We start from the raw sequence: 1,035,480 nt of genomic DNA on the forward strand, positions 1-1,035,480 counted from the left end.
TCACCCTCCACCACAGCACTTGATCCCATTGGGCAGTCCTTGGCTTCCGCCCTCAAACTGAGAGCTCCTTGAGGGCAGCAGGGGGTCAAATTACTCTCTGGGTTCTCAGCACTGCCCAGTGTGAGTCCAAATATCTCCCACCTCCCCTCTCTCCGCTCTTTCCTCACTCAGGGCTCCACAGCCATGCCAGCCTTCAGCAATTCCTCCTGCAGGCTGAGCTGGTTCCCACAGGGCCTTTGCACTAGCTCTTCCCTCTCCCTACACAAGTCTTCCCCCATAAGCTCTTCAGAGTCTCAGCTCAAATGGCCTCTACTCAAAAAGCCTCTTCCAGACCACCTGCCCCACTGGTCTAAGAGGTCCCTACTTTCTTCTTGGGCCCTCCTGACCTGAAATACTTTGTTGAGTGTTTTCCCCCCAGTCATCTGGCTGCATCCGGGTTCTTATGGTGTCCAGAGGTTAATGGTCTATGGGGCCTGTGTTCGAATCCCAGCTCCACCCCTGCTCCTGCTTACCTGCAGAGTGATTCTGAGTTTCTTTCTTTTCTTTTTTAAAATTTTATAAATGTCAATTTTTGTAGATAGGGGTCTCGCTAACAGGGTTGCCGAGGCTGGTCTCGAACTATGGGGTTCAAGTGATCCTCCCGCCTCAGCTTCCCAAAGTGCTGGGATTACAGGCATGAGACACTTTGCCCAACCCATTTTGAATTTCTTAAGGACTCTGTGCCTCAGTTTCCTGATTTGTAAAACCGGTGATAGTATCACTCCCTTATAGGGTAGTTGCCAGGATTGAACGAGTTAACATTTGCAGTGCCCGACAGATTGTACTAGTTACTGATTGAAGGGCTGTTTTACTATCCAAATGTGGCTGGAGTAGGAGTTGGGTAAACATTTATTGAAGAATGTGCAACCACTGGCACTTGGAAGCTGGGCTGTCAGGAAGGGGAGGAGGATTCCAGTCGCCCAGCCCTCCCACCCCAAACGCAACTGCCCCAGCGCAGAAGAGGCCGCGGAGGGCAGGCAGGAGCAGGTCCTGGAGGCCTGGTCGGCGTGGGCGTTTTATTCCGAGACCAAGGGGATCCACTGCGGAGTTCTCCGCTGGGCGTGACCTCGGGCTGCAGCGTGGGAGGAAGCGCGCGGCAAGACACCCAGCGAGGTGCTGGGGTCGTCCCCAGGAGAGGACGGCGGCTCGGACTGTCCGGCGGCGGCGGCGGGGACAGCGACAGGGGCGCGAGGTGGCCGGGACCCGGGCCGGGCGCGCCGGGCGGGGCGGCGCATGCAAATCTGCCGGGCGCCGGGGCGGGGAGCAGGAAGCCGGGGCGGGCTGGGTCTCCGCGCCCAGGAAAGCCCCGCGCGGCGCGGGCCAGGGAAGGGCCACCCAGGGGTCCCCCACTTCCCGCTTGGGCGCCCGGACGGCGAATGGAGCAGGGGCGCGCAGGTAGGATCCGGGGCCCGCGCGCGGATCGGGTTGCGAAGGTATCGCCCGGGCACGCCGGCTGAGGGCGTTCGGGAAGGGCTCGGCCGCCGGCGGGGACCACGGGGACCACCCCGACTCCGAGCGGGGCCCGAGCCCGCGACTCTCGGTGCGCGCGGAGCAGCGCCCGGTTCCGTCCTTGCCGCCGAACGGCAGCGGAGGCACGAGGCCCGGGGTACGTGGACACCCAGCGCTCCCCAAAGCCGGTGCTGGCAGTGAGACCTCCGCCGGGACGGCCTGCGGGGGTGGGGGGCTTGGGGTTAGGCTGTCGGGGGCCACGCAGCCCCTCTTCTCCGGGCAGTGGCGCCCAGCCCTGCGCTCAGGAAGTCAGTGAGGACTTCGGAGAGAGAAAGGGTGGGGAAAGTTCTGAGAACTGTAAATTTGAGTAGTAGGTCAGTGAATCGGGGCCGTCTCCGCCTCCGAATATCAGATGGACCCAATAATCGCGATCATTGACTGGGACTTGTTTTACTGAAAGGATGCCAAGTGAAACCTCCCACTAACTTCTCTGTGGCGGGTACTGTGCGTCATGGACATTGTACAGATGAGGTCACCGAGACCCCAGCCGCTTTAGTAACTTGCCCTAAGGTGCCGCCCGCTTGGGAGTCCGTGGGGCAGCAGAACTAGAGCCCAGGCAATCCCACGCCAGAGCCAGCTGCTCTCCATCTCTCAGTCACGTTTGAGGAGCCCCCACAATAACCAGAATCTCCGGGAGATTTGCTTAAAATGCAGATTCCCAGGTCCTTGCCCTGAGATTCAGATTCAGTAAACCCAGGAATCTGATCTTTATTTTCTTTTTAAAAATTTATTTTATAGAGATGGTTTCTCACTATGTTGCCCAGGCTGGCCTCAAGTGATCCTCCCACCTCGGCCTCCCAAAATGCTGGGATTACAGTGTGAGCCACTGAGCCCTGATTTTTTTTTTTAAAACAAAATCTGGATTTCTTAGACTTAAGCAAGATAGGGGACCACTAGTTTGTCTGCTTCTGGGGTTCAAGGAATGCCCCCAGGCCAGCGCTAACCCTGCTCCAGTTCTAGTCTCTCCCCTTCCCCAGCCCTCTGGGAGGCATGACCCACTGCACTTCCCTGCCCCCAGTAGCCTATGAGGAGCCCAAGGCATTTGCTGGGACCTCAGTGCCTTTATCAAAATCCCAAAGTCCAATGGGGAAACAGGCTCAGGTGTAGGTTTGGCCAGGTTGTCCTGCACATTAGGGCATTCCAGGGTCCTGCAGGGGTTTCTTAGAACTCGGCTAGCCCAGCCCATGAATGGGAGGTGACCTGCTAAGCCACTCATTCACTCACTAGCACTCATTCAGCTCCTGCGAGGCCCTGGGTGGTGTTCTGGGCACTGGTGCTTGCCTCAAGGAGCACCCCCTCTGCAGGAAGACAGACGTGAGGGCTGGGAGGGTGTGGATGCACCAGCGGCTGCAGGACCTCAAGCCAGAGGGGATCAGCTCTTCACAGGGCACTGGGCCAGGCTTCCCAGCACCCAGGGACCCTGAGCTAGCCTTGTGAGTAGAGCAGGGGAGTCTGGCAGGTAGAGGATGGGAGGTAAAGGGAGGCACAGAGTGGGCGGAGGCTGGGAAGTGTGAAAGGGCACTGTGTACAGAACCTAGGGAGTAAGCAGAAGCCAGAGATGGATGGAAAGTTGGGCTGGGCTGCATTGTGGAAGGCCTTGAATGCCATGCCAAGGAACTTGGGCCAGTGTATTTCACCTTGGCTTGAGTTGTAAAAGCAACAATGCAGATTCCTGGGCCCCACCCTGGGCCTCTGGATCTGAATCTGGAGGGAGAAGGTGGGGAGGCAGCAGGGAGGAAAACCTGCAGTCACTCACCCCAGTTACAATACTTGCAGTTACCGGCAGGTCCGAGATAACCTAAGGGTTTCCAAATGCTAGGAAGTGACTCAATGACTGATATGTTTAATACAATACAATCCCGGTTGCAAAATGCCCAGGGCAAGGGTGGGGGTGTTCAGTTTTCTAATGCTCCCAGTTCAAAAAGGAGCTGAAATGAATTGTCAAAGAAGTGAGAAGAAGCTGGGCGCAGTGACTCACACCTGTAATCCCAGCACTTTGGGAGGCTGAGAGAGGATCGCTTGAACCCAGGAGTTTGAGACCAGCCTGGGCAACATAGCGAGATCCTGTTCCTACAAAAAAAATTTAAAAACTTAGCCAGGCGTGGTAGCAGGTGCCTCTAGCCCCAGCTATTTGGGAGGCTGAGATGGGAGGATGGCTTGAGCCCAGGTGGTCAAGGTTGCAGTGAACTATGATTGTGCCACTGCACTGTAGCCTGGGTGACAGAGTGAGATCCTGTCTCAAACAAATACATAAATACATGAGAAGAGAGAACCTTTTCTACCTCCCCCATCTCCCTGCCCTCTTCCACCCCATCTGGGAGGATGGAGGAGAGCGTTTGGGATTAGACGCCCCACCTCTCGACTGCCCTCACTGGTACCTGGGAGTGAGGCCAGGACAGAAGCTGCCTAGGTACTGTGCATTTGTAAAAGCGAACTTTCTTGAGGGTTGATGACATGTTTTATAAGCTACTTCACACAATGTCCAACACCCAGTGGGTCCACAATCAATGTATATGTCTGTTGTTACCTGTCAAAACATATAGCTGGGGAGTGACAGTATGGACTTGAGCCAGATCACCCAGTGCAAATGCTGGCTTTGCCGCTTACTGTGTAACTGACTTCCCAGAGCCTCAGTTTCTGCATTTATGAGATTATAGTGACTATGCCATTGTAGTGATGACTAAATGAGTTGATATATGTCAAGCATACAAAACAGTACCTGGTATGTAGTAAAAACTATGTATTTGTTAAATGAATACCTTTTTTTTTTTTTTTTTTTTTTTTTTTAGAGCCATGGTCTCTCTCTATTTCCCAGGCTGGAGCACAGTGGCACAATCATAGCTCACTGTAGCATCCAATACCTGGGTTCAAGTAATCCTTCCACCTCAGCCTCCTGAGTAGCTGGGACTACAGGTGTGTGCCACCACGGCTGGCTAATTGTTTTTATATTTTTAGAGACAGGATCTTGCTATGTTGCCTAGGCTAGTCTTGAACTGCTGGTCTCAAGCAATCCTTCTGCCTCAGCCTCCTAAAGTGTTGGGTTTATAGATGCAAGCAAACGTGCCTGGCCTAAATGAATAAATCTTTATTGTTGCCTCCTTTGAGCTTTATTGGTTGGGATTTAGTCCACTCATTTTGCCGGTGAGAACTGAGACCCGGAGATGAATGCAGTAGCCTTGCCTCAGGTCCACATCTGAGGGACAGACCCCATCCTACTTTTCTTCCCATGTATTCTTTCCTGCTTGTACCAGTTCACTGGGGTGACCAAGAAAGACATTTCTGAGTTTTCCTCCTGGCTGGCACAGTGGAGACATGCCCAGCCACGTTCAGCTAGACTTACCATGGCTGGGCTAGAAGAGAGGCCAGGAGCTTGTCTGGAGGTTGCACAGACTTGCCCTTGGTGAATGTGGATCGGAGCGCCCCCGCAGAGGCTTGGGGTCCTACAGAGGCTGGGGGATCCACTGTCAGACAGGGTGCATCACCACTGTTTTATGATATCCAGCAAATTGCTCTGCGTCTCTGAGCTTAAGGCAGAGAGAAGGGCCTGAGCTTGAAGAGGGGATCCCAGGTTTAAATTGGAGCTGGCTACTTCCCAGCTCTCCACTGTGTAATCTGGAGGAAGTTGTTTAACCTCTCTGAGCCTCCCTTTGTTTGTCATGGGTATTTGCAGGGAGAGCATTCATGAGATAGTTTGTATAGACATTTTGCCCTTGGAAGGCGCTCAGTGATTGCTGTTTTTCTCTGCATTTTGGACCGAGTCCCTTCTGCATATCCAGCACCTGGCTTCCTCCTGCATTTCTTCCTCAGGAATTTATTGAGCACCTATATGTGCCAGAGCATCGGACCAAGTCCTTTGCTCTCCTGGGGTTTAGATTCTAGTTGAGCATACAGGCAATGTACAACCAATACATATGTTCAGATCGGCAGCTTTATCTGTTATTCTGAAATCCACGATTTCTGAAAACCGAAAGTTTTTCATAACTCATTTTGAAGCTAAACTTGAGGCTTTTTAGAGTCTTCATCCTCTTTGGTGTGATGCTCAGACGTCTTTCTGCAGAGATATTAGTGCAATTGATCGTTGGGTGCTTTCCCGCCCTGCATGATGGGCACGTCGGTGGGTATTTTATACAAGGTGACCTTTCTACAGCCTGAGTCATCCTGAATTCTGAACTACGTCTGGCCCCCAGGATTTTACAGGAGAGAACATGGACCTGCAATATCCTGTCAGGTGGAGACTGTGCTAGGAAGGAAAGCAAAGCTGGGTGCAAGTGGAATCAGGGAGGGCTTCCCTGAGGAGGTGACATTTGAGAGGGATGAGGAAGAGAGGGCCAGGTGGAGGGACTTACAGAGGACGGAAGACTCCACTTCCTGACTGGCCTGTGCTTACCCCTCATTCTGCATGCACAGTTCTGTCTAAATGCGTCCGTTCTTGCCTTTCCAAGAAGTGCTGATGTCTCTTAGGTTTCAAGTCTGGCTCTGACTGACTCATTCTCTCTTTAGGTGCCCCCACAGGCCTCCTCACCTCTTCTCGTTTGCTTAAGAAATCTGAGGTCTGCGCTAAAGCCAGCCTGGGTGCTGTAACCTCTCGGCCGAGGATGGTCCCCAGCTGGGCTTGCATCTGGAGTTGGAGGAAGTGGGTCCCGGGAGGGGAAGAGGAGCCGTGGGGCCTTCCAAGGGTTTGGTGGAATTGAGTTCCTGGTGGGGAGGGGCTGTGTTCTGGGTCTTAGAGCCTCTAGCCTGCAAAGCAAAGTTGAACGTAACACGCGCTCACATATCTCGAGTGCCAGCCCGGGGCTAGGTGCTTAACGCTTGCTTAGCCAATGTGCCAGGGGCTGGGGACACGGGAATGAGTGACCCAGAAATGAGGGCCCTCATGGAGCTGAAAGCATTCTGGGCTTGGTGACTTTGAGGAAGTGGCTTTTGAACTGAGACCTGAAGTACCAAGGCATGTGGATATCTGGGGAAAGAGTGATCCTGGCAGTGGGAACAGAGAGTGCAAAGGCCCAGAGGCATGAATGAGCTTGGTGTGTTTGACCCACAGCAAGGAAGCTGGTGTGGTTGGATGGAACCAAGCAAGAAAGAGGTCTAGGAACAGAGGTCAGGGAGGGAGCTGGGGCCAGATACCTGCATTGTCTCATTTAACTTGTGTAATAACCCTACCAGATAGGAGCTACTCTCATGCAAATGTTACAGATGAAGTAACACAGAGGCACAGAGAGGTTCAGTGACTTGTCCAGGGTCACACACCTGAAGGTGGCAGAGCAGGGCTGTGAACCTAGAAGCTCCAGAGTCCTCAGTCCTCACCATGGTGTTTAAACACAATAAAATCTATGCCTGAGTGCTGAAGACACACCTGCCATTTAGATCGATCTACTTTTTTTACATTGTCGGTGTACTCCCTGCCATCCATCTGCCCAGCAATACTGTGAATGTGGGCAGTGCAGGACTGGTTCCTCCAAGCCCCATTTTACAGACAGTCCAATCATTTTACATATTATTTTATGAATGAGCACCTTCCTCAGTGTCTCAGACCAGGGGTCCCCACACAGCAGGGCCACACAGCAGGAGGTGAGTGGCGGGTGAGTGAGCGAAGTTTTATCTGTATTTACAGCTGCTCCCCATCGCTCGCATTACCACCCAAGCTCGGCCACCTGTCAGATCAGCTGAGGCATTAGACGATTCTCACAGGAGCACAAACCCTTTTGTGAACTGCACATGTGAGATGTGAGGGATCTGGGTTGCGTACTTTTTCTTTTTTTTTTAAGACGGAGTTTCGCTCTTGTCGCCCAGACTGGAGTGCAATGGTGCGATCTTGGCTCACTGCAATCTCCACCTCCCCATGTTCAAGTGATTCTCCTGCCTCAGCCTAGTGGCTGGGATTACAGGCCTGTGCTATCACACCCAGCTAATTTTTGTATTTTTAGTAGAGACAGGGTTTCACTGTGTTGGCCAGGCTGGTGTCGAACTCCTGGCCTCAGGGGATCCACCTGCCTCAGTTTCCCAAAGTGCTGGGATTACAGGCAGGAGCCACTGCGCCCAGCCCTGGGTGCGTGCTTCTTATGAGAATCTAATGCCTGATGATCTGTCACTGTCTCCCATCGCCCTTGGATGGGACCATCTAATTGCAGGAAAATAAGCTCAGGGCTCCCACTGATTCTGCATTATGGTGAGTTGTATAATTATTTCATTATATGTTACCATATAATAATAATAGAAATAAAGTACGTAATACATGTAATGTGCTTGAATCATCCCGAAGCCATGGCCCCAACCACGGCCTCTGGCAGCAGAGGCTGGAGTCCACATCACGCTCTGTGCTGGGTGCAGGAACGGAGATGGGTGGGTGTCCTGCTCATTTCCCTGAGGAGGAACCTGAGGCTTAGGATAGAGACTTACCTGGGTGACACGGCTTCTAAGTGGCAGAGTCCAGATTCAAACCCAGGGCTACGGACCCAGAAGCCTGTGCATTTAACCACGGTTGTGAGCTATCCAGCCCAAAGAGGAGATTTTAAAAGGATTACATTTCTTGGTTGGAAACCAGTGAGCATAGTCGCCCAGAACCATTTTTGAAAAACTCAGAGAAGGCCTTATGTTTTCCTGAAGCGGCCAGGGAAGTATTCTGCCTTTTTAAAAGAGAAGACTGAATTCTAGGGAGGAGAGGCACCAGCTCTCTGGGCTGGGCAGATCTCCAAGCTGGCAGGGCCACAGCCTCCCGACGGTCTTGCCTCTAGCGTATTTCTTCCAGAAGCCACATTTCCACAGGTGGGCAGCTCTAACTGGGAGAAAATCTTCCTGAGATTTAGCCAAATTAGCTTTCTTTCTTTTCTTTTTTTTTTTTTTTTTTTGAGATGGAGTCTCACTCTGCTGCCCAGGCTGGAGTGCAGTGGCGCAATCTCGGCTCACTGCAATCTCTGCCTCCCGGGTTCAAGTGATTCTCCTGCCTCAACCTCCCGAGTAGCTGGGATTTCAGGCACACACCACCACGCCCGGCTAATTTTTGTATTTTTAGTAGCAATGGGGTTTCACCATGCTGGCCAGACTGGTCTCAAACTCCTGACCTAGGGTGATCCGCCCACCTCAGCCTCCCAAAGTGCTGGTATTACAGGTGTGAGCCACCGTGCCCAGCCCAAATTAGCTTTCTAGGAGCTTCCACTTTCTGAGTCTGTTTCTGCCTCTTGGAGGTAGTGACCATCTCCCTCCAAACTCGGATACTTCTCTTATTCAGACTACACAACTGTAGTTATTTCAGGCATTCTCCCTGACTCAGGAAATTATAAGTTTGGCCTGCCTTCGGACATGAGTCAACTGGTTGGAGTCCCACGCAAAGACTGTTTGTTTGGTCAAAGAGGAAGGAGACTATCACCTCTTTGGATCTAGAGCTTATACTTCTGTTGATGCAACCTGGAATCATACTGTGTAGCAGCCATATCCCACTTGGAGTGCATATTGGGCTTGTCAGCTAAAATCTCCATGTTTCTCTTCTATATGAGCTGCTGTTAATCCAAGTTTCTTCTGTTCTGAGAGTCCTTGTCTAAAGCTAAGAGGTTCCAGTTTTTCATGCTCTCTAATAAATCTACTTCAGGCTAACATGCTATCATTTTTTCTTTGAGTACTGCTTTGGTTTCGTTCCACAACTTGTTATCCACACAATGTTATTCACTGCCCAGTTTAGAATTTCCCTTTTGGTTCCCATTTTAAGACTTATTTAATTTTATGCTTTTTAAATTTTTGAGACAGATAGAATTTTTTTAAGTTATCTTTTTATTGTTGATTTCTAAATTTGGTCATCATGGTTGTTGTGGTCAATATATGTGGTTTCTATAATATCAGTGGTAGAGAATTTGCTGAGATCTTTATAGGATTTTCTGGTCATTTTTTTCCTCTTGTGTTTGAAAAGGATGTATGTTTTCTGTTGGGTATAAGGTTCTAGAAACGTATCTATTTGATCAAGCTAGCTGTTATATTATCTATATTTGTTATGTCACTATGTGGTTTTTTTTTTTTTACCTGATTTACCTCCCACCGTAATACAATTACAATTCACCATAACAGAGGCTTTGTTAATTTCTCCTTTTGAGTCTGTCAGTTTTTTGCTTTATTTTTGAAGCTATGTTGTTAAGTGCATAGCCATATGAGTAGAATAAGGGTTCAGGATTTTTATACCTTTTTGGTGAATTGTTGCATTTTCCCGAGTAGCTGGGACTACAGATGTGCACTACCACGCCTAGCTGATGTTTGTATTTTTTGTAGAGATGGGATTTCGCTATGTTTCCCAGGCCAGTCTCAAACTCCTAGGTTCAAGCAATCTGCCCACCTCAGCCTCCCAAAGTGCTGGGATTACAGGCGTGAGCCACCGCAGCTGGCTGAATTGTTCCTTTACTCAGTATAAAAGAGCCAACTTCCAGCCTGGGCAGCATAGTGAGACCCCATCTCTACCAAAAAATAAAAATTAGCTGGGTGTGGTGGCGTGTACCTGTAGTTCCAGCTACTTGGGAGGCCGAGGTGGGAGAATCACCTGAGACCAGGAATTCAAGGCCGCAGTGAGCTATGATTGCTCCACTGCGCTCCAGTCTAGGTGACAGAGTGAGACATTCTCAAAAAAACAAAAACAAAAAAACCATCCACCTTCTCTCTTCTAATACTTACTCAAGACATCATTGTCATGAATTCTATTTTATTGATGTCAGTACTCCTGTACTAATAAGCCAGATGAGTTAAAAACAACAGCAGCCTTGCAACCAGCCACGAAGCAAGTGATCTTATTCTCATTTCACAGATGAGGAGACTGAGGCTCTGAGTGGACCCCAGCCTGCCATGATCTCCCACCGAGTCAGGTTGGAGCCTGCACTTAGGCCCAGAGTTATGCTTCTGTGTCTCAGATGCTTGGGGGTCCCTGCCCACAAAGGTGGCCCCCATGTCTGTGTGTTCCCACCCATCCAGGAATGGTATGGGGTGAGACAACAGGAAGAGCTCCATGGGTAGCCCCCACCCACTGCCTTCCATACGCCAGTCTGCAAGCAGAAAATGAACGGGAAGCTCTTACCTGTGCCCATGTGTTGTCCTGGCTTTGGGTTTGCCCAGGGGGCAAAGTCCTGGTCATTGTTGAGACAAGTTCACTGCTGCTGAGGGCTGAGCAAATGGTGACAAAGGCCAGATTCTGAATTCCTACCTGGTTACTTCCTGCTCTGTCACCATCACCTCGGGCAAATTCTGAACCTCCCTCAGCCTCATTCCCCCATCTGTGCTTGCAGGGAGAATATTTTACTGTATCTTCCATAGTGAGCTTTCCAGGAGAAGCAAAAAGAGTGGTGTATAAAAAAGCAAGTTTATGACTGCTTCTGTGCCAGGCACTGTGCTGTGCACTCCAGAGCCAAAGGCCTGGGTTCAAATCCCAGCCCACTCACTAACTGTGCATCCTTAGGCAGGTTCCTGACCCTCTCTGGGCCTCGGCTTCTCCATCTCTGCAATGGAGATGATATTTATTGTATCTGCAATGCTCCTTGCATTGGGTCCATGGTTAAGTGAGTGAGTGAGGCTCAAGGGCTTCTTTTTTTTTTTTTAGAGATAGGGTCTCACTCTGTTGCCCAGGCTGGAGTGCAGTGGCATGATCAGTGGCATGATCACAGTTCACTGCAGCTGCGATCTCCTGGGCTCAAGCCATCCTCCTGCCTCATCTCCCTTAGTAGCTGGGACTACAGGCATGTGCCACCATGCCTGGCAATTTTTTTTTGTATTTTTGGTAGAGACGGGGTCTTGCCATGTCACCCAGGCTGGTCTTGAACTCCTGGACTCAAGTGATCTACCTGCCTCAGCCTCCCAAATTGCTGTGATTACAGGTAGGAGCCACCGCACCCAGCCTTCAAGTGCTTTTTTTGTTAGTGAGACTGGTACAACCAATGCCAAGGCTGGTGAGCAAAGTTGCACCCAGTTGGGGAGGGGCGAAACCAAGGGCAGAAGGGCCCAGGGCATGGCCTCTCATGGCTGAAGGAAGAGGGGACATATGGCCAGTCACAGTGACCTCTGCAGACCTCAAGAAGGAGGCCAGCTAGGAGCCATAGCTGTCACTAAGACAGTCAAAATCTAATCAGCACCCTGGCGCCAGAGGCCATCGTCCGCTGCTCAGGACAGTGAGTGATAGTCGATAACCAGCTCTCTGGAGGTCAGGGCCCCGAGGTGGCTGAGATCTGTGCCTGCATTAGGACATTTAAGGGGACTCCAAGCCGAGATTTGCTAGTGTTTGCCCAGCAGGGAGAGGTGGAAAATTGGGGATGACCAACCAGGCCTCCCTGCTCACAGCCAGGGGAATTCATCCGGTCGTTCTTCCATTCAGCAAATATTCATGGAGCACCTGCTGTGTGCCAGGCACCATGCTAGGCTCTGGGGAGATGGCTGTGAGCGGGATCGACACTGGCCTTGTGTGAGCTGGCCTTGCAGTAGGGGATATGAGCACCAAACACATAAGGCCCGAGTGTGCGATATGCCACAAAGAGTGCAGAGAAATAAAGCAAGATAACAGGTTGCAGAAAGATGGAGGCCAGGCTGGCTGCTGTTCCTGGGCAGGTGGCTTCTGGACACAGTTTCCTCAGGCTCTGTTTCCTCCCTTGGGCCTCTGGAATCTTCTGAAGACAGGCCTGGCTTCCAGGATCCCGGATGGAGTTGCCTGTTGACTGTGTGGACTCAAAGTGTCCACAGTGCGCCGGAGCGCGTGGTCTTCCCCAGCAAATCTGCTTCTCCTCTCGGCTCTCCATCGTGGGAAGGGTCCCTGGGGTCCTCCCCACCACCCCAGCCTGAGGCCACTTTCCCTCTGTCCCCGCTCTCCCCACCCTGCTTTCCCCGCCAAGCACCACCAAGTCCCTGCTGCCTCCTCCTCCCAAACAGGCTCAAACCTGCCCCCTCTTCGCCAGCTCTCATCTCAGCCCGCTCCTCTCCTGCTTAAGAGCCTTCACTGGCTCCCCACTGCCCTAGAGACAGAGTTTGAGTCTACTGCCATGGCTTGGCAGACGGTGTTGTCCCTGGCCTGCCAACCTTCCAGCTGCCATCCCAGCCAGTCCTTCTCCCGCTTGCTCCAGCCAAGGGCCCCGCTTGTAGGGTGGGAAGTGGGCCGTGCCCTCCCTCCTGCCTGCCTATTCGCTGGGTCTTCCCTCATTCCCTCCCTCACCCCGCCCTCTCATAAGAACCTTCAGAATCAGCCAGACGCAGTGGCTCACGCCTGTAATCCCAGCACTTTGGGAGGCTGAGGTGGGTGGATCACCTGAGGTCAGGAGTTTGAGACCAGCTTGGCCAACCTGGCAAAACCCTGTGTCTACTAAAAATACAAAAAAATTAGCTGGGCATGGTTGTGGGCACCTGTAGTCCCAGCTACTTGGGAGACTGAGGCAGGAGAACTACTTGATCCTGGGAGACAGAGGTTGCAGTGAACTGAGATCCCACCATTGCACTCCAGCCTGGACTACACAGTGAGACTCTGTCTCAAAAAAAAAAAAAGAACCTTCAGAATCTGTAAAATGGGTTTAATAATTATACTTATCTCATAGGGAGGGCTTAAAGCACCTAGGCCAGTGTCTGGCACCAAGGAAACACTGTATACCTGTTAAAATAAGAATAAAATAAAATACACATGCTCACGTATTGAGTGCCTGCTGTATGTCGGGCCCCTCCCCAAGAGAACTCTGGTGCATCCCCGATAAAGAAACCTGACCCTCTAGGATGAGGGAGGGTCTTCCCTGAGCGCCTGCTAACAGCCTCCTCTGCTAATCTGAAGTCCTGCAGCTTGCCCAGCAGGCTGGCTTGTCACACGGGCTACCCCCACAGGCTGCCATCTTGGAAAAGGCCAATGGCTGTGGAATCATTCTTGACTCCTATTAGCCTTCCTGTTCTCTCTCCCGCCCCACAGCATCCATCCTGTCAGCAAATCCAGTGGGCTCTGTCTTCAACACAGATCTAGAATTCAGCCCCTTCTCAGCCTCCCCATCTCCGCAGCCTGGTGTGAGCCCTGGCACCTCTCTCTGGGGCCAGTGTGGTAGCCTCCTCACTGGTACCCACTTCTACCCGTGCCCCCACCACCCAAGCAAGAGAGGTCTTTTTTAAAGTCTCATCATGTCACTTCTTTGCTCAAAATGCTCCGGTAACTTCTTCCTTGCTCACATATTTGTTAAAAGAAGAAAGGAATGAATGAATGAATGGCCTGTTTGCATCTGTAATAGCCAGCACATAGGCAGTACTTGGAAAACACCCACAGCAAGAATAAATGAGGAGATGGCTGGACACGGCAGCTCATACCTGTAGCATGTTGGAAGGCCGAGGCAGGAGGTTTGCTTGAGGCCAGGAGTTTGAGGTTGCAGTGAGCTATGATTGTGCCATAGCACTCCAACCTGGGCCACAGAGAGAGAGAGATCCCATCTCTACAAAAATTTAAAAATTATTCGAGCATGGTGGTGTGTGCCTGTAGTCACAGCTACTTGGGAGGCTAAGGCAGGAGGATCACTTGAGCCCAGGAGTTCAAGGCTGCACTGAGCCATGATGGTGCGACTGCATTCTAGCCACAGAATGAGACCCTGTCTCTAAAACAAAAAAGAGAAGGAGAATAAGTGAGGTACTTGAGCAAGTGGGTGAGGATGGGTGAGCCACAGCAGGCCCACAGGGAGGCTGGTGGGTGCTGTTGGTGGAGGGGGCTGATTTGTGTTCCTGGTGGCTGCAGAGCCAGTCTGTTGCCTCCCCTCCCTCCCACTGGCTGGGCTGGGGACGGAGCCAACCAGGCAGAGCCCGGGCCATTCTGGGGCCCTGGCCTGGCCTGCCTTACTATCCCAGTGGGGCCACCGACGTGGCTGCCGGTTCTGGAAACCCCAGTTCTAGGTAGGTTGCTGTCCCAGGAAGAAGTGCATGCCTAGCTTCCTGCCAGCCCAGCCCAGCTGTCCCAGAAGCCAGAGGAAGCTCTGGGCTGGTTTCTCATAAGTAGCATGACTAACTGATTACGCCACAGGAGCTGAGGTCTCAGGCCAGTTTCTATCCTGGAGTTTCAGGGGTCAGCGGCTCCAAAGCCCCCAGCCCCCACCCGAGGCCCCTGCTGTCCCTGGATTCCTCTCCACATGCCGCCTGTCACAGAGGTGCTTGCATCCTGTCTGCAGAACCAGCCCCTCCTCCAAGCCAGATTTCCTGCCCAGAGGGAAGAAGAGCAGAAGGCCTGTACCGCCCCCTGTGCACCCCTACTCCTCCGTCCCCCGCCCCCCTGCCACCCGCTGTGGGTTCGGGAAGAGTCCTGCTGGGTCGCTTCCAGGCTGCTGCTGGCTTCTGACATTTCAAGGCTTAATCACTTAATCTCCCCCGAGTTTTTTAAAAAAGTGAGTCAAGTGTGTTCTCCTGGTGGTGGGCGTGTTTTCCCAGGCCTATGCTTCTGCTCACTTCCTGGCTGCGGCCTTCACTGACTTTGCTGCTTCCTAACTCTGTGACCTTGGCCTTGTCACTTGCTGTCTCTGGGTCTCAGGCCAATGGGTCTCAGGCCAGTGGGGCTCCCCGGACAAAGTTCCAGGGTTTTGGGGACTGCATTTCAAGGGTCAGCAACCACAGTCCTTAAACACATGGGTTTTGGAGTGACAATGCCTAGGTTATGGCTCTGTGACCACCAGCAAGTGCTCTAGCCTTTTTGTGCCTCAGTCTTCTCATCTGTAAAATGGGAATGTTAATGGCACCTACCTCATAGGGTCGTTGGGAGAACCAAATTGATTAATATATTGTAAGTACTTAGAACAGGGCCAGGCACAAAATAAGTACTGCATATACAGTTAACTATGGACAAAAGCTTGGGACCTGGTTCATGTTTAAAAATGATTATTGAGGCCAGGTACGGTAGCTCATGCCTGTAATCCCAGCACTATGGGAGGCTGAGGCAGGCGGATCAGGAGGTCAAGAGATCGAGACCATCCTGGCCAACATGGTGAAATCCCGTTTCTACGAAAAATACAAAAATTAGCCAGGCATGATGGCATGCTCCTGTAGTCCCAGCTACTCAGGAGGCTGAGGCAGGAGAATCACTTGAACCCAGGCGGAGGTTGCAGTGAGCTGATATCGTGCCACTGCACTCCAGACTGGTGACAGAGCTAGGCTCCATCTCAAAAAAAAAAAAAAAAAAAGATTGTTGAATTTATTATTGCTGAATTTTTTTTTTTTTTTTTTGAGACAGAACTTTGCTCTATTGCCCAGGCTGGAGTGCAATGGTGTGATCTCAACTCATTGCAGCCTCTGCCTCTTGGGTTCAAGCAATTCTCCTGCCTCAGCCTCTCAGCCTCCCGAGTAGCTGGGAATACAGGCACCCACCATCATGCCCGGCTAATTTTTGTATTTTTGTAGAGATGGGGTTTCACCATGTTGGTGAACTCCTGACCTCAGGTGATCCACCTGCCTCGGCCTCCCAAAGTTCTGGGATTACAGGCGTGAGCCACTGTGCCCAGCCTATTATTGCTGACTTTTAACCATTCATTCATTTAATATATGTTTATTGTACACATGCTATGCCTGTGTCAGGCACTGTTTTAGGCACTGGGGATAAAGCAGTGAGCACAGCAGACATAAAGCTCTGCCCTCATGGGGCTTGTGGTCTCACAGAGGGAGGCAAACAATGCATTTATAGACAAATACATAATTTAAATTTGAGGTTACCTATTATACTCCCAACTTGAAAAACTAGCAGTATATTGAGAGTGGCTATTTCACATCTGATGGAGGAATATGTCTTTTGTGAACCATTTATGTTCTTTGCCTATTTTTCTTAAAGGGATGTTTGTCTTATTGATTTGTAAGAACTCTTTATATATTAAGGCCATTAACCGTTCATAATGTAGATTGCTACCTTTTTCTAGTCTTTTGCTTGCTGATATAGTTGGGATGTCATCCTCTCTAAATCTCTTGTTGAAATGTGATCCCCAGTGTTGGAGGTGGGTCCTGGTGGGAGATGTTGGGTCATGGGGACGGGTCCCTCATGGTTTGGTTCTGTCCTTGCCATAGTGAGTGAGTTCTCACAAGATCTGGTTGTTTAGAAGTGTGCGGCACCTCCCTCCTCTCTCTCGCCCTGGCTGTCACCATGTACGCCTGCTCCCCTCTTGCCTTCCCCGTGAATAAAAGCTCCCTGAGGCCTCCCCAGAAGCCAAGTAGATACGGGTGCTATGCTTCCTGTACAGCCTGCAGAGCCATAAGCCAATTAAACCTCTTTTCTTTGTAAATTACTCAGTCTCAGATATTTCTTTATAGCAATGCAAAAAGGGACTAACACACTTGAGTTCTGTCTTTTTCTTATGGCATATTTTAATCTAGGCCAGACACAGTGGCTCATGCCTGTAATCCCAGCACTTTGGGAGGCCAAGGCGGGTGGATCACTTGAGGTCAGGAGTTTAAGACCAGCCCGGCCAACGTGGGGAAACCCCGTCTCTACTAAAAACACAAAAAATTAGCTGGGTGTGGTGGCACACACCTGTAATTCCAGCTACTCGAGAGGCTGAGGCACAAGAATCGCTTGAACCCGGGAGGTGGAGGTTGCAGTGAGCCGACATCACGCCACTGCTCTCCAGCCTGGGGAACAGAGCAAAACTCCATCTCAAAAAAAAAAAAAAATCTAGGGAAGTTGAAAACATTTTTGCAGTCAAAGCTATCTTTGCTATGTGCATCTTGAAATAAACATTCACCCATGTAACCTCACTAATCTGATTAGAGATAGTGACACACATAAACAGGGTGCTGTGATAAGAAGTCACAGGGAGGGCCCGCATTAGTTGAGGGGGGTCAGAGAAGGCTTCTGAAGTGTTTCTGGTGCAAATGCTTGGAGAAGGGAGAGCTGGGAGTGTATCCCAGGGCTGAGGCCAATGGAGGATTGCAGAAGAGGGAGAGGGGATAGGAGGGGAATGTTAGACGGGTAAGCAGAAGCTAGATCGTCAGGGGACTTGGCTCTTTTCTTCATTTTCTTAAATTAAACTTTTTATTTTCAGATAATTAAAGATTTACACACAGTTGGAAGAAATCATAGAGAAGCCGGGCGTGGTGGCTCATGCCTATAATCCCAGCACTTTGGGAGGCTGAGTCGGGCAGATCACTTGAGATCAGGAGTTCGAGACCAGCCTGGCCAGTATGATGAAACCCCATCTCTACTAAAAATACAAAAATTAGCTGAGCATGGTGGCTTGCCTGTAGTCCCAGCTACTGGGGAGGCTGAGGCAGGAGAATCACTTGAGCCTAGGAGATGGAGGTTGCAGTGAGCCGAGATCACGCCACTGCACTCCAGCCTGGGCAACAGAGTGAGACTCCATCTCAGAAAAAAAAAGAAAAGAAAAAGAAAAAGAAATCACAGAGGGACCCCTGCTTCTATGCTGTTCCCCCCAAGGGCAAGATTGTAGAAATCTGTAATACAGTATCACAGCTGGGATATTGACACTGATATAATCTACTGACCTTATTGGGATTTCCCGATTTACTTGTACTCATTTTTGTGTTTGCGTACCCATGTGTGGTTTAGTGCTATGCAATTTTATCACGGCATAGGTTTGTGTATGCAGCCAGGATCCAGCACAGTTCTATCATCACAAGGATGGCTCAAATTTTCCTTTTATAGCCACATCCAACTCCCTTCCTGACCCACCCCCTCAGCCCCTGGCAACCACTAATGTGTTTTCCATTTCCATGGTTATGTGATTTCAAGTATGTTACATAAATGGAGTCACGGGGTGTGTACTCTGGGAACTGGCTTTTTTCACTCTTGGGCTTGGATTTTATTCTAAGTCAGAGATGCTTCTCTAATGGGCTGTGAACCCCTTGGGGATCTGTGGCCCCTGTGAAGAAGCCCTTTAGGAGCCAGGGGGCATTGGATGTGTGAGCTGGCCCTGGCCTCATTTCTGATTTTAAAATGGCTCTGGCTGTGATGTGGAGAAGAGGCAGGGTGAGCCTCATCTGCAGCAACTGCTAACTGCCCACATCCCCCCAGACTTCTCAAAAATTTGCCACTCACCTGCTCAAAGACCCTCAAAAGCTGCCCACTGCTTAGAGGACAGGCCTTTGACCTGAGGTCCTCACTTGGGCTTCAGGGATTCTGTGAACCCCTAAAATGGAATGCAGAATTAAGTGTATGCACATTGCCAGAAACAGGGTTTGGGGTTTACATTAGATGCTCAGATAGGTCATTGACCCCCAAAACACTAGGGACTCTGACTTCTAGACAGATAGTAGTTAAGAACCAAAGCTTTGGAGCTTGAGTGCTGGATTTAAGACCCATGACTGTCACAGCTGTGCAACCTCAGACAAATCACTCAGCCTTTCTGTGCCTTGGTTTCCTCATCTGAAAAATGGAGAAAATAATATTACCTATTTCATAGATTATTAAATGCATTCGTATATGTAAAAGGTGTAAAAGAAAACTTGGCATGTGGTAAACTCTGTGTGTTTAAGTGAATGGTGAGGCTGCCCAGTATAGGAGGGCAGAGCTTTCTAGGTAAAGACTTTCTAGGCCTCCTGGGATTATCAGGCCCTCTCTGTGTTGGTTGTTGTCATACATGACAGCAGTATTCCTTCCAAAGGGATGCCAAGTTGTGGTTGCACACTGCACTTAGATCCAGTTGATTGACAGCACTGTTCAATTCAACTGTGTCCTTACTGATTTCTGCCTGCTGGATCTGTCGATTACCAAAAGAGTTGAAGTAATAGTAATAATACTATTATTGGAATAATCACACAGATTTCTCTATTTCTCCTTGCTGCTCTCAGTTTTTGCCTTACATATTTTGACCCTTTGTTGTTAGTTGCATACATATTAAGGATTGTTATTTACATCTTCTTGGAGAATTAACTCCTGAATCATTATATAGTGCCACTTTTTTTTAATTAAAAAATTTTATTTTTTATTTTTTGAGACAGGATCTTCCTCTGTTGCCCAGGCTGGAGTTCAGTGGCATGAACACAGCCCACTGCAGCCTTAACCTCCTGGGCTCAAGTGATCCTCCTGCCTCAGCCTTCCCAGTAGCTGGGGCTACAGGCATGTGCCACCTCTAATAACTTTTATTTAATTTACAATAGTATTAGTTTGTTCTCATGCTGCTCTAAGGACATGCCCAAGACTGGGTAATTTATAAAGGAAAGAGGTTTGACTCACAGTTCTGCAGGGCTGGGGAGGCTTCAGGAAACATATTATCATGGCGGAAAGGGAAACAAAGACATCCTTTTTCCCATGACGTCAGGAAGGAGACATGCCAAGAAAAGGGGGGGGAAGCCTTTTATAAAACCATCAGATCTCATGAGAACTCACTCACTGTCACGAAGACAGCATGGGGGAACTGCTCCCATAATCTAATCACCTCCCATGAGGTCCTTCCCCCAACACGTGGGGATTACAATTCATATTACAATTCAAGATGAGATTTGGGTGGGGACACAGAGCCAGGCCATATCACATTATTATTAATTAGTGCCTTCTCTCTCATTTTTTTGATTCGCCTAGGTAGAGATTTATCAATTTCATTGATCTTTTCAAAGAACCAATTTTTGATTTCATTGATTTTCCTCGATTAATTTTCTATTTTTAATTTCATTGATGTATGCTCCAATTTTGTATTTTTTTCTTCTGCTTGTTTTAGACATATATTGCTTTTCTGTTTCTAGTACTCTAGATGGAAACAGATTATTGATTTTAGAACTTTCTTTCTAAGATATACATTCAATAATATAAATTTCCCTCTAAGCATTGCTTTTGCTACATCTCACAGATTTTGATAGGCTATATTTTCATTTTTATTTCGTTAAAAATATTTTTAATTTCTCTTGTGATTTCTTCTTTGATCCATATGTTATTCGGAAGTGTGTTTTTAAATCTCCAAATACTTGGAAATTTTCTGGCTTTCTTCCTGCTAGTGACTTCTAATTTGAATCCATTGTGGCCTAAGAGCATATTTTGTATGATTTCTAATGTTTTAAATCTCTTAAAGTTGTTTTATGTCCCAGAATGTGGTCTGTCTTGGTGATTATTCCACGTGAACCTGAGGAGAATGTATATTCTGCTGTTGCGATATGTAACATTCTATAAATGGATACCTCTGTTAATATGACCTCAGGTGACTCTTTTTTTTTTTTTTTTTTTTAAGTTGCTGCTTCACCATTGGGTTTTGGAGATTTTGCAGATGATAAAATCCTCAGGACTTTTCTGCTGCTCAGTCAGATTTTCTTTTCCTACACTTGCGGAACTGTTGTTTGAAATTGACAAGCAGGATGGCCAACTCTGCCCGGCTCATTTTATTTCATCTTATTGGGTTCAGCCTGCAGTTTTAGGAGATGAGATTGAAGGAACTGGTATACTGGAATCCACGGTGGGCTCGGAAGCAAACAAACGTGGGTTCTGATTCTAGCTCTGACCTTTTACCAGCTGTGGGACCTGGTGGATGGGTTATTTGGCCTCTCTGGCCTCAGTTTCCTTAGCTAGACAGTTGGGATAACAGCCCACCTTTCAGGATTCTTGTGTGGATTCGGTGAGGTAATACTTCTAAAGCATCTAGCAAAGTGTCAAGTACAAGGTAAGTGCTGGGCAAGCAGGGATTTTGTTCACACAAAGCCTTGACTCAACATAAGGAGGCTGTTTCCAATGGCTCTGCTTAACTGAGGCCTGAGAGTGATTGCTCCATCTGTGGTGGTATATGGGCTGAAACTGCCTAGCAGCATGTCAGAGGTGGGGTGTTCGCGGGACATCCTTGTCCAGGTTGGCAGTTGAGCTTGGCAGGTGACCGCTGAGACCCCTTCCAACTTCACCACTTCAGGAATCTCTCCTTTTTTTTTCTGAGACAGTCTTGCTCTGTCACCCGGGCTGGAGTGCAGTGGCTCAATCTCGGCTCACTGCAAGCTCCGCCTCCCGGGTTCAAGCCATTCTCCTGCCTCAGCCTCCTGAGTAGCTGGGACTACAGGCACCTGCCACCACGCCCAGCTAATTTTTTTGTATTTTTAGTAGAGACTGGGTTTCACCTTGTTAGCCAGGATGGTCTCGATCTCCTGACCTCATGATCTGCCTGCCTCGGCCTCCCGAAGTGCTGGGATTACAGGCGTGAGCCACTGCACCCAGCCAGGAGTCTCTTGATTTAGAATGGGAACTTGAAATCATCTCCTCTTGCCGTGTACTTGAACGCGATAACCTGGCACTTATCTTTTTAATTCTTTTACTCACCTGCATCTTTGTTCTTTTTGCCTCTGATGTTCAGGGAAGCCTCTTCTCCTACTGCATCTGTGATCTCTCCTGAAATGTAGCACCCACGCATCCCTGAGAAGCTAGCTGCGGCACGTGTGTGTGCACGTGGGCATGCGTAAGTCTGGGCGTGCCTGCCACAACAGATTAAGGATATCAATCCTGACGCCATGCTGGGATGTTTTAGTGAATCTTGACAGGGTTGTTGACTCCCCTGTTTCCCTGGAGGACTTTACCATGAAAGTCTTCTGCTGTGTGACTTTGGACAGGCGTCTTGGCCTCTCTGTTTCTCTTTATTCATAATTGAGGCTAAAGTGACACCTTTGCCATCTCTGCCACAGGATACTGTGGGCATCTGTGTAGTTGTGAGAGTAAAAGTTACTAGGACTTGCCAAGGAAATCAGTGTCAGGAACCCACCACCCCATTCCCACCCCTCCTTTACTTGAGACTTTACTTTTGTAACTCTCAGCAAGGAAGACGAGTTCAACCTTAGAGCCGATACAGAGCCTTCCCCTAGAGAGAGCTTTGCAGCCTCATGCTGAGCCAGTTAGGGGCCCCACATCATGCCCAAAATGAATTTAATCAACAAACAGTTACTGAACACGTCCTATGTGCCAGGCGCCGTTGTAGATACTGGGGACTCGGCAGTGAATGGGACAGACCCTGGCTGTCAGGATGACAGACAATTTAAAAAGGGACAGATGTCCCACGCTGGCTTGTCCTTTGCACCCCCGGCACTTTGTGAGGAGCAGCGGCCAGTTCTTGTATATAGACTGGCCCTTGGTGTACATTTGTCTGACGTTTCCAAATGATGTATGCATCCTTGGCAGGAACCCAGGAAAAGACATGCTGTGCTCTTCTCAGGAATTGTTTCAGGGAGGTGATGTTGGGGATTTGTCCCATTCTTGTTGGTGAGTTTAGATCACTTGGTGAAGGTGGTGTCTGCCAGGTTTCTGTATTGTAACGTTCATTGATATGTATTTTCACTCATTAGTTAATATACAATACAAGTTTTGCAGGGAGTTACTTTGAGGCTGTCATAGTAAAATAGAGCTTTCCCTTCTTCCCTGTTTATTTATTTATTAGAGATGAAGTCTGACTCTGTTGCCCAGGCTGGAGTGCGGTGGTGCGATGATAGCTCACTGCAGCCTCCAACTCCCAGGCTCAAGCCATCCTCCTGCCTCAGCCTCCCAAGAAGTTGGGATTACAGGCACACACCACTGCACCCGGCCTCCTCCATTTATTGATCTATGTCAATACAGACTCCTGGACTTTAACTCCAAGGGTTACAAGTGGATACCATAATATTCATTTTGATGCTCAAAATGTGCCCATTTTATCCAGGTCAGGCTAGCTGCTGAGTACTTCCTTATTGTCTGGCACAAGAATTCCAAGCCTATCTGGTACTTTTCCTTCTCCTGGAATCAGCTATTTCTCTAAGGCGCTCTGGTTCCTTTCAGTACAGAATAGTATTTAGAAGCCAAGACCTGGTCACTAGGAAGGCATGATAATCAAATGTGATGAATGATCTTGGATTGCATCCTGGACGTATAAAGGGCATTATTGAGGCAATTAGCAAAACATAAATAGGGGCCGTGGATGAGACAGTGGTGATGCATCACTGTTAATTTCCTGATTTCGATGGTTGTATTGTGGTTATGCAGAGAATGTCCTTGTTTTTCTGACATGCACACTGAGGTATTGGGGTAATTTATTCATTATGGAGATATGTGAGTGTGTTTATGTGTCTCATACACAGATGTTTCTTAATGATGGGGTTTTGTCCCCATAAACTCATCATAAGTTGAAAATATTATTAAGTCAGAAATGTACTTCATACTCCTAACCTACTGAACGTTATAGCTTAACCTAGCTTGGAACACTTGCATTAACCTACAGTTGGGCAAAGTCATCTAACACAAAGCCTGTTTTGTTATAAAGTGTTGAATAGCTCTTGTAGTTTATGGAATACTGAGAGTGAAAAACAGAATGGTCGTATGGGTGCTCCAAGTACTGCTTCTACTGAACACCCATTGATTTTGCACCATCATAAATTAGGGGAAGAGAGGAAAAGCACGCGTAAGGGAGGAAGGGCCGGGTACAGTGGCTCACGCCTGTAATCCCAGCACTTTGGGAGACCAAGGTGGGCAGATCGCTTGAACTCAGGAGTTCGAGACCAGCCTGGGCAACACAATGAGACCCCGTCTCTATCAAAAATACAAACACTTAGCCAGGCCTCATGGTGCACATCTGTGGTCCCAGCTACTCAGGAGGCTGAGGTGGGAAGATTGCTTGAGCCCGGGAGGTGGAGGTTGCAGGGAGTCGAGGTTGTGCCACTACACTCTAACTTGGGTAACAGAGTAAACTCTTTGTCTCAAAAAAAAAAAAAAAAAAAAAGGAAAGGGAGGAAGGGAAGGTCCCTCCAGGTGGAGGGGACAGAGAGAGAAAAGGCATGGAGGTGGGACTGAGTTTGGTGTGTTTAAGAAGTGCAGGTGGCAGCCGGGCGCAGTGGCTCACGCCTGTAATCCCAGCACTTTGGGAGGCCAAGGCAGGCGGATCACCTGGGGTCGGGAGTTCAAGACCAGCCTGACCAGCATGGAGAAACCCTGTCTCTACTAAAAATACGAAATTAGTTGGGTGTGTGGCCCATGCCTGTAATCCCAGCTACTCAGGAGGCTGAGGCAGGAGAATCGCTTGAACCCGGGAGGCGGAGGTTGCAGTGAGCCGAGATCGCGCCATTGCACTCCAGCCTGGGCAACAAGAGTGAAACTGTGTCTCAAAAAAATAAAATGAAATGAAATGAAATAAAATGTTAAAAAACAAAAAAAGAAGTGCAGGTGGCAGGCATAGGATGCATGGGTGCTGGGCCCAGGTGGAGAGGGAGGTGGACCCCTGCTGGGGAGGGCCTTCAAGTGTGCCCAAGTCACTTGGAGAGCGTCCAGCAGGGGCCTAGAGCTCCTGAGGTGGCCTTAAGTTCTTATGATGCCCCAGACACTGCACACAGTGCTTCAGAGGCAACACCTCCGTTCCTGTTTGCTGCAAGCCTGTGAGGTTAGCCTTGGAACCATTCCTGTGCCACAGAAACACAGCCAGAGCACCAAAAGAGAAATGCTGTTAATGGCAAAGAACTACTCACTAGCAGAACAAAGCCTGGGAGCTGCTTTTTTGAATAAGATCCCAGGAGAGAGACCCAAGCGGGAAGTGAAGGATGGGCACTTGAAATGTTGCAGGGAATATAACCCAGTGCGTGCTGTTTTCTTTTTTTCTTTTTCTTTTTTTTTTCTCTTTTTGCAACAGGGTCTCACTGTGTCGCCCAGCCTAGAGTGCAGTGGTGCCATCTCGGCTCACCACAACCTCCGCCTCCTAGGCTCAAGCGATTTTCCTGCCTCAGCCTCCTGAGTAGCTGGGACTACAGGCACGCGCCACTACCGCCCGGCTAATTTTTTTTTGTATTTTTGGTAGAGACGGGTTTCACCATGTTGGCCAGGCTGGTTGTGAACTCCTAAAGTGCTGGGATTACAGATGTGAGCCACCACACCCGGCCCCAGTACACACTTTTTGGAGGGTATTTGACATTATGTACCAGGAGTGCTGGGGGAAAGTACACACTTGACTCTGTGAGATTCTGCTTCTTAGCATTTTTTTCTTTTCCTTTTTTTTTTTTTTTTTTGAGACAGAGTCTCACTCTGTCACCCAGGCTGGAGTGCAATGGCATGGTCTCGGCTCGCTGCAACCTCCGCCTCCTGGGTTCAAGCAATTCTCCCACCTCAGCCTCCCGTGTAGCTGGAACTACAGGTGTGCGCCACCACACTTGGCTAATTTTTGTATTTTTAGTAGAGACAGGGTTTCACTGTGTTGGCCAGGCTGGTCTCAAACTCCTGACCTCGTGATCCGCCCACCTCAGCCTCCCAAACTTTCTGTTTTCTTTTCTTTTCTTTTTTTTTTTTTTTATGACAGGGTCTTGCTGGAGTGCAGTGGTGCGGTCTTGGCTTACTGCAGCCTTGACATCCCAGGCTCAAACGATCTTCCCACCTCAACCTCCCAAGTAGCTAGGATTACAGGCATGCACCACCGTGCCTGGCTAATTTTGTTTAATTTTTGTAGAGATGAGGTCTCACTCTGTTGCCCAGGCTGGTCTTGAACTCCTGGGCTCAAGCCATCCTCCCTCCTTAGCCTCCCAAAGTGCTGGGATTACAGGTGTGAGCCACCACACCTGCCTTCTGAACATTTTTTCTTAATGATAATAGCTGGTGCTATGGGCTGAATGTGTTCCCCCAAATTCATACATTGAAACTTCATCCCATTGTAGTCATATTAAGAGATGGGGCCTTTGGAGAAGTGATTAAGTCATGAGGGCTCTGCGGTTGGTCATGAATGGGGTTAGTGCCCTTATGAAAGGGCTGAAGGAAGTGTGTTTGCCCCTTCTGTCATATGAAGACACAGCAGCATGGCATCGTCTGTGAGGAATGGGCTCTCACCAAATCTGGATCTCCTAGTGTCATGATCTTGGACTTCCCAGTCTCCAGAACTATGCATTAGAAAATTTATTTATTTATTATTTATTTATTTTGAGATGGAGTCTTGCTCTTGTCGCCCAGGCTGGAGTACAATGACGTGATCTCGACTCACTGCAACCTCTGCCTACCCCAGTTCAAGCGATTCTCCTGCCTCAGCCTCCAGAGTAGCTGGAATTACAGGTGCCCGCCACCACACTCGGCTAGTTTTTGTATTTTTAGTAGAGATGGGGTTTCTCCATGTTGGCCAGGCTGATCTCGAACTCCTGACCTCAGGTGATCCATCCACCTTGGCCCCCCAAAGTGCTGGAAATACAGGTGTGAGCTACTGTGTCTGGCCTGAATAATAAAATTTAAAACAATTTTTCAAAAATTCACCATGAGGTCTCACTGTGTTCCCTAGGCTGGTCTCAAACCCCTGGACTCCAAGTGATCCACCCCACCTTCCTGAGTAGCTGGGACTAGAGATGCACACCATTGCACCCAATAGAGCAATACGTTTCTGTTCTTTGTAAATTATCTGCTCTAAGGTATTTTTGTTATAGCAGCCTGTATGGACTAAGCTGACTTGTAACGTTACTTGAGACTTTAAAGTGTTCCGGTCACTGTTGGAGGGCTCTGTCTGTGTTAGCTCATTTAATCCCCACAACACCTCAATCAGATGGGGCTCTTCTTAGTCCCACTTTATAGATAAGTAAACTGAGGCACGGAAGCACAGCTTGCTCAAGGTTCACATCTAGTCAGTGACAGAGCAGGTATTTAAACCTCAGGAAATAATCAGAGAAACATGTGTAGAGGGTTGTCCAAGGAAGGCCACATCCAGAAGCATCTCCCGGGACAGTTGTTGTGTGGCTCACCCTCTGGACTTTGTGGGTCTGGGTGTTGTTTCATGATTATAGAGAGAGCTCTGTGAACGTGGAGGACCTGTTGTCGGCAGAGACACAAATGGCCAGGGCATGGCTGGGCGCAGTGGCTCAGGCCTGTAATCCCAGCACTTCGAGAAGACCAGAGGGGCAGATCATGAGGTCGGGAGTTCAAGACCAGCCTGGCCAACATGGTGAAACCCCGTCTCTACTAAAAATACAAAAATTAGCCAGGTGTGGTGGTAGGCACCTGTAATCCCAGCTACTCGGGAGGCTGAGGCAGGAGAATCGCTTGAACCCGGGAGGTGGAGGTTGCAGTGAGCTGAGTGAGATTGCACCACTGCACTCCAGCCTTGGAGACAGAGCGAGACTCTGTGTCGGAAAAACAAACAAACAAGCAAACAAACAAGCAAACAAACAAATAAATGGCCAGGGCAGGGGAGGGTTGCATATTGAATAAGATGAGCTCTGCTGGAAGCACAGGTCAGCACTAACCTGCTTCCTCTCTCTCTGCAGGTGCCTTGGCATCTCCCAATGGGGTGGCTTTGCTCTGGGCTCCTGTTCCCTGTGAGCTGCCTGGTCCTGCTGCAGGTGGCAAGCTCTGGTAAGTCACCACTTCTCAATCATTCATTTGTTGGCTATTAATGGCGTGCCAGGGTCCTGCAGTATGTCACCTGGCCTTATGGAGATTACACTGCAGTGGGAGGGGACAGCCAATGACAAGTGGCCCTGATTATCAGTAAATTCTAAAGATTGTTAGAAAGTGATGGGAGCCGGGTGCAGTGGCTCACACCTGTAATCCCAGCACTTCAGGAGGCCAAGGCGGGAGGATCGCTTGAGCCCAGGAGTTCGAGGTCAGCTTGGGCAATATGGGGAGACCTTGTCTCTACAAATAATAAAATATTAGCCAGGTGTGGCGGTGCACGCCTGTAGCCCCAGCTACTCAGGAGGCCGAGGTGGGAGGATCCCTTGAACTCAGGAGGTCAAGGCTGCAGTGAACTGTGATCGCGCCACTCCACTCCAGCCTGCGTGAGAAAGTGAGACCCTGTCTGAAAAAAAAAGAGAAGGTGATGGGGAAAGAATACAGAACAGCATAAGAGGGGGTTGGGGAAGCTGGGTGGAGTGGGGGAGATTGCAGTTGAAAGTAGGGAAGTCAGGGAAGGCCTCATTGAGCTGACTTGGAGGAAGCGGGAACCGTGCAGATGTCTGGGGAAGGCTCATTCTTGGCAGAGAGGCCCTGCACTGAGCCTGGCGGGAGGGTTGAGCACAGGAGGGAATGTGGTGGAGGAGAGTGAGCAGCAGGAGGGAGCAGTGAAGGTCAGCAAAGTGACAGAGTGGCTGAATCAAAAAAGACCTTGCAATGTTTGAGCAGAGGAACCATATCATCCATTGTGTTCCAAAGGACCCTTCAGGATGCCGTGTGGAGAAAGGACGAGGGTGGAAGCCAGGAAGTCTGGAGGGAGGTCTGGAGTGGAGATGAGAGGCTCCGGATCCCTCTGGGAGGTAGATTTGAGGACAGATTGGAATTGAGGTGAAAGAGAGAGAAAGAGAAGTGGCCAGGATGACTCCAAGATTTCTGACCTAAACTACTGGGAAGGACGCGGTTGTCATTTCTGAAATGCAGAAGGATGCCAGAAGAGAAGGTACTTTGGGGAGGGGCAGGAATCAGGAGTTAGTTTTGGACATGAGATAAGCTTGGAATATTTATTTGTTATCTAAGACAGCTCCTTAACATGGTAAGCCCTTATGCAAGTTGTTGTCAGCTGAGATGGGCGTGGCACTGAGCATGGGAGCATGGAGGCGCCTGAGTGGTCTCATGCTCAGGTGATTTAGCAAACTCAGTGTACATCCTGCCAATTCCAGTCCTGCCATGGCCACTGACAAGCTAGGAGGGTGCTGAAAGGAGAAGGACCCCGATGTCTCCTCCAGCCCATCCATCTCCTCTCTCCCATTGGCCAAACCCAACCGGAAACCAAAGGCCAAGGGCACCCGGTGATGAAGACTGTGGTATCAGCCTCCTGAGCACAGAGAGGGCAGAAAGGGGTGGAGACAAAGAGGGGCGCAGATAGTGGGCAAATGGGGAAGTGGCACTTCCCCTAGCTCGAGGGCAGAGGCTTGGTGTGATGGAATGGCACTCCTTAAACTGCTACATATTTTCCCTTTAATTTGGCCAAGAACAAGTTGTCAAGTTTGTGTAAGATAAAGGTGCACTTTGTTCATTCTTGTCTAATGGCCCCCGCACCCACGGGTATTTCTTCAGCTTCCACGGTCATTCCGACACTAGCTGGGAAGCTCCAGCAGCCGTGGTCCTGGCCCCAGCTCTGTGGGCGCTGGCCCTCAACTTTGCCTGCACTGTGCTTTTGTGCTGTTCCCCTTGGTCCTGTTTGGGTGCAAGTCCCCCTCACGCATTTCGTTCCTGGCCGCTCAGGCTGCTCCTGTGTCTCCCCAGGGAACATGAAGGTCCTGCAGGAGCCCACCTGCGTCTCCGACTACATGAGCATCTCTACTTGCGAGTGGAAGATGAATGGTCCCACCAATTGCAGCACCGAGCTCCGCCTGTTGTACCAGCTGGTTTTTCTGCTCTCCGAGTAAGCCTGTGCTGGAGCTGGAGGTTTGGGGAGGTTGTGCCCAAAGGGTTTGCCCCAAGAGTGAGCTGGGTCCAGGTGGTGCGCTGGAGCGCAGGATGCTGAGTATGGTTTGCTGCTGTTTATATGGTGTTAGAGGGGAGGTCCCATCTCCGGGGACATGTTATGTAAGATACAGTGGAGCGCATGGTGGGAGTGTTGGTCCACGTGGCACATGGATACGGCTGGAATACTGGACTAGCCCAGCAGTTCTCACACTTTTTGGTCTTCGGACCCTTTTTCACACTTAAAAATGAGTGAGGACCCAAAGGGCTTTGGTGTAGGTAACACATCATTCTATGTTTACCTAATTAGAACTTGCAATGAAGAAATGTTGTAATTTTTAAAAAATTAAAACAATTTTAAATTTTTTTCCTTACTGAAATGGAGGTCTCACTGTGTTGCCCAGGCTGCTCTCAAACTCCTGGGCTCCAGTGATCCTCCTGCCTCAGCCTCCCAAAGTGCTGGGATTACAAGCGTGAGCCACTGTATCTGGCCCAAAATGGAGAAATCTTAAGTCCCAACAACATGCAAGCCTGCATTCAACAAATCGTCAGATCAATTACATGATCACAGGTCATGTAGCCTCTAGAAAATTCCACTGTACGCCAATGAGAGAGAGTGAAAAGGCAGATAACGTCCCTGTATTATGATGAAAAGAGTTTTACCTGGTGGGCCCAGACCACACTTTGAGAACCACTGGACTAGACCCTTGATTGAGGAGTACGGTGTTGAGGGTGGAGTTCTCTGTGATGGTGGATGGACCAGGACACATGGCATAGGAGTCAGGTGGTTCCCTGGGCTACTCCATGGTGCACAGGATGCTTCGTTACACTGGTGCCCAGGACATAATCACGTACACAAGACACACAGTTACGGGGCAGACTGGGGATATACGGCACACCAGCATGCAGGGTTCACCAGTAAATGTGGTATTCCATGATTATTCTAAGGTCGATGGGCTGTGCTTTGTTTCCATTGGCTTAGTCCAGGGATTGGCAAACTATGGCCTGTGAGCCAAATCCGGCCCACTGCTTGTTTTTGTAAATAAAGTTTTATTGAAACACACTGGCTGCTTTTGTGCTACATCAGCAGAATTGAGTAGTTGTAACAGAAACTGCATGGCCCTCCTTTAGTTTTTTTTTGTTGTTGTTGTTGTTGTTGTTTTTTCTTTGAGACAGAGTTTCGCTCTTGTTGCCCAGGCTGGAGTGCAGTGGCACAATCTCGGCTCACTGCAACCTCTGCCTCCCGGGTTCAAGCGATTCTCCTGTCTCAGCCTCCGGAGTAGTTGGGATTACCGGTGCCTGCCACCACACCCGGCTAATTTTTTGTATTTTTAGTAGAGACCTGTTTTCACCATGTTGGCCAAGCTGGTCTCGAACTCCTGAACTCAGGTGATCCACCCGCCTCAGCCTCCCAAAGTGCTGGGATTACAGGCATGAGCCACTGAGCCCGGCCTCCTCCTTTATCTTAATTGAAATAATTCAGAAATGGAAAGTCAAATACTGCATGTTTTCACTTATAAGTAAGAGTTAAATAATGTGTACACAAGGGCATTATTCCATGTACCATGGAATAACAGACATTGAAGACTTGGGAGGGTGGGAGAGGGGTGAGGGAAGAGAAGTTACTTAATGGGCATAGTGTACACCATTTGGGTGACGGACCCACCAGAACCCCAGACTTCACCACTATGCAGCATATCCAGTGAGAACAGATCTGGGGCTTGCCATCAAAATTGCACTTGTAAGGCCGGGCACTGTGGTGGCTCGCGGCTGTAATCCCAGCACTTTGGGAGGCCGAGGTGGGCAGATCACTTGAGGTCAGGAGTTCGAGACCAGCCTGGCCAACATGGTGAAGCTCCATCTCTACTAAAAATACAACAATTAACTGGGTGTAGTGGCGCACACCTGTAATCCCAGCTACTAGGGAGGCTGAGGCAGGAGAATTGCTTGAGCCCAGGAGGTGGAGGTTGCAGTGAGCCGAGATCACATCACTGTGCTCTAGCCTGGGTGACAGTGAGACTTTGTCTCAGGAAAAAAAACAAAAACAAAAAACAAAAAACTTGTACCCCCTAAATTTATACAAATAACCAAAAAAAAAAAAAAGGAAATTGTGTGGCCTTTGAAGTCCAAAATATTAACTATCTGGCCTGTTACAGAAAAAGTTTGCAGACCCCTGGCCTAGCCCATGAGATGTGGGTTGGCTGTTAAGGTGGAACATTGGAATTATCCTACGATGGCCAAACTGTGCGATGCAGAGCTTATGTTGTTCTAAATTAATTAGTGCCACCGGTTCTTCCCTTTCATGGGCTTTCAGGGACAAGCTAAGTCCCAGGACCAGGGCCGGCAGCTAGGCAGGTGTGAGGAGCATCCTTGGTGCATGTGGTAAGAGGCTGTGGCCAGCAAGAAAGGCAACCCTAGTCGGCTTCCCCAGCACACCCTGGCCGCTCCCAAGCCCCCAGATCTGTCCTCACATCTGTGATCGGGAAGCTGGAAGAGTCTGATGCGGTTCCTGGAGGCATGTCCCGGACACAGCTGTGGGGCCCAGCCAGCCTACAGGTGACCAGCCTAACCCAGCCCCTGTGTCTGCAGAGCCCACACGTGTGTCCCCGAGAACAACGGAGGCGCGGGGTGTGTGTGCCACCTGCTCATGGATGACGTGGTCAGTGCGGACAACTATACACTGGACCTGTGGGCTGGGCAGCAGCTGCTGTGGAAGGGCTCCTTCAAGCCCAGCGAGCATGGTGAGCAGGGCGGAGTGCGGCAGGGGTGGCTGGGTGTGTTCCCACAGCTGCCTGGGCTGAGGGTGGGGTGGGCAGGGGAGGAGGTGGGGTCACAGCAACAGCAGGAGGGAGCCGCCTGTATTTTCCCAAATCTGATGGGATTCCTGCCCCTGCCTGGGCCTCAGCCCTCCCACCTTTGAAACGGAGCTGGGCGCAGTAGACCACCAAGCCCCCTTCAGCCCAGCTGTTTCCACCCCTGAACTTAAGTGCCCAGGAAGGTGTATTGAGATGAGGTGTGCTTGCTGGAAGGCATGCCTGCTGCTGATTGAAAACTGAACTGGGAACAGTCCTTCCATTCTGTGTCCACCGGTCAGCTGCTGCGGCTTTGGATGGTCTTGACCGTGGAAGGCTGACCTTCTTCTGGTACCCGGAGTCCCTGCAGGAATCCCCCTTGAGCTTGCTGGGGTGTGGTAACAGGAGTTTAAAACATGCGTTGTATGTCAGTGGTGCATGATATAACATGCATCACAGGGATATAAACCTGAGGTCTCGTGGATATGGTTGCTTCAAGGAGACCAAGTTTTAAAACAGATGAATCAAAATAAAGAAAAATACTCAGTAAATCATCATAAAGTACAGAGATGTGGCCAAAGGTGTGAAGGATGCAGCTGTAAAAGCTGAAGTTTGAGGCCGGGTGTGGTGGTTCATGCCTATAATCCCAGCACTTTGGGAGGCCGAGCCCGGCAGATCACCTGAGGTCAGGAGTTCGAGACCAGCCTGGACAACATGTTAAAACCCCGTCTCTGCTAAAAATACAAAAAATTAGTCTGGCATGGTGGCAGGCGCCTGTAATCCCAGCTACTTGGGAGGCTGAGGTAGGAGAATGGCTTGAACCCAGGAGAAGGAGGTTGCAGTGAGCTTAGATCATGCTACTGCACTCCAGCCTGGGCGACAGCGAGATTACGTCTCAAAAAATATATATAAAATAAAATAAAAAATAAAAATAAATAAAAATAAAAAAATTTTTAAAAAGGCTGAAGTTTGGGTTACCTTGGCTCATACACTTTGCCTTCACTGTAGAAAGGTGGTTAGTAAAGACCAGGCGCGGTGGCTCATGCCTGGAATCCCAGCACTTTCGGAGCCCAACGCAGGCAGATCACTTGAGCCCTGGGTTATTGAGGCTGCAGTGAGCTGTGATTGTGCCACTGCACTCCAGCCTGGGCAACAGAGTGGGACCCTGTCTCAAAAAAGAAGAAAAAAAGGGTAATTAATAAACACTAAAGTTCTATGTAGAATTTTAGCAACATTATCGTTATTATAATCTTCTTTGCTATGGCTCTGAATCTGTGTGGTGCTCCAGAAGTATGCTACGGAGGTTTTGTCGACCAAAAATCTGGGTGGTGGCTGTGGTCTGTAGGCCGGGGCTGGGCTGGGTGATGGGGGAGTCACTGCATAGATCCTCACATAGAGGCCGCTTCTCCCGCAGTGAAACCCAGGGCCCCAGGAAACCTGACAGTTCACACCAATGTCTCCGACACTCTGCTACTGACCTGGAGCAACCCGTATCCCCCTGACAATTACCTGTATAATCATCTCACCTATGCAGTCAACATTTGGAGTGAAAACGACCCGGCAGATGTGAGTGGGCATGCTTTGACGTTTTTCTGTGACCTCTGGGGAACAGGGTGGGTGATCAGCAGAGGCCCAGTCCCTGGAGCCAGGAGCCTGGGAGGCAAGCCCTGGGGCTGGATAGCAAATCCCAGGAGCTAGAGACCTGGCTTCTCACCTGGCTCTGCCTTAGGCAAGTCCCTTTGCTTCCTGGCCCCCCACCCCTCACATCAGAGAAGGGGAGTTATCTCTGCACGCCGCTCCTCCTCTGTAAAGATAGGGCTGTGGGCCATGTCTGTGTTTCCCAGTTTGGGGGACGCAAGCGATCGTAGGTGGCACATCGACAGCTCACTTGAATAACCCTATTATTGAAGAGAATAATACTGACTCAAGAGACAGTGACCCATGTCAGTTCCCTTTTGAGGCCAACCGGTTAAGGAGGAAGTCCCCGTAGAGCTGACTCGTTTACTAATTCCTCTTAATGAAGAGAGCAGAGGCCACACCCCAGGCTTAGACTTTCCCAAGAAAACAAGATCAGTTTGTTGGTTGTTCCCCATGGAAGCTGGTCCTGACATTCCCTTCACAGTAGTGTTGGTGGAGTTTTTGTTGTTGTTTGTTTTGAGACAGAGTCTCACTCTGTCACCCAGGGTGGAACGCAGTGGCGTGATCTTGGCTCACTGTAACCTCCGCCTCCTGGGTTCTAGCGATTCTCCTGCCTCAGCCTCCTGAGCAGCTGGGACTACAGGCACCTGCCACCGTGCCCAGCTAATTTTTGTATATTTAGTAGAGATGGGGTTTCACTGCGTTGGCCAGGCTGGTCTCAAACTCCTGACCTCAGATGATCCACTTGCCTCGGCCTCCTAAAGTGCTGGGATTACAGGTGTGAGCCACCGCACCTGGCCAGTGGAGTTCCTTCTTAAGTACATGTATTGACATCTTTAAAAAGGGCGAGAGGATTTACAGGAAACTATCATGTCAATAATGGCAGGGGCCATCCACAGTGGGTGGCTGAGTCCCCCTATTTTTCTGCTGGTGTGCGGGGAGGTCATTTCCTGCCACCCATGTTTCCCCACCCTGAATCCACTTTCCTCACATTCCCATTGGAGGGACAATCTCTGGACATATGGGACCTGGGGTCCCACAGGGCTGCATTCCAATGCCTGCTCTGCCACTCGCCAGCTCTGTGATGTTGGGCATATCCCATAACCTCTTTGTGCCTCAGTTTCCTCATCTGTAACACAGGAGTGACAAGAGCACCCGCCCACAGGGCTATGACAGTACAAGGTGTGTGATACAGATGAGCTCCCCTGTTTGGCCCACATGTGTCTTAAAAGCCATGTACCCTTTCTCTTGAGTGCCCCAGGCCACAGAGATCCCCATCTGCCCGCTGTCCCACACACTGGTCTGTCATTTGTTCCTTGAGGTTTGTGAGGGCTGGCTCTGTGCATCCCAGGGGCCCAGGCTGGGCCTGATTGGCTCTCGGAGCAGGCACCCGCCACCTTAAGCTCCCATGCTGGTGTCTGTCGCTGCTTCCTCTCAATCTGGCCAAGCCAGGGGTGTCGATTTATATCTCTCAGGTCTGGTTTCCCCTTTGGCACTGGGCCAGGTATGGGGAAAGAGCAGGAATGGGGTAGTTGGCTCACACAGCAGAGGCTCAGAAAGTGGGGGGCATGGGGGGAAGGAGTGCACAGATGCTAGAGAATGGGGCAAGTTTTGTTTGGTCAATAAATCTCCTTCTCATGCCCCAGGCCTGTGCAAGACCTACAGAGAATCCCAAGGATGGGCTGGAGGGAAGAGAGAAAGGTACCACCTTCAGAGTCCAAAGATACGTTATTTAATATTTTCATATTTCTAGATCTGCCTTCAGGCATGGCTGGATCCAGCTTCTAGGAACCTGTCCAGCTCTGCGCCCTGCTTTATTCTGTACTGGCTTCGTTTTTAGGCAGGCTCTTCCCTCATGTAGTGGCAGATATGCCTACTAGTTGCTCCAGGCCTACATCCCAAAGCCACAGTGGGAAAAGGGTTTTTTTTCTTGACAGTTCTAATAAGAGTCCTAAGGCTGCTGCTCAGTGGCCTGGCTTCGATCCTGTGCCAGCCTCTGAACCAATCACTGGCTGTGGGTGGAGAGAGGGTGCTGGTGGAGGGCCCTGCTTGTCCAGGGAGGAGTCACATACCTGCCTCTAGGGCTGCAGGTGGGCTCAGCTCCATCCAAACCAGATGAACTGAAAATAAGGCAGGAGTGGCTTCCCCAGGGGAAACTGGGGAAGAGGAAGCAGGACTGTGCTGGCTAAAATGCCAGCCAGGTTTAAGACCTGGCACCAGATGCCAGTCATGGGATTGGATTGGTCAGCATGCCTGGGCTATGGCTTAGGGGTATGTTGGTGCTCAGGGATGCCACAGGCCTCCAGATACCAGGTCTGAGGCAGAAGAATGAAGTCCAGCTTCTCTTGTGGGTGGAACAGTGGCAACTGAGATACCCCATCTCTCCCTTCCCAAGAACAGAGCTGAACATAAAGAATTTAGTGATTGGCCAGAGCTTGGCCACATGCTCCCCTCTGATGAATGATAGGCCAGGCAATGGGATTGGCACAATTGGCTTAGACCAATGAGGGTTGGCCCTGGAGTTGCAGACAGTGGAGTTCTGTCCTAAGCAGTGGGCACCTAAACCCGATGGCATAAAAGCTGGGCGGGTGTCCACCTGCATCTGCCACAGCACTGCAGACACCAGCTGTGGCTCATATTGAGTGGGATAAATTCTAGAAAGAAACATTAGGAACTTACTATAGAATTTTGGGGCTAGAGCTACTCATTCATTCCCATAGATAATTTCTAGGCAAGGTTCCATAGTGGAGGGGGAGTTTTGGCTTGGGCATTGAAGGATGCATAGGAGTTTTCTAGATGGGGAAAGAAGGGAACGGTAGACCAGGCAGAGGGAACTGCATGATAAAAGGTTTATGGGTGTGAAAATTCATGGAATGTTTGAGGATTATGGGGTTGGGGGATGTGGGAATATGTGTAGCAAAAAAGCACCAAACAAAGCCAAAAGTTTAGTTAGAGCCCTGAATGCCTGCCTCATAATGGTTTCCGTATTTTATATGCCTACTATGTGCCAGGCACATTGCTCAGGGTCACACAGCTGGAAATGGCAGGGCTGAGTTTTTGTTGTTGTTGTTGTTGTTGAGACAGAGTCTCACTCTATCACCCAGGCTGGAATGCAGGGGCGTGATCATGGCTCACTGCATCCTTGACTTCCTGGGCTCAGGTGATTCTCCCACCTCTGCCTCCCAGGTAGCTGGGACTACAGGCACAGGCCACCGCCAGGCTAATTTTTTGTATTTTTAGTAGCGACAGTGTCTCGCCATGTTGTCCGGGCTGGTCTGGATCTCCTGGCTTCAAGTGATCCCCCTGGCTCAGCCTCCCAAGGTGCTGGGATTACAGGCTTGAGCCACCGCATCCAGCCCAGATCTGAGATTTGCACCCAGTATTTGAACTCCCAAGCCTGTGCTCTTTTTCCTCCCATGGACATTTCTCTCAGAGATGGTCTCCCAAACACCTGTCCTTCTTGTTTAAAAACAGACAAACCGCAAGTAGTTCTTTGGAAGCTCAGATTTCTCTTTTGTTTCTTAGTAAAACATTTCCCAGTTCCCAGCTCCCTTCCAGGGTGTAAGATTTCTTTGGTAACTTACATCTAGCTGTTGCTTCTTGTTTGCTCATGTTTAGAAAGAAAGACAAAAGGGAGTGAGAATTTTCTCTCCCTTCCCCAATCTCCCCACAACTCACACCCCACCCTCAGCTCCCTCTGTAATAGGAAAATCTCTGAACTCTCTGTAGTTGCTCCAGCAATCTTTTGGAACTTTGCTTCTTTCTTGTGAAAAAACCTCCCCTTGGCTCACTTTGCACCAGGTTTCCCCAAATGTGCTTCCAACCACAAGCAGAAATGGAGCTGCCAGTAACCAGGAAGAAACTGCCGGGGGCTGAGGAAGAGGAGAGGGAGGTGCATAGCCCTGGATCTCGCAGGGAGAGGGGTGACAGGATGAGAACTCAGGTTGCTCACTTGCCATCAGGGTCAGTCATGAATATAGCGTTCATGTATCACTTTTTAAAGCTTTTTTGGAGGGTAAAAGTAATAGTTACACAAAATAAAAATACAAATGGTACAAAAGGACTTAGAATGGAAACATGTTTCTCTCCCGACTCCAGCCTCCTGTTTTTCTTCCCAGAGACTGACCACTGCTGTCTGTCTCTTGCCAGAAGGGAAAGGGAGGCAAGGTTAGGGCAGGCAGAGGGCATGTGCATCCTTTAGAGAGAGCTTATGTCTATACAAGCAAATGTGTGTGTTCAGTCATCGCTGTCTTAGTTTTCTATTGCTGCATAATAATGGTACTACCAGCTTCACAGCTTTAAACAACACCCATCTATTATCTCACAGTTTCTGTGGTTGGGAGTCTGGACATAGCTTAGCCAGGTTCTCTGCTTTAGAGTCTCGTGAGGCTATAATCAAGGTGTGGGATGGGGCTGCAGTTTCATCTGAGGCTCAACTGGGGAAGGGTCACTTCTAAGCTCATACAATACTGGTGACATTCAGTCCCTGGCAGGCTGTTGAACTGAGAGCCTCAGTTTCGTGCTGGCTGTTGGTTGTAGTTAACCCTGAATTCCTTCCCATGTGCCCTTTGCAAAGCCATCAAGGCAGAGAGACTTGCCTAGCAAGTAGGATATTACAGTCTTCTGTAATATAATCACATCCATGAAATCCTCTATATATCCCATCACCTTTACCATATTCTGTGGGTTAGAAACAAGTAGCAGGTCCTGCCCACACTCGAGAAGACCAGATGACACAAAGATGTGATTCAAAGTGGGGATCATTGGGGCCATCTTAGGTTTGTCTGCAGTGATCACTGTGCCATCTCTCTCTCTCTTTCTTTTTTTTTTCGAGACAAAGTCTCACTCTGTCGCCCAGGCTGGAGTGCAGTGGCATGATCTCGGCTTACCGCAATCTCTGCCTCCCAGGTTCAAATGATTCTTCTGCCTCAGCCTCCTGAGTAGCTGGGATTACAGGTGCCCGCCACCACACCCAGCTAATTTTTGTATTTTTAGTAGAGACAGGGTTTCACCATGTTGGCCAGGCTGGTCTTGAACTCCTCACCTCAAGTGATCCACCCACTTCGGCCTCCCAAAGTGCTGGGATTACAGGCGTGAGCCACCATGCCCAGCCCCATCTCTCTTTAAAAAACAAACAAACAAACAAACAAAAAACATAAAAAGAAGCAGAGAACACATAACACATCTGCATCTTCCCTTGTTTACTTAACAGTAGATCTTGGAAGTCACTTCTCAGTAGAGGCTAGGTTGGGCAGAGCACTGGATTCTAGGCCAGTGAGTTTGGACTTGACCATGGAGACACTAGGAAGCCCATGAAGGACAGAGAGAGATGCCTCGACCCTGCCAGTCCTTTAGAAAGATCACCCAGTGCTTTTTGTATACCAAACCCTATTTGAAATACTTATGTATATTAACCCATTTCCTTATCACCACAACCCTGCGGGAAGGGAGATAGGCACTTTTATTATCTTCATTTTGCAGATGAGGACATTGAGGTCCAGAGAGGTTATGTCACTTACTTAAGGTCACACAGCCAGGAAGTGGTAGTAGGGACTCTTACCCTTGTTTTACAGATGAGATTCAATTATCTCACGAAGACTCAGAAAGGTTAAACAACTCGCCTAAGTAACATACAGCTAATTAGTCGAGGAGCCTGACCCGTGTTGCTCTAGCCTGGTCACAGTTACAGAGGTGGCAAGCAATGGCCTGAACAGGACGAACAACCAAATACCCAGGCTGGTGGCTCTTAAACATGGTGGGGTCAGCTAACGACAGCAACCAGGGTGGGCACTGGTGCCCCTCGCCCCCGGCTGGTGCCCTAACATCTCCCTTTTCTCTACCAGTTCAGAATCTATAACGTGACCTACCTAGAACCCTCCCTCCGCATCGCAGCCAGCACCCTGAAGTCTGGGATTTCCTACAGGGCACGGGTGAGGGCCTGGGCTCAGTGCTATAACACCACCTGGAGTGAGTGGAGCCCCAGCACCAAGTGGCACAACTGTGAGTATCAAGAGGCCTAAGCAATGGTAATCTCCACTCTCCATTCTTCCCCTGTGGCCAGACACTTCCCCTGGCTGAGTCTCTGGGTTTTTATATCATAGGATGCCTCTAATGGCAATCCTGCCATTAGATACACCTGCCATGGTGTATCTGCCAGGTAGGCAGGCTAGGCTGCAGTAACAAACAAGCCCACAATTTCCATGGCTTAACACTATAGGAATATATTTCTTGCTCACGTAACAAGCTAACGTGAATGTTGCTGGTTTGTAGGTGGTTTCCCTCCCTGTAGAAATCTGGGGAGTGAGGTTCTTTCCATCTTGTGGTGCCATCATTCTCCAGGACAAAGATTCTTAACTATTTTTGTGTCCTGGTTTCCTTTGGCAGCCTGGTGAAGCCTATGGACCTCATTTCAGAATATTTTTAAATACATAAAATCCCAGCCTGGGCAATATAGTGAAACCCCCATCTGTACAAAAATTAGCCAGGCATGGTGGCATGCACCTGTAGTCCCAGGTACTGGGAAGGCTGAGGTGGGAGGATCACTTGAGCCCAGGAGTTTGAGGCTTTAGTGAGCCGTGATCGTACCACTTTACTCCCACCTGGGTGACAGAGCAAGAGCCCATCTCTAAAAATAAATAAATACAATGAAATAAAATAAAATAAATAGAACTACAGAGGAAACTAATTGTATTGAAATGCAGTTATAAAACATTTAAACACATTTTTAATCTAGAGGTATATGTGCTTCTTTATTAAGATCTATAAATAATAAGTTCTAGGGGTAGCTTGCATAGATACTGTAATTTCAAAGTAGATAAGCATAAATAATACTTTATGATACTGAAATTGTGATGTGATATGAGAATAGCTGTGAGTTTTGTTTTGCTGGGGACAGGATCACTGATGCTGTCATTACTGGGGTCTCTTCCCTCCATTCTTAAAATTGTATTTTATTTTATTTTTAAAATTTTAAAATAAATAGAGACAGGGTATCACTATGTTGCCCAGGCTGCTTTTGACCTCCTGGGCTCCAGTGATCTTCCCATCTTGGCTTCCCAAAGTGCTGGGATTACAAGTGGGAGCCAGTGTTCCTGGCCCCTTCCTCCATTCTTAATGGAAGGAGATGCTAGGTGTGAGAGGTTAGGGAAAGTAAAGATGTAATTTCTTTCCCATCCAAGTTCTCAGACCCCTGAATTCTACCTGCAGCCATGTTGGTCCATCAACCCCAAGTGAAGAATCCCTGCTCTAGGGCCCCACCATTGTCTGTATCCAGCCAGCAGAAGATGTGTGATGGTGTGGAGATCACATCTGCTTCTTGAAAGCAGGCAGCCCGGAAGTGGGCCGCATCACTTCCTCTCAAATTCTATTGGTGAAAATGGTCACATGACTACACATAGCCACAAAGGAGGCTGGGAACTTTCTCACTTGGAACCTACATCCCAGAAACAACTCTTTTCAATGAGGTATCCCACAGGTCTTTCGCAGTAGAAATATTGATTATCTCACATAAAATGAAGTCTTACAAATGGACCTCCTGGGGTTTGTACAGCAGCCAAGTGATATCTCTTCCCTTCTGCCGTCTTCCCTTCTGCCATCCTTCACATGGTGGCATTTTATCCTTAGACTTGCCACCCATGCCCTCAGGTTGGCCGTTGCACACTGTCTTACATAAAGCAGGAAGGAAAGGAAAGGCTGCTATGACAGAGTGTACCTTGTGCATCTCTCTTTTTTAATCAGGAAGCAAACATCTTTCTAGAAGCTTCCCTAGCAAAATTCCCCTTACATCTCATTGGCCAAGACTGTTACATGTTACATGGTTACTGTTATTACTTGCTCATTGCAAGGAAGACTGGGAACTCAAATGCCTGGAAAAAGGAACAGGATAATCGTGATTGGCCCAAGCCTTAGGGTGGGCATGGCTCCCTGACAAGGGAGAGAGGAAAAAGCTGTTGAGTGAAGAAGACTGCTTCAGTTTCCCCATCTGTATAATGGGAGGAGTAAGGGCTGTTGTGAAAACTCAATGAAAGAAGATTCTTCAACGTGGTAGGTGCAGTGGCAGCTGGCAGTACCCTGACCCTGCCACCGCACAGCCCTCTCAGCATTGCTCATCCTGCACTGTGGATATCAGTTGAGACACGTGTCTCCTGCCCTGGGCTATGAGCTCTATAGGCGGGGTCTCCATGGCTATATCTCCAGAACCCAGCACAGAACCAGGTGCTTGGGAAAGTTTTGAATTGATTCTCATCTGCCATTGGCCTGGGGAAGGGAAATAGCTTGTATGAAACAGATAACAATGTATGGGACCCTCATTCATTATTTCAGCAAATATTTGCTGAGTTCCTCCTACATGGCTAGCCCTGTGCTAGACAGTGGGGAATCGGCGATGAACAAAGCAGATAGAAATCCCCACTCTTGTGGAGCTGACGTTCTGGAGGGGAGAGACAAAAAGCAAACATATAAAGAAAGAAAGAAATCACGTGGATCTGGATGACAGTGAGTGCTGGGAAGAAAATAAAAGCAGAGGAAGAGGATGGAGCGATGGGCGGGGGGCAATGGTAGGGAGGGTGTCGGGGAAAACTTTTTGGAGAATGTGACGATGAAAGTGAACAAGGAGAAGTCAACCGTGTTGAGATGATGGCAGCTAATGATGTGGACAGGCCACTCTGTTCTGAGTGCATTATCTATTGATTCATCATGCAATCCTCGCAACAGCCCTGCACGATCAATTCTGTCATTAACCCCATAGTACAGATGAGGATGCGGAGGCACAGAGAAGATAAGGGACTTGTCCTGTGTCACACAGCAAGGAGCCATCCGGCTCCTAAGTCGGTGCATTTGACTTCTGTGCTTCCAGAAAGAAAGAGCAGCAAGTTTAAGATCTGGAGGTGGCGCTGAGCTTTGGAGGAGCAGGGGGCAATGAGGTGGCCGGTGTGACGAGGACTCAGTGTGCAAGAGGGAGAGTGGCGGGGAGATGAGGTGGAGGGGTGGTCGGCGGTCAGATCTTGGAGGGTCTCGGAGGAGGGTCCTGACCCTGGGTCTCCAGTCCTGGGAAGTGGAGCCCAGGCTGTACCATGGCTGACCTCAGCTCATGGCTTCCCCTCCCACTTCCAGCCTACAGGGAGCCCTTCGAGCAGCACCTCCTGCTGGGCGTCAGCATTTCCTGCATTATCATCCTGGCCGTCTGCCTGTTGTGCTATGTCAGCATCACCAAGTGAGTCCTGGGCCCAGTGCCGCCAAGCAGTCCCTCTGGAGTGCAGGGTGGCAGGGACTTGCCCCTCCAGTCTGCCCCTTTGCAGTCCTCTCAGTCAATAATACGTATTTACTGAGCAGCTACTACACACCTGCAGAGCAGAGGTGAGAACATATCGACAAGGACCCCACTTTTTTCTTTCTTTTTTTTTTTTTTTGAGATGGAGTCTCACTCTGTCACCCAGGCTGGAGTATAGTGGCACGGTCTTGCCTAACAGTAACCTCTGCCTCCCGGGTTCAAGCAATTCTTCTGCCTCAGCCTCCAGAGTAGCTGGGATTACAGGTGCATGCCACTATGCCCGGCTAATTTTTTGTATTTTTAGTAGAGACGGGGTTTCATCATGTTGGTCAGGCTGGTCTCGAACTCCTGACCTCATGATCTGCCTGCCTCAGCCTCCCAAAGTGCTGGGATTACAGGTGTGAGCCACTGCACCCAACCAGGACTCCACATTTCTAAAACCGGCATCCAACTTGGGAGACAGAAAATACGTATCAATCACAAACAGGTGGTTTTCCATAGTGACCCACTCTCTGAATGCACTAGACCAGGGTGGAGGCCAGAGATCTTCTGGGGTGCTTTTTGCAAGGGGGACCAGGATAAGGCTCTCCAAGGAGGGAAAATTTGAGGGGGGCCCTGACTGGGGAGAATGAGCTGGCCAGGGATAAGCAAGATGGAGTCATCCCACATCCGCTTACAACGCTGGGTGCCTGGGCAACTGGGGGCATTTGGGGGCATGTGGTAGGAGCCAGAGGAGTTTGCGACGATCACCCTGATGGAGTCAGGAGACCTGGGTTTGAATCCTGGCCTTGGAGCTTGGTAGCTGGTGGCTGACAAGTTGCTGAAACCCCTGAGCCTGGGGTTCCTGCTTTGCAGATTGACAGTGATGGTGAGAACATATTTTATCAGCTAGAAGAGGCCGAATCACAGTAAAGGCTGAGGGAGGAGATGAGTGGCGAGCGGCTGGGAGGTGGTGGAAGGAGCCTCGTTTCCAGAGAGCTCTTGCCAGCCCTTGGAATCATGGTGTCTCAGAGCCTCAGTCCTCCCATCTCTGAAATGGGACTAGCAAGCTCAACCTCACTAAGTCAGGATTAGAGGTGGCTAAGGATTATTAACATGATTGATGAAAGTGCCCACTCTTGGCCCAGCACACACTAGGTAGGCAGGGAATGCAAATTCCCCTCCATATCTTGTCACTGATGCCTCCAAGCAACCTTGGACTGATCGCCTTGCTCTGAGCCTCAGTTTCCCCATCACCTGTACCTCTTCCCACTCCCCATCACTGTATCCCAGCATGCCAGCCTCTTTGCTGTTCTTTGTCTTTGGTTTCTTGTTTTGTTCTGTTTTTTAGACAGGGTCTCACTCTGTTACCCAGGCTGAAGTGAAGTGGCGCGGTTACGGCTCACTGCAGCCTCCAATTCCTGGGCTAAAGTGATCTTCCCATTTCAACTTCCAGAGCAGCTGGGACAACAGGCGCTTGCCACCACACCTGGCTAATTTTCTTATTTTAATTTAATTTAATTTTATTTTTTGAGACAGAGTGGAGTCTCAAAAACCAAGCTGGAGTGCAGTGGTGCGATCTCGACTCACTGCAACCTCTGCCTCCCGGGTTCAAGCGATTCTCCTGCCTTAGCCTCCCGACTAGCTGGGATTACAGGCGTGTGCCACGACACCCAGCTAATTTTTGTATTTTTAGTAGAGATGGGGTTTCACCATGTTGGCCAGGATGGTCTTGAACTCCTGACCTCAAATGATCCACCCACCTCGTTCTCCCAAGGTGCTGGGATTACAGGCATGAGCCACTGTGCCTGGCCAATTTTCTTACATTTTGTAGAGACTGGCTGTCACTTATGTAGCCCAGGCTGGTCTTGAACTTCTACCCCTTTATCTTTATTCATGGCACTTATTACCATGAATGAATGACCTCATATAAGCATTTCTTTCGTTTTTTTTTTTTTTTTTTTCTTTGAGATGGAGTCTCACTTTGTCCCCCAGGCTGGAGTGCAGTGGCGCGATCTCAGCTCACTGCAACCTCCGCCTTCCGGGTTCAAGCGATTCTCCTGCCTCAGCCTCCTGAGTAGCTGGGATTGCAGGCGCCTGCCACCATGCCTGGCTAAGTTTTGCATTTTTAGTAGAGATGGTGTTTCACCATATTGGCCAGGCTGGTCTCGAACTTCTGACCTCAGGTGATACACCTGCCTTGGCCTCCCAAAGTGCTGGGATTACAGGCGTGAGCCACCATGCCTGGCCTCATATAAGCATTTCTGTCTCCATTTATCATCCATCTGCCCCTCTTGAAGGTCAGTTTCACCAAGGCAGGCATCTTTGTCTCGTTCACTGTTGTGGCCTCAGGGCCAGGCACCGTGAGTCAAACATAGAAGGTGCTCAATAAATATGTGTTTATTTATTGAAACCATGGGCAGAGGCTAATTCAGAAGCGGTCTGAGGACCTTACCTCCCAGTGATGATGCACCATGGCCCCAGGCAGGCCAGGAAGAGAGAAGGGTTGTGTTTCTCCGTAGGTCCCCCAGCTTCCCAGGCCATCCCAGGCCATTTCCTGGTCATTTGCCCTCAGCTGCTCTGAAAAAGGGATTGTTGAGGGGAACCTAGAATCCTCTCTCTGCAGTTTGAGTCTTTCCTAATCCCCTGGGGTCTCATTCCCACTGAGGACACAGGTGGCCTCCTCAGGAACTCTGTGCTGGGTAACAGAATGCGGGAGTGTGAACCTGGCTCTGCCACCTACCAGCTGTCACTCCACCTCCTTGGGCCTCACTCTCCTCATCTGTAGAATAGGGTTAGCAATAGAATCCATGTCACCAGGTTAGAGTGATGAGTCAGTGGTTTGACCTCCAGAAACTAATCAGCCTGATCTCTGATGCCAAATAAGTATTGGTGATAACGACCACTTTTATGGTAGGAGGGTTCACCTGTCAATAATTCAGAGATCAACACCTTTTCCTTTTGTTTTTCAGGATTAAGAAAGAATGGTGGGATCAGATTCCCAACCCAGCCCGCAGCCGCCTCGTGGCTATAATAATCCAGGATACTCAGGTAGGAGTAGGTGTGGATGAGGATATGTGGGACTGTGTACATGAAGAAGTGTGGTTCAGAACACCTGGGCTGTTAAGGACCTTCATTGGCTTCTGGAATGGCAAATAGACAGTCAGGAGGGTTGCAGGGGAGACAGAGGCAGAAGCCGAATGAGGTCATTAGCAGACCAGAGGCTTTCCTGCCCTTCCCCTTGGCAATCCCAGCCTGGGGTGGGCTTCTCTGGGGTTGGTTTCCTGTTTTTTTCCCTCCTCTTGGGAGAATGACCCTTGGGTCATCACTGTGTCATTCCCTGGGGAGGTGCCAGTACCAGGGCTAGAGGCCAGAAGGAGAGGAGGAGGGAGAGGGTGACAGGCTTTCTGTGTCTTCTTCTTAAGCATAGGAAACTGCCCCCGAAGCACCAGCAAATCCCTTCCGGGTTCTCATTGGCCTGAAATGTATCCCACCCCTAAGCCAGGGGTGGAGTCAGCTTCCCCAAGGCGATGGTCCTGTGGGTGAGTGGGTGGGGTTTGCCTGAGCAAGATGAGAGTTCTCTAGGAAGGAGAAAGGGGGAATATAGGTCCTGTCTAGAAGAGAAGGTCTGAGGGTCCTTGCTTTTCCAGGGACTCTGGAATCTACTGGTGTTGGCTTTGAATCCTGACTCTGCCACTCACTGGCAGTGTGGACTTGAGCAAGTTGCTTAATTCTCTGAGCCTCAGTTTCCTCTTGTGGGTTATAACAGTGTTTACCTGGTAGGGCAGATATTGGAATTTATTGAGACAATACATATAAAGTGCATATTCCAGCCTCTTGCAAATACCAAGTGCCATTTATGTATCAGTTAGTGTTTGCTGTGTAACAAATGACCCCAAAATGTAGAGGGTTACAACAACTTTATTTAGCTTATGCGTCTGCGGGCTGGCATTTGGGACTGGGCTCAGCAGTGAGGGTGGCAGGGGAGGCTGGGCTGGGCTGGGCTGGGCAGATCTGAATTGAGCTGACCCATCCCCATAGCCTCCCTCCGTGTCTGACAGTTGGCTTTTTTTTTTTTTTTCTTTTTCTGAGATGGAGTTTTGCTCTTATTGCCCAGGAGTGCAATGGTGTGATCTTGGCTCACTGCAACCTCTGCCTCCTGGGTTCAAGCAATTCTCTTGCCTCAGCCTCCCGAGTAGCTGGGATTACAGGCATGTGCCACCACGCCAGGCTAATTTTGTATTTTTAATAGAGATGGGGTTTCTTCATGTTGGTCAGGCTGGTCTGGAACTCCTGATATCAGGTGATCCACCCACCTCAGCCTCCCAAAGTGCTGGGATTACAGGCGTGAGCCACTGCACCCAGCCTAGTTGGCTGACTTTTACCTGGGACAGTGCAGGTGCCTGAGCCATGTGCCTCTCACTCTCCAGCAGGCCGGCCCAGGCTTGTTTACAGAGTGGCTCAGTTTTCAAGGGTGGGAAGTCCCAAGGCTTCTTGAGGCCTAGGCGCAGCACTGGCATGATATCACTTCCATCACATTCTATGGGCCCAAGCAAGTCCCAGGGCCAGTGTAGATTCAAGGGATGGGAGGAGATTCAGAGCACTCCTCTGTGGCCACTTTTGCCATTGACCACAGTCCCTGTAAATATTAGGACAATGTCATTAATTCCCAGGAATCTGAGGCTCAGAAAGCATAAGTGACCTATTGGACTTCTGATCTGTGTGATGTCGAGGTTTGCACCCCTTCCTGAGCATTGCCGTACTCCAGGCCGGGCTGCAAGGCCACTCTACTCTTTCATTGGCTGTCTCTGTATTTTAGGGGTCACAGTGGGAGAAGCGGTCCCGAGGCCAGGAACCAGCCAAGTGCCCGTATGTATCTGAACTTAGGTCACAGCCTGCATGCATTGGGAAGGTGATAGAATTGGAGAGGCAAGCCCCTAGCTCCATGTCTGCCTTCTCTTCCCTGCATTCGGTAATTGCCCTGTGACATTAGCCTTCAAGGGACGGCAGGAGGAGGGGTGTTCTGGAAACGTGGACTGCTGGCCAAGTCCCCCGAGTTTCACTGGTGTGTCAGGTACATGGTGATACCCCTTGGGAGTGCTGTTATAGTTAACAACCAGAGCAGCCGTGCCTGTTGCTAAAATCTTGACCTAATTGTATACTTGTCGGCAAATAGCCACTATCCTGAACACTCCCCTCCTTTTTTTTAATATACAGGATCTCACTCTGTGGCTCAGGCTGGTGTGCAGTGGTGCGATCATAGCTCACTGCACCTTCAGACTTCTGAGCTCAAGTGATCCTCCCATCTTAGCCTCCCGAGTAGCTGATACTACAGATGTGCATTACCACGCCTGGCTATTTTAAAAGGTTTTTGCCTGTAATTCCAGCTACTCAGGAGGCTGAGGCATGAGAATCACTTGAACCCGGGAGGCAGAGGTTGCAGTGAGCGCAGATTGTGCCACTGCACTCCAGCCTGCGTGACAGAGTGAGACTCTTGTCTCAAAAAAAAAATACCAAAAAAAGTTTTTGTAAAGACAAGCTCTCGCTGTGTTGCCCCGCCACTGTGGCCTCCTTAGCTTCTTCCCTGGGGCCTGCTGGACCTTTCCATACTCCAGAAACTAAAGGGGGTCCAGGACCCTGCTTCAACCCTAGGATCCCGCATCTTTTTTTTTTTTTTTCTGGACACAGGGTCTTGCTGTGTCCCTCAGGCTGGAGTGCAGTGATTCACTGCAGCCTCAAACTCGTGGGCTCAAGTGATTCTCTAGCCTCAGCCTTCTAAGTAGCTGGGACTACAGTCATACACCAACATGCCCAGCTAATTTTCCTTTTTTTAAATTCTTGTAGAGATGTTTGAGACAGCTTGGGCTCTGTTGCCCAGGCTGTTCTCAAACTCCTGAGCTCAAGCGATCCTCCCTCCTCAGCCTCCTAAAGTGCTGGGATTACAGGCATGAGCCACCGCAGCCGGCTTCCATATCCTTTCTAATTGGTCATGGCTTGGGATAATGGTGTTGCTTTTAATTATCATCATCCATAAAGACTTTTTCTTACTCAACAGATCTGAGCTTGTATTTGGTGCCCAGGACATGTGCTGGGTTCCCGAAATCCCAAAGACACAGACCCTACCCTCAGGGATTTCCCATTCTAGCAACATAGACTGATAAATTACTGATTATAACGTTAGAAGGCATGTCTGCAGTAGACAGCCATCAGGACATGGTGATTTCAGGCTGGGCTTTGAAGAATGAATAGGAGTCTTTCAAGTGTCGAAACTGAACCCTGACCGAACTTTGCTTTTGCAGACACTGGAAGAATTGTCTTACCAAGCTCTTGCCCTGTTTTCTGGAGCACAACATGAAAAGGGATGAAGATCCTCACAAGGCTGCCAAAGAGATGCCTTTCCAGGGCTCTGGAAAATCAGCATGGTGCCCAGTGGAGATCAGCAAGACAGTCCTCTGGCCAGAGAGCATCAGCGTGGTGCGATGCGTGGAGTTGTTTGAGGCCCCGGTGGAGTGTGAGGAGGAGGAGGAGGAGGTAGAGGAAGAAAAAGGGAGCTTCTGTGCATCACCTGAGAGCAGCAGGGATGACTTCCAGGAGGGAAGGGAGGGCATTGTGGCCCGGCTAACAGAGAGCCTGTTCCTGGACCTGCTCGGAGAGGAGAATGGGGGCTTTTGCCAGCAGGACATGGGGGAGTCATGCCTTCTTCCACCTTTGGGAAGTATGAGTGCTCACATGCCCTGGGATGAGTTCCCAAGTGCAGGGCCCAAGGAGGCACCTCCCTGGGGCAAGGAGCAGCCTCTCCACCTGGAACCAAGTCCTCCTGCCAGCCCGACCCAGAGTCCAGACAACATGACTTGCACAGAGACACCCCTCGTCATCGCAGGCAACCCTGCTTACCGCAGCTTCAGCAACTCCCTGAGCCAGTCACCGTGTCCCAGAGAGCTGGGTCCAGACCCACTGCTGGCCAGACACCTGGAGGAAGTAGAACCCGAGATGCCCTGTGTCCCCCAGCTCTCTGAGCCAACCACTGTGTCCCCACCTGAGCCAGAAACCTGGGAGCAGATCCTCCGCCGAAATGTCCTCCAGCATGGGGCAGCTGCAGCCCCCGTCTCGGCCCCCACCAGTGGGTATCGGGAGTTTATACATGCGGTGGAGCAGGGTGGCACCCAGGCCAGTGCGGTGGTGGGCTTGGGTCCCCCAGGAGAGGCTGGTTACAAGGCCTTCTCAAGCCTGCTTGCCAGCAGTGCTGTGTCCCCGGCGAAATGTGGGTTTGGGGCTAGCAGTGGGGAGGAGGGGTATAAGCCTTTCCAAGACCTCATTCCTGGCTGCCCTGGGGACCCTGCCCCAGTCCCTGTCCCCTTGTTCACCTTTGGACTGGACAGGGAGCCACCTCGCAGCCCGCAGAGCTCACATCTCCCAAGCAGCTCCCCAGAGCACCTGGGTCTGGAGCCAGGGGAAAAGGTAGAGGACATGCCGAAGCCCCCAATTCCCCAGGAGCAGGCCACAGACCTCCTTGGGGACAGCCTGGGCAGTGGCATTGTCTACTCAGCCCTCACCTGCCACCTGTGCGGCCACCTGAAGCAGTGTCATGGCCAGGAGGATGGTGGCCAGACCCCTGTTGTGGCCAGTCCCTGCTGTGGCTGCTGCTGTGGAGACAGGTCCTCGCCCCCTACAACCCCCCTGAGGGCCCCAGACCCCTCTCCAGGTGGGGTTCCACTGGAGGCCAGCCTGTGTCCGGCCTCCCTGGCACCCTCAGGCATCTCAGAGAAGAGTAAATCCTCATCGTCCTTCCATCCTGCCCCTGGCAATGCTCAGAGCTCAAGCCAGACCCCCAAAATCGTGAACTTTGTCTCCGTGGGACCCACATACATGAGGGTCTCTTAGGTGCATGTCCTCTTGTTGCTGAGTCTGCAGATGAGGACTAGGGCTTATCCATGCCTGGGAAATGCCACGTCCTGGAAGGCAGCCAGGCTGGCAGATTTCCAAAAGACTTGAAGAACCGTGGTATGAAGGTGATTGGCCCCACTGACGTTGGCCTAACACTGGGCTGCAGAGACTGGACCCCGCCCAGCATTGGGCTGGGCTCACCACATCCCATGAGAGTAGAGGGCACTGGGTCGCCGTGCCCCACGGCAGGCCCCTGCAGGAAAACTGAGGCCCTTGGGCACCTCGACTTGTGAACGAGTTGTTGACTGCTCCCTCCACAGCTTCTGCAGCAGACTGTCCCTGTTGTAACTGCCCAAGGCATGTTTTGCCCACCAGATCATGGCCCACGTAGAGGCCCACCTGCCTCTTTCTCACTGAACTAGAAGCCGAGCCTAGAAACTAACACAGCCATCAAGGGAATGACTTGGGCGGCCTTGGGAAATCGATGAGAAATTGAACTTCAGCGGGGGTGGTCATTGCCTAGAGGTGCTCATTCATTTAACAGAGCTTCCTTAGGTTGATGCTGGAGGCAGAATCCCGGCTGTCAAGGGGTGTTCAGTTAAGGGGAGCAACAGAGGACATGAAAAATTGCTATGACTAAAGCAGGGACAATTTGCTGCCAAACACCCATGCCCAGCTGTATGGCTGGGGGCTCCTCGTATGCATGGAACCCCCAGAATAAATATGCTGAGCCACCCTGTGGGCCGGGCAATCCAGACAGCAGGCATAAGGCACCAGTTACCCTGCACGTTGGCCCAGACCTCAGGTGCTAGGGAAGGCGGGAACCTTGGGTTGAGTAACGCTCATCTGTGTGTTTTAGTTTCATCACCTGTTATCTGTGTTTGCTGAGGAGAGTGGAACAGAAGGGGTGGAGTTTTGTATAAATAAAGTTTCTTTGTCTCTTTATTTTTTATGTATTAACCAAACATACCTCCAGACACTGCTGTGAGTGCTGTGTCTCTGTTAACTCCTGGAATTCACCCATCCAAAGGAACCAGGATGCAAGAGGTTAAGAAACTTGCCATCTGGGTTTGGGTTCCCCAAACAAGGATTCAAATAGTTGATTTAGGAAGTAATCCCAGGAAACCCTGCTAAGGTAGTGGGGAACTGAGGCAGGGAAGGACACAAACCAAGAAAGTGTTACCTGAAAGGGGTCCAGATGCAGACCCCAAAAGAGGGTTCTTGGATCTCATGCAAGAAAGAATTCAGAGCGAGTCCATAGTCAGTGAAAGCAAGTTTATGAGGAAAGTAAAGGAATAAAAGAATGGCTACTCCGTAGACAGAGCAGCCCCGAGGGTTGCTGGCTGCCTATTTTTATGGTTATTTCTTAATTATGTTCCAAACAAGGGGTGGATTATTCATGCCTCCCCTTTTTAGACCATATAGGGTAACTTCCTGATGTTGCCATGGCATTTGTAAACTGTCATGGCGCTGTTGGGAGTGTAGCAGTGAGGACAACCAGAGGTCACTCTTGCTGCCATCTTGGTTTTGGTGGGTTAGAGCCGTCTTCTTTACTGCAACCTGTTTTATCAGCAAGGTCTTTATGACTTGTATCGGTGACGACCTCCTGTCTCATTCTATGACTAAGAATGCCTTAACCTCCCAAGAATGCAGCCCAGTAAGTCTCAGCCTCATTTTACCCAGCCCCTCTTCAAGATGGAGTTGCTCCAGTTTAAATAAACCTCTGACAAAAGGGTGAGTTATTCAACAGATTACCAGCATGAGCAACTGATGCTTACCTGCCAGGGATCTCTGGAAGACCATGCATGGCACATGCCCAGTTATGCCTGCAAAGGAGAGGGAGCTGGGGTATTTGTCCACCAGCTCCCATCTGTCATTGGCTGAGAGCTGCTTCCAGCAGCATTAATTCTCCAGCACTTCCAGCTACTCCAGGAAAAAAAAAATTCTTCAACTGAGAGTTGGAGGTGTTGAGAGACTCTGGCACACCAAGGAGACAGGAACAGGACACCAACAGTGGCTGATACACTGCCAAAGTCACACAGCTAGTTAGCAACAGATCTATAGTGGAATCCAGACAGTGTCTCCATCACCCAAGCTCTCTGTAGTGATCTGCGCTTTACATCCCAGGCAGGCAGAGGGATGGTGTGGGCCTTAGATGGGAAGGCTGGGAACCTGAAGCTCCTATGTCTGTATCACTTTGTGTCTCTGAGTAGCTGCCCTGATTTCACGCTTGAGGGGCTTGGCCATTTTAGATTCCTTCCTGCTCTAGGAGCCTACATACTACACTGGAAATGATGGGGAGCTCTCTACCTCACATGCAGCCTGATGTTTGTTAGAAACACCTCCTTGCGCCAGCAATTTGGGAGGCTGAGGCGGGTGTATCACTTGAGGTGAGGAGTTCAAGACCAGCCTGGCCAATATGGTGAAACCCTATCTCTACCAAAAAATAAAAGATTAGCCGGGTGTGGTCGTGGGTGCCTGTAATCTCAGCTACTTGGGAGGCTGAGTTGGTAGAATTGCTTCAACCTGGGACGCAGAGGTTGCAGTGAGCTGAGATCGTGCCATTGCACTCCAGCTTGGACGACAGAGTGATACCCTGTCTCAGAAAAAAAAACAAAAACAAAAACAAAAACAAAAAAAACCTTGTTCTAAGCCCAAATCTATCCCTTTAGCTGCCCAAATCACACAGTTTACAGATGGAGAAACAGTTTTAGAGAGGAAAAGGGACTTGCCCAAAGTCACCCAGAGAATGGCAGAGCCTGAACTAGCCTTCTGGACTTCTTGCCTCCAAAAGCTCTTTATAATAAAATATAATTTTAAATAAAAATAGTTATCTGTTTAGGGCCAAGCAATATGCTAAGTGCCGTCCAGCCACTGTGTCATTTACGTCTCCAAACAGCTCTAGTTGGCAGGCTCAATGATTATCCCAATTTTACAGATAAGGAAACAGGTCCAGAGAGGTTGAGGATTAGCCTAGAACCACACAGCTAGGAAATCCTGGAGCCAGGATTTGAACCCAGGTCTGACCTAAGAGCTCCCAGCTGCCGTGATATATCAGCTCATGTCATCCTGACACCCACGCAGATGTCGGCTCGAATCCACTTTGCCTGAGCATTGTCTCAGAGAAATCTAATTTAAAAATTAGGCAGCAAATAGAAAATATATTTGACTGCTAGAGATGCAATGGGACTGGGAGCCCAACAAAGGATCTTAGGCAAAAGAAATCCAAGTTGTTGGCCTCAGCAACTATTACTGAACTGGCTGGGCTTTGGGAAGCTACAGAGGGATGAGAAGACCTGGTGGATCAGGTGGGCCCAACTCAGGCTGGCCCCCACCATGCAGGAAGTAGGAAAAGTCCAGGGTCATAGGCCCAGCGAGATGCCGGCTGTGGGAGTTTCAGCCTCCGGGGCTGGACCAGACGGCAGGAGGGGACGCCCCTGGGTAGCAGCGCCAGAGTGGGCTGAGTGGCCTGGGCCCCTGCGGGGGGGCTTCCAGAGATGTTGATTTGGGGGTACTCCTTCAGCCCTGCCTTTACACAGAATTTGTGGGGGATGAGGGGAGGGGGAAAGGGGGGAGGAAGGCAGTGAGTGCATCTGAATTTTTTTTTTTTTTACAAAAGTTGGCTTATTGCATTTTTCTGATTACTCTATCAGCACGTGCAGACCTTTTCCTATTCAGAGAAAGCCTGAAGATATAAAGAGGAAAGTGAAGAAAAACCACCGGAAATCCCATCCCCGCCCCAGCATCTGGCACTGTGTGGGCGATCACGAAATGAGCGCTTGTTTTTGAAGGCGTAGTATCTCCGTGAACATCCGGTTGAACAACCTTTCTGACTTTATTTTTCCCACGAAAGTTATTAATTAAAAAACAAAAAGCAAAACACCAAAAAAACAAAAAACCCAGCAAGTGTTTGAGCTCCCACCACGAGGGAGGCCTGACGTCACTGGATCCTCCCGGCAGCCGATGAGGCTGCATGGGACTTGCCCACGATGTGCTGTTACCGAGTGGCATAGCCGGGCTTCAAACCAAAGTCCTAACTAACCGCCCTGTATATACCATGGGCTCATCATCTTCCCTGGTTCCAGCTCAGAACAGAGACTCAAAGGAACAAGGGCTCTGCGCTCACCCTGCCTGGTTAGGTCCGGCCTTTCCAATTCCAAGCTGTGTGACCATGGGAAAAGTGTTTGCCCACTCTGGGCCTAAATTTCCTCCTTGGTAAAAGGCACACAAGAGCAGTACTCTGCACGCCACAGTGGTGGGGTGAGCAGCAGATGACGTGGTGGGTGGAGGCCAGGTGACACCAGGCTGCTCTCAAGCTTAACTTGCCTGTGATGGTGGCGGGACCGTGTCAGTTCTTCCACCAAATCCCACCTGTTTCCACGACGTTTATTGACAAGTCAGGGGCACCGCCCCGGGTGGAGGGGGTGCGAAGAGGAGGTCAGCTCCCTGGTCCCTGCTGCCCTCTGGTGACCACATCAGCATCAGCACCTGCTCCATCCCAGCAGCTCCAGGTCCAGGCGGTGCCCAGAAAACTTGGCCTGGGAGATCCCCACCCGTCCTGCCTGGATCCCACCCCTCTTCCATCTCTGCATTTTCCAGAAATTCCCCCAGCACCAGACAAAAGAGCCTAATGTCCATTAGATATGCTGTGTGGCGCCAGGCCAGCATGTAACCTCTCTGTGCTTGATTCGTTATCTGTAAAATGGGAATCATTATAATATCTGCCTCATGTAGCTATTCTGAGAATTAAATATGTTAGTACCTGTGAGGCCTTTAGAACTATGCCTGAGGCTGGGCGCAGTGGCTCACGCCTGTAATCCCAGCACTGTGGGAGGCCAAGGTGGGCAGATCGCCTGAGGTAGGCGTTTGAGACCAGCCTGGCCAACATGGTGAAACCCTGTCTCTATTAAAAATACAAAAATCAGCCAGACATGGTGGTGGGTGCCTGTAATCCCAGCTACTTGGGAGGATGAGGCAGGAGAATTGCTTGAACGCGGGGGGCAGAGGTTGCAGCGAGCAGAGATTGTGCCACTGCACTCCAGCCTGGGCAACAAGTGGGACTCTGTCTCAAAAAAAAAGAACTATGCCTGCAAATAGTTAATGCCTTAAAAGTATTTGCTAACATTCTTCTTCTTCTTCTTCTTTTTTTTTTTTTTGAGACAGGGTCTTTCTGTCACCCAGGCTGGAGCGCAGTGGCCCAATCCCGGCTCACTGCAGCCTTGAACACCTGGGCTCATGTGATTCTCCCACTTCAGCCTCTCAAGTAGCTGTGACCACAGGTGCACACACCACTAAGCCTGGCTAATTTGTTTTTAAATTTTTTGTAGAGACAGGGAATCACTATGTTGCCTAGGCTAGTCCCAGACTCCTAGGGTTCAAGCAATCCATCCACCTCGGCCTCCCAAAGTGCTAGGATTACAGATGTGAGCCACCATGCCTAGTCTGCTAACATTATCCTTAATATTACACTGAATATGTCTGTGGATTTTGTGGGAGGTGAGGGTATAAAACATAATTAGAGGAAATAATGACATTCTAAATTTAATTTGACTTTATTACAAAAAGGGCAGAATGGAGCAACAGTAATCCAGGACAAAAAATTGTCCCAATCCCATCATTCAGCCCACTTGTGTTTGTATCTGTTTGTGCCACTTCTGTGTGTTGTTTACATGCAGAGTCAGTGTTTGCGTATTTGCGGTTTTATATCATTCATTTCTCATCATACATATATATATTTATATTCCTCACATTTTTCTAGGGAATATATTTATATTCCTGACATTTTCCTCTTTTTCCCTTATGTTCTTCTATACCGGGACTTATAGGACCTTGCCCAGACTCAACTTCCCTCTTCCCCATGGACCCAAGTTGCTGAGCTTCCAACAGGTGTTTACAGCAAAGGAGAATGAGACAGAGAGAAGCAGAGATGCAGAGAGAAAGACAGACAGAGAAGACTAAACTGATTGATCCCAACTCCATTATATCTGACTCCAACCACAGAATGACCCCGATCCAGCCACAGATTGACTTCTGATCCTGGCCACAGTCCACCTCCTGTCCTCAGCCACAGAACAGCTCTGACTCAAGCCAGGAACTGAGTCCCGACCCATGTTACTGACTTACTCATGATCCTGGTTGCAGGCTGGCCCCAGCCACATGCTGACCCCTGACCCTCACCACAGATGGATCTTTGATCCCAGCCATAGGCTGATCTCTGATTCTGGCTGCCCTGAACCACCACTCCTATATACTGATGACCCACCTTAGCGTGATCCCACCCAGGAACTGGCATTTCCTGGGACACGCTCTTGGCCACCTGCTGCTCTGCCCTGGGCACACCAGGCCCTACGCATCCTCCCCCTTCCACCACCATCCATGATTTCCTGATTTCTAGCAGCAAATTTAGCTTGAGTTGGTCAACATAGCTGGGCTGCCTGACCTTCCTCTCTGCCATGGAACAACAGAGCAAGTCAGCAGTTCTCCTTCCTAATCAAAAAGCAGCATGGAGGAGAAGGCTCCTTTGCCACCTTCCTTTCTGCTTTGGATGGTGCTTTTGCAATCATGAGGAGACAAGCCTGGAGATGAAAGGAGGCATTCTGAATATGGCGGAGTGGAAGAAGAGGAAGGCCTGCCTGGGGCTTTGATTACATCACCAAGTGATCAAACCAACCTTAAATTCTTAAATAAACTGTAAGTGTGCTTTTCTTTAAACCACTGTGAGTTTTCTTTTGCAGTCATAAAGCAACCTTAAAAATTGTAGTAGGTACAATATGAACCCCCCAAGATGTCCATGTCCCAATCCCTGGAACCTGTGAACATGTTACATTACATGGCAAGGGGGGATTAAGGTTGCAGATGGAAGCAAGGTTGCTAATCAACTGAACCTGAGATGTAGAGGGAGATTATCCTTAATTATCCAGACAGGCCCAATATAATCCCAAGGATCTTCATAAGTGAGAGATGCAGGAGAAGCCAAGTCAGAGAGAGATTTCAAAATATTATGCTGCTGGCTTTGAAGATGGAGGGAAGGGCCATGGGCTAAGGAATGCAGGTGACCACTTGAAACTGGAAAAGTCAAGGAACAGACTTCCCTAGAGTTTCTGGAATGAACACAGCCTTGTTAATACCCTGATTTTGAGCTCAGTGAGACCAGTTTCAGACTTCTGACCTCTGGAATTGCAAGATCATAAATTTCAGTTTTAGGCCACTAAACTTGTGGAAATTTGTCAGAGAAGCAATGGGAAATGAACGTGCAGGTGCATTCACGCATCCAACTTTAGGCTCTGGACTCTTCCTCAAGCTCCTTCCCCAATCCCCATCCTCTCCCTCTTTATTGGCACTCAATCTTCACTTCCAGAGGATCCTGCCGAATTCCTGCCCATTCCGTATTGGCATCCACCCTTTCTTGTTAGAGTGGACGTAGGGCAGGCTGGCTCCACAGCTGTGCGCCAGGCAGCAGCCCATACCCCCCTGCTCGGAGGACCCCTACTCTTCAATGTCATGCTCTGAAGTCCCAATTTTGAAATTCTTGGCCAGGCGCAGTGGCCCACACCTGTAATCCCAGCACTTTGGGAGGCCAAGGTGGGCAGATCACTCGAAGTCAGGAGTTTGAGACCAGCCTGGCCAATATGGTGAAACCCCGTCTCTACTAAAAATACAAAAATTAGCCAGGCATGGTGGTGCATGCCTGTAATCCCAGCTACTCAGGGAGGCTGAGGCAGGAGAATCACTTGAACCCGGGAGGTGGAGGTTGCAGTGAGCCAAGACTGTGCCACTGCACTCCAGCCTGAGCAACAGAGCGAGACTTTGTTTCAAAAAAAAAAAAAAAAAAAAAGAAAAAGAAATTCTTAAAAATTTTATCTCTGAAGTTGTGTTTTGTAGGGAGGTTTAGTGGGACCAAGGAGCACCCACTGAGGGCTTGGAGCCTCAGCTCACACATGGTCCCACCTCCTGCCTGCTTCCCTGGGACATCTGCCACCTGCCTGCTTCCCTGGGACATCTGCCACCTGCCTGCTTCCCTGGTACAGGCTCCTGGCCACCTGCTGCTCTGTCCCCAGCACACCAGGCCCACCACCATCCATGACCACTGCTGCCTTCTGCCCTTGAAGGAGGCCTGGGCACAGGTGCAAAGGATGATCAAGGTCAGTAGCTCACCTCATGGGACCTTGGGGTGGAGCATGGTGACAGCCATTCCTACCCCAGAGGTATCTGCTGGGCAGCCAGAAGCCACAACTCAGCCCACTTCTAATCCAGGAACCAAGAGTGACCATCTTGATTTCTCAGCCCTTTTGTTTTGTTTTCTTTTTGAGACGGAGTCTCGCTCTTGTACCCCAGGCTGGAGTGCAGTGGCTCAATCTCGGCTCACTGCAACCTCTGCCTCCCGAGTACAAGCAATTCTCCTGCCTCAGCCTCCCAAGTAGCTGGGATTGCAGGCATGAGCCACCATGCCCAGCTAATTTTTTATTTTTGGTAGAGACGGGGTTTCACCATGTTGGCCAGGCTGGTCTCAAACTGCTGGACTCAAGTGATCCGCCCGCCTTGGCCTCCCAAAGTGCTGGGATTACAAGCATGAGCCACCACGCCTGGCCAAATTATCAGCCCTTTTTGAATAAGAAGACCTGCATTTTTATTTTGCACAGTGCCCCTCCAATGATGCAGCCATTCCTGATGCGGAGTCATTCCCTCTCTCCCAGGCTGAGCTCTCTTCTCCCTCTGGACCCTAAAACACCATCACTCCCCTGTGTCTTCACCTGCCTCCCTCTGCTGGCCTTTCCTCATCGCCACACACATCTACTCAAGTCTTTCCATCTTCAAATAGCCCAAGCTTCCCTCCATCCCGGCTCCTATTTCTCTCTCGCCTTCTCTCCCCCAGCCACAGTGCTTGTGCTCAAAAGCTGTCTCCTCTCTTGGGCTTCACTTCCTTCCTCTGCACCCCCTCCTCTACCCTCTCTGTGCAGAGTCGGCCTGACTCTGCTACTAAACTACTTTCACTGAAGCCAGCTCCACCACCCAAGCCAAGTCTCAGTTTCAATCCCTACTACTCTGTGGCACTAGCATCTCCCTCACTCCTGAAACTTGGCCCCTCTTGGTTCTCTCACACTGGCTGTTTGTTCCTGTCCAGTCTCTTTTTCTTTTTTTTCTGAGGCAGAGTCTTGCTCTATCACCCAGGCTGGAGTGCAGTGGCGCAATCTCAGCTCACTACAACCTCCGTCTCCCAGGTTCAAGCGATTCTCCTGCCTCAGCCTCCCGAGTAGATGGGATTACAGGCACCCACCACCACCACACCTGGGTAATTTTTTTGTATTTTTAGTAGAGACGGGGTTTCACCATGTTGGCCATGCTGGTCTTGAGCTCCTGATCTTGTGATTCGCCCGCCTCGGTCTCCCAAAGTGCTGGGATTACAGGTGTGAGCCACCGCACCTGGCTCCAGTCTCTTTTTCCAAGGTCTTCTCCTCTGCCCTCTCTTACACGTTAGGGGTCCGCAGGGCCCATCTTGGGCCCTCCCCATCTCCTCTCCTCTTTCCACAGAGTTAATTACAACCTTCACTAAATCTGGACTGGAGTTGCATGGAGCAGGAACTGTGTGGTCCACAGCCCAGCACTGTGCTTGGCACATAGAGCATGCTCAATAAACATTTACTAAGTGAATGAATGAATGAATGAATGATGTCTTCTAAATATATCTCCCCAGCCGAGATCTCTTACCTGAACTCCAGAGTCATACATTCAACTGCAGTTGGGTATGTCTCAGTTTCCACATCTCCCACCCAAACATTTCGCATGTCCTAGCTAGTAGCCATTCCTATCTCGTGTGACATATGTTATTATATATTGTATATATTATTAAGTCTTTTATTTCTTATTTCTCACCAGGTCTCCCATATCTCCCCCATAGAAAGTAGACTCATGGTGGGCAGAGATTTCAGTTTGGTTGGCTCATTGCTTTATCCCAGGGCCTAGAACAGTGCCTGGCACATAGTAGGTGCTCAATAAATACTTCTTGGCTGGGCACCATGGCTCACGCCTGTCATCCCAGCACTTTGGGAGGCCAAGGCAGGTGGACTGCTTGAGCCCAGGAGTTTGAGACCAGCCTGGGCAACATGGCAAAACTCCATCTCTACAAAAAATACAAAAAGTAGCCAGGCATGGCGGTGCATAACTGTAGTCTCATCTACTGGGGAGGCTTAGGTGAGAGGATCGCTTGGGCCCAGGAGGTCGAGGTTGGAGTGAGCCATGATCACGCCACTGCACTCCAGCCTGGGCGACAGAGACCCTGTCTCTAAATAAATACATAAAAATAAGTAAATAAATAAATACTTCTTGAACAGATGAATGGATCTCCACAGAGACATCCCCACATCTCAGATTCAGTATATCCAAACGAGCTCTTTCTCATCCTCGCCAAACCTCCTCCTTCTGGTTCCTGGTTTTGATTGCTAAAGCAAGAGAGCAGGTGCTCCTCAATCGACTACCTCCTTCCTCCCTGCAGAACTTCCGGTACTGTGAGTCTGTCCCTGGGACCCTGCTCTCCAGCTCCTCTGTTCAGCCATGTCAGCCTCCCTATTGTAACCCCTGGGTTTATGCCAGTAGTGTCTTTATCAAACACTCCCCCATGCCAGGACCAGGACCATCTTTGTGACTGCGTCCTTCCCTGCTCCCTGGGGTCCCTAAGATGATTTTAGGTGGCATGTGGGCATAGTGAGCTGAGAAAACAATTCCTTTTTCAGTTCTCTTTCTCTTCTCCAGATCAGCCTACCACAGGCTGCAGCATCTAGCTGGAAGTTAATCACTCGGTTTTGGTTTCAATGGGCTTGTTTTTACAGTTCCCTTCTATTTACAGTAAAGGATCCTGATCTTTCATGTGTGATGGTGACAGTGTTTCATTTGACAATAAAGTGATTTAAACAAAACGAGGAAGCCAATATGAAGAAAATGTAATGATGGAGAAAAAATGTAAATACGGCAGAAATCATTTGTGTGCACAGGGATGAGAGTTTGGGCAACACTGGCGTACAGGCCCTGTCCAAACCTCTTTGGACCTGGCCCTGGTTCCCTCACTTCTCATGTCTTCAGACACATGACCTGACCCCTCTAGACACCATCATCTGACTACACGCCACCACCCAGCCACAGTTCCCAGCCCACACCATGCAATTTCAACCTCCAAGCCTTTTCTCATGCCTTTCTCTCTGGCAGGCACGCCCCTCCCTACCACTCTTCCAGAGGAACCCTGCTGTCCTGCCTGCCCTGTATCTACTCTTCCTTCTTCTGACATCACCACCTGGTGGTCCTTGCCGGGACAGCGTCTTCCCACTCGCAGTTCCAGAGAACTGATCTAACTTCCAGAGAACTGATCTAACTTCCAGAGAACTGATCCAACTCCTAGCTTTCCAACATGACTCAGGCTTGGCCACTCAGAGCATTCCTTTCCCAATCTGAAGATTGGTTCAGGGACAGGCATATGATTAAAACTGACCAATGAGAGCTTTTCCTGGTAGCATCATTGGAACCATTAGGAAAACATGCCTTCTTTCCTTTGGGCTTTGAAAGCTGGTAGGTGGTAGGTCTTGGCTTCTGAGGTCCCTGCTTTTCTTTGGCCACCATCGAGGCTTTCTCAGCTTGCTTGAGAATGAGACTAAAGCTAATACAAAAGAAAGCAGATCCCAGAGTAGAACCTTCCAACCTGAAGAAATTATTTGAGAACCTTGATCCATCCATGCCTGAAACTATATTCATAAACTTCTTATTTATTTTTAAAACGTATTATTATTATTTTAGACACAAGGTCTTGCTCTGTTGCCCAGGCTGGAGTGCAGTGGCATGATTATGGCTCACTGCAGCCTCAAACTCCTGGGCTTAAACGATCCTCCTGCCTCAGCCTCCTGAGTAGCTGAGACTACAGGCACAAGTGACCACGCCTGGCTAATACTTGTATTTTTTGTAGAAACGGTGTCTCGCTATGTTGCCCAGGCTGATTTCAAACTCCTAGTCTCAAGTGATTCTCCTGCCTCAGTCTCCCAAAGCTCTGGGATTACAGGCGTGAGCCACCATGCCCGGCCTAAACTTTGTTTTTAAACAGCCATTTTTGTCACTTACAACCAGAAAGCTCCCTGTGGTTGAAACATAAGCTTATTTATTTATGTATTTATTTGAGATGGAGTTTCATTCTTGTCTCCTGGGCTGGAGTGCAATGGCACTATCTTGGCTCACTGCAACCTCTGCTTCCCAGGTTCAAGGAATTCTCCTGCCTCAGCTTTCCTAGTAGCTGGGATTACTGGCACCCACCACCACGCTCAGCTAATTTTTGTATTTTTTAGTAGAGATGGCATTTTGCCATGTTGTCCAGGTTGGTATCAAACTCCTGACCCCAGGTGACCCACTCGCCTTGGCCTCCCAAAGTGCTGGGATTATAGGTGCGAGCCACTGCACCCAGTCATAAGCTTATTTTTTATTGAGATAAAATTTATATGACGTAAAATTCACTATTTCAACCACTTAAAAAATATATAACTCAGTGGGTTTCAGTGTATTCACAATGTTGTAGTACATACATCTCCACTACGTAATTCCAGAACATTTCCACCATTGCCTCTTCTCTAAAAAAAAAACACCAAAATCCTTATCCATATCTGTAGGTCCGAATCGTCCTCCCCTGATTCCCTGGCAACCGCTGTAAAATATCATCTTCTCAGGCCCAGTAGCAACAGGCCTTTCCCCGTGAGTCCTCCCCTCGATGGGGGGCGGAATTGTTCTCTCCTTTGTCCTTGGGCCTCTGCAATCACTTATTGTAATCGTCATTTATTGCAAGTGACTGCTTGCGCCTGTAGTCCCAGCTACTCAGGAGGCTGAGGCAGGAGGATCGTTTAAGCCCAGGAGTTTGAGGCTGCAGTGAGCCATAATCGTGCCACTGCACTCCAGCCTGGGCAACAGAGCAAGACCTTGTGTCTAAAATTTAATATAAAAATTATTTTTTATATTAAATCATGGAATATTTCAAACATACAGAAAACCATGTCTCCTGTATGTCTCCTATCATGCCCCTTGATGACAGGGACACAGATTCATTACTTCTTCTGTGCCCCAATCCTCAGCCTAGAGCCCAGCCCAGATTAAATGTTCAGTAGAAAAGCAAAACAAGGGCGGATGGGGTGGCTCACGCCTGTAATCCCAGCACTTTGGGAGGCCGAGGTGGGCAGATCACAAGGTCAGGAGTTCAAGACCAGCCTGGTTGACATTGTAAAACCCCGTCTCTACTAAAGATACAAAAAATTAGCTGGGCGTGGTGGCGTGCACCTGTAATCCCAGCTACACAGGAGGCTGAGGGAGGAGAATTGCTTGAACCCGGGAGGCGGAGGTTGCAGTGAGCCGAGATCGTGCCATTGCACTCCAGCCTGGGCAACAGGGCAAGACTGCGTCTCAAAAAAAAAAAAAAAAAGGAAAAACAAAACAAAAATGTGAGCAGAGGTTCACTGCAAACATCCCAGTCCTAGGCCAGACCAAGACATAAAGATTCTGACAAATCTCTGTTGACTGGCTGACCGACAGCCTCGGTCAATGTGTCCATGATGGACAATACTCTTGTCTTTGTGTGTGAAGGGCTGGCAGGGAGCAGGGGAGGGACTGAACCCATCACTTCCCACACTCTGACATTTCATTAAACCCAGAATTAAATTTACAGTTGTTTCCCACATCTGGGTACCCCCTAAAATTTCCCCAAGCTGCACCTACTTCAGATGCTTCAAGGTAGCATCATGGAGACGAAGGGCAGACCAGTGATCTTGGGCATATTGACTTATTCATAACTTCCATCTGTCTCAGTGGTCCCATCTGTACAAAGGAGCTAAGAATATTAAATACCGCATAGGATCATCTGAGGATTAAACGAGTGAATACTTGTAAAGCACCTAGGATGGTGCTGGTTCATTTACAAAATTTGCTCAACAGGATGCTTTTGCTGGGGGAACCCAGTGGTGCATGAGATCACTAAGCTGTTGCACATCCTATTTCCTCTGCTTGCAAATAACTCTTTTCCACCCCTCACTTGCTGCTTCACTCCCTTCCATTTCAGCTTAGATACTACCTCCTCCAGGAAGTCCTCTAGCTCCCCAGGCACTTGGTTAGTGCCTCTCTTCTGGGCTCCTTAACACCAGCACTTCCCCATCAGCACAGGCAGCAATGGTCTCAGCACCTTCAGGTGCACAGTACCTGTCATAGGGTAAGTGCTGAGTGAATGAAAGAACAGATCGGAATATGCATCAAAAGATGAACAAGAGGTTTGGGTCTTGTCCCTGGCACTTCTAACTGAGACTCCTTACTCTGTTCCAGGCACCAAAGCTCTGGCTCTGTCCTCCTTGTGTCTGTGGGAAGAAACAGTGTGTTGAGTCCAGCTTGCACCAGCTCCTGTGGTCATCTTTGCCTCTGCAGCCCCTGACATCACCTTGGTAGCCTGAAATTGGCCACAATGAGAATATCTACACTATGCAAAGCAGCAAACACCGTGTTTCAGGATTTCGCAGCAAACACACATATTGGGTTTTTGGTTTGTTTCCTGTTGTTTTTGTTGGCTTACCAGCACACCACTGGTTGTGATTTTAGGGGCCATAAAAAATGGTTGTTTTGAGCTGGGTGCGGTGGCTCATGCCTGTAATCCCAGCACTTTGGGAGGCCGAGGCAGGCAGATCACAAAGTCGGGAGATCGCTACCATCCTGGCTAACACGGTGAAACCCTGTCTCTACTAAAAATACAAAAAAATTAGCCGGGCATGGTGGCGGGTGCCTGTAGTCCCAGCTACTCAGGAGGCTGAGGCAAGAGAATGGAGTGAACCTGGGAGGCGGAGCTTGCAGTGAGCCGAGATCGCGCCCCTGCACTCCAGCCTGGGCGACAGAGCAAGACTCCGTCTCCATTAAAAAAAAAAAAAAAGGTTGTTTTGGTCTCACCAGGGCACACTCTTTTGATGCCAGGTTTTGGACAAGCAGTTCCCTCTTCCTGGCCACTGTGTCCCTTGCTGGGCCAATCACAGCTCCCTCATGGCCCCTGAACTTTTATGTAGGACAAGGCCTGTGCTTATTCATCCCCCCTCTCTCCCCAGCATGTGAGCAGCAGCTGTCTGTAAATGTTTGTTGATTGACTGACAGACAGTTCTTGGTAAATATTTTTGTGAGAGTCTGACCTTTCCCCCATGTGAATGTGGGGAAACCACGGCAGCCTGAACTTTCAGTAAAGCAGAGCCTCTTTGAGGAAGGGAGTCTTTGCAGAAACTCACCACAGCTGCCTGGAAGCCGAGTCATTGCAGCCCATCCTCCGCCTGTGTGTGCAGCGTCTTGGAAGATCCAAATGTCTCCGTCCCACAGGTCCCTAAGGTGCAAGATGAGGGTAGGGGAGGAGGTTGGTGACTTAGGGACAGGGGCTCTTGATAGGGCAGGAGGTCCTGAGGAGAATGGGGGACTGCTGAGGGACTTGCACACATACAAGCACGTGGAGAGGTGTACACACGTCTGCAAATTGCATGTGCATTTTGTCCCACAGGCCATGGTCTCATCTCAGGGAAGTTGCTGGAGGCTTGAGGTCCTTGGGCCACAAGGGGGCTGAAAATAATGCTGATCCCTGTCCCCTACACCCGTCCACTCCTGTCAAGGGCCCAGGTTGTGCCATGTGGCTTCTGCAGGGAGGGAGGTTTATATTCATATGTGTGCATGTAAGCATGGGGGCTGTGGTATTTACGGACCCCTAATGCATGAGGCAGATTCAGCTCGCAACTTATGCATAATAAGCACTCCATAACTATGAGCTTTCTTTTTTTTTTTTGAGATGGAGTCTTGCTGTGTCACCCAGTGCAGTGGCACGATCTTGGCTCACTGCAACATCCTCTGCCTCCCGGGCTTAGATGATTCTCCCGCCTCAGCCTCCCAAGTAGTTGAGATTACAGCATGCGCCACCTTGCCCAGCTAATTTTTGTATTTTTAGTAGAGACGTGGCTTCACCATGTTGGCCAGGCTGGTCTTGAACTCCTGAACTCAGGTGACGCGCCTGCCTCGGCCTCTAAAAGTGCTGGGATTACAGGCATGAGCCACTGCACTTTCTGTCTGATTTGCTCACGCGTGCCTCCCCCTCCCCTGGATTACACACTCTGAGAGAGCAGAAACTCGGTTTTCTTCACTTTTATATTCCCAGAACCAGCACAGTGCCTGGCACATAGTAGGTGCTCAAGAAATGTTTATATGCAAGTGTGCACACATATATATGTCTGTGCCTATGTGACAATGTGTGTGTACTTGCGCATGTGTGAACTTGTGAGTGGCGGTTCTGCATGCTTTTCATGCAGGCATATTAACAGGAACATGCACACCTGTGTGTAAATGTGCGTGAGTCGGGTGAATTCTCGCTGCCTATTGACGATGTATGATGAATTTCATGCTACAGGAGAATCTATGTCTTTGTGGTTGGGTTGTATGGGCCCATGAGTGCATGAGCAAGAGCAGGATTTCATATGCTGATTTGCACATATATGTAAGTGAGATATGTTGATGTGTACAGAAGGGGACTTGTGTGGGCATTTGTGAAAAAGATGAGAGTGTCATCGTTAACAGCTCAAGCTCTGCAGCCAAACTGTCCAGGTTTGAATCCCAGGTTCGTGTCTTCTTATCTGTGTGACCATGAACAAGTTACTTAAACTCCCTGTGGCTTGGTTTCCCCATCTGTGATATGCGCTAGTAATAATGCCTGCCTTCTCTTGTTGGGGGGTGATATGGTTTGGCTCTGTGTCCCCACCCAAATCTCATCTTGTAGCTCCCATAATTCCCATGTGTTGTGGGAGGGACCCAGTGGGAGATAACTGAATCATGGGGACAGGTCTTTCCTGTGCTGTTCTCATGATAGTGAATAAGTCTCATGACATCTGATGGCTTTAAAAACGGGAGTTTGCCTGCACAAGCTCTCTGCCTGCCTCCATTTACATAAGATGTAACTTGCTCCTCCTTGCCTTCAGCCATGATTATGAGGCCTCCCCAGCCATATTGAACTGTTAAGTCTAATTAAACCTTTCTTTTGTAAATTGCCCAGTCTCAGGTATGTCTTTACCAGCAGCGTGAAAACAGACTAATACAGGAATACAGGGAGACAACAGAAGGCAGACATTACTATTATTACTAGCTCTTATCACAGACGGACAGAGATCAGGATTATTTTCAGCCCCACTTGTGGCCCAAGGACCCTAAGCCTCCAGCAGCAACACAGACTTGGAGTTGTTTACTGGAATAAATAAGATACTAGCATCTGGCACCGAGTAAGTACTCAACACCTGCTACTGCTGCTGTTTTCATTTGTGTGTTGTGGGCACCTGTGGTGTGCACATCTGGGTCCTCCAGCATGTCCCCATCCCAGCCCTAGAGAGACAAGGACAGTCTCTAATGGGTGCCAAGATTACCATGTGGGTTCCAAGAAAATAACCAAGTCATGGTCTCAGATGACTGGAGGGTGGGGAAGGGGTCTCTACTCTGAGCATTGCCCCTTCTTCTTGGGGGACCTCACTGCCCACTCATCAAAGAGGACATAGTCACCTGACTCCATCCTCCCCACCTGGAGAGGCCAGACTTTTCCAGGCCAGCTCACTGTTTAGGGGAGGCAGAAATGAGAGAATGGGTGGGAAGCTCTCTCCAACGTAGAAGGTGGTCCCAGCATGTGCCATGGTGAATCCATTTGGAGGTGGTTCTAGGTGTGCCCATCAGAGGTCTGTTGGGCTGAGTTCTTTCACAAATGCCTGTAAAACTGAAAGAGCCAGGTGCCTTTCAGGGGCCTAAAAAGAGCTGCAGTACTCAGGAAGAAAGTATAGTGCTTCTAAAGGCGCCCAAGGAGATTGGCACCCACAAGAGTGATTAAGGAGAATGCTCCAGGTCCTTCGAGGTGGTGTCATTCAGAGCATTCGTTCATCCACTGATTCACTCCAATCACATTTCTTGAGTCCCAGCACTGTCCTAGGCCCTGGGGGATACAAGACTGGCCCCTACCTGCATGGGATTGGGATCAAGTGCATAAGCAACAACAATGCAGTGTGTTCATAACAAGACTCGGAAGCTTGGGCTCAGAGGAGGGACAATTGACCCAGACTTGGGCAATCAGGGAAAGCTTCCTGGAGGAGATGACATCTAAGTTAAAATCTGAAGGACTGGAACTAGTTTTCCAACAGATGGCAACAGAAAGAATGCACCAGGTAGAGGACACGGCCCATGTGGGAGCCCGGAGGAAACAGCCCATTCCGGCTGAAGCACATCATGCGAGAAGGGAGGGTGAGGTGAGAGGCTAATTCAGCCGGAGGGAAAGGCAGAGTTGTGTGAGCCACATGTGAGATTTGAGACTGAAGAGGCCTTGCCATTTGTAGGCCAACCTGACTCAGGGGGGCAGGGGTGATTCTCTTTCCCAGAGTGAATCCTAAGTGGGGCTGAAGCAGGGCTGACTTTTTAGTGAGCACCTACTGTGTGCCAGGCACTGCCCTAAAGGGACTGAGGAAGGTTCTGCAGTGAGCAGAACAGAGTCCCTGCTCTCATGAAGTGACACCTAGTGAGGACAGAGAGCCAAAAGATGTGCAGGTGAGCCCACAGTGTGACGTCAGAGGGCTTGAGTGCTATGCAGAACAAGCAGGCAGGGGAGGGGCCGGGGGAAATTAGCGGGTGGAGAGCTGTTTAGGAGGTGCCAGGAAAGACCTCACCAAGGAGGTCTGAATAGAGGCTTGAGTGAACTAGGGGAATGAGCCACGCAGATATCTGGAGGGACAGGGAGAAAGAGATTGTTCTAGGAGGAGGGAGCGGGCTGTGCGAAGGCCCTGGGAAGGGAATGGCGTGAAAGGGGTGCAGCCAGGAGGCCAGAGTCAGAAAACTGGGGGAGAGGAAAGAGACAAATTCAGAGGCAGTGGGGATCAGCCACGGAGGGCCTTACTGGCCACACACAGGACCTAGGGTTTGTTTGACCAACCGTAGGAAGGCTTTGGATGTGGAAGTGACTTGATCAGATGACTGTCTCAAAATGATCATTCTGGCTGCCGTTAGAAGGGGATGTTTTTGGTAGGGGAGGCCCTAATTTTCCAATGTCCAGAGCAGGCGGCAACCACAGCTGTGGATTCTGGGCATGTTTTGAAAGTGGAACCAACAGGAATTCCCAACGGGTGGGATTGGGGTGGTGAGAGAAAGCAAGGAGGCAAGAAAGATCATGCTGTTGTCACCATGGGGACCCCACCCCACACGCTGTTCAGCTCTTTAGCCTCGCTCCAGGTACAGGGGCAATGATTCCCACCTAACTTCTGCTGTTTGTGGCAGCCTGCTCTTCCAGGAGCAGCATCCTCCTAATTATCCTGGGGGCAGGGGTAAGTATTCTCACCACAATTGGCAGGTAGGGGTTGAAGAGGCTCAAAGAGAGGAAGGACCTTGCCTGGGGTCATGCAGCCCTAGAGGCTGAGTTTGGCACTGCCGACATCTTCTGTAGGACTCTGGGTCCAGTGCTCCTCCCCCTACAACATGAAATCAGAGGTTCTCAACCTGGGGCAATTTTGCCCTCCAGGGGACACCTTTGGTGGTCACAACTGGGGGAAAGGCATCTAGTGGGAAGAGGCCAGGGATGATGGTCACCATCCCACCATGCACAGGATGGCCCCCACCGTAAATGATCCAGCCCAAATGTCAACACTGTCAAGGTGGAGAAACCCTGCCAAATATTCTATTGAAGGGCTGGAGATGCCGTAGCTCGGCAGCCTCCCCCCAGCCCTCCAGGGCCTTCTCAGACACCACTCAATGGGTCTGGGTGCCCCTCCCTGAAAGGGAAGCCAGCCTGTGCCAAGGTCGCACTGGACAGCCAGCAGCTGTGGTGGCAGTTTCCCCAACGACAGAGGCCGGTTCCTGGAAAACTAAACTTGGTATCCTCTGTGGCTTATCTTCTCCTTTCCAATCAGACCTAGGCACATGGGCCACATTCCCTCATCTGCAGACAGTCTCCCAGGAGCCTACAAGTCCCCAGCCCTGTTGGATAGGGACCAAAGGTAGCTTGCTCCCACCACTCCCCTCCTGAGATCCTCTCATGGCTCTGGCCGTCGATGGGGTGGGGTTCTGCTCCCGCTGCTCTGCAGGGAAACTTCTCCAGGCTCTGGCACTGTCTTCGCCAGCAGGCTATGGCCTCGACACTTCCTCCTTGCTCTGGTGTCGCCCTCTGCCCTCCCCACCCACACCAGGGCCCTCATCATTCCCCGAACAGGCGGGGAAGTCACGCCCTCATGTCTTTGGCTTACTAGAGAACCGACTCCAGGCTTGGTTGGCCCTCTGCTGTGCTTCCTTCCTCTTTCAGCCAATTCTGATCTTTATAATTTTCCTTTTCTTTCTTTTGGGTTTATTTCACTGTCATTTTCTAACTTCTCGAGAGAGACGTTTGGAACATTAATTTTTAGCTTTTCTTCTTTGCTAATTTGTGAACGTTAAGGCTACAAATTTCCCTCTGAGTATTTTTTTAGCTGCAACCCACAAGTTTACATGTGGTTTTTTTTTTAAAACCATTCAGTTCAAAATGTTTTCTAATTTTCCATTGCAATTTTTCTCATTGTCTCTTGGGTGATTTAGAAGCGTATTTCTTGGTTTCCTGTCCACATTTTCAGAACGTTTTGAAATGCACTCTCCTATATTTTCAACACGCTGAACTGTTCTTCATCCTTCCAAGGCCAGAACAAGTGACCCCTCCTCCATGCAGACTTCCCTGACACTCCCTCCACACCGTGGCCAGTATCATCAGGGGTCGCTCGTGTCTGCTGTCATAGCACTTTGTACCAACCACCATTATAGCACTTTAAGGTCACGCAGTAATGTATCTGTCAAGATTCTTTCAGTTTCAAGTGAAAGAAACTTACTTAATCCAAACTGGCTGGAGCCAAGAGGGAACTTATTGTCCTATTTAACTAAAATGTCTTGGCTTTCAGGCATAGCTGGATCAAGGGATCCTGATTCCTGTTGGCCCAGTTCATCTCTTGAGTCACTTCTTCCAGGTCGACCCCATCCTGAGGCAGTTTCTCCCGTGTGGCCACAGAGACATACAGCAGCTGCAGGGAACATATGAATACATTCTCCCGGCTCCAAGTGCGGAGTCTTTGCCCCGATCAATCCCTCTAGAGTCTCGTGGGATCTGTTAGACTCTGATTGGATCTGTTAATGTGGCTTAGGGAATATAGTGGATTGGTTTAGGCTAGAGTCATGCATGCTCCTAGGGAAAGGAACTGAGAATGGAGGGGGCATGATATCTCAGAAACAACCGGGATACAGTGACCAGGAGAAGAGTAAATCAGGACTAGAAAACAAAACAAAACAAAAACAAAAACAAAAACAAAGACAATATGCTACTGCTGTTAATAATAATCATACTAGTCTAGTAAACAGCAACAACTATAAGTACCTTTTTGTTTTAGATGGACTTTTGCTCTTGTCACCCAGGCTGGAGTGTAGTGGCACGATTTCAGATCACTGCAACCTCCACCTCCCGGGTTCAAGCAATTCTCCTGCCTCAGCCTCCCCAGGAGCTGGGAATACAGGCATGTGCCACCACGCCCGGCTAATTTTTGTATTTTTAGTACAGATGGGGTTTCACCATGTTGGCCAGGATGGTCTCAAATTCCTGATCTTAGGTCTCGGCCTAAGCAATCATTCGTCTCTAGACTTCTCATTCCATAAAGGAATTAGCTCTTAAGTGTTTGAGAGCTTAAGGCCTCGGCCTCCCAAAGTGCTGGGATTACAGGCGTGAGCCACCATGCCCGGCAGTACCTCTTATACTTAGTACATGCGACTAACTCAAGTGCTTTGCTTTTAGACCTGTGTATCCGCCTTCCCGTTGAATTTAAAACCTTTGACAGTGAAAAGAAGATCTGTTTTGTTAACTGTGAAAATTTTGGAGGTGGCAGGGGAGGGAGAAGATGGGCAATTCCTCGTCTGCCCTAAGACTGTAATCAGCTCACCCCACCGCACCCCCACCCCTGAACTTGGAGGCCGGGGCTCAGCCCCAGGGTCCCCTAAGAGAAAGCTTGCAGAGGTGCCCAATCAGCTCAGTGGTTGCTGTAACCCTCTGTCTTAGCTGCTCAGGATGCTATAACACAATGGCTGGGTGGTTTGCACAACAGACATTTATTTCTCACAGTTCTGGAGGCTGGAAAGTCCATGATCAACAAGTTGGTCCAGGAATAACATTAGGGATCAGAATGCAAAGGAAATTCCTTCGCACATTTGTGCCAGTCTCTGGTAGGCACATTTTCAGTGCACTACCTGAATTCTCTGTGCAGCATCTGGAAAACTTTGGTACTCCCATCTCCCCAGCTCTGCAGTCAGAAAAGACAGCCAGCTGATTCCATGCCTGATGAAGGCTCTCTTCCTGGCTGGCAGACAGCTGCCTTCTTGCTGTGAGGGAGATTGAGGGCAAACTCCCTGGTGTCTCTTCTTATAAGGGCACTAACATTATCAGATCAGGGTCCCACCCTTCTGAGCTCATTTCACCTTAATTACTTCCTTAGCGGCCTCATCTCCAAATACAGCCACATTGTGGGTTAAGCCTTCAGCACATGAATTTGGCAGAGGTTGAAAGCAGCACATTCGGTCCATCATTATCTCCCTCCATGGTAAGCCCTCCTATGTCTTTCTAAGAATCAGAGACACACAGACACTCAGCATGAAAGGAGACTCCATTGCCCTTGGTCCAACCACACACTCAGTTAATCCAACCATACCCCCACAGTGAGGAGTTGTTTACATACCAGGGACAGGGAGCTCACTGCCTTCTCCAGTTCATCAACTCTGACTGTGCTGGTCTGGACCTGCTCATGACCCCCACCCTGAGTCTTCTCTTTCCAAATACTTCTGCTGTCTCATGGCTTTTTTTTCACTGTCTCCACACCAGCTGCTCTACCTTCTCGGTTGCCTGTTCTGAATATACATCAATTTGCCAATGTTCTTTAAAACTGAAGGCCCAGAACTGGACGTAGACTGTAGGTGTGGCCAGTGCAGTCAGAATAGCCTCCCTTGTTCTGGACACCATACCTCCATTAATGCAACCCTAGGGTGCTTCAGGTTCCCCTTGGCTGTGACACACTCTTGACTTTGGGAAAATCTCGCAAGCATTTTCCATGTGACATGTTGGTTCTGTGGTTCTAATCTTCATATACATGTAATTGAATATCTGGCTTGAAGTAAAGGACGTCGCATGCTTCAGGGGGACCATGGCTCACATCTCTATAGATTTTTTTATACCTTCCCTTCTCTGCATCCTTTTCCCACCATACTGATGTTTTGTGACGTCCTTTTTTTTTCCAAAATGGAAATAGCTTGGTTATTTTTCCCAGATTCCAGAAGTAAGATATCATTTTAAAAATCAGATAATACAGAATAATATAAAAAATTAAAAATAAAAATTCCCACCACCCAGAAATGGGCCTATTAACACTTGAGGCTAGACGGCCCAGGTTCAAATCTTGACCCCACCACTTACTGGCTATGTGCCTGTGGACCAGTTGCTTAGTCTCCTGCACCTGTTTTCTTATGTCTAAAATGGGGATATTAAAAGGTAGTTTGGGGCTGGGCACAGCAGCTCACGCTTGTAATCCCAACACTTTAGGAGGCTGAGGCAGGAGGACCACTTGAACCCGGGAGTTTGAGACCAGCCCTGGCAATATAATGAGACTTCATTCCTACAAAAAGCTTTTTAAAACTTAACCAGGCATGGTGGTGCACACCTATGGTCCCAGCTACTCGGGAGAGTGAAGAGGGAGAATGGCTTGAGTTTGGGAGGTTTAAGCTGCAGTGATCACACCATGATCACACCATTGCATTCCAGTTTGGGCGACAGAGTGAGACCCCGTCTCAAAAATACAAAATTAAAATAAAAGGTGGTTTTGATAGCTTAGTGCAGATGGCAAGTCCCTTACAACTGTAAACAATTTTGTATTATTGTTATTAATAATTGTGTTGGTTACAGTTCTGTTTCTCCGGAGAACACTGACTAATACAGATACATCTGTTTTAGTCAGCTCAGGCTGTCATAGCAAAATACCATAGACTGTGTGGCTTAGGCAACAGTTTATTTTCCCACACTTCTGGAGGCTGGTAGTCTAAGTCAAGGTGATTGATGGTTGTTTTCTGAACAACCTTCCTAGCTTGTAGACAGCCACCTTCTTGCTATGTCCTCACATGGCATAGCTACAGAGTATTCTGTTTCACAGATGTTTTATAAATTATTCATCCAACCCTCTTTTCATGATTCATTTCAACCTAGTCAGTACTTTATACACACAGCATATCTGGTTATACCTAGCACAACTTGCTTCACCAGTTTGAGTACACAGATAAGCCCCTTCCTCCATTTGATAGTCACTCAATCCCCTTGTATGGTTAGAAGTTCCAACTTCCAATAGAGACCAACCACAGTGGCTTAAACACTTAAGAGCTAATTCCTTTATGGAATGAGAAGTCTAGAGACAAATGATTGCTGACATTTGTTCATGACCCATGATATCAGGGCCAAGTTCTCTGTGATTATCCTATTCTTTTTCTTTAGTTCCAAATGGCTGCTTGAGCTCCAGCCATCACATGTACACTTTAGGCAGGAGAAAGGAGGAAGGGGAATACTGGAAGGGCCACAGGGTGCTTCCAGAAGGTCCATGTGAACACTCCCATCACTAGCTGCAAGGGAAACTGGAAAGTGGTCTATTAGCTGGGCCTGTTGCCATCCAGAATTACACTATGGTCCTGATATGAGAAAGAAGGACAAGATGGAAGCTGGGACACAACTAATTGTCCCTATCATGGTCCCTGTAGCAGATGTTGAAGCCTTACCATTAACTTCTCAGCTTTATACACCAAAGCATTTTTACTGCAAACACCTGCAACTCCCTGCATGAGGGTTCATTTTTGGCAGCAGGTGCACGCGATCGGCAAGCTGGAAGTGTCAGAGAGCCGTGGCCCTGGAAGCAGCCCTCAACTAACAACAAATGAAGTCCTGGAAAAGAAATATCCCAAATTTCTTGTTTCTCCTTTGGGACAAGTTGGAGACATGTTCTATATTGTCTCCCAGAGAGGTACCCAGTGGGATTCAGCTCCAGTTGCCAACAGCAGTGGCCTTCTCCTTAAAGCGCCCTTTACTGGCTTCCTCGCTTTCCCTGCCCCACTTCTCCATTCCCCTGTAAGTGTTTCCTAGGATTATTTCCCAAATCTATGACTTATCCTTAAATCCTTGTCTTAGAATTTGCCTCTGGGGGAACCCAACCAAGACACAACTCATGTGCCAAACAGCAATTGATGTGATCAATGGCTAGGGCAGTCTGATCAGCCCATTAGAGATCCTAATTTTGGAAAGAAATTTACAAAATTCTTAGTCTTATCATCTGCTTAAATGATACCCCTATTAGTCCAGAGCCTAATACAAACCAAGATGAGCTTTTAAGGCAGGATAAACATATTCTTTCTGTGTTACTCATAACTGAGGGCACTATTTATTAGCTTTTTCTTTACATTCAGCCATCGCTCTTAAAATAAACCTGCTGTCTCAGGGTAACTGAGTGAAAAGGGGGTTCCCGGTTTCAGCCACATGTTGCGCACAATCCAGCCCTCTAGACGTCTCCTTCCTTTGTGGTTTGCTCCCCATGAAACATCCCCTGCCCTTTCTTGGCTGTGGCTCTCAGCAGACCATCTGGTCCATTACAGGAACCCCATAATGTTGGACCTCAGAAAGGAATGTATCAGTTAATACCACTGAACTTACACTTAAAATTGGATAAGATGGTACATCGTATTAGTCTGTTTTCACGCTGCTGATAAAGACATACCCAAGACTGGGTAATTTATAAAGAAAAAGAGGTTTAATGGACTCACAGTTTGATGTGGCTGGGGAGGCCTCACAATCATGGTGAAAGGCAGAAAGCAAAGGGCACATCTTACATGGCAGCAGACAAAAGACAATGAGAACCAAGTGAAAGGGGTTTCTCCTCATAAAACCATCAGATCTCGTGAGATTCATTCACTACCACAAGAACAGTATAGGGAAAACCACCCCCATGATTCGATTATCTCCCACAGGCTCCCTCCCACAACACGTGGGAACTATGGGAGCTACAATCCCAGAGGAGATTTGGGTGGGGACACAGCCAAACCATATCATACATGTCATGTGATGTGTATTTATTACAATAAAAAATTAATTTTAAAAAAATGAATGGATGAGGAAGGGGTTGTCTGAGAAGAATTTTCAAAGATCTAAATAAATGGAGAGAGTGCCTATATCCAGGATTGAAAGTCTCCAAATTTTTAAGGTGGTAGATTTCCTCAAACTGATCTATTGATTCAAGACAATCCTTGTCAAAATTCCAGTAGGAGTTTTTGCAGAAATTAGCAAGCTGAAACTTATACGGAATTTAATATTTATAATGGAAATGCAAAGGACTCAGAATGACCAAAACAATTCTGAAAAAGCAGAACAAATTTGGAAGACTTCTACTTCCTGATTTCAAAACTTACTACAAAGCTACAGCAATCAAGGCAGTAAGGTGCTAGTAAATGGATAGACATATAAAGCAATGAATCAGAATACAGGGTCCAGAAATTAACCCATATATTTATAGTCAATTATCAAAATAGGTACCAGGGCAATTCAATAGGGAGAGGGCAATCTTTTCTAAATATTGTGCTGAAACATTTAGATATTTATATGAAAAAAGATAAATTTAGATCATTACCTCACAGCATTCACAAAATTAAGTCAAAATCATAATTTTAAAAAGGTAAGGCTGGGCTCGATGGCTCACTTTGGGAGGTCGAGGCAGATGGATCACTTGAGCCCAGAGTTCAAGACCAGCCTGAGCAACATGGAGAAACCCCATATCTACCAAAAATACAAAAATTGGGCTGGCATGGTGGTGTGCACCTATAGTCCCAGCTACTCAGGAGGCTGAGGCAGGAGAATCGCTTGAACCCAAGAGGCCGAGGTTGCAGTGACCTGAGATTGCAGTGAGCCACTGGACTCCAGTCTGGGCAACAGAGCAAAACTCTGTCTCAGAAAATAAACAAATAATAAAAAATAAAAATGCAAGAGCTAAAACTATTAAACTTTTAGAAGAAAATATGAGAGGAGATTTTTGGTACTTTGGTTTAGGTGAAGATTTCTTAGATATGGCACCCAAAGTCCAATCCACAAAAGAAAAAAAATTGATAAATTGGGTTTCAATAAAATTTAAAAGGGTTATGCTTCAAAAGAAAAAAAACACCATTAAGTACATTATTTAAAAATGGCAGAGTAAGGAACTCCAAGGATCAGTTCCTCTACTAAAGCAAACATTAAGCTGGAAGAAACTGTCAAAAGAAACTTTTTTGGAACCTGAAATCTAATCAAAACCCTTTAGCAACCAGAAAAGGCTGCTAATTCTTGGTAAGAAAATAACTGTAGCATTTTTGCTTACTTGCCTACCATCTCACATTCATCAGCTTAGTCGTGGCTGTGAGTACAGTAGCCTGCATTCTTGGCATGGCTTGCTGGTACCAGAAAGAACAACACAAGCCTTGGTCTCAAAGCACTCAGGTGCTTGCCCTTGTTTTGCCCTCCCACTTCCCCTGAACTCTAGGCTGGAGCAGCTTTCCAGGCAATGTCTGTTGACAAACTTTAAAGACACAAACTACCCATGTGGGGCAAAGGATGACAGATAAAGCAAAAAGCAGAGACCGACCAAAAAGCTGGAGAAGAAAAAGACTAAGGAGGAATATATATGGGGGAATAAGGGCTTTGAAAAGCTTCCGTGTATACCAGGGAATCTAGAATATAACACATATGCCCAGGCCTGAAGTCAGGCACAGAGATGATAGGAGATGATCCTAGGCTTGCACCTCTGGCTAATTGGGCTCTGCACAAGCAGAGGTGAAGGCTAAGACAGAATTGTAGTCTGCCTGGCTAAGTGTAAAGGAGTATCCCAGCTCAGAGCCAATTTACAAAGACTAGGGGAGTATCTTTTATTTTGTTTTTCTTTTTGGCTGCAGGTATATAAGGAAACCTCTTACAGATCACTGACCAACTGCTGAGATAACAGAATGGAGATTTCAGTGAACATACACAAAAAGGGATATAGTCTTTGCAAAAATAGTTTGGAAAAGTCACTAAGTAAATGAATGGCTGAAGCTCACAGCAAATGACAAAAGCAAGCCTTGTGGACAGGGGAAGGGAGAATGTGATTTCTAGAATTATCACATTGTAACATTCAAAGTGCCAAGTTTCCAACAAAAACCTATAACGTATACAGAGAAACAGGAACACCCAGCCCATTCACGGGGGAAAAATGGATAGAAAATGTCCCTAAAAAAGTCCAGACATTGGAGCTGCTAGACAAAGACATTAAATCAATTGTCTTAAATATGCTCAAAAAGCTAAAGGAAACCATGAGTGAAGAACTAAGGTAAACCAGAACTATGTGTGAACAAGTAGATAATATCAATAAGAGCTAGACATTATTTAAAATAACCAAATAGAAATTTTGGACCTGAAAAATATAATAGCCAAAATGAAAAATTTATTAGAGAGCTCCAACACCAGATTTGAGTAGGCAGAAGAAAGAATCAATAAGCTTGAAGCCAGGTAAATTGAAATAATCCAGTCTGAGGAGCATAAAGTAAAAAGGAAGAAAAATAAACAGAGCCTGAGAGACCTGTGAGATGACAGAGCGAGACTCCATCTCAAAAAAAAAAAAAAAAGGTATAAACATATGCATTATGTGAATTCCAGAAGGAGGAGAAAGAAAGGACCAGAACGAATATTTGAATAAAGGCCAAACATTTCGAAAATTTGATGAAAGTTATGAGTATATACATCCAAGAAGCTCAGTGAACTCCAACTAGGAAAGAACCAAAGGAATCTACACCAAGACACATTATAATCAAACTGTTGAAAGACAAAGACAAATCGAGAATCTGGAGACTAGCAAGAGAGAAGTAACTTGTCACATACAAGGGGTCCTCAACAAGATTAATGACCAAAGTCTCATCAGAAGCCACAAGGCCAGAAGACAGAAGGATGATATATTTAAAGTGCTGAAGGAAAAAACCCTGCCAACTGAGAATTCTTTATCTGGCACAACTATCTTTCCAAAATGATTAAGAAATTAAAACATTCAAATATTGCAAAAAAAAAAAAGGTGAAGTATTTCATCACTAGGAGGCTTTCCCTATGAAAAACACTAAAGGGAGTCTTTCAGGCTGAGATGAAAGGACACTAGGCAGTAAATCAAAGCCATATGAATAAATACAGAACACCAGTAAAGGTAAATATAAAAACTAGTATAATTATGTTTTTGGCTTATGACTCCTCTTTTTGTTTCCTATATTATTTAAAAGATACATACATAAAAATAATTATAAATCTATGCTAATGAGCACATGCCACATAAAGATGTAGGTTGTGATAATGACAACAAAAGAGGGGGAGGGATAGGAGTAGAATAGAGTAGAGGGAGCTGTATAGGAGTAGAGTTTTTGTACTGCTATTTAAACCAAGTTGTTATCAATTCAGACTATATTGTTATAAATTTCCTGTGAAGTGTAAACCTCAAGGTAACCACTAAGAAAATAACTAAAAATATATAGAAAAGAAATGAGGAGGCTATCAAAATGGTGCACTAGAAGAAAATCAATCAATACAAGAGAAGGAGGTAATGAGGGAATTGAATAACAAAAGAAAATTTGATATAAATGAAATGAATAGCAAAATGCAGAGGTAAGGCTTTTATCATGAATCACTTTAAATGTAAGTAGATTAAATTCACTGATTAGAAGACAGAATGGATTGACAGAAGGAATTAAAAAAAGATCCAACTATATACTGTCTACAAGAGACTCACTTTATGTCCAAAGACACAAATAAGTTAAAAGTGAAAGGATGAAAAAAGATATTCTATGAAAATAGAAACCAAGAGAGACCTGAGGTGGCTATACTAATGTCAGATAAAATGGATCTTAAGTAAAAAATTGTTATAAGAGACAAACAAGGACATTATATGTTGATAAATGTGTTAATTTGTCAAGAAGATTGGCCAGGTGGTGGCTCATGCCTGTCATCCCAGCACTTTGGGAGGCCAAGATGGGTGGATCACCTGAGGTCAGGAGTTTGAGACCAGCCTGGCCAACATGGCGAAACCCTGTCTCTACTAAAAATACAAAAATTAGCAGGGCATGGTGGTGCACACCTGTAGTCCCAGCTACTCGAGAGGCTGAGGCAAGAGAATTGCTTGAACTTGGGAGGCGGAGGTTGCAGTGAGCTGAGATTGCACCATTGCACTCCAGCCTGTGTAACAGAGCAACGCTCTGTCTCAAAAAAAAGAAGACATAATAATTATGACCATACATGTGCTAAACATCAGGGCCCAAAAATATATGAAGCAAATATTGACAGAACTGAATAGAGGAATAGACAGTTCTACAATAATAGTTGGAGACCATCTAGACAGAAGACTAAGAAAGTAGGGGACTTGTACAACTGTAAACCAACCAGAGCTAATAGACACACATAGAACACTCCACCCAACAATAACAGTGACCACGAAGTGCACATGGAACATTCTCCAGGACTGACTATATGTTAAGCCACAAAACAAGTCTTGATAAATTTTAAAAGATTGAAATCATATGAAGTGTCTTCTCTGATCACAATGAAGTTAGGTATCAATAGCAGAAGGAAAACTGGAAAATTTACAATTATGTGGAAATTAAATAGCATATTTTTAAACAGTCAACATGTGAATGAAGAAATCACAAGGAAATTAGAAAATACTTAGAAACAAATGAAAATGAAAGCACCAAAAACACACCCAGAATTATGGGATGTAGCAAAAGCAGTGCTAACAGGGAAATGTGTAGCCCTATATGCCTTCATTAAAAAAAAACAACAAATAAGATCACAAATCATAACCTAACTTTACTTTTAAAGGAACTAAAAAAAGAACAAATGAAACCCAAAGGTAGCAGAAGGAAGGAAATAATAAAGATTAGAGTGCAAACAAGCAAAATAAAGAATACAAAATCAATAGAGAAGATGAAAGAAACCAAGAGTCGTTTCTTCAAAAAGACTGACAAAATTGACAAGCCTTTAGTTGGACTAAGCAAAAGAAAAAATACAAATCACTAAAATCAGAAATGGAAGTGGGAATATTACTACAAATCATACAGAAATAAAAAGGATCCTAAGGGAGTACTGTGAATGACTGTATGCCAACAAATTAGATAATAATAGTTGTCAACTTAAATATTAAAGTTTGGTAACACAAACTGCCAAAACTGACTCAAGAAGAAATAGAAAATCTTAATAAATATACAACAAGTAAAGAGTTGAATCAAAAACCTCCCAATGAAGAAAAGTCCAGAGTCAGATGGCTACACTGGTGAATTCCACTAAACATTGGAAGAAGAATTAACATCAGTTCTCCTCAAACTCCTCCACAAAACAGGAGAGAAATCCAGACAAGAGAACCACAAGAAAATAAAACTACAGACTAATATTCCTTATGAATATAGATATAAAATTTCACAAAAATACAAGCAAACTAATTCTACAGCACATTAAAAGGATTATACAGTGTGACCAAAAAGGATTTATCCCAGGAATGCAAGGGTGGTTCAACATAAGAAAATTAATCAATACAATACATAACATTAATAGAATAAGAAAACCCACACGATCATCCAAATTGATGCAGAAAAGCATTTGACAAAATTTAACACCCTTTCATGATAAAAACACTCAGTAAAGTAGGAATAAGAGAGAACTCCCTCAACATGATAAAGACCATATATGAAAAACCTGGCTGGGCACAGTGGCTCATGCCTGTAATACCAGCACTTTGGGAGGCCGAGGCAGGCAGATCACATGAGATCAGGAGTTCGAGACCAGCCTGGCCAACATGGTGAAATGCCGTCTCTACTAAAAATACAAAAATTAGCTGGACGTGGTGGCACACACCTGTAATCCCAGCTACTTGGGAGGCTGAGGCAGGAGAATCACTTGAACCCAGGAGGTTGCAATGAGCTAAGATCATGCCACTGCACTCCAACCTGCACCAGAGTGAGACTTCATCTCAAATAAAAAAGAGAGAGACAGAGAAAGAAGGAAAGAGAGAGAGAAAGAAAGAGAAATAAAGAAAGAAAAACCCGCAGCTAACAAGCTAACATCACACTAAATCAGTGAAAGACTGAAAACTTTTCCCCCAAGATCAGGAAAAAGGATGCCCACTTTCACTACTGGTATTCAACATTGTACTGAAAGTTTTAACCAGAACAATTCAGCAAGAAAAAGAAATAAAAGGCATTCAAATGGGAAAAGGAAGGAGTAAAAACTACTGTTATTCGCAGATGACATGATCATATATATGGAAAATTCTAAAGAACGCACAAAGAAATTATCAGAGCTAATAAATTCAGCCAAGTGACAGGGTGTAAGATCAACATACAAAAATAAATTGTGTTTGTATATACCAGCAATAAACAACCCCAAAAGGAAATTAAATAAATTCTATTTATAATAGCATCAAAAATAATAAAATACTTAAGAATAAATTTAACCAAGGAGGTGCAAGACTTGTACCCTGAACACTATAAAATATTGCTGAAAAAATTAGAGAAGACCTAAATAAAGTTTTTTAAATTCTATGTTAATGTAATGGAAGATTTAACATTGCACTCCTCAAAGTAATTTATAGATTTAATGCAATTCCTATAAAAGTCCCAATGGCCTTTTTTAAAAAATGGAAAAACTGATCCTAAAAATCATGTGAAATTTCAAGGGACCCAGAAAAGCCAAAACAATAAAGTTGGAGGACTCAAATTCCCATTTTTAAAATTTACTGCAGAGCCAAGATTGTGCCATTGCATTCCAGCCTGGGCAACAAGAGCCAAACTCTGTCTCAAAACAACACAAAAACAAAAACAAAACAAAACAAAACAAAACAAAACTTACTGCAGAGCTACAGTAATCAAAACAGTGTGATAATCCTGGCACAAGGCTAGACATATAGATCAATGGAATTGAACTTAGAGTTCAGAAATAAACCCATGAATCTATAGTCAACTTTTTAAATTTTTTTTGCATTAAAGCACACTATCAAAAAAGTGAAAAGACAGCCACAGAATGGGAAAAATATTTGTAATTCATATATCTGATAAAGGTGAGTTTCCAGAATATACAAAGAACTCTTAAAATTCAACAACAAATGATGAACAATCAAATTTAAAAATTGGCAAAGGGCTGGGCACGGTGGCTTACGCCTGTAATCCCAGCACTTTGGGAGGCTGAGGTGGGCGGATCACCTGAGGTTAAGGGTTCGAGACCAGCCTGGTCAACATGGTGAAAACCCGTCTCTACTAAAAACACAAAAATTAGCTGGATATGGTGGCACACGTTTGTAAGCCCAGCTACTCGGGAGGCCGAGGCACAAGAATCGCTTGAACCCAGGAGGTAGAGGTTTCAGTGAGCCAAGATCACACCACTGCACTCCAGTGTGGGAGACAGAGCAAGACTCTGTCTAAAAAAAATAATAAAATAAATAAAATTTGGCAAGGGACTTCAATAGACATTACTCCAAACAAGATATGCAAATGACTACCAAGCACATGAAAAGATGCTTACCATCATTAGCCATTAGGGAAATGCAAATCAAAACCACAGTGAGATACCACTTCACATCCGCTAGGATGGCTATAATAAAAACCAATAGAAAATACATATTGTCTGCTGGGTGCGGTGGCTCACGCCTGTAATCCCAGCACTTTGGGAGGCCGAGGCGGGCGCATCACGAGGTCAGGAGATCGAGGCCATCCTGGCTAACACGGTGAATCCCCATCTCTACTAAAGAAAATACAAAAAATTAGCCAGGCGTGGTGGCAGGCACCTGTAGTCCCAGCTACTCGGGAAGCTGAGGCAGGAGAATGGCGTGAACCCGGGAGGCGGAGCTTGCAGTGAGCCGAGATCGCGCCACTGCACTCCAGCTTGGGCGACAGACCGAGACTCCATCTCAAAAAGAAAAAAAAAAAACAAGAAAAAAAAAAAGAAAATACATATTGTCAAGGACGTAGAGAAATGGGAACCTTCAGACATTGCTGGTGGGAATACAATACAGGGCAGCTGCTGTGAAAAACAGTTTGTCAGTTTCTTAATAAGTTAAACTTATTTAAAAGTTAATAAGTTAAACTACCTTTAACTCACAAGTCTCCTTCTGGGTATATATCCAAAAGATTTGAAAATGCATGTCTACACAAAGACTCGCATGCAAGTGTTCATAGCATGCTTGTTTGTAGTAAAGGAAAAAGTGGACATACTCCAAATGTCCATCATCTCATGAAAGGATAAATGAATGTGGCATATCTATGCAATGCAATATTCTTCAGCAATAAAAATCAATTTTTATTTTTTATTTTTTTGAGATGGAGTTCCGCTCTGTCTTCCAGGCTGGAGTGCAGTGGCACTAGCTCTGCTCACTGCAACCTCCACTTCCCGTGTTCAAGCAATTCTCCTTCCTCAGCCTCCTGAGTAGCTAGGGCTACAGGTGCACGTCACCATACCTAACTAATTTTTGTATTTTTAGTAGAAACAGGGTTTCACCATGTTGGCCAGGCTGGTCTCAATCTCCTGGCGTGTGCAACCACACCAGGCTAATTATTGTATTTTTAGTAGAGGCGGGGTTTTACCATGTTGTCCAAGCTGGTCTCGAACTCCTGATCTCAAGTGATCCGCCCACCTTGGCCTCCCAAAGTGTTGAGATTACAGGCATGAGCCACCGCGCCTGGCCTAAAAATGGATTTTTAGATATGTGGTGCCAACACATGCTACAACGTGGTTGAACCTCAAACACGCGATGCTGAAAGAAACTAAACACAAAAGACAACATATTGATATGAGATGCCTAGAAAAAAAAAGCAAAATCAGTAGAGGCATAAAGTAGACGAGTGGCCCTGGGAATGGGAATGGAGATTGACTATAAGCAGGCACAAGGAAACTTTCAGGGGTGATGGGATTGTTTTAAAATTGGATCGTGGTTATAATTGCACAATTCGATAAATTCACTAAAAATCATTGAACTGTACATTTACAGTGGCTCGATTTTATGTTATGTAAAGCATAGCTAAATAAAGCTCTTAAAATAAAAATAAAAAAGAGGAAATGGGTTGAGGGAGGGGGTGTGTCAATTATTTTTTCCCAGGAGGCCTCTTGGCTGAAATGCAAATGTGACCACTTCCTCCCCGCTGACCAGCTATGAGCACTGAGGCATGGTTGGAGGGCCGCTGAGATCCTATGGTACCTTCCTTCCAAGGGTATAGAGGCCATACTTATGAGACATTTACAGACCCAGAGGAACCCCTCAAGGGACCACATGTCTGTTTCTGAGGGGACTCATGTTTACCCCAGTGGACGTGGGCCTGGCAGCTCCAAATGCATCTACTTTTTAAGCACCAAGGGACTGTGACCCCTGCTGATCCCACCCACTCCCCAACTCCTGGCCTGAATTGAAAATGTAAACTGGATTAAGCCACTCTTAAGATGAAACCCTCCAATGATGACTTCCCATTTCCTTTGGAACAATCTACCTTCCTCACCCGAAACCGTGAGGTCCCATGTGGTGTAGATGTGTGATTTCCATGCCTTCACCTTCTACTATTCCTCCATTTGCTCACTGTATTACGCCATGCTGTTCTCAAGTTCCTGGAGCCAGCCACATTCTTTCCTACCTCAGTGCCTTTGCACTTGCAGATCCTTCTGCCGATAGTGTTCTTCCCATGGCTGGGCACTTCTTAGCACCTAGTGTACCCCCAAATGTCACAACCTTGATCTCTCATTGGTTTTCTATGACATTTAGTACAGTTTGCATTGAGTTTGTCTATTACTTCTTTTTGTCTAACTCTCCCTCCTAGAATATAGGCTCCATGGGGGCTGTCACTGTGTGTATATTTCTGTGGGCTAGCCCCAGGATGTAGCCAAGCTGCGTGATTTTGGACAAGTCACTTAACCTCTCTGAGCCTGCTCAATAAATATTAGGGGGAGGAAGCAAGGAATGGCTGGGTGGGTGGGTGCAGAGAAGAATGAATGGGTGGATAGGTAGGTGGGTGGGTAGAAAGCAGGTAGATAAAGAAGGCAGGCAGGCAGGAGGGAGGGAAGAGAAATTGAATATCCTTGTTTTAATACACACCCCAGAGCAGTGTAGTGAGTTAACAAGAGTGCGGGCTCTGGAGCCCAAATGGTTGAGTTCAAATCCCAACTCTGCCACTCACCAGCTGTGTGACCTTGGACAAGTCACTTAACCTCCCTGAGCCTCAGTTTCCTCATCTGTAAAACAGGGACGATGATGATGATGATGATAACTATCTTCTAGACTCATTCTTTTTCATTTTGGGGATTTTATTTTTAAAGACAGAGTCTTGCTCTGTTGCCCAGGCTTGAGTACAGCACTACAGTCATAGCTCACTGCAGCCTTCAGCTCCTTGGCTCAAGTGGTCCTCCCACCTCAGCCTCCAGAGTAGCTGAGACTACAGGCGTGCACCACCATGACTGTCTAATTTTTAAATTTTTTTGTAGAGACAGGGTCTTGCTATGTTGCCCAGACTGGTCTTGAACTCCTAGCCTCAATCGATCCTCCCACCTCAGCCTCCCAAAATGCTGGAATTATAGGTGTGCACCGCTGCACACAGCCTTCTCAAGTATTTCTGAGGTTTAAATGAGAGGGTGCATCTTTAAAGTCCTTAAAACCCTGGCACACAGTGAGCTTTCAGCAAATATTAGCTCTTTTTACTGTCTCTTCTCCTGATCTTTCAACCACTACAAATTTCAGTGCATGTTATCAGAGAATTCACCCCGAAGATCAAGAGAAAGAAAAACAAAAGCTGGCGTCTTCCCAAGGTTCGTTCTCCAGAGAACACAACACATTTCGATAGCTGGGAAGAGCTCTACAGGGCCAGGATCCTTCAAATCAACCACAGGGGAATTTGTACCAAGTTCCTCAAAAACAGCTAGAAGAAAAAAGAAAGAAAGAATAGCAAGACGCTTTCTCTTTTTTCTCTGGAGTGGTCACGAAAGTCAACAGCAAGTTGATTCCCAAAAATGAGTCAGCAGGGAGAGCTACAAATTGCATCTTGTTATCAAAACAGCATAAAATAGCCTCCCCCAACTGTGGGACATTTCATCCTGGTATGGCCCTATTTTCACAGCCTGGTATAAGCTTAGGAATCAAATGCACCCAGGTTCAGATCCCAGCTCTAAATCTTCTTGGCTTGTGTGATGCTTCACTCCTCTGGGCCTCAGTCTCTCCATCTGTAAAATGGGACTAATCTTGTCTGCCTCACACTTTGTGGCATAAAGTGAGATCATGTAGGCACCAAAGTAATTCGAGGTGGTGCTGATGGCAGTGGTAGTGGTGGTGGTGGCAGCGGTGGTGGTGGTGGTAGCAATTCTCTTGCTCTCCTTTGGAAACTGCACTAGGCATTAAGCTTGTTACATTTTGTCTCCTGGTTTCTTAAATGTCTTCCAGAAACATCTGACCCTCTTATGGGCCTCTGGCATGTTAGCAAGATGAAAACTCTCTTGAGAATTTCTTCTCTCTATTTTCTTCTTGAAATCTCATGTGTTAATGTCTGCCCTCTTCCTCATAGCTAGGTGCCCCCATTTGACAGATGGGCAAAGTGAGGCATTCAGAGAGGTGATGTGACGTGCCCAAGGGGTCCTGCTCCCTGGAGCTCTGCAGCAGGAGACTGGGTCCAAAGGAAATGGAGGCAGAGAGGCATGGGGGTCAAGCCAGAGCAGAGGGTCCCAAGTTCAGACCCTACTAGGCAGGTAAGGCTCAGGAATAAGAAACAGGCTGGTTTGCAAAGTCTGAAAAAGGGGCTTCCGTGGGACCTTGGGCAAGGTTCTGGTCCTTCTCTCTGTGCTGAGGGGCTGGACTCAGCCACTGAGGATTCCGGGTCCACAGGTGAAACTGTGCCACATCTTCACACCTCTGGCCTCAGTTTCCACATCTGTGCAATGTGGTGGCTCCAGGAGGCACTGCCTGCCTCATGGGTTATGACTGAGAGGCCTGTGAGGATGATGTCACAGGTCCCTAAGAGGGAAGTGTCACCCCGATGGCCCCAAATGTCTTACTTGCAGGTGACCTTTGGTGACAGTGGGTGCCTGCTGTGGGGCTGGGCCCCCTCCCACCTCTTTCTCACTCCCTCCCAGGAGGAGCCCAGCTGCGGGTGGGCGGGGCTGGCGGGGAGCGGCTCACCACATCCTCCTCTTCCTCCCCACTCTGCACATGCGGCTGGGTGGCAGCCAGCGGCCTCGGACAGACCCACTGGCGTCTCTCTGCTGAGTGACCGTAAGCTCTGCATCTGGCCCTCTGCCTGCCTCTCCCTGAGTGTGGCTGACAGCCACGCAGCTGTGTCTGTCTGTCTGCGGCCCGTGCATCCCTGCTGCGGCCGCCTGGTACCTGCCTTGCCGTCTCCTTCCTCTGTCTGCTGCTCTGTGGGACACCTGCCTGGAGGCCCAGCTGCCCGTCGTCAGAGTGACAGGTCTTATGACAGCCTGATTGGTGACTCGGGCTGGGTGTGGATTCTCACCCCAGGCCTCTGCCTGCTTTCTCAGACCCTCATCTGTCACCCCCACGCTGAACCCAGCTGCCACCCCCAGAAGCCCATCAGACTGCCCCCAGCACACGGAATGGATTTCTGAGAAAGAAGCCGAAACAGAAGGTAATTCCAGCCCTGGTTTTCTGCTGGGACCAGGGTGCCTTCTCTGCCTAGGAGGGACTGTTCCCTGCCTGCTGCATCTAGTGTCACAGTGGGAGGCCTCGGAGGACTGTGCCCAAGTCACAATTGGGGACACTGAGGCAAAGAAGGTTCATGCAGTGAGGCTGGGCAGAATTGAGGTTGGGGTCTCTTGTTCAGCACAGCTTAGGGGCCCAGCAGCAGGGATGTGGCTGAGACGACCCTCTGTCTTGAAAACCAGCCTCCAAAATGTAGCGGGCTGGGGAAGGAAAGCCAGTTTCAAGCCAAACATAACATGTCAATCACCTGATTCTGGGCGGCTGAGCCGGGAGGTGACGGGCATGGGTGTAGAGCCTGATGGGATCCATTCTGTGTCAGTTTCTATGTCTTACCACCTTGATTCCACCCAGTCATTCAAAACAAGGGCTGGTGTGCCCATTTCACAGATGAGGCAATGAGGCTGCGAGAGGTAGAGTGATTTTCCCTCGGTGACTCAACTGGGACGTAGCAGGTCGGGCAGTCAAGCCAGGTGACCCCATGAGCTGTCGCTGCATCTTTCTCATGAAGCACGGGGAACGGGTCGGATGGTAAGAGGCCAACCCAGTTCCCTGTGCGTGTGGAGGAGAGGAGGGTGGGGAGGTCAGTGGAGGCTGAGCCTTGAAGGATGGGAAAGGAAGAACATTCCTGGTGGAGGAGCCCTGAGGAGCAGGAACTTAGGACTTGCCACAGGAATGACGTCTCTGCTCAGTGAAGGCAGAAGACCAGGTGCGGGACATTCAAAGCCAGGAGGCTGCTGCGAGGAGGGCATCTGTGATTCCCTGGGGGGAGAGTGGGGCTTTCAGAAGCACATGGTGGAGTCGGGGAAAACCTGCCAGGTCAAAACCCGGCCACGCGCCTTCCTCACTCGGTGAACTTGGGCAAGTCTCTCTGCTTCTAGCCTCGAGAAGCCATGGTTTTCTCATCTATGAAATGGGGACCAAGGTACCCCCATCCTGGTGGAGCTAGTTGTGGGGACCTCAGGGCCGAACAGGGTGAAAGCTGTGCTCCTAATGGCCCTTTCCCTTTGAGGAAGAGAGTTTGTGGCATGAGAAGCTTTGAGCCCATGGAGAAGAGCCCGACTCCAAGAGTGACAGAGGGGGAGCGACACACTCAGGCTGCTGTGGTCCTGCCTGGCCAACCACCTGGCTCTGGTCCCCCCAGTGCCAACTCACCATGTTGTAGGCACTTAAGGGTCTCCCATAGTCCTCAACAGGTGAAGCGGGCAGCCTCATTCAGCCCATTTCACAGATGACAAGAGTGAGGCTTAGTGGAGACAACCTTGCCCCAGGTTAACTGTGACCAGATGACATGGAGCTGGGATTGGATGCCAGTCTGTAGGACAAGGCCACCACCTGCTAGATAGAATAACATGAAAACAAGACTCGTGGGCCTGGGTAGCTTCTGGGAAGCAGCATTGGATGGGGATGGCTGAGTATTCATTCCCACGAGGACAGGCAGCCCCCAGAGGAGAGGCCCTGCTCACCTGCTCCCCACCGTGGGCTCAGCGATGCCCCTGTCCTGCCCGCTTCTCTGCCAGGAGGGTGTCCGGATCCTTACTCAGTCCCACAGTGGAGGTAGCTAAAAGCCCTTGTGATAGGAGGAGGCAGAATCCAGGACCAGGAGAGGTGGGGAGAGCAAGGCAAAGACAGCTCTGAGCTCAGACTGCAGGCTCCCACTGCCCAGCGATCCTGGTTTCAGGCTAGGAGAAGAAACTGGGAGGTGGGGGTTAGAGCCAGTAAGGGGCTTGTGGGCAGTAGAGTAGGGGGTGGATACCGGAGGAGGAGGCCCATTCAAGAGAAAGCCAGCCACCAGAAGTTCTGGGAGGAACCCACCTCTTTGTAGAATCAGGACAACCCAGGTGCCTGATAAATAAATGAATGAAAGGAACGGGGTATCCGCTCCTTCCACAGCCAGAGAGGGAAGCTAGCGCCTTCAGCATCCTCACAGGGATCCTCACAGGGATCCTCACAGGATCCTCACAGGCACAGGGGCCTTCTCCACACAACTAGGAAGGTGTGCCCGCGGTTAGATGGGGGCACTGGAACTGGCTTCCCAGCACACCACCCCTTGTGAGTTTGAGCCATGGAACTGGCCAGACCTGGGTTCAAGTCCCAGCTCCATCGCTTAGTACCTGTGTGACCTTGAGGAAGCCACTTAACCTTTCTGCAGCTCAGTTGCTGCATCTGTAAGAGTGGAAATAGGAATAAGAATGCCTGTCTTAGGTCTGTGGTGAGGATTTACTCAACCTATTCTTTATGGAACATCTACCATGGCCCAGGCACCTCCCTAGGTCCTGAAGCTCTGGGGTACACAGAGAGAGCCAGTGTGATGAGGAAGGCAAAAGAGCTGGGCACAGATGGCTCATGAGAAGTGCCCGCTATCATGTTTTACTTTTTTTTTTTTTTAATTTTTTTTTGAGACAGAGTCTTGCTCTGTTGCCCAGGCTGGAGTGCGGTGGCGCAATCTCAACTCACTGCAACCTCCATCTCCCAGGTTCAAGCAATTCTCCTGCCTCAGCCTCCCGAGTAGCTGGGACTACAGGCACCTGCCACCACACCTGGCTAATTTTTGTATTTTTAGTGGAGACGGGGTTTCACCATGTTGGCCAGGCTGGTCTTGAACTCCTGGGCTCAAGTGATCTGCCTGTCTCAGTCTCTCAAAGTGCTGGGATTATAGACATGAGCCACCGTGACCGGCCTATGTTTTACTTTAAATATGTAAGAGCTCTTTGCTTTTAGCTATGAAAATACAGATAAAAAATAATAAATATTATTGGTCATATTGGCATATATGAGACCTCAGTAAATGAGAGCTCTTACGATGATTCTGCTCCCCCCCTTTTACAGATGGGGAAACTGAAGTTCAGAGCAGGGTGGGGGTTTTTCTAGGGTCACTCAGGGAACCATCTAGAAGGGAGCAGTGAAAAGAGGGGAACAGATGCTTCCTCCAGGAAGAGGGTCTTCTTGCCCTCGCAGCCCCTTCCTCACATGCCCTCCTTCCCTGCCCTCCGGAGCCCCTGGACATGTGAAGGGGAGGGGGAGGGGGCAATGGGAGGAACCCACCCCCACCCCTGGCTCACAGGTGCCACCGCCCCCACTCCCTGCCCTGGCCCCAAGCCAAAGGGACTTTTCATGACAGCTCAAATGAGACCTCTGAGTAAACTTGGAACTTCTGAAACGACCTGAGAATATTCCCCGGGCTGGGGGGCAGGGGCCCCAAGGAGGGCCCCCGACTGCCCAGGACATCTGCATCAGGAACCCAGCCTGCTGATCTCTGCAGCCCACAGGAAGGATCTGGCCACCCCGACTCCTGCCCTGAATTGTCCCCAGGGAGTTGGGGCAAGTGCACCAGCCCGGCTCCTAGCCCAGGCCCCCGCCATCCCCCACTGTGTGAACAGGACAAGGCCCTGGGCCTCTCTGGGCCTCCTTTCCCCATCTGCCAAGCGGGCTTGACTAGGACGAGGGCTTGCCAACTTTCCCCAGAATGAATCAGTAACACCAGTCCAGTTTGGCCAGGGCCAGGGCGGGCTGATGGGGGCTGCTGGGAACTGAGGGGAGAGAGAGGGTGGGTGGCCAGCCCCGCTCCACCTCATGGCATAGTTCAAAGCCTCCTTTCACTGCTCTACAAGCGGCCCCTCCTGGGCTGGAGGAAATGGAGCTGGAGTGAGATCTGGCTGCAGAGGCTGCGAGGTTGCAAGGTTTGGGCAAGGCTGCAGAGGATGGCAGGGCTTGCAGGGAGATAGAAGTTGCACAAGCAGCGGGGGTGGGGAGTGGGGGGTGCGGGTGCTGGGACTGGGACCTCATGCTCCACAGCTAGGAGAGGTTGCACAGGCTGGAAGAGGTGCCAGGAGGGAAAGATTGCTGGAGCTAATAGAGATTTGCTGCCTGGCTAGGAGAGAGAGATAGGCTGAGAGGTAGCAAAGCCTCAGAGGTTGCACGAGCTGGGGAGGGGAAGGCCCTTCCTCTCACCTTCATCTTCTACTGATTAAGCTGTAAGCCTGAGGTCCCCAACATACCTGCCTTCAGACACCCATAACCCACCCCTTGCCGATGGCGAAAAAAAAAAAAAGATGAAAAGCAACTAACACTAACCACACACCTAATACTAACCACACTAACCTGCCTCACACTCCTCATCCAGGCTAAGCCTGCTGCCCTCATTCCACAGATGAGGAAAGCTGAGGCTCAAAGAAAGGCAGAGATACGGCCAAGTTCCCACTGCGAGTGAGTGGCAGAGTCTGCTTTCTGACCCAGGGCCACTGGGCTAGTTCTTCCCCAGCCTGAGAACCCACTGAGATGAGAACTTGCTGTGTGACCCTGGGCAGCCCACTGTCCTTCTCTGAAAGTTCCTTGTTACTAATCTGATGACATTAGTCATGATTATTCACTCTGGGAGCAGAAGATGTTGTCTGAGGTGGGTTTGGGGGGAGTTTCTGGGGACAGTGAGGAAGCTAATGAGGAAAGCAGGACCTCTTAGGGGCTGTCTCAATTTTTAGCCTTATTCATTCATTCACTTAACATTCTTCTTCAGCTACTTATTGGGCACCTACAGGTCCTCTTCTCTGCACTAGGGATACTGTCCTGAACGAAATAGGTCAATTACCCAGCCTCTGAGAGCTCATGCTTCAGTACAGAAAGAAGTTACAAACACATACACAGAGACATTTACAAAACGATTCCTCATATTACACCTGCTATGAAGGAGACAAACTAGGGGATGTGGGGTACAGAGATCTGTGGCGCAGACCCAGTTCAGATAGGGTTGGCTCTTTGAAGAGGCAACACTGAACTTGAAACCTGAGGATGAGAAAGGAAAGAAGCTGGGGGAAAAGCATTCTAGGCAGAGGGAAAGGCATGTCCAACGGCCCTGATGCAGGAAAAAGGATTGAAGCATTAAAGCTTTTATCCTCGGCCAGGTGCGGTGGCTCATGCCTGTAATCTCAGTATTTTGGGAGGCCAAGGAGGGTGGATCACCTGAGGTCAGGAGTTTGAGATCAGCCTGACCAACATGGTAAAACCCTGTCTCTACTAAAAATACAAAGTTAGCCAAGGTTGGTAGCCCATGCCTGTAATCCCAGCTACTTGGGAGGCTGAGGCAGGAGACTCACTTGAACCCGGGAGGCGGAGGTTGCAGTGAGCCAAGATCGTGCCACTGCACTCCAGTGTGGGCAACAGAGCGAGACGCCATCTCAAAAACAAAACAAAACAAACAACAACAAAAAGCGTATCCTCACCAAATACACAAGGCTCTCAATCCCCTAAGCTCCAGAAAAATGGGTCAAAAAGGGTAAGATTTAACTTTGGAGTGTACGGTCTACATAGGTCTTAACATTGAGGATAATGTTTGTTCACAATTCGTTCCCATAGAAAGCATTCTCTTTCATTTAGTCACTCATGTAGCAAATGTTTTGAGCACCCACTGTAGGCACTGGTTAGTTACTGGGGATTCAGCAGTAACAAAGAAACACACTGTCCCTGCCTAGATGGTGCCCAGAATATAGATGAAAACACCATGAGCTATGTTCTATGTGGAGGGTGGACCCCAGAGGAAGGAGTGACTCATGCTCTTTGGAGAGGTCAAAGATTGACAGAGGAGCTGCCATTTGAATGGGATTTTGAAGACTGAGTAGGAGGCTAACAGTCAGTCAAAAAGGGCAGATAGTTTCCGTGGCTAAAACAGCACATGCACAGGTGTGCAAGCCAGGTGAATGGAGCATGTTGGTGAGGCTGTCAGTGGTCTGATGAGCCTGAAGTCCAGTATGAATACTGGGGGCTAGATCCTGAAATGCCTTGAATACCAGACAAGGAATTTGGGGTTTTTCTCTTGTGGACAACAGAGAGCCATGGAATGACATGGTTGGAGTAAGAATGGAGTTGGAGGAACCACAGCTCTGTAGCTATAGCAGGAAGGTCAGAGAGGAGGACCAGCAGGAGAGCAGGTGGGCAGAAGTCCTTGAAGACCCTGGATAACTTTAGGAGTTCTTTCTTCTGTGTTCCCTCTCGGGAAGTCCCTCCGCCTTAACACTTCCTCTTCTGGTGACCTGTTGGCTCCTGTTCCTGGCACTTCTGGGGAGTCCCTCTTCGCCCACCTCATTTCTTTGTGATCCCTATAGGAAATAGGGCCATTTTACTTTTACCACACTACCCACCTTTCACTTTCAGCTCCATGTCCCCTGGGTCACATTGCAGAGAATGGCCGACTTGAGGAACTAGACGCATCCCATTCCTCAATCGTGTGACAGAAAAAAGGTACAGGGAAACCAAGAACTTGGGTTCTTTCCAGTGTGGGGAGGTTGTAAATAATGGCTGCTATGAACATGCTGGTACATGTCTGCTTGTGCACATATGCTTGCATTTCTCTTTGGTTATATAACTTGGAAATGGAAATGTTGAGTCTCTGCTCAGCAGAAGTTTTCCAAAGTGGTTGTGTCAATTTACACTCTTACCAGAATATTGAGTAGAGACAGAGAGTTTAGTTACTCTGTATCCTTTTCAGCACTTGGAATTGTTTGTGTTTATTTCTCTCTCTCTCCATATATATATAAAAATAAATTATATATGTTTATTGTATATAATTTATATTTTATAAATATATGTATTTATAAATAAATATTTTTATATTTATATTTTATTATAAATTTACATATATATGTATAATTCTTTCCCTCTTCCTCTTTCAGTTTCTTTTCCATTCTCTTAATGGAAACTTTTGATCAATAAAAAATCTTAATTTTAATGAAGTTTATTTATAAGTCTTTCTTTATGACCAGAACTTTCTATGTGCTGTTTAAGAAGTGTTGCCTGCAATAAAGTGATAAAAATATTATTCTGTGTTTTCTTCTAGATGATTTACTGTTTTACCTTTCACATTTAGGTCTACAGTCTATCTGTAGTTTATTTTTCTGTATGGTGTGAGGTAGGGGTCAAGGTTTACTTTTTCCATATGAATATTCAATTAATATACCATCATTTAAGAAAACATCATGTTTTTCTCTCCACTGCCTTGCACTGGTGACTTACTGAAAATCAAGTGGTTGAATACATGAGTTTATTTCTACTGTTTCTGTTCTTTTCCATTGGTTAGTTTGTTTTTCCTTGCAACAATGCCATACTTTCTAAATTACTTTATAAATCTTGACATTCTTCTTCAAAATTGTCTAAACTATTTTCAATCCTTTGTATTTCTATATAAATTTTAGAACTATCTTGTCAATTTCCACCAAAGAAAATCTTGCTGGGGATTTTTTTCTTGAAACTTTGGATTTTACTGAAACTTTACTTCAATTTGGGGGGGACTAGCATCCTTAAAATATTAAATTTTCCAATCCATGAACATAGTATGTACCACCACTTATTTATGTTTTCTCTAATTTTTCTTAGTAATGTCTTGTAGGTTTCTGTGTAGAAGTCTTGTACATCAACTAGGTGCAGTGGCTGACACCTGTAATCCCAGCGCTTTGGGAGGCCAAGGTGGGTGGATCTCTTGAGGTCAGGAGTTCGAGACCAGCCTGGCCAATGTGGTGAAACCCTGTCTCCACTAAAAATACAAAAATTAGCTGAGTGTGGTGGTGCAAGCTTGAAATCCCAGCTACTCGGGAGGCTGAGGCAGGAGAATTGCTTGAACCCAGGAGGCGGAGGTTGCAGTGAGCAGAGACTGTGCCTCTAGTGACAGAGCTGAGTGACAGAGCAAGACTCCATCTCAAAAAAAAAAAAAAAAGTCTTGTACATCTTTCATTAGATTTCTTCTCGGATATTTGATTTTTTGATGCTGATGTAAATGGCATAATTTTAAAATTTCTTGACTGTTTGTAGTGTACAGAAATATAATGAGTTTTTATACTTTACAACTTTATTAACACTTTTTAAAGCTAAAGTTCCAGATGTTAAAAGAAATAGCTATCAAACCCAGCCCACTTCAACTGACCACCAGTTGAGGGCTTCCTGCCTTTCTTTGCTTTTGTAATGTTTATGGATCTTTTTCTTTGCTAATCTAACAAGAGAGGGTATTGTAGTGCAAAGTATAGTGTCCCGGGTTTGGATTTTATTAACCAGTAGATCTTTTTTACCCTTAACAATTTTTAGATGTACAGTACAATATTGTAAACTGTATGCACATTGGTTTACAAGAGATCTCTAGAACTTTTTCCTATTGCATGGGTGAAACTCTATACCCATTGAAAAACAACTCTTCATTTCTCCCTCCCGCAGTCCCTGGCAATCAGCATTCCACTTTCTGTTTCTATGAGATTGATTACTTTACATACATCATATAAGTGATACAATGCAGTATTTGTTTTTTTTTGCAATTGGTTTATTTCACTTCGCAGAATGTCCTCAAGAAGCATCCATGTCATAACATATGACAGGACTTCCTCCTTTTTAAAGGCTGAATAATATTCCATTATGTATGTACTACATTTTCTTTATCCATTCACCTATCAATAAATTTAGGTTACTTGCTCATCTTAGCTATTGTAAATAATGCCGCAGAAACAGGTGTGCAAATATCTCTTTGAGATGCTGTTTTTATTTCTTTTGGATATATGTCTGGTATTTCTATTTTTTTAATTAAAAATTTTTTTAAAAGTTTCGCATCATTTTACAATCCCACTAAAAGTGCACAAGGGTTTCAATTCTCTACATCTTCACCACCATTTGTTCTTTTCTTTTTTTTTATAATGACCATCCTAACAAGTGCAGGATGATATCTCGTTGTAGTTTTAATTTGTATTTACCTGATGATTAGTGATGTTGAGCATCTTTTCGTATGCTTAATGGGCATTTGCTGATCTTCTTTGGGGAAATGTCTATTCATGTCCTTTGTCCTTTTTTTTTTTTTTTTTTTTTTGAGACAGAGTCTTGCTCTGTCGCCCAGGCTGGAGTGCAGTGGTGTGATCTTGGCTCACTGCAACCTCTGCCTCCCAGGTTCAAGCAATTCTCCTGCCTCAGCCTCCCAAGTAACTGGAATTACAGGTGCCTGCCACATGCCTGGCTAATTTTTGTATTTGTTAGTAGAGATGGGATTTCGTCATCTTGGCCAGGCTGGTCTTGAACTCCTGACCTCAGGTGATTCGCCCGCCTCAGCCTCCCAAAATGCTTGGATTACAGGTGTGAGCCACCACACCCGGCCATTTTTAAATTGAGTTATTTGTTTTTGTGTTGTTATTGAGTTGTAGGAGTTCTTTGTATATTCTAGACATTAACCCCATATCTCTTGTATGGTTTGCAAATATTTTGTCCCATTCCATAGGTTGCCTTTTGATTCTGCTGATTATTTCCTCTGCTGAACAGAAGTTTTAAAGTTTGATGTAGTCTCATATGTCTATTTTTACTTTTGTTGCCTGTGCTTTTGTTATCACATACAAGAAATCACTGCCCATTCCAATTTCACGAAGATTTTCCCATATGTTTTCTTCTAGGAGTTTTATAGTTTCAGGCCTTATGTTTGGGTCTTTAACCCATTTTGAGTTAATGTTTGCATATGGAGTAAAATAAAGATCCAACATCATTCTTTTGCATATGGATATTTGGTTCTTCCAGCACTATTTCCTTGAACAAACTTCCTTTTCCCTCTTGTATAGACTTAGTGCCTTTGTAGATCATTTGACTATATACACAAGGGTTTATTTCTGGGCTCTCTATTCTGTTCCATTGGTCTGTATATCTATCTTTATGCCAGTACCATACTATATTGATTACTGTAGCTTTTTAATACATTTTGAAATCAGGAAATATGAGGCCTCCAGCTTTCTTCTCCTTCTCCTTCTCCTTCTTCTTCTTCTTTTTTTTTAGAGTGTTCTTCTTTCTCAAGATTATTTTGGCTATTTAGGGTCCCTTGAAGTTCCATATGAATTTAGGATGAATTCTTTTTTTATTTCTGCAAAAACTGTCATTGAGATTTTGATAGGGTTTATATTAAATTCAGTTTTCTGTGAGTAGTATTGTCATCTTAACAATATTAAGTCTTCCAATCCATGATCATGGGATGTCTTTTCACTTATCTGTGTTCTTTAATTTCCTTCAAAAATGTTTTATACAAGTCTTTCTCCTCCTTGGCTAAGTTTATTCCTAAGTACTTTTCTCTTTTTGATGCTATTGTAAATGAAATTTTTGGCTTAAGTTTCTTTTTGGATTGTCCATTGTTAATGTAAAAAATGCAACTGAGTTTTGAGTGCTGACTTTGTATTGTGCAACTTTGCTTAATTCACATATTAGTTCTAACCATTTTTTTAATATTTAGGGTTTCCTACATATAAAATCATGTAATCTGTGAACAGAGATAATTGCATTTCTTCCTTTCCAATTTAGATACCTTTTATTTCTTTTTCTTACCTAATTGCTCTGGCTAGAACTTCCAGTTGAATAGAAATGGCAAGTGTGGGCATCCATGCCTTGTTCCTGATCTTAGAGGAAAAGCTTTCAGTTTTTTACTGTTGAATATATTCACTGTGGGCTTTTTATATATAGCCTTTGTTATTTTGAGGTAATTTATTTCTATTTCTAGTTCCTTGAATGTTTTCTTTATCATGAAAGAGTATTGAATTTTTTCAAATACTTTTTCTGCATCAGGTGAGATGACCATGTGATTTTTGTCCTTCTTTGTGTTAATTTCATGTATTACATTTATCTGGTTTTTGTAACTATCTTTGAATTCTGCAGATAAATCCTATTTGGTCATGGTGTATAGCCTTTTAATGTGTTGTTAAATTTGGTTTGCTAGCATTTTGTTGAGGATTTTTGCATCAGTATTCATCAAGAGTACTGGTCTATGGTTTTGTTTTCTTGCATCTTTGTCTGGCTTTGGTACTGGTGCATCATAAAATGAGTTTGGAAGTGTTCCCTACTGTTCAATTTTTTGGAAGTGTTAGGGATGAATTGGTGTTGATTCTTTAAGTATTTGGTAGCATTCTCTAGTGAAGCCAATTGGTCTTGGCCTTTTTTTTTTTTTTTTTTCTAGGAGGTTTTTGATTACTGATTCAATCTCCTTTCTAGTTTAGGTCTGCTTAGATTTTCTGTTTTGTCATGATCAGTCTGAGTAGGTTGTATATGTCTAGGAATGTATTAATTTATTTGAAGTATCCAATTTGTTGGCATATAATTGTTCATAGTAGTCTCTTAGAATCCTTTTTATCTCTGTGACATAGTTACAATGTCTCCTCTTTCATTTCTGATTTTAGTTAATTTGAGTCTTCTTTTTTTCTTAGTTTAACTAAGGGTTTGTCAATTTTGCTGATTGTTAGAAATACAATAGATTTTTATATTGATCTCATCTTCAGCTTCTTTGTTTAACAATTATTATTCTAACAGTTTATTTGTTGAGTATCGTGGACTTTTCTGGTTCCTCAATTCTTATATAACTTAAACACATAGTTTTCTAATCTTTATAAATTAAAAGTTTCTTATTGTTGCCTTATTATGTTAATTAGCACCTCTAGTATAAGATGTTTTTGTTTTTGCCCTGACCTCAGTGAGGAAGTGTTCAATATTTCACAATTAAGGATAATGTTAGCTATGTATAGTGTGTGTGTGTGTGTGTGTGTGTGTGTGTGTGTGTGTGATCGTAATTAGATTAAAGAAGACTCCTCTATTTCTGCTTTCCTGACAGGTTTTAAAAATCATGAATGGGTGTTGCAATTTATTAAATGTGCTTTCTGAACTTATTAAATGATAATATAAATTTTCTTGTTTATTGAGTTAATGTGGTGAAATTGATTATGGTTTCTAAATGTCATACTAACCTTACATTCCTGAAATAAACCAATGTGATAATAATATGTTATCTATTTTTATACATATTATTAGATTTGACTTGTTAATATTTTGTTTCAGATATTTTTAAGATTATTTATGGGAAAGATTGACCTGTAATTCTACTTTCCTTTAATGTCAAGTTTTGGTATTAAGACTGCCTTTTATTTCAGACATCAATGAAAGCACTGATGTGTCTGGGATTATGTCTACCATCTTGCTATTTGTTTTCTTTTTTGACCTATCTATTCTTCCTTCTTTGTTCTAGTTTTTAGAAAATCAAGTTTTAAAAATTATTATTCCATTTTTCCTATTAGTTTGTTCATTGTACTTTCTTTTATATTCTTTTTGTGCTTATCTTAGAGATTACAACATGCATACTTATTATTATTAGGATCTACCTAATATGAATTCTTCCAAAAGTTCATGGAAAATTCAAATTATGAAAAAACTATGCATGAAGTTCAAACTTTTTTCTGCACCAAAATAAACTTGTACTAACTTGCTATAACATGTCTGGACAGGATCTAGTTTGAGTCACTAAGAAGGATAAGGCGTCTGTTTGCAAAAAAGCCCCTATCATTGCAACATGAATTCTGCTAAAATTGAAGCAGGAACAAACATCAAATTTATGGTGCAACTAGGGTGGAAGAATGGCGAAATCAATGATAAAGATAAAGCCCTCCGTGGCCGATCATCCATATCAATTTGTTAGGAAAAAATTCATCTTGTTCATGCCCTAATTGAAGAGGACCAACGATTAACAGCCCAAGCAGTAGCCAACACCATAGACATCTCAATTAGTTCAGGTTACACAATTCTGACCAAAAAATTAAAGTTGAGCAACCTTCCCACTTACTGGGTGCCAAACCACTGCGCCCAGATCAGCTGCAGACAACAGCAGAAACTTCCATGCAAATTTTAAACTAATAGGATCAAGATTCAGAAGCATTTCCTCACATAATTGTAACAGGAGATTAAACGTAGCTTTACCAGTTCATCCTGAAGACAAAGCAGTGGCTCCAAAGAGGTAGACGAGGTTCAGTCAAGACAAAAGCAGACCGGTCAAGAAAAGCAAAGGTCATGGCAACAGGTTTTTGGGATGCTCAAGGCATTTTGCTTGTTGACTTTCTGGACAGCCAAAGAATGATAGCATCTGCTTATCATGAGAGTGTTTTGCGGAAATTAGCCAAAGCTTTAGCAGAAAAATGCACAGGAAAGCTTCACCAGAGAGTCCTCCACCATAGCAATGCTCCTGCTCATTCTTCTCATCAAATAAGGGCAATTTTACAGCTTCCATGAGAAATTAGGCATCCACTTTAAAGTCCCGTTTGGCTCCTTCTGACTTCTTTTTGTCTCCTAATCTTAAGCAATCTTTAACGATCACCCATTTTTCTTTAGTTAATAATGTAAAAAAGCCTGCATTGACATGGTTACATTCCCATGACCCCCCAGTTCTTTGGAGATGGACTATGTGCCTGGTATCATCACTTACAAAAGTGCCTTGACCTTGACTGAATTTATGTCGAGAAATAGAGTTTATTTTTTAATTGTTATCTTTAATTCCATGTTTCCATGAGCTTTTTGAAGTCCTCTTGAACAATCTGAAGTCCTCTTGTACAAAGTCCTCTTTAACTTTATTCACCTCTTCTTACCTTTGGGGTTTCATGGTCGTGTATTTTAATTCTGCATATAGTTTACATCATTAGTATGTTAAGAAATTAAAAATCATAGTAATTCACTTATTTATTTATTTATTTTGATACAGAATCTCACTTTCTCACCCAGGCTGGAGTCTCACTTTCTCACCCAGGCTGGAGTTGCAGCTCACTGCAAGCTCCACCTTCCGGATTCAAGTGATTCTCCTGCCTCTGCCTCCCTAGTAGCCTGCACTGCAGGTTTGCGCCACCACACCTGGCTAATTTTTTGTGTTTTCAGTAGAGACCGGGTTTTGCCATGTTGTCCAGGCTGATCTCGAACTCCTGACCTCAGGTCATCCACCCACCTAGGCCTCCCAGAGTGCTGGGATTACAGGCGTGAACCACCGCGCCCAGCCTAATTCATATATTTAGAGTACTTTCTGTTGCTCTTCATTTCACCCTACAGTAACTTGCTTCCCATCTGGAATTATTTTTCTTTTACCTGAAAAACTCACTGTTGTATATCTCTTGATGCAGGTCTATCAATGACAAAATCTCTTACTTATTTTTGTCTGAAAAAAAATCCTTATTTTGCCTTCATTTTCAAAAATCTGTATTTCAGATGTAATTCACAAAACTGAAAATGTACTCTTAAGATGTGCAATTCAACAAAGTTGTGCAGTCATCACCACTAACTCTATATTTTCATCACTCCAAAAACAAACCTACATCCATTGCTGTTACTCTCTATCCCCCCGCCCCTCAGCCTCAGCTCCTGGCAACCACTAACCTACTTTCTGTCTCTATGGATCTGCTAATGCTGGACGTTTCATACATATGGAGTCATACAATATGAGGCCTTTTGTGTCTGGTGTCTTTACTTTAGCATGAATTTTTAAAGTTCATCCGTTTTGTAGCACGTATCAGTAGTTCATTCCCTTATATGGCTAAATAACATTCTACTGCATGGATATACTACATTTCTTTATCCATTCACCAGTCGATAGAAATTTTGCTTGTTTCCAGTTTTTTGGTATTATGAATAATGTTGCTGTGAACATTTGTGTACAATGGTTTGTACATTTCTTTCTAGACATATATCCGCAATTGTTTTCTTTCCTTTTTCTTTCTTTTTTCTTTTCTTTTTTTTTTTTTTTTTTTTTTGAGACAGGGTTACACTCTGTCACCCAGGCTGGACTGCAATGGTGTGAAAACAGCTCACTGTAGCCTCAAACTCTTGGGCTCAAGTGATCCTCCCACCTTAACCTCCTGAGTAGCTGGGGGTACATACCACCATGCCCAGAAAATGTTTTCATTTTAATTTTTGTAGAGATGAGGTCTTGCCATATTACCCAGGCTAGTCTCAAACTCCTGGGCTCAAGCAACCCTCCCGCCTTGGCCTCCCAGTATGCTGAGATTACAGGCATGAGCTACTGCATCTGGTCAATTCTTTTCACTATATAACTAGGTGTGAAATTTCTTGGTCATATGGAAACAGTCATACATTGCTTAATGACGAGGATACATTCTGAGAAATGTGTCATTAGGTAATTTTGTCATTGTGTGAACGTCATAGAGTGCACTTACACAAACCTAAGTGGTATAGCCTACTACACACCTAGGCTGTATCTTACAGCCTATTGCTAATTGGCTACAAACCTGCACAGCATGATACGGTGCTGAATACTGTAGGCAACTGTAACACAATTGTAAGTATTTGTGTATCTAAACATAGAAAAGGTACAGTGAAAACATGATATAAAATATGAAAAAACGGCACACCTGTGCAGGGCACGTACCGTGAATGCAGTTTGCAGGATTCGAAGTTGCTCTGGGTGTCAGTGAGTAAGTGCTGAGGGAATGTGAAGGCCCAGGACATTGCTGTACACTCCTGTAAACTTTATCAACACTGAACTCTTAGGCTACTCTCAATTTATTTGAATTTTTAAAATAATAAATTAACTTTAGCTTACTGTAACATTTTTCCTTTATTTTATTTTATTTTATTTTATTTTGAGACAGAGTCTAGCTCTATTGCCCAGGCTGGAGTGCAGTGGCGTGATCTCGGCTCACTGCAAGCTCCGCCTCCCGGGTTCACGCCATTCTCCTGCCTCAGCCTCCCGAGTAGCTGGGACTACAGGCGCCCGCCACCACGCCCGGCTAATTTCTTGTATTTTTAGTAGAGATGGGGTTTCACGTGTTAACCAGGATGGTCTCGATTTCCTGACCTTGTGATCCGCCCGTCTCGGCCTTCTAAAGTGCTGGGATTACAGGCGTAAGCTACCGCACCCGGCCCTATTTTATTTCATATTTTGAGACAGAGTCTCTCACTCTGTCGCCCAGGCTGGAGTGCAGTGTCGCGATCTCAGCTCACTGCAACCTCCGCCTCCCAGGTTCAGGCAATTCTCCTGCCTCAGCCTCCAGAGTAGCTGGGACTACAGGCGCCCGCCACCACGCCTGGCTAATTTTTTTTGTATTTTTAGTAGAGACGGGGTTTCACCATGTTAGCCAGGATAGTCTTGATCTCCTGACCTCGTGATCTGCCCGCCTTGGCCTCCCAAAGTGCTGGGATTACAGGCATGAGCCGCTGTGCCCGGCCAACATTTTTTCTTTATAAACATTTTAACTTTTTAAAACTTTTTGAATAACACTATTGTAATAACAGTTATCTTATTGTAATAACACTTAAGTGTTTTCGTGCACTCTTGTACTAACACTTAAGACACAAACACATTGTACAGCTATACAAAATATTTTTTCTTTATATTCTTATTCTAAAAGCCTTTTTATATATTATATTTTAAAATTTTTTATTTTTTATTTTTTTACTTAAAAAAATTTTTTTTTGTTAAAACCTAAGACACGCGGGGCATGGTGGCTCATGCCGGTAATCCCAGCACTTTGGGAGGCCAAGGAGGGCGGATCACCTGCAATCAGGAATTCGAGACCAGCCTGGCCAACATGGTGAAAGCCCCATCTCTACTAAAAATACAAAATTGGCCAAGCATGGTGGCGGGCGCCTGTAATCCCAGCTACTTGGGAGGCTGAGACAGGAGAATCACTTGAACCCAGGAAAACCGAGACCACGCCATTGCACTCCAGCCTAGGCAACAAGAGCAAAACTCCATCTCAAAAAAACCCAGAAAACAAAAAACAAAAAATCTAAGACACAGGCAGACACATTAGCCTAGGCCTACACAGGGTCAAGATCACCAATATGACTGTCTTCCACCTCCACATTTTGTCCCACTGGAAGGTCTTCAGTGGCAAAAACACACATGGAGCTGGCATCTCCTATGATAATGATGCCTTCTTCTGGAATCCATCCTGAAGGACCTGCCTGAGGCTGTTTTACAAGTTAACATTTTTGTTTGTTTTTAAGAGTCTCGCTCTGTCACCCAGGCTGGAGTGCAGTGGCACAATCTTGGCTCACTGCAGCCTCCACCTCCTGGGTTCATGCGATTCTTGTGCCTCAGTCTCACGAATAGCTGGAATTACAAGCACACACCACCGTGCGTGGCTAATTTTTGTATTTTTAGTAGAGATGGGGTTTCACCATGTTGGCCAGGCTGGTTTCCAACTCCTGACCTCAAGTGATCTGCCTGCCTCAGCCTCCCAAAGTGCTGGGATTACAGGCGTAAGCCACTGTGCCCCTCCAACATTTTTTTTAAAAAGTACAAGGAGCACACCCTAAAATAGTGATTTAAGATATAGTATAGTAAATACATACACCAGTAACATCGTTTATTATTATTATTATTATTATTATCAAGCATTATGTACAGTACATAATTGTATATGCTATCTTTTTTTTTTTTTTTGAGACGGAGTCTCACTCTGTTGTCCAGGCTGGAGTGCAGTGGCGCAATCTCGGCTCACTGCTACCTCTGCCTCCCCATTCAAGTGATTCTCCTGCCTCAGCCTCCTGAGTAGCTGGGACTACAGGCATGTGTCACCACGCCTGGCTAATTTTTTTGTGTTTTTAGTTGAAACGGGGTTTCACCATGTTTGTCACACTGGTCTCGAAGTCCTGACCTCAAATGATCTGCCTGCCTCGGCCTCCCAAAGTGCTGGGATTACAGGCGTGAGCCACCGCACCTAGCCCTGCATGTGCTATACTTTTTTATGACTGGCAGTGCAGTAAATTTGTTTCCACCAGCATCATCACAAGCCCGTGAGTAAAGTGTTGTGTCATGACGTCACTAGACAATAGGAATTATTCACCTTCATTATAGTCCTATGGGCCCGCCTATGTATATGCAGTCTGTCATTGACTGAAATATCATTATGCAGCACGTGACTGTATTTAACATTTTGAAGAACTGCAAAACTGTTTTCCACAGAGGCTGCACCATTTTACATTCTCACCCTCCACCCCCTCATTCACACTTGTGATTGATGATTATTATTACCATCCTAATGCATGTGAAGTGGTATCTCATTATGTTCTTGATTTGCATCTCTCTAGAGAGTAATGTCAATGGCCACCTTTTCGTGTGTTTGTTGTTTGGATATCTTCTTTGGAGAAATGTCTATTCAAATCTTTTGCCCATTTTAAATTTTAATTCTTGCCTTTTAGATCTTGAGTTGCAAGAGTTCTTTGTATATTCTAAATACCAGACCTTTAACAAATACATGATTTGCAAATGCTTTTTTTCCCATGCTGTATGTTATAGTTTTACTTTCTTGATAGTATTTTTCGAAGCACAAACATTTTAAATTCTGATACAGTTTAATAGATCTATTTTTTCTTTGTTTACTTATGCTTTTGTGTCATATTTAAAAAACTATTATTGTCTCATACAAGGTCATGAAGATTTACACCTAGGTTTTATTCTAAGAGTTTAATAGTTTTACTTTTTACATCTAGTCTTTAATCTATTTTGAGTAAATTTTTGTATATGGTGTGAAGTAGAAATCTAGCTTCATTATATTGCATTGTGGATATCCATTTGTGTGGTACCATTTGTTTTAAAGACTATTCTTTCCCCCCATTGAATTGTTTTGGCCCCCTCATCAAGAATCGGTTAAACATAAATATATGCACTTCTTTCTGAACTCTCAGTTCAATCCCATTGATCTATATGTACATCTATGTGTCAGTACCACAGTGTTGATAAGTGTAGCTTTGTAGTAAGCTTTGAAATAAGGAAGTTTGACTCCTCCAACTGTGTTCTTTCTCAAAATCTTTTTGGCTATTCTAGTCCCTTACATTTCCCTATAAATTTTAGGACTAGTTTGTCAATTTCTGCAAAAAAAAAAAAAAAAAAAAAAGAGCCAGCTGGGATTTTTTATAGAGATTACTTTGAATCTGTAGATCGATTTGAGGCGTCATCTTGATAACATTAAGTTTTCCAATCTATGAACATGGTATATCCTCCATTTATTTAGGTTTTCTATAATTTATTTCAGTAACATTTGTAGGTTTTATTGCACAAGTCTCACACTAATAAACAAATTCATCTCATATTAACATAACTAATGAGTTTTGTTAAATTTACTTTAACCATTTTGTTCTGTTTTGTATTATTGTAAATGAAATCACTTTCTTAATTTCATCTTCAGATTATTTACTGCCAGTGTGTATAAAATATCATTATTTGTGTCTATTAATCTTATATTCTACAACTGGGCTAAATTTATTAGCTCTAACTGGTTTTTGTTCGTTTTAGGTGTAAATTCCTTTAGTTTTGTATCTACAAGATCATATTATCTGCAAAGAGAAATGGTTTACTTCTTCCTTTCCAATCTGAAAGTCTTTTATTTCTTTTCCTTACCTAATTGCCTTGGCTAGAACCTCTAGTAAAATGTTTTATAAAAGTCACAAGAGTGAACATACTTGTCTTGTTCATGATCTTAGGAGCAAAGCTTTCATTTCTTTACCATTAAGTATGATGTTAACTGTAATATTTTTATAGCTCTCCATATCATATTGACCTTGCTTTTATTTTTTAAGAGTTTTTTTCTGGATATAAAATTCTAAGTTGGCTTTTGAAATTTCAGCATTGAAAGAAGTTGTTCCATTGTCTGCTGTCTTCCATCATTTTGTTAAAAAGTCAGCTGCCAGTCTTATTGTTTCTTCCTTGAAGGTGGAGTGTCTTTTTTTTCTGCATACTGCATATCTTTGTCTTTTATTTTTTAAAATAGTTTTTCTATGATATGCCTAGATGTGGTTTTCTTTGTATTTATCCTATTTGTGGTTTGTAGAGCTATTTAAATCTGTGGCTTAATGTCTTTTGTTAGTTTGGAAAAAAATTTTAAGATCACTGCTATTTCTTCTTACTTGTTTTCTCTCTCTTCTGCTTCTTAATTGCAAATGCATGTATGTTAGATCGTTTCACAATGTCTTCTGTGTCTCTTTTGCTCTTTTCTGTATTTTTGAACTTTTTTTCTCTGCATGCTTCAATCTTGGTATTTTCTATTGACCAATCTTCCAGTTTACTAATCCTCTCTTCTGATGTTGCTAGTATGTTGCCAAATCCATCTCTTCAGTCCTTATAAACTTCAGTTATTATATTTTTCAGTTCCAGGATTTCTACTTTTTAAATAGGTTCCAAATTTCTGGTACAATTTTTGAACACATTAATCATAGTTATTTTAAATCATATCTGATAATGCCATTTTCCAGTTCACCTAAGTAACTTTTCTATTGTCTATTTTATCTTCATTGTTGATCATTTGATACTGCTTTTTGGTTTACCTTGTAATTTTAACTGAAAGTTGGACATTATGTATAAAAAGTATAGAGGCTTTGGATGAAGCTAACTTTTTCTAGATCAATTTAAATTTTCTTCTAGCAGACATATAGCATATAAGCAGATTACACCTCGATGCAGTCAAGAATGAACTATTTCTAATTTTTCCTTATTCCCAAGGAATAGTATTTTCTAAATAGCTGGGTACTCACCAGGGCCCATCTTTTTTTTTGCCAGGCCCTGAACTCTAATCCTTCCCTCAGCTTGTAAAACTGTGAAAATTCCTTCTTAGTTTTCCCACCTATTAGCAGGTGTTTTTTTGCTAAGTTTCTTGGCATGCTACTTATTTTCAATGACTTTGCACATGATTTGAGGGGAAATTGCATGCAGAATTTCAATGCATTTTTCCTCTCTTAAGTATATATAACTTGGCACTCTCTTGTGCAGTTTTTTTTTTTTTTTTTTCTGCTTAGTAGTTGCCCTCAGTGGGAGGATTAGTCTGACAACAGCTACTTCATTATAGCCAGAAGTGGAAGTCCCTCACTCATATTTTATTTTACAAAACTAAGCCTCACTTACATTTAAAATGTTATGAAATAGTTTGAACATACAAAAGGGCATAAAATATAATCAACACCCATGGTAGCTTCACCAAGCTTTACCAAACTGTTGAGACCCTTGAACATTCCTCCTTCTCACACCCCCTCCTTTTCCACACTATTCAAAATTTGATGTTATTATCCCCATGAATTTTTAAATATTTTTATGATGGGTATGCTTACCTAAACAATATATAGGATGATTTTGTATGGTTTTCAGTGTGGTGTCGATGGTGTTATTATGCTTATGCTGTTCTCTAACTTCCTTTTTTCACTCCAAATTTTGTTTGTGAGAGTCATTCACTTCGTTGTGTGTGGCTGTAAATGATTCATGTTTACACTGAGTGACAGTATTGCGATTTATTTTTTCACTCTCCTGATGATGGCTATTTAGATTGTTTCCAATTTTTCACTATTAAAATCAATGCTGCTATAGACATGCAGGAAGAATTTCTTTACCAGTTTACATAAGAGTGAAGTTACTGGGTTTTAGGTAGGGCATGTGTTCGCTTTTATTAGGTCATGCCAAACTTTTTACCAGACCAGTTGTAATAATTTACATTTCCTCTGGCTATAAATGAGAGTTCCTATTATATCATATCCTGAGCAATATGTGATGTCATCAGACTTTCAGTTTTTGCCAATCTGACACAATTAAAATGGTATGTCATTGTGGTTTTTCTTTGTATTTCTTTTCTTTTTCTTTTTTTTGAGATGGAGTCTCGCTCTGTCACCCAGGCTGGAGTGCAGTGGTGCAATCTCGGCTCACTGCAACCTCCACCTCCCGGGTTCAAGCAATTCTCCTGCCTCAGCCTCCAGAGTAGCTGGGATTACAGGTGCCCACCACCACACCTGGCTAATTTTTGTATTTTTAGTAGAGATGGGTTTCACCATGTTGGCCAGGCTGGTCTCAAACTCCTGACCTCAGGTGATCCACCCACCTCGGCCTCCCAAAGTGTTGGGATTACAGGCATGAGCCACCACGTTGACCATGAAGTTAAGCACCTTATATTCTCCATAGCGCTCACTTCAATCTAATTTCCTGCCCCAAGCTTCTCCATTTCCCCAGAATCTCCTGAAATTTGGTCAACTTTTAGTGTGAATTACAGCAACTCCAGGAAACACTTCTCAGCACTGAAACTGGTGGATAAATGCACCTACAGGACTTCAAATTCGATGACACTTTTAATGCTCATGACAAACCTGCAGCAAAGATTGATGACCTCCATTTTATAGATGAGAAAACAGAGAATCAGAGGGGTTAGAGAACTTGCCCAAAGACACACAGCTGGGACCTGGCACACTCCAAGTCAGGTGCACTTCACTCCTCCGTAGGAGACTGCAGAGGTTGGGTGCTGCAGCGGTGTGTCAGGCCATTCTTGCATTGCCATAAAGCAATACCTGAGACTGGGTAATTTATAAAGAAAAGAGGTTTAATTGGCTTATGGTTCTGCAGGCTGTACAAGCATGCTGCCAGCATCTGCTCGGCTTCTGGTAAGGAGGCCCTCAGGGAGCCTTTACTCAAGGCTGAAGGTGAAGCAGAAGCAGACACATCACATAGCGACAGCTGGAGCAAAAGAGAAGGGGGAGGCGCCACACACTTCTAAACAATTAGATCTCAGGTGAACTCACTCATCACCAAGCGGATGGTGCTAAGCCATTCATGAGAGATCCGCCCCCATGATCCAATCACCTCCCACCAGGCCCCACCTCCAACATCGGGGATGACATTTCAACATGAGATTTGGGTGGGACAAATATCCAAACCATATCAAGGGGCTCCTGTAGCAGGAAGCCTCCTAAGACACCTTCTGTCCTGGTAGGAAACACACATGGTGGCCCGATCTGTATCTGAGGATAAGGTGCTGTTGCCCTCAGGGGTCAGCCTGCGTGCAAAGACCCAAAAGGGGATGGATTCGGGGCAGAGAAGGCAGTGGAATTAGGGTAGGCCCCACTTGGTGCTGTGGGAGCATGAGGAGGGAGTGATGGAGAAAGTCTGTGTTTTTAAGCTGATGTTTCCCAGAAGTGAGCAGTTTATTTTAAACAGTGTTAAATATCCCTGGACCCCCTAGTGAAAGCGTTAGGCCCTTTCATCACTTGCCCTGCTGATGGAGGAGGCAAGACTCTCGATTTGGTGCTATCGCATCTTAAACACTACTCTCTCTTTTTTTTTTTTGTTTTTTGTTTTTTGAGACAGAGTGTCTTGCTCTGTTGCCCAGGCTGGAGTACAGTGGTGTAATCTCTGCTCACTGCAACCTCCGCCTCTTCCTGGATTCAAGCAATTCTCCTGTCTCAGCCTCCTGAGTAGCTGGGATTATAGGCACACACCATCACACCCGGCTAATTTTTGTAGTTTTAGTAGAGATGGGGTTTCGCCGTGTTGGCCAGGCTGGTCTCGAACTCCTGACCTCAAATTATCCTCCCACCTCGGCCTCCCAAAGTGCTGGGATTACAGGCATGAGCCAGTGTGCCCGGCCTCCCTTTCTTAACTTTAAACAAAGACAAACCACATCTCCAGCTTCTAGGACTCTCAGGCAGGCAGTAGCATGTCACTAAAATTCAATTACTGCCTTTGTTTTTCTTGTATTTAGTTTTTATGTTGTATTGTATTTAGTTTTATGGTAAGTTGATTGTTTTGTTTAAGTAACACTTATATAATATCTGCTATATGCCAGGCACTGTTCTAAATGCTTTATAAATGTTGACTAATTTAATTCTCCCGAAGACCTATGAGGCAGGTGCTGTGATTATCATTACTCCCATTTTACAGATGAGGCCCAGAAAGGTTAAGCAAACTGCCCAAGGCCACAAAGCCTATAAGTGGCAGAGCTGGGATTTGAACTGAGACTGGCCAGCTCCATAGTCTGTGTCTTAACCAGCATGGCGTACACTGCCTATTTCATGCCAGTTATCTGCTGATGGTCATGATATAATATTTTTGAGACATGTTTATTGGAGTAAAAAATAGGAGGCAAGGTAAAGATCAATAGTAAGTGGATAATTAATAGTAGCACCAGTGAAAACCTCAAACACAATAGGCTAGTGGCAGGAGTTCTGGAACACTCCAGTGTGGCTGCAGGGATACAGCACGTGGACCATGAAAGTTGAGTTGAGAGGATGGGAGGGGAAAGGTGTTGGAGGGCAGGAGTCTGCTCCAGCAGAGGCAAAGATGCATGACGAAGCCCGGGCTGCCGGGGAGACGATGAGTAATTCAGGGCAGTCAGCCAGTAATGGCAGGAAACCTGTGCACCGGTACAGCACTTCACAGTCCATGAAGCACTACCACATCTGCTTTCTCACAGCCTCTTCTTCACTGCCAGGTGCAGTGAGCACTATTGTCCCCATTTCAGAGATGGTAACTGAGTTCAGAGAATAAAAGAGCCAGAGAAGAGCTACTATTTGCTCCAAGATCTTCTGGCTTCAAATTCTGAGCCCTTTTCTCAACTCCACTGTGTCAGGGATCTTTGGTGGCAAGTGACAGAAATAGAATTCAACATGATTAAGCAACATAGGTGGTTTTTGGCTCATGGGAATGAGAAGTCCACAGGGTGGACATCAGATATGGCTGGATCCAGGACCTCACATGATGCCATGGGGTCTCCTGACCTGTATTTCTCAGTATGGCTGTCATTTTCAAGGAGGCTGTCTCTAAGAGGTGACAAAGATGGCTACAAGCTCTGAGAAGATACCAAAAAAAGTGTCAGTTTTCTAGAGTTCTAGAAAAAAAATCTCAGGACTGCTTTCACTGGCCTTGCCTGGGTTGACATCCATCCCTGATGCAATCACTGTGGTCAGACAGATGGGGTGTTTTGATTGGCCAAGCCTGGGTCAGGAGCCCACTTTGGGGAGCATGGGGTGGAGTCAGCCTCAGGCAAATCACTAGAGGCAGCTCAGATGGAGGAGCTCTTTGGGAAGAGACGCCAGGCAGGCAGAAGCAGCAGGTACCCCCTCCACATCCCTGGGGTTCTGTGATGTAGGCAGAGGTAAGAAATTAGGAGGGATGAGGAGTTTTTTGTTTGTCTGTTTGTTTTTTTAAAGACAGGGTCTCACTCTTTCATTCAGGCTGGAGTGCAATAGTGCAATCATGGCTCACTGCAGCCTGGACCTCCGGCACTCAAGCGATCCTCCTTCCTCAGTCTCCCGAATAGCTGGGACCACAGGCATGCAGCACCCGGCTAACTTATTTTTACTTCTATTTTTATTTTTGGTAGAGACAAGGTCTTGCTATGTTGGTCAAGCTGGAGATGAGGAATATTGAATCTGGGCAAAGGAGTTTGCACTTTTTGCTGTGCTGTGGTCAAGATAAAACCATCAGGGAGTGACGGGGACAGAGCTATGTCAGGACTCGCACCGTGGCTGGGGTGATGGATGTGGACAGAATAGTGAGGGGGCAGACACAGACTCCCCCTCCTGCGATCAGAGGCCACATCTTCAAAGTGTGATAACGGGACCTCTGCAGGGGTTGGAATCACACAGGATTCATATTCCTAAAAGCAGGTTGAAACTGCATCTACCCCAACATTATTTTATTTGAGTAGTGATGTTATTGCTTAGGATGATGCTGGAGTTAAATTTTTAAGTGTGCTTATCTATAGAAAATATATTAAAATATGTATTAAAATAAACAACAGTGCACACAATATACAAATATGGCCAAAATTTTGGATATGAGATATTTTGGCAACTCTTGGCTAGATCTTTCTGAGACCCCCTCTGTTTCTGAGGCTGTACCTTCTCCATCAATTACAGCTGTTGTTTGAGTGTTTATGTGATGGGGGCCATCCCCAGAGTTTTATGCAAATCACCTCCTTGAATTCTCACAAGAAGCCTGGAAGCAGGCCTTGCTGTTTCCACTTTACAAGGCTCAGAGAGGGCAAGGGACTGGCCCGGAGCCACACAGCTGGTCATCTGAACCTTCCTGGCCCCCCAGCCTGTGCCCTCCCCCAGGGTTCTTTGATGGCTCTGTGAGGGAGGTCAGAGGGAACTATGGATGGGGCCAGAGTAGGATCTTTGGGAACCCCGGCACAGAGGAGGAGGATCTTCCCCTTGTGGAGTCGGGGATGGCGTCTGGAGAAAGCCATGCCTGTGACTTGGGTCCTGCATGGGGCATCCCTCTTAGGTTTAGCTTTAGCTCCATTCTTATCTATAGGGGCTGGTCTGGGAGGGGCTCCTGAGTCTGGGCAGGTGGACCACTGCCCTCTGGCTGGCACTTCCTCAAACAGACACAGAGCTGGTGGGTGAAACAGACAAGTCCCAGGAGGAGCCTGGCATCGCCAGACTGGTGGGTCATTCCTCTGCCCAAGACAGGAGAGGGCATTCTTTCTGGATAAACTCACTCTGCTCCCCAAAGAGGTTCCTTCTCCATCCTGGCCCAAATTAGGAGGTCAGGTTGTCTCTGTTTGGTCAGGCCTGGATTTCCTAGCATGCTCCCCAGTGGGCTAATCTGGGCTTTGTGATGGAGTAAGGAGCCTCATTATTGGGCTAACCTTATCTTAAGTATTCAGCAGTGGTTAACTTTGTGGGTTAACTTTGGATTTATTATTCAGTAAGAAGCCAATTTATTGATAGCTGGGTGCAGTGGCTCATGCCTGTAATTCCAGCACTTTGAGAGGCTGAGGTGGGTGGATCACCTGTGGCCAGGAGTTCGAGACCAGCCTAGTCCACATGGCAAAACCCTGTCTCTACTAAAAATACAAAAATTAGCCGGGCGTGGTGGCGGCCACCTGTATTCCCAGCTACTTGGGAAGCTGAGGCAGGAGAATCGCTTGAACCTGGGAGGTAGAGGTTGCAGTGAGCCAAGATCGGGCCACTGCACTCCAGCCTGGGCGATAGAGTGAGACTTTGTCTAAAAAATAAACATAAAAAAAGCCAATTTACTGGCTTTTTTTTTACAACATGGATGTTTATAGGAAGGAAGATCCAAAATTGCTCCTCAGCAGATCCCCCTTTCCAAACTAGTTTTTTCTCCTTTTCTCTCTCCCTTCCTCTCTTTTTCCCTCCCTCTTTCTTTGTTAGATAGATAAATACACAAGTGTAATTTCACACACAATGCTACATCAATAGGCTCAGCAAGGGCAAAATAGTCAGCAATGTCCTCCCTCTTTAAATTCACCTTGTGCTGGGCGTGGTGACTCACGCCTGTCATCCCAGCACTTTGAGAGGCTGAGGTAGGAGGATCATGTGATCCCAGGAGTTTGAGACCAGCCTGGGCAACATAGCAAGATGCCATCTCTACAAAAATGTTTTAAAAATTAGCCAGGCGTGGTGGCACGTGCCTTTGGTCCCAGCTACTCAGGAGGCTGATGCAGGAGGATCGCTTGAGCCCAGGAGGTTGAGGCTGCAGTGAGCCGTGATTGCGCCATTGCACTCCAGCCTGGGCAACAGAACATGACCCCATCTCTAAAAATATTAAAATAAAATAATAAAACAAATTCACTTCGCATTTGTGACGTGATGGGGCGGGGGCAGGAAGAAGGTGGGAGAAGGGATTCTTGGGGTGAATCTGCCATTTCTAAGAGGTGGGAGTTCTTGGGGTCATCCACAGGCCCCTCGGGATCTTGCATTTTTCTTAAGACAGTTCCAAGAATCGGGGGCAAGTCTGCCTGGGAAGAGACAGGATGAGGGGGAGGCCGGGGGAGCCCTGAGCCCGCCAGGCTCACCCTCCACTGTACGTCTCTTGCAGGCCCGTGGGAGTCAGCATGCCGCGTGGCTGGGCCGCCCCCTTGCTCCTGCTGCTGCTCCAGGGAGGTAAGTGGCTGCCCCGTGGTCTGCGGGTGGGGAGGGCCCCCATCACAGAGCTGAGCCAGGGCCGGGCTGGCTTTGTGGGCTCAAAAACACGGCTAGAGTCCACAGATTCAGAACAGATGACATCCATGCCCTTGAGGCTGACATGAGTCCAGTAGCCGGCTCTCCACTAACCAGAATCCATCCACCAAAGGGCTCCACGAAACAGAAGCGGTAGACATGAGTCTCAGGTGGCCCAGCCCACAGGCTTGTGTCTTCGGGTGTCACTGGGGGGATGAAAGGCTTCGTCCTTCATTTCCCCTGACCTCTGCCTTGGCTGGCTCCCAACTCTCTGAGTGAGGAAGTTCTGCCTTCCATCTAACCTCAGTTTCTCCTTATGTAATGACTCTCCTTGGAAATGTTTTTCAACAATTGCTGCACTGGGTGCGGTGGCTCCTACTGGAATCCCAGCCCTTTGGGAGTCTGAGGAGGGTAGGTCGCTTGAGCTCAGGATCTCAAGACCAGCCTGGGCAACATGGTGAAGCCCTGTCTCTATAAAAGAAAAAAAATTAGCCAGGCATAGGAGCGCATGCTTGTAGTCTCAGCTTTTTGTGGGGCTGAGGCGGGAGGATTGCTTGAGCCTGGGAGGTGGAGGTTACAGTGAGTCAAGGTGACAACTGTACTCCAGCCTGGGCAACAGAGCGAGACCCTGTCTCAAAACAACAGCAACAACAACAACAATAAACAAACAAAAAAATCGCTGGATTCTTAGCAGGCACTGGTGGTCCCTGGGCTGGGGACAGGAGGAAGAGCCAAAAGGAGACTGAACCTTGGTAGGCAGCCCCCAGAGAACCAGATGTTGTGGTTAGAGGGGGTGACGTTAGAAAGCAGAACTGGGAAGACCAGGAGTCCGACTGAAAGGGCACTGCCTAGGACTAAGAGATCCTGGAGGGCTTCCTGGAGGAGGGGGCCATGAGGAGGCGGGATCCAGCACAGACTTGTGTGGAGGCCAGCCTAGGGGCAGGGGAGGAACTCAACAGCTGCTCTGCTGACTCATGGGCATTTTTCTCTGGTTTTTACCAGAAGACCCAGGACCTCAAATAGCTCCTTCAGGAAACAGATGTCAAGCTTTGATTTTCCCTTTCTGAGTGGCAAGCAACCTCATCTTGGTTGTAAAAAGCCTTTGGGTCACCCACCATGGCTCCACATCTGGCAGGTGCAGATAACAAGCCCTGGCTGCATGCAAAGCTCGGAGCGTCATCCCATTCCACTGTCCCAACAGCCCCAAAAGGTGCATGTTGTAATGACGCCCAGTTTTTTGGCTGAGGAGGCTCAGAGAGGCTAAGAGACAGGTGCATGGCCACACTACCCGGAAGAGGCAGAGCTGGGATCAGTTCGCTCTTGGGGTCTGTCTTAGTCCGTCTGTGCTGCTGTGACTGAATACGTGAGACTGGGTAATTTATAAATAATAGACATTTACTGCTCGCAGTTCTGGAGGCTGGGAAGTCCAAGATCAAGGCACCAGCAGTAGCTTTGATTCCGGTGAGGGCCCCAATATTGCTTTTTTTTTCTGAGACTGAGCCTTGCTTTCTCACCCAGGCTGGAGTGCAATGGTGCAATCTTGGCTCACTGCAACCTCTGCCTCCCAGGTTCAAGCGATTCTCATGCCTCAGCCTCCCGAGTAGCTGGGATAACAGGCACATGCCATGGCTAATTTTCGTATTTTTAGTAGAGTTGGGGTTTCACCGTGTTGGCCAGGATGGTCTTGAACTCCTGACCTCAAATGATCCACCCGCCTCGGCCTCCCAAAAGTGCTGGGATTACCGCACCCAGCCCCCATCTTTGCCTTTAAGATGCCACATTGAACGCTGCACCCCCCCCCCCAGAGGGGACACACGCTGCATCCTCATATGGCAGAAGGGCAAAAAGGGTCTGAATGTTGGGTTCGTCCAGCCCTCTTATAGCATCAATAATTCATTCAGGGGGGCTCTGCCCCCACGACTTAATCATCTCCTAGAGTCCCCACCTTTTAATACGATCACATTGGCAACTGAGTTTCTGAGGAGACACAGACGTCAAACCGTAGCATGGCCTTCACCATGCTGTGCTGCTATCTGTTGAGTGATAGCCGTGTGCGGGCAGCATGCAGGCACAGGCATGATCTCATCTCAACACCTCAACAGCCTCTAGGGCAAGCAGTGTCTCCGGCTTACACATGGGGAGGAGAAGCAGTTTTGAGTCACATGTTTGCAGTCACAGAGCTGGAGACAGCACAGCTACTTTGTGCACCTCTCACTGCCTCCTGCATGCTTTCATAACCCCAGACATGGGATGGCCCTGGGGCTCTCTGCCCTGTGGCTGGGGTACTGACCGGGCATTTTCCCACCCTCTCATCCCTGGTCCCACCTCCCTGCCACTCGGGGGCTGCCGTTGCCTCCCCAAGTCTGGAGACAAACCCTGTCCCTTGGTAGCTTTGAGCCTGGCTAGGAATGGCAGCTCCTCTCCAAATTCCCAGAGCTCTGAGAAAGAACCACGAGGATACGAACTCAGAGATGACACAGCTACTTAGAGGCTCTGTGTTGAGGTTTTGCCAAAATCAGTCCTGTTTTCTCCACCAAGTGCTGGAACTAGCTCTTTTTCACCCCACCGACAAGTCCTGTGTGTCTCCCTGAGGAAAGCCCCCTCCTAGAGCAAGATTTATTTCCATGACTCAGATCCCTTGGTAGCCACTGCCTGGAGAGAAGTTGAGAAGCATTCCAAGGTCACGCCTAGAGGAGGGAGTGCTGTGATCCATTAGCAATATCTGTCATGTATGCGGCTATGAAAAACTAGCACAGACTAGGTTTTTCCTTCCCTGGGTGAGTGTCTCAGCAGCCCAGACCAAGAGAGACAAGAGGCATGGTCTAGTCTTGGAGCCTCAGTGTTCTCATCTCTACAATGAACTAAAGGATATTTCCAGACACAGTATTCTTGGCTCCGAATATAGGTTCTGTCCTAGAGTGAGACCCAGGAAGGGAATCTACCACCACCACCTCAGGGGTCTTCATTAGTCAAGGGAAAATAGGAAAAAGCCACCAAAAATGAACCTACTTAAAAAGGGGAACAAGGTCAGGCATGATGGCTCATGCTTACAATCCCAGCACTTTGGGAGGCTGAGGCAGGTGGATCGCTTGAGCTCAGGAGATTGAGACCTGCCTGGGCAACATGGTGAAACCCTGTCTCTACAAAAACACAAAAATTATCCAGGCATGGTGGTGCACAACTGTAGTCTCAGCTACTCAGGAAGTTGAAGTGGGAGGACTGCTTGAGCCCAGGAGGTGGAGGCTGCAGTGAGCTGAGATCGCACCACTGCATTCCAGCCTGGGCAACAGAGCAAGAGATCCTATCTCAAAAAAAGAGGTGAGTGGTACAAGTTTCTAGTAAATAGCAGCAAAAAATAGTGGAATTGGCACTCGAATATACAAAACAAAGCTACAAATTATTCCATTGATTTTGTCCACATTTAACAAAATGTAGATGATGATTGCACCCCTGTTTTAGAACACAGCGAAACAATTAATGTTTGGGGAGCAGGATGGAAAGGTGTTAAATCTTCCAACAAAATTGCCTCATAGGGCAATACCTAGAAGACTTCTTGGTGGCGGCGGCATTTTTGGCCGCAGGATCATGCAGACCTTTATGCAAAAGCGTCCGAGGGCTTCTTAATTCTCTCACGGTTTCCTACTCCTTGAAACACTTCCTGAATCTCCGAGAGTGGGTGTCCTGTGGAGCCAACTTCTGTACAGCCGAGACCTCCTCCTTGTCAGCGTTTTGGGACATTTTCAGCATAGCTGTCCTTGACTCTATGAGGTCCTGACCCTCTTGGGGTGTGTGGGTGTGCTCTGGCTGGGTTCCTACCGCATCTGGGGCATTTAGGATATTGCCATTCTGAGTGGGAGCTTGGCCAGGAGGGACACAGACCTGGTGGCCGGGTGCAGGGCTCTGGCGGAGGGTGCTGAGCTGGGGACCAGCTAGTTTTATATTATTTACCATCACAAGCATCCTGTCTTCATAGCCAGCCTTGAAACATTGGTGCTCAAACAAGGAATTTCCAGGTGGTGAGGCCCCCTGTGTGCCAGGCCTACATCTAAGCAGCTCCTGAGTCCTCATATTTGTCCCGGCCTGGGGGCCCCTGCACCCATTCTTCCTCCAGCCCTCGAGGGGATGGAGAGGAAGCTCTGCAGTCCCAAGCCACCCCCCACCAAGGCCTCTCTCCCCACTGACCCTCCAGGCTGGGGCTGCCCCGACCTCGTCTGCTACACCGATTACCTCCAGACGGTCATCTGCATCCTGGAGATGTGGAACCTCCACCCCAGCACGCTCACTCTTACCTGGTAAGTGGCCGGGCCTCACCAGTCCCCGGGGATGCAACTCAGGGTGCCTGCTCAGTGATTCCCCCAGGAGGACACTGTGCACTGAGGACCACTGTGCCCGCCTTTCAGACAACCACTCAGGGCTCACAGGACTTGAAAAGTCAGGAGCCCGCAGGGTTGGTCTATCCACCAGCTTCAAAGGCCACTCTCTCGCCCACACAGGTCGGCCATGGTTTTGAGACCCCGGGATGGCCGGTTTCCCGCATGATTTTTCAAGCACTTAGGTACCAGGCCCCCAGTTACATGCTTCCCATGAATGGTCACTCGCAACCCTCACAATGATTACTCCCATTTTACAGATGAGGACATTGAGGTTCGGAGAGGTTAAGCAACTTGCCTAAGGTCACACAGCCAGCGAATGCTGGAGCTGGGATTCAAATTCAGACCGCCCAACTCCAAAGTCCATGGGTCCCTTTTAGACCCTATGCAGCTCAGGATAAAGAAGAGCTTCTGTTATCCATCAGCTCATTCATTCATTCAAAACCATTTATAGGCCAGGTGCAGTGGCTCATGTTTCTAACCCCAGCACTTTGGGAGGCCAAGGGAGGAGGATCACTTGAGCCCAGGAGTTTGAGACCAGCCTGGGCAACATCACAAAACCCTGTCTCTACAAAAAATAAATCAGTCAGGCATGGTGGCACAATCCTGTAATCCCAGCTACTTGAGAGTCTAAGGCAGGAGGACCAAGCTCAGGAGGTCGAGGCTGCAGTGAGCTATGATCACGCCACTGCACTCCAGCCTGGGCAAAAAAGCAAGATCCCATCTCAAAAACAAAACAAAACAAAACAAAACAAAAAACAAAACAAAACATGTATTAAGTTCCTGCCAGACACTGTTGCAGGCACTGGGGATTCAGCCAGAGCAAGACCGACCAGGCCCCAGATGCCTTGGAACTGACATACCACAGTGGGGCGGAGGCTGGGGGAGACAGACACACAAAACAACCAACAAGGTGCTTTCTCTCTTTTTTTTTTTTTTTGTTTTATTTTATTTTTTTGAGACAGGGTCTTGCTCTGTTGCCCAGGCTGGAGTGCAGTGGTGGGATCAGAACTCACTGTATCCTCGACCTCCTGGGCTCAAGCAATCCCTCCACCTAAGCCTTCTGAGTAGCTGGGACTACAGGCATGCATCACCATACCTGGATAATTTTTGTAGTTTTTGTAAAGACAGGGTTTTGCCATGTTACCCAGGCTGGATTCAAACTCCTGGGCTCAAGCAATCTGCCCACCTCAGCCTCCCAAAGTGCTGGGATTACAGGTGTGAGCCACCATGCCAGGCCCAAACAGGATACTTTCTTTCTTTCTTTCTTTTGGAGACGGAGTCTCACTCTGTTGCCCAGGCTGGAGTGCGGTGGCATGATCTCGGCTCACTGCAACCTCCACCTCCTGGGTTCAAGCAATTCTCCTGCCTCAACCTCCCAAGTATCTGGGATTGGATCCAGGTGTGCACCACCATGCCTGGCTAATTTTTGTATTTTAAGTAGAGACAGGGTTTTGTCATGTTAGCCCGCCTGGTCTCGAACTCCTGGCCTCAAGTGATCCGCCCACTGTACCTGCCTTTCAGACAACCACTCAGGGCTCACAGGACTTGAAAAGTCAGGAGCCCGCAGGGTTGGTCTATCCACCAGCTTCAAAGACCACTCTCTCGCCCACACAGGTTGCCCATGGTTTTGAGACCCCGGGATGGCCGGTCTCCCACATGACCAGCCTCCCAAAGTGTTGGGATTACAGGCATAAGCCACCGTGTTCTGCCCCAAACAGGATACTTTCTAATAATACTGGGTGCTATATCAAGGACAGAACACTGGACCTCAGGTAAAGGGACCACAACTTCTAGTGAGAAGGAGGAAGCCAGGGAGCTGGGCAGAGGGCACTGCCAGTGCAAAGGCCCTGTGGGAGAAGAGCTGGTGAGTTTGAGGAATAGGGAGGAGGTCAGTGTGGCTGGAGTGGAGTGAGGCAGGGTGAGGGGGAATAAGGAGCAAGTTCAGGCTGGGAGGCTTGGAGAGCATTTATTCAGCAGGAACTTCTATTCCAGCAAATTTGGCAGAGAATTCAGTCCACACATCCCTACTGGGCCTAGAGAGTGGTCATGTTCAGATCCTGAACATCTAGGTAGGGAAATTAATATCTGGCAAACTCCTATACATACTTCAAAACCCATCATTTTTGTCCAGTGGGAGTTAAAAAGCCACAGCATTTTCCCTAATCCCATCCCACCAGCTTCCCCAGAAGTCCACCCAGAGGAGGAGATGAGGTTCATTTAGCTCTTTTCCTGGCCCTCAGCACAGGCTATTATTAGATATTCAGTGGATTTGGGGACCGGGCGAGGTGGCTCAGTCCTGTAATCCCAGCACTTTGGGAGGCCAAGGCTGGCAGATCACTTGAGCCCAGGAGTTTGAGACCAGCCTAAGCAACATGGTGGGACCCCATCTCTACAACAACACAAAAAGTTAGCTGGGCATGGTGGTGCATGCATGTAGTCCCAGGTACTGAGGAGGCTGAGGTGGGAGGATCAGCTGAGCCTGGGAAGGTCAAGGCTGCAGTGAGCCGTGATCACACTACTATACTCCAGCCTGGGGCCAGAGTGAGACCCTGTCTCAAAAAAGTGTATGTTGGACAGAAAGGAGAGAAGGAAACCCAAAATGCCTAGCGCCCTTCCTGCAGGACAGCCATCTGGTTGTTGGGACCAACAGGGACAGATTTAGGCTTAGTCCAAGCAAGAATGGCCCAAATTTCCAAAATTGAGAGCTGCTGCCCTAAATGAGGTAGTGAGTTCCTGGCCCCTGGGAGGTGTGCAAGCTGAGCCCGGACACAATTCACTGATGATGCTGCAGGGGAGGTGATACCTTCCCTGGGAAAAGGTTGGTTGGACCAGGTGACCACCCCCCAGCCCTGCCTCAAATCCCTCCCAGCCCTGAGAGTCTGGGCTTCTGCCCTGGCCCTGAGCACTGAGCCCACCACCATCCCCCCTGCCCCTGGCTTCCAGCCATGACCGGCTGCTTTGTCCTTGAAGGCAAGACCAGCATGAAGAGCTGAAGGACGAGGCCACCTCCTGCAGCCTCCACAGGTCAGCCCACAATGCCACACATGCCACCTACACCTGCCACATGGATGTATTCCACTTCATGGCCGACGACATTTTCAGTGTCAACATCACAGACCAGTCTGGCAACTACTCCCAGGAGTGTGGCAGCTTTCTCCTGGCTGAGAGCAGTGAGTATCCTGGGACCCCAGGCTTAGGGTGGCACTCAATCTTAGCTCACTGCAGCCCTGACCTCTCCGGGCTCAGGTGATCCTCCCACCTCAGCCTCCCGTGTAGCTGGGACAACAGGTGTACGCCACTACACCCAGCTAATTTTTGTATTTTTAGTAGAGATGGGGATCTTGCCATGTTGCCCAGGCCAGTCTCGAACTCCTGGGCTCCAGCGATCCACTTGCCTTGGCCTCCCAAAGTGCTAGGATTATAGGTAGGGGCTGGGTCCCCTACTCCCTGCCCTCTGGGCCAGCTCTCCTCCTTCCATCAGATCTGACCTGGCCTATGTCCTCACTACACCTTAGAGTTCTGTTTTGAGTTGCACTATTTTTTACTAAAGTGTGAAAGGTTGATATTAGGTTTGAGAGGTATTGAAGGAGCTAGGCTGGGACCCAGGACTTCTGGGTTCGTGTTCCGGCTCAGCTCTGCCTATCTGTGTGACCATGGATGAGGCATACCTACCTCTGGGACAGCTTCCCTATTTGTAGAGCAAATGTCCTTTTAACCTGACTTTCTGGGATCCTGACCCCATAATGAGGCGAATGGAGGACACTGAGTTACAGAAAAAAACCCTCTTGGGTTTTTTTCCCCTTCATAAGCTTCAGGGAGGCCTGGAATTTCCCTCCAGGCTGGAGGTAGAGGGGGGTCCCAGGGGCAGGAGGGCCTGGTTGGTGGGAGCAGTTTTATCTGTGAGTTCAGAATTAGGGCAGGTGGCAGGGCAAGGTGGCTCTTGCCTGTAATTCCAACACTTTGGGAGGCTGAGGCAGGAGGATTGCTTGAACCTGGGGCTTTGAGACCAACCTGGGCAATATAGCAAGACCTCATCTCAAAACACAAAACAAGAACCAGGGCAGGGGCCAGGCACGGTGGCTCACGGCTCTAATCCCAGCACTTTGGGAGGCTGAGGCAGGTGGATCGTTTGAGGTCAGGTGTTCGAGACCAGCCTGGGCAACATGGTGAAACCCCATCTCTACTAAACATACAAAAAAATTTGCCGGGCGTGGTGGCACACGCCTGTAATCCCGGCTACTCGGGAGGCTGAGGCAGGAGAATTGTTTGAACCTGGGAGACGGAGGTTGCAATGAGCCAAGATCATGCCACTGCACTCCAGCCTGGGCGTCAGAGTGAGACTCCGTCTCAAACAAAACAAAACAAAACAGAACTAGGCAGGGCATGGAAGGGCCTGGGAGGTGGCTTTGGCATGGGGTGTGTGTGTGTGTGTGTGTGTGTGTGTGTGTGTGTGTGTGTGTGTGTACCCAAAGCGGCCCCAGAGGCAAACACAGGCTGCAAAGGGAGCCTGCCCTCAGGAAGGCCCCGCCCATGAGCTCCAGAGTTTCTGCCCCTAGATTCCCAGCAGAGGGGCTGGGGTATAAGAGATGTCTTGTGATTCACACTCTGGGGGTCCAGGTTTGCATCTCTTTGCTGAGTGGATGTCACACCACAGAGCGTGAGAGTGAAGCTTCACACACTCCCAGACACATGCACACTCACGCAAATTTCCAGGGTCACAGACTCACGCACACACAGACTCACAGATGCGCCCTCAAACTCACAGATGCGCCCTCAAACTCACAGATGTCTCCCCAGCCCCAGCCTGCATGGCATGGACACAGAGGCCCACACTGCCTCTCTCTCTTGCTCTCTCTCGCTCTCATACACACTCACACATACATACACACACGCACACACACACATGCACACACACCCACGTACACAATACACACACACTCACACATACACTCACATCACTCATACATGGGCACACACACGCACACACTCACACATGCATTCTCACACACGTGTACACTCACACTCACATGCACACACACATATGCACTTTCTCACACGTGTGCACACACATGCACATATACACATACTCATACACTCTCACATCACACACACGGGCACACACATGCACACACATGCATTCTCACACACGTGTACACTCACATGCACAGACACACACATTACTCACGGGCACACATGCGCACACTCACACATGCACAGACTCACAAGGGGCCCCTCCTTGCCACTTCTCTTGCAGCGTGAATCCAAGCATTTCTCTCTGGCATTCCCTCCCTCCCTGCCAGGATCTGCAGCTAGCCTGGTCCCAGCTGGGGCAGGAAGTGATTTTCTAACCACCTCCCGCCGAGGGTCCCTTCCTCCTCCTGGGCCCTGGGCTTCGCTGGGCTGAGTAGCCCCTCTTCACGACCCCCAGGCTCTGCAAACATCTCCCGAGTACCCACGGGGCAGTTCTCAGTACCCTGGTGTCTTCTGGGACTCATCCTCACCCAGCCACACAGGGAAGCCGAGAGCCGGCCTCCACCTGCCCCGGAGAAGACAAAAGAGGGGTTAGAAACGATTTCAGTCAAAAACATCCCATTACTGGAACAGCAACAGCAACAACCCAGTGTTCACCATGGCATTCTGTAAAATGTGCACCTCTGTCACCTCGGGGCGTGGTGGGAGCCCTCAGCGCGGGTTTCAGGATCACAGGCAGCCTTAGAGCTCCTTTCTGGAGGCCTTGAAAGGTTCATTTGTTAATCTGACAAATATATATATATATATATATATATATAGAGAGAGAGAGAGAGAGAGAGAGAGAGAGAGTGCCAGGGTGTAGCTTTGTCCTCCAGGCTGGGGTGCAGTGGCACAACCATAGCTCATTGCAGCCTGGAACTCCTGGGCTCAAGCGATCTCCCACTTCAGCCTCCTGAGTGGTTGGGACTACAGGTGCACATCACCATCCTGCCTAATTTTTAAATTTTTTGTAGAGCTGGGATCTTGCTGTGTTGTCCAGGCTGGTCTTGAACACCTGGCCTCAAGCAATCCTCCCACCTCAGCCTCCCAAAGTGCTGAGATTTTTGGCATGAGCCACCTTGCCCAGCCTAATTTGCCAAATATTTATTGAGGGCCTACTGTGCCCCAGGCTGTGTTCTAGGAGCTGTGGGCACAGACTGAACCTGGAGGACAAAACCTCCGCCCCAAGGAGCTAAGAGCCCAGCGAGGCAGGCACATAGTAAACAAAATCACAGGGTGAGAGGTGCAGAGTGTTAGATGGTGGCAGATTGAAAGTGAAGAAGGTGGCTGGGTGTGGTGGCTCACACCTGTAGTCCCAGCACTTTGGGAGGTTGAGGTGGGTGGATCACTTGAGGTCAGAAGATCAAGACCAGTGTGGCCAACATGGGGAAACTACTTTTCTACTAAAAATACAAAAATTAGCCAGGCATGGTGGTGCGCACCTATGGTCCCAGCTACTTGGGAGGCTGAGGCCGTGTAATCGCTTGGGCTTGGGAGGCGGAGACTGCAGTGAGCTGAGATCATGCCACTGCACTCCAGCCTGGGTGACAGAGATTCTGTCTCCAAAAAAAAAAAAGAAAGAAAGAAAGAAGAGAAAAAAGAAAGGGAGGGAGGGAGGGAAGGAGGGAGAAAGGAAGGAAGGAAGGAGAACAAAAAAAGAAAAAGTGGAGAAGGTGAGGGCAGAGGCCTGAAACTCCTCTCTGACACTAACAGACACTTGTCACTCAGTTCCTCTGAAGTTACTGCCTTCTGCTGAATAGCTTCATCCCTTTGAACTTGAAGCCCCATGATATAGGAACCGAGCCCATTTTACAAGAGAGGAATTTAAGGCCCTTAACATATTGTGTTCTGCTCAAGTTCATGAAATGTCCTTCGAATGGAGCAAAAACAGAATGCCGGCTTTGACCTTCACCTGGAGGCCGCCCATGAAAGCTTGCTGTTATGGCTCAGAGCTCAGCTCTTGCACTTGCCAGGAGACGCTGAAAGATGAGGACCATCAGATTGGCCTCCCAGGGCCACTGTGGGGTGTCAAACTGCCCAGAGCAGGGCAGCCAGGCAGGCTCTGTGTAAATGGCAGCCCTCACCATTAGCATTCATGCTAAGAAGAGTAATCGACTGCTTGAAGTAGCTGGGGTTGAAAGAAAATGATACCATCATTTAGAACAGAAATGGAAAATGAATGGATTTGCCAGCACGTTGCTGAGAACATTTTCGGATGGGTTGCTAACTTTAAAACTTAATATAGGCCAGGTGTAGTGGCTTGTTCTTGCAATCCCAGGATTTTGGGAGGCTGAGGTGGGAGCATCACTTGAGGCCAGGAGTTTGAGACCAGCCTGGGCAAAGATAGTGAGACCCCATTTCTACAAAATAGACAAATAATTAGCCAAGTGTGGTTGCATCCACCTGTAGTCTCAGCTACTTGGGAGGCTGAAGTGGGAGGATGGCTTGAGCCCAGGAGGTTGAGGCTGCAAGTGAGCTGTGATCGCACCACTGCACTCCAGCCTGGGCAACACAGTGAGATCCTGTCTCTAGGGGGAAAAAACCCTTGGAGATTTCACATGATAATTCCAGGGGTCTCCCGTTTCCCATTCTGCACCTCATATTGAAACTTGCCCTTCAGTGCATAGAAAGCAGGGTTTCAGATTTCATGTGTGTGCGTGTGCATTTGTGTGTGTGCATGCACGTGTGTGTGCATGTGTGTTGCATGTGTAGGCATGCGTTTGGGTGTGCATGTGTGGGCATGCATGTGTGTGGGTGTGCATGTACACATGTGTGTTTGTGTATGCATGTGTGTATGCATGTGCGTGTGTGTTTCCCTAGAAAACTTAGAAAAGCTGACCACTCTGTGCTGCTGGGGCCATTCACTTTTAACTCTTTTATTTATTTTTTTGTTTTCGTTTTTGAGATGGAGTCTCGCTCTGTCGCCCGGGCTGGAGTGCAGTGGCGCAATCTTGGCTCACTCCAAGCTCTGCCTCCCGGGTTCACGCCATTCTCCTGCCTCAGCCTCCCGAGTAGCTGGGACTACAGGCGCCCGCCACCACGCCCGGCTAATTTTTGTATTTTTAGTAAAGATGGGGTTTCACCGTGTTAGCCAGGATGGTCTCGATCTCCTGACCTCGTGACCCACCTGCCTTGGCCTCCCAAAGTGCTGGGATTACAGGCATGAGCCACTGCACCCAGCCAGACTGTTTTATTTCGTCACAGTCCCTAAACCTGCTTCACTCCTCTCTGTGACCTGCCCGCCCCTGAGTTTGCAATCCTGATCAGGTCTAAATCTCCCAGGTCCCAGATGAATAAACTGAAGCCCAGAGTCGGGAGTACTTTGCCCAAAGTCACTCAGGGTTGTTGGTCTTCATCTCATCCATGATGGATCAGGCACGGAGGCAGGGGTGGGGGCAGGCAGGACTTCCTCCCATCACCAAATCCTTTTCACCTGCAGCAAATTCTCACCCCATTTTCTTTTCCTGGGTTTTTCCACCAAGTCAAGCCGGCTCCCCCTTTCAACGTGACCGTGACCTTCTCAGGACAGTATAATATCTCCTGGCGCTCAGATTACGAAGACCCTGCCTTCTACATGCTGAAGGGCAAGCTTCAGTATGAGCTGCAGTACAGGAACCGGGGAGACCCCTGGGCTGTGGTGAGGAATGTGGGGATCAGTGCAGCTTTGTGGGAGGGGAGGGGAGAAGACGGAGTGCAAAGGCATCTGGGTGGGAGAGACGGGTGAACAACATCATTCATGGCCAAGAACAGAGACCAAGGGCGCGAGCACTCCCTTACAGCGGGCCCTCCTCCTCCCCTCACTTCTCCCCAAGGTAGGAGACCCCTGAATAATCTTTCCTCCCCAAACTGGTCTCCTCGGCGGTCAGCATGCCAAAGAGACTGTCCCTTCCCCAGACTTCACCCCAGGTCTAGCATAGTCACAATAGAGGAAGTTTCAGAAACGGGGCAACCTGGAAGCTTCCCAATTGCTTAGAATGGCCATAGTTGGAGAGTTCCAGAAGTATCAATTATTAAGAAGGTCCAGCCAGGTGCGGTGGCTCACGCCTGTAATCCCAGCACTTTGGAGGCCAAGGCGGGTGGATCTCTTGAGGTCAGGAGTTTGAGACCAGCCGGGGCAACATGGTGAAACTCTGTTTCTACTAAAAATACAAAAAATTAGCCAGGCGTGGTGACATGCACCTGTAATCCAGCTATTCTGGAGGCTTAGGCAGGAGAATCACTTGAATCCAGGAGGCGGAGGTTGCAGTGAGCTGGGATTGCCCTACTGCACTCTAGCCTGGGCAACAGAGTGAGACTCGATCTCAAAAAAAAAACAAGGTCCAGTGTTAGAGGGCCCATTGTTTCAAACATGAAGGCGTAGAGAGATGTCCTTCCAGCCCACTATTTAGAACAGTCACAAGTGAGATACTGTCTCTAAAAAATAAAAAATAGTAACAATGATAGAACAGTCACAGCTGAAGAGTTCTAGAATTGCCCATCCTTTAGGATAGTCCCAGCTGAAGATGTCCATGAGTGCCATACTTTAGAAAGTCCCCAGTGGAAGATTTCCAGAGGTATCCATTGCTAACATGTCTGTAGTTAGAGTTCTAGAAATGCCTGCTGTTGGGAATGTCAGTATGTCAACTCTTGGAATTCTTCAACAGTTGAAGACATTCTCAACTGATGTACTGAGACTTATATCAGTAGTATATCGGTTGAGAATATCCTCAACTGTTCAAGAATTCCAAAAGTATGCATTGCCTGGAATGCTGCCAGACCATTACCACTCCTGAGATATGTCCAGTCCTGCAGGGAGAGTCCACTGCCAGGACTGTGAGTGGCTGAATTGGATCAAAGAGAAATCAAACAGAGCATCCTATCACATGCACGGGCCAGGCAGTGCTGGTGAGTCTGTGCTCCCCATGCCTGAGTCCAGCTACTCAGGCATAGGCTTGATTCTTGTGGGAAGAGAAGAGACACTCAGCCCCTTTGATGGAAGCTGGGAAAAGAGGTGGCTCTGCTGGAGGCAGGGGCTGGCCTGGTTTAACCCTGACCTGGTGCATCCTTTCCTTGTACTGGCAGAGTCCGAGGAGAAAGCTGATCTCAGTGGACTCAAGAAGTGTCTCCCTCCTCCCCCTGGAGTTCCGCAAAGACTCGAGCTATGAGCTGCAGGTGCGGGCGGGGCCCATGCCTGGCTCCTCCTACCAGGGGACCTGGAGTGAATGGAGTGACCCGGTCATCTTTCAGACCCAGTCAGAGGGTAGGTGTGAAGCTGGGATGGACACCCCACTCCTGGTACCAAATTTTGTCCTGTTCTAGCCACCCTAAGCCCTGAGCTTTCTGGCACAGCTGGGAGGTATTCAGTTGTTCATCCTCAGATGTAGCCCTTCAATTACATTTCTAGAGCCCCTGCTGGCCAGGCCCTGTTGGGTGCCAGCTGCTTCTTCTGTTAGGCATTTGATCCCCCTAACTCTGAAGTGGGAATCAGCCCTGTTTTTCAGATGAGATAACTTAGGCTCAGAGAAATGAAGTTACTTGCCTGGGGTGAGGAATGAGAACAAGATTTGAACCCAGATCCATCTCACTTCAAGACACTAGCAGTAACAGCCTCTCCTACCCCCTTCCACTCTACCCCAGACCCATTTCCCACCATGCCCACCCCATATGGCCTCTGGTAGAGTTGGTGCCATTTAACGCTTTCTTTGCTTCCTTCCCAGAGTTAAAGGAAGGCTGGAACCCTCACCTGCTGCTTCTCCTCCTGCTTGTCATAGTCTTCATTCCTGCCTTCTGGAGCCTGAAGACCCATCCATTGTGGAGGTGAGGCCAGGGGATCAGGAAGGCAGGGAGGTGGTCATCCTGGGCCACTGCCCCTCTATGATACATGCAGGGTTGGAAAACATGACTGTCATCACGGTAACAATGATGATGATGGGATAATAACCAACTCACAGACACCATGTGCTGGACACTGTGGAGGGCACTCCCTTCACCCCCATGGCTGCCCTATGAGCTTGAGACACTGCAGTTGCCCTTATTTTACAAATGGACAAACTGAGGCAAGGAGATGTCAAGGACAAAGTCACACAGCTCCAAGGTGGAGAAATTGGGATTGAAACTCTGTGCCCTTAAACAGGGACCTCAGCTGTGATCTTGTCCAGTGGATTTTAAGCTTTGAGGCTTAATGGGCTTAAGGGGCCACTAGGTGGTGGTGAAGAGGTGGCTGTAATAGTCCACACCTCTGAAATGGCCTCTCTGCGCACCCCTGGTTGCAGATAAAGAAGTTGAGGCTCAGAAGGGGCAACATTTGCCCAGCACGCAACAGGCAGCCAAGAACATAACCACGATATCCCTTCAGGAGCCTGTGAGGGAGACTTGCTGCTCCCATTTTACAGAAGGGGAAACCAAGCCCCAGGGAAGGAGGGAGGCGCCTGGGCTGTGTCTTGGGATGCTCGGAAGCTCCTGTAGGATGAAGCTGGGGAGCGTCTGAATGGGAGGCCAGGCTGCCCTCTGGTGATGTCAGGGTCCTCACCCCTCTCTGCCCCCTCAGGCTATGGAAGAAGATATGGGCCGTCCCCAGCCCTGAGCGGTTCTTCGTGCCCCTGTACAAGAGCTGCAGCGGAGACTTCAAGGTGAGCTCCCCACCCTGTGATGAGCTCCTCGGAGCCCCTCCTCCTCTTCAGGAGCCCCACCTCCCCTCACCCCAGGCTCCCCAGCCTCACCCCACAGGCCTAGAGCATCCAGGTCTCAGCCAAGCCACAAGCCAGGCCTCAGTTTCCCCATGTGCAAAGTGTAGACAGTCATTCTTGTGGTGCAGAATTGGCAGAAGAATTAAACAAGATTTGACCAGGTGTGGTGGCTGACGTCTGCAATCCCAGCACTTTGGGAGGCCAAAGCAAGTGGACTGCTTGAGGCCAGGAGTTCAAGAACAGCCTGGGCAACATAGGGAGACCCTCACCACCACTCCGCCTCCCCATCTCTACCAAAAACTTAAAAATCATTCAAGCGAGGTGGTGCACGCCTGTAGTCCCAGCTACTCGGGAGGCTGAGGCAGGACGATCGTTCAGAGGCTGCCGTGAGCTATGATCACACCACTGCCCTCCAGCCTGGCCAACAGACAGAGACTATATCTTAAAAAAAAAAAATCAAAAAGAAAAAGTAAACAAAATAATGCAGCATTGGCCCAGCCCAAGGAACCAGACTGGGAGAGGGGGTGAGGCTGGTGGTCTCCTGAGTCACAGATTGCCCCACTGGTCCTTTCTTAGGTGTCCTTAATCTGGGTTGGAGAGGGAATCGGTTTCGGAAAGAGCCTGGCCCACGGGGCAAAACACACTAACGTTTGCCAAGCCTCCAACTCGCCACCACCCGCCAGCACCCACAGGTTGTCTGTGCCCATTTACAGCCGTGTCACCCACCCTGCAGCAGTGGGAGGGGCTGCCACAGAGAGGATGTGGTGACAGAGGTGGGAGGGCCAGCCCCACCTGCTGCAGCCCAGCCTGCAAGTCAGACAGTGTAGACCTAGACCATTGATTGAGCTCCTGCTGTCTGCCTGGTGCTGCGCTGGACACCCTTCCTGCCTCACTCATTCTCATATTCACAGCAGCCCCTGCAGAGTGGATGTTCCACTGCCCCCAGGGCACCCATGAAGAGGCCAAAGAGTGGGCAGGGAGGAACATGGACCCCAACCCACATAAGACCCACCCTTTCCTCTTCCCTAAAGCTCAAATATCACATTGATTTTGGGTTGATTTTTACCAATACTCATATAGCACTTGCTATATACCAGGCAGTCCCCTAGGAGCATCACAAACAGTGACTCATTTAACGCTCACGACGACCCTATGGGTGGGTGCTATTATTAGGTCCATTTTACAGATGAGGAAACTGAGGCACCGAGAGGGTAAGTAATTGGCTTAAGGGCACACAGCTGAGAAGCGACTTTGAATCAGTGGTGGTGGCCACATCACAGTTCTGAGATGAGTTTTTGAGGAAGATGAGCTCAAAACAGGGAGATACCCATTCCTGGGGATTTTCCTTGCCAATTGCATGAGGATTCTGGTGTCGTGAGTGGGAGTCCTGGCAGGGGAGGGAAGGGAGGGCCCTTCAAGTTTAAGGGCCACCGCCTCAGCCAGCATCACCCACATCCTCTATCCTCAAAGTGTACAAAGGCCTTTCCAAGTGGCTTTTCATTGATCCACTCCACCCATTCATTTTCGTTAATAAACATTTATTGAGCACCTACTTTGTGCTAGGCACTGGGGCTACAGCCATGGACAGAAGAGACAAGACTTATGTCCGGGGGCCAAGTGTCTGTCTGGTGGGGACACATAAACCAGGAGAGTGCTAGGTTTCAAGAAGCATCAAGGAGGCGGGAAAGCAGGAGATGGCTCAGGGGTACCTCAGACCGCAGGCCCTCCTGCCCCCATGTCTCCTTGACTCAGGAATCTTGGTCCCTGCCTGGACTATGGGGCCACCAGTTGTCTGACTGGTCACACTACTAAGGGTAGCAACTCCCTTCTACAAGTAGGGAAACTGAGGCCCAGAGTAGGAGGGGGATCCACTAGGGTGGGAGCACATTGTGGTCCTGATTCCTCTCTCTCTCTCTGTCTCTCGGTGTCTTTGTCTATCTTCATGTCTCTGTCTGTCTCTCTTGATGTCTCTTTGTCTTGTCTCTGTGTCTGTGTCTGTCTTTCTGTCTGTTTAAACCCTCACCTTGGCTGGGCACAGTGACTCACGCCTGTAATCCCAACGCTTTGGGAGGCTGAGGCGGGTGGATCACCTGACGTCAGGAGTTCAAGATCAGTCTGGCCAACATGGTGAAACCACGTCTCTACTAAAAATACAAAAATTAGCCGGGTGTGGTGACAGGCGCCTGTAGTCCCAGCTACCTGGGAGGCTGAGGCAGGAGAATCACTTGATCCTGGGGAGGCAGAGGTTGCAGTGAACCGAGATGGCACCACTGCATTCCAGCCTGGGCAGCAGAGCCAGACTGTCTCAAAAGAATAAAAGTAAAAGAAAAATAAACCCTCACCTTACCCTCATCCTGTGCTATGACTCTCTCTTTTTCTCTCTCACAGAAATGGGTGGGTGCACCCTTCACTGGCTCCAGCCTGGAGCTGGGACCCTGGAGCCCAGAGGTGCCCTCCACCCTGGAGGTGTACAGCTGCCACCCACCACGGAGCCCGGCCAAGAGGCTGCAGCTCACGGAGCTACAAGAACCAGCAGAGCTGGTGGAGTCTGACGGTGTGCCCAAGCCCAGCTTCTGGCCGACGGCCCAGAACTCGGGGGGCTCAGCTTACAGTGAGGAGAGGGACCGGCCGTACGGCCTGGTGTCCATTGACACAGTGACTGTGCTAGATGCAGAGGGGCCATGCACCTGGCCCTGCAGCTGTGAGGATGACGGCTACCCAGCCCTGGACCTGGATGCTGGCCTGGAGCCCAGCCCAGGCCTACAGGACCCACTCTTGGGTGCAGGGACCACAGTCCTCTCCTGTGGCTGTGTCTCAGCTGGCAGCCCTGGGCTAGGAGGGCCCCTGGGAAGCCTCCTGGACAGACTAAAGCCACCCCTTGCAGATGGGGAGGACTGGGCTGGGGGACTGCCCTGGGGTGGCCGGTCACCTGGAGGGGTCTCAGAGAGTGAGGCGGGCTCACCCCTGGCCGGCCTGGATATGGACACGTTTGACAGTGGCTTTGTGGGCTCTGACTGCAGCAGCCCTGTGGAGTGTGACTTCACCAGCCCCGGGGACGAAGGACCCCCCCGGAGCTACCTCCGCCAGTGGGTGGTCATTCCTCCGCCACTTTCCAGCCCTGGACCCCAGGCCAGCTAGTGAGGCTGACTGGATGTCCAGAGCTGGCCAGGCCACTGGGCCCTGAGCCAGAGACAAGGTCACCTGGGCTGTGATGTGAAGACACCTGCAGTCTTTGGTCTCCTGGATGGGCCTTTGAGCCTGATGTTTACAGTGTCTGTGTGTGTGTGTGCATATGCGTCTGTGTGCATATGCATGTGTGTGTGTGTGTGTGTGTGTGTCTTAGGTGCGCAGTGGCATGTCCACGTGTGTGTGTGATTGCATGTGCCTGTGGGCCTGGGATAATGCCCATGGTACTCCATGCATTCACCTGCCCTGTACATGTCTGGACCCACGGAGCTCACCCATGTGCACAAGTGTGCACAGCAAACGTGTTTGTGGTCAACAGATGACAACAGCCATCCTCCCTCCTAGGGTCTTGTGTTGCAAGTTGGTCCACAGCACCTCCGGGGCTTTGTGGGATCAGGGCATTGCCTGTGACCGAGGCGGAGCCCAGCCCTCCAGCGTCTGCCTCCAGGAGCTGCAAGAAGTCCATATTGTTCCTTATCACCTGCCAACAGGAAGCGAAAGGGGATGGAGTGAGCCCATGGTGACCTCGGGAATGGCAATTTTTTTGGTGGCCCATGGACGAAGGTCTGAATCCCGACTCTGATACCTTCTGGCTGTGCTACCTGAGCCAAGTCGCCTCCCCTCTCTGGGCTAGAGTTTCCTTATCCAGACAGTGGGGAAGGCATGACACACCTGGGGGAAATTGGCGATGTCACCCGTGTACGGTACGCAGCCCAGAGCAGACCCTCAATAAACGTCAGCTTCCTTCCTTCTGCGGCCAGAGCCGAGGCGGGCGGGGGTGAGAACATCAATCGTCAGCGACAGCCTGGGTGCCCGCGGGGCCGTCCCGCCTGCAGAGGGCCACTCGGGGGGGTTTCCAGGCTTAAAATCAGTCCGTTTCGTCTCTTGGAAACAGCTCCCCACCAACCAAGATTTCTTTTTCTAACTTCTGCTACTAAGTTTTTAAAAATTCCCTTTATGCACCCAAGAGATATTTATTAAACACCAATTACGTAGCAGGCCATGGCTCATGGGACCCACCCCCCGTGGCACTCATGGAGGGGGGTGCAGGTTGGAACTATGCAGTGTGCTCCGGCCACACATCCTGCTGGGCCCCCTACCCTGCCCCAATTCAATCCTGCCAATAAATCCTGTCTTATTTGTTCATCCTGGAGAATTGAAGGGAGGTCAAGTTGTTTGTCAATGATTTGTCAGAGAACCTGTTGAAATGTGAATTAAGAAGCTAAGAAAATATTTCTTAGCAACATTTTCTTTTTCTTTTTTTTTTTTTCTTTTGAGACAGAGTTTCACTCTCGTCGCCCAGGCTGGAATGCAGTGGTGCGATCTCGGCTCTCTGCAACCTCTGTCTCCCGGGTTCAAGCGATTTCCTGCGTCAGCCCCAGAGTAGCTGGAATTACAGGCACACACCACCACGCCTGGCTAATTTTTGTATTTTTAGTAGAGCTGGGGCCATCCTGGCCCGGCCCTGTCTTCCTCCCCAAAGGTCAGACTGCAGGCTGCAGGGCTGTGCTGGAGGAGCCAGCTCTAGCTCACCCATGCTTTTGGAACAGGGTCGGGTTGGAAGTCAGCACAGGTCAGTCCTGTGGAAGGTTCCTTCGTGACTCATCTGTGAAGTGGTGTGGTTGGGAGAGGTAGCTGAGAGAATGCATGGAGTCCTCGGTGCCTGGCAGGAGGCTGGAAGGTTCTAGAACACTGATGGCTATAAGAGTGGGACTGTGAGCCTGGGATCGGGGGGTGTGAGACTTGGATGGGAGCACAAGAGTGGAAGCACAGCTTCTGCACGGAGCGGGCGCAGCCCTCAACACCCCGTGCACCTGCACCCCAAGGACTCTTGGGTCCAGATGTGCTGTGGTTTTCACACCTTCTTGGGGGCAACAGGTTCCAGAAGCCACCTGTGGGTGCCACCTGAGCCACAGGCTCCCAGGAAAGCAGCACAGCTCTCCTGCACCCAGAGCTTGCTGGGTGGTGGAGGGGAACACAGATGGTTGGGGAAGGCCTGAGGCCAGACTGGGGGACTCTGGACTGGGGCACATGAGGCTCCTCAGAATCCCACCTTTGAAGGGAACTCAGCTTATAAACACAGAGGAGCAAAGTTGGAGGGCTGGGCGTAGTGGCTCACACCTGTGATCTCAGCACTTTGGGAGGCCAAGGAAGGTGGATCACTTGAGGCCAGGAGTTCGAGACCAGCCTGGGCAACATAGCAAGGCCCCATCTCTACAAAAATTATTATTTTTTAAAAAAATTAGCCAGGTGTGGTGGTGCTTGCCTATAGTCCCAGCTACTCGGGAGGCTAAGGTGGGAGGATCGCTGGAGCCCAGGAATTTGAGGCTGCAGTGAGCTGTGATTACACCGTTGCACTCCAGCCTGGGTCACAGATCAAGACCCTGTCTCTTAAAAATAAAAGTTGGAGACAAGAGCTGGCTCACCTGAAAGGATGGATTAGTAGGTAGGAGGGTGGATGGAGGATGGATGGATGTGTGGGTGGATAGGAAGATGGTATTAAGTTGGTGCAAAAGTCTTTGCTATTACTCTTAATGGCTTTAATAAAAAGCTTGAAGGAAGAATGGTTGGTCGGATAGACAGAGATAAATGCATACTGGAAACAAAGATAAAGATAAAACACAAGTCATACCAGGCCAGCAACTCTATTTTGTTCACTGCCTTTAGTCCCAGCCTGGCACATAGTAGGCACTCAATAAAGCCTGATTTGTAGCATTTGCTTATTTCCATGGTGTAATTTCATGCTCCTGATTTGAGTCTAAACACAGAGTTGGGAAGAGATATGCACAATCTGCCCTCTTGGCTGGTATGAGTGAGTCCCAGCTCACCGATGGTAGCCCAGAGAGAACATCAAGAGGGGTAGGGGGCTTCAGGGAGGAGGTGGTGTTGGTTGGACTTCGAAAAATGAATAGGAGGCTGGGAGTGGTGGCTCATGACTGTAATCCTAGCACTTTGGGAGGCCAAGGCGGGCAGATCATTTGAGGTCAGGAGTTTGAGACCAGCCTGGGCAACATGGTGAAACCCAGTCTCTACTAAAAATACAAAAATTAGCTGGGTGCAGTGGCGGTTGCCTGTAATCCCAGCTATTCAGGAGGCTGAGGCAGGAGAATCTGAGAGATGGAGGTTGTAGTGAGCAGAGATAGCACCACTGCACTCCAGCCTGGGTGACAGAGCGAGACTACGTCTCATAAAAAAAAAAAAAAAAGGAAAAATGAATAGGCGTTGTTAGATGTACCAGCTATTTGGGGCAGAGGGAAGAGCTTGGACAAAGGCCTGGAGGTACGACCAAGGGTCAGGAGCAAGTGGGACAGGCGGCTCCTCGCCCTCCGAAGACCAGGCCAGAATTGCTGACAAGCCTCACTGAAGAGGAAGGGGGACCGATAGCAACATCACTTTCCCAGCTGCCGCATTCCTCACCTTGCCATCTGCAAGCTCTGAGGGGCAGAGTCATCCGTCTGACAGATGAAATGAAGGCACAGCTCAGGCTGGTGACCTGCCTGAGGTCACACACTGAATGAGTGGTCAGAGCTGGAACCAGAACTCTGGGCTTCTGATGCCAATTTCAGCTGTTTTTCACCTTGCTCTGCTGGAACGTACCTAGATCAAGGGGTGAGGAAGGTTTAGCAGACCCTGTGGGTGCCTGCTGCATCTGCCTGTGCAGCAGTTTGGAGATGTGGCTGACCCCAGCTCTGGGAGTGGCTACGTGACCCAGGCCTGCCCAGTAGGACATTTCTTCCCGCTGGCAACAGTACAGTTTAGGGACAGACATACCCTAGCTGATCCATGCTCTCTTTCTGCTGGGATTACTAAGCTGTAAGGAGGGTACTGGGAGGGGCAGCAAGAAACACACAAGAAAGCAGAGCTGAGAGATGGTAATAGCTCTTGAGATCCTGGATCCAGCCTTGCCTGAAACCACGTTTCTCCTGGACCGTTTAGATACATGAGTATGGAAGTCATTATGCTGTTCACCATATGCTGGGCACATGGCAGGATTGTACATCCTGACCCTCTGTAGCCAGATGGGGCCGTGTGACTGGCTGGGACTGGGCAGTTGTGAGCAGAAGTGATAAGTCTCACTTCTGGGCAGAGCATTTTTCAGATGGCTACCACACCCCCTGGGGTATTTTTCCTCTGTCACAGAGACAGATGATGATGGTGACTGCTCCATCTGCCTGGGCACCTGGGTCCTTGAGCGAGGAGATACAGACTGAAGTTTCAGTTCACTTGTGATAGACGTGTATCGTGAGCAAGGAATCAATCCTTTGTTGTTCTAAGCTGCTGAGATGGGGCTGTTTGTTACCACAGCATAACCCTGCCTACCCTAGCTGAATCAATGAGCTGATAAATTTCCTTTTTTGCTTAAGCTGGTTTAAGGTGGGTTTCTGTCCCTTGCAGCAGAAAGTGTTCTAGCATTATTCTGATATTATCCCCACAGTAAGGACTCTCCTTCTATCCTAAGGAAGGACCTTGTATTAGTCCTTGTGTCACTATAAATAAATACCAGGATAGGCTGGGATCATGCCTATAATCCCAGCACTTTGGGAGGCTGAGGCAGGCAGATCCCTTGAGGCCAGGAGTTCAAGACCAGCCTGGCCAACATGGCAAAACCCTGTCTCTACTATAAATACAAAAATGAGTCTGGCATGGTGGCACATGCCTGTAATCCTAGCTACTCAGGAGGCTGAGACACGAGGATCACTTGAATCCGGGAGGCAGAGGTTGCAGTGAGCTGAGATGGCGCCACTGCACTCCACCCTGAGCAACAGAAAGATCCTGTCTCAAAAAATAAAAATAAAAAAGAGAAATACCAGGGTCTAGGTAATTTACAAAGAGGCTTAATTGGCTCTCAGTTCTGCAGGTTGTGCAGGAAGCATGGCACCAGCATTTATTCCGGGTGAGGCCTCAGGAAGCTTCCAATCACAGCGGAAGGCTAAGGGGGAGCCCGCGTGTCACCTGGCAAGAGTAGGAGGAAGAGAGCAAAGTGGGAGGTCCCAGACTCTTTTAAACAACCAGATTGGCTGGGCACGGTGGCTGATGCCTGTAATCCCAGCACTTTGGGAGGCCGAGGTGGGTGGATCACCTGAGGTCAGGAGATCGAGACCAGCCTGAGCAATATGGTGAAACCCCATCTCTACTAAAAAAAAAAATACAAAAATCAGCTGGGCTTGGTGGCTTGTGCCTGTAGTCCCAGCTGCTTGGGAGGCTGAGACAGGACAACTGCTTGAACCCAGGAGGCAGAGGTTGCAGAGAGCCAAGATCACACCACTGTACTCCAGCCTGGGCAACAGAGCCATACTCTGTCTCAAAAAAACAAAATAAAACAAAAACAAACAAACAAACAAACAAACAAACAAACCCACCAGATCTCCCATGAAGTGACTGAGCGAGAACTCACTCATCACCAAGGGGATGGTGCTAAGCTGTTCAGGAGGGGTCTGCCCCCATGAATCACCTCCCCGCAGGTCTCACCTCCAACATTGAGAATCACAGTTCAACATGAGATCTGGAGGGGACAAACAGCCAAACCATATCATCCCATTCAAAGGGCCCAGAAGACCAGGCTCTAAGGGCAAGTCATTTGCTGTCGCTGCGCCTGTTTTCTCTTTTATAAAGTGGAGGTTAGGAATCAGCCTCTTGGCTTGCTCCAGGAATGAAAACAGAGGGTGGAGCAAGCCCTTATTAGATGTCAGTTGTCTTAGTGTTTTTGTTGTTTGGTTTTTAGACAGAGTCTGACACTGTCACCCAGGCTGGAGTACAATAGCGTGATCTCCGCTCATTGAAACCTCCACCTCCCAGGTTCAAGCAATTCTCCTGCTTCAGCCTCCTGAGTAGCTGGGATTATAGGCACGTGCCACCACACTCGGCTAATTTTTGTATTTTTAGTAGAGACGGGGTTTCACCATGTTGGTAAGGCTGGTCTCGTACTCCTGACCTGAAGTGATCTGCCCGCCTCAGCCTCCCAAAGTGCTGGGATTGCAGGCGTGAGCCACCACGCCCGGCCAGAGGTGCGTTGTCTTTCTGTCATCACCTTGAGCTAGGCTCCAGGTCAGAGGAGAAGAGGGCTGTGGCCCCAGCCCTTCCCAATCTCCTTCCCAGAGAGTTCATAAATGCTTCCCTCCAGATGCCTTGAATCTTGCACTGCTTTCTGCTGGGATTCAACGAACACATAACCCCAGCTCTCCAACCATCAACAGTTCCTGCGAGATCTCAGCCTGGGATGCTGTCTGGGGGTCCCAGATGCTCTAACAAGGGAAGGAGACAGAGGGAAGTGAAGGCCCAGAAAAAGGCAGTGATTTGCCTGGAGTCCATCATGCCCTGCCCCATTCCTGAGCTCCTTTTGGTCCCCCCGCTGGAGGTGAAAGCCCCTTCCTCCCTCCTATCTGGGGATGTTGTTTGCCTGAGCCCGGCTGCTGGCCCCATGGTATGGCACAACCCTGCACAGCCCACCCAGTCCCAGGTGCACCGGTGGAACCCAGCAAGGGGACTTCTGGTGGAAGATGGAGCAGTGAGCACGTGCACTGCCCCTCCCAGGAGCCCATTCCACTGACAGTAAAGGAAGCAGGCGCTTCCTTTAAACTCTCGACAGGAAAGAACAAGGAGAGGACTTCTCTGCCATCAGGAAACACCCACGCATTCGTGTAAGATGAGAGGATGGAGTCAAGTCTGCTCAGACGTCACCTTCTCCGCGTTGGGTTGGGTCCTTTATTCAAAGTGCAACACCCCACTGCCTGGTTTTGTTTTTTCCATCACACTTATTATACCTTCTCATACATCTGTGTTATTTATCCATCATATTTACTGTCTATCGCCACTACAGCAGGGATCTAATTCTCTGCTGGGTCTCAGAGCCTAGAATCACAGTGCCTGGTATAGAGCAGGTGCTAAAAAATATTGAATAAGTGAATGAATGAATGAATCAATCAATCAATGGTAGAGCAGTGACTGGCAAAGCAGTATGCAGAGAGGAGGGAACCATCTGCCCCAGACCTAGAAAGGGCACAGAATGAGGTGTGGAGATGAAAACAGGCCACCTCCTGGGGAGTCTGTAATGAGAGCAAGAGCCCTTCCTTCATTGCTCAGACCATGGGGCAATCATAGGTCTTCCTCCTGTGTCTAAGGGTGACAAATGTGAAGGTTTTTCTTTCAAAAATCGATGGCCCCAGGCCAGGCGTGGTGGCTCATGCCTGTAATCCCAGCACTTTGGGAGGCCGAGGTGGGTGGATCACCTGAGGGCAGGAGTTCGAGACCTGCCTGGCCAACATGGCAAAACCCTGTCTCTACTAAAAATGCAAAAATTAGCTAGGTGTGGTGGTGGGCGCCTGTAATCCCAGCTACTCTGGAGGCTGAGGCAGGAGAATCACTTGAATCCAGGAGCCGGAGGTTGCAGTGAGCCGAGATCGCACCACTGCACTCCAGCCTGGGCGACAGAGTGAGACTCTGTCTCAAAGAAAAAAAAAAATTGATGACCCCAGATAAGAAACCCTTTCATCCTACTCTTTAGAGAGTCTCCCAGCACAATGCTGGCTCCCCCACCACCCCAAAACAAATCCCATCCCTGGAAGGCAGTGTGATGGGGAGGTCCCTGAGGCTGGCAGACTGGGAATACCAGCAGATCCGCTTTCCAGCCTCCAGCCCTGTGGACATGATTTTACCTCCTGCACCTCAGCTTCCTCATCTATGAAATGAGTATACTGATCAGGCAGACGTCTTAGGGCTGTTGTGGGGCCAGGAGTTAATGTGTGTAATGTGCCCAGAACAGTGTCTGGCATCTGGCAGGTGCTCAGGAAATCTTGTTGCTAGGATATCATCGATTTTATGGATAAGTCATGCCCTGCCCCAGTCAGTTCTTACTGGCCTCACCCTGGAGCCTGTATGGACCAAGAGCACCTGACATTTGGAAACCAAGGCGAGGTAATGGGAAACAGAGACGCTTGGGTGGCTGCTGCCACCTGCTGGTAAGCACTGCAATATGCAGGTGTCGGCTGAAGGCAGTGCCCGCTTGCTCTGCTGTCCAGGGGGAAAGGGACACAGAAGTGCATCTGCCTGGTGCTTATAAAGGGGACCCTGGACAATCACCACAGCAGCCCTCTGCGGTAGAGAATACGGGCGATGAGGACAGGGTGAACTGGCAGGGGTTTGCTTAATTCAACAAAGGCTGACTTCTACCCTTTGGGTGGATGGACCTGCGTTGGGCATTGGAGGTAAGGAGGGAGACTCCACGCAGGCACATACATGCACACTCACACACACACATGCCCACACACAAATACATACATACACAGCATGTATGTGCACAGATACACACATTCGCGACTTCAAAACGTTTGTGGAGGCCAGGCGCGGAGGCTCACACCACCAACATGGAGAAACCCCGTCTCTACTAAAAATACAAAATTAGCCGGGCATCGTTGCGCATGCCTGTAATCCCAGCTACTCGGAATCTGAGGCAGGAGAATCGCTTGAACTCGGGAGACGGAGGTTGCAGTGAGTCCAGATCACGCAATTGCACTCCAGCCTGGGCAACAAGAGCGAAACCCTGTCTCAAAAAAAAAAAAAAAAAAAAAAAAAAGAAAAAGAAAAAGAAAAAAAAAAGTTCGTGGAAAATGGAATTCAAAGATTAAAAATAAGAAACAAACTCTTTCTCAACATAAGTTCCATCAAGGTCAAGACACTTTGGTGGGCGATGAGACCAGCCATTCAGCCCCTCCCTGAAAAACTGAGGGTCCTGGGAATTTTACCACGGCAATGCCATCTTTTTACATTATTAACTGAAAAGTGCCCTTTAAAGATTTTTTTTTTCTTTTTTAGGAAACAAAAAGAAGTCAGAAGGAGCCATATCAGGACTATAAGGTGAGTGCCTAATAATTTGTCATGGAAACGCTTGCAAAATTGCCCTCGTTTGATGAGGAGTGAGCAGAGGCATTGCTGTAGTGGAGAAGGACTCTCTGGTGAAGCTTTCCTGGGTGGTTTTCCGCTAAAGCTTTGGCTACTTCCTCAAAACACTCCCATAATAGGCATGCTGATGCAGATGTGCCAGGGGGTCGCTGAGTGAGCAGTGCTGAGGGCGTGTTTTATGTTACAGGCCCGGGCTTCCCAGGGCGTGCACAGACAGATATGGATGGAAATGGGAAGAGGGAAAGTGGGAGGGGCCCTGAAGGAGAGGGGCCCAGAGGCTTTAGCCGGATTTGAAATGTTGTATTTAACAGACAATGCATTCATGTATTTGCTTATCTAAGAAAAAGAAAAAAGAATTAAGAGTGAGGAGGGCAAGACTGTGGGGTATATGGAAGCTGGGGACACAAAGCCAAGGTGTCCGGGCCTCGTGCAGGTGCCCATCTGGGCTGTGCATTCCCTGGCCTCTCTGCAGGAGACCAGGAGCCACCACCTAGCACTGTTCTGGCAGCTGCAAAGGGGCCAGAGACCCATTTTTGCCCCTTCGTAGGTTTTGTTTGGTAGTTAGTGCTTAATGTTTCTTCCAAATTTGCATTCCTTCACAGCCTAGGCATACACATTTTGGTTTTCCACAGTTGCTATCACTCCCTAGTATTTAACCCAAGGCCCCTTTCCTCTCATTTGTTACCTGCCTGGCCCCTGAAGGCATCTCAGCTCACAACTACTGGTCAATGCTGTGGCTTCTGGAGACTTCTGTGCAGAGCTTGGAGGGGCAGAGAGCTGTCTTGGAAGGATGGACGGACAGATGAATGAATGGATGGGTAGGTGGATGAATGGACAGATGGACAAATGAATGGGTGGATGGGTAGGTGGGTGGATGGATGGATGGATGGACAGATGAGTGGATGGATGGGTAGATGAATGCACAGATGAATGGATGGTGGGTGGATGGATGGGAGAATGGATGGATGGATGGACGGATGGATGGGTAGGTGGATAGTTGGGTGGATGGATGGATGGATGGGCAGATGGACGGATGGACAGATGAATGGATGGATAGGTAGGTGGATGGATGGATAGATGGGTGGGCACATGAGGGGCTTCATTATGCGTAGGAGGGAGGGGAAGAAGCAACAGACTATCCTTGGGCAGAATGGGGATGTGGACTGGTGTTCACAGAAGCCCCATTTCACCATCTGAGAGCTGTCCCCACCATCCCTATGTCCCATCTCCCAACACATGCCCACACTCTCCATCATCTGGGAGGCACAGGCAAAGAAGGAAACCTGCTGAACCCGACTATGCACTTGCATCCGGTGCTCTTCAGCTCATCTGGCCCTCCCTCGAGGGAGATACTCTTCCCCCAGTTTTCAGACGACAAAACGAAGGCTCTGAAATGTGAATGCAGGGTCAGTTTTTTAGGAAACACTTACTGGATTCCCAAACCTTTCTTTCACCACACCACACTTTCCCAAATAATTAGCATTTGTACAGTATTTTATTTATGAAGCAGACCACATCCACTATTCTACTTGATTGCCTCAAAAAATCCCATAGAACACTATTGTTTCTACACTTGAGTGAAACTTTAAAGGGAAAAAAAATGGACACTAAGACCTGACCAGGCTTGGCAGTGCGGGGACTCACTCTCAGGACTCTTGACTCCCAAGTCCCTGCCTTTGTCCCTCCTCATCCAGAAGTGTGGCCCAGAGTGACCAGCGCCCTGGTCCCTCGTAGAGGGAGGATGGAGACATAGGGTTGGAAGGTGGGTCAGGTCAGGGGTACATGTTCCCCAGAAGGGACACTTTTCTAGGTGAGAGAAGCTGCAGGTGGGTGTGAGACACAGCTGGCCAGGTCGGGGCACATCCCACCTAGAGGGAGCGGCCTCTGCTTAGCACTTCTGACTGTCACAGGCAGGAAGCTAAGTCCATTGTTACTGGAACTTTCCATTTTAAGAGAAGACAGAAATCTGAATTTTAAAAAAAAAAATCTGAACTCTACATTTTAAAAATGTTGGCAACTAACTTAAAAAAATGTAACAATGTGAGCTCAAGAGAACTTCAAGGGGCCAGACCCATCCCGCAGGCCCTGCCAACACCACCGGCTGTGCTGAGCTGAGCTGATCGTGGGCCTGGCACTGGGCTGGGAGCTGCTCTGTGGGGGACAGGCCTGGGACCAGCTGAGAAGGTGGTGAGGGAGCTGCCTGTGCCCCTCTCCATCCTGGAGGCCATCTCTCACCTGCTGGCTGAGGCTGGGCGGGGCTGCCGAGCTTAGGATCAGGGCCTTCCCTCTTCCTTTGGTTTCAATGGGAACAGCCATTCCAGGTTGTTCTGCAGCCAAAGCAGGGAGTCTCCTAGGGGAATCACTGATTCTTTAGGAAACACACAAAACAGAATGCATTTTACTTCCCTTTAATCAAAAAATAAATAAGTACACTCCACAGGGACTTTTTTTTTTTTAATGAGGAAAAAAGGTGAAAGAACAAAATAAAACAAACAAAACCAAAACCTACAGGGACTCTTCATTTCTGGCCCGCAAGGAATCACCAGCCAGGCTGAGGGACACGGACAGCCAGCCCAGCTGGGGCCTGCTAGGTGACTCACAAGGCTGAAAAGGGAGCCGCTCTGCTCTGGGTGGTTCAGTCCCAGCCAGGGGTTGGGATGTCCTGCCTGCGGAGGGGTCACAGTCCCCATGGGGGGCCCCTCGCAGCAGGGCACACCGATCCCTATTCTGCAAGGTGTATCCCACAAGGCCCTTCCTCTTGGTGGCACCTGGGCACTCAAGGAGCCAGGAGATCCTGCCGAGATGGCTAGAGTCTGGAATGTGAGGTGTGCACAGGCGGGGCGAACTCTGGAGACCCAGAGACAAGAAGCACCAACTCCCGGTGTGATGAGGCCAGTTCCCAAGGGGAAGGCCCAGAAGAGCCTGGGGGATGGGCAGGTGGGGGAGCCCCTCTTTCCAGAGTTCCAGTACAGTGGGAAACGTGTCAGTCTGTGACTCTGGCCAAAGCACCCATCCCCTGCTGCAGGAGGCTCGGCAGACCCAAGGCCAGGGCACAGTGGGGTCTGCCGAGCACCAGGCAGGAGTGGTGTGGCAGGTGGTGGCTGGGAGGGAGGGGACGCCCACAGGGGTCCTAGAGGTGGATCCACTTGTTCCAGTTGACCTCGTGGGGGAACACACGGCCCAGCCGGAGGGTACAGTCCAAGGTGGGCTCATAGAAAGCCATGGGGCTCTCGTCCAGGCTGGAGGGCACTTCCACCTCTTCCACCACGGGTGTAGAGAAGAGCGAGACAGGCCTTGGCTTTCTCAGCCAGCGCTTCCGGATGCAGCCGAGGGACTCCAGGCCCTGGAGACACCAGACACACAGGTTACAGTGGCAATGCCCTCGCCTGCTTGTTGATTTATTCTTCAAGCATTTATGGAATGCCCTCTCTGTACGAGGGAGCCACTTCCCAGAGCAGGGGGCACCTGAATTGGGCATGAGGCAGGTGGGGATGTACCAGGAGGGTTCAGGCAAAGGTCCTGGCGGGAGAGGCAGCTGCCTGAGCAGCACGTGTACAGCGCTGGCTGGAGCCACCATGCTGAATCTCATTTGTGGAGGAGAGGCCTGCAGCGCGGGATGCATCCCAGCTTCCTGTGAGCCAAGACTGGCTTCCAGGTGGGGTTTTGTTTGGCTCATGGGGAATTTGACACTCAACTTCAAGCTCCTAGCTGCCAGAGGAGCTGGAGGCCCCAGGCACACTGGGCCATGGGAGCACAGGGCAACTGTCAGCCAAGCAGGAAGCAGCTGCACCAGGGGGCAGCTGCTTGACCCGTGGGGCCTGGCAGGCTCATGAGTTAGTGACCCCTGGCACAGAGAAAGCATCAGAGACAAGCACCCTGGGCACCCCATCTTCCAGCCTGGCCAGCAGCATGGAGCTGGTGAAGGACACTGAGGGACGGCCTGAGAGGCAGGAGCCCAGGACAAGCTGGGGGAGGAGGTGCAGGCAAGCAGTATGGTGGTACTGCATGCTGCCTGGGGCCTGAACATCACAGCCGGGCCACTGAGTGCACCCAGCCGCCTCCACACCCTGCTGAACCCGGGAAGGCCCCATACCTGGAGCAACTCCAGCACGGCGACGGGCTGCAGGACCCCCTGGTAGTGGCGCAGCAGGCAGCTCTCGGGGATGCCAGGCCTGGTCATGATGTGGTACAGCATGGCCTCCATCATACCCTTGCATACGGGAAGGTTCAGGTGGCCATCCACGACACGCCACGGCCGGCCGATGAAGCAGACACTCTCACAGTCCCTGCAGAGAGAGGGCTTGACATCAGGGCTTGGTGGGGGCAGGAGGGCAGCTCGTCCAGACAGAACACTGAGGCTCAGGGGCGTCCTAGGCCTGGCCCACGTCACAGGGCTGAGACCAGCCACCTCTTGCTCTCTGCTCTCCAAACTCCCCGCTTCTCTCCTGTCTGGACAGAGGGGCCCTTGACCGCCAGCTGGGTGGAACCACGACGTGGGGTCCTGCTCTGATGTAGCTGTAACTGAAGCCTCAGTGGGCCCACCCACATTGGCAGGAGAGGGACAAGGGTTGTAACTCCTGGACTTGCCAGCTCTACTGGCAGCCCAGGCAGAAACCACCTCCAGGCTGTGGCGAAGCTCACGGGAGCGTGACCCTGAAGCTCTGCTCCATGCCATGTGCAGAGTTCCAGGCACGCTTTCCTCGAAACAGATGTTTCTGTTACTAAACCAGAGACTGAACAGCCACCCGGGGCCCACGAGTGGGGCGGACCCAGAAGAGCTGGACACCAGGCTCTCATCGCTATGGCTGGGCCTTGGAGGGGGCACACCTGAGCTCCTGAAAGCCAGGACACAGGGCGCTTGGGCCCTGCCGATCTGGGGTCAGCACACACGCTCATGGGAGGCGCCCCCACCAGAGGGGCTTCTGCGGCCCCCTTGCTTCCTGTAACTCTGTGGCATGGTTGTCCCAGGGGCAGCTGGGCATTCAGGGCTTATCCCTCTGTGGACCCCTGGCTCATCTGCAGGAGTGGGTGAGGTGCCTGTGGGCCATGAGGAGCCAGTGAAGCACAGCTGACAGCACCAGGCATGGTTCTCCACCAGCGCCCTGGGCATTCTGGAAGCACAGCCCTCATTCCAGGCCGACCTGGGCACTGCCAATGCTCAGCACGCCTGCTGCTCGCCCACTGCGCCCCTCCAAGTACCCCTGCCGAGAACCACGGTGCCGGGCAGGCTGTCAGAGCTGGTACCTGGGGAAAGACCCTCAAAGACCCTCACACAAATCCTTACACTCGGTCCCTGTCAAGAGCCCCGCCCCAGGCCCCGGAGCCAGAACCCCACACCCACCTTTCCCGTGCTGCCTGGGAGATGTTGCCAGCTCCGAAACTCTCTGTGAACCCTGAGGGAAGAGGAAGAGAATGTGAGAGACTCGGAAAGTCAGGGAAGCCATCTCTGCCCTCCAACCTTCAGCATGGTACCTAGCATGAGCAGGGCACCTCGAGGCTCAGGGGATGAAGTGTCAAAAAAAAGGACAATGAGCATCTCACAGAGCGGCCACCCTGGAGGTGGCAGGGCCAGGCAGACTGCCACACACAGCGCCACATGCAAGCAGCGTCCCAGGCCCGGACAAGCCCCACATTGCAGGAAGCCAGCGAACACCTCATTTTCCACCCAGAAGCCCTGACCACAAGGGTGGTATAAAACCCAAGGCAAAAACACCCCAAAGAAAACAAAAACGCCCAGAGAAGCCACATGAGAAGGCTGCTGCTGATGACAGACGTGCAGGAAAGGAAAGGGCGTGCTGCTGCCCGAGGAAGTTGAGACCCCCATGCCGTCACTGCCCCACAGCAGCCGCTGCAGTGCACATGCTGGCCCCACCGCCTGAGCTCCTGCTCCGGAACTCACAGTGCTGCCTGGGGATGTGGGAGGCCTGCCCTCCCCTGGAAATGCATTTACAGGCAGTATCCTCCCCCTCGGGGCTCAGGCTCTGAGAAGCTGAAGTCAAGCCCCTTTTGTGCCAGTGGCAGGTCCCCCATCCCGGAGGAAGGTGTGAGGCCCATTAGGGCGGAGGTGAGGGAAAGCCAGGGTGGGGTGAGGTGGGGTGGGGGACAAGGCGCGCGGTACCTCTGGGGTCTTCAGAGCCCTCTGGAGGCTGCGCCTGGCCGCTCAGCTGCTCTTGGCCTGGGGAACTGAACTCACCGACACCCTCTTGGTCTTCCTGTGCTGCTCCCGCTGCAGCGGTGTCTTCAAGAGCTGGGGGTGGAGATGGGGCCTGGGCTTCTGCCCCATCTTCAGCTCCGGGCCCAAGGCTGGGGGCCAAATTTGAGTCCTGGAGCGCTGGCCTCTTGGCAGGGGTCATCTGGGTGCCCTCGGTGTCGGTCTCCCCATTCTCACTGGCCCAGCTGGCGCGCCTCTTGGTGCCCCGGGGGCTGTGAGAAGGAGGTGCCTGCCCCTCGGGGGGGCTGTCCTCGCTGGAAGACCCCTCCAGGGGTCTGGCCTGGGGGTCTTCTCTCTGGATGTCGGCGTCTTCTCTGTCTTTCAGCCGCACGGAGTGCAGGAGCCAAGGCCAGGCAGAGCCCATGGCTACCAGGCGCGCGGTGTTGCCACCGACCTCCAGCACCTGATGCTGCTCCAGGAGGGCCTGGGGAGGCAGGAGACACGCGGGGTCTGTGGGGAGCCTGGGATCCTCCATGCTGGTGACGGGGGACGAGTGGAGTGGCCTCCCCTGCCTGGCGGGTTGAGTGCCCTGAGCAGCCCAGGCCCACGAGACAGGCCTGGCTCCCAGCCCCGGGGCTGCCCCTTGCTAGCCCTGTGCCCTGGAGCAGCCTCTCTTCCTCTCTGGCCGTTCGTGAACCACGTCAGCCGTGTGACCTTTGGGGATCCACAACTGTACCCTCAAAGCGGATGTGAAATGCCCCAGTTTTCAAGTGTTAATGACTAATTCAACGTTTAAAAAGAACGCAGCATGCTATGCCCCAAATCAAGCCCATCCTCAGTGTGCACCTGGCCTGGGAGCTGCAATTTCCGCTTCAGTGATATCCGGCTAACCTAAAGCACAGCTCACCTGGACGCAATCTGCGAATGTCCTGGTGCGCCCACCACCTGCCTTCTCCAAGGCCGAGAACCGTCTGCGCAGCTCCTCCTTGTCAATCCCAAAACAACCCGTGGCTATAATGGCTTCCAAGATCTCCAAGGCAGCAGTCAGGTCTTCGGGACTATACCCAGACAGCTCCAGCTGGAGGACAAACTCCTCCAAGCTGCAGGTGTTTTCCTGGGGGTTTATCAGCTCGGTGAACGTATCAGGGAGGCAGGAGGTTCCCACTGTTAGCTCTTCCAGAGGAGCGGCTGTGGGGACACAGAGGAAGATCAGAGGCAGCCTGACAGAGGCCCCCCCTCCCCTGACCAATGCACAGGCCGCACCCAGGAAAGGCATGCTCCAGCACCAACTCACTGCTTCCCCGACAGCCACAGGGGTCACCTGCTGGGCGGACACACTGGGCCCCTGGCAGTCAGGCTCCTGATCCGTGACCCTGGGCCTCTGACTACAGCTGACTGGGACACAACAGCTGACTGGATTTCTCTTGGCCACTATGATTCTCCTGCTCAAGATGTAAAGTGAAGGGCACAGAGGCCGAGGACTGAGGTTCGAGAACTGTAAAGTCCAGTGCTCTGACGGGGAGTCCCTGACCAGGGCTGGCCTGGTCCCATCCCTTCCTGCTGCTCATGTACCCACTGTTCCTTAGACCCTGTGAGATACTCCAGGCCCCTTCTACACACCCTACTTTCGCCTACACTAGCCAGGGCTGGCTTCTGTTGCTTCCTATGGAATATGTCTCTGCTAAAGCCATAATTGATAGGTTATCACTACATTTTTGCCCAGTCCAAACTCCAGACAAAGTATAGAATTCTAACTGTGGTTATGAAATGTACAGTGAACACCATCAACTTCAACAGCGCACCTCACTTCACTGTGCTTCACGGATATTGTGTTCTTGGGTTTTTTACATACTGTAGGCTTGCAGCAAGTCTGCATCAAGAGAGTCTACAGGCACCACTTTCACAACACCGTGTGCTCGATTTGTGTCTGTCATGCTTGGGAATTCTCAGAATATTTCAACTTTTTCATGATTATCATATCTGTGATGGTGACCTGTGATCAGTGATCTTTGCCCTTACTATTGTAATTGTTTTGGGGCACCACAAACCATGCCCACATAAGACAGCAAACTTAATTAATAAATATCATGTGCGTTCTGGCAACTCCAGGGACCAGCCATTCCCCATTTTCTTCCCTCTCCTGGGGCTCCCTATTCCTGAGACACAACAATATTGAAGTCAGGCCAGTTAATAACCTTACAGCGACCCCTCTGCGTTCAAGTGAAAGGAAGAGTTGGACATCTCTTACTTTACATCAAAAGCTAGAAAATATCAGGCTCTGCGAGGAAAGCATGGTGACAGCCAATATAGATGAAAACTGGGCCTCTTGTGCCAAAGTTAGTCAAAGTTGTGAAGGCAAAGGAAAAGTTCTTGAAGGAAATTAAAAGTGCTACTCCAGGGAACACACAAACAATAATAAAGCAAAAACAGCCTTGTTGCTGACATGGAGAAAGTTTCAGCAGTCTGGATAGATCAAACCAGCCACAACCTTCCCTTAAGCCAAAGCCTAATCCAGAGAAAGGCCCTAACTCTCTTCAATTCTATGAAGGCTGAGAAAGGTGAGGAAGATGCAGAAGAAAACCTGGAAGCTAGCAGAGGTTGGTTCATGAAGTTTAAGGAAACAAGCCGTCTCCGTAACACAAAAGTAAAAGGTGAAGCACCAAGTGCTGATGGAGAAGCTGCAGCAAGTTCTCCAGAAGCTCTAGCTGAGATCAGTAACGAAAGTGGATACACTAAACAGATTTTCAATGTGCACAAAACAGCTTTATGTTGGAAGATGCCATCTAGGACTTTCATGGCTACAAAGGAAAAGGCAAGGCCTGGTTTCAAGGCTTCATACGACAGGCCACTCTCGATAGGAAGTAATGCAGCTGGTGACTTTAAGTTGAAGCCAGTGCTCATTTCCCATCCCCAAATTCTTAGGGCCCTTAAGAATTACGCTACATCTATTCTGCCTGTGCTCTATAAACAGAACAGCAAAGTTGGATGACAGCACATCTGTTTACAATGTGGCTTACTGAATATTTTAAGCCCACTGTAGAGACCTACTGCTCAGACTAAAAAGATTCCTTTCAATGGTATGCTGATTCATGATGCCCCTGGTCACCCATGAGCTCTGATGGAGATGTTCAAGGAGATGAATGTTGTTTTCATGCCTGCTAACACAACATCCATTCTGTACCCCATGGATCAAGGAGTCACTTCACTTTCAAGTCTTATTATTTAAGAAATACATTTGATGGCCGGACACAGTGGCTCATGCCTATAATCCCAGCACTTTGGGAGGCTACGGCAGGTGGATCACCTGAGGGCAGGAGTTCAAGACCAGCCTGCCCAACATGGTAAAACACCGTCTCTACTAAAAATACAAAAATTAGCCGGGTGTGTTGGTGGGCACCTGTAATCCCAACTACTCGGGAGGCTGAGCTAGGAGAATCACTTGAACCTGGGAGGTGGAGGTTGCAGTGAACTGAGATCATGCCGCCGCACTCCAGTCCGGACGACAAGAGTGAAACTCTGTCTCAAAAAAAAGAAAGAAAGAAATACATTTCATAAAGCTATAGCTATTATAGTGATTCCTCTGATGGATCCGGACAAAGGAAACTGAAAACCTTCTGGAAAGGAGTCACCATTCTAGATGCCATTAAGAACATCTGTGATTCATGGGAGGTGGTCAAAATACCAGCATCAACAGGAGTTTGGAAGAAATTTATTCCCACTCTCATGGATGACTTTGAGGGGTTCAAGTCTTCAGCGGAGAAGGTAACTGCAGATGCAGTGGAAATAACAAGAGAACTAGAGGTAGAGTCTGAAGATGGGATGGAACTGCTGCAATCTCAGGATCAAACTTGAACAGATGGGGACTTGCTTCTTATAGATGAGCAAAGAAGGTGGTTTCTTGAGTTTCTTGACATAGAATCTACTCCTGGTAAAGACGCTGAGAACATCATTGAAATGGCAACAAAGGATTTAGAATATTACATAAACTAGGTCTGGCATGGTAGCTCATGCCTGTTGTCCCAGCACTTTGGGAGGCCATGGCGGGAGAATCCCTTGAGGCCTGAGACCAGCCTGGGCAACAGAGGAAGGCCCTGTCTCTACAAAAAATTAAAAAATTAGCTGGCTGTGGTGGCACATGCCTATAGTCCAAGCTACTTAGGAGACTGAGACAGGAGGGTGACCTGAGCCCAGGAGCTAGAGATGACAGTGAGCTATCATCGTGCCACTGCACTCCAGCCTGAGCAACTGAGCAAGACCCTGTCTCTAAAAAATAGGCTTGGTGTGGTGGTTCATGCCTGTAATCCCATCACTTTGGGAGGCGGAGGTGGGAAAATCACTTAAGGCCAGGAGTTTGAAACCAGCCTGGGCAACATAGCGAGTCCCCGTCTCAATCATTTCAAATAAATAAATAAAAATAAAAAGTAAAGTTTCAAAGGTCATCAACAGAACTAAAATAGTGTCAAAATTGGAAGTAAAGGAGGCAGGAGACCATGAATGTGAGCGGAATACTTATCTTTCCTAGCAAGGGGTCAAAAGATAATACCTAAAAGTTTCCTAAGAGCGCACACTTTAGAGTTGCAGAGCTAAGCACCAGGAGACTAGAGCCCGGGCAGTGACAGGGCCGCCCGTGGAGAGTGGGCGGGGTGGGGAAGCGGAAGTGCTCTGCTCTTCCTTGTGAGCCCACCTGAGTGACTGCTGGCGCCTACAGCACAGCTGTGACTAAAAGAGGCAGTGCGGGGAGCTTTCCCACAGAGGTGTGGGCACAGCACAGGCACCTGCGGAAGGCATCCCTTGAGTCGGCTGCAAGGATGGGGTGTGTTTTTCTGTGTGTCCTGTGGCTGCACGCCTGGCCTGGGGAGCCTGAAGGTCTAGGTCCCAGGCCAGGCCTCAGGGTCTTCCTGGATGATGGCGAGGCCGGGCCCTCCCACAGCACCAGCAGGAGCACTCACCAGCGGGCCTGAGCCGGGCGGGCACAGGGGTGCAGCGGAGCTGGAACTTCATCTGGCAGGAGTTGACCACAATGCTGTCGTTGGGGTTGAGGTTGCGGGTGCTGACGATACCGGGGGAGTAGTAGCCCCTCATCAGCAGGTAGTTGGTGTGGGAGGCTTGCGCAGGTTTCACCTCCATGCTCCGGCGCTTGCCCCCTACGCCTTCGTCCAAGTCATCCTCTTCATCCTCGTCATCCTCCAGGCTGCCGTCCTTCCCCAAGCTAGAAGGGAATTGTGACCTGGATACCTGAGCATAGGCCAGCCAGCTGCTACTGCAGCCTCTCCCCTCCCTCGAGAGGCCTCTGTGGCTGGGCTTCAGCAGTGGCCCCAGCAACTGGCTATGCTTCATTACCAAGGCTGGTGTGGATGGCTGCCCCAGATCCATCCCCTTTCCCACCTTCCCGTGCACTGCGCTCACCCCTTGTCACATAGCTGCATCTCTGTGGGGACTGTTCCTCTTGCCCGTCTCTCAGCCCAGAAAACACCCATTTCCCCAGGAAGCCCCAGTTCTGTTGCGAGGCCCTCAGGAACAGTCCTCCCTTCTCTTCCCTGCCCCTCCCCTGCCCCGCTGTGCTGCATCCTTCTCTTTGGCTGATTCCCATAACACCTGGGAGGCACCAGCAGAGGACACCTTAGACACCGGCCTATAATCCCCAGTCACTCATCTGCAACTCCCATCCCACAAGCTCCCAGAAGGCACTGCTGACCCCTGCCCATCTGTATCTGGCCAATGCCTAGCACATAGCCAGACCTGATGCTGCGGATGCTGGACTCTTACCTTTTGATGACCTCATTCTCCACCATTGAGCTGTCTACCACGATGATCTGCTCTGGGATCCTGACATCCACAGAAATGAGGCCCAGAGAGAAGAGGGTCAGGACGGCCACACAATTTCCTCCAGGGCCGTCCAGTGAAAAGGCCACCATGTCATTTGTGGGCTCGTTATTATCCTGGTCTTTGAAAGAGAAACGATCAGGCTGGTCCAACTTGCCGGCAGCCCGCATTCTGTCCAAAAACTGGAATGACTCTGTGCAGATGGTGCTTGGAAATCGCCACGTAAAAATCCTACAGACAAAAAGAAAGGAAGGGCCTGACTGAGGGCCAGCCGTGGGAAGCCTTCATTTGGATGGACTATGAGCACGTCAAACCATTATGGTGAGAACTAAGCAAAACGCCCCACTTCTCCCCTAAAGCTCTCTGTCCCATCCCAGATGAAGGCGCTGCATTCCCACCTAGCGGTGTTTGTGTCTCTCTTCCCCGCTTGCCTGAGTACCTTCCAGGCAGAGTCCTGTCTCCTCATCTAATTCAATGTGGCCTCACCTGGCACTCCAGGAGGGCGCTGGCAGGCTCACCTTACAGGGGCTCACTGTACACAGCTGCTGAACTAGGGATGATGAACACGCTTTCTGTAATAATAGTCTCCGCACAAAGCCAGCCCTGGTCTTACACATGTGCCCGAGCTGTCTCCACGTAGTGCCTGGTGAGTCACTTCCCCGGCTCTGTCCGGAGAGCAACATTCCATGACCCTGCTACCAGGGTCAGAGGGAGGGACCAAAAAGGCCTTCCTTGTCTGTGACCACTGCCCTCGGTTCAGATGGGGACATGCGGTCAGAGCAGTGTCTCCGTGACAAATGGCCTTGTTGGATTTGGGCACATATCTTCTGCTGCCACACCTACTTCCCAGAGGCCTGAGGGTCATTCGGGGTCAGGGTTTGGGGAGGAGGAAGTGTCTGCCGTTGCGGGGAAGGGATGGGATCAAAGAACCAAAAGAAGATTCATGGTGCTGTCTCTGAGCATCTGACTGCAGCCCCGTGCAGACCTGAGTGCGGGCAAGAATGGTGTGAAGGGGAAGCCGCCAAGATGGCGGCTTGGGAATGTTCTCAGGGACTCTCTGTGTGTGGTCAGGAGGCTGGTGGTGCAACGCCCTCTGCGGCGTGAAGCCACACTGCAAGAGTGCTTCAGGAGGGAGCCCCAGGAGGATGCCTGTCTGAATGCACCTCCGCACCCCAATCCTGCACTGGCTGTTGGTGCTGCGAATGGGCCCAGGAGGCTTCCCAGGTCTCAGGGCTACGCGGAAGAGGGACTGAGGCTATGCTGGAACAGGAGGGTGGACTTCCAGCCAGGCCAATTATTAAATGCAAACTGATTTCACTCCATCTGACAAGAGAAACGGAAAACAAACCACCTGCAAAATGGTAATGCCGCCAACACAAAGAAGCTGCCAGCACTCACCTGATCCCCACACCAGGAAGGAGGTAAGGGGCTGCAGGAAACCCCAGAGCTTGCATCTTGCACATGAGGCTGCGAAGATCCCTGGCTTCGCTTTCATGGCCATGGTGCTTCCTTTGCTCCTCTTTACAGACAGGGCGTGGCTCAACCTCAGAGTACCCAGGGCTCCTGACAGGTACTCACCTGTAGTAGGTCTGGGATAGCTGGTAGGACATTGGCACGAAGGGGAGGGCCCGGTTCTTCTTGGGGCCCAGCGTGTGGTTGACCCGGCGCCGGTTGACCAAGCTCCTCTTCTGGCACTCCATGAAGGCCTTCACAAGAACGTGGTCCTTGTACTCCCGATAGAGGCGGAAAGTCTGCAACACAGGGCGGCGAGGGTGAGTAGGGTTGTCCAGCCGGCCACGGAGAGGGCTGGGGTATGTGGAGGTAGAGGCTGCGGCCGATGCTTTATAGAGGAAGTGACCAATCGTCGGAGGCCCAGGCTGGCGTATGTGTGTGTCAGTGAGTGTGTGAGTGTGTGTATTAGGGGGAGGGGTGCTGAGGAAGTCAGCAATCCCAATTCTCGGACCACCACGTCACACTTCCAGAGACCACAAAGGACAGGGAACTGACGAGACAGGGGGGCTATTCACTCCTAAGCCGATTTCTTTTGGATGCAGACAGAGGGAATCAACACAGAATCATCTCGTCTACCACTCTGTCCCTTGGCCTCCCACCCAGCCAAAAGCACGTCAGGTGGGCTCTACCTTGCAATGCATCGGGTTCGTGCCACCTGCACTGGCCCATCTAGTCCATGCCACCATTCTTTCTCACCATTGTCCCCAGCTGACTGGTCTCCCTCCTTCCCCATGTCACTTTCCCCAATCCCTGACCATTCTCCACAGCAGCCAAAGTAATCCTTCCATGCCTAAATCAGACCACACATTCCTGCCCTGCCTCAAAACCCCCAAGGACTTCCCTCTGCAGATGTGACCACAATCAGTCCTTCATGACAAGGAGCCTGATAAGTGGGACCCTGCCCGCCCAGCCACCACTCTGGCCTCACGTCCCCCAACACCACCCCTCCCTCACTGCCCTCCAGCCTCCTGGACCTTCTTACATTTCTTGAAAAAGCCGAGGCATCCTGCCTTGGGGCCTTTGCCCTGCCGCTCCCCTAAATCTTCGCATGGCTGATTCCTCAACATTCAGGGCTCAGCCCAAATATTTCCCCCCAAATAACAAATCCCTCTCCATTCTCCTCCTCTGAGGTCAATTGCCTTATATTATCCTGTTTTATTTTCTCCATAGCAGCCACCTGAAACAATCTCATCTGCTTACTCATTGTTTGGAAGTCCCAGGAGAACACAGATTCAACTCCTTTTTTTTTTTTTTTTTTTTTTTTTTTTGAGCCAGGGTCTCACTCTGTTGCCCAGGCTGGAGTATAGTGACACCAACATAGCTCACTGCAGCCTCAACCTCCTGGCTCAAGCGGTCCTCCTGCTTCAGCCTCCTGGGTAGCCGGGACTACAGGCACTATGCCTGGTTAATTTTTGTATTTTTTGTAGAGATGGGTTTTTCACCATGTTGCCCAGGCTGGTCTCAAACTCCTGGCCTCATCCTGCCTCAGCCTCCCAAAGTGCTGGGATTACAGGCGTAAGCCACCATGCCTGGCCTAGATTCAACTCTTGCTGTTGCCACCCCAGTGCCTAGGCGGAAGGAAGTACCTCTGCTGGACATGCCATGGTGACTTCATGGCTCAGCCTGCTAAGTCTCACGGACCTGGGCCCCGCCTAGTGAACAAGCAGCTCAAAGGACTGTGCAGTCAGCAGAGTCTCTGCAAAGGGCAAGCAACCAGCAGTTCCTGAGTATCTAGCATTTACCATCCTCTGAGAGAGCTCCTATAGGACTGTCTCCTCAAAAGCGCTGGCCAAGAAAAATCCCTGTCATGGTCTATGGATTTTAGGTGCTGCCCCCAGGACCTTCAGTGACAGAGGAGGCTGAGGCACATGGACTTTAAGTGATCATCTGAGGTCACACTGTCAGGCAGGGGTGGGTCAGAGGAGAGAAGAGCAACCTCACCACTGCACCTTCCTTCCAGTGGAGGGACACAAGGGGACCGGGGACCGGTGCGGTGGTCAGCTGGGGCTCTGGGGCAGCACCCAGGTGTTCCCCGGAGCGTATCTGAATGAAGCCTGTGCAACTCTGCTTCCTCTAGACAGCACCTGTGCGCCAGTCCTGGGCATGCAGACCATCAGACCTTATAGGGGAACACTCTCCATGTGGTGGACGGGAGAAGCTGGGAGTGGCCATTACACCATCATCCTTCCCTAGAGCACTGGAGGGAAGCTGCATCTCACTCCTTGTGACAAGCCTTCTGTGACTTTGCTCTTCTCTTCCATTTGAATATAACTAGCGAATGGGTGTATTCCCACATAACAGGACAGGAGCGCTCAGGCCGTGTGTGGTGAGTTGGAGGGTATGGTCCACCCACTCACATTTCCAAGAGGCTGGGCTGTCACAGGCACAGTGAGCCCACCTGCAGCCTTCCACTGGCTTCCCGGAACCTTGAGGGGAGCCTCGCGGGGTCCCCTATGGGGCTCTGACATTGCTGTTGGCCTTCCAGTCCTCACTCAAGAGTCACTAAAGAAGTGTCCTGTTTCCTGCTCGGGGAGGGAGGCCACGCAGGCCGGTGGTCTTTCTAAGGTGACTTTCCATGCCCCTGGGGGTTGAGGCAGAGTGACTAGGCCTTCAGTACCACACATCAGAGCCCAGGTGCCACCTGGAGATGGAACTGGAGGAGGAAAAAGCCGTGGGAATAATACTGGGGATGGGCCTGGCTGGAAGGCAGGGGGCCCAGCTTTTGCCGTTGGGGCTGGGCTTTCTTGTTTGGAGGTGGGGTACAGTGGGAAGGATCCCCAAAGTCCCCTCCAGCTCTGAGCCACTAATCAGCAGGACAGCTGGAAGGCCCACCCCACAGCCAGAAGTCGGAAATTTGGACTCCTGTGTGCAATGCTGGAAAAAATATTTTTTGAAAAAAAAAAAATTTTTTTTTGTTTTTTCCTTTTAAACAAGCATGAGACCAATAAAATACGGTCTGTGGACTGTTTATTTGGAACTTCACCCAATAGTATTTATTCTTTTCTCTGCAAGTTCAGGCTCAGATAGGGCTTTGCTTTCATCTATAAAATGCTGGGGTGGCAGAGGGCGCAGATACTAGCCTTCCACTCCAAATGTGTACACTTAACCGTATGTGTAAAACAGGCAGGAGGAAATAAAACACAGGGTTCAAGGGATGCGCAGCAAGTGTATGAGGACATTTCTTGGGCCTCCCTGATTGATGGTCCCACGTGTCCCTGCAGGAGGCACAGAGAACCTCCAGGTGGTGATTAAAACAGGAGAAATCAAATGCACACTCTGTCTTGGGTGTGCTGAGGTCTGGCCATGGCCGTTAAAGACTAGGGCCAGGGTGCTGCTCTGAAGCAGGGCATTCAAGCCCAGCGTGGCATTTTCCTGAACCAGTTCCATTTCCCCCAGTCCTCCCTGCCCCGCTGTGGCCAAAGTAACAAGCACGTGCAGCGCCCCGCTGGGGTCAACACTGCTGTTTCTGCAAGGGTGGCCCATGGGCCCCTTTGGGATTGGGGAGGGGTGGCACACTCTTATCAGGGCCCCACTCCGCTGCTCTTGACTGGAGTCTCTGAGGATAGGGCTTGGGCTCCCCATGCTATAAGATCTCTCTGTGGACTGTGAGGCACCCTAATGATTGGGTCCTCACCCATCTGAATTCATCGGCGGGATTAGGAAAGTCCCTTTGTTTTCTTATTCTTTTTTCCCCTCGTATTCCAAATTAGGTGACTTGTTAATGTAAGCCAGGAGCAGATTTTTAGGGTTAGTGATTAAATGCAAAATGAACGGGTCCTCCTTAGAATTCACTTTTGATGACTTGGGGGAGAACGAGGCCCTGGGCAGAACTGGCTGGGGCCCCTCAGCACCTCTCTGTTGGGGTCTTGGGTGATGACTGAGCTATGTGGTCTTGGGTGTGTGATTTAACTTCTCTGAACCTCAAGTGCCCACATTTGTATAAGAGTAGTAAGACCACTGACTTCCCAGGCTCCACCGGGGGTTCGATGTGATTTCCCTTCCTCACTCTCATGTTCTTTCAGCCGCAGTAGAGCGGCCGCGTGGACCTGTGTCCTCGGGAGACAGATGACTCACTGCCCACAGAAAGGCAGCTTTCCCATCCAGTGACCTCCCACAACCAGAATATCTTGACATTCCAAAGTGATGATTTGAAAAGCTATGCCGTATAGCTCAATTACTTTCTCAGGTCCTTTGCCATGCCTCATTTCCTCTCCTGCTTCATTTTCTGTCTTAAACATTAGACTTAAAAACCTCAGCTCTGGGAGGGATTGTGGAGGTCACTAGATCCCATCCCCATGCTTTAAAGACTAAAGAGAGAGATGAGGAAAGCTGGCCAAGGGGTGCAAAGCTTCAGTTCTATGAGATGCTAAGCCCTGGAGGCTCACAGCTTGGTAATGACAGGTGACAATCTGGTGCTGTACACTTGAAATGCACCAGGAGGAGAGATCGCCAAGTGTGCTCACCATAATGAGAAAAGGTACTATGTGGGGTGATGGATGTGCTAATTGGCTTGACTGTGACGATTATTCTGCAATGTATACGTACATCAAATCCTCCAGTTGTATAACATAAACATACACAATAAACACAAAGAAATAAAAATAAAACAACAATAAAAAAATAAAGTTGAAAGACATGTGGGCTGGCATGTTGGGGGAATCAGCCCAAGAGCCCACAGCGGAGAAGGGCAGGGGCCAGCACCTCACGAGCCTGGCCTGGGAAGGGCCCACATCCCCGCTGTGCTGCTGGGCAGCCGACACCCACCTGGAATGACTGGTAGGACTTCATCTGACTGTCTGAGAGGGCCAGCGTGCTCTGGATCAGGTTCTGGAGCACCAGAAAGTGGATGTCATCCACGCTGAAAGAGAGGGGGCAGCAGGGCACCATGAGACCACAGGCACTGCTCAGCTCAGGCAGATGCAATTCTTAGGGAAAAAAACTTGAATCTCACAAAAGGGACACAAATGCCAAAACTATTCACAAAAGAAAACACAATATATGATGGTTTCTAGGCTTTACTAACAGGTCCATTTTTGCAGGAGAAAAGTTTCTTTTAGTAGATAGGGGGTGACCTACCTGGAACGGGTTTACATGACCACTAATAAATGTAGTTAGTACTTCTTGTTTCTTTCCCTCTAATTCTAAACGAGTTTTTCTCCGAAGAAAAAAGGTTTCTCACTGAAATACAGAGCTAAAATCAAAGTGACTATTGATTATCCAAGATAGAAAAACAAAACCTGGGCTTTTGGAATTGAGTTTTGCTTGGAAAGCTCATGGGTTCAGAGTTTAAATCCTTTCCTCAACCTACCTTAAGGCTTGGCCAGCGATATTCAAGACTAGGGGGTCAGGAACTTTTCCTCTAAAGGGCCAGTTAATACATGCTTTAGTCTTGGTGGGCTCTATGGAATCTGTTCCAACTACAGCTGACCCTTCTGTAATGTGGTCTGAACTGTGCAGATCCACTTATACATAGATTTCTTTCACCTCTGCCACCCTAGAAACAGCAAGACCAACCCTTCCTCTTCCTCTGTCCCTTCAGACTACTCAAAATGAAGACGACAAGGATGAAGACCTTTAAGATGATCTACTTCCACTTAGTGAATAGTAAATAGATTTTCTAAATAGATTTTCTCTTCCTTTTTTTTTTGAGACAGAGTTTTGCTCATGTCGCCCAGGCTTGAGTGCAATGGTGTGATCTCAGCTCACTGCAACCTCCGTTTCCCAGGATCAAGCGATTCTCCTGCCTCAGCCTCCCGAGCAGCTGGGATTACAGGCACCTGCCATGCCCAGCTAATTTTTGTATTTTTAAGTAGAGACGGGGTTTCACCATGTTGGCCAGGCTGGCCTTGAACTCTTGACCTCAGGTGATCCGCCGGCAGCGCCCTCCCAAAGTGCTGGGATTACAGGCGTGAGGCACCGTGCCTGGCCCCTTATTTTTGTTAACAGTTTCTTTTCTCTACCTTATTTTATTGTAAGAGCACAGTATATGATATATGTAAGATACAAAATATAAATTAATCAACTCTTTGTTATTGATAAGGTTTCTGGTCAACAGTAGGCTATCAGTGGTTAGGTTTTAAGGAGTCAAAAGTTACATGTGGGGCCAGGCATAGTGGCTTACGCCTGTATATTAATCAACTGTCTGTTATTGATAAGGTTTCTGATCAACAGTAGGCTATCAGTGGTTAGGTTTAGGGAGTCAAAAGTTATACTTGGGTCAGGAGTGGTGGCTTACGCCTGTAATCCCAGCACTTTGAGAGACCAAGGTGGGCAGATCACTTGAGGCCAGGAGTTCGAGACCAGCCTGGCCAACACGGCAAAACCCCGTCTCTACTAAAAAATACAAAAATTAGCTGGGTGTGGTGGCAGGTGCCTGTAATCTCAGCTATTCGGGAGGCTGAAGAATGAGTATCACCTGAACCAAGGAGGCAGAGGCTGCAGTGAGCTGAGATCAATCCACTGCACTTCAGCCTGGGCGAAAGAGCAAGACTCCATCTCAAAAGAAAAAAAAAGGAAAGAAAAAAAAAGTTCTGTGTGGATTTTTGACTGTGCAGGGGGTTGGCGTCCCCTTACCCACGAATTGTTCAAAGGTCAACTGTACTCACCTCTGATGTTCTTGCACAAAAGCAGCATAGACAACATACAGAATGGGCATGGCTGTATGCCAATAAAATTTTGTTCACACAAACAGGTAGTGGGCTGGATTTGGCCCTAGATTACCCCAGTGCAATAGGTTGTCAGCCATCAAGTTATTAAGCAGCTGAGGAAAAGCTACTCTATATATCAGTACTTACCTGTTAAGTTCATCCTCTTTCCTGGTTTGATCTTTTTCATCCCCAATTGCCAAAACTCGGTACCTGCAAAAGAAACATAACAGCATGTCAATGAAACAAAACAGCTCCTCACTAAGCAAGCAGATGCTGGCTCAAGATGGCCATTTATTGGCTAAAGTGTTGGGAGTGGGAGAAATGTTAAACTCACCAAATGTCGAGTGCTGTGCATGTAAATTAAAATGAGAATATACCCTGTTCTGCCTGTTATAAAAAGGAGGGCTGAGAAAATGTGCAATGTTCACTCACCGACAATTATGTGGCAACATGGAAAAACATGAATTGGCAAAGATCCACTGTTAACTGTAAGAGGAACAGCACCTAAAACTGTGGGTGTGTTACAATCCAAAAAAACAAAAAAAGCACAAGGAAGAAAATGTCCCACCCAGAAGTAATCTAAAAAAATTATTCTCATAGAAGAAGGAAAAAGGTGGTTCCCAGAGGCTGGGAAGTGGAAGGGAAGGAATGAAGAAAGGAAAGATGTTGAGCAAAGGGTATAAAGTTACAGTTAGACCAGAGGAAAAAGTTTTCATGATTTAAAACTGCATGGTGACCACAGTTAATAACACATTACATATTTTGAAATTACTAAAATAATAGATTTTTAAGGTTTGTATTGCCAACAAAAGAAGTTGGTGAGGCGACAGATATGTTGGTTAACTTGACTTCATCCTTCCTCAATGAACACATATATTAAAACATCACACTGTACCCCATAAATATATAAAATTATTATTCATCAATTAAAACAAAGAAATATGAAAATCCCCAAAGAGTAGCCATATTAGGTGTTGGAATTACAAACCATTTCCCCATTTCTTTTTTGAGTTTCATGTAATATTATTTTACTGTATTTATACGAAGCAAGTAAATTTAAGAATAAGTCACAGAACTGCCTTTTTATAAAATATGAAAAATTGGCCATTTGTAGGACATTTCTTCGGTTTCTAACAAACTATCGGAAAAATTAATCTTGACTGCAATAGTAAATTCCTCTTATAATTTAGTGCCAAGAAAAAGAAACTTTTCAGAAAAACGTGAAAACCACCTCTGCTTCCTGGGTTCAAGTGATTCTCCTGCTTCAGCCTCCCAAGTAGCTGGGATTACAGGCGCGTGCCACCACGCCCAGCTAATTTTTGTATTTTTAGAAGAGACAGGGTTTCACCATGTTGGCCAGGCTGGTCTCGAACTGCTGACCTCAGGTGATCCACCCGCCTCGGCCTCCCAAACTGCCGGGATGATGGGTGTTAAGCCCCTACACCTGGCCTGGAACCATTTTCTATTCTGCCTTGCCTGCCAGAATGCTCAGGATCACAATCAGTATTAAACTGTTACACTTGCAACTTTTTCTTATCTCTAAATGGTTCATGGTCTCTCCTTTAAAAATCTCCGTCTTCTTTTGTGATTAAAAATTGTGGCTCTCCCTCTCCCTCTCCCTCTCTTTCCACGTCTCCCTCTGATGCCGAGCCGAAGCTGGACTGTACTGCTGCCATTTCGGCTCACTGCAACCTCCCTGCCTGATTCTCCTGCCTCAGCCCGACGAGTGCCTGCGATTGCAGGCGCGCGCCGCCACGCCTGACTGCTTTTCGTGTTTTTTTGGTGGAGACGGGGTTTCGCTGTGTTGGCCAGGCTGGTCTCCAGCTCCTGACCACGAGTGATCCGCCAGCCTCGGCCTCCCGAGGTGCCGGGATTGCAGACGGAATCTGGTTCACTCAGTGCTCAATGGTGCCCAGGCTGGAGTGCAGTTGCGTGATCTCGGCTCGCTACAACCTCCACCTCCCAGCCGCCTCCCAAAGTGCCGAGAGTGCAGCCGCTGCCCGGCCGCCACCCCGCCTGGGAAGTGAGGAGCGTCTCTGCCTGGCCGCCCATTGTCTGGGACGTGAGGAGCCCCTCTGCCTGGCTGCCCAGTCTGGAAAGTGAGGAGCATCTCTGCCCGGCCGCCATCCCGTCTAGGAAGTGAGGAGCATCTCTGCCCGGCCGCCATCCCATCTAGGAAGTGAGGAGCGCCTCTTCCTGGCCGCCATCTCATCTAGGAAGTGAGGAACGTCTCTGCCCGGCTGCCCATCGTCTGAGATGTGGGGAGCGCCTCTGCCCCGCCGCCCCATCTGGGATGTGAGGAGCGCCTCTGCCCGGCCACGACCCCGTCTGGGAGGTGAGGAGCGTCTCTGCCCGGCCGCCCCGTCTGAGAAGTGAGGAGACCCTCCGCCTGGCAACCGCCCCATCTGAGAAGTGAGGAGCCCCTCCGCCCGGCAGCCGCCCCGTCTGAGAAGTGAGAAGCCCCTCCGCCCGGCAACCACCCCGTCTGGGAAGCGAGGAGCGTCTCCGCCCGGCAGCCACCCCGTCCGGGAGGGAGGTGGGGGTCAGCCCCCGCCAGGCCAGCCGCCCCGTCCGGGAGGGAGGTGGGGGGGTCAGCCCCCCGCCCGGCCAGCCGCCCCATCCGGGAGGTGAGGGGTGCCTCTGCCCGGCCGCCCCTACTGGGAAGTGAGGAGCCCCTCTGCCCGGCCAGTCGCCCCGTTCGGGAGGGAGGTGGGGGGGTCAGCCCCCCGCCCGGCCAGCCGTCCCGTCCGGGAGGTGAGGGGCGCCTCTGCCCAGCCGCCCCTACTGGGAAGTGAGGAGCCCCTCTGCCTGGCCGCCACCCCGTCTGGGAGGTGTACCCAGCAGCTCATTGAGAACGGGCCATGATGACAGTGGCGGTTTTGTGGAATAGAAAGGGGGGAAAGGTGGGGAAAAGATTGAGAAATCGGATGGTTGTCGTGTCTGTGTAGAAAGAAGTAGACATGGGAAACTTTTCATTTTGTTCTGTACTAAGAAAAATTCTTCGGCCTTGGGATCCTGTTGATCTGTGACCCTACCCCCAACCCTGTGCTCTCTGAATCATGTGCTGTGTCCACTCAGGGTTAAATGGATTAAGGGCGGTGCAAGATGTGCTTTGTTAAACTGATGCTTGAAGGCAGCATGCTCGTTAAGAGTCATCACCACTCCCTAATCTCAAGTACCCAGGGACACAAACACTGCGGAAGGCCGCAGGGTCCTCTGCCTAGGAAAACCAGAGACCTTTGTTCACTTGTTTATCTGCTGACCTTCCCTCCACTATTGTCCTATGACCCTGCCAAATCCCCCGCTGTGAGAAACACCCAAGAATGATCAATAAAAAAAAAAAAAAAAAAAAAAAAAAAATTGTGGCCGGGTGCGGTGGCTCATGCCTGTAATCCCAGCACTTTGGGAGGCTGAGACAGGCAGATCACGAGGTCAGGAGATCCAGACCATCCTGGCTAACACGGTGAAACCCCATCTCTACTAAAAATACAAAAAAATTAGCCAGGCCTGGTGGCGGGCGCCTGTAGTCCCAGCTACTGGGGAGGCTGAGGCAGGAGAATGACGTGAACCTGGGAAGCGGAGCTTGCAGTGAGCCGAGAGTGTGCCACCGCACTCCAGCCCGGGGGGCCGGGGTGAGACTCCATCTCAAAAAAAAAAAAAAAAAAAAAAGTTGCCCCATAACTTTACTGAGAATATGTGGAGACATAAATTACAAATCAGTAAACAGGCCATTGGATTGCCTTGAAACCATGCCATTTTGGAATTCTGGGGAACAGTCTACTGCAAACCAAAAACAAAACCCAGAATGTGGGTAAAGGATATCAACTCTGAAAACGAGTACAAACTGCTCTTTAGGCATGGCAATACAGTGGGCGAGACATACTTTATCTGTTGAGTGAATGAAGGAATGAGGTCTTCAACTGAAATGTTGAGAGCAAGGGTGCTGTACAGTTCACAGGCAGAACTGATGGATGCCATCATTTTACAGGGAGAAATTCAGAAAAACAGTGGCTCGAGGGACTTTTTGGGTGAGGATGGTGGAGAAAAGGGATCTACATTTGGAGGATGCTGAGGTAACAGGCCTAGTTCACAGAACTTAAGATTTAAAAATCACACAGGGTTCTGTGCTCATACCCAAGAACCTTCTTCCAAACGCCGAGTGGTTACAGACCCTCCTATGTTCAAATCCTGGCCCTGGTACTTACAAGCACTGTGACCTTGGGCACGTTACTTACATAGGAATTTCCTCAAAGGTAAAGTAAGCAAACCTAGCAAAAAGTACACCAACCAAACAAGGAAGCCTGAAGGACCAATGGGAGAATGAACATAAATGCCCGGCAGGGTGCTAGGTCCCATTCTGTGTTCAAGTCACCCATGAGAGGAGAGACAGGAGGGCCACTGCAAGGCCAAATGCAGCCAGGCAGGTGCTGTGCGCTTCCCGGACCTGCTGATAAGGGAGACACGGCTGGCCTTTTCTTCTTGCCCTGCGAGGGCCACATGGAACCATCCCAGAAGCGGCTTACCTGGCAAACAGCTCCTGGAGTGTGTCTGGGATTTCAAGGTTAGAATTCCTTAGGGCTGAACTGAACTTTTCTTTAAGCTTCTCCACAAATTCTTTAAACTCGTTGGCACAAACCTTTCAACATGAGAGCATGAGAGGTTAAGCCCTTACTCTTCCTAAAGGGAGGTTTTGCTAAGATGCACCAAGGAATATCTTGTAACAAACTCCTGCACCAGCTAAGTCCGAGAACCACTGACCAGGTGCCTCCCCTGGTCACCTGTCATCTGTCACCTGTCATCTGAGAAGCTCGGTCTGTAGAGGAGGCAAAAGACCCTCACCACTACGCTCAGGAAACTGGGGTACCTGGTGCCAACTAACCCACCGACAGCCTCACACCTGCATCGCTGGCACTCTCCCAAGCCCCAGGTGAGATGACTCAAACATGCCCCACACAGTGCTCCCTCACAGCCTCCCTCCTCCCAGGCCTGGTGTTCCCTGGTTCACCCATGTAGTCAGCCTCCTTCTTCTGCCCCAGCCTCACACTCCACGGGTGGCCCCCAAATCAATTTCCTCCTCTATATGCGCACTGCATCATCTCAGTCCAGACCCAGATCTGAGGAGCAAGCTGGTTGCGTCAGCCGGTGTGCAATGCAACATGGTATGCTCCCGCTCCTCCCTGGCCTGGTGGCTATGTAGGACGCAGCCCCTGCTGCATCTGGCTGCTGTGCCCGCCAGCCCCGCGGCTCCCTCTCCCCTCACTGTCACTGCCCCAGCTGCCATGGTTTCCAGTCTCGCCCAGTGCTGACACCTTTACTAAGCCCACTGGCAGACACTGTGGGTGTCTGTGGGTCACCTATTCCATTTTTCCCCACACTTTCTGGTTAGCCAGTCTCAATTTGCTGTGGGGAGGGAGGATGCCCAGTCTCCTAGGATACACCAGGACAGTTTAAGCCACTCATGGCAGCCTGAGTCCCCTGTGCTATGTCCCACTGTTTCCCAGCCACGTGGCCCAGGTCTGCCAGGGGCTCCTGGGAAAGGCTGCCCCCTGATACAAGGGCCATGTGGGTCTATTGTAGCCCCTCTCCCCACTGCTTCCTGCTCTGGAATTCTGTTGTGAGGACTTGAGCTCTCATAGTCAACATTTGCAACCAGGGGGTGACTGGCATAGGATGGAAAGCTGACCACTGCTCCTGGAGGGGAGTGTGGCGGCAGGAACCTGGGAGCCTCACATCTCTGCTCCCCTGTACTAGACCAGGACTGCCTACCCTCAACTGCTTGGCATTTGGGAAAAAGGAAGCCGTATACTCTCATTAGGTTAGGTTTTTCTGTCACTTCCATCCAAAAGCATTGCTTAGCCTCCTCCCCGACCTCTGTGGGCCTGTGCCTTCCTCTTCCGGGAGCTGCCTACACTGTCCTGCAATGGCTATGTACTTCTCTGTCTGTCCCACTCGCCTGTGGCCTCCCTGGGGGAAAAGGCAGCCTCTCCTTGTCCACTGGCCTCACTTGGCACAAGTCCTGCCACACACACTGTAGTGTCCAGGGTTAGCACAGAAATGAAAGATGAGCAGCCTCTGAGGCGAAGGGCAGGAGTCTGGGTCAGCAGACAGCTTCCCTCCATGTCAGCCACCGCCTTGGCCCCTCTGGACAGAAAACTCGGAAAGAAAACCCACACCCAGTCTGCAAGCTTTCTAGGAAGCCTGTAATTTCTGAAGAGATGTTCTATTTTCTTAACAAAACAGGCCCAAGGCACAGCAGCCCTTCAAAGTGGCCTGTCAGATTCTAATCATCTTTAAAAACAGGTGCTTGAAGCCAGATCAAGTCAAGGCCAACACCAGAGAGCTGACTCGGTGATTTCTCAAGTGAGCAGGAAACAAAGTCCATGTTCCTAAGGCTGGCAGGGGCACTGTGGGATGAGAGGAGCTGACTGAAGTCTAGCTGCCCCAATCTCCCAAGCATACAGAGCCCTACGCTCACACAGGACCTACCTTTGGGTCATCATAGTCACCTCTTCGATTCATGAAATCTCCAACAAGCGCTTTATCCTGGTACACCTCGGCCAGGCACACTCTGCAGGAAGAGGAGACAAAGTTGGAGTCTGGGAATTGCAATGATGCCCATGTTCGGAACCTTCAGAGAGCTCCATTCTCATGTTTCTGGCCTTGGCTGACCTTGAAGCATGAGTTACTTATATGCCTGTTGCACACAACTGCAGCTTTTACGAATGAAGGATTTGGGGTCAGCCAAGCCTGACCTCAGTCAGATCTGTTCACACTTTACACCTTGGCTTCTCTGAACTTCCGTCCTTCATGGGTAACCGAGAACACTGAGTCCCAAACTGTCTCTCACAGGGGTTTGGCCAGGACCATATGGGCTGACCTATGTGAAAGTGCATCACACATTTAAAAACATCAAACAGGCTTTGGAGTTTATTATTCTTAAGCTCTCTAATCTACTGCAAAGCAGGTGTGTCCACCCCACTAACCTTCACATCTCCATGATATAAGGAGAGCCTGACTTGCCCAAATGAAAATGAAGGGGAAGGCGACCAGCATTTGCTGGGCTCCCGTCCGCCAGGCACTGCTGCCTTCATAAAGAGCTTGCCAGGTACAGACTCATTCCGCTTTACAGCCTGGTAAGGCAAGGGGACTCCCTGAGGTCACACACACAAGGGCAGGGCAGGAGGACAGTTCTCAGCTCTGCTAAGAACATGGCAGAGGGCATCTTGTCCAATGATCCCAGGTCCTGCCTAGCTTGCTGCTGGAGGAAGCCACCAATCAGAGCTCTCAGGAACTGCTCTGAGGACCAAAAACAGCAGGAAAAAGCCAGCCTCTGCCTCTGCGTCTACCACCAGCTAGGCACGTGGTATTTAGCGAGTCAGCCTATCTAGTCTCTGCTTCTTCATCCAAAAAAAGGATAACACCACCTACTTCTCATGGCCGCTATAAGGTCTAAGCAATACCTTGCATGGGGAAGCACCCAGAATCATGCTTGGCCCTCACCCTCAAAAAACCAAGGTCCATCTCCCCAGCAGACTCCAACACTTGGCCAGCCCATCAGACACCTCAGTGTGCTCCAGCCGCACTTCCCACCAGACTCTTAAGCAAACGGGATAACGTAACCATGTCCCGGAGTGATGGGGCTTCAATGAGGCTTACTTATAGTTGAGATAGGCCTGTGGGTTTTTGACTATGTAGCGAGCTCTTCGTCCAACGGAATGAGATGTTTTATCCAAAGACTCTTCAAACGTGGCATGCAAAATGTCCCGTACCACCTGCCAGGTGACAAATGGGCCCTTCACCTGGATCAAACACAGAGCCAAGACAAACAGTCAGTATCCTCAGAGCTGACATCATGGGGAATTACCATAAAAAAGTGGACAAAATGTGTTTTGTGCAGCCTCCTTCCTCAGAGAATCCCCACAACTGTCACCTCACAATATTTACTGGGCCCACCATGTGCCAGACACTGAGGGAGATTCTGGGCAGACAAGCATAGGACGAGGCCTCAGTGACCAGCAGGAAAGAGTGTATTTTAGCAAGCGCCATGTGTGACAAAGGTGCCCAAAGGGGCCTGGGGGGGGGGGGGGGGAACTGCCTGAAAGGGCGCTGTATTAGAGGGAATCATGGGGATGCAAAGTGTGTTTAGTTAGAGGTCTTAGTGTCCTAATTATGCATCATGTGTGCTCAGAAACGTTCTGTATGTTGTGCTTGTATGTTATGTTAGTAGAAGCAGAATGTACAAAATTAGCAGACCCAGGAGAACATCTTGGTCAATAACACAGGAAGGCAAGGCCGACATGAGAAAGCCGCTTGACAAGTTATTTTCTTACATCCCCAAGGATGAGGTGACCTAAAAAGTCTGTAAGTTCTGGCAAGCGGCGAGAGTCCACCAACACTGACCTATGCAGGACCCTCCTGCCTCCTCTAGCTGCACCAGAGCTGGAGCAGATGGAGGGACGCCCCACTTCCCCATCAGCTCTGCAATGACGAAGACATTGCAGATGCAGGGAACAGAAATTAGGGATTGCAACATGTCACCTTTCAGGTTCTTCCTTGGAAAAGAGGTTGGGATGGAATTCAGGAGAGGACTGAGGGATGAGAGAATAGGGAACAAGCGGTCAAGACAAGGGATCTAATAGTTGGCAGGCAAGGAGCATCTGGGCACACAGCCCCAGCTGGGTTTCTCCTGCCTGGCCTGGCTGAGACCCGGAGGCACACCTGGGCTCCTCCAAAGCTGCCTTGTGGCACTACTGCCTGGAAGGGGCCCTGGACTGGACTGGCAGAGCTTTTTCCTGAAAGGCAAATAAGAGGTCTCTGCCTTGTGGACCAGCCACGCCGGTGAGCCAAGAGGTACCAGAGGTGACAGAAACAGCATGAGAAGTATCCGGCCAAGAACAGAGAATGAGCAGGGTAATTACGCCCAATTGGCAGATCATTCCGGACATGATGGGCAGTTACAGGAAGGTAAATTGGAGCTTTTCAGGCAATGAAGGTGGGAGGAAGGAGCAGGCCAGGGTTAGACTCCTGGTGAGGAGAGAGAAAGAACAGCTCTGAACTAGTTTGCCTGCAGCTAGGCAAACATTTATATGTATGCAGCTAAAAGCTAAAAAGAAATGTAGAAAAACAGAATGGTATTAATTTGTAGGATTAGCTGGTCATGGCAGGGTGTGCCTGTAGTCCCAGGACTATGAGAGGCTGAGGTGGGAGGATCACTTGAGGCCAGGTTGAGGATGCAGTGAGCTGTGATCGTGCCACTGCACTCCAGACTGGGTGAAAGAGCAAGGCTCCATCTTTCTAAAAAAGAAAATGTGTAGGATTCTGGGCAATGCTTTTCCCAGTGGCGAAGCAGAGCAGCTGACAGAAGTGGTCTCTGGCTGGGAGTCCCCGGAAGGCTCAGACAGGAAGGAGCTCCGAGTGAGGGGCAGGCCCACCGCTGGGCTCGGCTGGTTGGTACCTTGGTGTTGAGGACATTGCTGGCAATGCGGCACAGCACAAGCAGCCCGTCCTCCTGCATAGACCAGGTGACACGAAGGCGCGTCATCCGCTGCAGGGCACTCTGGTCGGCTTCATCATGGTAGCGCAGCCTTTTGCTTTTTTCTCCTGGGAACTCTCCTAAAAACACCAGAGGGAGAAGGCAGGAGACCTCTAACACCTGATTTGGAGCTGTCACTCTGCAGAGGGGCAGGTTCCCTACCCAGCCAGTGAGATGTGACTAATGGTATTGGTTATCAGATACTCATTGTGTCTAAAGTCACACAAACTAACTGCAAAAGACCCAGCCCCTTCTGATAGATTTTATTTTTTTTTAAATCCCTTTCATCATTTATCTTGATCAAATTTCACAGCAACAGGTTGGAAGGCTCAATGCAGCCTCTAGTTAGTTATCTGCCAATCTCCAATCTCCCCAACTGTGACAGAGTCCTTTGAAGGCATCTTGTACAGAAGCCTACAGTGCGTGCTCGGGGCGTACCTGCCGAGTGAGCAGGACCAGGGACTGTGCAGTCACCAGGCCCCCACGCTCCCTTGCTCTGTGACCGCACGGGCGTTGTGTAGACTTGAGTGCATCTGGGGACAATAAGGCCTCTGCTCCAGGGCCATGGAGAGGGTGGAAGGAGACTGCATATAAAACATCCAGCACACAGTGGTGGCTACTAAATAACTAACATCAGCAGTGAGATCAGTGTAGTTAATAACTAAACAGCACCACCACCACCAAAACAGCAGTCTAGCATCAGGGAATATTCACTGTGTGCCTAGCACTGGTTTATGCTTTTTCAACATATTATCTTATAATTAGAATACTACTTTATAGCAACCTTATGAAATGGATACAATTGTTATCACTGTTTTTTGTTGAGGAACACAGAGACATACAGTGACTTGCTGAAGTCACACAGCTGAGTCAGCAACAGAGGGAGGATCTGAACCTTGAGAGCGTAGCCACGGGGCTGCCAAGGTCTCCTGCCCAGGGGAGGTACTGATAGCACCTTCACAGGACAGACACCATATGCCACTGCCAATCTCAAAAGACTGTTTAGCGAGTGTCTTCCAAATTAAGGCAGAAGAAAAGTGGGGAAAGGAAATTTGGACTCGAAGTGACACCACCACATTTTGCATTGTGATGAATTCAGGTTTTTAAGCCAAATTGGTCTTACACATATCTACGACAGGCGAAACTGAGGGGGCCATTTCAACTGATGGAATGCTATTTGTTATGAACGCCAGCCAAATAAACCACTAAAAACAGCTTCCTGTTTAAACATTCTGTCTTTATCTGAAATAGCTGCCAGCCGTCAGTGGCTGCTGTTAAAACTCGTGGACCACTTAGGCAATATGAAAGTGGTCTAAAAACTAGACACTGGTCTCCTTACCACTCCCTCTGCTATAAATACTGGCTGGCTGAAGAACTCAAAATGGCAGTCTAAAAGGCACCGCACAAGGGGTGCATCAAATCAGAAGGTGCTGCAGGCTTACACGACTCCCAGCTTTCCTCTAATTTAAAAATGCAACATGGGCCCAGCATGGCGGCTCATTTGAGGTCAGGAGTTCCAGACCAGCCTGGCCAATATGGCAAAACCCCGTCTCTACTACAAATATAAAATTAACCGGGCGTGGTGGCGCACGCCTGTAATCCCAGCTACTTGAGAGGCTGAGGCAGGAGAATTGCTTGAGCCCAGGAGGCAGACGTTGCAGTCAGCCAAGATCACACCACTGCACTCCAGCCTGGGCAACAGAGTGAGACTCTGACACAAAAAAATAAAAATTAAAAAATTAAAATGCAACATGCCTTTGAACTTTGGCCTGATTAGCATAAACACAGATATTAAAAGGTAAACTCCCCCAAAATTAGGATTTTGGCTAGTTGTGATGAGGCTGTTGCTGACATTTTTTCAGCTGAGATGAAACTAGGCATTTGAACTGAATGAGTTCCTAAAGTCAGAAGCTCTAAAAGATACAAAGGCGGAGAAAGCAGGGGAAGCATATGGGACATTCGAGGCTCTCTCATCTGCCAAATGGATGTGGAAATAAAGCAACCATCATAGAGAGTCAGCGCCACACATCGAGGGAAGGCGGAAACCCGTGCTGAAGGGCAGAGCTCAGGCCTGGCTGGAGTGAGGCTGTCGCACATCTCCAAGCCAAAACAAAGACAAGGCCCAGTAAATGTAAATGATCACCACATAACCTTTCTTCCTTCTCTTGATCTTCTTCCCAGGGTCCTTCTTCAGCCGCTTCCGCTTCTGGCTTTTCCCACCCCTCACTCTCCGGTTTCGGTCCAGGGAGGGCTCTCGGTCCACCTCAAACTGCTCTTCCCAGCCAGCACAGAGCTCGGAGCCTACTCTTGCTTCCCCCCAAATATTCAACCTGCTGTTGCCTAGACATAATCACAGGAGACAACAGTTTCAGGACGAGTGCTGCAAAGGCCAGGAAGACCAAACCAAACATAGGGCAGTCGTTTAGGCCCTGAACTGGTACCATATTTACTTCTGGGGTGAACTCCCAGCACACATACCTCTGGCACTGAGGGGCATTGGGCGCTTGGACAGAAATGTCTGGAGCCTCACTGTGAGTCCATTCTCTGCGGCAGTGTTCTCCTGTGAGACAAGCACAGCACCGGGATGAAGCATGAGCTTCCACAAATCCCCAGCCGCCCAGAGTAACAAATGCACCAAGGTCTCTTAGGAAGGTAAGGGCCGCTGTGCACTGACAGCCAAGGGCTGAAGTCTCCTGCCACCCGCTTTACCATTGCTCATGCACTCCCTCCTGGAGGACCTGTGTCACCCAGACCTTCTGATCCTTCTTTAAAAAGGAATATCTGTCCACGTCACAGAGTAAGTTAGCATCCACTGGGAAAAAAACAGGCCAGGCACACATTTAAGGGGCCTGACGCACCTTCAACACAAACGGAAGCCAGTATTTGTGTCTCTGGTCAGGCAGGGAGGGACAGGAAAGCAAGTAGCGAGGACCCCTGAGATTGTAGTCCGGTGTGACGCACACCCACCTTTTTGGCCTGGTTGATGATGTAGCTGGTCCAGATCCAGTTGCGCTTGAGGTGTCCGTAGAAGCTGGAATCGAGCCCTGCGGCGCCCAGCCCATCTCCAGGGATCAAGCCTTCATCCACCACCTCACGGCTTCCACTAAAAGACAGGAAATCAACAGAAAAGAGCCCTTCTTGGTCATCACCGAAAAAGAGAGCCCATGGCATGGGTTGAGGGACATTTATTTATAACCAACTTTCACCTTTCCAGAAAAACACCCTACAGGTAGCAATGAAGAATTTGGGGGCCCTAAGTGTTGACTGGTTTTCACTTTTGCAAGATAAGTCAAAAATCCAGATTTTTATATAAAATTCCCAAAATAAATTTTGACAACCGATTACATTTTTAAAAACAAGATGTGGGCTAAATAAAGTATGTCTGGAGCCAGCCATCTGCAGCCTCTGCACCGGAGACACAGGCCGTCTGGCCTGACATCCTAAGCCAGACAAGGGCGGGCAGGCATCTGAAATGAGCACCACCGCAGCCCAGTCCTGGCCGGCCGCTCTTGGGATGGACACGCACGTGGTGTACTCCAGCATGGCGCACTTGCGCTCCAGGTTGTGCTTGTCCATGGCGCTCTCCTGCTCCTTCTGCAGGCTGCCCTCCTCGTCGCTGCCCTGGTCTGTGCTGCTGTTCTTCCTGACGCGCGGGCAGCGCACCACGCCTGGAAAACCAAACATCAGGGTGACCAATCACGCCTTCCTGCTGCAGCTCTGGTGGCTACTACCTCTGGCTGGGCGGGGAAGAAGAGTGGATTCCCTGCCTGTGAAAAGGCTCCCCGGTCACTCGGGGGGTCTGAGATTGGTAAGACCTCTTCGTACAAAATATCCATACAAGAAAGTCAGAGGGAACAGAGGAAGAGAGTTGGAGTGCTGGTGGGTGACCTGAGGAAAGGGTCTATGCCAGGCTGAATTCACTGAAGACAGAAGGCGGGCAAGGCAGTCGAGAGAGCCCGGAAGGCTCAGGGAGTCCAGCGAAGGGGAAACCCAGGCCTTCCTGCCTCCCAGAAAGCCCCGGGAGATGCTGAGGCCAAGGTGGCAGAAACGACTGCCCTTGCTGGTGGTGGCAGGGATATGGAGGGGCCTGTACAGACAGATTGCTGAGATGCACTGCACGCAGCAGGCCTGGGCCCCACCTGGCTCCAGAAGCAGCCAGATGTCTCCTAAGTGCTCAAGAGGTTTGCTAATGGAGTTGAGAAATGATATCCAGCTATTCTGTAATACAGAAAATTGCATTTCTTGCAAAGAAATATAAAATACCACTAAAAGCACTGCTTGATAGGTGAGGGAAGGTTTGCAGACTCTCAAAGACTCTCTCCTACCATGCTTAGAGACCTCGGCTTGATGGCATGGCCGGTGGGGCCCGGGGCAGTGGGAGCTCAGGGCCTCACCCACAGCAGCTGGAACTTTACTTGAGACGCCTTGCCCAACTTCACCTTGGCCCATATGGTGGTGGCAGTGGAGTTCTCAGCTTAGAAATAAACTAAGATTCAGGGAGGTTACAAGTAGCTTGCCCAAGGTCACCTGTTTGAATGGACCCTTGAAACTAACAGTATTTAAGGCAAAGCTTCTCTCATATAAATAACAGCAGCAGCACAAGTCTGCTTGTGAAAAATGCAGACTCTCCAGGTAGGGCCCAGTAATCAGCATTTAATATGCTCCTCAGGTGATTCTTACGCAGGCTAATGTTCATGCAGCACCTGCTCTAAAAGATGATTGCATCTCATTATATGACGCTTTTCCCCTCATCCTTGGGGCAGAACCTCTTCAAATGTTTATTGAATGAAGGGACAATCAATGCCTGATTACTGGGGCTCAATAAGCCTTTGCCATTTCTGCTCATGAACACCTAAAGGGATGGAAATTCACCAATTGTCAGACCTGAAAAACTCTGGTGCAAATTCATGCTGGTTCACAAATTTTTATCTAGATATAAAATGCAGGGGAATTAGGGCATTATTAAAATCTAAATTGGCAAAAGCCTAGCTCACTGCTGAATGCCAGAGGATTCTATGAAACACCCTGTTCTAAAATACGTCTGGACCCATGAAAGTTTCTAAATACAAGTGCTATTACTCTTGGCACTAAATAATTCTGCCAAGCAAAATGTGTGACTCCCACTTTGCAAAAATCAAAGTGTGATACTGGATCTTTCAGCTTCAAGAAGGGAGGAGCGGAATGGAACTCCTCTTGGAGGTGCAAGCTGAACGTGGCTTCCTTTCCCTCCTGGTAGAGGTGGCAGGAAAAGGCCAGGTGGACAAAGGCCTGGAGGAAAAGCACTGCAGGGGAGGCTCTCTTGCCTTCCGTAGACCCTCCATGCATTTGATCCACATTTACAGGATGCCGACTGTGCACCCGGTACTTTGCGACACATCGTGGGGACGGAAGCCAACTATTCTAGGCACAAGGAACTCCCAAGATGAAATGGAATGATGCTAATAAAGGTGTGGACACGCTTTCTCTGAGAGGTGACACCTGAAGTAGGAGTGGGCATCTGAGAAGCCAGTGTGGGAGGGAGGGTCCTCCTAGGGAGAGAGAGGGGTGTGGGCAGAGGCTCTCCACAAAGCCCAACTCAGCCAAGTCACCAGCACATCGGGTCAGTTCCCTCCAAAACACCTCTAGGCCTGTCCTGTCCTCCTCACTGTCACCAGTGGACGCCACTCTCCTCCTACCCACATGGCCTCCTCTCTTTCTCCAACATACCACTCAGGGCCTCAGCCTGTGTCACTGCCCCTGCCTGGGATGCCCTCCCCAGCTCTGGCCCTGGCTGGCTCTGCCTCATCCTATAGAATTCAGCTCCAACGTCTCCTCCTCAGCAAGGCTGTTCCCGAGCCCTGGAATAAACACCACCCCAACCAACACCTAGGCCCTCACTGCACTCCTGTGAGCTGTGTCTCCTCTTCACACTAGATTTTGAGTCTCACGAAGGCAGGGCGGGCTGTGTTCTCATTGTGGCACGGTCAGGCACAGGCAGTGACACACAGCCGGTGTGTTTAATAAATACCTACTCAATGAACAAATGAAGACAAAGTGCAGCTACTTGGGCTCAACTGAGTGGGGGAACCGGAAGCACCCCACCCATTCAAGGCCCGCCACTCTCCTTTCCAAGGGAGCCCCAGGGGTGCTCTGGGCCTCTGGGGAGCACTCGGAACATACCACTGGTTGAGGCAACTCTTAGGCTTTTCTAGCCCTAAATCCCAGTTAGCACACAGAAAGGAGCAAAAGCAGCCAGGTTCAGCCGAGACAGCCGACACCCACCTAGCGGGGTGTTGAGGCAGACGCACTGCAGGTCAAACCAGTAGTTTTCCACATCCTGCATCGAGTTCAGGACATAGAGGCGCCTCTCGAAGGGCCGGCTGCTGCGGGCCAGGTTGTAATGTGGGTCGCAGATGGTAGTGTCAACAATGACTGCATTCTTCTTCAAGAAGATAAAGACCTAAGGGGAGACACCAGACGGGGAGAACCCACATTGGGTCTGGCTGCTTGGAGACCGTTTAACAATCAGAATTTCCTTCGTTTGGGCTTGAGGGACATTACCTGATCTTTATCCTGAAACTTTTCCGTGGGACCAAACTGTAGCAGCCCCATGTAGCACAGCCTCTGAAGGTTCTCCACCACCGAAAAAATGTAACGCCTAGAAAACAGAGGGGGCGGGAGGTTCCCATCACACCACACTCGCAGCCGGCCGCAGGGGTCTGCATGTGGGGTGAGGGGTGCGACTTCCTTCTTCTCTTTTCCACCTGGTGGTCACTGGAGGACCAGCCTCAAGCCCACACTGCACTGAGGCCCAGAACTACCCAACCTAACACCCAACCAGGGCCACAGAGATCAACCCAACACTAGGGATTTGATTTGGAAAGTAAAAGTAATGAAAGGGAAAAAAAATTCCGATACTTGCAGACACTAGCAGCAGATTTTACTTTAAAAGAACCTTCAAATCAAGTAATAAAATGTACCAGCCCATACTTCATTAATATTAATAACTTACTAAAAATCTTGAGTTTTTGCAAGCTGGAAGTTAGAAACCTTTTCCTCTTCCTGGTGAATGATGGCTCAGAGCCCTGACTTAAGGGTTTGTTTGGACCTGCGACTACTCTGGGTCAGGTTCAATGGCCTCACCTCTTGTACAGAAGCTGCTGCCGAATGGGCCTGGGGAGAAAGCGGATCAGCGTGTGCTTCTTCAGCGGGTCGTTCAGAAATTCCTCCAGGTTGTCCACCTGAAGAGGTGATGTGCAGGTTCAGCTCGCCCTGAGGGCCAGGGCGACCTGCAAGAATCTTGAAAAAGTGCTCGCCACTATTTTCTGACCATAGTCTCCCTGAACCTGCCCACTGGGCTCTCCTTCCTGCCCCACCAAGTGCCCCTGCATCTCTGCCTTTGGCCTCGCTGCCCCTCCCCTCCAGCCCATCTACCACACTGCAGAGGGCAATAAACAGGTGCCCTCATACCCTGCTGGTGGGCATAGAAATTGCTAAACCTTTCCCGGGGGCAACATAAGAATATATACATTTATATTTTAAACAAGAAAAGATGAGATAGAGAACACGCATTCCTTTTGAAGCCAGTGATTCTGCTCCTATCCTTACCCAAAGGAAAAAATGCTGGAGCCGCCAATCTATGTCTACCCAAAAGGTATTCATCAACATGTCATAATAAATACCTACTCAACAGTAGTAAGAAAGTGGAATTTAAATGTCCAAAAATAGAAAATATTATGGTTAAATAAATTAGACACATAAGAATACTATGACTCTACTTAATATCAAGTCTAAAAAGTTAATGATGCAAAAAATACAAAACATTCTTTAGTCAAAAGCACAGACAATAAAAGAGTGAATATAGTTTCAATTCAGTTTGTTTTTTTAAAGGGAGATCACACACATACCTGTGTACATACAAGTATGGCATAGCAATAAAAGACTACAAAAACCTCACCAAGAAGATAATTACTTAGTAGTAATTATCTCTCTGAGTGATACAGTTATGGGTAATTTCTATTTTATCTTTCTCTATTTACCAAATTTCTAAAAACAACATGTTTTGGCCGGGTGCAATGGCTCACGCCTGTAATCCCAGCACTTTGGGAGGCCAAGACGGGCGGATCACGAGGTCAGAAGATTGAGACCATCCTGGCTAACATGGTGAAACCCCGTCTCTACTAAAAATATAAAAAATTAGCCTGGCATGGTGGTGGGTGCCTGTAGTCCCAGCTACTTGGGAGGCTGAGGAAGGAGAATGGCGTGAACCCGGGAGGCGGAGGTTGCAGTGAGCAGATATCGCGCCACTGCACTCCAGCCTAGACGACAGAGCAAGACTCTGTCTCATAAAAAAAAAAAAAAAAAAAAAAAAAAAAAAGTTTTATTGTTGTAATATAATTGTCTTTCTGTCTACCTACCTACCAATAGATCCATTTAGAAGAGCGAGTCTACCACCCATCCACCCAATCATCTTTCTAATCTAATCTAGTCTAATCTATCTCGAACAAATCCTTAAAATATTTTCCCTTGAATGAGCATCTGCCTATCCATCTATCCACCAATCCATTCATCTGGGCAACACCGGGTCTTCAAGTATCCTCCCTTGCCCAGGTGGAGTGTAGGCCCTCCAGCCCAGAGCTGAGGGGCCAGTCCTGTGATAATGGCTCCTGTCACCAATACCTTGTAGCTGACTTGCACAATCTGGATGAAGATGGAGAGGGGAAGGCAGAGGAGGATGTCGCTGACGAGAGCCCAGCCAAAGCCGAAGTCCCTGTGGACTGGGAGTGGGGGGATGTAGCGCATCCACGAGGCATCGTCGACATACACTAGGAAAAAAACGCACGGTTACCCCTGGCAGCCAGGATCCCAGTCACCATGGTGACACATGGTAACGTCATCTCCCAGGAGGTCTTGGTGTCTTTACCCCTAATTTGAGGAAAACTCTACTTGTCAGGCAGGAAGGAAGATGAGGAAGAAAGCCTGCAGGTTCAGGAAGTGTGGATTATGTTTCCATTTGGATCAGAGGCTGCAGCCAGTTTATATAAGGAAAAGGAACTATCATGTTTCTCCCTGGATCCTACTACTGGGCCTGCCCGCCCCAGGTGCAGGAGTGGCAGGGGCCTCTCACCTGTCTCCGTGGCAAGCTCCACTTCAGCCTCCCAGGTGACACCGTCTTGGCTGCCTTTAGATGGGGCTTCAGAGCAGGCCTCCCAGGCACTTCCAGAGGAGGACGGCCGGACGCCTGCCCTGCCTGACTCCTGCTTTATTGTTCTCCGTTCACTGATGAAGCTTGGCTTCTCCATGGTGTTGCTGGCAGGGTGCCCGTAGATGAGGTACCACAGAAACATGTGGACCACCCGCAGGCGAGGCATTTTGGGCAGAAACCCTAGAGAACGCCCCAGTCCGGGGACTAAAGCAAGAAAGGGAGAGGGCGGTGCTTGAAAAATCCCATACTGAATTCAGTTTAACTCATTAAAAAATGATTGAGTGCCAGTATGTGCCAGGGGCCAGAAAGATGGCAAATATTCTTACTGTCTTAGAGCTTACTTTCTAATGGGCAAGAACTGATAATAAAATATAATATCTAAAATAGCCCACCAGATGAAAACAGCTGGTGCAGAAAATAAAGCACAGATGGGAGAAGGGCTGCAATTCTACAAAAGGAGAGGCCTCACTGGGGAGCCTTAGAGTGAACTCCAGTTGGTGAAGGAGCTGCTGGCAGTGCAGAACCCTTGGGGCTTGCCTACGCACATTCCTGGAAGGGGAAGTGGAGCAAGGAAGCAGAGTGCAGCACCTGCGGCAGGAGGGCAATCGAGCAGGGAACCAACAAGGAGGGTGGGAAGGCTTGGATGCCCCTCCACATCTCATGTTGGCATGTAATCCTCGGTGCTGGTGGTGGGGCTAGGTGGGAGGCGTCTGGGTATGGGTGATCCCTCATGACTTGGTGCCATCCTCATGAGATCTGGTTGTTTAAAAGTGTGTGGCACCTCCCCCAACTCTCTCTCTTGCTCCTGCTTTTGCCAGGTGATGTGCCTGCCCCCCTTCACCTTCTGTCATGGCTGGAAGCTTCCTGAGGCCTCAGTAGAACCCAAGCAAATGCTGGCACCATGCTTCCTATACAGCCTGTAGAACTGTCAGCCAATTAAGCCTCTTTTCTTTACAAATGACCCAGCCTCAGGTATGCCTTTATAATAAGAACGACCTAACAGAGGGCCTAAGAAGCTACTGGATAAGGATTTCTGGCTTGATGAGCACTGTGCCAAATATTCCTAGTCTCAGTTTTTGTTGTTTATTGTTGTTGTTGTTGTTTTGAAACAGAGTCTCGCTCTATTGCCCAGGCTGGAGTACAGTGGCATGATCTCAGCTCACTGCAACCTCCACCTCCCTGGTTCAAGCAATTCTCCTGCCTCAGCCTCCCAAGTGGCTGGGACTGTAGGTACCACACCCAGCTAATTTTTGTATTTTTAGTAGAGACAGGGTTTCACCACGCTGGCCAGAAAGGTCTCGATCTCCTGACCTCATGATATGCCCCCCTTGGCCTCCCAAAGTGTTGGGATTACAGGCGTTAGCCACCATACCCAGCCATCTCAGTTCTTTTAAAGGGGCTTATTTCTTTGTTGATACAAATGGACTGTTGCTTGATTTTCCCCAGTGAGAGATGATGGCTGTGAGAGGAGGTAGGCACAGCAAGAGGGTGCAGGACAGGCAGTCAGAAGGCCCATCCGAGGAACACCCGCGCTGCCCCTGGTCCATTCGAGTCCAAATGCTGTCTAGTTGCATGCACTCACGCTGCTGTTCCTCTTTCACCTGTGCCTTCTAACAGGGAAACCTTGAAAGTAAAGGCCACACCGTGGGGCTGCAGCCCTAGGAAAGGGAAGTCACACACACAACCTCTTCCACTTGGAATCCCTGGGTCTGCTGTGTCCTGGACCTGACGCTGCCTGACAGACAGCCGGGCCCCGGTGAGTCAAGTTTGCTCTCCTTCCTGAACCAGCACATGTGCTGTGGCCCGGAGAGGAGCTGAGCATCCTGATTATAATGCCATGGCCACCTGCCTTGCTCAGCACAAGTTTAGAAATGAGGGATGAGGGAACCCGTCAGTGCTCCAACTCTGAGGAAATTATAGGAGCACTCAGACTCATCAATGACTGTGCTGCCAGGGGATTTGTCGAGTTGGGACAGGGAGAAATTTTCTGTAGTTTGTAGAATGTTCCAGCTCAAGGACATTCAGCAGAAGAAATTAATCTTTCCTCATATTGGGATCTAGCAGGATTTCATCTGAGTCTCTCCAAAGCCTCGTAGGGTATGGCAGGCAGAATTGTTCCCATTTTTGCAGATAGACAGACAGATGCTGGAAGAAGTTATGCGGCCAGAGTAACAGGATCCAGCCCACAGCTCAGACGCGATTCTTCTGACTGCGGCTCGGAGCTCAAATGGAGAGGACCAAGTGCCTCAAACATTGTCATACAAACAACAAATCAAATGTAACTAAACACAGACAAGAAGCTGCAGCTTACCTACAATGGGGTGATAATTTCTAAGCGGGGTTATGCCCATTTTATTATCACTTTTTTTCATCCGTCCACTTTCTGATCTAGAGGAAGCACTCAGCTGAGAGTCCCCTGATCCACTTGGGCCCTCTTTTCCTTGACTGTCTTCTTCTGCCTCCCCTTGGGGCACTGGAGGCTGGGAAGTTTTAACCCTGCAGTTCAAATAAACATGCAATAATGTACTGAGAAAATCAAGGGCTAAGAGAAAGGACAGAGTCTGTCTGCATGAATCAGATACAGCCTCTTGGCCTGGGGGTTTCAAATTCTGCTCCCTGTAGGGGCCAGGGAGATGATGCAAACAAAATGTCAGGTCACTGAAACTTTTGGGGGTGGTGGGGATTGTGGGGCCCTGAAGAGGGCACCCCCACTTATGGGTGCTGCCTTGTGAGAAAGGGAACCCAATGTGCTAGATCTTCAGACATGTGCATCAACGCTAGAAGTCAGTAATTATATGAGAAATTAATCAGCAACTGATTCAAAGTATGTGTGGCCAATACTTGGCAGATCCCACAAACTAGCATGTGCAAGCCAGATCAGCCCTCTGCCTGCCTGTGAGAGTTTCTAGTTGAGACACAGCTGAGAACTTTCTCCCTCCCCTGAGTTTTCTCTCAGCTCATTACATGGTTTATGAACAAAATTAGAAAAGATCTGAGAAAGGCAACCAGAATCACTGTGAGCCATTATGAGACTGAGTGAGTGTCAGACATCAGAGGCCTATGATGGGGAGTGCTCTGTCCACACTCTATCAGACAGAATAAAGACCATTAGGACTTTTTTTTTCCCCCTAAAGAATCCTGAAATTGGTCCTTATTGAGACTAGGAGATCATGAACCATGAACTCCAAACCAACAAATTCACTGATCCATGCAGGTATAAAGAAAGGGCTCTTCTGGATTGCTGTAGGCTGACACACAGGCCTGGCAGCCTTGCTATGGGTTCTTCCCGGGCACCTCCACTTGCCTGTTGGCTGTGCTTGAATTGGAGATCCGGAAGCGGACCTGCTCGATGGCACTTCTCACCAGAGGGTCGTTCTGGTCCATGGATGGGTGCACCACCAGATCCACCTGGAGAGAGAGGTTGGAGCATCCCACAGGGTGAGGGAAGAGCTAAGGAAGACTTGGCTCCACAAGTCGATTCCTAGCGGAACCTCAGTCATACCTGTTTTCATTAACATTTCCAAAACACGATTAGGAGATCGAAACAAAATTTGTTGCTGAACAGTTTGCTGGTACAGCTACTGGCGGCAAAATTCCTCAAGTGACCAAGCGATCAGGCTCTGCCATGGGTGCCGGGGCTGCTCGGCCCCACTGAGGAATCTGGCCTGGACACAGAGCTGTCTCCCTGCAAGTCCCTTACTGGGCTGTCACAGCCCACTGGTCTCTGTTGCTACCTGGAGGGCTGCTCCGTGCCCCCTTCCCACTATCTGAGAATTTCCCAGTTGCTTGTGAGTCCTGAGGGCTTCCATCTGGAAAAGGTAAGCAGCTTTCATTAATCTACCCTTGCTGAGAGTGCCATCATGGGACTCCTGCCAGGCGCACGTCCAAACAAACCAGCAGAGGATTTAGAGCTGCTTTTGTTGTTTTACCTTTTCCGAGCTACTGAAGCTCAACAGTTAAGGTGGTTATCATTTCATGAGAGATACACAGGATGAAAAACAGACTGTGTGGAAGGGAAGTAACTTGAATGCCCAGCAGGGAGAGGTGGAGTGGGGCAGGGTGTGTGTGAGCACACCAGCCATGTTGTGGCAGGTGAGGACGGCCAGGCCCCCAGGGAGCCAGGCTTCTTGCCTGTCTCTGCTGAGGCCGGGGACAGCAAGGTCAGGCTGTCTGAGCATCCACTCTGGCCAGCAGCTTCATGCTGAACATGGGCTCAGAAAGATCTGGAAACAGGGGGCAGGAAGCAACGCCTAGACAAGGGCTCCCGAACGCCACACTTGGCTCATTTTCTCCCAATCCTCATTTGTGAAATAAGGACCACCCCGCCCCCACCCCCAACCACCAGCTTTGTGGTTTTGTGACGCTCAAATGAGATGCAGTAAGGCAACATTTCAGAGAATTCAAAGGCAAGGGAGAAATATACAGCATTCACATTGCCCCACTTTCTGGGCAAGACACAGGAGCAAAGGCAAAAGACTGACACAGACGCACCAGCTCCAGCTCACATGGCCCCAGCAGATCAAAGGCAGCCAGCAGCACATGCTCTGGATGCCAGAGAAAGTCCTGCCTGGAAACCTACGCTGGTACTAGAGTCACATGCACACGACGGAAGCCCTTTCCAGCCGGAAAAACCAGCTACTGTAGTGGGACCTTGTGGCAAGAGGCCTGGGCACTTTCATTTTTGAGGTTATGTGGCCCCCCATGCTTACCCGCTGCCCCCATCCCTCGCCCACTCCCTCCAGCAATGCCTGGAGACACAGCAGATGCCTATGCCTTCCTGTCTCTCCCTAACCCTAGACTTGAGGGTGGGGGGTTCCTGTCTTCGGTGACTGCACTCTTTGAAGATCAACAGAAATCGAAGGCACTGCTACTACTGGGCTGCAGTTTTTCTTGGCCTTCTCTGAGGGAGGTCAGCACAGGAACCCACTGCCACTGCTCAGGGAACAAGTGGCAGGCTGGTGGGGGAGTGGGGAGCAGGGGGCCAGGGGACATTATTGTTTTATTTTAAAAATACTTATAGCAGATATAAAAACTGATGAGAGCCATCAATGCGGAAAGGATAGACACTGTTGTTTTTTAAGTTTTTTGTACTGCTCTGCAGTTTTCAAATTTCTCAAAAAATAAAAGCAGAAGAGCAAAAATGACCTTGCTAGCTTATTAAGAAAACAAAATATCAATGCAGAGCTTTCTTAAGGCAGAGATTTAAAATGCAGTCAGAAGAAAAGGTCAGGAAATTACGAGTGACTGTCCCCACACAACCATTCCCTTTGGCCCTGGTGCCTGGCTGTACCATCACAAATTACCCTGACCGTGAAAAACGTGTGCCTTAGAATGTCCGTGAAGATGCTGAGCTGCAGCTGCTATGGGAATGCATCCCCCCGCAAACTTTAAATTTTACAGAAATAGATATGTCGAGGCAGAAGAGATGTACTGCTCCCATCGGATAACCCGGCAGCGCATCCTCACTGACTCGATGCCATTGCTTCCTCTGGGATGTTGCCTCAGCTCTCCGAGGAAAGCATTCTTGCTGCTTAGTCTAAATTTCCCACCTAAATGTTATTTCATTTGTCCCTCAATGACTAAACTTCAATATGTCTCCGCCTGCCTTCTGCTTCTTCAAGGCTGACCACAGGGCTGGATGCCTGCACAGCTGCTGCTTGGAGTTGACATGCTTTACAATCCTAGCAAGTTTTCGCTCTTTTCTGTTTCCAGCTAACCCGTATTCCCCAAATCAGGAGGCATAATGGGAAATTCCAAGTCACTGGTAATAAAGCAACTACCAGGATACAGCAATGACAAGAGAAGCTAGACAAAAACTTCCAACAGCACGAGGCTGGCTCTGGGCATCGGGGGAGGCCCTGGTTACCTTCTTCTTGATGCCATCTTGAATGACAGTAGTCCGATACAATCGCAAGAGACCTTCCTCAGACAGGTTCCGCACCAAGCGGACAATGGACTTCTTGCAGCACTTGGTGGACACGCCTTCCTGCTTCTCCTGATCCATGATCATCTTCTGAATCCTGGGCATCACAAAATAAGCAGATAACACTCCCAATCTCAACATGGAAGGCCTTCCTCAACCCAGGCAACACAGACATGCCTCACGGTACCCAATAGAAACAAGGAAGGATCAAACAGGGTTTCCCCACCCTGGAAAGACTGGTTTCTTGAGACGTTAATGATTGTTTCCCTCTGTGGCAAATGTATCAGGTAAGGACAAGCCACCACAGACAGCAGCTCCACAGCTGAGCCTTTCACCAGCAACTCAAGAGACTATGATTTGAGATCATGATGGCAAGGAAACTGGGCACCATGATAGAAACCTGTCTTCACCAAGTCAAATGCTAATCTAACACCTAGATAAGGGCTGCTCTGGTTTATCACTAGCCCCTAAGATCTGAAGTGCGTTTTGTCTTCTCTCTGGATACATCTTCCTCTAGGTCTTACTGAGTCACTATGGTGATCTTTCCAGATCACTGATCATAGAATGCAGGGCCAGTGGGCGTGGTGGCTCACACCTACAATACCAGCACTTTGGGAAGCCGAGACGGGCAGATTACTTGAGGTCAGGAGTTTGAGACCAGCCTGGCCAACATGGTGAAATCCCGTCTCTACTAAAAATACAAAACTTAGCCAGGTGGGTGCCTGTAATCCCAGCTACTCAGGAGGCTGAGGCAGGAGAATTGTTTGAACCCAGGAGGCAGAGGCTGCAGTGAGCCGAGATTGCATCATGCACTCTAGCCTGGGTGTCAGAGTGAGACTCCATCTCAAAAAAAAAGAAAAGAAAATAGAATGCAGGGCCAAAAGGGACATTAGGAACACCTAGCTCAACCTCTCATGGCTCAGAGGCGAACAAGGTGACAGTGTGTGCAGATGGTCCCTACCCCCTCCCATTCAGTCCTCATTAGACATGGAGTATGAGGAAGAAGCCATGTCCCTGATGGAGGGTAAGGCTCCTCCTCACCGCGTGGCTCTCACACTGGGTGCCTCAGAAGCCTTGAAGATGCCACCCAGGAGGTGGTGGTGATGGGAGCTTACAAGAACCACCTCAGAGTTCAGAGCTTCTACTACTCCATCCCAAACACAGAAGCTCTACTTGTGTCTCTTGTTTTTTCTCCTCTAGAAGACTCTATTTGCGCAAAATGCACCACGGAGAACTAAAAGTCTGGAAGTAATGCTACTACCCGCTTAAGTGTCTCCATAGCCCTTCTGGAGCAACCATCTTCCAGGTAAGGAAAAGACGAACGCACTTTCCCTGTGACTTCTGCTTCCTGCTCAGTCATTTTCTTTCTGTCTAGCATGCTGATATTCCTCAGTATCTGCTCCTTTTGAATAAGAGTAAACTCTAAATCCTCCCTACCGCAAAGGAACGAGATGAGAATCTACACAGTGGGACAGAGATTTGAATGCCCCTCAGTGGTGTCCGTGGCTTGTGATGACCAACTGGTAGGAGGATTACTGTTAGTGCAAACAGACAGACAGACAGACAGCTCCTTACGTGAATAAACTCTCGATTAAGCGAAGATTGGTGACAGCTTCTATGATCAGATTCCTGCGTTTCAGCAGTCGGTAAGTTTCGTGTGGTTTGTCTTGGCCTGAGCTGTGCCTCCCAGTCTTCAGGGAACTGCTACTCTCCTAGAACAGAGACCGAAAGCACAAGATGCAATGGGCTCAGCAAGGCTTGGGGGCCACACACCACTCCTGTGGGTGCACTGGCCCTCTTCAAGAAACGTCTACTCCCATCTTTCAAGAAGGGAAGCCAAGAAGCCTGTTCTCCTACATAGAATCCCACTACTCTACCATCTCAATGCTTTGAAAATCAAAGACATTGGCCAGCAGAGGACCCCGGACCACTTTATGAAGATCAGCTGGTTTCAGGACAGAAATCAGAGGCATCTACTCCAGCAACTCCTGAAAAGGTGGAAGGCGTTCCCTCAATTCCCCCTTGGTTCTCCCACAGAGGAATGGAAGAAACTGATGTACGGACAATTACATGCCAGGTATTGTTGGGCTTTTTTCATCAAAAACTCTTAACACTTTTATCATCATAGTTCCCATTTTACAGAAGAAGAAACCAGGGCTCTGTGTGGCTAACTTTCCAGTGTCTCATGGGGAGTGAACGTGCCAGGATGGGGCCTCTGACTCCAGATGGAAAAAACCAGGGAAGTCTCTGGGCAAAAAGTGACATGAGGTAGAGGGGGGCTCTTGAGTTCAGAACAGGTTTCCTCCAGGAAAATTAGGATGAGTGGATCTGTGCTTCCTCTTTTATCCCCGCTAAATTGTCTGCTTCTCTTGTAATGTCTTTCTCTCTTAATGAGCTTAAAATGAACCTGTTTCACCCAACACTGGATCAAAATGTGAAAGCCCAAATGTGAACCCTATATGGAAAAGAAATCCTAACTCTAATACACATCTTGTGAATCACTGGACCCAAGTCAATGCCTTATGGTAGCCCCAGGGCATGTTCTGCTTGTCACCTCCCAGCTGGGAGTAGCACTTTCAGGAAATGAGAAAGCGCCCAAGGAGGTCACTCGGTGATGGTGTCTGAACGGCCAGGCCCCAGCCCACTTCCCTGCCCACTGTGGGAGCTCCAGGCAAGACACAGTTCTTTGCTGAAGGGGGAAAGAATCAAAGATTCAAGAAGAGTCCCAAGAGGGGCAGAAAGTCTTTTGTTCACCCTTGTGCTTCAGGGTGAAAAGTTTGGGGGAAAACCACGTGAGTGAATCTAGCCAGTTTCCATGGGGCTGCTGGACAGCAAAGGGAACGTGCTCTGCCAAGAGCCTCCCTGCAAACAGTGGGGGCCATTCTTCTCAGCAAGGATGCGGGGAGGACCATGGTGCTGCCATTACTCTGGGAATGGACTTCCATCAGAGAGAGGAAGAGCTGAACTGGAAACAAGTCAGGGACTTTAAGACCTGGTGGGAATGCGCAGAGGCGCAAAGGGGATGGCAGAGGGAGGAAGGCAGGCGGGACCCTAGGGGAGCTGCTGGGCTCCACTGCTGGAAGGCCCGGCCTCTCCGGTTAGAAACAATGCCAATCCTGACTCCATAGAGTTGTGGCATCCAATGAACAGAAAAGGCCTGAAAGAGTCTAGAAAAAAATCAACGCCACGCCCCATCACCTCTGCCATAGGAACACTTCCAAAGCACAAGCCTCCATTCCAGAAAGGGAGAAGCGGCGTAGGGTAGGGACTGCACAGGCAAGTTACTCCATCCTAGGGGCCTCGCTTTCTTCTCACAGACCAAAGCTCACATTGACCTTACAGGGCTGAATGAAACAGCAGTGGCCAGGTGCAGTGGCTCACGCCTGGAATCCCAGCACTTTGGGAGGCTAAGGCGGGACGATCACTTGAGCCCAGGAGTTTGAGACCAGCCTGGGCAACATGATGAAACCATCTCTACAAAAAAATACAAAAATTAGCCAGGCGCAGTGGCATGTGCCTGCAGAAGAGGAAACCTGCAGTCCCAGCTACTCAGGAGGCTGAAGCAGGAGGATCACTTGAGCTCAGGAGGTGGAGGCTGCAGTGAGCCGAGCTCGTACCACTGCACTCCATCCTGGGCACCACAGCAAGACTCTGTCTCAAAAAAATTAATTAATTAAAAAAATACATAAAGAAACAGCAGCAACACCATCAAAAGCCACCCTAGACCATGCATCTACTCCGTGCTAGGTGCCTCGTTCTCTACTCGGTGTTTCCAAAATACAGGGGGTGGCACTGGCAGTGTCTGAGGTACTGTTATGTCACAAGTGTTGACATGGCATTAGGTGAACCGAATCACATAATGGGAAAGACATTCCTTAATAACTGTCTTTTAATCCTTCCAATTATATTGATGAAAGTACTGGTTTGACTTCACTGTGTCTTTAACTCCTTGATATATAACAGTAACTGGCTGGAATGTACTAATACAGTTTTGACTTTATTGTGTCTATTCTATGATTACTTTCTTTTTTATGACAAATGATATTGGCCATTTATCTAAAGCAGAGTTTCTCCACCTTGCCAGTGCTGACATTTGGGCCAGGAAATTCTCTGCTGTGAAGCACTGTCCCGTGTATTGTAGGATGTTTAACAGCATTCTAACCTCTCCCTATTGGATGCCAGTAGCAGCCCCTCCCTAAGTGTGGCACTGAGAACTGTCTCCAGATATTGCCAAATGTCTCCTATGGGTAAATGCCAATCCTGACTCCATAGAGAGTTGTGGCATCCAATGAACAGAAAAGGGGTAAAACTGGGTAAGAACCATTGATCTAAATTAGGCATACAGGTTTCCCTCAAAAATAAATCTAACTGAAAAGAATAAGCTGTTGGAAATGAATAAGCCACTGGGTGGATAACCATGCAGACAATCTCTGCGTAGGGCCCAGGCTGCGTGAAGGTGGTGTGTAAATAAGCACAGAGCTACTGCCTGGGAAGCACAGGCGGGCCTCGTCATGCAGCACTCTCGCTGTGGATGATTCCACTGTGATCATGTGATTCCTAAGCACAGAAACGATGAGGCCACAGACTCCTTCTTGGAGACAACTCCCTCCCTCTGCATGCACTGACCTTTGGGTTTTCCATCCGGACCTCCTCGATCACAGCTATGTCACCACTGTTGCTGTCCGCACAGTGGGAGACAAAGGACACGTTGGGTTCTGAGACGCTGCTGGTATCTAAGAGGTTGTCCCTGCTGGCAAGGCTCTGGCAGGCTCTCTCTTCAGCAGCTCCTGGGAAGGAGGGAGGCTGCTTTTTCAATGGGTGTAGGTTTACAACTTTCCACCCACCTGTGGTGGAGGGAAGAGATAGAACAAATCAAGGGGGAGGCCAGGAGGGCATTCATGCTTGGCAATCAGACCAGACCCACACAGGCCAAAGGATTCTGCTGAGAGTCAGTTGAAAGGTGAGGGAAGTGGACCAGCAGCAGCTTGGGCCCCTCCTTCTGGCCTCTCATCGGCAGCAGGGTTTCTCCACTTGGCCAGTGCTGATGTCTGGGCTGGGTAATTCTCTGCTGTCAGGGTCCGTCCTGTGTATTGCAGGATGTTAAACAGCATCCTGGCCTCTACCTACAAAATGCCAGTAAGAGTCCCTCCCTAAGCTGGACATTTAACGATGTCCCCAGGGGGCTCAGAGCTGGGTACCAGATTTGCAAATGTGTCATCAGCACCACTCTCTATGCATTTAAAAAAAGTTTTCTATAACTAAACTAAAAACTTGGAGGAGTATTAGACTGTTGGAAGGGAGGGGGCAGAGGAAGCTTATGAAATTCCATCCTTTAATAGTAAAAACAAGCAAACAAAACATGTGCCACGAAGAAATGATTTGCAAGCAGCCAGGAGATACCACAGGACCCTCTCCTCCAAACCCATGATGATGTGGTACAAGGGACAGTGTCAGGCCTCTCATTAGGATGGCACCAAGGGCAACCGCAGGTGTTTGCTGAACTGAAGGGGTGTTTCTTGCAGGTGCCCAGCAGTGCAGTGCACGCAGCCCCTGCCCACCCCACGTGCTCCCTACCCTTGGTTGGGGTGGAGTGATGAGGCTGGGTCTTGGGCCGGAGGTTCGCAGAGGCTCTTGTGTCTTTCTGGGACCCTCTGCCTCTCCGCTTGCTGCTGCTCCTCTCCTCCTCACTGTCCGACTCAGAGAGGAAGGTGTCCTCGCCTTCAGGCAGAAGCGACTCCTCCTGCATAGACGCCAGGCTCACAGTGGTCAAGAGCTCGCTGCGGGCCTTCTCTCTTTGGTACTGCCGGCTTAGGTCGCTCTCCTCTGCAAACACGCAGGAAATGTACTTGGTGGTTCGCTGCCGACCTTCATCTTCCATGAATCCCTAGAGGGAATAAGATGTGTTTATCCCACTGCAAAGAGGGTGTCATACCCACAGGGGTTCAGGTGGTCTGTGGCATCTATTTCCTTATTGGCTTTCTTCTGTTTCTCCTGTCTTACTGCCGGGGCCCTGGGTTGGGCACCACTGATGCTCCCTCCAGGCTCTTCCTCTCTGTAATCCCCCAGGTCTTCCTTCCACAGAGATCCTTCTCTGAAGTACAACCCTGAATGTGTGTCTGCTCTATGAGGCTATGAGCTTCTCAGGGACAGGGCCCTGACTTAACCTTCCATATAGCCCCAGTGCCTGGGACAGGACGTGGCCCACACAAAACGGACAGTAAGCAGTAAGCATTTGTGATGCAGACTGAAAAGTTAGACTGTGGAACGCAAGCTCCACTTAGCCACTGCCATGAGGATTTGTGGACTGGGCATCAGTGATCCACACCCATTTTAACTTCTAGAACAGGGCAAGGGGCTCTTCCCAGGGCCTTTGATAGGAAAAGAGTAACATCTAGGTACCATCACATGCCAGGGATGGGGCTAAGTGTGCTGCAGTCACTCACCCGACTATAATACTGCCTTCCAGCCAGATGACCAGATCGTGAGCAAGATGAGAGTGGCATGTCAGGGGCTGAGACCACAGGTCTGAATTATAAGAGTGCCAGACAGGCATAGCTGGCCAACTCGATGTCCCCAGGTGCCAGGCAAGTAACATGCATAAGAAGGAGGGCCAAGTGGGGATGGTGGAACCCTGGAGAGCACTGCTTTGTCTGAAGCTGGTGGACAGACAGTGGCCAGCCCCAGCTGACTGTCCCCACATGGGAGTAGGCTCCCGGGGTGGCCACATCACCTTCTGACTTTTTTTTCTTTTTGAGATGGAGTTTCACTCTTGTTGCCCAGGTTGGAGCGCAATGGCGCCATCTCGGCTCACTGCAACCTCTGCCTCCTGGGTTCAAGCAATTCTCCTGCCTCAGCCTCCTGAGTAGCTAGGATTACAAGCATGCACCACCACGCCTGGCTGATTTTTTGTACTTTTAGTAGAGATGGGGTTTCACCATGTTGGCCAGGCTGGTCTCGAACTTCTGATGTCAGGTTATCCACCTACCTCGGCCTCCCAAAGTGTTGGGATTACAGGTGTGGGCCACCATGCCTGGCACTTTTCAAAGCTGACAAGTCATTCAATTCTTTTTTTTAATTATACTTTAAGTTTTAGGGTACATGTGCAAATTGTGCAGGTTAGTTACATATGTATACATGTGCCATGCTGGTGTGCTGCACCCACTAACTCATCATCTAGCATTAGGTATATCTCCCAGTGCTATCCCTCCCCCCTCCCCCCACCCCACCACAGTCCCCAGAGTGTGATATTCCCCTTCCTGTGTCCATGTGATCTCATTGTTCAATTCCCACCTATGAGTGAGAATATGCGGTGTTTGGTTTTTTGTTCTTGCGATAGTAAGTCATTCAATTCTTAAAAAGTGAAGACAAACAGAAACTACAGTGAAGGCGAGACATAACATGGCTATGGACTGCACTCAGCCCTGGGGAGGCCATTTGCCTCCTTGACACAGATGTCAGGCCATCGAGTCTTCTGACTGAGATGCTCGTTCTCAAATACACTGCAAGCACCTCCAAAGACAACGAGTGTTGGGGGAAGGCTCATGATGTTACCTTGACAACTTTGAATCTTTGAAGAAGTCGGCACAGCATTCTTGCTTCTAGTTTTCCCACATTCATAGCCACTCGGATTTCAGCTTGGGAAATTCCTTTCGTGCCTCTGCGCTCAACTGTGAGAAACAATACACATGAACCCAAACCACTGCAAAGGAGCTGTTCTGCACAAGTCAGTTTCCAGCCCACTTTTTCAGCAGACATTTCGATGCTGTAAAATTAACAGACAGAACAAAACATACACCATTTCTCTCCCTTATCCTCCCAAGCGTGCTTCCCTCCCAAGCCTCTGAGTAATATACTATACTAGGCTAGTAATACTAACAGCTAATGTTTGAATGCTTACTATCTCACGGCCCCACGTTAAAACACTAAATGTCAGGTGATCAACAGCTGAAATACTAAAATGCAGGAACCCAATAGGTTTTACCCAACGGCAGGAAATTAGCCCTTTCGCATGAATGAACTGTTTCAGATCAATGAATTTGACCTCTTTAAGAAGCATCAAAATAATTTTTAATTCAGAACTTTTCTTAATGTGTATTCTTCATTTCCCAGTATTTCTTGATAGACACAGAGGCATCGTGGACACTGACTACTGCACTGTCCCGTAAGAGTCGTGCAAGTGAGGACTTTGAAAGGAAATGGTATTCCTCAGCCCTGGAGTAAATGACTCGCAGACCACTGGCCCCTGCTGTTGCTGTGTGTAGCTTGTCTACTCCTGGGCTGTCACAAGCTGGTGTATGTCAGGATTGTGAGTATATCTGCCGCTCAGAGGCCCTTTAAATGCATCCTACTAAACTGGAACTAAGAAATCCAGGAAGGAGCCGGCTTAGGAACTGGGAGGTGGGCAGGGAGTCCCAGCAGTAAAGCACATGAGCCTCAAGGCAGACTTGGTTGCAAAGCCCTTTGACTTTTCAGAAGTATCTTCCTCTTGGCCGGGTGCAGTGGCTCACTCCTGTAATCCCAGCACTTTGGGAGGCCGAGGCGGGCGGATCACGAGGTCAGGAGATCGAGACCATCCTGGCTAACATGGTGAAACCCCATCTCTACTAAAAATACAAAAAAATTAGCCGGGTGTGGTGGCGGGCGCCTGTAGTCCCAGCTACTCAGGAGGATGAGGCAGGAGAATGGCGTGAACCTGGGAGGCGGAGCTTGCAGTGAGCTGAGATCACGCCACTGCACTCCAGCCTGGGCGACAGAGTGAGACTCCGTCTCAAAAAAAAAAAAAAAAAAAAAGAAGTATCTTCCTCTTTATTTCCTGATGCATCCAAAGGCTTGAGGTTGCCTAGTAAAATCAGTCTGAATAAAGGAGGTTTTGCTATGTTGTACACGCATAAAAATAAGCAGCAGAATGAAGAGAGATGACTAGGATGTGCTCCTATACTGATCTAGCAACACGCTAAAAAGTAGGGATGAAAGCGCTAGCCAGGTGCAGTGGCTCACGCCTGTAATCCCAGCACTTTGGGAGGCCGAGGCAGGTGGATCACCTGAGGTTAGGAGTTCGAGACCCACCTGACCAGCATGATGAAACCTTGTCTCTACTAAAGAAATAGAAAATTAGTCCAGACGCTGTGGCTCACGCCTGTAATCCCAGCACTTCGGGAGGCCGAGGCAGGTGGATCACGAGGTCAAGAGATCGAGACCATCCTGGCTAACACGGTGAAACCCCGTCTCTACTAAAAATACAAAAAAATTAGTGGGGCATGGTGATGGGCGCCTGTAGTCCCAAGTACTCAGGAGGCTGAGGCAGGAGAATGGCGTGAACCCGGGAGGCGGAGCTTGCAGTGAGCCGAGATCGCACCACTGCACTCGAGCATGGGCGACACAGCGAGACTCCATCTCAAAAAAAAAAAAAAAGAAATACAAAATTAGCTGGGCACGGTGGTACATGCCTGTGATCCCAGCTACTTGGGAGGCTGAGGCAGGAGAATCACTTGAATTTGGGAGGCGGAGGCTGCAGTGAACTGAGATGGCACCACTGCACTCCAGCCTGGGTGACAGAGTCAAACTCCATCTCAAAAAAGAAAAAAGAAAGGGTTAAGGGCAGCATTTCCCCAGCTGTGTTGTGTGGAACCCATTCTGAGGGACGTGAAGGGAGCTACCAAACAGCCCTCCAGAAAGGTTGGGCCGACCCAACAGCTCAATCAGATCCCCTGCAGCCACTTCACCTTCTGCTCTATCCTCCTCCCTGCAGGAACCTGAGGCCACACCACCTGTGACACTAGGTCACTGATGTCCCACACAGAAGTTAGGGGACCTGGGGGAAGGGTTAGGAATGGGAGAGAATGTTTTCTTTGCCCATTCATCATAGATTCCGGGCCTGTGGTAACTCCAGACCAATCTTAGAAAACAACAGGTAGCTCTTGAACCTTTGAATAATAATAGTAATAGCTTTCTTCTTCTCAGTGCTTTCTATGCACCAGGCCCTATAGCAGCTCTTTTAATTTGATGTCATTTATCCTCATAATGTGCTAGTGTGGATGCTTTCACCATGTGATGGTTAACCTTAGGTGTCAATGGGACTGGATTAAGGGATACCCAGATCACTGGTCAGGTTTTATCTCTGGGTGTGTCTGTGATGGTGTTTCTGAAGGAGACTGGTGTGTAGCTCAGTGGACTAAGTGGGACAGATCTGCCCTCCATTTAGGCAGGCACCATCCAATCAGCCAGGGGCCCAGACAGAACAAGAAGCCAGAGGAAGGCGAACTTGCCCTCTCTCTCTTCTGGAGCTGCAGCCCCCTCTTCTGCTGCTCTTGGCCATCAGAACTCCAGGCTCTCCAGCCTTAGGTAACTGGGACCTGCCCCCACGGCTTCCCTAGTTCTGACGCTTCCCTGGGCCTCCAGCTTGCAGACGAGCTAGTGCGACTTCTCAGCATTCATAATTGCATGAGCCAATTACCTTAATAAGCTCCCTCTCATATATCTATGTTTATTTTTCCTACTGATTCTGTGTCTCTGGAGAACTCTAAGATGCCTGCTTTACAGATGAGGAAATGGGACTCAGAGACCTCATTAAAGTCATATGGCTAAATGGCAGAGCAAGGATTCAAACTCCAATCTGACCTTGAAGCCTAAACCCTTCTGGGGAACCAAGGCACTTCCCATTGTATTACATTCTCTATAGCAGAGCTCTCTCTTGACATGTGGGCAAAGCGCTTCTTGACTCAAATTCTCGGGATCCATATCCAAGCTGGCATGGGAACAAGACTTACTGAGGTCGTAGGTCTGTGTGAGCATATCCCGCTCGAACACAATGTCCACTGGAGGCACTGTCTTGGAGATGACCTCCTCGTCCTCATCATCGTCATGGTCATTCCGTTTAAATTCCTTCAGCAGCTTGAGGCACCGAACCATGACGTCGGTCCCTGGCAACACAAGCACGGGTTTTCCAGCAATGAGTGAAAGCAGCGCTGCGTGGGGGAGGTGAGGGGTTCCGAAATATCACAGCACGTGTCAGCAGAGACAGAGATCCCCACAAAGGTCACACACATCACCGTGTCTGGACTTTTAAAAATGGCTCATCTTGGGCCACAAGACCTGAAAATGTATTCCATAAAGCTGCTTTTTGTTTTTAGAAGAATGAGTGAAGAAAGCAATGCAAATGGAAGGAATAACGAGGTGCTATTAGTCCTGTTAAATCAATAGTCAGTCACCTTCTCCTGCTGGAGACCAGCTCCATGACAACAGGAGACGTGCCTGTCTCTTCCTGTTCCCTTTCCAGCACCCAGGACACGGCCCACACTCAGGAGGCACGCAAGCAGTATTTGCCAAAAGGATGAAAAACATCTTTTTCCTTTTAAGCTAATACTCACTGCCAATAAGGTGTGGCAGCAGTGTAAACGAGCTGTATAACCCTTCTAGAGCATTTCAAGGGGATTTTATAATGATTCCAAGTGTAAATATTTATTCCAAGAAAACAACTCAAAAAGAGGCAAAGCCTATCAGTACTAACAGATCTACTACAGCACTCTTTATAGCATCAGAGCGATCTTATGCATACTACAAAAAAACCAGCAATGGGGGTGGAGGGGTGGCATACCTACCAGCCACCTCACTTTCTGTGGACTAGTGTGTGCATTCAAATCATCACACTGTGTGATGCATCTATATTGCAACCTACAAAAGTAAAACATGGGAAAAAAATAACAAACTTGTGCCTACGGCTATAACGAGAGAAAGATATATGTATATGTAGGTAAGAACTAGAAAAGGTACAAGGAAAAATGGGGACTTCTTGATACTTGACATGAGCTACTCATTTGGTCCCAACAACCCTCGGATGAAGATGCTAGGGAACAGAGGGGTTGAATAACTTGTCCAAGCTCCTGACAGCTTGTAAGTGACGGAAAAATGACTCAGTCACGGTCATAGGTCTCCAACATGAACACCAAGATATCCTGTGATACACGACAACCTGGAGGGGGACAACCACCCTGTAAAGATGTTCACGTCTTCATCCCCAGAACCTGTGAACATGTTACCTTCCATGGCCAAAGGGACTTTGCAGAAGTGATTAAATTAAGGCATTGTGGATTTTTGAGGGTCACTGTTGCCAGGGTGAAGTTAAGAATTTTGAGGTAAGATTATCCTCAATTATCTGGGTGGGCTCAATGTAGTATCACAGAGTCCTTAGGCTGGGCATGGTGGCTCACATCTGTAATCTCAGCACTTTGGCAGGCCAAAGCGGGGAGGATCACTTGAGCCCAGGAGTTTGACACCAGCCTTGGCAGCACAACAAGACCCAACTCTACAAAAAATTTTTAAAATTGTCCAGGTGTGGTAACATGTGCCTGTAGTCCCAGCTACTCAGGAGGCTGAAGTGAGAGGATTGCTTGAGCCTGGGAGGTCGAGGTTGCAGTGAGCCAAGCTCGCACCACTGGACTCCAGCCTAGGTGACAGAGTGAGACCCTGTCTCAAAATAAAACACTAAACAACAACAACAAAAAGTCGTTAAAAGAGAGAGGCAGTAGGATCAGAGTGAGAGACTGGAAGATGCTACACTGTTAGATCTGAAGACAGAGGAAGGGACCACAACCCAGGGAATGCAGGTGCCTCCTAGAAACTAAAAAAGGCCAGGGAATGAATTCTCTTCTAAAGCCTCCGGAAGGAACACTGCCCCGCAAACATCTTGATTTTACCCCAGCAAAAGCCATTTCAGATAGCAATAAATCTGTGTGGTTTGAAGTCACTAGGTTGGTGGTAATTTGTTACAGTAGTCATAAGAATAACAGGGACAGCTTCTCCACCAGCTTTCATCAGCACATCGATGCACAGAATCCTGGGTGCTACGGCAAGGAGTGGGCACTGACACTGGCCCTGGAGCCCAGCCCCCTAGTACAGAACCCTGCCCGTGAAGTGTGAAATGCCATCCCCAACAGCACAGAAGACTGAGGTCCGAGGAAAGTCAGGCCCAACCACCTCCACTCGAGCAGGAGGTTCTTCTGGGGGCAGAGCATGTGGCTTGCAGTTGAAGTTCACAAATAAGCATCTCAGGGCCTGGAACTCAGGAGATGCCTGGAACTCAACAGACCTCAGGTGACACTCTAGGGGGGGCCAGCCTAGGGCAAGCGGCCAGCAGAAGTGGTCCCCAGGCACCAACCTTGTGCTGACCCCTCCACTCCTCACAGCAACAGAAAGTCCCCCAGGGCACGGCTTTTCATTAGAGGCAATCTAAGGCCCCGGCGCAAGCCTGAAGCCTCGGCTTCTGCTGGCTCCCCGCCGGGGCTCCTGCCATCCCTCTTGGCTCTGCCCTGTGCTCCAGGCCCCTGCCCTGCCCTCTCCTGCAATCCCTCTCTTTCAGAATGGGAGGCTTAAGCAATCAGGAGGGGAAGTATGGGGACAAGGAGACTCTCGGGACTGTGGACATGAGCAAGAACTATCTGAAGGCTCGGGCACTGGGACGGGGTCACAGTGCCAGGCTCCCTTTCTACAAGCAGCACCTCTAGCAGCTGGTGGTCAACACACCCAGCACACAGGAAGACAAGACCACCATGCCATTCCCCCCTAGACTGTCCTCTAGACAAGCCCCTCCCAACCCCCATCCCACCATGGTGCTCACATGAGCAGCCTATGGCTCCTAATAACACTACGACCATTTATCCATTACTACATCCTGGATGCTGTCCTAGGCTCCCTGTGTGCCCTATGAACTGACCCTCACCATGGCCTGAGGAGGTAAGGGTGATCATTCCAGTCCCACATGAGAACACTAAGGAGCCGAGGAATTCACACAAACAAATGCCCCTTTGCCAGCGAGAAGGTGGCATTTACCAGGCAGTCTGGCTCTGGAGCCCAGGCTCTAAACCTTTGGTTTAGACGCCCCTGATTCAAAACATCCCTGTGACTGAGAATAGAAGAGCGGCGTGGCGCCAGGGACACTGGCTTCTGCCTGAGCAGCAGCACGACACAGCACTTGGGGGAGTCAGACCTGAGGCGCCCTCAGCCAGTGGCCCAGCGCTATTTCTTCTCCTTTTAAACTTCCTTAAGAGGCTAATTGGCTAGGAAAAGATACACAGGACAGCTCTCAAAATAAACATGGGTGGAAGGCAAGAAACGGTACTAGTAAACTCATGACCTCAGTGGGCAAAAAAGAGAAAAAGCCTCATAGTCTTCAAAGCTTCTGATCTTGGCTGGGAGCAGTGGCTCATGCCTGTAATCCCAGCACTTTGGGAGGCCAAGGTGGGCAGATCATTTGAGGTCAGGAGTTTGAGACCAGCCTGGGCAACAGAGCAAGACTTCATTTCCATAACAAATACAAAAAATTAGCTATAGGCGTTGGAGGTGTGCATCTGTAGTCCCAGCTACTCGGAAGGCTGAAGCAGGAGGATTGCTTGAGCCCAGGAGTTTGAGGTTGCAGTGAGCTATTATCACACCACTGCACTCCAGCCTGGGCAAGAGTGAGACTCTGTTTCAAACAAAACAAAACACAACAACAAAAAAACAAAAAAAACCCTTCTTCTCCCCACCAAGTTGATTCACCGTCCTCACCTCTCTACTAGTCGAGCAACTGACGTCCATCCCATTGCAGCCTCCAACAAATGGCACAATTACCTCCTGAATAAACGTTCGGAGGGAAGGTAGGGATGAACTTGGGCTCCAGAGCCAGGCAGAGAAGTGTTTCCATCTCAAGTTCCATAGCTCCCCATGTATGTGACTTTGGGGAAATTACCAAGTATGACTCTTTGTTTTCCGATCTGCAAAATGGGATGACAGTGTTCTCTGTCTCATGGGGTTAATGTTAGCATGGCTGAGACAGCATCTGTACAGAGGCTGGCATGGAGCAATCCCTCAACATGACCACCCAGCACTTGCTGGGAGCCAGGCACCATGCCAAGGGCGGTACATGAATTAACCCATAAAATCCCACAACCCCAAGGCAGGCAGGCCCCTGTAAGCTCCATTTCACAGATGCGGAAGCTAAGGCACTTGCTCAAAGTGATGGCGCTATGGAGTGGCAGAGCTAGGATGTCAGTGAGCCCAGGCTACCAGCCTGCAGTGGATGCACTTGGCCAGTAGGGGAGTTATTCTGAATAGTACTACCAGCACCTAGCACAGGGCAGAGGCATTACAAACATCAGTGGCATTCAAGGTGGCGGGCCCCCCCTTAATGTGGGATAAGCCCCAAAGCTGCCCTCTGGTCACGATGGCTTGACTCCCAGAGACTCGTGCGAAGGCGCCCCCTGCTCTGGTTCTCAGCATGAGGCTCAGTTGTTGGCCATGGAGGCTGAGGGCGATGCCGGAGGACTATGAGCTGTTCTGTGCAACAGAACAATAGGCATCATCAGCCCCAGGACCCACAAGGCACCCATGACCCAGAGTGGGTGCTGTGGGTGGGCCACAGCTGAGACTGGGCCCAGCATGAGGCGGCTGTGCCTCCAGGCCTGGAGTGACTCTCCGGATATTCTGGCCATGGGATCTGCGGCTCTGCCTGTCCCACAGGGCATAGCTGATTTCTCTGCTGTGAATCCCAACTGCTCTGACTCTCTTCTGTATCCACCCAGCAAATAAGCCCTGTTTTATTTACCCAAGCTGTGTCTGGCTCTGCTATTTCACAACATGCCAATCACAGACACATTTTCCTTTCCCCATGCCATCACATATATATATATATTTTTCTCTTTTGAGACAAAGTCTCACTTTGTCGCCCAGCCTGGAGTGTAGCAGCACAATCACTGCAGCCTCGAACTCCAGGGCTCACACGGTCCTCCAACCTCACCTCCGAGTAGCTGGGACTACAGACATACACCACCATGCTCGGATCTTTTTTTTATTTGTTGTAGAGACGGGATCTTGCTATGTCACCTAGGCTGGTCTAGAACTTCTGGCCTCAAGTGACATTCTTACCCTGGCCTCCCAAAGTAGTGGGTTATAGTCATGGGTCACCGAGCTAAGCCTGGTGCGTATCTTTCCTTTGGAAAACCTTGTGCTGGAGAGGCAGCCCAGCACCGTGGTGGGGAAGCCAGACTCTCTGCCACAGAGCTGGCTGTGAGCCCTGCTGCTGTGTCGGGTGGGCCTGGACAAGGTGGCTGACCTCCCTCAGCCTCAAGTGTCTTGCCTGAAAACTAGGGCTGGTGACAGTGTTTAGCCTTGTGGGGAGAATGGTAAGAGATTAGGCAGGTAAACGACGGAACAGTGTAGTGTGTGCCTTGTGATTCCAAGGGACCACCTGGAAGGAGTTCCACCAGCCCTGTGTGCCTTTCCCACAGTTCTAGAGTTTTACCAGGCTCAGAATTTCAGTTTTTATTATTAAAATCCCTCTGGCTCCTATTTGCCTTTTTGAAGGTGCCTGTTCCAGACTACAAGTCAGCTAAAGCCAAAAGCCACAGGGGCAGAGCAAGACCCGAATAAGCGCACGTCATCCAGGGTGAGCGAGGCCTACTGCCCCATTTAAGCTGCCACCTCAGTGACCAGCAATTCCCCTGGGAGGAACTGGGGACTTGGCTAATGGCAACCCCTGGTCCCTGGACACAGGGCTTTCTTCCCAGGAACAAAAGGCAGGTGAGACACAACCAGCACCCGCTCACAGGCACAAGGAGTTTCAGGCATTTTAAAGACATGGCATGCTAATATTAGCAGTCCAACACAAAGGAATCACATAGATCTTTTGTGTCCAGGATCCAAGATGGACTTCATTCAGACATTCTGAAGACCCAGAAGAGAAAAAGAGAAGGAGTGACTCCTTAAGGAGCACCTAGTATGAGCCAGCCATTGTGTTCGGTGTTTTCGGAAGTGATTTTACTTACTCATCACATGGTTTCTGCAAGTTATTATTGCCATTTTAAGAAAAAGAAAATTGACACTCAGACTGGTCATGTGATCTAACCGATGCCTTCCACACTAGGCCACCTGGCTAGGCTAGAATTTCAAATTTCCATCAGAAGCACGATTCATAGTAAAGGAAAAACCAGAGTAGCTGTGAGGCAGAACCAACAGTCTGTGTTTCTCCCATTCCCAGTGAAAAATCCATCTGGCCTCCTGGCAAAATGGCACTCTCAACTGTGATCAACCCAGGAAAGAAAAGCAAGTTGGGAACAAACGAACCCCACGGCAGCTTTCCTCTTTAAGGGTCACAAGCAATGGGAAAGCCCTACTGGTAAGCCAGGCAGATGTCATGTAAATTCAGTGTTACCTCCCCACCACACCCCCGCCCAAGACACACACACACACACACACACACACGCCTGGCCAGAGGCAGATGTCACGTAAATTCAGTGTTACCTCCCCACCACACCCCCGCCCAAGACACACACACACACACACGCCTGGCCAGAGGCTGAAAGCACAGAATTCAGGGAACACTGAATGACGGAGGTGGGGGTGCTGCAACACACACCCCAGGACAATGGTGGTACGGGTTATATTATGGGCTCTGGAGTCAGTCTGTCTGGTGTTAGCCTGCCTCCAGCAGCCTTTGCTGGTTGTATAACTTGGCTATGTAATATGGCCTCTAGGCCTGTTTCCTCAGCTATAAAATAGGGACAATAATAGTATCTTCCTCATAGAGCCCTTAGGACAGCGCCTGGCATGGAGGTAGTGCTCTGTAGATGTTTGCTACTGCTTTTACAACTCTGATCGTTACTACAACCTTGGAAATGCACAGCTTTGGAGGATCAAGTGTCATACCCAGTCACCTGGGCTGAAAATATCAGAGAGTGCTTGGGGCCTTTAACTCGATTTGATTCCACAAGCATTTCTTCTGTGCTGGGCCCAGAACACGTACGGATGAAAGAGACAGGCTTCCTGCCCCTACAAAAGGTTGTGTGTGTGAGAGAGGCCGGCGGGCAGCATAGGAAGGACAACGTGCTCAGGCTTCACACGCCTGGGCTTGAATTCTGGCTCAGCCATGGGGAAGCTCCTTACCTCTCTGAGCCTCAAGTTCTTCATGGGTAAAATGAGGGTAATTCTAACAGCATGCCTAGAATAAACTGGTAGTAAGGACTAAATTAATGAATGCATTCAAGGGCCCTAGCGTAACACTTGAGGCAAATTAGGCACTCAACGCATGCTCTCTGGTTGGCTGACTACTAGCAGACTAGCAGGGCCAGCCAGCCATGCTGGGAAATGTGCTACAACACCCTCAGGACCCCGCTTTAAGCACGCACAGAGTTTGGAAATGAGAAAGAAACAGGATGGGGCTAGGCAGGGGACAGCAGAGAGAGGAGGTGGCATTTGGGTGGGACAGTAAAGGATACTAAGAATTGTCTGATAAGGCAGAAGAAGACACGTGTTCCAGGCAAAAGGAAGGGTATGAGCAAAGGCACTGAGGTGGAAAAGAAGGGGCCTACTGGGGAAGGGGAGGGGAGAGGGCAGGAATGAAGGTGAGGATACGGAGAAAGGTAGCTGTGGAAGGTTTCTATGCCAACCATAGCATATTTTCTTGTTTATTTTGTAGGCATGATGTTTGGGACTGAGTGGAAGCTATTTCTGCAGTGGACATGGAAGCTGGCTTGGAGGGAGGGAGGCCTGGAAGGGAGTCCAGATCTGCAGACCCTCAGGCCCCAGGGAGCTGTCCTAGGCTGGTTTTACCTTTAGCCAGTGTCCCAGCCAGGCTCAGGCCCCAAGCACTCACCTACCCGACTTCCACTTCCTCCTGAGTTCAGCGCAGTCTCACATGGGAGGCAGCAGAGTAAGTAACCAATACTCTATTCAAATCCCTGCACCAGCACTGCCCAGCTCTGTGACCTTGGGCAAGGGACTTGTGCCTCTGTTTTCTCATCAGTGAAATAAAGAAAAAGAAAGAGGGCAAGAGAAAAGAGAAAAGCAAAGAAAAGAAAAAAGAGAGACAGAAGGAAAGAAAGGAAAGAGAGAGAAAGAAAGAAAATACTACTGACAGGGTTGTATGCTTAGAAGGACTAGAATGAAAGAAACAAGGCTGGACATAGAGGCTCACGCCCATAATCCCAGCACTTTGGGAGGACAAGACAGGAGGATCACTTGAGCCCAAGAGTTCGCGACTGGCATGGACAACAAGCAAGATCCCGTCTCTACAAAAAAAAACAATTTTTTTAAAAAATTAGCTAGTGTGGTGGCACACCCCTGTAGTCCCACTACTTGGGAGGCTAAGGTGGGAGGATTGCTTAGCCTGTGAGGCTAAGGCTGCAGTGAGCCATGATCACAGCACTGCACTCTGGCCTGGGTGAGACAGAGTGAGACCTTGTGTTTGGTTTTGTTTTGTTTTGTTGACATGGAGTCTCACTCTGTCGCCCAGACTGGAGTGCAGTGGCGTGATCGGCTCACTGCAACCTCCACCTCCTGGGTTCAAACGATTCTTCTGCCTCAGCTTCCTGAGTAGCTGGGATTACAGGCATGCGCTAACACACCCGGCTAATTTTTGTATTTTTAGTAGAGATGGGGTTTCACCATGATGGCCAAGCTGGTCTCCAACTCCTGACCTCAAATGATCCACCTGCCTCGGCCTCCCAAAGTGCTGGGATTACAGGCATGAGTCACCATGCCCAGCCAGCCTTGCCTGGAATGTCATCTCGATGTTTTTTCTACTTCCCCCCTCTCCAAGACTGACCACAAAATGGGATAACAATATGGCATCTCACCCAGTTCTTTCCTCTTTTTAGTGCCTCTAGACAAGCCCACAGGGTCTTAGGTTTTTCTCACTAATTGTACAAGGAAACAAGGGTACTGACAATAGTATACATGGGGGTTTACAAGGGTTTAGAAAATTATATAAACGCTCTTGGTATACAGCTTCAGAGTCAATCACCTCCCTAAACCCTTGGGCTGAGTTAGTAGCTGACTTGAGGTCCCCAGTGCTTTTGTTGTTGTTGTTGAGATGGAGTTTTGCTCTGTCGCCCAGGCTGGAGAACAGAGGTGCGATCTCAGCTCACTGCAACCTCCGCCTCCCAAGTAACTGGGATTACAGGCACCTGCCACCATGCCCAACTAATTTTTGTATTTTTAGCAGAGATGGGGTTTCACCATGTTGGCCAGGCTGATCTTGAACTCCTGACCTCAAGTGATCCACCCACCTGGGCCTGCCAAAGTGTTGGGATTAGAGGCCTAAGCCACAGCGCCCAGCCTCCCCAGTGCTCTTAAAGCGTGATCAATAGATGGGAAGGGCTGGTGTCAACTGTGCAGTGCTAACAGCAGCAGCGAACCTCTCTTGAGGGCTCTGAGCCAGGCGCTATTTAAGGAGGCCACTGAGAAACATCCAGTCCCTGCACTGGCCCCATGGATACCTCCGCTGCCAGCCCCTCACCCTGTACGGTCATTTCCTGTGCTCACAAGTTCTGGCACTTGCCTTCGACTCTTCCTAGAGCAGGGAGCATTCCCTTCTCAGCCTGTAAAGGCATCAGCTAGCTACACCTTAGAGAGGTCTTGAGAGAAAATCTTAGGGCCTCTCCCTCAGCGTGTGGCCAGTCACCCATCCTGTTCCAGCCTGCTTCTCTTCCCCAGTCCTCACGCTCCTCCTACCTGTCCCCAGTGTGCTCTTCTGAGAAACACAACACATTTCCCTGCTGAGGGAGGCCAAAGGCTCCTGCTGTCTGCAGGACTGAGTGGCTGGTCCTTCCTGGGGGAGATCAGAGTGGGGAAGAGGCCAGTTCCTGGCAAAGGGCGCTCCCCAGGTGTCTGGGTCCCGAGAGAGCTGCCTAGGACTCAGCAGAAGTTAATCAGCCCACAAATTCACACCTTTGGGGCTCTTACCCCTCTTTAAAGTTCTGGCTTTCAACAGAGCTTCTGCCATATTAACATGTCTTTCTTTTATTTCTCTTATTCATTTTTTAAGCTAGTATTCTTTAATCACTTTTTAACTATTTTAACCATTTTCCCTCCAGCATAATCAATTTTCTAGGCTTTTAAAATTTCTGAAAATCTTTTTCTGCTCTTTTTCTGTTCATGTGTTCACCTTTTATCCTTTTTGTTTTCCTAATCTTGATTCTTTTTAATTCCAGTTTTTTGGTTTCAAAGCTCCTTTAAACCTTTGTATTTATTTGTTGCATTTTAATCATTCTTCATATGGTTCATTTCTTTTCTCTTAGCTTGTATACATCAATCCTACTTTAACTTTTTAACTGTTCCTGTTGGCCATTTTAACTATCATAATTTAATTTGCTATACCTTGCTAGGTTTCTTGGATATTATTTACTTTTTAAAATTTTAATAGCTTTATTGAGATACAATTTGCATATCACACGATTCATCAATTTATCTGTACAAGTCAATGGTTTCTTACTACATTCACAGGCCCCTGCATCCATCACCAATCAATTCTAGAACATTCTCATCACCTCAAACCCTTTCTCACTCCTGTCTCCCTGCACCCCTCCCCTAAGCACTCACTAATCTACTTCCAGATTCCCCCATTATGGACTTTCCTATAAATGGAACCAGTCATGGCCTTTCATGACTGACCACGCCTTCCCCATCGAATGGTCTTGGCACCTTTGCCGAGAATCATTTGACCATAGATGTGTGATTTATTTCTGGACTCTCAGTTCTATTCGGTTATCTGTCTACCCTTGTGCCAGTATCACACTGTCTCCATTACTACTGCTTTGCAGTAAGTTTAAAAGCAGGAAGTGTGAGTTCTCCTACTTTGTTCTTCTTTTTTGGGATTGTTTTAGCTCTCTGGGTCCCTTTGCATTCCCTGTGAATTTCAGCATCAGCCTGTTAATTTCTGTGGAGGAGTCAGTCGGGATTCTCACACGGACTGTGTGGAATCAGTAGATTCGTCTGGGGAGTATCACCTTCTTAATACTGTGAAGTCTTTGGATCCAGGAACCTGGGATGTTTTCCATTTACATAAATCTTAACTTTCAGCAACATTTTGTAGTTTTCACAGCGTATATGTTTTGTACTTCTCTTGTTAAATATATTTCTAAGTTACTGTGAACAAAATTGTTTTCTTAATTTCATTTTCAGATTGTGCACGGTGGGTCTACAGAAACACAATGGACTTCTGTATACCGATCTTCTGTCCTGAAATCTTACTGAACTTTTTTTTTTAGAGTCACAGGGGCAACAGCTCTGAGGAGAGTTGATCTCATTCACAGCTACTTCACCCCACAGTCCTTTCAATGCTGAACTTGTGACAACCTGAAAAACCTAGCCAGTTGACCACCTCAGTCATTAGCCCCAGGGAGCACAACTCCTGTGAGTTGTTTCCAACTGTGATCATTTTCCGACAGACTGCTAACTTCTACTTCTCTCCCTTTCTTTTCTCAGCACAATTTAATAAACATAGGATGACTGGTAAACACTTGAAGAAAATAATCCAAATTTGCAAAACAGATCAGTTCAGGGGGGCTGTTTACATTACCAAAGTTTTTTTGCTTTTTGCAAAACAGATCACTGAAGCCTTCTGTGCAGTGAAATGTGCATTTGAAATAAGCCTAAATCCAAATTCGTTAAGGAATTTTAAAAATAATTCATATACTAGATCCAGGTATATCTGTAAATTTAAATGAAATAATACATCATCTTTATTTATTATTTGAGCTTTGTCTCCTCCATGCCTTAGAGGGAAGGTTTTATGTTAATTTTGCAAACTGGAAAGACAAAGCTCAAGGCAAAAAAACCCTGAAAACTGCCTTCATCCCTTGACTCCTGCGCACGGAAAGTAACTGAAGCGGCACTTAATTAAATTAAATTTGCTCAGCATCTGCTTAGCACCTACTCTGTTCCAAGCAGACACTGTACAGCCTTTAAAAAGGACATAAAGCATGTAAAGCGTGTGGTCACCACCCTGAAGGAAGTCATGAGCTAGCTAGAAAGAACTTACACAGATAAGTAACTGGGCTACGGCGTGCCATGGAAGTGAGGGAAGGACTCACCATGAGCCCAGGTTTCCAGCCGCAGCAGCAGAGAGGTGGCCAACAGTATGGGCAAAGACATCATCCCTCCAGCAATCAGAATGGCTCCTTGTGCATGCATGTGACAATCTAAACATCCTGACCGTCATCATCTTGGTGCCTGCTGCCTTAATCCAGCACAAGGAGCCAAAACCACCACTGTCTGCGCTGTAAGTCATGCTAATCTTTCTTCTGGAAAGTCCTCTTGTCCCAGCCCCAGGCCTCAAGATGATGGAAACCACTCACTGGGCAATGGGTCCTACGCATGAACTTACTTTCAAGGGTCAGGCAAATGACATACCAGCATGAAGCAGGCCGCAGGCTACACAGTGGGAAGCGGGTGTCTGTGGTGAAAGGGGAAGGTGAGCCCCTCCGAAATGGGGCAGCTCCCTCTGCCTAGCCAACTGCTAATAAAGGAATAAAGTTCAATGTTTCCTAATCGTATTTTTATAGGGAAGTTGACAGTCAGACTTTTTAGGTGAAACTTTCTAATTTTTAAATGCCGGCAACAAATTCAATACAAACAAACACTGTGAGCCAAATAAAACACACGGCTAGATTGGGCCTGTGTGTTATCAGCCTGTGGCCCTGCTCTATGTCTACTGTCACCTGTAAGTCTCACAATACCCTGGAAAGTGGGTACTATTACCCCCTAGATAATTCAGATGACGAAACTGAGGTATACAGAGGTCAAATCACTTGCTGAAGGTCACCTTACCAGACAGTGATGGAACAAGAATTCTAACCCAGGGCTGTCTTACTCCCAAGTCCATTCAGGTGTGAGGTGTTAGTTTCAAGTTAGTTTGGTTAGTTTAAATTTCCAGGGACCTTAGGCTAGGGAGAAGCCTTTCTCTACAGTTGCCTGTCTAGCAAAAAAGGTTCTTTAAGGAACTAAGGTTCCTCCTTAGTTTCTCTTTACTTTAAATATACATTACGTCTGTCTTTTCCTTAACACCTTTCTTCCAACAGGACAGAAAATAAAAATGATTAACAGCTCCACAGGCCATGAGTATTTAGGTATTCAGGCCATTAGACTTCAAAATCAAATACTGAGGACTGAGTGCAGTGGCTCACGCCTGTAATCCCAGCACTTTGGGAGGCTGAGGCGGGCAGATCACCTGAGGTCAGGGGTTCAAGACCAGCCTGGCCAACATGGTAAAACCCCATCTCTACTAAAAATACAAAAATTAGCTGGGTGTGGTGGCGCACGCCTGTAATCCCTACTTGGGAGGCTGAGGCAGGAGAATCACTTGAACCCGGGAGGCAGAGGCTGCAGTGAGCCAAGATCATGCAACTGCACTCCAGCCTGGGCAATAGAGAGAAACTCTGTGTCAAAAACAGAAAAGAAAGAAAAGAAAGAAAGAAAGAAAAGAAAAGAAAAGAAAAGGTCAAATACTGAGGAATCACCTAACAGCTAAGTCCCCAGGACACCTCTCAGTTCCATGAGCCTTTTTTCTTCCTTGCCACAGGACCCAACAATCTTTTCTATTTTCCTCTCTACTTAAAGGCTGATGCTACCACACTTTTCCTCATGGAGTTCCAGTCATTCAACCAATCACACATTTACTCAGCACTGAGAATGTGTTAAACACTAGGAACTCAAAGATGAGGTTTTGCTCCAGGAAGGTTTCCTAACCTCCCAGCTGTTCCTTTCTTGTTTATATACCTGTGGTATTGTAATTATCTGTGTGATACCATCTCCTCCACAAGACTTTTCTCAGACACAGGGAAGCCAGACAGCTGGCCAGTGCTTCCATTAACTAAGCCAGGAAATAAAGGAAGAGACAAGCTTCCCTAGATGGGCAGTTCACAGTCTCTTGACAAATACGCCTGCCTACCTTCTGCAGGGCACTGAGCCCCGTCCTGGGGGTGCTGTGAGTCTGTCCTCATTCAGCACACACTCTCCTGAGGAGTGTGAATGAAGTCAGTCTCCACAGGCAACTTGCTATGCCCACAAAGTCAAGCACACAGGCTATAAGCAATCTTTTCTTGTACACCTTTTGGGTTTCCTTGGAATTAATAACTGCACTTTTTGCCATTTGCTTGGTTTTCTATGTGCATGTCACTAACTCTAAGGATTCTTTATTTTTCAGTTTCTTCTGCTCCCTACTTTATTTCAGTATCCTATGTTTGTTTGTTTTTCTTATGAGTTTTCCTGAAATATTCAGGGAGGCATTAAAATGCTGCCCAAAGCCCTGTGTTTGGGAAGTGGAGAGGAGGAAGGGAGAAGTTACCATCAGGTGGGCTTCCATGAACAGGGAGCTTGCAGGGGCTACTTTGTTGGGAAAACCCCCAAATTTCAGTATCTGGAGGATTTTTCTCATGGACTGGTCAGTTTCTTCAGAAAAAGAAGTCTCCAGCCTCTGGCCTAGGAAACCGTAAGTCTGGCTGTCAGTGTTGGAAGAGCCAAATGGTTCTAGGAGCCCATGTTCCCCTTTGGGAATCTACTGGAGGATGCACATCAAATGACAGACTAAAACAAGAGATGGCCAAGCTGGGAGCAGCAGCTGGGAAACTCTCACCTAGCAAGACTGTCACAGAGCCCTCAGTTTTGGCACAGTGCCCAGTCTCCAGCTTGGTCTCATATCTTTGAGCCTAGAAACCCTCCGGCATGCTCTGTAGAGACAATGCCAGACTTCTGTCTCTGCGGGGAAGGGCCTCTTACAGGATTGCAACTTCTCACACAGACCATTAACCAATTCTCTTGTTTCTAGCCCTATCCATATTTATGCTTTCAAAGGCACCCAGTATCCCCAAGTTTTAGTTGATTTCAAGTTCTGAGGTGTCAGTTTTTGGCTATCGCCCTTCACAGGCACTTAGCTTTCCCAGTCTGGTCAGTCAGTCGCCATTTGCCCATCTACCTTTGAGCACCCAAATGTCATCACCAGCCCTCCCTTTTGTCATTTCCTGTCCTGTTTTCTTTGTAGTTGAGGGTTTACTCCTCTTATGTCCCTTTTCATCACTATGGTGAAGTTTGGGTGGAGTGGAGATAAATGCATATATTCCAACTATCACCTTTTACTGAGAACTCTGACCCGCAGCTTTTAAAATGATTCTGGTTAATCAGGAGGAGTAAAAAGGATGGGACAAAAATCAAGAATAGATAAAAATAACTGGACTTGGTGGCTCACGCCTATAATCCCAGCACTTTGGGAGGCCAAGGCAGGAGATCACTTGAGCCCAGGAGTTCAAGACCAGCCTGGGCATGATAGCAAGACTTCGTCTCTACTGAAAATAAAAAGAAATTAGCCCAGCATGGTAGGGTTTGCCTGTAGCCTCAGCTACTCATGAGGCTGAGGCAAGAGGATTAGCTTGAGCCTGGGAGATCAAGGCTGTGGTGAGCCATGGTTGTGTCACTGCACTCCAGCCTGGGAAATAGAGCGAGACCCTGTCTAGGAAAAAAATATAACAGAGGCTGGAATGCAATGGCGTGATCTTGGCTCACTGCAACCTCTGCCTCCCAGGTTCAAGAGATTCTCCTGCCTCAGCCTCCTGAGTAGCTGGGATTACAGGCGCGTGCCACCACACCTGGCTAATTTTTTGCACTTTTAGTAGAAACGGGGTTTCACCATGTTAGCCAGGCTGGTCTCCAACTCCAGACCTCAGGTGATCTGCCCACCTGAGCCTCCCAAAGTGCAGGGATTACAGGCGTGAGCCACCGTGCCCAGACTAAGGAAGGTTTTTAAAGTTTCATAGTATGCTCCTTAAGTTAACTTTCTTAGAAGGCTCAGATCCTACCTCTGCTGAGTACTGATTGTTTAACCTTCTGTAAGTTACTCAGCATCTCTTCACTTTAATTTTCTTACATATAAAATGGTGACAATGCCACCAACCTTACAGGGCTAGATAACGAGATCATGCAATACAAAGTAGGCACTTCACAAAGGCAGGCTAAAGAATGATAAGTGGCTGGCAGTGGTAGCCCACACCTGTAATCCCAGCACTTTGCAGGGCTGAGGCGGGTGGATCACTTGAGTCCAGGAGTTTGAGACCAGCCTGGGCAACATAGCGAGACTCTCTCGCTACAAAAAAATACAAAAATTAGTCGGGTGTGGTGAGGCTGAGGCGGGAGGATTGTTTGAGCCCAGGAAGTGGAGATTTCAGTGAGCTGAGATGATGCCACTGCACACCAGCCTGGGCGACAGAGAAAGACCCTGTCTCAAAAAAAAAAAAAAAGAGGCTGAGCGTGGTGGCTCACGCTTGTAATCCCAGGACTTTGGGAGGCCAAGGTGAGTGGATCACCTGAGGTCAGGAGTTCAAGACCAGCCTGGCCAGCATGGCGAAACCCTGTCTCTACTAAAAATACAAAAAATTAGTCAGGCGTGGTGGCGGGCACCTGTAGTTCCAGCTACTCGGGAGGTTGAGGCAGGAGAATTGCTTGAACCCGAAAGGCAGAGGTTGTAGTGAGCAGAGATCGCACCACTGCACTATGGGCGACAAAAGCGAGACTCTGCCTCAAAAAAGAAAAGAAAAAAAAGAAAAAGAAGGAGACTAGAGTGGCTTAGTATAAGGAGGAAAAGATGAACTTGTTTATTTGGGTACCTGATAAAACTATGATTTTGGAGGACACCACAAAGATGTTTGCTGGAAGTTTGTTCAGCAAACATTTTCTAGGCACTTTTTATATGGACAGTCCTGAGCCAGGCACTGAGGCGTAGAGTTAAATAAATATGTGAAATCATTATGCCGCAAGTCAGAATGTGATCAGAGAGAGAGGCTGAAGCTTAGAAGACAGAAGTGAGAGCCAGCCAGCCAAGGGAACAGAAGCTGAGACTCTGCATTACCTTTCTTTGTCTTACAAGGTCCACATTCAGGGTGGATCTCTTGCAAGCGAAGAGACACCACCTTGGCTAGCCCGGCATTCAGCATATACTGGTACAGACGCTTAAACGTCCTTTCGCACAGCCCCTGCCAAAACACAATTTAAAGGCTACTATTAGACACAGCAAGATGTCTGAAATGACTAGAAAGTCATGTAAATGAACACAAGCTCAGGACCTGAATTAATTGATTATCTTGAGGTACTAATGAGGAAAGCCTGCCAAGCTACCTTGTCAAGGGACCAAAACAAGGTCCAGAGCAGGATATAAACGATTCTACCTTTTGATTAGAGGGGGAAAGAGATTCGCTTCACCAGATCCTGGAAGGGTGTGCAGGGGTGAGAATGAGGCAGGCAGGAGTGGAGAAGTGGAGACTGAAGACTTCATCTGATACCTTTTCATGTTGTTTTGATTTTTTAACCATGTAAGTGTATTACTAATACAAACACACACACACAGATACACACCCCTGTCCCCCATGGGCAGGAGAGAAAAAAAAGGGGAAAAAATAGGTTAAAAAATTTTACAGGCTGGGTGCAGTGGCTGACACCAGTAATCCCAGCACTTTGGGAGGCCGAGGCGAGCAGATCACTTAAGGCCAGGAGTTTGGACCAGCCTGGCCAACATGGCAAAACACCATCTCTACTAAAAATACAAACATTAGCTGGGTGCAGTGGCATGTGTCTGTAATCCTAGCTACTCAGGAGGTCGAGGGTGAGAACTGCTTGAACTGGGAGGCAGAGGTTGTAATGGGCCGAGATCGCACCACTGCACTCCAGCCTGGGTGACAGAGTGAGACTCTGTTTCAAAAAAAAAAAAAAAAAAAAAAAAATTGTAAAAATTTAAATATGGTCTGTGAAGTTACAACAGAATGATAATGGGTATTTCCATCTCATCACTCCTATTTTTGCAAGGCTGAAAACCAAAATGATCCTAGGAACATCTCCCCTGCAGGGGTGACCAACAGCAGCCTCCAGTGCAGGCGGTGCTTTTAAAATTGATACAATGTTTTTCTTCAAGAAAGTAATTTACTTGCCAAAATTGGAAAGTGAGCGATTTCACATTAAAAAAGACCTAGATTCTGGCTTCTGTTCAAAGGCTAGGACTCAGCTCCTCACAGCAACAGTGAACAGAAGCCTCGATCAGCTGCTCTTCAGCAGGGCCCACCTGGCTCCAGGGGGCCACAGCCTTTGCGATCCCCAATCAGACCCTCCAACAATGAAACTGAAGGTCAGTTGCCATTTATCACCATTTTTGTGCTGGTTTTCTCTAATGGTAGTTAAGAGGAAAGTTAATTTCTTAAACCTATCCTGTATCAAAAATTTATTTTATACATGGCCCATTTTGCTTGTGGGTATCACCCTCCTGGGCACTGCTGCCATGTGATTTTGCAGCCCCTGGCAGGTTACCATGGCTCCCAGCGAAAGAGCGAATGGCAGGAGGCACTCGTGACTGAGAGCTGTTCACTGAGTCTTACAGCTTTCCTCTTACACTCTGGGGGAGAGACAGGGAGCAAATGTCTGTGGGCTGCCGCCGCCACATATGTGTGGTTACCTCCCAGGCTAACCAGCACTCCAGCCCTTGGGTGGCAGAACATATGGCTATCAAAACAATACAGATGACTCACATATGGCTCATTCAAAGCCACTGGCTTGTACATGGCATTTATCGTTAATCTAGCCGTGCCCCCAGCATCGTAAAAAGACCCCATGGAAACTCATCCATCAGATCCCAGCCCTTGACATATGGCACTAAGCCCTGGACCATCCTAAGAGGGGAAGGATGTAGTCTTGCCTTCTGAGGGGCTGCCATCAACGACGTGCACAATCTGGCCAGCAGAAAGAGAAAGAGGCAGTGAGTCTTCGTACCAAATCCCCCCAAAAGGCAGCATCCATATTCATGGCCTCAGCTTCATCTATAGGCTAATTATTCACTGAATCCTGCTCAGCTCTCTGTGACCCCAATTTCCAGCTGTTGACTAGACATCACCAGGGGATAGACATGGAAGATCTTCATACCCAATATGTCTGAAACTGAGATTTGTCCTGTGCCTCCTCCTCACCCAAATCTGCTCCTCTTTCTGACCTATTTATTCAACTCCCATTCAGCAAATATTTACTGAGCCTCTACAGGGGGCCAGGCACTGTCTTCATCATGGGGGCTCGCAGTGAGCAAGCAGAGATGATCCCTGCCTCACAAGCCTGCCTTTGCGCTGCCTCAGTGAGCAGCAGCCACTCCAGCGAAACTCACTGGCTTCATCTCGAGACCCTCCTTCTTCAGTCACCTCTACATCCCAGTGCAGGCACTCACCACGTCCTGTTAGTTTCACCTCCAAAATGTTTCTTAAACAATTCCAGCCCTCATGGCCACAACCTCGCCACCTTCTTCCCATCCCCTTCCCTCCACCAGCTCATCTGCCTAGACTGCAACCTCCACCTCCCAGGCTCAAGCGATTCTCTGGTCTCGGTCTCCCAAGTAGCTGGACTGGTGCATACCACCACTCCTGGCTAATAACTTCTTCATTTCTACACGGCCAGCAGCAGTGCAAAAGGCTAAAGTTTCAAGGCTAAAGTCCCCACTCCTCAGCCAGCACTCCAGTCCTTTCTGATTGGGCCCCTACCTTCCTATCCAGCCACACAATGTGTCGGCTGCCCTCTGGATTACTGCCCACTTCTAAGCATGTTGCATGGCCTTCCACAACTCATGCCTTTGCACCAGCTCTTCTCCTTTCCCTCAAATGCCACTTCCCCTCTGTCTATGTGGGGAAAAGCCCAGCTCAACTGTGCTTTTGGCACAGCTCTTTGAGGCTTTCCCCGGTTCTCTAAAGAAAGCACCCCTTTCCCTCTACTGGCTCAGCTACATCCTTCCAGGTATGTGTTCACACGCCTGCCCTTCTGATTAGACAGCTCCACGACAGTGTGAGACCTGTCATCCTGGCTAACTTTCACCATCTTATTGTGGAACACAGTTATAACTCAACATACACACTCCCTGAAGTATTTGTTCAATGAATAAGTAAAAGGCTGTCCAGTAACAGTCAAGGCTTGCTGCTAACACAGTCCACAGGGTTGACCTGAAACCAGACTAGCCCTGTCTCCCTGCCCCCGAGTGACTTGGTAGGAGAGAGGGTTTCAATCTCCAGAGTCTGCATGGGCTGGACAAGTAACATTAATCCACACGGTGGCCAGGTATTTGTTTATTAAGCCGGTAGGAAATTCCTTCGTTTCTGCCAGGGTTTCCTGAGAGGCCTTCTCCATCTATCTTTGATTTTCTACTCTGATAAACTGAGACACAGAGAAGCAAAACACTTCTCCCCTACTACAAACAGCAGTGCTCATGGAGTGACAAATGGCCCTGCCTCCCTGCCTCGTGTCTGAGAGGTGACAGGAAGCAGGTGGACTGCAGGGGACCCAGCCAGTGCACGACTAGTTCCAGCTAACTGCTGTCAGGAGAGACGGCAGGCCCAGGCTTCTCATTTCTGGAGACAGACTGGAAACCTAGATTTTTATGGAAAGTCTCAATTTCTTAAAAAATGCTAGGTCAAATTTATTTTTAACAGACCAAGTCTGGCCCACAAGCCTCCAGACTGTAACCACTGCTTTAAAGAGGCTTAGGCAGGCAGTGAATCTAGCAATGGGAAGACACCTCCTCCCCCTGTGAACAATGAAATCAGAGAACTCCATCGATGCAACGCGGGGAAAGAACAAGGACTGTCGTGGTGCCTGCGGTCAGACAGAAGACCACTCATTAGGGGACTAACTACTAGTCACCAAAGAGCTTGACTTCAAATGCTCAGTTTTAAGTTCTGGTTTCACCTACAGGGCAATGTTGTTTTCCTCCCATCTCTAACATTGGGTCTTTCCTGACTTGCACTGAAACCTTCCAGTCAGATTGGAAGCAGCTCCCCTCCGCCTTTCTCCCTCTCGCGCTCCCTTCGCCATAGCCTCTGCTCTGGGGCCCAAAGACGAAGCAGGTCAACAGCTGCCTTCCTCCCTGCGTCCTCTCCCCTCCCCCTCGGGACAGCCGCTCTGCTATTTCAGTACGAAACCACTGGGAACAAGATCATAAGCTTGATTACAGAACTAAACCTAAATGCCGCATTTTCCTATTCCGTCTGAACTTCGATAATAGGTCCTAGAACGAACTCCAGGGGAAAAATGGAAGTCAGGCAAAGGCAAGAATTTAAATGAAGGACAAAGCACTCTTATTCTAAAAAAACAGCTGGGCACAGTGGCTCACCCCTGTAATCCCAGCACTTTGGGAAGCTGAGACAGAAGGATACTTGAGGTCAGGGGTTCAAGACCAGCTTGGCCAACATGGTGAAATCCTGTCTCTAACAAAGATATGAAAATTAGCAGGACGTGGTGGCGGGCACCTGTAATCCCAGCTACTCGGGAGGCTGAGGCAAGAGAATCGCTTGAACCTGGGAGGCGAAGGCCGAAGTGAGCCACTGTCGCACCACCGCACCCCAGCCAGGGCAACAGAGCAAGACTCTGTCTCAAAATAGAAAAGAAAAAAACAGCAAACAAGGAAAATCTCATTTGCATCAAATCCAGAATAGGGCTTTGGGTTGCAATTCATTCATCTATGCCTGACAAGACCTCCCGGCTATGGTACAGATCACACCCAGCCCCGCCTGTGGGAAACCCCAGGCTCACCAGCTCTTCCCTCAGCTTTCCCAGCGTCTCTATGTGGTTAGTCCGTGTGCTCAGCATGACCGAAAGCTTCTCCATGAGGATGTCGTATTTGCTCCTCCTGCAAGAAACACCGAGCAATTCGTTTTTTCAAACCTGTTGCTGAAGTCAATATTTACTGCCTGTTTCTTAAAGATGACAAAGTAAGACTTGACTTAATCATTTTACAATAAATAACAGAATCTTTTAGGTCTCAAAGATCATCCAGCCCAACTCCTACCTTCTACAGGTGGAGAGACTGTGGCTGTGAGAGGTTCTGTCATGTCCAAGGCCACCTTTCTAGAGGCAATGTATAGACTAGACTCTAGCACTAAAACTTGCATGACATGATTCTGTAAAACACCTTTCATTTTTACAATACTTTTAAGTTTAGGAAGTATCACACATATCTTCTTACAAATCACTTGGTGAGGGGCCAGGCAAAATCCCAGCACTTTGGGAGGCCGAGGCAGGCAGATCGCTGGAGGTCAGGAGTTCCAGACCAGCCTGGCCAACATGGTGAAAACCTATCTCTACTAAAAATACAAAATTAGCCAGACGTGGTGGCGGGCGCCTGTAATCCCAGCTACTTGGGAGGCTGAGGCAGGAGAATTGCTTGAATCCGGGAGGTGGGGGTTGCAGTGCGCCGAGATTGCACCACTGCATTCCAGCCTGGGTGACAGAGCGAGACTCCAACTCAAAGAAAAACAAAAAACAGATCACTTGGTGAGGAAGGATGGGGGTTATTCTACAAAGTTAACACGCTTTACGAAGTTCAGGCTGGCGACACAAACCTAGGTCTTCTTCCTCTAAAACCAGTCCTCTCCTCACTCACTGGGACGCCACTCTGAAGCTCCGGTTCCTGCTCCTGACTACACTGGCGTGGCAGAGCCTACCTTCCATCTCATTTCTACCGTGAAGTGGATGTCATGATCAATGCTTCCAAGCTAACGGCCAGCAAAGGAAGCTATCTAAAAACATTGAGGGCCCTTGACTGTGTAAGTCTAGTGGGAGCTCAGGGAGGGGTGCAGGGAGAAATCTTGTGGCCAGTTCGGCTGGACAAGCACAGCTTGGCTTGACTTACAGTCCTAGCAGGAGGGAGAGCACACGTATGGGATCCAGAGACTACACCCACTTCCCCATCTGTACTGCCTCTCAATGAATGAAAGAATAAATGGAGGGACAGGCAGTTAATGCATATGAGCCACTCTGCATAGAAGGCACTGTGTCACAGCCATTTAATACAAGAGGCAACAGTGGTTCAAAGAGGTCAAGTGACTGCGCAAGTGAGGGGCAAAGATGGAAATTCAGATCTTGACTTAATCCAGTGTTCTCTCTCCTACCCCACAGCTGCCACCCTGCGTTCTTGGGCTGAGCACAAGCTATACACAAGTGAAGAGTTTGGTGAGACAGTTACTTAACCAATGGATAGTATGACCCAATTAAAATGTGAATTCATAAAAGATGCTTCTCTCTAATACTGTACAGTTGGCTCTTGGACAACATGGGTTTGAACTGGCCGGGTCCACTTATACACAGATTTTTTTTTTCATATTTATTGAAAAAATATATTAGAAAATATATAAAAATATATTAGAATTGTTGGAGATTTGTGACAGTTTGAGAAAACTCAGACAAACTGTATAACGTTAGAAATATTGAAAAAATTAAGAAAAAGGTATGTCATTAATGCATAAAATATAGGTGGATACTAGTCTATTTTATCATTCATTACCATAAAATATACACAAATCAATTATAAAAAGTTAATCAAAACTTATGCAACCATTTACAGACCATACACAGTGCCATTTGCAGTGGAGGAAATGTAAACAAACATGAAGATGCAGGATGAAATCAAATCTGCATAAAATTAACTGTAATACACAGTGTACTACTGTTAATAACTTCGTAGCCACCTCCTGTTGCTATTGTGGCAAGCTTAAGTGTTGTGAGCATTGGCTTAAAAATGCCATATGATGGGCCTGATGTGATGGCTCACGCTTGTAATCCCAGCACTTTGGGAGGCCAAGGTGGGCGGATCACCTGAGGTCAGGAGTTCGAGACCAGCCTGACCAACATGGTGAAACCCCATCTCTACTAAAAATACAAAAAAATTAGCCAGGCGTGGTGGCACATGCTTATAGTACCAGCTACTTGGGAGGCTGAGGCAGTAGACTTGCTTGAACCTGGGAGGCAAAGGTTGCAGTGAGCCGAGATCGTGCCACTGTGCTCCAGCCTAGGCAACCAAATGAGACTGTCAAAGAAAAAAAAAAAAAAAAAAAGCCATGTGATGCTCATCTCATCTCTGTGTGAGTAGTTCCTCTCCAGTAAATTACTTGCTGCAGTAAAAAGTGATCTCTTCTGAGGTCGGGAGTTCAATAACAGCTTGACCAACATGGAGAAATCCTGTCTCTCCTCAAAACACAAAATTAGTTGGGCGTGGTGGTGCATCGCTTGATCCCTGGAGGCAGAGGTTGTGGTGAGCGGAGATCACGCCATCGCACTCCAGCCTGAGCAACAAGAGCGAAACTCCGTCTCAAAAAAAAAAAGGTGATCTCTTGTAGTTCTCACGTATTTTTCCTCGTGTTTAGTGCAATACCATAAACCTTGACTAACACCATGGGACCCACACAAAGTGCCACTAGTGATGCTGGAAACGCTCCCAAGAAGCAGAGAAAAGTCATGACATTTCAAGAAAAAGTTAAATTGCTTGACATGTACTGTAGAGTGAGGTCTGCAGCTGCGACTGCCCGCCATTTCAATTTATCTTGTTAACAGCCAATGTAAACTTATGGTATCAATAAATACAGTACAGTGTTGTAAACGTATTTTCTTAATAACATTTTCTTTTCTCTAGTTTACTTTATTGCAATAACACAAGAACAGGCTATAACACATGGAACAAAATATGTGTTAACTAACTTTATATTATTGGTAAGGCTTCTGATCAACAGTAGGCTATTAGTAGTTAAGTTTTTGGGGAGTCAAAAGTTATGTGTAGCTGGGCACGGTGGCTGACACCTGTAATCCCAGCACTTTGGGAGGCCAAGGCGGGTGGATCACTTGAGGTCAGGAGTTCGAGACCAGCCTGGCCAACGTGGCAAAACCCTACTAAACTCTACTAAAAATACGAAAATTAGCCAGGTATGGTGGCAGGTGCCTGTAGTCCCAGCTACTCGGGAGGCTGAGGCAGAAGAATGGCTTAAATCTGGGAGGCGGACATTTGACAGAGGTGCAGCAATGATGATTTTCACCCCTGGAGATCCGCAGTCAATAGAGTCTACGCACATGTGTCAAGCATTTTCTTTGGCCCAACCCATGTGCACTGTAAACTTTAACATTTATATGTAATCATTCCCCCCACTTTTGGAGGATGCACCTCCCCTCCCCATTATCCCTCATTGCTGCCTACCTCCACCCCAGAGAGCTGCTGGCCAGGTACTGAGGGCTCAGGGCTTCCTCAGCTAAGGGCTGCTCTTCCCAGGCCCTGCACCAGCTTGACCTTTTCCCATTCTGGCTTCTGCCCCTCCCACAAAAAAGGGCATGAGGTTGTGCAGTGAGGGCTGAGACCTCTGCAGAGTGGTGAAACTTTTCTGTCCCTCATTCCGATGCCAGGTAATTAGGTCACCCCAATGGCAAGGATGAAGAAGTCAGAGAACCTACTCACTCCCCCAGTCTCCCTGGTCCTCAGAAGGGAATGTGCACATTTTACCAGTTTGCTGTATCATCTGGACAACAATATCCTGCTAAAATAGCAATATCACACATTGTTATCGCTTAGCAGAACCTCGCCATCTTGTCCATATAGGTTATTATGGTTGAGTGCTGCAAAACATCCAATTTGAAACTGACATAATTCAACTACAATTCTGCCACCACAAGAAATCAAATCTGACTTACTTGTATTTTTACATCTCCCCAAAATGTCACCAAAATGTTAATGGTTCCTATTGTTAGCTGTGAAGTTACAGATTTATTTTTCCTTCTTTTCTGTATAGTTTCCTGGTTTTCTAAACAAGCAGGACTTATTTTCACAAAAAAACAGATAACAAATACCATTTTTTAAAAAGCTATAGTCATATTCTAATTTGGCTTCTATTATTATTTTTTTAAGAGACAGGGTCTCACTCTGTCACCCAGGCTGGAGTATAGCAGTGCAGTCATGGCTCACTGCAGCCTCAAATTCCTGGGCTCAAGTGATCCTCCTACCTCAGCCTCCTGAGTAGTTGGGACTACAGGTGTGCACCACCACGCCCAGCTAATTTTTTATTTTTATAAAGATGCCATCTTGGTATATTGCCCAGGCTGGTCTGGAACTCTTGGCCTCAAGCAGTTCTCCCACCTCAGCCTCCCAAAGGGCTATGATTACAGGTATGAGCCACTGTACCCAGCTGCCCCTACAATTTTTAAAGCATACTACACATGGCTGCAACTAAAAAACGTAATGTTTTGATCACTACAAACCATACCTGTCCACATGAAACCGGTTCAGTAGGAGGAGGATTGAGTGTTGCTGGGCTCCAGTGGGTAATCGGATCACATGGGACTGCATTGTAATCAGCCCGTTTTTGTTCAAAATTTTTCTGTGATAGTGCAGCTTCCCAGCATCAACCCTGGAGGAAAAGAGGAGCCATGTCATTTGCTTTGCTGATAGCTTTATCAATGTATAGAGTCTCTCACTTGGACATAAACACCAGAGACACAAACCTCCTGTCCAGCCAACCTAAGAAAACAGTCACTGTGAGACCATGGCCTTGAAACAAAAAGCCATGCCTCAGGGAAGACACCGCAGCAGGCCCCTGCATTTGGGATTCAGGGTGCAATGACATATAATTTAAAGCAGAGGAGCAAATCCTCCCACTTACTTGAAAGCAGTGGTGTGAAGGTCTCGCTGGAGCTCCCCTTGCCACCTGGACCGGCCTAGCCGTTCCAGGATGCAGTAGGAGAAGTCGGGCAGCTTCAGGTCGGGATCCCCCTCCTGGCCTATCAAGGCCCTGTACCGCATGGCCTGGGAGGCAACGATGATCAGTTTCTTCCCCCACCTGCAAATCCGAAACAATCGCATGAAGAAATAAGTTTAACTGATTTTAGGAAAACTGAGATAAGAAAAAGAAATGTGCAGAATCCTCATTTTCTGCTTCTTCTAGGAGTTCACAAGATCCCAAAATTAAGTTAAGCAAGTTTTCAGTCTTAGAAGTGTAGTGTGCTAAAAAAGACAATAATAATAATAATAATAATAATAATAATAATAATAATAAAAGTAGTGTAGTGTGCTGAAGGAACAGAGCCAATCTTATTTCCTTGCTGATAGCCCTTCAGGGCTCGCCAAGGCACTCAGGCCAAATCCAGCTCCTCATCCCACTCCTCCTGGAAAGCTCTCCACGGCCCAGCCCTCCCTGCCTTGCTTATCTCATCCTCCACAGCTCTGCCCCTCACCCACAGGAGGCTTCCTGTTCCTAAGACAAGCCTCAGGGGTGCTGCCCTTGCTGTTTCCTTGGCCTGGCTGCTTTTCCTCCAGGTCTTTAGGTGACTGATTTATTCTCATCATTCAGGTCACAGCTCAGTTGTCAACTCCTCAGGCCTTCCAGAAAATGCCAACTAGAGTTCTAGCCCCACCCCCACCATTTCCATATTCTTCATAGAACTTAGCACTCTTAGAAATGACTATATATATATACATATATATACACACACACACTCATCTTTTTTTTTTTTTTTTTTTTTTTTTGCCAACATCCTTGTCAGTTTCCCTCATTCAAATATAAGAGCAGGCACATTGTCAACCTGTTCACCAGGACATCCTCAGTGCACAGAATGAATTTGGGTGATAATAGGGGCTCTGTGTATATTTGTTAAGTAAATGAACTAGCCCAGTGAGCTGGACTGATAAAACAATCTTCAGAGTCAAAAGCACTGAACGGTGCAATCAGTGGACCTGCAGTCTCATTTTGACTTCACTGTTGAAGGCCAGACCTTGCCTTCAAATCATTAGTTCCTTCTTCTAAATTGACATGTGAGAAAGAATGCACCAAAAGAGGCCAAAATCACTTCCTAGCAAAAGGCATGTGAGGACAGCCCAAGTGAGAAGACTCATTTCTGTGCTGACACCTAACAGTCTTTACTGTGCATTCCCCATCGCTGATGATGGAGACTCCACCACAATGCCTGGCCTGCTCAATCTAACTGACATCTTGAGCAAATTGACCTGCTCCATTCACCCACTCTCAGAGTCCAAGCCCTGGCCCTGCAGCTGGGAGATCCCATAAGGATGTGCTGCCGGGGAACCCATCCCTCACTCGCTCCTTGGCATCAAGTTACTCAACTGGAGAAGACTGAAGTTTGAATGTGTCCCCTGAAAGTTAATGTGTTAGAAACCTAATTTCCATTGTAACAGTATTAAGAGGAAGAATCTTTAAGAGGTGATTAGGCCATGACAGTTCTGTTCTGCCCTCTTGAATACATTAAGGCTTTTATCGTGGGAGTGGGTTAGTTATCTCGGGAGTGGGACGTCCTTTCCAGATGCTGGTGCCATGCTCTTGGACTTCCCAGCCCCTTGAACCATGAACCAAACAGACTTCTGTTCTTTATAAATTACCCAGTTTGTGGTATTCTGTTGTATCAGCAGGAAATGGCCTAAGGTAGAGGACCCCCCTTTCCCAGATGAAGGAGTCACCAAGGGTCCACATATAAAAGCTCACAGGCTACCAATTCTGTTCATTGGGAGCCAACATCCACTCTTCTCAGCCCTAGTATTTGCAGATGCCTAGTCACAAGGTCCTTCTGCAGCCACACCACTCAACTCAGTCTGACAGTTTTCCTTCCCTCTTCCCCACACCAGATGACTTTATTTCTACCACTAAGTAGGCACAAAGAAGAAAAGAGGCTGTTTTAACTTAACTCCATCTTTCTTCACATTGTTTGACACCTGAAATTAGTATTTTGCCTAAGTCACAGAAGCCCATATAGTGCGTCTTCAAAAAGAATGTTACGTTGTGAATACACATGACAGAAAGTCCACTTTATATATCTGAATTTCACAAACTTAAGACCTATGCTCTTTTGTTTTCAAAACAGGCTCATTAAGTTAAATTATAAGAGGTAAGCTGGGGGAAAAAAGTTTGAAAACGGGGCACTGGTTTGCTGCTTTTAAAACGTCATTACTCTGACTAGTTTACTATCCTTCACTGACATGATCCCAATGTTTCTGTTAATTATCGCGAATTAGCTGATTCAATAACTCCTGCTAGTTTTAATTTGCTGACTATGGTCATCTTATAGGTTATCAAATGCCAATGAAGTACCATGCAAAGTACACCAGGATACCAAGACAAATAAAAATAGTTTCTACCTTCAAGGAGCTCACAGGCTACTGAAGCAGAAAAAAATTTAAAATGAATAATTCTAGTATGAGGTCATAACTTCTCTCACAGAAAGAGGCTCTAGTTGTTGAGGCCATAAAATGTCATAGATGAGGAGCCCTAATTCAAATATGTGTGTATAAACAAGAGTGTGTGCACAGGGATTAGGGAAAACCCCTCAAGGAGGTGACTCTTTTTTTCTTTTTTTTTTTGAGACAAAGGTTCCTGTTGCCCAGGCTGGAGTACAATGACACGATCTCAGCTCACTGCAACCTCTGCCTCTGGAGCTCAAGTGATTCTCCTGCCTCAGCCTCCCAAGTAGCTGGGATTACAGACACTTGCCACCATGCCAGGCTAATTTTTGTATTTTTAGTAGAGATGGGGTTTTGCCATCTTGGCCAGGCTGGTCTTGAACTCCTGGCCTCAAGTGATCCACCCCCCCTCGGCCTCCCAAAGTGCTGGGATTATAGGTGTGAGCCACTGCACCAGGCAAGGAGGTGACGCTTGTATTAGCAGTGAGCTGTGTGAATGAGAGAATGAAGGGGAAGGACGCAGAAGCTGCACGGTTACAGAGGCATGAAGAAGCATGCCTGCTCCTGGAGGTAAGAGGTGCAGCACAGCTACAAAGTCTGGAGTGTGGTAGCCAGCTAGAAAGCAGAAGGAAGGAAGGAAAGCTCGAGAGGCCAGCAGCGCCTACATCCCCAGTGGCCCTCTGATGCCATGCTGGGGAGTTCAGATTCTATAACATGGGTCAGGGGTTACAACTTCAAACACGTATTTCTAGAAGCCGGCTTTGTGCCAGGCATATTATTATAGAACTGAGAGACATAGCGGTGAACAAGAAGGATAGAGTCCCTGCCTTTGAGCAATGTATAATCTAGTGAGGAAACAGTGACATAAACAAACACTTAAAACCATTTTTGGTGCCATAAAGAGTACTACGATGGTGTCTGGGCAATGGAGGACACTTCCAGAGGAGTCAGGTTGAAGTCTGAATGATGTGGCGATGTGAAGATTTGTGGACAGAATATTCTTGGTGAAGGAACAGCACAAGGATTGCCTTGAGACAGAAAGGAGCCCAGCATGTTGAGGCTGAAGTGCAGTGCAGAGTGAAGAAACTGAGGTCGGAGCACTGGGTGAGCAGAGGCACAATCACATAGAGCCTGCCGGGACCCGATCAGGAGGGCAGGGAGCACACACGAACACAACACGAACAGAAACTCACGGTGTGTGGAACCGGGTGGTACATGGCCAGCTGAGGGTAACTCTGGCCTATATCACCCTGTAAAAAATTGGTCTCAGTGCAGCTAGATCTTGTGACTTTTCAAGAAAAGCTAGAAATCCAGGTTTTTAAATATTAGCAATGAAATAAAATTAAAAACCAAACAGAATACCATGCTGGGCACACAAAGCTCCTCTGTGGGCAGACTTGGTCAGTTTGAAACCTCTGCCTTGTGTGGTCAGGGTACATCCCATCACACTGGGGCCTAGGAGAGTCCCACGTTTATGGCTTGTACAGCCACGTGCATGAGAGTACATCTGACCAGAATAAAGAACGAGAAAAGGCAGTACTATGGTTTGGATGAGGCTTGTCCACACCAAAACTCATGTTGAAGTTTAACTACCAGTATGCCGGTTGCAGTGGCTCATGCCTGTAATCCCAGAAGTTTGGGAGGCCAAGGTAGGCAGATCACCTGAGGTCAGGAGTTCAAGACCAGTCTGGCCAACGCAGTGAAACCCCATCTCTACTAAAAATACAAAAATTAGCCGGGCATGGTAGCAGGTGCCTGTAAACCCAGCTACTTGGGAGGCTAAGGCAGGAGAATCACTTTAACCTGGGAGGTGGAGGTTGCAGTGAGCCAAGATCGCGCCATTGGACTCCAGCCTGGGCGACAAGAGCAAAACCCCGCCTCAAAAAGAAAAAGAAAAAAAGTTTAATCCCCAGTGCAGCAGCATTGGGAGGTGAGGCCTAGTAGAAGGTGTTTGGGTAGTGGGGGATGGATCCCTCATAAACAGATTAATGCCACCTGGAGAAGAAAATGAGTCTTCTTCTCCTGGGAATGGATTAGCTCAGGTGAGAGTGGGTTGATGTAAAGCAAGGATGTCCTCTGGGTTTTGCCCCTCTGCACATGTTCACTGTCCCTCGGACCTTCCACCATGCTATAAGGCAGCACGTAAGTCTTGCCAGAAGCCAGTGCCATGCCCTTGAGCATCCTAGCCTGCAGCACTGTGAACTAAATAAGCCTCTTTTCTTTGTAAATTACCCAGCCTCAGGTATTCTGTTCTAGCAACACACAACACACTAAGACAGGAACAGAAGGCAGGTTTGGGTTGAAGGAGAGTGATGACCACACTGGTATGCACAGAAGATTATTGGAATAACACATATGCTGCTTGGGAGAGAGGTCTGGGACTAGACAGAGAGCCTTTAGAAGCAGTCAATGTGTCTTTCTTCTCTTTTTTTTTTTTAAGAGATAGGGTCGACCAGGCATGGTGGCTCACACCTGTAATCCCAGCACTTTGGGAGGCCAAGGCGGGTGGATCACCTGAGGTCAGGTGTTCAAGACCGGCCTAGCCAAGATGGTGAAACCGAGTCTCTACTAAAAATACAAAAATAAGCTGGGCGTGGTGGCATGCACCTGTAATCCCATCTACTAGGGAGGCTGAGGCAGGAGAATCGCTTGAACCTGAGAGGCGGAGGTTGCAGTAAACCGAGATTGTGCTACTGTACTCCAGCCTAGGCGACAAAGACTCTGTCTCAAAAATAAATAAATAAATAAAAAGAGATCGGGTCACGCTCTATTGTCCAGACCGGAATGTGGTGGTGCAATCATAACTCACTGAAGCCTCGAACTCCTGGGCTCAAGCAATACCCCCGTCGCAGTCTCCCAAGTAGCTGGTACTATAGAGTGTGCCACTATGCCCAGCTAGTTTTTTGTTTTTTAATTTTTTGTAGTGATGGGGTCTTGCTATATTGCCCAGACTAGTCTTTAACTCCCGGCCTCAAGTGATCCTCCTGCCTTGGCCTCCCATAGTGCTTGGATTACTGCTTAGCCCACTAGCCAACATTTACGTGGTGGAAGGAAGTAGGTGAATCCACAAATAAGCTGGTGAGGAATGGCAAGGAAAGTAGAAAAACAAAATAAGGCAGGAAGCCACTGGCACAAAAGCTTTGAGTCCTTAACAGTGCAGCAGGGTCAAGGAGATTAGGGTCCTAACAGTGTTCATGGCCCCATGGGATCTTAGAGGATAAAATTGTGAAGTGATAAAGTCAGGAATCAGGATTGCAGTGGGCAAAGGAGTGAAGGGGAGGTGAAGAGGGAGAAACAGTGAATGGGGCTGATTCATCTAAGAAGCATGGCTGCAGAGTCAAAGAAACAGCCAGTTACAAGGGATTTGAGGTCAAGAGAAGGTTCTGCTGAGAGATGGGTGAACTGTGTTCATGTGCTGAAGGGAAAGCTTCAGTAGAAATCAAGGACAGACGGGGGCAGTCGCTCACACTTGTAATCCCAGCAATTTAGGAGGCTGGGATAGGAGGATTGCTTGAGCCCAGAAGTTTGAGACCAGCCTGAGCAACATGGCAAGACCCCACCTCTACAAAAAATAAAACTTAGCTGGGTGTGGTGGTATGCACCTGTGGTCCCAGCTACTCAGGTGGGAGGTGGGAAGATCACCTGAGCCCAGGAGGTCAAGGCTGCAATAAGCTGTGATCACACCACTGTACTCCAGCCTGGGCAACAGAGTGAGACTCTGTCTCAAAAAAAAAAAAAAAGAAAAAGAAAAAGAAAATCAAGGAGAAAGATGAGCTAACTGAGAGGTGGAAAAGAGCAGGGGTAGAGGGAGCTGGGCTGGGGGAGGGGAGGAGGAGGAAGGGATGCATCCAGATCACAGCCTTAAGACAGGGCCACCATTTCTCACCTCCTCCGAGATGAGAGTAGACAGGGAAGAAATGTGGAAAAGTCTGCAAGTCAAGAAAGAAGGTGGAAGTTAGCAGAGTTCACATTGCCCTGTAAAGTAGGAAGGAAGGCAGGAATGGAGTTAGGTGCTTGAAAGAAAATGATCATTTGGATTAGACACTCTGGGGAATTGGGATACTGACTGAGGATTCACAACAAGAGAATGGCTTGGCAGCACAGGGCCCAGGTAGGAAGAGAGAAAGGGCACCATTCAAGTGTTCGAGGACTGTGAGCACAAAGGAAAGAGAAAGGCAGGACCCCTGACCCCAGCGAAGAAGGCAAATGAAGGCCAAGAACTGGCGTAGTGCAGGGCTAGTGAACTCTGACAGACTCCAAGGTTGTAGGCCAGATCCAAGTGCTCTGACTACACATTCAAAGCACTCAGATTCCCAGGAATTTCTTTTTTCCTTTTTTTTTTTTTTTGTAGACAGGGTCTGACTCTGTTGCCTAGGCTGAAGTGCAGTGGCATGACCTCGGCTCACTGCAACCTGCCTCCGCTTCCTGGGTTCAAGTGATTCTCATGCCTCAGCCAGTACAGTAGCTGGGATTATGGGCATGTGCCACCACACCCGGCTAATTTTTGTATTTTTAGTAGAAACAGCGTTTTGCCATGTTGGCCAGGCTGGTCTTGAACTCCTGGCCTCAAGTGATCCACCTGCCTCGGCCTCTTAAAGTGCTGGGATTACAGGCGTGAACCACTGTACCCGGCCAGATTCCCAGGAATTTGTGATGGTGCAAAATAGTTACCTGTCAAAGGCTTCCACCATCGTACAGCGAGGCTGCAAGGACTTTGTTCTGATGTCATTGGTAATGTTTTTCCTCTCCTTAAAGTAGCGGCACGAGCCCTGGATGCCATCCTTATTCTCTAAGATCATATGAATGGGGTAGACATCTTCCAAAGCCACTGGGTCCCTCCTAGACTCCAAAATTCCAGTTTCCAAATCAATTTCTTCATACCTAAGGAGAAAAACACAAATATCAAAGCCCAACTCAGCTTCAGATATAATGTGTGCTTGGCTGTGTTCTTTTGACAACCTCCAGCAGAGATCAGAGAGAAGTGAGATCAGTCAGTTTTCCTGCCTTATAAATGCAGATAATCTTGACAAGCAGGTTCCTGCCTTTCTATCCCACAGAACGCAGACCTTTCCAGGACTCCCCAGACTATTCCAGAAGCTGGGTGCTGGGACCTAAACCTCCTTATTGGCCAAGTCATGGGCTTTTGTTTCCCTCCAAATCTGGTACTCAGTCTCCAAACCACCAAGTTGGACGAAATGATTCAAGGCTTTCCTCCTCTTTTTTGAGATGGAGTTTTGCTCTTGTTGCCCAGGCTAGAGTCCAATGGCATGATCTTGGCTCACTGCAACCTCCATTTCCCAGGTTCAAGCAATTCTCCTGCCTGCGTCTCCCAAGGAGCTGGGATTATAGGCGTGTGCCACCACGCCCAGCTAATTTTGTATTTTTAGTAGAGATGACGGTTCACCATGTTGGTCAGGCTGGTCTCGAACTCCTGACCTCGGTGATCCGCCCGCCTCAGCTTCCCAAAGTGCTGAGATTACAGGTGGGAGCCACCACAAGTGGCCAAAGCTTTCCTGCCTTTAAGATCTCATCTTTCCATCTCTCCTTAGTTATCTCTCTAATATCCTAACCCATTTTCATGGTTTGCATTACCGCCTGCATGTTAACAAGTCTCACCTTTGAATCCTCAGTCCTTTTTCTCCAAATACAGATCCACTGTCTTCACTTGTCTATTAAATGCCTCCCATTCCAAATATGATTGCCTCTCCCCAGCTCCAATTAAGTCCCTTCTTTCCCCTCTTACTACCGCTTTCTTCCATGTGCCTCTTACAACACCATGGAGACATTTTTCATTTGTGCTTCTTTCATGCAGTTAGCCAAGCTTGTCAAGTTTTCTTTTTTTTTGAAAAAAAAAAAAATACATACATATATATAATTTTTTTTCCTCACTATGTTGCCCAGATTGGTCTTGAACTACCGGGCTCAAGTAATCTGCCCACTTCAGCCTTGCAAAGTACTAGGATTACAGGTGTGAGCCACCTTGCCTGGCTGCTTGTCAAGTTTTATTTTGAAATCTCACTCATATCCTACACTAGTCTAATTGCGGCTAAATCCTATGTACATGTTTCAGCCCTTTCCTTCCTTGCCCCCTCTGTGTTATCTGTACTATTTAACCCTACATTCCTTTTTTTTAAGACTTGAGTTTTGATCTTGTCACCCAGGCTGGAGTGCAGTGGCGCAATCTCGGCTCACTGCAACCTCCACCTTCTGGGTTCAAGCGATTCTCCTGCCCCAGCCTCCCTAGTAGCTGGGATCACAGGCACCTGCCACCACACCCAGCTAATTTTTGTATTTTTAGTAGAGAGAGAGTTTCACGATGTTGGCCAAATGATCCACCTGCCTCGGCCTCCCAAAGTGCTGGGATTACAGGCATGAGGCACCACACCCAGCCCAACCCTCCATTCTTAAATCATCCTGTCTCCTCCCAAACTTCTAGAACACCACTCTGACCTGACTGTCCTCTACCTCTCCAGCCACACCGCCTCAGTCTTCTTTTGAAAGTCCCTCACCCTCCATCCAGCCTTGAAATGTAGGTGCACTGCAGGGCTATATCTCAAGACCTCCAACCACACTACACTCTCTCTTAGGGCTGATCTTAGCCAGCCACTTTAATTACCAGCTGCTAGGAATGACTCACAGATGTCTAGCTCAGTCCCTCCCTCTGGCCTGCTTTCACTCCCACGAAGCCAGATGTTTACTAATTAAGACTCTTCACTTGGACAACTCAAAAGAACCTGAAGCTAAATGTGTCACATGTCTCTTCAGCAAAGTCCCCACCTCCCCCAGACTCAACCCCCACGCTGTTCTTCCGTGTTCCCAGCCTCAGAGATGAGAATCGGGGTTCGCTCAGGTGCCCAAACAGCAGCCTACTATGTCTTCACTGCCTGTGCTCTTCATCCCCACACCCACCATGGTAAGCCAGACCATGACTAGATTACTAAAAATCTCTCAACTTCACTCTTTGCCCCTCGTCTGACCCTCTCTTCAGTGACTTCTCACTGTCCTTTTGATAAAGGATAAGCTTTTTTTTTTGAGATGGATTCTCCCTCTGTCACCCAGGCTGGAGTGCAGTGGCACAATCTCGGCTCACTGCAGCCTCCACCTAGCTGGGATTTCAGGCGTCTACCACCACGCCTGGCTAATTTTTGTATTTTTAGTAGACATGGGTTTCACCATGTTGGCTGGACTGGTCTTGAACTCCTGACCTCAAGTGATCCGCCCACCTCTGCCTCTCAAAGTGCTGGGATTACAGGCTGATAAACTCTTTAAGTAGGTTAAAAGACTTGATTCCAGTCCAATTTGGCTGGAATCTGAACTCAGACCTTTCTCAAAGTCTGGGTTCTTCCCTTGCTAGTTGACTTTTAGCATGCCACTTGACCCCTCAGGGCCTCGATTTTCTCTTCACGAAAATGGGGAGAATATTACCCATCTCCTAAGGTTTCTGTAAAAATTAAATAACATGTTGTATTAAGGATCTTAGCACAGTCCTAGCTATTCCTCATTCCCTACCTTTGCCAACTGGCTGCCTAAATCCAACCTTTAAGTTTTGTCTCGAACATTATTTTATTTTATTTTTGAGACAGAGTCTCACTCTGTCACCCAGGCTGGAGTGCAATGGCTGAATCTCAGCCCACTGAAACCTCTGCCTCCCAGGTTCAAGTGATTCTCCTGCCTCAGCCTCCTGAGTAGCTGGGATTACAGGCATGCGCCACCACGCCAGGCTAATTTTTGTATTTTTAGTAGAGATAGGGTTTCACCATGTTGGTCAGGTGGGTCTTGAACTGCTGACCTTGTGACCCATCCACCTCAGCCTCCCAAAGTGCTGGGATTGCAGGCATGAGCTGCTGCACCCGGCCTGTCTCGGACATTATTACCTCTTGGAACCTCCCCTGACCCTCACAACATGGCTTAAGAGCACAGACGCTGAAAATAGCCTGGGTTCAAATCAATTCTTAGTCACTTACTGCCCCCAGAACCTTAGGTTACATAATCCCTCTCTGTGACTCAGTGTCTTTCTCTGTAAAATGAGGACGATAACAGCACCTACCTCATAGGTGAGGATCAAGTGAATTTAATCTCCTGTTTAACGGCGTTTAATCAAGTGAGGATCAAGTGAGTTTAAGCTCCTAAGCTTCTAGAATAGGTTCTTAGAACAGCAATGTGGCCGGGCGCCGTGGCGCACGCCTGTAATCACAGCACTTTGGGAGGCCGAGAGGTGCGGATTGTCTGAGGTCAGGAGTTCGCGACCAGCCTGGCCAACATGATGACACCCCATATCTACTAAAAATGCAAAAATCAGCCGGGCGTGGTGGAACATGCCTGTAATCCCAGTTACTCAGGAGGCTGAGGCACGAGAATCGCTTGAACCTGGGAGGCGGACGGAGGCTGCAGTGAGCCGAGATCGCGCCACTGCACTCCAGCCTGGGCCTCCGAGAGAGACTCTATCTCAAAAAAGAAAAACAAGAACAGCACCTCACCCATGAAGTCCCTGATAAATGTCAGCTTTTAACATTATCGCTAATTGTCCTGATACGCAGATCTCGAGTTGCCCTAGGCTATCTGCACCGAATGAATATACCATGAGGGTCTGTTGATCTCAAGAGTCTCCAGTCTGGCTCTAAAGTGTCTTTCCTGCTCCAATCCTATCCTCCAATGTAAAGGAAACATTATTTTAAGCCTGAAGAATATCCCCAATCCTGTTCGCCATTACCCCAAAACACACACAGGGACAAAACGGGACATCACTAGATTCTCCCCCTTCCCCCGCCAACTCCATCAGACTCCAGGGCCCTGCCAGGCCTGAGGGACCCCAGATTAGCCTTACCGCCGTGCCCCAACTCAATCAACAGGCCTCCGGTACTTGCACGGCCCCACTCCATTCCCCCGCCCTGCCCCCAGCTCCATCAGCCCCCGGGCCCTGCGCCCGCCCGCCCGCCAGGCCAGGCCGCCCGCTGACCGGTCCTGGAGCTGTAGGTCGGGTCGCTCCCGAGGCTCCTCATAGAAGCTGATGCCCGGGTGCGTGGCGAGGGCCCGCCAGAGAAACTCCTGCGTGCAGGGTTCCAAAGGCAGCGGGAAGGGCGGCACTCGCGTCTCCAGCCGGCTCCACAGCGCTGGCAGACACAGGCCATCGAGCCCCTCCAGAGCGACTTCGTCCAACAACGACTCCAGGGCGTCCATTGCTACTTCAGTCAGCGGCGCCCGGGGCGCATGCGCAACGCACCGCCAAGGGCCTTGGTCCAGCGCGCCTGCGCACAACAATCCGGGGCCCGGGGAGGTGGGTCAGACCCAGGGTTCGGAGGAGGAGTTCCAGCGCGCCGGCATGACGTCACGCCCCGGGGGCGGGCTCAGTAAGTGGCGCTCCACCGTCATTGGTCCGGGGCCCCGCAGTAACCAGGGGAACTGCAAACAGTGTAGAGGCCGCTTCCGGTTCGAGCTCCCGGAACCGCCGCCTCTAGGGATGGACGGTGAGTGTCTGTGGGCCCCTCCGGGAGGTCGGGCTGTTATTCTCCCATCCCTCCCGAGCGCGCTTTGGGCAGAATCCTAGGCCATAAACCCCTGGACCACCACTTCCTGACCCAAGGGGGTCTCCGAAATGAGGGATAGGGAGGCTTAGTGGTCCGGAACGCGGAGGAGAGCCTGGGGGAGTGGTCAGTGCTGTGACCGTTCTGCCTGGCTGTGGTCGTGAAGGAAACCGGTACTGGCCGGGAGCTCAGTGAAGGGATGTAGGGTGGGGAAGGAGAAGTAGAGGTCTGAGGAGGGTCTTGTGAATGTTGGGATGTGGAACTGTCGGATTTGGGAGTTGATATGAAGACAAGCTTGATCGTGGGAGTGCAATCGTCAGGTGCTGGGAAAGGGAATTGGTGTGGGGGGTGAAGGGAGTTTAGGAAATACTCCCTTTCTGTGCCTTGGCGTTAATAATAATAGCTCCCTTTAACAAAGTGCTTTCCAGTACCAAGAACTCTGTAAGTACTCTTGGGCAACACCTCGCTAAGCTTCATACCAGCCTTTTGAGTTCAGCGTTGTTCCATTTTACAGATGATGAAACTGAGGCTCAGAGGTGTTAAGGAACTTGCCCAAAGTCAAACAACCAGCATGTAGCAGAGTGAGTGAGAAACCCAGACACCCTGTCTCTGGAGCTGAATTATGGAGCTTGAGATTTGGACCGGGTTTGAGGGTCCCTTCATTCCAGAGGTTGTAAATGCAGATGTCTGCAGAGGAGAGTCTAGTGAGCCGGATTGAGGCTGTAACTGAAAATCAATTCTCACCTGAAAGGAAAGCTGCTCACCAAGCACCAGCTGATTGTCCTCTTGGGGTACTTCTCAAAAACAGGGATGGCCAGTCACTCTGAAGGCCAGAGACAGCTTGTGGGCCCCCATTTAGGGATCCTGGTTAGAGTCATGGTATTGACAATTGGAAGCAAATGGAAAATAGGCTATTCTGATATCTCACTTTGCAGATGGGAAGACTAAAGTCTAGAGAGACTGGTAGGGTCTGGGCTAGAGTCCAGATCATTTTTCTAATTACAGCACTGTCCCTCACTTCTCGGGAATTTGTTCCTGGGGAATCCACATTCTTTTTATATTCACTGAATGTAGTGTGGAGAAAATGTTTTTAATTGAACATTCTGTCATATGCTTAAAATATATCTTTGCCCTTTGTACTTTAGAGGTACTATAAAATGTGCTTTACCATTTTGTCTTCTGGAAAGGTCAATGCAATGTTGCTATAGAACATCAGTTCTCAAACCTTTTAAGCCTTGGGACCCCTGTATACTCTAACCTCAAAGAGCTTTGTTTATGTATATTTATGATATTTACCATATCGAAGATTTAAACTGGGAAAATCTTAAGATGTCCATTAATTAGTTCCTTTAAAAATAATAAAAATTGGGCCGGGCATGGACTCGTGCCTGTAATCCTAGCACTCTGGAAGGCCGAGGCAGGCGGATCACTTGAGGTCAGGAGTTCGAGACCAGCCTGGCCAACATGGTGAAACCCTGTCTCTACTAAAAATTAGCCGGACGTGGTGACACGTGTCTGTAATCCCAGCTACTTGGAAGGCTGAGGCAGGAGAATCATTTGAAGCCGAGATCTTGCCACTGCACTCCAGCCTGGGCAACAGGGCGAGACTCTTGTCTCAAAAAAACCCAATAATAATAACAATAATAATAATAATTCGCCAGGTGCAGTGGCTCATAATAATCATAATAATAATTGGCCACGTGCAGTGCCTCACACCTGTGATCCCAGCAGTTTGGGAGGCTGAAGTGGGTGGATTGCTTGAGCTCAGGAGTTCAAGACCAGCCTGGGCAACATAGCTAGACCCTGTCTCAAAAAAACTCCAACAACAATAAACCCATTACTTCTGAACATAAATAATATATTTAATGGAAAACAATTACATTTGCCTCAAAAAAATTAATAGGAAGAGTAGCATTATTTTATGTTTTTTCAAGTTTATTCAATAGAAATAGAAAAAACTACTCTCATTTCTGCTTCAGGATTCAAACTGTTTTGTTATGCTGTTTTGGCTGGTGTGTATGAAGAAAATTTGGCCTCATACAAATATATAATTGGAGCAGAGAGAAACATTTTAATTGCCTTTTCAGATAACTGTAGACACTCTCCTTTCATACTATACAAAATTTAGCAAATGCCAGTTTCTTTTTTCTTTTTTTTTTTTTTTTGAGAAAAAGTCTCACTGTTGCCCAGGCTGGAGTGCAGTGGCACGATCTCAGCTCACTGCAACCTCTGCCTGCTGGGTTCAAGCGATTCTCCTGCCTCAGCCTCCCGAGTAGCTGGGATTACAGGTGTGAACCACCATGCGCAGCTAATTTTTTTTATTTTTAGTAGACATGGGGTTTCCCCATGTTGGCCAGCTGGTCGCAAACTCCTGACCTCAGGTGATCAGCCTGCCTCCATTTCCCAAAGTGCTGGGATTACAGACGTGAGCCACCATGCCTGGCCTGCAAGTGGCAGTTTTTTTTTTTTTTTTTTTGAGACGGAGTTTTGCCGTCGTTGCCCAGGCTGGAGTGCAATGGCCTGATCTCGGCTCACCGCAACCTCCGCCTCCCGGGTTCAAGCGATTCTCCTGCCTCAGCCTCCCAAGTAGCTGGGATTACAGGCGTGTGCCACCACGCTCAGCTAATTTTGTACTTTTAGTAGAGATGGGGTTTCTCTATGTTGGTCAGGCTGGTCTCAAACTGCCAACCTCAGGTGATCCGCCCGCCTTGGCCTCCCAAAGTGCTGGGATTACAGGCATGAAGAACCATGCCAGGCCACAAGTGGCAGTTTCTTAAAGGTTAGTCACAGTGTGTCATCTGAAGCCTTATAGGTGAACTTTTATACTGTGTTACATTAAAATCCATTGGTCTATCTTGCCCTTTCGTTGGCTGCTTTACCCATATATATATGCTTTACCATATATGGTTTTATAACATCAGCCATTGGTCGTTTAGAAAATGTTGGTTCAGTGAGTTATGCAAATCTAAACGTTGACCTTTCAGATGCCATTATACAGTATTTAAAAAATCACATTTGTTAATATCACCACCTGTTTCATTTTAAAAAGGAGTTTAAGTATTAGGAAACTATCAAACTCAAGGTAATGGAAACAAGTTTTCAACTTGTTTTCACTTGACAGCTTGAATTTTAACATTGGTAGCAAATATTGTCAGCTGTTTCCTTGAAGTGACAGACTCACTTCTTTCGTATTTGAGAAAATTTCTGCCAAATTCCCAAGACTGAATAACCATAATTTGTCTATTATATTATTTACTGCCATGTACTCACATTTAAAACAAACAAACAATGATTTTTATTTAAGAATGTCCTGATGGTTGGGTTCAGTGGCTCACACCTATAGTCCCACCGCTTTGGGAGGCCAAGACAAGAGGATCTCTTCAGCCCGGAAATTCAAGACCAGCTTCGTCAACATAGTGAAACTCCATCTCTACTAAATAAATAAATAAAATAAATAAATGAATAAATAATAGTCAGGCATGGTAGCATGCACCTGTGGTTCTAGCTACTAAGGAGACTGAGGTGTGAGGATCACTTGAGCCCAGGAGGTCAAGACCAGCCTGGGCAACTTAGACCCCATCTCTGTAAAAAGTAAAAAATTAGACAGGTATAGTGGCTCGTGCCTGTAGTACCAGCCACTCAGGATCAGTTGAGCTTAGGAGGTTGAGGCTACAGTGAGCCATGATTGTGCCACTGCACTCCAGCCTGGGCAAAAAGACCTCGTCTAGAGAGAGAGAGAGCAGGGGGTGGGGTGGGGGGAGAGAGGAGAGAGAAAGGAAGGAAGGAAAGAAGGGAGGGAGGGGAGAGAGAAAGGAAGGAGGAAAGAAGGGAGGGATGGAAGAAGGGAGGGAGGAAGGAAGGAGGGAAGGTTTCTAGTACATTGTTATAAGACTGCCTTGATTCAGACTGCAAGCAGTTTTACCCACCATTGCTTTGTGTCCTAAGTACAAATGTCAACACAGCCAGATGGGGTGGCTCACACCTGTAATCCCAGCACTTTGAGAGGCCAAGGTGGGCGGATCACCTGAGGTCGGGAGTTTGAGACTAGCCTGGCCAACATGGTAAAACCCTGTCTCTACTAAAAATACAAAAATTAGCTGGGCATGGTGGCACATACCTGTGGTCCCAGCTACTTGGGGGAGGCTGAGGCAAGAGAATCGCTTGAACCCAGGAGGCAGAGGTTGCAGTGAGCCAAGATCATGCCACTGTATTGCAGCCTGGGCAACAGAGTGAGACTGTCTCAAAAGAAAAAAAATTCAACACAGTGAAAAACTCTTCAAATTATGATTAAAATACTTTTGTCTTTGTGGACCCCTCCTTCTCCCAGGATCTGCAGAGCACACTTCGAGAAACATTGCTACAGTCCATTTTCAGGAAGGCTGCTTTGTGCCTTCTAATGAGCATCTCTGCACTTGCAGTCTTAGGACGTTATTGTAGCCTAGTAGAGGGGTATGTTCATTTTCAGATTGGCCCCCAAAAGGAAAAATTTATTCTCGAAGTATTTACCCTAGGGTCATATTTGACCTCCAAAGAATCCCATTTTCTGTTCTGATTTTTTAAACTTTGATTTACACTTTTTTTTTTTTTTTTTTTGAGACAGAGTCTCGCCCTGTCACCCAGGCTGTAGTGCAGTGGCGTGATCTTGGCTCACTGCAACCTCTGCCTCCCAGGTTCAAGCGATTCTCTTGCCTCAGCCTCCTGAGTAGCTGGGATTACAGGCGCACGCCACCACGCCCGGCTAACTTTTTTGTCTTTTGTTAGTAGAGATGGGGTTTCACCATGTTGGTCAGGCTGGTCTCGAACTCCTGACCTCAGGTTATCCACCTGCCTCAGCCTCCCAAAGTGCTGGGATTATAGCCATGAGCCACCGCACCTGGCCCTGATTTATACATAATTTTATAGGCACATACCTATTTATTGGATAAAGTGAAGCATACCTTATTGTGATTCTAACTAGCTAGATAAGCCAAGCCTGACCTTATCAGAAAGATGTTTACTTCCTACGTTCACAAAAGCTTAAATGTCTAGCAGATGCCCTCCAAACTGGACTGTAATTTAGTTTATTCGGCATGTCTTAATCACCATAGCTTTTCACAACCCTTTCCCTGGCCTTTTGATTTTGACTTTGGGCAGGTCCTATCTGTTTCTGTGATGCAGTGTAATGTCCTTAGGTTTGGGGGCCAGATAGCCCTGGATTTGAATCTCTGCTATACACTTTGACCTCTCTGAGCCTTGGTTTTCCTGTCAGTAAAATGGACATGATAATGAAGCCTACCTTGTTTTGTGGCTTCAATGAAACAATGCATCAAGTCTGGCATATAAAAAAATGTTCCTGGCTGGGCGCGGTGTCTCACGCCTGTAATCCCAGTACTTTGGAAGGCCGAGGCAGGCAGATCACCTGAGATCAGAAGTTCGAGACCAGCCTGACCAACATGGAGAAACCCTGTCTCTACTAAAAAAATGCAAAATTAGCCAGGTGTGATGGTGCATGCGTGTAATCCCAGCCACTTGGGGGGCTGAGGCAGGAGAATCGCTTGAATCTGGGAGGCAGAGGTTGTGGTGAGCCGATATTGCGCCATTGCACTCCAGCCTGGGCAACAAGAGCGAAACTCCGTCTCAAAAAAAAAAAAAGTTCCTACAGCCAGGCGCGGTGGCTCATGCCTGACTTTGGGAGGCTGAGACGGGTGGATCACGAGGTCAGGAGTTCAAGACCAGCCGGGCCAAGATGGTGAAATCCTGTCTCTACTAAAAATACAAAAATTAGCCAGGTGTGGTGGTGGGTGCCTGTAATCCCAGATACTCGGGAGGCTGAGGCAGAGAATTGCTTGAACCTGGGAGGCGGAGGTTGCAGTGAGCCGAGATTGCGCCACCGCACTCTAGCCTGGGCCACTGAGTGAGACTCTGTCTCAAAAAAAAAAAAAAAGTTCCTATATAGTAGCTGATGTTATCATTATCTGCAAATAGGCAGACTTCTTCCACACGGTTGACAGAAAAGGGAAGCGTGCTGATGAAGCTCTCTAGCAGATGATAACTTTTGTAATTAGCACACTCTTTGCTTAAGAGAAAATCCAGTGTTTGACATTTTTTATTCCATGAAGGTACATTGGCAGTGTGTGTTTTCTGCCTATGAAAATGTTCGCCTTTCTGTTAAAGTTGAATTTTCCCCAGTACTTTAAAAATATGAAATGGTTTAGGAAAAAAATTCTATTTCATTTTCAAGGAACATAATAATTAGACAAAAGTTCAGCACATTGATATAATTAGAAAGGATTTGGAAGTTGTTCATTTGCTTTTCACTGCTCCCCTAGAGCAAATATTCAACATTTCCCTTGTTTATACTGTTCATTTGCTTAGCAAACTTTCTCAAATAATTAATAATGCCAAGATGAAATTTAGCCTCGCTTGTCCAAATAATCCCAGACTGCAAACAGGTGATGGTTGAATTAGGAAGGTTTTGCTGAGAGTACACCATCGGTTTAGCTGGTCTCTCCTGTCCTTGTGTGGTATTTACCTGGCTTCTTGGTGATTTGTCTGTTTCTCTTACTACTTAAACCCAGCAAAAAAAGTAATAAAATAACAATCAAATGCAATAAAACAAAGCAAGCATTCAGCAGGTGAAATAAACATACATCCCATATACTCTTTGTGTCTGTTCTGTTTTCTTTTCTTCTTGTTCCGATCCTTCTATCTGATTAGTTTCTTTTCTCTCAAATTTTTTCAGAGTTCGTTCCTCCTGTCACTTTAACTTATAGGAAGCTGGCACATACTGTTTTGCTTATTTTTCCTTATGAGATTCATTCCATGATTCAACATTTCAGTGCCTTCTGTGCATTGGAATTCAGAGATGCCAAAATGAGTAAGATTGAATCCAGGTGAAGGCGATATGGGAATTCATTGTACTATTCTTGACATTTTTCTGTGAAGTTGATTTTTTTTTTTTTTTTTTTTTTTTTTGAGATGGAGTCTCACTTTGTAGCCCAGGCTGGAGTACAGTGGCACGATCTTGGCTTACTGCATCCTCCGCCTCCCGAGTTCCAGTGATTCTGCTGCTGCCTCAGCCTCCTGGGTAGCTGGGATTACAGGCATGTGCCACCACACCCAACTAATTTTTGTATTTTTAGTACAGACGGAGTTTCACTATGTTGCCCAGGCTGGTCTCGAACTCCTGACCTTAGGTGATCCAACCCTACCCCTTGGCCTCCTAAAGTGCTACGATTACAGGTGTGGATTTTTTTTTTTTTTTTGAGACAGAGTCTTGCTCTGTTGCCCAGGCTGGAGTGCAATGGTGAGATAACTCACTGATGCGTCCATCTGCTGGCTCAAGCGATCATCCCATGTCAGCTGTCCAAGTAGCTGGGACTACAGGTGTGTGCCACCATGCCCAGCTAATTTTTTATTTTTTGTGGAGATGGGGGTCTTGCTATGTTGTCCAGGCTTGTCTCCATCTCCTGAGCTCAAGTGATCCTCCCACTTTGGCCTCCCAAGTTGCTAAGATTACAGGCATGAGCCACTGTGCCTGGCTGGAAATGAATTCTTTATATCAGAGCTTGCACAAGTGGGCTGAAACAGCCCACATGCATGTTTATTTGGCTCATAATGTTTTGTTTTTTAAATTTTTGAATTAGTTGTCAACATTGAAAAATGAGCAGATTTCTCATAAATACCTGATTGTGGTGTTTTCTTGAAAATATCAATAAAGTCTGTTAACACCAAATCAGAATTCTGCATGGCAACAATTGTCCCACCACCCGAGTTAAGTGGAGACTTTGCCCTTTAAGAGGGAGGTGGGCCTGTCTAATGACTGGCTTCTCTCATTGTGTCTGTCACTCCTAGGCCTGTCAGCATTTGTACTTAGAATTCTACTTCAGTATTAACTTGTACAGTTTTGAAAACTCCTGTGGACTTCCTTGTATGCCATACTGGACTATACTTATTCTTTTTGTTTGTTTTTTTGTTTTTAGATAGAGTCTTGTTCTCTCACCCAGGCTGGAGTGCAGTGGTGCGATCTCAGCTCACTACAGCCTCTGCCTCCTGGGTTCCAGTGATTCTCCTGCCTCAGCCTCCTAAGTAGCTGGGATTACAGGTGTATGCCACCACACCTGGCTAATTTTTGTATTTTTAGTAGAGATGGGGTTTCATATGTTGGCCAGGCTGGTTTCGAACTCTTGACCTCAAGTGATCTGCCTGCCTTGGCCTCCCAAAATGCTGGGATTACAGGCATGAGTCACCATGCCCAGTTTCTTTTTGTTTTAATCTGAAAAAAAGGGAATATATTATCTGCCTTTAGAAACTTCATAGTATGGTGAGAAAGCAGACATAAACAGATGACTACATTTCAACATGGGAGTCCTTAGAAGATAATATTTGTAGAGGTCTTCCCCTTTCCCAAAGCAGTGTGGCCCACTGCCTGCTATTGTAAATAAAGTTTTATTGGAATGCAGCAGCACCCTTTCACATACATATAGTCCATGGCTGTTTTCTTGCAGAGTTGAGTAGTTGTAAAAGAGACTATGTGGCCCACGGGCCAAAAATATTTACTATCTGGCCCTGTACAGGAAATGTTTGCTGACTGTTGCCGTGGCAGATCTGATTTGATTCCTGAGACAGCTCAATGGGATACTGTGATTGTGTCTGTTTTATACCACACACCTAGTAGGTAGCAGAGCCAGGACTCAGTCGAATAAGGTCTACACTTGGTAGTATGTTATGGAAGGCCCATTTCAGCCTTGTTACTGCCAGTGTGTGGCCAGGTTCTCACACCTGGAGAGTGAGTCTGTGGGGAAGACCTGGCCACTGGGCTGATGGAATAATATACATTTTGAAAGGTACCCGTTTTGACTACATTCCCACCTCCCTCAGCATCTGGTCCCATGACTGCTTCTCTGTTTCCAAATGGGAGTAGGCTAATGCAGAGCAATGTGGTTGGTTGCAAGGAAGAACTTGAAACTGTTTGCAGAGCACTTTATGTAAAAGTAAGAAAGTGTGACTACTGATGTCCCATGGGGCTTTGCAGCTTTAACAATTGCCCTATGGATCATATCACCTTGAAGTATAGAATTTCTCTGGGGAATTAGCTCCCCTCCAGTCTCATCTTTTTAGACACTTGCCTACCTGCTCTCACACCCAGAGGTTTTACACTGCACTGTACAGCGTCTATCAATATGTTTTTCCATATTCAAAAATAGTGATTTCAGGCCAGGCATGGTGGCTCATGCCTGTAATCCTAGCACTTTGGGAGGCTGAGGCAGGAGGATCAGTTGAGCCCAGGAGTTTGAGATCAGCCTGGGCAACACGGTGAGACCTCCATCTCTACAAAAAATTGTTAAAAATTATTTGGGCATGTTGACACATGCCTGTGGTTTCAGCTACTCGGGAGGCTGAGGTGGGATCAACTTAGCCCAGGAGGTTGAGACTACAGTGAGCTGTGATCATGCCACTGCACTCTAGCCTGGGCAACGGAGCAAGACCCTGTCTCAAAAAAAAAAAATAGTAAGGTCATGGTGGCTCATATCTATAATCTCAGCACTTTGGGAGGCCGAGGCAGGCGGATCACTTGAGGTCAGAAGTTTGAGAACAGCCTGGCCAACATGGTGAAACCCCGTCTCTACTAAAAATACAGAAATTAGCCAGGCATGGTGGCACCTGCCTGTAATCCCAGCTTCCTGGGAGACTGAGGTGGGAGAATCATTTGAATCCAGGAGGCAAAGGTTGCAGTGAGCCTAGATCACGCCACTGCACGCCAGCCTGGGCGACAGAGCGAGACTCCGTATAAAAAAAATAAATAAATAAAAAATCCAGGTGTGGTGGCTCACGCCTGTAATCCCAACACTTTGGGAGACTGAGGCGGGCAGATCATGAGGTCAGGAGTTCGAGACTAGCCTGGCCAACATGGTGAAACCCCGTCTCCACTAAAAATACAAAAATTAGCCGGGCTTGGTGGCGGGTGCCTGTAATCCCAGCTATTCAGGAGGCTGAGGCAGAAGAATCGCTTGAACCTGGGAGGCAGAGGTTGCAGTGAGCCAAGATCGTGCCACTGCAGTCCAGCCTGGGCTATAGAGTGAGACTCTGTCTCAGAAAAAAAAAGAAAAAAAAGTAATTTCACATAAGAACCTGGACTTGTCAGTCTCTTGATAAACAGGGTGCTTTGGGCCCTCAGCACTTTCTTGTCACGTAGCTCTGGTCCTCTGGCACTGAACAGTGGCCACCCCCTTGACCTGGGACATGTGCTGATGACCCCTTCTGGCTGGTGTTACCTGCCATCTGGTGCTCACTTCTTCCATTGAGCATATTGGCCTCCTTTGCAGGCATCTGAGATTTCAATCCCAGCCCTAGACACTTGGGGAGGTTGGCCATCTCTGGACTACACCGTCTTCTTTCCCACCTAGCTGCCTTGCCCGTGCTGTGTTCCCTGCCAGCTGTGCCCTTCTTTCAAGTCACTTCCACACTGTAAATTGCAGTGACCAGCACCACCTGCAGAATTAGCTACTCCCCCATGGCAGGACCCCATAGCTAGTCAGGCATTGTGTTGTATCACAGGGATGGGCTCTATGCTTTTCTCCCTCTTTGAGGGTAGAGACTCACTTCTTTCCTTAGTATGCCCAGCACCTGGCACAAGGACTGGCACAGGCAGATCCCATGAGTGTTTGCTGGGTTGACACTGTAACCAGGAAAGAGATGAACAGATTTGTTCCCTAGTGAATTGCTGGACATTCTCCATAAAGTAGACAAAGGAAAGGGCCTTGTAGCCAAGCTTCCAGGGACCGTAGCTGGATCCTTTTTCTCTTTTGTTTTTTCTTTTTTTCAAGACACAGTCTCGCTGTGTCACCCAGGCTGGAGTGCAGTGGTGTGATCTTGGCTCACTGCAACCTCCGCCTCCTGGGTTCAAACAATTCTCCTGTCTTAGCCTCCCAAGTAGCTGGGACTACAGGCGCCCACCACCACGCCTGGCTAATTTCTGTATTTTTTTTTTTTTCAGTAGGAACGGGGTTTCACCATATTGGTCAGGCCAGTCTCGAACTCCTGATCTTAGATAATCCACCTGCATCGGCCTCCCAAAGTGTTGGGATTACAGGCGTGGGCCACTTTGCCTGGCCTGGTCCTTTTTCTCTAGTGGACACATATGGTTTCCCCAGACAACCCAGTCCTCATACTATTCCCGCTCCTAGCTTCCTTTCCTGTTCCCCGCAGCTGCTTCCTCTGCTCTCCCATTAGCATTCCTGTCCTGGCCCAATTTCGTTTCCTAGTGAAGTCACTTTCTCTCCCAGCTCCCACTTCACTTCAGAGCCCACTGCTACCTTGACCACCCTTAGCAGTGGACCCTCTGATTTAACATGTCCTTTGGGGAGAGGAAGGTTATGGGTAAACGTAGCGCCTGGCAGGAAGTCAGAGCTCTACAGATATCTGGTTACCTGCAGGGCCCACCACATTTTTCTAAACTCTAAGTGAACCTGCAATGCAGCGTGTGGTGTGTGTGTATGTGTGTGTGTGTTTTCCCTGTAACGAGTCCCAAACTATTTAGAAACATTTCATGAACTCTCTAATGTCACAAAAGTTAGAGTTGGAAGGAACTTGACAGATGTCGCCTAGGGTCTCATTTTGGGGACTCTGAAGTATCTCAGAACCGTGAAGTTCCCTTGCAGGGGTCACACATTTAGAGGCCTGCAGGGGCCAGGTAATGTAAATGACTGTCCTGGCCAGAGTTTATTTCATTATGCTGCTTGTGTCAGTTTCCAACACCTAAATACACATTGCATACCCAAGAATATTCTTCAGTTTCATAAAGAAATCTATTGTCAGCCAGGGGCAGTGGCTCATGCCCGTAATCCCTGTACTTTGGGAGACTGATGCAGGAGGACTGCTTGAACTCAGGAGTTTGAGACCATCCTGGGCAATATGGCAGACCCCGGCTTTACCAAAAAATGTTATAAATTAGCTGGGCTTGGTGGCACATGCCTGTAGTCCCAGCTCCTTGGGAGGCTGAGGTGGGCGGATCACTGAAGCCCAGAAGGTCGAAGTTATTATGGTGAGCCATGACCACACCACTTTGACTCCAGCCTGGCCGACAGAGTGAGACCCTATCTCAAAAAAATAATAATGGTGATAATAATAATAGGACCTTCCCATAAGGCTGCTAGGAGAATCCAATGAATTCATCCATCTAAAACCCTTGGAACAGGGCCTGGTGCTTGGTAGCCTCTCAGTACAAATTAGCTATGTGGAGAAGGAACACATCTCTTTCCTTAGGATTCTGGGAGATCTCATGCGCTACTTCCAACGTTTCTCAAGGCAGATTGGCAGATCATTTTTGGGAGGTGCAGTTACTCAGAAGACACTTTAATTAGGGTACACATACATACCCATGCACGTTTTCACAAGTGCAAAGTCTTCACTCATACACTACGGGGAGCTGGAATGGCTGGATGAGGCTTGGTTGGAGTGCAGAGTGGGAATGGGTTTAGGAGCTTGTCTGATGGATACAGAGGTAGACTGAAATATATTTCAGCCTGGGAAGCATGTTGTCACATAAGCCACTGATTAGATTACAGAAGTGTAGCATTTACTTATCTTTACTATTTCAAATGGAAAAAAAAATCAATATTTTCCAATTATCTTCAATGGGGTATTAAACTGACTTTGTCATATTTCATTTCACCATCCCAGAAAGAGCAGGGGGAAGGGATCAGGAAAGCACATTGCAAGAGCAGATGACATCTTCACTGCAGTGCACGGTCATGCCTTCTGTCCCTTTCAGCATTGTCTATTCAGAAATTCGGTCGTTTACTCGTTCATTTGAGAAATTTCTACTGATGCACACTCCATTCTAGGCACTATTCCAGGTGTGGAGAATTCACTGATAAGCCAGATAGCAGCCTCTGGTTTCATGGGGCTTATTTTTAGTTGGGGAGACAGACTACAAACATATTAATAAGAAAATGTCAGTAAGTGCCATGCAGAAGGTTAAGACGGAGGACTGAGGGCTGGGTCCCTCTGGAGAGGTGGGTAGTTTTAAGCTGAAATCTCATTGCTAAGAAGGATCCCTCATAAGACCAAGGGCATGAGTGCTCTTGGCCCAGAGGAGAGAGCTAAGGCCCTGAGGCAGGAAGGAGTCTTGGGTCTACGGAGCAGAAGAAGGATGTGGGACTAAGTGCAGTGGTGCATGCCTGTGGTCCCATCTGTGCAGGAGTTCACTTGGGAGTATCGCTTGAGCCTGGGAGGTCGAGGCTGCAGTGAGCTGTGAGCACACCACTGCAGTCCAGCCTGGGCAATAGAGCAAGGTTCCTTCTCTAAATACAAAGAAGAAAGACAGTAGGGCTGCAGGGAAGAGGGAGGAGAGGTCCAAAATATCCCGTGGGCCAGGCCATGCAGAGCCTGGTCAGAATGGGGCTTGGATTCTTTTCTGCATGCACAGGGAAACATTAGAAGTTCAGGCAGGCAAGTGGTAGGGTCTGGTTTTTATATGGCTGCCATAGGAAAATCCGGGCAAGAGTGGAGGCAGGGATACCTACTAGGTGGCTGTTGAAAAAGTTAGTCACATGCAGTGGCTCATGCCTCTAATCCCAGCACTTTGGGAAGCTGAGATGGGTAGAATTGCTTGAACCCAGGAGTTCGAGACCAGCTAGGCAACATAGTGAGACCTCATCTCTAGTAAATTAAAAAAAAAAAAAAAAAAAAAAAAAAAAAAGCTGGCCATGATGGCACATACCTGTGTCCTAGCTACTTAGGAGGCTGAGGCAGGAGGATCACTTGAGCCCAGTAGGTTGAGACTGCAGTGAGCCATGATCATGCCCACTGCACTCCAGCCTGGGCAACAGAGCAAGACCCTGTCTGGAAAAAAAAAAAAGAAAAAAGAAAAAGTCCAGGGGGAGTTGACAGGGCCTGGCTTGGAGAGCAGGATGATAGGAATGAGCAGGTTCCAGATCTATTTGGAAGCCCAAGTTCAGTTGAACTGGCTGAGATCCATAAATAGTCAGCAGTTTATGGGAACTAATAACTGCTAAGTACCTACTGTATGCAGGGTGCTGTTCTGAGAGTTTTACATGTAGTGCCTTAACCCTGACAATAGACTTAAATGGAGTCAGGACTAATAGGACTCCCAAATGGGTAATGAGTAGCTAAGAGAGACGGGCTGACCCAGAGCCTCCCCTCTCAGCCGCCACACAGCATTGTCCCCAGGCTCTTATCTAATTATGAAGCTCCCAGAAGAACACATGGCTAAGCATTTCTAAACCAAGCAAATGCGCGTTAACGGTGTGCAGGTTATAAATAAGCATTTCTGTATGCCAGCTGCTGTTTGGGTTTGGAAAGGAAAAGAAGATCTTAGCATGACTTGTTTATCCCAGGTAATTTGGCAGTAAACTGGGCCCCAGAAGTCAAGTTACACAGAAAATGCAAAGGAAAAGTGACAGGGGTATCATATCAGGCTTCCCAAAAAGGAAGGTAACTTAAAGGCCCACATCAGCCTGGAGGCACACGTGGGGAATGAAGGGAAGGGGTGTTGCAGAGCCGGTGTCTACCTGGCTTGCTTGCTTGCTTGCTTGCTTTTTTTTTGATGGAGTTTCACTCTTCTTGCCCAAGTTGGAGTAATGGCGCAATCTCAGCTCACTGCAACCTCCGTCCACTGGGTTCAAGCGATTCTCCTGCCTCAGCCTCCCTAGTAGCTGGGATTAAAGGCATGCGCCACCACACCCGGCTAATTTTTTGTATTTTTGGTAGAGACAGGGTTTCACCATGTTAGCCAAGCTGGTCTCAACTTCTGACCTTAGGTGTTCCGCCTGCCTCGGCCTCCCAAAGTGCTGGGATTATAGGTGTGAGCCACCACGCCCGGCCCTACCTGGCTTTCAAACAGTCCTGCTCTTTGTCTAATAGATTTCTGTTGTTTTAGTGGGATGTCCTTAAAGAAGTCCCCTCAAAACGGGTCCATGGCATCAAGATAAGGAAATAATAGGAGTCCGGGCGCGGTGGCTAACACCTGTAATCCCGGCATTTTGGGAGGCCGAGGCGGGTGGATCACCTGATGTCAGGAGTTTGAGACCAGCTTGGCCAACATAGTGAAACCCCATCTCTGTTAAAAATGCAAAAATTAGCTGGGTGTGATGTCATACCCCTGTAATCCCAGCTACTTGGGAGGCTGAGGTGGGAGAATCACTTGAACCTCGGAGGCAGAGGTTGCAGTGAGCCAAGATTGCGCCACTGCACTCCAGCCTGGGCGACAGAGTGAGACTGTCTCAAAAAAAAAAAAAAAAGGAAAGAAAAGAAATAATGGGAAAGTCAGTCATGCTGCTTCACGCCTGTAATACCAACACTTTGGAAGGCAAAGGTGGGAGATTGCTTTGAATCCAGGAGTTTGAGCCCAGCGTGGGCAACATAGTGAGACCCCTGTCTCTACAAAAGTAAATTTTAGCCAAGTGTGGTGGCACATACCTATAGTGCCAGCTATTCTGGAGGCTGAGGTGGGAGAATGGCTTGAGCCCAGGAGTTTGAGACTGCAGTGAGCTATGATCACAGCACTGCACTCTAGCCTGGACAACAGAGTGAGATGTCTCATAAAAACAACAACAACAACAACAAAAAAAAAACAAAGGAAGAGTGGGAAAGTGGGAGATTTGTCTGCCTAGTTATGTACTGAGTTGGAAACTAGAGGCCTGATTTTTTTAGCCTGTACAGAGCCTTAAAAATTTTTAAATTATTAATCATTTAAAAATTAGAAGACTGGATTTACCACTTCTCTGGAAAATCTAATCCAGCAAAACCAGGCCCACCTTTCTGTGTGGAAACCAGCAGCTGTTTTTTTTTTTGTTTTGTTTTGTTTTTTAAGAGATGGAGTCTTGCTTTGTTGCCCAAGAGCTGCTCCCACCTTAACCTCCCAAAGTGATAGGATTACAGGCATGAGCCACTGTGCCCCTCCTGGGCAGCTGTTCTTAGGCCACCTTGTCCCCATCCTGCCACCTTCCTCTGTTTACCTCACTCCAACACATGCGTATCTTTGCAAACACTATAGGTAGAAGCCAGAATCAAGGTTCAGGAAGCCGGCCGGGCGTGGTAGCTCACTCCTGTAATCCCAGTACTTTGGGAGGCCAAGGCAAGCAGATCACCTGAGGTCAGGAGTTCGAGACCAGCCTGGCCAACATGGCAAAACCCAGTCTCTACTAATTCAAAAATACACCGGGCGTGGTGGTGGGCTCCTGTAATCCCAGCTACTTGGGAGACTGAGGCAGGAGAATCACTTGAACCCAGGAGGTGGAGGTTGCAGTGAGCCAAGATTGTGCCACTGCACTGCAGCCCCAGGTGACAGAGTGAGACTCTGTCTAAAGAAAAAGGAAGTTGAAATGGGGCTGTGGGGGTGGGGGTAGTAATGACAGGGAGTGCTCTCCTTCCTGGACTGGAAGAACGGTGTGCAGGCAGCAGGGTGGGGCAAGCACGCTGAGCATACTGGGTCAGCCGTTGGACTAATGGGTTGCTAACCCTTCCTTGCTTCCTTGTTGTGTGACCATGGGCAGTTTGCTTTGCTTCTATGACCCATGCGGCTTTGTCATTGCAAATGGTAGGAAATCCCAAGAGCTCTCACCCGGGGAAGAAGCTGACAATGGCAGGTGCTCAGAAAGCACTGGAGAAACTGACTCCCTTTGAAATCAGATCATCAGACAACCGATCTGCACCTTCCTTTATCTTTTTTTCTTTTTCTTTTTCCTTTCTCATCTTCTCTAGCCATTTCATAAAAACTTTGCCCTCAAATAAATGAGCAGGTCACCAATAGCCTATTGGCTTCACTAAGGAACTGTTGGTTCAATTTCCAGAAACTGTATTTTGTCATCGTTTCATTCTTATCTCTCACACATTACTGATTGATCTCTTAAAAGAAGTCAGTTTGTCCTCCAAAAATATTGTGTTCTCTTTCCAGCAAGATTCGGGGTCCTGAGGTTCACGGAGGCTCCTCCATCTCCCTCTGACAGACCACCTGCCCCATCTTAGGTCTTGGATGGGAGAGTCTATAGCATTTCTCATTATGTTATGTTTTTTACACATTTAAATCAGCCTTTGGACATTGCATATTTTAAGTTTGTTTTAGCTTTTTGAATAGGAAATAGATCCAAATAGATCATTCAAAAATAAAAATAAGACCAGGCACAGTGGCTCACGCCTATAATCTCAGCACTTTGGGAGGCTGAGGCAAGAGGATTGCTTGAGCCCAGGAGTCTGAGACCAGCCTGGACAACATAGCAAGACTCCACCTCTACAAAAAGGTAAATAAGCTGGATGTGGTAGCACGCCCTTGTGTTTTTTTCTGTTTGTTTGTGTTTTTGTTGTTGTTTGAGAAGGAGTCTCCCTCTGTCACCCAGGCTGGAGTGCAGTGGCACAATCTTGACTCACTGCAACCTCTGGCTCCTGGGTTAAAGTGATTCTCCCACCTCAGCCTCCCGAGTAGCTGGCATTACAGGCACCTGCCACCACGCCTGGGTAATTTTTGTATTTTTAGTAGAGACGGGGTTTCACCATGTTGGTTGGCCAGGCTAGTCTCGAACTCTTGACCTCAGGTAATCCACCCACCTCGGCCTCCCAAAGTGCTGGGATTACAGGCATGAGCCACTGCACCCAGTGGTGGCACACCCTTGTAATCCCGGCTACTCAGGAGGCTAAGGTGGGAGGATCGTTTGTGCCCAGCAGTTCCAGGCTGTAGTGAGCTATGTTCACACCAGTGCATTCCAGGATGGGCAACAGAGCAAGACTCAGTCTCTAAAAGATAATAGTAATAGGAAAATAAAAATGAAAACAATATTAAAAAACATACCTTAAGAAGTCCTTCACATGCCTCTCTGGGTAGTTCTTTATGCAAATAGAACCAATATGAGTATATATTTTGATTTTCCCTTTTTCTTAGAGAAAAGGTTACATGCAACGTATACTTTCTGGTCTTGATTTTTTTTTTCCACCTAAAATATGACCATCTTTTAAGGATATATAAGGAGTAGAATATGAGAAGCTTGCTCATTCTTTCAGCTTTACAGTGTTCAATTACATTGTGCAGATTCATCATATTTGTTCAGTGACTTATTATTTCTGATATTTGCTATTACAAATCATGATACAGCAAATACCTTGCGCATATGTTTGTTTCCTATTTGTGGACAGATGTCTTCACGGCTGATTCCTAGTAGTGATATTGCCAGCTCAAAGGAAAAATGCATTTGTGCTTTTGAGGGATTACAGGTGTGAACAACTGGGCCTTGCCCCGGGAATAAGAAATAAGTTTTTTTTTTTTGAGACCAAGTCTCGCTCTGTTGCCAGGCTGGAGTACAGTGGTGCAATCTCGGCTCTGTGCAACCTCCGCTTCCTGGGTTCAAGTGATTCTCCTGCCTCAGCCTCCCGAGTAGCTAAGACTACAGGCACATGCCATCACACCCAGCTAATTTTTGTATTTTTAGTAGAAACGGAGTTTCACCCTGTCGGCCAGGATGGTCTCAATCTCTTGACCTCGTGATCTGCCCGCCTGGGCCTCCCAAAGTGCTGGGATTACAGGTGTGAGCCACCGCACCCGGCCGGAAATAAGTTCTTAATCCAAAACTCTTGTGATGGGGAGGCCCTTACACTGGATTTCTTTACCTGCAGATTTCTGCTGAGTTCCTTTTATTCTCCAAAACCTGACCTTTCATGCCAAGACTGAGCATTTTACCAGACTCGATGGGAGTGAGGGTCTAATGTCAAGCCTGCCTCTGCGCATTTGGTATTTTCTGCCCTTTGCCATCTTCTACATCTTCTCAGTCAGCCATCTGGCTAGAAGGGAGCTTCACCTGCACGGGGGAATTCTTTCCTTTCAGTCTCTTTATTAATTGCTGTGGGAGTCCAAAGCACATTAAACAGCTGCATCCCAGAAGAGTTCCTTACCTGGAACTTCCTCCTGAGCACATGCTTGTATTGCCTTTGTTCTTGTACCAGCCTTTACTGACCTGGTCAAGGGACAGTGGAGTCTAGTGCTTAGGAGTGCAGACTCTGGAGCCAAATTGCCCAGATTCAAATTAAAGCTCCACCACTCACTAGCTATATGATATTGGACAAGTTTCCTAATCTCTTTGGGTCTCAGTGCCCTCATCTGCCAAGTGGGAAAATATAGTGCCTATTTGATAGGGTAGTTGTAAGAAGTAAATGATTTGATATATGTGCTTAACCCTGAGCCCACAGTGCCTGGCACGTTGTAAACCCTGACTACAGGTGAGCTCCCACGGTAATGGTGATGATGATAATGATGGCAGTGGTGATGATGGTTGACAGTGACAGTGAGGGTGATGTCAGTGGTGATGACAGTGACAGTGATGATGATGACCATGACAATGATGTTGATGGTAATGATGATGACAGTGATGATAGTGATTATGAGCGCATTGAGCCCTGCCACTTAACAAGCTACATTTTTGTGACCTTGCGCAAGCAGTGCAATCACTCACCCTGTTTGTTTCTCATTTCTTCATTGTTTTGTACCAATGGGAATAGTACTATTCATCTAAAGCAAGAGTCAGTTAAACAGCCTGTGGACCAGATCTGGCCTGTCACCTGTGTTGTTTTTTTTTTGTTTGTTTGTTTTAGACAGAGTCTCGCTCTGTCGCCCAGGCTGGAATGCAATGGCACCATCTCAGCTCATTGCAACCTCCTCCTCCCAGGTTCAAGCGATTCTCCTACCTCAGCCTCCCGAATAGCTGGGATTACAGGTGCCCGCCACCACACCCAGCTAATTTTTTTTCATTTTAGTAGAGACAGGGTTTCACCATGTTGGCCAGGCTGGTCTCGAACTCCTGACCTCAGGTAGTCTGCTTGCCTTGGCCTCCCAAAGTGCTGGGATTACAGGCATGAGCCACCTTGCCCAGCCCCCTCTTTTTTTTTAATTTTAAATTTTTATCTTTATTTTAGATTCGGGGGTTGCATGTACAGGTTTGTTACAGGGTATACTGCATGATGCTGAGGTTTGGGCTTCTATTAACCCCGTATAGTGAACCCATATAGTGAACATAGTATCCAGTAGAAGTTTTTTTAGCCCTTTCTCCCTCCCATTTTCAAGTCCCCAGTGTCTATTGTTCCCATCTTTATGTTCATGTATACCCAGTGTTTAACTCCCACATACAAGTGAGAATTTTTTTTTAATAGAGTTTTTTTGGAACATGGTCACACCCATTGATTTGCACATTGTCTATGGCTACTTTTGCTATAGTGGTGGAGTTCAGTAGTTGCACCAGAGACCTTGTGGTCTTATGACCTTATGGCATACATAGTGAAAAATATTTACTCTCTGGCTCTTTACAGAGAAAGTTTGCTGACCTCTGGTCTAAAGGAGTGGTTATGAGGATGCAGGAGATGATGCCTCTGCATAGAAACTCGCCACATAGTAGGTGTCCAATACAGTGGCACTGCATCAGCCAAGCATTGAACTTTTATGAACTCGGTGCTGGGCTCTTACCTCCACCCCCACCACTCTCCTCCCACCTGAAGAGGATAAATAGAGGGAGTGATTACAATATGAATAGTTTAATTAGGAATATCATGAAATTATATTCTGCATATATATTTTTATCATGTACTATACATTTCCATATGCATCAAATATGCATGCATATTAGTCTACAGCAGTGGATTTAAAAAGCTATGTCCTGTAGACTGTACTTTACGGGTTGTTTAAGACTCTTTATCAAGGGTAATTTTGGCACTGATTTTCTCTGCCTGATGACTTCAGAAACTAACATCCAAGAAGATGCGACTCCCCTCTAAATGGTAGCGATGAAGATTATCTTCATCTAGAGCAAAGTGTCAGAATGTGCTAACCATTGAAAACGAATCCTATGTGCAGATAAAACCTTGCTGAAATCATAAGTGGGAGAATAGTATTGTAGTTACAAAATTCAATGCAGTCACTTCTTTTTTTTTTCTTTTCCCCAGACAGACATCTGTTCTATAAAGTGAAGTATATTGGCCTTATTTATTGCTTCATAGCTGAAGCAGGCAGGTCACCCTGCAAAATGCAGAGGAACACCCCCTTAATTTTGCAAGTGGCATATATTGATATTAACGTCACCTTTTTCCACTTCCTTCTTTGAGTTGTTGTGAGAATAAATGAGATATAGGTAGGAAAATGCTCAGAGAAGCTAAGTGCGGTAGACAGGCACAGTGTAATCTGGTTACAGCACTTCCATCCTTGACAGGCAGGAGCTGTCTTCGCATCGAGCTAATCTGGAGGAGAGAGAAAGGCTCAGTGGTGTGAGGACTGGGCCAACCAGTCTTCTAGGGAGTTTAGATAATAAATGCTCTTAATTGAGTGAATTATCTTCGTTGGAAAATAAGCAAATTATTTTCCGATTTAATGAATTAAAAAGCTTCTAATTAACTCCAGTAGAAAGATTTGCTTTTATGTTTTATTTTATTTTATTCTTTTTGTTTTGTTTGTTTTTATAGAGACAAGGTCTTGCTATGTTACCTAGGCTGGTCTTGAACTCCTGGCCTCCAGTGATCCTGTTGCCTTGGCCTCCCAAAGTGCTGAGATTACAGACGTGAGCCACTACATCTGTCCTACTTTCACATTTTAGTAGTTAAGCTCTATGTTCTTTGCATTAATGTAACTGAACGACTGAACGCAGGTCTCATGCTTGCTGCTTGCAGAGTTCAGTTAATAAGAGTGAGGTCTGGTAATAAGAAAGTGAATTTATTAACCAAAACTAATAAAGGGAAGTGGTCAGATTCCTATCCAAAGTAACCACTTCCATTTTGTGGAGGAAGAAAACTCCAGTTTTCCCTTACAGGAGTGAGCCAGGCGCAGTGGCTAACTCCTGTAATCCCAGCACTTTGGGAGGCCTAGACAGGCGGTTCACCTGAGGTCAGGAGTTCGAGACCAGCCTGGCCAACATGGTGAAACCCCATCTTTACTAAAAAAAATACAAAAATTAGCCAGGCATGGTGGTGGGCATCTGTAATCCCAGCTACTTGGGAGGCTGAGGCAGGAGAATTGCTTGAACCTGGGAGGCAGAGGTTGCAGTAAGCGGAGATCGCACCACTGCACTCCAGCCTGGACAACAGAGTGAGGCTCCATCTCAAAATAAATAAATACATACATAAATAAAAAGGGAAAACTTGATAAAGAAGGCATGCAAGAATTGGGCTGAGTACTATCTGTGTGTCTTGTTCGGGTGGCCATCTTGGGTCCCAGTCTACCTGGACATTGGGCTGGCGTCATCTCAACAATGGCCAGGTTGTTAACTCGCCACCGTGAAGTCATCTCTGCAATTTTGCAGCTGGGTCTCCAGGCTTGCTCCAAGATTAGCTGCTGGAACTTCTAAGAAGGCACATAGGCAAATACTAGTATACAGTTAGAGAAATGTGAAGACAGTATATACGGTGAGAAAGGGAGGGACACAGAGTCTATTTTAAGGCTAAGAGAAAAGGCTTCTGCAGTTTCCTTTAAGGTTCAATCTTGAAATCCGAGAGAAAGGGAAAAAAAAGTTTTCAAATGCATTTTGAAGTTAAGCTGCCCAGTTACGTTAATATTTTGGTTTTTGTTTGTTTGTTTGTTTGTTTTGAGACAGAGTCTCACTCCTTTACCCAGGCTGGAGTCCAGTGGTGCGATCTCGGCTCACTGCAACTTCTGCCTCCCAGGTTCAGGTGAATCTTGTGCCTCTGCCTCGAGTAGCTGGAATTACAAGCATGTGCCGCCATGCCCGGCTAATTTTTGTATTTTTAGTAGACATGGGGTTTCACCATGTTGACCAGGCTGGTCTTGAAGTCCTGACCTCAGGTGATCCACCCGCCTCGACCTCCCTAAGTGTTAGAATTACAGGCATGAGCCACCACGCCTGGCCACATTAATGTTTCGTTTTTATCGTCCACCTTAATTTTTTAAACTGTTCTTTATTAGTATAACATAATTTTAGAGATGAAAAGCAACCATAAAGATGATTCAGCCTAACTCTTAGAGAAAAAAAAAAAAAAACTATGGCCCATAGAGACCTAATGACTTATCCAAGGTCCCATAGCTGTCACTTGTCCCTCAGGACCAGATCCCCAGGAGGCTGTGTGGCCAGCAAAGCAAGGGCCTCAGTCAGGCGCTGGGATCTGCCGTGCTCACCCTGGAGGAGCTCTGCTCCCTCCTGCTGCCTGCTCTTGCCCTGGGCCGGATGGGGCCCTGCAGGGCCCTGCTGGCATCTCACTGGCCTCTGCACTACTCCTGCTGCCAGGACACCCCAGTCTGTCAGTGGCCCAGACCCCAACCCGCTTTGTGCCTAGCAGCTCAGGGACAGTCCCTTCGCTCTGCATGATGAGGCCTGACTACCTGGCATGTCATTTTCCCTGGCCAGCCTTAGGGCTCACTCAGAATCCTTAGACTGACAGCCAGAGCCATGTGGTCAAGGGTTTCTGGGAGCTGCTCATTCTAGCTCCTATCCCAGAGCAGCAAGCCTCAGGAGGGCCTGATAAAATTGGCCTAACAATCAAATCTCTTGATCCCTAAATCCTGGTGGTGTGTGTGTGTGTGTGTATGTGTGAGTGTGTTTAACTAATAAACTGGTTTTTAGAGCATTCAGCAAAATTGAGCAGAAATTACAGAGAGCTCCCATATACCCCTGTCCCCACATACATCTCCCCAACTATCAACACCCCACACTGGGCTGGGTGTGGTGGTTTATGCCTGTAATCCCAGCACTTTGGGAGGCCAAGTGGGGTGGATCACATGAGCCCAGGAAATTGAGACCAGCTTGGGCAACATGGCAAAACACCCATCTTTATAAAAAAAATTTTTTTTTTTAAAGAACACCCTGTATTACAGTGGTACATTATGCTGGTCTCTTTTTCATCCTTAAATCCTAGGTTCTTTGTCTTAAGGCAAAAAAGAACACACACACACACACACACACACACACACACACACACACACACACACACACACACAATGAAGACAAAGGCAGGCATGTAGCCAATTTCAGATTAGTTCATTCTATCCGGGAATCCTGGCCTCTGTTAGTCTACCCCAAGTTTTGTGGCTAGTAGTAACTCAGCATGACAGCTCACACATGGAGATAGCCCTGCCCTGTGTCTCCCTCTTCTCTGTCTCTCAGAACCAATTCCAAATTCCTGGGACTGGGATTCTGATTGGCTGCAGTTGGGTCAGGGGTCCATCCATAGCACAGCATACTGAGGTTCAGGGTGTGGGATTATGTATAATCATGGCTGCCCAGAGGCCCCACTGGGTGGACAGAGGGGAGAGGAAGAGAGAGGAGGGCAGTTTAGGGTATCATTATGAGCTGACCAGATAAACCAAAAGATGTCTCCCATACCATGATACTGTATGATCCATGCCCTCCTGTAAATTCTCCAGTGGCCTCATTTCGAAATCCTTTTACACATTGGCCTTAGAGTCTGGCCGTGGGCAGTGGTTCATCCTAGGCCTTGGCTCTTCCCTTTATTCACACTTTCTTGGCAAAAGCATCATCCCTTGAGCTTTATCACCAGCTGTGACCCCTCCCCTACCCCTCACTCACGTGCAGACTTGCTAGAAGTGACCATGTCCAAAGACATGTGTCTTTTCTCTGAGACTCAGTCCCCATTGCTTTCCTCTTGCTAAGCTGTCACTAAGCATTTTTTGCTTCTGTCTTCTGAGTGCTCTTACCTAAGGGGACAGTGGTTGTGGCATTTTCACAAATAGCCACTGGGGAGTGAAGTTGGGCAGTTTAGGAGATACATTGACAATAATGCAGTGACTCTTGTTTTATATTTTCAAACCAAAGCAATCCATTAATTTTGCATCAAGGCATTCTTTTATAATGGACACGTCCATAAAAGTTGTGAAAACTGCATTCGAAACAGCATATTTAAACATTATGATGTCACTCTGTTGAATTTATGCACACCTTCAAATGTTAGTCTTCTAGCTCTCCCAGAAAAGCAACAATTCTCTCTGAAATTGCCTATTATATGAAATGCAGGTGATTACCACTAATTCACATCTGCACTGTCACCTATGTGGTGGATTTGGGGGTTTGGTGCAGCACGTTGGTATGCTCTCATCAAAGGGTATGTGTGTGTGCACAGAGGAAGGCATTCTTGTGGAAGGCATTTTATGTAATTCCAAACAATTTAATAAAAATGTAATTCAAAGGGGAAAACTACAGTCCCTCAGCCCTTTCAGAGTACAGATAATGTTCCAGATTAAAGGCTGGAGCTTTGTTCATTATAGTCAAATAATGTAAGTGTGTGAATTACCGTTTTCCTTGCCGTTGGTCTATTTCAAAAGTGTGCCATTTTCCCATTATAATAATAGGCTGCATTTTCTTAAAATCATTTGATTATGATTGGTCCCGTCTATTCAGTTTGCAAATAAAAAGCTTTTGTGATGATAAACTAGCTGTTCTAAAACAGCCTTAATCTTGGTTCTGCTTTTGAACTGCGACAGGTCAGACTCTGCGAAAGGCCGAGAGAAGCCGGTCCTGCTCACGAGAGAAAAAGGAGGTAAATGTGTCCCTGGTGAGGGCTGATGGGAGGCAACTCTATTTGAAAGGACCTGAGGGAGCAGGGTGGCGAATAAGTGTCCATAAATCTACTCTTTTCTCTTGGGGTCCCAAGCTTGAATCCTGGAGCAAATGATAGTGAGCAACTAGACTTACCAACCCAGTGTCACCTGTAATAATCACTTGTAATAATCATCTCTGAGTGTATCAGTTAACTTTGTCTGTGTAACAAATCATCCCAGATTTTAGTGGTTTAAAACAACAACCATATATTTAGTTCTGGATTTGGTGGGTTAGCAGTTTGGGCTTATCTGGGCAGTTCTGCTGTTGGACAGGCTCCGCATGGTGCTCACTCATGTTTCTGCAGTTCATGGCTGTGTCGACTGGGGGGTAGTTGAGTGTCAGGGTGCCTCAGTTCTCCTCTACACCTCACCTCTTAATGGTATACATACTTCTCATCTGCCAGCAAGCTAGGCAGGTTTTTTCACATGGTGCTTCAAGGGCTCAAGAGTGCAGGAGTGGCAGCTGCAGGACTTCTTGAGTCCTAGGCTTACAGGTCACACAGTGTCACTTCTACCACTTTCTATTCTTTTTTTTTTTTTTTTTTTGAGTCGAGTCACTCTCTGTTGCCCAGGCTGGAGTGCAATGGCGTGATCTCAGCTCACTGCAACCTCCGCCTCCCGGGTTCAAGCAATTCTCCTGCCTTAGCTTCCCAAGTAGCTGGAATTACAGGCGCCTGCCACCAAGCCCGGCTAATTTTTGTATTTTTAGTAGAGATGGGGTTTCACCATGCTGGCCAGGCTGGTCTCAAACTCCCGACCTCAGGTGATCTGCCCGCCTCAGTCTCCCAAAGTGCTGGGATTACAGGCATGAACCACCACACCCGGCCCGACTTTCTGTTCTTGAAAGCAGGTCACAAGGTCCCAGATTCAAGGGGTAGGGAAATAGATCTCACCTCTTGATGGGAAGAGCTACAAAATATTGTGGCCATTCTTGAAATCCGCCACCTTCCCCCCTCCCCGCTTCTGAGCCCACCTACTCTGTGCCAGGCACCAGGGGGACCAGGACTAGAGGTTAAGTGAAACACAGTCCTTGATCTCAGAGTATGCACTGTCTAGTTGGAAGAGAGCTACAGTACAATAGTTACAATACAGTGGGAGAAGTGCTATCACAGAAGGACAGAGAAAGTGAGATTTTAATACAGAAACCAGTCACCTGACTCTTCCAGCAATATCAAGAAAGCCTTTGCAGAAAAGGTGATGTGCAGGCTACTTCTTGAAGGATGACTAGGAGTTTTCCAGGCCAAGGAATCAGTACAGTCAAAGTCAGAGAGACATGAATAAGGAAGGTTGCAAGATCATGGTGCCTAAAGCGAGTGGGAAGTGGTAGCAAGGAGCCATAGGTTACTCCAGGGCCCTTTGATCATGTCCCAGGCTTATGAGAATATAAAATTGAGTCTTATTTAGTGGAGGTGGGACAGGAGTGCAGGGGAGATAAATTGTGTGGCTCATCAGAAACATTGACCAATCGAGAAATTCATCCAGACATAGCTACCAACACTTTTGATTGTAAAGTGTCATCATTCCTATAATGAAAGGGCATTTGTCAGGCTCAGCTGGGTCCAGGGCCTCAAAAATGGCAAGAAGACCTGGTCTTTCTCCTTCCATCTCTGGGCTGTCCCGGCCAGCTCTGAGGAGTAAGCTGGGGCTGAACTGCACTCAGCGTCGTGTGAGTTACATGACCTTCACCTTCTCCTGTTGTTTCCTTCATCAGCTGTAACCAGAACAGCCAGTTTGCGTTTTCTTTTTCTTTCAATCAGCCCACCTGGGATGAGGGCTGGACTAAGCCTTAGGAACTTCGCTGCTGCTGAAAAGATCTAAGTGTCGCCCAAGTGGGCAGTCTAGGGGCAAAGCCAGGGTGGATTTTCCCACTCCTTCTGGTAAGGAATCTTTCTCTGGAGGCAGAAGCAAGTGCCTGTCTTCCCACAGCATCCTTCCAGAGACCCTGAGGTAGAGGAGCAGGGATGGAAGTGAGCCCAGACCTGCAGGCCGCCCTCAGTTAACTGACCTGGGGCAAAGACCAGCCTGCAAGCCAGGAAAGAAACCTTAAACCCACCCCTGGCCTTTGGTCACAGAATAGCAGCATCCCATTTATCCACATTAAGGAATTAACTGGGAAACCATGGAGCGGGGCCGGGGAAACTAGTTGAGATACTCTTCCCTTCTCTCTCTGTCTCTCTCTAGCAACGGGACTCCCCTAATTGCTGCTTTCCCAGCCACTCCCATTGTGCCCATCGCCCGAGAGCATTTCAGATCATTTCTCTTCTGGGAAGTGCTTGTAGTGAGAAACAGAGAGTGAGGCTGTTTATCACAATACCCAGGCTTAACCTGGAAAGATATTTCACTTGGTTTCAGGCCTTTTGAAAAAAGGAGAGTGCTAACTCTCTTAACAGAGCTTTTGTTCGGTTAGAAAAACAAAACAAAAAAACAACCCCAAACAATTATTTTAAAAATAAATAATTAAATAAATAAAGGCTTGGCGCAGTGGCTCCTGCCTATAATCCCAGCACTTTAGAAGGCCAAGGTGGGTGGATTACTTGAGCCCAGGAGTTCAAGACCAGCCTGGGCAACGTGGTAAAATCCCACCTCTACTAAAAAACAATTATTAAAAACAAAAAAAAAAACAAAACAAAACAAAAAAAACAGCAAGCTGCCAGGACTCTCGTCTGACAGATTATAACATGCCTTTTCCACCCACCTCTTCTTTCTGCATCCCATGCCCTCTCTCCTGACTTCCCAACCCTCTGTGCCTTACCCAGGATGCCAGGTATAGATCAAACTATGTCACCATGAAAGGCAAGGAGAAGACCAGCTGTCTCTTTCTCAGAGCTGGTTAGAACAAATGTTGTATTTCTCAAGGTGGTAAGGTGGTGTGGCCAGCGCACTCCCTGGAGGGTGAACACGTGGTGGTGAGGTGGTGTGGCCAGTGCACTCCCTGGAGAGTGAACACGTAGTTTCCAGCCTGGGTTGGGATCGGGTACTTCTTTGAGGGATCTTAAGCCACCATGACAAAGGGAGGGTGCGGCTGTTGTCAATGAACTCGCCAGGCCAAATTCAGCCCAAAGATGTGTTGTATCTAGCTCGTACCCTGTTATAATTTTTAAAAAGTAGGTGTCCACATTTAAAAGTTGTGGATTTTTTTAAATGTTTAAATCCACATTTAAAATGGTTAAATCCACATTTAAACATTGCCAACCATGGTACTTAGCAACATATGGATATTTGAAAGCTCCCAGGTAGCCGAGTGTGGTGGCTCACGCCTGTAATCCCAGCACTTTGGGAGACTGAGGCGAGAAGACTGCTTGAGCCCAGGACTTCAAGACCAGCCTGGGCAACATAAGCAAGACCCTTTCTCTACAAAAAAATTAAAAAAAATTAAACAGGTGTGAGGCCGGGCATGGTGGCTCATGCCTGTAATCCCAGCACTTTGGGAGGCTGTGGTGGGCAGATCACCTGAGGTCAGGAGTTCGAGACCAGCCTGGCCAACATGGTGAAACCCTATCTCTACTAAAAATACAAAAATTAGCCGGACGTGGTGGCGGGTGCCTGTAATCCCAGCTACTCGGGAGGCTGAAGCAGGAGAATCACTTGAACTCAGAAAGCGGAGGTTGCAGTGAGCCGAGATCGGGCCACTGCTCTTCAGCCTGGGTGACAGAGTGAGACTTGTCTCAAATGAAATGAAATGAAATGAGATAAAATAAAATAATAAAAATCAGGTGTGGTGTCTTGTGCCTGTGATCTCAGCTACCCTGGAGGCTGAGGCGGGAGTATCGCTTGAGCCCAGAAGTTCGAGGCTGCAACAGGCTATGATCACACCACTGCATTCCAACCTGGACAACAAAGCAAAACCCTGTCTCAAAAAAAGATTTTTTTTAATAAATAAAATAAAAGTTCCCAGGTGATTATAACGTGTAGCAGTTTGAGAACCACTGGCATAAAGCACTCAGCACAGGGCCTGGTGCAATTCATTCATTCATACATTTATTCATTCATTCATACATTTATTCATTCATTCATACTTATATAACTAACCCAATGTCCAGGCCTCTTTCCAAACCAGTTAGGTCAAAATATCTGGGTGTGCAACCTGGGCATCAGAATTTTTTAATCCCCCAAGTGGTTCCAATGTGCAGCCATGGATGAGAACCAGCTCTTTCCATGGATTAAGTAGACTCTGGCATACAAAAATTAGCCAGGCGTGGTGGTACATGCCTGTAGTACCAGCAGCTCAGGAGGCCGAGGCAGGAGAATCTCTTGAACCCAGGAGGTAGAGGCTGCAGTGAGCCCAGATCACACCACTGCACCCCAACCTAGGCGACAGAGTGAGACTCTATCTCAAAAAAAGAAAACAAAATAAATAGCTCTGGCTGTCGACCCAGGTGCTTCTTTGTACCCTGTGCCTGGCCTCCCTGGCCCTAAAGGCACCTCAGTTCTCCACCACTGCCCAGATACCAAGAGGCAAAACCAAAGAAGAGAATGATAAACATTATAGATGAGCCCCAAATAAAGCTCCAGGGAGTACCAGAGGAGGGAAAGACTTCCTGGGAGAGGTGGCCTGAACGGAGGCATTGGAAAGGTTATGGTCATTTCTTTTTTTTTGTGACATAGTCTTACTCTGTCACCCAGGTTGGAGTGCAGTGACACAATCTCAGTTCACTGCAACCTCCACCTTCCGGGTTTAAGCAATCCTTCTGCCTCAGCTTCCCAAGTAGGTGAGATTATGGGTGTGTCCCACCATGCCTGACTAATTTTTGTATTTGTAGTATAGATGGGGTTTCATCATGTTAGCCAGTCTGGCCTCAAACTCCTGCCCTCAAGGGATCCGCCCACCTCGGCCTTCCAAAGTGCTGGGATTACAGGCGTGAGTCACTGTGCCTGGCCAGGTTACAGTCATTTCTGAAAAATGTAGCTTTGATGGTTGGCTTGAAGTCAGTAGATAATTTCAGTTCAGCTGGTAAAAATATTCTCAGCCTCGTTTCTAACAAGTATTCATGGTTCCTGCCTGTGGATATTATATAGTGTTTATGGCCCTTGGACATGAATTATTAATGATTTTGAAATTGTGGTCATTGTAGTTTACTCAAAAATCATTAGGAAGTAAATTTATCATGCAGTGTTGGAAAAAAGAAGATCACAGGGGAGGAAGAAATATTTATTCATCTTCCAATTCATCCCTACAGCATCCACACTGGTGCCCAGGGCACTGTGGGGCTCATGAGCATGGCGCTGGGGACATGTCCCCTTACTGCTCAGAGCCACTGTAAGGCCACTGTTGACTCTGTGAATTAATACCTCCAGTTTGCTGTGAGGGCTGCAGTTCAGGTCCTGAGGCCAAGCAGCTCTGCCTCAAATCCCAGCTGTGTGACCTTGGACTTGAGCCCTCTCACCTTGTTTGATAATGTCCACTTTGGAGAGGGTTAATACAGTCATGTATTAATGTACCTAGCACAGTGCTGGGCACACAATAAGTGTTCCATCGATGTTAGTTGTTATGTTACTTGAAGTGTCTAGGATTTAACAGAGAGATTCACAAGGAGAAGGCAGCACAATTAATTACACTTCCACAGAAGGGGCCTCCCTCACTCCAGCCAGACTTGAGGCTGATTCCAGGCTTCCTGCTTCCTGGCTGTGTGTCCCCAGGCACCTGGGCCCCCAGGCAGGCTAGCCCCAGGGCCCTCATTCTTAACCACTCTGACAGCCTCCCATGATAACGGAAGGCCGTTTTTGCAGTTGATTGGAGATTCCAAAAAATGCTATTGACAGCACACTCATCTGCTGAACTGACTTTGCAAGGATTGCAAAAGTCATTGAACTCACCCAACTAGAAAATGTTAAGCCTTCCCTTTGCATGCATGCACATGCGCACACACACACACACACACACACACACACACACACACACCCTCCTGCTAGTAACAGAGACTTCTGGTACAAGGCTAGAGGCTTCCTTCATTTTTCCCAAGCAAAAGAGGAGACGGGTCTGAGGGGAACACAGCAGTGGAGGGAGTCCAGGATCCAGGGTGCCTCCAGGGACGAGGTTATCTCGACAGCCCTCTCCGTCTCTTCAGTGTGCAACCACAGACACACCTCTGCTCTCCTCTGGGTCTTCTGGGTCTCTTTATCTTGTTACTATCTTTTTTGTTTTTTTGTTTGAGACAGGGTCTCGCTGTGTTACCCAGATTGGAGTGCAGTGGCGCTGTATCAGCTTACTGCAACCTCTGCTTCCCAAGTTCAAGTGATCCTCCCACCTCAGCCTCTTGAGTAGTGGAGACCACAGGTGTGCACCACCAGACCCAGCTAATTGTTGTATTTTTTGTAGAAACGGGGTTTTGTCGTGTTGCCCAGGTTGATCTTGAACTCCTAGGCTCAAGCAGTCCTCCCCTCTTGGCCTCCCAAGTTCTGGGATTATAGGCGTGAGCCACCTAGCCTGGTCCTTGTTGCTGTCTTGATCCTCCTATTAGCTCTTCCTCCTCTATAAGCCCAGGCCACAGGAGAGTGAGAGAGTCTGGCCTGGCTAATCAATACTCAAGAGTATTCAGGGAATACAATATTCCTGACACCAGTCTTCATTTGCCCTCCCAGGAGGCAACGACTATAATCAATTTCTTATGTGTCCTTCTAGAAATATTCTACAGGTATGGAGCTATGCAGAACATATGCTTTGTCTCCTTTACCCACCCATCCATCCCCCTCATGCAATACACATTGTTTTCTTCTTGATTTTTTTTTTTCATTTAACAACATGTCTTGGAGAGCATTCCTCAGCAGGTCATAGGGACAGACCTCACTCTTTTCATGGCTGTCTAGTACTCCATTATGAATTTACAGGAATGTAATTCTTTACTTGAAACATTTAAGGCCAAATATATTTCATTTTTTTATATTTAAAAAGTTATACCCATCCTATGAGGACCTGGAAAAGCACTCTATAATCAAATACATTAATATATGTACAGAACTCATTGAGGTGGCTGATGCTTGTTATCCCACCATCTACTTGGGAGGCTGAGGTGGGTGGCTCACTTGACCCCAGGAGTTTGAGTCCAGGTTGGGCAATATAGTGAAGCCCCATCTCTAAAACATATATATATATATATATATATATATAATGTATGTGTACAGCAAAATATGAATATTTATACTAAGTGGGTAAATAAAGGCTATAAATTTTATGTCATTTCAGGTCAGGTTTTGGTCCTAAATAATTGCATAAATGTATTACTAATTCCTGATTAATGAATATCTAGTCATTAATAGTCTTTTGCTACTATAAGAATACTTTAAAGAATATTCTGGAGCAGACATCCCTGTGCACATAGGAATAGCCAAAGGTTAAATGCTTAAAAGTAGAATTAATGGATCAAAGGGTGTGTGCTCTATTTAAATTGATGTTTCCAATTCATCTTTTAACAGTGCATGAAAGGGATAGAGCTATTTTTTTTCCCCCAGGTTATCTTGTAGCAAGCTGACCAGATTCAAGTGTGGCTGTCCTTGACCAAGGTGCCCACAATGGAGCCATTCAGTGGCCACTCCTATAGTTCCCTAGTTCACTTGTCTTGTGGGGGTGAGAGGAGGGACGTTTACTTGAGAAGGACTTGGGGGTATATCTAGCACCTTGATTTCTTTTGTTTTCCCATAGGTTTTTGGGGAACAGGTGGTATTTGGTAAAATGAGTAAGTTGTTTAGTGGCGATGTGTGAGATTTTGATGCACCCATCACCCAAGCAGTATACACTACACCTAATTTGTAGTCTTCTATCCCTCACCCCCTTCCCACCCTTTCCCCCTGAGTCCCCAAAGTCCATTGTGTCATTCTTATGCCTTTGCATCCTCATAGCTTAGCTCCCACTTGTAAGTGAAAACACGCAATGTTTGGTTTTCTATTCCTGAGTTACTTCATTTAGAATAATAGTCTCCAGTTCTATCCATGTTGCTGCGAATGCCATTAATTCATTCCTTTTTATGGCTGAGTAGTATTCCATCGTATATACATACCACAGTTTCTTTACCTACTCATTCATTGGTGGGCATTTTGGTTGGTTCCACGTTGCAATCGTGAATTGCAGCACCTCGATTTCTGCAAGCCATCTCTTGTAGCCCTGAGCTCATAAGATTTGTCTTGGCTGATTACAGTCACCAGTAAGACAGGTGACTTTTCTGTGAGTTTCAGACTCCACTAGCGCGCAAACTGCAGATACTTCCTTCCCTTTTCTCCATTCAGTTCTCCGTGTTCTTGCAATTTCAGTCTTGTTGCCTCGTCCATATTTACAGATCTCAATTGCTTTGTTTAAAAAAAAGTTTTTTTAAAGGAAGAAAACAAAAGAAAAGGCAAGTTGGTGGTGTTGCATTACAAAGAGCCTGGTATGACAGCTGACATTCCAACTCTGCACTTTTACCGGAATGAAACCTTTTAGTTCATATTTCTGGGCAGAGAAGAACAAAATCTATTTTAGATTCAACTGCCAAATGTATTCCCACTTGCGAAATTATTGTTGTCAGTCTTTCTGCTTCTTGAGGTCTTGGTCTCTCTGCAGCTTTGAGAACTTGAAGAGAGGGGCCCTGGTAACATTGACAACTTCTGATTTATGCAGGGCAAGTAAGACACAGGGCAGGATTAGAAGCAGTGCAGCAGAGGAATTGAGCTTGCGAACCCTGGAACCAAACAGCCTGGATTCCTAGGCTAGCTCTACCACTCAGGCAAATGACTTACCTTTTCGTGATTCGACTTCCCCCTCTATAAGCTGGGGATGATATGAAACCTGCATTTCACAGGACTGTGGCAAGGATTCAGTGAATTCATACGTGTCAAGTGCTTAGGATGGAACCTGGCACATACTCAGAGCTCAATAAATGTCAACAATTATAATTTAGGACTGGCAGGGCAAAATATCCTATTTACAAAGCTAATCCCTTGAAAGTCACAGGTGGAGAAGTCTTGCTGAGAAAGAGAAGGACACAGATTGGGCCCCTTTGGTATGATGGAAGAATGGTGCATAATCCATCCCTGTTGGAATTCCTTTGTATCTGAGTCCCCAGCCTGTCCCAGGACCTCTGCAGTTAGGTTGGGCACTGCAGGAGATGTGTACACAAACACCCAAGTTTAACAACAGGGCCAAGACTCCAGCCCCGAAAAGCAAAGAGAATCAATTTCTGATAAAATGCCAGGAAGGAGATTGACATGTCTAAAACCTTCCTGATATCAGCTTAGCTTCCAGCACAAGATTAAACTCTAGGAAAAATCCCATCAGAGAGCTGCAATTTGTGACCAGACAGAGATAATGTTGACAGCTTCCCTTTCCCGAGTCTGTTTTGGATAAACAATGTGCCCTTCAACAGAGCACCATCAAAGTTTTCTCTATCCTCAGATCTTAGGCATGAAATAGCCTTTAAGATAGCTCTCTTTACCTCCTCCCTCCATCCCCAGAAGTCACTGTATGGAATATGGTTAGAAGAGAGAATGGTGCTAAGAGGAGGTTCCTGCAAGTTACTCAGGAAAGGTATGTCTGCAGGATAAAAACACCCCATGAAAACTGTCACTTACTCTGGGGACACTTTTGGAGGAGCAAGACACAGGTCATGAAAGTGCCAGGCCATGGGGGCTTCAGTCCTGGCTGCTGTCACTGACCATGGACACACTTGCTTTCCCCTCTCTGAGCCCGTATTTCCTCTGTGGTCCCCCAAGTCTGACAAGAGCCAATGCTTCTGTGACTTCAGCTTTAGTAGTGTCCACAGGCCATGTCTGTCAGCTTCTGTTTAAGTGATAGAAGCCTTCCTTAAACCAGCTTCTGCAAAATAAGAGAATTTGTTGCCTCACCTAGCTGAAAAGTTCAGGGGTGGACATCAGGCATGGATGGATCTAGGTGCTCTGACTTAGTCCCTCTTGACCCTGCTTTCTTCGGTGGCAGGTCTGCTCTCTACCAGGTGGCAAGATGGCTACCAGCAGCCTTAGGCTTACAGTGTAGAGGCCAGATGGCATGGTGAGGGAAGCTTAGGTGCTAGATTTAAAAGGTTTGGGGATGAATCCTGGCTCATCACTCACCCAAGCAGCTCAGCCACCTCATAGCTTCAGTTTCTTTCTATATAGAATGGGGATAGTGGCAGCACCTGTCTCACTAGGTGGTCAGGGTGCCTAGAACAGTGCCCTACAGGTTGTGAATCCCTGAATAGTGATTGGTGCTTCTTCCTCCTTCTCTGCTTCCTCCTCCTTCTCCCCTTCTCCTTCCTGTCATTTTCGGAATTCTCTCAGCAACTTCAGCAAAGAGTGAGCGCTCTCCAAGGCTAACTCTTTAGCCACGGCCCCAGATAGAGACTCGCTGGCCCATCTAGGGTTGTGCACTTGTCCTGGAGACAAAGGTTGGGTGGGGTCAATCCTATGTAAAGCACATGGTTAGGAAGGGATATTTTCCGAAAGGAAAATCAGGATACTGGTGCCAGAAAAAGGGGGAAAGGCAAAAAACAGCAGCTGTCTCCTTCATGGCCACTGTGTGGTGGGAATAGTAACTGACAGCACAATTGTTAAAAATTATATTCAAAGCCGGGCATGGGGGTTCATGCCTGTAATCCCAGCACTTTGGAGGCTGAGGTAGGTGGATCACCTGAGGTCATGAATTTGAGACCAGCCTGGCCAACATGGCAAAACCCTGTCTCTACTAAAAATACAAAAACTAGCTGTGTGTGTTGGTGGGTGCCTGTAATCCCAGCTACTCAGGAGGCTGAGGCAGGAGAATCGCATGAACCCATGAGGCGGAGGTTGCAGTGAGCCAAGATTGTGCCACCACACTCCAGCTTGGGTGACAAGAGCGAAGTTCCATCTCAAAAAAAAAAAAAAAATGATGTTGACATCTGTTGTCTTGTTGACTCTTCACAATGCCCGATAAGGCAAGGAATATTATCCTTATCTTACATGAGAGGAAGTCTAGGCTCAGAGCGGTGAGACAGCCTGCCCTGGGTAACACAGCAAGTACAGGGCTCAGCTGATAGCCTGTGTTCTGTGCACACTGGCAAAGTGGCAAGAACATGCCACTCCCCCTCCTCCCTGTAGGCCCTTGCTACTGGTTTACAGCCAGACAGGAGGACCCCAAACTCCTGTGACCACAGGGCTGGGCAGAGGCAATGACTGCCAGGTAAATGTGAGACTCAGTTTCCTCATCTGGCAAGGGGAGCTGGTCTGATACTTACCTCCCCAAACTCAATGCAATTAACTACAGCCAGATTCCAGTTAGAAGCCGCTAGATGCAAATCAAAACTACAATGAGATATCATCTCATCCCAGTTAAAATGGCTTTTATTCAAAAGACAGGCAAAAACAAATACTGGCTAGGATACAGAGAAAAGGGAATCCTTGTACATGTTTGTTGGGAGTGTAAATTAGTATGATCACTATGGAGAACAGTTTGGAGATTCCTCAAAAAAGAGCTACCATACGATCCAGCAATTCCGCTCCTAAATGTATACCCAGAAGAAAGGAAGTGGGTATATCGAAGGGATTTTTCCACTCCCATGTTTCTTGCAGCACTGTTCATAATAGCCAAGACTTGGAAGCAACCTCAGTGTCCAACAGGCACATGTATAAAGAGAATGTGGTACACACACACAATGGAGTCCTGTGCAGCCAGAAAAAAGAATGAGATCCTGTCATTTGCAACAACATGGGTGGAACTGGAGGTTATTATGTTTAGTAAAATAAGCCAGGCACAGAAAGACAAACTTCACATATTCTCACTTATTTATGGGAGCTAAAAATTAAACTCATGGACATAGAGAATAGACGGATGGGTCCCAGAGGCTACGGAGGGTGGCAGGAGAAGTGAGGATGGTTAATGGGCACAAAAAAAGTAGAAAGAATGGCTGGGTGCAGTGGCTCACACCTGTAATCCCAGCACTTTGGGAGGCCGAGGCAGGCGGATCACTTGAGGTCAGGAGTTCAAGATCAGCCCAGGCAACATGGTGAAACCCTGTCTCTACTAAAAATACAAAATTAGGCGGGCGTGGTGGCACACACCTGTAGTCCCAGCTACTGGGGAGGCTGAAGCAGGAGAATCACTTAAACCAGGAAACAGAGGTTGCAGTGAGCCGAGATCATGCCAATGCACTCCAGCCTGGGCGATAAGAGGGAGACTCTGTCTCAAAAAAATAATAATAATAACTAAAAGAATATACGTGGGTTGTTTATAAACACAAAGGATAAATGCTTGAGGGGATGGATACCCCTTTTACCCTGATGTGCTTATTATGCATTGTATGCCTGTATAAAAACATCTCATGTAACTCATAAATATATACACCCATTATGTACCCACAAAAATTAAAAATAAAAATAAATTAAGAATTTTTTAAAAAGAAGCTACTGAAGGCCAGATGTGGTGGCTCATGCTTGCAATCGTAGCATTTTGGGAGGCTTAGGCAGGAGGATCACTTGAGCCCAGGAGTTTGAGGCCAGCCTGGCAACATAGTGAGACCCTGCCTCAAAAAAAAATTACAATTAAAAATAATTACCAATAAAAAAAAGAAGCCAGTGAAGTGTGCCTTCCTCCCCACCACCACTATATAATTCAAAACAAAAACTGAAATAAGGTCAGGTGCAGTGGCTCACAACTGTAATCCCAGCACTTTGGGAGGCCAAGGCAGGAGGATCACTTGAGCCCAGGAGTTTGAGACCAGCCTGGGCAACATGGCAAAACGCCGTATCTACTAAAAATACAAAAATGAGCCAGGCACAGTGTTGCATGCCTGTAGTCCCAGCTGCTTGGGAGGCCGAGGTTGGAGGATCACCTGAGCCCGGGAGATTGAGGGTGCAATAAGCCAAGATCGTGCCACTGCACTCCAGCCTGGGTGACAAAGTGAGACCCTGTCTCAAAAAAAAAAAAAAAAAACCAGAAACTGAAATAAGTATAAGGAAGTTCAATAAAATTCTGGACTTTTCCAACTTTTTCTTCTTTTTTTTTTTTTAATATAGAAACCTAAACTCTTTAAAAAATACATTGTTTGGGCCACTCGTGCTTTATTGAAGTCCTGGGAGATGGCTTGGCACTGAGGTGGAACGGTCCTGGGCAGGCAAGGCAGGAGGCTGGGGCAGACAGCCTGGGTTCACATCCTGGCTCTACTACTAGCTGTGTAGTTTTCAGCAATTACCTAACCTCTCTGCACGTCAGTTTCCTCAGCTGCAGAATGGAGCTGAAAATAGAGTACCTCCTCCTGGGGTTGTTGAGAGAATTAAAAGACTAATACATGTAAAGCACTTAGAACCACATCTGTAAGGGCTGTTTAAGTGTTTGCTGTTTATTATTCATTGAGTCCCTCTGTCAGACCCTGTCCACACTGTGTTCCATCAGCTGGAGTAGCTGGGGTTGGGGTAGGGAGGCAGGGTTGGTGTAGTTTACACCTGCAGATAGCCAGGCCAATGGGCCCTGCCTTCGACATTTAATTTCTTTCTGATTCCACAACTAATGCATGCTGATTGTCAAGAAATTAGAAAATGCAGAAAGGTACAAAAATGGTTCGTTATCGTACCACCTAGATAATCACTATTACAGATGCTCCTTAACATACAATGGGTTATGTCCCAATAAACCCATCCTAAGTTGAAAATACTGTAAATCAAAAGAAAATGCATTTAATATACTTAACCTGCTGAACATCATAGCTTAACCTAGCCTACCTTAAATGTGCTCACGGCACTTAAATATTAGCCTACAGTTGGGCAAAATCATCTAACACAAGGCATGTTTTATCATGAAGTGTTGAATATCTCATGTAATTTATTGAGTACTGTACTCAAAGTGAAAAACAGAATGCTTGTATAGGTACTTGAAGTATGGTTTCCACTGAATGTATATTGCTTTCATACCACAATAAAGTCGAAAAATCCTAAGATGAGCCATTGGGATCATCTGTATTTATTTTTATATTTCTTTCTAGCTTTTTTTTTTTCTTTTCCCTTTTCCCTTTCCTTTTTCTTTTCTTTTTTTTTTTGAGGCAGGGTCTCACTTTGTCACCCAGGCTGGTGTGCAGTGGCATGAACATGGCTCAAGTGATCCTCTCACTTCAGCCTCCCAGGTGGCTGGGGACTATGGGCATATGCCACCATCTCCAGCTAATTTTTGTATTTTTTGTAGAGACAGGGTCTCGCCATTTTGCCCAGGCTGGTCTTGAACTCCTGAACTCAAGCGATCCTCCTGCCTCTGCCTCCCAAAGTGCTGGGATTACCGCCGGGAGCCACTGTGCCTCTAGCATTTTTTTTCTATGCAACTACATATATTTCAGAAATAGGACCATACTAAGGGACAATGAAAAATGCCTACTTTGCATTATTCTTTTTAAAATGTATTTATTGAGGTATAACTTATGTGCAATAAAATAAGCTTAAGTGTATAGTTTTATGAATTTTTATATATAAATATATAAAATCAGTTATTCACATCAAATGTAGAATAATCTATATTTAAGAGGTTTTCACATGTCCCCTCCCAGTTAATACCTCTCCAAGGATAACCACTATTTTGACTCTTTTTTGTTTTGTTTTGGAGAAAGGCCTTGCTCTGTCACTCAGGCTGGAGTGCAGTGGTACAGTCACAGCTCACTGTAGCCTCAAACTCCTGGGCTCAAGCAGTCCTGCCTCAGCCTCCCAAGTAGCTGAGCCACCATGCCTGGCTCCATCCATGTTTTTAATGCATCAGTAGTTTGTTCTTTATCATCATAGCGTAAGACCTTCAATTCTTCTCGGAAAAATTAAATCACAAAATAATTTGAGTACATTGTTGTTATGAAAAAATTTTCAAGTTTGCACGTTAAACAAAAATAGCCTGTCAAATTTACCCTCAATCTCATTCCCCTTCCCAGAAATAACTGCTGTTATACATTGGATGTTCATCTTTCTGGAGCTTTTTCTATTTATGCAACTCTATTCTTTTTTTTTTTTTTTGAACTGGAGTCTCACTCTGTTGCCCAGTTGCCCAGGCTGGAGTGCAGTGCAGTGGTGTGATCTCACCTCACTGCAACCTCCGCCTTCCAGACTCAAGGGATTCTTGTGCCTCAGCCTCCCGAGTAGCTGGGAGTAGCTGGGATTATAGGTGTGCACCACCACTCCAGCTAATTTTTGTTTTTTTTTTGTTTTTTTTTTTTGTAGTAGAGACAGGGTTTCACCATGTTGGCCAGGCTGGTTTCAAACTCCCCGCCTCAAGTGATCTGCCCGCCTTGGCCTCCCAAAGTGCTGGGATTATAGGCATGAGCCACTGTGCCCAGCCTATGCAACTCTATTATTTATTTCAATTAGGAGTAGCTTTGGCCACAAATAGCAAAATACCCAACTGATAATGGTCTAAACCAGGGGTCAACAAACTTTTTTCTGTAAAGGATCAGGTAATAAATACTTCAGTCTTTGTGGGCCACACGGTCTCTTGTCACAACTACTCTGCCATTGAACACAAAAGCAGCCATAGTCAATATGTAAATGAGCATGGCTGTGTTCCAGTAAAACTTTATTTGCAAAAATAAGTGGCTGGCCAGATTTGGCCTGTGATTAATTTGCTTACCCTTGGCCTAAATAATAGGGATTTGTTTGGCTTATATGGTGGGAAATCTGGAGATAGCCTCATGAGAAAATCTGAATTTACACTTTACCCAAAAACATCTGAGACAGCCTGTCTTTCTAATTGTATGGAATAGTAATTAACAGCTTTTTATATTTTTGCCAGTCCTCTTTGTCTTTATTCCTGTGTTTTGGAAAAATGCCTCTGTTTAATCTTCCAGATCACTAATTTTCTCTCTATCTGTATCTATTCTGCCCTTCAGCATGTTTTGATTTCTTTTACTTTTTTATTTTATTTTATTTTATTTTATTTTATTTATTTATTTATTTTGAGACAGAGTCTCACTCTGTGGCCCAGGCTGCAGTGTAGTGGCGTGATCTCCACTCACTGCAACCTTTGCCTCCCTCCTGCCTCACCCTCCCAAGTAGCTGGGATTACAGGCACCCACCACCATGCCTGGCTAATTTTGTGTTTTTAGTAGAGACATGGTTTCACCATGTTGGCCAGGCTGGTCACAAATGATTTATTTTGATGACTAAATCTTTTATTTGTGATTTTTTTTTTTATGTTTCCCAAGTTACCAGCAATGTAATTTTTTAATTAGTTCTTTTTCTGTAATAGGCTGTTCTTGTTTGATAGATGCAATGTCCTTCCTCTCTTATCCTTCTGATAATATTAAATATATTTTAAGTGTCTCTGCTTGCATTATTATCTATTTGATTGTTATTTCTTCTATTTATTAAATTAGTCCCTGTCTTTCATGGATGTTGGTTTTCCTGGAATGTTTTGTGATTTGTGGATATGTGCTCTTCTGTGTAGTATGATTTCCTGTTTCCTATTTTCTTTTTCTTTCTTTCTTTTTTTTTTTTATTTGTAGAGAAGGTGTCTCACATGTTGCCCAGCTTGGTCTGAACTCCTGGCCTCAAGCATTCCTCCTGCCTCGGCCTCCCAAGTGCTAGGATTACAGGCATGAGCCACTGATTTCCCATTTGCTTCTCTGTAGATGCCATAGATTGCCTCCAATACTTACAGGTAGAGGGTCAGAACTTGCCGCGAGAAGTATGATGTAATACTTGGTCTTGTGAGCACAGGGTCTCTTTTTTCTTTCTGGCTATGTCCTGCTTTTCTGTCCCAAAGACCTGTAGTCACAGCTCCTGAAGGCTAGTGGGAATGACAGGCTGCCTCCTGGTATCCCCACGGGAGCTCTCCATCAATGTCTTTGACCCTTGGCCTGGGGCCTTCTCCTCTCCCTGGAGAATGTGCTGCCTCTAGGTTTGGAGCAGCCCAGGCCCACCTTCACCTTTTGCGGCTGTCCTTCCTAGCTTCTGTTTTGGTCTGTGTTTTTGTTCATGAATTCAATTCTGTCTGCCATTCATTTCTCAGGGATTTCTCAACATTTTTAATCTGCTAGTGGCACCCCTTTTTATTTTCCACTTTAGCCTCCCAAAGTGCTGGGAAATAAGCATATGCTGCCATAGACTTTAAATGGTGTCATTTCTGTGGACTCGGGTAGGAGAGGCTGATAAATGGACTTGCTCTTGGTTTTCCAAACTTGATTCCTTCTCAAGGAGACTTCCTGTGTGAGTTTTCACCTTCCTGGTCACCTTCATCTGGAAAAGTTCATCTTTCTCTAAAAATACACTGAGAACCAAATGGGATATTCCAGTTTTGAACTGATCAGTATAGAATATAGGAATGGAGTTGCACTTTCTTTCTTTTTTTTTTTTTTTTTTTGAGACAGAGTCTCGCTCTGTTGTCAGGCTGGAGTGCAGTGGTGCGATCTTGGCTCACTGCATCCTCTGCCTCCTGGGTTCAAGCAATTCTCCTGCCTCAGCCTCCTGAGTAGCTGGTATTACAGGCACGCACCACCACACCCAGCTAATTTTTGTATTTTTAGTGGCGATGTGGTTTCACCATGTTGGCCAGGATGGTCTTGATCTTTTGACCTCGTGATCCACCCGCCTCAGCCTCCCAAAGCTGGGATTACAGGTGTGAGCTACCACGCCTGGCCGGAGTTGTGCTTTCTAATGAAAACTGGGTTCAAATACCATATCTGCTCTCTACTACCTTGGTCAAGTCACTTTACCTCTCTAAGCCTTAGCATTCTCACCTCTCAAATGGGGATAATGATAATAATACCGATCTCCTAGGGTTAATGAGAGTGTCAGTGGAAATAGCAAATGTCAAGTGTTCAGCATGGGGCCCGGCATGTATTAGTTGCTAAAATATGTTAGCGCCCTTCATCTGTCTTAGTCTGAGCAAATATTTCTCATGCACTCATTTTGTGCCATGGTAGTGGTGGTTTTGGCAGCCATACCATAATGTTAGCTCATACTGAGCACATCAGCTAAAAGCCCTGTCTTTTGCCTCCTGAACTTTTCTTAAGCCACCCTTCCCTCCCAATGCCTCCCCTTGTACAGGACCTTTACCTTGGCCATTATGCATTTTTTCAAGCTACTCTTGCTCTATCTCTAACCTGAAGAAACTGATCTGAACCCAGATTCCGTCATCCAGTTTATTCTGTGTGCCTCCCATCTGAATGTCATCCGCCAACATAATAAACAGCTTCAACAACAGCCAGATCCAGCCATTGATAAAATTATGGCCTGGGAGAGGACCAAGGACAGAACCCCATGACATGCCACCCTTCCAGGGAAAAGTAATTTAGATGACTGGGCACGATGATTAATTTGTCTAGTTCCTGTAATAGTATGTCCTTGTGGCTTGATTATAATATTAGCAACCATGTATTCCATGTTATTTACCATGGGCCAGGCACTGAGGTAAGAGCTTTGCATATATTACTTTTTTTTTTTTTTTTTTTTTTTTGAGACAGAGTTTTGCTCTTGTTGCCCAGGCTGGAGTGCAATGGCCTGATCTTGGCTCACTGCAACCTCTGCCTCCTGGGTTCAAGCAATTCTCCTGCCTCAGCCTCCCAAGTAGCTGGGATTATAAGCATGCATGGTAAAGCCCTGTCTCTACAAAAGTACAAAAAAATTAGCTGGATGTGGTGGTACGCACCTGTAGTCCCAGCTACTCAGGAAGCTGAGGTGGGAAGATCACTTGAGCCCAGGATGTCGAGACTGCAGTGAGCTGAGATCACGCCACTGCACTCCACCCAGGGCAATAGAGTGAGACCCTGTCTCAAACACACACACACACACAACCAGATGTGGACACAGGAGCATATACAGGAGTGTGGGGGACCAGCATGTTGTTCATTGTGATAGAGGCACCATCACGCCCGGCTAATTTTGTATTTTTAGTAGGGATGGGTTTCACCATGTTGGCCAGGCTGGTCTCGAACTCCTGACCTCAGGTGATCCACCTGCCTCAGCCTCCCAAAGTGTTGGGATTACAGGCATGAGCCACTGCGCCCAGCTTATTATTTTTATTTCTTACAGCAGCTCTACAAGGTAAGTATTTATATTACTCAGGACGTGGTTAAAAAAATAAACTTAGTCTAGTTTAGCAGAAGGGGAACTTCATTACTTTCTCACAGGCTCTGAAGCAGTGGAGCTTCACAGAATCATCTGGATGTGAAGAACAGATGGAGCCCTCCAGGGTCCTGGGAGGTCCCCTCTCTGTAGCTCTTATCTATCTACCTCTCTGCTTCTGTGTCCTTCTCACTAGGTACAAATTGACTTTCTTTCTTTCTCAGTTCACCTGGCAGAAAATGGTTCCCACCAATGACTCCTAAGTTCACTTACCCACTTAAAGAGAGTAGCCAGATCTGCCCTAAACCCCTTAAACACCGCCCCCCCCACTTTTTTTTTTTTTTTTGTCTGAGACGGAGTTTTGTTGTTGCCCAGGCTGGAGTGCAATGGCGCAATCTCAGCTCACTGCAACCTCCACCTCCCGGGTTCAAGCAACTCTTCCGCTTCAGCCTCCCAAGTAGCTGGGATTACAGGCATGCACCACCACGCCCAACTAATTTTATATTTTTAGTAGAGATGGGGTTTCTCCATATTGATCAGGCTGGTCGCAAACTCCTGACCTCAGGTGATCTGCCTGCCTTGGCCTCGCAAAGTGCTGGGATTACAGGCGTGAGCCACCGTGTCCATCCTAAACTTTTTTTTAGACAGGGCCTCCCTCTGTTGCCCAGGCTGGAATGCAGTGGCATGATCATAACTCACTGCAGCCTCGACCTCCCAGGCCAAGCGATCCTCCTGCCTCAGCCTCCCATGTACCTGGGACCACAGGTGCACCACCACACCCAGCCAATTTATTTTATTTTTTTGTAGAGATGGAGTCTCAAACTCCTGAGCTCAATTGATCCTTCTGCCTTGGCCTCCCAAAGGGCTAGGATTACTTCAGGTGTGAACCACGGCAGCTGGCCCAGCCTAAACCTTTTCATCCAAACCTCTCAGGATTATTGGCCCTACTTAGGTCAGGCACCTTCTCCTGATCCAGGCGCCTATGGTTAGTGGTGGGGTCACACTGTCCCAATATGGCATCCAGGAATCTCAGTGCTGTGACCTTGTGGCTGATGGGGCAGTGACATCCAGAATCCAGCTGCACATTTTACAAATAAAAGTGAGGCCCTAAGTCACACAGCTAAAAAGAAACCAGGGCTTGCTCAAGACCAGCCTGGGCAACATGGCAAGGCCTCGTCTGTACAAAAAAAAAACTAAAAATTAAACGGGCGTGGTGGTGTGTGCCTGTAGTCTCAGCTACTTGGGAGGCTGAAGTGGGAGGATCACTTGAGCCCAGGAAGCCAAGTCTGCAGTGAGGTGTGTTCATGCCATTGCACTCCAGCCTGGGTGACAGAGTGAGGCCCTATCTCAAAAACAACAACAACAACCAGGGCTTGTTCCTGGTCTGTCTGATGCTGAAGCTCATGTTGTTAATGCTCTGCTCCTTACGCTGGGCCACACTGTCCCAGGATGGTTTTGGTTGTGGTGTCCGTGACTCACGTCTGGCCAGTGACTCAGGCTAGAGAGCCCAGGGACCCACCTTGTGTCATCTACCATGGTCCAGTCCCCATCAAGGGCTCTGAGATTCCTGGTCGGTTTACTTATTTCTTTGGTGACTTGAAAGTCACCTCGGCCCTGGCTGAAGTCTCAGATCTCACAATTTCATGGTGGAACCTGACACTAAAGGTGACAAGCAGAGACACTGGAGTTTGATAAAGCTTGGTGTTTTTTGTTTTATTTTGTTTTTGTAGAGACAGGGTCTTACTGTCTTGCCTAGGCTGGTCTTGAACACCTGGCCTCAAGCCATCCTCCCACCTTAGCCGCCCAAAGTGCTGGGATTACAGGTGTGAGACCGTGCCTGTCCAAAGCTAGGTTTAAATTCTAGCTCTGTGACTTCTCATTGGATGACTCTCTATGCCTCCGTTTCCTTAACGGTAAAATAGAGATAATCATAATAGCCAGTTTATCAGTTGCTATGATGGGTCAGTAAGATGAAACATGCAAACCACTCAGCACAAATCAGTTACTTAGCACAGAGCAATCAGTTTATGAACTCTGAAACAATGGGGAAAAAAGAGGAGTCCAGAGGAGGAAGTCTTTACTCAGCTAACAGGACAGGCAGTGGGAGGGGACTGGCCAGGGTTTCTGGAGGAATTGGCATTGAAGCCCGAATAGATGATGGCAGGATTGGGGTAAGGCCCAGCAGATAAGAACAGATGTGGGCCGGGCATGGTGGCTCACGCCTGTAATCCTAGCACTTTGGGAGGCCTAAGTGGGCAGATTGCATGAGACCAGGAGTTCGAGATCAGCCTGGGCAACATGGTAAAGCCCTGTCTCTACAAAAGTACAGAAAAACTTAGCTGGATGTAGTGGCACACGCCTGTAATCGTAACTACTCAGGAGGCTAAGGTGGGCGGACACTTGAGCCTGGGAATTTGAGGCTGCAGTGAGCTGAGATCACGCCTGCACTCTATCCAGGGCAATAGAGTGAGACCCTGTCTCAAACGTACTCACATACGCACACACAAAACCAGATGTGGACACAGGAGCATATACAGGAGTGTGGGGGACCAGCAAGTTGTTCATTGTGATAGAGGCAAAGAAAAGAATAGGTATTGGGAGCAAATGAACATCACCAAGTCTGGTCGTGTAGACGGGGGCCCTATAGAGGAAACTTTGTGCACTCATTCTTTTATTTATTTGGCAAATATTTATCAAGCACCTGCCATGTGAAAAACATTGCCCCAGGCCCTGGAGATTCAGCAGTGAACAAAATAAACACAAATCCATGCCCCTGTAGAGCTTATGTGCCAGTGGCTGGAGGCAGACACTAAGCAAATAAAGAAGCAAAATATAAAGGGTGTCAGAGAAGAAATAAAGCAGGGAAGAGGGCTGGGGACGACGGAGGAGGGATGTGACATTAAATAGGGCCCTCAGAAGGGCCTTGCTTGAGAATGTGAGCAGAGACTACAGGAAGTGAGAGGAAGCCACGCAGATCTCTGGGAAAGGAGCATTTCTGCAGAGGGAACAGCAAGGGCAAAATCGCGGGGACAGGGGACATCCGTGTGGCTGATGGAGGAGGAACGAGGGTGGTGGGAGAGGAGGACAGAGGGGTCAAGGCCAGGTCGTGTAGGGCTTTGTGTCATTTGTAGGGTCTGGGCTTTTACTCTGGAGGCAGTGGGAGCCAGGGGAGCATTTTGAGTAGAGGAGGACCGTGACCTGGCAGGCTTTAACAGGACGCATTCCCTGGCCATGTGGGGAGAATGACCACAGGTGAAGGTGAAAGGAGGCAGTGGCTGCTGCAGAATCTCCGTGAGAGATGACGTGGCTTCGTTTGGGGCAGCAGCTGTGGGGGTGCTGAGAAGGGGCCTGATCCTGGGTATTGTAAAGAGAGAGGCAGCTGGACTTGTTGGATTAGATATGGGTGGGAGAGAGAGAAAAAAAACAAGACCTCTAAGTCTTGGTCTGAGCTGTGAGAATGATGGCTGCTTTATCTCCTGAGATGGGAGACAGAGTGAGAGCAGGCTTTAGGGGGAACATCAGGAATTCAGCTTAAAACCTAGGAAGACCCTGTAGGCAGCTGGAGATGGGAATCCAGGGCTCAGGGAGAAAAGCTGTATTAAGCTGAGTCTGTCTGGAGTGTGGGACCATTGACAACTTTTTTCTTTTTTGTACACAGAGGTAGAGTGGGCTGAGGTCATTAGTTATGCAAGTAATGCATGAAAACAGCTTTCTTTAGAAATGGTAGCTCACACTGTTCTGCAATAGGCTGTTTTCGTGCATTACTTGCCCGAGCCCAGGAGTTAGAGACCAGTCTGGGCAACATAGCAAGACCCCGTTTCCACAAAAAATAAAAATAGGCCAGGCATGGTGGCTCACACCTGTAATCTCGGCACTTTGGGAGGCCGAGGTAGGTGGATCACTTGATGTCAGGAGTTCAAGACCAGCCTGGGCAACATGGTGAAAACCTGTCTCTACTAAAAATACAAAAATTGGCTGGGAGTGGTGGCGTGTGCCTATAATCCCAGCTACTGGGGAGGCTGAGGCAGGAGAATCACTTGAACCCGGAAGACAGAGGTTGCAGTGAGCCGAGATCACACCACTGCACTCCAGCCTGGGTGACAGAGTGAGAATGTCTCAAAAAAAAAATAAATAAAAATAATTAGCTGGTCATGATGGTGCGTGCTGTGGTCCCAGCTACTCAGGAGGCTGAGGCAGGAGGATTGCTTGAACCTAATAATTCAAGGCTGCAGTGAGCCATGATCACATTGCTGCACTCTAGCCTGGGCAACAGAGTGAGAGCCTGTCTCTAATAAATAAATAATATAAAAATTGTCACCTTCTAGATAAGGCTAAAATCCATTTTGCTAATCCCACCCCTCCCTAAGGCCAGTCTTCCCGTCCTGGAGTAGCTGTTGCCATGAGCTTGGCATGCATGCTTCCAGGCCTTTCTCTGTGCATTTGTATACCTGAGTGTATCCATAAAATATATGTGGTATTTTTTAATGTATTTTCTTTTCTTTTCTTTTTTTTTTTTACCAGAAATGGTGTTACACTGAATGTACTGTTTTGCAACATGCTTTTGTAACTTGTAACTTGCCTATTCTCCCTGGGCTATGCTTGGAGATCTACGCTTGATGTTATCTGCTCTTTTATTTTTTAACCTGTTGCATCGGCTTCCCTGGTATTCAGCTGTTCTCCAGCCGGAGGACATTAGAGTTGCTTTCAACTAGCATTTTGTCCACTCTTCTCGGGCACCTGCGTGGCTTTCTCTAGGCTGGATTGCAGGAGGGAAATGGCTGGGTCTGAATAGATGAAGGGTCTGTGGGATTTGGTGTCTTGTCTCAGTGGATACTGCCACATTGCTTCCCAAAGTGCCTCTGTCCACTTCTCTGCCCAGCCCTCAGGTTTTGAATGAAGAAAGCCACAGAGATCTGGGTTTTAGAGCAAAGCACAGGGAAGGGGCTATGGGTTGGAAGGTGGGACCAGGAAGCCAAGAAATCATGGACTTTGTGAGCTGCAGTTCCACTCTTAAGAACATGCATTTGGGCCCGGCATGGTGGCTCAGGCCCATAATCCCAGCACTTTGGGAGACTGAGGTGGGCAGATCGTCTGAGCTCGGGAGTTCAAGACCAGCCTGGGCAACATGACGAAAGCCCATCTCTACAAAAAATAACAAAAGTTAGCTAGGCGTGGTGGCGTATGCCTGTTGCCCCAGCTACTTAGGAGGCTGAGGCGGGAGACTCACTTGAGCTTGGGAGGTGGAGGTTGCAGCAAACTGAGAATGCGCCACCATTGCACTGCAGCCTGGGCGACAGAGCAAGACTCCATCTCAAAAAAAAAAAGCATGTGCATTTGGAGAGAACATGAGCTACTTTAGGGGCTGACCAGACTCTCCCAATCCCCTCCTTCCCTCTTGAAAACAGAGCAGCACAAATGAAAAACCGTCTCTCTCCTGTCTGCACATCTGGCTTCTTCCCGGGCAGCTGGTTGCTATTCCTAAACCAGCTTCACAGCCCAGAGTTGCGGCCACACCCCATGTGGCTACTCAGCCACTGAAGGAAGACTCAGGAGTTAAGGGCCTTATGTCACATGCTGCCACGGTGACCATATTTCAGAATTAAAATTGGGGCCTGTGACCTGAGGAGTTCATTGGACTTTGGGGATTTGGGTCTGGCCTGTTTGAATTCAGGACCACTGTAGGAAATCCTGGCCATCAGGTTCATCCATTCGGTTCACAGTACATTTACAAGTGGCTTTTGATGTCAAGGCTCAGCCTGCCCTGGGAGCTGATGGTCAAGGAGGAACGATGTGCTGTCTAAGCGTTCCCAGGATGCAGACTCTGAGCAGGAGATATACATGCAGGGGTTTATTGGGAGGGCTCTTGGATGACACCTGTGAGGGGCAAGGGCAGCAGGCTTGGGCAAGAAGGAGAAGTTGTGCAGTTCAGGCCTTGGGGAGCCCACAGATCCTGGGTAGAAACAGGTGGGCCTTCAGAGATGTCCCAGTTGAGACAAGGAGCTGGGGTCTTTGCACCTTTGCCATCAAGCAACATCAGACATCCAGCATAACCTGGGGAAGGATGGATTTCTTCCTGGGAAGGGATACAACTGTAAGCCACCAGCCATCCGCACTCCCAGCAGCTGGGGCATGTGAGCGATCTGGGCCCCGCAGCCCAACACCTGCTGCCCATGCAAAGCCCACAGCCACTGCCTTTGATAATGCTCCAGCGAGGGGTGTGTGGAAATGCTTCAGGAACACAGCTGAGGGAGGGGAGAAGCCAGCCTTGGATGGAGGCCAGCAGGGAGGAAGTGGACCTTAACTGTGCCTCGAAGCCCTAAACTCGGAACCCGTACACCAGAAACTGCTCCTCTGGATGCTTCGAAGACTCCTCAAGGCAAGGCAATGACCTGGCAAGGGCAGTCAACACAAGGGCAATGACCTTGAGAAGCAGCCAGAAGAGCTGAGTGGCTATTGAGATGGGGGTGGGGAAGGTGGGAATGAGGTCAGGAGAATGGTGAGAGCAGATTGCATTCATGCGCCAGGCCACACTCAGACCTGCTCTCCCTCCAGCCTTTGCTCCATGAATGGTGCCCCGTCCCTCCAATGATGCAGGCCAGAAACCCTGGAATCATCCTTGATAGACCCTCTCCCTCGTCTCTTCTTTCCAGCCTGTCACCAAGTCCTGTGCCTTCGCCTTGGAAGCCTCTCTTCCCTGACCCTCCACGTGGCTGAGTCCTCTCATCTAAGCACCTGCGGTAGCCTCTCACCTGCAGCCTGGCACCCATTCTCCACCACCCAACCCCTTTCTTACTCCAACTTCCGCTGTCCGCTCCAGGAGCACCGTGTGGCTTCCCAGTGGTCTGGAGTCTCAGGGCGGAACTCCTGCCGTGGGCACGCGGTGTTTGTGGTCCATCCGCCTCAGTCCCGTGTCAGTCTCTGTCCCACGTGCCTGCCTTGTCCCTTCTGCTCTGTGCTCACGTGCGTCTGCTGCCTTAGCATGCCTCCACTTTGCTTTGAGCACTCTCCCCTCTCCTCCACAATTAACCCATTCATCCTTCAGGTTTTGGTTCTGTTATCCTCTGCAGCAAAGCTTCACCTGCCCCCCTTTTAAAGCCACTCATCGCCCCCGCCTCCCCCACCTTCCGAGCACTGACGTCATACATTTGGTAGGTCATTTGATTAAAATCTGTCTTCCTCACTAGACCACCAGCTCCATGAGGCTGGGGACCTGCCCTGGCATGGATTAGGAGGTGTTTAGTAAATCTGGAAGAAGGTAGGAAAGAAGTGGGGTGAGGAGGGAGGAGGGAAAGGAACGCAGTCCCACATGGTCAGGGAGGGGACCAGGGTCAGAGAGAATGAGCATTTGCTGTTGCCTTTAAATTCCTAGATGAACATTGTCTCACATGGCAAAATCTTGACTGCAGTGTGTGAGAGTTAATCCAGTTTGAGGCCCATGAACCCCACTGCACTGCCCTACACTTGAGAATGATATTTCAGCACCTGCTGTTAGCACAAACAGGCTTTGCCCTTAAGCAGACCTGGGATGTCAGAAGCAAAGACTCTCTAGCCATCCCCTGGGATCAGCCAGCAGGCTTTGATCACTCTCCACCCCAGCCCAAGACAGGCTCCTGGAGTCTCCTGGCATCTGCTTTTACAAACACTGTTCCCTTCTGGCCCCTGCCCCGCCCTCCCCCATTCTCCTGGTGAGCTCTTTTACAATTCGGTGTCTTGTTTTCTCTTCTGCAAAGCCCACCCAGCCCCGCCAGTAATCCCAGGCCCCCTCCACTCCACCCACTGCCCTTGTGGCACAGCTGCCTCCTCTTTTTTTTTTTTTTTTTAGACGGAGTTTTAATCTTGTTGCCCAGGCAGGAGTGCAGTGGCGCAATCTCGGCTTACCACAACCTCCGCCTCCCAGATTCAAGCGACTCTCCTGCCTCAGCCTCCCGGATACCTGGGATTACAGGCACACACCACCACGCCCAGCTAATTTTTTGTATTTTTTTTTAGTAGAGGCAGGGTTTTACCATGTTGGCCAGGCTGGTCTTGAACTCCTGACCTCAGGTGATCCACCCGCCTCAGCCTCCCAAAGTGCTGGGATTACAGAAGTGAGCCACTGCACCCAGCCTCAGGTGCCTCCTCTTGATAGCACCTGCCACACTGCACTGGAGCAATTGTTCCATTTCTATCTCTCTACTCCAAGTTCCTTGAGGCCAGGGATTTTTGTCTTCCTCCCTTTCCTTCTGTTCCTCCGTGTTCTTTCCTTTCTGCAAATCCTTTATAAGCTCCTTGTACATGCCAGGAACTGGGAGATACAGCAGTGAGCAAGCTGGCATTGTCCCTGCTCTCGTGGGTCTGGCGTCCTGATGGGGGAGGCCATGTGTAAATGAACAGAGATACTTTCAGAGAGTGAGAGGTGCTACTGGGTGAGGAGGCAGACAGGGACAGAGGTTGTTGGGAGAGGCCCCTGGAAGAGGGGATGCTGCTAAACAAGCTTACCCTAGAGCAAGGAGGGAAACATTGCAGGCAGGGGGAACAGCAAAGGCAATGACCTTTATTTATTTACTTATTATAGAGACGGGGCAGGGGGAGTGGGGAGGGTGCTCTCGAGGTATTTCCCAGGCTGACCTCGAACTCCTGAGCTCAAGTGATCCTCCTGCTTTGGCCTCCCAAAGTTCTGGGATTATAGGCATGAGCCACTGCGCCTGGCCGGCAATGACCTTGAGAAACAGCCAGAAGGACCACGTGGCTATTAGGATGAAGGTGGAAATGAGGTCAAGGAGGGTGGCGAGGCCAGATTACACTTGTCTGTCTATCTCTGGCCCTTGCCCAATGCCCAACCCATAGGAGAAGCACAAGGAATATGTGTAGGATCAATAGGAAGGGAGTGCCCTCCCCTCTTCAGGGGGTCGGCGGCAGCCCTGGGGTGTGGGGGAATGAGCATCTACTCAGACAGCCCTGCCTGCTGGGCTGGTGGTGATAGATGCCCTGTGTTGGGAGGTCCATTTCATTAGAAGGAAAAGTTCTTGGATGGAAATCAGGTGGATGGAGGCAAAGATTGGCAGAGGGTGGCTGCCTCTCTCCTCCCATCAGGCCCGGTGGCCAGTCCTGCAGGATTGAGAGGCTCTGACAGGTAAAAGTGGCCCTAAATCAGGTCCACTAACAGCACCAGCCTGGGAGGGCGAAAGCAGCTTGTCTCTTCTCAATTATTAGAGGCTGTTTATGCTGCACCAGGCCTGAGCCCCCTCCTGGGCTGTCCTCAGGCAAGGAGGGTAGGGGCAGCCTCAATCCTTCTACCTGCAGGCCCTGTGGAAACCTTCTGAGCCTCCCTCAGCCCTTCTCAACTCAGGACTCGCTTAAAATCCAGTTGAGAGGGTGTCAGGTCTGCCCCAAGCCCTCCAGTAGCTTCCCGGCCGCCTCAGAATCAGGCCAGAGTCTGCAAGGCCTGGCAGCCTCAGGGTCTGTCCCACTCCATCTCCTCCCACTCCCCTGCCTTGTTCAGTCTGTTCCAGCCACACTGGCCTCTGAGCTCTTCCCCAAATGTGCTGAGCCTCCTGGCCTCTGCACACATGCTGTTCCTGCCATCTGAACACTCGCTGTTCCTGCCATCTGAAAGCCCCTTTTATCCCAATACCTTGTAACTGCCCAACGGGTTCATTCTGCCTGCTGCCCAGATACAGCCAATTTATCAAAACAGGGGACTTCAAACAGAAACAGAGTTTAATACATGTAGAGCCAGCTAGACAGCAGACCAGAGTTTTATGATTACTCAAATCAGCCTTCCTAAAAAGCTGGAGGCTAGAGTTTTTGGGTTTTCCTCTTCTTCTTTTTTTTTGAAACAGATTCTCGCTCTGTTGCCCAGGCTGGAGTGCAGTGGCACAATCTCGGCTCACTGCAACCTCCTCCTCCTGGGTTCAAGTGATTCTCCTGCCTCAGCCTCCCGAGTAGCTGTGATTACAGGCGCCCACCACCACACCCGGCTAATTTTTGTATTTTTAGTAGAAACAGGGTTTCACCATTTTGGCCAGGCTGGTATTGAACTCCTGGGCTCAAAGTGATCCTCTCATCTCTGCCTCCCAAAGTGCCGGGATTACAGGCATGAGCCACGGCACCCAGCTGAGGCCAGGGCTTTTCAAGGATAGTTTGGTGAGCAAGGAGCTAGGGTCTGGGTGCCCTTGATTGGTTGGAAGGTGCAGTCACAGGGGTGTGGCTTGGGCCATCTGGTTGTCAGAAATGCAAAAGCCTGAAAAGACATCTCAGAAGGCCAGTCAGGATCCACAATCATGATCTGCCGGAGTACTTGGGGAAGTTGCAAATCTAGTGACCTCTGGAATGATGGCTGGCAATCATTGAACTATGCCTAGATTTTAGCAGAATTCAGGCCCCTTTCATCCTCCTAACCTGGTGGCCTTTCATTGGCTTTACAAAGGCAATTTAGTTTGGGGAAGGGCTATTATTATTTAAACGATAAACTAAATTTTCTCAAAGTTAGCTTGGCACACGCCCAGGAATGACCAAGGGCATTTTGGAGGTGAAAGGCAAGATAGAATTGGTTATATTCAGAATTTTATCTCTAGTATAATTCTTACAAAGGTGATTTTACCCTCAGGGTGCACCTCCCCAGAGAGGCCCTCTCGGAGCCCTGAGCCCCACCACCCCCAGCTGCAGTGAAGGGAAGAGGGAGCCCCTCCCCTTCCTCCTACATTCTTCTGCCCCTTCCTACTTTCTTCTTTTTTAGAGATAGCATCTCACTATGATGTTGCCCAGGTTGGTCTCCAACTTTTGGGCTCAAGTGATCTTCCCACCTTGGCCTCCCAAAGTTCTGAGATTTACAGCACTTCCCACTTCCTTTTTTTTTTTTTTTTTTTTTTTTGAGATAGAGTGTCCCTCTGTCGCCTAGGCTGGAGTGCAATGGCACGATCTATGCTCACTGCAACCTCTGCCTCCCAGGTTCAAGCAATTCTCCTGCCTCAGCCTCCCGAGTAGCTGGGATTATAGGCACGTGCCACCATGGCTGGCTAATTTTTGTATTTTTAGTAGAGACTGGGTTTCACAGCATTGGCCAGGCTGACCTCAAACTCCTGACCTCAGGCGATCCACCTGCCTCGGCCTTCCAAAGTTTTGGGAATACAAGCATGAGCCACTGCGCCTGGCCGCCCTTCCCACTTTCTATTCTCCATAACACTTATTGTCAGGTGACATACAATATATTTTAATTTAAAAAACTGATTGATTGAAACAGGGTCTCACTTTGTCACCCAGGCTGGAGTAGAGTGGTGCAGTCACAGCTCATTGCAGCCTCAATCTCCTGGGCTCAAGCGATCCTCTCGCCTCAGCCTCCCAAGTAGCTGAGACTACAGGCACATGCCATCATGCCTAGCTACTTTTAAAAATTTTTAGTAGAGATAGAGTCTCACTGTGTTACCCAGGCTGGTTTGAATTGCTGGACTCAAGCGATCCTCCCAACAGCCTGTGAAGTAGCTTGGACCACAGGCACACACCACCACGCCCAGCTACTTTAAAAAATTTTTAATACAGACAGAGTCTCACTGTGTTGTCCAGGCTGGTCTTGAGCTCCTGGGCGCAAGTGATCCTCCTGCCTCAGCCTCCCAAAGTGCTGGAATTACACTTGTGAGTCACCGCACTTGGCCGTCTTATTTTTTTGTAAATCATCTGTCTTCCTTTTGCTAGAATGTGAACTCTGTGGTAGTAGAGACTTTGCTGGGCTCACTGTTGTATCTCCAGAGACTAGTTCAGGGCCCAGCCAGAGGAAGTGTTCAGCCAATACTGAAGAAATGCATCATTGTGTGAAATAAAGTCAATGCCACCCACCTCCCAGGGTTGTGTGAATGTGGAAGTTCTGGCTCTGTGTTTCCCAGTGTGTGTTTTGCCTACCTCTGCCACCTTGTAGGTGGCAAGTAAACATTTTCTCTTTTAGTAGGTCTGTATTTATGTCTATGGTTACCTTCTGGCAAGCAATAATTATTTTCCATTTATGGCATTAATATAAACCTTCCTTTTTAAAGTAAACTCATTCAAGTTTTGTTGTTGTTGTTTGGTTTTTGAGACGGACTCTTGTTCTGTTGTGCAGGCTGGAGTGCAGTGGCGTGATCTCAGCTCACTGCAACCTCTGCCTCCCGGGTTCAAGCAATTCTCCTGCCTCAGCCTCCTGAGTAGCTGGGATTACAGGCATGTGCCACCATGCCCAGCTAATTTTTTATATTTTTTTTAGTAGAGATGGGGTTTCACCATGTTGGCCAGGCTGGTCTCGAACTCCTGACCTCAAGTGATCCACCCACCTTGGCCTCCCAAAGTGCTGGGATTACAGGCGTGAGCCACCACACCCGACCTCAAGATTTTTTAAGTCTTCTATCTTTGTGAGTCTGAAAGATAATTGATAAATAACACCTTGCAATTTTAGAAGAAAATTTTTCTGAGAATAAAAAGAAATGCTCGTTATTTTCCGCTGGACATGGATTGAAAATGATGTTTTAGATAGCTATGTAAGAAAAACATTTTTATAAAAATACACTGTAACTGTGTCCTGGGGTCCTAGATTCTGGATCTGCCTTGACAGTCTATAAAACCTGAGACTAAATAGAAAATCTCAAGGTATGTATTGGTAACAATAAAGAATGGTACATAGCAGGTAGGGTAGTAATAAATGTAACTCTAAGGTATTCGAAAAATAGCCCAAACGCTCCCTTTGATTATCCATCTGGTGTGCGCGTAGGATGTAATATTTTGTTAGGACACCTATCCTAGGGCGTGAGAAACTCAAATGTTTGCTGCAGTGTTTTGTGCTGTTTCATTCTACCTCTAGGGGGCAGTATCAACCGTTGCTTTAGGTCTTTGTTGCTTGGCTTCTGCTGGTGTGATGGGTGCATTGACTGCAGAGTATATTTCTCTGTTTTTGAGGATGGGAATATAACTGATGTGTTAGCAAATGCAGTCAAAAGCAGGCTCAGGTCAGGTGCGGTGGCTCACGCCTGTAATCCCAGCACTTTGGGAGGCCAAGGAGGGTGGATCACTTGAGTTCAGGAGTTCGAGACTAGCCTGGCCAACATGACAAAACCCTGTCTCTACTAAAAATACAAAAATTAGCTGGGTGTGGTGGCAGACGCCTGTAGTCCCAGCTACTGGGGAGGCTGAGGCAGGAGGATTGCTTGAACCTGGGAGGTGGAGGTTGCAGTGAACTGAGATCGTGCCACTGCACTCCAGCCTGGGAAACAGCACGAGACTCTGTCTCAAAAAAAAGAGAAAAAGAAGCACGCTCAGATACTTTCTCATTTAACTCATGTGCACTGAGGATGGGCTCCACAGCGCTGGGACACACAGACTCACTGGGAGAATAGAGGAACTGGCACTTGGGGTGGGTTTTGAAGGAAGGCTGTGAGTTTTGTACTGTAAGATACATTTGGATCATCTCTTCTTGTGGGCTTAGGGCCATTGGAGCATTCATCAAGGTATATTTAGTCCTCTATGAAATGCTTCTCTGAGCCCTTAGACATGGCAGGAACTTTGGATTCAGACACCGTCTAGTATTTGTTCTACCACTGTACCACCCAGTACCCACTCGGGTATAAATCTCTCTCATACACACACAGACACAGACACACACACACACACTTCAAACTGGCCCAAGGAAAGAAAGGGATGTATTTGCTCAAGTGAGTAAAAGGTTAGTGCTGGCTTTGGGCATGGCTGGATATGGTGGATTAACCACCATTAAAGGATCTGGTTGCTATTTGGCCTGTCTCTCATTGTCTTCCATTCTGCTGTCTCTATGTTTGTGTCATCACTCTTGGACAGATTTTTCTAACTTTTTTTTTTTTTGGTAGAAGTGGGATCTCACTATGTTGCCCAGGCTGGTCTCGATCTCCTGGGCTCAAGCGATCCTCCCACCTCAGCCTCCCAAAGTGCTGGGATTATAGGCATGAGCCATCGTGCCTGGCATCTTGGGCAGATTTTTCCATGGAACATTTAAGGTTGCTCATAATTGTGAACCTAAAAAGTTGGTAAAATGACTCCTTCCTTTGTGTGTGAAGAAATGACGTCTTCCTCCCTTGCCTAGTAGCCCTGGCTCATATCACTAGTAATTGTAAAGGAGGAGAGATAAGGACTTTTCCAGGAGGGTCCTTGGGAGGCATAGCTTGGGAAGCACACCTATCCCTGAACCATCACATGGCCGGGGAGATGGAATGCACTGGCCGGGCCTGCAGTATGTGCTTTCCCTTGCAGTGTTGGGAGTGTTATTTCCACCCACGCCACATGGACTGAGAGTGGACGAAAGGTGGTTTTCCTAGAAGAAAATCAAGGTGTTATACCCAGAACAGGAATGGATGCTGGCGCCACATAAACAAGGTTGTCTGCTATCTCCACTTAGAGGCTCTGAGACCTTCAGACAATTTGCTTCAGCTTTCAAGGCCTCCATTTCCTCCTCTGTAAAATGGGCACAAGGATCTTAGAGCATAGGATTGCTGCATGCGTTAAATAAGCACCCACAGACAGCACTGATAAACAGCAGTAATGGATGCCTGAAAAGCTGGATCCCAGTAACTTCAAGCATCAGCTTGTCACCCATAACTCATCCCTTAGTTAGGATGTGGAGCCTACAGGGAGGCAGTGGGGAATCAAGTGACTTGGGGGTGTGGAAGAGCTCTGTTACCCTAGACAGTCAGTGTCTTTTTTTTTTTTTTTTTTTTGAGATGGAACCTCACTCTGTCACCCAGGCTGGAGTGCAGTGGCACGATCTCAGCTCACCACAACCTCCGTCTCCCGGGTTCAAGCCATTCTCCTGCCTCAGCCTCCTGAATAGCTGGGATTACAGTCCTGCATGGCGCTAACCACCATGTCCGGCTAATTTTTATATTTTCAATAGAGATAGGGTTTCACCATGTTGCCCAGACTGGCCTCGAACTCCTGGCCTCAAGTGGTCCACCCGCCTCCCAAAGTGCTGGGATTATAGGTGTGAGCCACCGCACCCGGCCACAAACAGTCAGTGGCTTCATGGTCTCAGTGTTATCCCATCTAAGTGATGGTTCTCTGGTGAGACCTGCAGTCAGCACGGTTGGGTATCCAGCATTCTCAAGCCCTAGAAACCAGCACTGCACTCTCAGCTGCTCCTGAATGCAGCTCAGGCTTCTGCATTCACTCATCAGCCCTGTTGAGGAGAATTCCAATATGGTGGCCTCAGAGGAATACGTGATCCTTGAAATATGGACTCTGTCTTTAAGTATAACTGATTCTTGGCATTTCATTCCAATTCTGGTTTTTTTTTCCCCTAGAGAAAATTAATAACATGGCCATTGGTAAAATTCTTTTTTTTTTTTTTTTTTTTTTTTTGAGACAGCGTCTTGCTCTGTCACCCAGGCTGGAGTGCAGTGGTGCAATCATAGCTCACTGCAGCCTCGACCTCCTGGACTCAAGCCATCCTCCCACCTCAGCCTCCCAAGTAGCTGGGACTACGGGTGCACGCCACCACGACTGGTGAATCTTTTTTTTTTTTTTTTTTTTTGTATTTTTGTAGAGATGGGGTCCTGCTATGTTGCCCAGGCTGATCTCAAACCACAGTCCTAACTTCTCCCTTACGTCTACAGTGCCTAACTCTTGGTAGGAATTTTTTTTTCCTTAGAGAAAGGGTCTCACTCTGTTGCCCAGGCTGGAGTGTGGTGGCACGGTCATAGCTCACTGTAGCCTCGAGCTCCTGGGCTCAAGCTATCCTGCCACCTCAGCCTCCCAGGTAGCTGGGACTACAGCCTCACACTACCACACCCAGCTAATTTTTGAAAAACACTTTTGTAAAGACAGTCCTTGATAAAATTCTATGCCTTCTCCAGGGCCAGCATTGGGGATAAAGATAAGGATACCAATAAGGACATTGAGACTCTGCTTTTGTGTCACATCCAAACTCCTTGGACCTTCCGCTGTAGGTCACTTGCGCCTCCTCAGCACCCGGCAATCTAGCCAATTCTTGATTCCCCCTTATCCCCCTGCAAGCGCCACATCCTAACCGAGGGATCGTTTATGGGTGACAAGCCAATGCTTCAGGTGACTGGGGTCCAGCTTTTCAGGCATCCTCTGGCCCGTCCATGAACATTTCATGTTTCTTCACACCCCCAAACCTTTGTTCATGCTGGCCCTACTGCTTGGAATGCCCTTCCCTTTTCTTGTTGCCCAGGTAACATTTCAACTTTCAGATCCCTGCTCAAATGTGTCCTCATGGATTCATTCACTCAACAATTTCATTGGAATGCACAATGAACAAACTAGACAAAGCTCTCTGCCTTCATAGAATTCTCATTCTAGTGCAAGGACACCCCAATAAATAAAAGGTGTAATAAGTAAAATAAATTAGATGTGTGTTAGTGCAGGGAGGGACACAGGAGAGGGGGCGTGCAGTGTGTGCACTCTTTGCAAGTTTCACTATGGTGGTCAGGGGAGACGTCACTGAGAAGGGAATATCTGAGTTAAGTCTTTTTTTTTTTTTTTGAGACGGAGTCTCGCTCTGTCACCCAGGCCGAAGTGCAGTGGCGTGATCTCAGCTCACTGCAAGCTCCACCTCCCAGGTTCACACCATTCTTCTGCCTCAGCCTCCCGAGTAGCTGGGACTACAGGCACCCGCCACCATGCCCGGCTAATTTTTTTGTATCTTTAGTAGAGATGGGGTTTCACTGTGTTAGCCAGGATGGTCTGGATCTCCTGACCTCGTGATCCGCCCGCCTCAGCCTCCCAAAGTGCTGGGATTACAGGCGTGAGCCACCGCGCCCTGCCAAGTCATTTTTTTTTTTTTTTTTTTTTTTTTTTTTTTTGAGGTAGAGTCTTGCTCTGTTGCCAGGATGGAGTACAGTGGCATGATCTCAGCTCACTGCAACCTCCACCTCCTGGGTTCAAGTGATTATCCTGCCTCAGCCTCCCGTGTAGCTGGGATTACAAGCATGTGCCACCATGCCCAGCTAATTTTTGTATTTTTAGTAGAGATGAGGTTTCACCATGTTGGCCAGTGGGTTAAGTCTTGAAGGAGGAAAGGAATGTGGGCATTTTCCTGAGAGAAGAGCATTCCACATGGAAGGAATGGGGCCTGACTGAGGTGGGAGCTTGGCGGGTGTTAAGGACACTGGAGTGAGGAGGAGGAGTGGGGTAGTGGGAGGTGGCTCAGAGATGGGGGTCAAGGCCTAGAGTGCAGGGCCTCATGGCCACTGGGATGGCCTTGCCCTTGACTCTGAGTGGGACAGGAGCCCCCTTGGGGTCCTAGCAGAAGAGTGACATGATTCCACTCACCTCTCATCAGGCCCCCCAGGTGGCAGCAGGGAGGACAGAAGGCAGGGAGGAGGCAGGAGCAGGAGTCCAGTGTGGGCCCAGACCAGCCTGGGAGGGGAGAGCAGGGAGAAATGGTCAGATTTTGGATACGCAGTAGTTTTCATGTGGAGCTGACGGGTTAGATGTGGGATGGGAGACAGAGTGGGGCTTTGAAGATGACTCCAAGGATTGGAGAGACCTTCCTAGGGATCTAATTCAGACACTTGGCATTGCATTTTGTGTATTTTATTATAATTCTGTCCTTTGGGAGGGGTCCAGGTGCCTTTGATAGTCTGATGAAAGTTATGGACTCTTCCAAGAACACCCCTGTGCATGCAATTAAATGGGTGTTCTCAGGACCCCCTGCAGGGATCCCTAGACAGTGTGTGGTTGCTTGACTGGTTGCAGTTGCAGCCCGCTTTTGTACAACATCAGGGGGCACAATTCACATGCACACGTGATTGGGGCTGTTCAGTCCAGCACCCCCAACCAACAACCAGCAGTTGATTACAGTTGTGAAAGGAAAATAAATCTTGACGCCCCCAAATCACTAAACTAAAGGGAAAAGTCAACCTGGGAACTGCTTAAAGCAAACCTGCCTCCCATTCTACTCAAAGTCACCTCTCTGCTCACTGAGATAAATGCATATCTGATTGCCTTCTTTGGAGAGGCTCATCAGAAACTCAAAAGAATGCAACCATTTGTCTCTTATCTACCTGTGACCTGGAAGCCCCCTCTCTGCTTCCAGTTGTCCCACCTTTGCTTCGAGTTGTCCCGCCTTTTGAGGACCGAACCAATATTCATCTTACATATGTTGATTGATGTCTCATGTCTCCGTAAAATGTATAAAACCGAACTGTGCTCTGACCACCTTGGGCAAATGTCATCAGGACCTCTTGAGGCTGCATCATGGGTGCACGTCCTCAACCTTGGCAAAAGAAACTTTCTCAATTAACTAAGACCTATCTCAGCTATTCAGGGTTTACAGAGTCTATACAGGCAAGTTGGTATCTGAATATACACTGGGTCAGAGCTTTTGTTAAGCCCTGATCACATATGCAAGGGGGCCAGCCACACAATAAGCCCTTGATAAATGTTTACTGAGAAACAGTGAAGATGAACTTGGCATTTTTTCAGGGTTCTCACACCTTTGCTGGGTGCCTTAAGTATTCATACATCCATTTTGTAGGCAAGGAAATAAAGCCTCAGAACAACGAGGGTTAACTGAATTAGGCACAAAAAGGGGTAGAATCTTGCCTGGCACATAGTAAGTGCTAAGTCAGCCTTAGCAATTATCGTCATAGAGCTGGATAGCAGTGAAGCCAGGACTGGAGCCCAGGCCTCTAGGCACTCAGGCGAAACTCTGTCTCCTTCCCTGTGTCATGGGTCTGCCCTCCAGGAATTTATAATCTGACTGGGGAGCCAATATGAGCAAGAAAGAAAATGATCCCAAATTACTTCCACTTTAATCCTAGTTTATCCATATAGCAGCCCTGTGAGGTAGACCTTATCGGTATCCCCTTTTCGCAGACAAGGAAACTGAGGCTCAGATGAGATAAACAGCAGAGTTCAGGGCTCATACCCACACCTCCAAATCCCCAGATAATTAGTGAGTAGTATATGTAGTTAAATGCTAACAACTCAGCACTTAATTATATCCGATTTCACACTGTATTGTATATAATTTAATACTAATTGCAGGCTTTCAGAAGGAACTGAAGTGAGTAGGGGAGAGAATGGCAAGGGAAGCCTTCATGGGGACTTTGGGAACCGAGCTGGCCCTTGGAGAGTCTGGGAGCGGAGGCTGGAGGGGGCTGAGTGGGTTTCTGGAAAAGGGAATAGAATGATTAAGACATCAAGTTAGGAGTGAGAATGGGGCGGGGTGGGACTCGGATGGTGCTGTTTTGGAAATGGAGTTCCATAAATGCACTTATAACTAATGTTCATTGAGAACTTTGTAAGTGCCAGGTACTGTGCTAAATCCTTTCCACTGTTACTGCATCCAGTTCACTTAACCCTGTGAGGGAAATAAAAGTTCCACCAGACAACAGGTACAGGCATCACCCCATCTTATAGGTAAAGAAACTAGGTGGCAACCTTGTGACACAGAACCAGGCTGGACTGCAGAGCCCATGTACCTTCCAGCTCAAGTTCAGAGACCATATGACTGTAGCTGGGGGTGTTGTGAATAGTGGGAAATAAAGTTGGCTAGTCTAGGGCCTTGCTACCCAAAGTGTGGGCCATGAGCATTACCTGGGAGCTCATCAGAAATGCAGACTTGGGGCCAGGTGTGGTGGCTCACGCTTGTAATCCCAACACTTTGGGAGGCCGAGGCAGGTGGATCACCTGAAGTCAGGAGTTCGAGACCAGCCTGGCCAACATGGTGAAACCCCGTCTCTAGTAAAAATACAAAAATTATCCAGGCATGGTGGTGCATGCCTGTAATCCCAGCTACTTGGGAGGCCAAGACAGGAGAATCGTTTGAACCCAGGAGGTGGAGGTTGCAGTGAGCCAAGATCGCACCACTGAACTCCAGCCTGGGCAAGAGAACAAGACTCCTTCTCAAAAAGAAAAAAAAAAAGAAATGCAGACTTGGGCACTTGCCAGTCCTACTGAGTCAGAATCTGCATTTCAAAGCAGGCACGGTGCTACATGCCTGTAGTTTCAGCTACTCAGGAGGCTGAAGTGGGAGGATCAGTTGAGGCCAGGAATTTGAGACCAACCTGGGCAACATAGTGAGACCCTGTCTCAAAAAAAAAAAAAAAAAAAAAAAAAAGAATCTGGGGCATGGTGGCACACTGGCGCACGCCTATAATCTAAGAACTTTGGGAGGCTGAGGCAAGTGGGTCACTTGAGCTCAGGAGTCCGAGACCAGCCTGGGCAACACGACAAAACCACGTCTCTACAAAAAATACAAAAAAAAAAAAAAAGAAAAGAAAAGAAAAAGAAAAAAGAAAAAAGTTAGCCATGTATTGGCACCTGCCTGTAGTCCCAGCTACTCATGAGGCTGAGGTGGGAGGATAGTTTGAGCCCGGGAAGTTGAGGCTGCAGTGAGCCGAAATCACACCACTGCACTCCAGCCTGGGAGACAGAGTGAGACCCTGTTTCAAAAAGAAAAAAAGAATCTGCATTTCACCACGATCCCTAGGTGATTTGTAGGCACATCAACATTTAAGAAGTGGAGATGGATGGATGTTTCAGTTTCTTGAGTCTTTCTGATGACATCTCCCTCCTGGCAAAGGAGGATCGATGCATTCCCTGAAGAGTTTGAGGTGAAAGCCCAGGGCAGCCAGCAAAAGCTGAGATTTCTTTGAAGTCCCATGTTTCATCTAAAAATGTCATCCACTGTTTCATGCCATACCCATAATATATTAACGGTCATTTTAATGTTTCAAAATGGTTATGTAAATTGCCTTGGAGCAGCATCTGTGTTCTGGGAAGATGCATGGGAGGGTTTCCTTGTATCTTAAATGGGGTAATTATCACTACTTCAAGGGCTTCTGTGAAGATCAAAGGAGAATCGTGTATATGGAAATGCTGGGTAAACTGCACGATTTATGTGTTATTATTCTGGAAGAAGACGAGAATCCTCCCCAGACCCACTCTCCTGAAAGCCAGCTCTCCCGAGGGCTGAGGCCTCCTGCGCTTTTCTTGCACTCAGGATGAGGCAGGACTCAGGCCCAGGGGAGGACAGAGTAGACTCTGTAGGCACCTCCAGAAGCCAGGAAAGCTAGTTTGTTTTTTGTTGTTGTTTCTCGGGTTTTTTAGAGAGACAGGGTCTCACCCTGTTGCCCCAGCTGCAGTGCAGTGACACAATCATAGCTCACTGTAACCTTGAACTCCTGGACTCAAGCAGCCCTCCTCCTCAGCCTCCCACATAGCTAGGACTACAGGTTTGCACCACCACACCAGCTATTTTTTTTTTTTTTTTTTCCAAGACAGAGTCTTGCTCTGTTTCCCAGGCTGGAGTGCAGTGGTGCTATCTCAGCTCACTGCAACCTCCAACCCCCGGGTTCAAGCGATTCTCCTGCCTCAGCCTCCAAAGTAGCTGGAATTACAAGTGCCCGCCACCTCGCCCAGCTAATTTTTTGTATTTTTAGTTGAGATGGGGTTTTACCATGTTGTCCAGGCTGGTCTTGAACTCCTGATCTCAGGTGATCCACCTGCCTCAGCCTCCCAAAGTGCTGGGATTACAGGCGTCAGCCACCGTGCCTGGCCACACCCTGCTATTTTTTAATTTTTATTTTTAAGAGACAGGGTCTTGCTATATTGCCCAGACTGGTCTCAAACTCCTGGCCTGAAGCAATCCTCCCGCATCAGCCACCCAGAGCACTGAGATTACAGGCGTGAGCATGCCCAGCCTCATTTTTGTTTTTGTTTTAATTTCTTATCATTTCATTATGTCACCCTTTCTTATTATTACTTACTTCATGATTGGCCAACTTAGCCAGAAGGAAAGTCCCAGTGAAACTCAGAGGTTGCAGAGATGTCAGAATAGGAGAGAACATGAGGGTACATCATCCTGTTCCTGAGTGGGTCTAGAGAGAGGGAAGTCGGGAAGGAAACGTAGAGGCTCCAGGGGAAGACGGAAGCAGATGGCAACAATCTGGGGCTCTACAGGGAACAGGAGGAGAAAGGGCATCAGGGTGTTAGCCCTGGACTAGGCATGACTGGGCTGCACATCAGGCTCTTTTCCTTGTAATTGGAGGGAGAAGTGAAGACGGGAGGGAGAAAAACCCAAGACTGGTGAAATGGAGACTCAGGCAGACACTGACCTTCCACAATTGAGGGCACAGGGTGAAGGCTAGCTAGAGAAGGCACAGGCAGAAAGCTGCATGGGAAGAGTGGCTCATTCAGCACTGCAGATGCAGAGGAAGAGAATTTGGTAAGTAGGACGTTTTTTAGAGACAGGGTCTCACTCTGTTGCCCAGGCTGCAGTGCAGTGGTGCAATCATAGCTCACTGTAACCTTGAACTAGACTCAAGCCATCCTCCTGTCTCAGCCTCCTGAGCAGCTGGGAATACAGGCATGCACCACCACACCTGGCTTTTTTTTTTTTTTTTTTTTTAAGAAATGGAGTGGGAATCTTTGTTTTTATTATTATTTTATTTATTTATTTATTTATTTTTTGAGACGGAGTCTCATTCTGTTGCCCAGGCTGGAATGCAATGGTGTGATCTCGGCTCACTGCAACCTCTGCCTCCCAAGTTCAAGCGATTCTCCTGCCTCAGCCTCCCACGTAGCTGGGACTACAGATGTGTACCACCATGCCTGACTAATTTTTTGTATTTTTAGTAGAGACGGGGTTTCACCATGTTAGCCGGGATGGTCTCAATCTCCTGACCTTGTGATTGGCCCACCTCAGCCTTCCAAAGTGCTGGGATTACAGGCGTGAGCCACCGTGCCCGGCATGTAGTGGGAATCTTAATGATTATCATGAGGATGAGAGAGAGAGAAAAGGAATGCCCATCATTCTCAACTTGGAATGGCATGACAGATGAGCAGATTCCCATGGCTCAGAGCAATGGAAAAGGATGGAGAGAAGACCTATTGCATTAAGCTAAGGTGGTCCTGGGTCTCTCTTGGGTAGGGTTCTAATAGAATAATGGGGCTAGAGCCAGATTTTGAGAAGTTAAGAAGAGAATGGTAGAGATTTCTATTTTTCTCTCTCTTTTCTTCCGAGGATAAGCACTAAGGTTCCCACACAAGTTGCATTTCTGATACAAATGCCCTACTTGCCATTTAAAACTTAATCCCCATAACTTGCTATAACTTGGGACCAGTACCAAGCTGATATTGTATTGTTAATCCTCCCCTTGGCAACGAAGTTAAAAAACAGCAAATTGGCCAGGTGCGGTGGCTCGTGCCTGTAGTACCAACACTTTGGGAGGCCAAGGTGGGAGGACCACCTGAGTTCAGGAGTTTAAGACCAGACTGGCCAACATGGTAAAACCCTGTCTCTACTAAAAATATATAAATTAGCTGGGCATGGTGGCACAAACCTGTGATCTCAGCTACTCAGGAGGCTGAGGCAGGAGAATCCGGGAGGCAGAGGTTGCAGTGAGCCAAGATTGTGCCACTGCACTTCAGCCTGGGCAACAGAGCAAGACTCCATTTCAAAGAAAAAAAGAAAAAGAAAAAGCAAATTGCAAAGCATTGTTTATTGTGTGATCCTATTTTTATTTATAAGAGTACATGAGGCCGGGCGCAATGGCTCACACTTGTAATCCCAGCAGTTTGGGAGGCCAAGGCAGGCAGATTACATGAGGCCAGGAGTTAAGAGACCAGCCTGGCCAACATAGTGAAACCCTGTGTCTACTAAAAATACAAAAATTAGCTGGGCATGGTGGCAGGTGACTGTAGTCCCAGCTACTTCGGAGTCTGAGGCAGGAGAATCGCTTGAACCTGGGAGATGGAGGTTTCAGTGAGCTGAGATCGCGCCACTGCACTCCAGCCTGGGTGACAGAGCAAGACTCTGTCTCAGAAAAAAAATAAAAAATAAAAGAAATAAAAGGATATATGGGGCTGAGTGCAGTGGCTCATGCCTGTAATCCCAGCACTTTGAGAGGCCAAGGCGGGAGGATCACTTGAGCCCAGGAGTTAGAGACCAGCCTGTGCAACATAGTGAGATGCCATCTCTACTAAAAAAAAAAAAAAAATGCTTTTTAAAGAGTATATATGTGTTTGTATGTAGATATGTATCTTTGTATATTATAAACAAAGAAAAGCACCCGGAGGAAGATATATATATATCAAATTACAATAGCAGTTTTACTGGTACATGCATATATCACTTTAAATATATGTAGTTTATTATACATTACTCTCCCCCAGCCATAATAAATTATACCAGAGATTATCTCTGATGGTCAGATTATAGTATATTACTTAAAATTCTTTTGGCTGCAAATGACAGAAACTCAGCTGAAACTTCTAAGACATTAACTGAATTGTCTGGATACTTCTTTAGGCATAGGTGAATCCAGGGACTCAAATTATGTCATTAGGAATCTGCCTCTGCATCTCTTGGATATACTGTCTTTTTTTATTAGCTTCATTCTCAGGCGGTTCCAGGCCTGCCTCTCATTGGCACAGCATTCAAATGGGAAGAGAGCAGCTCTTTTTCCAAGGGTATCAGCAAAGTCCCGGGGCTGACTCGGGTCATGGTTCACCCCTAAAGTGGTAAATCACTGTGACTGGGGGAAGCCCTATGTTGATTGGCAAGGCCAAGGTCATGTGAACCAAGAAAAGAACAAAGTCACTTTCAAGGTCATCTAAGGAAGCCAGTGAACTGCAAGAAGGGGCTGAGCAGTTCCCCGAAGGAAACCCAGGGCCCCTTTGGCAGAAGAGGAGACACAGAACCACAGATGTCCACTCCAAGTGGGCCTCCAGTCTGGGTCATAGATTTCTGTAATGACTGCATTGTTTATAATTAACATACATTTCTCTTGAAATGGCAAGGGGAAAATAAGATTCCCCTCCCCTTTTTGTTCTTTGAGACACTCTGTTGCCCAGGCTGGAGTGCAGTGGCGCAATCATGGCTCACTGCAGCTTCAACTTCCAAGACTCAGGCAGTCCTCCCCCTTCAGCCCCCCCAAGTAGCTGGGACCACAGGCATGCACCACCCAGGCCTGGCTAATTTTTAAATTATTTGTAGAGATATGGTCTCCCTAGGTTACCCAGGTTAGTCTGAAACTCCTGGGCTCAAGCAATCCTCTCACCTCAGCCTCCCAAAGTGCTAGTTTTACAGGCATGAGCCACTGTGCCTGACCAAGATCCCCTTTTAAACAACTGATTTGGGTTGCCTCTGGTTATGACAATTGAGATAACTAAATAATGAGTGTTGAGAAAACAGTAGAGCCCAAATCATGTCAGAGGCCTTGATCTTAGAGGGCATGGGAGGAACGAACAGTAGCGAGAGGCCGGAATTGACCTTCTCCTTTTCATAGATGATTAAAGGTGTGTATGCCTAAGACCCATGGGGCCATCAGACAGTCTCTGGGGCTCTGGGTCGCTGGAGCAATGCGCCTGGGGTGCTGGGCCTTCGTCAAGGTCAGCCTCCGCCTCTCAGCCTCCTGCGCCAGTGTGTGCTGCACCTGCGCTCTCAGTCAGTGCTTCCCTGCATTCCGATATCACACTGCTCTGTTTCTTTATTTCAGGGTTACGCTAAGGACATGGTGACAGACTTTGATGAGAAACATGATGAGTATTTAATATTGCTTCAGCAGAGGAACCGGTAAGAGAAGCCACTCGACGGCAGCCCTTGATATTAGCGAAGTAAAAATCTATTTAGATTTATTAACAGCAGGCAGGCCCTGCCTCACACAGGAATGGGATGCAGAGTCCCCCTCCACTCAGAGGCTTAGAATATTATCTGCAACCCCAGCTCCTATTTCTCCATTCACTGATTTAATTGCATTTTTTGACTGAGCTGTAGCAAACTGTTCAACGTGTAAGTACTGCCTCTTCCCTCCCTGCTCCTGTTCTGGGAGAAGATAAGGTTGTCAAAAAAGGCTCGGATTTGGCAGGGCTTGTGCAAGAACCACCTGAAGAGCCCAGTCTGTGATTGTGCAGGCTTTGACAGTCCCTGAAATCTGAGCCTATAATCATGTCGTGTTATGCAAAAATGGAGTCATTTTACATTGGCGTTTGAAGTTGGTCGATAAGTCATTTGAAGTTAAAGTAGGACTGATTTTGTCTCTGGAGTGCTTGTTCTTGAAAAAGCTTGCAGTAGGTCCAGTGTGTAGCGATCAAGGTCAAAACATCATGGTCTGGTTTGAAAGAGGCATCATTGCCTTGGTTCCTTTGTAGGGCTGAGGAAGTTCATTTTCAGTTCACCGCAGTTTGTCTTCAGGCCTCAAACTTTGCAATAAGCTGGGGATTTGCAAATTCAGATGCTGGGGGTGGCCAGGCAGTGAGTGGAGCTGGCTCAGTGGGACAGTGGGTACCTGAGCTCCTGTCTCCAAGCTGCTCAGCCCAGGCCAGCTGTCTGTGAGACCACAGTTCCCCCGGGTCCTGATCCTCCCAAGTCTGCCAGAGAAGCTGGAGATCTGCATTTGGGCTGTGAAATCTCCTGAGTTTTAAAATGTTGGTAATGAATTCAAGTTAAAGCACAAAGCAAACAGAAAAACAACGCAGGCCCACAGAACTGGTGGGAGGAAGGGGAAGAAAGGGGAATGGGTACGAATGTGGGCCTCTGTGTTATCGGAGTGGGCTTGGGGTCTCACAGACAACAGAGTCTGGGGTAGGGAGGTGTCATCCTGCATGCGACTTCAGCTCTGGTCTCACTGACTGGACTCAGTGTTATCAACAGGGGCCCTGGTGGCATGTTGCATGGGACAAGTTTTTGTAATCTCACGAATTGCAGGAGTTTAGCATCTCTGCCCACCAGCCCCTTTACTAAATTTCAGTAAGACCCTAAATTCCATCTATGACAGCACCCAGCCACTTTCCAGATACCTACCTACTGAGGCAGCACCACCCCTGGTAGAGATCTTCGGAACAGACAATCTCTCCAGGGCCAGCCAGAAACGCCACAACAGTGTCCTCTGTGCCCAGCAGCTCTGTGCTCATCCCCCTCCATCCCCACATCAACCTCAAACTAGAATGGCGAAGGCTTGTGCTGATTAGACCGACGTGGGTTTCCATCATCATTAATGCCACAGAGCAGGATGTTTTTATTCAATCTCTGGCAGACTGGATGGTGCCACTGAACACCTGGGTGATCGTTTAATCATCTGCATGTGACTTGTCTGGGGAGAGGCTGTCACAGTTCCTTATGAACAAATTGTTTCTCATTAATTGGGGGATCAATAAGTGTGCAGTCAAAGAGGCACTGGCCAATAGTATAAATGAGAATTTCCAGAGACAAGGTTATAGCACAAAGACAATTAAAAGCTATATCAAAACTGAGTTGCCATAAAATTTGGGGGGACGTGTTGTCACCAAGATGGAGCTGTCGTGATGACAGGAAATTAGAAGGTAGAGCTGGAAAGAAACACCTTCCAGTGGAGACTTGTGAAGAATGGGAATCCCCCTGAGCCATCATCGGTGAAATCTCAAAGGCACCTTTTGCAGAGTGCCAGCCATATGCCCGGCACCTCAACCCATCATTTTACTTTGTCTGCACACTACCCAATGGGGCAGAGTAACTGCACCCATTTTACAGGCAAGGAAGTGGAGGCTCCGAGCAGTGAGCAACTTGCCCGAGGTCTCACAGCCAGAAAGTGGTGGAGCCGGGCTGGACTCTACGTTTTGCGTGATGTTGTCATAAACAATCAAGAGGAGAAAAAAAACCTGCCGGATTGCCAGTGGCCCTATGTTAAGTGAGGAGGGGTTTTGTGGGAAGAACTGCAATTTACTTGGAAATCTAGTTATAGGACCAGATAGAAAACTAGCCTCTGAGCTTTACGCTGGACATTGAGGGAGATGAAAACCCAGGCTGCTTATCTGGGTTGTCTGTAACCCGAGAAGGGGGGATGTAATCGTTGGAGTGAGTTCTGAGCAGAGATCTGCCTAGAACACAGCTTCCCATAAGAAGCAGGGCAACATTTTTCTTTTATTCATTTAGCAGGATTTCACTGAGTACCTTCTAAGTGCCTGGCATTGCCATTAATGCAAAGGGAAGCATTGTGATAAGGAAGACACAGACTGTATTAGTTAGTATGTTTTGGCTGTAAGAGACAGAAACTCAAAGTAAATGGACTCAAGCAGCTAGGAAACACTGGCTCATGGAATTAAGAAATCCAACATCGAGCTGGGCATGGTGGCTTCTGCTTGTAACCCCAACTATGCAGGAAGCTAAGGCAGGAGGATCGCTTGAGCCCAGAAGTTCAAAACCCCGTCTCTAAAATATTTTTTTTAAATAGCCAGGTGTGGTGGCATCCACCTATAGTTCTAGCTACACACTACTTAGGAGGCTGAGGTGGGAGGATCACTTGAGTCTAGGAATTCAAGACTGCAGTGAGCTATGATTATGCCACTGCACTCCAGGCTGGGTGATAGAGTGAGACACTGTCTCTAAAAAAAAAAGAAATTCATCATGATACTCTTGGCCTCAGGCATAGCTAGATCCAAGTGTTTAGATTATGTAATCAAAATTGACTATTCTCCATTTTCTATACCCTCGTTTTCCCATATTAGAGCCATTCTCAGGCAGGTACTTCACTTGCAGTGGCCGAGACAGCCAGGAAAAGCCCCTACGTACATCCTACCTAGAAGCATTACGTATCTTTCCTAATGCTTCCAGCAAAAGTGCTGAGGAAGGTTCCCATTGGCCTGGCATGGGCCCAATTCCATCCCAAGCTACGTTAGGCCATTTTTGCATTACTATAAAGTAACAGCTGAGACTGGGTAATTTATAAAGAGAAAGGTTTCATTGGCTCACGATTCTGCAGGCTGTACAGGAAGCATGCTGCCGCCATCTGCTTGGCTTCTGGGGAGGCCTCAGGGAGCTTGTATTCATGGCTGAAGGCAAAGTGGAAGCAGGCACATCACATGTTGAGAGCAGGAGAGAGAGGGTGGGGGGAGGTGCCACACACTTTTAAAAGGCCAGATCTTGGGAGAACTCACTATCGCAAGGATAACATCAAGGGGATGCTGCTAAACCATTCATGAGAACTCTGCCCCCATGATTCAGTCACCTCCCACCAGGTCCTACCTCGACACTAGGGATTACAATCCAACATGAGTTTTAGAGGGGACATACATCCTAACTATATACAAGCCAATCACTGCCTGTGTCTGGTGAGATGGCGCAGTCTACTGGCCGTTCCTTGGCCACCCCACTAAATTGTGCAGTGGAGTCAGTTTCACCCGGTGGAGTCAGTTTCATGGAGTCAAAGAAGGAATGGTGCTGTACCCAGTGGAGATCTGAGGGGCTCTGTTTGGAAGATGGGGGCGATTCCTGGCCAGGCAGAGAGAGCAGGTGTCCACCACACAGCTCTTACCCTTGAAGAACTCCCCAGTAGTGGCAGGGTGAGCGCAAAGCCACCTATAACTATGACAAAAGAAGCAGAAAGTGATTGTGTGCTCCAGGAGAAGACTGGGGGCAGGGAGTAGGGGGACAGAGTCTGGAGATGTGACAGCCTTGCCTCACTCCTGCAGAAACCCTCCCAGCTGCCTGTCCCAGTGGACTCTGAGTGATTCTTGTCACTCAACCTCATGAAAGAGGTAATCACGCCCGACAAGATTCATAAAAGAGCAGGCGGAGTGATCAAAGGGCTGAGTGATGAGGATCGACTGAGAAGATGAGGGCCCTTGTATCTGAAGAGGTGACAGCAGAGAGGGGCTGTAATATACACCTCTAGACTGTAGGGGGTAGACCCAGATTTGCTCTCCAGGTCCAAGAATCCAGCAATGCTGTGATCATTTGGTCCTTGAGAAAGGTCATTCAAGGGAAACTTACAGGAAAACTTGCCCACAAAAGTGCTGGGCCTGCAGCCCCAGGAGAAGATCCAGGCAGAAAGAAGGAAGGAGAGAACCAGCATCACTGGGGGCCTCACCTGGACCTTTGTCTGAGCCAGAGCTTTAACCCAGTCTATCCTTTTGTCCTCATGGCAGCCCAGGGAGGTGCCGGCATCTTTAGTCTCCTGTTACAGAAGAGGAAACAGACCCCAGGGAGGTTTAGGAACTTGCTCAAGGTCATGCAAGCTGGGGAAATGGTGGAGTCTCTGGCAATGAGCTCCGTCCTCCACACTCACCTCCTCCACCTGCACAGATGCTCTTATGTGCAGCTCTGTGGAGCATCCTAAGTGACCTACAGGTTCTGGGGAGGAATGGCAGGCTTCTTTTTACACCCCTGCCCTCCCTGTCTTCACCCTTCAAGACTGGACTCAAATGCCACCCCCTCCAAGGAGCCCCCAGTTGCGAGCCAGTGCTCTCTCCTCTGACCTCTTCTTGCTCAGAGCCTCTGTGGTGCCTGGTGCTAGAGGCAAGAAACAGCAGGAAGGAGCAGGGGAGAGCACAAGCACTGCAGCCCCACGGGCCAGAACTCAAATCCAGGTTGGAGGTTTCCTTGGCTCTCTGGCCTTGGGCAAGTTCATTTCTAAAACAGGCCAACAGAACCTCAGTCCCAGGATCACTGAAGGGTGAAGTGAGACAAGGCCCTTGAAGGCCCATAGCAAGCCCCCTACCCAACCCAGTATTCATCATCATTATCATCATCATCATTATCATCATTCAGTTATTGACTGATTGATTGATTGATTGATTGATTGAGATGGGGGTCTTACTCTGTTGCCTAGGTTGGAGTGTATTGGTGTGATCATAGCTCACTGCACTCTCCAACCCCTGGACTCAAGCGATCCTCTTGCCTCAGATTCCCTAGTAGCTGGGCCTACATGTGCGGGCCACCACATCCAGCTAATTTTTTTAATGTTTATTATTATTATCATCCTTTCGATATAAATGCCTTCTCCCCAAATTGACATCCGGGTAATTCTTGAATGGCTGATCCTTGGGGAAACCCCTCAGGCGACCTGAGATGACCGAGATCTGGAGGAACCATGTGGTTCATCTATAGTGCCATGGCAGCTACGCCGCTCAGAGACCACTCAGTCATAAGCCTAGTCACAATTAGGCCGCCGCCCCCTGAGAACACAGTGACCTGCCCTTTGTGTTCAAAGGGCCCTTGTGTTCAAAGGGTCCTCATTGCCAGAGGCTCCGCCATTTCCCCAGCTTGCATGACCTTGAGCAAGTCCCTAAACCTCCCTGGGGTCTGTTTCCTCTTCTGTAACAGGAGACTAAAGATGCCGGCACCTCCCTGGGCTGCCATGAGGACAAAAGGATAGACTGGGTTAAAGCTCTGGCTCAGACAAAGGTCCAGGTGAGGCCCCCAGTGATGCTGGTTCTCTCCTTCCTTCTTTCTGCCTGGATCTTCTCCCGGGGCTGCAGGCCCAGCACTTTTGTGGGCAAGTTTTCCTGTAAGTTTCCCTTTGAAACTTTGTGTTCAAAGGGCCCTTGTGTTCACTGGGTCCTCCTTGCCATCTAGGTCCCTGCCCCGGTGGCCCACGAGGAGGAGAATCCTCCCCGACCACCCCAGCCCCAGCCATGTCAGGTCCCTAGACTGCCTCATCACACCCTGTACTCCCCACTCACTCCTTCACTTCCTCATCTGTGCAGGTGATCCCAAAGGCCAACATGGGCATAAAATGGAAATGATGGGTGTGATGTGCATCACGTGAATGGTAGCTGTGAGCACTAGGGTATTCATCCATGTCTCCTGCCCCAACTTGAGATCCTTGGGGTCACTTGTTCCAGAAACAGGCATTGAGGCCAGACGCAGTGGCTCATGCCTGTAATCCCAGGACTTTGGGAAGCCAAGGTGGGTGGATCCACTGAGCCTAGGAGTTTGAGACCAGCCTGGACAACACAGGGAGACGCTGTCTCTACAAAAAAAAAAAAACACAAAAATTAGCCGGGTGTGGTGGCACGCACCTGTAGTCCCTGCTACTCGAGAGGCTGAGGTGGGAGGATTGCTTGAGCCCAGGAGATCAAGGCTGCAGTGAGCTGTGATCACACCACTACACTCCAGCCTGGGCACCAGAGCAAGACCCGGGAAAAAAAGAAAAGAAAGAAATAGCCATTGAGAGCTTTCCTCATTCAGCAGGCACCATGGCCCATAGGACAGAGGCTCAGAGTCCAGTGTGGGGGAAGAAGAATAGACAAATACACAGATACATCCATAATATAACATTAGCCAGTGATAGTGTGCCATTGGAAAAAGTTGAACCGGCAAGCCAGTAGAGGGTGGCAGGGCAGCAGGAGGGAAGAGTTCGATTTTAGATAGGGCAGGAGCGGAATCTGATTTATCTGAGTCCCCTCTGCCCAGGACAGCTTTTTATGCAAAGTAGGCTATCAATTTTTAAAAAACACTTTTCTTTGATGCCACCTGAATATTACTGATGCACTCCACTGCAGTAGGGGAGTTCCTTTAGCAATTCTTTTCCAGTCTGAATAATTATCTCCTAATTTCTCAGTTTCATAAATCTACATTTTCATAAATCATTCTGCCTAAGGAGGGGCACCCGTGGACTGCCAGTCTCAGATCCTGGATAGCTGGATGCTGTGACTGTTAACGTGGCATCAGAAGGCAGGGAGAGAAGTTGAGGCAGGTTGTCTGCCTGGGTGATCAGATTCCCCACTCTGCCCCGCCACAGGCCTCCCAGGACCTAGGCTTCTGCTCCCTCCCTGGAGACTGACGGTGCCTACATTGTCCCTTGATTGTTTGCTCTTGCAAGCGTAGCTATTGCTGTGTTTGGAAATTGTCTCTTAGTTACTTGTGTTTTTCTTCTGTTTTATGTTGTTGCCCAACAATCAGGCATCTCCCAGGCTTCCAAGGCTGGCAAGAGATAAGCAGCCTGTAATAAATGTTCCTGCCACAATTGGTGAAAAGATGAATGTATCAGCCGCTAAAGAAACATTTAAAAAATAAACAAAGAAATCACCCACAATGCCACCACCTTCCCTCAACAACTCATTTCATTTTACATTTATCACCTTCCACACTGGGTCCACAAACACACAGTTTTCCAACTTTACCTTTACTACATATGCCTTTTTCTTTTCATTTCATTTCTTTTCTTTTTTCTTTCTTTCTTTTTTTTTTTGGAGACAAGGTCTCTGTCTGTCACCCGGGCTGGAGTGCAGTGGCATGATCATGTCTCACTGCAGCCTCAACCTCCCCAGTTCAAGCCATCCTCCTGCCCCAGCCTCCCAAGTAGCTAGAACCACAGGTGCACGCTACCACGCCCAGTTAATTTTTATATTTTTTATAGAGACGGGGTTTCACCATGTTGCCCAGGCTAATCTCAGAACGCCTGGGCTCAAGCAGTCCAGTCTGCCTGCCCCAGCCTCCCAAAGTGCTGGGATTACAGGCATGAGCCACTGTGCTCTGGCCTCTGTATCATTTTTATTCTGCCTTTTTCATCACCACTCCCCCGCCCCCCACTGAACAGATCACAAACAATCCCCCATGTTTCTATAGAGTCTTCATAATGATAACATCTGTGTAATAGCAGCTTCCACTTCTCTGGTGTTGGACATTTGGGTTGCTTCCAGAGTTTTGTTATTACTGAACACTGACTATCTTCTTGCCCAGAGTTCATATGCTTAGGAACAATTTGCCGGAATGTGCTTACTGGGCAAAGACCAAACATATGGCATTTTCTATATTTTCATACTACTTCTGAGAAGGTTCTATGAATTACCAGCAGTGTCTAAGTTTGCCAGTTTCAACATCATCTTGCTAGCTTTACAAGTTGTCTTCGTTTTGGTGTAGACTCTGGAGCCAAATTGCCTAAGTTTGCATTCTACCCCTGCCGCATACTATAATAGCTATGTGACCTTGGGCAAGTTCTTTAACCTTTCTATGCCTTATACTCCTTATCTACTAAATGGAGATAATAAAAGTGATTACGGCCAGGCACAGTGGCTCACGCCTGTAATCCCAACACTCTGGGAGGCCGAAGTGGGCAGATGGTCAGGAGTTCAAGACCAGCCTGGCCAACATGGTGAAACCCTGTCTCTACTAAAAACACACGCAAAAAAAAAAAAAAATTAGCCAGGTGTGGTGGCACACGCCTGTAGTCCAAGCTACCTGGGAGGCTGAGGTAGGAGAATCAGAATCGCTTGAACCCCAGGAGGTGGAGGTTGCAGTGAGCCGAGATTGCACCACTGCACTCCGGCCTGGGTGGCAGTGCGAGACTCCGTCTCAAAAAAAAAAAAAAAAACGTGATTACCCTGTAGGATTATTGTGAAGAGTAACTTCTTCATATCGTTGATCATCATTATTCTCTGACTTTCTGTCTGTGAATTTGTGTCATCACTAAAACTGATCTGTAACCCCACAGTCGATACTTGCTGCATTTTTGCGGTCACTTGCAGACACGTGCAGAGAGGCAACATCTTTAGTCCCCCGATACACACGTTCCCAGCTGATATAGAACAAGGCAGTTCTCTGCCTCTCATACTATAAACAAGTGTCCTTTTTGCCTTGTACGTAGTGCCATGTTTTTCACATTTTTGTGCTTTCTGCTGGTGATTTCGTTGCTTAAACTGGCCTTATACATAGTGCAGAAATGCTGTTCAGTGTTCCTAAGCATGAGGCTGTGATATGCCTGATGAAGAAAATACATATGTTAGGAAGCTTTGTTCAGGCATGAGTGATAGTGCTTTTGGCTGTGAGTTTGGTGTGAATGAATCAACGGTGTAATAAGGCATCTTTAAACAGAAACACACATACACAAGGTTCTGTGTTGATTGGTTCATGAAAATGTGAACAAAGACTCACAGGCACCTGACCCTGTATTTCCTCTAGGAGCAGTAGTTCCAAATTCTCTAATTCAGAATTCACGGTGACTTTCTAGACCACTCGTACTGCGAATAATGAGAATCGACATTAGGTTTTTAGAACAGAGTTTAGCATACAGTATGCACCTTTTATGTGATTGCTATTATTTTTTAAAATTTAAATTTTGCTAATTTGATTGGCACTTATTTAATTACTGAAGAAGAGGCACACTTGTTGCTAGGTTGGCTGGTTGTCTGTATAAATGTAGTTGATGTAGGAGTGTCTAAAGCTGTGTATAAAATGCAGGCGAGTCTGGCGTCCAGTGGAAGCAGTTCTCTGGGGGCTGAAGAAGACACTGTACTCTGCATATGGCAGTGTGACATCAGGATTGGGTAAAGGACCAGGCCCAAGGTGTAAGGATGGGCTTCAGTGAAAGCTAAATTAGGGACCTGGCAACACTCCTGCCTTTTAGCCAAAAGACGTGATAATCCTATTGTTAACCTTGAACCAACGCCTGCATTGATATATTTTTTAACTCATTAGAATATGACATGATGGCCTTTGAAATATCAGGGGTGAGTGTTTTGAGAACACATCTATTCATTGAAGCAAAACATTAGCCCACCTGGTCTGACGAAAGCTGTTTTCTGATTTGTAAATGGGTGGTATGAAATCTCTCTCACAAAGCCTGAGAGCCTAAAAACCCCTTTTTGTTACACATCAAACAAAGTTTCACACAAAGTGAAATTGCATAAAATTGGGATCTTTTCAGAAAGCCCAGGCTGTATGATAGCAGTGTGTAAACACACGCCTCGTCTCTGCCTTGGCCAGCACGGGGCATGAACTGGGTGTGTTCTTTTTCGCTAATGTGTATTTGAGCCTCAGAATGAGAGCTGCAGAAACTTCCCTGTAGAGCCCCAAACTGTCTCCCCCTCGTGGCTTCTCTAAGTGGGTAATGGGCCTGTTAGAGGCTGTTTGTAGACAAACAGCTGGGCACATGCCCCCTGGGCTCTGATTAGAGACGCTTCACTGTGGGAACAGCAGTTCACTCCTGGCTTGGGGATACAGCAGCCTAGACTCTCAAATGATGAGGAGGAACAACCCACCGTTTCTCTTTCAGGATATTAAAGCATTTGAAAAGCAAGGACCCCGTGCAGTTGAGGCTGGAGCACTTGGAGCAAGGTTTCTCTGTCTATGTCAACGGTGCCAATTCGGAGCTGAAATCGTCACCGCGGAAAGCTATTCACTCTGACTTCTCCAGAAGTGCCTCCCACACGGAGGGGACACACGGTGAGCACAGGCCCTCCAGGCTGAGTCTTAGCTCTGTTAATCAAAATTAATTAGGGGCAGGGTGCAGTGGCTCACACCTGTAATCACATCACTTTGGGAGGCTGAGGCGGGTGGATCACTTGAGGCCAAGAGTTCCAGACCAGCCTGGGCAACATGGTGAAACCCTATCTCTACTAAAAATATGAAAATTAGCCAGGCATGATGGCATGCACCTGTAGTCCCAGCTACTGAGGAGGCTGAGGCACAAGAATCACTTAAACCTGGGAGGCGGAGGTTGCAGCGAGCCGAAATCGTACCACTGCACTCCAGCATGGGTGACAGAGCGAGACTCTGTCAAAAAAAAAAAAAAAAAAAATAGGGATTATGGAACCACGTCCTGTGCATGTGAACAACGAACACAAGTTAACTACACCCGCATGGCCAGAAAGAGAGCATAAGAATGAGAAAGAGAAATCCTGTTTTATTCCTTTTTAAACTAGTCTTGGCCTCTACTACCCCAGAGCAAAGGCAGCCAAAGCAGTAAATTTCTAGCTTTTACATTTCCTGGGTCTTAAGTCAGTACTTTAAGGGAATGTCTAGGGAAATTTTGGATTATATCTGATTTTTCACTTAGTATGTTTTAACTTTAGTACCTAACCCCTGTGTAATATTTGATTTTACCACTCCTTTCTGTATTTAGTTAATCTATACCATGCATACTTTAAATGGATTTCACATGCCCTATAAGAAAACCACAGGAAGCTTGTGTGTAATAGAAAAATTCCCAACCCAGCCTAGCATAGACACGGAAAATGATTGGGCAGTTGAATGAATGAAACAGCAGAGCACGTGGAGTCAGGATACCATGGGGAAGCCACTTAGTCTCTCTGTGCCTTTGTTTGCTCATCTTTAAAATGGGACTCAGCTAGACATGGTGGCTCAGGCCTGTAATCCCAGCACTTTGGGAGGCCAAGGTGGGCAGATCGTTTGAGCTCAGGAGTTAGAGGCCAGCCTGGGCAACATAGTGAGACCCTGTATCTGCAAAAAATACAAAAAGTAGCTGGGCATGGTGGTGCATGCCTGTAGTCTCACCTACTCAGGAGGCTGAGGCAGGAGGACTGATTGGGCCCAGGCAGTCAAGGTTGCAATGAGCTATGACTATGCCACTGTACTCCAGCCTGGGTGACAGAGCAAGACCCTGTTTCAAAATAAATAAATAAATAAATATTTAAAAAACGATAATAAAATGGGACTGGCGAGACTGCTTATCCCAAGTAGCTGTCAGAATGCCCTTTAAGGTAGGCTGCCTTGTTGGAGAGGCCAGTGTGCTACCAAGCAAGTTACAAGAAGATCTGGAATGAGGCAGACTGGATTTGAATGAACCCTGTTCTGCCACTTTCTGGCTTTGAGACCTTAGGCAGTTAGGACCTCTCTGACCCTCAGTTTCCTCTTGCATAAAATGGGAATAACTATGCCCACCTTGCAGGCTTGCTGGGAAGATTAAATGATGTAAGAAATGTAAGCTGTCTGTCACACAGTAACTGATTTGTGTTATTCTAACCTATGGCCTCACAGACATGGTAAGATCCCAAGCCATTAATATATAGTAAAAGTCAAAACAACAACAAAAGGGCGAGAAAGTGATTCCTGAAATGGTTTCCTAGGAGAGCCACTACAGTTGAACTCAGAGTGTAGCTTGAGCTCCCCAGCCCCCAGGGCAAAGAGGGAAACCAGTGGCTCTCCTAGTTTTCATGGTGGAGGCAGACCTGCTGCTGCTAGTAAGGAGAATTCAGCTTTTCCTGGTCCAGGTTTCAGGGAGGAACAGATAACAGGATTCTGTGTACTTGGAACACCAGCAGTACCTTCATTCATTCATTCATTCAGCAAAGAGATTCACCCTCTACACTCTTTTACACAAATGGTGACCTCTTGTACCTACTGTCCTGAACCTTGTCTCTGTAGCTTAGAGACTCTTCTCTGTATACACAGACCTGCCTGATCCGGCCATATATTATACATATTATTCCATGGCATGGATATATATACTGGAACTTATTTACCCATTCCTTTTTTGCTCAACATTTAGCTTGTTTTCTGATGTCTTGTTGCCACAACCGCACTGTAGTCAATGTCCTCATACACAAGACTTTGGGCACACTGATATGCATTTTAGACATGAGTTACAAACCAACCCAGTACTGTGAGCTTGTCATCAGTGCCTCACCAAGTCTCTTTCCCTTGTCTCTGGTGCAGATTATGGACGAAGAACTCTGTTTCGAGAAGCTGAGGAAGCCTTAAGATGCAGTTCACGGACAGCCCCCAGTAAAGTCCAGCGCCGAGGATGGCACCAGGTCTGGAGACTGTGGCCCCAGCCCATGCTTTAGAATAGAGTGTGGGTGGCTGTGGGAATAGAAATACAATCAGAGCATTTAAAACCCCCATGGGCCAGGCACAGTGGCTCCTTTATGCAATCCCAGCATTTTGGGAGGGTGAGGTGGGAGGATCACTTTGAGCCCAGGAGTTCAAGACCAGCTTGGGCAACAAAATGAGACTTCATCTCTACTAAAAATAAAAATAAAAAAATTCGCCAGGTGTGGTAGCACGTACCTCTAGTCCCAGCTACTCAGGAGGCTGAGGTGGGAGGATTGCATGAGCCCAGAAGTTTAAGGCTGCAGTGAGCTACAGTTGCACCACTGCACTCCAGCCTGGGCAACAGAGCAAGAGCCTGTCTAAAAAAAAAAAAAAAACCACCCTATAGGGAGTAGGTGGGTCTGGCTGGGCATGGTAGTGTGCCCTTTCTGCATGTGGAACTGACCTTTGGAGAGACCGCTCTGCTGCACGGCCCTCCCCTTTGGATGTGGCCACTCCAGCCCCACTTGGGGGTATAGGACGGTCAGACTCAGAGTCCCATCATGATGACTCATTCATTCAGCTATTTTTTTATTGAGTACCCACTATGTGCCAGGCACAGTTCTGGATGTCAGGGATACAGTGGGTGCATATGACAAAGTCCCTGCCCCATAGAACTGAGATGCCATTTTGGGTTGCAGCTGGTGTGCTGATGTCAGGAGCTTGCATTTTGGAGCATCTACCCCAGGTACCACACGTAGGCTCAGCTCCCATGTAACTCGTCTCCTTTGCCCTCCCAGCAGAACTGTAGAGTACGTTCCAATATTGTCCCTCTTTATAAGGAGCTGAAGAGATGGAGGTTCAGAAAAGTTCAGTGAGTTTTCCAAGGTCAACAGCTAAGAAGTGGCAGAATCAAGAGTCAGTCTTAGATCTTTTGCCCCAAATTCTGTGTTCTTGCTCATATAGTTCTGGATATTTTACCTCATAGTCACTCATACCTTACCGGGGACCAGCAGGTCCCAGCCCCGTCAAATGAAGAATGACGAGGTTCACAAACTTGGAAAGGAAAGCTTTATTTCTCAGAAAGGGTGGCAGCCTCCCTCCCGGGTGGCCATTCTGGCAGGCTAGGAAACACAGCCTCAGGCCAGAAGCCAGAAAACTGCACTTTGAAGTTCAGAAGGATAAGACGGATTTATGCTGAATAGGTGGCGCAATATACATACTCAGTAAGCTGTAGGAGGAGTTATGAATATTTATGAAAGGAGAAATATGCGCATGTGCAGTTGAGCTTCATGCCTCTCCATGGATCCCATCGTCAAAAAATGGCGGCATTAGCAGGATCTGAGGGTGGAGGTTTTGGCCTTCTGATGTCAAAAGGCGAATCGGGAGACACGGAAACCCTCACTGTTCATCCTCTATAGAGGGGTCAGAACCACTCCATGGTCAGTGGTCCCTTACCAGGAAGAAATGCTGATCAGTTGTGTAGTAACCACAGAAGGGAGGGGCAGCAGGCAGGCTGGTTGGGAGGGGCAGCAGGCTGTTGGTTGATATCAGTGGTGGAGTCTTTGAAAAGGGCTGATTTCTTTCTTTTTTTTTTTCTTTTTTTGAGACAGAGTCTCGCTCTGTCACCCTGGGTGGAGTGCAGTGGTGTGATCTTGGCTCACTGCAACCTCTGCCTTCCGGTTTCAAGCGATTTTCCTGCCTCAGCCTCCCAAGTGGCTGGGATTACAGGTGCCTGCCACCACACTCGGCTGATTTTGTATTTTTAATAGAGACTGGGTTTCACCATGTTGGCCAGGATGGTCTCGAACTCCTGACCTCAGGTGATCCGCCCGCCTCAACCTCCCAAAGTGCTGGGATTACAGGCATGAGCCACCGCACCCGGCCGAAAAGGGCTGGTTTCTTTTTAACCCTTAGAAAAGAAAGCCTCCTGGCAGTTAACGAGGGAGGGGATATAATGAGGCATGTCTGACCTCCCGTCCCATCATTGCTGGGAACTCAGTTGTAAGGTTTCTCTGGGGTCCCCTTGGCCAAGAAGGGGTTCATTCAGTTGGCTGGGATCTTGAGATTTTCTTTTTATTTCTCAGCCCTGACTGTACATTTAAATGGCCTAGGAAGGTTTTAAAATATAGATGCTCAGGCCCCACCCCCAGAGATTCTTACTTGCTGAGGCTTAAGCAGTGTTATTTTTTAAATTACTGTAATTTTTTCTCTTTAAAATTTATTTTTGTACTTTTTTTATATAAAATAAAATTTAAATATATTTTTATTTATTTTTATATATTTTTTATTTTTTACTTATTTTTATTCACTATATTACCCAGGCTAGTCTTGAACTTCTGGCCTCAAGTGATCCTCCTGCCTCGGCCTCCCAAAGTGCTGAGATTTCAGGCATGAGCCTCCACGCCAGGCCTGTTGTTATTTTTTAACTTGTGTTCACCAATATTGGGAACTACTACCACATACGATTTCACACTGTACTAAATGTATGGGTCTATAGTTAAATGCTTTCATACCCTTTATCAGCCCACCCACAATAATCCTGTAGGTCAGAAAATGTCCTTATTGTGCTACTGAAGAAATCAAGGCCAAGAGAGGTAAGGTGACTTCCTTAGAGTTGCATAGCTACTAAGGAAGAGGGCAGGCTGGGATTTGAACTCTGGGCTGTGGTTATAAACCCAGTGGTCTTTCTCCCTCCCCACAGGGGCATCTTCAAGTCATTGATTAATTGGGGAAGGGTGTCCCTGCCTGATCTCAGTGCTGAGGAGCAAGGCCTGGAGGACACACAGCCTGGAGGCCTCCTTTTGTCCCCTGCAATGAATATTAATTTGTTGCTAATGAGGGCTTTCTTCACTTCTCACGTAAGACAGTTCTTCTACTTGTTTTGAGAGCCTTCTATTATCAGGAGCCATATTTGTGTCTTAGATTGTGGCTTAATAGCTGGCCCTAGAGTCTGTGCAATTTAAAAAACTTGGCCTAAGATTAATTAGCATCCTCCTCAGTCTCTCCTTGTGGTCCCACACTTCACAGGGCCTAATCATAGCTAATTTCCTGATTTCCTGATGCCTCGAGGGCTGTAATTGTCCTTCTACACTGTATCAGTCAGGGGTCAGTCAGTGCCTAACAGCAGAGACCACTCAGGCTATTTTAAGCAGAAACAAATGCAGTGCAGGGAGTCGGGTGCTTACGAAGTCCTTGGGCTAGCATGAGGAGGGGACTCTGGGCTGGGCCTCTAGGAATGGCGCCTCAAAAGCATGACCACTTAGCCTGGGCCTGCCAGGAGAGCGGCTGCCTAGGACACTGTTGGGAAGGTGGGGTATCAGCATCAGGAAGGCGTCACCTTAGCTGCAATCCAGGAATCAGGGAGTTACTGCCCCAGCTGTTGGCCTCAGAGTGACTCCATGCCTGCTGGGACAGCGCTATGAAGACCCTGCCCCGCAGCGTGGCTAGCCAGTCAGGAACATTGTGGAAGAACTCCATGCCCTGTGCTTAGCACTGAAACAGCCAACATCTATCCCCCTCCTCTCCTCACCTCACTTCTGCTTTCCCTGGCTCATGTGAGGCCATCTGATTGGCTGAACCTAAATCACACCCAGAACCCAAGCCAAAATGTAACCATTATAGGTCCATTGCACGATGCTGGCAAGTCTATACACATAGACACTGGGTTTCAGCAGAGAGAGAGATTTAATTGTAGGGCTGCCAAACGAGGAGATGGGAGGAAACCTCAAATCTGTCTCCCGGAGGAGTTTGGGGCCAGTGTTTTTAAGGGTTTTGGAGCAGGCTGATGTGTGGAGATCATTGATTGGTGGAAGAGTGCAGGGGGAAGTCACGGGACAGGGAGATGAAGAAGCTGTGTTCTCACGTGGATCCCGTTCTTCTGTGGGGGCCTTCAAACTGGCTAGCGTCAGTTGTTTTGCTGGAATTTAAGATCTGAAAAACATCTTAAGCAATTCTTAAAAGCCTTAATGATTCTACAGTCAGAAATCTATAAGGAATAATGGGAATGCTAATGGTCAGTATCCAGTGAATTTCAGTTACGAGGAAGTGGGTCAAAGTGCAGTGATTAATGCTGAATTATAACTATATTCTGTGAGAATTCTTGTTAACCCTGTGAGGACAGCTTTAGAAAGGGAGTCTGGGAAATGCAGTATTTGGCTTTCTGGCCTCTACCCCACAGAAAGGCTCCCCAGGAGGAGTGTGGGATGGGTACCGAGGGCCGGCCCCCTCCAGTCTAGAGCATGGACTCTGCTCCACACACCCAGGCTTTTGGGAACCACCCTTAAAGATAGACACAAACCAGGGAGCATTCAAAAGTGGTGAATGAACTACAACATGTGTCATGAATGAAATCATCTGTTAATTTAACAGACATGTATTGATACCCAGCAGGGCCCAGGCACTGTGCAAGGCTCTAGGGTTCAAAAAAAAAAAAAATTCAAGAAGGCTCAGTTCCTGCCTTTGAAGCTCGGGCTGTGAAGACATGGGGACTGCTTAACTGGGAGGAGGGTGTGACACCTGACTTCAAATACATGGATGGCGGGCCTGGCGGGGTCCAGAAGTTAACCACTTGAAGCCTGTGGGTCAAACTTGCCCCCAGATAATGGTTGTTGGGCTCATACAGCTTTTAAAAGACTTTTAGAAGCTTGCCAACATTTAAATTAACAAGATTTTATATTAAAAATATATCTAGCCAGGTGCAATGGTTCATGCCTCTAATCCTAGCACTTAGGGAGGCCGAAGAAGGAGGATCACCTGAGCTCAGGAATTCAAGACCACCCCAGGCAACATAGCGAGTCCCATCTCTACTAAAAATAAAAAAATTAGCCAGGCATAGTAGCGCACACCTCTAGTCCCAGCTACTGAGGAGGCTGAGACAGTTAGGATCGCTTGAAGCCAGGAGTTCAAGGGTGCAGTGAGCCATGACCGCACCACTGCACTCTAGCCTGGGGGACAGAGCAAGACCCTATCTCAAAATCAAAAATCTAGATTTCTTCTTCCCTGGAAAAAATGGAAAAGTCTGGCCCCCACACTGGGCCATCCTCCTCCCCACTAGGCAGCCAGCAGCAGGAGCCAAGTCCAGCTACTGCCTTTGGACAGGGCATGAGCTTTCCTGTTTGCCAAAGTCCCCACCACTCCCCAGAGCTTCAGTGGTGAGGCTGAGTGGTAGCTGTGGTTTATTATCAGATTTAGGCTATGATTTCTCTTATCTCGTGTTTCCATTTCCCACCTGGTTCTTTGGGGCATTTGAGTTTGTAGCCCCTGGAGAGTGGAAGGAATAGGCTTTGGACTGCTCACTGGCTGTGTGCCCTGGAGCTGGCTGTGTAACCTCTCTGAGCTGTGTGCCCTGGAGCTCTCTGTGTAACCTCTCTGAGCTGTGTGTCTTGGAGCTGGCCATGTGACCTCTCTGAGCTGTGTGCCCCAGAGCTGGCTGAGTAACCTCTCTGAGCTGTGTGTCTCGGAGCTGGCTGTGTAACCTCTCTGAGCTGTGCACCCCAGAGCTGGCCATGTAACCTCTGTGAGCTGTGTGCTCTGGAGCTGGCCGTGTAACCACTCTGAGCTTTGGTTTCATCATCAATGAAACCTCCCAGGGCTGCTGGAGGGGAGCATGTGCAGCGTGCATTACAGGTGGTCTATCAGCAGGGGCTGCCTGCTGCTTCAGGTGGGAACAGGTGACAGACAAGTCCAGAGGAATGGCTAAGAGCACAGACCCTGGAACCTTCCAGCAACCCCAGTGCAAAGCCTTGGCTCCGCCTCCTGCCAGCTGCACAGTGGCTAAGATGCTTAACCCCCTCGGTGCCTGCGCTCTCATTTGTCATGTGAGGCTGGTAATGGTAATTAATGAGGGCAATTAATGAGGATCAGTGGGGTCCGTGTTTGGAGAGAAGCTGAAGCAGTGCCTGGCACAGGAGAAATAGTGAATGGTGCTGCCTGTTGTTTTAATCAGCAGAGGGGCAGATGGGGAGGGCAGCTCAGCCTGGAGGCCTCAGGGCTCTTCACTCTAGTATGTTCCTTTGCTCACTCATACTTTACTTCTTTCATTCCGTGCTCATGTATTGAGCACATACTCAGTTTTGGCACTTACAGATGCCGGGTTCCGAGCAGTAAGTGAGGCCAGCCCTGCTCTCCTGGAGCTCATGTTGATGGGGAGCGGGTGGGGAGGTTGGGAAGGCAAAGGACCAAAGGCAAGCAAGCGAGTCGGAAGACAGTGCTACGAAGGAAGGACAGAGGACAGCAGCAGCAGCCTGAAAGAGAAGGTGTCGGGGAAGCGCTCTTTCAGCAAAGGTGGGCAGCACAGCCTCCCAAGGGGCCGCATCGCAGCCAGGGCCTGAGAGTTACCTGGAGCCAGCCCCGGAAAGATCTGTGGCTGGGGGAGGGTTTCAGGTGAGGGGACAGTGAGAGCAGCGGGCACTGGGCACAGGCTGAGAGGAGGCAGGGCGATCAGGACAGGGTGGCAGAAAGGGTGGGGATGAGGGTGTCAGGGTTGCAAGTAGGAAGAACCGGCCATGCAGGGCCTAGAAGACCACAGGAGGAAGTTTGGATTTCAATCTAAATGTGAGAATTTCCAAGAGGGTTGAAACAGTAGAGCGCCACGTTTGGGTTCATATTTTGGGTTCATGTGTGCAGAAAGGACCGCCCATGGGAGCAAGGGGCTACGGGAGGACCAGGAAGCCTTTGAAGCAGGGCTACGTCTCTCTCCACCAACCTTCCCCAGCCCCCGTCCTTGCACTTCTGTTCCCTGTCCCTGAGCTGCCGCCAACTCGTAGCTTCAGCGTTCCCCTGATCCATCGTGCCTTCTCCACACACGTTTTTACACTCCCTCCATATTTGTTAGTTGAAAGTTTCCAAGACAGAGATAGTCTGAATCTCTCAGCTCATCCCTTTCTCAGGGCATGGCCTGGGCTGCTGCTGCTTAGCCTGGATGAGGCACCCCCTCCTACCTCCGTCGGCTATGACTAGAGCCCCTCAGAGACCAGGTCATTTGGTGCAAACCCTGCCTGCCCTGGCCGCATGAGCAGGAACCATGAGTCCTATAGCTTCTTGTCAAGAAGGCTGGAGGTAGCACAGTGAATAGAGTGGGGGTGCCAGCTATACCATTATTACTGTCATGAGGAAGACGGGCTGGATTGGTTTGCTCTGGCTCCAAGAAGTGGAGTTAAGTCCAAAGTTTCTCCATGGTGGACAGTCCATGGAGACAGAGTCTTGGGTCCATGGGATGGAGAGGAAGACAATCTTTCTATCCTAACCCTTTTGGATGGGCTCCTGCCATGCTTAGGGGCAGCCGAGGGTAGGCAGAGTGGTCAAGGCAGCCAAGTCCCCAATGGCCAGTGGCCAGTTCTCAAAAGCTGCTCCACCAAGAGAGGGACCACAGTCCTCTCCCGGTCTTGGGGTTTCACTTGTAGGGCCACGCCAACCAGGAGGTATCAGTGGGGCCACACGGTCGCCTTGTGTATTCACATTGGTCAGCAGGGGACACCGTGGTGGGATGCAGTGGTCCCAGTGCACAGTGAGCACCTGCAGTCCCAGCCTTATTCACAGTCCACACAGCCCCCTTGCCTCCCCATTCACCCTCTGTACTCTCCTCCTGGCTGTCTTGCTGGATTTTTTTTTTTTTTTTTTTTTTTTTGAGACAGGTTCTTGCTATGTAGCCCACACTGGTCTTGAACTCCCGGGCTCATGCGATCCACCCACCTTGGCCTCCTAAAGTGCTGGGATTACAGATGTGAGCCACTGCGCCCAGCCCTGAAACTCTCTTGAATCACACACCCTGTTTCTACTGACCAAGCCCAATCCATTCACCACCTCCAGGAGAACAGGTTTCTCTTCTTATGGTCTCACCCAACAATAAGAAAGCACATTTGGGTAGAGCTGCCCTGACAGGAGGGGCTGCGTCAGGTACACTGGCCTCCAGATCCCTTGACCAGAAGGTCACAGAGTCATCCCAACTCTGGCTGCTGGCCAAGAAGCCGATGACTTCCACCTGTAAAACCCTTCCCAAGCCCCTCTGATTCCTGGGGGTTTGGGGAGGATCATGGCGATGGCTGTGTTGGGCTCCCGAGCTGCCACCTTCCCTGTGGAATGGGCTGGTGGTGATGTATGGCCTCTTGTTCATACTGTCCTTTTTCCCCCACCACTTCTGGGCCTTAGATCTTTATGCTGCTATCTGTGGATTAAGATTTATGGCTTCCTCAGCCTTGTAATACTTGGGTGGACAGCGGCCTAATCAACAGAGCCGTCGTTTACCAAAATGCTGTCAGATTTGATGAACGTCATCGGCTCTTAGCATTAAATTGTTAGTGAAGGGATTGGCCTTCCAGCAATTTACTGTGGGGTGGGCTTTCCTTAAAGGTCTCTAAAGCAAGTTCATTGCAATTATTAAAGCAGAGGCTTTGCTCTCACTCAGCCACCATATCCTGTGTCCTGTTGTGGCCTGTGCAGCTTCAGCACCTTCAGAAAATCTCACAAGTAAAAATGGGAAGTGTTGGGGGCCCTGTCTCTTGTTATCTTCCTTCTGAGTTCTGAAACCCCTGCAGTGAGGACAACAAATGAAACAAGCCGTAAAGCATTGGCCTTTCCAGTGACCTTGCACAACACAGACTGTCAGAGTGGGGAGCACTGCTATTTCTAAGAGATCAGACAAATCAGGGATGAACACATCAAGTCAGCCGGACCTCCCAACCCTAGACCTGCCTTTGTCAGTGTTTTAGAGCTCTCCTACCTCTAGAGGGAGCCATTTGCATACTGCACAACCCGCACAACCATATGGGGCAGCCCCCAGCCTTGCTCTTTTTTTCTACTTGACAATAAGCTTTAATGCACACCTTTTAAAACAGTTTGCGAAGAGGGGTGGCAGATATGAACAAATAACTCTGGGCATGAACTGGGCTGAGTGTGGGCCAGGTATGAAATAAGCTGGCCTTGGGTTGCAAAAAGGAACATGGATTTGGGGATGTCACTGCTTTTAAATCCTCCTCCCGCATATGATTGATACTGCAAGGGTCTACCCAGGTCTGGGTGCTGCAAGTAGGCAAGAAAGAGCAGCCGCTTTGAAACACCCACTCAGGTACAGCAGCGTGCCAAGCGGGGAGCCAGCCAGGTGCACAGTCATCATCCCTTGCAAGGGCGTGGAGGTGGGAGGCAGGGAGCCATGCACGGCCTGGGGGGCTGGGTTGGAACCTGCCAGCCTGGGCTGCTCAGTGGAGGTGAGCCTTCTGTGTGGGCAGGGCTGCTTTCAATCTCCTCCCAGTGGTGGCAGAGGAGCCTCCCTGGGGTTGGGGGCGGGAGAGCAGGCCAGATGGAGGGACTATTTATTCCCCTCTCCAGCACCCACTCAACATTAGAAACTCTTTCTGGACCACATTAATTTTGTCACATGTTGCTTCATAAACACATTCTCCCATTATGTGTGCTGTGTGACCTCCTTGAGGGCAGGGCATTGGTTTTTTTTTTTTTTATTTTTTTTGTATCTTCCTGTGTTTTCAGAACCTTGTATGCAGTCGGTGCTCAGTAAAAGCTTGCTGATTCACTGCCTTAATGCGACTGCAAACCTGGGTCCTGACACCTCTGCGAGGTGAGCAGTAGTGCTAAAGGGAAGACGGGAAAACCATAGACCAGAGAGAGGCCGGGCGCGGTGGCTCACGCCTGTAATCCCAGCACTTTGGGGGGCCGAGATGGGTGGATCACCTGAGGTCAGGAGTTCGATACCAGCCTGGCTAACGTGCTGAAACCCTGTCTCTACTAAAAATACAAAAAAATTAGCCGGACATGGTGGTGAATGTCTGTAATCCCAGCTACTCGGGAGGCCGAGGCAGGAGAATTGCCTGAACCCGGGAGGCAGAGGTTGCAGTGAGCTGAGATCGTGCCATTGCACTCCAGCCTGGGCGACAGAGTGAGGCTCTGTCTCAAAAAAAAAAAGGAGAGAGAGAGACCTGGGCTTTCCTTGAACATTAGAGCTCTCTTTCATGCTTTCAGTTCAAATCTAAGGCTAGCAGAATTGTTCATCCCGATTCTTGGTTATCTTAAGTTCAGGCACGTTTGGGTCCAGGAGCTCAAACGATATAATGACCTATTCTTCATCTCTCAACCCCCCCTGTGCCCCATGTGGTATCAAGACAAGCCACCAGCAGCTGCCCACTTAGGTTCCGCCACCCTGCTACCACATCTCTTCCACGCCCCGGAACCAGTCACCCAATCACTGGGGGCCAGGGGAATCGCATGCTCTGATTGGCTAGGCCTGGGTCACGTGCTTCCACCCCTTGGGAGGACTCAGTGCCATGTGAACCTCTTAGGGCCCGGGCAGGAAGTGGGGAGCAAGACACCATCTCAAAAAGCGAAAACAGGGTGCTTTTACCAAACACAGGGGAGTATGTGCTGGACAGGCAGAAGCAACGGCTTCCACCACAAAGCCCTGTCGGTCTCCTGATCTCATGCTATTGGAAATTGAATGTGCGTGCGTGTAAATGACCTGGGATACTGCTCAGGTTCACATTCTGATTCCCAAGGCAAAGGAGGGGCCTGGAATTCTGCATTTCTCACAAATTCCCAGGAGATACCAATGCTGCTGGTCCGTGGACCACACTTAGAGTAGCAGGGCCCTAGTCCAGGCCCCCTTTTTCTGGACAAAGGACTAGAAACCCATGGGGAGGCCAGGCCGCACCCTAGGCCCTGGCCGGTGCTGGTGAGTCAGGCAGCTCCACAGGCCCGGGCCCCGTGCCCCGTGGTCCCTCCTCCTTGCCCCTTCTCGAGCCATCTCTTCCCCAGCTAGAAGGCCTCCTGGTATTTGGATGTAAATTGAGTAGTTTCTGGGGAGGAGGGAGGAGCATGCTCTCCTGGGAGGTATGGTAGAAAATTGCGGCACTATTCACAATAGCAAAGACTTGGAACCAACACAGATGTCCAACAATGATAGACTGGATTAACAAAATGTGGCACATATACACCATGGAATACTATGCAGCCATAAAAAATGATGAGTTCATGTCCTTTGTAGGGACATGGATGAAGCTGGAAACTATATGTCCTTTGTAGGGACATGGATGAATGCTGGAATCATTCTCAGCCAACTATCGCAAGGACAAAAAACCAAACACCACATGTTCTCACTCATAGGTGGGAATTGAACCAGTGAGAACACATGGACACAGGAAGGGGAACATCACACACCAGGGCCTGTTGTGGGGGGCCTGCTGTGGGGCCTAAAACTTAAAGTATAATAAAAACAAAATTCAAATCAATGATGAACTTCAAAGCCCTTACAGCTTCATCCCAGTCGAGGCAGGAAGACCTCCAGGAATCTCCGGGCCTGGAAACCCCCGGTGTTGGTTATATGTTCCGGGTAGTGCTTTCCCTCCACAGCCCTAGCGCCGAGGCTAACACATGTGCTAAGACCGAGTTGATACGGCCTGGGAGGAAGCTGCGCCGTATGTGGAGCTGGAACCCAGGGCAACATGCGACAGATCGTCAAGAGGTTGAGCAGCAGAGGAGCGGAGAAGGTGGAAACAGCAGGGGGCACTGGGAGTCCAGAGGGGCATCTGCGAGCAACCCATCTTCTATAGGAAGGCGTGGCCATGCACTTTCCTGCTGCACCCCGCCTCCTCCCTGTTCTCCCAGGCAGAATCCCTAGCTGCTTTTCTTCAGCCCTTTCCACCATCTCTCTAAGATCTTTTCTTCAAATGATCTGTAGCTCAGCCCCTGCCTCCTTTTTTGTGTTAGATATGCTCAGGAAATTCCCTTTTTTTTCTTTTTTCTTTTCTTTTTGTTTTTCTTTCTTTCTTTTTTTTTTTTTTTTTTTGAGATAGAGTCTTACTCTGTTGTCCAGGCTGGAATGCAGTGGTGTGATCTCGGCTCACCGCAAACTCCGCCTGCTGGGTTCAAGCGATTATCCTGCTTCAGCCTCCCAAGTAGCTGGGATTACAGGCGTGTGCCACCATGCCGGCTAATTTTTTGTATTTTTAGTAGAGACGGGGTTTCACCATTTTGGCCAGGCTGGTCTCGAACTCCCAGCCTCAGGTGACCCGCCTGCCTCAGCCTCCCAAACTGCTGGGATTACAGGTGTGAGCCACCGCACCCAGCCAGGGAAGTTCTCTAATCCCAGTCCAAAGGCCAGGCTGGACACATTGTTTTTTAATTTAAAAAAAATTTTTTTTTTTTTTTTTTTTTTTGTAGAGACAAGGTCTCACCGTGTTGCCTAGGCTGCTCTCAAAATCCTGGCCTCAAACAATCCTCCCACCTCAGCCTCCTGAAGAGCTGGGATTAGAGGTGTGAGCCACCACACCCAGCCCAGGTGGGACACATTTATTCTTCAACATGCCTGCTGGGGGCAGTACAGCGTGGTGATTTAGAACAAGAGTTCATCCACAACCAAAGCCCTTGGGCCAAATCTAGCCTCAGCCCATATTTGTAAATAAAGTGTTACTGGAACACAACCATGCCCATTTCTTTAGTCATTGCCCGTGGCTGCTTTTGAGCTGCAATAGGATTGCTGAGTTTCCTAACAGAGACCATATAGCTTGCAAAGTCTAAAATACTTCTGGCCCTTTACAGGAAATGTTGGCCCATCTTTGGTTTAGTGTCAGGCCTGTGATTAGGCTGTGCAACTTCCTCGCTGTGTGGCCTTGGGCAAGTGGCCTACACCCTTGTGACTCAGTTTCCCCCTTGGGTTGCTTTGAGAACTAATGAGCGGCCAGGCACAGTGGCTTACACCTGTAATCCCAACACTTTGGGAGGCCAAGGCAGGTAGATCACCTGATGTCAGGAGTTCAAGACCAGCTTGGCCAACTTGGCAAAGCCCCGTCTCTACTAAAAGTACAAAAATTATCTGGGCCTGGTGGCGGGCACCTATAGTTCCAGCTACTCAGGAGGCTGAGGCAGGAGAATTGCTTGAACCCAGGAGGCAGAGGTTGCAGTGAGTCGAGATCACCCCGCTGCACTCCAGGCTGGGTAACAGAGTGAGACTCTGTCTCAAAAAAAAAAAAAAAAAAAAAGAACTAAATGAGTGAATGCACCTGAGTGCTTGGAGTGGCACCCAGTGACATGGCACGTAATGTGAAAGCGTTGATGGGGGAGCGGGGCATTGTGAACTTGGATCAGAAAGGAGTTCTGTCCAAACTACTAGAGTTTGGTAGGTCAGTAAGACTCTGACATCATTTTCTTCATCATCTAGATAATCCTTATGTTTACTAAACCTGCAGGGAATTGAATATTACAGGGGGTGAAAGGTTCTAACTCCAGGGCTTCAAGGGAAATGCATGCCCTAATTACCACCACCACCACCACCCCTTTTTCTTTTTTATTTATTTATTTTTTTGCTGCTTCTAGGACCAGTTCTAGGAAATTGCTTTTTCTAGGGCAAATTCCTCCCTAGTCCATCTTCCAGAGACATAATCTTTTTTTTTTTTTTTTTTTTTTTTTTAGCAGGGTCTTACTCTGTTGCCCAGGCTGGAGTGCAGAGGCGCGATCTTGGCTCACTGCAGCCTCCACCTGCCAGGCTCAAGCGATTCTCCTGCCTCAGCCTCCCGAGTACCTGGGACTACAGGCACACACCACCACACCTGGCTAATTTTTGTATTTTTGGTAGAGACAGGGTTTCACCATGCTGGCCAGGCTGGTCTCGAACTCCTGGTCTCAACTGATCTGCCCTCCTCAGCCTCTCATAGTGCTGGGATGACAGGCATGAACCACCGCGCCCAGCCAAAGATGTAATCTTGATCATGCCTTCCCCAGCCCCTCTTAGCTCCAGAGCCTCCTATAATAACAGCCCTAGTGGGCATCTGGCTGGGTGCCAGCCCCATTCACAGGTTCCCACGGAGACCTTCTCTCTCAATTTCCTCCTGCATCATTTTTCTTTTAGTCACTTGTCCTTCTCTGAGCCCTTCTTTGCTCACTTTTTCTTTAGAGACAGGATCTCGCTTTGTCACCCAGGCTGGAGCATAGTGATGTGATCATAGCTCACTGCAGCCTCGAACTGGGCTCAAGTGATCCTCTTGCCTTGCCCTCCCAAGTAGCTGGGACTACAGGCACGTATCACCACACCCGGCTAATTTATCTATTTATTTTTTTAGAGATGTGGTCTCACTATGTTGCCCAGACTGGTTTCAAACTCCTGGACTCAAGCAGTCCTCCCATCTCAGCCTCCCAAAGTGCTGGGATTACAGGCAAGAGTCACCTTGCCCAGCCCCTAATTACCCTTGAGTACCCCTTTTGTGAGTCTTAGAGTTCATGCACATACTCTGTGTCCTGTTCTATCTTTCAGTAACAGGGCCAGGAGAGGGCGAGGTAAGTAAGGCACCTGGAGCAGAATATTAAAGGAGGCCTCATGCTCAGATTTGTGCATGGACAGGTTGGTGCCTGAGAGTGAGACTCCCTTAAATATCACACCCTGGGCACCTTGCTCCCCTCAAGCCAGCCCTGGCCCTGCTTACTGAGTCCAACACAGCCAGCTTTACCTCTGGCCTCGGAGCAGGTCTCTGGTTCACTACCAGAGGACATGGTTGGCTGGCTTTTGGGGGTTATGCCGAATGAAACATACACCTGAGAGGCAGTTTGGTGACCTGTGCAGAGTTGATGCCGTGTAAATAGGTGCAGCCCTGTGGTGCTGTGTGCCAAAGCCCCAGCCGAGGGCTCACCTGCATCACTGCGTGTCATCTTTGTGGCAGCTCTCTGATGAAGATTCATGAGCGCTGTCTTAACAGATTTGGAAACCGGGCTCAGGGAGGCTAGGTGACTTGCTCAAGGTCACACAAGGAGTAGGCATCAGAGTTCCAGGAATTGCGTAGCATGCTGGAGTCTAGAACCTGGGCCCTTCACCACACAGGAGCCACGGTAACAGAAACGCAAAAGTAACAAGTGCCCAGAGTGGGTCAGCAAGTGGGATGGAGTTGAGCTGCTTGCAACAGAAACTAGATTGCTGCAGCTTAGAGACCATGGCTCCTGTTTTCCTCATTTGTGAACAGTGCATTTGGAGGCAGGCTGGTGGCATGGGTGGGTGGTGCCACCAGGAACCCAGCTTCTCTATTGCACTGGGCCATCTTTGGTGTGTGGCTTTCTTCCTCATTCTCACAAGGTGACTGCTGTGTTCCCAAACATCCCATCCACATTCCGGTCAGGAAGAAAGGTAGAAGGGTAAAGGGCAGAAGTCCTGTCTGCACTGAGTCTCTCCTGATTACCAGGAAAACAGAGTTTTCTCTGAAGCTCTGCCTCGTAGACTTCTAACCACTAGCATTGCCACACCTGGATCTCGTGGCCATCCCTAGCTGCAAGGGCCCCCAGCAATGTGACCGTCTTAGTGGGGCACATGGCCACCTCAGTAGAGTCAGGCAGCTGACAGATACCGGGTAGGCAGAGAGCATTGTCTCCAAAGCTAGGTAGGGTTTGGATGCATGGAAAAGATTTGGGGAAATGGCATTCAGATTGGGAGAATAGCATGAGCAGAGGCACAGAGGTGGGAGAGTTCAGGGTACAAGGGAGGGCCAAGACTGTCACAAATAACTTTAATCCTCTTCACACTGGTGTAAGCAAAAAGGAGAATGTTTCAGTGGGGCTCGCTTCAGGTGCAGCTGGATCCAGGGCTTCTAAAACCCATCAGGACTCTGCTTCATCCTCTCAGCTCTCTTGGCTCTTTCTGTTAGGGACAGGATGGTCCCCAGCAGCTCCTGATAGACTTCCCTCTAGCTTCACATCCCTCAAGAAGAGAGCACCTCTTTCCCACGGCTCTAACAGGAATCCAGGGCTGTTCTGATTGCTGCCTTAGGTCCGTTTCTATCCCTGGACTGGCTGGCCATAGCATGTTATAAGGGTGGAATAGGTGGATTGGCCAGGCCTGCCTCAAATCCCCACCATGGGGCCACATGTGGACTGAGAGTTGGGAGGAAATTGGGTCCCAGAGGAAAACAAGGGAGGTGTTTCCTGAAGGACACAGCCTGGATGCTGGACTGATGAAGCTGCAGATCCTCGCAGCCCCAGAAGCCCTTTGTTTGGCCTAATTATCAGGTGTGTGGTTGTCTGTGCAGCAATCAGGGCAAGAAGGTGGGCTGTGGCCACATCGTAGGGAACCTTGCGTGCCAGGTACATCAGTTGAGGTACAGGTTTGGCTGCTCCAGCAGGGAGACACAAGTAACAGTGGCTTGAACAGCATGAAAGCTGTTGTCTCTGACACAACACTGCTTAGATGGGAGCACTCGCCCTTGCTCCATGAGGTCACCAAGGAACCCCTGTTACTCTGACCATCCTCCAGATGTTGCTTTCCTCCCCCCAGCACCAGTCAGCTCACTCCCACCTCCCCATTGCAGCTGGCAGAGGAAGCTGCAGGGCCTGGGGAAGCTGGCCCCTGCCCTTTGAGGAAACACCTAGAAGATGCAATGCACATCCCTCCCTCCCACCCACAGCTTGTGAGTCAGAACGTGTTCACGCGGTTCCTCTTAGCTGCAGGGGAACCTGGGACTCCATGTGCACATCTGGAACTCCAGGCAGTAGAAGAAGGGGAAAGTGGACATTGGAGGGGAGTCTGTAATCGGCCACACCAGGCCAATGAGTTTCCTTCCCAAAGAACAATCCAAAGGATACTAGAATAAAGAGAGGCCCCAGTCCAGAGTGTCCGCAATCCAGAAAGTTTGGGAAATGTCCCATGCTGTGTTTCATTTTAGGATATCCGCAGTGTGAGTATGTAGGCCAGGGTTTCCCAAACAAGTCTAATCACAAAGCCCCCCCTTTCTTTTATTTAAAGACAGGGTGTCACATTGTCACCCAGGCTGCAGTACAATAGTGTGATCTTGGCTCACTGCAGCCTCGAACTCCTGGGCTCAAGCAATCCCCCCACCTCAGCCTCCCTAGTAGCTGGGACAACAGGCACACACCACCACACCTGGCTAATTTTTTTTTTTTTTTTTAAATGGAGTTTCGCTCTTGTTGCCCAGGCTGGAGTGCAATGGCATGATCTCAGCTCACTGCAACCTCTGCCTCCCGGGTTCAAGTGATTCTCCTGCCTCAGCCTCCTGAGTAGCTGGGACTACAGGCATGCGCCACCACACCTAATTTTGTGTTTTTAGTAGAGACGGGGTTTCTCCATCTTGGTCAGGCTGGTCTCGAACTCCTGACCTCAGGTGATCCGCCCACCTCGGCCATCCAAAGTGCTGGGATTACAGGTGTGAGGCACCATGCCCTGCCACCTGGTTAATTTTTTAAATTTTTTTGTAGAGATGGGGGTCTCACTATGTTGCCTAGGCTGGGCTCCAACTCCTGGCCTCAAGTGATCCTCCTGCCTCGGCCTTCCAAAATCCTGAGATTACAGGCGTGAGCTACCACGCCTTGACCACAAAGTCCTTTTTGAGAAGTTTAGCACCTACTAAAAGTCTACTGATAAAGAATTTCCAACCGACTGGGCATAGTGGCTCATGCCTGTAATCTCAGCACTTGGGGAGGCCGAGGTAGGCGAATCACTTGAGGCCAGGAGTTCAAGACAAGCCTGGCCAACGTGGCAAAACCCCGTCTCTACTAAAAATACAAAAATTTGCCGCGTGGTGGCAGGTGCCTGTTGTCCCAGCTACTCAGGAGGCTGAGGCAGGAGAATTACTTGAACCTAGGAGGTAGAGGTTGCAGGGAGCCAAGATCGCACCATTGCGCTCCAGCCTGGGCAACAGAGTGAGATCCTGACTCAAAAAAAAAAAAAAGAACAGAATTGCCAACCAAAAAGTTATTTTTAAAAATTCTCCTGCACGTTATTTGGACAGCAAGAAACAGTAGACTCTTGAGCGAGGCGGCATGGCCCATCCAGTACTGGCCCGGATGAGGAGGAGGCCTGTGGCCCATGCTCATCATGACACCACTGCTGTTGCATGCAGGCACACCACCCCATGGTATCTACGCCCATAGATCCTGGCTGCACCTCTCCAGTGCCAGTCCCTGCCCCGCAGAGGAATAAAGACCTCATTCCACCTTATCTGAAATGGTCTGCATTTTTGTACAGAAATCTGTGCAGATCAGAACAGAAGCTGGCCCACGGCTCCACATCGAACCTCCTGTGGACTATTCTGATGATTTTGAGCTGTGTGGGGATGTGACTCTCCAGGCAAACAACACTTCTGAGGATCGTCCGCAGGTAGGGGTGGCCTTGGCCTTGTGCTCGGGACACCTGAAAGACGGTGAGGCTCGGTGCTGCAGTGGCCCCTCGGGGCACTTTCTGACAGTTATTTATTCTGTCCTTCACTCGCCGCTGTGTTCCTTCACTCTTGCGTTCATTTCACACAGTTTGATGAGCAGACCTTGGGCTAGAGGTCAGCATTCAGAGGCACCCAGTGACCAGGGGTCGGTGAGGCTGGGGTCTGACTTCTAAGGGTCACCAGCACATAGTCCCTGTACAGGGAGAGAATGCAGAGAGGTTGGGGCAGAGCATGGCGCAGACAGAGGAGGTAGAGGATCCCGGAAGGCTTCCTAGAGGGAGTGACTTTTGTCCTGGGTCCTAAAAGCTGGGTAAGAGTTTGAGGGGCAAGTTGGTGAGGGCAGGCAGGAATTGCTGATGCTCAGCCTGTCCACATGTGTATACATGCACCTGATAAATATTTCGAATACCACCCCCAGGGCGGCAGGAGCCACATGTTTAAAAGCCTAGAGGCCTATGCAGCTTTAGCTTGGAGTCCATGTCGGTTTAGCAGCTTACAGGGTTGACAACAGGACATTTTACTCCCCATCCTCAGATTGCCATTTCATTCCTGAAGTCCTTTGAACTGCAAAAGTATATCCCAGTCCTTCCTTCCACAAGCATTTGTTAAGCACCTGTCACTGACCATCAGGCTCTGTCCCAGGCACCAGAGATTCAGAAATGAACAAAACTGAAGAGGTGCCTATACTTTTTTATTTTTGTATTATTTTTTAAAGACGGAATTGTGCTCTGTTACCCAGGCTGGAGTGCATTGGTACAATCATAGCTCACTGCAGCCTTGAACTCCTGGGCTCAAGCCATCCTCTCACCCCAGCTTCCTGAGTAGCTGGGATTACAGGCATGGGTCGCACCCAGTGAGGTGCCTGTTCTTAAGCAACCTATGCTCCAAAGGGGAGACACACAATGAAGAAAAAAGGAAGAAATAAACGATGAGATCATTTCAGGTATCAGTAAGTTCTCTGAAGAAAACAGAAGAGAAAGATGGGATAGCAAGATGGTGTGGGAGAGAAGGCAGTGTTAGCCAGGATAGAGAGAGAAGGAAGGCCTCTTTCCAGCATGACATTTCAGTTGAAACCTGATGGATTAGGAGTGACCTGGGGCCAGGCGCTGTGGCTCATGCCTGTAATCCTAGCACTTTGGGAGGCCAAGGTGGACAGATCACCTGAGATCAGGAGTTCAAGACCAGCCTGGCCATGTTGAAAGCCCATCTTTACTTGTAATACAAAAATTAGCTGGGCGTGGTGGTGTGCGCCTATAATCCCAGCTGCTTGGGAGGCTGAGACAGGAGAATCTCTTGAACCCGGGAGGCAGAGGTTGCAGTGAGCCAAGACTGCACCACTGCATTCCAGCCTGGGCGACAGAGTGAAACTGTGTCTAAAAAAAAAAAAGGAGTGGCTTGGCAAGGAGCAATGAGAAAGGCATTCCAGATAGAGGAAGCAGCAAGCGTGCAACGGCATGAGGCCAGGCTTGTTCAAGGAGCAGGATGCAGGCACAGTGTGAACAAGGGGGATAAAGAATGAAGGAAGATTAGGTGCACTGGGGCAGAACAGGCCTGGGCCAGGGTGGAGGTAGGAGTGGATGCTTGGGGTTTACTCCAAGGGCATTATTTTTATAAATAGAATGAGTACATCATCTCCATAGTTATGTAGAAGCAAAATTATCCAGAGGTGGTAGGTCAAAGTCAAGTTGCTAAGCCACACCCTGCCCCATTTGCCAGAGTGGCATTTGTTCAACTCTGGGCCCCGGCTGCATATTCAGTGACATCACCGCAAAGGCAGAGTCTTGCTTCTACGTATCGCTTTTGTGAAGTGAGAAGGACTCTTACTGGAGATGGGAATGCCGTCCAGGAAATGTTCCTCCGATTTTGCTTTCATGCTTGTACTTCCTTATTTGCCGATAAAGGAAAGACAGATAAAGAGCAAGGATCACTTTGTTTCACATCTTGGTTGTAAAAAACCCGAGTATGTTGGAAATTTTTGTTTCCCTAAAACAGAATATAAAAGTCCTTTTCTATGGAATGATCCAACGACTTTGTTTCTCTGCCCAGTCCATTAAAGTGGGGTTAAACAGTAGGCAAAATTGTGGACTTTATTACCTTTAAAACTCAAATCCCAAACAACACAGACAATTTGCTTTTGAACTAAACAGCCCCCTGCTCAGGATCAGTCTGTGCAAAACAGCCATCAATTTCTCTTAATTGGGAGGCTGGTTTTTAGCCAAGCACAATATGTTACAGTCCCAGCCCCAGATGTGTGTGTGCCCTTCAAGCACGAGGCCATGGTAGTTTGTCTTTGGTCAAGCATTGGGCACCTCTCGTTAAATTAACATATAGCCCTTCCTTTGTGAGCTCCCAAGCTCCTTACAACACGGGACAGCAGCATTAAGTCCCATTAGCATCCTTTTGTGCACATACTCTGCATAGGCATGGCTGCTGCTCCGCCAGCACTTAATTTTCTCCACTCTGAGTGCTTGATTATATTTCTCTCTCTTCTTTTTTTTCCCCATCTTGAGGGGGCACTCCATAAGGCTTCACAGTCAATTTCCTCTTGGAGTTATTTTCCTGCAAAGTGAAAGAGTAAAATGGCAATGCCAGTTTTCAGCAAAGGCAGAAGTCTTAAGAGATGCAATCTGAACAGGGGAAAAAAAAAAAAGGCACGTGGCTAAATATACTCAGCCACCTCACACTGTTTGCAAGCGCAGCCTGAAATGGAGCAAGAGGAAATGCATGTCCGCATATGTACTTTTCATCTGACCTTCACTTTTGAAACACACCAGCCTCTCGCCTTTAATCACATCTTCCGTGAACTTCAATTTCATAGCTTCTCTGAGTTCACAGACTGGCTTGCTGCAGACATGTTCTGTTGCCCTCCACCCCGTTGACTTGTACATTGCTTTTAAAAGATGTGAATTACTAGCTGACATTTTTATTTATTTATTTATTTTGAGACGTTGTCTCACTCTTGTCACCCAGGCTGGAGTGCAGTGGTGCGATCTCGGCTCACTGCAACCTCTGCTTCCAGGGTTCAAGCGATTCTCCAGCCTCTGCCTCCCGAGTAGTTGGGATTACAGGCGCCAACCACCAAGCCCCACTAATTTTTGTATTTTTAGTAGAGATGGGGTTTCACCATGTTGGCCAGACTGGTCTCAAACTCCTGACCTCAGGTGATTTGCCCACCTCACCCTCCCAAAGTGCTGGGATTACAGGCGTGAGCCACCATGCCCAGGCAAGGGGTCCACATTCTTATACACTAACAGTGACCAGAGCTGAGGAACAGCTGTCCCATTACTTAGGTGTGTGTGCTCCGGTGTACCACCATCCTAGGTACCATTCCGGACACTGGGGATAAGGCAGAAGAGAAACAAGTATATAATGTGTCAGGAGACAACAGGGCTGATAAGAAAAATAAAATAGGAAGGGGATAGAGAAAAATGGCCAGGGGCTGCTATTTTATATGGAGGGTGCAGGGGCTTCCCCTTGATGAGGTGATACTTAAGTAGAGGAGAGGTCAGAGAAGCAGCCATGGGTCAGATTGCATGGGGCTTGAGGGCAGAAATAAAGATACGGGATTCTCCTTAAGTTTGAGGGGAAACCATCATACCTGTTTTACATCTCTGGTGAAAGGAAGACACCGCTTTCCAGAAAGTTCTGCCAAAGTGCCAAGTCTTAGTTATGTTGGCTTTCCTGGGGACATGGTTGTATGCTGCAATGGATGATATGTTCACCATTTAAGTGGTATTGTCTCTTGCCAGGCGCCGTGGCTTACATCTGTAATACCAGCACTTTGGGAGGTGAAGGGTCGCTTAAGATCAGGGGTTCGAGACCAGCCTGACCAACATGGTGAAACCCCGTCTCTACTAAAAATATAAAAATTAGCCAGGTGTAGTGGCACACACCTGTAATCCCAGCTACTCAGGAGGCCGAGGCAGGAGAATCACTTGAACCTAGGAGGCAGAAGTTACAGGAGCCGAGATCGAGCCACTGTACTGCAGGGGCAGAGTGAAACTCCATCTCAAAAAAAAAAAAAAAAAATTATATTGTCTCTGTTGATGTATCAGGAATGAAACAAAGTTTATATTTTAAAAAATTATGATACTTATTTTCCTGATAATGCATAATTGATATAAAAAATTCAAATGACAAGGCTACCATAAGCGATGATTATGCCACTGCACTCCAGCCTGGGTGACAGAGCAAGACCCTGTCTCTAAAAGAAAAAAAACAAAAAATCAAATGATACAAAGAAAACAAAAGTCCTTTCATAATCCCACTGCCCCGGAGATAATTATTGTGAGTAGATGGGTAGATAACCATCCGGACTAAAAATGGCATATTTCATTATATCCAAGAAGAGATCATTGATCCAGAATATCCTGGACCTGTCTTGTTCCCAGTGAGTAGTATCTCCCAAGTTTAGTTACCTCTGATGTCCCTGAGAGCATGATACGTGACAGGAAGACAGGGCCACCCTGACGTCTTCTGGAATGCCTTCTGAGTGTTCTTTCCATTGGGTGGATGGTGGCATGGGGTGAGTCTGGTTTTTTCTCACAGTAACAGTTCAGTGTCTTAAAGTGATTATTGCTGACATTTATAAACGACTAAAGACCACCATCCTTGGCCAGCCCACCCCAACCCTGCCCCCAGCCAGACTCTGTAGCACATCCCTTCAGTCTTCCTTCATTCGTCCCAGTGATGAGACTTAGGGCAGTTTCAATGCGTGGGATTACCACAGCAGGAACTTAGGGCAGTTCCTGCTGTTTGGGGTTACCATATAAATGACCTCTGAGTGGGTGCCTTTTTAACATTTTTAATGGTTATTTTCACATAAATGGGATTATACCGTCCATGCTATTTGATTATCCCACTTTTTTTTTTTTTTTTTTTTTTTTGAGACAAAGTCTCGCTCTGCCACCCAGGCTGGAGTGCAGTAGCACAATCACAGCTCATTGCAACCTCTACCTCCCAGGATAAAGCAGTCATCCTGCATCAACCTCCCAAAGAGCTGAGACAACAGGCACTCACCACCACATCCAGCTAATTGTTGGGGAGTTTTTTGGTAGAGATAGGGTCTCATATCCCACTATGTTGCCCTGGCTGGTCTTGAACTTCTGGGCTCAAGCAATCCTCCTGCCTCAGCCTCCCAAATTTCCAGGTATTACAAGGCTAAGCCACCATGGCCAGCCCCATTTCCTTATTTACTTATTTATTTATTTAAAGACGGAGTCTTGCTCTGTCACCCTGGCTGGAGTGCAGTGGTGAGATCTTGGCTCACTGCAACCTCCGCCTCCTGGGTTCAAGCAGTTCTTCTGCCTCAGCCTGTCATGTAGCTGGGACTACAGGCACATGCCAACACACCTGGCTAATTTTTGAATTTTTAGTAGAGATGGGATTTCACCATGTTGGCCAGGCTAGTCTCGAACTCCTGACCTCAGGTGATCCACCCGCCTCAGCCTCCCAAAGTGCTAGGATTACAGATGTGAGCCACTGTGCCTGGCCTCCCATTTTTAAAAAAAACTCAACAACATACCTTGGCCATCTTTCTACACTGGTACTCACTCAACTGCCATACAGCTCCATGGTTCAGAGCACTGTTTTAGGAGTTGGTGGCCTGAGTTTGGATCCTGGTCCATTGACTGGCTGTGTGCCAGCAATGGTGTTGATGTAGCAGGGATGAGAGTGATCAGATCCACTTTAGGAGCAAGAGCAGAGGGTGATTTAATGAGGAGAAGATGGGAGGCAGGGAGACCAACAGAAGAGCGAGGCCCCAGCATGTCTTCAGGGACAGGAAGTTGTTTTTACCATGCCCAGTTTTCTGTGCTTGTCCCTAGGATACCAAATCTCCCACCAGTACCAAGCCCTGTGTTTTTAACTTCTCCCTTCTGAATGCATGTGGACATTCTGACCCTTCAAGCAGCGTGGACAAAGAAAGGATCCTCTTAACTATTCAGGATGTGATGGTAAGATCAGTTTTCAGCATCCTAACCCCTAAGGGCTGGGGATCTTTTCCGTAGCCAAGCAGCTGTGCCTGCCATAAGATGGACTCTGTGAGAGAGTCTAGGAAAACCACAGGGCGGGCACGGTGGCTTATGCCTGTAATCCCAGCACTTTGGGAGGCTGAGGCAGGAGGATGGCTTGAGCTCAGGAGTTAGAGACCAGCCTGGGAAACAGCAAGACCTTGTCTCGACTAAAAATTTTTAAAATGTGCAGGGTGTGGTGGCATGTGCCTGCAGTCCCAGGTACTTGAGAAACTGAGGCCGGAGGATCACTTGTGTCCAGGAATTCAAGGTTGCAGTGAGCTACGATTGTGCTACTGCATGTCTGCCTGGATGACAAAGAGAGAACCTGTCTCAAAACAAATATACAAACAAAAACCTCTGGGCTGCTACCCCCTAGAATGGATATATATATATTTTGTTTGTTTGTTTGTTTGTTTAAAGAGATGGAGTCTTGCTCTGTCTCCCAGGCTAGAATACAGTGGTGCAATCATGGCTCACTGCGGCTTTGAACTCCTGGGCTCTAGTGATCTTCCCACCTCAGCCTCCCAAGTAGCTGGGGTTACAGGTACGCGCCACCATGTCCAGCCAATTATTTATTTATTTATCTATTTATTTATTTTTGAGAGACAAGGTCTTGCTTTATTGCCCAGGCTGGTCTCAAAACTCCTGGCTCAAGTGATCCTCCTGCCTCAACCTCCCAAAGTGCTGGGATTACAGGCATGAGCTGCTGCGCCTGGCCAGAAGATGTAAAACAATTCACAAGAGATTTGACTTAATGATGTTACATTTAAATAATAAGAGCTCACGTTAAATGAGCACTTACCGAGTGCCAAGCACCATGTTGAGCATGTAACATCCATCACGACGTTAACCCTGTGAGTTAAGTTCTAGGGATTTTCATTCCCATGTTATGGTTTGAGGAAACTGAGGAATAAAGAAATAATGTTGCTCACCCAGGCCTCAGGGAAGCCCCTGCTGGAAGCCCAGGCTCATGACTCCTTGTTCCTTACAATTCACAGTCACAGGCGGGGAATATTGCACTCACCTGGTTTTGCTCAGAATGTGCCACAGTCTGTTGTGAATATTATTGATGTTATGCCCAGGAGCAAGGTGTTCAGAGGTATTGATGTTATGCCCAGGAGCAAGGTGTTCAGAGGTGACCATCATCAGTTATGCTTAATAATGTTTTAAACAATGATAGAGAGAACCTCTCCTTAGCCAAATATCTCCTCAGTGAATCCATGACTGAAAATGTGGATGAAAAATGTTTTTCAAAAGCGAAATCCAATGAGGAAACAGCCAGACAAACCCAAATTCAGGGGGATACTCTAAAAACAACTGGCCTGGAGTCTTCAGAAATGTCAGTGGCAGCCAGGTGCGGTAGCTGATACCTATCATCCCAGCCCTTTGGGAGGCCGAGGTGGGAGGAATGCTTGAAGCCAGGAGTTCCAGACCAGCCTGGGCAACATAGGGAGACTCCATCTCTACAAAAAATTAGTTGGGTGTGGTGGTGCATGCCTGTAGTCCCAGCTACTTGGGAGGCCGAGGTGGGAGGATCACTTGAGCCCAGGAGGTCGAGGCTGCAGTGAGCTATGATCATGGCACTACACTTCCAGCCTAGGCAACAGAGTGAGACTCTGTCTCAGAAAAAAAAAAAAAAAAAAAAAAAAGGAAGAAAAAAAAGTCAGTAGCATGAGAGACAAAGGACACTGTTTCAGATTAAAGGAGAGTGAAGAAATAACACAATAAGGCAGTGTGATGAGATCCTAGGGGTGTGAGGGAGAGGAATTGCTACATAAAAGGAGAATTTTGGAAAATGAATGAAATTTGAGATGAACTATATTATATTAGATAATATTGTATTGATGTTAGATTTTCTGAGTTTGATAGTTACATTGTGGCCATGTAAGAGAATGTCCTTGTTCTCTGGAGACACATGCTGAAGTGTGCAGGCATGAGGGGCTGTGCATAAATGGGTCAGGATCAAGAATATGTGTGTACATATTGAGAAGGAAAAAGTGGGAGAGGAGAGAAGGAGAGAAATGTGGCAAAATGTTAACAACTGGTGAATATACGTGAAGGGTATCTGGGTGTTCATTATACTAGCATGATACGTTTTCTGTAGGTTTTACATTTTTTCAAAATAGAAAAAGCTAGCACATTAAAGAGGAGAGGAGCTGCTCCAGTAGAACTAAGCATCACCAAAAGAAGAAATAGAGAAAAATGGCTGGGCACAGTGGCTAACACCTATAATCCTAGCATTTTGGGAGGACGAGGTGGGTGGATCACCAAGGTCAGGAGTTCAAGACCAGCCTGGCCAACATGGCAAAATCCCATCTCTACTAAAGAAAGCATACCTAGTTAAAAAACAAAAAACAAAACAAAACAAAACAAACAAACAAAAAAACAAGGCCAGACGCAGTGGCTTATGTCTGTAATCCCAGCACTTTGGGAGGCCGAGGTGGGTGGATCACGAGGTCAGGAGTTCAAGACCAGTCTGGCCAACACAGTGAAACCCCGTCTCTACTAAAAATACAAAAATTAGCTGGGCGTGGTGGTGTGCACCTGTAATCCCAGCTACTTGGGAGGCTGAGGCAGGAGAATTGCTTGATCCCGGGAGTCGGAGGTTGCAGTGAGCCGAGATCATGCCTGGATGACAGAGCAAGACTCCATCTTGGGGAAAAAAAAAAAAAAAGAAAAACCAGCATAGTAGGATTGTATCAATGTAGTTTCCCAATTGTGATGTTATGCTGTAGTTATACAAGGTATTACCATTGGGGGAAACTGGGTGAAGGGTACATGGGCTCTCTCTTTATTTTTCCTTACAAATGGCATGGGAAATCTATAATTAGCTCAACATAAAGAGTAAAAATTAAATAAAAACACAAATACCCAGGTCTTACCACTCAGAGGATCTGATTCTGGGTTTGCACTCAGCCATTGTTCCCTTTTTTAACGTCCTTATGTGACTATAATTTGTCGCAATGTTTGAGAACCATAGTTATAAGGAAAAGATGAAGCTGCAGTTCTCAAAGTTGGATATGCATAAGAATCGCTTAGGATATTTGTTTAAGATGCATTTTTTAGGTCTGAACTTTTAAGCTAATAGAATTTGTAGATAGGAGGTAGCACATTTTTAACAAAAGAACTCCCAGTGATTCTGAACCAGAGACCTGAAGATTAGAGCACACTTCCAACGGAAGGAGCATCTTTTAAGATACTTTGGACTTTGTGGCTTAGATTTGAGGACTGTAAAAAAGGGATATTTTAAAAAATCAAAATTAAAAGCTTTTCTACATTGTACAAAGTTAAGATGACCAACCAGTGAAAAAGCAACAAAAATACAGAGTTTCACCAAGGTCAGAAAGGTACAGGATGGAAGGTGGGGTCTGCCCTTCTCTTTGGAACCATATTCTGCACTTCTGGAAACCTGGAGGGGAGACGATGTCCCTTAAAAAAATAACAGATGGAAGTACAGAAGCAGAATAGCTCCTAAAAATATCTCCTGTACTATAGGTCAATTTGTTTTTTGTCGTTGTTGTTGTTTGTTTGTTTTTTCAGAGTCTCGCTCTGCTGCCCAGGCTGGAGTGCAGTGGCATGATCTCAGCTCACTGTGACCTCTGCCTTCCGGGTTCAAGCAATTCTCGTCCCTCAGCTTCCTGAGTAGCTGGGATTACAGATGTGTGCCAGCATGCCCAGCTAATTTTTTTTTTTTTTTTTTTTCCCAGTAGAGACGGGGTTTCACCATGTTGGCCAGGCTAGTCTCAAACTTCTAACCTCAGGTGATACACCTGCCTTGGTCTCCCAAAGTGCTGGGATTACAGGCGTGAGCCACCATGCCTGGCCTTTAGGTCAATGTGTCCAAAATATTGACCATTAATATCAAAAAAAGACTGAATTATGTTCAGCATAGTCTTTTAAGAAGACAAGAAAGTATTCATATATTTTCAAAATATTTACATACAGAATAATTTGTTTAGGTTTTTTACTATTTAAATGGGTAAATTTGGCTGGGCTCAGTGACTCATGCCTGTAGTCCTGGTGCTTGGGAGGCTGAGGCAGGAGGATCACTTGAGGCCAGAAGTTGCAGATTAACCTAGGCAACATAGTGAGACTTCATCTCTATAAAAAATTAAAATTAGCTGGGCATGCTCATCTGCACCTCTAGTCCCAGCTGCTCGGGAGGCTGAGGTGGGAAGATTGCATGACGCCAGGAGTTTGAGGCTCCCCTAAGCCATGATCACACCACTACACTCCAGCCTGGGGGACAGAGCAAGACCCTGTCTATACAAAAATAAAAAAGTGAATTTTAGATAAATAGAAAATTAATTTTGCATTGTTATTATATTAAGACAGTACTATGTTATGAAAATAAATATGTACCCATCCTATTTGGTTTTTCTAAGTTTGGTTACATTTTAAAATGTGGCTCAAACTTGAGAAAAAACAATGCAGAGAAAATAGAGGCATGTAGGAGAGGCTTTCTGATTAGGTATGACTTGAAAAAATATGCTAAAATGCAGGATAAGGATAGAAATACACTGAGGAATGGGAGGGAGTGTGGCCAAACTGAGGGCTCAGATTCGTGACTAGAAGGGCCAGCTTCAGCTCACAGATGTGTTCTGTTGGCCGGTTTGGTGGCACGCCATGGTTATCATTGTTGCTGTTTGACTTGGACTTAGAAAACTTTTCTTCTGAGCATGCACCCCCAGTTTGGCCTGGTCCCCACTCCCTATTGTACAACACTGTGGTTTATTTGATAGTTTATATAACATTACGCCTCCTGAGGATGTCGGAGTTTGCGAGTCTTGTTTTAGGGAGGAGAAAGACCGAGTGACAGATTCCGCAAGCCTGGGAAGGTAGCTTGGGTTTTTCCATAAACACTCTGGGGCCTTGGCTAAGTCATACTCCTCTGGAGCCCCCATTTCCTCCTTTAACAAGAAGCGGTGAATTAAATATCTCCTGCACCTGCCAGCTCTGAAATCGTAAATCCTAGGTATGGTTTATAAGACAATCTTATTCCCATATTACAAAATCCATGGATTGGCCGGCAGTGGCTCACGCCTGTTATCCCAGCACTTTGGGAGGCCAAGGTGGGTGGATCACCTGAGGTCAGGAGTTTGAGACCAGCCTGGCCAACATGGTGAAACCCCGTCTCTATTAAAAATACAAAAATTAGCCAGGCATGGTGGCGCATGCCTGTAATCCCAGCTACTCAGGAGGCTGAGACAGGAGAATCACTTGAACCCGGGAGGTGGAGGTTGCAGTGAGTCGAGATGGCACCACTGCACTCCAGCCTGGGCAACAGAGCGAGACTCCATCTCAAACAGAACAAAACAACAACAACAACAAATCCATCGATGGGAGTAGACGATACATAATAGTTTGTGGAGCTCTGGCTCATATCAGTACTTTTTTTTTTTTTTAAGAGATGGGGTCTCACTACATTGCCCAGGCTATAATGCAGTGGCTATTCACAGGTGCGATTATAGTGCACTACAGCCTCAAACACCTGGCCCCAAGCCATCCCCCTCAAGTAGCTCAGACTACAGGCACACACCACCACATCCAGCTATTGCTCTAGGTCTTTTGCAAGTTCAGTATTTAGGGCCTCAAACACCTTCCCCCATCCCAGATCTAAGCTTCATGATAGCAGACATGTGCTCCGTCTCATTGCCTGCTGTGTCTCTTGTCCCTAGAAAAGTGCCTGGCATAGAGTTGGTCTGCAAATAAATCTTCATTGAGCAAGTGGATTGAATGATTGAATCAATGAGTGAGTGGTATAGCTGTTGATTAGGCACCCTGACCAGCCCACACAAGGGACTTCAGTCATCACATCACTGAGTTATGATTACAGTGAGTGTTTTCCAAACTGTGAATCAGGACACATAATCTAACAAGGAATTTTTGTGTTGCTTGGGGTAGAAGAGTCAGTTTGAGATATGTAGTTTGGATCCTGAAATATTGGGATTTCTGGCACATGTTCTTAATGTGAGAGAATATTTTAAATCACCTGAGTGAGGCAGGTGGGTCAGTCAGGGCATGCAGGGAATGGTGGGGATAGTAGCAGACAATCACAGTGGACTGTCATCGTGTAGAAATATGGGCCTAGTGGTGCCAGGCTTTCTAGGTTTAAGAGAAACCAGGTATCTGGGTTTCTGGGTTTCTGGGTTTCTTTCTTTTCTTTTTTTTTTTTTTTTTTTGAAACAGAGTCTCACTCTGTCGCCCAGGCTGGAGTGCAATGGCACGGTCTCGGCTCACTGCAACCTCCGCCTCCTGGGTTCATGTGATTCTCCTGCCTCAGCCTCCCAAGTAGCTGGGACTACAGGCGCACACCACCATGCCCAGCTAATTTTTGTATTTTTAGTAGAGACGGGGGTTTCACCATGTTGGCCAGGCTGGTCTTGAACTCCTGACCTCAGGTGATCCACCCACCTAGGCCTCCCAAAGTGCTGGGATTACAGGTGTGAGCCACTGCGCCTGGCCTGGGTTCTTTATGTTTGATTTCCCCCAATTATTTCTATGTTGGCAACTAATTTACAGTTTGTTTGTTTTTCAGACAGGGTCTTGCCCTGTCACCTAGGCTGGAGTGCAGTGGCATAATCATAGCTCACTGCAGCCTCGACCTCCTGAGCTCAAGCTTTCCTACTACCTCAGCCTCCCAGGTAGCTGGGATTACAGGCACAAGCCACTGTGCCTGGCTTATATATATATATATATAGTATAAATGGGGTTTCACTATGTTGCCCTGGCTGGTCTTGAACTCCTGAGCTCAAGCAGTCCGCCTGCGTAGGCCTCCGAAAGCATTGGGATTATAGGCATGAGCCACCATGCCCAGCCTAATTCACAATTTCCTGTGGACCAAACAAATAATACCTGCTGGCCAGATGTGGCCTTTAGACTACCAACTTGCAACTTCTGGTTTAGATAATGAAAGCTTTGTCAGTTCCTGATGAGACAGGAGGAAGAGCTCTTTCTCCTTGACAGTGGCTCTTGACCTAGCCCGTCTGTTACCCAGAAACATCAAAGGCCCCCAGGGATGACCAACTGGACAGCTCAGACCAAAAGACAGCTGGCTTATGGCATTAGAAAGGGCCCTGGGCAGGTGGGTCAGACAGCACAGGGCAAGCTGAGCAGGAATAATTTGGTGATGAGCATGAATGATGTGAAATGATGCTGAACAAGCACTAAATGCCCATGAATTACAGGTCCCGAAGTAAGAGATGTAGTGATCCCATCCCTCAGTAGGGTGTTTCTACAAATGAAGGTGCCGGATGAATTGAACTTAATAAAGCATATTTTTCAATCTTAATGAAAATAAAGATTAACTTCTGAATCAATATTAGAATAACTTTAATATCTTGCATTTATAGCCGACTTAGAATTTCTTAGGTATGATGTGAAACAATTTTTACATTATTTTGTATCATTTTATCTAACACCTAATACATGGGTGCCTTCTCATTTAAAAAGATTCAAACAGTTTAGAAGTAAGTTGAGTATAATATGAAAAGCTGTCTATATCTACCCAGCCAAACCATCTCCAGCTTTTACTTTTATTGAGCAAGTATACGTTATTTATTTAGTCATCCATTCATTCATTTACTCATTTATTTATTTATTTTTTTCAGCTTATTTCTGCTTTCATCTTAATTCCTCTCTTAAACTTTTTGGTATCACATTGGTTCTCCCTGACCTCCACCACTGTAACCTGACTTAAGTTAAATGTTTAATTTATTTTTTCTTTTTCTTTTATTCTTCTTCTTCTTTTTTTTTTTTTTTTTTTTTTTGTTTTAGGTAGAGAAGATGTCTCACCATGTTGCCCAGGCTGGTCTCAAACTCCTAGGTTCAAGTAATCCTCCCACTTGGCCTCCCAAAGTGCTAGGATTACAGATGTGACCCACCACACCTGGCCCATTTAATTTTCATACTCTTTTCTAATATATCAATTAGGCTATACATTTTCCTCTGAATATTACTTTGTATTTACTCTGCAAATTTTACCATATAGTACTATGTAATACTTTCATTGTCATTTATTTATTTATTTTGAGACAGAGTATCGCTCTGTCGCCCAGGCTGGAGTGCAGTGCAACAGAGTCTCGCTCGACTCACTGCAACCTCCGTCTCCCAGGCTCAAGTGATTCGCCTGTCTCACCCCGCCAAGTAGCTGGGACTACAGGCATGTGTCACCAGACCCGGCTAATTTTTTTTTTTTTTTTTTTTGTATTTTTTGTAGAGACGGAGATTCACCATGTTGGCCAGGCTGCTCTCGAACTCCTGACCTCAGGTGATCCGCCCGCCTTGGCCTCCTAAAGTGTTGGGATTACAGGCGTGAGCCACTGTACCTGGCCATTTATTTCTAATTGGCTTATTAGTTTAGGGTGTTTTTTTTTCCCCTCCTATATGTTTATTTTTTCATTTAAGACAGGGTCCTGTTCTGTCACCCAGACTGGAATGCAGAGCATGATCATGGGTCACTGCAGCCTCAATCTTCTGGGGTCAAGTGATGCTCCTGCCTCAACATTGCAAGCCGCTGGGACTACAGGCATGCGCCACCATGCCTGGCTAATCTTTTAATTTTTTCATAGAGACAGGGACTTGCTATATTGCCCAGACTGGTCTTGAACTCCTGGCCTTGAGCAATCCTCCCACCTCGCCCTCCCAAAGTGCTGTAATTACAGGCATGAGCCACCACGCCCAGCCTCTCTTCTTTATGTAGGAGAGTTTTCCCAAACGTTCTAAGTAAACAGTTTTTTGTTTATCTAGTTTTGTTTTTTTGCTGTCGTTTTATATTAGTTTCTAATTTGGCCACATTATGATTAAAAATGGCCTAAAATTAAAGATGGTTTAATTTCTGGGTTTTGAAAGTTACTGAGGTTTTTTGTTTGTGGCCTACCAGATTATTTTTATGAATGTTCTATGATATTTCAAAAGAATAATCATTCTCTTTTTGGTACAAAGTTCTCAATATATCTGTTAAATCACACACGATTAGTTGTAATACTTAACTGGGTGATTCTTAAAGTGTGGTCTCAGACTACCTATATTAGCATCACCTGGGCTGCTTATTAAAGCCGTGAATTCTCACACCACACCCATAGGTATAGAACTGGATTTGGAGGAGGCATGGAGTGCTCAGAGCCTGCATTTTTAATAAGCTTCCCTGGAAACTCTCATACTCATTAGCAAACCACCGCTGTAGGGCTTGACTTACTTTTTGTCTCTGTGATCTGGTTGATATCTGTGAACTTGTCAATTTTCCCCTGCATTTGTTTTTGCCTTATATATTTGAAATATCTGTCATTCTTTGCATATAGAGTCAAAATGTTTTTTGAGAGAGTGTACCTTTCATCCATGTGAATATATCTGTCTCAAAATCTTTGTCCCATTGAAAACACTAAGTGGGCCTTTTCAGCAAAAATTTCAGGGCCGTAAAAACTTCCATAGAAGGAGCAGTGTGTGCATGTGCATGTGTAGGTGAGTTCAGCATCAAGATGTGTGACAGGGAGCCCTGAGGCTAGAGTGGGGGGCCGCTTTTAGGGCTGCAGCCTGTCCCCAGCTATATTAAGTAAGGGGCAGCAGAGAGGCTCACCTGTAGGCTGAAGCCAGGGGCGTCTGCACGCTTGTGTCTTTCTTTAGCACTGGAAATTTTTCATTTATTATTACTACTGTTATTTTCATTCTCTTTCATTGTTTCTGCTCTGTTCTCCGGAGGTTGTTTTTTTTTTTTCTTGAGACAGGTCTCACTCTGTCACCCAGGTTGGTATGCAGCAGCGCACCTCCTGGGTTCAAGCAATTCTCCTGCCTCAGCCTCCTGAGTAGCTGGGATTACAGGCATCCACCACCACGCCTGGCTAATTTTTTGTGTTTTTAGTAGAGATGGGGTTTCACCATGTTGGCCATGCTAGTCTCGAACTCCTGACCTCAAACGATCCGCCCACCTCAGCCTCCCAAAGTGCTGGGATTATAGGCATGAGCCACTGTGCCCAGCATGCTTCCCCCTTTACTAATTTCTCTCTCCTGCCACCCTGTGAAGAGGTGCTTTCTGCTATGATTGGAAGTTGTCTGCGGCCTCCCCAGCTGTGGAGAACTTTGAGTCAACTAAACCTCTTTTCTTTATAAATTACCTGGTCTCAGGTATTTCTTCATAGCAGGGTGAGAACAGACTAATATACCATGTCTGTGTTTTTATTTATTTATTTATTTTTTGAGACAGGACACTCTGTCGCCCAGGCTGGAGTGCACTGGTATGATCTCGGCTCCCTGCAACCTCCGCCTCCCAGGTTCAAGCAATTCTTCTGTCTCGGCCTCCCAAGTAGCTGGGACTACAGGCGTGTGCCACCACGCCCGGCTATTTTTTGTGTTTTTAGTAGAGATGGGGTTTCACCATGTTGGCCGGGCTGGTCTTGAACTGCTGGCCTCAGGTGATCCACCCACCTCGGCCTGGCAAAGTGCTGGGATTACAGGTATGAGCCACTGTGCCCAACCCACCATGTATGTTTTAATCTGCAGTTTCCTTTTCCTTTAGTTCTTTATGGATGTGATCTCTCCCCTCTATCTTTCAGGAATTCCTGAAATTTTCTAGTCAGCCAGTGGCATTCCTTAATATTTGGTCTCTATCCTGCTATCCCTATCCAATCTCCTTATGGATTGCTCAGCCAGGGTGATGCTGAGGGGTTTGGCCAGGGGCCCACAAACCAGGAAAGCATTGGGCAGTCTCCCAGGCCCATCTACTTCCTGAGTTCATTTTCTCTTCTATCACTCTCTTCCCTGAGACAAAGATTGTTTTGGTTTTTCTCCAGTGATGCACTTTAGAGGCTGAACTCCAGGGTACTTTATAAATACACTTAGCTTTGAATTAAAATTCATGGAAAGAAAATCAAAGGTTGAATAGGGGCAGTAAGAAGGTGTCAGAAACTAAAAATATTGCCCAGGTATTTAAAGCACATGTATAATTCAAATTTTCCTAGCCTTAGTTCTATCAAAATTGATGTAGGGGAATGAGTTTTTGTTTTGTTTTGTTTTGTTTTTGACACAGTCTCACTCTGTCACCCAGGCTGAAGTATAGTGGTGCAGTCTTGACTCACTACAACTTCTGCCTCCCAGGTTCAAGCGATTCTCCTGCCTCAGCCTCCTGAGTAACTGGGATTACAGGTGTCCACCACCACACCCAGCTAATTTTTGTATTTTTAGTAGAGATGGGGTTTCACCATGTTGGCCAGGCTGGTCTTGAACTCCTGACCTCAAGTGACTTCGGCCTGCCAAAGTGTTGGGATTACAGGTGTGAGCCACCATGCCCAGCCGGTCGGGAATGCGATTTTTAAAATATGCAGAGTTAGGACAGGCACGGTGGTTCACGCCTGTAATCCCAGTACTTTGGGATGCCGAGGTAGGAGGATCACTTGAGGCCTGGAGTTGACCCTAAAGTTAGGGCACAAGCCACTTTATTATGGACATGGACTGGCAAGCCCTAAGTTTGGGTTTTTGGCGCTCATTACTCTGGTAATCTGTTATGGATTACATAAGAGATGTTGCCAGATTGTAGATTCCGTAAGTCTGTCTTGTTCATCACTCCATCCCTAGCACCTAGCAGTCACACCTGCTTATGGGGGACACGTATATTCAACAAAAAATATTTGTTGCCATGTGTGGTGGTTTATGCCTATAATCCCAGTACTTTTGGAGGCCGAGGCAGGAGGATCGCTTGAGCCCAGCAGTTCGAGACCAGCCTGGGCAACATGGCAAGACCCCATCTCTACAAAACATACAAAAATTAGCTGAGCATGATGGTGTACACCTGTAGTCCCAGCTAACCAAAAAGTGGGAGAATCTCTTGAACCCAGGAGGTCGAGGTTGCAGTGAGCCATGATCGTGACACTGCACTCCAGCTTGGGTGACAGAGTGAGACCCTGTTTCAAAAAAAAAAAAAATGTGTTGAATACATGGATGAATGAGAAAAAAGAACAAATTAATCAACTAACTCTTCAGTGCTGGGTAAAAAGCCTTCATGGTCCAGGCAGATTAATAATATGAATGTGTAAAATGCCTCATATAGTACAAGAGAAGTTAGTGGGAATTATCGCAACTAGCAGTATATGCCAGACTCAAGGCATTCAACTCCCAGTTTTACAAAACTGCCAACCAAATGAGAGACATTATTGGGGTTCCAGGGGCAGGGGGTTGGTTGGGGAGGTCTGGCCTTTCTGCCTGCATGTCAGTGACCTCTACCCCCGAGACTGCTGCTAGCTCTTGAGGACTGTCTTAAAGTTTCCACTGTGGCTTCATGGTCTAAGCATCCAAGCTTCTAATAGGCAGATTCAGTAGCATCTGAGATATAAAAGATGCCATGATCAAAATTTTAAATTTTCTGTAAAAACTAGAACCCTATTAAAGCAATCACAAAACACTGATTCTTAGCTGTTAATTTCGTTTTGTCCCCTCAGCAGCCTTTTTTTTTGTGAGCTAATCAGGGCACATTTTCCCATAGCAAAGGTGAGGGCTTGAAGTTCAGCAACTCACCTGGGGACACAGGGTAAACTGAGTCAGGCCCAGAACTTAGACCCAGCTCATTCTCCTTTGTAAGTAGAGTTAGGAGTTTAATGCTTCATCCACTCAAACTTAACACATACATGAACACGTTTAGTGGCCTCAAGGCAGCTTTGTGTCTAAAGCTCTTACGGGCAGGTTTATCAATTTTGTGCAAGTCAGTGGACAATCACTGTGCCCCTGACTTTCATCCCTCTCTAGAGACCAGTTGCTTCCAAGTTGGTACCAGGCAGGGAATAAACATGGTCACATGGTTAAGAGTCTGTACTTTAGAGTCTGATATGGTTTGGCTGTGTCCCCACCCAAATCTCATCTTGAATTGTAACTCCCACAATTCCCACATGTGGTGGGTGGATCCAGGTGGGAGGTGATTGAATTATGGGGTGAGTCTTTTCTGTGCTGTTCTTGTGATAGTGAATGAGTCTCAGGAGATCTGATGGTTTTTAAAATGGGAGTTTCCCTGCCCAAGTTCTCTCTCTTTGCCTACTGCCATCCATGTAAGAGGTGACTTGCTCCTCATTGTCTTCTGCCATGATTGTGAGGCCTCCCCAGCCATGTGGAACTGTAAGTCAAGTAAACCTCTTTTTCTTCCCAGTCGTGGGTGCGTCTTTATCAGCAGCATGAAAACGGACTAATACAGAGTCAGATGGTCATTCCTCCATGCCCTGGCTCTGCCATTACTGGCCATGTGACCTTGAACTTGTACTTAAGTCCTCCAAGCCTGTAAGATGAGGAGACCTACTGCACTGGCGTGTTAGGAGGTTGAAATGAAATAAGGTGGCTGGGTGTGGTGGTTCATGCCTACAATCCCAGCACTTTGGGAGTCTGAGGCGGGAGGATTGCTTGAGCCCAAGAGTTTGAGACCAGCTTGGGCAACAGAGTAAGACCTCATCTCTACAAAAAAACTAAAAATTAGCCAGTTGTGGTGATATGCACCTGTAATCCCAGCTGTTCTGGAGGCTAAGGTGGGAGGATCACTTGAACCCAGGAGGTGGAGGTTGCAGTGAGCCAAGGTGGTGTTACTGCACTCCAGCCTGGGTGACAGAGCAAGACCCTTCCTCAAAAAAGAAAAAGAAAAAGAAATGAGATAAGGTGCATAGATAAGTCAGCTTAGTGCCTGATAATGTAACAGAAGCTTAGCAATTAGTAGCTATTGTTTTTGATGTTACAGTTACTGATACTATTATTGCAAAAACTTCATGTTTGATGGTCGCCTGATGTCACTTTTCCTAGTTCAGCAGAAAGAGGAAGCTCAGGCATAGAAGGCATTAATTCACTGACCATCAAACCCCTGCTGCATTTCAGTCAGTGGTTCTTCTAGAAACTACCTTTAAGTCTTTGTATCAGCGTCCGTCCCTCCACCTTCTCCCTGGATCCCCAGTGAGGAGACCCATTTGTGTGCAGTCCCTGTCATCCGATCTCCACCTGCGGTGTTGGCAGCCTGGCCTCCATGCAGAGGGCTTTCTGTTGAAAGGGCTTGAACTTAACATTTTAAACACTGAACACTGAAATCAAATATAACAAGATTTTGAAGCAAAGCTATAAAGTATGTTTTTTCAGAGAAATTTCTGGATGATGGCTTCAAAGCACCTGGTAGATCCCACAGCATGGTATCTCTTTGAAGTACAGGCAGATTGGCTTTCAAAGCGACCAGCCCAAGGTCCTCATCTTTCCAGATGGAAAGGTTTTGAACGGCTTCCTCCAGGGAATGTTGCTCCTTAGTTTGTCTCCCCTCTGCCCCTAGGACAGATGGTTTAGATCACGTGAGCATTATAAGGGTCTAGGTTCATCCAGTGTGAGCAAATGCATTTGTTTCCTTTGCGAAGAAGCTGCCAGCCACACCGAATCTAGGCTGCTCTTTTATATATATTTTCTTTGGGGAGAGGGAATTTTTTTTTGTTTCATTTTTTAATTTTTTAAAAATAGAGTTGGGGGTCTCACTTTGTTGCCCAGGCTGGTCTCGAATTCCTGGGCTCAAGCAATCTTCCCACCTCTGCTTCCCAAAGTGCCGAGATTACAGGCATGAGCCACTGCGCCTGGCCTGTATATATTTTGCAAATACAATCATGGCATTTAAATTTCCATTAATTTAAAAGAAGAAAAAGAAACCAAATTGAAACAGGAGGAATTATTGAAATTCAAATTTCTTTATCACAGGAAATATTATTTCTTAAAATAGCCATCAGTTTAATACATTAGGAAATAAGAGGTTAGAGTTGCCATTTTTAAAAAACTCTAGTTTCCATTTGAGATGCATTTGGGGTTGACTTTCTGGTGTGGAAAATTAGGCCACCCACATTGCCTGCCCTCTCCTGATTTTTGTTAGCTAAGCTAAGGGCTTAGGTTTATAGCATTGCATTCTGGTCCATCTCCCTAATGTGCATAATTGCCTGGTATTTATTCAAACTTTAAGTGGCTACAGCGCTTACCATTAGACCTTTGATCACAGCTTGTCCATGCCTCTATCTTTATTTTGATTTCCTCTTTCATTGGTCTGGATTTTGTCACCTGGGTGATATTTTCTGAGAAGAGCTCATGAATGCCGTCTGTATTCCCTGGGTTTCTGGCTGTTTGAGATGGATGGTGTGTTACTTTCCAGTCTGGACCTCTTGGCTGGATACTTTATTCTCGAGTTAGACAGATGCTCCTCCGTTGTCTTCCAGCATCGAGTGCTGCTGTTTGTCATTGGCTTTTGGGAACCACACGTGTTCCAGGGATAGAGATGATTTTTCCAGGCAGCTGGCTGTCCAGGGTCCTCCACTCCACCATTCCCCGCCACTCCTCTAGGGAATTTATTTATTTGCAAGAAGGAGGGACAAAATTTAAACATAAATTTAAATGTATCATTTTTTTTTAATTACAAAATTGGATGCCTGCTAATACTAAATAATTTTTTTAAAAACAAAGAAGAAAAGGAAAGTCCTGGAAAGGCTGTCAGAGAGATCATTGTTAATAGTTGGGTGCTGGCCGGGCGTAGTGGCTCACACCTGTAATCCAAGCACTTTGGGAAGCCAAGGCAGGTGGATCACCTGAGGTCAAGAGTTCAAGACCAGCCTAGCCAACATGGGGAAACTCCATCTCTACTAAAAATACAAAAAATTACTCAGGCATGGTGGTGTGTGCTTGTAAGCCCAGCTACTCGGGAGGCTGAGGCAGGACAATCGCTTGAACACAGGAGGCAGAGGTTGCAGTGAGCTGAGATCGCGCCACTGCACTCCAGCCTGGGCGACAGAGCAAGACTCCATCTCAAAAATAAAAATAAAAATAAAAAGTCAGGTGCCTATTTTTCCAGACTTTTTCTATGCATATATGCATACCTACATGTATAGAAATTAACAGTGATTTTAAAAATTGAGTTCATGTTATATGTACATTTTTCAACATGCTTCTTTTTACTTAAATGTATATCTTGATATCTGCCCAAAGAAGTACAAAAGTAGAGCTACCTCATTCTTTGTAAGAGCTGCCTGGGGCTCGGTGAACACCTGCTCTATTAGTTATTTAATCCGTCTCTCATTGATAACCATGTGGACCATTCTCTATTATAAAGGATGCCTCAACGATCTTTGTGTACTTAGGACTAAAGGATACATTCCTGGAAGGGCTAGGTCAGAGGGTATGCATATGATTCATTTCTAGTCAGTTGTGTCTGTCATCTCTGCCTCCAAAATAGATCTCGAGGCCTCCTCCCTGTCCCCACCTCTGCTGCCACCTTCCTCTTTCACCTGCAACTGCAGCAAAGCTGGTAGCCCTGTTTCCATCCTTGTCCCACCTCCTAAAATCCACTTGGTATCCAAGAGCCATAGAGATCTTTTAAAAGCAGAAATCAGGCCAGGCGCAGTGGCTCGCGCCTGTAATCCCAGCACTTTGGATGGCTGAGGCGGGTGGATCACCTGAAGTCAGGAGTTCAAGACCAGCCTGGCCAACATGGTGAAACCCCGTCTCTACTAAAAATACAAAAATCAGCCGGGTGTGGTGGCGGGCGCCTGTGATCCCAGCTACTTGGGAAGCTGAGGCAGGAGAATCGCTTGAACCCGGAAGGCGGAGGTTGCAGTGAGCCGAGATCGTGTCACTGCACTCCAGCCTGGGCAACAAGAGCAAAAATCCATCTCAAAAAAATAAATTAATAAAAAATAAAAGCAGAAATCAGATAACATTGTATCTCTGCCTAGCACCCTTCAGCAGCTTCTCATAGGGCATAGAACAAAATCCACACTCTTCCCTGAGGCCCACAAAGCCCTGTCCCCCGTGACTGCTGCCTCCCTCTAGGGAGCACATACATGCCTTCCAGCCGTTCCTGCCTCCTGGACTTGGTCTCTGCTGTTCCTACCCCCAAGACAGCCTTGTGCCCCAGACACTACCAGGTGGCTCTTCATCACTCAGCCTTCCCTGACCACCATTTATCAGGGCTTGCTCAGCCAGTCGCCCTCTCACATCATCCAGACAAGGGCTTTCTTCACAGTCCTGGCCACCTCTGAAATGCCCCTGTTTATATTTCTTTATGCATTGCCTGCCTGTCTCCTCCCGCCCCACACTGTATGCTCCTATAAGGCCAGAGGTTTGCCATCTTGCTCTGCACTGCTACCTCTGTCCTTAGCACAGCACCTAAGCACGTGAGCATGCATGAAGCCTTAATGAATGGTGGTTGCCATATTGTCTTCCCCATTGGTTGGGCCATGACAGATGCAAGAGAGTCTGTGTTATGCGTGGATAATCTAGAAGGAGCAAGGAGGAGTGGCGGAGTGCAGAAGTCACAGCTATGCCACTTAATCGCTGTGAGAAGTTGGACCAGCATAAAGGCTGGTCACAGTTCCTCAAATTTGGGGGTATCTCCACAATTCAGTCACTCAGAATGTGGGGTTGCAACATAGTGACGGTCATGAAGAGGCCAGAGGAAGTCTCCTCAGCTGACCATGGGTTCAAGGGTCCTAATGCCCCATCCAAATCCTTCCTGAAACTGGCCATGTTTGGTGGCTGCACTCTGCCTTAGACATCAGTTGGGACAATTTGGGGCCCTGGAACTGAGATTTCCTGGACAGTGACAGCAGTCTCCCAGCTAGGAACGTAATCCACAGTGACTGGGCAAGAGTAGGGGCTGCAGAGAGAGGGATGTGCCCATTGTTTTCTCACCCAGCCTTGCCCCCACCCCAGCAGAACAGAACCTAAGTTGACCTTATTTGAGAATTGGGAGCTGGGCCAAGCATAAGAGCCAATAGGCTATCTTGTTTTAACTAAATTCATGTTATCCCAGGGTTTTACTCTACCTATCTGTCTTACAGGGTTTTTCTGAGGATCAAAGGAGAGAAAGGGTTGAAAATGTTTTCTAGAGTACAGAGCATTATTCTACCGTAAAGGATTACTAGTTTTACAGCTGCCAAAATTGCTGTTAAACAGCAGGTCGCCTAGGAACTCATGTTGCCCTGGGAGGAGCAGTGAATCTGTTGCCCCTCCAACTGCCCACCACTGTCAGACTTTGAAGACATAAGCCATGACCTCAGTCTGGTTTGCATGAAGGTTGCATGAACCAGCTCAATACACTCAATTAGGAGACCTGGTGTTATTTTTTTAAACACCAGTGGTGAACCCGCACTTGCTTTAATCGTTTCTCAGCCTTGACATTTTGGCTGGATCGTTCTTTGTTGTGGGGCTGTCCTAGACATTCTGTTATGTTTAGCAGCATCCCTGGTGTCCATGTAATAGATCCCAATAGGACACCTCTCCCCCAGTTGTGATCAAAAATATCTCAAGTCATTGCTGGATGTCCCCTGGAGTTGGGTGGGGGGACAAAATTATTCCCAGTTCAGACCTCTGCTTTAAAGCAATTCTGCAAGGTAGGGATTTGTTCATCTATTTTTATGGATGTCAAGATGCAAGTCAGAGGAGGTAAGTAACTTGCTAAGGGTCCCATCACCAATGTCACCTCCAAGGTACATGAGGGCACTCTGCATCTGCCCACAGCCACCACCCAGTCATCAATGGAATCTATTCAGTCATTCAGCAGATACTGGTCGAGCACCTACTATGTGCCAGCCAGTGTTCTAGTTGCCCAGTAAATATCATTGGTATCTGTGTGTGGTGGCTCATACCTGTAGTTCCAGCTACACAGGAGGCTGAGGTGGGAGGCTCACTCGAGCCCAGGAGGTCGAGGCTGCAGTGAGCTGTGATCACACCACTGCACTGGGCAACAGAGATAATTAATTAATTTTATTAAATGTGTATCACCAGTACTTGGTATCAAGGGATGGAAGGGGGAGAACTCTAAAAAGAGACAGCTGTATTCATTTCCTATTTGCTGCTGTAACAACTTGCTGCAAACTTGGTGGCTTAGTTCTGGAGGTCAAAAATCCAAAATCAGTTTCACTGGTCTAAAATCAAGGCATTTAGCAAACCTGCACGTTGTGCACATGTACCCTAAAACTTAAAGTATAATAATAAAAAATAAAATCAAGGCATTGGCGGGACTGCATTCCTTCTGGAGGCTCGAGAGGAAAGCTCATTTCCTTGTCTTTTTCAGACTGTAGAGGTCACCTACATTCCTTGGCTTGTGGCCATGTCCTCCTGTTTCAAATCCAGCACTATAGCTCACTCATCCCTGACCTCTGCTTCCATTCTTACGTATTCTCTATTTGATGTTGATCTTCCTGCTTCTCTCTCATAAGGACGCCTATGATTACACTGGACTCACCTGGATAATCCAGGCTCCTGTCCTCATCTGGAGATTCTTCACCTGATCATATCTTCAAGGTCCCTTTGCCCTGTAAGGCAGCATCTCCTCAGCTCCCAGGGGCTAGGATATGAACATCTTTGGGGGCTATTTATCCAGCCTACCACAGCCCACCCTCTGTCCCCCAAAGATTCACCTCCATACCACATGCAAAATACATCCATCCCATCCCAAGTTTTCCAAAACTCTCAATCCATTACCGTAACAACTCAAGTCCAGAATATTATCTAAGTCTCATCAGCTCAAAACTCCAAAATCTCATCATCTAAATTGGTTATGGGTAAGACCCTGGGTATGACCTATCTTGGGGCAAAATTTTTCTCATCTGTAGATGAGTGAAACTAGAAAACAAGTTATCTGTTCCCAAATACAATGGTGGATGGGTGTAGGATAACAGTTAATAACATTCCTGTATTAGTCTGTTCTCACACTGCTAATAAAGACATACCTGAGACTGGGTAATTTATGAAGGAAAGAGGTTTAATGGACTCACAGTTCCACGTAGTTGGGGAGGCCTCACAGTCATGGCAGAAGGCAAAGAAGGAGCGAAGTCACAGCTTACATGGTGGCAGGCAAGAGAGCTTGTGCAGGGGAACTCCCCTTTATAAAATCATCAGATCTTGTGAGACTATTCACTACCACAAGAACAGTATGGGGAAACTGCCCCTATGATTCAGTTATCTCCACCTGGCCCTGCCCTTGACACATGGGGATTATTACAGTTCAAGGTGAGATTTGGGTGGGGACACAGTCAAATCATATCAAAATTCCCATTTAAAAGAAGGGTAAATAAAAGGGAAAAAAGAGGAATCACCAAACCCAAGCAATTTTAAAGCCCAACTGGGCAAACTCTGTTAGTTTTCAAGGCCTGGGAATAATTATCTGTGGTTCGGGGCTCTGTTCTCTTGGCCCACAGCTCCATCCTTGGAGTCATTCTTCCTTTTTCAGGAAGAGCAGCCTGTGTTTGTAGATGAGCCATTTCACCAGCCAATTTCCTGCCTGTAGAATTTTGGGGAGTCTGACAACCTTTCGTTTTGTTCTTTCTTTCTCCCATTCAGTCCAAGCTGGCAGTATTTCTCCTGGTATGACATTCTCAAAAGTCATGTGGGACTCCCATGTATGTCTCTAGGATTTGCTCCATTAGACAAGGGACTCCTCTGCAAATCTTTCCTGGAAAATCCCCTCTCTGTCCTGGCTTCTGCTGAGATGTCTAAGGGGATCCGTGAGCCACATGTCTAATCTCCTGAAAGAGCCATCCATACAACTGAATACTTTGCATTTTGCATCTTTCTGAGGTACAAGAAAAAGGTTGTCCAGCCACACCTTTAGTTTTCTCTCCATAGCATACTTTTCTGACAGTGAATCTCCTAATTTTAGAATCTTCTGCAATCTGGATAGGCTAAAAATCATCCAAATTGCCAAGTCCTGGTTCCCTTTTCCTTAACAGTTCTTCCCTCAGTCTGTCTCTTTCCTCTCACATTTTACTTTAAGCAGCAGGAGAAGAACAGACCGAATCTTCAGCACTTTGCTTGGAAATCTCCTGAGTTAAATATCCAAGTTCATGTCTTACATGTTCTGCTTTCCACAACACTGTAGGACACAATTCAGCTAAGATTCTACTGCTACATAACAGGATTCCCTGGGCTCCAGTTTTCAGTTACATGTTCACTTCCTGAGTCCTCACCAGTGGTGCCTGTAACATCTATATTTCTATCATCGGTCTGTATAGGATGATTTCTCTAAGATGGTAAAAGTGTTCTATACACTCAAGGTGTTCCTCACTTCCTCCTGAGCCCTCAGGAGTTCACAGGTTCTAGGGATTAGGACGTGGACATCTTTGGGGAGCCCTTATTCAGCCTACTGCGATAACTATTAGGTTTATTGGTCAATTATCAAAGCTTTATTGATTGCTTCCCATTTTCTTAGAACTACATTGGATACTATATAGGCTACAAGGGGTAGTATAGCTAGGCTGACCAAACATACTGGTTTGCCCAAACAGTCCCATTTATATATATATTTGTGCGTGTGTGTGTGTGTGTGTGTGTGTGTGTGTGTGTGTGTGTATCTCCAGGCTAGAGTGCAGTGGCGATCATAGCTCACTGCAGCCTCAACTTCCCAGGCTCAGGTGATCCTCCCATCTCAACCTCCCGAGTAGCTGGGATGACAGGCATGCATCACCATACTCAGCTAATTTTTGTTTATTTTTTGTAGAGACAGGGTCTCACTATGTTGCCCAGGCTGGTCTTGAACTCCTGTTCTCAACCAGTCCTTTTGCCTCAGCCTCCCAAAGTGATGGGATTACAAACATGAGCCACTGTCCCAGCTCCATTTATACTTTTTGTCCCAGTGTAAATATAGTAGTGCTCGGTTTCTCTCTGAAATGTCTTGGTTTGGGTGATTCATGTCCTGGTCACTCTAAATATAGATCTTAATGCTTAGCCATAAGGAATCTACAATTTCATGTAGACAAAAGAAACATGAAAAGATCTTGAAGCAGTTGTAGTTAAGTGCTAAATAGTATGACATTTAGATGCTGCTCAATACCCTGCAATATGCAGGTCAGCCCCTAACAACTACCTGACAGACATTTTACCATCTGGAATTTTAGGGTCATTTGGAGGCCTTTAGGAGTTCATATTTCAAAGTATGGTCCCTGGACCAGCAGTATCAGGATCACCTTATTAGAAATGTAAATCCTCAGGCCCCATCCCAGACCCACTGAATCAGTGGGTGGGACTCCACAATCTGTTTGAACAAGCCCCAGATTTTAACAAACCATATTGTCTGTTTCTCTCTCCCTCTCCTTCACATGTGCACTCCCCCCCACCCCACCTTCCCCCGGCATCTCCGGGATACAAACACCACAGTTAATATTAACAACATTGCTCTGTCCAGGGAGTTACTCATTTTCCCCTGCCCTTTGTTTTCTCGTCTTCAAAGCAGTGACATCCCAAGGGTTGAGATAATATTGTTAAATGTTAGTTTGGGGAGAATAATTCTTTGGTTCAAATGATCTATTTTCAAATAAGTTTTTCTCAAGGTACCATATTTATCTCTCATCTCTCTTCTGGGCTTTTTGCAGGAGCTGAGAAAAAGCCTGGAACTTAGTGTAAATCTACAAAGGAAACAAAAGGATTGTTCCAGCGATGAGTATGACTCTATCGAGGAAGACATACTCTCTGAGCCTGAGCCAGAGGACCCGGCGCTGGTGGGCCATCCCAGACATGACCGCCCTCCTTCCAGTGGTGACTTGACTCAGAAAGATGTTCACGGGGAACAGGAGACAGAAGGACACTCTCCTCCAGGCCCAGACACCCTCGTGGTGCTGGAATTTAACCCAGCTTCCAAAAGTGAGCTCTGTCTTGTATATCATTTCTTTGCCATTGGTGTCTCTGCATCTGATAGCAGGACTTAAACTTTCAGTGGTCCTTTGAATTCCTCTTTGGGTAGAGTGTCTCACAGGCCAGGGAGGTATATCAGTCAGGTCTCTGTTGATTGCAAGACGCAGAGCTTCCAAAGGCTTCCTCAGGGCCCTGAAATTCCAGATGGTAAATTCCTGGCAGATAGTTGGAGGTGTCTGTTCTGTACACTGTAAGATGTTTTGCAGCATCTACATACCAGTTGGCTAATACAGAGTAGCTTAAGCTAAGGGACTATTTATTAACTTGAGTAACTGAAAGGTTCTGAGATGTAGCAAGACTCATTTTCTCCCCTCTCCCTCTTCGTCTTCTTTTCCCTCTCCGTCTCCATCTCTCTCCCATCTCCCCTCTTCCCTCTCCTTTTCCCTTCTGGCCTCTTCCCTCTGTCTTCTCCCATCTCCCTCTCCCTCTTGCTCTCCTCCTTCTCTGCTTTCCTGTGTCTTGCTTCCATTCTTAGTAGACTGTCCAACATACAAAGGCAGAATTGCCTTTAAATAAGACACTGACTTTGCAACCCCTCAGAAAGTGAATTTTTCTTTCCCAAAAGGCCCAGCAAAAGTCCCAGACTTGGTTCTCCAACCCACACGGGGTCACATGCTGTCTTGGATTGGATCACCGTGGCTCTGATGGGCCAGGTCCAGCCAATAGGACTAAGGGGTGTGGTTATCACCACCCAGCCACACAATAGTGTGGTAAAGCTCTCATCTCCAAAAGAAACTCAAGCTGAACCTGAAGGAGGGAGGATGCTGGCACGCAGAGACAGCAGTGTCCAATGGAGGAGGTTTGTCAAGAAAGATCTTGGAAAGTAGAAGGAGCAAAACGATTGGTGAGGGGCAGGGAGGAGAGAGAAGGACTTGATGGGGAGAGGCCTACTTGCAACAGTCTTCATCCTCTGTTCCTAAGCTTTGACTCGGGCTGGCCTGGCCTCTGCCTGCACCTCTGTATCCTATTCATGTGCACCGTCAAAGCTGGGTGTGCCAAGAGAAGACAAACTTTTCTGAACCATGATGAACCTAAGGAAAGAGAAATGAGGGAATGTTTGGAATCAGACGGTATGTCAGTTTGCGAGGGTTGTCATGACAAAGTACCACAGACTGGGTGGCTTAAACAGGAGGAATTTACTGTCTCATAGTTCTGGAGACTGGAAGCCTGAGATCAAGAGTCAGTTTCTTCTGAGGCCTTTTCCTTCTTTGTGGCTTGTAGACAGCCATCTTCTCCCTGTGTCTTCATGTGGTCTTCCCTCTGTGTGTGTCTGTGTCCTAATCTCCTCTTCTTAGGAGAAGTTATATTGGATTAGGGCCCACCTATATGACCTTGTTTTTACTTAATTACCTCTTTAAAGACCTTGTGCCCAAATACAGTCAGGGGTACTGGCGGCTAGGATTTCAATGTATGAGTTTGGAGGGGGCCAGGCACAGTGGCTCATGTCTGTAATCCCAACAGTTTCGGCAGCCAAGGCGGGAGGATCACTTGAGTTCCAGATCAGCCTGGGAAACATGGCAAGACCCCATCTCTACAAAAAAATGTTTTAAAAAATTAGCCGGACGTAGTAGTGTATACCTTTAGTCCTAGCCACTTGGGAGGCTGAGGCAGGAGGATCACTTAAGTCTGAAAAGTTGAAGCTGCAGTGAGCCATGATCGTGCCACTGCACTGCAGCCTGGGTGACAGAATGAGACCCTCTCAAAAAAAAAAAAAAAAAGTTTGAAGGGGACACAGTTCAGCTCTGGAAAATCCACACCCAATAACTGACATCTCCAGAGAAGACATTTGTCCATCAGACATGCTCTCACCATGTTTGTTCTCACCCCAGACACTTGCTTGAGCTGTTCCCTCTGCCCAGATGACCACAGTCCCTTTCCTCTCCACTCAGAACCCTGAAACCTGGCTCTCTGCTTTTCCCTCCAGACCACACTCAGAAGTTGCTTATTCCACAAAGCCTTCTTCACACTCCCACCACATCCACTTGGGCCAGCCCTCCCCCGTGCTCCCGTAGCATCATCATGGCGCTGGGTTCACTGGCCCCAGTTGTCTTTCTCTCCACCCACCACACCTCCCCACCCACCAGCCTGTGGGCACGGGCTGGCTCTTACCCTCCACTTCCCCAGCATGCAGCACAAGCCCAGCACATTGCAGCCCCTCAGGGAACCTTTGTCAAATAAACAAAGGTGTTAGGCGCACCTGCGGGAGCAGCAAGTGGTCAGGGCAGTGTTAATAATGGTCCCACGTGGGACCCACTGGGCCTGCAGACGGCATGGCTGCAGGGGAGATGGGGAGGGAGGGGACAGGGCTCTAAAGAGGTGACTGAGTCTCCACCCTGGAAAAGCAGGGGACCTGACAGTCATTCCTGGGTGTGAAGGACCAGGCCACAGAACAGCTGATGCCAGCACAGTTCGAGTGATTTTGGGGCATAAAGTGAAAAGAGAGAATTTGAATTTCTTGACATTTTGCATGTTTTGTTTTGTTGGTTTTTTCTGAGATAAGGTCTTGCCCTGTCACCCAGGCTGAAGTGCAGTGGCACGATCATAACTCACTGCAGCCTCAGATTCCTGGGAGGGATCCTCCTGCCACACAGCCTCCAGAGTAGCTGGGACTACAAGCACGTGCCAACACATCTGGCTTTTTTTGCGGGGGGAGGGTGGGGCGGGGAACGAAGTCTTGCTCTGCCCCCCAGGCTGGAGTCAGTGGCACAATCTCAGCTCACTGCAACCTCCATCTTCTGGGTTCTAGCAATTCTCATGCCTCAGCCTCCCAAGTAGCTGGGATTACAGGCGCTTGCCACTGTGCACAGCTAATTTTTGTATTTTTGGTAGAGACAGAGTTTCACCATGTTGGCCAGGCTGGTCTCAAACTCCTGACTTCAGGTGATCCACCCGTCTTGGCCTCCTAAAGTGCTGGGATTACAGGCGTGAGCCACTGTACCCAGCCTATTTTGTTCATTTTTTGCTAGAGACAGGGTCTCACTATGTTACCTAGGCTGGTCTTTATCTCCTGGGCTCAAGCAGTTCCCCCACCACAGCCTCCCAAAGCACTGGGATTACAGGTGTGAGCCACCGCCTGGCTGCCTAGCCAGGAAACATTAAAATTTGAAAACCTGTGCATGTCCTAGAATCTTTTATGTACTTACCAAAATGTGGTGCTGGGCACACCATGACTCTCAGCAAACTTGTTTCGTCACCTGCATTATTCACATCTCTAATCCCAAACTGCACAAAGTAGTTCCGTAGACATTTGTTGAATGAGTAAGTGAATGAATAATGAACAAATGCCTGAACAGAATGCCCAACTTGCTTGCGCTCAGTGTCTTACATGAAACAATTGTTTTCCTACAGGTCATAAAAGGGAAAGGAATTTGTCTGCAAAGCGGAAGGACAATGCTGAGGTTTTCGTTCCCACCAAACCTGAGCCAAACCTGACTCCCCAGGCTCCTGCTGTATTCCCAGACCAGGAGAGGATGTGCTCCAGTAAGAGTTCTGGGGGGCCCTGAGCAGGGGAGCAGGGCTGCGACTGGGTCACTCTCTGGGGTGCCATGATGGGAGGCCGCACTTCATTACCCTCCTTGCAGAGGGCTAGCTGCCCTTTAGCAAATGTATTAGTCAGGGGTCTGCAGAGGAACAGAATGAAAAGGATATGGAGGGAGAGTGAGAGAGAGAGCTTAGGATAAGGAATTGGCTCATGCAGTTGTGGAGGAGCGAGTGCGCTGTGCAGGAAGAGCCTATGTCAGAGGTGAAGTCCAAGGCAGTTGACTGGAGAAGTCACCCTCACTTGGGGGAGGGCTGGTCTTTTTGTTTGATTCAAGCCGTCACCTGATTGGCCGAGGCCCACTCACATGGTGGAGGGCAATCTGCCTTACTCTCCTGATGAATATGTTAATGTCATCCAAAAATGCTCCTTCAGAAACACTCAGAATAATATTTGACCAGATATCTGGGTTTCCTGTGGCCCAGTCAAGCCAACGCATTAAAGTAACCATGAGAGTGACTTTCTGATTCCACCACCAAGGTGTGGTTATCATTGAAAATTTCTTTTATTTTTGTTTTACTCTTAAATGAACTTGCTTACTTCAGATGAGTAATAATATGTGCAAATGGTACACAATTCTGAAAGTACAAAAGAGTTGATGGTGAAAAGACCAGCTTTGTCTATGTTCTAATGACATGAGAGGTTACATTTCTTCACTACTTAGGATGACCCAGCCACTATCGTAAGCTTTTACTTCTACCATCTCATATAATCCTTATAACTAGACTTTAAGGTAGGTTCTGCAATTGTCCCCATTTCACAGACGAGGAACTGAGGCACACAGCGTGCAAGTCACAGCTGAGGCTTTGTAGCAGGGGCTGCCATGTTGGTGTACATTTCAACAAGATTCCTCTGGCTGCCACGTGGAGCCTGGCCTATAGGGAGCTGGGGAGGATGCGAGGTGACCAAGGAAGAGACCAGGTGGTTCAAGATGTAGAGGGTGGGGGCTCAGTCTCGATGTTACCAGGGGATGGATCCAGACAGTAATTGGGCTTGCTAAGGAGCCAGTTGTAGGTATGAGATTAGTTGTGACTTTCTATCCTAAATAACCTAGGGTAAGAACCTGGGCGTTGGGGAGCCTACAGTGATGGGGGGCCATGGCTTATCATGTGGCTGGGTGCCATGGTTTGAATATTTGCCACCTCCAAGACTCATGTTGAAATTTAATCCCCAATGTGGCAATACTGAGAGGTGGGCACTTTAAGACGTGAAGAGGTCATGAAGGCTTGTCCAGTGGATTAATGCATTCATGGGTTAGTGGATTAAAGGGTTATCATGGGAGTGGGACTGGTGGCTTTATAGGAAGAAGAAGAGAGACCTGAGCTAGCACACTCATCCCCTCACCATGCACTGCCTCGAGACTCTGCAGAGTCCCCACTAGCAAGAAGGCCCTCGTCAGATGCGGCACCCTTGACCTTGGACTTCTCAGCTTCTATAACTATAAGAAATAAATTCCTTTCCTTTTGATATTACCTAGTTTCAGTTATTCTGTTATAAGCAACAGAAAACAGATTAAGGCACTGGGGTAGGATTTGAGTCTGTGTCACTAGCAAAGGAGACTGAGGCAACCCAGGTCCCAGAGTTGGGATCTGTGCATGCACAAGCCATGCAGTGCCAAGACCCCTGTCCTAAGTCTCTGATCTGCATCCTGCTTCAGCTTGTAGTGACCAGGAAGAACTGTGGCTAACTGGAGCCTGCATCCCAGTGGGGCCTTCAAAGTACCACAATCAGAGTGGCTTAAACAATGGAAATGTATCATCTCACAGTTCTCGAGGCTGGAAGTCTAAATTCAAGGTGTTGGAGGAGCCAGACTCCAGTGGGGCAGAGCTAGCCCCAAACTGGTTCCTGGGGACTTTTTGGTGGGACCCAGAGCCTGGAAAGAGGCCTGCCTGGGGCCCGAGGAAGGTAGGAATGGGAGGCAACCCCTGTCGGCATGTCAAGGTTCCTGCAGCCAATAGCGTCACAGAGTTGTCACATTGTTAACTAGATAATGGAGAAATGATCTGTAGGAGAAAAGAGCCAAATAGAACATGAAAGATGTCAGAAAAGTCTGGCGAAATTTTGGTTCTGTCAGCTTTGGTGAGATGGGGGCTGGGAAAGGGAGAGAGAGGAGAAGGAGGTATGGGGCGAGGTAAAGGCCTGAGTCTGCTTTTGGAGCTCCCTCAGCAGGTGCGGAGTAGGGGTGGCAGTCCCAGGTGCCATTGTTCCTTCTGCATCTCCTAGATTGGCCTCACCGACTGCTGTTCAGGTTGACAAGCCTCCAGTCTATCCTGCTGGTACTGTCTTCACTATCTGAACCAATCTAAATGGCTTTTCAGAAGTTCCTCCAAAACAAGTTGGTAAAAAAGTATGCCACTGCACGAACCCCCCTAGAACCCCTAGTAGGGCAGGAGTGGCACAGTGGTGGTCGTGTACCTTTCCCAGCATCCTACTGAGCTAACTGGGACTTCCCTCCTTTGTATATGTGCCAAGATTGCTATTTTTTCCATATTCAAGTAACAAAATTAAGGGTCAGTACTTACAAAGCACTGAACTAGCTCCCAAGCTGTGTGTAGGACTACATATGTAATCTTGCATTTAATCATCCACACAGCCCCGTGCAATAGGTACTGCTATTATCAATATTATTGTGCAGAGGAGATGGAGGCACAGAGAGGTTAAGGAATCTGTCCAAGATCACACAGCCTGTAAGTGATGAAGCCAGTATTTGAGAACCTGGGCTGCAGAATCTCTGCTCTTAATTACTCCACTATAAGCCCCTCTTGTGCCAACTAAACTATTATTTGCTTAATTACCCACATTAATTACCACTTAATTAATACCCACGTCAGCCTAGTCCTAAGCAGTAACATGCCTGAAAATCAGAGGTTTGAGTCACTTGTTATACTTTTTTCTCATGCTCATCGATATAAATATATTAGTATTTTAAAAGTTGAACCATGTATCAACTAAAATCATCTGGCATAGTGCATTAGCTTGCTAGGGCAGCCATAACGAAGTACCACAATCAGAGTGGCTTAAGCAATGGAAACGTATCATCTCACAGTTCTCAAGGCTCCAAGTCTAAATTCAAGGTGTTGGCAAGGGCCATTTTCTGAAGGCACTGGGGGGTAGTCCATTCCAGGCCTCTCTCCTAACTTCTGACAGTTCCTTGGCTTGTGGCAACATAACTCCAATCTGTACATGGTATTCTCCATGTATGTCTCTGTCTCTGTGTCCAAATGTGCCATTTTTATAAAGACAGATGAATGCCCAGCCTAATGACTTCATCTCAACTTGATCATCTGCAAACACCCTATTTCCAAATAAGGTCACAGTCACAGGTACTAGGGGTTAGGGCCTCAATGACCTTTTTAGGGGACACAATTCAACCCATAATATATGCTTTCATGTCTAGCACTTTGAGAAATAGAGCTGAATTAATTTATGATCTGCCTTTTTCCAAAAAGTTCAGACATGGACTAACAAAGTTTTATATACAGTGGGTAGTGCAAGACTTTGAAAAGTATTTGAGGAGGCCAGGTGCAGTGGGTCATGCCTGTAATCCCAGCACTTTGGGAGGCCAAGGTGGGTGGATCGCTTGACCCCAGGAGTTCAAGACCAGCCTGGGCAGCATGGCAAAACCCCATCTCTACTAAAACACACACAAAAAATTACCTGGACATGGTGGCACACACCTGTAATCCCAGCTACTCGGGAAGCTGAGGCAGGAGAATTGCTTGAACCTGAGGGGCAGAGGTTGCAGTGAGCTGAGATTGGACCACTGTACTCCAGCCTGGGCAACAGATCGAGACTCTGTCCAAAAATAAATAAATAAAAAATTTAAGAAAATGAAACTGGAGAGAAAACAAGAGTAGAAAAATAAGATGAAACCAGGGGGTGAACAAATGAATGCCTAAAGTAGTCACAGTTGTAACACTGAGCTTCCTGGCCACCATGGCAAAGAAGCATGCGTTCATATAAAAAATGCATGTCACTGGGTCCATTTAATAAAGATCAAATTACCAGCTATTCCTGGTATTTAGTTCTTAGGGTAGTTTGTTCCATCAGTACTCCTAAAGAGGACACTATTTGAGGTAGTGGAATTCTTATTTTGAACAGGTTTGGAGCTCAGCCTTTGCTTATTCAATATACTTGGCTCTAACATAAGTCAAATTTGAAGAAAGAGTTCTATGGCTAAGAGGAAAGCTGAAAAGCCTGGCATTGTCACTGCTCTCACACTGAAATGGGATTATGGTAGAGCCACATCTCACCTAGATATTAGGCTGTAAAGGAAGTAAAAAGTGCAGGAGACCAGAGTTACCGTTAGAAATCCCTCAAATTGATGATTACGTGCAGCATGTATTGGTTTATACAGATGACCTCATACAGATACATGAACTCTCAGTAAGCCCAAGACAGTCTGTCTCTCCTCCAGTGTGGGAAAAATCACAGCTTCTTGGCTGAGCCCCAGAAGAAGCAGCTGGCCTTGTTTAGGGTCAGGGTTGTAGGGGAAATGTGTGTTTTTAGACACTGGCATCATGCTCAGAACACTGGGATGTTCACACCACCAGAGGCACAAGGAACCTGAAACTTCCTAAAAGTGCAGCAGAATCACAAACCAACTCACTCTCCTCAAGGCAACATCTGGAGGGTGGGCTGCTTATATGCTTTACTCTGTATCTGGGGCGGGGGAGGGATGTCTTTTTTGGTACATACAGAATTTGACTTTTTATATCTTCTAAGGGAATTGAACCTTCTATCATTATGTGTTGTTTCTCACTCTAGTAATGCTTTTTGCCTTAAAGTCTCCTTTGTCTGATATAAAGCTACTCCGGCTTTCTTTTGGTTAGTATTTGTATGGTGTACTGTTTTTTATCCTTTCACTTTCAAACTTTCTGTATCTTTATGTTAAGGTTTGTCTGTTATAAGCAGCACGTAATTGGTTTTTAGTTTTATCCTCTAACAATCTATGCGTTTTAATGGGAGCATTCAGTCCATTTATGTTTAATGTAATTGCTGATATATGTGAGTTTACATCTACTGTCTTATTGTTTGCTTTTTATTTGTTTTTCCTGTTTTATGTTTCTCTTTCTTGCCTTCCTTTGAACTGATTGCTTTGTATTATTTCTCTTTTTTCCTCTCTATTAGCTTGTTAGTTATACATTCTTTTTTTATTATTATTCTAGTCATTACCAGAGATTACAACATGCATTCTTGACTTACTAGGGTTTACTTTAAATTAGCAAGTTTACCACTTCTCATTTATTGGAAGTATCTTACAAACTCTAACTCTATTTTTTCCTTTCCCAACTTAAATACTATTGTATGCATTTTAACTCTCTCTAGCTTTTAAACACCACTAGACATTATTCCTAGTGATTATTACTACTGATTATTATTATTAGTAGACATTATTACTACTGATTATTATTTTATATAATCAGCAGTTATTTGGATTCGCCCACATTGTTAACCTTTCTGTGCCCTTCACTCCTGGCTACTTCTGGGTCACCCTCACTCCCAGACTGTAGCCTCTGAGCCTGTTGCCAGCTCTGCTCAGCTTCCCAGCCTTGTGGCAGCTCTCATCAGAATCAGTAGCACCTTAAGAGGAAAGGCCTCCAAGATGTTGGGTCTACATCTCTGAGTTTCTTTCTCCAGTCTACTATATCCCTGTAATTCTTCACAGCCCTGTTCATTCTCCATGCCTTCAAACCATTTCTTTTTTTTTTCAAATAGATTTTTTAAATATTTAAAAATATTTTCTAGGTTTCCTAGTTGTGTTCCAGCAAGAGGTTGTTCTGAATTAGATAGTCTGCTATTCCAGAAGTGTAACCTTTTGCTTGTACCCCGTAAAGAGTTATTTCTCCCCTTGCCCCTTTTTCTTAGACTAAGCCCATAAAATTGAATTTGTGTCAATTAAATGTGTGTGTGATGCAACTCCAAGAGAGCTTCATTCCTTTCTATCACTGCAACTGTCCCTAGTTCTAATGAAAGGGCCTCATGTCCTGTATTGCTCCAGCCTCAATCCGTAAGCCTTCCAGAAAAGCTAATATAATCTCCTTCTAGAAACCTGTTGTCTTCTTGAGGGTGAAAGAACATTAGTTTTTAATGCAGAAAGTTTACTGTCCAAGTTATCAGAGTGCTCTAGGGAAGTGATATATCTGAACCGCTTTTCCCAGACAAGCTGCCAACCACAGAAATAAAGCAACACCCCTCAGTGTGAGTGAATTAGAGGAATTTGACAGCCCTGTACTTAGTGTTCCTGTCAAGAAAACCTGCAACAGCAAGACCATTCTGCCAAAGTCCAGAGACTCTTAATATATTAACCAGCGTTCATTAACAGTAAGTGACAGAAACCCTAATCAGCCCAAGCAACAAAGGAGAATGTCTTGCTCACAGACCTAAAAATTCCAGAATAGTAGAATTGGCCTCAGGGATGGTGGGATCCTGGTGCTCAGATGGTCTCTCGGGAAGCTGTTTCATCACTTAGCTTTACACTTCTCTAGCCCAGTGGTTCTCAAACTTGGACATGCATCAGAATTACTTGCAAAGCCAATTAAAACACAGATTGTTGGCCAAGCATGGTGGCTCACACCTGTAATCCTAGTGCTTTGGGAGGCTGAGGCAGGAGACTCATTTGAACCCGGGAGTTCAAGACCAGCCTGGGCGGTGTAGTGAGACCTTGTCTCTATTTTGTTCTTAAATAAAATAATAATTAAAATAATCAGATTGGCCGGACATGGTGACTCACACCTGTAATCCCAGCACTTTGGGAGGCTGAGGAGGGTGGATCTCCTGAGGTCAGGAGTTCAAGATCAGCCTGACCAATACGGTGAAACCCCGTCTCTACTAAAAATACAAGTTAGCCGGGCATGGTGGCGGTCACCTGTGGTCCCAGCTACTCAGGAGGCTGAGACAGGAGAATTGCTTGAACCCGGGAGGCAGAGGTTGCAGTGACCCAAGATCGCACCACTGCACTCCAGCCTGGGCAACAGAGTGAGACTCTGTCTCAATAAATAAAATAAAATAAAATAAAATAAATCAGATTATTGGGCCCCAATCCCAGAATTTCTGCTTCAGTGTGTCTGAGGTAGAGGTAAGTGTTTTAATTCCTAGCAAGTTCCCAGGCGATCCTGACATTACTGGTTTAGAGAACACATTTTGAGACCCATGTCTCTAGTTACTACCAGGCAGGCATTTCATTGATGGCCTAGAGATGGCCCCCAGTGGCTCCAGGCTTCCTTTACTATCTGCTTTGCAATCCCCAGGTGAAACAGACAGTTCTTCTCTTAGTTCAAGAACCAGCTCTCTCCTGAACCAGCCTCCCTCCTCCATGGTCAGGGAGAGGTAGTCTGGCATGGCCCAGGCTGAGCCAGAAGTGGAGTCAGATCTGCAAAGATCCACTCCAGCCAGGGCCAGGACTGGGGTTACAGCCACCCAAAAGGCTGAGAAAGGTGAGGAAAGAATGGTTCCCTGAAGGAAACCATAGGTGCTATGAAGATCATGGTGCCAGGTAGACAAAAGCCACTGCTATCCATTTCATATAAAAATGAACCACATAGGTGGCCAGGCGTGGTAGATCATGCCTGTAATGCCAGCATTTTGGGAGGCCAAGGCAGGTGGATCACTTGAGGTCAGGAGTTTGAGACCAGCCTGGCCAACATGTCAGAACCCCGTCTCTACTAAAAATATGAAAATTAGCTGGGTGTGGTGGCATGTGCCTGTAGTCCCAGCTACTCAGGAGGCTGAGGTTGGAGACTCACTTGAACCTAGGAGGTGGAGGTTGCAGTGAGATCACGCCACTGGACTCCAGCCTGGATGACAGAGTGAGACTCCGTCTAAAAAAAAAAAAAGTCAACCACATAGGACATTTTGCCACAGATTCTACGGAGGCAGTGTAGAGCAATGGACTGTAACATCCAAGAGTAGAAGTCGTTTAGTCTGGGGGCCTTGATTGCTGTCCTTCAAAATCACCTGCACTCCTGGGCTCAAGGAGAGACAGTGGCAGAATGATGACAGGGCTGCAGACAGCACCTGCCATCAAGAAAAGTCCCAAAAGCAGCTTTAGAGATGAGAAGAACACAGGCCTTAACAAGCCAGGTCTGTCGGCTAACTATTACTGCCTGACAACCCACCCCAAAATGTAGTGGCTTAAAACAGCAACCGTTTTATGATTGCTCATGAGTCTGTGGGTGGACTGGGCTGTTCTGTAGTGAGCTAGCAGGTGGCTGGGCCAGATGGTCTAGGACAGCCTTACTCACATGTCTGGCAGTTTTGTTTGTCCTGAGGACCTTGGCTAGGACAGCCCATCTTGGCCGCGTAGAGTCTTATTCTCTAGCACTGGTGATTTCAGGGCAGCAAGAGAGGATAAGCCCATGCCTGGGTGCTTTTTAAAGACTGCTTGGTCATGATTGCTAATGTCCTGTTAGCCAAAGAAAGTCACCAGGCAGGGCCGGCTGCAGTGCCTCATGCCTGTAAGCCTAGCACTTTGGGAGTCCGAGGCGAGAGGATCACTTGAGCCTGGGAGTTCAAGACCAGCCTGGGCAACAAAGTGAGACCTCATCTCTACAAATAATAATAATAATAATAAAACTAGCTGGGTGATGTGGTGCATGCCTGTGGTCCCAGCTACACAGGAGGCTGAGGCAAGAGGATGACTTGAGCACAGGGAAGTCAAGGCTGCAGTGAGCCATACTCATTCCATGGCACTCCAGCCTGGGTGACAGAGTGAGACCCCATCTCAGATAGATAGATTAGATAGATAGATAGATAGATAGATAGATAGATAGATAGATAGATGATAGATAGATAGATAGATAGATAGATGATAGATAGATAGATAGATAGATAGATAGATAGATAGATAGATAGATAGAAAAATAAATAAAAATAAAATGAAAGCCACCAGGCCAAGCCCAGCTAGAGAAACAGACACTACCTCCTAATGGAAAATGCTGCAAAACCACATTGCAGCGGTCCACATACAGGGGTGGGAGGAATTCGTGGCCACTTGTTGCAGTTCCCGATGCCATAGGAAGCAGGTAGCCTGATAATGTTGGCCCATTTGGAAATGCATGGAGGCTTTGGAGCACTCAGGCCTAGAACATTGTCCCAGGGCACACTCTCCCTTCCCCACCTCCCTCTTGGCTTTTAGAAGTGAGTGTGGACATCTGAAGACAAAAAAGGCTATGTCTACCATTTCCCTGGACTTTTTGCCACACAACATAGTGTACAGTTTCAAGGCCTACCAGGCATGTGACCACAGGGAGTGGGGTGCACTGTGGAAACTGGAGCACTTCAGCCCTGTCGAAAGGGGGCGCCATCACCTAGCTCCAGCCAATGGTTCCCACATATGAATACTGTTCCAGGTTTGCCAGATGGTATTACTTTTCAGGAGATGCCAGGAATCCCAATTTTCAGGTGGATTTCCTTTTTTTTTTTTTTTTTTTTTTTGAGCTTGGCATCTATTTTCAATTTTTCTAAAAAAGTGAAAGTGACACAATACATCTCTGTAGGCAGGTTATGCCTGTGGGCTGCCGGTTTATGATTGCTATAATAGACCCTTGTTGTCCTTAAATTTCATATTCGCCATTTCGGTGGCTTCCCAGGTGACCTCCAAGGCCCCTTGCATGTAGTAAGGGGTAATTTTGCTGAGACTCTGAATTTGAGCTTTTCAAGTCACAGCTGGTGGCTGGTGAGCCGACCAGCGGCCTCGTGCCCTCACGTCTTCTGTGTGACATGTGTTGCATTCATGGTAAATTTCCTGAATTGATACACCTTTTTTTCTCTGTGAGAGAGAAGAAAGCCAAACACGAGTGAAGCGAAGATAAAGCAAAGTTATCGGAAGAGGGATGGTTCTCAACCAGAAAAGAGCAGTTTGGGAGAAGTTAAAATGTGCAATTTGGCTTTTGCTGGTGGCACAAATGGACTGTGTGAATAGATCTACCGTCCTCTAGATCTGTGATGGGAATAAATCCACCATCATGGGGTATTCAGGCTAGCATTCGCCCAAGTGAGCGATGAGAGCATCAAAAAGAATTAAAAGGTGGTTACCTCATGTGCACGTGCGTGCGGTGTGAGGGAGTGCACAGAGGGAACGTGATTTTGGAGAACTGGGGCACCATGTAGGACGGTTCTGGAAAGCCAGGATGGGAAAAGCTCTGGTAGTGGAGCTGCAGCATTGACCTTCACTTGGAGAAAGGGTGATTTAATTTTTAAAAGCATGTTCTTAGCATAATATGACTCAAAGGGCACAGACAGCACCTGATGATCATGTTGCTGGAGGAGCATTTCCTCCCAAATGAAAGACGCTCAGGGGCAAAAGGGTCTGTGCAGATAAAACTGGTCTCTACTGGAGAAAGATGCCTTTGTGAATCTCCTTGTCCAAGAGAAGTGAGCATAGGGCTGCAGCAGCCAAGGACAGATCGTCCTTCCTGCTCACAGGTCATGAGACGAGCTTCCAAGCTATCTCAGAGGCCCCTTGTTCCATCCCAGCCCCAGACTGATGAGGCACAAGAGGAACAGGCTCTTGCCCAAAGATTGGCAGTAAAAAGATAAGGGTCACCACATGGTTCTTTTTAGACAAATTTTATAAGTGCTTCATGCGGGAAATGGTGAATGAGCTTGTGAATTTCAGGTTCTACTTGTCCTGGTGCTGCCCAAGCCTTCTACCAATGCTGGTGTTTGCACCCGACGTGTCAGGTGCTGGCGCATTTGTTTAGCTTTGACACAATCTTGGTCCCTTATTTATGGAATTGTCTATAGGGTCTAAAGGGAGCTTGATTTTTTCAACTGTGCTTTACTACAGATGATGGAGAGAATCATGTGGTTGGGTGATATTCACAAATACTTAGATTTACAAGGTTTGGGGTTTAAGTCATTTTTCATCCATCCATTTAGCAAAAATTATAATGCCAGGTGTCAGGGATACAACAGTAAACAAGATGGGTATGACCTCATGAAGTAGCTGAGGCTCTACAAGAACTAAGTCCGCAACCTCTCCACCCTCGTTGCTAACCATCCTTCCCCTTGCCCCCCATTCCAGCCCCCTTGCCACTCCTCAGTGTGCTGAGCTTGACCTACCAGGGCCTTGGCACCTGCTGTTCCAGGCGAAGGGAACAGGAGGGTATTCCCAGGGCTCACCGCCTTCGTGTCCCCACTCAGATATCTTCTTCCCAGATGGTACATCTCAAATGACAGTGCGTCCCCTCCCGTCATGAGCAGCCCCTTACCCTCTGCGTGTACCTGACCCGTGTCTGTCTCTGCTTTGTGACTACAAGGTCAATGAGGGCAGAAAGTGTGCCTGTTCCTCCGACCCCTGTACCCGCACACCAAGAGCAGCATCTCACTCAACCAAAGAAGCTCACAGCATAGTGCAGGTGGTAAGCCTGGTAACGAAGTACCTTTGACTTTGTGGATAACTCATTTCTGCGTTAGGGGCGAGGGTGTGTCTATACTTTGGGGTGTTTTGGCTTCAGCTCCAGTATAGCTCAAAACCACATCCTTCAGCTTCCTTCACTCCTTTTGTGGTCCTCCTGGCTATTTCAAGGACCTGATCCTTTTTGCACTGAGTAAGGAAGATACTGGTGAGCTCTTCCCCATCCTTTTACCTGTTGCTTGTTTCCATAACAATAAGAATCTGCAACACAGCTTGCTAAACAGAGTTTCTTCCAAACCTCATTCTCAGCCCATGTTTGCTTTACTTTCTCATCTCTCCTGTTGCCCAGCAGGCCAAGTGACAGATGAGAAGGGCAAAGCAGCCTCCAGTGGGCGAGCAGAATCCCTGGCTCACTTGTCTGGCAGCTCCTTACCTCTCTGTCCTCAGGAGCAGCATCAGGGATGATGCTAAGAGACAGTACATCAAAGTCTGAAAATGGCCTACTTGATTTTTTCTTTTCTTTTTTTTTTTTTTTGAGATGGAGTCTCGCTCTGTGGCCCAGGCTGGAGTGCAGTGGTGTGATCTCGACTTACTGCAACTTCTGCCTCCCAGGTTCAAGCGATTCTCCTGCCTCAGCCTCCCAAGTAGCTGGGATTACAGGCGCCCGCCACCATGCCTGGCTAATTTTTGTATTTTTAGTAGAGACGGGGTTTTACCATGTTGGACAGGCTGGTCTTGAACTCCTGACCTCAGGTGATCCACCTGCCTCAGCCTCCCAAGGTGCTGGGATTACAGACGTGAGCCTCTGCGTCTGGCCCCACTTGATGTTTATTGCTCAGAGCAGCCATCCACAGGTGCTGTGAAGGTTCCTCTAGGTGCCTTGACCCTTCTCAGGGAGCAGCTGGGACGTGCCCTGGCCTTTACTAGAACAGCCAGTGGGTTCTGTTGGCCCTCACAACATTTCTTAGAAACTGGAAGACATTATGAACAAATAAAATTCAGGGGATTTCACATAAATTTCAGATGCTAGCTTTTCTTGGGGGAAAAAAAAGCATTTGGTAACACTAGGAGCACAGCCCCATAAGGCAAGGATTGGCTGGAGCTGGGAGGTGGCTTCTATTCAGTGGCACTCGGCCCCTGGCATTCAGTGACACTGAGATGGTTCTTGGGGCATTTGCACTCACAGCCCCTTTGCTGGGTGCCTGGCAGAACTTGCTATTCCTTCATTTTAGCTTAGCATTCCGATAAAAACCTACCATCATCCCCATCAGCCCAGTGCCTGGCTGTCCTGGAAAGCAGCCCAGTAGAGCCTCCGGGTGTCTCCTGCCTTCTCCTGCCAGTGACATTCTTGATGTTGCTACCCGAACATTCAGACACAGCATTCTAATGGGGCGTAGCAAGAGGGTCAAGTGCTTCGACAGGAGCCTTTAATAATCAACAGCTGATGGTTTGCTAAGGTCCTGAGAATGGAAGCATGCTGTTTTTCAGAAAGCCTTGTACCAGGTCACAAGTATACATAGATCCCCCAAGATGTCATACCTGTAAATTTCATTAGTTTGTTTTAGGCCAACATTAATACCAATCTTTGATACCCTTAAATGATCCAATCCAGTTGCCTATGTAAAATTTACATCTCCAGGCCAGGCACGGTGGCTCATGCCCGTAATCCCAGCACTTTGGGAGGCCGAGGTGGGTGGATCACTTGAGTCCAGGAGTTTGAGACCAGCCTGGGCAACATGGTGAAACCCCGTCTCTACAAAAAATACAAAAATTAGCCAGGCGTGGTGGCGCATGCTTGTAGTCCCAGCTACTCGGGAGGCTGAGGCTCAAGAATTGCTTGAACCCCAGAGGTAGAGGTTGCAGTGAGCCGAGATTGTGCCACTGCACTCCAGCCTGGACAAGGGAGACCCTACCACAATAAATAAATTAATTAATTAATTAATTAATTAATTAATTTACATATCCAGCCTAGACTCTCTCAAACTCTGGATTCCTGTGTGCACAGGTCAACTCAGCAGCTCTGTTCTGGTGCCACACTCACATCTTGAACCCAGCTTGTCCCAAATTGAGCCCTCTGCTCCTCCCAAACTTCCTCCACCCACAGCCCAGCTGAAAGCAATCCCGTCTTCTACTTCAAGCCATCACTCGTGGAGTCACCCGTAACTCCTCTCTTCCTCTCCCATCCACAGCTGGACTGTTAGGAAGTCCTATTGGCTCTGTCTCTGGCAGATGCCTGTAATCTGACCACATTCTGTGTCCCCTCCTCCACCGCTGTTGCCTCCTGTCTCCTGGACAACTAGTAGCCCCTGGCCATCTCCCTGCTTTCACCCCCACCTCCTTTCAGTCTCTTCTCCACTCTGCATCTGCATCAGATCTGGTCTTCTGCTCTGAATTCCTCAGTGGCTCCCCATTTCCCGCAGAGCATGGGCCTTACAGTGCCCTGCAAGGCCCTGCATGACCTGCCCTCCCCCAATCCCTTTCAGGCCTTCTGTCAACCTATACCCCTGCTGGCTCCACTCCAGCCCCATGGGTACCTAGCTGCTCCGAGAACACATCACACGCCTCCCATCTTTGCGCTGGTGCCTGGAGTACACTTCCCTGGTCCTCTGCGAGGCTCTCTCTGCCCCTGATATCCGCACTCCAGATCTCCCTTACCCCGATCTGCTTTGCGTGGTTTTTCATGTCAGTTTCCACATCAAACACTGTGTTTTAAATTTATTATTTCTCCAGCTTATGGCCTCTCACCATGTGAGTGGGGGACTTGGTATCTCTGGTCACTGCTGTGTCGCCAGTGCCAAGAACAGAGCCTGGCACAGATAAATATTTCCCCAAGCGTTGAGATTCAGTAGGTAAACTCTTTAAGCACCCCAAAGAAATATTTGGAGCAGCTCTATATTTTAATGGAGTATGGTTTAATATGAAAAAAATCCAAACATAAATAATTGAGAGGATGTTGCACTGACCTCCCCTCCCCGCCCCAATGTATCCATCCATTACCCATCCTTGGCAATAATCAAGTTACAGCCAATTTCATTTCATCATCACCCGTACCCATTCCCCAGATTTTTAGGAAGCAAATGGAAGCCTTCATATAATTTTACCTGCAGATATTTTAGTATTCTTTTCTTTTTAGAGCGTCATTGTACTCTGTTGGGTGGGTGTACCATAATTTATTAGATGCTTAGTTTTATTAGGTGCTTCTTTTATATCACTGTGTATTTTATAAAACCATCTTTCCATTCATGGGAACATCCAGAATCAACTGCAACTTTGCAATACTTGTTTTCTTAAATTGGGGTGTTATTACTTTGTAATTCTTGTTACCCGTGCAAAAGTAAAACAAAAAAGCAATAATATTGCAAAATGCCCATCCTTCTTCCTAACATTATATATTATTCTTTACAGGTATTCTGTAAGAAAGTTAATTTTTTAAATAACTTTTTGTTTTGATGCAATTTTATTTTTTATTTTTATTTTTTTAACTTTGAGTTTCAGGAATACGTGTGCAGGTTTGTTACATAGGTCAACTGCATGTCACAGGGATTTGGTATACAGATAATTTCATCACCCAGGTAATAAGCATAGTATCTGATAGGTATTTTTTCTGGTCCTCTCCTTCCTCCCACCCTCTGCCCTCAGTATACCTCAGTGTCTGTTGTTCCCCTGCTAGTATCCATGTGTTCTCATTGTTTAGCTTATAAGTGAGAACATGCAATATTTGGTTTTCTGTTCCCATGTTAGTTTGCTCAGGATAATGGCCTCCAGTTTCATCCATGTTGCTGCAGAGAACACGATCTCATTCTTTTTTTATGGCTGTATAGTATTCCATGGTGTATTCCATAGTATTCCACATTTTTTTTCTTTTTTTTTTTTGAGACAGAGTTTCACTCTTGTTGCCCAGGCCGGAGTGCAATGGTGCGATCTCGGCTCACTACAACCTCTGCCTCCTGGGTTCAAACGATTCTCCTGCCTCAGCCTTCCAAGTAGCTGGGATTACAGGTGCCTGCCACTACACCCAGCTAATTTTTGTATTTTTATTAGAGACAGGGTTTCACCATGTTGACCAGGCTGATCTCGAACTCCTGACTTCAGGTGATCCACCCACCTCGACCTCCCAAAGTACTGAGATTACAGGCATGAGCCACCACACCCGGCCTCCACATTTTCTTTATCCAGTCTACTGTTGATGGGCATTTAGGTTGATTCCATGTCTTTGCTATTGTGAATAGTGCTAGATGAACAGACATGTGCATGTGTCTTTATGGTAGGATGATTTATATTCCTTTGGGTATATACCTAGTAATGAGATTGCTGGGTCAAATGGTAATTCTGTTTTTAGTTCTTTGAGGAATCGCCATGCTGCTTTCCACAATGACTGAACTAATTTACACTCCCACCAGCAGTGTATAAGCATTCCCTTTAATCCCCAACCTCGCCAGCATCTGTTAGATTTTTACTTTTCAATAGCCATTCTGATTGGTGTGAGATGGTATCTCCTTGTGATTTTGATTTGCTTTTCTCTAATGATTAGTGATGTCAAGCATTTTTTCATAGGCTTGTTGGATGCATGTCTTGATACAATTTTAAACTTAAAAGTAACATTGTAAAGATGGTACACTGACACTTCCACCCTGCACCCACATACCCAGATTCACCAGTTAACGTTTTACTCCAATTGCTTTTGCTTTATATTCTATGTATATATATAATTATATAAAATTATATATAATTATACAAAAATTATATATTTATACAGGAATATTATGCACACACATATGTGTATGCCTGCTATCATGTATTGATCTGTAAATTAAATTATATAACTGTAGATAAATTGATCGATAGAGGGTGTGTGTGTGTGTGTAAATATTTGGGATGAAGTTGCAGACATCATTCCCCTTTACCCCTGAACTGTGTTTGTGCATGTGCATATGTGTGTGTACATGTATGTGTGTAAACTATTTGAGATGAAGTTGCAGACGTCATTCCCCTTTACTCCTGAACTGTGTGTGTGTGTTCGTAAGCTATTTGAAATTAAGTGGCAGACATCATTCCCCTTTACCCCGAACACTGCTATATATATCTCCTAAAAACAAGGGCATTCATTTTACATAACCACAGTACACTAACAAAATTCAGGATATTTAGCATTACTAGAATACCACTGTCTAAGCCATAGACTGTATTTGAATTTTCCCAGTTGCCACAATAATGTTCTTTACAGCACTGCTCCCTCCCCAGGACCAAGTCCCCCAGGGCCACCACTGCATTCAGCTGTGTCTGCCTAGTCTCCTGTAATCTGGAACCGTTTTCTCTGTCTTTTACTGCCTTGACATTTTTGGAGAGTATGGGCCAGTTGTTTTATAGAATGTTCCTCAATTGGGGTCTAATGGGTTGTGAGCTGCACTCCGAGAATATAATCTAAAAGAACGTCCCCCTGTCTTCTGCCCTCAGGACCTGGAAGCCGGCGAGAGAGACCCCTGTCTGCAACCCGCAAAACTCTTTGCCAGGCTGAGGACCCAGAGGAAGACGCCTCTGCTGTGCTCCAAGCCATCCAGGTGGAGAACGCGGCCCTGCAGAGGGCGCTTCTCAACAGAAAGGCCGAGCAGCCGGCCAGCCCACTGCAGGTGCGCTCCGGGCTGGGAGAGGAACCGGGGGATGCTCCCTGGACTGGGCAGTGTCTGAGCTGCAGTTGAGAAGAGCAAGTGGGCAGAAGAGAGAGGTGTAGTGGGCATCGCTGACCCCAGACTCATCCGTGTTTCCACTGTTCAGACAGTCACCCACTGACCTGCTAAAGCTCCCTTTTCTTCTGCCTTCTTTTAGCTCTTTATTTCACAAAGCCTAAGCTGGGTACTAATCTGCCTCCAGTCCTCACTGATTTCCCTGCAAACCCTGGATACCTTAGACCAGGGTTGCAAACTGGTGGGTCAGTGAAGAATGGAGTCAACAACAAGCTCTGGCTTCCCAGCAAAGGTCTCATTCCCGAGCGTGGGCCCTTCAGGCCTCCGCAGTCGTCACTGCTCCCTATTGTCCTGCCCCTGGCCCACTTCACTTGTTCACGAAACCTCTCTGGGCCTACAGGGGTTTGAGTTTCCACCTGCTGCCTTCAGCTTTGAGCAGCCAACAGGAGGATAAATGGTGGGTAGATCAGGGACCTTGGGGAGCTGGAGGCGTTGGGTGTAGCTTGGTGTGCACATCCTTTCTCAGAAGCTTGGTCTGTGAGTCGCCTGTTGAAACCCTTTTTCTTAGCTTGTCCTCCCGATGCTCAGAGTAGCCCTGAAATAGGCAGGGCTGGTTTCATTGCCTCACTTCACAGATATAGCCACTGGTGCCCAGAGAAGCAAGGTGGCCTGCTTCTCTCAAGGACAAGGTGATCACATCTTTGGAAGTGGCCAAGATCTGCCCGCCTGCAAGCCCAGGGCCCTGTCACCAGCACCGGTTGTTCCCCAGGCTCTATCTTGGGGTTGATCTTTGGGGCATCCATGGAGCAGCAACTATTGTCTGTGTTCCCAGACCTCTGACCTTGCCCCTGAACTTTATATCTATGGTAGCTTGAGAAGGTCCCTGCCCTTTTCTGTGCCCTCATCTTTCTGTGAACAGCATGGAGTGAATGGCTTTGTTCCAACATCACATCATGTGATCACATCCTTCCAGGATGCAGAGGGACCACCAGCAAAACCATGGACCAGTCTGCTGGAGGAGAAGGAAGAGACCCTTGAGGTCAGTGCTAGGCAGAGATGAATGACAAAGCCCCACGCATGTGCGTAGCTCCCGATGGTGCCAGGCAGAGATGAATGACAAAGCCCTATGCATGTGCATAGCACCTGATGGCCTCCAGGGCGCCTTCCTTCACACTGTCCTACCAGGTCCTCACTGTGTGCCCTGAGCACTGGTGTCATGCTGCCCATTTCACAGATCGGGAGACCGGGAATGGCGTGGCTTACCCAAGGTCACGAGTTGAAGCTAGAACTCACCCAGGCCTGCTGACTCAAACTGTTGTTATTATTTCTATTTATTTATTTTTTTATTTTATTTATTTATTTATTTTTTGAGACAGAATCTCACTCTGTCGCCCAGGCAGGAGTGCAATGGTGCAATCTCGGCTCACTACAACCTCTGCCTCCCGGGTTCAAGTGATTCTCCCACCTCAGCCTCCCAAGTAGCTGGGATTACAGGCGCACAGCCACCACGCCTGGCTAATTTTTGTATTTTTACTAGAGACAAGGTTTCATCATGTTAGTCAGGCTGGTCTCGAACTCCTGACCTCAAGTGATCCACCTGCCTCAGCCTCCCAAAGTGCTGGGATTACAGGTGTTAGCCACCACGCCCGACCTATATTTCTATTTATTGACAAGACAATGCAAAAACAGATCTTAGTACCTTGAATAAATCAATTTTTTATCTGTATCTATCTAGGTCAATTAAGTATATCTCAGCAAATTTGGTCCCAGAAAATAAGGAAGTGAATTAATAAAATGCCCAGGACCATCTTTGCTTGGTTATACACAGGTCTGTGCCATGTGCTCAGAATACAGAGGCAGCTGAGACAGATGAGCCCCAGCCCCATGCAGCTTACAGGCAACAGCAAATAAAACCATACATAGACAGGGTGATATCAGAGAGCGATGACAATCACAGCTGCTAATATGTGAGAGAATGACAGGGTGTGGGGTGATGGCTGCTGCTCACAGGGTGGTCCTGGGTGCCCCTTGGAAGGCATGTCCCATCTGAGCTGAGCCCTGCCTGTTCGGAAGGCACCAACAACAGGGAACGGCATTCCAGGTGGAAGGAACAGGGGAAAAGCCTTGAGGTGGGAATGAGCCCAGCCTGATCAAGGAGCAGGAAGAAGCCCTTTGTGAGGCGGCGAAGTGGGGACGGGAGAAGCAGAGGGAGACAGAGCCCAAGTGGGACAGGGTGTGCATGTGACACCCCAGAGCACTGGAGCTGTTTGCTGTTTGCATTGCTGCCACTTGTCCTGCCAGTTCCCATCATCCTCGTCTGCCACTAGCCTGTGTTTCTGACAGGCCTGCAGTAACTGCCCAGGTCCGGAATTTCTGAATGACCTAATTCCTGACCCACAGAGATTCCGGGGACTGAAATCGTCTGCCGATGGACAGCAGCGCACATTTTTAGCGTCGATGATAAATGAAAAAGAAGGGGAAAAGGCTCAGAGAATTAAAAATGAAAGGGCCTAATGCTGTTACTGGAATTCTTCATAGAGTCTGCTTACTTTGTACAAAGCAGAACAGGGGCTTGGTTGAGATGGTGAGAGGATTTTTTTTTTATTTTTTATTTTTTGAGACAGTGTCTCACTCTATCACCCAGGCTGGAGTGCAGTGGCATGACCATAGCTTACTGCAGCCTCAAACTCCTGGGCTCAAGTGATCCTCCTGCCGCAGCCTCCCAAAATGCTACAGTTACAAGCATGAACCATTGCATCTGGCCAGTGAAGCATTTTGATCAGAGAAAGTTTCCAGTCACTCATCGAAGTGGATTGTTTCCTAGGAGCGCCCTGGTCCTCGGAAGCTGAGATGGTGTGAGGGGTTCTAGATAGAAGCTCCAGGCAGTTGCTGTCACCCTCACATTCCTGTTCCTGTTTTCTACAAAGGGACTGTCAGCCTGAGCATGCCTGCCCTTGACCGTGACCCTGCTGTGTCTTAGGCCAGGAGTGTTGCCTGAGACATCTGTTTAATAAGCCTTTCCATCCTCAGCTGCTTCCCATCACCACGGCGACTACTACTCAGGAGCCGGCCGGGGCAGCAGGAGGAGCCAGGGCCATCAACCAGGCCATGGACAGAATTGGGCTTCTGGGAAGCAGGTACTACTAAGGCTGAGGCCAAACCTGAAACCCCTTAGCAGTGCAGCCATGGGGATCTTCTTCATGAGGATTCTTTGCTTTTCCTACGTTTTTTTCAGACCCCTTATTTCTTTCTTTAAGATGGAGTCTTGCTCTGTTGCCCAGGCTGGAGTGCAGTGGCACAAACAGCTCACTGCAGCCTCAAAGTCCTGGGTTAAAATGATCCTCCAGCCTCAGCCTCCTGAGTATCTGGGATCACAGGTGTGTGCCACCGCACCCAGCTAATTTGTGTACTTTTTTGTAGAGATAGAGTCTCACAGCGTTGCCCAGGTTGGTCTCCAGCTCCTGGGCTCAAGCAGTCCATCCACCTCGGCCTCTCAAACAGGCGTAAGCCACTACACCTGGCCCCAAACTCTGTTAAACTATTCCTTTAGACTATACTCTGTCTCCCCCACCAGCCCTAAAGCTCTCAAATTGACTTGATTTCTTTTAGGCATATGGCTCTTATCTTGGTCAGTTTGGCCTCAACCTGTGTAGAACTTGAACCTTCTCCAGGTTTCCAGTAGAATACCCCATGCAGCACAGGGGGTTAAACTTGTTCCCCAGCTGGTCTAGGGGGTGAGGCTGGCCCACAGCAGCGTCCTTCGAAGCTCCTTTTCTCTATTAAAAGTTTGTTCAAACTCAGCATTTTGTTCCATTAACGTGTAGCAGCAGTTATTGGAACTGTCAGGTTTTATTATCAAAATAAAGCCTTCCCTCTAGTCTTCAGACAAAATAGATCTTCAGAAAGATGCGTCAGGCTGAGAGCCTGTAGTTTCTAGCATGCCATGGCACACAGACACACTCTGAGGGCCACTGCACAGCTGTGCATGTTGTGCACTGTGCAAAGTGCCTGGCTGAGAGGCGAGAAGGAGCTGAAACCCAGCCTGTGTGCTGGTTACTAAGCTGAGGGTCTGGCCTGGGGCTGCATCAGCCCAGAAAGGGGGTGGTGGTTTTTCTGCATGAAGAAGGAATTCACTAGCCAAGCTGTGTGCCCTCCAGGTCTGTGTCTACCTAGAGGGAGACCTTTGTTATAACTTACAGGAAAACTGAATAGGCTAAAGGCAGTGCCATCCATTCCTTTAAGACTCTCCAGGCCCCAGGTGGAAATCAGGGCTATGTACCATTGTGGCCATAATAAGAACTCGCAGATTCCCCTGCATGTGAAAAGGCCGCCTGGTGCGGTGGCTCATGCCTGTAATCCCAGCACTTAGGGAGGCCCAGGTGGGCAAATCACCTGAGGTCAGGAGGTCGACACCAGCCTGGCCAACATGGCGAAAACCCATCTCTACTAAAAATACAAAAATTAGCTGGGCATGGTGGCGAGCCCCTGTAATCCCTGCTACTCAGGAAGCTGAGGAAGGAGAATTGCTTGAACCCCAGAGGCAGAGGTTGTAGTGAGCCAAGACTGTGCCATTGCACTCCAGCCTGGGCAACAAGAGCAAAACTCCATCTCAAAAAAAGAAAGAAAGAAAGAAAAGGCTGGGCCATGAGGATATTTTACATCTGATGCAGTTTTATTACAAGCAGCATGCACTCCGCCAAATGCTTCGTTCCTCGGCATCGAGATCCTTTGTGCTTCAGGGCTGTGGGGGTACCCAGCCTTAAACTGCACACGTGGGCATGTTTGCAAATGATGAAGGCACGCTCTGCTGGGTTTAGAATGCCATGTCCTCAGAAACAAGAGGAGCAGAGCAGATCTCCAGCCCAGGAGTCAGCAAATTGTTGCTGTAAAGGGCCAGATAGTAAATATGCTTTGTGGTTGGTTTTGTTGTTGTTATTGTTGTTGTTATAGTTTGTTTCTTTGTACAACCTTTTAAAAACATAAACCATTCTTAGCTCACAGGCTATATAAAAACAGGTCACGGGCTGGATTTGACCCGTAGGCCTTAGTTCAGCTGACCTCTGCTCTTGACTCTCAAGTTCTAAGCTTAGGGAGGTCAGCTGGCCACCTTGCCCCAAGCAGTGTTTCCCCAGCTGGGCTCTGATTCCATCACTAATTGTGTAGCCATTTATAAAGGGAGAAAAACAGCAAGCCTGCCCTTGCCTTTGAACTGGATACAGAGTGCATACTTCTTCTTCAAATCATTTCCTATCCCCGAGTGCAGCACTTTTGATTGGAATGTTCTCTTTTGTGTATCATTTACTACTTCCTGTTTGCTAAAACCAAATCCCATTTCAGACAACAGCAGAAGCTTCTGAAAGTCCTCCACGCCGTCGAAAGTGACTCTGCCCATCTCAGCAGGGTGGTTTCACCAACCAAGGAGCAAGTATCAGACGCAGAGGTGAGAGCCTTGACTTGATTTTCAGTTGTACATTCAGGAAGTTCCCTCAGAACAGTCATTTTGCATCAGTGAGGATTGCTCTGACAGTGGTTAAATGAGCATCTCTCTGCCTGTGTTTCCACCGCCCCCCGCTCCCTGGTACACAGAGGTATATATGATGAAGAGCAGGGGCAGAGAAAGGAAGATGTAGGCCAGAAGTTTCAGCAGAGAGAAACCTGTCTGCACAAGAGGAAATATAAATAGCGTGGAAGCCCATAGGAAAATATCCAACATCGCTGGCAATCAAGAAATGCAAATTACAGCAACCTAAATGTCCCATTTGAGCTCTGAATTGACAAATTATTTCTGATGATAACCTCTAGTGCTAGCAAGGTTACAATAAAGCTGCAGCAGTCCCACATATGTGGCAGGCAGCTGTATAAACAGGTGAAACCCTCTTGGAAAACAGAATGCTTGACCTTAGGAAGAGCCTGAGAAACACTTATGTCTTTCCACCCCACAATCCCACTTCCTTATCTAAGTAAATCACCCCACAGAACTAAAAAGCTAGAGGCAGGAAGATGTCTGTTATAGAATTATTGGAAGTAGGGAAGACATTTTTTTTTTAAACCTAAATGTCTCATAACAATGGAGTTAATCAGGAAAGTATGATACATTAGCACGATGCAGTAGTATAAAAGGATGGAAGCTATCATTACGAGACGATGCAGACAGGAAACGTTAGAGATATCAGCCTGACTGTAAAAGGTGATGTTAATCTTCAAGTCCAAAATGATTGCAACAACCACACAAAGATGTGGCCATATGAGTGTGTTGATGGAGCTAGGACACAAAATACAAAAGGGAACTGTGGCATCAGAGTGGTAGGATTAACGGTGATTCGATTTTCGTTCTTTTCTTTTCTTTTTTTTTTTTTTTTTTAGACAGGGCCTTGTTCTGTCCCCCAGGCTGGAGTGCAGTGGCGCCATCTTGGCTCATGGCAACCTCTGCCTCCCAGGTTCAAACTATTCTCCTGCCTCAGCCGACTGAGTAGCTGGGATTACAGGCACGCGTCACCATGCCCAGCTAATTTTTGTATTTTTAGTAGAGATGGGTTTTTGCCGTGTTGGCCAGGCTGGTCTCTAATTCCTGGCCTCAAGTGATCCACCCACCTCGGCCTCCCACAGTGCTGGGATTACAGGCGTGAGCCACCACACCCAGCCTCCATTTTCTTTTGTGCTAAAAGGTGTGTGTCCCAGCACTCCCTTCTGCCCCTACCTTCACTCAAGCCATTCTTAGTATTATTTGGTATGGTGGTCACCAATCTTACTACTGGCTGGTGAGGACTTAATGCAAAGTCCTCCCAAAGCCACATATAAAATCCTATGAGAGCAGAAAGGCCCCTGAGCTGACCTGGCCTGGACTAGAGTTCCAGCTTTGAATCTAGCACCATCATTGAGAGATTGTGTGACCTTAGACAAGCCTCTTAAGCTGTCTGGTCCTGGCGCTCAGATAGGGTCAATAATCCATGCCCCACAGGCCACTGTGAGGATGAAACAGGAAAGGTCTCTGAGAGCATGCAGCTCAGTGCAGGGAGAAACCAGCAAATATCTGCTGCAAGTTCACAGAGAAAAATCAAAGCTGTGCTCCCCACTGAATGGAATAGTTTCTTTATTTTTATTGTTTTAATTAATTAATTTTAGAGACAGGGCCTTGCTCTTTCTTCTAAGCTGGAGTGCAGTGGGTGTGATCACAGCTCACTGCAGCCTTGAACTCCTTGCTCACTCGATCCTCCCACCTTGGCCTCCTGAGTAGCTGGGACTACAGGGGCCCCCCAGCACACCTGGCTGTTTTTTAAAAAAATTTTGTAGAGATGAATCCTTGCTGTGGTGCCCAGGCTGGTCTTGAACTTCTGGGCTCAAGCAATCCTCCCGCCTCAGCATCCCAAAGTGCTGGGATTACAGCTGTGAGTCACCACACCCAGCCAAGTCTCCTTATATTACAGGAGACAGAAAATCCAGGGCAAACTGACTTATACAACAAAGAGAAGAAAAATGACAGACTCTTCTCATTGAAGATGACACAGGGAGGGTCAGGTGGAGCCTGGTCCAGCAGCTCGCACTGTGTCTTTCCCCTCTGTCTGCACAGTGGAAAGCTCAGTCCCACCCCCTGGAGCTCAGTCCCATCTCTGCTCCCTCCTCATGGTCCCCAAATAGCTAGAATGGTTCTGGTTCTACCTTGCACCCCTGTATCATCAGACTCCACTGTCAGGAGAGAAGCCTGTTTCTCCCCATGTAAATCTGTGATTGGCGTGCTTGCACCGACCTGTGCTGGGGTGCTTGCCTGTCACTGAGCTGCTCCTTTCTGGCAGCCGAGGGGACAGGACACATTGCTTCCTTGGACCAGTCAGGCACCTCCCTGGAGTGGGAAAGGGTCAGTTCCCCTATGCTTTATGGCTGAGAAAAGAGACGCCGTGGCTTTCCCCCAAGGAAAATCAAGTGGTCTCAGCAAGAGCGGGGACAATGAATGACAGGGGCCAGGAACTTCCCAGCCAGTGTCCCCCTCCCACCGCCAAGTGGGATCCCAAATTGGGCAGTACAGAAGCAGGAGGAGCCGCTGAGTAGCAACAGACAAGTTGTGACACTTGCTTAGTTAACAGATCCTTCAGCTTTTTCATTTACGAACGCAGCTGAGGAATTTGCACATTTCAGATTGCACTGGGTGGGAGTTCTAGCAGCCCCTCTGAAAGGCAGCCTGCCTCCCATCTGGCCCTCCTGCCTCCCACCAACAAGCAAGGTGAACAGTGCCACTTCTTCAGCAATCCCCAGACTGACCAGTCACCTGGCCCTGGATTGCTCCACACTATCACAAGCTCATTAACCTCCCAGTCCCCCGGAGTCAGCTAGGCCAGTTTAGCTTTCTCACTGTCCTGCATGCCTGGGACTCAGACCCAGGGCAGCAGAGGCTTGGCCAGGACCCCACATGGCTGTGGAGCAGGAGGAAGCTGTGGGTTTCGAGGGCCCAGCTGATCAAAACAGGCCCTATCTTTTATCCAGGAGCTGTGAGCTGACCTCTCTCCCTCCTCCCTATCCGCGTTCCCACCGTGTGGCAATCAAGGCCCCTCCAAACACACACTGAGAGCAATAGCACGTCTCGCTGGCTATTAATTAAAAAAATAAGTGGGGAACAGTTGCTGTTCATTTGCTTGGCTCCCTGCTCACAGAACCATTGCAGATTACCCATGCTAATTAACAGAGGGCATGTGCACACGGGGAATGCACCATTTTGTGAGTGACTGATCCATGGCGACCAGTGCTGCAATCAGCCCTGGAGGGCCTCAGGAAGCCATTCTGAAGGGTGGCCGTTTATTGATGGCATTCACGCAGGCTCTCAGAGCAGACAGCCGACGCAGGAAGGAGGCAGGCATTAAAACCAATGAAGGAGAGAAACAGAAAGAAACAGACACTTACAGAGCGCACCCAGGGCCAGGGCTCATGATAGGGCCTTCTTAGGTATTGATATCTTGTTTAACATCTGTGACAGGATTATCACATAGATGGTGTCATGTCATCTTCCCCATCCAGGCCGAGGGATGTCAAGTGACTTGTCCAAGGCCAGGGGGCCATGTTACCTACTATATCAGTCCACCAGGGCTGCCATAACAAAATACCACACATGGGGTGGCTTCAACAACAGAGATTTGTTTTCTCACAATTCCGAAGGCTGGAAGTCCAAGATCAAGGTGTTGGCAGGTTTGGTTTGTTCTGAGGCCTCTCTCTTTGGCTTGCAGACAGCTGCCTTCTTGCTTTTCCCTCATATGGCCTTTTTCTGTGTGTGCATCCTTGGTGTGTCTCTCTGTGTGTCCAACTTTCCTCTTATAAGGACACCAGTTAGATTGGATTAGTGCCCCCCTCCCCCACAGCCTCATTTTAATTTAATCACCTATTTAAAGGCCTTATCTCCAAATACAGTCATATTCTGAGGTACTGGGGATTAGAGTTTCATCAGATTAACTTGGAAGGGATAAATTCAGCCCGTAACCTTTTTTTTTTTTTTTGAGACTGGGTCTTTCACCCAGGCTGGAATGCAGTGGTGTGAACACAGCTCACTGCAGCCTCAACCACCTGGGCTCCAGCAATCCTCCTGCCTCAGCCTCCTGCGTAGCTGGGACTACAGGCATGTGCCGCTGTGCCAAGCTCATTTTTTTAAAAATTTTTTTGTAAAGACAGGATCTCACTTTGTTGCTTAGGCTGATCTTGAACTCCTGGCCTCAAGGAATCCTCCGAGCTTGGTCTCTCAAAGTGTTGGGATTACAGGCATGAGCCACCGTGCCCGGCCTTAGCACGTAACACCTACTCAATTCAGCAGATGTCGTGACAAGCTTCTGGGTACCGAACACTGAGTAGTGGGGGAGAGACGTGCATGTTCAGGCAGAATTCAATGCTTTTTAGACATTTTTATTTATTTGTAAACTTTCAAACAGAATGCTCACAGAGTGCCAGTTACACAGGGCCTCTATTTTGAATGCTTTACAGTATGAATTCATTTAATCATCGTAATAACCATAGGTAGTAGGTGCTATTCTTATCCTCATTGTACAGATGGAGAGACTGAGACCCTGAAGGTTAACTAACTTTTTGAAGGCAGTGGTGGCAGAGGCAGAGCCGAATTCAAGCCTGTCATGACTTTAATCCTTTGGTGTTATTTTTCTCTTCTTTAAGGACAAACAGAGAATGAGGGCAGACGAGATCAAAGATGCCATCTACGTGACCATGGAGATCCTGTCCAACTGGGGCAACTCGTGGTGGGTGGGTCTCACAGAAGTCGAGTTCTTTGACTTGAATGACACAAAGCTTTATGTGTCACCCCACGATGTGGATATCCGGAACACAGCCACGCCTGGGGAGCTGGGCCGCCTCGTCAACAGGAACTTAGCTGTGAGTGGAAGGGGCACTGGATTGCTTCTTGGCTGTGTATTCCCATGCATTTTCTCTGCCCTTGATAAATCTGTGTTAAGGGTATGAGTGGAGGGAGGGGAAGAACAACAAAATCTGGCCAGGTACGGAGGCTCACACCTGTAATCCCAGCACTTTGGGAGGCTGAGGCAGGCAGATCATTTGAGGTCAGGAGTTCAAGACCAGCCTGGGCAACAAGGCAAAACCCTGTCTCTACAAAAAACACAAAAAATTAGCCAGGCATCATGGCTCGTGCCTGTAGTCTCAGCTACTTGGAAAGCTGAGGTGGGAGGATCTCCTGAGCCCAGGGAGATTGAGGCTGCAGTGAGCTGTGACTGTACCACTATACTCCAGTCGGAGCAACAGAGTAAGACCCTGTCTCTGAAAAAAAACAAAAATAGGCCGGGTATGGTGGCTCACACCTGTAATCCCAGCACTTTGGGAGGCCGAGGCGAGTGGATCACTTGAAGTCAGGAGTTCAATACCAGCCTGGCCATCATGGTGAAACCCCGTCTCCACTAATAATACAAAAATTAGCCAGGCGTGGTGGCACATGCCTGTAATCCCAGCTACTTCTGGAGGCTGAGGCAGGAGAATCACTTGAACCCAGGAGGCAGAGGTTACAGTAAGCCGAGATTGCAGTAAGCCAAGATTGTGCCACTGCATTCCAGCCTGGGTGACAGAATGAGACTCTGTCTCAAAAAAATAAATAAGATAAAATCTACCAGGATTATTCATTTGGGCAAAGTTGGGGAGGAGCCTGAGGGAGTGGTGCTGGCAGAGGCCCCAGACACTCTCTCCCTAAGCTGTTTCCCAGCCCCTGCTCTGTGGGTTTTTCTTGGGGGAGCCAATTCACCTGCTTTTATCCACCTTGCAGTTTTCCACAGTCACCATCAAACACTGGACCTCAGAGGTCATTAAGGTTAATGGATGTTCTTTGTAGTTGAAGAAACTACAGCTTGGAGAAGGGCATTGACTTGGCCAAGGTCATGCAGCTGGAAGGTAGTGGAGCCAAGTTCACATCGGGCAGCCTGGGCCAGGACCCTTGCCCACATCCCCTCAGGACCCTGCTGCCCTAGGTCATGAGGTGCACACTCCACAACGTTGAATGTTTCTTTCCTTTAAATATCCAACAGAGCCAGGTACAGTGGCTGACACCTGTAATCCCAGCGCTTTGGGAGGCCGAGGTTGGCGGATCACCTGAGGCCTGGGAGTTCAAGACCAGCCTGGCCAACATGGCGAAATCCTGTCTCTACCAAAAATACAAAAATTAGCCAGGCGTTGGGGCACACACCTGTAGTCCCACCTACTTGAGGCTGAGCCAGGAGAGTCGCTTGAACCTGGGAGGGGAGGTTGCAGTGAGCCAAGATCGTGCCACTACACTCCAGCCTGAGCGACGGAGCAGGACTCCATCTCAACAAATAAACAAACAACAGAATTTACAAAAAAAAGATCGGGGAGGGTACTGGCATTTTTTCCTTCCTGCTACTTGCAAGTTGCACACAAGAGACTGTGAGCTAAACTGAGCCAGAGTAGCAGCCACGTCATCTTTGCTATGTTGGACCTCAGCTTCATTCACAATTATCTCCTCGGAGACCTGGGAAGATGTTGTTATTGCGTGATCATAGCTCACTGCAGCCTCAAACTCCTGGGCTCAAGCTGTCCTCCTGCCTCAGCCTCCTAAATAGTTGGGACTACAGGCACACAACACCACATCTGGCTAATTTTGTAAAATTTTTTATAGAGACGGGGTCTCACTATGTTACCTGGGATGGTTTCCCTGGCCTCAAGTGATCCTCCCACCTTGGTCTCCCAAAGTGCTGGGATTACGGGCATGAGCCAGCATGCCCAGCCTTTGCTGTTATTGTTATTATTATTAATAGTATTAATACCACTGGGAAAAGTAGTTCGTGTTATTCCCATTTTAAAGAAGAGGAAACAAGAAAAGGGGTTTTTGAAATCTCTGGTCCTAGAGACCCAGATTCTGGTCTTGACTCTGGCCTCAGCAACTTGCCTGCCTTCTCTGAGAGTGGGTTTTTCTGCAAGCTGAAAAATGGGAGATTGGGTCAATCATCTGTTCAGATTCTTAGATTTCCAGCAGCACAAACAGTCCAGCTCAGTTAGCACATGTTTAAAAAGTAAATGTGTTTCAAGTCTTTTGAGTAGCTAGTGTACTCACTGCCACGCAGGCCAGGAGAGGATGGGCCTTGGGGGAAAGTTGGGGTTTTAGGGAGCATCCTGGAATGCTGGCCACCACGGGTGTGGTCTTCTTTTGGGGGTGGGAGATGAACAGGAGGATGTGAGATTCTTCTGGAAAGATTCTTCTCTCGGACTTGAGGTTCTGGGGGAGATCGTGCTGTCCTACTTAGAGAGTTGACTGTTTTGGCCTTTGTGTGAGTGGTCACTTCCATGGCATCCGAAACCATCACTAACTTATGTCTTAAACTGGGTCATGACTCAAGGTTGGGGGCTACTTTCAGAGAAGGGAACAAAATGAGAAGGGGAGATGGAGAAAAGGATAAAGCTTCATTCCCTTAGTTCATACAACAACCATTTATTGAGATGCCTCGGCAGTGTCGGTTAGTTTGTCCTCGCAACTCTCTGCTGGAAATAGTCTCAGGAGAGGAATGCTGATGGACCAGACTGACTAGGGCAGGACATCTTGATGCCAGTTCCACCAAGATGCCCCAGCAGGGCAGGAAAAGATTCTCCCTGAAGGTGTTCAAGATTGCTTAGAAAAGGTGTAATATATGTCACAAGTAAAAACAAAAATTAAGAAATTCAAGATTGCCACTCAAACGGCGGGCTGGATGCTAGATAGCTAAGAAGCAACAACTGTCCCCAGGGTTGGACTGGGTGGGTCTGAGTCCCCTTCTAGATCAGCAGCTCTGTGATCTCAGCCCTCAAAAGACACAGTGCCTGAGCTGTGGATGATGGCTGCCTGGGTGCTGTGGCCTGGCCTATCCCTGCTCTGCCTCCAGATTCAAGTCTATAGGCTCCCATGCTTGCTGCTGGGACTTGGCCCAGCCTTCGCCACCCCTCCCCTGCCCCCGCTCTTGCAGAAAGCAGTGGCATTTTGGAAGCCTGCTCTCCAGAACAGAGCACACTAGAGACAATAAAAAGCATCATTGGATTTGATGGGGACCAATTCTGATGATTGCTCTCCCTTTCTTCTGTTTAGCAGAGACTGGGGCGCTTTGCCATGTGATGGTCCACGGTTTTGGTGGATTTGAGGTTTTTATTTTTTGGCCGTGTGATTGGGACATGAGGCAGCTGTGTCACCCTGGGCTGCTGGGTCTCTGGGCTCATCTACAGGAAGGCTTGATTCCCCCTTCTTCCCTGACGCAGGGCTTCCCTGCATCCTGGGTCCCAGGCTCGGGGCTACCGGAACACACTGCCTCTCAGAACCATCTAATTGCACCGGCATGTGGCAGCCACAGCCTGGTGCATCGCCTCGTTTAACCCTCACATGAACCTTGGGATGACTCTCCTCATTTTATCAATGAGAAAAAACAAGATGCAGTGAGGAAGAGGCACTTGCCCCAGGCCATGTAGCATGGCTGATAGAGCTCACCCGACAGCTGAGGTACCTAGAAGCGGAGGCTGGGTTTGAAAGAGAAAATGCTTCAGTGGAAGTGAATTGGAGCATTCAAAAGATGTGGGAGTGCCCCAGCCTCTATGGAAACTCCACCCTTCTGTGCCCGCACCATGTCTCTCATTGGCTGCATCCCAGCACAAGGCCTCAAGATGACTCCAGATTTATACACCCAGCCCTGCCTGCCCCTCTGAGTTACTGACATGAATGTCAACTTCCTGCTTGACATCTCTTGGATCTCTCCTGGCCATCTCAGACTTCATTATTATTATTATTATTATTTTTAGAGACAGGGTCTTGCTCTGTTGCCCAGGCTGGAGAGCAGTGGTGCAGTCATTGCTCACTGCAGCCTCGACCTCCTGGGCTCAAGCCACCCCCCAACCTCAGCCTCTCAAGAAGCTGGAACTACAGGCACACACTACCACACTTGGTTAATTTGTTTTTATTTTTTGTAGAGATAGGATCTCACTATGTGTCCCAGGCTAATCTCGATCTCCTGGCCTCAAGCAATCCTCCTGCCTTGGCCTCCCAAAGCACTGGGATTACAGGCATCAGCCACCATACCCAGCCCATTTCAGACCTCAGAGATTTAAAACTTAAGTTTTGATTCCCCTGCCCTCTTCCCCACATCACTTCTTCCTCCAGTATTTCTTGTTCAGTAACTGGCATTGCTGTTGGCTCAGATGTACCACCTAGAGTCTTCCTTGATTGCCCTAGGAAATTATGGATTTCCTATGAGTCTAGAATTATTTCCAAATAAAAAGTAAAATATGTATGTATGTATGTATTGCACACTTACATGTATTGGGGATTGATATGGTTTGACTGTGTCCCCACCCAAATCTCATCTTGAACTGTAAAAATATCTACATGTCAAAGGCAGAGCCAAGTGGAGATAATTGAATCATGGGGACAGTACATTTGGGCACAGTGGTTCACACCTATAATCCCAGCACTTTGGGAGGTCGAGGCAGGAGGATCACTTGAGGCCAGGAGTTTGACACCAGCCTGGGCAACATAGTGAGACCCTGTCTCCATAAAAAAATTAATTAAAAATATTAATATGTTTGTGTATGTATATTTATGTGTGTATTTATATTTATGTGTGTGTGTATATATACACATACATATTATATATATGTGTGTGTATATGTATATATACACATATTATATATATGTGTGTGTGTGTGTGTGTGTATGTCTGTGTGTGTGTATATATATATATGTATATCAGATTGTGCCCTTCTCCTACTTGAAACATGTTCACTGTGACTTCTGGTTACCCTTGGAAATAAAGCCCTGGTGTTTCCCCATGGCCTGGAGGCTCTCTGTGAACAGGCTTCCGCCTCCCACTCTGTCTGCTTCACACACCCCTGCCTCACACACCCCCGCCTCACACCCAGGCTCCAGCAGCCTTGGGCCTGCCCTCTCCTTCCAATCCACCAACCTCATTCCTACCTCTCAAAAACCCTCTTCCTCCAGTTTTTCACATTGCTTCTCCACATTCAGATTTCAGCCCTAATGTCACTTTCTCAGCAAGACTTTCCCTCACCCAACAATCTGGAGGAGGCCTGTTCCCTTCCACCCCAGTCACTATCACATCATCCTTTTTCATTTCTTCAGAGCACATCTCACTGTAAGAAATGATCTTGTTTACATGTATATTATGTCTCCCCAGTTTATCTGAAAATTCTTATCTGTCCTGTTTACGCTATATCCCCAGTACATAAAAATGTGCCATATATATTTTTTTGTTTTTTTTAAACAGAAACATAGCTTACAGTTTTTTTTGTTGTTGTTTAAGCTTACAATTTTTAAACTTTTTATTTGGAGATAATTATAGACTCACAGGAATTTGTAAAATACTACAGAAAACAGAAGAACAATAGAGAAAGTCAATGAAATCAAAAGTTGGTTCTTTGAGAGGATTAACACATTGGCAAACCTTTAGCTAAACTAACCAAAAAAAGATGGGGGAGAAGATTAAAATTACTAAAATCAAGAATGATAGAGAGAACATTGCTATTGACCTTACAGAAATAAAAAGGATTACAAGAGAAAATGAAATTAGAAACAATTATGTTTACAGTAGCATCAAAAGAATAAAATACTTAGAAATACATTTAACAAAAGAAGTACAAAATGTATACTCTGAAAACTACAAAACATTGTTGAAAGAAATCTAAGATCTAAGAAACTGGAAAAGCATCCCCTGTTCATGGATCAGAAGACAACATTGTCGAGATGGTAATACTTCCCCAAACTGACCTACAGATTGAGCAAAATCACTATCAGAATCTCTGCTGATTTCTTTGTACAAGTTGACAAGCTGATTCTACAATTTATAGGGAATTTCAAGGGACTTGGAAAGCTAAAACATTATTGAAAAAGAATAAAGTAGAACTCACACTTCAATTTCAAAACATACTGCCAACTCTGCAGTAGTAAAGACTGCATGGTACTGGCATAGGATAGACATATAGATCAATGAAATAGAATTGAGCATCCAGAAGTAAACCCATGGATTTATAGTCAATTGATTCCAACAAGGATACCACAGCCGTTCAATGGGAGAAGCATAGTCATTCAAAAAATGGCCTTGGGACAAATGCGTTTCCACATGCGAAAAAATGAAGGTAGACTTCCACCATATGCCTTATGCAAAACTAACTCAATGGATCAAAGACCTAAATGTAAGAGCTAAAACTTTGAAACTCTTAGAAGAAGACAAAGGTGTAAATCTTGATAGCCTTGAATTTGTCAATGAAGTCTTAGCTATGACATCCAAAGCACAAACAACCAAAAACAAGAAAAAACGGATAAGTCAGACTTCATCAAAATTAAAAACATTTTTGCTTCAGATGACACTATCAAGAAAGTAAAAATACAACCTACAAAAGGGAGAAAATATCTGCACATCATATATCTGATAAGGGTCTAATATTCAGAATATACAAAGAAAAAAAACCGTAATGACAAAAAGATGAACAACCCAATTAAAATATGGCCAAAGGACTTTGAATAGACATTTCTCCAAGAAGATGTACAAATGGCTAATGAGCACATTAAAGATACTTAACATCATAAGTTGTTAGGGAAATGCAAATCAAAACCGCAATGAGATATCACTTCACACCCACTAGGACAGCTGTAATTTTAAAAAAGAAAAGAGAAAATAAGTATTGGTGAGCATGTGGAGAAATTGGAACCTTCATTCTTTGTTTGTGGAAATGTAAAATGGTGCAGCCCCTGTGGAAAACAGCTTAGCAATTTCTCAAAAAGGTAAATGTAGGGTTACCCATGACCTAGCAATTCCATTCCTAGGTGCATACCCAGGATAACTAAAAACATACATTTATTTAAAAAAAAAAACAAACTTGTACATGCATGTTCATAGCAGCATTATTCAGAATAGCGAAAAAGTAGTAGAAACAGCCAGATGTCCATCAATGGATGAATAAAGAAAATGTAGTATTTCCACAAAATGGAATATTATTCAGCCCTAAAAAGGAAAGAAGTATTGCTACATGCTACAACCTGGATGAACCTTGAAAACATTATGCCAAGTGAAGGAAGCCAGACACAGAAGGCTATATGTTGTATAATTTCATTTATATGAAATGTCCCAAATAGGCAAATCTGAAGGCAGAAAGTAGATTAGTCATTGCCAGGGGCTGGGAGGAAGCAGGAATGGGGAGAGACTGCTAATGAATGTGGTTATCTTTTGGAGGGTGGTGAAAATGTACTGGAAGAAGATAATGGTAATGGTTGAAAAACCTTGTGAATATGCTAAAACACCAGTGAACTGAACACTTTAAAATGGCGAACTTTATGCTATGTGAATTATATCTCGATTAAAAAAAAAAAAGGACAGAGAAATTTTACACACCTTTACCCAGCTTTCCCCCGTGGTAAATTCTATGTAACTGTAGTACATAATCAAAACCAGGACCTTGACATTGGTATAATGTACAGACCTTCATACATTCACTTGTGTGTACATGTATATAGTTCTATGCAGTGTTATCACATATGTAGATTTCTTTCTAAAGATACAGACATTTGAGATACAGAGCAGTTCCATCACCACCAAGGAGTTCCCTTGGGCTCCTCTTGTACAGCCACACTTCCCCATGCCCAGTCCTGACAATGGAAACCACTGATCTGTTCCTCTACCTACATTTTGTCATTTCAAGAATGCTACGTAAATGGAATCATACCATTTACATAGCATTTTTTTTTTTTTTTGAGACGAAGTCTCACACTGTCGCCCAGGCTGGTGTGCGGTGGGGTGATCTCAGCTCACTGCAACCTCCACCTCGCGGGTTCGAGCGATTCTTCTGCCTCATCCTCCCAAGTGGCTGGGACTACAGGCGGCACCACCACACCCGGCTAATTTTTGTATTTTTAGTAGAGACAGGGTTTCACTATGTTGGCCCGGCTGGTCTCAAACTCCTGACCTCGTGATCCGCCCACCTCGGCCTCTCAAAGTGCTGGGATTACAGGCGTGAGCCACTGCGCCCAGCCAATTTATGTAGCATTTATGTCATTACCAGAGTTGGTAACCTTTCTGAGACTCGCTTTTTTCACTCAGCTTAATGCCCTTGACATCCTTCCAAATTGTTGTGTGTGTCAATAGTTTGTTCCTTTTTAATGCAATAATTTATTAAATTGGAGCTACTTCTGAGGGCAGCGCAGTATCTCCCTGCGGGTTGCTATTCAGTGTTATGTTAATGCTGGAGTTAAAAAGCCACCTTTGGTTTAGGAGTTAGAAAGTTACCTGCTCAGAGAAGCCTTCTTTAACCATTCATTCTAAAATAGCTGTTCCATGGGCCATTAATAATTCTCTCTTATTTTTTTCCTAGAATGTGTCCCTACTTGATTTTTTTTTTTTCTTGGAAACATTACCTGTTTGCCTTCCCTCATAGCACAGAGCTGCTAGGACCTGGTGGGTCAGGTTTCCTTGTACATGCCCCGGGTCTGGCTCAGCATCAGTCCCCTAGGAGGGACCCTGTACAGTGTTTGTTGGGCAAGTTATGGAGTAGATATGTCAGTGCCTGCTTCCACCCTTTTGCCCTAGCACTTCAGGGCATGCTGACTGCTTTTCTGAATGGCAGCACTGAGATTTCTTTCCTGGAGGATTCTTTCTGTGGCCTCCAGGGCCCGCTTTACCTCCCATACAGAGAGAAATAGAAGCCCCCCAGGAGCAGCACTCAACCAACATTGGGAGTTGGTATTTATACCCCAACTCCCGGGCCCCATTGGTGCAGTCACTCTGAGGCCTGTTCCACCCTGGCTCCCAGATTCCCTGGGGGGATTAAGCTCCAGTTGCCCACAGGAGCAGCTGTCTTGAAAACATACCCTTTATGAGCCACCTTCCCTGCCTTGTCTCACTTCTTCACTCTCCCATTGATATTTTCTGCTCTGTCTAAATAAGCTACTTACATGTGGATCCTTGCCTCAGGGTCTGCTTCTAGGGGGATCCAGAGACAGAATGAATTAATGCATGAAAGATGGAGGTTCGGATCCTCACTCCACCACGTAGGTGCTGCACAACCTTAGGTGATCCCACCCCTCGCTGAGCTTTGGCCTGTTTTGGTCAGTAGCACATGCGTTACAGCAATGCCCACCTCCTGGGGTTTCCAAGTGAAAGAAGCCATGAACCAAGGGCGGTAACAGCAGCATGAAGGCGCCCGATTCCCGTTCTGCTGTATTCCTTACCCCCTGTGTTGGGGAGGGAGGAGCTGCAGACACTCTGCCTCCTGCCCTGGCACCGAGGGGTTTTCCCAGCATGTGCCAGGTCAGCCCTGGGCAGCTTCCCATCAGCCTTTCTCTCTGAGATCCTGTGTGTGGAGAGAAAACATCAGAAGGCTGGGTTGCTAATGAGGCCCAGAGTTATCCACAGGTTAATGTTCTTTGACTTTGAACACCACAATTCCCGCTTAGCCCTCCTGTTATTCCTCCTGCTGACAGAAATGTGAAGGGAAATCAATTACAGTCCCCTAGCCCACATCTAAGGGTCAGCCATCAGTCTCTTCCTTTGTCGGGCAGCCACAGTGCCCCATTTTAGGCCCCCACTCAGCAAAGGAATGAGACTCACCCGCTGGATTTGGGGATGTGGTTTCTTGACCCCTCGCAGCTGCCCAGAGCGCTAGAAGTTCTTGTAGAGCTGGAGAAACTTGCCAGAATAAGTCAGAACCCCTTGAACTCATCGTTCCCCCTTAACAAAAGCCACCTCCTCCCTCCTGAAAGGCACCATTGTCACCGAAACAAGTCCCCTTTGTCCTCCTCCGCAGCTGGAGCCTGGGCCTTCCATCTCCTGGGGGCCGATAAAACCCCAGATCAGCCAATCCTCCCTCCCTGGCTCTGTCAAGTAGCAGGCACGTTCCTGGTGACGGGGAGTCTGTTGAGATGTTCTCAAATGCAGGGTGATGCCCCTTTGAGATAAAAGGGACAACTCAGCCAGTGTCAGGCCTGCGGAGGTTGCTTATTGGCAGATGGGACTTGCTGCTGCTGCTCAGCCCCTAAACAAGGACTGCAGACTCAATGCCTGCAGGGGCCAGGCCAGGGCAGAAAAGGGAAGCAAGGTGGATGTGAAGCAGTAGGGAGTGGTGGGGACCCTGGGGCCCTGGGAAATGGCGGGCTTCAAGGGCTGCACACTCTTGGCTCCAGGAAACGGCCATCAGGGCTCCTGAGCTGCCATGTCTTCCGAGTCTGCAGAGGGGTCAGAAATCTGGCTGTTTGGAGAAATCTCCCCCCTCCACCACCACCTTTTTTTGAGACAGAGTCTCACTTCATCACCCAGGCTGGAGTGCAGTGGTGCCATCTTGGCTCACTGCAGCCTCCACCTTCCGGGTTCAAGCGATTCTCCTGCCTCAGCCTCCCCAGTAGCTGGAATTAGAGGCCCGCCACCATGCCCAACTAAATTTTGTATTTTTTTTTTTTCTTTTAGTAGAGACGGGGTTTCACTACGTTGGCCAGGCTGGTCTCGAACTCCTGACCTCAAATGATCCACCCGCCTCGGCCTCTCAAAGTGCTGGGATTACAGGTATGAGCCACTGCACCCAGCCCTTATTTCTTTTTTTTTTTTTTTTTCTTAGAGACAGGGTCTCACTGTGTTGCCCAGGCTGGAGTGCAGTGGTACCAAACTCCTGGGCTCAAGCGATCCTACCACTTCAGCCTCCTGAGTAGCCAGAACTATAGGTAAACACTGCCGCATCCTGCTAATTTTTAAAATTTTTTTGTAGAGACAAGATCTCTCTATATTACTTAGGCTGGTCTCTAACTCCTGGCCTCAAGTGATCCTCCTGCCTCAGCCTCCCAAGTCACTGGGATTAAAGGCATGAGCCACTGCACCTCTGAATCTCCCCATTTTTAAATGTTGGCAATGAATTTGTGTTTGCTTTGTTGTTGTTGTTGTTGTTTACACTGGATGAACCAAACAAATACCTGTGTAAGCCAGACCCAGCTTACAGTCTCTTCTCTGTTTGTTTGTTTGTTTGTTTGTTTTTTCCTGGAGACGGAGTTTGGAGTTCAATGGCACGATCTCAGCCCACTGCAACATCCACCTCACGAGTTCAAGCTATTCTCCTGCCTCCGCCTCCTGAGTAGCTGGGATTACAGGCATGCACCACCACGCCCAGCTAATTTTTGCATTATTAGTAGAGACAGGGTTTCTCTGTGTTGGCCAGGGCTGGTCTCGAACTCCTGACCTCAGGTGATCCACCTGCCTCCACCTCCCAAAGTGCTGGGATTACAGACATAAGCCATAGTGCCTGGCCTACAGTCTCCTCCCTAAAGCTTTAATGAAAGGGCAGACATTAGGAGGCACACTCCATGTGTGTGCATTCATGTAGTCATTTATTTATTACACAAAGGGTTTTGTTGTTTTTTTTGTTTTTTTTTTTTTTTGGCATCTTCCATGTGCCAAGGAACTATACTAAAAGCCTAGGATTCTGGAATAACCAGACACAATCCCTTCCCTTGAGCTCACGGCTGAATGGGGGCATGACATGGACGTGAAAAGAGATGATCGTGGGACACCGAGGTAGGCACCAAGCTTGGGGACTGCAAGTAGCCGAGGGCACTTGGATTTAGCTGAATTCCCCAGATTGAGAAGGTTAGGAAGAGAATTGCAAGCAAGCAGAGGCCCAGCCTGTGCCAAGGCACTGGGTCGAGCCAGCGTGGATGCGTTTGGGAGCAGCTGTGAGTTTTGTCCCAATGGAGAGTGAATAGGTATTGTAGAAAGCCAAGAGGAGGCGGCTGGGGCTGAGAAAAGTCCCCTGGTTTGGGTTTTTCCATCTGTACCCAAAGCACTCATGACATGCAATTTTGTCGGTGTGAATGAGAATGACAGCAAGGTGTCTCTGTTCACCTGCCCCTGGGGCCTCCATCGGGGGGAGTCTGCAAACTGAAGCCTCCAAGCTTGGAAACCCTGAAAGGAACAGAATAAATCCCAGGGCTCAGTGCCCTGGCCCTGGCCCAACCAACGCCTGAGCCAGTAGCTTTCTTTCTTTTCTATTTTAAAATTTTAAAAATTCGTCAGGGTTTTACAAAAGAAAATCAAAGGCTCTGTTTGCCAGGTTAATCAAATAGCATCCCATCCTTCTCTCTAGCGTCTTTCCCCTCCCCCAGCGCTCTCCTCAAAGCCGATTAAGTTGATGAAAATAAAGCCCACTGCATTTTAAATTCCGTCTGGTTGGCGGATCAGAGGGGTCCGTGTGGCAGCTTTGTGCAGGGGGTGGGATGGGGTCAGTAGCCTGCTGTGAAGTGCTGTCCAGACGGGGTGATCTGAGTCCCCAGCCTGGGTGATGGCAACGGGGTGGCCTGGCTGTCTGCCCTGAGCCCTCACCAGGCCTCTCCTGGTTTTCGTGAGCCAAAGAGCCACTGCCATTTTACTTTGGGGAGAGGCAGAAATGTGCCTAATGATTTCCTTCTCTTGCTGGCCTTCTAGGGCAAGAAAGACTCCTCCCCGTGGACCTGCCCCTTCCACCCACCACTCCAGCTGTTTTTTGTTATTCGAAACACAAGACAGCTGGGGGACTTCCGTCTGGCCAAGATCAAGGTTCGGAATTACTGGACGGCTGATGGCGTAAGTAACAGGCGCTGGTTCCCCACTGGGCACGGAAGCACTTAGCAGTTTGCCAATAGCCTGACTCCTAAAGTTGCAAAATGGATACACGGAAGCCCTGCTGGCCTCGTGTGTGCAGCAAGAGGCTGCTGGTAGGTTCACACTGCATTCTCATAGCCCCCAGGGACAGAGCTTCTGGCTGCTGGCGTTGGGAGGTGGTATCAGGCCACCCTTGGGGGAACTGGAAAAATGTAAGCTGAGACTCAGTTTTACAGATAAGGAAACAGACACAGAGAGGTTATGTAACTTGCCCCAAGTCACAGCCAGTCAGTGTCAGAATGAGAATGTGAACGCCTGCATTTGGACGCCAGGCCCTTTCTCTTAGCCTTCACTTCTCAAATGTTAACTTGCACTGACTCATCTGTGGGATCTTGCTAAAATGCAGGTTCTAATTCAGCAGGTCTGGAGCAGGGCCTGAGATTCTGTAGGTCTAGCCAGCTCCCAGGCATCCCAATCTTCCTGTTCTGTGGACCTCACTGTGTCTAGCCAGGCTTTTAACCTCTGACTATTGTGCCCCTCTGGTTCTATTTTTTATTTTTTAAAAGACTAGTCAAGTACAGTAATGAGAAGGGGCGATAGAATGGAAAAAGGAGTTAGATCTGTAACTGACTGTGATCAATTGAGGTAACTTGCTACCTTTGGACCCACCACCTCCGGTTGCAGGATCCACACCCTCCTTTCTAACCTCACACTATCTACCCTCATGCTGCTGCCTGTGCCCACACCCTTTCCTTCCTTCTCTGGGCTGTTTTTCATGCACTCATAGTTCTATCAGGGAACTAAATAGTGAGGAAGGACAGGAATTCACTTGGCCTATCTGCCCCTCTTATGGTAGACATAGGGGCAAGAGTTGTACTTTCCTTTCAAATCTGTAAGGGAAGCGATCGTTCAAGTGAGATTATAAATAGGAATGGAGCCTCACCTTCAGTCTTGCTAGAGACATTAGGGAGTGGTGGGGACTATGGCAGACTGGCAAGCCCATGCCCCAGGGAAAAGGAAGGCCACTTTTCAGCTTCAACTAAGTGTTGCTTTGTAGAATACCAGCCAGTTCTGCTAGATCTTCCCAACATGCCCAGTGAGCTGGATATCTGAGTTTTGACATGAGCCTTCCTTATGTGTAAATGTCAGTAGCTAATTTAAGTTCTTTTTAAACCACTATACAATTCAAACAAAACTCTTCTTTGGGCTGGAACTAGCCTGCCCTAGACTGCGTGGAGTGTGGAGAAAGGAGCCCGCCTCAGGCTGGGAGAGATCAGGGAAGGTTCTTGAAGGAACACACACCTGAGCTGTGATGGCAAAGGACAATGGCAGTCAGCCGAGGCAGGAAAGGAGAAAGTGTATCCTGGGTGGAGGGCCCTGCATGTTCACAGGCATGGAGGTGTGAAAGAACACAGCCTCCTAATCGCTCCCTTCAGTCTGTCTCCAGCAGCCACCAGGGAGATCCAATCACACATCTCTGCCGCTTCAAACCCTCAGAGCTTCCCCTTGGCCCAGAGGATCAAGGTCAACCCCCTGAGTGTGACATCAGAGCCTCCTAATCCCCTCACGCCAGGCCTTGCCTCTCTCTTGTCAGAATGCAGGCTGCCCTGGCTTTCCATCCCGTGAACATAGTAGTGATACCTTTATCCCTGTCCCCCCTCCACCCCCATCTCACTCAACTCAGAATGCCCGTCTCTGCGTGATATTCCTGGAAACACAGACGTCACTTTCTCCAGGAAGCCAACCCTGCCCCCTGCCCCCTGCCCCCTGCCCCTTGCGCTTCTCTGGGACCTCATGAACATGTTCCACCATCTCCTGACCAGAATTTATGGCTACGTTCCCAGGCCACCATGGACCTCTTAAGAGTCATCTCCACCCCTGCCCTAGTGAAAGGAGAAATACGTGGTTGATGAATGAATGAATGAATGAATGAGCTCATGTTCCTAATAATCCATAAGCAGTTGCGTTATCCTTACTGATATCCAGATGAGAGGATAGGAGAGGCTAGGTGGCTTGCACGAGACCACATGGCAGGTTGGAGGCAGAGCGGGGAACCTAGTCCCAGAGAGGCAGTCCTCCCTTCCTCCCTTCCTCCCTCCCTCCTTCCCATCCTCCCTTCCTGAGCTGCTTCTTGCTAGTTCTGCCACCCACCGGCTGTCCATTCACCTAGTGATCACGTCGTGAGCACCTGTCAGTTGCGAGGCACCTCGAGTCAGCAAACTAACAGGACAGGCAGCCCCAGCCAGCTGTGTGTACGCACAGTGCTGCCCAGAGCTTTCTCTGATTTCTGATCGTTGAGGTTGTTTGTTTGCTTGTTTGTTTTTAAACAAACATCTGAAGTTTAAACTTGAGAAAAAGAAGGCCAAGCCACTGGGAACTTGCGGAAATTTCTCTGGGCATGTCTCCGCTTGCCAGCCCTGGCCTCTTGTGTGCTCAGAGGCTGACCCTCAGACCCCGGAATGCAGCCCCAGCCCACATAGCCATGGCACACTAGGAGCATCTGGGGTCAGGTCCTCTCATTCCAAGTCCCACTCAGTGCTTCCTGGCAGGTGGCCATCGGCACCCTCTTCTGGAATGGGCAATGGAACAATGCCAGCTGCCCGCGCCTGTGCCCTGCAGCTCGGCCCTGTCACTGAATATATATCTCAGGGCAAGGAAAGCAGATTTTATGTGCAGGATTACAACAAAGATAAGCTTCATCCCTTTTGGCCAGGGCCTGCCTTTCTTCTTTAACCTATGCTCAGCCTTCCTTGTGCTTATAGAATTGTTTAAAAAGGCACAGGGTCTTAAGAGTCCCTCAGGAGCATGGGGTGTCATCATGGGTGCTTGGGGGAGCTGTTGGCTGCAGGGATTTGAGAGCCGAGGTCTTTCCACACCCAGGGTGGAGTGTGGAGGACTGTGGTTCCTGCCAGGGCACCGCTTATGTAACACACACCCATCTGTTGCCAGAATTTACCAGGAGCAGAAAAGCGCAAACAAATGCAGCTGCAGGTTGGTTTGATTTAATATTCTCCAGAGGATGCTATTACTGTGTGTTTTAGAGGAGATAAAATGAGAGTTTATAGGAAATATAGCTCGGCCTGGTAGACAAGGCTTGTTAATACAGTGTTTTGTGTATGGGAATCTGAAGAAGAAAAGTTAAATGTGGGCAGCTAATCCAACCAGGGCTTATTTAGAACGGAAGAAAGGAAGGGACTAGAAAAAGGGGAGTCTCTTTTATTGGGAAATGTGCTGCCTGTGAAATCCTCATGCTAGCATTTATGGGCTCCTTTCCCCCTAACTTGGTGATGCTGTAAGTGTCAGCTGGGCCAGAGGAGAGGGATGGGAGAGGTGAAGTGAGGACGTGGAGGCTGCACCACCACTACAGCAGTGCACAGAAGGCAGCACACAGATGCCTCTACTTGTGACAGCTGCCATTTATTGAATGCCGCAGGTATCAGGCACGTATAGGCACCCTGTGGGCACTCAGTAAATATTCAATGCATGAATGAATAACTGAACAAATGAATCATCTCAATTAACCCCCAGTGATCCTATGAGGCAGGTGGTGGTATTTCCCATCTTATAGACGAAGAAGCCAGAACTTAGGACAGTGAGATCCCAGATGGCAAATCGGCTGTGTCTCTTTTGCCAACTCGGATGGGAAACAGCTTGCTGGAGTGCCGTCCTGAGAAAGATCTGGAACCTTCTTTCTGGTTCATCGAGGAAAGGGTGTGATGATTGATCAGCCACGTCTGCCGTGGGCTCAGGAGGATGTGATAACATGTGTGTCATATCTTTTGGTGTTCCCCAGATTAAGTGACTTGCCCAGCTAGCAGGTGGTAAGAGACAAAGCCGGGAAGGGAAATTTGAGGTCCGCTTGTCTTTCTCTGGTTTTTCACAGCACTGCTTCTCCTGCAGCGTGGCATCTGTTGGGAGGAAGAAACCGATAGTCTCCCTTCTATAGTAGGTAATAACTCATCCAAAAAGTGGGCTTCCAGCAGCTCCCCATGGTCCATCTGTTTGCCTTTATAATAGTCATGTTAGTTATGTGTGACAGTACAGATAAGCACACCATCCCCATCATCACCCACAGCGTCACCACACAAGTGCCGCCTCCAGCCTGGTCACACCAGGAAGTGGGACAGCAGTGAGCATCCAGCCAGGACAGGCACCCAGGGTATATTTTATATACAGAAAGGCACTCGTTAAATTGTTTTTGATAAATGAGTGCTACATTTCCCCAGGGGCATGTTTCTGTGACATGTCATGTGGTCTAGGCCAGGGGTCCCCAGCCGCCAGGCCACAGACCAGTACCAGTCTGTGGCCTGTTAGGAACCAGACTGCACAGTAGGAGGTGAGCACCGGATGAGCCAGCATGACCGCCTGAGCTCTGCCTCCTGTCAGATCAGCAGCGGCGTGAGATTCTCATAGGCATGGGAACCCTACTGGGAATTGCACATGCGAAGGATCTAGGCTGCACGCTCCTTATGAGAATCTAATGCCTGATGATCTGAGATGGAACAGTTTCATCCCAAAACCATCCCCACCCCTGCCACCATCCATGGGAAAATTATCTTCCACAAAACCAGTCCCTGGTGCCCAAAAGGTTGGGGACCGCTGGTGTAGGCCACCGCTGCTTGCTAGAACTTTCTGTGATGGTAGACATGTCCTGTATCTGCCCTGTTTGGTACAGTAATCACTAGACACAGGTGGCTGTTGAGAATTTCACAAGCAGCTAGTGCCACTGAGACACTGACTGCACTTTACATTGTAATTAATTAATTTTAGTTTTAAGTAGCCACACGTGGCTGGTGACTACATAGGGGACCACATGAGTCTCAGTGCTGAGGGTACAGTGGTGAACAAATAGACAAGGCCCTGTCCCCTCTGTTGGGGAAGGGACAATAAACAAGGATACAACGAATAATGTGATTTCAGGTCACACTAAGTGTTCTGAAGACAATAACACAGGACAGTGAATGAGGGCCACAGGGAGGAGGAGGCTGGGCTGCTTGGAGCCTGGTGGCCAGAGGCCTTCCCCGAGCTCAGTGATGACCAGGAGCAGCCATGGGGCATCTGTGGGAAGGGCATTCCCCACAGGGCACAGCAGGAGCAAAGGCCCTGCGGCAGGAGCAAAGGCCCTGCGGCAGGAGTAAAGGCCCTGCGGCAGGAGTTTGAGGACTGTGGTTTCGCCAAGTGGCTGGAGCATGGGGAACAAGGAGTGTCATGAGAGGTCCGATAGGGAGGTGGGGACCAGATCCTGTGGGCCAGCAGGTTTGGATCTGATTCGGAGACAGGCAGAATATAGTATGGTCAGAGCCAGCCCATCTGAGACCATGTGGCCTGGGGCAGGTTACGTCACATCTGTATACCTCAGCTTTATCTGAAAAATGGGATATTGTCCAGTGAATGTGTGTAAAGTGCTCTGAATCATTCCTTGGCCTCCTGCCCTCTGTACAAGGGTCAGCTATTAGTGTCATCGCCGGAGGCTTGTTAGCAGGGTGACATGATCTGATGGAGGATGTTTGTTTGTTTGTTTGTTTGTTTTTCTAGACAGTCTCTCTCTGTTGCCCAGGCTGGAGTGCAGTGGCGTGATCATGGCTCACTGCAGCCTCGACCTCCTGGGCTCAAGCGTTCCTCCCACCTCAGCCTCCCAAGTAGCTGGGACTCCAGGTGTGCACACCACACACAGCTAGTTTTTTTATTTTTTGTAGAGACAGGCTGGTCTCAAACTCTTGACCTCAAGTCATCCTCCCGCCTCAGCTTCCCAAAGTGCTGGGATTACAGGCGTGAGCCACCGTGCCCGGTCCTGACTGAGGAATTTAAAAGACTACTCTGGTTGATTTGGAGAATAGATCAGGGGGCAGAGGGAGCCCCGAGAGAGGAGGCTCAAGGCATAGAACAGCCTAGCTAAGAACAGCCTCGCTGAAGATGGTGGTGGCCTGGATTAGGGTGTCAGTGCTCTTGGGGTGCACTTTAGGTGGACTCAACTCATCCTATGACCATTTGCATTTTCAGCAATGCCTTTTTCTGGAAAGAAGCTTTCAAATGAATGTAAAAGTGAAGAGATTAGTTTAGTAATGAGGCGTGTATCCATCACCTGCTTCAATAATTACCAATATTCTGCTATTGTTGTTTCATGTATCCCCTTAACATTTGAAAGTAAATTGTAGCTATCACACTATTTCACTCATAAATCCTTCAGTATACATCTCTAACAAAAAAAGACGTTTATTTGTTTATTTTTCTGTAACCTTGATGGCACTATCGTGCGTGGCCGTAATTAATTATCATGCTCTGATACCCACTTCATATTTAAACATTCCTAATTCTCTCAAAATTGTTTTTTTACACTTGGTTTGTTTGGATCTGATACAAACCAAGACCAAACATGTCAATGACTTGGAAGTCAAAGATGTAACCTTCATTTGGTCACCTGAGTCAGTGCGGCCTGATGGCTCTGCCCCATGGCAGGGTCTGGGCACTGTGGGGCCCCGGAAGTATGACAGGCATCTTAGCAGGGCAACTGGTGGAAAGGGGACTGACCCCATTGCATGGGAAGCTTCCTGAGCTGTGGGCCTCAGGCTTGGTCTAGGCCACTGCCAATGGCCAGAGGGTGCTTTCCGTTGGGTGGGATGCAGTGAGTATAGTCTGTGGGCAGAGTCCTCACTCAGGTAGGTACAGGCACGGTAGCCATGAGAGTTCCAAGAGGGTCAGCTTTAAAGCGGGTCCCCAGCCAGCAGGGGAAGGAGAGGTGAACAGAGAATTCAGCCTTTATTTATTTGTTTATTTATTTAGAGACAGTCTCGCTTTGTCACCCAGGCTGGAGTGCAGTGGCCTGATCTCAGCTCACGGCAAACTCTACCCCCTGGGTTCAAGCAGTTCTCCTGCCTCAACCTCCTGAGTTGCTGGGACTACAGGCACATACCACCATGCCCAGCTAATTTTCGTATTTTCAGTAGAGATGGGTTTTGCCATGTTGGCCAGGCTGGTCTCAAACTCCTGACCTCAAGTGATCCACTTGCCTCAGCCTCCCAAAGTGCTGGGATTTACAGGCATGAACCACTCAGCCCAGCCACATTCAGCCTTTAAAGAGAGCAGCCCCACAAGAACACTGGGATTCAGAGCCAGGCTCTACTCCTAAAGAGAATGAAAGTGGACTCAGAGCTGGCATGGAAGCTGAGACCCATGTCCTGTGCTGTGCAGAGCAGGTGGGCGGGCTGCAGCTGGAAGTAGGCAGAGGCCTGGGCAGGGGAGGGCTGCTCACCCAGGTGTAAGTGCTGACTGGTGCAGCAGGAGAAATCACAGATTGCCTGGAGGGTGGAGCTTCCCACCTGCCTCCTGCCAGGACTGACTCAGTAGCTGAGCCTGTTGATTGGAGTTCTCAGTAGCAGGGCTATTTTATCAGCCAGGATTCTCTTGGCACCAAAGGACAGAAAACCCAATTAAAACTGGGTTAATCACACAATAGAAGTCTTTGGCTCATGTAAGAGAAGACGCTGGGTGGCTGGCTTTAGGTATGGCGGCATCCAGGAGTTCACATGATGTCATCAGGAGTCTGCCTCCCTCCATCACTTAGCTCTCTTCTCCTCTGTGCTGGCATCATCCTCAGTTTCCACGTGGTAGCCCCCAATGGCATCAGGTTCATGCTTATTTCAGCAGCCCCCGCAGAAAGAGACTGTCCTCATGAAAGCTGCAATCTAGCGCCCATTATTGGTCAGACCTGCATTGCTACCTGGGGTGGGCCCACATTATCCACATGAGGTGAAATTAAGAGGTTGGATTTTCAATGGGAAATTGAAGTGCTGCCTCTAAAAGGAGGAAAGATCACCAGGGAAGATAGAAAATCATACCCACCCTAAGTCCTTTTTCTTTTTCTCTAAGAACATAGGAGTCACATGCTGTTGAATTTATTCATCAGCTTCCAAACTTAAACCTTCCTTGACACTTAACCACATATCAAAGCTGCAGGCCTGACCACTGGATCGCTATTTCTGGCCTTTCTTACTGCGAATGCACACTACTCCCACTTGGCACACCCAAACCCTGCCTGTCTGTCCACCCACACCAGGCTTCCTTCTCCACTTCCTTTTTCTGTCCGCGCCAGCTCCTGGCTCACAACTTTGATCCTCTGACTTCCCTTTGCCCCTCACTGTCAGGCATCTCTAAGTCCTACCAGTTCTATTTCCAAAACTAGTCTCCTTCCCAATCCAGCTCGTCCCTCCCCTTCTGCCTGTTGCTGCATGATACCTCATTCCCGTGTATCCCCATCCTCCCCTCCACTGCTCATGGGCTCAGCCCCTCCTCTCATCAGCAGAAGTTTGTCAGTTGCCCCAAGCCCAGGCCTTGTGCTGGGAATCAGCACTGATACGCTGCCTGCCCCTGCGAGCTCATGCCCAGGCAGGGAAGGCCCAGGGGCCCTGCAGTGAAGGGGATGAGCCCAGGGCCTCCCAGCTGCAGAGTGCTTCAGGGGAGCAGCCATGACTCACAGCTGTCGCAGCCTCCCAGAGCATCCTGAGAAGAAGGCTGGACACAGGCTGTGCACTGGTTACCAGATGCAGCTCAGAGGTAGACTTCCGCTGGATCACATGTTGTTTTCAAAATTATTTGAATTAATAGCCAACATTTTAAAATTGGGAGGTTTTGCATGAAAATATGAAGTTTTTTTGCCTTTTTTTGAGAAACTAGAAGATCCCACATTTACACCTGGAAACTTGAGTGGAGCTGAGTCACAGCGACACCGCTGTCCTTACACTCCATTGCCTGTCTCATTTGCGGTACTTGTCTGGACCCTGAATGCGTTTGCATTGGTGACTTCCACCACTCCCTGACCCCAAAATCTGGCTCTCTGGCTCTTTCGTGCTTATACAGCTTTGACCTCCCACTGGCCCCCATAAAACTCTTCTCTCCTCTCTGCCTTAGCTCCTGCCATCCCCAGAGCCTGGAATACCTGACCCGTCTTGTTACAAACCTGCCTTTCAAAACATTGAGGTTCAGCTTAAACCTGACTTCACAAACAAGCCTCCCCATACCCCTAGCCTGCCTTAGGCCCCTTGTGGGGGTCTCCAGCGACACCCTTCCTGGCATCAAGTCCCTGCTTCCTGAGGGTGTTCTTAGGGTTCTGAGCTTCTGATGTACAAACAGGCACCCCCGGCCAAGTCTGCCCTACAATGTGTTCGGTTTGGTCCTCACAGTGTTTACAGCTCCTGAATTGTTTAATGACAATATTTGGAAATTGGCTTTTGATGACCTGGCAAATATTCCCTCTCTTTCATCCACTGGCTGGAGCTGAATGCTCCCTGCTTCCTCTGGACTTGAGGATATACATCTTTCAGCTCACAGACCCCCCGTGGCTGCGGTGCCACTAGCATTTGAGCATGCGACCCCTTCACCTACAGCTGGTTGTGAACTCTTCAAGGCGAGGAGCCTGGCTTGCTTCCTTTGCATCCCACACAGGCCAGGACCCCCCGCCCCCCACCAAAAGACCCCCATACAGTATGGGCTGCATTGAATAAAATTGCAAGAATTGCATGCCAGGGCCTCAACCCAAACTTAGCAGAGTTTTGACCTCAGAGTGCATGGGGCTCCTCCTATGGCTGCTGCCAACCTCTGCCAGAAACGGGGATTGCCGCACTGGGCTCTGCAGCGCAGTGTCTCTGAGCCAGGCCAACCTTGAGCAGCCAGCCTTGACGGGTCTATACATTTAGGTGCAGTACATTAGGTACAAGACATGAGGGTGGCTCCTGTTTCTTGCATGTGTGGCAAGCGGTATTTAAAGCACTTTACATAAATCAGCTCATTTATTCTGCACAGCAGTCCTATGAGACAGGTACTGCAGTTACCAGCTCCATTTTGCAGATGGGGAAACTGAGATACAGAAAGGCAGAGCAACTTGCTGACGATCACATGACTACCAGGCAGTCTGGTGCCCATTTCACGGCCCTGTCTTTCTTTTTCTTTTCTTTTTTTTTTTTTTTTTTTTTTTTTGAGACAGAGTCTTGCTCTGTTCCCCAGCTGGAGTACAGTGGAGTGATCTCGGCCCACTGCAACCTCCACCTCCTGGGTTCAAGCGATTCTCCTGCCTCAGCCTCCCAAGTAGCTGGGATTACATGTGTGTGCCCCTACACAGGGCTAATTTTTTTGTATTTTTAGTAGAGATGGGATTTCACCATGTTGGCCAGGCTGGTCTCAAACTCCTGACCTCAGGTTATCCACCCACCTTGGCCTCCCCAAGTGCTGGGATTACAGGCATGAGTTACTGCGCCTGGCACAGCCCTGCCTTTCTATAGAGCGACCGTTGTCACTGGAGAGCCAGGCCCTGCAGGAGGGCAGCCATTACTCCACATGTTAATGCCGACCTGGTATTGCCACACAGCCTAAATTTTTCAACAGAGGCCAGAAATGCACTTTGTTATGTGAAAGCTCCCAATTTGTAAATATTACTAATAATTCTAAAATTCTTAAATGCTTGGTGAGCTAAACGAGCATGGTTTTAGCCAGAGGACCACCAGTGTGTGAACTAATCAGATCCCATCCACGTTTGTCATCCTGAGTCTGTGATGCTGGGTGGGGCACGGCATGGTCTTCCCAGAGTGTGGCTTATAGTAGGTGTTTGTTAAATGTCTCAGTGTCTTACCATCTTCTTCTGTCCCTTCGAGGAAATTAAATTTCATATCACAGAGAATGGTGTTCATTGGCCTTCCTCCCAAGGGACACGTAAAAGACCATGAATGAAGGTCACTTCCCAATGAAACCAGAACTCCCTGTAAGTTTAGTCCCCAGAGCAAGACCTCAAGACAGATAGGAATAGCCCTTTCCCCTGTCCTTGAAGGTCTTGCCTCCTGGGGAGGACAAGCATGTGTCTGTGGACACTTGGCTAAGCAGTAGGTGCAGAGAACCAGGTTGCAAGCCCAACCCCGAAACCTCAGAGGAAGACTCAAGTCAACCAGAGTCAGGGAGGAGGGGGAGACAGGGAGGGCCAGGGGCTCCCTGAAGGAGTCAGCCCTTGAGCCAGGTCCTAAAGTGTGTGTGGCAGCACTCTGGGTGACAGCACCTCACTCCCCCATAGCCCTCCATATCTCGATAGACCTACAGTTAGGATAAAAGCAGTGAGTCCGGGAGACAAACCCTAAACCCCTGGCCCAGAACCCCTGGCTCCTTCCCGTGCTGGAGCCAGCACTTCCGGGCAAAGAGCTAGGAAGGACAGCAACCCATGCTTTTGCTCTGCAGAGGTGCCAGTATATGTTCCCAGCCAATGACACAACTCCCAGAGTGTGGGATGCCTGCAGTATGGGCTCCCTGGGCTGTGCCTGAAGTCCAGCCAGTGCACATCTGGGCCGACTCCAGTTGTGTCGCCATGCCAAGGCTCCATTTGCCTTAACGGACCCACCTTGGCATGTAGTTTTTGGGCCTAGCCAATGCTTCATTCCAGATGTTTGTTCTCAGGTTGTATTGGCTGTGCCAAAGGCAGGTGCTCATCTCTGGGGAAAGTGGCTTAAGATGCTAAAGCCCACAGCTCTGCTTCACCGTTGCCACAGTGGAACCGTGCCGCCATGAATCTTTGTTGGGCAGTTGTGTGTTCATTGCAAGAGACCTGCCATTCTACACTGGGGCCAGGGATGAAAGTGGCCTTGCTGAGTTAATTAATCACTTAGATTGAAATAATATTAATATTGTATTAAAAATGCATTACAGTTTCAGCACAGTTGATTCTCACCAACTGTAAAGAAGGAAGATAAGGGCAAAACGTGGGCCAGGAAAGGTGTTCCCATTAACTACAAACCAGCCGCAGAGTTTCAAAGTGTCCTTTTCAAAATCCATTGCAAAGGGTGTTTGAGGCAGCATGAACAAAAGGCATAAAAATAACTCAAGTTAAAGAAGGAAAAAAAATAAGGAAACAAGAAGGACACACACACACACACACACACACGCAGAGAGAGAGACAGGGTTCTAAAGGTTAAGGTTAAGACATTTGGCAGGAAGGGATTTCATCGTGCACTTCCTGGAAGAAGACAGAACAAGGGAGAAAGAGCCTGGGGTTAAAGCCCTGACGACTGGATGGGGAGGAAGCAGGCTGGTTCTTGAGGAGAGAAAGGATTTTCCCCCTGGATCCTTTCATAAAGATGTCCTTTATACAGAGCTGCACTGAGGGGGTGCAGAGGAATCCAGACTCACAGAATCTTCCATCCTGTTTTCCTCATGGGGCAGATGTGACTCTCATACAGCCTCTAAGCACACCCTTGTGGTATAATGACACTTATGCGGTATATACGTAAATATGTAGAAAAATGTCTTGAAGAACTGGAACCCACACACATACACACACCCACCACCCAGTGGAGGTGGAGGTGGGGGCTGGGGTGGGGTAGGAGACAGTTAGTCTATAAGGACTTATTTATTATTATTATTATTTTCTTTTTTGAGACAGAGTTTCCCTCTTTTGCCCAGGCTGGAGTACAGTGGCACAATCTCGGCTCACTGCCACCTCTGCCTTCTAGTTTCAAGTAATTCTCCCGCCTCAGCCTCTCCAGTAGCTGAGATTATAGGCGCCTGCCACCACGCCTGGCTAATTTTTGTATTTTTAGTAGAGACAGGGTTTCTGGCACCTCTGCAGAGCGGTCTCAAACTCCTGACCTCGTGATCCACCTGCCTCAGCCTCCCAAAGTCTTGGGATTACAGGTGTGAGCCACTGCGCCTGGCCCATAGGGACTTATTTAAAAAAAAAAAAAAAAAGGCCAGGTGCAGTGGTTCATGCCTGTAATCCCAGCACTTTGGGAGGGCGAGGTGGACGGATCACCTGAGGTCAAGAGTTTGAGACCAGTCTGGCCAACATGGTGAAACCCCATCTCTACTAAAAATACAAAAAATAGCCGGGCGTAGTGGTGTGCCTGTAATCCCAGCTACTCGGGAGGCTGAGGCACGAGAATCACTTGAACCTGGGAGGTAAAGATTGCAGTAAGCTGAGATCACACCACTGCACTCCAGCCTGGGTGACAGAGAGAGACGTCTCAAAAAATAAAAATAAAAATTTTAAAAAGGGTAGGGGCTCAGAGCTCCACCGGTACAGGTGCTCCTAACAGTGGCTAGGCTAGCATGGGCCACGACTATGGCTTACTTGGAATCTAGCTTGACCCACAGAAAGATGGTGGTTAAGAACTTAGCATGCCAGCCATAGTGGCCTACCACATACCAGCTGTGTGACCTTGGGGAAGGCATGTGCCTCAGTTTCTCCATCCATAAGATGGGGCCTTAATGCTTCCCTTGCAGGATTGTTCTGAGGATGGCATAGGACAAGGCAGTCTGTTATCCTTTAAACAGAATATCCAGAGAAGTGACTAATATTCCCTATGGGGACCCCACTCTGGTGATCCTTGGGCCACATCTGCCCATGAATGTGGCTTGTTTGGCCTGCAGAGTGCTGGAAACCTTTCAGAGCTCAGAGCTGCCAGGCAGGGCACGACCCTCCCACCTCCCTGTGACCCCTGCATACCACTGGTTTCCACCTGAGCCCACTCCTGTCTTACAAGCCTGACCCCTGCCTCCGCCTGCTTCCCTCTCTCAGTTCCCTCTCCGCCAGACGTCTTGGTGGGAACAGGGCTGGAGGTCAGATGGGCTCTGGACTGGGGAAGGAAGATGGGTGGCCATGTTGTGGAAGCCGGCCACCCTATTAGGAAAGCTAGGATGCCCACCTTGTGACTGTGCTGGACTAGATGGTTTCCCCATCACCCACTACCTCTTTAAAGGAAGGTGTTTCTGTCTCACCAGATATCCCTGTGGCAGTAATTTTGCAGAACCAGTCATTGAAAACTGCCCGTGCTGTCCTTCTCAAATAGCTGTTCCCCGGTGAATTCACAGCACGCACTTGCTCTGTGCCTCTGCTAAACAGAGAATCCATCCATATAAACATGTAAAAGAGTGCTTTGGGAATCCACTTTTCTGACAGTCGGCAAATAGTAGCCTGCCATCTGCAATTGGATGATTGAAGCCGAGTTCCTGTGGCGTAATGCAGGCCGGACAGTTCTCCTTCTAAACTGCTGCAGAAACCTCTGTAACTCAGTGATCCTGAAATTTGTTAGCTCCTACTCACCTAGCTTTCAGGAAGGCTAAGAAGGGGTTAGTATAGGTGAACATCTCCAGGGTCTCAGATTCCGTCTCCCAAGAGCAGATCAGAAGCCAAGGCAACACGGGAAATAAACGATCTGGAGGTGAAACCCACAGGCTGCCGCTTTTCTGATCAGGTTCATTCTTAGAGCACTGTTGAGACAGCAGTGCTGTTCAGGAGAGAAAACCCATGTTTATTCATTTGCTATTCCAAAGTTATTTATTTATTTATTTATTTATTTATTTATTTATTTTGAGACGGAGCTTCACTGTCGTCACCCAGGCTGGAGTACAATGGCACGATCTCAGCTCACTGCAACCTCCCCCTCCCAGGTTCAAGCGATTCTCCTGCCTCAGCCTCCCGAGTAGCTGGGATTACAGGCTCACGCCATCATGCCTGGCTAATTCTTGTATTTTTAGTAGAGACGGGGTTTCGTCATGTTGGCCAGACTGGTCTCGAACTCCTGACCTCAGGTGATCCGTCCACCTCAGCCTACCAAAGTATTGGGATTACAGGCATGAGCCACTGCGCCTGGCCCAAAAATAATTGTTGGGTGGCTACAATGTGCCCTTGGACAAGATGGGCAGGGCTTCGGCTGTCTTGGAGCCTAACTTTGAGTGGGAAAAACAATAAATAAGTTAAAAGCTGATAAGCAAGACCATTCAGAGACTAAAAGGAAATAAAACAGGGCAATAAGATAAAGAGGGGACCGATGAGGTGGGGCTGCCCTAGAGGTGTGTTCACTGAAGGTCCTGAACAGAAGAAGGAGCAAGGCTGTGGGCATCTGGGGCAGAACATGCCAGGCAAGTGCACAGGCTCTAAGGCAGGAGGAACAGGCTGAGCCACATCAAGGAATCGAGGCAAGCGCCAGGAGCCAGAGTCAGAGAGGTCAGCAGGCACCCCTGAAGGGGAGTAGGATTTCTTGTCAGTGCCATAGGAAGTCACTGGGCAGCTTTAAGCAGGAGGCTCCCATGATCTGATTTCAGTTGTTAAAAAAAGACTCACTGCTGTGTGGAAAATGAAGTGAGTGCATGGTTTGGGGGAGACAGCCCAGAGTGGAGGCAGAGAGACCAACTAGGAGGCGATGGTGGTGTCTCTGGGGGAGACCCTGGTGGCCCAGGCAGCAGCACACGCGGGCGAGGAGGTCAGCTCCAGGGCGTGTTCTGGAGAGAGAGCCGAGGGACGTACCCACATACTGGATATGAGTGAGAAAGTGAGAGGGGACAAGGGGACGGCAAACTTTTTAGCAACCGCTCGAATGATGGACCCATTTTTAAGATAGTTTAAGACTAAGTGTGGAGAAAGTGATTTCAGAATTCTGTTTCAGGCACACCAGGCACATTGACTCACACCTGTAATCCCAGTGCTTTGGGAGGCCAAGGCAGGAGGATCCCTTGAGCCCAGGGGCTCAAGACCAGCCTGGACAACATAGTGAGACCCTGTCTCTACAAAAAAAAATTTATTTTAATTAGCTGGTCGTGGTGACGTGCACCTGTAGTCCCAGTTATCCAGGATGCTGAGATGGGAGGGTCACTTGAGCCCAGAAATTCAGGTTGCAGTGAACCCTGATTGAGCCACTGTAACGCCAGCCTGGGCAACAGAGCAAGACCTTGTCTCTTTAAAAAAAAAGAGAGCATTCTGTTTTGGGCATTTTATATTGGAATTCCTGTTAGATATCCAGGAAGAGAGGCCAAGCAGTCACTTGGGGCTTGGTGGAGAGGTCAGGGTTGGAGATGAAAATAACTGGGAGCCTGGGACCTGAATGAGACCACCTGGAGAGCAAAGGAAGAGCACTCGGGAGGCCTAGGACTGAGCCCTGGGCAGCCTAGTCGTTCAAAGTGCAGCCGAAGAAAAGGAAGCAACCCAGGAGTCGGGCAGGCTCAGCCAGCGAGGCAGGAGGAAAGCCAGGTGGGTGCAGAGCCACACAAGCCCCAGGGAGGAAAGTCATCGCAAAGGAGGGGAAGCTGCCGAGTACTGCCGAGCCGCCACACCCACCCACTCCTAGGAGAAATTCCTATTGCGTATGGCAGTCAGCTGGACCCTGTAATTTACTTTAGGAACCAGACACTTCTGAGAGTCATTAGTAATGACACCAGGATAACAGGTATAAATCAGAATTGTCCCAGACAAACTAGGATGGCCCGTCACCCTAGTTATAGGTGCCCGGGCCAGGTGGGTTCCATGTGGAGGTGGAGGCAGAAGCCCAATGGGAGGAGGAACAAGGGGTAGTGGGAGGAGGAGCCACGGGGACAGTGACACTCAGAGATTCACTGACGGGGTGACAGACAGATCATGTAGGGGGCCCTGCAATGGAATATTCCTTAGCAGTAGAAAGGAAAGGAACTATCAGTTCCCATAACACAGGTGAATCTCAGAGCAGTTATGATGACTGAAAGAGCCGAGCAAAAAAGACTACATGCAACATGATTCCTTTATGTAAACATTCCAGAAAGGACGCTCAGTATATAGGGAGGGACCATAACTGGGTGGTTGCCTGGAGCCAGGGAAGGAGGAAGGGGAGACAGGGGTTACCAAGGGGCACGAGGAAACCTTAGGGGTGATAGGTACGTTTGTTCTCTTGAGTGTGATGGTTTCATTGGCGTAGACACATGTTAAAACTTATCAAGCTGTACCCGTTAAATATGCACAGTTTATTGTATGGGGTGTGTATGCTATTCCTCGATAAAGCTGGAAAAAGAGTTTTGCTGTAAAGAGGATGACACAAGTGGAACAGTAGCAGGAGATGTGATCTTATCTTAAGCATGGAAGGAAGAGAGTTGAACCTGCGTGACATAGGGGCATTTAGGCTGGCAGTGAGAGAGGAGAGTGAGGTGGGGACCATTTGTGAAGGTTACTGTATGTCATGTGGAGAGCTTTGGAATTTATCCCATCATCGGCGTGGTTCTGCACCCCGTCGTGTGAAGAAATCATCCAGAGAACTTGTTCTGAGTCCAGAAGTTACCTACAGGCTGCCTTGAGGCAGTGGTCCTCACACGGCATCCTCCTGGCTCCCTTCCAACTGCAGCTGCCGTGAACATGGGACAGTCCCCGCAAGTGGACAGTGCCCTGCCTCAGGTGCTCGTGGGGTGCTCTGCCATGGGAGCACACTCAGCTCGTGCATGTGTTGGGGCATCAGTGCCCCGAGGGCAGCCTTCAACAAGCAGTGGATAAATGTCCCAGTCTTGGAGAGACATTTGCGACATGCATTTAAGCAGAAGACTCCCATGATCTGATTTCAGTTAAAAAAAAAAAAAAAAAAAAAACTCACTGCTGCATAGAAAATGAAGTGTGAGTGCAGGGATTTGGAGGAGACACCGCAGAGTGGAAGCAGAGAGACCAATTAGGAGGCGGCAGTGGTGTTTCTGGCAGAGACCCTGGTGGCCTGGGCAAGGAAGGCAGCAGCACATTCCAGTTAAAGAGGTCAGATCCAGGAAGTGTTCTGCAGAGAGAGGCTAGGGACAGCTGGCGGATTGGATGGGCAAGTGAGAAAGAGAGGGATCAAGGGGGCCGCGAGGTTTTTGGCCACTGCTTCAATGATGGAGCCATTTTTAAGATAGGTGAAGACTAGGGTTGGGGAAAGTGAGATCTTGGAGTGCCGCAGAGGGCCCCCGTGGGAAGGAGCACCAGTTGGCCACAGCAGTGACCAGCTCAAAAAAACTGGGTTTTTCCTTTTTCCTGCCCTATCTTGCTTTCCCCATTTCCTCTTGGAATCACCTGCCAAATACTCGACTTGCACCCGAGTCCTTGTCTCAGCCTCTGCTTTTACGGTCTCCCAATTATGATGCCCACGGAGGCCAGGAAAGCTGTTTTATAAGCACTCCAGGCTTTTCGACGCAGATGGTCTCAGGAACTGGACTTTAAAGAACACTGCTATAGGCTGTGAAAAAACATGAAGGATTTCACACAGGGGAATGACTGGACAGATTTGCTCTGGTAGGAAATGAACTCTGGTGGCAATGTGAAGTCCAAGTTAAAGTAGCAAGAGACAGGAAGCAGGGAGACCAATTAGTAGGCTATTACGAATGTCCCGACAGGAGGTAATGATGACGAAGGCAGCGATTGAGGCCGTCTCTTTGTGAAAGTCCTTTGATTTATAGAGTATGTAGCGGTTCGCACAGAAATGAGACCAAGCCTAGTTTCACACCCCCAGCACTGTGGTTTTCAAAAGCCTGCATTTCTAGCATTTCACATTTTCTTTTCTTTTTTTGGTATCTTCGACTTCCAAAATTTCATACATCAGTCTGATGCTATGCATCTTCACTTTGTTAAATCTTATGGTTTCAGGATCTTGACATTGGTGCCAAGAACGTGAAGCTTTACGTCAACAGAAACCTCATCTTCAATGGCAAGTTAGACAAAGGAGATAGGGAAGCCCCGGCTGACCACAGCATCCTGGTTGACCAGAAGAACGAGAAGAGCGAGCAACTAGAGGAGGCCATGAACGCTCACTTGGAAGAAAGCAAAGGCATCCACGAGATGGCTGGTGCCAGCGGGGACAAGGAGCTTGGTCTCGGTTGCTTACCGCCAGCTGAAACATTAGCGGATGCAAAGCTTTCTTCACAAGGAAATGTGTCTGGCAAAAGAAAGAATTCTACTAATTGCAGGAAAGACAGTTTGTCCCAGTTAGAGGAATATTTGAGACTGTCGGCAGCCCCCACTTCGATGGGTGACGTGCCTAGTGCTCCTGCCACTTCCCCACCTGTGAGGTGCCCTCCTGTCCATGAGGAGCCCTCTCTCATCCAACAACTGGAAAACCTCATGGGCAGAAAAATCTGTGAGCCACCCGGGAAAACCGCATCCTGGTTACAACCTTCTCCCACCGGGAAGGACAGGAAGCAGGGAGGCAGGAAGACAAAACCCCTCTGGCTTAGTCCCGAGAAGCCCCTGGCCTGGAAGGGCAGGCTCCCATCAGACGATGTCATCGGTGAGGGTCCCGGAGAGACCGAGGCCAGGGATAAAGGCCTACGGCATGAGCCAGGGTGGGGGACCAGCCGGAGTGTCAACACCAAGGAGAGACCCCAGAGGGCAACCACCAAAGTCCACAGTGATGACTCAGACATCTTTAACCAGCCCCCCAACAGAGAGTGCCCTGCTAGTGGGAGGAGGGGCTCAAGGAAGGATGCTGGCAGCAGTAGTCATGGGGACGACCAGCCAGCCAGCAGAGGTAAGCTCCAAAGAGGAGCCCGACTTGGGCATCATCATCCCAGCGCCTCTAATTGGCATGAAGCCAGTTAGCTCCCTGGACCTCAGTTTCCTTATCTGCACAACAAGATGGTTGTTCTCAACTAAGGGTCACAAAATCACTGTCTCAGGGGCCAAAGAGATGCATAAATGAGTGAAATGGGCAAGACACGTTTTGCATGGTAAATTCATAGATGTATTTGTCATTGCCACCAAGGTATGTCCCTTTGCCCATTTTTCTTGCAACACATGGCTTTTCCAAGCCATTTTCCAAAAGACTTTGTTCTCCTGCCTTTCATAGAGACATCGGTCTCTAGTCACTTCACTTTATCCTTAACTGTACTGTTAGAAAAATAGCTGGGTACAGTGGCCAGGCCTGTAATCCCAGCACTTTGGGAGGCTTAGGTAGGAGGATCGCTTGAGCCAAGGAGGTCAAGGCTACGGTGAGCCATGATTGCGCCACTGCACTCCAGCCTGGGTGACACAGCGAGACTCTGTCTCAAAGAAAAAAAAGAAAAAATAATAACACAAGTGTGATGATGCATAGCAATTGACACTTGCCTGGGTGTTGGAAGTGGCACAGGGAATAGTGAGGACTTTGGCAATTTGGAGACCATAAGCCCACCCACAGGGCGGCTGCCACTCCACTCAGGTTTCTAATAAGCATTTAGGAGTGCAAGGCCAGGCCGGGCGCAATGGCTCACACCTGTAATTCCAGCACTTTGGGAGGCCGAGGCGGGCAGATAACCTGAGGCCAGGAGTTCGAGACCAGCCTGGCCAACATGGTAAAACCCTGACTCTACTAAAAATACAAAAATTAGCCAGGCCTGGTGGTGCGTTCCTGTAATCCCAGCTACTTGGGAGGCTGAGGCAGGAGGATCACTTGAACCTAGGAGGTGGAGGCTACAGTGATCCGAAATTGTGCCACTGCACTCCAGCCTGGGCAAGAGAGTGAGACTCCGTCTCAAAAAAAAATAATGAATGTAAGGCCACTGTACCAGACCTCCCCTTTACTTTTTTCAAGAGAAACCAGAAATGTTTCTTATTTTTTGACTTTGGCAACTGATTGAGATTATTTTTAAACTACTGTATATGTCAAAAAAAAAAAAAAAAGGCACATCTGCTGGCAGGACTCACCCTGAGAGCTTTGTGAACTTTGCAGTAGATGATTAGATGATCTTCAAGGGCATTCCTGATTATGAAAGGAGAGCCCATCAAGGCAGGGAGTCTCAGTATTTGCACTCAGACTTGGCTCCTGGAGAGTACGGATAGCAGCTAGGAGTCAAACCATTGAATCCACACTCAGCCACTTACAGACCTGGGACCTCTAGCCAGGCACACAACTCTCTGGGCCTCAGTGTTTTCATCTGTAAAATGGTAATGACTTCCCCACCCAGTGTGGCAAGGAAAGAATGAGATGATGGCTTCCAAATAGCAACACTGAGCCTGTGACATGATGAGTGCTCGGTGAGTAGTAGTCGTTATTTCACCACTAGCTTGGACGAGGTCCTTTTCCATCCACAGAACACTCAGGCCTGCCATGCCAGGGCTCACCCCTAGAGCCTCTGGATTTAACCCCACCCCATACCACGTGGGAGCACAAACCCTGGAGCCAGGCTGCCTGGGCACGTATCCTGGCTCCATCACCTCCAACCCACACCTCGGGCAGGTTCTGAAACCCTGCTGAGCCTGTTTCCTCCTCTGTAAAATGACACTAATAATACATGGGGTGCTGGGAGAATAAATGAGATCACACTTGTGGGGCATTTAACACAGTGCCTGGCACACAGGAGCCCCCAAGAGATATTAGCTGTTCTGTCATCATCATCACCCTCTCTGTGATGCTGCCTCTTGGTGAAATATCTATGCAAAGCCAAGGCATGCATTTTTTTTTTTTCTAGTTTTCTTTTCTTTTTTTCTTTTTTTTAACTTTTATTTTGGGTTCTGGGGTACACGTGCAGGATGTGCAGGTTTGTTACATAGGTAAATGTGTGCCATGGTGATTTGCTGCACCTATCAACCCGTCACCTAGGTATTAAGGCCAGCATGCATTAGCTATTTTTCCTAATGCTCTCCCTCCTCCCACTACGCCCCCCAACAGGCCACAGTGTGTGATGTTCCCTTCCCTGTGTCCATGTGTTCTCGTAGTTCAGCTCCCACTTACAAGTAAGAACATGTGGTGTTTGGTTTTCTGTTCCTGCATTAGTTTACTGAGGATAACGGTTTCTGCCTACCTCCATGTCCCTGCAAAGGACATGATCTTGTTCCTTTTTATGGCTGTATAGTATTCCATGGTGTATATGTACCACATTTTCTTTATCCAGTCTATCATTGATGGGTATTTGGGTTAATTGCATGTCTTAATGCATGCATTTTTTTAATGATTCAAATCGGCATCTTCTGTATTAGGGATGTCTAGCAGATATACCCCTGACATGTCACTTAGGGTACAGGAACAAGTTCCTCAGACTCCAAGTGTTATCCTGGACAGAGCTGCCTCCTCTGATTCTCCAGCCTTACACATTTTTGCTTCTCACCCCTTCTGAGACTTAACACTGAGGCTCAGTCAGTGTCAGGAGGAGGGTAAGGTGGAAAGAAAGAGTTGAGGAGCTCTCTGAGGGCAGGCGCCTGGCTCATGGCAGGTCCTCCACAGTGTGGGAGGGCCATTGTAAAAAAGAACTGCAGTGACCAGGTGCACAGCATGCTTGTGGTAAGCCAGGCTCTGGTCCAGGCACGTTACCCAAATAACCTCCCAACAGACTCATTTTACAGATAAAGGGAACATGAGATTGAAGTAATGTTTTTCAGGTCACATAGACAGTAAGGGTTAAAGCAGGACTGGAACCCACACAGATCAGCTCTACCATACATGCTTCCAAACATTACCCTATAGTAGTCACGGCCTATGGTCACAGCCATCATCACCCACCTGCCCCGGGAAAGCCAGGCCTTCCAAGCTTTCCCAGCAAACAGTCGGTGCAAAGCCTCCGGGAGTTCCGAGGCAATGGTGTTACTCCAACTTGCCCAAGTTCAGGAGATTTTGTTTCACTTTAATTTCTTTCCAAGCATTTCAGTGCTTGGCTCAATGCACATTAAGAACCAAGCCCCTGAGATTTCATGCTTGTTAAACCAGTCGTGCTAAAAAGGAAAGTTGCTTAGAAATTTTAAATTATCCATTACCTAGAGCCAAATCCCATAGCCATGCCCTTCCGGAAAGGTACAGGCCAGCCCACCAAGAATGCTGGTAGAATGAATGACTGCCCAAGTTCTATTCTGGGATTGGAATTTCGTTGCCAATATAAGAGAGAGCCTGGGTACTGGGTGCACTGTCTCACACCTGTAAACCCAGCACTTTGGGAGGCCAAGGTGGGAAGATTTCTTGAGGCCAGGAGTTCAAGACCAGCGTGGGCAATATAGTAAGACTCCATCTCTACAAAAGTTTAAAAAAAGATAGCTGGGTGTGGTTGTGTGTGTCTGTAGTCCCAGCTATTCGGGAGGCTGAGGCAGGAGGATCACTTGAACCCAGGCACTGAAATGCCTGAAAAGAAATTAAAGTGAAACAAAATCTGCAGTTCAAGTCTGGAGTTCAAGGCTGCAGTCAGCCATGATCACACCACGGCACTCCAGCCTGGGTAACAGAGTGAGACCCTGTCTCTAAAAAAATGAAAATTGGGCTGGGCACAGTGGCTGTTGCCTGTAATCCCAGCACTTTGGGAGGCTGAGACGGGAAGATCACCTGAGGTCAAGAATTCAAGACCAGCCTGATTAATGTGGCAAAACACCGTCTCTACTAAAAATACAAAAATTAGCCAGGTATGTTTGTGCGCACCTGTAATCCCAGCTACTCGGGAGGCTGAGGCATGAGAATCGCTTGAGCTCGGGAGGTGGAGGTTGGAGTAAGCCGAGATCACGCCACTGCACTCCAGCCTGGGTGACAGAATGAGACTCTGTCTCAGAAAATAAAATCATAAAATAAATAATAAAATAAAATAAATTTAATTAATTAAAATCAAAGTAATATAATATAGGGAATTTATGAAAATCAAGACAGAGCAGGATCCGATCTCTTTTTTTTTTTTTTTTTTTTTGAGACGGAGTCTCGCACTGTCCCCTAGGCTGGACTACAGTGGCGCGATCTCGGCTCACTGCAAGCTCCGCCTCCTGGGTTCACGCCATTCTCCTGCCTCAGCCTCCCAAGTTAGCTGGGACTACAGGCACCCGCCACTGCGCCCGGCTAATTTTTTGTGTTTTTAGTAGAGACGGGGTTTCGCTGTGTTAGTCAGGCTGGTCTTGATCTCCTGACCTCATGATCCACCCGTCTCGGCCTCCCAAAGTGCTGGGATTACAGGCGTGAGCCACCGCGCCCGGCCTGGATCCGATCTCTTTAAAGAAAGAGAGCGAGAGAGAAAGAGCAAGCCTGAGAAATCTTATGCTTAGCAGAGCATCTCGTTGAATGCCATCTGCATTTTGGAAGTATTTTCATCAGGGGTCAGTTGTTTACAGGTGGAGGAGATCTCATCAGTCCAGTTTGAGCAGTAAAGAGGATGTTATTTGGAGAATCCTTAATGATCACCTTGACCCCAAAGGTAGAGAGTGTAGCCACTCATCACAGGGGACTGGAAGGAAGAACCAGAAAGTTGGCAGGAACCAAGGACGCTTCTTTCTGTTTCTTCTGGGCCCTACCTCTTCTTCTCTGTGGGTCCACTTCCCCTCACTTTCCTCACGATATCAGCTTTCTCTGCTACTCACACGGCCTCACAGCCATATGAGCAGAAATGTGAGGAAATGGCCTCACAGCCCTGGAGTGACTATGCCCAGCTCTTGTTCCTGCAACCAATTCCAAAGTCTCAGGGGAGAAGCCGATTGGTCTACTCGGGTCAGGTGTCCACTCCTTGTCCAATCAGTGATGGCCAAAGGGTGATTCACTGGAATAAACATGGCTCTGTGATATCCCTCTAAGTACTTCATCATTTCCTGTTTTAGTAGCAGTTACCACATACCTCATGGCAGTGCAGTTGATTTTGACAAACTTCAGTTCAGAGCTCCATAGTCCTATTCATCTCAATCTAGGAGTATGTCAGGAATTTTGATAGCACCATCTCATCACTGGGGGCCCTCCCAGATTGTGTTGACTGCAGGTTGAAGAAGTGGCTTTCTGATGTCTGTGCAGATTGTAGAAATGTTGGTGACAACAGGACAGAGCACTAATCCCAGCAGCTCCCCAATTCCCCAATTCCCATGGAGTCTGCAGACAGAGAGGTCCGTGGGCCCCCAGCCAGCTCTCGTGTCAAAGAGGTCTAAGAGCAAGGCTCAACTCCTCTGCTTTTTTTTTTTTTTTTTTTTTTTTTTTGAGATGGAGTCTTGCTATGTCACCCAGGCTGGAGTGCAGTGGCACAATTTTGGTTTACTGCAACCTCCACCTCCTGGGTTCAAGTGATCCACCCACCTCAGCCTCCAAAAGTGCTGGGATTATAGGCGTGAGCCACCATGCCCGGCCATCTACTCCTCTGCTTTTAAACCCAGAGTGTACAACTCAGGGAGAATAGGTTAGAAAGCAGACGCAGAATGAAAGCAAAGTCCCTGCCTGCCTCGCGCACTCAGGCAGCGTCCCTGACACCTGACATTCGGTGCTGTCTCCTTGGTGCACTTGCAAACCAACCCAGGCCATTCATTTTAGTCAGTGGAAATCAAATCACATAAACTGAAGTCATGAGACTCCATCTGGGTAGTTCCTTCTGCCACATGTTAAGCCTCGTGCCTAAGGGGAGAGGATGGAAGAAACCTCTGGTATCTTTTTAAATGGCAGATGAGAAGTGGGGGAGGGTAGAGGACGGGGCAGAGGAACTGACAGGTGGAGCGGGGAGTCCCTCGGCCTCTAGGCCTGATCCTGAGGGCTGCACAATTTAGGTGCCAGTGTCCATCCCTTCACTGGCGTTTCCACACACCAGGAGCTGTGCTGCGCACTGGGACACCTCCAGGAGCGAGGATAAAGTGGCAGAGAAGGCCTCTCCAAGGAGGCGGGTGACAAGCAAGCCAGCTAGGTGGGCCTCCAGAGGAAGAGCACTCCTGGCAGGGGTGCAGCAAGGGCAAAGGCTCTGAGGCCAGAAGAGACAGCCTGGCCAGGGAGCAGGAGGGCCAGCGGGGCTGGAGCTGAAAGGTCATGGTGGGGAGCGCAGAGGGGAGGGGACAGGAGTCAGTGGCAGCCGTACTCAGGGCTGTGGGCATGGTGAGAGTCAGGTTGTCTTGATTCTCAGTGCAGGAGAGACAATGCCAGCTAGAGGGGTTGATGACAAATTCCATTTTAGGCACATAGAGACTGAAGTGACAGAGTGGACATGTCTGGACCTTCCAAGAGGTCATTGGAATTGAAGGATGGTGCCTAGGGAAGAGACGGCAGAACTTGACCTGTAAAGTTAAGCAGGGCCTGCCTGGGAACCAGGAGATAAATGAGGGCAAGGAAGGATGGCAGTGTCAGGAGAGGAGCGGCCTGGGCCTTGGGACACCCCCAGACTGAGGGTGGGACTGGGGTGATGGAGAGAGTTGTCAGTGGGAGAGGCAGAGAACCAGGGAGGTATAGTGGCTCCTAAGCCAGTGGAGCAGGAGGTATCAAATGGAAGAGGTTTGCCAGGGATGTCACACATAGACTGAAGACTGACAAAGACTGGGAGGTCATTGTTCACTTGGAGAAGGCATTTCAGTGGCGGGTTAGGGAATTGTAGGAGTCTTACAGATGCAAAGGCCAGAAAGCCACCAGGAGTTTGACTTTAGGCACAGCTGGATCCAGGAGTTCAGAGGTTGTCATCAGGATCCTCCATCTCTCGACTCGTGTTCTCGGTGTTGGCTTCATTCTCAGGCAGGTTCTCCCTATAGGGTAGCAAGATAGCCTTTGGCAATTCCACGTGTACATCCTTCCAGCTTCAGCACCACCAGTTTAAAGAGCGCCCCTCCTTGAGGCCAGCTTGGAAGGATACTGTCGGCATTGATCCAATTAGATGGCCGGAAGGTGTGGGGTGAGGTGTCCCCAAAGGATCCCCCAAATCTGAGTGGAAGGGGAAGTGGAGTTTGAGTGAGCAAAACAATCCCACTGGAAAGAGGCACCGGGTGGCAGGGGCTTGGGAGAGGCTGGGAGGGGTGGGAGGGGTGGCAGAGCACCTGAGCGAAATGGAGAAAATAGGGCTGTGGTTGGAGGGAGCCACAGGAGCGGGTCGCCTTCCTGTTCTTCCTTTCTTCTCTTCCAGGTAGGAGAGATTTATGCATGTCTGCAGGCAAAGAGGGGAAAGTGCCAGTGGGGAAGGAGTGATTGAAGATTCTGGAGAGAGGAGATAATTGATGGAGCCGAGCCCCCTAGGAGACAGGCAGGAAATGGAGTACAGGGCACAGTGCAATATGAAAGGAGGAAAAACAGAATGTCAGTGTCAGCAGCCGCTGTTTTTGCAGGATGACAACCTTAGATGGCAGTGAGCCATGGCGTGGCTGTGAGAACAGGCCACTGCGTGGTGTGCACGCCGTGGCTCTCATGTTCCATAAGGAGCGTGGGGCCTTCAGATCAGTCTGGGACCGTGTTCTCCACGCACCTGGGTCACAGGCTTTAGCCATGTGTGCAAGTAAATTCCTTACCTTATAATATACCTGGCTTAATTGCTTTTTAAAATAGCATTTTTGGCTGGGCGCGGTGGCTTACGCCTGTAATCCCAGCACTGGGATTCACCCAGCTGAGGCAGGTGAATCGCTTGAGCCCAGAGTTCAAGACCAGCCTGGGCAACATGGCAAAACCCCATCTCTACCCAAAAAAAAAATATAAAAATTAGCCGAGCATGTTGGTGCACACCTGTGGACCCAGCAACTCGGGAGGCTGAAGTGGGAGGATCATCTGAGCCTGGGAGGTTAAGGCCATAGTGAGCCATGATCACACCACTGCACTCCAGCCTGGGTGACAGAGTGAGACCCTGTCTCAATAAATAAACAAATAAATAGCATTTTTTTCTTGATGATAAAAGTATTACAGGCTGGGCCCAGTGGTCATGCGTATAATCCCACGTACTCGGGGGGGCTGAAGCGGGAGGATCGCTTGAGGCCAGGAGGTCAAGGTTGCAGTGAGCTTTGATCACACCACTGCACTTCAGCCTGGGCAACAGAGCGAGACCCTGTCTCTAAAAAAAAATTAAAAAGAAAGAAAACAAAAGTAATGCATGAAGGGAACTTTAAAAAAATCAAGCTACAAAGAAGAAAATAAAAGTCCTTCCTGCTCCCCACCCAGAAACCAGGAACAACACTGTTAACACGGGTGCATGTCACCTGTACCAGGATATGCTGCATTTAAAGCTGCGTATCTGGCTTTTTCCTTTTAACGTTCTTTTACAAACCTTCCACCTGCCATTAAATTGTCTTTGAAAACACCGTTAGAGTCACGTGACTGTGACAGTCTCCAGCACACACCCTCTTGTTGCTGACTCAGATGCCTCAGGCAGCAGCATTGCCCCTGGTCATGTGAGTTTCTACAGTGGGGAGCGACTCCTGGCAAAGTTTCTAACACAGCCAAGTAGTCTTCCCTTGGTTCACACGATGATTGCATTCTTAGAAAATTCAGTCTATGAAAAAATGCTCCGTGTTTTTGCAAAAACAACCAGATTCTGGAATTGGGTGATCATAGACAATTATTTTACCGACCTGAATGGCCCTCAGGACAGTCAGAAGCTGTGTGGGACAGGAGACCAAGCTCTGTGCCAGGGCCCCCATGCAGTGCAGGATGGTAACATGCCCGGCCCCAGCCATCCAGTGCCAAGAGGCGTCTTGGCTAAGGAGACAGCCAGGAACAACCCCACTGGTTTCTAGAGGGCTCCCCTGGAGGTGGCCCTGCCTCACTGAGAGCCACCACAGGAGACAGTCTCTAATGATCCCCACTTCCACACATGCCACTCACAGGGCTTCCCCCCTCTTGTGTCCTTTCTTCCAGAAGACACCTGGTCTTCCAGGACGCCATCACGGTCAAGGTGGCGCAGTGAGCAGGAGCACACACTTCACGAGTCATGGAGCTCCCTCAGTGCCTTCGACCGCTCCCACCGGGGACGCATCTCCAACACGGAGCTCCCAGGGCACATCCTGGATGAGCTCCTGCAGCAAAAGAGCAGCCGGCACAGCGACTTGCCCCCCTCCAAGAAGGGGGAGCAGCCAGGGCTGTTGAGAGGGCAGGATGGCTACTCTGGAGAGACAGATGCTGGGGGTGACTTTAAAATCCCCGTCTTGCCTTATGGACAGCGCTTGGTCATTGACATCAAGTCTACCTGGGGGGACAGACACTATGTCGGCCTCAACGGAATAGAAATATTCAGTTCCAAGGGTGAACCGGTGCAGATTTCAAACATAAAAGCAGACCCTCCCGATATCAATATTTTACCAGCCTATGGGAAAGACCCCCGCGTGGTCACCAACCTCATCGACGGGGTGAACAGGACCCAGGATGACATGCATGTCTGGCTGGCCCCCTTCACGCGGGGCAAATCCCACTCCATCACCATTGACTTCACGCACCCTTGCCACGTTGCCCTGATCCGAATTTGGAACTACAATAAATCTCGGATACATTCCTTCCGAGGCGCGAAGGACGTCACAATGCTGTTAGACACCCAGTGCATCTTTGAAGGAGAAATTGCCAAGGCCTCTGGAACCCTGGCGGGAGGTACGGCGTGTCTGTAAGAATTTTCTCAGAGCCCCTATCTGTGACTTGCTGAGAGTCTATGGGAAAAAACAGACCAGCTGGCTAGCCAACAACAGATCAGTCCTTTCTCTTTCTTTCTTTTTTTTTTTTTTTTGAGACGGAGTCTTGCTCTGTCGCCCAGGCTGGAGTGCAGTGGCGCAATCTTGGCTCACTGCAAGCTCTGCCTCCCGAGTTCACGCCATTCTCCTGCCTCAGCCTCCCGAGTAGCTGGGACTACAGGCACCCGCCAACACACCCGGCTAATGTTTTGTATTTTTTTTTTTTTTTTTTTTTTTAGTAGAGACAGGGTTTCACCATGTTAGCCAGGATGGTCTCGATCTCCTGACCTCATGATCTGCCCGTCTCGGCCTCCCAAAGTGTTGGAATTACAGGCGTGAGCCACCGCGCCCAGCCCTTTTTTTTTTTTTTTGTGGGGGGCACAGGATCTTGCCCTGCACAGTGGCATGGTTTCGGCTCACTGCAGCTTCGACCTCCTGGGCTCAAGCAATCCTCCCACCTCAGCCTCCTAAGTAGCTGGGACTACAGGTGCACCAACCCACCTGGCTAATTTTTGTTTTTTGTAGAGACGAGGTTTCACCATGTTACCCAGGCTGGTCTCGAACTCCTGGGCTCAAGTGATCCACCCACCTTGGCCTCCCAAAGTGCTAGGATTACAGGCATGAGCGCCTGCACCCAGCCACAGACCCGGTCCACTCATCCCCTCTTACAGCATGAGTGTGCTAGGCCTGACTTCATTCAGCTCCTCCCATAAAGCACCTGTCTTGGTCCGGCCCCTAGAACCTGAGTCTGAGATGGGGCATTCTTTGGCAAGTGACTTATGGAGGGAGTGCTTCTAGGAGAAACCTGGCATAGTTAAGCAAGGATATAGTTTCCAGGAAGCCCAGCCCCAACCAGATCTTGAGGGAGATCTGGAACATAAATTTCAGGTCTTTCCTGCCTGAAGGTGAAGGAGCAGGGCGTTAGAACCCCACCTACCAGGCAGTCATTGGAACCAAGGCTTCCCAGGTTGGAGCTGTAACTCCCACACCCTTCCAGGCAAGGCACTCTGAGAAAAGGATCCACCAAGATCTGGGTGGGGTACCAACAGCATCTGGCATAGTGCCTCGCCCACCCCAAAGAAATGTCACTTGCCTGATGACATATCACAGTGATTCTCATGAAATTAGATCCCTTCCTTAGATCCATGTGATGCTTATGGTCCGTGCATTCCATTTGGAAATCTGTGAAGACTAATAAGGCTCATACTAATCAATACCAGTTAGGGGTTTGGGGTTGTACAGCACAGAAGTGGATGGGTTTAGGCTCTTGATCTACAAATCTCTGGGATGTGAAGTGAGTTGACCCTTTGGTCATCTTGATAACCCATTAGCCCCAGAGCACTTTGGAGACACGATCTTATTCACGACCGATGATGACATTCTCGAGGCCATATTCTATTCCGATGAGATGTTTGACCTGGATGTGGGGAGCCTGGACAGCCTGCAGGATGAAGAGGCAATGAGGAGGCCCAGCACGGCCGACGGCGAGGGGGATGAGCGGCCCTTCACCCAGGCTGGCTTGGGGGCTGATGACCGGGTAGGACTGGAGCTGGGGGGCTGTGGGGGGATCCCCAGATAGGTTTCTTCCCCTAACTCAGAGTAGAGCAGGGAGAATTAGGATGGATATCGTTTAAGCTGCTGGTGCCACTGTGTTGACATTTCCCATCTTTCTACTTCGTTTTTTTGTCCTCTATGTCATATTTCATTCTCTAATTATTTTTTTTTATTTTTTTTTTAACCGAAGTAAAGAAAGTATTCAAATTCTAATCAAAGCCAGGAGAAATGAGCTCTGTGTCATCTCTGCAATTCAGAGGTTGGCAGTCTCGGGGGAGTTTTTGCTTTGGGTTGCGTTTTGATCATTCACTGTTGTTTTTGATGGAAGGACTAGGAACGCTTTTCATAGGCAGAGTTACAGTTAAAATAATGATCATCACAGCCATGGTTTCATGAACACATATCATGATCCAAGCAGGGTACACAGTGTTCTTGTTTCACCCTCGTGACAACCCTCTGAGTAGAGACTATTAACATTGCCATTTCGGAAACTGATGCTGAGACAAGTCAAGTGACTTGCCCAAGGGCACATTGTGACAGAGAAACAAGGGTAGAACTTGAATGCGTGATTCCACCGTTTATGCTTTTAATTGGTAAGCAACTTATTATTTTTTTATTTTGTTTAGAGATAGGGCCTGGCACTGTCACCCAGGCTGGAGTACACTAGCGTGATCATAGCTCATTGCAGCTCAAACTCCCGGGGCTCAAGCAATCCTCCCACCTCAACCTCCTGAGTAGCTGAGACTACAGTGCATGCCACCACGCCTGGCTAGTTTTTTTTTTTTATTTTTTGTAGAGATGTGGTCTTGCTATGTTGCCCAGGTTGGTCATGAACTCCTGGACTCAAGCGCTTCTCCCACCTTGGCCTCCCAAAGTGCTGGGATTACAGGCAAGAGCCGCCACACTTAGCCAGATAAACAAATCTTTTAAAATGAAAGATGACCTTCAAGGTCAATTCAAGTCAGGACCAATAGGAAAAAGAGGAGATGGTTAAACAGGGTAGGGGAGAAATGGGGACAACACAAGCCACAAGGGATGGGGCTGGGCTGTGGGAAGGTCATGACTGAGGCAGGACAGCAACATGTCGTGTGGACCCCATGGTGTTCACTGGAGATTGTACCTCGCAGCCAGGCAGAGCATGGGGTGCAGGAGCAGGGCATGGTGAGGCACAGGCAGCTGGGGAGTGCATGCCCCTCCCCCTCCCCACATCTAAGGAAAGCGGCCACCAAGAGGGGCAAGCCCATTGTTGCCAGTTCTCCTGATTTTTACAAGAGAAGCCAGAAAGCTGGATTTTTCTGTAAAATCTCTCCATTTAAAAATGCTGGCAGTGAATTCAGATGTGTTCAAACCTTTTTTGGGCCACAAGCCGTGCCTGTGCTCCTGATTCGACCCAGGGGTCTCCAGGTGGGAGTCTACCCTGGGCGCTTCCATTTGCCCAGCGTTTTCCAAATGACAAAGGTGCTCGTAAGGGACTCTGATGGGCCCAGCACTGTGAGGGGCTGGGGGGATCACTCTCTCTGTCTCGTGAGAGACCAGCGCCTTCACTTCGTTTTGCATCTCAGCTTTCCTGGCTGTGAAGTAGTAAAGTCTCTTTTGCCTTCATTTATGGTGCAAAGAGACAATGAGCAAGTAGTTTATATGTAAGGCCCAAGAAGGGTGTGGTGGCCCACCGTTGACTCTCTGAAGACCAGGATTTTTTATCCTGGCTACCCGTGGAAATCACTTCGGTGGATCTTTAAAAATGTCTGGGACCCACCCCTAGAGATTCTGCTTCAGTGAACAGCCAAAGTTAAGAACCACTCTCTATGGTTTGAATTCTTCACTTCCCCTTCCTTGCTTCCTTCCTTACCTCCCTCCTTCCTTCTTTTCCTCCTTCCCTCCTTCCTTTCCTCCCTCCTTCCTTCCTTTCTTCCTCTCTCCCTTCCTTCTCTTCTTCCCTTCCTCCTCCTATCCTTCCTTCCTTTCTTTCTTCCTCTAGCTCACCACATAAGCATTTATTGAGTCCTTCCCTGTTGGAGGAAATCTAAACACCTTAGCTGTTAGCATCAGGCTCCTCCCCAGCCAGTGAGAGCTGCTGACAAGGATGCAGACCCTGGAGGGTCAGGGTCCGCCCATATCACTGGTCCCATAGCTTCCACAAAGGCAGAAAAATCCAGGAAAACACACAAGGACTTACCTGGGCATAGGGTGGGCAGTGGTAAATGCAGAAACAGCCAGCCAGCTAGCTGTGTGGGTATCACTAAAACCACCCCCTTTTCCTCTGCTTCTCCAACCCATGTGCAGATCCCGGAGCTAGAGCTCCCATCCAGTTCCCCCGTCCCCCAAGTCACCACGCCAGAGCCAGGCATCTACCACGGAATCTGTGAGTAGCTCTCCTGGAGCAGTGTTGGGTGGAAGGAGGATCTTCCGGGGACAGGGGGAGTTGTGGCCACTTGGGACAGGGTTTCGCTGGACAATCGGGTGGGTTGGACACTGTACAGAGACACCAGGCTATGGGGCAAGTGGAGGCTGAAACCAGCCTGCGCTCAGCTCCCTGGCCCTAGCAGGGCCACCTCACTCCAGAGGAGGGGTATCTCTTAGCATTTTGCCTTCCCTGAGGGGCATTTTTGCATGCAGACACCCTGTGTGTTAGCTGTGACCCTGACCCAGAAGGTGTAGTTGGCACCCAGAAAGTGTAGAACAAGAGGACATTAGAGCCTGAAGAGACCCAAGGCATCTGTTGGTGCAGTGCCCCGAGCTGTCTCTTCCAACTCCACCAAAGAGCAGATGCACAGGCAGAGAAAACCTGCGTCCACTCTGCCCCGGGGGTGGGGGCAGGTGCACAGGCCCAGGGTACCAGGTCTTCTGACTTTTCAGAAGAAGTCGGAAATCTGGAGTCTTACGTGAAGTCTCCAGATTCTCAAATGTGGGTAACGAATTTTCTCATGTTTTAAAATATCACATGAGCCAAATAAAACACTTATTGTGTATCTGGCCAGCTGGCTGCCAGTTTGTGACCTCTGAGCAAATCCCAGGGGTTTTCTGCTGGGCCTGTTCCTCACCCTTCTTTTCCATTGATCCTTCCAGCCAGTTCCTCTCTTCATCCATGCGTGTCCACATCAGCCCCTCCCCTTCCTGGGGAATCTTCAAGCCCAAGGTCACTGCTGATTGTGATCTCCTCCCTCCTGCACCCTGCTAACCAGGTTCCTGGCAGCCTCACTTCCTGCTCTCTCCTGCCCCCTGTGAATGTGACCCGCTTCTACTTTATCTTCTGAGACAAAAGATGTGACACTGTCAGGATCCCCTCCCCACCTCCCCATCCTCATCTCCAAAATGAAGCTGGAGCCTCTCCGAATCCTGGTGTCAGCCCTTCCGGGACCTCCCCATGCCATCTCTGGAGTCCACCTGCAGGCACCTGTGCAAGCCACACCTTCCGCCTAGGATGCCTCCCTGCTCCATCTCTGCCTTCTGACGACCACCTGTCGCTGGCTAGGTTCCCTAGACGCAGACCCTGAGATGGAGTTTACTGGGGTGTGCTCTTGTCAGGGAAGGGTAGGAGGCAGTATTGGGCAGAGGGAGAAGCTGGTCAGCGGTTCAGCCACTTCAAGGCCTCAGCCTGCTCCACAGGGAGCTCGGAACCTGGGATGGCCCTTTGGGGTCATCCTGAGTTGAGTGAGGGGCCATGTCTTTATCTGTATCAACATGGCACTGGCTATGGGCTGCCTCTGGGGAGGGGCATGGCTTTTTATTTTACTTTTTAATTTGTATTTATTTATTTTGACACAGTTTTACTCTGTTGCTCAGGCTGGAGTGCAGTGGCATGATCTCAGCTCACTGCAACCTCCGCCTCCCAGGTTCAAGAGATCTCCTGCCTCAGCCTCCCAAGTAGCTGGGATTACAGGTGCCCACCACCACGCCCGGCTAATTTTTGTAATTTTAATAGAGACAGGGTTTCACCATGTTGGTCAGGCTGGTCTCGAACTCCTGACCTCAGGTGATCCACCCACCTTGGCCTCCCAAAGTGCTGAGATTACAGGCATGAGCCACTGTGCCCGGCTGGACATGGCTTTTTGCAAGGAGACTCTCTTCAACCAAGGGCAGTCACAAGTCAAGAGCCTCAGTGGTGAGCTGCCAGCCGTCAGCACTTCCCGCCACCAGAGGACTAAGTCCTTCTGTTCCTGGGGGTGAGAGGTGGGGTCTGAGCAGTGCCCTAAGTGAGCTCCACATCCCCTCCCTTATGGCCCTTCTGCGACCGCATCTCCTCCCCAGGAGTCTTCCCTATCATCCCCTGTGAAAATTCATCTCTCCTTCACCTACTCCAAAATGACCAGTGATCTCTTAGAAGGTGCCTTAGAGGAAGGTGCCTTATTTGGAATTCTCATAGCCCCTTACATTCCAGGGCGCACTCTCAATTACTTTCGAATAGCAGCAGTTTTAAAGGCCAACCTAACATTAGGCAAGAGCCTGGGTTGAGGCTTGGTTTCATCTCCCAGACAGGCACTGTGCTGGGCTTTCTCTGCCTTATCTCGCTGTAACACTCCTAGCTCTGTTTTCCATGAGATCAGGCAGCTGAGGCTCAGAGAGATGGAGTCACCTACTTAAGTAAGGTCACACGGCTAGTACGGAAGCTGGGAGTGCAAGCAAAGGTGTTTGAATCCAAAGCCCACATCCTCACCACACTAGCAGATTGCCTTAGGGTTGCCACTGGGAGACCACCTCACATCAGAAGCCTCTGTGCAAGAGTCAGTGTCCCCCATGAAGCTGTGAGGTCCCAAAAGACAGCCATCGTTTTTTATTCAATTTGGTTCTCCCCTAAGTTGATCAGGATTTTTTTTTGGCAGGGGATGAATAATGGAAATTTAATTCAAGCTGAGTTCAGCAAAAAAGGGAACTTATTGGCTTATGCAACTAGAAGTTAGGGGTCGTCAGTTTCCACACAGCTGCGTTCAGTTACGAAAATGATGGCATCAAGACATAGTGTCTGCCTCCCTCTCACTGCTTTCTTTTCGTCTCTTGACATTCTCCCATTCAACACCATCCATGTGGAAAGTCCTGGAAGCTCCAGTTTATGCCTCCTTTCTACCCAGCAGTCCCAGATGAAAGACAACTTCTGTTTTCCTGAATCCCAATAGTTGCAACTACTCTCCCAGAATTAGATCTCTGGGCCTAGCTTGAGTCATGTACCCATTCTCTTTTTTGTTATTTTCTTTGCTTGCTGTTATTGTTTTGAGACAGGGTCTCACTCTGTGGCGCAGGCTAGAGTGCAGTAGTGCAAACACAGCTCACTTCAGCCTCAAACTCCTGGGCTCACGAGATCCTCCCGCCTCAGCCTCCCGAGTAGCTGGGACTGTAGGTGTGCCACCGTGCCTGGCTAATTCATATGTCCATCCTTAAGTCAGCCACTGTGACTCACCATGATGGGTAGGGCGGGAGGTGGGAGATGGAAAACAGATTGGCCAGGCCTGGAGCCTAGAGAAAGGGGTCAGCCACCCAAACAGTGTGAACCGAGCACAGGGTGGTTCTCCAGAGCGGGTCAGAGCGTGGTCACCAGACGGAAGGCAGGAATGCTGGCCAGGCAGAAGCAGCCACTGTCCCTTTCATCTGATGATTTCCCCAAAGATGCTGCCTGTAGATGTGTTTCCTGCTGACCCAGCTCCTGACCTTTCACAGAGATGTTATTTCAGTGCCTTTGGGAATTTGGCCCTGGAGTAGAGCTCAAAGACCTTTTTACGGCAAGGCAAGTGTAATTTCTCTTCTCTTCTCAGTAGGAAGGCAGAAGAGCCTCTCAACCAAGCACCCTCTGCGTCTGTTTTGAGGCCTGTGATTTCTGCATCTCTTCTCTCTGAACCTTTGGCTTTTTCCTCACCATATTCAAAATCCTCAACCCGCTTCACCACTCCGTGCAAGAGCGGAGCACAGAGAGAGCTTTAATAAAGTGACCCGGGGGGAATGTGTCGGGGTTGGTAAATACGGCCAATCCTATTAATGTTTTGAAAGGGGATATATGACTTGCTAATTTGCAGATGACACTAATTTTGGAAGTTTTGCAAATATCAGCAGTGATGAATAAGAAAGGAGCTGAGAGGGTTGAAACATGGGGGAGAAATAACAAAATTAATTTCCATTTGTATAAATACTAATTGATACACCAGAGGAAAATGAATATGGAATGTTGGATATTAGCTCGAAAAGGAGAGTAATCAATTTCAGAACAGCCCCAAATTAGATGGAATCGCAGTGCAGCTTGCCAGGCAAACAAAGAGATTGCAGGCTTGGGAGAGTCTGGGCCGGCATCTCTTTGTTGTCACAGAGGGAGGTGGCATTTCTCCCTCGCACTGATCTCCATCATCCAAATCCACATCCTCCTCCACCTGTGGCCCTTCTGTCTCAGGAGTGGTGCCACAGCTCCTCTGTCACCTAGGTCAAAACTTTTTTTCCCCTTTCTTCTGTATCCAGACCATTGAGAATCCTGGTAGTGCTATCTCTGAAACAGATCCTGTATCTGTCCCCTTCAACCCTATTCTCATTGCCACCAGCCTTGTTCAAGCCATCCTTACTGCAACAGCTTCCTCCCTGGTCTCCTTATAAAATCCAACTGATGAGAGCTTTGTAAGATGCAGATCAGATCATGTTGCTCCCCTGCTTCAGCATAGAGTCTGCCAGTAGCTTCCCATTGCAAAGAGAGGAAAATCCAAGCTTCTTGATATGATCTAGCCCCTGCCTACCTGTCTGATTTCATTTTCTTCTACTCTCTCCCTTGGCCGCTTGGTTCCACCTATGGGTCAAATTTGTTCTCCTCTCAGCCTGGAATGTTCTTCTTCCAGAAATGCAAAAACATGATAGGTTCCTTCTCAGCACCCTGGTCTCAGCTCAAATGTCACCTCCTCAGGGAGGCCCTCCCTGACCACCTCTGCTCATATTCAGTCACTCCCTATCCTGATGCTATTTTCTTTCATAGTGTTCATCACTCTTGGAACTGTTGCCTTTCTTTGTTCATTATGTGCTTATTGACAGTCTTTGCTAGAATGCAAGCTTCTTGAGTTCAGAGATTGTGCTCTGTTGTTCATTCCTGCAGCTCTTATGCCAAAAATAGGTTCTGGTACACAGTAGATGATCAATAAATATTCGTTGACTGTTGACTGTGAATTTGGTAAAACCCAATAGTTTTCATTTGTCTCATTTACTTGCAGATATCTACTGAAGCCCTACTTGTTAATTAGTCATGTGTTTAAAATTTTTACTAAAAACATTCATTGAACATCTACTAAGCACTGTTCTGGGCTCGGGGGATACAGCAGTGAACAAAACCAGCAGAGTCCTGGCCTCAGGGAACTTCCGTCTTAGTGGGGGAGACTGATGAAGAAAAATAAGCAAATCAATGTAGACTCCATTGTCAGAAAGCATTCAGTGCTATAAACAACAAGGCGAGCAGGGTAAGGATGTAGAGAGTGATGGGGTGAGCAGGGCTGTTTGAGCTCTGGTTATTAGGGAAGGCCTCTCAGGAAATGACATGGGAACACTGACTCATGCTGAGAAGGAATGTGTTAGCTAGCTTTTGCTGCCGAACAAGCCAATCCAAAATCCACTGGCTTAACACAACTACCATGAATTATATTCATGATTGACTGGTAATTCAGTGGCTTGGCTGGGCAGCTCTGGGTGAGCCAGCTTGGTTGGCCTCTACTGGGCCTGCTCGAGTTCCTGATCAGCAGGGAGGTGGACCAGCAGCTGAATGACCTAGGACATCTTCACCTACCGGTCTGGCAGTGGGGAGGCTGCTGGCCAGAGAGACAGGTGTCTGGGTTAGCTGGGCTGCCTCGCACGGCAGTCTCAAGCCCCGAGTGCTTTACAGGCTCTGCTTGCCTCACGTGGGCTTCTGTCCCAGTGTTCAAAGCAAATCACGTGACCCAGAGTCAGGAGCAGAGAAGGAAACTCCAACTCTGGATGGGATAAGGGGCAAAATCACATTGCAACGGCAGGGACACGGGATGGGACGAGTTTGTAGCCACTTTGCACGTGAATGATGCGGCGAGAAGCCCATGTGCAGGGTGCCGTGCTGGCCACATGTTTTTTTCATCTGCCCCAGAGATGCTCAGAGCTACCTTGGCACCACGAAGGAGGAAAAGGATCTGAGGGCTAAGTTACAAAAAGTATGTTGGGAGATGTCAGGGGCGTGGGAGAGAAAACCAAGCTCCAGGGAGGTCAGGTGACCCAGCCCCTCTTCATGGCCACAAAGAAGTCCTTTCACCTCTCTGGGCTTCCAGTTCCTCATCTGAGCTGCAAGGGGGTAGTGCCAGATGACACCCCGCTTCCTTCTGCCTGCTCTGTGGTGCTGGCATTTCTGTGAATGCTGCAAAGAGTGAGTCTTACACTTAGCTACCCAAAAGGGTGCTAAAATATGCGGCAAATTCTCTAAGGGCAGAAGGGTTTATTGTGTTTGGTCTTGCTCTAATGAGACACCGTTAAGGAAAGAGACGTTCCAGCCAATTATCTGACAGGGCTTGATCAAGAGATTCATTCCATTTGAGTTTCCTGGGCAAATGAATGACATCTGGGCTGTTTTGCCCCAGGGCCACAGAAGGTCACTTCTAAATGGTCTCTGATCGAGAGAGGATGGGAGCAGAGGCAAAAGGATGGCGGTATCACCCTAGGTCACTTCCTTTACTCTCAGCCCACGTGAATGTTTGTGATAGCAGCTAATTGGCATAAAATGTCAGTTTCCAGCGCTGGGGCTTACTGATACAAGTCTCCATGTAGTTGCTGGTTTAATCATTCCATCTGTACTGAGCTCCTACTGTGTGCCAGGCACCATGCCAGGCTCAGGACACAGTGGTTTAGAGAAACAGATGGGGTTTCTCCCTCAAGGAGTTAGGCATCTGGCAGGGCAAGTGGGTATTTACCAAGATCACGTGATTACAGCAGTGACCAGGGCTTGGAGAGGGAAGTGTACAGTGGCATGGCAGGTTATCAATGGAGGTTTGACCTGGTCAAAGAACTCAGGAGGGCTTCTCTGAGGAAGGGAGCTGGGATCTGAAGGGTGCGCACAAGTCAACCAGGCCATGTGAATTCTAGGGAGGGGTGACAGCACATGCAAAGGCCCTGTGGTTGGAGAGAGAGGAATATAAATACGAGAAACTGAAAGACAGTCTGGGTGGGGCCTAGGGTCCCTGGTGCACAGTGAGGTCAGAGAAGTAGATAGAAGTCTGATGGGGAATGCGTTGTTGGCCAGAAAGCACGGGAAGCCACCAAGGATGTTCAGTGGGGGATGGGACAGCACAATCTGGTAGGCGGAGGAAGGATCTCAGGGCTATGTGCAGGTTTAACCCTCGTCCATGCAGCTTACCATTGTTTCCTGAGCACTGACAGTGGCCTGGGCCCAAGGCCACCTAGAGGAAAGCCGCAGAGCCCACCCGCAAGGCACTTTGGGTCTGGGTTGAAGTTGCTAGAATATAGAGGCCGAATAGCATTCGTCTTCCTATCTTCATTTTAGATGCCTCCTCTGGAGCCTCTGGTGCTGATGGGCCACTTCTCTTCCTGTTGCAGGCCTTCAGCTGAATTTCACTGCCTCCTGGGGAGACTTGCACTACCTGGGGCTCACTGGCCTGGAAGTGGTGGGCAAGGAGGGCCAGGCACTGCCCATCCACCTGCACCAGATCTCCGCTTCCCCCAGAGACTTAAATGAGCTCCCCGAGTACTCTGACGACTCCCGGACCCTGGACAAGTAAGTGTCTATCAGAAGCTTTACTTTCATGACCACAGGGTTTTGGGGACATTGTTCTGCCTCTGAGACTTCAGATTCAGACATCAAATAGAATCGCATATGTCCCTCCCCTGGCCACCCTGTGAGGTAATGTGGTCAAGGGAAAGCGAGGCTTAGGAAAGCGAGGCTCAGGAAAGAGAGGTGGGAGGTGATGCTCCAGGGCCACACAGCTGGAAGTGTCAGGCGGGCTTTGCAGGCAGGTTCCCATGCTTCCAGACACAGCCGTGGTCTGCATTTTCTTCTCTGTGCTTAGCAGAGCGTCTCGCACACAGTAGCTGTCTGTAAACCTTTGCAGTGGACGGTTCAGAGTTTACGCATGAATGACCCAGGCCTCCCGGGGGCTGAAAGCTCCCTCTCCCCTCCTTGAGGTTAGAGGTGATGGCTCAGGAAGCCTCCACAGGCGGTGGTGGCTGCACTTTCCCCTGCACTTGTCAGATTTCATAAGCCAAGGTTGCGTCAAGTCAGTAGGTGGGGAAGCCTCAAATACAGCATTGATCCACACGGACCTGCAGCCCACAGACCAGCACTCGGTTCCCCTGCTCTGCACAGCCAGAGGGTCTGGGCGCTGCTTAGAGGTGTGAACTAGGGGAGTCAGAGGGATGGGAGTTCAAATCCTGCCTCTGCCCCATGCCAACTATTAGGTAACTTTCTTAACCTCTTCAATAATAACAGCAATGCTAATAATAATAACTGATCATATGACTGCCAGTTTTTGAGCACTTATTAAATGCCAGGCACTGGGCTATGCGAAGCAGGTGACACATGTTCATCCATTGAAGCCTCAAACAGCCCTTTGAGGAAGGGACCATTATGAGCCCTACTATACCGACGTGGAGACTGAAATATGCAGAGGCCACCTAGACTAGTGCAGTGGCAGAGTCATGATTGGAACGCAGGCCTGTGGGATACCTACCATCCACTCACTTAACCACTAAGTTATACTGTCTCCCCTGCCTTGGTTTCCTTATCAGTAGAATGGGGACAGTCATTCCCATGGCATGTTGCATTGCAGCCACATCAGAGTTGGTGGCAGGCTTCTCCCTGCTTTTCTATAAGGTGGCCCTGAACCGTGGCCTCACCCCCTGCTACCATTAACTGCTCATGGGCCCCTCTGACCACCCCCCACATCCTGGCAAGTCACTCTCCTGAGTATTTAGGCTTGGAGCCTGGAGACCTGGCTCCCAGTCAGCTGGAAAAGTCATCAACGCACAGTGCGGCTTATGGATCCTTCCCACCCACTCACCACCCACCTGCCGGATTATCTGTCGGCAAATCCCAGGCCTGATAGCATTTCCTCTGTAAGTATTTCTGTGTATACCTCTAAACAATAAGGGATTTAAGAGAAAACATAATCCTGGTACCATTGTTATACTTGAAAAAGTTGCCTGTGCGCGGTGGCTCATGCCCGTAATCCCAGCATTGGGAGGCCAAGATAGAAGGATCACTTGAGCCCAGGAATTCGAGACCAGCCTGGGTAACAGTGAGACTGTGTCTCTACAAAAGAAAAAAAAAATTAGCCAGGCACTGTGGCACATGTCTGTGGTCCCAGCTCCTTGGGAGGCTGAGGTAGGAGGATCACTTGAGTCCAGGAATTCAAGACCAGCCTGGGCAACATAGTGAGACTATGTCTCTACAAAAAAAAATAAAAAATAAAAAAATAAATAAAAAACATTAGCCAGGTTCTGTGGCATGTCCCTGTAGTCCCAGCTACTTGGGAGGCTGAGGTAGAAGGATTGCTTGGGCCCGGGAATTCAAGACCAGCCTGGGCAACATAGTGAGATTGTGTCTCTAAAAAAAAAAAAAAAATAGCCAGGCATTGTGGCATGTGCTTGTAGTACCAGCTACTCAGAGGCTGAGGTGGGAGGATCACTTGAGCCCAGGAGTTCAAAGCTGCAGAGAGCCATGATTGTGCCACTACATTCCAGCCTGGGCAACAGAGCGGGACCCTGTCTCAACAAAAAAAAAAAAAAAAAAAAAAAAAAGAAAGGAAGAAAAAGTTAACAATGATTTCTTAAATTACCAGATATCTAGCAGATTCATAGTCCCCACACCCACCCTTTTTAACAGTTTGCTCATTTGATTTGAGATCCAGATAAGGTCTATGTGTTGTGATTGGTTGCTATGTCTCTTAAGCCTCTCTAGGTTCTCTTTCCCCTTTTTCCATTTTTTTCTTGTAAATTACCTGTTGAAGAAACCAGGTGGACCTGAATTTTACTGGCTGCATCTCTATGGTATTGTTTAGTCTGCTCCTTGCTCCCCTGTATTTCTAGTACATTGTTAATTAGATCTAGAGGCCTGATCAGATTGAGGTTTGACTACTAGGGCAAGATGGCCCTGGGGACATATAGAATAGAATGTCTGGTTGCCAGGCTCTTTGTGATGTTGGAAGCCAGTCATGCTGGCGAAGTCCATTAATTCATTAGGGGTTGAAAAATGGTGGTATTTTCGCCTACTATTCTTTTTTAAATTTATTTGCCGAAATAACTGCAATAAAGAGAGAATTTCCCTCAATTATTTGGCTACTCTGTGGTGAAATTCAGATGGGAAAGGCAGCCTAAGTGCTGGATTCTCTCCCCTCCTTTTCTTTTTGGCTTTCCAAATAACTGTTTCTCTAGCATCGTCTAAAACGTGTGTTTCTTTTTAGGGATTATTATGAACTCATGGATTTTAAACATGCAGTACTGCATTTGAAGAGTCAATTCTTTGCAGTGTTTATCCTGATTGATGTTTAAATCATTCCCTCTTGGATGCTGGGAAGTCCTGAATCCTTTTAAACAGTCACCTTTCTTGCCTTCTGATGTGACAGATGCTTCAGATGTGACAGATGCTTCAGGCTCATCTGGTTTATTTCTTGTCCCAGACCTGGAATCAGCCATTTCTCCAAGAAGCCCTGGTTCCTTTTAGTGGGAAATGGTATTTAGAGACCATAATCTGGCCACTAGGGATGCTCACTGCTACTTGGTCGGTTGCTGTTTCTAGGCTTTTTTATGGATAGAGCTAGGAATTCATTTGGATGTTCTTGAGAGTGTCTATGGAGTCTTCCTTTCACTGTCGGCTACAAATGCTCCAGCAGTTCTCTCTGCTCTCAGAATTGGGCAGGTTTGCTATGGAGCAGCCCCATTTCTAGGACAGAAACATAATTGCCTTTGGAAGGAAATAGAAGGTTCTCTAGTGGTCATCCTCAGTCGGCTTAGTTCCACAAACACTCCAGTGTGGAATTGCTGAATTTCCTCAGTTTTAAGATGCCAGCAATAGTCAGACACACCATCCATCAATTTAATAACAGCCTTTTAGGGAACAAAGAAACATTGCCTCCTTGGGTAAACACTTCGATTATGAGATTTTTTTTTTTTTTCCAAATTCACAACTTTAAAATGTAAAAGGAAACAAAAAGTTTCTTTTCAAACCTAGGAAATGTGGCAGCAGGCCAAGTTTCTCCCAGTACAGCAGCTGTGAGGTACCAGGAATCCAGGGTGTGGAGTGGGGAAGGTTCTAGAAAATGGGAGGGAGAGGGAGGTTGCTGAAAAGGCTGCCAGCTGGACCCTTTTTTCCAGGACCAGGCTTCTGAATGGCAGTGCCGGACATATGGGCCAGAGCCACGAGGACAAGGGCGTGAGGCCTGGGCTGAGGCACGCTGGGCAGTCCGGGGAAGCCAGAGGCACGATTGTCCTTGGGACAAACACAGGCCAACTTGAGGATGAGCAGGATGTCCCAAGCAAGGGAACCAGAAACTGGCCAGGACAGGAGTGCGATAGGGCTGAGGTGACAAGCTCAGAGTGCCAGCTGGGAAGAGCATGAGGGAGCATGAGGGGCTCTCTCCTACGGGTTAGAGGCTTCCCTGGGATATCCAGGCCATGCGGTCACAGAGCATGGTCCAGCCAGAGCAGCTCCCACAGTCACCTGCCCCTCCTTCTACTTGTTCCAAGCCAAGAGCTGCAGAGCTCACCTGGTGCTTTTGTACCTCTCTCCCTCAGCATGGGAAGGAAGGGCTACACTTCTTTCCAACTATGCTGTAAAGCCAACACAGCAGATTTACAGAAAGTTTGGAAACTTGAGAAAAATACTCACCTCCATACCCTCTGACCCAATTATGTTTCTCACTTTTGCACACTCTCTCCTGGTCCTTGTCCTCATTTCTCAGCTTTATAATGAGTGTCCTGCCTCCTCCATGTGACTGCAGTGTCCTCACGATGGCACCTTAACCCCTGTGAAATTTACTTAACCATTTCCTGATTTTGAGATCTTTTAGGTTGTTATCCTTTTTTAAGCTAGTGTAAATAACACTGTAATGAGCATCTTGGTTCGGATAGCCTTTCCCATATATTGAATACATTTTCCTTCTGGGGAAGAAAATCCCAGAAATGGGATCACTGGGCTAAAGGATTCTGAAAAATGATTCCTTTTCCCTTTAAAAAAAAAAAAAACCCGATGATTGCTTTTCTGCACCTTTAACAGTATAGCCTTTTTTTTTCTTTTAAAAAAGGTCTCATTTCATAGATGAGAGATGACTTCTGACTGTTGTTCTCACCAGTCACACCTCCCCTTAACCAGCCTGACACAGCCAGGCTAGTGCCAGGCAGTGGGGATGTACTCGGGGCCGAGGGGGTGGGGGCCCCGCTGTGATGCCTCCTGTGCCCACTGAGCTGCCCCCCTGCCGCTCCGTCCCCATTGCTGCAGGTTAATTGATGGCACCAACATCACCATGGAGGATGAGCATATGTGGCTGATCCCCTTCTCGCCGGGGCTGGACCATGTGGTCACGATCCGCCTGGACAGGGCCGAAAGCATCGCAGGCCTGCGCTTCTGGAACTACAATAAATCTCCCGAGGACACCTATCGCGGGGTAAGCTGGGGAGCAGCGGCCGTGCTCAGTCCAGCGTCAGGGAAGCAGCACCTTGATGAATGGCTGGCGTGGCAGCCGGAGAGGAGCATAAATCCTCCAGAATTTTCCACACGGAGCTGGGGGCGTTATGTCCAGGGAGGGAGAGAGCTGCTCTTTCCTTCTGCAAATGGCAAATGCAGGCTAAAGAGCGCAGGGCATTTCCAGGGAACTGCACAGCACCGTTTCCCCTGGTGCTGGGGGGTCCTAGGCAGGTCCAGGCCCCAGCTTGCCATGGTCAGTTTTGTCCTTCAAGTCCCGTGAGTGCTCGGGTGGCCAGGCCTCTGCTGAGGGCGTCACGGGCATTCATTGTTTCACTGGATTCTCATTCCAGCCAGTGGGAGGTGGGTGTGATTACCCCCATTTCTTAGGGTCTGAAACTGAGGTCCAGGAAGGTTCACTTGCCCATCCAAGGCCACACAGCTGGAGTCTCCACCTTGGCCGGCCAGACCTGGAGCCCACATTGTGATTTCCGTGTGATGTTTTGCTGAGTGAGAAGCAGCAGGGGGGCGCTTCTGAGACTCAGCCTCGGTGGGAATGAAGAAGAGAGCCTCGAAGAGCCCTTTTCTCTGGCTTTTCTGGCCTCAGGTGACTGAATGGGTGCCCTCCAGTCATGTAAAAGTGACAATGAGGCCACCGAAAGGTAGCAATTCAGCTAGGGCCCTACTATCAGGAGGGCCTGAGTCTGAGTCTCAGCTTGGACCCAACCAGCTGGGTAACCTTTGGCACGTGGCCTGCCTTCCCTGGGCCTGTCTCCTCATCTATAAAATGAGGAGGGAATAACACCTGCCACGGCGGATTGGCATCACCGTTGCCAGGTAACAGTTGACAAAGCCAGGACTCAGCCTCAGGTGATCCCCAGATCTGGGCTCCCCACCATATACCCACCACGGAATTTATTCTAGGGCCTTAGGAATTGTATCACAGACCAGGTGTAGAGGCTCACGCCTGTAATCCCAGTACTTTGGGAGGCTAAAGTTGGAGGATGGCTTGAGCCCAGGAGTTCTAGACCAGCCTGGGCAATACAGAGAGACCCCCATCTCTACCAAAAAAATAGGCAGGCTTGGTGGCACACACCTGTAGTCCCAGCTATTCAGGAGGCTAAGGCAGGAGGATCTCTTGAGCCCAGGTTGAGGCTGCAGTGAGCTATGATCTCATCATTGCACTCTAGCCTGGGTGACAGAGCAAGACACCATCTCAAAGAAAGAAAAATGAAAAAAAGAATTGTGTCACATCTTGCAGCAGGATCGGCAGCCCCTGGCCCTCCCCGTGTAGCAGGAGCTTAGCCAGCATGCTTCTCTGAGCAGGCCGGTCACAGACCCTCCCAATGCCGCCCTGTGTCTCTATGAACGCTCCCCTGGGTTCAACACATTGAAGAAGTCAGATATGTTGACATTAAAAAACAGCCTTCTGCCTCAAGCTGTGCCTTTGGGCCTTAAAATTCCCTTGAGCAAATCACAGTCTGTCTGGTAGAGCTTCTGTGACCTGAATTCACCATGTGGGGATGTTGGGCTGAGTTCCCATCTCACAGGTCTGGGCCCCACCAGCCAGACAATGGCTACAGTGGGATGAGGTGGGGGTGTGGGGGAATGGGCACGTGGCCTGAGATGGGAGACCCCCACTGCAGTGAAATGGGTGCTTTGACTCAGATCCCACACCCCAAAAGGCCTTCCCGAGGACCAGGGGTCCCTGGCATGTGGTTGGAAGCCAGGGCCTTGGACTCCTGGAGTTGGGGCTTCAAATCCCTTCAGTGGCCCTCGGGCAAATCACTTAGTCCCTGTGAAGTTTAGCTTCCTTCCCTATAAGATGGAGGTGGTGATAGAGGTCACCTCGAAGGGAATGAGCAGAGGACATGTGGCCAGCTCTGCCCAGGGAAGTCAGGGATGCTTCCTGGAGGAGGTGTTGGCCCTGGAGGATGGACAGGGGCTTCCTGGGCCTCTGCTTTGCCATCACTGAATCCACTTTTGGGCGACTCTGTCCAGGGCACACTCTGGCAGCTCCAGGCTTATGTCCTGCTAGCTCCAAGCCCAGCAGAAGAGAGAGCTCTCCTTTCCAGGCAAGCCAGCAAAACCCCAGGAGTCATGCTGATGGGCCCGGCTGTGTTTCAAGTTCAGCTCAGGGGGCCCAGGTAGGAATCCCCCTTGAGGAAAGCAGATGGAGAGATGGAGGACAGGGACCAAGTTCTAGTGACAGCCACGCCCGAAGCCAGGTAGCACCACACTTCAGGTTTACTTGTCCTGTGAGTAACTGACATAGAGGGGCTCCCAAAATGCTGAAGGAACGAGGGGCCCCAGGGGCACATGACAGCCAGGTCAGGGACCCTTCCTCCCTTCCTTTCTGCAGGAGGAGCTCCTCTGCCTCTCCCTAGGGGAAAGCCACCAGTTGGATCAACAGCTGCAACCATGTTGCTGACCACGAATGTGGGCTAAGGTGTCGATGAGAACCAGGCTCCAAAATCTGAAATCAGAGAGTGATGGCTGTTGCCCCTCCCTGCCCATAGAGCAGGTGGTGGCTGGGCCGCCTCAGACTCTACCATTAGGACTTTGAAATTGACCAGTAGAACCTGGCCATCTGGCTGGAGAACTCTGGCTAGAACAGGGAGAGATGTTGACTCAAATCCACGTGAATCCTGCAAGCTCTTAGAAAGCATCTGCTGTGTTCCAGGCCCTGAGGCAGACAGAGAGGTGGTCCAGCCATACCCTCTGCCATAAGAGAGACCCAGAAGCCACTGGGGATGCTGCTAGGCATACAGGCCCAAAAAGGATGAGCTCAGTGCCATGAGAAGGAAGATCAGAAAGAGGCCTGTCCTGTCCTAAGGGAGAGCTCCCAGAGGGGTATTGATGTGTGAGCCAGGGGTCGAAAAAGGAGCAATAGAGGCTAACATTCACGAAGTATACAGTTTGTGCCAGGCACTGTTTAGAGCACTTTACATAGGTTAACTCATGACCGTGCCCATTTAACAGATGAGGAAATTGAGGCATAGGGAAGGTAGGTAACATACACAGCTACTAGTGGTGCACATGGAAGCGCCTGAGTCCATGCCCTTGACCTCCACGTCATGCCGCCCCAGGCCGCTACAGCTGTTGAGGTGGGCGAGGCCTTGGCCAAGTCACGTGCCACCCCTGAAAGCCGTGGACCAGTGTCCACTGTAGCAGGGGGCTCACCTGTCTTGTCCTCTGCTACCTGCCCAGCGCCCACACAGCACCTGATATGGGAAATGGACCTCGGTCAGGTGGCTCTGTGAAAGGCTCCCCATGGTGAGCACAGCTGCCAGCAGCTCCGGTCACGTCAGCACCGCTTCTGTCCCAACATGGCCTGCCTCTCTTCAGTCATGTTATTTCTTTTGTTTGCCAGGCCAAGATTGTCCACATCTCCCTGGATGGCCTGTGCGTCTCCCCACCAGAGGGCTTTCTCATCCGGAAGGGGCCAGGCAACTGCCACTTTGATTTTGCTCAAGAAATCCTCTTTGTGGACTACCTACGGGCTCGGCTGCTGCCCCAGCCGGCCAGCAGGTGAGGAGAAAGTGGGCGCCACACACAGCCCCTCCCGGCCCCTGGGCCCGCTTGCTTTGCAAGTTGCTCTGATGTACATACCGAAAGGGTTTTGAAACGATGATCAAACGCATTGCTTTTCAACTTAGTCATTTTCTAAAGCTCAGCCAAGCCTCACCGGAAGCCTGTGGAATGGACTTACCTTGTCTGGGGACATTTGGGTTTTTCACAGTCTGGAGTGCTGAAGATTTTAAATGCTTCGTTGCGTTTCCTGCTGAGAAAAGAGGCTACAGCCTGCCTCCATTCCAGAAATGCCTGCCGGCCAGTTTGGGGAAGGGCCTTCTCCCGTTTCTGTGTTCCTGATTTAGAAAGATTCAAGGAGAAAAATAGAGCTTAATATTTCATGGATTCACTGGGAGTTCTCGGCCCCAGTCTCAGCTGCATTAAGTTCATAACGATTTGTAAATGCCATGTTAAGTTTACTCATTTAAACCCCCTGATGTCCAAACGCCAGAGGCCAAGCTCTCGAAACAAAATGAGTTTCCCTGCACTGTAGCGGGGTTGGCTGGCTGGGCTGGTCACTAGGAAGTCACTTAATTGTAACATTGCCCTTGAAATGGAAGAGAACCAGGCTAGGGCTGGAGGGCACTGACAGTGGACCAGGGAGAGGGGCCCCGTCAGGAGGGCCATGGAGGAGAGGATCCTTCTCAAGGGCCAGCTGTGTGAACACTTTGATGTGTCCTTTGGGAAATCTTTCCAGCCACCCTTTGACCTAGCCAGTATGATGCCTATTTTACAGATGTGGGAACTGAGGCTCTGGCTGGTGGAGCCAGGTGCTGAAGATCATGAAGCCAAGGCCATCAGGGCTGTGCCTTCCTTTCAGCCTCCTCTCACTTCCCTCTCCCCATCCTGCCCCAGACTCCAGCCCTCTGGCCGCTTTCTGGGGCAAACACCAGCAGCCCAGTGTCTTCCCACCTTGGGCCTTTGCTCTGCTGCTGCTCTGCGTGGAAGGTTCAGCTCTGGCACTTCCCAAGGCTGCCTCCTCCTGGAGGCCTTCCCAGAGCACTCCCTGAGGCAGCCTGCCCCACCCAGTCCCTCTGCCCTGTCACCCTGACCTGGCTGTCAGCACAGCATGGACCCTCCTTGTGTTTAAAGACATAGCGGGGGTTGGTTAAGAAAGGGGGCAGTGGTACCAGACAACCTCGCGTCCCATCCCGGTTCTGCCACTACCAGCTGCATGGCCTTGAGCAAGTGACCTCACTTCTCTGTTCCAGTTTCCTCATCCACATCCCAAGCATCTAAAAATACCCACCTCCTAGGGTTGTGTTGAGGAATAAAAGAGTCCATTTCAGGAAAGCCCTGAGCCCCGTGCCTCCCTGGCACAGCATCCTGCCGGCATTGGCAATGACTGTCATCTAGAGCGGGAACTCCACGCGAGCAGGGGCCTCATCTCTCTTTTCCCTGCTGCATCCTAGGGAACGCTAAACTGCCATGTTTCTTCAAAGGCTGTTACCTAGGGGGTAACTGGCTGGTGATTCTGGGCCGTCGTGAGCTTCTTCATGGTGCTGTTTTGTGCTTTTTCAGGCTGGACATGAGAAGCCTGGAGTGTGCGAGCATGGACTACGAGGCACCGCTGATGCCCTGTGGCTGTATCCTTCTCCTCCCGCCCCACCAGCACATTCTGGGCCCTGAGGCAGCGCCTGGGCCGCAACTGCCCAGCCAGGGTTTCAGGCGGCCACAGCTGAGGCAGCTGGAACTCCATGCAAGGAAACCAAAACAGAGGATGGGAGGCCTCCTGGGTCCTCAGGGCCACTAGGAGCTGCTGGAACTGGGGCAGCCAGGCTAGTTCCTGCTGAGGCTGGAGGCGGCAGCACCCAGGACTCCAGCTGGGAGGGGCTAGAGAAGCTGGCACTGACCCCAGTGGCTGGACTGGGGAAGGGGGGTGTCCTGGAACCAGCCAGGGAGGAGGTGAAGATAGAAATAACTTGGCAATCCAGGCACAACAGCTCACACCTGTAATCCCAGCGCTTTAGGAGACCAAGGAGGTTGGATTGCTTGGGGCCAGGAGTTTGAGACTAGCCTGGGCAACATAATGAGACCCCATATCTTAAAAAAAATAAATAAATTAGCTGGTGGTACATGCCTATAGTCCAAGCTACCAGGAGGCTGAGGTGGGAGGACCTTTTGAGCCCAGGAGTTCGAGGCTGCAGTGAGCTCTGATTGCACCACTGTACTTCAGCCCAGGCAGCAGAGCCCAGCACTCTGGTACTACTATCATTCCCATTTCACAGCTAGGAAAACTGAGGCACAGAGAGGCTCAGTAATTTGCCCAAGGCTGCACAGGTGGGAAGGGGTAGGGCCCAGGGGAGGTGAACCCAGGCAGCCTGGCTCTAAGGCCCGCTCTCTAGCCAGCCAGTTCTGGAAGCACTGTCTCTGGCTATGCCATCATCTGGGAGCCACCCGGCCTGCTCCTGGGAGTTCGGGGAGTGAGCAGAGCACAGGGCTGAGGAAGGGCTTGATGCCCAGCTCTGCACGTGGGACTTCAGCAGCAGTGGTGGTCTCCTTGCCCCGGCCCATGGCCCCTGGTGCTGTGAGGTTTATGTGTCCCCTTCTTAGCCTCCTGTTTACTTGAAAGGGACGGAGGAGGTTGCAGGTACTCTGTTCTTGTCATTTCACAACCAGGGAAACTGGAGCGTTTCGTTCAATACCATACAATCAGTTTGTGACACAGATGTTTCCCCATCCTGCCTGCTCCCTGGAGAGCACCCTCTCCTCCCGTCCTGTCTCCTGGGGCCTAGAGGAAGGCTTTGAATTCCTAATAAACACACACACGGGCACACGCGCATGTGCACACATGCATGCATACACACACGTGAACACTCACATGCACACACACGCATACACACACATGCAATTTAAGAAAATGTGATGCTACCTATATTTTGATAGGCTCTAGTCGCAATAAGAGAAAAATGTTTTTCTCTCATTCGTCAACATAAACCCAAAACAATTCCTCTTATCTTTGCCATTGTTTTACTATATTCTGAAAAAAAAAAAAATTAAGCCTTCTTTTCCTTAATACAGTGTCCCAGTCATTTTCCAGTTTCAGCTTCTCACCAGCTGGGGCGACCCCTATTACATCGGCCTCACCGGCCTGGAGCTGTATGACGAGCGAGGAGAAAAAATCCCCTTGTCGGAAAACAGTATCCTTTGTAGGACAGGAGTGGGCTCCACCCAGACTGAAGGGAGCATGAGAGGGTCGGGAACGGGGCAGAAGCCTTGTGTGCAGAGGGAAATGGCCCTCTAGGAGCCAGAGCCCGGGGGCTTTGCTTATAGTCAGATGCTGACCCTTGGGGACGGGCAGCAGAGAGCAGCTCCCAGCCCTGCCTGCTAAGACATCAGGAGCAGGAATTCCACAAACCAGAGTCCTGTGGTCCAGTGAATTGAGAGAGGCTGCCAACTATAGCGCCCCCTTCTCGGAGAACCACAGATACTTTGGAGTTCCAAAGGCTCTGACAAGGTCTGCAGGGAGAAGCCTGTTGCACTGTGTTCAACTCAGTGTGTCCTGAATTTCTTAAGTATGGAACCCTTTGCACATAGTATGCCCACACCAGAATTTGCGAACTGTTAGCCCAGTGCGTTTTAAAATGAGTTGCTAATATTTTTAGAAATCACGAGGTTTCACATGAAAACCCTGATCTCCGGTTTCCCCTGAGAAATTGGCAACACAGGCCCTTGATTATGCATAGTGACAATGGCTGGACCTGGTTATCTGTTGCCATTTCTCCCCAAGCATATCCTTCTGGTCTACCTTAGCCCCCCACTCCTCCCATTGTTACCCACCAGGCCCCGAAACACACTGCTAATATTTACTCAGGGCTCACTCTGTGCTACCTCATCTGCCCTCACAACAATCTTGTGAGGTGATTGCTGCTGTTATCCCCATTTTACAGATGAGGAGCCTGAGACACAGAGAGATTGAGTAACTTGCCTAATGTCACACAGCCAGTGAGTGTCCAGACACCAGCTCTTGATCAAGCACTAGGCTATCCTGCCTCTTTCATGTAACCTGCCTGGCCCCCTCGGATCTTGAATCTGTGATCCCTGGCCCACCACAGTTAGGGAAATACCAGGGCAGGTCGAACCCCAAAGCCTGCCTTGCATCTGTTTGGGGTCCCTGGCTTCCAGTTGGATCCTTTTCTGCCTTCCCCTGGTGCCGCCACCCTCCTCAGCTGGGATGAATGATTCTTGATGTTTTAGATCATTATTAGCGACTCCTCGAAGCTATAAAGTTTCATTGATTTTACCAAAGTGCTCACATCTGGTGCACTCTGAGATCCTCACATCCATCCTGGGAGCTGGAGGTTTTTATACCCATTTTACAGATGGGAAAACAGGCCCAGGGTTGACCTGTGACTTGCCCACGCCCTCACAGGTCATAATGGCAGAGGCAGAGCTAGAAGCTGGGTTCTGCAGATCACATTAGCTGGGTCCAGCTGCTCCGAGGTCCTTCCACACTGACCAGGAAGAGAGGCTCGGCATGATACTCACATGCCAGGGTAGAATCCAGCCACCGCCCCATTCCCTTCCAAAAGAAAACCTCCGCAGAGCTAGCCCTCCACCCTCTCAAGCAGCAGCAACATTTTACGTCCCCAGCTCTGGCAGTTCCCTGCAACGTCTCTTTTTCAGCTGGCCTTCTGTGTGGTTTCCTTCTCTCTCTACTTGAAACTGACCACCTCTCCAGACACACCTGTTCCCCTTGGGCCCGGCACTCCCCATTTCCCCAGGACACGTCCAATTCAGCTGTCACTGCTGCGGCTGCCCAAAGCATCAGCCCTGCCAGCCCCAGAGTCCCCCGAGCCACGCCATCAGCCTGAGGGTGATTGGCAGCCCCGAGCACACAGATTTGGGTTATGGCAACTTAGACGTCTCCTCAGATATTGCGGCCTTCCCCGACAGCGTGAACTCCCTGGAGGGCGTGGGCGGGGACGTCCGCACCCCGGACAAGCTCATCGACCAAGTGAACGACACCAGTGATGGCCGGCACATGTGGCTGGCTCCCATCCTGCCGGGCCTGGTGGGTTCCCGGCAGCGGCCACCGCAGCTCCTGGCCCTCAGGCGGGCAGGGGGACTTTCTTTCCCTGGTCTCAGTGACACGTCTTTCTTCCAGGTCAAGTTAATCTCAAGCCAAGATGCTTGGGAGCTGTCAGAAAGGTTTAGGTCTTTGCTAACTTGCCTGATGGGGTCAGCTCTTCCAGGCCAGCAGTTCTTTCTCTTTTATAAGGGGACACCTGGGGCGAAAGGGGTCCCATGGGAATCTGAAGCCAGGAACCCCAGCACAACTGCCTGAGGGCTTGAGCGTCCTGGGTCCCTGCAGGCAGCCCTCTCTGGTTCTCTGCTCTGCCTGGCTTTGCAGCCACTGTGCCCTCTTCCTCCCCACCCAGCTCTCCGCACACTCATGGTTTCTGCCCCTTCCTACATCACCAGGTAGATGACCCCAGCATGGCCGCCCTGCCCTCCTTCTGGCCCCAAATTGGCCTGGTCAGCTCTTCCGACCAACTGACTCAGTTTCCCAGATCTCAAATCTTGCACTGGGTCCTGCTTAGCTTTTAGCTCTGAGGCCTCATGGTGAGCAGACGTGGTTGGTTGTGGTGGAGAGGAAGGGGAGAGGGCATGGACGGGGTGGTCAGCCCCCCTGCAGCCTCTCAGCCCAGGGCCAGGTGCCTGGTAGAGATGTACAGCGGGTTCTTGGCAGCCATATGACTAGGGATGTGTCCCTTGTCCATGCCATGGGACTGAGTGGGGGATCGGGGGCACCTTTTTCTCTGAAAACACAGGAAGGTACAGCATCAGCAGTTCTATGACGGAAGTTTTCCAAAGGCCACCCTAAAATTAGACCCCCCTATTGAGCGTCCTCAGCTTCCCCTGCCCCACTGCAGAGGGGGCAACACAGCTCTGTCCTCCCTGAGACTCAGGCCACCCACTGACGGCCAGCGGGTATTTTCCATTGTCTAGCACTGGAAGGCCTTTTGGGGTGCGGCGACTTCAGCTGTTGCTCTCGCAGCTGGACTCCAACATCTGTATCTGCTTGAGCCTCACAAGCAACTGAGTTTGAAGACCCTCGCCCTGACCTTTATTGTTTCCGTGGTCCAGCCAGGAGGCTGGCCCTACCCGAGCAGCCGCACTCCCTCTTGGCATATTCTGAGGATGGTCACAGGCTGGGGACCAGGGCCCGGGGCAGGACTGAGCCTGCAGTCTGTGGCCACTGTGGAATGCTTATTTCTTGATTCTGTCTTGCAAGGGAGGGCCTCCCCTAATATCTGAGAGCTTTGGTTGGGGGTGGGGAGAGGGAGGGCTGTTTGAGGCTGCTCCGTCCCACTTTCCCCACTGGATTCTGCCCCGATCTAGATAGCCCCCTCCTTACTCCCCCAGCGGAGGTTCACAGACACGCCCTGGACATTGTCCAGCAGCACCTTGGCGTTGCTTCTCAGTGATGGTTTGGGGAAAGGACAGACAGGGTCAGATGCTGATCACCACGGCTGGTGCTCAACCCGAGTTGGGGACTGTCCCTTTAGCTCATGGGGCTCTAGACTATTTCTGGGCCTGACCTGAGGGGACGTGGGGGAGGGCCAAGGATGTTCCCAATCCTCCACTGGCATTTAAATGAGGGCCCCGACAGGCCCAAGAACACAGGCCCTCCAAAAGCCAGCTCAGCGGTTTGTTGCAAACGCAGCCACACGTGACCTGACTCAAGATGGGCTTCGAGGAGATGAAAGGGGGTGAAACTCCAGGCTGGCCCACGTGGCAGGCGCTGCCTTGGGCACCACCGCTCACCCCAGCCCACGCCTGGCACCCCCAGCCCAGCCAAGCGCCTCTGTTTCCAAACATGCCTGTTTTAATTAGTGCTGCTCTCTGACAGGTGAACCGGGTTTATGTGATTTTCGATCTGCCTACCACCGTGTCAATGATCAAACTGTGGAATTATGCGAAAACACCCCATCGAGGGGTGAAGGAGTTTGGCGTAAGTACTTATTAGCTGAGTTTTTTGAGATAATTATGCTCGTTGGTAATTAGGCCGCCGGCAATTATCATTTGTCGCAGTTTGATTTACTTCTCTCTGTTGCAACCCTCAACACAAATGCCTGGTCGTCAGATGCAGGCGAATTTCCCACCCAACCATGAATTCAGAACCTGCTGGCAGTGATTTCAGTGTCACCCTGAACAAATAGAAAGTGGGTTTTCTTTCGTCTTTTCCTCTAGAATCCCACTGGTTTGGGGCAGTGACCCTGGGATGGGGAAAACAGGGACCCTGGATACCAGAGACCCAAGTTTGCCTCCAGCTCTGCCACTTGTGCTAATGGTATTAAAGCCCCTCGGGCCTCAATTTCCTCATCTGCAATGTGGGCTGATAGCTCCTGCCTTTCCCAATGGTTGTGAAGATCTGAAATCACAAGGCAGACACAGCACACAGTGGGCGCTTGTTCCTGACAGCCCCATCTTCCCGAGGAGAAAGCCTTGGCTCAGAGCAGTAACGCGTTCTGCCCAAGGTCAACGTGGGAGGGAGGAGGGGGACCCATGAGTCCTGCCCCGTGTCCCCGCAGCTCCTGGTGGACGACCTGCTTGTGTACAATGGGATCCTGGCCATGGTGAGCCACCTGGTGGGGGGCATCCTGCCCACATGTGAGCCCACCGTGCCCTACCACACCATCCTCTTCACCGAGGACAGGGACATCCGCCACCAGGAGAAACACACCACCATCAGGTAGGGCCCCAGCCAGCCCCATGGCCTCCCCACCAGCCCTAAGGAGGATGGATAGCTGGGACACACGGCCAGGAGCCTGATCGAATCTTGTGTTTCCTTCCTACCCTCAGTAATCAGGCCGAGGATCAGGATGTCCAGATGATGAATGAAAACCAAATCATTACCAACGCGAAACGGAAGCAGAGCGTTGTTGACCCAGGTCAGTGGCGTTTCTCTGCCCAGAGTATTGTGCCTTGGGAGCTCGGTCTGAATACAGAAGGAGCTGGTGGCCTTGCACCCCCGCCCTCACCCCTGCCTGCCCCTAGACCGCTCTCCTCTGCCCAGGAGCCTGCCCGAAGGCCTAGGGAGGGACTGAAGAGCATGGAACCAGGGGAGCAACATGCTTCCGTCTTCTTGCAGGCACCTGTAACACAGTGGAGCTTCCTGAATCTAAGTATCACGGGCACAGAGTGGGGAAGCAGTCAGGGACAGAGCACCATGTTAAAGGGGTTTGCCCCGGGCCGTGGGAAACCAATAGAGGATGCCCAAGGTGAGGGCTTCCCGGAGGAGGTGATGTTTGAGCTGGATCCTAAAGGATGTGAGGAGTGTGCCAGGCAGCCTGGGCAAAGGCTGAGAGGGGTGTTGTGGCAGAGCCTGCTCCAGGCAGAGGGAAGGGGCCAGCGTGCCAGGCGCCCCGAGAGCAGGGACTTTTCCAAGGGCCTTGAATGGCAACCCAGGCTGCTGGATTTCACTGGGGAGTGTGGGGCACCCCTCCAGGGTTTGAGACTTAGTAACTCTGGTCCCTCTGTTCCCTGTCATGACAGCCTTACGTCCCAAAACCTGCATCAGCGAGAAGGAGACGAGACGACGGCGCTGCTGACTGGTGAAGGAGGGAGAGCTGGTCCTCCCACTATGGTGGGCTCCATCAGCAGCCCCACTCAGTGCCTGCGTCCCTCACCCTCAGTCCTGGAGCTGGAAGCGAACCGCAGTGTTGAGGGGAGCCCGCTGGGGAGAGGGGACTTGGGAGGACAGCCCTGGATACTACCAGAGTGACAGATGGCTGTGGCTGCAGGGCGCAGAGATCCCCTGCAGTTCAGGGTTGGCCACAGGGAGCCCAGGACACCTGCCTTCATGCCTCTGCTGTGAGACCCAGCAAAGCAGGGCCCATGACCGCTAGGGCCTGGGCTGACCCTGACTCAGAACAGGACAATGATGGGGTGGGGAGGCATCCCATCCAGCCTCAGAGGGCCCAGAGAATGGCTGAGCAGGACAGTGGGAGACCAGACCCTACCCCGCAACTCCAGTAGGCAGGGCACTGCCCAGGGAGACTGCCTTCAGAAACCTGAGCTTCAGCGGCCAACACCCCCCATCCCCTGCGCATCCTTGTCTCCTTTGGGGACTGGTGGAGCTGGCTGAGAGGTTGGGGTAGTTTCCTGGTTACAGGGGTCCACAAGACCCTCTCTCATCCCGGTACAGGGGCCTCTCTCCTCTCATCGGGCCTGATAAGGGATTGGCCAAGGCTGTGCATCCTGCAGAGGGAAGGAAGTCAGCTGGGCCACCCGCCATCCACCTTGGCAAGAGCTGGGCCTGCTCTGGCAGGCCAGGGTATCATCTCCGTGCTGCTGCCGGGCCAGGAAGGGTGGGTGGGTGGCCAGCAGGCTGGCAGCTCCAGACCCCAGAGGGCCAGAAGAACTCACCCCAGTGCCCTCTGGACGCAGGTGTTGGGGAACGCTGAGGACACTCCCCCATCTCCCCTCACCCTTGAGCAGGCCCTCCCTGCACTCTCTGCCACATGTCCCTCCTGGTCTGATCGCGGCTGTGCTCACTGATGTGGCTGCTTTCTGTCTCTGCCCCTGTGCCCTTGGAGGCAGGCAGTGAGGTGCTCCTTTCCCAGGCCCCCACCCCTTCTCCCTCTTCAGCCACTTCCCAGCGAGTTGGAAATGTGCCTTGCACCCCCAGCCGAGTGAAGCCCAGAACGCATCTATATGCATCGATGTAACAAGCTCGGATCAGGGACCTAATTGGTTTCCCAGTAGTGGGTAATTTCTCGTTCCAAATATTAATCCGTTGTTTTTCTGGCGCCCAGCCCGGCCCGCCGCAGTACTGTACTCGAGGTACGTTCCTATGCAACCGAGAGCCCCGGCAAATACTTCATGAGCTTAGCAGCCTGGGCTCGAGCAGCTATGCAAACGCGCTTTTCATTTGGAGCATGGGGCTGATGTGAAGATAAGAATTGTTTCTCCTGGAGAAAGATCCATCATTTCTCCAGCTTCCAAGCCCCCGGCACCTCTGCTCAGCTCCCAGATGTGACGAGCACCTCCCGCCGGGGGGAGTCAGGGGTTGATCAAACCAGCTCTTGTGACCCAAACCAGTGCCGCTGCATTAAAGGGAGCCCCAGCTACTCCTTCCCAGCTGAGATGTGGGTACAGGTCAGATTTGTCAGGGAGATGGCACTAACACGACACAAGCTCACTCCCAGAACCTCAGCTGATGTTTGTAATAATCGTATGTACTGTGCAATTTAGGAGGGGGAAAAAAAGCTGTACAAGCTTAAACTCTAAATTTCTATTTTCTTCCTCTTGCAAAATTAATAAAAGATGTTATTAAGAATATAGTCCGAGTCACCGGATTTGGGGTCAGATGGGGAGTCCATGCTGCCTCCAGGAGCTGAGTGACACAGAGAAGCCCTCACTGAGCTGCAGATGGGGTCATGATCTCGCCCTGACTACTCAATGAGATTGTCCTGCCGTATCAGCAGACAACAGTAGCTCATCCATAGAGAGTGGTTATTACATGCCTGGCTCTAACTTGTTTAATCCACGTAACACAACCCTTTGGGGTGGGCACTGTTATTATCCTCACTTTACAGATAAAGGAGCTGAGACACAGAGAGGTTGTGCAGCTTTCCTGGGACACACAGCTTTGGAAGCTATTAGCCAATGCACAGATCCTGAGAGGGCCCCTGGAGAGTTGAGGTGGGGGTGACAACAGTTGGGTCTTTGGCCCTGGGGTTTCCCTTCACCATGTGTGGATCCTGGAATGGCAGCCCCCAGACCCCCAGTTCCTGGACCTCCTCCTTGCCAACCCCCATGCCCCTGCTGCCTCCAGGGGTGAGTGTTGGCAGCTTGTGGCTTCTGGATAAAGCAGCCCTTGAATGGAAAAAGGGCTCAGTTGAGGAGGGTCACACTGCAGTTCAGGCACTGGCAATAGCATTGGCAGCAGGTAGGAGAGTCCTTTAGAAACCCTACTTTGCTTCACTGTGTGGGTCAGAGGAGAGAGCCCCCTCTGTCCAGCCAGGAGAGGCCCAGCCCCAAGCATAGAGGGAAAACAGCAGGGGCTCCGGCCGGCCTGCTCCATGCCCCCTGTTCCCTCTGATTTCCTAAGAGACAGGCCTGGCTGTGCCCAGCCATGCTAGTGTTGGAAAGCAGTCGCCCTCCCTCCTTTTGGTGGAAGGATCTCTGGGCCAGCCCTGGAGACCCTTGAGGGCAGCCCAGACCTTCCAGCATTCCCTCTGTGAGAGTGGGAGGCCGGCAGGGGTGTCCCAGCCTCTCAGCTCTGCTGAGCCTCTCCAGCCCCTGCCAGAGCCCTGGGCTGGAGTCCTGTTATTCAGGGGCCAGACAAGTGATGTCAGGGAGTGATGTCAACACTGGCCTGCAAGGACCGTGGTTGACACGGCGGCACAGGCCCTTCAAAGGGGTCAGCCACACCTCAGATCCAAGGGGCCAGCAACATCCGGTCTTCAAGATTTCTTTTTTTTTTTTTTTTTAATTGAGATGGAGTCTGGCTCTGTCGCCTAGGCTGGAGTACAGTGGTGTGATCTTGGCTCACTGCAAGTTCTGCCTCCCAGGTTCATGCCATTCTCCTGCCTCAGTCTCCCAAGTAGCTGGGACTACAGGCGCCCGCCACCACGCCCGGCTAATTTTTCTGTATTTTTAATAGAGACAGGGTTTCACCATGTTAGCCAGGATGGTCTTGATCTCCTGACCTCGTGATCCACCCGCCTCAGCCTCCGAAAGTGAGGGGATTACAGGCGTGAGCCACCTCGCCCGGCTTGGTCTTCAAGGTTCCTAAGAGAAGCCAGACAGCCAGGCGTTTCTTTTATCTTTAATGTGAAATCTAACTTTTAAATGTTGGCTCAACTTCAACAAACAGGCAAACACACACACTGAGTGAGCCAAGTATTGGATAAAACCCGTCCGCAGGCAGGCCCCGGTCCGTTCACCAATCTTGCTTGCTCAGCGGGCCTCCCGTTCTGCCCCACCTCCAACCTGGGGTTCAAGGAAATGTCCCAGGCTGGAATCTCCCAGTTCCTCTTCCCTCTCCAGGGAGGAAAAAGGAGAGAGGGCTCCTTCCTAGCCTGTCACTCCCATTCCTCAGTCCCCAGATGGGCAGAGACAGGACGACCATCAGGTGACACCTCTGGGTCCTGGAGGCGGCAGCCCCCACACTCAGCTGTTGTGGGTAAACAGAGGCCCTCCTTTCCCTCCACATCCTGAGGCTTCCTATTCTGTGCAACACCCCCCGACCCCCCAGCGCCCCAACAAACAGAGACATAAATGACTCCCAGGCTGCCACTGTCAGGGGTCAGGGCTCGTTGGCTCCCTGGCATAGGTGACTGGAAATGGGCCTCCACTGCAGCTGACGAGGCTTACGGCACGGGCTCCCAGTGGAGGCTCTCACAGGCCTCCAGCCCTTGGGGACCTGCCTCCTCTGTTCAGCAGTGGCAAGGACCTGCTTCCCACCCCCCTGGAAGTTCCAACACTGGCACTGCCACCCCAGAAGGACCCAGAAGGACCCCCCAGAGCCTGCCAAGGGGGGCTCTGCAGCCAGGCAGGTGGCAGCTGCCCCATGTGAGGCACGTGTGCTGAGATGCCCGGGTTCCCTCTCCCAGCCTCACCTCCCGCCTCACTTGGAGCCAGGACAGTCCCTTTCCAAGGCCCCCAGGCCCCACCTGGCCTCTTCACAGTCCACAATCCAGTGGCCCAGCCTCTTGGGTTTGGCGGACTCACTAGACGATGCTTAATTTTTTAAAATGAGTTACCTTCCTTTATTATCAGGTTTCACATTAAAATTCAGATTCCGTGCTTCTCTGGAAAGACAGGAAGATCTGGCAACCTGGTCCCACGTTCCCAGCTGGCCCCAGAGCCTGAGCAGTGCTCTCCAGATGGTCCTGGTCCCCGCCAGCCCCTCTTGTCCCACCCTTGCCTGCAGTCCTCCCTCGCATGACCACACACACGCACACCCAGCCAGCGTGTGAGTTTACAACCCCTGAGATAGAAGCAGGTTAAGGAATGTGGAGGAGAAGAGGGGACGTGGGGATAGTGCTGCGGGGCCCAGTGGGCGTGGAGCTGGCAAGGCTGGACCTCTCGCAATGAGACCCCAGCCTCCCAGGCATGCGCAGTGCTCTCTGGGGCCCTGAGACTTGAGCCTCTGATGGCCAGAGGCCGGGGAGAGCAAGAGGTGGCCAGCCTCCACCCAGTATGTTGCATATGTCCCCAGGTGCTCTGGGGGTGCCTCCCTGACTGTGTGGGCATGTCCCAGATTGCCATGTGCAGTGTGGCATTTATGACAGCACTCCAGTCTCCTAGCCTCTCTGGGAAACTGCTCCACTCACAGCTTCTGCCACAGGGGCAGCCTTTGACAACTATATGCTGTGATGATGACTACAAAATTCCTAACAGCGGCCAGGCACGGCAGCTCAGGCCTGTAATCCCAGCACTTTGGGAGACTGAGGCGGGTGGATCACTTGAGGTCAGGAGTTCGAGACCAGCCTGGCCAACATGGTGAAACTCCATTTCTACTAAAAATATAAAAATTAGCCAGGCATGGTGGTGGGTGTCTGTAATCCCAGCTACTCAGGAGGCTGAGGCAGGAGAATCGCTTGAACTTGGGAGGTGAAGGTTGCAGTGAGCCGGGATCGCACCACTGCACTTCAGCCTAGGCAACAAGAGTGAGACTCCATCTCAAAAAAAAAAAAAAAAAAAAAAAAAATCCTAACAGCCAATACACACTAAGCCCTCATCCTGAGAGCGAATGCGCTGCGGTTTCTCCTGAAGGCGCACAGTGGTGAGTTGCAGTGAGACCTGGGCTGCAGGCACCACTCTCCCCAGAAAGCTGGTGAGGACTCACACACAGTGACCCTGGGGCCAGCTGCCAGGGTCCCAGTCTAGGCTCCACCAACCACTTCCTGACAGTGCGACCTTGGCAAGTGACCTTACGCCCTGGGCCCTAGGCTTCCTTACCCAGGCTGCAGTGGTACCAGCAGTACCTCTGTCATGGAGCAGAGCTCTCAGGCGCCAGGCCCACTGGTGCTCACATCAACTCCATCCACCATCAGATGGAGGCTGGGATGTGACTCCTGGGTCTGAGGTCTTCACCAGAGCAACGTGGCACTACCTCGCACCCGGTCCCTCTCAAATTTCCAGGGCACCATCCCAGCCTTGGCAGATTGGTCCACAAAGGGCACTGGCCTTAGTGCAGCCAGCCTATTGGCTGAGCAGAGATCGATGTCCCGATGCCCTGCCCCTCCTCCGCCAACTCTTTCCCCTTCCCTATCCATTCCCTTCCCTCCCCTGATTGGCCCCTGGGATTCTTCCTCCCTTGCCTCCTCTCCCTGGGTTCATCCTGCTTGCACCTCCCACCCCCAACACACATGCCCTAGAAGTTCTCAGGAGGGCCGGGAAGAAGGGGTAAGAGTGGGTGTACCCGGCTGGGCATGTTGCACCCACTCACCAGCTTGGCCCCATCACAGAGCTTCTCCCATGCAGAGGCCCCTCCCGCTCCCCCTGGAGTCCCAGGACCCCTCATTACCCTGGGTGCCCGCTACTCCTGGCAGCTGCCCACTCCCCTGCCAGGCCTGTGGCCATCAGCCCGGCCCCTTGCCTTCCCTAAGGCAGAAGCTCAATGTCAGTCCAAGACTACGTGTGGCCCAAGGAGCAATTACCAGGGTGACGTGAGCCGGGCGGTGCTGGGGACAGGGCAGGGGCCCTGCACAGCCATTTCCTGTCTGTCCATGCAGTAAATCCCCACACAGAGGAGACTGGTTTTTCCTCATGACTGATGGTCCCAGGCTGGGCTGAATTTGTCTCAATCCCATGGCAACCAGGCCTGGGGCGGGCACAATCACTCTGTGCCCCACAGCTCAGCTCCCGAGCCACGTCTTCCATGTTTGGGAGCAGGGAGGGGGCCCTTTTCTAATTCATCCACTCAGAGAGCAGCTTTTCCTGATTTCCACCAAGGCCTCATCTGGCCGGCAGCATCCCAGCCTGCACAGCATCAAAGCCCCAGACGGGAGCCTGGCCCAGCTCTGTCACTCATCTCCAAGCCCCATGGGTGCCACTGATCAGACGCCCACTTCCCTCCATCCCCGGGGCCAGCGCACCCCAAGCCACCGCCATCTCCCAGCAGGACCCTGCTGCAGCTCCCTCTGGTCACCCTGCCTCTGCCCTGCCGCCCATTTCTCAGGCCTGCCCCACACACAGCCAGAAGAAACCTCCCAAAATGCAGAGCCCATCATGTCTGCCTTTTAAAACCCTGCCTTTTAAATCAGTGTCTCCTGTGGCCTTCAAGATGAAGATGACGGCCAAACTCCTTGCCACAACCCCCAAAGCCCCACAGTCTCTGATCCCAGCAGACCCCATGTCCTCGCCCCGAGCTCCAAGCACTCTGTCCTGTCATGCAGTGCTGCACATGGCCACATGGCGCTCACGGTGCTCCTCCAACCCCAGGGCCTTTGCACCCACGGTTCCTCCCACCTACCCTGTGCCTCCTGCCTCCTTCCTCTCCCTTCATTCTGTGCTGCAATGGTCCTTCCGAGAGGCCCTCCCTCATCCTCTGGTCTAAATCACATCTTTCCTTGGTTCACCTACATAACACCTCTCACTATACAAAGTGATTATTTTATTATTTAGGAGTGTGTGTGTGTGAGAGAGAGAGAAAGAAAGAGAGAGAGAGAGATGGAGTCTTGCTCTGTCGTCCAGGCTGGAGTGCAGTGGCTTGATCTCTTGGCTCACTGCAACCTCTGCCTCCGGGGTTCAAGCGATTCTCCTGCCTCAGCCTCCCGAGTAGCTGGGATGATAGGTGTGCGCCACCACACCCGGCTCATTTTTGCATTTTTAGTAGAGACAGGGTTTCACCATGTTGGCCAGGCTGGTCTCGAACCCTTGACCTGAAGTGATCTGCCTGCCTTGGCCTCCCAAAGTGCTGGGATTACAGGCGTGAGCCACCACACCCAGCCTATTTAGGATTATTAATAATCTAATCTCCACAAGGGTGAAGATAGTGTCTGTCTTTCTTGTTCACCATGGCCACTCCAGGGCACAGCTCTGTTCCTGTACACAGCAGTCCCTCCATAACTATTTCTTGGATCAACAAGGCACATAGCAGGTCTGCAGTGGCCTCGGGATTTGAACCCAGGCCTAACTGCACAGCCTCAGGGGCTTTCTTCCATCCTCACATCCTCCCAGGCAGGGGCTTGACACCCTTGCTGCAGCAGCTCTTCCCAGGGGATGATCCTCCCGCAGCGTGCCTCGTCCTCAGGCCCGGCTGCTGCAGATGAATCTCCATGAATCAAGCTGACATTTCCATTACCGGAGGGAGACGAGTGTGTGGCCAGGATGGCTGGCTTTGGCGGGGGTGGCGGGGATGCGTGCCTATCACAGCCACCAGCCAAGGAGGGAAGGCAGCCCAGTTACTCACGGAGGCCCGGGCCTGCCCATCAGCCCTCGGCCAGAGAAGGGATTGTGGCTTCATGGGTCCTCTGCACCTGGGGAGAGGGGGTGACACGGGCCAACAAGCAACAAGAGAAGCACAGAGCATGTGCAGACACAGGTGTGTGCCCAGGGCCACGTGTGTATCATGAGCATGTTTGTTCAGCATTAGCACATGTGTGGCATTTCGTCCAGAGCCAGCAGAAGCACGCATGAGCGTGTGTGCACAAGGTCAACAGAACACACAGTGTGGATGAGCAGCGAACATGCAGTTAGCACCTAGGTACATACAAGGTGCTGACTCACACTTGAGCAATATCAACGTGTTGTGGGGGGCCGGGGGGGTAGGGTCAGCACTTCGAGCCAAAGTCAGCCTCTGATGATCATGGGTATGTGTGACTGGGCCACGGTAAGGTTGGCATGTACACACGAGCCCAAGGCGTGTGGATACAGAGACACGGGACGCAGGTACCCAGGGCAGAACGAGGTCGTGTAAGCACTTTGGGCTGTGGGTCACGTCGATATATATGGGTGTCAAGACCAAAGACACACACACAGCCATTCTCTCCATGGTTGGAGCCTGTCTGCTCAGGGCAGCGCAGGGGAGGGGTAGCTGGGAAAGCTGTCTGCGGAGGTGGGTGGAGGGGCCTTTTCTTTCCCATCCAGGCCTCTGGGTGCTCAACCAGGCACCCCCTGCCTTCAAACCAGATGGTGACTCCCACCTTCCAGATTCAGGCAGACACTGGCATTCGCTCCCTGCATAAAGATAACTCTCATACGAACTCGTAGTAAACCCACTGGAATTACTCACCCAGCCTGCCTCTTATCTAACCAGCAGCTTTCTTGCTGCAGGCTCCATGAAACTGACAGACAGCTGGTTCTCAGCCCCTGCCCAGGAGGTGCCCAGAAGGAGACCAGAGGACTTGAAGCTCAGTGGCCCTGGGAGCCTCTGACCTCTCTCCCTTGCCCCGTGACAATGGCTGTCGCTCGAGCTGTCCGCGTATCATAACCACATACCACTTGCACGATTGTTTATTTAATATTTTTCTTTAAGCCAACTCTTTTTTTCTTTTACTTAAATGCCTATTTTGGTTTCATCCTAAGCAGTAACGTCTGTGAAGTCATAGTACTGATGTGCCCACTGTACATTTTTTTCTAATACACATTTACATAAACACAACTATTAAAATAGATTAAAATTTTGCCCATGTGTCAACTACAATCATCTCCTGGACCTCCTGCGGTCCACTCACCAACTTCAGAAGGACCCCGGGTGAGAACAAGAGCTCCTAGATGCCTGGTGGCCAGGGCTAGATCCCTGTCAGATCTGTCCCTGCCCAGGCCCATATATGGCAGCCGCCCTCTCTTGCATGAGGCCAAAGCCCAAATTCCTTGTTCTGACATTCAAGGCCTCAGTAGAGCTGGACCATAATTGCTCTCCCAGGCCCATTTCCAGCCCCGCCTTAAGCCCCACCTAGTAGGTCATTAATATTTACTGAATGAATGCAAAGTGAATTAACAAATTGTTCGCTTGATGAATCAATGCATGAATGAATGAGCACAAACCTCCAGCTGGCTGTCCCCTGAGCCCCTGAGACTCAAGACATCTGAACCACGAAGTCTCTGTCTTCCCTATCCCCCAAGCTGACCCTGTAACCTGAGAGTCGTCACCAACTTTCCTCTTCTCCCACTCAGTCTATTCCCTCCTAATTGGTTCCTGAATCTGCCCGCATGTTCCCCTCCCCAGGGCAACTTTCCTAAGCCAGCCCACTTTCTTCTCTCTCTTGAGTGTAAGAGGGATGAGGAAGGGAGAACCATCTCCCACAACTATTCTGTGCCCATAGCTGCAGTGATCTTCCTCAAATGTACACCCAGGTGCATCCCAGTCTGCTAAAAGCATCCCACTGCCCACTCCCCATTGCCCCAGGGTAAACTCTAAGCTCCCTAAGAAGGTTTCCAGTTCCTCCTGGCCTGGCTCCACTGCCCTCTGACGCCTAATTTCCCACAACTGCCTCCTGACCTCCCTGCTCTCCACACCTGCCATTGGGACTATTTTAAAGTCCTCTAATGTACTTTCTTTCCCTGCTATACTCTTGCCTGGCTGATGCCCAGACAATCTTCATGTCTTGGCTTAGACATCATTTTCTCAAAGGAGCCTCCCTAGACTACAGCTCCCACAGCCCTGATTTCCCCTTGTTGTCCTGTTAGTAAACACCCACAAAGTGTTTACTTGTGCCAGGCTCTGTTCTAGACACTTCAAATATGTTAGCTCATTTAATTTGCACAACAGCTTGAAGAGGTAGGTATAATGATTATCTGGATTTAATGGATGAGGAAACAGGCACAGAAAGGTCAAGTAACTCGCCCAAGGTCACAAGTGGAGAAGGTGGAATCTGAACCCAGGCTCACGACAATAGATGCCCTCTCTGGATGCTCCAGCATCCCACCTCAAGTGCCTACCACAGTGCTTGGCACATAGTAGGGGCACAGTGAACTATATCAGTGAATAGATGGATGCACAGCTGGATGGTTGAGTAATGAGGATGTGTGACGCATGGAAGGAGGATGGATGGAAGTCTGATACAAGGAAGGAAGACAAGCAATCAATAGAAGATGGATAGATGGATGGATGAATGGATGGATAATTGATGGATGATGGATAGATGAAGGAATGGATGGATGATAGGTGTGTGGATAATGGATGGATAGATGATGAATAGATGAAGAAATGGATAAAGAATAAATGGATAATGCAGAAATGGATAATGGATGGTTGATGGATAATGGGCAGATGGAGGGATGAATGGATGTGTGGATGACGGATAATGGATGGATAGATGGTTGATGGATAATGGGCAGATGGAGGGATGAATGGATGAGTGGATGATGGATAATGGATAGATGGAGGGATGATGGCTGATGAATGATGGATAAAGGATGGATGGATGATGGATAGACGGATGAATGGATAGATAGTGGATGGAAAGATGATGGATGATGGATGGAAGGATAAATAATGGATAAATGAAGAAATGCATAATGGTTGAATGGATAAGGGATGAACGGATGATGGAAAGATGGAGGAATGGATAATGGATAAATAGCTAACGAATGGGTGGATGGATGATGAATGGATGGATGAAAGCATAGACAATGAATGGATAGATGATGGATGGATGGATGGATGGATGGATGGATGATGGATGGATGGATGATGGATAGATAGCTGATGAATAGGTGGGTGGATGATGAATGGATGGATGAATGGATAGATAATGGATGGACAGATGGATGGATGGATGGGTGGATGGATGGATGAAGGATGGATGGATGGATGATGAAGGATGGATGGATGATGGACGATAGACGGATAATAGATGATGAGTGGGTGGATAATGGATTAATGATGATGGAGGGATGAATGACAAATGGATGAATGGATAATGGACAATAGCTGGATGAGTGATAGATGCTGGATGGATGGATGGATGGATGGATAGATGATGGATAGCTGATGAATGAGTGGATGGATGGCAAATGGATGGATGAATGGATAGATGATGGATGGATGGAAGGATGGATGAATGAATGATGGATGGATGAGTGGAAAGATGAATTATGAATGATGGATGGATGATGAATGATGGAAGGATAATAGATGATGAATGGGTGGATAATAGATGGACGAATGATAGATGGAGGGACGAATGATGAATGGATGGATGGATAATGGATAATGGCTGGATGAGTGATGGATGATGGATGGAAGGATGGAAGGATAAAGGAGAAGAATGTATTCTACGTGGGGAAAAGCTCTAGAAATTCTTCTGGGAAGGAATAAGGCCTCTTGGGAAATGACTGAACTTGGAGTCAGGAGTCCTGATTCAAACCCCATCTCTGCCATTTGCTAGCTCTGTAATCTCAGGCAAGTTACTTCATTCATCTCTGTGACCCTAATTTCCCTCCTCTTTATAATAGGAATCTGTTTCTCCAGGCATCTAAGCCCTGGGATTTTCTGTAAAGGTGGTGCTAGGCACAGGGTAAAGGCTCCTCAGGGTCAGGGTGGTGTGATGTTGCTGAGCTCTGAAGAGAAATGTGGCTTCTTCACCCTCCCTGCTTAGGGCTTGGGTTTGGGGGCCCACTTCTTGCTCGCCCCACATCTCTTGTTTGCCTGGCCCCTGCCTTGCCCACTCTCTGGAATCCAAGGCAGCCCTGCCAGCCTGTGTCCAGCCTGGGCTCTGTGCTCCCTCCCTGCCACCCTGCAGTGTCTGGCCCTGGCCTCTGCACAGTCTCTGCTGTCACCTTCAGCCTCCTTGAGGAGTAATGGGGTGGGGCAATGACAGGGCAGCCACAGCCCAGAGAGCAACTGGCCTCCATACACCGCAAGAAAACAAGTTCAACAAGCATTTATTGAGCCCCTGCTGTGTGCCTGCTGTGTGACACCCCTGCAGTGCCTGCACCACTGCCCCCTCCTTCAGGAAGCCACTCTCTGCCCCCCATAGGGCTCTGCCCCTCTGGGCACCTGACTGGCTTGTGGGTGCCAGCCATTCAGTGGCCAGTGGCCATGTGTCTCCTGGCATCGCAGCTGTGCCCAGCAGGGCTCATGTGATGATGGCAAGAGTCCGGGGCTGCTGTCCCAAAGTCACTCTGTGCAGCCCTGTGCATTCCCTTGGGCCTGCCCTGGCCCCATTTCCAAGGCCCTGGGACCCAGGCAGCGATGGGCAGGACAGGCCTGGCATCTCCCACGCAGGCTGACTGAGTTCACGGCACACAGGCCAGGGTTCTGGGGGCACCACTCTGGTGGTCTTGCAGCAGGGGCTGGTGCCAGCAATGGCCTGAGGTCCGCGGGCCAGGTTGAGGTCTTGGTCACACCCAGTGCCCCAAGACCCAGCACTGTCGGTTCAGCTCTGGTGCTTCCTGTGCGGAGCTCCGGGGCCAGGAATCCGCCATGTGTGGCTGGTGTCCTGCCAGGAGACAAGGCGGTCAGTGCTGAAAGCCACCTTCCTCCACCCACATCCTGTCTACCCACCGTCCCCCACCCACACATCCATCGCTCACCCTCATTTACCAGGCCTTCTGCCCATCATGCCTTCTGTCTACTGATCCATGCCCAACACCGCCAGCTCTCCACCCATCCCTCCCCTGTCAGCCACCCAGTCACCCACCAGTTCACCAACACACCTGTGACCTAGTCATGTATCTGCCAATATTTGCTGCCATCCACTTATCAAGCCACCAATGTATCCACGACTCTGCTCACACACTCTCCAACCCACAGCCCAGAACCCGCTCATGCATCTCACACCTGCCAACAGGTGCACCACTCCCCCAGCCATCCTCCTACCACCCAGTAACCCAACCATCCTCCTACCACCCAATAACACACCTTTACATGTACACATCCACCTACACCCAAAACATCCCCATATCCACCCCATGCCCACCTGACAGCCACGACAGCACCACCTGCAGTCACGTTCACTCACCTCACATAAAGCCATGCCCCCACTCCTGCCATCTGCCCACCCATTTTCCCTCCATCCTTCCCTTCCACCACCCACCCCTCAGCAAACCCACCTACTTGTGCAGCCATCATCCACCACCATCCTGTCATCCTGCAGCCGTCTCCCCACCTTGCCATCTGCCCCCAAGCAGGCCTCCTTGAGCACCCCATTTGCCTTATATGTGTTCAGGAGCTGTTGTGTAGGGATATTAGAAGGGGAACAAGAGCAGATGTCTCCTAGGTCCCCAAGTCCTTGCTGGACCCCAGAAACTGTGTGTGTGGACATGGGTGTGCCCAAAGCTGACTCTGAGAAACTCTCTGTGCACCGAGGCAGGGGGCACCTGCCACTGTCTACCACACTTAGTGGACTGGACAAGGGGAAGGGCTGGAAAGGCTCTTCCCCTCTGCCACTCTCACTCCTTCGTGTTTTTGGCAATTTTTGGAAGATCACTCCCTTGTCACCCCTCAAGTGTCTCTTCAAAGTCTTTCTAGCGCACCAGAACCATTCCCATCTCATGCTGTGGCCTAAAATGTCCTTGTACCTCCCGCCGAATCAAATCAAGACCCAGCTGGAGTTTCGGCTCTCCAGGAAACCCCCTCTGACATCCTCCCCCTGGCACTCAGGGATCTCCCTCATCCCAGAGCACCCACCCTCAGCGCACACTCTGCCAGCATCACCCCCGTTAGACCCCAAGCCCAGGGGAGCAATGACTGAGCCCAGAATGTATGCACCCCTGTGGACCAGTGGAGGTGGAGCTGGAAGGTGCAAAACTAAGGGAGAGGGTTGGTGTGGTGGAGTGGGGCTGGGAGTGAAGGGGGGAAAGAAGAAAACAAACAGTTCCTGAGCATGTGCAGCTCCAGAGGTAGTTCTGCCCATTTTACAGATGAGGGAGCCGAGGCTCTGTAAGGATTAGTAGATGCTTTAGAAGTCACAGCTATGATAGAGCTGGACTGAATTACTTTCCTCCTGATTCCAAATTTCAGCATTTAAAAAAATGTGATCCCTATAATTTCATTTTCCTACTCTGATTCTCAGACATACTTGTCATACTTTAGGGTCAGACAGGCTCTCGGCAGAAAGCCCATTGAGGTGGGAATTCCTAGTGAAGCCAAGCTCCTACTTGCATGCCTCTAAGGATGGAGATCTCCTTGTTCCTTCTCCATCCTCAAAGCAGCTCTCATTATCAGGAGAGTCTTTCTAATAACAAGGCTGCAAGACAAGAGTCAAAGAGGAAGATTGTTGTGTCCATAGCTGGGGTGGGGGGTAATTTTTTTGGCTTTCACTTTTTTCTTTCTGCTTTTAATATTCTTTAATGTTAGTGTTTTGCAAGTTTTACTATATTTATTAAGGGGTGGGAAACATTTTGCAAACATTTTGGAATCATTTGGCTTCAGAAAAACACATTTGTTTTGGCCTCAGTCATGGAAACCATTGCATACTTTGGAAGTGTTGGCTGCCAAGATAGAGGTGTTTGGGTTTTTTTTTTTTTAATCTAGAAGCAAATATTTGGTGCATGGAAAGGTACGATTGTTTTTCTAAATAAGCATTTAGGCATAATTTTAGCTGCTTGTACAGTGGCCGAAAAGCAGAGCCATGGAGAGATCATCAGAACAGAAAGAAAGTGATAGTGTATTTTTTAAGGAAAAGGAAATGTCACAATCCCTGTCCTTCCCTGAGTTAAAATCAGGCTGTCTGTCCCCTGGATGCAGAGGGCAAGACGCTGAGGACTGGGGCCCTCCTCCCTTTCTCTGGCTACCCAGGAGGCACTTGGGGCCCAGAGCCATTTAAGGTGTGTGTATAAAGAGGGGAACACCCCAGCAGCCCACCAGGGACCCCCACCCACTTCTCTTCTCTCCCAGGCCTTGTGCTGTAGATTGGGAATCTCAACTCAAAATGTCTTGTGGGCCCAAGCAGGCAATGTAAATGGATGAGGTGAGTCAGAGACAGTGCCAATTGTTACCAAGGAGAATGTGGGCTCAGATCTTCCTAAACTGTTTTTTTGTTTGTTTGTTTGTTTGAGATGGGGTCTCACTCTGTCACCCAAGATGGAGCACAGTGGCACCATCATGGCTCACTGCAGCCTCGAGCTCCTAGGTTTAAACAATCCTCTCGCCTCAGTCTTCTGAGTAGCTGTGACTGCAGGTGCACATCACCATCCCTGGCTAATTATTTATTTATTTTTTTGTAGAGATGGGGGTCTCGCTATGTTCCACAGCCTGGTCTTGACTTCCTGACCTCAGGTTATCTTCCCGCCTCGGCCTCCCAAAGCCCTGGAATTACAGGTGTGAGTCACCATGCCCAGCTGGATCTTCAAAACTTTCTTTTTTTTTTTTTTTTGAAATGGAGTCTCGCTCTGTTGCCCAGGCTGGAGTGCAGTGGCGCGATCTCGGCTCACTGCCAGCTCCACTTCCCGGGTTCACGCCATCCTCCTGCCTCAGCCTCCCAAGTAGCTAGGACTACAGGCACCTGCTACCACGCCCGGCTAATTTTTTTGTACTTTTAGTAGAGACGGGGTTTCACCGTGTTAGCCAGGATGGTCTCGATCTCCTGACTTCGTGATCCACCCGCCTCGGCCTCCCAAAGTGCTGGGATTACAGGCTTGAGCCACCGCGCCCGGCCCAAAACTTTCAAAGAAACTGAAAATCTGGATCTCGAAACAAAACCTCCTGGCTTTTAAATGATGACAATTAAGGTTTCAAATGTATTTTCAACAATCTTTGGGCCAAAGAGCATTTCTCAGGCTGCACTCAGCCCACGAGAGGCAGATCCCAGCCTGTGTCTTCGTTCCGTGATTCTGTTCCATGGCTTTGCATAGGCTGATCCCCTAGGTGGGAGTGCCCTTCCCTGCTCTTCTCCCGCTGTTGACTCCCTGATTTTTTCAAATGCTGCCTGCTCTGGGAAGCATTCCATGGCCCTGCAGAATGCTTCCTAGAGCAGGCAGCATTTGGAAAATGGAGGCTCTGCTCCTTTCCCTGTGCCCTTCAGCAGCCTGCATAACTCTCTCCCCGAACTCATCAGTTTGTGTTGTAATAGCCAGGTCAGCATGGGTCTCCCCAACGAACCTGGGGATGGGAGACAGCTTTATGAGCAGGGCCAGGGTCTGCTTCATCTTGGAGCCCTAATTCCCCAGCCCCTGGCCCAGCACAGAGCAAGTCCCAAACTGACTCTTTTTTTTTTCTTTTTAAACAAATGAAGAAACCATGGAGGAAGGGGAGAGAGTGATTCCTGCGCTTGGGATGCACCTGCTCTACCTGCTCTGAGCTTCTGTATAGTATGAAAAGGGTTTTTGCTCAAACTCTCCTCTTTTGGGTGAAGGCTCAGGTGATGGCAGGGGGCTGGGGAGACCGTACTTCGGTCTAACAGCCAAAGGTTCAAACCCAGCCTCCACTGCTTGCAAATTGTGTGAATTTTTTTTAAGCCGTGTGGCTTCTGACAAGCAACTTCACCTCTCTGAGCCTGCAAATGGATGAAAGCTACAAAGGAGTTGGCAGGCCCAGCAGGCACCCTGCAGAGAAGCCCTTCACTGTCCAATCTCAGACACAGACAGAAGTGGAAAGAACACAGTTCTGGAAGCACTAGAAGCAGGTTGGGTTTGAAAGCCTCTCTTCACAAATGGGGAAACCAAGGCCCATGGGTGGGAAAAGATTTGTCAAGGCCCCACTCAGAGGGTGGTAGCAGGTACTGTGGTTTCCATTTTCTGGGAACCTCCCAAGGTTAGCAGAGTATTTGACCACAGGAGGTTCCCCAAAAGTGTGATTTCTCTTCCCTTTTAAATCCAGATATCAAAACATGAATATATTTAACATCAGATCTCCTCCAGCCCTATCTCCCGCCTCCCTCAGTGAAGAATCACTGTCTTGAACCCTCTCTAAGCCACCAAGATCCGGGAATCAGACATAATTGCTGAATTGAATTAAATCACATCTACTGTTCCAAAATGGATTCATTGGGTTGGGAGGGCCCTTCAAGACCAGGAACGTCAATGCCACCACAAATGTACAGATCAGGAAACTGAGGCACTTAGAGGGAAACTGACTTGCTCAAGGTCTCTCTGCAGCTGGCAGAGTGAGGGTAACAGGTGGCAGGTATTGGTGCTCCTGACCCCACAGTAGCCCAGCTTGGCACAGATCAGCTGGATCCCTTTACAGGGAAGTTCCTTCCGGCCAATCACCCAGCCGCTGTGCGAGGTGCTGAAAGCCTCTCTCTATAGGACTCACAGGTCCGCCCAAAGCCAACTGTCTGGCTGCCCAACCTTGACCTCTGCCCTCTAGAAAGAAAGGAAGCTTGAAGAGTGGTGGAAAATGAATCAGGGATGGCACTAAGAAATTGGGCTTTGGAAACCTGTCAGCTAGTGACACTCTCATCTCTCTTCTAGGTCCACAAATCTCTACCATGAGAGGGCTTCAGAGGTGTCATCATATATGGGAATATCTGTGTACTGGTTTTCTCCTCATCTTGCCTTTGAGGCGTGTGTCACAGGAGGACAAAGGCCAGCTCTGCTTTCCCTCACAGTTGCATCCCTGCATCAGCATAGTCCCAGGCACAGCGTTGAAAGCACATGTCTGCAGAATGAGTGAACGGTGGAGGGCTCAGGAGGAAGGGCAGGCTTGAGTGGGACGGACCCGTATGGAGGGAAGTTTGTGTCTTCTGGTCTACCTCGGGCAGGCTGTTTTAGGAGATTGAATGGGGGCCATCTATCTCCCCACTGGGGTCATCCTCAGGGATTCCACGTTTCTGAGCCATAACATTCTCTCTGTCTCTTTCTTGCCCTTGGGATGAGACAAAGTCCACTGCACCTGCCACCTCTCCCCAGGGCCCCTGATTCCTCAGTCCTTTATTAGACATGTGTTGGGCATGTGTTGTGTGTCAGCCTCCACACTGGCTGCTGGGTTTACAGACGTGAGTGAGATGCGGCCCTCCCCCCGGGTGCTCACAGGCACACATATGAAGAGATGACAAGACCAGACATGCCTCCCACTCCTGCTGTGTGCCAGGAACCATTCAATGTGCTTCCTGTCCATGGACTCATTTAATCCTCAAAAATACTCTCCCTCTCCCTCTCCCTCTCCCTCTCCCTCTCCCTCTCCCTCTCCCTCTCCCTCTCCCCACGGTCTCCCTCTCCCGCTCTTTCCACGGTCTCCCTGTGATGCCGAGCCGAAGCTGCTGCTCCCATCTCAGCTCACTGCAACCTCCCTGCCTGATTCTCCTGCCTCAGCCTGCCGAGTGCCTGCGATTGCAGGCGCGCGCCGCCACGCCTGACTGGTTTTCATATTTTTTTGGTGGAGACGGGGTTTCGCTGTGTTGGCCGGGCTGGTCTCCAGCTCCTAACCGCGAGTGATCCGCCAGCCTCGGCCTCCCGAGGTGCCGGGATTGCAGACGGAGTCTCGTTCACTCAGTGCTCAATGGTGCCCAGGCTGGAGTGCAGTGGCGTGATCTCGGCTTGCTACAACCTCCACCTCCCAGCCACCTGCCTTGGCCTCCCAAAGTGCCGAGATTGCAGCCTCTGCCCGGTCGCCGCCCCGTCTGGGAAGTGAGGAGCGTCTCCGCCTGGCCGCCCATCGTCCGGGATGTGAGGAGCCCCTCTGCCTGGCTGCCCAGTCTGGAAAGTGAGGAGCGTCTCTGCCCAGCCGCCATCCCATCTAGGAAGCGAGGAGCGCCTCTTCCCGGCCGCCATCACATCTGGGAAGTGAGGAGCGTCTCTGCCCGGCCGCCCATCGTCTGAGATGTGGGGAGCACCTCTGCCCTGCCGCCCCGTCCGGGATGTGAGGAGCGTCTCTGCCCGGCCGCCCCGTCTGAGAAGTGAGGAGACCCTCTGCCTGGCAACCGCCCCGTCTGAGAAGTGAGGAGCCCCTCCGCCCAGCAGCCACCCCATCTGGGAAGTGAGGAGCGTCTCCGCCCGGCAGCCACCTCGTCCGGGAGGGAGGTGGGAGGGTCAGCCCCCCGTTCGGCCAGCCGCCCTGTCCGGGAGGTGAGGGGCGCCTCTGCCCGGCCGCCCCTACTGGGAAGTGAGGAGCCCCCCGCCTGGCCGGCCGCCCGGTCGGGGAGGTGAGGGGCGCCTCTGCCCGGCCGCCCCTACTGGGAACTGAGGAGCCCCTCTGCCCGGCCGCCCCTACTGGGAAGTGAGGAGCCCCCCCGCCCGGCCAGCCGCCCCGTCCGGGAGGGAGGTGGGGGGGTCGGCCCCCCACCTGGCCAGCCACCCCGTCCGGGAGGGAGGTGGGGGGGTTAGCCCCCCGCCTGGCCAGCCGCCCCGTCCGGGAGGTGAGGGGCGCCTCTGCCCGGCCGCCCCTACTGGGAAGTGAGGAGCCCCCCCGCCCGGCCAGCCGCCCCGTCCGGGAGGGAGGTGGGGGGGTCAGCCCCCCGCCCGGCCAGCCGCCCCGTCGGGGAGGGAGGTGGGGGTGTCAGCCCCCTGCCGGCCAGCCGCCCCGTCCGGGAGGGAGGTGGGGGGGTCAGCCCCTCGCCTGGCCAGCTGCCCCATCCGGCAGGTGAGGGGCGCCTCTGCCCGGCCGCCCCTACTGGGAAGTGAGGAGCCCCTCTGCCCGGCCAGCCGCCCCGTCCAGGAGGGAGGTGGGGGGGGGTCAGCCCCCTGCCTGGCCAGCCGCCCCGTCTGGGAGGTGGGGGGCGCCTCTGCCCGGCCGCCCCTGCTGGGAGGTGGGGAGCCCCTCTGCCCGGCCACCGCCCCATCTGGGAGGTGTGCCCAGCAGCTCATTGAGAGCGGGCCATGATGACAATGGCGGTTTTGTAGAGTGGAAGGCGGGGAAAGGTGGGGAAAGGATTGAGAGGTCGGATGGTTGCCGCGTCTGTGTGGAGGGAGGTAGACATGGGAGACTTTTCTCTGTACTAAGAAAAAATTCTTCTGCCTTGGGATCCTGTTGATCTGTGACCCTACCCCCAACCCTGTGCTCTCTGAAACATGTGCTGTATCCACTCAGGGTTGAATGGATTAAGGGCGGTGCAAGATGTGCTTTGTTAAACAGATGCTTGAAGGCAGCATGCTCGTTAAGAGCCATCACCACTCCCTAATCTCAAGTACCCAGGGACACAAACACTGCGGAAGGCCGCAGGGTCCTCTGCCTAGTAAAACCAGAGAACTTTGTTCACTTGTTTATCTGCTGACCTTCCCTCCACTATTGTCGTGTAACCCTGCCAAATCCCCCTCTCCGAGAAACACCTAAGAATGATCAATAAAAAATAAATAAATAAATAAAAAACTAAAAAAAAAAAAAAAAAAAAAAAAAAATACGAGTTAGGTGCCATTATTATCCCCATTTTACAGGTGAGGAAACCGAGGTCCAGATAAATTAAGTCATTGTTTCAAGGCCTCACTGCTGAGACTTGAATCTAGCCAGCTTCACTCCAAAGGTTGGGCTCTCATCAACAGATAATTAGATTTAAAACTATGCAGCCATTAAAAAACAATGAAATCTGCTGGGTGCAGTGGCCATGCCTGTGATCTCAGCACTTTGGGAGGCTGAGGCAGGTGGATCACCTGAGGTCAGGAGTTCAAGACCAGTCTGGCCAACATGGTGAAAACCTGTCTCTACTAAAAATACATAAATTAGCTTGGTGTGGTAGCAGGTGCCTGTAATTCCAGCTACTTGGGAGGCTGAGGCAGGAGAATTGTTTGAACTCGAGAGGCAGAGATTGCAGTGAGCCAAGATTGCACCACTGCACTCCAGCCTGAGCAGCAAGAGCAAAACTCCATCTCAAAAAAAAAAAAAAAGGCCGGGCGCGGTGGCTCACGCCTGTAACCCCAGCACTTTGGGAGGCCGAGGCGGGTGGATCACGAGGTCAGGAGATCAAGACCATCCTGGCTAACACGCTGAAACCCCATCTCTCCTAAAAATATAAAAAATTAGCCAGGCATGGTGGCAGGCACCTGTAGTCCCAGCTACTCAGGAGGCTGAGGCAGGAGAATGGTGTTAACCCAGGAGGCGGAGCTGGCAGTGAGCCGAGATTGCACCACTGCACCACAGCCTGGGTGACAGAGCGAGACTCCATCTCAAAAAAAAAAAAAAAAGAGAGAGAGAGAGAATGAAATCCTGTCTTTCGTAGCAACATGGGTAGAGCTGTAGGCCAGCTCTTAAGTGAAATAACTCAGAAACAAAAAATCAAGCATCACATGTTCTCATTTGTAAGTAGGAGCTGAACAACAAGCACATACGGCCATAGAGAGGGAAATACCAGAAACTGGGTGCTCCACAGGGGGAGGATGGGAGTGGGGTAAGGGTTGAAAAATTACCTACAGGGTACGTTGTTCACTATTCAGGTGACAGATACATCAGAAGCCCAACCTGAGCATTATGCAATACATCCATGTAACAAACCTGCACCTGTACCCCCTGAATCTATAACAATTAAAACATTTAAAAACACAAAGATTGGGCTCATAGACATTATAAAAATTTGGCTCACAGACAAACACCAGGAGAGTGAAAGGCGGAGACGAACGTGTTCCCCTCTGCCAGGAGCTGGGGAGGGGGCTGGGGGCCGTTCCCAGACAGTTCAGCTAGATTTTGAAAGTCCTTGCAAAAGCTCCCAATTCCACTGGTAGGGTTGGTTTTCTGCCCAGTGGAGGAAGGGGGCACAGCATTTCATGCAGAAAGAACAGGGTGTGAAACAGGTCCTTGGCAGGCGGATGAGGTTCTTCAGGAAGTGTGAAAAACCTAGCAATATTGTAGTTTCAGGGAGGCAAGTGGACGGGTATGGCCTGAAAGCAGAGCACATGGGGATGAAGGGGTAAGGCATGGAGCATCGCAGCTGCAGAAGGTGCTTGGTGGCAGGTGTAGAATGCCCAGCAGGGCCCCCTAAACCCCATGCACCCCAAGGGTTTCTGCCTTATCATGACACTTCTCAGCTACAGATTCCTTGCCTGTCCCACACTGAGGAATTGGGCTCTTGAGGGCAGTCTATTTTGACACCTGCCCCAGGTATTTCTTAGGGTTAGGCACGGTTGTGGTACCACTGCCTTGGACAGAAGTGGGCATAAAGTAGAAGAACCATGTCATAGCTTTAGCTTAGAGTCAGACAGGCTTGTGACCCCAAGGTCATAAGCTTGTCCCCAAAGGACAAGTGACATTACCTCTCAGAACCCAAGTATTTTCCCTTGTAAAATAGAAATACTACTCACAGCACACAGCTCCTGAGGACTAAGTGAGCTAAATCATGCACCAGAAACATACTGGTGACCCACTGTGTGCTAGGCCCTGGGGATGTCACAGTGAATGCAGCAACAAGGTCCCTATGCTGGTGACATTTCCATTTCACTGAGGAGAGGCTGGACATAAACAAGGGAGCAGGCCAGGTGTGGTGTCTCATGCCTGTAATCCCAGCACTTTGAAAGGCTGAAGCGGGAGGATTGCTGGAGGCCAGGAGTTCGAGACCGGCCTGGGCAAGACCCCATCTCTACCAAAAAAAAAAAAAAAAAAAAATTAAATGGGCTTGGCGGCTCACGCCTGTAATCTCATCACTTTGGGAGTCCAAGGCAGGAGGATTATTACTTGAGGCCAGGAGTTCGAGACCAGCCTGAGCAACATAGCAAGACTCCATCTCTACAAAAAAAATTGGAAACATAAAAAAAATTACCAACGTCTATGTCATGTGCCTGCAATCTCAGCTACTCAGGAGGCTGAGGTGGGAGGATCCCTTGAGCCCAGGATATCAAGGCTGCAGTGAACTATAATCACACCACTGCACTCCAGCCTGGGTGACAGAGCACAACCTTATCTCAAAAAACAAAACAAAACAAAACAAAAACAGAAAAACAAGTGAGCAAAGAAGGGCTCAGAGAGGAACAAGTGATGGAAAGAAAAATGATGATGCAGGAGGGGAAGGCGAGAGAAGGCCTCATGGGAACTTGTGAAGGGGGTGGGCACCGAGCCAGATCCCTACTAGAGCTGCTGTTATAGGAGGTTTTAGAGCTAGGAAGGACTGGGGAGGACATGATCAAGTTTATGTCTTCGGAGGATGGATTGGAAAGGAATTGGCCCTAGAAGCAGCAATTTCCATCTAGAAGTTGCTGAATAGCCCAAGCAAGTGACAAAATGCAGACTGGCTTCTGGCAATAGCTTCAAAGTGACAGGTATTGGCCGAGGGTTGAGGACAACTCCGAATTTGGTCTGTAGATCAGCAGCATCAGCATCGTGGAGAACTTAGAGCTGCGGAACCCTGGGTCCCCCGCCAGACTTCCTGAATCAGAAATTCTGAGGTTGGGGCCCTGCAGTCCATCCTTTAACGAGCGCTCCATGTGTCTCTGATGCTCCTGTTGGCTTGGATCTCTCGACCCCCAATGCTGAGGTCTCAGATGTCTCCAAGCTGTGCGCCATCTGCGCTCCCAGCAAATTGGCATTGATATTTATTTCAGAAATACTGTCTGTTTCCATTTTAATAAAGGAAGCAACTCGAGCAGGACTCTATTGGATTTGATTTTGATCTAATAAAAATGCCAAGTTGCTCTGGGTCCAGAAAAATTCTTTCTTGAAATTCCCTCTGCTATTTTGAGGGCAGCAGCAGTGGCAGAGACCCATCTAGATGGAGCTCCCAGAAGCCACCTCCGCGCCAGGCATGCGACTGCCTCTCGTGGAGCCCAGCCTTACAGATACACCTGGCAAAATCAAAAGCTTGTCTCAGGCATTGAACTTGACAGCTGCAATCAACTGCAAACCTCAGTCGCCCCTGAAAGGAAGATGCAGACACCTGGGCCATATGGCAACATCGCCTCCATCAAATGTCACATCTGATGTGCTCCTGAGCTGGCTGGTGGCACCACAAAGCCCCAAAGGCAGGTTTCAAAAGCAACTTCCTCAGGAAAAAAAAAATTATAGCTGAATCCATATCACAGTAGCCCCCCCAGAATAACATCTTTGGGGACAGTTAGGATAACCGGAAGTTTATGTAATTGCTAATATAAAAGTGGCTTCTCAGATGGGAGGTGGTGGGAGAAACGTGGAGGTTGACAGCCAACAATTAAGCACCTATTATGTGCCACACACTAGTTTAGACTCTTGGGATATACACAGGAACAAAACACACAAGGCGCCTGTTCTCATGGCACTTGGTGGAGAGAGGCAGCAAAACGAAAACCAAGCATGTGAACATAAACGATCATTTCGGAGAGGGACAAATGCTAGGAGGAAAAGAGAACCCGGTGATATGGGGATGACTGGGGAAGCTGGTGCAGATCAGGGAAGGCTTCTCGGAGGAAGCGGCCTTTCAGCTGACTTAAAGATGAGACGAAGTCAGCCATGCCATGATTTAGAGGGAGAGCATCCAGGCAGAGAGAACAGCAAGTGCAAGGGTCCTACCAAGGGAATGAGTTTTGCGTGTTTAAGAAAGAGGGAGGTCAGGTTGGCTGGGGCAGCATGGGAGATGGGGAAGAGGCCTGCGGGGTTGGGAGCCTGAGAAGGAGTGGCCTCTCTCCCAGGGTAAGGAGCAAGATCTAAATGCCAAGCTGAGTTTTATTGCCGAGTGAACCAGAGATCCCAGCAAATCTGATTTGCCTTACAGCACTGTATTTCTAGAAGAAGAATCCCCGCTTCTCAGGGCTGGATCAGCCATCAGATGAGATGGCAGAGAAGCGCTTAGCACAGACCTGCACACAGTAAGTGTTTAATAATGCCGGCTCCCTGACATCCCGCCTCCCCCGTTCCTCCTGCCGGCAAGTCAGCCCATCGCAGGATCTGAGCAGCTGCTCCCCGCAAAAATATTGCAAAACTCGTCCAGGCATTTCCAAAATATTTTCTTGGCTGAAAACCCACTAGCAGCTAAGAGGCCGAATTCTGAGACGGCATCATTTCCATACTCATTTGATCGGCTGCTTCTCTAGACCATGAGCTCCATGAGGACCAAGGCCATGTCTGGAGGCACCCCACATCCTCAGTACCCTGCCCAACCAATGGAGCTGCTGACTGACATCACCTAGCAGTCCAGGGTGTGGGCGATGAGGTCAGACCGGCCGGGTTCAAATCCCAGCTTTGCTACTTTCTAGCTGTGTATTGAGTAAGCCATGGTCTTAACCTCCCTGGGCCTCAGTTTCCTTGTCTGTAAAATGGGTCTGTATTTAGGGTTAAATGAGTGAATAAGTGCAAAGTCCTGAGAACATGCACAAAGGTGAGATATTGTGATTAGATCTAGGGGACTGAGTTCTTCTTGCTGGCTGTTTCCGTAATCAAATGCAGGTATCATCATGATAGCCCTGGAGGTCCTGCCAAGGGGTATCACCCTGGCTAAGTCCCCCTTCCTGCTTTCCCTTTCCTGCACCCCATGTCATCCTGAGTGGGATGAGGCACCATGCCCTGCTATCCTTCACCCTGCATTGACCCCTTTCAAGCTCTGGCCACACAGTGAACTAATGGCTTGGGTCTGTCTCCCCAACAAGACTTGGAAGTCAACAGGGTCCAGTAACATGCCTTATTCGTCTCCATGCTCCCAGGAGCCAGAGAGGTCTCTTTAGTAATGATTTGTGGAATAAATAAAGCAGCCTGCTTCAGGATCCCTGAAGTCACGGGATCTCTCACACGTGCCAGCATCCAGCCCACATTCCCCCGACCCCTCCCTCAGCTCTGACCACAGAGGGGGTCTCTTCCTTACTCGCTGTTTGACGTGGGAGTTCCCAGCAACTCCGCTGTCCCCAGGGAATGACAGCCATCCCTGCTAATGCTCAGCTACCTGATAAAAGGCACACCCGGCACAGGGGTTGTGGGGTCTCAGGCTCTTTTCTTCCCTGAGAAACCAGGATTTGGAAAGTCTCTGGGGGCGACTGACAGTTTTCCACAGCTCTTTCCCCACCGGCCTCTGGCTCCCCTGAACCCCCAGGAGGTTAGGCCCCTTTTGTGTCACTGTGTCTCCCTACCCTACACATTCTCCTCAGATGATCTTTGCAGTCTCTGGGCTTCAACCATCCCATACTGTACTGCAGCCTCAAACTCCTGGGCTCAATCAATCCTCCCACTTCAGCCTCCAGAGTAGCTGAGAATACAGGCTTGCACCACCATGCCCAGCTAATTTTAACTTTTTTTTCAAGATGGGGTCTTGCTATGTTGCCCAGGCTGGTCTCGAACTCCTGGCATCAAATGATCCTCCTGCCTTGGCCTCTCAAAGAGCTGGGATTAAGGCATGCACCACTGCACCTGCCTGTCTCTCTGCCACCCTTTTAAGCTCCCCTCCATTGATCTGGCTGCCTCCTGGAGGCCCTCACGAGCCCCTCAAACTCCACACAGACAAAGCAACATTGCCCTTCACAAACTGACCCCTCCCCATATCCTTCCATCAGTCAGGGACCCCATGCCCCTGACTGCTTGGGCAAAAATTCTGTGCATATCCTAGGTCCCTCCTCTCCCCCGGTCCTCACTCAAATCAGTCACTTATCTGATGCTGTCCCCCCAGCTCCACGGTGGTGCACACTGCTAACCCCCAACTGTGCAAGGGGGCTTTCTCCATCGAGCCCCAAGCCCCTCTGCCCATGCCCCGAGCCATTACCTCCAGAGAACTCATGCACCCGACCCTCTCTGCGGCAGCCCTTGAACAATGGCCCAGGAGAGTTGCCTTCCTATCTGGGGGGATGGCTCAGATACATACTCTCTGCACTGGTTCCCCCAGCCCCCAGCAGGCTCGACGCTGTGCCTTTGACTGGTCGCCTTTGTCTCCCTTCTTAGTCTCTCTTCCTCACTCCTAGTTGGGTGTTCAATCATCAAAATAAAGCACTTGCTGTTATATCCTCATCTCAAGGGACGTCCAGGGAAACACACACCAAGACACTCTGGAAACTCTACCAGCAGAGGGTCCTTGAGCTACCCACTTTTATCTCCAACACCACAGTTCAGGCCGCCACCATCATGTCTCCCAAGAACGACTGCAACAGCAAAACATTTCGTGCATATTGTAGATTACAAGATGGTCTCCTGGTCTCGAGTTTGGCTCTTCTCTGATCCTTTTCCCACAGTGCAGATACATATATATATATATATATATATATGGAAATATGGATAGATGGTAGATAGGATAGATAGGATCTGTAGATAGATGATAGATAAATAGGTAGATAGATGACAGGATTGATAGATGATGGATGGATACATTAGATAGATGATAAGATTTATAGATGATAGATGATTGATAGATGGATAGATCATTGGCAGATGAATAATAGATGGATGATGGATGAATAAATAGATTAGATGGATAGACAGATACAGATAGATAGATAGATAGATAGATAGATAGATAGATAGATAGATAGATAGATAGATAAATAGGGAGGGACAGAGAGAGAGAGAGAAATAATGTGGACACGTCTTCTCCCTGCTTAAAATGCCCCGGGCTCCCTGCTGCAGAATCAACTTCTCCTCCACTGCATAGCGAACTCCGTCCCTGTCCTGCCTCCTGCCACCCTCGGCCCCTCCAGCTCTCCTGCCCTCCCATTGCCCTTCCTGCCTCAGCCACCCTGGTCTCCTGGCTATTCCACAAGCACTGTCTGGCTCCTTCCAGCTCTCGGACACACAGGTCCCTCTGCCTGCAAAGCTCTTCGTTTGACTCCTCACCCTTTAGGTCCCAGCTCCGTGGTTTCTCAGAGCGCTGACTCTGAAGGAGTGCCCCTGCCCTGTTTCCTCCCCATCACCACATCTTCCTCCCTTGTTTGTTTTTGAGCTCACTTACTGAATGATTCTCTCTCCCCTCAGACTGTGAGTCCCTGAGGCAGGGGCCGTTGTCTTGCCTGACTCCCTGCTGTCTCTCCAGCACCCACAGGGCTGACGTGCAGCAGATGCTCAATAAACACTCACCAAGGAATGAAAGATGAAATCGTTCAGACTGTTGCCTTATCAAATGGGTCTGATGATTCTTTCACAAGGAGATGCTGCTTGAGGGGGCACTAGGCATCAGGGCAGGGGGTGGATGTGGGGGCTGAGATTGGGGGTAGGGAGAGGGCTGCAGGGACTGGGATTGGGGGTGGAGAGGAGGGTTGTGGAGGCTGAGATTGGGGGCGGGGGGAGGGCTGCAGGGACTGGGATTGGGTGCGGGGGAGGGCTTTGGGGACTGGAATTGGAGGCTGGGGGAGTGCTATGGGGGGCTGGGATTGGGGGCGTGGGAGCGCTGTGGAGGTTGCGATTGGGTGCCAGGGGAGGACTGTGAGGACTGGGATTGGGGGTGGGGGAGGGCTGTGGCAGCTGGGGTTGGGGGCGTGGGGGAGGGCAGTGGGGTTGAGATTGGGAGCAGGGGGAGAGCTGTGGGGCTGAGATTGGGGGTGGGGGGGCAGTGGGGCTGAGACTGGGGGTGGGTGGAAGGCTGTGGGGCTGAGTTTGCGGGTAGGGGGAGGGCTGTGGGCACTGGGATTGGGTTGGGGGGAGGGCTGTGGGCACTGGGATTGGGGGTGGGGTGAGGGCTGTGGGCACTGGGATTGGGGTGGGGGGATGGCTGTGGGCACTGGGATTGGGGGTGGGGGGGAGGGCTGTGGGCACTGGGATTGGGGGTGGGGGGAGGGCTGTGGGCACTGGGATTGGGGGTGGGGGGAGGGCTGTGGGCACTGGGATTGGGGGTGGTGGAGGGGTTTTGCCATTTCCTCTGACCCTGAGAACTCTCGTTCTTAATTCCAGGGCTTGCTTTTCGGGCCACAGTGCCTTGACTCTTACAGTGGTAGGGACCTCCACCCAGGCCCCCAGATGCCCCTAAGACAAGCCCCAAGGCCTCTTTCCACCCAGGGTTTCCTGCCTATTCTGCAGGGAGCCTGGGGAGGCTCACTCCCAAATAAGGGAGCTGAGGACATTCTGGAATGCACCAGGATTCTCAACCTCTATCCCTGCTGTGTGCTTCCCGAGCCCCTCTCTGATGATTTCTTCACTCTGTTGTCCCTGCAGCAGGAGTTCTCCAAACACATCCATCCCCTGGTTTCTGATCCCCTCTTCCAGGAAGCCCTCCATGCTAGCACAGACATGAAACCATGATGTGTGAGCCCACGGTTCACTTCAGCACCATCTCCTGTCCCTCACAGGCCAAAATTGGGCTCTCTTCCCTCTCCTCTTCTCCAAAAAGCCCTCCACCCAAGCTTCTTGGTTCACCACTGTCTCCTCTCCACTAGCAGAGCCATTTCTCATTCAGTTACTAGGATCACAGGATTTGGAATCAGACAGACCTGTGTTTAAATCTCTGCCTTCTTAGTTTGGATTCCCCAGCAGCAGACCCACAGGTAAGAATTTGAGTGCTGGTGATATATTTACGAGGTACAGGGAAATTGGGCAGAAAGGAAAAGTGGGACAGAGATGGGAGGGGAGAGCCACTAAACCTGATGATCATTGACTCTTTATGCCTCAGGGGGATCCCACTCCAGGGTGAGGGAGCTGGGGTATCTATACACCAACTTCCCCGGCACTTCTAGCCTTCTATGGGTGGAGGTGGGGAAGCCTCCAGGCACAGAGATGCAGATACAGATAGATGCCACTGGAGCTTCCTAAAGGTCTGAGAGGGGTGGCCAGGGCACTGACAGTGTCTGCTGTGACTCCTCTGCCAGTGATTAGCTAAGCTATGTGACCTTGCGCAAGTTACTCCACCTCTCTGAGCCTTAATTTCCTCATATGCAAAGTCTAGGCAACAATCCCAGCTGTAGGGACTGGGGGTAAGCAAGGATATGAGATGAGGCATGAAAAGCCCTTAGTACAGAGTGGGATGGGGTGGGGAACACGTGGTGGGCATTACAGCAGGCTCAGCCAAGATCTGACCATTTTAACTTTAATCTTACCTTGGTTCTTCTCTGCTTTGCTTTCTGATCCTGACATTTGTTTTCTGAGCAGTGCCCTAGATTCTGCCTCATGGTGTGCCCCACAGCAAAGTATTTGAAGTGAATGCATCTAAGCTGCCAAGAGTATCCACAGCTCAGACGACTCCTGTCCACGGTCACCTCCCTGCCTCGGCTCCTTCTAGCCAGGACTGTCCTCCCTCAGGCCAGTGGCTAACCCAGGCCTGGCCTTGAGCTGGGTTTTCCCTGCCTGCCTGGAACTCCAGTCTCTTCCTTCCTTTCTTAGCATCCCATCCCGACTGGGAAGGCTGTGGGGAGAGCTGCGTGCAGGGGCTTGCTACCCTGAGACACCAGACTCAGTTTCCTCATCTGTAATGTGTTTGTGGGAGAATGCAGGGTGCAGTGGGGGGTGGGGGCTGGCCTGACTCATCTCCAGGGATTCTTTCTCCTCTGGCAGCCCATGAATCTGTCGTAGCAGGTACCCACAAACAGGCCACTTACGGGCAGGGTATCTCTCGTGGCGGCAGTCTAAGTGAAAGTCCTCCTCGCTCCCGTCCCTCTTCTCCATCCTGGAAAGAAAAAAAAACAAAAACAAAATCCTAGGTAGGAAAGAGAAGGATGAGTGGGCAGAGACCCAAAACCTGAAAAAGTGCAATCTTCACCCCTCTGGAGAATATTTTGCAAAGTAACTTTCCACCTGCTGCCCTGGGGGATTTTGACCACAACCTTGTGAGATGGGCATCATTATTCCCATTCTATTAATGAAGAAACTGAGGCTTTTGGAGGTGATGTGACCGACCCAGTGTCATGCAACTAATCAGTTAGAGGCAGAATAGGAAGGCAAACCCATCATTCTGTCAAAAAGAGGAACATAAATTATGTGTGAATGGTATATATCAAAAGATGTTTACAGCTTCATTTGTTTTCAGAATTATACATTGAAATGCACAGAAATTATTTTGGCAGAATATACACCAAAAGGTTAACGGTGATTATCCCTACATAATGAATATAGGGAATTAACTCCGGAGGCTTCTTTTTGCTAACTTTATTTTCTGATGGGGGGCAACAGGCTCTTATTTGCTAAGCAGCATTTCCCTCCCCCTCCACCCACCCCAGAGACAAGGTCTCACTCTGTCGCCCAGGCTGGAGTGCAGTAGCACAATCGGAGCTTGCTGCAGCCTCCAACATCCTGGGTTTAAGCAATCCTCCTGCCTTAGCTTTCCAAGTAGGTGGGACTACAAGCATGTGTTACCACATCCAGCTAATTTTTAAATTTTTCTATAGAGATGGGGTCTTGTCGTGTTGGCCAGGCTGATCTCAAACTCCCGGCTTCAAGGGATCCTCCTGCGTCTGCCTCCCAAAACTCTGGGATTATAGGCATGAGCCACTGTGCTCGGCTCTGGGAAGCATTTCTTAACTGCATTAAAACACATCTTTTTTTTTTTTTTTTTGACATGGAGTCTCGCTCTGTTGCCCAGGCTGGAGTGCAGTGGCACGGTCTCGGCTCACTGCACCCTCCACCTCCCAGGCTCAAGAGATTCTCCTGCCTCAGCCTCCCGAGTAGCTGGGATTACAGGTACCTGCCACTGCGCCCAGCTAATTTTTGTACTTTTATTAGAGACAGGGTTTCACCATGTTGGCCAGTCTGGTCTCAAACTCCTGACCTCAGGTGATCTGCCCACCTCGGCCTCCCAATAAAACACTTCCTAAAGATAATTCTATGTACTATCAAAGCCCCAGTCTCCCAAATTCTGGCACAGTGTTCTTCCCCACCAACAATTACAAGAGCTTCTCAGTGTGGTTTCTCTCTCCTCCGTCATCTCAGGGTTGCGGTGGTCCCAGAGGGAGCAGCCTCTGCTGGGTGGCAGCAGAGGAGAAGCATGGAGCAGAGGCTGTTGAGGACCTGGACAGTGGAGGCAGATGCATGGCCTCTGACACAGCTCCAAACTTAGACCCTCACCTGCATCCCACTGATGGCTGGGCCCGAGAACGGATGCGGTCATGTTCCCTCATTGCACACATGCATTTGTAACCCAGGTAAATTCCAGAGTTCCACACGGTCCTGTCCAAATGGGCATCACATTAGAGAAACACAATCTAGTCCTCTCAAGTAAGAACAACTCCAGGCTAGGCATGGTGGCTCATATCTGTTTTCCTAGCATTTTGGGAGGCCGAGGCAGGAGGATCACTTGAGGTCAGGAGTTCAAGACCAGCCCAGGCAACATAGCAAGACCCTCATCTCTAGAAAACATCAAAAAAGAAGCCAGTGCATGCCAGAGTGGTGGTGTGTGCTTCTAGTCCCAGCCACTCAGGGGGCTGAGGCAGGAGGATTGCTTGAGCCCAGGAGATCAAGGCTGCAGTGAGCCATGATTATACCACTGCACTCCAGCCTGGGCAACATAGCAAGAACCCCATCTCTAGAAAAAAATAAAAAATAAGCCAGCACATGTGGTGTGGTGATGTGTGCCTCTGGTCTCAGCTACAGTCTCGGCTGAGGTGGGAGGATCGCTTGAGCCCAGGAGATCGAGGTTGCAGTGAGCTGTGATTATACCACTGCACTCCAGCCCAAGCAACAAGTGAGACCCCGTCTGAGGAAAAAAAAAAAAAAAAAAAACCCAATCATTATCGTCTCTCCTAAAGCACACAGTGGGTGCTCCAATCCACACAGCTTGACATCTTTCCTCCATCCCTCTCTTTTCTCTCACTTGTCTTGCAGCTGTCCTAAAATCTCTCTCACCCTGTCTTTGTCTCATTTTCAACACTTCCCCTAAACTCTCTTCAGTGTCCTTGGTGGGGCATGTCCCCTTTTCCCCACCCTCCCTGTCTTTCCACTGCTATCTTCTCTTCTCTCATGCAAGGAAGGCTCAATCCTTTCCAAAACAAATGCCCTATCTCTGTTCCCTGACTCTTCCCATCACCTCTTATTCCTAGTTGCATATCCAGGAAGCCTGAGCTGGAGGAGAAGATGGGGGAAGGTGAGAGTGACAAGCTAGCAATGCCAAAGTGTCCTTAGTAGAAGGGAGAGAGATACTCATATACTGATAATCACCATTCATTCATTCATTCGCTCATTCACCAGGAACTTCCTGAGGACCTTCTCTGTTGGCACCAGATGCTGTGTGGATAGAAATGTCTCTTTCGTAACCTCTGCCCTCAGAGTCCTTCTGGCCTAGTAGGGAAGACAAGCTTGCACCCTAGTTAGAAAATGGCAGGCAAGGCTGGGTGTGGTGGCTCATGCCTATAATCCCAGTGCTTTGGGAGGCTGCAGTGGGCAGATTGCTTGAGCCCAAGAGTTCGAGACCAGCCTGGGCAACATGGTGAAATTCCATCTCTACAAATACTAGCTGGGTGTGGTGATGTGTTCCTGTGGTCCCAGCTACCTAGGAAGCTGAGTTGGGAGGATCACTTGAGCCCAGGAGACAGAGGCTACGGTGAGCCATGATCTCATCACTGTGCTTCAGCCTGGGTAACAGAGTGATACCTTGTCTCAAAAAGTAAAAAAGATCAGGCATTGAATAACACTACACAAGGACTGTCTGCACCAAGGGGCTAGGCCTGTACTTCCCAGGGAACATACTCTGAACTTTTTCTGCTTATAAGCATCTCCTGTGGCCTGAGTGGCCCTAGGCACCAAACCAAAGGAATGAGTGTTGATGCCATAGAAAGGCAAATTTCAGTTCAACAAAAGGATAATGTCTTTTTTTTTAAGTTTTTCTTTTTTTTTTTAGATGGAGTCTCACTCTGTTGTCCAGGCTGGAGAGCAGTGGTGCGATCTCAGCTCACCGCAACCTCCTCCTCCTGGGTTCAAGCAATTCTCCTGCCTCAGCCTCCTGAGTAGCTGGGATCACAGGCATGTGCCACCACACCTGGCTAATTTTGTATTTTTAGTAGAGACGGGGATCTCGCCATGTTGCCCAGGCTGGTCTCGAACTCCTGACCTCAGGTGATCCACCCACCTTGGCCTCCCAAAGTGCTGGAATTACAGGCGTGAACCACCATGCCTGGCCCAAAAAAGTCTTTTAATAAAAACATCTTGGCTATTTTCCTGATAAAACAAGCTTGTTTCAAAAACAAACAAAAAAATCTCCAACACCTTAGAGACAGCAAAAATCCCCCTATAATCACATCTCCATGTAATGGGATCAACATTGTTAGCAGTTTGGTATTTATTTTTTCAGAATTAATACTTTTTCTACACAAATAGACTCAAATTAAACATATTTTTGAAACTGATTTTCTTTTTACCTATCCAGAAATTTTTCATTTGAGTACACCTAGATCTCACCCACCTTTTTTTCTTATAGCTCTATATAAAAGAGTAATTAATATTCAATACCCCCATTGGTAGACATTTAGGTGTTTCCTCATTTTTGTTGACTCTTCCAAATAATGGTGCGTGTGGTAAGTTTCCATCAGCAGAGGTGCTCAGGACTAGAGTATCACCAGTCATGAAGTCAGAGCTGGACTCAAACATTGGTTAGGAGAGTGGACCAGGTAACAGCCCCTCCTCATCCCGGAACACCACCTCCCTGGCCACATCCAGCACCTCTCGGTCAACAGAGGCCTGTCCTATTGCATAAAGGGCTTCCAACATCCTCCTGCTTTTCACAGCCTTGACCTTGAACCAACCCCTCCATCCATCCTCAGCTCCCAATTCTCCTGGTTTCTTTTCATTGTTGTTGTTGTTGAGACGGAGTCTCGCTCTGTCGCCCAGGCTGGCATGCAGTGGTGTGATCTTGGCTCACTGCAACTTCCACCTCCTGGGTTCAGGCAATTCTCCTGCCTCAGCCTCCCAAGTATCTGGAATTACAGGTGTGTGCCACCAAGTTTGGTTAATTTTTTTGTATTTTTAGTAGAGATGGGGTTTTGCTATGTTGACCAGGCTGGTCTCAAACTCCTGACCTCAGGTGATCCACCCACCTCAGCCTCCCAATGTGCTGGGATTACAGGCGTGAGCCACCACGCCTGGTCTCTCCTGGTTTCTTCTCTGAAGTCTCATCTTCCTCCAGGCCTCAAGCTGGGCACCTCCTTGGCTTCTGCTGGGAGCCTCAGCCTTGGAAAGTGCGGCCCTATGAGCAAAGGGGCTGATGTCTAAGGAGATAGTCAGTCCAGCCTGGCACAATACCTTCCCTCCCTCATCACCCAAGCCTTGTTGCCCAGAGACCTCCACTCAACAGTTGACATACCCAGTAACACCTGCCAAGGAGAGAGCCAGGACTTGTGCTGGGCTTGGGGACCACAGGGACCACCCAGAAAGACCCCTGCCCTCAAGGATCTCTTGTTGGTTTTACCCATACACAAATAACGTGGCTTCATGTGCTAAGTTTCAGGCCAGGAGGATATGAAGAGGGTTGACAGGGCCAATAACTATCTAGTCCAGGGGTTGGTGAACGTTTGCTGTAAAGCCTCAGATAGTAAATATGTGAGGCTTTGCAAGCCATATGTTCTCTCTCACAACTACTCAACTCTGCCCCTGCCGTGAAAGCAGACGTAGACGAGATAGAAACAAATGGGTGTGGATAGCAGCAGGTGGTGGGCGGGATTCGGCCTGCGTGGATAGCGTGTTAATGCCTGGTCAAGCCCAGTGGTTCTCAGCTTGGCTGCACAGTGAAGCCACCACGGGAGTTTTTAATTACAGCGAGTGGGGAGCAGCGCTGGAATGTGCAGCCTGGGTTGAAAACCACTGGTGCAGGGACCAGCGGAGGCTTCTCGGGGTGGTACCGTTTGAGCTGCATCATGAAGGCCATAGGACCTGCTCGCTTCCTTTTTATTTTGTCTTTGTTGTTGTTGTTGTTGTTTTAATTTTTATTTATTTATTTATTTTTGAGACAGAGTCTTACTCTCTCACCCAGGCTAGAGTGAAGTGGTGCGATCTCGGCTCACTGCAACCTCCGCCTCCCGGATTCTTCCGCCTCAGCCTCCCTAGTAGCTGGGACTACGGTCGTGCACCATCACACCCGGCTACTTTTTGTATTTTTAGTAGAGACGGGGTTTCACCATGCTGCCCAGGCTGGTCTCCAACTCCTGACTTCAACTGATCCACCTACCTTGGCCTCCCAAAGTGCTGGGATTACAGGTGTGAGCCACCCCACCCGGCCAGCTTTTAATTCTTTTTAACTTGCATTTTAGATTCAGGGTACGTGTGCAGGTTTGTTACAGAGGTAAATTGCATGTCACGGGGGTTTGGTGTACAGATTATTTTGTCACCCAGGTAATGAGCATAGTACCTGATAGATGGCTTTTTGGTCCCCTCCCTCTTCCCACCCTCCACCTTCAAGTAGGCCCCGGTGTCTGTTGTTCCCTCTATGTGTCCATGTGTTCTCATCATTTAGCTCTCACTTATATGTAAGAACATGCAGTATTTGGTTTTCTGTTCCTGTGTTAGTTTGCTAAGGATAATGGCCTCCAGGCTCCATCCATGTTGCTGCAAAGGACATGATCTCATTCTTTTTTCTGGTTGCGTAGTATTCCATGGTGTGTATGTACCACATTTTCTTTATGCAGTCTACCACTGATGGGCATTTAGGTTGATTTTATGTCTTTCCTACTGTGAAGAGCGCTGCTGACCTGCTCATATCTAAGAGAGGAAGCTGAGCTCCAAGACTAGGCTTGCCCATCTTTCTATGACGCAGTGTTGCCATTCTGGAAAGAGCTGGTTTCCTTGCATAGACTTGAGACTCTCCACCAGATTCAGCAAGCAAGACACGGGATCTGCAGAATCTGCAGGGTCTTGGCCGCCCTCTGGGCCTGACTAGGGCTTGGCGGTGGTTCTGGGCAAGGGCTGAGTGCCCCCAGTGGCGGGGCTACCTGGCAGGAAACACGGAGGGGACAAGGGTAGGCTTTGGGCACAGTGAGACCTTGGGCCCTGGAGTGAGGTGGAATCATGGTTGAGCTCAGCTCTGCGATTAACAGGCAGCATGACCCTGTGCAGCTCACTGGGCCGCTCTGAATCTCAGTTTTCTTATGTGTGCACTGGGCATAATACCGGTGGTCATTTCACAACAGTAACGACCACTGCCACTGACTCCCTGGTTGTTGTAAGGACTCAAGCCCAGGACCTGCCACAGAAGATAGGCTCAGAGCATGTTCACTACTGCTATCTTTAAACTTCTCTAATAGTCTGATAGTCTGCCTTCCCTAATACTTTTCTTTTTCTTTTCTTTCTTTGAGCCAAAATCTCACTCTGTCACCCAGGCTGGAGTGCAGTGGCACAATCATATCTCACTGTAACCTTGACCTTCTGGGCTCAAGCGATCCTCCCACCACAGCCTTCCAAGCAGCTGGGACTACAGGCACACACCACCACCCCCAGCTAATTCTTTCATTTTTTGTAAAAACAGGGTCTCACTATATTGCCCAGGCTGGTCTCGAACTCCTGGCTTCAAGTGATTCTCCCACCTTGGCCTTCCAAAGAGCTGGGATTACAGGCGTGAGCCACTGCACCCGGCCCCCTTAATCCATTTTCAACTCAGAGAGAAGGATGGGGTTTCTCTCATTCTATGATTGTAGCCTCAGGGTCTAGCACAGTGTGTGGCACAAAGTATTGTAAATAATGCAAGAAAAAATACAAAAATTAGCCAGGCGTGGTGGCGGGCACCTATAATCCCAGCTACTCTGGAGGCTGAGGCAGGAGAGTCACCTGCAGTGAGCCGAGATTGCACCATTGCACTCCAGCCTGGGTGACAGAGGGAGAACCCGTCTCAAGGAAAAAAAAAAAAAAAAAGGAAGGGAGAGAGGGAAGGAGGAAGGGAGGTGAGGGAGGGAGGAAAAACAGTTTGAAGCTAAGAGCAGCCCGCAGGGGAGGTAGCCAAGGGTCATCAGCAATGCTGAGCTCCCTGTGGGAAAAGGAGCAATGGTAAATGTCACTACGTGACAATTTCCTTTGATTTGAACTGCAATTTCCTGCAGGAAACATTAGGCATTTTCTGAAGACATGAAGACAGATTTACTTTTTTTTTTTCTTTTGACAGGGTTTTACTCTGTCACCCAGGCTTGTGTGCAGTGGTACAATCATAGATCACTGCAGCCTCCACCTCCTGGCTTCAAGTGATCCTCCTGCCTCAGCCTCCTAAAGTGCTAGGATTACAGTCATGAGCCATTGCACCCAACCAGATTTGCTTTTTTCATAAGATGGTGGTGGTGTAAGAAACATCCACTGATATGGTTTGGATATTTGTCCCCTCTAAATCTTATGCTGAAATGTGATCCCCAATGTTGGAGGTGGGGCCTGGTGGGAGGTATTTTGGTCCCTCATGAATGGCTTGGTAATAAGTGAGTTCTCATTAGTTCAGGAGAGAGCTGGTTGTTTAAAGGAGCCTGGCATCTCCACCTCTCTCTTGCTCCTTTGCTCATTGTGTGATGTACCTGCTCCTCTTCTATCATAAGTAAAAGCTTCCTGAGGCCTCACCAGAAGCTGAGCAGATGCTGGCACCATGCTTCTTGTAGAGCCTGCAGAAACACAAGCCACATAAACCTCTCTTCCTTATAAATTACCCAGCCTCAGGTATTCTTTTATGGCAATGCAAAACAGACTAACACACCCGTAAATCTAAATAAGGTCCTTGAAGGGCTGATGGGGATGCTTGGTGTGAAACAGTGCTCAGAACTGGCATCAGGTGGAACCGGGCACCCCAGACGTGTCACATCCCTCCAGGGGTTGGGGCAGTGGCTCCACTACTCACCACCCTTGTGCCTGGACAAGTCTTGATTTTCTCATCTGATAAATGGGCACATAATGTACCTATTCTTCTGGTTGTTATAAGGATTAAACTAATTAACAATGCAAAGCATGCTGGACAATATAGGGAGATCTAGTCTCTACCAAAAACAAAACAAAACAAATTATCCAGGTGCTAAGGCTCATGCCTGTAGTCCCAACTACTCGGGAGGCCGAGGTGGGAGGATCACCCAAGGCTGCTGCAATGAGCTATGATTGCACCACTGCACTCCAGCCTGGGTGACAGAGCGACATCCTCTCTCAAATAAATAAAACAATAAATAAATGTAAAGCTCAAGCTATTTAGAGCAGTACTGAGAACACTGCCTGGTGCTTGCCATTATTATCATCATATTATTATTACTATTGTCACCATTGTCATCCTCACCTCTGCGGTCTTTCTGGTCCTGTCACTCTGTGACTGCATATTCAGCCCCACCTCCCAGTTCCAGAGGTGGAAGGTATGAACTACTGTAATGCACTATCCGGTGCCCCCTCCCCAAACACACACTCCTTTCCTCCATTCCAGCATTTAGAGCTGTCGCTGTCATTGCCTCAGGAAAGGGATATTTTGCAAGAAGCAGAGGAAGGGCTTCAAAGGTATCGAAAACCTCTGGATTCAGGGCAGGCAAAACCCACAGGAGGTCATGGCACTGCCCTTTGCCCCAGAAGAGACAGAGTCCCCCAAACTGGGGACAAGGAACTTCAGAGCAGGAGCTAAGTGTGAGTAGATGCTGTGGTGCCTAGAAAGATGGAAGAGCCCCAGGGAAAGTGACAGTGACAAAGGCACCTGTTCAGACGTGAACAGCACCAGCCCTATTTCACAGATGTGAAAGTTGAAGCGAAGACAGATTCGTAACTTTTGCCCAGTTTCTTGGTAGCCTGGCTGTCCAATACAAAACAGAGCCCTGTTTCAGTGTTTGTGAACTGCCATGGGTAAAACCGTGGCTGAACTGAAGGGACCTCTATGACATCACTGAATGTGGAGCTGGGAGGAGATTTGCACAATGGGCCTTCGTGAGCAGTCCTGGTAGCTCCAACCCTGCAGCTGGCTTGTGGCAGGGCTGGGATCTGAGCTTGGGTTTATGGTCCCTGGAGCTAGAGTGAGTTTCCACGGTACCCTGCCGACTGCCAGCAGGCAGGGGATTCCTGATCAGACCCACCCCGGGCAGGCTTGCACTGTGAGGTCCTCATGGAAAGTGGGGCTGGGGACCCTCCATCACTGGCTCTGCCAGAACTGCTGCAGAGGTGTTGGAGGTGACTGTGCCATCCCACAGTCACTGTCCCCAATAGCCCACCATAGTCTGGAGTCTGATGGAGGCTGGGTGTTTGCTCTTTTTAAGAGAAAAGGCGGATGCAGGCAAGTGATGGAGCTGGGAGGCTCTGAGGACACTGAGGGAGGGTTTCGGGGAGGACCAGAACTGATATCTCACTAGGAGGCCACACTGTACCTGCCGGCCTGATTCCAGGGCCGAATGTGGCCACAATAGCCAGGGGCATTATCAGGGGGCCTACCAGGCCCCATCTCTGCTGTGGCAGGGGTGGGTGTCATGTGCCCTGGGGCCTCCCCAGCCTCCACTGCCCCTGCTCCAGGCTGTCATCCCCCCCCATGTTCTCCATCCTATATGGTTCCATCTGTGCCATCCTCAAAGCCAGCCCCTCTCTCTCTGGCCCCAGACTGGCTCTGTTTCCCAAATATCCAGCCACTACTTTGTATGAATTAATAGCCTACATGTTGTGCTTCTGCAACTATCTGTAATAAAGGACTAAGACTCCCCCCACCCCCTTAATTTTCTTCTCTTTTTTAGACATGGGGTCTTGCCCTATTGCCCAGCCTGGAGTGCGGTGGAGCAATCATAACTCACTGAAGCCTCCAATTCATGGGCTCAAGTGATCCTCCACCCACGTCGGCCTCCTGAGCAGCTGGAATTGTAAGTGTGTGCCAACATGCCTGGTTCCCACTTAATTTTCAATCTGTCTTGAACCAATTTTTTCATAAAAAATGAAAATGAAATGAAAAAAATGCATAGAAAAGGCAAGCATGAGTGTCCAGCAATGTCAATTTGTTATGAAAGCTTCCATTTATCTCAATTTCTGTCCTTACATCACAAAGGATGTTTGCAAACGGGCAATGGTCCAGGGACCACACTTTGAGTAGCACTGTTCTGTAAGGCCCTTTTCTCTCCTCTGGCCTTGGCTGGCCACATCCACCTCCTGACCCTATGACTGGGGCTGCACCTGCTCTATCCTCCAGCCCAGTACTTCGCAAATTTAACGGTGCTCCAAGATCACCCGAGAAGCTTGTTCACATAAAGCCTCTGATTCAGCAGGTCTAAGGTGGGGTCTGAGATTCTGCATTTTGAGCAGGCTTCCAGGTGAGGCCAACGCTGCTGGGCCCAGGCTTTGGCCAGGTGAGGGGTTCAGCCCAGCCCAGGCTTCCCATCCTCTCTCCATGGTCCTGGTGGCAAATGGCCATGATCAAAGAGCCAGCCACCTCCTTCCCGCCTCTGAAGCTCCCTCCAGCTGGCAGATATTTAAAAGAAAGCATGAAAGTTCAGGGAGTGAACATTCCTTCCAGATTCCTTCCAGATGTTCCTTTCAGATGTTCCTCCCACCATCCTTTGATAATTTTTTCACTTCAAGGACCATCTCGTGTTTTCACCTCCCCGTGTATGGGTGCTGGCTGATGATCCGATCACATGAGCCGCGTGAAGGCTCTGAATCTCCACGGTGCCATCTCCAGTTTCTGGGCATCGCGTTCCTCTCAAGAATGAACGGCGATTTCAAAGGACCCCAACACTGGGTGATGGCGTGCAAGGTGTTACCGAGAAATAAACTTCAAGCAGTGAAGACAGATGGATGAGATGGAGCTGTGATTGAACATGTCTCAGAGGTTAGACATCTAAGAAACAGTCGCAGAGGACAAAGAACACATTGATTTTTAAATAAGCAATTCACGATGGAATGAAAAATGGAATTAAAAGGAATTTTGGGCAAATAAATGACTGCAGGTAGTAAATTAAGATTCCATAACATCACGTAAAAAGGGTCATTGCAAGTTAGGGGGAAATAAATGGGTTTTTAAGAGAGACTTTTTTTTCTTTTCCCATTTTCTGAGTAAATATCATCATGATATAAAACATTTGGAAAATAACACAGAAGGAGATAAAGCCATGCGCATGTCAGTGCCTTAGCTTGATCTTTACGTGTAATTTACAGTTTTGTCTCCCGTTTCTCCAATACTGGGTTTTAAAAAGAGACCTCGGCCGGGCGCGGTGGCTCACGCCTGTGATCCCAGCACTTTGGGAGGCCGAGGCGAGTGGATCACAAGGTCAGGAGTTCAAGACCAGCCTGACCAACAAGGTGAAACCCCGTCTCTACTAAAAATACAAAAAAATTAGCCAGGCATGGTGGCGTGTGCCTGTAATCTCAGCTACTAGGGAGGCTGAGGCAGGAGAATCGCTTAAACTGGGGAGGCAGAGGTTGCAGTGAGCCAAGATCACGCCACTGCACTCCAGCCTGGCGACAGAACGAGACTCTGTCTTAAAAAAAAAAAAAAAAAAAAGAGAGAGACCTCTAGATATTAACACCTTGAAGTTACACTTTGGTTATTTCTAGAATTGCATGGGTTAGCAATGATTACCTGGCAATACAAATAATCACTGGCATGGTGGTGGTCCCCACCCCAAAACCCCATCCCCATCTTTGACAACCCCTAAGGAGTCCGTCCACCCATAGAGTCCCCACCGACAGCACGAAACCTCCAGACCGGACTTGTCTCAGAAGTCCCTTTCAGCACCCAGACGACGCCAGGAGGGAGAACAGACGGGAGGATACCTGAGGCGTGATGCTGCCCAGCTTGGCGGAGGAGATGGTGGGGAAGGTGTCAGGCAGCACTCCAGCAGAGAGAAGAGTGGGTCAGAGCTGCACAGGCCGGAACATGGCTGGGCTGGGGAGCTGTGGATGATCAGGAGATGCTGCGTGCAGGGCAAGGGGCCCGGGGTACACAGTGGGACTCTGAAGTTATGATGAGGAATTGGGTCTTTGTCCAGAGAGCCATGGGAAACCACTCCAGTGTTTTAGGCAGAAAGATGGGGGTCCTGTTACCCTGATGACGTTAGCATATTGAGGAGGCATTGCAGCTTCTGGGGTGAGAGTAGATTAGAGGGGACAAAAATGGGTGTGCAAAGATCATGAAGAAAGTTGCTGGATTCACCCAGGTAAGTCCTGTTGCAGCCACAGACTAGGATGACGGAAGTGGAGGCAGAGAAAAAGGAAGGAGACATAAAGAGAAGGCCTTGGGCTTGTGGTGAGCGGGAGGGTCACGGGTGGTGAAGAAGCAGTGGCATCTGTCAGGACTGCAGGTTTCCAGCTTGCACAAGCAGAGCCACTTATGGAGGGAGAGATGGAAATAAGACTGCGTTTGGGGGCGTGAATATCATGAATGAGTCTTGGACATATTGATCTGAGGTGCCTTTGAGAATCCAAGTAGAAACACCAAGGAAGCAACTGCATATGGCATCGGGTGGGGCGGAGCGGATTCTTCTAATATGGGGGCCCTCGGCCACGTGGCCATGGAGGATGAGGAGCTGCACATCATAGAAGGGAAGACAGCCCTGTAGGAAACCAGAGACGGCGGCGGCACACAGGACCAGGAGAAGTGGCTGTGGGAGCCGAAGAGAGAGCAATTCGGGAGGCAGGTGGGTGCCGTGCCAGGCTGCCGAGAGCTGCTTCGTGGAGTGAGGGGGTGGGAGCCAGATTGGAGGGGGCTGGACGGTGAGTGGGAGGTGGAGATGTGGAGACAGGCCCTTCACAAAGCTCCCCCACAGCAAACAGGAGAGAGAGAACAGGAGCCATTGGGGCATGCGGTTGACGTGCCCATCCCTGCTCAGCCAATCCGGTGAATGTGTAAGGAGCCAGGTTGAGGTCACCCCTTCCCTGCGCACAAACCACTTTTGTCCATGCTGGTTTCTTGCAGATCTGAGATCTGATGGCTTTGTGTTGGGCTGGGAGTGCAGCGAGCACTGGCATCAAGGAAGGGGGCTTTGGATGGTTCCCACTCCATCTCCTCTCTCTTAGAAGATACATGCATCCCAGTGATAGATAGATAGCTGCTACTACCAGCCTCCAACCCCAGACACCGTGGGAAGAGAAGAGAGATCAGAGACCCAGGCACAACTCCCACTGAGGCGCTCACTCTCAAATCACACCAAGTTGCTTAGATTTTCCTAAATGCGCTTCGTATGTCGGCCCCTCCTGGCCTTTGCTTGTTCTGTTCCCCGTGCCTGAAATAGCCTTCCTCACCCACTGCCGATCTGTCTGGTGAATGCTGCATGAGTATTGAAAAACTCAGCTCAGGGGTCTCTTCTGTGAAGCCTCTTCTATCCTATACCTCCCACTGGGACTGGCCCCTCCTGCCTGAAGCCACTTCCGGGAGACTCGATTGTGCCACCCAGTGCACTTTGCTGTGGTGTGAGCAGGGGGCTGTGAACTCAAGTGTTTCAGCCTGTTGTTGCCATGCGGGAACATGGGCCCGGTGTGGCCAGATCTCTGCTTTGTCATGAAAAGCCAAAAACCTTGATTTTTCATTTCTTGTATTTTTTTTTTAGATTCAGGGGTACACGTGCAGATTCATTACATGGGTGCATTGCATGATGCTGAGGTTGGGCTTCAGTTGGTCCCATCACCCAAACCCTGAACATAGTACCCGATAGGTGGTTTTTCAGCCCTTGCCTTCTTCCCTCCCCGCTCTTGCGGTCCCCAATGTCCGTTGTTCCCATCTTTATGTCCATGTGTACCCAGTGATTAGCTCCCACTTATAAGTGAGAACATGCCATATTTCTTTTTCTGTTTCTGCAAAACCTTGATATTTTAACATGAAATCTCCTGATTTTTAAAACTCAGCCCAAATTTAAGAATTTTGGGCCGGGCGTGGTGGCTCACACCTGTAATCCCAGCACTTTGGGAGGCCGAGGAGGGCGGATCCCGAGGTCAGGAGATCACAACCATCCTGGCTAACATGGTGAAACCCCGTCTCTACTAAAAAAATACAAAAAAATTTAGCTGGGCGTGGTGGCGGGCACCTGTAGTCCCAGTTACTCGGGAGGCTGAGGCAGGAGAACGGCATGAACCCAGGAGGCGGAGCTTGCAGTGAGCGGAGATCACGCCACTGCACTCCAGCCTGGGTGACTGAGCGAGAGTGTCTCAAAAAAGTAAATAAATAAATAAATAAATAAATAAATAAAAAAGAATTTTGAAACCACCATGCAAGCTAAACAAAACATATCTGCAGGCCAGATTCTCCAAGGACTACCATTTGCCGCTTGCTACAGGCCCCCTTTTCAGGCAGGGAGTGTATCTTATTTGCCCTGCACAGAGGGAGGTCTCTAACAGAGGGGTGGGGTGAGGGGGACGGGGGCAGGGAGAGGGGAACCCCAGCTTTGTTTCCAGAAACATAATTGTATCATTTCATAAAGTCCTCACAACAAAGCCTCAAGGTAGGCATTAGCTCATTTTCCAGCCAGGAAAATTGAAGCTCGGAGAGGTGAAGCGAGTTACCTGGGGACTCACAGCTAGTAAACTGCAAAGTTAATTCCAACCCTGGTCTATTTCTTCAGGCGTTCCACAAGGGCTGAATGCATGAAGTCAGCCAGGCGCTCAAACAGTGTCTGCAACAGGAGGCACTGCATAGCTTTCTACTATACTTAACAATAGAATTAATATTGTTTTTTTGGTTTGGTTTGGTTTTTCAAGACAGGTTCTTGTTCTGTAGCCCAGGTGGGAGAGCAGTGGCGCCATCATAGCTCGCTGAAGCCTTGATCCCCCGGACTCAAGTGATCCTCCCACCTCAGCCTCCCCGAGTAACTGGGACCACAGGCACACGCCACCACACCCAGCTAATCTTTTAATTTTTTTTGTAGAGACAGGGTCTTGCTATGTTGCCCAGGCTAGTCTCGAGCTCCTGGACTTAAGTGATCTGCCTGCATCAGCCTCCCAAGTGCCAGAACTACAGGCGTGAGCCACCGAGCCTGGCCTAATATTGTTAATAATTAATACCGTAATTGATTGAGACTCTGTGATTCTAGGTGCTGGGACAGAGTGGAAACCAGGAAAAGCAGGCTCCCTGCTCTCGTGGAGTGTGCACCGAAATGGGCCAGACATAAACACGAAAATAAATAAACAAGTAATTTCAGAGAGTCCTAAGTGGTACAGAGAGAGGTGCAGGGGTCCCAGGAAGGAAGATCTGCCCTCCCAAAAAGCTCCGGGGGCTTCCGTCCCCCACACAGTGCCACGTTCCCAAGTGAGGCGGGTCATTTGTTTGGCACAGCTGAATTCCCTCTGGGACCCAATCCAACAGGTCTCGTTTTCTTCCACACATTGTTAAACCAGGTCTGAGCATTAAGTATTCAAGAAAGCCCCAATCTGCAAATATTTACCTTTCATTCAGCAGCATCTGACCCTCCCCCTGGGAGGCCCGATTAAGACGAAGGAGGGGACGACAGGCAGGGTGACGCTGGGAGGGTTTAATTCCAGATGTTTCTCAGGGGTGGGGCAGGAATTGGGGGGTGCAGGCCCTCCAATCCAGCAAACCCAACACATGTGCATACTGGTCCTTCCACATGACCATGTGCACATGCATACTCACACGCACACAGACGCGCACACACACACATAATATGCCTTTCTTCGACAGCGCTGAACACCATTTCAAATCTGCCCAACTGCTCCTCAGCCATGCAGTCGGCTCTTGCAGAGGGTAATCCAACAGGACGTGGGTGGTGGGGGTAGGGGTGGGAAAGGGACAGTTTAATTTCTTCCTGTCCATCAGCCCCCGCAGGGCACCACCTTGTCGCTGGTCTCCAGGAGGACAGCAGGAAAGACTTGGATGAAATGGGCTCCAGAAAGCCCTCTCCCACAGATAGGAAACGTGGGGGCATGAGGGAGCCCATGAGCTCTGTCCCACAGAGTGCATCATCCCAGAAACCCACTCACGGTCTGTCTCTCACCTCACCTGCCCCTCCTACGGTGAACTCCTCAGCCATGGGACTCCCTTTACTCCCATTGTGTGCCCAGGTCCTAGCTCAATACCCAGCAGAGATAATTGATCAAGCCTGAGAGGCCACACAGCACAGGGAAGGACTACGTGGCCTGGGCTTAAATCCCAGCTCTGGCACTTACCAGCTGTGTGACCTGGGGCAAGTCGCCCTCCCTCTCTGTGCCTCGATTTACCATCTGTAAAATGGAGGTGACAATAACACTTACACCTAGAGAGGCATCGCAGAAATTAACTGAGTCACATCTGAGGTATTTAGAGGAGGGCCTTATACAGGGCCACAGATAATAACGTGATTATCAGCCATGCTTCGAAACACCCTCGCCATCTCCATCCTAAGCTGGTCATGACCAAGCTCATGCTTCACTCTGGGGTCTGGTGAGGGCATTAGGAGCAGAAGGGACAGGAGCTCACACACAAAAAGCCCTCCATGTGCCAGGCACTTGGCGCGGCATGTCACATGGGTTTTCAAATTTGAGCCTCCCTGAGACACCAAGAGCTCTGGATTCTCCCATCCTGGGTCACAGGAAACAGGCTCAGAGGGGCTCAGCGCCTCACCCCAAATTACATAGCAGCAAAGAGATAGATTTGGAAAACTCACTCCAAATCCCTGCTCTTTCCACAGCACCCTCTGTCCCCCGTGGAGGAGAAGGAAACCTGGGCAGGTGGGGCCATGGATCGCCCTCCCTTGAGTCCCTGGCTGCGGCTCCAAGGATGCTGGCCACTGTAAGATGTCAGCCCTGCATCTGAGCCATCCTGCAAACCTATGCAGACATCTATGTGCTCTGAGCTCTTTGTAGGGAAAGCACAAAAAAAAAAAAAAAAAAAAAAAAGGAAAAGAAATAGAACAGCCTGGCTAAGCTGAAATGCTCTCCTCAGAGGGGAAGGGAAATAAAATTTGATGAACCTCTGCATAATGTTCAAGTTATGAATGTGTAAAGTGATATTCTGCACATATGCTGGGAAGTGCCATATGCACATCTTGGGGCTGAGCTGTTAGGAGCCATTGGAACTGGGGCACCAGCAAACAGCAGCTTCTTGTTGATGGGGTACGGAGAGGTCTTGTCTTCTGCCTCAGCAAAATGAGGTGTGTTTTACCCACAGATGCCCAAGGAGGTGAATCTCCGTAGCAGGGGTGGCAACTGACCGCAGTGCTAATGGGGCAGCTTTGGACATCTGGCTGCTTATGTGTCTATTGCAAACACTTGCTGAGTGCCCACTCCGGGCCCTGTGCCATGCTGGGCATTGCCACCATCCACAGCCTGGGATGAGATGAGCCGCATGCCAGGTTAGCCAGATCTTCCTGGCCACAGCTGCCTGGCCCGGGACTGAACACCTGACCTACACTGAGCAATCACATCCTCTCTCCTGGTGCTTTGGCATGGAAGTGCTGGGGCACTGAATCAGCGAGATGATGGTGAAGATGGAAATAAAAGAGCATGAGGGAGCCAGGACTGAGGCCTCCAAAGACAAGAGTCTAGTCAATCACCAGAAAACCCTGAATGAGCTCCTAGTAGGTGCCTGGCCCAATTCTAGGCTCCTGGTCCACAGTGGGAAACAAGACGGCATAGGTCTTCTATCCCAGAGCTCACAGTCTGCAAACTGGCAAACAAATAAAGAAAATCCTGGCAGGTTGTATCAGGTGCTATGAAAAAATAGAAATGGTGCCAGGCATCGTGGCTTATGCCTGTAATCCCAGCACTTTGGGAGGCTGAGGTCAGAGGATTGCTTGCGGCTAGGAGTTTGAAGCCATCTGGGGCAACCAATAGCAAGGCCCCCATCTTTACTAAAAATTAAAAAATTAGCCAGTCATGGTGGCACATGTTACTTGGGAGGCCAAGGAGGGAGGACCACTTAAGCCCAGGAGGTCGAGGCTGCAGTGAGCTGTGCTTGTGTCACTGTACTCAGTCTGGGTGACTGATATGGTTTAGCTGTGTCCACCCAAATCTCATCTTGAATTGGAGTTCCCATAATCCTCATCTGTCATGGGAGGGATCCAGTGGGAGGTAATTGAATCATGGGGACAGTTACCCCTATAATGTTCTCATGATAGTGAGTTCTCATGAGATCTAACGGCTTTATAAGGGGCTTTTCCCCACTTTGCTCGGCACTTCTCCTTGCTGCCGCCATGTGAAGAAGGACGTGTTTGCTTCCCCTTCTGCCATACTTGTAAGTTTCCTGAGGCCTCCCCAGCCCTTCTGAACTGTGAGTCAATTAAACCTCTTTCTTTGACAAATTACCCAGTCTCAGTTGTGTCTTTATTAGCAGCATGAGAATGGACTAATACAGCAACAGAGTGAGACCCTGTCTCCAAAACATAAAAAATAGCAATGGGTTAGAGTATCTAGGATAAGGTTGTGGGGAGTGTGTGTTTAGACCCAGTGATTAGGAGAGGCCTCACGGAAGCACCTCGTGGCACAGTAAGTAGAAAGGTCCCAAGGTGGGGACGCACTTGGAGTGCCTGAGGGATGGAAAGGAGGCTGATGTGGCTGGGGAAAGACACAGTGGCAGACTGAGAGAGGGGCCTGTTACAGTCAGGGTACCTGTGTGGGCCTCCCCACCCCATGCGCTGCCATGCTTCTCTTCTGACTGAAGCCCTCCCAAGTGCCCCACAGACAGTCCAGCTCCTCATTGCTGCCCCACCCTGCAGCCTCCTGTCCCCTTCCTCCTCCTCGTCCTCTGCTGAGCCCTGAGGATGTGCAGTGATGCCTTCCTGCCACTGAAAGGTGTTAATGCCCATCTCCTTCAGCTCCCCCAGAAGTAGGCCCTGTGATAAGGATTTGGGTAAAGGTAGTTTTCTTGAGGGGAGGCGGTCCCAGGAACTATGGGTAAGGAAGAAGGGAAGTGCAACAGGGAAGGGACAGAGCCAGCAGAGGATGTGATAAAGGCTGATCCCTGCTAAGGGCACCTGGAGACCACTCCCACGGCAGAGCGTGCCCCAGGCCGTTTTGCACCCAAGGGTGGGAAGGTGGGTCTTAATCCACCAATACCCACCAACTCCTGACAGTATCAGTCTCCTGGGCATTCCAGTAAGCCCCACGTGTTGGGCAAAGCAGATTCTGGGGTCAGAGAGGGTCCTCAAGGCTGAGAGTCACATGGACTTGTGAGAAGCCCCCAGCCTGTTCATGAACTGTGAGTACTGAGCAGATCTGTCCAGGGCATAACAGCACCTGCATGGGCTCAAGCAGCTGCCTGAGTTAAATCCTGGGGCTGCCTCTTGAATCTGGGTGGCCTGATCCTGAGGCACTGCCAGCTCTGATTTTCTTCATTCTAGGAAAGAGCCACGCAGACCTGGGGCCCAACTCCCCCTCCATCACTGTGCAACCTTACATAAGTGTCTTAACTTCTCTGAGCCTCAGTTTTCCTCATCTGTAAAATGGGGCTAATAGTCCTAACGGCATAGTGAAGTCTTAAGGAGGAAATGAAATTCCTGGGCACAGGGCCTGGCACATAACTTGTGCTCCATAAATGGCAGTTATGATGGTTGACTCTGACCTAGGGCTGCTGTTCTATATACCCTCTCTCAAGAGGAGAGACTGGGAGCATAGGGACCCCAGGCCAGATTGGCCATTCGTGGGTACCTCTAGGTACTGCTACTGATTGGGATAGGCCTGGGAGGCAGACAGAGCTCAGAGAGAGTAACAGCCTGTGATTCTGCAAGCCCTGCCACAAACATAGGCACAGCAGCTCTAAGGATGTGGGCTGAGTTAAAGAGGGCAGCAGCCCCTGACAGCCCAGAAGAGACTGGAGCAGCTAGCAGGGTGTAGGTTGGCACTAGGTTGGAGAGTGGTAGTGGTAGCTGGCCCATAGGAGCAGTTCTGGGTGGAGCCAGGAGAGCAGTACAGAGTGAGGTGGATACAGCAGCAACAATGAACTCATCCCCTGGAGGAAATGCTCAGAAATTTCTGGTTTCAGGCTGCTGATGCTCTCTCTGAGTGGCTTCATCAGAAGAAGGTGTCTGGGAGGAGTTCTGCCTAAGGATATCTCCAGCTTCTGAACTCCTGAAATTCATCCAGCCAGCCTTCTGCCTGTCTGTCCTTCCACTCATACCTACTCATCTATACCTCTGCCTACTTACTTATCAATCCATTCATCCAACCATTCATCCATCTACCCATCCACCCACTCACCATTCCATCCATCCATCCATCCATCCATCCATCCATCCCTCCACCTACTCATCCACCACTCATCCATCCATCCATCCATCCATCCATCCATCTACCTACCCATCCACCAACACACCTATCCATCCATCCATCCACCTACCCGTCTGTCCACTTGTCCATCCATCCACCTACCTATCCACCCTATCCACCCAATCATCCATCCATCCATCCATCCATCACCTATCCATCCACTCACTCACCTATTCATCCATCCATTCATCCAGCCATCCATCTACCTACCCATCCACCCGCTCACCTGTCCAGCCATCTATCTATCCATCTACCCACCCACTGTTTATTGTCACCTCCTCTAATCCCAGCTGGACCCTGAAGACTTGGGTGATTACATGTAGTTCCCGACATTGAGAAGCCATCCTCCTCCTGCAGCCATCACCAATCCCACAGCTGGGTCCTCTTTTCACTCAATGCCATGACAGAGCCCAAGAAGGAAACCTTGGTTCAGCTTCTTTATCTCTTTATCATGGTTCCAAGAAGCATAGGACCTAATGGTAAATGCTCAAACTTGGTTCCCTTCTGGGTTTCTAGTGCTTTGATCACATAAGCCCAAGGCAACCTCATGACCCATAAAACATTAAAATATCCCAGAAATTCTGACATAGTGGCGTCCAAACTCTGCCTTCTTCCACCTCCCCCCTCCATAACCCCTCTGTCATACCATTCATTCCAGTTTTTGACTGGGGCCTGGTGACCACTGAGGCCAGGCCGTGGGCTTTAGAGTCCCCGTGGTGGCCAGAGGTAACCCCCTGTGCACTGACCTCTCCCGGAAGTACTTGATGGCCTCAGGGTCTATGAAGGTCGGCTCTTCCCGGTAGCCCTGCTCAAAGACCTTGCGCTTGTGCCGGAACTCAATGACCGTCTTGGTGTAGGAGTTGAGCGTGGTGACAGAGGCTGCCATGCAGCAGGTAAAGGAGCCCCACGCCAGGCTGCCAAGAGATCAGGAGAGAGATGCCATTGTGAGGGTGGGCAAGGGACAGGAAAAATCCCACACCCACCAAACATTCATTCATCCCTGCATGGCTGCCTTTTCCTCTGGTACCTAAGCAGGTACTGCCATAGAGAAGGATAAGACTTGGTCCCTGCCCCACTCACAGTCTGGGAGACAGAGAATTATCTGCACATTGTGATGCAGATGTAACAGAGTTCATTATGGGGAGGCAAGAAGAGAGTGAATCATTCTGTCCAAGGGGGCTGGCATCAAGGAAAGTTACCCAAAATACAGCGACACTTATGTTCAGTCTGGTAAGGAGAGTGAGAGTTGGCCGGGGGAAGGGGCATTCCAGGAGAAGGAATAGTGCATACAAAGGCATGGAGGCATCAAACAGCAGGGAATGTTCTACAGACTGTGGGAGGTTTGGGGAGCAGAAGTGAGGATGCATGAGAAGATTAGCTGGAGTTGGTGATGGAGAAGGAGATGGGGGCAGACACCCTAAAAGCTCATTTTTTATGAAAGTTAAGTTACCTTTGTTCATGTATGACCCTGGGAAAGATGCCAACCCTTTCTGTTTCACATTCCTCATGACTATTTTTTTTAAAGACAGGGATTCGCTCTGTTGCCCAGGCTGAAGTGCAATGGTGCGATCATAGCTTACTGCAGCCTCAACTTCCTGGGCTCAAGTGATTCTCCTGCCTCAGCCTCCCAAAGTACTGGGATTATAGGTATGTGCCACTGCTCCCAGCACCTCCTCACGTTCATTGTAATGGACAACAGCACTACCTCATAGGGTTGTTACAAGGATTAAAGGAGATGATCCACTGAAACCATCTTAGAATAGTGTCTGGCACATAGTAGGCACTCAAGAAAGTCTTGCTGTCATAATTATCATTAATATTAACATCCTCACTACCCACTTCCATATGACTTGGTTTGTAAACTCTCCCCCTGAGAGATGAGGTTATAATGAATGACCTGCTTGGCTCTCTCCTCCACAACTTTCTGTACAGCTGGGACTCTTGGCAGCCCTCACTTGATGTACATGCTGAGCCCAGCCCAAACCTGGAGAATTTGTCCTATCCACACTTGGAAAGGTAGGAAGGGTGGGATAGAGTGAGGAGACTCAGCTGATCCAGTTCCAGCTCTAGAAATGGCCTGCCTGTCTCCTCTGATCAAGACTATGCATTCAACGTTTAGTACCAGGAGTGGGGTACCTGCCTGGCCTCAGTCACCTCTGGCCTGGTTCCTGGATCCCTGTTCTTCAGTCTCTGCCTTGGTAACTGGTTTCCTCCAAATCAGGGACTCAGTTTTGCTGTTCCAACCCTGCATTGCCTGGGAGCTCCAGGCCTCCCCTGCTGCCAGCCCACTCAGCTGGTTTCTAAACATCATCACCACCCCTGCATTCCCCATGGTCAATGAAGCCCACTGCCTGCACCCACTGCTTTTCCCCTTGACAGCCCCTGAGCACCCCAGAAGGAAAGCAAGGAAAAAATCTGAGGACTCAGCCTTTCTCAAAGGGATCCTCAAAAGGACCATCTATTTCCCTTAACACCAAACCCATTGATAGAGTTCCCATTTCTTTCATGATAAGGAGCTGATGTAGATCTTCCAGAAGCCCTGAGTGTCTGTAATAGACAGTTTTAGGATATCAGCCCGGCCCCTCTAAGAGCTTCCCTGTCCACCAAAGTGTCCAGCATGTGACTCACCACCCCCCACCATTCATAGATGACTGGACAAGGGCTGACCATCTGGCCAAAGCTGGTCCAATCAGATACTCCCTCCTGAGCAACAAAACTGAAGATTCTACTTCAACCTGGGATGTCTCTTTAATACTAGCATGATGGAAACTCAGAACCCGAGGATAGAGAATGAACAAGTAGGCTTTTTCTGGATTCCATGTGTAAGGAGTATGTTGGTTTTGCCTGCTCAGTAGCCATTCTTCCTTTTGGTAACCACACTCCAATTCTGTTAAGGGATCACTCCTTCCTTCTTCTCAGGCCATTTGTTTTGTGTGGGGCTGGCCCCAACCCCAACATCCATGTGAGCACATGACCTCGGCTTGGCTAATGAAAATGCTGCTTTTCTCTGGCAACAGTAATTGGTTGGGGGGTGGGCACGTGACCCAGGTCAGGTTCATGAGACTCAACTCCTGGACTTGACTGAAGCTACTGGGAAACAAAGCTCATCTTTCTTCTGTGGTGCTAAGCTGGTGAGATTTGAGCCAGGAGTTGCTGGGGACCCTCTTGCCACCACCCAGCCTGAGAATGAAATTGACCCAAAAGAAAGCAGAGCCATGAAAAGGGGCTGGATCCCTGAGCTGAAGCCATTATCCCTGAACTTTTCAATCATGGAAGTCTCAGTTTCTTTTTTTTTTTTTTTTTTTTTTTCTACCCTGAAGCCAGTTTGAATTGAGTTTTGGTCATTGGAAACCAAAGTTATTATATGTTTACTTGCTATAAATTCTCCTTTTTTGCATGAGTTAGTTTTGATGTGAATTTCTAGTCTTTATAGCCAAGGATCTTAAGGGTGACCAAGTCTGACACAACCCTGATGGCCCAGTCAGGGGACAGAGCAGGGGATTCTCAAACTAAAGGCCTGAGCAAAGAAAAACACCTTGCAGGAGTGGTGGAGTCCAGTAACTGAGTGTGTGGAGGGAGCTTCCCTGGGGAGAGAGGGGGTTTGCTAGAGCCCAGGGGCCCCAGAAACAGATGCTATGGGGTGGAGCAGAGCCAGACAGGCAATGGCTGGACAGGCACAAAGTCAGACTGTGCTAGAAGAAAAGCCTACATCCCCACCTTTCCATGTACTTTACATGCAAGATCTTTTTTCAAATAACATGTCACCCTGAGCTTGATTCCTCAGGCTCTCCACATCCCAGCCCTATGGTCTCTTTTCCACTCCTCAAAAAACTCAAAGCTCATTTCCAACCCTACCTCCCCCATTGCCTTCCCTCCCTGTGGAATCCCTGGACTCGCTACTGTCCAAGCTTTACCCAGGCTTTTTGCCCAGCTGGTCCCTTCTCACCTGTGAATGTCACCCCTTCCTCAGTGGGCATTTTCTGTCTACCATCTCTAAGAAGCCCCCTCTCCATTATTCTGTATCACATGCCCCTGTTTAGTTTCATCTCAGCCCTCATCACACCCTGTGATTCTTTTTATCTTTTTTCCTTTCATTTATTTACTCTTGTTTTTCAATTAAATTTTTCCTTTTGAGATAATTACAGATTCACAAACAGCTGTACGAAATGATATAGAGAGAGAACCCATGTGCCCTTTAGCCAGTTTCCCCCAATGGTAAACCCTTGCAAAACTAGTGTAATACAATATTACAATATTACAATATCACAAGCAGGATATTGACATTGATACAGTCAAACTATAGACCAAGGATCTCTTCTGTGCCATTTATAGCTACAGCCACTTCCCTCCTGACCTCCCACAAATCCTGAAAGCCACTTGTTCTTCATTTCAATAATTTTACCTCTTCAAGTATTTTACATAAATAAAATCATACAGGAGTATGTATGGGATTGGCTTTTTTTCACCCAACATAATTATCTGGAGCATCATCCAAGTTGTTATGTGCAACAGTAGTTTGTTCCTTTATACTGCTAAATACAGTATTCCTGCCAGCAATGTATGAGTTTCTCCACATCCTCACCAGAATTTGGTGGTGTCACTATTTTTTATTTTAGCTATTCTGATAAACATGTAATAATATCTCATTGTGGCTTTAATTTGCACTTCCGTAACAGCTAATGAGGTTGAACAACTTTTCATTTGTTTATTTGCTGTCTGTGTATCCTCTTTGGCAAAATGTCTATTGGTGTTTTTTGCCCACTTTCTAATTGGATTGTTTTGTTGTTGTTTACTATTGGGGTTTTAGAGGTCTTTGTATATCCTAGAGATTAGGTCTTTGTATATCCTAGAGATTAGTTCTTTGTCAGAAATGTGGTTTACAAATATATTCTCTCAGTCTATAACTTTCTCATCAATCTCTTAATAGGGTCTCTTGTGGAACAAATGTATTTAGTTTTGATGAATTATAATTAATCCATTTTTCCTTTTATGTGTTTGATATCAAATATAAGAACTTTTTGCCTAGCCCTAGATTCCAAAGATTTTCTCTTACTTTTCTAAAAGTTTTACAGTTTTACATTTTATACTTAAATCTGTGATCCATTTTAAATTAATTTTTGCAAGTGGTGTGCAGTTTAAAGTAACGCTGATTGTTTATTTTTGCCAAGGAATGTCCAATAGCTCCAGCACCATTTGTTGAAAAGGCCATTCCCTGCCTGCCCCACCCCTGCCACTACCACACCCCCACACACAGTGAACTGATTTGTACCTTTGTCAAAAATTAGTTGGGCGTTATCTGTATTGGTCTATTTCTGAGTTCTCTATTTTTTTTTTCATTGATCTATGTGCCTATCCTTCTACTAATATCACACAGTCTGGAGTATTGTAGCTATACAATAAGTTTTCAAATTGAGTACTCTAATTCATCCTGCCTTATTCTTCTTTTTCAAAATTGTTTTAGAAATTCTAATTCCTTTGCCTTTCCATATAAATTTTAGAATACTTTTCTCTATATCTATAAGAAATTTGATGGCTTCTCTATATACTGAGTGTTCTGATCCATGAACATAGTATATCTATCCATTTATTTAGATCTTCCTTGATTTATTTCATTGGTATTTTTCTGTGGTTTACAGTTTTCAGCATACAAGTCCTGTAAGTGTTTTGTTAGATTTATGTCTATTTCAATTTTTTAGTATAAATGATATATATTTTTAATTTTGTTGTCCGAATGTTCATTGCTAGTTTATAAAAATACAATTGATTTTGTATTTTTATCTTCTATCCTAAGACAACACTAAACTTATTTATTAGGTCTAGGCAATTTTTTTGGTAGATTCCTTGAATTTGTCTACACAGATAATCATAACATCCACAAATAGTTATATTTTATTTCTATTACAATCTGTATACTTTTTATCTTCTTTTCATGTCTTATGTATTGCATGTCTTTTACGTCTTATTTTTAGTTAGAACTTCCAGCACTATGTTGAATAATAATGGTGTTCTCAATCTTAGAAAGAAAACGGTCTTTCAACATTAAGTATAATGTTAGCTGTAGATGTTTTATAGATGGTCTTTATCAAGTTGAGGAAGTTCCCCTTTATTCTGAATTTTCTGAGAGTTTTTTAAAAAGTATGAATCAATGTTGAATTGTGTCAAATGCTTTTTCTGTATCAATTAATACGGTCATGTGATTTTTTTCTTCTTTAGCTTGTTAATATGGTGAATGACACTGACTGATTTTTCAAATATTGAAGCAGCCATAATCCCTAGAATAAGCCCCACTTATCATGTTGTATAATTATTTTTATATATTGCTGACTTCTATGTGCTATTGTTTTGCTAAGGATTTTTCATCTATATTCATGGTGTCTGTTAGTCTGCGGTTCTTTGCACTATCTTTGGTTTTAATAACAGGGTAATGTTAGCTTCATAAAGTGAATTGCAAAGTTTTCTCTCCTCTTCTATTTTCTGAAAAAAAAAAAGTGCTAATTCTTATTTAAATATTTGGTGGAATGTTCCAGTAAAACCATCTGGACCTGGAGATTTCTGTTTTGAAAGTTTTTATTTATAAACTAAATTTCCTTAGTAGTTATAGGGATATTCAAATTACTTATTTCGCATTTGGTAAATTGTGGCAGTTTGTGCTGCTAGAAAAACTGATCTATTTCATCCAGGCTGTCAAAGTTATGTGTGTAGAGTTGTTTGTAGTATGATCTTACTGTATTTTTGATGTCCTCAAAGTCTGCAGCAACATCCTCTGTTTCATTCCTGAATTGGCATTTTGTGTCTCTCCTCTGTCCGCTCTCTCTGTCACTCTTGCAAGAGGTTTGTCAATTTTATCTTGTCAAAGAACCAGCTTTTTTGTTTCATTGATTCTATTATTTTTTGTTTTCAATTGTATTGATTTTTGCTCATCTTTCTTCTGCTGGCTTTGGGCTTATTTTGCCCTTCTTTTTCTAGGTTCTTGGGATGAGAGCTGATTTGATTTGAAACATTTCTCAATTAGATCCTATTGGTTGATGATGTTGAGTTCTTTTATATCCTTGGTGATTTTCCATTTGGTTGTTCTATTAATTGTTGAGAAAGCCATATTGAAATCTCTAATTATAGTTATGAATTTTCCTATTTCTCCTTTCAGCTACATCAATTTTTCCTTTACAGATTTTCAGCTCTGATGTTTGGTGGATACATATTTAGGATTGCAATGTCTTCTTAGTGGATTGACTCTTTTATCACTATTTAATGTCTATTTCTGGTTATTTTATTTGCCTGAGTCTACTTTATCTAATATTAATATAGCTAATCCTGCTTTCTTTTGATTAATGCTTACATGATAGATGATTTTCATCCTTTTACTTCCAGCCTATCTATCTCCTCATACTTGAAGTGAGTTTCTTGTAGACAGCACATAGTTTTGGGTCATATATTTTAAATCCACTCGGCCAATTTCTGACTTTTAATTGGTGTATTTAAACCATTTACATTTAAAGTGATTATTGATATATTATGGCTTAGGCCTGCCACCTAATTTTGTTCTTTCCTGCTTGTTCCTCTGTTTTTTGTTTCTCTTTTTTTTTTTCTTGTGTTCCCTTGGATTTCTCAAACAGTTCTTAGAATTCCATTTTGATTTATCTATAGTTATTTTGAGTGTATCTCTGTATATGGCTTTTTTAGTGGTTGCTCTGGGTCTTACATTATATATACATAACTAATCACAGTCTACTGGTGTCAACATTTGAGTAAAGCATAGAAATCTTGGCTCCCTTTGTGACCCTTTACTTTCCTTCATTTATAATATAATTGTCTTAAATATTTCCACTGTATACATTTAGAATCACATCAGACTATATTATGATTTCTGCTTCAACCATCAAACATAATTTAGAAAACTCAAAAGAAGTTTCTCTGTCCATTTTTCATTCATTCTTTCTTATATTCAAAACCCCTTTTTAAAATTTCCATTTTGTTTAGAGAGCTCCGTTTAGCCTTTCTTTTAGGGTAGGTCTGCTGGCAACAAATTTTCTTAGTTTTTCTTCATCTGAGGATGTCGTGATTTCCCCTTCATTTCTAAAGTATATTTTTGCCGCGTATAGAATTTTAAATTGATAGTTCTTTTCTTTCAGCATTTTCATTTTCTTTTTCTTTCAAAATGTTGTGCCACTTCCTTCTAGCCTCCATGGTTTCTGATGCAAAATCCACTGTTGCTTGAATTTTTTTCCCTGTAGTTAGGGAGGATGTTATTTTCTCACTGTTTTCATTTTTGTTTTTTGTTTTTTTTAACTTTAGTTTTTTTTCAAGTTTGACTGTGATGTGTCTTGGTATGGATTTCTTTGAATTTATACTATTTCAGAGATTCATTCAGCTTTTGATTCTGAAGGTTTATGTCTTTTACAGGATTTGGGAAGTTTTCAGCCATTATTTCTTTCAGTACTTGGTTCAGTCCCACCCTCTTTTTCCTTTTCTTCTGGGACTCCAATGTTATATTTTTGGTTGTAGTTCTAGAGGTCCTTAAGGCTCTGTACATTTTTTTAAGTTTATTTTCTCTCTGTTGTTCAAATTAAATAATTTCTATTGTCCTATCTTCAAGTTCATTGATTCTTTCCTTTGTCCCTTCCATTCTGCTGTTGAGCCCAACCATTGAGCTTTCTATTTTGGTTATTAAATTTTTTAGTTTTAAAATTGCCATTTGGTCCTTCTTTCTATCTTCTACTTCTTTCCTGAGACTTTCTATTTTTCCAAGGGTGTTTGCAACTGCTTGTTGAAGCATTTTTATGATGATTTTTAACATTTCTGTCATTTCAGCATGGATCTATTGATTGTCTTTTTTCGTTCAAGTTGAGATCTTGCTGGTTCTTGGCATGGTATGTGATTTTAATTGCAACCTTGACATTTGGAGTATGTTTTGAGACTCTGGATCTTGTTTAAACTGTCTGCTCTAGTTGGCTTCCTTTCACATCATTCTGGCAAGGTGGCTTTGGCGAGGTGGAGGCTCTGCCCAGTTACTTCCAGGTAGGGGTAGAAGTCTAGGTTTCCCACTGGGCGAGTGTATTAGTCTGTGTAATTTATAAAGGAAAGAGGTTTAACTGACTCAGTTCAGCATGGCTGAGGAGGCCTCAGGAAACTTATAATCATGGCAGAAGGTGAAGAGGAAGCAGGCACTTTCTTCACAAGGCCACACAGGAAGGAGGAGTGCTGAGTAAAGGTGGAAGAGCCCCTTATAAAACCAGCACATCTCATGAGAACTCACTATCACAAGAACAGCATGGGGAAACCACCCCTATGATCAAATTACCTCCACCTGGTCTCTCCCTTGACACGTGGGGATTATGGGGATTACAATTGAAGGTGAGATTTGGGTGGAGACACAAAGCCTAACCATATCAGCCACCATTGACATTCAAGATGGAGATGGTTCCTGGTTCTTACCAGGTGAGGGTGGGGGTGGGAGTTCTGACTCCCCATTAGGCCTCTGCTGATACCTGGCTGGGAGGGGCCAGGGGGCCTCATCCCCGCTCCCCACACATCACTGACACCATGGGGAGGGAGATGTTCTTATTACTACAAGGCAGTGGCAAAAATCCTGACTCTCCACTAGTTCTCCTCTGACACAATCCCTGCAGGGAGAAAGAGGGGCACCTTGTTACTGCCCAGCAGAGATGAAAGTCCACCTGGTGATTGTCACCAAAATCTAGTCACTCATTCCCTTCCTGGCATGGGTGTGGGTGAAGCCACAGATTTTTCTTTTCTGTAATGTGTGACTGGAGTAGTGAAGTTATTGCTAAATGTTTTCTGTCTCAGTGGGCTGACCCTTTCTTGGTCCTTTGGCTAGAGAAAGCGGACTTTAGTTGGGCCTTTTTTTTTTTTTTTTTCTGTCCTTTAGGCATTTCTGAATTGCTGACTTCTTCAGCTCCAAATCTGGGATATGTAACACAAAAAGAACTCAGCAATGTGTTGTTTCTTGGTCCCTAACCAGCCTACTGTCTTCTTCCTGCCTTTCAGAGTCTTCTGATGTCTGTTTTATCTTTAGGTCCAAGGAGTTTAGTTGTATTGAAGAAGCATGCCTACTCTGTCTTCTCAGAAGTGGAATCCTTAGTGTTTGTTTTTTAAGATTATCTCCTCTTCTATCCCAGAATGCCAGCTTCATGAAAATGGGAGCCTCGTTCACTTCACTACTATCCCTTAGCACCTAGAATGGTGCCTGGCACATAGTAGGTGCTCAGTAAATACTTGTGGAATGAATGGATAAACACAGATAAAATAAAAACAGAGAAAAGGACAGATATGAAAACACTGCTCTAGTTTTAGCATGGGTGAGAGGCTATATCCATGAGCCTTCATCTCCCTGTTCCTCTCACCCCCCAGGGCCCCAACGCACCCACAAAATACACAGTTTGAAAACTTTGGGGCCAGAACACCTGCTGGTTTTAGCAGCTTGTACTTCTGAACTGGCACACGGAGCTGCGTGGGTGATTGGCCTGGTTTCCGGAGCCAAGAGCAGATTGGACACCATAGAGAGAAAAGGGGAGGGTGGTGACAGGGGTTGTCAATTCTTCGGCCCCTGGGAGCAGCAGGGGCAGAGGGACACAGGGGGAGCAGATTTAGAGGCACATGGACACCACCTTGCAACCTACTCCAGGCCCTGCCCAGTGGGGAGGTTGTAACGGATCACTAAGGAAGGCTGCCCTGGCTGCCTGCAGATCAGAGGGGTACAGATTCACCATGTGGGGCACGGCTGGGCGCAGATGCATAATCCAGGCCACCCTCAGGGCCCAAGAGCTGATGGGACTAGGAGCTGGATAGTGGCAGGCTCTGAGGGCCCAGCTGGTCCCTCCATGGCCCACAGGGCACCCTTGGGCAGCCACATCCCTTTCCCCAACCCTGGTCTTAGAATAAAGGAGGCCACAGCCACCTGCCTCAGGCTGATGAGTAAGGGCAAACTTCCTGCTGATCACACAGCCTCTCAGCAGAGACATCAGCACACACACCCTCTCCAGTTGTCTTTGGAGCCCAGGCTCTGGTAGGGTCACAGCAGCAGACTCAACCCCTTAAGGGATCGGCCTGCTGGAATACCAGCTAACCCCTGCATAGAGCGAAGGGGCCGCCTGGGGTCCCCAGAGAGGAAAGAGGCTGGTCTGCTGTTTCCACATAGTCATGGAGACTAGAAAGGGAGGGACAGCAGTGAGGCCTGTATTCCACAGGGACAGGGCCCCAGAAGCAGAAAGAGGCCACTAGGACAGGAGTGAGAACCTTCCCTAGATCTGGCCCAACTTGCTACTCTCTTGCTGTGTGACATGGGCCAAACTGCATAACTTCTCTGGGCCCTCCAGCTCTTATAATCTTCCACACCACGATGTCCCACTACCCTCAGTCTGCAGAGTTGAATGCTTGAGATAAGATTTCACTGTGTGTGCAGGAGTAAGAGGAGACCTTTTTCCATTTCTCTCCAGATTGATAAAAGGCAAAACAGAAGCAGAAAGCACAGGGCTAGCTTTCCACACTCCTGTTATCACCAGGAAAGCTGACATTCCAAGCAGGGGCCACAGACTCAAATTCCTGCAAGGTCAGGCAGATGATGACTAAGTGTGGAAGCGTGGGTAAATGTAAGGCAATAGGGTGTGGTGGGGACTGGGGTGAGCTGGAGACCAGATGCCTATCTAAAGTTTCAGTCATTCTCAGCCTTATCATCAGGCTGCCTGGTGGCAATGCTGGTTGTGCAGGAACAGATCTTCCAATGATCATGAATCAAAAACCTGGACTTTTATGTAGAAGTTTTACCATTTTAGATGTTAGAAATAAATCCAAACTTTTATAAGACACAATGGCAGGCCTAAGAAATCACCTGCAGGCTGGGTTCAGCCCCGGCTGCATGCAGTTCACAGCATCCAAGGCTAATTGTGTGGCTTTCGACCTGTTTCCTGGTCCCTGAAGGGGGATGGCAGCCCCTCTCCTGGGGATCAGTGACAGGACCAGGCAACTCAGGGCTTGTAAAGTGCCTCCCACTGTGCACAGCACAAAGTAGGTGTAGTAACCTTAATCTTTTTTTCTTTTTCTTTTTTGAGACAGAACCTCCAGCCCAGACTGGAGTGCAGTGGCACGAACACAGTTCACTGCAGCCTCAACCTCCTGGGGCTTGAGTGTCCCTCTCACTTTACCCTCCTGAGTGGCTGGGACTACAGGTGTGCACCACCACAGCCAGCTAATTATTTTTATTTTTTATTGTTTTAGAGATTGGGTCTGGCTATGTTGCCCAGGCTGGTCTTGAATTCCTGGCCTCTGGCGATTCTCCCACCTTGGCCTCTCAAGGTGCTGGGATTACAGGTGAGTCACTTTGCCCAGCCCCTCTCCCATCTTTGCCTCTCAATGTGCTGGGTTTACAGGTGAGCCACTTTGCTCGGCCCCAACCTTAATCTGATCCACTTGGTCCCTGCCGCCTTAAGCCAAGCAGCTGCTTGGGCACCCATCAGGGTCCTGACCTGACGTTGTCACAGGTAGGGAGAGCTGAGACATGGCGTCAAAAGGAGGAGTGGGCAGGAGGGCTCGCACTCACCGAGCCCACTCTGTGCTGAGTGCTCCACATGCACGGATTCACTAGCTCCTCGTGTTGGCTACTGTCTCCAAAGCTGGCCTCCAGGGAGCCACACCTCCCACGGTTCATGCCTCCCCTTGAAGCTGGCCCTGTCACTTGCTCTTAACCGATAGAATGCAGCAGGAGTGACACTGTGTGATTTCTGAGGTTGGCTCATGCAGATCCTGTGGTTTCCACCCGGGTCTCCTGGAACACTCACTCTTGAGATAGTCTCCCCAAGGACCCAGCCTCCAGGCTGTGTGAAGCCCCTCCGGCCGCCAGCCACCGCCAGCCGGCACCAGCTGCCAGTGTCGTGAGGTGCCACCTTGGAGGTCCACCCCGACCATGCCCCAGATGACCTCAGCTTCAGCTGACATCCAGCTGAAGCTTCGAGGAAGAACCCAGCAAGCACCGCCCAGATGAGCCCCGTCCACCACCAAACGTAAGAACAAACAACAACACATTTTTACTAGTTACTATTATTACTACATAATAACATATTTTTTACTAGATTTGGGGGTGATGTGTACACCTCAACAGAGAAATGGAATACAATTCAAGAGACCTCCATGAGGCGGAAATTCGGGCTGTCCCATTTTCCAGCTGAGGACACAGAGGTGCAGAGGAGGTAAATGACTTGGCCAAGGTCCCCGGCTGGTGAGGGGCAGGGGCAGGATCTGAACCCGAACTGTCTGACTCCAGGAGCCACACCCTTGACCGCCCCTCCACGCTGCCACGGTGGCCCAGCAGTGTATGTCGGGGTGAGATTTGAACCCCAGGCTGTCAGACTCTTAACCATGAAGACCTTCTACTTCTTGCAAAGGTGTCCCTCTAAGAAACTGGCACTCAACCGGCCTTGAGCGCCTCAAAACCCCTCCAGCTTCCAGAGCCCCTGCAGCTTGTTCTTCCCTGCTGGGCAGGAAGACAGAGGCGGGTGCCATCTCTTCTCAGAGCTGTTCTCCTCTCCAGTACCGGGGGAGGGAGCAGGGGAGGCTCTCGGGCCAGGATTTTGACAAATGGCCTCACACATATTAAACAAGAGAGATGACATGGTGCAGCCCTGGCGAGGCCCCAAATGTGAGGGATGAAAAATGGGGCTGATCCATCTTGCAGGTCTCAGTGACAGGGAGAAATGGATCAGCACTAATAGGGGCTGCACACTGGGCCCCGGCCTTTAATAAGTCCAGTGGGAATTCGGTGCCCCTTGGGAGGCCAGCCCCGAAGGAGAGAGCAGAGGAGCAGGGCAGAAATCCCTGGCTTCCAGGGAAAGAATGTTCCCCTGGCTGACACCAGCAGGCTTGACTTGAGACACTGAGCACCAGAGGAGAGAGCCAGGGCCTTCTGGAAAGGGGGACTCATGGGGAGGAACCAGTTCCTACCAGGGCAAGTGATTCAACCTTTCTGATTCTCAGCATCTGCATATGTAACACGAGGTTACTGCATGTGTTAAACTTCATATCAGTAGCATGATATTGCTCATGTTAAATTTCATATCAGTAGCATGATATTGGATGTGTTAAATTTCACATCAGTAGCTTGATATTGTGCATGCTGAATTTCACATCAGTAGCATGATATTGCACGTGTTAAATTTCACATCAGTAGCATGATATTGCATGTGTTAAATTTCACATCAGTAGCATGATATTGCACGTGTTAAATTTCACATCAGTAGCATGATGTTGCACGTGTTAAATTTCACATCAGCAGCATGATATTGCACGTGTTAAATTTCACATCAGTAGCATGATGTTGCACGTGTTAAATTTCATATCAGTAGCATGATATTGCACGTGTTAAATTTCATATCAGTAGCAGCAGTATAAGAGCTGGTGTTTACTGAGAACACACCATGCGTGGAACATCACAGAAAGCACATCAATGAACTCTCATTATTACCGATCTTCTCAGAGAGGCTTCCAGTAAGGCTCTAGAGCCAGACTGCCTGGGTTTGAATCCCAGCTCTACCCCTCGCAGCTGGAAGACCTCGGGGCAGGTTACTTAAGTTCTCTGTGCCTCCATGAAATACCTACCTGATTCATGGCACATCAGCGCTCAGTAAATCTAAGATATTATTACACACATGGTCAACACAAATATTAGTTCCCTTCCTCTGTGCCCTTCTCTAGCTCAGGGAGAAGATCTTCCAAGTTCAAGGTCTCAGGAAGGAACAGCTGCAGGGGGAAGGGTTGGGCAAAGGGAGGTCAGAACCTCAGCTGGCTTCCCTGGGATTGTTCTACTTAAAGGGATCGGGGCCAGGGTTAATGGGTCAAGGTCCCTTTAAGGCAAATGCTTTTGGTTTTAAAAGGATGGAATTGAGCAGAGAGTGGAGATGGAGCTGGGGTGCCCACTGAACTGGTATGGGGTCTTTTTTAAAATTATAATCATAGTCCCTCCTGCTCCATTCTGAGATGCTCTCTCACCTGTCCCTCCTGCTCCATTCTGAGATGCTCTCTCACCTCCAGGTCCTTGGACCTGCTGTTCCCTCTGCCTAGCACCTGATTCCCTCCTGTTTTGCCTTCGAAATTCTTCCTGGGGACCCGCCCCACCCAAAGCTGTGTCAGTCAATGCCCTTCCTCTGTGCTCCTGCAGCTGCCTGTGAACTCTCCTCCCCACACACATCTACATCACAGCACAGTTCAGATACAGCTGGTTCACTTGTCTCAATCCCTGTTGCAACGCTGTCTCAGCACTGCTGCATCCCGAGCACCTAGAAGAACAGCTGTCCTAGAGGAAGTACTCAGTGAATATGTGTTAAATGACTGAATGGCTAAATGCTCCCCAACTACCAGCCCCAGACCTGGATACCCTGTGTAGTGGACAATTGTGGTCTCTGTCTTTCCAGCCTGAAGAGACTTCCCCTCCTTCTCTTTCTGTCCAAGGGTTTGGGTGAGGCTAATGCCACTCTCTGGACCATGTGGCTCAAGTCATTCCAGTCTCCCCCAGGGTCTAAATCATTGGTTCAGGTTTGGTCACATACTTAAGCTAAGCCAATGAAAGTCATAACCAGGATTTTAGCTGGAAATATGGGAAAGAAACCCCATCTCTCTGCTGGTATTGCTACATTTTTAAGATGGAAGTCTGGCACTCCAGCCTGGGTGACAGAGCAGAGACTCTGTAAAAAAAAAAAAAAAAAAAAAAAAAAAGAAGGCTGGTCTGTGCATTGTGATCATCTTTGCTAGCATTTGGGGAAAAGCTGTTTGAGAATGAAGCCAACACCAGTTCAAAGGGAAGAGAGACAAGATAAGGAGAGGGCATGAGGGCATGACTGGGTTCCAGATGAAATCTGGTCACCTGGATCCAGCTGTGTCTGAAGCAGAATTTGTGGTAGCTCACTCAGCATCTATTCCATCCACTCACCATTTGAGAGGTTTTGACTCATTCTTTGCTCCAGAGGTGGGCTTGGTCAAACTAAGGGAATAAGCTCATGACATTCCCCCAGCTGTGGCAATGAATAAGGAGAGAGAACATGACCTAAGCCCACCAGAGGGAAGCTTGGGACTCTAGTCAATCTTGGAGAACAAGAGGCCCTTTCTCTCCTACAAGGGAAGGAGAATCCACCAGCCTTAGGAAGAGCTCTCCCCAACAGGGAAGCCAGCCCAGCAACAAAGTAAACATGTGGAGGGTGCCAAGCTCAGATGACTATACAGAGGAAGAGAACTCAGCCCTTATGACCTCAGTGACTCTGGAACAAACGTGTCCTGAAGTCCACACCATAGCTGTGCTTTTCCTTTCCGTGAACCAATGTATGATATCTCCTTACTTAGACTGATGCAAGTAGGTTTTTCTGTTACAACCCAGAGCACCCCAGCTGATCCACCTGGACTTTCCAGTTACACAAGCAAATGAACACCCCATGTTCACTTACGCTTGGGATTCTACCACTCAAAAGCAAAAGAACCCTGACTAATCATGCCTTTCGTATGCAAACCCCGCTTTGAGGTGCTGACCTGTTCCCTGTATTCAGAGCCCCTCACTGGAGTCCACCTACCCCATCAGACCACCCAGAACCCTCCACAGCTCGCCTAACTTCAGGTCTTGCCAGCTTCCATCTCCAACCTTCCATAGCATGCCTCTTAGGCAGGGGTTGGCAGGGGGCCAGAGAGCAAGTATTGTTGACTTTGTGAGCCATTCAGTCTCTGTCACCACCACCCAGTGCTGCCATCTCAGTGTTAAAGCAGCCGTGGATAATATAAAACAATGAGAGTAGCTGTGTTCCAAGACAACCTTATTTATGGACATTGAAATTTGAATTTCATGTAATTTTCACATGTCACAAAACAGCATTCCTCTTCCTTTGATTTATTTTCTTAGCAGTTAAAAATCCAAAAGCCATCCTTAGCTTGAGGGCTGCATATAAACAGGTGGTGGGCCAGATTTGACCCACAGGTCCTAGTTTGCCAATCCCTGCCCTGGGGTCTTAAAGCGCCTTTGGACTACAGCCCCTCCAACTCCCCCCATTTCTCCTCCCCGCCACCGCCCCCCACCCCACTGGGCTGAGCTGCTGAAGTCCCAGCACGCCTTGGGCCTCTGGTGCCTGAAGCTGCTCTTGCCCTGAAGGTCCACTTACCAGAAGGACCACCCGTAGTCCCAGGAATGGGGTCTCCAGTCTTCAGGACCGAGGCTCACGGTGACCTGGAACACCTGCGTGTACATCATGTGGGCGACCATTCCCAGGAGGCCTGTGGGGCAGAGAGCAGAGCAAAGCGTCAGGAAGTAAGGAAGGACTTTGTCCCCACACACCCACAGCCTCTCTGCTGCCTGCCTGCCTGTCTGCCTGTGATCACTGTGGAGAACAGGGACCTCTGGGTAAGGGAGGTCAGCAGGAACAGAGCTTGGGAGGCCAAAGACGGTAGTTCTCTTTTCTTTCTTTCTTTTTGTTTTTAAGACAGGGTCTTGCTCTGTTGCCAGGCTGAAGTGCAGTGGCACGATCATAGCTCCTGGGCTTAAGTGATCCTTCCATCTCAGCCTCCTAAGTAGCTGGGACTACAGGTGCATGCCACTATGACAGGCCAATTTTTTGTATTTTCATTTTTGTAGAAATGAGCGTCTTGCTATGTTGCTCAGGCTGGTCTCAAACTCCTGGGATCAAACAATCCTCCCACATCAGCCTCCCCAAGTGCTAGGATTAGAGGCTAAATTGTTTATGTTTAAAGCATTTTCCCACATCTAGTAAGAAGACCCAGCTGTAGAGTGGGCTTTGGCTGGGGTCAGGGGACCATTATTTTCTCGGTGTTTTGTAGACTTTCCACTCTTTTAAGACAGAGCAGAGAGAACTGCCTGGCTGCTAATGGGAGAATGGGGACCCCAAAAGCCTATTATATTTCTCTTAGTACTAGTGAGCTTGAGCATTTTTCACATTTATTAACCACTTCTAGTTCTTCTTCTTTGAATGTCTGTATCATTTGCCAATTTTCTTTTTGTTTTTAAAAATCTTTTTCCTTATCAATTGGTAGGAATTCTTTGTATATTCTGAATATTAATCTTGTCTGTTGCATAGATTACACCTTTTTAAAACTATTAATAAACTTTTTTTTTTGAGAAGAGTCTCACTCTGTCACCCATGCTGGAGTGCAGTGGCTCCATCTGGGCTCACTGCAAGCTCCACCTCCCAGGCTCAGGTGATCCTCCCACCTCAGCCTCCTAAGTAGCTGGGACTACAAGCACGCACCACCACACCCGGCTAATTTTTGTATTTCCCCTACTGATTTTAAAGGACACTTTTATACCATATTCCAAGTCCCATAAATACATGGGTGCACTTCCTAACTGGTCATTCTGTCCCACCGATCTTTCTCTGTGTTCCTGCATCAGTGCCACACTGTTTTAATCACTTTAACTTTACAGTACAATCTGTTTTCTGAAGGGACAAGTCTCTCCTCTTTATTACTGCCCAATGCTGAGTCTCTCTGGAATTGTTACCCTGCCCAGAAGCTGTTCCCGCTCAGAAGGGTGTTGACCCCTTTTAGTCTTCTGCCAGTTCCTTTTCTGAGGGCTGGAATATTCATGAGAAGGACAACTCCTTATGCCAGGATAGTAGGAGCACAACAGTATTTTAATACAAAATCTCCCACCCAGAAGCTGGACTTAGCCTGTTGGCAAAATAATTAATTTTCTGAACTATTAGTTTAGAAAAGCATTGATTCCTAAATTAAATTATATTTATCCCCAAATACGAAAGACCATGCTTTAAGGAAATTCAATAAGTAAAAATTACAGTTCACTTAAAGATACCTTGGTGGAACTCTCTGATTGCATTTTAAAGATTCTGCTTCAAAATCTGACCCTGGCCGGGCACGGTGGCTCATGCCTGTAATCCCAGCACTTTGGGAGGCCGAGGCATGCGGATCACGAGGTCAGGAGATTGAGACCCTCCTGGCTAACACGGTGAAACCCTGTCTCTACTAAAAAAATACAAAAAAATTACCCAGGCGTGGTGGCGGGCACCTGTAGTCCCAGCTACTCAGGAGGCTGAGGCAGGAAAATGGTGTGAACCTGGGGGAGGCAGAGCTTGCAGTGAACCAAGATCGTGCCACTGCACCCCAGCCTGGGTGACAGAGGGAGACTCTGTCTCAAAAAAAAAAAAAAAAAAAAAAAAAATCTGAACCTTGCCTATGTTTTCAGAAGCTTGTTCATTTTGTAAAGCAAGGTCCACCCACAGCATCTGTCCTACAAATCCTTGTCAGAAGGAATCATTTCCAACTCATCTGAATTAAAAAGAGTCTTTTTGGTGAGTTACTGCACCTCCTGAATTAGAGGAGACTAAATGAATGAGGCTTTCCTGCTGCCATGATTACTTCCTGGCTTGGACTCACACCAGGAAACCCGCAGCTGTAAATCTCTCCTTGTGGTTTCTGGAATCTCCCAACTCCTGAAACTATAAATGGAATTCCCAACCGGTGTGGTCAGGTGGGTATGGTTCCTCCAGGCCCCAAGGAAATCTTGGAGAACACTGGAAATGGGGGGATGTTGGCCGGGGGCCAGAGCTGGGCTGGGTGTGGTGCTCCCCAGAACTTAGAGCAGGAAGAGCTGTCATGACTCCTAGCCCTGCCCTGTGCTAGTCCAAACTGAGGAAGCTGAATTCTGTTAAGTCCAGGAGTGTTGAGTCCAGGGGGGCTAAGAATTAAGAGACAATGTCAAGTGCATCACAAGGTGAGCCCAGAGGAAAGCAGAGCCAGGAAAGTGAAAGAAAGAGCCGAGCTTCCAGCTGTGTCACTGATAGGGTGTGGATCTGTGTCCCCACCCAAATCTCTCACCGAATTGTAATCCCCAGTGTTGGAGAAGGGGCCTGGTGGGACGTGACTGGATCATGGGGGCAGATTTCCCTCTTGCTGTTCTCGTGATAGCGAGTGAGTTCTCACGAGAGAGCTGGTTGTTTAAAAGTGTGTAGCACCTCCCCCTTCACTCTCTTCCTCCTTCTCCAGCCATGTAAGACATGCCTGCTTCCCCTTCACCCTCTGCTGTGATTGTAAGTTTCCTGATGCCTCCCAAGCCATGCTTCCTCTACAGCCTGCAGAACCATAAGCCAATTAAACCTCCTCTCTTTACAAGTTACCCAGTCTCAGGTAGTTCTTTATAGCAATGTGAGAACTGACTAATACAGTCACTTACCAGCTTTGTAACATTGGGTAGGTTGACTTTCTGTGCCTCAGTTTCCTCACCTGTCATATGGGGATAATAATAGTACCTACCTCATAGACTGGTATGAGGATTCAGTGGCTTATATTTATAAAGCACTTAGAACAGCACTGGGCACAAAATAAGCTCCACAGAAGTTTTTTGAATGAATGAATGAATGAAGAGTGCACATCTGAGACTCACTATGTAGGCCCACTAGGCTGTATGCTAGTCCAGAGACCAGATCTGTTTGGCTCTCCCCTGAATCCCCAGTGCCAAGCCCAATACCTGACACACAGTAGGCGTTCAATAAGTGTTTACTGAATGAATAAATGAGCAGTGATTGAGAGGTGCTTGGGGATGTTGGGCTGGTTAGTATAAAGGTCAAGAGTGTGGGATATGGGAACGAGCTAGGACAGGACCAGACTGCAAAACTTTGTCTAGGAGAGCACGTGTCAGGGTCACCATTCATTCATTTATCATGTATTCATTCAATCAGCCAACGAATATTTAGCAAAGGCTTTTCACATGCCAGACACTATTCCAGGGGGTTGGGGAGTGGTAGACTGGAATAGATGGGCAGATGTCCTGCTCTTAACGGGCTTGGGTTCTAGTGGAGGCAGCCAGACAATTAGCATATAAACTAACATGAAATTTCAGGCAGTAAACATTTCCATGAAAAAACTAAAATAGGGCCAAGTGGTGGAGAGTCCTTGGAGGTGGGGGGCACTTCAGCCTGGGTGGTTAGGGAGGGCATCTCAGAGGAAGTGACATTTAAGCAGAGGTTTGGAATGAGGAGCTGAGGGCAGCCACGTAGAAGACTGGGGAAGAGCATTCCAGATATAGAGAGAAGCCTGGGCAAAGGCTGGGGCTGAAGGCTGGGAGGAAATGCTGTAGCAGAGTGAGCAAGGGGTAGGATGGGCCTGGTGCGGTGGCTCACGCCTGTAATCCCAGCACTTTGGGAGGCCGAGGCAGGTGGATCACCTGAGGTCAAGGGTTCGAAACCAGCCCGACCAACATGGCAAAACCCTATCTCTACTAAAAATACAAGAATTAGCCAGGTGTGGTGGCACATGCCTCCGCTACTCGGGAGGCTGAAGCAGGAGAATCGCTTAAACCTAGGAGGCAGAAGCTGCAGAAGCTGCAGTGAGGCAAGATCATACCACTGCACTCCAGCCTGGGTGACAGAGTGAGCCTCTATCTCAAAAAAAAAAAAAAAAAAAAAAGAGAGAGAGAAAAGAAAGGGGAGGGATGTGTCAGATGGAGTCAGAAAGGCAGGCAGGAGCAGGGCCATGCAGGGCCCTGGAGCCCACAGTGCAGTTTGGCTCTCACCCTATGCAGGACGAGAAGTCAGTAAAGGGCTATCCGCCTTAAGCAGGGGTCTATCTGATTCTTCTAAGAAAATCATTCTGATTACTGTGTGGAGACAGTGACTGTAAGGGGAGGAGGTGAGCCCAGCTGACAGGCTGTTGCAAGGGCCCAGGCTAAGCTGTTTTTGTTTAGGCTGGCGTTGCTGGCAGCTCTGAGGTATGTTTAGTTTGTTTGTTTACTTTTGTTTTGTTTTGAGACAGAGTCTCACTCTGTCATCCAAGCAGTAGTGCAGTGGTGCAATCATAGCTCACTGTTAACCTCAAACTCCTCCAGCCTCAGCCTCCTGAGTAACTGGGACTAAAGGTGCATGCCACCACACTTGGCTATTGTATTTTTTTATTTATTTATTTTGGAGATGGAGTCTCCCTGTGTTGTCCAGGCTGGTCCCAAACTCCTGGCCTCAAGTGATCCTCCAGCCCAAAGCACTGGGATTACAGGCGTGAGCCACTGTGCCCAGCCCGGGGCAAGTTTTGAGGGTGGAGTCAATAGGACTCGCTGTTGGGCTGCACACAGATGGTATCCCTGGGATCTAGGATGACATCAAGAGTTTGGGTTTCAGCGTCTGGGCAGATGCCATTTGCCAAGATGAAGAAGATGAAGGGAGGAAGAAGTTTGGATGGGTAGAATCCTATTTGTGCCATATTCATTTGAAATGCCTTTTTTTTTGAGATGGGAATCTCACTCTATCACCCAGGCTGGAGTGCAGTGGCATGATCTCGGGTCGCCACAACCTCTGCCTCCCGGGTTCAAGCGATTCTCCTGCCTCAGCCTCCCGAGTAGCTGGGATTACAGGTGCCACCACTACACCCGGCTAATTTTTGTATTTTTAGTAGAGACACGGGTTTCACCATGTTAGTCAGGCTGGTCTTGAACTCCTGAGCTCAGGTGATCTGCCGACCTTGGTCCCAAAGTGCTGGGAATACAGGCGTGAGCCACCGTGCCGGCCTTGAAATGCCTATTTTATATCTAAGCTGGGATAGCAAGCAAAGAGTTGAAGGGCCAAGGCTGCGATTCAAGGAGTAGTCAGAACCGGAGACTTAAATGCGTGAATCATCTGCATGTGAATGATAAATAACACAATGTGCCTAGAAGAGGTCACCTGGAGAGAGACTGTAGGAAGAGGAGAGAGAAGGGTCCCAGGATGAAGCCAACATCTGATCTTAAGCAGAGTAGGAGGGACCAGCAAAGAAAGCTGAGGCGGAGTGGCCAGGGAGGCTGAGGGAAAACCAGCGTGGAGTCTTCAACTGCAAGAGGTTTAGAAGAGGAGGAGGGTAAATGATAGAGAAAGCTTTCAAAGCATAATGCTGCCTGGGGAAGTGGGAAAATGGGGGTGATAGCTGGAGAGGGCCTGGGGCTCAGGAAGGCATTTTATTTATTTATTTAAAAATATATACATGTAATACATCTATCTACCTATCATCTACCTTTTTTTTTTTTTTTTTTTTTTGTACAGACAGCGTCCCTCCATGTTGCCCAGGCTGGTCTCAAACTCCTGTCCTCAAGCAACCCTCCAGACTCAGCCTCCCAAAGCTCTGGAATTACAGGCATGAGCCACCGTGCCTGTCCGGGAAGGCATTTTAACAATGGGAGATAGAGAATGTTTCCATGCCCATGCAGAATGATCACGTGGAGAGGGAGAGACGGACAGAGCAGGGGAGCGAGAGGGCGATTGTGGAAGCAAGGTCCAGAGATGGCCAGAAGGTGCGAGGAGGTTCTAGAAAACAAGAGGGCTGGCTTTTGATGGGAATTGGGATGCGTTACCCAAGACAGCAGGAAGACAGCGTCTGAGTGAGACCCAAGTTTTGTCTGTTTGTTTTTTGTTTTTTAAGACAGGGTCTTGCTCTGTTGCCCGGGCTAGAGTGTAGGAGCACCATCATAGCTCACTGCAGCCTCAACGTGCTGGGCTCAAATGATCCTCCTGCCTCCGCCTCCGGAGTAGCTGGGACTATAGGCAAGTGCTGCCATGCCTGGCTGACATTTTTATTTTTGTAGAAACAGGGTCTCATTATGTTGTCCAGGCTGGTCTTGAACTCCTGGCCTCAAGAGATCCTCCTGCCTCAGTCTCCCAAAGTGCCGGGATCCAAGCAAGAGCCCCTGTGCCCGGCTGGATCTGAGTTCTTGAGCAGATTCACACCCCTTCTCTCTAGCAAGCTGGAGGCAAGGTCACCAGCTGAGAGCGAGGCGGCCAATTGGGGAAGTGGGGGTTGAGGAGCGGCGAGCAGAGGGTATGAAATAGTCTTTTCTGAGAGTGGGAAAGCACAAACACGCTGCGGAAATGCATGCGGCTCTCAGGGCAGTGTTGCTTGTCGTGTGAGATCCGTGCTCATGAATTTAAAGTGAGCCCAGGCAGGGCAGCTGTGGGATTCAGGTAGGGAGAGACAAGTTGGCCTGGTGACACCTGTCAGGGCCTCTTGAGTCCAGAGGACACACAGGAATGCCAACCCGAGATGCCACGAATCATCTTTTGCTCAATCACTGGGGAGAGGGGTGGCAGGTTCCTGGGCCTCCCTCAAGGTGGGGGTGGACCAGAGCCCACGTGACCCCTCCCAAGGGGTCTCCAGCCTGGAGCTACCCCTGGGTGAGGACATAGAGTAGTGGTGACAACCCCAAATCCAGGATCTCCCCTGCCTCTGGCCTGGCTCCCTTTGACAGGGTTTGGATGCTTTATGCGAATGCCACGCTCCATTTAATTGAGATACCAAGGAGGTAGCTGATTAATTGATTTATAATAGAGTTTATTATTAAAGATGCTAAGTTATTACTGAGAACACGCGGTGAGCACTCATGTTTAAATAAATATTCTTGTAGATGCTGGGCATGCGTGTCATGTCCGGGACTTGAGACACAGAGGGGCTGGTGGGGACCTGGAGGACGCTGGAGCCAGAGAGATGGGCAGGAGGGCTGCAAAGGGAAACCCCTGACATTCAGCTGGTCACTGAGCAAATATCAGGCACCTGCTGTGCTTCAGGCTTTCCTACAGGGGTCAAGCGGCCTGTCCTCCCAGTGCTTCCATTGGGATGGGAGAGGCAGACACACAGGCTGGGCACCTCTCGGTGTCAGGGCAGTCAAGAGGGGAAGTCCCGGGGTCTGTGGGGTGGGGAGGTCAGAAGAGGCTCCCACAGAAGATGATATAGCAGCTGAGAGTGGAAGGGTCAGAGGGAGGAGGAGGTGGGTGGAGCAGGCAGGGGAACCCACACCAGCAGAAACCCACAGGCAAAGTGGTTTGGTGTGGCTGTCACAGGCACTTAGGTGGGGCACGTGAGAGGTGAGAGATGCTGCTGCAGGGATAAACGAGGACATTCCATGGGAAATTTTAAGCCATCCGAGGCAGTTTGGACTTTATCCTGAGGACCCGGGGCAGGAATTGCAACTTTCGGAGCAAAGTGGTTGGGTGGGGATGGTGAGCATGGCTGTGGCCTGAGAACAGGCGAGAGGAGCAGGAGGCAGGGAGCCTAGGAGGAGCAGCTGCAGTCCTCCCCGCAGGCGAGGATGAGGATGGGCGGGACTTGCCAGGGCGCTGAGATGCTGGAGGCATGGAGCCCCGGGGCACCGGGTACCGCTGAGACCGCTCACTTCCCAGCAAACCATCAGGCACTGAAGAACCCTGGCTCAGGAATGGCAAGGGACTGGGGGAAACTAGGAGCAACTAGGAGAAGCTGTTGGGACTGACCCAATTAATATCAGCCCCAGAACAGCCTCCCACGGAAAAAAAACCTTGAGAAACTAAAAGCTGCTCTTTCATGAGACCGATCGGCTGGGGGCAGAGGAAAAAATAAATCCCTTATCTGAACGTATCTAAAATATCCTGATGTTGGTCACGACGGAGACCAAAGCCTGGCTTTTCCCTGTGCCCTCTGCCCTGGGGGGACCCCACGTGGCCAGGTACACCTGCACATAAGGCCACCCCTGAGAAGCTGAGCTGATGCTATGTTTAAAACTTGCCCAGACCTATTTTTAAAGAACAAGCTATTTTTAGACACCCTCTTGAGAACCCGAAGCCTCTCTTGGTAGCATATTTCAGGGTTTAAAAAGTTCCTCCTTACACATAACCTAAATCTTTCCAGCTCCAATTTAAGCTAATTTCTTGCTCTGCCCTCTGAGGACATGGGGAGGCGGGTGAGCCGATTGGCATCTTCTTGAGAGGAGCATTTTCGGGGGTCAGCAATTACCGAGGTGCCCCCCAACCTTGTCTTGTCTGCAGAGATCATTCCAATTTCTCTGCCCTTTCTCCAAAGGTCCCCTTTTAGATTACCAGAGTCATTAGCGTCACTCTGGTTGGAATTCTGCCTTTTAAAGTGAAGTGGTCCAAATCGGAGGTGGCACTTCATGGAGACCTTCCAATTTCAAGTAATGGGTTTACTGAACTTCCACCAGCCTTGTTCAGCTCAGCCGCCCCCATCCAGCCCTGTGGCAGTGACTAGGCTCAGATCCCCCAGGTGGGGTTCAGAGTGATCCCAGAGGCCATGGCCACAGGACCTAGTGGGTCCAGGGTAACCCAGGACAAACTGCTGGTGGGACGATTTCTGACATTAATGGACATGTAGCCAGGCTGTCAGCATTCCCTGTTCCCCTTGTCATTTGGGTAACTAGATAGAAAACACCCATGACCTCAGGGCACAGCTGTCCCAGAAGACTGAGAGAACAGGAGCCCAATTTGGCTTTGGAGATTTCAAAAGCCTACATCCAGGTGTTCCAAGAAAAAGGTTGAGAAGAATACGCAATCAAGAGAGAGAGAGTTTCTCTTCCCCTTCCACCTGGAGATCAGCTAAAGTTGCTCTCCTGGAGGCGACTGGGACGCGTGGGAGGAAGAGGAGGAGGGGAAGGGGAGAGGAGGGGGGAGGATGGGAAAGGTTGGGGAATGGGGAGGGTGAATAGAAGGCAAAAGGGGAGGAGGAGGGGGAGGAGAAGGGGGAGAGAAGGAGGAGGAGGGGGAAGAATAGGAGGAGAGGGGGATGGTTGGCCCCAAGAAGGAATGAGCTGCACTATGTAGATATGAGCAGGGCTTCCCTAAAAGGCCGCCGGCCTCCACTTCAAGCCCTTTCCATTACATCCCCTGGGAGCCACAGGGAGGTGAAGTTGGCATTCACAAAGGGTCCTTTCCCAGTCTGAGTGGACAGTGGACACCTTATGAGTTGGGCCGTGTGCTCACAGACACAGCCAGCACATCCTCGAGGGCTGTTCAAAAAGAGTGATGTCCACCTGTGCCCACCTGTGTCACCTGTGTCACCTGTATTTTCTGATGCTCGCCTGTGTCCACCTGTGTTCATCTGTGTCCACTTGTGTCCTGGACACCCCACATGCCTCTTCACCTGGACTGAGCTCCATTTTGGTGGCCTTGTACCCTCACAAGTCCCCCAAGATGAGGGTGGGCCTCTCACCTGAAGGATGATGGAGAGAGGACAAGGAGAAAGTTCTCGGGCTTATGATTGGGTGGGAATGAGATCCAGGAGAGAGGGGAAAGCCACCCTTGGATGTACACACCCCTAAGTCACAATCCTGCCCATCTCATCTCTACCTTCTACATTTCTACCCCAGAAATTCACATGCTTGAGCCCAGGAGTTCAAGGCTGCAATGAGCTATGATCATACCACTTGCACTCCAGCCTGGGTGACAGAACAAGACCTTGACTCTTAAAAAAATAAAATAAAATTACCCCGGGACAACAGACATCCAGGGTGCTCGATCGTGACGGTGGAATTGATGAATGCGGGAATGACCCCCACTCTGCAAGGGATCCTCCCCCTGGTGGATGCCCTGGCTCGTCCCCTGCTGAGGACTTTCATGCCCATTCTCCTTTGATCCCCACAACAGGCCCACTAGGTGTGCATTTCACAGGTGAGAATGAAAGTGGGCTGAGAAGAGGTTAAGGGCTCAGCGAGCTGTGGTGAGTCCAGGAGTAGAGTTCACATCTCTTTTTGGCCCAACCTTCATTCATTCATTCCACATGTAGCTATTGAGTATTTGCTACAAGCCTGACACGGCGCTAAGGGCTGCAGAAAAAGACCAACGGGGCCGGACGCAGTGTTACAAGCCTGTAATCTCAGCACTTTGGGAGGCAGAGGTGCATGGATCACCTGAGGTCAGGAGTTCGAGACCAACCTGGGCAACATGGTGAAACCCCATCTCTACTAAAAATACAAATATTAGCCGGGTGTGGTAGCCGGTGCCTGTAATCCCAGCTACTCGGGAACCTGAGGTAGGAGAATTGCTTGAACTCAGGAAAGAGAGGTTCCAGTGAGCTAAGATTGTGCCACTGTACTCCAGCCTGGGTGACAGAACGAGACTCCGTCTCAAAAAAAAAAAAAAAAAAGAGACCAACGGAACAGACATGGCCCCTACCCACTGCGAGTTTCTGCTCCAGCGGAAAAGGCAGGTACTAGCAAGAAATCACCCTCAAGGGTCATGAGTCAGGGCTCGGGAGGCACAGGGGCCCCTGGAGCCAGAGCCTACACCAGGTGCTCTGTTCTGGGGGTCAGGGAAGGCTTCCCTGAGGCAGGATGTTTCAGTGCAGCCTGAAGGAGGAGGAATTAACTAGGTCACAGCTGCCCAAAGTGTGGGGCTCACCCCTCTGCGGTGCTTAAGCTCATTTTAGAGCAGGATTTCTAAACCTCAGCACTACTGACATTTGGGGACAGAGAAGGCTTTGATGTCAGGGCTGTCCTAGGCGTTAGCGGGTGCTTAGCAGCATACCTGGCTTTGATCTACCAGATGCCAGGAATATGCACCCCCCCATCCCCACATACCCCAGTCATAAAAACCAGAAAACGTTTCCAAACATTGGCCAAATATCCTTGTGGTGGGGAGGGCAGGGACAGTGGGGGACAAAATAATCCCCCATTGAATCCACTGTTTTAGATTCTTCATGAATGTTTTTGTTTCTATTTTATTTTATTTTTCAGGAAGGGTCTTGCTCTGTCACCCAGTCTAGAGTGTAGTGGTGCGATCATAGCTCACTGCAGCCTTCAACTCCTGGGCTCAAGTGAGCCCCCCACCTCAGCCTCCTGAGTAGCTGGGACCACAGGTGCTCACCACCATGCCCAGGTAATATTTTTGGTTTTTGTAGAGACAGGGTCTCCCTATGTTGCCCAGGATGGCCTCAAACTCCTTGGCTCAAGTGATCCCACCTCAGCCTCTCAAAGTGCTGGGATTACAGGCACAAGCCATCGCTCCCGGCTCCTCACGAACATTTTTACAATGGTAATTTCTTTTTGACAGTTCTTTTGTATTTATTGCAAGTGATACTGGCTTTTCATTTCCGGTGGTGATCTGAAGGTTCCTTTCTGAATGAATTTATGTTGTGAAAACAGTGAGTGATTTAGAGAAAATGCGAAGTGAACATTGTACCTTGGGCATCGGATGTGGCAATGGTCAGAGGAGGAGAATGCAGACAGATGAAGCAGGAGAGATACGGAGTTAGGTGAGGAGTGGGGTGGTGGCTCCCATCAGAACGTGGAGGTGGGCTCTAAAAGTGTCCCTGACAGGCCTGGGAATCCCCCAGGGAGGTGTCACATAGGTGCACACACCAGTTCTCTTGGAAGTTCAAGCCCGGCTTTCTTCCAGCCTGGCAACAGATTGGTCTCTCTTTGATTGGGCACCAAAGGAAGGGGTTGGCTCAACTTTGGGGGCCCATGTGGAAAGATAAAGATCCCTAAATACTAGACGCACCCTGTTTGAGGCAAGATGCTTGCATGATGAAAGGAATGGGGGTGGCCAGAAGCAGTGGCTGATGCCTGTAATCCCAGCACTTTGGGAAGCCAAGGTGGGCAGATTATTTGAGGCCAAGAGTTTGAGAACACCTGGGCAACATGGTGAAACCCCATCTCTACTAAAAAATACAAAAATTAGCTGAGCGTGGTGGTAGGCACCTGTAGTCCCAGCTACTTGGGAGGCTGAGGCAGGGGAATCTCTTGAACCCAGGAGGCAGAGGTTGCAGTGAGCCAAGATCACACCACTGCACTCCAGCCTGGGCAAGAGAGCAAGACTCCATCTCAAAAAAAAAAAAAGAAAGAAAGAAAGGCGTGGGGGCCAGGTGCGATGCTTCACTCCTGTAATCCCAGCATTTTGGGAGGCCAAGGCAGGAGGATCACTTGAGGCCAGGGGTTCAAGACCAGCCTGGGCAACATAGGGAAACCCCATCTCTACAAGAAAATGAAAGGCAAGGGGTTCTCTGAGATAAATGGGAGTGTGCAGCACCCCGGGGAAGCCTGTCTTAATTTCCTTCTGTGTTTTGCGCTCATGGGAGACACTGGGCAGACTCCCCCTCCCTGAGACTTCTTTCTCTCCATCTCTCTCTCATTTTTGTCTCTTTCTCTCTGTCTGTCACTGTTTTGTGTCTGCCTCTCTCTCCCTACCCCCTCTCCAAGAAGTCCAGTTAAATGTCTCCAAGTGACAAGCAGGAATAGTCACTGTATCCATGTCTCCATGGTGGGCCTCCCCCTCTCCTCCTGTTTTGCTCTCGGAGGGCCCTGATCGGCAGAGACACCTGTGACGGGTCTACACCTGCAGTGTCAGGCCCCAGCTCACCCCCCACCAGCTCAGTCCTTCTGCCTCAGCATAGAACTGAGCCCTTTGCAAGCCACCTCAAGAACATTCCTCCCAGCACTACCTTCCATCCCTCTGGTCTCATTCGCTGAAATGCAAATCCAGCTCTTCTGGCTAGTTAAGTTTTAAGTGCTCTGAGCTTCCACACTTCCCTGCGGCAACACTGGGACTCCATCCAATTAGTTTCACTGGCCAGGACCTAAGAAAGCTGCCTGTGCACTAAGAAAATGAGAGGATGAGCGGCCACCTTGACAACCGTCCAGAGAGCCAAAATTGACAGCCTCTCTTTACCCCGGGCACTTTACAGTTTGTGAAGCACTTGACCATCCCTTGTCCTTTGTAATCCTTGCCTTAGCCCAGGAAGGCTAGGTTTCATTACACCCTATGTGAAAAATGAGAGTGTAAAGCTCAGAGAGGTATATCAACTCAGCCAGGGTAACACAGCAAGGAAGGAGTGTGTTTGAGTCCAGGTCTGCCCAACTCCAAGTCCAGGTGTTTTACCATTCCATCACAGTCTCTTCCACTCATTCATTCATTCAGCAAATATTTATTAAGCACTTTCTGGATGATAGGCTGTCTTCATGGTTTAGGAAATAAAGGAGTATATAAGACAAAAAGGTCCCTGCCCTCAAGGAGCTGATAGTCTTATGAAGGAAGATGGGAAAAAACACACACATTTAAAAATTCAGAGTTTAGCCAGGCACAGTGTCTCATGTCTGTAATCCCAGCAATTTGGGAGGCCAAGGCAGGAGGGTCGCTTGAGGCCAGGAATTCAAACCCAGCCTGGGCAACATAGTGAGACCCCATCTCTACAAAAACAAATAAATAAAAATACCTTTTGAAGTTCACAGTTTAATAAATGCTGTGAAGGCAAAGAACGGGATATGGAAGATAATGATTGAGTCAGTTAGTTTAGCCAAGGAAGTCAGGGTAGGCCTCCCTGAGAAGGTGACATTTAAGCTGAGACCTGAAAACTGTGAAGGTTCTGGAGGGAGAGAGCCCCAGATGGAGAGAATGGTGAGGCAGGAAGAGACCAAGTACGTTCACAGTTTCAGACCCAGGGCAGGGAAAGAGTGAGGAGGTTAAGAGGTGGGTGAGAGGTGGGACTGTTGCTATGAGGAGCCACGAGACGGTCTTGAGCTGTGGGAGGTGTAGGAGTGACACTGTCAGCCTTATCCCATTTGGAAGTGGATGCTGGCCCCGTGTCTCTGCAGGCCCTTGGTCTTCTCCTGACTTCTGGCTCTAGGGGGCGCTCATAGAGGGGCCTAGGCACTTTCCATGATAGTGTCTGGCTCTGCGAGGCCCACCTCTGTTCTGGGACAGGATCCGAGATTTGAAGCCTTCAAGATTGGGACCTAGGCCATATATGGCCAGAATGACAGGCAGACAAAGCTGGAGTGAGGTCACGCAGAAGCATGGAGGGGGGTCTCGGCACCATGCCCTAGTCCATCCTCCGGTGAGTGCTAAGAGCTCCATCAGGGTAAGCAGCTATGAGATTGCCCAGGGCCAAGCAAATATAGGGGCAGAGAGGGCAGGTCCCTGGCAGCCCAGGGCATCTCATGCATCTCACTGCCTGGCCCAGACATCACTGTCTTTGCTCCCATTGGCCCTAGAGTCCCTGCCAAAGACCGTCAGCTCTTCTCATCTGTTACATTCCTTGAGCAGGAGTTGGTTTTCTATCCCTCTTTATTTATTCTATTTACTTTTTATATTTTGAGAGTTAGAGTCTCACCCTGTCACCCAGGCTGGAGTGCAGTGGCACGATCATAGCTCACTGCAGCCTCAAACTCCTGGGCTCAAGTGATCCTCCCATCTCAGCTTCCCGAGTAGCTGAGACCACAGGTGTGCACCACCATGCCCAGCTATTTTTTTTTTTCATTTCTGCACAGAAACAGGGTCTCGCTCTGTTGGCCAGGCTTATCTGGAACTCTTGGCCTCAAGCAGCTCTCCCACCTCTGCCTCCCAAAGTGCTGGTATTACAGACGTGAGCTGCCACACCCAGCCATCCTGCCTGTCTTCTGAGGAAGGCCTGTGACTCTGGCAGGTGCTCCCAGCAGGGGCTCCCTCTGGCTCAGAGCTGGGTTTAGGACTAGGACACCCCTTCAGTCACCAAAGATTAAGGCTTAACTGGTTTTGCAAGCTGCTGAGAAACAGGCAAGAGAGGGGGAGGCTCCAGAGGAAGGGGTGGCTCTAAGGAGGCCCTGGGTGGGCACCTGGGCTGCGGTTACCCCAGTCTGCACCTGCCTGCCCTGACTAGGCTCAGGTGTGAAGCCACAGAGACCCTAGGTCACAGGCTCACACAGGCTCAGCCCTGCCCTGGTCCTGAATCGGGCTTGGTCGGGCAGGAAGAGGTGCAGCAGCTACATAGTAGGTGCTCAGTAAATGCTGATTGACTCTCATAGCCTCTATCTCAGCAGGTCCGGAAGCCCCCAGCCTTTCCAGCCCCTGCAATATCACATGGGCAGTAACTAGGGGACAGCTGCTCCCCGTTCCAGACAAGATGTTCTCTGTTCTCTGTCCTCTGGCAGAGTCTGCCAGACCTCCACCTTCCCAGAGACAAATTGTGGGTAAATGCGAACTCACACATTGTCTCAAAATAGCCACTGGGGAGTTTCTGATCCTGGGGAAAGCACATGGAAAAGACTATTGGTGGGGAGAATTTTCCCAATATGGAGAATTTCCATCAAGGGAAAGTGTCCTCTTAGGGGCTTTTAGACTCCCCAGCCATCTGCAGCGCCAAACAGCCTTCTGCAGGGAGGGGCTGGGAGTCCAGGGAGACAGCAGCAGCTCTTCTGTGTGAAACCAGGACAGGACGCCAGCCTAGGCAGGGACCAAGGACGTCACAGTCATGGAGGACCCTCAGAAAGGGCCAGTGGGAGGTTGGGCGTGTTGGCCTCTGTAAATACTTGTTGAAGGAATGAGCGTTACAGAAGCTGTGGTAGAAGAGGATTGGAAGACACATTTGAATCTTTCTGCCCCTTCAAATAGGCACTCTCTCCTGGGCCAGGGTGGGCCACTGGTGGGGAATGCAGGGGGTTGGCATGAGCTGCATTCATCAGCCTGAACCCTCTAATAAATGCCCCATTGTAGGTCTAGAAAAGTGAAAGTGAGGGCCGGGTCCGGTGGTTCATGCTTGTAATCCCAGCACTCTGGGAGGCCAAGGGGGGCGGATCACCTGAGGTCAGGAGTTCGAGACCAGCCTGGCCAACATGGTGAAACCTCGTCTCTATTAAAAATATATATATACAAAAATTAGCCAGGCGTGGTGGCGTGCACCTGTAATCGCAGCTACTCAGGAGGCTAAGGCACGAGAATCATTTGAACCCAGGAGATGGAGGTTGCAGTGAGCCGAGATCGCGCCAGTGCACTCCAGCCTGGGCAACAGTGAGACTCCATTTCAAAAAAAATTAAAAATTAAAAAAAAAGAGAAAGGGCCAGTGGGAGTGTCAACTCTGCGAGGGAAGAAGGATGAATTTGGCAATGGCTGTCCAAACTGAAATGCACTTTCCTTTTGACCCAGCAATTCCACCTCTAGGAATTTACCCTCAGACATATTTGCAAGTGTGGGCAAAATTTATGGACAAGGGTATTCACTATAGCAGAGCATTGGAAACACCCTAAAAGTCTACCAGTAGTGCACTGATAGATTGAGCCATGGCCATGGAAATCTGTGTCTCCATCCCTGACCTCACTTCCCGCCCCTCTTTCCCTCTCTGGCTTCCTTCTTGTCCCTTGCATACCCCAAAGCATATTCCTGACCCAGGGCCTTTGCATGCACTGTTTCCACTGCTTGAGCCATTCTTCCCCCAGACACCCACGTCTTGTTATTTGTTACTATCTCAGGGCTCAGATTCCAGTCCCTTCTGCAAGGGTGACTGTGGCAATTTGGAGGCCATATTCCCTGGGCTTCAGAAATGCCAAAGCAGATTCATCCACTCTGATGAGCCAGAGACCCTCAAGCCAAGAGAAGCCAATGGCCTAGTGGTCTCGACTCTCTCAGACGTGACCCAACCCAAGTGGACGGGTTGCACACCATTCAGCTTTCTAGTCACAGGGCACTGTCTGCCAAGCCTGCCAAGCTGCCGTTTATTAAGGTTATGAAGGAGCAACTCTAAGGTGATCCCATGCCCTAGTGTAATTCTTTCCCCTTAATTGCAATTATCAGTAGGATATGGCAGTGGTAATAGGATGTACATGACTATGTTACATAAGATTGTGACACTTCTCTTGCAAGGAGGCTGTCCCTCTTGATGACTTAATGAAGTAAGTAGCCACATTTGAGGTCCACAAGGCAAGGAACTGAAGGTGACCTCCTTGAGCTAAGGATGGTCTCCAGCCAACAGCCAGGAGAAACTGAAGCCCTGAAAGAAACCAAAAGGAGCTGAAATCTCCGAACAACCAGGTGAACTTCAAACAGATCCTTCCCTTAGATGGGTTCTAAAGGGGAACTCAGCTCTGGCCAACACCCTGACTGCAGCCTAGTGCAGAGGACCTACTTAAGCCAGGCCAGGACTGCTGATCCACAGAATTGTGAGCTAAGAAATGTGTGTTGTTTTAAGTTGCTAAGGCCATGGCAATATTGTCACACATTTGGCAAACACAGCAGTGGGCTCTGGGCCAGGCCTGACCAGGGCAGGCAAAATGGCTCTGGGGCTGGCTGGTTCCCTCCTGAGTCTGCTGGGGGAGCCATGCCCATGGCCCAAAACAGGCCATGCATTTGGTCTTGACACCTAACTACCCCTTCTGACACCAGTCTCCCAAACCTTGAACCCCAGCCTGGCTGCAGCCAGTTTCTCTTTACCAACACCTACGCTCCCCATATACACAGACACAGGCATGACACAGAATAATACAGAGCTTTGAAAACAGAGCAGACTGAGTCCAATTCCTGGCTCCAACATATTTTGTTTATGTTCTATATGTGTGTGCTTGAAATAAACATATATTCTCTAGGGTTTTTTTTTAGGGGAAATAGAGTTCTATATATAGTTAATAATTCAAATGTATTCATTGTATTGTTCAGTAGCTCAGTTCACTTTTTTGTCTGTTTCTCCATTAGTTTCTGAGATGTCTGTGTGTATGTTAAAAATCTCTATCATTGCTGATTTATCTGTTTCTTCCTGAGGTTCTGCCAGCTATTGCTTGCTATAAAGTTTTTGTTGTTAGGAAAATATATGCTTATGATGATATATTTTTTCTTGTTTTGTTATTCTTTTTACCCACCTATAATTTCCTTATTTGTTCCCTTATAATTTTTGGTCTTAAATTATACTCAGTGCTCATTTCATCAGCATATACATTAAAATTGGGATGATACAGGGAAGATTAGCATGACCCCTATGGAAGGTTGACATGCAAATTTGTGAAGTGTTCTATTTTTACAAGAAAAAAATTCTATTGAATCAGATAACAAAACTGTTAACCCAGCTTTATTTGGTTCATTTTTTTCACGTATATCTTTTCCCATTCTTCTCTCTTCTACCTTTCTATGTCTTTTAAAGTGTGCCTCTTGTATGGTTGGATCTTGCTGTTTTTATTTCTATAACCCAAGAGTTCTGACTTTTAACTGATGAATTTAACCCAGTTACATTTATTGTAATTTGAATTTATTTCTGCCAACTCCAGCACTTACTAAATGTGTCACTGATATCCCAGAGGTACAGCTGGGCTTGGCAACAGGGGGTTCCAGGCCCAAAGGCCTGATTCAGCTCAGGGAACTATCATATTTCGAGATGACAGCCAAAAGAGAGCCCAAGTTCCTTATACTGGGCCAGGAGAAAGAGATCCAACAGCCCAAGGAGTTCCTGTGGCCCTGGCTGAGCTCCTCCTACCTACCCTCATTGAAGACCCACAGTACTTTGTGGCTAAGCCTATACCAGCTGTGTTAGGACTCATAATCACAAGTGGTGACTACCTAGCTCAAACTGGGTTTTTTTAATGGAGGAAATAAATTAACTCATGTAATGGAAAGTTGTATGGATCATTTGGCATTATACAGAGCATGATCCAGGTGCTCATATGATGGGGTCAGGAATCTGTCTCTTCCTCTCTCAAGCACTGCTGTCTATTGGCCTCATTCTCTGGCAGATTCCCTCCATATGTTGAATCCATCAGCTCCCAGCTTACATCCTCTCCTCATTTAAAAGGGCATTTCTGGTGTTCCAGCAGTTGCCACAAACATCCTAGAACTGAAGCTCATTGCCTTGATTTGTATCACATGCTCATCCCTGAACCAATCATTGTGGGCAAGGAGATGGAATGTTTTGATTGGCCGGGCTTTGGGGCCACCTCTGCAGTGAGATGTGGTGCAGTAAACATGGCATGAGAGTGGAAAAGAGATAGTTTCCAAAGGAAAGTCATTGTGTTCTAAGCTGAAGAAGGAAAAAAGGATGCTATCAAGGCAAAACGCACAGAAATCCACTATGAACACTATGACATGGAGATGACATGGAGACAGTCAGAGGCTGGGCTCAAAACAGCCCTTCACTGCCTCTCTCCTAAGACAGCCACATCCCTGCAATTCTCAGCAAAATCCCCAAAAGCCAAAGTCATCAACTGGACTTAATCTTCTCAAAGGTGGCTGCTCTCCCCTGTGCCCACCTGCAGCCACAAAGAGAAATATTGAGAGATGACATTATAGAATGACCTTTAGAAAAATACGGTTTTGCCTCAGATTGAACAAGTTTCCGCCCCTTGGACATGAGACAACCAGAGCCCAGACATGAGACCCAACAGGCTTTGATGCAGCAAAATGGAGGTTGCAAAGCCCTCGTGTGAACTCTCAGGAAAGCTCTGGACGTTGGCCTACAAAGCTGAGGATGAAACCCTGCTCTCCAGGTCCGGGGCCCTCTCTGCTGGCTGCATTCTGGCCCGCAGGAAGGAGCCCAGCCCATGTGTGGGTCCACCTCCAACACCACAACTCTACCCAACAATTCCTTCATCTGAAAACATTCACAAAGGCTCCCACTGAGTCCTACCGGGCTCCAGAAACACAGAGATGAACAGAATGTGGTCCCTGCCACAAGGCTCAGGGTTTGGTTTGGGAGACAGGTTTGTGCTGTGAGGTCCCCTTAGACTTGGAGTCAGCTGTGATGTCTGGTGCCTGAGACCAAGATGGCGCCAGTCCCATGCATTCTTCTGTGAGCCAGTCCAACTCACCCCCACACTCTGGGCTCCTGACCATACTGGGCTCCAATCCAGCCATCTCCTGGGATGTCCCTTACTTCCCCCAACCTCAATCCCACTGTGCTCTAGGTCTACGAGGCCTCTGGCCCTCTGTCACCCAACTCCTGACCTGGTCCTTGGAGTGTGTTTTCCTGGATTGACTAAGAATCATCCCCAGGTTCCTTTGGCTTGATACTGTCCTGGTCACCTTGGGAAGTGTCCCCTGCCCCAGCATCACCTGAGATCCAATCCTGGCTGGGAGCCCTACAGGCCTTCTCAGCCCCTGGGGGATTCAAACAACTGCCACCTGGTGGGTAGTGGAGGTGGAAGTGGCCGCACTGGATAAATGTCAACCACAGAGCAGGGACGCTTCTTTCTTTCTCTCTCTCTTTCTCTCTCTCTCTCTCTCTCTCTCTCTCTATATATATATATATATACACACACACACACTCACATATATATACACACACACACACATATATATGTGTGTATATATGTGTGTGTGTATATATATATGTATATATCTGTTTGTGCCCTAATCACTGGCAGTAAATGCACTTTTTTTCTTTTCTTTTTTTGAGACAGGGTCTTGTTCTGTCACCCAGGCTGGAGTGCAGTGGTGCAATCACGGCTCACTGCAACCTCAAACTCCCCAAGGGATACTCCTGCCTCAGCCTCCTGAGCAGCTATGACCACAGGTGCACACCACTATGCCCGGCTAATTTTTTATTTTATTTTTTTAGAGATGGGGTCTCACTATGTTGCCCAGGCTGGTCTCAAACTCCTGAGCTCAAGTGATCCTCCCACCTTGGCCTCCCAAAGTGCTGGGATTACAGTTGTGAGCCACCGCATCTGGCCAAATACACTCTTAGTTTCTGTTTCTCTCTCTGTGTGTCTCTCTCTCTAGTTCTGCCTTCCTGTGTATCTTTCTATTTTCCACCTCTGTTTTTCTCTGTATATCTCTCTGCCTCTCTGTATATCTCTGTATGTCCTGTATATCTCTCTGCCTCTCTCTGTCTGTCCTCTCACACACAGATACATTCTTCCCTTTCTGTAATTAATCTTGTCCACACCCCCTCTCCCATTACATGAACTGCATACAGTGTCACTGTAATACCAAATCATTACATACTTAAATACCATGAAAGTCTCAGTGCTGCCACGATATTACCAATTCTGTTACAGTCATCATCCTCAGAGCCAACCATGTATCAAGCACTGTGCTGGGCACTTTATATGTGCTCACTCCTTTAATCTGCACAACCCCACCAGTAGTCTGACTATTATCCCATTTTGGAGAAGGAGTAAGCAACTGAGGCTCAGAAAGATGGAAAATTTGGCCAAAAGCACACACCTGGTGTTGAGGCCAGGCTCCACACCTGAGCAATCTGCCCTCCACCCCTACCCAAATGCAGGCTCTCACTTTCACTTTTCTTTTTAAATTTTTTCGAGACTGAGTCTTGCTCAGTCACCTAGGCTGGAATGCAGTGGTGTGATCTTGGCTCACTTCAACCTCCGCCCCCCCAGGTTCAAGCCATTTTCCTGCCTCAACCTTCCAAGTAGCTGGGACTACAGACTTGCACCACCATGCCAGGTTAATTTATGTATTTTTAGTAGAATCAGGGTTTCACCGCGTTGGCCGGGCTGGGGTCGAACTCCTGACCTCATGTGATCCTCCCGCCTCAGCCTCCCAAAGTGCTGGGATTACAAGCATGAGCCACCGAACCCGGCCCTCACTTTCACTTTTCTAGACCTACAATGGAGCATTTATTAGAGGGTTCAGGGTGATGAATGCAGCTCACGCCAACACCCCTGCATTCCCCACCAGTGGCCCACCCTGGCCCGGGGGCAGAGGAGAGAGTGCCTATTTGAAGGGGCAGAAAGATTCAAATGTGTCTTCCAATCCTCTCCTACCACAGTTTCTGTAACACTCATTCCTTCAACAAGTATTTACAGAGGCCACCTTGATGTCTGTGGTACTAGGGATACAGGGCTCACCCAGATAGACCAAGTCCTGCCCTAAATCTCATGCTCTAGGAGGAGGGGCAGGAATAGACGCCCACCCAGATCAATGCACAAGCTCAGTTCAGCGCACAGCAGGTGATGCAGTGCTTATGCAGGCAGGCACTGCATGGCTCTCAGCCCAGCTCTCCCACTCATGCTGTGTGACCTCAGGCATGTTAGTTAACCTCTCTAAGCCTCCTTCTCCTCATCTCTAAAATGGGGATGAGATGCCTGAGTAAAGGACCTGGCACATTGACAAAGAGGTGGGAACCACTGGGAGGCAGAGGGTGGGCCTGGCTCCCACCTCTATGGCTCAGGGGCAGGGCAGATCAGTGTGCCCCATGAGCTGTGGCAGGTGGTCCTCAGAGCCTGGCTACTTCCAGTCGCTGGGCAGACAGGAGTTAGACTCTCCCCACTGAGCCCTTGCTCACTGTGTGTCAGAGACTCCAGGAGCTCAGCCTTTCCCCTATGACAGGGCTTTGGCCTCGGTTTCCCTGCTGGGTTCCCCACCCAACCCCACTCCCTGGGGAGCTGGATCCTATGCCTGTGCTGCCCTCTACTGGCCACCAGGAGGAGGGTACCAGCAGCGCACCCACCCTGAGGATCTCCGGCGGCCCCACCCACCCACTCGGCTTCCTCCTGAGGCCACGCCCCCTGAGGCCAGCCACTTCCTGGCCACGCCCCCCAAAATCCAGCTTTCGGGCTGAGTCGGAGCCCGGGCCTAGCAGTCCTGTCCCACCCTCCTTGCGTTTCTCGCGAGACCAGGCCCAGAAATTCCCAGCATCCCTTGCTACACTCACTCCACTAAGTCCCTTAAAAACTGCCAGAAACCAGCGGTTCCTCCAGCGTAGGTTTTATTTCCAATTTTTATTGAACTTATTAAAATTCTTACCTCTTCCCACCTCCCTAAAGCCCAATTTCTACTTGGCCCTGTGCCTGGGGCCAGGCTCATTTGTATGAAAGGCCTGATGGCCTGCAGACTCCCCCAGCCCAGGCTTCTAGCAACATGCAAAGGATGTGGCGGAATTTAAATCACTAATGGCCAGCCGGGAAGCGGAAAATGACAGGGGCCTGCCCCATCTGTCCCACCTCCCGAAGACTCACTGGCTGTTCCCTCCCCAGCTAACAGGTCCTGATCCCCTTCTAGAATCCTCAGACCCTTCTGCAGGCCACTGATTTGCTTCTAACACTCCAACTCATTCATTTAACTGACATTTATTAAGCATCCTCTGTATGCAAAGCATGGGGCCAGCCACAGGGGATATGGCCGTAAATACGGCAAGGCCATTCCTCCAAGGCTAATGAGGAGAGTGACATAAACAGTGACGTGAAATCAATTATTACAAATGCTAAAATAGAAATAGATCCAGCTACCGTCTAAAACTGGCACCCCACGGGCTGAATCGAACCTGCAGATGTTGGCAAGAGCTGTAAAAAAAAAAGATGATATTTTGATGCCAACATTTTAAAAATTTGGAGGATTTCCATTAAAATATGGGAGTTTGGGCTTCTCTTGTAAAAAATCAGAAACACTGGCAACACTGGGTCCACATTTCTTCTCGACAACCCTCAGCTGGAGCTAGGCTGGAGCTGGGGCGTTTCATGAGGGCCTGCAGCTGCCAAGCCCCTCAGTGGTGCCATCGTCTGCCCGTCTGCTGCCCTCTGCCATAGCTCCTGCAATATCCCCAGCTCGCTCACTCATCCACATTCCCTCCCAGGCCACTCAAGGCATCTTGAGTTTCAGCCTCCGAGAAGGGCCTGAAGGAGATAAAAGGTCTGTGTTCCCTGGATTGGGGAAAGGCTTCCAAGAGGAGGTGAGCTTGGAGATGGGCTTGGAAGGCCAGCATGTGTTCACTAAGAGGCAGGGGGAGGAGGGAAGGAAGGAGGAAGGCAGATGTGAGTGCGGCAGCCAGGAGGTGGGAGCAGGGCTCGGGGCCTCCCGTCCTCCCAGAGCTGGGGGTCTCCTGCATTGATGGGGCTCCTCACTGAAGATGGGCTCAGCTCTCCTCTGATCTTCCAGGACCTTCCTTGGACGGGTAAGAAAAAGGCTACAGGTGAGTGGAAGTTATGGAGGTGGAGAGAACAGAAGAAGGAGGGCCTTCAAGGCTCCGGGAATTGCAGAGGGATTTTGAGGAGAGTCAGTGGCCTTCCCTCTCATAGGATTAACACTTTGATGATGGGCTGGTATATAGCAGGTGCTCAGTAAATGTCGGCCCATTTGCTGCTGTTTGCTCCCTGTGTCTCTCTTGTTCCTCCTTTTTCTCTCACTTCCTTCTTCCTCCCTCCATATTTCTCTGCTTCTCTCTCTCTGTCTCCCTCCATCTCTCTCTCTCCTTCTTTCTCTCTCTGTCTCTGTCTCCATCCGTCTCTCTCTCCTCTCTCTCTGTCTCCCTTCATCTCTCTCTCCTCTCTGTCTCCCTCACTCCCTCTCCTTCTCTCTGTCTCTGTCTCCATCTCTCTCTCCTCTCTGTGTCTCCATCTCTCTCTCCTCTCTGTCTTCCTCCATCTCTCTCTGTCTCTGTCTCCCTCCATCTCTCTCTCTCCTTCTCTGTCTCTGTCTCCCTCTATCTCTCTCTCCTTCTCTTTGTCTCTGTCTCCCTCCATCTCTATCTGTCTCTGTCTCCATCTATCTCTCTCTCCATCTCTGTCTCTGTCTCCCTCCATCTCTCTCTGTCTCTGTCTCCCTCCATCTCTCTCTCCATCTCTCTCTGTCTCCCTCCATCTCTCTCTCCTTCTCTCTGTCTCTGTCTCTCTCCATCTTTCTCTCCATGTCTCTCTGTCTCTCTCTCCATCTCTCTCTCTGTCTCTGTCTCCCTCCATCTCTCTCTGTCTCTGTCTCCCTCCATCTCTCTCTCTCCTTCTCTCTCTCTCTCTGTCTCTGCCCCTGTCCATCTCTCTTTCCTTTTCTCTGTCTCCCTCCATCTCTCTGTCTCCTTCTCTCTCTGTCTCTGCCTCTCTCCATCTCTCTTTCCTTTTCTCCCTCTGTCTCCTTCCATCTCTTCTCTCCTTCTCTCTCTGTCTGTCTCTGTGTCTCTCCATCTCTCTTTCCTTCTCTCTCTGTCTCCCTCCCTCTCTCTCTCCTTCTCTCTCTGTCTCTGTCTCCTTCTGTTTCTCTTTCCATCTCTCTCTGTCTCTCTCCATCTCTCTCTCTGTCTCCCTCCATCTCTCTCTCCATCTTTCTCTGTCTCTGTCTCCATCTCTCTCCTCTCTGTCTCTGTCTCCCTCCATCTGTCTCTCCTTCTATCTCTCTGTCTCCTCCATCACTCTCTCTTTCTCTCTCTCTGTCTCCCTCCATCTCTCTCTCCTTCTCTGTCTGTCTGTCTCCATCCATCTCTCTCTCTGTGTGTTCTTTTCTCTCTCTCCTTAAGTGCGTGTCTCCCTCTGTCCCAGGGGCCTGTTCATCATCTTCCTCTGCCTCCCATCTCCTGCTCCATCTCTTACCTTATCAGGGGCCCCCCACTCTCCTCTCTTCCCTTCCCCGCCCTCCTAGCCCTGCAAAGACTGAGATGTGATGATGGAGTATTTCCTGCAGGAGGTCCTGCCTCAAACCTCACACGCCCAGAATGCACCACTGTCCTCCTTCAATGCTCTTGCCCTCATGGGATGACTCCCCTGTTTCCCCATCATGGTCGCAGCCTGGCATCTGCATCCTCCATGACTCCCACCCTTGCCCTGCAGTTTGTGGATCATCAAGTCCTGCCAGTTCTGCTTCTCTGGAGCCCATCCACAGTCCTCCGTTCCCTCTGCCACCATCTCCTTGTGGCCAGACACCTGCAGTCACCTCCTAGCCGTGCTCTCCAGTCTGTACCGGCCCTGCCGGCCCTTCCTGTACCCCAACAACAGTCTTTGTGAGACTCACCCTGACCTTGTCACTCCTTCACTTAAAGCCCTTGGTGGTTTCTCATTGCACCCCCACACTTCCTAGCCTGGCATCCAACTCCAGCCATGACCTGACCTCACTTTCCCCTTTCCCAACCCCAAACCAGCAGTCTTGCTGATTCCGTGTCCAGCCAGTCCTGGAGTCACTGTCTCTGAACATTCCCCCATGAAGATTCCGAGTTGTCGTGACTTGGGGAGGGGGTGCCACTGACATGTAGCAGGTGGAGGCCAGGGATGCTGCTGGACACCCCACAATGCACAGGCCAGCCCCCAACAGCAGAGAACAATCTGGTCCAGGAGGTCCGTAATGCCGAGGTGGAGAAAACCTGGTCCAGGGAATTGGGCACAAACAAGTAAATAAATTAATTTGGGGCCGGGCGCAGTGGCTCACACCTGTAATCCAAGCACTTTAGGAGGCTGAAGCAGGCAGATAGCTTGAGCCCAGGAGTTTAAGACCAGCCTGGGCAACATGATGAAACCCCGTCTCTACAAAAAATACAAACAATAGCCAGGTGTGGTGGCATCCGTGGTCCCAGCTACTCAGGAGGTTGAGGTGGAAGGATCACCTGAGTTCAGGGGGGCCAAGGCTACAGTGAGCCCCCTGATTGTGCTAGTGTGCTCCAGCCTGGGTGACAGAGGGAGACCCTGTCTCAAAAAGAAAACAAAGAAAAGAAAATGTGGTCAATCCATACAACGGAATATTATTTAGCCATAAAACTAACAAAGTACTGGTATGAGCTACAACATGGATGAAACTTGAAAGCGTGTGAAGTGAATGGAAGAAGCCAGTCATAAAAGATCCTATCTTCTATAAATCCATTTATAGAAAATGTCTAGAATAGGCACATTGATGGAATAGAAAATAGAGCAGTGGTTGCCCAGGGCTGGGAAGATCGGTGGAAAATGAAGGGTGACTGCTAGTGGCATGGGGTTTCTTTTTGGGGTGATGAAAATATTTTAAAATTAAGCTATGCTGATGGTTACTAAAAATCATTGAATTATATGCTTTAAGCATGATATGTAAATGATACCTCAATAAAGCTGTCTAAAATTTTTTGAATTAAAAATCAGGAGTTAAGAAACAGATTTTGGCCTTCCTCGAATGCCATGCATATGATCTCTCAAGTTCACCTCTGCTGCCGTATTCCCTGCTGTATTATATCTGGGCAGCTGCACTCATTTAAGTCACCTCCATGGTCGCTCTGGGCATTAGATGTGAGATTCCCCCAGTCTGGAGTGAGGAGACCATGCGTACTGAAGTTACCAGCCTCATTCTCCCATCTCATGTCCAGTCCTAGCAGCAAAGAGTCCCTGGGGACCAGAAGGGGCCGTATGGACATGGATGGCCAGCAGTGGACTACATGGACCAGTCTAATAGCAAAGCCCATGAGCCTTGAAGCCAAAAATCGCCACTTACTAAGCCTGTGCCTCAGTATTCTCAACTATAAAATGAGGACAATAAGAGCACCTACCATTGTAGTGTCAGAGGCATTTGAACCAGAGTGACTCCATCTTGACGAGGGGCTGGGTAAAATGAGGATGAGACCTACTGGGCTGCATGTCCAGGAGGTTACGCAGTCCAAGTCACAGCATGAGTTAGGAGGTCGGCAGAAGATACAGGTCATAAAGACCTTGCTGATAAAACAGTTTGCGGTAAAGAAGCAGCCAAAACCCACCAAAACCAAGATGGTGACAAAAGTGCCCTCTGGTTGTCCTCACTGCTCATTATATGCTAATTACAATTCATTAGCATGCTAAGAGACACTCCCACCAGCACCATGAGAGGTTACAGATGCCATGGCAACATCAGGAAGTTACCATGTATGGTCTAAAAGGGGGAGGAGCCCTCAGTTCTGGGAATTGCCCACCCCTTTCCCAGAAAACTCATGAATAATCCTCCCCTTGGTTTGCATATAATCAGGAAATAATACTAAGTGTCCTTAATTGAGCAGCCCATGCCGCTGCTCTGCCTATGGAGTAGTCATTCTTTATCCCTTTACTTTCTTAATAAAGTTCTTTCACTTTACTCTATGGACTCGCCCTGAATTCTTCATTCTTTCTTGCATGAAATCCAAAGAACCCTCTCTTCGGGTCTGGACAAGGGACCCCTTTCCAGTAACAATAGCGCTGGACAGAGGTCATGTCTCAGCACACAGTAGGTGCTCAATAAATGTGAGCTATTGGTGCTATGATTCTTGTTTGTGATTTCAAATTCCCAGAAGTTCTAAAATCCAAATGTTTTTTCACAACTCATCTGGTCACAATACCTGACTTGGCCTAAACTCCTTTGGAACATAATAAGCCTGACCTGGATGGATGTGAGGCTATTTACTATCTTGATTTGTCACCCCCTGCCAACCTGCGTATGTGTTTTACAGCAGAAATATTAATGGATTTGATTATAGGTTTCTGCCCCAGCTGCTGGTGGGGTGTGATGGAATGGATAGTCTATGTCTTATGTTACCTTCCAAAATCTAAAAAGTTCTGAATTCTGGAACACTTTTAGACCCAAGGATTTCAGACTGGGCACTGTGACCTGTATGATGAAGATGATAACAACAAAGATCAAACCCTGCCCCCTCTTTGCCAGATGTTGCATTAAGAGCCAAAAATGGTGGCACAGCCCCAAGCAAAGGCGGAAGGGAGAAAACATCAAAAAATTCTGAAGATAAATCTTCTACCAGCCCAGGGGGATGGGGGCTTAGAATTAAAATTAAGGTCCCATCCAGAAATGAAAGAGCTGAAGTGTTGCCTGCACACCTGGGCTCAGGGATAAGAATAGCACTGGCCACCTTAGCTTTAGAAGACTGAGTTTGGAGAGACTCAGCTTGGTCCACTACCTCGGGGAAAGGAGGGGTGAAATGGGTGGCTACAGAGGGGTGAAATCTGTAGCATCTAAAACACACAGGGACTCCCCATAGAGGGCCAAGCTAAGCAGGCCCAGCCCTATTGCAAATGCTTAAGGCATTAGTCCCCAAACAGGGAAGACTTCCCAGGCCTCTCCCTTAATGTGTCAATGGCTCTAGTTGCCCCAAACTGAACATAGCTGGGAGAGGGGAGCAGGTGACAGCTCAGCTGCAGATATGTGCTCCTGTCTCCCCACCCAGGACCCTTGTTGTATAATAAAGAATTTGACTAGCCCTTGTCCCTGCTTCAGGAGGGACACTCTAAATCCTTTGAAGTTTGTAATAGAAGTGTCTTTGTTATTCATGAGGCTCTTGAATCACATCAGATTTGATGCTAGTGAGATGAGATGATGACTCAAAATGGGGGCTGCGGGAGGGTCACTAAAAAGATCAGCCTTGCAATTAGAGGGCTGGGGCTTTGAGCCAGCCTGACCTCAATGAGGAGAGGGGACTGGAGACTGAGATCATCTACACATCGACATGGCCAATGATTCCATCAGTCGTGCCTATGTCATAAAATCCCAATAAAACTCTGGACACTGAAGCACAGGAGAGCCTTTTTTTTTTTTTTTTTTGGACAGGGACTTTGTCACCAAGGCTGGAGTGCAGTGGTGCAATCATGGCTCACTGCAGCCTCCTCAACCTCCCAGGCTCAAACAATCCTCCCACCTCAGCCTACCAAGTATCTGGGATATGGGTGTGTGCCACCATGCCCAGCTAACAGGCAAGCTTCCTGGATGGTGAACACATGATGTGTTGGAGGGTGATGTGTCCTGATTCCACAAAGAGACAGCATGGGAGCTCTGCACTGAGACCCTTGCCAACCTTGCCCTATGTGTTTCTTCCTTTATCTGGTCTTGATCTGTATTCTTTATAATACAGCTGTCACCTTAAGTAGAGTGACTTCTGAATTCCATGAATCATTCTAGTGAATTATCGAAGCCTTGTATTTGTAGCCAGTTGGTCAGAAGTGATAGTGGCCTGGGGACCCCTGAACTTGCAGCTGGCATCTGAAGTGGGGGCAGTCTTGCTGAGGACCATGCATTAAGCCTGTGGAGTGTGATGCTGCTTCTGGGAAGATGGCATCAGAATTGCATCACCACAGACCAGCTGGTGTCAGAATCCCCCCCTTGTCTTGACTTGACTTTCTGTGGCAGACATTGTCTTGCCTCCAACCATATCTCCTTGGCCCACACCAGGCGTCATCTGTGGCTTTGGTTAGGCAGTTCCCACACATGTTGGTGACTTCTTTCTCAAAGACTTGCTTTCTTCGGTGGAGAAGGCTGGAGATTATGGGGAGTTAATGTCTCAGGAGTGACCCTAAACTAATGGTGGATGGAAGTTGGTGAGCAAATATCACTGCTTTCTCACCCCTTGAGTGAACAGTTTTGGGGTGTGCTCTACTCAGCCTCCATGAGGGACTGAGCCCCAGTGGCCCACAGTGGTTACATTCTCATCAATACTCCCTTTAATGTCTTTCCTCCCTTCCTGGCATCCTTCTCCACTCTCCCACCATACTTGCTAAGATCACCTCTGAAAGAAACTGCTTGCACCTGAATCTTCATCTTAGGGTCTGCTTTGGAGAAACTCAAAATAAGACCTCTGCCATTCCTGGGGCACTGGATCGTTCGGCTCCACTGTGGACACTCTGATAATCTCCCAGTTTGACAACACATTTGGGCTTGTATCAAGCAGTTCATTTTGGCAACCACTTGCCTACTGTTGCATGATAATCATGCTTGGTCCATGACTGAGCCCACATCATGGACGTGCCAACAGACCCAACCAAACCTGGCTAATGAGAGTAATTCATCCTCTGGCATGGTAATTTGTTTAGAAATGAGTCTATGACTTAGTTGGTCCAATTATAGTCCTTTTTGGACAAAACTCCAAGCAGACACTATTGGAAAGGAGCTCTCTCTACCTCTAGAATTTTAAATGAGCCTGGGCTACTTGTAGCCATCCTCTCTGCATGGAGAGGGCCTGACTAAGAATGATACTAACACAGAAGAAGGCAGAGTTTAGAGATATAGATTTCTGATTACATGATCACCTGGATGCAGCTGTGCCTGAAGCCCACCCCCTCCCTTTTCAATTACTGAACCAACAGATTTCCAGCATGATCCCCTTTTTTCCCTCCAGCTAATTTGATCAGGTTCTTGTCACTTACAAATAAAAGGATCTTTAATAATATGTAAATATTCATCTTTCTGACTTAGACCCTCTGCATTTTTAAACACAAAAATCTTGCCCTCTAAGCTATGAGCAAGAAACCAAGTCTGCCAGGCCAGGGAAACTGAACAGAAGGGGTTATGGGTGGGGGATTCTTTCAGCACAGGTGAAGGTGGCAGGGGTGACTGGTGGAATTAGGGTCCCAGCAAACTTGTCCTAAGATAATTTGTGGCCGTTTACAGGAAGAAGCATAAGACCAAAAGTCACCACAATAAGAGTAAGCTCCAAGAAAATGCCAAGGAATTAAGAAGTGTAACAGGAAGGAAGCCTTCCTTGAGGGAAGGTGTCATGATTGAACACAGAACTTAAATCTGAGCTTCCTGGCAGCCGATGGAAAAAGGCAAACTCAGTGAGCGCATGGCTCACATTCACTCCTAAAAGGCAGCACAGATGAGATCGTAAGGCAAATGGCTCTGCAAATTTGCTTTCCTAAGAAGCCACATGCTGCCTGGCTCCTGGCACTGGTACCAGGCCCAGGGGAGTTGCACTGTGCCTGCTCACAACCTAGTTCCCGAGGATGTGGGTATAGGCAGTGGAGTGAAGTTGGTATGCTTTGCCCCTTGGCCCCCAGGCCTCCAGGTCCCCAAACTCCTGTCCAAAACACACTGGTGGCACCCACCCCCCAGGCCACAGAGGAGTGTGCTCTTCAACTCAGTCTACACTCTTAAGACGGCACCTGAAACTCGGATTTCAAAGAGTTACCTTGTCTTTGGTAATTTGGGTTTTATTGTGAAATTTCATTTTCTCTTTAGGTAACAAAATAGATGCTTGCTGATTTCTCCACAAGGCTGATTATTTCCCGGAGATGGACAGGTTTCTCTTTGTGCCAGTGCTGTTTATCCTGAAAGCCCACAGTTAGCCGGACTGTGCAGGAATTTTCCAAACGACTTTCTCTTTTTTCCTTAGTGGATCAGCCTCAATTTTTGGAGGAGCTGGGGGAGGAACAGAAATTTGCCCAGCCCGCTCACAGCCCTTTCTGGATCTAAGCCCCTGGCCACTGGGGAGCAAGAGGGTGGCAGAGCCCTGTCTTCCCCAATACCTCTCGACCGAAGTCACAAGACTTGGGGGGAGTGGGGACATGGGCAGCCGGAGCCATCCCTGGTCTCGAATTAGTCTTGCTCTGCTGGGAGAGCACGAGAAAGGCCGTGGTCTAGTTCAGGGCCACATTATGACTTTTATGGGCCCTGGGCACTTTTGCCATCGTATACCTGTTCCTCCATAAAAGAAGTATTAAGATTTACCTTTTATGACAGTAGTGGTATAAAGACAAATATGACCCTGTCTAGATTCATTTTTGTGTCTTCATTATTATTATATTCTTTTTTCTTCTGGTTTTAAAAGAAGTCAAAATTAAATATTTCATGGGTCCCTAGCAGTATCGTGAGCTCCAAGCCCTGTGCTGGCTGGAGAAGGTGACCAAGGGAGCCAGAAGTCACCAACTTCCCATTCCCTTGCCCCTCCCCAACCCTGTCCCTCAGCCCTGGGGGGCCACCTTCCTATATAACCCTCTGCTGCCAGCAACACTGAGTGGGGAGACAGCTTTGACCCTTTTTCTCCCTTCACTGAATCATCCAAACCCCAGCCCCTGGGCCTCAGCCTTGAAAATTGCCCACCTTTGATATCTGTTCAAATTGCCCCAGCCTCATTTTGAGAGTGCTGGACCTTGGGGCCAGATCTGTCCCTCAGTTTATTCAAAGGCAGCAAGGAATAATAATAATGATAACAACCTGAAGTCCTGGGTGCAAAGCCCTGCTCAGAACATTTCACCATGGCAGACTCTAGGGTTCAACACATTACTAGCTATGTGGCTTCAGGCAAGTCAGTTTTCTGATCTGTAGAATGAATGTAATGCTATAGGAGTAAAGAGATTAACACATGTGGCAGGCTTACCCCAGGGCCAGCGCATAGTAGCATCTGTTAAAGAAAAAAAAAATGGTTTTCGAGAGACAGAGTCATGTTCTGTTGTCCAGGCTGGAGTGCAGTGGCATGATCATAACTCACAGAAGCCTTAATCTCCTGGGCTCAAGGATCCTCCTGTCTTGGCCTCCTGAGTAGCTGTGTATTAGTCCATTCTCACACTGCTAATAAAGACATACCCAAGACTGGGTAATTTATAAAGAAAAGGGGTTTAATTGTTTCACAGTTTTGTGTGGCTTGGGAGGCCTCAGGAAACTTACAATCATGGTGGAAGGGGAAGCAAACATGCCCTTCTTCACATGGTGGCAGGAGAGAGAATGAGTATTGAGCAAAGTAGGAAGCCCTTATGAAACCATCAGATCTCTTGAGATACTCTTGAGATATTCTTGAGAACTCACTCACTATCGTAAGAACAGCATGGGGGAACTTCCCCCATGACTCAGTTACCTCTATCTGGTCCCGCCCTTAACATGAGGAGATTATTACAATTCAAGGTGAGATTTGGGTGGGGACACAGAGCTAAACCATATCAAGCTGGGACTGGACTACAGGCTCACACCACTATGCCCAGCTACTTTTTTTCTTCATAAAGACAGGGTCCCACTATGTTGCCCAGGCTGATCTCAAACTCCTGGCCTCAAGTCATCTTCCACCTTCAGCCTCCCAAAGTGCTGGGGTTACAGGCATGAGCCGTCTCACCCAACCTGTTAAAGAAAAACTTATCCAAACACTTTATGTAAAAACGGTAAGGAGGACTTATTCAAGAGGGACCACTGCCTTGGGGGTTTGCAGTAGTAGGGAGAGATTGGGCTCAACTCTGAACACAAGGACAAGTGGGGATTCATAGCCAAGGAGCAGGGTGGGGTTCACAGATGAAAATCACTATGAGGAAGCATCAGGGGTAAGGGGGTTCTGGCTAAATTGACTCAACTGGGTTTTGCTGGAGGCAGGCCAGATGATAACACAATCAGGGGTGAGGGAGGAGGAATTTGATCAGATATCAAGGGTGGGGGGTTTTTGATACACGGATCCAGCAGGATTCTTGCTAAAATGGGACTGAGTGGACCAAGGACAGAACCCAAGATTGGGGTCTAGTCAGAAGAAGGACTCAGAGGGGCCTGATTCAAACTGGGTCAAAGGAGAGAGCCTTTATCACATCTCAGTCAATGCTGGCTATTGTGATTAATCATAATGAATGAATGAATTATAAATCAGTTGTCCTTTGGTATCCACAGGGGATTGGTTCTAGAACTCCCCACGGATACTGAAATCCAAGGATGCTCAAGTCCCTGATATAATTTGGGGCCCACGCCTGTAATCTCAGCACTTTGGGAGGCCGAGGAAAGAGGATTGCTGGAGGACAGGTGTTGAAGGCCAGCCTGGGCCAATATAGCAAGACCTCATCTTCACAAAAAAATTAAAAATTAAAAAAATTAGCTGGGCATGATGTCACACACCTGTAGTCCCAGCTAGTCAGGAGGCTGGGGTGGGAGGATCACTTGAACCCAGAAGGTCGAGGCTGCAGTGAGCTGTGATTGTGCCACTGCACTCTAGCCTGGGCAACAGAGAAATACTCTGTCTTTAAAAATAATAATAAATTTTTTAACTTTTAAAAAATGGCTTAATATTTGCATCTAACCTACATGCATCCTCCTGTATACCTTAAATCATCTCTAGATTACTTGTAAAATCTAATACAATGTAAATGATATGTAAATGGTTGTTGTATTGTTATTAAATTTGTATTTATTTATTATTTTTATTGTATTATTATTTTATGTATTATTTTTATTGTATTTATTGTTGTATTGTTATTTTTTAATTGCTTTTTTTTTTCCCAAATGGTTTCGCTCTGGGGTTGGTGGAATCCACAGATGCAGAACCCATGGCTGCAGAGGGCTGACTGTAATTGGTTAGAGGAAGGGCTGCCCCAGTCTCTGCTTTCTCTACCAAGGCACTGACCTTGGGCTGAGCTGGTCCAGCAGACGTCAGAGCCCAGCCTCTCCCCAGATGGACCTGACTGCTGGCCTCTGCCCAAGCCTGCCTGCCAGCTCTTCCTAGACAGAAAGCAGCACTTTCCCTCCCACAGGAGCAGAGCAGAAGCCCTCTCCACCTCCTCCAAGCCCCTTACCACCTCTTGCCCTGTTTCCAAGGGGCTCCCTAAAGACCAGCCTCCCATGTCTTCCTGGCCAGACGCCCAGCTCTCAGCAGCAGCCTCAAAGTTTATCTCCTTATATTGTGTCTCTCCTGTTTATCTTCTCCCGGGCATGAATACAAAATCCTTTCTCTCCACCACTTGCTACCTCAGTCTTATTCCATCATCTGGCTGCTACATACTTCTCAGTTACTGTTTTCTGGAGATTTAAAATCTTCGTCCTCCCTCCTGGTCACTCCTGCAGTGTGAGTCTGTGAAGAGAGCACAGGGCTTTGAAGCCAACTGGAGCTGGGTTTAATCCCAGCTCTGCAATGACCAGCTGCATGACCTTGGGCAAGTCAATTAACCTCCCTGAGCCTGGATTGTTTATCTGCCTGGAATTATGGAGACAATCGTATTTGCTTTCACAGTGGGTCTCCCCACTAGGAGGAAACCTGGCTTGGTTTATTTGTTTTCTTGAGGGTAGAAACTTTGAGAAGCCCTTGGAGGTAGAGGAGAGTCCCCCACCTCCTGCCCCATGAGAAGACTGCTTGCAAGAACCGGTGTTGGCTGCCTGTGGCCGACAACAAACTTGTTTTGTGGCTGGAGTGAGCAGGTTGGGGGAAGAGCTACATGCTTGGAAAAATGGAGGGGATTTTTTGATGCTTGGTGCAGGGGAAGAAAAGGAGAGATGAACCTGCTGATGAAGGAGAGGGGACTGGATGCCTGCCCCCCGAGACATCATGCCCAGACTGTCTGAAACAGACTGATCATCTCCCCTCCAGCCCCTTCCACTTCTTCCCCATCTTGGTTAGACCACTGCTCACCCTATTCCAAGCCAAAGGATAGCCGAGGGATCTCCCAGGTCAGGGGCCCTCTGATCATCTGACCCCTTCTCAGAATAATGTTTTCCACTAGATAAAATGAAATACATAGTACAGAAGAAATCAATTACATTGAAATACAGTTAGCAATATATTCAAACAAATTGTTGTATAGGAATTTATGTGCCATTTTGTTAACATATGAAACGAGATTCAGTGGAAACTTTAATAAGTATCATACTTTTTAGTTTTTGAGATGGAGTCTTGCTCTGTCGCCCAAGCTGGAGTGCAGTGGTGCGATCTCGGTTCACTGCAACCTCCACCTCCTGGGTTCAAGTGATTCTCCTGCCTCAGCCTCCTAAGTAGCTGGGATTACAGGTGTGCACCACCATGCCCAGCTAATTTTTGTATTTTTAGTAGAAACTGGGTTTCACCATGTTAGTCAGGCTGGTCTCGAACTCCTGACCTTGTGATCCACCCTCATCAGCCTCCCAAAGTGCTGGGATTACAGGCATGAGCAACCGCACCCGGCCAAGTATCATACTTTTGAAGGAGTGCATTTTGAGATAGCTGCAGCTGTGGTGAGATTTCATGAAAAGTACAGATTACTATTGGTGACTATGTCATGGGTCTCATCCCCACTACTGTGATTTGTTGCAGGAAATGCTAAATGACAGCTAATTTTATGTTAGAAAAATAAAGATGTTATTTCCCCCAACTGGGTTCATGGACCTCCTGAATTCTGTGCACTCCAAGCTAGAAACCCTTGACCTTGACTCTATTTTCCCCTAAACACCCACTCCCACCTGCCTCTCCTAACCAGTCCCCAAGCCCCGATGATTTTACCTCCTGCACAGTGGACCTGTCCCTGTCCTCACCCATTCTCCACTTAGGCCTTGTTGCTTTGCATCAATATGACTCCTGCAGCCTCCTGGCTGGCCTCCCCACATCCATTCTTGCTCCACTTCATCTGTGCTCCACCCTGAACCCAGAGAGATCATCCCTGATGTGGTTTGGCTGTGTCCCCACCCAAATCTCATCTTGAACTGTAGTTCCCATAATTCCCACGTGTCATGGGAGGGACCCAGTGGGAGGTAATTGAATCATGGGGGCGGGTCTTTCTCATGCTGTTCTCCTGATAGTGAGTCTCATGAGAGCTGATGGTTTTATGAAGAGCAGTTCCCCTGCACATGCTCTCTTGCCTGCCACCATGTAAGGCATGACTTTGCTCCTCATTTGCCTTCCACCATGATTGTGAGGCCTCCCCAGCCATGTGGATCTGTGAGTCCATTAAACTTCTCTCTTTATAAATTACCCAGTCTCGGGTATGTCTTTACTAGCAGCATGAGAATGGACTGATACAATCCCCAAATGCAAACCCGACCATGTTGCCCCTTGCTCCACACTCTTCAGTGGCTCCCTATTGCCTATATGGTAAAATCCAAAGACTCTATAAAGCACTGAGACCCTCACAAAACTCTCCAGCTTCATCTCTCAACATTCCTCCTCTCCCTACTCCCAGTCTTCCCACCATTTTGAGCTATGTGAAGTTCCCAGAATATGCCGCATCATCAGGCCTTTGCTTACGCTGTCCACTCCACCTGGAATGCCCTCCTCAAGTTGTCCACCAAGCAGACTCTTACTTATTTTCCAAGTCTCACTCAAACGTTGCCTTCCCCATGCCCACCCCACTCATCCCGACTCCCTGGGCAAATGTGGGTGCCCCTCCTGCAGAGCTGTTAACACACCCAGTCCACAGAGGTCAACACACCAAGTTAGAATCGTCTGATGAATACATTTCTCCACAAGATCACAAACTTGGCCAGGTGTGGTGGCTCATGCCTGTAATCCCAGTGCTATGAGAGGCTGAAGCAGGAGGATTACTTGAGCCCAGGAGTTGGAGACTAGCCTGGGCAACATAGCAAGACCCTATCTCTAAAAATATTTTTTTTTAAATTAGCTGGTCGTGGTGGGGGGGATGGGAGTTGCCTATAATCCCAGCTACTCAGGAGGCTGAGATGGGAGTATCGCTTGAGCCCTGAAGGTCAAGGCTGCAGTGAGCCGTGATTGCACCACTGCTCTCCAGCCTAGGCAACAAAGCAAGACCCAATCTCAAAAAAAAAAAAGAAAAAAAGAGAGAGAGAGAGAAAGGCTTCATGAGGGCAAGGACTGAGTCTTTTTCCTTCAACTCCCCCAAACAAGCACAGCGCCCAGTTAGGCCTTCAGTGAATGTAGGTTGAGTAAATAAATAAAAGATGGAGGGGAAAAAAAAGAATAAACAAGCTCTCCGTCCTTGGACAGCTGGGGATGGGGTGCATGGGGATGGGGTACATGGGGATGGGGTGCATGGAGGCCAAATCCCACATTGTCTGTGTGTTGTGACAATTGTTCTATTTTTCTTCTTTTCTTTACTGTGATGATTGGATTTCCCACATCCTGGGGATGACAGATTGGCACACTTTGATCTATGGCATGTGCTCTAATTTCTTGAATGCAGCTCTATTCTTTGAAAGATCCCTCTGTCAAATGTACATACCTCAATTAGGAGAGATTACTTCCCTTACCAAGAGGCTCATCTTTTTGGTTTCATTAAATAGAGAGTTCTTCCAATGCGTGAAGAATAGGATTAAATTTATAGAAATTCAATTTACACTCAGCTTTTTAGGAACAAATGTCTTACACAGCCAAGCCACTGCTCTGTCTGCCAGGCCTCCTGATGTTTTAGTTTATAGGCTTCCTTTATTCCCTTCCTGCGTAATCCCAGCTTAACCCCTGATGACCTGAATCTGCTGTGGCGACCCTGGGCAGCTGCCCACCAAATCTAAGTGTTTGCTTGGAATCATCTGTCTCCATTTCCTGAGTCCTATGATGCAGTTGACTGTCCCATTCTTCCTGAAACCCTCAAAATCCCTGGCTCCGTGGCCTTTTCCCACAATCCCTGCCCAACACACTCTTGCCCTTGAACTTCCGGATGTGTTTGATCATTTGACTTCCAATGCAGCATCTCCACGTGGAGTTCTCAAAGCCAGATGAGCTCAGGAAGAGGAGCGACGTGCCCTCCACCCCAAAGTGGCTTCTCTTTTACATCCCAGGGAAAGGTGGCGCAGTCAGCCTATTCTGCACAACCACCTCCCTTGCTGACACTGCAAATCCAATCCATCACAGACCATGTGGTACTGATCTCCTGAAGACATCTCAAATTCATCTGCCTCTCCCTCCCACATGTGTTATGCTCCTTGAGGTCTGGGACTGCCTGCTTTTGCTCATTACTATAGCCTTAGTACCTGGTCCGGTGCTTGGCCTGTATTAGATGCTCAGTCAATACGCATTGGTCATTTTTTACAAACGATAAAACTCAGGCTCACAGAAGAGAAGCAATTTGTCCAATGCCTCCCGGTTGGTACAACCAGGGCTTACTCCAAGGGCAGCACCCTTTCTCGCCTCTGCTCCGAGAGGCCACGGGACCAGCCATGCCTTACCTGAGAGCACCGTGAAGACAGCCGCGAAGGCATTGAGCTTGAGCCCGTCGATGACATTGCTGGAGTGGAAGAGCTCGAGACACATGAGGCTGAAGCCAACCACCAGCAGCAGAATGTACAGCACCTCGGAGACCACAGACAGCCACAGGACCCCTGTCCAACAGAGGCAGAGAGGCCATGAGATGAGGGGCCACCCAAGATAGACTCACCCTGTGCCTATTCCTCCCCAAACAGCAGAGGGTAGCAAGTCATTCTAGAATAGACCCTGGTTCTGGGGGAGGTCCTGATTGATGATGGAAGCCTGTCATGGCTGTCCCATCCTTGTCTGCAGGGGCCAGCTCAGGGACCGAAGCTTAAGTCAGCATTCTCTGGATCCCATTACTGGGGAAGAACTTTTATCCTGTGGCTGGACCAAGGGCTCCCTTTCTTTCTCATGGATTAGATGATCACCACTGAGAGCCAGCTTGCCGGCACCAGTTTAGGGTGAAGCTGACACTGTAGACGCAGAGAAGAGTGATGGAACGATGGCCTCATCAGACCAATCACCAGTCCTGGGAGCTGCCCTGTTCTGGGTTTCATGAGATAAACTGCTGTATTGTTAGGCCAGTTAGTGCGAGGTTCTGTGTTACCTCCAACTATACATTTTGTTTTGTTCTTTTTTGTTTGTTTGTTTTTGTGGGGTTTTTTTTTGAGAAAGGGTCTCGCTCTGTGACCCAGGCTGGAGTGCAGTGGTGCAATCACGGTTCACTGTGGCCTCAAACTCCTGGGCTCAAGCCATCCTACCACCTCAGCCTCCCACATAGATGGAAATATGGGAGTGCGCCACCAAACCCAGCTAATTTTTTATTTTTTATAGAGATGGGGTCTCGCCATATTGCCCAGGCTGTTCTCAAACTCCTGGGCTCAAGCTATTTGCCTGCCTCAGCCTCCCTAAGTGCTGGGATTACAGGCATGAGCCACCACACCTGGCCCACCTGCAGCTCTAAGTACGCCACCTTACACACACAGCAGGCTTGCCCTCAAGGGACACCTACACTTTTATCTGCCCTGTATCCTACCCCACATTTTTTCTAGAACCCATCATTGCTACTCCCACACTTCAACCTTGTGGTTCTCCCAGTCAGCCATGTTCTGGTGAGGTCCTGCCCTCCTGGCATAGCTGATTGGTCCAGTATGATTATCTGACTTATAATTGACCAATCAAAGTCTTCCTCTAGGAACCTGCACTTAGAACCACTGAAGTAGACCAGGAAAGAGCGGTTCAGATGAGAGTCTGAGCATTCTGACCACATGAGCACCTGGTTCCAGCTGTTCCTGAAGACCACCTGCACTCCTGTCCTTCCAGGAGTTTGGCAGTTCAAAGGTTCTTTGTATTCCCTGAGATAGCACAGCTCCCTTTTCCTACAAATTTGTCCAAATTGGATTACCATCATTTGCCATCTAGTTTAGGGAGCATCTGCTGTTTTTCCTACCCATATTATAATGATTCCTGCATGCTTTTTACCGGGAGAGACTCCTTCTTCTCTGTCTACATGGATCCTTTGCAGCTGATCCACATCTGGGCTCCATGCTGGGGACATGACTCAGGTCTAGCCAGTCAGAGTGCCATGTCCCTCCAACTCCAGTCATTGGTTCAGGAGTGAACTTCTTTATGCCTCAGTTCCTTCATCTGTAAAATGGGGGTAATGGCTGGGCACAGTGGCTCATGCCTGTAATCCCAGCACTTTGGCAGGCTGAGGCAGATGGATCACTTGAGGTCAGGAGTTCAAGACCAGCCTGGCCAACATGGTAAACACCCATCTCTACTAAAAATACAAAAAGTAGCTGGGTGTGGTGGCATGCACCTGTAATACCAGCTACTCGGGAGGCTGAGGCAGGAGAATCGCTTAAACCCAGGAGGCAGAGGTTGCAGTGAGCTGAGATAGCACCACTGCACTCCAGCCAAGGCAACAGAGTGAGACTCCGTCTCAAAAAATAAAAAAATAAAATGGGGGTAATAACGCCTGTCTTGCAGTGTTGTGGTGATGTGAGGATTCAGTTGCACAGCAATGTAAGGAGCTTATAAATAGCACATAGTAAGAGCTCAAGTCATTTGTACTATTACAATTTTTTTAGAAGAACATAATGGGGATATATCTAATGGAGACTGGAAATACAGCCCAGGGGTGCTTGACGAGGTCAAGGCTAGAGATAGAGTCAACAGGGAGAAATGAAATTGTGAGGGTACATATGATTTCTGAAAGAAAAAGTAGCGAATAGAAGATGGAACTAGGAACACATCCCCATGGCTTGCCTTCCAGGTCACACTAGTCATGAGGTCTCCCAAGACCCACACTTTAGAGAAGGAACTACGGACCAGGCATGGGCAGTCAGACATGGACCCATGACCCAAGTCTATTCAATGAGACTCAACCTCAGGACTTTTGCAGGAACTACTGGGAAAGAGAAGCTCTCTCTCTCTTTTCTTTCTCTCTTTCTTTCTTTTTTTTTTTTTTTTCTTTTTCTTTCTTAGACAGGGTCTCACTCTGTCACCCAGGCTGCAGCACAGTGGTGTGATCATAGCTCACTGCAACCTCCACCTCCTGGGCTCAAGCAATCCTCCCACCTTAGCCTCCTGAGTAGCTGGGACTACAGGCATGCACCACCATGCCCAGCTTATTTTTATATTTTTTGTAGAGATGGGGTTTCACCATGCTGCACCGGCTGGTCTCAAACTCCTAAGCTCAAGTGATCATCCTCTCTCAGCCTTCCAAAGTGGTGGGACTACAGGCATATGCCACCATGTTCAGCCCTAGAAGCCTTCTATTTCTACCACGTTTGAGGCTAGAAGGATGTAAAGATGGAATTGACTGAATCACCAGACAGCAAGAGCCTTCCTGAGAGTGAACCCAGTGCCAAGGGAGGCAGAGCCAAGAGATGGAGGAAGATTGCGTCCTGATGACATTGTTTGAGCCCCTAGATCCAGCCATGCCTGAGGCTGCCGGTCCTTTATTCTTTCAATCACGTGAACCAATTCTTTGTCTTTGCCCATGCCAGTTTGAGGAGAATTTCCATCACAACCAGGAGTCCTTATCTTCAGCTTTTCTTGTCAAACATGTCCTTTTCTAGCTCTCTGCCTTTGCACAAGTTGTTCCTTCCACCTGGAATGTCCCGGGGACATCCAAGAAATACTATTTATCAAATAAAACAAATAAACAGAAAATTCTGAGTCCCCACCTGCTCCCTGATGAAGAACCCAGATGCTGAAACACCCACTATCATTCCTAGTGCAACAGTGCTTTTAGAGTTTCAGAGAACTTTTCTTTTCCTCTTCTTCCCTTTTTTTCTTTTCTTTTCTTTTTTTTTCTCCCCCCTACCAAAATATCACATCTCCTGGGCAATTCCTTGGATTGTTGTAAGAGAATAATGTGCTCTTGGCAGCCTGGATGTTGTTAAAACACCCCCTGGCACCGCACACTCACAGCCTCCGAGTCCTTCGCTGGCCCAAGGGCCACCAGGCAGCGGGGAGCGAAGCAGGAAATTCAGAGAGCGCTGAGCCTGCAGGAGGGTGGCCGCCCCCAGGAGGTTTCATCCCCAACCCAACAGTCTGGAGGGTTGGAACAGCAGCTCCAACCCTCGGAGCTGCTGATGCTCCTATCGCTGGGTTTCCAGCCCCTGTTGGTGCTGGCAGGGACTGCCCCTCATCATGGCGCTGCTCACTGACTCAGCTGCCTCCCCCACGCAGCCCCCACACCCCAGGGGGTGCGTTCAACCCTGCCCACGTGGGCCCCGGGCCAGGACGCTTCCCCCGCACCTCCCCTCACAGCAGGGCCCAGCTCTGCTCTTTCAGAAGTGATGGGAGATGGGCCAGAGCTTGGAGGTGGGGATGCTCCGGAAGTAACTTAACCATGGGGAAATAGGCACGGGTACCCCGATGCCTGGCGGGGTTGTGGTTCTTTCTTTCTTTCTCTTTCTTTCTTTCTTTCTTTCTTTCTTTCTTTCTTTCTTTCTTTCTTTCTTTCTTTCTTTCTTTCTCTCTCTCTCTCTCTCTCTCTCTCTCTCCCCCTCCCTCTCTCTCTCTCTCCTTCTTTCTTTCTTTCTTTCTTTCTTTCTTTCTTTCTTTCTTTCTTTCTTTCTTTCTTTCTTTCTTTCTTTCTGTCTTTCTTTTATTTCCTTAAGACAGACTCTCACTCTGTCACCCAGTCTGGAGTGCAGTGGCACCATCTCGGCTCACTGCAACCTCCATCTCCCAGGTTCAAGCAATTCTCCTGTGTCAGCCTCCCGAGTAGCTGGGATTGCAGGCACCCGCCACTGTGCCCGGCTAATTTTTGTATTTTTAGTAGAGATTGAGTTTCACCATGTTGGCCAGGCTTGTCTCGAACTCCTGACCTCAAATGATCCACCCACCCTGGCCTTCCAAAGTGCAGGGATTACAGGTCTGAGCTGCACCCAGCTGGCTTGTGCTTAGATAGATAGATATAGATATAGATATAGATATAGATATAGATAGATGATATACAGACATATAGACTTTTTTTTGAGACAGGATCTTGCTCTTTGTCCAGGATGGAGTGCAGTGGCACGATCATAGTTCACTGCAGCCACTAACTCCTGGGCTCAGGCCATCCTCCTGCCTCAGCCTCCGTAGTAGTTGTGACTAAAGGTAAGTGCCACCATGCCCAGCTAATTTTTTTATTTTTTATTTTTGTAGAGACAGGGTCTCACTATGTTGCTCAGGCTGGTCTCAAACTCTCAGCCTCAAGTGATCCTCTCGCCTCGGCCTCCCAAAGCACTGAAATTGTAGGTGTGCCCGGCTGAGTTGTGCTTTTCCAGCTAGATTGCTAGATTTATTTCCTTATCTTCTTACTGGGCTCGGGAGCATCCGTCTGCGAGTTTCAGCCCACTCCAGTCAAGGAAATTAATAACAATAACGATTGTTCTTGTCGTTATAATTGTCACAATAAGGGCTGACAGTTATGAGGTCTTTATTATGTGCCAAGTCAAAAAGGAGGATGTTGGTGTCCCTCCCAATCTCCTAGGCTCTCTTTTTAGAGTTTCTGTCTTTGGAGGATTGTCTTTGGGCAACCGGAGCCCATTTTTTCTATCTTTGTTCGGAAAATGGGAACTTATATTTCTCTCTTAGCCGCCATCAATGCATGACTGACCAGCAGGGTCCTGTCCTGTGGCTCTGGCTAAGACAACTCTGAGCTGTGACCCACACTACAAAGCCCCCATGGGGTCAGACTGGCCTGACACCATCCCTTGCTTTCTGTTCTCCTTTCCCTGTCCTGCAGCTTCAGTTCCCTTACCAATCTCCCCAGGGAGCATTTCCTTCACCAATGACTTTGCACCCAAATCCTCATCCTATGCTGCGCCTCTAGATAATCTGATTTTAGACGCAAAAATTTATGTGGATTATATCCCCAAATCTTCCTAACAGCCTGCAAGGTAGCAACGTATCACCCGTTTTGCAGACAAGAAAACTCAGCTTCCGAGGGATTAAGCAACTGCTCTATACACCTAGGTAGTGGCATAGTCTGGATTCAAACTCATGCCTCTCTGCCTCCAGGAACCATGGTCAGCAAGGAGGCTGTCATCAGGACAGAGTGGCCACTTGGAAACCATATTCTCCCGCTTTTAGCAGGTTGCTGCAGCCGGTCTGGCTGTGGGGCGTAGGATTCCCTAGTCAAGGCTCTCATTCAAGATATTCTCCGGAGTCCCAAGCAATTCTGGAACCAGGTGTCCAGAAGAGGATGGCCGCTCAGTGGGATGGAATGGTCCGTCGGTTCTCAGGGATGCCGTACCAGCCAGCCACCAGGCATGATGGGGAAGGAGGTCACAGGGTAGAGAAGGCAATCTGGAGGATTCTTGGAAGCCAGGTTGGGGAAGCTGGACTTGACCTGAGTTCAGGGGCAGGTGAGGGGCTTAGCCAGGGAACTCTGTATGCTGAGAGGAGAGTGAAGAATGGATGGACAGGATGGAAAGAGTTCTTGGAGGCTTCCGCTGCACTCCATGCAAAAGATGACGGTGGCCTGGACTGTGGCCACAGTGGGAATGAGGACAAGTAGATAAACTGATAACCCCTGAGGGGTGGACTCAGTGGGCTGTGCACCTATGAACCTGGTGGCAAAGGAGAGGGAGGAGGCCACACTGGTGCCATGTTCCTGGCTTGGACACGTGAGCAGATGATGGCAGTCCTCAATGAGCATGGAACAGTGCTAAGGCAGGAGGACAATGACATGCAGAGCCTACATGAGCCGTGGAGCATCCAGAAGGAATGTCCATGAGCTGGAGCTCAGACAGGTGCGGGGCACTGGCAAGACTCAGCACTCCCTGTGTATCTGCTGTGATTGTCAGAAGGTAGTTGGAGTCAACAGGATGCCTCTGAACCCATGTGGGAAGTGGGATTCCAGGGGACATCAATACTTAAGGGGAGGGAGCAGTGGCAGGGGGCTGTGAAAGTGCGGCGGACACAGCCGGTGCAGTGCTCCCAGCCTGCCCACGGCCCTTGGGGTCACATTTCCACCTGCTGGCACCTGTGTCTCTCTGCCTGGGGGCTTGCCCTGGCCACCAGAGCCCACCTCCACCCAGCTTTGAGACAGGCTGGACATGCCGGGGGACGTACACCAACCTGCCCCCATCCCCAGAAGCAGCCCTCCCCCAGTGCCCAGTGTGAGCTGGTGAATAAGTCCCAGAAGCTGGGTGCCACTGGGGGCTGTGAGCTACGCATTCCTGTTTCCCACCAGGGGACAAGTGCTTTAAGGTGGTGTTGAATCACAACGTTAAACTGTCAGAACCAAAGAGTGAAAAAGTGATTCTCTTTTCCCTGATTTTTAGCATTCTTATTACCTCAATCAAAAGAATCTCTGTGTGGTGCTAATAGGTCCTTAACACCTTTCTAACACTTGTCAATTTTTTAAAGGAAAGACAAGGCCGGCCTCAGACTCAGAATCTTCCATAGTTTCTAGCCATATTGTGTAACTTTTTTTATTATTTATTATTATTAATTATTCATTTTTGAGACAAAGTCTTGCTTTATCACGCAGGCTGGAGTGCATTGTGCAGTGGCTGGATCATGGCTCACTGCAGCCTTAACCTCCTGAGCTCAAGCGATCCTACCGCTTCATCTTCCCAAGTAGCTGGAACTACAGGCACTCACCACCACAACCCACTAATTTTTAATTGTTTTGTAGAGACAGGGTCTCACTATGTTGCTCAGGCTGGTCTGAAACTCCTGGGCTCAAGCGATCCTCCTGCCTCAGCCTCCCAAAGCACTGGAATTACAAGCGTGAGCCACCGTGACTGGCCTCAGATTCTCTTAACCCTTCTCACTTCTCTGTAAGGAGTTCTTTCATTCAAGTGTCTTCACTTGAACTATTTGGGGGATTCTGTTTTCTGCAGGTACCGTCAGTGACAGATTTTTTTGTTTGTTTGTTTTAATGCAAGGGACTCTGATTTCCAGTGAGAGTGGTGATCTAAGCCAGTGGTCTCAGCACACAATGAGTGCCCCACCAGCACCACCAGGCTCACCTGGGCACTTGTGGTGCAAATTCTCCGGCCCCAGCCCAGATCTGTGGAATCAGAAACTCTGAGAGTAAGAATCATTCTGTGTTTGAATGGGCCCTACAGGTGATGTTGATATGCAGTCCAATTTGAGAACCAGGAATCTAAAGTCCCATTTTTAAATGTACATGTAAGAAATGAGGCCGAATGCAGTAGCTCAAGCCTCTAATCCCAGCGCTTTGAGAGGCCGAGGTGGGAGGATCACTTGAGCCGAGGAGTTCGAGACCAGCCTGGGCAAAATAGCGAGACTTCATCTCTACAAAAATTTTAAAAATTAGCCAGGCATGGTGGCGTGTGCCTGTAGCCCCAGCTACTTGGGAGGTTAAGATGGGAGGGATCACTGGTGCCCAGGAGGTTGCAGCTGCACTTAGCTACGATCCTGTCGCTGCACTCTAGCCTGGACAACAGAAGCAAGTCCCTGTCTCAAAAATTAAAAAAATGAGTCACCTTGGCCTGGCTTGGTGGCTCACACCTGTAATCCCAGCACTTTGGGAGGCCGAGGCAGGCAGATCACCTGAGGTTAGGAGTTTGAGACCAGCCTGGTCAACATGGTAAAACCCCGTCTCTACTAAAAATACAGAAATTAGCCAGGTATGGTGGTGTGTGCCTGTGATCCCAGCTACTCGGGAGGCTGAGGCAGGAGAATTCCTTGAACCCGGAAGGTGGAGGTTGCAGTGAGCTGAGATCGTGCCATTGCACTCCAGCCTGAGTGACAGAAGGAGACTCAGTCTCAAAAAAAAAAAAAAAAAAAAGTCACCGTAAGGAAAAACTAAGTCAATGCTAGAAAAGAAAAGTAGGTGTTGGCATCAGGCAAATAAAAGGTGGTATGGGAATAATTAAACATTCGGGAACCAATGCAGAATGCCTGGCCTGTGATGAACACTCACTTTTCTTCTTAGTGCTGTGGAATGCAAGCTCGCGGAAGTACAGGAAGTCAGAACAGACAGTCTCTCAGCAGGCCCGGCAGAGCCTCGCCTTAGTGATGCCGGGAAAGCCTCCATAATGGTGGGGATGATTGTCCCAAGTCTCCGAAACTTGCGCTAATGGTTCAATTTGCGGCAGAGAACAGGTGACCTCCAGGGGGCAGAAGGAATGAAATGATTTCTCATCAGGTGCGGGGCCAGGAGGTGACAGCTGATCCTGTTAGCTGCACTCTTTGCCTTTTTAAAAAACAGCTTTGTGATGCCAACTCTGACCCTTCATTGCTGGGATTGATGGGTTTGCAGGAATGATTTCCCATTCGCCTTGGATCCCTCCCTTGCTGAGAGAGCTTCCAGGGCCAGCTCCTTGACTGAGTGAAAAAACATAGGTGGGAACCGTGTCTCGGCTGTGTGACATTGAGTGGTCCTCTGCCCATAGGGTTCCTCATTCCTAAAATGGGCATAATTGACTTGTTGCACGCAGTAAATGAGACAATACCTGTAAATCACATAAGCCCGACATTTGGAAAGAGTTGAAGAAAGTTAAGTATGACTATTTCTTGCTAATAAGTGTCATCATTTACAATTATAATAATTTTTCCTTTTCCTTTTTATTTTTTTAGAGACAAGGTCTCAGTCTGTCACCCAGGCTGCAGTGCAGTGGCACAATCAAGGCTCACTGCAGCTTCAACCCAGGCTCAAGAGATTCTTCTGTCTCAGCCTCCCGAGTAGCTGGGACTACAGACATGCACCACCATGCCCAGCTAATTTTTTATTTTCATTTTTTATTAAGACACAGGGTCTCACTCTGTTTTCCAGGCTAGAGTGAAATGGCACAATCATGACTCACTGCAGCCTTGAACTCCTGGGCTCAAGCAATCCTCCCACTTCAGCCTCCCAAGTAGCTGGAACTACAAGCATGCACCACTACATGCAGCTAATTTTCTTATTTTTTCTAGAGACAAGGTCGCACCCTGTTGCCCAGGCTAGTCTCAAACTCCTGGCTTCAAGTTATCCTCCAGCCCTGGTTTCCCAAAGTGCAGGGATTATGGGCATGAGCCACCAACCCTGGCCAGCAATTGTAATAAGAGGTGGTAAGGCACCGAGAAAGATTGAGGACCTGGACCAGGTGACCTTAGCTCCGTCAATAACTAGATGTGAGACTGGGAAAAGGATACATCGCCATTGAACCTCAGTCTTCTCATCTGCAAATTGGGCATACATGAAGCAGCCAGCCCATGGACTGTTGTGAGGATTAAGTGAGGATTAAGTGAGTTAATTAATGAGTAAGTGCTTAGGACAACACCAGTCCTGTCTAAGGTGCCCATTAGCTGTTACCGTTGTTGTTATTCCTAAAGGGAAGTAGCCAAGGAGGATTAGGAAGCCTGGAACAAGTGCATTATCAGCCACTGGACAAATAAAACCTTTATGAGGATCAGAGGGGAATTGTTGCAAAGTCATATGAAGTCTCAAGACACAGTGGCCTTTCAAAAGAAAACCCCTTTTTTCTCAAAAAATCCATCAGTTTAATACATCAAATCAATAAGGCACGGCGCAGTGGCCGCTGGCTGTGAGATGGGTGACAGGCCCCCTGATAGCGAGCATGTTGAATCATGTAGATGATGTGGACTGGGACCTCGGGGGCTGGCAATGTCTCTGTGGCAGCTGCTGTTTGCAAAATGTCAATATGGAAAGCTCAGAGGCAGGGATGTACCGGCGCTGGGAGGAAAAGGCCAGAGGCCATGGAGAGCTGTAGGGAGGGACTTCGGGGGTCACTGAGCCCCCAGCCCTTGTTCTACAGATGAGAAGTCTCAGATGCAAAAAGGAGCCAGGACTTTCCCATGTCACAGAGTAAGTCAGGAGCAGAGTCGGGTGGGAGGCACTGTTCCACCTCCCAGGCTATTTCCTGTTGTGTGCCTGGGGGCAAGGTTGGTTCTATCAGAGGCATGAGGATTGAGGTTTGAAGGGGAAAGGGCTGTCTGGAAGGGAGAACTACAGTGAGACCAACAGATGGTGGCTCCACTGTACGCCAGCAGCCCCGAGTTCAAACCCTGATGCTACAAACCTGGGGAAGGTCCCTTTGCTGCTGTAAGCCTCAGTTTCCCTCTCGGCAGAGTGAGTAGATTCTCAAACAAGCTGCCAACAGGCTGAATCCAGCCCACAGAAATGTCTTGTTTGGCCCACACAGTATTTTAAAAATATCTGAATTCATTATCAACATTTAAAAATAGGAGGCTTCACATTAAAAAAAAAATCCAGATTTCTGGATTCATTTGCAAAATGGGCAAATGCACAATACTGGACCTGCATCATCACGTGATGATGACTGTGGGGCTGAGCTGGGGCTGCCTTCCTCAGACAGGGGACACGGATCCCACCCGGTACCCCTCAACCCTTCATGCGTCTTGCCAAATGCTCTCAAGAGCATTTGAGTTTCCAGCCTCGTCTCCCTATACGACGAAATCGGTCATTTCTATCTCCGATACTGCAGCCGTGCAACATTTTAAGACCCTGTATGGACCCCTGATATCTACAGATAGGGGTGAAATACCCTGCAAACCTTTTCCCATGGTCCAGGGTTCTAACAAACACCACACAATCCCATAACTCAATTTTCAGAGTTAGAGGAAAAGGAAAGACATTCAGCTCAGACGCCTGAATTGACTTTCTAAGCCAAGGGCATGGATCTGACAGCTGTTCCCGAAAGTTCTCTTGTCCAGCCAGCCCCATATCCTTTCCAAAAAGTCTCAGAGAGGGCGGGTGAGTTGCCCAAGGTCACAACGCTCACTCGGAATCTTCCTGTAATAAGTCCGGAAAGCTTTTATGCTTTGACTCCAGGTCATAGTAGAGATCCTCAGTGGATGCTTTAGTGGGATGGGCAAAAAGGTAGGGCAACAGAGCACGTGGGGATGTGATGCCATTCCGATGCCAATCGGCATGCTACCATGGAAACACAGGCCCGGAGATGACTGTTTTCTGCATAACCATCTTGTCTAGAGTCTCAATCCTCAAAGGGAGGTCTACAAACCAGCAGCGTCAGCATTCCCTGGGACCCTGGAGAAAATATAGAATCTCTGGCCCCTCCCAGACCTACTGACTGAAGACCTGCATTGTCACCAGGTCCCTAGCTGACTCCAAAGCACAGAGGAGTGTAAGGAGCACTGGCCTAGAGGGTCACTCCAATGGGTGGGGCATGCTGGAGGCGTGCGGGAAATGAGATGTTCAGCCTGCAGCTGTACTTCCTTCAGGCGGGTGCTCAGGGTGGAGATGGGCAGGACTGCTTGGGAACCATGTGTCAAGGGCATTGAATGCTGCACTAAGACATTTGAATGTGACTCTCTAAGCCCCCGGGGCTGGCTGAATAAGGGCTGTCAAAGGTGTCCCCATCCTAATCCCTGGAAGCTGTTCACTTCCAGGATATGTTACCTTGCATGGCACAAGGGACTTTGCAGACATGATTAAGATCTTGAGATGGAGGGATAAATAGCCAATGCACATGGGCCTTAATACCTAGGTGATGGTTTGACGGGTGCAGCAAACCACCATGGCACACGTTTACCTATGTAACAAACCTGCACATCCTGCACATGGATACTGGAACTTAAAATTAAATTAAATTTTTTAAAAAGACAAAGGTCGAAGGCGTAGGAAAAAAAGATTTTGAGATGGGGAGATTATCCTGATATCTGGGTTGGCCCAGTGTAATCACAAGGGTCATTATGACAGGGAGACAGGAGGATCAGAGACAGAGAAGGAGATGCGATGGGAAAAGCAGAGGTTGCAGTGATGCGGGGCCATGAGCCAAGGAATGCAGGCGGCCTCTAGAAGACAGAAAGGGCAAGGAGACAAGTTCTCCCCTTGAACCTCCAGAAAGGAACACAGTCCGGCTGACACTTTGGTGTTTTGTTGTTGTTTTGTTTTGTTTTGTTTTGTTTGAGACAGATTCTCGCTCTGCTGCCCAGGCTGGAGTGCAGTGGCATGATCTCAGCTCACTACAACCTCCGCCACCTAGGCTGAAGCGATTCTCCTGCCTTAGCCTCCCGAGTAGCTGGGATTACAGCTGGGATTACACCATCATGCCTGGCTAATTTTTGTATTTTTAGCAGAGACAGTGTTTCACCATTTTGGCCAAGTTGGTCTCAAACTCCTAACCTCAGGTGATCCCCCCATCTCGGCCTCCCAAAGTGCTGGGATAACAGGCATGAGCCACCACGCCCAGCCAACACTGATTTTTAAGTCTCATCTTGGAATTTTGACCTCAAGAACTGTGAGATAAATCCATATCGTTTCAAGGCACTAAATTCTAAATTTGTGGAAATTTGTTACATCAGCAAGAGGAAACTAATACACCTCCTTTTTTTCTTCTTCCTTTTTGAGACAGGGTCTCGTGCTATCACCCAGGCTGGAGTGCAGTGGTGGAATCATAGCTCACTGCAACTTCCAACTCCTGGGCTCAAGTGATCTTCCCACCTCAGCCTCCCAAGTCTCCAGGACCACAGGCACGTTCTATTGTGTCTGGCTAATTTTTTAAATTTTTTGTAGAGATGAGGTCTCACCCTGTTGCCCAGGGTGGTCTCAAATTACTGGCCTCAAGTAATCCTCCTCTGTTGACCTCCCAAAGTTTCGGGATTACAGGCATGAGTTACCATGCCCAGCCAACTTCCTTTCTTTGTTCAAAATCACTTCCTCCCCGAACCACCCTAGCCCGCACTGTGGCCCCCACCGTGGCCCCTAGATCGACCTTAGCAAAGAAGGAAGCTTCTCTACCACCTCCACAGAGATACCTCGCTGTGGTGGGGTGAACCTGGACTTGAGGTCAAACAGACATGGATTTGACCTTGGCCTTTTCCTAACCTCTCTGAGCCTCAGTTTCTTTGGCTATAAAACAGAGTCCACACTACCAATCTCACAGGATTTTCTGGGCAACTTTAATGAGGTAATGGCTGCAAAGCCCCCATCTAGTTCTTGGAGCATTCTAGGTCCTCTGTAAATGGCAGCCTATGAAGCTGATGGGCTGGGCCCAGAGAAACAAGTCCTTTCTCCTCCACACTCAACAACTGAACAAACTAGTTTATCATTGGAGAGGATTTTGACAATGCCTCTGGCCCCTAGAGTTCCACAAGCCTCCAGGCCTTGTCAGTTCAGAGACGTCTCTGGCAGACGTGCCCTTTAGAAATGGCTCTGTTGGAATCTGGGGACAGTCGCTGAGCCTGTGAGATGTGTCACGGTGACCTTGGCCTTCAGAATCAGATGACAATTATTTTTCTTCCCCTTCAGAATTCAGCACCCGACTTTGAAAATAAGCACTGGCCCACACAGGCTGGGGGCCTGGAGATGGGTGGTAGGAACCTGGTGGGAAGAACTTTCAAGTCCAAGGTCGAGATCTGGCCCCAAAAGCCCCACCCACCCACCCACCCACCCCCTGTGAGGTCTTCTTGGGTAAGTCCTCTCATCTCTCCAGGTCTCCTTTTTCCCATCTCTAAAAGGGGGCTGCTGTGAAGGCAGAAGGACGAAAAAGGGGAAGGGAGAAGTCACAAACTGGCTCGAAGACAGGTTTTTGAGATATTTTGTTTTGTTTACTGTTTGCTTTGTTCCCTCCCCTGTCTTCCTCCTCCTCTTCCTCCTCCTGTTTCTTCTCCTCTCTCTGTTTCTCTCTCCACTTGACCTTAGCCAAAAGGCCAAGAAGTGCTCTCTCTCTATCTCTTCTCCCTTTCTGCCTCTCTCTTCCTCCCTCTTTCTCTCTCTCTCTGTCTGTCTCTCTCTCTCTCTTTCTCTCTGGGTGTGTGTGTGTGTTTCTCTGTCTCTCTCTCTCGGTACATGTGATATTTCTAAAAATTTGAATTAGATGTCATGCCAATATTTAAAAATGGGAAAATCACAAGAGAATCTAGATTCTTTTGAAAACATGGAAGACCAGGGCCGTATTCCCACATGGAAATCGTGGCTGGGCAAAGTGGCTGCTGCTCCCTTTACCGAGGGCAGGTGCTGTCTAGTTTGCTGCAGTCCTCACCCCTCCCTATTGTTTGCCACTGCAAAGGCTGAGGGCTACAGCCCAGGGAATCAGCTCAGCGTGCAGGCAGTGAGAGGGAAGAAAGTGTGCAGTCAGGGAGGACAGAGATGGGCAAGGCTCGGGGAGGAGGCTGGCATGGGAGGCCAGGAAAGGCCCTCCATGGGAAGAGCCCCCAGACATCTGCTGATTCCCGTCACCTGCTGCTACCCTTGACAACACATCTGTGAATATGATCTGGGGCTGCTCAGTCTGGAACATAGCGGAGAAAAGCAGGAAAGCATTTACCCGCTGCGAGTTGGCAGTGTAGCCCAGTGTTTAAGGGCACGGCCTGGGGAGCCAGGTCTCCTGCAGGCAAACCCCGGCTGTGCTAGGGACTTTCTGTGTGGCCTCGGACAAGTTACCTTGCCTCTCTGAGCCTCGGTTTCCTCACCCACCTCACAAGTGAGGAATTACATGAAACAGGTAAAGAGGTATCACTGGCTGGGCACAGCGGCTCGTGCCTGTAATCCTGGTACTTTGGGAGGCTGAGGCGGGAGGATCGCCTGAGCCCAGGAGTTCAAGGCCAGCCTGGGCAACACAGTGAGACCCTGCCTCTACAAAAATTTAAAAAATTAGCCAAGTGTGGTGGCGTGCACCTGTGGTGGTAGCCACTCAGGAGGCTGAAGCAGGAGAATTGCTTGAGCTCGGGAGGTTGAGGCTACAGTGAGCTATGATTGTACCACTGCACTCCAGCCAGGGTAACAGAAGGACACCCTGTCTCAAAAACATAAATAAATAACAAGAAGACACGTGTAAAGAGGCATAACCCAGGGTTCACTCCCGATAGACTTCAATATGCTAGCTGTCCCCGTTTTAACAGAGGAGAACAGATTCTGTCTTGGAAAGAACAAAGAAAAAATCCTCAGCTGCCTCAAGCCTGACAGAGCCAGACTGAGTGGGTGGTGGGGAGGTACTGTCCAACTGGGTGATGTGGATTCCACGTTTGCCCAGGATCTCAAGACCAGGCAGGCTTCAGCCTCCGCTCCTTGCCTCTCTGCACCTCCGTTGCTGAATCCAGGGTCCCCTGTGGCCTGATGGTACTCCAACTCAGTCTCCCCATCCTGAGCACTAATGCAATTGTCCTTCCTCCTCAATCTCACCTGAAAAACAGCAGTGACTGCACAAACCCAGACACTGTTTCCTGGGAATGCAGACAGAACAGGACTTGGATCCAGTCCTCCAGGAACCCCAAATTGAACCTGCGGGGTGAGACACACACCCAGTGACAACCACGCTCTATAGCACCCACGGAGGGCCAAGCACCGAGCTGGCACCCTTTTGACAAATAGAAACTCAATTCATCTCCACAACCACTCTGTGCCTTGGGTGCTATTACCACCTCCACGTCGTGGAGGTGAGGAAGCTGAGGCAGGTGAAGAAGTTAAGTCCCCATCCCAGGGCCATAATGGGCAAGTAAGTGGCAGAGCTGGGGTTCAAAGCCTAGTCAGCCCAGCTCCCATGGCACGAGAAGCCCAGCTGGCCTCAGAGCACCTCCCTGATGCCCGCTTGGGGGGCCTGGCTGGTTCCTTCCAAGTATTTGAGGTAGGGGCTACCAGGCTCCATCTTCCAGGTAAGGACACTGAGGCAGAGAAAAGGAAAGAGATTCACCCAAGATCCCGCAGCATTGGCAAGGGGAGTTAGGAATGGTGCCTACGTCTATCTGAGCCTCCCTCTCCAGCTCTGCACCTTTTCCAGAACATGGACCCCTTTGGCATCTGGTGAAGCCTCATGGACCCTTACTCCTAATGATGTTTTTCAATGCATAAAACAAATACATGCAGAATTGCAAAGAAAGCCAATTATATTGGAATGGAATTATCAAAACATTTAAAAAAAAAAACAGATATATAGGCCAAGCATGGTGGCTCATGTTTATAATCCCAGCACTTTGGGAGGCCATGGTGGGTGGATCATCTGAGGTCAGGAGTTCAAGACCAGCCTGGCCAAAATGATGAAACCCTGTCTCTACTAAAAATACAAAATTTAGCCAGGTGTGGTGGCATGCTCCTGTAATCCCAGCTACTCAGGTGGCTGAGGCAGGAGAATTCCTCAAACCCGGGAGGCGGAGATTGCAGTGAGCTGAGATCACACCACTGCACTCCAGTCTGGGTGACAGAGCGAGACGCTGTCTCAAAAAATAAATATTTAAAAATTAGATGTATAATATTAGTACACATACTTCTTGATTGACACAGGATATAACAAGATCTAGTGCACATCTAACAACTACAATCATTTCAAAGCAGTGAGCAGGGAAGCGGTATTTCAAGATATCTGCAACCCCTATAAGGTGTGGTGGAAAAAATCTGTGATTTCGATTGCTGTCAAAGCCCCAGGTGCATCTAGCCCACTGAGGTTTGTTGCCACCACACGTCACAGAGGAAGATGCCAATGGCCAGTGACAGGCTAGTGAGAGTTAACGTGATCCTGCCACCTCAGTTCTTAGATCCTGAATCCTGTCCACTTGGCCACCTGGGAACATCCAGGTTAACCAACTCTGCTATTGTTTCTTGGCTAAGGCCGAGTGAAGAATCTCTGCTACAGGAGCGGTTCTCAAGTTTGTGCGTGCATGTTAAAATGCAGATTCCTGGGCTGGCCCCTGTGGAATCTGATGCTGCAAGTTTGGGAAGAGGCTGGGATCTGCATTTCGAGCAAGTGCCCCAGATCGTTCAGATGCACAGGCCATTTTATGAGAAAGAGATACCTTTTAGAAATGTAAATACGATCGGGTCTCTCTCCTCCTGCAACCTTCTGGTGATGCCCCGTAGTGCTTGGGATAAACCCCAGCTCCGTGCCTTGACATTTGAGTTTCTACCAGATTGTCAGACCACTGCCTACCCTTTGTCATCCCCTGTCCCTCCACACTCCAGCCTCATGGGCAGCTCCCTTCCTCCAAAGCCACCTCAGGGCCTTTGCACTTGCTGTGCCCTTGGCCCAGTGTTCTTCCCCCAGCATCACTTGGCCGGCTGCTTCCCAGCTCAGATGACCCCAACCCCTCCATTGAAAGCAGCCACCACTGCCGTCACACACAGTCACTTTCGGTCCTTCCCCCTATTGTACTATCCCCTCTGCCCTCCTGGTTATTGGAAGTGGTGTTATTCACTGGTTTACTGAGGTCTGGTCTGGCAGGATGTTGTCTGTCTGTCCAGCACCCGCTCCTGGAACCACATCTGGCTCTGGCATGGGTGGCGCTCAGCAAAGAACTTGCTAAATGAATGAGTGAAGAAATGCCACCAGCCAGGAGGAGAAGGAGATGGCCAGAGTAGTTCAGCAGCAGAGAGGCCGAGGGAAAAAACTGCTTCCAGGAGGAGGGAGCCACTGTCATGAATGCCACCAAAAGGTCAAGGAAAATGAAGACTGAGAGATGAGAAAAGGCCACGGGCTTTGGCGATTGGAACCCCCCTGGTGACATTTGTGGGGAGGAAAGCCGATTCCGCAGAGAGGCCGATGCCAAGGGGGAATCTGGCTTCAGGAGGTGGGGAAGGAGGGGGTGGTGAGGCTGGCAGTGCAGACCCCACGGGTGCTGATGATGAGACAGGAGGTTCGCCCAAGCTTCAGAGCAGGGGGAGGGAGGGGGGGCCGCTGGTGCAGGAGGCTTTGGTCATCTGTATTCACTGACTCACTCATTAATTAACTTTCAGCAGGGAGGGATGGGGAGGGGACAAGAGCAGGGCTCTGGAGCCAGGCAGGGTGTGATCACATCCCACCTCCTCCGCTTACCAGCAGGGTGCCTTGGGCGTTATTTAAATCTGGCTGGATCTTGGTTTTCTCATCTGTAAAATGGAATGAAAACGATGTCCGCCTTAAGGGCTGCGGTGAGGATTTAGTGACACATGCGGGAACAGGACAGGGTACCCAGAGAGTGCCCAGCAAGTGCCCAGCAGGTACCATCTTTTGTTTCCTATTGCTGCTCAGTGTCGGGTAACATGCTGCAGCTGGGAGGTGGCAGTGGAAGGCAGCTTTCAGCATGAACCACAGAGACAAGGACACAGCCAGGCAAAGCAGTGGCGGCCGGGCGAGCCGAGTGACCAGGGGCTGCAGGGATCCAGAAGGGACCAGCCTGGCTCAGGCACAGGAGTCCCAGGGCTTTCTGGAGGAGGAGCTGGAGGAGATCTTGAAGGACAAGGGGGAGTCCAGCAAGAAGAACGAGACCCAGGGGGCGGGAGCCTGGAGCTGGTGTGGCTGGACCCAGAGGCCAAATCGTGGGGGCTAGGAGCCCCCAGAAGTGGCTACTTGATCCCCAGGCAGCAGGGAGTTGTGGGAAGCCTCCCGCCAGGGAGCAACGTGGTCGGACCTGGGTACCCAGTATTCCCTCTGGCTGCCACACAGAGAGAGAGAAGTGGGCCTGGCGTCAGTGCTGCCCTGTGGGGAGACTTCTGCGGGGCTCCCTGGAAGCAGGGGCAACTGTCTGAATGGTGGAAACCACAGCCAAGACAGGGGAGAGGAGACAGACTGCCCATGGGAGGCAGAGTAGAGTCGCCCCCTGCGGACCCCGGGTCACTTTCCTCTGATGTGTGTCCCACAAGGACGAGTACTAAAGGGGGCTGCAGAACGCCCACCTACCTCCATCAACTTTTCTTCCCACCTCTCCACCAAAGCCCATTTTGAGTGCATGGTGGGGGGGGCTCCAGATGCTAAGATGCCCCCCTTGGGGCCCTGGAGGGAGAGTGGCCTCAAAGCTGCAACGAGCCACCAGGGACCAAATCCTCCAGGGCAGGCCAGAAGTCAGGGGCTTGGCGGACAGAGTGCAGTATCCTGGCACCAAGATTTGGAAGTCCCAGCCCCAGGAAGTCCCCCAGTCAAGACAGAGACCCCCCACCAAGGTCCTATGAAGACACTGAGTGTGAGCCCCAGCTGACTCGGCATTCACTTACTTGTCAGAGCCAGCGGTCACCTGTACAATGGCCGTTAACTCCCCCTCACTTTCGACCCTGTCTTCTGCCCCCTTTCCCCTTGCTCACCTTCCTCCAGGCACCCTGGCCCACTTGCTGTTGCTGAAACGTGCCAGGCACACTCTTGCCGTGGGGACTTTGCACTTGCTGCTCCCTCTGCATGAAATGCTGTTCCCCTGTGTCTCCCCACCTGCCCTAAGGTTTTGGAGGTTTTTTTTATCACCCAGGCCAGAGTGCAGTGGCCTGAATGGTTCACTGTAACCTTGAATTCCTGGGCTCAAGCAATCCTCTCCTACCTCAGGCTCCCAAGTAGCTGGGACCACAGGCACATACCACCATGCCTAGCTAATTTTTAATTTTTTTGTAGAGATGGGGTTTTGCTATATTGTCCAAGCTGGTCTTGAACTCCTGAGCTCAAGTGATCCTCCTGTCTCAGCCTCCCAAAGCGCTGGGATTATGGGTGTCAGCCACCATGCCCAGTCTTCTAAGTTTTGCCTAAATGTCACTTCTCAGTGATGTCTTCCCTGATCCCACTATTTAAAATTGCCGATGCCCCTCCCCAATACTCCCTAGCCCCCTTTCCTTTTTATTTTTTTCCCTAGCATGTATCACCATTCAGCAGCCAAAAGGATCTTTCTAGAATGTAAATCGAATCTCCCCTCCATAAATCCCTCTAATGTTCCAATGGTTTCCCATCATACTCAAAGTGAAATCCAGGTTTCTTCCAGGGCCCTAAGTGACCTGGCCCCTGCCCACCTCTCCTGCCTTATCTCCCTCCCCTTCCTTCCTGAGGCTCCTTTCCAGCCACAAAACTCATTCCCACCCCAGGGCCTTTGCACATGCTTTCCCCACCTCTGATGGAAACACGGTTACAAGACATCTCTCACTTTCCTCCTTAAGGAAAGGTACAAGCACAGTCATAAATGGGGGTGAATGCTCTGCTTCCTTGTCAAGAAGAGGACAGAAAGTCATGGCAGCTGCAGCCACCTGGAGGGGTCACATTCAGGGACGGTCACATCCCAGGAGAAGCCACAGCAGCAGCTGACAGGTGGGAATATGCACTCGGGGTTGCCAGATCTTCCAACTCTTCCAAAGAAGCCAGAAATCTTGGGTTTTACATGAAATCTCCTCATTTTGAAAAAATAATGAATTCAAATCTTTTCAAACACAACTGTGAGGCCCTAGGACACGAGTTTCCAATCCTTCACAGAGCTCAGAAACCCAATCATGATTGAGTCCATCCCACTGCATTTTTTTGTGCTAACAATTCACCCCAGAGAGGGGGACAAGATTTGAAGAAGGTCACACGGCTTCTAGCCGAGCATGGTCTCCAACCCAGTACTCTGTTTCTTAACAGCAGACATTTCTTCAACTTCTACTGAGCACTTGGCTGGACCACACAAAGGGGAAAATGCTATTCCGTTCATGCCAGAATCTTTTTTTTTTTTTTTTTAAAGCGACAGGGTCTCACTTTGTTGCCCAGGCTGGACTGCAGCAGTGCAGTCATAGCTCACTGCACCTCCTGGGCTCAAGTGATCCTCCCCCCTTCAGCCTCCCAAATAGCTGGGACCACAGGCATGTGTCATGCTGCCTGGCTAATTTTATTTTTTTGTAGAGACAGGGTCTCATTCTGTTGCCCAGGCTGCTCTTGAACTCCTGGCCTCAAGCAGTCCTCCCACAGCCTTCCAAAGTGCTGGGATTACAGACATGAGCCAGCATCTTTAAGACATGGACAGAATAATGAAAAAATATTTGTGGGTAGAAATTTTTTAAGGCTTATCTGCAATGGTACATGAAGGGTCTATCCTAGCACGAAGAATGTACTTCTTCTGTCTCAGTACGGCATTCATCTTGGTGGCAGGGCGGGGCGGGGGATGCATGATGCATGATCCTGCCTGGGTCTATGGTGAGCTCAGAATCTCTATCTTATTACTAGACAGCATCTTTTCTCTTGCCACTACCCTTCCCCCACCTTCCCACTCCCACCCCTGCCTCACCACCTTGACCAAAAGGATCCTGGCTTTATCACTCTGGCAGAGAAGTCTAAAAATATCTAGACGCACCAACTTCAGGGGTTTATTCTCTCATCCGGGAGGCACCCACAAAGCTTTTGCCAATATAAATGGCATTTCCTTTGGTATTTTTAAAGATCAGAGAATCCACGGGAATATACAAGTTGGACGGGGCCTTTGAGATCACAGCTTCCAAATGCCTCCTGTTTCAGGTTTAAAAAAAAAAAGTTTTTTAAGGAGGCTCGAAAGGTTAGGTTTCCAGATAGCTCACAAAGGAAGAAACCAACGTAGTTAAAATCCTATGGAAAAATTAATTCAACCTCTCTCGTAATAAAACTTAAATTAAGGCACTCATGAGATAGAGCTCGTAGCCAGCATATTAAGCAAAATTTTTCAAATAAGAGCTTCTAGTAGAAGATAGCGACGGGAGGGTGGGTTTCCCTGGCGGAAACATTTACAAACTTCTCACTCAGAAGCCATGCAATCCCCTTATTTCCCCAGGCTCCCTTGCTGTGTGACTAGTCCTGGCCACCAGGCTCTGAAAAGCTGGCATGTGGCCTTCCTGGTTCTTACCCCGCTTCCCTGAGGATCTGAGGAGGTGTTGAGATGTTAGTGTGTCCAGCATCCTGGGTCCCTAGGAGATCAAGTTTGCTTCAGCCCGGAGCCCTCTGCGCCTCCTGCTCCCACTGAAATGTTCTTTCCTCTTATTCTCACAGGGCTGGTTCCTCGTCTGCACTCAGGTCTCAGTTCAAATGTAAGCTCTTCATCAAGGAACCAGAAAGATCCTAACCCATCCACCTACCCAACCTTCTCTCCCCTGGCGACGCCCCATTCTGACATCTTGTTTAATTGTCTCCCTAGCAGCGGTCTCATTTTGAAATGAGCATACCTTTGCCTCAGTTTACCCGTCTGTGAAACGGGCAGTCAGACTCAACTTGAAGGCCCATCCCCTCTGTGACATGACTCCCGAGACCCCGATGGGTATGGACACCCTGTCTCACCACTTCCACTGCCCCTCCTGTGCCCTGGGCCAGCCCAGCATCCCTCTTGGAAATAGAACCCACTTTTCCTTCCAGAGACCACCACTACCCCATTCTCAGCACTTGAGTATGGGGGACAGCCCAGCTGCTCCCAGCTACAGGGCTAGTATCCTCAGAGTCTACTGTGATTGGTTAAGGGATGGGCACATGACTCAAGCTTGGCCAATCAGAGCTAGACCTGGGAATTTGCAGAAACATCTGTTGAAGAGGCGGTCCCTTTCCACTGGGAGTTGCTAAACTGGAGAAAGTGGAAACTGGAGCTGCCAGGAGCACCTCCGCCAGTACAGACCCCCTCAGAAGGAAACCCAGGAGAGCCGAGCAGAGAGAGAATGGCTGACTCTTAAGAGCATTGTGGGAGCACCTGGATCCAGCTGTGCCTGACTGTGATATGTCCCTGATACTTGAATTATGGAGCCAGTAAACTCCTCCTTCAGCTCAAGTCTGTTTGAAATGAGTTTTCTTTCTTTTGCAGCCAAAACAGGCTTTTGCCTTCCTTGACTGTCCCTGCAAGGACGTCTGTCCCAGCCCTGGAATGTTTGCTCATTTCTTAGTCTCCCTCTGGGGATATGAGCTCCCTCATAGGCAGGGCTCCCAGCATCTCTGCTCCTCATCTGCCCTGTGCAGCCCTGGCCAAGTGACCAGAGGAGAGAGAAACTCTGCAGCTCTGGGGTTTTAATTGGGGAGCTGCTCTGTCCATTCCAGAAAGCTTCAGACTGTGTGATCTGAGCAATTAACCTTTCTGCAGAGGCCAAGGCCAATTATATCCCAGGGGCCATCTGTGACATCTGTGTAACAGACCAAGTGTCTCAGCCTGGCTGTCTTGGTTTTGTAGGACAAATGTAGCATAATCAATCTCTTCTATCCCTTCTGCTGTTGCCCCAGTCTAGGCCTGTGTCCTTTCTTGTGGTTGCAACAGCCTCTGCCTCCTTCCTACTTTCCCATTGGCCCACTCTTGCTCATGCTCCACAAACTTGTCCCCTGTGACCTTGGCAATTGCATCTGCAGCTTCCCCACGCCCCACCCTCCAACTCCCCTAAACTACCTACCTGGTAGATTGCAAGCATGGTCCCAAATTATTCACCCTTCCTGTGTCTGTACCCTTTTAAAATACTCTCCCACTTCTGACTTTGAGCTCAGCCATGGGATTTGCTTTGGCCAATGGGATGTTAGTGGATGAGACACAAGCACATTGCACAACCAGTGCAATACCTCTTGCTTGCACCTGTTGTCACCCAGGCTAGCCTGATGGAGGATGAAGGACCCACTGGGCAGAACCTAATCATCCCAGCTGAGGCTGGCCTAGGTCAGCCAAACAGTCTGTCTGTGCCTAGACATAAAGCAAACTAGCCACAATCAGCAAAACCATCGAGCTGATCACCCCACATGTTGAAGCAGTAAACGCTTATACTTGCAGACCTCTGAAGGTTGTGATCAGTATGCAGCATTGTCATGGCAATAGAGAACTGATGCATGTTACATTTCCCCCAAGTCTCTAGAGCCTTGGCAAGTACTCTTCCATCTGCCCGTCCTGTCTACACTTTGGTCTGTTTCCTAGTCCAGTTTGTGCTGCTATAACAGAATACCAGAGACTGGGTAATTTTTAAAAAACAGAAATTTACTTCTCACAGTTCCGGAGGCTGGGAAATCCAAGAACAAGGTGGCTTTTCTGGTGTGGGCCTTCTTCCTGCATCCTTGCATGGCAGGAAGGGCAAGAGAGAGCTAATACACTCCTGCAAGCCCTTTTTATAGCAGCATTAATCCATTCATGAGGATGGAGCCCTCATGACCTAAACACTTCCCAAAGGCCAAAACTCCAACACCGTTGCATTGGGATTAAGTTTCCAACACATGAATTTTTGGAGAGGACAAAAACATTCAAACCACAGTGTTTTGCTTGGCCAACTCCTACACATCCTGCAAGATTCAGCTCAGTATCTCATCCCATTGAGGGCTTCAGTAACCTCCTCTTCCCATCCCACCCCAAAGGCTGATAGCTCACTTCTCTATGCCCTTACAGCCTGCATTAAAACAGGCTGGAGTCAGAGAGTGTAGCTCAAGCCCTGGTGCCTACACTTACCAGCCGTAGGGACCTGGGGCCCATGATTTAACATTTCTAAACCTGAGTTTCCCCACCTGAAAATGGGGATGACAATAACATCACCCATCTAGCAGATATCCCATGGGAGGGGCTTCATGCAGTGTCTGGCACACAGCAAGAGTTCTCTCTAGTTAGCTGCTATCCTGTCGCTATGGTGCTTACCTCATTGTCATGCCATTATTTTTCTGCCTTGTGAGACTTTGGGCCCCAGAAGTCAGGACCCACACCTCATTCACTATCTGCCTTTGGACTAGTCCAGAGAGAACAATTATTTTTTCTTTTCTCTCTTTCTTTCTTTTTCTTTCTTTCTTTCTTTTTTCTTTCTTTCTTCCTTTCTTCTTTTTCTTTTTTTTTTTTGACAGGGTTTCACTCTGTCACCCAAGCTGAACTGCAGCGGTGTAGTGGTGTGATTATGGCTCACTGCAGCCTTGAACTCTTAGGCTCAAGCAAGGGTCCCACCTCAGCCTCTCAAAGTGTTGGGATTACAGGCGTGAGCCACCACTGACCTGGCCCCAGAGAGGACAATGTTGATGAAAGGAGGGAGAAGGCGAAGGAACTAACCAAACACCTGCATGACTCTGCACTGCACCCAGCTTTTTTTTTTTTTTTTTTTTTTTTTTTTGAGACAAGGTCTTGCTCTGTTGCCCATGCTGGAACACAATGGTGTGATCATATCTCACAGCGGTCCCGACCTCCTGGGCTCATGTGATCCTCCCACCTCAGCCTCCCAAGTAGCTGGAACTACATGCGTGAGCCACCATGCCCAGCCTGCACCTAGATCTTTATAAGCTGTCACTGCTGATTCTCTAAAGAGAAGTTTCACAGTCCCATTTCATTGTTAAGAACATCAAGGTTCGGGGAAGCAATGTAACTTGCCCATGAGCACACAGTAATTAAATGACATGCATCTTTTCTTTCTTTTTTTTTTTTTGTTTAGACAGAGTCTCGCTCTGTCACCCAGGCTGGAGTGTAGTGGCATGATCTCAGCTCACTGCAACCTCCACCTCCCAGGTCCAAGAGATTCTCCTGCCTCAGCCTCCTGAGTAGCTGGGATTACAGGCACATGCCACCATGCCTGGCTACTTTTTTTTTTTTTTTAGTAGACACCGGTTTTCACCATTTTGGCCAGGCTGTGCTCAAACTCATGACCTCAGATAATCTGTCCCCCTTGGCCTCCCAAAGTGCAGGATTACAGGCATGAGCCACTACACCCAGCTGATGTGCATCTTTTCATGCCCCTCCTGGTCTGGTCCATATTTGGGACAAGGACAAATGTAGTATTCAAGAGAAATACTATAACTAATAAGAAAGAGTATTTATAAAGTACTTACTATACTACTCATGCTGTTTGAATCACTTGACTTATTTCAACTGATTTAATCATCACAAAAACCTCTGTGAGGTAGGTACTGTGATTATCCCCATTTTATAGTCAAGAAACTGAGGCATGAAAGGTCCATTGACTTGCTTAAGGTCACACAACTAGAAAATGGCAAAACCAAGATTTGAACCAGGCCACTTGAGGCCATGGAGCTTTCTAGTTCATCAGTCTTATTGCCATGGGTGATGAACTGCATGGTTCATGACCCTCAGTCTTCCCATCACAGACACCCAAACACACACAGGTACAAAAGCCCCTGGTCAGGATGACTGACACATGCAGGAGCCTGCCTCAGTCTACCCAAGAACTCCAGGTCTAGGCTGGGTGTGGTGGCTCTCACCTGTAACCCCAGCACTTTGGGAGGCCAAGGCAGCAGGATTGCTTGAGCCCAGGAGTCCAAGACCAGCCTGGGCAGCATAGTGAAAGCCCATATCTACAAAAATACCAAAACTTGCCAGGCGTGGTGGCATGCACTTGTGCCATGTACAACTCGGGAGGCTGAGGCAGGAGGATTGCTTGAGCTCAGGAAGTTGAAGCCGCAGTGAGCCGTGATTGCATCACTGCACTCCAGCCTGGGTGACAGAGCAAGAACCTGTCTAGAAAACAACAACAACAACAACAACAACAAAAATACAAAAAATTCCAGTTCCCTGCCCTGAGCCCCAGGCAAGGGCTGGGGACCTGGCACTCCCTGTAGTTCCTGCCCGCTTCCTCCCTAGCAGCTGCCGGATCCTGCTGCCCCCACCCAGCCTGACTGGACTTTCTTGGAGTTTCTTGGCAGCCACAACCAAGCCCACTGTTTGTGTAGCCCAGTACAATCTGGCCTCCTTTCTTCTCTAGCCTCATCACCTCTCTCTCTCTCTCTCTCTCCTCTCTCTCTTTTGAGACAGGGTCTCACTCTGTCACCCAGGCTGGAGTGCAGTGGCACATTCTCCATTCACTGCAACCTCCGCCTCCGAGGTTCAAGCTATTCTCATGCCTCAGCCTCCCAAGCAGCTGGGATTACAGGCGCCCGCCACCACACCCCGCTGATGTTTTGTATTTTTAGTAGAGATGGTGTTTGGCCATGTTGGCCAGGCTGGTCTCCAACTCCTGACCTCATGTGACCCTCCCACCTTGGCCTCCCATCCCTTTCTCTCTTTACTCCAGGCATCTCCTTGCTGCTTGGCTGCTGTTTGAATATCCTGGGTATTTTCTGCTTCAGGGCCTGTGCACCTGCTGTTCTGCTGTTTGGAACCTCCCCACTCCCTCCCCCAACCACACAGCATCCTCATGGTTTTGTCCTCCACTCCTTTGATCTTTGCTCAAATGTCACCTTCTTGAGAAGGCCCCCTCTGGCTCCCCCATCTGTAATGTAAACGCTCTCTCACTCCCTGCCCTTCTTCACAGCCTCAGCCCTGCTTTACTTTTCTCCACACTTATTGCCATCTAATAATACCATGTGATTGACAACTTACTTTTTTGAAAGTTTGTTTCTCTCTTTGAGAGTGGAAGCTCCATGGAGGCAGGGGTTTTTGTCTCCCATATGCCACTGGGCCCCAGTGTCTTGAACTGCGCCTGACACATAGTAGGCATTCCTTAACATTTGTTGAATAAATGAATGATTTTTTGATCAGCTTTGAATTCAAGCTATAAGGACACTGACCACCTGCTTTGTGGTGGTCAGGCTGGGGCTTGGTGAGTTCCCCCAACCCTATGAGGGTCTGACTCCTACCACTGTCTCACCATCCACGTACCCAAGCTCGCAGCATGCCTCACAGCCAAGCCCACTTAAGGTCAGACAACTGGCATTAAGACCAAAGGTCTGGCTGGGCACAGTGGCTCATGCCTATAATGCTAGCACTTCAAGAGGCTGAGGCAGGAGGATCGCTTAAGCCCAGGAGTTTGAGACCAACCTGGGCAACATAGTGAGACCTCGTCTCTACTAAAACATTCTTTTAATTAGCCAGGCATGGTGGTGTGCACCTGCAGTTCCAGCTACTCGGGAGGATGAGGCGGGAGGATCACTTGAGCCCAGGAGGTTGAGGCTGCAGTGATCCCTGATTGTACCACTGCACTCCAGCCTGAGCAACAGAGCAAGACCCTGTCTCAAAACCAAAACAAAACAAAAGACTAAAGGTCTGGTCTGGCTGTTATATCTTCAGATTTCATATATACTCACAACAACAACATCAAGGTTAAAAATGATCAGTATGAAGATAGCAAACGCTGGTGAGAATGTGGGAGTGGCTCCACAGATTGACGCAGCCACTTCAGAGACCAATTTGTCCTTACCTAGTGTAGTTGAAGATGTTTGTGTCCTACGACCCAGCAATCCCAGTCCAATTTATAAAAGTTAAAGACATTCTTGCACCATAATACAGGTTCAACAATGTTCATAATGGCACAGTTTGAAATGGGAAAAAAAACTGGAAACAACTAAACGGTTATCGACAGTAGAATGGATAAATAAATTGTGGTGTATTCACAGCACAGAATGCTTGCTAGGAAGCTGTGAACAGAAATGGATAATGGCTACAAACATCAACGTGGCAGAATCTTTATTTTTATTTATTTGTGTGTGTGTTTTTTTTAATGGAGACAGGGTCTCACCATGTTGCCCAGGCTGCTCTGAAACTCCTGGGCTCAAGTGATCCTCCTGCCTCAGCCTCCCAAAGTGCTGGGATTACAGGTGTGAGCCACCACGCCTGGCCAATGTGGAGGAATCTTAAGAACATAATGTAAACAAGTTAACTCTGTGTACCCATGTACCATATTAACATGATAACACATGTACCATGATCCAATTTATCTAAAGTTCAAAGATAAGCAAAAAGATACAGTGTATTTAATGATACTAACTTGTCATGAAACTGAACAAATGCAAGGGAATGTTCTATCTAGAAGTCAAGAAAGAGGTTGCCTTTGAGGGAGGGGCTGGGATCTCAGGGCAAGGGACCCAGGAATCCAAAGCTAATGGTAATGATGTTTTGCTTAAACTGGTGATTCGCTGCATTCTTATTAATGGTATTTTGAACTTATTTTCATAAATATTCATTTGTATTTACTCCAATATTTCATAAAGTCAGTTTATTAAAAGGAAAATAATGATTTGGGAGATGAGAACAGGGGTTGTCAAACTACAGCCTATGGGCCAAATTTTCCATGCCTCCTGTTTTTGTAAATAAGGTTTTATTGGAATACAGACAAATAAAGTTTTATTGGACCACAATCAAGTTCATTCATTTATGTATCATCTATGGCTGCTTTCATATAACAATGGCAGAAGTGAGTAACCACAACAGAGACTGTGTGGTTCACAAAGCCAGTATTTACTATCCAGATATTTACTTTCTGGTCCTTTTTAAGAAAAGTCTGCTGCCCCAGGGCTACAGCAGTGACCTACACTCACAGACTAAATTTAATTATTTTAAAATTTTTTTCAACTTATTTTCTAATTTAAAAGTAACACATGCTTATCGGAAAGAATTTGAAAAATATAGAAATATGAGAAAATAGTTTCCCATATAAGGTCACCACCAGCAATAACTGGTAAAATTTGAGCCTATTTCCTTCCAGTTTTTTTTTTTTTAACGCATATGTAAGTTTCCTCCGTCTATAACTAGGAGCTTGCTGATCATGCAGTTTTGCACCCTGTTACTTTCACTTAATATAATCTCAGGAGCATTTTTCTGTGTGGCTTAATAGCATTCCATTTTTTGCTATTATAAGTAATGATGCAATTAGTATCCTTGTACACATGTCTTCATTGACAATATGAAATATTATATAGTCATCCAAAATGAATTCTTCAAGGAATCTCTAATGATACAGGGACTGTCATGGCTACATTATTTATACCAGCAAAAAGACTGGAAACAATATGAATGGTTTGGCAGTAGGAGAATTGTTATATGAACTTGGTACATCATTAAGTGGAGTACCAAGTTCATATAATGTGGATGGAATATTATTCTGTAGATTCCAAATGTAATGATTATGAAGAATGGAAAAATGGTTCTCTCTCCGAGCCTCAGTTTCCTGATATGCAAAGTGAGGATACAGCCTCCCAGAGCTGTTTTAGAAGCGTTTTCTCTTTCTTTTCCTTTTTCTTTTCTTTTCTATTTTTTTTTTTTTTTTGACAAGATCTCACTCTGTTGCCCAGGCTGGAGTGCAGTGGCAGAATCATGGCTCACTGTAGCCTCGACCTCCCAGGCTCTAGTGATCCTCCCACCTCAACCTCCCAAGTAGCTGGGACCCCAGGCACTCACCACCATGCCTGGCTAATTTAGGAGGAATTTTGAAAGCATTTAGCACAAATGAGCCTAGCATGTAAGTTGCATTCCTGATGCTGGAGCTATTATTTTTAGTAATAATAATATATAAATCATGGGAAAAGGATACAACCAGGCTGATAGGTCAATCCTGCATCCTACCAGATGCTAAATATCTTGCAGATTGCCCCTGGCTACACCCACACCTAAGTAAAAATAACAAGTGTCTGGAAGGGACCGTAGACAAGTGGCAGGTGGCATTCTTCTGCCTCAACTTCGGAGCCCTGTGATTACTGCTCCCATGTCATTTGTGTGATCACTGAAGGGCTGTGATTCCAAATGGGTTTTGATGAGAATCTACCTGCAACCAAGAAAGGAACAAATGGCTCTTGACCGTAGATATCACTAAGCCGCTACCAAGCAGGTATTGATCAGAGCTGAGGCAAAGCCCAGGCTGATGGATGGGGCAACTCTGAGAGGGGATGAGGGAGCAGAGGTGTCTCTTCCCCCAGAGGATGTACACACACACACACAAACACACACACACACACACACACACCCTGTTGGTTTTGAAAACTCACTGGAAAATAGGGAGGGAGGGGCAGGGTGGGGGCAGAAGAGCCAAGGGAGTCTGTGATTTAGGGGGAAGTTGCCAGACTTTCATTTTGGTTACAAAAGAAATATTTGAAAGCAAAGAAATCCATGAACAGCAGAAGGCTTTGTGGAGCCATAAATAAAGATCAGACACACAGGGCAGGGCAGTGAGCAAGCAAAGCCACAGGCAAGAGAGTCAGCCTGGCTGCCTAGGCTCACAGGTCCACAGTTCTCAGTCATTCATTCACTCACTCAAGCCACAAGTATTTACTGAGCACCTACTATGTGCTGGGTGCTGTTCAAGGTGCTGGGGACATAGCTATGAATGAAACTAATGAGTCTGCTGTCTTGAGGAGATTGAAAATAAACAAGTTTTCAAAAGTCAATAGGATTGGGGAAACTGAGAGGGGAGGATCGCTTGAGCCCAGGAGTTTGAGGCTGCAGTGAGCTATGACTATGCCTTTGAATAGCCACTGCACTCCAACCTGGGCAACACAGTGGGACCACGTCTCTAAAAAAAAATAATAATAAATACAATAGGATCATGTCAGGTAGCGACAGCCAAAGCAGAGAGGTTAAAGGCACAGACAGACAACCTGGGTTTAAATTCTGGTTCTGCCACTTACAGGGTGGGGCCCTCGGGCAAATCATTTAACCTTTTTTTGCAGTGAATATTCCTGGTGCCTACCCAGGTCCCCTTTGCAGTGATACATCACTCCCTGGCTGCCATGACGGGCCACTAAAGGAGCACACTCTCCCCTTCTGCAGAAACATGCCCTTGGTTGAATTGCAGCCAGCTCACCTGGAAGGTTATGGTGATTCCCTCTAACCTCTGAGACACCCAATGAGGAAAAAAGGCGTGCTTCCTGTGGCTGAAGGTGGAACCAACTCTGCAGTATAATTCACACTGCAGAGCTTCCCAGGGGGTCAGTCTCTGGGGAGACCACACCCCTTCCATGCCATTTCCCTTACTCTGCCCTCCGTGTCTAATTTCTCTTCCTCTGCCCTCTCTTAAACATGTTTTTCTTTTTAAATTTTATGTATTTATATATTTTTTTTAGAGACAGAGTCTTGCTGTGTTGCCCAGGCTGGAGTACAGTGGTGCAATCACAGCTCAGTGCAGACTCAAACTCCTGGGCTCAAGCAATCCTCCCACCTCAGCCTCCCAAGTAGTTGGGTTGCAAACCACCATGCCAGCTAATATTTTTAATCCTTTTTTTTTTTTTTTTTTTGTAGAGATGAGTTCTCATTCTGTTGCTTAGGCTGATCTCAGACTCCTGGCCTCAAATAATCCTCCCATCTCAGCCTCCCAAAGTGCTGGGATGGCAGGCATGAACCACTGTGCCATGCTCTCTCCCTTTTACCTAAAAGTATCTCTCCAAAAATTCATGGGCACCAGAATTCCCATCTCAGGCTCTGTTTCCAGGGAAGCCAGCTTATGACACTCATTCTTTGTGTGTAAAATGGGGGCACCTCCCTCATGGGGTTGTTAAAAACTAAACGAGTTAATATACTTCTGTATTTGCTTAGGACACGATGTGATACATCATAAGTGTTATATAAGCATTGATCATCATTAATGGAAAAAATAAAATTAAAATCATTCAATGCAAAAAAAAATGTCTAGAGTGGGGCTATATCAGTTAAGAGTGTCCAGGCAAGATGTCTATGAGGAGGTGACATTTGAGCTAAATCCTGGTAGGAAGGAGGAAGCTAAATAAAGAGTTGGGTGAAGATAAATCCACACACAGCAAGTGCAAAGGCCTGAGGTGGGAGCAAGCTTGCTTCATGCTTTGTTTCTGTAATCCAGAGGCCAGTGAGGTGGGAATTCTGGTCAGAGGATTTTAAAGAAGCCGGTGGCCCAATATAATTTGCATTTGCAGTAGATCACTCTGGCTGCTGGGTTGAGAATGGATCTGTTGGCTTCACAAGTATTTCCTGATGGCCTGTTTTGTGCAAGGTGATGTAACAGGTATTTGGGAGAATTTGAAGATGAACCTCATGCAGTCCCTGACCTTAAAGTGCTCAAATGTAGAAGAGGCAGTGAGCTGGGCAAGAGGACTCTACAATCAAGAAAGTGCTGTGTGCTGAGAGAGGGGGGGGGGAGAAGCTGGCATAGCTCCAAGGATGTAGGGGGAATGAGCAGGACCCTAAACAATGACAGGAATGTAGCTGTGGAAAAAGAAAGGGCGTTCCAGGTAGAGGGGAACAGAATGAGCAGAAGAGGAGACTTTGTTGAGGGCAGTTAAGAAATCCAGTCAACCCAGAGCACAGGAGGCCTTCCTCTGAAGCCAGAGAGAGCAAGTGGGGCCAGATGGCAGAAAACCTAGGGTGCCAGGTGAGAATCCAGCCATTCCTCCCAAGGCAGTGGGGAAGTATTCCCAGAGTTTTAAAGAGATGAGAATTAAACCATCTTTTCTTTAGCCTGCTGAATCTAAAATTTATATCAGGCCTCTCTTAGTTGCAAGGGACAGAAATACAACCACGACAGGCATAAACAGAAGAATAATTCATCAGCTAAAAAGCAGATCTGGCTTCAGGCACAGCTAGACGGAGGACTCGGTCCTTTTCTAACTTTTGGCTCCATCTTCCATGCTGTGGCTTGGGTCTCAGACTCCATGCCGTGGTAGGAAAGTGGCTGGAAGCCAAGCCAGCTCTTGGGACCAAAAAAAAAATCCCTGATTTTTAGCAAATCCTTCTACTGTGGCAGATTTTGAATGCCAAGTTGAGAAGAAATGTGTGAAATCAGCTTTCAGGGCCACAGGAAACAGCCCCAACACACCTAGACCCACATCCAACCACCTTCAAATCCACTGGGCACAGTTCTCTTCCCCTGAGGTTGCAGCAGACATTTCATTGCATTGCATAACCTCCGATTTGGTCATGAATCCATCAACCCATCCACAGGGGACTGTGATGCTTTGACTGCCGTAGGCTTGGGTCTCCTGCTTCAACCTCAGTCACAAACCACATGGCCTGAGCATAGAAAGAGCTTGACACCCAGCAGAAAAAAACAACAACCAGAGTATGGTTACCAGAAAAAGGGATGCTGGGCATGGGGCAAACACAACAGATTGTTTTCCTATTAAGATGGTTTGAGGGCCTGGCGTGGTGGCTCATGCTTGTAATCCCAGCACTTTAGGATGCCGAGGCAGGTGGATCATTTGAGGTCAGGAGCTCAAGACTAGCCTGGCCAACATGGCAAAACCCTGTCTATACTAAAAATACAAAAAATTAGTCAGGCGTGGTGGCAGGAGCCTGTGGTCCCAACTACTCGGGAGGCCAAGGCAGGAGAATCACTTGAACCTGGGAGGCGGAGGTCACAGTGAGCCAAGATCATGCCATTGCACTCCAGCCTGGGCGACAGAGCAAGACTCCATCTCAAAAAAAAAAGAAAAAGAAAAAGAAAAAAAAGAATAAAGAAGACGGTTTGAGGAGGCTGCGAAGATCCAACAAGAAAATGGGCAGGAAGAATCTTTGTAAAATGGGAAGCCCTGCAAAGGCTTGCTGAACATTTTTATTCCTGGTCTGGTGCTCTAAGTTTCTGATACATCTGATGTAAAGTACCATGAAATGCTATGGGAGACACCTCTGGGAGTGTGTAGTCTTAAGATGGATGATTCATCATTCCCGTTCTTTTACCCAGGGCAGACATTGCTAATCGATCATGGCACTCTCCCACGGAGCCCGGGAGACGCCTCACAATCCTTCTCCACACAGCTGTCCAGGCAGGCACTACCAATTGAGAATAGAAGGGATGAAGGATTAAAGCTTTCCATTCTCCTTAAACTTGTCTGATTCCATCATGAGCCACAGTAGAAACAGGCCCAGAGATGAGTGCAACTTGCGTATATCACAAAGGCAGAGCCTAGGGATGCCCAGAGTCTTTCAATTCCCATTCAAACTTGTTCGTATCCAAGATGACTCAATATGGAGGAAGGAGTCAGTACAAAGAAGGTTCCAGGGCATGGGGATGTCCAAAGAGGCAATGACTTCCCACTGCTGTTAGAAAAATCTCCCAATTCCCTACTATGGCCACCATGGCTGCCCATCATCTGGTCCCTACCTTCCTCTCTGACTCCATCTCCTACCATTCTCCCCTTACCTTCCATGCCCCAACCATTCTCTCTTTCTGTTCCTCAAAACATGCCAAGCTCGGTCTCACCTCAGAGCCTTTGCAGGATCTCCCTACGGGGATGACAAAGACATTCACCAGAAGCTCCAGGCAAACACCCCTCTGACTTGGTCCACACCCAGGAGAAGGAGAGCTCCATTTTTTCAGCAAATGCGGCAGAACATCTAGCCTCCTAGAATCCAGTACTCATCATGGCAGCCAAGAAGATGGAAAACTCCAATTGGCCAGGCCTGGACCGTGTGCCCAGCCCTGGAGATAGAGCCAGCCTCACCCTGACCACACAGGCTGAGAGTGATGGAGACATGGGTGCCCAGTGGAGAAATTACATTACAGGAGGGGGAGTCGGCTCAACATTACACCCTAGTTGATAATATGGAGTCCATATCATTGGATTTTCACCTGAAAGGAGGAAAATAAAAGACAGAGTATTTAGAAAAACCCATATCTTTCAATGCTTATTTATCATCCTGGGAGTAAGGGCCAAAAGTGCAGCAGTAAGTGGATTTATCCCATCCCTCTTGATGAGGATCTATCCCATCCCATGCCAAATGGCATGTTCTGAAGGGGTCTGAATTAAAAAAAGATTATGGAATCTTGACTCGGGGGAAGGGGCCTTGTGGCTCAGTCAGAATGTCCTCCTTTGAGGCATACCTTCCATGAAGCCATTGCACTTTAAGAGGACCAAAATTTAAAATCTTCAATTGTCATATTTTAAAGTATTCCCAAGCTCTGAATAACCAGAACTCACATCCAGGCTCCTAAAACATTTGGACTTTGTTGTGCATGATCAATTAACAATGTCTGGTGTGGGCGAAGGAGTGAGGAATCATGGTGTGCCTGCTGTATCTTTGCTGACCCTAGTCTGTGGGCTTTTTTGGACTGTAGCATGGCTGCCTGAGGCCAAAAAGATCCCCACTTGGACCTGAGTTGTCAGCACACCAGGCTGACTTAATTAAAGTGAGCAGGATTACTAAGTCATTATTTAACGATGGAAAGAGTTTCCAGGAGTCGTTGGGAGGCAGACGCCACCTCCAGGGAAACTGCAGTGCCTTCTGTCCTCCACCATGGCTGCACAGCCCTCTCTCTTTTATCATCTTCCCTGCTGCAAGTGTTTTCCCCGTTTGCTATCTGATCTTGCAAAATAGGAGTGAGACATGTTTTGCTCAGGAAAATGCAGAGCAGCCTGAGGAGCGTGGGCCGGCCACTTGCTATAGCAGCCATCCCGGGAAGTCACTGTTCATCACGGCATGCTCCTGTCACCCTCCCAGCCGGCAGCCTGCAGGAGTCCTGTGATGGGCTGAAAGGCCCTCAGGGAACCTGTAATTAAATCCCAGAAGATTGCCACTTCTCCTGCTGGTGAGGGGAGGAAAGAGCAAGGCACAGCAGGCGTGTCCAGACAGGGCTGAGCAGAGGCAACCAGGCAGGGACAGGCTTCACGGCTGCAGTGGCCAAGAGCAGAGAATGCACAGAGCTGGGAATATGTTTAGTCCTGGGGAATAAGGGGCCAGATGGAAGTAGGTGATTTCTAGCTAGACCTAGGCTGAGAAGGGCTGGAAACTTTTATGTTCTATCAGACGGAATGAAATTAGCCGAGGTCCCTACCCATTCTAAAATTCTATTACCCATCAATCCACCCGGTGAACAAACATTTGCTGTGACCAGAGCCACTTTTCAAAGCAAAAATCCAGTTATATCACTCCCCTGCTCCCCACTCAGGCCTGATGGTCAGCTAATACGCACCTGCACAGCCATTCTGACAGTTCAAATATTAAAATATTTTCCTACCAGCTCATACCAGTAAGTAGCTGCTGTCTTCAGCACCTTCTCCAAGTGTTTCACCTGTTCTCTCCCCACCGCACCCCCAGTCCTCCATCCAACACACACACTGCTCCCACACCCTCCAAAACCCTGGAGTTTCCCTGCCAAGACTTGGACCAGCACCATGGCCAGTGTCGGTTCTGATGGTTGGTGTCGGTGTGTTGTTAAAGATTTTGAATGTCATTCTTACTACTATTTAAAGTCCATAGCCTTGTATCTGCCATATTCCTTTTAAACATCATCCCTGTTAACTTTTACAGCCTCATCTCTCACAACACAATCACCACAAACCCCAGGTACATGAATTTCCCACCATTCCCCAAAAGAGACATGCAAGGCACATTCATGTGCCTGGATTTCCCTCTCCCTCATTTTCCCTCCAAAACTCCTACTCATCCCTCACAAGCTTTCTCAATTGTGCCCCAGTTCTTATAACCTGGCTTCCTGCTCAGTTAGGGGAACTGGCTTGATAGCTTGGATATGCCCTATATATAACCAGATCTTTGTGTTGGTTTCTTTTCCAGGCTCTTGTTTTAGTGACCTGTCTTATGCGGCAGCCCCTTCTCAAGTTGAGGACCCTGCCTTGATCATACCTGTGACCCACTATTGTTGGCAGCTGCAAGAGACAGGGAAAGAGACTGGGGCATCAGAATGTCACTATTTCTAATAACCTAAGCCAACCCTCAAAAGACCATCAAGTAAGTGTTGCTTTTTCTTTTTCTTTTCTCTCTCTCTCTCTGTTTTTATTGTTGTTGTTGTTGTTGTTTGTTGTTTGTCTTTTTTTTTTTTTTTTGGCTTCCTGAGTCCATTATGTCCTTCAGTGCTGGTGATCAGAACATAATAAACAAATTAATCAACATTTCATTTATTTACCCTTGTTCTGACCATGCACATGTGCCTCTCCTTATCCATCACCCATCCTTCACACCCCCAAAATGACTTATTTCTCTCTCCTCTACACTACCCTCATTCCTCCATCTCTCTTGTGGCCTCAAGAACGTCAAAACTGCAGTTTTTCTCTCTTTATCATTCCCATGTTTCCAGGTCTCTTGCTGCCCAAGATATTTGTCTAATTCTATTGATCCAATATGTTCTATTTCTCTCAACAAAACATAACTACAAAATATTCCCCAGCATGGATGACCATATAACTATGCCTTTTCCTTCACATATCTATAAACAAATACATTTTATATACTTTCTATTTAACCTAGTAAGTTTCCCTACTCAATGATAATAGATCACCCCCGACCCGATCGATAGTACCAATCACCTCTGTGGGAAGATGAGACTCTGATGTGGATGCTGACCTGAATTCCTAGTCCCTGTGCCCCCTCCTCATCTCGTCCCTCTTTGTTCACTCTACACTATTCTTTCTCCCATGACACAAGCTTTCAGCACTGCCCTTTGGACAGCTCTCCAATACATTTGCCCCAGGGTTAGAATCCAGTGATGGATGACAGCCAATCCTACACAGCAGCCTTCTTTCCAAACACAGACAGGTAGAGCCATCCCATGGAGATGCCCATAAGCCTCCTCATCACTCCTAACTCCACAACTGCTCTAACATATTTTTGTAGAGATGGGGTCTCCCTCTGTTGCCCAGGCTGGGGTGCAGTGGTGCAATCATAGCTCACTGCAGCCTCACATGACCCCCTGGGCTCAAACAATCCTCCTGCCTCTGCCTCCTGAGAACATAGGACCACAGGCACCCGCCACCATGCCCGGCTAATGTTCTTATTTTTTGTAGAGAAGGAGTTTCACTATATTGCCCAGGCTGGTCTGAAACTCCTGGCCTCAAGCAATCCTCCTGCCTTGACCTCCCAAAGTGTTGGGATTGCAGGCGTAAGCCACCATGCCTGGCTTTTCCTTTAAACATACTATTTGCATGAACTAATTTGACAAATTGAACTGGTATTCACGAGCTGCAAAAAAACCTGGTACTGGGAGATGTACCAGACACAACCACCAAGCTTGGCTCTGCTGCTCCCAGCCAGGATCAGGTCTCTGTGTGGCACTCAGCACACCACAGCCATCTGGGCAGCCATGGCCGAGTGGCTGCTCTGTCCCTGTACCCCGAGAAGGCTCCTGCTCCCCAGGAGGACCATCTTCTCCCACAGCCCAAACACCTTTTGTCAAAGTCCTGTCCCTGGGGCACCCACATGCTAAGAGCAAAGGGGGAGGAGACCTCACCAGAAATCCACAGTGCATGCATGTGGCAGAAAGTGCCAAAAACGCCGGGCAAACTGGTTCACACCTATAATCCCAGCACTTTGGGAGACTGAGGCAGGCAGATCGTTTGAGGCCAGGAGTTTGAGACCAGCCTGGCCAATATGGCGAAACCCCATCTCTACAAATACAAAAATTAGCCAGGCATGGTGGCAGGTGCCTGTGGTCCCAGCTACTTGGGAGGCTGAGGCAGGAGAATCACTTGAACCCAGGAGGTGGAGGTTGCAAGATTGAGCCACTGCATTCCAGCCTGGGCAACAGAGCAGGACTCTGTCAAGAAAAAAAAAAAAAAAGGAAGAAGAAAGAAAGAAAGAGAAAGAAAGAAAGACAGAGGGAGAGAGAGAACGTGCCAGAAAAACAAATAGTGTTGTGGGAGCCATTTCTTCAGGTACCCTCTGAGAGAGGCACCCTTGTAATTAAAAGAACAAACTCTGGACCCTGTGCTCAAATCTTGGCTCTACCACACACTTGCTCTGTGACTTTGGGGAAGTTACCTAACCTCTCCGGGCCTCAGTCTCCTCAAAGTAAAATAGAAGTAACAATAGTGTTAACTCAGGATTTGTGAGGATTACTTCAGTTTCATATTTAAGTGCTTGATATTTATAAATGTAATATTTATATTTATAAAGCATTTACGTCAGTAAGAGAAAAATTATATACACATAAATGCTTATAAAAATATATAATATATATAATGTCTATATACACAAATATAGACATTATATACAGTATTATATATTTAGATATACTGTAATACCATTGATCAATATATTAAAGAGATTATATTTATGTACTATATAGAATATGCATACTTTATATAACATATATGCATACGTGTATGTATGTGTGTGTACACACATTACTAAAGGTTGCAAGAAAGAGAGAAATGAACAAATGTACTACCCTAACACAGCTATTATTTTCTAAAAAGTATTTTCTTTTGATCTTTTTAAAAATTTGCATACATTTTTACATCATGCAGGACCTACAGTTTTGTGTGTTGAGTTTTTTTGGCATAAATAATGTCATAAATGCTGTGTCATGTGGCCACAGAAACTTAGAGTTTCTTTTGTATGACTGTATAATATCCCAAAGAGCATGGAGACCTGAATTGACTTAGCTGTTGCCCTTGTATCTGCAGGAGTGCTTTAGGCTGCAAGTAACAGGAAGCCCTGACTCAACTCCCTTAAGCAATAAGGGATTTTCTTATCACACACAAAAGAAAACTTAGAAGGAAAATATCTCTGGAGTTGATTAATTTTGCAGCTCAACAATATCACCACAGAAAGGGCATTTTCATATTTGTGCTTTGCCATCATGAGGATGATAGATGATGAGTTGTCCTTAATTTTGACCCTTACAGTCATAATATGACTGCAACTATCCCAGCTGAAGTGGAAGAAGAGGTCGACTCACATCTCTTAAGAGTAAGAGACCTTCCCCAGTCTCCCTGCAACACTGGATCACACACCTACTTCTAAACCAATCACTGTCAAGGGTATGGGATAGCCATGTGGATTTAGACCAATCAGGATTCACTCCTGGACTGGGGATTTAGGAGATCATTCCCCAAGAGTGGACAGGTAAACAGAACCAAATTCCTTCTGGAGGAAGGAGAGTAGGGTGGACAGATATTAGGGAGACAGCTCACAATAATTGTCTTGTTCCCACTTCACCCATTTCTCTTACATCCAACTTGGAGGACCAATTATTCCTGAGTAAAGGAATTAAAATTATTAAAGGATATGACATTTGATCAGGGCTTTAAAGGATGTGTAAATGTCAACATAGGCAGGGCCAGCATTTCAGGCTGAGGTTCCAGCATGCCTAGAGGCAGAAAGTTATGGGGCATTTTCCAGGAAGAATGAGTGTCCCCAGAAGGCTGTGGTGTCGGGTGGTGGGAGGGAGGAGGGGTGGAAGGCGAGGCTAGGTTGAGGACAAATTGGGAGAAGTGTTTAAATGCTGACTGAGAAAGAGTCTTGACCCAGAATGTTGTGGTCATGGGAAGCCACTGAAGATTTCAGAGAAGAAAATAGACACAGAGAAGCTGAGCTTTTGGGGAGAGAAAAACCTGGCTATGGATAAAAGATGCATAGCAGGAGAGAGGTGGGTGCAGGGAGGCCAGTTAGGAACACGCCATGACCATCTGAGGGTGGGTCCCAACCATGCAATGTTCACGGGAAGGAGGTGAGAGATTCCACCGATGCGGGAAGGTGAGCTTCACGGAACCAGTAGGTGCCTTCACGTTAGGACAGGAGCCGAGGGGCTGGGGGTGACAAGGTGAAAGATGGCATCATTAACCAAGCCCCCAAAGGAGAGAAAACAAAGGATCTACCAAGAATGGGGCAGTGCCTGGGGCGTGCACAGAGTCCTGGGTTTCCCGGCAAGGTGCCAGCACCTCACACAGTGACAGCAGAGAGCAGCCCAGGAGATTGGAACAAAAATGCATTTATGCCAACATCAGAGGAAAAGGGGAAAAAAATTAGCTGAATGAAATGGCGAGTACATGGTAAAGTTTGGGAAGCATGCTCTGTGAAAGTCTTTGTTTGTTAATTGAGGTGGGGCTCCTAATTGGATTTCAGAAAAACAGTCTTCATGAATACAAGATAGGAAAAAGGAGTGACAAAGCCTTCTCCAGGGACAGACACGGGACAGCTGATGCAGGGCATGAGAAGTCATCACCGATGTGTTCCACAGCCACCTGACTGCAAGTCAATCTGGTCCCTGTCCTGGCTTTATAAAGTGAGGGAGGGATTATCCATTTATTAAGGACCTGCTATGTGCCAGGCACCAGGCTAGGAAGGCAGCCATGTTCAAAGTAGTCCTGGTCCCTGCCGTTGCAAAACTCATGGACAGTCTAGTGGGTGGAGGGGGCAGACAACTGAAAGATGGTTGATTGCAGGCACAGTGGCTCATGCCTGAAGCCACTGTGCCTGGGAAGCCAGTGCTGGTGGATCACCTGAGGTCAGGAGTTCGAGACCAGCCTGGCCAACATGGTGAAATCCTATCCCTGCTTAAAAAAAAAAAAAAAAAAAACTAGCTGGGCGTGGTGGCACATGCCTGTGATCCCACTACTCCACTACTCTGGGGGCTGAGGCAGGAAAATTGCTTGAATCCAGGAGGCAAAGGTTGCGGTGAGCTGAGATCACATCACTCCACTCCAGCATGGGCGACAGAGCGAGACACTGTCGCAAAGGAAAAAACAAACAAACGAAAAAAAACCTTAGATAAGGAATCCCACTGGAGAAGCAACTCATTGAAGAAAGTGACATATGGGGTGAGCGCTTAGCAGTATGAAGGAGTCACGTAAGTCAAGATAGCATAGAGGGCTGATGACAATTAAGTGTCCACCGGGATAGAAGCATTTAATAACGGCCCAATTAATTATCTCAACAACCCTGTGAGGTAGATATTAGTACTACCCCCAATTTTCAGGTATGGAAACTGAGGCTCGGAGGGTTTAGAAATATGTTCAGAGTTTGACGCCAGAAGCCAAGCCCTTGACCTCTGCACTGACTGGCCTCCCTCGACAACCCTCCCTCCACCCTTGCTCACCCAGACTGTGGTGCCCTCCTAACATGTCTCCCATGTCCTCTCAAAGCCCCTTCAATCTACTCCCAACGCAGCAGCCAGCAGGATCTTTTGTTTTTCTTTTCTTTTCTTTTTCATTTTTTTGAGGCAAGGTCTCACTTTTTCACCCAGGCTGGAGTGCAGTGATGTGAACACAGCTCACTGCAGCCTCGACTTCCCAGGCTCAAGCAATCCTCCCACCTCAGCCTCCCAAGTAGCTGGGACCACAGGTACATGCCTAATTTTTCAATTTTTTTGTAGAGATGGGGTCTCACAGTGTTCCCCAGGCTGGTCTTGGCAGAAGGATATTTTGGTGATGAGAATCTGACCTTGCCACCTCTCGCCAGAATCCTTCAGTGACTCCCGTTGTTGTTCAGAGGGAGGAAAGATGCCTCACCTGGACCGGCCTCACCTGCTCTGTGGGGCTCAGGCCCGGCCGCTCCCAAGTCTCCACACTCACCCACTGTGCTCCAGCCACACAAGCCCTCCCTTGGACCCCTCATGCCATTCTCCTCTGCACCACAGGGCCTTTGTACATGCCAATCCCTGACTAGAACACTTTCCCCACCTCTGCCCTAAGTTCCTACCTTAGTTGGCTCCCACCCATCCTCAGTGCTCCACCCAGCCACCTCCTCCAGGAAGTCCTCCCTGATGCCTAGCCTAGGCAAAGTTCATTCGCCACACACAGGTATCACTCATCCTTTCTTCAGACTGTGCTTCTTAACCCTGGCCACCCACTGGAGTCACCTAGGGAGAGTTTAAGGAGCATCGATGCCCACACCTCTGCCTAGATCTGGTGAATCAGAATCTCTTGGGAGGTGTGTGGGGTGGGGAGTGGGCTGGACATCAGCATTTCCTAAAATCTCCCCAGGTGGTTCCAATGTCTGGCCACAGTGGAGGATTCGTGCTTTATCATCATTTTCTCATTGCTTAAGTCATTCTTAGGTTATTTTGTTCAAGTTTGTCTCGTCCACTAGACGATATGATCCATGTCCCCCAGTCCCTGAGAAAGTAAGCACTCAATAAATACTTATTCAGCAAATGCAGATAACTGTAGCAGCCAGCATTTATCTAGCATGTGCCCTGTCTGTGGACTTCACAAGCATTGTCTTCTTTCATTCTCACAAAAACCCTATCAGGTAGGAATTCCTATTAGCCCAGTTTGACAGATGGGGAAACTGAGGCTCGGGAGGTTGAAAGGTAGTGAGTCCCAGAGTGTAGATTCCAGCCCTTGTCCATCTGACTCCAGGACCTGCCTTGCAGAACTTTCTCCCTACCCAACTCTGCCCAGCTCCTCAGGACCCTGCAGTAAACAGCATCTGCAATGTCGCCGCCTCTGAGCGACACTCCTGTGTGGGTGACTTGGCCCTTCCCAGTCTCTGGGCCCCTCCAAGACAGCCCCCAGCCCAGTTCTAAGGAAAACAAAGTTCTTGTGAGTGGAAAGAAAAGAAAAGAAAAGAAAACAAAACAAAACAAAAAAGCCCAGGCTCAGTCTGTCTGGTTCATCAGTCTGTCTGGACACCAGGGAGAGGCTTCTAATTGGATTCAGTCAGCCTGCTTCCTGCTGACATTTGGTGGGTGGTGACATTCGGCGGGTGAGGGACTAGGTTAGAAAGTTGCCAAGCAGGCCCAGGCATCGGGAGAGGGAGTTTAACCTGTGTGGCTTTGATGCTGGTCAGAAGCCACACTCCATTGAGAGCTGTCCTGATCTCTATCCCAAGAGACCAGACACCAGCTGGCACTCCACTTAATGCCAGCCAGAGGAAGGCTAAAGGGCTTAGAGTCTGGCTAAGGATTTCTGTCCCTCTTTGCTTCCCTCCTTACAAATTAGCAGACTGAAAACTCTTTCCAAATCACAGAGTGATGATTCACAGAGGTTATTAAGGTGCAGGGACCTGGGAAAGCAGTGGTTCTCAGCCCTGGCCACATGTAAGTATCTCTTCCAGAGGAGCTTTTAAAAACTAACAATGCCCAGGTCCTACCTGAGACCTATTGCATCTCAATGTGCAAAGGTGCAGCCCAGGTACCTGTATTTCTCAAAACCTCCCCAGGTAGTTCCAAGGGACAGCCAGATGTGAGAATCACTGCGCTAGAAGGTAAATAAATGGCTCCTGGGAAGGGACAGACGGTGACATCATGGTGTGTGGTGTGGACTCACCCAGCCCATTGTCCCTTCTTCTGTTAACAGCTGACTTAGGGAACTATGCCTCCCCAACCCTCGGTCCTGGTGGTTTGGGATTGGTCTTGCTCCTAGACCCAGGGATGGTCACACAACCCAGGCTTGGCCAATCAGAGTTCTGAATCTCCCTAAAGACAGCGGTTGATTCAGGAAGGGCATGTAACCCAAGTGAGCCCAGTGGGAATCAGCCGTAGGGCCTCTGTGGGTGCCGCTAAGGAAGAAAAGCTCTCTTCCCTCTGGGACTGCTAAGTACAGACCTCCTCCCTTCTGGAGAGAATCTGCCTGCGAATAAAGCCATAACAGAGGAACTGCAACATCAAAAGGTGAAAAGAGACAGATTCCAGTGAAGTAGTTTGAGTCCTGGATCCAGCCATGCCTGAAGGATGATTTTAGTTACTTGAGCCCATAAATTCCCTTTTTCCTATTACCCTGTCTAAATTGTGTTTCTTTTATGTGTGGTTTGGAAAAGTATTGACTGATGCTGCTGTTACTGATACATCTGCCCCATGGTGAGATTGATGAGGTGAAGCTGTGGGCTAGATTCCATTCCACATACCCCAGAGCAACCAGCATGGCGTGAGCAAACCAGGAATGGGAGGGAAGAACAGCTCTCTGCCCTCCTCCATGGAACCTCCTTCCTTACCATTACCTTCCTCTCCTGCCAGCATGGGTCTCCTGCAGCCCAGATTATACCCTAGAACAGGCCATGTGCAATAGCCAAGCCACTGCACAGCCAGGCCTCCCCCATGTATGCAGCGCTTCCTGGGTGTGTGTATGAGAGTCAGAGGCTTGGGTTGCAGCCCCATCTCCACCTCTTGGCCAGGGCTGGCACTTACATGCCTCTGGGGTTGAAGGGCCTCCTCAAATTTTGCATTCTAGATCCCTCATCTTAGTCCCAGCTGGCTCCTAGCAGCCGATTGACTTAGGGCAGATTCCATAACCTCAACGCCTTCACTTCCTCATTGAGAAACCACAATAATTTTACAGAGTGCCTACTAGGTGCTGTTCTCATCGTTTTTCCTGTGATGCTTCACTGGCCCCACATGGCCAGCCCCCTCGCCTCCTGGGGGTCTTCACTTAAGTGACACCATCCCAGCGAGGCCCCCCCTGGACTGTTCTCTTCACAATTGCAACCCTCCCTGCTTTATTTCCCTTGTTACCACTTAACACCATCTAACACGCTCCACAGGTCACACATTTATTTGTGGCCTGATTCCTCCCACTGGGATGTAAGCTCCAGGAAGACAGGATTGCTTTTCTTTTCTTCACTGCTGTATTTTGGGGGCCTTGTACAGTGCCTGGCACATAGTAGGTGCTCAAGAAATGTGCACTGATGGAAGGAATAGATTCAATGCTCAGAAGTAAGCAGTCAGGTAAGTCCAATTAGCATCTCAAGGTAGACATTATCCCTGAGAATACAGCATTTAGGAGGTCCTGAGCATATAGTAGGTCCTTAAAGGATGTCATTCACAAATGCTCTTTTCTTTCTTTTTTTAAAGAGACAGGGTCTTATTCTGTCATCCAGGCTGGAGTGCAGTGGCACAATCATAGCTCACTGCAGTCTCAAACTCCTGGGCTCAAGCGATCCTCCCACCTCAGCCTCCCTGGTAGCGGAGACTACAGACATGCACCACATGCCTGGCTAATTTTTTGTTGCTATTGCTATTGTTTTTTGTAGAGATGGGGCCTTGTTATGTTGCCCAGGCTCATAGCAAGAGCCTGGTCTTGAACTCCTGGGCTCAAGGGATTCTCCCGCCTCGGCCTCCCAAACTGCTGGGATTATAGGTGTGAGCCACCGTGCCTGGCCAGCTCTTTTCCTGAGCTGCAGAGCAACTTGAGAAAGAACTTGGTGATGACTTTGCCAGGTATCTCTCCAGGTCATTTATAATAAAGCAAATCATTTGACATCTGCTTCTTCACTCGGGCTCTTCGTGGGGCCAATCAAAGGGACAACAAATTTCCCATCTCAGAGCTGCTAATGAAGGTTAAATAATTAATGCCTGGAACAAAGTAGAGGAGGCTGGACAGCTTCCCGGCTGCAATCTCCTGCCCATGCCTGTGGACATCCCGCTCTGATCTCAAGCCCACCGTGCTCAAATGGCTGGCTTCATGCCACTGCCTCCATCCCAGCCCCACTGGCCTTTCTCCTCATGGCAAGCACAGAGTATAGAATGGGCAGAAGTTGTTTCTAGGAGCAAAAACTCAAACCAGAAGAGCCCTTGAAGAGATACTCAGAGGCACTCCTCATCAGGGAAATGCATGTTGAGGCAATGAGATGTCGTTTTATGCTTTATACTGATTAGATAGGCAAACAGTAGAAAGCTGGAGAATGCCCAGTGTTGGTCAGGATATGGGAACTTTAAGCAGTGCAAATTCAACGTAATCTATGCTGTGACTCCATCAGCCTGCACCTGGATGCACACCCCAAGTGGATCCTCACACAGGTCCTTAGGAGGACAGGCCTGAGGATGTTCTCTGCAGCTTCCTTTGTGGTAACAAGGATTTGGAAACAACCTTGTTGTCTATCACTAAGAGAACAGACAGGCACAGGAGGAGCGCAGTGTGGAGAATCAGGTGGATGTTGGGTTAGGTATAGACACAGCCACATGGATAATCTCAAACAGAGTGCATGAAAACTGAAGAAACAGAATGAGATCTATAGCACAAACTGAGATCAACCGCATTACTGTTCAGCAGATATTCACAGCCGTCCTTCTTGGGGAACAGTCTTCCCCACTGTTTTAGTCCATTCTCGTACTTCTATAAAGAAATACCTGAGACTGGGTAATTTATGAAGAAAGAGTCTTGTTCTGTCACCCAGGCTGGAGTGCAGTGGCATGATCTCGGCTCACTGCAGCCTCTGTCTCCTGGGTTCAAGTAATTCTCATACCTCGGCCTCCCAAGTAGCTGGGATTACAGGCATGCACCACCACACCTGGCTAATTTTTGTATTTTTAGTAGAGACGAGGTTTCACCATGTTGGCCAGGCTGGTCTTGAACTCCTGACCTCAAGTGATTCACCTGCCTCAGCCTCCCTAAGTGTTGGGATTATAGGTGTGAGCCACTTAGCCTGGCCAGAACAGAGGTTTCATTGGCTCACTGTTCTGCAGGCTGTACAGAAAGCATGATGCTGACATCTGCTTGGCTTCTGGGGAGGCCTCAGGAAACTTACAATCATAGCAAAAGGCAAAGGGGAAATCAGCAATTCGCATGGTGGCAGCAGGAGGAAGAGAGAAAGGTAGGAGATGCCACACAACCGGATCTCACTAGAACTCGCTATCGCCATGACAGCACCAAGTGGGGATGGTGTTAAACCATTCATGAGAAATCCACCCCCGTGATCCAGTCATCTGCAGCAGGCTCCACCTTCAGCATTGGGGATTATAGATTTGGGTGGGGACACAAATCCAAACCATATCACCCATCCTACTAACTTTGGGCCTGACCATGTGACTTGCTTTGTCCAGTGACATAGGGGCAGAGGTGACCATGCGCCATCACCCAGCCAGGGCTTACACAGTATCCCAGATCATGGCTCACCCCTGTTGCATTTCCACCACTGCCATAAGAATATCCCCTGGTGCTGGCCCCAGTGTGACAGGAGATGTGTCCAGCAAGAAGACCTGAACACAACCCTCAGCCTGGACCCAAGGTAACCCGCCCAACCTGCAGACTCACAAGCAAGAAAAATAATGCTTGGTTATGGAAGCCACTTGCTGAGTGGTGGGGTGATTTGTTACACAGCCTTACTGCAGGAATAGCTGACTAATACACATACTATTCATATGAATTTAAAATACATGCAAAAGGGGGCACATTTGTAAAAACACATACAAGCAGAAATACTTCAGACAGAATTGGATGGTTGCCAGTATGGAAGGGAGGGGAATGGAAAAAAGAATAACCCATTAATTAATCAACCGGAGACTGGTATGGACCATTCAGGACCATAGCCTTGACCTGAGCAGCACTCTCAGCTCACTCTCTTCTCCCAAGTTTCTGTCTCACCAGAAACAAGCCCATGAGGGCAGGGCCCTAGAAATCACACTGGGGAGGTACAAAGTTGGTGTTCAATAAATATTTGTGAAGGCCAAGTGTGGCTCACACCTGGAATCTCAGCACTTTGAGAAGCTGAGGTAGGGGGTTTGCTTGGGGCCAGGAGTTTTGAGACCAGCCAGGGCAACACAGCAAAACCCCCATCTCTATAAAAAATTTAAAAGTTAGCCAGGAGCAGTGGCTCATGTCTGTATTCTCCACTACTCAGGAGGCTAAGGCAGGAGGATTGCTTGAGTCCAGGAGTTCTAGGTTACAGTGAGCTATGATCATACTACTGCACTCCAGCCTGGGTGACAGAGCAAGACTTTGTCAAAAAAAAAAAAAAAGTGTGTTGAGCCAATGACTAAGATAAAAATTCTGAAGACTTCTTTGACCCTCAGAACCCCAGAACCTCCCTTCTGGAAGAAAATTTGCCACTATCTTGTCAAAATGCAAAACTCAAATTCCAGAGGGGTCTTCCATTGTCACCTTTTCCTTGAAGTCCAAGAGAGGTTCAGAAACAGGCCTGAGGTCCCGTAGCTGCTCAGGGCTGGGCCCTGCATTCAACCCTCGATCTGCTGGTAGCCAAAGTCCCTATTTTGAACCCTGCCACCCTCCAACGGGGAGGATGAAGGGCTTGGAGTTGAACTCAGTTAAATCTTCCTCACTCTCTCAGCCAGTTTATTTGTCCGTTTGAGTCTTAAAGAGGCGCTGATGAGAACTCCACAGGAAATCATGAGACAGCAGAGGTGCTTTGCAGCAGAGAAGGCCGGGCGGGGCAGAACAACCTTCCCCAGCACGCAGGTCATTAGTTCCATTTGCAAGGGCCACTCCCCGCCAACACTACCCTCCAGCTCATTTAATTCAAAATAAACGTACAGGGCAGGAAAGTCATTGAGGTGCCAGAAAGGAGGGAAGGCTTTAAAAGCGAGCTATGGGCCGGGAGTGGTGGCTCACGCCTGTAATCCCAGCACTTCAGGAGGCCAAGGTGGGAGGATCACCTGAGGTCAGGAGTTCGAGACCAGCCTGGCCAACATGGCAAAACCCCATCTCTACAAAAAGTAGCCAGGCATGATGGCAGGTGTCTGTAATCTCAGCTATTTGGGAGGTTAAGGTAGGAGAATCGCTTGAACCTGGGAGGCAGAGGTTGCAGTGAGTCTAGATTGTGCCATTGCACTCCAGCCTGGGTGACGGAGTGAGACTCTGTCTCAAAAAATAAATAAAATAAAATAAAATAAAATAAAATAAAAACAAAAGTGAGCTAAGAATTTCATTTCCAAGGAAAGGAGAATATGGAAGAGGAGAGAGTGGAGAAGTTGAAGAGACCCACAGAAGCATGGCACCATGCGAGAGCTGTGGTTCCAGCGTGCAGCGGCCCTGGGTTCAAATTCTGGCTCTGTCATTTCGCAGTTGTGCGAGGGTGTCACATGCTTAGCCTCTGAACCTCAGTTTACCCGTCTGAAAAATGAGGACCAAAGTGGCACCTATTTCCTGGGGCTGTTGGGAGGATCCAATGAGACCATGAGCTGATCTATGCATAACACCTGGCTCAGAGCAGGCTCTGGAATGTAGCTCACATATTTTCTGGGCACCTACTGGATGCCAAGCACCATGTGGGGATTTGGCATTGAACAAGACAGGCAAGGCAGTGCCCTTGTGGAGTTCAAGGTCTTGTGAAGAGAACAAGACAGAAAACATGTGAACGCATAAAACGAGATCATTTCGGGGATTTGCAGGAGGGACAAAGCAAGGTGACTTGAGAAGGTGTTTATTTTAGACAGCACGGTCCAGGGAGGTTTCTCCAAGGCGAGGACATTGAGGTGAGACTCGGATGGAGCCCATTATGGGGAGCAGCGTCAAAAACGGTGAGCAGGGGAGCCCCTAATCCCATCAGCAAACAGCTCCCACCTGCCCTGGAATGGCTGCTGAGAGAGGTCCCTGCGGGTCCCCAGGCCTCTGAGAGCTGCCACAGCCCAGCCAGCCTTCCTGAGCTAGTCCCATCCTGATGGGGGAAGGGGGGGCTTCAGAGTCAACGATGAGGGCTCTGCTTGCATTTTTATTTCTGATGCCAAGTGGTATCTATGATGCAGGGTCTGACTTGGGGCTCTTGACACCTTGCATTTTGGAGATATTAAGTCAAAATCTTAAATGACCACTTAGCCTCAGGCTCTCGGCTATAGGCTAGAGACAGACATGAAGAAGTCCTGCCTCTCAGGCCATGCTGAGGCTCTCCCCAAGATCTGGGCAGGGCTGCTTCACAGCCATGCCACCCCTCTGCCTCAAGGCAGCTGTGAATCAGTTTTCGGAGTTCAAATCAGATCGTGCCACCTGTGACTCCATTGTCTTGCAAGTGGCTTCCAAGAGGTAGCCCAAGTTCCTCAAGGTGACATTTCAGGTGTGTTGCAACCCAGCCCTGCTAAGCCCTCCCGCCTGGCCCCTCCTGCTCCCTGGTCCTCAGTGTGCCAGCTACAGCCATTAGCTGCTGTAGACAGAACCGGACACAAGCATCCGTCCTCCTCCTTGAAATTGCACGTGCTGTTCCTCCCATCTAGAATGCCTTTTCCTACCTTCACTGCTCAGCCTGCAGGATGTATCACAGATGATGCTGCCCGGTGAACCCTTGCCTAGCAACCTGATCCGTATCTCAAGTGAGGTCAGGTCCAGCTCTGGGATCTACAGGACAACTACACCAAAATCTAAGACCCCTCCATCCCAGGACCCAGGGAATCACCCCCACCCTTCAGGACCCTGCCAGACCTTCACCCAGCCTGCCTTTCAGGGCACTAAGCCTTTCCATCCCCAGGTCAATCACAGTCGCACGAGGAAAGAACAAGGAAGTGGTCAGACTCACAGCATCCTTATCGGCAGACCACCCTGCCCACTTTACAAGGAAGGGGACTGAGGCTTTCACTTTATAAGGTCACTGGGTGCTATAGTTTGGTTTATGTGACCCCCTCCAGATCTCATGTTGAAATTTGATCTCTGCTGTTAGAGATGGGGCCTAATGGAAGGTGTTTGGGTCATGGGGGAGGACCCCTCATGAATAGATCAATGCCCTCCTTTGTGTGGGACGAGGGTGGAAGTGAGTTCTCACTCTATTCATTTCTGCAGGAGCTGGTTGTTGAAAAGAGCCCGTCACCTCCCTCCCTCTCTTGCCTCCTCTCTTGCATGTGACCTCTGCACACAGCAGCTCTCCTTTGCTTTCCTCCATGAGTGGAAGCAGCCTGAGGCCCTCACCAGAAGCAGATGCAGTCTTCTTGTACAGCCTGCAGAACCATGAGCCAAATAAACCTCTATTCTTTGCAAATTACCCAGACACAGGTATTCCTTTACAGCAACACAAACAGACGTAGATGCCCAACTTGCAAATCAGAGCCTGGATTTGAACCAGATCTTTGGTTCCTCTGGCTCAAAGTCATCCTCTTTCTACTACGTTGGTACAAAAGTAATTGCAGTGTTTGCCACTGAAAGCAATGACGAAACTGCAATTACTCAATGCACGCAGGTCATTAGTTCCATTTGCAAGGGCCACTCCCCACCAACACTACCCTCCAGCTCATTTAATTCAAAATAAACGTCTAGGGCAGGAAAGTCATTGAGGCAGCCCATGCATCCTCACCTTCTTACTCTTGTCCTGAACATAACAGAAGAGCTCTTTTCTGCTCTTCCTAGAGGTTTTTGCCAGCTCAGTCCCTCATGGTGGGCACTTGCCCGTCCTGACAATAACCTGATGACCTTCACTGCTCTGATGTTCACTCTGACCTGCTGCCTGGACAGCTTTTGGAAATCTCCTTCTCCAGCAGGGCATCTGTTCCTGTGGCTCTCAAGGCTCCAACCAGTGTTTCCAGGGACATTTGTCTCAATGGGAACCTTTGGGCAGCCTAGAATTTTGAACTGTTGAGAAGCCAGGGGTCTTTCTCTCTGCTTCTCTGCCTTTTTTTTTTTTTAATGGAGTCTCGCTCTGTCATCCAGGCTGGAGTGCAGTGGTGTGATCTCGGCTCACTGCAACCCAACCTCCATCTCCAGGTTCAAGTGATTCTCCCGCCTCAGCCTCCCAAGTAGCTGGGATTACAGGTGCCCACCATCATGCCCAGCTAATTTTGTATTTTTTAGTACAGACAGGGTTTCACCATGTTGGCCAGGCAGGTCTTGAACTCCTGACCTCAGGTGATCTGTCTGCCTCGGCCTCCCAAGGTGCTGGGACTATAGGCATGACCCACCACGCCTGGCCCCTTCTGCCCTCTCGAAGGACCATCTCCCTTGCTGACAGGGCATCTGCCAATCAGCAATCTTTCACCTCTAGGTCACTCTCCAAGTAAGACAGACCAGGGCGATGACTGGGGAGCACTTCCTAAGTCCTTGGCACCATCGTTGAGTTGGCAGCTGGTGGGGGTTTTAGAAAAGAAGAAAAATTGGCTTCAAGGACCACATCCCACTGAAACTAGCTTAACTCCAAAGGAAGTTCTGAGAGGCCACAGGGGACTGTCCTGGGCCCAGGAGGTGTTTGAAGAGCAGACTTAGAACATGAGATGGGGACTCCCTCTCTGTCTCTGATTACCAGGGGTCTTCCCTTGACTCCTCTACACATCCGTTTCATTCTTTTCTTGTGGCGACACCCACATGATGACCATGGCCCCATGGTTGTCTGCCCCACCTCCTAGCTCAGCAGTGCACCTGGTCACCCCACAGTCAATGAAATCTCTAGGTCTCCTTTTCAAAAAAAATCCAAGGAGAGAGATTCTGATTGGTCCAGTTGGAGCCGGGACCAGCTCAGGTCCAGTGAGCTGAGGCGAGGGGTAGGGTTGCACCACGCAGAGAGGCGCCCCTTGGGGCTGTGGTCAGTTTCATTAATAAGGGAGTGTAGCTGGGGAGGCAATGACTGGCACCACTAATATGGGTGGGGTATGGGGAGTGCACCATTGTTTGGTTTATTATTAGGTTGGGGCACCTGTAGTCCCAGCTACTTGGGAGGCTGAGGCGGGAGAATCACTTGAACCTGGAGATGGAGGTTGGGTTGCAGTGAGCCGAGATCACACCACTGCACTCCAGCCTGGATGACAGAGCGAGACTCCATTAAAAAATAAAAAGGCAGAGAAGCAGAGAGAAAGACCCCTGGCTTCTCAACAGTTCAAAATTCTAGGCTGCCCAAAGGTTCCCATTGAGACAAATGTCCCTGGAAACACTGGTTGGAGCCTTGAGAGCCACAGGAACAGATGCCCTGCTGGAGAAGGAGATTTCCAAAAGCTGTCCAGGCAGCAGGTCAGAGTGAACATCAGAGCAGCGAAGGTCATCAGGTTATTGTCAGGACAGGCAAGTGCCCACCATGAGGGACTGAGCTGGCAAAAACCTCTAGGAAGAGCAGAAAAGAGCTCTTCTGTTATGTTCAGGACAAGAGTAAGAAGGTAAGGATGCATGGGCTGCTTGGAGCCAAAGGTAAGATTCCGAAAGCATGGTGGTAGGAAGTGAGCAGAACGTCCCTGATTCTGCTTTGTTTCAGACTCCTCTGGCAAGAAAAAGGATCACTTAAACCACAAAGAGCAGTCCAAGTACTGGCAAGGCAGAGCCAAAGTCCAAATGGAGCCAAGATTCTGAGCCTTCTGAATGTGTTCCAGCCTCCCAACATGAACAAACATGGACTGTGGCATTGGGACCCTCCGTGAGGATGGATGGATGCTTCACTGCTGTGCAGTGGGGACCTCTGGGGAACTAACGGGGAACCCAGCACTTGAAAGCACATAATGACATTCCAACTGCAAAAAAAGAAAGAAACTAGAGTTTGTGAGCTCAAGGGTAGCAAACATTCCAGCTGAATTTTTTTTTTTTCTTTTTGAGACAGGGTTTCACTCCGTCACCCAGGCTGGAGTGCAGTGGTGTGATCATAGTTCACTGCAGCCACGACCTCCTGAGCTCAAGCCATCCTTTTGCCTTAGCCTCCAGAGTAGCTAGGACCACAGGCACGCACCACCACACCCAGCTTTTTTTAAATATATTATTTTGTGTAGAGGTAGAGTTTCACTATGTTGCCCAGGCTGGTCTTAAACTCCTGGCCTCAAGTGATCCTCCTGCCTCGGCTTCCCAAAGCACTGGGATTCTAGGCATGAGCCACCAGGCCAGCCCCCAAATTCTCAAGTTAACTACAGTGGGATGAACCTTGAGACCTGACCTGAGCTTTTCCCATGCCCTTCCATGAATGTGTCTTTCCCCACATGTAACTGTTGCTGTATGACAGAATGGCACACTGGTCAGCAGAGAGGCAGCTCAGGCCACCAGAACAGGACTTCTGAGTTACAAGAGTCTGGGCTTTTAAGTTCAAAAGCCACGGTTTTCACTGTATGTAATATATTTAGAAGAAGAGATGAAAGTCCAGGCTGCCACCTCTCCCCACTCTCCCCATATGCCATACGAAAGTTCCCCTGGCCTGGGGGACAGAGGAAAGGATGTCAGAGAATATGACAGAGACTTCATGCATCACCAAAATTTGTTTTCTTTCCCTCATGCATGCCACCATGCCAGGCTAATTTTTTTTATTGTTGTTGTTGTTTTAACTTTTAGTAGAGACAAGACCTGGCTATGTTGCCTGGGCTGGTCTCGAGCTCCTGGGCTCAAATGATCCTCCTGCCTTGGCCTCCCAAAGTGCTGGGATTACAGGCATAAGCCATTGTGCCTGGCTGGGAAAGACTTTTTAAATAGGCCAAAGAAAAAAACAAACAACCCCATCAAAAAGTGGGTGAAGGATATGAACAGACACTTCTCAAAAGAAGACATTAATGCAGCCAAAAAACACATGAAAAAATGTTCACCATCACTGGCCATCAGAGAAATGCAAATCAAAACCACAATGAGATACCATCTCACACCAGTTAGAATGGCAATCATTAAAAAGTCAGGAAACAACAGGTGCTGGAGAGGATGTGGAGAAATAGGAACACTTTTACACTGTTGGTGGGACTGTAAACTAGTTCAACCATTGTGGAAGTCAGTGTGGCGATTCCTCAGGGATCTAGAACTAGAAATACCATTTGACCCAGCCATCCCATTACTGGGTATATACCCAAAAGACTATAAATCATGCTGCTATAAAGACACATGCACACATATGTTTACTGCGGTTCTATTCACAATAGCAAAGACTTGGAACCAACTCAAATGTCCAACAATGATAGACTGGATTAAGAAAATGTGGCACATATACACCATGGAATACTATGCAGCCATAAAAAATGATGAGTTCATGTCCTTTGTAGGGACATGGATGAAATTGGAAATCATCATTCTCAGTAAACTATCGCAAGAACAAAAAACCAAACACCGCATATTCTCACTCATAGGTGGGAATTGAACAATGAGAACACATGGACACAGGAAGGGGAACATCACACTCTGGGGACTGTTGTGGGGTGGGGGGAGTGGGGAGGGATAGCATTAGGAGATATACCTAATGCTAAATGACGAGTTGATGGGTGCAGCACACCAGCATGGCACATGTATGCAGATGTAACTAACCTGCACATTGTGCGCATGTACCCTAAAACTTAAAGTATAATAATAATAAAACAAAATAAAATAAAATAAAAATAAAAAATAAATAGGCCAAAGAAAGCATTAATCCTAAAGAGAAGGATGGATAAATTTAGCTGCTTTAAAATTAAGTATTTCTTTGGATATTTACCTTAAACCATCTACAAAAATTAACTCAATATGGATCAGAGACCTAAACAGAAGAGCTAAAACAATAAAACTCTTAGTAGAAAACAGGAGAAAAACTTCATGACATTGGATTTGCCAACAGTTCCTTGGGTATAAAACCAAAAGCACAGGCATCAAAGGAAAAAAACAGATAAACTGAACAACATCAAAATTAAAACTTCTGCATCAAAGGATAATATCAAGACAGTGAAAAGGCAACCCATGCAAGGAGAAAAAATATCTGCGAATCAGAGATATCTGATAAGGTGTTAATATCCAGAATATATAAAGACTCCTCCTGTAACTTACCACCAACAAAAAAACAAACACTGATTCAAAAATGGGCAAAAGACTAAGCTATGAGGATGCAAAGGCATAAGAATGACACAATGGGCTGGGCGCAGTGGCTCATGCCTGTAATCCCAACACTTTAGGAGATCAAGGCGGGTGGATCACCTGAGTTCAGGAGTTCAAGAACAGCCTGGCCAACATGGCTAAACCCCGTCACTACTGAAAATACAAAAAATTAGCTCGGCATGGTGGCAGGTGCCTATAATCCCAGCTACTCAGGAGGCTGAGGCAGGAGAATCACTTGAACCCCGGGAGGCAGAGGTTGCAATGAGCCGAGATCATGCCATTGCACTCCAGCCAGGGCAACAAGAGTGAAACTCCAAAAAAAAAAGACACAATGGGCTTTGGGGAATCAAGGAGAAAGGGTGGGAAGGGGGTGAGGGATAAAAGCCCATTGTGTATTTTTTTTTTTTTTTTTGGAGTTTCGCTCTTGTTGCCCAGGCTGGAGTGCAATGGCATGATCTTGGCTCACTGCAACCTCCGCCTCCCGGGGTTCAAGTGATTCTATAAATTGGGTGCAGTGTATACTGCTCAGGTGATGGGTGCACCAAAATCTCACACATCACACTAAAGATCTTATTCATGTAACCAAACACCACCTGTTGTTCCCCAATAACCTATGGAAATAAAAAGAATTTTTTTAATAGGCAAAAGACTTAAATAGGCATTTCTCCAAAGAAGACATACAAATGGCCAATGAGTACATGAGAAGATGGTTCACATCACCAGTCATCAGGGAAATGCAAATCAAAACCACCATGAGATGCCACCTCACACCCATTAGGATGGCTCCTACCAGAAAAGAAAAGAGAGCCCGGGTGTGGTGGCTCACACCTGTAATCCCAGCATTTTGGGAGGCCAAGGCAGGTGGATCACCTGAGGTCAGGAGTTCGAGACCAGCCTGGCGAACATGGTGAAACCCCATCTTTACTAAAAATACAAAAATTAGCTGGGCATGGTGGCATGTGCCTGTAATCCCAGCTACTCGGGAAGCTGAGACAGGAGAATCGCTTGAACCTGGGAGGCAGAGGTCACAGTGAGCCGAGATCACGCCACTGTACTCCAGCCTGGGCAACAAAGCAACACTCCATCTCAAAATAATAATAATAATAATAAATGAAAGAATAAAAGAAAAAAGAAAAAAACTAACAAGTGTTGGCCAGGATGTGGAGAAAACAGAACGCTTGTGCATTGCTGGTGGAAATGTAAAATGGTGCAGCTACTATGGAAAACAGTAGGACAGTTCCTCAAACAAGTCAGCATAGAATTACCATATGATCCAGCAATTCTAGTTCTGAATATATACCTCACAAATTGAAAGCAGGGACTCAAACAGAGTCCCTACACCCATGATCACAGCAGCATTATTCACAACAGCCAACAGACAGAAACAACCCACCTGTCCCTCAACAGACAAATGGATAAACCAGGTGTGTTACATCCATGCGATGGCATATTAGCCTTATGAAGAAATGGAATTCTCACACATGCTGCACCAGAAATGAACCTTGAAGACATTATGTTTCATGAAATAAACCAGACACGCAAATACTGGTGATTCCACTTAGATGAGGTACCCAAAGTAGTCAAATTCATAGAGATAGGAAGTAGAATGGTGATTGCCAGAGGCTGGAAGGAGAGGCAGATGGGAAGTGAGTGCTTAATGACTACAGAGTTTCAGTTTGGGAAGATGAAGAAGTTCTGGAGGTAAATGGTGATGATGGTTGCAGAGAATGTGGATGTATTTAATGCCACTGAACTGTACACTTAAAAATGGTTAAAATGGTAAATTTTATGTTATATATTTTACCATCATAAAAATTAAAACTTCTTTTTTTTTTTTTTTTTTTTGAGACTGAGTCTTGCTCTATTCCCCAGGCTGGAGTGCAGTGGCACAATCTCGGCTCACGGCAACCTCTGCCTCCCGAGTTCAAGTGATACTCCCACCTCAGCCTCCCAAGTAGCTGGGACTACAGATGCTGGCCACCACATCCAGCTAATTTTTATATTTTTGGTAGAGATGGAGTTTCACCATGTTGGCCAGGTTGGTCTCAAACTCCTGACCTCAGGTAATCCACCTGCCTCGGCCTCCCAAAGTGCTAGGATTATAGACGTGAGCCATCGCACCTGGCCAAAAATGAGAACTTCTTAAAAGACATCTGAGAAAAGGCAAGCCACAGAGTGGGAAAAGATATTTGCAACATATACAAGCAACAAAGATTATCGTGTGTAAAAAAGACTCCTATAAATCAGTAAGAAAAAGACAATCTAATAGAAACGCTGGCAAAAGATGCAAACAGGCACTTCATGCAAGAGAAATTCCAAATAGCCATAAACACAAAAAGATGTTCAACCTCATTAGTAATCAGGGAAATGTAAATTGGAAATCACAATGTGATACCATTTCTCACCCACCAGATTGGCAAAATTTATAAATCTGATGAATGCCAAGTATTGTCAAGGATAGAGAGATGGGAATTTTCATAGCCTACTAGTGGGGGTGTAAACTGGTACACACACTTTGCAAAATGGGATAGAAAACTTAATAATGTTGAAGATACACTAAGTCAACCCAGGAATTCCACATCTGGGTAGATGCGAAATCAGTGGTTCTCAGACTGGAGTATGCATCAAAATCACCCACAGGGCTTATGAAACACAAATTGCAGGGTCCACTGCTTCTAGTTCAGGAGGTCTGTAGTAGGACTTGAGAATTTGCAGAGTGGTTTTGTTTGTTTGTTTGTTTGTTTTTGAGACAGGGTCTCACTCTGTCACCCAGGCTAGAGTGCACTGGCATGATCATAGCTCACTACAGCCTCAAACTCCTGGCCTCAAGTGATCCTCCTGTCTTGGCCTCCCGAAGTGCTGGGATTACAGGCATGAGTCACTGCACCCAGCCAAAATTTGCATTTCTAACAAGCTCCCAGGTGATGCTGATTCTGCCAGTTTGAGAATCACACTTGAAGAACCAGTGGCATTGTTCATAATAAAAACTGAAAATGACCCAAATATCCATTAAGAATAGAATGAACAAATAGAAGGTGGTGTAGCAATACAGCAGAATATTACATAACAATGAAAAGAAATAAACTACAGTTACATGATCAACATAATGTCAAGCAGAAGAAACCAGACACAAAAAAGTACACTGATCACATTTAGGCAAAAAATTCGAAAACAAATAAATCTATATACTTGGTAAAACCATAAGGTGAGATCAGCTAACATTTTCTTTTTCTTTGTTTCTTTTTTTTTTTTTTTTTTTGAGGCAGAGTCTTGCTCTGTCACCCAGGCTGAAGTGGAATGGTACAATCTCGACTCACTGCAACCTCTGCCTCCAGGGTTCAAGCTATTCTTATGCCTCAGCCTCTCAAGTAGCTGGAACTACAGGTGCGCACCACCACACCCAGCTAATTTTTTGCATTTTTAGTAGAGACAGGGTTTTGTCATGTTGGCCAGGATGGTCTCAAACTCCTGGCCTCAATCATCCATCCGTCTTTGCCTCCCAAAGTGCTAGGATTACAGGTGTGAGCCACCATGCCCAGCCAGCTAATATTTTCTATAAAGGGACAGACAGTAAATATTTTATGTTGTGCAAGACAGATGGTCTCAGCCACAGACCATACGTAAAGGAGTGGGAGTTGCTGTGTTCTGATAAAACTTTATTTACAAAAAAATACAACAGGCCATAGTTTGGCAACCCTTGTTAGAAAGTGAAGCAAGGCAGTGATGACCCTCCCCTGGGGAAAGGGATTTGGTAGTGGCCAGGAAGGGGTACAGGGGCTTCTGGGAGTCTGACAATGACCCATTTCTTGACCTTAGCTGTAATAAAGTTTTTGCCTTACAATAATTTGTCAGGCTATATATGTATATGTTATGCACCTTGCTGCATTATGCTAATTTCCCAATTTTAAAAAGGTTTTAAAAATAAATAAATAAATCATGAATAGATCAAGAAAATGTAGTCTACCCATACAATGCAATATTATTTTGCAATAAAAAGGAAGGAATGGGCCAGGTGTGGTGGCTCACTCCTGTAATCCCAGCACTTTGGGAGGCTGAGGCGGGAAGATCACCTGAGGTCAGGAGTTTGAGACCAGCCTGGCCAACATGGCAAAACCCTGTCTCTACTAAAAACACAAAAATTAGCTGGGTGTGGTGGCATGTACCCATAATCCCAGCTACTCGGGAGGCTGAGGCAGGAGAATTGCTTGAACCCAGGAGGTGGAGGTTGCAGTGAGCCGAGATCACGCCACTGCACTCCAGCCTGGGCGACAGAGTGAGACTCTGCCTCAAAAAAAAAAAAAGGAAGACGTGAAGTACTGACACCCACCACAATATGAATGAACCTTGCAAACATTATGCTAAAGGGAAAGAAGCCAGTCACAAAAGTCCACATATTCTATGCCTTCGTTTTTATGTGCCTATAATTAGCAAATCTGTAGAGCTAGAAAGCAGATCAGGGCCAGGTATGGTGGCTCACACCTGTAATCCTAGCACTCTAGGAGTCCCAGGCAAGAGGATCACTTGAGTCCAGAAATTCAAGACCGACCTGGGCAACACAGTGAGACCTCATCTCTACAAAAAATAAAACAAAATTAGACGGGCATGGTGGCGTGTACCTGTAGTCTCAGATACTCGGGAGGCTGAGCTGGGAGGAGCACTTGAGCCCAGGAGGTGGAGGCTGCAGTGAGCTATGATTGTGCCACTGCAGTCCAGCCTGGGTGACAGAGGGAGACCCTGTCTCAAAAAAAAAAAAAAAAAAAAGATCAGTGATTGCCTCCGTCTCTAGGAGGTGGGAGGATTGAGGGGTAAGTGCTCAAGTAAATGGGGTTCCTTTTCAGGATGATGAAAGTGCTCTAAAATTAATAGTGATGATTGCACAACTCTGTGAATACACTAAAAACCACTGAATTGTACACTTTAAACAGGCAAATTGAATGGAAGTGAATTACATCTCAAAAAAGCTGCTATCAGAAATTTCTTTAATGTAAAACTAATGAATAAAACTGACAACCTCTGCCCTCACCGCCAGAGATGGGCCAGGGAGAGGCATGTGTGACAAGATCAACCAGACAGAAACCGGCTTTGGAGAAATCACTAGCCCCTCCCCCTGCTCCAGAAGCCCCCAGTCCCACATGGGACCCTTTCTCTGCCTTTGGCAAACGCGAGCGGAAGATCAGAAGCCCAGGAGGCCAGAGATTCTGCAGACAAGCAGGGGCCAGGGCATCCCCGCCAAGAGACAGAGGACTTTTTAAATCCAAAACGAAATTTCAAGCAGACGTCTGAGCAAAGTAAACCCCAGCCGGTTCTGCGGAGCCAATTGCCGGGCAGCCAATGGGAGAGGGGGCTCCAGCCCTCTGGGAACAGTTCCTCTGCAAGGACCTCTCTCTTGAGTTTCCAGTTCCTGGTGGCTTCAAGGCGTAGGTAGGGGTCTCAGGGGCATGGGCCTCTCTGCTCCCCGTGCAGGCTGAAGGTGGCACATTTGGAGGTTCTGTGTTACATCTCAGGCTTTGCAGCATCTCCAGGGAGCCTGACAGATGGCTGCAAATGATGAGGCCACAGGAGCCAGCAGATGGGATGCCTGAAGAGCAGAGGGTAACTCGGGTCCCCTCAGCTGCTGCCTCCCTCCTGCTCCACGCATGCCCTGACAGCTGTGAGCCAAGGGGCCTCCCCGCCAGGTCAGAACACACAGCAAAGCAGACCAAAGAAATTCCTGGGCCTGAGCAGTGGAAGAGGAACCAGGAGGCACCAGGCAGGGTGAAAAGACCCATGAGGTGTGGCCGAAATAGCACAGGACTGACGGGATACGTCACTTTGCTGTGTAACTTCAGGCAAGTGGCTCAACTTCTCTGAGTCAGCTGCCTGGCCTCTCTGGTGTAAAGCAGAGATCACAGTACCTACCCCAAAGAGCTGTCGAAAGAATTAAATGAGGTCAGTCGCGGTGGCTCACGCCTGTAATCCCAACACTTTGGGAGGCCAAGGTGGGCAGATCACTTGAAGTCAGGAATTCGAGACCAGCCTGGGCAACATGGCGAAACCCTGCCTCTACTAAAAATACAAAAATTAGCCGGGTGTGGTGGCGGGCACCTGTAATCCCAGCTACTCAGGAGGCTGAGGCAAAAGGATCGCTTGAGCCCAGGAGACAGAGGTTGCAGTGAGCCGAGATTGTGCCATTGCACTCCAGCCTGGGCCACAGAGCAAGACTCTGTCTCAAAAAAAAAAAGAAAGAAAGAAAGAAAGAAAGAATTAAATGAAGCAAGGGGTATGAGAGTATCAGGCTGTGAATGGAATTCTGTGCGTTATTCTATAAAGCTTAGTTGAATGTTTTAGCTGAGTAGAAATAAACGCAAACTGAGTTATTCCAAGTTAGCCTTCCAGCTGGCTGGGCCACACTGAAGAGATGGGGGAAATCTGACAGGATATTCAAGCTGGAGTTTGAGCCAGACGCGGTGCTAACTCCTCACATGGATCATCCCACTTGATTCTCAGAAGAATCCCACAAAGTGGACACCGTTATCCCTATTTTACAGATGAAGAAATGGAGTCACTAAAAGGATCAACAGCACGCCTGAGGCCCCACCGCTAGAGAGCCAGAGCTGGAATCTGAACCCAGAGCCTGGCTCTCAAAGCCCTGCATCTAAATCCAAGCCCTGCTACTGACCTGGAGCAAGTTTCGTTTTTGTTTTGTTTTGTTTTGAGACAGAGTCTTGCTCTGTCACTCAGGCTGGAGTGCAGTGGTGCAGTCACAGCTCACTGCAGTCTCCACCTCCCTGGCTCAAGCCATCCTCCTGCCTCAGCCTCTCGAGTAGCTAGGACTACAGGTATGTACCACTACGCCTGGCTAATGTTTCTTAACCTCTCTGAGCACAGCTTCCTGATCTGAAAAAAGGAGAAGAAAGAAGAAGGAGGAGGAGGAGAGAAAGAAAGAAAAAGAAAGAAAGAAAGAAAGAAAGAAAGAAAGAAAGAAAGAAAGAAAGAAAGAAAGAAAGAAAGAAAAGAAAGAAAGAAAGAAAGAAAGAAAGAAAAGTTCTCTGTGGGTTGTGTGATAACATGCATGAAAGGGATGAGTATGCTCAGTGAGTGCTTACTGTATATGTCAGGGTCGGGCTAAGGGAGTTGCCCCAGAGACAGGACCCTATTTCTTAAGGACCGGTATGCAGGAGGCATACTTCATATGCTCAGTCCATGGCAGCCACAAAGAGTTTTATCTCTGGGCCTCAATTTCCTCATCTGTTAAATGGAGCAAGTGGGACCGGCTCTCGGAGCCCTTTGCACTCTGACATTCCATGCACAAGTGTCAGACTATTTTCCTGGAACTAGAAGCACAAGAAGAAGAAAGCAGAAGGAGGTGCCTGAGACTGGAGGGCCTCAGAGAATCACAAGTGTCACCCCCGTGGTGTGACGGCCAAAGGGGAGGAATAAAGATTCCTCCCCAGCCCTACCTGGCCAACACTTACCTCGCCCTTTCCTTTCACTGGATTTCACTCCTTACCCCCCTTGCTGGGGCAGTCTTTTCTATGTTATTAGTTCACCTGGGGACAGGAATTAAATGGCAAAGGCTAGGACTCTGCAGCCCCTACCCAGGTTCAGAGCCACCTCTGCCACTTACAACTCACATGATCTTGGTTGGGAAAGATGATGTAAACTACCTGGGCCTCAGTTTCCTCATCCATAACCTAGTGTAACAGCAGCACAACCTCTTCAAGTTGTTGGGGAATCAAGTGGGCCTGGCATGTTGCTAAAACAGAAATAAGGTTTTGGTATTCTTATTCTTATTCTTATTCTTATTACTTTGAATACTTATTACGCTCTGTTGTCCAGGCTGGAGTGCAGTGGCGTGATATTGGCTCACTTCAACCTCCACTTCCCAAGTTCAAATGATTCTCCTGCCTCGGCCTCCCAAGTGGCTGGGATTACAGGCACCCACCACCACGCCCAGCTAATTTTTGTATTTTTAGTAGAGATGTGATTCCACCATGTTGGCCAGGCTGGTCTTGAACTTCTTCTTTTTTTTTTTTTTTTTTTTTTTTTGAGATGGAGTCTCGCTCAGTTGCCCAGGCTAGAGTGCAATGGCTCGATCTTGGCTCATTGCAAGCTTCACCTCCCAGGTTCACGCCATTCGCCTGTCTCAGCCTCCCGAGTAGCTGGGACTACAGGCACCCACCACCGCACCCGGCTAATTTTTTGTATTTTTAGTAGAGACGGGGTTTCATCGTGTTAGCCAGGATGGTCTCAATCTCCTGATCTCATGATCCGCCTGCCTCGGCCTCCCAAAGTGCTGGGATTACTGGTGTGAACCACCGCACCTGATCTATTATTATTATTATTATTATTATTTTGAGAGAAGGTCTCATTCTGTTACCCAGACTGGAATGTGGTGGCTCAATCATGGCTCACTACAGCCTCTACCTCCCAGGCTCAAGTGATCCTCCCACCTCAGCCTTCCAAGTATCTGGGACTACAGGCACGTGCCACCATGCCCAGCTAATTTTTTATTTTTTTAGAGACAGGGGTCTTGTTATGCTGCCAAGGCTGGTCTCTAACTCCTGGGCTCAAGCAATCCTCCCACCTTGGCCTCCCAAAGTGCTGGATTACAGGCATGAGCCACCGCCACTACTCTATCATCATTATTATTATTAATTTGAAAGCATCCTGAAAAAATAAACTGGCATACTAAAACTATGAGTTGACAGATATTACTGCTCAGGATGAGACTAAAATAATTAGACTTTTTCAGTGAATGAATGTGAACAGAAATAGTAAATGAGCAGTGGTATGGGAGGCGGGTATGGCACACGGCCGAAATTGGGAAGGCAGCGTGAAATGAAAATGAACAGCCCTTCGTTGAAAGATTATTAAGAATTTCTCAAGACAGTAACCAAGTGTGGTGGCGCAAGCCTATAGTCCCAGCTACTTGGGAGGCTGAGGCGGGAGGATTGCTTGGGCCCAGAAGTTCGAGGTTACAGTGAGCTACGATTGCACCACTGCACTCCAGCCTGGACGATAGAGTGAGACCCCATCTCTAAAAAATAAAAAGGAAACATGACAGGCCGGCGCGGTGGCTCACGCCTGTAATCCCAGCACTTTGGGAGGCTGAGGCGGGCAGATCACGAGGTCAGGAGATCGAGACCATCCTGGCTAACACGATGAAACCCCGTCTCTACTAAAAATACAAAAAATTAGCTGGGTGCGGTGGCGGGCGCCTGTAGTCCCAGCTACTCGGGAGGCTGAGACAGGCAAATGGCATGAACCCGGGAGGCAGAGCTTGCAGTGAGCCGAGATTGCGCCACTGCACTCCAGCCTGGGCGACAGAGTGAGACTCCGTCTCAAAAACAAACAAACAAACAAACAAAAAGGAAACATGACAAAATAGTGTTCCAGATTTCCAGCATAACACAGGCAGTGTGGTTTAGCAATGAGGTGCAAGTATAGACATGTATGATGATGTTGTCTTTTTTAACCCTATCTGTGAATCCCTGGGCCCCTCATACAGGATGTTCACTGCCCAACCCTACGCCATCATAGATCAGTACAAATTGTGAGCCTTCGAGTTACATTGTCATTTCTCATAGCAAAGCATGCTAAGACCACAGAGCCATTTAGAAATTTAAATTACTGCTGTTTACCCTTAACAGAGTCTATTTGCCATGGAGAAACTGTTTCCAATTACAAAACATGAAGGCTGGTCACCGTTTGGGGTTAATATGATGCTCTGTGGAAGAGCGAGCAGGCAAGACTGCCCAAATACCTAATTACCTGGAAAGATAATCTTGAATAATTGGAATTAGAGCAACTAAAGCAATTATTAGCCGTTGTGATCTCCAGGAGCAATCTTCCACCAGGCTTAGGGATTTAATCACCTTTAATAAGAGCATATAATTAGAGGAATCCAGAAATTCAGAAAAGAAAGTGGCAGAACCAGCACTTCAGAATTAAGGAGGTGGGAGGGCCAGGTGTGTTTCTCAAGCAAATGCGTCTCGAGGGATGGCTGGGAAGGAAGGGTGGGTAGCAGGGTAGGCTTGAAAACCTGGGAAGCCTAGAGGCTGAGCCTGACTCTGACCTAAACCTGCTGTGTGACCTTGAGCAAGGCAGTTGACCTCTCTGGGCTCTCCCTTCCTTCCACCCTTCAGTCACTTAGCTATGTCCACTGAGCACCTGCCAGGTTCCCAGCACTGAGATACTCAGTGTCGCCTTTTGCACAGGCTGTTCATTCTACTGGGACTTCCTCTGACACCCCTCATGCACGAGAAGGAATTGCACTCTGTCTTCGAGACGCTTCCAACATGGCGCTCCTCCACTCAATCTTCCTAGACTGCCATCACACCACAGCCCTCTGTCTCCCCTCACGGATTGTGACTCTGGATCCCCTCATCTGCCTTCCCACTAGAAGATGAGCTCTTCAAGAACAGAGCGAGGTTAGGGATGGTTCTCCTCCCTGCCTTATTTCCTGACACACACCCTGGCATCAAGGGATACTGACGGCTGGCCCAAGGCAAGGTGGACGAAGGTCACTGCAGCCCACTCCTGAAAGTGAGGTTGCAGTCTGCCCTGCCTCCGAGAATTAACTGGCATCAGGTGAGCCAGCCTCTGCTGTGAGTTGACTGACAATGGCCAGGCATCATAGGAAGATTCTAGAGCTCCACGATGGAGCAGGGCCATTCAGATGGTGGACAGTTCCCAACCTGGGTCTCAGGGCTGGGAGTATTATCTCCATACTATCTGGGAATGGTAGGTGAGAAGGAGTAATGGAGTGTGACCAGTATCCTGCCTTTCTGTGTCTTGAAATGTCTGTCTCTTTGAAATGGAAAGAATCACAGCTTCCATGTTTCTGGGCCCTGGACCACCAGGAGGTACCCAGTCCCTCGGGAGCATCGAGTGAGAGTAATTGATGCAGTCTGGGGATGAGGGAGGGCTTTGTGGAGGCAGGACCTTTGGGTTGGCTCATGAAGGTTGATGGAGGGTTCCCCAGACAGCCAGGGGTGTAAAGAGCATTGATTAACTCTCAGGCAAAAAGATGCTCTAGCCACCTGGCGTATTCCGGCTGCAGCCAGCAGGTTGACCTGTTTTTAGCTCAGATGTCAGTTTGGGCAGCTGTGGAAGCAGCTGTGGAGAGGGGCTCCCCTCTCTGCTCAGCGTGCTCTGATCTATGCACGTTTCCGTTCTATGACATAAATCAATAAAATGCACTAAATAAATTAAGTGAGCAGCAGAATTGTAAATCGATTTCAGGCGGAGAACAGAGAGGTTGAGGGAACCAACAAGAGACTATTATAGGAACTGAAGTGAGAAATGACTCACGCAAGACTCAAGAGTGTGACCATGGAGCCAACCACATTGTTACACATCCCTGAAATATTAAACAAATGAAACCTACAAGCTTTGGAGATTGCTTCACAAAAATTGCTGGCTGGTGGCTGCCAGAAATCCCAGGGCACCAAGAAACAGGAGCAGGGAGCAGGGATGACTTAAAATACAGTTCAACCCAGGTGGATCAGAGGAGATCACAGCTTCAGGAGTCAGATCCAGGTTTCTAAGCCCAAATGGGCCACCCACTATCTATAACCTGGCCCCAATTCATTCACTCATTCATTCATCCATTCATTTATTCAACAAACCTTTACTAAATTCTTGCTCTGTGCAGCCCCGTCGGGAACACAGGCACCACAAAGACAAGATGCAGTGCTTGTGTTGAGGGAGTGTCCAGCCTGCTGGAGGAGATCACCACAACACAGCGGGATCAGTGCTCAGAGGACCAGTCTCTGTAAGTAGGTTTCTCTGGGGGTTTAGGGATAGCTTTTCACAAAAGGTCATTTCTAAGCTGGGTTTTGAAGGATGAATATAAGTTTGCAAAGCAAACGAGGTGGTAAAGGCAAGTCAGGCAGAGGGAACAGCACATGCAAAGGCACAGAGGCATGAGAGGTGATGGATAGTTTGGGGGAAATGGATGTGTGCAGAGCATCAGGACTGGAGCACAGGATTCACATAAGGGACTGTAGGAGGCAGGGATTGAAAAGGCAGACAAGAACTAGACCGTGCTGGGCCATAAATACCAGGTTAAAATGTCCTGTGTATGTTTGAGAGCCATGCAAAGGTTTTCAGCAGGGCCCTGATGTAACTGGATTTTCATTTTAGAAAGATAATTTGAAATTCAGCATAGGAAACCCTTTTCTTTCCTTTTTAGCAAAGTATACAACACGCATACAGAAAACTGCATATATCCTAAGCGTGCAGCTTGGTGAACTTCCTTTAAACTGAACATATACACATAATTAGCACTCAGATCAAGAAACATAATGCTGCCAGCTGCCAAGCCCTCCGCAAGTTCCCTTTCAGTTACACCTTCTCTGCAAGGGCAACCGCTGACCCGACTTCTAACAATACAGACAGGGCTTCTGCATTTTCCGGTTTTGCAGGAATGCAATCATATGGAATGTATTCTTTTGAATGCAGCTTCTTTTACCTAACATCCATGTTGTGAGCAGTCGTATTTGTTTTTTTCTTTTCTTTTTCTTTTAGAAACAGAGTCTCACTATGTCATCCAGCCTGGATTGCAGCATGATTACAGCTCACTGCAACCTCTACCTCCTGGGCTCAAGTGATCCTCCTGCCTCAACCTCACAAGTAGCTGGGAGTACAGGTGGGTGCCACCACACTGGGCTAATTTATAAATTTTTCATAGAGATGGGGTCTTGCTGTTTTGCCCAGCCTGGTCTCAAATTTCTGGCTTCAAGCGATCTTCCCACCTTGGCCTCCCAGAGCACTAGGATTACAGGTATGAGCCACCATGCCTGGCTGTACATTGTTCATTTTCGTTGCTCTATAGTTTTCCATTAGGTGTGTTGATGAGCATTGAGGAATGGATTTTAAGCAGCACAGACTGGAGTCTGGGAGGCCAACTGAGAGATTATTGTCATGGCGGGAAAGATGTGATGAGAAGCAGAAAGGGGCTGTGGCAGTGGAGATAGAGAAGACGCACCAATGCAAAAGGTATTTAGGAGATAGGCCAGGTGCAATGGCTCATGCTTGTAATCCCAGCACTTTGGGAGGCCAAGGTGGGCAGATCACTTGAGGTCAGGAGTTCAAAACAAGCCTGGCCAACATGATGAAACCTCATCTCTACTAAAAATACAAAAATTAGCCAGGCGTGGTGGTGCATGCCTGTAATGCCAGCTGCTCGGAAGGCTGAGGCAGGAGAATTGCTGGAACCCAGGAGGCAGAGGCTGCAGTGAACAGAGATTGCACCACCACACTCCAGCCTAGGTGACAGAGCAAGACTCCATCTCAAAAAAACAAACAAACAAAGATATTTATGAAACAAAAGAAACTGAACTTGTCAAATAATTGAATTTGGAAAGAGTTGAGGATGACCTTCTGGTTCCTGGCTTTGGAATCAGAGCAGATAATGGTGAAGACAGGACAATGGACAAAGAAGGGTCAAGTGTTTTCTATTGTGGACCAGCTGAGTTTGCAGTCCCTGGGGGCACTCAGGAGGCAGTGTCCAGGAGGCAGTTGGAGGTGGAATCTAGAGCTCAGGAGAGAGACCTGGGTTTACAAAGTCAAACCTGGGATTGAACATGGGGCTGAACCAAAGGCCACTGCTCTCTTTCAATACCGCCAATCATTACAGTTAAGGAATAAGAAAGTCATAAATCCTCAGAACAAAGAGGATGTGACAAGAGATAACAATAGAAAAAAAGATGGCAGCAACATTTTAAAAGCTAGAAATTTCATGAATAGGTGGTTAATGACTTAGCAGATAGGAGAAGGCTGGAAGTTGACTACCTGCATGGAGGAAGCCACAGAGGAAACTTCAGAAAATCCTTCGAATAGAGGAACCAGGCCCAGCTGAGCTCCATACTGAAAACCAAGAATTAAGTGAAAGTCTGCATGTGTGCCACTGAGATACCTCCCAGGCCCCCCATTTGATTCCCAGAATGCTGATGGCTGAGTTTATTAATATACTGGAGATGGGAGAGTTCCTCTTGCGGGAAACTGATCAGTGCGAGAGAAAAAGCCTCGTGACAGTGCGTATGGGTTGATCAGATGAACTTTTTGTTTTGTTTCATTTTGTTTTTGAGACAGGGTTTTGCCCTGTCACCCAGGCTGGAGTGTGGTGGTACCATCCTAGCTCACTGCAGCCTTGAACTTCCCGGCTCAAGCAATCCTCCCATTTCAGCCTTCTGAGTAGCTAGGACTGCAGGTACACACCACCATGTCCAGTTAATTTTATTTTTAAATTTTTCATAGAAACAGGGGTCTCACTATGTTACCCGGGCTGGTCTGGAACTCCTGGCCTCAAGCAATCCTCCTGCCTCAGCCTCCCAAAGTGCTGGGATCACAGATGTGAGCCATCATGCCTGACCCAAATGAACTTTTTGGATGAGGAGTTTATAGCTCAGATGATTGGGAAGTCCATTGGCCAATATTCTCCCCATCTCCACTGTATCTTGAGCTTCAAAATAGTGAGTTCGCACCTCACTGTTAAACATGAACATCAGATGTGTAAGGAAAACAATATAAAAAGACAGTCGAAATTAAAATAAAATAGGCAAAAGAACTTGGAAGAAACAGAGACATTAAAGGGTAGAGAAGCAAACTTAAAAAAATTAATATCATTGGAGAAATATGAGAAGATATTGTGTCCACAAAACAAAAGCAGGAGACTATTAAAAGAAAGAACATTCCTATAACAAGAAAAAGCTCTTAAAATTAAAAGTATGACTGTAGAAATGTTAAAAGTAGACTGGCTGATTGAAATATAAAAATTGAATAAATATCTGAGGAATAAATAAAAAGGCAAATAAAAATGAAAATGGAAGATTAAAAAAAAGTGAGAACAGAAAATAAGATATTAAAAGCTTCCAGAGAGGGGAAAAAATCAGATCACACAAAAGAATCAGAATAACATTGAAATTCTCAACAACATTGGAGTCTGGAAGATAAGGGAGCAGCCAATCCTTCCCAAATTTTGTGGGAAAATTATTTCCAACCTAAAATTTTATACCCAGCAAAACATCTAGTCAAGTGTGACAGACGAATAAAAACAACATGAGACATAAAGGGTCTCAACCATGCTGTCTTTCTCAGGAAGTTACTGGAGGATATTTTTCCCCAAAATGAGGAAGTAATCCAGAAAGAAGACTACCTGGGATCCAGGAAGCAGTGGAGCCAACATGAGAGAGGGGAGGAAATTTCAAAATAATGGTAAAAAGGGCTTCCAGAATAACAGCCCTAGATAATCATTGAGTCAAAATGGGGCTGGAGGTCAAAAGACTCCGTAAGAGAAGAGGAAGGAAGGAAAGAAGGAAAGAAGGAAGGAAGGAAGGAAGGACAGGAGGGAGGGAGGGAGGGAAGAAGGAAAGGAGGAAGTGTTATTATAATTAGCCAGTTGTCTTTGAAGACATTGAGAGAACATTTACACATTTGCCAATAATTTGCAAAAAGGATGAACAGTTTTCTTTTGAAGCTAGAAAGTTTAATGATAGTTGGTTAATCTAGAAAGTTTAATGATAGTTGGTTAATCTGGAAGGTTTCATGACTGTTACTAGTTATCTATTTTTAACCAGAAAGTTGGCCAAAGGCTGTGCACATAAAACAGTTCTTCAATCTCAGAAGAGGAAGAAATAATAGACCATTTAGCAGCCTGATGCCAACCAGGTTATAGATAAATATTCAAATATTTAGGTCACTTTGGGAGAAATAAAGATCCTGACAATGACCAGAGGAGACATTGACAAGCAAATTAATGAGTCTCACACTCATGACCAGAAATCCAGCCAGGCTGGTTCCAGCTGCCACCCATCCTTGAGACCTATGGTCAGGTCCAGGTGTGGTCACTTAAATTATTGATCAGCAAACATTCACTCCAAACACCCCACCCATTCCTCCATGTGAGCAGTATACTTCTTGCCCCATTGACGTTGGACTTGGCCGTGGGACTGGCTGTGGCCAATGGGATGTTGGTGGATATGATCCAAACAAGGTTTAAAATGTGCTTGTGCAGTTGGCTCCCCATCTTGCATTTCTGTCATTACCGTGAAAAAACCTCCACCAAGCACCTACTATCCCCTCTACCTGAACAGACACAAGTGGGGCAGGTTGAGCCCAGCCTATATCCTGGAACCAAGCCTTCTGACATGAGCTAAACTCAAGAAAACCCACAGACATGTGAGAAAAAGAAAAAACTGTGTGAATGCCACTGAGTTGTGTGAATGCCACTGGGTTGTGTGATAGCTCGTTACATAACATTATTGTCGGTCTTACTGGCCAATGCACCAGGTTTTAAGATTATCCTGTGGGTCACAGTTATTTGGTAGGAGACTCTTGCCCTAGTGAATAAATGACTAAGGTTTTGAGAGACAAAGGAGGCCTTGAGGAGGAAGACAGGGAAGTAGGAGAAACTTTTCTCTGCATGTTCAGTATCAAGTTCACAACATCAACTGGGTGTGGTGGCTCATGCCTGTAATCCCAGCACATTGGTAGGCCAAGGCGGTTGGATCACCTGAGGTCAGGAGGTCGAGATCAGCCTGGCTAACATGACAAAACCCAGTCTCTACTAAAAATACAAAATAGCTGGATGTGGTGGCACGTGCCTGCAGTCCCAGCTACTCGGGAGGCTGAGTCACGAGAATCACTTGAACCCAGGAGGCGGAGTTTGCAGTGAGCCAAGATCACACCACTGCACTCCAGCCTGGGTGACAGAGCAAGAGTCCGCCAAAAAATAAAAAATAAAAAAGTTCATAACATGGAGGCATTGCTGTTGATCTGCGTTTGTACATTTCATCTTAAGTTGCTCAGGCATCTTTGATCACTTTCTTCTTCTCTGCCTGGCACAATCTACTGTGCAGACCTTTGTTATACTGCTTATACTGTCTTGCCAGTGGTACTCCAGTGCTGGGCTAGGACTTGGAGACCCAGAGGTAAATGAGAAATTATGCTACCCACCGAGGGCCTTGGGCTTGTAAGGGACAGAGAGATGTGCACAAGTCACTGTTATTCAGCTACAATACGATACAGAACACTCAAGTGCAGTTCAGCTAGACAGCCTGGTTTAAACACATGTCAATATACATGATAGTCCATGTTGCGCTGCTATAAATACCTGAGGCTGGGTAATTTACAAAGAAGAGGTTTATTTGGCTCACAATTCTGCAGGCTGTACAAGCATGGCGCCAGCATCTGCTTGGCTTCTGGTGAGGCTTCAGGAAGCTTTTACTCATGGTGGAAGATGGGGAGGAAGCAGGCATGTCACATGGCAAGAGAGAGAGTGAGAAAGAGAGGAGAGGAGGGGCCAGGCTCTTTTAAATAACAAGCTCCAGTGTGAACTAATACGGTGAGAATTCACTCATTACCAAGGGGACGGCACCAAGTCATTCACGGGGGATCCACCTCCATGACTCAAACACTTCCCACTGGGCCCCACCTCCAGCACTGAAGGTCACATTTCAAAATGAGATGTAGAGAGGACACACAGTCAAACTATATCAGTCACAGGCCAGGCACAGTGGCTCACTCCTGTAATCCCAGCACTTTGGGAGGCTGAGGTGGGCAGGCCCACCTGAGGTCAGGAGTTCGAGACCAGCCTGACCAAATTGGTGAAACCCTGTCTCTACTAAAAATACAAAAATTAGCCAGCTATGGTGGTAGGTGCCTGTAATCCCAGCTGCTCGGAAGGCTGAGGTAGGAGAATCGCTTGAACCTGGGAGGTGGAGATTGCAGTGAGCCGAGATCATGCTACTGCACTCCAGCCTGGGCAACAAGAGACAAGAGTGAGACTCCATCTCAAACAAAAAAAAAAGAAAAGAAAACTATATCAGTCATCATGCGATAGAATATCCTACACCTGTTTCAAGATAAGGACAAGTTCTATGTACTGACATGAATAGCAAACCATGATTTTATCTATCAAATATATGTATGTACATACACGGGTGTGTACGTATACATTTTTTTCAAGAACTGATAAACCAAACCATTCATATTAAATACCCAAGGGTGGGTTTATAAGAGACTTTCATCTGTAGTTTACACACTTGGGGTTATCAAAACTTCTTTTTCTTTTTTTTTTTGAGACGGAGTCTTGCTCTGTTGCCCAGGCTGGAGTGCAGTGGCATGATCTCGGCTCACTGTAACCTCCACCTCCCGGTTCAAGCCATTCTCCTGCCTCAGCCTCACAAGTAGCTGGGATTACAGGTGCATGCCACCATGCCCAGTTAATTTTTGTATATTTAGTAGAGGCAGGATTTCACCACGTTGGCCAGGCTGGTCTCAAATTCCTGACCTCAGGTGATCTGCCCGCCTTGTACTCCCAAAGTGCTGGGATTACAGGCATGAGCCACCGCACCCGGCCAGGGTTGTTAAAATTTCTATAACAAGTGTGTATAATCGTGATACTGTGATATAACAAAAAACATATATTTGGTCTCATGGTTCCTGGCAAACAGCTGCTAAAACCCTTGAAACCTCTGGAGTGATGAGAGTGTCTTACGTGTGCTAATGAACTGGCTGTTGATTGGGGTTTCCTAGGTAGCTTCAGGATAGGGGTTCACTTGACCAGGTGCAGTGGCTCATGCCTGTAATCCCAACACTTTGGGAGGCCAACATGGGAGGATCGTTTGAGTCCAGGAGTTTGAGACCAGCCTGGGCAACATGACGAAACCCCATCTCTACTAATAATACAAAAAAAAAAAAAAAAATTAGCCGGGCGTGGTGGCGCATGCCTGTAATCCCAGCTACTCGAGAGGCTGAAGCAGGAGAATCGCTTGAACCCGGGAGGCAGAGGTTGCAGTGAGCCAAGATCACGCCACTGCACTCCAGCCTGGGCAACAGAGTGAAACTGTGTCAAGAAAAGAAGAGAAGAGAGGAGACGAGACAAGACGGGAAGGGAGGGGGAGGGAAGGGGAGGGGAGGGGAGGGAAGGGAAGGGGAAAGAGAGAAAGGGCAGAAGGGCAAAAGGGAGGACGGGAGAAAGGAAGAAAGAAAGAAAAAATGACCATTTGGGCATCAAGCGTGGGGCATGGTAGTGCGCACCTGTAGTCCCAGCTACTCGGAGGCTAAGGCAGAAGGATTGCTTGAGCCCAAGAGTTCAAGGCGGCAGTGAGCTATGATCACACCACTGCACTACAGATTGGGCAACAGAGCAAGACCCCATCTCAAAATATAAAATACAGATCATTCAGGTACCAAGCAAATCATGGAGCAAGAAGGAAAGGAGGTAACCACTTACAAGATTGTGGCAGGAATCCAGATAAAAAATGGTTGTGGCTTAGGCTAGCATAAAACAAAAAAGACATTTCCCATGTAAAACACAAAATTAGAATAGTCAGGCAAACGAAGAAAAATGTGTGATGCTATGGTAAGAAACTGATGATGGACAAATATTTTGCCAGGAGGGAGAGGGTAGGTGAGCAGGGGACAAGAGGGTATTGGAGAAAATGGGAATGGGGAAGTGGCATTTGAGAAGGGCCTGGAAATCTTGAAATCATGCCTGCGGTTTGCCAGGTGGGAGGAGCTGGAGGCAGGAAGGAAAGTACTCACCGGACCTCAGCTGATAAAGGGAGTACAGATATCCCCCAGGCTCAGAAGCCCTAAGCTTTTCAGCAGGAGAACCAGACATTTAAGAGCCAGACTGTTCAGGTTCAAATCCCAGTTCCCCCATTTTCCAGCCGTGTGGTCGCTCTGTACCTCAGTTTCCTCACCTGTAAAATGGGGATTACAGGAGCCAACGTGTGCCAAGTTCTCAGCATAGCACCTGGCACACAGTAACTACCATATGAAAGCCAGTTAGTGCCAGTGTCGTGATTATCATACGTGGCAGACCAGAAAGATGCCAGGAGGGATGTCCCAGAGGGAGCCAGTGCGGGAGCCATAACATAGGGAAAGAGTATTCCTTGGGAGAACACAGCTGAGTGTGGACATCCAACCCTGCACACTTGTTCCCAGTGCGGCTGGGAACAAGTCCCTCGTCTCTCTGCCCTCAGATTCCTCTGTGAAATGGAGAAGCTGAGTGTGGTGGGGAGAAAATGGATGGGTCTGAGGGTGCCACGTTACTGCGGGTGTCTACTGGAAGGGCTGGGCCCATATACATGGGGAGAGGCCACACGGGCTGCCTTGGACCAAACCCTGCCAACCTCAAGCGAGAGCTACAGTGTTTGAGAGACAGCGAGTACATGAAAATCATTCAGCCCCTCAGTGGCAAAGCCAGCCCACTCAGCCTCCTTGTAAACATTTTTATATACACAGCCAGAAGGTTCTTGGTGTGGCTGCCAAGCCCTAAAAGTAAAATCACAAGGCCAGTAAAACACAAAGATACAACCTCTTTGGGGTTCTTGTAAAAGAAGCAAAATAAAGGCCTGATATCTTCTGGAGGGGCACAGGCCACCCACCTGCCACTGTACACAGACACACACACACACACACACGTACTCACATTCACACATGCACTCACATGGGCACACAACCTGTATGTGCTCACCCTAGAACGCACCTGTGCTTATGCACACATGGGCACTCAAGGCACCTGCACTTACATGTGCACGCATGTGTACACGCCTCCATGCCCACGTTCACACATGCTCACCCAGCTCATCCACAGGCATGCATGCATGCACACACATAGCAGCAGCCACTCATGCACACGCACACTCACCCTTAACCGGGACACACGCACACATGCATGTGCACATACACAGGCCCTGCTTTCTGGAAGCCAGATTTGGAGCAAAGTTGACCCAGGAGCTCCAAGGCCTTGGGAATTATGGGACGCACATCCCAGAGGGCTGTAGACAGTGGAGAGGTGTGAAGCGCAGGCCTGGATTTCACCCAGCTCTGCCCCTCATGAGGTGTGAGACCTAAGTGACTTCATCTCTCTAAGCCTTGGTTTCCTCATCTGTCAGGTGGGAGTGAGAAAGACAGCCCCTTCCTCATGGGGTTGTGGGGAGGTTTCTCAGTTGATGCTTGCGACGTGCTTGGCACTGTATCCGGCACATAGTAACTGTTCAACAAATATCAGCCATGCAGTGGTCGTATTATTGTGTTTCCCAGTGATCTCAATTTGGAAGCTGTGGCTTGAGCCGCCCAGCCAAATGTTTTGGAGATGGCCACGTGTAGCAATTAAACAGAACACAGCCATGGGGACATCAAAGAAATGGAGGAGGCGGTCCTGACTGCCAAGAGGCTGCTGGGGGGTAGGGAGTCCTTGTCGCTTTCCGGGAACTGAGGGCCCAGTGGGTTCCCTGTCTCTTGCCCCTCAACTTCACCAGCTGCCACTTGACTGGAGCGCTCCAAAAAGACGGTGTCTGCAAAACAGAATGTCACCAGCTTCCAGGACACATGGTGCCCTTTTGCCTCAGTTTCCCCTCCCCTGACTCCCAAGCCCAGAGCCCTCTCTTAATCTCCAGGCTATCTGAAGAGATATGCATACCTGTTTCACTCTTGGCAGCCTATCTCCTGGGTGGCAGAGGGTAGGCAGGTGGGGAGGCAGCCACACTCCCCTGTGTCCCTGTGGCAGGCTCTCCTCCTGTGTCCATTCTCTTGTTCTTCCATAATAACAAAAACCCTGACTTTCAGCTAGGTACAGCATTGCCCAGGATAAAGACCATATTTCCCAGCTTCCCTTCTAGCTGGGTGTGACCATGTGACTAGTTCTGGTCAAGGAGATATATGCAGGTGTTGTGGGATAACTACTGGGAACCTTAGAGTTTGCCCTTCCTGCATCCTGCTGCCTGGAATGCAGATGCAATAGCTGGTGCTCTGGCAGCCATCTTAGACCATGAAGAAAAATGTAGTGGACAACAGAGAGAGTGGCAGGGGCCAGGATCCTAAGGACTTAGTGGAGCAGAGCCACCTTAGATTGCCTACTTTCAAACTTTTATAAAGGAGATAAATTTCTCCACTGAAATTAGTTCCTTAGGGTCACTATTACTTGCAACTAAACCTAATCCTGACTGCTACCCCCCGACTCAAGCTGTGCCCTGCTCCTGATAATCCAGTCACTGCCTTGCACAGCTCTGGACATCTCTGTGGGCTCAGAGCCTCTGCTGTCGGGCTCTGAACACCAGTGAGCCCTCTCTGGATGGTAGCATCCAATCAGACTGGCCCTCCCCACACCTGTGAGATGACAAAGGCCAGGCACCTGGCTTCCCTCCCCCAAGGTCAAATCCTACAGCTGGAGGCAAACCCCAACACCAGTCTTGCCTGAACCAAACGTCCACACCCCCATCATCCCTCCCACAGTCCCAGCATGCACTGGACAGAATGGAAGGGTGATGACCCTCAGGACTACTCTGTCAGACAGGGAGGGCAGACAGTCCCCGTCCACCAGCCTCTCCCACTCTACTGAGAGCTCAAGAAACTCAGGGCTTTGCAACAGGGTGTCTGGCTCCCAGGGCCCTGTTGCCCAGGGATGCTGAAGAAGACGCTATCACAGGGCTTTGGGGAGCCACCAAGGCAGGAAAGATGTCCCCAGAGAGGGCAGAGCTGCCACAGCTCAGCTGGGGCCACACTCACCTTTCTCCGACGCCGGGGCCAGGTCAATGAAGCTGCGACATTTTTCACCTTTGAAAAGAAGAGAAGCGTTTTCAGAATGTGAGAGGACACGTGGGCTTCCGAGGTTTGCCTGCTTCCGTCCCATGAGCCCTGGAGCAAGCCAGTGTCTCTGACCCAAGCCCAGTGACATCTTTCTCCAACCCTGATTCCTAGAAGCCCAACATCCCCGGAGTGTGGATGGCGAAACTGCCAATTCTCCCACCTCCTGACCCCAACCATCCTGGCCCATCGCTTCCACCTCCGTGATAGCAACTGGGTCCCTTTCCACCACCTCCCCCTGGAATCCACGCTCCTCCTCACTGGCCTCCCCAGGCCTCCACTCTGGCCCCTCTCCAATTCATTCTCCACGCTGCAGCTGAAGGGATCATTTCAAAACACAGCTCTGATCACATCCAACACACACGCACACACAGCTTGCTCCTGTTTGAAACTCTTCGATGACTTCCCAAAGGGGAAAGTTCAAATTCCCATTTGTGGACCCAGAACAGGCCTTGACTGGCCTGTCCACCCACTGCCCTCTCCCTCTGCCCCCGTTCCTGGTACACCCCTGTGCAGCCTCCCACCGTGGCTTTGCACATGCTGTTCCCCGCCTGGAACACGCTCCCGCTGTTGTAACTCTCACAGCACCTTGGATTTCTATGGGGCATGGCCACCATCCTGAGTCTGCCTTTGCATGTGTGAGTCTCAGGTGCAAGTTAGTGGCACTGAGATGATAACTCACTGAAAGAGAGTGTACTGACTGCCAAGAACTGGAAGGGAGGATTTAAAAGAAAGAAAACAAAAGTGGTGTGCTACAGTGGATGCATTTTGAATGAATTCCTTTATACTTTTTTTAATGTTACATTGTTTCCTCAAAGGCTAGAGGGAGGGAAATTCAATGTGCAGATGATACTTTGGGAGGCCGAGGCAGGCGGATCATGAGGTCAAGAGATGGAGACCATCCTGGCAAACACGGTGAAACCCCATCTCTACTAAAAATACAAAAACTAGCTGGGCGTAGTGGCATGCACCTGTAGTCCCAGCTACTCGGGAGGCTGAGGCAGGAGAATCTCTTGAACCTGGGAGGCAGAGGTGAGCCAAGATCACACCACTGCACTCCAGCCTGGGCGACAGAGAGAGACTCTGTCTCAAAAAAAAAAAAAAATGTGCATATCAGCATCCACAGCCACATTGAGGCATTGGTGGGCCTTTGGCCATTTTGCCTTGATGAGCCCCTTCCTAAATAAAAATTAATTAAATAATTAATCGTTGTATTTATCAATCGTGGATAGCACAATTGTATTTATCAATTGTGGATAGCAGCACTATCCAAGATTTGGAAGCATTCTAACCATCAACAGATGAATGGATAAAGAAAATGTGCTGCATATACACAATGAAGTACTTACTCTTCAGCCATAAGAAAGAATGAGATGTTGTCATTTGCAACCACATGGATGGAACCGGAAGTCATTATGTTAAGTGAAATAAGCCAGGCACAGAAAGACAAACTTTGCATGTTCTTACTTATTTGTGGGATCTAAAAAACAAATAAATTGAATTCATGGACATAGAGAGTAGAACGATGGTTACCAGAGGCTGGGAAGGGTAGTAGGGGATTGGGCGGGGAGCAGTGGGGATGCTTAACAGGTACAAAAAATAGTTAGAAAGAATGAATAAGACCTACTATTAGCTAGCACAATAGGGTGACTGTAGTCAATAATAACTTAACTGTATATTTTTAAATAACTAAAAGAGTATAATTGAATTGTTTGCCTGTGTCAAAACATCTCATGTACCCCATAAATATATACACCTACTATGTACCCACAAAAATTAAATATTCTATTTTGTTTTATTTTATTTGAGACAAAGTCTCACTCTGTCGCCCAGGCTGGAGTACAGTGGTGCAATCTCGGCTCACTGCAATCTCCGCCTCCTGGGTTGAAGCAATTCTCCTGCCTCAGCCTCCCGAGTAGCTGGAATTACAGGCACCCACCATCACGCCCAGCCAATTTTTGTATTTTTAGTAGAGATGGGATTTCTCCATGTTGTCCAGGCTGGTCTCGAACTCCTGACCTCAAGTGATCTGCCTCAGCCTCCCAAAATGCTGGGATTACAGGCATGAGCCACTGCACCCAGCCAAAAATTTTTAATTTAAATAAAATTTAATTTAATTTAATTTTTAAGTAATTTTAAAATTATGTTTTACAGTCACATTGGTATAGAGACTAATATACAATATTACTATTAAGTATTAAACATTTTCTTCACCTAAAAGTTTCTTTTTCTTCTTCTGAACTTTCTACTTCTTCCAGACCCTTTCTTACAAATAGAAGAAGCTCACACCGGACTCTGCTTACACACACATTAATGTCTATTTCCCCCAACAAGCTGCAAGCTCTGTGAGGACAGGGACCAAGTCTTCACTGCATCCCCAGCTAGTAAATGGCACCTCCATCCCCAGATGCTCAGGCAAAAACCCTGCTGCCATCTTTATCTCATTTGTGGCTCTAGCTTCCCAATGCGTCTAGCATCCAGCCACTTCTCGCCACCTCCGCTGGTTCAGCCACCATCAGTTCCCACCAGGATCACTGCAGTAGCCTCTGCACTGGTCTCTCTCTTTCTGCCCCAACCTCACAGTGACCAGAAGTATCCTGGCATAACCTGAAACAGATTATGTCCCTTCTCTGCTCAGAACCCTCCCAGCATTCCCAACTCACCCCAAGTCAGAGCCTAAGTCCTCGCTGTGGCCTGCAAGACCCTCTGTGATCTGTCTCTCCATCACCTCCCTGACCTCTTTCCCTCCGTCTTCCCCCTTGCTCACTCTACTCCTGTCATTTTGGTCTCCTTGCCGATCTTTGAACGTGCCGGGCATTCTCCTGCCTCAGGGCCTTCCCACTGGCTGCCTCTGCTGCCTGCAGCACTGTTCACTTGCATACCTGAGTAGTTTACTCCTCCTCTCCCTTGTCATTTTTCTCAAATGTTATCTTCCCAAGGAGGCCTTTCCATTTAATCTATCTAAAATTCCAAATGTCCCTCCCCTGACACTCTCCATCTCCCTTCTGGATGGATTCCTAACAGCTACAACAGAACCTGGTGTGTACAGTGACTGCTTAATAAATATTTTCCCACCAGCCTGAGCAAGAAAGCGAGACCCCATTTCTACAAAAAATTTAAAAATTAGCCAGCTGTGGTGGCACGGGGCTGTAGTCTCAGCTACTGGGGAGGCTGAGGCAGGAGTATCACTTCAGCCCAGGATGTTGAGGCTGCAGTAAGCTGTACTCCAGCCTGGGTAACAAAGCAAGACCCCATCTAGGAAAAAGGAAACAAACAATATTGAAGGAATATATGAACAAATGAGCAAGAGAATGAATACACAAGCAAATGAATGAATAAATGAATGAATGCCACTGAAACCTTATGTCTACAAGAAGCTTCCCCTCTTCAGTCTTTCCTCCCAGGCCTCCCTGATGCCAGGGACACAGACCTGGCCACCAAGGATGCAGCACTGAGCAAATCATGGCCCAACCTCTAGACCTTTCTAACAAAGAGAAGGGGCGCACGCTGGACCTATGCTCACAAACACATTTTGTTTGACCCACACGGGATCATAAAAATAGGTAAATTGCTACCTACAAATTCAGATTTGTAATTTTCTCTTAAAGAATCAGAAGATCCAGCTGTGCTGAGCCCACAATCCCACACAGCAACAATCACATGGGGCCAGGCAGCTGTGCCTCCTTTAGATAAGGCACCTGCAAGCTCTCTGGTTTGCCACAGTCCCCACCGCCCACTACTGCTCTGCCCCCAGCTTCACCTAAACCACCAAGATGGCACCTGCGACGCTAGATTGGATAAACTCTAGGGTGAGTTTGCAACCCCTGGCTTCAGGATGTTACTGCTGATCCCAGCAAAGAGACAGATTGGAACCAATGTGGGTTGAAGAGTCAAAAACGATCTAGAAGCTTTCAGCATTCTCAACTCATTTGTCTGCTTGGAGCTTCCTAAGTTCTCTGATAAGGTCTCTTGAAGCCCCTTTGGCCTCCTGAACCTCCTGCCAGCCCCATATCAATGCAAAGGCAGAGATGAAGGCAGCAGTGGGAGATGACTCTGAGAAGGAAGAAAGGGGTCAGATCACAAAGGGTCTTAAGTGTCAAGCCAAGGAGGTGCTTCCTCTCTTATTTATGTCACTCCTTCCAAAGAATCACGAGGCCACAGATGGGTGAACCCTGCTCTGTGGTTCCAGCATTCTGGCTTCCCCTGCTCCTGCCCTGTGCTCTGTATTGAGATGCAGGACTCACACCTTCTGTTACAGACAAAGACAATAAGGCCCAGGGCAGCTGAGGGACCATCCCGGGCCACACAGCACGTTAGAGGTACTGAGATTGTAACCCACTGAAAGAGATGTTTGCTGACAGCCAAGAACTAGAAGGGAGGATTAAAATTAGAAAGTGTTGGTCAGGCACAGTGGATCATGCCTATAATCTCAGCACTTTGGGAGGCCGAGGAGGGAGGATCACTTGAGCCCAGGAGTTCGAGACCAGCCTGGCCAACATGGAGAAACCCCATCTCTGATAAAAATACAACAATTCGCTGGGTGTGTTGGCATATGCCCGTAATCCCAGCTACTTGGGAGGCTGAGGCAGGAGAATCGCTTGAATCTAGTAGGTGGAGGTTGCAGTGAGCAGAGATCGCGCCACTGCAGTCCAACCTAGGTGACAGGGTGAGACTCCATCTCAAAAAATATATAATATAATATAATATAATATAAATGTTGTGCTAGAGTGGATGGATTTTGAGTGAATTGTTTTAAACTTTCTGTACTGTTATATTGCTGGAATGGAGGAGATATAATGGCCAAATTCAGACCAACACCTGAGGCCACATTAAAATGTTGGTGGGCCTTGCACATTTTTGCCTATTAGGGGCCCTTCTTAAACTTCAAAACATAATAATAAGAATTCTATTTTACAACCACATTGGCAAAAAGATGAATATATTAAGTATTAAGCATTTTTTCACCTAAAAGTTTATATCTTCTTCTGATTTTAAAATAAATTAATTTTTTTCTTTTTTTGTTTATTTGTTTTTATTTTTAGAGATAAGGTCTTGCCCTGTTGCCCAGGCTGGAGTGCAGTGGCTCAATCATAGCTCACTGCAGCCTTGAACTCCTGGGTTCAAGTGATCCTCTTGCCTCAGCCTCTTGAGTAGCTGAGACCACAGGCACATACCACCACATCTGGCTAGTTTTTTTTATTTTTTGTAGAGATGGGATCTCACTCTGTCACCCAGGCTGGTCTCAAACTCCTGAGCTCACGCAATTCTCCCGCGTCAACCTCCCAAAGTGCTGGGATTAGAAGCGTGATCTACCACGCCCAGCCCTAAAACATTTTCACAGGCCCAAGACCTTTATAGAAGTACTCTGGGCCCTCCGCTTTGTGCCTCCTGAGCCTAAGAAAGATGCCCGTCCTCCTGCAGCACGTTCCCAGCTCTCACCACCAACTGGGCACCTCAATAATATTTAAGATCTATGTGCTAGGCATTTTCCCTTTTCTTTAACAATTTTATTGAGATATAATTCACATGCTATGCAATTCATACATTTAAAGTATGCAATTTGGCTGGGCATGGCTGCTCACACCTGTAATCCCAACATTTTGGGAGGCCAAGGCAGGAGGATCACTTGAGATCAGGAGTTCGAGACAAGCCTGGCCAACATGGTGAAATCCCTTCTCTACTAAAAATACAAAAATTAGCTGGGCGTAGTGGCACCTGCCTGTAATCCCAGCTACTCAGGAGGCTGAGGCAGGAGGATCACTTGAATCCAGGAGGCGGAGGTTGCAATGAGCCGAGATTGCCCCACTGCACTTCAGCCTGGGCGACAGAGTGAGACTCAGTCTCAAAATAAATAAATTATATAAATAAATAAATAAAATAAAGTGTACAATTCAATGGTTTTTAGTATACTGTTAGCATATTCACAAGGCTGTGTGACCATCACCACAATCAATTTTAAAACGTTTTCATCACCCTGAAAAGAAAGCTGTACCTATTAGCAGTCACTCATTTCCTGCAACCCTTCCAGCCCTAGGAAAGAGCTCATCTATTTTCTGTCTCTATAGATTCACCTAGTCTGGTCATTTCATGTAAATGGAATCATACAATATTGTATGATTCATATAGATGGAATCATAGAATACACTCAATATGATCAGACAAGACATGAAATACCATTTCATATAAATGGAATTATATAATCATACAATACAATCATATAACAATGTTTTGTGACTACCTTCTTTCACTTAGAATAATGTGTTTAAGAACCAACCATCTTTGTAGCCTATGTTATTTATATCACAGAATAATATTACATGATGTGGATATACCACCTTTTATTTATCCATTCATCAGATAATAGATGTTTGAATTTGTTTCCACATTTTGGTTATTTATGAATGTTCATGTACAAGTTTTTGTGTGGACAAGTTTTTGTTTCTCTTGGGTATATACCCAGGAATAGAATTGCTGAGTCATATGTAACTCTATATTTAACATTTTGAGAAATTGCGACACTTTTTTCCAAAGCAGATGCATCATTCTATGTTCCCATCAGCAACATATGAGGATTCCAATTTCTCCATGTCTTCAGCAACACTTGCTATTGTTCGTCTTTTTCTATTATAAGCATCCTTGCCAGTGCCATGCGGTATCTCACTGTGGTTTTAATTTGCATTTTCTTAATGACTAATGATGTTGAGCATCTTTTCATGGGCTTATTGCCCATTTCTATATCTTCTTTGGAGAAATATCTTCTCAGACCCTTTGCCCACTTTTTAATTGTGTCATTTGTCCTTTTATTATGGGTGATTAATTCTTTATATATTCTGCATACAAGTCGCTTATCAGTTATCTGATTTGTAAATATTTTCTCTCATTGTGTGGCTTGTCTTTCCACTTTCTTGATGACGTCCTTTGAAGCGGAAAAGTTTTAATTTTAATGATGCCCAATTTATCTATTTTTCTTTTGTTGCTTGTGCTTTTGTTGTCATATCTTCTTTGTTATTAATTTAAAAATAGAGGCTGGGTATGGTGGCTCACGCCTGCAATCCCAGCACTTTGGGAGGCCGAGGCAGGTGGATCACTTAAGGTCAGGAGTTCGAGACAAGCCTGGCCAACATGGTGAAATCCTGTCTCTACTAAAAATACAAAAAGTAGCCAGGCATGGTGGTGCACCCCTGTAATCCCAGCTACTTGGGAGGCTGAGGCAGGAGAATCGCTTGAACCCAGGAGGCAGAGGTTGCAGTGAGCCAAGACCATGCCATTGCACTCCAGCCTGGGCAACAGAGTGAGACTCCATCTAAAAAAAGAAAAATAGAGATGAGGTCTCACTATGTTGCCCAGGCTAGTCTTGAACTCTTGGGCTCAAGTGATCCTCCTGCCTCAGCCTCCCAAAGTGCTGGGATTACAGGCATAAGCCACTACACCTAGACTAGTGTCATACCTAAGAAGGGTGTGCCTAGCCCAAGATCATGAAGAGTTACTCCTATTCTTTCCCCTAAGACTTTTGTAATTTTAACTCTTCTATTTATGTCTCTTATCCATTTAGAGATGATTTATGTGTATGGTATATAAAAGGGGTCCAGCTTTATTCTTTTGCATGTGGATATCCGGTTGTCTTGAAGCATTTGTTGAAAAACTATTCTTTCTCCATTGAATTGTCTTGGCACACTTGCCAAAAATTAATTGACTGTAAGTAAAAGCGTTTATTTTATACTCTCAGTTCTATTCCATTAATTTATATGTCTCTCCTTATACTACACTATCTTGATTACTGTAGCTTTGAAGTTTTGAAATTGGAAAATGTGGCTTCTTCAACTTTGGCCTTCATTTTAAAGACCATTTTGTCTATTCTGGGTCTCTTGCATTTTCATATGAATTTTAGGATCAATGTGTGAATTTCTTTAAAAAAGCAAGTTGGAATTTTGAAAGGGATTGCACTGAATCTGTAATGGGACCAATCTGGGAAGTATTGCCATCTTAAAATATTAAAACTTCAAATCCATGAACATGGGATGTCTTTCCATTTACTTAGATCTATTCAAATTTCTTTTAACAATGTTTTGTAGTTTTCAGAATATAGGTTTCATGCTTATTTTGTTAAATTTATTCCTAAGTATTTTATAATTTTTGATGCTATTATGAGTGGAATTGTTTTCTAAATTTCATTTTGGATTGTTCATTGCCAGTGTACAGAAATATAATTAAATTTTGTATATTGATCTTGTAAACTGCAATCTTGCTGAACTCATTTATTAGTTCTAACAGTTTTAGTGGATTCTTAGAACTTGCTATATACAGACTCATATCATCTGCAAATAGAGATAGTTTTACTTCTTCATTTCCAATCTTGATCTCTTTTATTTCTTTTTCTTGCCTAATTGCTTTGGCTAAAATGTCCAATATAATATTAAATAGAAGTGGTAAGAGTGGACATCCTCATCTTGTTCCTGACCTTGGAGGGGATGAATTCATTTTTGTACCATAAAATTTGTTGTTAGCTGTGGGGTTTTTTAAATATATGCCCTCTGTCAGGTTGGGGAAGTTCCCTTCTATTCCTACTTTGTTGAGCAGTTTTATCATGAAAGGATATTTGCCATCTCTTTAGTCCCACAACAAACTTCAATGAGAATCTCCACTTTCAAGACAAGCAAAGTGAGGGTCTGAACTTTCAGTGACTTGCCTAAGACCACACAGCCAGTAAGAAATGGAGCAAGACTCAACCCAGGTCTGCAGACTCCACACCACATCCTAAAATCTTCCCAGCTCTCTGCTCCCATTGCTATGTCAGAATTTCCTACCAGAACCAGATGTTCCCACCATGGACAGCTGGGGGTGTCCTGAAAGAAATCCCCTGGGAATATACCTCCATGGAGACAGGGAAAATCCAAGAGAGGCCAAAATAAATGGCTCTCACACTTCCATTTCTGCTACATGGACAAGGCTAAACAGAAGATGTTTAAGCAGAGGTGATCAAACTTAGCCCACACTGCCCAGGCAGGTCAAAGCTGAGGTTTAAGGAAAAGTCATAGAGATGACATGAGGAACACAGGATACTTCAATGGCCAGAAGTCTAACAGCTGAAATTCAAACACAGAAGAGATGTTTTTCCTCCAAATCCTTAGTCTCTGTGATAAAGATTATCTAAGGATTAATGAGCTAGGTATTAAATGGCACCATATTGGCTTGCCGCTTTTAGAAGTGACCCATAAAATATCAAAATCAATGGCAATTAAGTTTATATGTTTAGTTAAGGGATTTATTTTGGGCATTAAACCTTAAGACAGGTGCCCTTGTCTCTCAATCACACTTCAGACTGGGGCTTGACAATTAGATCATAGAGCTGTGGCATGTTACTGCCACCTGATGGCAGCATACCTTTGGTGAACCATGGAACTTGAAAGCGGAGAAGAATCCTATTAGGTCAATCAATTTACGTGATTCTTAACCCCGGAAATGTGAATCCCAGGCCCCACCCACAATGATTCTGATTTAATTGGTCAGGGTGGAGCCCATATATCGTAGAGGTTTAAAAGCTCCCAGGTGATTCCAATGCACACTCAGGGTGAGAATCACAGCCTATTAAAAATATCCTTCCAACATTAGAAAAACAACAGAGAGTCATTTTAGTGATGGCTCATGTGATGGCAGCGGCCGATCCTTCAGGGAAGGGCATTTATGGGGCAGAATAGTTCATTGGTCAGGGGTCTGACTTCTGGAATCAGCAGAGCTGAGTGCAAATGCTGGCTCTGTCACTTCCTGCCATGTGAGTCCTCCCATCTTTCTGTGCCTTTATTTCCTTGTTGGTGAAATGGGCACAGCACCTTTAGGGGTCTTGTGGAGACTCAACATGGGCAAAGAGCTTAGATGCAATGCCTGGAAAAAAGTAAGTGCTTAGGGCCAGATGCGGTGGCTCATGCCTGTAATCCCAGCACTTTGGGAAGCTGAGGCAGGCAGATCACCTGAGGTCAGGATTTCAAGACCAGCCTGGCCAGCATGATGAAACCCCGTCTCTACTGAAAATACAAAAATTAGCCGGGCGTGGTGGTGCACACGTGTAATCCCAGCTACTCAGGAGTTGGAGGCAGGAGAATCACTTGAACCCCGGAGGTGGAGGTTGCAGTGAGCTGAGATCGTGACACTGCACTCCAGCCTGGGCAATAAAGACCCCATCTCAAAAAAAAAAAAAAAAGAGTGGGTGCTTAGGAGATGGCTTTCATTGTCATCACTGTCACCTACATGCGGGTCAGAGGAAACATGAGCCACGGTCTTCTGCAGCCTAACTGGGGGAAACAAGAGTGACATGCAGGTACCATCACAGACTAGCACATGGCCAGGGGGTCATGCACTGGTTCAGTGCAGGGATTCTAGAGCCAGGCCTGCCTGGGTGCAGCCTGGCTCCATCACTTACTGCACGTGTAACATCAATATGAACCTTTTGGTGCCTCGGTTTCCCTACCTATAAAAACATGAAGATCACCAACGCTGGTGTTTCTACAGTGCATATTATAGGGTAGGTCGGCAGGGCTTGTCAACCACCAGGGGGTACAGCTGGGACAACTCAGTGGGCGGCAGTCCAGGTTGCCTGAGGCTGCTGCAGACATGCTCTGGGCTCCTTCGTGGGCCCCAGCCTGGGTCCTGGCCCTGTGCCTTCCATTGTCTCCTCCATGCCCGTCGATGTTGCCTGGGAATGGCCTCATTTTTGCCCCTTGAAGATGCCCTTTCTCCCATTACCCCCTCCCCATCTGATTCCCTTTGAGCTGCTAAGATAGCAAAGGTGAATGGAGCTGGCATCTCCTGCCCTAGGAAAGAGACTCCTTAAAGGCCCCTTGTATTCCCAGAGGCCCACTGGAGGGTGATGTCTTCCTGCTTCAGGGAGGGGACAGCAGAGGGAATTCATGCAGAAAGAAAGGGGGGCCATCAGATTCCAAGAGGAGAAGATGTTTGGGGATCCACAGCACCCTAAAAGATGTCAGGGCCTTCAAAGAAAAACGTCACGGGAAAGCTGGACTTTGGGGTCAGAAGTTATTAGCTCAGCCAAAATCTTGCACCCAGTGAGGGTCCCATGGTGCCCATGAGGCCAGAAAACCACCATCTGTGGGGAGAGGAAGGGTAGGGGAAGACCAGAGTGTTCTCTCAAATGGCCTGAAAACGTCATACGACCCAGGGGCTGAAAGGAAATCTCAAAAACTGGAGATTGAATTTCTCGCTATTCTGGGGAGTGGAAGCTCAGAGTTCTATCCTACTGGGTCTACAGGAATAAATGACTAGGGCATTCCTTGGCTAGAAGAAGTGAGAGTGCCTGTTCATACCCACCATAGCCTTAAAGAGAAATGCCATGTGTGACTGCCCTCACCATCGCACACCATTGCATCTTGCTTGTGGGCCAGGGGCACACAGACAGGACTTAAATCTCAGCCTCAACTCAAGGTCACCAACTCAAGCCTTCTCAATGACCAGCAATGACTGAGGCGAGCCTGTGGGGACTGGGTGACCGTGAGAGGGTGTGCCCTGTCTAGGTGGGGATGAACTGACATGCTGGTCATGTGGACAGTCAGGGTCTCTGCAGGAAACAGATGGCACCTCCGAGGGGCTCACTGAAGACCGATGAGTGAAGAAATTATGTATAGGGGTGTGGACAGGGTTGAGGGGCTGGTAACCAAGGGAAACCCAGGTCTGAAGGGGCAGGGGAGGGAAAGGAGCCTGGAAGAGGTGAAGCCATAGAGGAGGAGCTGCCATCAGGAGCTGAATTCACACTTAACAAGCCTCAGAATCAGAACTTAAGCATCTCTGGGCCGGGACTTGAGAATCGGTCTTTCCAATATGTTCCCAGAGGATGCTGATGCTGCCGGCCTGGGAACCACACTTTGAGAGCCACTCCTTAGAGAAATGTAGTCACTGTCAAAACCGCAACAGGGAGAGAACAAGACGAGCCAGAAAGGAATGCCCTGATCTTTCTCTCCTTCTGCCCTCTTGATTCCCTGTAGGTGCCTCCTGTTGGCCAAAACCAATGGGCACAGAGTCCAGGCAGTTCCTAGGGCACAGAGAAGGGCAGGGAATGGACATGGAGGGGTGGATGGAGAACAGCTGGCACACCGCCCTACTTAAGGTGGTCCCCACCCCTCCTCACCGCATCATGCTTATTCCTGCACCTGCGTTGCTTTTCTTCCTTAGTGAGACCACCATCACGCTCTGAAATTGTCCTGTGTATGGATTTGTCAACTTGTTTAGTACACGTGTCCTCTACAGGACGTGCAGGGGACTTTTCCTCTGCTTTCGGATCTATTTACGTGTAGTCCTGTGTGCACTGTGGGCTTAACCACTTTCTAGACTAGGCTGGAGGCTGCATACCCTGAAATCCTGAGAATTCATATTCTATCTCTCTATCTTAGGAATCAAAATCACAACATCAAGTAGTGATATCTGAAGGTGTCTGAATTAATCTCAATCCCTAAAAGTACACTTCTCTTCTCTTAAGTTCCCAATGTCAACGTTTTATGTTCACACAGTTGTATCCCATCAACATTTATTGAGCACCTACTATGTGCCAGTCCAGGTTTTAGGTGCTGGATATATAGCAGCGAACCACACAGACAAAATCCCTGCCCTCATGGAACTTCCATTCTCATGTTAAAGTGTACATATCAGTAATTCTTTGGAATCCTCTCTACAAAAAAATGATGTTTCCTGGCTCTTCTAAACAACACCCAGACAGGCCAAGTGTGGTGGCTCACACCTGTAATCTCAGCACTTTTGGAGGCTGAGGTGGGCAGATCACCTGAGGTCAGGAGTTCCAGACCAGCCTGGCCAATGTGGTGAAACCCTGTCTCTACATAAAATACAAAAATTAGCCGGGCCCAGTGGTGCACGCCTGTAATCCCGGCTACTCAGGAGGCTGAGGCAGGAGAATCGCTTGAACCCAGGAGGTGGAGGTTGCAGTGAGCCAAGATTGAGCCATTGCACTCCAGCCTGGGCAATAAGAGCAAAACTCCATCTCAATAATAATAATAATAATGCCCAGACAGTGTCTCTGCAACACAGAGGCCACATGTTTTCAGCAACAAATAGAAACTTCGTGACCGTGTATGTCTTGTTCACTGTTGTGTCCTCAAAGCCTGGAGCAGTGATCAGTGCTGCAGACATGATTGTGGAATGAAGCAATTAATAGTCTTTCTCAAGAATCTCACAAGAGCGGGGAGCTACTCTGCAGAATCCAGAAGGTATGGCCACAGTGAGACAGAAATTGAATCTTGGGAGCAATCTAAGACAGAAGAGACAAACAGAAAGGGATATCTACACTAGCCAAGAAAGAGCTGAGGGCTCCAACAGCAGACATTGGGCAGCCACATTGAGCCTTACACCTGCCACGAGGCAGCAGACTTAAGATCGGGAGGTCACCTTAGCCATCACATCTGCCTTCTCAGCCTTTTCCCATGGCTGGGTCTCTGTTCTTGCTACTGCCTTAATCTCAACATCTCTCTCTCCGTTTCTCTAAGTCTGAACCATTCCCAGCCTTCAAGATCCAGCTCAAATGTCCACCCCACTCTCCCGCCATGAAGCCTGTCTTGTTCACCAACCACTCGCTCCATCCAGAAGCAACGTTTCTCCACTCTAAATTTCCCAAGGGTTTTATTGCAATATCACTCATCATATTGTCACGTGCTACCCTGAGCGTGGCTTGGCCCCTCTGCTAAGCCCCCTTGGGAGGCAGATCCCACCCCAGGCTCGAGTTTGTCATGTTGCCTTAGAGCCAGGATCCCACAACCCAAAAGAGAGTCCAGGACAAGCCCCACGCAAAGGACTTGGCGTTCATCACAGCAACGGCACGAGGTCTGAATCCATTACCATTTTACAGATGGCACGAGGTCTGAATCCATTCCCATTTTACAGATGAGAAAACTAAGGCTCACAGAGGCAGAGTGACCTACCCAAGGTGACACAGCCACTATGTGGCAGAATCAGGATCTGGACTTAAGTCTTTATCTGTCCAAGGCTCTGTTATCATGCAGGGGACTGACTTGGTCAGAAACGGAACAAGACAGGACAGGCACGGTGGCTCATGCGTGTAATCCCAGCACTTTGGGAGGCCAAGGCAGGTGGATCATTTGAGGTCAGGAGTTTGAGACCAACATGGTCAAACCCTGTCTCTACTAAAAATACAAAAAATAGCTGGGCGTGGCAGTATGCACCTGTAGTCGAGGCTGAGGCACAAGAATCGCTGAAACCTGGGAGGCGGAGGTTGCAGTGAGCCAAGATCGTGCCACTGCACTCCAGCCTGGGCTACGGAGTGACACCCTGCCTCAAAAAAAAAAAAAAAGGACAAGGACATATTCCAGAAGGCATTCTATGGCCAGACCAGGTATCTCTAAAATCTTTTTTTAAACATTTTATTTATTATGGGAAATTTCCATCTTTTGCAAAAGTAGAGAGACTAGTACAAAAAGCCCCATGTCCCCATCACCAGCTTCAATACCTGTCAACTCAAGGCCAGTCTTGTCACCTCTACACCCCACTGTCCCCACCACCATGAGATTATTTTGAAACAAATTCCAGAATTGGACCTAGATATGTTTTTCAGGGGTGTGTCCACCGTTCAGAAGAGACAAATGGAAGGTCATTTCTTCCTAGACACTGCGGCATCACCTTATGGGGCAGCTGGCTTTTTGCAGCATGAGAATCAAACAGAAAATTCAGGAGGCCCTGACTTCCCCTCACCACTAACCCCTCTGAGTCACTGTCTCCAGGGGCTCTAGCTGAGCGAGGATGGATGGGGGCATCACTCAGAAATTGCCCTCAGTGCAGCAGCTTGAGCTTGTCAGCAGGCACATCGAGACTGCCATGAAACGGAGAGCCTGGCACGGGCCCTCAGCAGAAATGAGGCTTCCAGGAATCCACCGCAGATAGAACTGGCCGGGTCACAGCTACCTCACTCTGGCTCACCACTCAGGCCTGATTCCAGGAATTCCACCCCCAGATCTCCTCCTGTAGGTCTGGTTTAATTAAGAAAGAAGCTCCCGTGTGAAGGCAGCAAGGAGAGCTGTGGAGTGCACCAGGGTCACCAGGAAGCCGGACAGGGTGTGCTCCCTGGTTAAAAGCTGGGCTCTGGCTTCCCGCAGACCTGAATCCAAATCTCCACTGTGCCAGCTGGGCGCAGTGGCTCACGCCTGTAATCCCAGCACTTTGGGAAGCCAAGGTGGGCGGATCACGAGGTCAGGAGTTCGAGACCAGCCTGGCCAACATAGCAAAACCCCATCTCTACTAAAAATACAAAAATTAGCCAGGCGTGGTGGCACACGCCTGTAATCCCAGCTACTCAGGAAGCTGAGGCAGAAGAATTGCTTGAACCCGGGAGGCGGAGGTTGCAGTGAGCAGAGATCTCGCCACTGCACTCCAGCCTGGGTGACAGAGCAAGACTCCATCTCAAAAAAAAAAAAAAAAAAATCAAATCCCCACTGTGCCACCTGCTAGCTGTGGGACTGGGAGTAAATAATGGTTTTTTAAAAAAAAAATATGTATTTGTTTGGTTGGGTTCTTTTTTGTAGTTGTTTGCTATTAAGGTTGACCATTCCAATCTTCTGGGGTTGCTAGGAAGGCTAAATAAGGTCATTGGCATAAAACAAGACATCTTCAGTTAGGATTTAATTCAGACAACATCTGCAAAGGAATCAGCTCCATGTTTTGACACCCACACCCTCAATGTCATTCATCACAGGTCTGGAGGCGCCAGCACAGGGAGGTGTCTAGGCTCAGAAGCCACAGGACGTGAGTTCAAATCCATCCTCTGCCTCCTCATAGCCAAGTGATCTCAGGTGAGTGGCTTCACCTCTCTAAGCCCTTTCCTTGCTTGCCAGACGGAAATCAGAGCGCCTTCCATCCAGGCTTGCAAAAAGGATTCAAACAAGCCAGGCATGGTGACTTATGCTTGTAGTCCCAGCTACTACGGAGGCTGAGACAGGAGACTCACTTGAGCCCAGACTAGACAACATAGCAAGAATCCATTTTCAAAAAAGAAAAAAAGGTCGGACATGATAGCTCACGCCTGTAATCCCAGCACTTTGGCAGGCTGAGACGGGTGGATCACCTGAGGTCAGGAGTTTGAGACCAGCCTGGCCAACATAATGAAACCCCATCTCTACTAAAAATACAAAAATTAGCCTGGCGTGGTGGCAAGTGCCTGTAGTCCCAGCTACTCAGGAGGCTGAGGCAGGAGAATCGCTTGAACCTGGGAGGTGGAGGTTGCACTGAGCCACCAAGATCATGCCATTGCACTCCAGCCTGGACGACAGAGTGAGACTCCATCAAAAAAAAAGAAAAAGAAAGAAAGAAGGAAGGAAGGAAGAAAGGGAGGATGGGTGGGAGGGAGGGGAAAGAAAGAAAGAAAACAGAAAGAAAGAAAGAAAGAAAGAAAGAAAGAAAGAAAACAAAGAAAGAAAGAAAAGAAAGAAAGAAAAAGAAAGAGAGAAAGGAAGGAAGGAAAAGAGAAAGAAAGAAAGAAAAGAAAGAAAGGGAAGGAAGGAAGGAAGGAAGGAAGGAAGGAAGGAAGGAAGGAAGGAAGGAAGGAAAAGAGAGAGAGACTTGAAATGGGAGAAAGTGTGTGAAAATGGCTGCCCTGTGCTTGGCTCCATAAATAAGAGCTTTTTAAAAATTCTTTCCCTGGATCCTAAGTTAGAGACACATGTCACTCCTCCCAAGGAGAGCCCGGGCGTCTTCCCAGGCCAGAAGCAGGAGGATGTAATTCTGCAACTTCAGCCTGAGCAGGTGGGGGGAACCTGGCAGGGCCACAGGCAAAATCAAGGGGGGTGGCCAGAGGCAGATGCCCAATGCTGGCAGAAGGTGTGCAGAGCATTGAGGGTCTGCCAAGTTACCCTTGGCATGGACATTGGGCGCCCAGGTCCTGGTTGGCAGCAGAGATGTGGGCAACGAGACAGGGGGAAGGGGTCACTGAGGAGCCCAGCATCCTTGGCTGAATCCCCAGATCCTGGGTCTGAAGATCGTGACTTAATTCCATACCCCACCAGATGGTGTTGCTGAGGCTTCCATGGAGTCAGGAGGTGGGGAGAGGCAGGGAAGGCAGGGTCAACAGAGAGAGGCAGTAGCAACAGTTTCACAAAGTCAACCAACCAATAACACGTGCTGACATGCTTTATGCGCCTACCAGCGTGTGTTCTAAGTGCTTTACATGCATCAATTGCTAATCTGCGTGACAGCCTATGAGGCAGCTCCTATGACCACACCCATTTTACAGATGAAGAAACTGAGGCTGGCTGGGCACGGTGGCTCACGCCTGTAATCTCAGCACTCTGGGAGGCTGAGGTGAGCAGATCATTTGAGCCCAGCAGTTCGAGACCAGCCTGGCCAACATGGTGAAAGCCTGACTCTACTAAAAATACAAAATTAGCCAGGCACGATGGCACATGCCTGTAATTCCAGCTACTCTGGAGGCTGAGGCAGAAGAATCGCTTGAACCTGGGAGGCAGAGGTTGCAGTGAGCTGAGATCATGCACTGCACTCTAACCTGGGCAATAGAGTGAGATGTCATCTCAAAAACCAAAAACCAAAAAACAAAAAAAAAAAAGAAAGAAAGAAAGAAAAAAAGAAACTGAGGCAGAGGGAGATTGAGTGAATCACTTGTCTAACATTACACAGCTAGTGGTGGAGCCAGGATTCCAATCAAGACAGCTTGGCACAGAGCCTTTGATCTGGTCATTCCTCTGTACTACATCTTAGCAGAGCAGGCAGGTCCTAGTAAAATTCATTCCTCCTAAGGAAGGTCCCACACACCCTCCAGAGACCCCACACATGGCAGGAGAACCTAGCAGACTTCCAGACGTGCCCAGCGAAGTGGACTCAAATCTGGCTGGTTCAAAGTTTGACCCTGGTTCCGAGACCCAGATTCCACAAGCAGCAAAGCTTTTTGGCAGGTGCATGGTTAATTTTCTCCATAGTTGAGTGCTTTCAACTTGCTGGGCGGGCAGAGAAGAATCAGTCCTGGTCCCCAGCAAATGCGGCCAATGGGGAATGATTTTAACTGTTTGGCAAGGGCAAGAGTTCATATACCTTTGCTGGCCAGATTCAAGGAATTCAGCTGGGGGAAAAAAATGCCAACAGATCTTGTGTGAAGCTTCTCCTCTCACTATCTGGGCTGGCGGCAGAGCCTTGGCAAGCACTTCCTTGGATTCTCCGGAGGCCTCTGCCAGTTCAACTGACGGGGCAGCAGATGGCACACACTTCTCTGCTGATGATATTTTGATTTATTTATCTCTTACAGATGGTACCATGCCTTGATTTCTGGCAGGAGTCCAAAATGCAGGTCAACTTTCTGGGGATAATCGTTTCTACAAGTGGATGAAATACTGAAGACTAAAACCCCGCTTGGCATCATGACTGCTACACCGTGGCCTCCAGACATACGTTGCTTGGGCATTTGGGGCATTTTGTATAAATCAAGGGAAGAATTTTGTTCTCAAGAATGTTAAAGCTGAAGAAGCTAAATGCTTATCTAAAATTAGAATTATAGTGATTAAATGTAAGAGATTTAAACTTACAGAGTCCTGAATTCAAGTCTCAGCTCTGCCACGTACAAGCTCTGTGACCCAGGGGTCAGACTTTCTGGGTCTTAGTTTCCACATCTGTAAAATGGTTATAATTGTCACCTCTACCACATCAGGTATGGCAGAAACAGCTAGCTATCTACCAAAAGAAGTGATCTTCTGTAGTATGGAGTTATTGCTAAGAAGTAGCTGCCCTGGCCAGGCACCATGGCTCATGCCTGTAATCCCAGCACGCTGGGAGGCTGAGGAGGGAGGATCACTTGAGGCCAGGAATTTGCGACAAGTCTGGGCAACACAGCAAGACCTTGTCTCTATAAAAAACAAAAAATGAGCCAATGTGGTGACACACACCTGTAGCCCTAGCAACTCAAAAAGCTGTGGTGGGAGGATTACTTGAGCCCAGGAGTTCAAGGCTGCAGTGAGTTATGATTGTGCCATTGCACTCAGCCCAGCCAGGTACAATATTTCCCAGCATCCCCCGCATTCCAGTGGGGTCATGTGAGCCGTGGGTCACGTGACTAATTCCTGCCAATATGGTGTGTGTGTGCGTGAAGTGAGGCACTTCCTGGGGAGGGCTTTTATGAAATGGGTGTACTCTCTCTTTCCTCTTCCACCTAGATGCAAAGGGCTCTAAGGCTCCATGAAATGGAACAATTTGGAAGTTGCGTAGTCCCCCGGGTTAGTCTATTTTGCGTTGCTATAAAGGAATACCTGAGACTGGGTAATTTACAGAGTATGAGGTTTATTTGGCTCGTGGCTCTGCAGGCCATATAAGCATGGTATCAGCATCTGCTCTGCTTCTGGTCAGGCCTCAGGAAGATTTTACTCATGTTGGAAGGTGAAGGGGGAGTAGGCGTATCACATGGTGAGAGCAGGAGCAAGAGAGAGGAGAGGGAGGACCTTCCAGTTTCTTTAACAACCAGATCTTGCATGAACTCATTGTCGTGGGCAGGGCACCAAGTCATTCATAAGGGATCCACGCCCATGACCCAAACACCTCCTACCAGTCCCCACCTCCAACATGGGGGATCACATTTCAACATGAGATTTGTAGGGGACAAATTACCAAACCATATCATCCCAAAACACTATGTAGAGTAGAACTGCCATCCACCAGGACCACCTGTGCTGACATGTTACATGAGCAGGAAACAAACTTCTATTGCTAGCTGGGCACAGTGGCTCACACCTGTAACCCCAGCACTTTGGAAGGACAAGGCAGGAGGATCACTTGAGTCCAGGAGTTTGAGACCAGCTGGGACAACATGTTGAAACCCTGTTTCTACTGAAAATACAAAAATTAGCTGGGCATTGCGGTGCATGCCTGTAGTCCCAGCTACTCAGGAGACTAAGGAAGGAGGATCACTTGAGCCCAGGAGTTTGAGGCTGCAGTGAGCCCTGATCATGTCACTGCACTCCAGCCTGGGTGACAGAGCAAGACTCTGTCTCAAAATAATAATAATAATAATAAAAATAATAAAAGAAAATAAACTTCTACTGTTACTCCACTGACATTTCAGGGCTTATTTGTTACAGCAGCTAGTGCTGCCCTACACATAGGGTAGCTGGAGATAAATGAGGTAATACATGTGAGGCATGTGGTGCAGGACAAGGACTCAGTTTCTCAGGGAAGCTTGATAAATTAAAGAATTGTGATTTTTGTAATGTCATCCCATATGTTTGGTTTGGTTTAAAGCAAGGCAAATATTTTCCCCTTATCTCAGTCTTATTTCTGCCCTTTTTCTAAATATAGAGATGGGGTCTCACTATGTTGCCCAGGCTGGTCTCAAACTCCTAGGCTCAAGCAATCCTCCCTCCTCAGTTATCCTATCTCATTCTCCAAGAGCATGCTTTGAAAGAGAAATCAAAATGGGGGGCAGGGATATTGGGGAGTTTTTTTGGAGGCATACTATGGCTGACACTGTGAGATTGTGGCCCATGATTATCTGCATCTCAGCTTGCAGGAAAACAGCCTGTTGCATGGCAAGAGTGACGCCATCTTGAAGTGAAATTGCCATGATGAACAATGTTTGACTCCTGCAGCAAGGTCTTTAAACGACGCCTGTGGCATAAATAACCCCTGATAGAGAAACAATGCCCATAGCATAAATAACCCCTCGTCAAGATGCTTATCCAACATCCTCAGTGGTCATGAGTTTTGCAAGAAAGTCTGAGGTGTGACCAGCTACGCATGGTTTTTATCCTAAAAGTTTGCTAGAGAAAGGATATTTTTTGGAGGTCGGTGCGGGAATCCACTGTTGCATGGCCACAAGACACCACTTCTGTTTGTAAGCCCCTATTAATGTTTCTCTCTGAGAAACCAGATTTGTCAGCCTCTTTCTTTGGCATCTCAGCTCCCTTGGCCCTTGGAGGTGGGTTTGCATAGGCCTGCTCACTGCAGAACATATAGCAACCCAGCCAGGAGCTGAGAGACCAAGAAATGGGCAGAGGGAATGAAGCACCCATGGGGGACATCGCAGGGTAGCCAGCCACTTCTATGTGGAGTGGTGTGGCTCATCTTTTGGACACTTTTGGCCCATGGCGTGAGTACAAGGATGCCCCAGAAATGCCAGGATCACTGCTTCTGTGGGCTGTCCATTGGGTGACGGAAGCCCAGCTAGCAACAGAAGCAAAAGTAAAATGGCTTGAGGAGGAATTATAATTAGAAAGAAGTTTTTTTTTAGAGCTCTACAGTCAGAAGTCAGCTTAATTAAAAGCTAATATTCAGGTTATAATTTTTTTCTAGATGGGGGAAGGCCTTTATCCTGTTTCTGGCATTTTTTTTTCAGTCGACTGAAACACCTTTTTAAAAATTACATTTGATCCCTCTGTTTGGTGTCTTTTCTGTTGGTATAATTTTTATTTTTTTCCTTTCGTGTTTTTTTTTTTTTTTTTTTTTTTGGAGACAGCATCTTGCTCTGTCACTCAGGCTTGAGTGCAGTGGCACAATCATGGCTTACTTCAGCCTCGACCTCCCAGGATCAAAGTATCCTACTGCTTCAGCCTCCGGGGTAGCTGGGATTACAGGCGCGAGCCACCACACCCAGCTAATTTTTGTATTTTTTGTAGAGATGGGGTTTTGCCATGTTGCTCAGGCTGGTCTCGAGCTCCTGGCCTCAAGCAATCTTCCCGCCCCAGCCTCCCAAAGTGCTGGAATTACAGGGATGAGCCCCCATGCCTGGTCTTGTTGGCATGATTTTTGCTCTTGCTCTTCCATTTCCTTCCACTTCTGCTCCTCCTGCCTTTTGCCATCTTTGAAGCCAAATGAATCAATCTAGAGGAGACTTCCTGTGCCCCTGAGACCCTGATAGAGTCTGGATGTTTGTCCCCTCTAAATCTCATGTTGAAATGTGACCTCCACTGTTGAAGGTGGGGATTGATGGCAGGTGTTTGGGTCATGGGGGCAGGTTCCTCATGAATGGCTTGCTGCCGTCCTCATGGTAATGAGGGAGTTCTTGCTCTGTTAGTTCACCCGAGAGCTGGTTGTTTAAAAAGAGCCTGCACCTCGTCCTCTCTTTCTCTAGCTCCCTCTCTCACCATGGGACACGCTGGCTTCCCCTTCACCATCCGCCATGATTGGAAACTTCCTGCAGTCTCAGCAGAAGCAGAAGCTAACACGATGCTTTCCGCTCAGCCTGCAGAACCATGAGCCAAATAAACCTTTCTTCTCTGTAAATTACCCAGTCTTGGCTGGGCACGGTGGCTCATGCCTGTAATCTCAGCACTTTGGGAGGCCGAGGTGGGCAGATCACCTGAGGTCGGGAGTTCAAGACCAGCCTAACCAACATGGAGAAACTCCATCTCTACTAAAAAAAAAAATACGAAGTTAGCCAGGCAGAATCCCAGCTACCTGGGAGGCTGAGGCAGGAGAATCGCTTGAACTCAGGAGGCAGAATTTGTGGTGAGCCAAGATCGCACCATTGCACTCCAGCCTGGGAAACAAGAGTGAAACTCTGTCTCAAAAAAAACATTACCCAGTCTCAGCTATTTCATTATAACAACACAGACTAACACGACTCCTTGAGGAACACAGGAAAAGGTGCCACTCACCCCCTTTTTGGGGTCTTCTGCCTTCCTTGTGGGGTTCCAAGAGTCATGAGAAGGTTTCTCTGTGGTCTAAAACTCTGCTCTCTTTTGCATTGCTTTCTCCCATCTTTGAGGCTTTTGGGAGTACCAGGGATTACTTAGTACTATGACAGAATATGACCTTTGCGTGTGCCATGGCTGACAAGTCACTGATGAGGGCTGCCATTTTGAGGGTGGCTGACGGTGTTTACAACGAGTGTTATTGCCGCAGGGAGGCTACTCCTTTCTTTGCATGTTTAGACAAAAAAAGTGTGATCTGGCCGGGCGCAATGGCTCATGCCTATAATTTCAGCATTTTGGGAGGCCAAGGCAGGCAGATCTCTTGAGGCCAGGAGTTTGAGACCAGCCTGGACAACATGGTGAAACCCCATCTCTACTGAAAATACAAAAATTAGCTGGACGTGGTGGTGTGCACCTGTAATCCCAGCTACTTGGGAGGCTGAGGCAGGAGAACGAGAATCACTTAAACTCGGGAGGTGGAGGCTGCAGTGAGCTGAGATCACACCATTGCACTCCAGCCTGAGCGACCGAGCGAGACTCCGTCTCAAAAAAAAAAAAAAAAGACAGAAAAGTGTGATTTGGATACCTAGAGGCTACGGAAACACTTGCGACCAAGGGATAAGACTCCTGCAGGGGATGGGCTGATCACAAAGTGACTTACTGGTGCGGGGTTACCCACCAGCATTGGGGAGAATGTCCTTGCAGTGAGGTACACTGTCCTTTGCACTGTCCGTGGTGCTTCTTTCTTTTGGGGGACCCAGGATCCAGTGTAAAAGTGGGACCTTGATTTGGGGAGACCTAAGTGTTCTGCCTTCCAGCTGGACCTGCTTTTCACATCTGTAAGTATTAGGCCCTGGAAATTGCAATTCCTTCGTTGGTCCTATTTGTTAATGGGCTCCGCCCTGAGCTCAGTGGTCCAGTTGGTAGATGGAGACTAAATTAGAAGCTAACCATCTAAAATGAAATTGGTCTCAGTTCAGGCACAGTGGCTCACACCTGTAATCCCAGCACTTTGGGAGGCCAAGGCGGGCAGATCACCTGAGGTCAGGAGTTCGAGACCCGCCTGGCCAACATGGTGAAACCCCGTCTCTACTAAAAATACAAAAATTAGCTGGGCAAGGTGGCCGGTGCCTGTAATCCCAGCTACTCAGCAGGCTGAGGCAGAAGAATTGCTTGAACCCGGGAGGCAGAGGTTGCAGTGAGCCGAGATTGCGCCACTGCACTCCAGCCTGGGCGACAAGAGTGAACTCCGTCTCAAAAAAAAAGTTTTTAAATTGTTCATAAAATAAAATAGAAATGTCTTCAGAATTATCAGTATTAAATATAATGCAGATATTTTCACCTGGGTCTATGGTCAGATGGGTTTAGGCTATCTCTGTTGGATGTTTTAAGGTCATAAAACTGTTGCTTCTGTCTGTGAATTTAAGTCTTGGAGCCATTCGATTCTAGACTCTAAGCAAATGGCCATGGTGAGGCCGGGGGACATGTGTGGAGGTCTCCCTGCCCCTGCTGTGCCCCCTGGCTGTGCTGGGAAGGGTCAGACATTATCTTCACAGCTCTGTCCTCTGCCTTGAGCTTTATAGTTGGTGTGTAAACTCAGGACCCAGACAAGCCCTGCCTTTCATAGCCATCCCTGGGTGCCACGTAGGTACTTGGGACCCAGAGTGACTGGGGAAGACGTTAGAAAGGATACTTGTGGGCTGGTCGTGGTGGCTCACACCTGTAATCCCAGCACTTTGGGAGGCCGAGGTGGGCGGATCACGAGGTCAGGAAATCGAGACCATCTTGGCCAATATGGTGAAACCCCGTCTCTACTAAAATACAAAAAACTAGCCGAGCGTGGTGGTGCACGCCTGTAGTCCCAGCTACTCGGGAGGCTGAGGCAGGGGAATCACTTGAACCCAGGAGGCAGAGGTTGCAGTGAGCCGAAATCGTGCCACTGCACTCCAGTCTGGCAACAGAGCAAGGCTCCGTCTCAAAAAAAAAAAAAAAAACAGAAAAGGTAATCGTGTCATAGTTTCAAATTCCTTTCAGTAATTTCAAATCTTAAAGTCATGTCACGTTAAATAAAGTAACAGATCATCATAAAAGGTCTGAGTCATTTCTAGGTAAGATACTGGAATATTAACTTTTAAACACAAGTTTAAGTTTATATACTTTAAATATATCTGTTAATAAACAAAAAATTAAGGAAACATCTTTCTGAAAAATTATGAAATCATTTTCATCCACAAATACTGATATAAGACAGTACAAAATTACTTACTTCCTGGGTTTTTCACTGGAAATTAAGCTTACTAGGAGTTGAAATTATGGTAATTTAAACTACTAGATATAAGAGAAACAATTCTATATACAGAGTGTATAAAGAAAGCAAAATGTATTTTAGGTTAAGAAATGTTATTAAAAAGATATGAGGTTGTGGTTTTTGCTGAAGGAAAAGTAATTTTTTCTAGTTTAGAGGTTATTTAAAGGTTGATTCAAAATGAAGGAGAAATGGTATAGATAAAAATAAATGAATCTAAAAGTTGAGGTAAGAAAAAAGTAGAAAAAAGTCTTATAAGCAGTTATAAACGATTTGTGGGAATCTTATCTGTGTGGTCCAAAGCTGACTGAAATTGGATGGATTTGTTTATAGGGTTTTATTAAAATTAGCATTTGTATTGATAATACACTAATATAAAAGTAAATTTTCATTTTCTCCTTTAAACAAGAATTTATGTCATATTAATAAGAGATAAAATTATTTTGTTTACCTTTTCAGTCAACTGCAATTAAAAAAAAAAAAAAAGAGAGTGGGCTGGGCGCGGTGGCTCACGTCTGTAATCCCAGCACTTTGGGAGGCCGAGGTGGGTGGATCACGAGGTCAGGAGATCAAGACCATCCTGGCTAACATGGTGAAACCGCATCTCTACTAAAAATACAAAAGTTAGCCAGCCATGGTGGTGCATGCCTGTAATCCCAGCTCCTCGGGAGGCTGAGGCAGGAGAATTGCTTGAACCCGGGAGGCGGATGTTGCAGTGAGCCGAGATTGTGCTGCTGCACTCCAGCCTAGGTGACAGAGCAAGACTCTGTCTCAAAAAAAAAAAAAAAAAGAAAGAAAAAAAGGAGAGAAGGAGAGACAGTTTCACGCTGTCTTTATTAGGGCTTTGGATTTTTTGGAAAACTCAGTCTCCTCTCTATCAAAGAGTAAAGGTTTTTGCTTTTTGCCATCTTTGAGTTATCACTTTGGCTAAATGACTATTATTTTGCAGTCATCCAGGATCCTATTTTGATAAAGTGTTTTAAAGCTTTCTTACTTTGATATCAAGTGTTTTAAACCTTTGATATTTGACATACTTCCCAAAAGCAAATTTCAAATTCTAAACTTAAGTCTTCTTGACCCAAACTAACTTAGACATAACAAATAGGCCCCTGAAAGGCCAAGAGAGATATACTAGGCTTATTTGTTATGTTAAAATTATACGGACCAGGAGCGATGGTTCACACCTGTAATCCCAGCACTTTGGGAGGCCAAGGCAGGTGGATCACCTGAGGTCAGGAGTTCGAGACCAGCCTGCCCAACATGGTGAAACCCTGCCTCTGCTAAAAATACAAAAATTAGCCAGGCATGGTGGCAAATGCTTGTAGTCCCAGCTACTTGGGAGGCTGAGGCACGAGAATCACTTGAACCCAGGATGCAGAGGTTGCAGTGTGCTGAGATCACACCACTGTACTCCAGCCTGGGTAACAGAGTGAGACTCAGTCTAAAAAAAAAAAAAAACAATTATATGGGAAACTTTGTCAAATAAGAAATGGTGTTTAACTTTCTTTGAGTTGTATTTGTATAAATGTGTTATTAATATGTGTCCCAAAATTGGAGGAAATTCCTAAATATCTGATATGTCTTGGTATATGCAGTTAATTGCTTTATTCTGATTCTTTTTCCTAAAAGCTTTTTGCAAACCCTAAAGTGTGGTGTCGTTGAGGAAATTCATGGAAAGGACCCTGACAAGTCATCTTGAATAACAGGTTTCTGATAACTTTGGAGATGATACCATTAGGCTAGTAGAAACGTCCAGGGCTCTTAATTAGCTGATGTGTTTATGAGGATTGCTAACCCAACATCAAGCAGAACAAGAATTACTCAGATGGGTCTGAAATAATAAAGGACTGAAATCATTTTTATGACTTTTTGTTTGAACCATTGCTGTTTCTTTTTATGTTTTGTTTTTCAGAGTCCAAAATTTTTTTTCTTTCTTTTGAGCTATTTATATCTACAGCAATTGGGCAAAGTATACACTTGTGAGCAAAATGGAGACATTTACATTTCCCTCTAATTTCTCCATAATTTGGAAACTATTCATGAATATTCTTATTTTATTATAATATAGTTATTAACATACATTCACTAAGAATACGTTTTCTTTTGCCACTGGACACATTGGAAATACTTATTATGCCAAGGTTTTGACTAGAATGGTGTATTTTTAGATATGACCATTCTGCTTTGAGGAATTGAGGTTGACTTAATAGAGCCAATAAAAGGTCCTCTGGAAAGACTGGCCTAGTTCCTTGTCTTATGGTTCCCTTGCAAGATTCCTGACCTGTGGTAAATAAAGAATGTCACTTTCTAGCAGGTCCAGGAACCTCAAGATATTTTGGGACCTCAAGAAGAAAAGAATTCACCCAATTCATACAGGTAGTTTAGGCACATTTTGATGATGAATCTGTGACTTGGCTTCCTAAATCCAGACCTTTAAAAGTCTAATTCAAGTCTTTGCTATTGTGAATAGTGCTGCAATAAACATATGTGTGCGTGTGTCTTTATAGCAGCATGTTTTGTAATCCTTTGGGTATATACCCAGTAATGGGATGGCTGGGTCAATTGGTATGTAACAAACCTGCACGTTGTGCACATGTACCCTAAAACTTAAAGTATAATTTTTAAAAAAAAAAGTCTAATTCAAAATTCCTTATGTAAGTTCCAGCAAAGCCAACTTAAAAAGAGTCTATGTGGTCAATTGCTAGTCTTGCTCCACCTTATGCAAATAATCGGGCCAAGTACAGTAAGGCTAAAATTTATTTTGCAAATAAACTGGGTCTTACTGTGATTTTTCTTTGGTAGAAAAGGGGAATTGGAGACAGAAAAACTATCTTTCAGAAGAAAACTATAACACACCTGTTATTAGATTGCAGCCTTGACAGTTGTTTCTGAGCTTTTATTATTTGCCTACAATTTGGACTGAATGCTGAATTATTTCCTGGCTACAACAAGTCTCTAAAGGAGAACTGGGTTTTAATTTTCTTCGTGATGTTTTTAGTTTGCTCCCTGATAGAATAGGTTCTCTGTTTTTTGTTTTCGTTTTTTTTTTCATTCTGGCATACAAATTCTCTTTTTGATTGTAGTATTTGTGTGCATTATATTTCTTTTTTTGTTTGCTTTTTTTTTTTTTGAGATGGAGTCTCACTCTATTGCCCGGGCTGGAGTGCAGCGGTGCAATCTCGGCTCACTGCAACCGCTGCCCCCCAGTTCAAGTGATTCTCCTGCCTCAGCCTCCTGAGTAGCTGGGATTACAGGCATGCACCACCACACCTGTCTAACTTTTGTATTTTTAGTAGACACGAGGTTTCGCCATGTTGGTCAGGTTGGTCTCAAACTCCTGACCTCAGGTGATCCACCCGCCTCAGCCTCCCAAAGTGCTGGGATTACAGGCATGAGCCACCATGCCTGGCCCATATTTCTACTATTCAAATTATTAATGCTATGTATCTCTCATTGTTTTACTTATTCTGAGAAAACCAAAATCGTGGTATTCCAAAGACTGGAGATTATTCAACAAAGGCTGCGAGTCTCCCTCATTTGGAATCCTACTGGGCCCAATCTATTTCCCATTGCCGATGCACTGCTGATAAATCTATACCATACCAAGCATCTTCTCTCCAGACCCAGTGACTACCTCAGGAGAGGTGGGTGAGTGAGATTGTCAGGGCAGGTCTCCAGGGGTGGAGCGTAAGAAAACAGCCTGTTGCATGGCAAGAGCGACGCCATCTGGAAGTGAAACCCCCATGATGACTGATGTTTGACTCCTGCAGCAAGGCCTTTAAGCAATGCCTGTGGCATAGATGACCCTCATCAAGATGCTTATCTAACCTCCCTAGTGATGATGAGTTTTGCAAGAAAGCCTGAGGTGTGACCAGCTATGCAGGTTTTACCCTAAAGGCTTGCTAGATAAAGGATATTTTCGGTTGGGACCAGTGGCTCACGCCTGTAATCCAAACACTTTGGGAGGCCGAAGCAGGTGGATCACCTGAGGACAGTTTGAGACCACCCTGGCCAGCATGGTGAAACCTCGTCTCTACTAAAAATACAAAAAAACTAGCCAGGTGTGGTGGCGTGTGCCTGTAATCCCAGTTACTCGGGAGGCTGAGGCAGGAGAATCACTTGAACCTGGGAGGCCAAGGTTACAGTGAGCTGAGATTGTGCCACTGCACCCCAGCCTGGGCAACAAGAGTGAAACTCCATCTCAAAAAAAAAAAAGGAATATTTTCTGGAGGGTGGGTGTGGGGAGCTACTGTCTCTCAGCCACCAGACATATCACTTCTGTTACTAAGTTCCTATTAAATTTCTTTTTCAAAGAAGCCAGATTTGTGAGCCTCATTCTTGGGCCTCTCGGCTGCCTCAGCCTTTGGGGATAGGTTTGCATAGATCTGCTCATTGCAGAACACGCTTCTTCTTCTGTCCTCCCTTGACATACAATTATCCAGCTCTGCTAGAGATGGAAGCAGGAATTTAGGGATCACAGAGTCCACCACCCTCAGTTTTCAGATACAGAAACCATGGCCCAGGGAGGGCCTTGGGTGACTTGAGATCTCATCATGAGTCAGATATTAAGCTGAAGTTAGGACCCACATCCTCCACCTTATAACTAGAAGAAGGTATGAGGGAATGAGGTCCCTACAGTCCCTGCCTACAGAAAATAATAACAGCTAATGTTTATTGAGAACTTACTATGTGCCAGGTGCTACTGAAATGTCCATATGTCTAATTCTCATAATAACTTTATGAAAGAGGTACTGTTATTATGCCCATTTTTGAATGGAGAAACAGAAGTACAGTGAGGTTTAGTACCTGAGTCAGGATTCCGGCCCAAGCACTCTAACTCCAGAGTTTCCACTTGCTTTTTGTTGTTGCTGTTGAGACAGAGTCTTGCTCTGTCACCCAGGCTGGAGTGCAGTGGTGCAATCTTGGCTCACTGCAACCTCCACCTCCCGGGCTCAAGCAATTCTCATGCCTCAGCCTCCCAAGTAGACAGGACTACAGGCATGCACCACCATGCCCAGCTAATTTTTTGTATTTTTAGTAGAGACAGAGTTTCACCATGTTGCCCAGGCTGGCCTCAAACTCCTGAGCTCAGGTAATCTGCCAAAGTGCTGGGATTACAGGCAAGAGCCACCGCACCTGGCCTAGAGTCCCCACTTTCAATCATATTTGGAGGAATGTAACTTGCAGGAAGGATTTTATCTATTCTGTTGCACTCCAGACAGTAGAACCAGGCTCAACAGGCCCAAGGAGAGGGACTCTGCCCAATATAATCAAAGAATGGCCCAGCCTCGAAAAAAGCCCCTATGCCATGGCATTAAACTTTCCAATGGTGTAAGTGAGAGAGGAGAAAGGAAGAAGCTGGTCAGGCAGGCAGTTAGGGTGGGTCCTTAGTTGAATTCTTTCAAGCAAAAGAACAGCTTGCAGGCACAGATAAGGAAACTTGCACATGGGGGCTTGCCTAAGACATGCCCACAGCCGCACAGATAAGAAAGGCTACACAGATGACTTGCCCATACATGTCCGCAATGGAAAATTCTGTCCCCTGACACATGTGCAGAGAGGGGGAACAAAGCAACATGCAGTAACTCAAGCTAAGGGCTCACATGTGCACTAAGAGGACAGGGTGGAGCTACCAGAAATTCATGCCTTATGCAAATGAGACACCCAGGCCTCATCCATTTCTTATAAAAGCCTTTGCATTCAACTGTAAAAATGGCAACCCTCTTCCAGGCCCCCACTCTGCACAGGAGAGCTTTCTTCTTTTGCTTGTTAAACTTTTGCTGCAACCTCATCCTTTGTGTCCATGCTCCTTAATTTTCTTAGTTGTGAGACAAAAAACTCCAGGTGATACCGCAGGAGAGTCTGCTACAACAGCTACATTCTGGTGCATTGGTGAGACTGTAACATAAGGATAGGAGAAAGGCTTGAACCACCAAGGGGAGATGTTGCCAAGATATTCAAGCAGCTCATGGAGGAGGGGGCTGGGCCAGTGTTTTCTCAGGTCCCTTGTGGGGGTTCGGAATGGTGGGGGGATGTGGCATTAAACTACACTGAATTGTGTCATAGGGAACAATTCTCCCTCTAATTCCTTTCCGACCCTTCAGATTACTTCCAAAAGAAAGTAATCTTGCAGTTTTCTGCAAGCCTGTCTTTAACATTGCTCTAACTCTTGCTGATAATACTTCCTAATACTTCCTGTTTCAAAAAGAAAGACCACAATATCCAGCTAGAGTTTGATGGCATTATTTTTCTTTTATGCTCACATGTGCACACATGCACACACACACGTGCACATACATATTTCTTCTATTTTGGTGAGTTTTACTGGCTTTCCACTCCCAATTTTGATCTAAAGTTCCCCTTTTACATTCATTTTTGTAAGAAGACTGTGAGTCAATAAAAAAATCATAGTAGAAGATGAATATGTGGCTAGAAATAAATTAATGAAGGTGATATGAAAATAGCCAAAGTCTGGAAACACTGAGATAAAATAATTCTCTGCTTCTAGGCCCACTCCAGGCTGAGAGGTCACAGGGCCACCACATTGCACATAACGGAGCACCATTCACATTGTGGTTTACAGGAACAACATTCCCTGAATCGTGCAGTGCACAGCCTGTGCAGCTGTACACAGCTGCCATGGATATTTTTAGAGTTACAAATATCCCAAACATACGAGGGAAGAGAGATAATCTTCTGGCTGGCTGCCCTGAAATTGGCAGCCAAAGTTTCCCCCTCAAAATTGTGTTATTTTCTGTTCATGATCTTCCTACAGCATCCCCAAGTTCAGGGGACCACCACGCATCCCACACAGCACTGGGTCTCAACCCAACCTCGAGAAGAATGGGAGAAACAGTCCCAGGGCTCTCCTCAGGGGAGACTCACGAACATAATCCCAGCAAGGCTGCAAAAAGATGAACTGCACGTTCAAGTGTAAAGGCAGCAGGCAGACATTCTCAGACACGAACGCCCTTGGAGAATATAGTATCCATGAGCCATTCTTGAAAAAGCTAGCTGACATTGAAATACAGCTCACCAAGGAAGAATAAAATAAGCCCAAGAATGGAAAAATCATAATAAAACCCCACGGTGGGTAAAGAATCTATGTAAACGCATAACCAAAATGAAACAACTAGAGATATTGTAGTTGGAACACCTTGGTGCTGTAAAAATCATATAAGCACCAAAAATCAGGAAGTCAGGGGCAGGAAGAACTGTAGTCACCATGTATTTCTTAGAAGAAACCTAATATCAGAAAGATCTTGTTTAAAGACCGCAGGGACACACTTCTATCCCCTTTCCCTGCAAAACCACAAAGATAATTGTCTCCCCCAAGGTTAAAAGGGCCAGGCAGAAGAGAATGGAGAGTGGAATTCAGGCCTGACACGTGAACACAAAGTGGGCCTCACTTGTCGTGAGGGACACCAGTCCCAATGGCTCTTGAACTCCTGGCCTCAGGCAATTCTCCCACCTCAGCCTCCCAAGTAGCTGGGATTATAGGCGTGCACCACCACACCTGGCTCCAGTAGGCTCTCAGGTCTTAGGAAGTTCCTGTACTGATTAAAACACACACACACACACACACACACACACACACACACACAGAGCCAGGCACAGTGGCTCACACCTGTAATCCTAGCACTGTGGGAGGCCAAGATGGGAGGATTGCTTGAGCCCAGGAGTTTGAGACCAGCCTCGGCAACACAGTGAGGAGACCCCATATCTAAAAAAAGAAAGAACAACTTTTCTTTAAGTAAAAACACACACAAGAAAATCAACTTACTCTCACCCATACCAACCCAGTCCTAAACAGCGCCCTCTCTCTCTCTCTGTCACTCACACTCATTTCTCTCTAGGTCCATTGCCTCAGCCTCTCCTCTGGACTCCTTGCTTCCACACCATCAGCCACAAGAATACTTGTAGAACCCATATCTGAATTCTGCTCAGGAACCTCCAATTGCCTTTAGCTCTCACCAGAATTGTGCCCTCAAACACTTCTGGAAAATGTGGACTCCTAAAGATGCATATTCTCTGTAACCAAACAATTCCATTTCTTGGAACTCATCTTACACATGTGCAAAATTACACAAGGTCAAGATCATTCATTGCAACCTTATTTTAATGGCAAAGGACTGGAAATAACCTAAATTTCCATTAATTAAATAAGAAACATACATTCAACTTATGGAAGGATCATGCCCATTAAAACGAACAAGGCTACTCTCTCTCTCAGAATATAATTATTAATTAATATTCACACAGAATATTAATAGTACATGGAAAAGTGGGGACCTCACTGAAGTTTGAGACCCCCTGCTCAACCAGAATAAGTCTACACAACTCTGCCTGGCCCTTTTGTCTAGTGTGGTCTCTCCACATTCTCCATCAGACGCTCTATTCATTTTCCATTGCTGCTGTAACAAATTAACACAAACAAAACATAATGGCTAAAACAATACAAAATCTTTACCTTATAAATCTTTTTCCTTTTTCTTTTTTATTTTTAGACAGTGTCTCACTCTGTGCAGTGGCTCAATCTTGGCTCACTGCAGCCTCTGCCTCCCAGGCTCAATCAATTCTCCTGCCTCAGCCTCCTGAGTAGCTGGAATTACAGGCATGTGCCACCACGCCAGGCCAATTTTTGTATTTTTTAGTACAGACAGGGTTTCGCCATGTTGGCCAGGCTGGTCTCGAACTTCTGACTTCAGGCGATCCACCCACCTCGGCCTCCCAAAGTGCTGGGATTCCAGGCATGAGCCACCGCGCCTGGCCTTATCTCACAATTCTATAGGTCAGGAGTCCACCATGGTTCTCACTAGGCTAAAATCAAGGTGTAGGCCCAGCCACATCCCCTAGAGGAGGCTCCAGGGAAGATATCATGTCCTTGCCTCTTCTACCTTCTCCTGGATGCCCACATGCCTTGACTCGTGGTTCCCAATATTCGAAACCAGCCATGTGAAATCTCCCTTCTTTCACAGACACACCTCTCCCTCTGCCTACAGCTGGGAAGTGTTCTCCACTTTTTTTTTTTTTTTTGAGACGGAGTCTTGCTCTGTCACCCAGGCTGGAGTGCAGTGGTGCAACCTCGGCTCACTGCAACCTCTGCTCCCTGGATTCAAGCAATTCTCCTGCCTCAGCCTCCCAAGTAGCTGGGATTACAGGTGCCCACCACCATGGTTCTCCACTTTTAAGGACTCATGGAATGAGGTCAGGCCCATTTGGATCCTCCAGGATAACCTCCCATCTCAAAATCCTTAATGTAATCACATCTGAGAAAGTCCCTTTGCACCACGTAAGCTAACACAGTCACGGGTTGGGTTACAAAGTTTGTGATGTGGACATCTTTGCTTGTTTTCTATTGTTGATTTTATTTATTTTTATTGTTATTATTTATTTTTTTTATTTCAGTGCTTTAGGGGTACAAGTGGTTTTTGGTTACATGGATGAATCGTGTAGCGGTGAAGCCTCAGATTTTAGCGCCCCCATTACCCAAGCAGTGTCCATCATGCCCAATATGTAGTTTTTCATCCCTCACTCCCTCCCACCCTCTCCACTTTTTTTTTTTTTTTTTGAGATAGAGTCTCACTCTGCTACCCAGGCTGGAGTGCAGTGGCACGATCTTGGCTCACTGTAACCTCCACCTCCCAGCTTCAAGCAATTCTCCTGACTCGGCCTCCCAAATAGCTGAGATTATAGGCATGCGCCACCACTCCCAGCTTTTTGTATTTTTAGTAGAGATGGGGCTTCACCATGTTGGCCTGGCTGGTCTTGAATTCCTGACCTCAGGTAATCCACCCACCTCGGCCACCCAAAATGCTGGGATTACAGGTGTGAGCCACCACGCCTGGCCCCTCCCCACTTCTGAGTCTTCCATGTCCACCGTACCACTCTATGTGCCTTTGCATACCCATAACTTAGCTCCCATTTATAAGTAAGAACATACAGAGTCTGGTTTTCTATTCCAGAGTTACTTCACTTAGAATAATGGAAAAATATGGGATGCTTCATGAATGTGTGTGTTATCCTTGCACAGAGGCCATGCTAATCTTCTCTGTGTCATTCCAAGTTTAGTGTGTGCGCTGCCAGAGCAAGCACTGATGTGGACATCTCTGGAGTGGGCGACATTATTCTACCTAGCACAGATACCCTATATCCCCAGCTACCAAAGCATTTGTCACAGCTCATCAAACACAAGACCTCCCGCCTGTAATCCCAGCATTTTGGGAGGTCGAGGCAGGAGGATTGCTTGAGGCCAGGAGCTCAAGGGCAGCCTGGGCAACACAGTAAGACCCCATCTCTACAAAAATTTAAAAATTAGCTGGGCATGGTGGCATGAACCTCTAGTCCCAGCTACCCGGGAGGCTGAAGCAGGAGGATCATTTGAGCCCAGTTCAAGGTTGCAGTGAGCTGTGATCGCGCCACTGCCCTCCAGCCTGAGCAACAGCGTGAAACCTTGTTTTTAAAAAATAAATCAATAAATAATTAAAAAAAAAAAAACAACCCAAGGCTTCATGACTCTGGACCAGTCCCTCCACCTGAAATGCTTTCTCATCTGCCCAAATGCTACTCAGACGTTCAAGGCTGAACTCAAAAGCCCCTTCCTCCATGAAGCCCTCTCCGATTTCCCCCAAACAGAGTTAATGACACAGCCAGCACTTTAAAAAAGTCCCTCTATATGACACGTGTCACTTGGCATTTGAATTATATGTTTACTTGTACCTCTCTCAGTAGCCTACAAGCAATTTAAGAGTGAAAACGGACATATTCAACCACACGTCCCCACCATTCATCACAATGCCTGGAGCATAATAGGGTTTAATATTTAATAATCAATGATTGGGTCAGGCGCAGTGGCTCACACCTGTAATCCCAGAACTTTGGGAGGCCAAGGCGGGCAGATCACTTGAGGGCAGGAGTTCAAAACCAGCCTGGCCAACATGGTGAAATCCCATCTTTACTAAAAATACAAAAATTAGTTGTGTGTGGTGGTGCATGCCTGTAATGCCAGCTACTCGGGAGGCTGAGGCACCAGAATCACTTGAACCTGGGAGGCTTCAAGGGTTGCAGTGAGCTGCAACAATAATAATAATAATCACTGATGGAAAGAAGGACCAAATTCTTTCTATTTTACCATGGAGTGCACTATTTAATACATAATCCAAAATACGATTTTATGCATCTGTTGTTATTCCACATCCCTGGCCCATCATGGGAACTCTATAAATATTTGCTGCATAAATAAATTAATACTCATACCTAATATTTATTGAACATTTTCTATATGTCGGCACTTAGCTAAGCTCTTATAAGCTCTGCCTCCCTAACTTAATTCTTCACAATACCTCTCAAGGGAGTACTACTGTATTTGTTTGGGTAGTTAATACTAGCTGCTGTTACAAACACCTCAAAATCTTAAAGGTTCTTTCTTAGCTGCTTCTCCTGAATGACTCATATCCATGCAGTGAATCAGGGATCCAGGCTCCTTTTATGGTGTAGCTGCACCACAGATGAGGGAGAGAAAGTAGAGGGAGGACACACAGTATATTTGTCCACCTCAGCCCACCACTTCCACTCATATCCCATTGGCCAGACTAGTCACATGGCCATTCCAAGTGCAAAGGACGCTGGGAAATGCAGAGAAACTCGAGGCTTCTGATAAGCATAGAGTCACAGCTGCAATCATCATCTTCCTCATCATACAGTGGAAGAAACAGAGGTTCAGAGGAGTGGAGACACGGCTCAAGTCCTTTTAGCTACTGTGTGTAAGAGATGAGTTCAACCTCAGATCTGTCTGCTGCATAGACCCAGCCCTTAACCATTACTTGCTCCCATGTGACATTCTGTGCGCTCAAAAGTTAGGCCACAGCAGGGCGCAGTGGCTCATGCCTATAATCCCAGCACTTTGGGAGGCCAAGCTGGGAGGATCGCTTGAGCCCAGGGTTCTGAGACCAGCCTGGGCAACATAGTGAGATCTCATCTCTACCAAATAATGCTAAAAATAATAAAAGTAAAAATAAAAAGTTAGGCCACCTCAGAGAGTAAAGCCTAGGACCTTGCTGCATGGCGAGAAGGACTCCATCCTGGGATGGGACATTTCCTCTGGACAATCCCCCAGCAGATAATCCACGAAGAGCTAATCAGGAGTTGACTGGATCTTGCATTTTACTATCTATTTGCTTAGTCCTGCCAGAATCCATTTATTCATAAGCATCTAAACGATGACATGAGGCAGATGTTACGTGCTGATTTTCCCCTCCGGACTGGTGCAAGAGGGGAAATGAAATCTATTTTTTTAAGTGAGCACCAGATGAAGCTTGAACAAAACCAATACCTCTTGCCGGACAAGCAGCTCTCTAAGCTTCCCACAGACACTCTCAGAGTGTCATTTCTGGGGTTTATTTGGCAGTTGTTTACTGTCTGGAAAGAAATACTGCTCCTTCCTGGATACATCTCTCCTCTCCTCCTCCTACAACCTTCCCCCAACAGTGTTAGCCCTTTGACCTTGTAGTTTAAAATTGTAATAAAAAATTTCCCCTTGACCCCCCATTGCTTTGCCAGGAACCAATCCAGAGTCAACGCCCTCTTTCCAAACCCCACCATTCTCCTTGCCTGTTCCTCATCTTCTAGCGTCAGCATCTCCACACTGAGACAATTGTAATTACAAGTCAATTCTCAATTATTCAGGGCTGATTATTCAGGGAGTGGATTGCTCAGGCTTTCTGCTTCCCCCTCCCTCTGTGGGCTTCGTTCTACTCATTAGCAGCTCCACCAGCAGACAAGAAAGGAAAAGAAAAGTTTGCTGAACTCCCATCGCTCAAAACCACTGGCTGGTTAGCCATTTCTGTTTGGCCAGGGAGGCAACTGGGATCCTGGACTTTATCTGTCCATGCTGCTTCTTCCCCAATTCACATAGATAGTGCAGAATTGCCATCATTTTTCCAGGAAAGGGAGGAGAGGTACAGCCAACGCCAGCCTGGGTCTTTCAACCCCAGGGCTGCTCCCACCAGCCTGTGACGTCTGTGTGCTTGACAACAGCGTGTGCCCACGTGGAAGTGTATGCGTGAGTGTGCACAAGACACACAGTGTTGTCAGCTACAGCGTACAGCTTGATGGCAGGGGCTGTCTCTTTACAGCATGAAATATGTCAAGGGACCATTGTGTGATGGCACATCTAACAAATACAATGAATTTTCAAAAACAAATCAGAGAGAGGCAGACGAAAGGCAGTTCACCCACACATGAAATCGTCTCCTCCACCAGCTTACCCAAAACAGGGCTTGTTTTTAGACCAGAGGCCCTCTCCCAGGTCAAAGCCTCTGATCTTGGGGGATGTGAATCATAGCCCCTTACTGAAGGGCTGTAGGACAAACAGGGTTCCTCCTGGAAAGATCATTTTGTGTCCCTCTAGAGAAAGAACAGACACTGGCCCAGTGGATAGAGTATGTATCAGCCCAGAAGGGGGCCCAAGGTTGGCCCAGGCAGAACTGAGTCACCTCTGCTACGATGACCACTTCGTGCAGCCTGGCAGCCTGGTCTCCACCCGCTGCTTGGCAACCTTCAAACTATCATCTACAAGGGCAGAGCAGCCTATGTATAGGCAAGAATGGGGTTCCTGTGTGGGAAGAACGAGATGGGGCTTTTAACTCTCTTCCAGCAAACCTGGCCAAACTCCTGGCAGTCTAACTCTGGGCCATCTTGCCTCATTTTTGCATTCAATCAACAAATACTCATTAAGCACCTACTACGCGCCAGGCTGTGTTGGAAGCACTGAGGATTCAGTGGTGTGCGAGACGTGATGTTTTCATTCCAGCAGGAGAAACAGATGTAAACAAGTCAACAAATAAATAAACAACAGATGGTGATATGTGCCCTGAATAAAATAAAACAGGATGCTGTGACGGAATAACAGGGCGAGCGAGGCTTCTCTGATGGGCTGACCAGGGCCTTTTCTACAAGAGAGAACATTTCCAGCTCAAACCTGATGACGACGAGCTGGCCATGTAAAGATCCAGGGGGTGGCCAGACACTGTGGCTCACGCCTATAATCTCAGCACTATGGGAGACCAACACGAGAGGACCGCTTGAGCCCAGGAGTTCAAGACTAGCCTGGGCAACGTGGCAAGATCCCATCTCTACAAAAATGTTAAAAATTAGCCAAGCATGATGACATATGCCTGTAGTCCCAGCTACTCAGGAGGCTAAGGCAGGGGGATGGCTTGAGCCCAGGAGGTGGGGGCTGGAGTGAGCTGTATTTGCAGTGTACCACTGCACTCTAGCCTGTGACAGAGCAAGATCATGTCTCAAAACAAATTAAAAAGAAAAAAAGAGGCCAGGCGCGGTGGCTCACGCCTGTAATCCCAGCACTTTGGGAGGCCGAGGCGGGAGGACCAGAAGGTCAGGAGATCAAGACCATCCTGGCTAACACGGTGAAACCCCGTCTCTACTAAAAATACAAAAAAAAAAAAAAAAAAATTAGCCAGGAGTGGTGGCGGGCGCCTGTAGTCCCAGCTACTCGGGAAGCTGAGGCAGGAGAATGGCATGAACCTGGGAGGCGGAGCTTGCAGTGAGCCCAGATGCACCACTGCACTCCAGCCTGGGTGACAGAGCGAGACTCCGTCTCAGAAAAGAAAGAAAGAAAGAAAGTAAGAAAAACAAAAAAAGATCCAGGGGGAGAGCATCCCAGGCAAAAGGCACAGCAAGTCCAAAGGCCCTGGGGCAGGAATGAACTTGGAGTGCTGGAGAAACAGCAAAGAGGCTGTTGTGAGCGAGTCCTGGGGCAATGGGAGAGGCCAGGGCCAGATTGCTCAGCCTCGTGCTGGGGCAGCCTTAAGGAGAAATGCTGCAGCTCTGGGAAGCCACTGAGGGCACCAAGCAGACGAGCACTGTGATCTGATTTGCATTCTTAAAAGCGCTATCTGGAGGCTGAGTGGCTGCAAAAGACAGAACCCACTCACAGGAGCTTGAGAATGGTTGCTTGTTAACACAGAAGGATACACGGGCATCTCGCTGAACCCAGCAGCAGGGACTGCAGGAGACGGGAGCCATGGGAGCTGGGCAACCTCTCTCTGGCTGTCTCAGCCCCTCTCTGCTCCTCTGAACACATGCCTGCCTCCCTCAAACATTCCACCCCTTGACCCTGTGACCAGCCCTACAGAAGCCAACCCACCTCCCAGAGTCCTCCAAACACCCAGGACAGAGGAGCCAATTGGCCCAGCTCAGGTCACATGTCCAGCTCTAGTGGCCAATCAGCATGGCCGGGTAAATCATGGCTTTGCAGGAAAACGTGGTTGCCAGCATGGCCGTGACTGATGTTGGGGAAGCTCCCACAGGAGAAGAACTGGGCCGGACAGGTCTCTCCAAAGTGTCCGTTCCCCAGTGTTTCCCAGAATTCCCTCTGGCAGCCTTCCCTGATTTCCTCCATCCTGTCTCTATCTCAATCCCCACCCCCAACCCAACCAGGGGCCAGGGCTGGCCAGACCACAGGGTTCCTCCGACCTTAGGGAGTTGGGAGTTTCCCACTCAGGGCAACGTGGACCCCAGAAGCAGGGGCAACAAAGGGAAAAAGTCAAACCCAGAAAGATGGAGGCTGGGATTTGGAGGGCAGGAAGACTGCTCTGAAAAGCTTGAAGCCAGGAACCAGGAGCAGAAAAAGAAGAGTCAGTGTGGCAGGATGACACGGGCGGCACAGCTGCTGGTGCCCACTGTGAGTGTCACGCACCAGGCCAGGCCTGGTGGGGCTGCTGGGCTGACGGCCACTCAGCCCGAGGCGCCTGTGTGCACAGCAGGGTGGAGGGGGCAGGAGAGAGCCCACAGGGTGGTGAGTGGGGGCTGAGTTTGGCTCCTCCTGCAGCTCAGAGGCCTCCGCTCTCAGAGAGGGTAGCTCTCTGCCCACTCTCCTCAGTGCCGGCTGCTCCCTTGCCGCCAAGGCCCCAAGAACAGCCGGTGTGGGCATCCAGGGATGCTGGCATCTGGGCCTTGGCCTATCCACAGTTTAATTGCAAAGGGGTGTCCTGGGAGGAACAGTGGCTGGAGCGGGATGAGGGAGCTGAGAGGAAGGAGGTGAGGGACTTCCTGTCTCAATAGGAGCTGAGGGCCAGAAGGAGAGAAGGACAGAAATCCAGAGAGCCAGAAGCAGTGGGAGAGAGAAGCGGAGAGTGAGTGAGGAAAAAAAAAAAAAAAAAAAAAAAAAAAGGAGGCGGGGCAGGATAGCTTACACTTATAATCCTAGGGCTTTGGGAGGCCAAGGCAGGAGGGTTGCTTGAGGTCATGAGTTTGAGACCAGCCAGGGCAACAGAATGAGACCCCATCTCTACAAAAAACACAAAAATTTACCAAGCAAAGTGGTGCGTGCCTGTAATCCCAATTACTCAGGAGGCTGGGGCAGGAAGTTTGCTTAAACCCAGGAGGTGGAAGCCGCAGTGAGCTATGATTGCGCCCCTGCTCTCCAACCTGGGCAACAGAGCAAGACCCTGTCTCAAAATAAATAAACAAATAAAAGATAGAGAAAAAAAAATCAGAACAGAGTAAATCAGAGACAAAGAGACCAAAATGGAGAGAGATGGAGGCAGACGTGACAACAAAAACAGCCAGAGAGCCAAAGACTGAGGACTGCCTGGGCTCGAACCCAGCTGCCACAACTGATGACAAGTTACACTTATTAGTCCACTAGGACTGCCATAAAAAGCACCACAGATAGGTGGCCTGAACACCAGACAGTTCCTATCTCACAGCTCTGAAGGCTGGAGGGCCAAAATTAAGAGGTTGGTAGGGCTGATTCCTTCTGAGGGCTGTGGGGGAAGGATCTGCTTCCGGCCTCTCTCCTTTTTTTTTGAGATGGAGTTTTGCTCTTGTTGCCCAGGCTGGAGTGCAATGGTGCGATCTCAGCTCACCGCAACCTCCACCTCCTGGGTTCAAGCGATTCTCCTGCCTCAGCCTCCCAAGTAGCTGGGATTACAGGCATGCACCACCATGCCCGGCTAATTTTGTATTTATAGTAGAGACAGGGGTTCCACCATGTTGGTCAGCTTGGTCTCGAATTCCTGACCTCAAGTGATCTGCCCTCCTCTGCCTCCCAAAGTGGTGGGATTACAGCCCAGCCTGTCTCCCTGACTTGTAGATGCCACCTTCCCATCCACATGGCATTCTCCCTGTAAGGGTTTGTATTTCTGCATTTCCCCATTTTAGGAGGCATCCTCCATATTGGATTAGGGCTCACCCAAAGGACTTCATTTTAACTTGATTATGTCTATAAAAACGTTCGCTCCAAATAAGGTCACATTCTGAGGTACTGGGGGTTAGGAGTTCAACGTATGAATGGTGGGGGGGAGGGGCATAATTCAACCTGTCACATTCCTTAACCTCTCTGTGCCTCAGTTTCCTCTGTGCCTCAGTTTCCTATTCCTAAAATAGGCATAATAATAGTACCTTCCTCAGTGGTGATTCTGAGGAGCCAGGCATAGAGCCCGGCAGATAATTAAGGCTTAATAAGTGTTAATTACATTGTCATTGTTTTGTTATTATTGGGTGCATTTCGGCAGAATAACAGCCCCCTAAAACGTCCACGCTTTGATCTTTGGAAGCTGTAAATATGTTACTTTACAAAACAGAAGGGACTTTGCAGGTGTAATTAGGTTGTAGCCCCTGAAATGGGGAGATGATCCGTTATCCAAGTTGACCCAATGTCATCATGAGCCCATAATAGCGGAGAACCTTCCCCAGCTGCAGGAAGAGAGGGAGAAGCCAGGTGAGAAAAATTCAGCCCGCTGTTGCTGGCTCTGAAGATGGAGAAGACGGGGTGGGGGGTCCCCAGCCAAGGAACAGGGTGACCTCTAGAAGCCAAGAACAGCCCTTCGTTTACAGCCAGCAAGAAAGCAGGGACCTCTGTCCTACCATCTGGAGGAACTGAATTCTGCCAACAATCAGAATAAGCAAAAAATGCATTCACCCCTAGAGCCTCCGGAACAAGGCACAGCCTGCCAACACCTTGATTGTATTTTATTTATTTATTTATGTATTTATTTAAGACAGAGTCTCGCTCTGTCACCCAGGCTAGAGTGCAGAGGCGTGATCTCAGCTCACTGCAACCTCTGCCTCCCGGGTTCAAGGGATTCTTGTGCCTCAGCCTCCCGAGTGACTGTGACTACAGGCACGCACCACCATGCCTGGCTAATTTTTGTATTTTTGGTAGAGATGGGGTTTCACCATGTTGGCCAGGCTGGTCTCAAACTCCTTGCCTCAAGTGATCTGCCCACCTCGGCCTCCCAAAGTGCTGGGATTACAGGCATGAGCCACCGCACCTGCCCCATGTCACCTTGATTTTAGGTGGGTGAGACTGTCCTGGATTCCGGCCTGCAGAACTGTAAGATAATATATGTATGCTGTTTTAAGCCACTAAGTTTGTGGGGTCATTTATTCCAGCACCCACAGAAAACTAATACATTCTGAAAATGCCAGGCAAATGGGAGTGGGTGATCTGGTCGACCAAGCCCTCCGGTGGGAGACCAGGTGGACACCAGTGCACCCTAGGGGTAGTGAGCCACCCTAGCAACCATGAAGAGGCCGGCCCACCTGGAGGACCCCTCGGGAACAGGAGTGGGACCCACACACTGGCCTTTGCAGCTGGCACAGCATCTAAAAGCAAACACAAAAAGCCAGGGGTTATCTGCGCCTGGTCAGGGAGACACTGAGAGCCCCCAGGGAGATAAGGGAGCCCCAGGCCCCACCCATAGACCCCTCCACCACTCCAGAGGGGACCCTGACTGTCAGAGACTGAGTAATGCCCCCACCACGAAGTCCACGTCCTAATCCTCGGAATCTGTGATATCTTACTTTACATGACAAAAGGGACTCTGCTGGGTGATGAAGATAAGGATCGAGAGCTGGGGAGATTAGCCGGGATTATCCAGGTGGGTCCGAAGTAATCACCAGGGTCCATATAAGAGAGAAGCCAGAGAATCAAAAAAAGATGATATGATGGTACAAAACCAAAGGTTAGAGTGACGGGCTTTGAAGATGCAGGAGATACAAGACAAGGAGTATAACCGGCATCTAGAGACCGGAAAAGGCAAGGAAACCTCCTCCCTGAAGCCCCCAGGAGTGCAGCCCTGTGGATGCCTTCATTTTAGACTCCTGTCCTCCAGAACTGTGGGAGAATAAATGTGCATGTGTGTGTGGTTGGTTGGTTGGTTGGTTGGTTGGTTGGTTGGTTGGTTGGTTGGTTTTGAGACAGGATCTTGCTCTGTCACCCAGGCTGGAGTGCAGCGGTGCCATCACAGGTCACTGCCACCTCAATCCCCCGGGCTCAGGTGATTCTGCCACCTCAACCTCCTGAGTGTCTGGGACCACAGGTGTGCACCACCCCACCCAGCTAATTTTTTTAAATTATCTGTAGAGATGGGGGTCCTCCTATGTTGCCCAGGCTGGTCTCAAACTCCTGGGCTCAAGTGATCCACCCACTTCAGCCTCCCAAAGTGCTGGGATGACAGGCTTGAGCCACCACGCCCAGGCTAAATTTGTGTTGTTTTAAGCCACTGAGTTTGTGGTAATCTGAGGACCCTGGTGTATGACAGATGCAACTGACAGCAATAACAACTTAAGCATACCCTGTATGGCAGACACACCTGACTTAAGAAATGAGGATTGCCAGACCAAGAGTGTTAAGTGAAAGTACTGTAGAAACTGCACACATTTTACAAGCCGTTGTTCTTCTGTCCAGCCCATCGCCACTGGAGCACCCTGTAGCTAAGTTCCCCCAAATAAACTGTATGGTTTTTGTTTGTTTTTGTTTTTTTAGAGATTGAGTCTCTTGTCACCCAGGCTGGAGTGCAGTGGCGTGATCTCCGCTCACTGCAACCTCTGCCTTCCGGGTTCAAGCGATTCTCCTGCCTCAGCCTCCCGAGTAGCTGGGACTACAGGTGTGCACCACCACACACGGCTAATTTTTGTATTTTTGGTAGAGACAGGGTTTCACCGTGTTGGCCAGGCTGGTCTCAAATTCCTGACCTCAGGTGATCCACCCGCCTTGGCCTCCCAAAGTGTTGGGATTACAGGCATAAGCCACCACGCCTGGCAAAACTCTATGTTTAGTTTGCTGGCTCCAGGTCTCTTCCTTGGCCTCTTGAACCTTGTGCCATCCCTCCTGAAGTTAAGAGGGGTCCAGCATGACACCTGGCCAAGGCTGCCTCCATCATCAGCCACTGCTGCCCCTTGTCTAGACCATTGCAGCAGCCTCCTCATGGCCTCCCTGCCTCCCCTCTCACTCCCTTCCATCTGTTCCAACCCAGGCACCAGGGAGGTCTTCTAGAAAAGTACATCAGATTGCATCACCTCCCTTCCTGCCCACCAAGGACTTCTCATCACACTTAGAATGAAACCGAAGTCCTCACAGTGGCCGGCAGGGCCCTAGCCCAGTGGCTCTTGGCCCTCGCTGCACATTTGAGTTACCTGAGGGGCTTTTAGAAAGAAGCAATGTCCAGAAAGTGGGGTGCAGTTGTCAGAACTTTTTTGTTTGTTTGTTTTGAGACAGAGTCTCGATTTGTCACCCAGGCTGGAGTACAGTGGTGGGATTTCGGCCCACTGCAACCTCTGCCTCCCAGGTTAAAGCAATTCTCCTGCCTCAGCCTCCAGAGTAGCTGGGATTACAGTTACCCGCCACCACGCCTGGCTAATTTTTGTATTTTTAGTAGAGACAGGGTTTCGTCATGTTGTCCAGTCTGGTCTTGAACTCCTGACCCCAAGTGATCCGCCCGCCTTGGCCTCCCAAAGTACTAGGATTACAGGAGTAAGCCACGGTGCTTGGCCACATCAGTACTGTTTTAACTGCCCAGTTCTGAGCACAGGTGCCCCATATGAGATGCCTGTTCTCCTCCCTGCTCTTTCCCCGACCTTCTCCCTCAATCATTGTGCTCCAGATCCTGTGGCTTCCTCGCAGCTCGCTGCACACACCAAACACTGTCCAGGCTCAGACATTGCACCTGCTTGCTCTGTCACCCCAGACACCTTTGGAGCTTGTGCCCTCAAAGTGGCCTTCCTGACCCCCCATTATAAAATAGCACCCCTGCCCCCCCTGCATGCCGTTACCCCAGACCCTGATGGATTTGTCTCAGTGACACTCAGCCTGCCTGTGGGAACACATGCATTTGTGTGTGTGCTCACCTGATTCCTCACTGGACCATCAGTTCCACGAGGGCAGGGTCCCTGTATCACTCACCACTGATTACCGAGTATCTGGTGCCTAGCACAGGGCGCGGGCTTATTACCTATTTGGTGAATGAGTAAATGCGTGCTTTGTCATTACCCCCGTCTCTGGCCCTACCAGGCAAGGCTCACCATGGAAGCAAACTCAGGACCAAACTCCAGCAAACAGGCTTCCATGAGGCAGGGATGCAGTGGAAACGGCACTGGCCTTGGGTCAGCAAGCCTAGAACGGAGTCCCACAGTGGGTGACCCTGAGGGAGTCACTGCCTCTCTCTGAGTCTCAGTTTCCTCATCTGTAAAATGGGGATTATGACTTAACTGCTTCAGCCCACTTCACAGCTGTTAGCCACATAACAAGTGAAGAAACTGTCTTATCTTAGCTGCTGGCACCAGAATTCCTCTTGAGGACAGAAATGACTTTGTGGAGAAAAATGTTTTGACAAGAGCTTCAGTGCAGAAGGCAAGTGCCCCAATGTCCTCATGCACACACACACACCCGCAAAACACGCACACACATGCTTGCAAGGTTGTATATCGGCTGCCAACAGGAAAGGCTTCAGGGGAGAGGGAAGCAGCTTTGCACGCATGAGGAAGAGACACCGGGAACTCCTTGGGAAATCAGGTAGAAGGAAGAGGGGCCAGGCGGATGCCAGATGCACCGTGTCACCTGCACTGTGCAATGGAACCTCCCACGGATCTTCAGTAAAGTCAGCAAAATCCTCAGACGCTCTTTGAGAGGGATTTGTCTCTATGGAAACCCAAGAAGGGGCAGCATCTTATCTTGACACTACCCCATTCAGGAGGGAGTCAACCACCAGAAACCCAGACCCCAAATGCAGAGGCAGGTTAGGGTTAGCGGAAGGCTTGGACCCTAGAGACAGCATGCACTGTGGGGGGATTTTGCTAAAAGGTACCTAGAGGCCCCCTCTGATTGCTGCAGGTCAGAAAGAAAATATTGGGTTGGACTAATACGGGAGAGCTATCTGCAGACCAAAAAAGTGCTGTTCAATCTGGAGGTGCCACCGTGCCAAGGCCATTTCCAGCCTGCAGGGACCTTCAATCTCCATGAGACCTGCACCCACTGGAAGCAAACTTCTTTGCTCCCCAGCTCCAGTAAACTCATTCACATCTGCCTCTGACAGGAGAAGCCATCCATCCCTCCTCCTGCCTGATGGAGTCTCCGTGATGGAAGCCAGGGGTCAGGAATAATGGATAAAGATGGCACCAAACATCCCTCCACCGGAAATCATTCCTTGGCAACTGGTGCCCAGCAGGAGTGGGGAGCGTGTCATCTAGAACTCCCACAGGACGGTGATTGCAAAATTCAAATGCAGCCGCCCGCAACTGCCTCTGTCAGGAAGTTTGATCAGCATCCTGAGTTACATGATGTCTCCCCTGTGCCAGCCTCAGCCTTTTCTAGGGTGGTCAAGCAGGCCTGGGAGCCTGAGGGTAGAGCTGAGGAGGGGCTCTGACGGGTCGTCGGGGCTCTGCCGGGCAGGCTGCACTCCTCGGATGCCCCTAAGAGCTCCCAGGAGAATGAAAGGCAGCCCTGTACACACGCCCAGAGGGCTGTTTAGAAAAGAACCTCACCCTGATTTCCAACAAGGTTTCCCCTGGAGAGTCTATGAGTTTTAGAGGCAGAGGCAGTTGTTGGAACTGTGTTCACCAGGATGAAGGAAGAAAGGAAGGGATGTTCTCAGCAAAGAGCCTGGGCCTGGCCTGGTCCTTGCCAGTCCTGCCTCATGACAGCCGCCACTGCCCGAGCGGGCTTCCCAGCCCAGCCACCTGCAGGACATCCTCCACCCTGGGTTGGGGGCTGTGAGCTCACATGCTTTGGGGACTACAGGGTCATGAAACTGAGCAAAGGGGCTGGTGTAAGAGGATTGAGCAATGGACACACTGCCTCGGCGGTCAGGGACAAAAGGGAGCGTGAGGACCGTGATGAACTGGAGCACATGGGCCCATCCGAAAGAGGCAGACATGGTCCAGATCGAGTCAGTCGTGGCCATGTGTGGCCCAGTCCTGCTAGATCCTTCCTGTCATCCAAGAGAAGTCAGAACCCTGGTTTTTGGGTGGAGTCACCTGATGTTTCAAGTTTGAAGTGAGAGAGACTGCTCTTTGGCCCCAATGTCCATCTGCCTCCTCCTTCTGTGCCTTCACGGCCATCAAGGACCATGTGGACCAGGGCAGTGCCTTGGGATGGCAGAGCAACTGTCTAGAGGGATTCTGGGCCCCTGAAGTAGAGCTGAGATGCCTGATTCGTTCAGACTTTCATGTGACAGAGGACAGAAAGCTTCTATTTCGCTTAAGCCGCTGTAATTTTGGGTATTTGGCTCAGCAGTTGGACTTAACTCCTAACTAATGCAGTTTGCCACAGATTCCATTTTCAGATTCCCAGTGAGCCCAGCCAACTCTGCCAGCCAGCAGCCGTCAGCTTGCAACCCTGACCTAGGAGGACGTTCTAAACAGAACCCACCAGATCATGTCACTCCCCTGCTTACGAACTCTGAGAGCTCCCCTCAGCTCAACTAAGTCCAAACTCCCTGACACCCCCAAGCAGGGGCTTCACAACCAGCTCTGCTCTGGTCTCAGATTTCATACTCCCACGCAGTCGCTACAGCTGCTCCAAATGCCCCACGGTTTCTGAGCCCCCAAGGTCACTGCTTCCTCCAGGCAGCCACCCCTCCCCTAGGCTGAGTCAGTCACGCCCCCCTCTGCCCTCCCACCACCCCTTAAACACAGCCTATTAATACCCTGTTATGGCACACATCATGTGGTATTCTAATTGCATTAGCCTGTGAAAGCAGCAGCTCTGGAGGCAGCCCAAAATCCCAATGCTGAAACTCACTTGCTGTGTGATCTTAGGCCAGTCACTCAACCTCTCTGAGCCTCCATTTTCTCATCCGTGGTGAACCGGTGACAATATTGATTAAATATTTAACATGTGTAGACAGAATGTCTATTGGGCCAGGCAGTCTGCTAGGCACTGAACACACAAAACTGTACCTGTCATCATAGAGCTGACAAACTTAGAGTGCAGATTGACCTGAAATGAAATTTTATACAAAAAAAAAAAAGATACTTCTGGCTGGGCATGGTGGCTCATGCCTGTAATCCCAGTGCTTTGGGAAGCCAAGATAGAAGGATCACTCAAGGCCAAGAGTTCCAGGCCAGCCTCAGCTACACAGCAAGACCGTGTCTCTATGAAAAAATTTTTAAAATAAATTAAAATTATCGAGGGTGGCAGCATGCATCTGTAGTCCCAGCTACTCGGGAAGCTGAGGTGGGAGGATCACTTGAGCCCAAGAGTTCAAGGCTGCAGTGAGTTATGATCATGCCACTGTACTCCAGCCTGGGCAACAGAGCAAGACCTCTCAAAAAAAAAAAAAAGTTACTTCAATGCAATTTATAAAACCTACAAGTGCCCAGGTGCAGTGGCTGACACCTGTAATCCCATCACTTTGGGAGGCCAAAGTGGGTGGATCACCTGTGGTCAGGAGTTTGAGACCAGCCTGACCAACATGGTGAAACCCTCTCTCTACTAAATACAAAAAATTAGCCGTGCATGGTGGCATATGCCTGTAATCCCAGTTACTTGGGAGGCCGAGGCAAGAGAATCGCTTGAACCCAGGAGGTGGAGGTTGCAGTGAGCTGAGATTTCACCATTGCACTCCAGCCTGGGCCACAAGAGCAAAACTCTGACTCAAAAAAAAAAAAAAAAAAAAAACTTACAAGGGAGAAATATAATACACATGTGGATAATGGAGAGATCCAACCTAGTCTGGGAGAGGTAACATTTATGGAGAGTTATACAGTAGGAGCCAGCTAGGCAAGTGAGGAGAGCTGGCGAGCAGAGGGAGGTGGGTGTCAGGAGTAAGAGATGGCATGTGCAAAGGCCCTGCCACAGGAAGAGAATCTCCTTTTCCAGAAACCCAAAGAGATCATGACTATAATGTTTGGGGGCGGAGCAACTATGCTTTGGGTCTTCAGGGCCCAGAACAGTGCTTGGCAGGGAAATGTTACTAGACCCTGTTGCCCACCACCCTCTGATTTGGTGACTGTATGTCCACACGTGGGCTTGGCATTTTCCAAGCACCGACCATGTGCCAGGTGCCACACAGGACATGAAGGAAGATGCGAAGATGGACCATCCCTGGATCCTGCTCTCTCAGCATTTCAGCTCCGACAGCATGGAGATCCCAAGAGCCACGTTAAGGCATCAAGGTTTGTATAATAGCAAACACTAGCGATTGTCCACCAAAGCTGGTTTCTCTTCTTCCATGGCATTGCAGACACCCAGGCCTCCCAGACAGGAGGCATGGCCATGCAAAGCTCTTGCCAATGGCTTGTGAATGGACAGTCCGTGTCAGGGTGAAGACATCAGGCATCTCCTGGCTTCCTATGTGGCTCACTTCAGCCACACTGACAATGACCAGGGTGCCCTAGGGCATACAGAGCAATGACTTGGCAGGAGCCTGGCTCCTGGAATGACTGGCAGGGGCAGAGCTGCCCCATCAACCAGGACTACGACCTAAGAGAGAAACAGCTTCCCTGTTCTTCAAGCCTCCATATTGCAGGATCTCTTTGTTACAGCAGCATAGCCTTACCCTGACTCATCTAGAGCCTGAGAAAGGGACAGGGACCTAGGAGTTTGTAGGAGGAAGTGGCCTTTTTGTGCTGCAAGAATCAAGGAAGACTTCCTGGAGGAAGATGACATTTGCACTAAGCTGAAAGGAAGTATGTATTCTGAATAAATAAAGGTGTATCCATGGGAGGACATACTAATAAACAGTTATTGAAGAGCACGAGGCAGATCCACATGTGCAGACACGGAAACATGCCTCAGTTCTGTTGTCATGGGGAGAAAGCAGAGAGTAGAACTGTACCTCTCTGCTTCCATCTCTTTACATAGGTATGCGGTTGATAATAGAGAAAACAACTGGAAAAATACAGACTAAACTGAAGAGTGGGGATAAGCACACGGAAAGGGGAGTCATTTTCTTAATTTTCATTTTTTTAAGAGACAAGGTCTCGCTCTGTCACCCACGCTGGAGTGCAGTAGGGCAATCAAAGCTCTCTGTAACCTCCAACTCCTGGGATCCAGCAATCCTCTCATCTCAGCCTCCCAAGTAGCTGGGACTACAGGCATGCTATTTTTTTTTTTTTTTTTTTTTTTTTTTTGGTAGGGACGGGGTCTCACTATGTTGTCTAGGCTGGTCTTGAACTCCTAGGCTCAGGCAATCCTCCCACCTCAGCCTTCCAAAGTGCTGGGATTACAGGCATGAACCACCGTGCCAGCCTCATTTGTCCCACTGGGCTGTTATATCTTTTGGCAATGAATAACTATTTGGTATAATAAACCTTTCTTGCATTTCTAAAGCAAGTGAGAAATATGCTTGTCTTGTCCTCTCGGGAAAGGACCTGCTCTCAGTACTAACCTGGCCCCTGCCCTGCCCCAGCCAGGTTGTGAGCTTTGAGAGGAGGCACTGGTGTAACTACTAGTCCTTGCAGTCCCATGTGGCTGGGACAGAGTCCACTGTTGAAGCTTTTGAAATCAATTTCCAGTTGGTAACATCTGAGCTCAGTGGTTTTCCAGAGACAAAAGTCTTAAAGGCAGAGAGTGCCTTCTTTGCCTGGGCAAGGAACCAGGAAATTTGACCTCCTTGGGCCAAAACATGGCTAAACAATGAGGGTCTGGGCAACACCATATCTAATGTGGGATGGGGCTGGGCACAGCGGCTCACGCCTGTGATCCCAGCACTTTGGGAGGCTGAGGCAGAAGGATCGCTTGACGCCAGGAGTTTGGGACCAGCCTGGGCAACATAGCAAGACCCCTCTCTAAAAAAAATTTTTTTAATTAGCCAGCTGTGTCGGTGCATGCCTGTAGTCCCGGCTACTCAAAAGGCTGAGGTGGAAGGATCACTTCAGCCCAGGAATTCAAGGCTGCAGCCAGCAGAGATCACACCACTGAACTCTGGCCTGAGTGACAGAGCAAGACCCTGTCTCAAAAAATAAAGGACCATGGATTTGGCCCCTGGGCTGTAGTTTGCCAAACCCCATTGTAGAACATCAGTGCTGAAAGACTCTTAGAGGACACAGTCTATCCTGCTATAAGGCAGGCTCCTTTGACCCAGGTTACCTCATTCGTGATTAGTATGTAAGGGAAGGATGTTGAAATAATGAGGAAAGTGTATCCATACAAGATTTTCTCCAGCACATTAATATTTTTAAGTAGTCAGGAACAAGTACAATTAAAGAAATATCCTTATCAGGACTTGAAAAACTGAAGAAAAAAGCTGGAGTCTACAGAAGTGCCTCTGGTACCAGCTTGGTTCCAGTGGTGGCCGGATTTGTGGTTTCAAGAACCTCTCTGCTGCCACTGGGCTGTATAATCTGGGGATATGGCAAATTGAGATGAAGAAGCTACAAAGTCCTTCCCACCTCTGCTGAAACAATAGGCCAGTGGCAAAGGCTACACTTTCAATCACAGTTTTTTGTTTTTGTTTTTTTGAGATGGAGTCTTGCTCTGTCACCCAGGCTGGAGTGTAGTGGCACAGCCTTGGCTCACTGCAGCCTCCACCTCCAGGCTCAAGTGATTTTTACGTCTCAGCCTCCCCAGTAGCTGGGATTATAGGTGCATGCCACCATGCCTGGCTAATTTTTGCATTTTTAGTAGAGATGGGTTTCGCCATGTTGACCAGGCTGGTCTTGAACTCCTGACCTCAGGTGATCTGCCCGCCTCAGCCTCCTAAAGTGCTGGAATTACAAGCATGAGCCACACTGCACCCGGAACCAATCATAGTTTTAATGTGGATAAAAACGATCGTGATTAGAAGCAAATGTCCTCCTGGACCTACATCTCTGAGGAGGAAGCAGATGCTGAGGGTTGAAGGCTGAAACGTTTGATTGTGTGGCTGGGTACAAATGCCCTCAAGGATTTACCCATGCTCAGATTTTATTAAGATTGTTATTGATTTTGTTGGCTAGTTTGGAGCTTGGTGCAAGCTTCCCTAGGTTCGGGGTCATCTACCCCAACTCTATTTTTCTCATAAGCCTCTTTCTTATTAGCCCACGACTTTACAGATCATGAGGTTTTATAGGAATGCATGTATGGAATGTTAGCAATAATGTCTGGAACCTTTCTCAACCCCACCAAAACACTATGCAGATGAGAACTGCTACTAAAAGTAGCTGCTGACATTTATTGAGAACTTACTGCATGTCGGCATTGTGCTAAATGACTTATTCACCCCCTCTCTGCACAATTATCTGCTGGTGTCATCCCCGTTTTAATAGAAGGGGAGATTGACGCTCAGAGAGGTTAAATGATCTGTCCAAGGTCCATCATCAGAGCCCGGAGAGTCCTCTCACCTCCTTCCAAATCCGCTTGCCTGCCCCACAATGTCCACAGCGTGCTCATCTCCCTGCAATGTGCAACTCTGAGAATCCTAGATCTTGCCTCCGCCTTTAGAGTTGATTATTCAAAACACACAGGCAGAGAGAACCAAGGGAGAGAGATTGGATGCTGACCTTCAGGAAAAGTTCCCACTGTCTTGTGAATCAAATCAGGTGCAGTTCTGATGTCTGAGAATATCAAATTGGTTTTTTTCTCCTTATTGGAAACTCCAAAATCAGTTGAACCCAAAGATAAAGACCAGGACTGAGATAATGGCCTTATTTCAGGACCCCAGCATCATTCTGGGGTGACTGTTTGAAGAAGTATGGATGCTGATATGTAATGACACACAGGGAAAGGCATCTTCAAAGGTCAGAGGTCAACTTGGCAGGGACAGAGGGACATTCAGAACAGAACACACCCAGGACCAAATGTCAGCGAGGACGTGGGCAACACGGACATTCAGTCACTACTGTGTGAGGATAAGTAGGTGCAACCACTTGGGAAAACTTATTGGCGTTATCTAATGAAAGTAATACGTCTTTCCCTGTGATCCAGCAACTCCATTCAAAGGAATCCGTGCCAGAGCAACTCTTCCCTGTGGCACCCTGAGCCATGGACAAGAATGTTTAGAGCAGACGGGTTGGTGATGGCAAAAGAATTAGAGACATCTCAACTGTCTGTCAACCACAGAAGAAATACACAACCTGCAAGAGAGCCTTATAACAAAAACTACGCAGCTGTGGAAATAACAGATGCAGTCCTGCACACATCAACATGCACAAATTCAAAAACATACCGTACAACACAGAGGGCAAAAGAAGCAACTTACAAAACAATGCGTAGAGTCTGCATGTATTTAGAAGAAATTCAAGGACAGGCAAAATTAAACATCATATTGTTTAGGATTATATGGGTGTTAAAACTATCAGGAATGGCAGAAAGTGACTCATGCAAAATTAAGGATACTGGTTAACTTTGGGGAGAGACGGGGTGTGATGGGGAGGGGCACATAAGGAATGTCTAAGACTTGGTAATGTTCTAATCCTTAGGTGGTGAGTACATGGGTATTTTATTATTCTTCTTAGACTATATAGATATGTTTTAAACATTCTTTTTTATAAGTGATATATTTCACTTTTTTAATTTAGAGATTTAAAAAATAGAAAATAGCCCCAGAAATATGATAGAGCCAGCATAACAAAATTCAAGCCTTTATCGGTATTTAAGGAGCACCCAATTTTCCACTCCATACCATCAGAGAACATGTTGTTCAAACACTGCCTGTAACATTAGTAATGCAACTTTTGGCTGTAATAAAAACCTAACAGTGGCTTAAATAATAAAGGCATTCAGTTCTGTCTCATAACAAGAAGACTGGAAGTAGGTAGCTAAAGATTGATCCAGTTGCTCAACAACATTAGGAATCTAAGTCTGCAATTCTCTGAGACTTCTCCTAGAGGCACAAGATGGCTGCGGTAGCTCCAGACATCACATCCTCACCCAACCACTTCCAAATGCAGGAAATAAGGAGCATTCAGGATGGTGAGAAAGACTTCACTCATATGCCCCCACATCCTTCCATCAGGAGGAAAAATATATCCCCAAAAGCCCCCAGCAGAGTCCTGCTTACATTGCATTGGCCAGAACTGGGTCACTAAACCACTGCTTAGCTTCAAGGGAGGCTAGGAAAGTAGCTTCCCTTTTCAGTCTCCTTGTCAGGTAGACAAGGAAGAATAACAAGAAAGAAGAGGGAACGGCCATTGTGCAGGAAACCACAATGCCACCTTCCCCCCACCCCCAGGCAAGTTAGATGCATCAGTCCCACTGTTGATGTCCTGAGATCAGTCAAATAACCCAGACCCCACCTCACCTGGAAACCAGAGCCCATAACATGCCACCCCCACATGAAGTGCTGAGACATGTCTGTTTTCTCCATAGAGGCTTGAGGGATGCTCTAAATTGCCTTTCATCCCCAAGCCCAGCTGCGACCTGCACAGAGTGAAACGCTTCATGATGCCAATCAGTGGACAATTCTCAGATGAAGGAAGTCAGCATATGATCCCCACTGCCATGATCTGCTCGGGTGGAACTCTGGTGTGAAATGGGCCCTTCATGCTAAAGGGAAAAGCTGGTCGAGGTGTCCATGAGCCACTGTACACCCTGTGTCAGAGGCGTTTGAACCACAGCGACTTCATCTTGAATAAGGCCTGGGTAAAATAAGGCTGAGACCTCCTGGGCTGCATTCCCAGGAAGTTAGGCATTCTAAGTCACAGGATGAGATGGGAGCACAAGATATCAGCACAAGATACAGGTCACAAAGACCCTGCTGATAAAACAGCATGAAGTGAAGAAGTCAGCCAAATCCCAGCAAAACCAAGATGGCCACGAAAGTGACCTCTGGTCATCCTCACTGCTCATTATATGCTAATTATAATGCGTTAGCATGCTAAGAGACACTCCCACCAGCGCCATGACGGTTCAAAGATGCCATGGCAATGCCGGGAAGTGACCCTATATGGTCTAAAAGGAGGAGGAACCCTCAGTTTCAGGAATTGCCCACACTTTTCCCAGAAAACTCATGAATAAGTTTTCATGAGTAGCCATTGGAGTACTCATTCTTTGACACCTATGGAGTCACCATTCTTTTATTCCTTTACTTTCTTAATAAACTTACTTTCACTTTCTATGGCTTCACCTCAAATTCTGTCTTGCACAAGATCCAAGAACCCTCTCTTGGGGTCTGGATCGGGACACCTTTCTGGTAGCACCTGGATGCAAATTACAGGACAGCTCAAGCATCAATCGTCCAAAGGGTCACTGTAATTGTGGACCACAGCAGCAAAGCACTCAGAGAAGGGAGTGGAAATTTAGGCCACGCTAGACCACAGTCTTGCAGACAATGACTTGCTGGCACTTCTAACAGTGGCCCCAGAGACAGAGCATGTGCACTCCTGTTTGCCACAGCCCCTACCACTCCCTATTATTTCTCCATCACCAAGGTCAGGGGTCAGCTGCTGCTCTATCATCATGCTCACCTGGTTCTTCATACCCTTGGCCACTTCCCAAACTTGGGTCACCTGTCTCGCCTTGTAGGCACTAGAGTTTCCGATCCTTGGACTAAAGCACTGAAGATGGTCAAGTTTCCTGTTCTGTGCTTGAAAGTAACAAGTCTACTCTCTCATCAATGTCTTCGTTCGCGCAGAGACATTGATGTGGCGAGTGATTGAAGTCAAAGACTCAATGCCTGTTCCCAAAGAGATCAAAATCGGCCCTACTGTCTTGCTGGGCATTGGCGACTCAGTCCACCCAGTGAAGCAGACATGCAAAATGGCTATGCAGGGTGCCGTCTTTGTGCGGTGGCTCAGACAGTTCTGGCGGTTACTCCAAAGCACTGCTATTCATGATCATTGTTATAAGGGGTGTCGTTCCAGGGAATCTGAGAACCAATCTACATTTGCAAAATTAAGCAGTAAAGTAATACCCAGAAGAATGCGTGAAGGGGATGTGTCTGGCAGCATTTCTGAAACAATAACGATAACTAGTGCTCGTCTGAAGTTTACAATATGCCAACCATTGTTCTAAGTACCTTTCCATGGATTGATTCACTTAATCCTCACAAAAACCCTATAAAGTGGGTACTCTTGTCCCTATGTCAGAGGGGGTGTTGCAGCCAGCCACTGTGACCCCTGGTGAGCTTCATCTCCTGGTCTGCCTGCCCTTTTGCAGTCCTCTGTCACATTGAATCAGGGATGACTTGTGTGACCAACAACTGCGGAAGTGGCAGTGTGTGATTCAAAGGCTAGGTCACAAAAGGCATTGCAACTTCTTGCTAGGGCTTTTGGATTGCTGAATCTGGGGGAAGCCAGCTGCCATGTTGTGAGGACGCTCAAGCAGCCCTGTGGCAAGGTTCTTGGGGAAAGGAGCTAACTAGCCAGCCCCAACCAGGCAGCCATGTACGTGAGGCCCCTTGGGAGGATTCTCCAGTGCCAGTCAAAAGTCTCAGATGACTGCAGCTTCAACTCACACCTGCTGCAGCCTCCTGAGAGACCCCCAACCCAGAAGTGCCCACCAAACTACTCCCAAATTCCTGATCTACAGAAACAGTGAAAAATAATCAGCAATTATTGCTGTTTTAAGCCACTACATTTGGGGATGATTTGTTAGGTGGTGTATTAGTCCTTTCTCACATGGCTATAAAGAGATACCTGAGACTGGGTAATTTATAAAGGAAAGAGGTTTAATCGGTTCATGGTTCTGCGGGCTATGCAGGAAGCATGAGGGGGCATCTGCTTGGCTTCTGGGGAGGCCTCAGAAAACTTACAATCATGGTGGAAGGCAGAAGGGGTGCAAGTACACAAACTTATCAGGTGGCAAGTGATAACTAATCCAGATGGTAAAACTCAGGGTTGGGGAGACAGAAGTTAAATCATTTGCCCAAGGTCACACCACTGCTAAGCAGTGGAGCCAGGATTTGAACACAGACTGTCCAATCCAGAGCAGCTGACCACTCCACTATAGTGCTCCTATGGCTACTTCCAAAAGACATTCGGTTCGTGTTCACCTGTATTCATCTCCCTCTAACTGAGTGCCTACTCTGGGCTCCAGGTTTTACCTACGTTAATGCATTCCGTCTTCCCAACAACTCCAGCAAACAGGTCTTATTTTTTCCATTTTATTATTTCTCTTAAAATTTAATCAGTTAAATAATGCATCAATACATTTCTCCTTTAGAAAAATTCAGATAGTAGATAAGACCCCTAAATCTCCTTAGAACTCTTCTGTCCCTACCTCTGGGCTCCTCTCCCAAACTGACCTCATCACTTTGGTGGGTACGTTTCTAGTCCTTTTTTTTCCTAATCATTTACATTCATATTCATGTCCCCAAAAATACTACATAGCAGAGCAATGACTGGCATAAGTCTCACAAAATAATGTTGAGCAAGATGCCAGGATATAGCCCAGCTGGGGTTGGCACCTCTCCCCATGGGCCTCGACACGGGGCTACTTGAGCATCCTTACAGCGTGGTGCCTAACTTCCCTAGAGCCAGCAATCCAAAAGACTCAGCCAGAAGTTGCAATGCCTTTTATGACCTAGCCTGGGAAGTCACAGCAACAGAATACATTGTGATTCCGTTAATGTGAATACAAAACCAAATAGGCAAAATTATACTATATAATATGTTTAGGGTTGTAGGCTTAGGTGGCAAAATTATAAAGTGAGTCAAGGAATTGACCATCGTAATAACACCAGGATAGTGGATACGACTCAGGGTAAAGATGGGGGTAGGAGGTACTGGTAGGACCATGAGGGGAGTTGCTGGGTGGTGGCAATATTTTATTTTTGACCTCAGAGGTGATTGCATGAGGTTCAATCAGGGATAAATCATTAAATCGTAAATCATCTTTTTTTAATGCACTTTTCTGCATACATGTTTTTGTTTTTTAGGAGACAGGGTCTCACTCTGTCACCTAGGCTGGAGTACAGTGGCGTGATCACAGCTCACTGAAGCCTCAACCTCCTAGGCTCAAGTGGTCCTCCCAAGTAGCCAGGACTACAGGTACAAGCCACCACAACCAGCTAATTTTTTTTTTTTTTTTGAGACAGTCTCATTCTGTTGCCCAGGCTGGAGTGCAATGCTGTGATCTCGGCTCACTGCAGGTTCCGCCTTCCAGGTTCAAGCAATTCTCGTGACTCAGCCTCTCAAGCTGGGAATACAGGCGTGCACCACCACACCCAGCTAATTTTTGTATTTTTCTTTTTTTGTTTTTTGTTTTGTTTTGTTTTGTTTGAAACGAAGTGTCACTCTGTTGCCCAAGCTGGAGTGCAGTGGTGCAATCTCAGCTCACTGCAACCTCCAACTCCCAGGTTCAAGCGATTCTCCTGCCTCAGCCTCCCAAGTAGCTCCCACTGTGCCTGGCTAATTTTTGTATGTTTTTTTAGTAGAGACGGGGTTTCACTATATTGGCCAGGCTAGTCTTGAACTCCTGACCTCAAGATCCGCCTGCCTCAGCCTCCCAAAGTGCTGGGATTACAGATATGAGCCACTGCACCCAGCCAACAACCAGTTAATTTTTTTGTTTGTTTTTTAATATATATATAGACATGAGGTCTCACTATGTTGCCTAGGCTGATCTCGAACTCCTGGCATCAAGCGATCCTCCCACTTCAGCCTCCCAAAACGCGGGGATTGTATGTATAAGCCACTACAGCTGGCCAGTATACATAATTCATAATTTTAAAAGGCTTTTGTTTAAGAAAATATAAAATATTGTTCTGTTTTTGTTTTATACTTATCATTCTATCTTTCTCTCTTCTTTCTAAGCACTGCTTTTTTCACTTGCCAGTAAGTCTAATCCATTTGTCTCCTATAGATTTTATCATTTCATCCTTTTTAGTGGCTGCAGCACATTCTATAGAATGAATATTCCACAATTCATTTAGCCGTCCCCCTATTAATGAACATTTTGTTTGTTCTCATTTTTCTCTATTTTGAATGAGACTGCAATGAACATTCTTGTGCACATGCGTTCATCTTGTGCACATACAAACCCAGTTGAAATTGCTGGGGCAAGGGGTATGAACATTTATGGTTCTGACACACAGTGACAAATTGTTGTCCATTGTGGTCGGGCCAGTTCCTGTCCCACCAGCATCGTGTGAAGATTCCCACATCCCTACATCCTTACCAACTTGTCTATCATCAAAGTGTTCCTCTTTCTTTGCCATCGTGGGGAAGGAAAACAATGCATCATTATTGTCCATTTCACAGGTGAAGAAACTGAGGCTCAGTGAGCTTAAGCAATTTGCCTAAGATCACATAGCAAGAAAGTGGCATGGTGATTCACACCTGTAATCCCAGCACTTTGGGAGACCAAGGTGGGAGGATCGCTTGAGCCAAGGAGTTCAAGACCAGCTTGGGCAACATGGCAAGACCCCATCTCTACAAAACAAAAAACAAAAAAATTAGCCAGGTGTGGGGGTGCTTGCCTGTAGTCCCAGCTACTCAGGAGGCTGAGGTAGGAGGATCGCTTGAGCCAAGGAGTTGGAGGGTGCAGTGAGCAGTGATCACACCACTGCACTCCAGCCTGGATGACAGAATGAGACCCTGTCTCAAAAAATAAAGAAAAGAAAAAAAGAAAAACAGTGGCAGCAAGAGGACTTGAATTCTGAACTTTTGCCTCCAAACTCAAGATCTTGCCAAGATACGAGGTTTTGCTCCTTAACCACCACGTGCTCCTGAGATGGGCCATAAATAACCCCTTCAATGGGGCTGAGGGCAGCTCGATGCCCCCAGGGTTCACAACCAGGTGAAACACATGGAGCCCAGCTCTGGGGCTGGCAGAGATCCCGGGAGGCAAGTAGCCCACCACCTCCGTGGAAATCATCAGGGAGGAAATTAGCTCGAAATGGAATCGACAAGGTGCTTCCGCCAACTCCGATTGTAAATTAGATAAACTTGCATCTGACATGATGCGTTTAGAGCAGGGCCACTGCCGGGTTCTCAGCTGCTCCCAAGCAACGAGCCACTGGGAGTGAAAAATAAAACAATCTAGGAAGCTACAAAATACAATAATGAAAGATAACAGGCCCCGGAACAGTGGGAGAGAATTGCTGGGAAATTAGCTAAGGAGCAAACGGTGGCCTTCGCTGTTGAGGGCAAGAGAGGGTGAAATACAGCAGCAAGGGCAGAAGTCGCCCTCAGAGATGTCCAGTATGAAGTGCTCCTCCCACACTTGCCGGCCAGGTGACCTTAAACAAGTTTCTGAAGCTCTCAGAGATTCTGTTTTCTTGACTGTAAAATAGGAGTCAAAACAGGACACACCTCATAGTGCTATTGTGAGGATTAAATGAGATATTGACTAGAAAGGCCCAGGGCTGCCAATGACAGCTGTTCAGGTTGTGCGTGAAGGAGGGCACTTAGCTGAGGCTGAGCAGGGCTGCATCGAGCCCATCCTCCATGCCCAGAGGGGAAGGCTTTCTTACATTTACCAAAGTTCCCTGTGTGCTGCAGCAGCCCTCAAAGTGCCCAGCATATAATAGGTGCTCAATAAATGGGAGTGTTACGATCACAGCTGTCTGATTTATTTCCCACCTGGGGGCTCAGGCCATGCTGACTGCTGCTGTGATAGGAGCTCCTGTGCAGAACCAAGAGAAAGCCCCACTCCAAGGTTCTGAAAGCCAACCTTGCAGGACTGGGAGGGATGCATCATGGCTCAGCAGTAGCCTGCATGAGAAAGGCTGGGGCTCTGGGAAGAGCAGATGAACCAAGGGTTGCCGTGTCCTGCACCTGCCCAGGAGATGTGCACTGTGAGCCATGTCACCAGGAGAGTGGGTGCAGGAAAGGGAGATGAGGGAGCCACTGGGCCTGGCCAGCAGCTAGGGCCAGGAGGCTCGGGGAGCCTTAAATCTCCCCAGATGGCAACTCTGGGCAGGGGCCATGCCATCTCATCTAAGGAAGAGTAGACATAAGGGGGACATGCGCCCCACCTCCAAAAGGTTGTGCTCGAACCCTACATCCAGTTTTCGTGCCTTTCCTTGTGCTGTTCTTTCTGCCTAAAATGCTCACTGCTGGATCAATTTCACCATCCTCCCAAGCCCGGCTCAACCCTCCCTGGCTCCGCAGGCCCCCAGCGCTGCTGGGCCCAGGCTAGAAGGGCTGACTGTATCTTAATCATCTCTGTCACCCCTGCCTGCCCCAGCAGCAAGACATAATTGGCTTTCAATGTATGTCAGATAAATTCATGAATAAATGAGCAAGAGAGAGCCGGGCCTTTGCCTGGGACCCTATGAAAGAGCGGGGACCCCATCCCCTGCCTGTTCTTTTATAATTGGGACTGGCAAGGTCTGAAGTCAGAATAGTGTGTTGGGACAGAAGAGGGCTGACAGTTGGGCGTGATGCTCCTGTCATCCTGATGGCCCCAGGGACTGCAACAGAAGTGAAATGTGACCCAGAGCCCAGGCAGAGAAATGCCACAGCAGGCACAGGCTAGAGGATAATGAGCTTGGGGAAGACAGCTCCTTGCTACCAGGAGAATCTCCAGAATCCTTTGGCCTTGCCAGACAACCTGCATGGCTAGGATTGCACTTCTAGCCCACGGTCATTTTTAAAGAAACTCGTCAGATCAACACGTGGCTCTGGGTCCAAGACTGGCCGATATTCAGGAAGCCAAACGCCCAGCTAGTCCTCAGCCTGGGTTTGCCAGAGCCCTGGGCCTGCCGTGACTTCATTACCTGCTCACCCCTGTCTCTCCCCACAGACTGGGGGCACCTTGAGGGCAGGGGCTGGGTCTCGCAAGATCTTGCAGGTCCAGCACCCGGCATATCACAGGAGCTCAGTCACTGTGTGTGACTGAACAGCAGCAAGCTTAAGAGGAACCAGGAGAGGAGCCCCTTGAGAAATGTCACAAGTTCTTCTACTCCAGCCCGAGTTTGCTCTTCACTGGAGTCTGATTCTGCTGCGGATCTGCCACACATCAGCGAGGGACCTCAGCTGAAGCCCAAGGTGGACTAGAGCAGGAAGCAGGATGGGACTCGGGAAGAGGATCAGGGTGTGCATGAGTCGGCTTTTGCTGCCAGAACAGAGTCCTAACCTCTCAGTGGCCCTCCATACCAGGCATTTACTTCTCATTCTTGTTGCATGAGGGAAGCAGGCTGGACGCAGCTCAGTTGGGCTCTGCTGGGCTTGGCTGGTCTTGGTTACACTGGGCCCTGTCCCTTCGCATTCTGGGACCAGGCAGAAGGAACAGCCACTGTCTGAGGCATCCCATCCTCGTGACAGGGCAGAGCCTCACTGTGCTCAGATACTGCGTGTGTCCCATCTGCTCACAGTCAATAATCAAAGCAAGGCACACGACCAAATTCAAAGTCATCAAGAGTGGGGCCAGGCATTGTGGCTCATGTCTGTAATCCCAACACTTTGGGAGGCGGAGGTGGATGGATCACTTGAGGCCAGGAGTTCGAGACCAGCCTGGCCAACATGGTGAAACTCCATCTCTACTAAAAATACAAAAATTAGCCGGGCATGGTGGTGCACACATGTAATTCCAGCTATTCGGGAGGCTGAGGCAGAAGAATTGCTTGAACCCGGGAGATGGAGGTTGCAGTGAGTCGAAATAGCACCACTGCACTCAGAAGTGGGACAGTACACGCCCCTTCAGGGACACACAGCAATGGTGGAGGGGGGAATTAATAATTATAAACAAAGAATATCATCTATCACAGTATGTCATTTTTCACTCTCCATCCTCTTCTCTCCCCTATTCTGGAAACATATGCCATGTGCTCTGGGCAGGCCTAACCATCCCACCAACGAAGCAGGCACATGATCTAAGCCAGCCAATCAGAGTACTCCATTCACACGCTGCAGGCCATGGTGATTGGTTCAGGAATAGACATGTGATATAAAGCAGGCCAATGAGAGCCTTCCCTGAGCCTTTTCTCCAGAGTTATGGGAAAGCAGCTCTCTTCCCTCTAGGGTTGCAAGGCAGGTGGGGTTTCAGTGCAGGGCTTATGAGGGGCCACGTTAATTTCCATAGCGAGCAGCACCACACAATCTGGTAGTGAAGATAGAAATGTTCTGCACCATCCAATGCAGTGGCCACTAGTCACATGTTAAATGTGACTGGTACAAATGAGGAACTGAATTTTAAATTTTAAATGGAATAGAGTCTAAGGAATCAAAGAGCATTTGGTGATATTTTTGGGCACCTGTGTTCAGGTGAAACTGACACCGCCTAGACTTTGTAGTTCACAGGAGTAGATAATTTTCTTAGACTTGCTTAAACTAGTAGGGTTTCCATCATTAGAAGTAAGAGTCTTGGCCAGGCACCCTGGCTCAAGTCTGAATCCCAGCACTTTGGGAGGACAAGGTGGGAGCATCACTTGAGCCCAGGAGTTCAAGACCAGCCTGAGCAACATAATGAGACCCTGTCTCTACAAAAATAACAAAAATTGCCAGGCATAGTCCCAGCTACTTGGGGGGCTAAGGTGGAAGGATTTCTTGAGTCTGGAGGTCAAGGCTGCAGTGAGCTGTGATTGCGCCACTGCACTCCAGCCTCAGCAACAGAGCTGACACCTAAGGCCTCAGCAGCAGCATCACCTCTATTTATTTAACCAAACTATGTGCCAGGCATTTGGCTTGTCACGTACATGTGTCATTTCGTGAGTCTTTCCTAAGCCTATCACAAGCCCAAGAGTCAGACTGCCCTGGGCCCAAATCCCACCTTCACCTACAATTGGCTGTGGGACTTTGGGCAAGCTACTGAACTTCAAGATGCCTCAATTTCCTTATCTAGCCAGTGTAGTTGATGGGCCGTGAAGGCCAAGAGAGTTATTACATGAGAAGTGCCTAGACCCGTGCCAGGCAGGTAGAAAATAATCCCTCGTGTTGACTATTTTTATTATTTTCATCCCGATCTTGAAGATGAATAAACCAAGCCTTGAGGAGGTCAAGTCACTTGCAAATTGACAAAAGTAAGACTTGACAAAGCCGGGATTGGAACCTAGGCCTATGATTCCCGAGTGTAAACTGTTTACCACTGCCTCATTCTGCTTGTGGCTTTTAAACTCTGTCCACAGTAACAATATAACAATAAGAATAATATTAATAAGACTTAGCACTCATTGCATGGCCAACAGTTTAAATCCTGGGCAGTTCTGCTTCAGAGTCCCAGCTTTTAACTCTCAGAGAAAGGAAATTATTCCTTATTTAATGTTCCTCCTGTCCTTCCATTAATACCAAGGAGAAAGTCTCAGCTTGGTGCTGATATGTTGTTAATGCCTCTATAGCACTTGCTAATCTCTCTTTTGAACAAAGAGAGAGCCAGCCTCAGGCTCGGGGCAGATCATACTATCTAGAGGAGACATAATATGCCCCTTCCTTAAGCCTCCAGGCTTAGGCAGGAACTGCCTCTCTTCACAGTGCTGTGGTCCCCTGCAGCCAGAAAGGCAGTGGCTAGAGATGAGGAGGCCTGGGCTTCAGGGAGCTCTCAGACGCTGCAGCAGTGACCAATAGCCAGCTAGGCTCTCCCAGCCCAGGTTTGTTTTGGAGGGTGATGCATGGCAGGGCACCAGGCGACCCACATCAGCTGATGAACAGATCCTCAACCTACGGAAAGCACCTTGCCTAACACGGATCAGGAGCTGTATCTGAGGCCTGTATCTGAGTACCTTCTCCACTGTGGTCAAGGTAAGGGTCCTTGAGCTGTTCCCTGCCTTCTCTGGGCCTCAGTTTCCTCATCTGAGAAACAGAGATAAGAACACCTACCCCCAAAGAAGGGTCCTAAGAAACAAATGAGAAAGTGCTGTGTAAAGAACTGAATGAATGTGAACTGTTGCCATTTTCATTATGTGAGTAGAAGTGCGTTATTTATAAGTGGAATCAGCAGCATCAAGTAAACTGCTGACACCAGACTGAGATGAGATCGTTTGTATCATTCTGAATTATCTTTGTTTTTGTGTCTGTCTGTCTCACTATGTTTTGCTCTCCAGGGCAGGGATCTTCTAGTCCATCTGGCATAGCAAAGGCATCAGCAAATATTTGTTAGATGGATGGATTATGAATGATGGATAAATGGATGGCTGAATGTGTAGATATGTGGGTGCCTGAAGGGATGGATGGATGAATGGATGGATGGATGGATGGATGGATGGATGGATGGATGGATGCATGGGTGGATGGATGGATGCATGGGTGGATGGATGGATGCACAGGTGGATGAATGGATGGGTGGGTGGATCATGGGTAGATAGATGGATGGACTGTAGACGAATGAATGGATGAGTGGTCATGGACAGATGGAAGAATGATGGATTCATGGGTGATGGATGTATAATGGATGAATTAAAGATGGATGGATGATGGATGAGCAATGAAATCCAAATGCAGCTTAGGATGCAACTCTTGCTGAGTCAGGATTTTACTCTGGTACTGGATACCAACTACACAACACTCTCAAACCACAAGGATAGCGTGTGTGTGTGTGTGTGTGTGCACGCACACACATGTGGGCAGTGTGTGTTCACGCACGCACATGTGGGCAGTGTGTACAGACATGGCAGGCATGCCAGCTCGTGGGATGAAACATCGCAGATGGAGGGAGCTCCAACAACCCTGAAGGAAGAGGAAGAATGAATTTTCCAGGAGGGCCAGACAAGGGCCACTTCAGAAGGGAACTGCTTGTAAAAGGCACAGAGGCATGAAGAAGCTTTTTGAAGAAAGATAGAGAGGATGTTGTGTGGTTCTGCCTGCCAGCATCCCTCCTCCCCTTGTCTAGTAGCAGAACTTTGATTCTCCTTCGGGGAACCAGCAGCTCAGTCCGTGAGTCTCTGTTGAGGCTAACTCCAACCCCAACTCCAGAGGTGAGCAGCTGACCCAAGCCTAGCCTATCAGAGCACCACATTCCTCACACCTCAGTGGCAAGCTTAGGGATGGACCCAAGCCCAACAAATGAGAGCCCTCTGGGGACTTTTACTGGTGCCAAACTGGGTGGATATAAACCTGGAGCTGCTGGGGCCACTACATGAAGAGGACTGCCAGAGAGTGAAACCAACAAAGGATGCAGACCTCTGAGAAATAGAAAGGGAAAAAAAGAGGAGACAGATAGAAGGACAATGGGAAGTTGAGAGAGATACTGAAACCAGTTGATGTTATATGAGCACCTGGATCCAGCTGAGACTGAAGCCCCACTACCTTTTTCTTCACATAAGCCAGTAAAAATCTGTCTTTTTGCTTGTGCTGGTTTGAGCTGGATTTTGTCACTTGCAGCCAAATATATTTCCCAATTCATTTTTGAATCCAAATGCCCAGACCAGGAACTCGGGACCATAGGGATAGTATGGGATAGGATGGGATGGGTTAGGATGGAATGGGATGGGAATGGGATGGGATGGGATGGGATGGGATGGGATGGGATGGGATGAGATGAGTTGTATTGGGATGGGTTGAGATGGGGTGGAATGGGATGGGATTGGATAGGCTGGGATGGGATGGGATGGGTTGGGATAGGATGGGTTGGGACAGGATGGAACAGGTTGGGATGGGATGGGATGAGTTGTATTGAGATGGGTTAAGATGGGATGGGATGGGTTGGGATGGGTTGCGATGGAATGGGATAAGATGGGATGGGAGGGATGGGATAGGATGGGATGGTATGGGATGAATGGGGTGGAATGGGATGGGATGGATTGGTATGGGCTGAGATGGGATGGGATGGGTTGGAATAAGATGAATTGAGATAGGTTGCGATGGGATAGGATGGAATGGGATGGGATGGGTTGAGATGGGAATGGGATGGGATGGTTTGGGATGAAATGATGGGGTGGGATGAGATGGAATAGGATGGGATGGGATGGGATGGGATGGAGTGGGATAAGATGGAATGGGATGGGATGGGATGAGATGGGATGGGATTGGATGAGATGGGATGGGGTGGGATGAGATGGGATGGGATGGGATGAGATGGGATAGGTTGGGATGGGATGATGGGATGGGTTGGCATGGGATGATGGGATGGGAATGGAATGGAATGGGATTCAGCCTGGCTCATAATGATAACCACACCCATGCCATGCTGAGACTAGGAACATTATTATTTGCACTCACCTATTAACTTTCCCAAAGCAGGGTGTCCAAGAGCTTGAGGCTCCCTGAGGTTATGAATGGATGCACCCATTTGTTCATTAATGAGAGGCTTGAACACAGAGGTGACCTAGAATTTTCTGCCTACTTTAAGTTCTCAGATTCTCTGTGGCAAGCTGAGAGACAGGCTCAGTTCTGACCCCAGCACACGGATAGCCCTCCATAAACATCTGTTAGCTACATTAGTTAATGCCGCCTTATATAAAGGTTAACATAAATACGAGATTCACTTTCTGAATGTGCGTAGAGCTGTTTCTGACAGATGAACCTCCATGCCAGGGGCCTGAGAGCAGCCACTCCACAGAGATCATGCATTTCCTAATTCCTTGCCTTGATGGTGGAGGGGAAAAACACATGCCCTGGGGCTCCAACAAGGAATTATAACCCCACTGGAAAGGAAAATAATCTGGAAGTGGAGAAAATTAGGACTTATAATGAAAAAGCAACCAGAATTCATTACAGCAAGATCACAGGGGAACTGTATCTCTTGGGTATTCAGGAGACACGGAAGAGAAGAGACAGCTCCGGCTCTTTTACTGGAAGGTTCCTCTCCAGTGAGCACCTCTGACTTTCAGGGCAGAAATAGCTGCAGATGCATGAACATGATAGGAAACCCAGAAAGGCTCTTTTTCTTAATTTTGGTATCCGTCAGACTTGGATTCTCACCTTGGATTAGGTAAAGCCACTGAAACAAGTAAGAAAGCCTCTAGGATCCGAATACAAGCAGCTGCACAATTTCTTTCCATTCACTACAGGCCACGTTTGCTTTTGAAAATTAGAAAATTACAAAATGAATAACAAACATGAATGACAACATGCAGAGGTGGCGTAGTGAGAGTGAGACAAATAGATTCATACGTTGATGTATGCACGACGCGCTCTTCCAGGCGTCTCAGCCCATCCTGGGGCTGGCGGCTTCTCCGTTGATGTCTCCAGCCTGATCACACTTCTGGGCTCTGGGATGTATTTTGTTCTCTCCCTGTCTACTTGACATTGCCTCTGGGCTGTCACACAGACAGAACAAACATAACCCGGCCAGGTCTGAATTTAAGATCGCTTCCTTCCCACTAAATAATCAAACAAACAAAAACCTCTTCCCACCTCAGTCTTCTCTATATCAGTAATGGGCACAACCATCTCTTCAGGCCAAAAATCTAGGAGTTGTCCAAAATGCCTCTTCCCCTCTCACTCTACATCCAATTTGTCAGCAGATCCTATTGGCTCTTCCTTCAAACAATATCCTGAGTCCAGCCAGGTCTCTCCATCTCCCCACAAGGCCGAGGCACCATCATCTCACCTGGCCCCCCACCTGTTAACCCTTCAATTTCTGCCTGCCTTCATCCATTACTCCCCAGTCCTCAATCAGAATGCACTTTTGTTAAATGCAAGCCACGTCCTGTCACCTCCCTGCTTTAACGCCCTCAAAGGCACCCCAGTGTATTTAGAATAAAGTCCAAATTTTATACTGCAGCCAATGAGGTTCTGCACACCAGGGTCCCTCTCTAGCAATCTGACCTCTCTCCTTCTACAATGGCCCCATCAGCCTCCGTGGAGTTCTTCAAATCTGCCCACTGCATCCTACCCCAGGGCCTTTGCACCTGCCAATCCTTCTTCCTGGACCACTTCTTCCCTCTCTTACCGTCCTCTAGGTAACTCAAGTGTCACCTCCTCGGAGAAGCCTTCTCCGACCTCACTATCTGAAGGAGATCAGCTCCCCGTCTACAACCGCCAGAGTAGAACAGTGGGTACAGTGTGATGTGATGCCGTTTATTTTTTTAAAATGAAATTTTAACAGATGAATTCTTTAAAATGCCACCAGCGGTTGCCCCTGGGAGGGAAGTGGGTGACTGGGAATGAGATTTTTTGTACTGCCTTTGAATTTTAAACCAAGGTTCATGTTATTATTCCAAAGAACATAATTAAATCAAATAAAAAAGAAAAAAGTAAGGTAGGAAGGGGAGGAGGAAAGGAGGGGAAACGGAGAAAGAGAGAAAGGAAAGGAGAAAAGAAAGAGAGAAAAAATACTCTTGGGGAATTCTCCTAAAGAGGTCATGCAACAAATAAATTGTTCTGTTCAAGAAAATAATCATTGTGTATTAAACTGTAAGGAAACAAAAAATTAAAATAAAATAAATGTCCAACAACCCAAGAATTACTCAGGAAATAGTGCTTTGTGGTTAGGATGCAGTAGTATGAAGCCATTAATATTGGTCATTATTATGACTATGGAAATTCAGAGAAATGTTTATGGGGATAATTAATGAAAAACAGACTACAAAAGAGTATATTAAGAAGAGAAAATCGCACAGTGGAAAGCGGAAAATTGTTGAAGAGAGAAGTTCCCTAGCTCCCATCCCCTCTTCAAGGGAGTCCACAGCGCACACACACATAAATGTTGGCAATATCTCAGCCCATCTTAGAGATCAGAGACCAGACTGAGGCTCACAGGGTTCCCATGCAGGACTTGGGACTTGGGACTCATCCCATCCCATCCCAACCTATTCCATCCTGTCCCAACCCATCCTATCCCAACCCATCCCAACACATCCCATCCCATCCCATCCCATCCCAGCCTATCCAATCCCATCCCATTCCACCCCATCTCAACCCATCCCAATGCAACTCATCTCATCCCATCCCATCCCATCCCATCCCATCCCATCCCATCCCATCCCATCCCATCCCATTCCATCCCAACCCATCCCATCCTATCCCATCCCATCCCTATGGTCCCGAGTTCCTGGTCTGGGCATTGGGATTCAAAAATGAATTGGGAAATATATTTGGCTGCAAGTGACAAAATCCAGCTCAAACCAGCACAAGCAAAAAGACAAATTTCTACTGGCTTATGTGAAGAAAAAGGTAGCGGGGCTTCAGTCTCAGCTGGATCCAGGTGCTCATATAACATCAACTGGTTTCAGTATCTCTCTCAACTTCCCATTGTCCTTCTATCTGTCTCCTCTTTTTTTCCCTTTCTATTTCTCAGAGGTCTGCATCCTTTGTTGGACTTGTCATCCCATGGGGTGACAACACAGGCAGGGGAGAGGCCAAGGTTAGGACTCAGGGAGCGCAGAGCTGATCTGGTTTCTCAGCCTCCACACTGTGGACATTCAGGGCTGGATCATTTCCTAGTTGTAGGAGAGCCATCCTGTGCACTGTGGGATATTTAGCGGCATCCAGGGCCTCTACCCATTGGCTGCCTATAACGCCCCCACTCCAGTCATGACAAACAAAAATGTCTCCAGATATTGACAAATGTCCCTGGGGTGGAGGTGCAGGGGAATCGCCCCCAGTTGAGAACCCCTATACTAGCAAATTACTTCTCTGACTGCCAGCTTGTCCATCTGTACAATGGAGAGAGGAGTGCCTAGCACACAGACAACATCTCTACCCACCCCATGTACTCACTAATTGCAGCTGTATTTTATTATTATTGTTATTTACAGAGAGTGTCTTGCTCTGTCTCCCAGGCTGGAGTGCAGTGGCATGATCATTTAACCTCAAACTCCTGGGCTCAAGCAATCCTCCCACCTCAGCCTCTTGAGTAACTGGGACTATAGCCACGCACCAGCAAACCCAGCTAATTTTTTTGTTTTTTGTTTTTGTTTTTGTTTTTTTTTTTTTAGTGGATGGGGTCTCACTATGTTGCTCAGGCTGGTCTCAAGCAATCCTCCCACCTCAGCCTCCCAAAGTGCTGGATTCCAGGTGTGAGCCACCACGCCCATCCTCAGCTGTATTTTTTTAAAGTATTTGTACTTTAAATGGCTTTTAGAGTGCCTTTTAAATTAAAATAAAATAGGTGAGGATCTTTCTTTCATGGGAATCCCCACTGCTAGCTTTTCAGTAGCATGACTTAGTGACAATTACTATTTACCATCTACTCATCTCCCTCGCATAGACCCATCTGATTTTATGGCACACATGTACCCCGTCACAAGAGCAGGCAGTGGGGGCTTTACCGGGACCATGTTTAATTAACAAAATATCGGGAAGCACTTTGCTACTGTAAGTACTCCATCATGATAAGAGCCCCGACCTCCACACAAGGGTCTTTGTAGCTTAACAGCAGCTCAAGTCATAAATTGCTTTCAAGTCTTACTCAAAGTTTTCCAGAGGCTGCAAATGACAACTTAAGAATCAGAGATTTCCTCATACAACCCCTCATTGCCCAGATGGAAAGTCTGAGCTCCTACCACCCCAGGGAGAGTGACCCATCTGACGTTCCACAGCTCATAAAGGACAAAGCGGGGATGACAGTGGTTCTCCCAGCTTACGGGGCCACTTCACTGCTTCCAGACCCCAGTCCCTCAGGAAAACATCACTAATCCATGTGGGATTCATTTGGATCAGCAAACTGGGCCCTTCTGACCAAAAGCTGAGCCTTTGAGTGGGCCCCTTTATTTAGAATTAGCCCAAGAGTGAGGCAGGAGTGGGTGGTTTAGGAGGGGAAAAAAACAGCTTGAAAAAAGTTATTCTTCCCCCACATCCACCCACACGCAAACTCCCCAAATCATCCGTGGGATGACAAGGCCTGGGATTACATCATCTCTCAAGTGGGCAACACGTACAAAATGGTTTAAAGATTCTCTGTCACCCAGAGTAGACTCGCCTGGCTCCCCACCACGTGGTCACGCAGGCAGGCACCGCTTATATAACCCTGTGTCAGGAAACTCACTACCACCTCCCGAAGCTGCCTGAGGCCCCCAGTGCTTGCCAGTCCCCTAAAGGCCATAGGTTCCTCACTGCAAGTTCCTACGACTCCCTCTGTCAGAGCCTTCTCATGCCCTGGTATGTGCCCACCCAGCACCAAGGGCCGACTGAAAGTTAATGATGCCTTCAACCAGTGGTAGATGGGAGTTAGTGGAGAAAGACTCCAGTTCCCCCCTGGTCTGGGGGACAACTCAGGCACGCTCCTCACAGTCTCCCAGGGCCCTCCGCTGGGATTCCACGTTGCCCCAGGACACTGCTTCGGCTGCCTCTCCTTTCCCATCACTCTGTCCCCCCCTTCACCAGGACTTCCTGGAATCCCTTCCCAAATCAACTGCTCAAATGCAAATTCTCAAATCCTAGTTTTAGGGTCGTCTTCTGGGAGACCCACCCAGGTAGCAGCCAAGCAGCCAGTCCTGCTTTGAGCTGAGCTTGTTTCTATAAGGGCCTCTCCATCACTGTCTCTCTCTGATGGTGACTCTGGGGTCACGTAGGAGAAATCGGGACGCTTTTCCCGACAGACATCCTGATGCATTTCAACACAGCTCCCAGATGTCCCCATGCTACTCCCACTCCCAGTCTCCTCTTTCCTTAAGCATTTCTTTAAAATGCTTCTTTCTGTAGCCGGAAACTACGTTTCCCACATGTGTGACAGTCACATGCCTGGTTTATACTCCCCAGAAGGGTGTGCACTTCACAGGGACAACTTTATCTTTGGTTGTTGTTGTTGTTGTTGTTTTAGTTTTGGGGTTTTTTTGAGACAGAGTCTTGCCCTGTTCCCCAGGCTGGAGTGCAGTGGTGTGATCTCGGCTCACTGCAACCTCCGCCTCCCAGGTTCAAGCCATTCTTGTGCCTGGGCCTCTGAATAGCTGGGATTACAGGCATGTGCCACCATGCCTGGCTAATTTTTCTATTTTTAGCAGAGATGGGGTTTCACCATGTGGGCCAGGCTGGTTTTGAACTCCTGGCCTCAAGTGATCCACCCGCCTCGGCCTCCCAAAGTGCTGGGATTACAGGCGTGAGCCACCACGCCCAGCCTTGCAAATTTATCTTTGTATCTTTCTTAATTCTTAGAACCACAAGCCATTAGTGGATGAAGAAAACACAGCCTCAGTTTCCTCGTGGAGAAACTTCTTCTCCTCCAGAAGACCCACTCCAGTTCATCAATGTCCCTCTTAACGGAAGCCACCCAGAATCAAACACAAATGCTTCAGGTGGTCCCCTACTAGGGCAGAGAAGAGACAGACCATCACCTCCCTCATGCTATATATAATATTTCTATTGATGTAACTCTAGGTCATGCTCTGGTTTGGGGAAACCGCTTTTCACTGTTGATACAAAATAACAATAACGACAATAGCAGCAGCAACAATGTAATAATAATAATATAAAAACCCACATGTATCTTTACTATGAGCCAATCCTTATTCTTCTATCAAATTGCAATGGACCAAAGTCCCATGGAGTCTCTCACATGTTGCTGGACTCACCCATTAGATCCCGTTTGTTCCCTCTTTGGACCTGAGTATCACGAGGTACATTTTTCCATCTAATATTTCCCCTCTTGGGATGCAGCCACCTCCAGCCTCTCCCCACCTCTCTGAACCCTAAGCCCTCCCATGACTGCCTGGTATCTACACGTTGGATCCAAGGGCCCCAATCCCTCCTGTAGGTCATGGATTAAAGGTAATCTCATCAGCACCAAGAAGAGCTACTCACCATGGGCTTCAGATCTCTCTGCCGTAGGTACAATTATTATCCCACCTTACATATGAGGAGCTAAGGCATGGAGCAGTTAAATAATTTGTAGTTCCATATCCAGAGAATTCCTCACTGCTGATAAATTTTGTTTTGTTGTTGTGTTTTGTTTTAGAGACAGGATCTTGCTCTGTTGCCCAGGATGGTCTCTAACTCCTGGGCTCAAGTGATCCTCCCACCTCAGCCTCCCAAGTAGCTGGAACCACACGCATGCACTACTACATCCAGCCTAGAATTTGATCCCCCCCAAATAACCCTGCTGGGGAAAAAGTACTTTAAGTTCATTTTACAGATTAAGAAACTGAGGCTCCCAGAGGCTATGTGACATTCCAGGATCATGCTCAGGAAGCGGAAGAGGCAGGATCTGAACCCACAACCCCAGAGTCCAGTGGCCTTAAGCCTGCCCCTCTGGAGGGTCTCCCCTGAATCCTCCCTCCTTTCCACGTGAGAAGGAGCTGGGGTGGAGGGAAGTGGGGACGTGCATGTGCAGTGTATACATATGCACAGGAGTGTGGAATTGGTACCACGGCGGGGGGGGGGGGGGAGTCTGTCTCCATGGTTACCCTGAGCCCGAACAAAACATCACACACAGATTACTGTAACCTCAAGCATCGCCATCCGTCCTCCTGGTGATACCCAGAGAGAGCAGACTGCAGGGCCTTCCAACCTGCCGCCCGCTTCTGAGAGCCTGCCTTTTTCATTATGCCATGATTAAACCTGGCACGTTACACCAGCTAAATGTTTTCTAATTATTTACAGATTCACCTTCATGGCATCCCTTGAGATAATGATCCCGCTGCACATTTCTGTAACATTCTGCCCACCTTCAAAAACTCAAATTGAGTTATCGAGATTATCTCATTGATCCTCCCACTTAAGGCTCTGTCAGATCCACAGAGAGCAATTCAGGTTGTTTTCATTTACATATAGGGATACTGAGGCACAGATGTGCAAAGGTTGCTGTCTAGGATTTGACTGCAAATTGGTGTGGGGGCTGCAGAGATCATCCTGGGATCTTTTTCTAACCTTAGAAAAGAGAGAATAAGTGGGTTTCATCTAAATGCCAATCCTAGTTATTGATAATGGCTCCTGGTCACCTGTGTTAGGAAGGATTCTGAGGGAGCATCTGAGATTTGTAGAAAAAACAATGTGATCAGTTAAGGATGTCGACCATGGGGAAGGAAGGGGGCAGTGCTGGCACCCATGCTGTGTATTTTCCATTCCACCCTATGACGTGGGAAATGCCCCTATGAAGGTTTCATGTTAGTTCCCAATCAGGAGCAATTTTGCCTCCCAAGAGATATTTGGCAATGGCTGGAGACATTCATGGGTGCCACTGGCATCTAGTTGGTAGGAGCCATGGAGACTTCTAAAAACTCTACAATGCACAGGATTGGCCCCCCACCCCCACAACAAAGAATGATCTGGTGCCAAATGTTAACAGGGCCAAAGTTGAGAATCCCTCAGCAGAACACATCCACACATACTCATTCACACACACACTCACAGGCATGCACACGTATGTGCACACACACGCACACATGCACATACCCACACATGCACACACACACACAGGCAGACATGTACATGCATGCACACACATGCACACTCACACGCACATGTACACATGTATGCACACATGCACATGCACTATACATGCCTGTGCACACACATGCACATCCCCACACATGCACACACACTCACACATACACATTCACATACACACACACAGATACACATGCACACATACGCACACAGGCACATGCACACGCACGCATATAAACACACACACACACAACAGTTTGGGCTTCTTTCCTTGGTCAACAGCAGATCAGAAGTCAACATGAGTATTTATACCTTCATATGTCCAAAAACAAAATTCCTGATCTTCTCCCTCAACCTGTCCCCGCGCCCCTCCCTCGTTTTTCTCCATCTCAGTAAATGGCATCACCCACCAGCTTCTGGAGCCAAAACCCTAAGGGAGACCCCTGACTCCTCTCCTTCCCCCACTGGCCTCATCATAGTCCTGTCCTTTCTTCCTGCAAAACAATGGCTGAGCCCGTCATCCTTCTCCACACCCATCACCATGGCCCAAGCTGCCATCGTCTCCTTCATGGACCGCTGCAGTCGCCTCCTAACTGGACTCCAGCCATTCACGCCTCCCTTCAGGTCCCTCTCCCACCCGAGGGCCTTTTCACTTGCGATTGCCTCCGTCTGAGGCTCTTTCTCCAGATCTCCACAGGGAGGCTCCTTTTTGACATTCCATTCTCAAGAGAAATGTCACCTCCCCAGAGGCCTCCCCCTTCTCAATCACTCTCCATCCCATCACTTCTCTTTTCTTTCTTTCACTGTAATTCTCATGCTCTAAAACCATCTTATTTGCTTATCTGTTGCTTCACCACATCCTCCCCCAGAATTAATTATGAATTCGGAAGAGTAGAGACCCCATCTTGTTCACCACTGTATTCTCAATACCATTAATAACAATAATAGAAAAAAATGGTGCCTGGCATACAGTATGCACTCAAAAAAAGTCTAATAAATGAATGAATGAATGAAAGGTCAAGGACGGATGCTCTTCCAGCAACCTAAGAAGAGACCCGCAGGACATGAAGATGCTCTCAGAGCCCCCAAGCCTGAGAGCCTTCCCTCCACTGGGCTCTGGCCCCTCTGGGCTTGCAGGCAGGTGGGGGAACTTGCAGGTGGCTCTGGAGCCCCACATGCCCACCCCAGGCAGGGTAGTGCTGACTGGCCGCCAGGGCATCTCCTAGAATCAGTTCAGGTTCAGCCAGACACTCCTTTTCCATCCAGTATCCCCATCCCAGACAATCTCTCTGCGTTCCGAGGGCCTTATTCAGACCCCACAGTAGCAAATGTGTGCCGTGCACTGAGCCTGTGCCAAGTGCTAGGGTAAGGACTGCACCTCTGTGTCCTCTCAATCTCACATCAACCCCTAAGATGTTTGGTTTTTATGTCCATTTCATTGATGGGTAAAATGAAGCACTGTTAGATTGAACCATTTTCTTAAGGTCACACGGAGGTAGCAATGGAAGAATTCCTCACAGGACAAAGACCCAGTGTATCCTCTTTGATCCCTGATAGCTATCAGGATAAAGATACTGTATCAGAGGCTGGGTGTGGTGGCTCACACCTGTAATCCTAGCACTTTGGGAGGCTGAGGTAGGTGGATCCCTGGTGCTCAGGAGTTTGAGACCAGCCTGGGCAACAGAGTGAAACCCCTTCTCTACAAAAAATACAAACATTAGCTGGGTGTGTTGGTGCATGCCTGTAGTCCCCAGCTACTTGAAGGGCTGAGGCAGGAGGACTGCTTGGGCCCAGGAGATCAAGGTTGCAGTGAGCTGCGATCACACCACTGCACTCCAGCCTGGGTGACAAAGTGAGACCCTCTCCCAAAAAGAAAAAAAAAAGATACTATATCCGGATGGAGTGCCTGATATAATTCTAATGTACATCCAGAGGTTAGTAGTAGTCGTGGAATGAATGAGGGAATGAATGAGTAAATGAATGAATAAGTGGACCACAACTCTACTCACAACTTTTCAATAGTAACTCAGTGAAGAGGTCTACCACACTCTTCCCTCCTATTTATCCAAACCTAACAGGTCTCCCCAGGCCTGGCATTTACTCATCAATAGAGCAGGTGGGTTATCTGAATCTTCTCACTTTTCACAAGGTTGCTGTTAGATTCTTCCTCTCATAGCACCAGCGTCACTGCTGGTTGGCATTTACGTCACTAGACTCTTTGCAACTCAAGATGCAAAGCACATTCACTTACCCTCTCAGCCTCGTGCCCTCGCTGGGCATCGCAGATGTTGAATGGCTGGAAGTTTCTGAGAGAATTGCTCCAGGATCGCTCATCCCCCTGGCTTCCATCCACTCAACATCTTGAGCTGCAAAGTAAAACTGGGCAAAGACGTGGAGAAACGTGGGAATAGTGCATGGAGGGAATTGTGGTTTTACAATCGCCATTTCTGTTATGAAAGGAACTACAAGCGTCCTTCAAATAACATGCAGGTCTTGCTTTTCTTTCCATGCTCACATCACCAGGAGGTGAGAGGGAGATCCTATCTCCAGCTAGTAAAGTCATAAAATGGGCTGGGCGCAGTGGTTCATGCCTGTAATCCTAGCACTTTGGGAGGCCAATGCAGGTGAATCACTTGAGGTCAGGAGTTCAAGACCACCCTAGCCAACATGGTGAAACCCTGTCTCTACTAAAAGTACAAAAATTAGTCGGGTGTGGTGGTGCACGCCTATAATCCCAGCTACTCAGGAGGCTGAGAAAGAAGAATTGCTTGAACCCGGGGGGCGGAGGTTGCAGTGAACCGAGATCACTCCACTGCACTCCAGCCTGGGCAACAGAGCGAAACTCCATCTCAAAATAAAAAAAAAGTCATAAAATGTAAGCAAATCCCAACAACAGAGAAATCCATTTAGTAATGTTCATGCCAACCAGCAGTACCAGTGGAGATATGTCAGGAAGATTCCATTGCAACCAGGTGAAAGGCGAGAAGTATCAAAGAGAACCCACTCACTCTATTTATGAGCAAAGGGTAGGCCTAAAGAGATCTTTCCATACAGAAAAGAAAGGGGGAAATCATTGCAAATAAGACACTGGGGACAATTCTACCACCTGAAAAAGAGGAAGGATATACTCAAGGTAGACAATAAAAGCAGCTCCTTGAGACGTGCTTGTTAGAGGAAACACACAATCATTCACGAAAGCATGTGTTTGCGTCCCTAAGAAAATATAAACTCTATCACGAAAACTTGGCAGATCGGAAGATCAGACAACAGATTTAGCCAAGGAGAGCTGCCAGGAAGGCAGGCTAGGTGAAGTGGAAGCCAAATGGGGAAAGCACGGGCTGAAAAGGAGCTAAAAATGCAAACGCAGAGCAAAAATACACATTTGAAGCCACAAGGAGCAGACTCAATCCTACGGAAAATTGAATCAACAATGTAGAGTGTTAGTGGCACCGAGCTCCAGAAAGTTAATTCCCTGCCAAAGACGAGGTATTTTGATATAAGTCATGGACATAATTAGGTACAACACTAGGGGCAGAGAGAATGTTTCTTTCTTTTCTGTGTCTTTTCTGAGATGGAACTGGAACTAGGGCCTAGAGCCTTCTCTGGCTTTGGTGAAAGTGCCTCCTTTGCCATCCTTTAGAAGACGAAACAGAAGCCAGGCTGGAGCCCAGAGGGTGGAAAGCAAGGACAAGATCTCTCAGGCCAGGCAAAGGCATCCTCAAAGCTGGTCTAGCAGAGCTTTGATCACGAGCATAGAAAACTATAAAGGATTTGAGCCTCAGAGTCCTCTCTCAAACATTCAGAGGTACCAACAGCTGGAGGACGAACTTTCTAAACTGTTTTGGAATACAAAAGAAGGAGTCAAAAGGAACATTAAAATTATGACAGAGGAAACGAGAGACATAGAGGTCAGAGGACAGAAAGCAATTCCATAAATAAGTGGTGTCCCTGAAGATGGGTAGCCTGCATGGATAGCCTGGATGGATGGTATGAAATAGTAGGAACTGGAATAGGAGAAAAGTACACTTAAAATGTAAAAGTGTACCCAGAACACTGACAACATCAAATGCTGGCAAGCATGTGGAGCAACAGGAGCTCCCACTCAGTGCCGGAGGAATGAAAAATGGTACAGCCACTTTGAAAGACGGTTTGGGCTGGGTGTGGTGGCACACGCCTGTAATCCCAGCAGTTTGGGAGGCCAAAACAGGAGGATTGCCTGAGCCCAGGAGTTCGAGACCAGCCTGGGCAACATGGTGAGACCCCATCTCTATAAAAAATACATAAATTAGCCGGGCATGGTGGCACATGCCTGTAGTCCCAGCTACTCAGGAGGCTGAGATGGGAGGATCGCTTGAGCCCAGGAAGTCAAGGCTGCAGTGAGCCATGATTGTGCCATTGCACTCCAGCCTGGGCAAGAGAGTAAGATCCTGTCTGAAAAAAACAAACAAAAAAAAACTGTATTAAATAACAAAAATGATGATAATACAATCAAGTCTTCCTAAGCTGACCTCAACAGATACCAGGCCAATTAAAAACCCAACATTTTTGGGAGGTCGAGGCAGGTGGATTGCCTGAGCTCAGGAGTTCCAGACCAGCCTGGACAATATGGTACAACCCCATCTCTACTAAAGTCACACAAATTAGCCAGGCATGGTGGTACACGCCTGTAATCCCAGCACTTTGGGAGGCCAAAGCAGGAGGATGGGAAAGAGAGAAAGAGAGAAAGAAGGAAAGAAGGAAGGAAGACATTTTGGCAGCTTCTTACAAAACTAAATATACCCTTACCAAACTATCCAAAAATTGTGCTCCTTGGTAGTTAGTTGGCGTTAAAAACTTACACCCAAATAAAAAGCTGCACATACATGTTTATAGCAGCTTGATTCATAATTGCCAAAACTTGGAAGCAACCAAGATGCTCTTGAGTAGGTGAGTAGATAAACTACAGCACACCCAGACGATGGCATGTATTATCAGCACTACAAAGAAACAAGCTATCAAGCCATGAAAAGACATGCAGGCAACGAATGCATTTTTTTTTTTTTTTTTTTTTTTGAGGCAGAGTCTCCCTCTGTCACTCAGGCTGAAGTGCAGTCGCACGATCTCGGTTCACTGCAACCTCCGCCTCCCAGGTTCAAGTGATTCTCCTGCTTCAGCCTCCCAAGTAGCCAGGATTAGAGGCGTGTGCCACCATGCCTGGCTAATTTTTTGTATTTTTAGTAGGGATGGGGTTTTGCCATGTTGGCCAGGCTGGTCTTGAACTCCTGACCTCAGGTGATCTGCCTGCCTCAGCCTCCCAAAGTGCCGGGATTACAGGCATGAGCTACCGCGTCCAGCCATGAATGCACATTGCTAAATGAAAAAGCTAGTCTGAAAAGGCTACATCCTGTGTGATTCCAACTCTATGACAGTTTTTGGAAAAGGCAAAACCATAGAGACAGTAAAAGGATCAATGGTTGCCAGGAGTTTGGGGGAAAGAAAGGACAAAAAGGCAGAGCATCAGGGATTTTTTGGGGGTGGTGAAACGACTCTGTCTGATACTACAATGGTGGGTCCATGTCATTACACATTTGTCCAAGCCCACAGAAAGTGCAACGCTATGAGTGAACCCTAATGTAAACCGTGGACTTTGGGTGATAGTGACATGCCAGTGAAGGCCCATCAGTTGTTACCAATGTACCACTCTGGTGGGAGATGTTGATAATGGGAGAGGCTATGCATATGTGAAGAAAGGGGGGATATGGGATGTGTCGATACTCCATGCTCAATTTTGCTGTGAAACTAAAACTGCTTTAAAAAAGTGTATTGGCCAGAAGCGGTGGCTCACGCCTGTAATTCCAGCACTGTGGGAGGCCAAGGCAGGAAGATCACTTGAGGCCAGGAGTTCAAGACCAGCCTGGCAACATGGTGAAACCCTGTCTCTACAAAAAATACAAAAATTAGCTGGGCATGGTGGTGCGCTTCTGTAGTCTCAGCTACTTGGGGGGCTGTGGCAGGAGAATTACTTGAGCCTAGGAGCCAGAGAAGTTGCAGTGAGCCGAGACCACACCATTGCACCCCAGCCTGAGCAACAAGAACGAAACTCCATCTCAAATAATAATAATACAATCAAGTCTTCCTAAGCTGACCTCAACAAGTACCAGGCCAATTAAAAACTCAACATTTTTGGGAAGTTGAGGCAGGTGGATTGCCTGAGCTCAGGAGTTTGAAACCAGCCTGGGCAACATGGTGAAACCCCACCTCTACTCAAAACACAAAAATTAGACAGGCATGGTGGCAGGTGCCTGTAATCCCAGCTACTCAGGAGTCTGAAGCAGGAGAATCACTTGAACCCGAGAGGCAGAGGTTGCAGTGAGCTGAGATCACACCATTGCACTCCAGCCTGGGTGACAGAGCAAGACTCTTTCTCCAGAAAAATAAAAATTAAATAAAAATTAAAGACCCAACATTTATATATTCCATCATGAAATTCTCTATTTTGAAGATGAATGGGAAAAATCATGTAGGATTTCAGGAAAAATATTAATAATGTTGTCCATAAAGGAACAAAAATTGGGGCTGACCTCAGACATCACTTCCTCGTCACCAGATGCCAGAAAACATGGACAGCTGCCCTCAGGATATTGAGGGGAAAGGTTTAAACCTGTGGAGTCTGTGCCCAGCCACGAGGCCATCCACATCCGCAGGCCGTTAGATATTGCTAGGAAAACAAGCGCTGAGGAGTGTGCCACATGCATTGAGGAGGAAGTCCACTCTTTTTTTTTTTTTTTTCCTGAGACGGAGTCTAGTTCTGTCACCCAGGCTGGAGTGCAGTAGTGTGATCTCAGCTCACTGCAAGCTCCGCCTCCCGGGTTCAAGCGATTCTCCTGCCTCAGCCTCCCGAATAGCTCGGACGACAGGCGCCCGCCACCATGCCTGGCTAATTTTTTGTATTTTTAGTAGAGACGGGGGTTTCACCGTGTTAGCCAGGATGGTCTCGATCTCCTGACCTCATGATCCGCCTGCCTTGGCCTCCCAAAGTGCTGGGATTACAGGCTTGAGCCACCAAGCCCGGCCCGAAATCCAGTCTTCGTGGCCGTCTCTGCTTCCACTCCCGCATCACCACTCCCTGGCTCCCAAGCTCACTGCACTCTGGCGCATCAGGCTTGTCCCTGTTCCTCAAAGTCGCCCTGCTCTATCCCTGCACAAAGCCTGCACAAAGCCTTTGCACGTGCCATGTCCTCTGCCTGGACACAGTTTCCTCTGATCACCTGTGGCCGACTTCCTCTCAGTCTTCAAGTCTCACTCAGATGCCACCTGCTCAGAGAGGAAAAAGTTTGCTTCTTTGTGTATCATGCACACGCATGCACACACATGCACATGAGCACAAACACACGACTGGAAATTCCATGAGGACAGGAACCTAGTCATCCTCTTCACTGAATCCAGCTTCCATCATGGGACCCAGCACGTGGACAGTGACCAGCCCATAGACCATTATATCTTGCGTTCAAAGCCAACCAGCACCCATATGAATAAAAACGGGGAAAGTTTACGAAAGGGACTTGCAATTAGCCATGAAACCAGTTAAGCATGGAATTAAGTTGCAACGATTGTGACATGTATGAATAAAAAACAGAATTCAAGAGCAACTAATTTTCTCATCCTACCAGGAAATATGCAATATATGCTGTTTTGTTCTTCATAATTATAACAAAAATGGAAGTCCAAGTATTAAAAACAGAATTAATATCAGTATGTATGCTTTTTAAAATATTAGTAAAGAAAAAAAGCAAAACCTAATCTATATAGTAAAAGATTAAAAAAAAACTAAAAATTGGAAACATTCAACAAAAAGAAAGAAGTGAAAGAAGTGAGGCCAAGTGTATTTGTTATAGAAATAAATAGTATTTGTTTAAGACTCTCGGATTGTACCAAAAAATAAGTAAATAAAGCTAACTCTATGTTCTTACCAGATATTCACCTAACAAAAAGACATGGAAAAGTTAAAATAAAAAGTCTAGTAAGGGATATATCAAGGGAATACAAACGAAAGAAAGCAGGGATAGCAATATTAAAATATGAAAAAAATAGGATGCAAAGTAAAAAGCATTCACTAGGGGAAAACAGCCATTTTATCTTGACAAAAGATAAAATCCACAATTCCGCAATGAAAATATAACTGTCAAGAATCTTCTCGTGATGAATAACATAGACTCAAACTTTTTTATGAAAACAAAAACTATCAGAAATTCAAGTAAAAATGGGAAGAATCCTATTGAAGAGAAAGAGATAAACCTACCTCATCCAGCTTTTGGCAGATAAAGAGAGTAAAGATAAATAAATGACAATTTAGAGGCTGGGTGCAGTGGTTCACGCTTGTAATCCCAGCACTTTGGGAGGCTGAGGCGGGAAGATTGCTTGAGGCCAATAGTTTGAGACCAGCCTGGGCAACATAGTAACACCTCATCTCTACAAAAAAAAAAAAAAATTTTAATTAGCCAGGCGTGGTGGCATGCACCTTTAGTCCCCACTACTTAGGAGGCTGAGATGGAAGGATCACTTGAACCCAGGAAGTTGAAGCTGCAGTGAGCCATGATGGTGTCACTGCACTCCAGCCTGGATGACAGAGCAAGACTCTGCCTCAAAAATATATATATAACAACATAAAGCCCTTAAATAATACTATCTATAAAACTGCTTTAAGCTGCACACAGGGAATATACCTGCTTTTTCAAATAAAACATTTACGAAAAAAAAATATAAGGCAGAAATTGCATAGGCTACTTTCTCTATCATTCATTAAATTATAAATTAATGACAAAAAATTAAGCAAATAAGACAAGGCACTGGGATTTTTTTAATAGACAGAGTCTCCCTATGTTGCCCAGTTTGGTCTCTAACTCCTGGTTTCAAGTGATCTTCCCACCTCAGCCTCCCAAAGTGCTGGGATTACAGGCATAAGCCACTGCACCTGGCCTATACTGGGAAATTTTTAATGTTCTACTAAATTATTCTTGGATCAATGAAGTAACAAAATCAAAATTTCTGAACTTTTAGAAACAAAATTGTCATTGCATAATTTTTAGAAAATCATCTGAAAGAAAGCACCACATTTTAAAGCACTGCACTCATAGGATATGGCTAAAGTGGTGCTCAGAGGCAAACTCATAGCATTAAATGCATTCATAATTTTTTAACTATGAAAAAACAAAGTTTTCAATGTAAAAACTTGCAAACATTAACAAACCTCAGAAAAGTCAGACTAAAGAAAACTAGGATGTATCAGAAAATTTAAAAAACAGAATCAATAAATACAAGAGTAATGAGGCTTTTTTTAAAAAGATGGAGGAGGGGGCAATAAAACAGCTAAGTTGGCAAGACCTGGGCTGGAGAAAAAAAAGGGAGAAGGGTAGAACAAATCAGGCCTGGGGCCTGAGGATGCGCAGTCTCAGTACAGATCCTATGTAAAGGTTTCAAGCCTGTTGGCTCTCTCTGGAGGTCTGGAAAGCAATTTTTACAGGGCCCATATCACCACTGGTAGACTTGAGCAAGACAAAGCCATCAGAAAGAGAAGAAAAACCACAACATACACAGGAGCAGGAATGAGAAAAGGAAACTCATCAAAGAGAGGCTTTTTCTTTAAATCCTTTTAAATTCCTTTTAAAATTCCTTTTAATTCCTTTTAAAAGGAATACTATGCTAAATAGCTAAAATACTATGCTAAATTTTATGCAAATACATTTGCAACTCTTGATGAAGAAATTATTTTCTGAGAAAAGACAACTCACTAAAAATTGACTTAAGAAGTAGAAAACTGGACTGTGTGGCAGCTCATGCCTGTAAGCCCAACACTTTGGGAGGCCAAGGCAGGAGGATCACTTGAGCCCAGAAGTTCAAGACCAGCCTGAGCAACATAGCAAGACGCCACCCACCTCTAAAAAAAAAAAAATTTAAAAATTAGGTGGGCATGGTGACACATGCCTGTAGTCCCAGCTACTCGGAAAGCTGAGATGGGAGGATCACCTAAGCCTGAAAGGTCAAGACTTCAGTGAGCTGTGATTGCACCACTGCACTCCAGCCTGGGCAACACAGTGAGACCCTGTCTCAAAAAAAAAAAAAAAGAAGAAGAAGAAGAAGAAGTGGAAGACTAAAGTGACCAATCAGCAAGGACTAACTTATTCTGCTTAGAATGCTCCCCTCTACTCCCCCAAGAACTCTATGGCTGCCCTCTTACAGTCGTTCAGGACTCAGTTCAGATGTCACCTTGTCAAAGAAGTCTCCCCAACACCATATCCAAAACTCCACCTGCAAGAGCTACCTCATGACTCTGTTTCATGGAATTCAAGCACTACATCTCTATATGAAATTATTGATTTATCTACGGTTTAACTTACTCATTTTCTCTCTCTCCACTGGAAGGAAGCTCCTTGAGGGCAGGAACCTTATATATGAAGTTCTCCTAGTAAACCTGGTGCCTAGCAGAGGACCTGGGACAGAATAGGTGCTTAATAGATGTGATGAATGAATGAGTGAATGAATGAATACCAAAGGAGACAAGACAATTTCCAAAAACTCCTTCCAAATGACCTCTTATTACAAAGGAGAGCAAATCTTTTTTTTTTAAGAGTCAAGGTCTTACTCTGCCACCCAGCCTGGAGTGCAGTGGTGCAATCACAATTCACTGCAGCCAAGAAACTCCTGGGCTCAAGGGATCCTCCCATCTCATCCTCCTCAGTAGCTAGGACTACAGGTGCACACCACCACGTCTGGCTAATGTTTTTTGTAGAGATGGGGTCTTGCTATGTCGGTCTTGAACTCCTCACCTCAAGCAATTCTCCTGTCTCAGCCTCCAGAAGGGCTGGGATTGGAGGCGTGAGCCACTGCACCCAGCTAGGAGGACAGATCCTTAAAGAAGGGCTGGAATTGGAGGCATGAGCCACTGCACCCAGCTAGGAGGACAGATCTTTAAAGATAGAAATAGGTATCTTGGGAAATACTTCAAGGGTTGGAACAACTCGGCCAGCAGGTAAGGGTTTGGTGCCTTTTGGAAAGATGACCTTGGGTCTCAAAATTCTACTCCATCACCGTTAGAGAAAAAATGTAAAGCAGGCTTCAAAAGTCACAAAGAGGTTATGGCTTATGCTGTCAAGAGCCTATTAGCCTTCACCAACTCAGAGGAGCCCAACTGCTTCCTGATCCCCTGAGTTCCAGGGGTCATTTCTGGTCTGCAACTGGTGCCATATAAGCCACCATCACCAATGTATCTGTTCTCATTGTCTGTCCCCTCCAGAATGCAAGCTCCATAAGACAAGGACTGTCCGCTTTGTCCCCCACTGAATCCACAGTGGCCTTAGTAAGGGCTTAATAAATTTAGGTTACATGCACAAATGAAGAAACCACCTCCTGTCGTCTGTCTTCCTCCTCTGGAATGGAAGCTCCATGAAACTAAAACCCTCATTCGTCTTGTTTCCTGCTACAGTCCCCTGCACCTAGACAAAGCCTAGCACATAGTAGGTGTTCATGAAAATGAATGAAAGAAGGAATGAGAATTTGTAGACTCTCCTTCTGAGTCATCCCAAGTGTTCATTACCTACCAGTCCCAGGAAATTTGGCTTTTGGTTGGAGTGGGCATTTTTTGAATAACAGCTATTCTGACCAACAGGGCATAAGTCAGAAAACTGAAGGTCAAGGTCTAGCAGAACCTTAAGGGATAGACAAGGATCAGCAACTAGAAAGCAGGGCTCCAGTTTCTGGTGCCAGTTCTGCCGGTGACTAGGGGATGGTTTGGAAAAGGGTCTTTCCCTGCAGAGACTTGCATTTCCTTGTTCATAAAACAGAGAGTTGATTTTCAGACAGTGATTTGCAAAAGCGTGGGTTGCACATCACTGAGGCATTGAGGTAGATCGAGCAACTGGCAGCATGTCAGGTAGGGGGAAGTGTTACGAAAAAACAAAAAACAAGCTGCGTAGTGGAATAAGGTGGGGTGGTGACTGCGACTTTAAATAGGGTGGCCAAGGAAGACCTCATTCACAAGGAACGTTTGAGGGAAGTGATGGTGTGGAAATCTGGAGAAAGAGTTTCAGGCTAAGGGAGCTGCACGTGCAAAGGCCCTGGGGCAGGAGCATGCCTGGAGGTGTGTGTGCAAGAGGACAGTGGGGCTGCAGCATAGACAACGAGGAAGAGCATCATGGGATATGGGGCAGAGAGTAACGGGGCAGGTGATGGCAGGTCTTGTAGCTACCAGGAGGACATCGGCTTTACTGGGAATGACATGGGAGCCATTGGAGGGTCTGAGCAGAGGGACTCCAGCAGTATGCAGTAGGATTGCTCAGCCCGGTGGGGGACAAACAGAAGCAGGATGACCAGTGAGTGGGATGCTGGAGTCATCCAGGCCAGAGACGGTGCAGGCTCAGACCAGGGGGGCGGAGGAGACGGGGAGAAATGGTGGGACTCTGGATGTGTTTGGGAAAAGAGTCAGCAGGATTTGCCAAAGATTAAATGAGCTGTGTGAAGATGAGTGTGTGTTTGTGTCTGTGGGGAGAGAGAGAAAGGAGTCAAAGACGACTCCAAGGTCTTTTGCCTGAGAAATTGGAAAGATGGAGCTGTCTTTTGTTGAGATGGGGCTAAGAGAGGGGCAGAAGTGGAGTGTGGAGGAGTCATCTGTGCCACCAATGTTCAACCTGTCATCAGTGTTCCCTGGTTTCTACTTTCTTTCTTTTATTATTATTAAAAAAATTTTTTTAGAGATTGGATCTCGCTTTGTTGCCCAGGCTGGTCTCAAACTCCTGGCCTCAACAAATCCTCCCACCTCAGCCTCCCAAAGTGCTCGGATTACAGATGTGTGCCACCCTGCCGGCCCCAGGTCTCTGCTCTCTAAGCACATAGTAGGACTGAAATTCTCCAGTCCTTGAAAAGGTGGACATGGCCATGTGATTTGCCTTGACCAATGAGATGCAAGCAGGATGGTACGTGCCACTTCTAGGCAAGGACTCATACCCTTTCCTGCCTCGACAGCCATGGAAAATCAGAGATGGAGCATCCTTTATCCATGTCCCCAATGAGGTCACCATGAAGTAGAGCCCCCCACTGACCTGCTATGGACATGTCACGGGAGTAAGAAGTCAACTAGGGTTGTCTGCAACTTCCCACATCTGCAGATTGCTGCAGATAGCTGCAACGGCATAGCCCAGGCTGCCCTGGCTGAGGAGGGCAGAAAACAGATGATTAGGTAGGGACATGTTAATCTGAGATGCCTGTGAGATCCCCATGTGGAGAGATCCACCAAGCGGAGACAGTGACTCGTGTCCAAGTCTTCTGCCTCTCCGCCCCGCCCAACTGTGTTCTGGAGAGGGTCTTCCTCCTCTATGCCCCTTCCAGGACCACCCAGAAGGTCTCCCTCAAGGTGGGGCTCGGGCCAAGTGGGGCTGCCTGGGACAAGGCTGGCAGAGGGGGGCAGAGAGTGTGGCCAGTGGTGTCCAAGGGGCTAGAGGAGTGGGGCTTTCAGCCTCCCATGCCCTCTTCCAGAAAAGGATCCCCTGTAGAGAAACCAGGGTGGAGAGAGGCCCAGAGAGAAGGGGGTGGCATGCAGACATAGACAAAGGGGAGCAGAAGCCCCACAAATGTGTCCAGAGGGGACAGAGGCAGTCAAGTTGACTTAGGGAGAAGCTGCTTCCCACATGCCACGTTTGCTTAGAGTGTGAATGACTAATAAAAATAGCACTGTTTTCCTAAGATGTTTGTATTCTTCTAGTCACACTTTACATAAGACTTCTTTTTGTTGTTATTATTAGCGTATTATTATTATTATTTGGGCAATATGAAGAGGGGTCAGTGATGAAATGAAGCCCCCATCCTCCAAACACTGCACCCACCCACTGCTGCCAACTGGGAGGACAAAGGGGGACTGGAGGGCAGAGTCAGATGAGGGAGGGTCTGGCCTTCTTCATCCGTCTGGATGGGGCGCAGCCACTCCCCCGGGGCTGAGGCCTCAAGGAGTCACTTCCCCTGTAGGGGCCTCCTGGAAAAGAGCAAGGCGAGGCGGGAAGGGCCACGTGTGCTGCTACCGCCTCCCCTGGGCTATTTCGGGCTCCCCTCGCTCGCCTCTCTCCTCTCCAGCTTCTCGGGCACCCTCCTCCCTGTGCGTGAGTGCACGTGCACATCTGTGTGTCTGTGCATGCATGCGTGCGTGCACACACGTGTGTCTCTTTCTCTGCCCACATATTTCTCCCTTTCTCCATCTCTGTCTGTTTCTGTCTCATTGCTGCTCTCTGCATCTCTGTCCGAGTATGCACCCAATGCGGTGCACGTGCCTCGATCTCCCTCTGCATCTTCTCATCTCTCTCTGTGTCTCTGTGTCTCTGTCTCTCTCCTCGCTCGCTCCCTCTGCATGTGTCTGCCTTTCTCTCTGTTGGTCACTCCTCTGGTCCCCTCGGTCCCCCTCGCAGCCTCCCTCTGCATCCCTCTCAGATTCTGTGTGTGCCACCCGCCCTGTGTCTGTCACCCCCGACTCCTCACAATGTCTGTGTCTCCTGCCCTCCTCCTCCCCTCCTCCCCCGTGGCTATCTCTGATGCACACTCTGGGAGGCCAGGACATGGGACAAGGCTGCCACGGCCACTGTCCTCGCCAAGCTCCAGCCCAAATACCCACCCCAGCTCTGCTTCCAGAAGCACCGACCCTCCTCAACCTCCATCACCTCCCATCCCCAGTCCCCACCATCGGGGAAGAAGGACGGCCCCTGAGAGGGGACCCTGCCCCCTCCAGGCAAGCTTGGGGCCAAGTCCTCTTCCATATCTCACCCGCATCGCCCACACTTTGGGAGGCTGAGGCAGATGGATCACCTGAGGTCAGGAATTGGAGACCAGCCTGGCCAACATGGTGAAACTCCGTCTCTACTAAAAATACAAAAATTAGCCCAGTGTAGTGGCAGGTGCCTGTAATCCCAGCTACTCAGGAGGCTGAGGCAGGAGAATCACTTAAACCCAGGAGACGGAGGTTGCAGTGAGCCAAGATTGCACCACTGCACTCCAGCCTGGGCAACAGATTGAGACTCCATCTCAAAAAATAATAATAATAAAATAAAATAATAAAATATTATTATTACAAATATTTTTACATAGAAAGAAAAACAACTGGGGGCTGGGAACTCAATCCTGTCAAGAGCAAAACTCTGGCCTAGAAGTTGCAAATTGACGGGACAAGGGTCTACCCACCCCTCGAAAGTGTTTTATTTTGGCCTGCAGATCAGATGTCTTTAAAAAAAAATGGATTTGCTGCCAAATGTGAACAATCAACAGATGTCATATAAAAACTGGGAGTTTTGAACAAAAATGGACCACTAGGCACTCCACGAGCCACCCCCTCCTGCAGTGAGAAAGCTTCTGGAACTACACAGCGGTTGCCCAGCCCCCGCAGGCCCCCTACTCCTTCCTCACGTCACTCTCGTAGGTTTCCAGGCTGGCCTCTGTGGGATTTTAGTTGGTGGCTCTGGAGCCGAGGGAAGGTCCAGCCTCCAGGAGCCCAGTGGCCCTGGCTCTGGCCTCTGAGGGGTGGTGATTTCACCTTTGCTGCAGCATTATTCTATTTTTATTTTTATTTATTTTTGAGACAGGGTCTCCCTCTGTTGCCTGGGCTGGAGCACAGTGACACGAAGACAGCTCACTGCAGCCTCAAACTCCTGGGCTCAAGTGATCCTCCCACCTCAGCCTCCTGAGTAGCTGGGACTTACAGGCACACATCACCACACTTATCTAATTTTTAATTTTTTTGTAGAGATGGGGGTCTTGCTATGTTGCCCAGGCTTGTCTTGAATTCCCCAAGGGATCCCAAAGTGCTGGGATTACAGGCGTGAGCCATTGCGCCGAGCTAGCATTGTTCTAATAAACTCCCCCTTTTATTATTTTTTTAAATTTTTTTTTTTTAAGACGGAGTCTTGCTCTGTTCCCCAGGCTGGGATGCAGTGGTGCGACCTCAGCTCACTGCAACCTCTGCCTTCCGGGTTCAAGCAATTCTCCTGCCTCAGCCTCCCAAATAGCTGGGACTACAGCTGCCTGCCACCACCCGACTAATTTTTGTATTTTTAGTAGAGATGGGATTTCGCCATGTTGGCCAGGCTGGTCTTGAACTCCAGACCTCAGGTGATCCGCCCACCTCAGCCTCCCAAAGTGCTGGGATTACAGGCATGAGCCACCATGCCCGGCCCATTCCCCTTTTATTCTTATCTGGGGTCGAGTTTGTTTCCATCACTTGAGACCAAAAGAGCTTAACCTGCACCGTCCTGAAGGCAGCAGAGGCCCGAGGTTGCAGCATCCTCACAAGACAGCTCTGAGTCTGGCACCCCAGAATTTAAACACGGGGGAGTGACCGTGAGCTCCCCACAGGATCCCACTAAACACCTCTCCTTGGAAATAAACCAAGAGAGGGAGCAGGGAAGAAAGAAGAACATCTGACAAGTCCACGGGAATGACAGGCACGGAGTAGAGAGCCCCGGCCCCTCGCTGCCCACAGAAGCCCTGAGAAGTCCCCAGAGCCCCAGTACATTCCACAAGTGTTCCCTGAGTCCCTCCTGAAAACTTAGTCCCTGCTGTAAAGACACACGCACAGGCGTGTTTATTGTGGCACTACTCACAATAGCAAAGACTTGGAACCAACCCAAAGGTCCAACAAGGATAGATTGAATTAAGAAAATGTGGCACATATATGCCATGGAATACTATGCAGCCATAAAAAAATGATGAGTTCATGTCTTTTGTAGGGACATGGATGAAGCTGGAAACCATCATTCTCAGCAAACTATCCCAAGGACAAAAAACCAAACACCACATGTTCTCACTTATAGGTGGGAATTGAACAATGAGAACACATGGACACAGGAAGGGGAACATCACACACCGGGGCCTGTTGTGGGGTGGGGGGAGGGGGGAGGGATAGCATTAGGAGATATGCCTAATGTAAATGACGAGTTAATGGGTGCAGCACACCAACATGGCACATGTATACATATGTAACTAACCTGCACATTGTGCACATGTACCCTAGAACTTAAAGTATAATAAAAAATATATATTAAAAAAAAAAACTCGGTCCCTGTCACACGGTGCTGCCTCCAAGAGCCTGGACGAGCTGCCATGCTGAGTCCTACGGCATTGAAGTGTCAGCTCATCTAGGCTCTAGGGGCAGCACGATGTGACCGGGACAAGGCTTGTCCTCAGGGAGCCTGCGTCCCAACAGGGAGATGGATGATACAGAGAAGCCAGTGTGATACACAGTGGGTATGACCTCGATCAGAGCAGTGGGGGCATCAGGGGTGCAGGGGAGTGCCGGCGGGCGGCAAGATGGCTAATTTCAGTGGGGTGGTCCAGGAAGGCCTCACAAACTGGAGGACATTTGAGCAGAGACTTGCACGGGGTTGTCTTATGGAAGAGTTCCTGGAGGCAAGGAACAGCAAGTACAAAAGCCTCGGCCTGTCAAAGAGCCGGTAAGGAGGCCGGTGTGGCTGGAGAAGAGTGACTGTGGGGGCAGAGAGGAGTGGGGAAGGGCAGGAGGCAGCAGAGAAGACTGCAGACTTCCTGGCAGTCCTTGGAAGGCATTCGACTGTGACTGAGTGAGGAAGGGTCCGGAGTGGGGAACGGGGGTGATCCGCCTCAGATGGAACAGGGAACCTTCCAGCCACTGGGTGGAGAAACGGACCATGAAGTCAAAGCCAGGAGCAGGGGGAGCTGCGGGGCGAGGTGGGATGCACTGGGTTCTGATTGACCGGCTGGCAGGTTGGACCAATGGACTAGGCATCCAAACTGAGGTTTGGAGGCCTGAGCTCCTGGAAGGGAAGGGTGGCAATTCGTGTAAACTGAGGGCAGAACTGGTTGGCGGGGGGGCACCGTGGACTCCCCCAAGGGGCAGCTCCACTCACTCCCATTGGGAGTACAGACTCCATCTGCCAAGTTTTCAAGAAAAGCCATAAATCCAGATGTTTCTATGAAGTGGCTCCATATTCAAATGTTGGCAACTTCTTCAAAGACACTGGGAACACTGCAGGGCCAAACAAAACAGATACACGGTTCAGATGTGATGCACGGGCCACCTGTCTGCAGCCTCGGACTCGAGGGTCAGATGGCAGCAAGTCCCGTTTACCAAGTGCTGGCTGTGGCCAGTGGAGTGCTGGGACCACGTTATCTGGATCAACCCCAACGATGCTATCGTGGGGCAGATAGGATCATCCTCATGCCCCAGCCAAGGAAACTGAGGCCCAGAGAGGGCAGACTCCTACCCAAGGCCACACAGCAGCTGGCAGTAGTATGAGGACTAGAACCTGGACCATCTGGGCCCAAACCCTGTGATGGGTCATGGGACAGGGCTCTGTCACCTCCATCATCCACACAAAACACTCAACAAAACCTCCATTTTACACACAAGGAAAGAAAAGCCCAGAAAGAGAGGGAGTGTGATTTCTCTGAAGCCACTCAGTAAGTTGGCATCAAAGCCTGGAGCCAAACCCGGGGCTCGTGACTCCAGATGCAGTGCTCCGCCCAACGAGCCTGGTTGGAGGAACAAAGGGAGTCTGAGTGAGCTGGACTGGGGAGACTGAGGAGCAGCACAGCACAGCAGGCAAGAGCCAGGCTCTGGAGCCTCCCGCCTGGGTGCACATCCAGCTTTGCCACTTACTAGCTGTGTGACCTTGGGCAACTCACTTCACTTCTCTGTGCCTCTGTTTACTCATCTAGGAAATGAGAGCAACCACGGCACCCACCTCGTAGGGCTATTATGCAGACAAAGGAAGTTATACTTGTCAGGCCAGCCACAGTGGCTCACGCCTGTAATCCCAGCACTTTGGGAGGCCGAGGCAAGCGGATCGCTTGAGGCCAGGAATTTGAGACCATCCTGAGCAACATAGTGAAACCTCGTCTCTACAAAAAATACAAAAATTAGCCGGGTATGGTGGTGTACACCTGCGGTCCCAGCTACTTGGGAGGCTAAGGCGGGAGGATGCCTGAGCCCAGGAGGTGGAAGCTGTAGTAAGCTGTGCTCACAACACTGTACTCCAGCCTGAGCCACAGAACAAGACCAAAAAAAAAAAAAAAAACCCATGTAGAGGAGTTAGAGCAATGCCTTCCATCATGCAAATCTTTGCCCAACAGATGCTCCCAACTTGAAACACATCGAATATGACACTAACATACTCCCAAGTACCAAAAACCTCCCGGTTGGGGACATCACAGGGGTCCTCATACTTGTGACACTGTAGCAGCATAATTTAGGGGACTTGGCAGAAGAGCTGGGGTTCTCTGTTCAAAATAAAGGAAGACAAGACAGGTACAGGGAAGGCTAGCTGGAGACTTGACTCTGAATGACAGGAGGGCAGTCAGAGGTGTTGTGCCCCACATCTAACGATGACTCGGATGCTGGGTGCAGGATGAACTGGGGAGTGGGGGTGATGGCAGAGGCGGAGAGATGGCTGCAGAAGTCCATGGGAGACATGGGTGGCTATGGGTGGCTCAGCCCAGGGTGGCGGCAACACCGAGGTGGTGCTCCCCACTCCCTGCCCTACGTCACCAAATCCTTGCATCTCCGGCGGGTGCTAGCTGCTCTGATCCCCACCTACACAGTAGCCCTGGGAGTTTCCTGCCTGAAACCACGCTGCTAGTAAGAGGCTGAGCCCAGCCTTGAACTTCCACCAGTTCTACAGGGGAGAGAGTTTTTGAGTTTGAAGGAAACATGCTCCTTCCTACCCCAACGTCTCTGGGACTGCGGGAGGGGCCACCGCGGTGTGGGGTGTGTTGGCTCCCCGCCTGGGTCCTGCATGGGTCTTCTGGCTTCACACCCACCCCGTCACCACTCAGCCCTGGGACTGGTCTCTCTCTTCTCTCTCCAGTCTCACCTCCCTCCTGCCAGCCTGGCAAGTCCCCCAAGACCCCTCCACCTCCCCCCAGTCTTCCCAAGCCACCCCTTTCCTGCGGCTCAAAAGCATACAGGATGAAGTCCAACGCATGTGGACGTCACCTGTGCTCCCAGCTGGCACAAGCTCCCACCTGCCCCACCATCGCCCCTAACCCAGACCTTCATTCTCCCCTCCTCCAGGCCTCTCCTCAGCCACCCCCACCACACTGACCAGAACGATGCTTGCTTCTGCTCCCCACCAAACCCCTCCCCAGCATCTCAACCAGAAGAGAAATCCAATTTGTGTGAAGGGCTTGGGGTGACTCTGTGTCGAGGCCACGCTTCCCTTTCTGTTTGTGAAAGGATGCGGGTGCTCTTCTTGGAGCAAGGAGAAAAGGTTTCTTTGTGCAGGGTCTGGTGAAAGTGTGTCTGTTTAGGGCAGGCTGCAGTCTTCTTTGTGAACACTGTAGATTTTTAGTGTGGGAAAAAGGGCTTATTACATTTCCCTGTGGCTGCCCGAGTGGGGAGAGGTTTTTCTGAGCCTAGAAAGGAATGGCCGAACAGGCAAACAGGCGTTGGAGAGGAGGGAACATTTAGCAGCTCCTTCTCACGGAGCGGTGAGGATCTCCTGGTTGGTGTTTGCATTTGGGTGCACGTGAAACACACAGAAGGAAAGAAAGCTTTGCTGTAGTTTGATGGAAGGGAGGGAAGTTTAGCCTTGATGTATGGGGGTGGGGGAGGTGAGATTTTGTTCAGGGGGCTATTGGGATGTTTTTTTCCTCTTCGAGTAAAAAAATAAAATGGTCACAGAACCCAGAGGAAAGGTGTCATGGCAACAAAAGTTTGAGGCCAGGTACTTGCTGTCACCCTTTCAGGACCACGGTGGTGGAGAAGGCAGGATTTTGGCACTGTAGGATCAGCTGCAGAAACCACCCCAGCTGGCTCCGATTCCCAAATTTCTCACCAGCACTGACAAGCTGATAACTATTTTCCAAGCTCTCAGAGAGGAAAATTGTGATTTTGGGGGAGGGATGATCTCCAGCCCACAGTGGCCAAGAGGAAACTGGGGGTTTCTTTTATTTACGCAACAAACTAACCATCCGCATTTCTGAGTTTTGGGAGTGAGGGTCTTAACTGAGTCCCCCAAAATGCCAACTTCCCTGACCCCTCGACTGTACTGTTCTCTTCTGCGATCCCTTCACTCTGATTTCTTTCTGTTCCCGAGAAGATAATTCCAGCTCCCTTGCGAGAATCCCCTGTGAGCCTAAGTTTCTCATCTGAAAAAGCAAGTACCCTAGAAGTGTCTGCCTCAAAGGTGGCGGCCAGGATTCAACAAGATTCAGGAGATGAGAAGTTTCAGCAGGACCTGGTGAACGTTAAAGGCTCAATAAGTGTTAGCCAACATTGTTTTTTAAATAATTTTCAATTAATAATTTTTTTAAAATACTTAAATATCCCAAGTCAAGCCCTGAAAGAACTACAGGGAAATAATTGTAGCAAGTACTGGGACCGTGACCTTCAGGGAGCAGCCAAGAGAGACTCCAAACAATTAAGAGGCTCAGCTGAGCAGCTTGGACCAGGACACTCCACAGAGGTAGAGACAGGACCACTCCGGTGCCAGAGATGCATCATTGTATTTTCAGGTGTGTGCACAGAGGAAGGGAGGCAGAGGTGGTATCTCCCCAGGGCTGGGTCTCCTGAGCCTTGGAAACACCTTCTTGAACTTGGAGAAAGATGTACAGTAGCAAGATGTCTACCTCCAAGGACGAAGATGTTCCTGACAACAAGGTGTTACGAGGCCTCCGTGTGAGAGATTAGGGCTGGGCTGTGCGGAAGGCAGGGAATTTTGGCCAAGATGCCTTTTGAAGTTAATAATTTTAATTGCATCCCACAGTAAACATTTGAGTCTTGAGTGTAAACCAGAAGTGGGTCTGATGGGATGAAACCAATCAGGGGCAGGTCCCTATTCAAACACCATGTATCTCTGACAAACAGCCAGCCTGGCTCAAGTCACAGAAAAGTTTGGTCAGCCACCCCCAGAAGCGAGACAGAGGAGGCAGCACCTCAGGAAACTTCCAGCTCATCATCCCAACCCCATCCAGTATGCACCCAGCAAATGTTTATTGAAGACCTACTATGCGCTAGACATTACTGGGAGGCAGCAGTGAACAAGACCAACCGGGCTGGCCCTCACAGAATGACATCCTATGGGGAGTGGGGACTATAAGCTAGTGACCAAAAACAGGCCCCAGAAAATGTCAGGGAGTGCCAAGTGTGGCAGGGAGATAAACGCAGTGGTGAGATCCAAAGATGGAGACCCTCCCTCCAACGGGGAACTCACAAGGTTGTCCCTCCTCAGTATCCTGACGTGGAAGGCAGGTGGGAGAGTCCCAGTGAAAGGAGCCCCTGAAGAAGGAGGTGGGGCGGGCAAGGGCATTCCAGACAGAGGATGCAGCCTGTGCAAAGGCCTGGAGCTTTTCACTGGGTTCGCTTCACAGCTTCCTCCCTCTGCCCTCTAAACCACTTAGGCCACTGGCTTATTTAGGGCAAACTAAGGGTGGAGGTCTGCTGTAACCCACCCTTGAGCACACACATACGTGTGGTGTCCACACTGAGGAGCCAGGCATGCAGGGAGGAGTTTTAACCTTGGAGAAAGAGGTCAATTCACTCAGGAGGGTGTCCATGCCTGGACACCCGCTCAGAGATACCACGTCTTTCGGGCCAGCTCTACCTGCTGTGTGGCACAACCAGCTGTCGGACAGCTGTCCCCTGGGCCCTGCCACAGCCCGGCTGTCTGCCTCCAAAACACGCACTCCAGCCCAGGCTGCCTATGGAGGGTAGAGGAGGGGGTCCAGGCAAAGGGGACAGCCTGATCTGCCTTCTGAAAAGTCAGTCCCCCACCGAACCTAATAGGAGCCTTGTGCTAAGCTAAGCCCTCCTGGACTCCTCGACCTGGAGTTTGCCCAGCTGTCCCCAGTTCCCTAGCCTGCATCTCCCAGGAGGGGGCCAGGATACAGAGGGCTCCCTGGCGTTTGGCAATAGGGGTGCCTCTGGGTGCGGCTTTCCGGGAGCCCGCGGGACTCCCCCACTCCCCTCTCCGTCTGGGAGGTTCGGCGTGGGTTGGCGATGGGGGTGGAAGGCTCCCGGGTCTGTGGATCTGCGGCAGGAGGGGCGGCTGGTAGCAGGAGTCCCTGCATCACCCCCACCCCCAGGGGCGTTCCGGGGTGGGTGGGGGCATCTAGTGCCCCGCGAAAGGAAGAGGAGGAGGGGGCGAACGTGGAGATGAGTTCAGGAGCGGAAAGCAGCGCGCGCCCCTCCGACTGGCAGCGGGGGTGGGCGCCTTCTCGGGGCGCGGGAGCGTCCCCAAAGCCGCGGGGCGTCCGCAGCGGGTAGGAGCTCTGCCTTGCACCTCTCCACGGCGGGGCGTCCCGCACGTCCCCCCATGCTGGTCCCCGGCCCCGGAACGGCGCGCGCCCCCTGCCCCGGAACGTCGCCCCTAGCCAGGCGGAGCGCTGGGAGCTGGGCCCAGGCGGCGGGAGGAGGGCGAACGGGTCCGGGGCTCGGGCCTCGATGGCCGCGCCGCCCCGGGGGAGCCGGAGCCGAGCTGGCCGCCGCCAGCGCGCACTCACCAAGCCCGCTGAGCTCCTCCTCGCACGAGTACCAGATGCCGGTGTGGAAATTCCTGAAGAGGAAGCGGTCGTCGCCGGTCTCCCAGCTGTAGAGCGCGCCGCCAGGGGGGCCGTTCCCCGAGGCGGTGGCGGCGGCGGCGGCGGCGGGGGCGGCGGTGCCGTTGGCCGTGGCGTTGGCGCCCGAGTTGGGGCAGTTGGCGCGCCCGCCCTGGCCGCAGCCCGGCTTGGGGACCCGCTGCGTGCCCTGGCACCAGTGCGTGGTGAGGAAAGCGGTGGTGGCGAACAGCAGCGCCAGCAGGTTCAGGGCCACGGCCAGGAGCGCTCGGCCGCGGCGGCTAGTCTTCATGCCGCCCGCGCCGCCGGGACGGGACTGCACCGCCGGGGAGCTCTGCGCGCGAAGTTGGCAGCTGGCGCCCCGCGTCAGCGGCCGCTGCCCGCCGCGCCCCGGGGCTCGGGTGCCCGCGATCGGCGGCGGCGGACGCGACGCGGGCCCATGCCCCCCCCCAACCCCGGGGTGGGGGCGCGGCGCGGGGGGCGTGCGGGGCGGGCTGGCGGGGCGGGCGGCGGTGGAGGAGAGGCTCCGGCGCGCCCGGAGCCCGGAGCGCGAGTGCACCTCGGCTAGGAGCCGCTGGCGCCTGGCAGCGGCCACGGCGCAGGGACGCGCGCCCCTCCGTGGGGAGACACCTGCAGGCGGCCGGCGACACTGTTCCGGCGCCCGCCCGCACGGGGAGAGGGGGCCGCCACGCCGGGCGCGGGCGGGGGCCTGGGAGTGGAGGGACGCCCCCGAAAGAAATCCGAGCCAGGGTGAGGGTCTGAGACGCAAGGAGAATCCCAGGCAAGGCGCTCCTGAGAAAAGATCCCCACGGTGGACGTGGGGCAACAAAACCCGCCGGGAGCGGGCATCTCATGAGACCCAGAGAGGCCCTGCCCCAGGAGACAAGGGCAGAGCCTGCTGGGGCTCCCCAAGAGGGACACGGACCAGCAGGACCCTGCCCCAGAAGGGGATCCCCAAAAGGAGCCCCGCACCAGACCCTGAGAAAGGAGTTTTTCCAAAGGTTCTAAACAGCAGAGCCTGCAGGGCTTCCCACAGCCAGGGAGCTGCAAGACCCCCTGGATAAGACAACCCATGCTGGACTTGGAGTGGCAGAATCTGTCAGGAGGCGCCCCTCCTGGAGTGTTGGGTTATAGGGTTTGAAACGTTTTTCTGTCTCCTGGGTGTCACCTCCAGCATCTGGGAAGAGCTCCCCTCCAAGGATGAAACTGTCATCTGGGCTCCCAACCATGGCATGCAACTGCAGGAAGAGTGGCAACAGGGTACCCCAGACAGCCCACTGCACCCACCTGAGATCCCAAACAGCAGAACCCTAGGAGGGCCCATGCCGGCCACAAAGTTATTGCAGCTACCAGGCAGTGGTGCCCTACAGGGGCTGCCAACCCTGCTCACATGCACACCATGTGAATGTGGGTAGAATCTTCAAGATTCGGGTGGGGGCAGGGTGGTCAAACATACTGACTTTGGGATCAAGCATATCTAGGACTTGACCAGCTGTGTGGCTTTGAACAGGTCACTTACCCTCTCTGAGCCTCAATTTCCATAACTATAAAAAAGGGAGGACCCCCCCCCCCAAGGTATATCACAGTGGGCTGCTGTAATGAGATCATGGCTGCAAAAAGCATTTGGCACACAGTAGATTCAACATACGTTAATAATTCACTGTTACTGACATCTGAACCAAGATCAGTTGACCAAACTCAGACAAACCTCTTCGGGCTCTCCTGTGCAACGTGGAAACTGTGTGCAACCCCGTCTCCACCTCTGCTCTAAGATGACCACGCTCCCTGAACTCCCTTCGTGCTGCACAGCACTTACTGCCCAGATGCTCAGGGCGTGCAACAATTAATTGCATGTTGATTGTAAGAGCTCATTTGAATTCTGCCCAAGCTGAGAACTGCTCCGACAACCCCCGGCTTGCCGAGTGGCGGGCCTTGCAGAATTCAAGGTTAACCGATTATGAATTGCCTTACTCCTGTGGGTGAGCCGGCGCCCACTGTCAGCTGCTGCTAATCTGCCGGGGGTAGGTGAGAGGAAAGCGTTGTGGGCAACGTCCCTGGTAAGAGCAGGCACGAAGGATGGCCAAGGGTCTCCAAACTTGCTTTTAGAGCCCTTTTCTGGCACTGTGCAAGAGATTCTCAACTATTTTGAAAGAGAGGACCTCCATGTGATAATGGTGGCATTGAGAGTATTGGTTGACAGAGAAAATACATCATCGCCAAACAGCTGTAAAGAATCCAGTAGCATCATTTTTTTTTTTTTTTGAGATGGAGTCTCACTCTGTCGCCCAGGCTGGAGTGCAGTGGTGCAATCTCAGCTCACTGCAACCTCCGCCTTCTGGGTTCAAGTGATTCTCATACTTCAGCCTCCCGAGTAGCTGGTATTACGGGCGCTCACCACCACGCCCGGCTATTTTTCATATTTTTAGCAGAGACGGGGTTTCACCATGTTGGTCAGGCTTGTCTCGAACTCCTGACCTCAAGTTATCTGCCCGCCTCGGCCTCCCAAAGTGCTGGGATTACAGGCATGAGCCGCCGCACCCAGCCTCCAGTAGCACTTTTAAACGGGCATGCAGTATTCATCATGAGTGTCTGTGCACCACTGAAAACCAGCCCCTCGATGTGTGCTAAACAGGGTACTTCTTTGGACTCGAGGATGTGGTTGGTGTGCATGTGAGCAGGGCTCGGTGACCTACAGCTGGGAACCCTGTTCTGCACGTTCAAAGCCAGGAGAGCCCAGGTGAGATATGTCTCAGGGACCACGCTCTCTCAAGAAACACCTGAGGATGCATAGAGGGATTTGGAATTTCCATCTAAGATGCTCCTCCACTCACTGAGCCACCCACTGAATGCTCAGCACTGGGAAGAAAAGAGAACGTGAACAAAGTTCGTAAGAAAGAACATCACTCAGAACTTTGAGAGGCCGAGGCGGGCAGATCACCTGAGGTCAAGAGTTCAAGACCAGCCTGGCCAACATGGCGAAACCCTGTCTCTACTAAAAATACAAAAATTAGCCTGGTGTGGTGGCGCACAACTGTAATTCCAGCTACTCAGGAGGCTGAGGCAGGAGAATCGCTTGAACCCCAGGGGCAAAGGTTGCAGTGAGCTGAGATCGTGCCACTGCACTCCAGCCTGGGCGAGAGAGCGAGACTTTGTCTCAAAAAGAAAAAAAGAAAGAACACTGCAGAGTATGCAGGGGTGAAAGCCAGGGAGAGCAATTCAGCAGGGAGGGATCAAAGTGGGGATGGCTTCAAGGAGGGCCTCACTGAGAAGGGGACATTGGAACAAGGATTTGAAGGAGATGTAGGGGCAAGCCATGAAGACATCCGGGGGAATGGAAGTTCCAGGCAGAGGGATGGCCAGTGCAAAAGCCTCGAGGCAGGAGCCTGTCTGGCCCTTTGGGGAATAACTGAGAGCACAGTGTGGCTGCAGCTGAGTGAGCAAAGGGCAGAGGAGGAAAAAAAGGGGGCAGGAGGTGCTAGGGGAGGTGACAGATCACACAGGAATGCAGAGACCACACAAGAACTCAGGTATTCACTCTGAGCAAGATATTCATGCCGGCAGAGGGTCTGGGCAGAGAGGACCCCTGTCTGGTTTCGTGTCTAACAGGACCACACGTGCTGCTATGGGAAGAAGGGTGGAAGCAGAGAGACCAGACAGGCTGGTGTGTGGATTCCAGTGCATAAGGCCAGGGACTCAGACCAGTGTGGGGACAGGCATGGTGGAGGTTCTGGGTCAGCTTTAAAGGCAGCTCCAGGCCAGGTGTGGTGGCTCACGCCTTTCATCTCAGCACTTTGGGAAGCCGAGGAGGAAGGGTCACTTGAGTCCAGGAGTTCAAGAGCAGCCTGGGCAACAGAGTGAGACCCTATCTCTACAAAAAAAAATTAAAAATGAGTTGGATGTGGAGGGGTGTGCCTGTAGTCTCAGCTACTTGGGAGGCTGAGGCAGGAGAATTGCTTGAGCTGGGCAGGTTCAAGGCTGCAAGGAGCTATGATCGAACCACAGCACTCCAGCCCGGGTGACAGAGTGAGACCCTGTCTCTAAAAAAAAGAAAGTGAAATAAAGGCAGATCCAGCAGGATCTGCTCACGATGGAACACGGGGAAGTATGACTCCGATGTGTTCGGCAGGAGTTCCCGCAGGGACGGAGTTGCTATTGGCTGAGTCAGAAGCAGACCTGTGGGGCACAGGGAAAATCCAAAATTCTGGCTGAGTTTGTACTGGGTCTTTCCCACGAGCTGAAGACAGTGGATGGAGATTACACCCTTGGAGGGACCACTTCAGATGTCTACACAACCTTCGAAGTGAATCCAAACTCATCAGCAAAACCCTTGGATCACCACAGGGATTTTTATCCCAAATAGTGATATAGTTGGAATTACCTTGGGCGTGGAGGGAAGTGGTTGCAGGGAGAGGTAATGGGATTTGTTTAGGAGGCCAGAAATGTGAGCCTAAGTCCCTGGCTCCCTCCTCTCTGGCTCACTGCCACAGGCCAAGGCCTCACTGCAGCCTCCTGTCTCCATGCTGTCCCTCAGCCACCCCAACCCTGCACCTGCCTCCAGAGAGAGACCAGCCCCACACACCTCCGCCAAACCCCCTCCAAATGCTCCCACCTCCTGCACTGCAGGACATAAAGGCTCAATGACTGAGTTCGCTCTTCCAGCTAGTGACTAGCTCCTGTCCACGTCTCCAGCCCCTTTGCCGCCCCTGCACTGCCACAGCTGCACCAAACCACCGTGCAGCGTCAGACCACCTGGTGCTCAAACTGAACCCAGGCCTTCACACACATTCCTTCCTCTCCATGGAAAATCCTTGCTCTCCTTCCTCTGTGCGTCTTTCAGGGTGCTGTTGTAAGCCTCCTGCCGCCATAGAATCCTCCCTGACCCCTATCCCATGTCCTGGCAGCCAGTCATCCCTCCTCTGATCTTCAATATCATGAATCACTCTGAACCATGATGTCTGTTTTCACACCTGTCTCCCCCACGTGCCTGGGAGCCCCTCCAGCTCACCCCACATGGCACCTGCAGACCAAATCTGGCCCTTAAGCTTATTTTGTTTGGTCTGGATGGAATTGGCCTCTACAGAGTGTTAAATTTTTATCAGTTGCCAACATTCCAGAATCATGAGAGTTCACTTAAGAATCTAGACTCCCAGGCCAGGTGAGATGGCTCCCACCTATAATACCAGGACTTTAGGAAGCTGAGGCAGAAGGATTGCTTGAGGCCAGGAATTGGAGACCAGCAGGGCAAAAAAATTAAATCCTATCTCTATAAAAATTTTTAAATTAGCCAGGTGTGGTGGTGTGCCCCTGGCTCGTGTTTTTATACTCAACAAAATTTACCAGAAAAACTGTTGCTATTAATAATGAAATTCATACTTTTCAGGAAACATGAATCTGCCTTGAAGGGATGTGTCCCCAGTGCATTTCATGTTTCCTTGGAGTCCGTGGCTACAGTCATTTGTTAGCTTCTGGGCTTCCTAAGTCACTTCCTGGTTTCTACACCTTCAAAAACAGAGCTTGGGAAAACAGAACATCCCCAGCCTCCAGCCTCTCCTAATTATAGCAAGAGATTAGCCAATTTCCAATTATCAGGGAAGTTTTTTAAACATCGACTCCCAAGGTATGCAAGCCTAATGCCCACTTCACTCCCCTGGTTAACCCGTCACTCCGGGTTTCTGGGGAAAGCCAGCCTCACAGTGCTGGTATGCTTACCAGGCTGTTCGTGGCTCAGGGCCACTGTTCCCAGGGAAGGGAAGGCCCTCAAGCTCTGTGTAATCAAAGACATCCCAGGGGGTAGATTCTCCGGAGGTGAAAGGAACCAGCTTCATTAGAAAGTGATCAGCTGGAGCTACCTGTGTGTTCTTGGAAACTGTTGTAGCCCTTGTCTATTCAGGAAGTGTTTATCAGCCTCCTGCTCTGTGCTGGGCATTCAGTGAACAAGACAGGCCAGGTCTATGCCTTCATGGGGCTTACCTTCTAGAAGGGGAGACAACAATAAACAAGGGGCTGGGCATGGTGGCTCACACCTGTCATCCTGACAATTTGGGCGGCCAAGACAGGTGGATGGCTTGAGCCCAGGAGTTCAAGATCATCGAGCAACACAGTGAGACCCCCGTCTCTACAAAATATACAAAAAAATTTAGCCGGGTAGGGTGGCACGTGCCTGTCATCCCAGCTACTCGGGAGGCTGAGGTGGAAGGCTGCTTGAGCCTGGGAGGTGGAGGTTGCAGTGAGCTATGATTGAGCCACTGCACTCCAGCTTGGATGACAAGGCGAGACCTTGTCTTTAATGATAATAATAATAAACAGGGAAGTGGGTGATAAATTCCCCAAATGCATAGATGGTAATCTGTGCAGGAGAACAAAGAAAAGATCTACTGGGGGACCCTCACTGATGAGGGATTGTTATATAATATATGCACGGACACTGAAACATTACACTGCACCCCAGAAATATGTAGCAATTATTATGTGTCAATTATAAAATTAAAAAGTAATTAATTTTTAGAAATAACTGGGAAGGTCTGAATGTTAATCCTGGCTCTGCTGCATCTGGGTTGCGTGTTTTTGGATCTGTTCCCAATCTCTTGCTCAGAGCCTCAGTTTCCTCGTCTGTGAAATGAGGGCGGGAAAAGGACACCAATATGTGTGGAGTGTCTCAGCACAGGAACGCATTTCCACACATGGTCGCCCATCTCTCGTCATTCTCAATCCTCAAGGGGTTAGTCGTGTCCATTTTATAGATGAGGAAACTGACGCTGCTCAGAGAGGCTCCATCAGTTGCACCAAGCCTACGTGACAGAAGCGTGGGGCACGTAGACAGAAGTGTCTTGGAGGGCTGACGGTTGGGGGGCACTCCTATCCCAGGGCCTTCAAGACCAGCCCAGGAGCTTTGATCTCACTCCGCCAGCGATGAGGATCCAGCGACGGCTGGAGCAGGCGCACGACGCTGCTCCAGCCTGCTCTGTTTCTGGAAGGCGGCTCTGGGGACCCGCGGTCGGTTGGATGGGAGGTGAGGCGTCGTGGGGATGTGTTAGGAGGCTCACGCATGGTCCATGCCAAGTACTGAAGCCTGCTCTGAGCCATGAGAAGGAACCTCACACTTGTTCCCCAGCTGCGTTCTCGAAGAATCAAGCCAAAACCCGCCACACAAGAGCTTTAGTACGTCTGCCAGAAAATGCTCTCAGAGGCAGGGACACAGGAGCCGGCAAACTGGCCCTGACTCCAACACCCAGGGCAGAAGGGAAATGCGTGACAGGTCACAGATAGGTTTGGGTGGGATAGAGCAGTAACAAATGAGATGAGGAAGAGTTACTCCTCGGGTCAGAGACTGCACACATTGATTTGGCACCGACTGTATACCATGCACTTTAGCCAAAGGGATAAAATTAAATCGACCCTTATGGAATTCTTACTAGATCTCAGCTGGAGAAACAGCTCAAGAAGTAGCAGGACAGTGGCCAGAGTCCAGGACCACCCGGGGTCCCCTCTACCTGTCATGGGCCAGCTCTGTGTCATCTTCGGATAAATGCAGTGTTCAGGTTAAAGCCCCACCGCTCAAAATGAGCTTTGGGGGTCAGTGACTCCCTTCCGTATTCCCCACGCTCAATGGGATTTTTCTCAGTCCTCAGGGGCTGCAGATGGTTTATTTTACTCCATTCCTGAGGAGGGAGAACGAGGAAGGTTGGGGAGAAAGGAGACATTATAAGGTGTCTCCTGCACCAGCCCTTGTGGGGCTGTTTTCCTAGAGTAGGTTTCAAAGCAGTTGTTTTGCTTCCCTCTGCTGCCCCCTAGGGGCCAAGAGTGGGACCGCCAGTCTTGATCCCCTGGACCAGTAAGAGCGTCCCCTCCACACTCATCCATCCACCACCAAGACACGAAAACTGCGCAGGTGAGGGACTTGGGATTTAATGAAACGACTAAGAGCAGAGATCTCCAAGTGGGCAGGAACATTTATGAATTACACAATGATGCACTAATATATTACGAGCTGTACATAAAGCATAAAATATCCCTTATTCCAAAGAGCTTGGGACCAGATGTGTGTCAGATTTTGGACTTTTTCCATTTCTAACTTCTTCAGATTTTGGAATATCTGCTTTGTACTTACCAGTTAAGCATCCCAAATCCGGAAATCTGAAATATGTTGTTGTTGTTGTTGTTGTTTTGTTGTTGTTGTTATTGTTTTGAGACAGAGTCTCACTCTGTCACCCAGGCTGGAGTGCAGTGGCTCAATCTCAGCTCACTGCAACCTCCGACCCCTGAGTTCAAGCGATTCTCCTGCCTCAGCCTCCCGAGTAGCTGGGACTATAGGCGAGTGCCACCATGCCTAGCTAATCTTTGTATTTTTGGCAGAGACCGGGTTTCACCATGTTGGCCAGGCTGGTGACAACTCCTGACCTCAAGGGATCTGCCCACCTCGGCCTCAAAATGCTCCAGTGAGCATTTCTGTTGAACATCATATCAGCACTCAAAATGTTTTGGATTTTGGAGCATTTTAGGTTTTGGCTTTTCAAATTTTGGATGCTCAACCTGTATAAAAACTAGGAACTCTTAACAGAGGACATGAAGATTAAATAAACACTACTTTGAAATATTTTTATTTTATTTGCTAACAGTAAAACTCACCTTTAGGCTTTCATTTGAGCATTCCAAATGTTCTTTTCCTGATAGCAATGCAATTGAATCTTTTTTATTTTTTGGAAAGCTTAGGTTTGGAAAGCGCGGTGCGTGCTGTGGTGACATGAGGATCTCGGTCTGTGGAGAGTGATGTCCATATTTGGTTTGAGTGGCTATTAGAGCTGCAAACAATACCTCACAAAGATTTGTAAATTCAAATGGAAGAAGTGCCATATGCTGTGCTTTCTAAATATTAATATCAATACTCATATTTTAATCCCATTCACCAAATAAGGAACTATTTTTTGGTGAAATTGACTAGTACTGTATACATCCATCTTCCTGGATAGCCCTCATTTCATCTTGAAAAGAATTCAGAAAATTGGTATTTGCAGATTTGTAATAAATGGATTCAAAACTTCCTAAAAGTTTTCTTTTGAAAGATTTTGAAATTGGCTAGAATTTTCTGTTTCCCAGTTCTTCAAGTGTGCAGACGTGGAGAGGTTTTAAAAGGAAACACACTTTCTTTGCTTTTTGGCAATAAAAGCTGATAACAATGGAAACACTTCCAAACATCTGCTTTCAAAATGCTCTTTCCAAAATGTGAGTGTCTCTCAAAAAGCACTCACATTCTCATTCATTGTTTAAAAATCACCTTCTCCTTGAAGGGGCGGATCCTGTGCTTTCTTTGGAGGGGGACAAGTAGCTGACAGTCACGTCACCCACAGAAGACATCAGTAAATGAAGGCATTTCTCTTATCATAAAAGAAAATAATGAAACTCATCTTCAGGCTCAGCAGCTGTTTTGAGTCACCCTCATGGTCACCCCCCATCTCAAAACAAAGTGTCATCGAAGAATCTTCTAGGAAAGTCATATTTTTAGGAGTAATTTATAAATAATAATAATAAACAACAATAGAAAGTCCTGATTCTGGACCAGGCACAGTGACTCACGCCTGTAATCCCACCACTTTGGGAGGCCGAGGTGGGTGGATCACTTGAGGTCAGGAGCTCAAGACCAGACTGGGCAATATGGACAAACCCCATCTTCACAAAAAGTACAAAAAAAAGTTAGACAGGCATGGTGGTGCATGGTGGTCCCAGCTACTCAGGAGGCTGAGCTGAGAGAATCGCTGGAGCCCTGGAGGAGGAGGTTGCAGTGAGACGAGATTGTGCCACTGCACTCTAGCCTGGGCGATAGAGCCAGACCTTGTCTCAAAAGAAAAAAAAATCCTGATTATGTGTTGGGCACTGTTGTAAGCAGACTCACGCACATTAACTCATTACATCCACAAGCAACCCTGTGAGGCAGGTATGATTCCAGTCTTCTTTGACAGATGAGGAAACAGAGGCACAGACATGGCAGAACTGGTAAAGTGTTTTCAGGACCTTATTGTGACTGTGACAGATGATAGTGTCAAAGGGGAGACTGCTGATGGGACAGAGGGTACAGCATGGTGTATTAGTCTGTTCTCATGCTGCTAATAAAGACATACCCGAGACTGGGTAATTATACGGGAAAGAGGTTTAATGGACTCACAGTTCCACATGGCTGGGGAGGCCTCACAATCATGGTGGAAGGCAATGGAGGAGCAAAGTCACATCTTACATGGCAGCAGGCAAAAGGGTGTGTGCAGGGGAACTCCCCTTTATAAAATCTTCAGCTCTCATGAGACTTATTCACCACCATGAGAACAGTATGAGGAAACCGCCTCCATGACTCAATGATCTCCACCTGGCCCCGCCCTTGAAATGTGGGGATTATTACAATTCAAGGTGAGATTTGGGTGGGGACACAACAAAACCATATCGCATGAGGACCCTAAAACTTGGGAACCAGAGCTTTCCCTACCCCCAGAAGACACTGTGAGTTCTTGCAAATTTGGGTCCAGGACTGTGGTTGTGGCACAGGCCACAAAAGACACACCCAAGTCCCAGGCTATCACAGAAGGTGAGGGGCCCAGAGCTCAGTGGAAAAGGGTGAATTCTTGCTTTCACTGAGCACAGCCTTATCTTCCCTGGGTTTATGATGAAGACTTATCTTCTGAAGAACCTTGTCCTTACCACACAGATCATCTGTTAACCAGCATCGATGTTCACACACACACACACACACGTGCACGCACCTGCCTGACACTTCTTTTATTGATTCAAACTCCTAAGTAAAGCAAAGAGAAAGACAATGTATTCAACATCAAGTGCCAAGTGTACTCAGTGCCTTACACACGTAACTTCATTTAGTCTTTGCAACTGCCCTGTAAGGCAGGTGCTCTTCTGTCCCCATTTTATAGATGAGAAAACTGAGGCTGAAAGAGAAACAACCTGCCCAAGGTCTAGGGATCAACCCCAGGTGTGGCCCACCAATCTCAGGAGTCCAGAAAGCCTTAACTGAGCAGCGATCACCTCCAGAAGGGGCCTCCCCAGAAGCCCCCTTGAGCAGTCACACCCATTCTGTGTACTGGGAGGTTTTCATGGTTTTTTGTTTGTTTGTTGTTTTTTGTTTTGAGACATAGTCTCGCTCTGTCACCCAGGCTGGAGTTCAGTGGCATGATCTTGGCTCACTGCAACCTCCACCTCCCGGGTTCAAGCTATTCTCCTGCCGCAGCCTCCCAAGTAGCTGGGACTACAGTCACACCCCACCATGCCTGGCTAATTTTTGTATTTTTAGCAGAGTCGGGGTTTCACCATGTTGGCCAGGCTAGTCTTGAACTCCTGACCTCGTGATCCGCCTGCCTCAGCCTCCCAAAGTGCTGGGATTACAGGTGTAAGCCACCGCACCCAGCTTGGTTTAGTTTTTTGAGACAGGGTCTTGCTCTGTCACTCAGGCTGGAGGGCAGTGGTGCAATCATAGATCACTGCAGCCTCCAATTCCTAGGCTCATGTAATCCTCCCACCTCAGCCTCTGGAGTAGTTGGGACTACAGGTGTACACCACCACACTAGGCTACTTTTTAAATATTTCTTGTAGAGACAGGGTCTCACTGTGTTGCCCAGGCTGGTCTCAAGCTCCTGGCCTCAAGCGATCCTCTCACCTCGGTCTCCCAAAGTGCTGTGATTACAGGCATGAGCCACTGCGCCCAGCCTGTACTGCAAGTTTTTGACCACAAAAGAAATCTATTACATTAGAAGAGTTTTGTTAAAAGAGGCGAAGTCAGGATAGCATGGAGACAAAGAAACAGGAGGAGGAGGAGGCAGCCCACTCCTGCCTCCCCGAGAGTGAGGCAAGCCCAGCCACCAGCTGAGGCACAGCCCAGTGCAAGGGGGGATCCTCCCTGGGCTAAGGATATCAGAAGAACGCCCGTCTCCTGAGCAGCACTCTGGAGGGAGCCGACCTAGGAAGGGGCTTGGCTGGGGCTTGCACAGGACAGGGCGGATCTGAGCAGGAAATCAAAGGGATTGTACTATGTCTCCAAGCTCAGGAGAGTCCTGGATGCAACCAGCTCATTGCACCTCACTCTAAAACGGTCAGAATCGATGAGGTGAGGCACTGGGTGGCTGTGACTCAGGGAGGCCTCTCCTGTCTACCTGGGAGTGTGGCTCTGCAGTGGGGAGACCTCAGCCCTGGGAGGAGGAGGAGGAACCCGTCTTCCTGGAGGCTTTGGAGAAGTCAGTGGGGTTTTCTAGCTTTGTTTTTTTTGTTTGTTTGTTTGTTTTGTTTTGTTTTGTTTTTTGAGATAGGGTCTTTCTCTGTTACCCAGGCTGCAGTGCAGTGACACGATTATAGCTCACTGCAGCCTCCACTTCCTGGACTCAAGTGATCCTCCCGCCTCGGCCTCCCAAGTAGCTGGGACCACTTACCCCACTGACTCTGTGGTCTTTCCACCTCAGCTGTTTGTTCCAGCTCCAATGCTCCCAGGGTGGTTGGGAGAGAGATTGGGCACCACCACTGAGATGCATGGTTACTCCCAGTCACGTCGCTGGCCCCAGGTCTGTGTCCCTTCCTGTGTCTGGCTGCCCTTTGCCAAGTGATTTTGCAAGAGCCCTTCCACGGTGAGCAGGGCCTGGGTCCCTGCCTCTGCACTCCAGCCATTGCCATGTGACTTGCTTTGCCAATCATATGAGGCTGCTGGGCCATAAGAACACACCTCGGCCATCCCACTAGCCCCAGGACAAGGATGACCTTGATGAATTCCTTCCCACCTGACCCCTAGTCACATGGCTGAGCCCAGCCAAGACCATCAGAGCTTCCCTACCAAGTCCAGCCCAGGTCAGTCAACCAATCAACCCACTATGAGAATAAATGAGTGTCGCTTTAGGGTGACGTGTGGGGTCATTTCTTAGGAAGCATTTCTGTAGCAAAAGCTAACTGATACAGTGGGCATCTGTGTTCCAGTTATTTCTCTCACAAGCCCTCTCCCTGCCCACCTGTGCACGGCACCGTCCTAATGGGGGTAAGAAGCAGGTGGGGATTACGGTGGACCCAGGCACCCAGCTCAGCCAGGCCAGGATGCCAGCAAGATGGGAAGAAGTGAGCTAGAGACATCTCCCATTAGAACCCCCAAAGCTTCTCTGAAAACAAAGTGTATGGGATCAAGAGAGCTGAAAAGGAATGAGGAGCTAAAATGGGCCAGGCGCAGTGGCTCATCCCTGTAATCCCAGCACTGTGGGAGGCCGAGGCAGGAAGATCGCTTGAGCCCAGGAGTTCGAGACCAGCCTGGGCAACACAGCAAGACACCATCTCTTAAAAAAAAAAAAAAAAGACAAAACAAAAGGAACAGAAGTGGCCAAATGTGTACACTGTGTTAAAGAGACTTTAATAAAAGATACGCTATGTGATGGAGAAGGGGGAAGAAAGAGCTGAGACTCACAAAAACATCTGGCTGCACTATGAGCTTGGGATCTTCTTCGGTAAATAGCATCACAGAGCCGGGTGTGGTGGCACGAGCCTGTAGTCCCAGCTACTCAGGAGGCTGACATGGAAGGATCACTTGAGCCCAGGAGTTCCAGGCCAGCCTGGACAATGTAGCAAAACCCCATCTCTACAAAAGTAAAAATAAAAATAGCCAGGCGTGGTGGCACACGACTGTAGTCCCAGCTGCTTGGGAGGCTAAGGTAGGAGGATCACTTAAGTCTGGGAGGTCGAGGCTGAAGTGAGCTATGATGCGGCCACCGCACTCCAGCCTAGATGACAGAGCAAGACCCTGTCACAAAAAAAAAGAAAGAAAGAAAATGAAAATCTATAAATACATTCCTGCATATGCTCATGCCACACCTTGGAGAGAGATGTGTCGTTCAGGGCTGGCTGAAGCCACCTAAAGGGCAGTCATTTGTTTATGTAACTGAAAAGCTCAGGGAGAGATTTTGCTGGAGGTATGGCTGAATCTAGCATCTCAGAGCTGTCAAAGGCCTGGGTCCTCTCTGGCCTCCTGGTTTACTCTCTTCAGTGTTAACTTCATCCCTTTGTCCTCTGGCTCCACGTGGAGGTCCCACGCGGCACAAAACAGCCGCCTGGATTCCTGACCTCACATCCTCACAGCACCTCATCTCTTTCTCAGATGGTGGAGAAGCAAACGGTTCCCGGCGTCTCGCTGTGGACAGGGAGAATGAGGTGCCCTGACCACACAACAGTGACATCCATTTCTTTACACCAGTCAGGACCCATGCCTGGAGCCGGGTGAGGGGTCATTCCCACCCAAATGTCACAGCTAAGAATGCAAAAGAGATGGCTATAACAATTGTCTATTGCTACATAACAAACTCCCAAAACCTAGGGGCTTAAAGCGACCGTTACGATTCCTCCTGCTTCTTCTGTGGGCTGGAATGTAAGCAGTCTGCTCCTCTGTCCTGGGGTCATTCACGTGCTGCAGTCTCCCCATGCTCGGCTGGGGCTGTGGGGTGACAATGATGACCTCACCTGTGGATCTGGCAGCTGGTACCAGCCGCTGGTCAGGGTGCCTCAGTTCTCCCCACAGGAGCCCTCGCCCTCCAGTAAGTTGGGCAGGGCTTCTTTTTTGTTCGTTTGTTTGTTTTGTTTTTGTTTCTGAGACGGAGTCTCACTCTGTTGCCCAGGCTGGAGTGCAATGGCACGATCTCGGTTTACTGCAACCTCCACCTCCCGGCTTCAAGCAATTCTCCTGCCTCAGCCTCCCCAATAGCTGGGATTACAGGCACCCATCATCATGCCTGGCTAATTTTTGTATTTTTAGTAGAGACGGGGTTTCACCATATTGGCCAGGCTGCTCTTGAACTCCTGACCTCAGGTGATCCACCCGCCTCGGCCTCCCAAAGTACTGGGATTACAGGCATGAGCCACCGCGCACAGCCTAAGGGCTTCCTTTTTGCGCAGCAGTGCTGGGGTCTAAGGAGGCTTAAGTGGAGCCTGGTGCAGTGGCTCACGCCTGTAATCCCAGCATTTTGGGAGGCTGAGGTGGGAGAATCGCTTAAGCCTGGGAGGTCAGAACCAGCCTGGGCAACCTAAGTAGACCCTGTCTCAACAACAATAACAACAACAACAAAAAAATTAGCCAGGCATGGTGGCGGGCGCCTGTAGTCCCAGCTACTTGAAAGGCTGAGGTGGGAGGATTGCTTGAGCCTGGGAAGTAGAGGCTGCAGTGAGCCGTGATCGCACCACTGCACTCAGCCTAGGCAACAGAGCGAGACTCTGTCTCAATCAATCAATCAATCAATAAAAATAAGGAGGCAAAAGTGGAAGCTGCAAGGCCTCCCCAGCTGCCTCATGGGCACTCACATGCAATCACATTCGCCGCACTCTACTGGGCAGAGCCAACTAGGCCAGATTTAGGAGAGGAGAAAATAGACCCCACCTCTTGATGAGACAAGCATTTGCAAAGGGCTGGTGAGATGGGAGGGAGAGCTGTGGTTGACTCTGCAAACAACCTGCTACCATGGATGACCAGGGCAGAGCTGAACAGCCAGAATGACCAGTGACCACCACAAGAGAGCAGGAGGAGGCAGCAGCGGGAGGCCTTCCTGGAGGGGGCAACTTCTGCCCACAGACCCCCTGGCAAATCTCAGCCAGCGATTCCCCCAGACAGCGTTTGTGTCAAACCCAGGAGTGCCCCTGGGACCAATACTCCGAGGCAATCTTTGATTTCAGGGCAGGAGGGGCTGGGATTATGTACCTCCCATGCTAAATTGAGTCATGAAACTTTTATTAAGGGATATAGTTTGTCAACGCCAAGAAAACAAGGCAATTCTGGGCAGGCTCATTAAGAGCAAACCCTTCTTCACCAGCACAGCCGCCGATTCTGATGGAATTGTGAAATGAGAGGGGCAGACAGAGGGATTTGCAGAGGGGGCTGGCTGGGCCACTGCGTGCATGCAGAGTGCTTTCCAAGGCCCTTAAGAATGCAGGCATGGGCCGGGCGCGGTGGCTCACACCTGTAATCCCAGCACTTTGGGAGGCCGAGGCGAGCGGATCACTTGAGGTCAGGAGTCCAAGGCCAGCCTGGCCAATAAGGCAAAACCCTGTCTCTACTAAAAATACAAAAATTAGCTGGGCGTGGTGGTGGGCGCCTGTAATCCCAGCTACTCAGGAGGCTGAGGCAGGGGAATTGCTTGAATCCAGGAGGCAGAGGTTGTAGTGACTTGAGATGGCGCCACTGCACTCCAGCCTGGGCAACAGAGGGAGACTCTGGCTCAAAAAAAAAAAAAAAAAAAAAAAGGATGCAGGCATGGCAGCAACATCACTTCCCAAAGTTTCTTCACAAAAAAAGCCACATTTTTCGCAAACACGAGTGACAGCCACTTCCATCAGACATGGGTGTATGCACCCACCCACTTCTCTATCAACCAAGAAGGAAGGTCCCGCATGGCTTTGTCCCTCTGAGAACCTGAATATGCCCTTCCTAGCACCCCTGTGACTGAAGGTGACAGGGAACACCAGCCCTTTGTGCTGGTAGCCAGCAAGGTCTACCAGACGGCATGGCTGGGCTGGGCAGGCCTGGACCAGATGGTTGGGTAAGTGGGGGTGGAGTAGCGGTGGGGTGGGAGAGACATGGTCTAGCAGCCAGATGGTTAAAACCAATTTATTTCCTGGGTGCAGGGTGTGGGGTGTTGGATATGGAAGGGAGTACTGAGCTGTATAGTAGTGATCAAATCACAACCATAATCGTAACAATCATAATATTGCCACTGTTCTCAAATAAAGGAGCAAGTTGTAGTGTTAATATCTTCTTCAGGCCAGGCACGGTGGCTCACACCTGTAATCCCAGCACTTTGGGAGGCCGAGGTGGGTGGATCGCTTGAGGTCAAGCATTTGAGATCAGCCTGGCCAACATGGCGAAATCTTGTCTCTACTAAAAATACAAAAATTAGCTGGGTGTGGTGGCACGCGCCTGTAATCCCAGCTACTCCAGAGGCTGAAGCTCAAGAATCACTTGAACCCGGGAGTAGGAGGTTGCAGTGAGCCAAGATCGCGCCATTGCACTCCAGCCTGGGAGACAGAGTAAGACTCCATCTCAAAAAAAAAAAAAAAACTTATTTAGTAGTACTATGCCATATGAATTATAACATGGTGACCATATCCATTTTCTGAACACCACAGTTTTCAAAAAAGCTAGCGAGTAGTAGTTTCGTTTTTTTATAAAGACAGGGTCTCACTCTTACAAAGCCCAGCCCAAGCTAGAGTGCAGTGGTGTAATCACAGCTCACTGCAGCCTCAACCTCCTGGGATCAAGTGATCCTCCCGAGCCTCAGTCTCCCAAGTAGCTGGGACTACAGGCGTGCACCACCAAGCCCAGCTAATTTTTTTATGTTTTGCAGAGACAAGGTCCCGCTATGTTTCCCTGGCTGGTCTCAAACTCCTGGGCTCAAGTGATCCTTCCACCTCGGCCTCCCAAAGTGCTGGGATTATAGGCATGAGTCCCCAAGCCTGGCTGATAGTAGCAGTTTCTGAATCTTGTCTGGGGCCCAAATCTGGCTGAAGAGAGACCCTCTGATCCTCTCCCCCTTCACTCAGTGAATGAGGTCACAAAGAGCCACCACCTGGAAGGCAGCTGTGAGGTCACCCACACCCGGTTTGGCATCTCTGAGCTGTGTGCTGTTGGTAAGGTAACCTAGCCTCTCGGAGCTCTCTGTAAGAAGGCATTCCAATATCCACTCAACATGCAGAAAACTCCTGGCATGACTTTGTATTATTATTATTTGAGCCAAGATTTTAAATCAGGAGATTTCATACAAACAATTGAATTCTGCAGCTTCTCAAGAACAATCTAGAAATCTGCTGGCATGGAGCCTGCATTCCCACCTGGCAGGATTGGCTGAAACTGAATAATTGCCTTTTTTTTTTTTTTTTTTTTTAGACAGCATCCTGCTCTTTCACCAAGGCTGGAGTCCAGTGGTGTGATCACAGCTCACTGCAGCCTCAACCTCCTGGGCTCAAGCGATCCTCCTGCCTCAGCCTCCCGAGTGGCTGGAATGGCAGATACTTGCTACTGTGCCCAGCTAATTAAAAAAATAATTTTTATTTTATTTACTTTTTTTTTTTTTAAGAAATGGGGTCTCACTACATCACCCAAGCTGGTCTTGAACTCCTGGCTTAATGATCCTCCCACTTCAGCCTCCCAAAATGCTGGGATAACCAGCATGGGCCACAGTGCCAAGACTGAGTAACTGCTTTAAATAGGAGGCGGTCTCCCCTCTTTGCCAGAGCCCCCATCATGCCTTGTTGTCTTACATCAGACCTCCTTTGCTTGTCTGCATTCCTGGCCTAATCCTAGAAGTCACTGGAGTTTTCCAGCCCTGGGTTAGGGTTTCAGCTCCAATGTGCTCTAGATCTCCACCCAGACCCCAATCCCAGGACCCATCCTCACTGAGCCTACAGCTGAACACATGCAGTGTGGTCAAGAAGTGGCCAGTGCCTTCCCGTGTCTCCTCTGTCACTTCAGCACCATGGCGCTGACCAGCACTGAAGGCCTGGGAACAACCTCCCCAGCCAGGCACCTGGGTGACCTCTTGGCCCTCCCCTCTGTCGCTGAAGATCTTGGGGTGAGACAGCTGCCTCCAGCAGTTTACACCAACCCTACTTTAATTCTCAGGGATTTTTGTTGCAAGTGGCTTCATCACAGTCTCTGGGCTACTTGACCGGAGCATCCAGCTGTCACCTCTAATGTCCCTTCAATCCTTCAACACATACGGAGCATCTGCTAGACCAGGCAGCAAACTATAGCCCCCGGGCCAAACCCCCCCACCACCTGCCTTTGTCTGACCTACACGCTAAGAATGGGTTTTACATTTTTAAATGGTTGAAAAAAGTCAAAATAAGAATCATATTGGCCGGGTGAGGTGGCTCACGCCTGTAATCCCAGCACTTTGGAAGGCCAAAGTGGGCAGATCACTTGAGGTCAGGAGTTCAAGACCAGCCTGGCCAACATGGTGAAACTCCGTCTCTACAAAAAAAATACCAAAATTAGCAAGGCATGGTGGAGCCCCACCCTGTAGTCTCAGCTACTCAGGAGGCTGAGGCAGGAGAATCTCTTGAACCCAGGAGGCAAAGGTTGCAGTGAGCGGAGATCACCCCACTGCACTTTAGCCTGGGGGACAGAGCGAAACTCTGTCTCAAAAAAATAAATAAATCAAAAGAATCATATGTATTGACACATGAAAATTATATGAAATTGAAATTTTGGCGTCCATAAATAAAGTTTTTGTTTTGTTTTGTTTTGTTTTTTGAGACGCAGTCTCGCTGTGTCGCCCAGGCTGTAGTGCAGTGGCTCGATCTCGGCTCACTGCAAGCTCCGCCTCCTGGGTTCACGCCATTCTTCTGCCTCAGCCTACCGAGTAGCTGGGACTACAGGCACCTGCCACCACGCCTGGCTAATATTTTGTATTTTTAATAGAGACGGAGTTTCGCCGTGTTAGCAAGGATGGTCTCCATCTTCTGACCTCGTGATCCACCCGCCTCGGCCTCCCAAAGTGCTGGGATTACAGGCATGAGCCACCGCGCCCGGCCCATAAATAAGGTTTTATCAGAACACAGCCACACCCATTTGTTAGCGTTCTCCGTGGCTGCAGTTCATGCTCCGGTGGCAGAGTTGAGCATTCGAGACAGAGACAACGGCCTGCAAAGCCTCAGATATTTTCTATCTGTCTCTTTTCAGAGAATGTTCGCTGCTGCCGGCTCTGCTACATTCCAGGCTACATACCCAGGCTGGAGTGCAGCAGTGCAATCCTAGCTCTCTGCAGCCTCAAACTCCTGGGCTCAAGTGATCCTCCCACCTCAGCCTCCCAAGGAGGTGGGACTACAGGTACATACCACCACTTCCCGGCTAATTTTTAATTTTTAATTTTTTTTTTTTTTTGAGACGGAGTTTCACTCTTGTCTCTCAGGCTGGAGTGCAGTGGTGTGATCTTGGCTCACTGCAACCTCCGTCTCCCAGGTTCAAGCGATTCACCTGCCTCAGCCTCCCAAGTAGCTCGGATTACAGGTACCCACCACCACACCCAACTAGTTTTTTGTATTTTTTTTTTAAGTAGAGACAGGGTTTCGCCATGTTGGGCAGGCTGGTCTCGAACTCCTGACCTCAAGTGGTCTGCCCGCCTCTGCCTCCCTAAGTGCTGAGATTCCAGGCGTGAGCCACCGAGCCCAGCCACTTCCAATCTTTTGAAGGGATGCTAATGATAACCCCTCCAATCAAAAAAATAAATAGCAAGTCCAGTGTTGATAAGCATCATGAAGAAAATCAGAGCTGCGCCAGGAGAATGGAGAAGGGAAAGGGGAGTTGCTGTGTGCATTTTATTTTGTGGACACCCAAGGGAGGTGAGGCTGTGAGCCCTGCAGGGGAATGAGGGAGCCGTGGGACATTAGGGGAGGCGGCAGCAGGTGCAGAGACCCCAGGTGGAAGAGTGTGTTCCCGTGTGAGGAGCAGCAAAGAGACCCGGGTGGCTGGAGGCGGGTGAGCGAGAGGGAGAAGAGTTATGGGTGCCATAGGTTAAAGGGCTCTTGGGTGCAGTAGGTTAAAGGGCTAGGATTCCAAGTCATTCACCACATAAGAAGAAGCGCCGATTCTTACTAGGGTTTTGTTTTTTGTTTTTTTAATGTACCCATTAAATTAAATGAGTCAAGTTAATGTCAAGTGGACAATCTCATTTAACTCCTTCAACAATTCTAACTTGAGGGACCAGGCGTGGTGGCTCACGCCTGTAATCCCAACACTTTGGGAGACCAAGGCAGACGGATTGCTTGAGGCCGGGAGTTCCAGACCAGCCTGGGCAACATAGCGAGACCCCATCTCTACAAAAAGGAAATTAGCCAGGCCTGGTGGTGCACACCTATAGTCCCAGCTGCTCAGGAGGCTGAGGCAGGAGGATCACCTGAGCTTAGGAGGTTGAGGCTGCAGTGAGCTATAATCTCACCACTGCACTCCAGCCTGAGCAAGTGTGAGATTCTATCTCTAGAAAAAAGAGAAAAGAACCCTAACTTGAAACTGCTATGATTAACTTCCTTTAGAAAAAGGAGGTATGGGATATTGTAAGAGATCTTTCTTATTGTGATATAAAATAAGAAATACATAGTCTCTGCTGTGGGTTCTTAAGTAAAACCCTTGTAGACAGGCGGTTAAGGGGACTCTTTTGTTCTAATATTTGGGGGGTTTTTTGTTTATTGGTTTCGAGACAGCGTCTTGCTCTGTCGCTCAGGCTGGGATGCAGTGGTGTGAACATGGCTCACTGCAGCCTCAAACTCCTGGGCTCAACTGATCCTCCCGCCTCAGCCTCTCGAGTAGCTGGGACTACAGGCACATGCACAACTATGCCTGGCTTATTTTATTAAAGACGGGGTTTTGCTAAATTGCCCAGGCTGATCTGAAACTCCTGGGTTCAAGCGATTCTCCCATCTCGGCCTCCCAAGTAGCTGGGATTACAGGCGTGAGCCACTGCGCCCAGCCTAATATTCAGTCTTTGACCCTGCTTTTTTAACCCAGAACTCCTAAATCCCTTGGAATGCATCAGCAATAGGAGCACCTTTTGTTATAACGAGGGGACTCGGACTCTTTGTGGGTCCCCAGATAGCCTCAGGATGGAGGGCTGGTTGCCAGGAGAACCAACCACGTGATTAGAGAGTTGGACCTCCGGGGAGGGGAGAGGGGCTGAAGGTGAGGTTGATGACCCATGTCCAGTGATGTAACCAATCATACCTATGTAATGAAGTCTCCACAAAAACCCAAAAGGTCAGGGTTTGGAAGGGCTTCCTGGTTGCTGAACACGTGGAGGTTCCCAGAGGATGGCGTCCCCGGAGAGCGCATGGAAGCCCCGCGCCCCCACTGGCATGCCCAGCCCTGCGCACCCCCTTCCACCTGGCTGTTCACCTACAGCCTTTGTCATATCCCTTAAAACAAATGACTAAAGTGTCTCCCTGAGTTCTGTGAGCTGCTCTAGATCTATGAAATCTGAGGAGGGAGTTGTGGGAACCCGTTGATTTACAGCCCATTGGTCAGAAGTGCAGGTAAAACAACCTGGGGTTGCAATTGGCATCGGAAGTCGGGGGCAGTCTCGTAGGACTGAGCCCTCATTCTGTGGGATCTGATGCTAACTTCGGGTAGACAGTGTCAGAATTGAATTGAACTAGAGGATGCCCAGCATGTCCACTGGAGAACTGCTTGCTGATAAGGAGAAATCCCCACACATTTTAGACAAATTCTGTGTTGAGTGGGAGAGAGAAAAACGTTTGGTTTTTCCTTCAGAAGGTTATTTATGGCCAGACAAGGTGGCTCACACCTGTAATCTCAGCACTTTGGGAGGCTGAGGCAGAAGGATCGCTTGAGGCCAGGAGTTTGAGACCAGCCTGGGCAACATAGCAAGACCCCATCTCTACAAAAAATTAGCCAGGCATGATGGTAGACATGTGTAGCTCCAGTTACTTTGGGGGCTAAGCGAGGAGGACTGCCTGAGCCCAGGAGGTTGAGACTGCAGTGAGCTACAATCGTGCCACTGCACTCCAGCCTGGGCAACAGAGTCAGACTCTGTCTAAAAACAAAAACAAAACAAAACAAAAAAGGAGGTTCTTTATACCTACTATTTTGATAAAAATATCAAAATACTTACCATGATTTTGATTAGGACACTGAGATGACTTGCACTGGGTCACTTAGGGAGTAGGGCACAGTGCCGGGATCCCAGCCCAGGGCCCCCACCCTCACTGCCTCCACCCAGAGCTTGCAGAAGGGGCTTTCTTGAAACAGAAAGAAGAAAAAGGGAGGACAGTTGGGAGGAACAGAAACGCAGCCTAGTCCAGATGGAACAGCAAGTGACGTTTCTGCAACAGCAGAAGGCTTTGGAGGAGCTCGGAGGGACCGGCGGATGGTCCTGTTTTCACATTCAAGGAGGGTCATTGATCCCACAAAACAGTCTCCACCACCAGAGCTGCCATGGAAGATGGGTAGATCTGCTGTGTACAACCCACAGCCGGCCGGCCGCGTTGGCACATAGCCTCTGAGCCACTGCCCGTGTGCTGTTCCCTGCGTGGCCCAGAGGGGCTGGCAGGCACTTAGGCCACCTGAGTCTGGAGGAGAGGCATGGAAGCCCCAGCATGGGCTGCTGCAGGGAAGGGCGGAGTCCCCTTCCAAACAGGGGAGGCCGGGCAGCTGGGCCGCACCAGGGGGCTGGGGAGGACAGCTTTGTACTGCTGTTGTTTTCAATTATCACTTAAAATTCATATCAAAATAATCCACATAGATATTTAAATAATGAAATAGGTTGGCTCTTTCCGGCCTATTTCCAAGATGACTCCCATTTTACAGATGAGGAAACCAAGGTTCAGAGATGGTCACTGATCATGGCCGTAGGTCATAAGTCATGAGTTCAAGATGTGTCCGGCGTCAGACTTTTTTTTTTGAGAGATGGGGGTCTCACTCTGTTACCCAGGCTGGTCTTGAACTCCTGACCTCAAGTGATCCTTCTGCCTCAGCCTCCCTAAGTGCTGGGATTACAGGTGTGAGCCACTGCACCTGGCTGCTACTCTCTTTTCAAAGGCCATAGCCTCCCCAGAGTTATCTGGAAGGGCAGCGGGAGCTGGGCCCCCAGGGGGTGGTTGTGGGTGGAAAGAAAAGCCCCGCAAGCCCCCAGTGGGAGGATGGGAGGGAGGCGCTGAGATTTGCCCAGGCCAGGGCAGCAGGGGCAAGGTCACCTGGCAGGGGGACAAAGTCTGGTTCCAGAAAGCTGAGGCTGAGAGCCCTGGGACACCCAGGCCTGCCCCAGGCAACAGAGCACACAGGCAGGGGGTGGGCACAGCAGGTGGCTACAGCCGCAGCCTGGTCCCTCGGCCCACTCAGCCCAGACTGGGAGGACTGGGAAGGCAGGGGCTGCCCTGCTCAGCCCCTCCCTGACAAAGCTGCCCCACACCAACCAGGTGCCTCCAATCCCAGCCCCCAGGCAGCCTTGGGTGCCTGCACTCTGGGGTCAACCGCAGAGGGGCACCAGGAGTCAGCAGACCCCTCAAAGCACTCCCTAAACCCAGGACGCCTTTGCAGGCCTTGCCTTCCACGGCACCAGCAGCCTCAAGGCCAAAGGCCACGCACTCTAATTTCCTACCCTGCCAACAGGGAAGGTGGGGGCTTCAGGCGCCAATGACAACTTTCATTCCTATTTCACTCTATATGATGTCCTGATGGTGTCCTGATGAAAGCTGCAAAGACCAGGTGTCACAGAGGCTGGGGGTGTGGCCTGCAGACATGCTTGGCCTCAGATGCAGGATGAGGGCCACGTTGGATATTCAGTCCTGGGGAAGCCAGGCCCATCTGAGAGTGGCCTTCGGATCTGAGGACTGAAGTCCAAAACAAGGGCTGGAGATCCCTCCCCCAACCCCACAGACACATAAGCTGCCTCCTCTGAAGCCTCCTTGGAAAAAGGAGAAGGGATGCGGGGGAAGGGAGACCTCTTGAGATGAGACAGTTTCCTTGGAGAGCTTGACTAAGCCACCATGGACAGCTACACAGGTTGTTCACCGTTCAAGGAGGCCTGGCTGAGAAGGGCGAGGGCACCTGAAATCTTGACCCTCACCTGGTGCAGAGCTGCCCTGGCTGCCTAGAGGAAGAGGCACCTTTTGAAATTTGCACAGAGCCTGTCTGAAGTTTGAACTTTAACTGAATATTTTATCCAGAGACGCTGTCTTAAATCTGGAGAGAATAAGTTCTACTTAGCCAGCAAATTTCTTTTTAAATTTATTTTTCCTGCCATCAGTTTTCCAGAGCAAAATGAGATGAGTTATAGAAACAGGCCGGGAGCGGTGGCTCATGCCTGTAATCCCAGCACTTTGAGAGGCCGAGGTGGGCGATCACCTGAGGTCAGGAGTTTGAGACCAGCCTGGCCAACATGGGGAAACTCCCTCTCTACTAAAAATACAAAAGTTAGCTAGGCATGGTGGCAGGTGCCTGTAATCCCAGCTACTCAGGAGGCTGAGGCAGGAGAATCATTTGAACCCGGGAGGCGGAGGTTGGAGTGGGCCGAGATCGTGCCACTGCACTCCAGCCTGGGCAACAGAGCGAGACTCCATCTCAAAAAAAAAAAAAAGGAAGAAAGAAAAAGAAAAAAGAAACATGCATTTTGCGTGCATCTGAGTCAGGTGAGAGCGTAGAGTGCATTTCATCAATCACCTTACACACCCCACACACACACTCACACAAACACACCACACACCCCCACACACAACCCCCACACACACATACACACCACACACACACCCCACACACACCCCGCACACACACACCACACACACACCACACACCCCCACACACAACCCCCACACACACACACCACACACACCCCGCACACACACACCACACACCCCCACACACCCCCCACACATACACACCACACCCCACACACACACCCACACACCACACACCCCCACACACATACACGCCACACCCCACACACACACACCCACACACCACACACCCCCACACACACCCACACACACCACACACCCCCACACACACCACACACCCCCCACACATACACACCACACCCCACACACACACACACACACACACCACACACCCCCACACACATACACACACCACACACACACCCCCACACACACACACCACACACACCACACACACCCACACATACACACACCACACACACCCACACACACCACACACCCCCACACACACACCACACACACACACCACACATACACTACACACACCACACACCCCACACACACACACACCACACACACCACACACCCCTCACACCACACCCACACATACACCACACACCCCCACATACACCACACACCCCCACATACACACCACACACACACCCCTCACACATACACACCACACACCCCACATACACATACACCACACACACCCATACACACCACACACTCCCACACATACACACCACACACACATGCCACACACACACACCACACATACACCACACAGACATCCACACACACACCACACATACACACCACATATACACACTACACACACACCCCACACATATACACCACACACACCCCTCACACCACACACCCACACATACACCACACACCCCCGCACACATACACACACCACACACACCCCACATACACACCCCACATACACCCCTCACACACACAACACACACACGCCCCACACACACACACCACACACACCCCACACCCCACACACGCCCCACACACCACACACATGCCCCACATACATACACCACACACACACCCCACACACACCACACACCCCACACCACATACCACACACACACACCCCTCACACCACACACATACACGCCCCTCACACCACACACCCCACACACACCCACCACACACCCCTCACACCATACACACACATATACACACACCCCACAAACACCCCACACCACACACACTACAGTCATCATGCACACACACATACACATGTGCACATACCCACATGCATGCACATGCATACAAACCACATACACACACACACACACACGAATTATATTCAAGTAAAAAGCACCTGGCCCTAGCTGATCCTCCCTTTCCTTCCTAAAAGGCAGAACCGTGCCTCATGCCTAGTTCTGGATCCGGTACCTGTCACACCTCTGGATACGTCTGGTGATGACTGAAAGAACGAGTGACGCACAAGAGATGTGTCCCAGAGCTGAGGGTGGGAGTTGAGGGTGGGAGTGTGAAGTCAGATGCTTTGCCATCTCCAAAGGGAAGCTGTAATCACTCCAGCAATCTTTTATTTTTCTTTTAAACAGACAGGGTCTTTCTCTGTCACCCAGGGTAGAGTGCAGTGGCACAAGCATAGCTCACTGTGGCCTCGAATTCCCAGGCTCAAGAGATCCTCCTGCCTCAGCCTCGAGTAGCTGGGACTACAGGCCCACACCATGCTCGGCTAATTTTTCTACTTTTGGTTGAGATGAGGTCTCACTATGTTGCCTAGGCTGGTCTCAAACTCCTTGCTTCCAGCGATTCTGCCTCCCGGGCCTCCCAAAGTGTTGGGATTACAGGCGTGAGCCACCACGCAGGCCAAGTCATTCTTAAACAAAAGCCTTATGATTCTAAAGTTGGAGCAATGGGGATGCCAGGGTATCTAATGCTAGGTGGCTTTTGTGGCTTTTGGTTACAAAGTGCAGCCTGATACATGCTTAATTCTATTTCTGCCCAGAACCTGGCATGTAATTCTTGTTAACCCCTCGAGGACAGTTCAAAGCCACAGCCTCCAGCCAGACAGAAACCCAGGGACCTTGCACTCCAAAACGGAGCAGAGTTTCCAAGTGCAGCCCCACCTAGGTCACCTGCAAGCTGGATTCTGCAAGCAGCTCTCAAGGCCATGGGGAAAGCCGACCCAGGTGGTCACGGAGTCGTGCTGTGTTCCAGGAAGCCAGTGACTCTTCTGTGCATTGGCCCCTCCATGCCCTGAGACAAGACATGACCCAGGAAGGGGAAGGAACTGGGCAGACGTGGGGAATCTGGGGCCCAAAGAGACTCAGACTCCACGTTCTCAGCTTCCGCTCAGCCCGCAGCCAGGCCCAGGCTCTGGCGCTCCACCAGCAGCACCGCAAGGAGCCTGACAGCGCCCCCCGCAGGCCTTTCACTAGGCAGTAAAATGGACAGAGCAGCCACGGCGCCCCTGGCTGGAAACAGAGAAAAAGGCAGCATTTGGAATGCTATGGACCTGGTTTAAACTCCTGCCCAGCCACCTTCCAGCTGTGTGACCCCAGGTGAGTCATGCTTTGGGCCTCCATCTCCTTGTGACTCAATGGGAACAGTGACCGGGATGCTGTCTCCTTCCGCCATCAGAATGTGCCGTTTAGGAGTAACTGACATGAGCTCAGGGAATTCCCAGGCCCCTAAATCCTGAGGAGCGCATAGCAGCCTTGGTGTCCCCAGAGCAGCTGAGAGGAGGTAGAGCTGAGCCAGCGCTGGCTCTGGAGCCAGGCCTCCAGCTGGACCCCAGCTTTGCTGAAGACTCGCTGTGTGGCCTTGGGTGGGTCACTAAACCTCCGTGTGCCTCAATTTCCTCATAGGTAAGCATTTGCTCTGAAGGCAGGGAACCCTAAGGGGGTGGGTGTGTGTCTCTAGAAGGCAGGCCCCCGCTGGTCTCTTGTGGCAGGGGAGGGACAAACCAGTTTTGGAAATGCCTCCGTACATAAAAGCCTCCCGAGGTGCAGCCCTCCCCAGGCAGGCTCCCTGAGGGGAGATTGAGATGCTGCGCACGTCCTTCCCCAGAGTCTCAATCAGTCTTCCTCGAGTGCCCTTCAGAGGCTGGAAGCAAGGTCGCCGAGACACGGGGAGCTCAGGAATCAGCTCCAGTGTGGCACCCAGGGACGGTGCTGGGGAAGGCAGGTGTGGGTAGGCTGCAGCCTCTGCTAATTGGGGATCACCATCCTCAGGTACTACCCCGACAACAGGCTCTGTCTCTGGCCTCAGCCACCAATAATAGTGCCGGACACCCATGTGGGTCAGAGGGTCCCCAGACTACCTCCCACGACCCTCCACAGAGGCCACTTCTACCTGACTGGCCCCAGTCCAGGGCTTAGGTTCAAACTGCCACAGACAGCTGGGGTCTCTAGGGTCCGTGAGAACTACCAAAAAGAGTGTGTGCCTCAGGGGGCAGAACCCTGCCAGGCAGTAATATGATTTATTCCCACTGAAAGTCACCCACTGAAATGTTATATGGTTTAGGCGAGTCTTTTTATCTGCAAATAATAATCTGTAATAAAGAGGAGGGAGGGGCGGGGCCCGTTGGCTCACACCTCTAATCCCAGCACTTTGGGAGGCCGAGGCAGGAGGATTGCCTGAGCCCAGGAGATGGAGGTTGCAGTGAGCTATGACTACTCCACTGCACTGCAGCTTGCACAACAGAGCAAGACCTTGTCTCAAAAAAAAAAAAAAAAATTAAAAAGAGAGAAGGGGAAAAAATTAAAAACCTGAGTGTCTTTTTTTTTTTTTTTTTTTTGAGATAGAGTCTCCCTCTGTTGCCCAGGCTGGAGTGGCTCAATCTCAGCTCATTGCAACCTCTGCCTCCCAGGTTCAAGTGATTCTCCTGTCTCAGCCTCCCAAGCAGCTGGGATTACAGGCGCCCACGCCACCACGCCCAGCTAATTTTTGTATTTTTAGTAGAGACGGGGTTTCATCATACTGGCCAGGCTGGTTTCAAACTCCTGACCTCAGGTGATCCACCCGCCTCGGCCTCCCAAAGTGCTGGGATTACAGGCGTGAACCACTGTGCCCAACCAAAACCTGAGTGTCTTTAAAAAAAAAAATCTACCTGTTGCCAAAATGCCTGCCGCCTACGTCAGGTCTGTGGATCTCTGGGACGTTTCATTGAAATAATCAACTTTCCAACCCACCCCTTGGTACCTGACTGACCCAGGAAAAGCTTCTGCCACCCTTCAAAGGCCCCTGGGGGCTCTGAGTCAGGCTCTGACCAGCACCACGAAGCTCTCTCTGCCCACCCCAGGAGGCCGCATAACCCGGCCTGCTCTCAATGCCTGTCCCCACTCAGCACCTCCAAGCCCTGAGGCAATTAATTAACAAGGCTTTTAAAAGATGTTTTCAAATGATACAAACAGGGAAGGGCGGAAAAGGGAGTCCTTGAGCTACAGAAATTCTTCACTGAAGAGCCTTTCACTTAAGTGCTTTTCCCTAAGGAGCCCAGCAAGGTAAGGCCACGGTGTTCTGAGCAGACACCAAGGACACGGTTTCATTATGTTGAAAATTAGTTAGAAGATGCCTCAGCGGGGCTCTAGACCTCTTCCTTGAAGAAAAACCCATTTGGATAAATCTGAAAAATCCTCCTGCACATAAGAATTTTTTGGTGCCCGCTCTGAGCCAAGCCCTACGCTGCCTGCTAGGGACAGAGAGCCCCCCACTGCCTGCAGGTTCTCATGGTGGTAGGGGTGACACCACGGTTCCTGGGACAAGAGGGGACACAGGTGCTGCGGGGCAGCGAGGAGGAAGGGGCGCTTGGCAGGGCCTCACAGAGGAGGGCTTCACAGAGGTTGGAGGAGGCGGCTTTGGAGGGGTGAGGGAGAAGGAGGGGGATTGATGGGGCAGCCAGCGTCATTTCAGGGGAGCACCTCAGCTTTTCCCAAGGGCTGGTCTCAGAGATGAGCCACAGTGATCAAACCAGTCACCAAAATCCTCCGTGCACACAACACAAGGCCCATCTCGGAGCTGACTCCACCTGAGGAGGAACCAGCTACTGCATGTGCAGTGAAAAGGAGTCCTTCGCCTGCAGCCGGGCACCAGGCTTGTAGAATTCAGCAAATAATAGTTATTAATAAATGGCCAACAATCATGGCTCTTCTGCCCAGGCCCAAGGAGCCAGCTAGAACTGTCAGCAACCTTCCTCTCCTGGTCTCAGCTCCTCTGCAGAGGTCTCACGCTGGAGAGGGACACTGGGACAAGGATGTGGCTCAGAAGTGGGCAGGCCTGGTTAGGCCACTAACCAATTAGAGTTCTGAATCTCCAAGACCCACAAAACCAGGGGCTGATTTGGTCAAATGGCCCCCATGGAGCCTCACTGCACAGAAGTTTTGCAACTCCCAAGTCTGTGATATTTTTCCTCCTTCAGAATAGAAACCAGTCCCCAGAAATATCCATAAAAGCCTCAGACACATCTGACCCAGCAATTTCACATGCAGGAATCCAACCTATGGAAACAATCAAACACACAGATTTACACACAAGGATGATCACTGCATCGTCAGTGACAGCCTTAGATATTTGTAGAATATCAGTGATAGCCTTAGATATTTGTAGAATATCAGGCTGGGCGCAGTGGCTCACGCCTGTAATCCCAGCACTTTGGGAGGCCCAGGCAGGCGGATCACTCGAAGTCAGGAGTTCAAGCCTGGGCAATGTGGCGAAACCCCGTCTCTACTAAAAATACAAAAATTAGCCAGGCGTGGTGGCAGGCACCTGTAATCCCAGCTACTCGGGAGGCTGAGGCAGGAGAATCACTTAAACCCAGGAGGCGGAGGTTGCAGTGAGCCGAGATCATGCCACTGCACTCCGGCCTTGGCAAAAAAGTAAGACTCCATCTCAAAAAAAAAAACATCTAATAATATGAGAAAATGGTCACAACATATTAAATAAAAAGGAGGCCATAAAACAGCAGGATCTCAGCCAGGTGCAGTGGCTCACACCTGTAATCCCAGCACTTTGGGAGGCTGAGGCTGGAAGATCACTTGAGCCTAGGAATTCAAGACCAGCCTGGGAAACACAGCGAGACCTTGTCTCTGTTTTTTTAAAAAATCTTTTTTAAAAAAATAAAAATAAAATAGAACGGCAGGAGCTCAATTTTACAAAAAAAAAAAAAAAGGAAAAAGGAAAACCATACATATTTACACACATACAGGGTAATCTCAAAAGGAAATACACCAAAATATTAACAGTGTTTTTCTCTGGGCAGTAGGATTAGATAACTTTTTTTTCCTTTGCTTCAAAGTTTTCTGCATATTTCACATATTCTACAACAAACATTTTATAGTCAGGAGAAAAATACTTGCTGTTAAAAAAAAAAAAAAAACATTCAACCCTCCATCACATGAGGCCAATGATGGGCAGTGGAGGAAAATGCTGGAAATTGGGAAGATGAAGGTTTCATCTGATCTCATCCCAAAGCCAGTGGCTGCACTCTTGGCAGATGTAAATGACACAAGTCAGAAGAAAAGCAGGCCATGGGCACCCAAATGGAGACAGAAGAGCCGCCTCACATTCAAAGGCGGCAGGAAAAACAGCCGTCTTGAGAGCCCCCTGCCATTATCCGCCCCAACCCAAGACTGACACAAAGCCCCACTCTTTTTTTCTTTTCTTAAATTATTATTATTATTATTATTATGGCAGAGATGAAGTTTCACCATGTTGCCCAGGCTGGTCTCAAACTCCTGGACTCAAGCGATCCTCTCGCCTCGGCCTCCCAAAGTGCTGCGATTACAGCTGTGAGCCACTGTGCCCAGCCCAAAAGGCCCACTCTTGCCCAGCTCTATCCTTTCCCCATACCCTTCCTCAGAATGGGGAGACACACTTTCTGGATATGTCTAGGACGTGAGAACTCACTCAATTCTACCCGTGCTTCTTAAGCCTGCTTCATGCCAGGCCCTATGTGAGGCACTGCAGGTAAGAATCAAATCAAAGAGCCAGGTGTGGTGGCTCACGTCTGTAATCCCAGCACTTGGGGAGGCCAAGGCAGGTGGCTCACTTGAGGTCAGGAGTTCAAGACCAGCCTGGCCAACATGGTGAAACCCCATCTCTACTAAAAATACAAAAATTAGCTGGGTGTGGGGGCATGCACCTGTAATCCCAGCTACTTGGGAGGCTGAGGCAGGAGAATCACTTGAACCCAGGAGGCGGAGGTTGCAGTGAGCCGAGATGGCACGACTGCACTCCAGCCTGGGCCACAGGCCAAGACTCTGTCTCAAAAAAATAAACAAATAAATAAAAACTTTAAGAATTAGGTCAGGTCAAAGACCAGCTTGCACACCTCTAAGAATTAGGGCTCACTACAACCCACACCCCTGGGCCATGCTATCAGTCCTGGTAAGAACATCCTCCATTTGACCAGCCATGGCGTCTCAAAAGCCTGTAGTCTCAGCACTTTGGATCGCTTGAGCCCAGGAGTTTGAGACCAGCCTGGGCAACACAGTGAGACCCCATCTCTACAAAAAATAAACAGAACTAGCCAGGCATGGTGATGCGCATCTGTAGTCCCAGCTACTCGAGAGGCTGAGGTGGGAGGATCACTAAAAGCTGTAAGTCAAGACTGCAGTGAGCCATGACTGCATCACTGCACTCCAGCCTGGGTGACAGAGTGAGACCTTGTCTCTTAAAAAAAAAAAGGCCAGGTGCGGTGGCTCACATCTGTAATCCCAGCACTTTGGGAGGCCGAGGCGGGCGGATCACGAGGTCCATCTGGGAGACATCTACGGTGGAAGGTAGAGATTCAGACCATCCTGGCCAACATGGTGAAATCCCATCTCTACTAAAAATACAAAAATTAGCTGGGCGTGATGGCGCACGCCTGTAACTACTCGGGAGGCTGAGGTGGGAGATCACTTGAACCCGGGAGGCGGAGGTTGCAGCGCCACCGCGCTCCAGCCTGGTGACAGAGCGAGACTCTGTCTCAAAAAAAAAAAAAAAAAAAATACTCCATCCCAGCCCAGCTTACTCCCCATTGGCCTTTCCTCTGCGCTCCTAAGTCCTACCTGTGTTCTTCTGTCCAAGGGTGGGGTTCACAGGCAACAAATCCTATCCCTTCAACCCCTCCATCTCCAAAGGAAAAGGCCCTTTCACAGTCTCAGGCACAGACAGCACTCCTGGCCTTCCCTAGCAGGCAGGTGAGGTGGTATATATAGCCCAGGCATAATTGGATGCTAATTCCTTTCTGCAGAAGAGCCATCGGCATTTCTATTCTCTCCTTTCTGAACGCTGGAGCAGAGCTCGCTGCAGTCGGGAGGCTGTGATTGACATGGACGAGGGCCTGCCACACAAGCACACATCATGCACGCCCTGCTCACCCCGGCCCAGCCCCTGCCCAGGTGATTCCTATGGAAGTCTCAGAAACAGACATCAACCCACAGCTCCCCACTTCCCCAGGCCTGGCAACAAGCCAGTCAACGCCTGCCCTCACGTCCAGGTGAGCCAATCTCTCCCTGCCAGGCGCTGTAGTCCACATCAGCAACCACCCGATTTGGGCCTGCCCAGTCATCATGATACTTAGCGCAGGAGGAGGTGCTGGCTCCTGATTCTGGACAATTCGATGACAAATGCCACTTCCACACATGAACGTCTGGGCAAAGCCCCAGCTCTCAGACACATCATAGAGCCCCGAGTCCCACCCATCCTCACCCTCACAGAGTCACACCCTCCCTCCCTCTCCAACCTCTATTCTCACCCAGCCAATCCATCATGAGACCCCACCTCCCTGTCCTCCAGCGAGACTTCAGGCCACGGAGGGCCAGGTCCTGCTGCACATTGTGGGAAGGAATCTATTTCCTAGGGGGTGGGGGAGGCGGAGCCCACACTTCCCACCCTGGGGGGCAGGGGGAGTGGGTGCCACAGGGGCCACAGGAGTCAGGCAGCCTGGACTCCAGCCTCCCTCCACCACCAGGCGAACCATCAGCAACACCCCCTCCCAGCCTCCAGCCTCCACCAGCACCAGGCCAACCGTCAGTGAGACCCCCTCCCAGACTGCAGCCTCCCTCCATCATCTGGCCAACTGTCAGTGAGACCCCCTCCCCTCGCTGAGTAAGAGCAGTCAGGGAGATGCCATTAGAAGGTGGGAGACGCCAGGAGCCAGACCACTCCAAGCCGCACTGCCCACATTCCCATCAGGATGCACCTTGCTGGGAACCCGGCCTCAAGGAGGCTGTGAGTAGCAAGCAGCTCCCCAGCCAGGGTTTCTAGAACAACAACATAGGCATTTTATTTCTTTTCATTAAGCTTCTTAGTTTCTTAGTATCACAATGGAATGATGAGAAAACAACAAAAACGTGAGTCTTTGCAAATCTCTGACAAAGAGCAGAGATCTCAAGGCAATTGGGGCGGGGGAGGTTTGACAGAAGTGCCAGAGCAGTTCCAACGTCACATCTCTCCTTGGCTGGAATGGTGAGAAGGTGGCACTGTCGTGAGCTGTCCTTGGCAATTCTGCCCCATGAGCCACATGCGCCTGGTCTGCATGGGCCACCCCGCGGGATTTCCTGGTGCCTCCTAGTACCTGGCCACACACCCCTCCGCCTGCTCCAACGCCCTGGGAGCACCGTCCAGTGCTCAGGTGGACCCAGAAGCCAGCTCTGCTGGGCAGCGGCAAGATGTGGAGGAGCGGCAGAGGCAGGCAGCGTTGCTTGCGGTGGGAGAAGCCAAGGAGTGTGACCGAGGCCCATCTGGGAGACATCTGTGGTGGAAGGTAGGGCTGGCGCAGGTGGCAGCAGCAGAAGTCCGTGTCCCCAGGCAGTAGCAGGCCTAGAGCTTCACAGTGCCAGGGGGCAGGCTGTCGTTGCAGAGTCTGTAGTAGCGCAGGTCGTTGACCAGCCTGTGCACATTCTGGGTGAATGAGGGCAGGTCCTGGAAGGCAGGGGCATAGCTGCAGCCGACAACACACCAGGTCACCCACCCACCAGACCCCAACAGCTACTTCCATCCCAGAGTGTGCACTGAAGATAGGGGAGCACTTTCTAAAACTCAAAACTTCTATTCACTGTTGCACTGCATGTCACAGAGGCTCTGTGCCAGGCGCTGTGGGAGAAAAACAACAAGAGGAATACGTCCCTAGGGCCTCTCGGGTGCCAGACACTGCTGCAATCAACATACAGACATCAACTCACTGAGTCCTCACCACAAGGCTGCCACCAAGCCCTACCAGAACCACTAGTCTAAGGACAGAAAGACCAAAGCGCTGCACCATGAAGAAGCTGGCCCCAGCTCACACTGAAGGGACCAGCACACTTGCTCCTGAGTCCGGCCCCTCAAATGCAGACATGGCTGTGGTGACAGCCCTCTTCTTCACCGTGGCCCCTTGAGGTGACGCGCACACCGAGCAATGTCTGCAGAACCCTTACCCACGGGGCTCCAGGCCGCCCCTGCCACTCGAGAGCCACCCGAGCAGCAGCAAACACAGTCCCAAGGCCTGTCCCACTGGGCGCAGCGTGGGCCATGGAAGGCCCTGGGCCAGAAGTGAGGCCCTGACCTCCGCCATCATGCACACGGTGAGACCCTGCTTTTTTTTTCAGTGTAGGTCCCGGTGAGGACTCAAACAGGCCCAGCAAGCCCCAGCAGAGCCATGAGCAGGACCAAGTTCATTTTCCTGCCCAACCACTATTCCTCTTCCAGAACTCCATTCAAAGCCTGCCTCTTCCCAAAGTCTGCACAGATGCCTCCTATTTCCCGGCCCCAGCAGCCAGGTCAGCGCCTCTGTCCTGAACAATCTGCTTCTGGGGAGTGTGTGCAGGCTCTGGGGCCAGAACACCCAGGTCTGCCTCCTGCTTTGCAGCTCTACCACTTCCAAGTTCTGTGAACTGCTCACCTTCTGAGCCCCCACCATCTGTGAAATGGGGGAGTAACAGGACCCACACTTCAGAGGCTTGTTAGAAGGCTTACTCGAGCCAAGACATGTCACATGCTTGGCACTGTGTGGTCCACAGAGAGCGCTGTATTGGCCTGTCTACCATGAAAGACTTGGTGAAGGCTGGGACTGGTGCCCCAGTTCCTGGCCCGGGGCTTGAGAAGCAGCTGGCTTCAAACACACAGTGCGTGACTGAATGGAAGGTGGTTATTCTTTTATTTTACCCTCAAAAAACCAACTAAGGGATGTCTTTTAAATCAGTGGCTCCCAAACGCCAAACCAGAATTTCCTGGGTAGAACACAGAAGTCTGTTTCTCCATTTTTAATAAGTACCCCAGGTGCTTCTGATATAACTAGATTTTTTTTTTTGAGACAAAGTCCCACTCTGCCGCCCAGGCTGGAGTGCAGTGGCACAACCTCCGCTCACTGCAACCTCTGCCTCCCAGGTTCAAGAGATTCTTGTGCCTCAGCCTCCCGAGCAGCTGGGATTACAGGCGTGTGCCACCACACCTGACTAATTTTTTTTATTTTTAGTAGAGACAGGGTTTCGCCATGTTGGCCAGGCTGGTCTCAAACCCCCTAACCTCAAGTGATCCGCCCGCCTTGGCCTCCCAAAGTGCTGAGATTACAGGTGTGAGACACCGTGCCTGGCCTATAACTAGATTTTGAAACCACGGCTTTAAATCAAAAAGTTGACTGATATTGATGTCGTTAGAAGCTGATCATTAAGTATTAGGATCTGGCCTCTAGAAAAAGGAAAAAACATATCCAGGGGCTGAAGTGAACTGGAAGAGGCTTAGGAGAGAACAAGTCCCAAGAAAAGGAAGACCCCAAGACAAAGGAGAACAGGATGAGTCTAAGCAAAAGCTTCCCTGCCACACGTGGCAAATGAGGAAAGCAGGCGGCCAGGTTTCCACCAGTGAGAGTGTGCATCTGAGCACTACGGTGGAGCCGTGGACAAGCTGCTTCACAGAGGACTCAGGTCAAGAACCCCAAGAGGACCAGGGAGAAAGCGATTTCTTTTCCTAATTTCATCAAGTATAAAATGGTACAAGGAAAAGTTCCCAGAAGTTCCTATCAGGCAAGAGAGAGGCCTGGTCACCTGACACAGGAAGAAGAGAACAGGTGAGTGAGCCCCATGGGGAAGGAGGTCCCAGGCACTGTCAGGCTCCAACAAGATGGCCTCATGGACACCAAGAGCCAGCAGCACCCAGCTCCCACTGAGGTGCTGCACGGGTGGGGACAGCCCACCTGACAGTCCCTGCACAGGTGGCAGCAGTGGGACAAGAGGGTGAGTACTAGGAGGGCTCCTCCCAGGACCTGGCAGCAACTCAGCCCAAGCTGAGCTGGGGCCGGTCTGGAAAGAGCCCAAGACAGCCGAGGAACCTGGGTCCCACCTCTAACCCTGGGGACCCAGAAGTGCAGCTCCCAAGCACCAACCATCTCAGCCTGAATGCAAGCCTGGGCACACTCCAATGCTGGCCCCACCAGGGCTCGTCACCCAGGAGGGAGAACGGCAGGGTCCTGGGTATGAACAAAGATGCCAAGACAAATGGAGGGGCTGCAGAGCCAGGAACTCGGGACCTCCATGGCTGAGACTAAGAACATACATGCTACAGACACCAAGACTGGGGAAAAGGCTGTGCCCCTCAATCAGGCTACAGCACCGGGTCAGCAGGCATCTCGTGAGCTGCCGCCAAGCTGCAGGGTGGGCACAGATCACGCCCAGAGGCCTCAATGTGCCCCCTCCTTGCTGCACAGGTGCCAGGCTTGCGTGCCCACTCTGCCCTCCTCTTAGCCCGGCCTCTTTCTCTCCTCACCCGATCCATCTTGAAATTCCGCCCCAGCACACTTTTCTGGTTGGCATCCACACCATCACAGCTGGTCAGGAACTCTGGGAGGAAGGCGGCAAAGAAGCCATCAAAGTCGACTGAGGCCATGTTGTAGATGGCGATGCCAATCTCCTCCTGCAGAAGATCATGGGACTTGTGGACCAGGACCTGGAGCAGCACGTTCACAAACTGGAACAGCATGGCAGTCCGGAAGATCTTCTGCAGGCAGAGAGACCAGGTGAGCAGCAGCCAGCCCCCAGGGGCCTGTCCCGGGTCCCATCCACTTTCCGTCACACTCTCCAGTAATTACCTGAGGGTGGGACACAGGCCACAATGCCCCTGATGGAAGAATATTTCCAAGAGCTGGGGCACTTACCTTGTGGTACAGCTTCTGCTTGGTGTTGAGAGTCTCCAAGTAGAAGAGATTTTGTTTAAAAAGGTGGATGTCGGGCTGGAGAAAGGACTGTCCGAAAGCCTAGGAAATGAGACCACCATTTTATAAACTGCAAGACCAAGCACTTCTGGAGCATCTACCCCATGTCAGAAGAACAAGTGCCAGGGCCAGGGTACCCATTGTCTTGATGCTTCTGGCCCACCAGCTCAGACCTCTACGACACTCCTCCTAAGTCTCAGAGTTCATGTTTTCCCCACCGGGCCTTGCTTCTTATTATGGTCTCATATATACCTTTTTTAACGAACCTCTAGAAACCCATCACAGGACCTGGCTTTGAAGCAAGAAGCTCACACCTCTAGTCAAATCCCTGAGCAATCCTGGCAGACACCAAAGCCTGCCTGCCTGCTCCTGCTCAAGCCAAGCAATTCCCTCCCTTGCCCTCCTTCTCCTTGCATCCCCTGTCTCAAAAGCCACAAGCCCTACAGGCTCCTTCATGGAGCCTCCACCTGGAGGTTAAGCCTCTGCCTGGGGGCTAAGCAAAGTATTTTTAAACTGCTTTGGAATTCCTGGGTGTAAAAGTTACTAGTTCAGTCCAGGCACAGAAGCTCAGTCCTGTAATCCCAGCACTTTGGGAAGCCGAGGTGGGCGGATCACTGAAGGGTGGGAGTTCAAGACCAGCCTGGCCAACACGGTAAAACCCCATCTCTACTAAAAATACAAAAATTAGCCAGGCATGGTGGCGGACGGCTGCAATCACAGCTACTCGGGAGGCTGAGGCAGGAGAATCACTTCAATCCAGGAGGCAGAGATTGCAGTAAGCTGAGATCCTACCACTCACTGCACTCCAGCCTAAGCCACAGAGCAAGACTTATCTCAAAAAAAAAAAAAAAAAAGAAAAAAATTACTAGTTCAGGGGCAAAAAGAAACACCCCGCACACCAACACAAAGTGCCCTGCTCCAACAGAAAGAATAGAAAGTGACCATGGGGGCAGTGGGGGAGGCCGGTGGTCTGCAGGACCCCCCTACAAAACAAGTGGTGACTGCTTTGTCATTCTGTCCCTGGGCCCCTAAGCTACCAGAGGAGGACCTTGTAATCCCTGCAGCAGGGATGAGATCTCCATGATGACCAATAGTTTCCACTTATTTACTGTTTAAAGTTAGGTTCATGGAAGTATAACAGAGTAAACTTTTGAGGTTTATCTTTCTATGAATTCTGACCTACCTGTGGATTTGTACCACCACCATCACAACCAAGACAGGACACTTCCATCACCTGGAACGTCCCCTCACACCCTCACCCCTAAGGCAACCACTGCTCATTATCTGTCCCTGTGGTTCTGCCTTTTCCAGAATGTCATAGAATGGCATGGGATCCTACCATGCGTAGCCTTTGGCATCTAACTTCTTTCACCTGACAGAATGCATGTGAAACTCATCTATGCTGCTGATTGTACCAAGAATCCATGCTTGCTTATTGCCGAGTGCCAGTCCCTTAGAGGCATGCACGAGTCTGTTCATCCATTCAGCTGCTGGATACTCAAAGTGTTTCCAGCTTTTGGCAATTATGAAACAGCTTCTATAGACATCAGTGTACAGGTTGTGTGAACATATGCTTTCATTTATCTTGGGTAAAATACTTAGAAGTGAGACTGCTAGGTCATACAGTAACTACACATTTAACTTTAAAAGAAACTGCCAAACTGTGAAACTATTCTCCAAAGTGCCTTTCACCAGCCCTCAGCGGGGACCAGGCACCAGCGTGCCAAAGAAGTCTTCCAGGCAAGGACAGGGTTCAAGAGAAAGGCAGGGGAGGCGCAAACACTTGAGTACTGTAGACCTGAGGCCTCGCTGGGTGCCAGGGATGGGAAGGCCAGGGCAAGGGCACGTGCCTGAAAAGAACTGCCACACAAGAGTCAGTGAGTATGTGTGTGTGTGCGCGCGCGCATGCGCACGTGCATGCCTGTGTGCATGCTGTGTGCTAGTAGGGAGCTGGAGGGAGGGTGGAATCCTTCTTGCTTCCCCATGAGGAAAAGCATGCACTGAAAAAACCAAAAGAGACTCCCCTAGCTAGACTCAGATGAGAACGTCAGACACTTGAGTGCAGACCCTGGGAGCGTGCCTGACACAGCCACAGAGCAGGCTGGCTGTCTGGGCGAGGGGATGCCGTCCCAGTCTTCCACAGCAAGGGGGGGTATTTAGCCCCCAGACAGTGCACTCTCTCCAATGAACAGCTGCATCTGCCCTGAAAGCGAATGCTCCCTCCCAGGGCAGTGTTTCTCCCAGTACGGTCAGAGTCAGAATCACAGTGCAGGTCTGGGGCCCTCCTGCGGAGACTCATATTCAGGCAGCTCCCCGCTAAGAAGGCCCTCGGTGACTCTGGCATAGGCAGGCTCTTTACACTTGGGGAAACAGCACTATGAGGTCAGCGGAACTGACGTTTATCAAGCATCTCCAAGTGTCATGCACTTTGTGTATGTCATCTCATTTAACCTCACAACAAACCTGTGACCCAGGCAACATTAGCTCCACTTTGCAGATGAAGAAACTGAGGCTCCAAGAAATTAATTAACTTCATCAATACTAACAGGCAGAACTGAGCTTCAGATCCGAGACTGTGGGGCTTCAAAGACAGGACTCGCTGCAGTGGTCACGTTAGAGGAAGTCACCTGGCAGCAGCCCCGCCCCCACGTTACCTGCATGATGGCACTGAACTGGGGCTCATTCTCCATCTGCTCCTCAGCGATCCCCCTCTGGACACTGGCCAGCACGGTGGACTTGAAGAAGTACCTCCAGTTGTGATGGAGCGTCCGGAAAAGGAGCTCAAACAGCTCGGCCTTCACATCAGGGGAGGGACGCTGCAAAGACACACAGACGCTCAGACCTGCAGCTTGCGGAGCTGCTCCAGCCTGGGCCCAGGGCAGCAAAGATGCCTAGGAGACGCCTCGTGACAGCAAGCTGAGTGTCAACACTCCATCCACATGCCTGTCACTACCTGCACAAAAGACATCCAGCCCCTGGAGTCCTGTCACTGCCTGTGCAAAAGACATCTAGCCCCTGGAGTTGGCGGTTCACACCGCTAGTTCTTCAGGAGAGACATGGCCCACATTTGAGAGAGAACGCACGGGTCAGTGCCAAGGGCCCCTTTTTCTGATGAGCACTCAGCTTTTACACTACAAAAAAGCTACCAAGTGGATGAACAATTAGGAGTATGGATTTTCTGTTCTATTCGACCTGTCAGATCTTCTTGCTTGTTCCTTTTCCCAGGATAAAAAATGCTGTCCCACTAACCTGTTGGTCTTACACAACCACGGAGGCTAAAGACAGACCCAACGCCTTAAAGCGATTCTGCTCCCCAGAAGGGGAGGGTTTAAAGAACACTTGGGAGCCAGGCTCTCTGGGCCAGTCTCGTCTTTCCCAGTAGCCAGGATTCTGAGAGGAGTTAGAGGAGAAGGGTCAGGCTCAGCAGTGTTTTCTCATTGACTCCAACTCCCCCAATCCCTTATTCCAAATGTCTCTGCAGAATTCAAAATTAGAAGGCCCACATATATTCAGTTCAGCCTTGATTAAAATTAAATAGACACCAGGGGCCACAAGCATCCACAGAAGAAGCCTCACAGGCCCAGTGCATTTCATAATGCACAGCAACCAGACCTGTCCCAGTCTCAGTTCAGACAGTTAAAGATTAACTCTTATTTATATGACTATTACCAAAAAAACTGAAATTAAATCTATACTTATTCCGGGTCTTATTATGCTGAGTGCCTGCCTATTTTCTAAGAAGGACAAAGGGCTTTCCTGTAACACTGAAAGGTTTGTTTGAATGGTTTCAAGAATTTGCCTTGTATCCTCGAGACCATGAATGTTTCTAATAGGAAAGTACGTATGTTAGAATGTTCGCTATAGAAAACCAGAGTCTCTTAAAGGTATAAAATTTGCCGCAGGAGACTGATCTTAGCAACTGACCCTGTGGAATAACTGCCATGCTTACACTAGACTAGCTCCAATGAACTCGATCAATATAAAAACACTGTACCACACTAAAGGCCTTCTTCCTTGGGAGAAACTACTTTACAAGCATATTAAACTAACTTTAAACTAACTTTAAATGAACTTTAAAACACAATACATTTTCTGCGAAATCTCATTCCCTTCCCAATCTGGAGATGGGGGGGCTGCACAGGGGACCGTCTGAGCCCCTACCTCAGCAATGATGGGATACACTTGCTCCATGCACAGGGCGATGATGCTGGGGAGGAAGGGCTTGAACACCTGGCCTGGCTCCTGGACCACCACCTGCAGGATCTTCAGAAACTTCTCCACCACCCGGCAGCCTGTGCTGCCCTCGTGGAGGATGCTCTCGGCTAACTGCTCTCTACAGAGGAGAAAGCCACACAGTGAGCAACCACATGTTTCTCTGGGGGCCAGCATGATGAAAACCCATGCTGTGGCAAGTGCAGAACAGGAGCAAAAAGCCACACTTTGTCGCCAGACCCACTACTTCTCCCTTGAATCTGAAAACTATAGATAGTGGGTCTGTGCTTACCTGGTAAACATGTTGAGGAAAGTCTGTATGATTTGCTCAGTGAAAGGCACACCCATCTGTACTCTAAGGCCTCGAAACAGAGTGAGGAAGAAGCTCAGCATCTCATCAGTCACATCTGAGGAAAGGGGCAGAGATACCGTCAGAGGCTTGCACACAGTGAGAACCAGAACCCTGGGCTTCATCAACCTGCTCCTGAAATCTGCACTATCAGCTTTCTCTACAGCTTCCTGCTGGAAACATTTCCCCAACACCATCAGGGCCAATGATGGAAAGTGGAAAACGATTAGGGACATGCTGAGAAAATAGTTCTGGTATAGGGAACCTCCACCTGGTGGCTCACTACAGGAAATGAAAGTCATCTCGAACCCTCCCTCATTGCCCGACATCCAGTGATGGTCAGAGTTTCACTGGAGAGGGATCACTTTGTGCCCACACTGATGAATGCCAACTGGGTCAACACCTGAGTGCTTAAGCCATTTCCCCCTATGACTAATAATCCCTGCAGCTGGGTCAGGGGTTAAGTGGTTGAAAGTGGATAATGAAGGTGTATTTAGGTTGCATGGCCCTGGTCCATTAAATGGATTAATTGCAGAAAATACTGGTTACATATAGGGCAGTTTCACTTCCAGATCTCAACAATCATCTTGTGTAGTGTGTTTCAGCCCTAACTGCACGCAATCTGCTTGCAAGAGGCAATGAATATTTGCTAAGAAGTGTCTGATATTTCTCTTGTAAAACTGACAAGACTACTATAATGCTGTCATGAGAGCTAGGCAAGTAACATCCACAGAGCTAGAGAGGCCCTCTATCACTGACAGTGACAGACAAGGGTGAGGGGAACAATCTCGGCAAATGCACCTTGCCACAAAATAAGGAGAACTAAGCCAAAAAAGCTCTCTTGCCTTCTCTTATAGGTGCCAAGGCCCATATGGAGAGCTCTGCTCACTTTTCCAAAGGGCCTTGGCCCTAGACTCCACAAATAAACATCACTGCCCTTTCCCCTCAGTACCGGGTTTCGTTGCACGGAACAAGTCAAGGCCTGTACTGCACCGACTCAGTGTGCTCTACAGATCTAAGTGGGTATTCTGGCCCTTGTTAGCACCACCCACCAGTGGGGCCTCTGGGCCAGCTCCTACCTGACTGATGGATAAAAGCTGGAAAGAGGGCCAGGGAGACCTGAACAGATTCCTGCAGCGACTGGTAGCAAATCTGTCGAGACTTGGTGGACTCCCCCGAGATATTCTCCACAATATCTTCTAAGACGCTGAGTGTCTGGTGGATAATCAGTTTGGCTGCAAATCAAGATGAGTTTCAGGTTATAAGCTGTCTGGGGAGAAAGCATGGTAAGACGAGACACAAGGGAGAGGGAGGAAACTTGCAAAGGTACCAAGAAGATGATCACACGAGTCTCACTAAAGGAACAGTCTCTTGATTACAATATAAATTCTCCTCTCTTTATGTTTTAGTTTTTGTTTTTACTATTATTACTGCCAGGACTCCAGAAGCCTGGAATGTGTGTTGGGGAGAAGATGCCTGCCTGCCTGCTTGCTCAGGTTTTTGCCTCTGTTTTGCCTCTGGCCATTGGCAACAAGTCCACAGAAGAAAAAAGATAAATAAATGTACCCCCAGGTTGGGTGCCTTGGATTTAATCAAATCTAAAAGATGGTGAATAGACTGGTGAGAAAATGAGTGTCATAAGGTCACAGGCCAGAACGGACACATGCAGCTCAAACCTTGTCACTCAGTGGGATGCTACTCCAGCCCAGTAATCCCGCAAACACCTGCCATGCACATGTAATGGTGCTGGCTGCAAGAACAACCTGCCTGATCCATCTTTGGCCTATTAGCCCTGTAGCTTGATAAGGCATATAATTACTGTTATTATGTTATTGACAATACATAATGCTAACCCTGAGATGACTTTTGACTCCATATGGCACGCAGGGAAAACAGATGTAGTGGGCCGCAAACAGGCAGAGGTCAGAGAGCCCTGGCTATGAACCACAGGTGACCATCTGAAGGCTATGTGCCATGGGCAGGACCCTCATCCGTCTGGGAGAGCCGACAACCCCACTCTGGCAGTGCTGCAGTGGGGATTAGAGACAAGGTCCTGAACGATGCTAGCAGTGTGCCAGCCATCTAAGAAGGTCCAGGACGGAGATGCTGCCATTGTTCCCAGCGCGAGTGGAGTCACCCTCTTAAGATGCAGAGTTTCCCACCAGCCTCCCCAAAGTGACGCCCATGGCTCAGCCTGAGCCTAGCAGACTCAACCCTGGCGACCACCAGAGGCTGAGCCAGAGCTGGGCTGAGAGCTGCCTCCCACTTGGCAGCAGTCTCTGGGTCCCCCGAACCCCAGTGCTCAGCAGCCTCTGTGGGACTGCCGCAGCTTTGAGGAAGGGGTACGGCAGAAAGAAGACATGCTCAGGAGGCGGATGGAGGCAGGCCTGGCTCTGCTGCCCCTCATCTGAAAACGTGGATAGAGAGCATCGCCCCACTCACAGGGCTGAGGATGAAGGAAGACGCTTCTCGCCACAGGCCTGGTCCTGGTCCCCCAGTCACAGTGACACTGGAGAGTAAAGGAAAGGCTCACCCACACTGCTGAGCAGGGAGCCGTCCACAACTACAAGCACATGGACTTCTACTCAGCTAGGAAACTGCACTCAGGGCAGCCACTTCCTCAAGAACGCACAGGCAACAGGGGAAGCAGTTTAGAGCAAAAAACCAACAGTCAAGAGACCAAAATCTGACCTCTGGCATTTAAGGAAATTCAAACGAGGACAAAAGATGTATTTAAAAAAATATACAAGTCAAAAATTGAAAGCACCATAAGTATATAATAATAGGAGAATGGGGTGGGTAACTGTTATACTTCCATGAGACAGGACATTATAAAACCATTAAAACCTTTTTTCTTTTCTTTTTTTTTTTTTTTTTTGTTTTCAAGAAGAAAGAGGCAATGCAGCAAAGTGGTGCAGAACACAGGAGCTGGAGCCATTCAGACCCAAGTCCAACTCTTGACCTCGCCCACTTTCTCTACAGTCCTGAGCAATTACACCTGCCAAGCACCTTCCCAATGGACAGACTGGCAGGCCCTACTCCCAACAGGCATCCATACTGAGCATCACCAAGGATGGGACAAACAGAAGCAATGCAAGAGGAAATGCGAACACGAACATGCACCACTACACCACAACCTATGGAAACAATCAGGCAAAACAAGACTAGGAGACATATGACAAGAAAACAGGCCTGGACGCTTCAAAAATGCCAATGTCACAAAAGACAAAAACTGGGCATGCTCTTCTGGATCAAAGGAGACTAAAGAGATATAACAACCAAACACAATAAAACTATCCTAGATTACATCCTGGATTTTTTAAAAGCAAAAAAGAACAATTTGGTAACAACTGGGGAAAGTGTTAATGTGGCTACATTTTAAATAACATTATTGTACCAATGTTTAATATCTTGTTCTATATAGATACAAAGGTTAAGTAGTCAGAGATGAAGTGTCAATTATCTGCAACTTAAAACAGCTGGCTTTTAAGAAAAAGTGTGTTGCAGAAAAAAGCACAAATGTGGCAAAACATTCACAATTAGTGAATCTGGGTGAGAGAGATGCAGTTGTTCATTTTCTTATTCCTTTGGCTAGTCTGTAGGTTTGGAATTTTTTTTTCAAAGTATAAAGTTGAGATAAGAAAAATGAAACTTTCCAACCTTCATTTCAACACTGTGGAATGAGGATAAGACATACCTCACAGGGTTACAGGGTTACACAGGAAGTTACATGAAATAACGTATACAAAGTGCTCAACCCAGTGCCTGCACACAGTCAGCATACTGAAGACGTCATTCACATACTACACCGCAAACCCTTTCAGCACACAGTGGCATCACACTTCCCTGCCCTCTGAGTTAAGCCAAGGCCATGTAGCTGGCTCTGGCCAAGGAAATAAGAGGTGGAAGTAGTGTTAGTTTCAGGCAAGACCTTTAAGAACCACTACGCAATTCACCACAATCCCTTCCAGAGTGAACACACTGAAATGGAGCCTTCCACAGCCTGGGTCCCTTTGTGACCTCCCCACTCTGCTGACCCAAGCTGGACATATAGTACAAACAACATATCCTTTTTCTTCTTGTATTAAGCCACTACGCTTTTGGAGTTGTTTGTTACCACTGAGCATATCCTCACCCATGCAGACCAACATAACTCCCATGTAAGATAAAGTGCGGAAAGGAGACCATTACACGTGATAAAGCATGACTCCACAACAGCTGGATGCAAGCCCTGGGCAAGTTCCTTAATCTTCTAGACCTCAGCTTCCTCATGCTAATCATCAATCAAGATCCTAACAGTACCGAACTCATAAGGCTAATGTAAGAACTGAATGAATTACTGATTTTTTAAAAATACTTAGAACCAGGAAGAGACCAACACCAGACTTTGAAAGTTGATACTGGCATAGCCAGAGACTTGACGATGGATATAAAATCACCAAGGCAAGAGCCTAGTACACAGTATACCCTCAATATGTTAGCTACTCTCATCCAGCTATGTAACCATGAAGCATATTTTAAAATAGAAAAGGGAAAGTAAGAAAGAAGCATAGTTAAAATGGTTACTTTCTAAAATATTAAAACTGGTCAGATTTAGGAGTTACTTTTTCCTTCTTTCTATTATTCTATTTTAATGTATTTGTACAATGCACATATGTTAATCTTCCTAGTTATAAAAGTAGTGTTTTTTAAAGAGTATAGTATTTATTACTATTTCTGACATTTCACAAAGCATTTTTGCTGACATTCCATAAATGGCACCATCTAATAATGTTCTATTATTTTCTTTTTGTGAAAGGAGATCGTATTTTTAAAATATTTCGGTACTATTTGTTATTTCAAAGAGATATTTCCTTATTCATTTTTTTCCCTCTTTCTTTAATATAAACAAGCAAACTTCAAGTGCCATTTTTTAAGAAACTAAGCTCTTTCAAAACCACTGGAAGATCTGTATTTGGAAAAAGGTTGAAACCAATCTGGAAAAACAGTTCTTGAGCGCATTTTCCCAGCGTGTAGAGGTGAACTGCTTTGTTTGCCTACACAAGCATCTGAAATAGGTCAATAACCATCTTAAGATGTATTTTATAGACAGAAGGCACCATCACCAGTGTCTTCCATTTTTTCTTAGGGCTCCAGCATTTTTTACATTTTAAATAAGAGAAGGGACAGTTTGATTCTGCAAATAGGTCTGGCTGCTGTCTTAACTGAATTCCAAAGGTAGCAGGATCCCACCCCTGAGTGTGACTTCCTGCTCAGCCTCTGTGGAACTATGAACAAAAAAAATTTACCTCAGGAGCCTCCGGGGCAAATCTCATCTGCCACAAAGAACAATGCCTGCCTACCTCCTTCCCCAGCTGTCCTAGCCTAGGGGTCACTTACTGTCATCCAGTGGCATCTTTCTCTGTGGGGCAACAGCACTGGGCTTCAGGTTGCGATAGTCCCGGGAGAGTGCAGAGATGAGGCTGGCGTGGTTGATGGAGCGCACGGGCCACTGCTGCTCATTCTCTGGAAGGTTTGGCCACGGAAGCAGCAAGATGTTAGAGAGGGCTCGGCACACCAACACCTGGGCCTACAAGAGACCCCAAAGGCATCCATCAGAGGTCAGAGCCAAAGACCGTGGAGCGGCATGCCCAACACAGCCTTCAGCACCCGCTGGCTGCACACCTGGAACACTAGCCCCCAGGCTCGTTTCTTATAACCTGGGCAGGGCCTTTGGTCCAACTGGAAGGCAACTTAGGGAGGAAGATGAAATGAAGTAATAGCACCATGTCTAGGTCTAGCATAACCCAGAGCTTACCTCTCGTTTCCTCTCTAATCTGATACTTGAAGTATTAGAGAGGGGAAAAATCACACTGCAGACACTGAATCTCAGGCATTGTTCAGCTGGTGGCTTCTGAGTCCTCTGAGAAGCTACTTAGAGCAGGACTTGCAGGAGAATCCGTGACAATCCATGCCCCTAGCACCAGGTCACATCCTGTAATCACATCCTGGTGCCCTCTGGTACCCTCTTCAAACCTTCCTGCCCTCCCTCCTGTTAGGTGGTTTTTAAACTTCTAGCCTGAGCCTCCTTTGAGGATTCTAAGAAAATGCACTTGCCTGGCACTTCTCAGCCCCAAAGAACACACACAGAACAGTGACAACAAAAACCAGACTGCTTTGAATCAGAAAGAACGCAAAGAGAATTCTCACAACACTGGCCAAAATTACCAGGCTGCAAAGCAGCAAAACCTTTCTGCACACTGGGAGGTGCTTTTCCACGCCTGAATCAGCACACTGACTGCCTGCCTTAGAATGGGCACGATGAGAATCACTGAGTCTGTGTCAGTGCCACACAATAAGAAATCCGTCTATGCTGGTACAGCCTGTAAGCTCTGAGTACAAAATCAAAGGCCAGACTCTTCTTCCTCAGCTTCCTTGGGTCTCAGTCACACAGCCCTGGGGACCCCGGGGGAGCTCTGGGGCCTCACCTTATCGACAAGTCGCAGGGCAGAGGCATCAGTGATTCTGTTGAATACTTTCTGCACTGCAGGGATGCTGATCAGGAAGACGGGCCGCACGGTGGTGGCCAGTGAGACCAGTAAGTGGCACGCAGATAGCAGCAGCTTGTCTTGGACCTGCAGAGGGAAGAGGGCACGTCAGCTCACCACATCCCTGTAAGACTGGGATTCGAACTTTGCTGAGGCAGCCACAAGCTATGTGTCATTCTTGGTTTCCAAATTACACCACCTAGGCCCTATCTAGCTCAAGAATTTTTCCTATGATGACTACAAGAGAAGCCCATCTTCTCTGTCATGTCCACAGCTCCTGCCGCAGCCATTATCACCTCCTCCCGTTCCTCCTTCACAGTCACCAGCAGCCTTGAACTCAGGGACTTCTCAGCTCAGAGTCTGCAGTGGCTCCCTATCAGCTATTAAATTACACTCCCTGGCATGTCATCCAGGTCCTAGAATTCTTCACCTCACTAATTGCTCCAGCAGAGCCAAGATCTCCCCGAGCCCCCCACTCTTCTGTGCCTTAACACTCAGGCCAGTCTCTCCTACTGCTTTCCCTTCAGCATGCCTATCAAATACTTGGTTCAATTACCACTGTTGCTTTCAAATTAGCAAAGGAGAAAAACGTGTTACAGATGGGACCTAATGCTGGTAAGACTAAGATAAAAACAGCACACCAAAAAGTCAAGACAGGCAGAATTACTTCGGGAAAAAAATTACTATGATTTCCCAAAGTCACAAAATATTCCTAACCTTTAACCCTTACTCTAAGATTACCTATAACCACTTACTCTAAGAAGATTACCTAAAAGGGTAAAGCTACATTCATGAATGCGTGCATTTCAGAATTCTTTATAATAATTTTTTATTTTTTAAGGGAGGCAGCCTAGAAGTCCAGCAATGGCTATGAAAATAATGAAACATATTCCTGATGGGATAAGACTATTTTCAAAGTTATAATTATAAATACAACATAAATTTATGGAAAGCAACACATTGTTATTAAAACAATACACTGTTTAAAAATGTATAAAATGTTATGTATGACTAAAACTACAAAAAAAATTCAAAGAATAAACACATATATGCTCTAGTAATATAGCAGACTTGGAGGATAACATAATAGAATCTGTCCAGTTTTAACATGGATATAACCTTTGACTCAGTAATTCCACTTCCAGGAATCTATCCTACAGGCCCACTAGCATATGTAAGATGGACATAAAAGGAACTCATTTCTAGCAATAGGAAAATTATTATACATCCTCACAAAAAAAAAAAAAACACTGGACATTTTGAAAATCTGAAGTTGCTGTACATATGTAAAGGAAAACGAAGGCATACTGTTAGGCAAAAGCAGCTATATCTCCAGCTATCTACAAACTTAGTTATTACTTATTACATAAAAAGAGAAAAAAGTCTGGAAGGATATACAGGCACACCTCAGAGATACTGCAGGTTCAGCTCCAGACCACCACAATAAAGCAAATTATGCAATAATGCAAGGCACACTAATTTTTTTGTTTCCCAATGCATATAAGTTTTGTTTACACTATAGTCTATAAAGTGTGCAATAGCATTATGTCTAAGAAAACAATGTACATATCTTAGTTAAAAAGTAGTTTATTGCTAAAAATGCTAACAATCATCTGAGCCTTCAGAGCGGTAATCTTTTTGCTGGTGAAGGGTCTTCCTTGAAGGTGACTGCTGCTGACTGAACAGGGTGGTGGTTGCTCAAAGTTGGGGTGGCTGTGGCAATTACTTAAAATAAGACAACAATGAAGTTTGCTGCATCGATTGACTTCCTTTCATGAAATATTTCTCTGGAGCATGCAGTGCTGTTTCATAGCATTTTGCCCACAGTAGAACTTCTTTCAAAGTTGGAGTCAGTCCTCTCAAACCCTGCTGCTGCTTCATCAACTGAGTTTATGTGTTATTCTAATCCTCTGTTATTTCAACAATGTTCACAGCATCTTCACCAGTTGATTCCACCTCAAAAACCCACTTTCTTTGGTCATTTACAAGAAGCAAGTCCCCATCTGTTCAAGCTTGATCCTGAGATTGCAGCAATTCCATCCCATCTTCAGACTCCGCCTCTAGTTCTCCTGTTATTTCCACATCTGCAGTTACTTTCTCTACTGAAGTCCTGAACCCCTTAAAGTCATCCATGAGGCTGGGAACCAACTTCTTCCAAACTCCCATTAAGGCTGATATTTTGATCTGCTTCCGTGAATCATGAATGTCTTTAATGGCATCTAGAATGGTGAATCCTTCCCAGAAGGTTTTCAGTTTATTTGCCCAGATCCACTGGAGGAACCACCATCTATGGCAGCTATAGTCTTATGAAACGTATTTCTGAAACAATAAGACTTGAAAGCCAAAATTACCCCTTGACCCATGGGCTACAGAACTACAGAATGGATGCTGTGTGAGCAGCCATGGAAACTATGGAAACTAATATCTTTGAACATCTCCATCTGAGTCCTTAGGTAACCAGGTGCATTGCCAATCAGCAGATTTTGAAAGGAATCTTTTTCTCTGAGCAGGTCTCCATAATGAGCTTAAAATATTCAGTAAACCATGATGTAAACAGATGTGCTGTCATTCAGGCTTTGTTGTTCCATTTATAGAGACAGGCAAAGTAGATTCAGCATAATTCCTAAGGGTCCTAGGATTTTCAGAATGATACATGAGCACTGGCTTCAACCTGAAGTCTCCAGTTGCAGTTGCCCCCTGACAAGAGAGTTGGCCTGTCCTCTGAAGCCAGGCACTGACTCCTCCTCTCTAGCTATCCAAGTCCCAGATGGCACCTTCTTCCAGTATAAAGCTGTCTCATCTACACAGAAAATCTGTTGTTTAGTATGGCCACCTTCAGCAGTGATCTAGAACTTCTGGAGAACTTGCTGCAGCTTCTCCATCAGCACTTGCTGCTTCATCCTGGAGATGGCTTCTTTCCTTAAACCTCATGAACCAACCTGTGTTAGCTTCCAACTTTTCTTCTGTAGCTTCCTCACCTCTCTCAGCCTTCACAGAATTGAAGGGCCTGATCTGGATTTGGCTTTGGCTTAAGGGAATGTTGTGGCTAGCTTGGTCTATCCAAACCACTGAAACTTTCCTCATATCAACAAGGCTGTTCTACTTTCTCATCACTCATGTGTTCACTGAAGCAGAAATTTTAATCTCCTCCAAGAACTTTTCCTTTGCATTCACAACTTGGCTGTTTGGCTCAAGAGCCTTTGGCCAGGCCAGGCGCGGTGGCTCACGCCCGTAATCCCAGCACTTCGGGAGGCCAAGGTGGGCGGATCATGAGGTCAGGAGATCAAGACCATCCTGGCTAACATGGTGAAACCCCGTCTCTACAAAAAATACAAAAAAATTAGCCAGGCAAGGCGGCAGGCGCCAGTAGTCCCAGCTACTCAAGAGGCTGAGGCAGGAGAACGGCGTGAACCCGGGAGACGGAGCTTGCAGTGAGCCAAGATCACGCCACTGCACTCCAGCCCGGGCGACAGAGCGAGACTCCATCTCAACAACAACAAAAACGACAAAAAAAAAAAAAAAGAGCCTTTGGCCTATCCTGGCTTTTGATATGCCTTCCTCACTAAGCTTAATCATTTCTAGATTTTTATTTAAAGTAAGAGACATGTGACTCTCCCTTTCACTCGAACACGTAAAGGTCATTGTAGGGTTATTAAATAGCTCAGGGAATAGGGAGGCCTAAAGACAGGAAGATGGGGAAGCCTCCAATCAGTGGAGCAGTCAGAACACACACATTTATCAATCAAGTTTGCAGTCTTTGGTTTGTGGCACTCCAAAATAATTACAATAGTAACATTAAAGATCACTGATCACAAATCGCTGTAAGATATAGTAACAAAAAAGTCTGAAATATTCTAACAATTACCAAAATGTAACACATGGAAGCACCAAATACTGTCAAAAAAATGGTGCTGACAGATTTGCTTGATGCAGGGTTGCCATAAGCCTTCAACTTGTAAAAAACACAGTCTCTGTGAAGCGCAATAAAGGGAAGTGCAATAAAATGAGGTATGCCTGCACAACCACTGCCCAACTGTGCTTACCGCGGGAAGGAAAATGTTTCAGAGGTATCACAACTTTTTAGTCTGGAAATCTGAATGATATTTTACTTTTTCACAGTGAGCATGTATTCATGTGGAACTCAGATAACTAAAAAAGTAACGTTGTATTTGAATGCATGTAGGCTACAACTAAAAAGGAACATGAAATAAAACAGGTGTATAACAGCAGAAAGATTTATGGGTCTAACTCTGTGTCCTATTTAGATTTTCTAGTAAATGGGTATAGGAACAGAAGGAGAGACAGAGAGTTAGATAAAAGGTGTAGGCTTTGCTGTTTCGAGACCTTGGTGCTGATTAGAGGTGTGATTGCATCCATGGTAGTAGAGATGAGTGTCACGAACTGCTGCGTGTTCTGCCGGTGAACTTCACTGCAATACTGTGCTAACCAGTGAGAGTAAGCCTGCAGCGCAGCCAGGGACTGAGCATGCCTGCAGAAAGAAAAGAAGATGTGATTTTAAAGGTTAAGGTGAAAATATATTAGCGTTCAACTCATTTTCATAGGAGGTAAGAATTGCATCCACTGCATTTGCTATTCTAAGACATGGGCAACAGCATAGAAATCATTTACCGGTTCACATAGAACCTAAAAACTAAGATATTCATCATCTAAACATTGCCACTGCTGACTAGAGCACAGAAGGCAGTTAGTCAATGTCTACTGAATCTTATTCAATCTTTCTGTGACACATGCTCACCTAAGAGAAAGGTAAATTATAAAAGCAAAATCAAAGAACTTAAGTGATCATGTGTTGACTTCAGAACTAGTACAAATTTAACATTCCTAGCTGCAGACTAAAGCGTAGACAACTACCAGGTGTAACAGCTTTATAAACAGAGCTTTGATGTCGGATTTTGGAGTTTAAGCTTCCACTGCACCACACATTCCACCTGGCTAGGGAATAACTGAGGCGGCAAAGACTATGTTTGGTTTCAGCAAAGGCTGTACTGACTGCATCGTACATGCAAGAAAATATACATCAAAAAAGTACGCAATTCATCAAATATAATAATCAATCTTAAACAAGGAGAGACAGTTGTCTCAGAACTTCAAAACACCAGGCCTTCCAACATACCTAAATGTAATTACCTTTCGGTAATAACTAGTAAGTTGTAAAGTGATACTACTATGAGGTGACACAAAGACAGTGTTCCTCATGGTTTGGGCATTTATTAACGACTCCTGCCTAAATCAGTATTACATTGGTGGTTGTGAATTGGTAATTTTTCTATCTTTCCTTTTCTCCTCATTAGTTGGCAGTCTTCTCTAAAAGGAGGCTTTCCCTCCTCTCATCCTTATTTTGTTAATCACTTTGGGTTTTTGTTTATCTGTTTGTTTACTTGAGACAGGGTCATATTCTGTTGCTCAGGCTGGCATGCAGGGGCACGATCACGGCTCACTGCAGCCTCAACCTTCTGGGCTCAAGTGATTCTCCTGCTTCAGCCTCCCAAGTAGCTGGGACTACAGGTCCACGCCACCATGCCAGGCTAATTGTCGTATTTTTTGTAGAGATGGGGTCTATGTTGGCCAGGCTGGTCTCAAACTCCTGACTTCAAGCGATCCTTCTGCCTTGACCTCCCAAAGGGCTGGGATTGCAGGTGTGAGGCACTGCCCCCGGCCTAGCCTGTTAATCACTTTGAATGAGTAGATTATTTTCATTCAAACTGGTATAATTCATTATTGTCCTTATTCTTTCTTGATGACTGAACTGTCAAGTTTGACCACGAAGAACCCTTTCAAGCTGGGTCCTGCATCCTCTTCACATGTTCCCAACAGTCACTGAGCACTTCCTTACTTGCTGACTTGGCAAGATTGTCCAACGTCACCCCCCCAGACTTGAGCTTTTTTCTCCAAGGTGCTCTGGAGAATGGATTTGAGAAACCAAGACCTGGGGAAAAGGGATAGGATTGCTACTGGAGTGTCACTGTTTCTAGGAGCTTTCAGCAGACAGAATTAGGATATAGGCAGATATCACTTTATTTACTTATTTATGTTGCTGAAACAGGGTCTCGCTCTGTTGCCCAGGCAGGAGTGCAGTGGCACAATCATAGCTCACTGCAGCCTCCAACTCCTGGGCTCAAGCAATTCTCCTGGCTTGCAATTCTAAGTGGCTGGGGCCACAGGCATGCACCACTATGTCCGGCTATTTTTTTTTTTTTTTGGTAGGGACAGAGTCTCACTATGTTGCCCAGGCTCCTCTCAAACTCCTGGGCTCAAGCGATCTTCCCACCTCAACCTCCCAAAGTGCTGGGATTACAAACACGAGCCAGTGTGTCCAGCCTAGACACCATTTTAAAAGCAAACTCAGCATCAACAATTACAGGGAAATTTGATATTAAGAGCCTTCTGACATGATGCAAGAGGAAAGGCACATCATTGCCTATGTAGTAACCTTGCTAAAAATGTTTAAACTGAATCTAATACAATGGAAATAATTAGACAAATCCAGATTGTAGGACATGCTTTTAAAAAAATTAAGATCTGGATCTGCAAAAGGTCCTCAGTCACTCTCACACACACACGCACATGCAGACATACAAACACAATTGGGTGAACTGTTCTAGACTATAGGAAATACATTTAATGTGTGGCTCATGATTAGTTAGACCTTGGATCCAAGAAAAAAAAAAAGATACAAAAACATTCCTGGGACAACTGAAGAAATTTTAATATGGACTACATGTGAGATGACATTATTGTATGTATTAAATTATGTGAGGGTTGATAATGATATCATAGTTAAAGAGCTGAATGAACTTATTTCTAGGATACACACACTGAAGGATTTACGGGTGAAGTGACATGTTGTCTGTAATTTATTTTCTTTCTTTTCTTTTTTGAGACAGGGTCTCACTCTGTCACCCAGGCTGGAGAGCAGTGGTGTGATCTCAGCCTCCCGGGTTCAAGCGACTCTCCCAGCTCAGCCTCCCGAGTAGTTGGGACTACAGGTGCAAGTGCCACCACACCCGGCTAATTTTTATATTTTTTGGTAGAGACAGGGTTTCACCACATTGGTCAGGCTGGACTTGAACTCCTGACCTCAAGTGATCCGCCTGCCTCGGCCTCCCAAAATGCTGGGATTACAGGTATGAATCATCACGTTCAGCCATGCAGTTTATTTTCAAATGGCTCAGCAAAATAATAATAATAATAATAATAATCATGTATTGTGTGCAGAGAGGGCACAAGAAACAAAAGCCAATTTGTAATTGGTTACTCTAGGCTAAGGGTCCATGGGTGCTTATTCGCCTGTTTTTCCCATTTTCTATAGGTTTGAACTTTTTCAAAATTAGCAGTTGGGTAAGAAAATGTGCTAGTACTTTAAAGTAAGCAAATATAGTTACTGAAAGTTTGAAATTCATAGCGACCACACAGTTATTTTGTATTTTACATTTAAAATTTTATTTTATATTTAGAATCACATTACCGTTTAAGTTCTAAATACCAAAATAAGGAGAAAGGACATCAAAGTCAGCCTTAGGAGTAAGAATTTCAGTCAATCTAGCACATCTGTAGAGCTCCTCAAGGCTGAAAGGAGGGGCTCTGAAACTCCCAAAATGTGTACAAGTTGTTGTATTTATAAGGAAACTGGCATCTTTCTTGGGAGATGCTTTACAACTTTCTCTAAATTCTCAAAAGGGAAAGCAATATATTTTTTAAAAGTTTAAAACCACCATAGTAAGTAAGATTCTCTTTCCATCGTTTATCTAATCTGCAGCTCAAGAATGCTCTACAGCAGGAGTCGGCAGACCTTTTCTGTAAAAACCCGAGTGTATATATTTTCAGATTTGCAGGGCGTACATACACACTGTCACAGCTACTCTACTCTGCTGCTATAGTGCAAAACCACTCCCAGACCGTATGTAAATCAATGTAGCTGTGTTTCAATAAAACTTTATTTACAAAAGCAGTCAGTAAGCCAGATTTGGCAAAGGCCATAGTTTGCCAACCCCCTGCTCTCATCTAAAGCAAGTCTTCTGGGCAGTGAAATCTCTGGGATACTGCCCATCTCCTGTCCCTGTCCTTCCATATGTCACTTTCCTAACAGCATCCCATGTTATCTGTAGAGTTTCTGTAGGTAGAGAGTGTGGTCTCTAGATGTCCTGCTTCAAAATAACCTGGGGTTCTTGTTTAATATGCAAATACCCAAGCCTTATGGCCTTATGCCATTCTGCTAAAATCAGAATCTCTGAGAAACGTGTTCCCCAAGCATTCTTCTGCATCCTACAGTATCCTACAGTTTTAGTCAATGATCTACAGGAAAGACTGATGGCATCTGAGGGGTTTCCCATTAGTCCCAACACACCTATCCAGTCTCTTCTTGCACTACATGGAGTAGCCACCTCCTGCCTGTGTGACTGTCTCAGCCTGTACTGTTCTTTCCTCCTGAAATGCCTACTCCATAGAATCTCCATCCCAGCTCTCACTTACCTAATTCCACTTTCTCCAACCACCTCTGCCCCAGACATATAGTCAAAAAAATCTCTCTCTCTTTCTAGGTTTGCAGTTTAAGAGTTTTTCCCTGATTCATGGCAGCCACTACTGTTCCTTTTTCTCAATCAAATTATTTGGAGATTGGGGGCAAGGTCTTTCCTAAAAATGCACAAACATCAAACTCTAGACTTACACATCAATGAGGTCAGGTTTCAATACTGATGGCACAGCAGTTTCAATGTTGTACAATTTTATCTGAGATCCGTACAGAGTGACTTTGACCAACCTGTTGGCAAAGAGGCAGGTAAACAAGAACATTCAGCTTATGAACTAAGACAGACAAAACAGACAAGGCTGGTACCAACAAAGAGCGTAAGGGCAGACTTTTTCCATATACAAAAAAGAATCAAGACCAGACTTTCAATTTTATGCCAAGGAAATAATCTGAGAATATGCGTAAAGATTTATATACAAGCATAATAACTAAAGCCTTATTGAAGGTGTCAAAAACTTTGAAAACAATATAAATATCCAACCCAGAGGAGGTAATACAATGCAATATATACAATAAAAACCATGCTTAAAGGCATATTTAATGATAAATATTCAGGATGTTTTAAACATGACATGGCTGTACTAAATATACATACAGAATACATCATGAATGTTCATCTATTAACAGAAGACAGGCGGGAAGAAGTGTCACCAAAATATGCTTATTGGTACCACTTGTTTTAGGGGGAGGATAGAGTGGGTAGATTATGGATGTTTTTTTCCCTCTATTTTTCTGCATTTCCAAATTATCTACAATTAATATATAATGTTTTATAAATGAGGAGAATAAAAAATAGTTCTTAAAAAGCATGCAGAATGTGGTTGCTCATGCCTGTAATCCCAGCACTTTGGGAGGCCAAGGTGGGAGGATCACTTGAGTCCAGGAGTTCAAGACCAGCCTGGACAACAAAGTAGGACCCTGTCTTTTAAAATTTTATCCAGATGTGGTGGCATATGCCTGTAGTCTCAGCTACTTGGGAGAGGCTAAGTAGGGAGGACTGCTTGAGCCCAGGAGGTTGAGGATGGACTAAGCCAGGATCATGCCATTGCACTCCAGCCTGGGTAACAGAACAAGACCAAAATCCTGTTTGTTTGTTTTGTTTTGTTTAAAAAAAAAAACAAAAAACTGCTTTTTTGGCAGTTTATCAAACTAGGATGACATGGGCTTTTCTATAAAATTTGATAATGATAAAACCATCTTAGCTTTTATTTAAAATCATTTTTAAAAGGAAACGTTTCAGATGGGTTGATACATAATAAAGAAAATACAGCAAACTGTCCACCATAGAATCTATGTGGTGGGTATACGTGTATTCCCTGTACAATTCTTTCAACTTTTCTTCAAATTTGAAAATGTTTGATAAAACTTTGGAGGAGGCAGATGAAAGGAGCAAATGTTTCTAGAATAGGTGGAGGTGTTTTATGTTCAAGTACAATTCTTTCAGCTGTTGAGCAAGTTGTCTTTCAGCAAGCTGTTGAGCCCACTGGTTGTTCAAGGGCTCACTGGATACTGACGAGCATTAAACACAATAACTAACAGCTCTATCTAGTAGGAAATGGGAAATGCCTCTTTCATTACAGACAGGACAACATTCCTTTCTCTCCCCTTTTTTTTGAGAAAGGGTCTTGCTCTGTCAACCAGGCCGGAGGATTGTAGTGATCTTGGCTCACTGCAGCCTAGACTTCCGGGGCTCAAGTGATCCTCCCGCCTCAGCGCCCCCTCCCATAGCGGGGACTACAGGCGCATGCCACCACACCCAGCTAAATTTTTTTGTCTTTTTAGTAGAGACAGGTTTCGTCATGTTGTCCAGGTTGGTCTTGAACTCCTGGACTCAAGCGATCTGCTCACCTCAGCCTCCCAAAGTGCTGGGATTACAGGTGAGCCACCACGCCTGGAGTTGAAAGACATTCCTTTCTGAGTGAAGGGGAAAAAACCCAAGACCTGGCTAGTTTCTCTCTGCCTACTCTGCGTGGAAACCTGGAAATGGATGCCAGGGAAGGCAGTGTTTGTCTTTGTCCCAGCGTAACAATCAACTAAGGAACTTGTTACAAATACAAACTTGTATTTGTATTTCTGATTGCTGGGGAGCAATGAGAAAGCAATCAAAAAGGAGCACTTCCGGTCAGTCAAGAAAGTGAGGGCAAAAGAACTAAGGTTCCCAAAGTCCCACGAAGTCCTCGTGATCAGAACAGTTATTATCAGAAAACAATATACCAATATGCACCTGGTGTTTAAATCCTGTTCTACACTAAAAATGCATTTCCAAACATCTTTTAATGTGTCTGTGTTTAGCAGTTCTAATATTAGCTTTGTTTTATGTAACCAATAAATGAAAACACTGCTAATCATACTGGCTATTAAGGTCATGTAGTCATAACAAGAGCCTTCTCTCACATTTTATTCAAAATGAAGACAAAATATTAATAACAAGTATGTTTAAGCACTGGGCTTGGAAATCTAAGCAGTGCAGAAAGATAGGGACCTATCAAATGATTCAGGATCTTTGAGACATCATCTCACTACAAAGTTGAGATGACTGACAGATATACCTTTTTTTTTTTTTTTTTTTTTTTTTGAGACGGAGTTTCACTCTTGTTGCCCAGGCTGGAGTGCACTGGCGTGATCTCAGCTCACTGCAACCTCCGCCTCCCGGGTTCAAGCGATTCTCCTGTCTCAGCCTCCTGAGTATCTGGGATTACAGGCGCATGCCCCCACGCCCGGCTAATTTTTGTATTTTTAGTAGAGATGGGGTTTCATCATATTGGTTAGGCTGGTCTTGAACTCCTGACCTCAGGTGATCTGCCCGCCTCAGCCTCCCAAAGTGTTGGGATTACGGGCGTGAGCCACTGCGCCCCGCCAACTGAACAGATAAGATATATCTATATTGCTTAACAGAGTAAGTTCAAATAATGGACTTATCTTTGGATTTCAGACAGAAAAACATGTCTTATCCCTGCTAAACCTCAGTGCAAATGGGCCCAGTACAAGAAGAGGAGGAGGAACGGACTGGCAATACAAACGCTACGGTTTGGAAAGAGCACAACATGTGGACCCAGGAAACTGTTAAAATCCACTCTCCCTCTCAAAGACTGTGTGAACCGAGGCAAGACACTCACATCACTGAGCCACAATGTACTTACTCAACAATAAAACGGCAATGCCTGTCTCTCAAAGTACAGAACAAAATGAAAGACCATGTGCAAAAACACAGAAAATGTCCTACTACTGTGTGCTGTTTTTATTATTAATACGAATCTGGCTTTTAAGGGATTTAAGCCCCTTGGCTATCTTTGCTTTTCAGCTAAGATGTGGCAGTGAAGTCTGGCATGCATGCACCCAGGCTCCTGAGGCTCACTTCCCCTCTGCACGTCACCAGTGATGCGGCTGCTGGGCCAGTCGAAGCATCAGGTGTCTTGGCTTTGGGCTGGATCCACATCTACTCAGTTTTGATCTAACCAATTCAACAGCTGCCTTGAAATGATCTAAATGTCCTGTCACTTACATCTTGGGTTTTTCGAGGGGAGAAAGGGAGGAGGGACTGCTGACTGAGTAGAATCAAGTGTTCCTCAACAAGTGCATCTGTAAACCTGGTGTGAGACCCAAGAGGAAGGAGAAGAAAAGGAGCCCAGTGGTGAAAGGCTAGGAACCACCTTTCGGGCCAGGCGTGGAGGCTACCCAGCTTTCACTCCCGAGGCCCTAATGGGACTGGAAACAACACAAAAAGCACCCTGTGCATCTAGCTGCCTACTTGGACAGTGGAGTTGACTCCTTATCAGTAGGGCTTTCTTAATATCTCTTTATCCTATGAGGAAAGACATGAAGACTGACCTCTCCTGGTTTCTCCTGGGTCTACAACTGTATTTACATTTATACACAAGATCTTCAAAGAAACAATACCTTAAATAGCTTATCAGGCGTTTTGTTATGTGCTAGGCACAGTGCTAAGTGCTTTATCTCATTTAATTCTCACACTAAACCTACAGGAAACAACATCTACTTCATATTGTAAATGAGGGACCTGAAGTTCAGAGAGGTTAAGTAATTTGTTCCATATCAGCTTGTATGTGGCAGAGCCTAGATTTACCCGGGGCCAGAGCAGAAGCTATTTGGCAATATGCCGCCCCTCACACAAGAAGGTAAAGCTGAACTCTGAAGAAGGAACAGCTCCATAAGGTAACTGCCAGCCTACCTTTCCACGACTGTGAGGGCATCATTGAACCGTGCAGCAAACACATCCCCGATAAAGTACTCGGCCAGGCGGCCCACGGCCTGCAGCAGGGAGCTCAAGTCTCTCAGGGAGCAGTGCAGCCGCCGGCAGTCGTTCTCCGCCGTGATGTTCAACCTGTGTCCTGGAACACAACACGCCAGACAGTTTTTCACAGGAAGACCACGCTTTAGACATTACAGATAACAGCTCGTCCAGCAAGCCACACACAGCAAAACCAGCAGCAAAACCAATTCGCGAAACAAAGCAACCCACGGGCTGCTTCCCAGTACTCAGCAGGGAAACTGGGCCCGGTATCCACCTAACACTACACGTTTGTGCTCCAGAGTCCAGGGACAGAGACAGAGTTGTGGGAAGGGGCAGACAGCCTGGAGTGTGCTAACGTGGAGGGAGCCCCTGATCTGATTCCTTTTGACCCTGTAAGGTCCTGACACCATCACTGTTACATACAACGAGGCACACCCAGGGAGGCCCAGGCACTTGCCAAGCACGTGTCACATTTCCGGGGCAAGGCTGGTGTTCTACGCTGAGTCTATGTGACTCCAAATCTGGTTCCTTTAGGATAGGGCCCTATCTCAGAATGAAATTTCCATGGACCAACAGTTAGGACCCGCCCCTGCTGAGAGGAGAGGTACACTCAGCACTCCACCCCTGAAGGCTGGGAGGTGACACAGTATGAAATAAAGAGTATGGGACTTGGATTCCGAAGACACAGATTCCCCGCCACTTCTGGGCTCAGTGCCTCATACAACCCTCCTAAGCCTGAGTATCACTATTACAAGGGCCATGTTAAAATATATAACCCTCTAAGCTACAGAACATTGTTCAGTATTTCTAATTATTATAAATAACAAAGAACTAGTGACTTACTAAGGTCTGAAATTTCCTTACTTTTCAACACAACTTCTTCAAACTGAACAAGGAGGATGCTAAGATGAAGGACAAAACATCCTCCCTTGATTCGGTCACTTCCTTGGTTTTTGGATCCCTCTCTTCACAAATGTCCACAAAAGATAGTAAGAATTTTCAGAGACCTGCAGGAACAGAGACCTGCAGGTCTGATTCAAGTCCTTCTCACTGACACAGCAGGAATGAGGGTGGGGTGGTAACACCACTAGGGCACCGTAACTAGGGCACCTACGATCCCAGAACTCCCCGGGTACTTTCCACACCTGCTCCCTCCCACTACTTCAGTTCTCTCCTGTCTCTTAGGAGGCGAGACTCACACTGGTCATCACCAACCCTCCTCCTCACACTGGTCACCACCAACCCTCCTCCCGCTGTGCTCCAAAATCAGCTTCCCAGAGCCCAGACTAAGCTTGCAGCTCCCCTGAAGCAGGTGCTGAAGCCTCTGGAGGCTCTCTCCTGCTAAAAGGGGAGAGCCTAGACTCTCCAGTATCAACTCAGGTCTCTCGTGGCCTCGCCACCTTCTACTATGCCACTATGTCATCCAGATCCACTGGTAATTCCCCAGAGCCTCGTGTCTCTGTGCCTCTGCCTAGACTGCTGATCATGTCATCCTCTGCCCACCCAAGCTTTGCAAGCTCCTACATAGCCTCCAGCCTCTCAGGGGCATCCTGTCTCTGTGGGGCCTCCCCACTCCTGCCTTCCTCCTTGGCACCCATGCCCATAAGGAGATAAACCGATGATTTACAAGTCCATCTCCTTACTGACCACAAAATCCCTCGTGGTGAGCAGCTATGTCCAGCAGCCAGCACAGCAGCTGGTACAGAGTGAGTGACCGTAAATGTATGAATGATTTAGATGCAACAGAACAGACGGCAAACTAGAGCAGGACAGGGAGTCCCAGGCAGCTTCCTTCCTCACCCTGTCCCTGGGAATACTGGCATGTATTACTGACAGTAAACACGGATGGGTGGCACCTGCAGAAAGGAAGGGTGGACACCTACAAAGCACGTGGCAACCGAAGTAGCAGGCTGAATGCCTCGATCCGCCACCAACGTCAAGGGATGAGGCTCGCAACAGTGCCTGCGACAGCCCCCAAAGGAAGACACGAGGCTGGAAGAGGGGACAGAGGGCCACATCTTAAGGAGCAGGAGAACGAAAGAAGAGGTAACTCATGGAAGGACCTCAGACAGAGAGGGCCAGTGACAAAGGCTGGTTTTGACCTGTCCCAAATCACCTGCTCCTGCCTCCTCCACTCCACAAGGACAGCAGTGCCCTGGCGCAGAAACAAGATGGCAGCCCTGAAGAGGCTGTGGGTGCAGCTAATGAGTAAGCCAGCTCCTCCAACCACAGCAACAGAATGACCATCCCACCCAGCCAGACGAACTCACGGAACCAATGAACTGAGAGGGATTTTCATCACACTGGTTGTACGAAAGGGAACACAGACTTCATGGGCTACAAAAAGAGACAGCCCCAATCTCTCAGTTAACTGAAGTGCCAAAATCATACACCCTCTGAATGTCAATGGGATTTTCAAGATTATATCTATGCAACCAACTCCCAGGGTTGACTTCTAAAACCTGCTCCTCCTCTGCACACCAACCAGACCTCAGGGCTCTGTGGGAATAAACTCTAATGAAAAATACACCCTGACACTGGGTATGGCATAGTACAGGCCCAAAAAGAGGGGAGGCCAGCTTTTCTTTCTCAGAGCAACACTGGGGGTCACTGAGTCCGCTTCAGCAGCCCCTGGCACTCTCCACATGCTCAACCTTCATTTCGCACCTCCACCTCCCCCCAGGCTCTACCCTGACCACCAGTTTCCAACTTCTCTATAGTATCCAATTCCTTCAACTAGGTACCCGCTGAATACCTGAGAACAAGCTTCTTAAGTATTTTAAGTGTACAAGGGGAACACTGTATTTGTTTTAAAAACCAAACCAAAACACTACCCTAAATCAAGTTTCCATTTGAGTATGGTCCTTAATAGACAATTACTAGAGAGCTTAAAAGTCGCCCTGACCAAGCCGTCCCCTCTGCCCAGCACTTCCCCTGCACACCCGGCCCTTCAGCCTCTTCCTGGACCTCGGCTGAATGCTAGGGAGCTCAAGGGAGCCCTTCCATCTCTGGACAACTTGGTCACAAACACGGGTAAAGTAAATCTCCCTGTGATTGCTCATCACCCCTGGCCCACTCCTTGAGGGCAGAACACAGAACAAGCCAAAGCCTGCTGACAGCATGATAGCCCTGGGGATGTAACCCCTCATTACCCTCCTGAGAATCCTTGCCATCCTGATCCCTCCCCTCTGAACTTGTCCTATTTTGTCTAGCAAAGAGCAGTACCTAGGATGACAACTATGGGTACCTAGCATCCAGTACCCAGGATGGAAAACAGCTTGGAAGTGCTGGGTGTGTGTTTTAAACTGTGAGTTTGAACAATATGAAACTGTTGACACTTGATCACTTCTGACCCAACAAAACTGCAATTCCATACAGTTCCACTTCACACATATGTGCATCTAAGATCCATGTTCATCAAAAGTACAGCTGGTTCTTTCCTGTTCTATCTGCAAGGCAGACAATCGCATGGGCAATAAATACCCCAAATCAAATTCTCTACCCTTGACACCCCCCCCTTCAGCCTAGAAACCTAATTTCACCACCACAGAAGTCACGCAGGGCATCAAGTAAACTTGAGGGGATAGGCCAGTGTCCCACTGTGAAAAGCTGTTCAGATCCACCCACAATTTCTTCTGTCTGGTCAAGGCTTAGATTTCCCCCCAAAAGCACAGGACATCTGCAAGGTAGAACCTTCAGATGAGAATAATGCTGAAAGGTTTGGAGGCACAAAACATCATGGCCACACGAAAGTCCTGTCTTCCACAAACCAAGTCATTCTAAAGCTGTCTAGGTATGACCTAAGCCACATCCAAAGAACAGCTCCTTGGCAATTCACTGCCCTAGGGGGAAAAAAGTCTTAAACATAATTTAGTCTTCTCTTTTTGAGGAGTTGAGGGAGGTCTAAAAATTAGCATTCAGGCATTTCCCTCTGAGAGAACAAATCATAATCATAAATCATAAACGGGCCCAAGCAGAACAAACAATTTAAGTCTAAAAATCTTATATAAAATGTTGTAGGCAAAATAATCCCTTAGACAGGAAAGTTTGCATGGGTAACCAGAAAAGTTAAAGGGTTACTTAGAGGAGAAATACTGTCTCAATGAAGGAAGATGTCAATGAGGGGTGGCAGAAGTCAAATACAGAATGGAGGCTTTGGGGTCACATACGGACGTCAATGCTGTGCAAGGGGAACACCACCAATGAGGGTTTCTTAACCCACATAAGGTAGAAAAGACAGAGGGAGCAAAGGATGACCTGCCAGGAGCCAGAGCAGCACAGAGCAACCAACGCGGCCCAGCAAGACAAGCTGTGCCTTGGTCTTGACAGGGAAGTGGAGGCAGGCTCAGCAGCAGGAAGGGAAACAGTGAGAAGCACAAGATCTTCTGAATCCAACTGCTCTGACAAAAGCAAAAGTGGGAGCCTTCCAGGCTGGGTAACCACACTGCAGGCCTCACTGCTGGCCAAAATGTGCATCCCATTGTCATACACGGTCACAGCACCAGGAGTAGACAAGAATAGCGGCTGGCGCCCATTTACACAGGCTCCAGAGGAGACCCAAGAACTAAAGGCTGGGCTAGAAAGTAAATGCAAATGAAGGAAGGCCCAGAGCCTATCAGGGATGAGAGGGCACAGTTTCTGCTGAGGGTCATGAGGCTGACTGACTGGTGTGGCATGGAGGTTATTTGAGGGGGTAAATGGCTATGGGAACCAGGGGAAAAAATGTACTCAGAGTTTCCATTTGTTAATAGCCTTTGCACTGGAAACTTGGCTTCTGAGCCACCAAAAATTGGGGAATGCTTTGTCATGGATGAGAGAGCTCGTTTTAAAACAGGAAATAAGCATTTTTCTGGCCTGAGAGGTTTTGCCACTGGAGTACAAGCCAAGGATCAGTGCTGAGGATGAGATTTATAAATGATCCGGAAGAGCCGAGTTCTGTGAAATTGCCAGTAAACAGGCTTTAGTGAAAGCAGGTATGCGGTATTTCCTATAGGAAAAAATAAATCACATTATCCTTCTAGGGAGAAGAGCTCAGAATTATCAGCTATGTCCCAGAAGTAGAGTTTCAGATTCACTAGACTTTCACCTAAAGACAGACACAACAGAATGTAAAAACACCAGCTTTTACAAAAGTAAACAGGACACTGAAGGGTCAGTGTGAGGGAGGAAAGAACACCTGCTTGATTTTTTTAATAGATCAAGAACAGTGTCTTCAGGGTCCTGAGTACATTCTAATTTGAATAGTGGTCCTGAAGGAAAGACCACCTGGGCACGATTATTCCCAAAAATGGCTTCTGGAAACATCTGTAGCACTTCTACACAGCCAAATGATTTTCATTAGTGGTGACAGCACATTTTATAAGCATGTTTGTTTTGAAAGTGTCTTTTTAAAGTTTTGTCTTTCTAAATTTCTTACCCTATCTACAAAGTCAGGGCCTACATTCGGGGCATGCCAAGGCCCATCAGCCTCCTGGGGCCCACTAGATTATTTAGAAGCTTATATAGTCATGGAAACCAGCCGTCACAGACCACCAAGGACAGCCTCAGAAAAAGGCTCCTGTGGAGGCTCTGCCATGAATCACAAGCTCATCCAGGAGATGGGCTGCACACTGGGCGGCTCTGTGCTGGGCTGAAACAACAGTTACCCAACACAGGGGCTGCACACCAGAGCCGGGACAGATCCCATAAGAAGCATGCTGGGAAGAAGGAAGGGCAGTGAGAGTGGTGCATAGCAGCTGATGGGGCAGGGAGGACACATGTGGCTTTCAGTTACTGGTGTTTTCAGTTGACAAAAATGAATGTCAGATGTTAGCTATTTCAACATTTTGTCATTCCCTATTATACCATCATGCGACTTGTACCAACAAAGCCATGGGACCCTGGGTAAATTAACATCTCTGAACATCAATTTCCTCTTATGTAAAACAGGGGTAACTAGTAATAGCACTTACACCTCACAGGAAGATGGAGAGAATTAAGTAATATAAGTCAATAACACAGTGCCTGGCATGTAATGAGAGCTACAAATGGAAGCTATTACTATTATTGTTATCAACAAAACAACAAAGCAAACTAACCCTAAACCCCAAGCAGGCAGGGCCTGTAAACAGCAGCCAAAAGCCTTTTCAACCAGCTCTGGTCAGAGCCCCTGGGGCCATTTGCAACAGGTGCAGGGGGTGGGGGGACCACAGGCCATCAGCTGCACTATGGCCTTCCAATTCTAAAGTGAGCAGGAAGCAAGAAAGCACAAGGCCATGTTCTCCCTAGTACACCTGCTGGTTGAAAGGACATAAGGAAACTAATTAGAGGCTTTTTAGTAAGTCCTGTCTCTTTACTCCAAATCAGTTTCTTTTCCAAACACTTCCTTGGAATACACTGTCATGACCTCATCTTTTACCTCCCCCACAGCTTTTTATCATAAGCCTTTAAAAACGTTCCCTGTTTTGAAGTGGGGAGAGATGCCAGTGGGGAGGCTGCAGTGAAGAAATCATGTTCCGACAGCAACGGCAGCAGTAATGAAATATCAGTCCGATGGTTTTTTGAATGTTTGGTTAAATTAGAAAATTAAAAACCAGTTTACCTGACCCTGAAGTGACTATAAACTGCTGTAATCCCAAATAAACTTCTAAATTGTCCTGAAGAACAGGGAACTGAAAACAAAGAAACAACAACAAAAATTTTAAGCCATAAATGCAAGTTTTAATAGCATTTTAACATTACAACATAACACGTAACTATGGTGCGAGGAACAGGATCAAAACCTTTTCTCTAGGAACCTTTAAATGCAGCTAAAAAGCTATGACCCCCCTTCAGTGCCCCCCAACTTGTTTCTATAATTGAAACCACCAATTAATACACAGAATAACAAAGAAAACGTATTAGTTCAACCCTTTTTTTAAAAAAAAAAAAAAAAGCAAAGGACACTGTGGTATGACTCTTACGTTCCTAATAGAGGAGATCAAACCCTGAAATGACCTACACCTGCTAGAACTCTGAGACGGGACCGTATCTCCCTTCAAATCCAAGGGAACCTCTACCTTGAGAGAAATGTCAGCTATGCCTTATTAAGCACATGGTAAAGTGATAAGATGGGCCAAATTATTTGGAAGTCAGTTCCCTGGCTCAGGTAGCGGTCAGAACGTCATAACCGGAGCTGCATCTTTCTTTCTCAAGCTGCTACACTCACCAGTAAGATTAAAACGTGACTGGCCCCTAAGAAAGGCAGATGGCAAAGTACGAAGCTTTCCAGGAGAGAACACAAGTATAGCTGGGTCATTCAATGCAAAAGATGACCCTATGGCCAGGGGCGGTGGCTCACGCCTGTAAATCCCAGCACTCTGAGAGGCAGAGGCGGGCAGACGACGAGGTCAGGAGATCCAGACCATCCTGGCTAACACGGTGAAACCCCGTCTCCACTAAAAATACAAAAAGTTAGCTGGGTGTGGTGGTGAGCTCCTGTAGTCCCACCTACTTGGGAGGCTGAGGCAGGAGAATTGCTTGAACCCAGTAGGTGGAGGTTGCAGTGAGCCAAGATCACGCCACTGCACACTCCGGCCTGGGAGACAGCGTGAGACTCCGTCTCAAAAAAAAAAGAATTACCCTAATAACTGCCTTGCCTTGAAGAAGTGATGAATTTAATGAAATCTCTTTATTTCACGCACCACACAGGGAAGGGAATCAATCCTTACAACTAAAGATTCCAGCACGTATAGACACACGCAGAGAAAGCTAGCAATTTGCCAAGAGCGAGCTTTACAAAGGCCAGCTTTTCAGCAATGTAACTTCTATAAGTAACAGCTCCCACTCGGCCTGGCCACTTGCAAGCTACTGATAAAGGTATTAAGGCTTTAGTCAAATTGCTATTATATCCAAGACTAAACAAGGTTCCAAAAGTTGGTTTAATATTTTGTGGAAATGTTAATATTTGTTCAGTTTGAGCATCACTTATGGTAATTATTCTGTTTTTAAAAATTACATAGAGGGGAAAGAGGGGAGAGAGAGAGAGATCCAGGGGAGTCAACCAGCCATGCTCTGTGTACAGAGAAATCGCTACACTCTCCACTCCCCCGGACAGCACATTACCAGTGTGGAGAAGGCGTGCGTGGGCAGGAGCTCCATCACTTTGGCCACCACCTCCAAGCTCTGCCGTAAGTACCGCTGCCACTCCGTCTGCTGCTGTGGGGGAAGCACAGGAGAATCAGCTCTCCCAGAATCCTCTCATCTTCCTTGCCAACCTCAAGTCCGCTCTCAGACATAAAATTTTGAAGAAATGGAAAATGATGGAACCAGGTTATCTGGTACTATAAAAAGGCCAAGCTAGAATTTTTTAAAAACAATGAATTAATTTCACAAAAAACTACTTCCTCAGAAAGTAAATGATCCACATAGAATAAGCTATTTTGCCCCCTTTGGGTTATAGGATAGAGAGATGGAGAGCCACTTGTGAAATCACCTGTTGGAAATGATCACGCATCACCTTCTGACACGGTCCACTACTGTATCCCTATCCACATAACTGACTGACTCAGTGCCACTCAGAATGGGGTCCACAGCCAGCCAGCAAACGCATCCCCTGGTGGGCTGTCAGAGATGCAAATTCTATGGTCCTTACCCCAAGCCTCCAGAATCAGAATCTGCTTTAACAAGCTGTTCCAGTGATTCTTATCCATGGTGACATTTAAGAAGCAAGACACGTCACTCCCCTTTTGGGAGATGAGGACATTAAGGCTCACAGAAATGCCACACCCAGCCCTCCAATCTCCTCCATGCCCAAGGTTGCAGAGCTTCAAACCCAGGCCATCTGGCTCTAAGCAAAGGGCTCTCTGTAACCCAAATATGACCACCCATAAGCTCTTGACCATGCCGCAGTCACTCTTACTTTGAGAAGAGCAGCAGTTATTTGAAAAATTTTAAAGTGCCTAATGGTTTAAAAAAAAAACACTGGAATTGTTTCCTTAAAGACATTTTCCTTATTAATGTTGGGCACATCAGCATCAATAAATTCAAGGCTGATTTTAAGAAGCAGAAGTTTGCATAATGTACTCCAAACAGACTTCCTTTCATTCTAGCCTTATCGGTTCAGTATCTTGCTAACGGTCTCCACAAGCATCCAGCTAGCTGTTACTGCTGCCCAGGTTGGGGAGCAGAGGTGAGGGTGCAAGGCAGGGGAGACAGAGAGGATACAGAGTTCTCACTAAACCGTTTTTCATTGTGCATATGGTTTCTCTACTTACATCTCTAGTCCACATAGATAAAAAAGCCTGTAAAACATTTTTTATGGTTAATAAGCCAAAAGGGACCAGCAGGAGATTAAAAATTTCAAATGTACGACTCAAACCAGAAGACTACTCTGGTTTCAGAACAGCCTTCGGAGCAGAGGGCTCTGGGTTCCAGGTCCCCATTCTGATTGACGTCACAACGTGACAGCGACAAAAAGTCAATCAGGGCATGCCGCTTACATCGTCATCCAGAGTCTCGTCATCCAACTCCTCCAGCTGGGCTTGGTTGTATCTGAACTGGATTCGATTCAACACCTCTGTGAGGAGGAGCACCAGGGCATCTTCGTACCTATGTGGCAGGGAGAAATTCAACATTGAAAGGAGGCTTTCAGCTTAGAATTTGGAAAATGCCTCCTGCACTATAAAAGAAATGGTGTCTATGTTGATCACCATGGAAAAGGAGCATCGAAATTCCTGAGGCTGAGTTTATGGGTTGGTACGTGTGTGCGCCCATGGAAGAGAAGCAGAGGTATTTATTTAATGACGTACCAGGCACCATGTATCTTCCTGACAGACTGTTTATATAACAGCCTTTTTTGTCTCTGGCAATAATTTCTGTCTTAAAATATATTTTGTCTCCTATTAGTATAGTGACCCGAGCTTTCTTTTGGCTACTTTTTGCACGGAATATCTCTTTCCATCTTTTTACTTGCGATCTATTTGTATCTGAATCCAAAGTGAGTCTCTTGTAGACAACATGTCATTGGGTCGTGGGTTTAAAAAATCTATTCTCTGCCTTTTTTAACAGGAGAATCTAATCCACTAAATGTAATGTAATTACTGATAAGGAAGGCCTCATTTTTGCCATTTTGCTATTTATTTTCTATGACTTATGTTCCTCAATTCCTCCATTCCTGCCTTCTTTTGTGTCAAACAGGTATTTTCTAGTGCTGCATTTTAAATCCCTTTTCCTTTCCTTTACTAAGTATTTTCAAGTTATGATCTTAGCAGCTGCTCTGGGGATGATAGGCACTGCATATAAATATTACCTAATTCAATGATTTCATGCTTTTAACAGCTGTGAGAAGTAAATGGTATCAATATTTTTCTGATGAGGAAACAACAATTAACAGAAGTTAAATAAACTGCCCAAGGCCACAAAGCTATTTCGAACCTAGGGCCCCCAACTCAAAATCATGTTCTCGCTACACATAAATCACCAATGAAGTGTTTTGTTTTGTTTTGTTTTGTTTTGTTTTTGTTTTTGGAGACAGAGTCTCACTCTGTCACCCAGGCTGAAGTGCAACGGCGCAATCTTGGCTCACTCCAACCTCCGCCTCCCCAGGTTCAGTGATTCTCATGCCTCAGCCTCCCGAGTGGCTGGGATTACAGGCATGACCCACTAGGCCTGGCTAATTTTTGTATTTTTAGTAGAGACGGGGTTTCGCCATGTTGGCCAGGTTGGTCTTGAACTCCCGACCTCAGATGATCCACCTGCCTCGACCTCCCAAAGTGTCAGGATTACAGGCGTGATCCCGCGCCCAGCACCAATGGGTTTTAAGCCTGCTCCACCCAACTCCCAAAACCTAATCTTTAGTCCATTTTAAGAAGACTTAGAAACTAAAAAGAGCCTGGGGAAACCCTGACCCTTTGATTTGTGTCTAAGAATAATTTCTCAAAGAAATACTCAGAGCGGTAGGTTTGGATATTTCCCACATGTAATAAGAACCCAACTCAGAAGATACCAAGTTATAAGCAACAATTGCTACCACAAGGACCAACAAACTGCTCATTTTCAAGAACAAATCATGTTGCCTAAATACTCGCCTATCCTGAAACACTTCTAAGATAAGTTAAGGGACTGCTCCCATTCATAGAGCAAACCACCAGTGCTGGTTAGTAAGCTCTCCACACCAATCTGCTCTCCAAAGCTATGATGCTGGGGCTGAGACTCAAAGGACACTTTGTTTCGGTCTGTTAGGTTCTGCCAGCAGGGACACTCGAGGGAGACTGGAAGGCAGAAGGGACAAAAGGACTGCATCCTTCCTGTGGGCTTGCTGTCCTGGCAGTGCTGCCCCAGCAACAGACACCTGGCAGAAGCAACTGGTTCCGGTTACCAGCTTCATTCCACATTCCCAGAACTAGTATCATGCACCCTCAGAGGTAGAGGCAACACTCTCTCCTCAAAGGAATGGTCCCAGTTCGAAAAGATCCCTCCTCTGAACTCCTGCAGCAGCTGGATGGGGCCCTCTCTTCAGAGATCTGAACCCTAGTTGCTCAGGGACCAAGCAGTGATCTTCCAGATTTTGACAGCCCCAGCTTCTTGCCTTTGTACTTCTAGTCTTAGGGGTGAAGCCACTTCCTGTACTTATCAACTGTGTTATCTCAGTGTTTCCTCTGAAACCTATTTAATCAATTTCCTACAATGAATTTTCTGTTCAAATAATGAAGTATGGTTTCTGATTTCCTGACAGGACTCTAATACACCACCCAATCTAATACAGTTGAGTACTGGGACAACATGATAACCAAAGTTAAAAGATATCCAATACCAAGACCAAATACAGTCCATTTAGTCCATGAGGTACAGCCCATGTGATGAGACTCAGTCTACAGACCACTTACAAATCCTCCAGGATTGTCCCATTTCAGATTTTGGTGACCAGAGTATCTTTTTTTTTTTTTAACTTAAGAATTTAACCTATGCCAAAATTGACATTTGTATTTATTTACTTATTTTTTAACATAATTTCAACTTTTATGTTAGATTCAGGGGATACATGTACAGACTGGTTACCGGAGTATACTGCGTGATGCTGAGGTTTGAGGTACAACTGATCTCCTCACCCAGGCACTGAGCATAGTACCCAATAGCTTTTCAGCCCCTGCCCTCCTCCCCACTCCCCTCTCTATCAGTCTCCAGTGTCTGTTGTTGCCATCCTATGTCCATGAGCACCCACTATTTAGCTCCCGACAGCTCGTTTCTTAACTAGAGACAGAGACACTCCCTACTTGCCCATATCCAGCAATGACTCCCCAACTGTAAGCAAACGACTTAACAACCTAACACACGCCAGCCCTAAAGTAGACTAGCAACTGAACAGGGCCCAGGAAAGAATGCCAGCAGGGAAAAAGGCACTAATAAAATCTGCAACATCTGTGGGAAAATTCACCCAATAAAGTCAAAATCCCACTTAGTAAACTCCATAGAAAGGTAAGATCAAACATTTAGGCCTAGAGTTTATGTTTTTGCCTTTGTTCAAGACATAAATTTCTAAAGTTAAAGAAGTTTCACACTATACATTGCTGTGACAGATCAAAATATTTCCACAATTCTCCTAGGAAAGAAAATCTACTTCAGACCAGAGGACAGATGAATTTTGTCATCTATAAATTGTCTTGCTGTGCTAAAAGGAAATTTAGAGACTTTCTATGCAAATGTAACCCTAAATTAGACCTAAAATCTTAACTGGCAATTGGCAACTCTGGCTGCAAAAAAAACCCGTATCACTTAGAAAATTAAGTCCAAGTAGGAACCAGGCAAACATGCACATAGATCACTGATCTCCCAAAGTGTCATGTGGGAGGTGGAGAAAGTATATGGCTGTGGCAGACACTCTGGTTGCCTGCCCAATACCCATTCTCCTTCCTCAGCAAGAGAGCACTGGGTATTGAGGCCAACTCAAGGACAACATCTCCCCTGAAGATGCGGGCGGTCAACGAGAGCCTAAAAGCAGCTACTGGGTGGGACTTCTAAGAAAGCTTCTTTTGCCCAACCTATCCCACTTCTCATTCCTACTGCCTGAATCATGGGTATGATGTCTGTAGCATCATCCAGCATCCATCTCTGACCATAAGATGATGATGGAGAGGGAAGCCATGCCTAATGGTAGAACAAATAGGTAAGAGGATTCAAAAAATTACTTGCTACTCAAAGAGACACAACTTCTCAAGGAGAAGACAATCGACAGATGCCAACCTCAAGATGACAAAGGTGCTGGAATTATCAATGACTCTAAAACAGCTACAATAACAATGCTCCATGAGGTTCCTCTATGGTCTGAATTGTGCGACTCTTCCCCAAAAAGTACTCATTCATATATTGAAGCCTAACCCTCAATGTGTCTGTATTTGAAGACAGGGCCTATAAAAAGGTAATAAAGTTATGTGAGGTCAAAGAGTAGGGCCTTAATCCAATAGGACTGTTGCCCTTATGAGAAGATGAAGAGACACAAGGGTTCTCTCCCTCCCTTTCCTCACATGCACACAAGAAAGGCCACGTGAGCATTCAGAGAGAAGGCGCCATCTGCAAGCTACCAAGAGAGCTCACAGAAACAGAATCTGCCAGCATCTTGAAGTGGAACTTCTAGACTCCAAAACTAAGAGAAAATAAATTTCTGTTGTTTAAGGCCAGCCTGTGGTATTTTGTTATGGTAGCCCAATCTAACTAACAGAGAAGGTAAACAATATGAGAAAGAAACCTGGAACTTCAAGAATGAAGGAAAAGCAAGAGAAATGGCAATGTCTGGGTAAATCTAATAGACTACTTCTTTCTTCTTAAGAGCTATAAAATATGAATGATGGGTGCGTGTATAAATTAGAACACTGTCTGGTGGGGTTTTCCAAGTATGTATATGTAAAACCTCAATATAAAGAAGAGAGGCTAAAGGACTCTTATCTATATGGTGGTAAGGTTTCCATACCACTCTTGTGGTAAAATGTGACTCTGAAAAGTTAAGTATATATACTGTAATACCCAGAGCAACCACCAAAAAAACCCACATAAAGAAATGTGGTCCAACACTCAATAGATACACTGGAAAAGAAAACTAAATGTGTATGCAACTAACAGAGTCTCAAAATAAATGAAGCAAAAACTGATCAAACTAAAAGGAGACAGACAAATCCAAAATTATTTTTGGAGAATTCACCCCTCTCTCAGTAACTGATAGAATAAGTAGGATAAAGACAACATGTACAGGCTGGGCGCAGTGGCTCACGCCAGTAATCCCAGCACTTTGGGAGGCCAAGGCAGGCGGATCACCTGAGGTCAGGAGTTCCAGACCAGCCTGGCCAACGTGGCAAAACCCTGTCTCTACTAAAAATACAAAAATTAGCCAGGCGTGGTGGCGGGCACCTGTAATCCCAGCTACTTGGGAGGCTGAGGCAGGAGAATCGCTTGAACCTGGGAGGTGGAGGTTGCAGGGAGCCGAGATCACGCCATTGCACTCAAGCCTGGGTGACAGAGCAAGACCCCATCTCAAAAAAAAAAAAAAAAAAAAAAAGACATGTACAAATTAAACTAGAAAACAATAACAAAAAGGTATATGGAAAATCCCCAAATATTCGGAAACTAAACAGGAAATCTCCAAAGAAATTAGAAAATATTTTAAATCAAATGAAAATTAAAATGTAACATTAAAATCTGAAGGATAGCCGGGCATGGTGGCTCACGCCTGTAATCCCAGCACTTTGGGAGGCCAAGGCGGGCGGATCACAAGGTCACGAGATTGAGACCAACCTGACCAACATGGTGAAACCCTGTCTCTACTGAAAATACAAAAATTAGCTGGGCGTGGTGGTTTGTGCCTGTAATCCCAGCTACTCGGGAGGCTGGGGCAGGAGAATTGCTTGAACCCAGGAAGCAGAGGTTGCAGTGAGCCAAGATCGCGCCACTGCACTCCAGCCTGGTGACAGAGTGAGACCCCGTCTCAAAAAAAAAAAAAAAAAAAAAAAAATTTTTTTTTTTGAGGGATAAAGCTAAAGCAGGGCTTAGAAGGAAATTTACAGCATTAAATGCTTATATACACCACAGAGATAAGCCTATAAGCCTCAAGTTCTGAGAGTTAAATAAAATTATACATGTTAAGGCAACTACATAGTAGGTGCTCAATAAAATATGTATGAATAAAGAACAAATGAACAAAGAAATGAATGAAAAACACACAGGCGATAAACAGACAAAATTCCAAGTCAGGTAAATACAAAGGATTGAAGCATATTCCTGGATAGCTTTTTCAACTCAATACAGCAACTAAGACTCTATTCACTTGCCCTGTGGGGCAGTCAAGAGCAAGGACTAGAAAGCTGCTAGAGCTCTGATCTAAACCTAGTTCACACCTTTATTGCACCACAATGTCATGTGTAACAGTGGCACTTCCTCTTTATTAAGCAGGTTCACCCACTCCAGAAAGCAAGGAGCAGTTTTTCTCACGCTCACTCACATTTGTTTACAGTCCTATCTAATGTCACCAGAATCCCTACGTTGGTTTGTGGCCAGCACTTGCCAGAAGTCTAGTCACAAAGAGGCTCACAGAACATGACACAATGACTTTAGGTTGCTTCACACACTCAGGTTTCTTCATCTTCCTGTAAAAATAAGTTTCTACACAGGTGACTCCCTTCACATTGACAAGCACAAAGAGCCGGAAGTGAGAGAGAAAGGGGAGGTGAACCAATGCTTATTTACTGAGCACCTACTGTCAGCCAAGGCACTTTACGCTCATTAGTTCATCCCACTTTCTCAACAATCTGTGAGGAAGGCACAACCATCCAAAAGCACAAACAAGGAAAGGGAAAGGAAAATCCAGGCCTTTCCATGCCACCACCTCAAAATACAGATCAGGATGATCTACCCCATCGGCCATTCCACTCTGCAGGAATGGCTACAGAACATTTACCCCATTAACACTGGGGCTCAGGCTCTCTCAAGTCCCCACGGTCTCTCATCAAGAAATTCCTCTCACACCTGTAATCCCAGCACTTTGGGAGGCCGAGGCGGGTGGATCACAAGGTCAGGAGATCGAGACCACCCTGGCTAACACGGTGAAACCCCGTCTCTACTAAAAATACAAAAAATTAGCCGGGCATGGTGGCGGGCACCTGTAGTCCCAGCTACTCGGAAGGCTGAGGCAGGAGAATGGTGTAAATCCAGGAGGCGAGGCTTGCAGCGAGCCGAGATCGCGCCACTGCACTCCTGACCAGGCAAGGGAGCATGCAGAGCTCCAATTTCCAAGCTCCTAGGACCAAAAATAAATCTATGTATATTTGTGCTTCTAAATTTGTAGCCTACAATGCTTACCACTTTGTTGTGATGAATGATGCAAAACCTTTAAACCACAAGGGACAGGAAATGAGTGCTGCCTTTGTGACTTAACCACACCTACATTTCCCATTTAAGACAGCAAGAAAACATTTTTGACTACTTCCTGCAAGATTAGTTGCTTCTGAAATATGATTCCAGAACATCCCAACTTCTCTCTGGTATATTTTATCAGTTGACAAACATTTGATCACATGTGCATGCTCTTAGTTAACATAAATGTGGTCATCACCAGAAGCCAGTGTTCTTCAGCAGCTGCTCCTGCAAAACAGCATATCTCTGATATATTGAGTCTCTCATAGTCTGGAGTGGTGAATGTAAGGGTTACAGAAAAAATTATAAGCTGAAGTTGAAATATTTTCTTTGTGCAGCCCACTGGACTAACACATGTTCTTTGTAGTCTACTGTCTTAGACCACTAAGGGGTATCTGACAGGACACGCAGTTCCCCAGACGGTGGTTACTATTTAACAGCACTAACCAGAGGAGCTTGGAGGGGTTTTTGTTGTTGTTGTTGTTGTTTTATTTTATTTTAGAGACAGAGTCTTGCTCTGTCGCCCAGGCTGGAGTGCAATGGCATGATCATAGCTCACTGCGGCCTCCAACTCCTGGGCTCAAGCAGTCCTCCTGCTTCAGCCTCCTTAGTAGCCGGGACTACAGGCATGCACCACCATGCCTGGATAATTTTTGTATTTTTTGTACAGACAGAGTCTTGCTATGTTGCCCAGGCTGGTCTCAAACTCCTGGGCTCAAGTGATCCTCCCACCTTGGTCCCCACAAGGAGCTGGAACTACACGTGCACACTACCATGTCTGGCTAATTTGTTTTTTAAGTTTTTGTAGAGACAGGGTCTCATTATGTAGGCTGGGCTGGTCTCAAACTCCTGCCCTCAAGTGATCCTCCTGCCTCAGTCTCCCAAAGTGCTGGGATTACAGGAATGAGCAATGGCACTTGGCCTGTTGTTTTATTTTTCAAAGGCATAAAGGCATTATATGAAAGTGTTATGTTTAAAAAAGAATAAATCATGAAAAATTAAAAAGCCTCATTTAGGATGATAATCACACGATCAATGAGAAAAATTCCCACTGTTTCAAGTGGTCAGCCAGAACAACTGACAACTGTGACATCAGACAACAGATGCCTGGGCAGGCAGGTAAACATCTGCAGGTGGGCTAAAGGCCTTTAGACTGTCCAGGGGCCATGCCACCTAACGCTATAGTCACAACCACAGTCTAAAGGCAGTAACATCTTCTATTATTCATCATTGCTGTTGTCATCACTGTGACCATTTACTGAGTGCCTAATACATCTAGATGCTGTGCCAGGTATTTTACATACATGATTTCCTTGAATCCTAACCATCCTGCAAGAGAAGTGTTAAGTACGTCCATTTTGCAAGAGGAAATGTGATCAGCATATAACTTGACCAAAAGTAAAACAGCTAGCCTAAAGCAAAAAAAGAATTTAAATTCTCTATACCACTGCTCTATTAGTATAATGATCTGCAAAAGTGTGTGTTTAATACTAATAATCTGCTAGTATATATTTTCTCAACAGGACCATATTCTTCACATCTCTCATTTGTACTTTGTTTTTGTTTTTTTAAACAGTCTCATTCTGTCACCTAGGCTGGAGTCCAGTGGTATGATCTTGGCTCACTGCAACCTCTGCCACCCGGGTTCAGGAGAGTCTCCTGCCTCAGCCTCCCAAGTAGCTGGGATTACAGATGCCTGCCACCACGCCCAGCTAATTTTTGTATTTTTAGTAGAGACAGGGTTTCACCTTCTCGGCCAGGCTGGTCTTGAACTCCTGACCTCGTGGTCCACCTGCCTTGGCCTCCTAAAGCGCTGGGATTACAGGCATGAGTCACCGCACTCGGCCTTGTACTGTTTTTTAAAAAGCATTTTCATATTAATCATTTCCTCAGTTTATTCTCACAACAAGCTTGAGAGATATGAAGGAATATCTACCACTAAATATAGAAAAATGAGGCATAGTCCCAGAACCAAAAAGATATGCCTATTTAGCATGCAAGAAAGATTATTTTGGCACAAGTAACTTTTCCTTCAAGAATCTCATTTCAAAAACATAATTACTTAAAGTTGGCAACTTCACCAAAAACAGGATCTCCTGTGTGTAATACGATTTCTGATATATGAACATACTACCTATAATCACACATGTGACCTGACACCGTAGCAACCTGGAACTTATTCCACAATTACAAAAACCATCTTTGGGAACAAAAGAACAAATGTTTAAACTTGGAAAATAAAATTCTCAACAGAATATTTGCATATTTATTTATTTTAATTTTCAATAGAGACAGAGTTCAGCAAATGGTACCAGTGACTGGTACCAAGAGACACAAGGAGTCTCACTATGTTCCCAGCCTGGAGAGCAGTGGCCAGCCACAGCATGATCACTGCACACAACAGTTCTGAACTCCTGAGCTCCAGTGATTCTTCTGCCTCAGCCTCCCATGTAGCTGAGACTACAGGTACATACTACCACATCTAGGTCCTGTTTAGAATTTTTTAAACTCATAAAACCTCAGCAATGGAAAAGCCTTTGGAGTTCCAGCCCAACCTTTTCTCTGCAGTGGAGTCTCTCCTCTCCACCTTCCTCCATTTGGTACATTTATGGGGAAAGAGTATTCACTAACACCACCACCAGCTGAACACTTGCAGTGTGCCAAGCATTCTAAATATGTTAGTTCGTTATTTCAATTAATGTCTCAACAACTATTATTTTCATCCTCATTTTACAAATGAGGAAACAGAAGCTTCCACAGGCTAAGTACCTTACCCAAGTATCCCTAGGTAGGAACTACAAAACCAGGATCCAAACATAGGTCTGTGCGATTCCCCGTCATGGCTTCCACTCGACAGAACCCCCTCATGCACTGGTTTTACAACACAATGACCACCTAATCTGAAATTGCTCTTATAAATACTGTGCAAAGAAGTAGGAGCTATAACCAAACTGAGTAAAATCTGCAGGCACTCTGTTAAGTATGATAAAGTACCTAGGGCTAGATCACCTAGTTTGTAATCTCATAGCATAAATATACAAATTATACAAATCAGTTTTAGTTTATTAGGAAACTACTCTGATCCTAAAATGCAAAATATAGCTTCTTTGCCTCCTTCATGACTGCCTGCTCACTGTGTGACTGGGATGCAGTCACCTACCGAGACTATGATGGGTATGTTTCTGCTAAGAAAAGCTGCCACATTTACTTTCCCCATATATGGATGCTGCCATTATTTTCCTGGCATGCTGAATCTCCACCTTCCCCTCCTCTTCTCCCCACCCTGTGGCACAAAGAACATATTGTACAGGAAATATACTCTCTTCCTGCAAGCAAGAAAAATGGGTTTGAGAAACATATGGGGGGGGAAAACAAACCATTCCGCATTCTCTGTTTTTTAAAAATACAACAAAAAGTGCAAAAGCAACTATCTCTGGGGTGTGGGATTATGTTTATCTTCCTTACATTTTCCTGTATCTTTTCCTAGATTTAAAAATGAACACCTTTTCTTAACAGGTATTTATTAATTTATTTAGGAAATTTTCAAACACATACAAATGGGCTAAGAACATAATGAACCCCAAGTTCCTAGGAACTGACTCCAACATCAATCACCAACACATGGGCAGCCTGTTTCTTCTCTACACGAACCCACTTCCCTTCTACCCCCACTGGGTTATTTAAGCAAATCCCAGATGTCATATCTTTTTATCCAATAAATACTTCAGTTTGTATCTCTAAAATAAGGGCTATTAAAAAATTAAGAACATTAACACAAATGCACTAAAATATAAAAAATTAGTAATACATATTACTTTAAAAATTTTAAAAAGTCTTAACGGAATACTTAAAGGAGAAAAAAAAGGAAATGCTCAATGGCATTATTGCCTAAACAGCTTACATGACTCAGCTTTGCTGAAAAGGTCCAGATGCATGGCTGTCCCTTAGGCCACTAGAATAACTGGCAAAATGACCATATCTAGTTTTCAGTGTTTGAGGAGTTTACCTGTTGAGAACTGCCTCCTTGTCTCCAAGACGACTTTTAATTTTACTTGTCAGATAGTCCAAAAACAGCGTCCAGATATCCAAACAAGAGAAGTAACCTTCATGAGTAGGCTATGGTACAAAAAAAATCCAGACAATGAAATTATTTAATGCTACTATTCCTTAGAAACACACACATGCCAGTGTTTAATTCCAGCAGAATGATGAAATCATAAGCCTAGATTCCCCAGTTTCCTGGTAACCAAAACTGGTGGCTTTTAGTCGGTCTATACCATTGGGCCCTCCTGAACCTTACGAGACAAGGGTACCATGGAACACATCACGAGGGAGCTACTGTGCAGCATAAACTGAGTTATAAAATAAGTCAAGCAAAAACCTATCTTAAAATCTGAGACTGGTAGAGAGGGCTCTTACAGATCATCTAGTTTAAATCTATTTTCCAGAGAGAAATCGAGATTCAGAGATACAAGTTGTTCAAGGCCAGAGGTAAAAACAAGTCCCTTTACCCCCAGCCAATGCTCTTTCCATTACAAACCATTACGAAAGCAAAAATCAGTTTCAGTGGCTCCAAAGGTGACAGGTTCACACATTTGAATGTAAGGAAAGTAACACTTGCAGTCTTCCTATAGAACAGACTGAAAATGAGCTCATTAAGTCTGACCCTCAGGGCATTATCCCATTTGCAAAAGCAAGGGTGTCAAATGTGCTAATAGCAACCTCCAACCAGGTGCTGATGTGGAGGAACAAAGTGAGAAGTCTTTGTAGGATCCTAGTAGTACAATGAAGACCACTGCACTAGTTAACTTTCTCAAGGGCTCTGAGACTCTATTTCATGCAAAGTCCAGGCAACACAATCTCCAACAGCTACTCCTTCCCCTATGCATTCAGGTTCAACTTGTGGCTCCAAACCCTGATATCTCCACTCAAATGCTCACTACCTGAAAGACTCCTTTGGTTTTGCTGGTGGCTGTCTCACTGGACCACATATTTGGTGACAAGATCAAATATGAAAATAAATAATAACATGACCTTCTTGGATCAGTTTCTTTCCATTGCTGATCCACATGGAAATCTAGACGTTTACAAGGGCATACATGGAGGTGCCCAAGAAATAACTAACAATGGGTGGCGGTATCCAGTGGGAGTTCTGTACCTAAGCTGAAGTCTGAGACAGAATAAGTGTAACTTGGCTGGGCGTGGTGGCTCATGCCTGTAATTCCAGCATTATGAGAGGCCAAGGCAGGTGGACTGCTTGAGACCAGGAGTTCGAGACCAGCCTGGGCAACATAGTGAGACTCGGTGTGTATATTTTAGAAAAAAAATTAAAATAGGAAAGGAAGAAAAAGAAAGAAAAGAAAAAAGAAAAGAGTGTAACTTAAAAAGCCAGGCAAATTCCAACTTCACGACCCAAAGGGTAGCTCTGGAACTAGACAGGACCAACCTCAGAAAACAAAATGACCAAGTCCTGTCTCTACCTCATACTTGGCAATACTGACAATATCCACGACATGAAGTGAACCAGGAGAATAACCAGGAAAAACAATGAATAAGCCACATGGAAATGATACGGCAGCCAGACGGAGTGGCTCACATCTGTAATCCCAACACTTTGGGAGGCCCAGGCGGGTGGATCTCTTGAGGTCAGGAGTTTGAGACCACCCTGGCCAACATGGTGTAAACCCTTTCTCTACTAAAAATACAAAAATTAGCCGGGCATGGCGATGCACACCTGTGATCCCAGCTACTCGGGAGGCTTAACAGGAAAATCGCTTGAACCCAGGAGGCAGAGGTTGCAGTGAGCTGAGATCGTGCCACTGCACTCCAGCCTGGACAACAGAGCAAGACCCTGTCTCAAAAAAAAAGAAGAAAGAAATGATATGAGTAGTCCTTGGACAGGCCACTAGACTTGCCCATCCAAGAGACATACTCTTGTCCTGGGTTCAACTTGCTGAGCTTCCCTCAAGTCAATCACCAAGGTTATCCCTCCTTGGTTCAAAACTATCCACTAGCCCCCTCAAAAGAGCACAGCTCATCAGATGCATATGGAAGTGCCTTTGGGAAAGGTTACCACATAAATCCAAGTATTATGGCTCCGTCAAAGTACTTTATAATTATACATATAAACTTCATGCATGTGAATTGAGGACTTGCTATATGCTCAAGGCTGGGGGAAAGGTGAGCAGACACACCCTGTATAACCTGAAGCACCACCTTTCACATCCATTCCTGCAGGCCCCACTGCGAGGGCTTGTGCACTGCCCACAGGCCGCCCATGACCTGGCCTCTGATAGTTGCTGTGGACATGGTTCATTCCGGTCATCAAGATGATGGGCTGGCTCCATTTTTGAAGTCGCCTAACTTTTCAAAACCTTCATAGACCCATTTTTAAAATGGACCTAGACCCCAATTTACTTTTCAGATTCCAGGGCTACAAATCCAGGTTTCTTTAAGAAACTAATGATACCATTCTATCTTCCAAGTGGTTTACAGTGTTTAGTTTTCATTTGCATTGGTCTATGTGATCTTCATAAGAGTCTTGGAAAGTGAACAAATATTTTGCATCTTCCTCTTTTACAGATAAAGAAACCAAGGCTCAAAAGTCAAGTCCAGTCATATCTTGCCCAAGGTAACAAGACAATTAAGGAACAAAATTAGAACTAGAAAGTGGATCTTGGCCAGGCACGGTGGTTCACACCTGTAATCCCAGCACTTTGGGAGGCTGAGTCGAGTGGATCACCTGAGGTCAGGAATTCGAGACCAGCCTGGTCAACACGGTGAAACCCTATCTCTACTAAAAATACAAAAAATTAGCCGGGTGGGGTGGTGCTTGCCTGTAATCCCAGATACTCAGGAGGCTGAGAGGCAGAATTGCTTGAACCCGGGAGGCAGAGGTTGCAGTAAGTCAAGATCGCACCATCGCACTCCAGCGTGGGCGACAAGAGTGAAACTCTGTCTCCAAAAAAAAAGAAAATAAAAAAAAAAACAAAAGGAAGGTGGATCTTAAGGCTCTGTGGTCCACAGCCCTTCCCCCCAGGGTATACCATCTCAGGCACAGTTTCAGGAAGAAGGGGCAAAATGAAAAACACAAGAACAAGAAGGAAGTGGTGAGGACGCACTAAGCTTAGGAGCATTAAGACAGAGAGACATAGGTTTATAGACAGCCAAGAGGCTCAGCAAGCAAAGCAAAGCAGGAGGCAGCAGACACCTGCTGAGCACTGCTACCTGGAGGCGCTGGCGGCAGGGCATTTACAGAAAAATGCAGGAAAAGAAACAGAAAAGGAGGTTAAAGGTTAAAGAAGATACTAGCACCATCTTCTGTCTTATGACTGTTCTTCAAAATTATGTTCATCAGTACAGTCATGTACCATATAACAACATTTCCATCAACAATAGACTGCATGTGTGACAGTGGCCCAATAAGATAACCCCTGTATTTTTATTCTACCTTTTCTATGTTTAGATACAAATCCCTACCCTTGTGTTACAGCTGCCTACAGTATTCTACACAGTAGAATAGTAGAGTAGTACTCTACACAGTAACACACTGCACAGGTTTGTGGCCTACACCACCTAGCCTATGTGTGTGATGGACTCTCCCATCTAGGCTTGCGTAAGTGCACTCTATGATGTACACACAACGATGACATCACCTAACACATTCATCAGAACACATCCCTGTCAATTAAGGGACGCAACACATGACTGTACTAAAATTTGTGAATTTTAGAAACAACAGGCAAGAATATTAAATATATTTATATAACCCTCTAGACGAGAGAAAGACACATTTTCCCACATTACAGGTAATAAAGCTATGAGAGAGTAAGATCATACCTGTTAGTGAACAGATGAGAACTTAAAGCTGTCTCTTGAGATCATTTAATTTCTCATTCTTAAGTCTTATTCCAAAGACCTCCCCTATAAGCAGGCCTTGGTCCTAGAGTGCACCTTGACACCTTTTCACCATTCTACCTCCCCAGCAAAGGGCTGTCTGCCCTGGTTTACCCACAGTAAGCTGGGACAGTGTACCTTTCAGGTTCCTGTCCCTCTACCTAATGCTCAGAATCTGATTCTGTCTGGACCTCAAAGACATACCTACTCCCACAGGTGGCCAGCCTGCTCCCAGAAAGGAAGGTCCTCATACAGGAGACAGGAGAGCAGAAAGGAGCTCATCTGACCATTCCAGGTACAGAGAGGAGGAAAGAAGCTTGTGGTTTGCTTCATGAGCATACTTTTTCCCCAATTACTTTCCCAATATATAAATATAATATATAAATATATAAAACCACCATTTTCAATTCGATGACACATAGGAGTCTACTGAAAGAATCATAAAAAATAAGCCAGGGGAAAGGCCTGAAGATGTCCACTGCAGTCTATCTTCTTAGGTGAGGAAACTGAAATCTAAGTAAATTTAAGGTTTCTCCAAGGACACAGAACTAATAGAAATAAGCAGACCTCAAACACAAAACTTTTGGGTCCAATCCAAAGAATCAGGCATAAGACATGCCTACTTTAAAAGATGTTTCACTTTCTTCTATACTATACACACCAGAAGACCCCATTTTACATAGAGAGTGAAATGTCAAGACATTGTCATTCCATCTCCCCCAAGTAAGCCTCCTATTTCTGGCCTCAGAACTGGCTCCTCAGCTCCCTCATTTCTGTTACACTATTTAACACTCACTCAACATTCTCTCAAATCCTCTTTTTTCATGGTCTCCTTTAAAATTCCTCTGGATGTCCCAAAACTCTTCCACCTCTGATGCTTCTCCCCTACATCCTCACCCTCCTGCAGTCACTTCAAGTTCTCCTGAGGACTATGACCTCGGCATGGCTCTCCTCATGCTCTGCACGCACTTGCCCCTCTACCTGACACCTCTGAGCTTCTTCAAGTTTTGGCCTTCCCTCCCCTGCTCCCAGGACTGGCTCATCCTTACCACTGGGTCCTCTTCTATTTTCACATGCCAAGATCTTCCTTGAGAAAGGACAGCTTTCCCAACAAACCCCTGCTCTAAGTCATATACACAACCCTCCTAGCCTAGACCCTTGCCTTTCCTCTAGCCACATTAAGCTACAACACTAGTGGTTAAAAAAAAAAAAAAAAAAAAAAAAAAAAAAAAGGCTACTTCTAAAATCAAATGTCCTCAGTGACCCATTAGTTTCATCCCTGGTACATATCAACTAAAACAGCTATCTGTGTACATCCAAAAGCACGTACAAGAATGTTCACTGCAAGATCAGCAAGCACTGGAAGCAGCCAAATCAGCAGGGGAGTGGACTTGCAAACCATGACTTAACAACAGCACAAAGAAAATCAACACATGACTGCCACACACAACGCAAACGAAGCTCACAAACACGATGGCCAATAAAAACACAGATAAAACATACATTATGTGCTTTCATTCAGAGAAGCTCTAAAACAGGCGAAACTACGAAACTAGTCTGTGATATTAAGGTCAGGACTGGGGTTACTTCTGGGGAGAAACGAGGGGAAGTGATTGGAAAGGACATGAGGAGATTTCCTGGTTGCTGGCAACAATGTATTTCTTGACTTAGGTGATGGTTACATGCATATGTCAATTTGGGGAAAACTCATCTAACTACACCTAAGATTTATGCACTTTTCTGTATGTGTGTCATACTTCAATAAAAAGCTTATTTTAAAAACACACAGCTGGGCACGGTAGCTCACGCCTGTAACACCGGCACTTCAGGAGGCCCAGACAGGAGGCTCACTTGAGGCCAGGTGTTCAAAGTCAGCCTCGTCAACATAGCAAGACCCAATGTCTACCAAAAACTTTAAAAACTAAGATAAAACACACACCAACAGGCACGGGGGATAGGATGTGATAGAAATATCTAAAATTGTACTGTGGTGATGTTTGGACAGCTCCATGAATTCACTGAACATCACTGAGTTATACAATTACAATGAGTGAATTTCATGGTATATAAAATTATACCTCAATAAAGCCACATATATAATTTTATATATTTTTTTTTTTTGTGTGTGTGTGTGTGTGTGTGTACACACACATAGTAGAATGACTAGGGTCACTAGAATGTAAGTAAACTCAATGCAGGCAAAGACTTTGCTTGTGAAGGTTGTATGTCTAAATCCTGGAGTACAATAGGAGCTCAAAAAATATTTGTTGAGGGGGAGAAAAACTTGGACACTACCAAAACTTAACTCTTGAGAGCTTCACTATATATAATCTTCTTGAAGGAGGTTTCAGTGGCAGTTACAGAACAGAACTAAAGGCCTTAATTTCAGACTTTTCCTGTCTTTTGCTTTGCTCACATAATAGTGGTCAAGAGCCCTGACTCTGGGTTCAGATCCCAGCTCCACCACTTACTAACTGTATGACTCTAAGCAAGTTACTCTTTGTGCCTCAGTCTCTTTACCTGCAAAACAGAGATGACAATGGTAATAGAACCTAATTCACAGGGATGTTAGGAAGATTAAACCTGTGACTCTTCACATAATAAGCATTATATTAATGTTTGGAAAATAAAGTTGAAAGAAAAAGTTCTTTCTTCTCAAAGTAACAAGGTAATAAACCTTTTCTCTGGAAGGGAAGGATGACTTTGGTGCTTTACCTGATGAAATGTGTACTTGAACAAAAGTGTCAAAAACTCCACCACAGGGAACTGGGAGTAAGACTCGATTCTTCTTAGGTGAACACTCACAAAGAGCCGAAGAAAGTCAGTAAACTTCTCGATATAGCTAAATGAGACAAGACAAAAGGTGACAATAAGAAACCCAGCCACCTCCTTAGAACTTAAATTCAATCCAAAGTTCTTTCAGTACAGAACTATACAAATTTGTAATATATTTTCTTTTAAAAATATAAAGGCCTGCAACAATTACCTACAGGACAGGCAACCCTTCATTCCATTAACCACCTGAAACATAGCAGAAAAGCAACTTTAATCCTCAGACACTGTCTGCTAAGGCTTCTTATAATCTAGTGCGCTCACATTTTCTAAGTCATTTGTGTTGTGACCCAATTAAAGTGAAGGGAAATGATAAAAAGTTGATGGGCAGATCACTGTGTCATTTCAATCTGGCAAGTCTAGAAGGCTGGTTTTCTTTCCGGGAGGCCAAAATACTAAAGTGAATGGTGCTAAAGACACAAAAACAAAACCAGGCTACGAAGGGCATGGCATCCAGGTAAGATGTACTCAGGCTTGCAACTTAATGGCCATTTTTCCCCCTTTGGTTCCTGGTGCTAATTAAACATAGCACAACCCAATACTCTAAAAGTGATTTCAAATATAAGGGAGGAAGGCTATTAGAACTGGGCAAGCCTCAGGGACTTTAGTCTGATGCTTCCATTTTGCAGATGAAGCCCAGAGAGGTAAAGTGACCAGCCCAAAGTCACTCAGCCAACTCATGGCAGAACAGGACTATCATCCACTCCCAATCCAGTGCTCTTTCTTTTCACTTCACAGTGAATCCCCAACTCATTTGTATTCACAAAATCATTTCACAGAAGAGTATGGGTCACAGCTGCAAGGATAAGAGATCTCTGTTATTAAATACACAGCACATCATCACTCTCACATTTCAGAAACTGTCATTTTAAGCCCCTAAATACCAAAAGGTGATTAGAAAATGAGATGGCCATACCTTCATAAATCACATTTCAGAGACCAACACAAAAAGGTAAAGACATACTAGGCCTTAGCTGAAAATGAAATAATGGCTAAAAGCAATTCTGAAACTCATTACTGCAAAAGCTATTTTTCAAAACAGAGATATGTAAAATAATAAAAGCAGAGAAAACTACTACTCAGAAAAGCAAAACTGGCCCGGAAATAAAATGTCCCAGGTTGCTCCTGGGACCTATCTCCCTGACGGTGGCCAGCCTGCCTGCCTGACCTCTATGCGGCCGAGCTTATTTGCAGCTTTTTAAAAAATACATATTAATTTGTTTTGATAAAGAGAATGGCTGTCTCTGTGGATCATGGGGCCAAGTACTCGAAAAACAGTAAGGCACTAAAATCAACTGTTTTTAGAGACAGGAACATACAAAGACACTTCTCTCTGGTGTCATCAATCACTAATACTCAAGAGCAGGAACTCCTTCCTCACTCACTTATGTACCGCATGATAGTTTTACACGGATATTCAAAGTCACCACCCAGCTGACTGTTCTTTAGGAAAGTGCACTCAATTCCCTACTACCCATTAAAAAAAAAAAAAAAAAAAAAAAGCCATGGGCTAAATACAGAACAATCTCAATTTTACTTCAGTATCTAACCCAATTTTTTAAAAATACAAACAAGGCTGTTCAGTAGCTAAAACTACAGATTTTATTTCACCTCATTTTCTTTCCCTTGCCCACCTTCTGGTACAGGTGCTAATGAACAGTAGAAAGTTAGGGGGAAAGGCAGTAGAGGGAAAGAGAAGCCAAGGATCTGGTTAGCAGCTCCTAAACAACTGAGAATGGACTGAGCTGTTTAGAATTAGTGGTAGGGGACCCAGAGCCAGGAAGCAAGCACACAGCATTATTTATGTCACCTTTCTGCTCCCAGGCACCTCTCAGCTTTCACAGGGCAATAGGAAGCACAGGATTAAAATGTAAAACCAAGAGCACAAAAGTTACACGTAACAACATCAGTACATAGACAATCCATAATGACATTTCTATACCATCCAAATGGAAGCCACAACAAAGTTGTCTGTGACTACATTATGATTAAAGTCAAAACAACTGATATTTGATAGTTGATACAAGCAGCTAGATTTTTAAATTAACATATGAAGAGATATTGACATGAGACACACAGATCATAAAAAAGGTAATACAGCCTTTCTTAACCACAGACAGAAAGAATATGAAAGTGTGAATAATGATGCCTTTGAATTCATATGGAAAGCTATCACCAAATAATTTTTAAGAACATATTACCATATCAGATTGTGTTCTTATACAGAGCAAACATCACGGTTTTACAATAAACCAAACCAAAATAATCTTATGTACCAATTTTTTAATTTTAGAAATATTTTACAAAACTGCCCAATTTAAAAAGCACTAAAACTTTCAACTTTATGCACTTGATTTTATATTCTGCCATTTACTCTAAGGAAAAGAAAATAGCTTAATTCTATATAGCTTAATAACAAAGGACAATCTAAGGAAAACTGAAAATATTAGCAACTGTTGCTGCCATGTCATCTGTAAATATTTACTAATTCGATACGATTTATTGCTAGAAAGTCTCTAAACCGTCAATCTGATTGTTCATAATATAAGTTTTCAACTTCCCTCCTGTTTTCATACAGCAGCAGTTGTAAGATACATAAATGACCTCATCTGCAAGAGACATAAATCATGAAACCCTGCCTCAGAGTACTGTGATGGAGTCGTCTTTGAGTGCTTTTTTAAAAAAAAAAAGTAGGTCATTGTAGGCTCCACTCGAGAGGACAATAACAAAGAAACACAGCTGTGTGCTACATTAACCTGTGCACACATTAACATCCCTCCTATAGTTTGATGAAAACTTGCCATTGGTGTAAAACTCACAATAACAACAACATTCCTGAATACTGCAGGATGTTCACTTGGGAAAAGTCAAATAGTAAAAACTGACACCAAGTGAGAAAAGGCGATTATAACTCCTGTACCTCCACGGACCTCTTCTCCTGTTCTTGGCTACGCAGGAGCAGCAGTCTCAGTCCCTGCACCACCTCAGACCTGCAAGCAAATAGTAAGGAAAAGGGGGCAAGAGGAGTAGAAGGGAGGACAGGAGATGGATGGGGAGAAAAGACAACAAACCTACACAAGGCACAAGCATTTTTCAAACTCAGTCACTTCCCTTAACCACCCAAGCCCTTCCAGCTAATCTCAGACTTACTGGCACACACCTACCTTTCTGTTCCTCACCAGGAGCCCCATATTCTGAAATCAAAGAGGATTACAGATGCCATGCAGCACAGCATGGTAAACAGTCAGGGCCCTTTCTTGGGGCACACCAGCTCCACACTTGGTTTCATTACCTCTCATCGAGCTCTTCTAGCCTGCTCTTCACTGTGTGGGCATTGTTATCCTTGGTGATTTTCTGCAGGAGGTAGAAAGTCTGCTGGAACATACGCAGTAAATACTCCTCAAATTCCATAGGCACACAGTTCTTGGACATGAGTTCATTGATGCAGGACATGGCCAGGACCCCCAGCCGGCCGCGCTCCTGACCCGAGACACAGTTCTGGCTGCTGCCGTTAACTGACGCCATCTTTCTGGCCCGGATGTCACAGCCAAATCGTGCAAAGTGGAAGATGGTGGTAAGGAGGGATGGGGTGATGCTGGCAGACAGAGGAATCCAACTGAAGAGATGGGCCAGGCACTCCAAAGCCAGGGAACAGATATACTCACTCTCCACATCAAGGATGGGAATTGGCTGATTCAACAGTTTGGCTGAACTGGGACTCTGCAACAGGTTACTCAGTAAGTCACCTGAAAATAAGAAAGGCTTTTAAGCTATCCAGCATCAAATCTCTTACAAATGACTTTAAGTAATTCTTCTTCTTCAAAAAAAAAAATATATATATATGTATACATATATGTATCAGTTTAGTTACCTATGAAATAAAAAAATAAAATCTATATGCTCAAAGTTAAACACTAATTAGGAAATTTTAACAGTACAGCAAAAATAAGATAATTGATTATGATTCTTAGTGAGGGGGATCTGGATACAATCTTTAGTGTTTTGACTCAAATTTAGTTTTAGTGAGATTTGTACAACAGCAGTTTCCCAGGAGACATAAGTGAAGAGAAGATGGGATTATTCCCTGGCTGCAAAACCCCAAATCCACTCAAGTTTTTCTTTTCTTGCTACTGTTCCCCCAAATCATGACCTTGCTTTTGAAAAGCATGATACATGACCATTAAATAAATAAACAAATAAAAATCCCTAACACCACATACAAAGTTGGGCACCAATGAATTAAAGACTTAAACCAAAGATAAAACTTTAAAGTTAACAGAAGAAAATATAAGAGTATTTGAAATATAAGAGAGAAAAAGACTCCTTAAAATTACCAAAAAAGAAAACCTTAACAAAAAATACTGATGAATATAACAAAATTAAGATTTTCTAATCAAGGCTGGGCGCGGTGGCTCATGTCTGTAATCCCAGCACTGTGGGAGGCCGAGGTGGGTGGATTACCTGAGGTCAGTAGTTCAAGACCAGCCTGACCAACATGGTGAAACCCTGTCTCTAGTAAAATACAAAGTTAGCCAGGCATGGTGGTGCATGCCCGTAATCCCAGCTACTTGGGAGGCTGAGGCAGGAGAATCGCTTGAACCCAGGAGGTGGAGGTTGGAGTGAGCTAAGATCACGCCATTGCACTCCAGCCTGGGCATCAAGAGCGAAACTCCATCTCAAAAAATAAAAAATAAAAATAAAAGAAGAGTTCCTAATCAATGAAAAACATTAAGGGAAAGTTACCAGGCAGACAACAGACTGTGAGAAGATATTCACAGTTTCTAACATCGAAAAGGACTAAAAACTAAAATCTATTTTTAAAATGCTACACATCAGTAAACACAACCCCAGTACAAAAACAGGCAGTTGATATGGAGAGACAATTTTCAGAGAAAGAAACTCCAAAGCATATGAAGAGATTTCAAATTCATTAGTAATCAGAAAAAGCAAATTAAAAGGAGTCTGAAAAAATGTTGGCAAATGCCAGACGTCAAGTACAAGGAATGGATGCAGGAACCTTCACAAGGCGGTGCAGGAAGAAGGGCCATTCTGAGGAGGACCTGGCACTCTGGAGTCCTATTAAACATTCACATATCCTTTCACCTGACCATTCTCCTGGTATGCTCCCAACGCAACCCTCACACGGGTCCATGAAGGGACAGGCGTGAGGGGGAGAGCTGGAGGCAGTCTGGCCTCCTCCTTGGCGGGAGAGGATAGGGAATGCAGAGTCAGGTATCATATCACACAGTGAGCAGAAGTAGAGGACTAAGGCACAGACGGGCAACAGCTTGGAGAGACCTTAAAAAGATACAGTTAAATTAAAAGTAAGAAACAGAATGACAGTTTCACTATACCACTTACATATTAAAATACATGGACACAAAACAGTAAGTTCTTACAAGAACATGTTACCAAACAGAAGACAGAGGTTATCTACATTAAAATGGCTGTTGATTACGGGGAAGGGAGTCCACAAATTCAAAACTATTTTTAAAGGAATACTAAGATGTTCTTTTCCTTTTTCACTTTCATTATCTCCAAGTGTACAATGGAGCTTTCCAGAGGCTACATCACATGGGATAGTGCAACAGATGAAATGCAGAAGCTGCCTTTCACTAAGCCACATGTTAGAGATTTGCAAAACTGTAAAACACCACCACTCTTCTCAGTGAATTTTTCTGTTTGCTTTGAAAAATATAGTTATTTTTTATTAAAGCATATTATCTGTTAATATGTAATGGGTTCATCACAGATATTTTTAAATGAATTAATGACTATTTGTACATTTTTCTCAGTTTTTCTATCAACAGATATAACTTACAAAGTGTTTTGAGGACCTCAGTAATTTTTTAAGAGTCAAGGGACCCCAAGACCCAAAATTGGAGGACCACGGGGCTACTCTGTGGACCTGGACCAGTAATGTAATCAGGGAACTTGTCAGAAATACAAATCATCAGGCCCCATCCCACACCTACTGGAGTAGAGCCTGAAGGGGTTGGGGCCCAGGAATCTGTGTTCTTATAAGCACTCCAAGTGATTCTCATGCTTGCTTGATTTTTGAAAGCACTAGACTAAAGGAAATCAAACAAAATGAAACGGGGAAAAAAGCCATAAAATTATTTTAGAGAAGACAAAAGAAGAAAAATATTTAAAACTATAACAACAGGCCAGGAGCAGTGGCTCACACCTGTAATCCCAGCATTTCGGTAGGCTGAGGCGGGCAGATCACTTGAGCCCAGGAGTTCAAAACCAGCTTGGGCAACATAGCGACACCCCGTCTCTACAAAAAATACAAAAATTAGCCAAGCATGGTGGCACATGCCTATAGGCCCAGCTACTCAGGAGGCTGAAGTGGGAGGACCGCTTGAGCCCAGGGAGGTCAAGGCTGCAGTGAGCTACGATTTTACCACTGCACTCCAGCCTGGGTGACAGAGCAAGACTCTGTCTTTAAAAAAAGAAAAAAGAAAAAAAAAACAACTATAACAAGAAGAAAAATTTCCTGAAATTTGACATGACTCTACAACATGAAAGGGTTTATCCTGTTCCAAGAAAAAAATGATGAAGAGTGATCAATACTAAGAATGTTTAAAATGAGGAAGCAGTGTAGGCAGAAAAAGTACAGATACAAAGGAGAAAACACCTCAGTCAGACTTCTCCACAGTAACATTCACAGCATGGGGACATTCTCTCAAACATGCAAAAACTCAGGTAACTCCACAAATTCTTCTCAAGGAGGATAACAGACAAAGAAACCACACAGATAAAGAGGTAAATCAAAATAAAGAATTAAGGAATGGAGAAGCTGTAGCAAAAGGACACACTGGCATCAAATTACATAGAGACTCAAGACTAAACAGACGTAGGAATTAAGAGGGTGTGCTAGCTAACTTTCCCATCTTTCACAAGGAAGAAGTCTCAAAATACATGGTCTAAAATTAAACATGGTGGGGGGGGAGGTGATACATAAAATTCAAACATGTAGTACAAAATTGATTTTTATCATTTTTTCTTAACCATAAAGGTATCTTTTAGAAATCAGTATTTCTTGTAGAAAAAGCACCTCAAGGTCAGCAATTCCTTAAGTTTAACAATTTCTGTTACGTTTAGGTAAAACCTGGCCGGGCACAGTCGCTCACGCCTGTAATCCCAGCACTTTGGGAGGCCAAGGCGGGCAAATCACTTGAGGTCAGGAATTTGAGACAAGCCCGGCCAACATGGTGAAACCCTGTCTCTACTAAAATACAAAAATTAGCTGGGCGTGGTGGTGCGTGCCTATAATCCCAGCTACTCGGGAGGCTGGGGCAGGAGAATTGCTTGAACCCGGGAGGTGGAGGTTGCAGTAAGTAGAGATTGCACCACTGCACTCCAGCCTGGGCAACAGAGCAAGCCTCCGTCTTAAAAAAAAAAAAAAAAAATCAAGTAAAATGCTGGGTACTGTGGCTCACACCTGTAATCCCAGCACTTTGGGAGGCTGAAGCGGATAAATCACTTGAGGTCAGAAGTTCCAGACCAGCCCGGCCAAAATGGTGAAACCCCATCTCTACTAAAAATACAAAACTTAGCCGGGCATGGCAGCTGCCACCTGTAATCCCAACTACTCAGGAGGCTGAGGCAGGAGAATCGCTTGCCCCTGGGAGGCGGACGCTGCAGTGAGCCAAGATCATGCCACTGCACTCTAGCCTGGATAACAAAGTGAGACTCCATCTCAAAAAAAAAAAAAAAAAAAAAAAAATCAAGTAAAACTAAAATTTAAATGTTATTAAAAAATATATAATCTGATGCCATTTTTGTCTTTTTATCTGTCTTATCTCTGTGTAGAGATGTCTGGAGTGATCAAATATTATTTGATGTTCTTTCTATATAAGATACTGGGTAAATGTTTACATTTTATTTTGTACTTTACAGCACTAGGTCTCAAATGTTTGGGTTTCAGAAGTCCTCACTCTTAAAAATTACTAAGCATCCCGAAGAGAAAGCTCTTAGGAGCGTTACTTCTATTGATATTTGCCATATTAGAAATTAAAGCTGAGAAGTGTTTAAATATTTAATTCATTTAATTACAAAGCCATCATGTTAGCATAACATTTTTAAATGAAAAAAACTGTATTTTACCCAAAAATAGTGAGAAAGGTAGTACAGTTTTTCTATTTTTGAAATCTCTTTAGTGGCTGGTTTAAAAGATAACTAGACTCTCCCAACTGCTTCTGCCTTCACTCTTTTGCAATAGATTGTTTTCACTGAAGTATGTGAAGAAAATGCAACTCCACACAGATATGCAACTACAAATGAACAAAGGGCTTTAGTGGCCTTTTCAAATAACTGTGTCTATTCTATCATATTAGATTAAAGTCTGATGAATAGTCATTTCTGAAGGGTTAACTGCAATGTGGAATCTGGAATTAACTTTTTTATTCATATACTCATGAGAGAATGGGAATAAAAATGACAAACAATGTCTTAGTATTTTTATGAACACATACCTGGCCTTTGGGACTCCCTAAAAGGGTTTGGGGGACTTCCAGGGGTTCCCAGACTTATTGAGAGCTGAGGTCTTATACTAACGCTGGATGAACATGAACAAGTTGGCTAGCCTTTCTCAGCCTCAACCTCCTCCACCATTATAATGAGGATTTTGTGAATTCATTAACGAAGGGTTTAAGTTCTATTCTTAAAAGTGGACTTATCAAGTTGATTTATGAGGAACCAAAAAAAAAGAAAAGTAGATTTAAAAGCTGTCCCTAGTATGTGGCTCAGAAGACTTTTTCCAGAATGGATGCTAAAAGGAAAAAAAACCAAAACATCTATAATAATACTTACGGTAAAAGCAGTAACAGCCACCATCTGCTGTGTGACTACTTGCTTGGCCCTATACTGAAAACTATATATGCATATTCTCATTTAATATTCACAACTCTAAGGTGGGCATTATTACCCATATTTACAGACCATTAAAATAACTAAGGCACAGACAGACCAAGTGTTTCCCCAAGTCCCTCTGCTAGCATAAGGTAGAAATGAAACCAAACCAGGGTCTGGCCTCAAAACCAATGTTTCCTTCCAAAAAGCAAGTTAACTGGAAAGATTATGCAACCAGGAAAAATGAGCAATAAGAAAGCTAATATTTAAATACAGAAAAATATTCCTAATTGTTCTCCTCTGTATTAAAGTGAAAAAATAAATATGGAAAAATATGTATGGCCTGAAATCATATGTAAAATAATAGCATGTATATACCATGACTACAAGCATAGAAAGACAAATATGTGAAGACAAAGACTGAACAAGATTATGCAAAGGCGAAAACTGTTTAGGTGGATATGAATGATCTGCGATTACTTTTGTCCTCAAAAGAAAGAAAATAGCAGGACCATGGTCATGGAAGTCAGCATCTGCTAAGGAGTGTACCACAACTCATTTGCCTAAAAAGGTTGGGGTGAGGGAAAGAACCTGTTAAGGCTATTTCTCCATAAAAACGATTTTACTCAAATTTAAATGTTTCAAGGTATTTTAGTGGATGACGGAAGTGTTTTTCAAAAATTACACCGTAATCAAAGTGGAAGGAATCACCACAAAACAGATTCTGCTTCATGCAGCAGCACTTCCAATGCAAACCTAAGAGAGCTTTATCAAGTTCTCTATGGAAGAGGGTACCTTGATTACAAAACCTGTGACCCTGGCAGCGATATGCACCAATGCCCACAGAGCTGTGTAGACAACTCTGGTGCATTTACTGACTTAGAAGGAATGAAGACATGGTTGGCATATTTGTAAATTTTTTTTTTTTTTTTTTTTGTTGAGACAGGGTCTTGCTCTGTCGCCCAGGCTGGAGTACAGTGATGCAATCATGGCTCACTGCAGCCTCAACCTCCTGGACTCAAGCGATTCTCCCACTTCAACCCTCCCAAGTAGCTGGGACTACAGGCAGGAGCCACCATGCCCAGATATATATATATTAGAGATGGGGTCTCACTATGTTGCCAACACAGGTCTCAAATTCCTAAGCTCAAGTGATCCTCTCACCTCGGCTCCCCAAAGTGCTGGGATTTACAGGCCTAAGCCACCATGCCCAGCCCTGTAATAAACTTTCGTGCAAAAGCTTTTTAATTATTGAAACTTCATGTTTTTCCTATCGGTTGTATATTTACTAACTTAAGAGTTTCCCAACCTCAGCACTACTGGCATCTGGGGCTAGATCATTCTTTGGTCCGCTGCGTACCGCGGGGTGTTCAGCAGCATCCCTGGCCTCCACTCACTAGATGCCAATAGCACTTCTCCAGTCGCGTTAACCTAAATTTCTCCAGACACTGACAAATACCCCCTGCAGGACAAACCACAGCTCTAACTGCAGCCTTGGCCAGTAAAATGGGGGAAAACTCTATTCAAGGAGCCCCTGGAGGAGAAAATAAGATCACAGGAGTTGTAAGTGACCCTCCCAAGTCCCACCTTTCTATAGGTAGTATACAAGGAATACATGAAAAGATTTGCATGAATATATGCAATCTGTTAAGAGTTTGGGAGGAAACAGAAGTACTGGCCTCAATTCACGCTCTCTGATACATCCTCACCCTGAAGAACTTTTCATCATCACGTATGTACAGATCTATATTTGAAACTACATATCATGTGCATGAGAAAGATATGGTCCCTTAATTTTACTGCAGAGCAATCAAAGCTAACTCAGAATTGCTGTAGTCACATAATCTCATTCTGTGCACTTTTTCCCCATTGGTCCAGGCAAAGAGAAGTGAAGATGAGAGGAGATGAAGGAATATGAGGCTGCTCAAGTGCAGCAGGAAGGAACAGCCTCAGCAGGCGGGGGGGCAATGTCCACATCTTCCCTCATTTATCCTCAGAGGAAGCTATTCCTTTTTTAAAGTCAAGGACATCAGCGGTCAGAGAAGGTGAAGGATCCACTCAAGGTCACAGAGTAAGTGGCAGGGCCAAGACTCCAAACCAGGGGAAGAAGGAAGTGGACAGAATTGGTGAGAACGACCAAGAAAGCAAAGCTAGGACAATGACCGTGCACCTAGATTTGGAATTCTAGGGTTCTGGTAGGGGTTCTTGGCCCCACTCTGCTCACTGGCGATGCAACCCCTGGCAAGCTTCCTTGTTTGTAAGCAAGAGACAGACTAGTCTGATCTCGTGAGGTGAGTGATCACTATTGCAGCCAGTTTAGGAGTTAAGGTAACAATTTGGGGGAACTATGCTGAGAAATAAACCACACACACTCCACTCCTTCAAACTTTTTTATACATCCAGACTATTACAGGAGTTGTTGCAGGAACTAGTCCCTGGGCTTTGTTCTTTAAAAGTAATAAGACAGAAAATTACATTAAAAGAAAGTATATGGGGAAAAAAACCCCACAAGCCTCAGGGGGCTACTAAACCTAAGACGCAGGGCAGGAGAGCCCCACAGGGGCTGAGCTAAGGAATTCATTTGGTTGCTTCACTGGGCCCTACAGTTTCTCAGAACAAATTTTCTCTAGAAAACTGATACGGTCAAGAAAGCAAAACAATTTTCTGGAAGTTTTACTGCTTAACTTGGCATCTTAAGCGCACAAAGACAGTTGAACAAAAGCATCAAAATGAATGGTGATTGCATCATCAGCACTGTCCAAATAGTGGGGCAAGATCTAATGACTTCACTTACATTACCATAAAAAGAAAGAAAAATACTGTAACAAATGAACATGCAATTTTTTTTTAAAGGGGAAGTATACCAGCTTAAAAGCTTACATAACTCCCTAAGTGCCCCCACAGTCTCAATTTATTTTGTTATTTCTCAAATACTAAAATCCAACACTTCAAAAAATTTTAAGAGGCAATTCTCAAGAAGTAGGCACCACATTTTAGGTTTTGTTACAAGCAAATGTCAAGTTAGTTCATATTTTATTCCGCTTAGCCGCATAAAACCTAGGCAACACATGGAAGAAGTAAGCACATATCTCTGGTTTGTATTATCTGACATTCCCCAACATGGCCCTGAGGAAAACAGAGCCTATCAAAGTATAAACTGAGTTAGCTCAGAACCTGTTTGTATGAAGCCAACAGAAACACAAACAAGCATTTCTTCTACAGTAAACTGCTGTTGCTAATAAACCATGCTAGCGAGTATTCAACTGTCTAAAACAAATCTAACTCAAAAGAACTAATCTTGGCTGGGTATGGTGGCTCACACCTGTAATCCCAGAAATCTGAAAGGCTGAGGCGGGTGGATAGCTTAAGCTCAGGAGTTCAAGATCAGCCTGGGCAACATGGCGAAACCCCGTCTCTACAACAAATACAAAAATTAGCCAGGCATGTTGGTGCACATCTATGGTCCCAGCTACCTGGGAGGCTGAAATGTGAGGATTGCTGGAGCCCAGGAAGTCGAGGCTGCAGTGAATTGTGATCACACCACTGCACTCCAGTCTGGGTGACAGAAGGAGACCTTGTCTCGAAAAAAAGAATTAATATTTGCAAACAGAATTTAAACGAAAAAACAAACTTAACTGTGGATACTCCAAGACATTCGTTCACTCATAAAATCAAATCTCTGAATCATTTCCAAATGTTTCTTTAATCTCCAGATACTGCAACATATAAATCTGCTGAGCCACCTCAAATATCTACCTAAAGAATAAAGGTTTGCCACCAAATACAAAGTTCCATTTCCTATGAGCTTATAATGCACTCTAGAACTTTATAATTGTTTGTAATCTAAGCAGTATGACAAATGGCTCTCTAATAATTTTTAATCCAAGTAAGATAATCAAAATTTGTAATAATTAGTGCACTATGAGTACTCCCCAAAACTTCCAGATAGATTTTTCAATTCTAGAGTAACTCTGTAAGAATTTCAGCTTCCACATACTAACAACAGGCTACATAAAACAGCTTGGGCTTAGAGATGTCTGACTTCCACAGCCTATCTCCTTGAAATAAAGGAGAAGATGTGGAAATATTTCTCATTAGCCACATCAACCTTTACAGTAGAGGAAGCTATATGTGCCAATTCACAGGATGTACTCTGCTGGAAAAGCATTTGTGATCATTTAGTGTAAACAGCAGCATTTAGAAACTAAAAGTTCCTGTTCAGATGCAATTTCCTCTTTCCATCCATCCTTGAAAGTAGTCATCTTTAGAAGAACTACACTCTGAATTTTGAAGCAGATATTAACATAACTGTGGACAATAACTAGCAACCAGTAAACTATTTAATAGCCTCTGCAAACATGCCCCGCTTTACCAAATGACTCTTAACCAATGTTGATTCAATGCTAACTACTGCATAGTCTCCACTATGCAGGCAGAGAGGTCTCCACTATGCAGGCAGAGAGGTCTCCACTCTGCCTTGGCCAACACGAATCCAGTGAGGAAGAAAGCACTCAATATTCCTGTTCCTATGTCCTCTCCTGCAGGCTGCTGCCCACCTCCTGCCACCTCTACAGAAGGACAAGCAGACGTTTCAAGCCCAAAGGCTCCTAACAATCTCAGCACAAGCACATAACCATGACATTCAGAAAAAATAAAAAAATGAGGGAAACAACCTAGGACTATTTTTTTAATGTAATTTTTAAAAACAGAGATAGAGTCTCACTATCTTGCCCAGGCTGGTCTCAAACTCTTGGCCTCTAGTGATCCTCCCACCTCAGCCTCCTCAGTACTGAGGACTACAGTTGCAAATCACCACACCTGGCCCCCAATACATTTAAAAAGAAGAATGCCTTGGCTGGCAGGCAGACCATACCACTTTCTCCTGAGGTCGGGGATGGTGGTGGAGTGGCAGCAGTAACACTGTGTTTGTCCCAGACAGTCTCCAAGATACCTACCAAGAAAGGAGAAACAGAGTTATAAGAGAAATAATGTCCAGCATATAAAAATCATATTTAGAGAAAGTTTCTTGACACCTCTGATCAAACATGAGTACTTGAACATCCCTTTCTTGACCATGTCCTCCTCCAGCTAGCGGCTGTGCCTCTCAACTTCACAGCTATCTTCTGGCTCTCCACTGCTTCACTGTGGCCTTGTGGTGTGGCCTCTCCCCACTGCTGCCTCCAGCACTGCTCTTTGCCAGAGTCACCTGGTTGCTGCATGCACTCACTGGTCACTTAATCCCCATCCTCCTTGACCACACTGTGGCATTACAGGCCATTGCCTAAACCCTTCTTTGAGCTGGTAGCACCACTCTTTCCTGGCTTTTCTCTGGTTTCTTTGAACTCAATTCTATCCCTTTCACTATTACTTCCATCCTCTGCCCATGAGTCACTTAAACACACGTTTCCCCAGGTTCCCTGACTGACCTGCTTCTCCTCTCATTTCACTCTCACTGCTAGAGTGACTCATCCACTGCTATGGCTTCAATATATTCTGAAGCCTCTCAAGTCTCCTGTTTTTGGCCCAAACTCAGCTTGACTATATACACACCAAGCTCTGCCTCACACGATGGGGGCTTCAGAAACAAGGCAAGGCAGTAACAGACCTGCATGTCCACCTGCTTCCTGGACAATGCTACGTGCATATCCCAAACTCAACTTTTCGTTCCCCACAAACCTGCCACCAATCCTTTTTCGTTCCTCATGCAGGAAACAAGCTGGAAATCCTGGCTTCTGCTGGCCTCATCTAGCCTCACCTGACCCAGGCTTCAGCTCACCCGACAGACGCGGCCTTGCTATGCTCAACTGTCTGCTGTTCCTTCTACATGTGTCCCTCTCAACCTCTAACCTGCTCTCCTCCTCCCAATTTCAACATCACCTTTCCACCAGACTAAATGCCACCTGTCTGTCGCTCAAAATTCCATTCAGCTGTCACCTCCTTCAGGAATTCCTGCACATAAAACATACCTCTATTTAGCTCTTAAAACATCTTTAACTGTTTACTTGTCTCTCCCCACTCAAGTGTAAATTACCTGAGGGTGGGAACTGTGTTTTCTTCCTCTTTATACCCGTACAGAACCCGGAACATAAGGTGATCACAAAGGCTTCTGAAAATATCTTATTCTCAAATTTTTCATATTAAAACCTGAATAAATCTTGAAAGCATTACGTTAAGTGAAAAAGCCAGACACAAAAGATCACATATTGTATGCTTCCATTTTTATGAGAATTCCAAAAAAGGCAAATCCATAGAGACAGACTAAGTAGATTAGTGAATGCCAGGGATTGGGGGAGAGGAGAATGGGGCGGGGTGGGGGAGGGTACTGCTAATGGGTATGAGGCTTCTTTTTATAGTGATGACAATGTTCTGGAATTAGATAGCAGTGAAGGTTGCACAACCTCAAGAATATACTAAAAGCCGGTCAATATTGCACTTTAAAATGGTGAGTTTTATCTCAATTTTTAAAATATTTAATATACTGCTGGGCACTGTAGGACACAGAGGTATAAAACATGGTCCCTAACATTAGAAATTTAACATTTAGTTGGGGTGTCAAAAAATGTGCTTTGAGACCAGGCACAGTGGCTCATGCCTGTAATTTCAGCACTTTGGGAGGCTAAGGCAGGAGGATCACTTGAGCCTAAGAGTTAGAGACTAGCCTGGGCAATACAGGGACTCTATGTCTAGTAAAAATACAAAAATTAGCCAGGCGTGGTGCCGCATGCCTGTAGTCCCAGCTTCTGGGGAGGCTGAGGTGGAAGGATCGCTTAGGTCCCAAAATCTGAGGCTGCAGTAAGCTGTGTTCACATCACCGCACTCCAGCCTGAGCAACAAAGAGACATCCTGTCTCAAAAAAAAGGAAAAAGAAAAAAAAAGTGCTTTGAATGAATAAATACTCTGAAGGTTTAGGTTTACCCCTGGGGCTTTAGGGAAGGATAGGGGGGCAAATGCCAAGTTCTTTTTCTTTTTCTTTTTTTTTTTTAAAGAGACAGGGTCTCACTCTGTCACCCAGGCTGGAGTGCAGTGGTACGATCATAGCTCACTGCAGCCTCAAACTCCTGAGCTCAAGCAATTCTCCTTCTTTAGCCTCCTGAGTAGCTGGGACTACAGGCATGCATCATCACACCCAGCTAACTTTTTTGTTTTGTTTTGTTTTTTCCAGAAATGGGGGTCTCAATATGTTGCCTAGTCTGGTCTCAAACTCCTGGGCTCAAGTGATCCTCCCACCTCAGCCTCCCAAAGCACTGGGATTACAGGTGTGAGCCATTGCACTAACCCAAGTTTACTTTTTTAAATCAATGGTTCTTTCAGCCAACTTTAAGTGCCCACCACATGCCAAGCACTAAACGGGAGATATAAAGAAAGTTCCTAGACATCCAAGAAGAAGCCTGGATAAAGGAGTTAGAGATAAAAACTTCTTTTCACTGCAAGATTCCCTCAAGTAGCAAGCCCAGGCTCCCGGCACCCCCAGGGCCTCACGGCCAGGCATCGCATACGTGTCTCCCTAGCAAACAGGTATCACAGCAGCACAGAGCAGCCACCCCAGTCACCCAGGGTACTCCCCTCTCCTCCTACCTTCCTGTCTCATGTTGTGGTTTGCTTTCTGTTTATTCTTACCCTTTACACCTTGTCATGAGGCTCTCATCAAACAGAAAAGACAAAATGCTACATACAACTACAACCTAGTGCACAAGGGGCTGGCTCCACACCATGTCTCACTTCCTTACCCAGAACGGGAAATCTTCATATCCTCCTACTCCAACTTCTCCTGATCTTCAATTCAAATTATTTTAAATAGAGTGCTTGCCACCCACCTAACTTACCATGCAGTGATCAGCACTGTAGGTATACTCCTATGACCTGGACTCTACCTCACTGATCACAGTTACAGTGAAGACCACTTCGTGAAAGACTACGAGGAAAATAAGGTACAAATCTATTTTGTAGTCCTACTGTGTGCTAGACCCTGGGCTATAGGTGTTGGGAACGCAGCTTCCCATTTTCATGCTATCTCAGAAACAGCGCAAACAACTGCTCAAAGCTGCTGAGTGCCAAGGCCTGAACTCTGGGTGCCTGCGGGCAGGCCTCTATCTCTGGGCACTACCATACTGCTCACCTGTCAGTAGCCCAAGCACTGTCTGCACCTGGTCCAGTAGCAGCTTCCGCAACTCCTCCTTCCGAGCCACACTGAGGTCCTCACGGGGACAAGCCAGCTCTTCTGAAGTTGTCTTCAACATGATCAGCCCAAGGGGGGTTGTCACAGGGGACTGGATCAACTGCCAGGAAAAAGCATGTTCTGAGCAGAGTGTTGGTCTAATAAAGTACAAAGAAGACTCAGTAGCATTAAAGCTGTGAAGCATCTGTGTGTGTTTAATCTTACATGAACATAAATCAACACTTCAGAAACATCACTTAGAGGCCAGGTGCAATGGCTCACGCCTGTAATCCCAGCACTTTGGGTGGCTGAGACGGGCGGATCACCTGAGGTCGGGAGTTAGAGACCAGCCTGACCAACATGGAGAAATCCCGTCTCAACTAAAAATACAAAATTAGCCGGGTGTGGTGGTGCATGCCTACAATCCCAGCTACTTGGGAGGCTGAGGCAGGAGAATCGCTTGAACCCAGGAGGTGGAGGTTGTGGTGAGCCGAGATCGTGCCATTGCATTCCAGCCTGGGCAACAAGAGCAAAACTCTGTCTCAAAAAAAAAAAAAAAAAAAAAAAAGAAACATCACTTAGAGGCTATTTAGGTAGCTCTTTTTAACCATTCAAAATACATTCTCATCATATTTTATGGACAAAATTCTAATACCATGAACTTAAAAACAGCTAGAAAACAATGGTCTTTTATACCTAACATGACAATTTTTATACATGTCCAGATTCCTAACACAGCCTTTGTTACTTTGTCTAGTAACCAAGTTTTGTGTGTGTATGTATATAAATTATATCTGTATTAGTGATTAAGATGTGTAAATCAATTTGTGATGTCTTTTCAATATGCATGTTGTTAAATCAACTTCACACTTCTAAACTTTGCATGCTTCAGAAAAGTTCATGATTAAATATAGCAGAGCAACACCACACATACATGTCATTAAACTAAGATTAGTTAGGATTTTGCAAATACCTATGTAGCAAATTAAGTTGCTTTTTCTATCACGTGTAATAGTCTCTCTACCATAACAAAGTTTAACTAAACAAGACAAAAAAAGTATGCCTTCAACAGCAAAGCACTATTTACATCTTCCTAATCATTTTTACAAAATTCAAAGCATTACTATTACACTTATTTTTTAATTTCCAGAAATGATAAAAGTAAACAAGTTGCCACTAAAATTATCTGTTGAGTTAATTGCTACAATCTATAAAAGAGCAGACAATTTGAAAAGCACTTCAAGTTTTTCCTTAATCTTAAATTTAAATGTAGTTAATTCCCTGACACACTTTTTTTTTTTTTTTTTACTTACTCAAGCTAAAAAAATATATAAACTTTAGGGAAGAGGAGAACACTCAGGAACTGCACCCATACAGACTTTATATTCTTCACTTCAAGAAATACAGGGTACGGGCTGGGCATGGTGGCTCATGCCTGTAATCCCAGCACTTTGGGAGGCCAAGGTGGGCAGATCACTTGAGGTCAGCAGTTCGAGACCAACCTGGCCAACATGGTGAAACTCTGTCTCTACTAAAAATACAAAAATTAGCCAGGTGTGGTGGCAGGCGCCTATAGTCCCAGCTACTCAGGAGGCTGAGGCAGGAGGATCACTTGAACTCAGGAAGCAAAGGTTGCAGTGAGCCAAGATCACCCCACTGTATTCCAGCCTGGGCAAGAGAGCAAGACTCTGTCTCAAAAAATAAATAAATAAATAAATAAATACAGGGTACATTCCTTTCCCTTAGAAATAACTCTCCCTATCACAAAGCAAGGAAAAGCTCACCCCTAAAGAACAGGACAAGTACTCAATAATGGGAACTTAAGGTAAATTCAAGTGTCTTCAGAAGCAGCACTAGGTAACCAGCAGCAATGAATGATGTGTTTAAAATGCTCTCTATAAATTCAGGTCTCTTGAACACTAAAACTTTGTATATTCTCCACAATTTTTATCTTCATTTTCTACAAATTGGGCCTATTTCTAACACTGACTTAAATTCAGATCATGCAGTGTAGGGAGGACAGGAAATTTCTCTTCACACAATGAAATAGAACTGATCCTTGGTAAGCATCTCTTTCCATTTGGAGACCTCTGGCTTATCAGTCTATATTCTAAAAGATTCCCATTACTTCCTCCTTTCCCTTTCTTTCTCCTCTACCTCTTTTGTCTCTATTTTCCCCTCCAGGCTGCATCCTTACTCTCTCAGCTGGAAATGACTCGTAATGCCAAATATCCCATTTGGCAATATACACCGTCCTATAAATATGAAATGCTGTGCTTCCCAGATATAAAAATCCCCTACGATATGGAAAATCTATCTGCAAGCTCTCTTTCCTCTCACCACTTAGGGGAAGGGGAGAAGGTCAGGCAAGAAGCCAGATGAAAAAAGAAAGCTATTCTTTACTTGAAAAAGAGCTTGATAAAATGTGTAATTTTTCCTCTCATTAGCTTTGTACTCAGGAAGCTTTTTATTAAAATAGTGTCTCCCTTTACCATCTTCACATCTATAATTTAAGCCTGTAACATAGGTAATCTCTGCAATTTAACAGACAATAAGCTCCTGCAGGTTGAAGAACAAGTTCAGGTTTCTAGCGTGAACTTCTGAAAAGGTTCCATTGTTTTTATTACACGACCCAACAGAAGAAACAGCAATTCTCTCCTATGCTGCTTGCCCCTTAAGTCTCTAGCCCCAGGTACAATGTGACCACAGGTTCTGCTCAACAGACTTCAGGAATTTGAAGAACAGGTTCTAGAACCATTAGTGTTATGTGTGTGCTAACGTATATGCAGGCAGGTGGGAAGGAAAGCGGTCGGTTTCAATTTCGATTACTTCTCCAGGAGCCTAGAAAGGGTATAACCAACCCACCGCACGTAAGGCTGGGTTACCAAATCAACCCCTCTCTATCTGGTTATGGTGGTCACCACAATTATAACAAAAACTGCATAGATACCACCCAACAAACTGTCACAGCGTTTAAAAAAAACAAAACCACGCACCCCAGACTGCAAACACAACGTGAGCCAAAAAAAAACCCTTGAGATGATTTACTCAAAGGATCAAGTGATGGTGAAATGGATTCCAGAACCAGTTTGGCATTATTTACCAATACCTGAAGAAAATGTTTACAGTTAGCCCTCCATATCCACGAGTTCTGTATCCAAGGGTTCAAACGACCACAGATAGAACATAATCAGGAAAAAGAAGAAAAAATGGCTGCATCTGTAGTAAACATGTATAGTTTTTTCTTGTCATTATTTCCTAAACAATACAGTATAACAACTATTTACAGAGCACTTACCTTCTATTAGGTATTAGAAGTAATCCAGAGATGGTCTAACCTACACAAAAGGATGTGCATAGGTTACATGCAAACTATGCCTTTTTATATCAGGGATTTCGACATCCATGAATTGTGGTATCCAAGGAGGTCCTGGAACCAATCCCCCACGGATACAGAGGGATAACTCCACTATATTATCAGAAATGTCAGCAACTGGGCACTGATCATTGAGTACTGATCATTCTTGACAAGGCTTATATGCCATTGTCTAGTTCACAAGAATAAATAAGAAGCAGGACATAACACAACTGGAAAGGATTTCAAAGATCACTTAGTCCAACCCTCTCATTTTACAAAGAAAGAAAGGGAAGCTTACATAAGTGGCAGGAGGTGCTAAAATCAAAGGGGACTTTAGGCTAGGGGCAGCAGCTCACGCCTATAATCCTAGCACTTTGAGAGGCCATGGCAGGAAAATCACTTGAGGCCACGAAGTCAAGACCAGCCTAGGCAACATAGTGAGACTCTATCTCTATTTATTAAAATAAAAGAAAAGAAAAAGAAGACTTTACACAGAGTTGGGTGCAGAACCCAAACCTGCTGCCTCACAGTCTGGCTCCTTCTACTATATGGTGTTTCAAAGTCACGAAAGCTACATGAGGTTAAAGGAGTCAATACTGAAGGGGTTGAAAGCAGGAGGTGGTGGAGAACAGTGGACAACTAGCCTTTTTAAACCTCCAGAAGCCCTTCACCTAAAAGTGCTCTCTTCCAAATCCATCTTTTGTTACAAATAATTATACTTCAAATGTAGCCAGGAAACGTTCTGTTCTTCATCAAAGGGACCAATCCCAGCAGTGGAACTGTAGCTCCACCTTACCTGCTATCATCAGGCCTGTGACTCTCCGTCTCAAGGTCCCTCTCTTCTTGTCACAGGACGCACTACTAACCAACCCAGGAATAGGTTCACTTAGACTCCCAACCCTCTTGGTCTTTCCTGTCTCCAGTGGGCTTCCCTGACGCCCACTTAAGAGAGCCTTGGAGAGGGTTACCATAACTGTCCTCAACTTGGATTGAAGGCAAGTGTATTGGACAGAACGCCAGGGAAGTGTCTCCCACCTCGTGGCCCCCCAGTCCAGGCCTACTGGCCTGCTTGCCATTCCTCAGGTCCTGTGCACTTCCTATTCTCTCTGCCCAAAATACTGTTCCCCTAGATACCCACGTGGTGCACCCCATCACCCCCACTCAGGTTTCTGCTCAAATGTCTGTCCCCAGAAAAGCCTTCTACGAGCATCCCATCTAAACACAACCCCCGCTACTTTCTTTCCCCTTCCCTGGATTGAGTTCTCATCATACTTATAAATACCTCCAAGTGTGTACCTGTTTATTGTTCGTTGATGCCCCCATCCCCGCCCTGAGATCATAAATTCCAGGAAGGCAGGGACTTGGTCTTTGTTCATTACTATATCCCCTCATGTGCTTAGTGTTCAACAAATAGTTTACTTGAATAAAGGCATGAATCTCCTTTGCAGTAACAACCCAATAAATCTCTAGATAAATGAAGCACTGTACAAAACAAAACTAAATGAAGAATTTTTGTGCCCCTTTGAGAGACAATCTGAGAGAAGCACTTTGGATGCTGAATTCTTTTTGAATTGCTGCATCATTAAAATGGTTTGTATGAAGAGCAGGCAGAACATTAGAAAATGATATTGTTCTGGAAAATCCTACAGTCACTGAGACTATAAACAATTTTCAAAGAACTTTATTTCTATAAACTGTATATAATACCCACTTCCTGCATACCCAAGACTAGCTCAATACATGAAAATGTTTCCAACTTGATCACAGGATTCAAATGAGCAATAGCATCTCCCTCATAGCTTTTAGGTCCCAGTTACTCCCTTCTGACTTCCAAATCCCGATCCCAGATCCACACTTCCTAATGTCTCATTAGTTATTACAAAGAAGGAACACACAAATTTTAAATGCATTTTCTATCAAACTGAATTCACCATCTTCTGCCCAAATTCATTCCCCTTCTTTCAACCCTGGCCTGAAAAATCTATCTGAGCCAGAAAACTGGAAGTCATTCTAGATTCCTCCCTTCTCTCCCCTCTCACCTATTGTCACTGGCCTCCTGCCCCCATCCCCTGGGTGCCTCACTTCCACCCACCAGGTCGTCTCCTTTTGGCTCAGATCCTCTACACCCTGCCTCTTTCCCTCTCACCTCGCCCCTCTGCAATCCAGACCCCAGCTAGCCATCATTCCACCATAAACATGTAGCCATGTTTTCTCCCTCCTCAAAACTTTTCATTAGCTCCCTAGGAAAAACTACGAATTGCACAATGGAACCCCCCAACCCTTCCTGGCCTGGCCTCTGCCCATCAATCTAGCCCCTTACTCTGCCACTTCACCATCTCACATCTCAGCCCAACAACACCAAGTCTACATGCTATGCCACCACAGCACTCTGCATATACTTCCACAATAATTACCATATTGTTGAGTAATTACTGTTTGCACAGCTATTTCCCCCACTAAACGCCGAAACTACTGAAAGCCTCACCCTTGTACCCCCAACACCTAGTACAGCACCTAACAGGCTTTCGAATACTGGCTGAACAAACTGCACAAGAGGTTAACAAAGAGATTAGGTTTTTCTCCCCCACTTTCTCCACCGCACAAAGATACAATATGTCTTATAAATATAAAGTTAAGTGAATGCGATAATCAGTCCTACAATAACCTCACTACTGCAGTTCCAAACTGCTAATCTTAAAAGTCCTCTTCAGGACAAGGAAATAATCACTTCAACAAACAAACTATTCACAAGATAAAGTTTCCTTAGGCATATCCTTACCTGTAAAATGTTAGTAAAAAAGTCGTGGTAGAACATAGGCCAATCCTGACGTCCAATATCAACAATAACTTTGCAGAGCTTGTTCCGGATAAAGTAAGGTAAGGTTTTATGGTGAGCCAAAAGGAGTTTGGGCAGGCAGCTACGGATTTCCATCTTATCCTGAGATGGGACCCCAAGCCACATTTTATTGATCAGATTCTGAAAAACAAATATACATCTTTTAAGTTAACAACCTATACACAAAAATAACTGCTTTTCATCCCACAGGTAGCTATTATCACTTCAATAAACAAGAATCCCTCTTTAAATAAAGGTTTGGGGCAATATGGCAATAAGAATAATAAAAGTATTCAAATCTTAGGACACAACAGTCCCATTCCTAGGAAGAACTGCCAAATAACAGAAACAAAAAGCTGTATGTGCAAAAACTTGTTTACACCACTGTCTCTAATGGCCACCAAAATATAATGACAGAAGCAACTTCAATGTTCAAAAACAGGAGAATGCCTTGGTGAATAATGTCATAACCACATGTGGGGATATAAAATAAAGTGGGGAAAAGTAGAATACAAAATAGCATGGGCAATATGATTACAATTAGATTTTTTTTTTTTTTTTTTGAGACGGAGTCTCGCTCTGTCGCCCAGGCTGGAGTGCAGTGGTGCAATCTCAGCTCACTGCAAGCTCCGCCTCCCGGGTTCATGCCATTCTCCTACCACAGCCTCCAGAGTAGCTGGGACTACAGGCGCCCACCACCGCGCCCGGCTAATTTTTTTTTTTTTTTTTGCATTTTTAGTAGAGACGGGGTTTCACCTTATTAGCCAGGATGGTCTCCATCTCCTGACCTCATTGATCCACCCGCCTCGGCCTCCCAAAGTGCTGGGATTACAGGCATGAGCCACTGCGCCCGGCCTACAGTTAGGCTTTTTAAAGGGGGGCACAGAAGACAAGGATTGGAAGAGAGGTGATAAATAAAACTTTTTGTTGTTGGGGATGATGGTATTATGGTTATTATTTCTCCTCCTAAAATGTTTTTATTTAATTATCTTTCCTTTATCAATGATAACAGGCAGGGAATAGTTACATGTTACCACAAATGACCTACCTACTTAACCCTAAAGTCAACCATCCATCTTACCTTTCTAGTGTGGAAGATGGAAGATGCCCCAAACACCAGACAACTACATAAAGACAGTATGTGGGACGACATCCCAGAGCTGAGCTACCCTCTCCCAGCACATTACAGCTCTAGTCTAGTGCTCATGATATGGCAATACAACTACAAAATCCTTTTCAGAAGAGTATAAAATTACTGACAACTTACCTCAAAAACTGTTAAACTGTACATCATTACATAGTCATTCCTAGTGCTGGAGAGAAAGTACAGGCAGAATCTCCAGGCTCCTATTTGCTGGGCAAAGTTATTAAGAAGCTCCTCTGGAAAAGTTAAATGGCAACAAAAGAAAGCTATGAAAATACATGAAATTAGACAAGACTGGGCTATCTTATTATTATTTAAACATGTCTCTCTGCATATAATGTAAATGATGTCAAAACCAGCGGATTCTTTAAGATAGAAAGAATAAATCATACAATATTTTTCTGCGTCTGAGGTGACCATGGACACTGACAATGTTTTCAGCCACCTAAAAGCCAATAACCTCGCTATGGATATTTCTCTAGGCAGAGAAACTTTCACTGCTAAAGTTCTTATTTAAGCTAATGTGTGGCTGGAATGTTCTAAGAGTACCCTTCCATCTTCTTAAAACTGCTAGCTAACTTACTTCGTCTGAATATGAGCTACATTCTAGGGCCTCGCCATTCCTCTACAAATCTTCAGTGGAGCCTACATTGTTCACACACACAAAATGACGGCTAGAAAGGCAGAAAAAGAAAAGATTAAGACTAACTCTACAAAGACAGGAAAGGAAAAAAATGCAAGAGAATTCAAAATGGCTAACTCTTCATTTGGGTTGGTTTTATTTTAAAACACTGCCACCAAAAAAGTGAATCGACCGGTGGCAAGAGCAACGATGACGAGTGTTGCGGCGAGTAGCCCTGTCCACACATCACGTTGGTTAGAAACGGCTTTCCTCCTCCTGAGGCTGCTGATGGCATCAGCCAGAACCCACAAGGCAGCAAGCATTACGGGGCTACCATCATGTTTCTGGACATGCTGTCCCTTAGTCACCCTGACCTGCTGCACTGGTCATGAAATATAATCCAAAAAGGGTAAAAGTGCAAAGGCCCACAACCTTGAGAGATTCTAGAAAGCCTTTGGAAAAGCAGAACACACAGCAGCTTCTTCTAATCCTCAAGTCACTGCTCTGCTAGTTCCCTACAACTTAAGCTAAATGCAACGAGGCAGTCTCATTAAAAAATCCATGGAAAGGCCAGGCACAGTGGCTCACATCTGTAATCCCAGCACTTTGAGAAGCTGAGGCAGGAGGACTGCTTGAGGCCAGGAGTTGAAAGACCAGCCTGGGCAACACTGAGACCCTGTCTCTACAAAACAATGAAAAACTTAACTAGATATGGTGGTAAGTGCCTGTAGTCCTAGTTACTCAAGAGGCTGAGGCAGGAGGAGACCTTGCTCTGTTGCCCAGGCTGGTCTTTAACTCCCGGCCTCAAGTGATCCTCCTGTCTCAGCCACCTGAATAGCTAGGATTATAAGCATGAGACACCACGCACAGATGGCTATTTAAAGAAAAAAAAAAAAACTCGACAACTTAGGAGAGTGTCAAAATGAACATGCTTTGTTGTGCCTGAAGCTTTAGCCCAGGAGCCCGAGGTTGCAATGAGCTGTGATCATGCCACTACACCCAGCCTGAGTGATAGAGCAAAATCCTAACTCTTAAAACAACACAAAACAAAACAAAACGAAAAAAGGCCGGGCCCATTGGCTCATGCCCGTTAATCCCAGCACTTTCGGAGGCCAAGGCGGGTGTATCACGAGGTCAAGAGATCGAGACTATCCTGGCCAACATGGCGAAACCCCATCACTACTAAAAATACAAAAATTAGCTGGGCGTGGTGGCAAGTGCCTCTAGTCCCAGCTACTTGGGAGGCTGAGGCAGGAGAATCGCTTGAACCCGGGAGGTGGAGCTTGCAGTGAGCCGAGATTGCGCCACTGCACTCCAGCCTGGCTACAGAGTGAGGCACCATTTCAAAAAAAAAAAAACAAATCCAAGCCTTTTAATTTTAGATCATTTCAAAGAGGGCTCGTGGGGCTATGAAACCATGAGCTCTTAATGCTATGACCAAAGACTGAAGTTCTCTATAGGATGCCATAGCACTCAATGGTGCTGTTTTCCTGAGGAGACATAAGAAAAGGGGGGAAACATATTTTTGTAGAGACAGAGTCTTGCTATGTTGCCGACTGGTCTCAAACCCCTGGGCTCAAGTGATCCACCCGCCTTGACCTCCCAAAGTGCTGAGATTACAGGCATGAGCCACCATGCCTAGTCAAAAACATTATTTTAATAAAAATAAAAGTTAATTACAAATCCATAAAAGGAAGCTAACAGCCTGCCCTAATAATTAAGCAAAGGTTTCTGTGAATCCCCAAAGTGAAGTCAAACCAGACTGGAACTGAGGAACTCTGGGCTCTGTTCTAGACTCTGAGTCTGACCCCAGGTGAGTCACTGCTCCCCCTTGATGCTTCTGTTTCCTCCACTCTACAATGACCACATGGTCTCAAGGTCCCTGCTAACAGCTCTATCAATTTCTAGAGCACTAGTGATTTACCTTTGCTGGAGGGTGGGTGGAGCCCTTTGAAGAAAAGGCTTCCTTCCTTTCTCTGACCAAACTAGGAAAAGCCTAGAGTTTATCCCAAGACCATAGAAAAGAAGCAATAAGTGGTCCAAGCCCACACACTCAAATAAAGCTACAATGACTAGGTACAAAGAGAACTGAACTGTATAGAAACAAACCCCTGGATTCCCCTCAGCCTGCACTCAAATTTGGCATCTGGAGCATTTGGCTACTTAAATCTCTTTTAAGATCAGATTAGAATATGAACATGTTCAGAAGGTTCTACGTTTAATTCATGAAATAGAAGGTGAGAAATATTTGATTTACAAACCAAAAATTAAAAGAATCAAAAGCATTTCAATTATAATCTAAAACAAGACTTCAAAGAATACAGTAGAGTGTCAGAATATCGAAGACTAATGGCCAGGCACGGTGGCTCACACCTGTAATCCCAGCACTTTGGGAGGCCGAGGTGGGCAGATCTCTTGAGGTCAGTTCAAGACCCACCTGGCTAATATGGTGAAACCCCGTCTCTACTAAAAATACAAAAAATTAGCCGGGGGTGGTGGTGGGCACCTGTAATCCCAGCAACTCGGGAGGCTGAGACAGGAGAATCGCTTGAACCCAGGAGGCGGAGGTTGCAGTGAGCCGAGATCGCCCCATGAACTCCAGCCTGGGCAACAGAATGAGACGCCGTCTCAAAAACAAAAAAAAAAAAATTTTTTTTTGAGACAGGATCTTACATTGCCCAGGCAGTGGGAAGCCCCCAAAAGTAATACCAGTTATGGGATTTCTGGGCACTATTAGGTTCAGATCAGACCTCTGCACAGCAAAACATGTTCATTTTGACACTTCCCTGAGTTGTTACTGTTTCTCTTTAAATAACCATCCAGGTGCAGTGGCTCCCACTTATAATCCCAGCTATTCAGGAGGCTGAGATGGAAGGATCACTTGAGGCCAGGAGTTCAAGACCAGCCTGGGCAACATAGCGAGACCCTGTCCCACCCCACACTAGACGCCCCCACCAAAAAGTCGCAGGCTTCTTATATGAAAGTTCAACAACATTGCTGAAATTAAGATCCACAGTGATGGATTTTCTTTCCTTTGGTCAAGTGGAGGGGTTTCCCCAGCCACCAGCCAACAGAACCAGAGCAAAAAGAGCAAGAATTCAAGTGGAAAGCACGCAGACTTGACCAGTCACGGCTACGAACAACTCCTTCCTCCCTACCAGGGCCTCCTCATTATAAATTCCTCTTTACAAGTCAATGCTCCACTTACCTATCTCACGTTTTCTTTCATTGGTTGTACAATCGTGAAAAAATTCTGTCATCAGACTTTCCAATGCCCTGAGAGAGGCTTCTTCAGATGCCTAACAAAGGAATTTGAAAAAAAATCAATAAGCTGCATCTTCAGTTCCACTGTTCCTCAGTTCCTTCTAGGTCACATTCAACAGCAAGAGCAATTTACTTCCTCAAAATCTTGGTTCAACATTCTTCAAATGCATGGTATATGCCAGAAAAAACTGAAGGGAATTTCCCAGCTGGCTCAAAACCCAACGTTGTTGTTGCATCCTCTATAAATTCATGCTACTGTGCAGCTGATTTTCAATTATGTATGCTAAGGAAAGGGGAAATTCAAAATTCAACTCTGGAATAATGATTGAAAGCAAATTAGCCCCTGGCCCTTCCTGAATGGGCAGAGCAGAGAGATTCAAGAAGGCCAGAACTCCTCATAGACTATCCATCCCTGATACATTTCCCCTGTGTCTGAATAATTTGCCATATTTTGATTCACAGCACTTATATCAAACAGCTTCATGGATTCTCAGGGGTTTGGGGGGGGGGGGGTAACCAGGGAGAGTGGTTTTTTTTTTTTTTTAAGAGACAGGGTCTCTGTTTGCCCAGGCTGGAGTATAGTGGTGCAATCATAGCTCACTGCAGCCTTGAATTCCTGGGCTCAAGCGATCTTCCCAACCCAGCCACCCAAAGCAATGGGACTACAAGTGTGAGTCACTCACTGCAACTGGCCATGGATTCTTGGAGGTTTTTGAAGGCATTCCAGGAGTCATACAGTCAATTCTCAATCTCACGTGAGCAGCCAACAGAGATTAAAGTGCAGCTGAGAGCCAAACTAACCAGGGATTCAAAATTAGCTCCTGTAAACCACAGGCCCACAGTGAGAGCCAGACTCTCAGCAGAACTGCTCAGGTTGGAAATGAGAGGAGAGGCAGCTCAAGGCCCCCAGTACCCATCCCCTCCCTTCGGGGTTCATATGAAGCCCCAAAACCCACTTCCTTTATTCTTACTCAAGTAGGAGTCGCAGGAATGACCTTGAGTTAACACTCCTTCACACAACCTGCCTGCAAAAAGGTAACCATTCCCAAACCATTTTTGAGTCATCACTGGTATAATTCTACACCAGACATAATCAAGAGCCAGCAGCAGTTGTGATTATTTAATTATCTCTTAACTTCTTTCTTCCCACCTATCTCCCTTCCCCATATCCTCTCCATCACCCATGGACTGAGACCTGACTATAAAAACTGCATTTTAAAACAAAAAGCCCACACTCAAATGTGTCACATGTCAAACTGTAGTATACCAGCGGCCTTCGTCGGGTGACTGACTTTGTGAAGACTGAGGAACAAATTTTCATCTCTGAGGAAAAACCAGCACTTCTCAGTACCAATTACAGAGGCTGAATCAGACTTGATTCACAAGCGTGTGCACACCAACCAACACACACAAGTGCACTCACTACACAGAACACAGAGCCACGTTCCTCCCACACTGAGGTCACAGAATGATGGCTCTGCAATGACACCTGAACTGCGACACACTGAATGATGAATTATTGTACAATACTTTGAGCGCTTGTGAGTGAGAGAGACTTTCTTCCCTGAACTTTGTATTTAGGATAAAGATTAGCCTAGCCCCCTACTCCTCTTTCAAACTTCCATATTGGTTTAACTAAAAAATATCCTTGGCTTGCAAGCCAAGCTGTTTTATTAAAAACTATCTATTTTTTCAAACCCAAAAATAAACTGTAAAGTGAAGCTAAAATAAGACTGCAATCTTCTAAAATGTTTCAAGTGTTTGTGTTGATCAAAACAGCCTCACTGTTCTCACTGACTTTATAAATAAATGCTATAAATGCAAACCTCTAAAATGAGGGTACATAATAAAAGAACGCCGTAGTCTGTTTCATAAATCGAGTCTGGTGTGCCATTTCATTTGAAAAAAGGATTTGCTATTTAAAATAAAAAGGCTGTGGGAAGATGCAGAAGAATCAAAAAAAAATCACATGTTAAAATAAATCAATAGTTCTTCTGGAGCCAAAATGTGTTCCTGGAAACTAAGGACACATCTGCAAATCATATCTCTCCATAACTTCTTGTGTTGAATCATTTTAAAGTAGATCCTGCAGCAAACTTGAGCTTATCACATCCAGGCAATCAACCACCAACATTTATTTAGTACTAGATTCTTGAGGAAGAGATCTGAGAAATAAATGATTACTGGCAAGTTCCTGATAATCTCCAAAAAGAATCCAACTCTGCCACCATTCCCAGTCCCATCTACCCTTTACTCTCTGCCCCAACCCAAGAAGTTATGGTTCCTGCAGAAAGTGGAAGGACAAAAGTACTCCTAAGAATCCCAGATGGGCTGGCCCAAAGGTACTGAGTTATCTCAGTGGACTGTTTGCAGTCAGTTACAGATGCAACTCCTTGTTCTACTCTTTCCCCCGTTCTCACTACTACACTTCACTAGTTAAAAAAAAAAAAAAAAAAACCCAGATGCATTTTCCCATTAAATGATGACTACATGAAAAAGGAAGCTCCAAAACCAAATCCGGGGCATTACCAGGTGTTTCTCAACAAGAACAAATAAGTGCTGTTTGCATTTTTAATCATTTCTATATCTGTAACAATAATACCTGCCTCACAGGGTGATATGAGATCCAATCAGGCGATCCATGTAAAACTGCTACATAAACCGTAAGGAATTATCTAATCTGTAGTTATGGCTGATCTCATTTTTATTTGGTCTTAGATACCAAATGAAAACAGACCAAAGCAAAACAACAAAAGTGGTCAGGCCTACTTTGAAACTAGAGACTCATGCCCTCAGGTTTAAGGGCTTTCTCCCAATCACATCTAGTGGGGCTTCAGACTAGATTTCAAAATGAAGCTATGTAAAATGTATAAGCGGTAAAAATCAGGAGGCCGAGAATTTGCCAACATCACACAATCAGAACAGAGGTAGAAAAGACATAGAAGGCACATTCAAGGATACTGGTTCAAGGATACTGGAGAATTCCCTGGCTCCCGTTTGGCAACAAAGCCACCGGAACCTTGGCCAGCTGTTTCAAGCAAGTGGTGAAGCCAGAAAGTAGATTGGGTGAGTTAAGGAATTAACTGCAAGTGAGGAAGAGGTAATACTCCAAGCAGATTACACTTTCAAGTAATGAAAGGGACAAAGAACATAAAACAAAATCCAAGTGCCATTGTGTGGTAGGGAGACAAGGCTTCCATTCCCAAAGGCTATTCAAAAACTTTATCTCCTGTGCTGCATTAATTTATGAAGAACAAGAAAATTTACCTGACTGCCTCCTACCTTGTGCTTGGGATTTAAGCCTCAGATAGATCCTGACAAACTAAGGAAAGGTAAGATTAGTTTAAAACTAAGTGAGACACATTCACACACAAAAATTCCAGTTGGAATGTAGATACAGAGTATCTTCACCATCTAGGGGTAGGGAAAAATTTCTTAAACAGAACACATAAACCACTAACCATAAAGGAAAAGACTGATAAGTTGAAATGTTCATCAGATGGCACAATGGAGAGAGTGTAAAAGAAAGCCACAAAATAGGAGCTGTCTGCAATATGGAAACAGGGAACTCATATCAGAGCATAAAATAACTTCAACAAATCAGTAAAAAAAAAGACAAAGGACTTCAATTTTTTTGGACAGGCAAATAATTACTTATAAAAGAGGGTATTCAAAAAGCCAATAAATAAGTGTTCAGCCTCATTAGTTATCAGGAAAATACAAATTTAATATAAGATAGTGCTACACATCTACCAGAAAGGCTAAAATTTAAAAGACTGACAATAATAAGTGTTGATGAGGAGGCTGAGCAACCAGCACATGCATATACTGCTGGTGGGAGTATACACTGGTACAACCACTCTAGAAAACTGACAGCTAAACATATGCATATCTTATGACCCTGCAATTCTACTCCTTGATATATACCCAACAGAAATTTTTACATGTGTACCAAATGAAAACATACACAAATGTTCACAGCACTATTATACACAATACCCAAAAAGTCAAAAGAACCCAAATATCCGTCACCACTGGAATGGATGAATAGTGATTTCTTGATAGAGGAGAATATTATAAGACAACAGGAATTAATATTGCTACATGCAACAACACAGATGAATCTCACAAACACAATGTAGAGTGAAAGAAACCAAAACACAACCTTTCATTATTCACTTTATATTAATTTTAACAACAACAACAAAAAAAAGCCAGGCATAGTGGCCCACATCTGTAATTCCAGCTACTTGGGAGGCTGAGGCAAGAGGATCACTCGAGCCCAGGAGTTCAAGGCTGCAATGAGGTATGATTGCACCAATGCACTCTAGCCTGGGCAACAGAGCAAGACCTTGCCTCTTAAAAAATAATAATAATAATTTAAATAAGTAAAACTTATCTGTGGTGTTATAATCAGACTAGTGGTTACCTTGGAGGAGGAGGGATTCTGGTTATAGTCTATTTCTTTATCTGAGTGTTAGTTACACAAAGATGATCAACTTTACAATTTATCTGCTTCTGTGTAAATATATACTGCAATTTTAAACACTTAATGTTTTAAAATCCTCATTTCTAAAGTCCAGGTTGGTGTTATCAGACTCTTTAGAAACTGTATTTTAGCTCTATCAGCACAACTATGGCTCTGGGGACTGGCAATAAGCCTGCAGGTAACAGTGTGAGCATGAGGCTCCTGATTTCTAGGAACCATTGCTTGTCTTCAGAGCTGCCAGGATGGCAGCACAAGGTATTACAACCCCATAAGCCTATGCTTCCCCAAGAGTTACTTGGCTCACCTCAATAGCAAATGGCACATACACTTAAAATCCTTGGGCAGGATGACGAATTAAGCTTGGCTCAGAATATACTCTTGGAGAGCTCTGCATAGATCTAAAACAAACCCAAGTTTTCTGTTCCAGAAACAGTTAAAACTGCAAAGGTGATAAGCTTGCAAGTGTGCCTGCCCTGACTTTATCTGCTCCTTTTACTTTGCTGCTCATGGGTCAGCAGTTCAGAGATCTATGCCATTGACTCATTTATTAAGGGACTACTAAGTCCACCAAGACCCATAATCACGTAAAAAAATTAAAACTTGGAAGAAGCAGAAGGGTGACATAATTTGAGATCGCCTTTGCTTCTTCCCCATATTCTCCATCCACAGCAAACACCATCAGGTCTGCGGACTGTTGCTTCTCACTCTTTCGCAGGTTTGTACCTTCTCCCTCACCACTATTTCTATGGAGCCCTAATCATCTCCTGCCTACATTACTATAATTGCTTTTACCTGGTTACCAGGTTTTCCAATTCCAATCCAAACAGTACTTTACCGCCAGATAAATTCTCTTAAATATAGATTTTTCTGCCCCAGTTATTCTTTTTTTTTTTTTTTTTTTTTTTTGCTAAAGACATGGTCTCACTCTGTTGCCAGGCTAGAGTGCAGTGGCATGATCCTAGTTCACTGAGGCCTCAAACTCCTGGGCTCAAGCAATCCTCCTGCCTCAGCTTCAAATAGCTGAGACTGCAGGCACATGCCACCACATCTGGCTGATTTTTATTTTCATTTTTGTAGAGCCTGGGTCTTGCTCTGTTGCCGAGGTTGGGGTTGAACACCTGACTTCAACTGATCCTCCCACCTTGGCCTCCCAAAATGCTGGGATTACAGGTGGGAGCCTCTGCATTCAGCCTAATTTTTTTTTTTTTTTTTTTTTTTTTAGAGACAGAGTGTTGCTGTATCACCCCAGGCTGGAGTGCAGTGGAACAATCACAGCTCACTGCAGCCTCAAACCCCTGGGCTCAGGCGATCCTCCCCACCTCAGCCTCCTGAGAAGCTGAGACTATAGGCACATGCCATCACACCGCTCCAATTATTCTAAACCTAGCTTTAATTCTGGAGTGACTAAGCAACTCAGCTATTTGTTGGAGAAATGAGAATTCAATACTCACTAAGTAACTGATATTGCTTAAATTAAGCCCCTGGGATACAATGGTGAGTAAGACGGTCCCTAACTTCAAAGAACTGAAGGTGGCCTAGCAGTTACATCCTGTAGTCCTGGCGTACATATAAACAGCCTCAGAAGACCAAAGAGAAAACTAACTCTATCTGAAGCAAAGAAAGCTTCACAGGGGTGATTTGGGTTTTGAAGAGCAAAGAAGTTTACTAGGAGGATAAGAAGGAAAGCATGCCTGATTCAATGTCACTCGCCATAGGAAGCCACTCCAATCTGAACACTCATGGTCTCATAAGCGAGTACCTAGCCCCATCCTGCATTTGCTTCTGAGACTGCAATTTATAGTTTAACCTTCATGAATTTTCCTACACAGATTACAGTACAGATCAGGTCATTTACATCTTGTGTCTTTGTCTTGTAATCAGTACTACAGAATTTTGCCCTTGGTGCTGTTCTCTGGTCATTTCAGAATGGCAAAAGTTTTAAAATGCAGGCTCTAGGGTCAGATTCCCCAGGTTTGAATGCAAATGTGCAGCTTGACCTTGGCCTAGTTATTTAATGTGTCACTGTTTCTTCTTGTGCACAAGTGGGGACAGTAAAAGTACCTAACATACTGGGTCATTCTGAGAATTAAATAAAATGTAAAATACATAGTAAACACAATGTCAGGCATGAAGTGTGGGCTGAAAGTCACTGTTCATACATCATAGATATTAGGCTTCTCTAACCAGAACATCAACTGTCTGGAAAGATGCTCTATCTAGTATGTCTGTATTTTCTACAATATCTACCATGGGTTGGTGCTCAGCTATCTTAAAGACCAAATTCAAGAGAGTAAAAGGAACAAGAAAACTGTTGGTATCACTTTCAGTTTCTCAAGAACACTGGTAATTCCTCCAAATTGAAGATACATGTGACTCTTTACATTTTCCCCTTTAAGGGTTCTGACCATAAGCAGACTTCTGCTCACACGCAGATTCAATCTGTGTTGAAAAACAGGAGACTGCTAACACTGAGACTGAAGGTGGATAATAAGGTGCTTTTGCCTAAGATGTGGCAGCTAGAAGGTGGTTTCCTCAAACCCTGATTAAATCTGTAATATGTTACCTAATGGCCTCTAAAACAACCCCCTCTAAGCATAACCTTTTTACAAAATTAATCTTGGGGAATAATGACTATGTTTAAAATTTGTTTTAAATAAAGATGGGGTCTTGCTATGTTGCCCAAGCTAGTCTTAAAACCCCCAGGTTCAAGCAATCCTCCCACCTATGCCTCTCAAAGTTCTGGGATTACAGGCATGGGCCACCATGCCCAGCCAAAAATGACTATTTTTTAAAGACGCTTCTATTAAGCTTTTTGCCATCCTTTCCCAGGGCCTCATTTTGTATAATCTACTAGGAGGTGAATCATATGGGTCTCCTATATTCAGGTTCATGGGCTCATAGATACCAAACCTCAACAAAATGAGGACTAGTATCCCAGAGTACCATTCAAATATCCCTGTGGCATATCTAGAACAGTGTCATTACCCTATTTGCTGTATATAAAGGTTTCGAAGAAAAGTGATTCTATCCCTGCTGCCAACCAAGGTTAAAAAGTATGCAAAACATATCCGGTGTGTTACAACACATGCGATTAGCAAAGATATTCAAACTCATGTAAACTTTCTCTGAAAGCTAACAGGATTACCATAGATGTCTAAACTCTCAGATCATCACTCTCACTTCCCTACACCCTTCACCACTGCAAAAAAAAAAAAAAAAAAAAAAAAAGAAGAGAGAAAAAAATCTTTGACCTGTAGGCCTGCACACAAGTATGAGATGAAATACTAAGCTTAAAATAACATGCATGGGAACCAGGGCGAGTGACATCTACCTATCCCCCTCCTGAAGTCATTCAGCTCAAAAAGCCAGAAAGCTAGAAAAGTGCATCAAGGAAGCCCCAGTCAGGAGAACGACATTCAGAACAAGGCTTCCTCCCATCTCTCCCTCCCGTCACTACTGCTCTTTTGCATCCCAGCCCGTAGATATTTTCCTTTTCCTTTTGTTTTCTGGAGGCACAGGTCTTGCTCTGTCGCCCAGGCTGGAGTACAGTGGCACAAACTCTATCTCCCGGGCTCAAGCTATCCTTCTACCTCAGCCTCCCAAGTAGCTGGGACCACAGCCGCACACCACCACATCCAGCTGATTTTTGTATTTTTTGTAGAGCTGGGGTTTCGCCATGCTGCCCAGGCTGGTCTTAAACTCCAGGGCTCAAGCGATCCGCCTGCCTCAGCCTCCAAAAGTGCTGGGATTAGAGGCACGAGCCACCGCGCCCAGCTGACACTTCCTTTAAAAAAAAAAAAAAGCACAGCATATTGAAGTGGAAATCTCACTTTATTCCTCTATTCAAAAAAAAGAAAAAGTGGTGAAGCCCACTGACCCTCCACAGTCTAGCAGTCAGCAGGGCAATCAGGGAAGCCCAGAGACACTGGATGACTCGCTCAAAGACACACAGCCAGTGAGCAGCCAGCCAGAATCTCAGCCCCAGCCACACCCATGTGAGTTCCTTTCCTTAGCCTGACTGTGATAGGACAGGGTAAGGCCAAGCAGAGGGAAGACCGAGGTACAAATATACATTGATGTAATTAATTCTAAACACTGTGTACAAGAGTTGCAGGAGAAAAAAAATGTCTTCTACTGAAGCAAACAAACAGACAACCACAGCATGTAACAGGACTGCTAAGGCTGGGCAGGCGCGCCCACCCCTCTATTAACACAATCTGGAACAAAGTCATCCCCTCGCATGAGAAAGGCTTCTTGTTTTCTTGTCTGCAGCTTAGATCTAGACATAACTTTGCACAATATCTTCACACAGACATTTAATATTTGATTTAAACATACACTCTGGCTGCATCTAAACATAATTTTAGTCATTAAAAAGCACTTTTCTGCTTTAATCTAAAACTACCATAAAGTTGATCGATGGCAGAACATTCCTCTATTATTTCTTGGGTTTGCACAAAGTGCCCAGTCAGATTGTCTGTCTCTTCCTCTAATTACTGCTGAGGACCAAGAGTTAGAAGCAAGATGACTGCCGGGTGTCTGGGCCAGGAAGTTCAACTGATCCCACTGTGGCAGTGATAACATGGAAGCAGCATATTTTCTCCCCATGGAGACCAGTTAGAGGAAACATCTTTGTATACAGAGGATGGTACGTTTTATGCTGGGAAACCTCATCCACATAGTATTGGAGAATGCATAAAAACAAGACTCATCAATCAGCTACCAATGGAGAGGTGCACCAGTTTATTTATTTATTTTCTTTTTTGAGACTGAGTTTAGCTCTATCGCCCAGCTGGAGTGCAGTGGCACAATCTCAGCTCACTGCAACCTCCACCTCCCAGGTTCAAGCAATTCTTGTGTCTCAGCCTCCCAAGGAGCTCGGATTACAGGTGCCCGCCACCACACCTGGCTAATTTTTTTTGAATTTTTATTAGAGACAAGATCTCATCATGTTGGCCAGGCTGGTCTTGAACTCTTGACCTCAAGCGATCCCGCCCACCTCAGCCTCCCAAAGTGCTGGGATTACAGACCTGAGCCAGCGTGCCCAGCCTGGTTTCAATAATTTTAAACAACAAATCTAAAGACTAAAGAGCATGACAAGTAAATGCTACACCTGACCACAGATTGATCCTGGACTGGAGGGAAAAAATGCTATGAAAGGCATGACTGAGCCAACTGACAAAACTGGAATACAGGTGGTAGTAGTTTAGATCAAAGTACTGAATCAATGTTCTATTAACCGAAGATGGTAACTGTACCGTAGTCATGTGGGAGAATGCCCCTATTAAGAAATATATGATATAGGGCAATGGACCATGACAAAGGCAACTTACTCTAAAATTGTTCAGAAAAAAATACATGTGTGTGTGAATGTACATGCATGTACATGCATATATGTCTATATATACATATAAAGAGGGAACGTGCAAATAATAACATTAACAGGACAAAATATTAACGGTAGGTGAGTTTGGGTAAAGGGTATGAGAGATCTTTGTATAACTTATTCCTTGAAATCTTTCTATTTGAAATCATTTTGAAATAAACAGTTTTTAAAATACCATCCACTGGCCGGTACCCTCTACCTTGCCCCTGGCTGCTCCCAGCTAGCTGGGCATATGGGAAAGAGAAATGGAGAAAAGGATACAATAGGAAAGAATTATTCTCTCAGGTGCCAGGTTTATTTTCACCATGGTTACACAGCCTAGACATTAAAATGTTTGCATCTACTGGTTGGGCAACAAACCATATCCACTAGGAGCTAAAATACATATATTTTATATACTTATTTATATTCCAGTCAGAAGCCTTAATTAAACAGCCAAAAAAAGTAAATGATAAAAATAGTTATTCTGCAGAAACTGTCTAAAGTAAGTAATACAGCCAAGAGTAGGCTCTCTCTTCACAGTCCCATCTGCTTCCCTTTCCCAGGTACATATCCCAGGAGGATGGATGTTTATATCTGCATGCCTAGTATTAAACTCAAAAGATACTTACTGGGCACATTAACACAAGGCATGCTACCAAGAAATCCTAAAACACGATCACAGAATCTTAAGACAGAAGTAAACAAACCCCAGAGCACAGCAAGTCCAATCTTGTTCTACAATGAGGAAAATGAAGCTGAGAGAGAGCATCCTCCCAAAGTCAGCTAGCTGTGGGTCAAGTGAAGACAGGGGCAGGCCACCAGAGCTCTTGCCCAGTGACAGCTCCTACACCCCTTGAGGAAGCACAGACAAGTTCTGCTCCAAGGGTTTTAAGGATGATGAATGAGCTGGCTTTACCTGGCATTGGATGACATCAGGTAATGAATGAGTATGAAACTGACGAACCACTATAAAAGCATGCTGCAAATCTAACATGATGATTAACACTACTGCTCAGGTGAGTAATTTCATTTCAGCTGCTATTACCACCTGTGCTATTTAAGAGCAAGTCTCTTGTAAAACCACCTTCATCCTGAATTATTCCCAGGTAGACTTGGCATTTTAAATAAGTTAACATAACGGCTGGGCGCGGTGGCTCACGCCTGTAATCCCAGCACTGTGGGAGGCTGAGGCAGGCAGATCACCTGAGGTCAGGAGTTCGAGACCAGCCTGGCCAACATGGTGAAACCCCATCTCTAATAAAAATACAAAAATTAGCCAGGAGTGGTGGTGGCGGACGCCTGTAATCCCAGCTACTCAGGAGGCTGAGGCAGGAGAATCACTTGAACCCAGGTGGCGGAGGCTGCAGTGAGCAGAGACCGGGCCACTGCACTCCAGCCTGGGTGACAGAGCAAGACTCCGTCTCAAAAAAAAAAAAAGTTATAATATTATTTGACTTTGGTAAAAATCTCTAGACCACATTACTACTGGGAACTGGGGTAGCATAATCATCCCCTCCAGGTTCCACTCGGTTGCTATAAAGTCTCAAGAAACCAAGAGCAAACCAAAGTCTACCATCCTCTTTGTCAGTGGCAAAGCTGCAATGCCTCGCCCTTCCCATTTCTAGTTGGCCTTGCCACCCACCTCCAGACCTAGGGACAAAGAATGGTGCTAGCCACAAAAGGAAGGTAGGACACAGCTAAGGACAGCCTTCTCTTAAGGGTAAGCAGGGGAGAGAGTTCAAGCACAAAGCCAGGCAGTGTTCTGATGCAGTGACCTCACACCAGGTAGATGTGGACCAATGGAGTGAGGCTCTCCCTGGTGTACCAATCAGATAAATCACTCCTATGGAAAGGAAGAAATGAGAGGGTGGAGACAGGACCAGAAGAATGTGCCCCAATACTGCTCCCACCTGGTGTGCAGTCAAAACCCCCCTGAATGTAGGCTAAAGCAAGAATGAGGGGACACAGGAAGGTTACCCTCTACATAAGCAATGAGAAAACTAACAGGTTTGTTTTCTCTAATGGGAAACAGTGCTGCCACTGAGGGGTACAGGGCCAAGCATGGCAGGCAGAGAAAGTACCAGATTAGAGCCAGTCCTGGCTCTACTGAGTCTAGTCTGTGGCACTGTGGGCAAACCCCGCAAGCTCCTGGAGCATTCTTCATCTGTATTGGCTGATACAGTCATCTCTCCCTCACTGTAAGTTCTTCTTACGTAAACTCCACGTGTGGGTCTGCTTTTATAAAGGCAAAGTCCCCCTAAGTTGCCACCAGCTTGTCCCTCTGAATACACCTAGTGCCACCTTTATACTTTTTTAAAATTCATGTTCAGTCACATTCCTCAAAGGCTCTCAAAATATCACTGCTAATTGCCAAAGGGTCCTTAAGTATCCCTGCAAATATAGATAATGTTGCCGCGGTGGCAGCTGCTGGGGGATCTCTGAGGGCACTGCATTACGCAGGAAGTGTGGGGGCACTGCACAAGCAGAGATCTGTGTTGGGAGGAAGTGACTCTTCATGGCCAATAGGTTCTCAATGCTCCTCCCATCCCCGCAGATCATTACTAGCCACAAAGGGAGAAGGCGCTGCAAAGCAACTCTCTAACCAGGGACTTTCATGTGCCCGGGTTCCACTAATAAACTAAAACTTGTACAATATAAAAAACTATATCGTAATACTGGAACTATACACAGTTCCATCCCTCCACCCCACTGGCGAGGCACTGGATTAGAAAGGCAAAACAGTGGTAGTGGTGACTGTGGTGGCAGTGAGCAGCAAGAAAGCAGATGGCGCCTCTCTGGAGGGAGTCGGTGCACAGGTGAAATGAAACAGGTACTCGGCCAATGACCTTGGCCTTGCTCACATCCCTGGAGAGTGAAGATGATAACTCTACAAGGGGTTTTCCATGAGCCTTCAATCCCCGCACAGCAAGCACGCATCACCCGTCCCACGATTCTCAACCAATTTTGCTAGAAGTGACTCAGTCCGTCTCTCAGCTCTGCCCCTTCTACAGGCACCAGCCCAAAGCCAAGACTGACCAGAAATCCAACACCCTTCTTCTTCCTGGGCCCTTCCACACCCAACAGGTGGCTGGGTACGCTTGTCCTGGGAATGCCTTAGCATGAACTGAAGGGTGTGGGCTGTGGAATCAGGGCAGGTCGCATCTAATGATGACTTCCTGATTACTTATCTGCTTGCCCCTGAGCAAATTACCTAACCTCTCGGAGCTCAAGTTTCTTCACTTGCAAAATGAACTTTCAACAGTACTCCCCCTCACCAAGCAGTTGTGGGAATGACATCAATGGATGTAAATCCCTTAGCACCCTCATCCATAAATGAGCAAAACTATTTCACTAGATATTTCACTGGTGAGTCAATGAGCTTAAAAAAAAAAGGAATAAAATAAAAATCCTACATAAAAAATTAGCTAAATGCTCAAAAACATCCCAAGAATGCCAAATGCCTTTTCACTTTCATTTTTATATACAGATCACCTCTCACTGCTGCAAACGAAGAATGTAAGAATGAAAACGTGTCCCACAGGCCTCCATCTGTGTTCAGGACAGTAAGAGTTTGGGACTAGACTCATGACTCTAGCAGCAAACACTTTTTTTCTTTTTAAAGAAAGAAATATTGCATAGAACCCCACCATATAAAGCAGACTAAATGAGAAACTGCTTAATTAATAAGGGTAGAGGAGGGGGTCTCAAATGCCTGTCTGTACTCCCAAACCTAGTATCTGTGACACCTCCAAGAATCCCTATGGGCCTACAGAGCACCAGAAAAGCCCTGCACTAAAGCCCTTCCCAGCTTTGTGATTCAGGTTCTAACAAGTCTAGAAAGTTTTTGGGGGGTAAAAAAAGATTGCTAAAAAGACTGGTCGTACATTCTCTCTCAAGTATCTTTCAACTGCAAGCTCCATCACCACTGCCGCCCAGGGTCTTTGCTACCTGACCACCAGGGGTGATTAAACCATTTCATCACCTGGCCCTAACCTAGCTGACTTACTGTCCCCACCTCACCATCCACAGCCACCCACCCACCCTCTGCCTCAGCCAAACCCAAACTCACCCTTTTCTCTCCACATAACAGTTCCATGTCTTCACACACGCCATTTCCTCTATCTAGAATGCTCCTGAGTCCTCGAAAAGGTCCCCAACTCTGTGAAGCCTAATGCAGTTCCCCCTTCCCCACCCTCAGAGCTCCTCACTCCTTGTGGGCTTCAACATGACACCGACCATAATGAACTGAAATTAAATCTTTCACTCTCATACAGGGATGGCAAGACAACTGGTGCCACCTCAGTGGAAGACAAGTCAGCAATATTTATCAAATTTCAAACACAAAGACAACTTCACCCAGCAATACACTTTTGGTGATTTTTCCTCCAAAGCTTAGGTGTAAAGGATCTTCACGTCAATGCCGTTTGTAAAACAAAAGAATGGGGACAACTTAAATTTCCATCAAGGCAGGATTGGTTAAATAAGGTACATCCACACTGTAGAACACCTACTAACTATGAAAAATAGTGAATAAGCTCTATACCTATATGTATATGGAACCATGAAAACTACTCACCTAAAAACACATTTCCCCACACCCAAGGATCCCAGTCAAACATGGCCAGGCGTGGTGGCTCACACCTGTAATCCCAGCACTTTGAGAGGCTGAGGCGGGCGGACCACTTGAGGTCAGGAGTTAGAGACCAGCCTGGTCAACATGGTGAAACCTCGTCTTTACTAAAAATACAAAAATTAGCCAGGTGTGGTGGCGTGAGCCTGTAGTACCAGCTACTCGGGAGGTTGAGGCAGAAGAATTGCTTGAATCCAGGAGGCGGAGGTTGCAGTGGGCAGAGATCACGCCACTGCACTCCAGCCTGGGTGACAGACAGAGACTCGTCTCAAAAAAAAAAAAAAAAAAGAAAAAGAAAGAGAGAAAATGTCAAACACTGAGAAAGAGATGCCTGGGGATCCTCTCTGCTTGTCCTTGTCATCCCAAATACCACTCTTGCTCTTAAGCAAAACTCCGCACATTTACTAAGGTCTTATGTACTAGACACTGTCACAAACATTCATTCTTTAGGCTGGTTATTTTTTTGATAACAGAAGAACTTGCACTTACCTGCAAGTTCTCCAATCTGCACTCCAAATCAAGGTAAATGCCTAGAAGTTTTCTGTTTATTCCACCATGGAATGTGCTGCCTGCCATTCACTGGCTTTCACTCTCTAAGCCCCATACTTTTCCTGTCTTTGTCTCTATTTTAGGTTCCATCCTACCCCAAGGTCTATAACCCTCTGTCCACTGGCAGTAACTATTGGTATAAACTATTTCTTCCTAGTGGCTGGGGCATGGGACATCCTGGCCAATTAAATATGCTGAATTTAAGACTGCTGCCACAGATGGATTTCTATTTTCAAAATATAGATTCAATTCAACTTTTACTTAATCTATGTCATCTTTTTATGCATTCAGAGATAAGGAAGGACCATATAGTGTATGATAATTTATATAAAATATCCAGAATAAGCAAATTCATGAGACAGGAATTAGATTTGTGGTCACCAGGGGCTGGGGCAAGGGAGAAAGGGGAATGACTGCTTAATGGGTACAGGTTTCCTCTGGAGTGATGAAAAAGTGTGAAACTAGAGTGGTGATTCTTACACAACATGGTGAATGCACTTAATGTCACTGAACTGCATACTTTAAAATGGTGACGTTTTATGTTATGTGTTGCCATAGTCTGGATGTGGTTTGTCTCCACCTAATCTCATGCCTAAATTTGATCCCCAATGTTGGAAGCAGGGCCTAATGAGAGGTGTTTGGGTCATGGGGGTAGATATCTGATAAAAAGATTAATGCCCTCCCTGGCAAGGAGTTCGGGGGGTGAGGGTAAGTAAATTCTCACTCTCCTAGTTCCTGAGAGCTGGCTGTTTGAAAGGGCCTGGCGCCTCTCCTCTCACTCTCATCCTTCCTCTCTTGCCCTGTGATCTCTGCACACAGATTCCCCTTCACCGTCCACCAGGAGTGGAAGTAGCCTGAGTCCCTTACCACATGCCCAATCTTGAACTTTTCAGCCACCAAAATTGGGAGCCAAATACACCTTTTCCCTTTACAAATTACCCAGCTTCAAATACTCCTTCAGCAACACAAAACAGACTAAAACATGTAGTATTTTAAGGCCAAGGCGGGCAGATCACTTCAGGTCAGGAGTTCAAGATCAGCCTAGCCAAAATGGTGAAACCCCGTCTCTACTAAAAATACAAAAATTAGCCGGGTGTGATGGCTCACACCTGTAATCCCAGCTACTCGGGAGGCTGAGGCAGGAGAATCACTTAAATCCGGGAGACAGAGGTTGCAGTGAGCTGAGATCATGCCACTGCACTTTAGCCTGGGTGACAGAGAGAGACTCTGACTCAAAAAAAAAATGTGTATTTTACTACAGCTTTTTAAAAAGTAACTAACTTACGACTGGAAAAAATTAAAATATGTTAAGCCACTATTTCTAATACATTAATGTAAATATAAGGGATACCTAAATAAAGCTTAAGGGATCTGTCTCCTATAAACAGACAAAAAATAAAATCTAACTTGTTGATAAGTTTCCTACATAGACACACAGAAAAAGATACTGAGGAACAATAATGAGAAGCCATTATTTAACCTATTAAATTAGCGACAATTTTCTTAAGATTACCCAACGCTGATGAGGATATTTATCTACAGCTGATGGGAAGAATAAACTCGTGTAACCTTTCTGGAAAACATGTGATGAAGTGCCTTAAAAATATTCAGACTAGTCCGGGCGCGGTGGCTCACGCCTGTAATCCCAGCACTTTGCGAGGCCCGGGCAGGCAGATCACGAGGTCAGGAGTTCAAGACCAGCCTGGCCAACATAGTGAAACCCCGTCTCTACTAAATATACAAAAAAAAATTAGCCAGGCGTGGTGGCGGGCGCCTGCAGTACCAGCTACTTGGGAGGCTGAGGCAGGAAAACTGCTTGAACCCGGGAGGCGGAGGTTACAGTGAGCCAAGATCACGCTACTGCACTCCAGCCTGAGCAACACAGAGAGACTCTGTCTTAAAAAAAAAAAAAAAAAAAAAAAAAAAAATTGTTCAGACTACATCTAAGTTTATTTAAAAAAAAACAAAAAAAAACCCTCATACCCTTGGGCCCTTCTGGGAATCTATCCTAAGGCAATTTTCTAAAATACATACAAAGCTTTTCGCAAAGACATTAATCACATTATTATTTACCATGGCAAAAAAACAGAACAATGAACTGCTTAAAAATCCATGCAATGCGGTATTATAAAGCCACTGCAAATATTTATAAAATATTTAATGATTTGAAAAGCCACTTATGCTATAAAGCGGAAAAGGCAGAAGAAAAAAGTGCATTTACAGTGTAATCTCAACCACATTGAAAAAGTAAATAGGAAAAAAGACTAGAAGGAAGCAAATCAAAATGTTATTAGAGATTGAATCCAATGGTGGTAATTTTTTTTTTTAATTATCAAATATTCTAGAGTTCAAAATACTTTTTACAATCAGGATGATAACAACTAAGCAAAATCAAGAAGTGGCAGAGAAGATTTTGTGTTTCTACAGTAGCATCAGTACCTACTTTAATTGTCTAGCAGTACTAGAATAAAGAAGGCACAGAAACTGAGCTAAATTATTGGTCACAAGGCCAGGAACAACGGCTCACACCTATAATCCCAGCACTTTGGGAGGCCAAAGCAGGAGGATTGCTTGAGCCCAGGATTTTAAAACCAGCCTGGGCAACACAGCGAGATCCTATCCTGATACAAGAAAAAAATAATAATTTTAAAATTTAAAAAAAAAAGAAAATTTTTAAAAAATAAATTGTTGGTCACAAATGTTGGAGGGCTTGGCTGCTGCAGTTTTGTTGTTTGTTAGTAAGTACCTATGGGAGAAGAGCTTACAAAAACTCCCTATACTATGTCTGCAACTCTTCCATAAGTCTTACATTATCTCAAAATTACATATTTAAAATAAATAAATCTGGCCAGGCGCAGTGGCTCACACATGTAATCCCAGCACTTTGGGAGGCCGAGGTGGGTGGATCACCTGAGGTTCAGAGTTTGAGAGCAGCCTGGCCAACCTGGTGAAACCCCATCTCTATTAAAAATATAAAAATTAGCCGGGCGTGGTGTCACATGTAATCCCAGCTACTTGGGAGGCTAAGGCAGGAGAATCGCTTGAACCCAGAAGGTGGAGGTTGCAGTGAGCTGAGATCGTGCCATTGCACTACAGCCTGGGCAACAAGAGTGAAACTCCATCTCAAAAAAATGAAATTAAATTAAATAAACAAACCCTTTTTATAAAATTTTTTTTATTTAAAAGGACATGAGTCTGTGACACAGCCTCAGGAGGTCCTGATGACATGTGCCCCTAAAATTAAAAAATCCTTGATAGATCACTCAATTTATCTTTCTCTAAAAACAAAATGCAGATGAATAATTTCCTGGACAATAACAAAGCACTTGGCTCACTACAACCTCCACCTCCCGGGTTCAAGCGATTCTCCCACCTCAGCCTCCTGAGTAGCTGGGATTACAGGTGCCCACCACCACGTCCAGCTAATTTTTATATTTTTTTAAGTAGAGACAGGTTTCACCATGTTGGTTAGGCTGGTCTCAAACTCCTGACCTCAGGTGATCCGCCTGCCTCGGCCTCCCAAAGTGCTGGGATTACAGGAGTGAGCCACCATGCCCAGCCTTTTTATTTTGAGACAGTCTTGCTCTGTCACCCAGGATAAAGTGCAATGGTGCAATCTCAGCCCACTACAACCTCCACCTCCTGGGTTCAAGTGATTCTCCTGCCTCAGCCTCCCAAGTAGCTGGGATTACAGGCACCCACCACCACACCTGGCTAATGGGTTTCACTTATGTTGGTCAGGCTGGTCTCGAACGCCTGACCTTGTGAACTGCCCACCTTGGCCTCCCAAAGTGCTAGGATTACAGGCATGAGCCACTGCACCTGGTCTCCTCATGAATTTTTTAAAAGGCCTTCCCTGGGCCGGGCACGGTGGCTCACTCCTGTAATCCCAGCACTTTGGGAGGCCAAGGCGGTGGATTACCTGAGGTCAGGAGTTCAAGACCAGCCTGCCCAACATGGTGAAACCCTGTCTCTACTGAAAATACAAAAACTAGTCAGGCATGGTGGTGGGCACCTGTAATCCCATCTACTCGGGAGGCTGAGGCAGGAGAATCGCTTGAATCCAGAGGCAGAGGTTGCAGTGAGCCAAGATCACGCCACTACACCCCAGCCTGGGCGAAACAGAGGGAGACTCTATCTCAGAAAAAAAAAAAAGGGAAAGGAAAGGACAGAACTTCTCAGGTCTGATTATTAATGAGTTTAGAAACCAACGATTTTCCTTCCAGCTCCATTTGGCTTATAAAATACCCTTAACTTTTCAGGGAGCCCTAGACCAGAGATCTTTTTCATTATAACCTTCATATAAAACAGCAGCAGGCTCCTCTAATGGAAATGAACCTATTGCATATGCTAAGCCTAACGGGCTTACCTGAATTAAAACTCAAAGAAATCAAGCAATCTTCCTTTTTGTTGATGTCCTGTAATATGGACCAGCTACCACTGTGCCCTCAAGTCATACTACTTTTTCTTTCTTTCTTTTTTTTTTTGAGACGGAGTTTCGTCTGTCACCCAGGCTGGGGTGCAGTGAGCCAAGATCGCACCATTGCACTCCAGCCTGGGCAACAGGTAAAGATTCCATCTCATAAAAAAGAAACCTAGTGATCTAGAAAAAAACATGGGCCTTGGAGTTGGAACCTTAGAACTGAATCCTGGCTCTGTCAACTCACTAGGTAATTCTGATTTCTGTTTTTTTTGGTTTTTTATTTTCTTAGCCCAGATGAAGAGAACACTAGGTAACTTTGGACAAGTTACTTAGCATTACCCACCCTGGGCCTCAGCGTCCTTATCTTCCTCAACTATAAAATGGGAACATAATACCTACCTGGCAGGGTGGCTGTGAGAGATTAAATCAAATACCCTACGCGGTATGCATGAGGGCCCCTTAACGACGACTAGCACAGAGTGCAATTATGAAACACAGACCTTTTCTCTCTCTATGCCCATTTCCTTCCCTTCCCATTAGCCTCTTTCACCCCCTCACTTCTCTGCCCTGTGTCTTTCCTTGGTTAAGATCCACAAAGACCTCACCTCACCCACTCCCACTCCTCGTTGTTCCTCAGCGGTTCTCCCAGTAACAATTAGCTTTGGGGCTCCCCAGTAAGCACACCACCCCCCCCCAGCACTTGTTCTGACAACTTCCCTTGCTCACCTGCTGCCCATCTCCACCCACCGGGGGAAAAAATACAGTTATCTGAGCTTGCTGGTTGCATGGATTTTGGAAATACAAGGTGTTACTGCATTCATACTCTATTTCACTCTTACCACCCTCTCCAAATACTAATACTATCATTTACTAACCTCAAGGGCCCACCTTGACCTGCTTGGGTTTATTTTTACACCTGACTCTTAATTACTCACGTATCTGCTGAATGCTTACTAGGCACTAAAGAGGCGAAGCAGAGTAAGACACACTCTGCTATGGGCTCTTAAAGAGAAAGAACTAATCCTCCTCACCCCCAGGCTTGGAGTGGGAAGGAGGAGGAGGGAGTGGGGAAGGAGGCAAGAGTTCCACATTTTGCTCTTGAAACTTCTGAACTGTCTGACACTCACTATAAGAATGTAGTCTTGGCCGGGCGTGGTGGCTCATGCCTGTAATCCCAGCACTTTGGGAGGCTGAGGCGGGTGGATCACGAGGTCAGGAGATCGAGACCATCCTGGCTAACACGGTGAAACCCCATCTCTACTAAAAATACAAAAAATTAGCCAGGCGTGGCAGCATGCACCTTTAGTCCCAGCTACTCGGGAGGCTGAGGCAGGAGAATGCTTGAACCCAGGAGGCGGAACTTGTAGTGAGTCGAGATCACACCACTGCACTCCAGCCTGGGCGACAGAGTGAGACTCCGTCTCAAAAAATAATAATAATAATAATAATAATAATAATAATGTAGTCTTGTCATTCTTATATTAACAAAAACAAATATATCAAAATAATAAAAGCCAAAAAATACCAAACTATAATCGAAGATGACCTATGATAAACTAGCAGCTGGAAAGCCTCAGAGAGGTAATGTTTATGGTAACCTTGAGATGTCACATAAGTTTCATTTGCAAGAAAGAAAAGGGCGCTAGAGCAGAGGGAACAGCATCAGCAAAGGCAGACAAGTATTAAAGTGCACTGAGTGTTCTGGGAATGGCAAATGGTTTGCTGTGGCTGGAAAACAAGGTGTACTTTGGGAAGTCTTTCATAGATACTCCAAATAAATCACTTTAAGTATTTAATGAACCATCATCATCCTTACTGAGGGACCTCAAAGTAAGTAAGAAACTTAAAATTCAGGGCCCATGTTACTCTACCATGATGAAAACTTGGTCTCAGACAACAGTGGGAACCCTCTGCTCTGAATGACTGGGGTTCACGTGGCATGATCACATCTGAGCTCTATGAGGCAGCTCAGCAGTACGGAAGATGGACAGAGGGACGCAGAACCTGGAAGAGAGGACCGGTCATGACAGCAACAACCAAAGCAAGAGACAATGACAGCTTGATCAAAGCAGAGGGAATGGAGGGAAAGGTCAGGGTCAGGACACAGATACGTTAGCAGCAGCATCAACAGGTCTGGAAGCAGGGGGGCGCTATAGAAGAGGAAGTTAAAGATGACTCAGGTTCATCATTTGACTAGCTAGAAAATGAGGTCATTAACAGAACCAGGGCAAGACAGAGGAGGCACTAACCTGAGAGGAAGATGATGGATTTGGTTTAACACACATTTAATTTGATGTTGTCAGAACACTGGATATCTACAGCTGGTGAGGGTTTAGTTTTCATTGGAACACGGGTCATAGCTGAAGCCATGGGAGGCTAAACCAAGAGACTAATATCATGGATGCCATGGGAGCCAAGAAGAAAAGTGTTTCAAGAAAAGAAAAGGAGATCAGTGGCTGCCAAAGGCCACACTGAGAGGTCAAATGACCTAAAGATTGAAAATACGCATTAAACTGAACTCAGCACACAGATGTTACACATAATCTTGAAAAGTGGTAAAGACAAAAAGTCTGCTGGCTGGGTGTGGTGGCTTACGCCTGTAATCCTAGCACTTTGGGAGGCTGAGGCCGGAGGATCACTTGAGCCCAGCAGCTCGAGGCCAGCATGGGCAACATGGTGAAACCTCGTATCTACAAAGAATACAAAATTACCCAGGCATGGTGATGCATACATATAGTTCCAGCTACTCAGGAGGCTGAGGTGGGAGGATCGCGTGAGCCCCAGGAGATAGAGGCTGCAGTAAGACATGATTGCTCCACTGCACACCAGCCTGGGCGACGGAGTAAGACCCCATCTCAAAAAAAAAAAAAAAAAAGTCAGTCTGCAATGGGTTGTAGAATGAATGACAGGGGGAAAGGAGAGGTGGGAGGTTGAAAAAGTAGAGGTAGAGTGGCAACCACACTTTCAGGAATTCCTACCCTTTCAACACAGCCTGTGCCATCACATCTTCCTTGGCTTAGACAGATAACATTTGACAATGCAACTACTTAAGATCTTCAACATCCTTCTCGTGCCCAGGGCCAATTACCTTCATGTCGACGGCGCCACAACTGCTCACCTACCTACAGAGATAGCCACGTCCCATATTTCATCAGCACATGGCCCATCTCCTGTCATCTCTTCCTATCAGTTTACATGTTATCGCTTCCATTCCTACCAAATCCAAATCACCAACTGATTAAAACTTTCTACTACTCCCAATCGCCAGGTTACAGGCTTCCAAAATCAGCTTGTGCTTTTCCTTCTTCCTCATCTCTTAACTCTGGAGTCAGTTTTAAGTGACAACTCCCTTACCCAGGTCTTCCTCTCAACCACTAATTACACATGCAAGAACAGGCAGGCCCTTGTCACATCCACACAGGCATGGTGTAACATCTGGTTTCCCGCATCTAACCTACACACAGCAGATTAAGTTTCCTTTAAGGAAAAACCATCCAACAAGAGAAAGCCAAACTCCCTAGGGTAGTACTGGAGACCCTCCATCATCTAGCCACAAACTACCTTGATAGCCTTCTCTCCAACTACTTCTTCACATCCTTCTCTTCTGAAACTTCCAAACTTCTGAAACTGCTAGGGAGCCTAGTTTACTCCCTCCCTAAAGCTCCCTTTGAACACCCAAGACCTCAACAACATCCCTACCACAATTTAATTGCCCACTATGCCAAGAATTGCTCTAGACTCTTGGGATACATGAACAAAAGAGAGATTCCCTAGCTTTATGGAGCTAACATTTTAGCGGGAGACAACAAAAGACCAACCTCATTAATAATATTGAGTATATAAAATGTTAAAGAATTGTACAAAAAGAGAAGTAAAGCAGGATGTCAGGGACTGGAAGTGCTGAAGTGGCATTACCATTTTAAACAGGGTGGTGAGGGAAGGCCCCACTGGAAAAGTGACTCGAGGCTTAAAGGTTTAGTCAAGCAGATTCTCAGGGAGAGCACGGTCCAAGCAGAGGCAGGGAGCCAGGCCAAAGGCCTGGAGCAGGAACATTGCCCAGAAGGTCTGAAGAGCAGTAAGAAGACCGAGGGAGCTGCAGCACAGCCAGTGAGAGCTAAAGGAGCTGAGCTAGAGGGAAGATGTGACCCGTCTCACAAACCAGCTTGGATGTCAAGCAGACAGCTGCAGACTCCAGAACTGGAGCTGAGGAGAGAGATGTTGGGTTATAGGTGCCCTGGATGAAGGCACTAAGTTCGAGGCCTAGAGTGTTCCGGCTATGAGATGAGGAAGAAACAACCTGTGCGACAGGAGGAAAACCAAGAACACATCTTAGTGTCCCAGCGGCCAAGTGACGAAAGGCTGAACTGCAGAAGGGGTACTCCACTTGTCTGACGCTACTGACAGATCCAGTAAGATAGGCACTGAGAGCTAACCACTGGATTTAGCAACACTGGATAAGCAACACTTATCACCTTGATAAGTGAGATTAAGAGAGAATAATGCCAGGCGTGGGGACTCACATCTATAATCCCAGCATTTTGGGAGGCCTAGGCAGGGGGATCCCTTGAGCCCAGGAGTTCAAGGCTGCTGTGAACTATGGTCACTCCACTGCACTCCAGCCTGGGCGACAGAGCGAGATCCTATGTCTAAAATTAATGAGCAAAGGGAAAGTGAGGAATTAGAGACCAAGTACAGGCCACTCCTTCCTGGGGTTTTGTTGCAAAGGGGAAAAAAGAAATAGGGCAATAACTGGCCAGGAAAGTAGGAGTAAAGGTTTCAGATAAAAAAAAAACCATGTTTGTGTACTACATGTATATGTGTACACAGGTATGCATATAAAGCCCTAGAAAGTCCTACGCACCCAACAAACGTTTATTTCCTTCACTCTCACTTCACACCTATCATTTTCTATTATCTTTGTTGCTATATATGTGACCTTTGTAACTGTCTGCAAGAAACTTTCACTTGGAAGGCCCTTTGTTTGTCCCAGTGTCAAACTCTTCCTCATCCTTCAAGACTCAAATATACCTTCCTGGGAAGCCTTCCCTGACTCTTCTCAGCCAATCTGTCTCAGGTCAGTACCTATGCAATCTTTGTACCAATGCCCCTTTGCACCAACACATTCTTCTACTATCACCTGTATCACAGTCTCTTGTATTTTCAGAGTATGTTGACTTATCTTCCCCACTAAACTGACTCCCAGAGGGCAGGGACAGTATTAAATATTACCCTGGAAGTGTAACGGTTATGAGCAGTGACTCGCTGTGTGACCTTGGGAAGTTGCCTAACCTCTCAGTGCACTGAATGTCAGCTATAAAACATGAAATGAAAGCTGCCTTTAAGCCAGGCACGGTGGTTCACGCCTGTAATCCCAGCACTTTGGGAGGCCCAGACGGGTGGATCATCTGAGGTCAGGAGTTCAAGACCAGCCTGGCCAACATAGTGAAACCCCATCTCTACTAAAAATACAAAAATTATTCAGGCATGGTGGTGCACACCTGTAGTCTCAGCTACTCGGGAGGCTGAGGCAGGAGAATCGCTTGAACCCAGGAGGTAGAGACTGCAGTGAGCTGAGATCACGCCACTGCACTCCAGCCTAGGCGACAGAGCAAGACTCTGTCTCAAAAAAAAAAAAAAAAAACTGCCTCTACCTCCTAGAGTTGTTTGGGACAGTAAATGGGTTCATAGGTTCATAGATGTAAGATGCCTGGCATATAGAAAGCAATACACACACACACACACACACACACACACACACACACACACACATTAACTATTATATTGTTAGATTGTAACCACAGTACCTAGGGTTGCAAACTTCATAGCAGGAAGTCAATACATTATTTCATGATTATTTGGCCTGGTGTGGTGGCTCGCACCTGTGATCCTAGCACTTTGGGAGGCTGAGGCAAGAGGACTGTTTGAGGTCAGAAGTTCAAGACCAGGCTGGACAACATAGCAATCCCCACTCTCTACAAAAAATAAAAATAAAAAAATTAGCTGGGCATGGTGGCATGGGCCTGTAGTCTCAGCTACTGAGGAGGCTGAGGTGGGAGGATTGCCTTGAGACCAGGAGATCGAGGTCGCTATGAGCTGTGACTGTGCTGCTGCGCCCCAGCCTGGACAACAGAGCAAGACCCTGTCTCAAAAAATAAATAAATACATAATAAATATAAAAACCAATAACAAAAACTCTGGCTTAATCTACCTATTTCTTTATACTACATTAATTTTGCTGACCACATTTTGGTTTTATCAGGTGATTTGAACCATATCATATACTAATTTTTTCAGAAGCTATTCAAGTCATTTCTTGACAGGTAACTTTTTCTCCAGACTTTCTCTAATGCTGTGACTGACATACAAAACCTCTGGGTACTGCTGAACCTTTCCCTGCCATCTCCCTGCACCCTCATGTCTTCTTTGTACCTCTCAGAGCATGGGGTACAATGCAATGCTGTGGGTGAACAAGTGGATGACATGCCATGTGAGTGGCTAAATTTCAGTTCTGATTCTGCCTCCATTACAGGGGCCACTCATGGTAACTGATATTAAAAAAATAAGGCTAGGTGTGGTGGCTCCCACCTGTAATCCCAGCACTTTGGGAGGCCAAGGTGGGCAGATCATCTGAGGTCTGGAGTTCGAGACCAGCCCGACCAACGTGGTGAAACCCCATCTCTACTAAAAAACACAAAAATTAGCTGGGTATGGTGGTGGGTGCCTGTAATCTCAGCTACTCAGGAGGCTGAGGCAGGAGAATCGCTTGAACCTGGGAGGCAGAGGTTGCAGTAAGCCAAGATCGTACCACTGCACTCCAGCCTGGGTGAAAAAGCAAGATGCCATCTCAAAAAAAAAAAAAAAAAAAAGAAAGAAAGAAAGAAAACAAACCTTAGCAGGCAATTCAATTTCTAAGCAACTAAAAAAGAAATGCTAATATAAGCAAAAACTCAATTTTGCACACAATTTTCATATTAAGCAACAGCTCGCTCAATACTAAGTAATAATTTCTCAGCAAAGTAGTGGGAACCTCTAACATGTCACACCACTTAAGAATCCATGGAAATGCAACAAAAAATGATTTAATCAAATACAGTTATAGAACTCTTCCTGTAGTTCTATACTGCAACTATAAATCTTTTTAAACTGGTTCTAAATGTGAAGGTCAACAGGGATAGTGTAAACAAAATTCCCCATACTCCCTATGCCCCACCACTATCTATCTCTAAGCCAAACAACATACAGGTGGAAGACTCTCCTGATCTTCCTTCCCATGAGGCAGCACCCAAAGAGCACAGGCTCCGGAGTACAGCACTTTGGGTCTAAATGCCAACTCCACCACTTGTCAACTAGGAATCACAGAGCAGGTCTGTCCATCTCCCGCTCTGGCAGGAACAGCCATAGTGGAACCTAGCAGAGTTGGTGGGGTTTACTGATACTGAATGACTAAGAGAAAAACTTGGCCAGGCGCAGTGGCTCACGCCTATAATACCAGAACTTTGGGAGGCCAAGGCGAGTGGATCACCTGAGGTCAGCAGGAGTTCGAGACCAGCCTGGCCAACCTGGTGAAACCCCATCTCTACTAAAAATACAAAAAAAAAAAAAAAAAAAAACTAGCTGGGCGTAATGGCAGGTGCCTGTAATCCCAGCTACTCAGGAGGCTGAGGCTGGAGAATCATTTGAATCCAGGAGGCAGAGGTTGTAGTGATCCAAGATCATACCACTACACTCCAGCCTGGGTGACAGAGCGAGACTCCGTCTCAAAAAAAAGAAAGAAAAAACAAGTAATGAGTGAAGAATAGCTAGCACATCAAAGATGCTTAATAAGTGGTAGTTTTTATCACATTACGCCACTTTCAAGTCTTATTAGAGTTGAAGATTTAAAAAGAAGATATTAAAAGGGCTCAAACTTATGCCAACTAATACCCTTAAAAGTAAAAATGTTAAGTCAGCAAGAAATGGAGAGGAAATAATTTCCTGGAATAAAGAGCTGGGATCCCAGGGAAAAGACCCTCCGCCTGTAAGACACCAGCCAGGCAACAGTTTCCTTACCTTTGGGGGACAGGGCCTACCCTACCCAAGCCCCTGACCCTGGGATACCTACAGATGAACCACTGTGTCAGTGACACAAAAAGGACAATCCTATTCACATCAACTATGGCCACCCCCTGTGTACTTAAATAACTGAGGTCTAGGTGACAAAAACTTTGACTTGCAACGTACCTCAGAAAAAATGCACATGGAGTTCATGAAGCCAACTACTTTACAATTCATTACTCAAAGGTGGTCATTCCCATGATGCTCTACTGACTGCCAATTAAAATGAAACCTGAATACAAGGGTGCTGGGCTAGCTCAGCCAATAACAAAATTCTGTCCAAGGGTCCTAAAGCAATGCTGTAAGTTTCCCAAGGGGAGGAATGTGTGTCTTGTTCATCTGTACATGCTCTAGGCCCTGGTATATGGTGGTGGCTACTGAAAATTCACTTGTAAGATTTGTACACCCATATTCATAGCAGTATTATTCACAATAGCCAAAGGGTGGAAGCAACCCAGGTATCCACTGAAGGATGAAAGGATATACGAAATGCAGCCCATACAATGGAATTCAGCTTTCAAAAGGAAGGAAGCTCTGACACACGCCACCACACGGATGAAGCTTGAGAACACTGTGCCATGTGAAATAAGGCAGTCACAACAGGCCAAATACTTCATGACTCCACTTACATGAGCTACCTAAAGTAGTCAAATTCATAGAAATAGAAACTAAAGTAGGGCAGGAGAGAGACTGAAAAAAGACGGGTATAGGTTGTTTTGGGAAAAAACCTTTGGAGATATATGGTGGTGATCGTTGCACAACAATGTGAATGTTCTTAATTTCACTAAACTGTACACTTAAAAATGGTTAAAATGGCAAATTTTAATTATGTATATTTTACTACAATTAAAAACCAAAACTTAAGTATATTGAGGCCGGGCGCGATGGCTCACGCATGTAATCTCAGCACTTTGGGAGGCCGAGGCGGGTGGATCACCTGAGGTCAGGAATTCAAGACCAGCCTGACCAACATGGTGAAACCCCATCTCTACTAAAAATACAAAATTTAGCTGGGCATGGTGGCGCATGCCTATAATCCCAGCTACTCGGGAGGCTGAGGCAGGAGAATCACTTGAACCCGGGAGGCAGAAGTTGCCGTGAGCTGAGACTGCACCACTGCACTCCAGCCTGGGCAACAACAGCTGAACTCCATCTCAAAAAAAAAAAAAAAGCATTACTGAAAGAATAAATGAAGGAAGGAATGAGTGCTACTTTCATTAGCCACTAAATGTTATACCTCATACCTCTAGATTACTGTTTAGAGAAATCCTATCCCCAAATTTCATAGTTGAGGAAATTGGAACTGAGAGCTTAACTGATTTGCCACAATTAATACTGTGTAATATATATGTTAAAATACATAGACTCAGCTGTGCACGGTGGCTCACGCCTGTAATCCCAGCACTTTGGAAGGCTGAGGAGGACGGATCACTTGAGCTCAGGTTCAAGACCAGCCTGGGGAACATGGTGAGACCTCATCTCCACAAAAAATTAGCCAGGCATGGTGGCACTTGCCTGCAGCCCCAGCTACTTGGGAGGCTAAGGTGGGAGGACTGCTTGAGCCCAGGAGGTCGAGGCTGCAGTGAGCCATGAACGTGCCACTGCACTCCAGCCTAGGAAACAAAGCAAGACCCTGTCTCAAAACAAATAAAAATAAAACACATACACTATACGTATAGCATATACTGTACGGTGCCGCTCAGCATTAATGGTGTACTTTACCCAGCTGGTTGTAAGCTCCATATCTCAGGACCTACACACTACCCACAGGCCCCTTGAATGTTTCGAAAATTCCACAGGCCTTAAGGTCTGTATCACAAAAGATGCAGCTATGTCCCTTTCTCTATTATACCACTAACTTGGCAGGGGTAAAATGGGTGAAACTGAGGAGAACAGCTCCACTCCTCGAGGTGCTCAACCACAGGCTGGGTGATCCAGTACTTACCAAGGGCTTACTATGTGCCAGGAGCTGGAGCAGATAAGGGTTCAAACAATTTGGTCTTTGAAGGAGCTGTGTATACCGCAATAGACAGATAAGGCTCAGAAATAATTACAAGAGCAAAAAGGCAAATGCTTAACAAAGAGATGTGGGTACACACATTTAGGGGAGTATTGAAAGTATCGGTCTAGAAAACGTGGAGATGTGGATACACAAAGAGATGTGAGTACACACATTTAGGGGAGTATTGAAAGTATCGGTCTAGAAAACGTGGAAGGTAGCTTCAGCAGAGATCAGAGCATGTAGAATAGCAGCCTCAGTGTCAAAAGATCACGACCATTCCTGACTTTGCCATCACCTGTGCAAGTGACCTCTGTAAATCCCTCTCTGTTTCCTCATATATAAACCTACAGCTAGACGAGATGTTTCTCCTACAATCACCCAGCTCTCTAAGTGTATTAGAGATGCCTAGGTTCAAAGTCAGATGCCTAGGTTCAAATCTTAACACTGTTAAAAAGTCGCTTGACCTTGAGCTGGGGAATTAATTGCTCCGTGCCTCAGTCTCCCCACTTCCGAACAGAGGGCTGGTGTGATCATTAAATACTACTGCACTGTCAATCACTTCGCGCAGGGCCTTGGCAAGTAGTAAGCCCTCAATAAACGATAGTTATTATCCGGAGGAGCTGCAGGAGGCAAACACCAGATGCAAGGGTTGTGCCTGCTGCGCTCCCAGGGCCCTCCCAGGCCTGAGCCATCATCCCTGGGGGGATGGGAGCGCAGGGCCGGGGCTGCACACTCTGCACGCATGTGTCACCGGCCAGGCTCCGCACGCGCCTCTCCCCGCCATGGGGAGAGCAGCGATGGCTCAGCAGCCCCGGAGCCCATTCCCACCCTTCCGGTAGGGCACCCCAGGAGGGAAGGGGGCTCCAATTCCACTTACCATGCTGGCCGGGGAGGGGGCGGCTCAGATGAGCTGGTTCTTGGGCTTCGGACACGTCCCGCTCGCACAGTTCAGGTCATGGTCCCGGCAGACTCGGGAAGTCCCCCACCCATGCAAAGACAACCCCTTCCCCACCGGGCCCCGAGGGGACCCTCTAAAAAGGGCAGGGCCGCCCGGGTCGCCTCATCGGGGGCCCCCGACACAATTCATCCAGACCCACCCGCCCCTCCCCAAGGAAACTGAAAAAGCAGGAAATGAGGCTCGGATGCCGGCGAGGAGGGCAGCTGCTCGGGACCCCCGCCCGGGCCCGACCCCCGCGGGGGAGGCTGCAGGCCCAGGCAGGGGCTCCCCGGCCTCCGCGGGCAGAGGTGGCGGCGGCCCCGGCCCCGAGGCTGAACGGGCGGAGGCTGACAGGCCTCGACCGCGCGGCCCAGGCGGCCGGCTCAGGGGAGAGGCCCGGGGGCCCGCGCTGTCCTCGCAGCCTCAACCCACACGGCCGCTGCCGCCGCCCCCTAGAGCATCCCTGCGCGCGCCCGCTCTGGAGCCGCCCGCTAGTACCGCGCGGCCGCCCCCGACCAACAGCCCCAACGCGCCGGAAGTGGCGAGCGCCGGGCGGCCCCACAGCGCGGCCGCCGGGCTGCGGCGCTGGAACCGGACCAATCCGGAATCGAGCGGGGCGAGCGGGGGGAGCGGGCGGACGGCGGAGGGCGGGGCTGCACCTGACGGCTCCCACTGGCCCCGCCTTCTTACCACGCCCTCTCTTGCCCCGCCCCCTGCGCCCACCGCCCGTGCGTCCACGCGGGCCGGCAGCCATCTTGGTAAAGGGAGCCCGGGCTGCCATTTTAGTAAAGGCGTGGTTTCCCTTTCGCTTTTTTCGTCCATTCATTCCGCAAAGCTTTAGTGAGTGCCTTTTACGGGCGGAGCATCGAGCTGGCAGCGTGACGACACGCGGCCCCATGGAGCTTACATTCATGCAGTCCACACACTCTTGCCCGACTATATTCCAGGCCCTGCTGTGGATGCTAGGACAGGGGAGATAAACGTAACTTCGATAGCCAAGGTGCTGAGAGAGGCAGAGAATGTGTTGGATTCCAGTTCCCATCCTCCAATCCACTTTACTCGTGAAAGTGCTCATCTTTATTTTGTTTTATTTTTGGGGACAGGGTCTTGCTCTGTTGCCCAGGCTGGAGTGCGGTAGCACAGTCATGGCTCACTGCAGCCTCAACCTCCTGGTGCGCCACCATGCTCAGCTAAATTTTTTTATTTTTTGCAGAGGTGAGGCCTCCTTTTGATGCTCGGGCTGGTCTGGAACTCCTGGGCTCAAGCAGCTTTCCTGCCTCAGCCTTCCAAAGTGCTGGGATTACAGGTATGAGTCATCTAGCCAGGCTGAAAGTGCTAATTTTAAGAAACAGGAAACTATCCCAAACAGCTGAGGTTGAACCCGCGGGTGTGCCTACTACATAGATTGGAGCAAATCTATATAACCCAATGGCCCTTGTCAACCTTAAATAACGAGATTGAGAAAATAGTATTTAAGTATAGGGTTTATTCAAGCCCGAAGCTTGAAGATGGCCCACCAGAAGTATAGTCCAATTAGTGGCAGTTACAAATGGGGTTTTCATGTTTGTTTGTTTTTAAGACAGGGTCTTGCTCTGTCGCCCAGACTAGAGTGTAGTTTGTTGTTGTTGTTGTTGTTGTTGTTGTTTGAGACGGAGTCTGGCTTTGTCGCCCAGGCTGGAGTGCAATGGCGCAATCTCAGCTCACTGCAACTTCCGCCTCCCGGGTTCAAACGATTATCCTGCCTCAGCCTCTCGAGTAGCTGGGACTACAGGCACCCGCCATGATGCCCGGCTACTTTTTTTTATTTTTAGTAGAAACGGGGTTTCACCATAGTGGCCAGGCTGGTCTTGAACTCCCGACCTCAGGTGATCCGCCAGCCTCGGTCTCCCAAAGTGCTGGGATTACAGGCGTGAGCCCTCCCGCCTGGCTTCAAGTGGGTTTCTAAGGAAAAAAGAGGCATAACATAAGGTTGAATAGGAATGATGAGAAAGGGGGAAAAAATAACATAAGCTATTGCCTATACACTGTTCTTTGTATCACAAATTTCAGGAACCTGAAGGAAATAGGGGAGGCAGCTAGTCTGGAACAAAATATCTTTAAACAATTGTCCCCGAGCATGTGGAGGTGGGAGTGTGCCCGAACTCCCATACACAAGTCTCAGTGGACCTGACAAATTTTGCATACTTCACGTAACTCAGACTTCCCTGAGCTATTTTTCTTTCCTGTCAAACCTCAGTGTGATCTGAATCAATTCACCCAGAAGGACTGTTAAAACAAAGATTACTCGCTCCACTCATAGACTTTCCCATCCAGTAGGTTTGAGATGGGGCTGAATAATTTGCATTTCTAACAAGCTCCCAAATGAAGCTGATGCTGCAGGTCTAGATACCACATTTGGAGAACCACTGATACAACACTTTACCACTGAAAGCAATAGCTTTCAGGGGTTTTTTAGTTTTTTGTTTGTTTGTTTTTGGAGAAAGGGTCTCACTCTGTTGCAGTGACATGATCATGGCTCACTGCAGCCTCAAACTCCCAGCCTCAAGCACTTTTTTTTTTTTTTTTAATGAGACAGAGTTTCGGTCTTGTTGCCCAGGCTGGAGTGCAATTGCATGATCTCGGATCACCGCAACGTCCGCCTCCTGGGTTCAAGCAATTCTCCTGCCTCAGCCTCCCAAGTAGCTGGGATTACAGGAGCCCACCACCGCACCCAACTAATTTTTTGTATTTTCAGTAGAGACGGGGTTTCACCATGTTCGTCAGGCTGGTCTCAAACTCCCGACCTCAGGTAATCCACCCGCCTCGTCCTCCCAAAGTGCTGAGATTACAGGCATGAGCCACCGCGCCAGGCCATCAAGCACTATTTTTTTTTCTCTTGAGAGGGAGTTTCGCTCTTGTTGCCCAGGCTGGAGTACAATGGTGCAATCTCGGCTCACTGCAACCTCTGCCTCCCGGGTTCAAGCAATTCTCCTGCCTCAGCCTCCCAAGTAGCTGGGATTACAGGCACCTGCCACCACACCCAGCTAAATTTATTTTTGTATTTTTAGTAGAGACGGGGTTTCGCCATGTTGGCCAGGATGGTCTCACCTCCTGACCTCAAGTGATGCGCCCACCTCGACCTCCCAAAGTTCTGGGATTACAGGCATGAGCCACCATGCCCAGCCTCAAGCACATTTATCAAATCTTTATTGTTGTCCACTAAGTGACAGTCACTATTTCAAGGATTCAATGCTGAGCAAAACAAATATATGTGTGCCCTTATGGAATTTAAAGACAAATTATTTGTAAAATATTGTACAATAATGGATCAGTTATTGTGATAAGAGCAATGAAGGAAAAATTGAAACTAACATGATATAACTTTAATATAGTTTACACGCTAATAAGGCCAAGGGATCTAAAATAATCTGGCGGATTAGGATGGGGAGGAAGTCAGGAAGTGACATTTCTTTAAGCTTTGGCCTTAAAGAAGCAGGAGTTTGCTAGGCAAAGAGAGGGGGCATAGAACATTCCAGGCAGTAGAAACAGCATGTACAAGAGAAGCCATCTCAGTAGGTAAGCTGATGAATCGGAATGGAGGCCAAGTCACTTACTTGGCTCAGTTTAGCAGGATGAGTGAAAGCTTTGGGTTGAGACTCATTTGGAGTGGAATCCAGCTCTTAACTTCACTAGCTAAGGTATCTTGAGTAATTGACTCTCGAAGTCTTGGTTTCCTTACTGTAAAATTGAATGAGATAACAGAAATGCAACTGACTCACTTAAGGGTATGCCTTTGGGTTACATAACTGGACTTCCAGAGATTCATTAGCTTTTGGCTGGGTGTGATGGGAGGCCTAGATCCACTCCTCTAGGATTTTCTTTTTTTCTGTGTGTGGTTTTGTGTTTGTTTGTTTGTTTTGTTTTGTTTTGTTTTTTTGAGACAGGGTCTCAGTCTGTTCTCCATACTAGAGTGCAGTGGCGCAATCACAGCTCACTGCAGTCTCGACCTCCCAAGCTCAAGCAAGCCTCTCACCTTAAACTCCCAGTTAGCTGGGACTACAGGTGTGCGCCACTATGCCCAGCTGATTTTTTTTTTTTTTCAGCAAAGACAATGTCTCACTGTGTTGCCCAGGCTAGTCTCCAACTTCTGAGCTCAAGTGATCTGCCCACCCCGGCCTCCCAAAGTGCTAGGATTACAGGCATGAGCCACCACGCCCGGCCATTCCTCTAGGACTTTCTTGCTCTGCTCTTCTCCATTATCAGACTTGTTGTCAAGGTGGTTGCCAGGAACCGCCAGGGCCACAAAATTCCCTGTTCAAATCCAGCAAAAGAGAGCACCTTTTGGCCGGGCACAGTGGCTCACACCTGTAATCCCCAACACTTTGGGAGGCCAAGGTGGATGGATCGCTTGAGGTCAGCAGTTTGAGACCAGCCTGGCCAACTGGTGAAACCCCATCTCTACTTAAAAATACAAAAATTAGGCTGGGCATGGTGGCTCATGCCTGTAATCCCAGCACTTTGGGAGGCCAAGGTGGGTGGATCACCTAAGGTCGAGAGTTTGAGACCAGCCTAGCCAATATGGAGAAACCCCGTCTCTACTAAAAATACAAAAAATTAGCCAGGCATGGTGGCGCATGCCTGTAATCCCAGCTACTTGGGAAGCTGAGGCAGGAGAATCGCTTGAACCCGGGAGGCGGATGTTGCGGTGAGCTGAGATCGCACCATTGCACTCCAGCCTGGGCAACCAGAGCAAAACTCCATCTCAAAAAAAAAAAAAAAAATTAGCTGGGCATGGTGGCAGGCGCCTGTAGTCCCAGCTACTCAGGAGGCTGAGGCAGGAGAATTGCTTGAACCCAGGAGGCAGAGGTTGCAGTGAGCCGAGATTGCACCACTGCACTCCAGCCTGGGTGACAGAGTGAGACTCCATCTCAAAATAAAGAAAAAAGAAAGAGCACCTTTCTCACATCCTTTCTCAAGGCAAGAAGCTTTCCCTACTGATCCTAATTGGCCTAGGCCTAGTCCCCCCCGATCTAGCCGTAGGGAAGGAGGATGGAACTGCTATGAGTGGCTTATAGAATCCCCTGGAGTTGCTTTCAATTCCTCAGAATAAACTATGGAGAATAAACTATGATGTGTGGAGTCACCACATCATAGCTCCGTTGCCAGGCTGGGGTGAAGATTTAATTTAATGTACATAAAACACCTGGCACATGAGGCATGAGATAAGTCACAGCTATTATAAATTTGACTCCAGGGATTTTGTTCAAGTAAACTAAATAACATTTTGTTATTAATATTAATCTGAAGCCTGTCTTATTCCAAAAAAAGATTTAAGGCTGCTATTACTTTTAGTTGGCACTGCAGGGATGGCCCCCAGCCATCTCCGCCTGCCTATTTCTATTGCTACTGCCTTGATCGCCTGCATTTAGTTATTCATTCAACAAACTTTCAGTGAGTTAGTATTAGCTTTGTGCCAGGCCATTTGCTAAAAATGAAGTATTTAAAGTGAATAAGAATCAGGCAAATTGTCCACGGTCTGGGTCAGCAACAGCCACCCAAATAATTACAGCACATTGTGAGGTGTGTATGAACTTCCTAAGCGTACGAGGAAATGGGGGGGAAGCAACAAAGATGGTAACCTTTGGGTTGGGTCTTGATGGACGAATAGAAGTTCACCTGGCTGCTGCAGTCTTCAGTCCTTTTCCTACTCCAAGCTGTCTTCCACTGTGTCCGTTTCATTGCAAGTAACGAGGTGGGGACCCTAAAGTTTGGACTCTTAACAGTTGAAGAAGAAAAAAAGAATGTATTGTCTCGTAAAACGCCATCCAAAGGTTTGGATGAATTTCAGATATGGTGGATTCAGGGTGTGAATATCACAGAATTCAGTTTCTCTCTGTTCGTTGGTTCTGCTTCCTTGACTGGGGGTCATTTATCCTCATGGGCCCTGGCATATCTAAACTTTCCCTTCTTCCAGGTTGAAGCCTGGTGGAGAGAAGGGCATATGCATCTCCTACAAATGTCGTAGAAAAATAAACCCTTTGTCTTTGATTGGGTCACATGCCCACTCCTGAACCAGTCACCATGGCCTGGGGAGTGTGATGCCCTGATTGGCTAATCTTGGGTCACATGTGCCACCAAGCTCCAGAGTAGCTCTTTCAATGGCCAACATCTCTCTCTCTCTCGAGCTCTCATTTTTTTTTTTTCATTTGTTTGTTTGTTTTGAGACAGGGTCTTGCTCTGTTGCCCAGGCTGGAGTGCAGTGGCTCAATCATAACTGACGTAGCTTCAAACTCCTGGGCTCGAGTGATCCTCCCACCTCAGCCTCCCGAGTAGCTGGGACTACAGTCACTGTGCCCAGCTAATTTTTTTTTTTTTTTAATGACTAGGGAGACGAGGGTCTCCCTAGGGTGGTCTCAAACTCCTAGGCTCAACCGGGCATGGTAGCTCATGCCTGTAATCCCAGCACTTTGGGAGGCCAAGGTGGGCAGATCACCTGAGGTTAGGAGTTCGAGACCAGCCTGGCCAACATGGTGAAACCCCGTCTTTACTAAAAATACAAAAATTAGCTGTGCGTGGTGGCAGGCACCTGTAATCCCAGCTACTTGGGAGGCTGAGGCAGGAGAATTGCTTGAACCTGGGAGGTGGAGGTTGCAGTGAGCCAAGATCACGCCATTGCACTCCAGCCTGGGGACAGGAGCAGGACTTCGTCTCAAAAAAAAAAAAAAAAAACTAGGCTCAAGCAATCCTCCTGCCTCAGCCTCCCAAAATGCTGGGATTACAGGGGTAAGCCACCGTGCCTGGCCTCCATAGCCAAGATCTGTCTGAACCCCATGACAGCTCTGTGAGGATCTCAGAAGGAAAAAGGGTGAGAGTCTGGCACCCTCTGTAGGTGATGGGAACACACTATCTGCATAGCCTGGCATTCAAGGCCTTTGAAGGCCTTCGCAGCTCTAGAGCCAGACTCTGGGTTTTTACTCAGCCTGTTACATAGCTGTGTGGCCTTGAGCAAGTCATTTAAACTCTTTGTAACCTCAGTTTCCTCATCCATAAAATAGGAATAGTACTAGTACCTAGTTGGCTGGGCAGGTACCTGTTTCAGCCAAATTCTATCAGGAAAATCAAATTAGGATTCAAAATATTGACAAGGGAGCTGGGCACAGTGGCTCACGCCTGTAATCCCAGCACTTTGGGAGGCCAAAGCGGGTGGATCACTTGAGGTTAGGAGTTCGAGGCCAGCTTGGCCAACATGGCGAAACCCTGTCTCTACTAAAAACACAAAAATTATCCAGGTGTGGTGGCACGAGCCTGTAGTCCCAGCTACTCAGATGGCTGAGGCAGGAGAATCACTTGAACCTGGGAGGTAGAGGTTGCAGTGAGCCAAGATCGCACCACTGCACTCCAGCCTGAAAGACAGAGGAAGATTCTGTCTCAAAAACAAAAACAAAAGAAATGTTGACAAGGGGACTTTTTTTTTTTTTTTTTTTTTTTTGTGAGACGGAGTCTCACTCTGTCACCCAGGCTGGAGTACAGTGGCATGATCTCAGCTCACTGCAACCTCTGCCTCCTGGGTGCAAGCGATTCTCCTGCCTTAGCCTTTTGAGTAGCTAGGATTATAGGCATGCACCACCATGACTGGCTAATTTTTGTATTTTTAGTAGAGACGAGGTTTCACTGTGTTGGCCAGGCTAGTCGTGAACTCCTGACCTCAGGTGATCCCCCCACCTTGGCCTCCCAAAATGTTGGGATTACAGGTGTGAGCCACCATGCCCAGCTGACAAGGGGACTATTTTTAAAGGGTGGGATGTAAGGAGACCCTGCAAAGGAAAACACAACAAAAGAGGTCTAGTAACAGCATGATTATTAGTACTTCTAAGCCTTCAGGGACAAGAGGAGGAATGGGGGCCAGCATCTGGAAAGGAAGAATTGTGTGAGAGCAGCTGAAGGAAGCAGCCAGCTAAGGCGATGCTGTGGGGAGAATGCCAGTGAAATAAACATGCTGACCTCACTGTCCGCTCTCTTGCTAATCTCCTGCTGGGGGATCCACATTGGATAAGTCCAGCTGTAAGCCAGGGAGCAAGGGAGCCTGCTGATGTAATCCGTACAGGTCAAACTTCTGGGCACAGGGCAGGCAGCACAGGGAAAGTGTGACAGCAGGGGAGCACATGGAAAAGATCCGGCAGCCCAACATGACCACGGCAAAGCATGAGAAGTGTTTAGAACTGTGTGGGTGGATCACCAGGGTCAGGAGTTTGAGACCGGCCTGGGTAACATGGTAGAACCCTGTCTCTACTAAAAATACAAAACTGAGCCAGTTGTGGTGGTGCATGCCTATAGTCCCAGCTACTTGGGAGGCTGAGGCAGGAGAACTGTTTGAACCCAGGAGGCAGAGGTTGCATTGAGCCGAGACCGCACCACTGCACTCCAGCCTGGGCAACAGAGTGAGACTCTATCTCAAAAAAAAAAAAAAAAAAAAAAGAACTGTGCTTGTACGTTACAAGACTTTCTTTCTTTCTTTTTTAAAGAGAGGCAGGATCTCACTCCATTGCCCAGGCAGGAGTGCAGTGGTGCAATCATGGCTCACTGCAGCCTCAACATTCCAGGCTCCAGTGATCCTTCCACCTCAGCCTCCTGAGTAGCTGAAACTACAGGCATGTGTCACCACGCCCAGCTATTTTTTATTTATTCTTTTGTAGAGACAAGTCTCACTATGTTGCCCAGGCTGGTTTCAAACTCCTGGGCTCAAGCAATCCTCCCACCTCAGCCTCTCAAAGTGCTGGGATCACAGGCATAAGCCACCACACCTGACAAAGATTTTCAGTAAATTTTAGTTATTAATCACTATATCCATCCCAGCTTTCTTTTTTTTTTTTTTTTTTTTTTTTTTTTTTGAGATGAAGTCTCGCTCTTGTTGCCCAGGCTAGAGTGCAATGGCATGATCTTGGCTCACTGCAACTTCTTCCCGGGTTCAAGCAATTCTCCTGCCTCAGCCTCCCAAGTAGCTAGGATTACAGGGTCCTGCCACCATGCCCGGCTAATTTTTGTAATTTTAGTAGAGACGGGGTTTCAAAATGTTAGTCAGGCTGGTCTCAAACTCCCAACCTCAGGCGATCCACCCGCCTTGGCCTCCCAAAGTGCTGGGATTACAGGTGTGAGCTACTGCACCCGGCCTGCATCCCACCTTTCTAACTCCTCTCCATATACAAACCCAGCAAGCTAGAGTCCTCTTGGCTCCTGGAAACAGCAGATTCTTTTTTTTTTTTTTTTTGGAGACGGGGTCTCACTCTATCGCCCAGGCTGGAGTGTAATGGTGCGTTCTCTGCTTACCGCAACCTCTGCGTCCCTGGTTCAAGTGATTCTTGTGCCTCAGCCTCCTGAGTAGCTGCAATTACAGGCATGTGCCACCACGCCCAGCTAATTTTTGTGTTTTTGTTTTTTTTTTTCAGTGGAGATGGGTTTTCACCATGTTGGCCAGGCCAGTCTCGGACTCCTGACCTCAGGTGATTTACCTGCCTCAGGCTCCCAAAGTGCTGGGATTCCAGGCGCGAGCCACCACACCCAGCAGACTCTTTCATGTCTCAGAGCCAAGGCTCATGTTGTTCTGCTATTGGGGGTGTCCTTTCCTCATCCCTTTCCCTTCCTTTTAAATTCCTACTCACCCTAAAGACCCAACTCAAACGTATCCTACTCAGTGATTTCCTGGCATAGAGTAAATGAATGTTTGCAAACATCCATTACCATGATTAATGGAGAAATTTTGCCTGAATGAGGCCATCCTCACAGGATTAACAAGAATTCTGCACAGAAATACAGTTACAATTAAGCATCAACCAGGCTGCACTTTGACCCACTTCCTTGTACCCAAAAGTCACATGGCACTAGATGCTGACCACTTGCATCCCCAGTGCTCTTTTAGATAGGATTTCTGATATTAGAATCATAAGGCTTTTTTTTAAAAGAATAGCTTAAGCAGATTTTTTTTGAGACAGGTCTTGCTCTGTTGCCCAGGCTGGAGTGCAGTGGCGAAAACATGGCTCACTGCTGCCTTGACCTCCTGGGCTCAAGCAATTCTCAATCTTGGCCTCCCAAGTAGCTGGGACTACAGGGACTGTGCCTGGCTTTATTCCACCCATTTCACTGATCAATAGGGAATCTGACCAGGCACAGTGGCTCATGTCTGTAACCCCAGCACTTTGGGAGGCCAAAGTGGGAGGATCACATGAGCCTAGAGGTTTGACACCAGCCTGGGCAACATAGTAAGACCCAGTCTCTACAAAGGTGGAAGCTGCAGTGAGCCAAGATTGCGCCATTGCACTCCAGCCTGAGCGACAGAGTGAAACTGTCTCAAAATAAAAAAATAAAAAAATAAAAGAAAGGTAGTGTTTGAGACTCATGTTCATTAAGACCACTCCCGGCCTGGCGCGGTGGCTCACGCCTGTAATCCCAACACTTTGGGAGGCCAAGGCAGGTGGATCATGAGGTCAGGAGTTCAAGACCAGCCTGGCCAAGATGGTGAAACCCTGTCTCTACTAAAAATACAAAAATTGTCTGGGCATGGTGGCACTTGCCTATAATCCCAGCTACTCAGGAGGCTGAGGCAAAGAATTGCTTGAACCTGGGAGGTGGAGGTTGCAGTGAGCCAAGATAGCACCACTGCACTCCAGCCTGGGCGATAAAGCGAGACCATCTCAAAAACAAAACAACCAAAAAAAAAACACTCCCATCCAACCCCAAGACATACTCACATCTTCCAAGAACGTCAGGCAACTTTCAGATTATGAGACCCCTCAGAGCTTGAACCCAACCTCCCACCTTCACTTTTAGCTGGTTGTTGGAACAATATATTTCTTTTTTTTTGAGACAGAGTCTCGCTCTGTTGCATAGGCTAGAATGCAGTGGTGTGATCTCGGCTCACTGCAACCTCCGCCTCCCAGGTTCAAGAAATTCTCCTGTCTCAGCCTCCCGAGTAGCTGGGACTACACACATACACCACCACACTTGGATAATTTTTTAATTTTTTGTAGAGATGGGCTCTCACTGCGTGGCCCAAGCTGTTCTCAAACAATCCTAGGCTCAAGCAATCCTCCCACCTCAGCCTCTCAAAGTGTTGGGATTACAGGCGTGAGCCACCATGCCTTTTGTTTTTTTTTTTTTTAAGGGAGTTGGGGTCTGGCTGTGTATCCCAGGCTGGAGTGCAGTGGTGCAATCTCAACTTACTGCAGCCTTGAACTCCTGGGCTCAAGAGATCCTCCCACATCAGCCTCCTGTGTAGCTGGGGCTACAGACACAAGCTGCTGCATCGGCCTATGCATCTTTACTAAGAGTTCATGAGGATACAGAGGAGAGGACTTACATCACTGACCCCCATAGCAAATAACCTAACCTTTCAGCCTTTTTTTTGTTTTTTTTTTGAGACTCGGTCTGTCGCCCAGGCTGGTGTACAGTGGCACGATCTCTGCTCACCTCAATCTCCACCTCCCGGGTTCAAGCAATTCTTCTGCCTCAGCCTCCTGAGTAGCTGGGACTACGGGCGTGCGCCACCACACCCAGATAATTTTTGTATGTTTAGTAGAGACGAGGTTTCACCATGTTGGCCAGGCTGGTCTCTAACTCCTGACCTCATGATCTGCCTGCCTCAGCCTCCCAAAGTGCTAGGATTACAGGTGTGAGCCACCGCACCTGGCCCACCTTTCAGTTGTTTTTTTTTTTTTTTTTTTTGATGGAGTCTCGCTCCTCTCGCCCAAGCTGGAGTGCAGTAGCATGATCTCGGCTCACTGCAACCTCCACCTCCCGGATTCCAGCGATTCTTCTGCCTCAGCCTCCCAAATAGCTGGGACTACAGGCGCAGGCCACCACACCGGGCTAATTTTTGTATTTTTAGTAGAGACGGGGTTTCACCATGTTGGCCAGTCTGGTCTTGAACTCCTGACCCTAGTGATCCACCCGCCTTGGCCTCCCAAAGTGCTGGGATTACAGGGGTGAGCCACAGCGCCTGGCCATCAGCTTTTTATTCCCCCATATTTTATGCCTTTTTTCACAATTTTTCATCAGCTGGTCTGCTGCTAGCTCACTTTTTTCCTGAGCCCCTCATCTCCCGTAATGCGTGAATGCGTGGCTGTCCAGGGCATGTTCCCTGCCTTCAGAATTTCACGCCAAATCTCACGTTTCTCTCCCACTTTTTTTTTTTTTTTTTTTGAGACGGAGTCTCACTCTGTTGCCCAGGCTTGAGGGCAGTGGCGCGATCTTGGCTCACTGCAACTTCTGCCTCCCGGGTTTAAGCAATTCTCTGCCTCAGCCTCCTGAGTAGCTGGGATTACAGGCGCCCGCCACCGTGCCCAGCTAATTTTTATATTTTTAGTAGAGATGGGGTTTCACCATGTTGGCCAGGCTGGTCTTGAACTCCTGACCTCATGATCCACCCGCCTCTGCCTCCCAAAGTGCTGGGATTACAGGCATGAGCCACCGCGCCCAGCCCACTCTCCCCACTATTATGCAGAAATGGGACTCAGCATTGCCCTAGATGCTGCCACCCATTTGCATATCCATACTCTTGGTGCTCAGCAAAGCAAAGGACCTTTACATTAACAGAACGCATTATCCTGGGCAGGCATGGTGGCTCATGTCTGTCATTGCAGCACTTTGGGAGACCAAGGCGGGAGGATCGCTTCAGCCCAGGAGTTTGAGACCAGCCTGGGCAACATAGCAAGACTCCCTCTCTACCAAAAAATTTCTAATATTGGCCAGCCATGGTGGCATCTGCCTGTAGTCTCAGCTACTCGGGAGGCTGAAGCAGGAGGATCCCTTGAGCCCAGGAGTTTGAGGCTGCAGTGAACTATAATTGTGCCACTGCACTCCAGCCTGGGTGCCAGAGCGAGACTCTTTCTAAAAAAAGAAAGAGGTAGGGCACAGTCGCTCATGCCTGTAATCCCAGCACTTCGGGAGTCCAAGGTGTGTGGATCACGAGGTCAGGAGTTCGAGACCAGCCTGGCCAATATGGTGAAACCCCGCCCCTACTAATAATACAAAAATTAGCTGGGCATGGCGGCATGCCTGTAGTCCCAGCTACTCGGGAGGTTGTGGCAGGAGAATCACTTGAACCCTGGAGGCAGAGGTTGCAGTGAGCCGAGATCATGCCATTGCACTCCAGCCTGGGCAGCAGAACAAGACTCCATCTCAAAAAAAAAGAAAAGAAGGAGGTTTCCATGTCAGTGTTATAAAGGAATTTGCCCATGCTTTCTTCCACTGCTTTTCTAGTTTTTTCTTTTTAGCAGGTAAATCTTTCATCTACTTGGAGTCTATCTTGGTGTCCAGTATGAGGTATGAATCCAGGTTGCTTTGTTTGTTTGTTTGTTTGTTTGTTTTGAGACAGAGTTTCACTCTTATCGCCCAGGCTGGAATGCAATGGCATGATCTCGGCTCACTGCAACCTCCATCTCCCGGGTTCAAGCAATTCTCCTGCCTCAGCCTCCTGAGTAGCTGGGACTACAGGCGCCCGCCACCATGCCCGGTTAATTTTTGTATTTTTAGTAAATATGAGGTTTTACCATGTTGGCCAGGTTGGTCTCAAACTCCTGACCTCAGATGATCCACCCACCTCGGCCTCCTAAAGTGCTGGGATTACAGGTGTGCCCAGTCCAGGCTGTTGTTTTGAGACGGGAGAAGCCAAACCCAAACCAGGGACAGGTAACTTCATTCCCAGGAAGAGGCCAGGCCAGTTGGCAGGACTTGATGCATGGAGCAAAAGAATTGCCTGGGACTGGCCAAGTTTAGGCTCCAAGACAACAGGAGGCAACACCATGTCCCAGTAGGGGTGATGGCAAGAAGCAGAATCAGGTGGCAAGCCCAGGGTCCCAGCCATCAGAGGGACAAGGAGGGCAGGAGAAGGGACAGGGATGCTACTTCTGCACTTCAGACAAAGCCTGCCTGTGGCCTGACCTTTGGGACTCCGGGCCTCCTGAGCCTCAGGGTCACTCTCCCTGAGCCCTACTTTCCTGATACACAGAGACAAGTGAGAGAGCGTCCTTACCTTCAAAAAGTTCTTATTGTCTGGGCGTGGTGGCTCACACCGGTAGTCCCAGCTACTCGGGAACTTTAGGTGGGAGGATCTCTTGAGCCCAGGAGTTAGCGAGGCTGTAGTGAGCTATGATTACACTACTGCACTTCACCCTGGGTGACAAAGCAAAACCTTGTCTCTTAAAAAAATAAATAAATAAGGCCAGGCACGGTGGCTCACGCCTGTAATCCCAGCACTTTGGGAAGCCGAGGTGGGCAGATCTCTTGAGCCCAGGATTTGGAGACTAGCCTGGGCAACGTAGGGAAACCCCATCTCTATTACAATTAAAAAATATGTAGGAATTAAATACACACATAAGATTCTAATTCTTTTCTTTCTTTTTTTTTTTTCAGACGGAGTCTCGCTCTGTTACCAGGCTGGAGTGCAGTGACTCAATCTTGGCTCACTGCAACCTCTGCCTCCTGGGTTCCAGCAATTCTCCAGCCTCAGCCTCCTGAGTAGCTGGGACTACAGGCGCACACCACCACGCCCAGCTAATTTTTGTATTTTTAGTAGAGATGGGGTTTCCTCATGTTGGCCAGGGTAGTCTCGATCTCTTGACCTCGTGATCTGCCCACCTCGGCTTCCCAAAGTGCTGGGATTACAGGCGTGAGCCACTGCGCCCGACCTAAGGTTCTAATTCTTAAAGAAGAGTCACATGTATCAGTCAAGGATTCTAAGACCAAAGGCAGAATAAAATAAAGGTCAAGAGACTATGAACAGCCAGGTACAGTGGCTCACGCCTGTAATCCCAGCACTTTGGGAGGCCAAAGTGTGTGGATCACCTGAGGTCAGGAGTTTGAAATCAGCCTGTCCAACATGGTGAAATCCCGTCTCTACCAAAAATACAAAAATCAGCCAGGCATGGTGGCACGCATCTGTAGTCCGAACTACTCAGGAGGCTGAGGCAGGAGAATCACTTGAACCCGGGAGGCAGAGGTCACAGTGAGCCAATATCGGGTCACTGCACTCCAGCCTCAGCAATAGAGTGAGACCCCATGTCAAAAAATAAAATAAATAAAAATCAAGAGACTGTGAATAATATATCCTAACTTTCAGGAGGGCTTTATGTAGGAGGTGAAGGCATTTGAGCTGAGCTTTAAAAAATTGTTGGGCTGAGTGTGGTGGCTCATGCCTGTAATCCCAGCACTTTGGGAGGCTGAGGCAGGTGGATCACGAGGTCAGGAGATCGAGACCATCCTGGCTAACACGGTAAAACCCCATCTCTACTAAAAATACAAAAAATTAGCTGAGCGTGGTGGCGGGCACCTGTAGTCCCAGCTACTTGGGAGGCTGAGGCAGGAGAATGGCGTGAACCTGAGAGGCGGAGCTTGCAGTGAGCCGAGATCAAGCCATCGCACTCCAGCCTGGGTGACAGAGCGAGACTCTGTCTCAAAAAAAAAAAAAAATTGTTGAGTTTTCAACAGGTTGAAAATTAGTTTGTTTTTGTTTTTGTTTTTTTTTGTCTGAGACAGTGTCTCGCTCTGTTGCCCAGGGTGGAGTGCAGTGGCACAGTCTCGGCTCACTGCAACCTCCACCTCCTGTGTTCAAGTGATTCCCCTGCCTTAGCTTCCTGAGTAGCTGGGATTACAGGAGCCTGCCACCATGCCCGGCTAATTTTTTTTGTATTTTTAGTAGAGACAGGGTTTCACTCTGCTGGCCAGGCTGATCTCGAACTCCTGACCTCAGTGATCTACCTGCCTTGGCCTGCCAAAGTGCTGAGATTACAGGCGTGAGCCACCACACCCAGCCTAAGAATTACTTTTAATTGTAATAGCATTAATTGTATACGTCATCTTAGGGAGAAGTGATGTCTTTATGCTGTTGACTTTGCTCTTTCAAGAATAAGTCTGTCATTCCGTGAGTTCTGGTCTTCTTTTGCCTTCGTCAGCAGCATTTTAAAGTTTCCTTCATATATATTTTATACATTTCTTGTTAAATCTATTCTTAGGTCTTTCATCTTTTGTGTTGCTATTGTAAATGCGGTCACCCCTTCCATTACACCCTCTAAGTGGTTGGTGTTGGTATTAATCGGGAAGCAATTGATTTCCTTTTTTTAATCTTGGACCCAGCTAACTAACTGAATATTTTATCTTTTTTTTCTTTTTGGCAACAAATTCACTCAGGTTTTCCAGGTGTAAGGCTGTATCATCTGTAAATCATGTTAATTTTATCTCCCTTTTTCCATTTTCTTTTTTTAATTTTTTAAAAATGTATAAAATAGAGACAGGGTCTTGCTCTGTTGCCCAGGCTGGTCTCAAACTTCTGACCTCAAAGGGTCCTTCCACCTCAGCCTCCCAAATTGCTAAGATTATAGGCCTGAGCCACCACACCTAGCCACTTTTTCCATTTTCCAGAAGTGACTAAAAATAAAATGTTTCAGGCCAGGCGCGGTGGCTCACTCCTGTAATCCCAGCACTTTGGGAGGCCAAGGCAGGCGGATCACCACAGATCGGGAGTTTGAGACCAGCCTGACCAGCATGGAGAAACCCCGTCTCTACTGAATATACAAAATTAGCTGAGCGTGGTGGTGCATGCCTGTAATCTCAGCTACTCAGGAGGCTGAGGCAGGAGACTCGCTTGAACCTGGGAGGTGGAGGGTGCGATGAGCTGAGATTGTGCCGTTGCACTCCAGCCTGGAAAACGAGTGAAACTCCATCTCATAAATAAATAAATAAAATGCTTCAGCCCTGCACATTTAGTGAGGAAGAAGGGGAGAGAAATTTGCATTTATTGTAGTACTTCATAGCTGTTACGTATGTCCTTCCCCTTTGCTATCCCCCTTTATTGATTGATTGATTGATTGGTGGGTTGATTGATTTGATTGAGACAACCTCTTGCTCTGTCACCCAGGCTGGAGGACAGTGGCAAAATTATAACTCACTGCAACCTCTGGCTCTTGGGCTCAAGTGATCCTCCCACCTCAGCTTCCCAAATAGCTAGGACTGCAGGCATGTGCCACCATGCCCAACTAATTTTAGTATGTATATATACTAAATTGAGACTCCGTCGCCAATAAATAAATAAATAAATACAGTTAGTAGGGATTGAAATAAAAGGTCTGCTATCGTCTAGCCAAGGGGCAGGGCATATAATCAAAACCAGGCCAGATAAATCCTCCCTTCTGGAAATTTTTTTTTCTTTTGAGGTGGAGTCTCTCTCTGTCGCCCAGGCTGGAATGCAGTGGCACAATCTCGGCTCACTGCAACCTCCACCTCCAGGGTTCGAGTGCGTCTCTTCCCTCAGCCTCCAGAGTAGCTGGGATTACAGGCACGTGCCACCACACCCGGCTAATTTTTGTATTTTTAGTAGAGATAGGATTTCACCATGTTGGTCAGGCTGGTCTCGAACTCCTGACCTCGTGATCTGCCTGCCTTGGTTTCCCAAAGTGCTGGGATTACAAGCGTAAGCCACCACGCCTGGCCTGGAAATTTTAATATTGAGACAAAGAGATTGAAATGGCTAGATGACTGTTCCAAAACGAGTGCATGCTCTCCATGACCAGTCCTCCCTTCTAACCTCCAGAGCTGCTCATTTCCAAGCTTGCTGTCAACTTTATGAGCATCCTATTTCCTTCTGAGAAATCCATTTTTGCTCGAGTTGGCCAGAGTTGATGTCAGGGTAGGCTGTGCTGCTGTAACAGATAATCTAAAATCCCAGGAGTTTGGCTAGGCACAGTGGTTCACACTTGTAATCTCAGCACTTTGGGAGGCTGAGGCAGGAGGGTCACTGGAGCTCAGGAGTTCGAGGCCAGCCTGGGCAACATAGCAAGATCTCATCTCTACAAAAAATTTAAAAATCAGCTGCATGTGGTGGCACAAACCTGTAATCCCAGGTACTCAGGAGGCTGAGGTGGGAGGATCACTTGAGCCCTGGAGGTGGAGGTTTCAATGAGCCATGATCGCACCACTACACTCCAGCTAGGTGACAGAGCAAGACCCTGTCTTGGAAGCAATCAATCAATCAATCAATCAAATTAAAAAATAAAATCCCAGTAGTTTAACAAAGGAAAAGCCTATTTCTGGTTCATGTCACAGTCACAGTGAGTTGGCAGTGGGGCTCTGCTCCACAGTTATTCAGGGACCCAGGCCCTTTCCATCTTGGGGCTCAACATTCCTGTAGGTCTTTGGACCTACATCAGATCTTCTCCTGGAAGTGTTTTAGGAGAAAGGCCTAGAAGCAACATATGTCACTTCTGCCCACATTCCATTGACCAAAACTTACTCATATGGCCCCATCCAGCTGCAGGAGGGGCTAAGAAATGTAGTCTAGCCATGTGCCAGAAGAAAAAAAGAAACCAGGCTTGTCGCTATTGCTTGCAAGCAACCAAAGTGTGTCTTTTTTTTTTTTTTTTTTTTTGTTGAGACAGAGTCTCACTCTGTTACCCAGGCTGGAGTGCAGTGGTGCAATCTCAGCTCACTGCAACCTCTGCCTCCCAAGTTCAAACGATTCTCCTGCCTCAGCCTCCCAAGTAGCTGGGACTACAGGTGCCTGCCGCCACGCCTGGCTAATTTTTGTATTTTTAGTAGAGACGGGGTTACACCATGTTGGCCAGGATGGTTTCGATCTCCTGACCTCATGATCCGCCTGCCTCGGCCTCCCAAAGTGCTGGAATTACAGGCATGAGCCACCGCGCCCAGCCTGTATCTTTAAAAAAGTGTATCTTTAAAAAAGTGTATCTTTAACAAAGTGTATCTTTAAAAAAATTTTTTTAATAAAAAAAATAGAGACAGGGTCTTGCTGTGTTGCCCAGGCTGGTCTTGAACTTCTAGCCTCAAACAATCCTTTGACCTCAGCCTCCTAAAGTGTTGGGGTTACAGGCATGAACCACCATGCCCGGCCAACTGAAGTGTTTTTGTTGTTTTATTGTTGTTGTTTTCTTTTTTTTGAGATGGAGTCTCGCTCTGTCGCCCAGGCTGGAATGCAGTGGTACGATGTCGGCTCACTGCAACCTCCACCTCCCGAGTTCAAGCAATTCTCTTGCCTCAGCATCCCGAGTAGCTGGGATTACAGGCGCCCGCCACCATGCCCGGCTAATTTTTGTATTTTTAGTAGAGACAGGGTTTCACCATATTGACCAGGCTGGTCTTGAACTTCTAACCTTGTGATCTGCCTGCCTCAGCCTACCAAAGTGCTGGGATTACAGGTGTGAGCCACCACGCCCAGCCAGTGTATCTTAACTTATATACTCACCATCTTATTTTCAGTCTGTAGCCCCATGCCTGACATAGAATGTATACTCAATAAATATTTACTGATTGAACAAACAATTGAATGACATATCGCTATGGTCTGAATGTTTGCATCTCCCCCAAATTCATCTTTTGAAATCCTAACCCCCAATGCAATGATATTAGGAGGTGCAGCCTTTGGGAGGTGACCAGGTCATGGAAGTGGAGTCCTCATGATTGGAATTAGTCCCCTTATAAAAGAGGTCCCAGAGAGCTGCCTTGCCTTTTCCTCCATGTGGGGACACAGCTGGAAGGTGCCATGTAAGAACCAGAAAGCAGGCCCTCACCAGCCTGAACCTTCCAGCACCTTGATCTTGGACTTGCCAGTCTCCAGAGCTGTGAGCAATAAATTTCTGTTGTTTGTAAGCCACCCAGTTTATGATTTTTTTTTTTTTTTGAGATGGAGTCTCGCTTCATCACCCAGGCTGGAGTGCAGTGGCGCAATCTCGGCTCACTGCAACCTGTGCCTCCCAGGCTCAAGCGATTCTTGTGCTTCAGCCTCCTGAGTAGCTGGGATTACAGGCCCCCATCACCAAGCTGGCTAATTTTTTGTATTTTTAGTAGAGACGGGGTTTTGTCATATTGGCCAGGCTGGTCTTGAACTCCTGACCTCAGGTGATCCGCATGCCTCAGCCTCCCAAAGTGCTGGGATTACAGGAGTGAGCCACCTCGCCCAGCCAGTTTATGACCTTTTATTGTTGAAACCTGAATGGAATAAGGCACACATTATGTTGTTTAGTCTTCACAGCAATTCTCACAGGGCCCAGAATACTTCAGTAACTTGCTGAAGGTCATCCAGCTCATTAAGTGGCAGAGCCAGGATGCAAGGCCAGCGTTCCTTCCACCATCCCATGCTGCCACCCGAAAGTCCATCAATGTGCTAAGCCCTGTGCTAAAAGCTATGTGGAAAAATTAAATCAATAAGAGCTAGCCACTGTCCGGGAGGAGTTAACTTCGAAAGAGAAAAGTTGAAGAACAGCCCAAGTTTGCCAAGATTTAAAGACCATCTCAGGACAATAACAGATGAGATGGCACGTACTTCAGTGCCAAATGCACTGTGCTGGCAAATGTGGAGAAGAGAGAGATGCACTTTGGGCTGAACCCAATGGTCTGGGAAAGCCTCAGAGACAAGGCAGAGTACAAATATCAGGAAAAGCTACGGGCACATAAATTCTCCCAGGGAGACTTTGGATTCAGACTCTGGTCAATCAGTGTGTGGCAATGGGTCTGGCTGCAGGCAATTTGGGCTTTAGATCTCAGCCTAGCTGCCTGCGTACCACAATGTTTTCATCATGGGCTGAAATTTTCAAGACTTTTTTTTTTTTAGAGAGAAAAGTAATTCCAGTTGGCTATAACAAAAGAGGGATCCACACTTGAGGCCAGGAGTTCGAGACCAGCCTGGCAAACATGGGGAAACCACATCTCTACTAAAAATAAAAAATAAAAAAATTAGCCTGGCATCGTGGCACATGCCTGTAATCCCAGCTGCTTGGGAGGCTGAGGCACGAGAATTGCTTGAACCTGGGAGGCAGATGTTGCAATGAGCCAAAATCATGCCACCACACTCCAGGCTGGGCAACAGAGTGAGATTCTGCCACACACACACACACACACACACACACACACACACACACACACACACAAAAAGGGATCTATTCTAATTCGCATATATTAAAAGTCTAGGTGTAGGTGGCCTTCAGGCATAGCCTGATCCAGAGGTTCTACCATGTCCTAGGGAGTTGGTCTCTCTGTCTCCTAGCTTTCTTTTTTTGTTGTTTGTTTTTTGTTTTTTGATTTTTGAGATGGAGTTTTGCTCTTGTTGCCCAGGCTGGAGTGCAATGGCAAAGTCTCGGCCCACTGCAACCTCTGCCTCCTGAGTTCAAGCAATTCTCCTGCCTCAGCCTCCCAAGTAGCTGGGATTACAGGCGCCTGCCGCCATGCCCGGCTAATTTTTGTATTTTTAGTTGAGACAGGGTTTTACCATGTTGGCCAGGCTGGTCTCAAACTCCTTACCTCGGGTGATCCACCTGCCTCGGCCTCCTAAACTGCTGGGACTACAGGCATAAGCCACCATGCCCACCCTCCTAGCTTTCACTTTACTCTAGGGCATACTTTCCCCTAGTGATGGATCCTGGCTATTCTAGACTGTTATTCTCTCAGGATTCAGTCTAAAGGAAAGAAAGTTTCTCCTCCTGAATTGTTCTGAAAAGAGTCCTAGGGCTTACTCTGGTTGATTTGGCTTGGGTCATGACGTTTTAGCTGGCTGGAATCAGATTTGAAGTCCACGGGACACATGTTCCATGCACCAACCATATCTGTATTCTGTCACCTCTCCATTTCCAGGCCCTGGTGAGTTCAGCTGAGGGAGAGTGTACAAGTGAGGGACTAGCAAAGGGACTTCTCAAAGAAGAGGAGCTGGCCAGGTGTGGTGGCTCACACCTATAATCCCTGCACTTTGGGAGGCCAAGGTGGATGGATCACCTGAGATCAGGAGTTCGAGACCAGCCTGGCCAACATGGCTAAACCCCATCTCTACTAAAAATACAAAAATTAGCCAGGCATGGTGGCAGGTGCCTGTAATCCCAGCTACAGGGTGGGCAGGAGAAACACTTGAACCCGGGAGGCAGAGGTTGCAGTGAGCCAAGATGGCACCACTTCACTCCAGCCTGAGCAACAGAGTAAGATCCCGTCTCAAAAAAAAGAAGAGGGGCCCTGAGCCTGGCACCACCCGTTGGAGCAGTCAGGAACCTTCCCAGTACATCATGACTGTCTTAGTCCATTCAGGCTGCTATAACAACATATTCTGGGTAATTTACCAACAACAGATATATATTGCTCACAGTTTTGGAGGCTGTGAAGACAAGATCAAGGTACTGACCGATTTGGTGAGGGCCTGTTCCTTATAGATGCCACCTTGTTAACCTTGTTACTGTGTCCTCACACTGAAGAAGTGTCAGACAGACTCTCTCAAACCTGTTTTTTTTTTTTTTTTTTTTGGAGACAGAATCTCACTCTGTCGCCCAGGTTGGAGTGCAGTGGTGCAATCTCAACTCACTGCAACCTCCGCCTCCCGGGTTCAAGCAATTCTCCTGCCTCAGCCTCCCACATAGTTGGGACCACAGGTGTGTGCCACCATGCCCCGCTAATTTTTTTGCCTGCCTCAGCCTCCCAAAGTGCTGGGATAACAGGCTTGAGCCACAGCGCCCAGCCACCTTTTTTTTTTTTTTTTTTTGAGACGGAGCTTTGCTCTTATTGCCCAGGCTGGAGTGCGATGGCATGATCTCGGCTCACCACAACCTCCGCCTCCCGGGTTCAAGTCATTCTCCTGCCTCAGCCTCCTGAGTAGCTGGGATTACAGGCATGTGCCACCGCACCTAGCTAATTTTGTATTTTTAGTAGAGATCGGGTTTCTCTATGTTGGTCAGGCTGGTCTCGAACTCCTGACCTCAAATGATCAACCTGCCTCAGCCTCCCAAAGTGCTGGGATTACAGGCCTGAGCCACCGCGCTGGCTTTTTTTTTTTTTTTTTTTTGACAGGGTCTTACTCTGTCACCCAGGCTGGAGTGCAGTGGCTCAATCTGGGCTCACTGCAGCCTCTACCTCCTAGGCTCAAATGATTCTCCTGCCTTGGCCTCCTGAGTAGCTGGGATTACAGGTGCGTGCCATTACTGCCCTGCTAATTTCTTGTATTTTTAGTAGAGATGGGGTTTCACCATGTTGGCCAGGCTGGTCTTGAACTCTTGACCTCAGATGATCCACCCGCATCAGCCTCTCAAAGTGCTGAGATTACAGGTGTGAGCCACTGCACCCGGCCACACTGCAGTCTTGACCTTCCAGGCTCAGGTGATCCTCCCACCTCAGCCTCCTGAGTCACTGGGACTACAGGCATGCACCACCACACCCCACTAATTTTTGTATTTTTTGTAGGATTTTGCTATGTTGCCCAGACTGACCTTGAAACCTTGAACTCCTGGGCTCAAGCAATCCACTACCTCAGCCTCCCAGAGTGCTGTGATTACAGATGTGAGCCACCACACCGGCCCAAACCTCTTTTATAAGGACACAAATTCCATTCACTAGGTCAGAACCCTCACAACCGAATGACCTCCCAAAGGCTCCAGCCTCTAAATGCCATCACAGTAGGGGTTAGGTTTTAACATGTGAATTTTGGAGGGACACAAACATTCAGACCATAGCAATGACATATCCTGTAGAAGACTTCCAGTAGACCGGTCTGGACTTCCTTCAAACACTCAGTTTATGAGCTCTGCTGCTGAGAAAGGGGGACCAAGGCAAGGTGGTGGGTCCTAAGGTTGACAATAATGGAGGACTATCTCCATTCTACAGCCTGTCTATCTCCATCAACAGTTTCCACCTAGTGTGCCCTGAACATTACCTTACATACCTGACTCACTCTGAAAATTAGAGTCTGGCATGGGAACCCTCAGGACAGAATTGGTGGCAGGACCCGGGCTGAGCATGATAGAAGGATGGTTAGAAATGGTCTTGCATCCGTGTGGTTCAGAGTTCAAGATGGGAGGCTGAGGCAGAAGAATAGCTTGAACCCAGAAGGCAGAGGTTGCAGTGAGCCAAGATCGTGCCATTGCACTCCAGCCTGGGTAACAGAGTGAGACTCCATCTAAAAAAAAAAAAAAAAAAATTCAAGATGCCTGTCACTCTGTTACTATCTGGGCATAGTCTGTGACAATAAAGAGAAAAGCATTTGTGTTAATTTAATAACATATATACATTAGGAATGCTTTCAGCAGCAAGTAACAAAAGTCTAAAAGTCTAGATGTAGGTGGCTTTCAGGCATAGCCTGATCCAGGGGCTCCTACCATGTCCTGGGGATTATGTTTACTTAAAAACGGGGTTTATATTTCTTTCTTAATAGTAAATAAATGATACTATATAGATACAGCTGCTTATGATGCCATGGCACTGTATGATTTTCTTAGCCCTATCCTCATGGTTGCAAGATGACTGCTGCAGCTCCAGGCATTGTGTTCACGTTCACATTTTTTTTTTTTTTTTTGTTTTTGTTTTTGAGATAGAGTTTCACTCTTGTTGCCCAAGCTGGAGTGCAATGGCATGATCTCAGCTCACTGTAACCTCCACCTCCAAGGTTCAAGCAATTCTCCTGCCTCAGCCTCCCAAGTAGCTGGGATTACAGATATGCACCACCACCTCCAGCTAATTTTTTGTATTTTTAGTAGAAACAGAGTTTCACCATGTTAGCCAGGCTGATCTCGAACTCCTGACCTCAGGTGATTCACCCGCCTCGGCCTCCCAAAGTGCTGGGATTAAAGGTGTGAGCCACCGCACCCAGCCATGTTCACATTATAAGTAGGAAGCAGAGGGAAAGAAATGATGCCAGCCACACCTGGACCCTCTTTTTTCAAAGCTTTCCTGTAAACCTTGAACAGCCTTCTGTCCCTATCTTATTGACCAGGACTGGGAAATACCACCTCCCTAAGCTTCAAGAGAGGCTGAGAAAGAGAAAATGTAGCTTTTCTAGACTGTATATAGTGGCAGTAGCAAGAGAGAGGGAAGTGAGGAATGCCAAATAGTGCCAACCACAGGACACTTTATTGTAAATATGGCAGGAGAATATTTTTTGAGACACAGATTGATGTTTCATTTAATTCTTGATTTTAAAAAACCTTTACTATTATTATTATTATTATTTGTAGAGACGGAGTCTTACTGTGTTCCCCAGACTGGTCTCAAACTTCTGGGCTCAAGCAATCCTCCCACCTCAGCCTCCCAAAGCGCTGAGATTACAGGTGTGAGCCACCATGTCTAGCCTGATATTTTATTTTCTTCTTTCTTCCCTAATGTTAATCCAAAACCTGTCTTTGTCTCATATTCAGTAGAGAAATGGGAGAGGGTGGAAAGCAGGTAAAATCCATGAGTTTCGGGCTTTTGTATCCCAATAGCTTAAGTCCTTATTGGAGAAAGATAAAGGCCAAAAATAGGACTTGTCACTTTCAGATGCCCCTGGGGCAGGGAGAAAAGAGAAAGGCAGAGGGGAAGTAATGGAAAAAAAAGAGAGAGTTTGGGAAATCTCAGAGGGAGAAGCTCTGAACTCCACTTCTTGGGGGAAAAGCGATGAGACCCCAGAGAGATGCTTGAGAAAGCCCAGAGCAGATGGGACCAGGCATGGTGGCTCACGTCCGTAATCCCAACACTTTGGGAGGCCAAGGCAGGGGATCACTTGAGTGCAGGAGTTGGAGACCAGCCTGGGCAACATGGCAAAACCCCATCTCTACAAAAAAATACAAAGGTAAGCTAGACATGGTGGTGCACACCTGTAGTCCCAGCTACTCGGGAGGCTGAGATAAGAGGATTGCTGGAGTCCAGGAGGTTGAGGCTGCAGTGAGCCATGATACACCACTGCACTCCAGCTTGAGGGATAGAGCAAGATCCTGTCTCAAAAAGAAAAAAAAAAGAGCAGAGGGGAGAATGCTTCACACAATGCCCTAGTTCTCAGTGGGCATGAGAGTAGTGGAACATTCTCTGAGCCTTGAGCATGGTCCTGAGAGGCGGAAGGAGCTGCACAGACAGAAACAAGCAGCCTGTGTAAGCTGAAAGCCAGGGGGTCGATGGCTGAGGGGTGATGTCTCAGGCACACCTGCGTGGACAGAGGACTTCAGTACAGACACTGCCCACCATAGTTTGGCACTTCAAAAGTTACCAAGAAATATACACATTCACATAGGTGAAAATGCCATCTTAGCTTGCAATAGAAATTATGCTGAGTGGCCAAGCATGGTGGCTCATGCCTGTAATCCCAGCACTTTGGGAGGCCAAGGCAGGTGGATCACCTGAGGTCAGGAGTTTGAGACCAGCCTGGCCAACATGGTGAAACCTCATCTCTACTAAAAATATAAAAATTAGCCAGGCATGGTGGTGTGCACCTGTAATCGCAGCTACTCAGGAGGCTGAGGTGGGAGAATCGCTTGAACCAGGGAGGCAGAGGCTGCAGTGAGCTGAGATTATACCACTGCACTCCAGCCTGGGCAACAGAGTGAGACTCTGTCTCAAAAAAAAAAAAAAAGAAAAAGGAATGGAAAGGAAAGGAAAGGAAGAGAAAGTATGCTGATTTATGGAAAAAGTAAGAAAGTTCTTCATGCCTTCTTGAGTATGTGGTCTGAGATCATAGTCTGTGGCAGAGACCACTGGGTACCTCTCCCAGCATCCATTCTCCCCCTTCTCCTTAGGAATAAACTTTTACTTCTAGCTGGGTACATTTCCCAGCCTCCCTTGCAGCTAGGTGTCATCATGTGACTAAGCGGTGGCCAATAAGATGTAAGCAAAATGGCTCTATGGGACTTGTAGGAAGTTGCCTTAAAAGGAAGGAACACAAGCTTTCTCCCCACTTCCTTGTTGCTTGGAGTAAGGCAGTTCCAGCAGCCATGTTGGCCCAAGAGGTGACCTTGAAAATAGAAGGTGGATGAGAAAGTGGAGCGTGAGACTCTGTGTTGTGGCCATAGCATCTTGGACCACTTGCCTTCAGATGTATTTGACATGAATGGGAAATGCACTGCATTAGTATGTGAGGGCTGCCATGGCAAAAAACAGCCAGCTCTCCACATCCTCAGGTTCTGCAACCACAGATTCAACCAACCACAGGTCAAAACTATCTGGAAAAAAAAAAACTGTAATAGGCTGGGTGCAGTGGCTCATGCCTGTAATCCCAGCACTTTGGGAGGCCGAGGCTGGAGATGGCCTGAGGTCAGGAGTTCGAGGCCAGCCTGGCCAATATGGTGAAACCCCATCTCTACTAAAAATACAAAAATTAGTTGGGTATGGTGGCGTGTGCCTGTAATCCCAGCTACTCGGGAAGCTGGGGCACGAGAATCACTTGAACCCAGATGGCAGAGGTTGCAGTGAGCCAATATTGTCCTGTAGCACTCCAGCCTGGGCGACAGAGTGAGACTCCATCTCAAAAAAAGAAACAAGAGAGCAATACTAGGCTGAGTTCAGCAGCTCACACCTATAATCCCAGCACTTTGGGAGGCCAAGGCAGGCAAATCACTTGAGGCCAGGAGTTTGAGACCAGCTTGAGCAACGAAATGAGACCACCATCTCTTCAGAAAAATTTATAAAAATTGGCTGGGCATGGTAGCACATACCTGTAGTCCCAGCTACTCTGGAGGCAGAGGTGGGACAATCAATTGAGCCCAGGAGTTCAAGGCTGCAGTGAGCTCTGGTTGCACCACTGCACTCCAGCTTGGGCAACAGACAGAGACCCTGTCTCTAAAAAAAATGAAATACAATACAATAAAATACAATAAAAAATACAGTATAACCACTATTTACATAGCATTTGCATTGTATTAAGTATTGTAAGTAACCTAGAGATGTTTTAAAGTATACTGCATAGATTATTTTCAAATAATATAACATTTTATATGAAGACTTGAACATCTGCCGATTTTGATATGTGGGAAGTCCTGGAACCAATCCCCAGGGACACCAAGGGACAACTGTGCCTCAGACTAGGAGGTTTAAACAAGAAAAATTTATTTTCTCACAATTGTGGAGACTTGGAGATTGTCCAAGATCAAGGTGTCGGCTGGGTTGGTTTCTTCTGAGGCCTCTCTCCTTGGCTTGTAGATGATCATCTTTTTAAAACTGATTGATTGATTGATTGATTGGCTGAGTGCTGGGGACTTTATTAATGGTACACAATAAGGCGGGGCTCCCTAGGCCCCTCCGTCTCCAGGGGGTCTGCATGGAAACTGTGAGGAAGGGAGATTCTCAGTGTGGTGGGTGGGGGACTGAGTGTGGCAGGGATTCCCCAGCAGTGAGGGCCTCTCTCTTCCTCTCATGCTCTTGCTGGGGCTGGTGGTCTGGGGGTCTTACTCCTTGGAGGCCATGTGGGCCATGAGGTCCGCCACCCTGTTGCTGTAGCCAAATTCATTGTCATACCAGGAAACGAGCTTGACAAAGTGGTCATTGAGGGCAATGCCAGCCCCAGCGTCGAAGGTGGAAGAATGAGCGTCACGGTTGAAGTCGGAGACAACCTGGTGTTTAGTGTAGCCCCAGATGCCCTTGAGGGGGCGTCAGATGCCCGCTTCACCACCTTCTTGATGTCGTCATATTCAACAGGTTTTTCCAGGCGGCAGGTCAGGTCCACGACCGACACGTTGGCAGCGGGGACACTGAAGGCCATGCAAGTGAGCTTCCCATTCAGCTCAGGGATGACCTTACCTGCAGCCTTGGCAGCACCAGTAGAGGCAGGGATGATGTTCTGGAGAGCCCCGCGGCTGTCACATCACAGTTTCCTGGAGGGGCCATCCACAGTCTTCTGGGTGGCAGTGATGGCGTGGACTGTGGTCATGAGTCCTTCTACAATACCAGAGTTGTCATGGATGACCTTGGACAGGGGTGCTAAGCAGTTGGTGGTGCAGGAGGCATTGCTGATGATCTTGAGGCCGTTGTCATACTTCTCATGGTTCACACCCATCACAAACATGGGGCGTCAGCGGAGGGGGCAGAGATGATGACCCTTTTGGCTCCCCCCTGCAAGTGCGCCCCAGCCTTCTCCATGATGGTGAAGATGCTGGTGGACTCTACGACGTATTCAGCACCAGCATCTCCGCATTTGATTTTGGAGGGATCTCGCTTCTGGAAGATGATGATGGGATTTCCCCGTTCTCAGCCTTGACAGTGCCATGGAATTTGCTACGGATGCAATCATACCGGAACATGTAGACCATGTAGTCGAGGTCAATGAAGGGTCATTGATGGCGACAATATCCACTTTACCAGAGTTAAAAGCAGCCCTGGAGACCAGGCGCCCAATACGACCAAATCCATTCGTTCCGACCTTCACCATGCTCTCAGGGATGTGAGAAAAGATGCGGCTGTCTGTCGAATGGGAGGAGCAGAGAGCCAATTTTAAGAAACAGGCTCCGCCAGGCGTGATGGCTCACACCTATAATCCCAGCACTTTGGGAGACCGAGGCGGGCGGATCACCTGAGGTCAGGAGTTCAAGGCCAGCCTGGACAACATGGTGAAACCCTGTCTCTACTAAAAATACAAAAAATTAGCCAAGCATGGTGGCTCACGCCTGTAGTCCCAGCTAGCCGGGAGGCTGATGCAGAAGAATCGCTTGAACCCGGGAGGTGGAGGTTGCAGTGAGCTGAGATCGCATCACTGCACTCCAGCCTGGGCAACAGAGTGAGACTCGGTCTCAAAAAAAAAAAAAAAAGACAGATGGGCTCTCACTGTGTTGCTCAGGCTGGCCTCAAACTCCTGGCCTCAAGCAATCCTCCTGCCTTGGTCTCCCAAAGTGTTGGGATTATAGGTTTAAGCCACCAGAGTGGGCCTTAAATGGTCATCTTCTTCCCGTATCTTCACATGGTCTTCCCTCTGTATGTCTGTGTCCTAATCTCCTCTTCTTTTTTTTCTTTTTTTTGAGACTGAGCCTTGCTCTGTCACCCAGGCTGGAGTGCAGTGGCACGATCTCAGCTCACTGCAACCTCCACCTCCTGGATTCAAGCAGTTCTCCTGCCTCAGCCTCCCAAGTAGCTGGGATTACAGGCACTCACCACCATGCCCAGCTAATTTTTTTCTTGAGACAGTGTCTCACTCTGTTATCCAGGCTGGAGTGCAGGTGTGTGATCTCGGCTCACTGAAACTACCACCTCCTCGGTTCAAGCAATTGTCCTGTCTCAGCCTCCTGAGTAGCTGGGACTACAGGCACAGGCCACCATGCCCAGCTAATTTTTGTATTTTTAGTAGAGACAGGGTTTCACCATATTGATCAGGCTGGTCTTGAACTCCTGACCTCAGGTAATCCACCCACCTCAGCCTTCCAAAGTGCTGGGATTATAGGCGTGAGCCACTGTACCCAGCCCTAATCTCCTCTTCTTATAGGGACACCAGTCATATTGGATTCGGACCCCCCCACCAACCGCAATGACTTCATTTTCACTTAATTACCTCTTTAAAGTTGCTATCTCCAGATACAGTCACATTCTGAGGCACTGGGAGTCAGGACTTCAACATATGCATTTGGAGGGGGACACATTCCAGCCCATAATACACACTTGTTAGCAGGAGTCAGGCCTATCCTGCAGTGTAGCTCTGGAAATAGCCCCCTGCCCTTTCTCAGCCTGTTTCCTCTTTTGTAAACCAGGGGCTTCCACTGACGGTGCTCATGACTGTTGTTGTGCACTGTGCTTCTTAAAAGCTCCGTCTGGGCCTGATGTTTAGCTAAATTTAGGGCCAATCTGTCCCCATCGTGGGCTTGGTGGAGCTGAAGAAGGCTGTGGGTGGACTCACAAAGAGATGGCTCCAGGCCCGCAGGTTCCCCTCCTCCGGCTTTGCTAAAGGTCTCCCTTCCTCTCCTATGGTGAGGCTCCAGGAGTGGCTCAGGCCCTCCACTGAACACCGACCATCCTCCAGGCTGCACTCGGAGGACCTGTGCACAAGGCCTGTTCCCAAGGCTGGCCTCTGCCCGGTGGTCCCAAGCCCAGTCTGCCCTGGATCTCAGCAAAGGGATGAGTTACATTTAGCAAAGAACAGTGCTAGGTGCCTTTCATGGTTAGCTCGAGAACCCCCATTTTATGAATGGAGAAACTGAGGCAGGGTCGGGCACGGTGGCTCACACATGTGATTCCAGCAGTTTTGGAGGCCGAGGCAGGCAGATCACTTGAGGTCAGGAGTTTGAGACCAGCCTGGCCAATATGGCGAAACCCCGTCTCTACTAAAAATACAAAAATTAGCTGGGTGTGGTGGTGGACACCTGTAATCCCAGCTACTCAGGAGGCTGAGGCAGGAGAATCGCTTGAACCTGGGAGGCGGAGGTTGCAGTGAACTGAGATCATGTCACTGCACTCCAGCCTGGGAGACAGAGTGAGACTCTATCTCAAAAAAACAAAAACACAACAAAAACAAAAGAAACTGGGGGCCAGACGCGGTGGCTCACGTCCGTAATCCCAGCACTTTGGGAGGCCGAGGTGGGAGGATCATGAGGTCAGGAGATCGAGACCATCCTGGCCAACATGCTGAAATCCCATCTCTACTTAAAAATGCAAAAATTAGCTGGGCGTGGTGGCGCATGCCTTTAATCCTAGCTACTCGGGAGGCTGAGGCAGGAGAATCACCTGAACCAGGGAGTCGAAGGTTGCAGTGAGCTGAGATCCTGCCACTGTACTCCAGCCTGGCGACAGAGCGAGACTCTGTCTCAAAAAAGAAAGCAAGAAAAGAAACTGGGGCAAACACCTACACTTACACCTGGCCTTGAATCTCACCCACTTCCACCTTCTCAGGAACTTCTCACTTCTGTATTTCAATCACTTTCAATTGAATCCATCTCATTAATATTTTATTTATTTACTTATTTGTAGAGATGCGGGTCTGCCTATGTTCCTATGTTGCCCAGGCTGGTCTCAAACTCCTGGACTCAAGCGATCTGCCCACTTCCGCCTCCCAAAGTGCTGGGATTATAGGGGTGAGCCACTGCGCCCAGCCAATAATTCTTATGTTAGACAGAATAGCCATTCATTTGTGATATGAGTTGCAAATATTTTTTCCTAGTTTGTCATTTTCCTTTTGACTCTATTGAGGTGAAGGAGACATAAGCTCTTGAGTACATTTCTAATGGCTTGTGCAGATTGCTACCACTCCTGTGATTGACAATTTGGCATTATCTAGCAAAATTGCAAATGCATTTATCCTTTGACTCAGCAGTCTCATTTCTGGGGATGTTTTTTCCTGATCAGATAGCTCAGATTTTCTTTTTTCTTTCCTTTATTTATTTTTTCTGAACACTCCTGGGAATTTATGCTATAGAGCTACTTGACATGAATGAAAATTGTGTGTGTGTCTGTGTGTGTCTGTGTGTGTCTGTGTGTGTGTGTGTGTGGCTTGGTACTGTTGACTTTCTTTTTAGAAGACTGGAAACAGCCTAGGGAATCATCAGAATCATCAATAGGGAAGTGATGAAATAAACTATGGTAAATCCACAAAACAGAATATTTTGTTGCCATAAAATAATGAAGAAGGCTTCTATGTATTGTAATGAAAAGAGCTCTAGGATATACCGTTAAGTGAAAAAAGCAAGGAGAAGCTGGGCATGGTGACTCTCCCCTGTAATCCCAGCACTTCGGGAGGCCGAAGTAGGCAAATCGCTTGAGCCCAGGAGTTTCAGAAGTTTCAGACCAGCGTGGGTAACATGGTAAAACCTCGTCTCTGCAAAAAATATAAAAATACAAAAAATTAGTCCCAGCTAATCAGGAGGCTTCAGGTGAGAGGATCACTTGAGCCCAGGAAGTTGAGGCTGCAGTGAGCCATGATTGCACCACTGCACTCCAGCCTGGGTGCAGCAAGACCCTGCCTCAGAAAAAGAAAGAACTATGTAATGCCACATTTGGATGCCGACCCAAGACACAATGCCAAAGCAGGGGTTCACAACCAGGGCGATTTTCCCAACAAGAGATGTTAGGCAACATCTGGAAGCAATGTTTACAACTAGGGATGGGGCCAGGCGCAGTGGCTCATGCCCGTAATCCCAACACTTTGGGAAGCCGAGGGGAGCGGATCACCAAAGGTCAGGAGTTTGAGACCAGCCTGACCAACATGGAGAAAACCTGTCTCTACTAAAAATACAAAAATTAGCTGGGTATGGTGGTGTGTGCCTGTAATCCCAGCTACTCAGGAGGCTGAGGCAGGAGAATCGCTTGAACCCAGGAGGCAGAGGTTGCAGTGAGCCAAGACTGTACCACTGAACTGCACTGCACTCCAGCCTGGGTGACAAAGTGAGACTCTGTCAAAGAAAAAAAAAACAACCTAGGGATGGGGTGCTACTAGCATCTAGTGTATAAAATCCAGGAAGGCTGCTAACACACAGGACAGCCGCCTATGACCCAGAATCATCCAGCCCAAATGTCAACAGTGACAAAGTAAAGAAACAAAGAAACCCTGGATTAGCATTTTCTCTGACATCAAAGTTAAATCCAGTGGACTTTTGTTTTTAAGTCTTTATCTATCTTGGCCTCCGAAGGAGTGTTCAGGATCCTTGACTCTTCCTCCTTCATGCAAAGCTGAATCCTGTGACTTCTGCGATGATTCTGGCTTCCCTTCCTCCATCCCCTTTACGGGCTCATCCTCCTACATGGCAATTAGATATCAGGGTTCCTGGGCGAGTCCTAGGCCCTCTTTTTGTCTCACCCCACACTGACCCTCATTGATCCCACTCACTTTGACTTTGTTTTTGGTTTGTTTCAATAGAGATGGGGTTTCACCATCTTGCCCAGGCTGGTCTCAAACTCCTGGCCTCAAGCAATCCTCCAGCCTCGGCCTCCCAAAGTGCTGGGATTACAAGTGTGAGGCACTGACCCAGCTACACCTTGGACTTTGGTTACCATCTTTTCTTTTCTTTTTTTTTTTTTTTTTTGAGACAGAGTCTAGCTCTGTACCCCAGGCTGAAGTACAGTGGTGCAATCTCGGCTCACTGCAACCTCTGCCTCTCGGGGTCAAGCAATTCTCTTGCCTCAGCCTCCCGGGTAGCTGGGACTACAGGCGCTTGCCACCACACCTGGCTAATTTTTTTGTATTTTTAGTAGAGACAGGGTTTCACCGTGTTAGCCAGGATGGTCTCAATCTCCTGACCTCATGATCCGCCCGCCTAGGCCTCCCAAAGTGCTGGGATTACATGCGTGAGCCACTGCGCCCAGCCTTGGTTACCATCTCTACACCAATGAGTCCCGCAATTATACACAGCCCAAACCTCACCTTGGAGTCAATTCCATACATCTAACTTCCTGCTCCACAACCTCGCCTAGATGTTTCCAAGGCCCCTGGGGCTCATCAGGAGGACAAGCTTGCCTTCAGGGTCCTCCATACCCAATCCTCTTTTGATGTCCCTATTTCAGTGACTAGCAAAACCATCAATCTAGATCCACAAGCAAGAAGCCTAGAAGTCCACTGGGCACCATGGCTCACGCCTGTAATCCCAGCACTTTGGGAGGCCAAGGCAGGTGGATTACTTGAGGCCAGGGGTTCGTGACCAGCCTGACCAACATGGTGAAACCCTGTCTCTACTAAAAATACAAAAAAATCAGCCAGGCGTGGTAGCGGGCCCCTGTAATCCCAGCTACTCCGGAGGCTGAGGAAGGAGAGTCACTTGAACTCAGGAGGCAGAGGTTGCAGTGAGTCAAGATCACGCCAGTGCACTCCTGCACTCCAGCCTGGGCAACAGAGTGAGACTCCATCTCAAACACACACACACACACACACACAGACACACACACACACACACAAAGTTTGATTTTCGTGAGCCACCACTCCCGGCCGTACTAGCCCTTAGATTTTTGAGTGACACAGAACTGAAGGAATTGAATGCAAGCTACTGTTGCTACCTGGGAAAGGAGGGTCACAGGCAAAGGCACAGAAAGTGCAAAGACCCTTCAGTAACGAGAGAAGATGAGTATCATTTCCCACATACTTACTGGCTATTTATATTTCTTTATTTCCATTTACCAGTTTACATTATCTGCTTTTTCCTTTTTTTCCTCTTTTCTTTTCTTTTTTTTTTGTTGTTGTTTGTTTTCTTTTCTTTTCTTTCTTTCTTTTTTTTTTTTTAAAGATACAATCCCCCTCTGTTGCCCAGGCTGGAGCGCAGTGGCAGCATCTCGGCACACTGCAGCCTCTGGCTCCCAGGTTCAAGCAATTCTCCTGTCTCAGCCTCCCGAGTTGCTGAGACTACAGGCGCATGCCACCACACCTGGCTAGTTTTTTTGTATTTTCAGTAGAGACGGGGTTTCACCATATTGGTCAGGCTGGTCTCAAACACCTGACCTCAGGTGATCCACCCACCTTGGCCTCCCAAAGTGTTGGGATTACAGGCATGATGTTTGTTTTCATTTTTGTTTTTGTTTTTTGAAACAGGCTGGAGTGCAGTGGCATGATCACAGCTCACTGCAGCCTCAAACTCTTGGGCTCAAGTGATCCTCCCACTTCAGCCTCTGAAGTAGCTGGAACTATAGGCAACCACCACCACGCCCAGCTAATTTTTTTTGTATTTTTTGTAGAGATGGAGTCTCACCATGTTGCCAGGATGGTCTCGAACTCCTGGGCTCAAGCAATCCTCCCACCTCAGCCTCTCAAAGTGCTGGGACTAACGACACGAAGATGTGAGCCCAGGCTGCTCTTTTTCCTATTGGATTCACAGTCCTTTTCTTTCTGATTTGTGAGAGCTAATTTTGGTTTATGGATATTACCCCTTATCTGTCCTTTGCATTACGCACTTTTAAAATCATTTACAATTTGTGTTTATTTTGCATATGGTAGTTTTTGCTGCATAGACAATTTTCCTTTTTTTTTTTTGAGACTGAGTCTCTGTTGCCCAGGCTGGAGTGCAATGGTGTGATCTCAGCCCACTGTAATGTCTGCCTCCCAGGTTCAAATGATTCTCCTCCCTCAGCCTCCCAAGTAGCTGGGATTACAGGTGCCTGCCACCACGCCCGACTAATTTTTGTATTTTAGTAGAGATGGGGTTTCCCCATGTTGGCCAAGCTGGTCTCGAACTCCTGACCTCAAGTGATCTGCCCGCCTTGGCCTCCCAAAGTGCTGGGATTACAGGCGTGAGCCACAGCGCTCGGCCTTTTCTAGTCAAATTTTTGATTTCTGAACTTGTTTCTCACCTGGAAAAGCCTTTTGCATCGACTTTTTTAAATCATTTACATTTTATTCTAATTATTTTATAGCTTTATTTTTAACTTTGAAATCTCTGATCCATCTGTTGTTTCCTAGGGTTTAAAGAGTAAGGTATCTAGTAACTGTGAATATAGATTTATATTTCTCCAAAGACCATCAAGTAGCCCATCTTTTCCTCACTAATTTGCTTTGTTTTTGTCTTGTTTTAGAGACAGGGTCTTGCTCTGTCATCCAGGCTGGAGTGCACTGGTACTGGAAGCTCACTGCAGCCTCAAACTCCTGGGCTCAGGCGATCCTCCGGCCTCAGCCTCCGGAATAGCTGGGACTACAGGTATGTGCCACCACACCCGGCTAATTTTTTAATTTTTTTAGAGACCAGATTTTGCCATGTTACCCAGGCTGGTCTCAAACTCCTAGGCTCAATTGATCCTCTCGTCTTGGCTCCTGAAAGTGCTGGGATTACAGGCGTGAGCACCACACCTGGCCCTTCCTCATGACCTGAAACGCCCCTGTGTCGGATGTTAAGTTCAAATCTACCCCTTTCGTAGTCATCTTTGCAATGCTGAGGCTGCAACTGTGCAAACCACCTTAGCCATTCTCTGCTAGACTCCCTGCTGGAGGCCGACTGCGAGGCTGGGGGAGTGAGGACACCAGAGTCCTTCCTGTTCCCATGACCCTGGGGCAATGGTGATGCTACTGGGTGGCTTGGGGGGACTTTAGCCCTCCCACCACTTGCTCTTCTGTTCCCCCACCAAGTCCTCCCAAATAAACATACTCTAAGCCAGGCACGGTGGCTCACGCCTGTAATCCCAGCACTTTGGGACGCCAATGCTGGTGGATCACCTGAGGTCAAGAGTTTAAGACCAGCCTGGCCAACATGGTGAAACCCCGTCTCTACTAAAAATACAAAAATTAGCCAGGCGTGGTGGCAGGTGCCTGTAACCCCAGTTACTGGGGAGGCTGAGGTAGGAGAATCACTTGAACCAGGGAGGCGGAGGTTGCAGTGAGCTGAGATCGCACCACTGCACTCCAGCCTGGGCGACAGAGCAAGACTCCATCTCAAGAAAATAATAATAATAATAATAATAATAATAATAATAATAATAATAATAATAAAATAAACATACTATGAGTTAAACAGCACATCTGTCTTCCAATGCTGCCTTGAAACAAACTCCCCAGCACTTCTTCTTCCAACCAGGCTGCCGTCCTAAAGATGTCTGCAGAGAAATTCTGAAATGGATCTTACTCTCTGAAGTGAGAGCGAAGCCAGGCACAGGGGCTCACGCCTTTAATCTCAGCGCTCTGGGAGGCTGAGGCAGGAAGATCGCTTGAGCCTAGGAGTTTGAGACCAGCCTGGGCAACATAGGGAGACCCCCATCTCTATTTTAAAAAGTAAAATAAAATAAAAGATAAAAAAATAAAGAAGGAGGCCGGGCGCGGTGGCTCATGCCTGTAATCCCAGCACTTTGGGAGGCCGAGGCAGGCGGATCACGAGGTCAGAAGATCGAGACCATCCTGGCCAACATGGTGAAACCTCGTCTCTACTAAAGATACAAAAATTAGCCAAGCCTGGTGGCGTATGCCTGTAATCCCAGCTACTCAGGAGGCTGAGGCAGGAGAATCAGTTGAACTCAGGAGGTGGAGTTGCAGTGAAGCGAGATGGTGCCACTGCACTCCAGTCTGGTGACACAGGGAGACTCCATCATAAATAAATAATAAAATTATTTACAAATAAATAAATAATAAATAAATAAATTGAAGGAGAGCTGACAACTGCGTAAGAGGGCTGTTCTCACATATCCCACCTTGCTGAGGTCTGCACACAGCTTGCCCATGCTGCCAACCTTCTCTGTGAGCCAAGTGTGCTCACCCTAAGATGGCACTCCCAGCCCCCACTCTCTCCTGGTTCCTCCTCCCCACCACACAACTGTCCAGAAGAAGGATCCAGACCAGGGGGCAGAGTCCCCTGTGGCTAGGGACTGACCCCGCTGGGCTGGGCATCTGAGGCCACCAGGGAGCCACCACGGTTCTTTGGGCAGCTCCATCTCAACACAGGACCATGTGGCAGGGGCAGCTCTCTTGCTGGCATTTGATGGAATAGCTGCAGCATGCAGGGGAGGGATTCTTCTTACTGTATATGGATCCCCAAGGACAGACTAAGGGCCAGGAGGTGGAAGGTACAGGGAGGGAGCCTGTGATGGTTAATATTGAGTGTCAACTTCATTGGATTGAAGGATGCAAAGTATTGATCCTGGGTGTGTCTGTGAGGGTGTTGCCAAAGGAGATTAACATTTGAGTCAGTGGACTGAGAGAGCCAGACCCACCCTCCACCTGGGTGGGCACCATCTAATCAGCTGCAAGTGTGGCTAGAATAAAAGCAGGCAGCAGAATGTGGAAGCACTAGGATGGCTGAGTCTTCTGGCCTCCATCTTTCTCCCATGCTGGATGCTTCCTGCACTCAACCATCAGACTCCAAGTTTTTCAGCTTTTGGACTCTTGGACCTACACCAGTAGTTTGCCAGGGGCTCTCGGGCCTTCAGCCACAGACTAAAGGCTGCACTGTCAGCTTCTCTAATTTTGAGGTTTTGGGACTTGGACTGGCTTCCCGGCTCCTCAGCTTGCAGACGGCCTATTGTGGGACTTCATTTGTTATCGTGTGAGTCAATTCTCCTAATAAACTCCCCTTCAAATATTCATCTATCCTATCAGTTCTGTCCCTTTAGAGAACTCTGACTAATAGAGAGCCCTTTTAATTGCCTGCAGCTCTATGGGAGGTAGTGAGTTTCCCATCCGTGTTCCTTTCCCTGGAATGCTCTTCCCACAAGGATTTGCAGAGCTCTCTACTCAGCCCCTTGAGGTCCATGCCACTCAAGTGTCACTTTATCAGTAAGGCCATCTGCAGCCACCTACCTAACACTGCAGACCTCCCACTCCATCCTCTTCTTGCTCCACTTTCTTCACCACTTATTTTCATCATCCATTTTTATTAATTTCTTTTTCTTTTTTTTTTTTTAGATGGAATCTCACTCTGTCGCCCAGGCTGGAGTGCAGTGGCGCGATCTCAGCTCACTGCAACCTCTGTCTCCTGGGTTCAAGTGATTCTCCTGCCTCAGCCTCCCGAGTGGCTGGGATTACAGATGCGTGCTACCACACGCGGCTAATTTTTTGTGTTAGTAGATACGGAGTTTCACCACGTTGGCCAGGCTGGTCTCGAACTCCCAACCTCAAGTGATCCTCCCGCCTCGGCCTCCCAAAGGGCTGGAGTTAGTGGCGTGCGCCACTGCACCTGGCCTATTTTTATTAATTTATATTATTTATTATCTATCTCCTGCCACGAGAATATAACTCCACAAAGGCAGGGACTTATATCAGTTTTGTTCATTCCCGAATCCCTGTGTCTAGAATATAAGTGCACATAGTAGGCACTGTAAATATCATTTTCATTCTCATTTCACAGCTATAGAAACTGAGGTTCATAGAGGACAAATAACTGGCTTTCACAGCACCCCTAGGTTTCCAACCCCGGAAACTCTGTCCCCTTAACCCTACACTACATTGTGGTTAGAAAATGCTTATTGTAGCACTGTGTGTAATAGAAGAAGGCTGTAAACAACCTGATTTCCCATCAGTAGGGGAGCAGTTAAACAAATTACAATACCATGCATCCTGTAATAGCCTATAAAAGCAATCTGTAAATGAATTAAGCAGATCAATATGCACATATATGGAACAATCTTCAAGCTATTGTTAAGTGAAGATAGCACGAAGCCCAACAGTGCATTGCATGTGCTCTCATGTTTGAAATAATAATAGTAATGATAATGATAATAAACCGGGCCAGCCATGGTGGCTCATGCCTGTAATCTCAGCACTTTGTGAGGCCAAGGTGGGAGGACCACTTGAGCCCACAGGTTCGAGGCCAGTCTGGGCAACACAGTGAGACCTTGTCTCTACAAAAAATTAAAAAGTTACGTGGTGGCAATGCCTGTAGTCCCAGGCTGAGCCTGGGAAGTTGAGGATTGCTTGAGCCTGGGAAGTTGAGGCTGCAGTGAGCTATGATTACACCAGTGCACTCCAGCCTGGGTGATAGAGTGAGACCCCATCTCAAAAAATAAAATAAAAATAAATGACAAACAGGATAGTCACACACACAAAGGCTGGATGTGCAGAGAAATGTTCTGGAAGGATGCTCTAGAAACTGTTGACAAGGCAAAGGACAGCCTGGGGGCCTCTAGTAGGAGGAAGCCTTTGTATTTCTTTTTGTAGCACTGAGATTGGTTTTTTTTTTGTTTGTTTGTGTGTTTCTTTGTTTGTTTGTTTGTTTATGGATCTTGCTGTGTCACCGAGGTTCGAGTGCAGTAGCACGACCTTGGCTCACTGCAACCTCTGCCTCCCAGGTTCAAGCGATTCTCCTGCCTCAGCCTTCTGAGTAGCTGGGGTTACAGGTGCCCACTAGCACACCTGGCTAATTTTTTGTATTTTTAGTAGAGACGGGGTTTCACCATGTTGGCCAGGCTAGTCTTGAACTCCTAGCCTCAAGTGATCCTCCCACCTCGGCCCCCCAAAGTGCTGGGATTACAAGCATGAGCCACCACACCCAGCCAGCATTGGGATTTGAATTCATGCACACGATTTACTTTTTTTCAGCAACATAAATCCTCCACATAGTTTAAAACTCAAAGCTACAGGCAGTATCTCAAAAATTAGCAGCCCCTTATCCTGCTGCTCTGCACTCCAACTCTTCTCTTTCTAAATTAGGCAATGCATTCAACACTTTTAGCTGATCCTGCTGTTTGCTGTTGTCTTTGGAAGTCAAGGTCATTCAAACTCTAAGCAACATGAAATTCACCCAGGGATCTTGTTAAAATACAGGTTCTGATTCAGCAGGTCTGGGGCAGGTTCCAAGATTGCGCATTTCTAATAAGCTCCCAGGTGATGCTGATGCTACTGGTCCATGGATTATTCTCTGAATGGCAAGATTCTAAAGAATCTGTGAACACAGCTATTTCTTGATTTTTCTGGTTTTGATCTTACTTCCTACTATAGAAAATGAAAATGTAGTTCTCTAATATCCTATCCCTTCTCTTCCACACACATGCATACTGTCTTCATCCTCCCAATATGGTTATATAACCTTTTTGGTTAAATATGGTTACATAACCTTTTTGGTTAAATATGGTTATATAACCTTTTTGGTTAAAATAAGTTTTGGTATTTATATTATTATACCTTTGTAGATAATATTAACAGCTCAGCCACATAGTATACCATGACAGCATTTCCATTTTTGTGCAACCTTTTGTTTTCCCTGGAGTTAATCATTGCTTAATATTTTCATTTCAGCTTTATCAGTGCATTCACAAACCCTCCTGACAAAACTGAAAGGCTCTTCTTAGTATATTCAAACACATTGCATAATCTAGGTCTTGGAGCCCCTGTCCCCCAATCCAATATAGGTTGATTGTTCCACGTATTTCCTCTGACAGAGCGAGACTCCAAAAAAAAAAAAAAGCACAAGAAATGGGTTACCAAACACAGTTTGAGGCAGAGAGGAGGATTTGGAACCTCTGCTATGAATTAGATCATGACTGCTAATTGTATCCTATTCTCCCTTCCCCTTTTCAATAGTAATCCACCTTTGCACCTTTAGCAATGCATATGGCCATGCAGCTAGAGACTGAATTTCCCAGTCTCCCAGTCTCCCTTGCAGTGAGGAACCAACTATTCACTAACAGAAAATGAGTAGGAGTAAGGAGTGTCACTTAGGCATCACTCCATCTTTCTTCCTCCTTGAGGACCAAAATGTGAGCGTGATGCCTATAAGCCATTTTCGACTGAGAAGACTACCAACCCCTGGACTGCTACCTGAGAAACAAAATTCTACCTTGTGATAAAGAAAACTTGGCCCAAACCTGGCTCAGGATATAACTTTTTTCCATGTGATGCAATTCACAACCTCCTTCTGGGAAGACATTGGCATCCTTGACAAAATGAAGAAGCAACATTTTTTTTTTTTTTTTTTTTTTTGAGACTGAGTTTCACCCTTGTTGCCCAGGCTGGAGTGCAATGGCACAATCTCGGCTCACTACAACCTCCACCTCCCAGGTTCAAGTGATTCTCCTGCCTCAGCTTCCCAAGTAGCTGGGATTACAAGCATGCGCCACCATGCCTGGCTAATTTTTTGTATTTAGTAGAGACAGGGTTTCACCACATTGGTCGGGCTGGTCTTGAACTTCTGACCTCAGGTGATCCACCTGCCTTCGCCTCCCAAAATGCTGGGATTACAGGCATAAGCCACCCTCCCCGGCCGCAACATTCTGATAAACTTTAATTCAAGTAAGACTTCTTCTAGGAAACCAGGGGCCCAGTGAGGTGGCTCATGCTTTGTAATCCTAGCACTTTGGGAGGCTGAGGTGGGAAAATTGCTTGAGGCCAGGAGTTCAAGACTAGCCTGGGTAATATAATGAGACCCCCATCTTTACAAAAATTAAAAAAATTAGTTGGGAATGGTGACACATGCTTGCAGTCCCAGCTACTCAAGAGGCTGAGGTGGAAGGATTGCTTGAGCCCAGATCAAGGCTGCAGTGAGCTATGATCATGCCTAGGTGAGGCCTGGGCGGACGGAGCAGATGAAACTTGGCAGACGCCATTCTCCGAGCCCTGGGTCCTGGGTTCCAGACAGATACAGTGATAGGTGAGGGCCCCAGCGGACAGATCCTCTAAATGGCCCGAGCATTTCCAGCCAGCAAAGGGTGGGCCTCAGCTCCATCAAGAAGGGCCTGGGTCCACCAGGAAGCAGGCAGAGCCTCCCCAAGGCCGAGCTATCTCAGGTCTCTTCCTCTCTTGGAGGCTCATTGTGTTCTGGAAACATTTAAAAATACCAGAAACAGCATTATGAAAACCACGGTGTATCTTAAATGTTTACATCTGCCTAATGAACACTCCTGTTTTGTCTTGGTTTTGTTTGTTTGTTTGAGATGCAGTCTCACTCTGTCGCCCAGGCTGGAGTGCAGTGGCACGACCTTGGCTCACTGCAACCTCCGCCTCCCGGGTTCAAGTGATTCTCCTGCCTCAGCCTCCCGAGTAGCTGGGATTATAGGTGCCTGCCACCACGCCCAGCTAATTTTTGTATTTTTAGTAAAGACGGGGTTTCACCATGTTGGTCGGGCTGGTCTTGATTTCCTGACCTCAGGTGATCCACCAGCCTCGGCCTCCCAAAGTGCTGGGATTACAGGAGTGAGCCACCACACCCAGCTGTAATGAACACTCTTAATACAAACACACAAATACAGTGCCATATAGCTGTTCCATTCACAAGATAATTACAGGACTCATATAGGACATTGACCACCACGGGGTAGCGGAGGAGGGTGTGGTCTGAGAAGGGAGGTTTCCTGGATGACGTCCCATGAATGTCTTAGCTTTCAATCGCATCAGAGAAACTGTCATGCCTGAGTGTATGACGGCATGCAAAGATAATACCACAGGTCTATGTTTTGTTTTTCTTTTTTTCTTTTTCTTTTTTTGAGGTGAAGTATCGCTTTGTCACCCAAGATGGAGTACAGCGGCTTGATCTAGGCTCACTGTAAACCGGCCAAGTAAGTCTACGTTTAAGGTTCTTAATGTGGGGCCCAGGCCAGATTCCTTCAACTCCTCAAGACAGGTCTGTAAGCCAGGCCTGCACCCAGGAGGATGACCAGGGCTGACCCTGAGTGGTGAGAGGAAAACTCCCCCACATCCCAAAGCAATAGAGCCAAGGGCTACAGGACTGGCTCTGGCACCAGAAGTTTGTGACATGGCCCCTGCTGTCCCATGGTATGGCCCATAGGTCTGGCTCAGGGGCAGGAGGGCCTTGGGGGAGGCAGAGGGAACCACCATCCCTCTAGGAGGGGTGGCAAATGGCCGAGATTGAAGGGGTCAGACCCTCCAAGATGTTCAGGGCAGAGTTTGGAGCTGCATGGTGACTCTAATCCTCCTTCCCTAGGCTGTCATCAGAAGAGGGTCAGGGGTGGGAGGGGAAAGGTGGAGTCTTAGGCTCTTGTGAACTGTGTCTGAGCCTCTACCCGCTACCTCCAGCCAAAGAGCCGGGCCCAGCCACCCAAACAGGAGACAGACAGAGCTTCACAGCCACTAAGAATTAAGACCTATTGATTTTCCCCATTAGCTAGAGAACGCCATCAAAGTGCATTAAAACCAGGCAAAGCGGCAGCATCGTGAATAATTAACATCTGCAAATGACAACCCCATGGGGCTGGGGGGAGGCGGGAAGGGGCTTCTAGATGCCTGGGGCACCCTGACCCCTTCTGACCCCCACCCCAGGGAGCTATAGTCTAGGCTGCCCTCCCCTCCCTGTCTCTTGTCCCCTCTCATTCCCTGTCCTCTCCTTAAAGAAACACCGAGTCCACGGCGCAGCCAGCGACCTAAGCCGATGCAGGGAGGATAGAGCACGGAGGCAAGTGTCGAGTGGCAGCTCTGCTGTGTGTCACTGTGTAACCTCAGCAAAGTTGCTGCCCCTTTCTGGGCTCATTCTCCGCCTCTGCACAGTGCAGCGATTGGCCCAGCTGTCCTCTTGCTCAGTCTGTGGTTCTAGAGAGGAACAGTGACTCCCAAAGTCACATAGCAGGTCCGTAGCAGAGCCTGGGCCACTGCGGCCTCCCCCGCAGCCCAGTCTATGGGACCCCTTTGTGCCAATCGGAAAAAAGCACCCCCTCTGGGTAAAGCAATTGGAAGAGGCCACCCCTTTGAGCGGACCAATTTGAAAATGAATGCATGCCCTCTGAATAGATCAATTAGAAAAAGGCACCCTTCTAGGGGGACTAATTTTTTCTTTTCTTTTTTTTTTTTTTTTTTGAGACAGGGTCTCTCTCTGTCTCCCAAGCTGGACTGCAATGGCGCAATCTCGGCTCACTGCAACCTCCGTCTCCTGGGTTCAAGCAATTCTCCCGTCTCAGCCTCCTGAGTAGCTGGGATTACAGGTGTGCGCCACCATGACTGGCTAATTTTTGCATGTTTAGTAGAGATGGGATTTCACCATGTTGGCCAGGCTGATCTCGAACTCCTGACCTCAGGCAATCCACCCTCCTCGGCCTCTCAAAGTGCTGGGATTACAGGCCTGAGCCACTGCGTTCAGCCTAGGGGGACTAATTTTTTAAAGGCACCCTTCAGACTAACCAATAAGAAAGAAGCACCATTTTGGGTGGGCCAATAAGAAAAAGGCAACTCCCCATGCTGTCACAGTTGAAAAGTGCAAGTCTTGGCAGAGCAGAGGTAGGGCTGGATACCACCCCCCATCCATCCTCCCCTCCCCTCCCCTCTCCCCTCTCCCTGACCCCTGACGGGCTGCTATCTGCCAGGGTGTCCTTGTGCATTGTGCACAGCCTAAACAACTGTACATGGCTGCTCTGTTCCAAGCCTCCACCTTCTCTGGGCCAAGGAGGCCCAGACCTATTCTTCCAGCCAGTGGAACTCAGTTCCACATATATCGATGGTCCCTTCCAAGCCTCTCTGCTTCCCCACCTCCAAACTCCTCAGCCCCTTAGCTGACCTGAGTTCCCACTTCCATCTTCCTCCCACCCACCCTTCCTCCTCAAAGCCCTGGATGGGCAGCTCTGGAACCAATCCCTCATGCATCTCCGACTGCATCACCTCTGCTTCTTGCTGCCTTGCAGTGCACCGTCCCTGCCTTCCATGCCTCTGAGCCTTCGCATACTCTATTCTCTCTGCTGGCGATACCTCCTCTCTTGAGCCCCCTGGAAAACTCTACTCACTCTTCAAGGCCCAGCTTAAAGATCTCTGCCTCTCACTCTCCTCCTCAAATGCCAGCCAGTTCTTGCCTCTGGGCTTTTGCACCTCTTCCTAGAATGTTCTGCCTCCAGATCTGGCTGGTTCCTCCTCCTTCCTCCTCCTCCTCCTCCTGCAGGTTTCAGCTCCAGTGTTCCCTTCTTGGGAGGTGTTCCCTGAACACCCCATCTAACTACCTCCCCATCAGCCTGTCGCATGTCCCTGTTTTATTTTTTTCGTAGCACTTTGGACAATCTGAATTTATTTTTCGTTGGTTTACAGGTGTTTCCAGAGCCATTGTGAATGGTGGTGCATGTTGTCAATTGCAGAGGAGGTGAGTGAGGCCGAAACCCAGCCTGGGCCCACACTACAAGCTGGTGCTGGGGCTGTACCTGCTTGGCGGGAAGCACCTTTTCCTAACTCACATGATGGCACTATACAAGCAAGCTGCAGCTCCACTGGTGTCACCTCCTGCAGTGACACCCAAACCCACCAAAGAGGAACGGCACCTGCCCACTTCACTGCTGTGTGTCCATGTCCAGCACGGTGCCTGGCACCAAGCAGGTGCCAATAAACATTTCCAAGCCTGGTACAGTAGCTGTAATCCCAGCTACTTGGGAGGCTGAGATGGGAAGATCGCTTGAGCCCAGGAGTTTGAGACCAGCCTGGGCAGCATAGCAAAACCCTGTCTCAAATAAGTAAATAAATAAATAAATAAATATATTCAGGCAAACAAATTCTCTTATGATTCCCCCACTCCCACCCTCTTCCCATACTCCTCAGTAAAATACGCTAGGCACTGTGGCTGCTTCGTCACTGGGTCTCACTGAAGCCAGCCCCAGAACTGGGCCCAGGGTTGGCAAAGGTGACTGTTAAGGGAACATAGGAGGACCCAGGAAATTGAGGGGTGATTGTGTGAGTTTGGGAGCCCTGGGGATGCTCCCTGAAGCCCTGAGCCCCTTCTATCCCAGAGGGGCTGCCCTGAGCTCCCAGTGCCCCCTCCCAGGGCCCCCCAACTTCCTGGGGGTACATGTGGAGGGGTCAGGTGGCCCACACACTCCCAAGCCCCGGGAGCCCAGTGCGGCACAGAGACTCATGGGCAGGAGGTGGCACTGAGGGTCCTGCTGCAGCAGCCAGGCTCAGAGCGGGGGCAGGATCAAGGCACCGCCCTTCCCTCTGCTCCCCGAGGCCACTTCGCCACGCTGCCTGGCCGCACCCGCCCGCCCTGCCAGCCTCCCCAGCTCTGGCAGAGAAGGAGTTAACCTCCAGGCTTCTCAGCGTGAATGTGGAGCTATTAATACCCACAGCCCAGCCAGTCTGCCAGAGAAGCCACTGGAGCTGGGGAGAGCAGGGAGCTGGGAGAGCCACCAGTCGCAGCCGAGCCGGGACCGGGACTCCAGGGGTCAGAACTTTTCTCGAGGACAGCGTGGGCACCGTGCCAGCCTCACCTGGCCCTTGCCCGTCTTTCAGCTGCAGGTCCCAACCCTCTCTCCTGGAGGCCACCCATGCCACTCACCCCAGCCAAGGAGAACAAACTTTCTTAGGGAAGGCACCTCTGCGGCCGTGCTGGCTGAACCAGGAGGAGCAGACGGCTGGACAGACAGGGGGACTGGGGCACGGGACACCTGCAAGCCTGCCCTCCTAGTCCTGCCTCTGACAGACAGCCACAGAGTGGGCAGCCGGGGGGCCTAGGGCTCCACAGGGGCAGTTGAGGGGGCACTCCCAGACCTCCGTCTGCCCACCAGCCACCTCGGAATCCAGGTGGCTGGACACTGCTTCCCAGGGCCCAGCCCCGTGGCTGGAACCCCCGCGGGTCAAGACAGGAGCCCCCGCCAGACAGAGCCCCCGGCTCCTCCACCCACCGAGGCGACGGGCAACCTGAGTGAGAAGGCACAGGTGGCGGGCGGGCAAGTGCAGAGCCCTGAAGCCGACGGGCTGCTGACCCTGGAGCGCCCTGGCTCGGGGACTCCTGCCCAGGCTGGCGACGATGCTTCGGAGGCCACCCCTGGCCACCCCTGCCCTGTCCTGGAGCTGCCTCCAGCCTGGCCCATGGGCTGCGGAGTCGATGATGTGCCGGCCTTCTGCTTCGTCTGCTTCCACAGGGAGGAGGAAGAGGAGCTGCTGGAAGAAGTCCCATTGCGGAGGTCAGTGCTCGTGGGTGGCCAGTGGGTGGGCAGCAGGTGGGCACAGCACTCGACCCAGGGTGCCTGTGGGCCTGGCAGTCTTGCTTCAAGTCAATCTCTGTCTGTCCACTGCTTACCACCCACTGCCACTTCCTGCTTCAGATCTCAGATCTCTTACCTGGTTGTTGCCACAGCCTCCTTCCTATCTCCCCCACCCTAGCCCCAGAGTGGCTTTCACGTCCTCTCCCATAGTGAGCATGTCCCTCCCCTGCTCAGAGCCCTCCATGGCTCCCAGCTCCCGTGGGATAAAGTTAACACTCGGCTGAGCATTCAAGGCCTGCGTGATTGGGGCCGACACTCCCCACCTCATCTCACTCTGTTCCCCCATATTCACCTCCAGTGAAACTCTGCCCAGACTTCTCTTCCCCCATTCTCCTCCATCCAGGCCCAGCTGCAACGCTTCCTCCTTCAGGAAGCCCTCCTGGATGTCCCTGTCCCACCCTAACCTGAGAGCCACCTTTCCATCCTGCACTGCAGTGGCACCTAACAGACGTTCCATCTTTGTTGAATTCATACACGAAAATGCGTGCATGTGTATTTGCTTGTGTGTGTGTGTGTGTGTGTGTGTAAAAGAGAGAGGGAGAGAGACAGAATGGTTTGTGTGCCTGCGTGACTGGGTATTGGGGGTGACCGTGTGTGACTGTGAGCCTGTGTACATGCTTGTGGGAGCAGGTATGAGTGCTGCATACCTATGTGGAGGGAAGGGCTGTGCCTGGAGCCCAGTGGGAGTTCAAGCCCTAGAGATCATTGTTCCTTTAGCCAGCTCTCCCCACCCCTACTGCAGGGAAACCCAGGCTCCAGCCAATTGCATTATCCAAGCTGTGACCACAGGCTCTGGGAGTGATCTGCAGGGGAGACGGGTCACCTCTGCTCCAGCCCAACCTGCCTGTGCCTCCATCACTGTCTGAGTCAGCACTACCCTGCCCTGGGTGGGGAGAAGGGTAGGCATGGGCCAAGCCAATTTCCCCCTCCAGGATCCTTCCAGGACAAGTGGGCCAGGCGAGGGCTCCTGGAGCCTGGGCTGGGTTCCTCCCTGACTTTCTCTGTTGGACTCTGGGTGCACAGTTCCCGCTCCGTGGGCCTCTGTCTCCTCATCTGTGAAATGGGAAGATGTTCCCTGCTATGGTTGTCAGCTTAACATTCAACACAGTGACTGGCCACCCACAGACTGCCAGGGCCTGGGCTGGGGACTGGAACCTGGCTCACAGGGTCACAGCCTGCTAGGAGAGACAAAAGAGAAGACAGGTCAGTTCTGCACAGAGTAGTGGGCATCTTGATGGGCGTGGGTGCACAGTGCCTAGGAAGTCAGGAGGCAAAACAGACCACCTCTGCCCACAGGAGCCATCGGAGGCCCACCAGGTCTGTCTTAACGTGCAAGTGCCTTCCCAGGGGTGAGAGAGGCTGAGGAAAGGGCATCGCAGGCAGTGGGAACGGCAAGAGGGAAGGCTTGGTGCAAATAAGAAACAAAGTGTGGATGGTGAGGATGAGGCTGGCAGAACAGGGCCAGATCACAGAGGGCCTGGACGCTGAGCCGGGGACCTGACCCATAGGCAATGGAGCAAGCAATGGGGAAGACTCGAGGCAAAACAGGGGCAAGTGAGGAGAGGCAAGGAAATAATAGGTGCAGAAGGGCTCCTTGCCCTAAGCAAGAACTCCTAAGCAATGGTCTCATGATAGAACCCCATGTTCATAGTGAACACTCAAAATGCTTGTTGAATGAATACATGAATGAATGAACGAATGAATATGACATTGAAAGATAGGGCATCAGGCGGGGTGTGGTGGTTCACACCTGTAACCCCAGACCTTTGGGAGGCCAAGGCGGGTAGATCACTTGAGCTCAGGAGTTCGAGACCAGCCTAGGCAACACAGTGAGACTCCCGTCTACACACACACACACACACACACACACACACACACAAAATTAGCCAGGCATGGTGGCATGCACCTGTAGTCCCAGCTATTCCAGGGGCTGAAGCAAGAGGATCCCTTGAGCCCAGAAGTTCGAGGCTGCACTGAGCTATGATCACGCCCCTGCACTCCAGCCTAGGCGACAGAGTGAGACCCTGTCTCAAAAAAGAGAAAGAGAGAGGGCATGGGAATAATCTGAGTTGAATTGTTAAAAAATACTACACTCCCAGACCCTGCGTCGGAGATTTTGCAGCTTCAGGTCTTAGGATGGATGTGTAATGTTGATCAGTTTCCTCCAGGTGAACAACGTAAGCAAACCAGCATTTGGGAAGCCCCAGAAAGAGACAGGCATAGGCCTTAGGGTTGGCAGCCGTGAAATCCTGCCCCCTCATCCCTCATCCCTTCATCTCCCACCTCCGATTCTGGGGACTCTCTGTAGGGGATGTCTCTCTGCCTCCTGCCCTGGGAGTATGGTAGCCTATGTTTGCAGGAGCTGGTCTCCTTTCTAGCTGGCAGGTTCTGGCCCTTTAAGACCTGGGAGGGGACAGGGCCAGGCTGGGCAGAGACAGTGACCACAGGTGCCAGGTGGTGAAGCTAAAAATACTGAGTGATGTGTCCGCCCAGGCTGCAGGAGCCAGTGCTGGCTGGGGAGGGTGGGACAGAAGGCTCTGGAGTGTTTCTTTGCTGCTGGAGGAGGGGCAGTGGGGCAATGAGGCTGGGTGGGGTCACCTTGGGGGCTTAGAGAAATCTGTGGCTGCCCCCAGCCAACCCCGCCCCGCCTCTCCCAGCCTTGCTCCAGCCCCTGGTAGCCTCCAGGATTCAGTCCTAGAATAGCTGGCTGCCACGTTTAGCAGCCCTGGGCAGGCTAATTCTGGTGCATCCTGCTTCTGTGTGATCCTGGGGAAGTCACTTCTCTTTGGGTCTCTGCAAAATTAAAGAGTTGGACTTTCTCAGGCATTTGTAGGGAAAGAAAGGCAACGAAGGGGGGCAGGTGACCAGTTCACTCCTTTGTGGATTCAGTACATTTTCCCTGAGGCTCCCTGGGGACTGGATGCTGAGGCCACTGCGACGAATGTGACACAGCCATGTCCCTGGAGGGGCTCACAGCCTAGTGAAGACAAAAACAACACACGCTCGAACAGACAGCACAATGTGCTATAATAGAGGTGTGAGCACTGTGCCCTTGGCTTCTGTTGTGGGACAATGCAAGAGACAGCCCCACAGAAAACACATCTGCATTTGATGAAAATTTGTCAGCAAACGCATCACCCACAGTAATGTTCACCAGCCACCTACATCTGGTGTTTTGATGTATTAATTAAGGTGAGGCAAGCTGTTGGAATAAATAAGCTTGGCGATCGTAATGGCTTAACACAGAAGAGCCTTATATTCTGGGTGTGTGTGTGTTTTGGGGTGGGGGTGGTGATGGAGGAGACTCTGCTCCACGTGATCTTTCAGGGATCCAAGCTCCTCTCATCTTGTAACTCTGTCATCACCCACGGCCACTGCTGGATCTTCTGCATCCAGCTTGCAGATGAAGAACAAGAGTGGAGACCACACATGAGGTTTTTATGAACCAAAGCTGGAAATGGCCTCCTTTACTTCTGCCCACATGCATTGGCCAGAACAGCTCATTGCAAGAAAAGCTGGGAAATATAGTCCCGTCTACATGAAAGCATCCAGTACATAATAGATGCCCAATGTGCTCATTCATTCATTCACTCAACAAATTTCGTTGCATAGCTTTTGTGGGCTAGCACCAGAAACTGGACTGAAAATACCATCCCTGCTCTCATGGGGTTTATATCTAATGAGGGAGTCAAACAAAACACAAGTGAACAAATAAACAAATCGTCAAGGTTCAAAGCCCATTGTGAAGGAAATTACCAGGGATGGTGGAGACAGCTGCTTTGCATACGGTAAACAGGGAGGTGAGGATATTTCATCTAAGACCTAGAGAATGAGAAGTAGCCAGCAGTGGGGAGAGGGGTAGTAACAGCAGCTCAGGCAAAGCAAATTGAGAGCAACAGGTAGGCAGGAGCACGGGGAGGGCTCAGTGTAGCCGAGGCAGAGCAAATGACAGGGACAGTGACAAGAGGCAGGGCAGGTGGGACAGGAACAGTCAGGCCACGCAGGCCTTGGCACCCATGGCGAGGAGATGGATTTTGTTCCAGAAGGAATTGGGAAGCCTTTGAGACCTCTTAAATGGGGGAAGTTGTATAATCTGATTGACATTTTAAAGGATATTTCAGGCTATGCTTGGGAGAATCAATGGTGATGGGCCAGAATGAATAGAGGACGCCAACGTGGAGGTCACAGTGGTGGGCGGCTTTGGAGATGGGGAAGTAAGAAAGTGCTTTCTGAACATATTTAGGAGGCTGGGCACAGTGGTTCATGCCTATAATCCCAGCACTTTGGGAGACCAAAACAGGAGGATTGCCTGAGCCCAGGAGCTCCAGACCAGCCTGGGCAACATAATGAGATCCTATCCCTGCAAAAGAAAAATTCTAAAATTAGCCAGGCATGGTGTCATGGGCCTGTAGTCCCAGCTACTCAGGAGGCTGAGGTGGGAGGGTTGCTTGAACCCAGGAGTTTGAGGCTGCAGTGAGCTGTGATTGTGTCACCACACTTTAGCCTAGGCGACACAGCAAGACCCTGTCTCTAAAACTAAAAATAAAATAAAAACAAACAAACATTGGAGACAAATCCACAGAATTTTCTGATGGGTCAGAGGAGGAAGGGAATCCGGGGTGATCTGGGCTTTGGGGATTGCAGAGGTGCATGGGTGATGGGCAGATTCGAGGGAGGAAAAGACTTGGTAAGAACATCAAGAATACAGGCTTACGCCTGTAATCCCAGCACTTTGGGAGGCAGAGGCGGGCGGATCACTTGAGGTCAGGAGTTCAAGACCAGCCTGGCCAACACAGTGAAACCCCATCTCTACTAAAAATACAAAAATTGGCCAGGCATGGAGGCACACACCTGTAGTCCCAGTTACTCAGGAGGCTGAGGCAGGAAAATAGCTTGAACCCGGGAGGCGGAGGTTGCAGAACAGAGATTGCACTACTGCACTCCAGCCTGGGCAATAGAGCGAGACTCCGTCTCAAAAAAAAAAAAAAAATTCCTGCCACAGATATTTTCCACTTGAGAAGCAGGTGAGGTGTCCAAGTGAAGATGTCAAGAGAGGACATCATAATGAGAGTCTGGAGTTCAGAAGAGGAGCCTCTCGGCTGACGGTGGAACTTCAGGGTCATTGGTAAAAAGATGGTGTTGCAAGCCATGAGATCACACGGGAAAGAGGGGAGGGAAGAGGCTCCAGGACAGGGCCCTGAGGACTCCGCGGTATTGAGATCATGTGGAGGAGAAGCCAGCGAGGGAGGCAGAGAAGGAGCAGCTGGGAAAGTGGGAGGGAAACTGAGAGCCTGGGCAGTCACGGAAACCAAGGAAGTGTCGAGAGGAGAGGGGGCGTGGTCCACCTGCTTCAAAGATGTGAGCAGTCCAGGGAAACGAGATTAGATTCAGCTGCCAGGCGCATTGGAACACGCCTGCAATCCCAGCACTTTGGGAGGCCGAGGCAGGAGGATTGCTTGAACCCAGGATTCGAAACCAGCCAGGGAAACATAGGGAGACCCCCATCTCTACAAAAAGTGAGAGAGAAAAAAAAATAGGGCTTGTGCGATGGCTCACAGCTGTAATCCCAGCACTTGAGGAGGCAGAGGCAGGAGGATCACTTAAGGCCAGGAGTTTGAGACTAGCCTGGGCAACATGAGACCCCCATCTCTATAAAAAAAAAAAGAAAGAAAGAAAAGCCGGGCATCATGGCACATGTCTGTAGTTCCAGCTACTCAGGAGGTTGAGGTGGGAGGGTTGCTTGAACTTGGGAGATCGAGGTTACATCGAGCCATGATGGCGCCGCTATAGTCCAGTCTGGGAGACAGAGCAAGACTCTGTCTCATAAATAAATAAATAAATACTAGCCGGGCATGGTGGCATGCACCTGTAGTCCTAGCTACTTGGGAGGAGGCTAAGGCAGGAGGATTGCTTGAGCCCAGGAGTTCAAGGTTACAGTGATTGTACCACTGCACTCCAGCCTGGGCAACAGAGGAAGACCCTATCTCTAAAAAATATAAAAATTAAAATTAAAAACATAAATAATTTTTTAAAAAAGAAAAAAGATAGATTTAGTGATGTAGAAGTCAAGAGTGACTTTGATAAGAATGCATCATGAAGCCTGGCACGTTTGGCTCACTCCTGTAATCCCAGCACTTTGGGAGAGTGAGGCAGGCGGATCACTTGAGGTCAGGAGTTCGAGACCAGCCTGGCCAACATGATGAAACCCTATCTCTACTAAAAATACAAAAATTAGCCCCGCATGGTGGCACGCACCTGTAATCTGAGCTACTCGGGAGGCTAAGGCAGGAGAATAGCTTGAACCTGGGAAGTGGAGGTTGTAGTGAGCCAATATTGTACCACTGCACAGAGCGAGACTCTGTCTCAATTAAAAAAAAAAAGAATGCAAACATGAAGCAGTGGAAACAAAACCAGGTTTGATGTGGTTAAAGAAGGAAGATTGAACACACACATGTAATTTCTCTGTATCCTAAAGCCCCATTGAAAGGACAGTGAGGCTGAGTGCAGTGGCTCACAACTGTAACCCGACACCTTGGAAGGCAGAGGCGGAAGGATCACTTGAGCCCAAGAGTTCAAGACCACCCCGGGCAAGACCCTGTCTCTACAAAAAAAATTTTAAAAATTACCTGGGCATAGTGGCACGTATCGGTATTCCCAGCTCCTGGAGAGGCTGAGGTGGGAGGATCGCTTGAGCCCAGGAGTTCAAGGCTGCAGTGAGCTATGATCACACCACTGCACTCAACCCTAGGTGACAAAGGGAGACCCTATCTCTTACAAAAAGAAAAGAAAAGAAAAAGGATAGTGAGTGGACTTTTTAAGGTGTGTGCATCAGTGTTTTATTGCTTCCATAACAAATTGCCATAAACTGAGTTGCCTTAAACTAAACAAATTAATTCTTACGGTTTTATATGTCAAAACTGACACAGATCTCACTGAGCTGAAATCAAAGTGTTGACAGGACGGCTCTAGGAAGCTCTTCCTGGAAGGGCTTTCTGGATACTACAGGCAAGAACCCATTTCTTTGATTTTTCCATCTTCCAAAAGGTACCTGCATGCCTTGGCCCGTGACCACCTCCCTCCAGCAAGGTAGCATCTCTCTGATTTCTCATCACATCACTTTCTTTTTTCTTTTCTTTCTTTTTTTTTTTTTTTTTTAAAAAAAAACAGGATCTTGCTCTGTAGCCCAGGCAGAAGTGCAATGGCCCAATCAGGATTGCTGCAGCCTTGACCTTCTGGGCTCAAGTGGTCCTCCCTCCTTAGTCCCCCAAGTAGCTGGGACTACAGACATGCGCCACACACCACAGCTAATTTAAAATTTTTTTTTTCAGACAGAGTCTCACTCTGTCGCCCAGGCTGGAGTGCAGTGGTGCGATCTCAGCACACTTCAACCTCTGCCTCCAGGGTTCAATCAATTCTCCTGCCTCAGCCTCCTGAGTAGCTGGGATTATGGGTGTGCACCACCACACCTGGCTATTTTTTTTATTTTTAGTAGAGACACCGTTTCACCATGTTGGCCAAGCTGGTCTCAAACTCCTGACCTCAGGTGATCCACCCACCTCAGCCTCCCAAAGTGCTGGGATTGCAGGCTTGAGCCACTGCACCTCGCCTAATTTTTAATTTTTTATAAAGATGGGGTGGGGGGAGGCGGAGGCATCTCACTATGTGGCCCAGGCTGGTCTCGAACTTCCGAGCTCAAGTGATCCTCCTGCCTCAGTTTCCCAAAGTGCTGGGATTACAGGCGTGAGCCACTATTCGTGGCGTATCACTTTCTCTGACCACACCTGGGAAAGGTTTTCACAATTCATGTGATTAGATTGGGCTCACCTGAATTATCCAGACTGATCTCCCCTTCTCAAGCTTCTTAACCTTAATCACATTTGCAAAGTCCCTTTTGCCATGGAAGGTAACATGTTCACGGCTAATGGAGATTAGGACACGGATGTTTGCAGGGGGCCATTGTTCTGCCTAACACAGCATGAAGCAGTGAGAACTAATCAACTGAAAATGGAGAAAATAGCAACACCATTTTGGAATCTGGAAGATAAATGAACACGTGGTAATAACTGACTTAGCAGGCTGAGGAATTTGCACTTTAAGTGAACCCTAAACTGGGGTTAGGACAGGCCAAGGAGTATAATCTATACTGCCAAATCCCTGAAAGGTGCTGGCATTAATAGCCTAAGTACCTCTGGAAATAAGAGTAAAGCTGGGGCTGAACCCCAGGAGGACTAGGGTAAGAAGGGCTTAAATCCTCAAATGTCCTTGCGGCCAGGCGCAGTGGCTCATGCCTGTAATCCCAGCGCTTTGGGAGGCTGAACTGGGAGGATTGCTTGAGGCCAGGAGTTCAAGACCAGCCTGAGCCACATAGCAAGACCTTGTCTCTAAAAAAAGGTAAAAATTAACCAGGCGTGGTGGTGTGCACCTGTAGTCCCAGCTACTTGGGGGGCTGAGGTGGGAGGATTGCTTGAGCCTAGGAGTTTGAGACCAGCCTGGGCAACATGGTGAGACCCCATCTTTATAAAACAGTTTTGTTCATTCCTGGAGGTCCCTCTCCCTGTCAAATAGCATCCAGTTTTTGTTTCATAGTTATAGTATATTTTCTTAAATATCTAAATATAGTAGTAACAGTTCTGGGGGTTTTTTGGTTTTTGTTTTTGTTTAGAGATAGAGTCTCACCCTGTCAACTAGGCTGGAGTGCAGTGGTGGGATCAGGGCTCACTGCAGCCTCCACTTCTGGGGTTCAAGCAATCCTCCTACCTCAGCCTCCTGAGTAGCTGAGATCACAGGTGTGCACCACCACACCTGGCTAATTTTTAAAAATGGGTTTGTTTTTTTTTTTTGTAAAGATGGGTCTCACTATGTTGCCCAGAAATCAAAACTATTGGCCAGGCTCGGTGGCTCATACCTGTAATCCCAGCACTTTGGGAGGCTGAGGCGGGTGGATCACCTGAGGTCAGGAGTTCGAGACCAGCCTGGCCAAAATGGCAAAACCCTGTTTCTACTAAAAATACAAAAATTAATCAGGCATGGTGGCACATGCCTGTAGTCCCAGCTACTCAGAAGGCTGAGACACGAGAATTGCTTGAACCTGGGAGGCGGAGGTTGCAGTGAGCCGAGATCGCACCACTGCACTCCAGTCTGGGTGACAGAGCGAGACTCTGTCTCGAAAAAAAAAGAAGGAAAAAAGAGCTAGGCAGCCACTTTGGTGTTGATCCAGCAGTCTTGGCCAACCTATAGAGGAGCTCAAGAGCAAACATTGTCCAGGAGAGGAGCCCCGGTGTCCCCACTGTCCCCACTGTCCTCAGTCATTGGCTGGAGCTGCCCAACAAGACCTTAGTTTTGGCTCAAATGCTGTGGCAGATCTCAAAGACAGTGTAGTTGAAGGCTGTCAGCCAACTGCAATCCTCAAAGCCAAATAGCAAGTTCTTTCTTTTTTTTTTTTTTTTTTTGAGATGGAGTCTTGCTCTGTCACCCAGGCTGGAGTGCAAGGGTGCAATCTTGGCTCACTGCAACCTCTGCCTCCTGGGTTCAAGCGATTCTCCTGCCTCAGCCTCCTGAGTAGCTGGGATTAAAAGCGCCCGCCACCATGCCTGGCTCACTTTTGTATTTTTTAGTAGAGGTGGGGTTTCACCATGTTAGTCAGGCTGGTCTCGAATTCCCGACCACAGGTGATTCACCAGCCTCGGCCTCCCAAAGTGCTGGGATTACAGGTGTGAGCCACCATGCCTGGCCTGCAAGTTCTTTCTTGAAAGGAGAACCAAGCAGCCACCTCCATGACTACTACAGATGGGAAATAGGAAAGAAAGGGTATGAAGATTAGAGGATCAGTGCAGGCATCCCACATCTGAACAAAGGAGCTCCAGAAAGACAGTAGAGAGGAGAGGAAATAGTCAAAAAAATGTTTCCAATATTTCTTAGGACTGAAGGGCCTGAGTTTCCTGATTAAAAGAGCCCACGGAGTGACCATCCAAAGGATAAAAATAGGCTGGGTGTGGTGGCTCATGCCTGTAATCCCAGCACTTTGGGAGGCCAAGGCAGCAGGATCAGTTGAGGTCAGGAGTTTGAGACCAGCCTGGCCTACATGGTAAAATCCCATCTCTACTAAAAATACAAAAAAAAAAATTAGCTGAGAGTGGTGGCACGCACCTGTAGTCCCAGCTACTCTCAAGGCTGAGGCACGAGAATCGCTTGAACTTGGGGGGTAGAGGTTGCAGTGAGCCAAGATTGCACCACTGCACTCCAGCCTGGGTGACAGAGCAAGACTCCGTCTCAAACAAACAAACAAACAAACAAACAAAAACAAAGGATAAAAATAGACCCATGCCAAAGCCAATCGCCAGTAAATTTCAAAACACTGGGACAAGAAGAAAATTCTCCAAAATTGTATAGAGTATCAAGAATCATAATGGCATCGGACTTCTCAACAGCAATCCTGGAAACGAGAAGACAATGAACTATGTTTTTTCTGTTTTTGTTTTTGTTTCTTTGAGACACAGTCTTGTGCTCTGTCGCCAGGCTGGAGTGCAGTGGCGTGATCTCCACTCAACCTCCGCCTCCCAGGTTCAAGCGATTCTCCTGCCTCAGCCTCGAGAGTAGCTGGGACTACAGGCGCACACCCCCACAGCCAGATAATTTTTGTATTTTTAGTAGAGATGAGGTTTCACCATGTTGGCCAGGATGGTCTCGATCTCTTGATCTTGTGATCCACCCACCTCGGCCTCCCAAAGTGCTGGAATTACAGGCGTGAGCCACCACGATCTGCCGGAACTATGTTTCCAAAAGTAGAAAAGAAAATTATTTTCAGCCTAGAATTATTATTATTATTATTATTATTACTAAAGACAGGGTTTTGCTCTGTCACCCAGGCTACAGTGCAGTGGCACAATCATGTCTCACTGCAGTCTCAACCTCCTGAGCCCAAATGATCCTCCTATCTGAGCCTCCTGGGTACCTGGGATCACAGGCAGTGCCACCACACCCAGCCAATTTTTTAATTTTTGTAGAAACAGGGTTTTACCATGTTGCCCAGGCTGGTCTTGAACTCCTGGCTCAAGTGATCCTCCCATTTCAGCCTCCCAAAGTGCTGGGATTACAGGCATGAGCCACCGTGCCCAGCCCTCAGCATAGAATTCAATACTTAGCCAAACTACTAATAAAGTGAGAGTAGAAAAAACAATATTTTCAGATTGGCAAGAGCTCAAAAATTTTACCTCCTATGCACCCTTTCTTATTTATTTATTTATTTTTTTGAGATGGAGTCTTGCTTTGTTGCCCAGGCTGGAGTGCAACAGCGTGATCTCCGCTCACTGCAAGCTCTGCCTCCCGGGTACACGCCATTCTCCTGCCTCAGCCTCCTGAGTAGATGGGACTACAGGCGCCCGCCACCATGCCTGGCTAATTTTTTGTACTTTTAGTAGAGACGGGGTTTCACCATGTTAGCCAGGATGGTCTCGATCTCCTGACCTTGTGATCCACCCGCCTCAGCCTCCCAAAGTGCTGGGATTACAGGCGTGAGCCACTGCACCCGGCCTACGCACCCTTACTTGAGAAAGCTACTGGAGGATGTACTCCACTAAAATAAGGGAGTAAACCAAGTAAAACAAGAAATAGTAAACAAGAAAAACAATAAAGAGTAAGACCTGGGCCAGGAGTAGTGGCTCACACCTGTAATCTTAGCACTTTAAGAGGCCAAAGCAGGCAGATCACCTGAGGTCAGGAGTTGAAGACCAGCCTGGCCAACATGGTGAAACCCCATTTCTACTAAAAATACAAAAATTAGCTGGGCATGGTGGCACACGCCTGTAATCCCAGCTACTCGGGAGGCTGAGACAGGAGAATCACTTGAACCTGGGAGGCGGAGGTTGCAGTGAGCCAAGATCACACCACTGCACTCCAGGCTGGGTGACAGAATGCGACTCCGTCCCCCCACCCCCAAAAAAGAGAGTAACATCTGGACTCCAGGAAACAGGAATTGAATGTAAGAGAGAGGAGAAGGGAATCTCGCAGTTCACACTCAAATAAGAGAAGAGATCTCTTCAAGGAGATGAAACTGATAGAATACCTAATGTCTTTGAATTTTGGAGACATTTACACAAGTAGGGGAGAATATGGGTTGACTGATATATAAACATGTAGGTAAACAAGGACTCCCCTCTCCAAAAAATGTTATCAAACCCAGGAAAACTGAAACTTTTGAACAGAAAAGGGAAAGAAATTTAAAATGAAAATTTCTGCCCTGCAAAAGACTCTGCCAAGAGAATGTGAAGAGAAGCCATAGAATGGCAGAAAATATCAAGTGCTCCTTGGTATTTACCCAAATAAGTTGAAAATTTACGCCCACAGAAAATCCTGCACATGAATATTTGCTAGTTTCGTTTTACTGTGGTAAGGACACTTAATATGAGATTTGTCCTCCTAACATATTTTTAAATGTACAATACACGTATAATACATGGTTGTTTTATTTGAGACATGGTCTTACTCTGTTGCCGAGGCTGGAGTACAATCACAGCTCACTGCAGCCTCCATCTCCTGGGCTCAAGCAATCCTCCATCCTCAGCCTCCAGAGTAGCTGGGACTACAGATGCATGCCACCATGTCCAGTTAATTTTTAAATTTTTTATAGGGACAGAGTTTCGCTATGTTGTCCAGGCTGGTTTCGAACTCCTGGGCTCAAGTGGTCCTCTAGCCTCAGCCTCCCAAAGTGCTGGGATTCCAGGTGTCAGCCCCTGGTACAGAGTTACACAGCAGCTCTTTAGAGCTTATTCATCTTGCTTTATTGAATCTTTATGCCTACTGATGAGCTATTCCCCAATTTCTTCTGCAACTCTGACAACTATAGAACCAAAATCTAGGAATTAGACTTCTTTAGATATCCCATATAAGTGGAATTATGAGATATGTGTCCTTCTGTGACTTATTTTGCTTTGCATAATGTCCTTGAGTTTCATCTATGTTGTCACATATTTTTTTTTCTTTCTTTCTTTTTTTTTTTTTTTTTTTTTTGAGACGGAGTCTCACTCTGTCACCCAGGCTGGAGTGCAGTGGCGTGATCTTGGCTCACTGCAACCTCCGCCTCCCAGGTTCAAGCGATTCTTCTGCCTCAGCCCCCTGAGTAGCTGGGACTACAGGCATGCACCACCACGCCTGGCTAATTTTTGTATTTTTAGTAGAGATAGGGTTTCACCATATTGGCCAGGCTGGTCTCGAACTCCTGACCTTGTGATCCACCCACCTCGGCCTCCCAAAGTGCTGGGATTACAGGCGTGAGCCACCATGCCTGGCCTGTCATCGCATATTTTTAAGGCTTAATTGTAGTAGTCCCTGTTGCATGTATAGATCACATTTTTTTCATCCATTCAACCCATTTGGGTTATTTCTACATTTGGCTATTGTGAATATTGTTGTAAAGAACACAGGAGTGCTAATACCATTTTGAGAATTATTTTTTTCTTTTTTTAGAGACAGGGTCTCATTATGTTGCCCAGGCTGGTCTCGAACTCATGGCCTCAAGCAGTCCCTTCACTTTGGACTCCCAAAGTGCTGGATTAAAGGTGTGAGCCACCGCACCTGGCCTCTCTTTCAGATTTTTTTTTTTTTTTTCTTTTGAGACAGAGTTTCTTTCTTATTGACCAGGCTGGAGTGCAATGGCGCAGTCTCGGCTCACTGCAACTTCCGCCTCCTGGGTTCAAGCAATTCTCCTGCCCCAGACTCCCAAGTAGCTGAGATTACAGGCGTGAGCCCCCATGCCCAGCTAATTTTTGTATTTTTAGTAGAGACAGGGTTTCACCATTTTGGCCAGGCTGGTCTCAACAAACTCCTGACCTCAGGTGATCCACCTGCCTCGGCCTCCCAAAGTGCTGGGATTACAGGCATGAGCCACCATGCCCGGCCATAGGTTGTCTTTTCACTGTGTAGATTGTTTCTTTTGCTAAGCAGAAGCTTTTTAGTTTGATGTAGTCCCACTTGTCTATTTCATTTTTTTGCAGAGATGGGGTTATGCCGTGTTGCCCAGGCTGGTCTTAAACTCCTGAGCTCAAGCAGTCCACCCACCTTGGCCTCCCACAGTGCTGGGATTCCAGGCGAGAGTCCCTGCGCCCAGCCCCACTTGTCTATTCTTGTTTTTGCTGCCTGTTTTTGGTGTCATATCTGCACATGAATATTTATAGCAGCTTTATTCATAATTGCCAAAACTTGGAAGAAACCACAATGACAATGTCCTTCCATAGGTACACCCATACAATGGAACATTCAGTGATAAAATGAGCCAGCCACCCAAAAGACACAGAGGAACCTTAAATGTGTATTGCTACGTGAAAGAAGCCAGTCTGAAAAGTACTATCTGACTCCAGTGATATGACATTCTGGAAAAACCAAAACTAAAGAGAATAAAAAGATCAGTGGTTGCCAGGGGGCTGGCGGGAGAGAGGGAGGGATGAAGAGGTACAGCATGGTGGATTTTTAGGGCAGTGAAACTATTCTGTATGATACTGAGAGGGTGGACCTGTAACATACATTTGTCAAAACCCATGGAACTCTACAAAACAAAGAATGAGCCCCGATGATGTAACATATGAACTTTAGTTAGCAACTATGTATCAATCTTGGTTCATCAGTTTTAACAAGTGCACCACGCTGATACAAGATGTTAGTGGTAGGAGAAATTTGTTGGGAGGAGACGAAGTATACTACAAAACAAAGTCTCTTGGTCAATTCAAACGCGTTCTGCTCAGGCCAGGTGCGATGACTCACACATGTAATCCCAGCACTTTGGGACGCCGAGGAAGGCAGAGCACCCGAGGTCTGGAGTCCAAGACCGGCCTGGCCAACATGGTGAAACCCCGTCTCTACTAAAAATACAAAAAAATTAGCCAGGCATGGTGGTGGGTGCCTGTAATCCCAGCTATTCGGGAGGCTGAGGCAGGAGAATCGCTTGAACCCAGGAGGCGGAGGTTGCAATGAGCCGAGATCGAGCCACCGCACTCCAGCCTGGGTGAGAGAGTGAGACTCTGTCTCAAAAAATAAAAAGAAACACTTTCTGCTCAATTGTTCTGTAAGCCTAAAACTACTCTAAAATATAAAGCCTATTATTAAAAAAAAAAAAAGAAAAAAAAAGAGAAAGGAATCATAGTGTTCCACACAGAGCTGTAAATAACGTTTCCACAATATGTAAACATTTCCAGTCTTACCAATGTTATAATGCAACTGTAATGTGAGGGGGGATAGGATGTGGGAGTGGGTGGGAGAGGGAGTGGATGGACATAAGGAGCTAAATCCTCTTCTCCCAAAGTGGGAGGTTGGTAAGGAATGCCTAAAACTGGAAAAGAAGCAATGTAAACATGGTATGTAGGAAATGTGGAGGTAAAAATGACTAATCACGAGCTAAAAGAGTTGAGATGGTTGTCCTTATGAAGTGGGAAAAGGGGCCAGGCGTGGTGGCTCATGCTGTAACCCCAGCAGTTTGGGAGGCCAAGGCAGGAGGATCTCTAGAGGGCTGAAGTTCAAAACCAGCCAGGGCAATATAGTGAAACCCTCCCCCATCTCTACAAAAAATTACAAATTAGCCAGTCACTGGGGCTTGTGCCTGTGGTCCCAGCTACACAGGAGGCTGAAGCGGGAGGACTGCTACAGTGAGCCGTGATCACACCAATGCACACCAGCCCGGGTGACAGAGCGAGACTCCATCTCTTAAAAAATAAGTGAGAAATAGGGGTGAGGCTGCCCCTGTGCGTTGATTCTAAACAATGGGCATATCTAACTTGAATACAAATTAAAAGTATATTTTCTATATGTATATAAGAAGAGAAGAAATAATAAGAACAAACAAAAGAGACTGGGAAGTTGCAGAGCAGAGAGAAGGAAGCCAGTTCCATCAAGAAGCTTCGTTCAGGGGCCCAGAAATGGCTCAAGACGTGGGTCAGGAGAAGACGCCAGAGCCTTGGTGCCCATGAGAAAGTCCTGGAAAAAGAATGAGGGGGTCCCGGTGCAGTGGCTCATGTCTGTAATTCCAGCACTTTGAGAGGCCAAGGTAGGTGGATCGTTTGAGCCCAGGAGTTCAAGACCAGCCTTGGCAACGTGACGAAACCCTGAGTCTACAAAAAATAAGAAAATTAGCCAACCATGGTGCATACCTGTAGTAACAGCTACTCAGGAGGCTGAGGTGGGAGGATCGCTTAAGTCCAGGAGTTAGAGGCTGCAGTGAGCTATGATTGCACCACTGCACTCCAGCACTCTGGCCTGGGTGACAGAGGAAGACCCTGTCTCAAAAAAAAGGAAGGAAGGAAGGAAGGAAGGAAGGAAGGAAGGAAGGAAGGAAGGAAGGGGTAAAGAAAAAGAAAAAGAAAGAATGAGGAGGACGGAGTGGGGAAGAAGGGAACCTCTGAAGAAACTGGGTCCCTGTAGCCCCTCAGGGGAAGGGTCCTTCTGCCACTGAAGCGGATGGAAGACGTGGAGGAGGAGGGAGGCTGGAGGAGGGGTTGTGGTTTGATGGCGGAGGCAGTGGAAATGCATCTCATCCATCTGTTTTCTCAGCGAAGTGGGAGCCACGGTTTGTTTGAGGAGAGAGGAGGAGGTGGGAAGTCATCCCAGACCTTGCTACAGAGTGGGCTCCACGGACAGCAACGTCAGCACCCCTGGGGGCTGGCGGGGTGGAATGCGGAATCTCGGGCCTCACCAAGACCCCTAGGAGACTCACAGGCGAATTACAGTTTCAGAAGCTGCTCAGAAAGGGCAGGAAAAAGCAACTGGGAGGCATAGTGAGGGCGGAGGTTGGGGGCACTCTGCTGAGTGCCTCTCCAAGACCCGCGCCCCTGAATGAGAAGGGGCACTGGCAGCTGCGGGGTGACCCTCCCAGGCAGTGTTGGCTTGCTTGGTGCAGGCAGAGAGCAGATGCCTGGCTAGCGCTGTGCCAGGTTGGTCCTATAGCAGGACAGGTGGGCATGGGAGTGGGCGTGTTTTCCAGGAGGCCATCGTGGTGGTGGCAGAAGGGGGTTGCTGGGTAGTGAGAAAGTGCTGCAGGTGGTGGATTGAAGTTTTTATTTTATTTATTTATTTATTTATTTATTTAGAGGCGGAGTCTCACTCTGTTGCCCAGGCTGGAGTGCAGTGGTGCGATCTTGGCTCACTGCAACCTCCGCCTCCCGGGTTCAAGTGATTCTCCTGCCTCAGCCTCCCGAGTAGCTGGGACTACAGGCGCCCGCCACCACGCCCGGCTAATTTTTTGTATTTTTAGTAGAGACAAGGTTTCACCGTGTTAGCCAGGATGATCTCGATCTCCTGACCTCATGATCCGCCTGCCTCGGCCTCCCAAAGTGCTGGGATTACAGGCGTGAGCCACCGCTCCCGGCCGGTGGATTGAAGCTGATGCCTGCAGGTACCAGGGCAAGCGATGAAGAGGATAGAAGGGCAGAGCAGAGCGGGGAGTGCCTGAAATAGAGAACTCAGAGCAGGTGAGGTGTGGGGTCGTTACGCAGGCTGGGGTGTGGGCCTGGGAGCGGTGGCCAAGGGGCTTGCAGAGGAGAGGGTCGAAGGGGACGGGAGGAGGTCAGGGAGCTGAGAGGCTGCTGAGAACTCCTCTGTTCTCTGAGGTTTGTACCCCACAAACCTAAAGATGGTGAGAGAGGAAACGGATTCATTTGCTCTGGGGTGTGGCTGCGTGGGGACTTTTGAAAGCTCCCCGGAGTTTGAGAACCACGGTGTAAACATAGAGACAGAGAGAGAGAAAAAAAAAAAAAAAAAAAGACAACAGGGGAGTAACAAGAAGGCACTCTAAGGTGGGAAACGGTGGCTCACGCCTGTAATCCCAGTGCTTTGGGAGGCCCAGGCGGGAAGATCACTTGAAACCAGGAGTTTGAGACCAGCCTGAGCAATACAGTGAGACCCCCGTCTCTACAAAAAATTAAATTAGCCGAGCATGATAGTGCTCGTCTGTAGTCCTGAGGCAAGAGGATCGCATGAGCCCAGGAGGTGGAAGCTGCAGTGAGCCATGATCACACCTCTGCACTCCAGACTGGGCGACAGTGAGACCCTTTCTCCAAAATACAAATTTTAAAAGGTACTCTGGGGCTGGCACAGACCGAGGACCTCGAGTGGACCAGCTGGGGAGGGGATTCATGTCCTGGGTTGTGGGCGATCAGAAGATGGAAATGTCGTGGTCTTGCCCTCGAGAACCAGATAGAACAGAGACAGAGACAGAGCGCGCGCCGCGGTCCCTCAGATCGTCCTGCACTACGGCGAAGCGGCCACTAGAGGGCGTGCTGTGCTCACATATGCGGACCGGCCAGCAAGCGGCGGATTCCGCGGACAAAGTCTCTTGTTTAGCCACAGAACCCTGGGCTTGGCCCCAGGCCCGCTACGTCCGGGCCGTGTGGCCTCAGCCAGGTTACACAAAAGCTCTGTGACCCTGTTTGGTCAGCCATAAAATGGGCACAGCTATAAGTCCGACCTTCTAAGGTGGTGTGAGGATGCCCGAGGCCACGCAGGTAGAGCAGCGTCCAGTAGGGAACGAATGGCCCCGCGAGAAGGGGAGGCTTCGCCATGGCCTCCGTCTCTCTCCGCTTCTCCTGCAGCTCCTCCGCCCAGCCCTCCCCAGGCCACATCCGGTCCCGGGAGAGAGACTGAGATCGACTTTGGGGCAGGGGAGAGCAGGGGGAGGTAGGCAGTGTCTAGGACAGGGAAAGAGAGGAGGCAGCCACCTCCCTCACCCCACCCCACCTCACCCACCCCGCCTTTGTTTTAGAGGCAGGATCCTGCTCTGTCACCCAGGCTGGAGTGCAGTGTCCTGATCCCGGCTCACTGCATCCTCAACCTCCCAGGCTCAAGCGATCCTCCTGCCTCAGTCTTCTGAGTAGCTGGGACTACAGGCAGGTGTCACCACGCCTGAGAAATTTTTAATTATTATTTTATTTTATTCTATTCTATTTTATTTATTTATTTATTTATTTTGAGACAGAGTCTTACTCCATCACCCAGGCTGAGTTCAATGGCGCGATCTCAGCCCCAGTTTGAAATTCTTAATAATTTCATCTTTGAATTTGTAAGGGGAGTCTGATGAGCCGGTGGGGCATGTGCCCAGGCCTTGGAGCCCCTGCCTCATACCAGGCATGATCACACTCTGACCACCTCCCATAGGCAGGTTCTCAGCCAACTACTCACCCCGACAACAGTCACCACTGCTGCCGTTTGTCCCCAGCCAGGGGCCTGGGTGAGGGCAGGATCGGTGTCAGGTGTACAGCGACGTGGTCCCAGGCACCTGTGAGGTCTGCACTTGCCCCATCAACCTCCCTGTGCCCAAAGGAGCATGACATTAGAAAGGAAAAAAGGGCCGGCCGTGGTGGCTCATGCCTGTAATCTCAGCACTTTGGGAGGCCAAGGCGGGTGGATCACTTGAGGTCAGGAGTTCAAGACTAGCCTGACCAACATGGTGAAACCCGCTCTCTACCAGATGTGGTGGTGTGCACCTGTAATCCCAGCTACGCGGGAGTCTGAGGCAGGAGAATCACTTGAACCCAAGAGGCGGAGGTTGCAGAGCCCCAAGATGGCACCATTGCACTTCACCCTGCTGGGTGACACAGCGAGACTCTGTCAAAAAAAAAAAAAAAAAGGAAAGGAAATAAAAAACACCATCACACAGCTGGGCGCTATGGCTCATGCCTGTGGTCCCAGCACTTTGGGAGTCTGAGGTGGGAGGATCACTTGAGCCCCAAAGTTCAAGGCTGCAGTGAGGTATGATTGCACCACTGCACTCCAGCCTGGGACAACAGAGCAAGATCTGGTCTCTAAAAAACCAAACCAAAAAAAAAAAAAAAAACCACCATCACAGGCTGGGAGAAAGAGACTGAGGGAAAAAGGAAGAAGCTTTTGTTTCTGCTCTCAGAAATAAGAGGCCCCACGTTTAAATTTCTCTGGGTCCCGCATTCTGTCACGGGCACAGGTTCAACTACTTTCACCTCGAAAACTGTCAGTGCTCCATCATGGGAGCCGTGGTTATTTAGGATCCTATGGTTAGAGAGAAACAGGACAAGCAAGACAAAGCCCAGGGGCCCCAGGGACAGCTGGTGGCCTTCGAGGTGACTGGTGCCAGGCCTGGAGACCACATTCCCCTGCCCTCCCAAGGATCCTGAGTCCAGGGTCAGCACTGAGGGCAGCAGGCTGGGGATGAGCCCCTTCCTCCCCGGACCTCAGTTGTCCCACTGTGCATGGGGAGGCGGCTGGCTTCCAGCAGGGACAGCGGGTGAGGACGTCTTTGTAAACTGAAGCACGGGGGGACTTGTGGGCAGCAGCGATGGTTCTTGACCTGCCAGAGATTGCCATGGTTGCTCTGAAGGGTCCCAGAGTCAGGGGCTCAATTGCTAGGTTTATTTATTTATTTATTTTGAGCAGAGTCTTGCTCTATTGCCCAGGCTGGAATACAGTGGCACAAACATAGCTCACTGAAACCTCAAACTCCTGGCTCAATCTGGCCACCATGCCTCCCTAATTTGAAAAAAACTATATATATATATGTGTGTGTGTGTGTGTGTGTGTGTATACGTATATATACATATATATGTACATATATGTATATATACGTATACGCATATACGTATATACATATATACGTATATATGTGTATATATATGTATATATGTACATACATATGTATACGTATATATGTACATATATGTATATTATATATGTACATATGTATATGTATATAATATACATACATATTTATACGTATATATGTACATATATGTATATAATATATATGTACATATGTATATGTATATAATATATGTACATATGTATATGTATATATACATATATACACATATATATATAATGTATATATATATTTGTTTGTTTCAGAGATAGGATCTCACTATGTTGCCCAGCCTGGTCTTGAACTCCTGGCCTCAGGCAGTCTTCCTGCCTTGGCCTCTCAAAATGCTGGAATTACAGGCAAGAGCCACCACGCCCAGCCCAGGACTCAATTTCTACCCCCATTCCTTGAAATGTTCAAAGAGGATCCAGCTTTAACCCCCTAAGGATGGCTGACAAGGGATGGGGCCTCAGTGGTGACTTCAGTTCCAGGTGTGGATATCCTCTATGGCCCTACTGTGAGACCCTGACAGTAACTTCATTTATTTTATTTTATTTTATTTTATTTTATTTTATTTCTGAGACAGGGTCTCACTCTGTCACACAGGCTGGAGTGCAGTGGCATAATCTTGCCTCACTGCAACCTCCACCTCCCGGATTCAAGCGATTCTCCTGGCTCAGCCTCCTGAGTAACTGGGATTATAGGCGCATGCCACCACACCCAGCTAATTTTTGTATTTTTGGTAGACATGGTGTTTTGCCATGTTGGCCAGACTGGTCTCGAACTCCTGACCTCAGGTGATCCACCTGCCTCAGCCTCCCAAAGTGCTGGGATTACAGGCATGAGCCCCCCACGCCTGGCTCCTGACAACAAGTTCAAACCAGACTCTGGGGGTAGCTACAGGTCTTGGTAGTGATCTCAGTGGCCTTAGACCCAGTGGCGACCTTGGTGACCTCAGACCTTGGTGGTGTCCTCAGACAGACCCTGGTAACAGCAGGGAGGCACCTGGCATCTCAATCCCCTCCTTCCATCCTGGCTGAGCCTCCATCTCTCCCCAGCCACTAGGATTTGAGCCATCCCCCTGGATCCACTTAATTAGCTGAGCTCATTAACTCCCACAAGACTTCTCCTCCCCTCCTAATTAAGTGACTTAATTAGGGCTTGCAGGCCCAGCTCCTCCCAGCCCCCTCCTGCTCCACCCCAGCCTGCCTCCTCCGGGCCAGCTCAGCCAAGCCTCCCTCAGCCTGGGATTGGAGCCAGGTGTGAACTGGGCCCCTCCAGCACCCAGGCCTCCACCCTGTGTCCCTCCCAGAGTCCCGGGACACCAGGACAGTGCCCCTCCCAGGCAGCAACCCAGAGTCAGGATGGAAATGGGGACAGGAGGTGGATGGAGAGAGGGATGGAATGGGGATAAAATGGAATCGGGTGGGAGGAAGAGGTAAGGCTGGCAGCTGATGGACAGGCTGGGTGGCAGGGTGGTTAGGGCCTGGACTCAGGAGCCTGCGTGGGTTCAAGTCCCAGCTAGGGTGCGCACTTCAGCAAAAGCCTCAGCCTGTCTGTGTCCCTGACAGATGATGATAGCATCCACACCCTTGGGGTGGTAGCGAGGTTTAAATGAGCTCATTTGTGTAAAAGGCTTAGAACTCAGCCTGGCACAAATCTGTGCTTGTTAAATAAGTGGCTGGGCATGAACAGAGGCCCCCTGAGGGCGAGAAGCTGGAGAAGGGGAGGGAACAGCCAGGTGGGTGTCCCAGGCAGGCTCTGGGGGGTGGCACAAATGGACCGGGCTGGGAAGAGCCATGGCCTGGGAGAGGTTAAAGGGGTAAAAAGTGGGCTGGAAGGATTCAGGCCTAGGTATCCTGTTCCTCCTCTGAGGGTGGAAGAAGCTGACCTTGTTGGTTCATTACCTATGTCCTCTGTGCCTCAGTTTCCCCATCTGGGGGAAGACCCTAGCCTTGTGAAAGTACCTGGCATATCCCAGATGCCTAATCAAAATCTAGACTCATCCCTGAGATGGGAGGTGACCCAAAAACTATTTGGAGGGAGGGGCTTAGTGAAAGTGACCTACACCTCCCCTGGGACCCAAGCGAGGAAAGTGTGCTGTGCATGCAGCAAGCTGGATGCAGGTTAGACATCAGGTGGGACTTGCCGGAGTTGAGGAGTGCAAGATCTCGACTGCAGAAAGGAGGAAGAGGTGTCTGAGCTGCCGGGTGGGCTCTGGGGAGAGATGAGTGGGCATTCGCACTGAGGGGAAGGGGAGAAGGAGCCTGAGCACCAGCTGGCTCTCAGCTCACTCAGCTCCCGTCACCCCTCAGATCTCAGGGTGGCCATGCCTTCCTCCGGGAAGCCCCCGAACTTTGTGTCTCCTCTGTACCCCGGTCTCAGTAGGAATTTTACATTTGTTGGCATGATTAGTGCAGTGTCTCCCTCACTAGTCTGGGAGCTCCTGAAGGCACGGACTGTGATTTTTAGCCAGCCCTTTTATCCCAGAGTCTTCACATTTTGGGGGCCTGGGAACAAGTGTGAATGAATGAATGAATGAATGAATGGAGTGCCTTGGCCCAGAGGTTCCTGGAGCTTGGAGGGAAAGGGGCCCCATAGGGCAGCCCAGGCAGCTATGAACCCACTGAGCCCCTCACATGGCTCCAAGAATAACCATTCTTCGAGGGCAGGGGCTAAACTCCAAGGACCCAAACCCCTGCTTGGGGTAGGCTGAGCTTCCTCTGAGAATCCCCAGCATACCCTGGGGTGCTGAGGAAATATAGTGACTGTATGGAACAGAGGAGACGGTGTTTAATTACTCTCGCATTTTTATTTATTTATTTGTTTGTTTGTTTGTTTGTTTAGAGATGGAGTCTCGCTCCATTGCCAGGCTGGAGTGCAGTGGTGAGATCTCGGCTCACTGCAATCTCTGCCTCCCGGGTTCAAGCGATTCTCCTGCCTCAGCCTCCCGAGTAGCTGAGATTACAGGTGTGCACCACCACACCCTGCTAATTTTTGTATTTTTAGTAGAGACGGGGTTTCACCATGTTGGCCAGGATGGTCTTGATCTCTTGACCTCGTGATCCGCCCGCCTCGGCCTCCCAAAATACTGGGATTACAAGTATGAGCCACCGCGCCTGACCATACTCCCACATTTTTAAACCTTTTATTTCTGGGGGGTTGTATGTGACAGAGACCAAAGTCCAACTGACTTAAGCACAAAAAGGACTTGAGTGGGTCATGTAACTGAAAAGTTCAGAGTTTCAGGCATAGCTGGATCAAGGGGATCAAACGATGACAAGGATTCTCTCTTTACCTCTCTTGGCTCTGCCGTCTGCTGTGTTGGCCTCCTCCTCTGAGGGGTTCTTCCTGCTTGCGGCAACTCCAGGCTTACATCCTACTGCTTTTCAGCGCCATAGAAAGACAGCTTCTATCCTACCAGCCTGGCTCAGGGAACAGACCAATCTCAGAAACAATTGCTAAGGCCATGGGGGTGTTATACACTGATCAGTGGGGGCTGGGTCACAAGTCCTCCCCTACAGTTGAACAAGTGAACCCCACCATTGGAACCCCTAATGGGTAGGGAAGGATGTATCAGGGAATGTGGGTTCCCAGAGGAAACGGGGGTTCTGTTACCAGGTAGAGGACAGAGGCTGTGTAACAGAGGAATATGTGGGCATCATGCCAGACCCAGCTGGTCACTGTTCTAAGTGCTAGAATTTGGTGGCAGACATGTCATTTCCCCACCCCTTCCCCACTCCGACCTGCCAGCATCCTCATCTCTTTTTCCCAGGGTCTTCTCTGGCCTCAGCCTGCTCTGCTGGCATCCAGAGTGCTGCCTCCCCTCCTCCCCACTGCCCCAGCCAGCTCTCCCCGGTGACTGACAGGCAGAGTATCAATACCCCAGCTCCTTTGCCTTTGGATGCGGTAACCCTGAGCAGTGTGTTGTACGCTGTCTCTGTGAGTTCCTCAGTGGGGTTCACCTCCCATTGCCCACGGTGGTGACTGAGTTGGTAACACGACGCTTGTCGCTGTCTTCCTGTCTCACCCACCCGACCCACCACTCCACTACGTGGGATCACCTACCAAACAAACTACTTGCTCTAGAATCCTTGTCTCAGGGTCTGTTTCTGGGAAACCCAAACTAGGACATCATGAAAGCCAGCCCCCTAGGGATGTGTTCCAGACAGCGCTTGTTTCCTGCCAAATGTCTCCGATTCCTGGGGCTGGTTTTGTTGACCCATGCCTGTGGAGGAGCTGGGATGGAGCCAGCTCTGAGAATCCTGCTTCCTTCTGGGAGTTCCAGGGGATGCCCCCTGCTCCCCCAGCACACACCCCCATGGGCATGGGCGGGGTCAGGACCCATCAGATCCTTGTTGCACAGCTTCCAGGGGCAATGGCCTCGTCCCAGTCCTAAGGCGTCCCAGCACCCAGAGCCATCGTGAGCAGGAGGTCAGGGTGGCGGGGGCCAGGGAGCCAAACTTGCTACCTAATCCTAGTGCTTCTCAGAGTGTGAGAGAGGAGGGCATTTCCAGTTGTTCTCAGACCAGGCTTTAGAAAACACAAATAATCAGGCCGGGCGCAGTGGCTCATGCCTGTAATCCCAGCACTTTGGGAGGCCATGGCGAGTGGATCACTTGAGGTCAGGAGTTCGAGAAAACAGAATCACATAGTGAAAAACTTCTTTCTTTTTCCTTCTTCTTTTTCTCCTCCTCCTTCTTTTTAAGATCCCATTTTAAAACACTTCCATGGAATAGTTTTTACTTATTTTGGAAACGGTGAAAGAATTTATACAAAACTATAAGCTGTGCACACACCTACAGCTATAATAGAAACAGTGTCAACATTTTATCACATTTATGTCAGAGTTTTTCTTTTCAGAGATAGGGTCTCAATCTGTTGCCCAGGCTGGAGTGCAGTGCCATGATCACAGCTCACTGCAGCCTTGACTTTGTGGGCCCCAGCAATCCTTCTGCCTCAGCCTACTGAGTAGCTGGAACTACAGGTGTGTGCCACCACATCCAGCTATCTTTTGTAGAGGCGGAGGTCTTACCATGTTGCCCATGCTGATCTGGAATTCCTGGCCTCAAGTGATTCTCCCACCTCAGTCTCCCAAAGTGCTGGGATTACAGGTGTGAGCCACAGCACCCGGCTCCTGTGTCAGATATTTTTAATTTTAAAAAAGATAGGGCCGGGCTTGGTAGCTCACGCCTGTGATCCCAGCACTTTGGGAAGCCAAGGCAGGCAGATCACGAAGTCAGGAGTTCAAGACCAGCTTGGCCAGCATGGTGAAACCTCATCTCTACTAAAAACACAAAAAATTAGCCAGGCACGGTGGCGTGCGCCTGTAATCCCAGCTACTCGGGAGGCTGAGGCAGGAGAATCACTTGAACCCAGGAGGCGGAGATTGCAGTGAGCCGAGATTACACCACTGCACTCCAGCCTGGGTGACAGAATGAGACTCCGTCTCAAAATAAAAAGACAAAGGATAACAGATAAAGATGAATTCCTATTATACTCCCCGCACCAGTCCTATTTCCTTGGTGCCGTCCTGAGGGGCAACGACTCTCATGATTTTAGGGCTATTCTTCTCATCACTTTTATTTTTTGTAGAGACAGGATCCCACTATGTTGCCCAGGCTGGTATCGAACTCCTGGGCTCAAGCAGATGTTCCTGTCTCAGCCTCCCAAAGTGTTGGCGCGAGCCGCCACATGCAGACCTGCCGCTGCTCTTCTTGTACGGGGTTGGCACACTTTCAGCTGCAAAAAAGCCGGAATTCCCAACTCAAAGTGGCTCCAAGTTCAAGCGGCTCAGCAGCTCCGTGATGTCACAAAGAAGCAGGTTCTTTCCCTGGGCACCGTCACACTGTTTCCCCTCATCAGTGGCTTCCTGCTGGCCATGGTCACAGAGTTGTATTTCGGCAGTGGAGAGCTCATCAGTACTTGTGCTGGGGCACTGTTTCTCACTGCAGAATGTACATTCCAAAAAGGGATGGAGAGATTCCAGGATCCATCACCCACTCCAGTGCTGCACGTCCCGGGCACCTGTGCCAACTTCCATCCGATCCATCTTGGGTTCTGTTGGACCTCTTGGTTTTCCTATCAGCAATAACTTGGCCTGTGTCTTCCAGTGGTCCCAGGGAGGAGGTTCTCCGCTACAAAAGACCATTGTGCCTGGCACAGTGGCTCACACTTGTAGTCCCAGCTACTCAGGATGCTGAGGCGGGAGGATCTCTTGAGCCCAGGAGTTCAGAACCAACCTGGGCAATAGAGCGAGACCCCTTCTGAAAAAATAAAAAAATCACAGGCCAGGCACCGTGGCTCACGCCTGTAATCCCAGCACTTTGGGAGGCCAAGGCTGGTGGATCACCTGAGGTCAGGAGTTCGAGACCAGCCTGGCCAACATGGTGAAACCCCATCTCTACTAAAAATATGAAAATTAGCCAGGCATGCTGGCACGCACCTTTAATCCCAGCTACTTGGGAGGCTGAGGCAGAGGAATCACTTGAACCCAAGAGATGGAGGTTGCCAAGATCACGCCACTGTACTCCAGCCTGGGCGACAAGGTGAGACTCCATCTCAACAACAACAACAACAAATCATAAATGTGGACCAACAAGCCAGGAATGCCTTCTCTCTGTCATGACTGGAGACACAAGGAATCAAGAGCATCACAGGACATGCTGGGGAAATCCCCAAATGCCATCAGTTTCCCAAAGCCTGGAGTCTATCAGTATGGCCAACTGAACACAGTGGCTCATGCCTGTAATCCCAGCACTTTGGGAGGCCAAGGCAGGCAGATCACCTGAGGTCAGGATGGCCAACATGGTGCAACCCTGTCGCTACTAAAAATACAAAAATTGCTGGGCGTGGTGGCAGGAGCCTATAGTACCAGCTACCTGGGAGGCTGAGGCAGGAGAATTGCTTGAAGCCGAGAGGTGGAGGTTGCAGTGAGCCGAGATCGCACCATTGCATTCCAGCCTGGGGGAGAAGAGCAAGACTACATCTCAAGAAATAAATAAATAAATAAAACTAAATACATAAATAAAAATTAAATTAAAAAAAGAAAAGAAAAGAGACTGGACTAGGTAGCTCACGCCTGTCATCCCAGCACTTTGGGAGGCCGAGGCGGGCAGATCACCCAAAGTCAGGAGTTTGAGACCAGCCTGACCAATATGGTGAAACCCCATCTCTACTAAAAATACAAAAAAAAAAAAAAAAAAAAAATTAGCTGGGCATGGTGGCACGTGCCTGTAATCCCAGCTACTTGGGAGGCTGAGGCAAGAGAACTGCTTGAACCTGGGAGGCGGAGGCTGCAGTGAGCCAAGATTGTGCCATTGCTCTCCAGCCTGGGTGACAGAGCAAGACTCCATCTCAAAAAAAAAAAAAAAAAAAAGAAGAAAGAAGGAAAATAAAATCATGGCTAAGTTTTTTCTTTGTGTTCCGCTATCCAAATTATACCCATCAAGACCCTCTCTGGAGAGGTGGCACCTTTGAGCTGGCAAGAGTGGCTTATCCCTAGGCGTCAGCGACAAAGGACTGCACCATTGCAGGCTGCTACTTCTTTTTTTGTTTTTGTTTGTTTGTTTTTGGTTTTGTTTGCTTTGTTTTGAAAGACAGAGTTTCACTCCGTTGCTCAGACTGGAGCGCAATGGCACAATCTTGGCTCATGGCAACCTCTGCCTCTCCAGTTCAAGTGATTCTTGGGCCTCAGCTTCCCGAGTAGCTGAGACTACAGGTGCGTGCCACCATGCCCAGCTAATTTTTGTATTTTTAGTAGAGATGGGGTTTCGCCATGTTGGCCCAGGCTGGTCTTGAACTCCCAAACTCAGGTGATCTGCCCACCTTGGCCTCCCAAAGTCACCACTTCTGTGCCTCTCTTCAGATGTGTTGTGTTGGTTCCATCCTCTGAGAAGCAGGCAAGGTGGGCCAGATGTGCAAACGATTTATTGAGGAAAACCCTTGGGAGGGACCAAGAAGGAGGGAGGAAGAGGAAGCTGGGAAGATCATCAGACTGTACTAGATCTAACATGTGGAAAAGAGAGACAGAAGGAAGGATGATGGGAGAGGAAGAGTCTTCAACTGCAGTGCAGTGAGAAAGTTTTTACAAAGTCAAGGGGGAGTCCTTGATCCAAAGCTGCCCGTTCGAGGAGTCCTGTGTCTCCACGAACAGACGCGCCTTAGTTCTTTGGCTGGGATCAGCTCGTGGGAAGCAAACCAGAGCCTTCCTGTGTGAACCACAGATGGGTTTCACAGCTGCTGCCCTTGGTCAATGACTTTTCCTGAAGTCAGAGGTCTGAATGGCACATTTTCAGGGCTGTCACCTTCCATCCCTTGCACTACTCAGCTCTACCATGGATCCTGTGAGCCTCTCTTTCTATGGGAAAACTTTGAAGAGGGAGATTAGTGGAACATGCTAGAGCCCCCGCCTCCTTGCTGCAGTTATCGAGAGGCCATAACCAGCACTTGTTCTTTCTTTCTTCACTATCCATTCTAAATTATCCACACTCTCCACCGTCGCCTTGGCAGGCCTTGGTGGGTTACCTGGTGATGTGACCCGACCCTTCAGTCCTGAGGGACCTAAATTATTGGTTATTGTAACCCATGGATCACTGGATTCCCATATATTCCTCCTTGTCCTCCCACTGTAAAAGCAGCCCTGCCCTCTCTGCTGACCAGGGTCAGTTAGTGCAGCCATGCTGGTGCCCTCTCTTCTCACCTGCTGGTCCCAGAACACATGGAGTCCAAAGTTTCCCAGCCCCGGCCATAGCTTAAATTTAATGGGACTCATGCTGTGTCCCCCGGCTAGAGTATACCCTCTTTGGGGACCAGGACTTCCCTCCCTGTAGAACTGAGAGGGAGTCGGGAGGGGGACTTAATTACCCACAATGCATGCCAGCAAACCTTCACTAACTGCACTATGGGTAATCAAAGCCCCAGATAAGGAATCAGGGAAGGTTTCCGCAGAAGGTGGCCTTGAACTGGGCAACCCTTGATAACTGTGGCTAGGGGCACTGCGAAGCTTGATTTGACTCCTCCCCTCTCTAGGTCTGTTTCCTCCTCTGCAAAAAGAGGAAAGTGCTCTCTAAGTGCTAACATTCTGAGACTCAGCTTTTAGACACAGGAAGATGTTTTCTTCCTGCTTTCTCCCTCTCCAGCCCCCTCTTCTGCACACCCAATAACTCAAATCCCTCTATTAGTTTATTTACGGCACTAAGGTCTTGGAGAGGATTAGAACAAAGTTAGGATGAAATCTGAAACTCCTCTACGTTGGCAGGACAAGGAGTGTGGGAGAGGAAGGGAAGACACAGAGTTCTTAGAAGAGAACTTGTTTGGAAAACAAGGAGGAAGGGAAAGGTGTTCCAGACAGAGGAAACCGAGTAGACAAAGGCGTGGAGGTATCAAAAGCAGATGTCAGGCCGGGTGAGGTGGTTCACACCTGTAATCCCAGCACTTTGGGAGGCTGAGGTGGACAGCTCACCTGAGGTCGGGAGTTCAAGACCAGCCTGGCCAACAGTGGCAAAACCCCGTCTCTACTAAAAATACAAAAATTAGCCAGGCGTGGTGGTACACACCTGTAATCCCAACTACTTGGGAGGCTGAGGCAGGAGAATCACTTGAACCCGGGAGACGGAGGCTGCAGTGAGCCAAGATTGTGCCATTGCACTCCAGCCTGGGCAATAAGAGTGAAACTCCATCTCAGAAAAAAAAAAAACAAAAACAAACAGATGTCAGGGCTGGGCGCAGTGGCTCACACTCGCAATCCCAGTGCTTTGGGAGGCTGAGGTGGATGGAAGGCTTAAGCTCAGGAGTTCAAGACCAGCCTGGGCAACATGGCAAAACCCCATCTCTACAAAAAATACAAAAATTAGCTGAGCCTGGTGGTGCACACCTGTAGTCCTAGTTACTTAGGGTGCTGAGGCGGGAGGATCACTTGATCCCAGGAGGTTGAGGCTGTAGTGAGCCATGATTGCACCACTACAGTCCAACCTTGGTGACAAAGTGAGACCCTGTCTCAAAAAAAAAAAAAAAGACAGAGGCAGATGTCCTAGAATAGCGTGGCTGAGGTCAAGGCCGAATGGAGAAGAGAGGTCCTTTGTAGGGGAATGGAGAGCAGGCTCTAAATGTTAAGGGCTTTGAATGCCAGGATAAGTAAGGTTAGACTTTACCCTGATGGTACACAGGAAGTCCTTGGCAGTTTTATGTAAGACAGCAACCCAACCCCATTTGTATTTTACAGACCTGATGATCCCAAAGGATTTGGATTCTAGAAAAAAGACAATCACCAGGCACGGTGGCTCATGCCTGTAATCCTAGCACTTTGGGAGGCTGAGGCGGGTGGATCACTTGAAGTCAGGAGTTTGAGACCAGCCTGGCCAACATGATGAAACCCTGTCTGTAGTAAAAATACAAAAATTAGCCAGGCATAGTGGCACACGCCTGTAATTCCAGCTACTCAGGAGGCTGAGCCAGGAGAATCACTTGAACCCCGCAGGCAGAGGTTGCGGTGAGGCAAGATCGTGCCATTGCACTCCAGGCTGGGCAGCAGAGCAAGACTCTGTCAAAAAAAGAAGGAAGGTAGGAAGGCAGGAAGGAAGGAAGGAAGAGAGGAAGGAAGGAAGGGCGGGGAGAGAAAAAGAAAGAAAGGAGAAGAGAAGAAAAGAAAAGAGAAAAAAGACAATCTAGACAGAGGCAGGAGGCCGACAAGTTAAGAACTGAAACAATATTCTCAATGGTAGAGGTTGCCAACCTATGGTCTGGGGGCCAGATTTGTCTGCAAAGTGTGTTTCATTTGGCCCATTCAATATTTCCGAATTTTGGGAATTCGTTTCAAACATTTAAAAGTTGGAAGATTTCTGGATTTCCTGCTTCTCTTTGAATATCATCCAGCCACGCACAGCCCACGATGTCTCCAGTTCCCCTCTTCTCCACCCTCTCTATCACTTTACATGCGACCCCAGTCGCTCATGTCTGCGCCTGTAGGTACTTGCATTTGCAATCCCTGGCTCCTAAAGCTCTGGAAACAGTCGGGAGTGGCTGGGAGGATTACGCTGGGTTGAGAAAACAGCCTGATCAAAAACTTAGAAGAAATAGGGGCAGTCATAAAAAAATGATGAGTTCATGTCCTTTGTAGGGACATGGATGAAGCTGGAAACCATCATTCTCAGCAAACTATCGCAAGGACAAAAAACCAAACACCGCATGTTCTCACTCATAGGTGGGAATTGAACAAAGAGAAGACATGGACACAGGAAGGGGAACATCACACACCAGGGACTGTTGTGGGGTGGGGGGAAGGGAGAGGGATAGCATTAGGAGATATACCTAATGCTAAATGACGAGTTAATGGGTGCAGCACACCAACATGGCACACGTATACATACGTAACAAACCTGCATGTTGTGCATATGTACCCTAAAACTTAAAGTATAATAATAATTAAAAAAATAATAAAAAAGAAATGCTTTTGAAGCTTGAAGCTAAAAAAACAAAAAAAAAGAAAGAAATAGGGAAGGCGTCCTACGGGGGCTTTCTCACTAGGGGAAGAGTGAGCTGCAGGGAGGAGAAAGAACAGGGCCTGGAAGGACGAGCTGTCCCTATCTCATCTCTGTCCCCATCCACCCACTTCATCCAGGCCACCAATTTCCGGTTATCAAACAGACAATGCAACATCCCTTACACCTGCTGTACCTCTGCCTAGAATCTCCTTTCTTCCCTTCTATCCGGCGAGCAGTTCCTCCCAGCTGCACTCCTGGACTAGTCACTGCCTATTTGCAGCAGGGATCGCAAAGGCGACCTCAGTTGGATAGGGCATCCACCCAGGCCCAAGTTTATGACCTCTTCCCCAAGAAGACTGTGAGTTCTCTGAGGTCTCGCTGGAAATAGGATGCATGGATGGATGGATGGATGGATGGACGGACGGATGGATGGATGGATGGAAGCGCAGGCAGGCAGGCGGAGGAACAGGCGGACGCATGGATGAATGAAATGCATATCCGAATGCAGAACCTGGATTTGTTTTCCCTCCTTCAAACAGACACAGGCTCCGCCCCACTAGCACAGACCGGGACAGTCTGGGGCAGTCTCGTCCCGCAGGGCCCAGAAAGCTGGACCAGGTGACCCTCTCAGACTCCCCCGAGTCCTCTGTAACCTCGTTCTCGCCCCCTCGTGGGCTCTGACCTAGAAAAGGAGTGAGGTGGGTGGGGGTTGGGGGGTGGGAGCCAGCTCGGGAGCCACCGGCGCTAGGACCCAGCGCGGCCGGAAGGGGGTGGGGGCGCCGCGCGGGGAGAATCTGCGCTCCGCGGCGCGCGGCGGGAGGGCGGGCGCGCGGCGGGTGAGCGCGCTTGCGCGAGGGCGCGCGCCGAGCGGGACGGACAAAGGGGCGGGCGGCGGCGCGCGAGCCGGAGGGCGGAGCCGCGGGCCGGGCGGGCAGGTGCGCGCTGGCTGGAGGGCGGAGCCGCGATGCCGCGATGGAGCGCAGCCCGGGCGGGCGCCGGGGCCGGGGCCCGAGCGCCAGGCGGAGCGCGAGCTGGAGCCGCAGCCGGAGCCCGGGCCAGGCCGGGGGCCGGGAGCGCAGGGCCGGGCTGCTCGTAGCGGCGGCGACCGAGCCCCCCAGCGGCTGAGGGGCTTCCAGCGCCCGCCGGTGGCCGGGACCCAGTAAAGCCCTCGCAGCCGAGGAGTGCGGGGAGCCCCCTTCCACATCCAGGATCCGGCGAGCCTCGGGGAAGAGGGGGGGCCCTCCCGGATCCGACACCGAGCGACTCCCCTGCGGGGAAAGCGGAGACTTCCTCGGTATTTAGAAGACAGCAAGCCCCCTACGGCACCGCAAGGACTCCCCCTCCTCAGTCTGGGCCCCCCCAAGACCTAGAACGCAGTGCCCCCAGGCCGGGATTGCGAGAACCCCCTCCCAAGATCCGGTCATTACAACTCCACACCTCAAGACAAGAAGACCAAGCTCAGAACGCCCCTAGGTCAGGGGCTCCCAATTCCCCCCAACTCCGGTACATAGAAATCCCAAATCTTGGCAGCCGGGGACAGCAAGAGACACTCTCACCAGCAAGAAGCCTCGGGGATCCCCCCCCCTAAAGCTCCAGGACTTGGGCGACTGAGCCCCTGGCGGCACCGCTTGCACCCCGGTCCATGGTCGTGGCGCCCTGAGCCCCCGGGGCCGGGCAGACGAAGACCGCGACGGCGCCCAGGCCCCCTGCCGCGGCGTCCCCGCGGCCCCAGCCCAGGTAAGCCGGGCCCAGGTGAGGGGCGGCAGGTGAGTGGCCACCGAGGTCCCCATAGCCCTGCAGGTGGGGAAGGAAGTATCGGGTTACGCGCTCCCCCTTCCCCAGCGTCGCCATGGAGCCGAGGCTGAAGGACGTCTCTTTGTGTCTCGCTTGGAGGAGCCGCCCCCTCCTCCTCTCCCTTCCCCCACCCCACTCCCTAGCCTTGAGGCTCGGGCGCAGCACCCTGGCCCCACGGGGGAGTGGTGGTGGAGCCCGTTGTGCCATGGAGAGGGGGGAAGAGGGCGGAGAGTCCCCCCCAAAAGCTGCGAGCCTGGAGGTTGGACCCCAGGTCCTTGGAGTGTGAATACCCCTCCCCCACGGCCAAGCTGAGCTTCTAGTGAAGTCCCCCCGAGAGGGGAAAATTTGGGGGTGCCCACAGGTGAGGGGGGCTGCCTTATGTGGCCCTGGGTGATGGCTGGGGCTTCGGGTGTGTGTCTTTGTCTGTGAGAGTGCGGGGAAGGGGTGTGTTTGAGCGGATGAATGGGAATCGCATCTTCCCTGTGACTCTGCTGCCCGACCCAGGCCACACTGGCGGTCTTTACCTAGACCATACTTTGTACTCCCTGTGGGACAGGGATGGAGTAAGTACCCCCCAAAGTGAGGCGCTAGTTTCTGGGGAGGAGAGGTAGCCTAGATGAAGAAGCCATTTCAGGTCAGGGCACCGTTCTGTTCCCATTTGTCCCAGGGACAGCAACCCAAGTCTTTCCCTTCCCCTCCTAACCTGGAGAACACCCAGGTTAAACCAAGGGTTGGCTCAATGTGTCCCAGACAACCAAGGGCCAATTCCAGGGTCTCACTGTGGCTTTCCAGGTGGTATACACGGCCGTACCCCAGCCTGGCCCTCAGTGAGGTCCTGAACCCCAGGCTCTACCGCATATGGGGAAGCCGAGAGACCCTAGGGGACATTGTACCCTGAAATCCTGAATCAGATCCTGAGAAGGGGCTGGACTGCATGGAAGGAACACACTCTGGGCTGCTGGGAGTTCCTCTCATCTCTTCTCTCTGAGCCTTCTGCAGACAAGCAGTGATGCTGGACCCATTTGATAGGTGCACAAACTGAGGCTCGGGAAGGCGGGACCCAGGATACAGCTAGCCCTGCCAGTAGCTCCTTCACTTATTCATTCAACAAACCTGTCGCCAATGTCTGTGATGGACCATGCGCTACAGTCAGGGTCCTTTTCCCCACTTCATTCCTATCTCCTTTCTTGATGTCTCCTGATCATCAGACCCCTGGGCACGTCCCATTGGGCCTGTTGAAGTGGACTGGGCCAGGTCCAGCTGAGAGATTCTTGACCCTACACCTGAAGCACCTGATCCCTGTCCTGCTACAGCCTTGGGAGCCCTGAGCCTGGGTGGCTGACTCCTCATCTCCCACCTTCCCAGCACCAAGTGCCCCCACCCCCACCTGCTGCTGGCACTGACCCAAGGGTGAGGATGTGACCAGCTGGAGACGAGGGTAGGGGGCACTTGATGCGGGCAGACCTCTGGCAGCCTCTCCTGCCAATTTCAGGACAGTTGAGGCAGCCACCTTCAGCACAGGCTGTGGGGGAATCAGGTGCCCTGAAGACTGAGTGACCTTGGGCAAGCACGTGGCCCTTCCCAGAGAAAATGACAGAGAGTGAGCCTCTCTGCAGCTTGAAGGGTGGATGGAGATCGAAATTGGGCAGGACAAGCATCCAGGTTTGCTCTACCCATTGCTGAAGGAGTTCATTTCCCCCCAGTGGGGGTTCCCAGAAGCCCAGGGCTTTGTCACACACCCCACAGGCAAGGCAGTGGAACCAGAGGCTGAAGAGCAGAAATTTGAGTCACTGTGTCCAGGGCAAACTGTGAGGAGGCCAGAGGAGGACAAGGAGCAAGACCTGCCCTCCTCACTAACCTGCAGTGGCTCTCCATTGAGTCCAGAATCAAGTCGCTGAGTCCAGATAGTCTCTGGACTGCAGCCTGGCCCTAAACCACCTCTCCTAGCGCATCTCCTCCGTGTCCTCTAATTCTCTGCCTCCGTCACGTGCTCTTCCCCTGACCTGAAAAGCCCCACTCTAGGATGGCTCCGGAGCCATTTTCTGCCTCCACCTCCCTTTTTGAGCTGACCTGAGCTGGCACGTAGTAGAGAGCTGAATTTGATTGGTTGGTGGTTTGGTGGCTTGGAGGTAGTGGCGTGTGTCTACATGTGCAGTGAGAGTTTGTCTCCACATCTAGACTCAGCTCCAGGAGATGGGAACCAGGTTTGTCTCGTCCATACTGCATCAGCATTGTCTAATTCAGAGCCCAGCATATGGTAGGGCACGTGCTGTAAAATACAGCCTATAGACGATTTTTGTTGGTCCAGTGTATTTTACATGTTTGTCTTTGTTGTGAGTGCTTAAAAAAAGTCGGGGGGAGGCAATTTCACATACAAAAGCTGATTTTTGGATCTTCTTGAAAAATCAGATGATGTGGCAACCCCAGGCCACAGCGGGAGAATGACCACCTTCTTTAGACAGGGCCCTTGCCTTCCAGTCCACCCCCAGGCAGCCCATTCGCTCCCTTAGGTCACCTCCTGGCCCCCGATGCTGGCATCTGGGTTTGCAGGCCCAGAAAAATCTTTTTTTTTTTTTTTTTTTTGAGGCAGAGTTTCACTTTTGTCGCCCGGGCTGGAGTGTAATGGCGAGATCTCGGCTCGCTGCAACCTCCAGTCCCTGGGTTCAAGTGATTCTCCTGACTCAGTCTCCTGAGTAGCTGAGATTACAGACGCCCACCACCACATCCAACTAATTTTTTTTTTTTTTTTTAGACAGAGTCTCGCTCTGTTGCCCAGGCTGAAGTGTCGTGGCGCAATCTCGGCTCGCTGCAACCTCCACCTCCCGGGTTCAAGCAATTCTCTGCCTCAGCCTCCCGAGTAGCTGGGATTACAGGCACCCGCCACCATGCCTGGCTAATTTTTTGTATTTTTAGTAGAGACGGGGTTTCACCATCTTGGCCAGGCTGGTCTTGAACTCCTGACCTCGTGATCCACCCGCCTCGGCCTCCCAAAGTGCTGAGATTACAAGTGTAAGCCACCACACCCGGCCACACCCAACTAATTTTTGTATTTTCGGTAGAGACGAGGTTTCACCATGTTGGCCAGACTGGTCTCGAACACCTGACCTCAGGTGATCCACCTGCCTTGGCCTCCCAAAATGCTGAGATTACAGCCACCACGCACAGCCCAAAAAATCTTTGTTCAGTGGGCAACCTTCGTCTGTGTGTGTTCTGCACTCATGGGTGTTCCCTCCCACCCCCATGGTCAAGTTAGAACGTGCACAGAATAGTGTCCATCCAGGGTCTTAAGGGCTATGTGGTGAAGTGAACCTGAACTTCTCCAGCCTGGTTCCACTTTCCACTCTTGATCCCATCTTGCACTCTTACCCCTGAACTAGTGACATCCAGCAACCAAAAACCTGTTTTCTCTGTCCCACTTGCCCCATGTGTCCCAGGGACAGCAAACCCGAGTCCTTCCCTTCCCCTCCTGACCTGATTCTAGGTGCAGGTCTTGCTCAGGACTCTTGGGGCAGGGCTGCTGTCCAGGGTTCCGTTCACCCCTCTGTCCACAGAAGAACTGGATGAAAGCTTCTTGTAGCTGTAAGTTTCTTCCTTCTAACTTTCTAGGACTAAGTCCAAGCTGGTCTAAGTTTTGGTCAGGCAGGAGAGCTGGGGGCCTAATTATAGGAGTAACTAAAAAATATTGGTCAGGTGTGGTGGCTCACACCTGTAATCCCACCACTTTGGGAGGCTGAGACAGGCGGATCATTTGAGGTCAGGAGTTTGCGACCAGCCTGGCCAACATGGTGAAACCCTGTCTCTACTAAAAATACAAAAAATTAGCCAGGTGCGGTGGCATATTCCTGTAATCCCTGCTACTAGGGAGGCTGAGGCAGGAGAATTGGTTGAACCCAGGTGACAGAGGTTGCAGTGAGCCGAGATTGTGCCACTGCACTCCAGCCTGGGTGACAGACTGAGAGTCCGTCTCAAAAAAAAAGAAACAAAAGTTGACATTTCCTGAACAGAAATGAAACTGATGGGCATTGTGGAGTAGCTGGGCCAGGGGCCAGCAGCAGGCCCCTGTCACTGGGCACAGCTCTAGAAGGGAGTGCACCCTTTTTCTGAACACAGGTCTCCAGCAACCTGAGGTCAAAGCAGATACCAGAGCACCATGGAGGAGAGCTCAGGCTCTGGACTCTGCCTGGGCTTGAAGCTCACTGAGATGCTGTGTGACCTTCAGCAAGGCACTTACCCTTTCTGGGCCTCAGTGCCCTCATCTATAAAAGAGGGATAATACTATCTTGTAGGATCATCAGGGGGATTAAGCAGGCTAAAGAATGAAAGGGACCTAGGACAGGGTATCCCATATCAAAAATGCTCACTAACTATTGGCCCTTATTAAATGGGGCGTCGGCAGGTGGGTGACTGAGCCTCCACAGTTACTCTTCCTTGGGAGCTGGTCTAGGGAGGCAGAGGCTTCTGGTTCTGTCCTCAAGAAAGGGAAGGGGTCTCTGGGAGGCAGGATAGCATTGTGAAGTGGAGCTTGCCCCTGCCCCAGGTGTGGGTGAGGGCGGAGGCCCTTCCTGAGCCTCTCCTAGCACTCTGCCTGAGGGCTGGGACCGTGGTTTTGTGGGTAAAGCCCTCCTCCTTCCCAGCCTATGCTTTCCACGTGAGGCGCCTGCTGCCTTCTGCTGGAGAGTTTCCTGGAGACTTTCTGCCCCAGAAGGATGGGCCCCAGGCCAAAGTCTTCCCCAAACCACCCCTCCCCTGGCTCGCCTCCTGCTCCCCCTTTCAGGTCTCAGGAAGGGGTGGCAGCTAGGCCTGGAAAGGCCAGTTAAAGTCCCCTCTCCTCCCCAGCCACCCTCCCATCGCCCCACCATTGCTTGGCCATACCTGGAGAGAGGACAGGTCCAGCTCAGCCCCACCTTGGGAAACCATGTAATGTCAGGATTGGAGAGGAAGCAGTGGAACATCTCCTAGTGTCAAGTGCTCAGTGCTGGACGGCGTTTTCTCATTTAGCCCTGAGGACAGCACCACGTTAACCCCAGAGTCAGGATTTGCACCCAGCTGTGTGGGCCACCAAAGGTTTGTGTGAAGCCAGTGTCTGAGTGCCCAGGTTTGAAGCCCACCTCCACCATTCTCTGGCTGCGTGACCTTGAGCAGGTCAGTTGTCTCCTGGGCCTCAGTTTCCTCTGACGTAGAATGGAGACAATAATAGCTGCCACTTCCTAAAGTTGTTGTGAGGATTAAGTGGATCTGTTGCAGATGAAGCGCTTGAGCAGGGCCTGCTGCTTAAGTGTTTGCTCTGGCCTTCCCTGCCAGGGTATGCAAATGAGCTGATCCAGGCCCAGGGAACTGCTATGATCTCCCACTGCACTAGCACTCCTTCCTTATGGCTTTAGGCAACCACCAGAGGGGCAGAGGATGTTCCAACTGCCTCTGGGCTTTGGGATGGCCCCAAGGGGCTGGGAGACAGGGCAGGGGTGGGGCTGGAGGGGACCATCCTCCTCCTCCTGATCTGGGCCCAGAGAGGCTGTATAGCACTGGGCCCCCACTGCCTCCAGGGCAGCTTTTCTGGGTTTGTTAGGGTCCCCCACCATAGCCAGAAGGGGTTTACCTATCCATGAGCATAATTTGTGACTTTCTGAGCCAGGGCTCAAGGCCTTGCAGAGAGGAGACTTTTCCACCTTGGGAGCTCAGGTGCCTGCCAGCCCTGACCCTTGGTGTCTCCAGGAGGCACAATGGGGCCCACAGATAACACAGCTTAGTGGTAAAAAACGCAATCCCTAGATTCAGCTGGGTGACCTTGGACAAGGTGCTTAATCTCTCTGTGCCTCAGGTCCCTCATCTGTAAAAAAGGGGGATGATATTAGTACTTGCCTCTTAGGGTCATTGTGAGGAGTAAGAGAATGAATGTAAAGTGCCGTGAATGGCACCCAGTACCCATTAAGGGTTTGTTGTTCATATAAGTCCTCAAAGCCCTGAGCAGAAAGGGAAAGGTAGCCCCATCTTTACAGATGGAAAAACTGGAGGTGTATGGGTGAAGCTGTTTCCTCAAGATTCCGTAGCTGGGATTTAGGGAAGAGTCTGCCTCCCTTGATACCATTCACACATGGTCCACAAGCCAAGGCCAGTCAAATGGACCTGATGGGAACTCGCCTGAGCTCCAGGGCTAGATTTCCTGCCCCGCGCTTCCACTTACACGGGGCCATGGCAGTGAGAACTGTGTCAGGGAGGAATCTGCAGCTCTTGCCCCAGGCCTCCCCGAGAAACCTCTAAGCTTCCCCCACCCCTTCCTCAGCCCCCCTCCAAGAACAGTGTGCGATGCTGCCACAGCTGGCCTCGGAGTTTCTGAGTCTGATCGGGTCAGGTTGACACTGTCACTTTTCACTTCTCCAGGGCAGGTTGGCTTTAGGAAGGGTTTGTTCAGGTTTGGGGTTTGGAGTGCATCCCACTTGGAGTGGAAGCCAGGTCCCCGCCATGGCCTCGGAGGCCCTGAATGACAACAGCTATCCCTTCTCACCTCTGCTCTCATCTCCTGCCCTTCACTCCCTTATCCCTGTGCACACAGCAGGTCCCACCTCTAGGCCTCCACACAGTGCCCTCTGCCAGGAGAGCCCGCCCACCACAATGCCCATGTGCATGCAGCCTTCTCCATGCGCTGGCCTCCCACCCACAATTCCCTTGCCTCTTTCCCGCTCTGCTGTTCCTTGAGGACTTCTCACTGCCTGACACACATCTCCTGCTCATCTTTGTCATTGTGTGCCTCCAAACTAGAATATGAGCTCTTTGAGGGCAGGACAGTTTGTTTGGTTCACGAATGTATTCCAGACCCAAAAATAGTACCAAGTACATAGTAGGTGCTCAACAAATACTTATTGAATATTTTGGAGCCAGATAGATGATCTCTACGTGACTTCTTAGCTGTGTGACACAGGACACATCACTTAAGCTTCCTATCTCTCTTTTTTTTTTTTTTTTTTTTTGTTTGTTTGAGATGGGATCTCACTCTGTTGCCTAGGCTGGAGTACAGTGGCGTCATCACAGCTCATGGCACTTTTGGCCTTCCAGGCTCAAGTGATCCTCCCGCTTCAGCCTCCCGACTAGCTAGGACCACAGGTGCATGCCACCATGCCCGGCTCATTTTTTTTTTAAATGTTTTATAGAAGTGGGGTCTTGCTATGTTGCCCAGGCTCATCTTGAATTCCTAGGCTCAAGCCATCTGCCTGTGTTAGCCTCCCAAAGTGCTTGGATTGCAGGTGTGAGCCGCTGTGCCTGGCCAAGCTTCCTATCTCAGAGTCTCAGTTTCCTGAACTGTAAAGGATGTAAGGGGAATAATAATAGCTTCTCCTGAGATTGTCATGAAGTTGAAATGAGTCAATATATATACAGTGCTTATACTTTCAGTGGCTCATAAATGTTGGCTATTACTAATAGTACCCTAAACTGCACTGTTATTTTATTATTTCACTTTACTGAGGATGGGGAAATGGGGCCATGGAGATGGTAAGTGGCAGATCCAAAGCTTCCAGGCTAGAAATGGTGGTGAAAGCCTGAACCTGGACCGCAGGCTCCTAGGCTGGGCTGTCTTCAGTCCATCCCAGTGTAGGAGCTCAGGGAGGCAAAGGAAGTGAAGGATGCAGCTGGAGAAGGGCCCATCTCTTCTGGGGCCTCTGTTCACCCAGCCATCTCACCAGAGACCACCACTTGTCCACTGGTAGACATTCAGCCCAGTCCCCTTGCCTGTCAGCCAGTGGTGGGCACCTACTGTGCCCAGCATCCTGCACTCCTGTTGATACCCCTCAGTGCTGGGCCACCTGCCTCACCCAGGCAGCCAGGCTGGGAAGACCTCCCCAGCTTATCCCACACCCCTGGGGGCTGCCCCGGGCCCTGCACCCTCCAGTAGCCAAGAGGATAGGACCCAGGGCCCCTGCCTCCCACAGTGCCTCACTGGGGAGGGCAGGAGAGGCTGGAGAGCCTGTTCCAGCTCTGGGCACCAGCTGCAGGAAGGCAGCGTCACAAGCTATTAATAGCCACCAAAGATGTGCCCCAAGAAGGGGCGGACTGTGCACCAGCTGGGAGGGGAGGCTGAGGCAGAGGCCGGAGCCAAATAGGAGTTCACAGCCCCAGGAACCCCAGACTGCCCCTGGTGGGGAGGGCAGTGAGGAAGAATGTCCAAGTGTCTGCAGCTTGATCTCAGGAAAGTCTGGACTCTTCCTCCCAGGCTCCTCATGTGGGAAGTGGAGGAACAGGGTCAGGTGATCCCTACAGTGCCTTCTGCCTCAAGTGGGTTCAGGGGTGAGATTCAGCAGAGCCAAATGGCCTCCATCTACAGAACAGAAAACCAAGGCACAGTGAGAGGAAGGCCTTCCCCAGGCTCACCTGCAGAGTCAACGACAGATCCAAGGTCCAGGCCCCTCTGACCAGCAACTTCTTACTGACACCCACTTTGTGCCCCATCCTGTTAAATGAGCATTCTCAGCCCCATTTTACTGATGGGCAAACTGAGGCTTAGGCAGGTGGCACAAACTGCCCAAGGTCACACAGCTAAGAAGGGATGGAGCCAGGATTTATACCCCGAAGGGAAGACAAGGAGGGGATTTGAGAATATACTCCTCCTCCTTCTCTTTGTGAGCCAAAACAGAAAGCTTGCTGGGGTCTGTATTTGTGTTGAGGACCAAGGGGAGGGAGAGGCCTTATCTAGAGGCTTGTGGGCTCCCAGGAGCCCTGTCCCTGCTGTTGTGTGTAGAAGTATGCATGTGCTACATGGGACATTTTTCAGGGAAGAAGGTCCTGAGCCTCATGGTGCCCCGTGAAGGCAGAACTAGTAGCTTACCTCATTTCACCCACTGGAAAACTGGAGAGAAGGAGGGGCTGGCCAGGAATGACCAGGGCTCCCTGGGACCAACAGCAGAGGCCAGAGTCTTTCCAAGCACCTCACTAGCCTGGCTTGGTGGCCCCCACCCTCTGGCAGTGAATAGGAGATTCCACAAGTGAACAGACTTCTGCACTGGAGTAAACAAAGGTGAAGGTCGGGGACATCCTTCAGGGAAGGTGTTACAAGGCAGAGAGCCAGGCTGGTACATCCACCTCGGGACATAGAGGGAGGCCTCCACTCTGGGCAGAGTGTGAAGGGGGCTCCCAGATTCCTCCCCCGCTTCTTGAGCACAGACTGGCCTGCTGTGGGAATTCAGGGGGCAGTTGTTCTCCTCTGGCCCTTCTCTGGGGGTGTAGGCAGGTGGGCGGGCAGGTGCCACCCCTCCCTGGCACTTTCCTCTGGCACTGTCTGGTCTCCTGTTTCCTTTTACTCCCCAGACCCAACTGGATTGTACCCGGTAGGAATTTTCATGCCTACGCTACCCCTTTTCACCCAGTTCCTGCCATTCTCCTCAGAGGTTAATTCATTTATTCAACAAACATTTACTAAGTGCCTTCTATACTCCAGGCACATGTTAGCAGCTGGAGGATACAGCAGTGAACAAGACCAGACAGCAAAATTCCTGCCCTCCAGCTGCTTAAGCTATAGTGAGGAAAAGAGACAGTCATAAGAGATGTCAGAAGTTGGTACATTATATAATACATGAGAAAGTGATACATCCTACCAGGAAAAAATAGAGCAGGGCATGGGGGGTCAGGAGTGCAGTAGGGCAACCCTGGTTGAGAAGGTGTCATTTTGTCATTTGAACAGAACTTGTAGGGAATGAGCTGTGCTGTGGATATCTAGGGGAAGGCAGAGGGACTTGCCCCCAGACAGGGGGCTGGCATGTTCAGGGAACAGTGGGGGGACCAGCGTGTTGAGCAGAGGGAGGCAGAATATGGGGGGGAGATGGGCCAAAGGGTAAATGGAGGGCCATGGTAAGGGCTTTGGAACACAATGAGAGCCAGTAGAGGCTGCTGAGCCTGGGGGTAAGGGAATGCTCCTTGGCAGCTGTGTTGAGAGGGCTTGGAGGCAGGGACCAGTTAGTAAGTTGCTGTGGTAGCTGAGAGGTGACTGATGATGGCTCAGAGAGGTGGGAGTGAGTGGAGAGTGACCAGGTTGGGTGCTGAGGTGGCTAAGCACCTTGCTAATGTCTAGTGTTGATTCTAGAGTTATTTTATGCAAATACAAATGAGAAACCTGTTCTTACTTGTCACTATTTCTTTTTTCTTTTTCTTTTCTTTTCTTTTCTTTTTTTTTTTTTTTTTTTTTTTTTTTGAGACAGGGTCTTGCTCTGTTACCCAGACTGGAGTGCAGTGGTGCAATCATAGCTCACTGCAGCCTCGAATTCCTGAGTTCAAGAAACCCTCCCACTTCAGTCTCCTGAGTAGCTGGAACTACAGGCATATGCCACCACTCCTGCCTGCTTTTCAAAAAAAAATTTGTAGAGATGGGATTTCACCATGTTGCCCAGGCTGGTCTCAAACTCCTGGGCTCAAGAGATCCTCCCTTGTTGGCCTCCCAAAGTGCTGGGATTATAGGCATGAGCTACCACACCCACTATTTTCCCCCATTGCAAGGTAGCATATTAACTACCTGGGACTGTCTGGCCATGTCCCAAAGTGACACTGAGGCCCAGAGAGGGTGAGGGAGCTAGTGACAACTGCTGTGTTTCACCAAGAAGCAGCCCCTTCCTACGTGGCTGGGAGAGGTTCAGTGCCACAGCTCTGTGGGGTGGGATGGGGGGTGTTGGGCACTCTCCAGAAATTCCAAACTCACTCACCCTTTAACCTAGCAAGCCTATTTCTAGACTTTATCATACGGACTCACCTGCACATGGCAAAATGACTTCTGTACAAGGCTACTCATTGTTTATAGTAATAGCAAAAGGTTAGCCATGACCCAAGTGTCTGTCATTCAGAGTTTGGTCAAATGAATGGCAGTACATCCATATATGCCTTTCCAGCCCTGGGGGCGTGGGTTCCAGTTCTGCGGCATTTCCTCCGTGCCTGGCTCCCTATCCTCCTGGAACCTCCCCCAGCCTCACACTTAATGCTGGACAGGCATTAGTGCTGTCCACGCCTGTGGTGCTGAAGACAGTGGAGCTGGAGAGAGGCCTGGCGCTGCGAACCAGAGACCAAGAATAGAGAAGGGGAGATAGAGCAGTGGGACGTTCAGGGTTCAGTCCCTGGCTCTGCCACTCAGGAGCTGAGTGACTTTGGGCAAGTTGCTTAACCCCTTTGATCCTCAGTGTCCTTATCTGTAAAATGGAGCTGCCATGAAGATTGATTGACAGCAGCAATGTAAAGTCTCAGCACACTGAGAAAATAAATGGTAATTTTTTTGTTTGTTTGTTTTTTGTTTCTTTTTGAGACGGAGTCTTGCTCTGTCGCCCAGGCTGGAGTGCAGTGGCACAATCTCGGCTCACTGCAAGCTCCGCCTCCTGGGTTCATGCCATTCTCCTGCCTCAGCCTCCCGAGTAGCTGGGACTACAGGTGCCCGCCACCACGCCCGGCTAATTTTCTGTATTTTTAGTAGAGATGGGGTTTCACCGTGTTAGCCAGGATGGTCTCGATCTCCTGACCTCGTGATCCGCCCGCCTCTGCCTCCCAAAGTGCTGGGATTACAAGCATGAGCCACCGCGCACGGCAGCGGTAATTTTTCTTTTTCTTGAGACGGTGTCTCACTCTATTACCCAGACTGGGGTGCAGTGGCACCATCCCAGCTCACTATAATCTCCACCTCCCGGGTTCAAGTGATCCTCCCACCTCAGCAGCCATATGGTGGAACTTCAGGCCCTGAGCACCTCTGACCTCTCTCACCTGCTTCACTTTACTTCTCTGTAAGGCAAGGGGACCAGAGCTGAATTCCCTTAGCCTGCAGGACCAAGCCCACTCTCTGCACCTCCATATGACCCCTCACCTGCCTCAAGGTTTCTCCCCACCAGATCTTTCTTTCTTTCTTTCTTTTCTTTTTTTAGAGATGGAGTTTTGCTCTTGTTGCCCAGGCTGGAGTGCAATGGTGCATCTCAGCTCACTGCAACCTCCACCTCCCAGGTTCAAGTGTTTCTTGTGCCTCAGCTTCCCAAGTAGCTGGGATTACAGGTGTGTGCTACCACACCTGGCTAATTTTGTACTTTTAGTAGAGACAGGGTTTCACCGTGTTGGTCAGGCTGGTCTCAAACTCCTGACCTCAGGTTATCCGCCTGCCTCGGCCTCCCAAAGTGCTGGGATTACAGGTGTGAGCCACCGCACCTGGCCCCGATCTCTCTCTGTTTCTTTGTTTCTTTTTTTTTTTAGAGAGTCTTTCTCTGTCATCCAGGCTGGAGTGCAGTGGTGCAATCTTGGCTTACTGCAACCTCTGCCTCCTGGGTTCAAGTGATTCTCCTGCCTCAGCCTCCCGAGTAGCTGGGATTACAGGCGCCTGCCACCACACCTGGCTCATTTTTGTATTTTAGTAGAGACCATGTTTCAACATGTTCCACCATGTTGGCCAGGCTGGCCTTGAATTCCTGACCTCAAGTGATCCACCCGCCTCAGCCTCCCAAAGTGCTGGGATTACAGGCATGAGCTACCGCACCCAGCCCTGATCTTTCTTATATACGTAGTCAGATAAACTGTCTTAAAACCAGATTTGACCCAATCCTTGCCTTGCTTACATATTTTCAGTGGATTCTTGAATGGGCATGTGGTGTTTTCTGTTCCACATCAGTTTCTCTTCCTTACAGTAATGGCCCTCTCTCTGCCCGTGAAGTTTGGAAGGGATGTCTCCACCATGGTTTTGCAGGGAGGGCCTGGCCAATCAGCAGATCGATCCCATCTGGTAGGTCACTGTGACTTGTTCAGAGATGAACAAGTAACCAAAGGTGACCCACCGAGATCTAGCCCCAGGACTGTTGCTGCAGCCATCAGGAAAGAGGGACCCTCTCAACCTGGGCTGCAAAGCTGCAGGACACAGCTGTGCCGCTGCTGTGGGCTGGCTTTTTCATCATGGGGGAAGGGGAGAGCCCACTTGAGAATAAAGCAATAAAGATATAAGCAGAGAGGAGAGAAAGGTGGAGAGATTTCCGATGACTTTGAGTTCTGGGGCCAAGCATGCCTAAAGCCAATTATACTCTTGAACATTTGTTTCATGAATCAATATACTTCCTTTTTGGCTTAATTCAGCTGGTTTGAGTTGAGTTTATGTAACTTGCAAGCTATTCGGGCTCAGGCACTGTGCGGGGTGTTGGCATGGGGTGCCTATGTTAGAGCAATGCAACAGACAAGTGGGAATGAGCCCACAAATCAGAGAGGCAGATAAAATATGGACACAGATAACCATGAGGCCAGGGCAATGGTCAGGGCTCCAACATTTCCAAGGAGGGCCCTGGCAGTAGGGATCTGGGTGGCTTCCTAAATCAGGAGGTGGCACCTGAATAGGCCTTGAAGGGGATTAACAACCCAGCAAGAAACCGAAGAGCTCCTTGAAAGCAAGCCCTGTGCCTTCCTCATCTCACTATTCTCAGCACTTAGCCAGGGTGTGACAAATGCTGGGTGAATAATTCTCTACGTGTTTGGGAAATTGTAACTTTTTATACTTGGCTTTCCTGAATGTGACCCTGTAGGCACATAGCTATTTTCCCAAGGGCCTGCGCAAAGTATCATTAGCCCCATTTTACAGGCACAGAGACTGATGGCCAGAGAGGAACAGTGATTTGCCGAAAGTTACGTAGGAAGTCAGTGGCAGGGCTGGGCTAGAAGCCAGGGCATCTGCAGGGCAAGGTGCTGTCTCCCTCCAGCAGCCCCAGCCCCAGCCCCAGCCCCAGCACAGTGCAGTACAGATGGGGGTGGCTGTGAGTAACAGCGGCCACTGTGAACAGAGAGGCTGGGGGTGCTAGAATAGGTTGATGATGCCAACGGGGAGGAGAGTGATGATAAATAGCTGACACTCAGGGAACCCCTGTCATGTACCAAGCACCTCATGTAAATGAACTCATCTAATCCCCACAATGTCCTATGACACGGAGACTTATTAACCCCAATACACAGATGTGGAAACTGAGGCACAGAGTGGTCATGTCATTTGTTCAAAATCATCCATCCAATAGGTGGCAGAGCCAAGATTCAAATCCAGGCACCATCACTCCAGTGTCCAAAAGCTTAACCACTATGCTTCACTGTCTCTAAAATGACAGAGTAAAAATTACCATTTATTGGCTGGACGTGGTGGCTCACACCTGAAATCCCAGCACTTTGGGAGGCCAAGACGGGTGGATCACTTGAGGTCAGGAGTTAGACACCAGCCTGGCCAGCATGGTGAAACCTCATCTCTACTAAAAATACAAAAATTAGCTGGGCGTGGTGGCTCATGCCTGTAGTCCCAGCTACTCGGGAGGCTGAGGCAGGAGAATCGCTTGAACCTGGGAGACAGAGGTTGCAGTGAGCTGAGATTATGCCACTGCACTCCAGCCTGGGCAACAGAGTGAGACTCAGTCTCAAAAAAAAAAAAAAAAAAAAAGAAGAAAGAAAGAAAAGAAAAAATAAATAAATAAATTTCAAGATGCGTTTTGGAGGGGACATTAAAACCATAGCAATATCTCTTCCTGTAAAATGGGGATAGTGATGGTAGCACCCACCTCCCAGGGTTGCTGTGCTTATTATCTAATAGATTAATCCACAGTGGTTAGCACAGTGCCTGGCATATAGTAAATGCTCAAGAAATATTTGCCAACATAATTATTCTCCCACAGAGCAGGATAGGAACAAGCCATCTTCTCTTTACAGGCTGGTCACTCTCCACCTACTTCTGTAACTGGGTCCTTGTCACTTGGTGCCCAGTATTGTCACTGTCCTGGTTAACCTCCTCTGGCCACATTCCAGGGAGTTGGACACGCTGAGGTTCAAATCTAATCTCTCTGGTTTGTTTGTTTTGAGACAGAGTCTCGCTGTCACCCAGGCTGGAGTGCAATGGCACAATCTCGGCTCACTGCCAGCTCCACCTCCCGGGTTCGTGCAATTCTCCTGCCTCAGCCCTCTAAATATCTAGGATTACAGGCGCCCACCACCACACCTGGCTAATTTTTGCATTTTTAGTAGAGATGGGGTTTCACCATGTTGTCCAGGCTGGTCTCAAACTCCTGATCTCAAGTGATCTGCCTGCCTCAGCCTCCCAAATTGCTGGGATTACAGGTGTGAGCCACCATGCCTGGGCTTTTTTTTTTTTTTTTTGAGACAGGGTCTCACTCTGTTGAGACCTCCCAGGCTTAAGCGATCCCTTCACCTCAGCCTCCCAAGTATCTGGGACTACAGGCATGTGCCACCATGCCCAGCTAATTTTTTTGTTTCTTTGTAGATAGAGATGGAGGTCTTGCTATGTTACCCAGATGGTCTTGAACTCCTGGGCTCAAGCAACCCACCTGCCTTGGCCTCCCAATCCAACTGCTGGGATTACAGGCACAAGCTATCGTGCCTGGCGTTCTTTGGGGTGTGTGTGTGTGTGTGTGTGTGTGTGTGTGTGTGTGTGTGTGTTTTGTTTTGTTTTTAATTGATAGAGATGGGGTCCTCACTCTGTTGTCCAGGCTGGAATACAGTGGTGTGATCATGTCTCACTGCAGCCTCGAACTCCTGACCTCAAGCAATCCTCCCACCTCGGCCTCCCAAAGTGGTGGGACTACAGGTGCCATCACATGCAGCCCCAGATCTGAGCTCTTCTGCTTACTTGCTGCATAACCCTTGAATTGGGGTAGTGCCAGCTGCTGTAACAAACAAGCCCCCATATCCCAGCAGCCAAACATGATCGAAGTTTCCCAGTGGCTCCCACAACAATGCAGACGGGCAATCCTCCACAGCAGGAGGCTTTCCACACAGTGACCTGGGGACCCAGGTGCTTCTTCTCTTGTGGCTCCACCATCTTCTGGGGTTTTGGAGTCCTCTGCATCAAACCAGCCGCAGAAGAAGAGAGTGCAGATAAACCTTCCCCGATCCTTTGAAGCCCCAGGCTGACAGCGACACACATACCACTTCTGTGCACATTCCAGTGGGGATCCAGTCACATGGCTGGCCTGGATGCAAGGGAGGCAACGTGGTTCCCTGCTGGATGGCCGCTCTCCAGCCCGACTTTGTAGTATAGGAGAGGACACACGCGTTGCTGAGGGACAGGTGGCTGTCTGTGTCATAACTATGGGCGTATCATCCACCTCTTGGGCCTCTTTTGTTGTCTGTTAAATAGAAGGCATCACTCAGTTCTGGCGATGACTGCACAGCCTTTTACGTTTACTCAAATCATTCAATTGTGCACTCCATGGGAGTTAGGTGGTATATAAGTTCTACCTCAATTAAGCTATTTTTTCAAAATAGGAATTCAAGCTGGACGTGGTGGCGCATGCCTGTGGTCCTAGCTACTCGGGAGGCTGAGGCAAGAGGATCATTTGAGCCTGGGGGTTCAAGACCAGCCTGGGCAAAATGGGGAAACCTTTTATTTTTTAAAAAAATAAAATAATAGGAAGCACCCCCCCTTCTCAGGGGTTTTGTGAGGACTCAATGAATGAAATTTTTCCAAGTTGGCCACACCATGTAGGTCTGTGTATACACGTGTGTCTGTGTGTGTGCGCATGTGTGCATGTGTGTCTGTGTGGATGCTTGTGCATCTGTGTGTGTGTTGGTGGGGAGAGCAACAAGGACTCCAAAGTAGGCCTGAGCCAGACGATGAGTTGGGTATCGTTTCATAAGGGTGGTGCCAACGCTTGCCGACCGCCAGCAGGAAGTGGTGGGCGGCTCAGTCTTGCTTCTTGCTTGGGAAACCCTCCCCCACCATGGTGGCCCTCCCAGCTTGTGGCAGAGCCGTGACTACTGCCATGAAGTCGAGGGGGACCCCCACCCACCCTCAGCAACACAGATGGCAGATGGAGGCCTCCCTCAGGGCCGGTGAGGACACACCCTTGAGGTGTGAGGTGTGTGCGCCCTTCCTCCACCCTCTTGAGTGTGGGTGGATGCGGCGCTGACAGCCCGGCGTGAACAGAGGTCAGAGAGGCCTCCGCTGCCTGGTGCTGGCAAGTTCACAGCCATCACATCCACAGCTGCTCCTGCAAGTAGAGGCAGGGACGACCAATGACGAAATACTTTGAGGGTCGAGTTCCCACTGAGACTCGGCCCTCTTCTGGGCCTCAGTTTCCCCACCTGGCTGGGGAATCTGGGTGCGATGTTCCCAATATCCTGCCTTGGGAAAGCACAAGAGTGAAAGGTACCAGCTTTGGAGCCAATACCAATGCTAGCTGTGTGACCTTGGGCAAGTTGCCTGTTTCCTCATCTCAAAAGCCTGTGCTGCAGCTCACACCTGTAATCCCAGCACTTTGAGAGGCCAAGGCAGGAGGACTGCTTGAGGCCAAGAATTGGAGACCAGCCAGGGCAGCATAGTGAGACCCTGTCTCTATTTTTTTTAAGTGGAGCTAACAATAATGCCTACCTCGTATTTGTGAGGATTAAGTGCATTAGTCCTGAGAACGGCCAGGCAGGTGGTAAGTCCTGTGTGAATGTTGGTTCCATTATTATTGTTGTTACTTGATTTCTTCATGGTAGGGATGGGGAAGCAGAGGCCCAGAGCAGTGGTGTGACTTGCTCAAGGTCACCCAGCAAAAAAGTGGCGCACATTAGGATCAAGGCCAAGCCTCAAGGCCCATTGCTCCCCCTGTGCCTCCGACGCCACGTGCGCCGGAACTGGGTCAGAGGCAGCATGTACCTGGCGGATGACACAGAGGCAGGGATGGGTGCGTGGATTAATTCCTTGTCTCCTGCTGACACCTTGCGGAGAAAAGGCCTGAAGGGAGAGGGAGGTGTGGAAGGAGAAGAAGGAGGGAGGGGACAGTAGGGGGACCCCCAAAGCTGAGCCCTGGGAACCAGGAAAGGGATGCAGGAGAGGGGTGAATCCGATCCAGCCCCTGCCCCTGGGGAGCTCTTGGTTTGTTGATGGGCAGACAGGGACACAGCTGAGGTATTCAACAAGGGCCCTGAGAGAGGGACAGGCAGCCCCTGTGAATCTTGCTGTTCAGCAGAGACAGGAGTCAGCACGTGTGAGGGCAGCAGGGAAGTCTTCCTGGAGGAGTGAGACCTGGCAATGAGGAGGCATGGCAGGGAGGTGGAACAGGCAGGAGAGACTCTTCAGGAATTGAGGAGATAGAATAGAGGACACTAAAGCCTTAGAGAGGCCAGGGGTGGTGGCTTGGCAGGATCATCGCTTGAGGCTAGGAGTTTAAAAGCAGCCTGGGCAACATAGCGAGACCCCATCTCTAAACACAAAAAATAAAAAATTAGCTGTGCACCATGATGCACACCTGCAGTCCTAGCTACTCACAAGAAGGCTGAGATGGGAGGACTGCTTGAGCCCAGGAGTTCAAGGCTACAGTGAGCCATGATCTGCACTCCAGCCTGGGCAACAGAGCAAGATCCTATTTCTAAAAAAAAAAAAAAAGAATTAAAGTAAATAAGTGCATTAAATAAAGCCATAGAGAGGCAGCGTGGGGTAGTGGTCAGAGCATGGGCTGAACCTGACAGTGGGGGGCACACATGGGGCCCAAACTGAGCCCACTGGACTGTGTCCCTGATCCAGCCCAGCCCTTCCCAGGGCAACTCTGAGGCAGACATGCCAGAGGGCAGAGATAAGCCAAGCATCCTGTCCCTGGGTGTGGGAGGCAGGGAGGGCTTGTAGCCACTGGTGGCCACCAATTAAGCTCCCAGGGTACACAGAACAGCCTGAGGTGGCCTTGCAGGGCCAAAGCCCAAGGCGGGAGGATTGCACACGTGTGGATGTGTGTGCTGTATGCACGTGGACCGCCCATCTCAGCAGCCCTTGGGGACTCCACACACATCAGGAAAAGTAGGTCAGGGGAGCAGCCCAGCGTCTCCCTGGTGGGCGTGGGGAGGAGTTTGAGGCAAAGAGGGCTGCGTGCTCATCAGAGCCCCTGGGGGACAGCCCAACAGTCCACACAGAAAGGGCCCAAGGACAAGCAGGCCCCGGGGAGGCCTGCACAGAAGCAGCCTTGCCTCTCCCTGCTGGTGTTGCCGCGGTCACCTTGGTTTTCTAACTCGGAAGCCTCATCACCCCGTTGGTGGGTGGACATTTCACAGGGGTTGGAAGAGATTTTTTCCAAGCCTGAGACCAGGGAAAGACGATCACGCGGAGATGTCGCCCCATGTAAGCCCAGCTGTTGGCTGCGGGAAAGAGCCAGTGCTGTCCAGCCCAGAGCTGGGACTGCGTGGAGACATGGTGGCAAGTGGCATGTCTGCGTTTGGATCAGCACACTAGAGTAGAGAGGAAGGGCATGTGGGACCGGGTTCTTTGGGCCTGGCACTGTTCCTACCTCTGGTGGAGGGGACTGTGGAATGAGCGAGGCCAGGGCACATGTTTAGGTGGAAATGAGCTAGGAAAGAAAAGACAGTTGCTGGAGAGGAAGTTCCTGTTGGAACAGGGGCAAGGAGGCCAAGTACAGTGGCTCAGGCCTGTAATCCCAGCACTTTGGGAGGCCGAGGCAGGAGGACTGTTTGAGCCCAGGAGTTCAAGACCAGCCTGGGCAACAAGGTGAGACCCCATCTCTACAAAAAATAAAATATGGGCCGGATGCGGTGGCTCACGCCTGTAACCCCAGCACTTTGGGAGGCTGAGGCGGGTGGATCACCTGAGGTCGGGAGTTCGAGACCAGCCTGACCAACGTGGAGAAACCCTGTCTCTACTAAAAATACAAAAATTAGGCGTGGTGGCACATGCCTGTAATTGCAGCTACTCCAGAGGCTGAGGCAGAAGAATCGCTTGAACCCGGAAGGCAGAGGTTGCGGCGAGCCAAGATTGCGCCAGGCAACAAGAGGGAAACTCTGTCTCAAAATAAAATAAATAAAATACGAAAAAAAATTATCTGGGCGTGGTGGCACGCGCCTGTGGCCCCACCTTCTCAGGAGGCTGAGGTGGGAGGATTGCTTGAACCCAGGAGCTGGAGGCTTCAGTGAGCCATGGGGGCACCACTGCACTCCAGCCTGGGCAACAGAGCAAGACCCTGTTTAAAAAAAATTTAATTTAAAAAACGACAGGAGGCTGGGTGCGGTGGTTCACACCTGTAATCCCAGCACTTTGGAGGATTGCTTGAGGTCAGGAGTTCAAGACCAGCCTGGGCAACATGGTGAAACCCCATCTCTACAAAAAATACAGAAATTAGCCAGGTGTGGTGGCGTACACCTTGTGGTCCCAGCTACTCAGGAGGCTGAGATGGGAAGATTGCCAGAGTCCGGGATACAGAAGTTGCAGTGAACTGAGATCACGCCACTGCACTCCAGCCTGGATGACAGAGCAAGACCCTGTCTTAAAAAAAAAAAAAAAAACATACTGACAGGGGAGATGAGCTGGTTCATGAATGGAGGGAGGCAGGAGGCTGGGGAGACAGGGATGGGAGCAGGCTGCAGGGCGGGGAGGGGAGGGCTCCTTCCTCCCCAGCCAGCTGAGAGGACGGTGCAGATGGAGCTCCGTTTGGGGCTGGGTGGGAGGCCAGGAAGTTCTCTCCTGATGTTCCTCCTCTCCGTGTGAAGTGGGAGGCTGGGTCGTGCCGAGAGTGAAGGGGAAGGCAGAGGAGGAGGAGAGGCTTGGGGCCTGGAAGGGAGCCGCAGGGCTGGGAGAGGATGCGGGGCTCATGGAGTGCTCACCCCCTCCCAGCCTCCAGCAATGCCCACCCGCCCGCCCACCCTTGCTCAGCCAGAGAGAAAGCCGGTGATGATGACGAGAACAACACAGCAAGCCTGGGCACCTATGGAGCACTTACTGCATGCCACATGCCAGGGCTTCACGCCTGTTAACTTACTTAACCCTCGCAAGAACGCATCGGGAGAAGGCACTGTTGTTGTTGTTGTCGTTATTATTATTATTATTATAATATTTAGATAGGGTCTCACTCTGTCATCCAGGCTGGAGTGCAGTGAAGTGATCATAGCTCACTGCAGCCTCGAATTCCTGGGTTCAAGTGATCCTTCTGCTTCAGCCTCCTGAGTAGCTGGGACCACAGGTATGCACCACCACACCCAGCTAACTTTTTTTTTTTTTTAATTTTTGTGGAGACAGGGTCTTGCTCAGGCTGGTCTCACACTCCTGGCCTCAAGCAATCCTCTCACCTTGGCCTCCCAGATTGCTGGGATCACAGACGTGAGCTACCTTGCGTGGCCCAACGCACTATTATTATATCCTTTGTATAGATGAGGAAACTGAGGCACAGAGAGAGGAAGTAACTTGCCCAAGGACATCCAGCTAGCAAGTGACAGAGTTGGGACTCAGACCCAGGCTGTCTGGCTCTACATCTGTGCCTTCTCCCAGAGGGAGCTGTGGTCATTGTTCTTCAGGGTGCAGGGGTGCTTAGGAGCAGGCTAGGGGCACTGGAGTGACATGTCTGGGATTAGAGGGAGAAGGGGCCAGGTGCGGTGGCTCACGCCTGTAATCCCAGCACTTTGGGAAGCCCAGGCGATGGATCACCTGAGGTCAGGAGTTCGAGATCAGCCTGGCCAACATGGTGAAACCCCATCTCTACTAAACATGCAAAAATTAGCCAGATATGGTGGCGCACACCTGTAATCCCAGCTACTTGAGAGGCTGAGGTGGGAGAATCGTTTGAACCCAAGAGGCGGAGGTTGCAAAAAGCCAAGATCACACCACTGCACTCCAGCCTAGGTGACAAGAGAGAAACTCCGTCTCAAAAAAAAGGGAAAAAAGGGAGAAGGGAGTGCAGGGAGGGTAGAGGGATGCTGCACTGGGAAGCAGGTGCTCAGGGGCTGGAGGCTGGTGGCAGCTTCTAAAGGAGGCAGCCCTGGCCTCTCTTGCCGGTGCACACACAGATACATACTCGTGTGCCTGCGCCTGGGAAAGGCTCGTCCCCCCTAGTCTACCTCTCTCCATTTACAGATGAGAAGTGAATGCCCAGAGTGGTTGCCTGGAAGACAGGGGTTGGGGGATGGGGTTTTAGAAAGGGGCAAAAGGAAACTTTGGGGTAATGGATGTGTTCGTGGTCTCGACGGCAGGGATGTATACATATGTCAGAATCATCACACTGTACACTTCAAATATGTGTAGTTTTTTGAACACCAAATATACCTCAATAAAACTAGAAAAATGACATGAGATAAGGGGAAATAAAGAAATGAAGGCCACGGATGGAGAGTTAGTTCACTGTCACCCACATGACAAGTCAGGTCTTAGCCCAAGTGGTGGCTCACGCTGTAGTCCCAGCACTTTGGGAGGCTAAGGTGGAAGGATCGCTTGATCTCAGGAGTTTGAGACCAGCCTGGAAAACATAGCAAGACCCCATCTCTCCAAAAAATTTAAACATCAGCCAGATGTGGTGGTGCATGCTTGCAGTCCCAGCTACTCAGGAGGCTGAGGCAGGAGGATCCCTTGAGCCCAGGAGTTCGAGGCTGCAGTGAGCTATGATCACCCTACTGCCCTTCAGCCTGGGCAACAGAGCAAGACCCTGTCTCAATACAAATACAGTTTTTTTTTTTGAGACGGAGTCTTGTTCTGTCACCCAGGCTGGAATGCAGTGGCACGATCTCTGCTCACTGCAGCCTCCACCTCCAGGGTTCAAGAAGTTCTCCTACCTCAGCCTCCCAAGTAGCTGGGATTACAGGTGTGCACCACCATGCCCAGCTAATTTTTGTTAGCTGGGATTACAGGCGTACATCACCATGCCCAACTAATTTTTGTATTTTTAGTAGAGACAGGGTTCCGCCACATTGACCAGTCTGGTCTCGAACTCCTGACCTCAAGTGATCCGCCCACTCAGCCTCCCAAAGTGCTGGGATTACAGTTGTGAGCCACCGTGCCCAGCCTAAATACAATTTTTTAAAAAGTCAGGTTGGCCAGGCGCAGTGTTCATTAGTCGGGTGGTGAGGTCGTCTGCAGTGGGGGAGGCACTGCCAGGCTGTGCTGATGTGTGGCCATGTGTGTGGTGGGATGGTGTGGCCACATCTATACCATCCTGCCAGTTTGGCCTGAGACCACGTGGCCAAGGTATGTGATGATGCAATCATGGCCCTCAGACCTCTTCCCCACCCCCTACCTTATGGACAGCCATACCACTTTCGATTGTAATATACAACTGATGTGATCACTGTGTCTACTGCCCTTCTCCCCCTGGGGTGTAAGCCCCATGGTGGCAGGGAATCCTAGGTGTTTGTTCCATGCTGTGTCCTCCAGGCTTTGGAAGGCCCTGGGGAACAGCAGGTGCTTCGTCAGTACTTGTGAATAAGCTGGGCACGGTGGCTCATGCTGGTAATCCTAGTGCTTTGGGAGGCTGAGGTGGAAGGATCACTTGAGGCCAGGAGTTCTAGACCAGCCTGGGCAACATAGAGAAATGCCAACTCTACAAAAAATTAAAAATTAGGCATGATAGGTGCAGCAAACTACCATGGCACACGTTTACCTATGTAACAAGCCTGCACATCCTGCACATGTACCCCAGAACTAAAAATTAAAATAAATAAATAAAAATTAGCCAGGTGTGGTGGCACATGCCTGTAATCCAATCTACTCAGGAGGCTGAGATGGGAGGATAGCTTAAGCCTGGGAGGTCGAGGCTGCAGTGAGCTGTGATTGCGCCACTGCACTCCAGCCTGGGTGACAGAGCAAGACCCTGTCTCAGAAATAAAAATAACAACAAGCCGGGTGCAGTAGCTCATGCCTGTAATCCCAGCACTTTGGGAGGGCCAGGCAGAGGGATCACTTGAATCCAGGATTTCGAGACCAGCCTGGGCCACATAGTGGGACCCCACTCTCTACAATCCAAATAAAACCAACGCTTCTGAATGGGAGTACCCGTGTGAACTCGGTATCTGGCTGTGTCTGTGTGACATAAACAGGGGCCTTGCCTGACACTGTGTGCGGGTGGCAGCGTGAGGCAGAGGAGCTGGTGCCACCAAGTGCAGGGTCTGGCAGTGACTGGTCTTGGGGGAGCTGACTCAGGCCTGGCCCCTGAGGCTTTGGGGAAGGCGACGCGACCAAGATGCTTGTCGCCCCCTTGTGGTTATCTTGGGCCTGGCATCCGGGTCCATCCTCAAGTTTTCTGGGTTCTGGGGAGGGCGGAGGGGCTGGAGGAGGGGACCCTTGCCTGATGTCACACTTCATGCTCACCACCCCTACCCAACAGGGAGAAGATGAGCGTGGGCTGCCCAGAGCCTGAGCCGCCCCGCTCCCTGACCTGCTGTGGGCCGGGGACTGCCCCTGGGCCTGGTGCCGGTGTGCCCCTTCTCACTGAAGACATGCAGGCCCTGACTCTCCGCACACTGGCCGCCAGCGACGTCACCAAGCACTACGAACTAGTCCGGGAGCTGGGCAAAGGCACCTATGGGAAGGTTGACCTGGTGGTCTACAAGGGCACAGGTGAACAAGTGCAGGGTGGCAGGGCTGAGAGGTTGGGGTGGGGCAGGGCTGGGAGGTTGGGGTCGGGGGACATGACCTTCCAGCTGGGCCGGGGCTCTCTGGTGCTCTGTGGAAGCCAGGAGGCAGGGTCAGGGGCCAGATGGAGAGGATGAGACCTGAGGCAGCCCAGGGGGAAGGAGACTGGGCAGATGGGGCAAGGGAGGAATCCGGGGCAGAGTGGCCAGGGTACAGGATGGGCTGCTGTGGGGCCATCTGGGGTGACTTTGAGACAGCCAAGGGGCTGTGCCAGGAGTGTCTGGAGAGGGCAGAGCTGCCGGCTGTGTCTGAGTATCACCAGCGTCTCAGGGATGTCTGGCCCCAGGAAGGTGGATGGAGAGTGAGGGTGGTTCCTCAGGAACAGGGTGCCACACTTAATGGGTGGTGGAAGGACCTGTGAGGTCAGTATTGCAATCACCATCTCTCAGGTGAGGACAGGGAGACCTAGGCCAATTCAGCCACATAGCCAATGCCCTGCAGCTACAGAGGCTGTGAACCAAAACGAGACCCCAGGAGTCATCTCCAGAGCCTTGTCGCTTAGTCACTGAGCTTGATACCTCCCCCACACTGTAGGTCACAGCCGTGCCACCCAGCCAGCCAGGGGCTGGGGCTGCGTGAGCTCCCACAGCTGCACGCGCTTGGGTCCAGGGGCTTTGTGCTAACTGAGGGCAGCAGGAGGAGCACCTAACATGGGGTCACCTGAGCTTTGTTACTTGCTTGCTGTGTGACCTTGAGCAAGTGACTTCACCTCTCTGTGCTTCAGAGTCCTTCTCTGTAAAATAGGGTAACATTAGTTCACAACCCATACAATCATAATGAAGTGTGAGTTGTGAATGTGCAGTGCTGAAGGCAGGGCCTGCGATGTGTAAATGCTCCGTGGACACACATGTGTGCTCCACCCAGCTATGTACCAGATGGGCACAGATGCTTGCCCAGGCACAGAGTTGTGGACACATGCCTTGCAGTGTCTCATTTCTTATTCATTCATCCATTTAGCAAGACAGGAAGCTTAGGGAGACCCGTTCTAGATGGGGTAGGCTGACAAGATAAATAAGCATATGGTGGGCAGGACAAAATGAGAGAGGTGGAGGACATCACAGGCCCCCTCGCCCCCTCCTCTTGGAGAGCTGCAGAGTGGGTGTAGAAGGCCCAGGTTGACCCTGCCTGCATGGCCTTGGGCAAGTCCTTTCCTCTCTCTGGGTCTGTTCCCATCCGTGAGATGAGGACAGTCATGCCTGCTGGGGACCCTGTTGCACCAGGGTCCAGAGACAGGCATGGGTGCATCCAGTGCGGAGGCACTGGGAGAGGGGGCTTCAACCCTGTTGCTGTTGCTCCCATCAGGCACAAAAATGGCACTGAAGTTTGTGAACAAGAGCAAAACCAAGCTGAAGAACTTCCTACGGGAGGTGAGCATCACCAACAGCCTCTCCTCCAGCCCCTTCATCATCAAGGTCTTTGACGTGGTCTTTGAGACAGAGGACTGCTACGTCTTTGCCCAGGAGTACGCACCTGCTGGGGACCTGTTTGACATCATCCCTCCCCAGGTACTCGGGATGGTGGCATAGGGTGGGGAAAGGGTCTTCAGGGTCCCAGAGTGTGAGAGTGGGAGTGGAGTCAGACCATTTAATTAACAAGTATTTACTGGGCGCCTGCTGTATGTCAGTTACCATTTGGGGAGGTGGGGCTGTGCAGTAAGGAAGACAAAAGTCCCTGTTCTAGTGGGAAACTGACACTCCACAGCGGGCCAGATAATAACAGATGGAGATGAGCGCCTAAAAGGAGACAGTGAGAATGATGGGATGAAGTCACTGGGCCCTCCCCTGGGGCTACACAAGAGGAGAGGTGTCAGATCCACCTGGGAAGGGGCCCTCAGAGGAAGCGACCCTGGAACCGGGACAGTGGGGGAGGGTTCCAGGCACTAGCTTTAAATCTGCTCTGCCACTTGCTGGCTGAGTGATGAGACCTTCGGAGCAGGTCCTCCTTTGCTGAGCACCTACTACATGCCAGAATCTGGAGACACAGATGCACGGACACAGCAGGGAACAGGACGGGAAGCTCAGGGAGCCCCGTTCTAGTTGGGGAAGACCGACGAGATAAGTATCTAGCAGGCAGGGCAAAATGACAGCAGGTGGAGGGCGCCGCGGACCCCCTCATCAACCTCCTGGAGAGCCGCGTGTCCCTCCTGGAGCCCCGATGTCCCCATAGGAGAAGCAGGCATGGTAGCCACTATGAGAATTGGATGAGACAGCGAGGGAAAGGGCGCTCAGCAGCATCCGGGCCGCGTCTGCGCGGTCGCCCCAGTTACTGGGGACAGGGTGGGAGGCGAAAACCGCCTTGCTAGAGAGGGAGCTGGAGGGGAGGGCGGCGGGGCGGGCGCTGGAGAGCTGGAAACTGAGCGCGGCTTCCCCCGGCCGCCCGCAGGTGGGGCTCCCTGAGGACACGGTGAAGCGCTGTGTGCAGCAGCTGGGCCTGGCGCTGGACTTCATGCACGGGCGGCAGCTGGTGCACCGCGACATCAAGCCCGAGAACGTGCTGCTGTTCGACCGCGAGTGCCGCCGCGTAAAACTGGCCGACTTCGGCATGACGCGCCGCGTGGGCTGCCGCGTCAAGCGCGTGAGCGGCACCATCCCTTACACGGCGCCTGAGGTGTGCCAGGCGGGCCGCGCCGACGGGCTGGCGGTGGACACGGGCGTGGACGTGTGGGCCTTCGGCGTGCTCATCTTCTGCGTGCTCACCGGCAACTTCCCGTGGGAGGCGGCGTCGGGCGCCGACGCCTTCTTCGAGGAGTTCGTGCGCTGGCAGCGGGGCCGCCTGCCGGGGCTGCCTTCGCAGTGGCGCCGCTTCACCGAGCCCGCGCTGCGCATGTTCCAGCGCTTACTGGCCCTGGAGCCCGAGCGCCGCGGCCCAGCCAAGGAGGTGTTCCGCTTCCTCAAGCACGAGCTCACGTCCGAGCTGCGCCGCCGGCCCTCGCACCGCGCGCGCAAGCCCCCCGGGGACCGTCCGCCCGCCGCCGGGCCACTGCGCCTCGAGGCGCCTGGGCCGCTCAAGCGGACGGTGCTGACCGAGAGCGGCAGCGGCTCCCGGCCCGCGCCCCCCGCCGTCGGGTCGGTGCCCGTGCCCGTGCCGGTGCCGGTGCCAGTGCCCGTGCCGGTGCCTGTGCCCGAGCCCGGCCTAGCTCCCCCGGGGCCCCCCGGCCGGACCGACGGCCGCGCGGACAAGAGCAAAGGGCAGGTGGTGCTGGCCACGGCCATCGAGATCTGCGTCTGAGTCGCCTCCGCCGCCCTCGGACCCGGGAGCAGCCCGGGCCCGCCCCGAGCCGGTGCCCGGTGCGGCGGTAGGGAATGGAGCCACCTCGCCGCGGGGCAGGGGGCGCAGCGGTAGACTAGGCAGGACGCGGCCCGGCACCTGGTCCGTCCCCGGCGGGCTGGTGAGGGGGCCACCAAAGACCCCTAGCGCGGCCTGGTGAGCGGGGGCTTGGCCCAGAGGAGCCAAGCCCCACAGACCCGAGAATTCGGAGGCCACCACACCACACCACACACACACACACACACACACACACACACACACACACACACACGCCAAGAGCAAGGGAGCTTTTCGGGCCACACTCCCAGACGCCTCCCTGAGCCCTGGAACCCGGACTCGTTGCTCCTGGCCTTCCATACCCCCTGGCAGATCATCCTTCGATCCCACCCCAGATCCCCTCCTCCTCGCCATCCCATTCTGCCCCCTCCCCACCCTGGGTACAGAAAGGGACTGAAGTGTTGGGCAGAGAGGGGGCTTAAGGCCCCTGGGCACAGGCTGGGATCAGGGCAGTGAGCGAAGGGCAGCTGTGTCCTGCCCTCCCTTCTGGAGGCTGGAGGGGAGAGGCCAAGCCCTTGGAAAATGTAGCAAATGTCTGGATGTCGCATAAGTGCGTGTATGTGCGGGACAGGCCCCGAGAAGCTAGTGACTCCTGCACACCCCCATTGCACAAATGAAATCACAGCCCAGGAGGGAGGGTAGCTTGGCACTGGCTGAGAAATAGAGCTCTCTCCCCGCCCCTCCCCCTAACCACAAGGGATTGTCCTGACAACTTGTGGGGATAGAAGGGCTCACAGGGCAGGGGTCTCAGCTGCCCCCATCCTTAGGGCAGGGGAGTGAGTGTGGAGCCGAGAGCAGGGCCCAGCTCCCCCTGCCAGCCGCACTGTCCCAGGCCCAGGGACCTCTGCCAGGTCCTCCCAGCCCTTGCCACACAGCCTAGACGTAGTAGCCTGGGCTTCCAGCAGGTGGCGAGCTGGTTCGTGCTGGAAATTTCTCCTGGGTTTCTTGGGGTCAAACACGCCAACCTCCAAGACCCCATCCTCACGTCTCCCACTTTTCTGGCGCTGGAGTGTGCAGGGCGTAGGACCTGCATGTGTGGGTGTGAGAATGGGGGCGGTGGACACCAGGGGGCTAGTGTGTGACTAGGTGTGTGTGCACATGTGTAGGGTGCAGACGCGTGGGTGCCATCCTTTGCGTTCAGTGACTGTGCGTCCAGACCCCTCACCAGCGCCCCCCCCCCCACCACACCCTGGTCCTCCCAGGCAGCTGTCCCAGGGCGCCCAGGCCTGCCTTGCACCACAGCCCTCAGGAAATCCGGCAAGGAGGCCCCTGCAGGTTGGTTCAGGCCCCCAGGCAGCAAAACAGAGACAACAGCACCCCCGCCTGACCCCCTGCCCCTCTCTGTGGAGGCCCGGGACCCCCGCAATAAGCACCACATGGGTGAGGCTGTCCCTGTCAGGGTCCCCTGCCAGGGTCCCTCCTGGGGTTCTGGGCCATTTGAGGGGCTCTTTGATGGGCCAGGCCGGCCAGCGTGAACTCCGAGCACTTTCTGGCTGGTGCCCCAACCTCTCCACTCCCCACTCATTCCCACCTTGAAAAAGGGCTATAGGTCCCCTGCCCTGCCCGGGTCCAGTTTACAAACAGTGTGGGGTGGCCCCAGGGCCTGGCCCCACTCTCCCCACTGTGCCCACTCCTCTCCAGACTCCACCTCCCCAGTAGGTATGGGCCCTCCACATGCCAGGTAAGTAGCAAACCCCCACTCCCTCCAAGGACCAGGTCTCAGAGAAGGCCCTGGTCACTGCCCCCGGCCCACCTGGAGCCCATCGGGGCTGCCTCTCCCAGCCGCGACTTCTCCTTTTGCCTTAGGCCTCGCGACATCCTGATCTCTCCTGCAATAACTAGGAATCGAGATTCCACAGTAGACGTCCCTTGCCGTGCTCTCTCTCCTCTCTCTCTCTCTCTCTCTCACTCTCTCTCTCTCTCTCTCTCTCCTCTCTTTCTCTCTCTCCCTCTCTCTGTTAAGATCCTGTTCGGGAGTTTCCCCAGCCGTTGTAGTATCTAGTATGTTAGAGTTGGGAGGGGACCGTAGTTATGTAGCCCAGCCCCCTCATTCCCAGAGGCACCCAGAGGGCCAGCCTCCAGCCTGACCCCAGAGCAGAACCGGAACACCAGGTTGGGGCCCTGGTGCTGCCACCTCCTCTGCTGGTCGGGCTGGGACCCTTTGCCCCTTAGGAGAGGTGTTGGTCACAGATGTTTACCTCAGTTTATGTCACTGTCGAAGAAACAAAAACTAATAGCAAAAAATAACACTGTAGACATGAAGACTTAGAAGACAAAAAAAAAAAAAAAAATCACACACAAAAAAATCTCCCCTGTTGCGATTTTTCTGTGAAGGTACAGTGTGTATGTGTGTATGTGTGTGTGCGTGTGCGTGTCTCTGTCCCATGCCGGGCAGGCCAGGGCATCCCGGCCTCTGTCCCAGACCCTGTGTCCCCCACACTGCCCCCTGTCCTTCGGTGCTTCCCAGAGACCCCTCTGAGCTGGCCTGTGGGGCACGGGAAGCCCCCTGGATGGGAGGCGGGGCCACAGGTCGGCTAGAGGGTCTCCACCAGGCCCACTGAACAGAACCCCACGGCTGCCAGAATGTTCTCTGAGCCCACACTGTGGCCAGTGGGACAGTCCTGGTGGCTGACATCAGCGTCCGTGCTTGGCTCAGGGCCTGGGGCAGGGTCCTGGGTAGAGTCCTAGCCCCAGAGCCCCAGCCCCTCATGTCTTGCCGCCCTTCCTCCATGTGTTTGTAAATACTCTGGCATCCTTTGGCCCTGAGAAGGTTTTTAAATGTGTTATTTACTTCTCTAAACATGACGATTGCTATAAAAAATAAACAAAAGTTTAGAAAAATGACCACTGGGTGGCTGTCTTTTCTCAAGTTTGGGGTGGAGAGGGCGGTGGGGGTGGGGGCACACAGGTACTCTAGAAACTGAAAACTTGGGCTGGGCGGAGTGGCTCACATCTATAATCCCAGCACTTTGGGAGGCCGAGGCGGGCGGATCACCTGAGGTCAGGAGTTCAAGACTAGCCTGGCCAACATGGTGAAACCCCCGTCTCTACTAAAAATACAAAATTAGCTGGGCGCGATGGCGCACGCCTGTACTCCCAGCTACTTGGGAGGCTGAGGCAGAAGAATCGCTTGAACCCGGTAGGTGGAGGTTGCAGTGAGCCGAGATCGCGCCATTGTACTCCAGCCTGGACAACGAGAGCAAAGCTCCATCTCAAAAAAAAAAAGAAAACTTGACCTTGACATAGGCTCTAGGCCTCCTGTGACCTCTCAGAACTTGAGCGTGAGGGGAACAGGACCCAGATTCTGGGACAAGGGGTAGGCAGTTGTCCCTTGCCTGGAGTTCAGCTTGTAGCCCTTCAGCCTGGCCAGAAAAGAAGCAAAAGCCCAGAGGGACGGGGCAGACCTGTTCACCACTCAGCACCTTTTTACCGAGCACCTTTTGTGTACCAGGATTCCTCCTAGGGGCTGGGGACACAGCACTGAGCAGGACAGACAGGGCCCCTGCCCTTAGGCAGCTGGTGATCTAATGATGAAGGCAGACATTGCCCAAACAGCAGGCTGGGCTCAGTGAGAGCATGGAACTGGGAGACCCATCAAGTTTGGATGAGCCCACAGACGCTCCCTGATGATGGGGCCAGAGCAGGGGACAGGAGAAAGCTGAAAGGGCCGGTCGTGGGTGTAGACTCCAGCAACAGTCAAGGCGGATGTTCTGAAGGAGGGGGAGCTTCCGTGGACTGTAGGGAGTTTCATGATTCAACACTCATTCAAACAAATATTTGCTAATTACCTACTCATGTCAACAGAGCAGCTCTGTTGGCTCTGCCTTCAAATACAGGCACATCCCAAGGCAGCAACTGCCCATTGCCTGCATTGCTGCCCCTGGACATGGCCTCCCTCCCTGGCCTAAGGCAGGAGCCTCTTCTGAGCCTCTGCAGGCTCTTCTTTTTTTTTTTTTTTTTTTTCAAGAGTTGGGGTCTCGCGTTGTTGGCCAGGCTGGAGTACAATGGCATAATCATAGCTTACTTGCAGCCTCGATCTCCTGGGCTCAAACAGTCCTCCCACCTCAGCTTCCCAAGTAGCTAGGACTACAGGCACATGCCATTGCTCTGGGCTATTTTATTTTTATTGTTACTTTTTGTAGAGACAGGGTCTCACTATGTTGCCCAGGCTGATCTCCAACTCCTGGACTCAAGTGATCCTCCTGCTTTGGCCTCCCAAAGTGCTAGAACTACAGGTATGAGCCACTATGCCCGGCCAGACAGATCCTTTTGATAAGATCTGTCACTATGTTCAGAACCCTACAGTGGCTTCCTATTCCACCCAGAAATCAAAGCTGAAGTCCTTAGAGTGGTCTCCAAGGTCCCACGAGCTCTGAGAGGTCACAAGAGGCCTAGAGCCTATGTCAAGGTCAAGTTTCAAGCCCAGCACATTCCAGCCTCATCCCTACCATCCCCTGTACTTCCTGCCAAGCATGTGCTCACCTGGAAGCCTTAAACTTTGCCTTGTACTCTCCCAGGGATCCCTCCCGCCCTTCCTTCAGGGTCAGAGCAAACTTCCTGAGCCGCCTAGGTGGAGAGAAGCCCTCCTTAGCCTGCTTCACTGCACACTGAGCACTCGTCACCACCTGCAGGACCATGTATTTGTTTGTTACCCATCTCTCCCCACTAGAATGGAAGTTCCATAAGAGCAGAGGCAGTGTTTGGCAAACTGCTACTTCCCTCCAGCCCCCACGCCTGGGACAGGGCCTGGTACGGTGATGGGAACTCCGTAACAACTTGTCAAATGAATGAATGCATGCCCGCTACTATTTTCGGGGCCAAGGAAACAGCAATAAACAAGACACACAATCCCTATCACATCCCCTGAGACATACTCTTTTTTTCCTTTTTTCTTTTTCTTTCTTTCCTTTTTTTTGAGATGGAGTCTTGCTCTGTTGCCCAGGATAGAGTACAGTGGCGCAATCTTGGCTTACTGCAACCTCCAACCTCCACCTCCCAGGTTCAAGCAATTCTCCTGCCTCAACCTCCTGAGTAGCTGGGATTACAGGCACATGCCACAATGCCCGGCTTTTTTGTATTTTTAGTAAAGATGAGGTTTCACCATGTTGGCCAGGCTGGTCTTGAACTCCTGACCTCAAGTGATCCACCCGCCTCAGCCTCCCAAAGTGCTGGGATTACAGGCTTGAACCACCGTGCCCAGTCTTTTTTTTTTTTTTTTGAGATGGAGTCTCACTCTGTCACCCAGGCTGGAGTGCAGTGGTGCGATCTTGGCTCACTGCAACCTCCGCCTCCGGGTTCAAACCATTCTCCTGCCTCAGCCTCCCGAGTAGCTGGGATTACAGGCACCTCTACTAAACCCTATCTCTACTAAAAATACAAAAATTAGCCAGGCCTGGTGGCATGAGCCTGTAGTCCCAGATACTCAGGAGGCTGAGACAGAAGAATTGCTTGAACCCAAGGAGGCGGAGGTTGCGGTGAGCCAAGATCGTGCCATTGCACTCCGGCCTAGGCTACAAGAGCGAAACTCCATCTCAGAAAAAAAGAAAGAAATACAGTGTGTAATAAATGTAACGTGCTTGAATCATCCCGAAACCATCCCTCCATCCTCATCTTCACTTCACCCCACCCCACCCCACCCCTGGTCCGTGAAAAAATGGTCTTCCACAGAACCAGTCCCTGGTGCCAAAAAGCGTGGCAACTGCTGTTCTAAAGAGCAAAACAGACATTCTATAAGTTACATAATTATATATGAAATGATGGGGTGGGGGCAGAAAGAAAAAGAGAGGGAGGGCAAAAAGAACAGCAAAAAGCCCTACCGGGGCAGAAAGGACTGCTACCCAAGTATTTGATTTGGTATATGTTAAAGAAAAGCTCTGTCATTTCAAAATGTCTGCCGCTTCTCTGCCAGGATAAGGGTGTCATCCACTTTAATGGATTGTTAGGGGATAGAGGAGAAATCTACAAAGGCAAAAGAGCATCACTGGCTCCCCAGCTTGGTGGACAAACATCACCTCTTCGGATCCCCCACTGAGCCACAGAGTGGCGGGACTTGCCACTAGGGGGCCCAGGCTTTCGGCAGCCATGGCTTCTGTCTCTGCCATTCACTCATGTCACTGCTGAATTCACTTGGGCAATATCAGGCATCCTCCAGGCTACAAAGCTTTTGCCCTGCCGTGCCCATGGCTTGACTGGAAGGGCTTCTAATCTCACCCACACGCTGCAAGAGAACTAGCCCTGTCCCTGTAGCCCCTTCTATCCTTTAATTTAGCCTTGGTCGCCTCCCCTGATCATGGCACATTCCTTCTTGAGGGTGCTGGTACCCTGTCCATAGTCTTCCATCCAGACTAATCAGTCTATCAAAAAGGTTCCAATAACATTAAACTTCCGGCCAGGTGCGGTGGCTCATGCCTGTCATCCCAGCACTTCAGGAGGCCGAGGCGGGCAGATCACTTGAGGTCAGGAGTTCAAGAGCAGCCTGGCCAACATGGTGAAATCTCGTCTCTAATAAAAGTACAAAATTAGCCCAGCATGGTGGTGCATGCCTGTAATCCCAGCTACTTGGGAGGCTGGGACAAGAGAATCCCTTGAACCTGGGAGGCAGAGATCGTGGTGAGCTGAGATTGCACCATTGCACTCCAGCCTGGGCAACAAGAGTGAAACTGCGTCTCAAAAATAAAAAATAAAAAATAAAAAAAACATTAAACTTCAAGTCCGGGTGCAGTGGCTCACACCCATAATCCCAGCACTTCAGGAAGCTGAGGGGGGTAGATCACTTGAGGTCAGGAGTTTGAGACCAGCCTGGCCAACATGGTGAAACCCCATCTCTACTAAAACTACAAAATTAGCAGGGCATAGTGGCAGGCACCTGTAATCCCAGCTACTGGGGAGGCTAAAGCAGGAGAATCACTTGAACCCAGGAGGTGGAGGTTGCAGTGAGCCGAGATCACACCATTGCATTTCAGCCTGGGTGATAGAGCAAAGCTCCATCTAAAAAATTAAAATAAATAAAATAAAATAATAAAATAAAATAAATTAAACTTCAGAAGGAAAGAGAGTTGTAGCCTTGATTCCTTTTTTCCCAAGACACTCCTTGAGGCCTATGCAAATTTTCCCAACTCGTCAGCAGTCACAGCTAAGCGGGCCAAAGCAAGGGCTAGTGGAAGGAGTGATCGCAGACCCCATGACACCCTTCACACAGAGCCATAGATGACTACTCAACTTACGGTCACGTCACCATGGGAGAGTCACCAAACAGCATCTCTCTCTCTGAAATGTCAACATCTATACACCCATCTAGTGTCTGGTTTAGGGTGGAAATGTGGGTGTAAGAAAAGTAATTTAGAGGTAATTACTGGCAGCTGAGGGGAGGAGACTGTTCCTCACCCAGCCTTGGGTTAGTGGAGCTTTGGTGCAATGGACAAAAACAGAGGTTTTGATTTGGAGGCGAAGAAAGGGGACAATGGCTCCAGAGGCCAAGAGCAGAGAAGGACAGCCAGGAGGTGGGCTGAGCATGGTGGACTCAGGAGATGGGGAGCCCCATCTTGGGATGCCTCAGAGACATTGTGGAGGGGGCCTGGTTTTCCTTTTTGAACATTTTTTATTGTTATTATTAATTTATTAATTTATTTTTTATTTTTATTATTATTTTTTGAGATGGAGTCTCACTCTGTCATCCAGGCTGGAGTGCAGTGGCATGATCTTGGCTCACTGCAACCTCCGACTCCCATGTCCAAGCAATTCTTCTGCCTCAGCCTCCCGAGTAGCTGGGACTACAGGTGCACATCACCACACCCAGCTAATTTTTGTATTTTTAGTAGAGACGGGGTTTCACCATATTGGCCAGGCCGGTCTTGAACTCCTGACCTCGTGATCCACCTGCCTCGGCCTCTCAAAGTGCTGGGATTACAGGCATGAACCACCGCACCTGGTCCTTTGTTTTTTTCTTTGAGACAGAGTTTCACTCTTGTTGCCCAGGTTGGAGTGCAATGGCGCAATCTCAGCTCACCGCAACCTCCACCTCTTGGGTTCAAGTGATTCTCCTGCCTCAGCCTCTTGAGTAGCTGGAATTACAGGCATGTGCCACCATGCCCGGCTAATTTTGTATTTTTGTAGTAGAGACGGGTTTCTCCATGTTTGTCAGGCTGGTCTCGAACTCCTGACCTCAGGTGATCTGCCTGCCTCAGCCTCCCAAAGTGCTTGGATTACAGGGGTGAGCCACCATGCCTGGCCTACAAACTGTTCTATCAGCAAGGTCTTTATGACCTGTATCTTGTGCCAACCTCCTGTCTCATCCTGTGACTTAGAATGCCTTAACCTCCTGGGAATGCAGCCAAGCAGGTCTTAGCCTTATTTTACCCAGCCCCTATTCAAGATAGAGTCACTCAGGTTCAAATGCCTCTGACACTCCTGCCTCAGCCTTTCAGACAGCTGGGACTATAGGCACACACCACCAGGCCTGGCTAATGTCTTAATTTCTATTTTGTAGGGACAGGGTCTTGCTATGTTGCCCAGACTAGTCTCAAACTCCTGGCCTCAAGCCATCCCCCCACTACAGCCTTGTAGAGTGCTGGGATTACAGGCATGAGCCACCACGCCAGGCCTTGATTTTTCTTAGTATGTGGGCTCAAGTCATTCAATGTTGATGTTAAAGGAAAATGGGGCCAGGCACCGTGGCTCACACCTGTAATCCTAGCACTTTGGGAGGCCCAGGGGGGCAGATCACCTGAGGTCAGGAATTCAAGACCAGCCTGGCCAACATGTCAAAACCCCATCTCTGCTAAAAATACAAAAATTAGCTGAACACATTGGCTCATGCCTGTCATCCCAGCACTTTGGGAGGCCGAGCTGGGTGGATCACTTGAGGTCAGGGGTTTGAGACCAGCCTGGCTAACATGTACTAAAACTACAAACATTAGCCGGGCACAGTGGTGGCTGCCTGTAATCCCAGCTACTCAGGAGGCTGAGACAGGAAAATCACTTGAACCCGGGAGGCAGAGGTTGTAGTGAGCCAAGATCGCGCCACTGCACTCCAGCCTAGGCGACAATATAATAATAATTATTTTTTTTTGACAGAGACAAAAAATAATAATGATACTTTTTTTAAAAAAAGGAAAATGGGAGGTGATTGTAGAAGGTAGAGGATTTGGAGTGATAGTTCATTACAATTGTAATAAGGACCACAAGATGCTAAGAGTAATGAGATGTAGCGGACGTCTGCTATTTTTGCCTGTTCAGCATCCACTCGTTCTGCTTTGTGTGATAGCACCCCAAGCTTCCTTTGAACCAGTCCTTCCTTCAGCGGAGGCCGACCCCACCCCTTTGCTCTGTGGGGTGGCCACATGACCCAGGTCTAGCCAGTCAGCACATTCCATCTCCAAGCGGCAGCTGTGTGCCCCTAGCCCAAGCTAGGCTGCTCCTGGCCTTGTGTACCTATTAGGGGAAAATGTGTTCTCTTTTCACTGGAGTTGCTAAGCATGTGGGATGTAAGCCTGGACTTGCTGGTGGCTGCCTTTGCCACTGCTTAGGGAGATTCTGGCCAGGCATGAAGCCAGCACAGAGTAAATGAAGCAGGGCCAGGAGATGAGGAGAGATGGATTCTGATTGCGTTATATGAGTACTAGGATCTGTGTCTGAAATCCAAATGGCTTTTTCTTTTCTTTTCTTTCTTTTTCGAAATGGAGCACACTCTGTCACCCAGGCTGGAGTGCAATGGCACGATCTCAGCTCACTACAACCTCTGCCTCCCGGGTTCAAGTGATTCTACTGCCTCTGCCTCTTGTGTAGCTGGGATTACAGGCACACACCAACACACCCGACTGATTTTTGTATTTTTAGTAAAGACAGGGTTTCACCATGTTGGCCAGGCTGGTCTTGCACTCCTGACCTCACGTGATCTGCCCCACCTTGGCCTCCCAAAGTGCTGGGATTACAGGTGTGAACCACTGCGCCCAGCCCCAAGTGGCTTTTTCAATTACATGAGCCAACATATTCTCACAAGTCCATTCGAGTTTGGTGTCTGTTACTTGCAAATAAGGGAGTTCTGATTGGTTCCCAGTGAAACCTCATCCGTAAGACCTCTGAGCTACCAGTATCCATGGGGCTTGTCCTATAACAGCTCTTGTGCAATCCAGTAGCCTTGAACACTGGAAGCCACTGAGCCCTTCTGTGACTAGATGCACACCTCTGAGGCTAAGATTACTGGTGTGCTCATTCGGACCAGTTTGGTCTCAGTGACTGAAAACTCAACCCAAACTTGTTCATTTGGAAAGGAAAAGTCAACCAGGCACAGTGGCTCATGCCTGTAGTTCCAGCACTTTGGGAGGCTGAGGTAGACAGATCGCTTGAGCCCAGGAGTTCAAGACCAACCTGGGCAACATAGCAAAACCCTGCCTCTACAAAAAAAAAAAAAAAAATTCTTTTTTTTTCGAGACAGAGTCTCGCACTGTCGCCCAGGCTGGAGTGCAGTGGTGCAATCTTGGCTCACTGCAATCTCCGCCTCCCGGGCTCAAGCGATTCTCCTGCCTCAGCCTCCTGAGTAGCTGGACTACAGGCGTGCACCACCAGGGCCAGCCAATTTTTGTATTTTTAGTAGAGACAGGGTTTCACAATGTTGGCCAGGATGGTCTCGATTTCTTGACCTCGTGATCCGCCTGCCTCGGCTTCCCAAAGTGCCGGGATTACAGGCGTGAGCCACTGGTGCCTGGCCTCTACAAAAAATATTTTAAATTAGCAGGCATGATGGTGCACGCCTGTAGTCCCAAATGGGCAAAGTTGTTCTCTGATTGGCTGAGGTCTTTGTCACCTGCTCCACCCCTGAGCTGGAGCCCCACCCAAAGTAATTGACTGAAAGGGGGTGTTCTCCAGTGGGAAATTAGGTAAGGTGTACATTATTTGGCCCTAACTCTTCACCCTTCCCCCTACCCATGCCCTTGGCCATGTAATTTTGCAGTGCCCTCCTGTCACAGGCAGGATGACCTGATGCCTCTTTTTTCTTTTTTGAGATGGAGTCTCACTCTGTCGCTCAGGCTGGAGTGCAATGGTGCAATCTCAGCTCTCTGCAAACTCCACTTCCTGGGTTCAAGAGATTCTCCTGCCTCAGCCTCCCAAGTAGCTGGGATTACAGGCGCCTGCCACCACACCCAGCTAATTTTTGCATTTTTAGTAGAGAAAGCGTTTCAACATGTTGGCCAGGCTGGTCTTGAACTCCTGACCTCAGGTGATCCTCCTCGCCTGCCTTGCCTCCCAAAGTGGTGGGATTACAGGCATGAGCCACCACGCCCGGCCCTGCCTCTTGAGCTGGGGAGTTCAAGACCAGCCTGGGCAACATAATGAGATTTCAGCTCTATTAAAAATAATAATAATTAAAAAAAAAAGAATGGCCCTACCTTTCACTGGCAGGGAAGGGTGAAGGGCCCTCCTGTCATCTCCAAATCATAGTACTGTCCCCACCAGCCATAGCTGATCATTTTAGGAGTGGTTCCAAGGAGTCCCAAGCTGGGCCCATTACAGCCTCTCCTGGAGGGTTATAATTGAGATGAGAAGCCAATCAATATCCTCTATAATTAAAAATATGAGAACTTAGGAGTCGTGGGGCAGCTGTGTTTAGTTGAAAGCCTAGAGAAGCAGAGAGAGTCCATGTGTTTGTTACTTATGGTAATGCTGGCTGCTGGAACAGATAAGCCCCGAAATCTCTGTGGCTTAACATCACAGAAGTTTATTACCTGCTCAGATAACAGTCTAAGGCAGATGTGCCACATGGCAGTTCAGGGACCACTACCTTGTGGTTCTGCTGTCTCTCGGGTCCTCGGCTGGTAGATAGCAAACAATGCAGACAGGAGAAGACAGATCCATGATCTTAACCGTCTCAGCCCCAGACAGGGGACCGCGTCGTTTCCACCCACCTTCCATCAGCAATAACCAGTCACATGAGCACATCTAACAGCAATGAAGGCAGGGAAATACATGCCCAGGAAGGGAGGAATCAGTTTCTTTGCAGAGGAGAGAGGGAACAGAAGAGAGGGAAAGGGGGAAAATAGAGAGAGGGAGGGAGAGAAAGAGAGAAGAACTAATAAGAAAGCCCAGGCACAGTGGCTCACATCAGTAATTCTAGGGCCTTGGGAGGCAAGACAGGAGAATCACTTAAGGCCATGAGTTCAAGGGCAGCCTAGGCAACATAGTGGGACCCTATCTCCACAAAAATAATAATATTATTATTATTAAATAAAATAAAAGGAAGAGACAGCCATGAAGATAACTAGCTGAGGCCAGGTACAGTGGCTCATGCCTATAATCCCAACACTTTGGGAGGTTGAGGTGGACAGATTGCTTGAGGTCAGAAGTTCCAGACCAGACTGACCAACATAGCAAAACCCCATCTCTACTAAAAATACAAAAATTAGCTGGGCGTGGTGGCAGGCACCTGTAGTCCCAGCTACTCGGGAGGCTGAGGCAGGAGAATCACTTGAACCTGGGAGGCGGAGGATGCAGTGAGCTGAGATCATGCCACTGCACTCCAGCCTGGGTGACAGTCCCAAGGTGGCGAGTTCCAGCAGACCTATGAAGGACTGGCTCCAGGGTCCCTGAGCACAAGGTTGCAAGGCCATGTTGTCACACTCTGGACCTCTTATGAGTACAGACAGACCCTGGCTCTGGAGGAGCCAGGTCAAAGAAAACTGCCCTCGTGAGGCTTGGGGATCTCTTATTCCTTTTCTTTTGACAAACTGACTTCTCTGATGATATCAATGATCCATATACATAGGAAAGAATTAAAATAAAAGTGGCCTGGATGGCCGGGTACGGTGGCTCACGCCTGTAATCCCAGCACTTTGGAAGGTTGAGGCAGGTGGATCACCTGAGGTCGGGAGTTTGAGACCAGCCTCACCAACATGGAGAAACCTTGTCTCTACTAAAAATACAAAATCAGCCAGGCGTGGTGGTACATGCCTGTAATCCCAGCTACTCAGGAGGCTGAGGCAGGAGAATCACTTGAATCTGGGCGGCGGAGGCTACAGTGAGCCGAGATCACGCCATTGCACTCCAGCCTGAGTGACAAGAGTGAAACTCCGTCTCAAAAACAAAACAAAACAAAACAAAAAAGTAGCCTGGTACAGTGGCTCATGCCTGTAATCCCAACACTCTGGGAGGCTGATGCAGGAGGACTGCTTGAGGTCAGGAAGTTCAAGACCAGCCTGGGCAACATAGCAAGACCCTGTCTCTACTAAAATAAAAAATTAGGCTTGGCATGGTGGCTCATGCCTGTAGTCCCAGCTACTTGGGAGGCAGAGGTGGGAGGATCGCTTGAGTCTGGGAGGCAAAGATTGCAGTGAACAGACATCATGTCACTGCACTCCAGCCTGGGCCACAGAGCAACACTCTATCTCAAAAAAAAAAAAAAAAAAAAAAAACCCAAACAGGAGGCATGGTGGCACGCACCTTTAGTGCCAGCTACTCAGGAGGCTGGGGTGGGAGAATCACTTCAGCCCAGGAGTTTGAGGCTGCAGTGAGCCGTGATCAGGCCACTGCATTCCAAACTGAGTGACAGAGTGAGACCCTGTCTCCAAAAAAAAGTATTTTTAAAAAAGTACAGGAAAGAAAGTAAATAGGCCAGGTGTGGTGGCTCACGCCTGTAATCCCAGCACTTTGGGAGGCGAAAGTGGGTGGATCACCTGAGGTCAGGAGTTTGAGACCAGCCTGGCAACATGGTGAAACCCAGTCTCTACTAAAAATACAAAAATTAGCTGAGCATGGTGGCACACGCCTGTAATCCCAGCTACTCGGGAGGCTGAGGCAGGAGAATCACTTGAACCCAGGACGCAGAGGTTGCAGTGAGCTGAGATGCTGCCACTGAACTTTAGCCTGGGTGACAGAGTGAGACTCCATCTCAAAAAAGAAAACAAAAAAACAAGAAGGTAAGTAAAAGTCAGCTAGAATCCCATTACCCTGAAATAGCCCATTTCATTCAGTGACCGCCCTTCAAGCATTTCCTTATGAAAACAAACACCCATGAACACACATGGATATGTATGTAAGCGGGCCATACACATGAGCATCGTTCATCACGGGCAGCCTTCTTCCTTCTCTTGACTTACTTCCCACCCTCCCTCTCCCCCATTGCATCCTTCCCCAGTGTCAACTGAAAAATAATACTGTCTTCCTCCATTTAAGAGGTTTTCCTTCTTATAAAAGGTTGCAGCCTGTAGGCTGGGAAGCATAGCCTCCAGTAGAGACCAAAAGCAGGCACTTCAAGGGAGGGAAGAGTGGAGGAGAAATGTATGCCAAACAGACTGGCTAAATATACATATTATATTGGTCTGTTCTTGCATTGCTGTAAAGAAATATCTGTGACTGGGTAATTTATTTTAAAAAATGAGGTCTGGCTGGGTGCGGTGGCTCATGCCTGTAATCCCAGCACTTTGGGAGGCCAACGTGGGCAGATTGCCTGAGCTCAGGAGTTCAAGACCAGCCTGGCCCAACATGGTAATACCGAGGCTCTACAAAAAAAAAATACAAAAAAAAAAAATTAACCAAGCATGGTGGTAGGTGTCTGTAATCCCAGCTACTCTAGAGGCTGAGGCAGGAAAATCACTTGAAACCGGGAGGCAGCGGTTGCAGTGAGCAGAGATCGCACCACTGTACTCCAGTCTGGGCAACAGAATGAGACTCCGTCTCAAAAAAATAAAAAAGAGGTTTAATTGGCTCGCGGTTCAGCAGGCTGTACAAGCACGGTGCAGGCGTCTGCTCAGCTTCTGGGGAGGCTTCAGGGAGCTTTTACTCATGGTAGGAGGCAGAGTGGGAGCAGACACATCACATCGTCAAAGCAGGAGCAAGGGGGCGGGGAAGGCGCCACACACCTTCCAACAACCAGATCTCGTGTGAACTCACCCACTACCCCGAGGACAGCACTAAGCCATCATGAGAGATTCACCCCCATGTCCCAAACACCTCCCACCAGGCCCCACCTCCAACACTGGGGATTACATTTCCATAGGAGATTAGGGCAGGGACAAACATCCAAACTGTATCAGATATTTAAGAGGTTACAGGAGGAGCTACGAATATTCATGAAGGAGAGGGCGTGCACATACTCAGTAAACAAACATGCATCCCATATTCACTTTGGGCTGGAGACTTAACATGTAAGGGCATTACAGTGAGGCCCTGGATGTCAGACGGTAGGTAAAGCAGAGGGCATGAAAGCATTCAGCGTGCAGCCTCTGTAAACCCGCCAGGACCAGTCCATGTTAGTGGCCTCTTGTCAGGAGAAAGTTACTGAAATCAGGCTGGGTGCGGTGGCTCACGCCTGTAATCCCAGCACTTTGGAAGGCTGAGGTCAGGAGTGCGAGACCAGCCTGGCCAATATGGTGAAACCCCATCTCTACTAAAACTACAAAAACTAACTGGGCATGGTGGCTGGTGCCTGTAATCCCAGCTATTCGAGAGATTGAGGCAGGAGAATCTCTTGAACCTGGGAGATGGAGGTTGCAGTGAGCCAAGAACGTGCCGCTGCACTCCAGCCTGGGTGACAGAGTGAGACTCTGTCTCAAAAAAAGAAAAAAAAAAGTTACTGAAATCAGTCTCTTGTCCAGGCAATGCTGTGGCTATGGCTTATGGAATGGGGAAAGGTGTCTGTTAGTCACCGTCTGGTGGTCCAGTTGCAACAAGGCCACTGCTTGTTTAGCTACTAGACAAAAAGAGAACCCTTGTGGCAGTTAGAGCATAGTTTGTTCTTTTTTTTTTTTTTTTTTTGAGGCGGAGTTTCGCTCTGTCACCCAGGCTGGAGTGCAGTGGCACGATCTCAGCTCACTGCAACCCCACCTCCTGGGTTCAAGCGATTCTCCTGCCTCAGCCTCCTGAGCAGCTGGGACTACAGGCGTGTGCCACCACGCCTGGCTAATTTTTGTATTTTTAGTAAAGATGGGGTTTCACCATGTTGGTCAGGCTGGTCTCAAACTCCTGACCTCGTGATCCACCCACCTCAGCCTCCCAAAGTGCTGGGATTACAGGCGTGAGCCACCGTGCCCATCAAGTTTATTCTTTAAGTGTGGAACTGCATGACTTAACCTTTACTCAGCGTGTTATAATTTGGTATCTTATTGCCACAAAGAGTCCATTCTGTGAATCTTATTCTTTTTTGTTTATTTGTTTTCTTTTGTTTGTTTTTGTTTTGGGACAGAGTCTTGCTCTGTCACCCCTACTGGAGTGCAGTGGCATGATCACTGCGCACTGCAGCCTTGACCTCCCAAGCTCAAACAATCCTCCCACCTCAGCCTCCCGTCCCAGCTGGTCTCAGCTGATGGGGCCAGACACCATGGCTCATTCCTGTAATCCCAACACTTTAGGAGGCTGAGGTGGGAGGACCGCTTGAGGCCAGGAGTTTGAGAACAGCCTGGGCAACATAGTGAGATTCCATCTCTACAAAAAATTGAAAAACCTTAGCAGGGCATGGTGGTATGCGCACCTGTAATCCCAGCTAGTCGGGAGGCTGAGGCAGGAAAATCACTTGAACCCGGGAGACAGAGGTTGCAGTGAGCCGAGATCATGCCACTGCACTCCAGCCTGGGCAACAGAGCAAGACTCGGTCTCAAAAAAAAAAAAAAAAAAAAAAGGAGAAAAAGAAAACCTTGAAACTAAATGCATAATTTCCTGTTGTAATTCTTTGGCCATGTCCGTTCTTTGTGGAGCCTCTATTCAGTCAAATTGTCCTGTGGGCCAACTCATCTTGGCAGGATAAAAGCCTCCTTATGCAGTCTTGCCTTCCCCAGAGAAAATAAAGGGGGTGGGGGAGGGCCAAAGAAAATTAAGACCCTCCCCCTCCAAAAAGAGAAACAACAAAAAGCATGCAAGGATTAACATGCTATCTGCAAAGTCACCACCCTGCCCACAGTGTGGCCTTTCACTTCACTGAGTAATATATTGTTTGTAATACAACAATGTAATCAGCTTCTTCATTCCAGAACAAAATTTTGCTTTACTATCATCATATACCCAGAAGACCCATTAAACTGTGTTTTCAAAAGAGCAGCCTTTCCTTAGAGATAAATTTTACAGCTACCCCTAGAGTAGTTCTGTTGGCCAAAGCCTCTTAGCTTGCTAGTGAAAGAAACGAAGTCAAGCCAGCTTAAGCAGAAAAGGAGAATTTGTTCTGAGGATACAAATATATAGTAAGGTACCAAAAAAGAATTTATCATTGGCCAATTTGGATAAGGTGCCCTCCTGTAACCCTCCTGTAATCTAATCAACACTGGTAGAGAGATGAGGTGACAGTATACCAAATGGCTTTTGATGAATCTTTGCTGTGAACTAGAAGGGATTAAGTTATGCTCAACTAATGGTTTGCAAATGGCTGAATGGTAGGGAGGATCCACATGAACGATTTCTAAATAACAAAACCAATAGCATGTATCTCATTTGTCCTTTTTCCTTTCCAAAGAGTCAACAATTACTGTATGAGTCAATTATCTTTATAAAAACTACATTCATTAACACAAATGCAAGATCTCAACTATATATCTTTAGTTATATACATGTATACACATATATGTGTATGTATACATACATTATCCTCAAAGACAACTAATTTAGAGCGTTCCTCATCCCAGTATCTCAGAGAAATACAAAGCAGTTTCTTAGACTTGGCACCATTGAGACTTTGGGCCAACCAGATACTTCTCTGTTGGGTGGGGAGGAGGCTGTTCTGTGCATTGTGGGATGTTCAGCAGCATCCCTGGCCTCTACCCAGTAGGTGACAGTAGCACTCCCCTCCTCCCCACAGTAACATTCAAAAATATCTCCAGATGTTGCCAAATGTCCCTGGGGTACAAAACTCTTCCAATTAAGAACCACTGGTATAAACAAGTCAGCTGGGAGTGGTGGCACACACCTGCAGTCCCAGCTATATGGGAGGGTGAGGCAGGAGAATTGCTTGAGCCCAGGAGTTTGAGACCAGCCTAGCCAGAATCTCTGCCTAGCCTAGGCAGATCTCTACAGAAAAATACAAAAATTAGCCATAGTGTTGGTGTGCACCTGTAGTCCCAGCTACTCAGGAGGCTGAGACGTGAGGATCAGTTGAGCCCAGGAGGTTGAGACTGCAGTGAGCTATGATCTCCCCACTGCATCCCGCAACAGGGACCCTATCTCAAATAATTAATTAATTAATGGAAGAAAGAAAGAAATCCTAGCTTTGTCATTTACTCTATTACTTTGGGCAATTGCCTTATGTTTCCAGAACTTCAATTTTCTTATGTACAAAATGGGAATAAATTTTTGAGCTATTTTAGAGCTATCGTAAGGATCAGAGCACATAATCACAAACCACAAAATATGTCACAGTGTACAGGACAGGGCAGGTTCTCTGTAAATGACAGTATTTGCCCATTTATTTTTCTGTAAATATGAAATATACTAGAATACTTGATGTGGTTACAATCAGGTGGAAACTGACCTATGAGGGAGACAGACAGATAGGCACGGTCTTTTTTGTTTGTTTGTTTGTTTGTTTGTTTGTTTTTTGAGACGGAGTCTCGCTCTTTCGCCCAGGACGGACTGCAGTGGCACGATCTCGGCTCACTGCAAGCTCCACCTCCCGGGTTCATGCCATTCTCGTGCCTCAGCCTCCTGAGTAGCTGGGACTACAGGCGCCCGCCACCACGCCCAGCTAAATTTTTTGTATTTTTAGTAGAGACGGGGTTTCACCATGTTAGCCAAGATGGTCTCGATCTCCTGACCTCGTGATCCGCCTGTCTAAGCCCCCCAAAGTGCTGGGATTACAGACGTGAGCCACTGCGCCCAGCCAAGAGATAGGTAGAGTCTTTATCTGTTCGTGCGGCTATAAGAAAGTACCAGAGACTGGGTTATTTATAAAAAACAGAAATTTTGGCCAGGCACAGTGGCTCACGCCTTTAATCCCAGCATGCTGGGAGGCCAGGGCAGGTGGATCGTGTGACCTTAGGAGTTCGAGATCAGCCTGGGCAACGTGATGAAACCCTATCTGTACAACACTATGAAAAAAAAAAAAAAGCTGGGTGTGGTGGTGCATACCTGTAATCCCAGCTACTCAGGAGGCTGAGGTGGGAGAATCACTTGAACCCAGGAAGCAGAGGTTGCAGTGAGCTGAGATCATGCCACTGCACTCCAGCCTAGGTGACAGAGACCCTGTCTCATACAAACAAACAAACAAAACCCAGAAATTTCTTTCTCACAGTTCTGGAGGCTAGGAAGGCCAAGATTAAGTTACCAGCAGGTTGGTATCTGGTGAGGGCATGGTGGCCATTTCCAATACGGCACCTTGCTGCTATGTCCTCCCGGGGGGACCAGTGCTGTGTCTTCAAGTGACAGAGGGATGTAAGGGCAGTGAAAGGGCCTAGCTCATTCCCGCCAAACTTTTTATGAGGTTACTAATCCCATGCCCTCATGACTTAATGATGCCCCACCTCTTAATACTACCAGACTGGTGGTTAAGTTTTAACATATGAATCTTGGGGAACACATTCAGATCACAGCAGATATATTGTAGAAAAGAATAGTCCGTAAATTCCCCAGCAGTAACACTTCGCATATTTTGCCTCTTATTACTTGGAGTATACTGTGTTTCATATGGCTTTTTAAACTTTGTAAAAACTGCAGCAAGTGCCTGATTACTTAGGGCTTGTTTATCTAGTGACAGACTATTTAGTCCATTAATTTTGTGCTGTACAATAGGAAAGAGAGAGAAAGAAAATGACTTCTGCAGAGACTGAATCATCTTTATGTCCTCTATGGTAGTTGGCACTTAGTAGATATTAAATAAAAAACAGGCTGGGCAAGACGGCTCATGCCTGTAATCCCAGTACTTTGGGAGGCTGAAGCAGGTGGATCACTTGAGCTCAGGAGTTCAAGACCAGCCTGGGCAACATGGTAAAATCCTGTCTCTACAAAAACTATAAAAAGTAGCGGGATGTGGTGGCATGTGCCCATAGACCCAGCTACTTGGAAGGCTGAAGTGGGAGGATTGCTTGAGCCCGGGGCGTGGAAGTTGGACTGAGCCAAGGTCCAGCTCCAGCCTGGGCCACAGAGGGAGACCCTGTCTCAAAACAAACAAACAAATCTCTTTAACTCCCAAAATGGAAAGTTCTCCAAGATATATGTTAAGTGATTAAAAAAAAAAAAAAAGGGGGCCACCCTGGCATGCTGGCTCATGCCTGTAATCCCAGCACTTTGGGAGGCCGAGGAAGGCAGATCACCTGACGTCAGGAGTTCGAGACTAGCCTGACCAACATGGGGAAACCCCGTCTCTACTAAAAATACATAATTAGCCAGGTGCGGTGGCGCATGCCTGTAATCCCAGCTACTCGGGAGGCTGAGGAGGAGAATCGCTTGAACCCAGGAGGTGGAGGCTGTGGTGAACCGAGATCGCACCACTGCACTCCAGCCTAGGCAACAAGAGTGAAACTCCATCTCAAAAAAAAAAAAAAAAAAAAAGGAAACCGCATCTCTACTAACAATACAAAAATTAGCTGGGCAAGGAGCTAGGTGATTATAGTACCAGCTACTCAAGAGGCTGATGCAGGAGAATCACTAAACTGCATCTCTACTAAAAATACAAAACTTAGCTGGGCAAGGAGCCGGGTGACTATAGTACCAGCTACTCAAGAGGCTGATGCAGGAGAATCACTTGAACCCGGGAGGTGGAGTTTGCAGTGAGTTGAGATTGCACCACTGCATTCCAACCTGGGCAACAGTGCAAGACCCTGTCTCAAAAGAAAAAAATAATATAAAGTGACCAGGTGTGGTGACTCACACCTGTTATCCCACCACTTTGGGTGGAAGCAGGAGGATCACTGGAGCCCAGGAGTTTGAAACCAGCCTAGGCAACATAGTGAGACCCTGTCTCCATATTAAACACATACACACATGCACACACACACACACACACACACACACACACACACAAAGGCAGCCAGACTATGCACTAGGAACTGCCCTGGGAATCCCTTTGCATTCTCACAACAATCCCATTTCACAGATGAAGAAACCAAGGCACA

General features: G+C 48.2%; 7 protein-coding genes, 2 long non-coding RNA genes, 3 other non-coding genes and 1 pseudogene across 60 annotated transcripts; 7 read left to right on the top strand and 6 right to left on the bottom strand.

Moving 5' to 3' along the window:
* The first annotated feature begins 967 nt into the window (after window positions 1–967).
* IL4R (interleukin 4 receptor) lies at window positions 968–52,252 on the top strand. 12 transcript variants are annotated; one of them, XM_055365562.2, is made up of 11 exons: window positions 1,307–1,434; window positions 21,756–21,857; window positions 27,634–27,721; window positions 29,546–29,705; window positions 32,336–32,487; window positions 33,953–34,104; window positions 40,020–40,176; window positions 43,288–43,387; window positions 46,396–46,474; window positions 48,243–48,292; window positions 49,723–52,252. In XM_055365562.2, the coding sequence occupies exons 3-11, from the start codon at window positions 27,652–27,654 to the stop codon at window positions 51,302–51,304; spliced, it is 2,502 nt and encodes an 833-aa protein (XP_055221537.1). In that variant the 5' UTR covers window positions 1,307–1,434; window positions 21,756–21,857; window positions 27,634–27,651; the 3' UTR covers window positions 51,305–52,252. The 12 variants fall into 12 exon arrangements, with proteins under 12 accessions (XP_055221536.1, XP_018867563.3, XP_055221534.1 ...); XM_055365564.2 differs by having other exon boundaries at window positions 1,308–1,434; window positions 29,567–29,705; XM_063700068.1 differs by lacking the exon at window positions 21,756–21,857 and adding an exon at window positions 26,339–26,437 and having other exon boundaries at window positions 1,382–1,434.
* Window positions 52,253–89,594: 37,342 nt separating this feature from the next.
* IL21R (interleukin 21 receptor) lies at window positions 89,595–139,541 on the top strand. 9 transcript variants are annotated; one of them, XM_063699568.1, is made up of 12 exons: window positions 89,601–90,040; window positions 90,502–90,642; window positions 95,931–96,032; window positions 96,256–96,342; window positions 117,458–117,522; window positions 121,769–121,871; window positions 124,923–125,122; window positions 130,445–130,599; window positions 132,024–132,201; window positions 132,659–132,758; window positions 133,489–133,570; window positions 136,016–139,541. In XM_063699568.1, exons 5-12 carry the CDS (start codon window positions 117,474–117,476, stop codon window positions 136,763–136,765), a joined length of 1,617 nt encoding a protein of 538 aa, XP_063555638.1. In that variant the 5' UTR covers window positions 89,601–90,040; window positions 90,502–90,642; window positions 95,931–96,032; window positions 96,256–96,342; window positions 117,458–117,473; the 3' UTR covers window positions 136,766–139,541. The 9 variants fall into 9 exon arrangements, with proteins under 9 accessions (XP_055221542.1, XP_063555638.1, XP_063555636.1 ...); XM_063699566.1 differs by lacking the exon at window positions 96,256–96,342; XM_063699570.1 differs by lacking the exon at window positions 95,931–96,032.
* LOC115931029 (uncharacterized) lies at window positions 130,579–136,020 on the bottom strand. Of its 3 annotated transcripts, XR_008672616.2 has the most exons (4): window positions 135,651–136,020; window positions 132,685–132,813; window positions 130,913–131,101; window positions 130,593–130,665 (listed from the first exon to the last, which is right to left on the bottom strand). It is a non-coding gene; the product is annotated as an uncharacterized lncRNA (long non-coding RNA). The 3 variants fall into 3 exon arrangements; XR_010131333.1 differs by lacking the exon at window positions 130,913–131,101 and having other exon boundaries at window positions 130,579–130,665; XR_010131334.1 differs by lacking the exon at window positions 130,593–130,665 and having other exon boundaries at window positions 130,674–131,101.
* An 8,559-nt stretch (window positions 139,542–148,100) lies between the features above and the next one.
* Window positions 148,101–239,479, bottom strand: GTF3C1 (general transcription factor IIIC subunit 1). Of its 2 annotated transcripts, none has more exons than XM_019012586.4 (37): window positions 239,182–239,479; window positions 234,897–235,106; window positions 227,701–227,877; window positions 227,305–227,448; window positions 222,818–222,914; window positions 218,124–218,247; window positions 201,247–201,399; window positions 198,032–198,147; window positions 196,055–196,364; window positions 195,107–195,324; window positions 192,056–192,192; window positions 190,424–190,577; window positions 187,862–187,965; window positions 186,869–187,053; window positions 184,480–184,761; window positions 184,032–184,177; window positions 182,496–182,593; window positions 181,914–182,010; window positions 181,635–181,812; window positions 178,900–179,041; window positions 178,341–178,476; window positions 177,852–177,933; window positions 177,525–177,713; window positions 175,296–175,453; window positions 173,498–173,640; window positions 172,328–172,409; window positions 170,365–170,477; window positions 165,989–166,051; window positions 163,959–164,052; window positions 159,261–159,433; window positions 157,626–157,913; window positions 156,809–157,068; window positions 152,767–153,047; window positions 151,827–152,343; window positions 151,050–151,101; window positions 149,802–149,994; window positions 148,101–149,051 (listed from the first exon to the last, which is right to left on the bottom strand). In XM_019012586.4, exons 1-37 carry the CDS (start codon window positions 239,400–239,402, stop codon window positions 148,839–148,841), a joined length of 6,330 nt encoding a protein of 2,109 aa, XP_018868131.4. In that variant the 5' UTR covers window positions 239,403–239,479; the 3' UTR covers window positions 148,101–148,838. The 2 variants fall into 2 exon arrangements, with proteins under 2 accessions (XP_018868131.4, XP_018868132.4); XM_019012587.4 differs by having other exon boundaries at window positions 151,902–152,343; window positions 239,182–239,476.
* Window positions 239,480–239,569: 90 nt separating this feature from the next.
* On the top strand, window positions 239,570–471,930 carry KATNIP (katanin interacting protein). Of its 21 annotated transcripts, none has more exons than XM_055365572.2 (29): window positions 239,571–239,689; window positions 265,158–265,213; window positions 309,671–309,747; window positions 319,922–320,091; window positions 322,324–322,421; window positions 340,379–340,510; window positions 346,397–346,525; window positions 368,923–369,190; window positions 372,590–372,721; window positions 389,593–389,765; window positions 390,739–390,858; window positions 392,850–392,956; window positions 395,157–395,259; window positions 399,960–400,175; window positions 412,742–412,879; window positions 431,265–432,144; window positions 441,115–441,837; window positions 443,246–443,451; window positions 445,752–445,830; window positions 452,991–453,168; window positions 457,885–458,050; window positions 461,441–461,598; window positions 463,162–463,226; window positions 464,670–464,780; window positions 466,515–466,654; window positions 468,497–468,598; window positions 469,179–469,339; window positions 469,450–469,538; window positions 469,664–471,930. In XM_055365572.2, exons 1-29 carry the CDS (start codon window positions 239,683–239,685, stop codon window positions 469,681–469,683), a joined length of 5,004 nt encoding a protein of 1,667 aa, XP_055221547.2. In that variant the 5' UTR covers window positions 239,571–239,682; the 3' UTR covers window positions 469,684–471,930. The 21 variants fall into 21 exon arrangements, with proteins under 21 accessions (XP_063555624.1, XP_063555625.1, XP_063555626.1 ...); XM_019012751.4 differs by having other exon boundaries at window positions 470,143–471,930; XM_063699564.1 differs by having other exon boundaries at window positions 390,793–390,858; window positions 470,143–471,930.
* A 7,112-nt stretch (window positions 471,931–479,042) lies between these two features.
* Window positions 479,043–757,690, bottom strand: GSG1L (GSG1 like). 2 transcript variants are annotated; one of them, XM_031002569.3, is made up of 7 exons: window positions 756,899–757,690; window positions 657,155–657,202; window positions 577,862–578,014; window positions 538,363–538,474; window positions 521,968–522,135; window positions 500,752–500,819; window positions 479,043–482,990 (listed from the first exon to the last, which is right to left on the bottom strand). In XM_031002569.3, exons 1-7 carry the CDS (start codon window positions 757,242–757,244, stop codon window positions 482,893–482,895), a joined length of 993 nt encoding a protein of 330 aa, XP_030858429.1. In that variant the 5' UTR covers window positions 757,245–757,690; the 3' UTR covers window positions 479,043–482,892. The 2 variants fall into 2 exon arrangements, with proteins under 2 accessions (XP_030858429.1, XP_055221563.1); XM_055365588.2 differs by lacking the exon at window positions 521,968–522,135.
* On the top strand, window positions 509,977–512,028 carry LOC129527617 (uncharacterized). Of its 2 annotated transcripts, XR_010131438.1 has the most exons (3): window positions 509,977–510,072; window positions 510,778–510,900; window positions 511,613–512,028. It is a non-coding gene; the product is annotated as an uncharacterized lncRNA (long non-coding RNA). The 2 variants fall into 2 exon arrangements; XR_008672617.2 differs by lacking the exon at window positions 511,613–512,028 and having other exon boundaries at window positions 510,778–511,008.
* Window positions 556,598–556,704, top strand: LOC115931194 (U6 spliceosomal RNA). The gene has a single exon (XR_004067735.1). It is a non-coding gene; the product is annotated as a U6 spliceosomal RNA (small nuclear RNA).
* On the bottom strand, window positions 692,166–692,272 carry LOC115931186 (U6 spliceosomal RNA). Its single transcript, XR_004067727.1, has one exon. It is a non-coding gene; the product is annotated as a U6 spliceosomal RNA (small nuclear RNA).
* Window positions 757,691–791,373: 33,683 nt separating the features above from the next.
* On the bottom strand, window positions 791,374–905,571 carry XPO6 (exportin 6). Of its 4 annotated transcripts, none has more exons than XM_019012287.4 (24): window positions 904,936–905,571; window positions 874,448–874,538; window positions 870,741–870,853; window positions 869,417–869,614; window positions 863,241–863,400; window positions 859,998–860,075; window positions 849,561–850,014; window positions 846,152–846,278; window positions 839,547–839,656; window positions 828,646–828,754; window positions 827,270–827,362; window positions 825,768–825,837; window positions 819,125–819,284; window positions 815,074–815,166; window positions 810,732–810,876; window positions 806,328–806,474; window positions 805,240–805,429; window positions 800,940–801,095; window positions 799,804–799,918; window positions 799,461–799,632; window positions 797,954–798,115; window positions 795,243–795,341; window positions 794,855–795,085; window positions 791,374–792,037 (listed from the first exon to the last, which is right to left on the bottom strand). In XM_019012287.4, the coding sequence occupies exons 1-24, from the start codon at window positions 904,936–904,938 to the stop codon at window positions 791,936–791,938; spliced, it is 3,378 nt and encodes a 1,125-aa protein (XP_018867832.2). In that variant the 5' UTR covers window positions 904,939–905,571; the 3' UTR covers window positions 791,374–791,935. The 4 variants fall into 4 exon arrangements, with proteins under 4 accessions (XP_018867832.2, XP_018867833.2, XP_063556141.1 ...); XM_019012288.4 differs by having other exon boundaries at window positions 827,270–827,359; window positions 904,936–905,495; XM_063700071.1 differs by lacking the exon at window positions 874,448–874,538 and having other exon boundaries at window positions 904,936–905,190.
* On the top strand, window positions 872,620–872,745 carry LOC115931131 (small nucleolar RNA SNORA25). The gene has a single exon (XR_004067683.1). It is a non-coding gene; the product is annotated as a small nucleolar RNA SNORA25 (small nucleolar RNA).
* A 27,287-nt stretch (window positions 905,572–932,858) lies between the features above and the next one.
* Window positions 932,859–934,102, bottom strand: LOC101130110 (glyceraldehyde-3-phosphate dehydrogenase-like; annotated as a pseudogene).
* Window positions 934,103–952,030: 17,928 nt separating this feature from the next.
* Window positions 952,031–1,017,307, top strand: SBK1 (SH3 domain binding kinase 1). Of its 2 annotated transcripts, none has more exons than XM_004057402.5 (4): window positions 952,031–952,857; window positions 1,010,832–1,011,064; window positions 1,012,442–1,012,644; window positions 1,013,522–1,017,307. In XM_004057402.5, the coding sequence occupies exons 1-4, from the start codon at window positions 952,763–952,765 to the stop codon at window positions 1,014,365–1,014,367; spliced, it is 1,377 nt and encodes a 458-aa protein (XP_004057450.5). In that variant the 5' UTR covers window positions 952,031–952,762; the 3' UTR covers window positions 1,014,368–1,017,307. The 2 variants fall into 2 exon arrangements, with proteins under 2 accessions (XP_004057450.5, XP_030858788.3); XM_031002928.3 differs by lacking the exon at window positions 952,031–952,857 and adding an exon at window positions 985,933–986,736.
* Window positions 1,017,308–1,035,480: the final 18,173 nt, after the last annotated feature.

Source organism: Gorilla gorilla, chromosome 18, assembly GCF_029281585.2.
Source record: "Gorilla gorilla gorilla isolate KB3781 chromosome 18, NHGRI_mGorGor1-v2.1_pri, whole genome shotgun sequence".
In the NCBI taxonomy this organism is placed as follows: Eukaryota; Metazoa; Chordata; class Mammalia; order Primates; family Hominidae; genus Gorilla; species Gorilla gorilla.

What these genes read in the sequence shown, in the direction of transcription:
- IL4R (XM_055365559.2), top strand. Translation starts at nt 1,273, where the DNA reads ATGCAAATCTGCCGGGCGCCGGGGCGGGGAGCAGGAAGCCGGGGCGGG. An exon ending in CTTCAAGCCCAGCGAGCATG is followed by an intron (nt 32,488 to 33,952) that starts GTGAGCAGGGCG and finishes CTTCTCCCGCAG; the next exon opens with TGAAACCCAGGGCCCCAGGA. An exon ending in CAGGAACCAGCCAAGTGCCC is followed by an intron (nt 48,293 to 49,722) that starts GTATGTATCTGA and finishes TTGCTTTTGCAG; the next exon opens with ACACTGGAAGAATTGTCTTA.
- IL21R (XM_063699566.1), top strand. Translation starts at nt 95,947, where the DNA reads ATGGTTGGAGTAAGAATGGAGTTGGAGGAACCACAGCTCTGTAGCTAT. An exon ending in GAGGACCAGCAGGAGAGCAG is followed by an intron (nt 96,033 to 117,457) that starts GTGGGCAGAAGT and finishes CGTCTCTTGCAG; the next exon opens with GCCCGTGGGAGTCAGCATGC. An exon ending in CTTTCAGACCCAGTCAGAGG is followed by an intron (nt 132,202 to 132,658) that starts GTAGGTGTGAAG and finishes CTTCCTTCCCAG; the next exon opens with AGTTAAAGGAAGGCTGGAAC.
- GTF3C1 (XM_019012586.4), bottom strand. Translation starts at nt 239,402, where the DNA reads ATGGACGCCCTGGAGTCGTTGTTGGACGAAGTCGCTCTGGAGGGGCTC. An exon ending in ACCTTGTAAGACAAAGAAAG is followed by an intron (nt 201,400 to 218,123) that starts GTAATGCAGAGT and finishes TTGTGTTGCCAG; the next exon opens with GGACCGACGTCATGGTTCGG. An exon ending in TTAATCGAGAGTTTATTCAC is followed by an intron (nt 190,578 to 192,055) that starts GTAAGGAGCTGT and finishes TGTGATGCCCAG; the next exon opens with GATTCAGAAGATGATCATGG.
- KATNIP (XM_063699554.1), top strand. An exon ending in CCACACGGAGGGGACACACG is followed by an intron (nt 320,092 to 322,323) that starts GTGAGCACAGGC and finishes TCTCTGGTGCAG; the next exon opens with ATTATGGACGAAGAACTCTG. An exon ending in AGCGCCGAGGATGGCACCAG is followed by an intron (nt 322,422 to 340,378) that starts GTCTGGAGACTG and finishes ATTTTTGTACAG; the next exon opens with AAATCTGTGCAGATCAGAAC.
- GSG1L (XM_031002569.3), bottom strand. Translation starts at nt 757,244, where the DNA reads ATGAAGACTAGCCGCCGCGGCCGAGCGCTCCTGGCCGTGGCCCTGAAC. An exon ending in GGCCCCGGCGTCGGAGAAAG is followed by an intron (nt 578,015 to 657,154) that starts GTGAGTGTGGCC and finishes TCTGTTGGACAG; the next exon opens with GGGTCCTGTGGCTGTCTGTG. An exon ending in CCACGAGAGATACCCTGCCC is followed by an intron (nt 482,991 to 500,751) that starts GTAAGTGGCCTG and finishes GTCTCCTGGCAG; the next exon opens with GACACCAGCCACACATGGCG.
- XPO6 (XM_019012287.4), bottom strand. An exon ending in TCAAGTACACATTTCATCAG is followed by an intron (nt 839,657 to 846,151) that starts GTAAAGCACCAA and finishes TTTGTACCATAG; the next exon opens with CCTACTCATGAAGGTTACTT. An exon ending in AAAGATGCCACTGGATGACA is followed by an intron (nt 801,096 to 805,239) that starts GTAAGTGACCCC and finishes CTTGATTTGCAG; the next exon opens with CCAAACTGATTATCCACCAG.
- SBK1 (XM_004057402.5), top strand. Translation starts at nt 952,763, where the DNA reads ATGGGCTGCGGAGTCGATGATGTGCCGGCCTTCTGCTTCGTCTGCTTC. An exon ending in GGTGGTCTACAAGGGCACAG is followed by an intron (nt 1,011,065 to 1,012,441) that starts GTGAACAAGTGC and finishes TGCTCCCATCAG; the next exon opens with GCACAAAAATGGCACTGAAG. An exon ending in TTGACATCATCCCTCCCCAG is followed by an intron (nt 1,012,645 to 1,013,521) that starts GTACTCGGGATG and finishes GGCCGCCCGCAG; the next exon opens with GTGGGGCTCCCTGAGGACAC.